Here is a 1,153,433-nt window from a genome sequence, read left to right as displayed (position 1 = left end):
TTGCAAATTTGTTAGAGTACAATTTTTCATAATAATCTGATATGATTCTTTTAATTTCAGTTGGGTCTGTTGTGATGTGGACCATCTTGTTTCTTATATGGGTTATTTGTTTCCTTTCCTGTATTTCTTTAGTCAGTCTGGCCAATGGTTTAACAATTTTGTTATTTTTCAAAGAACCAGCTTTTGGCTTTGTTAATTCTTTCAATTGTTTTTCTGTTCTCTGATTCATTTAGTTCAGCTCTAATTTTTATTATTTGTTTTCTTCTGGTGCCTGTTGGGTTCTTTTGTTGCTCACTTTCTATTTGTTCAAGTTGTCGGGACAGTTCTCTGATTTTGGCTCTTTCTTCTTTTTGTATGTGTGCATTTATCGATATAAATTGGCCTCTGAGCACTGCTTTTGCTGTGTCCCAGAGGTTTTGATAGGAAGTGTTTTCATTCTTGTTGCATTCTGTGAATTTCTTTATTCCCTCCTTAATGTCTTCTATAACCCAGTCTTTTTTCAGCAGGGTATTGTTCAGTTTCCAAGTATTTGATTTCTTTTCCCTAATTTTTCTGTTATTGATTTTCACTTTTATGTCCTTATGGTCTGAGAAGATGCTTTGTAATATTTTGATGCTTTGGATTCTGCAAAGGTTTGTTTTATGACCTAATATGTGGTCTATTCTAGAGAATGTTCCATGTGCGCTAGAAAAAAAAGTATACTTTGCAGCAGTTGGGTGGAGAGTTCTGTATAAGTCAATGAGGTCAAGTTGGTTGATTGTTTAATTAGGTCTTCCATGTCTCTATTGAGCTTCTTACTGGAAGTCCTGTCCTTCTCCGAAAGTGGTGTGTTGAAGTCTCCTACTATAAATGTGGAGGTGTCTATCTCACTTTTCAATTCTGTTAAAATTTGATTTATGTATCTTGCAGCCCTGTCATTGGGTGCATAAATATTTAATATGGTTATGTCTTCCTGATCAATTGTCCCTTTTATCATTATATAGTGTCCTTCTTTATCCTTTGTGGTGGATTTAAGTCTAAAGTCTATTTTGTCAGAAATTAATATTGCTACTCCTCTTCTTTTTTGCTTATTGTTTGCTTGATATTTTTTTTCCATCCTTTGAGTTTTAGTTTGTTCGTGTCTCTAAGTCTAAGGTGTGTCTCTTGTAGGCAGCATATAGACGGATCGTTTTTCTTTATCCAGTCCGTGACTCTCTGTCTCTTTATTGGTGCATTTAGTGCATTTACATTCAGCGTAATTATAGATAAGTACATAAAAAAATTTTTTTATGTGTTTAGTGCTGTCATTTTGATGCATTTTATGTGTGTTGTTGACAATTTCATTTTTCCACTTACTTTTTTGTGCTGAGAAGTTTTTCTTTGTAAATCGTGTGTTCCTCATTTTCATAGTATTTGACTTTATGTTTGCTGAGTCATTACAATTTTCTTGGTTTTTATTTTGAGTTATGGAGTTTTTATACATCTTTTGGTTACCTTAATATTTACCCCTATTTTTCTAAGTAAAAACCTAACTAGTTTTGTCCTATGTCGCCTTGTATCCCTCTCCATATGGCAGTTCTATGCCACCTGTATTTAGTCCCTCTTTTGGATTATTGTGATCTTTTACATATTGACTTCAATGATTCCCTGTTTTGAGCGTTTTTTTTTTTAATTAATCTTAATTTGTTTTTGTGATTTCCCTATTTGAGTTGATATCAGGATGCTCTGTTCTGTGACCTTGTGTTGTGCTGGTATCTGATATTGGTTTTCTGACCAAACAATTTCCTTTAGTATTTCTTGTAGCTTTGCTTTGGTTTTTGCAAATTTTCTAAGCTTGTGTTTATCTGTAAATGTCTTAATTTCGCCTTCATATTTGAGAGCGAGTTTTGCTGGATATATGATCCTTGGCTGGCAGTTTTTCTCCTTCAGTGCTCTGTACATGTCATCCCATTCCCTTCTTGCCTGCATGGTTTCTGCTGAGTAGTCTGAACTTATTCTTATTGATTCTCCCTTGTAGGAGACCTTTCTTTTCTCCCTGGCTGCTTTTAAAATTTTACCTTTATCTTTGGTTTTGGCAAGTTTGATGATAATATGTCTTGGTGTTTTTCTTTTTGGATCAATCTTAAATGGGGTTCGATGAGCATCTTGGAGAGATATTCTTTCGTCTTTCATGATGTCAGGGAAGTTTTCTGCCAGCAGACCTTCAACTATTCTGTCTGTGTTTTCTGTTATCCCTCCCTGTTCTGGTACTCGAATCACACACAACTTATTCTTCTTGATAGAGTCCCACATGATTCTTAGGGTTTCTTCATTTTTTTAAATTCTTTTATCTGATTTTTTTTCAGCTATATTGGTGTTAATTCCCTGGTCCTCCAGATTTCCCACTCTGCATTCTAATTGCTCGAATCTGCTCCTCTGACTTCCTGTTGCATTGTCTAATTCTGTAATTTTATTGTTAATCTTTTGGATTTCTGAATGCTGTCTCTCTATGGACTCTTGCAACTTATTAATTTTTCCACTATGTTCTTGAATAATCTTTTTGAGTTCTTCAACTGCTTTATCAGTGTGTTCCTTGGCTTTTTCTGCAGTTTGCCTTATTTCATTTCTGAGGTCATCCCTGATGTCTTGAAGCATTCTGTAAATAAGTTTTTTATATTCTGTATCTGGCAATTCCAGATTGTATCTTCATTTGGGAAAGATTTTGGTTCTTTATTTTGGGGAGTAGTAGAAGCAATCATGGTCTGCTTCTTTATGTGGTTTGATATCGACTGCTGTCTCTGAGCCATCACTAAGATATTGTCGTGATTTATTCTGTATTTGCTCACTGAGTCTTATCTTGTTTTGTTTTCTTCCAGTATACTTAGATGGGCTACTAGATTGAGCTGTCTTGATTGTTGTAGCCCTTGACTCACTTATGTCCCATTAACAGCTGGTTTGGGCTCTTACCAGATATATAAGCCTAAGAGTCCATTCACTATTCTTGAGTAGAATCTGATTTTGGGTACAAAAAAAAAATTTTTTTTTTTTTTAGAGAAGTGATGATAGCTGTGTAACCAGACCTTAGGCCCCCAATTCAGGTACCTCTACAGATGGGTAGGTGTCACCCTCCTTAGACCTCTAAGGCAGGAGGCTAGGTGGTCTGTGGGGAGCTTCAGCCCTCAGTTCCCTGTTGTGGGTCAGTGAGGGCTCTGTTGAATACGCAGTGATATCAGACCTGGGAAACATGTCTTTCCAGTAAATCTGCTAAAACAATTCATGTCAGATCCCTATCAGAAATGCCTTTGCATTATAATAGCCACCTTGTTCCCTGTAGGGATGAAAGCCCGAGACTGTGGATCACATATGCTTGGCTGGAGCTGGTTCTGTGTTTTTAGTCCAATTAGGGAAGGATTTTTGGTCCCTGGGTTTTTTGTGGTTGCTTCTCTCAGGCCGGAAGAATGGGTTAGGAAGAGACCAAAAAAAAAAAAGGAAAAGAAAGAAAGAAAACCGCAGAGCAGTTCTTTCTCTGGCTCAGGAAATCCCAATGTTAATGAAGCCGCCTGGGAAGGGGAGGGGAGGGTTCAGATAAACAGGAGAGAGTAGCACCCCAGTATATAGACAAAGTTACTTATCTTGCTTGGGATGACTGTTTTATCTGAGATTCCCGAGGGGCGTGTTGCCTGTGTGCACTGGCTGGGTAGAGATTGTCCCTGATGGTCAGGCCTGCTTCCCATGCTTGCGCTGTCTCAGAAGCTACAGTTAGTTCCTCTGCTCCCAGTCCAAAGCCCGGCGCCAAGGTTCCCACCTGGGATGCTGCACTCCAGGCTCCAAAACCAGTCACTGCCTCTCGGTGACTTCTCCTCCTGTCAGCCGCATCGCTGTGCTGCCTGCATGCACTGGCTGGGCCTCCCCTGAGGTCAGTTCAGGGGGCTAGAGCTGTGCCCCGTGTTTGTGCTGTCACAGGATGCCGTGCTCAGCTCCCCTGCACCCAGTCCAAAGCCCGGCGCCAAGGTTTCCTGACTGGGACGCTGGCTCTAGGCTCCAAAAACAGTCGCTGCTTCCCCGTGGTTGTTCATTCTCAGTCTCTGTCACTCAGGTCAACTCTTTAAATCTGTGTTTGTTGGTCAGGGTTCATAGATTGTCATGTATGTGATCGATTCACTTGTTTTTCCAAGTCTTTGTTGTAAGAGGGATCCGAGGTAGCATCTACCTAGTCAGCCATCTTGACCCCGCCTCCTCACTTTTAAAAAACTTTGACTAGCCAATAAATACACTTGGTTAAAAACTTTTTTAAAGATATACAATGTAAAATTGCACTAACATTTCTATTCCATATCTGCCCAGTTCCACTCTATCCCCATCCCACGCATGTAACCATTTGTATTAACTTACTTTGTATCCTCTAAGAATGTGTTTGTGAATACACACAAATATGAAAATATATTCTCATTTTCCTCATTTTTACACAAAATGTAATTTATTTTTGCATTGATTTGTACCTTGCTTTTTTCGTCTTAATGTGTCTTGGTATTGTTTTCCAGCAGTACATTAAGAGCATCTTCTTTATTTTTTTATAGTTGAATAATATTCCATTTTACAGGGGTACTGTAATTTATTTAAACACTCCTCCTTTGACGGAAATTTGGATTATTTTCAATCTTTTGCTATTAGAAATAAAGCTACAGTAAATAATTATGTACTTTTGTCTCTCTTCACATGTGATAGTGAAATGTGGTATAAATTCACTGAGGTGGAATAGTTCCATTGAAGGGTACATGAGTTTGTAATTTTGATAAAGATTGCCAATTTCCCTTCTATAGATTTTATACTAATTTACATTCTTACCAGCAATACATGAATTGCAGTTTCCCCATAGTCTAGACAACAGAATGTGTTATCAAACTTTAGAATTTTTTTAGAATCTTATAAGTGTAGTTTTATTTGCATTTCTCTTGCTATGCATAAAGTTAAAACTATTCTTAAGTTTAAAAATTATTTGTACTTCCATTTCTGGGAACTCTATGTTTATATCCTTCGTCTATTTTCTATTAGGTAATTGGTCTTTTTTTCTTTATTTCAGAACCTGTTATATATCCGAGAGATTATCTCTTTATCATATAAGTAGAAAATATTTTTTTCAGTTGGAAACCTGTACTTGAACTTTGGCTATAGTGTTTATAGCTATAAATACCTCTTTTTAATTTTGAATCACAGTTTGGAAGGCTTTCTTCATTCCAAGGTTTAAAATGACTTCTTCCATGTTTTCTTCTGATACTATTATGGTTTCATTCCAAAGTCCTTTTTTATTTTCCCTCAATAACAAAATCATATTGATTACACTGATGCATTCTCTCATTTTCTTTGCCATTGCATTAATTCAGGCCTTCATCCTTTCTTGACTAGTTTTCTAAAACAATCTTGCTTCCAGCAATTCTTCATTCATTAAACACTATCAACTTTCAAGACAATTATCTTCTAGAAACAAGTCTGGCCATAAAACCTATTCTGCTCAAAAGCTGTCCCTGGTTTTGCTTGCTTGCAGACTAAATTCTAAACTTCTCAAACTGTCATTGAAAGCCCACCATGTGTAGGTTGAAATGTATATTTCCAATTTTTATATCCCGCAATTTCACCCCTACTTCCCTTTTCAGCAAACAATGTTTTTGCCATGCTTGTCTTCTTGCCATTGGTCAAATGTGTCCTCTACTTTCTTGTTTCTGTTACTTAGCTTAAAAAAAAAAAATCCTTTTTCTTTCTCTTGCTCCCTGAACCCATAACTACCTTTGAAGTACTTAAGGTTCATCTTGCCCTGATATTCTAATCTTTTCCTTCCCTAGTCTCAATAAATTATTTGCCCATCTCTTATAATATTTACCAAAACTTCCTTTCAGAATATATAGTTTTGATCTCTAGTACAAAGAATGTTCTTGTAGGGAAAAAACTCTAACTTGTTTTGTTGTTATTAGGTACCATCAAGTAGGTACTGACCTATGTACAAGGGGATGAAATAATGCCTAGTCCTGCGCCATCCTCACAATTATTGCTATGTTTGAGCCCGTTGCTGTAGCCACTGCGTCAATCCATCTTGTTGAGGGTCTTTCTCTTTTTCACTGACACTCTACTTTATCAAGCATGATGTCCTTTTCCAGGGACAGTCCCTCCTGACAACACGTCCAAAGTATGTGAGAAAGTCTCACCATCCTCCTTTCTAAGGAACATCATGGCTGTACTCCTTCCAAACCAGATTTGTTCGTTCTTCTGGCAGCCCATGGTTTTCAATATTCTTCGCCAACATTGTGCTTCAAATTCATCAATTCTTCTTCGATCTTCCTTATTCATTGTACAGCTTTTGCATGTATATGAGACAATTGAAAACACTATGGCTGGAGTCATGAATATCTTAGTCTTCAAGGTGACATCTTCGCTTTTTAACACTTTAGAAAGGCCTTTTGCAGCAAATTTGCCCAATGCAATATGTCATTTTATTTCTTGATTGCTGCTTGCATAGGTGTTGATTGTGAATACAAGTAAAATGAAATCCTTTACAACTTCAATATTTTCTCTTTTTATCATGATGTTGCTTATTGGTCCAATTGTGAGGATTTTTGTTTTCTTTATGCTGAGGCGTAATTCATACTGAAGGCTGTAATATTTGACCTATATCGGTAAGCGCTTCAAGTCCTCTTCGCTTTCAGCAAGCAAGTTGGATCATCTGCATGTTGCAGGTTATTAATGAGCCTTTTACAATTCTGATGCTGTATTCCTCTTCATATAGTCCAGCTTCTCAGATTATTTACTAAGTGTACAGATTGAATAAGTATGGTGAAAGAATGTAACCCTGATGCACACTTTCTTAATTTTAAGCTGTGCAGTATCCCCTTGCCCTGTTCAAACAACTGCCTCTTGGTCTATGTACAGGTTCCACATGAGCAAAATTAAGTGTTCTGGAATTCCCATTCTTCACAATTATCCTTTTGTTATGATCCACACAGTGGAATTCTTTTGCATAGTCAATAAAATCCATTTCAACACCTTTCTGATATTCTCTGCTTTCAGTCAAGATCCATCTGGTATCAGCAATGATAACCCTTGTTTCACATCTTCTGAATCTGGGTTGAATTTTTGAAAGTTCCCTGTGAATGTACTGCTGCAACCATTTTTTAATTACCTTCAGCAAAATTTTACTTGATATTGTTGGATAATTTCCAAATTCTGCTGGATCACCTTTCTTTGAAATGTACATAAATATGGATCTCTTCCAGTTTGTTGGCCAAGTAGCAGTATTCCAAATTTCTTGACATAGACAAGCTAGAGCTTCTAGCATTGCATCCATTTATTGAAACATATCAGTTGGTATTCCGTCAGTTCTTAGAGCCTTGTTTTTCGCCAATGTCTTCAGTGTAGCTTGGACTTCTTCCTTCAAAACCATAGGTTCTTGATCATATATTACCTTCTGAAATGGCTGAACGTTGCCCAGTTCTTTTTTGGTACAGTGGCTCTGTGTATTCCTTCCATCTTCCTTTGATGCTTCCTGTGTTGTTCAATATTTTGCCTTTGGAATCCTTCAATATTGCTAAGACTTGAATTTTTTTCTTTAGTTCTCCCAGCCTGAGAAATGCCAAGCATGTTCTTCTCTTTTGGTTTTCTAACTCCTGGTCTTTGTACATGGCATTATAATAATTTATTCTGTCTTCTTGAGCTACCCTTTGAAATCTTCTATTCAGTTCTATTACTTCATCATTTTTTCTGTTCACTTTAGCTACTCTACATTCAACAGCAAGTTTCAGAGTCTCTTCTGAAATTCATTTTGGTCTTTTCTTTTTTTCCTGTGTTTTTAATGACCTCTTGCTTTCTTCAAGTATGATGTTCTTTATATCATTCCACAACTCATCTGATCTTCAGTTATTAGTATTCAACAGGTCAAATCTGTTCTTGAGATGATCTCTAAATTCAGGTGGGATATACTCATGGTAGTACTTCGGGTCTCGTGGAGAAATAGTTAAAACTAAGAAGAAAACATTCTTTTGTGGCTATGAGAGGGGAGAGGGAGGGATAGTGGGAGAGGGGTATTCACTAGATAGTAGATGAAAACTACTTTAGGTGAAGGGAAAGACAATACACAATACAGGGGAGGTCAGCACAAAGGGACTAAACCAAAACCAAAGATGTTTCCTGAATAAACTGAATGCTTCGAATGCCAGAATAGCAGGGGCAGGGGTTTGGGGACCATGATTTCAGGGGACATCTAAGTCAATTGGCATAAAAAATCTATTAAGAAAACATTCTGTATTCCACTTTGGAGATTCGTGTCTGGGATCTGAAACGCTAGCAAGCAGCCATCTAAGGTGTATAAACTGGTCTCAACCCACCTGGAGCAAAGGAGAATGAAGAACACCAAAGACACAAGGGAATTATGAGCCCCAGAGACAGAAAGGGCCACATAAGCCAGAGACTACATCAGTCTGAGACCAGAATTAAATGGTGCCCGCCTACAACCGATGACTGCCCTGACAGGGAACATAACAGAGAGCCCCTGAGGGAGCAGGAGAGCAGTGGGCTGCAGATCTCAAATTCTCATGAAAAGACCAGACTTAATGGTCTGACTGAGACTAGAAGGACATCAGAGGTCATGGTCCCCAGACCTTCTGTTAGCCCAAGACAGGAACCATTCCTGAAGCCAACTCTTCAGACAGTGGTTGGACTGGGCTATGGGATAGAAAATGATACTGGTGAAGAATGAGCTTCTTGGAACAAGTAGATACATGAGACTATGTGGGCAGCTCCTGTCTGGAGAAGAAATGAGAGGGTAGAGGGGTCAGAAGCTGATCAAATGGACACAAAAATAGAGAGTCAAGGGAAGGAGTGTGCTGTCTCATTAGAGGAAGAGCAACAAGGAGTATATAGCAAGGTGTATATAAGTTTTTGTATGAGAGACTGACTTGGTTTGTAAACTATCACTTAAAGCACAACAAAAATTAATAAAAAAAGAAATCAAATGATGGGTTGGTTGCATTAGGTAAATCTGCTGCAAAAGACCTCTTTAAAGTGTTGACAAACAAAGATGGTGCTTTCAGGACTAAGGTGTGCTTGAGCCAAGCCATGATATTTTCAGTCACCTCATATGCTTGTGAAAGCTGGACAATGAATAAGGAAGACAGAAGAATAATTGATGCCTTTGAATTATGGTGCTGGTGAAGACTATTGACTATACCATGGAGTGGTAGAAGAACGAACAAATCTATCTTGGAAGAAGTACAGCTACAATGTTACTTAGAAAGAAGGATAGCGAGACTTCTTACTTATTTTCAACATATTATCAGGAGGGACAGCCCCTGGAGAAGAACATCATGCCTGGTAAAGTGAAGCAAGTGTCAGCTAAAGAGAGGAAGACTCTCAACGTGATGAATTGTTATGGTGGCTGCAAAGAAGGGCTCAAGCACAGCAACAATTGCGAGAACGGCGCAGGATAGGGCAGCGTTTTGTTGTGTTTTACATAGGGTCGCTCGGAGTCAAAACCAATTTGACGGCACCTAAAAACAACAATTTATTTTAATCAGTGGACTTAATGTAATAGAGATTTAAAATAATTTGTTACTTTAGTTTGAATTTTTCTTTGGAAAAATGGACAAAAAGGCATAGCAATATGGAGCTCTGGTGGCACAACATATCAAATGCATCTCCCGTAAAGATTACAGCCTATGGAATCCTATGGGGCAATTCTATTCTGTCCTCTAATGTCATTATGAGTTGGAATCAACTTTATGGCACACAACAACAGGCAAAGCAGTGATTCAAAAAGGGGTACAAATGGGTGGTTCAGGGACACATATCAGGGTCACTAGCGAGGTATGGAGCTCCTCAGAAACTCTATGGGCAGTTCTACTCTGTCCTATAGGGTCGTTATGAGCCGGAATCGACTCGACGGCACTGGGTTTTGGGTTAGGGAGGTATGGTTTTTCCAACTACATAACCCTTAACTCCCCAGATTGTGATACGACGGCAGTGGTCCTATGCTAATTTCCTCACTCTTCACTTTTCATGCACAAATATCACTGATGGAAATGCATCATATACCTTCCTTATGTAGGAAATAAAACAGATTGAAAACCACTCACCAATAACTAGTAACTAGTTCAGGATGAGTTAAGGATTTCATAACATTATTAAAATTTGTTTATTTAAACCACAAACACTAACTATGGACAAGGTATGGTGGATTATTCAATTAAAATATAATATACAAATCCTTTATTTAGAATACATATTCCAGTTGGAAAGATGTGATGAACAGTATCAAACTTCAACTATTGATGTATCATTTTTTTAAGATTGTATAGTAACTGACTATGCCTTTTCTCCTTTGACATTTTTTCCTTTTGTTCATGATCTATAAGACTGTATTTAAAAATCTTACTTTATCTAAACCAGTATGGTGCTTTAATGAGCGAGAAGAAAGCAATTAGAAATGTTGTGCTGTGACTAAGCAGGTGAGGTGAGATTTTCTCACAGTGAGGGCACCGTGGCAGATGAGAGGGACACACACATCTTTGGAAAAAAGCCAGGTTATTAATGGAATTTGACCATGCAAAACTTGTTGAAGTCCCAGTAGAACATCAAATGCCACATTAAAATATCTTTACTGAAACTCTGCCATCCCATTTCTAAATGTTTTTGTTTCTGGTTTTCTTCCTTTCCTCCTCTTTTACTTTTTTCTTTTAACTGTGCATTTTTGTTTAAAATAAAATGTGATCAATGTGGATACATTTAAGGGTCACATTTTTTGGTTAATGATCACTTTTTGGTTAAAAATAATGTATTAGCAAAGGAAATAGGGAAGTGTATCAGAATTATTTTCATAATACTAATTGGTGAAAGTATTTTCTTGTTGTCTTAAGAATATTAAAGTTTCATGTTTAGGAATATATTTGGTTACAGCCTTGTCAAAAGTTTTGAAATGTCATCAGAGGTAATTTATAAAAAATAATCTGTTGTAATGGAAAGTTGGTCATTGAATTTATCATTTGACATTCATTCAAATCTGAATTTGCCGAACCATTGGAGGGTCTGAAATTAACCCTAGAAAATTCTGGAATAGATGTATATAAAATATGTTGGGCTTTCTAAGTGCATTGTTCATGGTTAAGGGAGGAGATTTTACATCAAGTTGACTTGTGGTTACGGTAGGCCTGGGTGTTGTGAGCTGTATTTCTAGATAACCATTTTCTCTTATTCCTAGCTGTTAAGTTATCAACCATCCTGATTTTGCAAGTTACACTTAAAACATTAATTGAACTGTAGTTTATATTGGCCTATACAATTCCAAATAAGTTAAAAAAAATATAATCGAGTGAAATCAAATCATGATGTGCTGATTTATTTGATTATATATGTGGGCAAATAAGAATCTGTATGTGATACAGTTAATTTCCTCCTTCTCCCCCTTCCATTTGTTAATCACCTCCAATATCTGACATTTATTGGTAAATCAAAGGTGTTAAATGAATGAGTTAATGAATGAATGTAGGAATTAATACATAAAGGAATACCAAACCCTGGAAGACGTGATGTTATTATTAGGTGCTATAAAGTGGGCTCCCACTCATAGTGGCCTTACATATGACAAAAAGAAATATTACTGTCTTGTACCATCCTCACAATTGTTATGTTTGAGCCCATTGTTAGAGCCACTGTGTCAATCCATCTCTTTGAGAGACTTCCTCTTTTTCAGTGACCCTCTACCTTACCAAGCTTGGTGTCCTTCTCCTGCAGATGGTCCCTCCTGATGACATGTCCAAAGTAAGCATGATGAAGCGTTGCCATCCTTGCTTCTAAGGAGCATGCTGACTGGTGTTTAAAACAGTTTTTATCTACTAAGAGCTTGCGGACTAGACTGGGGAGAAGCATATCCGTTCATTTCTTTCTGTTATATATTTGCCAATTAACCTTGCCTTCAAAATACCATTGAAACACATTGAAAAGCAGAAGAGAATTTAATCAATGATTCTGCTTATAGTTTTATGATGATTTGCCTTTCCAATTTTTCTAGCTGAGGTTGTCTATAGGGATAATAGATTGAAATTTTTGCTAGATTTAGACTATCAACTAATTCACAACATCAGCTGAATTATTTCCAACCCATACCAAATTGATCAGTTATTCATTCAGATATTCTATATACACAACCACAGACTCAATTACATTTGTTGTTGTTGTTAGGTGCTGTCAAGTCAATTCCGACTCATAGCGACCCTATGTACAACAGAATGAAACATTGCCTGGTCCTGAGCCATCCTCACAATTATTGCTATGTTTGAGCCCATTGTTGCAGCCACTGTGTCAATCCAACTCATTGATGGCCTTCCTCTTTTTTCCGGACCCTCTACCAAGCATAATGTCCTTCTCCAAGGACTGACCCTTCCTGGTAAAGTTCTCAAAGTTCATGAGACAAAGTCTCGCCATCCTCACTTCTAAGGAGCATTCTGGCTGTACTTCTTCCAAGATAGATTTGTCTGTTCTTCTGTCTTCGCCAACATTATAATTCAAAGGCATCAATTCTTCTTCTGTTTTCCTTATTCATTGTCCAGCTTTCACATGCATATGAGACAACTGAAAAAACCATGGCTTGGGTCAGACATACTTTAGCCCTTAAAGTGACATCTTTGCTTTTTAACACTTTAAAGAGGTCTTCTACAACAGATTTGCTCAATGCATTACATCATTTGATTTCTTCACTGCTGCTTCCATGACTGTTGATTGTGAATCCAAGTAAAATGAAATCCTTGAAAACTTCAATATTTTCTCCATTTATTATGATGTTGCTTACTGGTACAGTTGTGAAGATTTTTGTTTTCTTTATGTTGAGATGTAATCCATACTGAAGGCTGTAGTCTTTGACCTTCATCAGTAAGTGCTTCAAGTCCTCTTCACTTTCAGCAAGCAACCTTGTGTCATCTGCATATCACAGGTTGTTAATGAGTCTTTTTCTAATCCTGCTGCCACGTTCTTCTTCATATAGTCATTACATTTACTCCCCATTAAGCTGAAAACTAAGCCTTACCTCTTACCCACCAGTCAGTAAATGCCCTTCACTCTTGAGCTAACATGTGCCTGTGATGACTCCTTTCTTTCTCAATGAGTTAATTTATTCAAATTACTCATCTTGTTTATTGATTTTCTGCATCTTACAAGGAGGTTAAGCTACATAATCCAAGGGAAGTAACTTATTAAGCTTCCGTGTTCTCACCTGTAAAATGAGGATAATAATACCTTTTTGTTGGGGTGGTATGAAAGTTAATTGAGATAATATTAATAATAATAAAAATTTGCTGAATACTTACTCTGTGTCAGGCACTGTGCTAAGTGCCAGAATTACTTGTTAAATACACATTTTCTCCTTCCTTTTGTATAAATACAGCAACAAAATTAAGCTCAAAAACTCAGTCTATGTGACTTAATAAATACTGTTTTAGCATGCAATGCAAATAATTCTGAGTGAAGAAAGTTTTTGTTAAAATATGTAACCACGTGATTAAAAAAATATCAATCACATACGCCTTTTTACTTATGCATCATTGTTAACTATCTAATGAAGTTTAATTATGAACATTTGCATATATATTGGAGAATCTGTACATTTGACAAAATATTATGAATATTCTCCCAGATGTATATATCAGACTTCACAACAATTATTATGTTATTTTGTTATATTGCACTGCATTTTTATTGTCTTTTACACTTTATCAACACTGAAATACGTTATTTAATTTGATTCTTACAGGGATGCTTTTAGATTAGGACAGGTGGTGTTATCCCCATGATATGAATGAAGAAATCATGCTTTAAAGAGATCATATAACTTCCCCAATTTTACATGGATAATAAATAGAGGAGTGAGGAATAGATCTTAAGACCTTCTGATCCCTGTCCGTCCAGAGCTCTGTGCATTAGACAAAAGGATGCTCAGAATAAAGTTCGGTGAAAGCATTACTAATTTGATGCCTGAATTTTACAAGGGAGGAGAGTGGGTTATGAGTGAGAAAGTGAAGGAGTGGGCAGAAGGCTACAGGGTCATTCAAGTTACCACAGAATGTTAAATATTGTATTTAAATTAAGCTTTCTTCAATGTTTAAAGACCATGAAGTCAGTGTTATCAAAATGTACCCAAATAATCTTTAGTGCATAGATTAGGACAAAAGGGTGTTTTAAACCATTAATCTGTCATGTCAAGTCCTAATTAGAGAAGGGTAGTTTATCCAAATTTGACTTCCCTGTTTCTCTTCCTTTGGTCATCCCATTCTATCCCTAAGCATTGATAGGATAATTCATATGATGCCACCCAGAATTGTTCATTGTATTTCTGTAAAATAAAAACCATGCTCTAAGTAAGTAGAGTGTCTACACTAATTATATGCATAGAAAAAATTCAATCCTTCTAGCAAGATTTTTCTGTACTTGGAGCAAGAAGTGATTCTGCTATTGTAATGATGATTGTTTCAAGTATCATTGATATTTACAATATGCATTTTAAACATCATCTAGAAAATTAGACAGATCTAACATTTGGGCTGGTAATGAAATAAATCAACACCTCTCTGTAATAATGCAAAGAGAAAGAAGTGATAACTTAAGCCATTTATTTTAAGGTAGGCTCCAAACAGGAAATTAAATCAGTAAGAAGGTTACATATTTATGCTTGTTTCTTTCTGCCACATCTTTAGGAAGGAATCATCACATTATTTAAAAAATGAATAAAATATCATTTGTTTTGTTTCAAAACTAAAACAATAGCTAGAAAATTAAATATATATATTTTCCTTTATACATAGAAAACAAACAAATAAGTTTGAGCTGAAAATAAAAATGATTCCAAGTATGGCAAACTTCACCATTCCTTCAAGGAAATTCCCTCCAGCGAGTTACACATCTCTAAATAAGTGTGCCTTTTTCAACATTTTCATTCAAACTTAGAAATAAATGGCTAAATAAGCGTGATCTTTTATTTGAGAAAAAGTGGGCAGGAGTACACCATCTTTTGGTTTGTTTTAATGTGGCCAAACCCTGTATGACATATCTTAATCCACTGATAACAAAATTTGAAATTTATATCCTATCCCTGTTTCAATAAAGTAAAAAAAATTGCATTTCAAAAACACTTTATTTTCATCATAGCATCCCAAAATCCTTGAAGAATTTTAACTGAATAAACCTATCAAGAAAAAGCTTGAAGAAGAAAACAAATCTAAAACAAACAAGCAACAACAACAACAAAACAGACTAGGGCAATTTATTTCCTTGTTGCAGTACACTTTCAAAGATATGATGATACTTTCTGGCTCTTGTGAGGTCTTATGTTCTTTAAACTTTTCCCCAAAATACCTGCTTTGCTGGTGTTGAGTAAATGACAAAGAAGTTAAATAGCAGAGTAAGGTATTCAAGCATCACACTAAGCATTAGGCAATGGAAGAAACAGCGAGGTTTTAAATAAACACAAAAAACAAAGAACATATTTCTAAAAATATATGTCCACACGTCATTGTTAGGTGCCATTGAATGGGTTCTGACTCATAGTGACCCTACTCATAACAGAACAAAATATTGCCCTATCCTGTGCCATCCTCACAATCATTGTTATGCTTGAGCCCATTGTTGCAGCCACTGTGTCAATCCATCTAGTTGAGGGTCTTCCTCATTTTTGTTGACCTTCTACTTTACCAAGCGTGATGTCCTTCTCCAGGAAATGATCCCTCCTGATAATATGTCCAAAGCATGTGAGATGTAGTCTCGCCATACTTGCTTCTAAGGAGCATTCTGGTCTTACTTCTTCCAATACAGATTCGCTCATTCTTTTGGCTGTCCATGGCATGTTCAATATTCTTCACCAACACCACAATTCAAAGGTGTCAATTCTTCGCTCTTCCTTATTCATTGTCAAGCTTTCGCATGCATAGGAGGCAGTTGAAAACACCATGGCCTGGGTCATGAGCGCCTTAGTCTTCAAGGTGACAACATTGCTTTTCAACACTTTAAAGAAGTCTTTGACAGCAGATGTTCCCAAAGCCATGAGCTTTTGATTTCTTGACAGCTGCTTCCATGAGTGTTGATATGTCCACATAGGACACATTAACAACAAAAAAAGTCACCCTAAGAATGTTCAAACTTATAAAATTGATAAAACTGCTCACTTTAGACCTCTTTTAATATGTTGTTTTTGACAAAAGAAGAGGAAAATCAGCCTACAACTTGCTGGATATATTACAACCAAGCAGGAAGAAGTGTCGCAGTAACTTGGCTTTAGATTCTGCCTCTCTCCATTCCAGCTCCATGAAATTATTTTCTAATTAGGATGATTCCTATTTCTTGGTAAAAATTTTATTATTGGCCTATGTGACTGAAGACCAGACGAGTTGTGGAATGACATCAAGGACATCATCCATGAGGAAAGCAAGAGGTCACTGAAAAGGTAGGAAAGAAAGAAAAGATCAAGGTGGATGTCAGAGGAGACTCTGAAACTTGCTCTTGAGCATCAAGCAGCTAAAGCAAAAGGAAGAATTGATGAAGTAAAAGAACTGAACAGAAGATTTCAAAGGGCCTCCCGAGAAGACAAAATAAAGTATTATAATGACATGTGCAAAGAACTGGAGATAGAAAAACCAAAAGGGAAGAACACGCTCAGCGTTTCTCAAGCTGAAAGAATTGAAGAAAAAATTCAAGCCTCAAGTTGTAATACTGAAGGATTCCATGGGGAAAATAGTAAATGATGCAGGAAGCGTCAAAAGAAGATGGAAGGAATACACAGAGTCATTATACCAAAAAGAATTAGTCCATGTTCAACCATTTCAAGAGGTGGCATAAGATCAGGAACCTATGGTACTGAAGGAAGAAGTCCAAGCTGCTCTGAAGGCATTGGGGAAAAACAAGGCACCAGGAATTGGTGGAATATCAATTGAGATGTTTCAACGAACAGATGCAACGTTGGAGGTACTCACTCATCTATGCCAAAAAATATGGAAGACAGCTTCCTGGCCAACTGACTGGAAGAGATCCATATTTATGCCTATTCCCAAGAAGGTGATCCAACCGAATGTGGAAATTATAGAACAATATCATTAATATCACACGCAAGCAAAATTCTGCTGAAGATCATTCAAAAACGGCGGCAGCAGTATATTGACAGGGAACTGCCAGAAATTCAGGCCGGTTTCAGAAGAGGGTGTGGAACCAGGAATATCATTGCTTGTGTCAGATGAATCCTGGCTGAAAGCAGAGAATACCAGAAGGATGTTTGCCTGTGTTTTATGATTATGCAAAGGCATTTGACTGTGTGGATCATAACAAACTATGGATAACACAGCAAAGAATGGGAATTCCAGAACACTTAATTGTGCTCATGAGGAGCCTTTACATATATCAAGAGGCAGTTGTTCGAACAGAACAAGGAAATACTGACTGGCTTAAAGTCAAGAAAGGTGTGCGTCAGGGTTGTATTCTATCACCATACCTATTTAATCTGTATGGTGAACAAATAATCCGAGACGCTGGACTATATGAAGAAGAACGGGGCATCAAGATTGGTGGAAGACTCATTAACAACCTGCATTATGCAGATGACACAACCTTGCTCGCTGAAAGTGAAGTGGACTTGAAGCACTTAATAATGAAGGTCAAAGACCACAGCCTTCAGTGTGGATTACACCTCAACATAAAGAAAACAAAAATCCTTAAAACTGGAACAATGAGCAACATCATGATAAATGGAGGAAAGATTGAAGTTTTCAAGGATTTCATTTTACTTGGATCCACAACCAACAGCCATGGAAGCAGCAGACAAGAAATCAAAAGACACATTGCATTGGGTAAATCTGCTGCAAAGGATCTCCAAAGTGTTGAAGAGCAAAGATGTCACCCTGAAGACTAAGGTGCACCTGCCCCAAGCCATGGTATTTTCAAACACATCATATGCATGTGAAAGCTGGACAATGAATAAGGAAGACCAAAGAAGAACTGATACCTTTGAATTGTGGCATTGGCGAAGAATGTTGAATATGCCATGGACTGCCAAAAGAGTGAACCAATCTGTCTTAGAAGAAGTACAACCAGAATGCTCCTTAGAGGCAAGGATGGCAAGACTGCGTCTTACATACTTTGGACATATTATCAGTAGGGACCAGTCCCTGGAGACGGACATCATGCTTGGTAAAGTAGAGGGTCAGCAAAGAAGAGGAAGACCTTCAATGAGATGGATCGACCTAGTGGCTGCAACAATAGGCTCAAGGACTGCAACAATAGTGAGGATAATGCAGTTCTGGGCAGTGTTTCGTTCTGTTGTGCATAGGGTTGCTATGAGTCAGAACCAACTGGACGGCACCTAACAACACAATAACAAATGTGAGCCAAATACTTTTTAGAAGTTTGTACTAAAAAAATTTCCTTTCTTTTGGGACGTTAAGAACTCTGCTTTTTGAATATTCATAGAGCACTTAGGACTGTGGTTAGAGTGTCCTTTCTTGCCATTAAAGAACAATAGGAAAATATTGTCACAAACAAATAATAATTATAAAGCTAAAGTGCTTCACATTTTGAACAACATAGATCATAAAGTAATTTGATGTGGAGAGAGCACGTAGTGAAACCTTAGGAATTGCATAATGAACTCTTTGAGCTCAGATTTTAAAAATACTCCTATACACACTTCATATACATCTAATCTGTTAGAATGTTCTGTCAACTCTACCTCCATCCTGGATCCATTTTTTCTCTCCATAGCAACCACCATCACCCTATTCTAAGCTACCATCATCTCTCACTTAAACTACCACAACAGCCTCCTAATTTGTCACTCCATATCTATATTCACCCCTTTACAGAATTATTTGACAAGGATTTTAAAGCAACCATTGTAAAAATGCTTCCAAATATCTCAGTAAATAAATATAAGTTATAAAAGGAACTAGATGAAATTATACCTGAAAACTACAATTACAGAAATTAAAAAAAAAAAACTTGTTGAATGGACTCAATAATAGGACAGATTCAGTGAACTTGAGGAACTCAACCAATCAGATAAAAAGGGAAAATACACTTAAAAGTAAAAACAAAACAAAAAAACAAATAGAGGCTCAGTGGAACAATAACAAAAGATGTACCATTCATATCATTGGATTTACAGAAGGAGAGGAGACAGTGGGACTCAAAATATCTTTTTGAAAAATTGATGGCTGAAAACTTCTCAAATTTGATGAAAGGCACAAACCTACAGAAAAAAGAAGCTGAGAAAACCCCAGACAAGATAAATCCAAAGAAAACCATGCCAAGACACATCATAAAAAAAAACAAAAACAAAACAAAACAAAAAAAAAATCATAAAAAATCCTGAAAATTAAAGAAAAAGAAAAAATCTTGAAAGCAACCAGACAGAAGTGACTGACTACTCACAGAGGAACAACAATTTGAGTGACAGTTGATTTCTCATCTGAAACCATGGAGGCCAGAAGGAAGTGGCAAGACACATGAAGCAAAAACTGACATAACTAAAATGCTGGATGGTCAACTGTCCTGGATAGAGGATCACTTCACTCAGGGGGAGGTTGGTACAGGGAACTTTCAATGGCCTTTCAAGTTCTAATATATATGATTAAATGAAATGTAGTGAATGAAATGTAGTGTGGGTTCCTAGAAAGGGGGCATTTTGATTTCAATAATGTAATGTGCCCAGAATATTTAAGGACCACTTCTATTTTGTAAGACAAGGTACATTGAATTTGTCAGTCTAGCACATCACACTCTTGAATTGTGGTGAAGTTAATTAAGTCATCTCTTTAACCTCTACATGCTTGTATTATGTATCAAAGAGGCATTCATCTTCTTGTCTATATTATTCTGTGCTCTGACTGACCATCCATCTCTTTCTTACTGTCTCTCTCTCCTATCTATTCTATAACTAGCCATAAACCCAGTGCCATCAAGTCAATTCTGACTCATAGTGACCCTATAGGACAGGGAAGAACTGCCCTACAGAGTTTCCAAGGAGCGCCTGGCGGATTCGAACTGCCAACCCTTTGGTTAGCAGCCGTAGCACTTATCCACTACACCATCAGAGTTTCCTAACTAGCCATAGCATTTAATTATTTTTTTAATTCAAAACTATTGCAGTAAAATTCACATAAGATAAAATCAACCACTTGAGAGTGAACAATCCTGTAGTATATAGTACATGCGCAGTGTTGTGCAGCAGCTACCTCAATATAGTTGCAAACTGGATCCATCACTCCAAAATGAAAACCTCTTACTAATTAAGCAAGTTTTTATTATTCTCTCCTCCTGCTGGCTCCTGGAAACCACAAACATGTTTTGTGCCTCTATGAATTTATTCTGGATATCTCATATAAATGGAATCATACAATATGTGACCTTTTGTTTCTGGCTTCTTTCAGTTAGCATAATATTTTGGAGTATCCACATTGTAGCATATATCAGTATCTCATTCCTTTTAATGGCTGAAAAATATTCCGAAACAAGTAAACCACAATTTGTTTTTCCATTTATCCAATGATGGGCATTTAGGCTGTTTCTACCTTTTGGCTATCGTGAAGAGTACTGTCAAGAGCATGTGTTTGAGTGCATGTTTTCAACTCAATTCAATTTTTTAAGGAACAGCCAAATTATTTTCCACATTGGCTGAACTATTGCACGTTTGCATCAGGAATGTATGAGGGTTCTGATTTCTACACGTCCCCACCAAAACTTACTATTTTCCATTCTTTTGATTAAAGCCTTCTCAGTGGGTGTAAAGTTGTACTTCATTGTGCTTTTGATTTGCATTTCCTTAATGACCAATCAAAGAGCCTGTGTAAAGCAAGCAGTTTGTGATTGGCTTCTAACTGAAAGGCTGGAGGTTCAAACCCACTCGGTGGCTCCATGGAAGAAGAGGCCTGGTGATCTGCTTTTATAAATATTACAGCCAAGAAAACCTTATAGAGCAGTTCTACTCTGTTGCACATGGAGTCACCATGAGTCAGGGGTCAATTTGAGAGCAGCTAACAAAAAAAAAAAAAAATGACTAATCATGTTGAAGATCTTTATCTTTTTGTGTGCTCATTGGTTCTTTGTATATGTTTTCTTTAGAGAAATATCTATTCAAGTCCTTTGTCCATTTTTAATGGGTTTGGTTGTCTTTTTGTTGTTGAGTTGTAGGAGTTCTTTATATATTCTGAATGCTAGACCCTTATTAGATGTATGGTTAGCAAATATTGTATCCCATTCTTTAGGTTGTCTTTTTATTTTCTTGATAATGCCCTTTTATGCACTAGTTGCTCTATTCATTATTCAAAGTGAGGCACTGAAGTCGACAACTACTGTCTATTTCTCCCTCCAATTTTGTCAATGTTTGAGTCACATATTTTGGGATTCTGTTGTTTGGTGCATATATGTTTATAACTGTTACAACTTCTTGATGAATTAACCCTTTTATCAGTATAAAATGCCCTTCTTTGTCTCTTGCAACAGTTTTTGAATTAAAATCTATTTTTTCTGACATTAGTATAATCATGCCAGCACTTTCTTGGTTACTTGCTGCTGTTGGGTGCTGTTTGAGTCATTTTTTACTCATTGTTGCCCCATGTGACAAAGTAGAACTATGCCATAGGGTTTTCTTTGCTGTACTCTTTATGGAGACAGATGGCCAGGTCTTTTTCCCCAGCTCCACTGGCAGTGGGTTTAACTGCCAACCTTTCAGTTAATAGCTGAGTGCTTAACCATTTGCGCCACCAGGGATCTTTTTTGGGTACTATTTGCATGGGATATCTTATTTTACTTTCGGTGTGTTTGTGTCTTTGAATCGGAAGTGAGGTGCTTGTAGACAGCATACAGTTGGAACATGTTTTTCATTCATTTTGCTAATTTCTGCCCTTTGATTGAAGTTTAATCATTTTACATTTAATTACTGTGATAAGAAAGGACTGACTTCTGCCTCATTGCTAATTGTTGTCTCTATATATTTTATCTTTTCTCCTTCATTTCCTCTATTGCTGCTTTTTTTTTTAGTTTAGATTAATATTTTCTAGCATACTTTTTTATTTCCTTTCATTTCCTTTTTTTAAAGAGATTTTCTTTGTGATTACCATGATGGTTGGAATTAACATTTTAAATTTACCACATCTAGGTTGAATTGATACCAACTTAAATTCAACAGCATACAAAATTTTGCTCCTATAGGGCTTCTTTTCCCCTTTATGTTATTGTTGCAACAAATTAAATTTTTATGCATTGTGTGAAGAATAAGAGATTTATAATCATTGTTTTTTTAAGTCATGTAAGAAACAAAAAATGGAGTTACAAGCAAAAATGAAACAATATTAGCTTTTATATTTACCCATGTAGATACCTTTATTTGTGAAGCTTTGTGTTATTGCCTTGTGTTCTTTCATTTCAACTTGAAAGACCCCCTTTAGCATTTCTTGTAGGGCAGGCCTACTGGTAACAAACTCCCTTAGCTTTTGTTTTTCTAGGAATGTCTAATTTCTCCTTCATTTTTGAAGAATAGTTTTACTGGATATAGAATTATTGGTTCACCTTTAAAAAAATTTTTCCCCAGGACTTTAAGTATGTCATTCCACTATCTTCTTGCCTCTGTGGTTTTGCACAAGAAACTGCTCATTAATCTTATTGAGAAACCTTTGTTGCTTCTTTCTGGCTGCTTTCAAGATCCTCTCTTTGTCTTTCAACAGTTCAATTATAGTGGATCTCCACTGTGGATCTCTTTGTGTTTATCATACTTGGAGTTGAGTTAATTGAGCTTCTTGGACATGCAGATTTATATTATTTATAAAATTTGGAAAATTCTCAACCATTATTTCTTCAAATATTCTTTCTACTCCTTTCTCTCTCCTCCTTCTGGGACTCTCATACTGCATGTGTTGACCTGCTAGATGGCTTTCCACTAGTCCCTTAGGCTTTGCTCACTTTTCCTCATTCCTGTTCCTTTCTACTTCTCATATTGGATAATTTCAATTGTCTTAACTTCAATTTCACTAATTCTTTTTGCTGTCTAATCAAAACTGATTTTTCATTTCGGTTATTGTACTTTTCAGCTCCAGAATTTCTATTTGGTTCATTTTCATAATTTTTATCCCTTTACTGCTAATCTCCTTTTGCTCAGGTGTTGTTTTCCTGATTTCATTTAGTTATTTTTCCATGATCTATTTAAGCTCTTTAAGCATATTTAAGACTGTTGATTTAAAGTCTCTGTGTAGGAAGTCCAATGTCTGGGCTTTCTCATACCAAGTTTCTGTCAGTTGATTTATTCACTTTTGCCCTTAAATGGGCCACATTTTCCAGTGTTGCTTCAATGACTTGTGATATTTTGTTGAAAACTGGACATTTGGATATTATAATATAGGTTTTTGGGTTAGAAACAACTCATCTGGTCTTCAGTCATTAGTGTTCAACATGTCAAATCTATTCTTGAGACCCTTTCTAAATTCAAGTGGGATATACTCAAAGTCGTACTTTGGCTCTCATCAACTTGTTCTAATTCATCTTCATTTTCAACTTGAACTTGCATAGAAGTATTTGATGGTTTGTTCCACAGTTGGTCCCTGGCCTTGATTTGACTGATGATATTGAGTTTTTCCATTTTCTCGTTCTGCAGATCACTGACAATATAGGCCAAGGACATGATACATGAAGAAAGCAAGAGGTCATTAAAAAGACAAGAAAGAAAGAAAGAAAAGACCAAAATGAATGTCAGAAGGGACTCCGGAACTTGCTCTTGAAGGCCAAATAGCTAAAGCAAAAGGAAGAAATGATGAAGTAAAAGAGCTGAACAGAAGATTTTAAAGCGTAACTCTAGAAGACAAACTATAGTATTATAACGACATGTGTTAAGACCTGGAGCTAGAAAACCAAAAAGAAATGCTTGGCATTTCTCAAGCTAAAAGAACTAAAGAAAAAAATTCAAGCCTCCAGTTGCAATACTGAAAGATTCTGTGGGAAAAATATTAAACAACACAGAAAGCATCAAAAACAGATGGAAAGGACACAGAGAGTCACTATACCAAAAAGAATTGGTCAATGTTCAACCATTTCAAGAGGTAGCATATGATCAGGAACCGATGGTACTGAAGGAAGAAGTCCAAGTGCACTGAAGGCATTGGCACAAAACAAGGCTCCAGGAATTGACAGAATACCAACTGAGATGTTTCAACAAATAGAGGTAGCACTGGAAGTGCTTACTCATCTATCCCAAGAAATTTGGAAGACAGTTACCTGACCATCCGACTGGAAGAGATCCATATTTATGCCTATTCCCAATAAAGGTGATCCAACCAACTGCAGAAATTATCAAACAATATCATTAATATCACAAGCAAGTAAAAATTTGTTGAAGGTCATTCAAAAATAGCTGCAACAGTATATCGACAGGGAACTGCCAGAAATTCAAGTTGGATTTAGAAGAGGACATGGAACCAGGGATATCATTGCTTATGACAGATGGTTCCTGGCTGAAAGCAGAGAATACCAGAAAAATGTTTAAATCAAAAACCAGAAAGATGTTTACCTGTGTTTTATTGACTACACAAAGGCATTCGACTATGTAGATCATAACAAATTATGGATAACACTGGAAGAATAGGATTTCCAGAACACTTAATTGTGCTCATGAGGAACCTGTAGATAGATCAAGAGGTAATTGTTCGGACAGAACAAGGGGACACTGCTTAGTTTAAAGTCAGGAAAAGTGTAACAGGGTTGTATCCTTTCACCATACTTACTCATTCTGTGTGCTGAGCAAATAATCTGAGAAAATGGATTATATGAAGAAGAATGGGGCATCAGGATTGAAGGAAGACTCATTAACAACCTGCTATATACAGAAGGGGACTTGAAGCACTTACTGATGAAGGTCAAAGACCGCAGCCTTCAGTATGGATTACACCTCAACATAAATAAAACAAAAATCTTCACAACTGCACCAATAACCAACATCATGATAAATGGAGAAAAAATTGAAGTTGTCAAGGATTTCATTTTCCTTCGATCCACAATCAACGGCCATGGAAGCAGCAGTCAAGAATTTAAAAGACGCATTTCATTGGACAAACCTGCTGCAAAAGACCTCTTTAAAGTGTTGAAAAGCAAAGAAGTAGCCTTGGGGACTAAGTTGTGCCTGACTCAAGCCATGGTGTTTTCAATCACCTCATATGCATGCGAAAGCTGGGTGATGAATAAGGAAGATAGAAGAATTGACACCTTTGAATTGTGGTGTTGGTGATGAATATTGAATATACCATGGACTGCCAAAAAAAAGAACAAATCTGTCTTAGAAGAAGTACAACCAGAATGCTCCTTAGAACAAGGATGGCATGACTACATCTTAAATATTTTGGGCATGTTATCAGGAGGGATCAGTCCCTGGAGAAGGTCATCATGCTTGGTAAAGTAGAGGGTCAGCTAAAAAGAAGACCCTCAACAAGATGGATTGACATAGTGGCTGCAACAATGAGCTCAAGCATAGCAATGATTGTGAGGATGGCACAGGACCAAGTAGTATTTCGTTCTGTTGTACATGGGGTGACTATGTGTCAGAACTGACTCAACAGCACCTAACAACAACAACTCTAGAAATATGATTCTCCTCCTTTATCAGTGTTTGCTATTCTTTACTGTTGAAAGCTAGAGTTGTCTGTTTGTTCAGTGACTGTTTCAAGTTATTTTTGCAAATTCTGTATTCCTTGTCATGTTTGGTCACTGAAGTGTCTGTTCCTGTACCTTGTATTCAGCTAGTGCTTTGACAAAGATTTCTTGAACATCTGGAACATCTAGATAGATAGGTAGGTAGGTAGGACAGTAGGTAGGAAGGTAGATAGATGATAGATGGTAGGTAGATGGTAGCTAGATAGATGATAGATAGATGATAGATAGATAGATAGATAGATAGATAGATAGATAGATAGATAGATAGATAGATAGATAGATAGATGATAGATAGGTAGATAGATAGATGATAGATAGATAGATAGATAGATGATAGATAGATAGATAGATAGATAGATAGATAGATGATAGATAGGTGGATAGGTGAATGGGTGGACGGATGGGTGGACGGATGGGTGGACAGATGGGTAGATAGATGGGTGGATGGATGGATGGGTGGATAGATAGATGATAGATTAAATGAATGAATAAATGTATGCATTAATGAATAACCAAACAAAAAACACCTTTCCAGTCTTTGTGGATTGGCTCTGTGCTGGCACACTTTACTAGGCCTTTTACAACTGTCTTATCTTTCAGTCCCTACTTACACTAGCCTAAAAATCAGCCACAGATGAAAGCTTAAGGTCTTCTCAAGTCTTTTCTGAATATGCATCCTGTCCTGACATGCATGCAGCTTCTGAATTTTCCAGTAACACAAATCCTTATGAATTACCTAATTTCCAAAGGAAAGTCTTTGCCCAGGTTTTCCTTCCATGCTTTATACTGTCTATTTTATGTCTGAACCATAACTTTTACCCTAGGAAACCATGGGTTTTTCATTAACCTTGCAATATTTTCAAGCAATGCTCACAACTTTGCCACCTTTTGTGAATTCCAGGTTAGACAAAACAAAGACAAGTGCCGTGATCAGTCCTTCAGGTAGTCCCAGTTCATTTACAACAGGCAAAACAATAATTTGTGAATAAACTCTGCTTTGCTCCCTCTAGAAGCAGGTACCAGTGTTCCACTCTGGAAAAGTGGACTGTCATCTTCAAGACTATCACTGAGCCAGGAAGGAGATAGGGCAAGGGCAAGTAAAAATGTAATAAAGCTTCACTACAGTTTTTAAGTTGTCTTTTTCTTGATTCTAGTGTTTGCTTGGTTGCTGTAAACTTCTGACTGTTCCAGTGTTCTGACAAAGTTGTTTCTGAGTTGTTGCTTTTTTCTTTTTTTAATATTTCTATAGGGGGCAGGAGTTTGAAGCTGCCTATTCTGCCATTTTGCTGACATCCCTCAGCCATTGCTTTTAATCTATGAAATGATTGTATGTCCCTAACAGAAAAACATTAAGTACATTCTTCAGCATATTTTCTCTTAATTGGAAGTAGAGAATTAAAGCCACTGTCAAATATAGTAAGAGGTATTATAATGCACCGGTACAAATCTGAGTGCAAAATCTAGTTTTTAAGTAATATAAATCAGATTTTTAATGAAATCTGTTTTCTCTTGTGGTTTTTCTTTCAAGATTTATTTTCCTTATTATAGGACAGTCATCTGCTAACTTGAGGCAGAGATAAAAATACAGTTTTTTACAAATTTGTACTTTCATTTACATTGGATATCTTCCCACTTTACCTCTCATCTCATACTAAGAATGTAGCCATTTGTTTTGTTGTTTACTGTTTTTGTTCACTTGGGAAACAGTCACATTCACTCAAGTCTACTTAAAATATTTATTTATTTTTCCTCTTGGGGAGGAAATATGTTACAGGGATTAAAAGTGGAAACTCTTGAGTCAGAGTGTGTGGCCTTAAATTCTAGCTCTACCACTTACTAGCTATATAGTTTTGGGCAAGTTACTTAACCTAAGACCCAATTTCCTCATGTATTAAGGATAAAATAATAGCACCTATCTCATAAGACTGTTGAGATAACTAAATGAGAGAATACTTGGAAAATGCTTTTTATATTTCTTTGAGTGCAGCAGACATGCAGTAATTGTTAACTATTAATATTCATGGGGAAACCCTGGTGGGGTAGTAGTTAAGTGCTACAGCTGCTAACCAAAGGGTTGGCAATTCGAATCCGCCAGGCACTCCTTGGAAACTCTGTGGGGCAGTTCTACTATGTCCTATAGGGTTGCTATGAGTCAGAATCAACTCGATGGCACTGGGTTTGGTTTTGGTTTTTGGTAATATTCATGGAGCCCTGATGGCATAGTGGTTAAGAGTTCGGCTGTTAGCCAAAAGGTCGACAGTTCAAATCCACCAGCTGCTCCTTGGAAACACTATGGGGCAGTTCTACTCTGTCCTGTAGGTGGCTGTGAGTTGGAACTGATTCGAAGGCACCTAAAAACAACAAATATTCATAATTCAACATTCGTAATCATTACATGAATAAATGTGTTTTGTTCCTAAAAGGACCATTTTATTAGCCTTAGTTATGATTATCTGTTCACAGGGCCTTAGCAGTGTTAGATCATTTATCTATTTTGGTTACACCAATTTTATTCTATCTAACAATCTGTCAGTAGGTCCCATATTTGACTAAACAACATTAAACTTTCTGTCAACCAATATGTAGCTTCTGCGAACAATAGCTATTTCAGAGCAGAGATTTAGTATAAGTTTATAAATAACTTTCTGTAGATAAGCACATATAACTACCACTGTATACAAATGACGTACTTGTGCAACATAGAATGTTAGCGGTTTGATAGAAAGGATAAATGTCCCCTTTGTGTATGTATATTAGCATCTTAAATAAGCTATGTATTAAAAAACTCAGTGCCGTCGAGTCAATTCCGACTCATAGCGACCCTATAGGACAGAGTAGAACTGCCCCATAGAGTTTCCAAGGAGTGCTCGGCAGATTCAAACTGCTGACCCTTTAGTTAGCAGCCCTAGCACTTAACAGCTATGCCGCCAGGGTTTCCAGCTATATATTAAAGTGCATCTTATTGTTTGACTTAGAATGCTCATGATGCCTCTGTAATCAGTCATTCATTTGTCTTCCATGAAGCAAAGATATAGCTTGCTCCCTGATAATTTACAAGGCAAAACACAGAGTAGATAAAGAAATTTAATATCTTCTCTAAAAGAGATGTCACTTGAGCATAAATACATATGTGTTATTAAAGACCTAAGCCAATAAGCCCCGACTCATCAGTCAGTTTGTCGTACTGTGGGGGCTTGTGTGTTGCTGAGATGCTGGAAGCTATACCACCGGTATTCAAATACCAGCATGGTCACCCATGGTTGGCAGGCTTTAGCTGAGCTTCCAGACTAAGACAGACTAGGAAGAAGGGCCAGGCAGTCTACTTCTGAAAAGAATGAGCTAGTGAAAACTTTATGAATAGCAGAATATTGTCTGATGTAGTGCTGGAAGATGAGCCCCTCAGGTTGGAGGGCACTCAAAATACAACAGGGAAAGAGCTGCCTCCTCAAAGTAGAGTCAACCTGAATGATGGGAATGGAGTCAAGCTTTTGGAACCTTCATTTGATGATGTGGCTATGACTCAAAATGAGAAGAAACAGCTGCAAATATCCATTCATAATAGGAACCTGGAATGTACGAAGTATGAATCTAGGAAAATTGGAAATCATTGAAAATGAAATGGAACACATAAAGATCAATATTCCAGGCATTAGTGAGCTGAAATGGACTAGTATTGGTCATTTTGAATCAGACAATCATAAGGTCTACTATGCTGGATATGACGAGTTAAAGAGTGATTACGTTGCATTCATAAAAAAGAACATTTCAAGATTTAGCCTGAAGTACAATGCTGTCAGTGATAATATCCACACGCCTACAAGGAAAACCAGTTAATATATTATTCTAATTTATGCACCAACCACTAAGGCCAAAGATGAAGAAATTGAAGATTTTTACCAACTTCTACAGTCTGAAATTGACGGAACATGCAATCAGAGTGCACCGATGATTGCTGGTGATTGGAATGCAAAAGTTGGAAACAAAGAAGGATCAGTAGTTGGAAAATATGGCCTTGGTAATAGAAACAATGCCAGAGTATGCATGATAGAATTTTGCAAGACCAAGGACTTCTTCATTGTAAATACGTTTTTTCACTAACATAAACAATGACTACACATATGGACCTAGCCAGATGGAATACACAGAAATCAAATCTACTACATCTGTGGAAAGAGACAATGGAAAAGCTCAGTACCTTCAGTCAGAACAAGGCCAGGGGCCAACTTCAAGTTAAAACTGTAGAAAATTAGAACAAGTCCAAGAGAGCCAAAGTACAAACTTGAATATATCTCACCTGAATTTAGAGACCATCTTAAGACACTTGCATGCACTGAACACTGATGACCAAAGACCAGACAAGATTTGGAATGACATCAAGGACATCATACATGAAGAAAGCAAGAGGCCATTAAGAAAACAGAAGAGAAAGAAAAGACCTAAATAGATGTCAGAAGAGACTCTGAAACTTGCTCTTGAACGTAGAGTAACTACAGCAAAAAATGGTGAAGTAAAAGAGCTGAAAAGAGATTTCAAACGGCAGCTTAAGAAAACAAAGTAAGTATTATGATGACATGTGTAAAGACCTGGAGATAGAAAACCAAAAGGGAAGAACACACTCAGTGTTTATCAAGCTGAAAGAAGTGAAGAAAAAAATCAAGCCTCGAGTTGCAATACTGAAGGATTCTACTGGGAAAATATTAAATGAAGCAGGAAGCATCCAAAAAAGATGGAAGGAATACACAGAGTCATTATACCGAAAAGAACTAGTCGACATTCAACCACTTCAGGAGGTAGTATATGATCAAGAACCGATGGTACTGAAGGAAGAAGTCCAAGCTGCACTGAAGGAATTGGCAAAAAATAAGGCTCCAGAAATTGATGGAATACCAATTGAGATGTTTCAACAAACAGATGCAACTCTGGAAGTGTTCACTCGTCTAGGACAAGAAATTTGGAAGACAGCTACCTGGCCAACTGACTGGAAAAGAGTACCATATTTATGCCTATTCCCAAGAAAGGTGATTCAACTGAATGTGGAAATTATCGAACAAAATCATTAATATCACAAGGAAGCAAAATTTTGCTGAAGATCATTTAAAAGTGCCTGCAGCAGTATATAGATAGAGAAATGCCAGAAATTCAAGCTGGCTTCAGAAGAAGACATGGAAACAAGGATTTTGTAGCTGATGTCAGATGGATTCTTGCTGAAAGTAGAAAATACCAGAAAGATGTTTACCTGTGTTTTATTGACTATGCTGTCATACCACTGTGTGGATCATAACAAATTATTACCATTGCAGAGAATAGGAATTCCAGAACACTTATTTGTGTTCATGAGGAACCTGTACATGGGTCAAGAGGTAGTCGTTGGAAAAGGACAAGGGGATACTGCATGGCTTAAATTCGGGAAAGGTGTGCATCAGTGTTGTATCCTTTCACCATACCTATTCGATCTGTTTGCTGAGCAAATAATCTGAGAAGCTGCACTATATGAAGAAGAATGGGGTACCAGCATTGGAGGAAGACTCATTAACAACCTGTGTTATGCAGATGACACAACCTTGCTTGCTGAAAGCGAAGAGGACTTGAAGCACTTGCTGATGAAGGTCAAAGACCACAGCCTTCAGTATGGATTGCACCTCAACATAAAGAAAACAAAAATCCTCACAACTGGACCAATAAGCAGCATCACGATAAGTGGAGAAAAGATTCAGGTTGTCAAGAATTTCATTTTCCTTGGATCCACAATCAACGGCCATGGAAGCAGCAGTCAAGAAATCAAAAGACACATTGCATGGGACATATCTGCTCCAAAAGATCTCTTTAAAGTGTTGAAAAGCAAAAATGTCGCCTTGAGGGCTAAGGTGTGCCTGACTCAAGCCATGGTGTTTTAAATAACCTCATATGCACACAAAGCTGAACGATGAATAAGGAAGATAAAGAAGAATTGATGCCTTTGAATTGTGGCGTTGGTGAAGAATATTGAATATACCATGGACTGCCGCCAAAAGAATGAACAAATCTGTCTTGGAAGAAGTACAACCAGAATGCTCCTTAGAGGTAAGGATGGCGAGACTGTGTCTTACATACTTTGGACATGTTATCGGTAGGGACCAGTCCCTGGAGACGGACATCATGCTTGGTAAAGTAGAGGTCAGCAAAGAAGAGGAAGACCTTCAACGAGATGGATTTACCTAGTGGCTGCAACAATAGGCTCAAGGAATGCAACAATTATGAGGATAATGCAGGTCTGGGCAGTGTTTCGTTCTGTTGTGCATAGGGTTGCTATGAGTCGGAACCGACTCGAGGGCACCGAACAACAACAACAGAGATAGGCTAGGGGAGGAAGATAGAAGGAGGAGCAGAATTGAAAATACTGTAGTAGTTTATGCAAGAGAAATGAATACATGGACTCTTTTTTGGTAGTATCAAAGGCATGGGGTGGAGAGAACAGGAGAGAACATTTGAGGTAGAATCTACAGGGCTTGACAATTACATCGATATTGGAGGCATGAAAAATTGAGAAATCGAAGAATATGTCAAATTTCTAGATTGACTTGCACAACTTCAGGGCCCACTCCTTCATTTCTGACCGTTTCTTTTTACCCTTTCTCTGCTCCATAGCTCCTCTACTTTGTGGTATGCAAGTAACAGTCTCTTATGGGGGGTTGGAGAATAAAACCTGATTTGTAGTGTTTGCTGATTTTCATGGTCTAAATACTCACACCATGCCTTAGTTCAAAGGTTTAATGACTGCCTACCAAAATTCCTGAATATTTAACAATTGGCATAAACGTGCCCCAACACATCACAGCCTTTATCACAATGTTATGGATTTCCTGAACTTCTCCTAGATATTCTACTATTAGACCATTTATTTTTTATTTGTTTTACCTATGATCAGGCCCACTTTGTATATCTTTTAATTTTTTCAAGAGCCCAAAATAAGTGGAAAGTCTGGATGATGGTAGGGTGAGAGCTGTTTATTGCACTAAAAGCTTGTGCTCAAGTTGACAAAAATTTGCTTTGTCCCTGTGGGTCCTACATATAGGTTTCCCATTTTGTTAACATATTTTGATCTTCAGATAATTCTGCCAATTCCAGTTTATGTTCATGGTAAAATGTTCTCAAAAATTAAAAGAAAATTGCTTGGAGAACCTAGATCAAAACCTCATGGTAACAACACATAAAATCCTTCATCTTCAGATGTGTAAATTACAACAAAAACTGGTATCTGCTGCTTTTTATCAGCTTGTTGTTGTTAGGTGCTGTCAGGTCGATAATTTCCACATTCAGTTGGATCGCCTTTCTTTTTTTGTGTGTGTCTATCTCTAATGTTCATAAGAAAACCCTGGTGGCATAGTGGTTAAGAGCTATGGCTGCTAACCAGAAGGTTGGCAGTTTGAATCCACCAGGCACTCCTTGGAAACTCTGTAGGGTTGCTACAAGTCAGAATCCACTCGACAGCAACAGGTAGTGTTCACAAATAGTGAAAGTCAATTATTTCTGGCCTTTTTTTTTCCTTACCTGAGCACATGGTTAAGCTGTACTTCCCTATACTTGCCCACCCTGATCCCTGACATATGTAATGTAGATTTTCTCTTATGTCTTCTAGAAGTTTTATAGTTTTTCATTTTACATTTAGATCTATGATCCACTTTGAGTTGATTTTTGTGAAAGGTATAAGGTCTTTGTCTAGGTTCACTTTTTATTTGCATAAAACCAACCAAACCCTTTGCCATCGAGTCGATTCCGATTCATAGTGTCCCTATGCAAGCATGATTTGTTGAAAAGGTCTTCTCCATTAAATTGCCTTTGCACTTAGATCTAAGATCAGTTGACTATATTTTTTGGGGGTCTCTATTCTGTTCCATAGATCATGCATCATTTTGCCAATAACACATTGTTTTGATTGCTACAGCTTTATAATTAGTCTTGAATTTGAGTAATTGTAGTCCTCCAACTTTGTTCTTCTTCAGTATTGTGTTGGTTATTCTAGACCTTTTGGATTATGTTGACTCTATAAATACATAAAATTCAAGAGAATTGAGATCTTAACAAAATTGAGTCTTCTAATTCATGAATATGGAATATCTCTCAATTTATTTAGATCCATATGTATATATTTATTTCATTCACAATTGTTTTGTAGTTTTCTGCATACATTTCCGTTACATATTTTGGTAGATTTATATCCAAGTAGTTCATTTTGGGGCCTATTGTAAATGGGATTGGTATTTTTTAAATTTAAAATTCCAATTGTTCATTGCAGGTATATAGAAAACAAATTTACTTTTTTATAGTGACCTTTTATCCTGCGATGTTGCTATCTGTACTTATTAGTCCCAGGAGGTTTTTTTTTTTTTTTTTTGGTCAATTCTTGGGGATATTATACATACACAATTATGTCATTTGTGAATATACTTTTATTTTTTCATTCAACTTTGTATGCTTTTAATGTATTTTTCTTTTTTTGCAATCACTGTAACTTCTAATAGAATGTTGACTAGGAGTTGTGGTAGATGATATCTTTGCCTTGTGTTTGATTTAAATGAGAAGCATCCAGTCTCTCATCATTTAGTATGATGTTAGTGGTAGAATTTTTGTAGATGATCCTTATCAAGCTGAAGAAATTCTCTTTTATTCTTTTTTTACTGAGAACTTTCATCATGAGTGGGTACTAAATTTTGTCAAATGATTTTTAAGTATCATTTGATGCGATCACAGAATTATTCTCCTTTAGCTTGTTGATATGATAGATTACATAGATTGATTTTGGAATGTTGAACCAGCCTTGCATACCTGGAATAAATCTTACTTGGTCATGGTGTATAATTATTTTTATACATTGTTGGATTCTATTTGCTAATATTTTGTTGAAGATTTTTATGTCAGTGTTCATGAGAGATATTGGACTGTTGTTTTCCTTACTTACAATATCTTTACATGACTTTGGAATTAGGATACTGGCCTCATAGAATGAGTTAGTAAATATTCCTTCTGCTACTATTTTCAAGAAGTGGTTGCAGAGAATTTGTCTCATTTCTTTTGCTGTACAATGAATTACTTAATATAACCCTTCTAGCCATGGTCTTTGTGACTCACACACAATGATTGAGTGGGACTATGCAAATAAGTTATATGGAACCTGAGATTGTTGGCGTTATGTGTCAACTTGGCTAGGTCATGATTCCCAGTATTGTGTTTGTCCTCCATTTTATGTGGTATGGATCTTGACCTCTACGTGTCAGTGAGGCAGGATTGGTGTAAGTTGTGTCTTGGGTCACAGCCTTGCAGAAGGCGTGACTCAAGCCCCACCCTTACTAAAATTACTCCCTTCCCTGGGGTGTGGCCTGCATCTAAGATATGTGTGTGTGTCCTGGCAAGGCTCTCTCTCTCTCTACATCTGTATATTGTGTCCAGTTCATGATCCACTGACACCCCAAGAGGCCTGCTGTGTGACCTACCGATTCTGGGATTTGCCAGCCTCCACAACCCCTGGGCCAGCCGCCTATCACGTGACCTGATTCGTCAGCTTTTATAGCCTTGTGAACCTGCAGCCTGTGGTCTGAACTGCTGGTTTGGGTTCGTCAACCACTGCAGCCATGTGGGTCAGGAGAAACCTACACCTGATCCATAAATTTGGGACTTGCCAGCCTCCACAACAGTGTGAGCCATTTCCTTTATAAAGTTTGTGAGTTCTATGAGATGTTGCAGTAAATTAGGGAACCCAAAGACAGGAGGCAGAGTGCTGAGAAGAGAGGGAGTAGTTGATGTTAGAGATGATGGAGTGGTACAGCAGCTTGGAAAAGTTGGACACTTGGGACATCTTTAACATGCACCTCATAGGAACCAGCTTTGTGCTGATTATTATAAAAGAAATTATCTGTTTATCTTTCTTAAATGTTTGGTAAAGTCAGCAGTGAAACTATTTGGCCTGGTATTTTCTTGTTTGGAAGATTATTAATTAAGTCAATGTCTTTAATATATATAGAGAATTATTCAGACTATTTACCTCGTTTGAGTTTTGGTAATTTATGTCTTTCATGGAATCACTTCATTTCCTCAAAGCTATGAAATCTTTGGCCATAGCATTTTTCTTACTACTGCCTTATTATCGTTTTAATGTCCATGGCATGAGTAGTGATGACCATTCTTCCATTCCTAATACTGGCAGTTTGTGTTTTCTCTTGGTTAGTCTGAGTAGGGATTTATCAATTTTACTGATTGTTGGTTTTGTTGATTTTCTCTATTATTTCTGTTTCAATTGCATTAATTTTGGCACTAATTTTTATTATTTATTTTCTTCTGATTGCTTTAGACCTAAATTGCTCTTCTATCTCTAGTCTCCTGAAAAGGGGAGCTTAAATTACTGACATTAGATCTTCATTCTTTTCTAATATAAACACGTAATGCTATAAATTTCCCTGTAAGCACTGCTCTAACTCTCACAAATTTTGAGAAGTTGTATTCTTATTTTTATTCAGTTCTAAATATTTTTAAGTCTGCCTGAGATTTCTTCCTTTACGTCTGATTATATGTCAGTGTGTCATTTGATTTCCAGGTATATAACTTCTAGTTTAATTCAATTGTTATCAAGAACATACTTGCATGTTATGGTGTCTTTTATGGCCCATAATGTGATCTAGCTTGATAAATATTCCATGTAAGATTGATAAGAATGTATTCTGCTGTGGTTGGATGGCACATTCTGAAATGTCATTTAGATCACCTTTGTTGTTAGCACTGTTCAGGTCAACTATACATTTACTGATTTTCTGCCTGTTTGATATATCAATTACTGAAAAAGGAGTGTTGAACTCTTCAACTTTAAAGGTGAATTTGTCTATTTCTCCTTGAAATTCTATGAGTTTTTGCATCGCATAGTTTGATGCTCTGTTGTTAGGTGCATACACATTAAGGATTCTTTGTGTTTTTGGAGAATTGACCCCTTTATAATTTATTTCTCCATCACTTTCAAAGGATTATTTCACAATATAAATGTCTAGGTTTGTGGGCTTTTTCTTTCAATGTTTTAAATATTTCACTCCATTCTCTTTTTTCTTGCATATTGTCTTAGCTGTCTAGTGCTGCCATAACAGAAATATGTTATATCCATCAAATGGATGGCTTTAACAAAGAGAATTTTATTCTCTCACAGTCTACTAGGTTAGAAGTCCAAATTAAGGATGTCAGCTTCAGGGCAAAGCCTTCTCTCTCTGTTGGCTCTGGAGGAAGATCCTTGTCATCAGTCTTCCCCTGGACTAAGAGCTTCTTGGTACAGGAACCCCAGGTCCAAAGGATGCACTATCCTGGCTCTATTTTCTTTGTTGTATGAGGTCCTCATGTCTCTCTGCTTGCTTCATTCTTATATATATTTCAAAAGAGATTGGCTTAAGACATAATCTAATCTTGTAGATTGAGTCCTGCCTCATTAATATAACTGCCACTAATCTCATCTCATTAACATCATAGAGATAGGATTTATAGCACACAGGACAATCACATCAGATGACAAAATGGTGGACAACCACACAATACTGGGAATCATGGCCTAGCCAATTTGATACACACATTTTTGGGGGACACAATTTAATCCATGACACATACCTTCTGATGAGAAGCCTGATGTAATACTTATCCTTGTTCCTCTATATAAAACCAAAACCAAGCTCATTGCTGTCAAATTGATTATTCCTCTACAGGTGAGGTGAATTTTTCCTCTGGCTTCTTTCAACATTTTCTTCTAGTCTTTGGTTTTCTGCAGCTTGAATAGGATATGTCTAGGTATGTATTTTTTATTGTTTCTTTTCTTACATCTATCCTGTTTGGTGTCTATGAACGTCATAGGTCTGTGGTTTGGTGTGGCTGTTAATTTTGGAAAGTTCTCAAGCATTATTACTTGGAATATTTCTTCTACTCAGCTGTCCCTTTCTACTCTTTCTGGTATCCTCAGTACATGTATATTACACATTCAACAACACCTCAATTGTCTTTAAGATTTTTATAAGTGTAATCCTTTATCCTTATGGTATCACAACTGAGGAATATAGTGCTCTTCATTCTGATGCTTGAAATGGGTCTGGTCACCAATCCCACTTTTTAATTTACTTTTAAAAATTTACAAAAGGCAAAACCCACACACCTTGGGGCACAGTTCTATGAGTTTCGACCACTGCAGAGAGTCACATAACCACAAACATGATCAAGATATAGAACAGTTCCATCAGCCTCGGAAAAATTCACTCATGCTGGTCCTTTGTATTCAGACACTTCCCCAAATATTTATTTATCATTGTAGTTTAGATGAAGGTTTACAGAACAAACTAGTTTTCCATTAAAAAGTTAGTACACATATTGTTTTATGACATTGGTAAACAACCCCATGACATGTCAACAATTTCCATTCTCAACCTTGGATTCCCTATTACCAGCTTTCCTGTCCCCTCCTGCCTTCTAGTCCTTGCCCCTGGGCTGGTGTGCCTCTTTAGTCTTGTTTTGTTTTATGGGTCTGTCCAATCTTTGGCTGAAGGGTGAACCTCAGGAGTGACTTCATTACTGAGCTGAAAGGGTACCTGGGGACCATACTCTTAGGGTTTCTCCAGTCTCTGTCAGGATAGCAAGTATGGTCTTTCTTTTTGAGTTAGAATTTTGTTCTACATTCTTCGCCAGCTGTGTCCAAGACCCTCTACTCTGATCCCTGTCAGCACAGTCAATAGTAGTAGCCGGGCACCATCTGGTTGTACTGGACTCGATCAGGTGGAGGCCATGGTCAATGTAGTCCATTAGTCCTTTGGACTAATCTTTCCCTCGTATCTTGGTTTTCTTCATTCTTCCTTGCTCCCAAAATGGTGAGACCACTGGAGTATCTTAGATGGCCGCTCACAGGCTTTTAAGACCCCAGATGCTACTCAAGGAAGTAGAATGTAGAACACTTTTTCTTTATAATCTCTGTTATGCCAGTTGAGCTAGATGTTCCCCCAAGACCATGGTTCCCATAGCCCTCACCCTAGCAGCTTGGTCTTTCAGGGAGTTTTGATGTATCTATGGAGTTTCCATGACCTTGCCTTATACAGGTTGTGCTGGTTTCCACAGTATTGTGTACTGTCTTACCCTTCACCAAAGTTACCACTTATCTATTGTCTATTTAGTGTTTTTTCCATTCCCATCCCTCCTCTCTCTCATAACCATCAAAGATGGTTTCTTTTTATGTGTGTAAAAATTTTCATGAGTTTTTACAGTAGTAGTCTTATACAATATTTGTCCTTTTGTGATTGACTAATTTCGCTCAGCCATAATGCCCTCCAAATTCATTCATGTTATGAGATGCTTCACAGATTCATCATTGTTCTTTATCTTTGGGTAATACTCCATTGTGGGTACGTACCACAGTGTGTTTATCCATTCATCTTTTGATGGACATCTAGGTTGTTTCCATCTTTTTGCTGTTGAGAACAATGCTGCAGTGAACATGGGTGTGCATATGTCTATTTGTGTGATGACTCTTATTTCTCTAGGATATATTCCCAGGAGTGGGATTGCTGGATCATATGGTATTTCTATTTCTAGCTTTTTAAGGAAGCGTCATATAGTTTTCCAAAATGGTTGTATCATTTTGCATTTCTACCAGCAATGCATAAGAGTTCTGATCTCCCCACAGCCTCCCCAACGTTTGTTCTTTTTTTTTTTTTTTTTTTTGATTCATGCCAGTAATGCCTGGGTGAGATGATACCTCATTGTGATTTTGATTTGCATTTCTGTAAATACTAGTGATCGTGAGCATTTCCTCACATGTCTGTTGGCCACTTGAATGTCTTCTTTGGTGAAGTGTCTGTTCATTTCCTTTACCCATTTTTTAATTGGATTATTATTATTGTTTTTTTTGTAGAGGTTTTGGATTTTCCTATAGATTTTAGAGATTAGAACTTTGATTTGTAAAAGCCAAAAACTTTTTCCGAGTCTGTAGGTTCTCTTTTTACTCTTTCGGTGAAGTCTTTTGGTGAGTCTAAGTGATTAATTTTTAGAAGATCCCAGTTATCTAGCTTATCTTCTGGAGTTTGTGTTGTTCATTGTGGTTTGTATCCTGTTAATTCTGTGTATTAGGGCCTGTAGTGTTGATCCTATTTTTCTTCTATGAAATTCATAGTGTTGGGTTTATATTTAGGTCTTTGATCCATTTTGAATACATTTTTGTATACGGTGTGAGGTATGGGTCCTGTTTAATTTTTTGCACCTGTACACCCAGTTATGCCTGCACCATTTGTTTAAAAGGCTCCCTTTTCCTGCATTTGATGGACTTTGGGCCCTTGTTGAACATCAGGTGACCATGGGTAGATGGATTTACATCTAGGTTCTCAATTCTGTTCTACTGGTTAATGTATCTGTCATTGTACCAGTACCGGGTTGTTTTGACTACTATAGCTATATAGTAGGTTCTGAAGTCAGATAGTGTGAGCCCTCTTTCTTCTTCTTCAATAGTGCTTTCCTTATCTGGGGCTTCTTCCTTTTCCATATAACATTAATGATTTGTTTTTCCATCTCTTTAAAGAATGTTGTTGGTATTTGGATCGGGATTGCATTGTATTTGTAAATTACTTTGGGTAGACTTGTCATTTTCACAATGTTTAGTCTACCTATCCATGAACATGGTATGTTTTTCCATTTATGCAGATCTCTTTTGGTTTCTTGCAGTAGTGTTTTGTAGTTTTTGTTATGTAGGTCCTTTACATCCCTGGTTAGATTTATTCCTTAATGTTTTATTTTTTAGGGGCTATTGTAAATGGCATTGTTTTTCTGATTTCCTTTTCATCATTCCCTTTATTGGTGTATATGAATCCAACTAATTTTTGGGTGTTTATCTTGTATGCTGCTACTCTGCTGAATCTTTCTATTAGTTCCAGTAATTTTTTCATGGAATCTTTTGGGTTTTCTGTGTATAGTATCATATCATTTGCAAACAGGGACAGCGTAACTTCTTCATTACCAGTTTGGATGCACTTTATTTCTTTTTCTTACCTGATTGCTCTAGCTAGAACTTCCAACACAATGTTAAATAAGAGTGGTGATAAAGGGCATCCTTGTTTTGTTCCTGTTTTCAAGGGGAATGTTTTCAGCTTCTCTCTGTTAAGAATGATTTAGCCTTTGGACTAATGGACCACATATACCATGGCCTCCACCAGATCTCCACCAGACTGAGTCCAGTACAACTACATGTTGCCCAGCTACCACCACTGACTGCTCTGACAGGGATCACAACAGTGGTTCCAGACAGAGCTGGAGAAAAATGTAGAACAAAATTCTAACTCAAAAAGAAGGACCACACTTGCTGGCCTGACAGAGACTGGAGAAACCCTGAGAGTGTAGCTCCCAGACACCATTTCAGTTCAATAATGTGGCCACTCCTGAGGTTCACCTTTTACCCAAAGACTGAGCAGGCTCATGGAACAAAACAAGAATAAAGGGGGACACCTGCCCTCGGGCAGGGGCTGGGAGGCAGGACAGAATAGGAAACCTGGTAATGGGGAACCCAGAGTTGAGAAGAAGGGAGAGTGTTGACGTATCATGAAGTTGTTAACCAATGTTATAGAACAATGTGTGCACTAACCGTTTGATGAGAAACAAGTTTTTTCTGTAAGCCTTCACCTAACATACAATAAAAAAAAAAGTATGAGTTGGACTTTGGTTTTGTAAAGGTGCTCTTTATTAAGTTGAGAAATTTCCCTTCTGTACCTATTTTACTGAGAGTTTTTATCAGGAAGGAGTGTTGGACTTTGCTGAATGCCTCTTCTGCATCAATTGAGATGATCATGTGATTCTTTTCTTTCCTTTTATTTATGTGGTGGATTGTGTTGATTGATTTTCTAATGTTTTGAAGCATCCTTGTACACCTGGTATGAATCCTACATACTCATGGTATATTTTTTTGATATGATACTGAATTCTATTGGTTAGACTTTTACTGAGAATTTTTGCATCTATGTACATGAGAGATGTTGGTCTATAATTTTCTTTTTTGTGTGATGTCTTTGCCTGGTTTTGGTAACAAGGTTATGCTGGCTTCATAGAATGAATTCAGAAGTATCACCTCTTTGTCTATGTTCTGAAATAGTTTGAGTAGTACTGGTGTAAGCTCTTCTGCGAATGTTTCGTAGAATTTTCCAGTGAAGCCATCTGGGCCAGGGCTTTTTTTGTTTTTGTTGGGAGTTCTTATTTTTTTTTTTCTTATTACCTTTTCAAAGGATCCTCTTGTTGTGGACCTGTTCAGATTTCAACATTGTTTTGTGTTAGTTTGGGGAGGTAGTGTGTTTTTGGAAACTTGTCCATTTCCTCTAGGTTTTCAAATTTTTTGGAGTGTAGTTTTTCATAATACTCTGTCATGATCCTTTTTATTTCAGTCAGGTCTGTTATAATGTCCCCCATTTCATTTCTTATTTTGGTTATTTGCATCTTCTTGTGTTTTCCTTTTGTCAGTTTAGCCAGTCATTTGTCGATTTTGTTGATCCTTTGAAAGAACCAACTTTTGGCTTTGTTGATTCTATTTTTCTATTCTCTATTTCATTTATTTCTGCTCTCATCTTTATTATTTCCTTTCTTCTGGTGGCTGTGGGCTTCTTTTGCTGTTCTCTTTCAATTTGTTCGAGTTCTGTAGCTAATGTTTTTATTTTGTCCCGTTCTTCTTTTTTGATGTGTGCATCTATTACTATAAATTGACCTCTGAGGACTGCCTTTGCTGTGTCCCAACTGCTTTGACATGATGTGTTTTCATTCTCGTTTGATTCTAGAATTTTTTTGATTCCATCTCTGATTTTTTCTATTACCCAGTGGTTTTTAAGCAGGGTGTTATTCAGTTTTCATGTAATTGATTTTTTTCCTTGCTCTTCCTGTAGTTATTTTCTACTTTGATTGTGTTGAGCTCAGAAAAGATATTTTGCTTTATCTCAATGTTTTGGATTTTGTTGAGGGTTGCTCTGTGGTCTAAGATGTGGTCTATTCTGGAGAACGTTCCATGTGTGTTTGAGAAGAATGTGTACTTTGGAGCTGCTATGTGGAGTGTCTATATATGTCTATGATGTCAAGTTGGCTGTTTGTGCTGTTTAGCTCTTCTGAATCTTTGTTGAGTTTCTCAACTTTCTGTCTTTTACCACAAGTGACGTGTTGAAGTGTCCTACTATTATCGTGGAGCCATAAATTTCTCTTTCCAGTGTTGTTAGAGTTTGTTTTATGTAGTTTGGAGCCCTGTCATTGGGTGTGTAGATGTTTATTACGGTTAAGTCTTCATGAGGGATCCTCCCTTGAATCATTGTGTAGTGCCTTCTTTGCCTTTTATGGTGGATTTTGTTTTAAAGCCTAATTTATCTGAGATTAGTATTACCACTCCTGTTCTTTTTTGGTAGTAATTTGCTTGATATATTTTTTCCACCCTTTGATTTTTAATAAATTTATATCTTTGTTTCTAAGGTGTGTGTCTTGTAGACAGCATATTGATGGATCCTTTTTTTATTATTATTCATTCTATCACTGTCTGTGTCTTTATGTGTGCACTTAGGCCATTTACATTTAGTGGAATTTTTGATATGTGCGAGTTTATTGCTGTCATTTTGTGGCTTTTTTTTGTGATCCTGACATTTTCTTTGTTTCTCTTACTCTCCTGTGCTGATTTATTTTTGTTTGTGTATTACTTTTTCATTTTGTTTTTGTAGTTTTTTTTTTTTTTGAGACTTTGTTTTTCTTCTTTATTTTGATGCATAGGTTTGTTAACTTTCTTTGTAAAACAAAAAACTTTCTTTGTCGTTACCTTGAAATTTACCCTTATCTTTGTAGGTTTGAACCAGTTTATTATTACTTGGTATCATCTTGCCTTCCTCTCCTTCAGAAAGTTGTATACCTACACCATTTATTCCCTCTTTTATTGTTCTGATGTTGTTGTCATTTACAGATTAACCTCTCTGGTTCCCTACTGTAATTCTTTTGGTTTTGGATATTCCTTGAGTGTTCATTTCCTAGGTTGTGTCTGGGTGGTACAATCTTGCATCCTAGATTCATGCTGTGGCCTGATGTTGTTTGTTCTCAGACCGAAGGGCTCCCTTTAATAATTTTTATAATTTTGGTTCAGTTTTTACATATTCCCTTAATTTCTGTTTATCTGGAGATGCCCTAATTTCACCATCATGTTTGAATGAGAGTGTTGTAGGATATATTATTCTTGGTCAGTGATTCTCTTTCTTTTAAGGTTTTATATATGTTGTCCCATAGCCTTTTTGCTTTCATGGTTTCTACCAAATAATCAGAGCTTAGTTTTATTGTTTCTCCTGTATATATGACTTTTTATTTTCCTAGAGCTGTTCTCATAATTTTTTCATTGTCTTTGGTTTTAGTGAGTGTGATTATGATATGCCTTGGTGATATTCTTTTGGGGTCTATCCTATATGGGGTTCATTGAACTTCTTGGATGGTCAGTATCATAGATTGAACTATGTCCCCCCAAAAATATGTGTCCACTTGGTTAGCCCATGATTCCCAGTATTCTGTGGTTAGTCTCCATTTTGTGATTGTAATTTTATGTTAAGAGGATTAGGGTGGAATTGTAACATCACCCTTACTCAGGTCACCTTCTTGATCCAGTGTAAAGGGAGTTTTCCTGGGGAGGGGCCTGCACCATCTTTTATCTCTCAAGAGATGAAAGGAAAGGGAAGCAAGCAGAGAGTTGGGGACCTCATGCCACCAAGAAAGCAGCAGTAGAGCAGAGCACATCCTTTGGACCTGGGGTCCCTGCACCTGAGAAGCTCCTTGACCAGGGAAAGATTGATGACAAGGAATCTTCCTCTAGAGCCTACAGAGAGAAAGCTTTCCCCTGGAGATGACACCCTGAATTTGGACTTTAACCTACTAGACCATGAGAGAGTAAATTTCCCTTTGTTAAAGTCATCCACTTGTGGTATTTCTTTTACAGCAGCACTAGATGACTAAGACAGTCAGCTTTTCATCTTTCATGATATTACAGACTTTTTCTGTCAGCAATTCTTCAATGATCCTCTCTGTTTTCCTTTTTCTTTCTCTGTTCTGGAATTCCGATAACTCTCAGATTTTGGTTTTGATTGTATCCCACATAATTCTCAGTGTTTCTTCACTTTTCTTCCTTCTTTTTTCTGATTTTTCCTCAGACTTGTATCCAGGTGTTTGTCTTCAATTTCACTGGTCCTGTCTTTCATCATTTCAGATCTACTCCTCAACCCTTCTATGACACTGTTCATTTGTGAAATCTTGTTGTTTATCTTTTGGATTTCTAATTGTTGCTTTTGTATGATTTCTAGCTGTGAATTTATTTTGGCATTTTGTTCCTGTATTATTTTCCTGAATTCTTCCTTTTTTTGTCCATATTTTCCATGCATTTTTCTGCCTTTTCCATGAGTTGTCTATTTTTTTCCTCATTTTTGTCTGGCTTTTGGTTCAACTCCTGGGTATCTCTGAATATTAGAGATTTGAATTCCCTGTCAGGTAGTTCTAGTGCCTTTTCTTCTACTGAAAAATCATCTGGTGTTTTATTTTGGACGCCTATTGGATCCATTCTGTCCTTTCTTTTTTTAATATGTTTTGATATTGTCTGCTGTCTTCGGGACATTCAGTAGTTATTTATTTCATTTATTGATTGTAGATCTGTTTGTTTCTTCTTACTTTTTTGTTTTATTTGGTTACATCTGATCAGGTGGGCTGTGCATTCGCTGTTGTTTACTCTTCTTTGGTCTTGATATTTTTCACATTCTTGTCCAATGGGCAGGGCCAGTTACTCAGCTATTGTGAAGCAAAGCAGGTCCAGCTGGAGGGGAGGGGCTGGGATGGGTTGTTACTGGAACATACTAGGGTCAACAGTGCGGGCTGGGATTCAGTGCTGGGCATGTGCTGTGCCTATGCTCCTTGGGGGTGTGATGTTCAGCACACAGTACAGGTAGGCAGAAAGGAGAAGGGAGGTTGTGAAGTGTGGAGCTAATATGGGTATGGGAAAGATGAGAGAGAGGAGAGAGAACCAGGAGTCATAAATAAAAAATAAAAGAAGTTGCCTCCCAGCCAAGAGGGTGCAGCTGGTGGGAAGCAGAGGCAGCTGAGTGGGGGGGGGGGGAGAAGGGCGGGGCTCGCAATTGGAGTGGAGAGATGAGAAACCTAGAAATGAAGAAAAACAAAAAGGAAAAGAAAAAGGGATAAAAAAGATAAAAATTTGGAAAAAAGAAGAAGAAGAAAAAAATTCCTCCAGGGGTCCCACTGGTGTGGCTGTGAGGTCTAGGGAAGTGGCTCCCATGTTGTGCAGTATGCCTGGCTAGAGGGAGTATAGATGTCACACAGCACAAGATATTCAGGAGACAGTAAAAGAAGGTAAGTATAAAGAGACAAGAACTTAGAAATGAAGAAAGACTGAAAGGAAAAGAGAAAAAATTAAGAAAAAAAAAGTAATGCCCCCAGGGATTTCCCCCAACCCAGCTGTTCAGAATGGGGAAGTGGCTCCTAATCTGTGCAGTGCAGCCCAGCTCAAAGTGGGTCTCAAGCCACAAAAAGGAAACACTCAAGCCACAAAAACAAAACAAAGCAAAACAAACAAACAAAAAAACCCCAGGGATCCCACCAGCCTGGTGTTGCAAGCCAGGGAAGTATTTCCCCAGTGAAGTGGCACTTCACAGCCTTTCAAGAAGCAGCAAAGATGGCACACAGAGACAGGTGTTCAAGAGAGAGGAGGGTGAGGTGGTGGGAGGCACAGAAGAAACAAAAAGAAACAGAAAAAAAGCAACATCAGCAACAGACAAATGGCACTTAGGGAACCGACCAGTGTAGGCAGGGCAAATCCAAGCTGCCCAGGGCCAAAGAAGTTGCCTCCCAGCCAAGAGGGTGCAGCTGGTGGGAAGCAGAGGCAGCTGAGTGGGGGGGAGAAGGGCGGGGCTTAAGAAAGCAAGCGTGTATCACTGGTTACCTGGTGCTCTGTCTCCTGCTGGGAACTTGGTGAAGCTGTTTTCCCGTACTCCTTGTTCACAGATCTCTGATGTGGGCTGGGCGAATCCAGGCAGCATGAGCGCTGCACTTCCCGGCCAGCCAAGCCACCACTGCCAGCCAAGAAGCACGGAGGTAGAGGAGCAGGAGAGGATGCCAGGTGGGAAATTGTGTCTCGCTGGTTACTGGCTGTTCTGTCTCCTGTTGGAAGCTCCTTGAAGCTGCTTTTCCATGCTCCCTGTCCTCTGATCTCTGACAGGAGTCCAAGATGGTGAATCCATGCTGCATTATCTGATAGGGGACCTCCACACTTATCTCTCCTCTCTGTTCTCTGTCAGTTTCTTTTTCCATTCAGTGCTTGGCTGAGTTCTTTATCTCTTAATTTGACACTTCAGGTTCCAGGATTGATGTTTGTCTCTGTTCTACTAAGTTTTTTGGGTCTTTGCTGTGGAGGGACAGTGTGGTGCTCCTTCTTATGGTGCCCTATGGGCTGGAAGTGACTTCCCCGAACTTAAAATTCCCAATGTTATCTATTCCTATAACATTGGGAAACAACTGATTTGTTTTCTATCCCAGTAGCTTTTATTTTTTTGGTACGCAATATAAAAAAAAATAATAAATTATGTAACCTTTTGAATCTGACTTCTTTCACTTAACATAAGGCATTTGAGATTCATCTGTGTGTAATATACATCAATAGTCTGTTCCTTTTTTATTGCTGATTTAGATACTGTTGTATGGAATTTGTAGTGGGCTGAATGGTGCCCTCCCCCTGAGATATGTCCATGGAACTTGTCAATATTACCTTATATGGCAAAAGAATAAATGTTGCCTTATATGGCAAAAGAATAAATGTTACCTTATATGTCAAAAGGTGATTAAGAATCTTGAGAGGAGAAACTTATTCTGGATTATCTAGGTGAGCCTTACATGCAATCACATATATTCTTAAATAAGAAAGGCAAAAGAAGTTTTGTGACAGACACAAAAGTGAAGGTTATGCAAACACATAACAGAGACAGATGAGGTTATAAGTCATGGAATGGTGACAGCCACCAAAAGCTGGGAAGGCAAAGAACATATTATCCCAAGAGAGTGCAGCCCTGTCATCTCTTTGATTTAGGATCACTATTCTCCAAAACTATGAGAGAATCCATTTCTGTTGTTTTAAGCCCCTATTTGTTATAGAATCCTTAACAAACTAATACAGAAGTATTAACATTTGTTGATTCACCAGGTGGACATTTTAAATGTTTGTAGTTATTTGTGATTATGAATACAGCTGCTAGAAATATTCATGTACAGGTTTTTGTGTGAATGTAAGTTATGTATTCACTTGGGTATATACCTAGGATTTCTTGATCATATGGTAAGTGTATGTTTACCTTTATAAATACTATCAAACTGTTTTCCTCAGTGAATGTATCCTTTTGAATTCTAAAAAGCAGTTACTGAGAATTTCTGTTGCTCTGAATTCTTGACAGCAATTGGTACCTGTAATGCTTTGAATTGTGTCCCCCCAAAATATGTGTCAACTTGGTTAGGCCATGTGTGGTTGTCATCCATTTTGTGATTTTCCTATGTGTTATAAATCATAATCTCTGCCTGTGGTTAAAGAGGATTAGGGTGGGATGTAACACCTTTGTTCAGGCCACATCCCTGATCCAATGTAAAGGGATTTTCCCTGGGGTGTGGCCTGCATCACCTTTTATCTCTCAAGAGATAAAATGAAAAAGAGGCAAGCAGAGGGTTGGGAATCTCATACACGAAGAAAGCAGTCCTGGGAGCAGGACGTGTCCTTTGGACCAGAGGTTCCTGCTCTGAGATGTTCCCAGACCAAGGGAAGACTGATGACAAGGACCTTCCTCCAGCACCAACAGAGAGAGAAAGACTTCCCCTGGATCTGGTGCCTGGATTTAGACTTCTAGCCTACTGGACTGTGAGAGAATAAACTGCTCTTTGTTAAAGACATCCACTTGTGGTGTTTCTGTTATAACAGCACTAGATGACTAAGACAGTACCTTTCATAGATAAAATTTGATCAAGCACCGAACGGAATAAGAATCTGACAGAGAATGAGGTAAGCTATGGAGCAGAGGTCCCCTGACAGCCAAAGTGGCACAGATTCACCTTATTGGGCCTCAGCCACCAACAACCACGGACAGGGATTAAGAGGAGGAAACTTCATGGAGCTCTCAACAGGAGACAGAGCATCTGGTAACCAGGGAAACACACATTCCCAACCCCCAAACTTATGCCCTGTATGAGGCCTCCACTGCTTTCCAATAGGCCACAATCCCTCGGCCAAAGAGTCACCAGCTCACTGCTCCCCAGGTCCCAATGCTTAGGTCTCCCAGTGCCATTTTTTATTTTTCTTTTTTTGTTGTTGTTAACTCTTTGTTTCAGGCTTTTTTTGTTTGTTTTCTTCTTTTCTCTCTCCCCATTTTTCCTTTTCTTTCGCCCTCCCAGCTACCCTGTGCACCATCCCCACCCTTTCTAAATGGGCCGTACCACAGTGTTTGGCTAAAGAGCCAATGGCATTGCCTACCTGGTTACCTGACACCCCTACTGGCAGTCTCCTGAAACACCTTTTTTTTTTCTGTTTCTTCTCTTCCTTCCTTTCTCTCCCTTCTGTCTCACAGCTAGCCGTGTGTGCTGTCCTTGCACCTTTTTGACAGGCTGTACCACATCACTTGGCTAGAGAGCCACTGACACAGCCTGCCTGCTTTCATGCCGCCCCCACCAGCAGGCTCCTTCAGCCCCGTTTTTTCTTTTCTTTGTTCTCTTCTTTCTCTCTCTTCCTTCCTTTCCTTTCCTTTCTCCTACCCACCTAGCCTTGTGCCTTGCTTCTTTTGGACACACTGTGCCACACCACTTGTCTAAAACTTCAGCATCATATGGTCTCCCTGGGCCTGCGCTGCCTCTGAAAGCCAGCTCCGTCAGCAACATATTTTTGTTTTATTTAATTTTTGTTTCTTCTCTCTCTGCCTTCCTTCTTATCCTTTCTCCTGCCCACCTAGCTCCATGTGAAGGCACCTCCCCTTCTCCATGGGCCATGCTCACCACTGGGCTAGAGAGCCTCTGGCACATGGCCTACCCAGGTCTGTGCTGGCCCCACAGGCTGGCTAGCAGAGCACCATATTTTTTATTTTTCTTTACCTTTCCCCTTCTCCGTTTCCCTTCTCCCTCTTACCAAGGCCATGCACTACCTCTGCCCCTTCCTAAAGGGACATGCTTTGCCACCCTGTGAGAGAGACACCAGTTCGCCAACCATCCCGATTCCACCCCACACACAAAGGCTGGCTCCCTCAACACCATATCTATTGTTGTTGTTGTTTGTTTCTTTTCTCTCTTTCCCTTCTTTCCTTTACATTTTTCCCACCCACCTAGCCCCATGCGTGGCCAACACCCCTTCTCTACAGGCCAAGCTGCACCACTTGGCTGGACAGACTGTGGCACATGGCCTCCCTGAGTCTGCCCCACCCCCCCTGCCCAGTCCCATGGCACCACCATTTTATTTACATTTTTTCTATTACCTTTCATTTTTGTTCTTTGTGATAGTTAAGATTGTGTGTTAACTTGGCTGGGCCATGATTCTCAGTATTTTGGCAGTTGTATAATGTTGTGACCACTTCCCTGTAAATATTTGATATATGATCACCTCCACGATGGAATCTATTGAGTGATACATGCAGGGATGGGGCTTGTGGTGGCTCACAATCCCCTCAGCCTTCATTTCTCTGCCTTCTGCAACTTATTTACGTCCTACTTGCCTTGACAAGGTTTTTGGCTTGTTCTGGATCCAGCAGCTGCCTCTTGTCTGACCTCTGGTTCTTGGGACTTGAGTTAGCAGCTTACCTGTCCATCTTGGGATTCATGGATCTTAACAGCCTGCAAACAAGAGTCCTGATCCTCAACTTGCCGATCTTGGGTTCACCAGCTTCTGCTGCTACGTGAATCAGGAGAAACCTTGTGGTCTTGCCTGCTAACCTTAGGATTCCTTGACCTCCAAGCCTGTGCACAGGAGCCCTGCTCTCCAAACTGAAGATCTTGGGTTCACCAGCTTCTGTGGCTCCACGAATTGGGACAGGCCTCTATCCTGATCCATGAACTTGGGACATTCCAACCTCTACAATCATGCGAGCTGTTTCTTTGATATAAATCTCTTTCTATATATATTCTAGAGATCCCAGCCTAAGACATTCTTTCTTTCTTTTTTGTGCTGTTTTTTTCAGTCCTGTTTCTCTTTCTTCTTTCTCTTGCCCACTTAGCTCTGCACATTACATCCTTTTCCTTCCCTCCTACCTATCTGCATGGCACACCTAGTGCCATGCCCCTGAGCAGCATTGGCAAGGTCCCCTGGACCCGCCCCACACTGTCCCCAGACCTGCACTGCCGGCCGCAGTTCATGCTGCAAATAACACATCCCCACCCCATACACCCTTTTGACCTGCCCTGCTCCTCCATAGCTGAGCGACAGGATCTGCCCACTGGGACAAATTGGTGAGAAGCATTGTGCCCACAAATGAGCAAGCAACAAAAACACACCCATCCTGCCTGCCCAGATACAACCAAATAAAAGAAAAAAGAAGGAAAAACAAACAGATCTACAGTCAATAAAAAAAAAAAAGAAAGAAAACAATTCCTGAATGTTCCAGGAGCAGCAGACAATATCAAAACATATTAAAAAAAAAAAAAAGAAAGAAAAAGGACAGAATGGCTCCAGTAAGAGACCAAAATAAAAACACCAGATGACATTCTGGGAGAACAGGCACTGGGGCTATCTGACAGGGAATTCAAACGCCTAAGTTTCAGGGCTCTCCAAGTGATGAAGGAAAATGCAGACAAAAATAAGAAAAAATATGGAAAATACAGACCAAAAAAAAACAGACCAAGTCAGGGAAAACACAGACAAAGCAATGGAAGAATTCAGGAAAATAATACAGGAACAAAATGTCAAAATAAATTCACAACTAGAAATCATACAAATACAGCAATTAGAAATTCAAAAAGATAACAAAATTTCAGAAACAGAAAGTGCAATAGAAGGTTTTAGAAGCAAATATGAAACAATGGAAGACTGGATCAGTGAAATTGAAGAAAAATCCTTGGATACAACTTTGTTTCAGGAAAAATCAGAGAAAACCTGAGAAAGATGTAGTATACAGTTAAGAGCAAAATATTGCCTTTGATCAGAGCTCAAGAACAGAGGGAGAAAACAGAAAACACAGAGAAGATCATTGAAGATTTGCTGATAGAAAACTTCCTAATATCATGAAAGATGAAAAGCTGGCCATTCAAGAAGCTCAACGAACCCCATATAAGGTAGACCCCAAAAGAAAGTTACCATGACATATCATAATCACACTTGCTAAAACCAAATGCACGAAAGAATTCTGAGAGGAGCTCATAAAAACCAAAAAGTCACATACAAAGGGGAAACAATAAGACAAAGCTCTGATTACTTGGCAGAAATCATGCAGGCAAGAAGGTAATGGAATGACATATATAAAGCCTTGAAAGAAAAAAAAGGTCAAACAAGAATAACATATCCTGCAAAACTCTTTCTCAAATATGGTGGTGAAATTATTTTCAGATAAACAGAAATTAAGGGAATATGTTAAAACCAAATCAAACTTACAAGAATTATTAAAGGGAGTCCTTCTGTTTGAGATCAAAGAACATCAGACAACAACCTGAATCTAGGACACAGGGCAGCATCAGCCAGACACCAACCTATGTAATGAACTCTCAAGGATAAAACAAAACTAAAAGATTTACAACAAGGAACCAGAGACATCAATTTGTAAATGAAAAATACTTCAGAACAATTAAAGACGGTTTTTAAATGGTGTAGGTATAGATCTTTGAAATGGAAATAAAGTGAAGGCAATATCAAGTAATAAAAGACTGGGTTTAAACTTCAGGAGTAAATTTCAGGGTAACTACAAAGAAAGTTAACAAACCTATTTATTCATCAAATTAAAGAAGAAAACAAAGTCTCAGTAAACACAAAAGCAACAAAAGTGAAAGAAACGAAAAAAAATAAAAAAACAAAAGGAATTCAGCACAGGAGAGTAAGGAGAACAGAGAAAACGTCAGCACCACGAAAAAAAAAAAAGCACTACAAAATGATAGCAATAAACCCATGCCTATCAATAATCACACTGAGCATAAATGGCTTAAATGCACTCATAAAGAGACAGACAATGACAGAATGGATTAAAAAAAAAAAAAGACCCATCAATATGCTGTCTACAACACACACACTTTAGAAACAAATTCATAAGTATATTAAATGTCAATGGATGGAAAAAATATATCAAGCAAACAGTAACCAAAAATTAGCAGGAGTAGCAATACTAATCTCAGATAAAATAGACTTTAAAACAAAATCCACCATAAAAAACAAGGAAGCACATTAGGTAATGATTAAAGGACAATCCACCATGAGGGCATAACCATGATAAATATCTAAGCACTCAATGACAGGGCTCCAAACTACATAAAACAAAATTTAACAGCACTGAAAAGAGAAATTGACAGTTCCACAGTAAGAGTAAGAGACTTCAACACACCACTCTCAGTAAAGGACAGGACATCTAGAAAGAAACTCAGCAAAGATACAGAAAATCTAAATGCCACAATCAACCAACTTGACCTCATAGACATATATAGAAAATTTCAACCAGCAGCAGCAAAGTATACATTCTTTTCCAACTCACATGGAACATTCTCCAGAATAGATGACATCTTTGAATACACCACAGCTTAGGACACAAAGCAATCCTCAACAAAACCCAAAACATGGAAATTATACAAAACATCGTTTTTGAACACAACACCATAAAAGTAGAAATTGACAGGAAGAGCAAGGAAAAAAAATCAAAAATATGGAAACTGAATAACACCTTGCTTTAAAAACACTGGGCAATAGAAGAAATCAAAGATGGAATCGAAAAATTCCTAGAATCAAATAAGAATGAAAACACATCACACAAAAACCTTTGGGACACAGCAAAGGCAGTGCTAAGAGGTCAATTTATAGCAATAGTTACACACATCAAAAAAGAAGAAAGGGACAAAATCAAAACATTAGCTATACAACATGAAGAAATAGAGAACAGCCAAAGAAGCCCACACTGACCAGAAGAAAGGAAATAATAAAGTTCAGAGCAGAAATAAATGGAATAGAGAGTAGAAAAACAGTAGAAAGAATCAACAAAACCAAAAGTTGGTTCTTTGAAAGGATCAAGAAAATTGACAAACCACTGGCAAAATTGACAAAAGAAAAACAGGACAGGAAGCAAATAACCTAAATAAGAAATGAAATAGGGGACATTACAACAGACCCAACTGAAATAAAATGGACTGTAACAGAGTATTGTGAAAAACTATACTCCGACAAATTTGAAAACCTAGAGGAAATGGACAGATTTCTAGAACACACTACCTACATAAACTAGCACGAACTGAGGTAGAAAATCTGCAAAGTCCCAAAACAAGAGAAGAGATCGAAAAGGTAACAAACATCTCCAAAAAAAAAAAAAAAATGTCCCAGCCCAGATGGCTTCACTGGCAAATTCTACCAAACATTCAGAGAAGCCTCACACCAATACTTCTCAAACTATTTCAGAAAATAGAAAAGGGTGGGATACTTCTAAATTCATTCTATGAAGCCAGCATAACACTGATACCAAACCCAGGCAAAGACATCACAAAACAATTACAGACAAATATCTTATGAATATAGATTCAGAAATTCTCAACTAACTTCTAGCCAATAGAATTCAGCATCATATAAAAAAAAATATATCCCAACCAAGTGGAATTCATACCAGGTATGCAAGGATGGTTCAACATTAGAAAATATCAATCAATGTAATCCACCACATAAATAAAACAAAAAACTCACATGATCATCTAAATCAATGCAGAAAAGACATTCCATAAAGCCCACGACTCATTTCTGATAAAAATGCTCATAAAGTAAGAACAGAAGGGAAACTCCCCAACATGATAAAAGGAATCTATAGGATCACTGTGAGTCAGAATTGATCTATGGCAACCTTTTTTTTTTTTTTTGACAAAATCAACAGACAATATCATTCTCAATGGGAGAGGCTGAAAACATTCTCCCTGAGAACAGAAACAAGACAAGGATGCCGTTTATCACCACTCCTATTTAACATTGTGATGGAAGGCCTAGCTAGAGGAATAAGGCAAGAAAAGTATTAAAGGGCATCCAAATTGGTAAAGAAAAAGTAAAACTATCTCTATTTGTGGGTACTTTGATTCTATACATTGAGAACCCAAAGAAATCCACAAGAAAATGACTGGAAGTAATAGAAAGATTCAGCAGAATAGCAGGATAAACATACAAAAATCAGTTGGATTCCTATATATCAATAAAGGGAACCATGAAAAGGAAATCAGGAAAACAATACCATTTGTAATACCCACCCACCACCGTCAAGTTGATTCCGACTCATAGCGACCCTATAGGACAGAGTAGAACTGCCCCATAAAGTTTCCAAGAAGTGCCTGGTGGATTCGAACTGCTGTCCCTTGGGTTAGCAGCCGTAGCACTTAACCGCTACGCCACCAGGGTTTCCACCATTTATAATAGCCCCTAAAAAAACAATAAAATGCTTAGAAATAAATCCAACCAGGGACATATAAGACCCATACAAAAAAAAAAACCCACAAAACACTACTGCAACAAATCAAAAGGGAGCTACATAAATGGAAAAACATACCATGAGCATGGATAGGTAGACTCAACATGGTGAAAATGTCAATTCTACCCAAAGCAATCTACAAATACAACGTAATCACAATTCAAATACCAACAGCATTCTTCAAAGAGATGGAAAACTAATCATTAGCTTTATATGGAAAGGAAGGGGGCCCTGGATAAGTGAGGCATTATTGAAGAAGAAGAAGAAAGTAGGAGGCCTCACACAATCTGACCTCAGATAGCTATGGGAGTCAAAACAGCCTGGTACCTGTACAATGACATACACATTAACTAATGGAACAGAATTGAGAACCCAGATATAAATCTATTCACCTACTGTCAAGTGATTTTCAACAAAGCCCCAAAGTCCATTAAATGAGGAAAAGACTGTGTTTTTAACAAATGGTGCTGGCAAAACTGGATGCCCATGTGTAAAAAAATGAAACAGGACCCATACCTTGCACCATACACAAAAACTAATTCAAAATGGATCAAAGACCTAAATATAAAACCAAAAAAACAAACTATAAAGATCATAGAAGAAAAAATAGGGTCAACGCTAGGGATCCTAATATACAGCACAAATAGGATATAAACCATATCTAATAATACACAAACACCAGAAGAGAAACTAGCTAACTGGGGTCTTCTAAAATTAAACACTTATACTGATCTAAAGGTTTCACCAAAAGAGAAAAAAGAGAACCTACAGACTGGGAAAAAATTTTGGCTATGGTAACTCCAACAAAGATCTAGTCTCTAAAATCTATAGGGAAATCCAACACCTCTACAACAAAAGACAAATAATTCAATTAAAAAATCAGTAAAGGATATGAACAGACACTTTGCAACAGACACATGAGGAAATGCCTGTGATCACTAGCTATTAGGGAAATGGAAATCAAAACTACAATGAGATATCATCTTACCCCAACATTACTGGCACAAATAAAAAAACAGAAAATAACAAATGTTGGAGAGGCTATGGGGAAACTGGAATTGCTGGTGGAAATGAAAAATGGTTCAACCATTTTGGAAAACAATATGGCACTTCCTTAAAAAGATAGGAATAGAAATATCATATAATCCAACTAATCCTACTCCTAGGAATATACCCGAGAGAAAAAAGAACCGTCACAGGAATAGCCATATGCACACCCATGTTCTTTGCAGCATTATTCACAATAGCAAAAAGATGGAAACAAAGTGCCCATCAAGAGATGAATAGAAAAACAAACTACGGTAGATGCACACAATGGAATATTATGCAATGATAAAGAATAATGATGAATCTTCGAAACATCTCACAACATGGATGAATCTGGAGGGCATTATGCTGAGTGAAATAAGTCAATCACAAAAGGACAAATATTGCATGAGACCACTACTATAAAAACTCATGAAAAGTTTTACACAAAAGAAGAAACAATCTTCGATGGTTACAAAGGAGGAGACGGTTGGGGAGGGAAGAACACTAACTAGACAATAGATAAAAGTTGTCTTTGGTGAAGGTTAAGACAGTACACAATACTGTGGAAGTCAGCACAACTTAAAGAAGGCAAAGCCTTAGAAGCTTCATAGACACATCCGAACTACCTGGGGACCATGGTCTTGGGGGACATCTAGCTCAATTGGCATAGCATAGCTTATGAAGAAAATGTTCTACATCCTACTTTGGTGAGCAGTGTCTGGCATCTTAAAAGCTTGAGCCTTTGAGGAGGCTCCACTGGTCCCACCCCATCTGGAGCAAGGGAGAATGAAAAAAATCTAAGACACAATGGAAAGATTAGTCCAAATGACTAATAGACCACAACTACCACAGCCTCCACCAGACTGAGTCCAGGATAACTAGATGGTGCCCAGCTATCACCACTGACTGTTCTGACAGGATCACAATAGAGGGTCCTGGACAGACCTGGAGAAAAAATAGAACAAAATTCTAACTCAAGAAAAAAAAAGTCTTACTGATCTGACACAGACTGGAGAAACCCTGAGAGTATGGCCCCCCGACACTCTTTTAACTCAGTACAGGAGTCACCCCTGAGGTTCACCTTTCAGGCAAAGATTAGGCAGGCCCATAAAACAAACAATAATACTTGTAGCTCAAGCATATATATGAGAGTAAATGGGCACATCAGCGCAGGGGCAAGGACAAGAAGGCAGGATGGGACAGGAAAGCTGGGCAAATGGAAATGGGGAGCCCAAGGCCAAGAAGGGGAGAGTGTTGACATGTCGAGGGGTTGGCAACCAATGCTACAAAACAAAATGTGTATTAATTGTTTAATGAGAAACTAATTTCCTCTGTAAACCTTCATCTAAAAAATCAAAGCTGGAAATTATTTGGGGCTAAAATGTAGAGGAAAGGTAATGAGAATATGGAAGATAATTCATGCTTAGAAACAGACTTCACGGCTTTGGAATTTATTTGTATCCCTTTCAGTGACCAATATATGAGAGAGGTAAAGCATGGGTATGTGCCTATGAAGGTCCTGATACCAATTCCTGGCTATTGATTTATGTAAACAAATGCTTGCATCATGTATCATATCATATAGAGTAAAAATCATATCTGAGAAAGTTCACTTTTATTTACAGGATTTTCCTAGATTGTTTTGATGTTCTCAGCTTTGATAATATTCCTAATATCTTATTATTAGTCTCATGAATAAGGGGAAGTATTTTATCAGCCTGGCATGAAACAACTTGTATATGGTTTAGAAATATTTCTAATGAATTAAGTTTGTTTATCTCAGTATGTAAAACATTTAAATGTAAACAATAAATCAAATAATAAATCATGGTAACAGGCCATAGCAAACATTCTTATTTTTATTGTGTAGAAAATGAAACCATTGAAGGTAATACCAAAACAATATCTTGCCAAAGGAAGAATTTTTATTATTTATTGTTTAGAATGTTTATTGCCTTAGTTTTGTGCTTTGCCCATCTGCCCTTCAAAATAAACTTTAATCACTCAGATATATCACAATTAATTATGCATTTTATTAGGAATTTATAGTAATCTAGCTACTTGAAATATTTTATAATCATGTTTGGTCAAGTCACCTGATCTTTGGATTAATTTTAGTTTTGATTTCAATATCTCCTCTACCATATTGCAATGTTCCAGTCAAATCCTCTTATAATTTCATTCAGTATTTCAGATTTTCTACACTTGTGGGTATAGGTAAATCATTGCACTGATAATTTTTTTTTCTCTAAGCCAGACACTTTCTGTGGAAGTGGCCTTAGTTAGGAGAATATTTAAACACTATTTCATTTCAAGATGTGATTCACCAACTCTATTGAGAATTTAAGAAATGGCCATTAACCGTTCATTAATTTGACAAATATTTACTGAGCATCTGCATTGTTTCAGACTGAGGATTTATCAGTGAACAAAGAAATTAACATTCCTGTCCTTATAGAGCTCAAATTCTGTATGATCAAGGGGGCCTGTGGGGGGGGGGGCGGGTGGTATAGAGGAAGAAGACAAAAGGCATAAATATAATAAATACCACTTGCATGTCGGCTACTTTAAAGACTTTCTTTTTATCAACTCTGCCTAATACATTAGTCTCAAGATATTGGTTTTATTCTGGTAACAGAATAAAGTATTGATGCATTTTCCTGGTGAACTTTGGCAAAGCCCTCATACTTTATCTGTGAATGGCCTAATTGAAAAAAAAAAATTAGGTTTAGTTTCTCAGTATGAAACAGTAGTCGTGAGCATTGGATCATTTTGGGGAGTCATTTAATGAAAAAAATATATAGCTTTTTCAAAACTCTTACCTGATAATACTAAATAATGAGAACCAACATTTAAATATACTCCTCACAGTGAGGTAACTTATAGGTACGGGAATAATATTTACAACCTAGAAAATGAAACTAGAGGAAGAATTCCATTTGAACAAACTCAATGGGCCATCCAAATTGCTTTGCTATATTAGAAATTTTCAGACACAGAGAGCTACTATTAGTATCCAAAGGGGAATATTGTCTGTATTTTCAGGAAAACAAACAAAAACTTGTGAATGTTAGTGAAACCTCTATTCAGTAATTAACATTTTTTCACATCTCCTCCCACCTTGGTTTTGTTCTCTCCATCCACTGCCTCACAGATTTTAAGTTTCAACATTTTTTGCAAGTTCTGTAAAGTTTTAAAATACTTTGCTATTCAGGAAAATATGGTTTTAACACAACAGATAAATAAAAAACATCGATGTCTTGTTATGCAGACCTTGACATCTCCATGGTCAGGAACTGAGTGAAACCATCTGTTACACAGGATTTGGGGCTTAATAGATGTCACTGTCACAGAATCAACAAAGCACTATGATTATGGGCCACCTGCCAGGACATGGAAATAGCCTCATTATAACAAGGGAGATGTTATAATGGTGACTTGTAAAATATGATTCTCCTGTAAAATCATGTTTCCTACTCTGCTGGTTGCTTGCTGGTCAAATGGAGTACAATGGTCACCAGTTTGTTGAAAAACTTTCAGATAATCGTTAGCAATTTAATTCCCCAAGGGACTCAGGCTGGGTGCTTAAAATATTTATTTTTAGTTGAAGATAATTTCTTCCTTCTTTACCCTTCTCCTCAAAAATTTGCAGGATATTGTTCTGAATACACGATACTAAATTCACTCTTATGGCATGTCTAAAACATATTTAATTGTATTGATTTCTACTACATCTGCCTGTGATGTGAGTTTCTTAAATTAATTAATATTATTAGCATGAAAATTCATTATTTTTAAAAGAAATATATTGATTGAGCCTTAACATTATGGCATTAAGAAAAATTAATTTTGTGATAGCAAAAGTGTAAGACACTTCCTAACTTTATACTTAAAATTTGGGGATCGCTATTTTTTTTCAAAACTGTGTAGAGTATCAAGACAAAACAACCAAAAATATAACTCATGTAATGTTAGCAATTTGCATTTTGGCCATGGCAAAAATTGTGCAAATACAAACATTTAGATGGTTTATGCTAATTTCATTTTCTATGAGTCCCTGTCACCCTAATGTGTTATTTCAGAAAGGCAATTTTTATACACAAGAACATTCTACTCACCAGAATTAAATTCCATAAACTCATGTACCTACAATTTTTGTTCTTGCGCATGCATGCAAGCCTGTTTGTGTGTGGGGGTTTTCTGAGAATGTTCTGTGGAATCCGATGGAGCAGGGTTGTTGGATAGCATAATTTATAGCTGCTTATGTAGTAAGGCAACTACTGTAAACAGAGAGCAGGCCAGCTAATAAACTGTAAATATGTGTTTTGCAAGCAAAATTCTACAGATGTCAGGCATCATAGCATCTCACATGAAGCACTTTATTTGTATACGTAAGACTTATTTATGTGTTCAATTAAATGGTGAATTTTTCCCTCACAAGCATATTGTATTCTTGTATTTCTGCACACTTAAATTGTGTTTTCCTAATTTAGATAGAGTGTTTAAAAATAAGTATGAGAGGGTCCATGAGAGCAGTAGCTGTCCACCTCAATTTTTTAAAAGATTGTTTCTTTTTATAAACAACAGAGAACAGTGTGTTTATGAAGACTGCTGATATAAAAACAAGTTGACAGTCATAACTAACTTATCTATTATTTGGCTCTAAGTTATGTTTACAGCAATTCAAAGGCTCTTTCACTTGAAAATCTACATTAAAATGGCAACAAAGGATAAAATCTTTATCACCGGGTTAGAAACTTGCATTATACACTAGAAATAAATATAAACATCCTAAATGATTTTTCTCCTTAGCCTATTTAAAGTATTGGACAAGAGGATGCATAAATAAATATGTTCATCACCTCTGCACCATGTAATATTAAATTTTCTGTTGTTGGCATAAAATGTAAGCTGATCAGACAGTCAAAGAATATTATTCTGATAGGTGAGTACACATGGGAACAATTGTGCACTGGATTTCAGTGTATAATATGCAATAAATCTGTGTGAGGGTCTCAACTTTCATTGAATTCATAGAAGGTGATTTTCCTTATAAAATACTAAAGGGAGAGAAAATCCTGAGAGGTTTCAAACCTTTTAAAGTATCGTCATGATTTTTTTTTCCTGTCTAGTCTATAGCCCCTTGAAGACTGACAAAACAAGCGTAAGCATTCCTTAACATTTTCCAAATGTGTAAGAATGCAAGCTCAAATGAATACTATTTTTTACATCAGTGGAATAATAACTTTGGTTCCAAATATACAGTCTAGTCAGATAAAAGATAAAAACTGAAAAATCTTTGGATGTGTGCATGATGAATATAGTTAATCTATTAATCTGATACATTCAGCTATGCCTGTAAAAACATAAAACGTACAAATAAGAAGTGATTAATGGAATGTGAAAAATGCCCATAATTGGGTCTCAGCATAATAGTAATTTTTATCAAGTTATAACTTTTAAATGCTTTTTCTCATTGGCTTCAAATAAAGATCTAAGCACAATATGTCCCTCCCTCCAAAAAAAATTAATTTTCCTTCCTAAGGAAATGTTAATATTATGAGTTTGGAACCATTAGAGTTGATAGACTTTTCTTCTGTTTTCCTTTGTTTTAATTCTATTACTACTCACGCAATCATCAAACACTACATCAACAACTTCAATAGTTTACTGAAAGCAAGTTGCCAACAGCTATTTACTCAAATTGATACATTTTTCACTTCTTTACACAACATACAGGCTCCCTTCAGCCCTGTTTATTAACTTAATGCATTTAAAAGTTCAGAAAAAGATTGTTTTTCCTTATAGTCAAAAACTCAATTTGATTAAAAATTTATTTATTTAGTGCCTGCTACTGGTGACATGGTTGTTAAGTGCTTGGATGCTAACTGAAAGGTCAGTAGTTCGAGCCCACCAGCCACTCCACAGGAGAAAGATGTGGCAGTCTGCTTCTGAGAACATTACAGCCTTGGAAACTCTATGAGGCATAGTTTCTCTGTCCTGAAGGGTCACTATGAGTTGGAATTGACTCACCTGCAATGGGTTTGGTTTGGTTTTGACTTGGGGTCTCTTTGAGTCAGAATTGACTTGGTGGCAAAGAACAACAACAACATATGAATAACACTATTTTAGTATTTTTTCAGTGTATTTTTAATGATTTATCAATAAACATTTTTCACCTTTTCCTCTACTGGCTATGATGGTATTCAGAGTTGGTAATCTGGATCTATGTGTGTGTGTATGTGTGTTGTTTGTGTTAACAAAACTATAGTACTCTTTGTACAAAGACACATAAATACATATAAACCTATACAATTAAAGGGATATTTTTTAATAAATAAGCCCACAGATAACTAGGCTTCATAAAACTGAGATATCTAGTGTAATTTACAGAATTTTTTTTTAACTTGGCATTATTAGCCCTACCAAAAATTGAAGAAACCCACTGCTGTCGAGTCGATTCCGACCAAAAATTGAAGAGATGTATTTAAATACAAGTATCTACCTTTTTAAAATTTCAGATCATTCAAGGTATACTGGAATATTCTAAAGTAGTAAATAAATGTTCATCTGTGAAGGAAGTTAAATAAGAGACTTTGGCATTGGATGAGTGGGTAAAGGATATGCAAAATTTCCATGACGACCATCCAATTTATTGGTCTTTGAAGGTTTTATTTCATTCATGCATATTTTCATTCACAAATAGAAGAAAGATTTATTGAGTACCACTCTCTTTTCAATGCTTTTGTAGATAATACCCAGACAACAGTGTCAACCCTTCCCTCCTGGAGCTTATTATCAAATTGCAGAGACAGAATGTAAACAAATAGTAACAGAAACAATTTACTACTATTCTGGTACATGTTATGAAAAAAACAATATGGATACTATTACAGCATGTGACAGGTGAACTTAACTACTTTGGGTGGAAGCAAAAGATTTCCATGAGGAAGTGGTAGTGTTCTAAAGCATGAATAAGAGTTGTTGTTGTTAGGTGCTACTGAATCAGTTCTGGCTCATATCAGCCATATTTATGACAAAACTAAACACTGCCTGGTCCTGCGCCATCCCCGCAATCCTTATGGTTGCGCCCACTGTTGCACCTGCTGTGTCAATCCATCTCGTTGAGGGTCTTTCTTCCTCTTTTTCACTGACGTTCTACTTTACCAAGCATGATTTCCTTCTCCAGGGACTGGTCCCTCTTGATAGCATGTCCAAAGTATGTGAGACAAAGCCTTGTCATCCTTGCCTCTGAAGAGCATTCTAGCTGTACTTCTTCCAACACCGTGATCCCAAGGCATCTATTCTTCTTCAGTCTTCCTTATTCGTTGTTCAGCTTTCGCGTGCATGTGACGCAATTGAAAATACTATGGCTTGGGTGAGATGTACCTTAGTCCTCGGTGTGACATCTTTGTTTTTTAACACTTTAAAGAGGTCTTTTGCGGCAGATTTGCCCTATGCAATACATTGTTTGATTTCTTGACTGCTGCTTCCATGGGCATTAATTGTAGTTCCAAGTAAAATGAAATCCTTGAAAGCTTAAATATTTTTTCCTTTTCGAATAAGAGTAAGCCGTGTGAGAAAGTTAGGGAAACAGGTCAGGGGGACTAGTATTATCTACATGCAGGAATGAAACCATGGCTAAAGAAAATTATCATAGAACACCACCTAATGAAAAGAGAGAGTTTTAATTAATAAAATAGAAAAAAAAAACATTACTGGATTTTTCTCCTGTGTTGGATCCAAATTTTCCTATTTCTTTTTTCTATGGCCAAAGGATATATCCTCCAGCTATAGTATCTTGTGAGATACAATTCTACACCCTTGCAACTCCAAACAAAATTATATGACTTAAAAATTACTGGAATTACTTTGTCTCACAAATATAGCCACTTGAGTAAACAACTCATTGTTTGGCTGTTTTTGTTTTTTTTTTTCCATATTGTTCAAAAGTTCTCGAGAGAGTGAGTAATCAATCAATCTACAGATAATTACTAACTTCTCAGATTTTGGGTGGAATAAATCAAAACATCCACATGAAACTTTTAAAAGCTTATTTTTAAAGGTAAGAGAAAAATACAGAAATAATGTGGATGATCACCTAAGAAAGTCTGGGTTTTAGTTTTTGAACTTCTCTTGAGTTCAGATGAACTGTAAATCATAATATCATTGTGCAGGAGTGTTTAGCGAGAATAATTGTTATTAAAACCCAGAGCTACAATTTATTGGAGAGCGTTGTTTTTCTTTTTGTGAGAGTAAGATGTGTTGTTCCTTGAGTTAAGTGATCTTCTAGAAAGTATCCCTTCCTCTAGAATTGGAATCGACTCCAAGACAACTACCAACAACAAGAACAACAGAATCCCTTAACTGGGCACTTTTAGCAAGATGTTAATCAGCTGGTTAAGTGTACCACTTGTAATGAAAATCTTTGGAGAAGTTACCTCAGAGTAACAGCACCTGTGGAGACATCATAAATAAGGCTAAAGTTAAGCTGGATTTTAAATAAGCATTGTTTCCATAAATAGGTCCCTGAATGTGAACCTAGTGATCCTCCTTTTCTATATACAGATACACATGAGTGGATGTCATGGAAAGAGTATTTTGGGAGGGCTCTGAGAAAAAGAATTGTAAAAAGCCTGTGCTCCTTCTTGATTTAAGAAAAAATCTCTCACACATGATATTTCAAATTAAGCTCTAAGAAATAAAATTGTTCAACTTTGTTTTATTTAGCATCAACGGGTACCGCTTGAATGAAAAACAAACCAATCTTTTCAACCAAGTGTTTTCTAGAGAACCAAAATATTTTGATCTGAAAATATGTCACCATGAGGCTTTTTTCCTCTACTGCCAAATCAAGCAGATGCTTGGAAAACTCCTATTTGCTTTGTTTGCACAGGAAGGCCCCCAGAACTCGATACGTGAAAGTCTAAAAAACAACTATTTCATACGTTTATTTCCTGATGACATTATTCACATACTAACGGTAATTTATCGGAAAGGCTTATTTTATATCCTGGACTATTTTTAAACTACAGTATGTAATCTCATTTACAAATCATATGTAATACAAAATGGATTAAAATATATGCACACTAGTCTGGGGTCTTAAAAGCTAGCAAGCAGCCATCTAAGATGCATCAATTCGTCTCAACCCACCTGGAGCAAAGGAGAATGAAGAACACCAAAGACACAAGGTAATTATGAGCCCAAGAGACAAAAAGGGCCACATAAACCAGAGACTACATTAGCCGGAGGCCAGAAGAACTAGATGGTGCCCGGCTACGACCGATGACTGCCCTGATAGGGAACACAACAGAGAACCCCGGAGGGAGCAGGAGAGCAGTGGGATGCAGACCTCAAATTCTCATAAAAAGACCAGACTTAATGGTCTGACTGAGACTAGAAGGACCCTGGAGGTCGTGGTCCCCAGACCTTCTGTTATCCCAAGACGGGAACCATTCCCAAAGCCAACTCTTCAGACAGGGATTGGACTGGACTATGGGGTAGAAAATGATACTGGTGAAGAGTGAGCTTCTTGGATCAAGTAGACACATTAGACTATGTGGGCAGGTCCTGCCTGGAGAAGAGATGAGAGGGCAGAAGGTGTCAGAAGCTGGCCGAATGGACACGAAAATAGAGAGTAGGGAGAAGGAATGTGCTGTCTCATTAGAGGGAGAGCAACTAGGAGTATATAAAAACTCATAGCAAGGTGTATATAAGTTTTTGTGTGACTGACTTGATTTATAAACTTTCACTTAAAGCACAATAAAATTTTTTTAAAAAATATGCACACTAGCAATCTGATATCTCATTATTTAAAAGAGGAAATATTGAAGCTGAAATACTAGTAGGACTAATAGTTCTATTAATTTTGTTTTACATATTTCAAAATTATGTAGTTAGAAGCATAAAAGTTAATTACCATATGATCTTCTAGGTAGACTGCTTATTTATTAATATGAAGTATTTTCCCTTTTTATGATTTTTAATCTTGAATTATTTTTGTCTGATACTAATATTGCTGCACCTCCTTTCCTGGAAACCCTGGTGGGGTAGTGGTTAAGTGCTATGGCTGCTAACCAAAAGGTCGGCTGTTCAAACCCAACAGGCACCCCTTGGAAACTCTATGGGGCAGTTCTACTCTATCCTAGAGGATCTCTATGAGTCAGAATTGACTCGACAGCAAAGGGTCTTTTTTTTTTTTTTTTGCTTTCCTGGTATTAGACTATATCTCATATACCTTTTATTTTTACCTTTTGTTTTCCTTTTCTTTCTAGGCGTGCAGCGGTTTTTTTTTTTTTTTTTTTTTTAGCAATTTGAGGATTCACAGTTAGAAGATGTCATATTATTGTGCTACAACAAAACTTCAAATTGAATATCAAACAATTCAGTTTTTAAAAGTCATTTTTCACACCCAGCACCTGAAACTTCTCTCTGGATACAGCTTCTTCAAAAGTTCTTGATTCGTGGACTTCTCTTTATATTCCTGTGCTTATTTCCCAGGCCTTTTCAATCCTTAATCTCAGGCTGCCCAAAGGATGTAGATCACTTTGAGAGGTGGTGGAGTGAAAAAATGTAAGATTGCAAGCTCTAGAGCCTGACAGTCTGGGTACAGATTTTGGCTCGCTAGCTAACCTTCGGTAAGTTAATTCACATCTTCTTGCCTAATTTTCTTTCTCTATAAAATGGTGATAAAAGTAGCAACTATGTCTCAGAATTTTGGTTGTAAGGATTAAATGATATAACAAATCTAAGGAATTTAGAACAATGTCTGGTATTATTAGGTGCATAATTAATGTTAATGATATTGTTATACAAAGTAAAGGCAGCTATTGCCCTGATGAATTTTGCAGCCAGCTTATAAACCATACAGATTTTACATACACCCTAACATACATGCATATGTATACTTTAATGATTTTATTGTATTTGAGAAGCTAACTTTTGTTATTTTAAGAGAGAGTTTTGAGAAAAATCATGAAACCTCCTATATGCACTTGTACACTAGCAGAGAAAGAAAAATATTCTTATTGGTGTGAAGTAGAGTGTCAATATGTATACCATTCCTTTTTGTAAACAAGGACCACATAAAAGTTGCAGAGGTGATTCAGCCATGAGCATGGCATCTCTTTATGTTCAATCCAGCAGTGGTTTGTTTTAGGCAAATGTGCTCTAAATAGCATAGAGCTAGCTAGATTTTTAAAATCCCAATCTGAAGAGTCTCTATCATTAATAGATGAATTTTATTCATTCACATTTATTATGATCACAATATATTTGGGATAATTCCAGCCCTGCTAATTAGTGCTCTCTCCTTGTTTCATTTTTCCATTTTGTCTTTTCTGGTTTAAATGGGTTTTTTTTGTTTCCTTACTGGCTTAAAATTACATATTGATTTTCTCTTATTTGAATGGTTACCTTTAATGTTTTCACATAAATGTTTGCATTTACATTTGTTTTTTCTAATATTGATTTTTATCCTGTAAAAATCCCTTCCCTCCCTATTATGTAAGACATTAGGAAGCCTTTTTTTTTTTACTTCCCTATGCATCCCCCTTCTGCCTCCCAAGTTGATACATTCTAAATGCTATATCCAATTTTTTTTAGTTTTATATGCTTATAATCTATAAAATTTAGATGTGGTAGGATCATATTTTAGGTAGTAAACTGAGTGTCTCCTACCCCTCCTTACACACATTTCTCACCATTATTTCAATTATATGTTTCAAGACTGTGCCCCAGAGTCTCTGCCAAGGTCTCTTCCTTCCCTCACAGAAATATCATGTATAAACATGTACTAGCCACAAGTCTTAGATTTTCCTGAGCTGCCAGAATGGAGGGTGGAACTTCAACATATTACAGAGATCGTGACATGAAAAAGAAAGCTTTATTCTTATTCCTGATCTAGATTAAACCAGTTTATAATTTCCTTCTGAGCTAAGACATAATTCTTGTTACATAGATTTAGCAATAAATTTGACTCATTTATTTACTCAAAAAAACTTACACCACACCACTTCCTATTAGGTTTATTTATCTTCTTGCTAGACACATTCAGCAAAGGTTTGTGGGTACTAAATATTCTGAGTTCATTTTCATCTATTTCTATGTTTTGCCCATACACTTGAATGATAGTTTGACTACACCTGGGATTCTATATTAAAATTAAAATTCCTCATCTCTTTGACAATATTATTCCATCATCTTCTTGCATCTACTATTATTAATAAAAGGTCAGATACCATTATTATTATTTTAAAATCAAAAGTTATTCATAATTTGTGCACTTTACGTTTGTAATATTTGCCTCAATTAAAATTGGCAAAATGAGAAAAAGTATGTATATTTTCATTTCCTTTACTAATTTTCTATTAAGGTATTTATCTTTTGTTTTTTATGTGTATATATTAAAAATAACAACCTTTTGATGTTACAAATACTTTTCCTAGTTTTTCAATTGTTTTTTTTTAATTTTCATGTTTTCTGACAAATGTAAATAATTTAATAGTTATTTCTCCAATGTCTGAAATTGTTCCTGCAGAGATTCTGCTTTTGCTATCTTGTTTAGAAAGACCATTTCCATCCCATTATATAGATTCTCTTTCTTTAGTTCTTCTATTGCTTCATAGTGTAGTGGCCAAGAATTTCAATTGTATAGTCAAATACGCTTGATATTGCTTTGGAGCTCTACCACTTACCAGCTGTTTGACTTACGGCAAATTTTTTCATTTCTCTATTCCTCATTTCAAATCAGGTTCCTCACCTATTAAATGAGAATAAAATCCCTACTTCATTGTGTTGTTTGAAAGATGCTTTGTATAAAATGTAAATAGAATTTAGCAAGTTCACGATAAATACTTGTTGTTGTTAAATGCCCTTGAGTTGGTTCTGAATTATACAAACAAAACACTGCCCAGTCCTGCACGATCCTCACAATCTTTGCTATGTTTCAGCCCCATTGTTACAGCCACTGTGCCAATCCATCTCATTGACAGTCTCCCTCATTTTCGCTGAACCTCTACTTTACCAAGCAAAATGTCCTTCTCCAGGGACTGGTCCCTCCTGACAACATGTCCAAAGTATGCAAGATGCAGTCTTGCCATCCTTGCTTCAAAGGAGCATTTTGGCTGCACTTCTTCCAAGACAGATTTGTTTGTTCTTCTGGCACTTCATGGTCTATTCAGTATTCTTTGCCAATGCCGTAATTCAAATGCATCAGTTCTTCTTTGGTCTTATTCATTGTCCAACTTTTGCATGCATATGAGGTGATTAAAAATATCATGGCTTGGGTCAGGCACACCTTAATCCTCACAGTGACATCTTCACTTTTTAATACTTCAAAGACGTCTTTTGCAGCAGATTTGTCCAATAAAAAGCATACAAATAAAATGAAATTCTTGACAACTTCTCCCTTTATCCTGTTGTTTATTGGTCCAGTTTTGATGATTTTTGTTTTCTTTATGTTAAGGTGTAATCCATACTGAAGGCTGTAGTCTTTGATCTTCATCAGTAAGTACTTCAAGTCCTCTTCAGTTTCAGCAAGCAAGCTTGTGTTATCTGCATATCGCAGGTTGTTAAAGAGTCTTCCTCCAATCTTGATGCCCTGTTCTTCTTCATATACTACAGCTTCTAGGATTATTTGCTCAGCATACAGATTGAATAAGTATGGTGAAGAGATACAACCCTGATGCACACCTTTCTTGATTTTAAACCATACTAGCCTTTAATAAGGAATGTGTAAAAAGTAGTAGTGATGGTGGTGATAATGGTGTTGTTGTTGTTGTTGCGTGCCATCAAGTAGATTCCAATTCATAGAGACCCTATAGGACAGGGCAGAACTGCCTCATGGAGTTTCCAAGGCTGTAATCTTTATGAAAGCCAACTGTCACGTCTTTCTCCTGTGGAGTAGCTGGTGGGTTCGAACCACTGATCCTTCTGATAGTAGCCAAGCTTTTCACTACTCTGCCACCAGTGATCCTTGGTGTAGTGGTAGCACTATAGTAAGATTTAATGTTCTATCCAATTGCAACCTATTTTCTTATCAAACATGAGGTAATATTTTTCCAGTTAGTCAACCAATGACCTTAGCACATCTTACTGAACAATACATTTTTCTGTTTGATTTTAAGTACCACCTTCTAGCAATATAATTTCCTGTATATGCTGATAAATATATATATGAAGTATTTTTTCCACTGATCTTTCTATTCTTTTGATAAAACCAACTTATTTTTGTCTAGATGGGGGGCTCACAATTAATTTTACACAAATTTTATATTTCTCCTTGAATCCTGAGAAATAACCTCTAAAACTTTGGAATTTCCCCAATGATTAAAGGTTTGTTACCTATAAGGCCTCCAGACCTGAGGGTTTATGTTAATGATGTGACTTGTGTAAGTGCTGGTTAGGCCCAACCAGAAACACCCACCATGTTGTATCAGCACACCCTCAGGGGAGTGGGGCTGCAATTTGAGTTCAATGTCAGCAAAGATTCAATCAATCATACCTATGTAATATAAAATCTCTGGACAATGAGTATCCATGAGATTCTTGGTGAAATACATTGGAGATTGAAAAGATGATGAGTCCCTTTTTTGGGACATGGAAGCTGCATTTCATCTATGAAATGTGAATGTTCTCTTTATATCTTTTTTTATGCTTTAGGTGAAAGTTTACAGCTCAAATTAGTTTCTCTTACAAAAATTTATACACAGGAGAGAGGCGGGACCAAGACGGTTGACTAGGCAGAAGCTCCCACTGAACCCACTTGCAACAAAGACTCAGAAAAACAAGTGAATCAATTACATACATGGCAATCTACGAACCCTGACCATCAAACTCAGAACTAGGGAATTGACCTGAGTGACGGGAGTGAGAATCTGTGTGCTGAAGGAGCCAGCAGTCCCAGAGATCAGTGAGCCGTGTCCCAGCCCTGAGCACTCAGGGGAGCTTGAATACACTTGCACCAAAGCAGCGACCAGTCCCAGAGACCAGAGTGTTACCCCCCAGCCATGAGCCCTCAGGGGAGCGAGAGCCCATGCATTGGGGCACTGACCTGTTCCGGAGCCCAGTGCACCACACTGCAGCCCTGAGCCCTCTAGAGGAAGCAGAAACTGTGCACTGAAGAAGTGACTGGTTCCAGAGCCTGGGGAGCCGTGCCCTGGACCTGAAAGCTTGCAGAGCCTTGGGGCCAGAGCTGTGGAGATAATCGTGGCTTTCTGAGACAAGGCAAGCAGGGATGCAGTGCTAATCACCTGGGGCAATCTCCGCGAGGACCCAGCCAGCACACGCAGGCTACACACCCCTCCAGAATCTCAGATAAAACAGACCTCACCAAACAAGATGAGTTTATCTATTTTACTCTCCCCTATCTGATCCCTCCCCTCCCTGCCCCAGCCAGCTTCATTAACATTGGAATTCCCTGGGCAAGGGACTAAAGTGCTTTGTGGATTTTTTTTTCCTAACCCATTCTCCTGGCCTGGAAAAGCAGCGATTAACAATCAGGTGAAAAATCCTTTCCTGACTTCTCTAAACTTGAACAGCACACAGAACCAGCACCATCCACGCATAAGAGATCAAAAGTCTTTGGCTTTTACCCCGACATGGAACCAGGTGGCTATTTTAATGCAAAGGGAATTCTTTTAGAGATCTGGCTGTAATTGTTGTAGCTGAGCAGTGGAAAGGCAAGTTTTGGAGGTCTGATACTGCTCTACCTATTAAACAGAGACCTCACTGATCCACAGCAGGGAACTGAGGGCTGAGGCTCCATCCACACCACCTAACCACCTGCTAAAGGGGTCTGAGAATAATGACACCTACCAATTTTTAGAGGTACAAGCATTGGGTGCCTAACGTACAGCTGCAGAGCCCACCCAGCAGAGCACTCTAGAGAACATAGACACTCCTTCCTCACTGGCACTTGGGGGAAGGCTGTCAGCACCCTGCCCTCCTCGGAGTGTGACCCCCTACTGCTACTATAAACCGGCATGTACAACCATCACCACTAGTCCTCTGAGATAGTAAGGGAGAGTCTATACCATACACTAGGTGACCCACTATCAGGACACCTGAGCTGAATCTGCTCAAGAACAGTGAATGAACTCATAGGCTCATATACTAGGTAACAGCTCAAACCAGCTGGTAACAGGACATAAGTGATTCAAAGGCTCCAACAATTTACTTAGCACACTCTAGTAGCCCTTCTGGGTGTATTGAAACAAAACAAAACAAGAAGATAAGACTCAGTAAGCAAATATAAAATAAATCGTTGCAATATCTTATAGACGGCTCAGAGACAGCAGCCGATATCAAATCACATAAAGAAACAGACCATGATTGCTTCTACAAACCCCAAATCAAAGAATCAAAATCTTTCCCAAATGAAGATACTTTCTTGCAATTGCCAGATGTAGAATATAAAACACTAATATATAGAATGCTTCAAGATATCAGGGATGACTTCACAAATGAAATAAGGCAATCTACAGAAAAAGCCAAAGAACGCACCAATAAAGCAGTTGAAGAAATCAAAAAGATTATTCAAGAACATAGTGAAAAAATTAATAAGCTGCAAGAATCCATAAAGAGACAGCATTCAGAAATTCAGAAGATTAACAATAAAATTACAGACTTAGACAACTCCATAGGAAGACAGAGTAGCAGAATCGAGGAATTGGAATGCAGAGTGGGGGAGTTGGAGGATAAGGCAATAGACACCAATATACCTGAAGAAATATCAGATAAAAGAATTTTAAAAAGTGAAGAAACCCTAAGTATCATGTGGGACTCTATCAAGAAGAATAATTTGCGTGTGATTGGAGTTCCAGAACAGGGAGAGTAACAGAAAATACAGAGAGAATAGTTGAAGATCTGTTGGCAGAAAATTTCTCTGGCATCCTGATAGATGAAAGGATATCTATCCAAGATGCTCATCGAACCCCAATACAAGATAGATCCCCCAAAAAAATCACCAAGACATATTATCATCAAACTTGCCAAAACCAAAGATAAAGAGAAAATTTTAAAAGCAGCCAGGGATAAAAGAAAAGTCACCTACAAAAGAGAATCAATAAGAATAAGTTCAGTCTACTCGGCAGAAACCATGCAGTCAAGAAGGCAATGGGATGACATATATACAGCTCTGAAGGAGAAAAACTGCCACCCAAGAATCATATATCCAGCAAAACTCTCTCTCAAATATGAAGGTGAAATTAAGACATTTACAGATAAACACAAGCTTAGAGAGTTTGCAAAAACCAAACCAAATCTACAAGAATTACTAAATTAAATTCTTTGGTCAGAAAATCAATAATATCAGATACCAACACAACACAAGGTCATAAAACAGAACACCCTAATCTCAACTCAGATAGGGAAATCACACACAAAAAAATTAATTTTTGAAAAATGCTCAAATTAGGCTAAAGAAATAAAGGGCATCCAGATTGGCAGGAAGAAGTCAAAGTATCTCTATTTGCAGAAGACATGATCTTATACACAGAAAACCCTAAGGAATCCTCCAGAAAACTACTGAAAATAATAGAAGAGTTCAGCAGAGTACCAGGATACAAAATAAAAATACAAGAATCAGTTGGATTCTTCTACACCAACAAAAAGAACATCGAACTGGAAATCACCAAATCAATGCCATTTACAGTAGCCTCCAAGAAGATAAAATACTTAGGAATAAATCTTACCAGAGATATAAAAGACTTATACAAAGAAAACTACAGTACACTTCTACGAGAAACCAAAAGAGACTTACATAAGTGGAAGAACATACCTTGCTCATGGGTAGGAAGACTTAACATTATAAAAACGTCTATTCTACCAAAAGTGATCTATACATTTAATGCAATTCTGATCCAAATCCCAAAGACATTCTTTAATGAGATGGAGAAACAAATCTCCAACTTCTTATGGAAGGGAAAGAGGCCCTGAATAAATAAGGCATTACTGAAAAAGAATAACAAAGTGGGAGGCCTTACTTTACCTGATGGTAGAACCTATTATACTGCCACAGTAGTCAAAACAGGCTGCTACTGGTACAACAACAGAAACATGGACCAATGAAACAGAATTGAGAATCCAGACATAAATCCATCCACATATGAGCAGTTGATATTTGACAAAGGCCTGAAAACAGTTAAATGGGGAAAAGACAGCCTTTTTAACAAATGGTGCTGGCATAACCAGATATCCATCTGCAAGAAAATGAAACATGACCCGTACCTCACTCCATGCACAAAAACTAACTCAAAATGGATCAAAGACCTAAATATAAAATCTAAAACGATAAAGACCATGGAAGAAAAAATAGGGACAACGTTAGGAGCCCTAATACATGGCATAAACAGTATACAAAATATTATAAAGAATGCAGATGAAAAACTAGATAACTGGGAGCTTCTAAAAATCAAACACTTATGCTTATCCAAAGACTTCACCGAAACAGTAAAAAGGCGACCTGCAGACTGGGAAAAAGTTTTTAGCTATGACATTTCTGATCAGTGCCTGATCTCTAAAATCTACATGATACTGCAAAAACTCAACTGCAAAAGGACAAATAACCCAATTAAAAAATGGGCAAAAGATATGAATAGACACTTCACTAAAGAAGACATTCAGGTAGATAATAGAAACAAGAGGAAATGCTTACAATCATTAGCCATTAGAGAAATGCAGATCAAAACTACAATGAGATTTCGTCTCACTCCAACAAAGCTGGCATTAATCCAAAAAACAAAAAATAATAAATGCTGGAGAGGCTGCAGAGAGATTGGGACACTTATACACTGCTGGTGCGAATAAAATGGTACAACCACTTTGGAAATCAATTCGGTGCTTCCTTAAAAGGCTAGAAATAGAACTACCATACGACCCAGCAATCCCACTCCTCGGAATATATCCTAGAGAAATAAGACCCTTCCCATGAACAGATATATGCACACCCATATTTATTGCAGCACTGTTTACAATAGCAAAAAGATGGAAGCAACCAAGGTGCCCAACAACAGATGAATGGATAAATAAATTATGGTATATTCACACAACGGAATACTACACATCAATAAAGAACAGTGAGGGATCTCTGAAACATTTCATAACATGGAGGAACCTGGAAGGCATTATGCTGAGTGAAATTAGTCAGTTGCAAAAGGACAAATCTTGTATAAGATCACTATTATAAGAACTTGAGAAATAATTTAAACTGAGAAGAAAACCTTCTTTTCTGGTTACAAGAGGTGGGAGGGAGGGAGGGTATGAGAGAGGCATTCACTAATTAGATAGTAGGTAAGAACTACTTTAGGTGAAGGGAAAGACAGCACAGTACAGGGGATGCAGACCCCAAATTTTCATAAGACCAGACTTAATGGTCTGACTGAGGCTAGAAGGACCCCAGTGGTCATGGCCCCCAGACCTTCTGTTGGCTCAGGGCAGGAACCATTCCAGAAGCCAACTCTTCAGACATGGATTGGACTGGACAATGGGTTGGAGAGTGATGCTGGTGAGGAGTGAGCTTCTTGGATCAGGTGGACACTTGAGGCTATGTTGGCATCTCCGGCCTGGAGGGGTGATGAGAGGGCGGAGGGGGTTAGAAGCTGGCAAAATGGACACGAAAAGAAAGAGTGGGAGGACAGAGCAGGCTGTCTCATTAGGGGGAGTGTAATTGGAAGTGTGTACCAAGGTGTATATGGATTTTTTTTGTGGGAGGCTGACTTGATTTTTAAACTTTCACTTAAAGCACAATAAAAATTATTTCAAAAAAAAATGCTAGAGACAGGGAATCATTGATGTCATTATGAAAAGATTACAATAATCAAAAAAAAGGGTCTAAATACAGGAGGCATAGATCTTCCATGTGGAGAGGAAACCCAGCCGATACAGGATGATACAAGTTACATTTTTACTTAGAAAAATAGGGGTAAATATTAAGGTAACCACAAACAGGTCTAACAATTCCATACTTCAAAATAAAAACCAAGATAAACATAATGACTCAGCAAAAATCAATTCAACTAATATGAAAATGAGGAGCACACAATTTAAAAAGAAAAACTTCTCAGCACAAAAAAGTAAGTGGTAAAATGAAATTGTCAAGAACACACAAAAAAAGGCATCAAAATGACAGCACTAAACTCATACTTATCTGTAATTAAGCTGAATGTAAATGGACCAAATGCAGCAATAAAGAGACAGAGAGTCACAGACTGGATTAAAAAAGGATCCGTCTATGTGCTGCCTACAAGAGACATACCTTAGACTTAGAGACACAAGTAAACTAAAACTCAAATGACGGAAAAAACTATATCAATCAAATAACAATCAAAAAAGAGCAGGAGTGGCAATATTAATTTCTGACAAAATAGACTTTCATGTTAAATCCACCACAAAGGATAAAGGAGGACGCTACATAGTGATTAAAGGGACAATTTACCAGGAAGATATAACCATATTATTTATGCACCCAATGACAGGGCTGCAAGATACATAAAACAAACTCTAACAGTATTGAAAAGTGAGATAGACACCTCCACAATTATAACAGGAGACTTCAACACACCACTTTTGGTGAAGGACAGGGCATCCAGTAAGAAGCTCAATAAATACATGGAAGATGTAATTGCTACAAATAACCAACTTGATCTCATAGACTTATACAGAACACTCTACCCAACAGCTGCAAAGTATACTTTCTAGTGCGCATGGAACATTCTCTAGAATAGACCACATATTAGGTCAAAAAGCAAGCCTTAGCATAATCCACAACATCAAAATATAACAAAACATCTTCTCTGACCATAAGGCCATAAAAGTAGAAATCAATAACAGAAAAACCAGGGAAAAGAAATCAAATACTTGGAAACTGAACAATACCCTGCTCAAAAATGACTGTGTTATAGAAGACATTAAGAAGGGAATAAAGAAATTCATAGAACGCAATGAGACTGAAAACGCTTCCTTTCAGAACGTATGGGACACAGCTAAAACAGTGCTCAGAGGTCAATTCATATCGATAAATGCACACATACAAAAAGAAGAGCCAAAATCAAAGAACTGTCCCTACAACTTGAACAAACAGAAAGAGAGCAACAAAAGAAACCCTCAGGCACCAGAAGAAAACAAATAATAAAAATTAGAGCAGAATTGAATTAGAGAACAGAAAAACAATTGAAAGCGTTAACAAAGCCAAAAGCTGGTTCTTTGAAAAAATTAACAAAATTGATAAACCATTGGCCAGACTGACTAAAGAAATACAGGAAAGGAAACAAATAACCCAAATAAGAAATGAAATGTGGCATATCACAACAGACCCAACAGAAATTAGAAGAATCAGATCAGATTACTAGGAAAAATTGTACTCTAACAAATTTGAAAACTTAGAAGAAATGGATGAATTCCTCGAAACACATTACCTACTTAAACTAACACAAACAGAAGTAGAACAACTAAATAGACCCATAACAAAAAAAGAGACTGAAAAGGTAAAAAAAAAAAAAAAAACCCCCCACAAAAAAAGCCCTGGTCCTGATAGCTTCACTCAGAGTTCTACCAAACTTTCGGAGAAGACTTAACACCATTACTACTAAAGGTATTTCAAAGCATAGAAAAGGACGGAATACACCCTAACTCATTCTATGAAGCCAGCATATCACTGATACCAAAACCAGCTAAAGACACCCCTCAAAAAGAAAATTACAGACCTATATCCCTCATGAAAATATATGCAAAAATCCTTAACAAAATTCTAGCCAATAGAATTCAACAACATATCAAAAAAATAATCCACCACGACCAAGTGGGATTTATACCAGGTATACAAGGATAAAAAAAAAAAAAAAGTTTTTTTTTTTATACAAGGATGGTTCAATATTAGAAAAACAATTAATGTAATCCACCATATAAATAAAACAAAGAACAAGAACCGAATGCTTTTATCAACTGATGCAGAAAAGGCATTTGACAAAGCCCAATACCCATTCATGACAAAAACTCTCGGCGAAATAGGAATAGAAGGAAAATTCTTCAACATAATATATGGCATTTATACAAAGCCAACAGCCAACATCATCCTTAATGGAGAGATTCTAAAAACATTCCCCTTAAGAACGGGAACCAGACAAGGATGCCCTTTATCACCACTCTTATTCAACATTATGCTGGAGGTCCTAGTCAGAGCCATTAGGCTAAATAAAGAGTAAAGGGTATCTAGATTGGTAAGGAAGAAGTAAAAGTACCTGTCTGCAAATGACATGATCTTATACACAGAAAACCCTGAAGAATCCTCAAAAAAACTACTGAAAGTAATAGAAGAGTTCAGCAGAGTATCAGGTTACAAGATAAACATAAATAATCAGTTGAATTCCTCTACATCAACAAAAGAACATCGAAGAGGAAATCACCAAATCAATACCATTCACAGTAGCCCTGAAGAAGATAAAATACTTACGAATAAATCTAACCAGAGACATAAAAGACCTATACAAAGAAAACTACAAGGTATTACTGCGAGAAACCAAAATGGACCTACCTAAGTGGAAAAACATTCCTTGCTCATGGATAGGAAGACTTAACATTGTAAAAATGTCTATCCTACGAAAAGCCATCTATATATAGAATGCAATTCCGATCCAAATTTCAGTGACATTTTTTAATGAAGTGGAGAAACAAATCACCAACTTCATATGGAAGGGAAAGAAGCCCAGAGTAAGTAAAGCATTACTGAAAAAGAACAAAGTTGGAGGCCTCACTCTATCTGATTTTAGAACCTATTATACAGCCACAGTAGTCAAAACAGCCTGGTACTGGTACAACAGATACATAGACCAATGGAACAGAATTGAGAATCCAGATATAAATCCATCCACAAATGAGCAGCTGATACTTGACAAAGGCCCAGTGTCAGTTAATTGGGGAAAAGTCTTTTTAACAAATGGTGCTGCCATAACTGGATATCCATCTGCAAAAAAATGAAACAGGACCCATGCCTCACATCATGCACAAAAACTAACTCCAAATGGATCAAAGGCCTAAACATAAAGTCTAAAATGATAAAGATCATGGAAGAAAAAACAGGGACAATGTTAGTAGCCCTAATACATGGCATAAACAGAATACAAAACATTACTAAAAATGCCAAAGAGAAACCAGATAACTGGGAGCTCTTAAAAATCAAACACCTATGCTCATCTAAAGACTTCAGCAAAAGAGTAAAAAGATCACCTACTGACTGGGAAAAAAATTTCCACTACGACATCTCCAACAGCCCCTGATCTCTAAAATCTACATGATTCTGCTAAAACTAAACCACAAAAAGACAAACAATCCAATTAAAAAATGGGCAAAGGATATGAACAGACACTTCTCTAAAGAGGACATTCTGGCGCCTAACAGATACATGAGGAAATGTTCTCGATCATTAGCCATTAGAGAAATCCAAATCAAAACTACAATGAGATTCCACCTCACTCCAACAAGGCTGGCATTAATCCAAAAAACACAAAATAATAAATGTTAGGCAGTAGAGAGATTGGGAAACTTATACTCTGCTGGTGGGAATGTAAAATGGTACAACCACTTTGGAAATGATTTGGCAAAAAGGCTAGAAATAGAACTACCATACGACCCAGCAATCCCACTCTTCGGAATATATCCTAGAGAAATAAGACCCTTTACATGAACAGATATATGCACACCCATGTTTATTGCAGCACTGTTTACAATAGCAAAAAGATGGAAGCAACCAAGGTGCCCATCGACAGATGAATGGATAAATAAATTATGGTATATTCACACAATGGAATACTACGCATCAATAAAAACAGTGATGAATCTGTGAAACATTTCATAACATGGAGGAACCTGGGAGGCATTATGCTGAGTGAAATTAGTCAGTTGCAAAAGGACAAATAATGTATAAGACCACTAGTATAAGATCTTGAGAAATAGTTTAAACTGAGAAGAACACATTCTTTTGTGGTTACAAGAGGCGGAAGGGAGGGAGGGTGGGAGAGGGATATTTACTAATTAGATAGTAGATAAGAACTACTTTAGGTGAAGGGAAGGACAACACTCAATACAGTGGAGGTCAGCACAACTGGACTAAACCGAAAGCAAAGAAGTTTCCTGAATAAACTGAATGCTTCAAAGGTTAGCGAAACAGGGGTAGGGGTTTGGGTACCATGGTTTCAGGGGACATCTAAGTCAATTGGCATAATAAAATCTATTAAGAAAACATTCTGCGTCCCACTTTGAAGAGTAGCGTCTGGGGTCTTAAATGCTAGCAAGCCGCCATCTAAGATGCATCAATGAGTCTCAACCCACCTGGATCAAAGGAGAATGAGGAACACCAAGGACACAAGGCGATTCCAAGCCCAAGAGACAGAAAAGGTCACATGAACCAGAGAACGAATTATCCTGAGGCCAGAAGATCTAGATGGTGCCTGGCTACAACCGATGACTGCCCTGACAGGGAACACAGCAGAGGACCCCTGAGGGAGCAAGGGAACAGTGGGATGCAGACCCCAAATTCTCATAAAAAGACCAGAGTTAATGGTCTGACTGCGACTAGAAGGACCCCCGTGGTCATGGCCCCCAGACCTTCTATCGGCCCAGAGCAGGAACCATTCCAGGAGCCAGCTCATCGGACATGGATTGGACTGGGCAACGGGTAGGAGAGGGAAGCTGGTGAGGAGTGAGCTACTTGGATCAGGTGGACACATGAGACTACATTGGTACCTCCTGCCTTGAGGGGAAATGAGAGGGTAGAGGGGCTTAGAAGGTGTCAAAATGGACACGAAAAGAGAGAGTGGAAGGAGGGAGTGGGCTGTCTCATTGGGGGGAGAGTAATTGGGAGCGTGTAGCAAGGTGTATATAAGTTTTTGTGTGAGAGACTGACTTGATTTGTAAACTTTCACTTAAAGCACAATAAAAATTATAAAAAAAATATTATACACATATTGTTATGTGACCCTAGTTGTTATCCCTGAAATGTGACCACACATTCTTCCTTTTCATCCTGGATTTCCCACGTCTATTTAACCAGCTCCTATCTCTTTCTGCCTTCTCATCTGTCCTCCGGACAGGAGCTGCCCATTTAGCCTTGTGTACCTTAAAAAAAATTTTTTTTTTTTATCTACTTGTAAGAAGCACACTCTTCACAAGTATCATTTTATGTCTTATAGTCCAGTCTATTCTTTGTCTGAAGAGTTGGCTTTTGGAATGGTTTTAGTTCTGGTTTAACAGGGAGCCCAGAGGCCAAGTCTTCTGGGCCCTTCCAGTCTCAGTCAGACAATTAAGTCTGCTCTTTTTACCAGAAATTGAGTTTTGCACCCCACTTTTCTCCTACTCTGTCAGGGAATCTCTGCTGTGTTCCCTGTCTGGGCGGTCGTTGGTGGTAGCCAGGCGCCATCTAGTTCTGGTCTCAGGCTGATGGAGTCCCTGCTTTACGTGGCACCTTTTATCTCTTGGGCTAATATCTTCTTTGTGTCTTTGGTGTTCCTCATTCTCCTTTGCTCCAGGTGCGTCGGGACCAATTGATGCATCTTAGATGGCCACTAGCTAGCTTTTAAGACCCCAGGTGCCACTCACCAAAATGGGATGCAAAACATTTTCTTAACAAACTTTGTTGTGCCAATTGACCTAGATGTCCCCTGAAACCATGGTCCCCAGACCCCCTCCACTGCTACTCTGTCCCTCGAAGTGTTTGGTTGTGTTCAGGAAACTTTTTAGCTTTTGGTTTAGTCCAGTGGTGCTGACTTCCACTGTATTGTGTGTTGTCTTCTCTTCACCTAAGGTAATTCTTGTCTACTATCTAGTTAGTGAATTTCCCTCTCCCTCCCTCACCACCCTCATGACCATCAAAGGATGTTTTCTTCTGTGTTTAAACCATTTCTTGAGTTCTTATAATAGTGGCTTCAAACAACATTTGTCCTTTTGCAGTTCACTAATTTCACTCAGCATAATGGCTTCCAGATTCATCCATGTTATGAGATGTTTCACAGATTCATCATTTTTCTTTATCTTTACATAGTATTCCATTGTGTGAATATACCATAATTGGTTTATCCATTCATTTGTTGATTGGCACCTAGGTTGTTTCCATCTTTTTGTTATTGTGAACAGTGCTGCAATGAACACGGGTGTGCAAATATCTATTCATGTGACGGCTCTTATTTCTCTAAGATATACTCCAAATAGTGGGATTGCTGGATCTTATGGTAGTTCTATTTCTAGTTTTGTAAGGAAGTGCCTGATGGATTCCCAAAGGGGTTGTACCATTTTACATTCCCACCAGCAGTGTATAAGTGTTCCAGTCTCTCCACAACCTCTCCAACATTTACTATTTTGTGTTTTTTGGATTATTGCCAGCCTTTTTGGGGTGAGATGGTATCTTATTGTAGTTTTGATTTGCATTTTTCTAATACTAATGATTGTGAGCATTTCTTCATGTATCTGTTAGCTGCCTGAATGTCTTCTTTGGTGAAATGCCTATTCATATCTTTTTGCCCATTATTTTATTGGATTATTTGTCTTTTTGTGGTGGGAGTTTTGCAGCATCTTGTAGATTTTGGAGATTAGACCCTGACCAGATATGTCATAGCCAAAATTTTTTTTTCCCAGTCTGTAGGCTGTTGTTTTACTCCTTTGTTGAAGTCTTTGTATGAGCATAACTGTTTGATTTTTAGGCGCTCCCAGTTATCTAGTTTCTCTTCTGGTGTTTGTGCATTATTAGTTAAGTTTTGTATTCTGTTTATGCCATGTATTAGGTCTCCTAGCTTTTTTTTCTTCCATGATGGTTATCATTTCAGATTCTATATAAAGGTCTTTGATACATTTTGAGTTGGTTTTTGTGCATGGTGTGAGGTATGGGTTTTTTTTTTTTTCATTTTTTAGCAGATGGATATCCAGTTATGCCAGCATCATTTGTTAAAGAGACTGTCTTTTCCCCACTTAATGGACTCTGAGCCTTTTTAACATATCAGCTATTCATAGGTGGATGAATTTATGTCTGGATTCTCAATTCTGTTCCATTGGTCTATGTACCTGCTATTGTACAAGCACCAGGCTGTTTTGACTACTGTGTCAGTATAATAGGTTCTAAAATAAGGTAGTGTGAGGCCTCCCACTTTGTTCTTCTTCGGTAATGATTTGTTTTACCAGGGCCTCTTCCCTTTCCATATGAAGTTGGTGATTTGTTTCTTCATCCCATTAAAATATTTCATTGGGATTTGTATTGGGATTGCATTGTATCTGTAGATCACTTTGGGTAGAATTGACATTTTCACAGTGTTGAGTCTTTCGATCCATGAGCGAGGTATGTTTTTCCACTTATGCAGGTCTCTTTCAATAGTGTCTTGTGGTTTTCTTTGTATAGGTCTTTTACGTCTCTAGTTAGATTTATTCCTAAGTATTTTATCTCCTTGGGGGCTACAGTAAATGGTATTGATTTGGTGATTTCCTCTTCAATGTTCTTTTTGTTGGTGTAGAGGAATTCAACTGATTTTTGTATGCTTATCTTGTATCCTGATACTTTGCTGAAATCTTCTACTAGTTTCAGTAGTTTTCTCGTAGATTCTTTGGCGTTTTCTGTGTATAAGAGCATATCATCTGCAAATAGGAATACTTTCGCTTCTTCCTTACCAATCTGGATGTTCTTTGTTTCTTTTTCTAGCCTAATTGCTCTGGCTAGGACCTGCAGCACAATGTTGAATAAGAGTGGTGATAAAGGACATCCTTGTCTGGTTCCCATTCTCTAGGGAAATGCTTTCAGACTCTCTCCATTTAGGATGATGTTGGCTGTTGGCTTTCTATAAATGGCCTTTATTACGTTAGGGAATTTCCCTTCTATTCCTATATGGTTGAGAATTTTTATCATGAATGGGTGTTGGACTTTGTCAAATGCCTTTTCTGCATCAATTGATAAGATCATGTGGTTCTTGTCTTTTGTTTTATTTATGTGATGGATTACATTGATTGTTTTCTAATGCTGAACCATCCCTGCGTACCTGGTATGAATACCACTTGGCCGTGGTGAGTTATTTTTTTGATATATTGTTGAATTCTATTGGCTAGAATTTTGTTGAGGGGTTTTACGTCTATGTTTGTGAGAGATGTTGGTCTGTAATTTCCTTTCTTTGTGGATTCTTTACCTGGTTTTGGTATCAGGGTTATGCTGGCTTCATAGAATGAGTTTGGGAGTATTCCATCCTTTTCTCTGCTCTGAAATACCTTTGGTAGTAGTGGTATTAACTCTTCTCTGCAAGTTTGGTAGAATTCTCCAGTAAAGCCTTCAGGGTCAGGGCTTTTTTTTCTTGGGAGTTTTTTTAAATTACATTTTCAATCTTTTCTTTTGTTATGGGTTAATTTAGTTGATCTACTTCTGTTTGTGTTCATTTAGATAGGTAGTATGTTTCCAGAAATTTGTCCATTTCCTCTAGGTTTTAAAATTTGTTAGAGTATAATTTTTCACAGTATTCTGTTAAGATTCTTTTAATTTCAGTTGGGTCTGTTGTGATATCACCCATCTCATTTCTTATTTGGGTTATTTGCTTCCTCTCGAGTTTTTCTTTTGTCAGTTTGGCCTGTGGTTTATCTGTTTTGTTGATCTTTTCAAAGAACGAGCTTTTGGTCTTGATAACTCAATTGTTTTTCTGTTCTCTATTTCGTTTAATTCTGCTCTCGTTTTTATTATTTGCTTTCTCCTGGTGCCTGAGGACTTGTTTTGTTGCTCTCTTTCCGTTTGCTCAAGTTGTATTGTTTATGTTTTGATTTTGGCCCTTTCTTCTTTTTGGATTTGTGCATTTATTGCTATAAATTGACCTCTGAACACTGCTTATATCTTCAGCAAATTTCTGGAATTTTCACTTCATATAGTTGACTTTTGTAAAACCTAGAGGTCACTCATGACTCAGCTTCTTCTGCAACCACTCAAATTTGAAAATTATGTAAACAGATTGGATTTATTTTAAATTCATGATCATAACCTTCAACTGGGCACATAATGAGGCTAAGAAATTCATCTCATGCCCCTATTAAGCTTGTTTTCTCACTCTCTAAAATAGCTATTTAACAATTTGTTATCTTCAAATCTCTAATATCTCCACCTGCTCCCTTATTTTCAGTTGATGGCCTTGCTAAAATTTTATTGAGAAAATAGAAGGCATCAGACTCCATCATTTTTGAACCATGAAGTGTAAAAATTTAACTACATCTATACCAATCTTATCCTCTATTCCAACTCCACCACTTATTAGTTATATGACCTTGACAAGTTATTGACCTTTCTGTGCCTTGCTTTCCTAATCTATATAATGGAGATAATGATAGTACTTTCTGCACGGGGTTATTATGAAATGTAAATGAGTAATGACTGTTAAATTCTTAGGACAAAGTCTTTACACCAAGTCAGCACTACATATGGGTGTGTGTGTATGCATTTATGTTAGCTATCGTCATCATTATCATTCTCAATCATCATCCCCTGCTCTTAAAATTAAGGAAATCTCTCTTATTAAATAAAAAAACTTATGCCTTCACCTCTACTCTTCTCACTCAGTCACCTGTCTCTCCCTCTCTACAGGGTCATTTTCATTAGCCTATAAGATGAAAAAATATTCTGGTATTTATTGTCTTAAAAACACTTCTTTTATACCACGTTCCCCCCTCTAGCTCCTTTTCCATTTGTTTACTCCCCTTTGCAGTCATCTTGAAAGATTTGTGTACACACACTGACACAATTTCATTCATTCAGTCGTTTAACAAATGGATTGAGTATCTATGTTGTACATTAGATTATTGTTTTGCAAATATTCAATGACTTCCTCCACCTCCATGAGAACAATATACTTCCTTGCTTCATTTATTTTGGCTCTCATGTGATTTGAAGTGGCTCCATGGTGGGCAGAGTATACTTACACATTCCTTGACTTTGGACTTTGCTATGTAACTTGCTCAGGCCCATAAGGTGTTTTCAGATATGACACAAACAGAGGATTAAAATATATTTTCATAGTTGGACTTTCCCTCTTTCATTACTGGTAAAGTCATAAGAGAACATGCCTGGGATATTCTGGTCGTAGTTGAACAAGAGACACCTGGAAACAACTGGAGCAGACTTGGACCCAACATGAACCTTGCAATCAAGACTAGCCAAGCCCAGCCTATGTTAGCTAACTTATAAATACATGAGTGAGAATAAATTATTTTATTTTTAGCTACTGAATCTTGAGGTGATCACTGAGCTTTTTAGTTTGTTGTGAAACATTATTGTAGCACTAATTAACATATACAAAAACTACCGGAGGTGGGGTGCTATTGTGACAACACCTTAAACTATGTAGCATTTGATTTAGGAGCAAGTGATGGGCCATGAAAAATCTAGAGTAGAAGGGTTGAAATATAGCAATAAAACTGCTTTAGGAGGCTGGGAAATGGGGACCACTTTCAAAATAGTACTGAAATATTAAATAATAAGACAGATATGAAGTAAAGAATGACTAGCTAGTTTAAAAAACAGATTTTAGAATGCATATAAATTGCAGAATTGGAAAATGAAAAAAAATTTTTTATTGGTTTTTAAAAATTTAATTGTGCTTTTTTTTTTTTTAGGTGAAAGTTTACAATACAAATTCATTTCTTACTCAAAAATTTATACACAAATTGTTTTGTGACGTTGGTTCCAATCCCCACATTGTGTCAGCACTTTCCCTTTCCACCTCGGTTCCCTATGTCCATTTGTCCAGTTTTTCTGTTCCTTCCTGCCTTTTTGTCTTCGCTTTTGGGCAGATGTTGTCTGTTTGGTCTCGTATACTTGACTGAGCTAAAAAGCACGTTCCTCACGAGTGTTATTGTTTGTTTTATAGGGCTGTCTAATTTTTGGCTGAAAGGTGGACATCAGGAGTGGCTTCGGTTCTGAGTTAGCAGGGTGTCTGGGGGCCATAGTCTCAGATGTTCCTCCAGTCTCTGTCAGGCCTGTAAGATTGATCTTTTTTTTTTTTTTTTTCGTGAATTTAATTTTTGTTCTACATATTTCTCCAATTCTGTCTGGGACATTCTACAGTGATCCCTGTCAGAGTGGTCATTGGTGGTAGCCAGGCACCATCTAGTTCTTCTGGGCTCAGGCTGGTGGAGGCTGTGATTCATGTGGTCCATTAGTCCTTTGGACTAATATTTGCTTGGTATCTTTGTTATTTTTCATTCTCCTTTGCTCTGGATGGGATAGGATCAACAGACATATTTTAGATGGCTGCTCACAAGCTCTTAAGCAAAAGGCGCTACTCACCAAAGTACAATGTAGAACATTTTGTTATGTTATCTCATGTCATGCCAATTGACTTTGATATCACCCAAGACTGTGGTCCCCAGCCCTCAGCCCCAGTAACTTAGTCCCTCAAGGTGTTTGGATATGTCTAGGAAACTTCTATGACTGCTTTGTTCAAGTTGTGCTGACTTCCCCTATATTGTATGTTGTCTTTCCCTTCACCAAAGATACCAATTGCCTGCTATCTCGTTAGTGAATTCCCCTTTACTCCTTCCCTCCCTCTTAACCATCAGATACTGATTTTTTTTCTGTTAGTAAATCTTTTCTTGGGTTTTTAAAATAGTGGTCTCATGCAATATTTGTCTTTTTATGACTGACTTATTTCACTCAGCATAATGCCCTCCAGATTCATCCATGTTGTGAGATGTTTTGTGAATTCATCACTGTTCTTTATTATCTCATAGTATTCCATTGTGTGTATTTACCATAAATTGCTTATTCATTCATCTGTTGATGGGCATCTAAGTTGTTTCCATCTTTTTGCTGTTGTGCATAGTGCTCCTATGAATATGGGTGTGCATATGTCTATTTGTGTGATGGCTTTTGTCTAGGATATATTCCCAGTACTGGGATTGCTGAATCATATGGTATTTTTATTTCTAGGTTTTTAAGGAGGCACCATATTGTTTTCCATAGTGGTTGTAACAATTCACACTCCCACCAGTAGCACATAGGAGTTCCAATCTCCCTGCAACCTCTCCAACATTTGTTATTTTCTGTTTTTTTTTTAATTAGTGCCAGTAATGTTGGAATGAGATGGTATCTCGTTGTAGTTTTGATTTGCATTTCTCTAATGCCTGATAATTGAGGTGTTTCATTGTGTGTCTGTTGGCTGCCTGAATTCCTTCTTTGGTGAAGTGTCTGTTCATATCCTTTGACAATTTTTAATGGAGTTATTTGTCTTTTTGTTGTTGTGTTGAAGTGTTCTATAGATTTTTGATAAGCATAGGTGTTTAACTTTTAAGAGCACCCAGTTATCTAGTGTAATTCTGGTGTTTCTGCATTGTTGGTTATGATTTGTATACTATTTGTGCCATGTATTAGGGTCCCTAGCTTTGTCTCTATTTTTTCTTCCTTGATCTTTATCATTTCAGGTTTTATGTTCATTTATTTTTATTGTGCTTTAGGTGAGAGTTTACAGCTCAAGTTAATTTCTCATTCAAAAATTTATACACTTTTTTTGTGATGTTGGTTGGATTCCCAACAATGTGACAGCGTGCTCCCCCTCTCCCCTTCCCCAGGTTCTCTGTGCCCATTCATCCAGTTCTTGTCCCTTCCTACCTTCTCATCCTGCTTTTGGATTAGTGCTGCCCAATTGTTCTCATAAATTAGATTGAATTAAGAAACACGTTCCTCTTGTGTGTTATTTTTTGTTTTATTGGCCTTCTAATCCTTGTCTGAAAAGTTGTTTCAGTTCTGGGTTAGCACAGTGTCCGGGGCCATAGTTTTGGAGGTTCCTCCAGTCTCTGTCAGACTAGTAAGTCTGGTCTTTTTACATGAATTTCAATTTTGTTGTACATTATTCTCCTCCTCTGTCCGAGACTCTCTGTTGTGATTCCTATAATGCTGGTGGTTGGTGGTAGCCACGCACCATCTAGTTCTTCCAGTCTCAGGCTGGTGGAGTCTCTGGTTAGTGTAGTCCTTTGGCCTAGTATTTTCGTTGTAACTTTGGTTTTCTTCATTCTTCTTTGCTCCAGGCGGGATGGGACCAATAGGTGTATCTTAGATGGCCGCTCGCAGGCTTTTAAGACCCCAGACTGTATTCACCAAAGTAGGATGTAGAGCATTTTCTTTATGAGCCATGTTATGTCAATTCTAGATGTCTACTAAAACTATGGTCCCCAGGCCGCAGTCCCAGCTACACCGTCCCTGAAAGTGTTTGGATGTGTCCAGGAAACTTCTTTATTTTTGCTTTGGTCCAGTTGTCCTGACTTCCCCTGTATCGCATGTCGTTCTTCCCTTCACCGAAGTTGACCCTTGTCTAATATCTAGTTAGTGGTTTCCCCTCCATCTCCCTCTCCACTCCCATAACCATCAAAGAATGCTTTTTTTCTGTGTGTAAAACTTTTCATGAGTTTTTATAGTAGTGGTCTCATACAATGTCCTTTTGTGACTGGCTTATTTCACTAAGCATAATGCCCTCCAGATTCATCCATGTTGTGGGATGTTTTGTGGATTCATCATTGTTCTTTATCGTTGCATAGTATTCCATTGTGTGTATGTACCATTATTTGTTTATCCTTTCATCTGTTGGTGGGCATTTAGATTCTTTCCATCTTTTTGCTATTGTGAATAGTGCTGCAATGAACATGGGTGTGCATATGTCTACTAGTGTGACAGCTCTTATTTCTTTTGGGTATATTCTGAAGAGTGTGATTGCTGGAACATATGGTATTTCTATTTCTAGTTTTTTAAGTAAGAGCCATATCATTTTCCAAAGTGGCTGTACACTTTTACATTCCACCAACAGTGCATAAGAGTTCCAACCTTTCTACAATCTCCCTAACATTTGATATTTTGTGTTTTTTATATTAGTGCCAGCCTTGTTGGGGTGAGATGGTATCTCATTGTAGTTTTGGTTTGCATTTCTCTAATGGCTAATGATCCCGAGTATTTCCTCATGTGTCTGTTAGACACCTGAATGTTTTCTTTGGTGAGATGCCTTTGCCCAATTTTTTTTTTTATTGTGCTTTAAGCGAAAGTTTGAAAATCAAACCAGTCTCTCATACAAAAACTTATATATGCCTTGCTATGTACTCCTAGCTGCTCTCCCCCTAATGAGACTGCACACTCCTCCTCTCCACTCTGTATTCCCTGTGTCCATTCAACCAGCTCCTATCCCCCTCTGCCTTCTCATCTCTCCTCCAGGCAGGAGCTGTCCACATAGTCTCATGTGTCTACTGGAGTCAAGAAGCTCACTCTTCACTGGTATCATTTCGGGTCTTATAGTCTAGTCCAATCCCTGTCTGAAGAGTTGGCTTTGGGGATGGTTCCAGTCTGGGGCTAACAGAAGGTCCAGGGACCATGACCTCCGGGGTTCCTCTAGTCTCAGTCATACCATTAAGTCTGGTCTTTTTATGGGAATTTGAGGTCTGCATCCCACTGTTCTGCTCCATCAGGGATTCTCTGTTGTGTTCCCTGTCAAGGAAGTCATTGGTTGTAACTGGGCACCACCTAGTTCTTCTGGTCTCAGGCTGACGTAGTCTCTAGTTTATTGACCCTTTCTGTCTCTTGGTCTTTGCCCATTTTTTAATTGGATTATTTATCTTTTTGTTGTTCAGAAGTTGCAGTATTTTGTAGATTTTAGAGATTACACCCTTATGGGATATGTCATAGCAAAAAAATTTTCCCTGCTCTGTAAGTTCTCTTTTCAGTCTTTTGATGAAGTCTTGATGAGCATAAGTGTTTGGTTTTTAGGAGCTCCCGGGTATCTAGTTTCTCTTCTGGTGTTTGTGTATTGGACTTTGTCAAATACCTTTTCTGCATCAATTGATACGATCATGTGATTATCTTCTTTTGTTTATATATGTGGTGTATTACTTTGATTGATTTTCTAATGTTGAACCATAACTGCCTACCTGGTATGCATCTCACTTGGTCACAGTGCATAATTTTCTCAGTATGCTGTTGAATTCCCTTGACTACAATTTTGTTGAGAATTTTTGGGTCCACGTTCATGAGGAATATTAGTCTGTAGTTTTCTTTGTTTGTGACGTCTTTGCCTGGCTTTGGTATCAGGTTTCTTCTGGCTTCATAGAATGAGTTCAGGAGTAGTCCTTCTTTTTCTATGGTCTGAAATACACTTAGTAACACTGGTGTTAAGTCTTCTCTGAAAGTTTGGTAGAACTCTCCTGTGAAGCTCTCTGGGCCAGGGCTTTTTGTTGTTGTTGTTGGGACTTTTTTTTTTTAATTAATTTTTATTAAGCTTCAAGTGAACATTTACCATTCCAATCAGTCTGTCACATGTAAGTTTACATACATCTTACTCCCCTCTCCCACTTGCTCTCCCCCTATTGAGTCAGCCCTTTCAGTCTCTCGTTTCGTGCCAATTTTGCCATCTTCCCTCTCTCTCTATCTTCCCATCCCCCCTCCAGTCAAGAGTTGCCAACACACTCTCCAGGGTCCACCTGATTTAATTAGCTCCCTCTTTATCAGCATCTCTCTCCCCCCCGCTGACCAGTCCTTTTCATGCCTGATGAGTTGTCTTCGGGGATGGCTCCTGTCCTGTGCCATCAGAAGTTCTGGGGAGCATTGTCTCTGGGATTCCTCTAGTCGCAGTCATACCATTAGGTATGGTCTTTTTATGAGAAATTGGAGTCTGTATCCCATTGGCCTCCTGCTCCCTCAGGAGTTGTCTGTTGTGCTCCCTGACAGGGCAGACATCGATTGTGGCCGGGCACCAACTAGTTCTTCTGGTCTCAGGATAATGTAGGTCTCTGGTTCATGAGGCCCTTTCTGTCTCTTGGATTCTTAGTTGTCGTGTGACCTTGGTGTTCCTCCTTTGCCTTTGCTCCAGGTGGGTTGAGACCAATTGATGTATCTTAGATGGCCGCTTGTTGGCATTTAGGACCCCAGACGCCACAATTCAAAGTGGGATGCAGAATGTTTTCATAATAGAATTATTTTGCACATTGACTTAGAAGTCCCCTCAAACCATGTTCCCCAGACCCCTGCCCCTGCTCCTCTGACCTTTGAAGCTTTCATTTTATCCCAGAAACCTCTTTGCTTTTAGTCTAGTCCAATTAGGCTGACCTTCCTTGTATTGAGTGTTGTCTTTCCCTTCGTGCAAAGCAGTTCTTATCTACTGATTGATCAATAAAAAACCCTCTCCCACCCTCCCTCCCTCCCTCCCCTCTTTGTAACCACAAAAGTATGTGTTCTTCTCCGTTTTTTCTATTTCTCAAGATCTTATAATAGTGGTCTTATACAATATTTGTCCCTTTGCCTCTGACTCATTTCGCTCAGCATAATGCCTTCCAGATTCCTCCATGTTATGAGATGTTTCAGAGACTCATCACTGTTCTTTATCGATGCGTAGTATTCCATTGTGTGAATATACCACAATTTATTTACCCATTCTTCCATTAACGGACACCTTGGTTGCTTCCAGCTTTTTGCTATTGTAAACAGAGCTGCAATAAACATGGGTGTGCATATATCTGTTTGTGTGAAGGCTCTTGTATCTCTAGGGTATATTCCGAGGAGTGGGATTTCTGGGTTGTATGGTAGTTCTATTTCTAACTGTTTAAGATAACGCCAGATGGATTTCCAAAGTGGATGTACCATTTTACAATCCCACCAGCAGTGTATGAGAGTTCCAATCTCTCCGCAGCCTCTCCAACATTTATTATTTTGTGTTTTTTGGATTAATGCCAGTCTAGTTGGTGTGAGATGGAATCTCATCGTAGCTTTAATTTGCATTTCTCTAATGGCTAATGATCGGGAGCATTTTCTCATGTATCTGTCGGCTGCCTGAATATCTTCTTTAGTGAAATGTGTGTTCATATCCTTTGCCCACTTCTTGATTGGGTTGTTTGTCTTTTTGTGGTTGAGTTTTGACAGAATCATGTAGATTTTAGAGATCAGGCACTGGTCTGAGATGTCATAGCTGAATATTCTTTCCCAGTCTGTAGGTGGTCTTTTTACTCTTTTGGTGAAGTTTTTAGATGAGCATAGGTGTTTGATTTTTAGGAGCTCCCAGTTATCGGGTTTCTCTTCATCATTTTTGGTAATGTTTTGTATTCTGTTTTGCCCTGTATTAGGGCCCCTAGGGTTGTCCCTATTTTTTCTTCCATGATCTTTATCGTTTTAGTCTTTATGTTTAGGTCTTTGATCCACTTGGAGTTAGTTTTTGTGCATGGTGTGAGGTATGGGTCCTGTTTCATTCTTTTGCAAATGGATATCCAGTTATGCCAGCACCATTTGTTAAAAAGACTATCATTTCCCCAATTGACTGACACTGGTCCTTTGTCAAATATCAGCTGCTCATACATGGACGGATTTATATCTGGGTTCTCAATTGTGTTCCATTGGTCTATGTGCCTGTTGTTGTACCAGTACCAGGCTGTTTTGACTACTGTGGCTGTATAATAGGTTCTGAAATCAGGTAGAGTGAGGCCTCCCACTTTCTTCTTCTTTTTCAGTAATGCTTTGCTTATCCGAGGCTTCTTTCCCTTCCATATGAAATTAGTGATTTGTTTTTCTATCCCCTTAAAATATGACATTGGTATTTGGATTGGAAGTGCGTTATATGTATAGATGGCTTTTGGTAGAATAGACATTTTTACTATGTTAAGTCTTCCTATCCATGAGCAGGGTATGTTTTTCCACTTAAGTATGTCCTTTTGAATTTCTTGTAGCAGAGTTTAATAGTTTTCTTTGTATAGGTCTTTTACATCCTTGGTAAGATTTATTCCTAAGTATTTTATCTTCTTGGGGGCTACTGTGAATGGTATTGATTTGGTGATTTCCTCTTCGGTGTTCTTTTTGTGGATGTAGAGGAATCCAAGTGATTTTTGTATGTTTATTTTATAACCTGAGACTCTGCCAAACTCTTCTATTAGTTTCAGTAGTTTTCTGGAGGATTCCTTAGGGTTTTCCATGTATACGATCATCTCATCTGCAAATAGTGATAGCTTTACTTCCTCCTTGCCAATCTGGATACCCTTTATTTCTTTGTCTAGCCTAATTGCCCTGGCTAGGACTTCAAGTACGATGTTGAATAAGAGCGGTGATAAAGGGCATCCTTGTCTGGTTCCCGTTCTCAAGGGAAATGCTTTCAGGTTCTCTCCATTTAGAGTGATATTGGCTGTTGGCTTTGCATAGAGGCCCTTTATTATGTTGAGGAATTTTCCTTCAATTCCTATTTTGGTAAGAGTTTTTATCATAAATGGGTGTTGAACTTTGTCAAATGCCTTTTCTGCATCTATTGATAAGATCATGTGGTTTTTATCTTTTGTTTTATTTATGTGATGGATTACATTAATGGTTTTTCTAATATTAAACCAGCCTTGCATACCTGGTATAAATCCTACTTGATCAGGGTGAATTATTTTTTTGATGTGTTGTTGGATTCTATTGGCTAGAATTTTGTTGAGGATTTTTGCATCTATATTCATGAGGGATATAGGTCTATAATTTTCTTTTTTTGTAATGTCTTTACCTGGTTTTGGTATCAGGGAGATGGTAGCTTCATAGAATGCGTTGGGTAGTATTCCGTCTTTCTCTATGCTTTGAAATACCTTCAGAAGTAGTGGTGTTAAGTCTTCTCTGAAGGTTTGGTAGAACTCTGCAGTGAAGCCGTCTGGGCCAGGACTTTTTTTTGTTGGAAGTTTTTTGATTACCGTTTCAATCTCTTTTTTTGTTATGGGTCTATTTAGTTGTTCTACTTCTGAATGTGTTAGTTTAGGTAGGTAGTGTTTTTCTAGCAATTCGTCCAAGGTTTGCAAATTTGTTAGAGTACAATTTTTCATAATAATCTGATATGATTTTTTAATTTCAGTTGGGTCTGTTGTGATGTGGCCCATCTCGTTTCTTATTCGGGTTATTTGTTTCCTTTCCTGTATTTCTTTAGTCAGTCTAGCCAATGGTTTATCAATTTTGTTAGTTTTTTCAAAGAACCAGCTTTTGGCTTTGTTAATTCTTTCAATTGTTTTTCTGTTCTCTAATTCATTTAGTTCAGGTCTAATTTTTATTATTTGTTTTCTTCTGGTGCCTGATGGATTCTTTTGTTGCTCACTTTCTATTTGTTCAAGTTGTAGGGACAGTTCTCTGCTTTTGGCTCTTTCTTCTTTTTGTATGTGTGCATTTATTGATATAAATTGGCCTCTGAGCACTGCTTTTGCTGTGTCCCAGAGGTTTTGATAGGAAGTGTTTTCATTCTCGTTGCTTTCTATGAATTTCCTTATTCCCTCCTTAATGTCTTCTATAACCCAGTCTTTTTTCAGAAGGGTATTGTTCAGTTTCCAAGTATTTGATTTCTTTTCCCTCGTTTTTCTGTTATTGATCTCTAGTTTTATTGCCTTGTGGTCTGAGAAGATGCTTTGTAATATTTCGATGTTTTGGACTCTGCAAAGGTTTGTTTTATGACCTAATATGTGGTCTATTCTAGAGAATGTTCCATGTGCGCTAGAAAAAAAAGTATATTTTGCAGCAGTTGGGTGGAGAGTTCTGTATAAGTCAATGATGTCAAGTTGGTTGATTGTTGTAAGTAGGTCTTCCGTGTCTCTATTCAGCTTCTTACTGGATGTCCTGTCCTTCTCCGAAAGTGGTGTGTTGAAGTCTCCTACTATAAATGTGGAGGTGTCTATCTCACTTTTCAATTCTGTTAAAATTTGATTTATGTATCTTGCAGCCCTGTCATTGGGTGCATAAATATTTAATATGGTTATGTCTTCCTGATCAATTGTCCCTTTTATCATTATATAGTGTCCTTCTTTATCCTTTGTGGTGGATTTAAGTCTAAAGTCTATTTTGTCAGAAATTAATATTGCTACTCCTCTTCTTTTTTGCTTATTATTTGCTTGATATACTTTTTTCCATCCTTTGAGTTTTAGTTTGTTTGTGTCTCTAAGTCTAAGGTGTGTCTCTTGTAGGCAGCATATAGATGGATCGTGTTTCTTTATCCAGTCCGTGACTCTCTGTCTCTTTATTGGTGCATTTAGTCCATTTACAGTCAGCATAATTATAGATAAATAAGTTATTAGTGCTGTCATTTTGATGCCTTTTCATGTGTGTTGTTGGCCATTTCATTTTTCCACATACTTTTTTGTGCTCAGACGTTTTTCTTAGTAGCTTGTGAGATCCTCATTTTCATAATGTTTAACTTTATGTTAGTTGAGTCGTTACGTTTTTCTTGGCTTTTTTCTTGAGTTATGGAATTGATATTCCTTTTTGTGGTTACATTATTGTTTACCCCTATTTTTCTAAGTAAAAACCTAACTTGTGTCATTCTATATCGCCTTGTATCACTCCCCATCTGGCAGTTCAATGTCTCCTATATTTAGTCCCTCTTTTTGATTATTGTGATCATTTATCTATTGATTTCCATGATTCCCTGTTATGTGTATTATTTTGTTTATTTATTTATTTTTTAGAATTAATCTTAAGTTGTTTGTTTTTGTGCTTTCCCTATTTGAGTTGTGTTGATATTAGGACGTTCTGTTTTGTGACCTTGTATTGTGCTGGAACCTGATATTATTGGTCATCAGGCCGAACAATCTCCTTTAGCATTTCTTGCAGTCTTGGTTTAGTTTTTGCAAATTCTCTAAACTTGTGTTTATCTGTAAATATCTTAATTTCTCCTTCATATTTCAGAGAGAGTTTTGCTGGATATATGATCCTTGGTTGGCAGTTTTTCTCGTTCAGTGCTCTGTATATGTCGTCCCATTCCCTTCTTGCCTGCATGGTTTCTGCTGAGTAGTCTGAACTTATTCTTATTGATTCTCCCTTGAAGGAAACCTTTCTTTTCTCCCTGGCTGCTTTTAAAATTTTCTGTTTATCTTTGGTTTTGGCAAGTTTGATGATAATATGTCTTGGTGTTTTTCTTTTTGGATCAATCTTAAATGGGGTTCAATGAGCATCTTGGATAGATATCCTTTCTTCTTTCGTGATGTCAGGGAAGTTTTGTGTCAGGAGTTCTTCAACTATTTTCTCTGTGTTTTCTGTCCCCCCTCCCTGTTCTGGGACTCCAATCACTCGCAAGTTATCCTTCTTGATAGAGTGCCACATGATTCTTAGGGTTTCTTCATTTTCTTTAATTCTTTTATCTGATTTTTTTTCAGCTATGTTGGTGTTGATTTCCTGGTCCTCCAGAAGTCCCAGTCTACATTCTAATTGCTCGAGTCTGCTCCTCTGACTTCCTATTGCGTTGTCCAATTCTGTAATTTTATTGTTAATCTTTTGGATTTCTACATGCTGTCTCTCTATGGATTCTTGCAACTCATTAATTTTTCCACTATGTTCTTGAATAATCTTTTTGAGTTCTTCAACAGTTTTATCAGTGTGTTCCTTGGCTTTTTCTGCAGTTATCCTAATTTCATTTGTGATATCTTTAAGCATTCTGTAAATTAGTTTTTTATATTCTGTATCTGATAATTCCAGGATTGTATCTTCATTTGGGAAAGATTTTGATTCTTTTGTTTGGGGGGTTGGAGAAGCTGTCATGGTCTGTTTCTTTATGTGATTTGATATGGACTGCTGTCTCCGAGCCATCACTGGGAAACTAGTTTTTCCAGGTAATCAGCTAAAAAAAAAATGCAGTCAGATCCCTATCTGAATTCTCCCTCTGGCTCCGGGTATTCGGATGTTAATGGAGCCGCCTGGGGAGGGTGGGGGAGGGATCAGAGAGCTAGGAGTGTAGCACCACAGAATATAGAGCTGATCCCCGTGTTCACGCTCCGCCCACGTCTGCCAAAAACCCTGCGGGATGGCTCCCCGGCTGGGACGCTACTCTCTCCGCTCCAAAACCGGTCACTTCCTCTCGGGGACTTCTCCCTCTGGGGCGCCGCTCCGCTCATGCGAACTGGGTGGGCGTCGCCCGCACGAACAGCTGGGCCCGCCCCCGGGGTCAATTCAGGGAAATATAACTGGACCCCGCGCTCACGCCCCACCCGCTCTCGCCAAAATCCCAGCGGGACGGCTCCCCGGCTGGGATGCTGCTCTCCCCGCTCCAAGACCAGTCACTTCCTCCCGGGGACTTCTCCCTCCGGTGCACCACACCGCTCACGCGAACCGGGTGGGCGTGGCCCTCACGAACGTCTGGGCGTCCCCCCCGGGGTCGCTTTAGGGAATTATAGCTGATCCCCATGCTTGCGCCACGCCCGCTTTCCCCCAAACCCCCGGCGGGACAGCTCTCTGGCTGGGAAGCTGCTCTCCCCGCTCCAAGATCTGTCACTGCCTCCCGGGTGCTTCTCCCACCAGCTGTGCCGCTACGCCGCCCGCACCAACCAGCTAGACTCCCTCCCGGGATGGGTTCGGGGGGGGTAGGGCTGGGCCCCTTGTCTGTGTCGTCTGCCCCCCTGGGCACTGCCCCAGATTGGGCTCCGAAGGTCACCTGCCTGGTGCGCTGGCTCCTACTTCTGAAAACGATCACTGTCTGCCCGTATTTGTTCGTTCTCCGTCTCTAAGTCTGTTTTTGTTGTTCAGAGTTCGTAGATTGTTATGTATGTGGTCGATTCAGTTGTTTTTCCGAGTCTTTGTTGCAAGAGGGATCCATGGTAGCGTCCACCTAGTCCGCCGTCTTGGCCCCGCCTCTCTGGGACTTTTTTTTAATGAACTCTTCAATCTCTTCTTTGGCTATTGATCAGTTTGTGTTAATTTAGGAGGTAGTATGTTTCCAGAGATTTGTCCATTACTTCTAGGTTTTCAAATTTGTTGGAATACAGCTTTTCATAGTATTCTGTTATGATCCTTTTTATTTAAGGTGGGTCTGTTGTGATATCACCTGACTCATTTATTATTCAGGTTTTTTACTTCCTCTCCTGTTTTTCTTTGTCAGTTTGACCAATGGTTTGTTGATTTTGTTGCTCTTTTAAAAGAATCAACATCTGGTCTGGTTGATTGTTTCAATTGTTTTTCTGGTCTCTATTTCATTTATTTTTGTGCTAATCTTTATTATTTCCTTTCTTCTGGTGCCTGAGGGCTGCTTTTGTTGCTCTCTTTCTATTTGTTTGAGTTGTGGGGTTAATGTTTTGATTTTGCCACATCCTTCTTTATTGATGTGTGTACTTATTGCTATAAACTGACCTCTAAGCACTGCTTTTGCTGTTGTCCCAAAGATTTTTGATAAGATGTGTTTTCATTCTCATTAGATTCTGTGATTGTTTTTTTTATCCCATCCTTGTTTTCTTCTATTACCTGGTAGTTTTTAAGCAAGGTGTTGTTCAGTTTCCATGTATTTAATTTTTTCCCCTTTTTGTTTTTGTTATTGATTTCTACTTTTATGGCATTATGATTATAGAGAAGATGCTTTGTATTATTTCAATGTTTTGGATTTTGTTAAGGCTTGCTTTGTGGCCTAAAATGTGGTCTATTCTGGAGAATGTTCCATATGCATTGGAAAAGAATGTATACTTTGGTGCTGTTGGGTGGAGTGTTCCATATATGTCTATGAGGTTGAGTTGGTTTATTGTGGCATTTAGATCTTCCATATCATTATTCAGTTTCTTTCTGGATGTTCCGTCCTTCACTGAAAGTGGTGTATTGAAGTCTCATACTATTATTGTGGAACTATGTCTCTTTTCAATGCTGTTAGAGCTTCTTTCGTGTATTTTGGAGCCCTGTCTTTGGGTGCATATATATTTAGTATGGTTATGTCCGCCTGGTGTATTGACACTTCAGTCATTATATAGTGTCCCTCTTTATCCTTTATGGTGGGTTTTGCTTTAAATTCTATTTTATCAGAGATTAATGTTGCCACTCTTGCTCTTTTTCAGTTATTGTTTCCTTGATGTATTTTTTCCATCCTTTGCTTTTTAGTTTATGTCTTCGTGTCTAAGGTGTGTCTATTGTAGATAGCATATAAATGGATCATGTTTTTTTATTCATTCTATCACTTTCTATTTCTTTACTGGTGCATTTAGGCCATTTACATTCAGTGTAATTATTGATAGGCATGAGTTACTGCTGCCTTGTGTTGTGTGTGTGTGTGTGTTGTGTTGAGGATTTCTTTGTTCTGCTTAATTTTCTGTGCTGAGTTTTTCTTGTTTATGTATTTTCTTTTCATCTCTTTCATTACTGTTGATTTTCTGTTTGTTCAGTCTTTGTGTTTTTCTTCTTTTTTATTTTGATGTGTAGGTTTGTTATCTTCATTCATGGTTATCTTGGAATTTACCTTTATTTTAATGAGTTTAAACTAGTCATATTTGTTGACATTGTTTTAACTTGCTCTCTATATGGAAATTCTATGACTACACTGTTTATTCCCTCTTTTTTTTTGGAAGTTGTCATTTACATATTGATGTCTCTGGGTTCCCTGTTTTCAGTCTTTTAGCTTTGTTTTGTTTTTGTGAATTCCCTTTTTGGGTTGGTATCTGGTTGATATCTCTTGTGTCCTAGTCTTGGATTGTTATCTGATGTTGTTGGTTCTGTAACTGGAGGACTCCCTATGGTATTCCTTGTAATTTTGGTAGGTTTTTAATATAGTCCCTTAATTCCTGTTTATCTGGCTATGACCAAATTTTGTCATTGTACTAGAGAGACAATTTTGTTATATATATAATTCTTTGTTGGCAATTTTTCTTTTCCTTCAAGGCTTTATATATATCCTCCAATTGCCTTCTTGCCTGCATGGCTTCTGCTGAGTAATCAGAGCCTAATCTTATTGGTTCTTCTTTGTAGGTGACTTTTCCTTTATCCTTATCTGCTGCCAATATTCTTTCTTTGTCTTTGGTTTTGGTAACTTTGATTATGAGATGTCTTGGTGACCTTCTTTTGCCGTCTATCCTGTATGGGGTTCATTGAGCTTCATGGATAGATATTGTCTCATCTTTCATGACATTAGGGAAGTTTTCTGCCAGAAAATCAACAATTCTGTCTGTGTTTTCTGTTATCCCTTCCTGTTCCGGTACTCCTATCACTCAAAGGTTTTTCCTTTTGATAGTATTCAACATAATTCTTAGGCTTTCTTGATTTTTCTTAATTCTTTTTTTTTTATTTTTCCTCATACAAACTGGTGTCAAGGGATTTATCTTCAATCTCACTAATTCTGATTTCCATTGTCTCAATTCTTCTCCTATGAGCTTTTATTGAGTTGTCTAATTCCAAAACTTTACTGTTAATTTTTTTGGATTTCTAGTTGTTGTCTCTGTATGGTTTCTAGCAGCACGTTTATTCTGTCATTTTGTTCTTGCATTGTTTTCCTGAATTCTTCTATTGCTTTTCTGTGTGTTCCTTGGTTTGGTGTGTGTTTTGCCTGATCTCCTTCTTGACCTCTTGGAGAGCTCTGTATATTAGTCTTTTGAATTCTTTTTCAGGTATTTCCATTGACTTATCTTTCCCAGAAGGTTTTCTGGTTCTTTATTTTGTTTTTTTGCTGGAGCCATGTTGTCCTGCTTCTTAATGTGATTTGATATTGACTTTTGTCACCGAGGCACCAATACATTTTATATTTTTTTATTTGTTGTATTTTTGCTTATTGCATCCTGAATTTTTGTTTTGTTTTGATGTGTCCAAGTAGGCTAAGCATGTGTGCTACTCTCATTGTTAATCAAGCCTTGTTGAAGTTCTCACCTCCTGTCTCTAGGTGGTCAGAGCAGTTACTGGGTGTGTGAGCTCGGTAGCATGTTCACTCTTCTTGCTGGGATTCTGAAGATATAGGTGGTGTTTTTGCTGGTCACCTGGCCATGGGTGTAGGGGGTATTCTCCCTGGTTGTTAGGTTGGTTGTTGTGTGTGTGTTCTGCTGCTTACTAGTTGGTTGGGGCACAGGTACCTGGGTCATTGGTCACCAACTGTGTGTTGTGGAGACACTCAGTTATAACACTGGGTGGGCATGACTATGTGGGGGTCTTCAAAGCAAGTACAGGTCTCTGGTTGCAGCAGGGGATGATGTGGGGGGCAAGGCTGGGGGTTGTCAGCGGTCCTCAGGTGCCTAAATGGAAGGTGTGCACCTGTTCACTAGAACACTTAGTGGGGGGGGATTACTGAAGCCAGCCTTGAGGTGCCTGGTGTCACTGGCTGAAGGGATGGGAAGGTGCCACTAATTTTTATGCCCCTGTCTTGGGCAGCTAGATGGAGTGGGTGGTACTGCTGGCCCTCAGGCCTCTAGTGTGGGTGAGTGAAACTCCTTCTTAGGGGATCGGGTCATGTTCAATGTCACAAATCTTCAGCTTCCACTTGGCTACTTCAGGTGAAAATGGGCTTCAAATGAATGCCCTGCCCATCTTGTCCTAATGAGGTATGTCGTGCCAGGTCAGCCAGCAAGGCACTGGTGTGGGTGGTCAGCCAGGATGAAGGGTTCTGCAAGTCTGTGGCCCCCCTACACCAGTAGATGGGCAAAGGGATGAATGCCTCAAGAGCAGGTCGTAAGTTCCTGGCTTAGGGAATGTGGTAATGTTGAATGTTACCGGACTGGTGTCAGAGCAGGGAAGAGGATGGATGAGGAGAAGGGAGTGCTTCTCGACTGTGGAGCTCTGGTGGGGGGAGGGTTATGGTGCACATGCAGTGGGTTGAGAACTTGCACTTAACTTTCGCAGGTCTGGTGTCTCTCCTGTTTGGTTCTGGAGGTGTGTACAGATTCACTGCTGCTTAGCTGCACCAGGTGGGGTGGGTTTCAACTTGGAATGTTGCTGCTTGCCTCCACCTGTGTGCACTGTGCAGATTCAGCTAGCAGGACGCCTGTGATCCTGTGATCTATAATTCTCTGTTCTTGCTGTATTTGAATTATCTCCCCATCTGTCACTCAGTCAGATTCTTCAGCTTTGTCTTTGATGCTTAGGGTTCCTAGATTGTCATATATATCCAATTCACTTGTTTTGGGGGGGTCTTTGTTGTAAAAGGGAAGACATGAAGCATCTATTATGCCATCTTGACCCCACCTATTCTTTTTGCCCATTTTTTGATGACGCTGTTTGTCTTTTAGTTGTTAAATTTTTAGAGTTCTTTGCATATGTTGGATATTAAATCCTTATCAGGTATATGGTTCCCAAATACTTTCTGCCATTCTAAAGGTTGTCCCTTTACTTTTTTGACAAAGTTCTTTCATGCACAAAAGTTTTTAATTTCCCTGAAGTTCAGTTTATCTATTTTTTTCTTTTATTGCTTGTGCTTTTGGTGTAATATCTAAGAATTTATTGTCAAAAATTAGGTGGTCCTGAAGCATCACCACTGTTTTCTTTACAGAGTTTAATGGTTTTAGTTCTTACATCTAAGTCCTTAGTCCATTCTTATTTGATTTTTGTATATGATGTGATGTATGAGTCCAACTTCTGTATTTTGCATGGGCAAATCCAGTTTTCACAGCAAAATTTATTGAAGTGACTATTATTTCTCCATTGAATAGACTTATCAACCTTGTTGAAAATTAAAAGACCAAATAAGTATGGTTTTATTTCTGGAATTTCAATTCTATTCCATTGGTCTGTATGTGTGTTCTTATGCCAGAAAGAGGGTATTTTGATTAATATAACTTTTTAGTATATTTTGAAGTCAGGAAGTGTGAGTCTTCCAACTTTGTTCTTGTTTTTAAAGATTGCTTTGGCTATTCAGGGTCTGTTGCAATTTCGTATATATTTGAGGATTGGCATTTCCATTTCTACAGAGAAGGCAGTTGGAATTTTCATAAGAATTTTATTGTATCTATAGATCACATTGTGTAATATTGACATCTTAACAATATTAAATCTTCCAATCCATAAGCATGGCATGTGTTTCCATTTACTTATGTCTCCCTTAATTTTCATTAATTTGTGTGTATGAAACTGAGTAAACATCATTCAAAAATTTATGGAACGTAGTTAAAGCAGCAATATGTGGAAAATTTATAGCTGTAAATATCTGCATTAAGATGGAAGATCTTAAATCCATAACCTAACCTTACACTGTAACACACTGAAAAAGAAGAACAAGCTAAATCTTAAGTGGGAGAAGGGAAAATATGATAAAAATTAGAGCAGAAATCGTTGAAAGAGAGAACAGAAAAACAAGATGAAAATGAAGGAATTAAAAGATGGTTCTTTGAAAAATCAACAAAATTAACAAATGTTTGGATAGAATGACCAAGAAAAAAGAGAGAAGACTTAAATTACTAAAATCAGTAATGAAATATAGGAAATTACTAACAACTTTAAAGAAAATTAAGATTTATTATAAGAAAATACTATGAATAACTATAAAAAATAATTATGTAATTAGAATAAATTAAAACCCTAGAAAGACCCAAACTAGCAAACCTGACTCAGAGAACATAGGATATCTGAATATACCTATAACAAGAAAAGATAGTGCATTGATTATTTAAAAAAAAAACTCTAACAAACAAAACCCAGGTGGAAATGGCTTCCCTGATGAATTCCACCAACAATTAAAGTAAGCATTAATATATCAATTCTTCACAAACTCATAAAAAAATAGAAGAGAAGGAAATACTTCCCAATTCACTCTGAGTCCAATATTACCCCAATACCAGAAAAAAGACATCGTAAGGAAACAAAGCTGCACACTGATATCTCATACAAGTATAGATGGAAAAATCATCAATAAACCACCATCATTTTTCATTATTTGTAGTAGTTACCTTTTATCAAGTCCTTGTGCACACTGAAATTGTGAATACAAAATCAAACTTACTAAACCTCAGCTGGAAATTTGTCACCACGCTACACATACACAGTCAAATGCCTTTGCATAGTCAATAAAGCACACATAAACATCTTTGTGGTATACTCTGCTTTCAGACAGGATCCATCTGACATCAGAAATGACATCCCTGGTTCCACATTCTTTTCTGAACCTGGCTTGAATTTCTGGCAGTTCTCTGTTAATGTACTGCTACAGCCGCTTTTGGATGATCTTCAGCAAAATTTTACTTGCATGTGATATTAATGATATTGTTTGATAATTTCAACATTCTGCTGGATCTCTTGCCTTTGAATTAGGCATAAATGTGGATCTCTTCCAGTCCTTTGGCCAGGTAGCTGTCTTCCAAAATTTTTGGCATAAACGAGTGAGCACTTCCAGCACTGCATCCAATTGTTGAAACATCTCAATTGGTAGTCCATCAATTCCTGGAGCCTTGATTTTCACCAATGTCTTCAGTGTGGCTTGGACCACTTTCTTAAGTACCATCAGTTCCTGATCATATGCTACCTCCTGAAATGGTTGAACATCAACCAATTCTTTTTGATATAGTGACTGTGTGTATTCCTTCCATCTGCTTTTGATGCTTCCTGTGTTGTTTAATATTTTGCCCAGAGAGTCCTTCAATATAGCAACTAGAGGCTTGAATTTTTTTCTTCACTTCTTTCAGTTTGAGAGATGCTGAGCAGGTACTTCTCTTTTGGTTTTCTATCTCCAGGTCTTTGCACATGTCCTTATAATAATTTACTTTGTCTTCCCGAGCCCCCTTTTGAAATCTTCTGTTCAGCTCTTTTACTTCATAATTCTTCCATTTGCTTTATCCACTTGATGTTCAAGAGCAAGTTTCAGAGTCTCTTCTGACATCCATTTTGGTCTTTTCTTTCTTTCCTGTCCTTTTTTAAAAAAAAATTTATTGTGCTTTAAGTTTTTTTTAAGTGAAAGTTTACAAATCAAGTCACTCTCTCACACAAAAACTTATATACACCTTGCTACATACTCCCAATTGCTCTCACCCTAATGAGACAGCCCACTCCTGCCCTCCAATCTCTCTTTTCTTGTCCATCTCCCCAGCATCTAACCCCCTCTACCCTCTTATCTCCCCTCAAGAAGGGAGATGCCAACATAGTCTCAAGTGTCCACCTGATCCAAGAAGCTCACTTCTCACCAGCATCCCAGTCCAATCCCTGTCTGAAGAGTTGCCTTTGGGAATGGTTACTGGCCTGGACAAACAGAAGGTCTGAGGGCCATGATCACCAGCGTCCTTCTAGTCTCAGTCAGATCATTAAGTCTGGTCTTTTTACCAGAATATGGGAGCTACATCCCGCTGCTCTCCTGCTCCCTCAGGGGTTCTCTGCTGTGCTTCCTGTCAGGGAGGTCATCAATTGTAGCCGGACACTATCTAGTTCTTCTGGTCTCAGGAAGATGTACTCTCTGGTATATGTGTCCCTTTCTGTCTCTTGGGCTCGCAATTACCTTGTGCACTTGGTGTTCTACATTTTCCTTTGGTCCAGATGAGTTGAAACCAACTGATGCATCTTAGATAGCCACTTGCTAGTGTTTCAGACCCCAGACGCCACTTTCCAAAATGGGATGCAGAATGTTTTCTTAATAGATTTTATTATGCCAGTTGACTTAGATGTTCCCTGAAACCATGGTCCCCAGACCCCTGCCCCTGCTACTCTGGCCTTTGAATCATTCAGTTTATTCAGGAAACTTCTTTGCTTTTGGTTTAGTCCAGATGTGCTGACCTCGCCTGTATTGTGTGTTGTCTTTCCCGTCACACAAAGTAGTTCTTATCTACTGTCTAATTAGTGTATATCCCTCTCCCACCCTCCTTCCCTGCTCTCGTAACCATCAAAGAATATTTTCTTCTCTGTTTATACTATTTCTCCAGTTTTATAATAGTGGTCTTACATAGTATTTGTCCTTTTGCAACTGACTAATTTGAATTTCACTCAGCATAATGCCTTCCAGATTCCTCCATGTTATGAGATGTTTCACAAATTCATCACTGTTCTTTAACAATGCAGAGTATAACATTGTGTAAATATACCATAATTTATTTATCCATTCATGCATTGAAGGGCACCTTGGTTGCTTCCATCTTTTTGCTATTGTAAAGAGTGCTGCAATGGACATGGTTGTGCATATATCTGTTCGTGTAAAGGCTCTTATTGCTCTAGGATATATTTCAAGGATTGGGATTGCTAGATGATATGGTAGTCCTATTTCTAGCCTTTTAAGGAAGCGCCAAATCAATTTCCAAAGTGTTTGTACCATTTTACATTCCCACCAGTAGTAAATAAGTGTCCCATTCACTCCACAGCCTCTTCAACATTTATTATTTTGTGTTTTTTGGATTAATGCCAGCCTTGTTGGAGTGAGATGGAATCTCACTGTAGTTTTGATTTGCATTTCTCTAATGGCTAATGATCGTGAGCATTTCCTCATGTATCTGTTAGCTACCTGAATGTCTTCTTTAGTGAAGTGTCTGTTTATATGTTTTCCATTTTTTAATTAGGTTATTTGTCTTTTTGTAGTTGATATTTTGCAGTATCATGTAGATTTTAGAACTCAGATGCTGACTGGAAATGTCATAGCTAAAAACTTTTTCCCAGTCTGTAGGTAATCTTTTGACTCTTTTGGTGAAGTCCTTGGGTGAACATAGGTGTTTGATTTTTAGGAGCTCCCAGTTATCTAGTTTTTCTTCTACATTCTTTATAATATTTTGTATACTGTTTATGCCATGTATTAGGGCTCCTAACATTGCCCCTACTTTTTCTTCCATGATCTTTATTGTTTTAGATTTTATATTTAGGTCTTTGATCCATTTTGAGTTAGTTTTTGTGCATGGTGTGAGGTATGGGTCTTGTTTCATTTTTTTGCAGATGGATATCTACTTATGCCAACACCATCTGTTAGAAAGACTATCTTTTCCCCAATTAACTGACACTGGGCCTTTGTCAAATATCAGCTGCTTATATATGGGTGGGTTTTTATCCGGATTCTCAATTCTGTTCCATTGGTCCATGTTTCTGTTGTTGTACCAGTACCAGGCTCTTTTGACTTCTGTGGCGGTATAATAGGTTCTAACATCAGGTAGAGTAAGACCTCCCCGTCTGTTCTTCTTTTTCAGGAATGCTTTGCTTATCCGGGGCCTCTTTCCCTTCCATATGAAGTTGGTGATTTGTTTCTCCATCTCATTAAAAAATGTTATTGGAATTTGGGTCAGAATTGCATTAAATCTATAGATCACTTTTGGTAGAATAGACATTTTTACAATGTAAAGTCCTCGTATCCATGAGCAAGGTATGTTTTTCCACTTAAGTCTCTTTTGGTTTCTTAAAGAAGTGTTTTGTAGTTTCCTTTGTATGTCTTTTACAACTGTCGTAAGATTTATTCCTAAGTATTTTGTCTTCTTGGGGGCTTCTATAAATGGTATTGATTTGTTGGTTTCCTCTTCGATGTTCTTTTTGTTGGTGTAGAGGAATCCAACTGATTTTTGTATGTTTATCTTGTATCCTGATACTCTGCTGAACTCTTTTATTAGCTTCAGTAGTTTTCTTGAGGATTCCTTAGGTTTTTCTGTGCCTAAGATCATGTCATCTGCAAATAGAGTTACTTTTACTTCTTCCTTGCCAATCTGGATACACTTTCTTTCTTTATCTAGCCTAATTGCTCTGGCTAGGACCTCCAGCACAATGTTGAATAAGAGAGGCGATAAAGGGTATCCTTGTGTGATTCCTGATCTCAAGGGGAATGCTTTCCGGCTCTCTCCATTTAGGATATGTTGGCTGTTAAAAAAATTGGCTTTGTATAAATGCCCTTTTTTATGTTGAGGAATTGTCCTTCTATTCCTATTTTGCTGAGATTTTTTATCATGAATGAGTGTTGAACTTTGTCAAATGCCTTTTCTGCATCAATTGATAAAATCATGTGATTCTTGTCTTTTGTTTTATTTATATGATGGATTACTTTAATTGTTTTTCTAATGGTGAACAATCCCTGCCTACCTGGTATGAATCTCATTTGGCCACGGTGAATTATTTTTTTTGATATGTTGTTGAATTCTATTGGCAAGAATTTTGTTGAGGATTTTTGCATCTAAGTTCATGAGGGATATAGGTCTGTAATTTTCTTTTGCTGTGGTGTCTTTACCTGGTTTGGGTATCAGAGATATGGTGTCTTCATAGAATGAGTTTGGGAGTATTCCGTCCTTTTCTATGTGCTGAAATACCTTTAGTAGTAGTGGTGTTAACTCTGCTCTGAAAGTTTGGTAGAACTCTGCAGTGAAGCCGTCTGGGACAGGATATTTTTTTACTGGGATTTTTTTGATTATCTTTGAATCTCTTTCGTTATGGGTCTATTTAGTTGTTCTACCTCTGTGTTAGTTTAGGTAGGTAGTGTGTTTCTAGAAATTCATCCATTTCCTTTAGGTTTTCAAATTTGTTAGAGTACAATTTTTCATAGTAACCTGGTATGATTCTTTTAATTTCAGTTGTGTCTGTTATAATATCGCCCACCTCATTTCTTATTCGGGTTATTTGCTTCCTCTCCTGTTTTTCTTTTTTTAGTTTGACCAAAGGTTTATCAATTTTGTTTATTTTTTCAAAGAACGAGCTTTTGGTCTTGTTAATTCTTTCATTTGTTTTTCTGTGTTCTGTTTCATTTAGTTCTGCTCTAATTTTTATTATTTCTTTTCTTCTGGTTCCTGAGGGTTTCTTTTGTTGCTGTCTTTCTATTTGTTCGAATTGTAGGGATAATTCTTTGATTTTTGCCTTTTCTTCTTTTTGGATGTGTGCATTTACTGATATAAATTGACCTCTGAGCACTGCTTTCACTGTGTCCCAAAGGTTCTGATAGGAAATGTTTTCATTCTCATTGCATTCTATGAATTTCTTTATTCTACCCTTAATTTCTTCTATAATCCAGTCTTTTTTGAGCGGGGTCTTGTTCAGTTTCCAAGTGTTTGATTTCTTTCCCCTGCTTTTTCTGTTATGGATTTCCGTTTTATGGCCTTATGATCAGAGAAGATGGTTTGTAATATTTCAATGTTTTGGATTCTGCTAAGGCTTGCTTTATAACCTAATATGTGGTCTATTCTAGAGAATGTTCAATGTGCTGAAGAAAAGAAAGTATACTTGGGTGCTGTTGGGTGGAGTGTTCTGTGTATATCTATGAGGTCAAGTTGGTTGATTGTGGCATTTAAATCTTCCATGTCTTTATTGAGCTTCTTTCTGGATGTCCTGTCCTTCACCAAAAGTGGTGTGTTGAAGTCTCCTACTATTATTGTGGAGCTGTCTATCTCACTTTTCAATGCTGATTGTTTTATGTATCTTGCAGCCCTGTCATTTGGTGAATAAGTATAAAAAAAATTAATAAGTATATAATATGGTTATATCTTCTTGGTATATTGTCCCTTTAATCATTAGATAGTGTCCTTCATTATCCTTTATGATGGATTGAATTTAAAGTCTATTTTGTCAGAAATTAGTATGGCCACTCCTGCTCTTTTTTGATTGTTGTTTGCTTGATATATTTTTATCCATCCTTTGAGTTTTTAGTTTGTTTGTGTCTCTAAGTCTAAGGTGTGTCTCTTGCAGGCAGCATAGAGATAGATTGTGTTTCTTTATCCAGTCTGAGACGCTCTGTCTCTTTATTGGTGAATTTAGTCCACTTACACTCACCTTAATTATGGATATGTATGAATTTAGTGCGATCATTTTGATGCCTTTTTTTGTGTGTTGTTGACAATTTCTTTTCCCACTTTATTTTACCTGCTGAGTATATTGTCTTTAAATATTGTCCTTTCCTCACGTTCATTGCTGATTTTGTTTCTGCTGAGTCTCTGTTTTTTTGTTTTATTTTATTTTGATATGTAGGATAGTTTGTCTCCTTTGTGGTTACCTTATTATTTACCCCTATTTTTCTAAATTTAAAACTTTTGTTTCTTCTCCTCCATACGGAAGATCTATGACTGCATTTCATAATCACTCTTTATTGTTTCAAAGATGTCTTCTTTTACATAATAACATCCCTCTTTCCCTGTTTTGAGCATTTTTTTAATCTGGATTTATTTTTGTGATTTACCTGTCTGTTTTGACTTCTGATTGCTCTGGTCAGTGTTCTATTCTTTGGTTGATATCTGATATTATTTGTCTTCTAACCAAAGAACTCCCTTTAGTGTTTCTTGTAGTTTTGATTTGGTTTTTATGAATTCCCTAAACTTCTGTTTATATGGAAAAGTACTAATTTCACCTTCATATTTGAGAGACAGTTTTGCTGGCTATATGATTTTTGGCTGGCAATTTTGTTCCTTCGATTTTTATATAAATTCCATTGCCTTCAATTTTTATATATATCCCGTTGCCTTCTTGCCTGCACGGTGTCTGCCAAGTAGTCCATGCTTATTCTTATTCACTCTCCTTTGTAGGTGTCTTTTCGTTTATTCCTAGCTGCTCTTAAAATTCTCTCTTTATCTCTTGTTTTGGCAAGTTTGATTATAATACGTCTTGGTGACTTTCTTTTAAAATCTACCTTATATGGAGTTCGATGAGGATATTGGATTGATACCTTCTCATCTTTCACAATGTCAGGGAAGATTTCTGCCAACAAATCTTCAAAAATTCTCTCTGTATTTTCTGTTATTCCTCCCCATCTGGAACTCCAATCACTCGTAGGTTATTTCTCTTGATAGATTCCCACATGATTCTTAAGGTTTCTTCATTTTTTAAAATTCTTTTATCTAATTTTTCTTCAAATATATTGGCGCCATGTGCTTTATCTTCAAGGTCCCCATTTCTGCCTTCCACTTGCTTGATCCTGCTCCTCCGACTTTCTATTGAGTTGTCGACTTCTGTAATTTTATTGTTAATCTTCTGACTTTCTGATTGCTGTCTGTGTATGGATTTTTCCAGCTTATTAAATTTTTCATTATGTTCCTGAATAATCTTTTTAATTTCTTCAATTGCTTTATCTGTGTGTTCCTTGGCTTGTTCTTTATATTGCTTCATTTCCTTCCTGATTTCTAGAAGGGTTCTGTATATTAATCTTTTGTATTCTGCCTCTGGTAATTCCAGGAATGCACTTTTATCCAAAGATCCCTTGATCCTTTGTTTTGAGAGCTTGTTGAAGAGTTCATGGCCTGTTTCTTTATATGATTTGATATTTACTGTTGTCTCTGAGCCATCTATAAGTTATCGTATTAGTTTATTTTGTGTTTGCTTACTGTGTCATAGCTTCTTGCTTTGTTTTGTTTTGATATGCCCAAATGGGTTGCTTGAGTGAGCTAGCGTGATTATTTTCACCTTTGGAGTTCTGACTTCCTGTCCCCGGATGGCTAGAGCTGTTATCAGGTATATCAGTCTAGGAGTCCATTCAGTTTTTTTGTATGAATTCAGTTCAGGTTTCCAGGTAGCTGATCATCAAGTGTGTGGTACAGGCTCTGTCCTACAGTCTTAGAGGGGCAGGGGTAATTGGTGTAGGTGCCAGTATCTGGTTGCAGCAGGGCATCACACTCTGAACTAAGGCAGGGGGCTGAGAATCATACCCCATGTGTCTCTGAAGAAAGAGTGTCCCTTTTCCCTAGAGTGTACAGGCGGGTGGGTTCTACAGATGGACCATGGCATCTAATGTTTTTGATTTTAAGGACTGGGAGGTACCAGTTATCCTTGGACCCCTCTCGCAGGTGGCTGGGTGACCTGAGCGGAGCCGCCAGTCCTTAGGCCCCTGATGTGGGTAGGTGAGGGCCCTGTTTAATAGGCAAAGCAACGTCAAAAATCAAACACCCACCTGTCTGCTGCACAGCTGAAACAGTTGGAGTCTGCCAACAGGGACCTATTCTCCTGAAATAGACCCACACAGATCCATGCAGAGGGGAAAGGTACTCAAAGTGCACAGACTGTTTATGCCTATACAGGAGCCAGTTCTGTCCTGAGCTCCCCAGCAAATTATCTTTTCCCCAAATTGTAAATTAATTCCTTCTCCAAGGCTGGGAGGATAGCTCAAGGAGCTCAACAGGGCCTATCTCAGTCCCAGGGAAATTAGCTGCTGAAACTGTCTTGGGCATGGGGTGGGGGGAGTGGTAAAATATACGCAAGTACTTAGCTTTTGCCTAGAGTGCCGTTCTTCTCTGGTTCCAGAGGTGTGAGTAGGCTGTGTGGCTGGCTGCTTCAAACTGAGGAAACTGCAGCCAAACACTAGTACCAGCCCGCCACCACTTCTCCCAGGAATGGTTCCTGAGGCAACCCCGTGATTCAGGTCCGGTAACTCCTCTCTGCTTCTGAACTGTCTCTTTCTCACCCTGCCCCTTAGTTCATTTTCTAAGCTTGCCTTTGACATTCAGGGCTTCCAGATTGTCATAAATATACTAGTTTCACTTGTTTTTTCGGGTCTTTTTTTTAAGAGGGCTTGCCGGAACCATCTGTCTATTCCGCCATCTTGGCTCTGCCTCCTCTCTTTCCTGTCTTTTTAATGACCTCTTGCTTTCTTCATGTATTATGTCCTTGATGTCATTCCACAATTCGTCTGGTCTCTGGTTATTAGTATTCAATGCATCCAATCTATTCTTGGGATGGTCTGTAAATTCAGGTGGGATATACTCAAAGTCCTACTTGGGCTCTCGTGGATTTGTTCTAATTTTTTCATTGCCACCTTGAACTTGCATATGAATAATTGATGGTCTATTCCAATAGTCCCCTGGCCTTGTTTTGACTGATGATATTGAGCTTTTCCATTATCTCTTTTCACAGATGTAGTTGATATGATTCCTGTGTATAATGTCTGGTGAGGTCCATGTGTATAGTTGCCATTTATGTTGAAAAAAGTCATTTGCAATGAATAGGTCATTGATCTTGCAAAATTTTATCATGCACTCTCTGGTATTGTTTCTATCACCGAGGCTATATTTTCCAACTACCAATCCTGCTTGTTTGTTTCCAGCTTTCCCATTTGAATCATCAGTAATTATCAGTGCATCTTGATTGCATATTTGATCAATGTTAGACTGTCGAAGCTGGTAAAAATCTTCTATTTCTTCATCTTTGGCCTTAGTGGTTGGTGCTTAAATTTGAATAATAGTCATATTAACTGGTCTTCCTCGTAGGCATACGAATAGTATCCTATCACTAACAGTGTTGTACTTTCAGAAAGATCTTGAAATTTTCTTTTTAACAGTGAGTGCAATGCCATTCCTCTTCAAGTTATCATTCCCAGCATAGTAGACCATATGATTGTCTGATTCAAAATGGCCGATACCAGTCCATTTCAGCTAACTCATGCCTAGGTTATCCACGTTTATGCATTCCATTTCATTTTTGGTGATTTCCAATTTTTCTAGATTCATACTTTGTACATTCCACATCCCAATCATTAATGGATATTTGCAGCATTTTCTTCTCATTATGAGTCGTCTCACATCAGCGGATGAAGATCCTGAAAGATTGACTCCATCCATTTCATTTTGAGAGGGCAGCTCTTCCCCAGTCATGTTTTGAGAGCCTTCCAACCTGAGGAGTTCGTATTCTGACACTTTATCAGACAATGTTCTGCTGCTATTCATAAGGTTTTCAGTGGGTAATTCCTTTCAGAAGTAGACTGCTGGGTGCTTCTTCCTAGTCAAATAACTTGTGGATAACATTGTGAAGAATGGGAATTCCAGAACACTTAATTGTGCTCATACAGAACCTGTACATAAATCAAGAGGCAGTCATTTGAACAGAAAAAGAGGATACTGCATGGTTTCAAGTCAGGAAATGTGTGTGTCAGGGTTGTATCCTTTCATCATACTTATTAAATCTGTATGCTGAGCAAATAAACTGAGAAGCTGTACTTTATGAAGAACATGGAATAAAGATTGGAGGAAGACTCATTATCAATCTGCCTTATGCAGATGACACAACTTTGCTTGCTGAGAGTGAAGAGGACTTGGAGCACTTACTGATGAAGATCAAAGACCATAGACTTCATTATGGATTACACCACAACATAAAACAAAACAAAACAAAAAAAACTTCACAACTGGGCCAATAAGCATCATCATGATAAATGGAAAAAAAGACTGAAGCTGTCAAGAATTTCATTGTACCTGGATCTGCAATCAACACCCATGAAAGCAGCAGTCAAGAAATCAAAAGACTGATTGCTCTGGACAAATCTGCTGCCAAAGACCTCTGATGTCACCTTGAGGACTAAGGTACACCTGACCCAAGCCATGGTGTTTTCAATCACCTCATATGCATGTGAGAGCTGAACAATGAATAAGGAAGACTGAAGAAGAATTGATGCCTTTGAATTGTGGTGTTGGTGAAGAATATTGAATATACCATGGACTGCCAAAGAATAAAAAAATCTGTCTTGGAAGTAGTACAACCAGAATGCTGCTTAGAAGCAAGAATGGCGAGACTTCATCTCACAAAGTTTGGACATGTTATTCGGAGGAACCACACACTGGAGAAGGACATCATGCTTGGTAAAGTAGAGGGTCAGTGAAAAAGAGGAAGACCCTCAAGGAGATGAATTGACACAGTGGCTGCAACAATGGACTCAAGTATAACGATTGTGAGGGTAGTGAAGGATGGGGTAGTGTTTCGTTCTGTTGTACATAGGGTCTGTATGAGTCAGAACTGACTCAACAGCACCTAACAACAACTACACATGCACATGTCTGTATATGACCACAAAAGCACTGTGATTATTTTTAGCAAGTAGGAGAATTTACAAATATGTTATCCACCAATAATGAGGATTGATTTTACTAGCAAACCAAATCTAGCACATGTGGAAGATGAGAAACCGAGACCAAGTGGAATTTATCCTTGGTTTAACATATTAACACCTACGTTCTACATTTCAATAGAATAAATGATCGAAAAGACTTTACTATCTCAAGAGACATAGAAAAAATGCAACACAACTTCATGATAAAAACTCAGAGCAAACGAGGAATAGTAGGGAATTTCTTGGCCCTGATAAACAGCATCTACAAAAAAAAAAAAAAACTACCATCATACTTAATGGTGAAAGACTGCATGCTTTCCCTCTAAGATCAGGAACAAGAAAAGGATATCTACTCTTTTTTTTTTTAAACAGCTAAAGTTTATGTAAAAATTTGTCCATCACACCGACATTTTTTTAACACCTGACATATGCCAGGTACTCTTGCAAAAACTTTCCATGTTCTAACTCATGTAAATCCTCAACAATGCTATGAGGTTGGTACTATTATTCTCACCATTTTTGTTGTTGTTGTTCCCCTATTTTTTTTTTAATTGTTCTATGGGTGAAAGTTTACAGCTCAAGTTAATTTCTCATATTAAAAACAATATATATATATATATATTGTTTTGTGACATTAGTTGCAATTCCCACAATGTGAAAACGCACTTCCCCTTTCCACCCTGTCTTTCCTGTGTCCATTCAACCAGTTCCTGTCTCTACCTGCCTTCTCTTTCTGCCTCCAGACAGGAGCCGCCCATTTGGTCTCCTGTATTTGATTGAACTGAGAAGCACACTCCTTAAGTGTGTTATTTTTTGTTTTATAGTCCCATCTAATATTTGTCTGAAGAGTAAGCTTTGGGAATGGTTTCAGTTCTGGGTTAACAGAGAATCCAAGGGCCATGGCTTCGGGGGTTCCTCCAGTCTCTGTCAGACCATTAAATCTGATCTTTTTACATGAATTTGAGTTCTGCTCCACACTTTTCTCCTGCTCTGTCTGGGACTCTCTGTTGTGTTTCTGCCAGGGTGGTCATTGGTGGTAGCTGGACACCATCTAATTCTTCTGGTCTGAGGCTGGTGGAGACTGATTTATGTTGACCTCTAGTCTCTTGGGCTAATGTTCTCCTTGTGTCTTTGGTTGCCTTTATTCTCCTTTGCTCCAAGTGGTATGGGACCAATTGATGCTTCTCAGATGGTTGCTCACAAGCTTTTAAGATCCCAGACGCCACTCATGAAAGTGGGATGCAGAACGTTTTCATAACAAACTTTGTTATATCAATTGATCTAGATGTCTTGGAGGAAGTACAGCAAAAATGCTTCTTGGAAGCAAAGATGACAAAACTTTGTCTCATGTGCTTTGGACATGTTATCAGAAGGGACCAATCCCTGGAGAAGGACATCATGCTTGGTAAAGTAGAGTGTCAGCGAAAAAGAGGAAGACCCTCAATGAAATGAATTGACACAGTGGCTGCAACAATGGGCTCAAACGTAGCAACAATTGTAAGGCTGGTTCAGGAGCAGGCAGTGTTTCCTTCTGTTGTACTTAGGGTCGCTATAAGTTAGAACCAATAGGACAGCACCTAACAACAACAACAACAGTGTAGGGTCACTGTTAGTGGGAATCCACTCAAAGGCATTTTTTTTTTTTAGTGTATCTCTAATCATAAAGACAGATAATAGCAAATGTTGACAAGAATGTTGAAACCTTCATACAATGCTATGGGAATATAAAATGATGCAGCCACTTTAGAAAACAGTTTACCAGTTCATCAAAAAGTTAAACATAGAATTACCTTATGATATTGCAATTTCACTTTTAGGTATATAGCCAGCAGAAATTTAAAGGTATGTCCATAAAACAACTTGTAAATGAATGTTTATAGTAGCATTTTTCATAATGGACAAAAAGTGGAAAAAGCCCATGTCTATCAAATGATAAATGGATTAAAAAGTGTGGTATATACATACAATGGAATATTATTGAGCAATAATATTCCATTGTATGTATATAAAAAAATTTTTTTTTATGTATATACCACATTTTATTTGGTAACATGAAAAACTAATACTTTTTACAACTTGATGGTGGAATAGTCAGACTCTTCTTGTTATCCCTCTTACAACAAAGACCCAAAAAAACAAGAGAATCAATTATATGTAACAACCTAGGAGCCCTGATCTACAACTTGAATAAACCTTAAAAGCATTATGCTAAGTGAAAGAACCAGTTGCAAAACACCACATATTTTTTAATCCCATTTATATAGAACGTGCAGATTAGCTGAATCTATAGAGACAGAAAGTAGATTGGCAGTTGCCTAAGGCTAAGGAATTTTGGGGGAAAATGAGAAGTACTAATGGGTATCCAGTTTCTTTTGAAATGATGAAAATTTTCAAAAATTGATTGCGATAATGGAGTACAACTGTGTAATCTATTAAAAACCATTTAATTGTACACATTTAATCATTGAGTTTTATTATATGTGAATAATATATTAATAAAGATATTACAAAAATTTTTAAAAGCACAGTGCTTGTCAAACAAACCAATTGCCGTCAAACCAATTCTGGGTCATGGCGACCCCACGCATGTCAGGGTAGAACTGTGCTCCGTAGGGTTTTAAATGGCTGATTTTTTTAGATCGTCAGGTCTTTCTTCCAAGACAACTCTGGGTAGACTCAAACCTCTAACATTTGGTCAGCAGTTGACCGCATTAACTATTTGCACCACCCAGGGACTCTACATATCACATGTTGTTGTTTTTAGGTGTTATCAAGTTGGTTCCGACTCATAGTGACCCCATGCACAGCAGAATAAAACACTGCCTGATCCTGCACCATCCTCACAATCATTGTTATGCTTGAGTCCATTGTTGCAGTCAGTGTGTCAACCCATCTTGTTGGGTCTTCCCTCTTCTTTTGCTGACCCTCTACTTTACTAAGCATGATGTCCTTCTCCAGAGACTGGTCCCTCCTGATAACGTGTCCAAAATAAATCAGACAAAGTTTCACTATCCTCCTTTCTAAGGAACGTTATGGCTCTACTTCTTCCAAGACAGATTTGTTCGTTCTTCTGGCAGTCCATGGTATATTCAATGTTTTTCAACAACACCATAATTCAAATGCATGAATTATTTTTTGGTCTTCCTTTTCACATGGTAGATGCTAAATAAATATAAGTTTTTAATCAATTTAATATTTATGTCATATATATACTTGGTATGTCATTTCTCTGGTAATGCATTTTACACTAGAATTAGTCATGTAATAGAAATAATGCAAATTACATTATAAATATGAAAGTATAGGTTAATAGGAAAAGCAAGAATTTTATTTTGGAACTTTGACAAGAAATAGAAACACAATTGCTGCTCAATAATTTCACCACGTTATTGGAATCCCAACTAAGAAGAGACTTATCTTTGAAAAATTTCTCCTATGACATTAATTAAAATGCCTTTTATTTAAATCTTTTTTTTACACTAGATATAGACAAGTACATATTTCTACGTTTTGACTTTAACCCTCAATCGCTCAAAAGATTCTTTTTCTTATTTAAACTTGTCTAACAGATCTGAAAATTGTTTTGGAGGCTCTCAGGCCAAGCCTTTTCCTAGGCAGGCTCTTGATTGCTGGCAATAAAACGTGATGGGAGGGAAGAGCTTTGTTGAGAATTCATCTTCTTTCATTGTGCAACTTGAGGTTACATTATAATAATAGCTAACAAAGAAATAATTACTGTATGTTTGATTCTCTACAGGTAAATGTCCCTTCAAGAAATTCTGCTGGTTCAGTTATTTTCAGCTCCACTTAGTATTTGGCTAATTAACCAGCTATCAGGGGGTTAATAACAATTTTAGAGGAGCCTTGTTAATTCATATTTAAGAAGTTAGCTGAGAGCATCCTCTTTTCATTTACGCTGTGCAGCTGATGTTCAGGGTACTGTAAGTTACTATGCGTGGGCTTCATGGGAAAAAGAACTGCATTCGGGGATAAAAAATGTATATACACTGCTATTTTCAGTTCAAATATGGTATTTGTCCAGAGATGTCTTTACGAAAGTGCTTTATGAAGAACCTTCCCACAGATAGTTAGAAAAATTTCAGTAAATATATTCCAGAGGGTTTGTAAATCAGACTCTTAAAAATTATATCAAAAGCAAATCAGGTAAGCACTATACTTATCACACTTTTCCCATAAAGACATTTCTCATATTAGGAGATTCATGGAAAAACAGAGCTAAAAGTGAAAGTAACAGTCTTGCTGGGTTGAAGAAACAAGAGTTCAGAGTCTGTGGCTGCCAGAGCATCTAGAAATTGAGGAAAAAAATCTTGGAAAGGAGGTAGCACAGAGTGAAGAGACCCAAAATATGTGTACAAAATCCCCTCGAATGTGTGGCTGACTTGTAAACTGTGCATGTCCAGTATAAGACTTCAGGGAGCTCAGTAGCATTGAGAGACATCGATTTCAGTAGCAGCATGGTTCTCGGGAGGCAGAATTTGGAGTTTAAGGCTTGCCAAGTTAGAGGGGCTTGGAAAACATCTAGGACTTTCCTTTGAAATCTCATTGGGAATTTTTGTTATGCGTAACAAGACATAAGAAAACAAGAGAAAAACCAAAAATGGAACTAAAGACTAAGGAATAAACGCAAAACTAAATAAAACTACCCTAACAAAATCTAAAATTAGACATGAACACACAGGACTAAGGTGATATACCAGAAATGAAACTGCCTCTCAAAAAAAAAAAAAAAAAGTCAACATTCTTCGTAGAAAGCTAACGAAATTCAAAAATACAATGTATCATTCACAAGATCAAGTTCTCGGCCATATAGATTCCTTCTGTGAGACTCTCTCGCTTAGTTCCTGGTTTCTGCCAGCAATCCCGGGCATTCCTTGATATTCCTTGGTGTTCCTTGGCATCCGTCTTCCCCCTGAGTGTGTCTCTGTGCCTATTCTGTTTTTTTTTTTTTTTTTTGTAACTCATGCTTCATTAGGTTTAGGATCCACCCTATGCTGATAGGACCTTATTATCATAAAAAAACTATTCCCAAACAGAATCACACCCATAAATACAAGGGCCAGAAATTCAACATATATTTTTGGGAGACACAATTCAATCCGTAACAGCCTAGTTAGAGGTTTGTCCATATTCCTGAACTTCAGAAAGAACCATCTTTTGATTTCATTGATATTCTCTATTTTGCTATTTTCTATTTCATCAAGTTCCATTATGAACTCTATTATTTCCTTCTTTCTGCTTGTTTTAGGATTAATTTGCTCTTCTTTCAGTGTCTTAAGGTGAAATATTAGGTTATTGATTTGATATCTTTTTTATTTTTTAATAAAGGCATTTACAGGTAAAAATTTCCCTTTAAGCATTGCATTGGGAACTCTGGTGGTGTAGTGTTTAAGAGTTAGGCTGCTAACCAAAAGGTCAGCAGTTCGAATCCACCAGGCACTTCTTGGATACCCTATGATGCAGTTCTATTCTGTCTATAAGGTCTCTAGGAGTCAAAATCGACTCGATGGCAACGGGTTTGAAGCACTGCTTTAGCTTCATCTTATATGTTTTAGTATGCTTCGTCTTCATTGCCATCCATCTCAAAGGATTATACAATTTTATTTATGATTTCTTCTTTGACCCATTGGCTATTTAGGAGTGCGTTAATTTCTATATACTTGTGAATTTCTCAAATTTCTTTCTGTTGTTGATTACTAATTTCAATCCATCATGGTTTGAGAAAATATTTTGTATAATGTCAATTCTTTTATGTTTATTGATGTCACTTTGATGACAAAGGTGCACCTGACCCACGCCTTTTCAGTTGCCTTATTTGCATGAGAAAGCTGGACAATGAATAAAGAAGACCAAAAGAATTGACATCTTTGAATTATGGTGTTGGCGAAGAATGTTGAATATACCATGGACTGCTGGAAGAACAAACAAATCTTTCATTGAAGAAGTACAGCCAAAATGCTCCTTGGAAGCGATGATGGAAAGATTTCATCTCATTTACTTTGGCCACGTTATCAGGAGTGAATAGTCCCTGGAGAAGTACATCATGCTTGGTAAAGTGGAAGGTCGAAGGAAAAGAGGAAGCCCCTCAATGAGATAGACTGACACAGTGGCTGAAACAATGGGCTCAAGCATAACAACTGGGCAGCATTTCCTTTTGTTGTACACAGGATCACTATGAGGCGGAACAGACTCAACAGCACTTAACAACATATTTATTGAAGCTTCTGATATGGTCAATCCTGGAAAATGTTCCATGTGCATTTGAGAAGAACTTTTATTTGGCTGTTGTTTGGCAAACTATTCTAAATGTCTGTTAGGTTTGGTTATCTTGCAGTGTTCACAATTTTTATTTTCTTCTAGGTCTTCTGCTTGGCTGTTCAATCCATCATTAAAAGTGAGGTATTAAAGTCTGTAGCTATTAATTTTAAATTGTCTGTTTCACTCTCCAATTCTATTAATTTTCCTTCAGGTTTAGGGGTTCCGTTTTGTGTGTGTGTATGTTGTTGTTGTTGTTGTTGTTAGGTGCCATCAAGTTAGGTTCAGACTCATAGCGACCCTACCCTCAGCAGAACGAAACACTGCCCGGTCCTGCGCCATCCTTACAATCGTTGTTACGCTTGAGCTCATTGTTGCAGCCACTGTGTCAATCTACCTCGTTGAGGGTCTTCCTCTTTTCCACTGAGCATGTACTTTGCCAAGCATGATGTCCTTCTCCAGGGACTGATCCCTCCTGACAACCTGTCCAAAGTATATAAGACACAGTCTCGCCATCCTTGCTTCTAAGGAGCATTCTGGCTGTGCTTCTAAGACAGATTTGTTCATTCTTTTGGCAGTCCATGGCAGTCCATTCAATATTCTTCTCCAACACCACAATTCAAAGGCGTCAATTATCCTTTGGCCTTCCATATTCATTGTCCGGCTTTCACATGCATATGATGAGATTGACAATACCGTGGCTTGGGTCAGGTGCACCTTAGTCTTCAAGGTGACATCTTTGCTCTTCAACACTTTAAAGAGGCCCTTTGCAGCAGATTTACCCAATGTGTCTTCGATTTCTTGACTGCTGCCTCCATGGCTGTTGATTGTGGATCCAAGTAAAATGAAATCCTTGACAACTTCAATCTTTTCTCCGTTCATCATAACGTTGTTCATTGGTCCAGTTGTGAGGATTTTTGTTTTCTTTATGTTGAGGTGCAACCCAGACTGAAGGCTGTGGTCCCTAATCTTCATTAGTAAGTGCTTCAAGTCCTTTTTACTTTCACCAAGCAAGGCTGTGTCATCTGCATAATGCAGGTTGTTAATAAGTCTTCCTCCAATCCTGATGCCCCGTTCTTCCCCATATAGTCCAGCTTCTCGTATTATTTGCTCAGCATACAGATTGATATGGTGAAAGAATACAACCCTGCCTCACACCTTTCCTGACTTTAAGCCAATCAGTATCCCTTTGTTCTGTCCAAACAACTGCCACTTGATCTATGGAAATGTTCCCCATGAGCACAATTAAGTGTTCTGGAATTCCCATTCTTCGCAATGTTATCTATAATTTGTTACGATCCACACAGTCGAATGCCTTTGCATAGTCAATAAAACACAGGTAAACATCCTTCTGGTATTCTCTACTTTCAGCCAGGATCCATCTGACATCAGCAATGATACCCCTGATTCCACGTCCTTTTCTGAACCCAGCCTGAGTTTCTGGCAGTTCCCTGTCGATATACTGCTGCAGCCATTTTTGAATGATCTTCATCAAAATTTTGCTTGGGTGTGATATTAATGATATTGTTCTATAATTTCCACATTCGGTTGGATCACCTTTCTTGGGAATAGGCCTAAATATGGATCTCTTCCAGTCAGTTGGCCAGGAAGCTGTCTTCGATATTTCTTGGCATAGACGAGTGAGCGCCTCCAGCGCTGCATCCATTTGTTGAAACATTTCAATTGATATTCCATCAATTCCTGGATCCTTGTTTTTCACCAATGCCTTCAGAGCAGGTTGGACTTTTTCCTTCAATACCATCGGTTCCTGATCATATGCCACTTCTTGAAATGGTTGTACATCGACTAATTCTTTTTGGTATAACGACTCTGTGTATTCCTTCCATCTTCTTTTGATGCTTCCTGCGTCTCTTAATATTTTCCCGATAGAATCCGTCACTATCGCAACGCAAGGCTTGAATTTTTTTCTTCAATTCTTTCAGCTTGAGAAATGCCAAGCGTGTTCTTCCCTTTTGGTTTTCCATCTCCAGCTCTTTGCGCATGTCATTATAATGCTTTGTCTTCTTGAGCTGCCCTTTGAAATCTTTTGTTCAATTCTTTTACTTCATCAATTCTTCCTTTTGCTTTAGCTGCTTGACGCTCAAGAGCAAGTTTCAGAGTCTCCTCTGACATCCATCTTGGTCTTTTCTTTCTTTCCTGTCTTTTCAGTGACCTCTTGCTTTCTTCATGGATGATGTCCTTGATGTCATTCCACAACTCGTCTGGTCTGTGATCACTAGTGTTCAATGTGTCAAATGTATTCTTGAGATGATCTCTAAATTCAGGTGGGATATACTTAAGGTCATACTTTGGCTCTCGTGAATTTGCTCTGATTTTCTTCAGTTTCAGCTTGAACTTGCATATGAGCAATTGATGGTCTGTTCCGCAGTTGGCCCCTGGCCTTGTTCTGACTGATGATATTGAGCTTTTCCACCATCTCTTTCCACAGATGTAGTCAATTTGATTTCTGTGTGTTCCATCTGGCCAGGTCCATGTGTATAGTTGCCATATATGTTGGTGAAAGAAGGTATTTGCAATGAAGAATTTGTTGGTCTTGTAAAATTCTATCATTCAATCTCCGGCATTGTTTCTATCACCATGGCCATACTTTCCAATTACTGACCCTTCTTCTTTGTTTCCAACTTTCACATTCCAATCACCAGTAATTATCAATGCACCCTGATTGAATGTTCGATCAATTTCAGACTGCAGCAGCTGATAAATATCTTCTATTTCTTCATATTTGGCCTTAGAGATTGGTGCATAAATTAGAATAATAGTCATATTAACTGGTCTTCCTTGTAGGCGTATGGATATTATCCTATCACTGACAACATTGTACTTCAGGATAGATCTTGAAATGTTCTTTTTGATGATGAATGCAACACCATTCCTCTTCAAGTTGCCATTCCCAGCATAGTAGACTATATGATTGTCCAATTCAAAATGGGCAATACCAGTCCATTTCAGCTCACTAATGCCTAGGATATCGATGTTTATGTGTTCCATTTCATTTTTGACGATTTCCAATTTTCCCAGGTTCATACTTTGTACATTCCAGGTTCTGATTATTAATAGATGTTTGCAGCTTTTTCTTCTCATTTTGAGTCATGCCACATCAGCAAATGAAGGTCCTGAAAACTTTACTCTATCCACGTCATTAAGGTTGACTCTACTTTGAGGAGGCAGTTCTTCCCCAGTCATCTTTTGAGTGCCGTCCAACCTGGGGGGCTCATCTTCCAGCAGTATATCAGACAATGTTCCACTGCTATTCATAAGGATTTCACTGGCTGATGCTTTTCAGTTGTAGACTGCCAGGTCCTTCTCCTAGTCTGTCTTAGTCTGGAAACTCAGCTGAAACCTGTCCTCCATGGGTGACCCTGCTGGTATCTGAATACCAGCAGCATAGCTTGCAGCATCACAGCAACACAGAAGCCCCCACAGTATGACAAACTGACAGACGTGTGTGTGTGTGTGTGTGTGTGTGTGTGTATACTTGTCTTCCTGCTGCATTGAACCTTTTTTCATTGTCATTTATAAACATTTATCATTGTTTGTTCCCGTGACATTGAGTTACCATCAGTTGTCATTTCCTTACTCCAATACATCTTTGTTCCCACCTACTTTTTTTTTACTTCCTTTGTGTTGTTATTGTCAAATATATTTCTATGTGCTGTATTATCAATAATAAATTATATGCAGATTGTTATATAAAAATGTTTTTTAAGTCAACTAAGAAAGAATGGAGAAGAAATATGTGTTTATACTGTGTTTAATAATTAGTTACCTTTACTGGGGCTTTTGTTTTCTCTTGTGGATTCCAATTACTGCCTGGGATGCTTGCTTTCAACCTGAAAAACTCTCTTTAGAATTTTCTGTAAGGCAGCTCTGTTAGTTTCTCAGTTATGTTAATCTTGGAATTTCTCTATTTCAGCTTCATTTTTTAAAATTTTTACTGTGCTTTAAGTGAAAGTTTAGAAACCAAGTCAGTCTCTTGTACAAAAATTATATACATCTTGCTGTATACTCCTAGTTGTTCTCCCCCTAATGAGACAGTACAGTCCTTCCCTCCACTTTCTATTTTTGTGTCCATTCGGTCTGCTTCTGACACCTTCTGCCCTCTCATTTCCTCTCCAGACAGGAGCTGCCTACATAGTCTCGTGTGTCTACTTGATCCAAGAAGCTCACTCTTCACCAGCATCATTTTCTATCCCATAGTCCAGTCCAATCCCTGCCTGAAGAGTTGGCTTTGGGAATGGTTCCTGTCTTGGGATAACAGAAGGTCTGGGGACCATGACCTCCAGGGTCCTTCTAGTCTCAGTCAGACCATTAAGTCTGGTCTTTTCACAAGAATTTGAGGTCTGCATCCCACTGCTCTCCTGCTCCCTCCGGGGTTCTCTGTTGTGTTCCCTATCAGGGCAGTCATCGGTCGTAGCCAGGCACTATCTAGTTCTTATGATCTCAGGCTGATGTAGCCTTTGGTTTATGTGCCCCTTTCTGTCCCTTGGGCTCATAATTATCTTGTGTCCTTGGTGTTCTTCATTCTCCTTTGCCGCAGGTGGGTTGAGACGAATTGATGTGTCTTAGGTGGCCGCTTGATAGCATTTAAGACCCCAGATGCCACTCTCCAAAGTGGAATGCAGACTGTTTTCTTGAGAGATTTTATTATGCCAATTGACTTAGATGTCCCTTGAAACCATTCACCTTCATTTTTTAAAATTAATTTTGTGGATATAAGATTTTTGGTTAATTTTATTTCAGCATTTCGAATATGTCATATGACTGTCATCTGGCTTTCATGATTTCTAATGAGAAATCAATTGTTAACATTATTGGGATTAATTTCCCTGGGATTACCTTGTACATCATGAGATGTTTCCCCTTGCTACAAAATTTTCTCTTTGTCTTTGTTTTTTTAATATGATATTTCTGGGTATGGATCTTTTTATGTTTATCTTCCCTGGAATTCCTTGAGCTTCTTTGTTTAAAATTTGGAAAGTTTTCAGTCATTATTTTTTCAAATACTTTTCCCTCCTCTCTCTTTCTGGTGCTCCAATTATAATTATTTTGTTGTTCTTAATGGTGTCCCCACATTTCTCTGCCTGTAGACAGATCACATTTCTACTTTTTTTTCCTGCTCTTCAGATTTCATAATCTATATCGAAATATCTTTAAGTTATTTGATTCCTTCTTCTATCATTTATACCTACTGTTGAGTCTTCTAGTGAATTTTTCACTTTAGTTATTGTACCTTTCAATGCTAGAAATTTTACTTGGTTCTTTTTTATAACTTCTGTCTCTTTATTGATAGTCTATATTTGATGAGACATTGTCGTCATACTTTCCTTTACCCTTTAACCATGATTTCCTTTAGTCTGTTGAACATACTTATATCTATATATATATATAGATTATATTCACATGTATTTGTATGAATGATAAGTAACAATTAAATAAAATATAATATAACCATTACTTCTGAGGAAGAAGATATATGGATAGGCAAGAAGTACACATGACACTATACTGCATCTGAAACATTTTTTAAAAATTATTTGAAGTAAATATGACCTGATACTAGAAATTGTTGGAGTTGGCACAAGGTTGTTTGTATTAATATTTTGTACACTTTTTCATTTAAATATCTTATAACAAAAATACCTGTTGAAAATGTCTAAAAAATTTGATACATTAAACTGAAAAAGAAAACTAAATATAAATACTATTGCACTTTTCAAATATTAGAACGTTGTCATGTATGATAATGAAGAGACTCATTGTTACTGATTGCAAAGATAGAACAATGAAAGCTTGATTTACATAGAGAAAGATGATAATGCAAGACAATAATTTTTTAATACTTTGATCAGTGGAAAAGTGCACTTTTGTCTCTACTGTCTGTATTTTTACTTTTCAACTAGACACTTTTAGGGATGTTATAGCAAAAGTTCTTGTCTAGATGGGAGTTTGAAATAATCTTTTAAATGTATCCGCCATGTCTCTTTCATTTGGTTAAAAGAAGGTAATTGATCATTCTAGATCAGAAATGAGGGGTTGTGATATGACTCAGGGTATTGTACCTTCTGTGACTCCTTGGTTATAATTTTTATTGGTGACTTGACAGCATCTTGGTCCGTTTTGTGGCTAATATAAATACAAGAGCTATATCAACTATATACTCAACAGGAGAAAGTTTTAAATAATCTTGATAGGCTGAATTACGTGGTCCAAAATAACAGGAAGAAATATAAGGACGTAAAAAAGAAAAAAATGTAAATAAGAAATGTACATATCCTTATACATCGTCCAAAAAAAAGACCTACATACCTACATAATACAAAACAAGGAAGAGTTTTCTTAATATTTCTGAAAAAGACCATGGTGAGCTTCACGTTAGTCAACAGATTGAGCAAAATGACAAAATGTTCATTCCAATCCTAGAATGCTTTAATAAATACTGCTGTCTAGGAAAAAAAAAAAAGGTTGATAGTACCACAGTTATGAGTGATAGGCTTTAAAAACGTATGAAGCCAAGGAGAGTGACTATATACTGATGGCATTCAAAGCAGCTGTACATGAAGAAAAATTAAAGGAAATATAGAAATTGGAGAAGAGAAATTGAAAAGAAACGGTAAGCAATATAGCTTATTTCAAATATACACAGTGCTCTTACGTAAAATAAAGATAAATTTTAAGATCAAGAGTTATTTCAGATCAATTTAAAGAAAATCACTTTCTGTAAAAATGGAAAGGTATTCTAAAATGGAAAGAGCAGACTTGTGACATGGTGAGTTCTTGGTCATTGAAGGTGTTTAAATAGATGATAGATGACAATTTTCAGTAATATTGTTTAAGGCTTTTGTGCATCAAGTATGATTCACCTCAAAATAGTAGATGAACATCAATTACCAACATTGGTGCCAAAAAGAAAAGTACTGTACCTTATGTGAAGGCCTGGGGGATTGTGATTTGTTTAAATCATGGAAGCATTTAATCATGCTTAATCAAATTAGTCTTGTTTTATAATAAAAAAGGATCCATTTATTACTTCTTTTTGAAAGAAATACACACATATTGTATAAAATTAAGCAATAAAGACAATGTACAGGAAGAACGTAAAAAAAAAGAAACACAAACCATATTTTATCATCATGAAATATGCATACCAAATGAATATCATTCCAGGCAATAAATTAGAAAGATAGAAACATGAGTGAATGGATATATAGATAGATAATGGATAAATTGGTAGATAGATGGATAGATAGAATGAAAGGATGCATTTTATAAATATTACACCCTAAGGCATGCACTATTTTAAAACATAAGTATTCAGTGTAAGTTGACATGAATTTAACAGGACAAGAAACTGAAATGAAACAGAAGGGAATGCTGAACATTCAAATAAATGTTGCTTCATCATAAGAAATTATTTCCTGTAATTTACCTCTAAATATAAGACAATAAATTTTGAAATAAAAGGGGCTGTGCTTATTATGTATTTTTACCCTTTGTTTTAATTTTATATGATATCAGATGACTCTCTACTATAAAAGATAGATATTAGCACACTTACACTTTGTCCTACCTACCTTCCTTTCCCTTTCTCACTTGTAACTTGTGTCATTAATTCTACACCACCATCAATTGCTCATATGCAAGTTCAAATTGAAACTGAAGAAAATCTGAACAATTTTATGAGAGCCAAAGTACAACCTTGAGTATATCCCACCTGAATTTAGAGACCATCTCAAGAATGGATTTGATGTGTTGAATGCTAATGATTGAAGAACTGACAAGTTGTGGAATGACATCAAGGACATCATACGTGAAGAAAGTAAGAGATCTTTAAAAAGAAAACACCAAGGTGAATGTCAGAAGAGACTCTGAAACTTGCTCTTGAACATTGAGTTGCTAAAGTAAATGGGAGAAATGATGAAGTAAAAGAGCTGAATGGAAGGTTTCAAAGGGCAGCTTGAGAAGATGAAGTAAAGTATTATAATAACATGTGCAAAGACCTAGAGATAGAAAACCAAAAGGGACGAACACACTTGGCATTTCTCAAGCTGAAAGAACTGAACAAAAAATTCAAGCCTCGAGTTGCTATATTGAAGAATTCTACAGGGAAAATATTAAACGACGCAGGAAGCATCAAAAGAAGATGGAAGGAATACACAAAGTCATTAACCAAAAAGAAATGGTCAACGTTCAACCATTTCAGGAGGTAGCATATGATCAGAAACCAATGGTACTGAAGAAAGGCATTCAAGCTGCACTGAAGCCACTGGTGAAAACCAAGGCTCCAGGAATCGATGGAATATCAATTGAGATGTTTTAACAAAAGGATGCAGTGCTGGAAGTGCTCACTCATCTATGCCAAGAAATTTGGAAGACAACTACCTGGCCAACTGACTGGAAGAAATCCATATTTATGCCTATTCCCAAGAAAGGTGATCCAACCAAATGTGGAAATTATTGAACAATATCGTTAATATCACATGCAAGCAAAATTTTGCTGAAGGTCATTCAAAGTGGCTGTAGCAGTATATCAGTAGGGAATTGGCAGAAATTTAAGCCAGATTAAGAAGGGAGACTGGAACCAGGGATACCATTGCTGATGTCAGATGTATCCTGATGAAAGCAGAGAATACCAGAAGGATGTTTACCTGTGTTTTATTGACTTTGCAAAGGCATTTGACTGTGAATTACAACAAATTATGGATAACACTGTGAAGAATGGGAATTCCAGAACACTTAATTGTGCTCATGAGGAACCTTTACATAGATCAAGAGGCAGTTGTTCGGACAGAACAAGGGGATACTGATTGGTTTAAAGTCAGGAAAGGTGTGCGTCAGGGTTGTGTCCTTTCACCATAATTGTTCAATCTGTATGCTGAGCAAATAATCTGAGAAGCTGGACTATGAAGAAGAATGGGGCATGAGGATTGGAGGAAGACTCATTAACAACCTGCAATATGCAGATGACACAACCTTGCTGACTGAGAGTGAAGAGGACTTGAAACATTTACTGATGAAGATCAAAGACTACAGCCTTCGGTATGGATTACACCCCAACATAAAGAAAACAAAAATCATCACAACTGGACCAATAAGCAACATCATGATAAACGGAGAAGAGATTGAAGTTTTTTTTTTCAAGGATTTCATTTTACTTGGATCCACAGTCTACACCCAGGGAAGCAGCAGTCAAGAAATCAATGGTCACATTGCCTTGAGAAAATCTGCTACAAGGGAGCTCTTTAAAGTGTTGAAAAGCAAAGATGTCCAAGATATTTAAGAAGACTAAGGAATGTCTGACCCAAGCCATGGTGTTTTCAATCACTTCATATGTATGCGAAAGCTGGATGATAAATAAGGAAGACTGAAGAATAACTGATGTCTTTGAATTGTGGCATCGGTGAAGAATATTGACTATACCATGGACTGCCAAAAGAATGAACAAATCTGTCTTGGAAAAAATGCAACCAGAATGCTCCTTAGAAGCAAGGATGGCGAGACTACCTCTCACATAATTTAGACATGTTATCGGGAGGAATCAGTCCCTGGAGAAGAATATCATGCTTGGTAAAGTATAGGGTTATCGAAAAAGAGTAAGACCCTCAAAGACATGGATTGACACAGTGGCTGCAACAATGGGCTCAAGCATAACAAAGATTGTGAAGATGGCCCAGGACCAGGCAGTGTTACATTCTGCTGTATATAGGGTCATTATGAGTTGGAACTGACTCCAAGGCATCTAACAACAACGAGACTTATAACATTTGCATGCTATTGTTACTCTAATTTGCAAAAGTTTTTTTTAAATTGTTTCCAATGATTTGTTCTTTATTTTAATTCATCTCTTAATTCACTTGATGTCACCATCAAGTAGCTTGTTTTGCTTTTATAAGAAACATTCAGAAATGTTACCACCTCAATTGTTTCATATTTTAGAAAGTCTGTTGCCTTCATGTTTAATTACATTTTTTTCTGGGTAAAATATTCTTGGGCTACAATTTCTTTCAGAACTTTTTTTTTTTTTTTACTTTGAAGTTCACTAACTTAACCCTAAGATATGTTTTAGTGTGACCAATCAGTGTCAATTTCTCCTGGAATCTTTTTTTTTTTTTGGTACTCTATCACATGAAAATTTATTTTTTTGTTGTAATTTTTTTGTTTATTTTTTATTGTACTTTAGATGAACTTTTACAGAACAAACTAGTTTCTCACTAAACAGTACACATATTGTCTTATGACATTGATAAACAACTCCACTTTCCCTTCATGACCTTGGGTTCCCCATTACCAGCTTTCCTATCCCCTCCTGCCTTCTAGTCCTTGCTTCTAGGCTGTTGCACCCCTTTTGTCTTGTTTTATGGGCCTGTCTAATTTTTAATCTTTGCTTGAAGGATGAACCTCAGGAGTGACTTCATTACTGAGCTAAAAGGGCCATACTTTTTGGGTTTCTCCAGTCTCTGTCAGGCCAGTAAGTCTGGTCTTTTTTTGGAGTTAGAATTTTGTTCTACGTTTTTCTCCAGCTCTGTCCTGGAACCTCTATTGTGATCCCTATCAGAGCAGTCAATGGTGGTAGCTGTACTGGACTCATTCTGGTGGAGGCCATGGTAGCTGTGGTCCATTAGTCCTTTGTACTAATCTTTCCCTTGTATCTTTACTTTTCTTCATTCTCCCTTGCTCCCGAAGGGGTGAGACCAGTGGAGTATCTTAGATGGCCACTCACAGGCTTTTAAGACCCCAGACGCTACTCGTCAAAGTAGAACGTAGAACATTTTGTTTATCAACTACATTATGCCAGTTGAGCTAGATGTTCCCTGAGACCATGGTCCCCACAGCTCTTAGCCCAGCAATTCAGTCCCGAGGGAGTTTGGAAGTGTCTATGGAGTTTCCATGACCTTGCCTTGTACAAGTTGTACTGGCTTCCCCAATATTGTGTACTGCCTTACCCTTCACCAAGGTCACCATTTATCTAATGTCTCTCTACTCTCTGCAAACCCTGGTGGCATAGTGGTTAACCAAAAGCTGCTAACCAAAAGGTCCGCAGTTTGAATCCACCAGGTGCTACTTGTAAGCTCTATGGGCAGTTCTATTCTGTCCTATAGGGTCGCTATGAGTCAGAATCAACTCGAAGGCAGTGTTTTTTTGCTTTTCTTTTTTGCATCCCCACCCCTCTTTTTGTGTGTAAACCTTTTCATGAGTGTTCACAGCAGTGGTCTCATACAATATTTGTCCTTTTATGATTGACTTATTTCACTCAGCATAATGCCCTCCAGATTCATCCACGTTATGAGATGCTTTGCAGATTCATCATTGTTCTTTATCATTGGTTAATATTCCATTGTGTGTATGTACCATAGTTTGTTTATCCATTCATCTTTTGATGGGCATCTAGGTTATTTCCAGCTTTTTGCTATTTTGAACAATGCTGCAATGAACATGGGTGTGCATATGTCCATTCGTGTGACAGCTATTATTTCTCTAGGATATATTCCTAGGAGTGGAATTGTTGAATCATATGGTATTTCTATTTGTAGCTATCTAACAAAACACCATTTCATTTTCCAAAATGCTTATATCATTTTGCATTCCCACCAGCAGTGCATAAGAGTTCTGGTCTCCCTGCAGTCTCTCCAGCATTCGTTATTTCCTGCTTTTTTTGATTCGGGCCAGTAATGCTGGGGTGAAATGGTATCCCATTGTGATTTTCATTTGCAGTTCTCAAATGGCTGGTGATCACAATCATTTCCTAATGTTTCTGTTGGCTGCTTGAATGTCTTCTTTGGTGAAGTGTCTGTTCATTTCCTTTGCCCAGTTTTTCATTGAATTATTTTTCTTTTTGTTGTAGAGGTGTTGGATTTTCCTGTAGATTTTAGAGATTTTTAAAAAAACAATTTTTTTTCCCAGTCTGTAGGTTCTCTTTTTAATCTTTTGGTGTAGATTTTTGATGAGCATAAGTGTTTAATTTTTAGAAGTTTCCAGGTATCTAGCTTATGTTCTGGAGTTTGTGTGTTGTTGGTTATGGTTTGTATCCTGTTAATGCCCTGTATGGAAGGCCTCTAGTTTTGATCCTATTTTTTCTTCTATGAACTTTATAGTTTTTGGCTTTATATTAGATCCTTGATCCATTTTGAGTTAGTTTTGGTATATCATGTGAGGTATGAGTCCTGTTTCATTTTTTTTTTTTTTTTTGCAGATGGACATCGAGTTTTGCCCACGCCATTTGTTAAAAAGACTATCTTTTCCTCACTGATGGACTTTGGACCCTTGTCAAAGATCAGGTGACCGTAGGTGGATGGATTTACATCTGGGTTCTCAATTCTGTTTCCTTGGCCAAAGTACCTGTCATTGTACCAGTACCAGGCTGTTTTGACTACCATAGCTGTATACTAGGTTCTGAGGTCAGGTAGTGTGAGTCCTACTTTATTCTTCTTCCTCAGTAGTGCTTTACTTATCTGGGACTTCTTTCCTTTCCATATTGTTAATGATTAGTTTTTCCATCTCTTTAAAGAATCCTGTTGGTATTTGGATAGGTATTGCATTGTATTTGTAAATTTATTTGGGTAGAATTGTCATTTTCACAATGTTGAATCTACCTATCCATTAGCATGGTATGCTTTTCCCTTTATGTAGATTTCTTTTGGTTTCTTGCAGTAGTGTTTTGTAGCTTTCTTTGTATATGCCTTTTACATCCCTGGTTAGATTTATTCCCAAGTATTTTATTTTTTTAGGGTCTATAATAAAAAAAAATTTTTTTTTTTATTATAAATGGTAATTTTTTCCTGATTTCATTTTCATCATTCTCTTTGTTGGTTTATAGTAATCCAACTGATTTTTTTTTTAATAACTTTTATTAAGCTTCAAGTGAACGTTTACAAATCCAATCAGTCTGTCACATATAAGTTTACATACATCTCACTCCCTACTCCCACTTACTCTCCCCGTCTTGAGTCAGCCCTTTCAGACTCTCCTTTCTTGACAATTTTGCCGGCTTCCCTCTCTCTCTATCCTCCCATCCCCCCTCCAGACAAGAGTTGCCAACACAATCTCAAGTGTCCACCTGATATAATTAGCTCACTCTTCATCAGCATCTCTCTCCCACCCGTTGACCAGTCCCTTTCATTTCTGATGAGTTGTCTTCGGGGATGGTTCCTGTCCTGTGTCAACAGAAGGTCTGGAGAGCATGGCCGCCGGGATTCCTCCAGTCTCAGTCAGACCATTAAGTTTGGTCTTTTTATGAGAATTTGGGGTCTGCATCCCACTGATCTCCTGCTCCCTCAGGGGTCCTCTGCTGTGCTCCCTGTCAGGGCAGTCATCAATTGTGGCCGGGCACCAACTAGTTCTTCTGGTCTCAGGATGATGTAGGTCTCTGGTTCATGTGGCCCTTTCTGTCTCTTGGGCTCTTAGTTGCCGTGTGGGCTTGGTGTCCTTCATTTTCCTTTGCTCCAGGTGGGTTGAGACCAATTGCTGCATCTTAGATGGCCGCTTGTTAGCCTTTAAGACCCCAGACACCACATTTCAAAGTGGGATGCAGAATGATTTCATAATAGAATTATTTTGCCAATTGACTTAGAAGTCCCCACAAACCATGTTCCCCAGACCCCCGCCCCTGCTCCGCTGACCTTTGAAGCATTCATTTTATCCCGGAAACTTCTTTGCTTTTGGTCCAGTCCAATTGAGCTGACCTTCCATGTATTGAGTGTTGTCTTTCCCTTCACCTAAAGCAGTTCTTATCTACTAATTAATCAGTAAAAAACCCTCTCCCACCCTCCCTCCCTCCCCGCCTCGTAACCACAAAAGTATGTGTTCTTCTCAGGTTTACTATTTCTCAAGATCTTATAATAGTGGTCTTATACAATATTTGTCCTTTTGCCTCTGACTAATTTCGCTCAGCATAATGCCTTCCAGGTTCCTCCATGTTATGAAATGTTTCAGAGATTCGTCACTGTTCTTTATCGATGCGTAGTATTCCATTGTGTGAATATACCACAATTTATTTACCCATTCATCCGTTGATGGACACCTTGGTTGCTTCCAACTTTTTGCTATTGTAAACAGAGCTTCAATAAACATGGGTGTGCATATATCTGTTTGTATGAAGGCTCTTGTATCTCTAGGGTATATTCCTAGGAGTGGGATTTCCGGGTTGTATGGTAGTTCTATTTCTAACTGTTTAAGATAACGCCAGATAGATTTCCAAAGTGGTTGTACCATTTTACATTCCCACCAGCAGTGTATGAGAGTTCCAATCTCTCCGCAGCCTCTCCAACATTTATTATTTTGTGTTTTTTGGATGAATGCCAGCCTTGCTGGTGTGAGATGGAATCTCATCGTAGTTTTAATTTGCATTTCTCTAATGGCTAATGATCAAGAGCATTTTCTCATGTATCTGTTGGCTGCCTGAATATCTTCTTTAGAGAAATGTGTGTTCATATCCTTTGCCCACTTCTTGATTGGGTTGTTTGTCTTTTTGTGGTTGAGTTTTGACAGAATCATGTAGATTTTAGAGATCAGGCGCTGGTCGGAGATGTCATAGCTGAAAATTCTTTCCCAATCTGTAGGTGGTCTTTTTACTCTTTTGGTGAAGTCTTTAGATGAGCATAGGTGTTTGATTTTTAGGAGCTCCCAGTTATCGGGTTTCTCTTCATCATTTTTGGTAATGTTTTGTATTCTGTTTATGCCTTGTATTAGGGCTCCTAGGGTTGTCCCAATTTTTTCTTCCATGATCTTTATCGTTTTAGTCTTTTTGTTTAGGTCTTTGATCCACTTGGAGTTAGTTTTTGTGCATCATGTGAGGTATGGGTCCTGTTTCATTTTTTTGCAAATGGATATCCAGTTATGCCAGCACCATTTGTTAAAAAGGCTATCTTTTCCCCAGTTAATTGACACCGGTCCTTTGTCAAATATCAGCTGCTCATACGTGGATGGATCTATGTCTGGGTTCTCAATTCTGTTCCATTGGTCTATGTGTCTGTTGTTGTACCAATACCAGGCTGTTTTGACTACTGTGGCGGTATAATAGGTTCTGAAGTCAGGTAAGGTGAGGCCTCCCACTTTCTTCTTCTTTTTCAGTAGTGCTTTGCTTATCCAGGGCTTCTTTCCCTTCCATATGAAATTGGTGATTTGTTTCTCTATCCCCTTAAAATATGACATTGGAATTTGGATCGGAAGTGCGTTAAATGTATAGATGGCTTTTGGTAGAATAGACATTTTTACTATGTTAAGTCTTCCTATCCAAGAGCAAGGTATGTTTTTCCACTTAAGTATGTTCTTTTGAATTTCTTGTAGTAGAGCTTTGTAGTTTTCTTTGTATAGGTCTTGTACATCCTTGGTAAGATTTATTCCTAAGTATCTTATCTTCTTGGGGGCTACTGTGAATGGTATTGATTTGGTTATTTCCTCTTCGGTGTTCTTTTTGTTGATGTAGAGGAATCCAAGTGATTTTTGTATGTTTATTTTATAACCTGAGACTCTGCCAAACTCTTCTATTAGTTTCAGTAGTTTTCTGCAGGATTCCTTAGGGTTTTCTGTGTATATAATCATGTCATCTGCAAATAGTGATAACTTTACTTCTTCCTTGCCAATCCGGATACCTTTTATTTCTTTGTCTAGCCTAATTGCCCTGGCTAAGACTTCCAACACGATGTTGAATAAGAGCGGTGATAAAGGGCATCCTTGTCTGGTTCCTGTTCTCAAGGGAAATGCTTTCAGGTTCTATCCATTTAGAGTGATATTGGCTGTTGGCTTTGCATAGATGCCCTTTATTATGTTGAGGAATTTTCCTTCAATTCCTATTTTGGTAAGACTTTTTATCATGAATGGGTGTTGGACTTTGTCAAATGCCTTTTCTGCATCAATTGATAAGATCATGTGGTTTTTGTCTTTTGTTTTATTTATGTGATGGATTACATTAATGTTTATTCTGATATTAAACCAGCCTTGCATACCTGGTATAAATCCCACTTGATCAGGGTGAATTATTTTTTTGATGTGTTGTTGGATTCTATTGGTCAGAATTTTGTTGAGGATTTTTGCATCAATGTTCATGAGGGATATAGGTCTATAATTTTCTTTTTTTGTAATGTCTTTACCTGGTTTTGGTATCAGGGAGATGGTAGCTTCATAGAATGAGTTGGGTAGTATTCCGTCCTTTTCTATGCTTTGAAATACCTTCAGTAGTAGTGATGTTAACTCTTCTCTGAAAGTTTGGTAGAACTCTGCAGTGAAGCCGTCCGGGCCAGGGCTTTTTTTTGTTGGGAGTTTTTTGATTATCGTTTCAATCTCTTTTTTTGTTATGGGTCTATTTAGTTGTTCTACTTCTGAATGTGTTAGTTTAGGTAGGTAGTGTTTTTCCAAGAATTCATCCATTTCTTCTAGGTTTTCAAATTTGTTAGAGTACAATTTTTCATAATAATCTGAAATGATTCTTTTAATTTCATTTGGTTCTGTTGTGATGTGGTCCTTCTCGTTTCTTATTCGGGTTATTTGTTTCCTTTCCTGTATTTCTTTAGTCAGTCTAGCCAATGGTTTATCAATTTTGTTAATTTTTTCAAAGAACCAGCTTTTGGCTTTGTTAATTCTTTCAATTGTTTTTCTGTTCTCTAATTCATTTAGTTCAGCTCTAATTTTTATTATTTGTTTTCTTCTGGTGCCTGATGAATTCTTTTGTTGCTCACTTTCTATTTGTTCAAGTTGTAGGGACAGTTCTCTGCTTTTGGCTCTTTCTTCTTTTTGTATGTGTGCATTTATTGATATAAATTGGCCTCTGAGCACTGCTTTTGCTGTGTCCCAGAGGTTTTGATAGGAAGTATTTTCATTCTCGTTGCTTTCTAAGAATTTCCTTATTCCCTCCTTGATGTCTTCTATAACCCAGTCTTTTTTCAGGAGGGTATTGTTCATTTTCCAAGTATTTGATTTCTTTTCCCTCGTTTTTCTGTTATTGATCTCTAGTTTTATTGCCTTGTGGTCTGAGAAGATGCTTTGTAATATTTCGATGTTTTGGACTCTGCAAAGGTTTGTTTTATGACCTAATATGTGGTCTATTCTAGAGAATGTTCCACGTGCGCTAGAAAAAAAAGTATACTTTGCAGCAGTTGGGTGGAGAGTTCTGTATAAGGCAATGAGGTCAAGTTGGTTGATTGTTGTAATTAGATCTTCCGTGTCTCTGTTGAGCTTCTTACTGGATGTCCTGTCCTTCTCCGAAAGTGGTGTGTTGAAATCTCCTACTATAATTGTGGAGGTGTCTATCTCGCTTTTCAATTCTGTTACAATTTGATTTATGTATCTTGCAGCCCTGTCATTGGGTGCATAAATATTTAATATGGTTATGTCTTCCTGATCAATTGTCCCTTTTATCATTATATAGTGTCCTTCTTTATCCTTTGTGGTGGATTTAAGTCTAAAGTCTATTTTGTCAGAAATTAATATTGCTACTCCTCTTCTTTTTTGCTTATTGTTTGCTTGATATACTTTTTTCCATCCTTTGAGTTTTAGTTTGTTTGTGTCTCTAAGTCTAAGGTGTGTCTCTTGTAGGCAGCATATAGATGGATCGTGTTTCTTTATCCAGTCTGTGACTCTCTGTCTCTTTCTTGGTGCATTTAGTCCATTTACATTCAGGGTAATTATAGATAAATAAGTTTTTAGTGCTGTCATTTTGATGCCTTTTTATGTGTGTTGTTGACAATTTCATTTTTCCACATACTTTTTTGTGCTGAGGCGTTTTTCTTAGTAAATTGTGAGATCCTCATTTTCATAGTGCTTGACTTTATGTTAGTTGAGTCGTTACGTTTTTCTTGGTTTTTATCTTGAGTTATAGAGTTGTTATACCTTTTTGTGGTTACCTTATTATTTACCCCTATTTTTCTAAGTAAAAACCTAACTTGTATCGTTCTATATCGCCTTGTATCACTCTCCATATGGCAGTTCAATGCCTCCTGTATTTAGTCCTTCTTTTTGATTATTGTGATCTTTTACCTATTGACTTCCCTGATTCCCTGTTATATGTATTTTTTTTTTAATTAATCTTAATTTGTTTGTTTTTGTGATTTCCCTATTTGAGTTGATATCAGGACGATCTGTTTTGTGACCTTGTGTTGTGCTGATATCTGATATTATTGGTTCTCTGACCAAACAATATCCTTTAGTATTTCTTGTAGCTTTGGTTTGGTTTTTGCAAATTCTCTAAACTTGTGTTTGTCTGTAAATATCTTAATTTCGCCTTCATATTTCAGAGAAAGTTTTGCTGGATATATGATCCTTGGTTGGCAGTTTTTCTCCTTCAGTGTTCTGTATATGTCGTCCCATTCCCTTCTTGCCTGCATGGTTTCTGCTGAGTAGTCAGAACATATTCTTATTGATTCTCCCTTGAAGGAAACCTTTCTTTTCTCCCTGGCTGCTTTTAAAATTTTCTGTGTATCTTTGGTTTTGGTGAGTTTGATGATAATATGTCTTGGTGTTTTTCTTTTTGGATCAATCTTAAATGAGGTTCGATGAGCATCTTGGATAGCTATCCTTTCGTCTTTCATGATGTCAGGGAAGTTTTCTGTCAGGAGTTCTTCAACTATTTTCTCTGTGTTTTCTGTCCCCCCTCCCTGTTCTGGGACTCCAATCACCCACAGGTTATCCTTCTTGATAGAGTCCCACATAATTCTTAGGGTTTCTTCATTTTTTTTAATTCTTTTATCTGATTTTTTTTCAGCTATGTTGGTGTTGATTCGCTGGTCCTCCAGATGTCCCAGTCTGCATTCTAATTGCTCGAGTCTGCTCCTCTGACTTCCTAGTGTGTTGTCTAATTCTGTTATTTTATTGTTAATCTTTTGGATTTCTACATGTTGTCTCTCTATGGATTCTTGCAACTTATTAATTTTTCCAGTATGTTCTTGAATAATCTTTTTGAGTTCTTCAACAGTTTTATCAGTGTGTTCCTTGGCTTTTTCTGCAGTTATCCTAATTTCATTTGTGATATCATTAAGCATTCTGTAAATTAGTTTTTTATATTCTGTATCTGATAATTCCAAGATTGCATCTTCATTTGGGAAAGATTTTGATTCTTTTGTTTGGGGGGTTGGAGAAGCTGTCACGGTCTGCTTCTTTAAGTGGTTTGATATGGATTGTTGTCTCCGAACCATCACTGGGAAACTAGTTTTTCCAGAAAATCCGCTAAAAAAAAACTGCAGTCAGATCCCTATCAGAGTTCTCCCTCTGGCTCAGGCTATTCAGATGTTAATGAAGCCGCCTGGGGAGGGTGGGGGAGGGAACAGAGAGATAGGAGAGTAGCACCTCAGAATATAGCCAGAGTTGCTTGTCTTGCTTGGAATGACTATTATATCTGAGATTCCTGCGGGCGCGTCGCCTATGTGTGCTGGCTGTGTGGAGATTGCCCCCGGGGGGTCTGGCCCGCTGGAGTCACGGTCAGATCCTCCGCTTCCAGCCCCACGCCCAGCGTCAAGGCTCCCCTACTGGGACGGTGCACTCTCGACTCCAAAATCAGTCGCTGCCTCCCGGGGACTTCTTGTCCCTCCAGCCACGTGGCCGTGCCGCCTCCTAGAACCAGTTGGGCCTCCTCCCAGGGTTAGTTCAGATGGGTGGAGTAGCTCCCCGTGCTTGTGCCGTGACCGAGTGTCCCGGCTGGGACGCTGTTCTCCCCGCTCCAATACCAGTCGCTGCCTCCTGGGGACTTCTCCTACCGGCTGCGTCCCACGCTGCCCGTGCGACCCGGCTGGTCCCCTTCCCGGGGTTAGTTCAGGGGGGTGGAGCAACTCTCCGTGTTTATGGCGTACCTGCGTCCAGTCCAAATCCCTGCGGGACGGTTCCCCGGCTCGGGTGCTGCTCTTTCTGCTCCAAGATCAGTCACTGCCTCCCCGGGACTTCTCCTACCGGCTGCGTCCCACGCTGCCCGTGGAACCGGCAGGTCCCCCTCCCGGGGTTAGTTCAGGGGGGTGGAGCAGGTCTCTGTGTTTGTGCCGTACCTGACTGGTACGCTGGCTCCAGGCTCTGGAAACAATCGCTGCTTCCCCGTATTAGTTCGTTCTCCGTCTCTAAATCTGTGTGTGTTGTTCAGGGTTCGTAGATTGTTATGTATGTGATCGATTCACTTGTTTTTCCGTGTCTTTGTTGTAAGAGGGATCCGAGGTAGCGTCTGCCTAGTCCGCCATCTTGGCTCCGCCCTCCAACTGATTTTTGTATGTTTATCTTTTATCCTGCTATTCTGCTGAATCTACTATTTCCAGTAGTTTTCTGGTGGAGTCTTTTGGGTTTTCTATGTAAAGTATCATATCGTCCTAATATAGGGACAGTTTAACTTCTTCATTACCAATTTGGATGCCCTTTATTTCTTTTTCTTGCCTAATTGCTCTAGCTAGGACTTCCAGCACAATGTTAAATAGGAATGGTGATAAAGGGCATCCTTGTCTTGTTCCTGTTCTCAAGGGGAATATTTTCAGCCTCTCTTCATTAGGAATGATGTTGGTCATTGGTTTTGCATATATGCGCTTTCTTTTGTTGAGAAATTTCTCTTCTATACCTCTTTTATTGAGAATTTTTTATCAGGAACGGGTGTTGGACTTTGTCGAATGTCTTTTTTGCGTTGATTGAGATGATCACGTGATTCTTTTCTTTCTTTTTATTTATTTGGTGGATTACGTTGTTTGATTTTCTGATGTTGAATCATCCTTGCATACCTGATATGAATCCTACTTGGTTGGATGATCCTACTATATTATTTTTTTTATATGATGCTGAATAATATTGGCTAGAATTTTGTTGAGAATTTTTGCATCTACATTCATGAGCGATATTGGTCTGTAAGTTTCTTTTTTGTGGTGTCTTTGCCTGGTTTTGGTATCAGGGTTATACTGAGTTCATAGAATGAATTTGCAATGTTGCTTCCTTCTCTGTGTTCTGAAGTAACTTGAGTAGTACTGGCGTAAACTCTTCTCTTAATATTTGTTAGAATTCTCCAGTGAAGCCTTCTGGGGTGGGGTTTTGTTTCGTTGGGAGTTTTTTTTTTTTTTTTTTTAACCTTTCAATCGATTCTCTTGTAATGAGTCTGTTCAGATTTTCAACATCATTTTGTGTTAGTATGGGTGGGTACTATATTTGTAGAAATTTGTCCATTTCCTCTAGGTTTTCAAATTTGTTGGAGTATAGTTTTTCATAATACTCTGTTATGATCCTTTTTATTTCATTTGGGTCTGTTGTAATGTCTGTCTCTTATTTGGATTATTTATGTCTCTCCTGTTTTTCTTTTGTCAATCTTGCCAGTGGTTTGTTGATTTTGTTGACCCTTTCAAAGTACCAACTTTTGGTTTTGCTGATTCTTTCTGTTGTTTTTGTATTCTCTATTTCATTTATTTCTGCTCTGATCTTTATTATTTCCTTTCTTCTGGTGGTGTGGGATTTTTTGCTGTTCTCTTTCTATTTGTTCAAGTTGTGTAGCTAATGTTTTGATTTGGTCCCATTCTTTTTTTTGACATGTGCATCTCTTGCTACAAATTGACCTCTGAGCACTGCCTTTGCTGTGTCCCAAAGGTTTTGGTATGATGTGTTTTTATTCTCCTTTGATGTAGGAATGTTTTGATTCCATCTCTGATTTGTTCTATTACCCAGTGGTTTTTAAGCAGGGTGTTATTCAGTTTCCATGTAATTGATTTTTTTTCCCTTGCTCTTTCTGTTGTTAATTTCTACCTTGATGATGCTGTGGTCAGAGAAAATACTTTGTATTATTTCAGTGTTTTGAATTTTGTTAAGGGTTGCTCTGTGGCCTAAGATGTAGTCTATTCTGGAGAACATTCCATGTGTGTTGGGAAAGAATGTGTACTCCGAAGCTGTTGGGTGGAGTGTTCTATATGTCTATGAGGTCAAGTTGGCTGATTGTGCCCTTTAGCTCTTCTGCATCTTTGTTGAGTTAGTATTTGTCTCTTTCATTGCCTGTTTAATTCATATTTCCTTCTTCATTCTATTATCATTGTATCCAATAGTTTTTTACAGTAGCTCTTTTACTTCTTTACAGTTTATAAATATGTTTTCATTCTTTATCCACTTTATCTTTAATACATGAGTTTAATTTTATCATATTTACTGTCATTATTAATATATTTGGACACATTTCTCTTCATTATTTGGTTTTTCTATTTATAAGGCTTCTTATTTGCATTTTACTGTATTCTTCTTTTAGGTGGAATAATTTTTATTTGTTTTTTGAAATTCATTGATGTGAAAGTACAGCATTGTGAGAGGCAGTATAAAATAGTGACTAAGAGCATAACTTATGAAGTCAGACTACATTGGCTTGAAACAAGATTGATTACTTCCCGGTTATAAGAACTTGGAAAAATTAATATCTCTGTATGTCAGTTTTCTTACATAAAATATGGGTAATTATATTATCTACATCATAGAGTTGTTGTAGAAATTAAATGACTATGTGTGAACCATTTCAAGTATTAGGGCTTACTATTATTATTGCTATTCTCCTAGTTATAAACTTTAAAATTTAACATGTATATTTAACAAAGTCTGTAAATAACTCAATCATCCTTAAAACTCTCTAACTTTGATTATTCTCCACCAATTTCCATGTTTTATGGTCTACCATTTAGTTTCATTTTTTTCACTTCCAATTATTTTTAAAATCAATGCTCATATAAATTTTTCTAATGTTTACTATGTTTTCAAGCTCGTCCTTGCTTTTGCATACTAACACATCTTTCTAGGCCTGAATTCCATTATACTGATATAAATGCTTTAGCTTTCTCACATCCAAGCCTATGGTGTCTCTGTCTCACAATATAATTGGGAGTGACTTGGGTTTATCAGGATTTGATTATTGAGCCATACTCTCATTCCTTCTTTTATGAGTCACTCTGCACAATTAGAATGATTTCTAGAGCTAACATTTTTTTTGGCTCCTTTTCCATACAAACTTCATTCATTCAGAAGTTTTTTTAAAAAGGCATATGCCAAACATAGCCTTGATTTGATGCTTTACACAAGGTTAGGCTTTAATTTTAACTATGAAGACAAGCCTATCTGCTCACTACACACCCAGTGTATAATATTAGAACAGGAATAGAATAGCTATATACCACACATGTTCAGAGGAGGGAAGAATAGAAGGTAATATTTGTCAGTGATCCATAGTAATTCTGAAATCTTACGAACATGTGTTGTGAGGGCTCTTCTACACTGTGAATGGGAAGCATTCTTTGATTAAGCCCCAAAACTTTTCCTTGAAAGTGGTTCCCTTGTCCATTTTTCTCAGTTGCCCCTGGCTCTACTCTCTGGGGGAGTTTTTCCTTTTCCATTATGCTGCTTAGCCACATCTGAAGTGGTCTTTGAGGCATTTTCACTCCTGGGATACTGAACAGTTTTCCCAACTGACTTTGCATCTGTAAATTGTAAGGAGGTATTTTAAAGTAATACCCTCTATAAAGAAGGGAGGAAAAACTTGGCTTCATATTTGATACTTATCTGCTCCATGGGATAATATTCACATCCACAATTCCTTTCTAAACATACTTCTCATATTATTTGTATATGTCTCTATCTCTATATCTACATATATATTTGCTTTCTAACCTCCATCACTGTCTTTCTTAATGTAATTAAAGATAGCTAGGATCTATCAGACTTTGATGGTAATTATTCTTAGAATTATTTTCCAATATAAAGGATTCACTGGGTGACACATAATCCTTTCAGAGGACTTTTAACAATGGGAGTGAAGGCCATATAGTTGATTTGATCCTTACTGCAAAGATAATTTTTAACTAGCATTTGTTGGGCAAAGTGTTTATCAATTTTATCTTTTACCCTTTGGGTTTGAGAAGTATTTTTTCCTTCCAATCCTATAAATACCTTTAGTGTTCTTTCTAATTCCTTTTATTCCAGCTTTCCAAAGGGCCATTGTTTTCTGAGCTCATCTCTTTCTTCTAATACATATACAAATGTAGCCAACACCAACCAACATATGCTAACATTCTTTTTTCCACCCCTTGCCCTAGGGTCACAACTTGATCGGGTACATATTTATCTTACATGTTATTGTGAGAAACAGGTTTACATGTTTTGCTACTGCATAAAAGAACTAATCACCTTTCCAGAGTCTGATAATAACTGCTTTACTGCCCAACTACTAAGCCAATGCCATATATTTTAGCCTTTTCTAAAATGCTCTCCAAAATTCCTATTTCAGTCAGTTACATTGCAGTGATGAACAATCCCAGTCTCATTGGCTTAAAACAACAAAGGTTACTTTCTTTCTCTCTTTATGTGTCCATTGCAGTTGAATTGGGGCTCTTCTCTGGTTGTTATTACTCTGGGACCCAGGCTCAGAGGTTGTCCATTATTGGAAGACAGTAAATGGGTAGAAATAAAAAATAAAGCATGGCATATTGAACATCGATTCTTAAATATTTTACCTAAAATTCATAATTCTTACTGCATTTAATTGATCAAAATAAGTCATACGGGCACACTCTAATCCAAGGTATTAAGGAACTGAAATCCTGTCATGTTCCTGGAAGAAGAAACAAAAATATATGTTGAAAATTCCTAATGATGACCACAGTAATATTTCATTATATGCTTTTCTGCAGTGGCCCCCCCTCTTTGACCATTTTCTGTGCTCTGGTTTGTGGGAGTCTTTACAGTGTGGCTTTTCATTTGCTTTTGCCAAGGGTTCTAGAGGTTAGCCTGGTCTAGAACCAGATTTTATATTAATTTTATGGCTTAAGATTCCCAGATCATACAGTAGTTTAATATTTGACCCTATAGCTCTATGTGGCACAAGTCTGAATTTTCAGTTTTTCACAGAAAATTATTTCTCCACTTATACCCAGGGAAACAAATTTCTTACTGCTTCCCTGATCCAGTGAGTAGAGTTTTTTTCTGATCTCCCTTTCACAGAAGGTCCAGATATTCCATATTTCAATCTTTACACACAGTTCTCAGTTCCAAATCTGCTTCTCCTTTGGGCCCAAGACCACTTATCCTGACCCCTCGAGGTTGTTAAAACCCAGGCTCTCAGCCATTATTGCTTTTGCTTCTGTTGATTCTTGAGCTGCTGGAGCATCTGCTCATGTACTTCATTTCATGGCTTTGAATCCCCTCTTGTTTTTCAATCACTAGGGATTTTCCTTTCTTTTTCTCCAAGCTCAGCTTGGTATTACAATGTTGGTGTTGTTATATATTATTCAGCATTTCAATGGGTTTTGAGTGTTAGGAGAGTTTGTGTCAGGCCAGTCCATCATGTTTTAAAGTTTCACCTACGTTACATCTTCAGTAAGCATATATCTGCATAAAATAGAACTAAAGATGTATTTTGTAATGCCAAGCCTCTGGTGTCATATATGCTGCAACAAATGCTGTCTTCATAACCTTTTATGTAGAACTGTCTGTCCCTATGTTGCTAATTTTCTTGAAACTGCAGTGAACCATGGGTTCTGCCTGAAATAAAAATGTACATTTGTCTTGTGAGTCATCTCATGCTGGTGACTAGTTCTAAATAAATTAAATTTGGGCACATTTATTAGCAATGCAATTTTTTCAAATCCACAGGGCATCGTGTTCAGCGAATTTTTCTGTGCTGGGACTGTTTGCAATTCATTAAAATTAGTGATGGCTGTATGGTAAAATCCCTTCATGCCCCACTTTCAAGACATAAAGTTTGGTTATGAGAACTTGGATGCTTTAAGCAAACTGGTGGCTTTTGGCACATATTTTAGTTAAGTTACTCTAGGTTGAAGGATCCTCAGTGTACAAGCTACATTAAAAGATCTTGAAAATAAAAACACTAGAACAAACACTATATTTTGTCAAAAATATATTTGCCTACACATATCTTGATAGATAACATAGGAATGTGAATCTATTAGAAAAGCAAACAGAAACCAAATTGTCTACTTTAAAAAAGCTCAACTGATCCTTTCTCTAATTCACATTGTTTGATCACCTCCTTCATTCTTAAAATGAGGTATGGTGACATTTAGGTGAATTTGAGGTATGTATTTCTTTTTTTTATTTCTACATTTTATACAGCCCTGAATTTCAAAGATCATATCTATCTTTAACATTGCTATGCCCCTATGTTCTTCCATTTCTCTCTCTCCCTTCCCTTTATCTTCTCTCTTTTCTTCTAACAATTCTCCTCATCCCACCCCCTCTACAAGCAGCAGCAACAGCAGTAGCAGCAACAATTCTGTCATCAGAGCTCAGTGTTCTAAACCTTGCTGTTGTTGCTAATTGCTGTTGGGCCAATTCCAACTCATTGTGACCCCATGTGTGCAGAGTAAAACTATCCATAGTATTTTCAAGGCTGTGACTTTCCAAAGCAGGTTTGAACCACTAACCATTCAGTTAATAAAAAAAAAAATAGTCGAGCCATTAACTATTTGCACCATCCAGAGACTCCAAGTCTTGCAACAGAGTTGGGCAAACATCTGCCAAACCATCTAATAACATTCTAGAGCAAAAAATACTAAAAAAAAAACAAAAAAAAAAAACTAGAAAGCAGGATTTCACAATTGACAAATTTTATATTTGCTTGATATCGTGGTTTTCTTATGTCCACTAAATAGGCCTCCTTTACAGAAAAGATAGAATTAAGCTCCTAGAAAAGTGATGCTTAAACAGTTGAGTCCAAGTGGGTGTTCCTGGTTCCCCTGAATACACAGTGCTTCAGATAGCACTAATTTCTGGATGAAACAAGCAGGCAAAGCTTCAGATTTTTGTTTAATGCTTCCTCTCCCTCCTCCAGTTCAAGCTAGACCGAGGCTTTAGTCCTTTAGTAGCTCTCAGACGGATCAGAAAACACACACTAATCACCCACCCTCAGTGGGACACAGACTTCAGTCTTTGGTTACCATTCCCTCTCACACTTTTTGAAGGTTCCAATTCTGACCAGACCAAGATATCAGTCCTTTAATGTCTCCCAGAGCAATCAGAAAGCACACACCGATTATTCCACACTCAGTTGGGTATGCTCTTCAGTTAATTGTTCGTTGTTCCCTCTCCCACTATGTGAGGGCTCTGATGCCAGCCAGACCAAAGTTTCAGTCTTTCATGCCTTCCTCCAGACTGGTCAGAATATACACAAAAAATAGTCAACTAACAGGATCTGTTCTATTTACTTCAAAGCCAGAAGTCTGGTCTTCTCCCCAAGCACAGGAGACCCCTGCATTGGCGAGGTTGCAGATTTGGATCCACTACAGCCATCCATCTCCCATGCTGGGTGGTGAAGGGTGGAGGACAAGGGAAGGAGTGCTTTTTCCACCACATGGCACTTGTCCTTATCTTGATTCTATTTGCAGCTCCTTGCTGCAGTCCTTTGCCCACCTTTTCAGAGGTTTCACAGGGCTGAGTAAAGGCTTCTAGTTGCCTTTCTTGGTGTTTGTGTAAGGAGGGTTGGAATCTTATGTCTGCTTATGCTGTCATTTTTCCAGAATTTATAATTTCACTTTTTTTAAACTACTATTATTACATTAGTGTTCAAAGCAGAGCCACTTTGATTACTCAATGGCTGATTAATTTGTTGTGGGGAAAGGTAGATGTACTTGCCCATTGGGCAGTAAAAATATCAGTGATTCAAAAGAAATTATCTTGATTTTTAGCTGGGTTGTAAATGGGTGTGAAGTTTGTATATTTTTACTTTAATAAATTTTGTTTTAATAGGCAGTCCCATTCTTTTTTTATATAATTTTTATTGTGCTTTAAGTGAAAGTTTATAAATCAAGTCAGTCTCTCACACAAAAACCCATAGACACCTTGATACACACTCCCAATTACTCTCCCCCTAATGAGACAGCCCACTCTCTCCCTCCACTCTCTCTTTTCTTGTCCATTTTGCCAGCTTCTAACCCCCTCTACCCTCTCATCTCCCCTCCAGGCAGGAGATGCCAACATAGTCTCAAGTGTCCACCTGATCCATGAAGCTCACTCCTCACCAGCATCCCTCTCCAACCCATCGTCCAGTCCAATCCATGTCTGAAGAGTTGGCTTTGGGAATGGTTCCTGTCCTGGGCCAACAGAAGGTCTGGGGGCTATGACCACCAGGGTCCTTCCAGTCTTAATGGTCCTTCAGACCATTCAGTCTGGTCTTATGAGAAAACGGGGTCTACATCCCACTGCTCTCCTGTTCCCTCAGGGGTTCTCTGTTGTGTTCCCTGTCAGGGCACTCATTAGTTGTAGCCAGGCACCATCTAGTTCTTCTGGTCTCAGGATGATGTAGTCTCTGGTTCATGTGGCCCCTTCTGTCTCGGGCTAGTAATCGCCTTGTGTCCTTGGTGTTCTTCATTCTCCTTTGATCCAGGTGGATTGAGACCAATTGATGCATCTTAGATGGCTGCTTGCTAGTGTTTAAGACCCCAGATGCCACTCTTCAAAGTGCAGCCCCATTCTTGACTTTGGCTTTCTCCAAATAATCTGGGGTATGGTAAAAATAGGATTTTACTTCTCTTAAATGTTAGTTCCAATCTTTTTTGTATTGCTATTTTCTACTGTCAGTACAGAACCCCTCTTTGTGCTCAGTCAATCTCATAAGAAAATTCACTTCATCTTCATTTAGTGAATCTGAATTTTTTTCCTCCTGGCACCTGATGAAGAACAATAAGATTAAGGCCATGAATTGTCTTGTATTATAGGGTTTATGAGTTGGAATTGACTCAACCGCAATGGGCTTGTTTTTTTTTATAGCATGCCTTTTTTTACATGTCATGATTTTCTCAATTTGATTTTTTTTCTCCTGAAAATTCTCCTTGGGCTCTCTCTACTCAATATTAAATAGGGAGTCCTGGATGGTGCAAATGGCTTAAGCACTGGACTACTAACCAAAAGGTTGTTGGTTCAAAACCACCCAGAGATTCTATGGAAGTAAGGCCTGATCATCTGGTCATAGCCTTGAAAATCCTAGTGAGTGACGTTCTACTCAGCATACTTGGGGATGCCATGAGTCAGAATTGATTTGATGACAACCGATAACAGCAACAAAGACAGACATTTACAAATAAGGGAAAAATTGACTCTGAGTAGAACAGCACAGTTTTGAAAAAAAAAAATTCAGAGGACTTTTCAAGAAAGACTGTATTTTGCAAATAGTGTACATATTCTTGAATATGTAGTTCTGAGCCTTAAACCATGACTCGTATTTAATGAGTTTAAGTTTTGGGATGAGAGTTTGATACTAAGAATTCCAGGCAGAGATGATTGTTTGACCAAAGACACATAGTAAGAAACAGCATAATTTCTTTCTTTTGTGGGGAGATGGGTTAATTATGGAGAATTTTTAAACATATACAAAAGTAAAGAGAATAGTATAATAAAACACATATACCTATAACTCAACTTCAAAAATTATCAACTCATGACCAGTCTTGTTGTATATACTTTCCCTCTCCTCTTCACCCCTGCCTCATACAGCATATAATTTCATTAGTAAACACTTTGGTATGTATCTCTAAATGATATATTGCCAAGGTTATATTAAGGTGGCTATAAGTCTGGTGTCTTTTTGTGGCTAGTAAGTGGAGGTTAACATTTTGTAATTGCTGTGGTTGGGAGCTAGCTATCTACTTTAGATCTGAATCCTTGAAGCCTACAGATCTTTACATTGTTGGGCTTAGTTTATTGGCAGACTTTAGTCACCTATTTCATTTATTGTAACTCATTATTCTTCTGGTTCTTGCATTTCTTCTTTTGTAAACCTCAGACCTCATCATTTTCTTCTTTGAAACGTTAACCGTTGCCATCAGGTGGATTCGGAGTCCTAGTTACCCTATAAGACAGAGTAGAACTGCACTATAGGGTTTCCATGGCTGTGATCTTTACAGAAGCAGATTGTCACATCTTTCTTCCACCATGCAGCTGGTGAGTTTGAACCACTGACATTTCCATTAGCAGTGAAGCACTTAAACACTGCACTATCAGGGCTCCTTCACCCTACTTGCATGTTTCATACATTTCAAGTTTATTTTCCTAAATTCTAAGCACTTCACTTTTCTCTGTCTTCCCCTGATTACATTTAAAACCAAACCCGTTCCCATCAAGTCGGTTCTCACTGATAGCCACCTTATAGGACACAGTAGAACTGCCCCATAGGGTTTCCAAGGAGTGGCTGGTGGATTCGAACTGCCAACATTCTGGTTAGCAACCGTAGCTCTTAACCACTGTGCAACCAAAAATTTATTTGCTTCCTTCTTCTTTTATTTTTCTGCCTTTATCGTGCTTCTACCCAGTCAACACCAGGCGTGAATTCTTCCAAAATGGCTATTTTTCAAGCTGCTTATAATTTCAATGAAATCTTTCATTGTAGTGTACCACTCAAGACTTTCTTAAAATATAATGATGCGTCATACCTCAAGAATCACCATACTGTTTTTTTTTCTTTTTATGAAAAGATTGTAGGCCCTAAAGGCACTTAAAAAAAAGGGAGGGGGACGTATACAGTAAAAGTAAGTGCTTCAAGTAAGTGTTTACTGATGAAGATCAAAGTCTACAGCTTTCAGTATGGATTACACCTCAACATAAAGAAAATAAAATTCTCACAACTGGACCAATAAGCAACATCATGATAAATGAAGAAAAGGTTGAAGTTGTCAAGGATTTCATTTTACTTGAATCCACAATCAACACCCATGGAAGCAGCAGTCAAGAAATCAAAGGACATATTGAGTTGGGCAAATCCGCTGCGTAAGACCTCTTTGAAATGTTAAAAAGCAAAGATGTTATCTTGAGGACTAAAGTGCACTTGATCCAGGCCATGGTATTTCAGATCATCTCATATGCATGCAAAAGCTAGACAATGAATAAGGAAGAATGAAGAAGAATTGATGCATTTAAATTATGGTGTTAGTGAAGAATACTGCCAGCAGAATGAACAAATCTGTCTTGGAAGAAGTAGAGCCAGAATGCTTCTTAGAAACGAGGATGGTGAGACTTCATCTCAAGTGTTTTGGACATACTATCAAGAGGGACCAGTCCCTAGAGAATAACATCATGCTTGGTAAAGTAGAGAGCAAAAAAGTGGAAGATCCTCAAGGAGATGGATTGACACAGCAACTGCAATGGGCTCAAGCATAGAAACAATTGTGAGGATGACGCAGAACCGGGAAGCATTTCTTTTTGTTGTACATGGAATTGCTATGAGTCAGAGCAGACTCCATGCACCTAAAAACAACAAAAACAGTAAAAACACTTAAATGCTAAATAACCATAGCAATAAAATGCATAATCTTGGGGACCATGGCATCATCAGAAGTCTCAGCTAAAGCAATTGCTTGGAGAAGTCAGCATTCCTACTGAAAACACAACTGATTTCAGGGGAAATTTTTTGTTTAAGATTGAAAGATTATCTCAGAGCAATAGTTTCAGGGGTTCATCCACCCTCCATGGACCCAGAAAATCTAGAGTTCATGAGAAATTTAAATCCAGTTCTATATATTCCCCCTTTTGATCACGTTTCTTCTATGGAATCTTTGATAAAAATGTTCAGTAATGGTAGCTGGGCACCATCCAGTTCTTCTGGTCTCATGGCAAAGGAGGCAGTTGTTCACGGAGGCAATTAGCCACACATTCCATACCCTCCTCTTATTTCTGACTCTCCTTCTTCCTCTGTCAGTCCAGGTGAATAGAGACCAATTTTTGTGTCTTGGATGGTGCTTGTAAGCTTTTAAGACCCCAGGCACTACACAATTAACTAGGATGTAGAACAGAAACACTGAACATGTTATTAGACCAATTAGCTGGGATGTCCCATGAAACTATGACCCTAAATCTCTAAACCAAGGAACCAAATCCCCTGAAGTGTTTGGTTGTATATAAGCAGCCTCAGAAGCTACTCTTTTTTTTTTTTTTAAGTAAATGTTATCTATCACGCAACTTTTGCCAGTTCACCTTTTTACAGGTGTACAGCTTATTGACATCAATTACAATAATCGGCTATGCAACCCTATGCTTACTCAATGTGATTTTTCCATCACCATTTACCCCCATTCCCCCCTCCCCTGGCCCCTGGTAACCACTAATAAACTTTGGTCTCTGTGCTTTTGCCTTTTCCTGTCTTTTTATATAAATAAATCATACAATATTTGTCCTTTCGTGATTGACTTATTTCATTCAGCATAAAGTTTTCAAGCTCCACCCATACTGCAGCATGTATCAAGACTTCATTTCTCCTACTGGCTGAAGTAGTATTCCCTTGTATATATTTACCACATTTTGTTTATCCATTCATCTGTTGTTGGGCATTTAGGTTGTTCCCACCATTTGGCTGTTGTGAACAGTGCTGCAATTAACAATAGTTTAGCTTAACTAGTAAAGAGGCCTGCCTTGAGCTTTATGCTCTTTTAAGAGCTATCTATATGGGAGCAAATTGACAACAGCAGCTCAAAAGGTTAGATAAGAATCTTAGGGGGCAGTGAGGTTATGTTAATGAGGAAGGAACAACTCAGAAAAGGACGGTGAGAATGGTTGCGCAACTTGAAGAATGTAATCTATGTCACTAAATTGTACACATAGGAACTGTTCAATTGATGTATGTTATGCTGTGTATATTCCCAACAACAACAACAAAATAAATTAAATTTAGAGAAATAATTTTTTACCCTATGAATATTATCAGGCCCAAGAAGTTGAAGCACAAAAGATGGCAAAAGTCTGCAAAAACTAATCCCACAGGTCTCTGAAGTATGAGGAAGAGGTACCTCTTCTTATAGCTTGCTGTACCACATGGTTTGTACTATCCAACGGGGATGCACTTTCTTACTTTAAAAGTAAGGATTTAATAAAATCAGTCTGTATTCCTCTGGATGACAGTTCCAGAGAAAGTAAGTCAAACAAATACGTCCCTACATCTCTGTTTTCATCTATTGATGACCCAAGAGTGAAACAAAGTTGTTTTCAGATGAAAACTCTGACTCATTTGAAAGAGCATTTACTTCAAATGCATGTATAATTTTATATTTAAATATATCCATGTATGTTTAAAATGTTCAAACCCTAGACTTTTAGGTTTATCTATATACTTTAACTATTTTGGAATGATAATGAGTATAATTTATAATGACTATTTTCATACTTTAAAAATATTATAAGATTCCCTTCAAAGAAGGTATTATTTTGAATCTCTTCCATTCCTTGCGCATCACCACAACCACCACTGGCACAAATAGAAGCATTTTAGAAAATAAGTTCGCAGAAAACTTCAGCTTTCTTTTAATAATTTCCCCTTTCACAGAAAGGCCCTTAAAGGAGAGATGATTATCCTATTGCTTTGCACATCACAAACCCCTTTTCTCTGACACCTCTACCCTCTTCTATCTTCTTATCTTTTTGTTTTTGCAAAAACTTGTATACAATAACTATAAACAGGAATACGGCAAATATGTGCTATGCTTTGCAATGGTCTTGTAGAAAAATAGATGGCTAGATGTGAAAGAGCAGCCATACAATGGAACACCATTCAGCAATGAAAAGAAATGAAGCACTGACACATGTTACAACATGCATGAACCTTGAAAACATTATGCTAAGTGACAAAAGCCAGACAAAAGAGACCATGTAGCGTATGGTTTATTTTTATATGAAATGTTCAGTATAGGTAACTCCATAGAGACATAAAGTAGATAAATAGATGTCAGAGGCTGGGGAAGGGGAGAATATGGAGTGATGGCTAATAGTACAAGGTTTCTATTTGAGTTGATAAAAATATTCTAAAACTATATTGTGATGATGGCTGCAGAACTCTGTGAATATACTGAAAACACCTTATTGCACACTTTAAATGGATGAATTTTATGGTATGTGAGTTATATTCATTAAAGCTATTAAAATACAAATTCTCATTTTCCTTTCAGTTATACCCCACAACCTTTATCTAGACACATAATTGGTAAGTTGGACAATTTCCCAGCCTCTTTTGGCCTAGGTGGTGATATGCGACTAAGTTCTTCTGGAAGAGATACAAGCAGAAGTGGTTTGGAATTTTCCTGGACGTGTCCTTAAAAAGAAGTTACTTGTCCTCCATTTCCTCTAATGTCTATTTCATTGGGATGCAATGCAGATATAAAGGACATCCAGTTTTAAGGACGCAGATAAGGACAACATCGTAGAATGTGTTTCTCAAATTTCAACGTGCATATTGGCCCAGAAGCCACATATTGAGAGCTACTACCATAGGGAAGGAGCCCTGGTGGCATAGTGTTTAAGAGCTATGGCTGCAAACCTAAAGGTCAGCAGTTCGAATCCACCAGCCACTCCTTGGAAACCCTATGGGGCAGTTTACTCTATCCTATAGAGTCACTATGAGCCAGAATCGACTCTACGGCAATGGGTTTACCATAGGAAATAGAGAGGGAACAAAAAGAAAGGAACTTGTGTGCTTGGATGACCTTCTGAAACAGAAATACATAGCCTAGACCACTTGCCCATCTTTAGAATGTTAGGAGAGAAGAATACATTCCTGTCTTATTTGAGCCACCATACATTTTTTATCTCCTTGTCAATACAGTTCAACCTACACACTAACTAAATACAGTACCAGAATAGACTGACAGAATCAAACCACAAGCCCTTATCTACTAAACATATCTTCAAACTATCTCCTCTCCATCCAAAAAAAAAAAAAAAAAATTTTTTTTTTTTTACATTCATGTCCTCACCATAATTCACCTGAACTGGTGCAAGATCCTTCCAACTTGCCTTCTTCTTGTCTCTTTCTCCATTTCATTTATTATTCTTCAAATTATTATTAAACAATTGAATGATCCATTCATTTATTTTATTTAAAAGGTAATTATTAGGCATATACTAGCTAGGCATTTTTGTAGGCACTGGGGCTAAAGCGGTAAACCAAAGAGATAACAACCCTGCCTTCACGGAGCTTATCAGGGGAGACTGACAATTAAATAATTAAAAATATGATATAAGACAACTCCTAGGGGAGTTCATAGCATAGGGAACTAAGTAAGATATTTTAAAAATGCAAATCATATTATGTCACTCTCCACTTTGAAAACCTGTAGTTGTTCTCTGCAGCCTTAGGATAAAGCAAAAACTTCAGAACATGGGATGAAAATCTCTTCATGATCAGCTTTCTGCTTATCTCCTCATCTTGCCACTTGGCCTCCTGTCCTCCCAGCCCCAATCAATCACCAACAATCTCTGCTCCAACTAATCTGAATTAATTGATTTCTCCCTAACTCCCCACACTCTTTCACCAACTAATCTTTATGCATGCTTCTTTCCTTGTTTTAAATTCCTCTTCTATGCTTTTTTTCTGCCTTTTTATCTCCCACTCATCCTTCAGTTTTCAACTTCAGCACCCCCTTCTCTAGAATGTATTCTCTAACGTATCTGCTCCCCTAGTCTACAATGTTTCTGCTCTGGCTTCCATAACCCTATCAAATAACTCTATATTGTGTAACTTTTTATTTTTTGTTCTATACTGTGAGCCACTTTAGAACAATATCTGTAAAAAGAAAGTCCTTAATGTAAATGAACCAAACATATTAAGTTTAAATGAAAAAAATAATTCATCCAGACAACCTGTTCTCCAATAAGACTGCATTATCAACATATAACTGTATGGATTGACACGTCTATATCTAGATCTAAATTATGTAAAATTAGGGTCAGAACATCTATCATTGTACTGTTCAAATTTCTATGTTATGGTAAGACTAACAAAGAGTCTGCCCAGAAAAAATACGCTAACATATTCTATACTGCTTTTATTTTAAATAAAAATGGAGGTTTGCTTTCTTTTTTATTTTATTTTTTACATTATCATACAGTAAAGTTGACTATTTTGTTGTACAATTTTATGAATCTTGACACAAGTATAGATTAATAAATACAACAGCACAGAATACAGAAGTTTCTTTATCCCAGTGAAACTCCCTTGTGCTATCAAAGTCACACTATCCCCTCTACCCTAAATCCTGTTTACCACTGATCTGTTTCCATCATTGTAGTTTTGCTTTTTAACAATGCCATATAATTGGATTCATACAGTATGTAACCTTTTTATAATGGTTTCTTTCACTCAGCATAAAGGCTTTGAGGTCCAACCAAGTTATTGCCTGTATTGCTAAGTAATATTCCATTATATAGATGTACAACCATTCATCTGTTGAAGGGCATTTCCAGTTTTTTTTTCTTTTTTTCCAACATAAGTAGAGATACTATAATAATTAATGTCAAGGATTTGTGTGAGCATAATTTCTCTCTAGGGTAAATATCCAGGAAAAGGATTGCTGGGTCATATTATATGTATGTTTAACTTTATAAGAAACTGCCAAATCATTTTTTCAGAAGAGCTTTACCATTTTGCATTCCCACGACACTGAATGAGAATTCCAGTTACCCTATGTTTTGAGCAGCACTTGGTATTGCCAGTAATTTTTTTTAAGCCATTTTAATAGGTGTGAAAAGGTCTCTCAGAGTCCCTGGGTAGTGCAAATGGTTAAAGTGCTTGACTGCTAACCAAAAGTTTGGAGGTTCAAGTCCACCCAGAGGTGCCTCTGAAGAAAGGCTTGATGATCCCCTTCCAAAAAAAGCAGCCACTGAAAACCCTATGAAGCAAAGTTCTACTCTAACACACATGGGGTCTCGGTGAGTCAGAATCAAGTCAACAGCAACCGGTAACTGGTAGAGATATCTAGTCATGGTTTTAATTAACGACTAATGATGTTGAGGAAACCCTGGTGGTTTAGTGGTTAAGTGCTATGGCTTCTAATCAAAAGGTCAGCAGTTTGAATCTACCAGCCTCTCCTTGGAAACTCTGTAGAGCAGTTCTACTCTGTCCTGCACGGTCACTATGAGTTGGAATCGACTCAACGGCAACAGGTTTGGTTTGGTTTTTTGGTAATGATGTTGAACATCATTTCTTGTGCTTATTTTCCATTCTTTTTTCCTCTTTGATGAAGTGCCTAACTACTTCATCCATTTTTAATTGGATTATTTTCTCATTGTTGAATTTTTAGAGTTCTTTATATATTCTGGATAGAAGTCTTTTCCTGGATATATAATTTGCAATTATTTTCATGTAAGTCTGTGCTTTATCTTTTGAGAGCAAATTAAAAAAAAATTGGCAAAGTTCACTTTATCAATATTTTCTTTTAGGGATCATGATTTTACTGTCATGAATATTTTAAGATTATTTTTTAAAACTTTTTTATTCTAATTTTCTTTTTTTTAATTTTATGTGTTACATTTAGATCTATATCTGTTTTGAGTTAATTTTTGTATTAGATGTGCAGTTTAGATAAAGGTTCATGTTTTTGCATTTGTTGAAAAAAAAAATCTTTTTACCAAAGAATTTATTTTGTACATTTGTCAAAAATTAAACGGTGCATGCAATTTAAAGCCTGCTTCATCTGTTGTTCTAATATATTTACTAATAGTACTCCCTAACAGTACTCACTGTCATTAGTGTCGTGGTTTGGACAATATATTATATGGTCACCTTAAGCAAGGCAGGAAAAAGGATAGCTTGTTTAAGGAGCAGAGAGGAGGCAAGTGTGACTAGATTGTAGTTAGTGAGCAAAAGAATGTATTTTCTGCACTGTAAGTGCATTCCAAAATTTGAAAACTCCCAAATGTCCAGGAATAAACCATTGTTTAAATGAATTATGATGTATAAATACAATGAAGTATTAAAAGGCCATTAGCTGTTACAGGAATACCCACTGATACGGAAAGGTGTTCACAATATGCGGTTAATTAGACAAACCAGACCAAGGTTTGCACTTGTATTGTTTCAAATGTTTTATTTATATTAACTCCTTATAGTGAGCTTTGAAATAACTACTATCATCTGCAGATACAGAAACTTGAGACACAAAGTTTAAGTGACTTCCCCAAAATCACACAGCTAGTTTTTTTTTTTTTTTAGTAATGGCAGAGCAGGGATTTGAACTGTTTCTGCATACTTAACCACTAAACAACATTGTATTTTAAATATATGTATGCACAGCCATAGTAATCTTTTAAAAGTATAAATTGAATCATGTCACTTCTCTGCTCCAAGCCATCCAAAGGCTTTCCATATCGCTCAGAATAAAACTCAGTCCTTCCTGTGATCTAACACATTCTAACAAACTGAACCTTCACTACTTTTGTGAAATTGCCTGCTACCACTCTTCACCTCACTCTAGCATACCAGTCTTCTTGTAGTTTTTTCTCTCAAGGCCTTTGCATTTACTCTTCCATCTATCTAGAATTCTCTGACCCCAGATATCTGCATATCTCACTCATCAGTTTTTCCGGTCAAATATTACTCAAATATTACTTTATCAGAAAGACTTTCTCTATCCTACGTAAAATACCACATTGTCCCTTTCAATCCCCTAACCTTGCTTTATTTGGTTCACAGAACTTATCACTAGCAGACAGACATTATATATCCATTTATTTTTTATCTACCCTACAAAAATTTGAGCTTCATGAGGGCAGGAATTGTGTGTTATTGTGAACTTCTAAATCCTCACCATCTGGAACAGTGCTTGGTACTTATTAAAGGCTCAAATTTTTTTTGTGGAGTGAATGAATGAATGACTATACAGGCAGATAAAAAACACTTTCTAAACCTAAAATGTTGATATTTATTCACTTATTTCATAAATATTTATGGACCACCTATTCTATGTCAGGAACTCTTAGATATATACAGTGTCTTTAGGTGGCATAATTTGGTTTTCATCCAAGTTAATTTGTCTTTGTACTTTCAGTTTCATATAAGAAAATAAAATTTAGACTTCTGGCCAACATGGCACCATAGACAGAAGCACCACACGGTCCTTCCACAGAAAAGATCTGAAAAACTAAGCAAAACAGATACAATCGTCAGCCCTGGAACCTGAAGTGTCAAATGAAGAGGTAAAGAGTTCAGCCAAGCACTGAATGGAATAAGAAACTGACAGAGAGTGAGGAGAGATACGTGCAGAGGTCCCCTATCAGCTAACACAGCATGGATTTGCCATCTTGGACTCCTGTCAGAGGTCAGCAGACACGGAGCATGGGAAAGCAGCTTCACGAAGTTCCCAGCGGGAGACAGAGCACCCGGTAACCAGGGATATACATTTCCCTAACTCCCACACTTCTCCCCCCCAACCCAGCTGCCTCTGCTTCCCTCCAGCCACAGTCTCTTGGCCCGAAGGCAACTGTTTCGGCCCCAGAACACTTGGATTTACCTCCCCCACACTGGCCGGCTCCCTGAGTGCCATGTGTCTGTTGCTTGGGTTGCTTTTTTTTCCATTTCTTTTGGTTTCTCCCATGTCTCCCACCACCTCCCCCTCCTTTCTCTAGAACGCATGGCTCGATGTGCATCTTTGCTTCCTCTTGAAAGGCTGTGAAGCACCACTTGACTCAGGAACCACTCCCCCAGCCCAAGACACTACTCTGGTGGGATCCCCAGGGCTTTATGTTTTGTTTTGTTTCTTTGACTGTTTTCTTTTTCTTTTTGCAGCTTGGAAGCCCATTCTAACTGGCTGCACTGCATGGCTTAGGAGCCACTCCTCCAATCTGCACAGCCACATCTGTAGAGCTCCTGGGGGCATTTGTTTTTTCTTTCTTTCTTCTCTTTTTTCCTTTCTGTCTGTCTTTATTTCTCAGTTCTCATCTCTCTATACTTACCTTCTTTTCCTGTCTCCTGAATACCTGTTGCTGTGTGACATCTATACCCCCCCCAGCCAGTCTATACTGCTCAGCCTGTTAGCCACTTCCTTGGTCTTTGCACCCACATGGGTGGGCCCCTGCGGGCTCTTCACTTTCCTTCTTTTTTTTTTTCCAAATTTTATATAGTTTTTTTTCTTTTTCCTTTATGTTTTTCTCCATTTCTTGGTTTCTCATCTCTCCACTCCAATGGCAAGCTCCATTAGCACTCTTTTTTTGTTATTGTTGGTTTTTGGCTCCTGTTTCCCTCTCCTCTGTCGTCTCTTTCCCTATGCACATATTAGCTCCACACATCACAACCTCCTTCCTCCTTCCTGCCTACCTGCACCATGAGCTGAACATCACATCCCTGAGTAGCACAGGAATGGCCTACCAGAACCTGCCCTACACTGATGCTGGGCCTGCCCTGTCAGCTCTAGTAGGTGCCACAAACAACCCAGCCCAGACCTTCCCCTTCAGCTGGACCTGCCCTGCTGCACCATAGCTGAGCTACTGGCCCTGTCCAATGGACAGGGAAGTGAAAATATTGTGACCATAGACGAGTGAACAACAAAGAATGTACAGCCTGCCTGCTCAGACATAACCAAATAAAGCAAAAAAGCAGGATGAAACAAACAGATCTACAATCAATAAATGAAAAAAAAAAAAACTATTGAATGTCCTGAAGACAGCAGAGGATATCAAAACAAACAAACAAAAAGACACGATGGTCCCACTAGGCTTCCAAAATAAAACACCAGATGACTTTCCAGTAGAAGAAAAGGCACTAGAGCTACCTGATAGGGAATTCAAATCTCTAATATTCAGAGCTATCCAAGAGTTGAAGCAAAAAGCAAACAAAAATAAGGAAAAAAATAGACAAATTCATGGAAAAGGCAGTCAAATTCATGGAAAATACAGACAAAAAATGGAAGAATTCAGGAAAATAATACAGGAACAAACTGCCAAATACATTCACAACTAAAAGTTATACAAAAACAACAGTTAGAAATCTGAAATATAAACAACAAGATTTAGGAATTGGACAGTGACATAGAAGGACTGAGGAACAGGTCTGAAATGCTGGAAAACGGGATCAGCAAAATTGAAGACAAACACTTGAATACAACGCTGTTTGAGGAAAAATCTGAAAAAAGAATAAAGAAAAATAAAGAAACCCTGAGAGTTCAGTGGGATACAATCAAAAGCAAAAATTTGCGAGTGACCAGAGTTCCAGAACAGGGGGAGAAAATGGGAAACACAGAGAGATCATTGAAGAAATGTTGACCCAAAACTTCCCTAATATGAAAGATGAAAAGCTGACAATCCAAGAGGCTCAATGAACCCCATGTAGGATAGACCCCAAAAGAAAATCACCAAAGCATATCAGAATCACACTTGCTAAAACCAAAGACACAGAAAAAATCCTGTGAGCAGCTCGAGAAAAAAAGTCACATACAGAGGAGAAAAAATAAGACTAAACTGTGATTATTCGGCAGAAACCATGCAAGCCAGAAGGCAACAGGAAGACATATATAAAACCTTGAAAGAAAAGAATTGCCAAACAAGAACAATATATCCTTCAAAACTATCATTCAGATATGATGGTAAATTAAGACATTTCCAGTTAAACAGAAATTAAGGGAATATATAAAAACCAAACTGAATTTACAAGAATTATTGAAGTGAGTCTTTTGGTCTGAGATCTAGCAACATCAGACCTCAGCCTGGATCTATGATGCAAGATTGTGCCAGCCAGATACCAGCCTGGGAAATGAACTCTCAGGGACTATCCATAAGTAAAAGAATTGCAACAGAGAACCAGAGAGCTTAATCTATAAATGACAACAAGGTCAGAACAATAAAAGAGGGAATAAATGGTGTAGGTATAGAACTTTCTAATGGAGAGGAAGGCAAGGCAATACCAAGTAATAATAGACTGGTTCAAATCTAGGAACATAAGGGTAAATTTCAAAAGAAAGTTAACAAACCTACTCATCAAAATAAAGAAGAAAAACATAAAGTCTCAAAAAATAAATAAATAAATGAAAAGTAAATCCACAAATAAAAGAAATTCAGCACAGGAGAGTAACAGGAACAAAGAAAATGTCAGCACCACAAAGAAAAAGGCACTACAAAATGACAGCAATAAACTCATACCTGTCAATAATTACTCTGAATGTCAATGGCCTAAATGCACCCACAAAGAGACAGAGAGTGACAGAATGGATAAAAAAAACAGGAACCATCAATATGCTGTCTATGAGAGACATACCTTAGAAATAAAGATGTAAATTTATTAAAAATCAACAGATGGAAAAAATATATCAAGCAAATAACTGCCAAAAAAAGGAGTGACAATACTAATCTCAGATAAAATACACTTTAAAACAAAATCTACCATAAAAGACAAAGACGGGCACTATATAATGCTTAAAGGGACGATCCATCATGAAGACTTAACCATAATAAACATCTTTGCATGCAATGACAGGGCTCCAAAACACATAAAATAAAACTCCAACAGTACTGAAAAGAAAAACTGACAGTTCCATAATAATAGTAGGAGACTTCAACACACCACTCTCGGTAAAGGACAGAACATCTAGAAATAAACTCAACAAAGATACAGAAGAGCTAAAGGGCCCAATCAGCCAACTTGACCTCATATAGACACATATAAAACACATCACCCAACAGCTGCAAAGTACACACTCTTTTCCAATGCACGCGGAATGTTCTCCAGAATAGACCACACCTTAGGCCACAAAGCAACCCTCGACAAAATCCAAAACAATAAGATAACACAAAGTATCTTCTCTGACCATAATGCCATCAAAGTAGAAATTAACAACAGGAAGAGAAGGAAAAAATAAAATTACATGGAAACTGAATAACACCCTGCTTAAAAATCCCTTGGTAATATAAGAAATCAGAGATGGTGTCTCAGTCATCTAGCGCTGCTATAACAGAAATACCTCAAGTGGATGGCTTTAAAAAAGAGACATTTTCTCTAACAGTCCAGTAGGCTAGAAGTGCAAATTCAGGGTGCCACCTCCAAGGGAAGCCTTTCTCTCTCTGTCGGCTTTGGAGAAAGGTCCTTGTCATCAGTGTTCTCTTGGTTTGGGAGCATCTTAACACAGGAACCTCAGGTCCAAAGGACACACTCTGCTTCTAGTGCTGCTTTCCCGGTGGTATGAGGTTCCCCTGATTCTCTGCTCACTTCTCTTTTTTATATCTCAAAAGAGGTTGGCTTAAGACACTATCTGATCTTGTAGGCCTAATCAATATAACTACCACTAATTCATCTTATTACATCATAGTGACAGGATTTACAACACACAGAGAAATCACATCAGAAGATAAATGGTAGACAGTCATACACTCACACAAGGGAATCATGATCTAGCCAAGTTGACAGATATTTTGGGAGGACACAATTCAATCCATAACAGATGGAATCAAAAAATTCCTAGAATCAAATGTGAATGAAAACACATCATACCAAAACCTTTTGGACACAGCAAAAGCAGTGCTCAGAGGTCAATTTACAGCAGTAGTTGCTCACATCAAAAAAAGGGACAAAATCTAAACATTAGCTACACAACTTGAATAAAGAGAAAGAGAATAGCAAAAGAAGCTCACAGCCACCAGAAGAAAGGAAATAATAAAGATCAGAGCAGAAATAAATGAAATAGAGAAGAGAAAACAATAAAAAGAATCAACAAAACCAAAAACTGGTTCTTTGAAAGGATCAACGAAATTGACAAACCACTGACCAAACTGACAAAAGAAAAACAGGAGAGGATGCAAATAACTCAAATAAGAAATGAAATGGGGGAAATAGAAAGAATCATAACAGAGTATTATGAAAAATTATACTCCAAAAAATTTGAAAACCTAAAGGAAGTGGACAAATTACTAGAAACACACTACCTACCCAAACTAACACAAAATGATGTTGAAAATCTAAACAGACCCATAATAAGGGAAGAGATTGAAAAGGTAATTAAAAAAAAAAAAAAAAAAACTCCCAACAAAATAAAGCCCTGGACAAGATGGCTTCACTGGAGAATTCTGCCAAACACTCAGAGAACAGCTTACGCCAGTACTACTCAAAATATTTCAGAACATAGAAAAGGAAGTGATACCTCTGAATTCATTCTATGAAGCCTGCATAACCCTGATACCAAAACCAGGCAAGGACACCACAGAAAAGAAACTTACAGACCAATATCTCTCAGGAATATAAATGCAAAAATTCTCAACAAAATTCTAACCAACAGAACTCAGCATCATACAAAAAAATAATAATAATACACCACAACCAAGTAAGATTCATACCAGGTATGCAAGGATGGTTCAATATTAGAAAATCAATCAACATAATCCACCACATAAATAAAAGGAAAGAAAAGAATCACATTATTACCTCAATCGATGCAGAAAAGTCATTCGAAGAAGTCCAACACCAATTCCTGATAAAAACTCTCAATAAAGTAGGTAGAGAAGGGAAATTTATCAATGTAATAAAGGCCACCACTGCAAAACCAACAGCCAACATCATTCCTAATGGAGAGAGGCAGAAAACATTCCCCTCGAGAAGAGAAATAAGACAAGGATGCCCTTTATCACCACTCCTATTTAACATTGTGCTGGAAGTTCTATCTAGGGCAATAAGGAAAGAAAAAGAAATAAAGGGCATCCAAATTGGTAATGAAGAAGTTAAGCTGTCCCTATTTGTGGATGATATGGTAGTATACATGGAAAACCCAAAAGACTCCACGAGACCACTACTGAAACTAATAGAAAGATTCAGCAGAATAGCATAATACTAGATAAACATACAAAAATCAGCTGGATTCCTAAGCACCAATAAAAAGAACAATGAACAGAGATCATGAAAACAATATAGTTTATAATAGTCCCTAAAAAAAAAAATACTTAGGAATAAATCTAACCAGAGATGTAAAAGACTTATACAAAGAAAACCAAAAAACGTTACTGCAAGAAACCAAAAGAGATCTACATAAATGGAAAAAACATACCATGCTCATGGATAGGTAGACTCAACATTGTGAAAATGAAAATTCCACCCAAAGAAATTTACAAATATAATGCAATCCTTTCCAAATGCCAACAACATTTTTAAAGAAGTGGAAAAACTCATTATTAACTTTATATGGAAGGGAAGAAACCCTGAATAAGTAAAGCATTATTGAAGAAGAAGAATAAAGTAGTAGGATTCGCACTACCAGACCTCAGAGCCTACTATACGGCTATGGTAGTCAAAACAGCCTGATACTGCTATAATGACAGATATATTGACCAATGGAACAGAACTGAGAATCCAGATGTAAATCCATCCACCTACGATGACATTATCTTCTACAAGGGCCAAAAGTCCATCAAGTGGGGAAAACAGTCTTTTTAATGAATGGTGCTGGCAAAACTGGATGTCCATTTACAAAAAAATGAAGCAGGACCCATACCTCACACCATACACAAAAACAAATTCAAAATTGATCAAAGACCTAAATATAAAGACAAAAACTATGGAGTTCAGAGAAGAAAAAATAGGATCAACAGTAAAAAAACCCACAAGCCCTAATATACAGCATTAACAGGATACAAACCACAAAGAACAACACACAAACTCCAGAAGATAAGCTAGATAACTGGAATCTTCTGAAAATTAAACACTGATGTTCATCAAAAGACTTCACCAAAAGAGTAAAAAGAGAACCTACAGTCTGGGAAAAAAATTTTGGCTATTACAAATCAGACAAAGTTCTAATCTCTAAAATCTACAAGAAAATCCAACCCCTCTACAACAAAAAGACAAATAATCCAATTAAAAAATGGACAAAGGAAATGAACAGACACTTCACCAAAGACATTCAAGTGGCCAACAGACACATGAGGAAATGCTCGTGATCACTAGCCATTACAGAAATGCAAATCAAAACCACAATGAGATACCATCTCACCCCAGCATTACTGGCAGGATTCAAAAAAACAGGAAATAACAAATGTTGTAGAGGCTGTGGAGAGATTGGAACTCTTATGCACTGCTGGTGGGAATGCAAAATGATACAACCATTTTAGAAAATGATACGGCACTTCCTTAGAAAGCTAGAAACAGAAGTACCATATGATCTAGCCCTCCCACTCCTAGGAATATATCCTACAGAAATAAGAATTGTCACACGAATAGACACATGCACACCCATGTTCATTGCAGCATTGTTCACAATAGCAAAACGCTGGAAACAACCTAGATGCCCAACAAAAGACGAATGGATAAACAAACTGTGGTACATACACAGAATGGAGTATTACGCAAAGATAAAGAATAATGTTGAATCTGTGAACCATCTCATAACATGGATGAATCCGGGGGGCATTATGCTGAGTGAAATAAATCAATCACAATAGGACAAATATTGTATGAGACCACTGCTGTAAAAACTCATGAAAAGGTTTACACCCAAAAAGAAGCAATCTTCGATGGTTCCAAGGGAGGGGAGGGGTGGGGATGTAAAAACGCTAAAATAGACAATAGATAAGTGGTCACTTTGGTGAAGGGTAAGACAGTACACAATACTGGGGAAGTCGGCACTACTTGTACAAGGCAAGGTCATGGAAGCTCCATAGACACATCCAAACTCCCTGAGGGACCAAATTACTGGGTTGAGGGCTGTAGGCATCATGGTCTTGGGGAACATCTAGCTCAATTGGCATAACATTGTTCATAAAGAATATGTTTTACATTCTATTTTGGTGAGTAGCGTCTCAGGTCTTAAAATGTGTGAGCAGCCATCTAGGATGCTCCACTGGTCTCACCATTTTGGGAGCAAGGAATAATGAAGAAAACTAAAGACACAAGGGAAAGATGTGTCCAAAATATTAATGGATCACCACGGCCTCCACCAAACTGAATCCGGTACAACAAGACGGCACCCGGCTATCACCACTGACTGCTCTGACAGGGATCACAATAAAGGTCCCAGACAGAGCTGGAGAAAAATGTAGAACAAAATTCTGACTCAGAAAGACCAGACATGCTGGCCTGACAGACACCGGAGAAACTCTGAGAGTATAGCCCCGGGACACACTTTCAGCTCAGTAACGAAGTCACTCCTGAGGTTCACCCTTCAGCCAAAGACTGAACAGACCCATAAAACAAAACAAGACTAAAGGGGCACACCAGCCCAGAGGCAAGGACTAGAGGGCAGGAGGAAAACAGGAAAGGTGGTAATAGGGAACCCAAGGTTGAGAAGAGAGAGTGTTGACATGTTGTGGGGTTGTTAACCAGTGTCATAAAACAATATGTGTACTAACTGTTTAATGAGAAATTAGTTTGTTCTGTAAGCCTTCATCTAAAGTATAATTTTAAAAAGAAAGGAAAATTTAAAGAATTTTGTATTTTAAATATATCAAAAAAATTTTTTTAATATTATTATTATAATTTTTCCTTAGTTTGTGTTCTCCATGAGGCAGAGCTTGAGTGTAATCCCAAGGAGCAGAAAGGAGATAAGGATGAATAGCGTAAGGAAGGAGGAAGAGACAATACTAGGATCACTGGATATCAAGTGAGATCAATTGCAAAATAGACTGGAAATATTGTATATGCCGTTGGATAAAGCATTTCTGTTCAGGACAATTTATTGGGGAGAAAGGAGAAAACACTTTCCTGCAGGCTTCTGTCTCTCATGGTTACAGCAGTACTTCTCAAGCTGTAGCTTTCATCAGAACTACCTGCAGAAAAAAAAAAGAGCTTCGTAAAATACAGATTGTCAGGCCCCTCCTCCAGCATTTCTGATTCAGTAGGTCTATGGTTAAGCTTGAGAAGTTGTATTTCTAACAAGTCGCCAAGTGATGCTGTTGGTATTGGTCAGGGAACACATTTTCAGAAACACTGAATTAAAGGTGTGCCTCTTCAAAATGTTGACTCCCCTGCACTTCTGGGTTACTAATGAGTGGGTAAATAATAAGTTCCTCACAGTTTCTTTTCCTCATTACTAACAGGGAATCTTTGGAAAGGGAGGCAAGAGGCATGACTGGGGCATGAGGAAAAGAATTGCCAGATTGTATCCACTTGAAGTTAGTCAGAGCTCATGCAGCGCTGTTCATTGGACCTCTGGGGATGGGAAGATATTTTGTTTAAAAAATACACTTCTTTGGCCATATTGCAAGCCTACCGAATCAGAATCTCAGTGTGGGCCTAGGAATATGCACGATAACAAGTTCACTAGATGGTCATATACACACTAAAATTAGAAAAAAAAAAATGGCTCCCTAAAAAACCTGTTGCCGTTGAGTATATTCACAGTCAAATTCAAAATAGTATAGAAGCCAGGATACTGGCAGAATAAGGACATGCATATACATATTAGGTGGCCGGGACTATGGTGCAATGGAAAGTTAAGGTTCTGTCTAAAAGGGACAAATGTTACTCAGCTCCACCAAAATACCACATTGCAGTGCAGGGCCAGTGTTGTCAGATTCCAGGCTTTTAAAAAGAAGCCAGGAATTCATATTTTTTATGGAAATAAGCATATTAATAATGTTGGTTCAATTAAAAATAATGTGTAGGCCAGACAAAATGTGCCTGTGAACTGGATTCTGCCCATGATCTCTAGTTTGCAACTTCTGGCTTAGCGCATCAGTCTCTGTTAAAATAATATTACCATTAAGTAGTGTTATAATTTTAGCTGCTACTCTTATTAAAAAAAAAATCTGAAAGATTTCAAGAAGCTAGGCATGCAGATAATGAGAGCAGGGTTGCTACTGAGTCCAAGTGAAGAATATAGAATGGGAAAATTGGAAGAAATAAAGACAGATCATTTACTTTCCAACCTTTTTTTGAGTACATCCGTTTAAGGTGTATTTTTGTATTTTCCAGTCAAAGAAAACTGCAAATCTTTCAAATTTTTATTCTTCTGGTAACTGACTTGCAAATTATACCAAGGAAGATAAATAGAAAAACTCACTGTCCGGACATTAAGGACAGCAGTTGACTACTGATATTTACAAAGAAAAAGAATTCACCTTTCCACCCCCTCCACCATAGGAATATATTTGTATTGGTGATAGTCTCCTGTTAACCCCTAAAACTTTCCATGTTTCAGTCAAACTTGTAGAATGAAGGCTACTAATTCTTAATGTAAAGGGCAGCCCAGCCTGTCCTTTACTTTCTGAGGAGAATTCTCTGAGCTGCTGGAGTCACAAAAGTGGGAATCTCTATATCCTAGGTGAAGTGGTAGGCTGTTAAAACTTACCATCAAGTGAGTGGAAATCTGGGAGACAAATTTCATTCATAGTGATAGTCATTAAATACAAACTTCAAAAAGGGAAATCATTTTTTAAAGAATTTATAATAAAACTGCAATGAGAGTTTCGATTATTTGGATAACTTCCTCAGGTGTTTCTTAGCAAAAATGAATTCTCTTTCTTTTCCTAATTCTCCATGATGCTTTTATCATCGCAGGGGTAGGGTGGGTTTAAAAAAGGGAAGGAATGATAGAACAATACTTTTGGTATTAGTAGTCCGTTTATTGCACATCAGTGGTTTTTATAGATGATTTGCAGATAAATGATAATATGAAAGTATGGCAGATGAATATACCATTACAATAAGAAGACAGGAGCAGCAATATAAAAGAAGTTGATAAGTTTCATAGCATTTATATTATTTTTGAAAAGTAATTCTTTTATAGAGAGTCCTCATTATAATGTTATAACATGATTATGATTCACGTATACTTATATTGGATATATTAAAACAAATTTTATTTGATTTTGGTCTTTAGTATTCAATTCTTTTCATGAATTAAAAAACAATGAAATATATGTTCCTTAAAAAACATAATGAATCAATTGACATATGCCTAAAAGTATGTTACACGGGGTTCGCTCTCCTTAACCTGTTGTGGGAAAGAGTGGGTTTTCCTTTTGTTTTTGTACTCTCCCATTTGTCCTCTGCTCTTTTTGGTGGGGAGGGAGACAAAGAGGAATGGTAGAAATGGAGAGTGGGGTGGAATTTCATATAACACAATATATTACCTCAGGCTTCATATTGGTCACTGACAATCTCTGTTAAAAAAAAATTCTTGATGAATAGATAACATGTAATTCTTGAACAACAACAACAACAAAATGCTAAATTAGTTGCAAACATTATTCCAAAAGGAAAAATTAATTGTAAATAACTAGAAGTCAATTAAAGCAAGGTTCTGCCAGGTAATGCAAATCTTTTATAGTTTTGTTTCAGTTAACTGCCTCATTAATGATTTATAGATGTGTATACAGCTGTGGGAACCATAGCATTATCTAAAGCACTCAGAGAATAATTACATTTGAAAAGAACTATGCTGCTCAAGGGAAAATCTCTGAAATTACTTACTGCCTTAACTTCAACCGTATTAAAAATGCAAAGCATTTAGAAATAGACTGTAATGTTTTATCATGTTTTTGACTCAAAATGTTGCCAATTTTTAAGAAAAAAAAATGGGAATTTTTCATTATATAAAAATGTTTGCATACTTCTCCAATGCACAGCATGCAGAAACATCAAGGCTTATCAAACAGAGAAACTAAGCAATTTATTTATTATTTAAAAGACCAATTCATAAAACATTTCTGTCCTCTTTGTGCATCTGTTTTATGTAAAGAATGAAAATTTTTACAGTAAAACAACTTATAATCCAAGAGCATAATTTTTTAATTACATTAGAACACAGACAATTTTAAGATAAAGGTCCCTGTACACCAGTTCCCCACAAGATTATATCTAGTCCTATAGGGTAATACTTTTTATTCCAACTACTATTTCTTTCCCTCAATATTTTCCCAGCTTTATATTTACATTATTTGTTCTAAATCTCATCCATTCCTTCTTTGATGAGATTTTTTTTTCTGAATTTTAACAGCCTAAATGATATTATACATAAACAATCATTTTTTGACCCTATTTGCTTCTGAATTTGATAGACATACACATAACTTTGAACATCTAGGTTCTTAATTCCAACTTTCTCAGTATTTTGTACTCACAATCTCAAGGCCTCCTATTTACTTCAGTGAAAGATCAATGTAATCTGATTTCTATTTTTCTGGGAATGTACAAACAAAATAGTAACTGATGAAGAATAATGTGAGAGAGAAGTTAACACACTGCTTAGGATATGTATCCCATAAATTGCACAGAAGTACAATTTATAAGAATAGTGCCAAATGAGATGAGACCCCAGTCCCTTCTTGTCAGAAATTTTACTGAGTCCAGATTTAGGTGACATTTAAAAAACTTTTAACTCATACACAGTGTTTTCTCACTGATGAGAACGATGAAACATACACATGGCTGCTAGGAAAACTAAATCTAATAATCCGTAAAATTAGCCGAAGATCATAAACGGGAGTTTATATTGTCCTATTAGGGCTGATATTTTATTAAACTTTCAACATAAAACCAAATCAATATGATTCCTGTTTAACAGCAAAACCATGACTCTTATTAAAATAAAAGGAATATTTAGAAAAAATTGGAGGTGGACAAGATGACCAATATGTCTTTTTCATCTTTACTTTATATGATTAGGCCTTTACGTGATAAGATATTTTTCATTTGTTCACATTAATGCCATGTTGGGTTATATCAAAGATCAAAAATGATATCACATGAAGAAATTGTAATACTTTGATATTAGTAATATGGAGGATAAGACAAAAATGAAATAATAATGAAAAATAGATATAAATGATTCCAAGGAAATCAATATAGATCTTTTGATCTGTGGCATTAAATAATACTTCTAACATTATTTGCACATATAAAACATGTTATCCTAGGCTGGGTTTTCTAGAGAAGCAAAACCAGTGAAGTATATATACATACACACACACACATATACATATATAGAGAGAGACAGAGACAGATTTATATCAAGGAAGGAGCTCATGTTAGTGTAGAGGCTGGAAAGTCTCGACTATGTGGGTCAGGCTGGAGGCTTCTCCTGACACATGCAGCTGCAGGGGCTGGTGAATCCAAGACTGGCAGGTTAGACAGCAGGCCTCTGGCTCACAGGCTGCAGAAGTTGACAAATCCCAAGTTGACAGGTAAGCTGCTAGCTCAAGTCCCAAGAACTGGAGGTCAGATGAGGATCCAGAGTGAGCAAAAGCCAGTGAGCTTTTCAAGAAAGTACACATATATTGGATGCAGGCCATGCCCCCATGGAAACTCCCTTTCGACTGATTGACTACTCATAGCAGATGTCATCATGGGAGTGATTACATTATATCAGATCTCATTATGGAGGTGATTACATCATTACATAGCTGCCAAACTACATCATAACTCCCAAACCACTGAGAATCATGGCCAGGCCAAGCTGACACACAACTCTAGCCATCATACACATTCAGTGTGAATATTTTTATTCTTTTCATGTAGTTTTGTGTGATATAGAGTTCTACAATTCATAAGGGATCAAATTGCCATGCTTTCGTTATTTATACACTTATAAATTTAAAAATAGTATAAAATTATTATATTTAATTAAACCTTAAAATCACTCAGCCATGGAAGCATAGGGATGTTTTCTCACTTCCTAATACCTGTAGACTTGGGCTATATAAAAAAAATTCTGAGATTTTTATATTAAAATTCAAGGGAAAAAACAACTTAAAAGAATATTCTTTTCTAATTCCTAAAAAAATAAAAATAAGAACAAACTTCAAAAATTGCCACTAGCAAAGAACAAACAAGATAAGATGCCATTGGCTTCAAAAGTGGAAGCCAAGAAAAGAAACAGATGATAATGAAGCAGAGCAGAGATAGAGAGGACCGACATGACAGGTCTCTATACCGCACCCACCAGACTTTAGAAGTCTTACTGGTGATTACACAAAAGCCTCAGAATTCTCAGTAATATCACCAAATGTGAAAAAGCAAAGTAATCGTGTATCCTTGTTTTGACTCTTTTCTGAAGAAGGAATAGGGAAATGGATGCTGGAGAGAAACATGAAAAGCAAAGGAAGTTAACAGAGGGACTGTAAAGGTTATAAGGCAAAGTGATGAATTAGTGGAGTGAATCTTAAGTCAAAGAATACCTTAAGGGACTGGAATACACTTCACAGCTAGGCAAAGTACATCGTGGTATAGCACATTTAATATAACCTAGGAAAAGAGAATTGAGCTCAGGTTGCCAATAAAGACAGCATACTAGCCCAATAGAGTTGTCCTTTCTTCTTTCCATGACTGCAGGCTACTGAAAAAGTGGACAAAATATGAAATAAGGCTGAAACTCCAGATCCTTGGAGAAAATATTTGTCTCAGAAACATTAGTAAGGGAGTTAAAGTCACCCAAGCTATATCAAAGAAAAAAAAGGTCTGGACAGAGCTTCAGGGCTTCTCTAATGTGAACAAGCTGAAAAGATTTGCCATGGAAATATGCCAGTATTTAGAGCAAAAGAAGAATGTGAGAAATTTACAATACAAAGTAAAAAGACACAGTAGAAGAAAACATAACCCAAGGAAGACAAGAAAAGTTCCCACAAATGCTTTGTGCTCTAGAACAACTTGGTCAAAAGAAAATCAAGAAATAAAAGATGAAAGAGAAAATGAGATTGTTGACTTACAATAATAAATTTAGGGTCAAAGTCTTTAAGCAATGAACTAGAAAAAGCAAGAAAGAGAAAAAATATTTGAATTAATAACTTGGAAATGGCTTGAGATAATTAGAGTGTATACAGCTATAAAAGACCAAATAATCAGAAAAAAAATAGATATGGAATACAAAGATAGCCTACTCTGTATATATGTGATCCTGAAATAGAGAACTCAACATATGCATTAGGAAATTTATTAAAATATATAATACAAATAAATTTCCAAAGGCAGAGCCAACATGGCACTACAGACAGAAGCACCACGCCGTCCCTCCACAGCAAAAAACCAAAAAACTAAGTAAAACAGAGGCAAAAGTCAACCCTGGAACCCTAAACGTCAAATGAAGAGGTAAAGGACTCAGCCAAGCACTAAATGAAATAAACTGACAGAGAACAGAGGGCAAGGAGAGTTTCGTGCAGAGGTCCCCATCAGCTAACACAGCATGGATTTGCCATCTTGGATGCTTGTCAGAGATCGGCAGACAGGGAGTATGGGAAAACAGCTTCTCAGAGCTCCCAGCAGGAGACAGAGATATACATGTTCCCACCCACCCAACCTTCTTCCCTCTGCTCTACCTCCACCACTTCCCACTGGCCACAGCCTCTTGGCTGGGAGGCACTGGCTCCAGCCCTATGCCACATGGATTCACCTGCTCACATGGGCCGACTCCATCAGTGCCATTTGTTTGTTGCTGGTTTTGCTTTTTTTTGGCTTCTTGGTTTCCTCCCTGCCTCTCACCACCTCACCATCCTTTCTCTCAAACACCTAGCTCAGTGTACCAGCTTCACTTCTTGAAAGGCTGTGAAGTGCTGCTTGGCTAGGGAACCATTTCCCTGGACTGTGCTGCCACACTTGCGGGATCCCCAGTCCTTTTTATTTTTTTGTTTTGTTTTGTTTGTTTGTTTTTGAGGCTAGGGAGCCCCTTCTAGCTGGGCTGTACTGTCCTGCTTGGGAGCCACTTCCCCCACCTGCGCAGCCAAGCCACTGGGATCCCTGAGGTCACTTCCTTTTTTTTTTTTTTTTGGTTTGTTTTCATTTGTTTCTTCTTCTTTTCATGACTTGGGAGCCCCTTTCAGCCAGGTTTTACTGCGTGAATTGGAAGCCACTGAACCGGTCTTCGTAGCTGCACTGATGGGATCCCTCAGCACTTATATTTTTTTTCTAATTTTTCTTTTTTTTTTTTTTTCTCCATTTCTTGGTCTCTTGTCTCTCGACTACGACGACAAGCTCCCTTAGCACTTCTTCTTTTCTGTTTATTTTTGTTTGCTTTTGGCTCCTGTTTCTATCTCCTCTCTCTCTTCTTTCCCTTACCCATCTTGGCCACACATCACAACTTCCCCCCTCCTTCCTGCCTACCTGCACTGTGCACTGAAAATCACACCCTTGAGCAGTACAGGGAAGCCTGCTCTGATGCTTCGCCTGCCCTGTCGGCCCTGGCACATGCTACAAACACCCCTTCCCAACCCTCCCCCTCAGCTGGACTTGCCCTGATGCACCATAGCTGAGGGACTTGCCCTGCCCATTGGACAAGGAGGTTGAAAAGTATCATGCCCACAGACAAGCAAACAAAGAAGGCACAGCCCGCCTGCTCAGACATAAACAAATAAAACAAAAAAGGCAGGACAAAACAAACAAATCTACAATCAATAAACAAAAATATCTACTGGATGTCCCAAAGACAGCAGACAGTATCAAAACACATAAAAAATAGGACAGGATGGTTCCAAGTAGGAGTCCAAAATAAAACACCAGATAACTGTCCAGTAGAAGAAAAGGCAATAAAACTACCTGGTAGGGAATTCAAATCTCTAATATTCAGAGGTATCCAAGAGTTGAAGCCAAATGCAGACAAAAATGAGAAAAAAAGTAGACAAATTCGTGGAAAAGGCAGACAAATTCATGGAAAATATGGACAAAAAAATGGAATAATTCAGGAAAACAATACAGGAACAAAATGCCAAAATAAACCCACAGCTAGAAATCATACAAAAACAACAAATAGATATCCAAAAGACAAACAAGATTTCAGAAATGGACAGTGTCACAGAAGGGCCGAGGAGCAGGTTTGAAACAACGGAAAATAGGATCAGCGAAATTGAAGACAAACACTTGTATACAAGTTCGAGGAAAAATCATAAACAAAAAAATGAAAAAAAAGTGAAGAAACCCTGAGAATTATGTGAGATACAATCAAATGCAAAAATCTTCAAGTGATTGGAGTTTCAGAACGGGGGAGAAAAGAGAAAACACAGAGAAGATCATTGAAGAATTGTTGATAGAAAACTACCCTAATGTCATGAAATATGAAAAGCTCATCATCCAAGAAGCTTAACAAACCCCATATAGGATAGACCCCAAAAGAAAAACACCAAGGCATCTCATAATCACACACGCTAAAACCAAAGACAAAGAAAGAATCCTGAGAGCAGCTCAAAAAAAATGAAAAGTCACATACGGAGGGGAAAGAATAAGACTAAGCTCTGATTATTTGGCAGAAACCATGCAGACAAGAAGGCATTGGGTTGTCTTATAGAAAACCTTGAAAGACAAAACTGCCAACCAAGAATAATACATCCAGCAAAACTCTTTCAAATACAATGGTGAAATTATAAAATTTCCAGATAAACAGAAATTAAGGGAATATGCGAAAACCAAACCAAACTTATAAGAATTCTTGAAGGGAGTCCTTCAGTTTGAGAAAAAAAAAAAAAACACAGGCTGAATCTAGGACTCAAGATCATGTCAGCCAGATATGAACCTAGGAAATGAACTCTGAAGGACTCTCCAAAACCAGAATAATTACAATGAGGAACCAGGGAGGTTAATCTGTAAATGACAACAGAGTCATAACAATAAAAGAGGGAATAAATGGTGTAAGTATAGAACTTTCTAACGGAGATGAAGGCAAGGTGATACCAAGTAATAATAGACTGGTTCATAGCTATTAAGATAAGGGTAAATTTTAAGGTGACCACAAAGAAAGTTAACAAACCTATTCATCAAAATAAAGAAGAAAAACACAAGGTCTCAGTAAAAACAAAATCTAAAAAGAAAAAGAAAATAAAAGAAATGCACAAACAAAAGGAATTCAGCACAGGAGAGTAAGAGGAACAAGAAAACATTAGCACTACAAAAAGAAAAAAGCACTACAAAATGACAGTAATAAACTCACACCTGTCAATAATTACGCTGAATGTAAAAAGCCTAAATGCACCCATAAACAGATACAGAGTGAAAGAATGGAAAAGAAAAAAAAAAAAACAGGATCGATCAATATGCTGTCTACAAGAGACACACCTTAGTAACAAAAATGTAAATTTATTAAAAATCAATAGATGGAAGAAATATATTAAGCAAAAAAAGCAAGAGTGGCAATACTAATCTCAGATAAAATAGACTTTAAAACAAAATCCACCATAAAAGACAAAGAAGGGTGCCATATAACGATTAAAGGGATGATCCATCATGAAGACTTAACCATAATAAACATCTATGCACCCAATGACAGAGCTCCAAAATTCATTAAACAAACTCTAAGAACACTGAAAAGAGAAATTGACGATTCTGCAATAATAGTAGGAGACTTTAACACACCACTTGTGGTAAAAGACAGAACATCTAGAAAGAAACTCAACAAAGATACAGAAGAGCTAAAGAGTGCAAACAGCCAGCTTTACATCATAGACATATATAGAACACTCCACCCAACAGCTGCAAAGTACACATTCTTCTCAAATGCACCTGGAACGTTCTCCAGAATAGACCACATCTTAGGCCACAGAGAAATCCTCAATAAAATCCAAAACAGTGAGATAATACAAAGGATCTTCTCTGACCACGATGCCATCAAGGTAGAAATTAACAACAGAAAGAGCAAGGAAAAAAAAAAATCAGTCACATGCAAACAGAATAACACACTGTTCAAAAACCACTGTGTAATAGAAGACATCAGAGATGGAATCAACAATTTCTAGAATTAAAGGAAAATGAAAACACATCATACCAAAACCTTTCAGACAAAGAAAAGGAAGTGCTCAGAGGTCAATTTATACCAATTGATGCTCACATAAAAAGAAGAAAGTGACAAAATCAAAACATTGGGCTACACAAATAGGAAGAAAACATCCAAAGAAGCCCACAGCCACCAGAAGAAATGAAATAATAAAGATCACAGCAGAAATAAATGAAATAGAGAATAGAAAAAAGAAAGAATCAACTAAACCAAAACTTGGTTCTTTGAAAGGATAAAAAAAAAATCAACAAACCACTGGTCAAACTGACAAAAGAAAAACAGGAGAGGATGCAAATAACCCAAATGAGAAATGAAATAAGGGACATTACAACGGACCCAATTGAAATAAAAAGGATCATAACAGAGTATTATGAAAAACTACACTTCAACAAATTTGAAAACCTACAGGAAATGGACAAATTTCTAGAGACACACTACCTACCCAAACTAACACGAAATGATGTTGAAAATCTGAACAGACCCATAACAAGATAATTGATTTAAAAGGTAGTAAAAAATAACCCCCAACAAAAAAAAAAGCCCTGGCCCAGATGGCTTCACTGGAGAATTCTACCAAACATTCAGAGAAGAGCTTACACTAGTACTTCTCAAATTATTTCAGAATATAGAAAAGAAAGTGACACTTCCAAATTTATTCTATGAAGCCAGCATGATCCTGATACCAAAACCAGGCAAAGGCACCACAAAAAAAGAAAATTGCAGACCAATATCTATCATGAATATAGATGCAAAATTCTAGCCAATAGAATTCAGCATCACATCAAAAAAGTAATTCACCACCACCAAGTATGATTCATACCAGCTATGCAAGGATTGTTCAACATCAGAAAATGAATCAACGTAATCCACCACATAAATGAAAGAATCACATGATCATCCCAATCGATGCAGAAAAGGCATTTGACAAAGTCCAACACTCATTCCTGATAAAAACTCTCAATAAAATAGGTCTAGAAGGGAAATTTCTCAACATAATAAAGGGCATCTATGCAAAACCAATGGCCAACATCATTCTTAATGGAGAGAGGCTGAAAACATTCCCCTTGAGAAGAGAAACAAGACAAGGATGCCCTTTATCACCACTTCTATTTAACATTGTGCTGGAAATCCTAGCTAGAGCAATACGGCAAAAAAGAAATAAAGGGCATCCAAATTGGTAATGAAGAAGTGAAACTGTCCCTATCTGTGGATGATATGTTACTATTCACAGAAAATGCAAAAGACTTCATGAGACAACTACTGGAACTAATAGAAAATATTCAGCAGTGTGGCAGGATACAAGATAAACATACAAAAATCAGTTGGATTCCTATATATCAATAAAGAGAATCATGAAAAGGAAATCAGGAAAACAATACCATTTATAACAGCCCATATAAAAAGAAAATAATTCAGAATAAATTAACCAGAGACATAAAAGACCTATGCAAAGAAAACTAAAAAACACTACTACTGCAAGAATTCAAATAGATCTATATAAATAGAAAAATATACCATGTTCATGAATAGGTAGACTCAACATTGCAAAAAAGACAATTCTACCAAAGCGATTTACAAATACAATGCAATCCTGATCCAAATACCAACTACACTCTTTAGAGAGATGGAAAAATTAATCATTAACTTTTTACAGAAAGAGAAGAATAAAGTAGGAGGACTCACAGTATCTGACCTCACAACCTACTCTACAGCTACGGTAGTCAAAAGAGCCTTTTACAGGTACAACAACAGATACATAGAACAATGGAACAGAATTGGAAACCCAGATGTAAATCCATCCACCTATGGTGACCTTATCTTCAACAAGGGCCCAAAATCCATCAAGTGGGAAAAAGGCAGCCTTTTTAACAAATGGTCCTGCAAAACTGGATGCCATTTTCCAAAAATTGAGACAGGATGCATACCTCACATCATATACCAAAACTAATTCAAAATGGATCAAAGACTTAATATAAAGCCAAAACTATACAGTTCATAGAAGAAAAAATAGGATCAATGCTAGAGGCCCTAATACATGGCATTAGCAGAAATACAAACCATAACCAACAACACACAGACCTCAGAAGATAAGCTAGATAACTAGAATCTTCTAAAAATTAAACACTTATGCTCATCAAAAGCCTTCACCAAAAGAATAAAAAGAGAACCTACAGACTGTGAAAAAAAAAATGGCTATTACAAATTGAAGTTCTAATCTCTAAAATTTACAAGAAAATCCAACCCCTCTACAGCAAAAAGACAAATAATCTAGTTGAAAACTGGGCAAATGAAATGAACGGACACTTCACCAAAGGCATTCAAGTGGCCAGAAGACATATGAGGAAATGCTCATGGTACGTAGCCATTTAAAAAAAAAACCTGCTGCCATTGAGTTGATTCCGACTCATAGCGACCCTATACAACAGAGTAGAACTGCTCCATAGAGTTTCCAAGGAGTGCCTGGTGGATTCGAACTGCTGAACTTTTGGTTAGCAGTGTAGCTCTTAACCACTACGTCGACAGGGTTTCCAACCAGCCATTAGAGAAATGCAAATCAAAACACAATGAGATATCTTCTCACCGCAGCATTACTGGCAGGAATCGAAAACAAACAAAAAAAAAAAACAGGAAATAACAAATGTTGGAGAGGCTGCAGGGAGATAGGAACTCTAATGCATTGCTGGTGGGAATGCAAAATGATACAACCATTTTGGAAAATGATATAGTGCTTCCTTAGAAAGCTAGAAACAGAAGTACCATATGATCCAGCAATCCCACTCCTAGGAATACACCCTAGAGAAATAAGAGTTGTCACATGAATAGATATATGTACACTGATGTTCATTGCAGCATTGTTCACAATAGCAAAAAGATGGAAACAACCTAGATGCCCATCAAAAGATGAATGGATAAACAAACTCTGGTGCATACACACAATGGAGTATTACCCAACGATAAAGAACAATGATGAATCTGTGAAGCATCTCATAACAAGGATGAATCTGGAGGGCATTATGCTGAGTGAAATAAGTCAATCACAAAAGGCCAAATATTGTATGAGACCATTATTGTAAAAACTCAGGAAAATGCTTACACACAAAAAGAAACAATCTTTGATGGTTATGAGGGAGGGGTGGGGTGGGGATGGAAAAACACTAAAAAGACAATAGATAAGTGGTAACTTTGGTGAAGGGTAAGACAGTACACAATGTTGGGGAAGTCAGCACAATTTGTACAAGACAAGGTCACGGAAACTTTATAGACACATCCAAATTCCCTAAGGGACTGAATTGCTGGTCTGAGGGCTGGGAGGATCATGGTCTCGGGGAACATCTAGTAAAAAAAGAAAATTAGTGAGTCGAGCTTTTATCTCAATACATTATAAAAAGAACAATAAATATAGCTCTGTCCAGCACAAATTTAGAAGCTGGGCCTCCTCTATGATTATAAGATACAGCAAATGTAAGCTAACTGCCTTATATGTGTCACATACATGAGAATAAAACAACAGGAACATCATAATAATTTTGAAATAAAAGAATAATAAAATACACTTAAAATAAAAGGAAATAAATAAGGGCAAAATCTAATGAACTATAAAGCCAATAAATAATAAACAATACAGATAATCATCACATTAAAAGCTGGTTCTGTGGAATGTCATTTTATGTAGATAAAAAGGGAAAATGCACAAATATTAAGAATGGGAAAGGGACAGATACATCAGAGATTTCTGAAAGAACAGGATATTGTGAACAATTTTTGGGGAATAAGTTGGAAGAAATGGAAAATTTTCTAGAAAAATATAACACAAAAACCTAGTCAAGAAAAAATAGCTGTTTCTGGAAATATGGAAGAACAGATATTCTGAAAGGTCCTCCAGCTGCAATACTAGAAATTGAACAAAACGATATCTAATGGTTTTCTGGGTTCATAAAGAATTTTCAGAGCACCTCCTCCCTGACAAACTGAGCCCAAAACAGAGCAGGGAGCAGCAAGAAAACAAAATAAATGGTGTTTTCCACAGAGAGAATTTTCAGTTCAATGCTATTGGTGGTCAAGAGACTAACTGGCAAAATTGAGAAGCTGGACATAAGACACCCACAAAACCAGGGATCCTAAGGGAGCTCAAGTGGTCACAGTACTATAGTACACTCTATCTTCCAACAGATCAATGGAGAAAAAAACAAAACACACACACACCCTGCCAAAGTAGGATTCTTACGGATTAAGAATAATCAATATTAAGTTTATGTAAGTGGTGGTGTAATGATTTGGAAAAAGATAGCAAGAATGGTTGTACAACTTGAAGAATGTAATCAATGTCACTGAATTGTACGTATAATAATTGTTGAGTCGGTATATGCTTTGTTTTGTATATTTTCACCACAATAAAGAAAGAATAATCAAATATGCACTTATGAAGAAAAATCACCAAACATAGCAGCAAACAAGCCACGCATTTATACCCCCAGGGCTTCATTTATTGTAATTGTCATATAAAAAAAAATAAAATAACTATGTATTAAATGTTTAAAGAATTAAAAAATACTCAAAATGAGTGAACCAAGAAAGACTATCCAAAAAGACCAAAAAAAAAAAAAAATACAAAACCAATGCTAAGCCAATATAAAAAATAAAAAAAAAATTAAAAAACTCACTGAGTGGATTAGACAAGATATTAGGTGTCAACTAGAGGAGTCATCTAGAAGCTGGAACTAAAGAAATTATCCAGAATACAGCTCTGAGTGTTAAAAAGATGGAAAATATGAAAGATACGTTAAGATCAATGCAGGTTAGAATAAGAAGTGTATATATATATATATATATATATATATATATATATATAATTGTTGTTATTGTTGAGTGCCAGCTCATAGCTACCCCATGTGACAGAGTAGAACTGTCCCATAGGGTTTTCTTAGCTGTAATCTTTATGGCAGTGGAGTGTCAAATCTTTGTCCTGTAAAGCCATTGGGTGGGTTCCAACTGCCAACTTTATGGTTCGTAGCCAAGTGTTTAACCATTGGGCCACCAGGGCTCCTGCTATATATAATTAGGATTCCAGAAATAGATAACAGAAATAATTGAGGAGAAGCAATATTTGATAAAAAGTAATAGGAAACGTTTTTCCTGAACTCTTGAAAGGCATGAATGTACAGATGCACTGTTGTTAGGCATCATCGAGTCAGTTCCGACTCATAGCAACTGCATGTACTAGAGAATGAAATGCTGCCTGGTCCTGTGGCATCCTCACAAATGTAGGTATGTGTCATGGGTTGAATTATGTCCCTCCAAAAATGTGTGCATCAACTTGGTTAGGCCATGTTTCCCACTATTGAGTGGTTGTCTTCCATTTTGTGATTGTAATTTTATTTTAAAAGGATTAGGGTGGGATTGTAACACCACCCTTACTCAGGTCACCTCCCTGATCCAATGTAAAGAGAGTTTCCCTGGGGTGTACCCTGCACCACCTTTTATCTCTCAAGAGATAAAAGGAAAGGGAAGCAAGCAGAGAGTTGGGGACCTCATACCACTAAGAAAGCACCAAGAGCAGAGCACATCCTTTGGACCTGGCATCCCTGCACCTGAAAAGCTCCTTGACCAGGGGAAGATTGAGGACAACGACCTTCCTCCAGAGCCGACAGAGAGAGAAAGGCTTCCCCTGGAGCTGATGCCTTGAATTTGGACTTTTAGCCTACCTTACTGTGAGGAAATAAATTTCTCTTTGTTAAAGCCATCCGTTATGGCAGCACTAGATGACTAAGACATATGTATGAGCCCTTTGTCGCAGCCACTGTGTCAATCTATCTCCTTAAGGGTCTTCCTCTTTTTCAGTGACACTCTACAAGCATGATGTCCTTCTCCAGGGACTGATTCCTCCTGATAACATGTCCAAAGTATGTAAGACATAGTCTTGCAACCCTTGTTTCTAAGGAGCATTCTGATTGTACCTCTTCCAAGACAGATTTGTTCATTCTTCTGGCAGTCCATTGTATATTCAATATTCACCAACACCATAATTCATAATTCAGTTCTTCTTTGGTCTTCCTTTTTCATTGTCCAGCTTTCGCATGCATATGATGCCATTGACAATACCACGGCTTGGGTCAGGCGCACCTTAGTCATCAAAATGATAGCTTTGCTTTTTAAGATTTTAAAAAAAAGTCTTTTGCAGCAGATTTGCCCAATGCAATACAGCATTTGATTTTTTATTGCCTCTCAGAGTTTTGTTCTGTGATCATTCTTTTCTCTTAATTACATATTTTAAAAGTTATTTTAGTGAAGGACTCTTGAGGTACACTCAGTTTTTGATACAGCATTTGATTTCCTGACTGCTGTTTCTGTGGGCATTGATTGTTGATCCAGAAAATATGCCTAGTAAAATACATAGAAAGTTTGATGTCCCTGGGTATATCATGGTGAGCTGCAAAATATCAAATACAAAAAGGTCTAAAAAACAGCTAGAGAGAAAACCATCTTACCTGCAAAGGATGATCAATGATATTATAGAAAAATCCTCAAAAACAATAAAAAGGCCAGAAGATAATGGAATAATATTTTAGAATGCTGCAAGAAAATAACTGTCAACATAGAATTGATTGCTCAGCAAAACTATTTTTTAGAAACAAAGGTGAAATAAAGCCACTTTCAGATAAATAAAAAAACTGAGTGTACCTCAAGAGTCCTTCACTAAAATAACTTTTAAAATATGTAATTAAGAGAAAAGAATGATCACAGAACAAAACTCTGAGAGGCAATAAAAAAGTGAACGAAATGATAAGCATATAAGTAAATCTAAAGCCTTTTCTATATAAAATAATAATGATTATAATTACTTTGTTTAATTTGTGCATTTAAAAAGAAAATAAATACTGAACAACAATGGCATATAAGTCATCAGGAGGTGAATGAAGTTAAAGTATATGAAGGTCCCTGTATTCTTATAGAGGGTGTTAAGATATTAAGTTTAGATATTTTTAAGTGTAGTAAAATCTCAAGAATTAGCTCTAAAAGAAGAAAGATAGTGTATATAGCTTCAAAGCCAATAGAAGCAAAAATGTGGAATAACAAAAGGTCAATATAAAAAGTCAATAAATTACAGAAAAGATAGTAGATAATACTGGAGAAACAGAAAGAAAAAATTATGATAGACAAAATTCCAGTACATTAATAAACTGTGCAGATGAAATTCAACCATTAAATGACAGAAATTGTCAGATTGGCTGAAAACATAGCCAGCATCATGCTGTTTGAAATAGACACAACTAAAATGTCAGGCTATGGAAAGCCTGATAGTACAATAATAGAAAAAGAGTACCAGGCAAATAACAAAATAAAGCTAGAGAAGATACACATCAGACAAAATAGAATTTAAGAGCAAAAGGCATTTTTAAAGATAGAATCACTGCATAAAGATAAAAGTTTGCATTCACTAGGAAAATGTAGTAATTATTGTCTTACATATACATAAAATTCCGACTCAGTGGGTATACATAAAATAGCTTGAAGCTATATAAAGCATGAAATAATAGAACTACAGGGAAAATTACAAATACATAATCACAGTGGGATATTTCAAAACACCACTCTCATTGATATATGTCAAAAAGACAAAAAAGTAAAAAAAAAAAAGAAAAGGTACAAGGAATTTGAAAACCACAGTTAACAAACTTGAGTTTAATGGGCTTACATAGAACTTTATGCCCAAGAAATAGAGAATAAGCAGTCTATGCAATCACATGAAATACTTTATGTAAAATACTTCACATACTAATAAATAGTACTAGATTGCGCTTAAAGAATTAGCATAATGCAAAAAAAATTCGCCACTCACAGTGATATTAGGTCTAAAGAAAATAACAAGCATCAATCAATCAATCAATCAATTCCCATAAGGTCGTAAACAAACATACTCTTAGAACTGAGGGCAAATGATAATACTATTAAAATATATGTAGCAGCATGAAATGGAATGTAGATAAACGTTTATATCTTAAATGCTTATATTAGAAAATTTAATGTAGAAAGTTAATAAATGAAATGTCTAAATCGAAAATATAAAGAAAGAAATAAAACAGACATCAACATATTGAAGGACATTGATAATAAACATAAGAACACAAATTAATGAAAAATAAATCAAAGATGTTGTTGTTAGGGGCCGTTGAGTTGATTCCAACTCATAACAGCCAGTCTTAGGCTGGGTTCTCTAGAAAAGCAAAACCAGCAGAGTATATATAAAATATATATATATATATATATAGACAGAGATTTATATCAAGGAAATGGCTCATTCGGTTGTAGAGGCTGGAAAAGTCTGAAGTCAGAGGGTGAGGTTAGAGGCCTCTCCTGATTCACGTACCCGCAGGGGTTGGCTAAGCCAAGATCCACAGATAAGACAGCAGAGTTCTTACGGGCTGGGAAGTTCGAAAAAGCCCAAGATCAGCAGGCGAGATGACAGGTAAGCTGCTAGCTCAAGTCCCAAGAACCTGAGATCAGATAAACAGGAGCCATCTATAGGATCCAGACCAATCAAAGTCCAGGAGCCTTGCCAGAGAGTCCATCGATATTTGAAGCAGGCCACACCCCAAGGAAACTCTTTGTCAACTGATTGGCAACTCACAGCAGATCCCATCATGTAGGTGATCAAATTATGTTAAATCTCATCATGGAAGTGAACACTTCATCATAATGCTACATCATAGCTGCCAAACCACTGAGAATCATGGCCCAGCCAAGTTGACACACAACCTTTATGATCACACCTGGCTACAGCAAACAGTTGAGTGCTCAGCCACTAGCCAAAAGTTTGACTGCTCCTTCCATGGGTGTTCATCATGGATCCAAGAAAAATGAAATCTTTATCAACTTCAGTGTTTTCTCCATTTCTCATGATTTTGCTTATTGGTCTAGTTGTGAGGATTTTTTTTTTTTATGTTGAGGTGTAATCTATACCGAAGGCTGTGGTGTTTGATCTTCATCAATAAGTGCTTTAAGTCCTCTTCATTTTCAACAAGCAAGGTTGTGTCATCTTCATATTGCAGGTTGTTACTAAGTCTTCCCCCAATCCTGTTCTTCTTCATATAGTAAGTCCAGCTTCTCTGATTAGTGCTCAGCACACAGATTGAATAAGTATGGTGAAAGGATACAACCCTAATGCACACATTTCCTGACTTTAAACTGCACAGTATCCCCATATTATGTTAGAATGACTGCCTGTTGGTCTAAGTACAGTTTCCTCATGAGCACAAAAAAGTGTTCTGGAATTCTCATTCTTCACAATGTTACCATAATTTGTTATGATCCACATAGTCGAATGCCTTTGCACAGTCAATAAAACCCAGGTAAACATCTTTCTGGTATTCTCTGCTTTCAGCCATGATCCATCTGACATCAGCAATGATATCCCTGGTGTCTCGTTCTCTTCTGAATCCAGCTTGAATTCTTGGAAGTTCCCTGTCTAAGTACTGCTGTAACCACTTTTGAAAGATCTTATGCAAAATTTTACTTGCGTATAGTAATAATGACATTGTTCGATAATTTCCATATCCTGTTGGATCACCATTCTCTGGAATGGATGAAAGTATGGATCTTTTCCAGTCAGTTGACCAGGTAGCTGTCTTCCAAATTTCTTGGCATAGACAAGTGAGTACTTCCAGGACTGTACCTATTTGTTGAAACATCTCAATTGGTATTCCATCGATTTCTGGAACCTTGCTTTTCACTAATGCCTTCAATGCAGCTTGGACTTCTTTTCCTTCAATATCATCAGCTCTTGATCATGTGCTACCTCCTGAGCTGGTTGAACTTTGGCCAATCCTTTTTGATACAATGACTGTATTCCTTCCATCTTCTTTTGATGCTCCCTGCATTGTTCAGTATTTTCCCCCATAGAATTCTTCAATATTACAACTTCAGGCTTGATGTTTTTCTTCAGTTCTTTCAGCTTGAAAAATGCCAAGTGTGTTCTTCCCTTTTGGTTTTCTATCTCTAGGTCTTTGCACATTTCATTATAATACTTGTCTTCTCAAGCCATCCTTTGAAATCTTCTGTTCGGCTCTTTTACTTCATCATTTCTTCCTTTCACTTTAGCTACTCTACATTGAAGACCAAGTTTCAGAGCCTCTTCTGACATCCATTTTGGTCTTTTCTTTCTTTCCTGTCTTTTTAATGACATCTTGCTTCCTTCCTGTATGATGTCCTTGATGTCATTCCACACCTCACCTGGTCTTTGATCATTAGTGTTTAATACGTCAGATCTGTCCTTGAGATGGTCTCTAAATTCAAGTGGGATATACTCAAGGTTGTACTTTGGATCTTGTGGACTTATTCTAATTTTCTTCGTCTTCAACTTCATATGAACAATTGATGGTCTGTTTCACAGTTGACACCTGGTCTTGCTCTGACTGATGATATTGAGCTTTTCCACTGTCTCTCTTTCCACAGATGTAGTTGATTTGATTCCTGAGCATTCCATCTGGTAAAGTCCAAGTGTAGAGTGGCCGTTTATGTTGTTGAAAAAAGGTATTTGCAATGAAGAAGTCATTGGTCTTGCAAAATTCAATCATGCAATCTTCGGCATTGTTCCTATCACCAAGGCCACATTTTCCAACTATCAAGCCTTCCTTTTTGTTTCCAACTTTCAAATTCCAATCATCAGTAATTATCAATGCATCCTGATTCCATGTTTGATCAATTTCAGACTACAGAAGTTGATAAAAATCTTCAGTTTCTTCAACTTTGGCCTTAGTGGTTGGTGTGTAAATTTGAATAATAGTCATATTAACTGGCCTTCCTTTTAGGAGTATGTATATTATCCTATCACTGGAGGTGTTGTACTTCAGGATAGATCTTGAAATATTCTTTTTGACAACGAACATGATGCCATTCCTCTTCAATTTGTCATTCTCAGCAAAGTAGACCATATATTTGTCTGATTCAAAACAGCCAATACCAGTCCATTTCAGCTCACTAATTCCTAGGATATCAATGTTTATGTGTTCCATTTCATTTTTTAACAACTTAAATTTCCTAAATTCATACTTCATACTTTCCACGTTTTAATTATTAATGGATGTTTGCAGCTGTTTTTTTTTTTCTCATTTTGAGTCATGCCACAGCAGCAAATGAAGGTCCTAAAAGCTTGACTCCATCTATGTCATTAAAGTTGACTCTATTTTCAGCAGGAAGTTCTTGCTTAACTGTATTTTGAGTGCCTTCCAACCTGAGGGGTTCATCTTCTGACACTATATCAGACAATGTTCTGCGGCTATTCATAAGGTTTTCACTGGCTATTTTGTTTTCAGAAGTACACTGCCAGAGGTTTCTCGGTTTTACACTGCCAGATCCTTCTTCCTAGTCTGTCTTAACCTGGAAGCTCAGCTGAAACCTGTCCACCAAGGGTGACCCTCCTAGTATTTGAAATACTCGTGGCAAAGCTTCTAATATCACAGCAACACGGAAGCCACCATAGCACAACAAACTGACAGCCACATGGTGTAAAGCAAAGACAACATAAAGAAAATCAATCAAGTCAACGATTGTTTCAAAAGACAAATAAAATAAACAAATGTGTGGGGAGAATATGCAAAAAGAAAAGGGAGAATATACAAATAAATATTACTTTTAACTAATAAAGGAACAAATCTAAGATATGGCAGAAACTAAAAAGATAAGAAAAAGACAACAGGTGCTATCATTAAGAAAGCTGTGTAATATTTCAATCTCCATAATAATCTTCTGAAAAAATTAACAACACACAAGACAAGGAAAGGAAAGAACAAAAACCCCGATCATATCTTAAAAAAAAAAAAAAAGTTGACAGAAAATTCTTACAAACCCTGGGATATAGGCAGGTGTGTCCATGCCATCAACAGCAGAATGGCCTGCACAATACCAGCAGCTATGTAGTGGGGAGAAACAAAATTAAACAGGAGTGCTAATCTTTCAAGACACAGACATGGGGGAAAATCACCAGTAAATACTCTCTCCTGAAAGTAAAAGATCTTAATGTGTTTTGAAACTCAGCAAAACTGGAAAAATCCTTCAGAGTATCCAATTTGTTAGTGAGCACAAAAAACCAACTGCATATGGTCCATTCCTCTTCCATCCGTAAAATCCATTGCCGTCGAGTCAATTCCAACTCATAGCGACCCTATAGGACTGAGTAGAACTGCCCCATACGGTTTCCAAGGAGCACCTGGTGGACTCGAACTGCTGCTGACTTTTTGGTTAGCAGCTGTAGCTCTTAACCACTATGCCACCAGGGTTTCCAAGGGTGTTCCTGGGTGGTGCAAATGGTTAATGTGCTCTGCTGCTAATCGAGGGGTTTGAGGTTCAAGTCCACCCAGAGGCACCTCAAAGGAAAGGCCTGTTGATCTACTTCTGAAAAATCGGCCATCGAAAACCCTATGGAGCACAGTTCTACTCTGAAAACATGAGTCGTCATGAGTCAGGATCAACTTGAGGACAACTGATTTATAGTTGTGAGATGGTTAATGTTATGTGTCAACTTGACTAGACGATGATTCTCAGTGGTTTGATTCACAATGGACTGGGTGCTCTTCTACAACATAAGTAATCATCTATCATTATGCAATCTGATGTGATCAGCTTACTGCTTGAATGTCTTTTTTTTTTCCCCATCCTTATCCCATTACTTATAAAATACAAGATGTAAAAGGGGCTAGTGTATCATGTTAGGCACAAGTATCACTTCGTAATTGTTTTCACTTGGAGAATATGTGTGGTTTAAGGAGATATTTATAGTTACCAAGTTGATGAGGGATGGACTGTTTGACAGACTCTGGACTGGGTGCTCTTTCACAATGTAACATATAATGTAATTGCTTTCCATTATGTGATCTGATGTGATCAGCCAATCAGTTGAAAGGGGAGTTTCCTTGGGGGCGTAGCCTGTTTCCACCATATAAATGGATGTTCTGGCAAAGCTTTTTCTCTCTCTTTCTTGACCTTGCACTCTTCTCATCACTTGAGCTCTGGTTCTTGAGACATAAAGCATGCAGTATCTCCAGCCTGCTGCTTGATCTGCAAATTTTGGATTAATCAGCCCCTGCAAACCTGTGAGCCACCAGAGGTCTCCAGCCTGCTGCCTGGCCCATGGATTTGGTACTTGGCATTTCCTTGAAGTACATGTCTCTATATACACTTATATATACATTTCACTGGTTTTGGTCCTCTAGGCACCCAGACTAAGTCAAGTTGTAAAACTTGTAAAACTTAAGTATATGCAGAAATGATTCATCTTCTTCAAGAGAGAAGTCTGCTTGAATCAAAAGCGTTTAGAGTTATGAGTTCTTTATATATTCTGGTTGTTAACCCTTTATCTGATATATGGTGTCTTAGTTTCTTAGTACTACCGTAATGAAATACAAGTGAGTGGCTCTAAAGAACAGTTTAGAAAGCTGGAAGTCCAAATTTAAGGCCTGGCTATGTGAGTGGCCATCTAGGATATTCCACTGGTCTCACTCCTTTGGGGGCAAGGAAGAATGAAGAAAACTAAAGATACAAGGGAAAGATTAGTCCAAAGGACTAATGGGCCACGTTTAACACGGCCTCCACCAGACTGAGTCCAGTACAACTAGATGGTTTCTGGCTACCACCACTGACAGGAACCACAATAGAGGGTCCTGGACAGAGCCGGAGAAAAATGTAGAGCAAAATTCTAACTCAAAAAGAAAGACCAGACTTGCTGGCCTGACAGAGACTGGAGAAACCCTGAGAGTATGGCCCCCGGACACCCTATCAGCTAAGTAATGAAATCACTCCTGAGGCTCACCCATCAGCCAAAGATTGGACTGGCCCACAAAACAAAATGAGGCTGAAGGGGCACACCAGCCCTGGGGGAAGGACTAGAAGGCAGGAGGGGACAGGAAAGCTGGTAATGGGGAACCTATGGTTGAGAAGGGAGAGTGCTGACATGTCGCTGGGGGTGTTAACCAATGTCATAAAACAATATGTGTACTAACTGTTTAATGAGAAACTAGTTTGTCCTGTAAACCTTCATCTAAATTAAAACAAAGAAAAGAAAAAGAATTCAAGACCTGGCTATAGGGGAAGGCTCTTTGTCGACTCTGGGGGAAGACCCTTGTCTCCTTTAGTCTCTGTAGCCCTTGTGTTCCTTGGTGATCTTTGCATGGCATCTATCTTACCCCCATTTGTGCTGTGCTTTAGTTGTCCATACTGCTCTGCACATAACTCAAAAGTGACCACTTCTAGAGCACATCCCACACTGGTATGGCTTCTTTAACATAACAAATAAAACTCTATTCCCAAACTGGATTACTTCTACAGGTATAGGGGACAGGATTCCAACACATATTTGGGGGGAACAAAACTCAATCCACAATATTCCACCTTTTGGCCCTCAAAGATCTTATCCTTCCCACCTGCAAAACACACTCACCCTACCACATTTTCCCAAAAGTCTTATCCCATTGCAGCATCAACTCTAAGTTCAAAATCTCATCTTCTGAGTCATCTAAATCAAGTATGGCGGGGATTCTGGACATGTTCCAGTATGGGGAAAAATTCCTTTCCATCTGTGAACCTGGGAAACCTAGAATACAAATTATCTTCTTCCCAAGTACAATAATGCAACAGACACAGGGTAGATATTTCTATTCTAAATGGGAGAAATAGGAGGGAAAGAAGAGATCACAGGTTCAAGTAAGTCCACAACCCAGCAGAGACAATTTCATTAGATCTCAAGGTTTAAAAATAATCCTCTGTTCTCCAGGCACATCTGGGCAGTGGCTTCACCCTCAAGACTTTGGGCTTTGGCCAAGTTATTTCAATTGTGAGTGGAGGCCCCCAGCCCTGGGGATCAGCCCTATCCTCCAGGACAATGGAACAGCAACCCTGCTGTCTCGGCTTTGAGTGGTCCCACCCTCCTGGTCCACCTGAGTGGTGACCCCAGCCTCTCAGCCCTGGGTGGCTCCATTCTCCTGGCCCACTGACACAGCTTTCCAGCCTCCTCAAATTTGGGTGGGGCTCCATTTTCTTGGCACACTTGAAGGCCAGACTCACCCTTTGGAACAAAGGTGGTGGTGGCTGGACTCTTTGAAACCTAGGAGGGGTGGCTCCACCTTTTGAAACCTAAGCATCCCTTCCCCCCATTATCCCTCTGACAGTTCTTCTGATCTCTGAACTGCTCCCAGGATGGTGCCTTTCTTTTCTTGGAGGACAACAGATGTTTGCAGTAGTAGCCCTATTGGCCCGTTTCCTGCCCTTAGAATTTCAGTAGGCAGGCAGATTTCCTTCAATTTGTATCGTCTCTACCCCTTTCACTCTAAGCTGACAAGATTTCTTCTACACTGGTTGATTATATCCATCACTCACAGGCCCAATCTCTTTAGCAAAAGATTGAGTGGCCACATCTTTGATGAAAGTTCCACGACAAGTTTTCTTAGTTTATACAACAGAGTTTTCCAAATCCTCAAGCTCTAGTTTCATTTAGTCTCTTTTCTCCCATATTTTAATGGGAGTGACAAGGAGAAATCATGCTTCCCCTCAAGACTTCACTTAGAAATATCTTTAGCCAAATACCAAGTTCATCACTTACAAATTCTACCTCCTACCAGTCAAACATAATTCAGACAAATTCTTTGCTATTTTTGTATTTTCCTTTCTCTCGTTTTCAATGAAATGTTCATTTCCTTTTATAGCCTCACCAGAAACACATTTAATATCCACATGTCTAGCAATATAGTGTTCATGATGATAGACGCTTTCCCCACAGCACTCAATTCTTTCTGAGCCCTCATGAGAATTGCTCTTAATATCCATAACTCTACCAAAAATCTCTTCAAGGAAATTTAGGTTTTTACTATCAGACACAACAAAATTCCTCTGGCCTCTATCCATTACCCAATTCCTAAACCACTTCCATATTTTAGGTATTTGTTAGAGCAGTACCTCCACTTCTTGATACCAAATTTTTCTTAATTTCTTAGTGATGTTGTAACAGAAATACCAAGAGCAAGTGGCCATAAAAAACAGAAAATTATTTTGTCACAGTTTAGGAGACTAGCAGTCTGAATTCCAGGCATTGGCTATAGGGAAAGGCTCTCTCTCTCTGTTGGCTCTGGGGGAAGATCCTTGTCTTTCAGCTTCTGTAACTGTGGGGCTCCATGATTCCTTAGCAATTGTGACGTGGCATCTATCATACCCCCGTTTGTGCTGTGCTTGCTTAGATGTTTATACTCTTTCCATGTAAGTTAGAAATCACTAGGCTTATGTCACACCACACACTGATATGGCCTCATTAACATAACAAAACCATATTCACAAATTGGGTTACTTCCACAGGTATGTTGTTGTTGCTAGGTGTCATCAAGTCAGTTCTGATTCATAGTGACTCTTTGTACAACAGAAGAAAACACTGCCAAGTCCTGCACTGTCTCCACAATCATTGTTATGCTTAAACCCATTGTTGCAGCACTGTGTCAGTCCATCTCGTTGAGGAACTTCTTTTTTTCTGACCCTCTTTTTTACCATGCATGATGTCCTTATCCAGGGAATGGTCCTTCCTGATGACACGTCCATGTGATACTACACTTCGCCATCCTTGCTTCTAAGAAGCATTCTGGTTGTAGTTCTTCCAAGACAGATTTGTTCCTTCTTCTGGAAGTCCATGGTATATTCAATATTCTTTGTCAAGGCCATAATTCAAAGACTTCAATTCTTCTTCAGTCTTCCTTATTCATTGTCCAGCTTTCCTACACAGATGAGGTGATTGAAAATGGCTTGGGTCAGGTGCACCTTAGTTCTCAAGGTGACATATTTGCTTTTTAACAAGTTAAAGAGCCTTCTGCAACAGATTTACCTAATACTCTATGTCATTTGATTTCTTGACTTCTGCTTCCATGGGTGTTGATTGCAGGTACAAGTAAAAGGAAACCCTTACAAAATTTCAACCCTTTCTACATTTATCATTATGTTGCTTATTTGTTCGATTGTGAGAATTTGGTTTTTTGTTTCCTTTATGTTGAGGTCTAATCTATACTGAATGCTGTCATCTTTGATCTTCATCAGTAAGTGCTTCAAGTCCTCTTCGCTTTTAGCAAGCAAGGTGGTTTCATCCACTTATCACAGGTTGTTAATGAGTCTTCCGCCCATCCTGATGCCTCATTCTTCCTCTTCATATAGCCCAGCTTCTCAGATTATTTGCCCAGCATACAGATTAAGTATGGTAAAAGGATACAACCCTGATGCACGTCTTTCCTGACTAAACCACTCAGTATCCCCTTGTTCTATTCGAACGACTGCCTCTTGGTCCATGAACAGGTTCCACATGAGCACAATTATTAAGTGTTCTGAAATTCCCATTTTTCACAATGTTATCCATAATTTGTTATGATCCACAACAAATGTTGTTGAATCCATTTGCATAATCAATTAAACACAGATGTAGGGGCCAAAATTCCAAAACATATTTTGGGGGAAACACTATCCAAACCTCAAAATATAGTTTCCAAAAATTTTCTCCCAGTCTGTAGGTTCTCTCTTCACTTTCTTGGTGAAGTCCTTTGTTGAACAAAACATTTTATTTTTATGAGGGTGCATTTGTCTCTTTTGTTTTTATTTGCTCATGCTTTCAATGTCAATTCTAAGAATCCATTGTTAAAAACTAGGTCTCAAAATATTACCGCTATGTTTTTCTTCTATGAGTTTTATGGTTTAATTCTTGCATTTAGGTTTTTGATAATTTTGAGTAAGTTTTCATATATGGTATGAGGTATGGATTTGGGTTCCATCTTTTGCTTGTGGAAATCTGTTGTCCCAACTGCATTTATATGACCATATTCTTTCCCAAGTGAAAGGACTTAGCTCCCTTGATAAAACTAAATTGACCATAGAAGTACTGGCTCATTTGTGGACTCTCAATTCTATTCCATTGGTCTATATAGCTATCAGTATATCGGTACCAGACTGTTTTGATTACTGTAGCTTTATAACACATTTTGATGTCAGGAAGTGTGAGTCCTCGTAATTTGCTCTTCTTTTTCATGATTGCTTCGGCTGTTCAGAGCCACTTGGTGTTCCATATAAATTTTTGGATTGGCTTTTCCATTTTTGTAAAGAAGGATGTTGGAGATAAACAACTCAATTAACAAATGAGCAGAGGATTTGAATAAACACTTCACAAGAGAAGAAATACCTATGGCTAGGAAGCACATGAAAAGACTTCAACACGCCATTTTTTATGAGACAGAACATGCAAAAACATTAACAAAGAAATAGAGACTCTGAAGCATTTTCTCTGATCACATACCATAAAAGTACAATGAATAACAGGAATAGAAAACAAAAAAAAAAATCGAATACACGGAAACTGAACAACTCCTTGCTTAAAAACTAGTAAGTAACAGAAGAAATCAAGGACAGAATAAAGAAAATTCTTAAAATCAAATGAGAATGAAAACTCATCTTACCAAAGCCTTTGGGACACGGCAAAAGCAGTTCTTGGAGGTCAGTTTATAGGCATAAACACACACATCAGAAAAGAAAGGGCCAAAATCAGAACGTCAACCTTATAAGTCAAACAAATAGAAAAAGAGCAGCAAAAGAAGCTCTTGGGCACCAGAAGAAGGGAAATAACAAAGATTAGATCAGAAATAAATGAAACAAAGAACAGAAAAAACAATAGAAAGAATCGACAAGATCAGAAGTTGATCAACAAAATAGAAAAAACCTTTTGGCCAAACTGACAAAAGAAAAATAGGAGAGGAAGCAAATAACCTGAATAAGAAATTAGATGGGTGATATCACAACAGAACCAACTGATGTGAAAAAGATCATAACAGGACACTACAAACAATTGTACTCCAACAAATTCGAAAACATAGAGGAATTTCTAGAAACACACTACGTACCTAAATTAACACAAACTGAGGTAGAAAAACTAAACAGACCCATAATAAAAGAGGAGATTGAAGAGGTAATAAAAACACTCTCAACAACAACAACAAAAAGCCCTGGCCTGGACAGCTTCACTGGAGAATTCTACCAAAATTTCAGAGAAGAGCACACACCAATACTACTGTATTTCAGAGCATAGAAAAAGAAGGAATACTCCTGAATTCATTCTACGAAGCCAGAATAACCCTGATACCAAAGTCAAGCAAAGACGCCACAAAAAGAAAAACTACAGACCAATATCCTTCATGACTATTGATGCAAAAATCCTCAACAAAATTCTAGCCAATAGAATTCAACAACATATCAAAAAAAATGCATCACAACCAAATGGAGTTCACACCAGGTATGCAAGGATGATTCAACATTAGAAAATTAATCAATGTAATCCACCACATAAATAAAACAAAAGAATCAGGTGATCATCTCAATCAACCCAGAAAAAGCAATCAACAAAGTCTAACACCCATTCTTAATAAAAACTCTCAGGAAAATAAGAATAGAAGGGAAATTCCTCAACATAATAAAGGGTATTTTATACAAAATGAAAAGCCAACATCTTCTCAACAGAGAGAGACTAAAAGCATTCCCTCTGAGAACAAGAACCAAACAAGGATACCCTTTATCACCACTTTTATTCAACACTGTTCTGGAAGTCCTAGCTAAAGCAATAACACAATAAAGAGAAATAAAGGGCATCCAAATTGGTAAGAAGACGTATCCCTATTTGCAGATGATATGATTCTATAAATAGAAAACAGCAAATAATTCACAAGAAAGCTACTGGAACCAATAGAGGTTTCAGCAAAGTAGCAGGATACAAGATTAAAAAAAAATCAGTTGGTTTTCTCTACACAAACAAAGAGAACTTCAAAAGTAAATCAGGAAATCAATACAAATCACAATAGCCCCCAAAAGATAAAATACTTAGGAATAAATCTAACCAAGGATGTAAAAGATGTATAAAAAGAAAACTATAAAACACTACTGCAGGAAACCAAAGAAGACCTACATAAATGGAAACATACCATGCTCATGGATAAGACGACTCAACTTTGTGAAAATCTCAATACTATACAAACTGATGTAAAGATACAATGCAATTCCCGTCCAAATTACAACAACATTCTTTGACAAGATGGAAAAACTAATCACCAACTTCATATGGAAAGGGACTAGACCCTGGATAAGGAAAGCGTTATTGAAAAAAAAGAACAAAGTGGGAGGCCTCAACCTACCTGATCTTAGAACTTATTATACAGCTACAGTTGTCAAAACAGCTTAGTACTCATACAGTAACAGACACACAGACCAATGGAACAGGATTAAGAACCCAGATATAAATGAATACATCTACAGGCAGTTGATACTTGACAAAGGGCCAAAGCCCATTAAATGGGGAAAAGACATTCTTTTTAACAAATGGTGCTGGCATAACTGGAAGTCCATCTGTAAAAAAATGAAACAGGATCCATACTTCACACCATACACAAAAACTAACTCAAAATTGATCAAAGACCTAAATATAAAGGCTAAAACAACAAAGATTATGGAAGAAAAAATATGGACCACAGTAGGGGCTCTAATACATGGGATAAATACAATACAAACCATAACTAACAATGCAGAAACACCACAAGATATACTTGATAACTGGAGTTCCTAAAAATTAAACACTTATGCTCATTAAAAGAGTTCACCAAAAGGTAAAAAGAGAACATACAGACTGGGAAAAAAGTTGAGCTAAGACATATCTGACTAGGATCTAATCTGTAAAAATCTATAGAATACTTCAACATTTCAACAACAAAAAGACAATCCAATTAAAACACTTCCCCAAAGAAGATATTCAGGCAATGTCTTAGTTATCTAGTACTGCTCTAACAGAAATACCACAAGTGAATGGTTTTAACAAAGAGAAGTTTATTCTCTCATAGTCTAGTAGTCTAGAAGTCCAAATTCAGGGCACCAGATCCACAGGAAGGCTTTCTCTCCCTGTCGTTACAGGGACACTGGGTCCAAAGGATGTGCTATGCTCCCAGTGCTTCTTTCTTGGTGGTATGAGGTCCCCAACTCTCTGCTTGCTTCCCTTTCCTTTTATCTCTTGTAACATTAAAGTTGATGCAGGCCATACATCAGGGAAAATCCCTTTACATGGATCAGGTATGTAATCTGAGTAAGGGTGTTACATTCCACCTTAATCCTCTTTAACATAATCTAATCTTGCCTTATTAACTACAGGCAGAGATTGGGATTTACAACACATGGAAAATTTACATCAGCCACAAAATGGAGGACAACCACACAACACTGGGAATAATGGCCTAACTGAGTTCACACATATTTTTGGAGGACACAATTCAGTCCATGACAGGTGGCTAATGGACACAGGGAAAAATGCTTGCTATCATTAGCCATTAGAGAAATGCAAATAATGCTACAATGAGATACCATCTCACCCTGACATTACTGGCACTAATCCAAAAAAAAAAAAAAAATAGAAAATATCAAATGCTGGCAGGGTTTCAAGAAGATTGAAACTCTTATGCACTGCTGGTGGGAATGTAAAATGGCACAACCACTATGGAAAATGATATGATGTCTCCTTAAAAATCTAGAAATAGAAATGCCATACGATCCAGCAATACCAGTCCTAGGAATATATCCCAGAGAAGTAAGAGTCATCACACGAATAGACATTTGCACATCCATGTTCTCTGTGCCATTATTCACAATAGCAAAAAGATGGAAACAACTTAAGTGACCATTAACAGATGAATCGATAAACAAATTATGGTACATACACACAATGGAATACTAGGCAATGATAAAGAACAATGACGAATCTGCAAAACATCTCACAACATGGATGAATCTGGAGGGCATTATGCTGAGTGAAATAAGTCGATCACAAATGGACAAGTATTGTATGAGATCATTATTTTTAAAACTCAAAAAAAGTTTACACACGGAAAAAAACAATCTTTGATGGTTACCAGGGAGGGGAAGGTTGGGAAGGAGAAATCACTAACTGGATAGTAGACAAGTATCAACTTTGGTGAAGAGAAAGACAACACACAATACGGGGGAAGTCAGCACAACTTGACCAAGCAAAGTCACAGAAGCTTCTAAGACACATCCAAACACCTTGAGGGATTCAGATGCTGGGGCTGAGAGATACCGACCATAGTCTCGGGGGATATCTAGGTCATTTGGTATAACATAGTTCATAAAGAAAATGTTCTGTATCCTACTTTTGTGAGTAGCATCTGGGGTCTTAAAAGCTTGCTAGTGGCCATCTAAGACACATCTATTGGTCCCATCCATTTGGAGCAAAAGGGAATGAAGAAAACCAAAGACACAGGAAAACATTAGCCCAAAGGACTAAAGGACCACATGAACCACAACCTCCACCAGCCAGACCCCAGAAGAACTAGATGTCACTAGGCTAGAACCATTGACTGCTCTGGCAGGAATCACAATAGAGAGTCCTGGACAGAAAGGAGGAAAATGTAGAAAAAAAATTCAAATTTACAAAAGAAGACCAGACTTACCAGTGTGACAGTAACTGGAGGAGCCCCTGAGACTATGTCCCCCCGCATCCTGCTAAATCAGATCTGAAGCTACTCTCGAAGCCCATTTTTTCAGATAGAGATTAACCAAAAAAACAAGCAAACAAAAAACAATTCCATTGCCAATGAGTCAATTCAGACTCACAGCAACCCTGTAGCATGGAGTAGAACTGCCCCATAGAAATTCCAAGGAGCAGCTAGTGGATTCAAACTGCTGACCTTGTGGTTAGCAGCTGAGCTCTTAGCCACTTCTCCACTAGGTCTTCCAACATCACAGCAATATGCAAGCCACCACAGTATGAAAAACTGACAGACATGTGGGGAGACAAAGATTTTGTTTTTGTTTTATGGGCCTGTCTAATCTTTGTCTCAAAAAAAAAAAAAAAAAGACAAAGAATAGACAGGCCCATAAAACAAAAAATAGCACATGTTAGGAACATGCTCCTTAGTTCAATCAAATATACGAGACCAAATGAGCAACTCCTGTCCAAAAGTAAGATGAGAAGGCAGGAAGGGACAGGAAAATTGGACTAATGGACACAGGGAACCTGGGGTTCTGTCACATTGCGGGTATTGCAACCAATGTCACAAAACAATTTGCGTATAAATGTTTGAAGGGGAAAATAACTTGTGCTGTAAACTTTCACCTAAAGCACAATAAAATTATATATATATATAAAGAGATAGACTCTGAACGATATTATAAACCAACTAGACCTAACAGACATTTGTAGAACCCTTCACCCAACTACCAAACCAAAACCAAACCCATTACCATCGAGTTGATTCCGACTCATAATGACCCTATAAGAGAGAGTAGAACTGCCCCATAGGGTTTCCAAGGAGCATCTGGTGGATTTGAACTGCTGACATTTTGGTTAACAACAAAGCTCTTAACCACTGTGCCAGTACGGCTCCCACCCAACTACCAAAGACCAAAACCAAGCCTTTTGCTGTCAAGTCGATATCGACTCAAAGCAACTCTATAGGACAGAGTAGAACTGCTCCATAGAGTTTCCAAGGAGCACCTGGTGGATTAAAACTGCTGACTCTCTGGTTAGCAGCCGTAGCATTTAACCACTACTCCACCAGGGTAAAGTCTTCTTCAATGCATGTGGATCATTCTCCAGGGTGAAACATATGTTAAATCTCTAAACAAGCTTCATTAAATTTTAAAAGATAGAAATCATACAAAGTATTTTCTCTCTAATAGAAAGAAAACTGGAAATTCCACAAAAATGTGAAAATTAAACAACATACTATTAAAGAACAAATGGGTCAAAAAATAAATCATATAGGAAATCTGAAAATACTTAGAGATGAATGAAAATGAAAGCACAACATACCAAAACATATGAGATGTAGCAAAGGCAGTGCTCAGAGAGACTTGTAGCTATAAATCCCTATATTGAAATAGAAGAAAGAGTTCAAATCAGTACTTCAACTTTACATCTTGAGAAACTAGAAAAGGAAGAGTAAATGAAGCCTACAGTATTTTAAAGGAAAGAGATAATTAAGATTAAATCAAAGATAAATGAAATAGAGAAAAGAACAATAAAGAAAATTAACTAGATCAAAAGTTTTTTTCTTTTTAAAGATCGACAAAATTGACAAACCCTAGCTACACTGCCAAAGAAAAAAAGAGAGAAGACGTTAGTGACAAAAATCAGAAATGAAAGCAACATTACTACAGACCTTGTAGAAATTAAAACGATTGTAAGAGAACACTATTCCAATTACATACGAACAAACTAGATATATTAAAAGGATGCATTCTTAGAAACATACAAATTACCTAAATTGGCCCAAGAAAAAACAGAAAATCTTAAGAGACCTAAAACAAGGGAAGAGATTGAAACAGTAATCAAAAACATCCTAATAAAGAAATGCCAAATACCAGATGGCTTCATTGTTGAATTCTACCAAATAGTTAAAGAGGAATTATTACCAATTCCTCTCAAGCTCTTCCAAAAAATAGAGGAGGATGGAATACTGCCTAAATCATTTTATGAGGCCTGCATTAGTCTGATACCAAAGCCAAACAAAGACACCATAAGAAAAGAAAACTATAGACAAATATCACTTATGAATATAGGTGAAAAATCTTCCACAAAATTCAATCAAATGAATTCAACAATATATTAAAGGGATTATACACCATTACTCAGTGAGAATTATCCCAGGAATTCAAGGGTCATTCCATACAAGAAATGAATCAATGTAATACATACATTCCCCCACGTGTCTGTCAGTTTGTCGTACTGGGGGGGCTTGCGTGTTGCTGTGATGCTGGAAGCTATGCCACTGGTATTCAGATACCAGCAGGGTCACCCACGGATGATAGGTTTCAGCTGAGCTTCCAGACTAAGACAGACTAGGAAGAAGGACTTGGTAGTCTGCTTCTGAAAAGCATTAGCCAGTGAAAACCTTATGAATAACAATGGAACGTTGCCAGATATAGTGCTGGAAGATGAGTCCCCCAGGTTGGAAGGCACTCAGAAAATGACTGGGAAAGAGGAGCCTCCTCAAAGCAGAGTCGACCTTAATGATGTGGATGGAGTAAAGCTTTCGCGACCTTCATTTGCTGATGTGGCACGACTCAAAACGAAAAGAAAAAGCTACAAACATCCATTAATAATCGCAACCTGGAATGTACGAAATATGAATCTAGGAAAATTGGAAATCTTCAGAAAAGAAATGGAATGTATAAACATTGATATCCTAGGCATTACTGAGCTGAAATGGACTGGTATTGGCCTTTTTGAACAGGACAATCATATAGTCTACTATGCTGGGAATGACAACTTGAAGAGGAATGCTGTTGCATTCATCGTCAAAAAGAACATTTCAGGATCTATCCTGAAGTACAACACTGTCAGTGATAGGGTAATATTCATATACCTACAGGAAGACCAGTTCATACGACTATTATTCAAATTTACACACCAAACCCTAGGGCCAAAGATGAAGAAATGGAAGATTTTTATCAGCTGCTGCAGTTTGAAATTGATCGAATGTGCAATCAAGATGCATTGATAACTACTGGCGATTGGAATGCGAAAGTTGGAAACGAAGAATGATCAGTAGTTGGAAAATATGGCCTCGGTGATAAAAACAATGCCGGAGATCAAATGATAGAATTTTGCAAGACCAACGACTTCTTCATTGCAAACACCTTTCACCAACATAAACGGCGACTATACATATGGACCTGGCCAGATGGAACACACAGAAAACAAATTGACTACATCTGTGGAAAAAGACAATGGAAAAGCTCAATATCATCAGTCAGAACAAGGCCAGGGGCCTGGTGGAGCAGACCATCAATTGTTCATATGCAAGTTCAATCTGAAACTGAAGAAAATCAGAGCAAGTTCACGAGAGCCAAAATACGACCTTGAGTATATCCTACCTGAATTTATAGACCATCTGAAGAATAGATTTGAAGACCAGACGAGTTGTGGAATGATATCAAGGACATCATCCATGAGGAAAGCAAGAGGTCATTGAAAAGACAGGAAAGAAAGAAAGGACCAAGATGGGTGTCAGAGGAGACTCTGAAACTTGCTCTCACATGTTGAGCAGCTAAAACAAAAGGAAGAATTGACGAAGTAAAAGAACTGAACGGAAGATTTCAAAGGGAGGCTCTAGAAAACAAAATAAAGTATTATAATGATATGTGCAAAGAGCTGGAGATGGTAAACCAAAAAGGAAGAACACACTCGGCGTTTCTCAAGCTGAAACAACTGAAGAAAAAATTCTCAAGCCTTGAGTTGCAATAGTGAAGGATTCTATGGGGAAAATATTAAACGACACAGGAAACATCAAAAGAAGATGGAAGGAATACACAGAGTCATTACACCAAAAAGAATTAGTTGATGTTCAACCATTTCAAGAGGTACCATAAGATCAGGAACTGATGGGAGTGAAGGAAGAAGTCCAAGCTGCTCTGAAGGCATTGGTGAAAAAAACAAGGCTCCAGGAATCGACGGAATATCAATTGAGATGTTTCAACAAACAGATGCAGCTCCGGAGGTGCTCACTTGTTTATACCAAGAAATATGGAAGACAGATTCCTGGCCAACTGACTGGAAGAGACCTATATTTGTGCCTATTCCCAAGAAAAGTGATCGAACCGAATGGGGAAATTACAGAACATTGTCATTAATATCACACGCAAGCAAAATTTTGCTGAAGATCCTTCAAAAATTGCCGCAGCAGTATATTGACAGCCAACTGCCAGAAATTCAGGCCAGTTTCAGAAGAGGACGTGGAACCAGGGATATCATTGCTGAGGTCAGATGGATCCTGGCCGGAAGCAGAGAATACCAGAAGGATGTTTACCTGTGTTTTCTTGACTATGCAAAGGCATTCGACTGTGTGGATCATAACAAATTATGGATAACATTGCGAAGAATGGGAATTCCAGAACACTTAATTGTGCTCATGAGGAACCTTTACATAGACCAACAGCAGTTGTTTGGACAGAACAAGGGGATATTGATTGGTTTAAAGTGAGGAAAGGTGTGCATCAGGGTTGTATTCTTTCACCATACCTATTCAATCTGTATGCTGAGCAAATAATCTGAGAAGCTGGACTATATGAAGAAGATCGGGGCATCAGGATTGGAGGAAGACTTATTAACAACCTGTGTTATACAGATGACACAACCTTGCTTGCTGAAAGTGAAGAGGACTTGATGCACTTACTGATAAAGATCAAAGACCACAGCCTTTAGTATGGATTGCACCTCAATATAAAGAAAACAAAAATCCTTACAACTGGACCAATGAGCAACATCATGATAAATGGAGAAAAGATTGAAGTTGTCAAGGATTTCATTTTACTTGGATCCACAATCAACAGCCATGGAAGCAGCAGTCAAGAACTCAAAAGATGCATCACATTGGGCAAATCTTCTGCAAAGGACCTCTTCAAAGTGTTGAAGAGCAAAGATGTTACCCTGAAGACTAAGATGCCTGACCCAAGCCATGGTATTTTCAATCACATCATATGCATGTGAAAGCTGGACAATGAATAAGGAAGACCAAACAAGAATTGATGCCTTCGAATTGTTGTGTTGGCAAAGAATATTGAATATACAATGGACTGCAAAAAAAAAACTAACAAATCTGTCTTAGAAGAAGTACAGCCAGAATGCTTCTTAGAAGCAAGGATGGCGAGACTGCATCTTACATACTTTGGACGTGTTATCATGAGGGATCAGTCCCTGGAGAAAGACATCATGCTTGGCAAAGTACAGGGTCAGTGGAAAGGGAGACCCTCAATGAGGTGGATTGACACAGTGGCTGCAACAATGAGCTCAAGCATAACAACAATTGTAAGGATCACGCGGGACTGGGCAGTGTTTTGTTCTGTCGTGCATAGGGTTGCTATGAGTCAGAACCGACTTGATGGCATCTAACAACAACAACAATATGTAAGTTAATAAAATGAAGGAAGAGTGGAAAACACATGATCATCTCCATTAACATAGAGAAGGCATTTTAAAAAATCCACACACTTTCATGATTAAAATCCCTCAGCAAAATATGAATAGAAGGGAAATTCCTCAATATGATAATGGTTATTTATGAAAAACCTGCAGCTAACATCAGAAACAAGACAAGGATTCCTCCTTTTAGCACCGGATTCAACATTGTACTAGCAGTACTAACCAGAGCAATAAGACAAGAAAAAGAAATAAAATTCATCCAAATTGGAAAAGAACTAAAACTATCTGTATTTGCAGATGGCATGGTACTATATAAAGAAAATTCTGAAGAATTTACAAGAAAGTTAATAGATCTAGTAATTGAATTCAGCAAAATTGCAGGTACTTGGTCAACACACAGAAATCAGTTATGCTTTGATATATCATCAACAAACAAAAAGAAAATTAAGAGAACCATTAATTTTACAGTAGTGTTTTAAAGAATAAAACCTAGGAATAAATTTAACCAATGAGGTGAATGACCTTTATACTGAAATCTATAAGACACTAAAGAGAGACATCAAAGGAGATCTAAATAAATGGGAAAACATTTTGTTTTTATGGATTGGTAGACTTGATATTGTTAAGATGTCATTTCTTCCCCAAAGCCATCTACAAATACAATGCAATTCCTACTAGAATTGGAAAAGCCAATCACTAAACTCATATGGAATCCAAGGGGTCCCTGAATAGTGAAAACAATCATGAAAAATAATAATTATAACAATGTAGAAGGACTCACTTTTACATATTTAAAATGTACCACAAAGCTATAGCAATGCTATAAGGATCAAGATAGAGACCAGTGTAATGGAATTGAGAATCCAAAAATCCCGCACACCTATGGCCAACTGATTTTCCACAAGGGCACCAAATTCATTTAATGGGGAAAAAATAGTCTCTTCAACAAATGGTGCTGGAACAACTGGATTTCAACATGCAAAAGAATGAAGCTAGGCTCATACTTCACACCATATACAAAAATTAAATCAAAATGAATCAATGACCTAAAAAAAAAAAAAACATAAAATATTTAGAATAAAACATAAAGGTAAAGCTTTAAGACCTTCTTTTAGGCAATGGAAATTTAGATATGACATCAAAAACAGGTGCAAAAAGAAAAAAAAATAAAATAAACTTCATAAAAAAATAAAATAATATCAATGGATATTATCAAGAAAGTGAAGGAGAAAACCTATAGAATTGGAATGAATATTAGGAAACCATATACCAGTTAAGGGCTTCCTGTAAAACCCTCTGCCCTTGAGTTGATTCCAACTCATAGAGACTCTATAGGACAGAGTAGAACTGCCCCATTGGGTTCCCAAGGAGTGGTTGGTGGATTCGAACTGCCAAACTTTTGGTTAGCAGCCCTAGCTCTTAACCACTGCACCACCAAGGCTCCAGATGAGAGCTTAATGTCTAGAATTTATAAACAACCACAAAAAAAGACTAACAGATTTAAAAAATAGGCAAAGGACATGAATAGATATTTTTCCAATGATGATATACAAATGGCCAACAAACACGTGAAATGATGCTCAACATCATTAGTCATCACTGAAATTCAGATCAAAACCACAATGCAGATTAAAAACACACTTCACACCCACTAGGAAGCTATTATCAAAAAAAGGGAAAATGACAAGTATTGATGAGGATGTGGAAAAATCAGAACAGTCATACATTTCTGGTGGAAATCTAAAACGGTGCAGTTGCTGTGGAAAATAGTTTGGTGGATTCTAAATATGTTAAACATAGAAATACCATACGACCCAGCAATTTCACTACTAGGTATATACTGAAAAGAAACAAAAGCAAAATTAAAAGGACACATGCACACCAATGTCCGTTGATGTTTATCACAGCATTATTCACAATAGCTAAAAGATGAAAACTGAAGGGCTCATCAACAGATGAATGGGTAAACAAAATGTGGTATATACATACAATAGAATATTACTCAGCCATAAAGTGAAATGAAATTCTGACACATGCTATGATGTGCATGAACCTTGAAAACACTATGCTTAGTGAAACGAATGGATAAAAGAATTGTAGCATATACACAAAATGGAGTATTATTCAACTATAAAGAAAAATGAAGTTCTGATACATGCCACCACATGGATGAAGCTTTAAAACATAATGCTAAGTGAAATAAGACAGACAAAAAAGAACAAATATTGCATAATTCCTCTTACATAAAATATCTGTAATAGACAAATCCATAGGGACAAAAGAAGCTTGGTGATAACCAGAGAATGGGGGAATGGGGAAAAAATAATCATAGTGTACACTTAAAATTGATGAATCATGAAAAAAAAAGATAAATCTAAAGTCACTAACACATCTTTCCATCTTAAGAAGCTAGAAGAAAAAGAAACTAGTGTAAAGCTACCAGAAGGAAGGAAATTACAAAGATCAGAGCAGAAATAAATTACACAGAGAGTAGAAAATAATAGACTATCAATAAAACCAGAAGTTTTTTTTTTTTTAAGATCAATAAAAAATCTTTAGCTAGACTGACAAAGAAAAAAGTGAGAAGATGCAACTATCTAAAAATCAGAAATGAAAGTAGGGCATTACAACCCACTCTTTAGAAACAAAAAGGCTTGTAAGACAATACCATGAACAACTGCACACCAACAAATTAGACAGCTTAGATGAAAGGGTCAATCTCCTAGAAGCACAAAAACTACCTAAAATGATTAAAGAAGAAATAAAAAATCTCAACAGAACCAGTGAGATAATGTTATTTTTCTTATTTAAAAAGAACAATAACCCAGTACCCAGTGCCGTCGAGTAAAGTTTATTAAAATAAAGCAATTGGGAATGTTAACGCATTTTATCAATTGGTGTCTGACCTTTATAGACTAAATTTACTATGAATTAACCAGGACCCAAGTTGACTACTAAGATATAGGTGACTCTAGTTCTGGATTTTCTTAGCACAGTGCTTTATTAATATGTGTTCTTTTTTTTTTTTTAAGTTTAAATTCTATAATAACACCCTATATTCACTGTAGAAAAGCTAAAAGGAAAAAAAATCTTACAAGGTAGTACTTACAGACTTATGTGTGTGTCTGTCTGTCTGTGTATGATTATGTTACATATAGTTTTGTAACTTGTTTTTTTCCCTTATTTATATATTGTGAATATCTGTTCAATCCATTAATATACAAATGATATTAATGGACGCAGAGCAATCCTGTAAATGGAGGTGCCATACTTTATTTAACCAATACCTAAACCCTGATGGCCTAGTGGTTACCTGCTATGGCTGCTAAGTTTGAATTGACCAGGCGCTCCTTGGAAACTCTGTGAGGCAGTTCTACTCTGTCCTATAGGGTCGCTATGAGTTGGAATCGACTCAATGGCAATGGGTCTTTTTTTTTTTTTTTTGGTATTGTTAGACCCTGTTATGGACTGAATAGTGTTCCCCCAAAATATGTGACGGAATCCCAACCCTTATACCTGTGTGGATGTAATGCTACTTGGGAATATAGTTTTCTTGGTTATGTTAATGAAGCCATATCAGTGTAGGGTATGACATAAACCTAATCACTTCTGAGTTACAAAAACAGCCTATTAGAGGAAGAAGCACAAATGGTGGTAAGACAGATGCCACGTAAAAGTCACCATGGGATCGAGGAATGTCCGGGTTACAGAAGCTGAAAGAGACAAGGATCTTCTAGAGCAAACGGAGAGAGCATTTTCCTATAGCTGGTGCCCTCAGTCTGAACTTCTAGCCCTCTAAACTGTGAAAAATAAATTTCTGTTCTTTAAAGTCACCCACTTGAGGTATTTCTGTTACATCAGCACTAGCAAACTAAGACAGACATTTCAGTTTAATTCAATTTTTTTTCTTAATACAAAAGAAAATCTTATTGTGAACAACCTTAAAAATACATTTTGGTACAGATATGGCAAGTTTTTTTTTTTTTATTTTTAGCTCTAATGAACAGAAATTTATTTTCTCACAGTTTAGGAGGCTAGAAGTCCAAATTCAGGTTGCTGGCTCTAAAAGGCGCTCTCTCTCTCTCTGTCGGCTTCAAGGGAAGGAGGGCCTTGTCTCTTTTTAGCATCCATTCCTAGGATCCTTGAGGATCATGTAGCATGTATCTTCCCCTCTGTGCTTGCTTGCTAGTTTGCTTAATCTGCTCTTTTATATCTCAAAAGAGATTGATTTAAAACACAGCCTACACTAATACTGTCACATTAACATAACAAAGGAAACCCATTTCCAAATGGGATTATAACCACAGGAAAAAAGCCCCAAACCAAACCGACTGCCATTGAGCCTATTCGGACTCATAGGACAGTAAAACTGCCCCATAGGGTTTCCAAGGAGAGGCTGGTGGATTTGAACCCTTTGGTTAGCAGCCCAGTGAGCTCTTAACCACTGCACCACCAGAGCTTCTAGGTGTGGGTAAAAACCAAAAAAAAAACCAAACCCAGTGCCGTCAAGTCGATTCCAACTCATAGCGACCCTATAGAACAGAGTAGAACTACCCCATAGAGTTTCCAAGGAGCGCCTGACAGATTCGAACTGCTAACCCTTTGATTAGCAGCCGTAGCACTTAACCCTTCTGCCACCAGGGTTTCCCTAGGCAACGGCAGTGGTTAGTAACTAACATTACAGTGTCTGTGGACCATGCCTCAAAAAGAAAACATAAATCAGGTATAAAACCCATTTCTGTCCAGTGGATTCCAACTCGTAGTGACCCTATAGGACTGAGTAGAACTGCTTCAAAGGGTTTCCAAGGAGCGCCTGGTGAATTCGAACTGCCGACCTTTTGGTTAGCAGCTGAACTCTTAACCACTACACTACCAGGGTTTAGGATTTACAAGACATTTTTGAGGGGACACAATTCAATCCATAAAACATCTCTTCCCTAGAAACACAAACAAAAAACAACCACAAACAGCATCAGTTTTCTAAAGAGCCATGATTTTCAAATTATTATGCGCAGAACCATCAGGGAAACTTGTGAATAAATAGCTTTCCGGGCCTCACCGCAGAAATTCTGAATCACTAAGTGTAGCTTGGGTTCTTGGAATCTGCATTTATTACTGACCTTCTAGGAGTGATCACAGTCCATTCTTTAAGAAGCATTGCACTAGAAGAGGCAAAGGTGTAGGACGTGATACATTATTGCAAATAGCAGAGGCTTGGGGCTGAGTGGACAAAGAATATAGAGCATTGAGTACGCATTTCAGCAGGCTGAGAAAATAGAGATATAAGCCAGATCGGATCCCTAGAGAGGCAATGGGTAAGCTAAAAAGTTGAGTTTAATGCCATCGACACCAAAATAAGAAGGTGCTACTAGCTTGTCAAGAGAGTCTGGGAAGCCTTAAAACAGGGGAGAGGACATTTAACCAAAAAATCAAGTTGCTATAAAGCAGACTCCGATTCCTGGCGACTCCATGTGTATCAGGGTAGAACTGTGTTCCTTAGGGTTTTCAATGGCTGATGTTTCTGAAGTTGATTGCCAGGCCTTTCTTCCAAGGCACCTCTGGGTCAATTCCAGCTTCCAACCTTTCAATCATTTACACCCCCCAGGGACTCGTAAGGTAACAGAGAATGCTTTTGGGGTTTGTGTTGATTTGGGCTACTGGAAAGTGCAATTTAAAATGGATCACAATTGTGTGATTTTTAGATTTTATAGAATATATTTATAGAAGAGGAATTGCTAAGTCAAAGGATATTCAAGTTTTAAGGCTTTTGAAACATACTGACAATTCTCCAAAGGTGTAAATAACTTTTTCCACACATCATTATCAATGCTAGGAACAATTACTACTTTTTCATTTTTGTCAACATTATCGGTAAAAAAGAATTTCTCATTTTAATTTGCATTTTTTTTCTAAGTGGGGTTGGGTAAATTTCAAAATTTTTGTAAATAAATTGACTAATCAGTCCATTTTTCATTTGATTTTTCTTATTGATTGGCAGCAACTCTTTATATATTAAAGTTACTAACCCTTGGTCAGTTTGTATTGTAAATATTTTACCTGGTATTTTCATTTAACTTTTGTTTTATAGTATGTTTGATATTCAGGCATGTTTGATGCTAAGAGTCAAATTCAGTACTCTTTTCCTTTATGGTTTCTGCCTCTGGGGTTATGCTTAGAGAGACTTTCTGCTTCCCGACATAATATAGATATTAGCTTTATGACTTTTGTGCTTTCCTTTAAAAATTAGACTTTCAAAATTTAACAGTCATTACATTTGCAAGCTCCATGTAGGCACATTTAAACATATTTTCTAATGAAGCAAATTATTGCCAATTTTAAGGAGGATATTTTATTCATATATTTTTTTAATGTCCTAAAGCCACAAATATAAGACTCTGCAGAGATACAGGTGTGTATGTACATTTGTGTCTATTTCAGCAAAGCAATTCTTTCGTCCTCCTTCAGAAGCACCTCCACTTTCTCTGTAGAGGTGTATGTGTACATGCATGTTAATCATGTGTGGGTTTAAGAAATAACTGATTTTTCCACCATAATTTTTCACTCTTTTATCATGCCTATATCCTAAAACATCTTACAGTTATTATTTTTTTAAAAAAACACTCCTGGATTTGTACTTAGTATAGTATTAATCCAACTTATGTAGATTTCAGGACTGTTAATGTGAAACCAGAGTGATGTTTTAAAGTATATTTTTATGTTCCACTGCAGCAAAAATAGACCACCTAATTGAAGGTTTGTACTCTTGTCTTAGGAGTCCTGGTGGCACAGAGATTAAAGCGCTTGGATGCTAGTCGAAAGGTTGGCAGCTTGAACCCATCAGCCACTCCAGGGGAGAAAGATGTGGCTGTCTGCTTCCATAAAGATTTACAGCCTTGGAAACCCTGTGGGGCGGTTCTACTCTGTCCTATAGGGCCGCTATGAGTCGGAATCTACTCGATGGCAAAGGGGTTTTACTCTTGTCCTGTGAACTGCCATACACCTTCTACAGTAATTATCAACCAAATTTTCCTTTAATAACAACTTCAGGTAATTTGCAGTTCCAGTAAGCCTGTCCTGACGATACTAATGATACTGATGACTGCTGTTTAGTTAGAAAAATCCAATATTAAGGAAATGCTTAAGTGTTTTAACCTATATGTGGTAACTAGAACCATTTTAATTTTCAAAGTGGAATCACTGAGTACTTGATAAAAGTAATGCACTTTGTCCAGTTTTTCACAGATCGTTGTCCAATAAAACTTTCTCTTAGAAAAAATAAGTCTAAAATTCATTCAGCAGCACTCCATTGCTGCAATTTGCCATTAGGATTGTGAGGCAGGCCATGTTTCAAATGAATATTTTAAATATTAAATTGCATAATAAGTCATGCTGTGCAGATGGCCACTGGAGTTGTGTTTTTATGGCATGAAAGTTGTTGTGCCTTATGGCCTCTACAAATGATCTCACCGGGCTGCAGTCATAGACACTCACTTTATCCTTCTTGGTATTCAACACTGAAGGCTTTCTTGGATAGGGGAAGCTCACCCTGAAAGAAAATCCCACCAAAAATTTTACTATTCTGGAGCTTTTTGGCATCTCTGAAATGGAAATATTATTCATTGTGTAGGAATGTTTTCCGGCAGCCTGATTCACATGGGAGTTCCATACCGGCAATGTTTGAATTCTTACTAATTTGAATGTCATGTTTAGGAACCAGTGGATGCTCACTGACAATTCTGATTTGCTTGTACTGAGAGTATAGGAAAACTCAACAAAACAAAGTATTAGTCACAAGCCATTTGATTAGGTAAGGTTGAGATATTCGCCATTCATATCCCGACTTGACAATATCAGTAGCGAGCTAATAAGAACTTAACAACAGATTTATTCTGTGAAGCTTATCAATTCTCTAACTCTGATTTGCCAGTAGTTTGACATTTAAAATTCTTCTTGGAAGGGCAAATTAAAATCAATGACATACTCACCGAGCTATTATCAGTGCAGTTTAGAGAAATGTAAAGCGTGTTTTTGAGGGAAAGTGCTAAGATCACAATTGTAGGACATCAAAGAAAATGTAGGCACTTGGCTCTCAAAGTTCTCTGTGAATTTAATCCTTTACATTTGATTCTGGTGCAAATTCCAAAACCAAAAACCAAACCGGTTGCCCTTGAGTTGATTCCGACTAATAGTGACACTATATAGTACTGTTCTTTCTAACAGTCAGCATTATGAAGACTGATAGGATTGTGCCCAGAGGCTTCCTGCTAATGGTTCCACAGAAGGTTCATGGTATAGGTGGGCCTTAACTTACTTTCTAGGTGTGCCACAAAATTGGCTGCACTGTGAAAAAAAAAAAAAACATCAGGTATCAATCCATCAACATTTTCTTTTATTACGTGGGCAGACAGGAATACCGACAACCTGAAATGCAAGAGGATAATTTACACTGTATTTATTGCCAAGACCCTCAAGAAGAAAAGAAAAACAAAGCTCTCCATAGGGCATCTGGTACTGGTAAAAAACAAACCAAAAACCTTGGCCAGAGTCAGAAATCCTTTTAAAAAACTTCAGCATCCTCAAGGTTTAAAATAGGAAGGACTGGAAACGTTTGACAGGAATCCCCATTTCCCAATACAGGTTTTCCCCACTATCCAAAAGTAGAGCATTCCTCTGAAGCCTTTCCTAAGCCAAAATGGTGTAAAGAGAAGAAGCAATTACTATTAATTTATATGGGAAAAATTTTTGAATGTTCCCAGACCCAAATAATAACCTACCAAATTACGCCAAGTAACACATAAAACCCTTACAAGCTCTCTTAGGCTTTTTTCATATATTAGGACACATCTTGCTAATGAGTGCACAAAATAAATCAAGAGAAAGCATAGATGCTCACAGGCATAGTTCAGAGCTATGGTGGCTCGATGCCGAGAGGCCAAGTGTAGTTCCTAGGGAAGGAGCTTGGTGACGCCACCCTCACGCCTTGAGTGTGCACTGCCTCTTTAACGGTCAGCTGCAAAAACAAACACTGAACGCTATTTCCGCTTTTCGCCTTTTTTCATAAAAGCAAAGATCTTCTTCGAATTTCTTTCAGGTAGCCAGAACAGGTACTAACGTAGGTCTTTTGGAAAAGTGAAGTGGCTTAAAGCAAACTTTTGAAAAGCAGGGGATGTATTTTCCTTTTAAAAAATTTGGGTACAAAGGGCAATTTCTGTCTCTTGATTCCCCCACCCCATCTCTTGCTTACTAGTTTTGACCGCAACCGAAAACCCTGATTTTGCCTGAATCCAGGAGGTAAATGACTAAGTATGTGTATGCGTTCTAGAACAAGTATTTGTTTTGAGCAGAAGAAGACACAATTGGAATTTACTATGTATTTGTAGAGGTCAATATCCATTTCAACTAGAATTCAAGTCAGAGGTTAAAACATTCAGTCATTCCTTCACACATAATACAACAAACACTAAAAAAATGGACACCATGTGCCAGTTATTGTGGTAAGTGTTCAGTTAAAGCATTCATTTATTCATTCATCACATTTTTATTAAGCATGCTGCACGCTATAAAATGTGACCTGCTAATAATGGCCATAAAAATCTACCATTTAGTGGGGTGGGTGTCTTCTATGCGCTAGGCACTGCTCGAATTATTTAAGTACTTTAACTCTTAGAAGCCTCATATCAATCCTGTGAAGTCGGTACTATTATCTACATTTCAGACAAGAAAATTAAGGCTTAGGCTGATAAAATATTTTGTCTGACGGGGTTGGAATTCAAACCGAAGTTTGTCTAGCTCCAAAGCTTACAATTCTTGACAGGGAAAAGTGCAAAGGGTTTCAAAGCAGAGAAAAAAATGGGCCTTTGGAAGAATTCACAGAGAGGAAAATAACTGTGCTAGGTCTCAGAGGATGGATAGGACTTCACCAGATGGAAAAAGAAATGCTGGCAAGAGGCTTCGTGATTCTGCAGTCCAGGGCAATCACACAGAGCTCCACACTCAGAAGGACCTTGTGTTTGGGTTTAATATGCTGCAGTTGAACTCTTGAAATTCTGAAAAATTTTATCTTTGAATTCGTGTTTTGTAAGTGAAGTCCAATGGAACAATGAAACATGCACCAGAGGCTTGAAGCCTCAGATCACATGTCATCCCACTTCCCACTGCCTCCCTCCCCAGGATGGGTTCTCAGCCTCTCACTCCCCCACCTATGGGGCCCTGACCATTCTGAGTCTCCCCCTCCCCATGCCTGTCCCCATTCTGCAGCCCTCTACCCCTGACAGGGGTCTAGGTACGGATGGCGGTAAGGTCAGGGTCAAGCACATGTGCTCGTGTTGTCTCAGAGTAGCGCACAGTGGCAGCTGCCCCTGTCTTGGGCTAACAATACCATGGTATGTCTGGTGGGTTGCCCACTGGAGACCACAACTTGGCACAGGTGAACCTTTCACCCAACCCTGTTCCAGATACTGAACATGACTGGAGCGAATGTTTATTAAAGATCCTTGGGGTTTGCTCCATTGCTCTAAGTTGAGATGGCGGGCCCTTGGGTAGGGGAGACCCCCTGGCTCAACTTACTCAGACTTTGTACTCAAGTCTGGGCACAGTGTATCAGTCTGGTGGCTGACAGGAAGGGGAATCCAGAGGCTCAAGCAAGTGCATGGCAGGGCAGGGCCCCCAAGGGCCTGTAAGACTCTGCATATGCCTCATGAGTAACCCTGTATTCCTGAGCTCTCCCTCAGCCAGCTTCATGCCTGAGGGCATCCTCTCTTCCTCTTAGAAGCCTTCCTGAGTCTGGCATGTGTTTTTATTTTATTTTTTTATTTTGGCCTGCTCAAGCTAGGAAATACAAATTGTGTAATATAGCAGATTCCACATACAAGTTAAACGCTCTGATATTTGCATTTAAAACTGGCATTGCGCAATGTAAACATGAATGGTAGAATTCATGCCAAAATGTATAATTTAAATCTTTCTTTACTACATTAAATAGCAAATCAAAAACACCATATGTTGAGACAGAGAGACCAATGAAGAGAAGTTTTCTATGTACACTTAATGATACTTTGTTCTTGCTTTTTGAACAAGTGTTTCCATGATTTCATTTTGCACTGGGCCTGTCAAATTATGTAGCTGGGCCCTGGGAGGTATCCATTTTAGGCAGAAAGAGTCTGAGATATAAGGGCATGGAGGCATGAAATATTATGTTTTGCTTAGATTGTGGGTACATGTTTGGTATGGTAGGAGACATGGTAGAAATTGAGATGAAGGAGGTAGTAAGACTGCCTTGTATGGCATGCCTAATGGGGAGGAGGTATTAAAGGATTAAGTCTTACAATAAGATAACCCAAATTAGATCCTATAAATATCCCTCTAGTAGCTGAGTTTTTTTTTTTTTTTTAGCTGAGTTTATGATGGAATGGGGTGTGAGAGACTAGTACCTGAAAGACCAGGTAGGCTCTTAAATTCTCTAGGTGGGAGACAGTAGATGTTTGGATTAAGACAGTGGCAATGTGGATGGAAATTCATTTTGAAAGATGATATTTTTAAGATAGAACTGACAGGATTGGATGACTGGTTAAGCGTTGGTAACAAAGAAATGGCAAGTTTCAGGATGTCCCTGAGGTTTTGAACTTGAGAGACCCTGTTGATGTTTATGCCTTCATTAAGGAAAAGATTATGCCAAAAGGAGCATGTTTGAAAGAGAAGATCAAGGCTTATATTTTGAATATATTTCATGCCCCGAATATGTTATGTCTGAACATATATGTTCAGCAGGCACTTAGAAATATGAGTCCAGAAATGTTTATGCTCCAGTAAGACAACATTTTGCTACATTGGTGGCAATTTTGAACTATCTGGCTCTCTAATTTCTGTTCACATATATGCTTCAGAACTAACTTTTAGTTTCAGAAATATATAAATCAGCCTGAGAGTCTAAAAGAGTATTCGCAAAGTGCCTGGACTATAACAATATGATATATTCCTTTAGGCTTTGACATTACTCTATGTACTTATTATTAACTCCAAGATCCCTATCACTCATGCTACACTTCTTTGAGTTCTGAGAAGCATGAAGGATGTATAATGGAGGAATATATGGAAATTAAGGAATGGACATTACTTTCGAAACCTGTTGAATAGTTGACATTAATATGCAATGATGTATGTAAAGGCAAGTTGTCAAATGTAAAATGCTAACAAATATCTGCTGTGATTTTAGTCACTCAAGACAAAACTGATCATCTTCAATGACCAAGAAGATAAAAAAACATTTTTCCCTTCTCACTGTGGCAGATATCATAAGGACTAAGGATGGGTAGCTTAACCTCAGAGAGATGGGTTGGGTCCTTGAGGCTTTGTAAACACAGACTTCAAAACCCTTCAAGCCCTGTAGGCTAAGGAGTGACTATCTTCTGACTGGGGCCACCTCTAATCCTTGAGAAATAATGAATCCTAAAAAAAAAAAAAAACAGAGGAGGGAAAATATAAGGAGAAATTGAGATAAGAGTAAACTTTAGGTTTATTTCTTACTGGAGCACCAATATATTAAAGAGGAAGGATTTTAGGAAATAAAGTTAGATTTTTCTGGAAATAAAATTGTGGTCTTTGTTTGAAGGTGGCGCAACTTTTGTTCCCCTAACTGTGTTCATCCTTCAGGTTGCAACTAATATATCATTTCCTCCCGGAAGCCTTCCTTGACCCTCAGGCCTAAGTTAGGTGTTCCTTCTCTGTGTCAACCGGAAATCTTTATTTCCCCTGTAATATCACATACAACAATGTAACTACCTACAAGGGCTGTGAGGTCCCTGAAGACAGGGTCTATTTCTGTCTTATCCACAAGCATATCCTAAGCATCCAGGATAAAACAAAACAAAAAAACGTTGCCGTCAGTTTGATTCCAACTTACAGGGACCCTACAGAATAGAGTAGAACTGCCCCATAGGGTTTTCAAGGAGCAGCTGGTGGATTTGCACTGTCGCCCTCTTAACCACTGAGCCACCAGGGCTCCAGGATAGGGCTCAATAAATATTTGTTGGATAAATGAATACATAGATGAATGGAATAAATGATAAATAAAGGGTCTATTTGTGGGGAGTCTGAGTCTCTACATGAATGGGCATATTAGAGGGTTAGGGACTCACAGGAAGAGATTTCCAAGCCAACAGGAGATTGAAAATAGCAAACAAGTAGGTGAGGAAGAAGAGGCATTATTAGAGGCAGTGACAAAGACAGATGAAATTAAAGGTACGAGTCGAAACCGACTCGACCTCCAAGCATGTCAGTCCACAGGAAAAAAAATTATAATTATGACGCTGAATTATAAAGAAAAGATAAATTAGGTTTAAGAGGTTTTGGAAGTAGAGCATATATGGTATATATGAGGCTGATTTTTTACCTCAAATATTCTCTTCCAATATTTTAATGTTTAAAAGGCATATTTTTAATTATCAAGAAATTTCACTTATGTGGTGCACCTTGTTTCCTGTCAAAGTCTAATAGTGTGGCATTACAATTAGGCAACTCTTGATTTCTTCCTGGATTTTGTTCAAGAGTTCATTGGTGCGCTGGTTGTTTGCAATGAAAAGTACATTTTTTTTCCATACCATTTGTAATGCTTTCCTTTTTAGACCAACACACAAAATACAATTAAACGCATAAGATGATCTACAGAACCATCAATCTGTTAAAATACTCAACTACCTAACAAATCTAATAATCTTGTCTGTGTGGGGCGGGGGGAAGGTCTCATTCTGGGTTCCATATTGGACTCATAGATTACAGCAACCAGTTCTTCCTTGGTAGCAGGGTAAACAAACAAACAAACAAAAAATTTGCTGTCCAATGAATTCCAACTCATGGCAACCCCGTGTGTTTCAGAGCACAGCTGTGTTCCATAGCATTTTCGAGGCTGTGACTTTCAGAAGCAGATCATGGGCCCTTTCTTTCAAGGTGTCTCTGGGTGAGTTCCTACCACCAACCTTTTGGTTAATTGTCCAGCACTTAACCATTTGTGCCACCCCCACAGCAGAATAGGGTATCCCATTTCGGGCTGCCGGGAGCAGGCAATTCCAGGGACTGTGGATATTGTAGGGGTTCTGGCTTCAAGGTTAGCCTGGACAGGGAAGTACAAGTGGTAGGGAGTAGGACGAGGGCTTAGTGGGAGCTTGTCTTCTCAGGTAGCAGAGCCAGCCCACACTGATAAGTAATAAAATGAAGGGATCCTTGGAGCATAGGAATGGCAATGGGGCCTTGGTGGAGCCACGGTTGTTAGAGGAAAGATGTTCCTTTGCCATGCCATTTATAATTCAGGGATTGCTGTATTAGCAAAGGTAGAAGAATCAGGCCAATTGAGTCTTCAGCTGAAATGTTTTATTTCAGATAAAACTCAGTTTATGGCTTATGATTTCATAGATGCTTAAATCCAAATATTAAGCCTTGCCAAGAACATTTTCTTCATATTGATTGACCCACAGAGTGCCTCACATTCTTATAGCTAACTAGGATGGTAAGCATCTGTAAAAACTGATCATATGTGTCATTCTTTAGCTACGCCAATTCCTCTTTTAAATTAGAAATATGTAAAGGAAAATATGAAAGTTTTATTTTAGGACATTTAACTGTCTCTCTTCCTGAAGCTTCCTGTCCTTTCAATTTGTTCCACATAGCTCTCAGATTAATCTTACAAATGGGTTCCCATTTTAGGCTCTTGCTCTCTAGTCAAGGTGCTCTATAACATAGTTCCATTTTAACCATCAAATCTTATCTTACTCTAAAGCTAGACAAAAATTCTGTGCTTCCTTAAAGAGTTTCCTTGATGTTCCATGCACAGTACCCACCATTCTTCTTACTCTTGGGCTTAGCTGGTGCAGGTCTGTTACTGTCACATAAACCAAAAAAAAAAAAAAAAAAAACCCACTGTCATCGAGTCCATTATGACTCTTACTGACCTTATAGTACAGAGTAGAACTGACCCACGGGGTTTCCTAGGCTGTAATTTACGAAAGCAGACTGTCACATCTTTCTCCCATGGAGCAGCTGGTGGGTTTGAACCACCAACCTTTTGGTTAGCAGCCGAGTGCTTTAACCACTGTGAAATCCTCCCCAATCATACTTGTCTTTAGAGCTCTATTCAGGTTTCACAAAGCCTGCCCATTATTCTCGCATATAACATGTTCTTCTGAACTCTTTGTCTTTGTACCATTCCTACTGTCACTTAATTATCTAGCATTTGTAAGCGGCTTCTAATTGTTTATAGTGTGAAACCCTGTTCCCTCAACTCTGTTGGAAGTTTCTTGCTATAAAGGGTCCTTTTCAATGTTAGACATTAAATTGCATCTAAATACTTGTAATTTTAATTATCCCCTTTGGCTAATTAAGACAGATTTTTAGGTATGTTCATGTTGCTCTGTTACTTCTAGGATCTTTACATGGTTCTAATATGAACGTCATGGCAACCCAAGACACAAGCTCTACCATATTTTTTAGCATAAATTTTACACAAAGGATTATGAGTTTAAGTCACTTTTAAAAAGTCACCCAAAAAAGAGAGTCCCTCTTTCACAACACTATGAATTATCATGGCATGCTTTCTTGAGAAAGCGTGATGGCCTAAAAAGCTCATAAATTGGATTCAACTCATTTGTGGTTATTGCAATGCACACTAAATTGAAACAATGGTTTGATTTCAGTAATTCTTTGACAAGGGAAGCAAAAGTGTTTCGTGTGTGTATATATTTGTGTGTGCCTGTGTATACATACATGGACACGAATGCAAACAGGAATGAAAACTATGCTGATTTATTTTACATTTTCTGTAACATCTCACAGATTTCCTTAATTTTAAATGAAGGGATTGTTTAGTATATGTTTCAGTTTAACATTTTAAGACATCAAAACGGAAAAGAACATGTAATAAATGCTAATATAATTATTGGCATCTGTGTGTGATTGGGGTAGCTTTCCTCCACCCAGGTCAAATTGAAGTGACAAAAATTTCGGTTGAATATCAATTTTAAACTTTTTAATATTGAGAGTTTTTGAACAGCAGCTCCTTGGCATTACAATGGTTAAAATAGTAATTGTGTACCTACCTTTAAGAGATCTGACCAATGATGGTATTTAAGAACCTTCCCTTTCTCTTAAATCTAATATTGTTATAATTTCTTATTTTCGGAACACAATTTACGGAGACACTTTTCCCTGAGGAAAAAACGGCACATTGTGTTTGCTGGGTGTGTGTGTGTGTGTGTGCATGCGTGTGGAAGTTCATGACCAAATCCCTTGGAGTTCATTTATACATGTGTCAGTTGGGAAGAGTGGCAACAATTAAGGATACCTGAGTATTCAGATCCCCCGAAAAGGTTAGGTAATTTGAACGAATGAGATGACAGCCACATACTAGAATTGTATTTACAAAGGAAGGCACCATGAGTGTGTCTGGAGGTGGGAACAGCAGTGTCCTCCCACCACTATTCCACAAGCAGTGAACTTGAGGTCATAGTCCCTGAAATTTGCATGAGTCTGATCCAGCTCCCACAGCCACACTCCCAGAATGAATATAAACTGTATGTTTACCAAAGATGGTGCGCAGGAAATGATATAAACACTGATCCTCCCAATAATAGGAGCAGAATGTTTATACCTGGGGAAGAATTGACATACAGTAAAACCAGTGTCTTGCAATGAAAAAACTTGCTATTTGCTCAGCTCCTCTTCTGAAGTTTAAGGTTCTTATTTTGTTGAAGGAGGTTGATAATAGTGAAGACCGGGGTGGAGGGTGCCGTGGGGATGGTAGAGGGTTTGCATTGAAATGGCAAGCAATCCTGTGCCAGGGAGTAGGAAGGTGCAGGACGGGACTCACTCCCAGTATTTTCATGGCCATATCTATATCTGTTCAGATGAGCCAATGAAATGGGCTCCAAATAACCAGGAAATTCCCAAAATTATTTCCACTTTCTCAGAAGTCCCAGCCATCCACAGGAGGCAGAATCACCCATCAGTGTTAAGCCAGTGTAGGTAACCACTACTAGGTGAGGCCAAACCACAGACAGTATTGGACACCCGGACCCCTGGGAGCTGGCCAGCTAATGCTGTAGGTTTGCTCTGGTCATTTTATTAACCTTGGAATAACGCAACCTTGCGTGTCACATGATTGACTATTTTAGTCTCTGTTTATTGTGTTATGAGAGGAGTTACCCCCCCCCCCACTATACTACCAGAGCAGGCCTGCTTATCCAACAAAAATCCTTGGGGATCTTTCTCCCCTAGAAAAGAGAGAGCTTGTAGTCTTATCAGGACTCTTCAAACTTCCATAAATGAGGGGATGAGGAGGTGAAGATGAGAGGAAACATCTGTGCAAGTAGCAAGTTGGTCACAAACTAGAAGATCCACATTCTTTGGATGACCAGCGGGAAGTATTGTGGGATACAACACACCATTTACAAGACACGGCAACGAGTGGTGGTAACATTGCATAATAAAAACTGAGAAGGTCTTTGGTGAAGGAGAATTTTGGTGTGCTCCTTATTTTATTGAAAATGAGACAAGGAGGTGAAGACAGAGAGTAGGTAAACTGTAGGGCAATGCTATGGCTGGCTTTGATTTTTCATTAGGCCAAGATGGACTCTTAGATTTTTTTCAGGGAGAACTGGAATTTTAGACCAGAGTAGACATATGCACTTCAATTTTTTTTGTTCTCCAGTGAAGGTAGCTTTAGAAGAAACTTGTTTTGTTTTGTTTTAAATCATAGGCATTCAGAGAAAAATTTCCCATTTTTGATTCACCGCATTTTTCCTACTTCCCAGTATAACCTTTCTTCCTGGAAGCAGGTTCACAAAGTAAACACAGCCAGGAAAAGGCAATCCAGTGTGAGTTAATAGAACGATTGAGGGCAATAACATCAGCCTGTTTAAATGGGCAAACTGAAATAAGATTTATGGTCATATTTGTTTGGAGATAACCAAACCAAGAGGAAGCTTTGCAAATACCTTCCTAGTTCTTCTTTTTTTGGTTTTCACTATGACTGTATTGTACATTTTAATGACTACAGCTTGAAATTTGAAAATAAAAACTCAATAACTGACAAAGGCAAAATGCTTTTATTTATACTGAAGTTTATCAAGTACATTTTAACAAAGAAGGTGTACTTTAACTTAATATATGGTAGAACAGAGAAACCATACATAGAAGTTTCTAGTCTCTAACACACTACTGCATTTTTTTCCCTTAAAAGACAAAAAGCCAAGCGGAAATGAACATAGAAAATCATCAATCATGGTAAAGTTACTTTAGCCATTAAGATTTAGCTCATATTCTTAAACTGGTCAATCTAATGCAAGAACAAAGTTTACATCATTGTTTTTAAAATGCACACACACTTCTTTTATAATGTAAATGTAATATAGATTGAATAGCTGCCTCAGTAAACAAAGCTTTGCTGATAAACACAATTGAAATAACTCCATGTTGAATAGTTTCAGAGATAAACTGGAATCACAAGCATCTTCATTTATGTAAAGCCAGCGAGGACCTTTCAGGCTGAATAAAACTGTTGTGCCATTGCTAAACAGTAATAGTTACCTCCTTTAAAAAAAAGAAAACAAGTTAGTTCTTCTGAGGAACAATTCTGATGTGTGCTAAGAACACTAAAACTTCTATCTTCAGGAACCTAAATTGATCTGATGTAACAAGCTTGATTTAGTATTGGTACAATTTAATACTTCTGAACATTTCCATATATTAATGTGTGAGTTTTCAAAGACCCTTCAAGTTTCATTCTATAGCTTTTGTTCTTGTTCCCATAGCACTGAAGACATCAAAGACTGATAAAGACTTTTTTTTTCCCATAAACTATAACATCTATAGTGTTAATTTTCCTTTTGTACATTATGGTACATTTGATATCCATATGATTTACCAAAATAAGGGAAGAGGAGAATCTGGTCATGATCTAAGACAATTTTGCACATTTAGAATTTCCTCTCTCCAGGTTAACCCTGAGACTATGTACACTGCACGAAGGGAGACTAGTTCTGATTATCATTTTAACCAGAGTGTTTGGTCAAACCAAAACCAAAAAACCAAACTCATTGTCGTTATGTCGATTCTAACTCATAGGGACTCTGTGAAACCAGTGTCCACGTAAATGCTGGTAATCAAAACAGTCCATGTCATCCGGCTGTTGCCATTGAGTTGATTCTGACTCGTAGCAAACCTATAGGACAGAGTAGAGCTGCCCTATAGGGTTTCCAAGGCTGTACATTTTCATGGAAGCAGACTGCCATGCCCTTCTCCTGTGGAGGAGCTGGTGGGTTCCAACCACCAACCTTTTGGTTAGCAGCCTAGCGCTTAACCACTCCACCACCAGGGCTCCTTATGTCATCCTAGAGTTAGGTAATATTTTATTGGTGTGGTTAAGAATTATAGCTTGAATTGTTTGTAAAAACTATTCTACCTCTTTGCATCTGGCATTGCTTCTTTCCATAGCCATGGCTTGCAAACCTATTCTCTAGCTGCCTCACAAAAATTGGCCTTTGCTCACAAAAGAGGAACCGGGAAAGTGTGAATGGATAAGTATAAATCCATCACCCTTCTTTGAGAAACACTTGTTTAAAGTCCATGTTTGTGAGTCAAATGTATCATCACTTACATATAAAGGGGAGTACATCATTAATGCTGGACCGAGATGACTAGTCCAAAGTATCCATTTATTCTGGCCAGAGCTTAGCACCGTCAGGAGGAAAATATACCTCTTTTTATGTACCCTTTTTTAACCTTGTGTATAATATCTTTAAAGTAGGTATTCATTTTATGTAGAAAATGTGGCGAGTCAGTGGAATTTTCTGGATAATACCTCAGAACAAAAAATAAAGATGTAATGGACCCCTGGTGGCACAGTGGCTAAGAGCTTGGCTGTTAACCAAAAGGTCAGCAGTTCGACTACAACAGCCACTCCTTAGAAACCCCTAGGTGGCAGTTCTACTCTGTCATGTACAGTCGCTATGAGTTGGAATTGACTCAACGGCAATGCAGTTTTTTTTTTGGTAATGTAATGGAAGAAAAAGAGTTTGGGTCTATATTAATCAGAGTAACTACTTGAAGGGTTGGACTTTATTAGAGCTGACCAGACATTTTCCCAAGGAGCCCATGGAATTCATCTGAACTTTTCCAGGGACCAGAGGAAAGCAAAGTTTAAGTCTTCGGAAACTGTCTAGTATTCTGTCCCCCCTGGAGAATTGCTCAGCCTCCTCTGTGGAGTTTGAGGGTATTTATTCTGATGAAATTGACGAGATAATTGTTCAGTTCTCCAGTCTACCTCATACTCTGTATACACAGCCTAAATGTCAAAGGACAGCTCTTCGACATCACATGGCAGATAGTCATTCCACCAGGTCTGAAGTTTATATAATATTGCAGAAGCTTAAATCATGCAATACAAATTGTGAACATTGCAAACTTGAAAGCAATGACAAAACAAAATAATATCCTCTAAATAAGAGGTTCATAAACACAATAAGGAATGGCAAAAAAGAAAAAGAAAAAAATCACCATTTGCCCTTTAGAAAAATGTAGTTTCTGAATGATCTCCCTCCTTCATTGTTTAATTGTTGTCTTTATTCAAAGAGACAAGTCTATCTGCCCACATCCTTAATTAGATGTGCCTGTTTACAAAGCCTATCAGGAACAGTTTCCACAGCAGCTCAAAAATTCAAAGAAAAACAATTGTTAGGCCAGCAAGAAGACAGTATTAATCTGGATCTGTTTTTCTACCCAGAATACAATACATTGAGATTTCACAGTATTAAAACTTTTTCTCCCAGTTTGGAAAATGGTAGCAAAATGGAATCTTGTGTAGCATGCTGTATAACGTTCACACATATTCTATTACTGTTTTACATATGCCGATACTGAGTGATCATAGGAAGGAACTGATATTGACCTGCTAACTGACACTGATCCTTGGAGCAATCTCGAAGTTTGCCACATTTCAGTTTCAAAATGCATTTCAGCTATAATATGAGTGATTTATCATTTAGTAGTGGCTGTCAAAGTAAACTCCTAGATAAAACAAAAACATCTGGAACCATAAACAGAGGAGAGCAGTCGCTGAATTTTAATCCAAATGTAGTGTGCTCACTTCATTAGGAACAGGAAACAGCTAATTAGTAATTGAATGTTTCATGTTTTTAAGAGGGTTTGTACTTGAGTTCCAAACAGAGATGATCTAATATGCATTCTGGATGTAAACAAGATTAAAGATCAGGAAGAGCAATGAACAAAGCCTCTCCAGAGAAATGTTAGAGAGCTTGGGAACTTCCAAGGAGTGACACAAACTGACATTTGGGGAGAGCTGACTGATAGAGTTTATTGCTTTAAGATTTATCAGATAAGTAAAAGAGGGAATTTGATATGTACAAACATGCCCGTCTTAAAAATAAAAACAAAGGTCCATATAGTCCTTCCTTTAGCACAGCACTGCCTGACAAGAGCATATCCCATTACACAAGAGTCTGGTCTGGCCCCCCCCCACATAGAAGATGAGCCTCTAATGATCAGTTATCTTTAAAGGGCCACAGCTGGCTGTTCCAAACTCAAGTAACTGTGAGACTTGCCTTCTATGGTACATGACTGAAGCATATGAGAAGGAATAAGCTGAGATCATGTGTCATAAAGAAGGCAAACATATGGGGATAGGCCAGAAGAAAACATATGAGGATTTCTCATAGTTCATCTAAAGTCAATTAAACAAATCTGTTTGTAAAAAGACACTTAGTGGTTTTTAAGTGACTTAGTTATTTTGAAAATACTGTTCAATTTCCCCTGCAGTTCGATATATGCTATATTTGACTACAAAATGATAAGACTTTTTCTGGATGTGATATTTTTAGTCACACCTCATTATTATTGAGTTCAGACACTAATAAAAATTTTAACTTGATTGGCCTCAGTCTTCATCTATGACTTATTTCTAAGTTAGCATTATTCCACTTAGGGCTAAAGCAGCTACTCAGATTTTCTATAGTCTGTGGAGAACCAAAAGCCAAATTTTTGTGCCATAGAAAAAATTTCTTGAGAGTATGGAAAGATTAGAATGCCAGGTAGATATGAGTTGGGTGGGGGGTGGCATTTCAACAGAAAATCCATGTACTGTCACAGGAAACAAATGATTGGAGGATGGATAAAAACTCAGCTGGCGTTTTGCATAGATGAGTAGTGCTTTTGTCACGCATCAAAACTTAATTCTAGGGCAGATGTAAACGTTACACAATGTATTAGATTTTGCTTTACGTAAGGAGGGTACATTATGAGGGGCATTAAATCTGATCACTCAAGTACCATTTAGCACACTGGGATATTGTTCTATTATATTCTTCGGAGGCATGAAAATGATGATGGCAGGTATTTGTCACCCTCCTGTAGCCAGGTCTCCACTAGTAAACACTTTGAAAAATTCGAAGCCATTTCCTAGGCAATTCAAGCCAAATGATCCTTTTTGGTCCTAGTCTCTTGAACATCTTTTAGGTATCTGGCCTGTCTAGACCAGAGGGTGAGCGGTTGAAAATATCCATGGTATGGCTAACCCATCATATCTGCCTTTCTCCATTCTTACGTCTTAAATTTGTCATTCTGTTTGCTTGCTGGTAGCTTAGGAAAGAGGAAGCAAGATTGCGGGGGGCGGGAGGGGGGAAGAATAGAAAAGAATAAAAGGGGTATTTTTAGTAGCTTGGATGTCTGTTTTTATCATTGCTTTCTTTACAGATAAGGAATGTGCTAGTAGAGAGAGATTAAATGACTTGCTCCACCATAAACAGATCAAGGAAAGAACCAGGTGTGGTAAAATCTAGAAACTAGAGCTCCCTATATTCCCTTAAAGAACACTACAGGCAAAGCATTCTTTTAGAAAGGTGAGCTCCAAAGCAGTGATAATAAATACTGAACATTTTCACAAGTGAATCATCTGCTGTCATAATTCCTATTAAATTCCAGGTCAGCCAAACATAAAGCTACTTCATAGTAATCACAGTTAAAAGTGGGTGTGCCTGCATTTTAATTTCTCTCACAGGATTAATTTAGACATATCATTCTATCTGTCTTAAAAATTCTTCCACCTACTTACCCCACTAGGATGCTGTGTGGATTTGCGTGATAATGTTTATGAAGCACTACGAACTTTTTGGAAAAAAGGGGTGATAGAAGTATAACGTATCATTTTCGATCATTATTATCCCACAAAAACTTTTGAAGCCCAATCTCTAGCACATTTTTCCTGTACGCATATTATTTATCAATGATGAACAAATAGTAATTAAAGGTTCCATATTTTAAGAATTTGAGTATGAATTCTAAAGAATCACAACACTAGATAAGCAGGTAACTGCTATAGCACTCTATCCATGCCTATGATCAGTTGGAGTTCCGGCATCAGTGTTCAGGCTGCACAGAAAAAACAATAAGACCTGGTCAAAATTTCATTCCAGCAAAGAAAACTCCAAATTACTCAATGCATTTCACTGAAAACCACCAATTTGTTTTATAGCATTTTTGCTGTGCTATATACGTTCAAGATTTGAATAAATCTGTGCGCAATAAATGTATTCTTTTATTAGGTTTATCTCTTAATCAAATATTCATTTATGTGAGTCTCATTCTATTAAAAAAGAAAATTATACAAAGGTGAGCAAAACTGTAGGTTTACAGTAGTTTAAAGCTTAATCTCATTCTCTAGGGGTGATATTGACAATATAAGAATAGTGTAAATGATATTCTCTATCTCTAAAATATGCTTATGAGCCCCTTGTGCATCTTCTACTGCTTTACAACCTGCAGTGAAATGCATGACTGGCTTAATAAGCAAGGCATTTAGAAAGTTGTTCCCCCCACCCGCCCCCACAGTGTAAAACATGAGTAAAGACCTAAACTGTTTTCTGTGAATCACATTCTTTGTTAATGATTGCAATTTCTCCTCAGGATGAGATTTCCTTCTCTGACAGGATGGTTATTTGAAAGTAACTGCACGCTTCTTTTATTTTTGTTTTTTAACAACTACCAATAAATATGTTTATAAAGTTTTGGAAGAATTAATTTATGTCTAGAATAAAAACTCTATTTATTATTTTTCCTACCCAGGGTTCATGCTTTCTTCCAAGTGTTTCTTCACCACTTGTTCTCTTATTTAATCAACAAGACTTCTCTAAGAACTAATAGGCTTCATCACAGGCATACTTTGGGGTAGCTAACTTGTTCCGGAACCAATGGCAATATTTTATAAATAAGTCCTCCTGCTGTGTGGTTAGTTTCATGTTTTCTTTGTTACTTAATTAGTAAAGTGTTTCTAATTTTCAAACGGGGACTATTATTTAGCACTAAATAAGGTCACCTCTGAGAGGTCATGTTTTCCTAACCTGATTAAGAGAGAGATCAGATAATGTGCTGGTTAACGGTCCACGTCAGTTGTAGCTTCATCCCAAATTAAATATACACTCAATTGCATGAACTCTACTTCACTTGTGGAAACCACTTCAGAAGATGACATTCTCAAATCAAATATGTGACATTAGCTGAGGTTAGTTTGGGGTCCCTTTAGTCATTAGTACAGTAGTATAAATATGGAGGTCTAATTTGAGAGTAGGAAAACTAGAACATTGCAGGATGGGTCAGAGAATATAAGAGCATTGTTTGGGGGTCATTTTTCAGATGGGTCTGATGCTTATTTTTAGAATGTGGCACTTTTTAAAAATTAAAGGTCCTTGAAAATATTAACCACTTGCCTTTATTAGTCCTAAAAAATTTCAGGATTATAATTCAATCAAAATAAAGACCAGTGAAGGCAGTCTTTTCTTTGAGAGTATCAACCTCTCTTGCTCATTTTTAACTCACCCTGTTTTATTTAATTTCTAGTTCTTGTAAGACCCATCCTAAAAAAGGGAGGAGGAATATTCTTCTGTTCTCACAAGGGGATGAAATATATAAATGTATTTCGCATAGCTATATGTTTAAGGGAGCCCTGGTGGCGTGGTGGTTAAGAGCTTAGCTGCTAACCAAAAGGTTGGCAGTTCGAATCCACCAGCCGCTCCTTGGAAACCCTATGGGACAGTTCTACTCTGTCCTATATATGTTTAAGAGCATATGTTTAAAGAAAGTTATACATATCAAATATATGCTAAATATTTCACTCCTGCTAAAATCTACATTTGAAAGCACAAATGGCTAACTTTATGTGTATTTTATAAGGCATAGTGATAATACCTTTCACTTGTCATACTTATTGGAGAGCGTGGACTTATTATTGGTGAGGAAGATGAAGAAAGCACTATTATACCCATTTTACTAAAATTAAGGCAGAGCAAGGTTGAATGAATTCTCAAGGTTGGTGTCATGGATTGAATTTTGTCTCCCAAAAAATGTGTGTATTAACTTGGTTAGGCGACGATTCCTAGTATTCTGTGGCTGTCTTCCACTTTGCGATTGTAATTTTATGTTAAATAGTATTAGGGTGGGATTGTAACACCCTTACCAGGTCACATCTCTGATGCAACACAAAGTGAGTTTTCCTGGGGTATGGCTTGCACTACCTTTTACCTCCCAAGAGATGAAAAGGAAGGGGAAATAAGCAGAGAATTGGGGACCTCAAACCACCAAGAAAGCAGCACCAGGAGCACAGCACACCCTTTGGACCTGGCATTCCTGCGCCTGAGAAGCTCCTCGACCAGGGAAAGATTGATGACAAGGAATCTTCCTCCAGGTCAACAGAGAGAGGAGCCGTCCCCTGGAGCTGACACCCTGAATTTGGACTTGTAACCTACCAGACCGTGAGAGGATAAATTTCTCTTTGTTAAAGCCATCCGCTTGTGGTATTTCTATTATAGCAGCACTAGATGACTAAGACAATAACAGTGTTAGTCAATCAGTAACTGAGAAACCCTGAATATTAGACCAGTGCTCTTCCTACCAGTTTACTGTGATTCCCATATGCCAGTATAAAACACTGATAAAAGCTCACGCGTCCAGTAAAGAGATGTTGAACTTTTAAGCCACATTAAGAACTTCAGAAGTACTTATCAGGAGGGAGGAGGAAGGGAATGGAAAGGGGACTAAATGAAAACAAGTATTTATTAAACACTGATATGTTAGGAGCCATACTAAGCCACATTCCATTTGTGGCAGAAATATGGAATGCCATATTCTTTCACTATTTTCTTGTAGGTAATGCTGTGGTGAAAAATGATAAGCTGCTTATATTTCTATGCCACTTCTCTAGAGAATCTATGGTTTTATCACTCACCTTTATCTACCTTCCATAAGTATGTAAGTTACAAATTGCGTGTGTTAAGCATGGCACAAAGTTCTTCGTGCTATACAAATGCTAATTCATTTGACTGAAGGTCAGATTTATTTGAGTTTTGTATAGGGTGTATATTGGAAATATCTTAATGCAACCTTTAAGTGCATAATTAAGTGATTCTTTTAACAACTATTAACTACTCCTTTTGTCTGCTAAACTAATAGGAAAACACTATAATCCATGATTTCAAATGAGTCAAAATATGGAGGTAAATGAAAATGGGATTAATGGAAAAGCATTAAATGTTTACTTGCATAATATTAAAAACATCTAACATTTCCCATAGAAAGTTGAAACGCAGTTACCAGGAGCTCTTAAGACTTGAATTGGGCATTCATTTGCTCTCTCTTTTGCAGGTTTTACTTCACTCATTACTGAATGGTTGCTCACAAATGCTGAATTCAACATGGCATTGATTTGTTTGTATTATTTTAAAGAAAATAAGAGCAATTAAATATCTGTGGGAGAATAAGGAAGAAATGCCTGTTTAAAAAAAAATGGTACCTTCTTGAAAGGCAAGAGGAATTGGTAAAAATGTTGCCCAAATAATCATTTGCATTTTTGAGATAAAGTAGGTTCCAGCTTAAGTATGTGGGTTATTACCAATATTAATTTAAAGCCTTAAAAAAGTAACTCACAAACTTCAAGGGAGATTGTCAACAGATTACAGGACAAAAGGAGGTCTGTATAAAATTCTCAAGAATTTCGTTCTTTAAATTTACCTTAATTTTCAGAATGAATATGTTATATGGCTATTAGGAATCAGGAAGAAGCTCCCCAGAGCAAATAAAACTATATGTTAATGTCCCACAGGTAAGGATTCCTGGCCTAAAATTAGACAATTACAGATGCGTTGAAGTCTTCTTCTGACAGGATATTCTAAGTTACTTACCATTCTAAGTCACAATGGTAAGTTTCCTTTATTATTTCCTTATTGCTATTTCAGCTGCCCTGCACAGTTTTAAGCAGAAGAGATGGAAAAGAGATGTACGGTTTTGTCTAATGAAGGTATTACCCCCATCTATACAAAGTTTTAAGACATAAGAGATCATTAGAGGATAGTTTTAGACTATTTTGGTTAGTTAACTACAAACTGGAGAACCTCCCTGAATTGTTTTGCATGGGATGGTAATATAGTTTAGTTAAGTATCTTAGATAGCTGTGACTCTTTTTTACAGGTATGGAATGTTAGTGATAGGTGGTGAGAGCAATGGGTCAAGGAGTTATGGTTCTTGCATTTTAGTCCGCACTTTAACTAGTAAGTCACTTCACCTCTTGGGTTGTTTCCCTACTTGCAAAATGGAGCTAATTATACCTTTTAAAACTATACCCCATAGGGATAATTCTGCTAGAGAAGGTATGTGTTAACCATGCCACAAAGTTCTTTGTGCTATCCAAATGCTAGGTATTGCCTTTTCTTTTTCACCATCCCCAGGTTTTAGGCGATGAATTCCTCATTCCTAGAGGGATGAACATCTTGACACAGAACCAGGATACTTATACATTCCTGTGGCAGCAATATAGTAATTCTAAAATTTCCTTTTTAAGGTGGTATGACAATGATGGCATATGATTACAGCCGTCTATGAGAATGCCGTTTGTTTTCTTTATTTAAAAACAAATGTGAAAGTGAAGAAGTAAAACCTAAACTTTTAATCAGAGAAAGGTTTTTCTTTTGCATGTTCCTCACGTATTTTTTTTTTTCATGTATATTTCAGTTGGGGGTGGGGTGGGGTGAATCCCCAACTTAAAAAGTCACATTATATATGTAAAGAGGATGGGAGATAGAGCCCCAGGATAAATGGTTATCCGAGTTAATTTAAACAACCCCCTTTTTTTTTTTTCCTATTTTTTATACTATAGTTAGAAGACCTGTTAATTAGTGAATTCTTCCTGTAGGCTCCAAAATGCTGACTAGCAGAACAACCTGTTTTGGATTATAAATCTCAAGAGCAGTGCACGGCTATCACCGTAATTTCATCTGTTATGTGACTGAGACAGAGCTGGAATTGTAAGTATTAGATTTTTTTTTTACATGAGATTTTATATCATCATCATAATTAATGGGACAGCCTACCTTTTGGTCATTGCCATTATTCTGCAAACAATGCAGCGCTAAGTGGTGCATGCCACCCCATGGCAACCGGTGCTAAATGATCAAGTAATGTGAGCTCTTCACATTTTCCTAAGAGAGAGCTAGAAGCATAATGTATGCTGTGGTCTGACAGATATTTCACAACAGAGAGATAGGCTATAGTCTGGGAGGTACCACCGATCAAGATAAAATCCTATGGAGCGTGAAGTAAATTAAGAGACAAATACTTCCAAGGAAACACAAAGACCCAGGACATCTAATGAATCTTGCAGAATAACAACAACAACAACAAAATCAGCTACTTTAGATCAAGATGCCAGGACCTTCTCTGCGGGGTATGCGTTAGAGCCTTTTTTATGATGACAGTTGCAGTTACATTTCTTTGGGTAGTAAAAGGTTCCTACTCTCAAAGGAAGCATTTAAGAGGAAATCTTTAAGAAGACCCGCTTCCCACAATCCCTCTAGTCTCTGAGTTGCTATATATTTCCACTTTACAAGAGAACACTTCCACTTTACAGTGGGAAAATTGGAATTCCCACGTATACCTGTCAACACAGTATAAAACATGGAGGTGAGGGAAATGAATGATTGATGAGAGTAGGGAAGGAAGTGGTACTTGGAACCCCTAGAGAAATCTATGTAGCAGACTGGGTTACGGGAGTCAGTAGAAAAACATACAGAAACCCTATCTGCTCTCCTTTTAGTTTTTCTTGTCATATCATATAGATGGCAAGAAATCGTGTGCATTTCTCTTTTCCTGGATTCTTGCTACTGCATCACTTTCCTTACTATTCTTTCTGATTATTCATGACAACAATCTTAGCCCAATGGTGGTTGTTTTTGATAAATACCTTAAGCTCTTTAGAGGAATGTTATAGTTTAGTAAGCAAGTAGCTAAGAGAGAAGATAAAATGGAGGTCCCATGGGTCAAAGAAGGCTAGACAAAGAAAAGTCCAAACTGATTTTAGAGACGGGAAAAGAATATACATACCCCAGCATGTCATATATATTTCATATTATAAATATATATTATTCTTTATTATAAATAGATGTATATTAAATTATGTTCTACAGTATACTTTTTATCAATATAGAGAGACATTAAAATTGTGTCTGCTGCTTTTGGAGTTAGGTGACACTTTAACAACTTTATTTTTAATTCTTCAGTGGAGTATTCATCAGGTGCTGTACAGATGAGGTAATGCATTTTATATTTTTGAACACTCTGTAGTCTGAATAAACTCCCACATTTTTTCTGAACAAGCGTGGCTCAGAGAGAAAAAAATAAAGGTTAAGTAGGTTTATCTTTTACATCAACTTTCAGTTTACTTTTGGCATATAGACTGGATTTAATATTTACTTCTGGTGTGTTGGAAACCCTGGTGGCTTAGTGGTTAAGTGCTATGGCTGCTAACCAAAGGGTCAGCAGTTCGAATCCACCAGGCGCTCCTTGGAAACTCTATGGGGCAGTTCTACTCTGTCCCACAGGGTCGCTATGAGTCAGAATCGACTCGACAGCACTGGGTTTGGTTTTTGAATCTGGTGTGTTAGTCTCAAAAAAAGGAAAAATTATTTAAGATTCCATCATATTCATGGAAAAAACAACTCAAGGAAAAATATATTCCAGTGTAAAACATCATGTATCTTTTTTTTTTTAAGCTGAGCTCTTGTGCTGTATCAAAATGGGATTCAATTTTTTTTATTATACTTTAGATGAAGGTTTACAAAACAAACTAGCTTCTCAGTAAACAGTTAGTACACATATTGTTTTATGACATTGGTTAACAATCCCACAACATGTCAGCACTCTCCCTTCTCGACCCTGGGTTCCCTATTACCAGCTTTCCTGTCCCCTCCTGCCTTCCAGTCCTTGCCCCTGGGCTGGTGTGCCCCTTTAGTCTCATTTTGTTTTATGGGCCTGCCTAATCTTTGGCTGAAGGGTGAACTTCAGGAGTGACTTCATTACTGAGCTAAAAGGGTGTCCGGGGGCCATACTCTCGGGGTGTCTCCAGTCTCTGTCAGGCCACTGTGTCTGGTGTTTTTCTGTGAGTTAGGATTTTGTTCTATAATTTCCTCCAGCTCTTTCCAGGACAAAATATCAAGTCTCTTTGAAAAATATGTAGGCAAAAAAAGAAATATAAAAATTATTCACAGAGACTGACATTCTCTTGCAAAAGTACTTCCTAGTTTTTTGTTGTTGTTGTTGCTGCTGTTGTTTGTTTGTTTTTCCCCAAACAATTGCAGTGGCAGAAGCAGGAGTAATGTGTCATTGTGTCCTTGTGCTTTATGGTGTTATCTCCCCTGAACTTTTTTTATTATTATTATTTTATTACTGGAAAGCCAGTTCATGAAGGTTGTTGTCTATTTTCTAAAATTTAAGAGCTTCATATTCTAGGTTTATTTTACCTATTATTATTAAGATGATGATATCATTTTTTTATATTTAAGAAACATGCATTGTCAACTGTACCAGTAGCCCCTGATGATGAAATATAGTCTTACAAAAGTTAACTAAGGTATAAACATGCAAAAGGAGAAATCTCTCTGCGATCATAAAATGATGTTATTTTCTGTTCAGCAGTTCATGTTACTGCAGTTCATGCTAATTAATTAAAGGAGCTGTTGCTGTAATGTGCAAACAGGGAATCTGAGAAACTGAAAGGGCTTTTAGGTCTCCAAGTGAAGTTAAGTCAATCTGGGCACAGGCAATCAAATGTAATGAAATCACTTGTCAGTGCTAAGCTTGCAAAAACTGTGAAGTTTGACTAGGGAGTAAAAGGATTATAATTAGATTTCCAATAGGATAATAACTAAATGGCAGAACGCAGTAAAGAGAAAATATTACTTTGTTAGCTAATGGTACTGCTGTTCAGTTTTAGTTTTTATCAGTGCACTTGTAGTTGTGCTAATTTAATATGCTTTTATCAGCAAAAATGCACTACGCAAATGGTACTTGAATGTCATTTGCAAAAATCATTGATCTGAAGGTGCACTTAATGACACCCGGTATGTTTATTTTATGTGAAACGGAGATTGTTTGGTAAGATGGTTGATGTGCTGTCTTGCGGGCCCCCAACAGAGTTATGGGAATCTGGATGGGAGGATGTTAGTGTATACACTCGGCCGAATTTCTCACCTCTTTTTTAGCTATAGTGGACACAGTCAACAGAGTGAGCACGTGCTCATTGTTTGATCACCTGAAGGCATTCAGGAGGAGTTGTTTTCATAGACTGTTAAAATATACGGAATGCAGATACCCTTTTATTGGAAGGTGGTCTGTGTGTATTATATTGCCTGTCAAACAACATTCAAAACATAAAAGACATGGAATAACTGAACTGAAGAGACTTATGATGCATATAAGAATCCTAGTAAAGTAGTCTGCCTTTACTAAAATCTTTGTGGAAATCAGCATAAAAATGGATATGACTTCCTTACTTCTAAGGGTGGCCATGCAACATTTGTCTAAGTCCCCTTTAAACTCTCTTCTGGAAATGCAGACAGTGGAACTAATTGAATTTCAAAGGGAGAGCACTAGATGAATGATAGATTTCTATCCAGCAGAGCTATTGACAATAGGAAGAGAAAAGACTTCACTGATGCTGCAATTGTTTGCTGTGAAGCAGATGAGTTTGGGAAATGGCATTGTATTGGCATACGTTAAATAACCCTCACAAACAAAGCTGGGAAATAATCACCCAAGATAAAAAATGGGTATTTTAAGGGAGAAGGAAAAGATAAGAGTGATATCAAAATAACTCGCAAAAGAAAGTAACTACATCACACAAGAGCAAAATTAGTAGGAAGAATAGAAAATAATCGTTAACTTTGCATTACGTGTTTTCCAAGCATTATGCTCTTTGTAAGGTTCATCGATTAATACAAAATTAATTTTTCAATTCTGAACATCTCAAATAACAGGTGAAACTATTGGGATTTTTTTTTAAGGCAATTATTTAGCCTGAATGATTTGGTCAACTGTACTTACAATTAGTTCTGATAATATTTTCAAACACTTATTCCCCTGGCTATTAGAATAAAAGCTTATTGTCTGAAAAATGATCCTTCTCTTAGGCATTACGTTGTGATTCTACTGTCACGTTAATGCCAGGCATTCACTCCAGTGTTCCGGAGAGTGGTGATGGGAGCTGTGTCACTTACAGTGCTTAAACGCTGTGCTAGGAGAGCAATGTGTCCTTTTCCGATTTTTACATTTATCAAAGATATTATCACATGTAATCTAATACCTAATTCAATAAGGACAGATTAATCTACCGTATTTTAACATGCATGGACAATATTGACCATGAATACTAAATAATTTTATTTATAATTGGAAAAAATAATAAAGGTCAATTCTCTTGCTTTAAAATAAGTTTCACTTCAATCCTTTTATAGGGTAACTAGTTTTCTCTTGTTTGGTCAGAAAAAAACCTAGCTGAACTTATTACAGTTATGTTTAGTGAAAAAAAAAATTAAACGACTCCTTCTTTGACACAAGCTTAAGTAATACACAGAAGCCATTCTTTGCAACACTTTATTAAAATACAGAACTTGGAGCCAAATGGAGAATAAATCTATCGTTTGCTTATATCACCTAATTGACCTCCCATGAATAAGATAATCGCTGTCTGTTGTGAGGAAATGAAGCATCTTTAGCACAGTTCAAAATTTTGCATTTAACAGAGTTGAGAAAGATATCATTACTGTGAGCTAAACACATTAAATAAATTACCCAGTTGTAATATATTTTGTTTACTCCCTCCATTTCCAAAGCTGATCTTAAATCCCATTCAAAGTAAAGGTACAATCGAGCTCTATACCCCGTAAAGATTGGTTCTATATTTGTCTGCCAGTAATTCAGGAGAGATCAAATGCTTTATACTATCCATCCCTACCATGGCTCTGGTATGTGGTGGTAACTTCAAATACCAGGCCAACAACTAAAAAAAAAAACTAGTGGGGCTTATTTAATAAATTAACTGTGGTGAATTAATTGAACAAACACTGAGTCCTGTTCATATTGGCATAGCCTTTAAAGTTGAGGGAAGAAACCAGGCAAGCAAAAGTGGGATAAGAAAGAGCCAAAGTTTCATGGGGTGAGCTAAGCATGCATTAGTTAGGTCTACTCAGCAGCAGCAGAATCTAGCTTTACCGGAATATCCACCAGTTCGGACGTCACCGGTTTTGTAAAGATAACTTGAAAACTACATGAATGAGGGCTTCTAAATTTCCTGAAGCTGCCACATAAAACGGTGACCCTCAGATCAACCCAAATTGTTCTTTTGGTCACATCTAGTTCTGTTGTTTTCATGCAGATCCAGTTATCACACAGGAGCAAGTTAAACCTCCAGCAAGCAACTTATTTACTGTTGTCTTCCTTTTTTGCAAGTTAGGAAATAGTTTTCTCATGGAAATGCCTTTTACTTTTACTACAGTAAGGCATTCTTTTCACAATAATTGTGAAAGTAAATGTAACATGTATACAAAGGGCTAGACTGCATTAGAATCACACTGGAAAATGCTCAGTGGTCAAATTCATATCTTATTTTTAGGTGCTTTTGCACTGAGATGATGTTGATTTGTTTCATATTTTCCTACTATTAAATTTTTTAAGGTATTTTTTTAAAGCATCTAGGCATGGGAATCTTGTAAATCATGGATTACACAAGTCGTGCTCCTACTTCCACATGTACATGGTTTCTAAAAGTATCTAAAATTAGCATTGGAATGTAATGGTTGATAAAAATGTCTGGCCACTTTTAAAATACTGATAGCTTACAATTCTCATACCTGAGGCTTTTATAAACAGTAAATTAGTGAGGTGAAAAGAACATGGTATTGTATACTTCTGAAAGGTAAATATTATAATCACAGCCATGCATTTTTCGAATATGCCTAATATGTAAATGTATATTCTTTTTGGCAACTAAACATATAGGAGATTTGCTCACATTGTATATATAAAATTATTAGCCCTTAAGTATCCGTACTGTTACTGGGCTTTCAAAGCATACTAAATTTTTAAATATATACACACACACACACATACATATATATGTATATATATATGTACATATATACAGTCATGCATCACTTAACGTCCATCCAGGCAACCTCAAACTGCATAAATGTTCATGGTCCCATATAGCTTTGCTGAGTATATATGGTGTATGTGGTTAGGTATATATACTTCTCTGGACAAAGGAAGAAAGGGGCAGAGGGAGGAGGAAGGGAAGAGGAAGAAGTAGGCAGGGAGTCTAGTGCAGATGTGGTGACAAGTTATTGGAGGTCAGTGAACCTGGACAAGTCAGATCGAGTGGTTGGGCTGGGTGGCTCAGTGGCTGTCAAGCTCAGTGAAACCTGCGTAGCCTGCTCATGGTGTGCAATGAATGGCTGCTCTTCCGAATGGAGTTAGTACAGGCCAGATCCAGTGAGATGTGGGGCTCAGAAGCCAGAAGCCCGAGGGAAAGGGACCAAAGGGCAAGCGCAGCAGGAGGGCTTAGGAAAGGACATGGAGTGGGGGATCCAGGACCCAAGAAGAGGGATCACAGAGGCGCCCTGGAGAAGCCACTGCATTGAGGGACTGAAGAGGGGTACAGAGGCTGAGGAAGTGTATATACTTTGCTAAATAGTATGGTGCTTGCACAATGTCCAAATCACATAACCTCTTATTTCACAGAATGTATCACATGAATGCAAATATAAATACAGATATGAAGGTAAATATGAATATAGATATAAATACAAATATACTGAAGTAGCTTCTTCTGTCATAAGAGAAGAAGAGTTAAACTTATTTATTTTACATACATAAAAAGCATCTGCATAGGAGCTCATCCCCACGCACACCCCCAGGTGTCAGAAAGACATATGTAGTTTTAGAAAGGAATATGCTCTTTTACTGTACCTTGCATAGCAGCACTATCATGAGGAGTCCCATTGTTTTCTATTTCAATATCTGGAATTCCAGTATCTGAAAAAAGTGACATTCAATATTAAGGTGCAACATCGTGTGCCCTGATTTCATTTAAAGGGAAAACCCACGGTAAGTCAGTACTTCAGTCCCATAGAAAACAAAAGAACTTGGGTGGCGGTTTTGTTTTTTGTCGTTTATTTGGGTTTTTTTAATGGTAGGAACGTGAATTATAAGCTGTAGCTGAGTTCTACAATTTGGCATACATTTTTAGGTACATAGTAAATACTTCCTTATTCATTGCATTCCCTAGAGAGAATTCTAAGGAGAATGACGTGCCTGTAGATTATCACCGCTAATTAATTTCCTGACTGAAGAATAAGAAAAATACAATTGTGTAAATGGAAGTTCCCCATCCTTATGGTATATTTTTCACCTGTAAAATATGATAGATGATGAGATTATCTCTATGCTAAGTGCAAGTGAACACCAAAACACAGGTTATGGCTTGTGGTCCTTATTAAGTATTTGTCCTAGAGTCACATTTTTTACTTAATGTGTTCTTCAAATAGGTTTCAGAAGCTAACAATTATGATGTAAAAAGTCTCTCTGTGTGTACATTTTTACTTTGACATTTATTTCAAATTGGGTCTGAATCACTCTGGCTGGTATATTTTTTAAAGTAGAATCCAAGAGCAAGCTCGTTGCTTTTAGATCAACTTTAAATTTATCAGAAGTATTACATACAGGGATACATCTATTGTTCTGAAAAGCTTAACAAACAGAAACAGGGTGATGGATATGGGATCAAAGTGACAACAGCAACTTGAAAGATCAGATAAGACCCTTAGTGGGCAGTGAGTTTATGTTAATTGGAGAGGAACAACTCAAAGACTGTAATCAATGTCACTGAGTTGTACATGTAGAAACAGTTGAATCGGTGTATGTTTTGCTATGTATATTCTCAACAACAACAAAATTTTTAAAAATAGCACAAAGTAAAGAAAGAGGGAGTTGGGCTTTTATATTTAACTTTAAATATGAAATGTAATTATCTAATAGCTATTCATACATGAGGCACAACTTGATATGGGTGTTTCTGTATACACAGATTTGCTTGCCACCCATGGGTATTGTGATAACAGATGCCACTGTATCATCCAATGCCATCGAAGATTAACATGAGAAGGAAATGATTTGAATACAAGGTACCCACCATACTGTAGAAACAGCTGCTTCTCTTTTATAATAAGGCACATTGGAAACTAGAGTGGAGTTCACTTAAAGGTGGATTTCAAATATGTAAAAAAAAAAGTCAAGTTGTTGTTGAGTGCTGCTGAGTTGGTGTTTTGACTCATAGACACGTCACGTGACAGAGAATTATCACATAGGGTTTTCTAGGCTGTAATCTTCATGGGAGCAGATTGCCAAGGTCTTTCTCCTGCGGAGTGGTTGGGTGGGTTCAAATCGCCAAACTTTCTTTTGGTTAGCGGCCAAGCAGTTAACCGTTGCGCCACATAACTCCTCAGAATTATAAATTCAGTGCCTCACATAACAAGCGTGCACAGAACATTTATTAGATTGCAGGTCAGAAATGTTATTTTTTAAGATCTTTTGTGACCAAGGATGCTGGCTCCCACTGTCTAAGACGTCCCATTGTATGAGATATTAATGTGTTTTTATTTGTGCTCTCTCTCCTAAGTCTCCTTGAGGCATGATTGTCATGACTGAATGATCTAGCACTGTATTTCTATCAGTGGTGAGTATAATGGTCCAAGAGAGTCAACAATAAAAAGAGAATGGGACTTGCAGAAAGAAAATAATACTATTGGACCTTGGTCCAAAATTTGTTCTTCACTGTTAGAACAGACCATCAAAGCCACCACACCTTAGTTCTATGTGTGTGTCATATGTGTGCAGGGCTGTGTGTACACCTGTGCATAAAATCTTCAGGCTCATCTTTGTTGTACATACATATCTGTTAAATATCCATCTGCCAATGTGTTATGCAAGAGGAACCTGAATATTCTATAAAATGAAACAATGTTATGGGGTTTCAGGATTAAAAAAGGGATCAGAAAAGCTTGGAACTAAGAGATTTCATGATGTAAACACTTCCTCCCAGGGGATCTCCAGGGCTTTACTTAGAGCACTCCTCTTTAACCAGGCACTCCTTATGCACCTCAACGCTGACCAAATATGCATTAAAGAAACATCTACAGCTGATCAAAACAGAGTTCACCAAACATACGGAGATTCTAAGATGAGAAGATATAAAGCAATTAACATTTTAGATGCAGTGAGATTATCAGCGTTACTGTTTCTACCGCAAAAAATCAGCAAGAGGGGGGGCCAAGATGGCGGACTAGGTGGACGCTCCCGCGGATCCCTCTTGCAACAAAGACTCGGAAAAACAAGGGAATCGATCACATACATAACAATCTATGAACTCTGAACAACAAGCACAGACTTAGAGACGGAGGACGAACAAATATGGGCAGACAGCGACTGTTTTCAGAACTAGGAGCCAACGCACCAGGCAGGTGACCTTCGGAGCTCGATCTGGGGCAGAGCCCAGGGGGGCAGACGGCACAGAAAGGGGGCCCACCCCTTCCCCCCCGAACCCATCCCGGGAGGAAGCCTAGCAGGTTGGCGCGGGCGGCGTAGGGGCGCAGCCGGAGGGAGAAACACCCGGGAGGCAGTGACTGATCTGAGAGGGGGGAGAACAGCGTCCCAGCTGGGGTGCCCTGCTGTCCGCCGGGAGTTAGGCGAGAAGCCGACGGGGCGCGCGCGGGGGGGGGGGGTCAGCTGTGTTTCCCTGGAGTGACCCCAGGGCGGGGCCCACGCGTTCGTGCGGGAGGACGCGCACCCAGTCCGCGCGTGTGGCACGGCACACCAGAGGGAGAAATCCCCGGAGGTGTCTGGTCTCAAAACAGGGAAAGCAGCATCCCAGACGGGGAGCCATTCCGCTGCGATCTGGGCACGCGCGCGCGCGCGGGCGGTGCATGAGCGCGGGGTCCATTTTTATTATCCTGAATTGACCCAGAGGGCGGGAACACCTGGTCGTGCGAGTGACGCCCTCCCAGTTTGCGCGAGAGGTGCGGCACACTGGAAGGAGAAGTCCCCGGGAGGAACTGATTGGTCCCAAAGCGCAGAAAGTAGCATCCCAGACAAAGTGCCGCCCTGCTGGGGCTTGGGCGCGCGCACGAGCGGGCCGTGAGCGCGGAGTCCATTTTTATTGCCCTGAATTGACCCAGGGGGCGGGCCCACCTGGCCGTGTGGAGGAACTGATTGGTCCCAAAGCGCAGAAAGTAGCATCCCAGACAGAGTGCCACCCTGCTGGGGCTTGGGCGCGCGCGGGCGGGGCGTGAGCGCGGAGTCCATTTTTATCGCCCTGAATTGACCCAGGGGGCGGGCCCACCTGGCCGTGCGGAGGAACTGATTGGTCCCGAAGCGCAGAAAGTAGCGTCCCAGACGGGGTTCCGTCCTGCTGGGGCTTGGGCGCGCGCACGAGCGGGGTGTGAGCACGGAGTCCATTTTTATTGCCCTGAATTGACCCAGGGGGCGGGCCCACCTGGCCGTGCAGGTGACGCCAACCCAGTTCGCGCGAGAGGTGTGGCGCTCCGGAAAGAGAAGTCCCGGGGAGGAAGTGACTGGTTCCCGAACAGGGAAAGCAGCGTCTCAACCCGGAAGTCATCCCGCTGGGATTTGGGCGCGCGCGCACAGGCGGGGCGTGACCGCGGGATCTAATTATAATCGCCTGAATAGACCCTGGGGGCGGGCCCACCCGTTCGTGTGGGAAACGCCCACCCAGTGCCCACGAGCGGTGCCGCGCACCGGAGGAAGTCCCCAGGAGGAAGGGACTGGTTTCCGAGCAAGGAAAGCAGTGTCCTAGCCAGGGACCCGTCCAGCCCGGATTTTGGCAAACGGGGGCGGAGCGTGAACGTGGTGTTCAGCTCTATATTCTGTGGTGCTACACTCCTAGCTCTCAGATCCCTCCCCCACCCTCCCCAGGCGACCCCATTAACATCCGAATACCCGGAGCCAGAGAGAGAATTTAGATAGGGATCTGACTGCATTTTTTTTTAGCTGACTACTTGGAAAATCTAGTTTCCCAGTGATGGCTCGGAGACAGCAGTCCATATCAAACCACATAAAGAAACAGACCATGACAGCTTCTCCAACCCCCCAAACAAAAGAATCAAAATCTTTCCCAAATGAAGATACAATCCTGGAATTATCAGATACAGAATATAAAAAACTAATTTACAAAATGCTTAAAGATATCACGAATGAAATTAGGATAAATGCAGAAAAAGCCAAGGAACACACTGATAAAACTGTTGAAGAACTCAAAAAGATTATTCAAGAACATAGTGGAAAAATTAACAAGTTGCAAGAATCCATAGAGAGACAGCATGTAGAAATCCAAAAGATTAACAATAAAATTACAGAATTTGACAACGCAATAGAAAGTCAGAGGAGCAGACTCGAGCAATTAGAATGTAGACTGGGACTTCTGGAGGACCAGGGAAACAACACCAACATAGCTGGAAAAAAATCAGATAAAAGAATTAAAAAAAATGAAGAAACCCTAAGAATCATGTGGGACTCTATCAAGAAGGATAACTTGCGAGTGATTGGAGTCCCAGAACAGGGAGGGGGGACAGAAAACACAGAGAAAATAGTTGAAGAACTCCTGACACAAAACTTCCCTGACATCATGAAAGAAGAAAGGATATCTATCCAAGATGCTCATCGAACCCCATTTAAGATTGATCCAAAAAGAAAAACACCAAGACATATCATCATCAAACTTGCCAAAACCAAAGACAAACAGAAAATTTTAAAAGCAGCCAGGGAGAAAAGAAAGGTTTCCTTCAAGGGAGAATCAATAAGAATAAGTTCAGACTACTCAGCAGAAACTATGCAGGCAAGAAGGGAATGGGACGACATATACAGAGCACTAAACGAGAAAAACTGCCAACCAAGGATCATATATCCAGCAAAACTCTCTCTGAAATATGAAGGAGAAATTAAGATATTTACAGATAAACACAAGTTTAGAGAATTTGCAAAAACTAAACCAAGACTGCAAGAAATGCTAAAGGAGATTGTTTGGCCTGATGACCAATAATATCAGGTACCAGCACAATACAAGGTCACAAAACAGAACGTCCTGATATCAACGCAACTCAAACAGGGAAAGCACAAAAACAAACAAATTAAGACTAATTCTAAAAAATAAATAAATAAACAAAATAATACACACAACAGGAAATCATGGAAATCAATAGCTAAACGATCAAAATAATCAAAAAGAGGGACTAAATATAGGAGGCATTGAACTGCCAGATGGAGAGTGATACAAGGCGAAATAGAAGGATACAAGTTAGGGTTTTACTTAGAAAAATAGGGGTAAATAAAAAGGTAACCACAAAAAGGAATATCAATTCCATAACTCAAGAAAAAAGCCAAGAAAAACGTAACGACTCAATAAACACAAAGTTAAACATTATGAAAATGAGGATCTCACAAGCTACTAAGAAAAACGTCTCAGCACAAAAAAGCATGTGGAAAAATGAAATGGCCAACAACACACATAAAAAGGCATCAAAATGACAGCACTAAAAACTTACTTATCTATAATTATGCTGAATGTAAATGGACTAAATGCACCAATAAAGAGACAGAGAGTCACGGACTGGATAAAAAAACACGATCCATCTATATGCTGCCTACAAGAGACACACCTTAGACTTAGAGACACAAACAAACTAAAACTCAAAGGATGGAAAAAAGTATATCAAGCAAACAATAAGCAAAAAAGAAGAGGAGTAGCAATATTAATTTCTGACAAAATAGACTTTAGACTTAAATCCGCCACAAAGGATAAAGAAGGACACTATATAATGATAAAAGGGACAATTGATCAGGAAGACATAACCATATTAAATATTTACGCACCTAATGACAGGGCTGCAAGATACATAAATCAAATTTTAACAGAATTGAAAAGTGAGATAGACACCTCCACATATATAGTAGGAGACTTCAACACACCACTTTCGGAGAAGGACAGGACATCCAGTAAGAAGCTCAATAGAGACACGGAAGACCTACTTACAACAATCAACCAACTTGACCTCATTGACTTATACAGAACTCTCCACCCAACTGCTGCAAAATATACTTTTTTTTCTAGCGCACATGGAACATTCTCTAGAATAGACCACATATTAGGGCATAAAACAAATCTTTGCAGAATCCAAAACATCGAAATATTACAAAGCATCTTCTCAGACCACAAGGCAATGAAGCTAGAAATCAATAACAGAAAAACTAGGGAAAAGAAATCAAATACTTGGAAAATGAACAATACCCTCCTGAAAAAAGACTGGGTTATAGAAGACATCAAGGAGGGAATAAGGAAATTCTTAGAAAGCAACGAGAATGAAAATACTTCCTATCAAAACCTCTGGGACACAGCAAAAGCAGTGCTCAGAGGCCAATTTATATCGATAAATGCACACATACAAAAAGAAGAAAGAGACAAAATCAGAGAACTGTCCCGACAACTTGAGCAAATAGAAAGTGAGCAACAAAAGAATCCATCAGGCACCCGAAGAAAACAAATAATAAAAATTAGAGCTGAACTAAATGAATTAGAGAACAGAAAAACAATTGAAAGAATTAACAAAGCCAAAAGCTGGTTCTTTGAAAAAATTAACAAAATTGATAAACCATTGGCTAGACTGACTAAAGAAAAACAGGAAAGGAAACAAATAACCCGAATAAGAAACGAGAAGGACCACATCACAACAGAACCAAATGAAATCAAAAGAATCATATCAGATTACTACATAAAATTGTACTCTAACAAATTTGAAAACCTAGAAGAAATGGATAAATTCTTGGAACAACACTACTTACCTAAACTAACACATACAGAAGTAGAACAACTAAATAGACCCATAACAAAAAAAGAGATTGAAATGGTAATCAAAAAACTCCCAACAAAAAAAAGTCCTGGCCCAGATGGCTTCACTGCAGAGTTCTACCAAACCTTCAGAGAAGACTTAACACCATTACTATTGAAGGTATTTCAAAGTATAGAAAAAGACGGAATACTACCCAACTCATTCTATGAAGCCACCATCTCCCTGATACCAAAACCAGGTAAAGACATTACAAAAAAAGAAAATTTTAGACCTATATCCCTCATGAACATAGATGCAAAAATCCTTAATAAAATTCTAGCCAATAGAATCCAACAACACATCAAAAAAATAATTCACCCTGATCAAGTGGGATTTATACCAGGTATGCAAGGCTGGTTTAATATCAGAAAAACCATTAATGTAATCCATCACATAAATAAAACAAAAGACAAAAACCACATGATCTTATCAATTGATGCAGAAAAGGCATTTGACAAAGTCCAACACCCATTTATGATAAAAACTCTCACCAAAATAGGAATTGAAGGAAAATTCCTCAACATAATAAAGGGCATATATGCAAAGCCAACGGCCAATATCACTCTAAATGGAGAGAACCTGAAAGCATTTCCCTTGAGAACGGGAACCAGACAAGGATGCCCTTTATCACCGCTCTTATTCAACATCGTACTTGAAGTCCTAGCCAGGGCAATTAGGCTAGACAAAGAAATAAAGGGTATTCAGATTGGTAAGGAGGAAGTAAAGCTATCACTATTTGCAGATGACATGATCGTATACATGGAAAACCCTAAGAAATCCTCCAGAAAACTACTGAAACTAATAGAAGAGTTTGGAAGAGTCTCAGGATATAAAATAAACATACAAAAATCACTTGGATTCCTCTACATCAACAAAAAGAACACCGAAGAGGAAATAACCAAATCAATACCATTCACAGTAGCCCCCAAGAAGATAAAATACTTAGGAATAAATCTTACCAAGGAAGTAAAAGACCTATACAAAGAAAACTATAAAACTCTGCTACAAGAAATTCAAAAGGACACGCTCAAATGGAAAAACATACCCTGCTCATGGATAGGAAGACTCAACATAGTAAAAATGTCTGTTCTACCAAAAGCCATTTATACATACAACGCACTTCCAATCCAAATACCAATGTCATACTTTAAGGGAATAGAGAAACAAATCACTAATTTCATATGGAAAGGAAAGAATCCCCGGATAAGCAAAACATTACTGAAAAAGAAGAAGAAAGTGGGAGGCCTCACCCTACCTGATTTCAGAACCTATTATATAGCTACAGTAGTCAAAACAGCCTGGTACTGGTACAACAACAGGCACATAGACCAATGGAACAGAATTGAGAATCCAGATATAAATCCATCCACGTATGAGCAGCTGATATTTGACAAAGGACCAGTGTCAGTCAATTGGGGAAATAATAGTCTTTTTAACAAATGGTGCTGGCATACCTGGATATCCATTTGCAAAAGAATGAAACAGGACCCATACCTCACACCATGCACAAAAATTAACTCCAAGTGGATCAAAGACCTAAACATAAAGACTAAAACGATAAAAATCTTGGAAGAAAAAATAGGATCTACCCTAGGAGCCCTAATACAGGGCATAAACAGAATACAAAACATTACCAAAAATGATGAAGAGAAACCCGATAACTGGGAGCTCCTAAAAATCAAACACCTATGCTCATCTAAAGACTTCACCAAAAGAGTAAAAAGACCACCTACAGACTGGGAAAGAATATTCAGCTATGACATCTCAGACCAGCGCCTGATCTCTAAAATCTACATGATTCTGTCAAAACTCAACCACAAAAAGACAAACAACCCAATCAAGAAGTGGGCAAAGGATATGAACACACATTTCACTAAAGAAGATATTCAGGCAGCCAACAGATACATGAGAAAATGCTCTCGATCATTAGTCATTAGAGAAATGCAAATTAAAACTACGATGAGATTCCATCTGACACCAACTAGACTGGCATTAATTCAAAAATCACAAAATAATAAATGTTGGAGAGGCTGCGGAGAGACTGGAACTCTCATACACTGCTGGTGGGATTGTAAAATGGTACAACCACTGTGGAAATCCATCTGGCGTTATCTTAAACAGTTAGAAATAGAACTACCATACAAACCAGAAATCCCACTCCTCGGAATATACCCTAAAAATACAAGACCCTTCACACAAACAGATATATGCACACCCATGTTTATTGCAGCTCTGTTTACAATAGCAAAAAGCTGGAAGCAACCAAGATGTCCATCAACGGACGAATGGGTAAATAAATTGTGGTATATTCACACAATGGAATACTACGCATCCATAAAGAACAGTGACGAATCTCTGAAACATTTCATAACATGGAGGAATCTGGAAGGCATTATGCTGAGCGAAATGAGTCAGTTGCAAAAGGACAAATATTGTATAAGACCACTATTATAAGATCTTGAGGAATAGAAAAAACGGAAAAGAACACATACTTTTGTGGTTACAAAGGGGGGAGGGAGGGAGGGAGGGAGGGAGAGGGCTTTTTATTGATCAATCTGTAGATGGGAACTGCTTTGGGTGAAGGGAAAGACAACACTCAAAACAAGGAAGGTCAGCCTAATTGGACAGGATTAAAAGTAAAGAGGTTTCCGAGATAAAATGAAAGCTTCAAAGGATAGCGAAGCAGGGGCTGGGGTCTGGGGAACTTGGTTTGAGAGGACTTCTAAATCAATGGGCAAAACAATTCTATTATGAAAACACTCTGCATCCCACTTTGAATTGTGGCACCTGGGGTCCTAAATGCCAACAAGCAGCCATCTAAAATACATTAATTGGTCTCAACCCACCGGGAGCAAAGGCAAAGGAAGAACACCAAGGTCACACGACAACTAAGAACCCAAGAGACAGAAAGGGCCACTTGAACCAGAGACCTGCAATATCCTGAGACCAGAAGAACAAGTTGGTGCCCGGCCACAATCGATGTCTGCCCTGTCAGGGAGCACAAGAGACAACTCCTGAGGGAGCAGGAGACCAATGGGATACAGACCCCAAATTCTCATTAAAAGACCACACCTAATGGTATGATTCCGACTAGAGGAATCCCAGAGACAATGCTCCCCAGAACTTCTGATGGCACAGGACAGGAACCAACCCCGAAGACAAATCATCAGGCATGAAAAGGACTGGTCAGTGGGGGGGAGAGAGATACTGATGAAGAGCGAGCTAATTAAATCAGGTGGACACGGGAGAGTGTGTTGGCAACTCTTGACTGGAGGGGGGATGGGAAGATAGAGAGAGATGGAAGAAGGTAAAATTGGCACGAAATGAGAGACTGTAAGGGCTGACTCAATAGGGGGAGAGCAAGTGGGAGAAGGGAGTAAGATGTATGTAAACCTACATGTGACAGACTGATTGGAATGGTAAATGTTCACTTGAAGCTTAATAAAAATTTAAAAAAAAAAAAAAAATCAGCAAGATTTCTTGTTATTCCTAGGCTATTTGTACCTTCCAGAATAGGGATTATTTTGACAGGTTTATAATTCATGACTTAAAGCATTTGGTCTCAACTTGATTTTTTAATTAGTCGTGGGCAAAGCCTTTCTCTCTCTCTCTTTTCTTTCTCTGTTTTAATTGGGTTTTGCTTTGTGTACCATGAATGTGAAATCCAAATGACATACCACCTTTCAACATCCTCAGGCCAGTGTCACTAGTAGTGGCTTGCTTAAGTGCCTGCTCCACTTGCTCTCGACGCTTTGATTCAAATTCCAAGGCTTCCTGCAATTTTCTCTTGGCTTTTTTCTCCTTCTTCAGGCGCTTTTGCATGGCAGCTGAAATGTGAAAAGGTAAATAGTTCGCAAAGACTTGGTCAATGAAATAGGGTTGGCAGTTTTGATAAATTGTAAACAATAGATGTAGTTACAGATACACACAAAAGATGAATTTATCAATGAACTTATGATTAGCTTCTTTTAGTCCCGATCTTATCATTCATAGTTTTTTTTTTTTTTGTAACTGTCGTTCAATCGTACAATTGACTTCTTTATATTTTCACTTTTACCGTGTGTATGCTGTATATTCATATTCACTTATATGGTAGTGGTATTTTTTAAAGGAGCCCTGGTGGCACAGTGGTTAAAGCGCTGAGCTGCTAACCGAATGGTTGGCAGTTTGAACTCACCAGCCTCTCCTCAGGAGAAAGATGCTGCAGTATGCTTCCATAAAGATTTACAGCCTTGGAAACACCGTGGGGCAGTTCTACTCTGTCCTGCAGGATTGCTCTAAGTCAGAATTGACTCGATGACAGGGGGTTTGGGTTTGGGTTTGGTATTATTGATGATGAATTGTTTTCTACTTTGACTCATTATGCATTTAATGATAGCGTTAAATATTTTATAAATTAAAAAAATATATTCTTAATATTCATCATGTTATCTGTACTCATATTCCACAAATGCAAAAAAAAAAGTGACACTATAACAAAATATAGTATTTCTTTTGAAGCTTAGAGGTGACAAGTGTCTATTTCTCTAAGGTGTTACCAGTTGTAAAGGCAAATATCTACCTCTTTAAAATATATGTACATATCATCAAACTATATATGTATATATACACACACACATGTGTGTGTGTTCAAACATATTAAAGAGAACTTACGGTAATGATTACATAAGGAAGCTATAAAAGCAACAATGTGCTTCTTTGGTAAGCAGAAAAGGTAAAGAAGAGTTAAAAGACAGTTAAGGCTTTATCTTTAACTACAAATTTTAACTGCCCTAATACATGATTGTTTCTAATATTTGAAACCTCGAAAACCTTGAAACATTGCTGAATTATTTGGCTCCAGCAATATGTTGGTCCATAGCAGCATTTTAACCAGTCTGACTTTCATATTCTTCCCACATCAGTTAAAAAAAATTAAGATATTGATGTTATGGCAAAAGAAAAACACTCAAGGAACATTAAGCAAAATAATAAATTATACGACATTGTTAAATGAATTCATATATAATTAAAATATTTTGACTGAACCGAATATAATGCTAATTTGAGTTTCAATTATATTCATCCCATATTTCAACATCTTTTCACAAAAATGACCTACAGCAACTTGAAAAGAGTCAGTTACCCAGGTAAATTTAGTGCCACTTGAGACAAAAGAGGTCTAAGGTAATAACAAAATGTAAATCTTGGAACAAAACACTGAGGATGTATGGTTTCCATTGTCTTTGGTGAAAGACACTTGATAAAGATTGAACATAAAAACATTTTACTATTGTAATTATGCTTAATTGTCATCATTCAAATAAAATATTTAAAAAATCATTTAAATCAGAACTCTAGATTTATTCAGAATAATGTGTAACAATGTCCTTGATAAGACAAAATTGTGCTTTCCGTAAAATTATTGGTTCAAAATAGTCTCTATGTTCATGCAGTTGACATTTATGACTTTATATATTTCAAACAATGCCAAAGCATCCTGCATTTAAAACTATACACACATATAACAATTAATATAATTTATTTAGAACTTGCTATGTGCTGGGAATTGTGCTGGGAATATATCTCATTTAGGCATTACAACAACTCAGCAAGGCAAGTATTATTATCTTTATTTTATACGTGAGGAAACTGAGTCCTTAAGATGTCAAGAAATTTACCAAAGATCACACAGCTAGTAGTTTTTAAAGTCTGAGGACCAAAGATCACGTAGGTGGTGGTTTCAAAGCCTGGGATCATATAACTGGTCAGGGGACCAAGAAAGGTCTCAAAGGTCTCTTATAGCTCTAACATTCAATGATTCTAAGTGTTTCAACTGCATATAAAATTATTGTATATGTATATAAAAAAATATGTGTTTAATTCAAGTAATACAGTTTTGCTAGCAACAAAAAAGTAATCCAGTGGAAAAATCTTTTTCCTTAGGTGTGAACCATGGCTTTCTTTAGCTATAAAAAAGAGAGTCATAGAGATTCTAACTATATATGCTACCCTTGGAGAGAGATGCTGGAGCGCTGGTGGCACAGTGGTTAAGAGCTTGGCTTCAAACCAAAAGCTCGGCAGTTCAAATCCACCAGGCGCTCCTTGGAAACCCTATGGGCCAGTTATACTCTGTCCTGTAGGGTCGCTATGAGTTGGAATCAACTGAACAGCAACGGGTTTCAGAGAAATGTTACTTTACATTTATAACAACAATTTTTCCCTCTGTGCTTTCAATCATGTGACTTCAGGTAGAGAGTTAAGGTTTTATCATAACAATGTTGGTATATTTTTAAAACAAACAAAAAAATAGTTGCTGTTGAGTTGATTCTGATTGATGGCAACCCCACGTGTGTCAGAGTAGAGCTGTGTTCCATAGGGTTTTGCATGGCTGATTTGTCAGTAGTATTATCACCAGGTCTGTCTCCCAAGGTGCCTCTGAGTGGATTCGAACCTCCAACCTTTCAGTTAGCAGCCAAGCACTTTAACCACCCAGGGACTCACTGGTATATTAAAAATTAGGTATGAGAAATTTAGGTATTTTATAGAATTTTGGAAGTGGAAAGGAATTTAAGTAATCAACTAGTTCGACTATTGTCATAGATGAGGATACTGAAATCCACAGAGATTAAGTAGATAGTTGACATAAATCAATGATGATAACAGAGCCATGTCCTATAATTATGTTAATTATTAGATGTAACATGCTAAAAACAGTGCTTAGCATATAGTGGACACTCGACAAGCACTAGCTAGTACTACTAGTTGTGCTGGTGGTAGAAGCAGTAGTGATAGTAGCAACAGTAGAATAATAATAATACTAAAAGTAGTAGTAATGATATCATAAATTTTATATTAGATCCAATATTGGATCCACTATGTCTAAGAATTTTTAAAGGTCACGTATATGATAGCAGTGGTAAAGATGGGCCTGAAGGCTCTATGAGAAGTTAGTAAACAGAAGTCAGGTTGAGTAGGTCCCTAAAAGTTAGAAGCCAATTTTACTACATATAATACATTTTCATAAGCCAACTTGAGAATCTTATTATATTCAAAATACGAATATTTGGTTCTTTAGTATAAAATTTTTCTCCCCTAAATATGAGTTTTTATGGACGTGTTAATCATAATAACCTATTTTGCACACCAAATAGTAGAAATATACTGATTTCTCCAACCATTAAAAGACAACTTAGTCTTTGCTTTGTAGTATTTAATGAATTGGGCAAGATAAGAAAAACAAGTTTAATTCTTTTTAAATGAAATGACTGAATTTCCACTGTGTGCTGGACAAATGATTCCTAGGTCCTAAGGAAAATGTACATAATTTTCCAATCTCTTGCAACAAATTTCAGAGGATAATATGCTACTTTTAATTAGTGTATATCTCTCAACCTGAGTCATCCTTCCTTGTTCAGAGAGGCATTATCCAGATTGTAGAGTTTTTCTTCCTTTGTCTCTCCTTTTCACTCTAGCTTTTGACTTATTTTAGGCTTAGTGATCCCTCCATAAGAATAAGCAGAGAAGAGCAAACACAAGAGTAAGCAGAGAAAGGAAAGAAGTTGAAAATCACAATACTCACTTTTGCTGTTTGGTATTTTATGGTAAATATAGTAAAGAGTTGGAAATTATTGACTAAAGTAAGGCTTTTTAATTTCCCATGGTTTTGATATGAAGTGGAGCCCTGATGGCATATTGGTTAAGAGCTCGTTTGCTAACCAAAAGGTCGGCAGTATGAATCCACCAGCTGCTCCTTGGAAACCCTATGGGGCAGTTCTACTCCGTCTTATAGGATCACTATGAGTCGGATTCCACTTGATCACAAAAGGGTTTTGTTTGTTTGTTTTTTGGTGAGGGGGTTTGATATAAATTGTACACAATCAAATGGTTATCCACAGTTGGAAAGTTAATTCTATAGATGGACAATTCAGGATTTCTCCATTCTGTCTGTCGGAAACCCTGGTGGCGTAGTGGTTAAATGCTATGGCTGCTAACCAAAGGGTCGGCAGTTCGAATCCGCCAGGTGCTCCTTGGAAACTCTATGGGGCAGTTCTACTCTGTCCTATAGGGTCGCTATGAGTCGGGATCGACTCGATGGCACTGGGTTTTTTTCTGGGTCCATTTGTCTCCATCCCTACTTCCACTATTCTGATTTAGTCCTTATCACTACTGCCTGGATGAAAGCAAATTTTTTTACATTGTCTCCTTGCTTCTGGTCTTCTATCAAACCCCCTCTGATATATTCCCAACACTGGAGTGGTTTATCTAATTGGAATCAGACCAGATGACTTCCCTGTTTATATTTTATTATCTCCCATCAACTATAAAGAGTCCTGGTGTTGCAGTGGTAAAGGCAATTGTTTGCTGACCAAAAGATCGGTGGTTCAAAACCACCAGCGGCTCCATGGGAGAAAGATGAGGCAGTATGCTTCCACAGAGATTTACATTTACAGCCTTGGAAACTCTTCGGGGCTGCTATGAGTCGGGATCGACTTGATGGCCGTGGGTTTGGTTTTTTTGGTTTACAGGATAAAGCTCAAACTAATCCTTCCCATGATTAAAAACATCCTTCATAATTTAGCCTCTCCCTTCGCCCTTTCTGCATCATCTCCTACCATTCACTCCTTAACATTCGAAGCCACGGTAATAATAAACTGTATATAGTTACCCATGTATGAGGTTTCTTGCCTCTATGCCTTTGCAAACTAACATCTCTGTCTAGAATCCCCTGATCACTCAGGCACTCTGATGCCCTTTCTTAATCACCTTATCCTTGAAGGCTCAGGTTCATGTGTCAACATCAGGAGCCTTCCTCAACCACCAAACCCCACAACTGAGCTAACTACCCTCTCTCTCTTTATAACCATATACACTATATAACACTATATATATATATATATATATATATATATATATATATATATACTGTACAACACTGCTTTTGTCACTCTGTTTTAAAATTAACTGGTTGCTTGTCCTAGCCCTCCAAAATATAAATCCTCAACGACAAGGGCTGTTATTCATTGTATAACCTCAGAGTCTAGCACTGTGCCTGGCACAGAGTATTTCATATATAAGGAATTGTTACATTATCCATATTAAGGTATATGTTATGAAATTATGAGAGCACTATGAATATTCGTGTTTCCAAATCTGCAACTACCCCAAAGTGCAGGTCTAGGTCGTGATCTTTTATTACAAAAAGAGACAGTAGAAATTTCTTATCTTCAGGCTTATGCATGGTATATGATTCTTAGCTGATCGTTTATTTTTAGCAGTTTGAAGCTATTCCTGAGAATATTTCTATTACTATTTAAAATACCTCCAGCACAATATTCACTCAGTAACTGAACTTGTTACACTTACTTCTGCTTTGAAGCTCAACTGCAAGTTGTCTTTCAAGGTTTTCTCTAATTTCTCTTTCTCTATAGAGCTCCATTCGCAGTTCTTTCTTTTCTTGCAGAATCTGCTTCTCCTGGACGCGAGCATTATCCAAAGCCACTTTCAGTAGACCCTGTCCAAGTACAACAAATGATATACAGTTCATCTTATCTGTTTTAATTTCTCAAATATAAAATAATTTACGTAGGTGCTAATGTCTTGTATTACATTTATTTTGTTTATAGAAATATTGTTGACCTGAATGTTGGTCAACAGAGTCTCCACGGAGGACAGACTATCAGCAAAAATGAATGGTCCAGGAAATCCTGAAGGCAATGCCTGCCCAGGAGTCAGCTGGATCTTGTCCAAGGGGGGCTTCATCATTGGGATTTGAACTGGTACCTCTTCTGAAAAAAACAAAATTAGTATCAGAAAGTACACTCATTAAAAGCTCAAAAATTTCACTATGTTGCCTTCACCACTAATAGGTATCAATGAAGGTTTTGTTTCTAATAACTAAATGATGGAAAATTCATAATAAAAAGCAATTCTTACTCCCTAGATGCTTCTAACTTGTCTAAATAAATGGTGTGGTGAAGAGCTACTGAAACTGGAACATTTACTGCTAAAAAAAAAAAAAAAGAGGCATGAAATTAGAATAAAAATGTTAAGATATATACAATTGACACTTATATTAGTGAATACTTATAAATTAAGTAATCTAGTCATTTCCTGAAAAAGCATAAATGATTTTTATTATTTCCCTTCAAATCTAGCTATCTATCATCTATTTATCTACATTATTTTTTAACGGATTTATTGAGGAATAATTTATATACCATAAAATGTACCTGCTTTAAGTGTGCCAATTAAATTATTTATAGTACATTTACAGAGTTGTGCAACCATCATCACAAATCTATTTTAAATCCTTTCCAACTCTCCAAGAAAAGCCCTTAGGCTTATTTACAGTTAATCCTCTTTCCCATCCCAGCCCCAGGAAACAATCTACTTTCTGTCTCATATATTCGCCTTTTCTAGACATTTCATATAAATGGAATCACACAATATGTGGTATTTTTGTGTCTGGCTTCTTTCACTTAGCATAATGTTTTTGTGGTTTATCTATATTGTGGCATGCATCAGTAACTTGTTCTTTTTAATTGCTGTATAATATTCCATCATTTGGATATACTACATTTTGTTCAACTACCAGTTGATGGACATTTGGATTGTTTCCAGTGTTGATTTTTATTTTTAGGAATATTCTTCATGAGAAAAATATTACCTGTGGTGTAAAAACATCAGTTGTATCTTTTCTCTTCTAATATTTTTATATTATCTTTTCCCATATTCTCGTTAGTTTGATGGGATTCTTTCTTATCGTCAGATAAAGAGACATCAAAAGAATTTCTTTCTCTTACAAAGCTTCAAATTTGTTTTGGACAGATAAATCTAATTATAGAAGGAATCTCCTCTTACTTTGAGAAGCCTAAGTACTTGGGAATCTACTTGAATTCTGGTTGACAATCTTTTATGTGAGATGTATGAACCATACAGCAAAGTTTCCTCTGCAATTAGGGAGGGAGGTTATTTTGACATCTGTAAAAAGAAATGTCTACAGATACGTCATCTCAGGGATGTAGCCATACAAACTCAGTTGCTCTTGTGGCTTCAACAGCAGTGCGTGATAAGGTTAAATCATGGCACCTCAAACTAAGCTACTTTACTCACTACAGTCTCTTAATTTCAGTAACAAGACACAAGCAAAGCTTAAAAAATAAGAATCTGTCAAGTCAGAAAAATTTTCAGTGACCCATATATTCTAATAAGATTCATTCAACAAAGGATGAGGCATGAATCTAGACATAACCAACTTTCATATGGTTTGAAAACTAAAAAACCTAGCTATTGATTCTGGTTCTGCAGGGGCACAATTATGGATTTGCCAAGCAGTTAGACCTCATTTTTCAACTGCAAGAACCCTATATACGTAGTGTGCAAAGTCTTGAACTTCATTGATTTCACAGTCATCACGGCTTGCTGTGGGATTTCTTGTGTGGGAAGCAGTGGTGTACGATTGCGGGAACCTTCAGTGAGATTACTAATGGAATAGCATTATCTCTGAATAAAATACTCTTAATACAGGTTGTCTGTACAATTTCTATTTTGCCAAAACCTATAGGGATAAAAATGCTAATTGATTATTTTACAGAACCAAAAATTTCACTTTCTTTGAATTCAAATGTTCAAAAAGAGTATTTGTGTATTGTTCTTAGAGAATTCAATAAAATCCATAAAACATCCTGTTAATTTTATTTTAGTGCATGAAGCTCTGATGAATATTTTCCTAGGAATTGATTTTTAGTAAAACTTAAATACTCTGGTCCTATGTATCTGGCATGTGTTTTCTACAACTCCCTTATAGTTTTATGTGACTAATATTTAATTATATTAGGTGCATATTTAAAATTAACCCTGACATTCATTCCCTTTTTATTTTTATTTTTTAAGTCAGTAGAAACGTTGGAAGAAATAGATGTATTCTAGACGGAATCAGAACATTATCACAAATACTGTCACCTAATTCAACTACAAGGTTTTAACATTTGAAATATTATCTCATAACAAAATTAAATCCTAAAACATGTCTTAGGCAGCAAACATTAATATTTCTAAAGTACATTTACTGAAAATCAACCCAACAATATTCTGCTTTCTTTGTATTTTATGAAGTCTGTGTTTGGGTAGTATTTTGTCTTCCCCACATGGGTGCATTACGTGGATTGAATGACTTCATAAAGATCTGTCAATATCAATAATCTTCACTTTTATATTGACGTGTATACATTTTAAAGCACAAATTTATGTAGCCTGGAAGATGTATTTTTACAAAAGGAACTGTTACAAAGTTAGAACATTGATTTCCTGCTGATTCAGAGACAACATAATGTTTCCCCTGATTAAATATTTTATATAGGGGCAAAGTTCTTAAAATTAATAGATTCCTTGCTATGTATCCCTCTCCATACACATGCAATCTCAGTGTTAAGAATCTAAGGGGTATTCAACAAAGCAAAATACCTAAAAAGGAAAGCAATACATTTAGAATGTACAAAACAAAATTATAACTGTATTAAAATTGCTGGAAGTGTTCTATTTGGAAACAAAAGTTATGCTATTAAATTGCCTGGAAGGAAAATTACTATGGACTATGAAGACAGGTTGCGTAGTCTATGGTTTTTAATGTTGCTGTACAGTAGATTGAAGTTTCAAAATAGTATTAGTCTTCTTTAAAGAGATAGACACAGCTGAATTAGGTGCTGCTTGCTGCAGTGAGGATCAAATGCAAAAAGAATCATATTTCATCAGACCTAGTCAACACCAAGAAAATAAATAGAAATATAAGAGGTATGCAGGCAATGATTCATTTTGATAATCTGGCCCAAGAGAGACACATAGAGACAGCACACAGATCTAAGCTTCTACCAAAAGACAAATAGGACACAGAGGGTGGGAACTGGGATGACAGTGTAGCAGAGGTCACATCGATTTTCAGCAGCAGTTTTCACACAGATGAGATAACTCTGGACTCTATTTGGCCCATTGTTCATATCCTACCTGTCCCACAAGCAATAAATTTCCTACTGCTAGAAAAAGGGCAGTAAAGAAGAAGGATTCTACTTACGACTTGTTATGATTAAGTTTCTGTGCTAACCAAACATGTTTTGCAGACCAAGGTCACATTGCATGTTAAGGTCTGTAATAGCCAAAAACTAGTAGAAGCATATTATGTGTTAGTGTATACAAGTGGAGACTCTCAAATCATTCATCTTTTTTTTTCTTCTTCTGATTGAAATCACATGCTACAAAGATGAATGATAAATGCATTGAAAATCTATTTCAATCTTGTAATAGGTCTTCACGTCTGAATGGCATCTACATTTTTCCCCGTATTTGAATAAGTGAACTTCTGTGCCATAATTTATAAGGTAAGCTTGAGAAATCCTAATCAGTAAAGCAATTAAAAATGGGAAAGTAATACAAACAGATTGTCAGTTAAATAAGAGCATCTATCTGTAATTCAGGGAGAAAGGTTTTGATTGAGCATTTTGATTTAAAAAGCTGGAGTTCAAAATCTATACGTTAAATCCTTTATCAGAATATATAATGCAATACTATAAATTAACAAACAAAGAGAGGACAGCTGTTATCTAGCCAAAGACATGAGCAACCTCTCCATTTATTGAAGCAAAATGAAGACCGCTTTTATTGAAACTGTGAAACTTGCCGTACTTTGTAATAGCACTCAGAAATCCATTTAGAGAACAAGCTCTTTAATTTCTTGCTTGGGGCCTAGATGAATAGATGTAAAAGTTGACAAGAACTTTATTTGTAGAAAAATAGTTAAATATACAGTAAGTGCTCAGAATGGAAAAAGCCCCCCTGAAAATTAAAGTCAAGGCAGCTAGAGACTTTATATTACTTTAGTGCTTATTCTCCTACTTTTCCCTGGAGTTAAATGTTTCCTTTTTCCTCTGGGCCTTGAGGATTGTGATACTGGAATAGAAATTGAACATAGCTGACTCACTCAGCAGTGGAAAAATGCAGCTATCTACCAGGCCATCAGTTTTATTCTTTAACAAGTAAATTATATTTTATTATTTGATTTGAGAGCTTTCTCCTAAATATGGCTGGCCCAAGGGACTCTCCTTTGGCAATGTCATTAGTATTACATTCAACACAAGCAAGACACCTGCTTCCCTCTTCCAAACTGAGGAACAATAACAACAACAAAACGGCCAACTGCTGTGTAATGATCTGACCTGCATGAATATAAGGAAGTGTTCACAGTCTGAGTTGAACAATGACTTCTCAAATATCACCATCATCAAATGAAATAGTGGAAAAAGAAAACATGATACCCAAACTATTATATTTCTTTAGGGATATGAAATTAAATTAATTCTGATAAATAAAAATAGAAGGCTAGTAGCAAAGGAATGAAGGGGTACCAGCCTGAGAAAGTGAAATAGAATATTTCTAAAACCAATTATTGCCCTGTTTTGCTCCGGATCCATAGATAAGTAATTTGGTCTATAAGCATCTTTTATAAACTATGACCTAGAAACAAATCCTCTTTCAGACACAATATTATGCCAATAACAAATACTATTATCTAGTGAAGGGTCTGGAAGAAGTATGATACCCAGTCCCTGGCATTAAGAAGCTGACAAATTATTTTGGAAAAAAAGTAAACAACTTACAGAAGTAGACCGTTAAACATGAAATCACGTGGCATACATTGTTAAGTGGCTCTAGGAGTTTATAAAACTAGAGACCTCTGAGGTCTGGAGTGAGCACTCAAATCTAAATCATTCACTGTCTAGCTGAAAAGTGTTCCCACTGTCCTTTGAACACAGTCCTTTGGAACTTCCGTAGGATATTAGGTGTGCCAACAAGAAAAGATTCTTTGCTCAAATCAGTGCTGAGAAAGCTGGACTAAACCATGTACCCAATATCTGAAATATTACATGAGACATATTTACAGTAAAAATTGATTCATTGTTTACCTGAAATTGAATTTAAGTGGGCACTCTATTTTTATTTGTAAAATAGATCTCAGAGCCTATAAATTAAAATAAAATATGCATTCAAACAAGTATGTTACATGTTAAGATATGCATAGTGATGAAGAGCAAAAGTCTCTGCAGCCTGACTGCCTGGGTTTGAATCTCCACTCTATGATTTGCAAGCTTCTGGGCCTTAATCTTTCTGTGCCTCAGTTTCTTCACCTGTAAAATTAGGATAATAATAACAATATCTACTTCATTTGTTTAAGGATTAATGAAGTACTATTTGTAAAGCTCTTAGAACAATGTCTGATCCCAAAAAAAACCAAACCCATTGTTGTTGAGTCAATTTCAACTAATGGTGACCATATAGAACAGAGTAACACTGCCCCATAGGGTTTCCAAGGGGTGGCAGGTGGATTCAAACTGCCGACCTTTTGGTTAGCAGAAATTTCTAAGAGTAAGAGAGAGGAATACAATAACACATTTGATCACCTAAGCATCTCTTAACATCTCATGAAATATTATGTTTGGAAAGATCCTTTTATAGGAAATAACCGGATGCACCTCCCTTTACCTGCAATTAGGCCAATATTACTTTCTCAATAACCTAAGATCTAAAGGGACTTATTAAGTCTAGGTCAGTTGTTCTCAATCAGAGGAAATTTTGCACACACACACCCCCCCCCACCTCCAGGGACATTTTTGGTTGTCAAGACTGGATGGCAGATGCCTAGCATCTAGTGGTAGAGGACATGGATGTTGCTAAATACCCTATAATGCACGGGAGAGACAACCCACTGTAAACAAATAATTATCCAATCCATATATCAGTGTCATTTTTAGGTGACGTGGAATCAGTTCCGACTCATAGAGCTGCCTGTTCCCATCATCCTCACAATCGTTGCTATCTTTGAGCCCATTGTTGCAGCCACTGTGTCAATCCATCTCTTCGAGGGCCCTCCTCTTTTTCACTGACCCTCTATTTTTCCAAGCACGATGTCCTTCTCCAGAGACTGGTTCCTCCTGATCACATGTCCAAAGTATGTGAGACGAAGTCCTGGCATCCTCACCTCTAAGGAGCATTCTGGTTGTATTTCTTCCAAGACAGGTTTGTTCATTCTTCTGGCAGTCCATGGTATATTTGATATTCTTCACCAAAATCATAATTCAAAGGCATCAATTCTTCTTCTGTCTTCCTTATTCATTGTCATATTTTGCACGCACATGTGGTGATTGAAAACACCATGGCTGGGTCAGGCACACCTTAGTCCTCAAAGTGACATATTTACTTTGCAATACTTTAAAGATCCAAGTAAAATGAAATCCTTGACAACTTCAGTATTTTCTCCTTTATCAGGATGCTGCTTATTGGTCCAGTTGTGAGAATTTTTGTTTTCCTTATGTTGAGGTGTAACCCATATGGAAGGCTGTAGTTTTTCATCTTTATCAGTAAATGCTCTAAGTCCTCTTCACTTGCAGCAAGCAAAGTTGTGTCATCTACCCACTATTATAAGAACTCAAGAAAAAGTTTAAACACAGAAGAAAATATTCTTTGATGGCTATAAGCATGGGGAGGGAGGGTGAGAGGTATTCACTAATTAGATAGTAGACAACTATTTTAGGTGAAGGGAAAGACAACACACAATACAGGAGAGGTCAGCACAACTGGATTAAACCAAAAGCAAAGAAGTTTCCTGAATACAACTGAACACTTCGAAGGCCAGAGTAGCAGGGATGGGGGTTTGGGAATCATGTTTTCAGGGGAAATCTAGGTCAATTGGCATAACAAAATGTATTAAGAAAACATTCTGCATCGCACTTTGGTGAGTGGCATCTGGGGTCTTAAACGCTAGCAAGCAACCATCTAAGGTGCATCAATTGGTCTCAACCCACTTGGAGCAAAGGAGAATGGAGAATACCAAAGACATAAGGTAAAGATGAGCCCAAGAGACAGAAAGGACCATATAAACCAGAGACTATGTCAGCCTGAGACCAGAAGAACTAAATAGTGCCCAGCTACCACTGATGACTGCTCTAACAGGGAACACAACAGAGAATCACTGATGGAGCAAGAGAACAGTGAGATGCAGACCTCAAATTCCCGTAAAAGGACCAGACTTAATGGTCTGAGATGAGAGGGACCCCGGAGGTCATTGTCCTTGGATCTTTTGTTAGCCCAAGACTGGAACCATTCCCAAAACCAACTCTTCAGACAGGGATTGGACTGTACTATAAGACAGAAAATGATACTTGTGAAGAGTGAGATTCTTGGCTCTAATAGACACATGAGACTATGTTGGCAACTTCTGTCTGGAGGGGAGATGAGAAGGCAGAGGGGGACAGGAGCTGGTTGAATGGACACAGGGAATACACAGTGGAGAGGAGGAATGTGCTGTCTCATTAGTGGGAGAGCAGCTAGGAGTACATAGCAAGGTGTGTATAAGTTTGTGTATGAGAGACTGGCTTGATTCGTAAACTTTGACTTAAAGCACAATTAAAAAAAAAGTTCTGTCATCTGCATATTGCAAGTTGTAATGTGTCTTAATCCAATCCTGTTGCCATATTCTTCTTCCTATAGTCCAGGTTCTCGGGTTATTTGATCAGCACACAGATTGAATAAGTATGTGAAAGGATACAACCCTGACACACAACTTTCCTGATTTTAAACCACGCAGTATCCCCTTGTCTTGTTCAAATGACTGACTCTTGGTCTATGTAAATGCTCTGCATGAGCACAATTAAGTGTTCTGGAATTCCTGTTCTTTGCAATATTATCCATAATTTGTCAAGGTCCACACAGTCAAATGCCTTTGCATAGTCGATAAAGCACCGGCATTCTCTGGTATTCTCTGCTGTCAGCCATGATCCAACCAACATCAGCAATGATATCCTTCGTTCCACATCCTCTTGTGAATCCAGTTTGAATGTCTAGAAGTTCCCAGTAGAGGTATTGCTGTAATCATTTTTGCGTTGTCTTCAGAAAAAAAAAATTTACTTGTACTTGATATTAATGATGTTGTTCGGTAATTTTCACATTTCATTGGATCACCTTTCTTTGGAATGGGTATGTATATGGATTTCTTTCAGTCCGTTGGCATAGACAAGTGAGCACATCCAGCATTGCATCTGTTTGTTGAAACATCTCAACTGATATTCTGTCAATTCCTGGAGGCTTGTTTTTTACCAATGCCTTCAGTGCAGCTTGGACTTCTTTCTTTAGTACCATCAGTTCTCGATCCTATGCTACATCCTGAAATGGTTGAACATTGACCTTTTTTTTTTTTTTGTACAGTGACTGTGTATATTCCTTCCATTTTCTTTTAATGCTTCCTGTATCATTTAATTTTTTGCCCATAGAATCCTTCAATATTGCAACTCCACACTTAAAATTTTTCTTTTGTTCTTTCAGCATGAGAAATGCCTGGTGTGTTCTTCTCTTTTGGTTTTCTAATTCTAGGTCTTTGGCATATTTCTTTCTAATACTTTACTTTCTCTTCTTATTCTTGAAAAATTTTGTTCAGCTCTTTTACTTCATCAATTCTTCATTTTGCTTTAGCTGCTTTAAATTCAATAGTAAGTTTAAGAGTCTCTTCTGGCATTTATTTTGTTCTCTCTTTTTTTTTCTTTTTCTGTCTTTTTAATGACCTTTCGCTTTCTTCATGTAAGATGTCCTTAATGTCATCCCACAACTCTTCTGATCTTTGATCATTAGTGTTTAATGTGTCAAATCTATTCTTGAGATGGTTTCTAAATTCAGGTGGGAAACAATCAGGGTTATACTTTCACTCTTGTGGACTTGTTTTAATTTCCTTCAGCTTGAACTTGAACTTGCATATGAACAACTGATGGTCTGTTCCACAGTCAGCTGCTGGTCTTGTTTTGACTTTATTTATTGAGCTTTTCCACCCTGTTTCCTCAGATGTAATCAATTTGATTCTTGTGTATTCCATCTGGAGGGTTCCATGTATATAGCCCCCACTTTGTTGAAAAAAAGGTATTTCTAATGAATAAGCCGTTGGTCTTGCAAAATTCTATCATGTGTTCTTCTATGTCATTTCTTTTACCAAGGTCATATTTTCCAGCTACTGATCCTTCTTGTTTGCTACTTTTGCATTCCAATCACCAGTAATTATCAATGCATTTTGATTGCGTGTTTGATCAATTTAAGACTGCAGAAGTTGGTAAAAATCTTCAATTTCTTCATCTTTGTCATTAGTGCTTGGTGCATAATTTTGAATAATAGCCATATTTGCTGATCTCCTTTGTATGTATATGGATATTATCCTATCATGGACAGTGTTGTATTTCAGGATAGATCTTGAAATGTTCTTTTTGAAGATGAATGTGATGCCATTCCATTTCAATTTGTCATTCCAGCATAGTAGACCATATGATTGTCCTATTCAAAATGGCTAGTACCAGTCCATTTCGGCTCACTAATGCCTAGGATATGGATCTTAAAGTATTTCATTTCATTTTTGACAACTTACCTTTTTCCTTGATTCATATGTTGTACCTTCCATGTTCCAGTTATTAATGGATGTTTGTAGCTGTTGCTTCTCATTTTGAGTCACACCACAGCAGCAAATGCAGGTCCTGAATGCTTTACTCCATCCATGTCATTAAAGTCAATTTTACTTTTAGGAGGCAGATCTTCCCCAGTCATATTTTGAGTTCCTTCTAACCTGAGGGGCTCAACTTCTGACACTATATCATAAATTATTTTCCTGCTATTCATAAGGTTTTCACTGGACAATTTTTTCAGAAGTAGACTTCCAGGTCCTTCTTTCTAATCTTAGTCTGGAACCTCCGCTGAAACCTGTCCATCATGCACAACAGTGCTGGTATTTGAAATACCAGTGGCATAGCTTCCAGCATCACAGCAACACACAAACCACAATGGTACAAGAAACTGACAGATGAAAAAATGAGTAGTGGCCAAATGTTAGTAGTGGTTGAGAATCATTGTTGCAGAGCTATATAGGAAAATCTCAGGAATGGACAGTTAACTAGATCTTCCTTTCTGCACCGAATTTCTACCAGAGGTTTTAATAAGCTTAAAAAGGAAATCGATAATTTAGAACTAACAAAGTACTTTACAAGGTATGTTTTAGAGTTTTGACAATTTAATTTAGTGTCTCTTCCTTCAAGTCTTTGCTCAAATGTTACTTTCTTAGTGAAACCTCTACTGACCATTCCATTTAACACTGCAACCTTCATCCCTACCTCTACCCCCTTAACATGCTTTCTTTTCTTCTACAAAATTTGTTATCGTTTAATATAATGTATAAATTACTTATTATTTTTATTACCTATTTTCAAAGTAACATTTGAGCAAAGACTTGAAGGAAGAGACACTAAATTAAATTGTCAAAACTCTAAAACATACCTTGTAAAGTACTTTGTTAGTTCTAAATTATCGATTTCCTTTTTAAGCTTATTAAAACCTCTGGTAGAAATTCGGTGCAGAAAGGAAGATCTAGTTAACTGTCCATTCCTGAGATTTTCCTATATAGCTCTGCAACAATATAGGTAGATCTCGACTTACAAAGTGTTCAAGTTACAAGGAGCAGCACTTATGACTCTCTTTGTGTATGTGTGTGCATCTTTTTGTTAGTAATAGGTACTACATAAAATATTGAGGCTTATAATTTGCTGATGTTACCATTCTCAGATGTTCACTTGCAGGTGTTTATATGCAATGTTTTCAACCCACAAAAACAAAGATCAAATTTATAAAGATACTGATAATAAAAGGCAATAATAATGAAAGCCAAAAAAAGAGGTATTCGACTTATGATGAAGTTGTCAGAATGGAACCTCGTCATAAGTCAAGGACTACCTGTACAGTATAATTGCCACAACAGTGGAGGCCTTTGTATTTTTTTTTTTTTTTAATTTTTTTCATTGCTATCTCCCCAGTGTCTAGAACAGTATCTATCCTGTGGCTATAACCCTTACAACAACTTTTGGATGTGTAGACGGGTAAACTTAAAGCCATGTAAGACTTACAATCATCAGATTGATTCTATTATTTCTTTATATTCAAAAATACATTAATATATAATTTTAAAAGTTTTTTTTTAATAGGTACGTGGTGGGAAGAATAGAGGTGAAGAGTTTCTGATCAACTCTCAGTCTTTCCACTAAAATCAATGACTACCATAGTCTCCAAATACCTCGACAAATTGAAATTTTATAATTTTGAAAAATGGCTTATACAGTTGTCATAAGTAGAACTAGTGTACAATTATTAAACTTGTCTAAATATCATAGTCCTTTGAGCAAAAAAATATTAAACCATAAATCTTTCTCACCTAGACACATACTTACCTATCATCTCTGAGATGATCTATTATTGGGTCAGGGATAAAGCAAACCTGACCGACTTTTTAAAAGAAAATTTATATTTTCTAGAGCCTAGAAATAGAAAAAAAACAAGATTCCAGTATAGAAAGAAGCTTCATATAAAGTCTAAAGTTGATCTAAAAACTGCAAGGAAGGCAAGAATTCCTTATAGAAACAACATGTACAAATTCCTTCTCCAAAAAACCAGCCTGGCTTCTTCCGTGTAAAAGGCTGCAAAGTGGGAGAAGTAATATACAGTCTGCATCATAAAACGGCAAACAAGGGACAGGATTGGAAGTGGGGGGTCAATTGTGTAGGAAGCTGATGCTTTTCAGAGATGTGTTAAAAAAAAAAAAAAAGCAAACCAAATCCATTGCCTTTGAATTGATTCCAATTTACAGCAACCCTATAGTGACCCTATGGGACGGAGTAGAGTTGTCCCATAGGGTTCCCAAGACTGTAATCTTTACAGAAGCCGACTGCCACATCTTTGCCCTTTGGAGTGGCTTGTGGGTTCAAACTGTCAACCTTTCAGTTAGCAGTCAAACACTTAACCACTGCACCACCAGGGCTCCTTAAGTCAATGATAGTGCCTGACAATTTGAATTCCTAATAAGTTCCCATCTGATGCAGATTTTGCTCATGTGGGGATCACATTTGAGAAATTACTGGGCTACATGTAGCTCAAATTTTGCTGCATTTAAAATATGATTTATATTGCTTATTATCGCAATGTCTTTTTTAAATAGTTGTCTTTAGATGATTCAAAATCAGAATGACACTGTCATGGAAAACATGACAAGAACGGTATACATAAAAATTTACAATATGTTACCTCTTATAAAGCCTTTAATGGAAAATGTGTAAATTTGACATTATATCAATATTCTCATGAAAAACTGTGAAATTATTCCTATTAAAAATCTGTGTATATTTATAAAATTCTTTGATGCTACCACAGTACTAATGATATAAAATTGGATATACTTTGTTTCCCTCAGCCACCAAACATACACAGAGTCAGAATATACACTGATTTTTCAGTCTTAGCTGAGAAATTGAGGCACTGAAGCACCATATAATTATGATAGAAAAAAATGAATAAGTCAACGTTTTCCTAATAGATAAGTCTTAAAATAATAATTGAAACATTGTTCTAAACCTAGCCAGTTCAAAGTGACCCTAATCATTTGATTTAATTATTTTACAAAGCTGGATTTTCTTTAAAATGCATTATAATTATTAGGGCAAAGTGTTGCAATTTCCAAAATTTCCCCTTTGTCGTGTATAACGTGGACAGTAAGACCATTGAAATTTTTGCTTCTCCTCTGAAAATCTCTTAAGCTTTATCACAAAAGCAGGCATCTATTAAACCAAAAAACAAACCCATTGCCATTGAGTCGATTTCGACTCACAGTGACCTTATAGGATGGAGTAGAACTGCCCCATAGTGTTTCCAAGGATATAATCTTTACAGAAGCAGACTGCCACATCTTTCTCCCACAGAGCAGCTGGTGGATTTGAACCACAGATCTTTTGTTTAGCAGCCAAGTGCTTAACCACTGCCCACCAGGGCTCCAGGCATTAGTAATGCTCAATTCATCAACCTTCACCAAATGCACAAACTCTATTTTTAGATGTTGTCTGTTGCCATGAGAGCTTATGCCATCTGGTGAACAAATTATTTTCCTGTAAAAAAAATAATATTAAAATAATTCATAAGAATAGAGCCAAGGTGGCAGGAAGGAGTGAATGCCATCAGTAGAACACAATGTGCCATTTTTATTTAATGTTTTAGTACTATCTTTTGCTCATTTTCATTTCTAGTTTAGTTTGTAGGACTTTTTTCAATTTTACTCTCTTCTATTTTAAGATTAACAACTAACTGTGATTTTTATCACAAACACTTATTGAGTACCCAGTTATTCCAGTCATTATGGTGCAAATTTAAGTGAGTTCATAGATTTGTGAGTTGAAGAGCATAGTAGTGATTTCCATTAATAACACTATATAACAAAGAGAAATAATTACAAAAAAACACAATCAATAAGAAAGCTTTCACAAATATCATCATTCAGTTTAACTGAATGTCTATTCAAAAGTTAATCATAAAACCTCTTCCCCACTTCTGTCTTTGTTTTAACTTTTAATAGGTTTTTTCTAAAATATATGAGTCAGATAGTCTACTTGAAGCTCAATAAACCTGACTGAATCTCTTTATGTCTTCAGATGTCACATCTTTACACTTCAACGTCTTTATTTGCAGATTAGTAAGAACTACCTGAGAGTGTGTGTGGAAAATTTAAACGGAAAACTTAAAGTTGAAATACCTAGCATGGTGCTTAGCCCTCAATAAAGGTTCCCTGGAAACCCTGGTGGCGTAGTGGTTAAAGGCTACGGCTGCTAACCAAATGGTCAGCAGTTCGAATCTGCCAGGCACTCCTTGGAAACTCTCTGGGACACTTCTACTCTGTCCTATAGGGTCGCTATGAGTTGGAATTGACTCAACGGAACTGGGTTTTTTTTTTTTTGGAAAGGTTCACTGAAACTGAAACTATGCTTGCTTTCTAGATGTGGATTTTTCTTTTTTTCTGGTAAAAAAGATTGCATTTCATGTGCATTGATTCCAGGAGTTGCCCAAGAAATTTCTTAAAAAAGTTTCTGTGGTAAATTGATGTATTAGTTAATGTCCAACCATTAATTAAGGTTTTATGGTATCATATTTTATTTTCCTAACAACCAGACAATCATATAGTCTACTATGCTGGGAATGACATCTTGAAGAGGAATGCTGTTGCATTCATCGTCAAAAAGAACATTTCAAGATCTATCCTGAAGTACAACGCTGTCAGTGATAGGATAATATCCATACGCCTACAAGGAAGACCAGTTAATATGACTATTACTCAAATTTATGCACCAGCCACTAGGGCCAAAGATGAAGATGTAGAAGATTTTTATCAGTTGCTGCAGTTTGAAACTGATCGAACATGCAATCAAGACGCACTGATAATTACTGGCAATTGGAATGCAAAAGCTGGAAACAAAGAAGGATCAGTAGTTGCAAAATATGGCCTTGGTGATAGAAACAATGCCGGAGATCAAATGATAGAATTTTCCAAGACCAACGATTTCTTCACTGCAAATACCTTCTTTCACCAACATAAACAGTGACTTTTTTTTTATACACATGGACCTCGCCAGATGGAACACACAGAAATCAAATTGACTACATCTGTGGAAAGAGACGATGGAAAAGCTCAATATCTCCAGTCAGAACAAGGCCAGGGGCTGACTGTGGAACAGACCATCAATTTCTCACATGCAAGTTCAAGCTGAAACTGAAGAAAATCAGAGCAACCCCACGAGAGCCAAAATATGACCTTGAGTATATCCCACCCAAATTTAGAGACCACCTCAAGAATAGATTTGATGCATTGAACACTAGTGACCGAAGACCAGACGAGTTGTGGAATGACATCAAGGACATCATCCATGAAGAAAGCAAGAGGTCACTGAAAAGACAGGAAAGAAAGAAAAGGCCAAGATGGATGTCAGAGGAGACTCTGAAACTTGCTTTTGAGTGTCGAGCAGCTAAAGCAAAAGGAAGAATTGATGAAGTAAAAGAACTGAACAGAAGATTTCAAAGGGCCTCTCGAGAAGACAAAGTAAAGTATTATAATGACATGTGCAAAGAGCTGGAGATGGAAAACCAAAAGGGAAAAACACACTCCGCGTTTCTCAAGCTGAAAGACCTGAAGAAAAAATTCAAGCCTCGAGTTGCAATAGTGAAGGATTCCATGGGGGAAAATATTAAACAACGCAGGAAGCATCAAAAGAAGATGGAAGGAATACACAGAGTCGTTATACCAAAAAGAATTAGTCGATATTCAACCATTTCAAGAGGTGGCATATGATCAGGAACCGATGGTACTTAAGGAAGAAGTCCAAGCTGCTCTGAAGGCATTGGCGAAAAACAAGGCTCCAGGAATTGATGGAATATCAATTGAGATGTTTCAACAAACAGATGCAGCGCTGGAGGTGCTCACTCATCTATGCCAAAAAATATGGAAGACAGCTTCCTGGCCAACTGACTGGAAGAGATTCGTATTTATGCCTATTCCCAAGAAAGGTGATCGAACTGAATGTGGAAATTATAGAACAATATCATTAATATCACATGAAAGCAAAATTTTGCTGAAGATCATTCAAAAACGGCTGCAGCAGTATATCGACAGGGAACTGCCAGAAATTCAGGCCGATTTCAGAAGAGGACGTGGGACCAGGGATATCATTGCTGATGTCAGATGGATCCTGGCTGAAAGCAGAGAATACCAGAAGGATGTTTACCTGTGTTTTCTTGACTATGCAAAGGCATTTGACTGTGTGGATCATAACAAACTATGGATAACACTGTGAAGAATGGGAATTCCAGAGCACTTAATTGTGCTCATGAGGAACCTTTACATAGACCAAGAGGCAGTTGTTCGGACAGACAAGGGGATACTGATTGGTTGAAAGTCAGGAAAGGTGTGCGTCAGGGTTGTATTCTTTCACCATATCTATTTAATCTGTATGCTGAACAAATAATACGAGAAGCTGGACTATATGAAGAAGAACGGGGCACTGGGATTCGAGGAAGACTCATTAACAACCTGCATTATGCAGATGACACAACCTTGCTTGCTGAAAGTGAAGAGAACTTGAAGCACTTACTAGTAAAGACCACAGACTTCAGTATGGATTACACCTCAACATAAAGAAAACAAAAAACCTAGCAACTGGACCAATGAGCAACATCATGATAAATGGAGAAAAGATTGAAGTTGTCAAGGATTTCATTTTACTTGGATCCACAATCAACAGCCATAGAAGCAACAGTCAAGAAATCAAAAGACGCATTGCATTGGGCAAATCTGCTGCAAAGGACCTCTTCAAAGTGTTGAAGAGCAAAGATGTCACCCTGAAGACTAAGGTGCGCCTGACCCAAGCCATGGTATTTTCAATCACGTCATATGCATGTGAAAGCTCACAATGAAAAAGGAAGACCGAAGAAGAGTTGACGCCTTTGAATTGTGGCGTTGGCGAAGAATATTGAATATACCATGGACTGCCAAAAGAACGAACAAATCTGTCTTGGAAGAAGTGCGGCCAGAATACTCCTTAGAAGCAAGGGTGGCGAGACTGCCTCTTGCATATTTTGGACATGTTGTCAGGAGGGATCAGTCCCTGGAGAAGGACATCATGCTTGGCAGAGTACAGGGTCAGCGGAAAAGAGGAAGACCCTCAATGAGGTGGATTGACACAGTGGCTGCAACAATGAGCTCAAGCATAACAACCATTGTAAGGATGGTGCAGGACCGGGCAGTGTTTTGTTCTGTTGTGCATAGGGTCGCTATGAGTCGGAACCAACTCGGTGGCACCTAATAACAACAACTAACAACAATAACCAGACCGAAACCCTAGTGTGTAATGGTTAAGTGCTACGGCTGCTAACCAAAAGGTCAGCAGTTCGAATCCGCCAGGTGCTCCTTGGAAACTCTACGGGGCAGTTCTACACTGTCCTGTAGGGTCGCTATGAGTCGGAATCCACGTGACAGCAGTGGCTTTTTGGTTTTGGTAATAACCAGACACAAACTGAACTTGAGATTTTGTAAGTAAAACATCTCATAGATTAGTTCCAAGGGAGGTGAGAGATTTCAGGATCACATTATTTGAGTCACACTTTTCCCCTTAAATGTAATTTAGATTACATTTTTATTTCCATGGAGACTTGCTGGTTTAAGGTGTGTGTTTTCTATCAAGAGAAAAAAAAACTATTTTAAATTGTTCTGGGTAATTCTCGTCTTACTTTATTAATTTTGAAATCCTTTCACTCGCTATTTGGTACAAATATTTATGGATCAATATGGAAGGGCAGATTTTGAAGCAAAGACACAATAAAAACTTCTCACTTTCTCTAATAACCCTAGCACTTGAGGTCTTTTGTTCTTGTTTTGTTTTGTGCTTTCACCTTCTATCATAAGAGCTTTAGACTGAACGGAAAATCTCAAATTTAGAATTGTTGTAAGATTATGTCTATGCTGGGTCTATGCAGACACAGTAGAGAGTTTAATGCTTTTACTAACTTGAAAATATATATAGTTCAAACTTGAAACATAAACAGAAATATTATTGGGGTGTCTAAATAACTCTAACACTGATCACACTGGTCATAATTTCTCAGCTCTCAACCTCCTGTAGCAGTTTAGGTAAAACCATGACGTTTCCATGATCTCCTCCTCTTTTCTTTCCCTGTATGATTCTATCTTTATACATATTCATAGTCATCTATATTTCTTTAGAGGAAAAAACTGTTTTTTTAAGATTTATTTTACACAAATCCCTACAAAATTCTAAAATTAATCTTATATGCCATTTTCTAGCATTTTCTATTTCTATGAATGCTTAAATGCTGTGAACTCCAATAGCCAGAAGAACCTTGTAATAATATGAAGAAAAGAAAAAAGAGAGGAAATTAAGAACTGATATATAATACCTTCTAATATGATCTTGTTATCACATTTGAACAAATCATCCAAACTTTCTATCCTAGATTCCAACACTATGAAATTGTTATCTTTATGATTTGTATAAAGTGATTTAAGAATCAACATTATAATATTTTATTCAGATGAAATTATTTTCAATTTATTACCATAACCAATTAACCCATTGCCGTCAAGTTGATTCCTACTAACAGTGACCCTATAGGACAGAGTAGAACTGCCCCAAAGGGTTTCCAAGGAGCGGCTGGTGGATTCGAAATGCCGACCTTTTGGTCAGCAGTGTTAACCGCTGCGCCACCAGGGCTCCCCCGTTCCCTTAGAGATGGTCATTTTCCTAATTTTTTTTTATTTGATCACTAGGGTAGATCACTTTGCTCACTGTCTCTGTATCCATTGTCACCACGCCCCTCAATTATTCAATTTCTATTTGGCATTTGTTCAGTGTGAGTGTCTAAAAACTTTTTTTTCTCACACAACATTAAAATTACCCTGTTTTCAGTTTCTGAAAATGGATTCCATCTAAATTTCGGTTAAAATACCTGTATTTGCAGGTGGTGAAATGTGTCATAGTTAGCCTATGATTTGCCAATACAATCTGTACCACAGTTTCTAGGGAAAAGTTGCAAATAACCTAAATAACCATCTAACCTTACCTACCACTGTCTCTGAAGAACAGCCCTGAGGCAGTCTGTAGGATTTAAGAAGAAACATCAGAGGGTGAATGGCAACACAACATGTTATTCAAGTTTGGACATTGATGCATATTATTTTATTGCCTCAGCAACATCTTCTTAGAAGATACTTCCTTATCTAGATACCTATAATACTTGTTATCTTTCCCCATTTGCCTAGAAAATGGGCTCTGGGGTTAGCAAAATTCTTTCATTGACACATTATAGCTTTTTAAACTTTGCCAAATCTTCCAAATGTTTAGAGAACATAGAGCATTTTCAGGTCCCAGGTAATCATTTATTTACTTTATAATGGATTAAAGCAGTTTATAAAGGACAATTCTGCTATTATATATGTACCTCCTTAGACTTCATAAATATCATATCCCATGCCACCCAGCGAAGCCAAAAAGTATAGAAACGACAGTGGTAGTATCGCCACGAATGGAAAATACCCCTAATAAAATAGAGATACAAGCCAGGAACAAATTATTCAGGTCTCCTTTAATAAAAGAGTGGCTTTGAAGTTATATTACTCTTACGACAATGATACTGCAATTCCCACTGATACTCTTTCAAAGCTGTATACCCTGTTCAAACGGCGTGGTATCTTTTTGCAATACTGTTTGTGTTCAAGCAAGCAGATACAAGGTTTGCAGAGAATGCATCCAGGGAGCCATAAAGCTAGTAGGAAGCGTATTTTTCTGTGATATTGTAGCATTTTGAAAAATTCAATCACAGAGAGAAATGTTCTGTTGTAAACATCTTAAAAGCCTTATAAAGGCAATGGATTCCCACAGCACCTGTTTAAACAATTTTAATAGCTAGAATAGATCTTTTTGTATACCAAAGCTCAGAATCCTTTAATTTCCTTGATTTTTCACTGGCCTTGCTCTTGAAACTTAAAAGGATTTAAGTGCAATGCAATCAGTGTGATCGCACGGTAATGAAAAAAACTGGCTGCCAATTTGCAATATTAGAACGTTTTCCAAAATAAAACCAGAAAATAAATTCCCTCTTCAGCATAGGTTTTGCTCTTTCTGCACAAGGCATTTGTTTTGACAACTATAATTTAGAAAAATAAAATGACATTTTACATGTTCAATTTGTTATATAAGTTTGTGTAAGATTCAAATCAGCTAGAGTGGAAGAAAAATGTCCTAAGTATTGTTCAATATAAATTAGGGTTTAAATTAGAAGTAAAGACTGTCAAAATTCTAAATTCAAGATGTGTGGAGGTGAAACTTGGGAATAATTTGTTTTGTTTTAATTTCAATTTTTTTAGAAAATCTTAGAGGTTAAGTAAGAATTAAGTTCCTCACTGTTATAAGTTGCCTTCTACTCAATCCTCATAAATTTCATCTTTGTGAATGTAAATTGTATATAACCCATTGCCGTTAAGTCGATTCCGACTCATACTGACTCTATAGGACAGGGTAGAACTGCCCCCATAGAGTTTCCAAGGAGCGCCTGGTGGATTCGAACTGCCAGCTTTTTGGTTAGCAGCTATAGCACTTAACCACTATGCCAACAGGGTTTGAACTGTATATATGTATATATATATACTCTCATAGCATTCAAGATGGATAGAAATGACACTATCCCCATTCTTTCTGTACCCCAAAAGGTTTATTCTCCATGTGTATCTCAATAATTATTTTTAATAGCATCTTTTCTCAAAATTTACTAGTGGTTTCCAATTATTATTCTAAAAGAGTAAAGTTATGATTATGAAATATAAAACTTCCACTCACTACCCCTTATCCAGCTACTCTTTTCTCCAATTATATTATGTGTCTGCAAAAACACTGAAACTTTTTAAACATTTCATAATCATTAATCACTCATCCCTACCTCTTAAAGATGTCTACACTATTAAAGAGAGGAAATATATAGTACCATTTTTGGTTTTCTCTGAAAGAGAAATAGTTAATGATAAGTACAGTCTATTCTAACCTGTGTTTTTAACACTTACTTTTATTCTTGGCTCCAGTCCTGTACTTCCAACTTCCTACGGGGGCATTTTCACTGGGATATTCCATCACATCATGAACTCTATTCACCCAACCATAGGCTTCAACCAAATATGACTTCACATCCTGACTCTTATTTTTATTATTTTCACCATCACTTACCAATGATTGCAAAGTGCTAATCACCTTGACTTCTTTCTCTCCCTTGCCTCGCTTATATCTAATTTGTAAACAGGTTCTCTTAATTCTTCCTTTAAAATATCTTTTATACCAGCCAATTCATACTTGCATAGTTACAATAGTTTACTTAACTGGAGTCCCTAGTTTTGGCCTTTTCCCTACACTAGTCCATTTTGAACCCTTATACCAGATTAACTTGCTTCAAATCAATTCCTTCCCCTGGGAATAAATCAATAGGCACTCAAGAACATCCAGTAATTTTACCCTACCTTTTGTGCTTTATCAACAAATACTCCCCAACAAAAATGTCAGCTGTAATTAAACTGTTTGACTTCCTGTCCCATAATACTAATACAACTTTCTCATTCCTATAATTTTGCTTCAACATAAATGTCTAGAATATTTCCCCAGCTCTTCCCACATTTGTAAACAAAACCTATTTTTTTAGAACTATCTTAATTCAATGTGATCCACTAATTTTTTTTTTCTACTTCAGCCTACACTAACCCTCCACCTCTCTCAAATCCTATATAAATTTTCTGAACCACACATTAGGAATAAAGTCTTGTACTGTCTACTGACATATGTCTGCCATGATGTTATTTGCATCTTTTATCAGTAATTAGACATTAAATTACTTGAGGATGAGAACTATTGCCTACTTATTGTTCTCTTTTCTCTTCAGAAGCTACCATTTTGCCTTGCATACAAATAGACACTCAATAAATACTTGTTTGTTTTACAGATTACATAGGAAAGGAAACCATAAGGACACTTAAAAGAGGTTAGGGCTGGCTAGAAAGCACGCATCAAGGCTCAGAACATGAAAGCATAAAGGTAACTAGATCCCTGGACTCTGAATCTTTGAAAAGTTCCCATGGTGCCCAGTTTAAGGAAACAGCAAAGCACTCAACAGGATGACATTCATTTTGTGTTGTTGGAGTGTGATTGTTACAAATTGTGTTCATGTTTAGGGGTTAGAAAGATAGTAAGTAATAGGAATGTGATTTTGAGGCATTGGTTCACCCCTGAAGAAATCCCAATTCCCTAAATCCAAAATATAAATAGGTTTTTATAGGTGTAAAAGGAAAGCATTATTTGAAAATATTTTTTTTAAAACAGCTCTCTATACTTAGTCCAAGCTAGGTTCTTGTTCTCTGAGAGTTAACTACCTAAGCATTTTTCATCCCTGATAACAACATAATACACTTGATTCTTGTTATTCACAGTAGTTGTGTTCTATAAAGTTGCCACGAACACTGAGTTAACAAATACTAAACCATTGCTCCTAAGGGAAATACTGGGTTAGGCAGCTGAGATTCTCAGATCACAACATTTTCACCAAGCACTCAATATATAACCTTGTTTTATGTGTGTTTCTGTTTAAAAACACTTTATTTAATCTGTTTTGTTGATTCATTCATATTGAACTCATATCCAACAGCACTATAACTACAACCTGAATGGAGTTTACCTAACACATGTATTTTTTGGTAGGGCACTTCAGGGTCTTCTTGCACTTAGGAACATTAGACAGCACTTTATCTCTATGCTTGGGGGACATTTTAAACAGTGAAGTCAACATGAAGTACAAAAGTGTGAAAAACACGGCACTAAATAGACAGCAAAAAGGACATTTGTTTGCAGTATGAGAGCTGAAAGAAAAAGGCAGAGTGCTGCCTTGTTCAAACTCAGCTGGGAACATGCACATGAGGTGACTCAAATTTTTTGCCACTCTGCACATGTCCATGAATGACCATGAAAGCGCCATGGGTATTGATTTGGGGATTAAAATAAATTTCAGTGAGTTGGCAATTTTGCAAATATAGAATCCACAAATAATGAGGATAGACTGTATTTACAATTTAAACTGGAATGATTCTTAAATTCAATTTTTTTTTCTGTAACAAACAAGTTTATGTTCCCAAAGATTAGGAGGCAAGAAGTTCGAATTCAGGGTGCTGGCTCTAGGGGAAAGCTCTGTTGGCTCTGGAGGAAGGTCCTTGTCTCTTCTGAGCTTCTGTTCCTGGGTGATCATGTGGCTTGACCTGTGTCTCTCTCCATCTCTGCTTCTCGTTTGCTTGTTTAATCTCTTTTATATCTCAAAAGAGATTGACTCAATTTTTACATTTTTGAAAAATTGAACTTTAAATGTGTGGAGTCCCTGGGTGATGCAAATGGTTAAGTGCTCAACTACTAACTGAAAGGTTGGTGGTTCAAACCCACCCAGAGGCACCTCAGAAGAAAGGCCTGGGAATCTGTTTTGGAAAGTTCACAGCCTTGAAAACGCTATAGAGTATAATTCTACTGTAGTTCTACTCTGCACACACGGGATCACCATGAGTCAAAATTGGCTCAACAGAAGCTGGTAAAAAAAAAAAAAATAAAAGCTTTTGTGTACTTCTCTATTATGTACAATAAAATATAATTTACTCTTGAATGCTGTACTTTCAAAAACGACTAACCATGGTGCTATGTAACTTGAGTTGCATCTACACATAAAACTATTTTGATCCTTTTGGCTAGACCAATTCGCCAACTGGTGTAAAAAAAAACATTTAGTCAATTCAGAGAAAAAGAAACCAAATCTATTATTTTGCAGAACTGATGTTTTTCACACTGAATTGAGTGTCCAATTCAATTTATAATGACCAAAATCTTTGTTTGCATAGGCGTGTGATAGACTCAAGCACATATAAAACTTAAAAACCATCTTCTTCATTTCTACCAAGAAATACAGAACACATGGGAAATATTTTTTCTCTAAAAAATGAAAGAATTTCTCTACCACTGAGATATTATTTGAAATTGAGTTACAACTGGGAAATGAAGTTCTTGGTGGTGGTGGTTTCCTTTGGTTAATTTTACCTCTCCACCTTTGTCAAATTTGGAACATCATTTGGAAAACAGGTGAGATCTATTTCTATTACCTTAGGAAAACAAACACACAAACCTGTTGCCATCCAGTCAATTCCAACTCATAAGCGACCCTAGAGGACAGATTAGAACTGCCCCATATGGCTTCCAAGGAGCGCCTAGTGAAATGGTAATTCAATGAATCCTTCTAGTAGCGTAGTTTATATGCAGGAAAAAAAACCTTCATTCTGTGCTGCAGTACCTCCAGATACAAACAGGGCATTGATACATAATTGTGTAATATTAACTGCCTTTTGTCTCTTTGTCTCCCTTCAGTGCTGTGCATATGGCAGTATCTTATCTTATACCTTGTTCAAATTCATTTTGATGAACCAGGATAGGTTACAGCTGTATATTGTTACTATGGCTTAAGAGATGTCAGATTGTTTTTATACTTTTTGAATAAACACAATATTTTTTAACATTTTAATTGAACATAATTAAAAGGCAGGAATGTTCTCCAAATTGCACATAGCATTTAAAATTTGTCCCACCTATTGGTTTTGCAATTAAAAGAACTATTGATACCAGATGTAACCATTCAGGCTTGAACAGTTTTCAAGAGGTTGTTGCAATGCAAAAGTATGGGAAAATGTACCTGCAATAGCCTCACAAACAAAACCCAATCTTAATAGTCAATCATCTCTTAAAGACCTAACCTACTGTTAATACTGGAAGCTGTAAAACCATGCAAAAATCTCAGAGACAAGAGTGATTCCTTTCATGGGAGCCACTGTCCTTTTCCATTTCTGAAACCACAGAGAAGCCTCTCAAATTTAACTATTTGCAATAATAATAACAACTTTGTTCTTGTTTTATGAATCATTAATCATGCATTACACATGCATGGTAAAATGATGTAATTATGTAAATTGAAAAATCAAAATTTGACCTAGGAAAAAAACCCATAAATGTATTTATATGGATTTTTTTCCATATGAACTCTTGAAATTCTTTTCACAGGGTGGAAAGATAGCCTGCATGTGTAAGAGCAAATCGGAAAGGGGAAAGTGTAATTAAATTTTTTTTTTTTTTAGAAGAAGAGCTGAACTATGTAACTCCTACATAGAGATCCTCATTGGTTAAGAGCTACAGCTGCTAACGAAAAGGTCAAGCAGTTTGAATCCACCAGGCGCTCCTTGGAAACTCTGTGCGGCAGTTCTACTCTGTCCTGTAGGGTCACTATGAGTTGGAATCGACGTGATGGCAATAGGTATGGTTTGGTTCTTTTTGGTTTCATCAAGAGGGGAAAAAAACTAAAGGAGAGTATTATAGTGAGTCTCCAGTGAATAAAATGTGCCTTCTGTGTAATGTAAGTATAAATAAATGTCCTTTTACTGGCTGATTGTTTCTGAGCTGTTCTTTTTTTTCTTACGTCCATAACTTAGGCATTGGTAAGAGAAATCGCCATTAAGTAGCAGTAAGAGAAATTCTTAACTTGATGTGCAGGTGTTATCAATCAAAATAAAAAAACCATCATGAAAAAGGTGAAAATGGAAAAGTGTTATAATTACAAATAATGTTTTGTATATCATTGCAGGTCAACAATTGTCAAAAGGCATACAACTTATAAAAGCAAATTCAATTCCATTGAGTGTGGTCTCATATAACATGTTATACTACAGTGATGTGCTTTGGAACAAAAAATACTGTTTGTTATGTATCACATTGTTTCTATCCTAAAACCTAAAAACCAAACTCCGTGCCGTCGAGTTGATTCCGACTTATAGCAACCCTATAGGACAGAGTAGAAATGCCCCATAGAGTTTCCAAGGAGCACCTGGTGGATTTGAACCACCGACCCTTTGGTTAGCAACTGTAGCACTTAACCACTATGCCCCCAGGATTTCTAACCTAGTCAATGCATATTCATTTATTTTGCTTTTTAAAATAAGCACTAACTCATTTTCTACCCACACAGCGTAAACTGAATGTTTTAATTTATACTCAAAAGTTTCACAGCACAAAATTATTTTCGAACTTAAACCTCTAGAAACACGTTTATATGTTGGCACCAGATTTTGGTGGCATTAGTTAAAGATTTATTTTTCAATCCTTCAGTAATGATGAAAAAAATATTTCCAGAGGAAAATATTGTTTACTAACATTAGTTTCAAATTTCTTCCCAGTTCGTGTTCATCAAATAAAAAAATAGTCTCTTGATCCAATAGCCACAATATCATGTTACAATGGGCATATGAAATACTAGCAGAAAAAAAAAATTACTTAGGAGTATTTATAAATGATTTCTAAACAATTAAGTAAGACTAACTGTGAATATTTGAGATGGTTTTTTTTTTTCTTTGTCTTTTATCAAAACATCAGTAAAAATTTTCATCAGACTAAGTTGGACATGCTGTATCCAAGCATATCCTCATCTATCACCTAGAGTAATTAATTTGGCTGCCTCTCCTATCATGATGATTACCATGACACCAGCACTGACTGCTTGATAGTGGGCCCTGCAGGCTCAGATGTATCAGCTGTGATATCATCATTACCAAACAGTCACAACCTAATGGGCAGCAGCTTGCTCTTTAGGCACATACGTGCATGCGCATCTCTCCTCTTCTACTTCCTGTTCTCAGAACTTCTGTTACTCCTTTTCGTGCTCCAGTTTAAAGGACGAGGAAACAGAGCCATGATGCATATCTTGTTGTTCACAATTCTCTAACCCTACTTCCAAGTAGTTTGTCTACCTGCCTCTATTCCATTCTGCCTCCTCACTCCTAAGCTTCCTCACAGCAAACTATCAGGAGATAGGTGGAGGGGGTGGTGTTAGGATATACTTATGATCTGTATTTGCAATTATGGAAGGAAGGAGGAGTGTTCCAGTTTTGTCTCTCCACGGCTTCTCACCATACAGACTCCTGTATATTCCTAAAGAGTGTTGCTTCTTGTGATATGTCTGTCAAATTCTGAGATAGAAATCATCAGATCTTGTACAAAGCCATGTGCCTATTGTTTGGTATGTAGCTGTCTTCTCTCTCTCTCTCTCACTCTTTTTTTCCCTAGAGTTATGAGGAGAACATTCTCTGAATTATAACTCAGAAGCAGTGCCATATATGAAGCAATGCCTTTGGGATTCTGGATTCTTCAAACTCTAGCTCTCCATAATTCTACCTGAGTTCCCTGGTCATTTGATTATGAATTGTGATACTAATATTTTCTCATCTTAAATGGACATTTTCATAATGATACTTCTATACCACCCCCACCTCCCACACCACTTCTCTTCTTCCCTTTTATATCAAAACTCTTTGAAAAAGTTGTCTACACCTGTTTTCTCTGATTCTCTCTTGAACATACTTCAACTAAGCTTTTGCTCCCAACTATCCACAGACATTACTCTCAAAAGATGGCCATTTATCCACATTGCTAAATTCAAAGGTCAAATTGCAAGCCCTCATCTTAGTTTTATTTTCAGCAGATTTTGACACATTGATCATATCCTCCTTCTTAAAATAATTCCTTCATTTGGCTTCCAGGACATTCCTCTATCCTAGTTTTCTTCTTCTTTGGCTGCTCCTTCTGGGTTTCCTTGTTAATTCCTCTTCATCTCTCAAATTTTTACTTGTTGGAATGTGGAAGGGCTCAGTGCTTGAGCTTTTTCTCTTTAATCACTCCCTTGGTGATCTTGTCCAGTTTCATGCCTTTAAACACCATCTACAAGTTGATGATTCCCAAATTTATATTTTCAGGCTGTATCTTTCTCCTTAATTCCAAACTGCATATCCTACTGTGTAATAGACATTTTCACTGTGTGTCTAATATGTACCTCAAAATTGAAACGACCAAAACCAAGTTCCCGATCTCCCCTACTCAAATGCTCCTTCTAGAGACTTCTTTCCATTTTAGTTAACGGCAATGCCATCCTTCCAAATACTCAGAACAAAAAAATTTTGGTGTCAACTTTCACAACTGTCTTCCTCTCACACTAAATAACAGGTCTATTAGCAAACTCTTTTGTCTCTACCTTCAAAAATAAATAAATAAATAAACCAGAATGGGGCCACTTCTCACCATTTCCATTGCTACCATCCTGGTCCAAGTAACTAGAATCTCACACCACATAACAGAAATTGTGTTCTATTTTTTCTCACCCCCAACCTGGGGTCCCTGCCCCTGCCCAGCACTCTAGATTCTTGGCAAGCCATTCAACTTGCAAACCTGCTTCCTCCTGGGGGGATGGGGATAGTGGGCCCTCCGGCAGCTTAGCTGCAGTACGTATGCCTCACGCTCTTAGTGCAGCAGTGACCCCACAGCTCTGGGGTGTATTCCTCTTGCATTCCATGCCCCAGGCCTTTGCACACACAATTCCCCACCCTGCACGCTGCCCTGGCCCTCATCCACCGGCGATGCCTGCTCCCACTGCAGGGAGCAGCTCCAGCAGCTCCTTCTCCAGGAAGCCTCCCTGGACATCCACCGAGCCCACCCCCCTCGGCCCTCTCCCCCGCATTCTAGAGCCTGGGCCCCTGAGCAGAGCTGCACTTCCATTCAGACCACTCCTAACCAACATCCAGAGTGACCCTTGAAAACACAAGTCAGACGATGTCCCTTCTCTGTTCAAAACCCTCTAATGGCTTTCCATCACAGAGAAAACAAAAACAAACAAAAAAACAGTCTTTAAAATAGCCTATAAAATCTTACATGAACTAGCTACATTTACCTCTCTGATTGTATATTCTACTACTTCACCCACTCACTCGGCTTCATCTATAGTGCATCATCAGGACCCTTATATTTGCTATTTTCTCTGGCTAGAATGATCTTCCCTAAGCTATCATCATGGCTATCTCCCTCACCTGCTTTAGCTCTTTGTTTAAATATTACCTTCTGCGAGGACTTTTTTGGCCACTACGTCTCACATACTTTGGACATGTTATTAGGAGGAATCAGTCCCTGAAGAAGGACGTCATGTTTGGTAAAGTAGAGGGTCAGCAAAAAAGAGGAAGACACTCAATGAGATGGATTGACACCGTGGCTGCAACAATGGACTCAAACATAACAATGATTATAACAACGATTGTGAGGATGGCACAGGACCGGGCAGTGTTTCATTCTGTTGTACATAGGGTTGCTATGAGTCAGAATCAACTCGACGGCACCTAACAACAACAACAACCACCTGTAAAATGGAATGCCCTTACTCTCCTCCATCACAGCCCATCCCTCTCTTCTCTAGTTTACTTTTTTTTCCATGGCACTTATCACCATGTAACATTAGATGGGTAGATAGATATAAATAGTCATAGATTTGAAGAATACACACACACACACATATACAGAGAGAGAAGAGCCCTGGTGGCACAGTGGTTAAGTGCTGGGCTGCTAAACAAAAGGCCAGTGGTTCAAACCTACCAGTAGCTCCGTGGGAGAAAAGATGTGGCAGTCTGTTCCTATAAAGTTTACAGCCTAGAAAACCCTATGAGGCAATTCTACTCTATGAGACACATGCGACTTGATGACACCTAACAACAACAAATATATATATATATATATATAAAGTGTGTGTGTCCACATATGTGTATGAATGTATACACAGAATGAGCTCTTGTGGCACAGTTATTAAAGCACTTGGCTGCTAACCAAAAGGTCAGATGTTTGAACCCATTAGCCATTTGGTGGCAGAGAGAAGTGCCAGCTGGCTTCTGTAAAGATTACAGCCTTGGAAACCCTAGGAGACAGTTCTACTCTGGGATGCGATTGACTCGAAGACACCCAACAACAACAAATATATACATATATGTGCATGTGTGTATATATATATATATATACGTATACATTTGTTGTTGCTGTTAGGTGTTGTTGAGTTGGTTCAATCTCATAGTGACTCTATGTACAACGGAATGAAACACTGCTTGGTCCTACACCATACTCAAAATTGTTGCTATGTTTGAGCCTATTGTTGCAGGCACTGTGTCAGTCTATCTCATTGAAGGTCTTCCTCTTTCCATTGACCCTCTATGTTATTAAGCATGATGTCCTTCTCCAGGTATTGGTCTCTCCTGATAACATATCCACAGTACTTGAAACGAAGTCTCGCCATCCTCCCTTCTAAGGAGCATTCTGGCCGTATATCTTCCAAGACAGATCTTTTAGTTCTTCTGGCAGTCCATGGTATATTCAATATTCTTCACCAACACCATAATTCAAAGGCATCAATTCTTCCTTGGGCTTCCTTATTCATAGTTCAGTTTTCATATGCATATAAGAAGACTGAAAATACCATGGCTTGGGTCAGGTGCACCTTAGTCCTCACGGTGACATCTTTGATTTTTAACAATTTGATGAGGTCTTTTGCCACCAATTTTCCCAAAGCAATATGTCATTTGATTTCTTGACTGCTATTTCTATGACCATTGATTGTGGACCCAAGTAAAATGAAATCTTTGATAACTTTGATATTTTCTCCATTTATCATGATCTTGCTTTTTGGTTCAGTTGTGAGGATTTTTGTTTTCTTTATGTTGAGTTGTAACCTCTACTGAAAGCTATGCTCTTTGATCTTCAGCAGTAAGTGCTTTAAGTCTTCATTTTTGGAAAGCAAGGTTATGTCATCTGCATATAATTAGTCTTCCTCCAATCCTGATGCTTCATTCTTCTTCATATAGTCCGGGTTCTGAAATTATTTGTTTAGTGTACAGATTGAATAACTACAACGAAAAAACACAACCCCTACACACACTTTTCCTGACTTTAAACCATGCTGTATTACCAAGCTGCATTTCCTTGTTCTGTTGAAACAACTGTCTCTTGGTCTCTGTACAGGTTCAGCACAATTAGGAGTTCTGGATTTCCCATTCTTCGAAATGTTATCTATAATTTGATATGATCCACACAGTCAAATGCTTTTGCATACTCAAATAAAACACAGGTAAACATTTTTCTGGTAGCCTCTGCTTCCAACCAAGATCCATCTGACATCAGCAATGATATCTTCTGAATCCAGTTTGAATTCCTGGCAGTTCCCTGTCAATGTACTCCTGCAATCATTTTTGAATTATCTCCAGCAAAATTGTAGTTCTGAGTGATATTAATGATATTGTTTGATAATTTCTGCATTCTGTGGCATCACCTTTCTTTGGAATGGACACAAATATGGATCTCTTCCAGTTGGTTGACCAGGTAGCTGTCTTCCAAATTTCTTTGTGTAGACGAGTGAGGGCTTCCAGCATTACATCCATTTGTGGAAACATCTCAGTTGGTATTCTGTCAACTCCTGGAGCCTTGTTTTTCACCAGTGCCTTCAGTGCAGCCAAGACTTCTTCCTTCAGTACCATCGGTTCTGGGTCATATGTTACCTCCTGAAATTGTTGAACGTTGACAAGTTATTTTTGGTACAGTGATTCTGTGTATTCCTTCTGCCTTCTTTTGACACTTCCTGCATTGTTAAATTTTTGCCCATGTTGTTGTTGTTAGGTGCTATCAAGTCAGTTCCGACTCATAATGACACTGTGTATAACAGAACGAAACACTGCCAAGTCCTACACCATGCTCACAATCCTTGTTATCTTTAAGTCAATTGCTGTAGCAATTGTGTCAATCCATCTCACTGAGGGTCTTCCTCTTTTTCGATGGCCATCTACTTTACCAAGCATGATGTCCTTCTCCAGGGACTGATCCCTCATGATAACATGTCCAAAGTATGTAAGACATAGTCTCTTCTCCTTGCTTCTGAGGAGCATTCTGGCTGTACTTCTTCTAAGACAGGTTTCTTCATTCTTTTGGAAGTCCATGGTATATTCAATATTCATCACAAACACCACAATTCAAAGGCAACAATTCTTTTTCATTCTTCCTTATTAATTGTACAGCTTTTGCATGCATATGATGCGATTGAAAATACCATGGCTTGGGTTAGGCACATGTTAGTTTTCAAGGTGACATCTTTGCTTTAAAACACCTTAAAGAGATCTTTTGCAGCAGATTTGCCCAGCGCAATGCCTCTCTTAATTTCTTGACTGCTGCTTCCATGGATGTTGATTGTGGATCCAAGTAAAATGAAATCCTTGACAACTTCAATCTTTTCTCCATTTATCATGATGTTGCTTATTGGTCCAGTTGTGAGGATTTTTGTTTTCTTTATGTTGAGGTGTAATCCACACTGAAGGCTGTGGTCTTTGATCTTCATCAGTAAGTGCTTCAAGTCCTTTTCACTTTCAGCAAGCAAGGTTGTGTCATCTGCATAACACAGGTTGTTAGTGCATCTTCCTCCAGTGTTGATGTCCTGTTCTTCTTCGTATAGTCCAGCTCCTAGAATTTTTTACTCAGTATACAGATTGAATAGGTATGGTGAAAGGATACAACCCTGACACACACCTTTTCTAACTTTAAACCACACAGTATCCCCTTGTTCTCTCCAAACAACTGCCTCTTGATCTATGTTCAGGTTCCTCTTGAGCACAATTAAGTGCTCTGGAATTCCCATCCTTTGCAATGTTATTCATAATTTGTTATGCTTCACACAGTCGAGCACCTTTGCATAGTCAGTAAAACACAGGTAAACATCTTTCTGGTATTCTCTGCTTTCAGCCAGGATCCATCTGACATTAGCAATGATATCCCTGGTTCCACGTCATCTTCTGAATCCACCCTGAATTTCTGGCAGTTCCCTGTTGATATACATCTGTACCCACTTTTGAATGATCTTCACCAAAATTTTACTTGTATACGATATTAATGATATTGTTCAATAATTTCCGTATTCAGTTGGATCACCTTTCCTGGGAATAGGCATAAATATGGATCTCTTCCCATCAGTTGGACAGGTAGCTGTCTTCCAAGTCTCCTGGCATAGATAAGTGAGTGCTTCCAGCTCTGCATCTGTTTGTTGAAACATCTCAATTGATATTCTTGGAGCCTTGTTTTTCACCAATGCCTTCAGTGCAGCTTGGGCTTCTTACTTCAGTACCATCGGTTCCTGATCATATGCTACCTCTTGAAATGATTAAATGTCAACAAATTCTTTTGGTATAATGATTCTGTGTGTTCTTTCTATCTTCCTTTGATGCTTTCTGCATCATTTAATATTTTCCCCGTGGAATCCTTCACTATCGGAACTCGAAGCTTGAGTATTTTCTACAGTTCTTCCCACTTGAGAGATACTGAGTGTGTTCTTCCCTTTTGGTTTTCTATCTCCAGCTCCTTGCACATGTCACTACAATATTTTACTTTGTCTTCTCAAGCCACCCTTTGAAATCTTCTCTTCAGTTTTTTTACTTCACCATTTCTTCCTTTTGTTTAGCTATCCGACCTTCAAGCACAAGTTTCAGAGCTTCTTCTGATATCCATTTTGTTTTTTTCTTTTTTTCGTCTCTTTTTAATGACCTATTGTTTTCTTCATGGATGATGTCCTTGATGTCATTCCACAACTCGTCTGGTCTTTGGTCTTCAGTGTTCAAAGCGTCAAAGCTACCATTAAGATGATTTTTAAATTCATGTGGAATATACTCAAGGTTGTACTTTGGCTCTCGTGGACTTGTACTAATTTTCTTCAGTTTCAACTTGAACTTGCATATGAGCAATTGATGGTCTTTTCCACAGTGAGCCCGTGGCCTAGTTCTGACTGATGATATTGAACTTCTCTATCGTCTTTTTCCACAGATGTATTCAATTTGATTCTTGTGTATTCCATCTTGTGAGGTCCGTATATAGTTGCTGTTTGTGTTGGCGAAAAAAAGGTGTTTGCAATGAAGAAATCCTTGGTCTTGTAAAATTCTATCATGCAATCTCTGGCATCCTTTCTATCACCAAGGCCATATTTTCCAACTACTGATCCTTCTTCTTTGTTTCCAACTTTTGTATTCCAGTCACCAATAATTATCAATGAATCCTGATTGCATGTTTGATCAATTTCAGACTGCAGAAGTTGGTAAAAGTCTTCAATTTCTTCATCTGTGGCCTTAGTGGTTGGTGTGTAAATTTGAATGATAGTCATATTAACTGGGCTTCCTTGTAGGCGTATGGATATCATCCTATCACTGACAGCGCTGTACTTCACGATAGATCTTGAAATGTTTTTTTTGACTATGAATGCAACACCATTCCTCTTCAAGTTGTCATTCCTGGCATAGCAGGCCATATCATTATTCAATTCAAAATGGTCAGTACCCATCCATTTCAGCTCAGTAATGCCTAGGATACTGATGTTTATGTGTTCCATTTCATTTTTGATGATTTCCAATTTTCCTAGATTCATACTTTGTACATTCCAGGTTCCCATTATTAATGGATGTTTGCAGCTGTTTCTTCTCATTTTGAGTCATGCCGCATCAGCAAATGAGGGTCCCGAAAGCTTGACTCCACCCATGTCCTTAAGATCGAATCTACTTTGAGGAGGCAGCTCTTCCCAAGTCATTTCTGAGTGTTTTCCAACCTCGGGGGCTCATCTTCCGGCACTACATCAGAAATGTTCCACTGCTATTCATGAGGTTTTCACTGGCTAATTCTTTTCAGTGTACAGCTGGTTCCTTCTTCCTATTCTGTCTTAGTCTGGAAGCTCAGCTGAAACCTGTCTGTCTTTGGTGACCCTGTTGGTATCTGAATACCAGTGGCATAGCTTCCAGCATCACAGCAACATGCAAGCCTCCACAGTACAACAAACCGACAGACATGTGGGAATTTTTGCCCTTAGAATCCTTCAGTATTGCAACTTGAGGCTTGAATTTTTTCCTCAGTTCTTTTAACTTGAGAATTGCTGAGTGGGTTCATCCCTTTTGGTTTTCTAACTCCAGGTTTTTGCACATTTCATTATAATACATTTCTTTGTCTTCTTGAGCTGCCCTTTGAAAGCTCCTCCTAAGCTCTTATGCTTCAACATTTCTTCCTTTTGCTTTAGCTTCTCTAAGTTCAAGAGCAAGTTTCAGTCTTTTCTGACAACTGTTTTGGTCTTTTCTTTTTTCCTATCTTTTTAATGACTCTTTGCTTTCTTCATGTATGATGTCCTTGACGTCATTTCACAATGCATCTGGTCTTTGATCATTAGTGTTCAATGTATCAAGTCTATTCTTGAGATGGTCTCTAAATTCAGGTGGGATATGCTCAAGGTCATATTTTGGCTCTAATGGACATGTTTCAATTTTCTTTAGCTTTCACTTGAACTTGCGTATGAGCAATTGATGGTTTGTTCCTCAGTTGACCCCTGGCCTTGTTCTAACTGAAGATATTAATTCAGCTTCTCCGTCGTCTCTTTCCACAGATGTAGTCGATTTGATTTCTGTGTATTCCATCTGGTGAGGTCCAGGTGTGTAGTTACCATTTATGTTGTTGAAACAAGGAATTTCCATGAATAGGTTGTTGGTCTTGCAAAATTCTATCATGCTTTGTTTATAACACCAAGGCCGTATTTTCTAGCTACTGATCATTCTTATTTGCTTCCAACTTTTACATTCCAATCACCAGTAATTATCAATGCATCTCGATTGCATGTTTGATCTATTTCAGACTGCAGATGTTCTTAAAAATATTTAATTTCTTCATCTTTGTCTTTAGTATAATGAATTAGAATAATAGTTGAATTAACTGGTCTTCCTTGTAGGTGTACGTATATTATCCTGTCACTGACACCGTTATACTTTAGGATAGGTCTTGAAATGTTGTTTTGATAATGAATGCGATGATCTGCCTCTTCAATTTGTCATTCCTGTCATGGTAGACCATAGGATTGTCTGATTCAAAATGGCTAATGCCAGGCCATTTCAGCTCACTAAAGCCTAGGATATTGATACTGAAGCATTCCATTTCATTCTTGACAACTTCTAATTTTCCTTGATTCATAATTCATACATTCCACATTCTGATTATAAATGGATGTTTGCCGCTGTTTCTTCTCCTTTGGAGTTGTACCACATCAGCAAATGAAGGTCCTAAAATCTTTACTCCGTCCATGTCAATAAGGTTGAAACTTTTCCCCATTCATAGTTTGAGTGCCTTCCAACCAGAGGGACTCAACTTCTACACTATATCATACAATGTTCTGCTGCTATTCACAGGGTTTTCATTGGCCAATTTTTTTCAGAAGTAGATAGCCAGGTCCTTTTTTCTAGTCTGTCTTAATCTCACAGCTGTGCTAAAAATTTGTCCACCATGGGTAACCCTTCTGGTATTTGAAATACTGGTGGCATAGCTTCCAGCATCACAGCAACACAAAAGGCACTACAACGTGACAGACTGACAGATGTGTGATTGTATATTGTGTGTGTGTATATATATATATATATATATATATATATATGTATTTTGTCTCTTTATTTACTGCTATATATTTAGCAACTGGAACACTGCCTAGGACATAGTAGAAAGTTAATAAATGTTGACTAAATGAATCAAAGAAAAAATGAAAATACGATGATGGTTATAGTCAGTTTGCCCAAATGAATATCTGTGGCATTTACAGGGTGTATTATTCATTTAAAGGAGCCCTGGTAGCACAGTGGTTAAAGCCACTGGCTGCTAACTTCAATAGCTGTGGTTGGAACCCACCAGCCGCTCTGTGGGAGAAAGATGTGGCAGTTTGCTTCTGTAAAGATTACAGCCTTGGAATGCCTGTGGGACACTTCTACTCTCTCCTATAGAGTCACTAGGAGTTGGAATCGACTCCACGGCAGTGTTTTTTAACTCATTTAACAATTCACGTGTTGGATTATGCCTTAATTTTTTTTTCCTTTTTTCCTAATTGAGTAGTTAGTCCATTCATTACTACTTAACTTTGCTTGTATTTGGCTTATTTCCTTAACTAGACTGTCTACTTCTTTGAGAGAAATGCATTTTCTTTTACCTTCTTGAATCACACTTTTGATGTCTTTGTACAATGTGTTCAACAAATATTTGATAATACATATAATTTAAAACCCATTGCTGTCAATTTGATTACGATTCAAGGCGACACTGTATGACAGTAGAACTGCCCCATAGAGTTTCCAAGGCTGTAAATCTTTACGGAAGCAGACTGCCACATCTTTCTCCTGCAGAGCAGCTGGTGGATTTCAGTTCACAGTTGAGCACTTAACCACTGTGCCACCAGGGCTCCTTACATATAATTTAAAGGTAAATTAAAGTCACAAGTTTTTATTATTCTTTTAAGAAGCTTGAATTTGGAATAAAATTTATATATGTTATTGAGTCATCCTTATAGATATTGTTTATTTATACCCATATTAAACTAGGTGCTATTGTCATTAGGATTGCAAAGCAGAGTTTTGCCATTCAAAGGAAAGTGGCAAGGGCTACCAGTAGAAAGTTGGCTTGACAAGCTATTTATTTCGGAAATGAAAACAGAAGTTTTCTCTAAGTAACTTATTTAAATATGTCATTTGTATCAAGAGAGAGACAAAACTCTCACTCGAAATTCTTTAAAGCTATTTAAAAGATACAAACATAAATATCATGAATGTGTATGTGCAGGTGCTTATTAGTTAATATATGGCGTGTATGTGTTATGCATGTGTGTAGTTTCTTGTTTGCTTTCTTTTTTCCATCAAAACACTGAAATTCAAGGAAATAGGGCAGAATCTGAAATTGAAAACACAAACTAGATAGTCCTTTAATGACAAGAAGTACATCTGTCAACAACGTGGTAATGCTTCCTCCCTGAGACCAGTGAGAACCCTTTCTCCTAGGAATTGTCTAATGTGTAGAGACAGGTATAAAGGTTTATGCAAGAACTCTAATCCCAGATAGTCTCCTTCACTAAAGGTTAAAGTCTAAGAAAATGTTCTTGCTCAAGGTAAACCAGAGCTTCCCCGTTTATGCACCATTCTTGGTAGTCTTAAAATATGCATCCTTTCGGTGTTTTATGAAAGAAGCGTGTGATCTCTTCTACCTCCTAACTCTCATGCCTAGACCAGGCAGTCTGGAAAGAAGTATGCTATAGCTGTTAAGTAGGCAGGCTCTGGTGTCAGATGGCCTGGGTTCAAATTAAGATTACGTCACTTACTGAGTGACTTTGGGTAAATTACTTCCCTATGTACCTCAGTTTTGTCATTTGTAAAATGAGAATAAAAACAGTACCTACCTCATAAGGTTGTTCTGAGATTTAATTGCGTTAAGACTTATAAAGTGCTTAGAACTATACCTGATCTAAGATAAGCTCTCTTTAGGCTTTGATTGCTATTAATAATATATTTTTTAATGATCTAGATGGGAGAGTAAGTCAGAAGAACAAAGTCTAAATGCAAATTCAGCATTTCCCTGGTAGCAGCACTGCACTTTAGAAGTTTTCTACTACCACTAGATTTCTAGTGTCCTGCTCTGCTTAATACCAGCATGGACTGAGCATGTTATTATCCTCTATACATTTATTCATGTCACCTGAAACACCTCATATCTTTACTTAATCAAACCCTATTCTTCCTACTTGTCATGGATTGAATTATGTCCCCCCAGAAATGTGTGTACCAGTTTGGCTGGGCCATGATTCCTAGTATTGCCGGGTTGTCCTCCATTTTGTGATTGTAATTTTATGTTAAAGAGGAATAGGGTGGGATTGTAACACCCTTACCCAGATCACATTTCCCTAGGGTGTGGCCTGCACCATGTTTTATCTCTCAAGAGATAAAAAGGAAAGGGAAGCAAGCAGAGAGTTGGGGACTGCATAGCACCCAGAAAGCAGCACCATGAGCAGAGCGTGTCCTTTGCGCCTGAGGTCCCTGTGCCTGAGAAGCTCCTCGACTAGGGGAAGATTGAGGACAAGGACCTTCCTCCAGAGCCGACAGAGACAGAAAGCCTTCCCCTGGAACTGATGTCCTGAATTGGGACTTTTAGCCTACTTTACTGTGAGGAAATAAATCTCTCTTTGCTAAAGCCATCCACTTGTGGTATTTCTGTTATAGCAGCACTAGATGACAAAGACACTACTCAAGTCCCACCTCCTTCATAAAGCCTTTCAAGGTTACACAATTCATTCCACCTGAGTTCACAGCGTCAACTGCCTATAATAGTCATTTGGGAAATAATCTTTTCCACCTTATGGCATTCCATTTTCCAATGTCCTTGTTGTTCCTAAATATATTGTAAACTATTGAAAGAGCCCTGTAGTAAACCTCTTTATATCTGTATAGCATTTAGAACACTGCTTTGCATACATGGTAGATTCACAATGACTGTTTGTTGATTATACTTTACCCTATTCTATTTCGTACATGGTACTTATAATAAGATTTTCTTCTCTAAGTTTCATATACTAAAAAAAAGACAGTCTCATTAGTTTATACTCATCACATACACGTAAGCATATGCTCATTTGTGTGCAGAAAAGTGTGTGTGTTATTATTTATAAGTATGTATATGTGTGTGCACATATACATACTTATAAATAATAATACCATAAATACAGTTTCTTTTCCGAATGAACTCCATGAAATAGAACTAAACTAATGCCTCCCACTTACCATTTCCACTGAAATTATAGTTTGCAGCTTGTTAGTGGGAAGCACTATGTAAAAAATCCGAGCCACTGTGTTAAGAAATGCTATAGATTGTCTTTATTACTTGAATAACACCCCCCCCAATGTAATAGCAAGTAAGGTGATCATTGCCCTTGGCAGCACCATTAAACTGGGCAGTGAACTACTTCAAATAGCTGTGAGTGTTAAACATTAGTTCAGCCTTAAGTAGGTTGGTTTTAACAGCCAAATGTGCACTGCAGTCTATCTGAACATTCAAAGCACCTTTCAAACTTAATTTTACAGAAATGTTAATGACCAGAACAAACTATTGAAGGTAAAAAAGAAAAGTAATTATTTCAACAAATGAAATGAAACAGTAAATGAAGGCTCATGTTTTAAAATGGGGGAGGCAGTAACTTATCTCTTTTTAAGGCAATTTCCTGAGCTCAAAGCACCACAGGGATATTTAAGTTGCTTCCAGAGGAATTATTTTCATTTTCAAACACAGGTTGTAAGGAAAGAATCAACAGCTTTTCTAAACTGCAGTTATTAAGTAAAACACCATAGAAATATATGTATTCAAAGTGAAACTTAATTAGCTTCTAAATGCCAAATTTATACATTTTGTATAATGATGAAAAATAGGAATAAATCACACAGAGATAAATGGGCATAATCAGAAGGAAAGAAAATTACTAATCCAATGAGTTTCACTGCTTTTTCCCAATGCCACCAGTGAGAATGTGCTGAAATATCAAACAGATCAACAAAGAATATACATATTGAAGAAAATCACTGTCTTGGTATTGTTCTCATTACCGACAAGTAAATAGTTCTAGTTGTAAATTTAAATCATAAAAGTATCAAAATAATTAAATCATCATATTGAAAAATACTTCGAAAATAAAAGAACAATTAATTGCCAAAAATTGATTGCCACGAGGGCTCCATAATAAAATATACTTGGTCAAAATCAGATTTTTGGTAACCAAGCCTAAACATACGCCCTTATATATAAACAAAATAATTTTCGGCACTTCATTCTACTAGAATTTTTTCTTCCTTCAGAAACAATGTAATGTTTCTGCACTAAAACCAGTATCTGATTTATTTCTCTGAAAATTCCATACAGAGATGAAAGGCAAGCTAATATCTAGGTACTCTTGTATCCCGGACATTAATATTTCTAGCTAAGATTTACAGTTCCATCTTCAACACAGGATGAGAAACTCAGTTCCTACTAAGTTATCACTAAAAACAGGACCCTTTTAAGATCACTAAAAGGGTTCTAGTGGCTTAAAAAATTAAAAGTGAAGTGAGCTGGTTACCCACAATTTAATCAGGTCCTATAAGTTAGGCAGAATCACAGCCATAGTTACAAATATCTTAAGGTTGGATTTGTGAAGGAAATTTTAGCTCTTCCAGTTAGATCATAAGCTCCTGGAAAGTAGGAGATACATGTATGTTTCATGTACTTACACAGAAGCTACTAGTCGGTTGCTCGATGTATGTGGGCTTACAAGATGTTTTACTAAAATGACAATAAGACAAACATGACTGTCTCCTACAGCAGGGAAGAAAATCGGTCCCCAAGAGACTTAGGAATCCTACAAATGTCTTTTACTGATGATGATGTGATTCCCCTAAGGCAATTTAGCAAAGGATTTCATTTCACACTGTGTTTAGTAAAGCCATTTCGAAACTATCTATACAATGGGAGTAGAAATATACCTTGGCATATTTCTGGCAATTAAAAGGAAGTAGCAACTCTGACAGTGTCTTTTTCCTCTATGTCTCTCACCCTTTCCAAATACTGTATGCTACTACCACTATTACCAGACGAAGGGAAAAACATTCACATCTTATTTTTATAATGATTTCACAATCTCCACATTTTCATGATTTTATAAGTTAGACATAATGAAGATGAATGGGTACTTTGCACTCTGCTTGTACAATATGAATACTTCTATAAGGTTGAAACTTGAAATGTCAGAAAATAAACCAGGTTTGTAAAGCCAGTAGAAGTAATCTAGACCAACTTCTAGCTTCCTGTTAGCAGGACAACGAAATGGCTTGAGACAAAGAGATGTTTGTTCTACTAACTCAGTCTTCAAACATTTCAGTGAGCACAATACTGTACTAAGCACTATAATAATAGTAATAATTACACAGGTGCCAAGTCCTGCGCTAAGCACTTTACATTCATTATCTCATTTAATCCTCATAAAGACAGTCTAAGATAGATACTATTATTTCCCCATTTTCTAGCTGCAGAAGCATACTTTTAAAGGTTAAAGACACTTGTTCAAATCATACAGTGAGTAATTACCAAAGCTCAGAAATAAACTCAGCTCTGTCTGACTCCAGACTCCGAGCTCTTCACAGCTGTCTATTAACTACATAGCATAATGCCTGACATGTGGTAGACTGATCTAATATAACAACTTTTCACAAATAAACCCTTATTCTGAAAAAGAATAGATGCTGGGACGATGATGTTTTGCTTTTTGAGATTTCCTGTAGAAAAGATTCTCAGTCATGCTTGCTAACAGGGACATACCTAAAGTATGTGTCTAAGTAGGGTGAATAGGATTCTGAAAATCAAAAGATAAAAACCACCAACTTTCGCTGTATCTGGCAGTGTACACATTTATTTAAAAACAATGTAAAATGCAGTCATTTAGAAAAGAAGCCATGTCAGGAGAAAACTTGGGTTTCAAGTTTTGTAAACGTTGCATTTTCAATATTATGGTGTCAGTCTTCATTCACTCTTTGACAAGGTTGTCAATCAAATAGCAATCTAGTTTTGTAAGACTTTAAACAAAGATCAAAGCAATGATACTGCTGAGTTAACATTATCTTCCCACTTTAACACTTTCATACTTTAGCATTAATATTAACTTTGAACTATTGTTTCAAAGCAAACAAAAAGTACCGACTTTAGCATGTCTCCTGCCAAATAAAGAAAGCCATAATTTCTAGGTCTACTTCAGATATTTGTGAACCAGTGATTGGAATTTATTTTTTTAAGGAACTACAATGTAGAAACCCTTTTCAGAATCTACCTGGAAATATTATGTCTGCCAATAAGAGATAATGGAGTTAAATACGGGATATCATTACTTTCATTCTGATTTTAGATCAATGGCAAATGAAAGGCATAAAAAAATGTTGCTGTAAAAAAATTATCATAGGGCGCTTATAAAAATACCTTGCAGGAGGAGGGTGAAGTTGGCAAACAAAGGTACAAAGAGAGTGTTATTTGCATAAAAATAAGGTTAGTCACTGATAGGTGTGTGTGTTTGTATGTATGCTTTAAAATTTCTGGTGACTTCACTGAGCATTCTTCACATAAAATGAGGGCAGACGAAAGGTCACTGTAATTACAGATTTCTACCTCTGGAATACTAGAGGAATCTCACAAAGCTTCTGGTATCATTTTGGGTGTCAAAATCAATAACAGCATCTTGTCATTAAAATAATAAATGTGACCCTTAAGGTGAAATAACTTTACCCCAATATACTCTGACACAGCCAAGAATATGAGAATGTCTGTCTTTGATTCCTGTATGTCTAAGTAGATATACGCTCCTAGAATTAAAATAAAAATCATAAAGTAATATTAAATACTCCAAGTCATCTCAAATGAGTTACATATATATACATATTCTGACATTTCTCTAAAAAATAGTTAGAAAATATTGAAAACACTATTATTTTAATATTTATAGATTTGTCATCCAAGTATATTTTCTCATAAGACTACTACCCCCCTCTCCAATACCAATTCTTTAAAATAATTGCAAGCAGACTCCTTCTAGATTCTACTATAGTTTTCTACTACATACGATTAAACAATCAAAAAAACATGGACTCTACTTTAATTTAAGCACAACTGACAATTTTCAGTGTTTTACCTAGAATGAACTGGAAAAACTTGGAGCCTTAAAAATGAAATGTGAATGTGATTACTTTGGGAAGCTGACATTACTAATCATGAAATTGTGCTGAACATAAAATCTTTCTCTCTGCTGTTCATATTGATAATTTAGTGGTCCTACAAAAATCCATTAATCACTTTGGAAATATCAAATGTGATGAGAGGATTCATATTTAGGTTTGGCTTGAATCTGTAAATGCTCTGTTACTTAGAAATACTATTCCATGTACTATCCCCTACAGGGAATATATTTGTTATGATACATTATAATAAAAATAGAGTTGGCTTTTAATTATTCATACAAAGGGAAGAATCCAAAGCAAAGAAAATCCAACACAGGGAATAATCCAAAGCAGTGAATTATTTTGATTGTGGAAAATATTATCTGATTTTGAGAGAAATGTTCTTTCCAATTGCTTGTTTATGCTACGACATCCCACCAAAACTCCATTTTCTGAGCAAACACTAACTTAGTTTTTCCCTCTTCTAATCCATCTTGCAAATGACCAATACATTTACTTTCCAAAAACAGCGTTTTGATGGCCTTACTCTAAGACATATATGTACCCTTTACCGTGAATATCCTGAAACTCCATAGCAGGATCCCTCTGACTTTTCTTGCCATTTATCTACATTTGATGAGGCCGCTGTTACAAGCAAACCAACAGGCTCACTGGCCAGAACATGTTTTATGAAGGTAGTCAGTGTATTATGGGGAAAAGAACATGGCATAGCCAGGTTCAAATTCTGACATTACCTTGAAGCTGCATGAAAGTAGCCAAATTGCTTAACCTTTCCCTTCCCTAATTTTCTTACTTAGCTTTGAACAAAATCCACATATTAACCATTTTGTGTGTATTTGTTAATTGCTTAATTCATTCCATGTAGTTAAAAATGGCCTAGACCACCTGAGCTAGTCTGAGATTTAAATTTGCCAAAAAAAAAAAAAAAAAAACTCACACAGTGGTAAATAACAGAAAGGGTCAAATAAGAGTTGGCATCGGTGTGTCACTCTGTAATTCAGTTAATAGTACAAGAAACAATCTTGAAAAGCTTACACTCTAATTATTTAAGAGAAAAGATTCTCAGGGCACCCACTCACCCACATTTCTGGTAAGTGTCTCTTCCTTTCTGGGGAAAATGTAAATATCATTTGCAAACTTAAGGGGTATATCTTTCTTTGTGATATTTTGCTTAAACTCAAGAGGAAAGCTAGAAACCCACCATGAATAAAATACAAATTAGCAGCATTATAGGAAATAAATACCACTTCAGAGATTCTTACCAGCTATTAGCCCCCTACTGACATCTTATGCAAACCAAAACTAGATAAAGCACAGGGGTTCAAGCCTCAGTGGTATTGATTTTCCCTTAAGAGTTAAATTCTATAATCAATTAAATCTCTAATGCTAAATTAGTAGTTATAGACAACTGTTCACCACAATGATTAGTTGATTAATGGGGATATAGGTCAAGCCTACACAACATTAAACAACTAGTTCTTTTGGTATGGGTCATGGTTTAACACGGTTTGTTAAACTCTACAAAATATGAAGTGATGGTGCTTAACATACTCCTAGGATACGTCAAATCACGTTGGCCAGCTGCAAGTGAGATGTTGGTCTGCCCATCAGCTATCTATTTGTTTCAGCTTTAGGTATTCAGGACATAAGCAAGACTCTGCGCTGAGTGCTACTGGGGTTACATAGGAAGAAGAACAAATACCTGGACTCGAGATATTTAAAATCTTGCTAATGTCTAGAGATATGGAGGTTTGTACTTAATAAGAGCAACTCACAGAAAAACACAACATAGAAGAAGTTAGTGGTGATACCAGAAAAGTCTTCAAGGAACTGTGCCTTGAAAAGTTGATTAGGATTTCATTAATTAAATGTGAAGTGTAGGATCTTTCCAAATTGAGTCAATATCAGGAACAGAATAGCATGTATAAAACTTAAAGATAGAAATGTCTTGTGAACATTTAGAAAACAGTTTTTAATCTGGTTTGCAGTAGGATAGGATAAGGCTGGAGAGAATTTGGAGACATGTTGTGAAGGCCGTGGTGTGCTGTAACTGGCTCACATCAGCTTGTGAGAGCTGATTATTAGCATCTTTTTCCATTTCCACATTTAGCAATATCATATTGGTAGCTTGAAATTGGTCATGGTGGGAGAATTTACACCACAGAATTCATCTAATGTACAACTTACGGCTTTTTTTTTTTCCCAGAGAGAGAGACAGCCAGTTGCTAAACACTTTTCAGCACACTACTATTAAGACCGTAAAGGCCAGGATCAGGAATACATATTTGTCTCAGTAGACAATTAGGAGCCATTGAAGAAATTTAGCAGAAAAACAATATGATTTGGAGGTGAAAGTTAAAGCCATAGTCCTGAACAGAATGTCCAAAGAAGAAAGCATTTAGAGATAGAAGAGTTCTGAGGAAAGAAAATTAGGGAACATCTAGACTTGGAGGAGGGAAATAATCCTACCAGTGAAATACTGGAAATGAGTAGGCAGAAAGGAAGGAGAAGAATCAGCATAGAGCCAAGTCATAGAAGTAAGATAGATGTCTTAAGAATGAAGCATTAGCAGTGAAAGATACTAGCTTTTAAGCATCAATTTAGAAAAGGCCCTGGGACAAAATAATAATAATAATAAGCAAAATGACACGCTGTGGATTACATCGGCCACATGATTTCTGTTCGTTTAGTATGTTAACATGTAGATAAGTCAAGTTCAAGTATGTTTACATACCAAAAATTTTAAAAACACTTTGATCAAGTATAGAATAGGTTTTCCTAGAATGCGATTAAAGTCTAGAATAATTTCATTTTAAATAGCAATTCATGTAACAGTGAAAGTGAAGAAGAGAACAAAAACAGAATGGTTTGTCGCCGTCACGTTAAATACCCTTCACAAAATATGGTGGTGATGTGGTTTTACCCAGGTAAAAGTCCCTATTATCACAAACACTCAAATACTGACAATGAGTCCCAACCCAACATTTTAAAGAGTTTATAACTGATACGTAACATTTGTATAGTGCAAAGTACATTCATATATGTCATTTTATTCAAGCTTCCTAAAAATCCAGTGAGGTATTATTCCCATTTTACCAATAATGTTACTAACACTGAGAAATATTAAGTGACTTATCCAAGGTCATACATCTAGCAAGAGAAGAGTGTAAGATTGGAAGCCATGCCTTCTAAGTTGTTTCTCCAATAAACTGCTTTATATTTTCCCCTTTGTCTTAGTGCTTATTAAACTGTGGGGCCATTCCCTTTAATCTAATGAACACCTAAACTCTATGGTTTGATACAGTTTCTTTATATATTAAGAATGACTGAGATACTGTTCCATAGTCGATAAAAATGAGTTCAATTACCTGGGCATGAAACCTGGTTTTACTTGTGTGACTTTGGGCAAGAAATTTTATCTCTCTGGGTCTCAGTTTTCTCTTTCGTAAACAGGAATAGTAATAGTTACTGCCTCCAAGAGTTGTTGTGAGAATATAATCAGAAAACTCATACCCCTTAGAATACTGCATGATATATACTAAGTTCTTGATAAATATTAGCTAATTTTATTATTGTATCATGGAAAGCAAAGGCGATGCACAGATACTCAATAGGTACTAAGTGTGTTTGGCGTAAGGGACTGAGATTGTTCTGGATTGATGACACTGATAAATAAGTGCTGGAATTACACAGAGCCATTTCTTGTAAAGCGAAACAGTGAGTTTCCTGGATAAATCAGTAATAGGTGGTCATCTTACTATATTTTGCCTTGATCTAGATGGAAATAGTGCCTCTTTGTAAATGCCTATCATTTAAAAAGCAGGGTTCACAAGTTTTTGAAATAGCTATAACAGATGCCATGATGGCTGAAGTTACAATTAGTAAGCACAGTGACAAGGAATAAAATAAATATTAAATTAAAAGCATTTTTTTGGACATCAATAATTTAGGATGATTTAAAAACTCTTTCACAGATGCAAGCAGTGTTCTTTCTATACACATATAATAAATTTTCAATAAATTGAATGTAGCCATTACAAGGAAAAAAAAAGGATACAGGCATTTTCCATAGTTATGAATGAGTTCCATTCTTAAATCTGTCTTTAAGTCAAATTTGTACATAAGTCAGAGCAGTTAGGTATGGTTCGTGTCTAATGTCAGTTAAATGTCTTAGTATATTGTATATAGTGTACCTTTCTATGCATAAAAAAATTAAAGAACACTTCTAGGTACACCAAAACATCTTCAACATAATACAGTAATAACAATAATGTTTTGATGAGCATCCCAAAGTAGCACCCATTTGTTACTACGAACCACTGTATGTACCTCAAATTTCTAATATAATAGGCTTTACAGAGTTGGTTCATAACAACAGGTTGTATGTAAATTGGACTTTTCATAACCCAGGGACTGCCTGTACAACCTTTTAAAAATTTGTTGCCAAATTGCTTCCATAGAAAAACATCATTATTTGTCAGTTTTGAAAACAAGCCAACAGCTAATAGTTGAAATGCACAAAACTTGGCACAAAATATAGAGAATGTTAATGTCTCCCCCTTTCAAAAACAATTTTGCATTAATGTTACATATTTTTAAAGGTTTTATCTCTAAGCTCACGCAGTGTTACCCATTTCTGTCTGAAGTCATTACACATAATTTCTAATTTCTCCAAAGCTGATTTGGTAACAGAAAATAAAACATTTATTGACATCAGATGTTGTTACTTCTTGCATGTGTACCCACTGCAGTCGAGTTGATTCCAACTCATAGCGACCCTATAGGACAGAGTAGAACTGCTGCATAGAGTTTCCAAAGAGCACCTGGTGGATTTGAACCGCCGACCTTTTGGTTAGCAGCCGTAGCACTTAACCACTACACCACCAGGGTTTCCCTTGCATGTGTATTTAACACAAAAATGGACTCGAGAGATTGAAAAACAAGATCCATTTCTTATTTATTTTCCTCTTTCTATTTCCTTACTTTGTAGTTACCCTCATATTATGGTGTCATTTGTCTTTGTTTTCCAGATGCCCAATCTAATGTTAGGAAGTGGTCGTTCATTTTAACCGTATTTTTGGAACTAAGATTTCTCTCTCTCTCTATCTCTCTTTTTGTGGTAGACATAATAATGCCCTCCCCCAAGATGTCCATGTCCTAATCCCTGAAACCTGTGAATAGTTTATCTTACATGCCAAAAGAGATTTTGCAGATGTGACTAAGTATAAGGACCTTGAGATGATGAGATTACCCTGGATTATCAGCGCAGAACCAGTGTAATCACATGAATCCTTAAAAGTGAAAGAGGAAGGCAGAAGAGTGGGTCAGAGTGACGCAATGTGAGAAGGATTCACCCCATGGTTGCTGGCTTTGAAGACGGAGGAAGGGGGACATGAACCAAAGAATGTAGGTGGCCTCTAGAGGCTTAAAACAGCTCTCTGTTGACAGGTAACAAGAAAATAGAGACCTTAGTCTTACAACCACAAGGCACTGAATTCTTCCTGGAGTCCAAATAAGCAGGAAATGGATTCTCCCCTAAGCCTCCAGAAAGGAAGACAGTCTACCAACATCTTGATTTTTGTCTGGTGAGATCCATACTAGTCTTCTGGTATACATAACTGTAAGATAATAAATTTTTGTTGTTTTAAGCCACTAAATTTGTGGTGAAGCCCTGGTGGCCCAGTGGTTAAGCACTAGGCTGCTAACCAAAAGGTTGGTGGTTTGAACCCATCAGTTGCTTTGTGGGAGAAAGATGTGACAGTCTGCTTCCACAAAGATTTACAGCCTTAGAAACCCAATAGGTCAGTTATACTCCGTCCTACAAGGTCACTAGGAGTCACAATCGACTAGATGGCAACAGGTTTGAATTTGTGGTAATTTGTTATGGCAGCAAGAGAAAACTACTACACACTCTCTTTCTTTATAATAAATTATTATATGTAGAAGAAAATCTCTAAAGATTTTGATTTAATTTTCCTTCGAAATATGAATAAAGATAAACAAAACCTGAACATGTTAAGGGTCATTACTCTGTTATCTGTGACTATAAAAATGTAGCTAATCACATTTCTTATTTGCTTCACTGAGGAATATAACACATATAATTATCTGAGAGGGATAATTAAAATGTACGAAATAGCAGATATATCAAACCAAGCTGGAATCTAATACATAGGCCTAAATATAAAGCTTTGCCTTGTACTAAATTCAAGTTCAGGTTACATATATGAAAAGGGTATTTTACCTAAGCATTTTAAAATGGAAAAGGCTAAATTGAGAAGATAGAGATAATTCTAATTTGACTGATAACGTATTAAGAGAGAGAAAAGAAAACGGATACAAATATGTTTCTATTTTTTAGGGCTTAACAAAACCTATTTTTCATGGTTTATTTTACTAATAATTATAAAAGAATTCTAATAATAATTATAGAGGGATCCTATCTTTAACACTTTTATCTTAAAAAAGACAATACTACCCTTTATGTATATAACACAAAATTGACAGTGCAAAAGGTAGTTTCATACACATTATTTCAACTGGTTATTATTGATTTTACAGATGAGGAAACTAAGGCTCAGAAAGATTAAAGATTGTGTCGTGAATTAATTACTTGCCAATGTGTTGTGAGTTAATTACTTGACTAAAACATTCTACGTTATCAAGGGTCAACTATGTACCAGATGCAATAGCTAGCAGATAGTAAAACTGTGACAAGGGCCTAGAAAATTTAATTCCAAGCCTTAGTTTCTTGTTATACTGGCTTGCTTCTGATAATATGTTTAAAGTAGGAGGTTGACATCTTAATAAGGATTGTGTCTTCCATACTCTGAATTAGCAACATGCAGATGGATCTCTAATCTTTCTAATCATTAAAGAGATTTGATAGAAAATACCCAGTTCTCCCAATTATATGGCCTCTAGCTGCCCAACTCCAGGGACTAGGAAAGCACCTAACAAATGGAAGGCCCTTAAAGACAGAATATGAATGGGTGGGGAATAAACTTGTCTTTCCTCATTTTCACATCCTCTGAGCAGTGCAAGATTCAAGAGGATTTATATAAAGAAAAAGCTCTAATCAATTCTTTGAAAATAACTGCTTGCAGAGTCTAGTTTAGAGACATGAGCTCTTTTCATCCCTAAGTTGTTTGTTTTTCAGTGATCTAAGTAATGGCTTTTGAGGTTCAGTCATTTGAGGGAGCTTTTGGAGGGGATTCATGAGTTGAAAAAAAAAACTTTTTTTTTTGGAGGGGATTCATGAGCTGACACTGTCACTCTTTTTTGATTCATTTTGCAGCTAAATGTCCATGATGATTCAGATCTTTTGTTTGTCTGTTCATCTGTTTGTATCTTTAACAAGTATGTGTTTAAACCAATAACTTTTACATTTTTTAAAATATTTCCTTCCATCTAAAACTTGGTAATCTGTAATGCCTGAGTCTACATTACAACAGCGTCAAAAGATGAATAGCAACTTGCATTTATCTTTAATATGAATGTTTTTTCCTTTTTTTCTTGGAAAGCAGGATATTATATGAATATTTTTTTCCTTTTTTTCTTGGAAAGCAGGATATTATATGAATATTTTTTCCTTTTTTTCTTGGAAAGCAGGATATTATAGATATAGGTATAGATATATAGACATTAGGCCGAGCACAGATTTGTATCTCTCTTTTTTTTTAAGAGATACAAATATAGAAGCTGGATGGAGCCCATGTTTAAAGCTGTTCATTTCTCTATTAACTTTTTTATTAAACTACCAATTGTTTTCCATGAGAATACACTCTGTCATATAGAAAACTAGTGCTAAAAACAAGTATAAACTGAACCAGCAACAGAAGGAAACAAATGGTGTTTTCAGAGCAGCATGCTGAGAACAAATTTGATCAAAGGAGTGTATTAGGGATTGACGTAATTGGAATAGTAATTGGCACTTTAGCTTTTCTCTTCAGTAGCTCTCAATTTCTACATCTTTTTCAGAACACTAAAGATTAGTTTTTCATATGCATAAGAATCTGTACATTCACATTGGTATATCTAATAGGTATATTTACTAGTGTTTATTTTTAGAGCCATTAGGACTGTTTATCCAGCATTTTGGTATGTATCTTCTAAAGTAATATTTTGAATGTGTTATAATGTATAGTGAGCTCAAACACACAGAGACAACATTTATTTATTCATTGATAAACACATTGAGACTTCCGTTTTCAACTTTAGGTCTTGTTGCAATATAATTAGAGCCTGGTTAAATTAACATGCTTTATAATGCATGTTTGGACTTAAGACGGACGTTTCATTAACCCTTCCCCTACGAAAAAGAAAGTAAGGAAGGAAAGAAAAGTGTACAAGGAATTGAAAACCAAGAGTTTAACAGAACTGCTGTAAGCATTAAGTCATAAGTGAAGAGGAAATCTAGGTTGTCATGGAAACACATATCCTTGTACCCAAACAAAGATGAGAATGCTGAAATTGAGACTCCTATATTAAGCCAGTATCTTCACTGGGAAGTAAAATTGTCCTAGACCTCCCTGGCTCTGGGCAGAAAAAAACACAAATATCCTCTGAAATAAAGCAGCTCCATACTAGGCTCTTAAGATTATCACAGTTAAATTTAACCAAATATGAGCTCACAAGAAAAAAGAAGATTCACTAAGCATCCACAGAATCAAGCCACCAAAAGGAAGCGTCAGAGAAAAAAAACCCTAGATTTAGACAATTAATGACTTCATATGTATATAATTATCTCATAATTTATATGAAGCGCTTAAAGAAATAAAATATGAGATTACATTAATAAGCAAGAAACAATAGATATCCAAAATTGCCAGAAAGAGTTTTTTAAAAAGTACTAAATAGAATTGATAGAAATTAAACCAATGTAATCTTTGAAATTAAAAGTTCAATGAATGGTTTAAACAGCAGATTAGGCAAAACTAAAGGGAGAAGTGGTGAACTTGAAGATAAATCTGAAGAAATTATCTAGAATGCAGCACAGATAGATAAGGACATGGAAAATACACAAGTTTAAGAGAAGAGAGGATAAAGCAGGAAGCTCTAACATCCATCTAGATGGAGTCCCAGAAGCAAGGAATAGAGAGTGTATAGGAGAGGGAATATTTAAAGAGAAAATGGATAGAAAATTGTCAGGACTTCTTGCTTAATCTTTGGAGCCCAATTAAAAGTAATTGAGTAACTGGGTTATCTGCAATTGAAGTAACAAGCGTAGGCTACCTTTCAAAAAGTTTGGTCGTGATAGTAAGAATAGAATGGATAGTGACATGTGGGAATACTAGACTTCAGAGAATATCCCCCCATTGCTTTTTTCTGTTGTTTTGTTTTTGGAGAAACAAGGTTTTTTGAATGAGGGTAAGAAGATATTGTAAAGAAATATCATATGCCAAAGCATCTACTAATGCAATAATGCCTATTAGATGTTCGCTGAACCCAGAAACTATGTAGAAAAGGAATCCTATAATTTCTTAATAGACCAGCCTGTTAGATTAAGCTACATTAAGTGAGAATTTGACATTTTGACATCAGTGCATTAACACTCCTCCATAGTTAGAATTTTTGGGGGAAGATTCAATAACCTTCTTGCATCCTATGGCTACTTCTGTGAATACATGTTGTTAGACATTTGTTCACTTGGATTATTCAGGGTCATCGTTTCATGGGACATCACTGTTAATTGGCCTAATAAGGTGTTTAGTGCTTCTGTTTTACTTCCTTCCTTGTTCACTGCGTAGTGCCTACGGTCTTAAAAGCTTGTGAGCAGCCATCCAAGGCACAACAATTGATCTCTTTTCACCTGCAGCAACAGAGGAAGGAGAGTCAGGAATAGGAAGAGAATATGGAAGGTTCGGCCAATCGTCTCCATGAACAGCTGCCAGAAGAACTTGAAGGTGGCTGGCTATCATTATTGAACACTTTGATCAAAGATTCTATAGAAGAATCCTTATTAAAAGGGAGAAAAGGCAGAACAGAATTTAAATTCTCATGTAATACAGAATTTCTGGAACCATGGAGGCTGAATGAACCCCCAGAACTATTGCCCTGAGATAACCTTTAAACCTTAAACCAAAAATATCTCCTGAAGTCTTCTTAAAACCAAACAATTTAGCTTAACTAGTAAAAAAAACTGTCTGCTTTGAGCATCATGCTTTTTTTTAAAATAATTTCTATTGAGCTTTAAGTGAACGTTTACAAATCAAGTCAGTCTGTCACATATAAGCTTATATACACCTTACTCCATACTCCCACTTACTCTCCCCCTAATGAGTCGGCCCTTCCAGTCTCTCCTTTCGTGACAATTTTGCCAGTTTCTAACCCTCTCTAACCTCCTATCTCCCCTCCAGACAGGAGATGCCAACACAGTCTCAAGTGTCCACCTGATACAAGTAGCTCACTCTTCATCACCTTCTCTCTCCTACCCATTGTCCAGTCCCTTCCATGTCTGATGAGTTGACTTCGGGAATGGATCCTGTCCTGGGCCAACAGAAGGTGTGGGGACCGTGACCGCCAGGATTCCTCTAGTCTCAGTCAGACCATTAAGTCTGGTCTTTTTAGGAGAATTTGGGGTCCGCATCCCACTGTTCTCCTGCTCCCTCAGGGGTTCTCTGTTGTGCTCCCTGTCAGGGCACTCATTGGTTGTGGCCAGGCACAATCTAGTTCTTCTGGTCTCAGGATGATGTAAGTCTCTGGTTCCTGTGGCCCTTTCTGTCTCTTGGGCTCAGAGTTATCGTGTGACCTTGGTGTTCTTCATTCTTCTTTGATCCAGGTGGGTTGAGACCAACTGATGCATCTTAGATGGCCGCTTGTTAGCATTTAAGACCCCAGACGCCACATCTCAAAGTGGGATGCAGAATGTTTTCATAATAGAATTATTTTGCCAATTGACTTACAAGTCCCCTTAAGCCATAGTCCCCAAACCCCCGCCCTTGCTCTGCTGACCTTTGAAGCATTCAGTTTACCCCAGAAACTTCTTTGCTTTGGTCCAGTCCAGTTGAGCTGACCTTCCGTGTATTGAGTATTGCCCTTCCCTTCACCTAAAGTAGTTCTTATCTACTAACTAATCAGTAAATAACCTCTCCCACCCTGCCTCCCTCCCCGCCTCGTAACCACAAAAGTATGTGTTCTTCTCAGTTTATACTACTTCTCAAGATCTTATAATAGTGGTCTTATACAATATTTGTCCTTTTGCATCTGACTAATTTTGCTCAGCATAATGCCTTCCAGGTTCCTCCATGTTATGAAATGTTTCACAGATTCCTCACTGTTCTTTATCGATGCATAGTATTCCATTGTGTGAATATACCACAATTTATTTAACCATTCATCCATTGATGGACACCTTGGTTGCTTCCAGCTTTTTGCTATGGTAAACAGAGCTGCAATAAACATGGGTGTGCATATATCTGTCCTTGTGAAGGCTCTTATTTCTCTAGGGTATATTCCGAGGAGTGGGATTTCTGGGTTGGATGGTAGCTCTATTTCTAACTTTTTAAGAAAACACCAGATAGATTTCCAAAGTGGTTGTACCATTTTACATTCCCACCAGCAGTGTATAAGAGTTCCAATCTCTCCGCAGCCTCTCCAACATTTATTCTTCTGTGTTTTTTGGATTAATGTCAGCCTTGTTGGAGTGAGATGGAATCTCATCGTAGTTTTAATTTGCATTTCTCTAATGGCTAATGATCAAGAGCATTTTCTCATGTATCTGTTAGCTGCCTGAATATCTCCTTTAATGAAGTGCGTGCTCACATCCTTTGCCCACTTCTTGATTGGGTTGTTTGTCTTTTTGTGGTTGAGTTTTAACAGAATCATATAGATATTAGAGATCAGGCGCTGGTCAGAGATGTCATAGCTGAAAATTCTTTCCCAGTCTGTAGGTGGTCTTTTTACTCTTTTGGTGAAGTCTTTAGATGAGCATAGGTGTTTGATTTTTAGGAGCTCCTAGTTATCTGGTTTCTCTTCGGCATTTTTGGTAATGTTTTTTATTCTGTTTAGAGCATCATGCTCTTTTAATAACTATCTATATGAGATCAAACTGACAACAGAAACAGGAAAGATTAGACAGGAATCTTAGGGGGCATTGAGTTTATCTTAATGGGGGAGGAACAACTCAGAAAAGGAGGGTGAGAATGGTTGCAAAACTCAAAGAATGTAATAAATGTCACTGAATTCTACACGTAAAAACTGTTGAATTGTGTATGTTTTGCTGTGTATATTCTCTACAACAACAAAATAATTTTTTTTAAATCATAGCACCAAACCCCAAACCAAACCCAGTGCCATCGAGTCGATTCTGACTTATAGCAACCCTACAGGGCAGAGTAGAACTTCCCCATAGAGTTTCCAAGGAGCGCCTGGCGGATTTGAACTGCTGACCCTTTGGTTAGCAGCTGTAGCACTTAATCGCTACACCACCAGGGTTTCCCAAATTGTCACCTCGAGAAAAGTGTGCATTTGTAAACTCTTTTTCATATTCTATTGTCTGTCAGTTTCTTGTACTGTGGGGGCTTGTGTGTTGCTGTAATGCTGGAAGCTATGCCACCGGTATTCAGATACCAGCAGGGTCACCCATGGAGGACAGCTTTCAGCTGAGCCTCCAGGCTAAGACACACTAGGAAGAAAGACCTGGCACTCTACATCTGAAAAGAATTAGCCAGTGAAAAGTTTATGAATAGCAGCGGAACAGTGTCTGATATAGTGCCAGAAGATGAGCCCCCCAGGTTGGAAAACACTCAAAAGATGACTGGGGAAGAGTTGCCTCCTCAAACTAGAGTCAACTTTAATGACATGGATGGAGTAAAGCTTTCTGGACCTTCATTTGATGATGTGACATGACTCAAAATGAGAAGAAACAGCTGCAAACATCCATTAACAACTGGAACCTGGAGTGTATGAGGTATGAATCTAGGAAAATTGGAAATAGTCAAAAATGAAATGGAACACATAAATATTGATATCCTAATATTGATTTTTTTTAATATTGATATCTTTTTTTTTTAATATTGATATCCTAGGCATTAGTGAGCTTAAATGGACTAGTATTGGCCATTTTGAATTGGACAAACCTATAGTCTACTATGCCGGGAATGACAACTTGAAGAGGAATGGTATTGCATTAGTCGTCAAAAAGAACACTTCAAGGTCTATTCTGAAGTACAACACTGTCAGTGATAGGGTAAACTCCATACACCTACAAGGAAGTCCAGTTAATAGGACTATTATTCAAATTTACACAACAACCACTAAGGCCAAAGATGAAGAAACTGAGGAGCAGCTAAAGGAAGACATTATGAAGTAAAAGAACTGAACAGAAGATTCCAAAGTGTGGTTCAAGAAGACAAAGTAAAGTATTATAATGACAGATGCAAAGAGCTGGAGATAGAAAACCAAAAGGGAAGAACACACTGGGCTTTTCTCAAGCTGAAAGAACTGAAGGAAAAATTGAAGCCTCGAGTCGTAATGGTGAAGATGTCTATGGGGAAAATATTAAATGACGCAGGAAGCATCAAAAGAAGATGGAAGGAATATACAGAGTCATTGTACCATAAAGAATTAGTTGACGTTCAACCATTTCAAGAAGTAGCATATGATCAGGAACCAATGGTGCTGAGGGAGTAAGTCCAAGCTGCACTGAAGGCATTGGTGAAGAACAAGGCTCTTAGAATTGACAGAATATCAATTGAGATATTTCAACAAACAGATGCAGCGATGGAAGTGCTCGCTTGTCTATGCCAAGATATTTGGAAGAGAGCTACCTTGCCAACCAACTGGAAGAGATCCATATTTATGCCTATTCCCAAGAAAGGTGAGCCAACCGAATGCAGAGATTAGTGAAAAATATCATTAATATCACAGACAAGCAAAATTTTGCTGAAGCTCATTCAAAAGCAGCTGCAGCAGAATATCGACAGGGAACTGCCAGAAATTCAGGCCGGATTCAGAAGAGGACGTGGATCAAGGGATATCATTGCTGAGGTCAGATGGATCGTGGCCGAAAGCAGAGAATACCAGAAGGATGTTTACCTGTGTTTTCTTGACTATGCAAAGGCATTCGACTGTGTGGATCGTAACAAATTATGGATAACATTGTGAAGAATGGGAATTTCAAAACACTTAATTGTCCTCCTATGGAACCTGTGCATAGATCAAGAGGCAGTTTTTCAGACAGAACAAGGAAATACTGAGTGGTTGAAAGTCAGGAAAGGTGTGCATCAGGGATGTATCCTTTCACCATACCTATTCAATCTGTATGCTGAGCAAATAATACAAGAAGCTAGATGGACTAATGAAGAAGAACAGGGCATCAGAACTGGAGGAAGGCTCATTACCAACCTGTGTTATGCAGATGACACAGCTTTGCTTGCTGAAATTCAAAAGGACTTGAGGCACTTAGTAATGAAGATCAAAGACCACAGCCTTCAGTATGGATTACACCTCAACATAAAGAAACCAAAAATTCCCAGAAGTGGATGAATAGGCCAAGTTATGATAAATGGAGAAAAGATTGAAGATGTCAAGGGTTTCATTTTACTTGGATCCACAATCAACAGCCATGGAAGCAGCAGTCAAGAAATCAAAAGACACATTGCACTGGGCAAGTCTGCTCCAAAGGACCTGTTTGAAGTATGGAAAAGCAAAGATATCACCTTGAAGACTAAGGTGCATCTAACCCAAGCCATGGTATTTTCAATCGCATCACATGCATGTGAACACTGGACAATGAATAAGGAAGACAGAAGAAGAATTGATGCCTTCGAATTGTGGTGTTGGTGAAGAATATTGAATATACCACGGACTGCCAAAAGAAGGAACAAATCTGTCTTGGAAGAAGTACAACAAGAATGCTCCTTAGAAGCAAGGATGGCAAGACTGTGTCTTACATACTTTGGACATGTTGTCAGGAGGGATCAGTCCCTAGAGAAGGACATCATGCTTGGCTAAGTACAGGGTCAGTGGAAAAGAGGAAGACCCTCAATGAGATGGATTGACACAGTGGCTGCAGCAATGGGCTCAAGCATAAAAATGATTGTAAGGATGGCACAGGACTGGGCGGTGTTTGGTTCTGTGGTACATAAGGTTGCTATGAGTTGGAACAGACTCAACAGCACCTAACAACAACAACATCACCGCCCAGTAAAATGCCAGTTAGACTTACATTTGTAATCATAGCACTTTAACAAAATCATCTGTAATTTATTTTCGCTGTTGAAATCCTCTAGATTTCTGCTATAGTAATCTATACAGAAAATGAATATGTCTAAGTACATCTTCATGTATAAGTTTTAGGCTTAAAAATTACACATGGTCTTCTATCATCATAGCAATTAATATTAAATAGTGATGCTATTATCCCAACAAGTAAATTCTTAAATACCATGATAAGTAAATTAGAGTACTTAGAATCAGAATAATATGACTATAATTATTTGATTTGTTACTGGAATCATGGACAAATTGTTTTGAATTAGAATACTGCAACCTTCTGAACACTAAATGTACATTTTATACTCATGTACCAAATTCTGTCTAGAGTGAGGGGTAATTAATTCAAGTCTTAAAAAGAAAGCAGTGTAAAATATATTTTAAAAGTACTACGTTTTATAATAGGGAAGAATCAAGTAAGCCTATCTGACTTAGTTAATCTAAAATGAAGGTAGAGAACACTTTCCAACCTATTCTATGAAGTCAGTAGTATTGTGGTACCAAAGCAAGGCAAAGAGGTCCTAAGAAAAGAAAATTGCAGAACAGCCACCATAAGGAATAGAGATATAGAAATCTACAACAAAATGCTAGCAAACTGAATTTGGCAACTTATGAAAAGGGTTATACGCCATGATCAAATGGGATTTATCCAAGGAAAGCAAAACTGATTCAATGTATTAATAAATAAGTACCATATTAACTGAAGGACTACATGATTATCTCAACCCATGCAGAAACATCGTGTGACAAAATTCGACTACCATCCATGATAAAAACACTCAGAGAACTAGGACTAGAAAGAAACTTCTTATGTAGAAACTCTTAAGGAAATCCACAAAAAACTATTACAGCTAATAAAAATGTTCATCAAATTTGCAGAATACGAGCACAGTATACAAAAATCAATTGTATTATTATACACTAGCAAGGAACCTTGTTGGCACAAGGTTTACGTGCCCACCTGCTAACTGAAAGGTTGGCAGTTCAAATCTACCCACTCACTCTGCAGGAGAAAGATATGGCGATCTTCTCCCAGAAAGATCACAGCCTAGAAAACCCTATGGAGCAGTGTTACTCTGTCATATGGGGTTGCTATAAGTCGAAATTGACTCACGACACCCAATAACAACAGCAATGAGCAAATCAACATTAATGAAACAATTTCTTTTAAATAGCATGGAAAAGAATAATTAGGAATAAATTTAACAAAATAATTTCAAAACTTAAACTCTTAAAACTACAAAACATTGTTGAAATAAATTAAAGAAGCCCTAAATAAATGGAAAGACACCCTGTGTTCAGGGATCAGAAGATTTAACGTTGTTAAACATAATATTCCACAAATTACAGATTCCATACAATCCCATTCAAAATGCAGTTGACTTATTTGCAGAAATCCACAAGCTGATCCTAAAATTGATATTGAAAAGTAAGGGGACCCAGATAGCTGAAGCAATCATGAGAAAGAACAAAGTTATAGGACTCACACTACCCAATTTAAAAATTTACTGGCACAAGGATACACATATAGATTATGAAACAGAAGTGACAGTCTAGAAATAAAACCCTTACATTTATGGTCAATTGATTTTCGACAAGGTTGCCAACACAAATCAAAGGGGGAAGGAATAGTATTTCTAACAAATAGCACTAGGAAAACTAGCTATCCATGTGCTGGTCAATTTTATGTGTCAACCAGGCTAGGCTTGGTGTCAAGTTGTTTGGTCAAATATTAATCTAGATGTTGCTGTGAGGAAATTTTGTAAATGTGATTAACATTTACCATCAGGTGCCTTTAAATAAAGATTACCCTTGATAACGTGGGTGGGCTTCAACCAAATAGTTGAAGGCCTTAAGAGCAAAAACTGAGGCTTACTGGAGAAGAAAACATTCTGTCTCAAGGCTGTAATGTAGAAATCCTGCCTCAGTTTCCAGTCTAAAAGCCGTCCTACAGATGTTGGACTTACCATTCCCCACAATTGTGCGAGCCAATTCCTTAAACAAATCCCTCTCGATTTCCCTCTCCCTCTCTCTGTATGGAAACCCTGGTGGCGTAGTGGTTAAGTGCTACAGCTGCTAACCAAAAGGTCGGCAGTTTGAATCCGCCGGGCACTCCTTGGAAACTCTACGGGACAGTTCTACTCTGTCCTATAGGGTCGCTATGAGTTGGAATCAACCCGACGGCAGTGGGTTTTAGTTTGGTTTCTCTCTGTATATGTATGTGTCTGTAAACCACTGGTTCTGTTTCTCTGGAGGACACTGACTGATACAATCCACATGCAAAAGAATTAAGTTGGATCCTTCACATCATATACAAAATTAAATCAAAATGGATCAAATATTTAAGTGTAAGAGCTAAAATTAGAAAAGTCTTATAATAACTAACAGGAGTGAATCTTCATGACCTTGGATTTGGCTGTAGTTCATGAGAGATGACATAAAAAGCACAAGCAATAAAAAGAAATTAGGTAAACTGGGCTTCATCAAAATGAAAAACTTTGCTCATTAAAGGATAGGAAAAGAGTACCAACAGAACGGGAGAAAAAAAAGTGGCAAATCATATATCTTATCAGGGTCTAGTATACAGAGTATATAAAGAACTCTTATGATAATAAGACAAATAGTCTAATTTTAAAAATGGACAAAAGATTTGAATAGATGTTTCCAAAAAAAAGATATAAGAATAGTCAATTAGCACCTGAAAAGATGTTCAACATCATTAGTCAACTGGCAATTGAAATCTGAACCATAATGAGATACCACTTCTCCCCCAATAAAATAACTACAAGTAAAAAGACAACAATAATAGGTGTTGAAGAGGATGAAGAGAAATTGGAACCCTCATGCATTGCTGGTTAAAATGAAAATAGTTTGGCAGTTCTTTAAGAAGTTAACCATAGAATTACCATATGACCCAGCAATTCCACTGCTAGGTATATACCCAAGAGAAATGAAAACATATGTCCCCCTAAAAATTGTACATAAATGATTGTAGTAGCATTATCTGTATTAGCCAAAAAGTGAAAACAACCCAAATGTCCATCAACTAATGAATGGATAAACAATATGTGGTATATCTGTACAATGGAATATAATTCTTCTATGAAAATGAATGAAGTTCTGATACATGTTACAACATAAATAAACCTTGAAGACATTAAGTGAAAAAAGCCAGATACAAAAGGACACATATTGTATGATTCCAACTATATGGAATGTCCATAATAGGCAAATCCATATAAAGAGAAAATAGATGAGTATTTGCTGGGGGCTGGAGGAAAAGAGGAATGGAGAGTGACTGTTAAAAGATACAGAGTTTCTTTTTGGGGTGATGAAAATATTCTGGAATTAGATAGTGGTGAAGGTTGCCCAACCTTGTGAATATATTAAAAACCATTGAATTGTATACTTAAAATAGGCAAATTTTATAATATATGAAGTATTTCTTAAAATAAAGTAAGGAGATTTCAACTTCTGAAAAGATGGAGTAGATGTACTTTTCCCTATTCCCACTTAGCACAGGAAAAAAAAAAAAAGCCCACTGGGTATTATACATAAAATATAAGAAAATTCTGAAATGGTAGAAAGAGGAAGGTAGACTGGCTAGGACCCTTGGCACCTAAGAAATGATAATAGTGCTGAATTCCCTGGGCTTTCTTTTTAGCCTTATATATTCCATACTGGATACTGGAGAAGCTACCAATTCAGAAATGCCAATGGGCAAAGGCAAAAAAAGCTCTAGAAAAGCTTGCTCTCTCTAGCCAAAAGATCAGGGAATGAGCGGCCTACCAAGTCAAAAATTTTAGACAAAAATGCTCTACTTCATCCAAATACCACAGAAAAATCTCAGCCTCACCCCTACCTCCCCCAAAAAAAAACCCAAATCCACACCTGTTGCCATTGAGTCAATTCCAACTCATAATGACCCCACAGGACAGAGTAGAACTGCCACATATGTTTTCCAGGGCTGTAGATCTTTTTTTTTTAAATGAAGATTTCATTTTTTTAATTGTCCTTTAGATGAAGACTTACAGAGCGAATTAGTTTCTCATTAAACAACTAATACACATACTGTTTTGTGACATTGGCTGCCACCCCCAAGGCATGACAACACTCTCCCCTTCTTGACATTGAGTTTCCCATTACCAGCTTTCCTGTCCCCTCCTGCCTTCTCATCCTTGCCCCTGGGCTGGTGTGCCCCTTTAGTCTCATTTAATTTTATGGGCCTGTCTAATCTGTGGCTGAAGGGTGAACCTAAGTGGTGACTTCATTACTGAGCTAAAACGGTGTCCTGGGGCAACACTCTCGGGGTTTCTTCAATCTCTGTCAGACCGGTAAAATCAGGCCTTTTTTTTTTTTCATGAGTTAGAATTGTATTCTACATTTTTCTCCAGCTCTGCCTGGGACCTTCTATTGTGATTGCTGTCAGAGCAGCTGCTGGTGGTAGCCAGACACCATCTACTGTGCTAGACTCAGTCTGGTGGAGGCTATAGTACTTGTGGTCCATTAGTCATTTGGACTAATCCTTCCTTTGTGTCTTTTGTTTTCTTCATTTTCCATTGCTCCAGATAAAGTCAGACCAGTGGAGTACCTTAGATGGTCATCACAAGCTTTTAAGACCCCAGGCACTACTCACCAAAAAAAAAAAAAGCAGAATGTAAAACATTTTCTTTATTAACTATGTTATGCCAGTTGAGCTAGATGTTCCCCAAGCCCATGGTCCCCACAGCCCTCAGCCCAGTAATTTGGTCCCTCAGGGAGTTTGGAGGTGTATATGGAGCTTGCCTTCGACAAACTGTGCTGACTTCCGCAGTATTGTGTACTGTCTTACCCTTCACCAAAGTTACCACTTACCTATTGTCTATTTAGTGTTTTTCCATCCTCACCCCTCCTCTCCCTCGTAACCATCAAAAATTATTTCTTTGTAGGTGTAAACTTTTTCATGAATTTTTATAGTAGTGGTCTCATACAATATTCGTCCTTTTGTGACTGACTTATTTCACTTAGCATAATGCACTCCAGATTCATCCATGTTGTGAGATGTTTTGCAGATTCATCATTGTTCTTTATCGTTGCTTAGTATTCCATTGTGTGTATGTACCATAGTTTGTTTATCCATTCATCTGTTGATGGGCATCTAGGATGTTTCCATGTTTTTTGCTATTGTGAACAATGCTGCAATGAACATGGGTGTGCATATATCTATTCGTGTGATGGCTCATATTTCTCTAGGACACATTCCTAGGAGTGGGATTGCTGGATCATATGGTATTTCTATTTCTAGCTTTCTAAGGAAGCACTACATCATTCTCCAAAATAGTTGTACGATTTTGCATTCCCACCAGCAGTGCATAAGAGACCCAATCTCCCTGCAGCCTCTCCAAAATTTGTTATTTTCTATTTTTTGGATTCGTTCCAGTAATATCGGGATGAGATGGTATCTCATGATGATTTTGATTTGCCTTTCTCTAACGACTAATGATCGTGAACATTTCCTCATATATCTGTTGGCCACCTGAATGTCTTCTTTGGTGAAGCGTTTGTTCATAAACTTTACCCAATTTTAAATTGGATTCTTTGTCCTTTTCTGTAGATGTGTTGGATTTTCCTACAGATTTTAGAGATTAGACCTGCGTCAGATTTGTCATAGCCAAAATTTTTTTTCCCAGTCTGTAGGTTCTCTTTTTACTCTTCTGATGGTCTCTTGATGAGCATAAGTATTTAATTTTTAGAAGAACCCCATTATGTAGCTTATCTTCTGGAGTTTGTGTGTTGTTACTTATGGTTCGTATCCTGTTAATGCCACGTTTTAGGGCCTGTAGCATTGATCTATTTTTTCTTCTATGATCTTTAGACTTTTTGGATTTTATATGTAGGTCTTTGATCCACTTCAAATTTGTTTTTGTATATGATATGAGGTATAGGCCCTGTTTCATTTTTTTACAGATGGACACCCAGTTTTGCCAGCACCATGTTGTTAAAAAGACTGTCTTTTCCCCATCTGCTGGATTTTGGGCCCTTGTCAAAGATCAAGTGACTGTAGGTGGATGGGTGTACATCTGGGTTCTCAATTCTGTTCCACTGGTCAATGTACCTGTCATTGTACCAGTGCCAGGCTGTTTTGACTAAAGTAGCTATATAGTAGAAGTTCTGAGATCAAGTAGTGTGAGTCCTATTACTTTATTCTTCTTCAATAGTGCATTACTTATCTGGAGCCTCTTTTCTTTCCATAAAAAGTTAATGATTACTTTTTCCATCCCTTTAAAGAATACTGTTGGTATTTGGATAGGGATTGCAATGTATTTATAGATTGCTTTGGGTGCTGTTGTTGTTACATGCCGTCGAGTTGGTTCCTACTCCCTATGCACAACAGAACAAGCACTGCCCGGTCCTGAGCCATCCTTACAATTGTTGCTATGCTTGAGCTCATTGTTGCAGCCACTGTGTCAATCCACCTTGTTGAGGGTCTTCCTCTTTTCCGCTGACCCTGTACTCTGCCAAGCATGATGTCTTTCTCCAGAGACTGATCCCTCCTGACAACATGTCCAAAGTATGTAAGATGCAGTCTAGCCATCCTTGCTTATAGGGAGCATTCCGGTTGTACTTCTAAGACACATTGGTTCGCTGTTTTGGCAGTTCATGGTATGTTCAATATTCTTCGCCAACACCACAATTCAAAGGCATCAATTCTTTTTTGGTCTTCCTTATTCATTGTCCAGCTTTAACATGCATATGACGTGATTGAAAATACCATGGCTTGGGTCAGGCGCACCTTAGTCTTCAAGGTGACACCTTTGCTCTTCAACACTTTGAAGAGGTCCTTTGCAGCAGATTTACCCAATGCAATGCCTCTTTTGATTTCTTGACTGCTGCTTCCATGGCTGTTGATTGTGGATCCAAGTAAAATGAAATCCTTGACAACTTTAATCTTTTCTCCGTTTATTATGATGTTGCTCATTGGTCCATCTGTGAGGATTTTTGTTTTCTTTATGTTGAGGTGCAGTCCATACTGAAGGCTGTGGTCTTTGATCTTCATTAGTAAATACTTCAAGTCCTCTTCACTTTCAGCAAGCAAGTTGTGTCATCTGCATAATGCAGGTTGTTAATGAGCCTTCCTCCAATCCTGATGCACTGTTCTTCTTCATATAGTCCAGCTTCTTGGATTATTTGCTCAGCATACAAATTGAATAGGTATGGTGAAAGAATACGACTCTGAAGCACACCTCTCCTGACTTTAAACCAATCAGTATCCCCTTGTTCTGTCCAAGCAACTGCCTCTTGATCTACGTAAAAGTTCCTCATGAACACAATTAAGTGTTCTGGAATTCCCATTCTTTGCAGTGTTATCCATGGTTTGTTATGATCCACACAGTCGAATGCCTTTGCATAGTCAATAAAACACAGGTAAACATCCTTCTGGTATTCTCTGCTTTCAGCCAAGATACATCTGACATCAGCAATGATATCCCTGGTCCCACGTCCTCTTCTGAAACTGGCCTGAATTTCTGGCAGTTCCCTGTCAATATACTGCTGCAGCCGTTTTTGAATGATCTTCAGCAAGATTTTGCTTGCTTGTGATATTAATGATACTGTTCTATAATTTCCACATTCGGTTGGATCACCTTTCTTGGGAATAGGCATAAATATGGATCTCTTCCAGTAGGTTGGCCAGGATGGTGTCTTCTGTATTTCTTGGCATAGACGAGTGAGCACCTCCAGCGCTGCTTTGGGTAGAATTGACATTTTCACAATGTCGAGTCTACCTATCAATGAGCATCGTATGTTTTTCCATTTATGTAGTTCTCTTGGTTTCTTGCAGTAATGTTTTGTAGTTTTCTTTGTATAGGCCTTTTACATCCCTGGTTAGACGTATTCCTAAGTTTTTTTTTTTTTTAGGGGCAATTATAAATAGTATCATTTTCCTAATTTCCTTTTCATAGGTCTTTTTATTGGTGTATAGGAATCCAACTGATTTTTGTATGTTTATCTTATATCTTGCTGCTCTGCTGAGTCTATTAGTTCCAGTAGTTTTTTCATGGAGATTTTGATTGACTTCCTAATGTTCCATTTTCTACTTCCACCCACATGCAAACCTGACCCATCAGTGAACCGAACTCAGCCTTTTTCCTCTTTTGCCAGCTGGTTGAAAGGGACTTCCCTCTTCACGTAGCCATTATTTGTAAGCTGAAGGAGAGGGCCAGTGTCACAGTGATGGATGGCATGAAGGTCTATATGGGTCTATATTTTGATTGTTTCTCTTATTAGGATTTACCATAACCTCCACATGTGACTTTACCACCACAAATATTATAGTCTTTGAGATCCTAATGATCCAAGTGGTCGGGCTGCTTAAACTGCAGCCTGGGGCTTCTAGCGTGCTTTCCCGTTCTGGACTTTTCTCAAAGCTAGTACACTTTTGCGTCATGTGTATGGGTCAGAGCAGTATTCCCAAATGTGTAAATGCTTTTTATATCACCTGAAGAGGCCTAGAAGGATTTGCGCTTCTTTCTTAGTGATTAAAGTTACAGGTTGCAATAATTTGTCTTTTATACTGGAGGTGATGTCTTGGCATACTCCAGAGGGCTAATGTTGAACCACTCTTGCATACCTGGTATGAATCCCACTTGGTCATGGTGTATTTACTTTTTTGGTATGATGCTGAATTCTCTTGTCTAAAATTTTGTTGCGAATTTTTGCATGTATATTCATGAGAGATATTGGTCTGTAATTTTTTTTTTTTTGTAGTGTCTTTGCCTTTTTTGCCTGGTTTTGTGGTGTCTATGCTGGCTTCATAGAATGAATTTGGCAGTACTCCTTCCTTTTCTATGTTCTGAATTAGTTTCAGTAGTACTGGTGTAAGCTCTGAACATTTGATAGATTTATTCAGTGAAGCCATCTGGGTCAGAGTTTTTGTTGTTGTTGTTGTTGTTGGGAGTTTACTGCCTTTTCAATATCTTCTCTTGTTATGAGTCTTCAGATTTTCAATTTCAGTTTGTGTTAGTTTGGGTATGTAGTGTGTTTCTAGAAATTTGTCCATTTCCTTTAGACCTTCAAATTTGTTTGAATATAGTGTGTCATAACACTGTGTTAGGATCCTTTTTATTTCAGTTGGTTCTGTTGTAATGTTACCCATTTTGTCTCTTATTTAGGTTATTTGCATCCTCTTCTGTTTTTCTTTTGTCAATTTGGCCAGTGGTTTGTTGATTTTGTTGGTCCTTTCAAAAAAACAACTTTTGGTTTTGTTGATTCTTTCTATTGTTTTTCTATTCTCTATTTTTGTCTTTGGTTTTAGCGAGTGTGATTGTGATATGTCTTGGCTATTTTCTTTTGTGGTATATCCTGTATCGAGTTCGTTGTGCTTCTTGGATGGTCAGCTTTTCATCTTTCACGATATTAGGAAGTTTTCTGCCAGCAAATCTTCAGTGATACTCTCTGTGTTTTCCATTTTCTTTCCCTGTTCTGAAACTCTGATCACACACAGATTTTTGCTTTTGATTGTATCCCACACTGTTCTCAGGGTTTCTTCATTTTTCTTCATTCTTTTCTCTGATTTTTCCTTGAACAAAGTGGCATCCAAGTTTTTGTCTTCAATTCCACTGATCCCATCTTTCATTGTTTCAAATTTGCTCCTAAAACCTTTTACAGCACTTTCCATTTCTGGTATCTTGTTGTTTATCTTTTGGATTTCTAATTGCTGTTTTTGTATGATTTCTAGTTGTTTAACTTTGACATTTTGTTCCCATATTATTTTCCTGAAATCTTCCCTTTTTTGTCTTTTTCATGATCTTGTCTGTATTTTTCAAGATTTTGTCTATTTTTTTCCTTATTTTTGTCCCCGTTTTCCTTCATCTCTTGGAGAGCCCTGAATGTTAGGGTTTTGAATTCCCTATCAGGTAGTTCCAATGCCTTTTCTACTATCAGAAGGCAATCTGGTATTTTATTTTGTATGCTTTCTGTAGACATCCTGTCCTTTATATATATTTTGATATTTCTGCTGTCTTCAGGACATTCAGGAATGATTTTCTTCATTTACTGACAGTAGATTTGTTTGTCCTGCTTTTTTGTTTTATTTGGTTAGGCTCAACAGGCAGGATGTGTGTTCTTTGTTGTTTTCTCATCTTTGGGCCTGATACTTCTCATCACCTCATCCAGGAGGGCAGGGCCATTTGCTCAGCTATGGTGCAGCAGGGCAGGTTCAGCAGAGGGGGAGGGGTGGGGTTAGGTTGTTAGCAGCACACAATGGAGCCAGCAGAGTGGGGCTGAGGGGCAATGCTGAGTGGACTCCACTGGTCCATGTCTGTGCCACTCAGTGGTGTGTAGCTCAGCATGCAGTGAGTGCAGTTAGGTAGGAGGAAAGGGTGAGGATATGATGTGTGGAGCTAAGTGAGTGTGGGAAAGAAGAGAGAGAAACAGAATCCCCCCTCAAAAAGAAAATGGTGCTGAGGTAGTCTGCCAGTGGACTGGCATGGACCCGGGAAGCCTTGTTCTGATAGATTTCTAGCTGGGCGGTGTGGCACAGCCTGTCAAGAAAGGTGTTAACAGCACACGTGGGTAGGTGGGTGGGAGAAAGGAAAGGAAGGAAGGGATAGAGAGATAAGAAACTGAATAAAGGGCACATGTGGCCAGGTGGTCAGGAGAAAGGAAAGGAAGGAAGGTAGAGAGAGACAAGAAAACAAGAAAAAAAAATGCCCCCAAGAGTGCCCAGCAGTGTGGTGGCTTGGACTGGGAAAGCCATATGTCGGCAGCTCCCTAGCCAAGTGGTGTGAAACAGTCGAGCAACATGCAGCAGAGGTGGCACACACGGCCAAGTGGTTGGGATAAAAGAAAGTAGATAGAGACAAGAAACCAAGAAAGAAAATAAAAATATAAAATGAAAAATGCCCAAAGGGAGCCCACTGGCATGGCAGCACAGACTGGGGAAGTCATTTGCTGACAGTTCCCCAGCTGAGCAGTGTGGCACAGTCCATCGAAATGCGGTAGAGGTGGCACACACCACCAGGCGGTCGGGATAAAGGAAAGGAAGGTAGAGAGAGACAAGAATCTGACAAGGAAAATGAAAAATGCCCCAAGGGAGCCCACCAGCATTGTAGTGCAGACCATGGAAGTCCATGTGCTGGACGTTTCCCAGCTGAGTGGTGTAGCACAGCCTGCGAAAAAGCAGTGAAAATGGCACACATGGCCAGGTGGTGAGGAGAAAGGAAAAGAAGGAACATTGAGAGAGACAAGAATCCTAGAAAAACAAACAAAAAAATGCCTCAAGGGAGCCCACAGATGTAGCAGTGTGGATTGAGGAAGCCATGTGCCAATGGTCCTCCAGCCAAGTGGTGTGGCAGAGTCCATCAAAAAGCAGTGGAAGGCAGCATATGTGGCCAGGTGATTGATAGAAAGGAAAGAAGGTAGAGAGAGATAAGAAGCTGAGAAAAAAATGCCCCAAGGGAGCCCGCCAGCATGGCGGCACAGACTGGTGAAGCTGTGTGTTGGCAGCTCCCAAGCCTAGTGGTGTGGCACAGCCCATCAATAGGCAGCAAAGATAGCACACATGGCCAGGTGGCTGGGAGAAAGGACAGGAAGGAAGGTAGAGAGAGACAAGAAACCGAGAAAACAAATGTACCAATGGAGCCCATCAGCGTTACGGTACAGACTGGGGAAGCAGCTCCCCAGCCAAGTGGTGTAGCACAGCCCATCAAGAAGGAGCAGAGTTGGCACACAGTGCCAGTGGGGTGGGAGAAAGAAAGGAAGGAAGAGAGGAAAAAACAAAAAGGCACTAAAACAACAACAACAATTGGCACTGAAGGAGCCGGCTGGTGGAGTCAGGGTGAATCCAAGTGACAAGGAACCAGCATCTCTCCAGCTGAGTGACCGCAGCCCGCCGGAAAGTGGCAGAGGCTGCGCAGAGAGTAGAAGGGAACGGGGTGGGAAAGCGTGTATCCCTGGTTACCAGGTGCTCTGTGTCCTGTTGGGATCTCCATGAAGCTGCCTTCCCATACTCCCTGTCTGCCATTTTTGGTGGCTGAGGGGTCCAAGATGGTGAGTCTGTGCCACCTTAGCTGGTAGGGGACCTCCACTCAGTAGCTCTCCTCATTTTCTGTTCTCTGATAGTTTCTAACTCCATTTGGCACTTAGTTGAGGTCTTTATCCCTTCATTTGACACTTAGGGTTCCAGGATTGACATTTGTATCTGTTTTACTTAGTTTTTCAGGCCTTTGCTGTAGAGAGACAGCATTGTGCGCCTGTCCATAGCACCATGTTGGCTCTGCCTAAGGCTGTAAATCTTTATAGAAGCAGACTGCCACATCTTTGTACTGCAGAGCAGCTGGTGGGTTCAAACAACCAACCTTTTGGTTAGCAGCAGAGCACTTTAACCTCTAGTGCTCCTTAACAGTAATCCCTTAAAATCTCTCTGTCTTTCCTTTCTCTCTGTCAGTATCCTGTTGGTTCTCATTTTCTGGATAATTTTGACTAATACAACATACAATTCAACACAGATACAAAATTTTTAACAAAATAATAGCAAACTGATTCCAACAATGTATAAAAAATTACACACCATGAGGAAATGTGATTCAGTCCAACTATTCAAGGCTAGTTCAACATTGGGAAATTATTCAATATGCTTTACCATAATCAGTAGGCTAAAAACAAAATTCATTGTTCCTTTCAATATAGGCAGAACACACATTTGACAAAAGCAAACACCCATTCATGATAAAATCTCTCAGCAAGTTAGCAATAGAGGGAAATTACCTTGACTTGATAAAAAAAAAAGTCAAAAAAAACCCCCTATATCTAAAATCGTATTTAATGTTGAAAGACTGAATGTTTTCCCCTAAAATCAGGAACAAAGCAAGGATGTCCACTTCCACCACTTTTATTCAGCATAGTACTGGAAATCGTAGCCAGCACAATAAGGCAAGAATAGGAAATAAAAGACATGCAGATAAAATGGCATGATTGTCTATGTAGAAAATCTCAAGGATTTTGAAAGAAACCAAAAACCCTAGAGCTAATAAATGAGTTCAGTAAGATTACAGGATACAAGGTCAATATATAAAACTCAGCTACTACATAACGACAAAAATGTGGTGTGGAAACCAAAATCGAAAATATACTATTTATAATTGCTGAAGACATACAATACTTAGGTATATATCTAACAAAACTTGTACAGAGCTTGTACGCTGAAAAATACAAATTGTTGGTAAAATAAAGAAAATCAAAACTAATGCAGAGACAAACCATGTTCATGGATTCAAAGACTCAGCATAGTAAAGATATCCGTCCTCCAGAAATTCATCTAGAGACTTAATGCAGCTCTTACTGAAAATTCAGTAAGAATTTTCGTAGACATAAAATAGCTTATTCTAAAAAATATGGAAAAGGTATAAAAAAAAAATAAAAACTCCATTGCCATCAAGTCAATTCCAACCCAGAGCGACTCTATAAGACAGAGTAGAAATTTCCCATAGGGTTTCCAAGGAATGTCTGGTGGATTCGAACTGCCAACTTTTTCAGTTAGCAGCCAAGCTCTTAAATATTGTGCCACCAAAGCTCCAGAAAAGACTCTAGAAAAACTACACCAATCTTGAAAAAGAAGAATAAAGTGGGAGGGATAAATCTGATACTAAAGTTTGCTATATAGTTACTGTAATCAAGACAGTGGTACAGGCAGAAGCATACCCTCATAGGTTAATGAAACAGAAATGACGCCAGAAATAACCCTGCACAAGTATGGTCAATTGGTTTTTTACAAAGGTGAAAAAGCAATTCAATGGAGAATATATAGCCCTATCAACAAATTGTGCTTGAACAATTGGATATCAATAATTTGCATTTAGGAGAGGGTTTAGGCTATATATATTGACACTAAAATAATGTAAAGGAATGAATCTCAAACTTCGGCTCATGAACAATAACATAAAACATATACAGAGAAACGGGGTCAGTCACTCTGAAAATCGTTTGGCAGATTGTATAAAACTAAACATACACTTACCATGTTGTTGTTGTTTTATGCCATTGAGCTAATTAGGACCCATAGTGACCCTATATTACGGGGTAGAACTGCCCCATAGGGTTTCCTAGGCTGTGATCTTTTTTTTTAAATTGTGCTTTCGGTGAAAGATTACAAACCAAGTCAGTCTCTCATACAAAAATTTATACACACCTTGCTATGTACTCCTAGCTGTTCTCCTGCTAATGAGACAGCACATTCCTCCTCTTCATCCTGTATTCCCCATGACCATTCAACCAGCTCCTGTCCCCCTCTGCCTTCTTACCTCACCTGCAGACAGGAGCTGCCCACATAGTCTCATGTGTCTACTACTTGAGCCAAGAAGCTCATTCCTCACCAGTATCATTCTCTTATAGTCCAGTCCAATTCCTGTTTGAAGAGCTGGATTAGGGAATGGTTCCAGTCTTGGGTTAACAGAGAGTCCAGGGACCATGACCTCCAGGGTCCCTCCAGTCTCAGTCAGACAATTAAGTCTGGTATTTTTACGAGAATTTGAGGTCTGCAACCCACTGTTCTCCTGCTCCCTCAGGGATTCTCTGTTGTGTTCCCTGTCAGGGCACCCATCAGTGGTAGCCAGGCACCATGCATTCTTCTGGTCTCAGGCTGATGTAGTCTCTGATTTATATGGCACTTTCTGTCTCCTGGGCTCATTTTTACCTTGTGTCTTTGGTGTTCTTTATTCTCCTTTGCTCCAGGTGGGTTGAGACCAATTGATGTATCTTAGATGGCTGCTTGCTAGCGTTTAAGAACAAGACACCATTCACCAAAATCGGATGAAGACTGTTTTCTTAATACACCTTGCTCTGCCAATTTACCTAGACGTCCCCTGAAATCATGGTACCCAGACCCCTGTACCTGCTACACTGGCCTTCGAAGCATTTGGTTGCATTCAGGGAACTTTTTAGCTTTTGGTTAACCCCAGTTGTGCTGACCTCCCCTGTATTGTCTGTTGTCTTTCCCTTCACCTAAAATAGTTCTTGTCTACGATCTAATCAACCCCCATAACCATCAAAAAATATTTTCTTTTGTGTATAAACTTTTTGAGTTCTTATATTAGTGGTCTCATACAGTATTTGTCCTTTTACAACTGACTTATTTCACTCAGCATAATGCATTCCAGGTTCCTCCATGTTATGAGATGTTTCATGGATTCACTGTTGTCCCTAATCATTACACAGTATTCCATTATGTGAATATACCATAATTCATTTATCCATTTATCTGTTGATGGGCATCTTGGTTGCTTCCCTCTTTTTGTTATTGTAAACAGTGCTGCAAAGAACGTGGGTGTGCATAAATCTGTTCGTGTGACAGCTCTTATTTCCCTAGGATATATTCCAAGGAGTGGGATTGCTGGATCTTTTGGTAGTTCTATTTCTAGCTTTTTAAGGAAGCGCAAAATCAATTTCCAAAGAGGTTGTAACATTTTACATTCCCACCAGCAGTGTGTAAGTGTTCCAGTCTCTCCACAACCTCTCCAACATTTATTATTTTGTGTTTTTTGAATTAATGCCAGCCTTGTTGGGGTGAGATGGTACCTAATTGCAGTTTTGATCTGCATATCTCTAATGGCTAACGATCATGAGCATTTCCACATGTATCAGTTAGCTGCCTGAATGTCCTCTTTGGTGAAGTGCCTGTTCATATCCTTTGCCCATTTTTTAATTGGGTTATTTGTTTTTTGTTCAGGTTTTGCAGCATCATGTAGATTTTAGAGATCAGAAGCCGATAAGATTTGACATAGCCAAAAACTTTGTCTTGGTCTGTAGGTACTCTTTTTACTGTTTTGGTGAAGTCTTCGAATGAGCCTAAGTGTTAGATTTTTGGGAGCTCCCAGTTACCTAGTTTCTCTTCTGCTGTTTGTGCATTGTTGTAATGATTTGTATACTGTTTATGCCATGTATTAGGGCTCCTAATGTTGTCACTATTTTTTCTTTCATGATCTTTATTGTTTTAGATTTTATATTAGGTCTTTGATCCATTTTGATTTCGTTTCTTTGCATGGTGTGAGGTATGGGTCTTGTTTCATTTTTTTGCAGATGGATATCCAGTTATGCCAGCACCCTTTGTTAAAGACATTGTCTTTCCCCCATTTAACAGACATTGGGCCTTTGTCAAATATCAGCTACTAATATGAGGATGGATTTATGTCTGGATTCTCAATTCTGTTCCACTGGTCTATGTAACTGTTGTTTTACAAGTACCAGGTTGTTTTGATTACCATGGTGGTATAATAGGTTCTAAAACAGCTAATGTGAGGCCTCCCACTTTGTTCTTCTTTTTCAGTGATGCTTTACTTATCTGGGGCCTCTTTCCTTTCCACATGAAACTGGTGATTTGTTTCTCAAGCTCATTAAAAAAGTCATTGGAATTTGGATTGGAATTGCATTGTATCTACAGATCACTTTGGGTAGAATAGACATTTTCACAATGTTGAGTCTTCCTATTCATGAGCAAGGTATATTTTCCCACTTAATGTAGGTCTCTTTTGGTGTCTCCCAGTACTGTCCTGTAGTTTTCTTCATATAGGTCTTCTGTTTTATCTTCTTGAGGATGGATTGCAAATGGTATTGATTTGGTGATTTCTTCTTCGAAGTTCTTTTTGTTGTTGTAGAGGAATCCAGCCAATTTTTTAATGTTTATCTTGTATCCTGATAATCTGCTGACCTCTTCTATTAGTTTTGGTAGATTTCTTGAGGGTTCTTTACAGTTTTCTGCATATAAGATCATGTCATCTGCAAATAGAGATACTTTTACTTCTTCCTTACAAATCTGGGTGCCCTTTATTTCTTTATCTAGCCTAATTGCTCTGGCTAGGACCTCTATCACAATGCTGAATAAGAGTGGTGATAAAAGGCATCCTTGTCTGGTTCCCTTTCTCAAGGGGAATGCTTTCAGACTCTCTCCATTTAGGATGATGTTGGCTGTTGGCTTTGTATAAATGCCCCTTATTATGTTGAGGAGTTTTCCTTCTATTTTGCTGAGAGTTTTTATCATGAATTTGTGTTGAACTTCTTTGTCAAATGCCTTTTCTGCATCAATTGATAAAGTCATGTGGTTCTTGTCTTTCTCTCATTTATATGATGGATTCCATTGATTGTTTTTCTAATGTTGAACCATTCCTGCATACCCGGTATGAATCCCAATTGGTCATGGTGAATTATTTTTTTGATATATTGTAGAACTCTATTGGGTACAATTTTGTTGAGGATATTTGTGTCTAAGTTCATGAGGGAGATACATCTGTAATTTTCTTTTTTTGTGGTGTGTTTATCTGGTTTTGGTAGCAGGGATATGCTAGCTTTATAGAATGAGTTTAGGAGTACTCCATCCTTTTCTATGCTCTCTAATACCTTTAGTAGTAGTGGTGTTAACTCCTCTCTGAAAGTTTGGTAGAGCTCTCCAGTGAAACCAGCCATCAGGGCGAGGGCTTTTTGTTGTTGTTGGGAGTTTTTAAATTACCTTTTCAACCTCTTCTTTTGTTATGGGTTTATTTAGTTGTTCTAACTTTTTGTTAGTTTAGGTAGGTAGTGTTTTTCTAGAAATTTGTCCATCTCTTCCAGGTTTTCAAATTTGTTACAGTACAATTTTTCATAGTAATCTGATATGATTCTTTTAATTTCATTTGTGTCTGTTGTGATATTGCCCATTTTATTTCTTATTCAGGTTATTTGCTTCCTCTCCTGTTTTTCTTGTCAGTTTGGCCAATGGTTTATCTATTTTTTTAATTTTTTTCAAAGAACCAGCTTTGGTCTTTTTAACTCTTTCATTTGTTTTTCCTGTTGCTATTTCCTTTAATTCTGCTGTAACTTTTTTTTTTTTACTGTCTTCTGCTGTCTTTTGTTGCTCTCTCTTTGTTCAAGTTGTATGGATAATTCTCTGATTTTGGCCCTTTCCTCTTTTTTGGATGTGTGCATTTATTGCTATAAATTGAACTGTCAGCACTGCTTTAGCTGTGTCCCAAAGATTCTGATAGGAAGTGTTTTCATTCTGATTGGGTTCTATGAATTTATTTTATTCTCAATTTCTTCTATAACCCAGTTGTTTTTGAGCAAGGTGCTGTTCAATTTCCATGTGTTTGATTTTTCCCCCTCGTTTTCTCTGTTATTGGTTTCTACTTTTATGGCCTTATGGTCAGAGAAGATGCTTTGTAACATTTCAATGTTTTGGATTCTGCTAAGGCTTGCTTTATGACCTAATATGTGGTCTATTCTAGAGAATGTTCCCTGTGCATTGGAAAAGAAAGTATGCTTGACTGCTGTTGGGTGGAGTCTTCTGAATATGTCTATGAGGTCAAGTTGGTTGATTGTGGCATTTAGCTCTTCCACGTCTTTAGAGCTACCGTCTGGATGTTCTGTCCTTCACCAAAGTGTGTGTTGAAGTCTCCTACTATTATCGTGGAGCTGTCTATCTCACTTTTCAATGCTGTTAGAGTTTGTTTTATGTATCTTGAATCCCTGTCGTTGGATGCACAAATATTTAATATGGTTGTATCCTTCCAGTATATTGTTCCTTTAATCATTATATAGTGTCCTTCCTTATCCTTTGTGGTAGATTTAATGTTAAGTCTATTTTGCTGGAAATTAATATTGTCACTTCTGCCCTTTTCTGATGTTTGATTGATAGATTTGTTTCCATTCTTTGAGTTTTAGTTTGTTTGTGTCTCTAAGTCTAAGGTGTGTCTCTTGTAGGCAGCATATAGACAAATTCTGTTTTTTATGCATTGTGCGACTCTCTGCCTATTTATCAGTGCATTTAACCCATTTGCATTCAGAGTAATTATGGATAGGTATGAATTTAGTGATATCATTTTGATGTCTTTTTTGTGTGTTGTTGGCAGTTTCTTTTTTCTACTTAGTTTTTGCTACTGAGTAGTTTTTCTTTATATATTGTCTTTTCCTCTATTTGTTGTTGGTTTTGTTTTTGCTGGGTCTTTATGTTTTTCTTGTATTTTGTTTTGATGTGTAGGATTGTTAGTCTCCTTTGTGGTTACCTTAATATTTGCCCCCATTTCTCTAACTTTAAACCAAACTTTTATCTCTTTATATCGATCACCTTGACTTCCTCTTCATATGAAAGAACTATGACTAGATTTTTTAGTCCCGCTTTATTGATTTAATGTTGTCATCTTTTACATAATGCCATTGCTGTTTCCCTGTTTTGAGTGTTTTCTTCTTCTTTTTTTAATCTTCATTTATTTTTGTGATTTCCCAATCTGGGTTGACATCTGGTTGCTCTGTCCTGTGTTCTAGTCTTGGGTTGTTATCTGATGTAATTGATTTTCTAACCAGAGGACTCGCTTTAGTATTTCTTGTAGTTTTGGTTTGGTTTGTGCAAATTCCCTAAACTTCTGATTATCTGGAAATGTTGTAATTTCACTTTCATATTTGAGAGACAGTTTTGCTGGATATATGACTCTTGGCTGGCAATTTTTTTTTCCTTCAATGCTTTATATATGTCATCCCATTGCCTTCTTGCCTGCATGGTTTCTGCTGAGTAGTCTGAGTTTTTCAACTCTGCTTTGTAGGTGACTTTTCATTTCTCCTTAGCCACTCTTAAAATTCTTTAGCTTTGGTCCTGGCAAGTTTAATTATATGTCTTGGTGACTTTCTTTTGGAGTCTACCTTATATGGGGTTCAATGAGCATCTTGGATAGATACCTTCTAGTCTTTCATGATATCAAGGAAGTTTTCTGCCAACAAATCTTCAACAATTTTCTCTGCATTTTCTGTTTTTTCTCCCTGTTCTGGTACTCTAAGCACTTGAAGGTTATTTCTCTTGATAGAGTCCAACATGATTCTTAGGGTTTCTTCATCTTTTTTTAAATTCTTTTGTCTGATTTGTCTTCAAAATATATTGCTGACAAGTGTTCTATCTTCTGTCTCACTAATTCTGACTTCCATTTCCTCAGTTTTGCTTCTCTTTCTATTGAGTTGTATAATTCTGAAATTTTATTGTTAATCTTCTGAATTTCTGATTGCTGTCTTTCTATGGATTCTTGCAGCCTGTTAAATTTGACATTATGGTCTTGAATAACCTTCATAATTTCCTCAACTGCTTTATCTGTGTGTTCCTTGCTTGTTCTGTGTTTTGCCTGATCTCCCTCCTGATCTCTTGAAGAGTTCTGTATATTAATCTTTTGTATTCTACTTCTGGTAGTTCCAGGAATATCTCCTCTTCCAGAAGAGTCCTTGATTCTTTGTTTTGGGAGCTTGTTGAAGTGATCATTATCTGCTGCTTTTTTATGTGATTTGATATCGACTGTTGTCTCCAAGGTATCTGTAAGTCATTGTATTAATTTATTGTATTTTTGCTTAGTGTGTCCTAGCTTCTTGCTTTGTTTTGTTTTGATATGCCCAAATATGCTGTCTGAGCGAGCTAGCTTGATTATTTGCACCTTTGAAGCTCTAACGTCCTGTCACCAGATGGCTAGAGCTGTTACCATGTATATGAGCCTCGGAATCCATTCACTTTTCATGTATGGATTCACCTCAGGTATCCAGGTAGTTAGTCACCAAGTGTGTGTTGCAAGCTTTCACCTACAGTCCTAGAGGAGCAGGGGTGATAGGTGTAGGCGCAGGTATCTTGTTGGAGCAGGGAGTTACTGTCTGAGCAAGATAGGGGGCTGACAACTATCCCAAATGTCTGTGATGAAAGTGCATCCCTGTTCCCTAGAGCACACAGGTGGGTGGGCTCTGCAGCTGGACCATGGGCACCAAATTCTTTTGGCTGCAAGGACTGGGAGGTATCATTTATCCTTGGACCTCTGTCACAGGTGGCTAGGTGGTATGGGTGGAGCCACCAGTACTCAGTCCCTGATGTGGGTAGGTGAGACTCCTGCTTAAAAGTCAGAGCAGTGTCAAATATCAAAAACCCACCTCTCCACCATGCCACTGAAACAGTTGAAGTCAGACCTCAGGGACATACACCATCGTACTCTGCCAACAAGAGCCTAAGCTCCTGAAATGGGCCCACACAGGCCAATGCAGGGATGAAAAGGCATTCAAAGTCCATGGACCATTTTTACCTGGACAGAAGCCACTTCTGCCCTGAGTTCCCAGCTTAGGGGAGCCTACAGATTATTTTTTCCCCGTTTGTTAATTTGTTCCTTCTCCAGGGTGGGGAGAATGGCTCAGGCAGTGCAGCAGAACCTGTCTCAGGCCCAGGGAAATCAACAGTCACTGAAGCCATCTTGGTGGCTAGGGCAGAAGGAGGAGGGATCAGATAAATTGGAGAGAGTTCTTTCACAAGGGGTGCTATTTGATCCGTGTAGTAACTTAGACGCAAGCACTTATCTTTTGTGGAGAGTGTTATTCTTTGCTGATTCCAGAGGCGTGAGTAGACTCTGTGAGGCTCACTCTCTTTCCCTGAGGAAACCACATCTTGAACACTACCATCAGCCCTGCCATGGTCTTGCCAAGGGATCATGCCTGAGGGGTGCCAGTTCCCACTAAGTCGGGCCTGGCAACTCCTTGCTGCTTCTGAACTGTCTCTCCCCACCCTGCCACTCTGTACAATTTTTTAACTTTGCGTTTGATGTTCAGGGCTCCTAGCTTGTCATATATATAATCAATTCACATGTTTTGGGGGGTCTTTAAAAAAAATTTTTTTTTTTTTTATTGTAAGAGAGATCACCAGAAGCGTCTGACTACTCCACCATTTTGGCCTCGCCTCCTAGGGTGTGATCTTTATGTGAGCAGATCTCTACGTCTTTTCTTCCACCAAGCCCTTAATCATTGCACCATCCATGCTCCTTACACCTTCCCTAGGACCCAGAAATTGCACACTTGAGCATTTATCCAAGAGAAATGAAAACTCATATCCACCTAAAAACCTGTACATGAATGTCCTTACAGACTTTATTCATTATAGCCAGAAATTGGAAACAGTGATATATCTATCAATGGATGAATGGTTACACAAACTCTAGTACATCCGCATCATGGAATACTGTTAAGTAATGGGGCCCTGGTGGTGCAGGGGTTAAGAGCTCGGCTGCTAACCAAAAGGTTGGCAATTCAAATCCACCAGCCACTCCTTGAAAACCCCATGAGGCAGTTCTACTAAGGCAGGGTCGTTATGAGTCAGAATTGAGACAATGGCAATGGTTTTTTGTTTGTTTTGGTTATTTGGTAATGAAAAGGAACAAACTATTGATAGATGTAACAATTGGATGAATCTCAACGGAATTATGCTGCATGAAAAAAAGCCAATCTCAAAAGGTTACATAGTATAGTATTCCATTTATACAACATTCCTGAAATGACAAAATTATAGAGATAGAGAACATATTAGTGGTTGTCAAGGGTTAGGGATGGTGATGGGGGGAGATTGAGACTATAGAGGGGGTAGCACAAGAGATACCTCTGTGATTATGGAACAGTTCTATACCTTGATTTTGGTGGTTTACAGAAATCTAAACATGTGATAAAATTCCGTAGAAGTATGCAGATATACACATGAGTGCATTTAAAACTGGTGAAATTAGTCTGTGGATTTTACCAATGTAAATTTCCTGATTTGGATATCGTACTATAGTTATGAAAGATATGATATTGGGATAAACTGGATAAAGGGTACATGGGATCTCTCTCCATTTTTTTCTTTTGCAACTTCTTGTGACTATACCATTGTTTCTAAAAAAAAAAGTTTTCAAAAGAAGGTAACTCAAAGAAAACCTTCAGTAAAATACACTCCCTGTTATTCTCAGTTCAATTTAAAATAACTGACTAGCACAAATTGGACAAAATTGCATCTTTGGCCTTCCTTTATATATTTTAACTTCAATATAACAATTAGTTGTAACGGTACTCTTATTTTAGCCTGCCTTTTTTTCTTTTTTTAATACCCTAGTATCTCTTATTTTAAAAATGTAATATTCAGAATATACATTTCCCATTTTAACCAGGGTCAACAATCATTTCCATACACCTGAATAGTTTAAAGTGCCATTAAGTTTGAAACAGACAGTAAAACATCTAAGATTGTCTCAGAAATAGGTAAAGAAAGAGAAGCAACTGATTAACAGAGAATATTAACATTATGAGAGTGTCAATATATAACCCAAACCCTCTCCTGAGTTGAAATTAGCTCATGTTTACATAAACAGAAATATAATACTTTTATTCTAGGTGAGATGTAATTTAGATTCTTACAATCAAAAGATCTTAAAACTATTAGCATTCCATCTGTAGTCTGCAGACTGATTTAAAATACATTTCACTGGGCTCAAGTCTTGTGCTGTATGATACGTTTATTATCCCACTCTTTCTATATTGTTGCTGTTGTTGTTAGGTGCTGTTGCATTGGTTCCGACTCATAACAACAGACGAAACACTGCCCAGTCCTGCACCAACTGTTTCTATAGTATTTCAGATTTGAGCACCAATGTGCTTTGGGCATCTTGCACATAGAAAGTTTTCAATAAACGCATTTAATACAAAATGCAAAATGTCAAAAAGTCCCTATTCCTATTAGCAGTTTGGGAGACCAGTAGCTGCCAAGGGAAGAGAGTCTTGCTTTTTGCTTCCACGTGGGTAAACTAGCATGGAATAGTCCCCACTGCTCTACTGGAAAGAATTTTAGAACTAACTAATAAAGACCATGTTAACACAGTGTCATCACCAATAATCGATTTGATCAATGTATTTGACAAAGTCTGTGGAAAAATAAAATGAGAGGTTGACCAGACTGATAAGCCAGCTTAGTCAAAATTGTTTAGTCAAAACCCAAATACCTATTTCGGTAATTAATTTTGGGCACAGTCTAAATGGACATCACTTTGCTAGGAAACCCAGATCACATAGGCTTTCACATGTCTACACGTGAAAAATCAAATTCAAAATGTAAAATATCACATGAGAAATGTATTCCACTGTCCCACAATTTTACAAGGGGTAGTATGGAGTGGGCTTCATGAAACATAAAAACCCACTGTCATCGAGTCGATTCCGACTCATAGTGACCCTACAGAACAGAGTAGAACTGCCCCATAGAGTTTCCAAGGAGTGCCTGGCAGATTTGAACTGTTGACCTCTTGGTTAGCAGCTGTAGCACTTAACCACTATGCCACCAGGGTTTCCCGTGAAACATAATCTAATGGTATTTCTTTACTTTCTAAAAATTTCCACAAAATAGCAAAGCTGGCATTTTATCATTTTCAGAGCTATAAATCATTCTAAAAATCATGATGATATTACTCAAAACAGATGTGAAAACATATGTTTGCCACAGTTATGTAAACTGCTTAGTTGTCATACTTAATAAATACTGAGGCTTCTACTTTAATGAAATTCTCATTTAATAACTAAAATCTATTAGAGGAAAATATATTTTGCCTTAATATCACAAGTATGAATGGTAGAAATTGACACAGGAAATTACATTTAAAAGAAAGCTTTCCACTATGACTAGCGTGCAGTTTAATATGCTACTTCTGTTTATTAATGTCCTCATCAGGGTGTGTGGCCAAACTATCTGATTGAAATGAGTAAAACTGTGCCATTCCACAGCAAGAGATTCAGAAATGACAGTACATACCACTGTGTATGTTATGAAAATCAGTTACTGTACATCTGCACTAGTGCTCCAGCTGATTTTTCATAAAATACAACAGTGTGTACTTGAGCCTTGTAGTACACAGATCAGTCTTAAATGCCAGTTTGACTTATGAAGTTTTCAGTTCTGATGGAATCATGTGTGTCATGTGCGGCCTGAGATTTTCTTAGAAATGCTGCTTCGCTACCAGGCTATTCTTCAAATAGTTATGACTCGGTAAGAAAAAGGTCTCAGGAAGAAAACTTGCTGGATTATGAATGAAGTTTCACCTTTAACTAGAATTTCATTACCTGTGTAAGAGTTTGGGAAGTTTAGTATACTGAACCTGACTTCTTACATCTGACGACTATTCTGAAATCAATCATTTGCATCTTGGAGCCCCAGAGGGTATACTCTTTCGGTATCTGGCTGAAAAAAGACTAAACGTGTGGCAATGAAACCAATCATGGATCAATGAAATTAAAATCTTACATTATTCCAAATTCTAACTAAAATGCTGATCCAGGTAGTTAGGAGGCAAGTTCAGTCTAGAGAAGAAAGAAACATTTCTCCATTAAGTATTCAGCTCATGGAGTCTTTTTTCTATGTATATGAACATCTTTAGTAGAGATAGGAAAAATCACACCCTGTGGGGAAGTACTAACTGGCCGTGTGATAAATTACATTTTATCATATGTTCTTTAGCTTAGAGATACTGTCTAAAGCATGGTGACAGCCATTATACACATCATTTCCTTTTCTCTTATCTTTTCAGCCTTTAAACAAAGTTGTACTCAGCTTTCATGTCAGGAGGGCATCACTCTGAAATTCTTGTTCTCCCTACCTTCTTTTAACATATATGCCAAGAAAGAACTGAATACCATGCAGAGGTGATACAGTACCTCAATGGATCAAAAATTAGATTGAAACCATGTACGTCAGTATTCTAGGTAAATGCTTGATGGATTAACTTGCTGAGCTTTCATTTGAAATGTCCAAGTGAAAAAATATTTTAAAAACGGCTTTCAAGGGTAGAGTGGAGCATCTCTTCCCCATGACAGCTACTCAATGTTTTCAAACATAACCATTTTAAACCCTGATTCCTTCAGGGTTTTAAATATAGTTAATGAAGTGCATATAATACAAACCCAAAACCCATTGCCGTAGAGTCAGTTCTGACTCACAGTGACCCTATAGGATAGAGTAGAACTTCCCCATAGGGTTTTCAAGGAGCCACTGATGCATTCGAACTGCTGACCTTTTGGTAGCAGCTGTAGCTTTTAACCACTATGCCACCAAGAGCAGGCATAATAAAAAGGCTTAGGGTAAAGTTTTTAACCACATGCAGAGACAAACTTTGGGCTGATATGTAATTTATAACAAGAAATAAATAAACTGAAGTTAAACATTATTCTTCTACTTCTAAAAGAATTATTCAAAGCCAGAATGGATCTTTTCTGACTTAGTGAAAGGTGGATGCAATATACAGCACTGGGGTATTAATTTCGTATCTGATCTTTATATGTTAAAACAAAGAAGCAAAAATCATTTTACCTTTATTATCCCTTTGGAATTTTTTGATGGTCGGTCCATTATCCTGATCAACAATAAGTTCCTCTCTATTGTTGGGCACCATAACTATAAATAAGAGATATAACTGAGTGATTTTCTATGCCAAACACCCAAAAGAAGGGCAGAGATGCATCATATAGGTGGGTAATTTACTCCAATAATAACTAACATGAATTTTTTATACTTCTATTTCTAAGAGAGTATAAAGATTTTGCTAGTTTGATGATCATATAATTTAAAGATCAATAAGCTGATTAGTCATGTGAATTTTAAAGTGTAATATATAATACATACATAATTGACAACATACTTCCTTTAAATCATTTAAAATATTTCCTGTTTTAAAATCTATATGCAGATTATTTATTTACCTATATAATTAATACGATATTCCCCAAAATGCTTCTGTAAAGAACTTACCATTTAATAAAGCATGAATTTAAAATATTCACTTTAACAGACTTGATAGAGATTTTTGGAAATATCATAGGTGGAAAAATTAATAGATAAATAAAATATAATTTTCTGGTACTTATAAGTGCTTCTTCACAAAACATTTATATTGAGGGGAAAACATGCTGATTTTTATAGATTATCACTTTCACTCTCTTTAGTCATATTTTATTAAAACATAATAGCTCTATAAAATTTGGTCACTTTAAAGTTAATTAATAATCAAATCTTTAATTCATTTATAGGCAATCTCACTATCATGTTTGGACAATTGTGGAACGTACATCTAGAGCCTCATTATTACTAGTGGAATTAAAAATGTATTATGGTGTCAAGATTTTTTTTCTACAATATTACAGTGCTTTGGAAATATTTGATTTTACTTCTAAATGTAAGTTACTCATGCACTTATATTTTTACAGAGTGTTTTCCTATGTGTCCTGCTTTTAGCCAGCATTCAAGAAATAATTCCCATACTCTCTCTCTTTCCCTCTCTCCCTCCCTTCAACCTTCTCTGTCTCTCATCCTCTCTCACACTACAAATATACCAGCAGAAGAATATGTGCTTTGATTGGTTGATTCATTAATGACGATCCAGCCATAGCCTCTTGTCTTGCCCACTGCATACAATGTTGCAACAACCAGGTAATCTGTGCCCATAGAACAGAGTAAAAGATAGAAGACCTCTTTTCACTTCTTCGAGGGATTAAATTTATTCCTTTATGGCCATTAACCGCAAGCTCTAGCTCAGTGGTTTTTAGTCCTGGCTGCACATTAGAATTGCCTGAGGAGATATTGAAAATAAAACAAAAAAACTGATATCCAGCCTCTACTCCACACCAAGTGAATTAACCTCTGCGTGTGTGGCCTGGGCATCAGGATTGTAAAAGCTCCACAGATGATTGTAATGAAGAGTCATATTTGAGAACCACTGATCTAACAATGAAGCTAAAGAGCTGCAAACAATACATAATATTGACAGGCTCAGTGAAATTCGGGTCGGTTTCCATGAGGGAGAAATTGTCTTCATCTTTCCCCAGAACAAATCCAGAACCTAACACATTCTTCAATCTCCCTATGCCAACCCTTTCCAAACCACATTACTGTGGTGAGGCTGGAAGCAATCACTACTAAGAGCTGCAAAAATTTAGAGTTCAAATAAAGTCCCCATAAAAAAAAAAAAAACCGGTGCCATCGAGTCGATTCTGACTCATAGTGACCCTACAGGACAGAGTAGAACTGCCCCATAGAGTTTCCAAGGAGCGCCTGGCAGATTCGAACTGCCAACCTTTCGGGTAACAGCCGTAGCACTTAACCACTACACCACCAGGGTTTCCAAAAAAGAATATAGATACATAGATAAATAGATGCATAAATATATAGTAAAGTAAATACATATTATTTAGATACATAGTAAGACTAAAGGAAATAGATACATAAGACGCTGGGTTTTATAGGTATAGAAGATAAAGATTTTATCTAACTCAATTGGTTCATAATTATCATATGCTAAATAAGAATACATTTGTTACAGCTGAATGCACCTGGAAACAAATGGAGCAACTTTACTTTTGTATACTCAAGTAGGATCAGATAGCAGGAGATAACAAGCAATTAAGGTAAAGCCACACAAATAATAGCGTGGATTTCTCACATTTCTTGGCACTCTAAACTTCTGAAGTGCTTTTCCATGCATTATTTCATTTGAACTCACAAAAATACAGGGCAGTAATTATTTCCACATAACAGGTAAAGAAATTCAAGGTGGTTTAAGTGATATGCCCAAGATCTTATAGGTAGTTATTGCCAGGTCTATGGCTAGGACCATGTCACCAATATGCCACATCACCACCAGTAACTTTACAGCACTTCTAGAAGAGTGTCTGTGGTATATTTCTAAGACTAGAAATACAGAAACGTGTGGAAAATCATTTTAAATATTTATGACCTTAATTGTTGGGATTGCAGCAAATTATATATTGATTTACTTTTTAATTACTCTTTAATCAATAACTGGCTAAAGGATATTTTCACTTCATTATTTGAACAGATCTGCAAATGTGACAAGTGTACTGTATCATAAAAACAAACCAAACCCATTGCCGCCAAGTTGATTCCGACTCACAGTGACCCTATAGGACAGAGTAGAACTGCCTCATAGAGTTTCCAAGGAGCAGCTGGTGGATTCGAACTGCTGGCCTTTTGGTTAGTAGCTGAGCTCTTAACCACTGTGCCACCATACTCTCTGTTATATACCAACAGATTAAGCTAACACACACTCTACAGAAATTCTATCATATTGTTCCCATTAGATTCAGGGATACAGGAAACGAAGGCCTTTCCAGAGAACAAAATTTTAACTTTTTTAAATTCATTTCATTATTTATATTGCTTCGGCAATATAAAGGACCACTCCAAAAAATCAATTATATTAAAATGTGTCAGCTCCCCCAGCTTCTTTCATCTCTACCTATTGCTTAATGAAGAGTTTCCTGAAAGAATATCTTCCAGTTCCTTGGCCAGGTGAGATACTAACCCATTCTCTCTGAATGGTGATCCATCTGAGAGGGGGAGCTGGACACACTGCTGCTCGGGTGGGAGGAGGTCTGGCTCCCAGGGCGATGACTTTCTTCCAGAGAAGGAGCAGGAGAAGGACTCTCGGGGATTCTCTCCTGAAAACACAAAAGGAAATGCCATCTGTACACACACATACACACACAAAAAAACCCAAACCCTATACCATCCAGTTGATTCCGGCTCACAGAGACCCTATAGGACAGAGTAGAACTGCCCCATAGCGCTTCCAAGGAGCGGCTGGTGGGTTCGAACTGCTAACCTTTTGGTTGGCAACTAAGCTCTCAACTACTGTGCCACCAGGGCTCCACTATTTGTACACCAGCTTCTTTATTTTGGTTGAGTCCATAACAACTAAAATGTTGACCTCTTTCTTGTGCTGAAAGTGTGGACATCCATACTACCTAATCTTAAACACATATATTTAAACAAAAGCATATTTTTAGTTGGTGCCCAATTAATGAGATATTGTGAGGGTTAGATAAGAGAAGAAGTTAAATGGTCCCCGGGTCATGACAGGTACATGGTGGAAGCTCAAGGAAAGTTAGTTTTTATTTCCTTTCCTAGAACATTTATAAAGGATTATAAATATAGGTAAGGAGTGAAGATTATTGTTATTGGCATCTGTTGCATGTTGAGCCTTTCTGCACAGGCAAAAATTTTGGAAATATGTGTGTAATTCATCACCTTAGGAAATTATTTTGACATTTCTGCCACCACAACAGTTTGGTAGTCACAGGACACAAGGATGGGTATTCCAACCTAACACTAAGATCTGTCAAGGTCAATGCCTTAGTATTGTTTAAATTTCTATAGTTTAAAGTTTTGAATTTGAATAAAAATCAGATATTTCTTTTATATGCCTCTACAGTAAGCAGCACAGCTCTCAAGATTTTTGTGATTATGAACATTACTATAAACACTCAGCTATTCGCGATGTTTCACATTACCAATTGATATATAAACTTTACAGTCATTCAGTTAATTTGATCAATAAAAATAACCAAATTGAGGGGTTCATGAATATACAAAATAAATGTAACTAACTAATGGATATGCTAGGAGAGTACTCATTCTATGAAATATTTAATTCCTCCATAATAATTTTCTTAAGTGTTCTAATTATCTATAATTGTATCAGTATTCTAATCATCATAACATTAAGAATTAGTTTGTTAAATATGTACTTGCATGTTTTAACACTGATTTTGTGTGAAAAGCCCCCAAATTATAAATCCCCTAAAGAGAAACTGTTTAATGTAAAAATAATAGTATGAGAGCTCAAGGTTACAATTTCAGTTGAAATAGTTAACATTTTACAATGTCTGTCAATATGGAGTGCAGAATGATGGTCCCCCAAAGATGTCCACATTCTAATCTCTGGAACCTGTGAATATGTAACCTTATATGGCAGAAGAGACTTTGCAAATGTGATTAAATTGAGGACATTGAGATGGGGACATTATTCTGGATTTTCCAGGTGGGCACAATTTAATCATAAGGGTTCTGAAAAGTAGAAGACAGAGGCAGAAGAAGAGGGTCAGAGAAAGAAGTGACTATTGATGAATGGTCAGGGAGAGGCAACCTTGCTTATTTTGAAGGAGGAAGGGCTGTTAAGTGCTGTAGAGTCAGTTCTGACTCAGAGCAACCCTATGCACAACAGAATGAAACACTGCCCAGTCCTGCGCCATCCTCACAATCATTGTTATGCTTGAACGTAGTGATGCAGCCGCTGTGTCAATCGATCTCCTTGAGGGTCTTTCTCTTTTTTGCTGACCCTCTACTTTACCAAGCATAATGTCCTTCTACAGGGACTGGTCCCTCCTGATAACATCTCCTAATTATATGAGGAGAACTCTTATCATCATCCTTGCATCTAAGGACCATTCCGGCTGTACTTCTTCTAAGACAGATTTGTCTGTTCTTCTGGCAGTCCATAGTATATTCAATATTCTTTGCCAACACCATAACTCAAAGGCATCAATTCTTTCCTGGTGTTTGTTAGTCCTTGTCCATCTTTCCCATGCATATAAGGTGACTGAAAAGACCATGGCTTGGGTCAGGCATACCTTAGTCCTCAAAGTGACGTCTTCAAAGAGGTCTTTTGCAGCAGATTTGCCCAATGCAATACATAGTTTGATTTCTTGACTGCTGTTTCCATGGGCATTGATAGTGGATCCAAGTAAAATGAAATCCTTGACAACTGCAATCTTTTCTGTGTTTATCGTGATGTTGCTTATTGGTCCAGTTATGAGGACTTTTGTTTTCTTTATGTTGATGTATAATCCATAGGGAAGACTGTAGTCTTTGATCTTCATCAGTAAGTGCTTCAAATTCTCTTTACTTGACACAAGTTGTGTCATCTGCATATCTTGGGTTGTTAATGAGTCTTCTTCCAATCCTAATGCCCCATTCTTCTTCATATAGTCGAGCTCCTCGGATTATTTACTCAGCATACAGATTGAATAACTACAGTGAAAAGATACAACCTTAACACACAACTTTCCTAATTTTAATTCACACAGTATCTTCTTGTTCTGTTCAAAAAACCATCTCGATCTATGCACAGGTTCCACAAGAGCACGATTAAATATTCTGGAATCTCCATTCTTCACAACGTTATCCATAATTTGTTATGATCCACACAGTCGAATGCCTTTGCATAGCCAATAAACCACAGGTAAATATCTTCTTGGTATTCTCTGCTTTCAGCCAAGATCCATCTGACGTCAGCAATGGTATCCCTCATTCCATATTCTCTTTTTAATCTGGCTTGAATTTCTGGCAGTTCCCTGTCAGTATACTGCTGCAATCATATTTAGATTACCTTCAGCATAATTTTACTTGCATATGACAAAAAAAAAATTTTTATGACACTAATGATATTGTTCAACAATTTCCACATTCTGCTGGATCATCTTCTTTGGAATAGGCACAGGTAGATTACTTCCAGTTGGTTGGCCAGGTAGCTGTCTTCCAACTTTCTTGGCATAGATGAGTAAGTGCTTCCAGCACTGCATCCGTTTGTGGAAACATCTCAGTTGGTATCCCATCAGTACCTGGAACCTCTTTTCTTGCCAATGTCTTGAGTGCAGCTTGGATTTCTTCCTTCAATTCCGTCAGTTCTTGATCATATGCCACCTCCTGAAATGGTTGAACATTGACCGTTTCTTTTGGTACAGTGACTCTGTGTATTCCTTTCATCTTCTTTTGATGCATTCTGCATTGTTTAATTTTTTGTCCAGAGAATTCTTCAATATTGCAACTGGAGGCTTGAATTTTTTCTTTACTTCTTTCAGCTTGAGTAATACCAAGCGTGTTCTTTCCTTTAAGTTTTCTAACTCCAGGTCTTTGCATATTTCATTATAATACTTTACTTTGTCTCCTTGAGCCGCCTATTGAAATCTTCTGTTCAACTCTTTTACTTAATCATTTCTTCCTTTCACTTTAGCTACTCTACATTGAAGAGAAAGTTTCGCAGTCTCTTCTGACATCCATTTTGGCTTTTATTTTCCTTTTTTTTAATGATCTTTTGCTTTCTTCATGTATGATGTCCTTGATGTCATTCCACAACTTCAGATGAGCTTCAACTTGAAATTATAAATGAGCAATTGATGATCTGTTCCACAGTCGGCCCCTGGCCTTGTTACGACTATGATATTGAGCTTCTTCATCATCTTTTTCCATGAATGTAGTCAATTTGATTCCTGTGTATTCCATCTGATGAGGTCCACATGTATAGTCACCATTTATGTTGGTTAAAAAAGAGGTATTTGCAATGAATAAGTTGTCAGTCTTGCAAAATTCTATCCTGCAATCTCCGGCATCATTTCTATCACCAAGGCCATATTTTCCAGCTACTCTACTGATCCTTCTTTGTTTCCCACTTTCAAATTCCAGTCACCAGTAATTATCAATACATCCTGAATGCATGTTTGATCAATTTCAGACTGCAGATGTTGGTAACAATTTTCAATTTCTTCATCTTTGGCATTAGTGGTTGATGTATAAATTTGAATAGTAGTCATATTCACTGGTCTTCCTTGTAGGCGTATGGTTATTACCCTATCACTGACACCATTCTACTTCGTGATTAAACCCATTGCCCTTGAGTCGATTCTGACTCACACCAGCCCTATAGGACAGAGTAGAACTGCACCACAGAGTTTTCAAGGAGCACCTGGTGGATGTGAACTCCCGACCTTTCGGTTAGCAGCCGTAGCTCTTAATCACTATGCCACCAGGGCTTCCTACTTCAGGATAGATGTTGAAATATTCTTTTTCACAATGAATGTGATGCAGTTCCTCTTCTATTTGGCATTCCTGGCATAGTAGACTACGTGATGGTCTGATTCATAATGACCAATACCTGTCCATTTCAGCTCACTAATGACTAGGACATCCATCTTCAAGCATTCCATTTCATTTTTTAACACTTTCAATTTCCTTGATCCATACATTCCCACCTCTTGTCTATAAGTTTGTCGTACTTGAGTGTCACTGTGGAGGCTTGAGTGTCACTGTGATGCTGGAAGCTATGCTACCAGTATTTCAAATACCAGCAGGGGAACTCATGTCGGAAAGGTTTCAGTGAAGCTTCCAGATGAAGACAGACCTGGAAGAAAAATCTGGCGGTCTATTTCTGAAAAAAAATTGACAAGTGACAACCTCATGGATAGCAGCAGAGAAACATTGTCTGATATAGTGCCAGAAGATGAGCTCCTCAGGTTGGAAGGCACTCAAAATACGACTGGGGAAGAGCTTCGTCCACAAAGGAGAGTCAACCTTTTTATGACATGGGTTGAGTTAAAGTTTTTGGGATCTTTATTTGCTGATGTGGCATGACTCAAAATGAGAAGAAATAGCTGCAAACACCCATTAATAATCGGAATGTGGAATGTATCAAATACGGAAGAAAAGGTGTATGGCTATTTTATTGATCACAGTAACTAAATTACTGTCAGATTTACACATCAGTTGGAATGGAGGTCTCTACAGGCTGGAAAAGTCAAGGAAATGGATTCTCCCTGGAGCCTCCACAAAGGAATGCAGCTGTTTTGATACCTTGATTTTAGTCCAGTGTGACATGTCAGACTTCTGACACACAGAGCGATAAGGTAATAAATTGCATTGTTTTAAGCCACTAAATCTGTAGTAATTGGTAACATCAGCAATAGAAAACTACTAGTCATCATTGTATTATGCTGATTTTTAAAAATGTTTTATGTTATCACTTGGTATTAATTAAATAACATTAACACAATGAACAGTAGTCTTTGAGTATATTAGCAGCAGCATTATATAATAATTGATCACAAATAATTTTTTTAATGTATTAAATTTTAAAGTCCCTACAGTTGCCGCCATGCCTCAACAACAATGTTTTAAAACAGAGTAGTATACTAACATATTTCATTTATATTTTGTACACTGGCAAATATGTAGTTGTAACACAACACACACAAAGAAAAATTAAAAAATTCTATGGTAATATTTTCAAATATTCTATTTGTAGATTGAAAGGATGACACGTGGTTGGAGGGCAAGATCTATTAAGCTCTTATACCACATCTTTTCACTTTTTTGAAAAGATGAGCAGTTTATGAATTGTGAAATTCAACCAAAACTGTCTTGTTAACAAATAACTTTCTCTAAATAGTATGCATACACCTGTGCGCACACACACACACGCACACACACACACACACAAGTACCAATGCAATGAATTGCATGTATGAGGCCAAAATCTGTTTTTTTTTTTCGCTTTTGTGTTGTTTCACTGATTTGATGCCAAAATATGTACATAAAGTGTAGATCATTCTAAATTCATCTTTGAATTCTAAAATTGGAAATTTACTGAAAATCACAGTTTATAGTTATTTCTAATGGACCTCTGAATGAGTGGAAAGGGACAAAGCATGGCAGTTACTGTGCAAAAATAGAACCAACCAAACAAAAGCACTGTGTAGAGGCCAGCGGGAATCACAGCTACTGCAGTATATGCTGCATATGCGATATATGGAATTTTTTTTTTTTTTTTTTAGTGGTTCATAAAGTTGATGGTTTGGAAAAGCAAGAGAAATCAACTGACAGTGATACCTATTCTTGCCCACCACTCTTTCCAATAAAAAATGAAAGCTAGTTATGAACATCTACTTTCACAAATAGAATATGCTATGAATTATAAGAAAAAACACAATGCTGCAATGAGGAAATCCCCCAAAGCTTAAAATGACCAATATGATTAAACAGCAGGAACTTAAGTAACTTACCCTAAACCCTTCTTTGCCATTTTCAACAGCATATAATATGACACAATAAACGGACTTTGAGAACATGATTTAGAGAGTGATTATTAAGAGTGACGGTAACGGTTTGCATGAAGCGATATTTCTGCCTTAAGATTTTACAGTCTGCACTTCCCAAATTCAATCAAGGTTCAATTCGTTATCATTGTTTTCTAAGGCATCACAGAACTCAAACTTTTTTCACTATTTAAACTACTGTAGGTATGTTCAAAGTCTTATACTGATTAAGAATTAGGTGGGTTTAAAAAATAGCTGTGTGGTATTGGAATGTTCAATTTCTTCAAATATAATGAATAGTTCTTTGAACAATTTCTCCTTTGCACATAAACAGATCCATTTTTCAGCCCTGTAACCAGTACGCATCTATTTAGTTACTTAACTGCAATGTGCCTCGGTTCATTAGGTGGCTACTGTTGTGTCTCAGCTTAGTTAAGATTTTACAGCAAGTTAATCTGTTTTATTACAAATGAGAACACAAGTGATAATGTCCTCACCATTTGTGAAATACAGGGTTAACAGTACTTGCAACAAATCAATAAGGGCATTTAAAAAGGAACATTGCAAATCTAAAACTCCAATCATTTATACACATTGATGACTTCATTTTATTTGGCGTTTATGAATTCGACAATCCTGTTACTCCTTGTGTGTTTTAGTCTCCTCCCATCAAAAACAGCTGTTGTTCCTTTGAAACACTGCAGAATTCTTCTCCAGATGCATTTAAAGAAACAAAGGAGAGAGATTTCCAAAATTGAAACATATTTTCCCAAATTCCCATTTCCACTTGCAATAAGTAAAATTATATTTAATAGGAACTCAGATTCTAAAATTTACTTATGTAGTTCAAGGCTGCTGTGCTTCAAAAGAAAGGAATATTATAGGAAATATTTTTAATTAGTAATGTATACTATCCCCTCTTCTATCTTACCATTTCTCTTTCTTTTGTGACATGTCACAAATGGTCAAAGAAGACATTCACTGTATTAAAACATTTTAAAGTACATTTGAACCTCCTTAAAGAGCAGAGCCATTGTTTAGAAAATTCCATTTTGGGTAAGATTTAACATAGTCAATTTGATTTAGGATTTAGTTTCTTGACACTAAAATATTAATTTTGCCCATTTTCATGGAGATCCAATGTATTCTTTTAAATTCTTGGAAATAAAGTATTATATACAGAACTTAGAATGCACTAATATATGTGCATCAAACATTTCTACCATGTGCTTATATGTACATATATGTGTGTGCAGTTGCCTTCTAATAACCATTTTAATGTTGACATGTAATATATACTCTATATTTTTTTTTATTTAAATTGAATTCAACTGTCACTGTAGTTATTCTCCCAAACGTTAATCTATTAATGAATTCCTAGAGGATTTAATGGCATTTCACTGCTGATGAGTGGCTTTTGGAAGTTTATCTGAATTCTAGAATTTTATTCATACATTTGTCTTGATATATCATATTTAATTGATGCACCCCTTCTGTACTGTCACCAGAGTTCTGCAGAAGCAGAACTGATTGTACCTTGATCGACTTTAACAACAGAACCAGGGACAGAAAAATAAAAAGTTCATTCATTGTTGCTACTTAACTTGGCTTACCATTACTTTGGGGGAAGAATTTGATGCCCAAACTTGGTATCTCTGAATACTATTGGAAGCATACTTATGGATCTTTAAGAACCAGTTTTATAATTGGTCTGTATTTCACAATTACCAATTTAAAATTATATTTAAGTTAACATAGATATATCAGAGTTTTCCTGAATTTAGGAAAAAACAGGCAAGGAGGCTCTTCAGGCTAAAAAGGAAAAAAAAAAAAAACAGAATGCAATGAAGTAATTATTAAGCTCCCATTCCAGGCTAAAGGTCATCATCATACGTGTACTTCATCATTCATCAATCTATGAAAAGATGAGTCCACAAAATTCTTACCTTTTATCTTCAAGAGTTGCTAAGTAAATTACCAATGGCCTCAGAGAAAACAATAAATACTTAAGATTTGGGAGTTTCCACAGTGCAGTGGCTATGAAGGTATAATACAAATCTTGCCATATAAGAGGCAATGTAACATTGTGCCTAAGAAATGATGCCAGATGGGGAATGCAGCTGGAACATGTAACCATGAAAGAGTCCAAAATCATAGGCACATAATATAACCCAGTGATATTTGGACAAAGCACCCTCTCACCTCTCCAGTGTGTCCACTTGTCTTGGAAGAAGCTGAGAGCATAAGGGAATTAGCCATAATATCTACTCATGGCATGTAAATGCCCTCAAGCAGGGGAATGGGTAGTTCAATGAGAAAATGCATGGCTTTCAAATTATATTGTGGGCTTGGAACTCTGCCATCTAACCACCTACCTAAACAAAAATGACCCTCAATTCTTACTCAATGAGTCTTCATCTTATGCTCTAAAAGATAGTAATAGCTTTGTCTTTTCCACTGAGCACTTACAAATAAGACTCTTCTAGTGATTATTCAGTGAATTTGAATTATTACATAAAACACTCTCCGTGCTGACTAATTTTTAATACCAGATGTTCACATGCTAATGCCACTGCCTTGTGACCATTTCCTATCAATTAGTTAATTGCCAGCTGCTCAGCCAAATAAAAATAAATAAACCAACAAAAAACTCCAGCTAATCAGATGCTATTGGTAAACAGCCAAATAACAGCTAACTACTTATTTTTTAAAAAAATTGTTCTCAGGGAAGGTTATGGGACACTGACATTACCAAGTTTCCCACAAGTACAGGAAAAAAAATATGATACTTAAACATCAAATAGGGAATAGACATTTATGGTATAACACTCAGGTATTTTAGCCCCCAGGATTTTGCCACATTCAGTGATACAACTGAAGGATGAATAGTCTTGCAAGCCTAATGGTCATAATGTGATTTCCAATTCATGTTATAGCTATATTAGTTATTAGCTACAAATGCTAATAGCTGAGCTAACACTAAAGGGATCTGAGCCAGAACTAAAGGCTACTATGTGCCTGGCCTAACAATATTTCTGAACTGCTTCCTGGCAAAAAAAAAAAAAAAGGCATTTGTTTGCAATGTATAATGTCTTTTCCACTTTTAGAATTAAAACTGGTATCATTAAGGATCATTTATGTTGGAAACTCTTTCAAAGTATAATATCCAATGAATTCTTAGCTTTCATTCATACATGCAACAAATATTTATTGAGTGCTTAATGTATCATTGAGGATGAAAGAAAGGTCTATGGGTGTTTTCATATTGCATGTGAACGTTCCTAGTCCAAAGACTAAAGAATCCACATGAAAGCAAAGATTATTTAACATACAAATCATATCAAACCTGATATTAAAATGGACACCCTTGTCCTGCCTCTACTAGTTGCCAGGCTTCTAACCCTTCTTTTGTGGCATGGAGATCAAGGTAGCCATTATAAGTGAACAAATGGTCTCTAGAGAGAAAGGCCAATGCCTTTAGGCGCACTCTATGGTGGGGTTACCCTTGGTCCTGGTACTGATAACAGAGTACTCAGAAGAATCTGTATAGGGAAAGCTACCTCTGTCTCAGCCTAGCTCTCAGCTATGACATTGGTTCCTACTTATTACTGTTTCTATATGTATTCTGGGGCCCTGGTGGTACAGTGGTTAAGTGTTTGGCTGCTAACCAAAAGGTCAGCAGTTCGAATCCACCAGCCACTCCTTGGATACCTTATGGGGCAGTTTGGTTTGGTTTTATATGTATTCTATATGTATTCTAAAACATAAATAAAATAATATTAGCACTAAGTATTTACTAGGTCCCAAACACTGTTCTACGTCCATTAACATGTTTTATTTTATTTAAGCCTCATGTTAATGCTATGGGTTGTGTACTATTAGTATCCCCCATTTTATTGAGAGATGAGAGAAACTGATACACAAGTAGGTTAAGTAATTTGCCTAGGATCACATAACCAGGAATCGTGAAATGAGGATTCAAATCCAGGCAGATAACCTGACTTTAGAGCCCAAAACAACAAGATCTGCTTCTCAATGCATCTTAATTAACTAATAAATTATGATGACTCTAGCAAAAAACTGCATATAACTTTATAAATTATTCTGGGAACAGGATCTATGTCTTTTTCATTTTTGTGTTCTTGACAAGACAGTGTAATACAGTCCTTTACATACGTTAAACATTTGCTAAATCAATGAATTATATGTTCTTTGTCTCTGTTTTCTTACTAAAATCAATGACAAGAATAGTACAGTAAGCCAAGATTCAGCAATAGCTATCCATTCTGGCCAACTGCAAGGTGAATTACAATACACTTGCTGATTTTTAAAGTCTGTATTATAAAAAAAAAAAAATTTTATTATCCTATCTTTCAGAAATACGACTGATGATTCTGGACATTTCATTCACCCTACTTAATGCTCTAGAACGTTACTGTCCAATAGAACTTTCTGCAATTATATAAATGTTCTATACCTGTGCTGTCTAATACAGTAGCCACAAGTCATGTGTGGCTATTGAGCACTTGAAATGTGACTAGTTGCAACTTCCAAAAAAAAAAAAAAAAAACTGCTGTCGTCGAGTACTCCGACTCATAGCGACCCTATGAGTCAATGAGTTGCAACTTAGGGACTGAAATTTTAATTTTATTTAATTTAATTAATTTAAATTTAAATACCCATACGCGGCTAGTAGCAACTATATTGGACAGTGCTGCTGTAGTGGGTATGTTCTATGTATTTGACTAAAGTAATATTGCTTCTTTTTCTTTTCACAGGTAAGAGGAAGAGCCATAGCTTTTTAGGACTCTAAGAAGTGATGTAACATTTAATAGCTTAGACTTCTAAAGGAAATATCTGCATTTGCTTATAGTTTAATAGATTTCCCCACCTCCACAATCTTTAAACAATTAGCAGTGCATCTTGGTAAGATGCGTAGAACATAGCCACTAGAGTAGCACTGTCCAGTATGGTAGCCACTAGCCACAGCCCGCACGTAATTATTCTCTTCATTGGTCTGTGTTAAGGTGGTACAGTTTCAATTAGAAAACAAACTGCTTATTCATTTATCTTTATAGAGATTTCTCAAACTGTTAGTTAACAAGTTATATTTTTCTAAAGGGATAGAAAATAAAGATAAATTGATTTGAAAAGTATTTTTTTGTTTAATGGATATGGGGAAAATTGGCATGGAGAGCTTGATTTGATAAACATTTCATATTTGGTGTAATACTTTAAAATAAGTGTCATCTCGGCGCCTGCTCAAAGTAGAGCCAATTGTTAAATATTCAGTAATTTTCTGAACCAATTGTTATACTGTTGGTAGCCTGAGAACTCAGAAATCCTGTTCTCATAGAACATAACAACAAATTCTGCAAAAGCATGATTTCAAAATAGTACATATGAGTTCATCATTTTCTCTATTTAAATGTTTCATCAGAAATCATATAATTATTTATTCTGTGTATTGTTTGTCTCTCCCTACTGAAATGTAAGCCTTGAAAACTACCTGATGCTTAATACGGGCTCCATGAATGAGAAAAAAAAAGGGCCAATGTACTTTTTAAACCAGATACCAGTGGTATCTTCTGATTGAATTAGTTAACAAATGAGCTTGATGCCAAATGCCAAATTGGCTGGTCTGAATTAAAATTATGAGTTAACGAAGATTATAAATTAGCCTAACCAGCTTTTAAATGTAGACTTGATCAGCAGAAATACAAATATAGAAAGTAAGTGTGAACAAAATTAGATCCGGTTTGCAAAAACTAAAACCGAAGCACAGGAGTGTTAAATAGTTGCTCCCAGGACCTTTGAGCATAAATAATAAATGCTAAAAATAAACTCTGGTTTGCAGAGCCAGTCCTTCTCTAACTTAATATCATTTATGTATCACACAGTCCTAATATTCTAGACACATACAACAATGGCAGCTTCTGATGGAAACTGTGACCAGTCTTGTGGTCATCAGTGACAATCGCTAGCACAGGCATCTGCATTATTCAAACCATGCCAAAGAAAAATAGAGATGTTTAGAAGGACTCTGAAAACTTGTTTCAATAGCACAGTTAATTGTCGTTGCTTTTTAATTCAAGGACTTATTAAGATAATACGGAAAAAAAGAAAGTTTTACCTGAAAGTAAAAATAAAGGTATGAAAACATTAGGAATAATGTAAACATATCAACAGATTTGGCAACTCTTTTTGCAAATTTTCTAAAATTTTAATTCAAGTAAACATATTTTAGAGTTTTTATAAAGTGTCTCATAGGGTTGCTAGGAGTTGGAATCAACTTGACAGCAACAGGTTGGCTGGTTGGATAATATGTCCTGGTCTCTTACTGTGTATATCAAGTTTCTGATATAGATTTGTTTTGTTTTGAGCTGTGTTATAAATTGTCAAAAGTAGGGATTTAAAATGGAAATACCTGGCTGACTTTTAACTAGAGATGCTAGAGGGTGAAATTATAATCACATTAGATTATAGTACACATAGAAAAGAGGATTTTGTGATTTTCCTTAATTTATAACAGTTTTGTCAGAAAGAAATCCAGTCTCATACTTCTGACATTTATTTCTAAGCATTAAATATTATGTCTTCTGATCATGTATATTTTGGTAGAACATTTTAAGTCTAAATGGGAAATATGATTAAAAAAAAAACCTTAGGGCTTTAATTCAAATATATTATAAAACATTCAGTAATGGTAATTTAAATATTTGCTTTTTATATGAAACAAATAAGATAAAAAATTATAAGTGAAAATAGAGCAAATGTGATTTTTTAAATTGTTTCTGCATCTCCCAAATAGTATTACGTGATGAAGTCTCAATACATAGGTTTGCCTGATGACCGCAGAATTATAATAGATTTAACTTTGAAGCTGTTCACCAAGAAGTACATTGAAAGCAAATTTCTGGTGAAATGTAGATCAACAAAGGCACGAAATTTCTGTCCTTATAATTGGGTAACCATATTATTGTTTTTAGGTGCCATTGAGTCTGTTCAGACTCATAGCAACCCTATATACAACAGAACAAAACAATACTTGGTAACCATGTAGCTAGTACTATATTGATAACTATTCTCAGAAGGCGAGTGAAACTTTAAACATCTGAATGCCTATTTGTCAATTACTTAGAGGATTTTTAGTACGGTATTTCCTGGGAATTAATATATTAAAGTTATTAATGCCGCTATTACGCAATAATACTTTTTCAAAAATAAATAAAATGGCAACTATATTAAAAACATCTCTCACTATTCATTTAAATCAGCTTTAAAAAAATTTCTTCCTTATCAACTAACTTTAGTCAAAATAATTATATAAAAGTAGACCCAATTTCTCCACGGCATAAAATGGTTTCTGAGTATTTGGCAGGACTCAAATATGCATGTGATCTGATGTCAACTTTTAAAAAGTAGCATGTAATTAATTATATGCTTGAGAAGGTTCTGACTTTTTTCAAAAGTTTGCATATGAAATAGACCAATCAGCAATAAATGAAAATAAAGTTGTATTGTTTTGATAAGTTAAAAATATTTAGATTAAAGAGATGATTACCCTTTCCATTTTCATCATCATCACTACCCATAACCAAATACTAGCCATGAGTCTCATCTCCAAGTGCCTTTTGGATTAAATTCTTCACAAAGCTTACAAAAGTCCCAAACATTCAACCAAAATGGAGCTGATTCAATCTGTGTAATAGTGTTTATGAAGACAAACCAAATGTACTTTTATTAAAAAGTCAAAAGTATGCCTTTGTTCAAAGCATTTGTTCACCATTTCAAAGTAAGTATGGCAATGCCATTACTTTAGGCTGTGCTTTGTTTCTTAATAGAATTTCCCAATTTGTGTGCAGGGTCGCATTTACATAGTAGCCACTTAGTTTCAAAATCATGGGAAACTTATTTTATCTTTTAACAGGTGATTTTTCTCTCAAAGACAACTCTTATTCCCAGTTTATGCCCTAAGCAAAGATTCAAAAAACTGGTCTTTCATAAGCTAGGATAGACTAACCCACTAAAAGCCACCATCTTTACAGGAAGCACTCTTCCATTTGGTCATGGAAATACATGCGCAGCTGAATAAAAATTATCAGGTTTGCTTTTCTTTTTCTACAAAGGTTGTTTCCAATTTTCTTCAGTGTTTTTGAGGCTCCCAAAACTGGAAAATAATTTCAAAATGGAACAAACTGGTTTAAAATCTCACATTTCCTCTGCCTTTGCTTCCCTTACCCCAACATCTATCTATTAAATTCATATCAATATGTCAAGGCCCAGTTCAAATCCATCAAATGTAATGCCTTTCCTGATCCCTTCAAAAGATGGGTATCATCTCTCTCCTCTGAGCTCCTATAATAATTGGTGATCCTCTTGTGGTATCCATTACATTCTATCTGGTTATTATACATTAAATGGGTACTTTTTGTTTGTCTCCAGTTTAATCGGTGAGGTCCTGGAAGACACGAACTATGTCTTATTTACCTAGATTTCTCCCATATTGTCTAATACAATGACATGTATATGTCAAGGGTATAATATTTGTTGACTGAATGAAGGAAGAAAGGGACAAATTAATGGGTTGATCTATACTCTTGTTGTTGTTAGGTGCCGTGGAATCGGTTCTGACTCATAGTGTCCATATGCATAGCAGGATGAAACATTGCCTGGTCCTGTGCCATCCTCACAATTGTTGCTATGCTTGAGCCAACTGTTGCAGCCACTGTGTCAATCCACCTTGTTGAGGGTCTTCCTCTTTTTCACTGACCCTCTACTTTACCAAACTATACTCTTAGGATCCTTATACACCTTTATATCATCCTCTCACCAAAAAAAAAAAAATCAAAATCCTAGTTCACACGATACTTGCAGATAGAACAGGGAGGCCACATGCCAAACTCATAGAGGAAAGGCAAAGGCAGCACCAAAGACGGGACTATAAAATCTCCTTTGTGTTTCATTATCCAATAGTCATGAACTTTTTGAAAAATAATATTCTAATAATGATGATAATGATATAAATGATAATGAACAATTAATGCTTCATAGTTTTTAATATATATATTACTCACATTGTCTCCAAATGGGAAACCCTGGTGGCGTAGTGGTTAAGTGCTACAGTTGCTAACCCAAGGGTTGGCAGTTTAAATCCCCCAGGCACTCCTTGGAAACTCTAGGGGGCAGTTCTACTCTGTCCTGTAGGGTCGCTATGAGTCGGAATCGACTCGACGGCACTGGGTTTGGTTTTGGGTTTTGTCTCCAAGCAGCCAATGTAAAAGTGGGATTGTTTATTACGTTGACCGTCATTTTACAGACGAAGAAACAAGTTCAGGCGGGTTAAGTGTCATACTCAAGGTCATTCAGCTAATAAATGACAGAACCAGAATTGGAACCTCGGTCTGTCAGACTACAAGACCCGTATGGTTGATAAAAACCAAACCTGTTGCCGTCGAGGCAATTCTGACTCATAGCAACCCTATAGGACAGAGTAGAATTGCCCCACATGGTTTCCAAGGAGCTGCTGGTGGATTCCAACTGCCGACCTTTTGGTTAGCAGCCATAACTCGCTATAGCTCTTAACCACTGCGCCACCAGGGCTCCAACATGGTTGATACTACCCCACAATTAATTACCTCTAAAATACAAAGATGATGCACAGTGTTTACTTTGTTTCATTCCAGCAATGGGAATAGTTTTCGCACATTCTTCTACTCTGTCATTAGACTTGCCATACCTCCCACACATTGTACACATATTTGCAGACAGGAAGCTAGAATTAAAGGTGTAATCTGTGACCACGGAATGAAAACAAATAAATATACGAACTGAAAAAGCCTAACAGGCCTAGTCAGAAAACAAACTTATCAATACTGCATACTAACCAACTGAGCCAATCAGCTGAGTGTTACTGTTGAAAATTCAGTGGTATTGCTAATATTTTACCATAATTTGCATTAAATAATGCCTTTGTTCTCTTCTAAATCCTGATTCTTACCTTTATAACAGAGGCCCCAGCTCTGGAGAGTGGACTGTGAATCTGGGCTGCAGCGGCCATGTTGGCAATAGTATTGAGATGGTTCATCTGATTCATTGCCATGGCAACTGATGCAGGAGGTAAGCTGACTGGAAGTAGGGGATGAGGCATCATCATAAATGGCAGATCCAGTCCTAAAAGAGACAGTACATATTAAAATTGTTAGTTAAACAATATTTGGACAAAGGAAATCACATCAAAATTGATGCTATGAGATAAGACTAAAAAAAAAGTACCTAATTTCATTCTTGTTGGCTTTTAAAAAAATCAACTCTTACTATATTCTAATATCTCTTTGGGCAATTTTTTTTTTATGGGACTGTACAATGTTTTATAGTTTTTAAAAATATTCCTATAACCACAGGTTTTTAATTGTAAATATAACATGTTCTTGCTCTCGCCCCCCAAATATTTATAAGATGCAAACTTTCTATCCATAAAAACAAAAAAATCTTTAATACAAACATTACTGTCATTAAAAGAAGCAAGTAATATTCTTTCTAATTATTATAATATATTGCTATGTTTATTCTTCAAGCTTCAGAAGAAAACAAGATTTAGAATATTTATGCCCTTTTAATTATAAAAGTTGTTCAGACAGAACAAGGGGATACTGATTGGTGTAAAGGCAGGAAAGGTGTATGTCAGGATTGTATCCTTTCACCACACCTATTCAATCTCCATGCTGAGCAAATAATCCGAAAGGCTGGACTATATGAAGAAGAGTGGAGTATCAGGATTGGAGGAAGACTCATTAACAACCTGTGTTATACAGATGATACAACCTTGCTTGCTGAAAGTGAAAAGGATTTGAAGCACTTACTAATGAAGATCAAAGACCACAGCCTTCAGTATGGATTGCACCTCAACAAAAAGAAAACAAAAATCCTCACAACTGGAACAATGAGCAACATCATGATAAATGGAGAAAAGATTGAAGTTGTCAAGGATTTCATTTTCCTTGGATCCACAATCAACACCCATGGAAGCAGCAGTCAAGAAATCAAAAGACACATTGCATTGGGTAAATCTGCTGCAAAGGACCTCTTCAAAGTGTTGAAGAACAAAGATGTCACCTTGAAGACTAAGGTGCACCTGACCCAAGCCATGGTATTTTCAATCACATCATATGCATGTGAAAGCTGGACAGTGAATAAGAAGATTGAAGAAGAATTGATGCCTTTGAATTGTGGTGTTGGCGAAGAATATTGAATATCCCATGGACTGCCAAAAGAAGGAACAAATCTGTCTTGGAAGAAGTAAAACGAGAATGCTCCTTAGAAGCAAGGATGGCGAGACTACATCTTACATACTTTGGACATGTTGTCCGGAGGGATCAGTCCCTGGAGAAGGACATCATGTCTGGCAAAGTGCAAGGTCAGTGGGCAAGAGGAAGAGCCTCAAGGAGACAGATTGACACAGTGGCTGCAACAATGAACTCAAGCATAACAACGATTATAAGGATGGTGCAGGCCCAGGCATTGTTTCATTCTGTTGTGCATAGGGTCGCTATGAGTTGGAACCCACTCGACGGCACCTAGCAACAACAACACAAAACAATTGTACATCTCTAAAATTAATGTTTATAACTCTGATTTGAAATTTTTGACAAAAGAAATAACTTCTCTATCAGAATACTCACCCATTTCTCTGTTTAATAACAAATACCAGTATTGTTGAGTAGTATCTGGAATTCCAGTTATTTTCTTGTGCAAGGTGAAATAACATTTTTCACACATTTTAAATCTCTTAAAGAATATCGCTCAAGTATTATCCACATTTCATTTGTAGCAGCCACAGATATGTCATCATGTAAAAGTAGCAAATTAAAATCGTTGACTATTGTGGGATCTGTGAGACAAAACTCCTCTTAAGCAGAGGATAGGGAAAGTTAGCCTAACATTATGGATGTTAACATGACTACTAAGTAAACCATAGCATTTAAAATGTACTTAAATCCATTACCTCTAATTTTGGACAGAAGCCCAGGAACCAGTAATCTGTAACAGGTATTCCAGAACATCATTGCTTACAATTTTTCTAAATTTTTACTGACTAGAGAAATTCCATGATTGGCAAAGTTTACATTGGCCCTACACAAAATTATCAGTTATTGAAAACAACCATTTTTTTCTCCTTGCCATCTTTTCACTTTTTCATGCTTCCCATATAACAACAGAAAAGGAACAACAGTGAATCTATAGGAAGTATATTGAGATTCCCTAAATCTCATTCCTCAAGACGACAGCAGCAGTTATGAAGACATACACTCAAAACATGTATTTTTAGGACAAAAAATGAGGCTAGAAGGAGGAAGAAGTGTTAATTTATTTGAAGTCCATCTCCAGATTTCAACTACGATGGATGGTTTAAAGCTTTTGACAAGAAAACTCAAAGGCAGCACAGTGCAGTAAAACAAGCTTCCAGATATGACAGGTTTCATACAACACTAAAGTGATCATCTCAATTAAAGGAACTCATAAATGAAGGACACATCATTCACGAATGTTTCTGAGAAAGACAATCACAAAATCACTGTTATCAAAATTACACAAGGATCAAAACAAACCTAGAAACTTAAATTTTGTGTGGAACCAAAGAAAAGGAACATTCTCTCTTTTCCCTTTGATTCTAAATCCCCAGAGAACATCAATAAAATATTTTAAACTTTACCTCTATTGATGCTAACTTATGACTCACTACCTCCAAGTTATTTTTAGGATCAGTCTACCGGACCCCACTTACTGGTTATAAAGTACTTTCATGTGATTATTAATTTTATGAATTTAATTCATTAATTATTAGTTTAATTCCTGTGATTACTTATCTCTTGTTTTAGTGGAAAATATTTGAGTTTTCCTTCTCTGACAGGTTTCTGCCTTACACAGGTTCTGGGTTTTGCAAGTTTACAGTACAACATATATTAAGTTAATCACTGATTATCTTTCCCCTAAAACTTTTATGTGGAACATAATAGCAAAATATCTATGACCTAAGTAGATCTCTGTATAAGACTCTCATTTCCCATGAACCCAAGATAATTATAGACTTTAATTCTTCTTTGAGCACATAGTGCTTTACTCACAAATGGGTTAAAAGTAGCCATCAGTCCTCCATTTAGTTAAAATAGTACAAGCATTCCTCTCAAATGCTTAAATAAGCCTTTGTTCCCTCTAACAGTATAATAATCTTTCCTCATTCTCCAAAGATTTTCAGCATCACCCAGACACCATCTGGCCATATCAAGTCATATGCCTACTTAAAGTCCATTTGACATGCAAACTAAATGCAAACTACAAACAGAATTTAACAGCCCATTGACAGTTTTAGATATAATTCATCAAACATTTCAAATAACCATGAAGGACTTAAAAGTCACACTTTCAGATCATGACCTGCAATAACTAACTGTCAATTGACTATAATGCCTAGACTCCAATCTAATATTTACATTACAGGCCAGTTTAACAGTGACCCCACATGAGTGCCACATGCAAAGCATATGCAAATACTGAATTATGTAAGTCAACCTTTTCCCAAAGCTGAAAACATTAAATTAACAGCCATCAATAGTACACAACACTCCAGCAATCTGGCTCATTTAGTGTCTTGCCAGAAATGTACAGAGACTTTTAATAGTATGGAAATGAAAACAAATCCTTTTAATAAATCACCAAAATGGGTCACTTCTTTTCTGCCAACCTCAAGGACATCATGCAGATGGTTATAAGCATCATTTCTAATGCATCTTGGTACTCTAGCAACTCCTATAATATTTATATCAGTGCATGGCACCACCTCCTTCTAGCCACTAAGGCTACAAACTTAAGTCCTCTTCTAATCCTCGCTCTAAATCCCACATTCATTACATACAATTCATGTTGACCTCTATCCAAAAAACCAAACCCAGTGCCATCAAGTCGATTCTGACTCATAGCGACCCTATAGGACAAAGTAGAACTGCCCCATAGAGTTTCCAAGGAGCACCTGGTGGATTTGAACTGCCGACCCTTTGGTTAGCAGCAGTAGCACTTAACCACTATGCCACCAGGGTTTCTGTTGCCCTCTATATTATCTTGAAATTCCTACAGTGACTGCCCTTGTTCAGGCGTGCACCCTCTCTTGCCTGTAACTTGTCTTCCTGTTTCTTTATTCCTATGCCCTTTTATTTGCCTTTCGCCCCAATTTTAAAACTTTTGGTGACTATTTTCTCTCTCCAGAATAAAATTCAAATTCTTAGAATTTATTCCAAATTACCTTTCTAGCTTCAATATCTCATTATTCTACTTTTGTTATCTCATTATACTACGTCTAGCACCACTAGACTTTTCGCAGCTCTCTACAGCTTTAATTCACCTCAGCCTTCACTCATGTTGATACCTCCCCCTGAAATCTGCCTCTCTAACCCCATTTATTTGCCTGTGTTAAAATTCCTTCTCTTTTAAGCACAGGTCTACCTTAATTAGTCATTCCTTGACTTCTCATAACATAATATTTATACATTTTCTGGCATTTGTTTTATTTGCTTTCCTTAGCATTTCATTTTGTATGGGATGTTTCACTCTTGAGATTATAACCTCTTTAAAATAAGGCATCATATCTTATTTTTACATGCTTAACAGCTGATAAATTTCATTAATATTTGGGACATCATATGAAAATATCTCAGAACCCCTCTGCTGCCTTAATCCCAGCATTTAGTGGGAAAAAGAAAGTCTCAGGGAAGGGAGTAATGGAACTCTGTCCTGAATTTCCTGTTTGTAAGAAAAGTAGCATGTTAGCCAAGTAATATATACAAGTCCTGCATTGTTGCAGACTTTTGAGCTTTTAAAGGCCATAAAAACATCATCTAAACTTGAAGTTGTATATATTAGCCATAGTCTGCTTACTAAGTAATAATAATAATTAAAATTTATACAGTACTTAACTATATGCCAGCCACTGCTAACAGATTTTCCTTGATCATTTTTAGCCCTTACAATAACCTTAATAAGTGGGTGTTTTATTACCCCTATTTCATAGCTGTGGAAACCGAGATATGGAAAAGTTAGACAAATTCTCTGAAGTCAAACAGTGGAAGATGTGAAATTCAAACCCAGGTCAATGTGACTTTAGTCAACATTCCTAACTACTCTGCTACATGGCCTCCCAAGATACCCACACTCTGTCAATCAGTCTTTACTAACCCTGCAAGCCCAAGGTATCTAGTGGGTTTCCAATGGTATTTTTCTCAACACCCCCCATTTTGGGGAGGACAGTATACATACTATTGGTCAACAGGTGGTTCTGTTGCAGTGGATTGAGGGTGGGAGCACCCCCAAGGCCTGGCTGGCCAGCCAGAGCTGCATGAGCAATTCCATGTTGGGGTGCAGGAGCAGCAAGAGGAGACTGCATCTTATCCTTATCCCAGGAGGATTCACTGCCACCTGAAAAACAGTCATATGAACAAATTGTAATGTGACAACTTTCCATGAGAAGGCCTTTTTTAAGGATTGTAATCATTAGTACTACCTCTTAAAAAATTATTATTGAACACGGTAGCTCATTTCTAAAATGGCTTCAAAAGCTTTCAATAGACTAAACTATTCTCATTAATAACAAGGACCCTCTTGCCTTACAACTGGTCTAAGCAAAACTGGAATAATAATGAATAGCTTTTGGAAGTACCTATATATTGAAGACTGTCCACTACTGTCTCCTATTCCCATCCTCCAAAATATATATATATATATATATATATATATATATATATATATATATATATATGCGCACTGGGTTCTTTATATATATATACACTATATTTGTAAGATGAACAGTTATTGTTCTCTCAAAAAGAATGCATTCATTCGTAAGAACGTGATAACATGCAAAAATATTGATAAAAAAAAGATCAGTGATTGTTTTCCTTCTCAGATCCAGCCTTCAAAAAGCAAATATCTGCATACGTAGCAGGGGTTTGTAAAGAATAAACTGGATAAAACATGAAACCATGGCTCCCATTTTAAAATTGTACTTTACTTTGATCGACCAAGCTAGAGAGTGAAATAAAGTGTGCATAAGTATTTATCATAATGCTCCGCAGTGGCATAGGTGCTTCATGTGGGGCAGAGCCACTATTTAAAACCACGTAGGAAGTAACCACCGAATTATTTCCAGGGCGTTGTTTTAGGCATAATACTTTAAATAGAGGAATAAGGGGTTGAATTCCAATCGCTGCAGTAGCACATAGGCTGGCTTTAGAAAACAAAACAGTTATATGAGCAGCCCCATCTATTTGTGTGATGTGGTTCATTCGTTCAACGGTCAGTGGTTCTGCCCCCATTCCCAGGCTGGAATTTTGACATTAGCACTTCTACTTGTCTGAATCTATCTCATCTGCTGCCTAAAACCCTGATTCTATTTGGGAAATGTATAAGGTGGCGGGTCAAGTCTGGGATCCCTGGGAACTCTGTAAGATACATGCATTTACTAATTTTTAAATTAAAGAAAAAGGTGGAAAAAATCAACATGATCATATTTCCACCATTCAGCACAGTAATTACTTTCACTTCTTTGAGATCTCTCACAGGCTTTGTTCATTTGGATACCCATTTTTACATTGTAAATACTCTGCCATGTTGCTTGAGGTTTCATATTTATGAAGCTTAATGGCTACATAGTTTTACTGGGAATGGCTACATAGTAATCTACTGGGTTAATATACTGTAATTTACTTAAACATGGGATTTAGAGTTTGTTTCAAATTTGTCACCATTATAAATTACACTGTAACCAACAACATTCACTTGAATTATTTCTTTAGAATCGAATAATTCCCTGGAGTAGGATTTCTGGGTCAAAGAGCAGGAACATTTTTATACTTTTGCTTTCAAACACCACATTTGCAAAAGCAGTTTTCAGAGCTACAGACTTCTCAGTGAGATGTTTTCAGGACTAACTGGCATCAACCCTCAAGACTTAAAATTATCTTTAAGCAAATTGCCTGCTAGAATCTCTGAGAGATTTTTCAAACTTACCTCCTCCTGGAGACTCTTCCAAGCTCCCTTAAGGCCAAATTTAATGTTAACCCCAAACTTAGAGATTTGGTCAGTTTCCAACTGGGTAAATTTTAAACAAAGAAACACCAGATTCTCTGGAAGCATATGTAAAGACTGAGGGTTGACTGGCCCTACCTGTTAGACAAAACTTTTCTAATCAAATGGGAAAGAAATAAGTGACTAACCGTTCAGTTCCTGCTATGAGCCATTCAGGTAACAAGCATGGAAGCTGAGAAGGTACAAAATTTGGTTGAATTTGATAGAATGGCTTAATAGATGAGAAATCATTCCCTTGATCTTGTTGAAGTTAGTGTATTCAATGAGAACAAGCAACACTCCTCTGATTAGCCTAACTGTTCTCCCTTTTCATGCAGATGTTTGATGTTGTATAGTCACTGCCTAAGAGCCCTGGTTGCACAGTGGTTAAGGCTGGTGGTTCAAACCCACCAGCTCTCTGTGGGAGACAAATGTGGCAGTCTGCATCCATAAAGATTATAGCCTTGGAGGGGCAGGGCCAAGACGGCAGTGTAGTCAGATGCTTCCTGTGGTCCCTCTTATATCAAAGACCCCAAAAAACAAGTGAATCAATTATATATGACAATCTAGGAGCCATGAACATCAAAGGCAAAGTAGAGGAATCGGATTGAGTGGCGGGGGAGGGAGAGAGAGTTCAGAAGCAGCAAGGAGTTGCCAGACCTGACCTGGAAGGAACCGGCACCCCGAAGGCCAGATAAACTTGTGCAAGCATGGTGAGGCAAACAGAAGTGTTTGGGACACGTTTTCCACATCGGGAGAGACCGAGCAGTAAAGAGTTTACGCATGCCTCCAAAATCAGCAAAAAGCAGTGCTCTCAGCATAAGTATTTGTGTTTTATCTACCATGCGGACCAAAAAACACCCCTCTGGAAAAAATTCTCCTATTTAACTGACCTGTCGCTGCTCTGCACTGGGTCCCGAGCCAGCTTCAGTGATAGCCGCTTTCCCTGGGCTGGAAATAAGACCTGTCGTGTGCCCTGAACCATATTCCCGGCCTTGGAGAAGGAACAAATTAACAAACGGGGGAAAAGATAATCTGCTGGTTTCCCTAAACTGGGAACTCAGGGCAGAAACAGCTCCTTTGCCTAGGAACAGGCATAAGTGGCCCGTGGACTTTGAATGCCTTTCATACCTGCGTAGACCTGTGTGGGCCCATTTCAACAGCACAGGCCCTCATTAGCACAGTACAACATGGTATATACCTGAAGTCTAACTTCAACTATTTCAGCTATATGGTGGAGAGGCAGGTTTGTGATGTTTGACACTGCACTGCCTATTAAGCAGGGTCCTCACCTACTAACATCAGGGGCTTGAGGGCTGGTGGCTTCAACCATGCCACGTAGCCACCCTTGACAGGGGTCCAAGGATAAGTGGTGCCTCCCAGTCCTAACAGCCAACAGCACTGGGTGCCCATAGTCCAGATGCAAAACCCACCCACCTATGTGCTCTAGGGAACAGGGAAATGCTTTCCTCACAGACACTCAGGGCACTTGTCAGTCCACAGCCTTGCTCAGTACATGAGCCCCTACTGCAGCCAGATACCTGTGTCTACACTGATCACCCCTACTCATCTAAGACTGTACGTGAGAGCATACACCACACACTTGGTGACCGATTACCTAGACATCTGAGCTGGGCTCATATACCTCATAACAGCTCTAAACACCTGGTGACAGGACATTACAGCTTCAAAGACACCAATAATCAAACTAGCTCACTCAAGCAACATATTTGGGCATATCAAAAAAATAAAAAAATCAAGAAGCCAGGACACAGTAAACAAACATAAAATAAATATAATAACTTACTGATGCCTCAGAGACAACAGACAATATCAAATCACATAAAGAGGCAGACCATGATGGCTTCAGCAAGGTACCAAAGCAAAGAATCAAGAAATCTTCCAGATGAAGAGGTTTCCTAGAATTACCAAGGGTAGAATACAAAAGATTAACACACAGAACTATTCAAGAGATCTGGAGGGAGATCAGGTAAAATGCATAAAAAGCCAAGGAACACACAAAGTACTAGAGGAACTTAAAGAGATTAGAGAAGAACATAATGACAAATTTAATAGGCCACAAGAATCCCTAAAGAGACAACAAACAGAAATTCAGAAGATTAACAATAAAATTTCAGAATTAGACAACTCAATAGAAAGTCATAGGAGCAGAATTGAGACAATGGAATTCAGAATTAGTGACACTGAAGATAAATCACTTGACCCCAACATATTTGAGGGAAAATCAGATAAAATAACTTAAAAAACTGAAGAAACCCTAAGAATTATGTGGGACTCTATCAAGAGGAATAACCTTTGAGTGACTGGACTACTAGAACAGGGGGATAACAGAAAATTCAGAGAGAATATTTGAAGATTTGTTGGCAGAAAATTTCTCTGATATCATGAAAGATGAGAAGATATATATCCAAGATGCTTGTCAAACCCCGCACAAGGTAGATCTTCCCCAAAAGTCACCAAGACATATTATAATCAAACTTTCCAAAACCAAAGATAAAGAGAGAATTTTAAGAGTGGCTAGGGATAAACGAAAAGTCACCTACAAAGGAAAGTAAATAAGACTAAGCTCAGACTACTCAGCAGAAACCATGCAGGCAAGAAGGCAATGGGATGACATATATAAAGACTTGAAGGAAAAAAAAACTGTCAGCAAAGAATTATATACCCAACAAAACTGTCTCTCAGATATGAAGGTGAAATTAGGACATTTCCAGATAAGCAGAAGTTTAGGGAATTTGCACAAACCAAACCAAAATTACAAGCAATACTAAAGAGGGTCCTCCAGTTAGAAAATCAATTACATCAGATAACAATACAAGACTAGAACACAGAACAGAGCAACCAGATATCAACCCAGAAAGAGAAATCACAAAAATAAATCAGAGCTAAAATGCTCAAAACAGGGAAACAGAGACATTATTATGTAAAAGACGACAACATTAAATCAAAAAAGAGGGACTATAAACTGTAGTCATAGATCTTTCATATTGAGAGGAAGTCGAGGTGATATAAAGAAATAAAAGTTTCACTTAAACTTAGAGAAATAGGGGTAAATATTAAGATAATCACAAAGGAAACTACCAAGCCTACACATCAAAATAAAAAAGAAAACTGTAAAGACTCAGCAAAAACAAAAGCAACAATGAAAAAGAGGAAAAGACAATATATAAAGAAAAACTACTCAGCTCAGAAAATTAAATGGAAAAAAGAAACCGTCAACAACACAAAAAAATATATCAAAATTACAGCATTAAACTCATACCTATCCATAATTACTCCAAATATAAATGGACTAAATGCACCAATAAAGAGACAGAGAGTTGCAAAATGGATTAAAAAAAAACAGGATCCATCTATAGGCTGCTACAGGAGACACACATTAGACTTAAAAACAGAAACAAACTAAAACTCAAAGGATGGAAAAAAATATGTCAAGCAAACACCAATCAAAAAAGATCAGGAGTGGCAATATTGATTTCTGACAAAATAGACTAAAGTTAAATTCACCACAAAGGATAAAAACCCAGTGCCATCGAGTCGATTCCAACTCATAGTGACCCTATAGGATCACAAAAGGATAAAGAAGGACAGTATATAATGATTAAAGGGTCCATATACGAGGAGGATATAATTGTAATAAATATTTACGCACCAAATGACAGGACTCCTAAATACATAAAACAAACTCTAGCAGCATTGAAAAGCAACATAGACATCTCCGCAATAATAGTAGAAAACTTCAATACACCACTTTCGGACAGAACATACAGAAAGAAGCTCAATAAATGCCACAATGAACCAACTTGACCTCATAGACATATACAGAACACTAGACCCAATAGCAGCCAAGTATACTTTCTTTTTCAATGTACAAGGAACATTCTCCAGAACACACCACATATTAGGTCATAAAGCAAGGCTTAACAGAATCCAAAACACTGAAATATTTCAAAGCATCTTTTCTGACCATAAAGCCATAAGAGCAGAAATCAATAAGAAAAAAACCAAGGAAAGAAAACTCAAACATATAGAAAATGAACAACACCTTGCTCAAAAACTACTGGGTTACAGAAGAAATTAAGGGCGGAACAAAGAAATTCATAGACTCAAATGAGAATGAAAACACTTCCTACCACAGCCTTTGGTGCACAACAAAAGGAGCGCTCGGAGGTCAATTTATATCAATAAATGCACACATCCAAAAAGAAGAAAGGGCCAAAATCAAAGAATTATCCCTACAACTTGAACAAAAAGAAAGACAGCAACAAAAGAAACCCTCAAGAACCAGAAGAAAGTAAATAATAAAAATTAGAGCAGAATTAAATGAAATAGATAAATGTTTGAAAGAGTTAAAAAGACCAACCCCCACATGTCTGTCAGTTTGTCGTCCTGGGGGACTTGCGTGTTGCTGTGATGCTGGAAGCTATGCCACCAGTATTCAGATACCAGCAGGGTCACCCACGGAGGACAGGTTTCAGCTGAGCTTCCAGACTAAGACAGACTAGGAAAAAGGACCCAACCCACTAGGATACTTCTGAAAAGCATTAGCCAGTGAAAAACTTATGAGTAGAAGCGGAACATTGTCTGATATACTGCTGGAAGATGAGCCCCCCAGGCTGGAAGGCACTCAAAAGATGACTGGGAAAGAGCTGCCTCCTCAAAGTAGAGTCGACCTTAATGATGTGGATGGAGTAAAGCTTTTGGACATTCATTCGCTGATGTGGCACAACTCAAAATGAGAAGAAACAGCTGCAAACATCCATTAATAATCAGAACATGGAATGTACGAAGTATGAATCCAGGAAAATTGGAAATCATCAAAAATGAAATGGAACATATAAACATCGATGTCTTAGGCATTGGTGAGCTGTAATGGACTGGTATGGCCATTTTGAATCAGACAATCATATAGTCTACTATGCTGGGAATGACAACTTGAAGAAGAATGGTGTTACATTCATCATCAAAAAGAACGTTTCAAGATCTATGCTGAAGTACAAAGCTCTCAGTGATAGGACAATATCCATCCGCCTACAAGGAAGACCAGTTAATATGAATATTATTCAAATATATGCAGCAATCACTAGGGCCAAAAATGAAGAAATAGAAGATTTTTATCAGATGCTGCAGTCTGAAATTGATCGAACATGCAATCAAGATGCATTGATAATTACTGGTGATTGGAATGCGAAAGTTGGAAACGAAGAAAGAACAGTAGTTGGAAAACATGGCCTTGGTGATAGAAACAATGCTAGAGATCAAATGATAGAATTTTGCAAGACCAACAACTTCTTCATTGCAAATACCTTCTTTCACCAACATAAACGGCAACTATACACATGGACCTCACAAGCTGGAACACACAGAAATCAAACTGACTACATTTGTGGAAGGAAAAGATGGAAAAGCTAAATATCGTCAGAACAAGGTCAGGGGCCAACTGTGGGACAGACCATCAATTGCTCGTATGCAAGTTCAAGCTGAAACTGAAGAAAATCAGAGCAAGTCCATGAGAGCCAAAATATGACCTTGAGTATATCCCACCTGAATTTAGAGACCATCTGAAGAATAGATTTGACACATTGAACAGTAGTGACCGAAGACCAGACGTGTTGTGGAATGACATCAAGGACATCATCCATGAAGAAAGCAAGAGGTCACTGAAAAGACAGGAAAGAAAGAAAACACCAAGATGGATGTCAGAGGAGACTCTGAAACTTGCTCTCGAACGTCGAGCACCTAAAGCAAAAGAACTGATGAAGCAAAAGAACTGAACAGAAGATTTCAAAGGGCGGCTCGAGAAAACCAAGTATTATAATCACATGTACAAAGAGGTTCAGATGGAAAACCAAAAGGGAAGAACACACTTGGCATTTCTCAAGCTGAAAGAACTGAAGAAAAAAGTCAAGCCTCGAGTTGCAATAGTGAAGGATTCTAGGGGGAAAATATTAAATGACACAGAAACAATCAAAAGTAGATGGAAGGAATACACAGAGTCATTATACCAAAAATAATTAGTCGATGTTCAACCATTTCACGAGGTGGCCTATGATCAGGAACTGATGGTACTAAAGGAAGAAGCCCAAGCTGCTCTAACGGCATTGGTGAAAAATAAGGCTCCAGGAATTGATGGAATACCAATTGAGATATTTCAACAAACAGATGCAGCACTGGAGGTGCTCACTTATCTATGCCAAGAAATATGGAAGACAGCTTCAAGGCCAACTGACTGGAAGAGATCCATATTTACGCCTATTCCCAAGAAAGGTGATACAACCGAATGTGAAAACTGTAGAATAATATCATGAATATCTCACGCAAGCAAAATTTAGCTGAAGATTATTCAAAAACAGCTGCAGCAGTGTACCGACAGGGAACAGCCAGCAATTCCGGCTGGTTTCAGAAGAGAACATGGAACCAGGGATATCATTGCTGAAATCAAATGGATCCTGGCTGAAAGCAGAGAATACCAGGATGTTTACCTGTGTTTTATTGAGTATGCAAAGGCATTTGACTGTGTGGAACATAACAAATTATGGATAACATTGCAAAGAATGGGAATTCCAGAACGCTTAATTGTGCTCATGAGGAACCTTGACATAGATCAAGAGGCAGTTGTTCAGGCAGAACAAGGGGATACTGATTGGTTTAAGTCAGGAACAGTGTGTGTCAGGGTTGTATTCTTTCGCCATACCTATTCAATCTGTATGCTGAGCAAATAATCTGAGAAGCTGGACTATATGAAGAACAGGGCATCAAGATGGGAGGAAGACTCATTAACAACCTGCATTATGCAGATGACACAACCTTGCTTGCTGAAAGTGAAGAGGACTTGAAGCACTTACTAATGAAGATCAAAGACCACAGCCTTCGGTATGGATTACACCTTAACATAAAGAAAACAAAAATCCTCACAACTGGACCAATGAGCAACATCATGATAAACAGAGAAAAGATTGAAGTTGTCAAGGATTTTATTTTCCGTGGATCCACAATCAACAGCCATGGAAGCAGCAGTCAAGAAATCAAAACATGCATCACATTGGGCAAATCTGCTGCAAAAGACCTCTTCAAAGTGTTGAAGAGCAAAGATGTCACCTTGAAGACTAAGGTGTGCCTGACCGAAGCCATCGTATTTTCAATCACATCACATGCATGTGAAAGCTGGACAATAAATAAGGAAGACTGAAGAACTAACACCTCTGAATTGTGGTGTTGGTGAAGATTATTGAGTACACCATGGACTGCCAAACCAACGAACAAATCTGTCTTGGAAGAAGTAAAACCAGAATGCTCCTTAAAAGCAAGGATGGTGAGGCTGCATCTTACACACTTTGGACGCGTTGTCAGGAGGGATCATTCCCTGGAGAAGGACATCATGCTTGGCAGAGTACAGGGTCAGCAGAAAAGAGTAAGACCCTCAGTGAGGTGGATTGACACGGTGGTTGCAACAATGAACTCAAGCATAACAACGATTGTATGGATGGCTCAGGACCGGGCAGTGTTTCGTTCTGCTGTGCATAGGGTCACTATGAGTTGAAACCGACTTGACGGCACTGAACAACAATAACAAAAACAAGACCAAAAGCTTGTTCTTTGAGAAGATCAACAAAACCAATAAACCACTGGCCAAACTGACAAAAGAAATACAGGAGAGGAAGCAAATACTCGGATAAGATATGAGATGGGCAATATCACAACAGACCCAACTGAAATGAAAAGAATTATAACAGAGTACATTGAAAAAGTGTACTCTAACTGATTTGAAAACCTAGAGGAAACGGACAAATTTCTAGAAACAGAGTGTGAACCTAAACTAACACAAACAGAGGTACACCTACTAAATCTATGACAAAAGAAGAGATTAAAAAGTTAATTTAAAAACTCCAAACAAAAAAATACCTGGCCCTGACAGTTTCACAGGAGAATTCTACCAAACTTTGAGCGAAGAGTTAACACCACTACTACTAAAGGTATTTCATAGCATAGAAAAGAATGGAATACTCCCAAAGTGATTCTATGAAGCCAGAATAACTCTGATCCAAAACCCAAATAAAGACACCACAAAAAAAGAAAATTACAGACCAATATCCCTCATGAACACAGATGCAAACATCCTCAACAAAATTCTAGCCAATAGAATTCAACAACATATCAAAAAACTAATTCACCATGATCGAGTTGGATTCATACCAGGTATGAAGGAATGGTTCAACATTAGAAAAACAATCAATGTAATCCATCACATAAATAACACAGAAGACAAGAACCACATGATCTTATCAATAGATGCAGAAAAGGCATTTGACAAAGCTCAAAACACCTTCATGATAAAAACTCTCAGCAAAATAGGAATAGAAGGAAAAATCCTCAAAATAATAAAGAGCTTTTATACAAAACCAACAGCCAACATCTTCCTAAATGGCGAGAATATGAAAGCATTCCCCTTGAGAATGAGAACCAGGCAAGGATGCCCTTTATCACCGCTCTTATTCAACACGGTGCTGGAGGTCCTAGCCACAGCAATTAGGCTCGAAAAAAATAAAGGGCATCCAAATTTGCAAGGAATAAGTAAAAGTATCCCTATTTGCAGATGATCTTAGACACAGAAAATCGTAAAAAATCCACAAGAAAACTACTGGAACTAACAGAAGATTTCAGCAAAGTATCAGGATACAGGATAACCAAAGTCAGTTGGATTATTCTACATCAGAAAGGGAACTTTGAAGAGGAAATCATCAAATCAATACCACCAACAATGGCCCCCAAGAAGATAAAATACATGGGAATAAATGTAACCACAGACATCAAAGACCTATACAAAGAAAACTACAACACTCTACTGCAAGAAACCAAAGGAGACCTACATAAGTGGAAAAATATACCTTCCTCATGGATAGGAAGACTCAACATTGTGAAACTGTCTATTCTAATCAAAATGATCCAGAGATTCAATGCAATCCCGATACAAATTCCAATGGCAGATTTTAATGAGATGGAGAAACAAATCACTCACTTCATAAGGAAAGGGAAGAGGCCACGGATAAGTAAAGCATTACTGAAAGAGAAGAACAAAGTGGGAGGCCTCACACTACCTGATTTTAGAACCTATTATACCACCATGGTAGTCAAAACAGCCTGGCAGGAGGTAGGGCCAAGATGTCGGAATAGACAGATGCTTCTGGCAAGCCCTCTTACATAAAGACCTGAAAAAACAAGTGAAATGAGCATATTTATGACAAGCTAGGATCCCTGAACATCAAAGGCAAGGTGAGAAAACGAATTGAGGGGCAGGAGGGGGAAGAAACTGTTCAGAAGCGGAGAAGAGTTACCAGACCTGAATTGCCGGGAGCCCTCAGGCACCATTCCCAGGAGCAGATTCGGAGGGCTGGTACTAGTATTCGGCCTCAGTTTCCTCAGAGGGAAGTAGCCAGCCACACAGTCTACTCACACCTGCGGAACCAGAGAAGAATGGTGCTCCCGACAAAAGCTAAGTACTTGCATATATTTTACCACACCCCCCTGCCCCAAGCTGGCTTCAGTGGCTGTTGATTTCCCTGGGCCTGAGATAGGCACTGTTGAGCACCAAGAACCATGCTCCAGGCCCTGGAGAAGGAATAAATTCACAACTGGGGGAAAAGATAACTTGCCAGCTCCACCAACCAGAAGAGCTCAGGACAAAAGCAGCTCCTATCCAGGCATAAACAGTCTGTGGACTTTGAATGCCTTTCCCCTCTGCATGGACCTGTGTGGGCCTATTTCAGGAGATAGGCCCTTGTTGGCAGACCACAGCTGTTTCAGCGGTGCAGTGGAGAGGTGGGAGTTTAATGCTTGACACTGCTTTGCATATTAAACAGGTTCCTCACCTACCCACATCATGGACATAAGGACTGGTGGGTTCAGTCAGGTAACCCAGCCATCCATGACAGGGGTCCAAGAATAATTGGTACCTCCCAGTCTTTACAAACAAAAACAATGGGTGCCCGTGGTCCATTAGAAGAACCCACCCACCTGTATACTCTAGGGAACAGGGACATACTTTCCTCAGAGACATGTGGGGGACAATTATCAGTTCCCTGCCTTTTCAGAGCATGACCCCCTGCTGCAACCAGATATCAGTACCTACACCAATCACCCCTGCCCCTCTACAACTGTAGGACAGAGCCTGTACCACACACTTGATGAGCAGCTACCTGTACACCTGAGCTGAATTCATAAAAGAAAAGTGAATGGACTCCATACTCATATACCCTGATAACAGCTCTAGCCATGTGGGGACAGGATGTCAGACCTCCAAAGGCAAAAATAATCAAGCTAGCTCCCTCAAGCAACCCATTTGGGCATATCAACACAAAACAAAGCAAGAAGCTAGGATACAGTAAGCAAACATAAAATAAACTAATATAGTAACTTATAGATGGATCAGAGACAACAGCCAATATCAAGTCACATAAAGAAACAGAGCATGATCACCTCCACAAGCTCTCAAAACAAAGTATCAAGTGATCTAGATGAAAGTGCCTTCCTGGAATTACTGAATGCAGAATACAAAAGATTAATATACAGGAACCTTCAAGTACTCAGGGAGGAAACCAGGCAATATGCAGAACAAGCCAAGGAACACACAGATACAGCAGCTGAAGAAATTAAAGAGGTTATTCAGGAACATAATGAAAAACTTAATAAGCTGGAAAAATCTATAGGCAGGCAGCAATCAGAAATTCAGAAGATTAACAATAAAATTGCAGAAGTAGACAACTCAATAGAAAGTCAGAGGAGCAGAACTGAGCAACTGGAAGGCAGAATTGGAAGGTGAATTTGAAGATAAAGCACTTGGCACCAATATATGTGAAGAAAAATCAGATAAAAGAATTTTAAAAAATGAAGAAATCTTAAGAATCATATGGGAGTCTATCAAGAGAAATAATCTACGAGTGGTTGGAGTTCCAGAGCAGGGAAAGATAACAGAAAATACAGAGAGAATTGTTGAAGATTTGTTGGCAGAAAACTTTCCTGATATCATGGAAGATGAGAAGATAACTATCCAAGATGCTCATCAATCTTCACATAAGGTAGATTTTAATAAAAGAGAGTCACCAAAACATATTATAATCAAACTTGTGAAAACCACAGATAAAGAGAAAATTTTAAGAGCAGCTAGGGATAAACAAAAAGTCACCTACAAAGGAGAGCCAATAAGAATAAGCTTGGACAACTCTGCAGAAACCATGCAGGCAAGAAGGCAATGGGATGAATTATATAAAAAATTGAAGGAAAAAAACTGTCAACCAAGAATCATATATCCAGCAAAACTGTCTCTCAAAGATGAAGGAGAAATTAGGAAATTTCCAGATAAACAGAAGTTTAGGGAATTCTTAAAAACCAAACCAAAACTCTGAGAAATACTAAAGGGAGTTCTTTCTTAGAAAATCAATAATATCAGACATCAACCCGACTAAAACACTGGGTAGAGCAATCAGAGGTAAACCCAGACTGGGAAATCACAAAAAGAAATCAAGATAAAAAATGCTCAAAACAGGGAAACAGCGATGTTATTATGTAAAAGAAGACAACATTAAAACAATACATAGGGACTAAGAAGTGTAGTCATAGATATTTCATATGGATAGGAAGACAAGGCGATACCAAAAAATAAAAAAAGTTAGGTTTAAATTTAGAAAAATAGGGGTAAATAATAAGGTAGCTACAAAGGAGACAAACAATCCTAAACATCAAAATAAAATACAAGAAAAAAGTAGACTCATCAGAAACAAAATCAACAACAAATATGAGGGAAAGACAATATATAAAGATAATCTACTCAGCACAAAAAATTAAGTGAAAAAGAAGCTGTCAACAACATACAAAAAAAGACATCGAAACGATAGCACTAAATTCATACATATCCATAATTAAGCTGAATGTAAATGGACTAAATGCACCAATAAAGAGACAGAGAGTAGCAGAATGGATTAAAAAACACGACCTGTATATATGCCGCCTAAAAGAGATATGCCTTAGACTTAGAGACACAAACTAAAACTCAAGCGACAGAAAAAAATATATTAAGCAAACAACGATCAAAAAAGAGCAGGAGTGGCAATATTAATTCCTGACAAAATAGACTTTAAGGTTAAATCTATCATAAAGGATAAGGAAGAACACTATACAAGGATTAAAGAGACAATATATCAAAAGGCTATAACCGTATTAAATATTTATGCACCCAATGACAGGGCTGCAAGATGATACATAAAACAAACTCTATCAGCATTGAAAAGTGAGATAGACAGCTCCACAATAATAGCAGGACACTTTAATACACCACTTTCAGTGAAGGACAGGACATCCAGAAAGAAGTTCAATAAAGACACGGAAGATCTAAATGCCACATTCAACCAACTTGACCTCATAGACATATACAGAACACTCCACCCAACAGCAGCCAAGTATACTTTCTTTTCTAGTCCACATGGAACATTCTTTAGAATAGACCACATATTAGGCCATAAAGCAAGCCTTAGAAGAATCCAAAACATTGAAATATTACAAAATATCTTCTCTGACCATAAGGCTAAAAAACTAGAAATCAATAATAGAAAAAGCAGTGAAAAGAAATTAAACGTTTGGAAACTGAACAATACCCTGCTCAAAAAAGATTGGATTATAGAAGACATTAAGGATGGAATAAAGAAATTCATAGAATCCAATGAGAATTAAAACACTTCCTATGAGAACCTTTGGGACACAGCTAAAGAAAGCAGCGCTCAGAGGTCAATTTATACCAATAAATGCACACATACAAAAAGAAGGAAGGGGCGAAAGCAAACAATTATCACCACAACTTGAACAAATAGAGAGCAACAAAAGAAACCCTCAGGCACCAGAAGAAAACAAATAATAAAAATTAGAGCAGAATTACATTGAAAACAGAAAAACAATTGAAAGAATTAAAATCAAAAGCTGGTTCTTTGAGAAAATCAACAAAATTGATAAATTATTGGCCAAACTGACAAAAGAAAAAAAGAGAGGAAGGAAATAACCCAAATAGAAATAAGATGGGTGATATTACAACAAACCCAGTTGAGTCAAAAGAATCATATCAGATTACAATGAAAAATTGTACTCTAACAAATTTGAAAACCTAGAAGAAATGGATGAATTCCTAGAAACACACTACCTACCTAAACTAACACAAACAGAGGTAGAACAACTAAATAAACCCATAACAAAAAAGAGATTGAAAAGGTAATCAAAAAACTCCCAAGAAAAACAAGGGATGACCTGGATGGCTTCACTGCAGATTTCTACTAAACTTTCAGAGAAGAGTTACCACCACTACTACTAAAGGTATTTCACAGCATAGAAGAGGATGGAATACTCCCAAACTCATTCTATGAAGCCACCATATCCCTGACACCAAAACCAGGTGGAGATACCACAAAGAAAATTACAGAACTATATCCCTCATAAACTTAGATGCAAAAATCCTTAACAAAATTCTAGCCAATAGAATTCAACAACATATCAAAAAAATAATTCACCATGACCAAGTGGGATTCATACCAGGTATGCAGGGATGGTTCAATATTAGAAAAACAATTAATGTAATCCACCACATAAATAAAACAAAAGGCAAGAATCACATGATTTTATCCATTGATGCAGAAAAGGCATTTGACAAAGTTCAACACCCATTCATGATAAAAAACACTCTCAGCAAAATAGGGATAGAAGGAAAATTCCTAAACATAATAAAAAGCATTTATGCAAAGCCAACAGCCAACATCATCCTAAATGTAGAGAGCCTGAAAGCATTCCACTTGAGATCGGGAACCAGACAAGGATGCCCTTTATCACCACTCTTATTCAACATTGTGCTGGAGGTCCTAGACAGAGCAATTTGGCTAGATAAAGAAATAAAGGGTAACCAGATTGGCAAGGAAGAAGTAAAACTATCTCTATTTGCAGATGACATGATCTTTTACACAGAAAACCCTATGGAAATGTCAAGAAAACTACTGAAACTAATAGAGGAGTTCATCAGAGTATCAGGATACAAGATAAACATACAAAAGTCAGTTGGATTCCTCTACGCCAACAAAAAGAACATCAAAGAGGAAATCACCAAATCAATACCACTTACAGTAGGCCCCAAGAAGATAAAATACTTAGGAATAAATCTTACTAGAGATGTAAAAGACTTATACAAAAACTATAGTACACTTCTGCAAGAAACCAAAAGAGAACTACCTAAGTGGAAAAACACACCTTGTTCATGGATAGGAAGACTTAACATTGTAAAAGTGTCTATTCTACTGAAAGCGATCTATAGATTTAATGCAATTCCGATCCAAATTCCAAGGACATTTTTTAATGAGATGGAGAAACAAATCACCAGCTTCATATAGAAGGGAAAGAGGATCCGGATATGTAAAGAATTACTCAAAAAAAGAAGAAAGTGGGAGGCCTCACTCTACCTGATTTTAGACCTATTATACCATCACAGTAGTCAAACAGCCTGGTACTGGTGCAACAACAGATACATGGACCAATGGAACAGAATTGAGAATCCAGACATAAATCCATCTACATATGAGCAGCTGATATTTGACAAAGGCTCAAAATCAGTTAAATAGGGAAAGACAGCCTTTTTAACAAATGGTGCTGGCATAACTGGATATCCATCTGCAAAAAAATGAAACAAGACCCATACCTCACACCATGCACCAAAATTAACTCAAAATTGATCAAAGGCCTAAATATAAAATCTAAAACGATAAAGATCATGGAAAAAGAAATAGGCATAACATCAGGATCCCTAATACATGGCATAAACAGTATACAACACATTACTAACAATACAGAAGAAAAGCTAGATACCTGGGAGCTCCTAAAAATCAAACACCATCGACTCGACAGCACTGGGTATGCTCACCCAAAGACTTCACCAAAAGAGTAAAAAGATTACCTATAGACTGGGAAAGCGTTTTTGGGTATGACATTTCCGATCAGTGTCTGATCTCTAAATTCTACATGATACTGTAAAAACTCAACTACAAAAAGGCAAATAACCCAGTTAAGAAATGGGCAAAAGATATGAACAGACACTTCACTAAAGACATTCAGTTAGCTAACAGATACATGAGAAAATGCTCACGATCATTAGCCATTAGAGAAATGCAAATCAAAACTACAATGAGATTCCATCTCACTCCAACAAAATAAAAAGAAAAAAAAAAATTTTTTTTTTTTTAAGGCTGGCATTAATCCAAAAACTCAAAATAGTAAATATTGGAGAGATTGGAACACTTCTACACTGCTGGTGGGAATGTAAAATGGTACAACCACTTTGGAAATAGATTTGGCGCTTCCTTAAAAATCTAGAAATAGAACTACCATGCAATCCATCAATCCCACTCCTTGAATTACATCCTAGAGAAATAAGAGCCTTTACACGAACAGATAGATGCACACCCATGTTCATTGCAGCACTGTTTACAATAGCAAAAAGATGGAAGCAACCAAGGTACCCATCAATGGATGAATGGATAAATAAATTCTGGTATAGTCACAGAATGCATTGATAAAGAACAGTGAGGAATCTGTGAAACACTTCATAACATGGAGGAATCTGGAAAGCATTATGCTGAGTGAAATTAGGTAGTTGCAAAACAACAAATATTGTATAAGAACACTATTATAAGAACTTGAGAAGTAGTTGAAACAGAATATTCTTTGTTGGTTTTGGGGGGGAGCGAGGGAGGCAGAGGGTCATTCGCTAATTAGATAAAATTAATTAGATAGATAAGAATTACTTTGGGTGAAGGGAAAGACAACACATAATACAGGGGAGGTCAGCACAATTGGACTAAACCAAAAGCAAGAAGTTTCCTGAATAAACTGCATGCTTTGAAGGCCAGCGTAGCAGGGGCAGGGGTCTGGGGACCATGGTTTCAGGGGACATCTAAGTCAATTGGCATAATAAAATCTATTAACAAAACATTCTGCATCCCACTTTGAAGAGTGGCACCTGGGGTCTTAAATGCTAGCAAGCGGCCATCTAAGATGCATTAATTGGTCTCAACCTACCTGGAGCAAGGAATAATGAAGAACACCAAGGACACAAGGTACTTCACTAAAGAAGACATTCAGGTAGCTAACAGATACTTGACAAAATGCTTAGGATTATTAGCCATTAGAGAAATGCAAATCAAAACTACAGTGAGATACCATTTCACCCCAGCAAGCCTGGTATTGATCCAAAAGACACAAAATAATAAATGTTGGAGAGGTTGTGAAGAAGCTGGAATACTTATACAGTGCTGGTGGGAATGACTGTGCATATATCTATTCATGTGAGGGCTCTTATTTCCCTAGGATATATTCTAAGGAATCGGATTGCTGGATTGTATGGTAGTTCTATTTCCAGCTTTTTACAGAAGCACCAAATCGATTTTCAAAGTGGAAGTACCATAAGATCCAGAAATCCCACTCCTTGGATTATATCCTAGGGAAATAAGAGCCTTTACACAAACAGATATATGCACACCCATGTTCACTGCAGCACTGTGTACAATAGCAGGAAGATAGAAACAGCCAAGGTGCCCATCAATAGATAAATGGATAAATAAATTATAGTATATTCACACAAAGGAATACTACACAAAGAACAAGGATGAATCTGTGAAATACCTCATAACATGGAGGAATCTGTAAGGCATTATGCTGAGTGAAATTAGCCAGCTGCAAAGGGACAAATATTGTATGAGACCACTATTATAAGAACTCAAGAAAAGGCTTAAACACAGAAGAAAACATTCTTCGATGGTTATGAGGGTGGGGAGGGAGGAAGAGAGGTATTCACTAATTAGATAGTAGACAAGAAGTATTTTAGGTGAAGGGAGGCACAGCACACAATACAGGGGAAGTCAGCACAACTGGACTAAACCGAAATCTAAGAAGTTTCCTGAATACCACCAAACACTTCGAGGGACAGAATGGCAGGGGCAGGGGCCTGGGGACCATGGTCTCAGGGGACATCCAGGTCAATTGGCTTAACAAAGTGTGCTAAGAAAATGTTTTGCATCCCACTTTGGTGAGTGGAGCGTGAAGTCTTAAAGCCTAGCAAGTGGCCATCGAAGATGCATCGATTGGTCTCAACTAGCCTGGAGCAAAGAGGAATGAAGAATACCAAAGACACAAGGAAAATATGAGCCCCAGAAACAGAAGTTGCCACATCAGCCAGAGACTCCATCACCTGAGACTGAAAGAACTAGATGGTGTCCAGTTACCACCAATGACTGCCCTGACAGGGAACAGAACAGAATCGCTGATGGAGCAGGAGAAAAGTGGGATACAGACCTCAAATATAGTAAAAAGACCAGACTTAATGGTCTGACTGAGACTGGAGGGACCCCAGGGTTTATGGCCCTTGGGCTGTCTGTTAGTCCAAAACTAAAACCATTACTGAAACCAACTCTTCAGACAAAGATTAGACTGGACTATAAGACACAAAATGATACTGGTGAGGAGTGTGCTTCTTAGCTCAAGTAGACACATGAGATTATGTGGGCAGCTCCTGTATGGAAGAGAAATGAGAAGGCAGAGGAGGACAGGAGCTGGTTGAATGGACATGGGAAATACAGGGTGGAGAGGAGTGTGCTGTCACATTGTAGGGAGAGCAATAGGGTCATATAACAATGTGTATGTAAGTTTTTGTACGAGAAACTGACTTGAATTGTAAACTTTCACTTAAAGCACACTCAAAAAAAAAAGATTATAGCCTTGGAAATCCTATGGAGTAGTTCTATTCTTTCCTATACGGTTGTTATGAGTTGAAATAGACTGGACAGCAGTGGGTTAAGAGCATGGAAGTAATTTATGGTTGGTACATTGACATAACTTAGCATTCACAAATTGGAAATTCCAATTAAAATTAATAAAGTATTTTATGCTGTTATGAGGGAAGGAGCATCTCAATAAACAATGAAAGTAACCACATTACAACACTGAGAATTCTTTATAGTAACGTTGGGCCAATAAACATGATTAATACCAGAAAATGCAAAAAATTTGAAAGATAAATTGCTGAGCAAAAATGGAAACACTCTGTAATTTTAGCACTATACCCAAGATATGAATTACTTCACCATTATGGAACTGAAATTTGTAAAATGATGAGCAATATATTGACGAAGAAAGAAACATTTAGAAGACACAAAATTATACTATATGATTCAATATGACATTGCACCATTACAGCAGCTACTGCAAACAGCAATACCAGAACTGAAATTATGTCAATATTTGTTTTATAAACTGAAAACCTTTTAGTCCACATTCAATATTAATACGTACATTAAGTATTAGTCTAAAGTTGTATATACTACATATTCCAAATAAACTTGAATAGAAATGTTTTAAAACCCCATTAATGGATTTTAAAGTGTTCTTGTGTGTGGCGTGTGGCGTGTGGCGTGTGCTTTGATAAGAGGTTTGACTTACTTCATAAATGTTTTCCAACAACTCTAATTTTCAATTACTACGTTAAAAACAGTGACTAAAAGGAGGGTGGTGACCATCTCTTCCCACCTTCACTGAGTATAAGAAAATTATCCTGCATTTTGAAGGTAATTGAATATGAAGTAAGTGACCAAGTGTATGGAATGTTCTTGATGTTTGCATTTAACAGCTTTTAATCTCTGGAGACATTTTTGCCTTTTGACCTAAAATTCTTACTTCTCTTAAGTGTATATAAATTGACTTATGTCTCAGTCTGGAGCCTTCGGTGGTCCCAAACTTTGCATTGCCCTATGTTCTGTTGTCATCCTGTAATAATATTCACTGTCTTAAAGCTAATGAAATATTTTTACGAACGTCATCTTCTCATGTCAGCCTTTTAAAAAAAAGACTATGTAGAATCTGGTTTGGGTAAACATATTCTCTAACTTTATCTATCATCTATCTGTCTGTCTGTCTGTCTATCATCTATCTATTATCTATCATCTATCTACCTACCTAGTTATCTATCATCTATCTATTTAGAGTGTACACCTTACACTAAACCAGCTACCTAGCTTTGCAAGAGAATTACAACAGTAAAGATGAGAGAACCGGACAGCATTTTCAACAAGGCATATCTAACAAGTCAAGTGTGCAGGGGATCTGGAGAAATACAGAAGCCTTATCAAATCTTTCCTTAATGAAACTACATATTAACTATAAACCTAAACCAACACAATCCTAGGTATACAAATATAGTGTAAAAATGCAGCAAAGTCTTAATAACTGAATAAATTCTTTCAGCTTTTCCATATCAACTCTTTATTACCATTTTAGCTTTATGTTCATTAAAACTATAGCTAAGAGAATAAACAGTATATGGTCTGTTATATACATTAAAACCATAGTTAATTAATTTACTTAATCCCAACTTTACCAATGAGAAAGCTAGAGAGAAATACATTTTTTAATAAATTCTCCATCTAATATATATATTCTTATTTTAAGCCAATGTAAGAACAAGGAAGTGATGAATTATGGGGAAATATTAATTTGACAAAGCTTTTGGCAAATTTTTACTGCCTTAGTTAAAAACCCTGAAATTTTGCAATTTTAATTCTTTTTTTTCTTTAAAATTGATCGTAAATGTTAAGGTTTCCAGAGGGCTATTTGTTTGTTTGTTTGTTTATTCTTTGTGAGACCAATGGATAGAGGGCAAAGACCTCTGAATCACGGAGACATTGTGATAGAAACATATAATTTCAGAAATGGAAAGGACCTTTGGTACTTTTTTAAAAAGGATCAGTAGCATAAGATGTATAAGAACAAAGGCAATATTTTAGATCTTTAATTCATCAAACTTTGCCTAATTAGCACTTTCTCAAACCACATTTATCTGACATATCCAATAACAGAATGTTTACTGAAATGAGGTTCATGAAAAGTAATGGCAAATATCATTTTGATGTGTTCCAAACAAATTAGCAAAAGTCTACAAGCCAAAATCCCAAAGTAATTCAAATGGACATAAAGAAATCCATCTATATGTCTCTAAATACCAATAACAAACATTATTATCCTTAACCTTAGCATTCTTATTTTATCAAACCACTGTCCTTCATTTTCTTAATGTGCTTTACTGCTAAGAATGAGTGAAGGGGAGCTGACAAAACACTGACTGAAATCACATTCAAGGGTATCAGTATGGTTTAGTAATCCATCTACCATCACTCACCCTTACGGGTTGGTAATCTTTCTATAAATGTACAAGCTACAATTTTTTCTGTTTTTGAGTTTCTAAGATTACTACGTTTAAGTGAGTCATGTGCAAATATTTTATACTAGGAAAGGACCTGTCTTCTGAATCAAAATAGGGTGTTTTTTTTTTTTTTTGAAGTTTAAGAGGAGCAATATAGCAGGATTTGTTATTATAGCTTGAAAAGCACAAATTGGAAAGCCATTTATTATGAGAAAATGGATGGAAATTATCCAATTCAGAAGTATGGGCTTGGATATGGAAAAAATGGTTATAGCAAGCTTACTTTGAACATTTTGTAGCTATAACAAAACACATAATTTGGATTATTTGAAAATATGGGTCTAAACTGATCGTGTTTCTAGTAATCTTATATACATACATAAGGGAAAGAGCTGCCAAATGGAAAGTAGTCAAAGTCTATGCAGCATGTGGCCTAAATCAAGCTTGCCCTCTCACACAGAGAATATTTCGGGTAGATACAGTCCTAGCTGGATGTACACTGCTTAATGAATCTAAACATCATGTAGCCTTTTGTAGTAATTTTAAGTCACAATTAAACTTTTAAAGGTTCCACTGCTTTTTCTAAATAATAATACAGTGTGTGTATGTATGCACTGGAGTAGTGTGCACACACATACACACACACATCCATGCAGATATTAATTCAGGGCTTAGTACATTCCAAAGTGCTAATATATGAATGGAAAACCAGGGACGTGTGTGGAGAGGTGCAACAATATACAAATCTTATCATACTATGCTTTGATTTGTTTTTCCTATAGGCATTCACAAAATAGGACATTTAACAATTTTCCAGATAGGTAACGCAATGCGAGCATTGCATCTGGAATTTGAACTGACATTTATAAAAAAACATTTATTCATCTAAACTTTTTTCCCCTCAAATCTTTATTTTGAAAAATTTCAAACTTACTGAAAAGTTGCAAGAGTAATATAATGAAAAGTCATATACTTTTACCCAGATTAAATAATTTTTAATATTTTGCTACGTTTTATTTATTTTTCTCCCTCACGTATATAACCAAACCAAACCTATTGCCATCGAGTTAATTCCAACTCATAGCAACCCCTATAGGACAGAGTAGACTGCCGCATAGGGTTTCCAAAGTTGTGAATCTTTACAGAAGCAAGCTGCCACATCTTTCTCACTCAGCAGTTGAATGCTTAACCACTGTGCCATCAGGACTGCCCATATATGTATCTATGTGTGTGTGTGTGCATGTGTGTATGTGTATATACATACAGATACATATATGCACACGCACACACACACACCAGTTGCCGTTGAGTAGATTCTGACCCCATGTGTGTCAGAGTACAACTGTGCTCCATAGGGTTTTCAAGGGCTAATTTTTTGAAAGTAGATGGTCAGGCTTTTCTTCCAAGTTGCCTCTGGGTGAACCCTAACCTTCAACCTTTCGGTTAGCAGCCAATCACATTAACCATTTCACCACCCAGGGACTCTCCCTCTCTACACGCACACACATATGTGTGTGCGTGATTACGTACATATCATTTCTGTAGTAATTGAACCATTTGAGATAATTTAGATATCATTACATGTTACTGCTAAATACTTGAGCATGTATATCCTAAGAATAAGGACATTTGGACATTTGGTCATATAACCATTGCACATCTATATCACTCAGGAAATTTAGCTTTGATACAATACTCTAACATAAAATTCATATGCAAGTTTCCCCAGTTGTTCTAACAATGTTCTTAAAATGTTTGTTTGTGTGTTTTTTAATCCTATATATTTACCACAGTAAAAGAGAGAGAGAGAGAGAGAAATGATAACTAAGCATAATGTATGATTCTTGACTAGATCCAGGGTCATCTACACATTTTAAAGAGATCTTTTAATGAGTTTATTTTTTCTTTTGCTTTGAAATGTTGCCTAGCAAAAACCATATCCTAGGGATATGAACTAGAAGTTTCAAGTTTAATCAAATGTTAAAAAAAAAAAAAATTCACTTTCATTGATGGGTCTCTAGAGCTGCATTGTCCAATATAGTAGCCACTAGCCACATGTGGATATTTAAATTTTATTTTAATTAATTAAAATAGAATAAAATTTAAAAAATCAGATACTCAGTTACACTTGCAACATTTCAAGTGTTCAGTGGCCACATAGGGCTAGTGAATATCATATTGTGAAGTGCAGATATAGAGCATTTCCTTCACTGAAGAAAGTTATATTAGGCAGTACTGTTCCACAGTAAAAGGAGTTACAGGCTAGTTGGTGTAAAACAGTTTAAGACACAGAGGTATCTGCAGCATCTTCAATTCAACATATCTGAAACTAAATTTACCATCATTCGATGAAACAGGTCTTGCTCCTTTTTTTCTATGTCTGTTAATGACATCATTTGATTATTCGACCAGAAATTTTTTAGCTCCCAGTAGGTGTCAGGAGCTTAGCTACGTACTGAGAATACAAAGATAAAAGAAAAAGCCTCCACCCTCAAAGAGCTCTCAGTCTAATAAGTATTATTGACTCTCTCCACCTCTTAACTCCCTGTTAAAGTTGCCAAATTCTCCAGAATCAGCTTTACGCTGTACTCCTTTCCATTCCCACTGCCTTATTTTGGACCCTCATTACTCTCTCACTTATACAATCTCAAGAGCCTCTTAAATGGCTTTCCTACTTCTAGATTCTTCTCCTCCAGTTGACACTTGTCACTGATGTCAAAGTAAGCTATAAAAAAAGACAGAAAGACAGAGATAGAGAGAGAAGGGAGGGGGGAGGGAGGGAGGGAGGAAGGAAGGAAGGAAGGAAGGGAGGGAGGGAGGGAGGGAGGGAGGGAGGGAGGAAGGAAGGGAGGAAGGAAGGAAGGAGGAGGGGTATCAGAGAAAAGGACAATTGTAAAAGCAGGGGGAAAAAGAACTGACCAGAGCAGGACCAAGAAGCAAGAAAGAAGTACTTTGGTTCCATGACCAAAAATTTTACATAAAATAAACACCAGTCAAAGGAACCCAATATGTGTGTGAAGATTCTCTGTGAGAGTGTGAATGGACCATCATGCTCTATAACTGTTTTATCAATGTGTCAACATCAACATAATAGGCAAAAAATTCTACACTTTTATCATCATCATCATTACACTCTAAGATCTGGAGTCAAGTCCAAATTTTTTAAAACTTAAAAGTTAGAGAATAAGTTTATTTCTGGATTTAATGGAAACTCAATGGGAACTTAAAGGTATACTTAATAATTAAGTATTAAGTAAGTATTCACCACAGGTTTATCCAAATCAATTCTACCTGACACATACATCATTCTTAGAATTAGGCTGACATGTTTCACTAAATAACTGTAAAACTTACCCAAAGTCCCATTATATTTGTTTCTAAATCAAAATGCTGCAAGATGTAAGTATTCCCTGTATGCCACTTTAGGGCACAGTAGCTAAAGCCTGAACACTGAGTTATTGAGTTTCAAAGATTAGTTCAGACAGATGGGGAATTAAATAAAATATAATGAAGTCACAGTGATCTTCTATACCTGCTGAGTGTGATGACAGGTTTGGAGAAATTCTTGCAAACAGTTAGTTTGCATAACTTGAAAGAGACTATGGGTAAAAGGAATTTTGCTCTTGACCTAGGAAGAAAGTGAGGTTTTGCGTGCTGTTATATTGCAATTCCAAATCATAAACTTATCTTAATCATTCTCATGTGAACCCTACAGATTTTAAAATAGTCCTTGTATTTATCTTGGTTTTATGTTGTGCTTTCTGGGGCATAAAAAAAAAAAAATCCCATCATTCCATATAAGCTGTGTGCTGCGGCTAGCACAGAAGTCTTTTGTGTGTGTGACAAGACATCTTTTTGAAGTTTGAATTCGTTTCTTACTAGCGTTAAGCATTACAAGTTGAAAGATCCTCAAAAGCTAATATAAGTTCAAGCCAGTGACAGTATTTTCTTATCTGAATATGAGTTCCTTCTATCACCCTTACTAGCATGTGCTCTGTCTAAATGACAACCATATTATCAAGTCACTTTGCAGTAAATAATCATATAATACCAACATCTATCTTTTTCTTTTTTGTCGTATATATTTCTGAAATATTGAATATCAACTGCTGGGAAGAGATACTAAGGATATATTTTAAAGAAACAGCTCCTAAAATTCATAAGCTGGGATATATGCTCTTAATTGTAAAATATACTTTCAATAAAATATACTTTCAATAAGAGGTCTCAAATGTGAGGTGTGCATACCCCAGAAAGTATGAATGATGATTGATGGAGGTACAGTAAGATATTAAGAGCTTTGATTTATATTTTATATTTTCACTAATAAGTAAGTACAACATTATGTTTTACTAATATTAAATGTATGGATTGACACTAGTGCCCTCACCAGTTAAGTACTGGAGATGTTCTGAATGGAAAGTGGGAGTCCAGAGCAGGGAACAAGTGGCTCACCAGTGGTACAACAAGTCTTTCATTTATTCTTACTTCATTGTGATGTATTCTGTGTATGATCAATTGAGTGGATTTATGGGCTATATTAATTATTTTTAACTAAACTAGAAAAAAAAACTAGCTCTTACTAAATGGATGACACAACACCATCACAGCTTGAAAATAAAATGCAAGCACAGGAAAAGAATAATAAATAGCAGGGCTGGCAGCTCCCCTACTCCTTGTAGGAGCTCTTTGTCACCTGCATTAAGAGGTCAAAACAAGGTCAGGGTCATCAGATTTGACCTATTAATCACATTGCTCTCACTGATAGTAATAATAATATATGTTTTTAAAAGGTTTTATATTATTATTTATATTATTTAGAATCTTGGTTTTTTTCTTCATCTCACTGTTTAATTTCTATTTTATGTACATACGTTAATATATAATTTCAACCTAACTTATGGATACTAAGGGAGCATATTCATTTTTTAACTCATGGGGTGCATAATCAAAACATTTCAGACAACTGCCTTAAATGGAAAAAAAAATTAAAAACAGTGCAAAATTTAAATTTCTTTTCACGATCAGTTGGAAATATTCTCAAAACATTCATTCATAATGTTCCATTTTTACAACCCTCATTTGTCCTTTTCTTACACATTAGAACCATGGTCTACAAACTCACCAATTACATAATTTAAAGCACTTCTTCTATTATACTATTAATTTAACAACAACAAAATAATGCTTTGAAGCTGTTGAGTTAGACCTGAAAGCACAGGACAGGACTGATCACACAGAATGATCGAAATTGTTCATCTTTTCTGGCTTTTTGCCTTCTTAATAGACATAACACATGTATTAGTATTATCAACAAAAGGATAAATACTTTCTTATCACATGAAGGTGGGTCAGCTTAATCTTTCAAAATATTAAAAATTATTTGGTGAAACCATAAACTGCTCTATAAACAATAGAATAAAATTTTCCCGATCAGTTAAAATGAAGCCATTATGATCCATTGTAGCCAATGGAGGGAATTATTTCTCAAAGAAAACAGCATTTCTAATTGGGATTTCGGCCTGTCTTTTTGTACGCCTTGAAGTGGTACGGTTAGTGTGATCCTACTTGACTGGCAATTGTCAAACAGAGGTGGTCGATGATATAAAGTGTAACTAAATAAGTGTAAGATGCTACCATTAAAATTATTTTTAGGATATAAAAGACAAAGTAAAATGTCATTAACTTGGAAGTTAAACTCATCTATAAGGTACATATCTTTTTAACAATGTTAACAAAATAAGATGATGAAGACCACTAGTGAACCCAAGAATTAAATAATCACAAAGGTAAATTTACATTAATTTTGTAGTTAGCACATGTACTTGGATGGCCATCTGCATTTTAACATCTTGCTCTTAAAGTACACTATATAACCAGGCACATTAAAGGATTGAAAATGGAGAAGTCCAGATATGGTTTTACTGGGCTACTTCCAACAATGTATCAAGTGGTTCAGCAGATGTAATTACTGCCAAGTCTTGCCAAGGATGTGAAATGTGCCCATTAATTCATCAATTCCCAGTCTGTCCATCAGTCAGTCATACTTAAAAAATATGTCTGTCACAAAAGAGGTGAAGTAATCTATGGATAATTTTACAATAAATCCCTTAAAATATCTAAATACCTACTCCAAACTTTTTCTTGTTGTTAGGTGCCATTGAGTCGGTTCTGACTCAGCGACCCTATTATGTACAACAGAATGAAACACTGCCTGGTCCTGTGCCATCCTCACAATTGTTGCAGCCACTGTATCAATCCATCTCATTGAAGGTCTTCCTTTTTTTCGCTGGCCTTCTACTTTACCAAGTAGAACTCAGCAGTCTACTTCTGAAAAGAATTAGCCAGTGAAAACCTTATGAATAGCAGCAGAACTTTTTCTTAAAACCCTTCAAAAAGGCTAAATCGAACTTCATCTCAGAAGCAGATACAAGAGCTATTATTATCATATATACATATATATGCACACACACACACACAAATATACACGATAATGTTGTTGTTGTTGTTAGGTGCCATTGAGTCAGTTCTGACTCGTAGTGGCCCTATGCACAACAGAACAAAACAATCCCCAGTCCTGCGCCATCCCCACAATCCTTGTTATGCTTGAGCCCATTGTTGCAGCGACTGTCTCAATTCATCTCCTTGAAGGGCTTCCCCTTTTTTTACTGTGCCTCCACTCTTTTTTTTTTTTTTTTTAAGCATGATGTCCTTCTCCAGGGACGGGTTTCTCCTGATAATACGTCCAAGTTATGTGAAACAAAGTCTCGCCTTCCTCACTTCTAATGAGCATTCTGGCTGCACTTCTTCCAAAACAGATTTGTTTGTTCTTCTGGCAGTCCATGCTATATTCAATATTCTTTACCAACACCATAATTCAAAGGCATCAATTCTCCTTTGGTCTTCCTTATTCATTGTCCAGCTGTCACATGCACACGAGGTGATTGAAAACACCATGGCTTGGATCAGGTGCACCTTAGTCCTTGAAGTGGTATCTGTGCTTTTCAACACTTTAAAGAGATCTTTTACATCAGATTTGCCAATGCAATGCGTATTTTGATTTCTTGACTACTGTTTCCGTGGGTGTTGATTGCGGATTAAAGTAAAATGAAATCCTTTACAACTTCAATCTTTTCTCCGTTTATCATGATGGTGCTTATGGGCCCAGTTGTGAGGATTTTTGTTTTCTTTATGTTAAAGTGTAATCCATACTGAAGGCTATAGTCTTAGATCTTCACCAATCAGTGTGTCAAGTCCTTTTCACTTTCAGCAAGCAAGGTTGTGTCATCTGCATAATGCAGGTTGTTAATGAGTTTTCCTCTAATCTTGATGCCCTGTTCTTCATATAGTCCAACTTCTTGGATTATTTGCTTAGTATACACATTGAATCGGTATGGTGAAAGGATACAACCCTGATGCATGCCTTTCCTGACTTTAAACCATGCAGTATCCCCTTGTTCTGTCTGGAGGACTGCCTCTTGGTCTAAGTACAGGTTCTTCAAGAGCACAAATAAGTGTTCTGGAATTCCCATTCTTCACAATGTTATCCATAATTTGTTATGATCCACACAGTCAATAAAACACAGGTAAAAACCTTTCTGGTATTCTCCATCTGACATCAGCAATGATATCTCTTGTTCCACATCCTCTTCTGGATCTGGCTTGAATTTCTGGCAGTTCCCTGTTGATGTACTGCTGCAGGCACTTTTAAATGATCTTCAGCAAAATCTTATTTGTGTGTGATATTGATGATATTGTTCGACAATTTCTGCATTCTGTTAGATCACCATTCTTTGGAATGGGTACAAATGTGGAACTCTTCCAGTCAGTTGGCCAGGTAGCTGTCTTCCAAATTTCTTGGCATAGATGAGTGAGCACTTCCAGTGCTGCATCTGTTTGTTGAAACATCTCAGTTGGTATTTTGTCAACTCCTGGAGCCTTGTTTTCCACCAATGCCTTCAGTGCAGTTTGTACCTCTTCCTTCAGTACCAAATGTTCTTCATCATATGCTACCTCCTGAAATGGTAAAATGTTGGCCAGTTTTTTTGGTACAGTGACTCTGTGTATTACTTCCATCTTCTTTTGATTTTTTTGGTACAGTGACTCTGTGTATTACTTCCATCTTCTTTTGATGGTTCCTGCGTTGTTTAGTATTTCCCCCGTCGAATCCTTCAATATTACAACTCGAGGCTTGAATTTTAATTCGGTTCTTTCAGCTTGAGAAATGCCGAGCCTATTCTTCCTGTTTGGTTTGTTATCTCCAGATCTTTGTACATTTCATTATAACACTATACTTTGTCTTCTTAAGCCACCCTTTGAAATTATTCAGCTCTTTTACTTCATAATTTCCTCCTTTTGCTTTAGCCACTCTATATTAAAAGCAAGTTTCAGAGTCTCTTCTGACAACCATTTTGGTCTTCTCTTTCTTTCCTGCTTTTTTAATGACCTCTTGCTTTCTTCACGTATAATGTCTTTGATGTCACTCTACAACTCGTCTGGTCTTCGGTCATTAGTGTTCAATGCGTCAAATCTTTTCTTGAGATGGTCTCTAAATTCAGGTGGGATATACTCAAGGTCATACTTTGGTTCTCATGAACTTGTTCTAATTTTCTTCAACTTCAACTTCAACTTGCATATGAGCAATTGATAGTTCCACAGTCGGCCCCTGGCCTTGTTCTGACTGATGATATTGAGCTTTTCCATTGTCTCTTTCCACGGATGTAGTCGATTTGATTCCTGTGTATGCCATCCAGCAAGGTCCACGTGTATAGTTACTGTTTATGTTGGTGAAAAAAGGTATTTGCAATGAAGTAGCTGGTCTTGCAAAATTCTGTCATATCACTTCTATCACCAAGGCCATATTTTCCAACTTCCAGTCCTTCTTTGTTGCCAACTTTTGTATTCCAATCTCCAGTAGTTATCAATGCATCCTGACAGCATGTTTGATCAATTTCAGACTGCAGAAGTTAGTAAAAATCTTCAATGTCTTCATCTTTGGCCCTAGTGGTTGGTGCATAAATTTGAATAATCGTCATATTTAATTGGTCTTCCTTGTAAGTGTATGGATATTATGCTATCACTGACAGCATTGTACTTCAGGACACATCTTGAAATGTTCTTTTTGATGATGAATACGACCCCATTCCTCTTCAATTTGTCATTCCTGGCATAGTAGACTTTATGATTGTCTGATTCAAAATAGCCAGTACCATTCCATTTCAGCTCACTAATGCCTAGGATATCGATGTTTATGCATTTCATTTTTGATTATTTCCAATTTTCCTAGATTCATACTTCATAAATTCCATGTTCCAAATATTAATGGATTTTTGCAGCTGTTTCTTCTCATTTTGAGTGATGTCACATTCAGCAAATGAAGGTCTCAAAAACTTGACTCTATCCATGTCATTAAGGTTGACTCTACCTTCTGGAGGCATCTCTTCCCTAGTTGTCTTTTGAGTGCCTTCCAACCTGAAGGGTTCATCTTCAAGCACTATAACAGATAATGGTGTTATTCATAAGGTTTTCAGTGGCTAATTGTTTTCAGAAGTAGACCTCCAGGACCTTCTTCCTAGTCGGTCTTAGTGTGGAAGCTCAGCTGAAACCTCTTTGGCATGGCTGACCCTGCTGGTATTTGAATACCAGTGGCATAGCTTGCAGCATCACAGCAACACACTAGCCCACACAGTACGACAAACTGACAGACGTGTGGGAGAAATGAAATCATTATCATATGTACATATGATAATGTACGTAAATGTATATATGTACACATATATGTCTATGTATGAATATATATATATACACACACAGACACATTCACAAAACCACTGGGTACAGTAAGAAAAATGAGTGATATTTAAACAAATATTTAAGCAGGTATCTTGGTCTCTTCATGGGAACTCAGAGGCAGATGGTTCTTTTTTCTTCTCTGTATGGAGGAGACATAGTTTGGCTGGCAGACAGTGGGTATTAATCATAGGACTTCTTGAAAGAAGCATAGGAAGAGCAACATATTTAATAATATGGAATAAGCACTTAAATGAGAAGAATGTTGGTAGAAAAAAATGGAAAATAACTTGTTTTCAAATATTTCCAAGTCACTCTAAAATGAATGTAAAATAAAAAATACAGAAGAGGCAAGCAGACAATGGGACAGTGCAAGATACAAACAGGAAAAGAGAATTATAGCACAAAAAAATCATAATTTTATCCAAATAAAGAGAAATTTACACTAGAGAAATAAGAACATGCTTTTATGGCTATTAACTAAAGACCCAAATTCACAGAAATCTATAAAACTGGTCAAAATATGATAAATTGCAGTTAAGCTGAGACATTAGAGTGAAAACATCAAAAGATCTTCTGTATGGAAAAATGAGGCGTTAGGGAAAACATTAATAAAAAATGAAAGGGAGAAGAAGGAAAATGAACAATTATTGAATCAAAGAAACAAATATAACAATTATAGATTTGACAAGAAACATGAACTAAGCCTGAGTTCTTTATGCCTAAGAATATGTTGAATAAATCTTTCACTTCTAGTAAAAAGGGACTTATAAGTTACTGCTGATGGTATCAATGAGATTCATAAATACACTTTACCACTACGCTGAGTAATTAAACTATAACTAGCAGTTTTGGGCCACTACTTAGAAAACTATTACAAAATATAAGTCTAATGCTGTGGGAATTACATTGACTGTGCACTTACTATGTGCCAGAATATGTTTAAAGCACACTGAGCACTTATAATGTGCCAGGAACTACTCTTCTTCTCCTTACAGTAAATGTGTTAGGTACTATATAATTAGCCCCATTTTATACAGAAAATTGAGTCTCAGAAAGATTGTAAGTAATTTTCCCAAGCTAACACAGTCAGTGAAGATTTGAACTGTGACAAGCTACAGAACACACACACTAAACCCTTATCCTCAATTGTTGCTTACACAGTAAGTTGGAACCTGTGTAAGGTGGAAACCTGTCAGAGGAGGAAAACACAAATATTTTCCACTAAAACAAGCAATAGAAAAGTAAGACTGCACCCTGTCAAAGGTAGAAAACTTGTGAGACCCAGGAAAGAGGCAGTTCCATTGAATTCTGGCTCTCACAGATTTCACTCTGTAAGGAATACCAATATACTTTTAACTGAGGCTTCAATTGTGAATGAGTACATGCCTTAGAATCTGAGGGACAAAATGAGGCACTATGAAGAGAATTGAGAAAGTGGCAGTTTCAAAGACAGACTTGCAAGCCTAGGCCTAAATCTGTAGTGGGCAGACCTGTGAGTCATGAAGTATGAAGGCCTTCAAAGAAAAAGCCTCAATTTCAAGTAGGCAGGAAAGCCACTTTCTTATTCAGGTCTGCCTTTTAAAAAGAAGTTTTTAAAAATAAAAATGATATGAGTCAAATCTGGGTAGAATTTTCTCTATCTTTTAAAAACCAGGATGAGGCTGCAAAACATCAGAAAGAAAAAAAAAAGTCAAGTTGATGTCTGAAAAGAAAAAGGAGTGGGAAAATAATGGCACTTCTTGGAAGTCAATCACTAAAAAGATGATAGAATATACAAGGCCTAATGCCACAACTGAAAAGAGTAATTTAAGTAGAAAAGGCAGCATTATTGCAAACAATATGATTGTCAACATTTGTTTAATCATCAGAAAAACGTACTAAAATCCAAGGGCTTAAAATAATGAAAATATATATAATTCATAGTACAATAAAAATGCCATAAGTAGAGAGAACATTTTTATGTAGTGTTTTTTTTTTTGAACCTCAATTCTCAACCCTATATTTAACCAGCTGGAATTATGTTTTGAGAAGTGTACTAGACATACATTAGGAATAGGATTATCTGCTTTTTTTGACAAAAAGAAGGGAACACATCCTTTTATTAGTTGCCTTTTTTGATATTATATGCTTATCACAAAATAGGAAACAAATTCAAGCACATCATATCAAGCATGACAGAATACAGTCAGATAGATATGCATGTAGGTTTATGAGCGTGAAAGGTGTGGTCTCCACTCTCCGTGCACTCAGTGATAGAAAATGAAATGTCCTGTTTTAAAACCAAGAGAAATAGAGTCATTATGTATTGGATAATTAAAATAAACTATCTGTTGAAAAAGTCACCAATTTTAAAGAAAGTACTGGTCAATGTAGCTAAAATATGCATTAAATTTTCAAGTGATCAAAGAGAAGTACTACTATTTGCTCTCCTAGTGGCCATTCAATAAAGCATAGGCAAGATGGTAAAAAAGTGTCTGATAATTTGGTCTGGCTCCAGATTGTTGCTTTGTATACAGTTTTCAATGAAAATCGGACATTACATAAAAGTACTTAATACGTTAATATTTTTAGCTGCAGTGTTTATATGTATATATGTGTGAGAATGTGTGTATGTGTATATATACATATGTTGTTGTTGCTATGTGCCATTGAGTTGGTTCCAACTGATAGCGACCCTGTGTACAACAGAACAAAACGCTGCCTGGTTTATTGTTGCTATGTTTGAGCCCATTGTTGCAGCCACTATGTCAATCCATCTCCTTGAGGATCTTCCTCTTTTTCGCTGACCCTCTATTTTACCAAGCATAATGTCTTTCTCCAAGGACTGGTCTCTCCTGATAACATGTCCAAACTATGATACAAATATGTTACCAGTCAGATGTTTCAAAAATATAATTATATATTCTGTAGTAATGGCTTGATGATCCTTAGCCATCTTGATGATCCTTAGCCATCTTTAACAAGTTTTACTTTCTCAGAAACTTGAGGTTCTGTTCCACATTTTTCTCCCACTCTATCAGAGTCCATCTATTGTGGCCCTGATCAGAATGGTTGATAATGGTAGACAGGCACCATCTAGTTCTTCTGGTCTCAGGGTAGATGAGGCCATGGTTCGTGCAGACTATTTCTCCTGCAGTTTCTTGAGTCTTTGGTTTCCTTTTTTCTCTTTTTCTCTGGATGAGTAGAGACCAATAGTTGTATCTTAGATAGCCACTAGAAAGCTTTTAAAACCCCAGACACTACTCACCAAGCTAGGATGTAGAACATAACTTTATGAACTATATTATGCCAATTGACTAAGATGGTCCACAAGACTATGGTCCTAATCCTTCAAACCCAGAAATCCAATCCCATAAGGTATTTGGTTAGGTCTAAGAAGTATACGTAACTGTGCCCCCATTTGCTTTGTTATATATATGAATCTATGTGCATATGGAAACTGTGGTGGTGTAGTGGTTAAGAGCTATAGCTCCTAACCAAAAGGTCAGCAGTTCGAATCCACAAGGTACTCCCTGGAAACCCTATGGGACAGTCCTAATCTACTTGACGGCAAGGGTTTTTTTTTATGTGCATATAATCTTATAGATGCATATACATATGCGTATGCTGATATATACACAAAAATATGCATACCTATGCACATATATGCCTACATACATACATATACCGGCACATGTATTTTTTGGTTGTTTTTTGCTGTTGTTTCACAATTATATATGTCACAGCAATTACCAACAGGTTCTTTTTTCTTGTGTACTTTTCATTGACATTTTTTACCTTCACCAAACTGTGTACACTTCATCCTTAATTCAGTGTTACCTTTCCCATCACCAAAAATAACAAGTGTCTACTATCTAAAGAGTAAATCCCACTCCCTACCCCTATCCCTGATAACCACTAAAGACCATTAGTTTCTGTATATTCATTTGTTCTTGTGTGGATTTCTTTAATTTAAAAACTTGAACATTTTACCATCGTTAAATTCTTTGAACTAATCTTTTCACAGTATACATGGTATGCTCAGAAGAGAGGGGCTAGAATTTAAACAAACGAAACTTTTTTTTCCTAAACATGTATTATTTTAATATTGTGAATTAATAATATACTTTATATATTCTTTCACATACAAGCCCAGATTCAGTTGCATAATATAATTAAGTATCTGATTCTCTGCTTATTTTCCACAGGCTACTCAAAATCCAAATAATAAGGATGACTGCAAACCTATCTATATACAGGACATCCCAACACATAACCACCATTAAGCTCAAACTCATTCCAGTTAAGGAACCCAGTGCCGTACGAAAGGTTAAATGTGCACTGGCACTTGCACCACAAAAGACCAGCTTATTAGGGCTGGCAGTGCAGCAAAGGTAGCAGAGACTTACAGCCAAAGAATGTCTGGGGCTTTTGGCCAATTCACAGGGTTTTGCTTTCAAGGCTGACAATCTGGCATGATAAATGCATTTAGAAAAAAACAATACATCACCATGCCTGGCACTGGAAGCAAAGTCTGTATGTAAAATTTTAAAGTTAACTTTTGGAGTTTTATAAAATAATAGTAGCTTTGAAGTTATTGACATTGTAAAACTTTATACATCTTAGAAGTTTAAATTTGCCTAAGGTTTTTTTGTTTTTTTTTGCATTGACTCGTCAACAGTAGGAAAATATGTTTCTTAGAAATTGTAGAACAGATAACAGCACGGGTCTAAGCTCTAAATAAAATTGTGATGAGGATATGATAGACCTGTGCAGGGACAATTTATATTTATGCATTCACACAAATTTCCTAAACTCTGACAATCTAATGCTTGACAGTACATAGTACCCTAGGAAAAAGCATTTCAAATATGAAGCCCTAAAAATGAGTTTGGAAAAAGGCTAGAAATTATTATTTTCCCAAATTCTAGTAAAGACTCAATTCATACATGCTTACTTCATGCAGTCTCAATAGTTCTGACACATTTTATATTTTAAGCATGTAAAGTTCACATGCTTACGTAGAGTTTACCTGTATTTTATTGACTATGCAAAGGGCTTCATTTGACTGTGTGGATCATAACAAATTACGGATAACACTGCGAAAAATGGGAATTACAGAACACTTAGTTGTGTACATGAAGAACCTGTATATAGATCAAGAGGCAGTTGTTCAGACAGAGCAAGGGGGTACTGAGTGGTTTAAAGTCAGGAGAGGTGTGCACCAGGGTTGTATCCTTTCACCATACCTATTCAATCTGTATGCTGAGCCAATAATCCAAGAAGGTGGACTATGTGAAGAAGAACAGGGCATCAGGATTGAAGGGAAACTCATCAACAATCTGCAATATGCAGATGACACAACCTTGCTTGCTGAAATTGAAGAGGACTTGAAGCACTTACTGATGAAGATCAAAGACCACAGCCTTCAGTATGGATTGCACCTCAACATAAAGAAAACAAAAATCCTCACAACTGGACCAATGAGCAACATCTTAATAAACGGGGGAAAGATTGAAGTTGTAGAGGATTCATTTTACTTCAATCCACAATCAACAGCCATGGAAGCAGCAGTCAGGAAATCAAAAGACACATTGCATTGGGCAAATCTGCTGCAAAGGTGTTGAAAATGTTGAATTGTTAAAATGTTGAAATCAAAGATGTCAACTTGAAGACTAAAGTGCGCCTGACCCAAGCCATGGTATTTTCAATCATATCATATGCATGTGATATTAAACAGTGAATGAGGAAGACCAAAGAAGAATTGACGCCTTTGAACTGTGGTGTTGGAGAAGAATATTGAATATACCATGGACCACCAAAAGTATGAAGAAATCTGTCTTGGAAAAAGTACAACCAGAATGCTCCTTAGAAGCAAGGATGGCGAGACTGTATCTTACATACTTTGGACATGTTGTCAGGAGGGATCAGTCCCTGGAGAAGGACATCACGCTTGGTAAAGTACAGGGTCAGCAGAAAAGAGGAAGACCCTCAACGAGATGGATTGACACAGTGGCTGCAACATTGGGCTCAAGCATAACAACGATTGTGAGCATGGCGCAGCACCAGGCAGTGTTTTATTCTGTGGTACATAGGGTTGCTGTGAGTCAGAACCGACTCGATGGCACCTAACAACAACAACAACAAAGTTAAAATTATTTGAGAAACAGATGGAAAAGAACATTTCTGGGATGTAACTTGTGTAGGAAAGGGGGATGATGTAATATACAGTAGCGCAGTTGTAACCTGGGGAGGGAGAGAAAAAAAGAACAGGGGATCTGGAGCCTGGAATGCCAAGAGAGTAGGGATATCCATAGCAATGCCTGCTTTTCCTCTTCTCTGCAACTTACCAAAGGGCCTAACTTGCTTTCATTCAGTTGAATTCAGCATCTACTATTAATCAGGGTTCTCTATACTACACAAAAGGTCAAAGATAAATTCACTAGCTTTTTTGAAAATATCTTTGACATGATAAGATGGCCTATTTTATCATTTTTTATGTTTCGTTTTAAAGGTTGCTCTTATTTATTTATTTATTCTACCCATTGCATCTATATGATGTCTATAGATCATACGCTCCTGAAAGTGAAAACATATCTAAATTATACAATTATTTCTGCAAAACCAACAAGTTTTCTGATTGATTGAAAAGAAATTATTTAAATTACTGTTAATTATGTTTTTTATAAATGATACAGGAAAAGTGAATTTGCTTATAAAAAATTAATATTTATAAATGTTTCTAAATGTCTTCTCATTAATATGTTTTCTTTTTGATGCTCAGTTTGCTTTTTCAATTTTGAACACTATCTCCAATTTGGCAGTGGACACAATAAACATTACAGAGACTGTCATTCTATTGGAAAGCAAAATAAATGATATTTTGTCTTTGAATACAGAACATGTGTACTTTGCTTCAAATGAAAATAACACCCTTATTATTATAAACTTATTATCCTAAAATTATCATGACCTGGAAGGACTGCGTGGCTACAGTGCTCAGTGAGAATACACCATCTAAAAATGTATTAATCATTTGATTTCATGTGAACAACTGCACCTTTGTATTTTTTTTCTTTAAAATATGGGATACATTTTTACCATGTACTACCTTGATTATCTTTTAGAAAAATATTAACAGCTTGGATCCTTATACCAATGCCGAGTTACAAATTCCAAATGTTTTGTCACATTTCTTGTGAGCAATGCCATCTGCCAGAGGTGGCATTTCATGGCTGTTTACTCTGACTCCCTCCAAGAATTCATCTGCCACTATCTAATGCTGCCTGAATAAAGGGGATTAAGACTCTGATGCAACAGAGACTATTGATAATTTGGTATAATTGGGAAGAAATGAAGATAAATGAGGTTGAGGATGGAGAGGCAATTAGTTGAGCTGCCTGTACAGCTGTGTTCTCAGCCTAGCTCCCCTGGCCTTTCTTCAGTGAGGTATGTGCAAATTAACTATAATGACAAATACACACTTCCCAAAGCTCTTGTATTTTTTAAAACTTGAGAATTCACTTTTCACTTCTGATAACTGACTCAGTTGTTTGTAAAGTTGTTTTCTACGTGGTCTCCTAATGTCCTTATCATAGAGGACTACTGCAGAGGACTACTGCACCTGCTATACACAGGAATAATTCCCCTCCACCCCCATTCCCTTGCTTTCAGTTGATGTCAGGTGGCCATTTACAACCTGAGGACACTGAGGATCCAAAGCCTATTTTACCTTAATTGTGGTCCAACGTTTAGGACAGATTTGGCAATGCTTTCATTTTCACATGACTAGAAGCCATAATAACTCTTCAGTCAATGAAAAGAAGCTTCTCTGTTAATTTTGGAAAATGGTCTGCAAACAGCATTCTTTTTGATAGTTTGCAATGAAAAGGTAGGGGCAGCTCTACAAACAAGCTTTAAGGCAGCTTTAGAGATTGACAAAGCCAATAAGTTTAAGGGGAACATTTACATATTCATATTAAGGTTCTTATCATCATTATTAACATGCTTCCTAAATGAAAATGGCAGCTCAGTAAAAAGTTAACCACTAACATCTTAGACGGTGACTTCCTAAATCTAAGACCCCTTTTTTTAAACCACAGAAATAGTGATGCTGTGTATTTAGTTAAGGATGCTATCATAGGAACAAAATATTTCAAAATCCAGTACCTCCACTGGTAAATTTTCCTCTATTACATCATGTGAAAATTAGTTTATTATCCCCTGTGATTAATGAAAAGTATATCATTGTGTGCCTTTTGGTTGTTCCCCCATAAGAAAACAATAAATCTACATTAAAAAATTTAGAACACATAATTGAACTAATAAAGTGTGGGTTGATAGATGTCTTTGCCCATTCTATAAAAAGGAGTGTGACAAGAAGATAAACACTTTACACTTTTTTTAGTTGTGTCACTCACATTAAAAAAAAAAAAAAGCAGCCTAAAACTATTTATTTTAAAGTAAACAGTGCTAATTGGAAATGATTATCAACTCAGGTATATGTGCCCATTAAAACTACTTTATGGTTATATCCTTATTTCTTGAAAATTATCACATTAACATTTTAATAGTTTTTGTCTGACTTGGTCAATATGGAAGCTACTAACCTACTATATGTGACTACTTAAATTTAAATGAACTAAATAAAAATAAAAATTCAGTTCCTCAGTCACATTCTGCACATTTTAAGTGCTCGATTGGCTCATGTAGCTAGTGGCTACCATATTGGACAACATGGAAGAACATTTTCATCATCATAGAAAGTTCTATTGGTCAGTTCTGATCTAATGGGGCCTACCTCCCCATTGATACAAATTATTAAGGTTGAATTGTGGACACAACTATAAAATAAGAACAGCTAAATCAAAGATTGAGTATTCTATTTATAAAAGGATTCAGAATTCCTTCATTTCCTCAATAGGTCAAGAATCATCAGTTTAAATAGCCTTAGTTGATAAATCATTATAAATGCATTAAAAACCAACCAACCAACCAACCTGTTGTGTCCAAGTTGATTCTGACTCATGGCGACCCCATGCATTACAAGATAGAACTGAGCTCCATAGGTTTATCTTGGCTGTGATATTTACAAAATGTAGAATGTCAGGGCTTTCTTTCACAGCACTGTTGGGTGGGCTGGAGCCACCAATCTTTCTGTTAGCAGCCAAGCGCAAACAATTTTTGCCACCCAGGGACCCAGAAACACATTACAGGTATGTATACAATGCACCAATGTTTTTTTCAGACTTTAGAAAACTTCAGCAAAGGTTATTCTACAGTTAAACGAGTGCCTTTTTACTGACAATTCCCTTTAAATGCACTCAGTAGCCAACTAATGGAGTGAGATAATGGCAAGCATCAGAAAGGGGTCTTATGTTATTATTTCTACAAAGAGATGACTGTGAATTCAAAGGAAAAATATGCTACAATTTTTAGGGACTGTATTGGAAAGTAATGCTCTATTTAGCTGGTCTGATTATTTCATATATATATATATATATATATTTGAACTTACCATGTTAGTTCACCAGTTCACCATACTCTTTTTTCTTTTACTTTTCTATTATGTTTTAATAACTTATTTTATTTTTTTGATCTTGTTGAAAATATAATTAGTAGGACATACACCAATTCTTCAATTCCTACATGTACAATTCAGTGACATTAATTAGACTCCTCAAGTTGTACAACCATTCTCACCATCCTTTTCTGAATTGTTCCTCTCCCATTGACACGAACTCATTTTCCCCTAAGCTTCCTATCTACCTTTGCAAGTGTTTGTTGTCAATTTGATCCCGTACAGTTCTTTAAAAGAGCACAATGTTCAAAGTTGACTTCCTTTACTAACTAAACTAAACTACTGCTTGGTTTAAAGAAGGTCTCAGGGGATATTTTTGGTTTAAGCTTTAAAGGCCATCTTGTTGTTGTCATTGTTAGGCACCATCGAGTAGGTTCCGACTCATAGCGACCCCATGCACAACAGAATGAAACACTACTTGGTCCTGCGCCATCCTCACAATCATTGTTATGCTTGAACCCATTGTTGCAGCCACTGTATCAATCATCTCATTGACGATCTTCCTCTATTTCAATGACCCTTTACTTTACCAAGCATGATGTCCTTCTTTAGGGATCAGGGACTAAGATTATTTTAGGGCAATTGTTTTGGAGGTTCATCCAGCCTCAGTAGCTCCACAAAGTCTGGATTCCAGGGGGATTTGAAATTCTGTTCTGCATTTACCCTCTTTCAGTCAGGATTCTTCTATAGAATCTTTGTTCAGAATGTTCAGTTTTGGTAGATGTGCACCATCCAGTTTTTCTGCTCTCATGGCAAAGGAGGCAGTTGTTCACGGAGGCAATTAGCCACATATTACATTTCCTCCTCCTATTCCTGATTCTCCTACTTCCTCTGCTGCTTAAGGCAAATAGAGATAAATTGTTTTACTTTGAATGGCCACCTGCAAGCTTTTAAGACCCTAGACACTACACAATGAACTAGGAGATAGCACAGAAGCACTAAACACATATTAGGTCAATTAACTGGGATGCCCCATGAAACTATGACCCTAAATCTCCAAATCAAGAAACTATATCACCATACTATTTTAATGCTTGCAGTCATGCAATCCTAAAGAAAATCAGAGCAGACTAATATTTTCATCAGAAGTTATTTTCCCTTGAGACGTTTCTTTTAAAAGGCTTTACTGCATGTTTTAAAGTTTGACGATTTTCAATGGAACTAAGGTTCTGGATTTATAATCCAATTCAGACACTAATATACAATACACACGAGTTCAATTTATAAGTAGTTCTTCTATAAATACGGTCTTACACAATTTTTTATATTTTTTAATTACAAAGACCATTTATTTGAGAACTACAGCACAAAGTTTTGTTAATAATTTTAATATCAATTATTATGATTTCAATTATCACTAAATGGATAATAAAACCAAAAAATCAAGCCCATTGCCATTGAGTCAATTCCAACTGATAGCGACCCTACAGGACAGAGTAGAACTGCCCCATAGGGTTTCCAAGGAGCGGCTGGTAAATTTGAACTGCCGACCTTTTGGTTAGCAGCCGAGCTCTTAATCACTGCACCACCAGGGTGCCAAATGGGTGATAGGCTCATAGAAAATTAGTATTTTCCCAATGTCCCAACTGATGATTAAATTCCCAGTAAAAAGCTAGACATTATCATTCCCTCTCCTATGGATCTCAGTTTCCCTTTATGTAAAATGAGGGGTTGAGTTAGCTGGCCTCAAAGCTTCCTTCCAACTGTGACATCGTATGATTCTCTAAGTTCCCATAAAAGCGAACATACTGTAAAAAAAGAACAAGGTATTAAACACACAATTCTAGAGAGGGCTTACCTGTGATGGGGGTACAGAGGGGTGGAATAGCTGATGAGCACATAAATGCTGTTGTTGTTGTTAGCTGCCGTAGAGTCAGTTCCGACTCATAGCAACCCTATGCACAACAGAACGAAACACTGCCCTGTCCTGCACCATCCTTACAATTGTTGCTATGCTTGAGCTCATTGTTGCAGCCACTGTGTCAGTCCACTTCACTGAGGGTCTTACTCTTTTCCGCTGACCCTGTACTCTGCCAAGCATGATGTCCTTCTTCAGGGACTCATCCCTCTTGACAACATGTCCAAAGTATGTAAGATGCAGTCTCGCCATCCTTGCTTCTAAGGAGCATTCTGGTTGTACTTCTTCTAAGACAGATTTGTTCGTTCTTTTGGCAGTCCATGGTATATTCAATATTCCTCACCAACACCACAATTCAAAGGCGTCAATTCTTCTTCGGCCTTCCTTATTCATTGTCCAGCTTTCACATGCATATGATGCGATTGAAAATACCATGGCCTGGGTCAGGAGCACCTTAGTCTTCAGGGTGACATCTTTGCTCTTCAACACTTTAAAGAGGTCCTTTGCAGCAGATTTACCCAATGCAATGCGTCTTTTGATTTCTTGACTGCCGCTTCCATGGGTGTTCACTGTGGATCCAAGTAAAATGAAATCCTTGACAACTTCAATCTTTTCTCCATTTATCATGATGTTGCTCATTGTTCCAGTTGTGAGGATTTTTGTTTTCTGTATGTTGAAGTGCAATCCATATTGAAGGATGTGGTCTTTGATCTTCATTAGTAAGTGCTTCAAGTCCTTTTCACTTTCAGCAAGCAAGGTTGTGTCATCTGCATAACGCAGGTTGTTAATGAGTCTTCCTCCAATCCTGATGCCCCGTTCTTCTTCATATAGTCCAGCTTCTCAGATTATTTGCTCAGCATACAGATTGAGTAGGTATGGTGAAAGAATTCAACCCTGACGCTCACCTTTCCTGACTTTAAACCAATCAGTATCCCCTTGTTCTGCCCGAACAACTGCCTCTTGATCTATGTAAAGGTTCCTTATGAGCACAATTAAGTGCTCTGGAATTCCCATTCTTCGCAGTGTTACCCATAGTTTGTTATGATCCACACAGTTGAATGCCTTTGCATAGTCCATAAAACACAGGTAAACATCCTTCTGGTATTCTCTGCTTTCAGCCAGGATCCATCTGACATCAGCCTGAATTTCTGGCAGTTCCCTGTCGCTATACTGCTGCAGCCGTTTTTGAATGATCTTCAGCAAAATTTTGCTTGCATGTGATATTAATGATATTGTTCTATAATTTCCCACCTTTCTTGAGAATAGGCATAAATATGGATATCTTCCAGTCAGTTGGCCAGGAAGCTGTCTTCCAAATTTCTTGGCATAGACGAGTGAGCACCTCCAGCGCTGCATCTGTTTGTTGAAACACCTCAAGTGATATTCCACCAATTCCTGGAGCCTTGTTTTTCGCCAATGCCTTCAGAGCAGCTTGGACTTCTTCCTTCAGTACCATCGGTTCCTGATCATATGCCACCTCTTGAAATGGTTCAACATCGACTAATTCTTTTTGGTATAATGACTCTGTGTATTCCTTCCATCTTCTTTTGATGCTTCCTGCGTCGTTTAATAGATAGATACATGTTTTTGATAATGTTCTAGTTTTTAGTTGCTCACTGATATACATTGTATTATCATATTTTATATTTTAAATATATGTTATATGTTTATTTTCTATATTTCGAATACTTTTAAAATAAAGGCAAAATACACACAATGCTTCTCTGATCACTCTATGTCATTCTAAGAATCAGATTATTTAATGTTAGGACATGCTACATGGAGGCATAGGAAAAGGCTTCTTTTAAGGAAATACTGATGGAAGCAGGGTAGACGATGTGTCCAGAGTGTACAAAATGTACAAAACGAGCATGAAATACTTGTTATTTCCTTATAAAGTAGAGAAACTGTATTTCCATCAAATTTCAGATATGATAAACAAAAAATTCAGAAAGGTCAATGACTTCTACGTTGTGCAATAAACCATTCCTCAGCCAGAAGAGAGAAAATAAGCACTGGATATCTAAAAGATTTCTATTCACAATAATGTTTCTTAACATCAATAAGTTCGACACCTTAATGACTGGATCCTGCACCACGATTTATAACAAACACGATTCTAGTCTGCTTTTTGACCATTCAGTTGTAAAGGATCAAAAGCAACTGTACACACACACCGATAAAAAACAATTCAAGATAGAACGTGCTCAGCAGTGGTACATTTACAGCTGTTTTTGCTAGTAGAACATTTGGACGTTTATAGTTTTTCACATTCCAACCACCCATAGTTTTGAGCCCAGTGGCTAGTAAAGTCCAATGAATTGTGACTTTCAACGTTGTCAATAAAGTCAGGGCAATGCTTTCTCTTTTAAAAGTCTGTGAAGGTGACTTGTAGACAAGAGCAATAAACAATGTCCTCTGAGCATATGTGCGAAAAAAATGTTATAGATGAGTAGAGAAACAAGGTCTAATTTATACTTATAGGAACAGAGAATATTTCAGTTTAAGGAACTTTTAAAATGTTATAGTCTAATCATCTCATTTTACAGATGGGGGAAACTGAGATTCACACAGATCAAAGTCAAGGTCACACAGCTAGTTAGTGGCTGAATCATTAATTTACTGCTAAACCCTGTTTCTGTCATAAATCAAAAAGGTAGGTAGGGAGGCATAAGTCTCACCTTGGATATGGTATCAAGACCAAGATCGAGATCAAGCTTAGGTTAGAACTGGGGTAGATTCCACAGAAAGCATAAAGGAGGCACCTCTCTGCTAGGAATAGGAGAAAAAACAATCTCCATTTTTAAAATACGTAAATAATCACCTCCTCACACATGTCTGGCAGTAAGAATTTACAGAGTATTTTCACATCCATTATCTCTTGATTTTCCCAACATGGGAAATAATGAGATAGTGGGTATAAAACTGCTGTGAAATGAAAAGAGTTCTACATACTGTAATATATTATTATTGCAATTATACTGAAAATCTTGTTAGCCACATCCCCTCCCACACATATCCCCCAGAATTACCTAGAAAATTAAGAAAAAAAGATGGTCACAAAGCCTAATTCATTCAAGTGAACTGTCTGTATGCACTATTCAATTTCATGAAATTATCATGACACATGCTAGGAGTTTGCAATCAAAACACCTCACATTTCTAAAGTACTTTTTTTAACCTATTGAAAACATTTTCAAATCCATTATTTCATTTTACCTTCATCACTGCTCTATAAGTAGTTCCATGGAGAGGACTATGTCTTATTCTTAATTCCACAGAGTGGGCATTCAATAACTGTTTATTGAATAAATATATAAATTATAAGATGGAAGAATAGATAGATGGGTGATGTGTAAATGATTTTTTTTAAAGTAGTCTCTCATTTTTAGGATTTTCTTTTTGCAATATGTCTATAATTTCTCTCTCCAGTTCTGTATCTTAAATGATGTTTTGGAATCTTAAGTGCAGAATCTTGTGCTTATTCTTACTTAGTATTATTATTTTAAGGCTGTTCTCTCTCTGGCTTTTATTGCACTTCCATTTTTAGGAATACGCTGATTCAGTATAATCTATACAACCGAATTCAACTCAATAAAACGAAATTCCCTGATTGCCTCCCCAAATGTGTGAAATGGTAGATACACCTATACTTGTTCTTGTGTATGTGCATTTTTTTGCCTTTTGTATTGACCACTTTATTTCCAGCACCCCTAGCTTTTATTTTATTTGACCCTCTTTTACATTCAATATCAAGACTTTTCACAGATTTCCAACAATTCCGTTTCAATCATTACTGACTTTTGCTTTTGGGAAGTCTAAACAGCATTGGTTTAGATTATACTGTTTCAATCCGTTCTAGTTTTATGCCTACTAACCAAGTACCCATAACTGCGCTCTTTCATCTGTCCTGACATGTGCTATCAAAACTATCTGCAACAAGTCAAGACATTTTACACTCTAGTGCTCTCAGTTGTTTGAATTTTCTTTAAATTCCCTATGATCACCTCAATTTTCTATGATCACCTTTTATGTTTCCTGCCATACCTAATACCTATATTAATTCTCACTTTACTAAGGCAAATCTTGTCTTTCAAACTGGAAGGGATCCAAAATATTTCATTGATAAGTACTGCTATGACTTATTTTGTTTACAGTAGTAAATCACTAACATCAAATTTAATGTTTTCTTGCAAAGTTTCTAAGTTGAAACTTAAACAACAGAATTATCCATTATAACTACTTTACCTCTAAGCACATTTTCCTGTAGGTTATTTAGAAGAGAAAACAATGTTAGTCATAATACTTCTATTTATCTATTTGTTTTGGACTTTGTAGGAAGATGTAATTTATGTGGGAGAATTTTTGTCAATACTGAAGATAGAGCCATAATTAGAGTATGTCCATGATATATATAAGCAAGGTGATAGACATGTGAAAATGTTTCATTCTAAACATTTTAGGCTTTGCTACCTGAATTTTATCATTAGTTGTTATTGTTTTTACTGAGGGTCTCCTTTTTTGCATTGCATTTAGTTCTATAGCAAATATAATAAGAAACTAAAAATTCCTTCCTTACTACTTGGCCGGTGCCTCGAGGTATTTTCCATGTACTCTATAAAGACATGTTCCAGATACTTCAAACTGAATCATATATATATGATTATAAACAGGAAAACTAGGAAATCACCACACTTTTACATAAGTATAAGAAGCTTTCCAATATTTCATAATGATGCAGCTAGAATCCCTTCGGATGATTGGTACTTTTGAGCTCAAACAGGTCTTTTTTATTAGTCCTCATAGCTAACAGATTATGTGTACAAAGAACACGGAGATTTTCAAAATCAGGAAAGGAAAATCTAATGAAAATCTCCAATACAAATATATGGGTGCTGTTTTCAGTATACTATAATGGGAGGTAAAGTATACATACCTTGTCTTTACTTTTAAGAAACAAGGCTTTTATCATTGTTGCTGTGTCTCTGATATGACCTTTGATTTCCTTTGCAAGGAAAAAAGTAGAGAACCCAGTGATTGCCCTATGTTTTATCTTAAAAAGAGCAATGCTAGTTATCATAGCAGACAAAAGATTTTATTGACTAATGTCAAGTTAAAATCTACTCTGTTGCTTTGCAATGTGAGCAGGGTCATGAACCCTTGATTTGGGAACATTTCTAGTCACATTACAATATGTTCTTTATTAACCTGTATATTGATGAAACTATGTGTGTTCTCAATTTAATTTATTCATATTGAGTTATTTTTCTATAAAAGAATGTAGGCTTTGGAGTTAAAGGTCAGGTATTTGGCCATGCATTATCTGGTTGAACTTGACCCAGTCTCTGAACCTCTTTGGACCTTGGTTTCTTCAACTACAAAAGAGAAGTAATGATAATACCTGCTCTACTTATCTGACAGAGTTTTTGTGATAATCAAAGAAAATATATGTGAAAATGATTTCTAAACTAAACTGTTAACCAAATGTTAGCTGCCAAGGAAATCCAAGGAAATGACTCACAATGTGTTTTTTTTTTTCCTCTCTCTCTCTCTTTTGCCACATCTTGGATCTACTAAGGAGGGTCCAATACATAGATGGGAAAGCACTGTAACCCAGTAACACCTAACTTAATCACTATATACTCTTAAGTAATAACTAATTAAAACGTCTACCAAGAAAATGCCAATACATCCAAGCATCCTTACTACCATTAATGGCAATAACATGTGTTTTGAAGAAAGATGAAATCTATTCATAATGCATAAGATATCCTTGTAGTCCACTTTGTGTGTCTCCTGGAGCCTGTTACCATTAAATAGAGGGAAAAATCTAAGATCTGCAAACCTTACTAAATCTTTCATTACAAGAATGATTTGTGACAGTAGCATCTACTGACAGGGAAGAACATGATATGCAGAACAGCTGTTGCATTCGGTGTATCCACTTTTAAAGTCTTTTTTGAATATAAAATAATTCTTTAAAAGATTATATTAATTATTTTTAATAATCATACAAATGTATAATACAGGTTTCAGTGATATAATCTCTGTTATTTAATTAAACTTCACTACCTAGTCTTTGCAATAACAGTGAAAGATCATTATCAGAAACAAAGCAACAAATCCAAAACCCTTGTTTGCTAAAATTAAAAACAAGGTGCATACCCTTTCCTTTCCCCACTGCAATATATTGAAAGTAACACTAAAATATTTGGATTGGAAGTTTTATTGGATCTTATTTTCCTCCTTTTTAAAATCAGTTTCTTTGTTCTATGCACACAGCTCCTGTCAATAAAATGAAAAATGATATAGACTTAGAAGGATAGTGGTCTCAGTGTAGCATCTCTCATATTATTATTCCAGTATCATCTGTTACAAAGTAAGACCAATTCCCACATCTAATTACAAACAGGATTTCAGAGTCATTAAACAAAATACATTTCCATTAGTGCTGCTGTAAGAAGATAGGGGAAAAATGAAGATTAGTTCATGCTGCAACTCTGTTTTTCAAGCTTTGAAGATTTAGACCTCTGCACTCAGAGACTGTAAATTTGTAGAGGATAAGCAAGGTAACGGACATGTGAAAATGTTTCATTCTAAACATTTTAGGCTTTGCTACTTGAATTTTGTCATTAGTTGTTGTTGTTTTTACTGAGTTTTGTTTTTTTTTTTTTTGCATTGCATTGCATTTAGTTCTACAGTAAATCTAACAGAAAAAAAAAAAAAAACAAGAAACTAAAAATTCCTTCCTTATTACTTGGCAGGTGCCTGGAGGTATTTTCCTTGTACTCTATAAAGACATGTTCCAGATACTTCAAACTGAATCGCTACAACAAAGCTTACATATGAAAATAGATTACTTGCATGTAGGTAATTTTGATTCAATGAGACAAAGTTATTTTTCTACCTATCAAAACAGAGCACTAGTTCTTAGAATGCAAGGAAGGTTACAAACTAGATAAATCAAGTAAAGTAGATCACGCAATATGCCTAAATTGCCAAAATTCAAACTAAGAGGTGTATATTTTCCCTCAATTAGTGCATGCAGTTCCCATTAATGTTAATGCATCCAGGGAAGACTATACCCTGAAGCACTGCTGCCTGACTGAAGAACACAATCTCTCACTCTTTAGTTACAACTTTTCTTATGGAAAGTTTGTCTCAGGTAGTTCAAACAGAGCTCTAAAGTGTTGCTGTTTATAGCACTTTAAGCCCTACAGTTAATGGAGTTCAGAGCTATTCTAAACTAAAGGAAGATAAACATAATTGGCCTGCCGCTAAAGGCAAAGGAGAGAGAAACCTGTTCATTTGGGTTTTAACTCTTTCAAGAACAATGGTAAGTCCAATGCCTTTACCCTCTGCAGGGAGATGATCAGAACCAGGTCTACTTTATTTGCCATATACTTTTGAGACACATTACATAGCAATTCAGCATTTTCTAATATGAAGACGATATATTCTAATTACTCTTGTAAAAACTGAGGCTCAGGAACAGGAAGAGTCTACTTTTTGGCAGAGATTGTTCTAGAACTCTGATCTCTTAACACCTAATATCAGCTTGCTCCCTCTGCAACAAAGGGGCGAATCATTCTCCAACTTAATCTCAAATGTACCCTCTTATTTTTCCTCATAAGTCATTCACAAACCACCCTGGCCATTCTTGGTTCTTGCTTGAGGGCAGGGCTTTAACCTGGTCAAGTATAATTCAGTTATCAACAACTAACCCCACTTCTTTATAAGGTAAAGCATGTGCCAAATGCATTTTCGTAACTAGCTATAACAGATAGATACCAACTAAAGGGGGACATGATCAGGAAGACATTGCCTAGGAGACACATCTTTCCAGGAACAGGATTGCGGAGATGTTCATGCAGGTTTATGCCTGCATTAGCATTCAAGCACCAGTGTGCTCATTCTCATTCTCTATTTCTCTCTCTCCCATCTTTCTCTCTCTCCACCCCCCAAACACACACACACACCCCTCCAAAACTATTACTGCAGTGTATGAAATGGTTTTAATTATTCATTAATATAACTGGGCTGGTAAGTCCAGAGGTAGACACAAGCCAGAAGGGGAATAAAAGGGAAATTAAAAAAAAATTTAAAAGAGGTGGGTAAAGAAGAAAACAAGAGGATAAAGTTGGAAAACACTATCAAGAGGCAAAGGAGCTAGACAACATAGTAATTTAGGCCTCAGGCTATTCCACAGGTGACCTAAAAATGTTTGTTTAGCTTCCTGAGTATTTAACTTATTGTTGCTTTGTCAGTAAAAATAGCAGAAAATGGTGATCATGGTAGGATTTCTGAAAACAAAACAAAAAAAGCTAAGTTGATGCTCTTCCCAAAGGAATCCTATATGAAATGCACAACTCACAATACCTTGTGAAAAGAGAGTTTAACAATCTATATTCCATAGTGAGTGCATCTCCTGCCATAGAAAGGCTGGCTAATGGGACCAAGAAAACAGAGAATAGCGTGGTGTCATGTAAAATATTCCTATTCATTATTTGCTGTGGAAATATTAGAAGGTTTATAGTTTTCTAACAAAGTTAGATGCAATTTTAAATTGGCCGTATCTTCAGGGACTCACCTCATCAGCAATTCACTCTTTGCAACCTATCTGGACAGACTTTTCCATAATACAGACAAAATCAAAAATCTTATTTTTCAATTCTGTGTCATTACTCTTGGTCAGCTGGGTATGTAATTTTTTTTTCTTCATTTGACTGTAATTTAGCAGATGATGTAGAATAATAGACTTTCACCAGATATTTTCTCACTTTGAGACAATTGAAGAGTTAATAAATGTTCAGCAACTCACGGAGAAAAATCAGGGTTCAACAATGAAATAGAAGGCACACTAAACTCACTTGACTGAAAACATGAGTTCTTGGTTGTGTTAACGCTAATTTTCTCTTGTTATTAAACTATGGAACCTTAAAGAAGGCATTGGATTTGTTTGTGCCTTAATTTTATCTTCTAGGATAACAGGAGTACTATTGGCTTCTTATTCACCTTACAAGGATAATACAAAGGCATCTCACCCACCCACTACCGTTGAGTGGCTTCTGACTCATAGCGACCCTATAGGACAGAGCAGAACTGCCCTATAGGGTTTCCAAGGCTGTAAATCTCTATGGAAGCAGACTGCCACATCTTTGTCCCAGGGAGTCGCTGGTGGTTTTGAACCACCAACCTTTCTTTAGCAGTCGATTGCTTTAACCATTTCACCACCAGGGCTCACTACAAAGGCATAAGGAAGTCAAAAACTGTATTTTGGTACTATGATACTAGAAAGACGCCACCATTGTGTATTTTGCAGAATTATTAAAACTGCTCATATGAATAATTTCTACACACTCATTCTAATATTAGTGGAGAATAAAATTTTCCATGTTTACAAATGGAATTCTAACATGGTTAAAGTAGTAAAACGACGTGTTTCCTTGTGTTTCTTGGGAAATAGATGGTAAAGAAAATAGTTTGTTCACGGGATAAACGTGTAAAAAGAACTGTTGTTGTTAATACAAATTGAGTTGATTAAACACATGGCAATCCTGTGTACAACAGAAGGAAACACTGCCCGGTCCTGTGCCATCCTCACAATTGTCACTATGTTTTAGTCCATTGTTGCAGCTACTGTGTCAATGCATCTTGTCGAGGGTCTTTCTCTTTTTCGCTGACTCTACTTGAGGGTAAAAATAATAACAACCCCAAAACACTCCTGTGAAACCTGCACAGCACTCACAAAGATGAAAAACAGTCTGTTCTTTGGTCTTGTCATCTTTACTCTAACACTAAAATAACAGCCTAGGCAATTTGCTATTTTAGAATAAAAGACCTACCTCTTCTGCTTTTTGAAGCACTTGAAAATTTAAAAGAGAAAAATGCAAAAATGCTGACCACATAATAGCTGAGTATTCATGGTGGGTGTAGAACATGAAAGGTTACAATATGGATCTGTGCCTACACATTTCTTTTCAACTTGAGCAGCATCCTCCTGCTTCTGCTAACTCGGCAATCATACAGCTGACAGATTTCTGGGTTTTCTAAATAATGTATGGGCTTTTCTTTTAACATGTCAGTGCAAAAGTATCAATTCTGCCCCAGTGCCGTTCATGATGCTGATTTGCCTCGACAGCATTCCATTAAACCAATGAATTTTCCCCCTCCTGATGGTTCCTTAAATATTCCTCTGAGTGATGCATTTGTGCTTTTTTAAACAAATTGTGAAGGATGTTTGCATTCATGAGCAAACTCTACAGCAGGTACAGTCAGAACAAAAGGCGCAACAACAATCAAACTTTACATCAGGACACTTTCTCCATTCCCTTTCTTCCTCAAATGCCCCCCACGCCCCGGAAAAAAAAAAGTCTACACTCAAAATAACATTTGGACTTTCTAAGGAAATACCACTGAAATATTTAGCACTGCTTGATATCACTCTTGGGAAAGCAAAAGCACATTTATTAAATCATTAAGTGCAGAGCCTACACAAGGAAAAGAAAACAAATGGTTTGTTCCTTGCTCAGTCCTATATGGGAGCAGGTACTGTCTCCATTATAATACACTGATGCTCCATTGATTATGTCACAGGAGGATAAAGCAGTCTAAGAGCCAGGAAGTTTGAAGGGAACAGGATTTGTTGTCTATTTTTATAGTGAAGTATGTATTTTTCATAGAAGCTGCTGCCCTATAAAATGTAGGCCTTAAACATCTGGAGAAAAGAACGTTTGCCTCCTGGTTAAAAATCTTTTGGATATAAATCAGTGCTTGTTTGTTTTTGAGGTTTCTTTGCAAATTTCTACAAGTTATTTAACATAAATATTAGGATCATATAATGATTACCTAGAGTAGCTATTATGGTTAAGATTGTGTGTCAACTTGGCTGGGCCATGATTCTCAGTGTTTTGGCAGTTGTATAATGTTGTCATCACTTCCCTGTTGAAATTTGATATGTGACCACCCCCATGATGGAAACTGCTGAGTGGTACTGGCAGGGACAGGGCCTGTGGCAGCTCACTGCCCCCTCAGCCTTCACCTCTCTGCCCTCTGCCACCTACTCCCTTCTTGCTCACCTTGCCAAGATTTTTTGGCTTGTTCTGGATCCAGCAGCTGCCTCTTATCATCTGACCGCCAGTTCTTGGTACTTCAGCTAGAAGCTTACCTGCCGATCTTGGGATCCGTAGATCTTCACAGCCTGTGAGCAAGAGTCCTGCTCCCTGACCTGCCAATCTTGGGTTAGCCAGCCCCTGCAGCTATGTGAAGCAGGAGGAACCTTGCAGTCTTCCCTGCCAATCTTGGGATTCGTCAACCTTTACAGCCTGTGAGCGGGAGCCCTGATCTCTGACCTGCCGACTTCGGGTTTGCCAGCTTCTGCAACTGCGTGAATTGGGAGAGGCCTCTAATCTTAACCACTGACTTGGGACATTCCAGCCTGTACAATCACGCAAGCTGTTTCCTTGATAAAAATCTCTCTCTATATATATTTATACACTTTACTAGTTTTGCTTCTCCAGAGAACCCAGCCTAAGACAGTAGCATCATTAATGACCCAGCTAGAGAGGCTTCACCCTTCGAATCATATAGGAAAAGGAGAATGCATTAGGTAAAGTAGACATGGGCTCAATTTGCACACAGAGGATAATCTTTATGAAGTAATTACTTCCCACTTGCCAACAAAGGGAAGTTAGGTATCTTCACTGAAATTTAGAAACATCATTCCTTAAGAAATGTTGTGGGTTCAGGAAAGAACAAGGTAAAATTTGAAACAGTTTGTTTTTTGTCCCCTAACCTTAAGTTTTCTTTTCTCCTAGTTGTACACAATCCCTATCTCTTAGGCTTTGCCCAGAGAACTCCCTTCTCTCATCAGCAACAACATGAAAACCTTCAATCACATCAAGATATAAAGAACTGACAAGTTCAAAAATGATAATACCATGGGGGAGGTCTTTGAAATAAACTCTGCATTAGTCAGGTACTAGGAGAGTTGATAATGGCAATAACACTGCAGCCTTTCCCAGAGTCCATATAATTTTACTTATAGATAAGGCGAACTCTGGAGAAAGTGCTTTGTATTTCTTGATTAATTGTACCTAATTCTGCTAAAGGAAAGATGCTCATTTAAAAGCACTGCCCACTCAGTATGTCAGAAACCAAAATTCTCACACATTAAGTTTCTACATTGAGCTGCCACCCTGAGAGTGAACGGCCCTAACTGCAGTTTCTAGAATGTTTCTTCAACTATATTCTTCTTTTATTCTCCAGTTGCTGATTTTTATTGTGCATATTGGGGTTATCTTTTTTCTTTAACTTCAATTTTGACTGCTTGATTATTAAGAAAATTTAAGCATAAATATATTGAGAGCATATTTCGTAAATAATTATTTGTTTATCTAATGTGTAATCATCATCCTTTTATCATTAACATGACATAATTACATACAGATAAAGAATATATACATACAAATGTATAATACATAAATATAAATATGTGTGTGTTTAACTTTTGTGTGATAATTCCCTTGGAAGTACTTTTATCTATAAGAATATTTTAAGGTTTGAGATTCAGGCCTAGCTGTCCTGCAGAGAAAAGCAAAATCCAAAGAGGATATAATAACTCCACCTGAACTCATGAGCAGTGTATCTAAGACAGTTAAGTCAGTGACAGGCTCCCCGGTATTTGTTATCTTCTCTCCATGTGCCCCTCGTCATGCTATTACAGTTGGAAAATCTTCACAAAATCTTCTGAAGTCAAGATGAATATGCTTCATCTGTGCTAGGAATACCCTTCCCACTCTTCTCTCCCTAATTTTTTTTCCTTTGGAAAATATTATTCCTGTATGTGATCAGTTGCCAAGGGTAACAATGCCAGGCAAATTATAGGGGGATTCTACCTAAGAAAGCATTGGTTTTAATGTCAATGCTGGTAAAATGATCCTATTTATAGTGGATTGAATAGTGCCCCCTCAAAATTCATGGTCACCTGGAATCTCAAAATGTGACCTTATTTGGAAATAGAATCTTTGCAGATGTAATTAGTTAAGTCAAGATGAGGTCATACTGGATTATGGTGTGCCCTATAATCAATGACTGCCATCCTTATAAGAAGGCTATTTGAAGACACAGAGAGATACACAGGGAAGACGGTCATGTTACAATGGAAACACAGGTAGAGTTGATGTAGCTACAAGTCAAGGAACACCAAGAATTACTGGAAACCACCAGTAGCCAGGAGAAATCAATCCTGCCAACACCTTGACTGCAGACTTCTGGCTGCCTAAGCTGCGAGAGTACATTTTGTTGCCTAAAGCCACCCAGTTTGTGGTAATTTGTTGCAGCAGCCCTAGGAAACTGGCACGCTATTGTATATTGACATATTGACATACTATAAACTTTAGAAAAGTCAGATGTCAAACCCTCTACATCAAGCAAAATATCGCCTTTCACTTAATTAATTCTTTCTTGTCACAACCTTTATTTTTTTTACATTCCTAAGACTCGCTGCTGCTTTGCAATGTTGGAATGGTAGGACACTGGCACAACAGAGACCATAGAGTGCAGCGTATCCACATTAAAATCTAATTTTTTAAATCAATCTGTGAATATATATAACGAACAAAACTCACTTTGGGGATAAAATGTTACAGTAACTTTGGAAAACAGGTTGAGAGTTCCTCAAAATATTAAACATAGAGTTTACATATGACCCAGCAATTCCACGTCTTGGTATAATCCCAAAAGAAATGAAAATATTTGTCCACACAAATACTTGTACATGACAGCACTATTATTTATAATAGCCAAAATGTGGAAACAATCCAAATGCCCACCAATGGATAAACAACTAATGAAAATGTGGTATGCCCATACAATGGAACATTATTCAGCCATAAAAAGGAAGGAAGTACCATTTTCTTTATCCATTCATCTGTTGATGAACATTTAGGTGCAATTTAAAAAATAAAAATAAAAAGGAATGGAGTACTGATGCATGCTACAATTTGGATGAACCTTGTAAACATTATGCTGAGGGAAAGAAGCCAGACACACAGATCACATATATATGATTCTACTTATATAAAATATCCACAATTGGCAAATCCAAAGAGAACTGTATTAGTGGCTGTCAGGGATCAAGTGGAGAAGGAAATGGGGTGATGAAAATGTTCTGTAATTAGACAATGGTGATGGTCGCATAATACTGTGAATATACTAAAAACCACTGAATTTTGTACTTTAAAAGGGTGAATTTTATGACATGTGAATGATACCTCAATAAAGTTGTTATAAAAATTCACTTTAGATGCTACAGAACTTTCAAAATTTCCAAAAAAGGCATCAGCATTTATTGTGTCTTTATTGAACCTGGGTTCAGTATGCAGTCTAGATTTATTACGTACACAAGCCATATCATGACTGCAGTATTAATGACATTCAAGTACCATAGAATCGGAGAGAACTGGAGCTTTGAAAACATTAATGAGTATTTGCAGTTCTATTCCACTAATATGTTCACTAAAAGGTGGAATCCATTAAATGTGGAAAATATTTAATGTGCCTCATTTTATTTATTAAATTGCCTCTCATAAAGGAAATACGAGAAATGATGACAGTGCAAAATTACTATTATTTTAATTTTTAGATACACATAATCTTAAGAGGTAATAGTAGATAATCAAAATACATGCTGCATACCAGCTTTTGAAATATGGCACTGCAATGAGCAAATTACTTTTGGATTTTTTTGTCAAGTTCCAACTAATTCATGAAGTGAACATTTTTTTTAAATGATAAAATATACCAATACTCAGCCATTATAAAATTTGTTTATGAACACCATCTCCCAACTAACATACATATGACAACTCATTTATAATAATTTCCTCAAAGGTTTTAGAGAAATCAATTAACATTGTTCATTTCTTAGCCCAGTTTAAAAACTATTGCATATTTTTTCCTTTTCCTTTTTTCCCTATCTGTTTGTAATCTGTGAGGATAATACCAGTGTCCTGGAAGATACTTCGAATCAATTTGTAAATACCTTGAAGAGAACAGTATACTGAGTAACACCCAGCATGGCTTTCTAAAGATCAAGTCTTGTCAGATGAATCTAATCTCCTTCTGTGACAGAATGACAGCCTGAGAGATAGAGGGGAGCAATAGATGTAATTTATTTTGACTTTATCAAGGTTTTTCAGACCAGTTTAAACAATTGGCTCATCAATAAACTGTGAAAACCAGACAAGTCACACACCTAGTGAGTGTTCCCAGGAGGCAGGAGAGGGGCACTCAGAGAGTAGTCACCCATGGATCAATGTCAATTTGGGAGGACCATACAAAAAGTATTTCCCTGGACCAGATTCCAAGGTCAGGCATAACATTGGTATCAGTGACCTGAACATGGGCATAGGTACATTTTGATAAGTTGACACCAACTTAAGACTTCTGTAGATGGGTTCAGAATCTAAAATAATGTAACTAAGTGGAAGACCCCAAAAGAAATAAATAGTATGGAATATGAGAGTACCAGGTTCAGGAGAGTACCTGTTAAAATGAAAACAATAGAAAAAGAACATGGGAATGGACTGATGATGTTCAAAAACTGAAGAACTAACTGGATATTAGAATTTAAAGGCAATAGTGATTATCCCAAACTCCTTCATGATAACTAAGGCCCAGAGAGAGGAGGATGCTCGTTCAAAATCTCAGAACAAGACTGTAGCAGAGCAAGGAATAACATTAATTAACAGCATTAATGTACAAAATAGTATAAATGCTCAAGGATTAGAAAATGCAGGAACCAAGACAATAGATTCAACACTAGTTGGATTGGTTCTCGGAAGTGCAGTTCTTCCCTTTGGTCTAATGATAGCCTAGTTGTGGGTAAGGAAGAAAGTGGAGGATTAAGAAGGTGCAGAAACCATTAAAATTTGGCAAATAAGATTTATAAGGAAATATCACATGCTTTGAAATTTTATTCATTGTTAAAAGATGAAGGTTAGGCTTAACTCTGAGGTGCTCTTCTACCAACTGACCTCAATAGTTCTCACAGAAAAAAAAAAAAAAAGAGAAGTCCTTGATCTAATACCTGAGGTATTAAGAGTAAATATAACAACTCTCAGTAGTGAGAGTTGCTTACTCCTGGAATAAGTTTTTACAAGGGTCTTTAAAAGTACAATAGTTTCTCCTGGCTTTTTAAGGGGCCATAGGCAAAGAAAAAAAAGTTGGATTGAGTACAAAAAGTTTACAATTCTACGAGAAAAAAATTTTCTTAAAATGGCTCTTGGTATCAGAATCTAATAAAAACACAAGCATGCCTCACTTTATTTTCTAGAAACATTTTGCTCCATATATAATGAGGTGTTTGGATAACATAAAGAAAGAAAGTAACCTTGGGATTTTGTAATTCAACTTTGCAATTTAATCAACTATGTATATATATACACATACACACACCCACATATATGTGTTGCTTCTTGCCATTATAAATTATATTTTCTTTAAAATGTAAAATTCCCAACACCTGCTCCACAGAAAACAAACCAACACAAAATTCAGAACAAGCAGGGACCCAGAGGATAAAGATTTATGTGGTTATCATTTGTATTCTCCAATTCACTGTGCACAGTTATTTTTGAAATAAGCAATGCAGTTTTATAAAATAGTCCATTTATTTTTACAACAGGCAACCCTCAAAGTCTTTTTTGCAGTTAAAAAAAAAAAGACCTGCTGTAAAACTATATTTCTGATTTGACAGCTACAATTATAATCGTTCAGGCATCTACTCCCCACAAACTTTCCACAGCAATAACCTTTAGTGATTAATTATAAAGCTCCAGGAGCAATAGTACACAGACTAATTTCCTAAAACAATAAAAGACAGAATTTGAAGCTAAATGAAACAGGAACAGGTTGTTATTCATGCTGAAATCTTGATGCAGGGTCATGGTGCAGCCATTATAGAAATTATTAAACAGAACCTCATATCAAAGAAACTACTGGCCTATCTTCAAAAGAGACCTTCAAAAAATGTTGTTTTCACCTAAGAACCTTCTGTTAAGTGCTGTCAAGTCAGTTCGGACTCATAGCAACCCTATGTACAACAGAATGAAACACTGACCGGTCTTGCTCTATCTCACAATCTTGCTATGTTTGAGCCCATCATTGCAGCCACTGTGTCAATGCATCTCATTGAAGGTCTTCCTCTCTTTCCCTGACACTCTACCAAGCATGATGTCCTTTTCCAGGAAGTGGTCTCTCCTGATAATATGTCTAAAGTATGGGAGATGAAGACTCACCATCCTTGCTTCTAGGGAGCATCCTAGCTGTATTTCTTCCAAGGCATATTTGTTCCTTCTTCTGGCAGTCCATGGTATATTCGATATTCTTCGCCAACACCGTAATTCAAAAGCATCAATTCTTCTTCTTTTTTCGTAGTCCAGGTTTCATGTGTATATGAGGCGATTGAAAACACCATGGCTTGAGTCAGGCAAATCTTAGTCCCTAAAGCGACATTTTTGCTTTTTAACACTTTAAAGAGGTCTCTTGCAGCAGATTTGCCCAAGTGACATGTCGTTTGGTTTCCTGAATGCTGCTTCCATGGATGTTAACTGTGGATCCGAGCAAAATGAAGTTCTTGACAACTTTAATTTTTTTTTTCTCAATTTATCATGATGTTACCTATTGGCCCAGTTGTGAGGATTTTGTTTTCTTTATGTTGAGTTGTAATCCATACTGAAGGCTGTAGTCTTTGATCTTCATCAGTATGTAATTCAAGTATTCTTCACTTTCAACAAGCAAGGCTGTGTCATCCGCATATCACAGGTCATCAATGAGTCTTCCACCACTCCTCCAGCCACGTTCTGCTTCACATAGTCGATCTTCTCAGATTCTTTGCTGAGCATACAGACTGAATAAGTATGGTGAAATGACACACCCTGACACACACCTTTCCTGATTTTAAACCACATAGCGTCTCCTTGTTCTGTTAGTACAATTGCCTCTTGGTCTATGAACAGGTTCCTCATGAACACAATTCAGTGTTCCGGAATTCCAATTCTTTATAATGTTATACATAAACTGTTATGATCCACATAATCTTCTAGCTACAATGTTTTCTTTTCCTTTTTCAGCCTAGTGTTATCAACTCTATTCCCATTCTTTCCTACCTCCAATTTTATGTAATCATCCAAATATATGAATTTAAATCAAACAACAGGAGGAGATATGAAAAATGACAGAAGGGAAATTTCTACTCACTGACATTCAAAAATCTCAACTAAACACTGGCTTTCTATATTCCTAGTTGCACATCATGCTTCTCTTCGGAGATTTTCTTGGGTCATGGAATATGTGCTTTGTGAATACCCGGACTGGTTTTTTGAAGACCAAAATGTGCAATGGCTGATGTAATGCTTTCTAGGAAATGTCACATTTCTTCACATTTCTCTGTTGTATTCAGGTGTGAGGAAAATGATGTTTCACTCCATATTTTGACAAAACATACCATGAACAAATAAAAGCCAGAACTTCCAAAATTAAACAGCAAGAGTCAATTGGGAAATGGGGGATTTGAATAAGAAGTAATAAGGAGAAGATTTCTTACAAGATGGCAGTGTGAGCAGTTATACACTCTCTTCTGGCCTCATGATGACCAAGGAAAATAACCAGAATTTGGTATACTCAACTTTGTAAGAACTCTGAAAGGTGTTTGAAGGTTTGCAACAATTAAGCAAACACTGAATCAAGAAAAGGGCCATTTTCTAACAAAAGGAAAGCTTTAATTTAATACTGACCGCATCTTCTCCCCCTCTGTCTCTGACTTGATCATATTAAAGTAGCAGTAGAGACACACTGCACTCTCAGAGCAGATTGAACAGCTAAAAAAAAAAAAAAAAAAAACTTCCAACAACAACAAAAAGCCCTGGCCCTGATGGCTTCACTGGAGAATTCTACTAAACTTCTCAGAGAAGAGTTAACACCACAACTACTAAAGGTATTTCAGAGCATAGAAAAGGATAGAATACTCCCAAACTCATTCTACGAAGCCAACATTTCCCAGACACCAAAACCAGGTAAAGACATCACAAAAAAAGAAAATTACAGACCTGTGTCCCTCATGAACTTAGATGCAAAAAACCTTAACAAAATTTGAGCCAATAGAATTCAACAGCATATCAAAAAAGTAATTCACCATAACCAAGTGGAATTCATACCAGGTGTGCAGGGATGGTTCAACATTAGAAAAATAATCAGTGTAATCCATCAAATAAATAAAACAAAAGGCAAGAACCACATGATCTTATCAATTGATGCAGAAAAGGCATTTGACCAAGTCCAACACCCATTCAAGAGAAAAGCTCTAAGCAATATAGGAACAGAAGGAAAATTCCTCAACATAATAAAGTGCATTTATACAAAGCCAACAGCCAACATCGTCCTAAATGGAGAGAGTCTGAAAGCACTCCACTTGAGAACAGGAACCAGACAAGGATGCCATTTATCACCACTCCTATTCAACATTGTATTGGAAGTCCTAGCCAGAGAATTAGGCTAGATAAAGAAATAAATGGCATCCTAATTTGTAAGGAAGAAGCAAAAGTATCTCTGTTTGCAGATGACATGATCTTATACACAGAAAAACCTAAAAAATACTCAAGAAAACAACTGAAACTGTAGAAGAGTTCAGCAGAGTATCGGGAAAAAGATAAACATACAAAAATCAGTTGGATTCCACTACAAAAACAAAGAGAAGGTCGAAGAGGACATCACCAAATCAATACCATTTACCATAGCCCCCAAGAAGATAAAATACTTAGGAATAAATCTAACCAGAGACGTAAAAGATCTATATGAAGAAAACTACAAGACACTACTGCAAGAAACCAAAAGTGACCTACATAAGTGGAAAAACATACCTTGATCATAGCAAGAATCAACATTACAAAAATATCTATTCTACTGAAATCAATCTATAGATACAATGCAATCCTGATCCAAATTTCAATGACATTCTTTAATCAGATGGAGAAACAAATCACCAACTTCATACGGAAGGGAAATAGGCCCTGGATAAGTAAAGCATTACGGAAAAAGAAGAACAAAGTGAGAGGCCTCATACTACCTGATTTTAGAACATATTATACAACAACAGTAGTCAAAACAGTCTGGGACTGGTACAACAACAGATACATAGACCAATGGAACAAAATTGAGATTCCAGAGATAAATCCATCTTCAATTTTTTTTTTTCATATGAGCAGCTGATATTTGACAAAGGCCCAAAGTCTGTTAAGTGGGAAAAGACAGTCTCTTTAACAAATGGTGCTGGCATAACTGGATATATATCTGCAAAAAATTGAAACAACACCCATACCTCACACCATGCACAAAAACAAACTCAAAATGGATCAAAGACCTAAATATAAAATCTACAATGATAAACATCAGGGAAGAAAAAAATAAGGACAGTGCTAGGACACCTAATACATGGCAAAAACAGTATAAAAAACATTACTAACAATCCACAAACACCAGAAGAGAAACTGGATAACTGGGAACTCCTAAAAATCAAATACTTAGGCTCATCTGAAGTCTTCATCAAAACAGTGAAAAGATTACCTACAGACCGGGAAAACGTTCTTAGCTATGACATTTACCAGCATCTGATCTCTTAAAATCTACACGATACTGCAAAAACTCAACTACAAAAAGACAAATAACCCAATTAAAAAATGGGCAAAGGATATGAACAGGCACTTTACTAAAGAAGACATTCAGGTAGCTAACAGATACATGAGGAAATGTGCACGATCATTAGCCATTAGAGAAATGCAAATCAAAACTACAATGAAAGTCCATCTCACTCCAACAAGGCTGACATTAATCAAAAAAACACAAAATAATACATGATGGAGAGGTTGTGGAAAGCCTGAATGACTTATACACTGCTGGTGGGAATGTAAAATGGTACAACCATTTTGGAAATCGATTTGGCACTTCCTTAAAAAGCTAGAAATAGAACTATCATATGGTACAGCAATCCCACTCCTTGGAATATATCCTAGAGAAATAAGAGCCTTTACATGAACATATATATGCACACCCATGTTCATTGCAACACTGTTTACACTAGCAAAATGATGGAAGCAATCAAGGTGCTCATCAATGGATGAATGGATAAATAAATTGTGGTATATTCACACAATGGAATACTACGCACTGATAAAGAACAGTGATGAATCTGTGAACCATCTAACATGGGGGAACCTGGAAGGCATTATGCTGAGTGAAATTAGTCAGTTGTAAAAGGACAAATATTGTATAAGACCACTATTATAAGAACTCAGGAAAAAGTTTTAACACAGAAGAAAGCATTATTTGATGGTTATGAGGATGGGGAGGGAGGGAGAGGGGTATTTACTAATTAGATAGTAGACAAGAACTATTTTAGGTGAAGGGAAAGACAACACACAATACAGCAGAGATCAGCACAACTGGACTAAACCAAAGGCAAAGGCATTTCCTGAATACAACTGAATGCTTCGAAGGCCAGAGTAGCAGGGATGGGGGTCTGGGGACCATGGTTTCAGGGGACATCTACGTCAATTGGCTTAACAATGTGTATTAAGAAAACATTCTGCATCTCACTTTGGTGAGTGGCGTCTGGGTTCTTAAACACTAGCAAGTGGCCATGTAAGATGCATCTACTGGTCTCAACCCACCTAGAGTAGAGGAGAATGAAGAATACCAAAGACACACGGTAAAGATGAGCCCAAGAGACAGAAAGGGCCACATAAACCAGAGACTACATCAGCCTGAGACCGGAAGAGCTAGGTGGTGCCCGGCTACTACCGATGACTGCCCTGACAGGGAAAACAACAGGGAATCCCTGAGGCAGCAGGAGAATAATGCGATGCAGACTTCAAATTATCATAAGAAGACCAGACTTAATGGTCTGACTGAGACTAGAGGGCCCTCTGAGGTCATGGTCCCCAGACCCACTGTTAGTCCAAGACTGGAACCATTCCCAAAGCCAACTCTTCAGACAGGGATTGGACTGGTCTATAAGACAGAAAATGATACTGTAAGGAGTGGAGCTTCTTGGCTCAAGTAGACACATGAGACTATGTGGGCAGCTCCTTTCCAGAGGTGAGATGAGAAGACAGAGTGGGACAGGAGCTGGTTGAAAGGACACAGGGAATACTGGGTGGAGAGGAGGAGTGTGCTGTCTCATTAGAGGGACAAAAACCAAACCCAGTGCCGTCGAGTCGATTCCGACTCATAGCGACCCTACAGGACAGAGTAGAGCTGCTCCACAGAGTTTCCAAGGAGTGCCTGGTGGATTTGACTTGCCAACCCTTTGGTTTAGCAGCCATAGTACTTAACCACTACACCACCAGGGTTTCCATTGGGGGGAGAATAGCTAGGAATACACAGCAAGGTTTGTACAGGTTTTTGTATGAGAGACTGACTTGATTTGTAAACTTCACTTAAAGCACAATAAAAAAAAAAAAGGTGAAGGGAACTGTTACTTTTGTGTGTGGCCTTTCTAACCATGGTCTTGTGACTCCGACTCAGGTGATTGGGTGGGGCAGTGCAAATAAGGTAATTGTGGCCCACCCAGGGGATTGGTCAGTTTTGCCTTAAAAAACAGCCAATTCCAGAGCAGAGAGGAGAGCCAACCACCACCAAACAAGGAGAGACCCACGGGAAATGGCTCAGTACACTTCCCTGCCCACAGAGCAAGAAAGCTGAATGTCTTTGGGCAGAGACTGAGGGCCAGGGAGAAGTCTATGCCTGACCCACGAATTTGGGACTTGCCAGCATCCACAACCATGTGAGCCATTTCTTATATACGGTTTTTGATTTCTGTAAGACATTGCAGCGAATTAGGGAAACCAAAGGCAGGAGGGAGAGTACTGAGGTGAGAGGGATTAGTTGATGTTAGAGATAATGGAGTGGTACAGCAGCTTGATAAAGTCAGACATTTGGGACATCTTTAACCTCTGTCTCATAGGAACCAGCTTTGTGTTGATCCCTATAAAAGAAATTATTCGTTTAGGAACCAAAATGATACACTGCAACAAATCAACTAAACACAAAAGAAGGAAGTACTGGAGGAAATGAATGATAAACTGTATAAGACAAGCAAAAAAAAAAAAATGAAAACCAAATGCGCAGAAGGAAGTCCTTCCTTATTGGTAATTACTTTTTAAAAAACATTTTACTGTGATTTAGGTGAAAGTTTACACAGCAAATTAGTTTCCCGTTCAACAACCGATAAACAAATTGTTCCGTCACATTGGTTGCTATCCCTGCAACAAGTCACCACTCTCCCCATTTCCACTCTGCCTTTCCCATTTTCATTCCTCCACTTTCCCTGCCCCTTTTTGAATTCTCATCTTTGCTTTTGGGCAAATGTTGCCTGTTGGTCTCCTATAGTTGATTGTTCTAAGAAGCACATTCCTCATGGGTGTTGCTATTTATTTTATGGACGAATCTGTTATTTGGCTGAAAAGTGAACTCTGGGAATGACTTCAGTTCCAGGTTAAAGTGTGTCATAGGGCAATTGTCTTGGGGTCTCTTCTAGTCTCTATCTGTCTAGGATGTCTTGTCTTTTTTATGAATTTGAGTTTTGTTCTCTATTTTTCTCCTGTCTAACAGGGACCTTCTATTGTGTCCCTGGTCAAAGTGGTCAGTAGTGGGTAGCCAGGCACCATCTAGTTCTTCTGGTCTCAAGCTAGAGGAGGTTGTAGTTCATGTGGGCCATTAGTCCTGTGGACTAATTGCTTCCTTGAGTCTTTGGTTTCCTTCACTTTCCTTTGCTCCAGATAGGAAGGGACCAATAGCTGTATCTTAGATCACAACTGACAAGCTTTTGAGACCCCAGATGCTACTCACCAAACTAGGATGTAGAACATTATCTTTATGAACTGTTATGCCAATTGATCTAGATATCCCTCAAGACTATGGTCTTTAGTCTTCAAGCCCAGTAACTCAGTCCCATGAGGTCTTTGGATATGTCTAAGAAGTTTCCATAACTATACTCCCTGTTATATATATGAATATGTATGTAGCACATACAAATATATATATACAAATGCCCACAGCTATACCTATATATGTATGTGCACGCACTCCCATACATCCTCCCACACCTACATAGCATACATATCTATGTAACCACTCACAATGTTTTGGTTATTACTGTTGTTGCAGATTTGGATATTTTATAGCATTTACCATAGTTGTCCTTTCATTCATGCATACCTCTTAGTGTCTTCATTTACCTTGGTCACATTGTGCTGACTTCTTCACATGGTGTATTGCCTTTCCCTTCACTAGAATTAACACGTGTCTATTATCTAGTAAGTGATTCCCCATTCCTCCCCCTCTATCCCTGGTGACCATCAAAGAACACCACTTTCTATGTATAAACCTATTCTTGACATTTTATAAATGTGGTATCATACAATTTTTGTCCTTTTGTGATTGATTTATTTCACTCAGCATAATGTCCTCCAGATTTATCCATATGATGATTCAGACTCATCATTATTCTTTAGCATTGCATAATATTCAAATGTATGAATGTACCGCATTTTGGTTATCATTCATCCGTTAAAGAACACTTAGGTTGTTTCCATTTTTTGCTATTGTGAATATGCTGCAATGAACGTGGTGAGCATATGCCTATTTGTGTCACTGCTCTTATTTCTCTAGGATATATACTTACAAGTGGGATTGCCAAATCATATGGTATTTCTATTTCTAGCTTCTGAGGAAGCACCATACCATTTTCTATAGTGGTTGTATTGTACCATTTTACAATCCTACCAGCCATGCATAAGAGTACTAATCTCCCCATAAACTCATCAGCATTTGTTGTTTTCCATTTTTTTAATCAGTGCCACTTCTGCAGAAGAAAAAAAAGAGTATTATAATGACATATGCAAAGACCTGGAGGTAGAAAACCAAACTGGAAGAACACACTCAGCATTTCTCAAGCAGAAAGAACTGAAGAAAAAACTCAAGCCTGGAGTTGCAATAGTGAAGGATTCTATGAAGAAAATATTAAACTACACAGGAAGCATTAAAAGAAGATGGAAAGAATACACAGAGTCACTATACCAAAAATAATTGGTCCACATTCAACCATTTCAGGAGGTAGCATGTGATCAGGAACAGATAGTACTGAAGGAAGAAGTCCAAGATGCACTGAAGGCATTGGTGAAAAACAAGTCTCCAGGAAATGATGGAATGCCAATTGAGATGTTTCCACAAATGGATGCAGTACTGGAAGTGCTCATTCATCTACACCAAGAAGTCTGGAAGACAGCTACCTGGCCAACCAATTGGAAGAGATCTGTACTTATGTCTATTCCCAAGAAAGGTGATCCATCCGAATGTGGAAATTATCAAACAACATCATGAATATTACACATAAGTAAAATTTTACTGAAGCTCGTTCAAAAGCAGATGCAGCAGTATATCGACAGGGAACTGCCAGAAATTCAAGCCAGATTCAGAAGAGGATGTGGAACCAGGGATATCACTGCTGATGTCAGATGGATCTTGTCTGAAAGCAAAGAATACCAGAAAGATGTTTCCTGTCTTTTATTGACTATGTACAGGCATTTGAGTGTGTGGGTCGTAACAAATTCTGGATAACATTGCGAAGAATGGGAATTCCAGAACACTTAATTGTGCTCATGAAGAACTTGTACATAGATCAAGAGGCAGTCGTTCGAAGAGAACAAGGGGATACTGCATGATTGACAGTCAGTAAAGGTGTGTGTCAGTGTTGTATCCTTTCACCATACTTATCCGATCAGTATGCTGAACAAATAATCTGAGAAGCTGGACTATATGAAGAAGAACGGGGCATCAGGATTGGAGGAAGACTCATTAACAACCTGCAATATGCAGATGACATAACCTTGCTTGCTGAAAGTGAAGAGGACTTGAAGTACTTACTGTTGAAGATCGAAGACCACAGCCTTCAATATGAATTACACCTCAATGTAAAGAAAACAAAAATCATCACAACTGGACCAATAAGCCGCATCATGATAAACAGAGAAAAGATTGACGTTGTCAAGGATTTCATTTTACTTGGCTCCACAATCAACAGCCATGGAAGCATCGGTCAAGAAATCAAAAGATGCATTGCATTGGGCAGATCTGCTGCAAAAGACTTCTTTAAAGTGTTGAAAAACAAAGGTATCACCTTGAAGACTAAGGTGAGCCTGACTCAAGCCATGGTGTTTTTAATTGTCTCATATGCATGTGAAAGCTAGACAGTGAATAAGGAAGAATGAAGAATTGACACCTTTTGAATTGTGATTATCAAACATACCATGGACTGCCAAAAGAATGAACAAATCTGTCTTGGAAGAAGTACAATCAGAATGCTCCTTAGAAGCAAGGATGAAGAGACTTCATCTCACATATTTTGGACATGTTATCAGGAGGGGATCAGTCCCTAGAGAAGAATATCATGCTTGGTAAAATAGAGGGCCAGTGAAAAAGAGGAAGACCCTCAACGAGATAGACAGATGCAGTGGCTGCAGCAATGGGCTAAAGCATAATAACGATTGTGAGGATGGCGCAGAACTGAGCAGCGTTTCCTTCTGTTGTACACAAGGTTGCTATGAGTCGGAATCGACTCGATGGCACCTAACAACATTTTTACAGGGGTGAGATGGTATCTCACTGTAGTTTTGATTTGCATCTTTTTGTTGCTCAGGTGTTGAAGATTTCTCTATATGTTAGAGATTAGACCTTGTCAGATATGTCGTTGCCAAATTTTTTTCCCAGTCTGTGGGTCCCCTTTTTCACCCTTTCTATAAAGTCTGTTGACAAATATAAGTGTTTAATTTTTAGGAGATGCCAGTTATTTAGTTTATCTTCTGTTGTTTGTGTATTTTTAGTTACGTTTGATAGTGTATTTATGTCATAAATCAGGACTCCTAGCTTTGTCCCTATGTTATCTTCCAAAACCTTTATAGCTTTAGATTTAACATTTAGGTCTTTAACCCATCTTGAGTTAGTTTTTTGTGTATGCTGTGAGACATGCATTCTGCTTCATTTTTCTGCAAATGGATATCCAGTTTGGGCACCACCGTTTGTATAGAGACTATCTCTTTCCCTTTGAATGGACTTTGACCCTTTGTTGAGTATCAGCTGTCCACAGCTGGACAGATGTACTTCGGAGTTCTCAATTCTGTTCCATTGGTCTCCGTGTCTGTCACTGTACCAGTACCAGGCTGTTTTGACTACCATGGCTGTATAATAAGTTCTGAGATCAGGAAGTGGTGAGGCCTACTACTTTGTTCTTCTTCTTCAATAATGCTTTACTTAATCAGGGGCCTCTTGCCTTTCCATATAAAGTTAATGATTAGTTTTTCTATCTTTTTAAAGAATATTGTAAGTATTTGGACCGGGATTGAATTGTATTTGTAGATTGCTTTGGGTAGAATTGACATTTTCACAATGTTGAGTCTACCTATTCATGAGCATGGTATGTTTTTTCTTTTTTTTTTTTTTTTTTGTAGGTCTCTTTTGCTTTCTTGTAGTTCTGTTTTGTAGTTTTCTTTGTATAGGTCTTTTATGTCCCTGGTTAGATTTACTCCTACTTATTTTATTTTTTTAGGGGTTATTATAAATGGTACTGCTTTCCTGATTTCCTCTTTGTAGTTTTCTTTATTGGCGTATCAGAATCCAACTGATTTTTGTATGCTGCTACCATGCTGAATCTATTAGTTCCAGTATTTTTCATGTGGAGTCTTTAGGGTTCTCTATGTATAGTATCATGTCATCCAAGACTAGGGAAAGTTTTACTTCTTCCTTACAAATTTGGATGTCCTTTATTTCTTTCTTTGCCTTGCTGCTGTAGCTAGGACTCCGGCACAATGTTAAATAGGAGTGGTGATAAAGGGCATAGTTGTCTTGTTCCCATTCTCAAGTGGAATGTTTTCAACCTTTCTCCATTGAGAATGATGTTGGCTGTTGGCTTTGTAAACATGTCCTTTATTACTTTGAGGAATTTGCCTCCTATGCCTATTCTATTGAGAGTTTTTATCAGGAATGGGTGTTGGACTTTATCAAATGCCTTTTCTATGTTGATTATGATCACATGATTCTTTTGTTTTATTTATGTGGTAGATTACATTGATTGACTTTCTAATGTTGAACTATCCTTGCATACCTGGTATGAATCTCACTTGGTCATGGTGTAGTTTTTTTTGTATGATGCAGAATTCTACTGACTAGAATTTTGTTGACAAGTTTTGTATCTATATTCATGAGAGATATTGTTCTGTAATTTTCTTTTTTTGCATTCTTTGCCTCGTTATCAGGGTTAAGCTGGCTTCATAGAATGAATTCAGAAGTATCCCTTTCCCTTCTATGTTCTGAAGTACTTTGAATAGTTCTGGTGCAAGTTCTTTGAATGCTTCGTAGAATTCTCCAGGGGAGCCATCTAGGCCAGGACTTTTTTTGCTGGGACTTTTTTTTTTTTTTTACCATTTCAATCTCTTGTTACTGGTCTCTTCAGATTTTCTATCTCAGTTTGTGTTAGTTTAGGTAGGTGGCATGTTTCTAGAAATTTGCCTCTAGGTTTTCAAAGTTGTTGGAGTACAGTTTTTCATAGTACTCTGTTATGATCATATTTATTTCAGTTGGTCTATTGTAATGTCCTCCATTTCATTTCTTATTTGGGGTATTTGCTTTCTTTTCTGTTTTTCTTTTGTGAATTTGGCCAATAGTTTGTTGATTTTGTTGAGCCTTTCAAAAGCACTAACTTTTTGTTTTGTTTATTCTTTCTATTGTTGTTTGATTTTCTAGTTCATTTATGTCTTCTCTGATCTTTATTATTTCCTTTCTTTTGGTGGCTGTGGACTTCTTTTGCTGGTCTTTTTTATATCTGTTTAGTTGCCATGTTAAATTACTGATTTTGGATCTTTTTTTTTTTTTGATTGTGCCTTAGGTGAAAGTTTACAGAGCAAATTAGTTTCTGATTAAACAATACACAAATTGTTTTGTTACTATTCTCTTTCTATTTGTTCAAATTGTAGGGCTAACATTTTGGTTTTGCCCCTTTATTCTTTTTTGATGTGTGCATTTATTGTTATTAACTGACCTCTGAGCACTGCCTTTGCTGTGTCCCAAAAGTTTTGGTATGATGTGTCTTCATTCTCATTTGTTTCTAGAAATTTTTTTATTCCATCTTCGATTTTCCTATTACTCAGTGGTTTTTAAGCAAGGAGTTATTCAGTTTCCATATTTTTTATCTTACTCTTCCTGTTATTAATTTCTACTTTTACAGCCTTGTAATATGAGAAGATGCTTTGTATTATCTCAGTGTTTTGGATTTTGTTGATGGTTGCTTTGTGGCCTAAGTCTGCTTTTTTTTTTTTTTTTTTGATGTGTGCATTTAATGCTAAAATTTTCCTCTGAATACTCCTTTTGCTGTATCCCAATGTTTTGATATGGTGTGTCTTCATTCTCATTTGATTCTAATTTTTTTTTAATTTTAATATCTTCTATGACACAGTAGTTTTTAAGTAAGGTGTTATTCAGTTTCCATGTATTTAATGTTTTTCATAGCTATGTTTTTAAAAATTGATTTCTAGTTTTATAGTGTCATGGTCAGAGAAAATGCTCCACATTATGTTGATATTTTTTAATTTATTGAGGCTTGCTTTGAGGCCTAGACTATGGTTTACCCTGGAGGATGATCCACGTGCATTGGAGAAGGATGTGTACTATGCTGCTGTTGGGTGGTATGTTCTATATATGTCTATAAGGTCAAGTTGGTTGACTGTGTTCTTTTAGATCTTCTGTATCTTTTTTGAGTTTCTTTCTAGTACTATCCATTGTTAAATGTGGTGTGTTAAATTCTCCTACTATTGTTGTAGAAATATTTATTTCTCTTTTTAATTCTGTTAGAGTTCGTTTTATGTATTTTGGAGCTTTTTTATTATTGTTATGTCTTGGAGGATTGACCCTTTAATCATTATATAATGTCCTTCTTTGTCTCTTATAATGGACTTTGACTTGAAGTGTATTTTGTCCAAAATTATTATTGCTATTCCTGCTCTTTTTTGGATACTGTTTACTTGCTATATTTTTTTCCATTCTTTTTAACTTGTTTATGTCTCTGTGTCTAAGGTGTGTCTCTTATAGGCAACATACCGATGGTTCATTTTTTTTTTAATCCATTCTTCCACTCTCTGTCTCTTGGCTGGTGCATTTAATCCATTTACATTCTGTGTTACTAATGATAGATATGAATTTGTTTCTGTCATTTTGTTATACTTTTTTTGTGGTATTAACGGTTTCTTTGTTTCTCTTAATATTCTGTGCTGAGTCCTTTTTGTATATGGATTTTCTTTTCCTATCAATCGTTTTTGTTGTTTTTGTGCTTACTGAGTCTTTTTGGTTTTCTTCGTTATTTTGGTGAGTAGGCTTGCTACTTTTTGTGTCGTTACCCTGAATTTCACTTTAATCCTCTTAAACGTAAAACAGTCTGTTGTATCTTGAAATCACCTTGATTTACTTCCCATATGGAAGTTCTATAACTACCTCTTTACTCCAACTTTACTGTCTCTTACCACTTAACTCCTCTGGTTCCCTGTAGTCAGTTCTTTGGCTTTATTGTGCTTTTGTGAAGTCTTTATCTGAGTTGGTATCTTGGTTATGTCATGTGTCTTTACCTCCAGTAGTTAACTGATGTCTTGATTCTCTATCCAAATGGCTCCTATTAATATTTCTTGTAAGACTGGTCTGGTTTTTACAAATTCTATGTTTCTACTTATCTGGGAATGTCTTAGTTTCACCATCATTTTTGAAAGATATTTTTACTGGATATATAATTCTTGAGCAACATCATGATAAATGGAGAAAAGATTGAAATTTTCAAGGATTTCATTTTACTTGGATCTACAATCAACAGCCACGGAAGCAGCAGTCAAGAAATCAAAAGACGCATTGCATTGGGTAAATCTGCTGCAAAGAACTTCTTTAAAGTGTTGAAGAGCAAAGACATGGTCACCTTGAAGACTAAGGTGCGCCTGACCCAAGCCATGGTATTTTCAATTGCATCATATGCATGTGAAAGCTGGACAATGAATAAGGAAGACCGAAGAAGAATTGACGCCTTTGAATTGTGGTGTTGGTGAAGAATATTGAATATACCATGGACTGCCAAAAGAACAAACAAATCTGTCTTAGAAGAAATACAACCAGAATGCTCCTTAGAGGCAAGGATGGCAACACTGCATCTTACATACTTTGGACATGTTGTTAGGAGGGATCAGTCTCTGGAGAAGGACATCATGCTTGGCAGAGTACAGGGTCAGTGGAAAAGAGGAAGACCCTCAACGAGGTGGACTGACACAGTGGCTGCAACAATGAGCTCAAGCATAACAGCGATTGTAAGGATGGCTCAGGACTGGGCAGCGTTTTGTTCTGTTGTGCACAGGTTCGCTATGAGTCAGAGCCAACTCAACAGCACTTAACAACAACAACATATAATTCTTAGTTGCCAGTTCTTTTCCTTCAAGATTTCATATACGTCATCTCATTGCCTTCTTGCCTGTATGGCTTCTGATGAGAGATCAACACTTAGTCTTATCAATGACCCATTGTAACTAAAATTTTTTTTTTTCATGAGCTGCTTTTAGAATTCTTTCTTTTTCTTTAGTTTTTGAAAGTTTGGTTATGAAATGTCTTGGTGATTTTTTGGGGGTGTCTATCCTGTTTTATCCTGTAGGGTTGCTCTGAGTCAGAATTGACTTAATGGCACTGGGTTTGGTTTTTGGTTATCCTTTACGGGGTTTGTTGGGCTTACCAGATGGTATTCTTCTTGTCTTTCATATTTGGGAAGTTTACAGCCAGTATATCTTCAAAAATTACTCTGTACTTTATTTTTCCTCCTCTTCTGGAATTCCTATTATGTGTAAATTATTCCTCTTCATGTTGTCCTACATAACTCTTAGGATTTCTTCGTTATTTTTTCTGGTTGTTCCTGAAAATAGTATCAAGGGATTTGTCCTCAATTTTGCTGCTTCTTTCTTCTATTGATCCAGTTCTACTTCTGTGTCCTTCCATTGTGTTATCTATTTCGGATATTTTATTGTTGAACTTCTGAATTTCTAGTTGTTTTTATATGATTTCTAATTGTCTCCTGAGTCTGTCATTTTGTTCTTGTATTGTTTTCCTGAATACTTCTAGGTTTTTTGTCTGTGTTATCCTTGATCTCTTTGAGGAGTCTAAATACAAGTCTTTTCAATTCCTTCTTAGGTAGTTCTATTATTGTTTCCTCCTCTGGAGGGATTTCTTTCCCTTTATTTTGCTCGCTTGCTTAAGCCACCTTATCCTGTTTTTTCATATGATTTGTTATTGTCGACTGTCTCCAGGGCATTGTTATTTTATTTATTTATCTATTCATTTATTTATTTACTTACTTATTTCTTTATGTATTGATTTATGTTTGTTTGTTTTATCCTCATTTTTTGTTTTGTTTTGTTTTGAAACATCAGCATGGGTGGGGCAGGTATGCTTCATGTATCACCAATCTGATGGCATGGGAGCATTCACCACTTGTTGCCAGGTGGGTAGGACAGCAACAGGCAGGGTGAGCATGTGTTGCTGTTCACTGGGCCTGCAAGGTGGCTGGGGGTGGGCTGGGCAGGCATGGGCTACCTCCTTTCATCAGTCCATTGGTGCAGGGGCACACAATGGCACTTGCCAGGTAGGCAGGGTAGTGAGTGGGATGGATATGGTGGGTGACCAATGGCACAGTCATGCTCACTGCTGCTTACCTGGTGGGTGGGGCTGTAGGGGGTTGTGGCAGGTGGCCTGGGGTGTAGGAGTATTCTCTGCTGCTCACTGGGTAGGTAGGGTGATGCGCGGGGGTGTGGCAGGCAATCGGGCTACGAGAGTGCTCTGTGCCACTTGTCAGGTCGGCAGGGTAAGTTGTGACAGGCAACTGGTGTCGCCAAGCTCTCTGCTGCTCTCCAGGTGTGTGTGGCAGCAGATGGGGTGGGTGACAGGTGGCATGAATGCACTCACTGTTGCTCATAGAGCTTGCAGGGCAGTGGGTGGAGGTGTGTGGCAGGTGACTGGGAATGCAGGATCACTCTCTCTCACTTGCTGGGTGCGCAGGGAAGCAGGTGGGAGGATGTAGTGGGTGACGTGGTGTGTAGGGTGCTTACTGCTGCTTGTGGGGTGGGAAGAGTAGTGATGGGGATGGTGCACAGGGCTGGAAGGGTAAGAGGGGGGCTTGTGCCATGGTTCCCCGTCAGGCACAGCAGCAGGGGTGGGGATCTTCATGCCACTAATCACCAGGAGGGCAAGGGGACGGGGAGTGTGTTCCTCTGGTCACCAGGCATGTATTTCTCCAGGCTTCCTGTTGGCTGCAGTGAGAAATTGGGACCTGGCCCCAACCAAGTGAATGTGGGGGGGGCCTCTCAGTGTCTGTTCAGATGGGGGACCTCTTGCTGACACTCTACAGAACTATTACTCCATGTAAGCCACTCACCCTAATGCTCAGGGACCGCCACTGGTGAATACTCCTGTCTCTGGATCCTGGCTCCTTCCTGCTCTGTGGATGCCAGTATGCCTGGAGCTCTTGCCCTCCTTCCTGTACTTTCCCTCCCTAGATCTGGTTTATGTTCTGCTCACCTTGCTACACAGCTTCTCTGTTTCCTATTGGGAATTTTGTGAATTTGCTTTCCTATATTCCTCATCCAGGATCACTGCTGGCTTTGTCTGAAGATGGCCATGCTGTGTCAGGCTGGCCAGAAGGGCAACTACACTCCATATCTCTCCTCATTCATTGTTTTTGTTCAGTTTCTTCTTCAAGTCAGTGTGGATCTAATTCTTTATCCTTCTATATGATGCTTAGGGTTCCAAGGTTGTCATCTGTATCTGTTTCACTTGGTTTCTCGGGTCTTTGCTGTAGATGGACAGCATGGTGTGTCTGACTAAGCCATCATCTTGGGCCATCTCTGGTAATTACTTTGAATGTAAATAAATTAAGCTCTCCAATAAAAAGATAGAGATTGGTAGAATGGATTTTTTAAAAGCGTGATCCATCTATCTGCTAGCTACAAGAAACACACTTTAGCCTCAAAGACACAAATAGGTTGCAAATATAAAATGTGAAAAAAAAGTGTTCCTGGGAAAAGAAAGTGGAGGTGGCTATATTAATATCAGACAAAATAGACATTAAGAGAGACAAAGAAGGACATTATATAATGACAAAAGGGTCAATTCTTTAAGACTATATAACAATTATAAATATACACACACCTAACATCAAAGCTCCAAAACATGAAATATTGACATAATTGAAGGGAGAAATAGCTCCACAATATTAGATGGGAACTTAAATATACCACATTTAATAAGGGACACAACACCTAGTTTGAACAACACTATAAACCAATGCCACCAAATAGCAGCACGATATACATTTCTCTTCGGTGCACATGGACTACTCTCCAGTGTAGACCATATGGTAACTCACAAAACAAGTCTCAATAAGTTTTAAAAGTTTGAAAATATACAAAGTATCTTCTCCAACCACAATAAAATGAAACTAGGAACCATAACAGAAGAAAAACTGAAAATTAAACTACACACTATTTTTTTTAAAAAAAGGGTCAATGATGAAATTAAAATGGAAATAATAAAATTGAGATGAATGAAAATGAAAGTACAATATATGAAAACTTAGGGAGTGCAGTGAAAACAGTGCTCAGAGGGAGACTTACTGCTGGGAATGCCCACATTACTAAAGAAGAAAGACCTCAAATGATTCACCTAGCTTTATTACTTGAGGAATTAGAAAAAGATCAAACTAAGCTCAAAGCTACAGAAGGAGGCAAAGGGCAGATTAAAGCAGAGATAAATGTAGACTAGAAAAGCAACAGAATCAAGAAAATCAGAAGTTGGTTCTTTGAAAACTTCAATAAAATTGGCAAGCCCTTAGTTAGACTGACAGAAAAAAGAGAGAAGATGAAAATGACCAAAATCACAAAGGAAAGTGGGAACATTACTGCTGACCCTACGGATTATAAAATTATGAGTATACTATGAACAATTATAATCAACAAATTAGATAACCTAGATGAAAAGAAAATTTTTCTAGAAACACAGAAACTACTTGTCTCCAAAAGAAATAGAAACCTTCAGTGGAATGACTGAATCAGCAACAAAAGCCTCTCAACAAAGAAAAGTTCCAGATCAGATGATTTTACTGAGATTCTATTAGACATTTAAAGAAGAATTGACACCAAACCTTCTCAATTTCTTCCAAAACATGAAAGAGGAAGAAACACTTCCTAATGCATTCTGTGATGCCAGCATTACCCTGATACCAAAACCAAAGACATCACAATTACAGGGAACTAGAGTCCAATATCCCTTATAAATATAGATGCAAAAGTCCTCAAAAAATATTAGAATATCAAATGCAATACCATATTAAAATGATTATACATCATGATCAAGTGAGATTTATTCAAGGAAGAAAAGGGTGGTTTAACATAAGAAATTCAGTCAATATAATATAACACATTAATAGAACAAAGGAAAAGAACCAAATTATCATCTCAATTGAAACAGAGAAGGCATTTGACGAAATTCAACACCCTTTCATGATAAAAACTCAACAAACTAGGAATTAAAGGCAAATTCCTCAACATGATAAAGGGCATTTATGAAAATCTCACAGCTAAAATCATACTCAATGTAGAAAGACTGAACGCTTTCCCTCGAAGATTAAAAACAAAAACAAGATGCCCACTTTCACCATTGCTCTTCAACATTGTCTTGTAGTTCTGGCCAGAGCAACTGGGAAATAAATAAATAAAAGGTATCCAAATCAGAGAGGAAGAAGTAAAACTATTTTTATTTACAGATGACATGATCTTATATGTAGAAAATTGCGAATAATCCACAACGAATGAATTCAGCAAATTGGCAGAGTAGAAGATCAACCCACAAAATTCAGTTGTGTTTCTATACACCAGCAATGAATGATCCAAAAAGAAAGTCAACAAAACAATTCCATTTACAATAGTATCTAAAAGAATAAAATGTCTAGTAATAAATTTAACCAGGGAGTGAAAGCCCTTTACACTGAAAACTATAAATATTGTTGAAAGAAATTAACGTTGACCTAAATAAATGGAAAGACATCGTGTATTCATGGATTGGAAGACTTAATACTGTTAAGATATCAATACTTCCCAAAATGATGCATATATTCAATGCAATCTCAAAATTCCAACAGCCTTTTTGCAGAAATGGAAAAAAAAGATCCTCAAATTCATATGGAATTTCAAGGGGCCCTGACTAGCTAAAGATACCTTGGAAAAAAAAAAAGAAGGAAGTGGAAGAACTCACAATTACTGATTTCAAAACATACTACATAAAAAGCTACAGTAATTAAAACTGTGGTATGGGTATAAGGATAGACATATAGACCAATAGAAAAGAATTGAGAGCCCAAAGATAACTTTATTGATCAACAATTGATTTGCAACAAGGTTGCCAAGTCCATTCAATGAGGAAAGAATCAATTCTTCAATAAATGGCATTGGAACAACTAGATCTTCACATGCAAAAGAATGAAATTGGACCCACACCTCACACCATATATGAAAATTAACTCAAAATAGATCAATGACCTAAATATAAGAACTAAAACCATAAAACTATTAGAAGGAAACATAAGGGTAAAGCTTCTGGACCTTCTTTTTCCTAATATATTCTTAGATTGGAAATAAAAAAGACACAATAGACAATTTGGACTTCATCAAAATTAAATTTTTTGCGTATTACAGGACTGTATCAAAAAATGAACATAAAACCTACAAAATTGGAGAAAATATTTGGGAATCATGTTGGTATAATTTAATAGCCAGAATATATACAGAACTCTTACAACTCTACAGCAAAAAGACAAACTTAATCAATAAATAGTCAAAGGGCTTGAATAGACATTTCTCCAAAGACGATAGGCATGTGGCCAACGAGCACATGAAAAGTTGCTCAATGTCATTAATCATTAGGGAAATGCAAATAAAAAGCACAGTGAGATACCACTTCACCTCCACTAGGATGCGTATTATCAGAAAAAAGGAAATAAGAATTGGCGGGATATCGAGAAATTATGACCCTCATCCATTGCTGCTGGGAATGTAAAATAGTGCAGCCCCTATGGAAAACATTATGGTCATTCATCAAAAAGTTAAACACAGAATTACTTTTGAACCAGCAACTGCACTCCTTAGGTACAGGCAGTCCTCAGGTTACAAATGAGATCTGTTCCTAACCGTGCCTTTAAAGTCAGAGTTGTAAGTCGGTAACAGGTGCATATGGTTATTCTTAAACCTTACTTCAGTGCAAAGGAACTCCGGTGGTGCAGTGGTTAAAAGCTTGGCTGCTAACCAAAAGGTCAGCAGTTCAAGTCCACAAGCTGCTCCTTGGAAACACTATGGGGCAATTCTACTCTGTCCCATAGGGTTGCTATGAGTTGGAACTGACTCAACGGCAAGGGGTGTCATTTTTTTTTTTTTTTTTTTTTACTGTAAGAAAGGACTCAAAGCCTTTTCAATGAGGAATAAGGAATAATGCACTGCAGTGGTACTTTTCAAGAGGCTCCAACTCCTATAAGTCATTCTTACCCTGCATTCAATCTTAGGGCCCAATCATTGCTTCCACATGTAGCAGGTAGAATGCATTGCTGTGAGCAGGTCTGCAATATTCCAGGGCAGCTGTTTCTGCTTCTTAGCTGTTAGTACTACTTTTGTTATAATGAAGAGTACACAGCAGTGATAATTTTTGTGAGATTCAAATTCCTTTAGCTTTATTTATTTGAGCGGTAAGTACTGCTTTTGCAGTAATGAAGAATGCATTTTAGTGGTAATTTTCCTGAGATAAAAAATCCCTTGGCTTTATTTATTTAGGCTGTAAGTACTGCTTTTGCAGTAAGGAAGAATGCACTGTACCACATTTTGAAAAGTTTCATGAAAAATAATAAAAAGGCTAAGAATAAGGAGACTAGAATAAAATGTATGTGCAGTCATTGCCAGGTGCCTTCATGTTTTACCTCATATTTTGCAAATTTTCAAGAAATAAAATTTTAAAAAATTTAAAAAACCAGTTGTATCATTGACTCATATTGGTAGAATTTACAACATCCAGTATCCACTGGGACATATGTGATCTCAGATAATGGTTATCAAAATCCATAAATCATAACAAAAAATTCTGAATTGGTCTTTTAATCAGCATGCCTTCATTAGTGAAAACACATGGCATCAACAAAAAATTCGAAGGAGAAAATAATTGGGTCACCAAAGGATTACACTTAAACAATGTAGAAAGTTCTAGATCATATTTAATCATTTGGAATATTTGTGAGTCTAGCATAATTTTTAAGGCTTAATTAATTGGAAGCTCATTTACAGCACTCAAAATGAAGTACTTGTTTTCTACATCTCACTTAATTTAGGAAAAAGAGGAGAATAACAAGAAACAAAGCATATCAGAGATGTAATCCAAATAGTAATACCCACAGGAAATCCTGAGGTCAGGTCAATTTTGACCTGAAGTTTGGTACCTACCTTGTAATTACGAGCCTTGGTCAAGCCAAATTAAGGACAATCTGCTATATCTGCTACATCTCCATCTCTAGATCTATTGATTGAGACTCAATATCAAAGAAAGAAATTCTGTACCTTAGACTACACTGGAAAATGAATCCAAACATAGGAGATGTATTACAGCAGAAAGATCAAGGGACTATGAATCAGTGCCAGCTCTTTTGTTAACTAGCTATGTGATCACAAAGAAGCCAACTTCTCAGGATTTAAGCACCATCTGTAAAATGAGGGAGTTGAACTTAATTATCTCAAGTTACTTAAACCAAACCCATTGCTGTCAAGTCAATTTCAACTCATACAGACCCTAGAGGACAGAGTGGAACTGCCCCATAGGGCTCTCAAGGCTGTATATCTTTACTGAAGTAGACTGCCACATCTTTCTCCCACAGAGCAGCTGGTGATTTCAAACTGCTGACTTTTCGGTCAGCAGTCGAGCGATTAACCACTGTGCCACCAGGGCTCCTCTCAAGTTACTTCCAAAAACCAAACCAAACCTGTTGCAGTCTAGTCAATTCGGACTCATAATGACCCTATAGAACAGAGGAGAATTGCTCCATAGGGTTTCCAATGAGTGGCCAGTAGATTTGAACTACCGACATTTTGGTTAACAGCCAAGCTCTTAACCACTATGTCACCTGGGGTCTCTCAACTTACTTAGAGCTCTACAATTTAATTTTAGAAATATTTATCAGTAAAAATGTAAACAACAGGTGTTTTATAGTTAACCTTTGAATGTAATAAATCAAAACCTTCCAGTCCTGAAATGTCCTCAAGCCATCCCCTCAACTCTTACCAACTTACAGAGACAGCCTGAAGATTCTGAGTACAACTATTTATAAATGACTGCCCTTGGGAATAGTGCAGTCTCCTTAACACAACATTCAAGGCCCTCCATCTTCTGGTTTTTCACTTTCACATCCTTCAAACACAAGTTCCAGTGCCACATTCCACACTTGTGTCCCTCCCTGATTCTAACTCAGAGGAAATTGTTCTTTCTCCATATTCTTACAGTATTTTGTTCATCTTGTTGAATTTATCATATTCCACCTTAAGGGGTAGTCATTTATATATTGATTCATAGTTTTTCCTTTTTATTTTATCTCATCTAGTATAGTATAAAATAAGCATTTTAAAGCCAGATTTTTGTCTTTTCTGTCCATAAACCAAACCCATTGCCATCATGTCAATTCCAATTCATAGTGACCCTTTAGGATAGAGTAGAACTGCCCCATGTGGTTTCCAAGACTGTAATCTTTACAGAAGCAGACCACCAGCACATTGACTTTCTCACTGTTAGAATATTGCACATTGTGATCACTCAATAAATATGAAAATCGAATTTTGTTAAGAATCCTATTCAAGAATCATTTTAATCCCTCTTGGAGTGGCTTAGAAATGGTTCACTTGCTACGTTAATTATTTAATTCACACAATGGACCTTGAAGAAATGTTTATTATTTGCTTATCTCTTCAAATATACCACTGGACTTCTGTGTAACCAAAGCTGAAAATAACTGCATTAGATCATAATCTACTGCTCAGCCTCTAGGACACACACAAATGATGGGAAACACTCAATGTGTTTTCTTCAGTATGATACCTCACAACTTGACTGAACATTATTACTGAATTGACTGATTTTCTTTTGACTGACTGGATCTGGTATCTACTTTGTAAATAGGACCTTAATAATTCTCAAAGACCTAGCATTCCTTTGAGTTTATTGTCTCATTTCCCAGTTCTGTTTGAACTGCAAATACTCAAGAAGATCATGCCCTTAACCAGTAATCAGACCCTAAACGTTGTTAACTGTACTCTCCCTTGTCAATATCGATCTGCTTCTTTCCTTTCTTGGAAGGCACTGAAGTAGATCAAAGGTGACAGCCATCGAAGTTGGAAAAAAAAATCAGGCCCAGTCTTTGATCTCAACCAAGTCAAACAGCATACCGCAACCAGTGTAAATCCTGAGATTACCCAGTGCCGTCGATAGGAGACCCAAAAAGGCATCAAAGATGTACTAGTCCCCCAGACCACCAAAAAATTTCAGACCTAATATTCTCAAGATAAATTTCCATATATAAATGATCACTTGGGAAACTGTAGTATATTGTTTTCCAGTACAGCAAAGATTTGGCAGACCTTGAAAAATCTCAGTGACTTCTTCATTTAAATCCATATTAGTAGTAGTAGTAGTATTTCAACTAGGCTTCCCTTCATTACATCAAGATTAGGATAAGGAGACCGCTACCTCCACATGGTCAAGGATAGTGACTACAGTAATTCTATTTTCTATAGCACCAAGCAGATCATACACAGATAGAAACCTAATACTAATTTTTTAATCACAATGATGAATATCTGGTGTTATATATAGCCAGGAAAATTACTAATCATTTAGTAAGTTAGAAATTATACCGCCAGTGTATCTTTCAAAGTGTTTATGCTGTCTTGTTATAAAGGAACTGCATGGGAATTCTGTAGAAAGTCTTTTTCTGAAACTGGTTTATCTGAGGTAAACATGACAGAATATACTGGAGAAGATAGCACTAACTTTTTTTATTGTTACTAAACATTCCTCTATAATAATACTGCATTACAAGAGGCTTCCTATCAACTGTTGGTCACTTTTTCAAAATTTTATTTATTTTGTTATCATTGAGAATATACATGGCAAAACATACACCAATTCAACAGTTTCTACATGTACAATTCAGTGACAATTACATTGTTTGAGTTCTGTGACCATTCTCACCCTCATCGCTTTTAAGACACTTTAAGATTTGCAAGTTAGTATGAGTTAAAAGACATTAGGACTATGAAACTGACCATCAGTTTTCTCTCCATGGCCTTATTTTAAAAACAACTTTTATTCCTGGGGTTTGATAAAGTCAAATTTGCATTACAAAACAGCATTGAAGAAGAGGCAAAATGTTGAATAAGCAAGCACTTTAGACTCAAAAAAAAAATTTTTTTTTTTTTTTAGACTTAACTAGATGTAAGACTGAAACTTAACTCTGCCATTTACTAGCTTTTTGACTATGGACAAAGCTGGGCTGTTCCGTTCCTGTGTTTCCTCATCTGTAAAATAGGAGTTTGGGAAATGTCTTTTTTTCTCACACTTTTGATAAGAATTTAATGAAATAACATGTGAAATAATACATAATAACTGGTAACCGGTCTTACTATTGTTATTATGCTTATTTTTAGTGTTTATTTAGTTACCATGAATCCAGTAAAACATGCATTTTCCACTGATTCCCCAGTAAATTGGACCCGTGTTAAATAGAAAGAAAATACCACTGTGAGCACTGGTTGAAGAGCAATTCTTACTCTATAATTTACCATGAACATTACAATTTTAGATGACGAGATCTACACAATATTAAAGTCAGAGTAACTTTTCATACGTATTTGATTCAATAACTTTGCTCTTTAATTCCCCTTCCACTATCCCTCCAAAACAAGGCCTTGCCATGCTTGAACTTCTCGGAGCCCAAAAGACTGAAAGTAAGGTGCGACTGATCTGCCTATCACATCATGTCGAATTTAACTACAGAGTTAGACTGAAAATCTGTGACTCCTAAGACCATCTTTGGTTGACCCTTACTCTCTCCCCACTAAAATTAAACCGTATGTATTTATTTATACATATATTTACTTATGCATGCATGCACATATGTATGTATTTATCCATTCATGTATGTTGGCAGATATAGTAGGCCCACATACTTCCAAAACAGATCTAGCGGCTTTATAATCAAGGCCAAGGTACAATTATCACAGGGTAAAAGAGAAAAAACAAGTTTTTTAACAGGGAAGGGGACACTATACTCCAACAGGCATCTTTCCCTTCCCTCCATTTCTTCTATCTTCCTTTGCTTGCTCCCCATTCTGCCCCCCTTTTTTAAGCCGTGCTGGTAACGCCTGGAATCAGCCAGCACCTTCACTTCACTAAACAGCTGAAGGGACTGAAGCCCAATCAACCCGGATTCTCAGCACCGTCTTTCAGAGGTATATTCTTGACAAAAGAAGGGCAAGGAAAGCTGGGATGGGGACAACCTTTACAGGCAGAGAGCACAACGGCTAGGACTAACTAACCAAAAAAAAAAAAAAAAAAAACACACACACACCAAGTGTGTACCATGTAGTAGATTCCGACTCATATAAGCATTGAAATTTAATTTCACAGCAACAAAATAATGGAGGTAACTTATTTTTCCTGAAATGGGATTCTGACCTGTGATGGTTTTCTAACTTTAGTGTGCAAGAGCAGTAGGTTTAGCACCCTTCCTTATAACTGTTTATAATGAAAGTATGTATATTATTCTCTCCTCCTCCCTAAACTGCCCTCTCTCCCACCCCAGAATAAAACAGTAAGAATCAGCTGCCTGGGATTTCTGAAGACACTCACCTGTGTTAGAATTAAGATCATCAGGTTCTGATTCTGTCCCATTTTGGCTTCCATTTCCCTGAAGAGTGTTCATAGCCATGAGTTTCATCTTCTGCAACTTCATTGCCTCAGCCATTGCTGCAGCTGTTATACCTAAAACCAGAACCATTCTTTTTAAAATAGAGACTATTTCTTAATGTAATTAAAAGCTGAATACATTTACTTAACAGGCCTATACTGCACGGCACAAGCCAAAAGCGAATCACAGTTGAATTTATGAATAATTTCTCTAACAAAGTAATTTTCAACTCTGGTAATCCCTTTATCTTACAACGGGCAGTTTAAAAAGCTAAAAAAGGACCAAATAAGGGTCTGATCTTCAATACAAAACACAGAAGAAACAAAAGAGTAAAATGCAAATTGTTTGAAAAATACCAAGATCTTACTGATGTATCCTGATGTCGTCTATGAGCTCTGGACCGTTGTTTTATACAGAAATCATCATGTACTAAATTCTACCTAAAACAACACTGTCAGAGGAAGCACTCTGAAATGCTATAAGGAAACAATTTCTACCGTGGTCCTTATCACATTCAAGGTTCAGATTTTAGGTTTTGATACTTAAAAACGAGCTTAGTTAAAGCAAAGTTGAGAAAGCGGAAAAAAAATGAGTCAATCAACCAAACCTTTATTCATCCCCTATTATTTTTCCTCATTACCTACTAGGCTTCTCCATGACTAATCATCTTGGGGAGCTTTAGGTAACTCAAGAAGAGGCTTTCTGTTCATAAACTGTATGCTTTCTGTGGAACACAGTTCAAACTCCTGAAGCCTAGAAGCCAAGGCCTCATCAACCTACATTTTTAGCCTTATCTCCTTATACTCTTGTGTATTCCCTACATTCTTCCCTGTTTGAATTACTAGCTCATGTCATTAGCATGTCCTGAGTCTTCCTGCCACCATATCCTTGTTCTTCCAATTCGTTCTGTCTTAAAATTACTTCTGTTCACATTCAAGTATAGAATTCTTATCTATCCTCAAGACCCAGACCAAATGTCACACTCTGTGAACTCTCCCTTGTAAACCCAAGGAGATGTGCTCTCTCAAATCACTTGTTTCATCCCCTCTTAAGACACGTAGCATGTTCTAGCCTCAGTACATTTATTTAGGTACATATATTATTTCTCCTATTTGATTATTAATTCCTTAAAGACATAAAAAATGTGTAATTTTTTTGTGAAAAGCTCAGAAATACCACCTGTCTCAAACAGAGATTTTGAGCTATTGATGAAATACCATTTTCCATATATTGTACACTCTCTGAAGGAATGACAAATGCCAAGGTCTTCTTGTCTGGATTTGTGTTTACACATCAAAATGTATATTTTATTAAAACATTAATTAAAAGACTTTGAGTTCATTCTGCCAATAATCTGCTCAAAATCTGTTTCTTTCCTGTTCTTTCATTTTTTTGGAGGAGGGGCGGAATTAGAGAGAAGCCCAAACATGTAAAAGAGCAAGGTTTTTTAGAGATGTGGAGAATAAGGCAGCCTAGATAGAGACTATATACTCTGAAAGCAATTTGTGAGATCACTGCCAGTTCTCTTCCTTGGAAAAATTATGTAGTAGCTAAAATTTCCTTGATGCCCTTATGCCACCCCTATCAATAACTCCTGGTGACATTCTTTTTCTGTCCTTGATATTAGCTGGGTTCCAAGTAATATGTGTTAAACTGAACACTGACAACCAAGGTGTGAGCAGGTAATGCCTTGCTGCTGCTAATCCATGTCATTGATCTGAGGCTGAGAGAATTTTATCCAGGATGTCTTTTTTGGCACTTACGCCAAAGGATGGGCTTTCCTGCATGTGTCAGGTTTGAGGGAAAGGGAAGGGGGTGGAAAAAATTACAGGCTGTCATTCTACCCTTTTACCCTTCTCCTCTTCTCCTCATACATATACACCAAGGGACCGAATAAATAAAATGTTGCCATGCAATCTCTGAAAATTTTCAAACCACTGTAATATAATTACTTTCTTTTTTTAATCAATATAAGGCAATTATTAAAAAAAAAAAAAGTTCTCCACATAATGATATAAATAGGTAAGGAAAAAAAGGCTACAGACAAAAATCGAATGCTTAAGTTACTGCACCAATTGATAGAGTGAATAGAAGCTTTAAATAGTATTAAATAAGAAACCTTATCCTGAAATTCTTTTTCCCAAGGAAGCCTATATCAGGTAAAAAAAAAAAAAAAAAAATCAGGTAGCACCATGAAAATACTTAAGAGAACAAGTACTAAAAATAGCAGAACAATCCATATTCCAACAATGCACTCGAAAGTCTAGTGGATTCCAACTTAATTATTTTTAGATAGTGTCAAAATTCCTAATCATCTGCTGGTACCTTGGGACCAAAAACAAAAAAAAAACAATTCTGGAAGATTTGCTTTCTCCCTCATCCTTTTCCCAGGACTGGTTCATTCTCATTATTGAGGTCTCACGCTTCAAATGTCACCTACTTCCTCAGCAATACCTTCCTGGACAATTGCTTCCTCACCCACTAGAATGCAGCTCTGTGAGGACAGGGACTTTTCCTGGGTTTTCACTATTATATCACCATAGCCCAAAGCCCAGAGCCCTGTCTAGCCCAAGTTAAGTACTCAATAAATACATATTTGTAATTGAGGTGAAATTCATATAACATATGATTAACCATTTTAATGTATACAATTCAGTGGCATTTAGTGTCTTCACAATGTTGTGCAGCCATCACTTCTCTCTAGTTTCAAAACTTTTTCATTGGAGTATTTCCAAATTCAGTAAAACCCACTCTACCATGCAAATACGATTAAAGGAAAACAAGATAGATATTGGTTGTTTCCAAAAAGGAAAATATAACAGCCATTATCAGAAGATCCTGATTCTAAGGGGAAGGGTCAATCCTTATCAAGTGTGTAAATATAACCTACAACATCTAACTGTTCGTGTTTATGAGAATCAGTAAGCTTCTATTTTGCAACTCTGTATTCTCATTATGAAGCAGACTTTTCACCACAGTAGCTTGTCTATGAATCATGGCAAAGAGAGAATCTGAAAGAAAATTGCTTTAGTCTTTGAGCTAATGATGTACTTATGCATATTTTCTAGATGGTCCCAGAGATTTTCTTGACATGTCTAATTTAGTTTCACTGAATTCCAATCCTCCAAATGACCTGTCCATCACCCAAGGTTAACTTTGGACGACAAATTTGATGGCAATGATTTAAACATAGGGACCTTTCTTAGGAAAGCTGGAGCTGAGTGCCTCATAATCAACAATGTATCAGGAAAATTGTAGGTAGAATTTACATAGGATCCTCTGACTAGCAATTCCTAATTGGGATCTGATTGTAAAAGTTATTGAATTACTAGTTACTTCATTTTTGGTGGTGTAAATGTTGAAATTTTTTAATATATGTGCCTGCTTGCTCTAAGAAAAACAAAAATTGACAAAATATGTAAACCATCTGATAGATAAGAAAACTGGAGGTAAAATATATGTCTCATACAGTAACACTAAGGGAATTAATGAGCAAGAGTTTCCACAAATTTTGAATTTTTAGAAAAGATAGTAAATTCCAAATATCTATGTATTTTTCCAAGCAAATGCTATTGTATGATATCATTGAAGAAAAAGTTGGTGAGAAAATTCAGAAAATAATACTAAGGTAGTAAAGAATCACAGCTTAATGCCACTGCAAGCATTTTTGGAGTCATCTAGTTCAGTCCTTTCATTTTGCAGATGAGGCAACCTAGTCTCAGAGTGACATGTCATAAGTTAGTTGTAAAGAGAATGACATGGAAACATAAGCTCAAATTTCCTGATGGAACCTATACATATTTGTTAAAGTCCTAAAGTAGTTCAAGTTTGGGCTAATGAAACCTCTTAAGAGATATGATCCCCTTATCATATAGAGTCTCAAGTTGTTACTTGTCTTTCTATATTTCCTTAAACTTGATTCAAACCTCCTTGGAACCCTAACCCATAACTCATATATTTGTGTATTATTCATGATTCAGGATGTTTACTCAAAAAGCAAGGTAAGCACGTGCTTAGAGCATCAACAAAATAGGGGCACCAGTTGTCTAAAGTAAAGACCCATAGTTCCAAGCAGATGGGACACAAGGAAAAGCACTGCAAAGAAGGGAACTGATGGGGTACTAAATGAAATTGATAACAGCTCCAGTGCGTGAGAATGTGCTGGCTGGAAATAAAGTTCATGCAGGGTCATGAGGGCACCCACACTTAAGATTGTTTAAGCTATGAGGCCCCTACCACTTCAATACCTTTGTTTATATCTCTCTCCTACAGTCCCTTCCCATGTAACTGAAACTTCTTATCTTAGCGAGTCTCTTGGGTATATACTATTCCTTTCTAAAAAACAAGCGATGGGGCGTGGCCTGTCAAGTCTAACTCTTGCTACATTCACCCAATATGCAACTGGATCCAACATGAGCAGTTACTGGGCAAGGACAGATTGCATTAACTGATAACAGGTCTCTGATTCATTTTGAGAGAACCGTCTCATACATCCACATCTGCTGATCCAGCAAATTCAGCCAGGAGGCCCAGCAGCGCTCTTTGCCATGATACAAACACAAGGGTATGCTCTTGTTCACATCCTGATAAAAAAACCAACGGGAACTCCCGTCCCAAATGACACGTAAAAATGAGGGAACTCTAATAAGTCAACCATTGCAATTAATTCAATCACGTTACTTTTTAACTGCATATCATTGCTGCACAGAATTATGTCATAAGTTTTGTAAACAACAGTATTTATATTTTAACATTAAAATATGTTTGGCATACACACAGATGCAATCTAGCATACATTAAGTATAATACTAATGAGTAATAATTTAATATACTACTAACATAGCAAATGTCAAAAAATACTGGAAATGTTAATATTTAACTAACACAAAAATTTTTAATTTATGTATCAAGCGAGTTTCATTTTTATTGTCTGTTTTACAGGACACAGTGCTTGATATTACTCAATACATGTTAATAAATGAGGTATTCGGCTTATTAAAAGCACACAAAACTCAATATTCATCATGCAAAATACTTTTCTGTATTGCAGTAATGAGTGTTTTTAAGTTGGTCTTCCAAAAAAGCAAAAAACTGCATTTATCAGAACATTATATTTCATCAGAATATTTATGTAATTCTGTTTGGGGAAACTAAACAATTCCTCCAGTAAACAAATTAAGTGAAAATTTAGATAACAAAAATTATATAAATGTATTTTATTTTCCATTTCCCTTCAGAATGACTTTCTTTTAAGAAATTGATGGAGGAGGTGGGGCCGAGATGGTCGAATAGACAGACGCTTCTGGCGAGCCCTCTTATAACAAAGACCCAAAAAAACAAGTGAAACGAGTATATTTTTGACAAGCTAGGAGCCCTGACATCAAAGTCAAAGTGAGAAAGCAAACTGAGCAACAGGGGGTAAAAGAGATGGCTCAGAAGCAGAGAGGAGTTACCCAACCTGAATTGCAGGGAGCTCTCAGACAACATTCCCAGGAGTGGCTGCATCGGGCTGGTACTAGTGTTTGGCCGCAGTTTCCTCAGGAAGAAGCAGCCAGCCACACAGCCTACCCATACATTCAGAACCAGAGAAGAACGTGCTCACAGCAAAAGCTAAGTACATGCATATATTTTACGGGGCCCCCCACCCCCAAGCTGCCTTCAGGGGCTGTTGGTATCCCTGGGCCCGAGATAAGCCTTGTTGAGCACCAAGAGCCATCCTCCGGGCCTTGGAGAAGGAATAAATTCACAACTGGAGAAAAAGATAATTTGCCAGCTCCACTAACCTGGAGAGCTCAGGACAAAAGCAGCTCCTGTCCAGGCATAAACTGTCCGTGGACTTTGAGTACCTTTCCCCTCTGCATGGACCTGTGTGGGCCTATTTCAGGAGAATAGGCCCTTGTTGGCAGACTCCAACCATTTCAGCTGTATGGCAGAGAGGTGGGTGTTTGGTGTTTGACATTGCTTTACCTATTAAACAGGGTCCTCACCTGCCCAAAACAGGGGCCTAATGACTGGTAGCTCCACTCAGGTCACCCAGCCACCCGTGACAAGCGTACAAGGTTAAGTGGTACCTCCCAGTCCTTACAACCAAAAATTTGTGTGCCCATGATCTGTCTGCAGAGCTCACCCACCTGTATGCCCTAGGGAACATGGACCCACTTTCTTCACAGACACTAGAGGGATGATTCTCAGCCCCCTGCCTTGTTCACAGTGTGACCCCTGCTACAACCAGAGACCGGTACCTACACCAATCACCACTGCCCTTCTAAGACCATAGGACAGAGCCTGTACCACATACTTGATGAGCAGCTACCTGGACACCTGAGCTGAATTCATACAAGAAAAGTGAATGGACTCCTAGACTGATATACCTGAAAACAGCTCTAGCCATCTGGGGACAGGACATCAGAGCTTCAAAGGTGAAAATAATCAAGCTAGCTGACTCAACCAACCCCTTTGGGCATATCAAAACAAAACAAAGCAAGAAGCTAGGATACAGTAAGCAAACATAAACTAATACAATAACTTATAGATAGCTCGGAGACAACACTGAATATATCAAATCACATAAAGAAACAGACCATGATCACTTCAACAATCAATCAAAACAAAGAAACAAGGGATCTTCTACATGAAAGTGCCTTCCTGGAATTACTGGAGGCAGACACAAAAGATTAACATACAGAACTCTTCAAGACTTCAGGAAGGAAACGAGGCAATACACAGAAAAAGCCAAGGAACACAAAGATAAAGCAGCAGAAGAAATTAAAAAGGTTCTTCAGGAATATAATGAAAAATTTAATAAGGTGGAAGAATCCATAAACAAACAGCAATCAGAAATTCAGAGATTAACAATAAAATTACAGAATTGGACAACTAAATAGAAAGTCACAGGAGAAGAACTGACCAAGTGGAAGGCAGAAATGTTGAACTTGCAGATAAAGCACTTGGCAACAATATATTTGAAGAAAAATCAGATAAAAGAATAAAAAAAATGAAGAAACCTTAAGAATCACGTGGGACTCTATCAAGAGAAATAACCTACGAGTGACTGGAGTACCAGAATAGGAAATGATAACAGGAAATACAGAGAGAATTGCTGAAGATTTGTTGGAAGAAAACGTCCCTGATATCATGAAAGATGAGAAGATATCTATCCAAGATGCTGATCGAAATCCACATGAGGTAGATTTTAAAACAAAGTCATCAAGACATATTATAATCAAACTTGCCAAAACCAAAGATAAAGAGAGGATTTTAAGAGCAGGTAGGGATAAACGAAAAGTCACCTACAAAGGAGGGTCAATAAGAATAAGCTTAGGCTACTCAGCAGAAACCTTGCAGGCGAGAAGGCAACAGGATGACATATAAAGCATTGAAGGAAAAAAATTCCCAGCCAAGAATCAAATATCCAGAAAAACTGTCTCTCAAATGAAAAGGTGAAATTAGGACACTTCCAGATAAACAGAAGTTTAGGTAATTCGTAAAAACCAAACCAAAACTACAAGAAATACTAAACGGATTTCTTTGGTTAGAAAATCAATAGTATCAGGTATAAACCCAAGACTAGAACACTGGAGAAAGCAATCAGATGTCAACTCAGAAAGTGAAATCACAAAAATAAATCAAGATAAAAAAATGCTCAAAACAAGGAAACAGCAAGGTTATCATGTAAACGAAGGCAACATTAAAACAATAAAGAGGGACTAGAAATGTAGTCATAGGTCTTTCATATGGAGACGAAGACAAGGCGATGTAAAGAAATAAGTTAGGTTAAAATTTAGAAAAATAGGGGAAATTTTAAGGTAACCACAAAACACAAAAACTATCCTACACATCAAAATAAAATACAAGAAAAATAGAAACTCAGCAGAAACAAAACCAACAACAATGAATATGAGGGAAAGACAATATATAAAGATAATTAACTCAGCACAAAAAATTAAGAAGGAAAAAGAAACTGTCAACACACACACAAAAAAATACATCAAAATGACGGCACTAAATTCATACTTATCCATAATTACTCTGAATGTAAATGGATTAAATGCACAAGTAAAGAGACAGAGAGTGGCAGAATGGATTATAAAACATGATCTGTCTATATGCTGCCTACAAGAGACACACCTTAGACTTACAGAAACAAACAAACTAAATCTCAAAGGACGGAAAAAATATATCAAGCAAACAACGATCAAAAAAGAGCAGAAGTGGCAATACTAATTTCTGACAAAATATACATTAAAGTTAAACCCACCACAAAGGATAAGGAAGGACACTATATAATGATTAAAGGGACAATACGTCAAGAAGATATAACCATACTAAATATTTATGCACCCAATGACAGGGCTACAAGATATATAAAACAAACTCAAACAGCACTGAAAAGTGAGACAGACAGCTCCACAATAATAGTAGGAAACTTCAACACACCACTTTTGGTGAAGGACAGCATATCCAGAAAGAAGCTCAATAAAGACACAGAAGATCTAAATGCCACAATCAATCAACTTGACCTCATAGACATATACAGAACACTCCACCCAACAGCAACCAACTATGCTTTCTTTTCTAGTGCACATGGAACATTCTCTAGAATAGACCACATATTAGGTCATAAAGCAAGCCTTTGCAGAATCCAAAACACTGAAATATTACAAAGCATCTTCTCTGACCATAAGGCCATAAACGTGGAAATCAATAACAGAAAAAGCAGGGAAAAGAAATCAAACACTAGGAAATTAAACCATGCCCTGCTGAAAAAGACTTTTTTTTATAGAAGACATTAAGGATGGAATAAAGAAATTCATAGAATCCATTGAGAATGAAAACACTTCCTATCAGAACCTTTGGGACATAGGGAAGTCAGTGCTCAGAGGTCAATTTATATCAATAAATGCACACATACAAAAAGAAGAAAGGGCAAAAATCCCAGAATTATCCCTATAACTTGAACAAATAGAAAGAGAGCAACAATAGACACCCTCATGCACCAGAAGAAAAAAATATATATATAAAAATTAGAGCAGAATTAAATGAAATAGAAAACAGAAGAACAGTTGAAAGAGTTAACAAGAACAGAAGATAGCTCTTTGAAAAAATCAACAAAATGGAAACACCATAGGCCAAACTGACAAAAGAAAAACAGGAGAGGAAGGAAATAACCCAAATAAGAAATGAGATGGGCGATATTACAACAGACCCAACTGAAATTAGAAGAATCATATCAGATTACCATGGAAAACTGTATTCTAAAAAATTTGCAAACCTAGAAGAAATGCATGAATTCCTAGAAATACACTACCTATCTAAACTAACACAGAGGTAGAACAACTAAATAGACCCATAACAAAAGAAGAGATTGAAAAGGTAATCAAAAACCGCCAAAGGAAAAAAAAAAGCCCTGGCCTGGACAGCTTCACTGCAGAGTTCTACCAAACTTTCAGAGAAGAATTAACCACACTACTACTAAAGGTATTTCAGAGCATAGAAAAGGACGGAATACTACCAAACTCATTCTGTGAAGCCACCATATCCCTGGTACCAAAACCAGGTAAAGACACCACAAGAAAACAAAATTATAGACCTATATCCCTCATGAACTTAGATGCAAAAATCGTGAACAAAATTGTAGCAAATACAATTCAACAACATATCAAAAAAATAATTCACCATGACCAAGTGGAATTCATACCAGGTATGCAGGGATGGTTTGACATTAGAAAAACAATTAACGTAATCCATCTGTGATCATATAAATAAAAAAGACAAGAATCACATGATTTTATCAATTGATGCAGAAAAGGCATTTGACAAAGTTCAACACCCATTCATGATAAAAAACTCTCAATGGAATATGAATAGAAGGAAAATTCCTCAGCATAATAAAGGGAATTTATACAAAGCCAATAGCCAACATCATCCTAAATGGAGAGATTCTGAAAGCATTCCTCTGAGATTGGGAACCAGACAGGGATGCCCTTTATCACCACTCTTATTCAACATTGGGCTGGAGGTCCTAGCCAGAGCAATTAGGCTAGACAAAGAAATAAAGGACATCCAGATTGATAAGGATAAAGTAAAAGTGTCTCTATTTGCAGATGGCATGATCTTATACACAGAAAACCCTATAGAATCCTCAAGAAAACTACTGAAACTAATAGAAGAGTGCAGCAGAGTTTTGGCACACAAGATAAACACAAAAAAATCAGTTGGATTCCTCTACACCAACAAAAAGAACATCGAAGACGAAATCACCAAATCAATACCATTTACAGTAGCTCCCAAGAAGATAAAATAGTTAGGAATAAATCTTACCAGAGTTATAAAAGACTTATACAAAGAAAAGTACAAAACACTTATGCAAGAAACAAAAGAGACCTATATAAGTGGAAAAACATACCTTATTCATGGATAGGAAGACTTAACATTGTAAAAATGTCTATTCCACCAAAAGCCATCTATAGATACAACACAATTCCGATCAACATTCCAACGACATTTTTTAATAAGAAGAAAAACAAATCACCAACTTCATATGGAAGGCAAAGAGACCCTAGATAAACAAAGCATTATGGAAAAAGAAGAACAAAGTGGGAGGCCTCACTCTACCTGATTTGAGAACCTATTATACTGCCACAGCAGTCAAAACAGCCTGGTACTGGTACAACAACAGGCACATAGACCAATGGAGCCGAATTGAGAACCCAGATAGAAATCCATCCACATATAAGCAGTTGATATTTGATAAAGGCCCAAAGTCCGTCGAATGGGGAAAAGACAGTCTTTTTAACAAATGGTGCTGGCGTAACTGGATATCTATCTGCAAAAAAATGAAACAAGACCTATACCTCACATCATGCACAAGAACTAACTCAAAATGGATCAAAGACCTAAATATAAAATCTAAAACAATAAAGGTCATGCAAGAAAAAATAGGGACGTTAGGAGCCCTAATACATGGCATAAACTATATACAAAACATTACTAACAATGCAGAAGAAAAACTAGATAACTGGGAGCTCCCAAAATTCAAACACCTATTCTCATCCAAAGACTTCACGAAAAGAGTAAAAAGATTACATACACTGGGAAAAAGTTTTTAGCTATGACATTTCCGATCAGCACCTGATCTCTTACTGCAAAAGCTCAACTAGAGAAAGACAAATAAACCAAATGAAAAATGGGCAAAATGTATGAACAGACACTTCACCAAAGAAGACATTCAGGTAGCTAAAGGATACATGAGGAAATGCTCACGATCATTAGCCCTTAGAGAAAAGCAAATCAAAACTACAATGAGATTCCATCTCACTCCAACAAGGCAGGCATTAATCCAAAAAACACAAAATAATAAATGTTGGAAAGACTGGAACACTTATACAGTGCTGGTGAGAATGTAAAATGGTACAGCCACTTTGGAAATCAATTTGGTGCTTCCTTAAAAAGCTAGAAATAGAACTACCATGCCATCCACCAATCCCACTCCTTGGAATATATCCTAGAGAAATAAGAGCCTTGACATGAACAGATATATGCACACCCATGTTCGTTGCAGCACTGTTTACAATAGCAAAAAGATGGAAGCAACCAAAGTGCCCATCAGCAGATGAATGGCATATTCACACAATGGAATACTATGCATCGATAAAGAACAGGATGAGTCTGTGAGACATTTCATAACATGGAGGAATCTGGAAGGCATTTTGTTGAATGAAATTAGACAGTTGCAAAAGAACACATATTATATAAGGCCACTATTATAAGAACTCAAGAAATAGTTTATTTAGAGAAGAAAATATTCTTTGATGGTTACGAGAAGGGGGAGGGAGGGAGGGGGGAGGAGTATTCTCTAATTATATAGTAGATAAGAACTATTTTAGGTGAAGGGAAAGACAGCACACAGTACAGGAGAGGTCAGCAGAACTCGACTAAACCAAAAGCAAAGAAGTTTCCTGAAGAAACTGAATGCTTCGAAGGCCAGCGTAGCAGGGGCAGGGCTTTGGGGACTATGGTTTCCAGGGACATCTAAGTCAATTGGCATAATAAAATCTATTAAGAAAAAATTCTACATCCCACTTTGAAGAGAGGCATCTGGGGTCTTAAATACTAGCAAGCGGCCATGTGAGATGCATCTCAATTGCTTTCAACGCACCTGGAGCAAAGGAGAATGAAAAACACCAAAGACACAAGGCAATTATGAGCTAAAGAGACAGAAAGGGCCACATAAACCAGAGACTACATTAGCCTGAGACCGGAAGAACTAGATGGTGCCTGGCTACAACCAATAACTGCCCTGACAGGGAACACAACAGAGAACCCCTAAGGGAGCAGGAGAGCAGTGGGATGCAGACCCCAAATTCTTGTAAAGAGAGCAGACTTAATGGTCTGACTGAGACTAGAAGTACCCCAGTGGTCATGGTCCCCACACCTTCTGTTAGCCCAAGATAGGAACCATTCCCAAAGCCAACTCTTCAGACAGGGATTGGTTTGGACAATGGGATAGAAAATGATATTGGTGAAGAATGAGCTTCTTGGATCAAATAGACACGTGAGACTATGTTGGCATCTCCTGTGTGGAGGGGAGATGAGAGGGTAGAGGGGGTCAGAAGCTGGATGAATGGACACAAAAAGAGAGTGGACGGAAGGAGTGTGCTGTGTTAAGAGGGGGATTGCAATTAGGACTATATAGCAAGGTGTACATAAATTTTTGCATGAGAAACTGACTTGATTTGTAAACTTTCACCTAAAGCACAATAAAAAAAGATTTTAGTGAAACATTAAAAAGAATTTAATGGATATTATGACTCACAAAACAAACTTGCTCATTGAAAAGTTGTGTTATTGTTGCATCAATTATGCACAGATCTCCAAATATGGGAGTTGAACAATTCCACAAAGAAATAAAATGTACACTTTATAAATTTAGTATATGATAACAATTATATTCTCCTTTTCATTTCAGTCCAATCAGATATAACCTCACGTTCAGTTCTCTCTCATCAACCACGTAAGAATGCACCAGCAGCATTATAGTCACATGACTCGTGATGGATCTGGTTCCGTCTTGCACAAAGGAAACCAAAACACATCGGCAGATTGAGCATACCCTTGTATTCGTTTCACTTTCTTCATGATCACCATTGCCCCTATCAGGTATCAGGAGTAGTCTGACAAACTGTGAAGATGCAGCATTAAAGGACAGAAAGTGAGTCACCAAGTTTTTAAGTATTATTTCAAGACGAAAAACACTCATTGAGATCTGTGAAGGGCCAGCCAACAATCATCGTACAACAAACAAATTATTTCCAACTGCCTTGTAAATAGTATTTTATTTGACTATCTCAGACCCGAAGAACAAAATTGCGTGTTCCAAATCAACTTTTTTTACTTACGAATTTTCATGTATTAATTTTTCTCCTAACAACCAAATTCAGAAGTAAATTTTTCTCTTTCAATTTTACTTTCCTATAAATTTTATTTATTTTCAATTATTCAAATTTACTTGCAATGGTAGAACCAAATTTAAAAAGTGACATAATTTTATTTCCAGGTAAAATGAAACAGCAACAACTAAGTGGAGCACCAGAATGAATCCTCACAGAACACAAAAGAAAAGGATTTGTAAATCCCTAAAGACAATTCCAAAATTAACTTCCTTTTTAAAATGTAACAAATCAGAAGAGACTTCTTCCATTGAACACGCATTGCCATGTATTGAATTGTGTCCTCCCAAAATGTCTGTCAACTGGGTTAGGCCATGATTCCCAGTATCGTGTGATTATCTGCCATTTTGTCATCTGATGTGATTTCCGTATGTGTTGTAAATCCTGTCAGTATTATGTAATGAGATAGATTAGTGGCAGTTATCTTGATGAGATCTATAACAATAGATAGTGTCTTAACCAATCTCTTTTGAAATATAAAAGAAAGGAGTGAGCAGAGAGCTATGAGGACCTCATACCAAGAAAGCAGTGTCGGAAGCAGAGCTTGTCCTTTGGACCTGAGGTTCCTGTGCAGAGAAGCTCCTAGGCCAAAAGAAGATTGATTGCATGGACCTTCCTCCAGAGGTGACAGAGAAAGCCTTCCCCTGGAGCTGATGCCCTGAATTTGGGCTTGTAGCCTACTAGACTGTGAGAGAATAAATTTCTCTTTGTTAAAGCCATCCACTTGTGGTATTTCTGTTATGGCAGCACTGCATAACTAAGACAGAATTTGTTACCTGGTGTGGGGTACTGCTCTAACAGATACCTAAAATGTGGAAGCAGTTTTGAAACCGTGAATGGACAGAAGACTCAGAAGGATGTGAGAAGAACTGTTAATACCGGAGAAGGTGCAGATGGTGAGAAAGGGCAGCAGGGAACCAACAGCAGCAGGGACTGGAAGCAGCAGAGGACTGGCAGCAGCAGAACCAGGAGACCAGTGCCAGACAGTGCTAGAGCCAACCCATGGAGCGAGAGAGCTGAGTGCCTTGGTGCAGGAGGCTTCCTGGCGGAGTGGGGTGCCTCCAGACACTTATTGGTGGAGCTACAGAGCTTTGGAACACTTTCCCCAGCTGGAAGATGTGGGCATAAGGACTGTGGGACTGAGAGGACAAGGAACCAGGAAGCATAAGATGAAGAGACAAGGAACACGGCAAGCCGAGCTGCCTCAGTCTCAATAGGTACGGCCTCTACCTCTGGTATTTCAAAGGGTGGAGTCATGACCTCTGGGGTTTCTAAGGGTGGAGCTGCCACTCAGATGGAATAGGAGAATGGTGCGCCTAAAGCTGAGGGAGCAGAGTTGCCATCCTAGTGAGCCTGGAAGGCAGAGCTGAAGCCCAGGGCCAAGGGGCCTCCACTTAGAATCCAGGAAGTGTGGATAATACGTAGAGTCTGGATGGCTGGGCCATTGAGTAAATTTTCTCAGAGAACAGAGGATTAATTTCAAAGCCTTGAGGGCTAATGTAATGTACTTGCTTGGTGCCTGTTATCACTTCTTTTCCTCCAGTTTCTCCTATTTGTAATGGAAATATCTAGCTTGTGCCTGTTCTACCACAGTACTTTGGAAGCCGATAACTTGTATTCTAGATTCACAGGTGAGGAAGAATGTTTGAATTTCAACTTGGAGCTGATTTAGGACTGTTGCTATGATATGATGGGGTGAATGTGTTTTACATGTGGCAAGGACATAAATTTTGGGGGGCCAAAGGGTGGAATGTCATGGATTGAATTGTGTCTCCCAAAACTGTCTGTCAACTTGGTTAGGCCATGATTCTCAGTATTGTGTGATTGTCCACCATTTTGTCATCTGATGTGATTTCTCTATGTGTTGTAAATCCTATCACTATGATATAACGAGATGGATTTTTTTTTTATATTGACGAGATCTATAAGATTAGATAGTGTTTTAAGCCAATCTCTTTCGAGATATAAAAGAGAGAAGTGAGCAGAGACACATGGGGACCTCACACTACCAAGAAAGCAGTGTCAGGAGCAGAGTGTGTCCTTTGGACTTGAAGTTCCTACACGGAGAAGCTCCTAGGCCAATGGAAAATTGATTATACAGTCCTTCCTCCAGAGCTGACAGAGAAAGCCTTCCCCTGGAGCTGACACCCTTAATTTGGACTTTCTCTTTATTAAAGCCATCCACTTGTGGTATTTCTGTTACAGCAGCACTAGATGACCAAGACACTCATGTTTAATGGGTGGAAATTGTTGTACTAGTACCACTAGTGCTGAAATTACTACTAGCAATACAATTGTAACAGAATTTGTTCCAAATGGTGCATCCATTCCTTGCTGTGGTAAATAACGATAATAATGGCATAGAAAGTGAAATTATTGTAGAATCTGAAACTGTCACATCTGCAGACCCCATAAATAAAAGAAATACAGATTCTGTTTTATAGAATAATTTTTTCTCCTAATGATGTAAATTATTGGATTGAAAGAGGGCAAATTGATTGTCAACATCACAGAGGACCATTTGAAAATTCTTGTTGAAAATTCCTGGATGATAAAAAAAACAAGGTCTGTAGCCAGAATATGTTTCTAGGGTGCAAAGATAATGATGAAAATTATAAGGAGTGGCTACTGTATTAATCACCAGTCAGCTCTGTGTATTTTTTTTTTTTTTGCAAACTATTCAGCCCTAAATCATTTCTTTATTTGCTATGGATGGATTCTGCGATTGTCACAACTCAAATATCATTGATAAACATGAAAACAGATCAATTCACAGAGATCGTGTGTTGTCATTCTTAAACTGAAGACATGGTTTTGACTTAGCTCATGAACTGGAAACTCAAATTAATTAAGAACATCAGTATCAAAAAGCTGTTTTGAAACGTCTTGTTGCTGTCATTATAACAATCGCTGAACATGGCCTGTCTTTTTGAGGAAGAAATGAAGTGTTTGTTTCCCCAGAAAATGGAAATTTGGGGCATTTACTTGAACTTGTTGCCCAGTTTGATCCATTTATAGTAGGTCACATCTCAAAATATGGTAACACAGGAAAGGGCAACCCATGGTATACGTCTAAAACAACGTGTGAATAATTAATAAACTTAAAAAATGATAAAGGTCAATCAACTATTTTCAGTGAAATAAGTATAGCTCAATTGCTTGTTGAGTCCACTCCTGATCTTTATTATATAGATCAGCTAACTATTGAATTAAAATACATCTCCAATAGGAAACCAGGAAACCCTGGTAGCATAGTGGTTAAGAGCTACAGCTGCTAACCAAAAGGCCGGCAGTTCGAATCCACCAGGTGCTCCTTGGAAACCATATGGGGCAGTCCTACTCTGTCCTATAGGGTCGCTATGAGTCGGATTCTACTAAACAGCAATGGGTTTTGTATCTCCAACAGATGGAAAACTTGTTGAGCAATTTACCACATTTACTCGCTTAGAAAATCATACTAGTGAAGAAATTGTACTTCACTATTTATACAAAGTTTGCAAAATTGATTTCTCTAAATGCAGAGGCCAGTCCTATGACAATGCTGCCAATATTTCAGGGTGTTATAAAGGCAGGCAACAGAAAATTTTAGAATATAATGATTATCCCATTTTCAAACCATGTGCTGTGCATTCACTTAGTCTTGTAGGATGTAGTGCAATGGATTGTTGTCTGGAAACGGTTAATTTTTTTTCTACCGTTCAGTTACTCTACACATTTTTTGCCACCTCTGCTCACTGATAGGCAGTTCTTCAAACGTATTTAGGCAATGGTAGAGTATTAAAGTGTCTTTCTAATACACATTGGGAATTGTACGCTGTAGCAATGAGTACAATCCTGGAATCGTACAATCAGATTCTAGATGCCTTAGAAAATATTGCTGAAGACCAGACACAAAAACCAGAAGAGAAGCTGAAAACATCACCAACAAAATACAAACACTAGAGTATGTATTTATGTTAATTATGTGGAATAATATATCGCAGCATTTTCATCAGATGAGTCAAGTTTTCCACGATTCGAAAGTAAATGTAAAGACATACACAGATCTCTACTAGTCATTAACAGGTGTTTACATAATTTAGAGAAGATTTTGAAAACACATCAAAACAAATACTGTAAAATTCTAATCATCAAGCAGTTCACTGTCATAGAAGCATTAGAAAGAAATGAGTAAATGACGGAAATGATCTGGAAGTATTGAATACTAGAGATCAATTTTACTTAACTGCATCCTACACTATCATTGACACAATTGAATCGTGTATGAAAAGAAGAGCGAAAGTGTATGTAGTCCTTTCAAATAGATTTTCCTTCTTAAACAATGTAGATAAGCCTGATGAAGAATGCATGAAGGCACACGAGAAATTAGTGCAAGTTTATCCTGACGTCTTAAATATAAATCTTTATGGAAAATTGCAACAATTTCATTCTTATATGAGAACTAAGTTTACAGATTCAGGAAAGACAAAATTTACTCATGTAAGCATATATGATTCCATAATAGAAGATAAATTACAATGCCTACTTCCCAATGTTGAAATTGCTTTATACATATTCCTAACTTTAGTGATCACAAACTGCACAACAGAAGCTCATTTTCTTCCCTAAAGAGACTCAAAAACCCTCAGCGTACAACGACTCGAGAAAAACTTGATTCATTATCCTTACTATGTACAGAAATAGATATTATTTAGCAGCTTGTGACGAAATTACTGAAGAATTTGCAAGAGCAAAGAATAGAAAGAAATGTTTTAATTATAACATGTCAGAGATGAAAGATTCTATCTAAAAATAAAATAATTTGTTGTAATATTTATTTTCTGATCATTAAATTTTCTTTTATGGTATCTTTTATAATTACAGCATTTATTATGAAACAAGCATCAAAATTGAAGTATGAGCCATTTAAAGCAAAATTGGAGAAAGTCAATTTTTCATTGTGGGAGATCAACAGAATTATACATTGATTGTTGAAACAACTATGTTCACTGGCTCATTTTCTTTGTTGTAGAATATACGGAATTTTTTTTTGTAGAAAATGTGGTATATAGTAAAAATCTTAGTACACTGCATCCACTAAAAATTTTATAGTCCAGTTCATCTCATTCTGCTAAAATGGCATAAGCCACTTTTGCATTTAATCACTAATATTAGTCACATTTAATAAGAAGTTACAGAGGAAGGGCCAAGAAGGCAGAATAGTCAGATGCTTCCTATCATCCCTCTTACAACAAAGACCCAAAAAACAGGTGAATCAAATATACATGACAATCTAGGAACCCTAATCATCAAACAGCTGAAGAACCAACTAAGCAGAGGTGGAAGGAGAAACAATTCAAAAGCAGTGGGAACCAAAACTACAGATCATGGAATCACCAGTGCCCTGCTAGCTGAGTCTACAGGATGCACATGAGCTGAGGCAAGCAGCAACATCCCAAGCTGAGGCCAACCACATCTGGTACAGCCAAGCAGCCGTGAATCTGCACACACCTTCAGAATCAAGCAGGAGCGACACCAGGCCTGTGAAAGTTAAGTATAACATCCCAACCTACTGCATGCACTGGGAAAATAACCGCCCCACCCCAGAGCTTCACAGTGGAGAAGCATTCCCTTCCCCTTCCCCACACCACACCCTGCTCTGACACCAGTCCCAAAGCTTTTAACAAACACCACACCCCCTAAGCCTGGAACTCAGGGCTGGTCAGGAGGCCCTGTCCCTTTGCCCAGCCAGTGGCATACAGGGTCCATGGACTTGCAGCACCCTTCACCCCCACCCAGTCCCTTGTGGGTCCATTAAGTACCATATGCCCTCATTACCATAAAACAGCAGGGCATAACCTAATTCCAAAAGCATTTTTTCATGAGATGGAGAAACAAATCACCAATGTCATATGGAAAGGGAAGAGGCCCGGGACAAGTAAAGCATTACTGAAAAAGAAGAACAAAGTGGGAGGCTTCACACTACCTGATTTTAGAACCTATTATACCGCCATGGTAGTCAAAACAGCCTGGTACTGATACAACAGACACATAGACCAATGGAACAGAATTGAGAACCCAGACATAAATCCATCCATCCATGAGCAGCTGATATTTGACAAAGGCCCAAAATCCATTAAATGGGGGAAAAGGCAGTCTCTTTAACAAACAGTGCTGGTGCCATCTGTTAAAAAATGAAACAGGACCCATACCCCACACCATACAGAAAAGCTAACTCAAAATGGATCAAAGACCTAAATGTAAAATCTAAAACAATAAAGATCATAGGAGAAAAAAATAGGGATGCTAGAGGCCCTAATACTTGGCATAAATAGTGTGTAAACCATAGCTAACAATGCACAAACACCAGAAGAGAAAATAAATAACCGGGAGCTCCTAAAAATCAAACACTTGTGCTCATTAAAAGGCTTCACCAAAAGAGTAAAAAGGAAACCTACAGACTGGGGAAAAAAATTTTGGCTACAATATGTCAGACAAGGGTTTAATCTTTAAAATCTACAGAATACTTCAACAATTCAACAACAAAAATGCAAATAATCCAATCAAAAAATAAGCAAAGGATATGAATAGACACTTCACCAAAGAAGACATTCAGGTGGTTAACAGACATGTGAGGAAGTGCCCGCCATCACTAGCCATTGGAGAAATGCAAATCAAAACTACATTGAGATACCACTTTACTCCGACAATACTGGCACTAATCCAAAAAATACAAAATAACAAATGTTGAAGTTGTGGGAAGACTGGAATTCTTATCTACTGCTGGTGGGAATGTAAAATGGTACAACCACTTTGAAAAATGATATGGTGCTTCCTTAAAAAGCTAGAAATAGAAATACCAAAAGATCCGGCAATACCACTCCTTATGAATATACCCTAGAGAAATAAGAGCCATTACATGAATGGACATACGCACACCTATGTTCATTGCAGCACTATTAACAATAACAAGAAGATGGAAACAACCTAAGTGCCCATCAACAGATGAATGGATAAAAAATGATGGTACATACACGCAATGGAATACTATGCAGTGATAAAAAAAAATGATGAATCCACAAAACATCTCCCAGCATGGGTGATTCTGGAGGGAATTATGCTAAGTGAAATAAGTCAGTCAAAAATACAAATATTGTATGAGACCACTATTATAAGAACTCAAGAAAAGGTTTACACACAGAAAAAAGCATTATTTGATGGTTACAATGGTGGGGAGGGAGGGGGGAAGGGAAATCACTAACTAGATAGTGGACAAGTGTCAACTTAGGTAAAGGGAAGGACAACACACAGTATAGGCGAAGTCAGCACAACTTGACCAAAGCAAAAGCACAGAAGTTTCCTAGATACATACAAACCCTTTGAGGGACCAAGAAGCTGGGGCTGGGGTCTGGGACCATAGTCTCAGGTGACATTTTGGTCAATTGGCATAACATAGTTTATAAAGAAAATGTTTTACATCCCACTTCAGTGAGTAGCTTCTGGGGTCTTCAAAGCCTGTGAGTGGCCATCTAAGACACATCTATTGGGCCCATCTCACCCGGAAAAAGGAGAATAGGAAAGCCAAAGACACAAGGAAAATACTAGCCCAAAGGACTAAAGGACTACATGAACAAGGGTCTCCACTGACCTGAAACCAGAAGAACTAGATGGTGTTTGCCTACCATACCACCAACAACCACCTGACAGGGATCACAACAGAGAGTCCCAGAGGGAGCAGGAGAAAAATGTAGAACAGGATTCAAATTCATGTAAAAAGATCAGATCAGTCTCTGTCAGAGACTGGAGGAACTCCCGAAACTATGGCCCCCAGACGCTCTGCTAAACCAGAACTGGAGCCATTCCCTAAAACCAATTTTCAAGGATTAGACAGGCCTATAAAACAAAAAAATAACACACGAGAGGAACGTGCTTCTTAGTACAATTAAACATACGAGCCCAAATGTGCAGCTCCTATCCAAAAGCAGGTAAGAGGCAGGAAGGGACAGGAATGGGATGAATGGACACATGGAACACCTGGGGTGGAAATGGGGAGCATGTTCTCATGTTGTGGAGATTGCAACCGATGTCACAAAAATATATGTGTATAAATTTTTGAAAGCAAAATTAACTTGAGCTGTAAACTTTCACATAAACCACAATAAAAAAATAAAAAGTAGTTACATCATGGATAGCTAAGTAACACTCACACACACACATATATACGTATATATATGTATGTATATGTATGTATAGAGCCCTGGTTGTGTAAAGGCTAATAACTCAGCTGCTAACCAAAAGGTTGGCAGTTCAAATCTACCAGTCCCTTCTTGGAAATCCTGTGGAGCAGTTCTACTCTGACCTATAGAGTTGCTATGAGTTGGAATTGACACAATGGCAATAGGTATATATATATATATATATATATGTATATATATAACTCATATATCCTGTCCAAATGTGTGAGCAAGCAGAGAAGGGGGCACCACAGACTATCAGTGTTTAGGGCTCTCACATGCCTTAGTTGGGCTCTACTCATGGTCTCTATCTTGCAATGCCTTTGAAATTATAAACCCTTAAATCCTATTTGTTCAGTCCTCAGCATAGCACCTGAATATCCATGTCTTCAGATAAAGCCACAGTCAAGCAACCATAGCCTCATCTACCCTGAGACCAGAAGAACTAGTAGTGGTACCCCACTACCACTGCTGACTGTTCTAAACAGGGCCACAATAGATGGGCCCTGACAGAATGGAGAAAAATATGGACTAGAACCTCAAATTCTGAAAAATAAAATAAGCAAACAAAAAAACAGACTGGCTGGGCTGGTTGAGACTAGAGGACTCCCCAAGACTGTGCTCTGAGATATTCCTTGAAACTTGACACAGAACTAACCCTTGAGGTCACCTTGTAGCTGAATAACAAATTGGCCCAAAAAATAATACCACCCGTAAATATCGTGCTCCTTTAAAAAATTCTTATATGAGACCAAATGGTCAACAATTACTTTAAAACAAAGATGAGAATGTAAGGGGGCAGGGGAACGAGATTAATGGAAACAGAACAACCAGAATGGAAATAATGAGAATGTTCATGCATTGTGAAGAACATAACCAATGTCACTTAACAACTTGTGCAGAAATTGTTGAATGGGAATATAAACTTTCACCAACAACACAATAAAATACTACTAAATTAAGAGGGGAAAAAAAAGAACAATATTAAGCAAATCAAAAAGATGGTATGGTTTATTTGACCTTTTCAGAGAAGTTAACCCATTTATTCAGCTCTTCATTTACACTCTAGTCCTCAGGATTCTGATTAGTGTAGCCCTGATGGGTTTGAAAAAGCAAATCAGAACTTTGTCACAAGTTCCCAAAATGCAGCCCTGAAATAGTATATAAAGAGGGCAATTCTAAACCTGACTTGAGAGTGCTGAGTTAAAATTTACTTGAGAGCCAGAATTTGGGCTCATACCAGACAACTGGAAAATGTTAAATGTAATAAGCATGAATAGATCCTTTTTAAAAGGGAAACTGCTATAACTATAGGTAAACATCTATCTATACATCTAGAAACCTAAGATGTATCCTATGCAGGAACTGAATTTGGAAATAATAACTCATATTATGTTCAAGTGTCATATATTTAACTAATTGAAATAAGATTTGCAAAGGCAGAGATTCAGTGTTACCGGGAAAATGTTCATCTTTTGCACTTGCTGATATTTGAACATTTAATTCTGTAATCTCATCGCCTTCCACTCTTGTTCACTTAATTTCATTATTGACTCAATGTCTAGTCACTGTTTATTGACCAAGTCATAATGTACTCCGTGCAGTACTTTACAGCCTCTTCATAAATTAAAAATAGATGACAATGCCCGATACACTATGTGTGTGTGTATATATATATACATATATATATAATTATTACTGTTATTAAGTATACAACCTCTAACTTCAGTCTTAAAGGCTTAAAAACTTGTTAAGAGTTAAAAGCCTGATGCTGTCAAGTCGATTGCAACTCATAGTGACCCTACAGGACAGAGTGGAACTGACCCATAGGGTTTCCAAGGTTGGATCTTTATGGGAGGTGACTGCCACATCTTTCTCCCATGGAAAAGCTGGTGGGTTTGAACCATTGACCTTTTGGCTAGCAGTCAAGTACTTAACTACTGTGCCTCCAGGACTCCTTTGTTAAGAGTTAGAAGAATTTTAATAAATATCTAAACCAACCATCTCATTTTATACATGAAAAACTGAGTCCCAAATAGGAAAAGTAAGAGGCTTAAGATAACACAGCCATAAGTGGTAGGGCTAGGATGAGAACTCCCGTTTATTGACTCTTTTTCCCTGTCCACCCCTGAGTTCTTTGTCTACTAATTCCCACATTCTTACTCTTGATTTCATTTAAAAAAAAAAAAACTCTCTAAAATGGTTCTTCAGAAATGCCTCACAGGACACTGACCAGAGCAAGGGAGAAACTGATTCACATAACTTCTCTGGGCTTCAGTTTAATGATGTGCCAAACAAAGGGGATGGACTAGGTGATATTTAGAGTCCTTCTATGAAGCAATGCTCCTGACCGATTGTACTTTGTATCATACAGTTTTCCAAAACCCTTGTGATATTGTATTATCCAGAATTTTTCTTGAGCTACTTTGTCGCTAGTAAAAACACATTAGGCTTACAACTTTACGGTGATCGTCCTTAAACTAGGAGTGTGAAAAAAAAAATCATGGCTTATAATAAAATTTACGAGGAAAAAACACGAAAACAGAAAATAGTCAATCTGGTTGCTCAAGTGTGATCTAAACAAAAAGTAAGGTGCTTTTATAGTTTCCTCATTGATTGTACTATGCCAATCCCTTCAAATTAGTTTGAAAGTTTTTCTATCAAAACTGTGAACAATTAACTAAAGGAGGACTATGGCTAATCAAATCTTGAGGTTTACAATTAATTAAATGAAATGATAAGTCAATGCACTGCCATATGGTTTTATATTAAAACAGAAAATTTAATTAAATTAACAGTCAAGGCGTTACAATTAATAATATTCCCCCCAAAATTGAAAAGCAGCTTAGATCTGCCACATTATTTCAGTCTACCAGTCAAGTAATGTGTGTTGGCTTGTTTGTTATTTGCATTCAAAGCTACTCTGGGTCAAGTATGATGTACTAAAACATGAATAATGAAGCATCTGGTGGCATGAAATGATAATGTGATATACCACACCGAATCTAATAAAAACAATTTTTAAATTCCCTATAAATCAATTGAGGAGATGTAAATCTTTTCAAATCGAGGTATTCGGGTTCATTTTCAGGAGATGCCTATGCTTTGAACTGTTATTCAGAAAAACTTTTGGATCTTAAAATATTCAGAATACAACTAAGGGAAAAGGCATAATGATATGAGAATAAAGACCGAAAGAGTAGAAATGTCACATGTAAGTAGTTACAGGCCACCCAAATGAAAAATAAGACAGTGGTTCTTAGGAGTCACTATTCAGGGATAGACACCACATTAAAAATTACTTAGCTCAGCTCTATGGTTTGAAGGAAAGGTTGACAAAACAATTATGGGAAGTCCTCAAAATACCAGACAAGCAGCTGCATTTGGCCAAATATCAGCAAAGTCATCAAATGATGTGGGCACTAGAAAATGACTCTATAGGCATGCCTATTTTGCAAACTTGGTTGAATTACAGATAAATATTAAAAGAGAAAATGCTCAAAATATGCTAAAGTTCAACTTTTAAAACACATTAGCGGATGTACAATGAGACAGTGAATTTGCCATTCAGAATGGAGTCAAAGTAAGGAAAACAATAGGAAGAGTTGGCAGAGGAAGCAGCATAGCATAGCAGAGAATGCACCAAACCAGGAGCCCAGGAAATGGTGGCTGCTGCTTTGTAGCAAACCATGGACCCGGTAGCCTGTGGTTTGCTACAGCACCTAACAAAATTCCAGGTTGCCAAGTTACTGTTTATTTTCCAGTAGACATTTCTAAAAATGAAAAATAGCCATTTGAATATTTGGAGCTCTCATAATCTCTTCAAATATTCCTTGTACATCTACTATCAAAAGACTAAAAGCAAGAGAGTTTTTGTTTGTTTTATTTTGTTTCTAAGGAAAAAGAGGTAAGGGAGATCCATGATGAAATAATGTATCCTGGGTTAAAAACAACAAATCTTTTATAGCACTTTTGTAAATGGTTTACATATATTAACTCCTTTCATATTCTCAACAACCTTATACAAGGGCACCAATAATATCCACATTTTTCAAATAAGGAAACTAAGACACAGAAACTGAATAACTTGTCTAACATTGCATGTTAATAAATCTTAAAGTTGGAGTTTAAACTCAGGCATTCTGGCTCCAGATTTCTTACTGAAGGTTTTCTCAGACTTTAATATACTGATATTCATTACAGACTTCCAAAAAAGTCATAGATCACATTTTCTAAACTTTTCTATATTTTCTAAACTTATTGGATCATGGAATACCTTTTCATGGAATATTTATTAATAGTTCTACAGACACTAAAGCTCCATGCCATACAGTTTGGGAAAGTTGCACTAAATTATTATTATTATTTTAAATTAGAATACATGCTTAACTTCAACTGCTTGGACACCTTTTTTTTTTCTGTATTTGAATTTAAACTGTCTATAGTATTTGGAAGGAAACCTTGGTGGCGTAGTGGTTAAGTGCTATGGCTGCTAACCAAAGGGTCGGCAGTTCAAATCTGCCAGGTGCTCCTTGGAAACTCTATGGGGCAGTTCTACTCTGTCCTATGGGGTCACTATGAGTCGGAAGCAACTCGACGGCACTGGGTTTGGTTTTTTAAATTAGAATACATGCTTAACTTCAACTGCTTGGACACCTTTTTTTTTTCTGTATTTGAATTTAAACTGTCTATAGTATTTGGAAGGAAACCTTGGTGGCGTAGTGGTTAAGTGCTATGGCTGCTAACCAAAGGGTCGGCAGTTCAAATCTGCCAGGTGCTCCTTGGAAACTCTATGGGGCAGTTCTACTCTGTCCTATGGGGTCACTATGAGTCGGAAGCAACTCGACGGCACTGGGTTTGGTTTTTTTTTTGTATAGTATGGAAACCCTGGAGGCTTAGTGGTTAAGTACTATGGCTGCTAACCAAGAGGCACGCAGTTCAAATCCACCAGGCGCTCCTTGGAAACTCTATTGGGCAGTTCTACTCTGTACTATAGGGTCACTATGAGTCAGAATCGACTCAACAGCAGTGGGTTTCATTTTTATATTTATCAGGAATTCTAACAGTTTATATAAAGTTTATCTACTCTCTCATTGAGTAATCATTATTCTGCCTTTAGTGATGTTATTTCAAATTGCAAATGTTCCAGCTTTCTTATCATAATCACTGAGGGAATTATTCCTATACTGCGGTTACTGTCAATAGATCATTTTCTTTCTTAAAAAATGTTTGATCCATATGAAATCTTCTAGTAGTACGTACACCTTCTAGTAGGCATATACCTTATTGGGTGACATATTTTAGCATTTTCATAGTGTTACTTAAGGGTCAAGATAATTTCCAAGCACCTCGCAGCCTTGACTTTCTATGAATACATGATTTTTAAACAATTTGCTCCTGTGCCACGACTCAAAAGGAGAGGAAACAGCTGCAAACATCCATTAATAATTGGAACCTGGAATGTACGAAGTATGACTCTAGGAAAAATGGAAATTGTCAAAAAAGAAATGGAAAGCATAAACATCGATATTCTAGGCATTAGTGAGCTGAAATGGACTGGTACTGGACATTTTGAATCGGACAATCATATAGTCTACTACAATGGGAATGATAACATAGAGAGGAATGGTGTTACATTCCTTGTCAAAAAGAACACTTTAAGATCTATCCGGAAGTACAACCCTGTCAGTGATAGGATAACATCCATACGCGTACAAGGAAGACCAGTTAATACAACTATTATTCAAATTTACACACTAACCACTAAGGCCAAAGATGAAGAATTAGAAGATTTTTATCAGCTGCTGCAATCTGAAATTGGTGGAACTTGCAATCAGCATGCATTGATAATTACTAGTGATTGGAATGCAAAAGCTGGAAACAAAGAAGGATCGGAAGTTGGAGAACATGGCCTTGGTGATAGAAACAATGCCGGAGATCGACTGACAGAATTTTGCAAGACCAACGACTTCTTCATTGCAAATACCTTCTTTCACCAACACATGGACCTCGCCAGATGGAAGAAACAGGAATCAAATTGACTACATCTGTGGAAAGAGACAATGGGAAAGTTCAATATCATCAAGGCCAGGGGCTGACTGTGGAACAGACCATTAATTTCTCACATTTGAGTTCAAGCTGAAACTGAAGAAAATCAGAGCAAGTCCACGAGAGCCAAAATATGACCTTGAGGATATTCCACCTGAATTTAGAGACCATCTCAGGAATAGATTTGATGCATTGAATACTAGTGACCAATGACCAGACGAGTTGTGGAATGACATCAAGAACATCACACATGAATAAAGCAAGAGGTCACTGGAAAGACAAGAAAGAAAGAAAAGACCAAGTTGGATGTCAAAGGAGACTCTGAAACTTGGTCACGAACATCGAGCAGCTAAAGCAAAAGGAAGAATTGATGAACTAAAAGACTGAACACAAGATTATAAAGGGCGGCTCAAGACGACAAAGTAAAGTACTATAATGACATGTGCAAAGAGCTGGAGATAGAAAACCAAAAGGGAAGAACATGCTCGGCATTTCTGAAGATGAAAGAACTGAGGAAAAAACTCATGCCTGGAGTTGCAATAGTGAAGGATTCCAAAGGGAAAATATTAAAAGACGCAAGAAGCATCAAAAGAAGATGGAAGGGAATACACAGAGTCATTATACCAAAAAGAATTAGTCGATGTTCAGCCATTACAAGAGGCAGCATATGATCAGGAACTAATGATACTACAGGAAGAAGTCCAAGCTGCTCTGAAGGCATTGGCAAAAAACAAAGCTCCAGGAATTTACGGGATATACATTGAAATGTTTCAACAAATGGATGCAGCACTGGAGGTGCTCACTTGTCTATGCCAAGAAATATGGAAGACAGCTTCCTGGCCAACTGACTGGAAGAGATCCATATTTATGCCTATTCCCAAGAAAGGTGATCTAACTGAATGTGGATATTATAGAACAATATCATTAATATCACACACAAGCAAAATTATGCTGAAGATCATTCAAAAACGGCTGTACCGGTATATCGACAGGGAACAGTCAGAAATTCAGGCCCAATTCAGAAGAGGACACGGAACCAGGGATATCATTGCTGATGTCAGATGGATCCTCGCTGAAAGCACAGAATACCAGAAGGATGTTTACCTGTGTTTCACTGACTATGCAAAGGCATTCGACTGTGTAGATCATAACAAATTACGGATCACATCGCGAAGAATGGGAATTCCAGAACACTTAATTGTGCTCCTGAGGAACCTTTACATAGATCAAGAGGCAGTTGTTCGGATGGAACAAGGGAATACTGATTGGCGAAAGTCAGGAAAAGTGTGTGTCAGGGTTGTATTCTTTCACCATACCTATTCAATCTGTATGCTGAGCAAATAATCTGAGAAGCTGGACTATATGACGAAGATCGGGGCATCAGGATTGGAGGAAGACTCATTAACAACCTGTGTTATGCACATGACACAACCTTGCTTGCTGAAAGTGAAGAGGACTTAAAGCGATTACTAATGAAGATCAGAGACCACAGCCTCTGTATGGCTTCTACCTCAAGATAAAGAAAACAAAAATTCTCACAACTGGACCAATGAGCAACATCATGATAAACAGAGAAAAGATTGAAGTTGTCAAGGATTTCATTTTACTTGGATCCACAATCAACAGACATGGAAGCAGCCGTCATAAATCAAACGACACATTGCATTGGGTAAATCTGCTGCAAAGGACCTCTTTAAAGTCTTACAAAGCAAAGATGTCACCTTGAAGACTAAGGAGCACCTGACCCAAGCCATGGTATTTTCTATTCCATAATATGCGTGTGAAAGCTGGACAATGAATAAGGGAGACCAAAGAAGAACTGATGTCTTTGAATTGTGGCATTGGTGAAGAATATCGAATACACTGCGAACTGCCAAAAGAAGGAACAAATCTGACTTGGAGGAAGTGCAACAGGAATGCTCCTTAAAAGCAAGGATGGCGAGACTGCGTCTCACATACTTTGCACATGTTTTCAGGACAGATCAGTCCCTGGAAAAGGACACCATGCTTGGCAAAGTACAGGGTCAGCGGAAAAGAGGAGGACCCTCAATGAGGTGGATTGACACAGTGGCTGCAACAATGAAGTCAAGCATAGCAACGATTGTAAGGACGGCTCAGGACTGGGCAGTGTTTCATTCTGTTGTGCATAGGGTTGCTATGAGTCAGAACTGACTCGACAGAACCTAACGACAACAACACAAACCAACAATGGCATGCCCAGTAAGTCTCACTGTGAGTCAAGCACAGAATATGCATTAGATATAGATTCCAAAATGGAAATTCGTTGCTGTCGAGTCAATTCCGACTCACAGCGACCCTATAGCACAGAGTAGAACTGCCCCATAGGGTTTCCAAGAAGCAGCTGGAGGATTCAAACTGCTGACCTTCTGGTTAGTTAGCCATATCTCTTAACCACTGTGCCACCAGGGCTCCAGATATAGATTAAGGATGACAAAGCACCTCACATTTCTGAAATTACCGCTAGAGTAGCTGTGCCCTTGCTCAATTAGCCCAGGAATATAGGAAGACTACCTGAAAAGCTGAGTACACAAGAACAGTAGTAGCAACCTCCTTCTACAGCTCTTTCCCATCTTCAAGTGCAGATTGCTTCAAAAAAACTAGACCACCAGATAAATACCTGCTAGTCTAGCATGAAATGTGACCTTTTAGGCATCTGTTAAATTCAATAAGCTAGAGAAAAGATAAGAAGTTAACAGCTCACATAACCAAAATGAGTTTGAATGGTATTTGACTAGTAAACTAATTTTGCCTTTTTCTATTCTTATTCTCATAAAGGTTGTGAACAAGTTAAAAAACATACTTGGTCAAGTCAGTAATCACCTATAATCAAGAAATTGACAAAAAGCATGGAAAAGATTATTATTTTGGGGTGTACTGTCAAATTCTTGTCTATTTTTCTTCTATAATTGCTAAAAGAAGTTATTTAAGCTCCGGTTCAAACATGTCACATAAAATTAATTTATATTTTGAAATGTGTTAGACTGTAACCATAATGCCAGTATAACTATACACAATAGAGCAGATAGCATCTGAATTATACTTTAATTTCTACAGCAATAATACCAGAGTAAAGAGTCATGTCCTTAGAAGAAAGATAAAACAAAAAACTGACCCATTGACTAGTTCATTTTGGATTTGCAAATTAATAATAACAGTAATCAATTGAAGTGAAGCTTACATTTGGATGATTGGTATTGCTCTGTAGCCTGTATCACTAACTCACGAATAGATAGAAATAAAAGAGAGAACAAATCAACATTAACAGCTGCAACAGGAGAATATGGAGAAAGAGAAATATTGAGCCAAATTCAAACATATAAAAAAAATCCAATTTCTCTTAAGTTAACTTCCAGAAAGGAAAGAAGATTCAATTCCTTAATGATATTTTTGAAACATGCATTTCAGGAAATCAGATATTTGGGAAGATACACTCTAAGATTTCTCACTGAGGACATTAATATAAATAAGGGATGGGTGATTTCTGTTAAACTTCATTGTCTCCACATGGTTTTGCTCTACTCACCGCAGCTATAAGACTCATTCTCTCGCTGCTTTTTGGGAAGTAAGTTCTGCCTGTGTGGAAAACCAGCAATTCTTTTCAAAGTACAATATAATAAAATAAAATAAATTTTGTTTAGAAGGCAAATCCAGGGGGAAAAAAATACCTATCTGTTTTTCTCTGGAAATAGAATAAGACAGAAATTAGCATTAAATTTACATATATATGTTTTGGGCTAAAATTAAGCCATAGTACTAACTTCTGTATAAAACCCTAATAAAAATTCAAATCTGTTTCTGTGTATGTTAAAAGTTATTAAACTGCCATTAGGAGAATATTAAACACATATAATGAACCACTTTCCATAAAGGTAATTGGTTTCCTGAGGATCACTGCCCTCGTGACTTTTCAGTAGCCTGTCTTCCCTCGGATATGCCATATAAGTGCCAGAGAATAAACTGTGCAATCAATTCTCACAATTTCGGGGTAGTGGTTCTCAAACACTTTCATGCTGAAATCCGGGACCAAAATGGCAGAATAGCCAGACACTTCCTGTGATCCCTCTTACAATAAAGACCAAAAAAAAAAAGTGAAATGATTATATTTACGACAAGCTAGGAGACCTGAACATCAAAGGAAAAGTTAGAAAATGGACTGAGCGGCATGAGAGGGAGATACGGTTCAGAAGCAGAGAAGACTTGCTGGACCTGAATAGCTGGGATCCTTCAGTCACCATTCCCAGGAGCGGCTGAGGTGGGCTGGTGATAGCATTCACCCACAGTTTCCTCAGGGAGAAGCATCCAGACACACAGCCTACTCACAACCCCAGAACCAGGGAAGAATGGCGCTCTCGGCAAAAGCTAAGTACTTGCGTATATTTTACTGCGCCCCCCTGGCCCCAAGGGGACTTCAGGGGCTGTTGATTTCCCTGGTCCTGAGATAGGTCCTGCTGAGTGTCTGGAGCCATTCTCCTGGCCTTGGAGTAGGCATAATTCACAACTGGGGGAAAAGATAATTTGCCAGCTCCACTAACCACGGGAACTTAGGACAGAAGCGGCTCCTGTCCAGGCATAAATGGTCCATGACCTTTGAATATCTTTCCCTCCTGCATGGACATATGTGGGCATATTTCAGGAGAAGAGGCTCTTGCTGGCACACTGCAACCATTTCAGCTGTGCGGTGAAGAGGTGGGTAGTTGATATTTGACACCGATTTGCCTATTAAACAAGGTCTTCACCTACCCACATCAGGATCCTAAGGACTGGTGGCTCCACTCACATAACCCAACCACCTGTGACAGGGGTCTAATGATAACTGGTACCTCCCAGTCCTTACAATCAAAAGCATTGGGTTCCCGTTGTCCATCTATAGAATCCACCCACCTGTATACTCTAGAGAACAGGGACATGCTTTCCTCACAGACACTTGGGGGACAGTTCTCAGCACCCTGCCTTGTTCATAGCGTGACTCCCTGCTGCAACCAGATACCAGTACCTACACCAATCACCCCTGCCCCTCTAAGACTGTAGGACATAGCCTGTACCATGCACTTGATGATCAGCGACCTGGACACCTGAGCTGAATTCATACAAGAAAAGTGAATGGATTCCTAGGGTGCTATACATGAAAACAGCTCTAGCCATCTGGTGACAGGATGTCAGAGGTTAAAAGGTAAAAATAATCAAGCTAGCTCAGTCAAGCAACCCATTTGGCCAGATCAAAACAAAAGAAAGCCATAAGTTAGGATACAGTAGGCAAACATAAAATAAACTAATATAATGACTTATAGATGCCTCGAGACAACAGTCAATATCAAATCACATAAAGAAACAGACCATGATTGACTCAAGAAGCTCTCAAGACAAAGAATCAATGGATCTTCTGGATGAAGGTGCCTTCCTGGAATTACTGGATGCAGAATTCAAAAGATAAATATACAGAACTCTTCAAGACATTGGGGACGTGACTAGGGAGGAGATCATGCAATACACAGAACAAACTAAGAACACACAGATAAAACAGCTGAAGAAATTAAAAAGGTTATTCAAGAACATAATATTGAATTTAATAAGCTGCAAGAACTCATAGAGAGACAGCAATCAGAAATTCAGAAACAAACAAACAAAAAAAAACCCAGTGCCATTAAGAAGATTAACAATAAAATTACAGAATTAGACAACTGAATAGACAGTCAGAGGAGTAGAACTGAGCAAGTGGAAGGCAGAATTAGTGAGCTTGAAGACAAAGCACTTGGCAGTAGTATATTTGAAGAAAAATCAGATGAAAGAATTAAAAAAAAAAAATGAAGAAACCTTAAGAATCATGTGGGACTCTATCAAGAGAAATAACCTATGAGTGACTGAAGAACCAGAACAGGGAGGGACAACAGAAAATACAGGGAAAATTGTTGAAGATTTGTTAGCAGAAAACTTCCCTGATATCGTGAAAGATGAGAAGATATCTATCCAAGATGCTCATCAAACTCCCCATGAGGTAGATGTTAAAAGAAAGTCACTAAGACATATTTTAATTAAACTTGCCAAAACCAAAGATAAAGAATTTTAAGAGCAGCTAGAGGTAAAAAAAAAAAGCCACCTACAAAGGAGAGTCAAAAAGAATAAGCTCGGACTACTCAGCAGAATCTGTGCAGGGAAAAAGGCAATGGGATGACTTAGATAAAGCATTGAAGGAAAACAATTGCCAGCCAAAAATCATATATCCAGCAAAACTGTCTCTCAAATATGAAGATGAAATTAGGACATTTTAAAATAAACAGAAGTTTAGGGAATTCATAAAAAACAAACCCAAATTACAAAAAATACTAAAGGAAGTTCTTTGGCTAGAAGATCAATAATATCAGGTATTAACCCAAGACTAGAACACTGGACAGAGCAATCAGATGTCAACCCAGACAGGAAAATCACAAAAAATAAATCGAGAGAAAAAAATGCTCCAAACAGGAAAACAGCGAAGTCATTATGTAAAAGAAGACAACATTAAAATAATGAGGAAGACTAAGAAATGTAGTCATAGATCTTTCATATGGAGATGAAGACAAGGTGATATAAAGAAATAAAAGTTAGGTTTAAACTTAGAAAAACGGGGGTAAATATTAAGGTTACCACAAAGGAGACTAACGATCCTACTCATCAAAATAAAATACAAGAAAAAAAATACAGACTCAGCAGAAACAAAACAAAAAACAATGAATAAAAGGAGAAGACAATATATAAAGACAAACTACTCAACACAAAAAATTAAGTAGGGAAAAAAACTGTCAACAACACACAAAAACAGACATCAAAATGTCAGCACTAAACTCATAAAAATTTTTTTTTTCTACCTATCTATAATTACGTGAACTGTAATGGACAAAATGCACTAGTAAAGACACAGAGTGGCAGAATAGATAAAAAAAAAAAAAGCACTATCTGTCTATATACTGCCTATAAGAGAAACACCCTAGACTTAGAGACACAAACTAAAGCTCAAAGTATAGAAAAAAATATAGCATGAAAACAACTATCAAAAAAGAGCAGGAGTGGCAGTATTAATTTCTGACAAAATAGACTTTTAAGTGAAATCCACCACAAAGGACAAGGACGAACACTATATAATGATTAAAGGAACAATATACCAGGATATAACCATATTTAATATTTATGTACCCAATAACAGGACTGCAAGATACATAAAAAAAAAAACTCAAAAAGCATTGAAAAGTGAAATAGCTCCACAGTAACGGTAGTAGACTTCAACACACCATTCATGGTGAATGACAGGACATCCAGAAAGAAGTTCAATAAAAACTGGAAGATCTAAATGCCACAATCAACCAACATGATCTCATAGACATAGACAGAACACTCCACCCAAAAGCAGCCAAGTATACTTTCTTATCTAATGCACATGGAACATTCCCTAGAGTAGACCATATATTAGGTAATAAAGCAAGTCTTAGCAGAATCGAAAACATCAAAATATTACAAATCATCTTCTCTGACCATAAAGCCATAAAAATAGAAATCAACAATGGAAAAAGCAGGGAAAAGAAATCAAACACTTGGAAACTGAACAATACCCTGCTCAAAAAAGACTGGGTTATAGAAGACATTAAGGGTGGAATAAAGAAATTCATAGGATCCAGTGAGAATGAAAACACTTCCTATCAGAACCTTTGGAACACAGCAAAAGCAGTGCTCAGAGGTCAATTTATATCAATAAATGCACACACACAAAATGAAAAAAGGGCCAAAATCAAAGAATTATCCCTACAACTTCAACAAATACAAAGAGAGCAACAAAAGAAACCATCAGGCAACAAAAGAAACCATCAGGCACCAGAAGAAAACAAATAATAAAAATTAGAGCAGAATTAAATGAAATAGAAAACAGAAAGACAATTGAAAGAGTTAACAAGATCGAAAGTAGGTTCTTTGAAAAAAATTAACAAAATTGATATACCATTGGCCAAACTGACAAAGGAAAAAACAGGAGAGGAAGCAAATAACCTGAATAAGAAATGAGATGGGCGATATTACAATAGACCCAACTGAAATTAAAAGAATCATATCAGATGACTACAAAAACTAGTACTCTAACAAATTTGAAAACCTAGAAGAAATGGATGAATTCCTAGAAACACACTACCTACCTGACCTAACATAGAGGTGGAATAGCTAAACAAACCCATAGCGAAAGAAGAGATTGAAAAGGTAATCAAAAAACTCCCAACAACAACAACAACAAAAAAACCTGCAGCTTCACTGCAGAGTTCTACCAAACTTGCAGAGGAGAGATTACACCACTATTATTAAAGGTACTTCAGAGCATAGAAAAGTACGGAATACTCCCAAACTCATTCTGTGAAGTCAGGATATACCTTGAGATCGAGAACCAGACAAGGATGCCTTTTATCACCACTCTTATTCAACACTATGCTGGAGGTCCTAGCCAGAGCAATTAGGCTAGATAAAGAAATAAAGGGTATACAGATTGGTAAGGAAGAAGTAAAAGTATCTCTATTTGCAGACGACATGATCTTATACACAGAATACCCTAAAGAATCCTCCAGAAAACTACTGAAACTAATAGAAACGTTCAGCAGAGTATCAGGATACAAGATAACACACAAAAATCAGGTGGATTCCTCTACACCAACAAAAAGAACATCAAAGAGGAAATCACCAAATCAATACCGTTTATAGTAGCCCCAAGAAGATAAAATACTTAGGAATAAATCTTACCAGATATGTAAAAGACCTATACAAAGAAAACTACAAGACACTACTGCAAGAAACCAAAAGAGATCTACATAAGTGGAAAAACATACCTTGCTCATGGATAGGAAGGCTTAGCATTGTAAAAATTTCTATTCTACCAAAAGTCATCTAGATAGCAATTCCGATTCAAATTCCAGTGGCAGTTTTTAATGAGATGGAGAATCAAATCACCAACTTCATATGGAAGGGAACCAGGCCCCAGATAAGCATTACTGAAAAAGAACAAAGTGGGAGGCCTCACCCTACCTGATTTTAGAACCTATTTTACCGCCGCCATAGTAGTCAAAACACCCTGGTACTGGTACAACAGATATATAGACCAATGGAACAGAATTGAGAATCCAGACATAAATCCATTCACATATGAGCAGCTAATACTTGACAAAGGCCCAAAATCAGATAAATGGGGAAAAGATAGTCTGTTTAACAAATGGTGATGGCATAACTGGATATCTATCTGCAAAAAAAAATGAAACAAGATCAATACCTCCCACCATGCATAAAAACGAACTCAAAATGGATCAAAGATCTAAATATAAAATCTAAAACAATAAAGATCATGGAAGAAAAAATAGGGACAACGCTAGGAGCCCTAATACATGGCATAAACAGTGTACAAAACATTTCTAACAATGCAGAAGAGAAATTAGATAACTGGGAGCTCCTAAAAATCAAACACTTTTGCTCATCCAAAGACCTCAGCAAAACAGTAAAAAGATTACCTACAGGCTGGGAAAACATTTTTAGCTATGACATTTACGATCAGCATATGATCTCCAAAATCTACACGATACTGCAAAAACTCAACTATAAAAAGGCCAATAACCCAATTAAAAAATGGGCAAAAGATATGAACAGGCACTTCAGTAAAGAAGACATTCAGGTAGCTAACAGATACATGAGGAAATGCTCATGATCATTAGCCATTAGAGAAATGCAGATCAAAACTACAATGAGATTCCATCTCATTCCAACAAGGCTGGCATTAATCCAAAAAACACAAAATAATAAATGTTGGAGAGGTTGTGGAGAGACTGGAACACTTATACCCTGCGGGTGGGAATGTGAAATGGTACAATCACTTTGGAAATCGATTTGGCACTTCCTTAAAAAACTTTAGAATTATCAAACGATTCCTCAATCCCATTCCTTGGAATATATCCTAGAGAATTAAGAGCCTTTACACAAACAGATATATGCACACCCATGTTCATTGCAGCACTGTTTACAATAGCAAAAAGATGGAAGTAACCAAGGTGCCCATCAAAGGATGAATGCATAAATAAATTATGGTATATTCACACAATGGAATACTATGCATCGATCAAGAACAATGATGAATCCATGAAACATTTCATAGCATGGAGGAATCTGGAAGGCATTATGCTGACTGAAATTAGTCAGTTGCAAAAGGACAAATATTGTATAAGACCACTATTATAATAACTGGAGAAATAGGTTAAAGAGAGAAGAAGATATTCTTTGATGGTTATGAGAGGGGGAAGGGAGGGAAGGAGAGGGGTTTTCACCGTTTCGATAGCGGATAGGAATTATTTTGGTTGAAGGGATGGACAACACACTGTACAGGCGAGGTCAGCACAACCGGACTAAACTAAAAGCAAAGAAGTTTCCTGCACAAACTGAATGCTTCAAAGGCCAGCGTAGCAGGGCAGGGGTTTGGGGACCATGGTTTCAGGGGACATCAAAGTCAATTGGCATAATAAAATCTATTAAGAAAGCATTCTGTATGCCCCTTTGGAGAGTGGCTTCTGGGGTCTGAAACACTAGCAAGCAGCCATCTAAGATACATCAGTGGGTCTCAACCCACCTGGAGCAAAGAAGAATGAAGAACACCAAAGACACCAGGTAATTATGAGCCCAAGAGACAGAAAGGACCACATAAACCAGAGACTGCATTGACCTGAGACCAGAAGAGCTAGGTGGTGTCAGGCTACAATTGATGACTGCCCTGACAGGGAGTGCAATGGGGAGACCCTGAGGGAGCAGGAGAGCAGCGGGATGCAGACCCCAAATTCTCGTTGAGTCCAGACTTAATGGTCTAACTGAGACTAGAAGGACCCCAGAGGTTATGGTCCCCAGACCTTCTGTTAGCCCAAGACAGGAGCCATTCCTAAAGCCAACTCTTCAGACAGGGATTGGACTGGACTATGGGATAGAAAATGATACTGGTGAAGAATGAGCTTCTTGGATCAAGTAGACACATTAGACTATGTTGGCATCTCCTGTCTGGAGGGGAGATGAGAGGGCAGAGGGGGTCAGAAGCTGGCCGAATGGACACGAAAATAGAGAGTCGAGGGGAGGAGCGTGCTGTCTCATTAGTGGGAGAGCAATTAGGAGTATATAGTAAGGTGTGTATAAATTTTTGTATGAGAGACTGACTTGATTTGTAAACTTTCACTTAAAGCATAATAAAAATTAAAAAAACTTTCATGCTTTGTTGCTCTAGAGAGCTACTACTGTGATTCTCTCACTTTTGTTATTTTTCTACACTATAACATTTTAAATTATAAATATTTAAATATTACTGAAATGAAGGCCAAAACATCTAGAAATATTCATTGGTCTCAAAATCTATATTCTTAATGTAGCCTAGATCATACTTATGATAATCAAAAGTAGAATTTATAACATCAGAAAAAGTCTGAGAAAATGGCAAAATAATGCTCATCTGGCCGTAATTATAATGTAAAGAATCCTGGATGAGAAACAGAGGGGTTGGATATTAAAAATGGATTTATCTATAGCTAGCTATATACCTGTCTGAGTCACCTCACCCTCACTGAGAAACAGTTCTCTCATCTTTAAAATGAGATTCCATCCAACTCGTAACCTTCAATGAGTCTATGTGGAATGGATTACTTCCAAATAACCATATATTGATTTGTCATTTATTAATTTTATATGTTAGTCATGTCTCCCTTACCTAGGCTGCAAGGTCCTTACTGGCAGGAACTATGTATCATTCTTAACTTTTGTATTCTCTGGTGCTTGACACAGTAGTGAGTACATGGTGGTACCCAGTAAATGCTTGCAGAATAACCAAATGTGTACTGTGAAGGGATACAACCAGTATGAAGAAAAAGGGATACTTCACCACTAGTTTACAAATTATTTTTTAGTAGTAGGTCTCTTTTGTATTCTCTTCACAATTATACTCTGCCTAAATTTCCTGCAAAGACAAATACAGAAAAAGTGAACAAGGAAGAATATGGCTCATTCAAACATTGAAAGTGTCCCAATAGCTATGCCTTTGTTTTACTCTTTGACTGCCTGATGGTTCCATTCTTTGTGTGTGTGTGCGTGTGTGTGTTTTAAGTGAAAATTTACAATTCAAGTCAGTCTCTCACACAAAAACTTGTACACACCTTGTTATGTAACTCTAGCTGCTCTCCGCCTAATGAGACAACTCACTCCTCTTCGCCACCCTGTATTCCCCATGTCCATTCAACCAGCTTCTGACCCCCTCTGCCTTTTCATCTCGCCTCCAGGCAGGAGCTGCCCATATAGTGAGCTAAGAAACTCACTCCTCATCAGTATCATTTTCTGTGTTATAGTCCAGTCTTATCCCTGTCTGAAGAGCTGGCTTTGGGAATGGTTCCGCTCTTGGGCTAACAGCGGGTTCAGCATCCATGATCTCTGGGGTCCCTCCAGTCTCAGTCAGGATGCCATTAAGTCTGGTCTTTTTACGAGAATTTGAGGTCTGTACCCCACTGTTCTCCTGCTCCATCAGGGATTCTCTGTTGTAGTCCCTGTCAAAGCAGTCATTGGTGGTAGTGGTTCCATTCTTTATCATCAGCTTGTGCTTACTGAATTAGTATATGTCAAGCATATATTTTAGGAAACAAAGCAATATTTTATATCAAACACTGTGAAAATTTTATAACAGAGTTTGTCTTATTCTCAATTTAAAGAGCATATGAAGTTAACTATAGGTATTGATATAAATATATTCAGAGACTTATGGCCATCTCAGAAAGCTTTCATTTGTACAATATTAAAGGAAACATGACTGCTAATTCTTTTAAATCTAGAACACTTAAAAGACCAATTATCAACTTCCAGACAACAAGAGATAAAGGAGTAGGCCTAAATTTTATCTGCTATAATAATCTTAATTATATGTATACATTCTATGAGGTCCTTGGGTGGTGAAAGTGGTTTGCATAGGATACTAACCTAAAGGTTGATGGTTCAAACTCACACAGCAGCAACACAGGAGAAAGTCTTGGCAATCTGCTTCCAAAAAGTTTACAGCCAAGAAAACTGTAGGGAGCAGCTCTACCTTGTAACACATGGGGTCACCATGAGTCAGAACTGAGTTGACAGCAATGCTTTTTTATTTTTTTAATACACATTCTACATACTTTGAGATATAAATAACGATAATTGTTACTCTATCAGGTATCACCCAGTGCCGTTGAGTCGATGCCGACTCATAGCGACCCTATAGGACAGAGTAGAACTGCCCCATAGAGTTTCCAAGGAGCTCCTGGCGGATTCGAACTGCCGACCTTTTGGTTAGCAGCTGTAGCACTTAGCCACTATGCCACGAGGGTTTCCATCAGGAATTAGAAGGTATAATTACTTGAATCTGCTAAAAACAACCAACAACAAGATGGACATTTGTCATATGAGTTTAAAAGGAGAGTAAATAGATATCAGGGGAACCTGGCTCTTATGTTTTGGTCACCTAGAGACACAAGGTATCTGCCAAGATTATTTTTCAAAGCTGATGTTTCAATGCCTTGGTGACAGAAATGATGCCAGAGATTCCATGATAGAATTTTGCAAGACCAATGACTTATTCATCAGAAATACTTTTTTTTTTTTCAACAACATAAACTGCAATTATAGGAGGGAGGGAGAGGGGAATTCATTAACAAGATAGTAGACAAGAATTTTCTTAGGTGAAGGGAAGGACAACATGCAATTCAGGGACAGTTAGCATAACTGGACTAAACCAAAAGCCAAGAAGTTTCCCGAATACAACCAAACACTTTGAGAGACAGAGTACTAGGAGCAGGGGTCTGGGGGCCATGGTTTCAGGGGACATCTAGGTCAATTGGCATAAAAAAATTTATTATAAAAATATTTTGCTTCCCACCTTGGTGAGTGGCATCTGGGGTCTTAAAAGCTTGCAAGCAGCCATTTAAGATATATTAATTGGCCCAAACCCACCTGGAGTAAAGGAGAATGAAGAACACCAAAGACACAAGGAAAATATTAGCCCAAGAGACAAAGGGGCCACATAAACCAGATACTCCATCAGCCTGAGATCAGAAAATCTAGATGGTGCCCAGCTACCACCAATGACCGCCCTGACAGGGAACACAACAGATAGTCCCTGATGAAGCAAGAGAAAAGTATGGAACAGTATTCAAGTTCATGTAAAAAGTCCAGACTTAGTGGTCTGACTGAGACTAGAGGAACTCCCAAAGACATGGTCCCCTGACTCTCCATTAACCCAGAACTAAAACCATTCCTGATGCCAACTCTTCAAAGATTAAACTGGACTATAAAACATAAAATGATACTTGTGAAGAGTATGCTTCTTAATTCAAGTAGTTACACAAGACTAAATGGGCAGCTCCTGTCTGGAGGCGGGATGAGAAGGCAGAAAGGGATAGGAGCTGGTTCAATGGACACAGGAAACCCAGGGTGGAAAGGGGGATGCGCTGTCACATTATAGGGATGGCAACTAGGGTCACATAACAGTATGTGTATAAATTTTTGTATGAGAAATTAACTTGAGCTGTAAACTTTCGCCTAAAGCACAATAAACAAACAAACAAAAAAGAAATACACAAAATAGCACCATGAATAGATCAGACACTGGTGAGAGGATAGGCTCTGGGTGATCATATGTTTAATACCTTTCTACAATTTGGTCATAATGAGAAGTATAAGGAAGCTGGTGTGATTGATCCTGATTACCAATCAGAAATTGGATTGATATTACATAATGAAGGTAAAGAAGAGTATGTCTGGAATGCAGGAGATCCCTTAGGGCATCTCTTAGTACTACAACCCCCTGTGATTAAAGTCAATGGAAAACTATAGCAACCCAATTCAAGCATGACTACTAACAGCCCAGACCCTTCAGGAATGAAGATTTGGGTCACCCCACCAGGCAAAGAACCACGACCAGCTGCGGTGCTTACCGTGAGCAAAGGGAATACAGAATGGGTGGTGGAAGAACGTAGTTCTAAATACCAGGTACAGCCACATGACCAGTTGCAGAAATGAGGACTGTAATTATTATGAGTATTTCTTCCTTGTACGTGTGCATCATTTTTCTTTTCTTCACTTATAAAATACAATATGGAAAAAGAGCTAGTGTGTTTTTGTTGTACTTGTGTTAGTTGTATCATGTTAGGCACGAGTACGACTTTATAATTGTCTCCATTCAGAGATTACGTATAGTTTAAAGAGATGTGTACTGGTGCCAAGTTGACAAGGGGTGGACTGTGATGGTTACGGTTGTATGTCAAGTTGGCTGGGCCATGATCCTTAGTGGTTAGGTAGTTATGATGTAGTTTGGCAGCTTTTTAATGATGTAATCACTTCCTTAATGAGATCTGATATAATGTGATCACCAACATAATGAGATCTGTTGTAGTGTGGCTATAAGTCGGAACCGACTTGACAGCACCTAACAACAACAAATGTTACTTTGAGTGATGTAATGTAGTATGATAACCCAAGACTTTTGGAACTCACCAGCCTATTGTATTTTTATTATCAAACATAATAATTTTTTTCAACTACATCCTCTAAATGCCTTATGATCAGAAAAACGTGGCTGTAATAGCGGCATGGAAAAGAATTCTTCTACATCATATGGACTGCTACTTTAAACAGACCTGCTTCTCTTTTGAGTGCAGTATCATTCCCAGGAAGGTGGGGGTCGGATGGGGTTAGAGCATCAGGAATTATTGCTATCCAACACTAAAAATATCTAATGGGTATGATTTTCTCCTAAATTGCTATGGAAAAATATTATCTCTGTTAAGACACTGAGATGATGTGTTTGAACTACAGGCAGCCAGTACTTTATATGGCTCAGTAGAAAAGATAGGTGCAAAGGAAGATTCTGACTCCTACCTATTATGCTCAAAATTGTCATTATCTGATATATTTGAGTTAGTGCTAAGTAATAGAGAAATAGTTATAGATTAAATAATTCAGCCAGATCATTACTGGAGGCAACACAAATACACACATGCATGTATGCAGACACAATAACAACGATACTGCAGGAAACTGGTGGCTGGCTGGCTGATTTATAAGGTAGCACATTTTTTTCTGGCTTCCTGAATTCTGCCACAGTCCTATTAACAATAAATTTCAGAAAGAGATACAAACCATTTTTTCTACTTGCAATGAATAGCTTGAGGTACTAAAAGGACACACTAACTCATATGGATCAAATGAAGCCAAGGCCATAAAGAAATTTATCTCTTTCCTAACCTCTTTTACAGTGAGAATTCCAAACATTTTGGTGATAATATGTCTGACCTCAAAACTGCTACAGATAGAGATAAACACACACAGCTGGAAGATAGATGAGTATGGAACGGCACAGTACAGTGTTAGGAACACTACACTATCTTGATGACGACACGAGGAGCTCTTTATCTTTTGTGCCTTTGTAAATTATCATGGCTATTTTTCCTACTAAGAAGGTAGTATGTCCAGAACCAATAAAACAAGAATAGGAAGTGTCTGCCAGATTCCAGTTCACCGAACTATGTTCCGTTTATTTTCCTTCATTTCAATTTATTTTTTCCTTTTCTCTTTTTATCCTTCCACGTCTTTGATATTGCTGAAAAACTGTGTTTCCGTGAAGACTGTAATAACATGTACAAACGGGTTGGCATAAATCCTAGCCTTTCCAGGGCGAAAGATATAATTTCAGGGTGATATATACCACATCCTCCTGTTGGTGACCCTAGTAAAGAAGCTCCTCCAACTCTTTGTCAAGTTACACTTCCTCTTAACCAGTTATTACTCTCTCTAGCTCTTTTTTTTTTTTTTAAGGAATACTGGATCTTAATTTATTATATGTGTTATTTTTTCTAACAATCTCTGTGTATTTCAGGGAAGATCAATACATTTTTGAAAAGCCAGTTCGTTCTAGTGAGTTGCAGTAGGAGCACAGGAATTGTAGGAAGTTCCACATAAAATAATTGAACTGCAAACATAAAATACATTTTACTTTTTAATTTGAATTCCTGCTACCAGTAACTTCAAACACATTAGTTTTCTAAAGCAGAGTTTAAGTGGTGTGATTCCAAAGTCATACGTTATGAGTCTAAAAGGGATATATTGACTCTGTAAAATGAACTAAGTATTTCACAACCACCTTTAATAGCTCTACAATCCTTCTCAGCTAGATTCCTTGAAGAGCCTCCCAAGTGATCTCCTTGCCTCTAACTCTCTCTCCAGTCTATCCTATACTCTCTTATTGGTAAGATTTTCCTAAAGAGCAGTTTTCTCACATTCCTCACCTGCATAAAAATGGTTAGTGGTTCACTACTGCCTGCAGAATAAAGTTCAAAACTCTGAACCTGTTATTTACAACCTCCCACAATCTGCTTCCACTCGTCTTTACAGGCAGAGCTTCTATTCTTTTCCATCACATACTTGTTACCACAGCCAGACTGAACAATCTCTATTGCCCATACGAACTCCAAACATGCTCATCGTCACACCTTTGCTGATTGGTCTCCTTTGCCTGGAATGCTCTTATCCCCATCTTGCCACTTGCAGCCTAACCAGCCTTTAAATCAAAACTTAAATGCATTCAACTCCAAAAAGCTTTTTTTAATTATAAGGTAATTATTTCCGTTTTTGATCTCAAACTCGACTTTTCATTTTAATTCAACTGATCATCATGTGTTGTCATGTCTCTTGTGTCTTTATATCATGAACATTTCCCTATAGTTTACCTAGTAAATAAAAGGAAGAATGAAAAACGCATAATCCTACTTAGGGGTTTTAGGATATTTTAAAATATTTTATGCATATACGTATGGGTAAAGAAACATTTCCCCCTGATTAATTGTGGAGTAGTTATGACTGGTCAGGAGAAAATTACATAACAAATGAGCAGCTACCTGTTATCAAATTACAAGGCATTTTCATCAAAGGACCTAAAAAGGCAGCAGACTGACCAGTTAACATGTTCCCACTGAAGTGGGGGGATTTTTTTTCCAGTTAATAGCCTCTGAAGAATGCTTCCTTTTGATTCTTGTCTCGGACACAAAAATGATTGTCCCATTTAACCAGTCTTCTATCACATATTTCAGAGAATCCTATTTACTCACACACTACTGGAACATTAAAACACAATAGAGTGATTGTCTCTAGAAGAAAAATTTAAAGATTGACTTTTTTTTTTTTTTACCCCAAAAGGGGGTTGAGATCAAAAGCTAACTTTAATAGATGTTTGACTAAGGTCATACTCCTAGGAAATGGAACACTGAAGATAAAAGAAAAGAAATAGGTTTGGCTTTTGATCTCAGCCAAATCCATTTGGCATTGTTTAGCTTTTATATAATACTTCAGTTTTAGGTGATATCATGACTAAAATGAATTGGCTTTCTTCTTGAAGCTTTAATAGCTCGGTATTACTTCAGCATTTAGCAAAGTTTAGTGAAACAGATTCCTACTTTTTACTTAACAGGTACTGAGGTAGTAGTTGTGTACATGTTTTCTCCATCTATAAGTACCACTATCATGTGATATCCCTGATAGATTTTCAAAATATATATAAAAGGGACTCAAAACTAAAATTTTCCTATGAAATGTTCTTCAAAGAAAATCATCATTGAAATCACTACAATCTGTGAACAACAAAGACCTTTCTTAATTTTAAGCTACATTTTTTTTAATGTAGGTTTTCCATTAGCCAGTACACTTTGATTGCTACTTTTTAGCTCAGCACTGGACAGAACCAACTTAAGACAAAAAAGAAAACTGACTGTAACTGAATGTTATGTTGTTGCTATTGTGTGCCATTGAGACAATTCCAACTCATAGTGACACTATATGACAAAGTAGAATGCCCCATAGGGTTTCCTCAGCTGTAATCTTTACAGGAGCAGATTGCCAGGCCTTTTCTTCTGTGGAGCCACTGGTGGGTTCGAACTACCAAGCTTTCAGTTAACAGCTGAGAGGTTAACCACTGCACCACCAAGGCTCCTTGTTATTGAATACTCACTACTATATCTCAAGCATGGAGTCTCTCTTGGTGTTTTAACACACCTGACGGCTAACTGAAAGGTTGGAGGTTCGAGTTCACCCGGAGAAACTCCTGAAAAATCAGCTATTGAAAATCCAATGGAGTGCAGTTCTACTCTAACAAAGTGGGGATGTCATGACTCAGAATCTATTCTATGGCAACAAAACCCAAAGAAACCCATTGCCGTTGAGTCAATTCTGACTCACAGCAACCCTACAGAGAAGAGTAGAACTGTTCCATAATGTTTCAAAAAAAGCAGCTGGTGGATTTGAACTGCCGACATTTTTGGTTAGAAGCTGAGCTCACAACCACTGTGCCACCAGGACTCCCAATGGCAACTGGTATATGTCAAACACCTTAGGAACTTTGAATTACATAGTTAGTTAATACATTACCTCATGTAAACTTCAAAAAGAAAAAAAACCTATGAAAATGCCAGAATTATCATGCTATTATACAGACGAGGAAAGTGAGAGTGGAAGAACTTGACTATCATGGGCATAATAACATAGCTAATGAGTAAAAAGATTTGTACCAAGCTTTATCTAATTCTTTAACGTTCTCTTCTTTCCAAGCTGCTTTTTAATTATTAAAAAGCAAGACAGAGGTGGAGCCAAGATGGCGGAATAGACAGACGGTTCTGGCGAGTCCTCTTTAAAACAAAGACCTGAAAAAACAAGTGAAACGAGTATATTTGTGACAAGCTGGGAGCCCTGAGCATCAAAGGCAAGCTTAGACAATGAACTGAGGGGCAGGGGGAGGGAGAGACCGTTCAGAAGTGGAGAGAAGTTATCAGACCTAAATTGTGTGGAGCCCTCAGGCACCATTCCTGGAGCGGCAGCGGTGGCAGCAGGGGCTGGTACTAGCGTTCAGCCACAGTTTCCTCAGGGAAAAGCAGCCAGCCACACAGCCCACTCACACCTCCTGAACCTGAGGAGAACGGCGCTCTCGACAAAAGCTAAGTACTTGCATATATTTTACCGCACCCCCCCTCCACCCCCAAGCTGGTTTCAGCGGTTGAATCCCTGGTCCTGAGATAGACCCTGGTGAGCACCTAGAGCCATCCTCCCGGTCTTGGGGAAGGAAAAAATTTGCAACTGGGGGGAAAAGATAATTTGCTAGCTCCATTAACAGGGGGAGCTCAGGACAGAAGCGGCTCCTGTCCTGGCATGAACCGTCCATGGACCTTGAGCACCTTTCCCTTCTGCATGGACCTGTGTGGGCCTATTTTGGGAGAATAGGCCCTTGTTGGCAAACTCCAACCATTTCAGCTGTGTAATGGAGAGTTGGGTGTTTGACATTTGACATTGCATTGCCTATTAAACAAGGTCCTCACCTACCCACATCAGGGACCTAAGGACTGGTAGCTCTACTCGGGTCACCTGGCCACCCGCGACAGGGGCTCAAAGAAAACTGGTACCTCCCAGTCCTTACAACCAAAAACTTTGGGTGCCCATGGACACTCTGCAGAACCCACCCACCAGCACACTCCAGAGAACAGAGATGCGTTTTCCTCAGAGACACCTGGGGGTCGGTTCTCAGCTCCCTGCCTTGTTCAGAGCATGACCCCCTGCTCCAATCAGATACCGGTAATATACACCAATCACCCTGCCCCTCTAAGACTGTAAGAGAGAGTCTGTACCACACACTTGATATCAGCTACCTGGAACCCGAGCTGAATTCATACAAGAAAACTGAATGGACTCCTAGACCAATATACCTGATAGCAGCTCTAGCCAGCTAGGGAAAGGACACCAGAGCTCCAAAGGTGAAAAAAATCAAGCTAGCTCACTCAAGCAACCCATAGGGGTATACCAAAACAAAACAAAGCAAGCAGCTACGACACAGCAAGCAAGCATAAACTAATACAATAACATAGATGGCTCAGAGACAACAGTCAATATCAAGGCACATAAAGAAACAGACCAAGATCACCTCAACTGGCTCTCAAAACAAAGGATCCAGGGATCTTTTAGATGAAAGTGCATTCCTGGAATTACCAGATGCAGAATACAAAAGTTTAATATACATCAGGAAGGAAATGAGGCAATACGCAGAACAAGCCAAGGAACACACAGATAAAGCAACTGAAAAACTAGAAAGATTATTCAGGACCATAATGGAAAGTTTAATAAGCTGGAAAAATCCAAGACAGACAGCAATCAGAAATTCAGAAGATTAACAATAAAATTACAGAATTAGGCAACTCAGTAGAAAGAAAAAAAAGGAGCAGAATTGAGCAAGTAGAAGCTAGAATTTCTGATCGCGAAGATAAATCACTTGGCACTAATATATTTGAAGAAAAATCAGATAAAAGCATTTTAAAAAATGAAGAAACCTTAAGAATCATGTGAGACTCTATCAAGAGAAATAACCTACAAGTGATTGGAGCACCAGAACAGGGAGGGATAACAGAAAATACAGAGAAAATTGCTAAAGATTCACTGGCAGAAAACTTCCCTGATATTGTGAAAGATGAGAAGATATCTATGCAAGATGCTCATCGAACTCCACTTAAGGTAGATCTTAAAAGAAAGTCAACAAGACATATTATAATCCAGCTTTTCAAAACCAAAGATAAAGAGAGACGTATAAGAGCGGCGAGGGATAAACGAAAAGTCACCTACAAAGGAGAGCCAATGAGAATAAGCTCAGACTACTCGGCAAAAACCGTGCACCAAGAAGACAATGGGATGACATATTTAAATAAATGAAGGGAAAAAATTGTCTGCCAAGAATCATATAGCCATCAAAACTGTCTCTTAAATACGAAGGTAAAATTAAGACATTTCCAGATAAACAAAAGTTGAGGGATTTTGTAAAAACCAAACCAAAACTACAAGAAATACTAAAGGGAGTTCTTTGGTTAGAAAATTAATAATATCAGGTATCGACCCAAGACTAGAACACTGGGCAGAGCAACCAGGAGTCAACCCAGACAGGGAAATCCAAAAAAACAAAGCGAGATTATTAAAAAAAAAAAAAAAGCCCAAAACGGGGTAACAGCGATGTTATTCTATAAAAGAAGAGAACATTAAAATAATAAAGAGGGACTAAGAAATGTAATCATACACCTTCTATATGTAGAGGAAGATACGGCAATACAAAGAAATAAAAATTAGTTATAACTTTAGAAAAATAGGGGTAAAGAATAAGGTAACCACAAAGGAGAAAAACTATCCTACTCATCAAAATAAAATACAAGGGAAAAATACAGACTCACCAGAAACAAAATCAACAACAACAAATATGAGGAAAGGACAATATATAAAGAAAATATACTCAGCATATAAAATCAAGTGGGAAAAAGAAACTGTCACCACACAAAAAAAGACATCAAAATGATAGCACTAAATTCATATTTATCCATAATTACCCTGAATGTAAATGGACTAAATGCACCAATAAAGAGACAGAGAGTGGCAGAATGGATTAAAAACCAAGATCTGTCTATATGCTGCTCACGAGAGACACACCTTAGACTCAGAGACACAAACAAACTAAAATTCAAGGGATGGAAAAAAATATATCAAGCAAACAACAATCAAAATAGAGCAGCAGTGGCAATATTAATTTCTGACAAAATAGACTGTAAAGTTAAATCCATCAGAAAGAATAAGGAAGGACACTATATAATGAATAAACAAACAATACACCGAGAAGATATAACCATATTAAATATTTATGCACCCAATGACAGGGCTGCAAGATACATAAAAAAAAACTATCAGCAGTGAAAAGTGAGAAAGACAGCTCCACAATAACAGTAGGAGACTTCAACACACCACTTTCAGTGAAGGACAGGACATCCAGACAGAAGCTCAATAAAGACAAAGAAGATCTAAATGCTACAGTCAACCAACTTGACCTCGTAGACATATACAGAACACTCCACCCAACAGCAACCAAGAATACTTTCTTTTCTAGTGCATGTGGAACATTCTCTAGAATAGACCACATATTAGGTCATAAACCAATCCTTAGCAGAATCCAAAACACTGAAACATTACAAAGCATCTTCTCTGAACGTAAGGCCATAAAAGTGGAAATCAATAACAGAAAAAGTAGGGAAAAGAAATCAAACACTTGGAAACTGAACAATACCCTGCTCAAAAAAGACTGGATTATAGAAGATATTAAGGATGGCATAAAGAAACTCAGAGAATCCAATGAGAATGAAAACACTTCCTATCAGAACCTTTGGGACACAGCAAAAGCAGTGCTCAGAGGCCAATTTATATGAATAAATGCGCACATCCAAAAAGAAGAAAGGGCCAAAATTAAAGAATTATCTCTACAACTTGAACAAATAGAAAGAGAGCAACAAAAGAAACACATAGGCACCAGAAGAAAAGAAAGAATAAAAATTAGAGCTGAACTAAATGAAATAGATAACAGAAAAATAATCAAAAGAATTGACAAGACCAAAAGCTGGTTTTTTGAAAAAATAAATAAAATTGATAAACCACTGGCCAAACTGACAAAAGAAAAATAGGAGAGGAAGCAAATAACCCTAATAAGAAATGAGAGGGGCAATATTACAAAAGACCCAACTGAAATTAAAAGAATCATATCAGATTACTATGAAAAACTATACTCAAACAAATTTGAAAACCTAGAAGAAATGGATGAATTCCTAGAAACACACTACCTACCTAAAATAACACAAACAGAGGTAGAACAAATAAATAGACCCATAACCAAAGAAGAGATTGAAAAGGTAATCAAAACACTTCCAACAAAAACAAGGCCTGACCCAGATGGCTTCACTGCAGAGTTCTACTAAACTTTCAGAGAAGAGTTAACACCACTACTACTAAAGGTATTTCAGAGCATAGAAAAGGACGGAATACACCCAAACTCATTCTATTAAGCCACCATATCCCTGATACCAAAACCTGGTAAAGACAACACAAGAAAACAAAATTATAGACCTATATCCCTCATGAATGTAGATGCAAAGATCCTCAACAAAATTCTAGCCAATAGAATTCAACAACATATCAAAAAAATAATTCACCATGACCAAGTGGGATTCATACCCGGTATGCAGGGATGGTTCAATATTAGAAAAACAATTAATGTAATCCACCACATAAATAAAACAAAAGACAAGAATCACATGATTTTATCAATTGATGCAGAAAAGACATTTGACAAAGTTCAACACTCATTCATGATAAAAACTCTCAGCAAAATAGGAATAGAAGGAAAATTCCTCAACATAATAAAGGGCATTTATACCAAGCCAACAGCCAACATCACCCTAAATGGAGAGAGCCTGAAAACATTTCCATTGAGATCTGGAACCAGACAAGGATGCCTTTATCACCACTCTTATTCGACATTGTGTTGGAAGTCCTAGCCAGAGCAATTAGGCTAGATAAAGAAATAAAGGGCATCCAGATTGGCAAGGAAGAAGTAAAAGTACCTCTATTTGCAGATGACATGATCTTATACACAGAAAACCCTAAGGAATCCTCAAGAAAACTACTGAAACTGATAGAAGAGTTCAGCAGAGTATCGGGATACAAGATAAACATACAAAAATCAGTTGGATTCCTCTACGCCAACAAAAAGAACATCGAAGAGGAAATCACCAAATCAATGCCATTTACAGTAGCCCCCAAGAAGATAAAATACATAGGAATAAATCTTACCAGAGATGTAAAACACTTATACAAAGAAAACTACAGTACACTTCTGCAAGAAACCAAAAGAGACTTACATAAGTGGAAGAACATACCTTGCTCATGGATAGAAAACTTAACATTATAAAAATGTCTATTCTACCAAAAACAATCTATACATTTAATGCAATTTTGATCCAAATCCCAACGACATTCCTTAATGAAATGGAGAAACAAATCACCAACTTCATATGGAAGGGAAAGAGGACCCGGAAAAATAAGGCATTATGAGTTGGAATTGACTTGATGGCAATGGGTTATGGGTACTGAGAAAGAAGAACAAAGTGGGAGGCCTTACTTTACCTGATTTTAGAACCTATTATACCGTCACAGTAGTCAAAACAGCCTGGTACTGGTACAACAACAGATACATGGTCCAATGGAACAGAACTGAGAATCCAGACATAAATCCAACCAAATATGAGCAGTTGATATTTGACAATGGCCCCAAAACAGTTAAATGGGGAAAAGACAGTGTTTTTAACAAATGGTGCTGGCATAACTGGATATCCATCTGCTAAAAAATGAAAAAAGATCCATACCTCACTCCATGCACAAAAACTAACTCAAAATGGATCAAAGACCTAAATATAAAATCTAAAACGATAAAGATCATGGACAAAGAATTAGGGATAACGTTAGGAGCCCTAATACATGGCATCAACAGTATAAAAAACGTTATAAAGAATGTAGAAGAGAAACTAGTTACCTGGGAGCTCCTAAACATCAAACACCTATGCTCATCCAAAGACTTCACCAAAAGAGTAAAAAGACTACCTACAGACTGGGAAAAAATTTTTAGCTATGACATTTCTGATCAGCGCCTGATCTCTAAAATCTACATGATACTGCAAAAACTCAACTGCGAAAAGACAAATAACTCAATTAAAAAATGGGCAAAAGATGTGAATAGACACTTCACTAAAGAAGACATTCAGGTAGCTAACAGATACATGAGGAAATGTTCACGATCATTAGCCATTAGAGAAATGCAGATCAAAACTACAATGAGATTTCATATCACTCCAACAAGGCTGGCATTAATCCAAAAAACACAAAATAATAAATGTTGGAGAGGCTGTGGAGAGATTGAAACACTTATACACTGCTGGTGGGAAAGTCAAATGGTACAACCACTTAGGAAATAGATTTGGCGCTTCCTTAAAAAGCTAGAAATAGAACTACCATACGATCCAGCAATCCTACTCCTTGGGATCTATCCTAGAGAAATAAGAGCCTTTACACGAACAGATATATGCACACCCATGTTTTTTGCACCACTGTTTACAACAGCAAAAAGATGGAAGCAACCAAGGTGCCCACCAACAGATGAATGGATAAATAAATTATGGCATATTCACACAATGGAATTCTACGCATCAATAAAGAACAGTGAGGGATCTGTGAAACATTTCATAATATGGAGGAATCTGGAAGGCATTATGCTGAGTGAAATTAAAGTCAGTTGGAAAAGGACAAATATTGTATAAGACCACTATTATAAGAACTTCAGAAATAGTTTAAACTGAGAAGAAAACATTCTTTTGTGGTTAAGAGAGGGAGAGGGAGGGAGGGTGGGAGAGGGGCATTCACTAATTAGATAGTAGATAAGAACTACGTTAGGTGAAGGGAAAGACAGCACACAATACAGGGGAGGTCAGCACAATTGGACTAAACCAAAAGCAAAGAAGTTTCCTGAATAAACTGAATGCTTTGAAGGCCAGCGTAGCAGGGGCAGGGGTCTGGGGACCATGGTTTCAGGGGACATCTAAGTCAATTCTCATAAGAAAATCTATTAAGAAAACATTCTGCATCCCACTTTGAAGAGTGGCGTCTGGGGTCTTAAACGCTAGCAAGCAGCCATCTAAAAAAAAAAAAAATTTTTTTTTTTTTTTGCATCAATTGATCTCAACCCACCTGGATCAAAGGAGAATGAACACCAAGGACACAAGGCGATTATGTGCCCAAGAGACAAAAAGGGCCACATGAACTAGAGACTACATCATCCTGAGACCAGAAGAACTAGATGGTGCCTGGCTACAACCAATGACTGCCCTGACAGGAAATACAACAGAGAACCCCTGAGGGAGCAGGAGAGCAGTGGGTTGCAGACCCCAAATTCTCATAAGACCAGACTTAATGGTCTGACTGAGACTAGAAGGACCCCAGTGGTCATGGCCCCCAGACCTTCTGTTGGCCCAGGACAGGAACCATTCCCGAAGCCAACTCTTCAGACATGGATTGGACTGGTCAATGGGTTGGAGAGAGATGCTGGTGAGGAGCAAGCTTTTTGTATCAGGTGGACACTTGAGACTATGTTGGCATCTCCTGCCTGGAGGGGAGATGCGAGGGTGGAGGGGGTTAGACCTGGCGAAATGTACACAAAATGAGAAAGTGGAGGTAGAGAGTAATTGGGAGTGTGTAGCAAGGTGTCTATGGGTTTTTGTGTGAGAGACTAACTTGATTTGTAAACTTTCACTTTAAGCACAATAAATATATTTAAAAAAAAGTTTAATACCATGACTGAAGTGACTCTCAAATTATAGCAGTAATTTAGGTAGACTTATATGTAGAATATAGGGCATCATTTGAGGTGTGGGGGAGGAGTTATACCACATAATTTATCAAGTACTTGTCTAGATAGTTCATTCCTCCCCAGATTAATTTTGTCTGTATATAGATCATTACTGCGATAGTTTAGGGTTTTGTGTTTTATTTTTTGAATTAGCCTAATAATTGTCTCAATGTGCCACTTCTCTTTGCAGGTGCAAGCTGTCTATAAGTATCTACATCTTGCAAAGCTTTGGAAAAAAAATAGAACAAGAGCTTTCTAATTGACAGCTTCTCATCCTCTATCAAAAGCATTTACCCAGTGGATTTTTTTCAACAAAATGATCACCACAAAGCTCAGTGGTTCTAATGAGATGATAGAGTTTCCAATATAATGGTTTAGCAAATGATTTTAAAAGAAAACAGGCCAAAGGAACATTATATATAATAGCCTTTTCTTAACATAGCTTAAGCATTCCATCTTTATTAAAAGATAAACCCACAGTTCTTATGTCACACTAGTCTCTAAAAAGGGGGGATGCCAATCAAAAAGATTAAGGGCCCTCAGTATTGACAACTGACAGCTACCCAGAATTGGACATCCCCTCAAATCTACTTGGCTTTGAAAAACATGCGGTAGATTAGGATATCCTCTTTTTCTCCTTTCTTTTGTTTTCTTTACTTGTCAAAAGATTATTCAGTGCTCTTTATTCCCCCTCCTGCACTGCTCGCACTCCTCACTCCCAGTCCTAGCCCTTTCACAGTCCCTCTGAATCACAAACAGAAGGCACAATGGAGCAAATAGTAAAAGAGCTTTGTAACTACCCTCTGGAACAAATCGAAATTTAAATGTTATGAGGATAGAAGGTTCAGATTAAAATACTTTTGAGGCTCAGAGGATTTACAATATGTTTGGCATTCCTATTCAAAAGGAAACAGACCAATATGTCAGGGGAACATAGAGTGATTTTTTTTCCACCTTTCAAGGTAAGAGGTTCTGTAAGGAGACACAAGTAACACACATAAAGTACACCCTTAAAATTTAGCAGTTATATTCTCTGATATTTTTTCATGACTGTGAGGGCAAGGCAGCTAAGGGAGGCTTATCATGGACTCCTATTTACGTTGCTCATAGAGAAGGAATAATTCTTCCCCATGTTTCAAAACAATTAGCTAACTCCAGTCTTGAAAGTGCCACTGAACCAAGCACAACTGACAGTCTCAGCAGTTACCTGATTAAAGAGAATATGCCATCCTATTTCATGTCCTTTGTCCATGTATAAATTTTAAGGTAACCACCTCTTCCATTTTAAAAGTTGAGACCATAAAGGACTAGTTAACAGTTGCCTGGAATCATCCTACTTTTACTGACAAAGGTTGGAGGGTGAGGGAAGAGGAATGCTTTCATCTCAGTCACTGAGGGCCTAAATAAAGTAAAATTCAACGACTTTAATTCTATAGATATTTGTAATAGAATATGTTTGGAAATTCATCCTACGAACAATCATGGCTGTGTTTCCTGTGTCAATTAGAGTTAATTTAATGTTAGTAACCAAGGTAGAGCAATCAGTGAATACAAGGAAACATTTCAAGTTTGTTGAAAATGTTCCTCAGTTAAAAACTAGTCTTTAGAAAAACTCAGTAGCTGCATATACCAAAGACTGAAATAAGTTTATTTTCATTTAATATGATTTTTAAATTGTGGTGAAAAAATGTGACTATTCTAAAGCATGTTTTTAAAAATCTTTTTGGTAGACATTTAATTGGAATAGTTTATATATTCAGCTGCTAGAGCCTTAACAAATAGAACACTGTTTCTCTTCACATCTACCTTCCAAGTGCTTTGTAATTCCTTTGTTTATAGTAAGTTAGTATTTCAAGCATTTAATGTATGTCTAGATTAGCAGAACTCTATGTGTATTCATTTTAAAATGTGATTAAAGTATGGCAGTGATTGTAATACATTTCATGGTACAGTGACTAAGGCAAAGTATTGTATTATCAGTGAAGCACAACTGATACTGTATCTTCATGTTTGTTCAACAATTCACTTACACAATTTGCATGGGGAAAAGATGGTAGGTGGATATTATGCAGCGTCTGAGATCCTAAGGACCATGGTTTATTTAATAGCAATGTCAGTCAGGAGCTATAGTTTGAAGAAATCTCAAGAATTTATTGTTAATACCACAGAGCACATAGGGTGATTTTCAATTTTTTTCTCCTTTATACGTAGAAAATCTTGGGACACTATGTTAAAACCATTTCTCCCATACCCTCTCTTGTCCCTGATGACTTCAATATTACTTCAATAATAATTTCGTCAGCAGATTCAACATTAATTTATACCAAGAGGTATATTCTGTACAATTCCTTTATGAGGTTTATGATAATTATGTAGAAATAGGCTGAATAATGTTTTATGAATTAGGTCTTAAGTTTGAAATAGAAGGGTCTGCCCTCTCTGCTAGAAGAGACCATATAACTGATTTATGCCATGGATACTGAATTATTGATATATATGCCTACATATTATATTTTATAAGAGGTATCAAGGAATCACACCCTCTAGAAAGAAGGCATTGTGATAGTACCGTATTATCAGTAACTTAAGAATCCAGGTAACTCAATAGTCAAGTCCATTTTCTAAATTATGAGATTCTGTTTTTGTCAAGGCTGACAAATCTAAAAACTGGACGTAGGTTGTTTCATCTTCCCAAATCCAAGCAGTTATCTACTTAGCAGCTTATAGTGTACTCATTCAGGGAGTCACTACCCATGGATGAGACCAACAAAATAGTATCATTTTATTCTTAGGTGAATAATTTAATAATAGGTTTTATACCAAAAGGTAACAGGACAGTGATATAAACAAGAGCAGTATGCAGACAGTAAAAAAAAAAAAAAAAAGTATAAACACTGAAATGGAAAGGTGGCAGAAGCAGTAGTCAGCACAGAACAGAGATAGGAACACACAGATGAAGAGGAAAAAGGAAGGGTGAGAACAAGAACAACCAGCACTAAAGGTTAGAGATGAGAAATAAAAAAGACCCTGAAGATCTTCCATCTCACACAGACTTTTTTCTTTATTACCACAAATAAATCATAGGTTATTTAAAACAGGAAACTGCTGAATGGTCCAAGCTTATAATTTTAGGTGAGAAATGAGTACAGAATGCTTGTATTATAAATCAAATAGCTTGCAAAGTAGAATTTTATATAACAAAATATATTCTACTACTTAATTATGTTAACATGCTTTCTTCTCACAATACACAAACCTAAATTAGAATGGAAACAAATTTAGATCCGTTAAGAAAGATGAATGTTCTGTGGCAAATGTTGTAGAACTTTTAAAAACCAGTTCAAGTCTTATGACAATGGGTAAAAATGGACCTACTTTTAAAAATTAACTGAGGTAACATAAGGTCTGATGCTGCTAGTACAGAGTCTGAAATACAGTAGTTACTCCTTTCCTTCTATTCTTCTTTCAGAGGGAAAAGATATTTCTTAGGAGTAAGTTGGACTATTTAAATGGTATGTCAAATCTTCTGTGTTTCTATGTGAATCTTTTAGTAGTAAATTATTTCCACAAAGACCAGAAAGAGTCAAAAATACGCACTGGAAGAACTTGACTGGCCATTTCCTATGAGGAAGAATTCTGTCATTCAATCACTAGGGCAAGCATTTGGATTTTGCAAAGTAAATCAGTAATTTTTTTCCCAGCAATAACAGATGGAACGCTATAGAAGAAAGTGCATTTGCCAGAGTCAGAACACATGAATACTAGTCCCAGCTTTGCCACTGATTCTCTCTGTAAAGTTGGGCAAGTCACAATTCCACATATTGGACTTGGTGGCCTGATCTGAAATATGAGCAGTTTGAAATAGACGAGCTCTAGGTTTATCTCTAGCTCCCATACTTACAGGTAATAATATTTTATTTTTAGCAAAGAAACCAAGCTCTATTTTCAAAATTCACTGGCAAGCAAATATTATCAACTTCTAATCTTCCCACACAAAAAGAAAATGCTTCTGTGATGCATGCTAGTTTGAAGGGAAGAAGCAGAGAAAAGAATGAACCAAAAGGGGTTATTTCTGTAGTTCTGGGGCTAATATGGAAACGCTGGTGGCATTGTGGTTAAGTGCTACAGCTGCTAACCAAGAATTTGGCAGTTTGAATCCTCCAGGTGCTCCTCGTAAACTACATGGGGCAGTTCTACTCTGTCCTATAGGGTTGCTATGAGTATAGATGGACTTGGTCACTGAGGCCTTTAAATTTACCCTTGTGAGAAACAGGAGGGTTTTCTGTTTTAAACACAAACAAAAAATAGTACATGTTTTTATGTCAGTTCAGTTTCCTCACCTCCACAGAAAAGATCACAGTGTGATCTTATTTGTCTCAGTCACAAAGTTTGGAAAGAAAAATAATTTCTCAACTACTTATTCAGGCCAGTAAAAGTGTAAGTAAGCAAAGATACTATTATACAGTATAACTGTCACCAATTTATTAAACACATACATGCACACACATCATCCAGTTATCTTAAAATAAAATAGCACAAAATCTACCTACCATTTTTTGATGGCCTACTTTTGTCTTCTTTAATAGACCCAAGGGCGCAAGTTGGTATCTCTCAGGAAGGACTGTATATTAAAAATAATTTTTTAAAAAGCTAGCAAAAGCAAGTTCCCTCATAGAAATTTGTGGTTTTAAAAGAAAGAAAAATTTGGTTTTCACATTCAATCAATCCCAACAGACAGCCAAAATAACTTTGAAGAAATGGATGTGGTCTGAGGGAATGAACTATAAGCCCTTTTCACCAGCTCTTGAGGAAAAGTGTTTCTCTCAAGGTTCTAAGCTCTTTACTGAGAAGCAGGGAAAGGACTTAGTCACCATCTCCAAGGCAACAGAACCACTGACACCATGCATAGTAGCATATATCAGAATTCAGAATTCCATGAAATTCAAAATGGCTCCCTTTAAAGAGTTTATACTTAACCCAGTTCTGAATGTAAGCTTGTACAAAATGATATTCCCAAAAATATGTTTTCCTCATATGACTACCTAATTGTCAAAGCAATAAAATACTTATAACCAATTGATTTATTATCTGAAACATATAAATAAATGAATATATAAGTAAATTATAGCTTTCAATATAATGTTCAGACATCTCTAACTGACTTTCAATACTCTTCACCATCTTCTCCCATCTAACTTTACAATTTTTAACCCATTGCTCAAGCTCAGTTCTTATACTTCCTGTAATGTAGCAGACTCATTCCTACACCTAAACTTTTATCTATTTTGTTGAACTACGTAAATTGTGCTCATTATTCAAGGAAATTCTTAGGTCCCATCTATGAAGTTTCTGCCAACAACTTCATCTTACACTATTTTATGAATTAACCCACTGCTGTTGAGTCGATTCCGACTCATAGTGACCCTATAGGACAGAGTAGAACTGCCCCATAGAGTTTCCAAGGAGCGCCTGGTGGACTTGAACTGCTGACCTTTTGGTTAGCAGCCATAGCACTTTACCACTCCGCCACCAGGGTTTCCATTTTATGAATACCTGTCCTTAATTGAAGTTCGGGGAGAAATACCTTATATTGCAAACTTCACTCTTCCACTATCTGGCTATTTGTTTTTGAGTCTCTGAAAATATTTAGGCTTCAGTTACATCATCAGTAAGAAGAGGGGTTTAGATCAGGTTCCAGGTTTTGCAATATTAAAAAATTATTCCATCCATTCTATTTATATATATAACCCAGTGCCGTCGAGAAGATTCCGACTCATAGCAACCCTATAGGATATATATATATATATATATATATGAAAAATGAATTGAATGGATGACATAATTTATAAATATACATATATATCATGCTCTCTCTCTATATATAGCATCATTCCTCTAATTCTTTGTGACTTTTCAGCATATCACTAAATACACAATAACTACTGCAAAAAAAAAAACTCATATAATAATGAGATATTTCAATATCTGACACCTCTATTTCATTTATGGGCTTAGAAAAGGTCCTTTATATTAGAAAGTATTAAATAATAGTTAAGAGTGCAGACTCTGGGCGCTTGTTTATATACTTCTGTACACTACCTTTACCTTTCAACTGTTGTTCAGAAACTCAAAGAATACAAAAATTTGGCCTCAAAATAATCTAAGGGTTTTACCCTTCTGCCTAAAAAAATGTTTAAAATCTGGAAGAAGCATCACTCACGTCCTAAAAACAACAAAAAATCCAGAGAAAGCATAAAATTAGAAGTTTTCTTGAATAAGAGAGCCAAGGTCACAGATCAACAAAGTAGCCTGACACCCCCGGAAAGATAGGTTCTTCCAAGGAGTTAGGACATGAGCACACTTTTCATCAGTTATGCAGCAGTGGAAGAAGAGATGCGGGGTTCAGTTTTATTCTAATTACATGAAAAGAAATCAGATAATTTTTAAAATAAATTGCTAAGGATCAAGTATGGGTTGGTATGACAAAACAGAAACTCCGATAGCCACAAACATAAGGAGAGTTTGTAGCCACTCGTAGGCTCTTTCCCTCATAAGACCATCACTTGGTACTCCAAAAAAAGTCTGGATACAAGGTAGAAGACCATAGAGACCCTTCCTTGGTAGTATAACCCTGGAGGGGGAACAGCCATTGCTTCAAGAAAGGCATAAACCCCAACTAGACCTTTTCCCCTATGGAGCTAAAGCCTTTAACTGCTGTGGGAAGGGTAAGAACCTGTTATTCTCAGCTGGAAGGTGAATACCCATGATAGTTACCTGAAAGGTAAAAGAAAACACCTCCACTCCTGGTGGTGATATGGGAAAGAATCCTTAGGACAGAACCTTATACCAATACCATTACAAGTCTTCTACCAGTGGTGAGTGAAGGGCAGAAAGTTCTCTCCCAAAAAGACCTATCAAAAATATAAGGCAGAATTTAGCTATAATGGGAAGGAGGGGAAATATCACTGATAAAGCCCCAACACTGAAGCCCAGACATAGAGAATTTTCCAAAGACTGAGGCTTAACAAGACAGCAGAGAACCCCTTGTGCCCAGTACAAGCCTAGCAAGCACAAAGTAGCAAGTAATAGCAGTTTACTCCTCGGCAAAGTTGAAGAAGCATGAAAAGAAATTACCCCTGTGGCACGGTCACACCAACAAATCTGAAAACTGAGGATTGAGCAGGAAAAAACTTCTGTCACCCCAGATCTTACCCTATGTGAAGGGTAACTCTAAAAGAATTGAAACCAGTGGTACAGTGAAGGTAAAAATAGAAACAAAACAAAACCTAGTTCAACACCTGAATAAACTGCCTTCACACTAACCACCTAGCAAAGAAGAACCACGCCCATTTTCAAACACAAATACTATCCCCCTTTTTCTATAGTGTTCTACAAGATATAACTGACATTCAATTAAAAAAATTATAAAAAGAAATGAGCTATCAAGCTATAAAAAGACATAGAAAAACTGTAAATGCCTGTTGCTAAGTGAAAGAAGCCAGTTTAAAAAAGCTACATACTTTATGATTCCAACTACATGACACACTGGAAAGGGCGAAACTATACAGACACGAAAAAAAGTCAGTGGTTCTCAGTGATTCAGGGGAAGGCAAGGAGGAATGAAGCTCAGGGCAGGGCATTTTTAGGGCAGTGACGTTATTCTGTATGATACTGTAATGGTAGATACATGGCATTACAAATTTGTCAAAACCCATAGAAAAGTCCAGCATAAAAAGTGAATCAAATTCATTGCTGATGAGTCAATTCTGACTCATAGTGACCCTATAGGGAAGAGTAGAACTTCCCTATAGATTTTCCAGGGAGTGGCTGGTGGATTCAAACTACCGACCTTTTGGTTACCAGCCTGAGCTCTTAACCACTGTGTCACCAGGGCTCCATGTAAACTATGGACTTTAGTTAATAATAATGCATCAATACTGGTTCATCAAATGTAACAATGTACCACACCAAAGGGAGATGTGAATAATAGGTGAAACTGTGAATGGGGGGGGAGATATATGGTCACCCTGCACTTTCTTCAATTTTTTTAAAAAAAAACTTAGAACCACTCTAAAATATAGTCCTTTTTTTAACGAAACACAATAAAGCAAGAAAAAGCAAACCAATGTCAAGAAAGAAAACAATAAGACAAAAACAGAAGTTAAAGATATTACACAGAGTTTAAAATAGCCATGATTCATATGTTAAAAGGTAATAGAAAAGGTGAAAAATTGAGACATCAAATCACAGATCCAAGAACCTGAGAGAAACATAATCAGTATAAACAAAATAAAATTCTAGACACATCATTTTAAACTGCCGAAAACTAAAGATACAGAGCAAATCTTGAAGAAAAATAAAGAATAAACACCCATGACATAAGGAACAAAGATAAGAAAAACAGCAGGCTGCTTGTAAGAAATTATACAAGCAAGAAGAGAAGGGAGTAACATCTTTATAAAACTGAAAGAAAAAAAAACAAAAAAAACCATCAACCCAGAATTGCATACACGCAAAACTATATTTCAAGAATGAAGGCAAAATAAATATTTTTTCAGACAAAAAAAAAAGCTAAGTGAATTAATTACCAACTGGCAGCCTGCACTACAAAAAATGTCACAGGAAGTTTTTCAGACAGAAGGAATATAAAATGAAACAGAAATCTGAAAATAAACAAAGAAATTAAAAGAACCACAGAAAACTAAAATGAAAGTGCAGTAGCTTTATATTGTCACAAATTAGCAGCTTGAAACAACACATATCTATTATGTCACAACTTCTGTAGGTCAGAGGTCTTGACACAGTACTCACTGGGTTAAAATCAGATGTCAGAAGGGATGTGTTCCTTATGCAAGGCTTTCGGAAAGAATTCACTTCCAACTCATTCTGGTTAAACTAAGATCCTTGCAGCTATGGGACTAAGGTCCCTGTTGTGGATTGAATTGTGTCCCCCCAAAATGTGCATCAATTTGGGTAGGCCATGATTCCTAGTATTGTGTGATTGTCCACCATTTTGTCATTTGATGTGATTTTCCTATTTGTTGTAAATCTTACTTCTTTCTATGTTGTTAATGACGTGGGATTAGCAGCAGTTATGTTAATGAGGCAGGACTCAATCTACAATATTAGGTTATGTCTTAAGCCAGTCTCTTTTGAGATATAAAAGAAAGAAGCAAGCAGAGAGACAGGGGGATCTCATGCAACCAAGAAACGAGAGTCAAGAGAATAGCATGTACTTTGGACCCAGGGTCCCTGTGCTGAGAAGCTCCTTGACTGGGGAAGATTGATGATAAGGACCTTCCCCTAGAGCCAACAGAGATATAAAGCCTTCTCCTGGAGCTGGCACCCTGATTCAGACTTCTAGTCTCCTAGACCGTAAGAGAATAAATTTCTCTTTGTTAAAGCCATCCACTTGTGGTATTTCTGATATAGTGGCACTAGATAACTAAGAAGTCCCCATTCCCTTTCCTGGCTATCAACTGGTATTTACCCTTAACCCCTGGAAGCCTTTCTCAAAACATGGGCCCCTATATCTCAGAACTAGCAACAGTACATCAAATCATCTTCAGGCATGGAATCTCTTTGATTTTCCCTTCTCAGTCATCTCTTCTGACATCCTCTTCCACTACATCTCTGACTGCCGCTTGTGCCTTTCTCATCTGCTTTTAAGGACTCATGTGATTACCTTGGGTCCAGCTATATAATCCAGGATAGTCTCCCTAGTTTTAAGGTCAGCTGATTAGTAACCTTAATTATATCTATGCAGTCCCTTCACAGTAATACCTAGGTTAGGGTTTGATTGAATAAGCCTGGAGACAGGAATCTTGCAGGGGAGCATGAGAATTCTGCTTAACATAGAAGGTTATTATAAAAGATTTTTAAAATATTTAATCAATCTAAAAGATAATTCTCTACAACAAAAAATATTTAAAATGTTTTGTATGTTTATAGCATATTTACAAGTATAATGCAGGAAAGAAATTCAGCAATATATCAAAGAGAGGAATTGGAAGTGGTACTGCTGTAAAATTCTTACACTACGCAAGATACATCATTATTTTAAGATAGACTGTGTTTTTAAGCTTAACATACAGAATATAAGCCCTAGGAAAACCACTAAATGATTAGGAAATAAGCGTATATAATAATCCCCGGTGAAGATAAAACAGAGTGACAAAAATACATAATCCAAATATGGATATAAAAAATAATAAAGGAACAAGAAACAGATGAAATATAAAATGACTCATAATGTATTGGATTTAATTCATCCATATCAATAATTACATTAAATGCAAATGGTCTAAAAAAATTAGAGGACAAACTAACAGATCAGATTTTTTAAAAGTAAGAACCACTATACGCTATTTACAAGAAACCCACTAAAAAAATATAGACACAGAAAGTTTAAAAGTAAAAGAATGGAAAAGATTTAACATATAGAGTAATGAAAAGAAAGCTTGACTTACTATATTAACTTCTGATAAAGTAGGCTTCAGGTCAATAAGTATTACCAGGAATAAAGGGAAATATTGCATAATATTAAAAGGTCAAAGCACCAAGAAAATATATTAATATGTGTTAACCTAAAGACAGGGCTTCAAAATACTTGCAATAAAACCTGATAGAATTAAAAGGTGAAATAGGCAAATTCATGATTATAGTTGGAGATTTCAACACTCCTTATTCGTAAACAATTGAACAAATAAACAGAAAATTAATAATGATATAGAACAACTAAACACTATGAATGAAATGGCCCAATTCTCATTAATAGAAAATTCCATCCAATAGAAGAATACACTTTCATTTAAAATACTCATGGACATTCTCCAAGATAGAATATGTATTCTAAGCCCCAATACAAACCTAAATTTTAAAAGAAATTAAAGTAGAATTGTCTTTAATCATAAGAGAATTAAATTGGAAATTAAAAAGATATCTGAAAAATTCCAAATATTTGGAAAGTAAACACCACACTTTTAAAGAACCCAAGGATCGAAGAGGAAATCAAATGGAAAATTATAAAATATATTAAACAAAATGAAAATTAAACACAGGAAAACAGTGATTAGTGGAAAATTGATAACATTAATGTATATACTAATAGAAGAAGAAAGGTTTCAATTCAGGAATTTTACCTTGAATTTGACACCAGAAATTTTCTCTTCAGTGGTCCCAGGATCCTAAATGGCCAGAAGGCCATTAGTAAAAGAATACCAATCATTAACAGTGATACCTCCATAAATATCACATTTGTCCAATCAGAGCCAGAACACACAAGATACTCCCAGAGCATTAGCAAATGGAAAGTATCTTTTATTATTTAAAAAAAAAGGAAGCAAGGTGGAACTAACACGACGTCCTAGACAGATGCATCATTCCATCCCTCTGCAGCAAGGACCTGGAAAATTGGGAGATTGAGCCAACATGGCACTATACACAGAAGCACCATGCCGTCCCTCTACAGCAAAAACCTGAAAAACTAAGTAAAACATATACAATCATCAAATCTGGAACTCTAAACATCAAATGAAGGGATAAAAAATTCAACCAGGCATAAATGGAACAAGAAACTGACATAAAAAAAAAATTTTTTTTTTTTTTTTTTTTAGAAGAGAGAAAAAGGAGATCTACAGAGTGGAGTTCCCTATGAGCAAACACAGCACACATATGCCATCTTGGATCCGTAAGCCACCAAGAACAGTGGATAGAGAGTATGGGAAGGCAACTTCACAGAGCTCCAGCAGGAGATAGAGCACCTGGTAACTTGGGATACATGCTTTCCATGCTCAACCATTCTTCCCTCTGCACAGCCCCTGCCATTTTCCGAGAGATCGAGATCACTCACCAGAGAGTTGCTCATTCCTTGCTGCTTGGATTCTCTGCTCCCACCAGCTGTTTCCTCCAGTGGCTTTTTTTTTTCTTTTTTTGCTGTTTGTCTCCTTTTTGTTTCTCTCACCCCTTCCTTTCCTTTCTCTCACCTAGCTCATGCCGTGTGCCATCTCCACTCTTTGATGGGCTGTGCCCCACCGCTCAGCCAGGGAGCTGTTTCATCAGTCTCTGTGGCCACACTGGTGGGCTCCCTCAGGACATTTTTCTTTTCTTTTCTTTTTTCTCTTCTTGGTTTCTTGTCTCTCTCTCCATTCTTCCCTTCCTTTCTCCCAACCACCTGGCCAGATGTTCCTTTTTCTTTTGATATCCTAGCTCTCTCTTCCTTCCTTTCCTTTCTCCCACACACCTAGCTGCATAAGCTGTCTTTGGCCCTTCTCGATGCGCTGTGCCATCCTGCCTGGCTAGGAAGTCGTGGGTGCACATCTTCCATGAGTCCATGCCACTGAACCAGCATGCCCCCTTGGCATCATTTTTTTTGTTTGATTTTTTGTTTTCTTTTGCTTTTGGCTTCTGTTTCTGTCTTCTTTCCCACACCCACTTAACTTCATGCATCACATCCAACACCATACCTCCTACCTAACTGCACCACATGCTGAGCACCCCTGAGTAGCACAGGCATGGACCACAAGGCCCCACACTGTACTGCCCACTGCCCTGCCCTGTTGGCCCCAGTATGTGCAGCAAACAACCCATCCCCACCCATTCCCCTGTGCTGAGCCTACCCTGCTGCACCATAGCTGAGCAACTGGCCCTTTCGGCCTGGACAACATGGTGAGAAGTGTCGTACCCACAGATGAGCTAACAACAAAGAACACCCAGCCTGCCTGCCCAGACATAACCAAATAAAACAAAAAAGGATGAAAAAACAAATCTAATACCAATAAGCAAAGAGAATAATTCCTGAATGTCCCAAAGACAGCAGACAATATGAAAATATATATATATAAAACAAAACAAAAAAAACAGGAAGGATCCAGAAAGCATCCAAAATAAAAGAACGGATGGCCTTCTGGTAGAAAAAAAAGGTACTCAAACTACCAGATAGGGAATTCAAAACTCTAATATTCAGGGGTCTTCAAGAGATGAATGAAAACGCAGATAAAAACAAAGAAAAAATAGACAAAATTATGGAAAATTCAAAGTCATGGAAAAGACAGACAAAACAGTGGAAGAATTCAAGAAAATAATGCAGGAAAAAATGTCAAAATAAACAAAAAACTAGAAATCATACAAAAATAGCCATTAGAAATAAAAATATAAACAACATTAAGAAATGGACAGTGCCATAAAAGGTTTTAGGAGCAAATTTGAAACATTGGAACACAGGATGAGCAAAAATGAAGACATTATCCTTTGATACCACTTTGAGGAAAAATCAGAGAATAAAACAATGAAAAATTGAGAAATCTTGAGAACAATGTGGAATACAACCATAAACAAAAATGTGCATGTGATTAGAGTACCAAAACGGGGGGAGAAAATGGAAAACACAGAGAGGATCACTGAAGATTTCCTGACAGAAAACATCCCTAATACCATGAAAGACGAAAAGCCATCCAAGAAGCTCATTGAACCACATATAGGATAGACCCCAGAAGAAATCACTGAGACTTATCATAGCCACACTCTCTAAAACCAAAGACAAAGAATCCTGAGAGCAGCTCGAGAAAAACAAAAAGTTACATACAGAGGGAAACAATAAGACTAAGCTCTGATTATTTGGCAGAAACCATGCAGGCAGGAAGGCCAAGGGATGGTATACCTAAAACCTTGAAAGAAAAAAAAAAGCCAAACAAGAATAACATAACTTACAAAATTCTCGTTCAAATACGATGGCAAAATTAGGACATTTCTAGATAAACAGAAATTAAGGAAATATGAAATAATAAGCCAAACTTACAGGGATTATTAAAAGAAGTCTTTGGTGAGAGAACCAATAACATTGGAAAATAGTCTGAATCTAGTACACAAGACTGCAACAGCCAGACACCAACCTAGGTAATGAACTCTCAAGGATAAAACAAAACTAGAGAGGTGGAGCCAAGATGACGGAATAGTCAGATGCTTCCTGTGATCCCTCTTACAAACAAAGACCTGAAAACAAGTGAAATGATTATATTTATGACAACCTAGGAGCCGTGAACATCAAAGGCAAAGTTAGAGAATGGACTCAACGGCAGGCAGAGGAAGAGTCGGTTCATACATGGAGAAGAGTTACCAGACCTGGATAGCCGAGATCCCTCAAGCACCATTCCGGGGAGGAGAAGCTGCAGCGAGCAGGTGGTAGCATTTGGCCACAGTTTCCTCAGGGAGAAGCAGCCAGCCATACAGCCTACTCACACCTCCAGACCCAGAGGAGAATGGCACTTTCGGCAAAAGCTAACTAATTGAGTATATTTTAACGTGCCCCCAGTCCCCAAGCCAAATTCAGTGGCTGTTGATTTCCCTTGGCCTGAGATAGGCCCTATTGAGCACCCAGAGCCATCCTCCCAGCCTTGAAGTGGCAATAAATGCACAATTGGAAGAAAAGATAATTTGCAAGCTCCACCAACCAGAGGAGCCCAAGACAGAAGCGGCTTCTGTCTAGACATAAACGTTCCGTGGACTTTGAGTACTTTTCCCCCTTGAATGGACCTGTGTGGGCCTATTTCAGGAGAATAGGCCCTTGTTGGTAGACTCCAACCATTTCGGCTGTGCAGTGAAGAGGTGAGTGTTTGATACGAAACTGAGTATTAAACAGGGTCCTCATCTACCCACATCATGAACAAAAGGACTGGTGGCTCCACTCAGGTCACCCAGCCACCTGTGACACAGGTCGAAGAATAACTAGTACATCCCAGTCTTCACAACCAAAAGCATTGGGTGCCCATGGTCTGTCTGCAGAACCCACCCACCTGTATGCTCTAGAGAACAGAGGCACATTTTCCTCACAGATACTTGAGGGATGGTTCTCACCCCTGCCTTGTTCAAAGCATGATCCCGTGCTGAAACGAGATACCAGTACCTACACCAATGACCCCTGCCCCTCTAAGACTGTAGGATAGAGCCTGTACCACACACTTGATGAGCAGCTACCTGGACACCTGGGCTGAATTCATACAAGAAAAGTGAGTGGACTACTAGACTGATGTACCTGATAACAGCTCTAGCCATTTCGTGACAGAATGTCAGAGCTTCAAAGGTGAAAATACTCAAGCTAGCTCAATCAAGCAACCCATTTAGGCATATCAAAACAAAACAAAGCAAGAAACTAGGATACAGTAAGCAAACATAAAATAAACTAATATATTAACTTATAGATGGCTCAGAGACAACAGTCAAAATCAAGTCACTTAAAGGAACACACCACGATCACCTCAAAAAGCTCTCAAAACAAAGAATCAATGAATGTTCTGAATGAAGGGGCCATTCTGGAATTACCAGATGCAGAGTTCAAAAGATTAATATACAGAATTCTTCAAGACATCAGGAACAAAATTAGGAAAGAGATCAGGCAATATGCAGAACAAGCCAAGGAACACATAGTTAAAGTAGTTGGAGAAATTAAAAAGGTTATTCAAGAACATAAACAAAAATTTAATAAATTGAAAGAATCCATAGAAAGCAATCAGAAATTTAGAATTTTAACAATAAAATTACAGAATTAGATAATTCAATAGAAAGTCAGAGGAGCAGAACTGAGCAAGTGGAAGGAAGAATTGGTGAACTTGAAGACAAAGCACATGGCACCAATATATTGGGAAAAAATCAGATAAAAGAATTTTTTTTTTAAATGAAGAAAGCTTAAGAATCATGTGGACTCTATCAAGAGAAAGAACCTATGAGTGATTGGAGTACCAGAACAGGGAGGGATAACAGGAAATATAGAGAGAAGGTTGAAGATTTGTTGGCAGGAAACTTCCCTGATATTGAGACAAATGAGAAGATATCCATCCAAGATGCTCATAAAACTTCACATAAGGTAGATTTTGAAAGAAAATCACCAAGACATAATCAAATTTGCTAAAACCAAAGATAAAGAGAGAATTTTAAGAGCAGCTAGGGATAAATGAAAAGTTGCTTACAAAGGAGAGTCAATAAGAATAAGCTCGGACTACACGGAAGAAACCATGCAGGCAAGAAGGCAATGGGATGACTTATATAAAGCATTGAAGGAAGATAATTGCCAGTCAAGAATCACATAACCTGCAAACTGTCTGGTTATATGTCTCTCAAATATGAAGGTGAAATTAGGACATTTCCAGATAAACAGAAGTTGAGGGAATTCGTAAAAACCAAACTGAAACTACAAGAAACACTAAAGGGAGTTCTTTGGTTAGAAAATCAATAATATCAGGTACCAACCCAAGAAGATAAAATTGGACATAGCAATCAGAGGTCAACCCAGACAGGGAAATCACAAAAATAAATCAAGATTAAAAAAACGCTCAAAACAGGGAAACAGCGATGTTATCATGGAAAAGAAAACAACATTAAAACAATAAAGAGGGACTGAGATATGTAGTCATAGATCTTTCATATGGAGAGGAAGGGAAGGCAATATGAAGAAATAAAAGTTAGGCTTAAACTTAGAGAAATAGGGGTAAATATTAAGGTAACCATGAAGGAGGCTAATTATCTTACACATCAAAATAAAATACAAGAAAAAAAAAGAGACTCAGCAGAAACAAAATCAACAATGACGAATAAGAGAAAAAGACAAAACATAAACACAAAATACTCAGCACAAAAAATTAAGTGGGAAAAAGAAACTGTCAAAAACACACAAAAAAAGGCATCAACATGATAGCACTAAACTCATACCTATCTGTAATTATGCTGAATGTAAATTGACTAAAAAAAAATTGGCTAAATGCACCAATAAAGAGACAGAGAATGGCAGAATGTATAAAGAAAACATGATCCATCTATATGCTGCCTACAAGAGAAACACCTTAGACTCAGACACAAATGAACTAAAACTCAAAGGATGAAAAAAAAATATATCAAGCAAAAAACTATAAAAAAAAAAAAGAACAAGAGTGGCAGTATTAATTTCCGGAAAAAATAGACTTTGAAGTTAAATCCACCACAAAGGACAATGAAGGACACTATGTAATGATTAAAGGGATAATATACCAAAAGGATATAACCATATTAAATATTTATGCACCCAATGACAGGGCTGCAAAATAAATAAAACAAACTCTATCAGCATTGAAAAGTGAGATAGACAGCTCCACAGTTATAGTAGTAGACTTCAACATACCACTTTCAGTGAAGTACAGGGCACCCAGAAAGAAGCTCAATAAAGACACGGAAGATATAAAAGATATAAATGCCACAATCAACCAACGTGCCTCAGTGAAACAAGGCAAACAAAGTGGCGTACCCAGACCCCTTGGTGTGACTGCAATAGGGCTGGCGGTGGCTTTTAGGACATGGCTGCTTCAGCGAAAGAAGGCAAGCGAGGTCCCACAGCCCCACCCCCTGGCACAACCATGGAGCCAGTAAACAAAATCTACTCAAGCCTCCAGAATCTGAGACAAAACAGTGCGCTTGGCACAAGGGAAACCCTGGTGGTGTAGTGGTTTAAGTGCTACGGCTGCTAACCAAAGGGTTGGCAGTTCAGATCTGCCAGGCACTCCTTGGAAACTCTATGGGGCAGTTTTACTCTGTCCAATAGGGTTGCTATGAGTCGGAATCAACTCGACAGCACTGAGTTTGGTTTTTTGGTTTTGGCTTGGCACAAGATAAATGATTTTGTCTCACTTACTGTGAGGATCTAATAGCTCCTCCTTTTGAAAGAACTCTCTCCTATCTATCTGATCCCTCCTCCCTCTGCCCTAGCTGGCTTCATTAACAGTTGATTTCTCTGGGCCTGAGATAGGTCCTGCTGTGCTCTCTTAGCCATTTCCCTGGCCTTGGAGAAGGAACAAATTAATAAATGGGGAAAAATACTCTGCTTACTCTCCTAATCTGGAATCTCAGGGCAGAAGCAGCTCCAGTCTAGGCACAAGCAGTCCACAAACCTTGTCTTCACCCCTGCATAGATCCAGGTGGCCCGTTACAGCAGGTAGGATCACACTATTATATTGCAAGGGCAGATCTGTTTGAGGTCTGACTATAACTGTTTCAGCTGTGCATTGGAGAGGCAGGTTTTTGACATTTGATACCACTTTGCCTATTAAACAGGGCCCTCACCTACCCACAGCAGGGGCCTGAGGACTGGAGGCTCCACCCACACCACCTAGCCACCTGCAACAGGGTTCCAAGGGTAAGTGTGCCTATCAGTCCTTACAGTTAAAATCATTGGATGTCTGTGGTATGGCTGCAGAGCTCACCCAACAGAGTGCTCTAGAGAACAGGGACGTGCCTTACTCACAGACATTCGGGGCAAGGTTGTCAGCCCCTGCCATCCTCAGAGTGTGACCTCTTCTGCTACCAGAAACCTCTGCTTGCGCCTATCACCACTGCTCCCCTAGCCTCACAGGGGAGAGCCTACACCACACACTAGGTGACCAACTACCAGGACACCTGAGCTGAATCTACACAGGAATAGTGAATGGACTCCTAGACTCATATACCTGGAAACACCTTTAGCCATCTGGCAACAGGACATTAGTGCTTCAAAAGCTCCAATATTCAAGTTAGCTCACTCTAGTAGCCTATTTGGGTATATCAAAACAAAACAAAGCAAAAAGCTAGGACATAGTGAGCAAACATAAACTAAATTAAAACAATAACTTACAGATAGCTCAAAGACAACAGTCAATATCAAATCACATAAAGAAGCAGACCATGATTGCTTCAACATAGTCCCAAAACAAACAATCAAGGACTCTTCTGGATGAAGATGTATTACTAGAATTACCAGATGTAGAAAACAAAAGATTAATATACAGAACTCTTAAAGACATCAGGAAGGAGATCAGGCAAAACGAAGAACTAGCCAAAGAGCACACAGATAAAGCAGTTGAGGAAATTAAGACCATTCAAGAACATAATGAAAAATTTAATAGGCCACAAGAATCCATAGAGAAACAGCAATCAGAAATTCAGATTAACAATAAAATTTCAGAATTAGACAATTCAGTAGAAAGCCAGCGGAACAAAACTGAGGAGGTAGAAGTCAGAATTAGGGAGATAGAAGATAAAAAACCTGGCAACAATATACACGAAGAAAATCAGATAAAAGAATTTTTTTAAAAAATGAAGAAACCCTAAGACCCTTGTGGGACTCTATCAAGAAGAATAACCTATGAGTGACTGGAGTACCAGAACAGGGAGGAATAACAGAAAATACAGAGAGAATTGTTGAAGATTTGTTGGCAGAAAATTTCCCTGACATTGTGAAAGATTAAAGAATATCTATCCAAGATGTGGAAACTCTGGTGGTGTAGCAGTTAAGTGCTACAGCTGCTAACCAAAGGTTCAGCAGTTCGAATCTGCCAGGCGCTCCTTGGAAACTCTATGGGGGCAGTTCTACTCTGTCCTATGGGTTCGCTATGAGTCATAGTCGACTCGACGGCACTGGGTTTGGTTTTTTGGTTTTATCCAAGATGCTCATCGAACCCCATACAAGGTAGATACCAAAAGAAAGTCACCATGACATATTATAATCAAACTTGCCATAACCAGAGACACAGAGAAAATTCGAAGAACAGCCAGGGATAAGTGAAAAGTTACCTACAAAGGAGAATCAATAAGTTTGGACTACTCAGCAGAAACCATGCAGGCAAGAAGGCAATGGGATGACATATATAAAGCACTGAAGGAGAAAAATTGCCAGCCAAGAATCATATATCCAGCAAAACTGTCTCTCTAATGTGAAGGCGAAATAAGACATTTCCAGATAAAAAGAAGCTTAGGTAATTTGCAAAAACCAAACCAAAGCTACAAAAAATACTAAAGGGAACACTGCTTAGAAAATCAATAATATCAGATATCAACTCAGCACTAGAACACAGGACAGAGAAAACAGATATGAACCCAGATAGGGAAATCACAAAAAAATATCTAGATAGAAAAACACTCAAAACTGGGAATCAGCAGTGCCATTATGTAAAATATGGCATTAAATCAATGAAGAGGGACTAAATAAGGCAGTCATAGATCTTCCATATGGAGAGGAAATCAAGGCAATATAGGGAGATACAAGATAGGTTTAAACTTAGAAATATAGGGGTAAATATTAAGATAACCACAAAGGAGACTAACAATCCTACATATCAAAATAAAATACAAGAAAAACATAAAGACTCAACAAAAACAAAACCAACAACAATGAAAAAGAGGAACATATAATTTACAAAGAAAAAAACTACTCAGCACAAAAAAGTGCAAAAATGAAACTGTCAACAACACACAAAAAAGACATCAAAATGACAGCACTAAACTCATGCCTATGTATACTCACACTGAGTGTACTAAATGCACCAATAAAGAGACAGAGAGTGGCAGATTGGATTAAAAAAAACATGATCCATCTATATGCAGCATACAAGGGACACACCTTAGACTTAAAGACACAAACTAAAACTCAAAGGATGGATAAAAATATATCAAGCATACAACAGTCAAAAAAGAGCGGGAGTGACTATACTAATTTCTGATAAAACAGATTTTGAACTTAAATATACCATGAAGGATAAGGAAGGACACTATATAACGATAAAAGGGACAATATACTAGGAGGATATTACCATATTAAATATTTATGCACCCAATGACAGGGCTTCAAGATACATAAACTCTAACAACATTAAAAAGCAACATAGGCAACTCCGCAATAACAGCAAGAGACTTCAAAATGCCACTTTCGGTGAAGGACAGAACATCCAGAAAGAAGCAGAGTAAAGACACAGAAGAGCTAAATGCCACAATCAATCAACTCGATCTCATAGACATATACAGAACACTCCACCCAACAGCATCCAAGTATATTTTCTTTTCCAATGGACATAGAACATTCTCTAGAAATAGAACACATATTAGGCCATAAAGCAAGCCTTAACAGAATCCAGAACATTGAAATATTACAAAGCATCTTCTCTGACCATAAAAGTAGAAGTTAATAACAGAAAAATCAGGGAAAAGAAATTAAACACATGGAAAATGAACAACACTTTACTCAAAAATGATTGGATTATAGAACAAATTAAGGATGGAATAAAGGAATTCATTGAATCCAACGAGAATGAAAACACTTCCTACGAGAACCTTTGGGACACAGAGAAAGCAGTGCTCAGAGGTCAATTTATACCAAAAAATGCACACACACAAAAAGAAGAAAGGACCAAAATCCAAGAATTATCACTACAACTTGAACAAATAGAAAGAGAGCAAGAAAAGAAACTCTCAGGCACCAGAAGAAAGTAAATAATAAAAACTAGAGCAGAATTAAATTAAATGGAGAACAGAAAAACAATTGAAGGAGTTAACAAGACCAAAAGCTGGTTCTTTGAAAAGATTAATAAAATCAATAAACTGTTGGCCAGACTGACAAAAGAAAAACAGGAGACGGAGCAAATAACCCAAATAAGAAATGAGATGGGCCGTACCACAACAGACCCAACTGAAATTAAAAGAATCATAACAGAATACTATGAGAAATTGTACTCTAACAAATTTGAAAACCTACAGGAAATGGACAAATTTCTAGAAACACATTACCTACCTAAACTAACACAAACAGAGACAGAATAACTAAATAAACCCAAAAACCCAAAACAAGAGATCGAAAAAGTAACTTAAAAACTCGCAACAAAGAAAAGCCCCCGCCCTGATGGCTCCACTGGAGAATTTTACCAAACTTTCAGAGAAGAGTTAACACCACTACTGCTAAAGCTATTTCAGAGCTTTGAAAAGGATGGAATACTCCCAAACTCATTCTATGAACGCAGCATAACCCTGATACCAAAACCAGGTAAAGACTCCACAAAAATAGAATATTACAGACCAATATCCCTCATGAACTTAGAGGCAAAAATCATCAACAAAATTCTAGCCAATAGAATTCAATACTGTGTCAAAAAAATAACAATAATTCACCACAACCAAGTGGGATTCATACCAGGTATGCAAGGATGGCTCAGCATTAGAAAAACAATCAATGTAATCCATCACATAAATAAAACAAGAACCACATGATCTTATCGATTGATGCGGAAAAGGCATTTGACAAAGTCCAACACCCATTCATGATAAAAATTCTCAGCAAAATAGGAATAGAGGGAAAATTCCTAAACATTATAAAGGGCATTTATACAAAGCAAACAGCCATCGTCATCCTAAACAGAGAGAGACTGAAAGCATTCCCCTTGAGCACGGGAACCAGACAAGGATGCCCTTTATCACCACTCTTATTCAACATTGTGCTGGAGGTCCTAGCCAGAGCTATTAGGCTAGATAATGAAATAAAGGGCGCATGGATTGTCAAAGAAGTAAATGTATCTCTGATTGCAGATGACATGTCTTATACACAGAAAAACCTAAAGAATCCTCAAGAGAACAACTAAAAGTAATAGACTTTAGCAGAGTATCAGGATACAAGATAAACATACTTAAATCAGTTGGATTCATCTACACCAACAAAGAGAATGTTAAAGAGAAAATCACCAAATCAATACCATTTACAATAGCCCCTAAGAAGATACAATATTTAGGAATAAATCTAATCAGAGACGTAAAAGACCTACATAAAGAAAACTACAAGACACTCCTGCAAGAAACCAAAAGAGATCTATATAAGTGGAAAAACATACCTGGCTCATGGTAGGAAGACTAAACATTGTAAAAATGTCTATTCTACCCAAAGTGATCTACAGATACAGTGCAATCCTGATCCAAATACCAGTGACATTTTTTAATGAGATGGAGAAACAAATCACCAACTTCATATGGAAGGGAAAGAGGCCCTGGATAAATAAAGCATTACTGAAACAGAAGAACAAAGTGGGAAGCCTCATACTACCTGGTTTTAGAACATAGTATACTGCTACAGTAGTCAAAACAACCTGGTACTGGTACAACAACAGATACATAGTCCAATGGAACAGAATCAAGGACCCAGACATAAATCCATCCACAAATGAGCATCTGATATTTGACAAAGGCCCAAAGTCTGTTAAATGGGAAAAGATAGTCTCTTCAACAAATGGTGGTGGCATCACTGGATATCCATTTGCAAAAAAAATGAAACAAGACCCATAACTCACACCATGCACAAAAACCAACTCAAAATGGATCAAAGACCTAAATATAAAATCTAAAACGATAAAGATCATGGAAGAAAAAAGGGACAATGCTAGGAGCCCTAATACATGGCATAAACAGTATACAAAACATTACAATAATGTACAAACACCAGAAGAGAAACTAGATAACTGGGAGCTCCTAAAAATCTAACACTTAGGCTCATCCAAAGACTTCACCAAAAGACTAAAAAGATTACCTACAGACTGAGACAAAGTTTTTGGCTATGACAAATCTGATCAGCTTCTCATCTCTAAAATCTACATGATGCTGCAAAAACTGAACAAAAAGACAAATAACCCAAATAAAAAATGAAGACAAATAAAGTAGGGGGACTCGTACTAACTGACCCTAGAACCTACTGTACAGCGACACTAGTCAAAACAGTGTGGTACTGGTACAAGGATAGACACATGGACCAATGGAAAAGAACTGAGGACCCAGATGTAAATCCATTCACCAACAGTCATGTGATCCTTGACAAAGGCCCAAAGATCATCAAATGTGGGAAAAGACAGTCTTTTTAACAAACGGTACTGGCAATACTGGATGTCCATCTGTAAAACTATGAAACAGGACCCATGCCTCACACCAGACACAAAAACTAATTCAAAATGTATCAAAGACCTAAATATAAAATCAAAAACAATAAAGATCCTAAAAGAAAGAATAGGGTCAATGCTAGAGGCCCTAATACAGGTCATAAACAGGAAACAAACCATAACTAACAATACACAAACACCAGATGATAAGCTAGATAACTGTGATCTTCTAAAAATTAAACATTTATGCTCATCAAAAGACTTCATCAAAAGAGTGAATAGAGAACCTACAGACTGGAAAAAAAATTTTGACTATGACAAATCCAACAAAGGTCTACTTTCTAAAATCAACAGGAAAATCCAATACCTCTACAACAAAAAGATAAATAATCCAATTTAAAAATGTGCAAAGGAAATAAACAGACACTTCACCAAAGAAGGCATTCAGGTGGCTATCAGACACATGAGGAAATGCTCATCGATCACTAGCCATTAAAGAAATGCAAATCAAAACCACAATGAGATACCATCTCACCCCAGCATTACTGGCACAAATCAAAAACAAACAAACCAAAAAATCCAAACAGAAAGTAACAAATGTTGGAGAGGCTGAGGGGAGCCTGGAACTCTTATGCAGTGCTGGTGGCAATGCAAAATGGTAAAACCATTTTAGAAAATGATACGACACTTCCGTAAAAAGCTAAAAATAGAAATACCATATGATCCAGCAATCCCACTCCTAGATATATACCCTAGAGAAATAAGAGCAGTCACACAAATAGACATATGCACACTCATGTTCATTGCATCATTGTTCACAATAGTAAAAAGATGGAAACAACCTAGATGCCCATCAACAGATGAATGGATAAACTATGGTACATACACACAGTGGAATACTATGCAACGATAAAGAACAATGATGAATCTGTGAAGCATCTCACATCATGGATTAATCTGGAGGGCAACATGCTGAGTGAAATAAGTCAATCACAAAAAGACAAATATTATATGAGACCACTACTATAAATCTCATGAAAAGGTCTGCACACAGAAAGAAACAACCATTGATAGTTACAAGGGAGGAAAGGGATGGGGATGGAAAAACACTAAATAGACAATACATAAACGGTAACTTTGGTGAAGGGTAAGACAGTACACAATACTGGGGAACCCAACACAACCTGTACAAGGCAAGGTCATGGAAGCTCCATAGATACATCCAAACTCCCTGAGGGACCAAATTACCGGGCTGAGGGCTGTGGGGACCATGGTTTCTGGGAACATCTAGCTCAATTAGCATAACATAGTTTATAAAGAAAATGTTCTACATTCTACTTTGGTGAGTAGTGTCTGGGGTCTTAAAAGCTTGTGAGCAGCCATCAAAGACCCTCCACTGGTCTCACCCCGTCTGGAGCAAGGGAGAATGAAGAAAACCAAAGATACAAGGGAAAAATTAGTCCAAAAGACTAATGGACCACAAGTACTACAGCCTCCACCAGATGGAATCCAGCACAACTAGATGGTGCCCGGCTACCACAACTGACTGCTCTGACAGGGATCACAACAGAGGGTCCTGGAGAGAGCTGGAGAAAAATGTAAAACAAAATTCTAACTCACAAAATTCTGGTCTGACAGAGACTGGAGAAACCCTGAGACTACTGCCCCTAGCCACCATTTTAGCTCAGTAATGAAATCACTCCTGAGGTTCACCCTTCAGCCAAAGATTAAACAGGCCCATAAGACCAAACGAGACTAAATGGGCACATTAGCCTAGGGGCAAGGACAACAAGGCAGGAGAGAACAGGAAAGCTGGTAATAGGGAACCCATGGTTGAGAAGGGGAGAGTGTTGATGTATCATGGGCTTGGCAACCAATGTTTCAAAATGGTAAGTGTACTAATCGTATAAGGAGAAACTAGTTTGTTCTGTAAACCTTCATCTAACATACAATTAAAAAAAAAACTTAAGGGGGGAGAGAAGCGGTATAAGAACAGAGTTTTATATTGAAGTTAAGCTGTTTATCAATTTAAAACAGGTTGTTACAAATTTGGGATGTAAAATGTAATCTCCATTGTAATAAAAAAAAGATTCTAAAAAATATATACACCAAAGAGAATAAAAATGATTCATGACAATAAATCAACTAAGACAAAACTAGACAATACTGGAGTAAATCACAGAAAAAAAGTGTAAGATACACAGAAAAAAAAAAAGCAGAAGCAAGTCCTTCTTATACGTAATTATTTAAATGTGAATGGATTAACCTCTCTAATCAAAAGGCAGAGATTGGCAGAATGGATAAGAAAACATGATACAGCTATATGCTGCCTACAAAGACCCATTTTAGACCTAAAGACATTGGTAAGTTGAAGGTAAAACGATGGAAAAAAAATTCTATGGAAATAGTATCAAAAAAAGAGCAAGTGTGGCTATATTAATATAAGACAAAATAGACTTTAATTCAAAATTTGTTACTAGAGGAAATTGTATAATAATAAGTTAATTCACCAAGAAGATATAACAATTATTTAATGTAACAACTAACAACAAGGCCCCAAAATATATGAAGCAATCATTGACAGAATTGAAGGGAGAAATAGCCAGTTCTACAATAATAGTTGGAGACCTCAAGAAAAAAAATTTAATAATAGATAGAAGATCTAAAAGATCATTAAGGAAATAGAGAACTTGAACAACACTATTCACTATCTAGAGCTAATAGGCATACACAGAACATTCCACCAAAGAAGAGCACTGTACACATTCTTCTCATTGAACATGGATAATTCTCCAGGATAGACCCTATGTTAGCTCACAAAACAAGCCTAGTAAATTCTAAAAATTGAAATCATATAAGTATCTTCTCTAGCCACAATGGAATGAAGCTAGAATGATAACAGGAGAAAAAAATGTGAATTTCACAAAGATGTGGAAATAAAAAAACACTATTAAACAACCAATGGGTGAAAGAAAACATCAAAAGGAAACAGAAAATATGTAGTGACAAATGAAAATGAAACCACGGCATATCAAAACCTATGAGATGCAGCAAAGACAATACTCAGAGGGAAAGTTATAGAAATGTACGCTTATATTTTAAAAGAAGAAAGATCTCAAATCAAGAACCTAACTTTGCACATCAAGGATCTCTTTTTTTTTAAACAATATTTTCTTGTGTTTTAGGTTAAAAATTTACACATTAAGTACCCATTTAACAACTTTTATACAAATTGTCCACCACGTGTCTGTCAGTTTGTCTTACTGTGCTGACTTGCCTGTTGCTGTGATACTGGAATCTTTGCCACCAGTATTAAAAACCAGCAGGTACCCTTAGTGGTCAAGTTTCAGCGGAGCTCCCAGACTAAGATAGACTAGGCAGAAAGACCTGGCAGTCTAATTCAGAAAAAATTGGCCAGTGCAAACCTTGTGAATAGCAGCAGAACACTGTCTGATAGAGTGCTGGAAAATGAGCCCCTCAGGTTGGAAGGCCCTCAAAATATGACTGGGGAGGAGATGCCTCCTCAAAGTAGAGTCAACCTAAATGACATGGATGGAGTCAAGATTTTGGGACCTTCATTTGCTGATGTGGCAAGACTCAAAATTAAAAGAAACAGCTGGAAACAGTCATTAATAATGGCACATGAAATATAAGAAGTACGAATCTAGAAAAATTGAAAGACATCAAAAATGAAATGGAACCCATAAAAAGATCGATATCCTAGGCATTAGTGAGCTGAAATGGACTGGTATTGGCCATTTTGAAGTAGACAATCATATGGCCTACTATGCCAGGAATGACAAATTGAAGAGGAATGGTGTCACTTTCATCCAAAAAAAAAAAGAACATTTAAAGGTGTATCCTGAAGCACTACGCTGTCAGTGATAGGATAATATCCATATGCCTACAAGGAAGACCAAAATTTTTTTTTTACAAGGAAGACCAGTTAATATAACTATTATTCAAATTTACAACCAAACACTAATGCCAAAGATGAGGAAATTGAAGATTTTTTGCCAACTTCTGCAGTCTGAAATTGACTAAACATGCAATCAAGATACATTGATAAATACTGGTGATTAGAATGTGAAAGTTGGGGGAAAAAAAGGATTGGTAGTTGGAAAATACAGTCTTGGTGATAGAAATGAGGCAGAAGAACACATGACAGAATTTTGCAAGACCAGCGACTTCTTTCATTGCAAATATCTTTTTCCAACAACATATATGGTGACTATACACTTGGACCTCACAGGATGGAAAACACAGGAATTAAATCAACTACATCTGTGGAAACAGAGGAAGGAAAAGCCCAATATCATCAATGAGAACAAGGCTAACGGCCGACTGCCGAGCAGACTATCAATTGCTTATATGCACGTTCAAGTTGAAGTTGATGAAAATTAAAACAATTCCAGGAAGGCCAAAATGCGACCTCGAGTATATCCCACCTAAATTTGGAAGACCATCTCAAGAATAGACTTGACACATTTAACACTAATGACTGAAGATGAGAGGAGTTGTAGGAAGACATCAAGGATATCATATATGAAACAAGCAAAAGGTCAATAAAAAGACAGAAAGAAAGAAAAGACCAAAATGGATGTCAGAAGAGACTCTGAAACTTGCTCTTGAACACTGAGTAGCTAAAGCAAATACAGGAAATCATGAAGCAAAAGAGCTGAACAGGATATTTCAAAGTGTAGCTTGAGAAGACAAAGTAAAATATTACAATGAAATGTGAAAAGACCTGGAGTTAGAAAACCAAAAGGGAAGAACATGCTCTGTATTTCTCAAGCTGAAAGAACTGAAGAAAAAATTTAAGACTCGATTTGCAATATTGAAGGATTCCACAGGGAAATATTGAAGGACATAGGAAGCATCAAAGGAATATGGAAAGAATACACAGTCACTGCACCGAAAATAATTGGTTGAAGGTCAACCATTTCAGAAGGTAGCATATGATCAAGAACCTATGGTACTGAAGGAAGATGTCCAAGCTGCACTGAAGAGAATGGCAAAAAAAAAAAAAAACAAGTCTCCAGGAATGGATGGAATATCAATTGAAATGTTTCAACAAATGGATGCAGCACTGGAGCTGCTCACTCATCTGTGTCAAGAAAATTGCAAGACAGCTACCTGGCCAACCGACTGAAAGAGGTTCATAGTTGTGCCCATTCCAAAGAAAGGTGATCCAACAGAATGCAGAAATTATCAAACAATATCAATATCACACACAAGTTAAATTTTGCTGAAGATCATTCAAAAGCAGCAGCAGCAGTACATCGACAGAGAACTGCCAGAGGTTCAAGCCAGATTCAGAAGAGGAAATGGAACTAGGGATATCATTGGTGATGTCAGATGGATCTTGGCTGAAAGCAGAGAATACCAGAAAGATGTACACCTGTGTTTTAATGACTATGCAAAGGCATTTGATTTTGTGGATCATGATAAATTATGGATAATTTTGCAGAGAATGGAAATTCCGGAACACTTAATTGTGCTCATAAAGAAACCGTACAGTTGTTCGAACAGAACAAGGGGATGCTGAGTGGTTTAAAGTCAGGAAATGTGTTCGTCAGGGTAGTATCCTTTCACTATACTTATTCAATCTGTATGCTGAGCAAATGATCTGAGAAGCTAGACTATATGAAGAAGAATGCAGCATCAGAATTGGAGGAAGACTCATTAACAACTTGCCATATGCAGAATCAACCTTGATTGCTGAACGTGAAGTGGACTTGAAGCACTTACTGATGAAGATCAAACACTACAGCCTTGAGTATGGATTACACCTCAACATAAAGAAAACAAAAATCCTTTTAACTGCACAAACAAGCAACATCAGGACAAACAGAGAAAAGATTCAAGGTATCAAGCATTTCATTTTACTTGGATTCACAATCAATACCCATGGAAACAGCAGTCAGGAAACCAAATGATGTGTTGCTTGGACAAATCCGCTGCAAAGACCTCTTCAAAGTGTTGAAAAGTAAAGATGTCACTCTAAGGAATATGTTGCTCCTGACACAAGCCATGATATTTTCAGTCGCCTCACATGTATGTGAAAGCTGGACAATGAGCAAGGAAGACCAAAGAAGAATTGATACCTTTAAATTATGGTGTTGGCTAAGAATATTGAATATACTATGGACTGCCAGAAGAACAAACGAGTCTGTCTTGGAAGAAGTACAGCCAGAATGTTCCTTAGAAGCAAGGACAGTGAATCTTTGTCTCCCGTACTTTGGATACGTTATCAAGAGGGACCGGTCCCTGGAGAAGGACATCATGCTTGGTAAAGTAGAGGGTCAGAGAAAAAGAGGAAGACCCTCAACGAGATGGATTGACACAGCGGCTGCAACAATGGGCTCAAACATAAGAAATTTGAGGATGGCACAGGACCGGGGAAAATTTCCTTCTGTTGTACATAGAGTTTTTATGAGTCAGAACCGTCTGGATGGCGCCTAACAACACAGACACACCTATACATGCATGTGCTTTTACTCGTATATGACTTATCATACACATAGATGCATACATATGTACCTGTGTAACCACACATATTTTCTGGTTTTCGTTACTGTTGTTTCAAAATTATATATGTTGTAGCATTTATTGAAATTGTCACTTATTCTTGTGTACTTCTTAGCGTCTTTACTTACCTTGGTCAAGTTGTGCTGACTTCACCCATATTTGGTATTGCCATTCCTATCACCAAAATAAAAGTCTACCATTTAGAAAGTGATTCCCCTTTCCTCTCCCTTGCATCCCTGTAACCATCAAAGAACTTCACTTTCTGTGTGTGTACCTATTCTTGACTTTCATAGTAGTGGGACCATACAATATTTGTCCTTTTGTGATTGGCTTGTCTTGCTCAAGATAATGTCTTCCAGATTCATCCATGGTATATGATGTTTCTCAGACTCATTATTATTCTTTATAGTTTCATAATATTCCATTGTATGTATGTACCACAATTTGTTTATTCCTTCATTCATTGATGGGCTCTTAGGTTGTTTCTACCTTTCTGCTATTGTGAATAATGCTGCAATGAACATAGGTATGCATATGTGTATCTATGTCACTGCTCTTATAGTTCTTGGGTATATACCTAGAAGCAAGATTGCTGGATCATAAGGTATTTCTATTTCTAGCTTTTTGAGAAAGCACCATACCATTTTCCACAGTGGTTGTACCATTTTATAATCCCACCAGAAGTGTATAAGAGTTCCAATCTCCCCACAGCCTCTCTAACATTTGTTGTTTTCTGTTTTTTGATTATTGCCATTTTGGGAATCAACTCGATGGCAGTGGGTTTCATTTTGGGTTTAATGGCTAATGATCACGAGCATCTTTTCATATATTTGTTGGCCGCCTGAATATCCTCTTTAATGAAGTGTCCGTTCAAGTCCTTTGCCCATTTTTTAATTAGATTGTTTGTCTTTTTGATGTTGCGTTGTTGAAGTTTTCTATATATTTTAGAGATTATACCCTTGTCGGATATGTCATTACCAAAGTTTTTTTTTATTTTTTTCCAGTCTGTAAATTCTCTTTTTACAATCTTGGTGAAGTCTCTTCATGAGCATAAGTATTTAATTTTTAGGAGGTACCTAAAAAATTTATATTCTGTCATTTGTGCATTTTTAGCTGTGTTTGATAGGCTATTTATGCTGAAGATTGGGCTCCCCAGTTTTGTCCCTAAGTTATCTTCTAAGAAATTTATATTTTTAACCTTACCATTTAGGCCTTTGATCCATTTTGAATTAGATTTTGTGTGTGGTGTGAGGTATGGATCCTGTTTAATTTTTCTGCAAATGGATGGATAGCCAGTTTTGCCAGCACCACTTTGTCAAAGATCAGCTGCCCATAAGTGGATGGATTTATTTCTGGATTCTCAATTCTATTCCATTGGTCTGTGTGTCTGTCATTGAACCAATACCAGGCTGTGTTTGATTGCCATGGCTTTAAAGTAAGTTTTGAGACCAGGAAGTTTGAGGACTCTTACTTTGTTCTTAATCAATATTGCTTTAGCCATTTGGGGTCTCTTTCCTTTCCATATAAATTTAGATATTAATTTTTCCATTATATTAAAGAAAGTTATTGGGATTTGGATAGAGATCACATTATAACTATAGATTACTTTTGGCAGTCTTGACATTTTCACAATGTTAAGTCTTCCAATCCATGAGCATGGAATGTTTTTCCATTTATGTAGATCTCTTTTAGTTTCTTGCAGTAGTGTTTTATAGTTTTTCTTTGTAAAAGTCTTTTATGTCCCTGGATAGGTTAATTCATAGGTATTTTATCCTTTTGAGGGCTACTGTAAATGGTATTGTTTTATTGATTTCCTTTTTATAGTCCTCTTTGTTATTGTAGAGGAACCCAACTGATTTTTTTGGATTGTTCTTATATCCTGTCACTTTGCTGAATCTATTAGATCTAGTAACTTTCTTGTGGACCCTCTGAATTGTCTATGTATAGGATCATGTCATCTGTGAATGAAGACAGTTTTACTTCTTCCTTTTCAATTTGGATACCTTTTATTTCCCTTTATTGCCTTATTGTTCTGGCTAGGACTTCCAGTACAATATTGAATAAGAGTGGTGATGATAAAGAGCTTCTTTCTCCCATTCCTGTTTTCAAGGGGAATGCTCTCAATCTTTCTCTGTTGAGAATAATGCTGGCTGTTGGTTTAATATATATTCCCTAAATTATGTCAAGAAATTTCTCTTTTCTTCCTATTTTGCTGAGAATTTTCATCAGGAAAGAGTGTTGGACTTTATCGAATGCCTTTCTTGGGTCAACTGAGATTATCATGTGATCTTTTTTGTTTTGTTTTATGTGGTGAATTACATTGATTGATTTTCTAATGTTGAACCATTTTTACAACCCTGGTATGACTCTCACTTGATCATGATGTATTATTTTTTTGATATGCTGTTGAATTCTGTTGGCTAGAATTTTGTTGAGAATTTTTGCAACCATATTCATGAGGGATATTAGTCTATAATTTCCTTTTTTGTGGCATCTTTGCCTGGCTTTGGTATCAGTGTTACATTGGCTTCATAGAATGAATTAGGGAATATTCCTTTCTTTTCTATGTTCTGGAATAGTTTGAATAGACTTGATGTCGACTCTTATCTGACTGTTTGGTAGAATTCTCCGGTGAAGCCATCTGGGCAACGGCTTTCTTTATCAAGAGTTTTTTTTTTTTTTTTTAATGACATCTTCAATTTCTTCTTTTCTTATAGTCTCTTCAGATTTTCTACCTCTATTTGTGTTAGTTTAGGTAAGTAGTGTATTTCTAGAAACTTGTCCACTTATTCTAGGTTTTCAAATTTGTCAGGGTATAATTTTTCATAATATTGTTATGATTCTTTTATCTCAGTTGGTTCTGTTGTAATGTCACTCATCTCCTTTCTTATTTTCGTTATTTGCATCTTCTCATTTTTTTCCTTTGTCAATTTGGTCAGTGGTTTGTCAATTTTATTGATTCTCTCAAAGAACCAACTTCTAGTCTTATTGATTCTTTCTATTATTTTTCTCTTTTCTATTTGTCCATTTTGATCTTTGGAAACCCTGGTGGCATAATGGTTAAGTGTTACAGCTGCTAACCAAAAGGTCAGCAGTTCAAATCCACCAGGCACTCCTTGGAAACTCTATGAGGCAATTGTACTCTGTCCTATACGAAATATTCTTCCCATTTGAAAGAATTGAATATGATGATCTTAACATCCCCAATAATGTAAGGATATGTCATTGCATTCTACAGTAAAAGTAAATTTATTATCAAGGACTTCAACCAAAAATCTTGGAAATTGGACAATTTGCTGTCTGCTCTTGCATTATTTGGCCAAGATTAAAAAAAAAATTAGAAGGGGAATTTGTAAGCCTAGGATTCTATTGGTCTCAATCATAACTTTCAATTGCATTCACTCACAGGTCATCAATTGTTGTCTTCCACTTCTCTTTTCTATTAGGCCATCCTGAACAAAAGGCAAAGATTGTGCTGTCCCTTGACACATCAGTATTCATTAGAGTGAAAAGTAAATAAGGACTATTTCATCTTCAGAGTAATATCGTAAGACATTAAAATCTAATAACAATAGTAAAGTCACATTACATTTCTTTAATGTGTAGTAGTAATAATGGTGTCTAGTTAAATAAAAACATGCTTTAAAATAAAAATTTGCACTACAAACTTTTAGAAGTTTGGAAACACTATTAGAAACCAGTGAAGGAAACTTCCAAGAGAGTTTAAATTGTAAAGCACAAGGCTATGAGTTTTAACTGTACTCAATAGTATATTTATTTCCTTCCCCATTAGGATCACTAAGGGGAAAACAGTACATTGATATGCAAACCTAATCAAAGTTAATAAAAACTCAGGGCCTTTATTACAAGTACAACAGGGATTGTTGCAATTCTATAGCATGATATACCTGTAATAAGTATAGAAATGGAGTACTTCGGCATACAGGTAAGGGACAAAGCACTTGCTATAACAAAATTGATGGCAAACTTATGCCACCATTTCTCACCCATACAAAGCAATGATACCTGAGCAGGATGCATGATGCACCTATTTGAAAACTCTGAAAAGAAAATGTCTTAAGAAGAATCTAGGAAGAATAATGGAATTCAAAGTATCACATAATGGAAGTGAGTTTGAATAGTTTTTCCTCGGTATCTCCTAGCCCAAAACTTATGAACTTATGAAACACAACGGCAATGGGTTTAAGTTAGCACTGGGGTACATACAGCAAAAGCTTCAGAAGCCCTCTAGGTCTGGCTCAAGAATAAGGAAGGAATTCTTAATGTTCAGAGGGAGTGTGGAAATCCCAATTTCTGGGGAGAGTTTTGTTTTGTTTCTTTCTCTATTCTGTCATGTCCAAGCAATCCACAGTGTGGAAACACAGAAAGAGAACAATTCCTCTCACATGAGAGGTGGTCTGGTATCGAGAAGGTAGGGCCAACTCCATTGATTTTTTTCTTCTTCTGACGTCCCACCACTTGACCCTTAACAAAGGCACTAGAGTGGAAGTACACAATAGAGTGATGTAACTAAGGCTCAATTATCTGGATGAAGGACCAAAAAGAGGAGACGTAGAGAATTGGAAAACACAGAAGAGATCAGGAAGAGGGAGATACTCATGAAAATGAGACTATATATTTGTTTTATAAGCTGCTGGCATCAAACTTGAGCTGTGCATGTATGGAGATCTGATCCTAACCTGAATACCAAAGAGATTGAGAATTAACAGATATGCCACTGCCCAGGCACCAGAATGACCTAGTCAATGCATATAGAGAACAGATCTCAAAATCAGTACAGACTCTGTGAAAACATAAATGACATTGAAAACACAAGTCCCTCAAAATTTGAGGCCTGAACTTAAACAGATCAATTACTTGCTAAAACAAAAATATCAATATTCATCATAGGCTTTCAACAAGACCTAGAGTCTCAGAAACATAATATTCAAAATGTACAGAATACTACCCAAAAATTTTAGGCACAAAAAGAACCAGGAAGACTGAATTTACATTAAAAACAAATAATAATAAAGCAACAGATGACTTCCAGAATGGTGATGTAAGGTATTCCATGGACAGGCCCCCTAGGAAAATAACCGTAACTGGTGATTAAAAACACCAATTTGCCATCTCTGGAAATTTTCCTAAAGGCATACAACAAATGAACAAATATTTATACAAATAATCAAATAATCTACTAAATCTCAGTAAAAATAGCAAGAGATTTATCATGTGAGTGACAAACTGCTCCCTCCCTCAATTCAGCAATATGTAAAGGGTCGGGGGAGATAAGGGAACTCTGTAGTGGAAAAGTTTCTATACTTGGAGACTCCAAAAATTTTCTCACAGTAACTGATAGAACACTTAGACAAGAAAGTAGCAAGGAAATAGAAACCTTGGACATCATCAACCTACTGGATCTGATGCACATTTATAGAGCATAATAACAGCCAAAAACTACTTTTAAAGTACACATGAAACAGTCATTAAGATAGAGGTTATTTCGGGTCATAAAACAAACATCAACAAACTTAAAAAAAACTGAAATCATACAAGTACAGTATCTTATCATAATGGAATCAAGCTAGATATCAAAACCAGAAAAATAACAGGAAAATCTCCAAATACTTAAAAATTAAATAACACGTTTTTAATTAATCCATGGTTAGAAGAGGAAATATTGAGGGAATTAGAAAATATTTTGAACTGGATAAAAAAAATATATCAAATTTTCAGGATGTGGCTAAAGCAGTGCTTAGCAGAAAATTATTGCACTAAATGCTTATATCAGAATAATATGCACTTCCACCTTAAGAATCTGGAAAAAGAAGTGCGAAATTAATCCAAATAATGCAGAAGGGAGGATCAAATAAAGAGAAGAGTAGAAATAGAACACACAGAGAAAATCAATGAGAAAAAAAGCTGGTTTTTTTTTTAAAGATCAATAAACTGAAAAACATCTTATAATGAAAAAGGAAAAAAATTAGAGAAGACACAAATCACAAACATCAGAATATTATTATACTCCTTGAAAACCTTCAAAAGGATTCACCCAAACTGATACATATAGTATCAGGAACATTTCTTGTAAATTTTAAATAAATTGAATTCGTAGTTGAAAACCTTCCAAAAAAAGAAATGTTCAGGTCCACATGATTTCATTGGTGAATTCTACTAATCATTTAAAGCAGAAACAGCACCAATTCTATACGATCTCTTTCAGAAAATAGAAGATAATGGAACACTTAACAGTTCATTTCGTAAAGCAAGCGTTACCCTGATACCAAAATCAGAGAAAGACAGTAAAAAAGAGAGAGAGAAAACTACAGACCAATAGCCCATAACTATAGACACAAAAATCCTTGCCAACATAGAATTAGGCAATATATAAAATAATTATATACCATGATCAAGTACAGTTTATTCCAGAGATACAAGGCTGGTTCAATATTTGAAAATCAATTAATATAATCCACAGTACTAAGAGCCTAAAGAAGAAAAACCACATGATCATATCAATTGACACCAAAAAATAAATTTGACAAAATTCAATATTCGTTCATAGTAAAAATTCTCAGCAAAATAGGAATAGAACTTCTTCCATATAAGGGGCACCTACAAAAACCCTACAATTAACATGACACTTCATAGCAAAATGATGGATATTTCTTCCTAAAATCAGAAAAAGGCAAAGATGCCCACTCTCAACACTCCTATTCAAGATAGTACTGGAAGTTTTAGCCAGCGCAATAAGGCACGAAAAAGAAATAAAAGTCAAATACACTGGAACAGAAAATATAATATTGTGCTTATTCACAGAAAATACAATTGTCTATGTAGAAACCCCCCCCCCCAAAACTACAAAAACTTACTAGAACTAATAAGTGAGTTTAGCAAGGTCACTGGATATAAGAACAACACACAAAAATAAATTGTGTGACTATATACTAGCAATGTACATTTGGAAGCTAAAATTTCAAAAAACAAAAACTAAAAAAAAAAATAATTTACCGTAACTCCCACCAAAATATTTAGATATAAAATAACAAACCCGTAAAAAATCTGTATCCTGAAAACTACAATATGATGATGAAAGAAATAAAAAAAAAAAACAACCCAAACCAAACCCATTGCCATTGAGTTGATTCCGACTCATAGTGACCCTATAGGACAGAGTATAACTGCCCCATAGGGTTTCCAAGGAGCATCTGGTGGATTCAAACTGCCAGCCTTTTGGTTAGCAGCCATAGCTCTTAACCACGACACCACAAGGGTTTCCAAAAAGAGGACCTAAATAAATATTGTGACATACCATGTTTATGTGTTGGAAGAGCCACCAGAATAAAAATGTCATTTCTCCTCAAAATGATCTTTCAGTTTAATGCAATTGCTATCAAAATCCCAGCAGAATTTTTTCGTATATGTACAAGCATATTCTAAAATATATATAGAAAAGTAAATAAACTATTATAGCTAAAACAATTATGAAAAGAATAAAATTGGGGGAATCACACAAACCAATTGTAGGACTTATTATAAAGTTAAATAATGGCAATGTGACACTGGCTAAGGGATAGATACATAGATCTACATGGAACAGAATAAAGAATTCATAAATAGACCAACACTATTATGGCTAATTGATTTTTAACAAAGTTACAAAAACAGCTGAATGGAGAAAGGATAGCCTTTTCAATGAATGGTGTTTAAATAATTGCAAATCTATAAAAAAATGATACACCAGTAAACCTTATGCCAAAAAATAAATAAATAAAAATGGACCTTTGATCTAAATATAAAACACAAAACTACAAAACTTTTAGAAGAAATCATTGGAGAAAAATCTTTGTGGCAAGAGGTTAGGTGAATAGTTTTTAGAAATGAAATCAAAACCATGGTCCATAAAGGAAAAGAATAATAAATTGCACTTCATCAAAATTAACTTTTGCTCTGTAAAAGACACTGTGAAGATAATCAAATGATAAGCTGCAGACTACGAGAAAATATTGGTAAATCATATATCCATGCTGTTCTGCGGCTTGGTATACCATTCATTCATTGAATTCTTTTTTTTTTTTTCTTTTTGTCTCTGAATAGTATTCCACCGTATGGACTATCACAGTTTGTTTAGTCATTCACCTGTTGAAGGACACGTGTTATACCCAGACTATATAAGCTCAAGTGTAATAAAACAAACAACATAATTAAAAAAAATGAGCAACATTCTTAAATAGACACTGCACTAAAGAAGATATACAGATGGCAAATAAGTACATGAAAAGATAATCAGCATCATTAGTACTTAGGGAAATGGAAATTATAGCCATGATGAGAAAGCACTACACACCCTATTAGAATGACTAAAACAAACAAAAATGCTGACAATACCAAGAGCTGACGAGGATGAAGAGTATGTGGAACTCTACCACTGCTGGTGAGAACTGACAATGGTATATCCATGTTCAAAGACGGTATGGCAGTTTCTTATAAAGCTAAATATGGTCTTACCATACGACTCAGTGATCACGCCCCCGGGTATTTATTTACCCAAGTGAATGGAAACTTATGTCCACACAAAACCCTGCACATGAATATTTACAGCAGCTTTATTCATAATCATCAAAAACCTGGAAATATTTAGGTCTTTGATACACTTTGTGTTAGTTTTTGTTTACAGCATGAAGCATGGGTCTAACTTCATTCCTTTGCATGCGGAAAACCAGTTGTCCCAGTACCATTTCTTGAAAAGACTTTTCTCCATTGCAAGGATTTAGCACACTTGTCAAAGATCAGTTGATCATATATCTGTGTGCTTATCTCTGGACTTCAAAGAAAGACATGCACATCTCATATACCTATAGAATATAAAAATACGAGCAACTGTCATTTGTTTGGTGTATTATTTCATTTTATAATGAGATGCTGTGCCCATTACAGTAGCTGGAATATAGTAAACAATGAATATTTGTTTAATATGACTAGTATAACAATGATAAAAGTAATATGTCTAGCATTTGGTATAAGAGTCTCAAAGTTTTGAGAAAGAAATTTTAAAATTCTATTTTGAGATAATAAGACTCATTATACAGAGGAGGAAACAGAATGTCTTGATTAGAAATAATGAATTACAGTAATAGTTTCCAACCCCAAGACCATTCTACAAAATTTATGCTGTATTTTACATACATGAATTCAGGAAAAGGTCAAATATTTTAACAAATGCTAAAACAAACAAACGAACCTGCTGCTGTCAAGTCGATTCTGACTTATAGAGATCCTAAAAGAGTATGTTAAAAAAAAGGATCACTTTGTATAAAAAAAAAAAAAAAAGTTAGAGTAAAATATGATAAGGCATATTAGGCAAAATCAGATACCATTTTCTTATATCTAGCATTAGCATATCTCCTTTATAAAGCATGTTCTGATCTATAGCTTCCACAAATGTGCTATCACTCTTTGCTTTGCTTCTTTTATAATATTAATATTCAATATTGAATATTTGTGAATGAGCTTAGACTTCTAAAAATTTCAAGCTCTTTGAGAGTAAATGATATCTTCTTTATCTATTCATGCTCCGTGTTTAGTGCAGTATTTGGTACAGTTACAGGCATGAAATATTTGTTGAATAAATCAATGAATGGATGAATAAATTAATAATTAAAAATTAATAGAATTGTGTTTCTTTTGAAAATTAGATTTCAAAAAGGAATGACTTGCAGGTTCATTGTGCATGTGTACATGTATATTTGAAACCAGTAAATGGTTTCCACAAGTAGAGGAGAGAGATTTTAATTGCTCCATCTATAATTCCCTGGGACCAGTGCCATGTACTCAGAAAATAGCTAGTTGAGGTGAGGCTACAAACTTATGATCATGGAACTAACCATTCCCAGAGTCTCATAATCTGTACCTCATTTGTGTGCTGTGAAACCAGGCTGAACTGACCAGATACACATTAAATGTACTCAATTTAATAATGCACACTAATGTCAAAGTACACTGAAGCTTCAGTTTAATATCGCAATTCCACCAACAAGAACTTACTGAACACTTGCTTACATGAACAGCTTGTGTTCCTCGAACACGTTTTTTTCTTTTATTATTTCAATAACTATCCTCCCCCTTCTAGGCATAAGAGAGATTCAGATTTTACTGAATTTGGTTCCAATAAAAAATTATGTAATAGTGGAATTCTAAGTTATTTAAGAAGAAGCTAAGAGCACCATATACAATTCGTTTGCAAATCAGGCAGAGTACCCCTCAAGGTTAAATCCCCTTCTGAGGCCCCTTCTGGTAAATGGCACATACAATTCAACTCAAATGCTAGACTAATCACGCCAACTTTTATGGGAATAATAGCCATTGTTTGGGGTTTTAAGACCCCCACCCCACTGCAGCTGAACATAATTAACAATTTGCTCTGACTCGCTGTAACACAAAAGCAAGCCAGATCAATTTTTTGGTCATTAAAATTTATAAAGAAAAAATTACTCTCAAGTGCCAAATCTATTATAGGAAGAGTTTAAAGTTGGCATCAGTCTTGGCCAATTTTTTTTTTTAACTCGCTAAAAGGATCTTTATAACGGAAACACAGTTCTTTAGTAGCAAGTGTTCTTCATGGCACATCAGCAAACTGATGACACACCTTGAGATAAAAAGAAATTCCTTCCTTCCATTAAAATAGTTTTCACCTATCTCTCATGTTGAAACAAAAATAACTGTAAAACATTAACAACAAAGTAATTATTAGTTAACAAATGTTTACGTGTTTTTTGTTTGTTTTGTTTACCCATAATTTTTTTAACATTAAACTTCCTATGCTTCCATCTGCCACTGTCTACAGCACTTTAAATACAAGAATAATTAAATGAGTTTATCAGACAACTACTGGTCAGCCTCCCCTTGTTAGTTGTTAGATGCAGCCGAGTGGGTTCCGACTCATAGTGACCCCATATACAACAGAATGAAACACTGCCGGGTCCTGTGCCATCCACACAATCGTTGTTATGTTTGAGCCCGTTGTTACAGCCACTATGTCTATCTGCCTCATCGAGGACCAGCTTTTTCACTGACCCTCTACTTATCAAGCACAATGTTCTTCTCTAGGGACTGGTTCCTCCTGATAACATGTCCAAAGTAGGTGAGATGGCGTCTCACTATCCTCACTTCCAAGGAGCACTGTGGCTGTACTTCTTCCAAGACAGATTTGTTCATTCTTCTGGTAGTCCATGGTATAGTCAATATTCTTCACCAGCACCAAAATTCAAGGGCATCAATTCTTCCTCAGTCTTCCTTATTCATTATCCACCTTTCGCATGCATATAAGGAGATTGAAATATCATGGCTTGGGTCAGGTGCACCTTAGTCCGTAAAGTTAACATCTTTGCTTTTTAACACTTGAAAGAGGTCTTTTGCAGCAGATACACCCAATGCAATACATTATTTGGTTTCCTAACTGCCATTTCCATGGGCATTCATTCTGGATCCAAGTAAGAGGAAATCCTTGACAACTTCAATCTTTTCTCCTTTTCTCATGATGTTGCTTATTGGCCCAGTGGTGAGGATTTTTGTTTTCTTTATGCTGAGGTGTATTCCATACATCAGTAAGTGCTTCAATTCCTCTTTACTTCCAGCAAGCAAGGTTGTGTCATCTGCATATCGCAAGTTGTTAATGAGTCTTCCACCAATCCTGATGCCACATTCTTCTTCATTCAATCCACCTTCTTGGATTATTTTTTTAGCAAACAGATTGAAAAAGTATAGTGAAAGGATGAAACCCTGATGCACATCTTTCTTGGTTTTAAACCATGCAGTATCCCCCTGCTGTGTTCAAATGACTGCCTCTTGGTCTATGTTACAGGTTCCTCATGAGCACAATTAAGTGTTCTGGAATTCCTATTCTTCGCAATGTTATCTATAATTTGTTATGATCCACACAGTCAAATGCCTTTGCATAACCAATAAAACACAGGTGAACATCTTTCTGGTATTCTCTGGTTTCAGCCAGGATCCACATGATATCAGCAATGATATCCTTCATTCCACCTCCTCTTCTGAATCCAGCTTGAAGTTCCCTGTTAATGACCGTTACAACAGCTATTGAGTGATCTTCAGCAAAATTTTACTTGTTTGTGATATTAATGATATTGTTTGATAATTTCTGCATTCTGTTGGATCACCTATCTTTGGGATGGGCACAAATATGAGTCTCTTCCAGTCTGTGGGCCAGGTAGCTGTCTTCAAAACTGCTTGGCATAGACAAGTGAGCACCTCCAGCACTGCATCCCTTTGTTGAAACATCTCAACTGGTATTCCGTCAATTCCTGGAGCCTTATTTTTCACCAATGCTTTCCGTGCAGCTTGGACTTCTTCCTTCAATACCATGGGTTCTTGATCATATGCTACCTCCTGAAATGTTTGAATGTTGACCAATTTTTTTTTGTGGTAGAGTGACTCTGTGTATTCTTTCCATCTTCTTTTGATGCTTCCAGCATCATTCAATATTCATAGCATCCTTCAGAACTACAACTGAAGGCTTGAATTTTTTTTTTTTTTTTCTCAGTTCTTTCAGCTTGAGAAATGCTGAGTGTGTTCTTCCCTTCTGGTTTTCTAACTCCAGGTCTTTGGACATTTCGTTATAATATTTTACTTTGTCTTCTCGAGCTGCCCTTTGAAACCTGTTCAGCTCTTTTACTTCATCATTTCTTCCATTCACTTCAGCTACTCTATGTTCAAGAGCAAGTTTAAGAGTCTCTTCTGACATTCTTTTTGGTCTTTTCCTTCTTTCCTGTCTTTTTAATGACCTTTTACTTTCTGCATGTATGATGTTCTTGATGTCTTCCCATAACTTACCTGGTCTTTGGTCATTAGCATATAATATGTCAAATCTGTTTTGAGATGGTCTCCAAATTCAGGTGGAATATACTCAAGGTTATATATTTTGGCTCTTCTGCACTTGTTTTAAATTTCTTCAGCTTCAACTTGAACTTGCATATGAGCAATTGATGGTCTATTTTTCAGTCGACCCCTGACCTTGTTCTGACAGATGGCATTGAGTTTTTCCATGTCTCTTTCCACAGATGTAGTCGATTTGATTCCTGTGTATTCCATTCAGTGAGGTCCACATGTATAGTCACCATTTATGTTGTTGAAAATTTGCACTGAATAAGTTGTCTTGCAATATTCTATCATATGTTTTTCTACCTCATTTCTTTCACCAAGGCAATATTTTCCAACTACCAGTCAGTCCTTCTTCTTTGTTTTCCAACTTTTGCATTCCAATCACCAGTAATTATCAATGCATCTTGATTGCATGTTTGATCAATTTCAGACTGCCAAAGTTGGTTAATATCTTCAATTTCCTCATCTTTGGCATTAGTGCTTGGTGGGTAAATTTGAATAATAGTCGTATTAATTGGTCTTCCTTGTAGGCATATGGATATTATCCTATCACTGGCAGCATTGTACTTCAGGATAGATCTTGAAATGTTCTTTTTGATGATCAACTTGATGCCCTTTCTCTTCAATTTGTCAGTCCCAGCATAGTAGACCATATGATTGTCTACTTCAAAATGGCCAATACCAGTCCATTTCAGCTCACCAATGCCTAGGATATTGATCTTTTATGGGTTCCATTTCATTTTTGATGACTTCCAATTTTCCTAGATTCATACGTTGTACATTCTACCTTCTGATTATTAATGGATGTTTGCAGCTGCTTCTTCACATTTTGAGTCATGCCACATCAGCAAATTAAGGTCCCGAATGCTTGACTCCATCCACATCATTAAGGTCAACTCTACATTGAGGACACCCTCCCCTACCTCCTTACATATTTGTCTTAATCACTACTTTACAATCCTTGAGTTTCCAACGAACAGAAATCCTTTGGTAATTATGACACTGAAGCTTGAAATGAAAACTGGTCTAAATATATGTTTCATTTTTTCATTTAGGAAGGAGGAAATATTTATCAGGGCCTGAGGGAATATAAGTAAAACGACAGGAAAAAAGCAGTGTATTTGAATATCTCATCATACCTGTACCCTTTAAACTTTTATACTTATGAAAGCCATCCATAACAAAATTAGTAAAACTTTTTAAAATTTCACATAATATTTTCCTTGTCTATATATCCCACAAATCATTTACCTTCAGGAAGTAACTCTGACATAGGGAAATAAGTTATTATTCCCCCTATTTTGCAGACAAACAATAGTTTTCACTAGATCATGCTGCTAAGGGTTCTTTATTGAGTGCTCTGTCCCAAGAGGCTTCAATGTGGACATCCCAGCTCATTCATATTTGGCATATTGCTGATACAAAAAAATTTAGTTTTGAGGGACTGTCTTTTTTGTGCTGGAACAATGCTGTGGTACAAAAGTATACTAAAATAGATTTTCCAACCTGATTTGAAATACATATTTTAATAAATAATGCAAAACGTTCATATGTAACACTACATTCTTTATTTTAGTATTTAAAATACACGTCAAGTTTAAAATGTGCAGTACGTATGTGCATACCTCTCAATGTCTGTCCATACATATATAGAGATGGCTGAACATTGTAGATGCAAAAAAAAAGAAAGAACGCACACACTGAAAGTCTCAAGAATGACAAGGTGTATATCTGGATGCTTAGCCATATACCTTTATTTGAGGAGATATTTGTAGTTATATTATATGGCTTGTAATTATAAAGATCAGGGTAGTAATGATAATGGCCCAGTCCTCACTGATTAAATGTCATTAGAGTAGGCATTAGTGATGAATATTTTAAAATTGGTTGGTAAAAATTAGGGGGACTGAGAGATTCTTTGTGTGTTGCTACTAAAGCAGACCTGTTTTAGACCTAGATGCCTGGAAATTTAGATTACCAGAGGCCTGTAGGGTAACCTAAACTTTGTGTATGTTACGGGAACACAACCAACCATTTGAAGGGTCATCGTACTCTACTCTTTGGAATAAACTCAATCTCATCAGGGGAGCATATAAATTATGCACTAACTGAAGAGGTGACACTGGAATAGGGTCACGTGGGCATATCCAAGCATATAAGAGAAAATAATTTTCAAGAATATTCTGCTTTATACTTAGATTAGCATATGCTGAATTTCATTCTTGGATGAGAAAGAGAGGAAGAAGTATTCTTGAAAGCTCCTTTAAGAAGAATTTTGTGTTCAAAGATTGTTTCTATTGTATGACTGTATTGAGAAGAGATAAAATCATTCACAACCTGAATGGGGTAATGTAGTATAGAGAAGGAGCTCTGGTGGCACAGTGGCTAAGAGGTATGATTGCAAATCAAAAGGTCAGCAGTTCGAATCCACCAGCTGCTCCTTGGAAAATATATGGGGCAGCTCTATTCTGTCCCATAGGGTCACTATGAGTCAGAATCAACTTGACAGCAATGGGCAGTATAGAGAAGAGTAGACTGACAGCATAAAGTAATGTCAGACAACAGCACTTTGAATGGTGATGCAAAGCTTGGCATAGGGTAGGCACATAGTCGATATTTGCTCAGTTGTTGTTAGGTGCTGTTGAGTTGGTTCCCACTCATAGCAAACCTCTGTACAACAGAACAAAATACCGCCCAGTCCTGCACCATCTTCACAATCACTGCTATGTTTGAGACCACTGTTGCAGCCACTATGTCAATCCACCTCGTTGAGGGTCTTCCTCTTTTTTGCTGACATTCTACTTTACCAAACATGATGTCCTTCTCCAGGGACTGATCCCTCCTGGTAACATATCCAAAGTATGTGAGACGAAGTCTCGGAGGATCTTCATTTCTAATGAGAATACTGGCTGTACTTCTTCCAAGATAGACTGATTCGTTCTTCTGGCAATCCATGTGTATTTAATATTCTTCACCAACACCATAATTCAAAGGCATCAATTCTTCTTCAGTCTTCCTTATTCATTGTCCAGCTTTCACATACATACGAGGCAATAAAAAATACCATGGCTTAGATCAGGAGGACCTTGGTCCTCAAAGTGACATTTTCATTTTTTTTTTAACACTTTAAAGAGATCTCTTGCAGCAGATTTGCCCGATACAATACGGTGTTTGATTTCTTGACTGCTGCTTCCATGGGCATTGATTGTGGATCCAAGTAAAATGAAATCCTTGGCAGCTTCAAACTTTTCTCCATTTATCATGATGTTGCATATTGGTCCAGTTGTAAGGATTTTTGTTTTCTTTATGTTAAGGTGTAATCCATACTGAAGGCTGTTGTCTTTGATCTTCGTCAGTAAGTCCTTCAAGTCCTCTTCACTTTCAGCAAGCAAGGTTGTGTCATCCGCACATCACAGGTTGTTAATGAATCTTCCTCCAGTCCCTGTGCTGCGTTATTCTTTATATTGTCCAGATTCTCGGATCATTTGCTCAGCATACAGACTGAATAAATATAGTGAAAGGATACAACCCTGACACACACCTTTCCTGATTTTAAACCACACTCTATCATCTCATTCTGTTTGAATGACTTCCTCTTAATCCATGTACAGGTTCCTCATGAGCACAATTAAGAGTTCTGGAGTTCCCAATCTTTGCAGTGTTATCCATAATTTGTTATGATCCACACAGTCAAATAACTTTGCATAGTCAATAAAACACAGGTGAACATCTTTCTGGTATTCTCTGCTTTTAGCCAAGATCCATCCGACATCAGCAATGATCGCCTTTGTACCATGTGTTCTTCTGAATCCGGCTTGAATTTCTGGCAGTACCCTGTTCATGTACTTTTGCAACTGTTTTTCAATTATCTTCAGCAACATTTGCTCTACATTGTAAATAATGCCTATATTTTTCCTCTGGCAGCATGGTTATTCTCGAGCGCAATAGTAACCATGAGGAAAAGACCTTCAGAGCTCTGAGTATAACTGCACAGGTGGAGTCTAGGGTCATTTTGTAGAATGTTCCATTTTGAGATGTGGTAAAATCAGCCTAGACTGTCAGTAACACATGTTTAGGCCAAGGAATGAACTCCGTGGATTCTAAGGGATTTTAACACTCCTGCCCAACAAGGTAACTCCCTGAATTCTTTCACACTAATTCTTTTTAAGTCTTTCTAATGCATGTGAGGGTCCTTGAAGATTGATGATGATTACATATATTTTCAAAGTCTGAGGTTTCCAGTTTCCCTTATGGCAGAAGTGAGTCATATCTAGGCCTCTTCTATGAATGTACACTTTCCTGTTCTCTTGTTTTCAGTTAAAACTGCCGTCTTCCCTCTGTTCCTCTATTCTTCTTTCCCTCATTTTCTCCACCCTTCTTTATTGCCTTCCTTCTTCCTTTCCTCCTTTTCTTCTTTCATTCCACTGATTGTGGAGCATTTTCTAAATGCTTGGCATTGAGAATTCAGTGATTAAATTCAAGTTCCCTGGCCTCAGTAATCTAAGTCTAATAAAGTAAAATAAAAAAAAGACAATTACTTCACATAAGAATGGCTACACTTAGAGTATACACATAGTATTCTAGGGAAACAAAGGAAAAACAAAATACAGCTGGCAGTGGAGCATGAAGAAGTGAGTGGGAAGAAAAAACGTCAGTGAAATCACTAAAGGTTTTCCTGAAAAAAATGGGGGCTACCTGTTATGGGCACTAAAGAATTTAGAATTATTCAGGTAAAGTTCAAGAAAAATCATTCTAACATTCCAAACAAATGAGTCAGTGAGTTACTGTAAAGTTAAAAAAAGAAATAAAGAATAAGATTTGAAGTAATATGGCATGTCCAGGAGATTTACAACCTGATATATATACATATATATATATATATTTATATATATATATGGCTAAAGCACAGTGTTGTGAGGAGGGAATGGTGTGAAAAATGAGACTGAGAAATTTTGCAGAAGTCAGATCAAGAAGGGCCTTACAATTACCAAAGCTGACCCAAGAAGAATGAGAAAAAAAAAAAAGATAAGTATAAATGAAAATAAATATAATAACTAAGTAAATTAAATCTGAATTAAAAACTTTCCCAAAACAAAATGTCAGGCTTCAATAACTTCAATGATTAATTTTATTAAACATTTTTTAAAAGAAATAATAACAATACTACCCAAATGATTTCATAAAATAGAGGAGAATGGAACACTTTCCAATTCCTTTCATTAGGCCAGTCTTATACTGATAACAAAACTAAACAAAGACATCACGGAAGAGAAAATTACATACCAATATTGTCATGGACCTAGACACAAAATATCCTTACTAAAACACTGGAAAGGAAATTCAGCAATATATAAAAAGGATAATTCACTATGACCAAGTCGCTTTATCCCAGAACAAGATTGGTTTGACATCTGAAAAAAGAATCAATGTGATTGACTATGATGATAGAATTAATGAAAAAAAAAATAATAATCATTTAAGTAGATGCAGAAAAAAATTGAAAAATTCCAACACCCTTTCATGATAGGAAACACTCAACAAACTCAGAATAAAAGGGAACTTATTCAACCTGATAGAAAAAAAAAATTTTTTTTTTGATAGAAGTCATCTACAAAAGCCTACAGCTAACAGCATAATCAATGGAGAAATATTGGATGCTTTCTGCCTTAGATCAGAAACAGTGCAAGGATGTCTGTTCTCTCAATTTCTATTCAACATTGTACTGCAGGTCTTAGCCAGTACAATACGGCAAGAAAGAGAAATAAAAGGAATCCTGACTAGAAGAAATAAAACTGTCTTCATTCATCGATGACCTGATCCTAAATGTAGACAACACTAAGGATTCTACACACTCATTAGAATGGCTAAAAGTGAAAGACTGACAAACCAAATGGTGGTGAGGATGTAGAGCAACTACAGTTCTCCTATACTTCTGGTGAGGATCCAAATTAGTAAAGCCATTTTAGCAAATAATTTGGCAGTTTCCTTCTGAATTTATACATGCTCACCGTATGACCCAGCAATCCCACTCCTAGTTCTTTACTCAAGGTAAATGGAAACATATGTCCAAAGGACTGGTAGGCTTAGCATCATAGACTCATAGCATCGTTATTCATAATAGTGAAAAATGGAAATAAACCAATCATTGTTAACTAATGAATTAATAAACAAATTTTGGTATATTCATACAATAAAAAGGAATTAAGCACTGATACAGGCCATGACATAGGTACATCTCAAAAGGACTATGTTAAGTGAAAGAAGCCAGTCAGAAAAGACTACATATTGTGTGATTCCATTTATGTGAAATTACAGAAAAAGTAGAACTATTTTTTTTTTTTATAGGTATAGAGAGTAGATCAGTGGTTGACTAGAGCTGCGATGGGAGAGAGAATTAACTGCAAAGTGGGCAGGGAAATGTTCTATATCTTGATTGTAGTAATGGTTACAGGGTTGCATACAGTTGCCAGAAATCATCATATGGTACATTTAAAATTGGTGAAATATATTGTCTGTAAATTATACCCCAATAAAACTCAGCGGGGGAGCTGGGGGAGAGTCATATGTAGGACTATTGAAAGCCATTAAAAGGCTTAAGTTGTTGCCTGTGAAATAATGAAGGACATTTTTAGGGTTAATACCCTAAAGTATAAGCACTGAGGACAGAAGGGAGGAGACAGATATGAGAGGATTAAAAGATAAGGTCTACGGGATATTTTAACTGTTTATTTGAGGGGTGACTTCCAGATTTCTGGTTTGAATGCAGGCTGGGACCACCTTCTCTGAGACAGGGAACACAGGGAAGAGGAGAAAATATTGAGGAAGAAAAGGATGACCTTGGATTTCTACATGTTGAGCTGAATTTGCATTTTGGACATGTAGATAGCTGCGGGTGGGTAAAAATGTAGTCTGGGACTTGATGAAAGATTTAGGCTGGTATTTGGTCACTTCGTCCTCCTTTTTCAGAAATGGTGAACTTTCATTCTGTTTCAGTTTGGTGACTTTGTTATTTTGCTATTTGGTAGTGCAGGTGATTGAGAAGTTAAAGGTTAAGCATGGTAAAAGTGCTGCTGGTTATAATTTTGTCACAAGCCATGGATGGTTTCCTAATTTCAAAGCCTATCAGATCTGCACAACATGAAAGTGAGCTGCTAAGGAGTTCCCTAAGACACTGGTGGATCTTATCAAGTAAGAGAGTTACCTAAATTAGCCCATTTTCATCATAAACAAAAACTAACTGATTTTGGAAAAAGATACTTTGTAGAGTGAATAACAAAAAGAATGAAATTAAACAGCAAAGCTCTGAAAGACCAACGCACACTACCATTCGGTGGAAATGCATTCAAACACTGGCGGATAGGCCTTCTCTGTCTGGAATGAATTTATGTAAAACCTGTGAGCTTTAACCTGTTCAGATGTAGAGGAGATTCTGTAGTAAACATAAGGGAAATGTAGTGCCACATCAGGAGAAAATATCCAGAAGGATGAAATCAGGAGTGATAAAGACAGGCTTCACTAACTTCTTCCCAAATTGGTGTTTCCTTAACTTTGGATTTGTGATATTTTATTTACTTATTTGCTTGCTGAACTCTGTGTACAAATCCATTTATACATGTACATACGGGTGCGTACACACTGGCCGTACTCCAAATCCCAAGCAATCATGAGACTTCTAGGTTGAGGACTGTACCATCATATCCAATTAAGTCATACACACAAGACACTTGCACAGTGTTGACTATCGAAAGCCATTATTATTGCTTAAACAGTAAACAACAAAATAGATTCGAGGTGAAGGGTCCCCTCCACCTCCAAAAGTAACCCCACTTAGCATCATAGGGGAAGATATCACTTATGTCTAAAAGGGGACCCGCTCACCCTTCCCCAATTAATGCTGTCCGTTTTTGTGTTACTGGGTAGGCACACTGTGGATCAGGTGTCAGCATGTTTCTCTATCTCAGCAGGTTTTCTGTTAGGTAAGGTCGGGTGCTGGATGGCTGTGTTCTTTCTCTCTCTTTCTGTCTGTCTCTATGGTTTTTCTTGGCCGGGTCTACCCCCCTGTACTTGCTGATCCAGCTTTCAAACAGCAGCTTCAGGACAATGCTGGGCCAATGCCAGACTTAGGCTTGCATTACGACAGATCTCAGGGCAAAACTTTTACAGGCAACCCCTGTATGGTGTATGCCCAAGCCTCTGCTCTGTTGGTAACTTCCTGCCCAGAGGTGCCCAGCTCTGCTTGGTGACCTCCTGCCTGGAGGTGTCTAGCTCTGCTCCATGGGCCAAGCTGCCCACCACTACTATCTTCTCTGTGGGTCGACTCTGCCCACCACCCCATCTGCTAGTCTCGTGGCTCTCACTGCTCGCACTGCTGCCACCATATCTCTGTGGTCCCTGCTGTGCTTGCCACTGATTCCCTCAGTCTTCAGTGTTATCAGCTCTGTGAGTGTTACCAGCTCAGTGCTACAGCCTTTGACCTGTATTACAGCTCTTCTAGGAGGTTCTCAGTTCAGGGCCCTCTGACCAAAGGAGATATGTATAAATTTTAAAATGTACATAGGAACTTGAAAAGATCCTATCAGCAGGGGGAAGAGTTGGTACACTCCACACACGTACAGGTGAAGAACACACATATCTCTTTCTTCTATTCCCACTGCTGATATTCTAGCTCAGGCTTTATCTCCTAAACTAGGATTATTATGACTTCTCATTAGAGCCCAAGCTCCCATTGATCAGGAAGCCCCAAAATCCTCTGTGAGATTGGCCAATTATATAGGAAAACTACTTGTCAGTTTCATGACGTGGACTTTCATAACCCTTAGGCAGAGTGTAAACTGGCCAGTTCCATTGGATTGATCTGCAAGCCCCTCAAGCAGATAGTAAACTGACCAATCCCTTCAGGCTGCTTATGCAAATCTCAACTGACCAATCCCTTGCAAGACTGCAGCTTGACCAATCATTTTGGGAGAATTACAAACCCAAGGCCAGAAAGGCATTATAAAAGAAAACCCATTGCACCACACCTGCCCACATATTAACCTTTGTTAATGACAAATGCACCAGGGAGCAATCATATTTGTTAAATAGTAATAAAAATAGTGCCTAGAGTGTTGCTATGCACGACAGCATTCATTCTTTGAGAATATTGCACAATGGTACCAGCTATACACGAAAAATGAGCCCCATACAAAATTTGACATTGCACACATCACATTTTCATCCATATAAACTATGAAAAAGCTAGCAGGGTTTGAGATTACTTTTCTAAAAACAAGTAAATCAAACACTCATTGTAACTTTCCACTCTCACCTTCCTGTGCCTTGATTCATATGCTCACTAAAACCAACCAACGAAAGTTTCAATAACAAATGGACTTTCAAAATACTCAACCACAAAGTCCAACCCAGAAGTCATAAAAAAAAAAAAAGTCATTACAACCTAATCTACTTTAAACACCTGAACCTTCAATGCAGCTGGTACCTACAATAAGTAAAGCCCTGTATTTGCTGAGCTTTGTGGGAGATATGTATAAATTTTAAAATGTACATAGGAACTTGAAAAGATCCTATCAACAGGAGGAAGAGTCAGCACACTCCGCACATGTACAGGTGAAGAATGCACATATCTCTTTCTTCTATTCACACTGCTGATATTCTAGCTCAGGCTTTACCTCCTAAACTAGGATGATTACAACTTCTCGTTAGAGCCCAAGCTCCAGACACTTCTCACTCTTACCCCTCTCCTTCAATATAACCACTTACAGCTGCCAGGTAAATCTGCTTAAAATTCCTATTCTAGCATCCTCTTTTCAAAAGGGCTTCATTGGCTCCTCATTGCCTACAGAATAAAGTTCAAACCCCAATTTGGAAAAGGGTGCTCATTACAAGCAGTCCCAACCAATCTTTAGAACCTCATGTCCCACCCTCTCCAAAGTGAATTCTTCGTTCATTACCTGTTCTTCAGTATGCCTTGGCTTAAACCACCATCTTTTTTAAATTATGTTTTCACTCCGATCTAGACTTGATTTTTATTTACATATCCAAATACTACCCATCTTTAAGACAAATACATTGGAACGCATCACACCCAAATATATCCAAACATAATGCCTGGCAGATGGTAGACTCCATACACATTTGGTGAATGGAATTGAATTCATACAAGTGTGGGACAAGTGTGATAAAATAGAAGGAGCAATTGACTAGCAATTAGACAACCTGGGTTCTAATTCTAACTCTGTCACTATCAGTATGACTCAAGAGAAGTAACTTTAGTTATCTGGGTTTTATTTCTTCATCTGTAAAATAAGGATAATATGTGTTTTGACTACCTAACAGAATATTTGTGAGGATGAAATAAGAAATTTAATGTGAAACTATTTTGAAATATATTCATGTTTTATTATGACATTATGATGATGATAATGTACATATATAGAGTTGTCTATTTTTAAAACATCTTCCATCAAAAGCCACAATAAATGAAACCACATGGTATAGACATACACATAAATTCATATCCCACAAGTATATTTTTTCACATACATCTACATGACCAGCATGATATATGATATTCTTACACAACAGCTAGTGTTTGTAAGTCTACTAAGGAATATTTTCTGTCCCTGAAAAGCACATACATTCTCTAGAAGGAATAATAAAAAGATTTCATTATGACATTACTTGAGTTTATTTGGCTTTTCAATCTGACAGAGCTCCTCCCAAAAGACATTTTATTTCTATGAAATCCAATAAAAGTCCAGGAGACTCCTGCTCAAGCAGATTCATATTATAAACTAATGTTACAGGCAATAGTGGAGAATAAAAAACATTTAACCTTTGTTAACACCTAATATAGTAGGGTAATAACATATATATTACTTTTTGTAGCTAAGAATTCATGTACTGTAAGAGATAAAAATATACTTTAAAATGACTTCATTGTAGTGTGATAAATATTATTTTTACTGGCCAACTTATCTAAATACTACTTATTTATATTAATATAATCAGTTAATAACATCAATTTTACAGAAGTTTGGTGCCTATAGCCCCCAAACCAGAAAAAATACAACATACATCATTGCATGAAATGTTCAGGTGTTGGCTGAAAATTATGAGTATAACCAAAAGAAACATTAATTTTAACATTAAAAAAAAAACTAGATTATCTTGGCTGCCCAATTAACCAAACCAAACCTTTTGCCATTGGGTCAATTGTGACTCATGGTGACCCGTGCATTACAGAGTAGAATTGCCCCATAGGGTTTTCTTGGTTGTCATCTTTACAGAAGCAGATTGCCAGGCCTTTATTTTGTGGCAACACTGGGTGGGTTCAAACCGTTTGTATTCGAGTGCAAACCGTTTGCACCACCCAGGGACCTTGACTGCATAATTAGAAAGTCTAAAAGACTTTTTCACCCAAAACATTACCTCCAAAGAGAAAAGAAACTAGAGGAACCTTTTGACAATGTCAGTAATCATACAAACATACTTTCGTGGGATTTATCTTTTGCTTTACAGAAGAAGTCGACATATTGAAAATTTATGATCTTTGACTATTTCACTATTTAAGACTAAAGAATCTACTCACTCAGAGCAATATAGATTTTGCATTTTACTCGGAATAAAGAGGCAGCTTGGAAGTTATTTGCATTTCCATAACTTCCTAGATTTGCCTTTTTGTATACTGTATATCCCTTCTTCCTATAACTCATTCATTCAAAAACAGTTTTGGGTACCTACTACGTACCATGTGAAGATAAAAAAAAAGGTATTGAGTCACCTAGGACCCAAAGAAGGCGTCCTGGTGGCACAGTGGTTAAGTGCTTGGTTGCTAACCAAAAGGTCAGAGGTTCAAACCCACCAACTTCTCCATGGAAGAAAGATGAGACAGTCTGCTTCCGTAAAAGATTTACAGCCTTGGAAACCCTATGGGGCAGTTCTACTCTGTCCTCCAGGGTTGTTATGAGTCGGAGTCAACTCAACAGCAGTGGGTAATGGGTAGACGCAATCTAAAATGGTTCTCAAACTTTAGTGTACATCAGAATCACTTGGAGGGCTTGTTAAAACAAAGATTTCTGGGCCTCACTCCAGGAGTTTCTGATTCAGTAGGTCGGAAATAAAGCCTGATAATGTGCCTTTCTAACAGGTTTCTAGGTAATTTTGATGCTGCTGATCTCATGACCACACTTTGAGAACCACTGGTCTAGTAGGTGGAGACAGACATATGAACAGAAATAAAAGCCAATGTAATAAGGGGGATGATAGAGGAATGTAAAGTGTTATAAAAGAACAGGACAAGAAGTGGCTAATTTTCATAGGAAGTATCAAAGAAAATTTCACAGATGAGGAAGGAGGTAAGCAAGGAAAGGGAATTTCATTCACAGGGCTGATAAATTTGGCAAGGATATTGCAGGCAGAAGAAAACCCATCTTCCAAGTTGATATTACATAAGGCTTGACAGGTAGATTTCAGCCAAAAATAGGAAGGTCTTTTGTGGAAACCCTGGTGGCACAGTGGTTAAAAGCTATGGCTGCTCACCAAAAGGTCAGCAGTTTGGATCCACCAGGCGCTCCTTGGAAACTCTATGGAGCAGTTCTACTCTGTCCTATAGGGTCGCTATGAGTACGAATTGACTCAACGGCAGTGAGTTTGGTTTTGGCATTTTTGTTTCATGCTAGGAAATTTGGACTTTATCATGTGGGCAATAGTAAGCGAAGGTTTATATCCATGGAGGTTGCATGATGAGATTTGTGTAGGTGGCTGTATAGAAGGATGGGTTGGAGAGGAAGGGGGAAGAAAAACTATTTAGGTCTGTGTAATAGTCCAAGTAAAAGCAGATAAGAATGGCAGTAAGGATAGAAAGAACAGGAAGAATTTATCACCATCTTTCCTATGCTGCTGTATATGAAGCCAATGAAATACTAACTTTTCACGTGACCCACATGTTTCCTAGAACTAGGTAGGCCAATTAAGTGCAGTTTAAACTGCAACCCCTGCTTTTATGGCAATATGCATGGCTGCTGTTGTTGGAAGATTTCATATTACATCTTTAATTGTGGGCATTTAGCAGACGGCCTCTTATTATTAAGATACTGCTGACTTTTATTGTCAATGTGGCCACAGGACAAAGCTCATAATTACCAGCACCAGAAGCAGCTTGGGGTTTATATTACATTGAGGTAAATTACACTGGAATTAGAGTGGATTACTTTTATCAAATGGGGAATAAGCTGTTAATTAACTCCCCGCTGTAGCAATCTTTTTCTGAGCTTGCAACTGTTATTAGGTCTAGATTAAACTGTTGAATTAATTTCCCACTTACTTACTATTTCAAGAGTTTTTAATTTACCTGGCAGCAGTTTTAATGGGAAATTGTATTAGTGAGCATAAATTGTTTTTGGGAAGGGTAAACAGTTTGTGATAATGTTTATTAAGTCGTTTTGTTTGAGGAAAAATATAATTGCAGTTTTAATTAGTGCATGGTTGTTCGAGTATTAGGTTTGAGATTACATTATGGCTTTCTGAGAAAACAATCACTCAGGTAATCCCAGCATTTATAACTGAAGGCAAATAGAAAAGCTATGTCAATATGACATTGACTTGGATTTTGTACCATACTTCAGGAAGGAAATGGGAAATTATGTAAGTGATCGTCCTTCCATTATTTTAAGGTATATCGGTTGCTCTTGAATATCAAATACTACCTGCTGCGGCAGGTACATAAGATGTAATACCTATGAAGGTTAACTGAGACTATTAAAAAATTAAGAGGTACAGATTCTTTTAAAGGAAAACAAAACTGTGGAAATGAGAAAATTTATTCAGATGATCAATACAATCATTGTGCTTTGTTATCAGTTATAATTCTGGGACTACTATTTGTCTTATAACAGCAACAACAATCATGCACTATGTTTGCCTAGTGTTTTACAGAGGTGAACTCGTGAATACTGAATTTAGGAGGTACTTGGGAGATAGCAGTACATATTGAAAACTGAAGTCTGTAGAGAATGAAATCCTTACCCAAGGACATAGAGCTAGTAAGCGACCGAACTAAGACAAAACATGAGGATCTTTACATGACCGCATGTAATCTCTTGGTCCAAAATTTTACGTTTCATTGCTTTTCCAAATTAAATAATGTTGGCTCCCTTTATAAATAACAAACATTTTATTATATCTGGGCTGTTATAGAAATTTATATCCCAAAATGATTGAAATCTTTCCCTGTGATCCTTTTAATAATATACTTTCAAAATTAATAGACTTCTTTTCATTGATACAATTATATGATTCATACACAACTGTTAATTTGTAGCAAAAGTCTGTATAATAATTAATGGAATATTCAAGATGGAAACAGGGAAGTAAGGAAGATTACAAAATTAATAGAATATTATTTCTTTAACATTTATTTTTAATCCAAAATAGTTGTGGCATTTTTAAATTGGTGCAGAAAGCACACATGAAATAATAAAATTTCTTTAAGTTTATATCTGTGGCTTTGAATCCATTAAAACCACCAACTATTTTCCAGAAATCTAATGGCCAATCTCTCCTGATTATCCATATCATACTTGATAAATGCTGTTTATTTAAAAAAAAATTCTCCTTCATAAGGCTAACATAAAACAAATCTTGGAGTTTCTTAATTCCTTTCTTTGAGAAACCAGTACCGGTCCAAACCCTGGTGCAACAAAACATGGTCATGAAGCCAGAATCCTCTGCATCTCCTTCATGTTATCACTAGACCATTATGATTTTATATTATAATATCAAAAGAAATGTGTATACGATCATGTTTTTTTGTTACTGGTTTCTTTCAAACTATTCATTTTCATATAAAGTTTGGCTTTTGAATAAGGAAATACAAAATGAGAAACATGCATTAATGATATCATGCATAGCTATGATTGTTGTTGTTAGGTGCTGTCAAGTTGGTTCTGACTCACAGTGACCCTACATACAACAGAACAAAACCCTGCCCAGTTTCAGCTGTGATACCACCGACAAATCTTTTAGTCATTAGGAATACTAATTTGCAGAAGCAGAGCTCTGGAAGACAATGTTCTTTTTTTTAACTGCTTATTATGAACTTTTCTCAAATAAATATCTCCTAAGTTACCACTCAAATTTAGATTTAAGCTATTTTGTCTTAAAAATGAAATGACCAAAGTATTACATGTACACGTATACACTCGCATACACACAGATAAAATATTTATACATACATAGACACATAGAAACCTACTTACCTCCTTGATTAATTTGGGGTGTTTTTTTTTTTTTTCTATGTGTATTATAGGAAACCCTCGTGGCCTAGTGGTTAAGTGCTATGGCTGCTAACCAAAAGGTCGGCAGTTCAAATCCAACAGGCGCTCCTCGGAAACCCGGTGAGGCAGTTCTACTCTGTCCTATAGGGTCTCCATGAGTCGGAATCAACTCGGCGGCGACGGGTTTGGTTTTATTCGGTGTGTGTGTTATATTTATTATATGTGCAAATCATTTTAAGTAACATCAAACAGTAAGTAGCTCAAATCTGCAATGTAGGCGATTTACATTAAGATGTGTGAGAAACCTTGATATGATTAGGTACACTGTCTGTTTACAATGAGAAAAGGGAGAGCTCTTCACTGCTCCTAACCTTTCTAACACTTCATTTAAAACCATGCACCATTCGTGAGAACCACATTACTAGGAAAATGCCTGAAATTGTTTCAAAATGAGATTTATTTCTTCACAATATCTCTGTCTCTTCACGTTGAAACAATCAATCTCATTGTCACAGATGAGTTGAGAATAATTTTTAAAAAGACCAAAACAAATCTTACAGGCAATGAAATACACCTTCTTCTTGAAAAGAACCTTCTAGGTAGGCAGCAATACAACAGTTACTACTACTACTGCCTGGCTCCACCTATGCAAAGAAAAATAAATATGTATGTTACCTCATTCCCAAATATTGGAAAATAAGGAAAGTATGGGTTAGTGAGAACGTTTACCTTCTGAATATAAATCCATTTGTACAGCCGATTCAAAACATTTTTTCCAAGTCCACTCACATATCTCATCTAATTTTATTCTCTTAATGACCTATTGGCAGAAACTATCATCCCCATTTGATAGATGAGGAAGTAAGGCACAGCGAAGTTAAGTGATTGGCTTCAAGTTCAAAATTCTAGCTAGAGGCCCAGCGGGGACTAGAAACGGTCCATGCCCTTTCTGCTATTCCAGTATCCCACACTGACTAAGAGACGTCCGGTGGTTGAGAGCACGGTCCTGGGAAAGGCAGATAGACTCGGGTTGGATTCATTAGTAGTGTGACTTCTCTGAATCTGCATCCTGATCTATAAAACAAGGATAACGAACGCCAACTCCATGATGTTCTTACAGGAGTTAAATAAGATAATGGATATAAAGCACCTAACACAGTTCCTGGCATACAGTAAGCACTTGTGAAGCCCATTTCTATTACTGCTAGTTGACTACGTTAATACATTTTTAAAATTAAAAAGGATGGCTTCTTCTGATCCCTGAGGATGCAACAGTTTTCTTTCTTGGCCTCCCACCGCCGCCTTCTATTGAGTGGCTTCCTTGTGTGAAAAACAGGAGAGTTTCCCCTATTTTGGGCTCCCATCACCCTATCCGCCACTTCTGGAGCTTGGCATTGTGCTGAAATCACACGAGTGCATGCAAACCTCTGATTTCTATGATTCTATAAGACTCCCGTTATTAAAACAAATAAAGGCATTCTAATGACATAGAAAAGATGTTTATAAATTGGCAAATGCCTCACTTTTACTTAATATCACTTAAGAGATTTTGGAAGTCTGTTGGATGAAATAGCTACCGCACAAATCGTAGTTTCTGGATTGGTTGGAAAATTACATTAGTCAAATCTAATTTAGATACTGTAGATGCTGGCATTAAAGGGTATATTAACTTAGTAAACACGTTGGGTTTAAAACTGAAAAGAAATGGCACCTCACGAGACCTCAGCATTGTTTTCCCTTGCACCGCATTCACACTGAGACGGATGGACACGTGAGCCACCATCACCAGCGCTAAAGAGTTCACAGCGCACTTCTTAAAATGCATACAAAAACATAAAACCTTTCCATTGGAGTTCATTCAGTTAATTTTAGCTTCTAATGTATAAAGTTTTTACTATTTAAGTAAAGGAAAATGAGAATTAAAATGTGTTTGTAGATACAATATGCTGACACCCAGCACAATTTTACAGCGTTTTTAATACTACAGTAATTTTAAAAATAATAGACTTAAAATAGTAAAAACTCATACTTTTGCTAAATTACACTTTTATTACATGGTTTCAATTAGCATTTTTCCTCTCAAATTTAAATTATGCTTCATTTGTTGTTGCTGTTGTTGGAGTCAATTATAGGATGATAAAAATAAGGAGAAGACTTTTTCCAAATAGTGGCTGAGTGCCCAAATGATGGCATACATAGCACTTACGGTCTCCAGAATGATTTGCTCCTACAAATACTGAAAACATTAACTTCTGCAAGCATGTGTGAGCTTCAAACCATATTTTTCACATATGGAAAGGCATATCTTTCTACAAAACTCATTACTTTTACATTTAATATAGACAAACCTAAGAATTACAAATAATAAAATGTTTTCAGCATGAATGTGATGTTGGATAGCTGTGAAGTCATTACAAATAGGCTGTGGTATTACTTAAGGCACTATGCTCCAGCATGAGGAACGTGTTACGCTACAGGTGTGTAGAAGATTTATTCCACATGTCATTAGCAATCTGGGTTATAAACAGTGAATGAATATTACCTTATGGGGGTAATAAAATATATTTCACAGGTCAGGAAAAAAAATTATTGAGCTCATGAGTTACTCTATGTCTATGATACCCAAAACCAAACCCAGTGCCGTCGAGTCGATCCCGACTCATAGTGACCCTATAGGACAGAGTAGAACTGCCCCATAGAGTTTCCAAGGAGCCCCTGGTGGATTTGAACTGCTGACCTCTTAGTTAGCAGTCGTAGCACTTAACCACTATGTCACCAGGGATTCCCTATGATACCCACAAAGTCAAAATATTTTCCTTCCTTTTCCAAGGAAATCTCTAACTCCAAAATGTAGCATATATTAACACGAAAATATTAATTGATAAAAACAAAGGAAAGTAATGTACAATAAGAATAATACTGAATACAATACAGTATTCTTCAACATTCAAAACAGTTTCACATACAACTCATACATTCATATGCACTTCATAACAACCTAAGAAATAAACATGGCAAGCATGACTATCTACATCTTACTGACGAGCAAAATATTACTTGGAGTAGATAAATGACTTACCAGAAATGACACCTAGCTGGTAGTTAACTAGGACCCAATCCAGTCTCATTTATAGCATCATGCTACCACAGCAAAGTCAGAGCTAAGGAAATGTCACGGGTGCTCCTATTACAGATATAGGAGAAGCTAGCATAGTTACTTCCTCTTGTCCAGCTTTATCCCCATCTATTTCATCATTTCTTTCATAAAAGTCATATTAGTCTAGGATAATAGTGTTCCTGTTTAAAAATATGGTGAAAACTAGAGCTTTCTATGTGATATATTATTTACATCTTGAGTACACGTTGGCAAATAATTTAATTATATTTTTAAAAATTGACAATTAAAAATTACCCATTTAGAACTCTGACATCAAAGAATAAATACATTTCCAATTAGAAGGTGGCTATACTTTGTATAGTGTATTATTATTGTCATTGTCGATTATTATTAATATATTATTATATACATACAGATAGTCTCTGGGTGATAATATTATACTTTTCCACTTGATACGTATAAGAACAGTACAAACCCAACTAAAGCATCAAAACAATTGTACTACTACTGTTCATTAAGGTTTACAAAATCTTTGTATAACACAAAATATATCCACCATCAAATGTTTTAAATTTGCTGCATTTAAGAAATCAGAATAGCAAAAGGCTATATTACACCACACAAAATATCTATAGGGTCACTACGAGTCAAAATTGACTTGAGGGCAATGAGTCTTGGTTTGGTTTCAAAGTATACCACTAAGCAAAAACAAAACAAAACAAAAAACCTTGTCCTGAGAAGTCACTAAATGAGGTATTCTGGCCTCAGAACTCAGATACATGCTGGTTTTTCACATATAGCTACCCATGGATCATTTGTACTTGGCAAATATGGATAAAGAGTGTTTTTTGTTGTTGTTGTTTTTAATTGATGGCCAAGAAAGGCTATTGCTACCAGAGAGATCTGAGCAACCTGGAAATAGAAATCAGTGGTTCATCACATTTGGTCTTTAGAGTTGACTTGTGAAATCAATCATACACAATTTGTGTGATTTCTAAACTTTCGTACGTACCTCCTAAACTTGCCTACCTATCTACTAAACATCTAAACTCACCTACTTATCTGCCGCTGCTAGGTATATTTATTTTTTCTCTCCTTGACATAAACTCTATTTCCTTTAACGTGCCTATTGCTTGATCCCCAATTGTGCTATACGGTGTAGCATCTGATGGATATTTAAGCATTAAAATGTACTACATAAATAACAATAAACATCATTATGCTGGGAACATTGTTTTCCTAGGAGACTTTCCATGCTGTCACGCTGTTACTACATACGGAATATAGAATCCTGGGAAGTCTATTATGGGGAAAAAAAAAAGAATTAACAACCCTCAGATTAGATTACATTCACATTAGCTTTAGATTCTGTCTGTAACAAATCTTGCTTATAAATTTAATGAAGGCATTTTTTCAATCCAATTATAGTGCATTTTACTCCATACACAGCTATATGAAGCATACCATGCATTTTCATAGCATGAATTGTGTTGTTACTTGCAAATTTTTTTTAATGTTCAAAATTTCTGATTAAAGCAAGTCAAAGTTGCTTTGTGTTCTAGTCTTTTCTAAGCAACAGATCCATCCTTGGCTCCCTTATTAGTTCTACTACCTGTGGTGTTTTGTAAAAATGCCAGTGCCTTAAAACAGTGAATAAAAACATATCATTAAATATGTCTTAGTTCTTCACATGTGATGATATACAGAAAAAATGAGGTACATGAAGTGCTAGTTTACAGCGATTTTAGCTATGGAAAGGCAAGGATCAGTGGTTGGTAGAACAATGCTTAAAACTTTTTAGACCCAATTTAGCATTACAACTTTCTCCATATAAGAGTATCTAAAAGCAGGTGGCCTGCTACCCATTTATATGCCTCTTTATTTTCTTCAAGTCAGTAAAATGTTGAAATGAGAGGTATTGACTATGGAAGGGAGATGCCCAATAAACAATGTTAGAATTCATTTATATACATGTCAAACTCCAAAAGATACTCATTTACTTAAATATGCATATATCACCTATAGATTATACCAGATAAATGTATTCACATAAAGATTAGCTAGCTTAATCACTAAGGTAACTGTATAGCTTCTCTTCCAAATCAGGGCACTTTTGAGAATGATAAAACCTAAACCAGGCAGGTCATTAGGACATAAACCAACAGACATAAAACAAAAATATTCCAGGAAAATGAGTCACTCTGGTTATAACACACAGAAAACACAAAGATATCCTCCTCAAATTAAATTGACAGGGAATCAGGAAGCATTTGGAACTAGCATACAAGAGTTGAAAGCTTCAAGGTTCTGCAACCTGGAGAAAGCACACTCAGATCACATTTTTAGTAAGGACTTGTCTAAGCCATTTTCACTGGAGAAATAATCAATAGCTTGGATTTAAGTCATCAGAAAAAAAAAGTTCATATATTGAAGTGGGGAGAAAATAGCAACACAAATCAGGTTGCTGATTCACTGAGACAGTAAAATAGTTCTGATACAAAAAGAAGATTTGCCTGTTTAAGTGGCTTGGCATCTTTCTGATGTAACTCCTAAAAGGGAAAGGAAATTTTAATGTAGTTAGATCCAAAGGACTGACAAGAAATTTTCCCTGGTGACATTTAGCAGTGCTAGAAATCCTCATGAGACAGAGCCATTACTCCTATGCCCTGTTATAAAATTGTTTATCAACTGGATTATTTATAATCAGTTTCCTAAGGCTGAGTGTAGAATAACACTCAGAAGCTAAGTGAGGTGGCTGAGTGATACTTAAGACAATGAGGCAAAAGCTGTGAACATAACTCAGAATCTGCAATATTCTGCATGAGTCAGGTATGCTGTAATATTTCAATGATGCCTTTAAATTCTAATGGTTTCAAGCTGCTCCAAACTCCTGCAGCAATCAAAAATAATCTGTCAGGGGACCAAGGACTATGAACATCATGTCATAGCCACTCTGCTGTTAGATTTATTGGAGGGTAAAGCATGTCATTTATGCATCAACTCACAGGAGAAAAAAGCAATCCCTATGAAGTTAATCTAATAATAGACTGGAAAGCAATGATTACCGTTTCATGTACACTAGCTATTTGTAGCAGTGGTTGGCCTAATTCTTCAGGCATCGCTTGTCAGAGATTTGGGATTAACAAGTGTTTAACTCAAAATCTATTGGGAAACATCAAGAAATGGTTTAATGAAGAACAAATCTTTCATTTCTTTCCACTGAGAGGATATTGAAATCATTCTTCTCCCCTATTACCCCTCCACTTTTTAAAAGCTTATTGCAAAAGTCATATTTTCCATGTTAAACAATCCTCTAGGAATCAATTTTAGCAGACATATAATAACTAGACCTTTTGTTCCACATTGTACTCAGCAGTTTTCACAAGAGTTGTCTGAGTTTTAGTATTTTAGTTGCAGAACTCAAACACTTGATGACAGTATTCACGACTGACTTCCTCAGAGGTATTTTCTTCTCCTTGTAACTCTGACAAAGTGAGAGCAGACAGCATTAACTTTAGTGTAACAGATTTCTCATTATATATGAACTTTCTGGTCCTGGTTTGTAGTTCTGCCAAGATGATTTGCTAGGCCACAATGTTGCAAAGAGAATGGACAGTTTACCATGCAAATAAGGTAAGTAAAACCCTTGCAAGGACTGGACAGTTTATTACTCAAATAGGTGTATGTGGCCTACTGAGAAGATTGGTCAGTTTGTGGTCTTGGTGGAAGGCTTAGGTCTATAATGGAGCCAATTCCACAGAGGTTGAGGGGGACCTCACTAATGTCAAGAAGAAGAACCTCAAGCAGAGCATGTCCTTTGGACCTGGGGTCCCTATGCTGAGAACCTTCTAGACCCAGAAGAAAAAGAGAGCTGTAACACTGGAAATGGCACAAGATGGCATGAGGGCACGAGGACACAAGACAGTGCAAGACCTTGCAAGATGGCGTGAGACAACACAAGTGGTGAGAACCAGGAGACTGGCGCAAGATGACTGCAGTGGGCTTCCTGGCCCACAGAGTGAGAGAGCTGAGTGCCTTCGGGCAAGAGGATTGCTAGTGGAATGCAGTGCCTCCAGGCACTTAATAGGGAGCCAAAAGAGTTGTAGTGCTTGCCCTAGCAGACCAAACAGCAGAGGCCAGGCCCAGTGATGCCCAGCAGCAGTAGGCCCCAGCAAAGGGCCTGCCTGTGGGCACAGCTAATAAGAAGCTGAGAGCTGTCTTGGTTGGCAGCCATCTTGATTGACAAACTGTATCCTGTCTCCTGAGTTGTTCCTGTTACTTCCAGGTTGATCCTGATTCTGGGTTGTAGCCTGCTGCTTCCCTAATGAATCACATAATCATGAGTATGGTCTATGAGTTCTGTGTGGCATTGCAATGAATTATCGAACCCAGCAAAGAAGTAGAGAGTGTCATGGGAGGACAGCTGGTGTTAGAATCAGTAAAAAGGTTGGAGTAGTAGAGGTCTTTCTGACCTCTACCTCAGAGGAATCAGCTTTGAGCTAATGTCGGTGATTCTCTCTCCTCCCCCTGAATTCTCTCTCCTCTCCCTGAAATGAGACAGATTCTGACACCGCTACCTTACAATTACCCACAGCCTGTCTCTTACCCATAAAAATCTCTGGGTACAGGATTTGAAATGCAGTTTTCAGGAAGGCCAATAGCATCAGACTGTTGCAAACTGTGAATAGCACAGGGACATTACAACAGTGCCCTGGTTTGAAGAAGAAAAATAAAGGACTAAAATTTTTGGCCTTTTCATTCAATTGGGATTTTCATTGCTAAATCAAATTGTGAAAAAATATCAATTATGCTAAAAAAAATATTCCATTTCATTTATCTAGTTGTTTATGCCTAACCCGTTGCCGTACAGTCAATTCTGACTCATAGTGACCCTACAGGACAGAGTAGAACTGCCCCATTGGGTTTCCAAGGAGCAGCTCATGGATTCAAACTGCCGACCTTTTGGTTAACAGCTAAACTCTTAACCATTGCACGACTAGAGTTCCAGTTTATGCCTAGAAGCTGTTCTTCTACACTTTGGTTACACAAGCATATTTTTAGCACCTTGATATAGAGAAGAAAAACCAACTATACTCATTTCAAATGAAACTTTTCCATAGATTAAATTCAATTTTGTTTTATAAAATGGTACAAAATTCCAAAAATTTAAAATAAAATCATTCAAAATTATCCTCTCGGTATTGCCTTGAATTATTATTGGTAACCTTCAAAATTCTTAGTTAAGTTTAAAACAACCCAAATAAATATTTCAGTATGATTATCTCAGTATCAATAGGGAATTTGCAACACTCAAATTCTCTTTCACTAGTACATAAAATTTTGCATGGCTAAGATGATATCTATTAGACTGCTAGGCTCTAGTTTTCAATACAAAGATTACTGCACTTATCTTTATAGATACACACATTCATGAGCCAGGAAAACAAATTTCATCTTTTGTTGGTAAATAACAGTTTTCAAAGAAACCGATGATTGAGGGCTATTTACATATCAATATAAATCTAGTCACTTATTAAAAGTAAGTGTTGAGTGTTTAATGACTATTTTTAATTAATGTATTCATTGACACCAAATAATTTTTAATGAAATTAAGTTGAAAAGGGAAAATTTAAATTTATTTAACATATTGATATGCAAATTTACTACAATTAACTTTTCTTAAAAATATATTAGTAATGTCAAATGTAGATTTAATAAGTTATAACTGGAAATTCTGAGTACACTGTTAGTGATTTTCTAGGTTACAAAAGTCTTTATAACCCCAAAATGGTTATGAAGAAAAACAGTGTTCTTAACTTACAACTGAATATAAAAGGCGGGGGGGGAAGCTTTTTTCCCTGATTTTTTTTACAAATAATTTTTTTTGATTCATTCATTGTATACCTAACAGAATGAATGAAAGTTTTAAATAATTATTAAATCAGGGTCTAATATAAGAAGTAGTCATACCTTCTAAATAAGATTTCAAATATTACTCTCACGTGTTACTAGAATTCTATAAAACTATATTTCAAAATTGTTGAAAATTTTGTTAAACATGCTAAAAACTATTTCTCAGAAACTGCCTTATAGTAATTGAAACCATTTCTACCAGGAAGAAAGTATACATTATGGATGTAATTTGTGCTATCTCAAGAGAAAAATTAAATTAGCATTGTTATTATTACCAAAAAAACGCATAATTTGGATACACTGTTCCTAGAAAGGAAACCCTGGTGGTATAGTGGTTAAGAGCTACAGCTGCTAACCAAAAGGTCAGCAGTTCGAATCCACTAGGCACTCCTTGGAAACCATATGGGGCAGTTTTACTCTGTCCTATAGGGTCGCTATGAGTCAGAATCAACTTGACAGCAACGGGTTTGGTTTTTTGGTTTTGGCTTCTAGAAAAATGACACATACCTGTATATCTCAAGATACACAAATGCCTTTTGAGATGTCAAGCGAAATATGTAGAACATGGGATTTTGGTTCCCATTCGTCAACTTAAACAAATGTATGTATGTGACATCCGACACGTGACATCTAACATTCTACACTATAGTTCATCCACTCCTGCAAGTATGATCTAATTTCCTTAGATGAACATATGTAAGCAGAAAATCTCCAACAATTCAACTGCCATTTCCCAACAAACTTTAAAGGGATATTCTGTACTAGTAGAACAGATCTTCAAAGAGTTGACCATGTCACTAAAAAGATGCTCAGAATCACTCAAAAAAAATGCAAATATTGGCTATTCTATAGAACATTGGTCTCAAGTTCAGGTTTTTGATTGCTACAAAATTAGCATATTTTTCTATTATAATCAATATGCAGAAGCGGGCTGAAATCTGCATGGTGCACAAAATCAATGTTAAATATTTCAAGGTTGCTGGTATGAAACACTTTGTCCCATTCAAATGACAAATTAAAATAAGTTGCTGTGGATTTAAAGATTCTAATGTGTACCTGGAGCCCTGGTGGTGTAGTAGTTAAGAGCTCGGCTGCTAACCACAAGGTTGGCAGTTCAAATCCACCAGCCACTCCTTGGAAACTCTATGGGGCAGTTCTACTCTGTCCTACGTGGTCAGTATGAGTCGGAATTGACTCGATGAGTTCTAACAACACAACAACGTGTACCTTAATTTTCCACACACATGCACACAACACACTGTGCCTTGGTTGTCTTTGAATTAGAGAATGAGGGGTTCAATGTGTCATTAGTACTCATGAAAAAAGACTTGCCAACTGGTTTCTAATGTTAATAGCAATAACGATCATTCTCTTATTAGGCATTAAATCTGATCCAGAAATTCAAAAGTATGTTAGGAGTTGCATGGAGGTTTGCTTCAGAGATGGACAAGAGGAATGACTTTATTAACCAATAGCAAATTATCTCTCACTTAAGAATCTGTATTTTACCAAAGGCATGTCCCATTTTCAAAAGCTTGAACATCTTCACTTCTGTTAAGAAAAATTTAGTAGGAATAAAATTTCATTAAAACTCATCGTGTTTCATTTTTAAATCACAAGCATTGCTTTATATCTGTGATATATATATACACACACATATATATACATATATATGTGTGTGTATATATATCGAAATAAATTTTGAAAATTCCCTAAATGGAGTGCAACTCTGATATTTCAGCCCCACTGGATCAGGAGGTTGCATATCTAAACCTGCCCAAGCACACTGGCTGATTCACATTCACTAAATGGATTAGTGGAAATAAGCATAATAAATGAAAGAGAATAAACTAAAAAACAATTTCACACTAAGTGAAGGCTTGACTTATAGGAAGTGGCAGCTTTGATGGCCCAAGGCATAGAATTAGTTTTGCCACTTAATAATTTGACTGATTCACTCGAGTAGCCAGAAGAAGACATTTTCTGCCTGATTTCAGTGTAATCAAGTCACCTGCTCAGCGATTTCTGGGGCCAAATCAATTGCACTCCACTGAGCACTGAGTGTGTGCAGGGAGTAACAAGGAGATCAGCTTTCTGCATATATGTGCAGAACTACTGAGCATTAATAATAGTGGGAATCAGCTCTCCCCAATGCATTATTGTGCTTTCCTTTGCATGTAATATGTAATGTGAAAAGGAGTTAACCGCCTTACTTCCTCATGTAACTAACTACCCATTCCAACCAGCACTACTGGTATATTTTCTTCCTTTACTAATAGATTTTAAAATATATATTTAAACTCAGTCCAAGATAAGTACAAAAGTGATGTCATGTATCCCTCAAAATTGAATTATTTCAATAATGTCTTCCACTGTAAGAGGCTGTAGAGAGAGAGTGTGTGTGTCTGTGTGTGTGTGTAATTTCTTCTAAAAGGTGACTGAAATGGCACAACCCCACCACAGAGGAAGACATCAATGACAAGTTTGAAATGATCTTCAACAAGGAAAAACAACTTATAAACCTAAACTTTGACTCATAAAAGGTCATCTTTGCAAAATTGATTTCCATTGGGTGCCCCTTACCAATACATAACAGACATTCTCACTAATTGGTGAAATGATAAACTCCATCCTTAAGGAAGCTCTTATGGTCTTCTTAACTGCATGCACATTGTAGGTATTCAATAAAGTTTTATTAAATGCATATACATTTGCTTCAAGATGACTACTTTCTTTTACATAATGGGGATTCTCTCTGATGTAGAGACAGCAGGCAAAACAATTTAATTGGGGCGCTGGAGAATTTTACATTACTTTTTCTCCTACACTGAAAGCAAGTATATCTAATCCACAGTCACATGGCCCAAATTTGTCTACACTCTAGAGATTAAACTGATCCAGGTAGAGGAGATTAGAGCATTAAGATGATACAACCAGGACAAGAGAGGGAAAAGTCAAACAAGTCTTGCCATGCTAAATATTAAGAAAAGTAAAAGTTGGGCACTGTTCAATTGGTTTATAACCCACAGGTGGAAAAAAAATGGAGATATTTGCAAACAGTAGCAAAGAGGCATCTGTCCCATCATTTACAATTTGAAAGAGAGGTGTTAGGGAGGTCTCAGATGCAAGGAGAGAAGCTCAGCAAGCCAAACACTGGACACTGACTGCCTTAAATTGAATCCACCTGCTGGTAGAATTTGGAAAAAAGTTCACTTGAAAGGCATAACCAATCAATCTGCACATGAATTAAAAAATTCTCCACATTAATTGAGCCATTCTAAGAGAAAACCTGCTGTAAAAGTAATTAAAAAATAACAAATACTATTGAAATCTATCTAAATTACCACTAATTCAGATTATGTTTTATTTCATATTCTGTGATATGATTCATCCATTTTTTCTCTCTTAGGAATAAAGTATACAACCTTGCAAACCATCTAAAGTACACAACCTTGCAAACCATCAATATTAATGAGATAAAAAGGTGATCTTGCCTAAATTAATAAGACAGTGTAGAAAAACTCAACATGCTAAGATCTAAGAAATATTATCATATCTTTCATTTCTTGAAGTTATTCTTTCCTTTTAGGGTTCACTTTTTAATCTGCTCATATTTGTATTCCTCAGCTTTATATAAAATATTATGTAGTACGATCTGTTCTTAATAGTTTCTTTTTCCTAATTTAAAGTCTAGAAATACAAATGGTGGTAGTATTATGTATCTAACTTCCCAGAATAGACTGAAAGTTGGAAGAAAATTTTGATGTCTGCCAAAAAATTACAAAAACAAAGAATATAGGCTTTAAATCACTTTAGAATCTTTGCCCTTAGTTGTGTTTTCAAGACTGAAGGGATTATTTAAAATTCTGGATTACCCATCTTATTAAGTGGAAGGGTGATTGAAATGCCAAGATAAACTTATTCTTGCTCCAAGGAACTTCATTTCCTTTTTCTATCCTTACCTGTCTGGTAGAAAAGCAAACAAAAAGAGTATCGTATATCTATACAACACTGTCTCTGCAAAGAACAAATTATTTAAAGTGAAAAAAATGGACAAGTATTGGCTGGAGATGAATATTTTATTCCAAAATGTAAATACTTCCAAATTCTTCAGATATGTATTAATTATCCCTAATGGCACAGTGGTTAAGTGCTCGGCTGCTAATCAAAAGGTCGATGGTTCGAACTCATCAACTGCTTTGGGGAGAAAGATGTGGCAATCTGCCTCTGTAAAGATTTACAGCCTTGGAAACCCAATGGAGCAGTTCTAGTCTGTCCTATGGGTCACTATGAGTCAGAATCGACTCAACAGCAATGGGTTTGGTTTTGGGTTTTAATCCTCAAAAGTTCCCGGGTAGTGCAAACAGTTAATGCCCTCAGCTGCTAACCAAAAGGTTGGAGGTTCCAGTCCACCCAGAGTCACCTTGGAAGAAAGGTCTGGAGACCTACTTCCAAAAAAATCACCATCGAAAACTCTATGGAGCATAGCTCTACTCTGACACACATGCGGTTGCCATGAGTCAGAATTCACTCAACAGCAACTGGTATCTATCTAACCCTCAAAAAAATTATTTTTTTAAACCATATGAGGGTTAAGAATACAGGCTCTAGAGTCAGGCCTCCTAGGTTGAAGTGTTAGACGTAAGATTTAATGGTGGATTGATCCTTGGAAAAGTCACTTCACTCCCTCCCACTCCCATGACACAACTGCTTTCATCTGTAAAATGGGAATAATAAAGTGCCTATGTTATATGGCTGCTGTGAAGATTAAATGAGATCATGTATACCTACTACAGTACCTGGCATACAGAGTGTTCAGTAAATGCTGTCTTTTTTTTTCCTAAATATAATTTCTTAGCCACTGCACTACTAGGGCTCCAAATATAATTTCACATGAATTTAGTATTATTGATCTATTTGCCCCACTTATAATTATCCTTAGGCTAAAATGAGACATTCCCTTCCTCCAACTATCAAACTAGAATGCACAAATGTTATCCCAAGGAGGCCTAGGTTCTCTTTCTATCAGAGTCAATAGGTGACCAAGTTTTAGCTCCTATTTGTGTCAGGCCTCTTTAATCACATATATTTATATATATATTTCAGTTTAATGAGATCATACTCAGCATCTATTAAAGGCAATACACTGAGCTAGACGCTGTGGGGAGGAGGTGTAGGAGGGAATAAAATACAAACTCGAACCACAATGAGCCTATAAGCTGGAGTGGGAGAAAAACAACTATTATTAAGGATAGAAGTAAAGAAGCACTATGACAGAGGCTGACACTGTGTTATGGAGCACATATTCTAAAACCATCAAGTAACAATTACATACCCTCCTGTGTTTTGAAAATTCAATACAATAAGAATGAGAACCTGATATGTCTTCAGTCTAACATTGATTTTAAAGCAAGAAAGGAAATCTACTTTGCACACGAATGTGTTTCTGATTTATAGGTTTAACCAAACACTGTAATCATTATATGAACACCCACATTTTTGCAACACACGGCTTTTTCACAGGTAAGCATTTGGTCATGAATATTTTAGTCCCTCAGCTCATAAGGACAAAAAGTGAGAGATGATATTCATTATTGGATGGAAACTTTGTTTAGTACTAACATTCCTGGACGCCAACCAGGCATCCCATCAACATTCATAAACATATGGACTATTACTTCTCTAGCACTGTAGCTTTTGTTAATTTATTGTATTTTTATGTAGTGAAGACCCACATCTTTTTCACAGCCTGTCAGTGTGGCAACAAATTATAGTGATAATAACACTAAAAATTACAACATAAAGCAAATATTTACCTAATTTGGAGTTTATAATTTTGAGACTAAGTGAATCAGTTCAACTCCACAAGAAAATGACTCTTGCCATGTTCAAACTGAGGAACAGCTATCAGTCCGGCAATTTAATTTTCAGATCAGCAACCACAGTTTGGATATTCACCAGAAGATGTGACTCTACTGAATGTGCCAGCAGAAGAGATCAGGACAAATATTGTCGTTCTTCATATTTGACAACGGCTCGGCTGATTGGACTACTTCTTATGCATACAAATGGGGTTGTAGAGATGCATCTGAAGCTGGTAATGCCTCACACGGGGGCTATGTGATACCTATTTTCTTTGCATGATAGTTGTAGCCTCTTCCTGCAGGGTCTTCACATTTAACACCCTGTTTGTCAGTTTTGCAGTTTTCCTGTTGTTGTATTTCAGATGAGTCCAGTGTAGACGGCTGAATATCTACATGCACTGACAGCTCCTGATTTTCCTCAAATGTAGAAAGAGGTTAACTGTGAGGTATTTAGGACTATCTGCAAATTGCCAGGCAGTAATTACCCGAGAACAGAAAAAAAAAGAAAGATGAACTGAATGCAGTCCCTAAAATTCCCAGGAAAAAATCAAATAATATTACGTTCGAACATAGATTTTTTTTATTATTTTATCATAATTTAAAAAAATCTTTTGAGGCTATTTTTAAGTTAAGAAAAATGACACTGCTTCATGAACATAATTTTGCTATTATTAACTTTTGAAATAAACTAGTTTCATTTTTTTTTAAACCCAAATTCAGGTTTAGATGGGAAAAAAAAACTCCCTTCACATGGGTCCATTGTAATATACAATCTTTATGTAACGCCCACACTATTTTAAGTCAGATTTCCCAAAGAATAATAATAATAATGTGCCAGATATCATTCAAAGTTATTTACATGCATATCATTACAACCTTACCACAAATGTATGAGGTCAATGTTATTATTATCCTGGTTTTCCAGATGAAGAAAGTCAGATATAAAAAGGAGAATGTAATGTTCTTAGAGTCATATAGCTAGCTGTATAATATTCTTGTGCCTCACATTTAAATGCATTCACTCAATTCTCAAAACAGCAGTGTTTCATCTTTCAGCAATTGTAAAAGTCCTAAACATGGAGTCAAAAAGTTGCATTACTATTTTGATTCTACTGGTTTTTAGCTGTGTGTTTTTGAGCAAATCATTTAACTGCTCTGGTCCTCATTTTCTTCATCAGCAAAAATGTTAAGGTGAATACCTCACTTTGTCTACCTTGAAGGATTAAATGCAGTAATCTTCAACAAAGCTCTTTAAAATCTCTAAAGTGATATGCATACTTAAAAGAGTAATCATCATCGTCAACAACAAAATAGTTTCAATTTATTAGTGAATGAAAATGGCAAGGTGATACCTTCAAGATGTTCTTTCTGGAGCTGCCCTCAATATGACTCAGGCCTACAATGAAGACGATATCTTTCTTTTGGAAGGCAGCTCACCTTTTTGCCTGCACAATAATTATACACTCAGAGTGTTCCCTGCCTTCTTCCTATAATAAAATCCTTGGTTCTCTACTCCTTCAAAGATTTCAACCTCATGATTATTCCTTTGGTCTGAAGCATTCTCAGTCTGTCCTTTATGGGGCCCTGGTGGCATAGTGGTTAAGTGCTACAGCTGCTAACCAAAAGGTTGGCAGTTCAAATCCACCAGGCGATCCTTGGAAACCCTATGGGACAGTTCTATTCTGTCCTATAGGGTCGCTACAAGTCAGAATCAACTCGATGGCAATGGTTTTTTTGTTTTTTTTGGTTCACCATTCATATGCAAAAAGACAAAATTATTTCAAAATTGTTTATTTATTAGGATATCCTCCCAATCCAGAAGAAGAGTTCTTTGAATGCAGGGACCATGTCATACATACTTAACTTTGAATCCTCAGTTCTAGGCACATAACAGACACTGATTAAATGCTACATGAATTGGTTGTATAAATGAGACATTACAAAGATGAATTTACTACTTCCACCCTTATCTCCTCAAAAAACATAAAATTAAAACAATTCTTGCCAAATAGATATACAAATAACATTTAATTACATATTGTTTGGGTTATCACAAATAACTGAAAAATATGTATATATTTGCTGTCCTTGTTGCTTTGATTTTTCTGAAGAAATCTCTGTGTGACGGGAAAATCATAAACATGTGCAATGTAAGCAGATAACTGAATTGCTTAGTTTTACATTTAGGTGAGGATCAATAAAAATTTGATAGGACAAACTGAAAATTTAAGCTTAATTATTTAAAAAAAAAGATCAATTTAAACTAACATGGTGATTATTAACTTCCTTGAAAGGACATTTAAAAGGTAAAAGAAGGAAGTAAACAGCAAATGGGACAGATTAAGAGAAAAACTAGGACAGCATACAATCATAAACAAAGAGCATACAAGGTTTTCAAGAAGAAAGAGGCACAAATACTGAAGAAGCATAAAAAAAAGGAGAATAAACACTAAAAAACAGAGAAAGCCTTTTAGTAAAGTTGGGGGCTACATGAAATAGAGCGTTAGCTCATTCTTGGAAGTTCGGCCATAGAAAAAAGGATGAGTACTTCTGGGCCTAGAAAGAGGGATAAATATAGTCTAGTGCATGATTGAAGCCTTGGTTACACAGTGGTTAAGTGCTTGGTTGCTAACCAAAAGATCAGCACAGCAATTCAAACCCACCAGCCACTCTGTGGGGGAAAGATGTGGCAGTCTGCTTCCAGAAAGATTACAGCCTTGGAAACCTTATAGCACTGTTCTACTCTGTCCTGTACGGTCACTACGAGTCTGAATTGACTCAGTGGTAGCAGGTTTGGTTTTGGAAGTGCATGATTTAGCTCAAGCTGAATATGTTCAGACGAGTAGGGCTAGATCTCAAACTGTTGGGAAGTACAAGCTTCAATGCATATACCGTATTTTTACATAAATAATGCACCAACTACACCCTCCTCTTGTGAGGTATTTTGGTAAATGCTCTATGCTAATTTTTTACAGCAACATGTAAAAAAATTGGCATAGTGGCACTTAGGAAAATACTTCTTGGGGGGAGGGCACAGTTAGCAAACAAACACTGAAAGCACATATTATTTGTGTAAAAATACAGTAGCTTTTATTTTTGTTTAATTGATACAGAAGAATGTTAATGAATGAGAAATGATGTCTCTTGCAGAGAATTTGCCAATTCCTTGTCTATTCGTATATCATCTAACTACACCAAATGCAAGTAATAAAATTCAGAAATTATTTTTCAACTTTCTTTCCTGTGGACAGAACCATTTCACAAAACCTAAATAAACAAATACAAAAGATCAATTAATGTCTGCCCTCCCTATGACCCCAGACAACTATGGCCACACTACGGTGAAGCTTCAACTTGGAACACAGTCCCTCCCATCATCTTTGGTTTCTATTTGCCTCTCAGCTGCTCTCCCCAACTCTATCATGAGATACCGCAAAGACAAGTGACTGAGGATTCAAATTAATAAATTAAAAATAGGAAGTAATCAGGTTGCAGGGAATTTTTTAGCAGATGAAAGAGTGTTCCAGGGCATTTTTAACAGTCTCAAGTTGTCTTGACAGTGCCTTTTTCAAGTAACCAAATTAATGGAGATGCCATTATAGAAGTTCTTTATTTTTGCATATATTTGACATGCCACAGATCACATATGCTTTATCTGCCCCCGTTGATCCTGCAATTCTAGAATCAAACCCTTAAAATGACACTCAATTAATAACACCAAATGACTTGTAAGAGTCAGAGATGTAGTGGGTACTCAATAATTATTCATTAAACAATTTTGTTGAAACAACTTGATACTCCTAGTAAATTGACATAAACAGTCCCACTATTCAAGTCTTCTTATTTTAAAAAGCATGAAAGTGATTGTATATAATTAACACTCTGCTATGTTCATTCATAAATTCTCCTGTGGAAAGAGATTCTGTAACAACAATAAGTTTTTGCTCACCTTCATCAAAAGAGCAAATGGAAAGAAAGAGCATGCACAAAGTTATGGAGGTGTGAAATAACATGGGGTATTCAGAGAACAGAGAGAAGTTTAACAGGGCTATATTGTACGTAGTATTTGAGTAAAGAATTGTGAAAAGTCAATGCTTAAACTTATATGGAACTGTAGAGGGCTCCAAATAGCCAAAGCAATCTTGAAAAAGAACAGAGTAGGAGGACTCACACTTCCTGATCTCAAAACACATTATAAATCTACAGTAATCAAAACAGTCTGGTAATGTTCTAATAATAGACTGTGAATACTGTCTGTGAGATTTGTGTGGCCATTGCAATGAATTATTGAATCCAATAGAGAAGTAGCGAATGCCATGGGAGGGACAGTTGGTATCAGAATCGATAAATATGGCAGAGACAGGAAGCATGTCTGACCTCCTCCTCATAGGACTCAGCCTTGGGCTGTCGACCTTGGTTCTCCTTCCCACTTCTGAAGCTAGAGGAGGTCAGATGCTAGCTACCCCATGCCATTTACACAGTTGGTGTCAGAAGTGGGATCCTTTGTAATGACTCCAGACTCATAGACACATGGAACTTTGTAAGAGAAAGAAGGAAGGGGCTTGGGAAGTGAAACATTTGATTCTTAGATGGTTACTTTGGTGGTTGAGGGGAGAAAACTGCATCTGGAGTGGCCTGGAGCAAAAATAGAGTCTGGTTAGAGAAGATGATTGATAGGGGGCCAGGGTCACTAGTTTCACTCAGCCAGAGGCCCAAGGCCATATGCATATGAATGGGAAGATAGTTAAGGGGTGGAGAAGAGAAGATGCAACTGAAATGTTTTAAAAAGGTTTAAGTGTTTATTTGAATGTACTATGGATATTGAATGTTTCTGCTACCTAGTGTTCTAAAGCAGACTTAAATGTATGGCAGAAATGAATACTGGGTACTATAAATTACAGACAGCATATAACTCAGCTTTCAGCCAATACTTGACTGGATCTGCTAAAAGGGGAACTAGGATTTGCACAAGGGAAACACAGGTAGTTTGAATACAGTAGCCCTGTGTATAGAGTGGGGGCCTTAGGTTGAAAACTTGAACCCACCCAGGAATTTTGTATTTGAAAAGACATGCAAAATCACCTAGAACTCCTGAGAGAACAGAAGATTTGCATTTGAAGAAAGGAGCTACAGGAAAAGAAAAAATGACTGGCCTTTTGAATTTCAAGCAAGGGGTTTACTGTTGGATGCACTGAGCCAGGAAAAGTCAGTGCCAATCAGAAGGAACCCCCTTCTAGGACTGGAAGTCAAAGGAAACCAATGGGTAGACAGCTTGGTCTGCTCACTTATGATAACCATTTGGGTCTACTCATGAGTGGAAGTGGGGGAAGTGTAGCAATGAAGAGATGGGCTGAGTTTGGATGTGCTCCATTGTCACCCTTGGACCTAGCCCACAGGGGCCTAGGGATGAGAGAGAAAGAGGAAGGGCTGGCTGGTCAGAAGTAAAAGGAGTTGTGTGGACTCCTGAAGTTTACAGGTGGAACCCATAGACCTAGCCCAAGGGGGCTAGGGATGAGAAAGCGTGAAGGGACCATCTGAAGTACCAGAAGCTGTGTGTGAACTCTCAAGCCTAAGACTACAACCCATTGTGACCTAGCTTAGATGGCCAGGGATGAGATTACCAGAACCTGACTGAATGAAGAGAAAGATGTTTGACACCATGACCCAGATGTAGATTGCTCCATTCAATGGTTGGTTCTGGACTGAACTTTGCTTATGGATGCAAATGCTCAAAGTTCTAAGTGAAACAAAGGATTCTTCAAAATAAAGGGAAAAGCTTGTCTCCTCAGAGTACTGATTTGATGTTGTTGTTGTTAGGTGCCGTTGAGTCGGTTCCGACTCATGGCAACCCCATGCACAACAGAACTAAATGATGCCCAGTCCTGTGCCATCCTTACAATCATTGTTATGCTTGAGCTCATTGTTACAGCCACTGTGTCAATCCACCTCGTTGAGGGTCTTCCTCTTTTCCGCTGACCCTGTACTCTGCCAAGCATGATGTCCTTCTCCAGGTATGATCCCTCCTGACGATATGTCCAAAGTATGAAAGATGGACTCTCCCCACCCTTGCTTCTAAGGAGCATTCTGGTTGTACTTCTTCCAAGACAGATTTGTTCGTTCTTTTGGCAGTCCATGGTATGTTCAATATTCTTTGCCAACACCACAATTCAAAGGCGTCAATTCTTCTTCGGTCTTCCTTATTCATTCTCCAGCTTGCACATGCATATGATGCAATTGAAAATACCATGGCTTGGGTCAGGTGCACCTTAGTCTTCAAGGTGACATCTTTGTTTTTCAACACTTTAAAGAGGTCCTTTGCAGCAGATTTACCCAATGCAATGTGACATTTGATTTCTTGACTGCTGCTTCCATGGCTGTTGATCATGGATCCAAGTAAAATGAAATCCTTGACAATGTCGATCTTTTCTCCTTTTATCATGATGTTGCTTATTGGTCCAGTTGTGAGGATTTGTGTTTTCTTTATGTTGAAGTGCAAGCCATACTGAAGGCTGTGGTCTCTGATCTTCATTAGTAAGTGCTTCAAGTCCTTTTCACTTTCAGCAAGCAAGGTTCTATCATCTGCATAACTCAGGTTGTTAATGAATCTTCCTCCAATTCTGATGCCCCGTTCTTCATGTAGTCCAGCTTCTTGGATTATTTGCTCAGCATACAGATTGAATAGGTATGGTGACAGGATACAACCCAGACGCACACCTTTCCTGACTTTAAACCAATCAGTATCCCCTTGTTCTGTCCGAACTACTGCCTCTTGTTCTATGTAAAGGTTTCTCATGAACACATTTAAGTGTCACACTGATTTGATAGGCACAGGCAATTTAAAAATTGGTTATATAAAACAGGGGTCAGATTAAAGCATGAAGAGGCTAGTTCACATGCTTTCACGGGTGTGCTTATATTCAGAATGAGTGGGACAAGGGAAGATCCCCATTGAATGGATTCCTCTTTTCCTGATGGGTCTGGGGAAGAAAGCATGGGGGAAGACGTTAGGATTATAGAAAACAGGGTTAGTTGTGATTCTAAAAACTGTGGTTGTAGAGGCTGTAACTGAGAATGAGTGGACTAAGGTGGAGGCACAGCGGGACTCAAGTGCAGTGGCCAAACCTAAAGCCCCTCAATGGTTTTGCTATGCTGATATCTTGAGTGAGGCTCAGAGTAAGGGAATAATCTTCCCTCAGTTAAATTTTATCAAACAAAGCCAGCACATCCCTGATACCAAAACCAGGTAAATACACCACATGCAAAAAAAATTACAGGCCTATATCCATGATGAACTTAGATGCAAAAATCCTCAAAAAAATTCTAGCCAATAGAATTCAACAACATACCAAAAAAAATAATTCACCATGATCAAGTGGAATCCTACCAGGTATGCAGGTATGGTTCAACATTACAATAACAATGTAATCCATCACATAAATAAAACAAAAGAGAAAAACCACATGACCTTATCAATTGATACAGAAAAAGCATTTGACAAAGTGCAACACCATTCATGATAAAAACTCTCAGCAAAACAGGAATAGAAGGGAAATTCCTCAACATAACAAAGGACATTTATAAAAAGTCAACAGCCAACATCATCCTAAATGGAGAGAGTCTGAAAACATTCCCTTCGAGAACAGGAATCAGACAAGGATGCCCTTTATCACCACTCTTATTCAACATTGTGCTGGAGGTTCTAGCCAGAGCAATTAGGCTAGATAAAGAAATAAAGGGCACCAAATTGGTAAGGAAGAAGTAAAGTCATTTGTAGATGACATGATCTTATACATAGAAAACCCTAAAGAATCCTCAAGAAAACTACTGAAACTAATAGAAGGTATGGTGAAAGGATACAACCCAGACGCACACCTTTCCTGATTTTAAACCAATCATTATCCCCTCGTTCTGTCTGAACTACTGCCTGTTGATCCAAGTAAAGGTTTCTCATGAGCGCACTTAAGTGCCACACTGATTTGATAGGCACAGGCAATTTAAAAATTGCAGAATATCAGGATACAAGGCAAACATACAAGAATCAGTTGGATTCCTCTACACCAACAAAGAGAACATCAAAGAGGAAATTGCCAAATCAATTCCATTAACAATAGCCTGCAAGAAGATAAAATACTTGGGAATAAATCTAACCAGAGACGTAAAAGACGTATACAAAGAAAACTACAAGACACTACTACAAGAAACCAAAAGAGACCTACATAAGTGGAAAAACACCTTGCTCATGGATAGGAAGGCTTAACATTGTAAAAATGTCTATTCTACCAAAAGCGATCTATAGATTCATTGCAATTCCGATCCAAATTGCAATGACATTTTTTAATGAGATGGAAAAAGAAATCACTAACTTCATAAGGAAGAGAGAGAGGCCCCGGATAAGTAAAACATTAGTGAAAAAGAAGAACAAAGTGGTAGACCTCAAACACTACCTGATATTAGAACATATTATACCGTCACAGTAGTCAAAACAGCCTGGTACTGGTATGACAACAGATGCATAGACCAATGGAACAGAACTGAGAATCCAGACATAAATCCATCCACCAATGAGCAGCTGATATTTGACAAAGGCCCAAAGTCTGTTAAATGGGGGAAGTGACAGACTCTTTAACAAATGGTGCTGGCATAACTGGATATCCATCTGCAAAAAAATGAAGCAAGACTCATACCTCACACCATGCACAAGAACTATCTCAAAATGGATCAAAGACGTAAATATAAAATATACAATGATAAACAGCATAGAAGAAAACATATGTACAACACTAGGAGCCCTAATACATGGCATAAACAGTATACGAAACATTAACATTGCACAAACATCAGAAGAGAAACTAGATAATTGGGAACTCCTAAAAATTAAACACTTAATGCTCATCCAGACTTTATCAAAAGAGTAAAAAGATTACCTACAGACTGGGAAAAAAATTTTTAGCTATGACAATTCTGATCAGAGTCTGATATCTAAAATCTACGGGTTACTGCAAAAACTCAACAACAAAAAGACAAATAACCCATTTTAAAAATGGGGAAAGGATATGAACAGGCACTTCACCAAAGAAGACATGCAGGCAGCTAACAGATACATGAGGAAATGCTCACAATCAGCCATTAGGAAAGTACAAATTAAAAGTACAACGAGATACCACCTCACTCCAACAAGGCTGGCATTAATTCAAAAAACAAAATAATAAATTTTGGAGAGGTTGCGGAGAGACTGGAACACTTATACACTGCTGGGAAGAACGTACAACCACTTTGGAAATTGATTTGGCACTTCCTTTAAAACCTAGAAATGGAACTACCGTACAATCCAGCAATCCCACTCCTTGGAATATATCCTAGAGAAATAACAGCCTTCATATAAACAGGTATATGCGCACCCACTGTGTTAGTCATCTAGTGCTGTTATAACAGAAATACCACAATTGGATGGCTTTAACAAAGAGTTTATTTCTTCACAGTAAAGTAAGCTAAAAGTCTAAATTCAGGGTGTCAGCTCCAGGGGAAGGCTTTCTCTCTCTGTTGGCCTTCTCATCAATCTTCCCCCAGACTAGGAGTTTCTTTGTGCAGGAACTCCGGGTCCAAAGGATGCACAGCTTTCTTGGTGGTATGAGGTCCCCAACTCTCTGCTTGGTTCCCTTTCTTACAGGCTGCACCCCAGGGGAACTCCCTTTACACTGGATCAGGGAGGTCACCTGAGTAAGGGTAGTGTTACAACCCCACCCTAATCCTCTTAACATAAATTACAATCACAAAATGGAGGACAGCGGCACAGTAGTGGGAATCATGGCCTAACCCAAGTTGATACATATTTTTGGGGGGGCACAACTCAATCCCTGACACCCATGTTAGTTGCAGTACTGTTTACAATAGCAAAAAGATGGAAGCAACCAAGATGCCCATCAGCAGATGAATGGATAAATAAATTATGGTATATTCACACAATGAAATACTACGCAATGATAAAGAACAATGATGAATCTGTGAAACATCTCATAACATGAAGGAATCTGGAAGGCATTATGCTGAGTGAAATTAGTCACAAAAGGACAAATATTGTATGAGACCACTATTATAAGAACTCAAAAAATAGTTAAAATACAGAAGAAAGTATTCTCTGATGGTTACAGGGTAAGGAGGGAGGGAAAGGGATATTCAAACAAGAACTATTTTAGGTGAAGGAAAAGACAACACACAATACAGGAGAGGTCAGCACAACTGTACTAAACCAAAAGCAAAGAAGTTTCCTGAATACAACCGGACACGTCGAAGGCCAGAGTAGCAGGGGTGGGGGTCTGGCGACCATGGTTTCAGGGGACATCTAAGTCAATTGGCAAAACAAAATGTATTAAGAAAACATTCTGCATCCCACTTTGGTGAATGGCGTCTGGGGTCTCAAACGCTAGCAAGTGGCCATCTGAGATGCATAATTACACAAGGTAATTATGAGCCCAAGAGACAGAAAGGGCCACATAAATCAGAGACTACATCAGCCTGAGACCAGAAGAACTAGATGGTGCCTGGCTACAACCGATGACTGCCCTGACAGGGAACACAACAGAGAACCCCTGACGGAGCAGGAGAGCAGTGGGATGCAGACCTCAAATTCTCATAAAAAGACCAGATTTATGGTCTGACTGAGACTAGAAGGACCCTGGAGGTCATGGTCCCCAGACTTTCTGTTAGCCCAAGACTGGAACCATTCCCAAAGCCAACTCTTCAGACAGGGATTGTACTGGACTATAAGACAGAAAAAGATACTGGTGAGAAGTGAGTTTCTTGGCTCAAGTAGACACGAGACTATGTGGGCAGCTCCTGTCCCGAGGAAAGATGCAAAGGCAGAGGAGGACCAAAGCTGGCTGAATGGACACGCGGAATGCAGGGTGGAGAGGAGGCGTATGCTGTCTCATTAGGGCGAGAGCAACTATGAGTACATAGCAAGGTGTATATAAGTTTTTGTATGAGAGATTGACTTGATTTGTAAACTTTCACTTAAAACACAACTAAAAAAAATTATCAGACACCAGAAAGGGTAAACTGAGATGACTTTTGGAGAACCTGACCAGATCAGATGGACATCTGCAGCAGGCTGAATGGTTGGTACCTGAGTAACCTCATCCTGAGGACTCTTACCCTACTGAAGGATTAGTTGTTAAAGATTGTTTTCGAATGGTAAAATGATTGGGAGGGGGAAGTTATCCCCCAAGTGTGAAAGAACCATGGCTAGAAAAAAGCCAGGGGGTGGCTTGCAGTGCTATAGATCACTTTTGCGTGGCCTTTCTCACCAAGGTCTTGTAATTCCCACCCAAGTGATTGGATGAGACACCCCTGGTGGTGCAGTGGTTAACACTGTAGTTGCTAACGAAAACGTCGACAGTTTGAATCCACTAGCCTTTCCTTGGAAACTTTATGGGGCAGTTCTACTCTTTCCTACAGGGTCGCTGTGAGTCGGAATTGACTTGATGACAATGTTTTGAGGTTTTTTTTGGGGGGGGTGCAAATAGGCTAATTGTGGCCCACCAAGGGGACTGGTCAGTTTTGCCATCCCACTGGGCTTGAAATGAGTGACCCCAGAGGCGGGAAGAGGATGATCCCACCACCACCAAGGAAGAACAAGCCAGGAGTAGGCATTGCTTCCTTTGAACCTGGGATCCCTGTACTGAGAAGCTCCTGGAACCAGAAGACTAAGAGAGTGAGCGAACTGTAGCCCTGAAGACAGCGAGAAGCTGTGGCAGAAGAAGGAGAGATCAGCAGGAGGCCACTGGAAGGAGAGATCAGCAGGAGGCCATGCAGGCTTCCCAGCCCACAAAGTGAGAAAACTGAGTGTCTGGGGTACCTCTGGGGACTTATTGGCAGGGGCTAAAAGAGCTATGTTAACACTCACCTGAGCAGGGCAGAGGCCTAGGGCCAGAGAGAGGTGTGGCTGTGAGCACAGCTGAAAAGAGGCTGTCCTGACAAACTGAACTGTAACCTGTTGCTTCCCTAATAAACCCGATAATCGTAAGTATTGTCTGTGAGTCCTGTGTGGCCACTGTAATGAATTATCAAACCCAGCAGATAAGTAGAGTGCCATGGGATGGACAGCTGGTGTCAGAATTGGTAAAGATGGTGGAGAGAGGAGGCATATCTGACTTCCACCTCATAGGAATCAGCTTTGGGCTGTTGATCTCCATTCTCTTTCCTCCTTCTGATGTTAAGGAGGTCAGATGCCATCTCCAGACCATTTTTACATAGACATATAGGCCAATAGCATAGAATTGAGAGTCCAGAGATAAGCACACACATCTCTGGTCAATTAATATTCAACAAAGATACTAAATCCATCAAATGGGGAAAGAATAGTCTCTTTAATAAATGGTGCATGGACAACCGGATTTCTACATGCAAAAGAATGAAGTTAGACCTATATCTCATAGCACAGAAGAAAACTAACTAATATGGATCAAAGATGTAAATGTATGACCTAAAACCATAAAACTCTTAAAAGAAAACGTAGGGGAAATGATTCTGAACCTAGTCTTCAACAAAAGATTCTCAGATATGACACTGAAAGCACAAGCAACAAAAGAAAAGATAGATAAATTGTATATTAAAGAATTTTATTGACAAAGTGAAGAGACAACTTACACACTGGGAGAAAAATTTTGGGAAATATATATTGGATAAGGGCTTAATATACAGACTATATAAAGAACTCCTATAACTTAACAAAAAGACAAACAACGCAATTGAAAAATGGGCAAGGACATGAATAGACATTTCACCCAGGCAAAAAACCAAAAACCAAACCCATTGCCGTTGAGTCAATTCTGTCTCTTAGCAACCCTACAGGACAGAGTAGAACTGTCCTGATGGCCCAGTGGTTAAGAGCTCAGCTGCTAATCAAAAGGTCAGCAGTCTGAATCTACCAGCTGCCCCTTGGAAATCATATGGGGCAGTTTTACTCTGTCCTGTAGGGTCGCTTTGAGTCAGAACCAACTCGACAGCGCCTAATAACAACAACAATGGCTAATGAAGTTTAGCATCTTTTCATGTATTTGTTGACCATTTTTATATCCTCCTCGGTGAAATACCTGTTGCTGTTGAGTCGATTTGAACTGCTTACCTTTTGGTCAGCAGCCAAGCTCTTAACCATGGATCCCATTAACCATGAAACCCATTGCCGTACGAAGATGCAAATCAAAACCACAGTGAGATACCAATTCACCCCCACGCACCCAGCGGCTCTGTGGGAGAAAGTTCTGGCGATCTGCTTCCATAAAGATTACAGCCTAGGGAACCCCATGAGGCAGTTACACTCTGTCATATGGGGTTGTTCTCAGTTGGAACTGACTCGATGGCACCGAACAACAACAATGGCTGAGACTGAAAAACAGAAAACCACAAATGTTGGCAAGGATGTGAAAAAATTGGGACCCTTGTCCATTGCTGGTGGGAATGCAAAATGGTAAAGCCGTTATGGAAAATGGTTTGCCAGTTCCTCAAAAAGTTAAACATAGAGCTACCATATGACCCAGTAATTGTACTCCTAGGTATATACACAAAAGCCTTGAAAGCAGCAATGCAAACCAGCATATGTCCACCAATATTCATTGCAGCACTAGTCTAATAGCCAAAAGCTGGACAGAACCTGTGTTCATCAACAGGTTGAACAAAATGGATGGCGTGGTGGTTAAGTGCTACAGCTGCTAACCAAAAGGTCGGCAGTTCAAATCCACCAAGCGCTCCTTGGAAACTGTATGGAGCAGTTCTACTCTGTCCTATAGGGTCACTATGAGTCAGAATGAGCTCGATGGCAATGGGTTTGGTTTGGTTTTTTGGATATACATACTATGGACTATACTCAGTCATGAAGAGAAATGAAGTCCTGGTGTATGCCACAACATGGATGAATCTTGAAAGCATCATGCTAAGTAGTGAAATAAGTCAGTCATAAAAGGACAAATATTGTATGATCCCACTTATATGAACTACCTAAAATAGGCAATGTATAAAGATCAAAACTTAATAGTGGTTACCTGAGGTGGGAGGAAAAGGAAAAGGGTGAAGCACTGTTTAGAAAACATTGGGTTTCTGTTTATGGTGATGAGAAATTTCACAATGGATATTGGTGATGGTTGTACAACCTGAGTGATGTAACTGGTGTCACTGAATTGCGCACCTGAAAAACGTTGAATTGGAAAATGTTGTGTTATGTAAATGTTTACCGTTTAAAAAAAGAATTAAAAAAATTAGGAGGAGGCAGAATCAGAAAGTAAGTCACTTTTCCTATGGTAAGAAATTTGAAATTTATTTTGCTGTCATTAAAAAGTCACTAAAGAGTTTCAAGCAAGAGAATTTTATTAAGAGATCTGTATTCTGGAAGGGTAGTCCCTGGATGGCCCAAACAGTTATGCACTCAACTACTAGCCAAAAGATTAGCCTTTTGAACTCACCAGAGGTATCTCAGAAGACAGGACTGGCAATCTGCTTCCAAAAGGTTACAGCCTTGGAAACCCTATGGAGCAGTTTTACTCTGCACACATGAAGTCGCCATAAGTCAGAATCAACTTGACAGCAAACAACAATATCATTTTGAGGGGCAGAATAGTGTTAGAGAAGGCCTAACCTTTTGACTACTATTAAAGCAAAGGCTTCCATTTTGGATTTTGAACAATGAAAATATTATGAAAGTTTTGTCTTTTATCTTCAGCTAACTTTTTAGTTTAATTTTTGGAAAGCCACAATATATCAGGAGAAGTTATCTGAAAATTTCAGTTAATATTTCTTGCTAATTAAAAAAAAAAACTAACATTAAATTAAACAAGATAAATTTGGACTATCTAAGATATTAAAGGATTACTCATGGGTGGTCAGAATCTATACTTTAACAGGATCCCCAGGTGATTCTTGTGCATATCTTCCTGGGAACTTGTTAGCAGTGTAAACTCTCAGCACAGTTTCAAACAGAAAAAAACCAGTTCGAAGCCCTGCTGGAAACAACTCAAATGTCCACCGACAGGGAGATCAGGGAGATATATTAACAAATTGTGGTATATCCATAACATGGAATATTACTCAGCAAAAAAAAAAAAAGAATGAACTATTAGTAAATACAACAACTTTGATGAATCTCAAAATAATTATGATAAGTGAAAGAGGTCAGACAAAAAAGAATGCATACTCTTATTATTCCCTTTACATAAATTTTCGGGAAATGCAAACTAATCCATAGTAACAGAAAACATATCATAGTTGCCTTGGGAGTGGGAAGGGACCAAAGGAAGGGGAATTAGGAAAGTTTGGGGATACATTCACTATCTTGACAGTGGTGAGGGTTTCACAGGTATGCACATATGTAAAAACTTATCAAATCACACACTGTAAATACGTAGTTTATTTTATGCCAATTGTACACCAATGAAACTTTTAAAAAGAATGTATTTTCAGTAAGGATCTTCCTCAGCCTTTCTCCAATGATACATAGGCAGCCATACACTACTGTGTATGAGGACCCTCTAGCCACTAATTGATTATTACCAATTGTACTTTTTCAACAAATATCGGTCATTTTTTTATGATAACACCCCTTCTTTCTTAACCTGACTTAGATTTCATTACTATCCTGATTGTCCCATTTAGTTTTTTTCTGTATTAAAGTTGGAAACTGTGTGGGGCAGTTATACTCCATCCTATAGGGTCGCTATGAGTTGGAATCGACTCGAGGGCACTGGGTTTTTGTTTTGTTTGTTTTTTTTGGGTGGTTAAAGTTGTTTAACTTCGTGTACCTTCACATAGGGTGCAAAGGAAAAGGGGAAAAGGATCTTCAATATAATTAAAAAGATAGTTCCTTTGTATTGGTCTTTGGGTTATACAAGTAATACTACTGAAAACGAAAACATCATTATTGTTGGTGATTAAGAGGAAAGAGAACACTAAATTGGAGTTTAACTGTCCCTTACTGTATTGATATTTGAGGTCTGTGAATTCTAATCTTTATTTCTAATGATCATGTAAGTATCCCATTTCATTTACTAACCCAAATTTATCTTATAGACAAAGTTACAAACAAAGACATTCTCACCTGGCACATTCAAATGTACGTTAAAAGGATTAAATGAGAGAACTCTGGGGCGGTGGCGGGGGGGGGGGACATGTTTTAAACTCTATGTTTGGGCATTGTCTACATCAACTCGGACATGTGTACAAATATGCAATAAAAATTATATCACTTTCAGAACTCTTGAGATTTTGACTACATTGAAAATAACCTGAAAATGAATTTGAAACATGATCCAGAGTTTATAGTTCCAAAAAGGGGAGCAAGGAAATCGGATACATTCTCACCGGCACCACTGTAACTAATCTCTATTCGGTACCCTTTAGTTTATAATAAAGAAGCGCAGTATACCTTAAAGGTGGGAACGAGGTGTCATGGATTGAATTGTGCCCCAAAAACATGTGTGTCATCTTGGCTGGGCCATGATTCCCAGTATTGTGTGACTGTCCACCATTTTGTCATCTGATGTGATTTTCCTATGTGTTGTAAATCCTACCTCTATATCGACTCAACGGTAGCGGGTTTATGATGTAGGTAAGATTAGTGACAGTTATGTTAATGAAGCAGGACTCAATCTACAAGATTAGGTTGTGTCTTAAATCAATCACTTTTAATATATAAAAGAGAGAAGTGAGCAGAGAGACAGGGGGACCTTATTAGCCCCAAGAAAGAAGTGCCAGGAGCAGCACATCTTTTGGACCCAAGGTCCCAGCACTGAGAAGCTCATAGACCAGGGGAAGATTGATGACAAGGACCTTCCCCCAGAGCCAACACAGACAGAAAGCCTTCCCCTGGAGCTGGTACCCTATATTCCGACTTCTAGCCACCTAGACTGTGAGAGAATAAATTTCTCTTTGTTAAAGTCATCCACTTGTGGTATTTCTGTTATAGCAGCACTAGATAACTAAGACACTAGGTATCAAGGCAATTTTTGTTGCTTGTTTTGAGTCATAATATGCAGGCAATGCCTGTAGACACTAAACCTTATTATTCTTTACTCCTTTAACAGGAAATGATAGGAAATGCATTTTGCTCTGTAGGGTTCTTTGATAATTCATACTTAGTATATTTTGTTTAATAAGTACATAGAATTTTTTTTATTAACCTGATTACATGTTTTAGTATAATAAATTATTTCAGTAACAGACATCCACTTCATCAAAATAAAAAAAAGTAGTGATAAGACAGCTTATCATCTGTCAGACATATTGTACAATTTAAAATTTTATTGTGCTATTTAAATATACTCTTTCTCCCCTGGGAAAAAATCAAGTCAGCATAAAGAGCAGACATTGAAGGAGTAACACAAGTACTAGTTGAAGAATTGTGCATTTAATTTCAAATAAGCCGTGTATGATGGGGGAAAAGGGGTTGGGGGATGGGCCCTAGAGAGGAAAACATGTCTTTCTATAATTCAATAAACTTGGCTTGTGACTATGTGATTTGTATAAGAGATCGCTCATTTGGGGATGGTTTGGGGACCAACCAGATGGAAAGCAGGGCACTGTGGGATATATCATTTATCACAATGACAGTATGTAGGCATCGGTAATCCTCTCAACACAGGAGGAAGCTAAGAACTTCAAATGTGAAGCAGCATTGCAGTTGGACTAGTGGGGTTTGGCAACACTTGTGTTTCTCATTAACTTAATCATATTAATTCATTAGCCATATATATCAAAGTAATTTGCTCAAAAGTTGTCACAGTAAAGTTTACAACTGTTACTTTTCTGTACAGGAAAAGTAGGCTGCAGTTACTTTGAAAAAAATTATTTTTATACTTCTTGGAAGGAAAATTTATAGCCATACCTAATAATGCCTATGACCATCAATTACTTTTATCCTAGATTCTCCACTCTGTAAACCACTACTATAAGAATGCTCAAAGAAAAAAAAAATCAAAGTTTTATTTCATTGAAGTTATCCGATCATCAACAGTTAATTAGAAGGATTATTCCAAGGATTTCCTACTTCCAAAATACCAAACATCTGATTTTTTTGTATTTAACTTAAGCAGTTCACATATGACCCTGAATATTTATAGCCTAAATCTTCAATACCCAGTTTTTACATGAGGAAGAGATAGTTTCTTGTATTTAGAAAAGCATGGTATTTATTTTACGGTCAAGAGGCCTGGGCTTTGAAATTCTGGCTCCATTCCTTAATGACTCTAAGATTTGGGGCAACTCAATTTCTTGACAACTCATTTTCTTCAACTGTTAATCAGAAATACTAATAAAGCAGAGCTTATAGGATAAGATGAATAGAAAAAAATGTAATTTTTTTTATAAACTTAAGGTTTAGCTACTTGCATACACATACACAGGTAGTCCCCGACTTACAACTTGTTCAAGTTACTACGAACCACACTCTCGACCGCAAGTTTTTTGGTTTTTTTTGGTGCATCCTACCATTAGTAATATGTATTACATACAACATTGCAGCATATAATTTTCTGATGTTATCAGATTTGTCGATTTATATGTAATGTTTCCAACCCCAAAGACAAATAAAGATCAGATTTTTAAAGACACTGATAATAAAAGGCAATAATAAAAAAACTAAAAGAAAAAATGAGGTATTCAACTATGTCAGAACTGACTTACAACAAAGTCATCAGAAGAGAACCCCGTCCTAAGTCAGAGACTACCTGTACATACATCGAAGATGCGAGACTGCTTTGTAAAGTGCTACACTGGGTTATCATCACCATCATCATCAGTAAGGTTTGTTTAAATCCCAAATTTCCTCCCTCCACCTTCACTGGAATTAAAGCAACGGCTTCTGCTCTATGGGCCAGCCATGTAGGGCAGAAAGGATGGACAGAAGTCTAAAGAAATTGAGTGGAGACATTTTTAGGTTAAAATAATTATAATACATGTAGAAAAAAGCACTGACAGAGATTAACACAGAAATGATGGTTTGGAAAACCCAGATTCAATTATTATAATGAATGGGGTTCTCCTTATTAAAATGATGTATTTCAACTTTTCCTTTAGTAGGAAAATTGCAAACACATGGGAGTCAAAATCCCCCTCTGTGTTAGAAAATATTAGTAATTTAGCTTCTGGCTCCTATAAAGCCAATGGTTCTTGTTGAGCACACAGAAATAACTTTAAAAAACGCGATAACATAAAAGACAGCACTAACCGTTTGTGCGACCTGAATCATGCTTTACAATATTGATCATTTAAAAATCCAAAGATAGTCATAGAAACATAAATGTTGTAAGTCAACTGTCACAAAGATTGGCTGCTTTTTTCTACAATGAAGCCTTGGTCTTTTTATACGTAGAACAGAATGGTCTAGGACCTCTCTGCCCCCCTTAGGACCACTTCTTATTGGCCAAACTGAGTGACAATGTGCAAAGCAGTGGGGAAAAAATGACAGTGGTTCCAGTGATGCCATCAGGGTAACTGGCATCATATCATATAATGAAGTTGACACTACACAGCCAAGACTTAGCATGACTCTACTTTTGGCTCCGCTAGTTCTGAGTTGAATATTGTAGCCTACTATCACTGGATGGAGCCCTGGTGGCGTAGTGGTTAAGAGCTTTGCTGCTAACCAAAAGGTCAGCAGTTCAAATCCACCAGCTGCTCCCTGAAAACCCTACGGGGCAGTTCTACTCTGTCCTATAGGATCGCTATGAGTCTGAACTGACTCAAGAGCACCTAACAACACAACAATTATTGGATTGGCTCTTCATTGGCTCAGTTACTTGGGGACTTGAATGGCAGTTAACATTCTTAAAAATATTTTGCCAAAATAGAGCTAGAAGACCAGCTGAAGAATTCGCTACCTTATAAGGAATGAATACTATAGGAATTTATTCTGAAGCACTTTATTACTTCCTTGTAAGCCTTCAGTTTAAATCTCTCTCAGGCCAAATTCCACATCTGTCTATTTGAAATGCTTCATAAACTGAGAAAAAGGAAGCAGTCATCTTCTGGGAAATTCAAAGACACACATGACTGACTAAGTTATCCCTTCAGTGTGATCCAGAGATATTAGCATTTCTGCAGAGTCGCAGACAAAGATGAGAATAATAGTTCTTCTTTTTCTCCCCTATAGCCCAAAAGATTTTACTGAAATACTAGAAAATAGGATCTTTATGTGTTAATGGGCTATCAGGGAATGTGAAGGTAGGGATTATAAAATAGTAACAGTCAGAAACATATATGAAGGCAAAATGCAGTTAAATTTCATCATTTTGGGATAACTAGGGGAAAGGCTGGATGGACTTTGGGAAAACTTTGAGTCATAAAATGAACTTTAGTTTAATGTGTTGTAACATTTTCTTATACTGTTTGGTATATACTAGATGTTCAATAAATATATGTTAAAGGAACGAATGCCTGCATTTATCTAGATCTAGCTACATTTATACATAATATTTGTCTATAGGCTATAGATCTGGCTATAAAAGGATAAAATAGCTAAATGAATTCCTAACAATATTGTCAAGAATAGATCATATTGGAGGCGGGGCCAAGATGGCTGACTAGGTAGAAGCTACCTCGGATCCCTCTTGCAACAAAAAAAAAAGAAAATTTAGACTTGGAAAAACAAGTGAATAGATCACATACATGACAATCTATGAACCCTGACCATCAAAAACAGATCTAAAGACTTGACCTGAGTGACAGAGACTGAGAACGAACAACCACAGGAAAGCAGCGACTGTTTTCGGAGCCTGGAGCCAGCGTCCCAGTCAGCAAACCTTGGCGCCGGGCTTTGGACTGGGGGCGGGGGAGCTGGGCATGGCATCCTGAGAGGGCGCAGCCCTAGCCCCCTGAACTGACCTTGGGGGAAGCCCAGCCACTGCACACAGGCAGCGCAGCAACGTGGCTGACAGGAGGAGAAGTCACCGGGAGGCAGTGACTCGTTTTGGAGCCGGGAATGCGGCGTCCCAGCCAGGGAACCTTGGCATTGGGCTTTGGACTGGGAGTGGAGGAACTAACCACGGCTTCTGAGACAGCGTGAGCACGGGACGCGGGCCTGACCCTTGGGGCAATCTCTACCCAGCCAGTGCACACACTCGATGCGCCCCCCTCGGGAATCTCAAATAAAACAGTCATCCCAAGCAAGATAAGTAACTTTGTCTATATTCCGGGGTGCTACTCTCTCCTATTTATCTGAACCCTCCCCTCCCCTTCCCAGGCGACTTCCTTAACATTGGAATTTCCTGAGCTAGAGAGTGAACTGCTCTGTGGTTTTTCATTCCTTTTTTTTTTGGTCTTTTCCTAACCCATTCTCCTGGCCTGAGAGAAGCAGCTACAAAAAACCCAGGGACCAAAAATCCTTCCCTAATTGGACTAAAAACACAGAACCAGCTCCAGTCAAGCATATGTGACCCATAGTCTTGGGCTTTCATCCCTACAGGGATCAAGGTGGCTATTATAATGCAAAGGCATTTCTGATAGGGTTCTGACTGTAGTTGTTTTAGCAGATTACTGGAAAGACAAGTTTCCCAGGTCTGATATCTCTGCGTATTCAACAGAGCCCTCACTGACCCACAACAGGGAACTGAGGGCTGAAGCTCCCCCTAGACCACCTAGCCTCCTGCCTTAGCGTTCTGGGGGGGTGACACCTGCCAGTCTGTAGAGGTACTTGCACTGGGGGCCTAAGGTACAGCTGCAGGGCCCACCCACCAAAGTGCTTTAGGAATAGAGACACACCTACCTCACTGGCACCTGGCGGAAGCCTGTCAGCATCCTTCCCCCCCTAGAGTGCGAACCCCTGCTGCTACTAGAATCTGCTGCACAAAACTATCACCACTACTTCTCTAGGTGGATAGGTGACAGTCTGCACCACACACTTGATGACCCAAAATCAGATTCTACTCAAGAACAGTGAATGGACTCAGGCTTATATATCTGGTAACAGCCCAAACCAGCTGATAATAGGACATAAGTGAGTCAAGGGCTACAACAATAAAGACAGCGCAATCTAGTAGCCCATCTACGTATATTGAAAGAAAACAAAACAAGATAAGACTCAGTGAGCAACTATAGAATAAATCATTATAATATCTTAGTGATGGCTCGGAGACAGCAGTCGATATCAAACCACATAAAGAAGCAGACTATGATTGCTTCTACAATTCCCCAAACTAAAGAATCAAAATCTTTCTGAAATGAAGATACAATCCTGGAATTGCCAGATGCAGAATATAAAAAACTAATTTACAGAATGCTTCAAGACATCAGGAATGACCTCAGAAATGAAATAAGGCAATCTACAGAAAAAGCCAAGGAACACACTGATAAAGCAGTTCAAGAACTCAAAAAGATCATTCAAGAACATAGTGGAAAAATTAATAAGTTGCAAGAATCCATAGAGAGACAGCATTCAGGAATCCAAAAGTTTAACAATAAAATTACAGAATTACACAACGCAATAGGAAGTCAGAGGAGCAGACTCGAGCAATTGGAATGCAGAGTGGGAAATCTGGAGGACCAGGGAATATAGCTGAAAAAAAAAATCAGATAAAAGAATTTTAAAAAATGAGGAAAACCTGAGAATCATGTGGGACTCTATCAAGAAGACTAACTTGCGTGTGATTGGAGTCCCAGAACAGGGAGGGATAACAGAAAACACAGACAGAATAGTTGAAAATCTGTTGGCAGAAAACTTCCCTGACATCATGAAAGACGAAAGGATATCTATCCAAGATGCTCATCGAACCCCATTTAAGATTGATCCAAAAAGAAAATCACCAAGACATATTATCATCAAACTTGCCAAAACCAAAGATAAAGACAAAATTTTAAAAGCAGCCAGGGATAAAAGAAAGGTCTCCTACAAAGGAGAATCAATAAGAATAAATTCAGACTATTCAGCAGAAACCACGCAGTCAAGAAAGCAATAGGGTGACATATATAGAGCACTGAAGGAGAAAAACTGCCAGCCAAGGATCATATATCCAGCAAAACTCTCTCTCAAATACGAAGGGGAAATTAAAACATTTACAGATAAACACAAGCTTAGAGAATTTGCAAAAACCAAACCAAAGCTATAAGAAATACTAAAGGAAATTGGTCAGAAAATCAATAATATCAGATACCAGCACAACACAAGGTCACAGAACAGAACATTCTGATACCAACTCAAATAGGGAAATCACAAAAACAAATTAAGATTAATTTTAAAAAGAAAAAAACACTCAAAACAGGGACCATTGAAGTCAATATGTAAAAGATCACAATAATCAAAAAGAGGGACTAAATACAGGTGGCATAGAACTGCCATATGGAGAGGGATACAAGGCGATATAGGACAATACAAGTTAGGTTTTTACTTAGAAAAATAGGGGTGAATATTAAGGTAACCACAAAGAGGTATAACAACTCCATAACTCAAAATAAAAACCAAGAAAAACATAACGACTCAGCAAACATAAAGTCAAATACTATGAAAATGAGGAACACACAATTTACAAAGAAAAACGTCTCAGCACAAAAAAGTAAGTGGAAAAATGAAATTGTCAACAACACACAGAAAAAGGCATCAAAATGACAGCACTAAACACATACTTATCTATAATTACGCTGAATGTAAATGGACTAAATGCACCAATAAAGAGACAGAGAGTCTCAGACTGGATAAAGAAACACGATCCGTCTATATGCTGCCTACAAGAGACACACCTTAGACTTAGAGACACAAACAAACTAAAACTCAAAGGATGGAAAAAAAATATCAAGCAAACAATAAGCAAAGAAGAGCAGGAGTAGCAATATTAATTTCTGACAAAATAGACTTTAAAGTTAAATCCACCACAAAGGATAAAGAAGGACACTACATAATGATTAAAGGGACAATTAACCAGGAAGATATAACCATATTAAATATTTATGCACCCAATGACAGGGCTGCAAGATACTTAAAACAAACTTTAACAGAACTGAAAAGTGAGATAGACACCTCTGCAATTATAGTAGGAGACTTCAACACACCACTTTCGGAGAAGGACAGGACATCCAGTAAGAAGCTCAATAGGGACGCCGAAGACCTAATGGCTACAATCAACCAACTTGACCTCATTGACTTATACGGAACACTCCACCCGACTGCTGCACAGTATACTTTTTTTTTCTAGCACACATGGAACATTCTCCAGAATAGACCACATATTAGGTCATAAAACAAACCTTTGCAGAATCCAAAACATTGAAATATTACAAAGCATCTTCTCAGACTATAAAGCCATAAAAGTGGAAATCAGTAACAGAAAAATTAGGGAAAAGAAATCAACATAGGAAAATTTCGCAACATAATAAAGGGCATCTATACAAAGCCAACAGCCAGCATCACTCTAAATGGAGAGAGCCTGAAAGCATTTCCCTTGAGAACGGGAACCAGACAAGGATGCCCTTTATCACCGCTCTTATTCAACATTGTGCTAGAGGTCCTAGCCAGGGCAATTAGGCTAGACAAAGAAATAAAGGGCATCCGGATTGGCAAGGAGGAAGTAAAATTATCTCTATTTGCAGATGACATGATCTTATACACAGAAAACCGTAAGGAATCCTCCAGAAAACTACTGAAACTAATAGAAGAGTTTGGCAGAGTCTCAGGTTATAAGATAAACATACAAAAATCACTTGGATTCCTCTACATCAACAAAAAGAACATCGAAGAGGAAATCACCAAATCAATACCATTCGCAGTAGCCCTCAAGAAGATAAAATACTTAGGAATAAATCTTACCAAAGATGTAAAAGACCTATACAAAGAAAACTACAAAGTACTAGTGCAAGAAACTAAAAAGGACCTACATAAGTGGAAAAACATATCTTGCTCATGGATAGGAAGACTTAACATAGTAAAAATGTCTATTCTACCAAAAGCCATCTATACATACAATGCACTTCTGATCCAAATTCCAATGACATTTTTTAATGTGATGGAGAAACAAATCACCAACTTCATATGGAAGGGAAAGAAGCCTCGGATAAGTAAAGCATTGCTGAAAAAAGAAGAAGAAAGTGGGAGGCCTCACTCTACCTGATTTTAGAACCTATTATACAGCCACAGTAGTCAAAAGAGCCTGGTACTGGTACAACAACAGGCACATAGACCAATGGAACAGAATTGAGAACCCAGATAGAAATCCATCCACATATGAACAGCTGATATTTGACAAAGGCCCAGTGTCAGTTAATTGGGGAAAAGATAGTCTTTTTAACAAATGGTGCTGGCATAACTGGATATCCATTCGCAAAAAACTGAAACAGGACCCTTATCTCACACCATGCACAAAAACTAACTCCAAGTGGATCAAAGACCTAAATACTAAAACGATAAAAATTATGGAAGAAAAAATAGGGACAACCTTAGGAGCCCTAATACAAGGCATAAACAGAATACAAAACATTACTAAAAATGACAAAGAGAAACCAGATAACTGGGAGCTCCTAAAAATCAAACACCTATGCTCATCTAAAGACTTCACCAAAAGAGTAAAAAGACCACCTACAGACTGGGAAAGAATTTTCAGTTATGACATCTCCGACCAGCGCCTGATCTCTAAAATGTATATGATTCTGTTAAAACTCAACCACAAAAAGACAAACAACCCAATCAAAAAGTGGGCAAAGGATATGAACACGCACTTCACTAAAGAAGATATTCAGGCAGCTAGCAGATACATGAGAAAATGCTCTTTCGATCGTTAGCCATTAGAGGAATGCAAATTAAAACTACGATGAGATTCCATCTCACTCCAACAAGGCTGGCATTAATCCAAAAAACACAAAATAATAAATGTTGGAGAGGCTGCGGAGAGATTGGAACTCTTATAGAATGTCAAATGGTACAACCACTTTGGAAATCTATCTAGTGTTTTCTTAAACAGTTAGAAATAGAACTACCATACAACCCAGAAATCCCACTCCTCGGAATATACCCTAGAGAAATAAGAGCCTTTACTCGAACAGATATATGCACACCCATGTTTATTGCAGCTCTGTGTACAATAGCAAAAAGCTGGAAGCAACCAAGGTGTCCATCAATGGATGAATGGTTAAATAAATTGTGGTATATTCACACAATGGAATACTACGCATCGATAAAGAACAGTGACGAATCTGTGAAACATTTCATAACATGGAGGAACCTGGAAGGCATTATGCTGAGCGAAATGAGTCAGAGGCAAAAGGACAAATATTGTATAAGACCACTATTGTAAGATCTTGAGAAATAGAATAAACTGAGAAGAACACATACTTTTGTGGTTATGAGGGGGGAAGGGAGGGAGGGTGGGAGACGGTTATCTACTGATCAGTTAGTAGTTAAGAACTACTTTAGGTGAAGGGAAGGACAGTACTCAATACACAGAAGGTCAGCTCAAATGGACTGGACCAAAAGCAAAGAAGTTTCTGGGATAAAATGAATGCTTCAAAGGTCATCCGAGCAAGGGCTGGGGTTTGGGGACTATGGCTTAAGGGGACTTCTAAGTCAATTGGCAAAATAATACTATTATGAAAACATTCTGTAACCCACTTTGAAATGTGGCGTCTGGGGTCTTAAATGCTAACAAGTGGCCATCTAAGATGCATCAATTGGTCTCAACCCACCTGGAGCAAAGGAGAATGAAGAACACCAAGGTCACAGGACAACTATGAGCCCAAGAGACAGAAAGGGTCACATGAACCAGAGACTTACATCATCCTGAGACCAGAAGAACTAGATGGTGCCCGGCCACAACCAATGACTGCCCTGACAGGGAGCACAACAGAGAACTCCTGAGGGAGCAGGAGATCAGTGGGATGCGGACCCCAAATTCTCATAAAAAAGACCAGACTTAACGGTCTGACTGAGACTAGAGGAATCCCGGCGGTCATGGTCCCCAAACCTTCTGTTGGCCCAGGACAGGAACCATTCCCGAAGACAACTCATCAGACATGGAAGGGACTGGACAATGGGTTGGAGAGAGATGTTGATGAAGAGTGAGCTACTTGTATCAGGTGGACACTTGAGACTGTGTTGGCATCTCCTGTCTGGAGGGGAGATAGGAGGGTAGAGAGGCTTAGAAACTGGCAAAATTGTCACGAAAGGAGAGACCGGAAGGGCTGACTCATTAGGGGGAGAGTAAGTGGGAGTATGGAGTAAGGTGTATATAAGTTTATATGTGACAGACTGACTTGATTTGTAAACGTTCACTTAAAGCTCAATAAAAATTATTTAAAAAAATCTTAAAGAAAAAGGATAGATCATATTGGATCTATCTTAGTGAATAAAGACAAATCATCAGGAATTAGCACGCCTTTTTTTTTTTTTTTTGTATAACTAGATTCTGTTACAGTGAGTTTAAGTACATGAATACATTTAAACTTCCCAAGTAGGTTAATAACACTACACCATGTACACACTCACATACATGGATATGCATTTCTTGTTTATACTTTTAATTTGCTAAATAAGATATCTTTATTATCACTAGAGAGTTTAGTATAACCATTGTGAGAATTATCACAATCTCTGCATTAGTAAAAGTTTAAATGAATCAGATTCCATCACAGAGGGAAAAAGTAACCAAGAAGAAAATAAACATCATCATTGAAATGAAAAAGGAAATAAAATCTGATAAAAATTAAGAGTTTACCTTTATACTAAGAAGATAAAACAATATGGTATATCTGATATTAATCTGTATCTTCAAAGATTGATATGCAAGCTATAAAAATTGACTATTCTTAAATATATCTGAGAATGATGTCTTTACCATTTCTAAATCATTTCACTGGCCTTTTTTTCTGGTCACTGCTCGAAGGGAAAAACAACAATCTACAGGCTATATATAAATATATATAGATATAGATATATACATGTATATATATATGTAAAACAAAATATCTTAAAAGAGACACTATTTTGTTACCTTTTAACCCCATTTTCAAATGATAAATGGAAAGAAATAATATAAACAAATGTACAACAAATTCCATAGCTTAAACAAATCTAGCAGGATACAAAGGTGCTTCTCTACACATATGACATTGGAATAGTAGTAACAGCAGACTTCTTACAATAATTATTCAGTTGTATACAGAATTATACACAGATGTATAAAATTATCTCTTTCTTTACAAATAATTTGGATACATAAAAAAATGGAAACAGGAAAATGTAAAACATGTCACTAATCATTTGGAAACAAAGGTAATTCTAGAGCCTTAACAGACATTAAAAATATCAACTTAATTCTTCAGAATTATTTTTAAATGATGTTGAGGAAAGTTTAAGTTTGTAATGTATGGTAAATGTAATGTCAAATATGAAACTCACTGATACCTAAATTAATTGATTCAATCTCAATTATCTTTGCCAATGGAGGAGTGAAGTGCTAAGGCCAATCCAAAATAATAGATGCTCTCAAAATCATTTCTACCTGGCTTTACAGCGCATTTTTCTCATTACATTTGACTATTTTTTTTTTTTATAGGCGAATGAGATATTCTTGGACTTTGAAAGTAAATTCATGTAAACTACGGAGAAGAATTACTGTAGAACTCTGTGCTCATGCCTTTCCCTGCCAAATTTCCTACCTATCTCTATCACCCCATTCTAGGCACAAGCAAAGGGTTAAAAATTGAGGGTTTTTTTTTTTTTTTTTTTGCTTGTTTTTGTTTTACTGGCTTTCATGGCAGTGAATGAGAGTTGTAGGAGGGAAGGCTATGTGGCTGTAATCCAAGAAGGAGGCTCCATTATCTTGCAGGAGCTGAAACACATATGTCAAGTAAGTTAAGGAAATGAAAGAGTTAAACTGGCTTTTCAACTGTGCTATAGGGAACCCTAGTTGCCTAGTGGTTAAGTGCCATAGCTGCTAACCAAAACGTCTGCAGTTCAAATTCACCAGGCACTCCTTGGAAATTCTATGGGGCAGTGGTCACTATGAGTTGGAATCGACTCGATGGCAACAGGTTTGTTTTGTTTGTTTGTTTGTTTTTACAGATATCATGGAGTCCCTGGGAGAGGCAAACTGTTACTGTGCTCAGCTGCTAATCAAAAGATTGGAGGTTCAAGTCCACCCAAAGGTGCCTAGGAAGAAGGGCCTGGCAATCTATTTCTGAAAAATCAGTGATTGAAAACCCTATGAAGCACAGTTCTACTCTGACACATATGGGGTCATCCTGAGTTGGAATCGACTCCATGGCAACTGAGTTTTTTTTTTTTTTTTTTTTTATAGACAACATGATGATGAGAAAAGAGCATGGACTGTGGAGTTAAAAAGATCTAGGTTTGAAATTCAGTTCTGCCACTCACTTGCTTTGTGACCTTAAGCAATTAATTTAATCTCACAGAGCCACAAATTGCTAATTTGAAAAATGAAGATAATATTCATAATGCGCCAGGATGATTAAATTAATTATATATAAAACATTCAGAATTCATGCTTGGTACATAATAGTAACTCAGTATATTTTAGAGCTTTTCCTCAGATAACCTACTTATGTTCATTCAAGAGTGGAGTAGTTTCGAGGCAATTTTAAGATCATCTTTTTTTTTTCTTCCATCTACACATTCCCTCAAAACCAGGACCCAGATCTGATTGTTTAAATGGTGCCATTTCTAGGCTCTGGCAATGCCTTTTAAAAAATCAAGAAGCAAATTACCATTTATTGAGCACCAAGACATGTGCCATTTACTGCTATCCCTCCTATATTCACCTATATGCGCAGGCTACTATCTTCCGATATCAGAATTTGCTTATAAATACTTAAAGATACCAAGTCCATCATCACCCCCTCAGCCTAATTCTTCTCCTAAATTCTCTCTGTGTTAATGACATCATCATCCAGCATGTCACCCAAAATAGACAAGAATCATCCTAGACTGTACCCTCTCACCCTCTACATTTAATCAATGAACAAGTTTGATTAATTCTAATTACCAAACCACTCTTTTTCACTCTATTGATCTTGCCTTAGATCAGGCCTTCAGTATTTCTCCCTTGAACTGCAGGAACTGACCCTCCTTCCTTTCATCCCCTTCCATTTTTATCTACCCTCCACAGGGACTATTTTTAAAACATTTACTGAGTTACTTAGCAGTGGCTTCTTTTACCTGTGGAGCCCTGTTGGCACAGTGGTTAACAGTTTGGCTGCTAACCAGACGCTTCTTGGAAGCCTTACGGAGCAGTTCTACTCTGTCCAAGAGGGTCGCTATGAGTCAGAATAGATTCGATGGCAATGAGTTTCTTTTTGTTTTACTTATAGCAGTTGTCTTTGTTTTTGTTGTTTTGTTTTGTTCTGTTTTTAACAGAATTCTACATAAACTTAAACATTAAAAATTCTGACTGAAGCAGAAACAGGGATCCCAGAAGTTCATCGCCAATTCCATGTCAGTCAGTAAGGAACATCTGCTGGACACTACAGCTCCTTGAAAGACTCTTTAAAAACCACTGGTGTACAAGGAAAACCTAACTGCTTAACATGGTAAACGAAGTCTTTTCACAAGCTGGCTTTTCTCTCCCTTTCTATTCAAGCCACATCTCCTATGAGTCTCCTACCTCAAATCCGTGTTCTACTCTCTTTAACTTCATTGCTATCCCCCCTAACACACTGGGTTCTTTCTCATCAGTGTATGTCTGCCGATACTCCTCTCTGACTGCTTATCTCTCTGACCATTACCCAACTTACCAGATTGATTTAATGTTCCCATCTCTATAATATTGCAGCACTGTGTATATACCTCTCTTATACCCTCTATCGCACTTCAATTAATAGCTTACATGCCTTTATCCCTAATTCTTCTGTGACAAGGACCACTACTCATATATTCTTGTATTACCTAGGAACCCATTCCTAACACACAGTAGGTACTCAATAAGGTTTTGTAGCACTGAAGGTATACGTGAAGATCTCATTGTCATTAAACTCATTTTTATGATACAGTAGCTTTAATTATAATTTAAAAGTTCAATTAGATAAATATTATTTTTCTTTTTCAAGTGATTTTGTGTACTTTTTGGTACTTTTTTAGAGACTCAAGAAAGTTGATCAGTGATTTATGAAGAAGGTATTTTAGGAAACACTATCACACTAGTCAATAAAAAGCACTGAATTAACATTCAGGACTACGACCACCTGCGTTTGTTTTTCTTTTTCTCGTCATAAGGCCTACCAACCAGGCATTCGTTTTCTTTTACATTTATAACCTTGGAAAACATACACAGGTGCCCAGAACCCCGGAAAACAGAAAGAATATTACTGAGACATATAAGTTAGCAGGTGTGCTGCATCCTATAAAAGGCTTTGAGATAATGCTCATTTGGCCAGTGCCAAACACCCCCCAACACACACACACACAAATAAGGCCATTAAATGGATTCCCTGCAAAGAAATGACAATTAATTTTAGAATATCACATCCATTTGATATGAATTTCTGGAGTAACAAACTGTTTTCATGAATACTCAAAAAATTCAATAATGTAACCTCTAGCAGAGCTTGAAAAGCTCTGAAGGACAAGACAGTTAGATCAATATTAGTTTATTCCAAATGCTGGGCAGTATGAACAGACAAGGCTGATCATCAGACAGATTTTATTACCTGTTGGAGTGATAAGTCCTGGTGATAAGAGGCCTGGGACTGCATGGGGCAGGAGGCGGGCGTTGTCCTGCAACACTCCCAAAGAGCGCTTAGGGGGCCTGCCAGGCCTTGAACTATTGTCAAAAAAGAGACAAACATAAAAACAAACAAAAATCAGGTTAAAAATGTACCGTCTTTTTGAAAATACCATCACTTGCTACATTACCCTTCTAAATCTTGTTTAAGTGCCAAGACTGATTACTTTCCACTAAATTTCCTAACATAGTTATGGCAAGCATTAAACTTATAAGAGATCGATTTCTAGTTTTGATTCCACTTACAGGCCAGCACTTAGCAATATAGCTCATTTGCTGTGAGGAAATTCCAAATTACTCCCTGCTCTTAGAGTTATGGAGCCCTGGTAGCCCAGTGGTTAAGAACTCAGCTGCTATCCAAAAGGTCAGCAGTTTAAATTCACCAGCTGCTCCTTTGAAACTCAATGGGGTGGTTCTACTCTGTCCTATAGAGTCACTATGAGTCGGAATCGACTTGATGGCAACAGGTTTGTTTTTGTTTGTTTGTGTTTTTAGAGTTATACTTGATTCCTAGTATTAATAATACATGCTACTCAGATCCGAGATAGTGACTTACACAATAAAGACTGGATAGAATGTGCAGTGATTAACTCTCTGGCCTGCATGCCAGAGGTGAGGGGTAAAGAGCTGAAAGGTATAGAATAAAATCTGATATTTGTTAGCATTTCCACAGCTGCTGAAAGATCACAAGGAACAAAGAACTCCTACTCTCAGTAGGAGTTTTTCTACCCATTAGTTAAGCAGGCCTTATAACAAGCAGCACCCTCTCTTGTAGTAACTGTACTAACAACCTGTCGCCTTTGCAATCTAGGTTGCCTTTTCTCACAGATTAATTGTTGTTTATGACTGATGAGTTGAGGTTACACTTATAGCAACCTAACCTATTCCATTTGTACATTCTTCACCCTAGTCTGAGCAGTTCAGGAATTGTAATTGCAAGTGTTAATCCATAACATAATGACATAAAAAGCCAGTATCTGCTACCTCCCTCTTGTGCCCTAATACAGTTAGTGTACTTGGTACATCATTTGGAAGCTGTCACCACAATGAGGAGATTTATAAGTCATAAAACATTAGGATCAAGCCATTCTCATGTCGTCCAATATACTTCAACTATTACTTTCTAATGTTGCCAAAGATATTGCTGTTGCTTTTTAGTGGGAATATATTCTACAAAGCTAAAAAATAGGATTTTTGGCAAAATATTGCAAGACGCTATATTAAATAAGCCACAAAAACATATGAGGCTCAAAGAGAAAATACTTCCAAAAATGACTTTTGGTTCACAAGGAAATTTAAGTTAAATCTCACTCTATCAACTTTGCAGTAGCAAAGTGTTCCATCAACGTAAGACAAACTCTGCTTTTAAATGAAGACTTCTAGCAAACTTACAAAGAAGTACCATTATCCAGTTCATTTTTCATTCACTGTGTGTTATTTTCTTTCACTGTACATCAATATTTTATATCAACCTAGCAGAAAAGATTCTGTTTTTCTCATTTAATATTTCAACCTTATAAACTGACTCCTCGCTACCATTTTCTACTCGATTCTGAGCCATGATTTATCTTATTTAATTCAGTTTTGTTATCCTGCTTACCCTTGCCCTGTTCATCATTTCCTAACTCTTTTAAAGAATGGAGATAGGAGAAACCTGCTATTTATTTCAAATCTCCTAAACGATCCCAGGATCACTAAAGAATGTTCATCAGGGTACTTCCAGTCATTAAAAAAGACCATACCTCAAAAAACTAGAAATAGAAATACCTTATGATCCAACAGTCCTGCTCCTAGGTATATACCCTAGAGATCTAATAAAAGAGACATGGGCAGACATATGCACACCTATGTTCACTGCAGCATTATTCACAATAGCAAAAAAATGGAAACAGCCTAAGAGTCCTTCAATGGATAAATGGATAAAATACGGTACAGACACACAATGGAATACTATGCAGCTATAAAGAACAATGATGAGTCTACAAACATATTATAACATGGATAGATTGGAGGACATAATGCTGAGTGAAAATAAGTCAATCACATAAGCACAAATATTGTATGATTCGATTTTTATAAAAAGACAAGAATAGATATGTATATAGAGACCAATGTTCATACCTGGACACCAGGGATGGGTGGAGGGGAAAGGTAGAATCACTCTCTAGATGAGAAAAACTTGCCACTTTTGGTCATGGAAAAACTAGCACAGAACGTGCGTGCAATGAGCGCAACATTATGAAAGTAAATGATGCCACTAAGAAGCACACAAGAGAAAAGAATGTTTGTGTTAAAGAATATGACATATAAGTTGGCAACAACAACACTAAGCAAAAAATAAGTGTATGTATGTAGGTGTATATGTGTACAGGTAGGTACATGTGAGTACATATGTGTGCACAGACAGAAGTATCTGTATGTACAGATATGTATATGAAAGCATAGATAATCACACAGGACACAGTTACAGATACGTCGCAAACACAACCACACACCTTGCGAGAATGGTTTACTGGGTTTGAAGGCTTAGGACCTCAGTCACATGGGACAACTTAGTCAATTGGCATAATATAGTTCATAAAGTTCATGTTCTGCATCCTAGTGAGCTAAGTAGCCTCTGGGGTCTTAAAAGATTGCAAGCAACTTTGTGATGAGCAAAAGCAGTGCTCAGAGGTCAATATATAGCCATAAATGCGCACATCAAACAGATAAATGGGCCAAAATCAAAACATTAGCCCTACAACTCAAACAGAAAGAGAACAGCAAAAGAAGCCCCCAAGCACAAGGAGAAAAGAAATGAAAAAGATCAGGGCAGAAATAAATGACATAGAAAACAGAAAAACAATAGAAAGAATCAACAAGACCAAGAGTTGGTTCTTTGAAAAGATCAACAAAATTGACAAACTACTGGCCAAATTGACAAAAGAAAAACAGGAGAGGAAGCAAATAACCCACGTAAGAAACAAGATGGGATATTACAACAGACCCAAATGAAATAAAAGGAACATAACAGAATACTACAAAAAATTATACTCCAACAAATGTAGTGAAAACCTAGACGAAATGGATGAATTTCTAGAAACATACTGCCTACCTAAACTACCATAAGCTTAGACAGAACATCTGAACAGACCCATAATAATTGAAGAGATTGAGGAGGTAATTAAAAAAAAAAAAAAAAAAACTCCTAAAAAAAAAAGCCCTGGCCCAAATGGCTTCACTGGTGAATCCCACCAAAAATTCAGAGAAGAGCTCACACCAGTACTCCTCAAACTATTTCAGAGTACAGAAAAGGAAGAAATACTCCCAAATTCATTCCATGAAGCCAGCAAAACCCTGATAACCAAAGCGAGGCAAAGACACCACATAAAAAGAAAATTACAGAACAATATCACTCATGAATATAGATGCAAAAATTCTCAACAAGATGACAGCCAATAGAATTCAGCATCATATCAAAAAAAAATAATAATACACCACGAACAAGTGGGATTCATATCAGGTATGCAAGGATGGTTTAACATTAGAAAATCAATCAACATAATCCATCACATAAATAGAACAGAAGAAAAGAATCACATGAACATCTCAATCAATGCAGAAAAAGCATTTGATAAAGTCCAACACCCATTCCTGAAAAAACCTCTCAAAAAAATAGGAACAGAAGGGAAATTCCTCAACATAATGTAGGAGGCCCCATATTGCCAAGAAAGCAGTGCTGGGAGCAGAGCACATCCTGTGGACCCAGGGTTCCTGCATGGAGAAGCTCCCAGTGCAGGGAAAGATTGATGAAAAGGACCTTCCTCCAGAGCCAACTTTTTTATTGGAAACCCTGGTGGTGCAGTGGTTAAGAACTATAGCTGCTAACCAAAAGGTCGGCAGTTTGAACCCACCAGGTGCTCCTTAGAAACCCTATAGGGCAGTTCTACTCTGTCCTATAGGGTTGCTATGAGTCAGAATCGACTTGACGGCAACTTTTTTTTTTTTTATACAAAACTAACACCCAGCATCATTCTCAATGGAGAGAGGCTGAAAGCATTCCCCCTGAGAACAGAAACAAGATAAGGCTTACATTTATCACCATTCCCATTTAACATTGTAGTGGGTGGCCTAGCTAGAGCAATAAGGAAAGAAAAAGAAATAGAGGGTGTTTTTTTAATTGGAAAGGAAGAAGTAAAACTATTCCTGTTTGCAGATGATAAGATGCTGTTCATAGAGAACCCCAAAGATTCCACAAGAAAACTACTGGAGTGAATAGAAAGATTAGGCAGAGCAGCAGAATACAAGATCAACATACAAAAATCAGTTGGATTCCTATACACCAACGAAGAGAACTTCGAAAAAGAAATCAGAAAAACAATACCCCTAAAAAGATAAAATACTTAGGAATAAATCTAAACAGAGATGTAAAAGATCTATACAAAAGAAAATTACAAAACACTACTGCAAGAAACCAAAAGAAACCTACGTAAATTGAAAAACATACCGTGGTCATGGATAGGAAGAATCAATATTGTGAAAATGTCAATCCTACCCAAAGTGATCTACAGATATTATGCAATCCCAATTCAAATACCAACAACACTCTTCAACAAGATGGAAAAACTAATCACGAAATTTATATGGAAAGGAAAGAGGCCCCGGATAAGCAAAGTATTATTGAAGAAAAAGAACAAAGTAGGAAGCCTCACATTACCTGATCTCAGAACCTACTATACAGTCACAGTAATCAAAACACCCTAGTATTGGTACAACAACAGACACATAGACCAATGGAACAGAATCAAGAACCCAGACGTAAATCCATCCGCCTATGGTCAGCTGATCTTTGACAAAGGACAAAAGTCCATTAAGTGGGGGGCGGGTACCTGTTGCCATCAAGTTGATTCCAACTCACAGTGACCCTGTAGGACAGAGTAGAACTGCCCCATGGGGTTTCCAAGGAATAGCTGGTGGAGTCAAACTGCTGACCTTTTGTTTAGCAGCTGAGCTCTTAACTATTACACCACCAGGGCTCCAAACGGGGAAAAGACAGTTTTTTTAACAAATGGTGCTGGCAAAACTGGATGTCCATCTGTAAAAAAATGAAACAGGACCCATACCTCACACCAAAAGTAACTCAAAATGGATCAAAGACCTAAATATAAAACCTAAAATGATAAAGATCACGGAAGAAAAAATAAGGACAATGCTAGGGGCCCTAATACATTGCATAAACTCAATACGAACCATAACTAACAATGCACAAACACCCAAAGATAAACTAGATAACTGGGAGCTCCTAAAAATCAAATACTTACACTCATCAAAAGATTTCACAAAAAGAGTAAAAAGAGAACCTACAGACTAGGAAAAAATATTTGGCTACAATATATCCAACAATGGTCTGACCTCTAAAATATATAGAATACTGCAACATCTCAACAACAAAAAGACAATAATCCAATTAAAAGTTGGGCAAAGGATATGAACAGACATTTCACCAAAGAAGACATTCAGCCAGATAACAGACATTCGAGGAAATGCTATGATCATTAGTCACTAGAGAAATGCAAATCGAAACTACAATGAGATACCATCTCACCCCAGCATTACTGGCACTAATTAAAAAAACACAAAATAACAAATGTTGGAGAGGCTGTGAGGAGAATGGAACTCTTATGCACTGCTGGTGGGAATGTAAAATGGTTCAACCACTATGGAAAATGATATGGCACCTCCTAAAAAGCTAGAAATAGAAATTCCATACTTTCCAGCAATTCCACTCCTGAGAATATATCCTAGAGAAATAAGAGCCATCACATGAATAGACATATGCACACCCATGTGTATTGCAGCATTACGCATGGTAGCAAAAAGATGGGAACAACCTAAGTGCCTATCAATAGATGAATGGATAAACAAATTATGGTACATACACACAATGGAATATTATGCAACAATAAAGAACAATTTTGAATCTGCAAAACATCTCACAACATGGATGAATATGGAGGACATTATGCTGAGTGAAATAAATCAATCACAAGTGGAATCACTATTATAAAAATCCAAGAAAAGGTGTACACGCAGAAAAAAAAAGCCTTTAATGGTTATGAGGGAGGGAGGGGTGAGGTGGCAAAATCAGTAACTTTGGTAAAGGAAAGGCAACACACAATGTAAGGGAAGTCAGCAAAGCTTGACCAAGGCAAAGCCACAGAAGCTTCCTAGACACACACAAACACCTTGAGGGATAGAGTTACTAGAGCTGAGGGCTGGTGACCATGGTCTCAGGAAACATTTAGGTCTATTGGCATAACGTAGTTCATAAAGAAAATGTTCTACATTCTACTTTGATGAGTAGCATCTGGGATCTTAAAAGCTTGTGAGTGGCCATCTAAAATACATCTATTGGTTCTATCCCACCCAGGGCAAAGGAGAATGAAGAAAATCAAAGACAAGGAAAATATCAGTTCAAAGGCTAACGGACCACATGAACCACAGCTCCAGCAGCCTGAGCCCAGAAGAACTAGATGATGCCTGACTACCACCACCGACTGCTCTGACAGGGATCACAGTAGTAGGTTCTAGACAGAGCAGGAGAAAAATGTAGAACAAAACTCAAATTCATGAAAAAGACCAGATTTATTGATCTGACAGAGACTGGAGGAACCCAAGAGTATGGCTACTGGATACCCTGCTAACTCAGAACTGAAGCCAGTCCCAAAGTCCACCTTTCAGCCAAAGGTTAGGCAGGCCTATAAAATAGACGATAACACACACGAGGAACGTGCTTCTTAGTTCAGTCAAGTATACAAGACCAAACGGGCAACACCTGCCCAAAAGCAAAGATGAGACACTTAGAAGGGACAGGAAACCTGGACAAACGAACATGGGGAACTCGGGGTGTAAAGGGAAAGGCGGAGAGTGCTGACACATTGCAGGGATTGCAACCAACGTCACAAAACAATGTGTTTAAGTGTTTGAATGAGAATTTAATTCGTGCTGTAAACTTTCACCTAAAATACAATAAAGATTACATAAAAATAGCTTTTGGGCAGCGATCTAAGATATAACTATTAGTCTCTACTTGTTAGGAGCAAAAGAGAAAGAAGGAAACCAAAGTTTCAGAGAAGAAACGAGTCTACAGGCCTAATAGCCTACATAAGCCACAGCCTCATCTAACCTGAGAACCAGATGAACTAGATGGTGCCTGGTTACCACTACTGACCATTCTGATTAGGGCTACAATAGATCAACCCTGGTAGAACAGGAGAAAAATGCTGAACAGAACACAAATCCTTAAAAAGTCCAGACTTACTGGACCAGTTAATATTAGAGAACTCCCTGAGACTATCGCCCTGAGATACCCATTAAACATGGAACCGAAACAATACCCTGAAGTCACCTTTTAGTGAAACAAACGATTGGCACACAAAATAAGGGGTATTGCCCCTGGGTATGGTGCTCTATTATAAAACCATATATATGAAACCAAAATGTCAACAATTACTCTAAAGCAAAGATGAGAAGATAAGGGGAGCAGGGAAACTAGAGCAGTGGAAATGGAACAACCAGAACACAGTTAAAGAGAATGTTGACATATTGTAAAAAATGTAACTAATGTCACTGAACAATCTGTATAGAATTTGTTCATATGGGAACCTAATTTTCATTGTACACTTTCACTGAAAACACGTTAAAAAAAAAAAAAAGAAGGAAGAAAAGGCCATATATTTTGCAGAATACAATAATCTACACTTTCTAAGTGCTTTTCTTTGTCCTTTCATTTGTTAAACCTCAGGCTTACTAACTTTATCCAAGTCCACCTGATTGCTTTTGTGCTTTTCTGATGTAAACACTTCAGTGCTACCTTCATGATCACAATTATTTTCAGATAGGCCACCTCCTGAAGTAATCGGCCTGACGCTCCCTCTATTTCCATATGACGAGTCAAATGACTACCAACTGTTGACAGCACAATTTGAAAGCTTTAAGGTTGAACTAGCTCTGTTCCAAATTTCTGGGCCTATCTTCACTATTTGAAGCAGCTCTTTTCTAATAATCTGACTTGGGCTAGGGAGGTATAACAGGCCTCTTAGTCTTGTGGCTCTATCTTAAATTCTAAGATTTGGAAAAATTGATTTAATGTCCCACTATCAGATTTATATTGATGAATTCATGGCTTAGGTCACATATAACTCGGTAGTATCTACTATACATGTTCTAAACTCCAGGAGCACCATATTCCCCATCCTAACATTCTTCTCAGTATACTATTTTATTTTTTCAGTAATGATTAATGTCAATCTCTTCAACTAAAATGTAAGCTCCATGAGGGCAGAATAAATGTCTGGTTTTGTTTGTCACTGTATCCTCAGCACATCCCATGGTGCCAAGTACACAGTAAAAAAAAAAAAAGTACACAGTAGGGGTCAATAAATGGTTGGTTAAGTCAATTAATCAATAGTCAATATAGACAGAAAACGTTATTTTACGTTTTCTACAGTTTGCAAATATTCCTTTGATTGCTCTTTTCTCTTGACCACATGAACACAGAGCCAGGTGCATCGTTAATTATCAGATAATCATTTTTAAGTCTTGGACTCCCCAACAACTGTTTTTATTAGCTGCCATTGAGTAGGCCCCCGACTTAAGGCAACCAACCCCATGCACAACAGAAAAAAATGCTGCCTGTGCCATCCCCATGATCAGGTAAGGGTCGGACCTTTGGGATCCGTAAGTTTTGTTTTGTTTAATTTAATAACATTTTATTGTGTTTTCAGTGAAACTTTATACAGCAAATTACGTTCCCATTTAACAATTTCTACACATATTGTTCAGCGACATTTGCTACATTTTTCACAATGTGTCAACATTCTCTTTAATTGGGTTCTGGTTGTTCCATTTCCAGTGCTCTAGTTTCCCTTTCCAGTAATCTAGTTTCTCTGTCCCCTTACCTCCTCATCTTTGCTTTAAAATAATTGTTGATCTTTTGGTCTCATATAGATGATTTTTTTAAAGAAGCGCAGAACTCATGGGTGATATTCTTTATTTTATGAGCCAATCTGTTATTTAGCTAAAAGGTGACCTCAGGGGATAGTTTTGACTCAAGGTTTAAAGAGTACCTCAGGCAACAGTCTTGGGGAATCCTCTAGTTTCAACCATTTCAGTAAGTCTGGATTTTTTTAAGAATTTGAGTTCTGTTCAACACTTTTCTTCCATTCTATCAGGATTCATCTATTGTGGCCCTGATCAGAACGGTCAGTAGTGATCCATAGGGTTTTCACTGACTGATTTTCATAAGTAGATTTCCAGGCCGTTCTTCCTAATCTGTCTTAGTCTGGAAGCTCCACTAAAGCCTATTCAGCCTCATAGAAACATGCAAGCCTTCACTGACAGATGGGTGGTAACTGCACATTGGGTCCATGGGCCAGGAATCAAACCCAAGTCTCCTGCGTGGAAGGCGAGAATTCTACCACTGAGCTACCAATGCTTCCAAAATAATTATTAAAAAAAAACAAACAAAAACCATTGCTGTTGAGTCGACTCCAACTCATAGCAAGCTTCAAAAACATGATCCACTCAAATCTGACTATTGATGAAGGTAAAGAAGGCTATGGGTAGATTCCACGCTCTTACTCTCTTGGAGGTTCTCTAAGCTTAAAGATCCCCTTGAGGACTAAAGGTCCCTGAAGCCACATGTATGTAGTGACTCTATCATTTATTCAGTTGTCTAGTAAACAAACACACACCTGGTACACCCCCGGTGTGTGTCCGGCATGGTACTAGGTATCAGGGGCACAGAGACCAGGTTTTTGGTTTTTGTTCCTTGATGTACTGTAAAGAACCTAGAACAGGTGCTGCCTTTGAGGAGCTTGGGGCCTAGTGATGGAAATGTGTGCTTGACCTGTTATTTAAAATCTCTTATAGACTTCTTAATGAGTATGATTATGTGATACATTTGTTTAAACTTATCAGCGAGCAAAAATAAGTCAGATAACTTACTTCTTACTCTTGGAAAGAAGATTTGAGCCCCTAGGGTAAATTAACTGGAATCAAATCTGTGAAAGTGCTTTATAATCAGTAAAGCTCCATCCAAAGGTAAGATAGCTTTATTCTTACTTTTAGACATAACGGTCCTCTGGAGTAATGCATTCCTACCACTAAAGTTCCTGTATTCACTTCAAAGAACACAAGCCTGACGACATGGTGAGAGATTATGGAGGGTGCTAGAAAGTTGGGAAAGATCATTCTTGATAAATGATTCTGCCATACTTCTTATCTTTAAGAGCTTTATTAGCATCAGACATTTACATATTAATCAAGACAAATAAATGTGGTGATTAAGTAGGAAACTTATTTCGATGACAATTTAATCAGCATAGGTTGAAAGGTCTATCACTGCAGCATCCTGATTCTGCTAAAATATTGATTGTGTTACTGATTTCAGTAATGCTTTATTTTACAGGGCACAGATAACCATGTAATTACTCTTTAATTGAATGATAATTGCTTGTTGGCAATTATTTGCTAAGTTTTCAGTTTAATTACAAGGTTATTTGTACTCTGTAAAATAAAACGGGCCTTTTTTCAAAGTTTCCACCCAAATGGCTCTCTAAATGTATCATCTGTGAATGCTGCAAACAAAAGTAGTTATATACAAGGCAAACAACTCCATAAAGTAGAAAAAGCTTTGAAAGCTTCAGCAGTATAGAATTAGCATTAGGTGTAACACATATAGGAGACTTGTAGGGAAACTGTACAATAAATTATAATTTTATCTGGGTCCAGGCCATACTTTAACGTAATTTATCATATGTTTTCGCCCTTCATTCTGTAAACTTGTTTATAAAAGAACTGACATAGTAGCTTGGCTTCTTGATATTAAAGAATAAACTAATTTTATATATATTTCAAAAGTACTTCACATTTCTGCAATTGAAGTGGCTTACCAACTGCGATGGTTAATATCATGGGTCAGCTTGGCTAGGATACAATCCTCAGTGGTTGGGCAGACACTAGACTGGTTGCTCTTCATAATGTAATATAAGCACTTTCCATTATGTGATCACCAATAAGCTGAAAGAGGAGTTTCACTGGAGGTGTGGCCTGCCTCCAATCTATAAATGGATTGCTGGCAAAAAGCTCTTTCAACCCTGTACTCTTATTGTAGCCTGACCTCCAGTTCTTGGGACATAAGCCTATCGAGGCCTCCAGCCTGCTGCCTGACCTGCAGATTTTGGATTTACCAGTCCCTGCAAACCAATGAGCCAGCACAGGGCTCCAGCTGGCTGCCTGACCCACAGATTTGGGATACGCCAGCCCCCACAACTGCATGAGCCATTTCCTTCAAGTAAATCTCTCTCTAAGTATTTGTGTATACGTTTCACTGGTTTTGCTCCTCTAGAGAACCCAGACTAAGACATTTTGGTATTGAGAGTGGTTCTAAAGAAACAAAATCTTAAGGATGAGTTTTCTAAATTGGTTCTCAGGTCTGGCTAGACGTAAAGGCACTAATGACTCTATTTCCAGACCATTTCCATCATAGAAAGGGGAGCGTTTTGTTCTCACGGGATAAACACTGGATATGGATTTGCCTTCCCTGCGCAATGCTTCTGCCAAAACTACCATCCATGGAATGATATAATGCCTTATCCACTGTCATGGCATCCCCCACAGCATTGCCTCAGATCAAGGGACTCACTTCATAGCAAACAAAGTATGGCAATGGGCCCATGCTCATGGAATTCACTGGTCTTACCATGTTACCCATCATTCTGAAGCAGCTGGCTTGATAGAACAATGGAATGCCCTTTTAAAGACTCAATTACGGTACCAGTTAGGGAGAAATATCTTGCAGAGCTGGGACAATGTTCTCCAGGAGGCCGTATGTGCTTTAAGTCAGCATCTTCTATATGGTGGTGTTTCTCACACAGCCAGGATTCATGGATCCATGAATCAAGGGGTGAAAATGGGAGAGGCACCACACACTATTACTCCTAGTGACCCACCACAAAATTTTTTGCTTCATGTCTCTAGAACCCTATATTCTGCTGTTGTAGATGTCTTCGTTCCAAAGAGAGGAATGCTCTCACCAGGAGACACAACGCTGATTCCATTGAACTGGAATTAAGAATGACACCTGGCCACTTTGGACTCCTCATGCCTTTGAATCAACAGGGAAAGAAGGAAGTGACCATATTGGCTAGTGTGATTGATCCTGATTACTAAGGAGAAATAAGACTGTTATTACATGATAAAGGTAAAGAAGAGGATGTCTGGAATACTGGCAATCCCTTAGGATGTCTCTCAGTACTATCATGCTCTGTGATTAAAGTCAATGGAAAACTACAGCAACCCAATTCTGACATGACTGCTAGTGGACCAGACCTTCCAGGAATGAAAGTTCAGGTCACCCCACCAGGCAAAGAACCATTACCAGCTGAGGTGCTTGTTGAGGACAAAGGGAATATGGAATGGGTAGTGGAAGACACCAAAAAAACCCACCGCCATCGAGTCAATGCCGACTCATAGCAACCCTGTAGGACAGAGTCGAACCGCCCCATAGAGTTTCCAAGGAGCGCCTGGCAGATCTGAACTGCTGACCTCTTGGTTAGCAGCCGTAGCACTTAACCACTACGCCACCAGGGTTTCCAGTGGAAGAAAGTAGTTCTAAATACCAGCTCTGACCACATGAACAGTTGCAGAAACGAGGACTGTACCTAGAATGAATATTTATGTCTCGTACGTGTGTATCAAATACTTTTGTTTTCTTTATTTGTGTGTGTGCATACGCAAATATCTTTGTTTTCTTCCCTCGCTTATCCCATTACTTATTATAAAATATAAGATGTAAAAGGGGCTAGCGCGTTTTTGGTTGTACGCATGTTATTTATATCATGTTAGGCACATGTATGACTTCATAATTGTCTTTACTGTATATGTGCCAAGTTGCTATGAGTCGGAATCGACTCAGCGGCACTGGGGGGGGGTTGGGTATATGTGCCAAGTTGACAAGAGGTGGACTGTGATGTCGATTTGGCTAGGATATGATTCTCAGTGGTCTGGCAGACGCTGGACTGGGTGTTCTTCCACAAGGTAATATAATGTAATTACTTTCCATGATGTGAAAGGGGAGTTTCCTTGGGGGTGTTTTCTGGATCCAGACTATAAATGTATATTCCGGCAGAGCTCACTCTCTCAACTCTACACTCTTCTCATCACGTGACCTCCAGTTCTTGGCATGTAAGCCTGCAGAAGTCTCCGGCCTGGCACGTGACCTGCAGAGTTACGATTCACTAGACCCTGCAACCCCGTGAGCCAGCAGAGGTATCCAGCTTGCCATCTGACCCATGGATCTGGGACTCGTCACCTCCGCAATTGTGTGAGCCATTTCCTCACAACTGCATGAGCCATTTTCTTGAAGTAAGTCTCTCTCTCTCTCTCTCTCTTTCTCTCTCTATATATGACTGGTTTTTATCCTCTAGAAAACCAAGGCTAAGACACCACGAGAGCACTACCTCACAACTTAGAAACTTTGTAGAGTTGGCCAGTCTCTAACTAACAGAGAATTTCAGTAGGTCTTCTGGTGTCAACAAGATGGGAATATTCTTTGCTATATTTTTTTTTATATCTATTTAGAGTTGTAATAGATGAAGTAGCTGATACACTGCTCATTAAGATTATAAAATTTCATTGTTGGATTTGTGTGTGTGTATGTGTGTTTGTGTGATCAGTCATTTATGAATCAAGGAGCATGTAAGGTGAGTCATTTTATTGTTGAAAAAAAATCCAGTTAATAATTATTGATGTCATAAACCTTCAAGAAATTTTATATAAAACATATGGTCAATGCTTGATTTAGTAAGAAATCACAAGCCATGTCATCCTCTTCAGTGGAAGCTTGTCTTACTATATTTTCAAGAAATCCTTGCAATACTCTGGGACAGGCTGAGGATATAGGGGCAGTTAAGTGTGGCATTAATAGTAACTGGTAAAAGGCCACTGCAATTGAATTCCTGAAGTGGGAGCTGTTAGCTGTGACCCAGGATTCACTTTTCAGAGGTATCACTCATATTTAGAATCCCTTGAGCTAGTCCCTGAATGTATCTTTTTTTTTTTTTTCTTTGCTTACATTATAAGCAAAGAAAACAGGGATATTAGCTTTGAAGGTGTTGTTTACCTGCCTGTAAGAGTACTGCTCTCTCTGATTTCTGGCATGCTTATTAAATTAAACAAAATCTTTTTGTCTTGTTTTTTTTTTTTTTAGAATAGTAAGACTTTTAATTGCACCATGGATTAATAATAATCTCTTAGGTCTGGAATTTATTACAACATTTCAAGGATGCCAGTGGTAGTTAAACTCTACCTGACCTTTCAATGTTTATAAAAAGAAACAAACTCTGACCTCACAGCAACCGGAATCCATCTTCTCTCAGTGTTGGCAAACTGATCACTTGTCTAACTATTGCACTGGGTTGTATTCCCAACCAGATCAAAGGCAGCAGCAATGAATTCAGCAACCAGGAAAAAGTCATCCATGCAAAATGGGCAATTAGCATTAATCATATATGAAATTGTTTAAGCCGATGACTTGAAGCTGGTCACTATGGTAACTCTCATAAAATGGTGCTTATGTTAAACTGGGCATCAATCAGTCCTTGGTTCATGGGAACTTAATGTATGGCTCATCATGTCTCTAGAAGCTATCAATACAAGGAACAAAAAACCTACCAGAGGCAAGATCATTTAGGTTCCATTACCATTTACTCCCTTTCTCAGATCTTATAAGCATATCTAGAACTCAAATTTGGATATACTAAAAGAATCAAAACCAGCATTCCACTAGAGTTAAAGAAGTTAAGGAGATGATCTTTAACATAAGGCTGTTAAGGGGATAAAAGAAAACCTCCACTTGTCAATGGGTCAAGCACGACGATATCGAGGTTCATTTAGAACAATTCATGTCTATGCATTAGTCTTATAATTGTAATAAATTATTTACACTTTTTAAAATAGTGATGTTTCATTTCCTTGGTAACACTGAATTTCTGTTTTCCATTCAATAAAAAAAAAAAAGAAATTTGGTGGAAGAGACAATTTAAAGGTTGACTACTCACTTGATAGAAAGTGTAAGTGTGAAGCTATTTTATACTTCATTTACCTGGCACTGTTGCCTACTTAAATTAAACATGCTGTAGGCCTGGTGTTAGCACCTTTACACAAATTTACTTTTTGTCACAAAATAAGTGAATTTTAATAAAGATCTTATGTAATTAGCAAAGATTATATAACAGAAATGCTGGTACTGTATGACTTGAATTTTCAGCAGCCTCCTCTCATTCTCCATATAATTCTTCTTAACATCAGTGGAATCAATGCCACTTAGTAAATCTTGGAGCAAATCAAATTAAATAAACCTTTCTCTTCCTAATGTGTATAATATTGCTGTCAGAAACAATGTTTTAAAATAAATACATTCTTGAGTCCACAGAGTATATCATTGTGGAAAATTTCTGATATTAAGGGAATGGACGAGGAGTTAACACTCACATTTGGATACACTTCACTGGCATCTCACACTGAACGTGTCATGTTGTTGTTGTTGTTGTTGTTAGGTGCTGTTGAGTCAGTTCCGACTCATAGCGACCCTATGCACAACAGAACAAAACACTGCCCGGTCCTGAGCCATCCTCACAATCGTTGTTATGCTTCAGCTCATTGCTGCGGCCACTGTGTCAATCCACCTCGTTGAGGGTCTTCCTCTTTTTCACTGACACTCTACCAAGCACAGTGTCCTTCTCCAGGGACTGATCCTTCCTGACAACATGTCCAAAGTATGGAAGACGCAGTCTCGCCATCCTTGCTTCTGAGGAGCATTCTGGTTGTACTTCCTCCAAGACAGATTTGTGCGTTCTCTTGGCAGTCCATGGTATATTCAATATTCTTTTTCACCAACACCACAATTCAAAAGTGTCAATTCTTCTTCGGTCTTCCTTATTCATTGTCCAACTTTCACATGCATATGATGCTATCGAAAATACCATGGCTTGGGTCAGGCGCACCTTAGTCTTCAGGGTGACATCTTTGCTCTTCAACACTTTAAGGAGGTCCTTTGCAGCAGATTTGCCCAATGCAATGCGTCTTTTGATTTCTTGACTGCTGCTTCCATGGCTGTTGATTGTGGTTCCAAGTAAAGTGAAATCCTTGACAACTTCAATCTTTTCTCTGTTTATCAAGTTTTTGCTCATTGGTCCAGTTGTGAGGATTTTTGTTTTCTTTAGGTTGAGGTACAATCCATACTGAAGGCTGTCATATGCCTCCCTAAATCCCACTCTCTACTTCTCCCTTCTCTTGTTCTATCAGCAATGTAAGCACGCTCTTGGTTGCTGAAACTAAATTTGAGGGTCATTTTGATTCTCCTCTCCTGTCATTCTCAGTCTCCAATACCTTTGTTCCTTTGTAATATGTGTTGCAAATTTTCACCTGTCTCCATTCCAATTTCTGACACCCTAATTCAGGCCTTCATCACTTCATGTTTAGGCCATTTGTAACAGGTTGTCTCATTACTCCAATCCATTCTACATAAATCATGTTATGAATTTTTGTGAAACATTCCTTTCATTATTATTTTTTATTGTACTTTAGATGAAGGTTTACAGAACTAGTTTCTCATCAAAGAGTTACTACACATATTGTTTTATGACATTGGTCAACAACCCCACAACATGTCAACACTCTCCCTTCTCAACCTTGGGTTCCCTATGACCAGGTTTCCTGTTCCCTCCTGCCTTCTAGTCCTTGCCCCTGGGATGGTGTGCCCCTTTAGCCTCATTTTGTTTTATGGGCCTGTCCAAACTTTGACTGAAGGGTGAACATCAGGAGTGACTTCATTACTGAGCTGAAACGGTATCTGGGGGCCTTACTCTCAGGGTTTCTCCAGTCTATGCCAGGCCAACAAGTCTGGTCTTTCTTTTTGAGTTAGAATTTTGTCCTACATTTTTCTCCAGCTCTGTCTGGGACCCTCTATTGTGATCCCTGTCAAAGCAGTCAGTGGTGGTAGCCGGGCACTATCTAGTTGTACTGGACTCAGTCTGGTGGAGGTTGTGGTAGATATGGTCCATTAGTCCTTTGGGCTAATCTTTCCCTCCTATCTTTAGTTTTCTTCATTCTTCCTTGCTCCTAAAGGGCTGAGATCAATGGAGTATCCTAGATGGCCACTCACAGGCTGTTAAGACCCCAGACGCTACCCACTAAAGTAGAATGCAGAACATTTTCTTTATACATGATGTTATGCCAGTTGAGCTAGATATTCTCCAAGCCCATGGTCCCCATAGCCCTTAGCCCAGCAATTCGGTCCCTCAGAGAGTTTGTATGTATCTATGGAGCTTCCATGACCTTGCCTTGTACAAGTTGTGCTGGCTTCCCCAGTATTGTGTACTGCCTTACCCTTCACCAAAGTTACCACTTATATTGTATGAGAACACTACCGTAAAAACTCATGAAAAGGTTTACATACAAAAAGAAACAATCTTTGATGGTTACAAAGGAGGAGAGAGGTGGGGATGGAAAAACACTTAATAGATAAGTGGTAACTTTGGTGAAGGGTAAGACCTTACACAATACTGGGGAAACCATCACAACCCCTACAAGGCAGGGCCATGGGAGCTCCATAGACACATCCAAACTCCCTGAGGGACTGAATTGCTGGGATTAGGGCTGTAGGGACCATGGTATCAGGGAATATCTAGCTCAACTGGCATAACAGAGTTTATAAACAGGCCCATGGAACAAAACAAGACTAAAGGGGTGCACCAGCCCTGGGGCAGGGACTGGAAGGTAGGAGGGAACAGGAAAGCTGGTAATAGGGAACCCAGGGTTGAGAAGGAGAGTGTTGACATGTCGTGAGGTTGTTAACCAATGTCATACAACAATGTGTGTACTAACTGTTTCATGAGAAACTAGTTTGTTCTGTAAACCTTCATCTAAAGTTCAATAAAAAAAGTTTCCATTTATCTATTGTCTATTTAGTGTTTTTCCATCCCCACCCCTCCCCTCCCTCAGAACCATCAAAGATTGTTTCTTTTTGTGTATAAACTTTTTCAGTACAGTAGTGGTCTCATACAATATTTGTCCTTTTGTGACTGACTCATTTCACTGAGTGTAATGCGCTCCAGATTCATCCTGTTGTGAGATGTTTCTAGATTCATCATTGTTCTTTATCATTTCATAGTACTCCATTGTGTGTATGTACCATAGTTTGTTTATCCATTCATCTGTTGATGGGCACATCCAGGTTGTTCTCATCTTTTTGCTATTGTGAACAATGCTGCAATGAACATGGGTGTGCATATATGTATTCGTGTGATGACTCTTATTTCTCTAGGATATGTTCCCAGGAGTGGGATTGCTGGATCACATTGTATACTATTTCTAGCCTTCTACGGAAGTGCCATGTCATTTTTCAAAATGGTTGTATCATTTTGCATCCTTTCATTATTTTCCTCTTTTCCTCTAGAACCTTTAATATTTCCTGTCAACCTACCCCAATATGTCTTTCTTCTTTTTCTCCACTTACTTCTTAAATGAGTCCTCCACTCCAGCTGGATGAATCTATTCACTATCTACTAAGCATAGCATTTTCCCCTAGAACTATTTCGTTGTGAAAATCACAAGGTACTAGAGTCTTCGGGAACATGTTTGTTAAGCTCCACTGCCTTGGAAAGGTTTTAGTATAATCTGCTTTAACTGTTGCTAGTTTACTGAAAGGCTGCTGCCTTTCACTTTGTACTATAACACAGGCTTTACTTAACGGCAATTGCAAAGGACACATTAGTACTAGCAATAGGGAGCCTGTTACAACTAGCCACAATATTGTTTTCCATGTCTGACAAATAAGATCCCACTGGTAATTGTCAGTCTGTGTATAATCCCATGATGATCTCAACAGTTAACATTTTAAGTTTGAATGCCAATCAGAAAATGCAGGAGCATAGTGTTAATATCACAACTCAGGGCACCTTACGAAGCTTAGCAAGTCCTCTAGGAAGCTGATCACTATTAACCTGACTGCATTAGTCTTTATGGATAAGGATACCACCTGAAGTGCACATGCAATTGAGAAATACTGAAACCAGTTTTCTTGCTGATTTAAAATTCTTTAAAAAAAAATTCCACTACATGGAGAAAAACTGGCAACTCTTAGTAACATAAAATTATTTTAAAGCAATCTTAGATACTCAGTGTGGTGTATTCGAAAGCACCAGGAATTAGACCTGAGTTCTGATACCTTATTCTGATGCCGGTTGTGGTAGCCAGAATTCCAAAATCCTCCTCCCTTCCGATATTTTTAGCCCTAATTGCCAGAACTGTGAATAGGATGTGATATCATGTTACATTCCATGGCAAAACGGAATCCACAGAAGTGGTTAAGGTAACTAATCAGATAACTCGGAGTTAATCAAAAGGGAGATTATCCAGGTGGGCCCAATCTAATCATATGAAACCTTCAAAAGCAGATAAGATGTCAGAGAACATACCATTGCTGGTTTGAAGATGGAGGAGGCCATCTGTGAAGGAATGTGGGTGGCTTCTAGAAGCCCCAGACTAACAGCCAACAAGGAAACAGGGACGTAATTCCTACAATCACAATGAACTCGATTCTGCCAACAACTTCAATGAGCTTGTGAACAGGTTCTTCCAGAGCTTCCATATAAGAGCCTAGCCTGACCAATACCTTGACTTTGACCTCGTGATGTCCTAAGCAGAGAACCCAGTCATGTCCGCCCAGACTTCTGACCTACAGAACTGTGAGATAATACATGGGTATTGTTTCAAGTCACTATGCTTGTGGTCATTGCTTAAGCAGCCACAGAAAACTAATATGCCAGTTTTGCCATTTATTGAGCTGTGTGACCTCAGGACAATCACTATTCTGGATATGTTTACTCACTTTAAGATTGGGGATGAAAACTAAATAATCTCTCTATCAATCTGAGTTGTTCAATTTCTAATAATTCATTAACTCCAAAGTACACATAATTTTTTTACTTTCTCGTCTATCTATTTTAGCTTATATATGTTTTATGTTGTATGAAGTTACAGGATGGTTTCTATGGAAAATTGCAAAAAAGAGGTAAAATGTGTGCATAATACCATACGGTATCCTCTTCACACACAAAAAAAAAAACAAGATAGCGATGTATAGATAATTCGTCAATATATATCAACAATCCTTTGAAAAGTTAAAAAATGCTAAACTCTTTGCTGCCGAGACAATTCTGACTCATAGCGACCTTACAGGACAAAGTAGAACTGCCCCATAGGGTTTCCAAGGAGCAGCTGGTGGATTTGAACTGCCAACCTTTTGGTTAGCAGCCGAGCTCTTAACCACTGCACCACCTGGGCTCCTAAAAGTTAAAGGTGTCTTACAAATGTAATAAAGTATTGTTACTATTCTAGCAGTTATTTACAGAGTTAAAATGCAATTCACAATGAAATCATTTTGGAACGTCAGAAAAACTCTAGTCAGAGAGAGACATCCTACAGTTTACATATTGGAAAACAATTTTCTCACCGAAAAAAATTAACAACTCTCCCAATCATCTCCTACATTTACACCACGTACTTAATTATTTACTTAATTTACATCCCCAAACCTTCTTACATCTGAGGCAGAAGTCAAGAGTTTCAAGGTTACATTGCAATTTCATGATTCTAATTTTTCTCAATGTAATTTCAATTCATTTTTGCGTTTACTCACAGGTTTCATTCTCACTATTTTCCCTTCCCCTTTTCTCACTTGGACAGAAAAAATATTTTTAAGTCCTTTCTGCCCAAAACATTTTGCTCCATACCTCTTTTCTGCATGGAAATAGTAAATACAATTTTCATTAAAGACAGAACAGATAGTAGCAGTTGACTGGGAAATAAAAAGAGAACTAAATTCTAATTTTCTGTGTCATCGATTGTGGAACAAATGTTAGTTAAGGTGCTGGACTTTAGTAAATGGGCATGAAGATCTTTAAGGTTGTCATGGCAGTGGAAATGCCTTTAAGCAACCGGATACACTCATAATTTTTCCTGCATTCCCTCACTTTTATTTGGAAGCCAGGTAATTTGGGTAGGTTAAAATATCATAAGCAAATATGGAGATAATGCAGCCCAGATAACTTGATACAAACTAACAAATCTAAGTCATTTTTCTTCTTAAATTATGGTTTCCATGAAAAGGCACAATTCAATAGACCAGCAGCAGGCTGTGAACTCAGAAACTCTGCTTGAATTTACTTTGACATTGATTCAGCTTGTGATCCTGAGACACTCACTTAAGCTCTCTGCTTCAGTTTTATCATCTGATAAATGCGTACCAAAATGACTTGATTCTAGGAATTATGAGGAATAGGCAACTTCTCTCTCTAAAATCCTCCATAATAAAATAATAAGCATTAGAAACTAGCAGCACCAAGGCCTGTCTACATTCACGAGGAAAAGAGAGAATCAGAATCAGCACAAAGCTAACTTCTAGGAGATGGAGGTCAGACGTACCTCTACCCTCCAAACTTTTTACCAGTTCTGACACCAACAGTCCTTCCTACGGTGCTCTCTACTTATCTGCTGAGTTCGATAATTCATTGCGATGGCCACACAGAACTCACAGACCCGACTCACAATTATGGGGTTTATTAGAGAAGTAACAGGTTACAATTCAGGATCAAGATCAACAGGAACAACTTAGGAGACAGGATGCAGTTTGTCAGTCAGGACAGAATCCAATCAAGACAGATCTTAGCTCCTTCTTGGGCCTCTGCCACTGACCCCACTCAGGCTAGGCCTCTGCTGACAGGCCCTCTTGGGCAAGCGTTACAACTCTTTTGGCTGTGCCTTCAAGTGCACGTAGGCACCCCACTCCACCAGCAAGCCTTCTGCCCGGAGGCACTCAGATCTGTTGCTCCATGGGTGAGTGAGTAAACCCACTGCAGTTGCCTCACTCCATGGACCAGGAAGCCCAATGCAGCCATCTTGGACCAGTCTTCTGATTCTCTCTGCTCATATTGTCTTCTGCCATCTCTTGCCATCTTTCGTGTTACAGCTCTCTGTCTCCTGCTTCTAGGATGTTCTCAGTGCAGGGACCCCTGGTCCAAAGGATGCGCTCCGCTCCTGACTCACCTTCTCGATGGTAGTGAGGTCCTTGCTGACCTCTCTGGGGTTGGTCCTTTTAAGCCTAGCAGGATGGCAAAACCGATCAATCCCCCAAGTAGGTCACAATCACCTAGTTTGCACAGCAGTTGACCAGGCCCTACAAGAGTTTCACACACCTCATTTGCATAGTAAACTGTACAGTTCCTTTCCAAGATTGTGGTCTAGTAAATTATCTTGATAGAAATACAAGCCCAGGGCCAGAAAGGCCACATATAAAGAGAAACTTGTTGCCCTGCAAGCATCTTTGAGCAAAATTTTCCACTTTAAATAGATTCTCATTTTACATAGTAGTAATATGTTATGTCATACAATTGCTTTGATAATATTTTTATAGAGGTGTCCCTGAAGCTGCTTTTCTTAAAATTTCTAAATCAAAAACAGTATCACATTTAGTCTATTCAGTTACAGGCAGTCCCCGGGTTATGAACATCTGACTTATAGACCACTCATACTTGCCCTTTAATGTTATGTAAATTTGCCCTCACTATGAAATGATTGAACCAACCCCTACTTGCACCAAATTCGTCATCACAATCACCCTCACTTGCTGCATGTGCCGCTTTTATATTACTGAAAAGGCTTTGAGCCTTTTTCTGCACTGAAGTAAGGCTAAACAAGAACTCTATGCATCTATTCCAACTTATCTACGAATTTGACATAAAGACTGAAAGACACAGTAAAGGGTCTTGTTCATAACTCGGGGACTGCCTGTATGCCAAATATACTTAGAAAACAGTGAAGGAAGTGGAAACCAACCTACCAAATCTAACAAGTAACAAAGGTTACTTTTCTATTTCCCTCTAGCTTTTCCCTACCCAATAAGGACAGACTCTTCCTATAAAAGAGAACCTTCTCATTAAAAGTATAGTATTTTTGCCCCAAGTCTATCCCCACATCTTTTCTTTAGCCATAAAACAAAAAATAAAAGCCATGTAAGTTGCATATTTGAGATTCTGCTTTTTAACGTTCTCTCTACTCACAGTAGAATGTTTTGCCATTTTCTGAAACTAAATGAAAATTAATAGAGGCCACAGCTAATATGCGTCTACCTTCCGGGTGAAATTCTCATTGACACTGCTGTTGACTGATGACAATTTGATCATATAGTTCCTCCTAGCAGCAAGACGGAAACCCTGGTGGCTTAAGTGGTTATGTGCTATGGCAGCTAACCAAAAGGTCAGCAGTTCAAATCCACCAGGAGCTCCTTGGAAACGCTATAGGGCAGTTCTACTCTGTCCTATAGGGTCGCTATGAGTCGGAATCGACTTGATGGCAGTGGGTTTTTTTTGTTTGTTTTTGGTTAGCAGCAAGACAATGTTGCAAAATCAGCAATGTGATCCAGTATTCAAATCGACTTCTAACTGAAGCAAGATAAACTTGAAACCAAATTTCACCAGTTTATCCATGAGTTAACTTTAGATTCAAATCCTGCACAGGCCTGTAAGAGCAGGATATGCTGTTCTGGGCATGTTCTTGATAGCTAAACACATAGTTCATTTCAACCTTGGAAAAATGCCTTAATACAGCTCAAAATATAAAACTACAGTTTTACCATGAGCAAGTGCAATATGTATATATATTTAGTACATACATATACACTCTTCAGTACGCTGTCTAACACCTGAAGGCACCAAATTTATCCTTAAATATAGTGAGGGGAAGGAAGTAAAAGGCATATGAAAAATCTCTTCAAAGTTTGCATGAAGGAATAATATTTATAAATGAAAATGGGAGTATGTTTTTATTCTGTGTATGCTTTTGCTTTCTTTATCATGCTTTTATCTACTCCATTGTTCTTTTATTATTATTATTGAAAAAAATGTCTGTGGCAGACTCTCTTAGAATATGTTTTCATTATCTTTGGACTTTCTCCTTCTGGGAGTTACTTACTCTCTGCTTTCAGAGAATGCTATTTTCTGGCACAGCAGGCTAGACAATAACAAATATGGTGTTAAATAACACCTCCTTAAGGTGGGAGGAGATAGAAATATACCTTTCTACCCTAAAATTTAATGTGCTTCATCCGTGATAACTTTTTCTAAGACAAATTTAGCTAACCTGCTTCAATTACATAATAAATTATTAAATATAATTTAAAGCTTACTCTTAGTAGTAAAAACCTGTTGATGGTTTCTCCTTTTAGGGAAGAAATAATATTTCCCAAGGTCAAAACCAATGAAGATTTGAAGTTCTTAAACACTCTTGGCAGTTTAACCCCACCAATGGGATATACTGAGCAACAAAATATCCAGCACATGGATGAGCTGTGATAACCTTCACCCTAACCCTCCTTCCATTTTCAAAACAGCAAGGCATTTCCTGCATGTGTTTAGCACTTTCATCCTGTTTAGGCATTTTGTGGGTGTAAATTAAGTTTGTCTCAGCACCCTGGTAAGAGGAGCAGTTTGTCCCACTCTGCCTATTATGGAAACTGAAATGTAAATAGGAAATAGCTACTTATCTAGACTGTGTTTCTTGGGAATGTACCTTATTATATAGGTATTGCTTCACTGTGCCTGACATAGTCTTGGTACCAAATAAACTTCAACAATTATTTAGGAGCAGAGAGAAGAAGGAAGCAGTGAAATAAGAAGCAAGGGAGAAAGGAAGGGAGGGAGAAAAAAAGGTAGAAGGAAGGAAGCGTAAGAGAATTATTTAGAATATTTTGCCAGGATACATTGTACTTTGCTATTGTAAGTGCTTTTCTAAGCTTCCTTTGACACCCTAGAGAGAGAAATAATAGCCAAATGTATTGATTTTCTCCTGAACTCGCCCCAAACTGGTTTAAAATACCAGAATGAACAGGTGGCAGGGTTACCAATTAGCACAACCGGAGAAAAGCAGACTGAATATTTTTGCAATCCAAATTTAGCAGGGAAACATTTCTGCAAATTGGCAGGATATAAAAACCAGAAAATGTTTTCCTCTAGTTTCCTATTTAGATGAAAGGATTGATTCTGCTTCAAATACATTTGCTTAGAAAGCCACACACAAGTTTAACTTGAAAACTGGGGAAGCAAGGTCAGTTGGTCAGCAAGGTCAGAAAGGTAACACAGTTTCTATTTAATTCTCAATTTACATTAAGCCACAGGAAAATTAATCACTCCAAATAAGCTTCAAAGCAATTGTGAGGAAGGAAGGGGTTTTGCTTTTTCCTAAACCCTTGCTGAGCGGCTATTGTATCTTTTATCTTCCTGTCTTCCAGAAAGTTAGTGGTTTTGTTTAACTTAAACTATTCATTTACCCTTCAGATATAACATATTATGAGATGCTTTTCGATGAATATCAGCCACTAACGAGTGCAAACTCTCTGACAGCTTCCTTTCAATTCTTGCAGTTACCTGAGCATTTCACAAAACCCCACTTCACAACTGTACACATTATAATTTACACATTAAATACAGCAGGGTTTCACCTTAGGCCTGTTGCCAAGAATAATCATATTAAATCTTTTTATCCTTTCCTAAAAGGATAATTATAAATGGGAAAGTGGCAGCAAAGGAAAGGTGTTATGGAAGCATTTCGAATAATCTCTATTTGAATGCATGAACGCTGATGAAGAAGAGAATTAGGTGAATGCGAGGTGGTAAATAATTTTTTTTTTTTTTTTTTTTGGTGAAAGGCGACATGTCAAGTGCGTAGCATGACATAGTGAACTGAAGGTGTCATGGATCTGTCTAACCTTCCTCAGCACAGCCAGCCTGCCTTTGTGCTGGCAGGACAGGAAACCTCACAAACATTCCTCATTGGTATTTATTGGTAAAAAGCCAGCAATGAAATACACATGCGAAAGGTTATTTACTGCTTGTACTTCCCATGAGTTGAGACTATCTAACAACTTAGCAGCTATATTTTTCCTGAAGATAAATAGTATGCTCATTTATTTGTCTTTTGTTACAAACTGAATGCATATAGTCTAATCTTGGAGTCGCTTCCTCCACACTACAGGTGCTTCCCTTTTGCTAATTAAACATTAACATTGTGCAATTGTTGATGCTCTAAAATCGGTGGTTAATCACCTCTGACTAAGAGGACTACAGATAGTCTAAGTAAATTGTGTTCCAGATAAATTGCAATGAATACAAGATGTTTCCGTCCTCTGAAACATTACGCTGGAAGTTCGTAGTTTATTTTTCAAGCTTTCTCCTTTAAACAGCATTGTTTTCTACAATTTTATTCCTTGAAGGAGTGAGTAGGAGTGTGGAATATGGTTAAAGGAAGTATGTCAGATTATTTAAGGCCTAAAGCCAAAGTGAAAAGTGTGGGGATTTTGTCGAAGTATTACTACTTGTGTTCTTGGGAAATACTTCTTTTCTTCTGTTTGTTTTTTTTTTCTCCTAAAATGCAGTGATTAATATTAAGGTTTACATCTTCCTATGAAAAGAACTGCTATAACTGAAAGTAATACTTTTAATACTTGGGTAAATAGTAAGCTTTTATCAAAGCAATGGCTATTGGGTCTTAAAGAGAATGCAGACAGAGACATGAAATTCAGGGGTCAGATGCGTATGTGCATTAGTGTACGTGCATGTACATAAACTAAGTCAGGACCAAATCCTTAATTGGATTGCCAGTTGGTAGTTTGTGCTCCGAAAGTGGTGACGCACTTGAACCAGCTTGAGCTCGTACCAGCTTGCAAAAGCCAATAGTGAGCATCAGTTCCCATCTTTATATTAATGATCTTCTGTTGATAGCTTGAAATCGGACATGGTAGGATTACCTAAACCACAGAAATCAGAAAATGCTACGAATCAGTGTATCACCCACCCCAGGGTCAGTGGTTAAACATTTACCAGCACACAATTACCTCAAAGGAAAACGTCGTGGTCATGTTTTCTAATCAAATTATTCTTCATTTGAGCATGCCATTTTCATTTTTTACATAATTGAAGGCAAAACTACTAAATCTTCAATGTAAAATTATGAAGAAAGATATTATAAAGTATCTTATTTTAGCAAGAAAAACTATGAAAAATGCCATATCTACCTATGTACCAATACACATAAACTGCTGTTTTCCTAAACACAGTAGTTGTAAAAATAAGCATATTCAGAGACCTGAGAGTGTTACAACAGATTTGTAACTGCCATTATTATCTCTATAATCTTCAGCAAATCACCAAACCTCTCTGGACCTCATCCCTCTCTATTTGTAAGCTGAACGTACCAGCCTAAAGGACCTCTTTTATTCCTTATGCTGTTAATCTTTCCTGTCTTTTTATGGGGAAAAATAGCCGTCAGGATGGCTTATGGAGATTTCAATAGCAACTTCCACCCCTTCTGAGTGTCAGTTTTTTTGATTTGGTCTTTCTTCGTTAGGAAGAATTCTCCTTTTCTGTACATTAACTACCCACAAAAGTAAATGAATAGCGTAACAAACCAGTTGCGTCTGAGCAACAATTTTCCTTACTTCCAGTGAAGAGTGGCTATGTCAAATTCAAAGTTGTTTTGTATAACCTAAGTAGGATTTTTTTTTTAAGTAGGATATTTCAAAAGAAACAAACAGCCTAGGCACACACTGACAGTTAATGCACTATATTGACTGAAAAGATTTTTAGATGCTATTTTAAAATGCTATCATTTCTAAAAGTCTCTTAAGTAGATATGGACAAAGAAATACAAAGCTACTATGCTAGCAGCCTCTATACACCAGAAACAAGCATTTATAAGTAATATATAAATCAAAACTGATGATGACAAGACTTAATTGATTGAAATATTTCAGAAATTGAGATCACACACTTTTGAGAGAAATGCTGTTTAACAGACAGGCACAAATTGAACATTAAAATACTAAAGAGAAAATATTGACAAATGACTAAAATGACTTAGGTCATCTCTCCATAATTTGTTATAATTCATTCAAATATATGGCAATTCCTAACTATAAAACAGGACACTTCGAAAGATTTACTTATATATATATATATATATAAAATCAAAGTGAAAACACAAAGCCAAAGATGACTATTAAGTAATTGCCTGTTTCCTGAGCAGGCACAACTTTGAGAAATGATTGACAGCATCTATGTTCCCAGGCTGGAAAGTACAGATAATGGGAAGTGCAGATGTAGGAAGCATTTCTAAAATATGAACATGCTGATACTGTGTCGATGCCAGGAATACAGCCATCAATGTTCCTGTAATCACATACTGGTGATTGCGGACATACCTGCAGTGTCATTATTTAGCCACATGCTAAAACTATCATCACCCATCTTTATTTACCTGTTTAGTACAGATGAACGCATGTATTAAAGGAGTTTATTATAGTTCTAATTTTGATAAGCGTTCCATTTTTTCACTTAAACTGTATTGTTCTATTTTTTTAATTTTATTTATTTTGTTATTGAGAATATACACAGCAAAACATACACCAATTCAACAGTTTCGCATGTACAATTCAGTGAATGGTTTTGCAACATTCTCACCCACTTTTTCTGAGTTGTTCCTCCCCCATTAACATACACTCACTGCCCCCTAAGGTTCCTATCTAACCTTCTAAGTTGCTATTGTTGATTCGATCCCATGTAGGTAGTTCTTAAGAAAGTATAATGCTCAAGGCAAACATTTTTTACTAGATAAGCTAAACTATCGTTTGATTTCTGCTATGACACCAGAAGAACTGGATGGTGCCTGGCTACCATTACTGAACATTTCGATCAAAGATTCTATAGAAGAATCCTGATCAAAAGAGGGAAAATGCAGAATGTAATTTCAAATTTCCATAGAATCCAGACTTTCTGGATCCATGGAGGCTGCAGGAACCCCCAAAACTACTACCCTAAGATAATCTTTTAGCCTTTAACCAAAAATATTCCCTGAAGTCTTAAAACCAAACAATAGTTTTGCTTAGCTGATACTGTTCCATTTTAAAGCTCTGTTATAGTAAGTTACATATGAAATATAAAAATTTATCATACATCAAAATATGTCATCATGGATTGAATTATGTATCCTAAAAATATGTGTCAACTTTGTTAGGCCATGATTCCCAGTATTATGTGGTTTTGTCCTCCATTCTGTGATTGTAATTTTATGTTAAAGAGGATTAGGGTGGGATTGTAACACCCTTACCAGATCACATCCCTGATCCAATGTAAAGGAGTTTCCCTGGGGTGTGGCCTGCACCACCTTTTCTCTCTCAAGAGATAAAAAGGAAAGAGAAGCAAGCAGAGAAGGGGGGGCCTCACACCACCAAGAAAACAGCACCAGGAGCAGAGTGCGTCCTTTGGACACGGAGTCCCTGTGCCTGAGAATTTCCTTGAGCAGGGAAAGATTTTTTTTAGGGAAGGATTGAGGACAAGGACCTTCCTCCAGAGCTGACAGGGAGAGATAGCCTTCCCCTGGAGCTGAAGCCCTAAATTTGGACTTTTAGCCTACTTTACTGTGAGGAAATAATTTTTTTTGTTGTTAAAGCTATCCATTTGTGGTATTTCTGTTACAGCAGCACTAGATAACCAAGACAGTAGTATAAAGTAATGATAATAACAATGATTGCTAACACTGAACACTTATGTGCCAAGCACGATTCTGAATCTTTACACATATTAACTTATTTAATCTCAATATTATGAAGTTGGTACTATTATTACACCATTTCCAGAAGAGAAAAGTGAAGCAAAGATGCATTAAGTAACTTGCCCAAGGTTACACAGCTTGAATTATTTGCCTACACATATCTAGAGCTGTGCTGTCCAATAAGGTTGCCACCAGGCCCATATTGTTGTTAAGCATTTCAAATGTGGTGGGTTCAAATTGAAATGTTGTGTAGCTGTACAATACACACCAAATTTTTTATGTCTTACACTGAGTGGTACACAAGAATAAAAGGCAACAAATATGTAAATAACATACACAATCCTGTCACAAGAATAATAACAAACAATAATTTATGAATGGATACATAGTTACATATGTATGCCAAATAGGCATAGGAGAGTGTATGGGAGTACACCCACATGCATATATGGGTTTGGCTGTGGATACTTCTGTATACATATTCATAAGTGAAGCATATATATTTGTATATATAAGAGACACACAGGGGGCACGGTCATGGAAACAACCTAGACATAACCAAACACCTTGTGGGACAGAGTTACTAGGACTGAAGCTAAGGACCATAGTCCCGGCGGACATCTAGGTCAATTGGCATAACCTAGTTCTACATCCTACTTTGGCGAGTAGCATCTGGGGTCTTAAAAGCCTGCTAGCAGCCATCTAAGATACAACTATTGGTCTCTTTCAGTCTAGAGCAAAGCAGAGTGAGGAAAATCAAAGACTCAAGGAAACAATTAGTCCAAAGGACTAATGGACCACAGGAACCACAGCCTCCATCAGCCTGAGACAAGAAGAACTAGGTGGTGCCTAGCTACCTCTACCAACTGTTCTGACCAGGATCACCATAGGAGCGCTCAGGAAGAGTGGAGAAAAAAAATGTAGAACAAAATTCAAATTCATAAAAAAAAAGACCAGATGTACCAGTCGGACAGAGACTGGAGGAATCCCTGAGACTATAGTCCGCAGACACCCTTCTATAGTCATTCTCAGAGCTCACCTTTCAGGCAAACAATAGACAGGCCTATAAATAAACAATAACACACATGAGGAAAGTGCTCCTTAGAACAATCACCTACATGAGACAAAAAGGACAACATATGCCCAAAAACAAAGATGAAAAGGCAGGAAGGGGCAGAAAAACCAGAGGTATGCAAATGGGAAATTCAGGGTAGCAACGGGGAGAGTGCTGACATTTTGCAGGGAATGCATCCTATGTCATGGAACAATTTGTGTATAAACTATTGAATGGGAAACTAACTTGCTCTGTAAACCTTCACCTAAAGCACAAAAAACCCAAAACAAAATCCTGACGAAATTCCAAAATCTTGGGAAACTAAATTGTATGTAAAAATTAATCCTCTGTGAAGCAAAGCAAATGGATCCAGGTAAAGGAAACACAATGGAAGTTGTGTGTGTGTGCTTAATTTCATTGTGGTAACGTATATATAACAAAATATTTGCCATTTTAACCATTTTTTAAGTGGCATTGCATTCACTGTTGCACAACCATCACCACTATCCATTTCCAAATGTTTTTTTTTTTTATCACCCCAAACAGAAGCTCAACGCTCCTTAAGGAATAACTCCCCATTTCCCCCTCCCTCCGCCCCCTGGTAACCACTGATAAACTTTTTGCTTCTATACATTTGCCTGTTCTAGATATTTTATATAAGTCAGATCAAGCAATACGTGTTCTTGTGTCTGATTTATATCACTTAGCATAATGTTTTCAAGGCTCATCCATTTTGCAGCATGTATCAAAACTTCATTTCTGCTTATGGCTGAAGAATATTCCATTGTGTGTACAGACCACATTTTGTTTATCCATTCATCTGTGATGGACACTTGGGTTGTTTCCACCTTTGAGCTATTGTGAATAATGCAGTTATGAACACTGGCATGTAAGTAAAAATTTTTTTTGATGCCTTAGTACAAGAAAATAATGCAAAGTATGTCATTAATATGTTTATATTATTACATGCTGTGACAACACAATTTTGGGTACGTGTTTTTAAATTAATTTTATCTATTTCTTTTTACTTTTTAAAAGTGGCCACTAAAAATTTTTAAATTACACGTGGGGCCCACATCTGTGACTCACATTATATTAATATTAGATTGTGCTTGTCTAGAATATACATACACTCATATCTGCAAATAGTGGTACATCATTAAAATCGATGTTCTTGGTTTTTAAGTCTCATGTCATTGACATAAAGCACTAGAAGAATTTGACAAAAGAGAAGATGAAGAGAGACAAAGGTACCACCTGGTGCTTCAGAGGTGGAAAAGAAATATGCACAGTGGTTTACACCCAAAAAGATATGAGATTAAATATATTCTGCAGATATATTTCTTATATCCTTGTCTGCTATTTCCATGTAACTTCTCAACTTCAGATCTCATTAGTCTATGTTTTTTTTTTTCCTAACTGTATTTCAAGTTCCTTGGGGATGTCTGCATCTTTATACTTAAAACTATCGTTGATGCTGAGAAGAGCGCTGGGCTTATAGTAGGTGTTCATTAACTATTAAAAAAAAAAAAAAAACTACTAGTGAGTTTTAAAAGTTAACCCAGAAAGAAAGGCTTCTAATTTAAAAGCTATTCAAAATCAAGAAGAGCTCTTAAAATACATAAATAAAAAGCTCCAGTCCCTGATACCTTCCTTCATTTGCTAAAGCCTTATTCTATTTCTGTAGAATACAATAGCTGCTTTTTTCTGTTACTTTCTTATATCATTTGAACACTTGAAGACATAGGGGTTTCACTGCCATTCAGAACTGAGCAGAGATCAACAACCATGGCCAGGCAAGAGCAGGGCCAGCATTCTCTCCATTTAGGCCACACTAAGAGCACTTTGTGGCCTTCTAAGTCAAAAGGCACCAAATAGACCTCAAGAATTATGACCAGAGTTTGACTTTGGAGCCTAGCTTTGGACAGCACATTTGTCAGGGCAATTAAGAGTGTTTCTATCCTAATACCATTCTAAAATCCAAGTGAAAAGGTATCTAGGAACAGATGAAACTGTACAGGGCATACCCTTCACCTGTCTATTGCATTACCATTATAAAGGCAGTTACTTGCTGCAGTTCAGTATAACAAAGAAACAGAAGTTTTAAGTTATCTTAATATCAGGCAGAGCAGGTTTTGAAGCTGTACCAGCTGTGTGACTCCAGGCAAGTTATTTAACTTCTATGTATCTCAGATCCCTAATCTGTAAACTGGGAGTATTAACATCCACTTCACAGAGTTGTAGTAAGGCTATATATACACATATACGCATACAAATGAGAAATAGACAAAATGTGGTTGCAGTGTGGTGCCTGGTACGCAGCCTTTAACAATAGCGCTTAATAATTTGGCAGCTATTAATGCATGTGTGTGTGTTAGTTAATTAAGAATCTTAGAACCTCTAAATGAATATAGTTTATTCAATTATAACAATTTGCTTTCACTGTAGTATAGTACATAATGAGTACCGGATTTTGCTTTTCTTTGACTTCTTATCAGTGCTGATTGAATTAAACTCCTTAGAACTGCACAAGCAATCTAATAGTTTTAAACCACAAATGAAAGGGTAGTGGTTAAGAGCTATGGCTGCTAGCCAAAAGGTGAGGCAGTTCAAATCCACCAGGTGCTCCTTGGAAACTCTATGGGGTATTTCTACTCTGTCCTATAGGGTCACTATGTTTCAGAACCGACTCGACAGCAATGGGTTTGGCTTTTGGTTATGATTCACGTAGTGTTTATATGCACTTTGTCAAATTTAACTCGAGATAGATGCAAGCATTTTAGCTTGTCCAGTCTGGGAAATTGAGGCATGGAGGGAAATAGTTTAAATTGACTTTAGAGGCAATTGTATTGTACTGGGAAAAGTTTACATTAATCCATAGCTGCTAGGGGATACAGTACACATAGCTTGTGAGAATATCCAAATTTCAGAATACTGTGTTTGCAGGGGTAAAAGACATTTGCCATTGAAAAAATTTAAAAATATGATACTGGTAGTTTTTGATAAGAAAATAGAGGATACCCTGATGTTTGAATATACACGTGTTTATTAGATGAGTACGATTTTTATTGAAAGGAAATGCAAAATGTAGATTAGAGTTTAGTACAACTCCCTTATCTTGTTCGTTAAAAAACTCAAAGCCCACAGACGTAAAGTGTTCAGTTAATGGTCACTCAGCAGTAACCCGTAGAGCCAAAGGTAGAACCCAGTTCTGTTGCTTCTTGCAACTGCTCTTCTTGCAGTTTTTTCAACTGCACCACACTGACTGGCATTTTGTTTTCTCCTTTCTTAAGCTTTGAGAGCATCTTTTTAACACTTACAAGGACAACATTTTCAGAAATATTTTCACTGTTTTCATGGTCAAAATACATTCTGAAAATATTTCCATAGGGTGATGGGTGGGAAGGAGAGAGAGTCTCTCTGTGAAAATAAAGGGTGGAAATATTTTGAAAATGCTATGAAAACATTGGGTTGCTTTAACAGCCTAAAAGAAAACATTTATTTTGGCCACAGTGACTAAAACATTTGCTTCCCTTGGAAATGATTGCTGCCAAAATAAAGGTTTGTTTCTTTTTTCATATAGAAGCAAACATTTTGTTGAATAAAATGCTTTATATTCTTGTATAAATTATTATTTGGATATTGATTATGGCCATTCTTACTGACATCATTGTGCTTAAGGGTTGTTTTGTAGGAAAAATAAAAAAAGAAAATGGGTAACCTTGTATTCAAAACTCCCCTTCCTACACAAATTTAATATTCTAAGATGGCAACTGTATTACAACAAAATACCTATGTGACTAATGTGAAATTCAACCATTCTGTTAAGTTGTTCCTATACAATGGCTATATCCATGCAACTGAAACATCTAGAGTAAAAGGCATTGTGTATGTCAAACAGCAAGAAGATAGACTGAATTGTTAAGCTATAGTTTTATTGTCATGTAGAATTATTCCAAGGATTTCTACCTCCTGAGTATATAACACATATTAAGAGAATCAATTTGCCCCTACTTGGAGTTTATTTCTGAAATCTAGTCAAGTTTTAACGTATGATTTGATTTTGGCTAATAGTCCTCAACTCCAATCCTCCAAATCCAGTCACATATAATTCTAGTCATGAATCTACACATGCATTGATTGAAAGGACATGACAACTTGTAAAAGAGATGGGTTACAACCTTCTAACTAGAAAGTCCACCAATGTTAATACTCTTAGTTTTACAGCATACCCTTGCTCACTAAATTTATAGCCCCTCACTGGAAAAGCAGCGTATCTTGAAGAAAATGTAAAAAGAAGAAAATTTTGATCATAGGTAAGAGTAACCTGGTGATTCTAAATCCTAGCTACAGATCACCTTCAGAGCTTTTTAAAACTACAGCTGCCTAGGCCTTACTCCAGACCTTGTGAATAAAAGGTAAGTTTTAAGCCACAAGGAATCATTATAGGATCTAACCAGCACATAGCTTGTTCAAACCCAGACAACTCAAAAGGACTGAAGTTTCTGGCCTGAGTCTGATTCTATTAGAACTGAACAAACTCAATGTAAGTCAATTGCTATTTTCATCATAATATATCTTGTTGGCATTATTATTCACATCTTGTCAAATTATCTGACTGTCCAGTTCTATTTCTGAGAGCCATCACCTGTATTGCTTCCAGATTATGAGACCAGTGATGGCACATAGGTCAGAGATCCATAACTGCCCCAGCATGGGATCAGTAGTGGAAGTTTACCCTCTTTCTTTTTTTATGACATTCTACAAAATTAGCCTGTCGTTGGTTTGTTTTAAAATAAGGCATGCAATATTTTGCTTACAATGAATTAGATGTTGACCCAAGACAGCAGAATGGAGATGTCTGTACTTGGTATTTTTTTCTAATTAGGAAAAAAGTATAAAAAACCAACTTGTCTCCATTTTACAACATACATAATGTGGGTGTTCTGAAATTAAAACATATGCTGGGATGTAAATTGCAAAATGCATAAGAGAACACATGTGTGCACTCTGCAACTATGTTCAAATGGTGGCAGGCAAAAAGAATCTAAGATTCTTTCTACAGTATATTGTGACTTCCTGGCTTTGATTACACAGCTTTTTCTAAAGTAAACATTAATGACAGAGTAAAGGTCCTTGTTGTCCAAAGAGGTTATTTTCTAGTAATTTTCTAGTCTACTTGTTTTAAGACCTCATGGAAACCATGCTAAGTAGACATTCTAAATGATTTTAAAGAATAGATACAGAGAGACTTTTAAATTCCACCAACAGAATTTTCTTCTTCTACCAACAAAAAAAAATATTTTCCACCTTTATTATATATTATATGAAAAAAATCAGTCATAAAAGTGACAGTGACAGCAGTTTAGCCTAGAACCTCATTTACGAGGTGAAATCATCTATAATCTTTATCATTTTGAAATGTCTGATGTTATTTGCTCATCGTGACTCAGGCTGCATTCTTCCATAAATGTGTATCTACACTCTTATTAAACTTAAAAATAAAAACTTTGGAGATTAAAGAAAAAAATGCTTCTATTTGGGAAGAATTAAAAACTGCATCATCAATCAACTATCCATTACCCTCTAGTAGGTACAAGATCCAATGCTAGGAAATCTGAATCAAAGACAATAGGAACTAAAAGACATAAAATTGGACCTCGGTGAGTTTGGAAATTAAGATAAGAACACCTGAAATAAAAATTAGTCTTAAATACAGATCATATGGTTCTGTGCAGATTGAAAGTAGGGAGATTTCAATATGGGAATGGATGGGTGAGGTAGAATGCTGGATTATTGGCTACGGACTTCCTTATGAATATGTGTTTCCATGGTCAGGATGTAAAATAAGAGGGGCATATTTCATAAGTCACTCCTCCTCTATAGCTTTGGTTAATAATAACTATATAACAGGCATTGTTTCATGTTCTTTACATATACTGATTAACTCATTTAATACTCTCAACACTATGAAGTATATACTATTACTACTATGTTCATTTTAAAGATAAGGAAACCTCAGTCCAGGGGTAGAAATCATTTCCCCAGTTCTTACAGTTAATATATTAATTAACTGAGATTAGAGCCCAGGCAGTCTGAATCCAAGCCCAGCATTCTGACTCACTATGCTATGTTGTCTCCAAAGTCCAAGAATCTGAAGAATCTTGGAATGTTAAAACTGGAAGGAATCTTAGAGAACCTTTAGTGCAAATTGTTCTTTGTATAGATTATAGATAGGGAATCTAAAGCCCTAAGAGGTGAAATGACTTGCCTATCTACGATTACTCACACAGCTAGCTGGGGGAAAACCATGACTGAAACCCATATTTACTGACTTTCAGTCCATAATTCTTTCCATAACAATCTCTATAATCTTTTAAACATCTCTATGCTTCATTTTCCCAATTTGGACTACTGAAAATGATGTATGCCTATAATTATCTTGAGTTGAATTTGATAGTTTAAGAGCAAAAGTAAATGGAAACAATGAGATATAAAGTGTGATTAAATTGATGGATAGAGAGCTATAAATGTAGATATAATATATATAATATCTACCAAAACTCTGCAAGTAGATATTATTATCACCAATTTACAGATTAGAAAATTGAGCCTCATAGAGATTAATTTGCCTAAACGTCCCACAATTGGTAACAGGGTTCTAATTGACTCTAAACTCCTGTGTTATTTGTATTATCTAAGAAGCTGTTATGACTTGAAAATATTTTACAACTTTTACTCCATGAAAAAGCTTTTTGTGCTTTTCTTTTATAACGAAGACCAAATACTGTTGGTAAGAATGGCTATAATTTATAATTGAACATTGTATTATTTTAAAGAAATATTTGTCACTAAGACGTATACTAACAATGAAGAAAAGAAGTTGTTAAGCCTAAATTCTCACCAAGTATTTTACAATATAGGATTGTCATTTATGAAAGAATCAGCTCTACAAAAGAGCTCTATTCTCCAGGAATTGAAATAACAAATTAAGTAAATATTTAGTGAGCAACATGCTGGTGCAAAGTGCTCTGCAAATCTCACCACCACTTGAGGTCCACGTGGCCATTTAGGCTAGTTCTGTGTGGGGCTAATCGATTTCACCTTTGTGCCCATCACTGCTCCTAGCATAGCACCTTATACGCAAGTGTAGGTTGAGTTCGATTATAGAAAAAGTTACACCTGCTTCACAAAATTAAATAGGAAAGAATATATAATAGACTCTTGCCAGAGTTGAAATGACTACAGTCAGAGAGTATATTTAAAGTGAATATAATTCCAATGAGCCTACAGTTGAGAAGAGTTTGTCTTCTACTGGAAAGCTGGGACAACCTAAGTGTTTGTGTTTAGCTAATTTCCATGGTCTGATTCAAAAAGCCCCAAACAGATGCATCCTGATCTAAGTCCTTTTCATTTCCTTTAAGAAATAATAGCATGTGTTAAAATTAGGTATCTATACAGTTTGGGACCTGCAGAGAAGCAATTAGAAAACTTAGTTCCACACTGCTCTGGACAAAGTCTTCATTGTTCCTTCCGTTTCAAATGTCAGTTAAGGGAAGGGCTTTGATTCCATTGAATAGTCCGTTGGAAGGGCTTTGATTCCATTGAATAGTCCGTTATTACGACTTCTGTTATTGTTGTTAGATGATTAAAGAGAAGGAAAAGAACTAGTAAATTAACACCTACTATGTGTCAAGTGGAGCCCTGGTGGTGCAGTGGTTAAGAGCTCCTCTGCTAACCAAAAGGTCGGCAGCTCAAATCCACCAGCCGCTCCTTGGAAACCCTATGGGGCAGTTCTACTCTGCCCTATAGAGTCACTATGAGTTGTAAGCGACTTGACGGCAATGGGTTTGGGTGTGTGTCAAGCACTCTGTTAATGCTCACGTCAACTTCATTTATTATCGCAACAGTTCCATGAGATGGGTCCTGGCACCACTATCTTAACATGAGAAATTAAACCTTAGAGAGGCTAACTTGCCAGACAGCAGAACCAGCTTTATAGCACTCATCTGTCTGACTCTAAATCAACTATATCTTATGCACTTATTTTTTAGCAACCTAGTGTAAAAAAAAAAAAAAGTTTTCCTTCCTTGATTTTTAATTCCTCGTAAGCAGAAACAGTACCTTCACAGAGTAGAAGAAGCCTACTCGACCATAACAAAACCAGAATAAGCAGGGGTCTGAAAAGGAAGAATGTGAATGGCTATCTCACTCACAGCTTGAAACACCTGTATCTCTGTGGTTTACCAAATCTGCATAAAGGCAAATCAGAGAAAGGAAACTGGAACACATTATACTAGGAGTAATTTTTAAGTCAAAAAACATGATAGAAACCAAGTAAGTGGACAGTAAGTTCCAGACCTATAAACCTGGTGCAAACAAAAGAAATAAGGGAATGATTAAACAACAAAGCCTATCATAGAAGAAACCCAAGAAAAAGTGGAGCTGGTTCAGAGTGACAATGCCACAGAGGAAGGGAGCCCTTAGCCATGTCTCAAGGTTGACTAGGACCTGGACAGGAAGAGGATGCACAGTGAGACACATTCCAGACCAAATCATGGAGTTGGGAATGAAGCTGTCTTGGGACCAGAGAAGAGACAGGCCTGTGAGGTAAAAATGATGGTATGATGATAAGAGTCAGAATAACTAATAACGATAAATCTCACAGGGCTTACCATGTACCAGGCACTCTTCTAGGTGTTTTGTATTGTCATTTAATTCTAACAATAATCCCATAATCCTATAGTGATATCTCTATTTTAGAGATGAGAAAACAGGCCACAGTTAAATGATCTGCCCAGGTCACACAGCAGGTAGGGGCAGAGCTGGGATTTAGAACCTACAAAGTATGACTCCAGAATTTTTGCAATTAACTACTACAGTGATACATAGAGAAGAAACATATTTAAGTGAGAAGTGTAAATAGCCATTTTGCCGTAGCCAAAAATTAAGCTTTTGAATGTAAGTTAAGAAAAAGCAAATAAAAAGCATAGCCTATTTTTTTTTTTATTACTGGTCAAATTTTCTTTATATTTATCATTAATAGGCAATGTAATTTACTATACAGTATACATAGGATGAAAGCTGTTTTAGAAAGAATTAACAGCACTTACAGCACACTTTAAGTGGATCTATTAAATTCATATCCTTTTAATTTACTATCTGATCATACAGAAAGACTGAGAGAAAATGCTTGTAAATTTCAAAGATTTTTAATTAGCCCCTTTTCACCCTAATCTGCATATTACATAGGTTCAAAACACTATTATCAAAGAGGTTAAAACTACACACGCACATACACATGCACAAATATATCTATATATACTGCATATCTAGAGCAAAGGGGGGTAGCTGTATCTCCATCAACTCTTTATTTTAGCTATTTTTAAGGTAATAACATTTTGAAAGTCATATACAGCATCAATATCCCAACAATCTGCACTAGGAAATTTTATCCACAGTTACCATTATTTAATTTGGCACACTAAAATATATAGTAGTATTTGAAATATGTTTAGAATTACATTTGAAGTTTAAGACATCAATTTTCAAACCATGTATATTTTCACGTATCTATCATATGACATACTGCAACCACTGTAATATAATGGCAGTGTTTTTATAATTAAAGACAAATGCCTTTCTTCTTTAAATACCTTGAGTTTTCTATGAAACAATGACCACTTGGTAGAAAATGTGAATAATGTGTGTAAAACTATGATTTAAACCTTCCCCCACATCTTTCTGAAGATAGAAGCCAAAAAACTGAATAAGTCAGGGTGCCTTTGAAGATATTTAATTAAAATCTAATCCCACATTCTTAAAAGCTCACATAAATTAAGCTGTCATTCCGGAGATTTATGCATTCTCATTTGCATATTACATAGAATTCATCAATTACTCACGTTTGAAAGCAATGCCTTTCCCAGAGTCCTGAACTGCCAACAGTGCCAACAGGCACGCTGCAACACACGAAATCAAACCCACTGGTACCTTGGAGAAAGCCACTTCCATATGGCCCTTCCTTTGCCCATCCACAGAGTTTCAAGCACTCTTGCATTTATATGACTATGTTGTGATAAATGCTATTCAGCTAAATTCCTTTGACAGAAATGAGCATTTTCCTTAAACTCAGGGCAACTGTGTAGTGGTGGCAATTCACGACACTTTCTCCCACTTAAGGCAAGTTTAAAATTACAGTAAAGATATTGAAAAATTGCTGACCTTCAGCAGAGCCAGACAAAGCTTTTAAACTATAAATATTCTCTCCAAGCTGATAGAAGGCAACCATTTGTTTAGTATGGCATATTTGGGTAATTAAATATAGAGAGAGAGGGAGAAGGAGAAATATCAAAGTGTGAAAAACCTCATTCAGAACACCAGGAAAGCTTTAGATGTGGCAACAATAAGATGCCCAAACCTTTCTGGACTGCATCTCTACACCCCCGCCCCCCGCCGACCGCTGCCAAAGTATTATTTTTGAGGAAACAAAAGCAAGTCTTTAAGTAATAGCCCCATGTTTATAAGCAAACAAATGCAAAGACAAATTTTCCCCAGTAGCTGTTACCAGATACCTTTAACCTTGTATGCATGCTGAGAAGGGAGGTTATTCTATCTATTCCAAAGGGAGAATGGTATATTGGTTAAGAGCTATGGCTGCTCACCAAAAGGTCAGCAGTTTGAATCCACCAGCCACTCCTTGGAAATTCTATGGGGCAGTTCTACTCTGTCCTATAGGATTGCTATGAGTCAGAGTCGACTCGACGGCAACAGGTTTGGTTTGTTTTTTGGCTTAACAAGGCACCACATATAACAAACAGAAAGAAGCAATACAAATCACATAATAGGTTATTTCCACCACAGATCAACACCGGCCATGTTATTTTGCACGAGTTTCATCCTAATATTCAATATACTTTTTTTAGATTTTCAGACCAGCCACTGGCTGGAAAAGGTGCTGCTTGGACCAGGGACATTTTTCCTTTCATAAACAATGCCTTTTTCTCTCTTTCTAAACATTGCCGACAGTTCCTTTATCATTTGAGCAGCCAGACAACCCACAAAAAGTTAAGTTACAGGTACGGGAGGATTTACATCATCTTCTCTAATTTAAGTAATTTATCATATATAAGTCATTTACATATGGAGAGAATGTCATTCATATAAGCCTGTGTATTTGTATGAATATATGCTGCAACTAACGTTCAGCAAAAACTCATAGAAATTCAACTCTATAAAGATGTTCTGAGTGCCCACTATGTACAAGGCACTGTGTTAGATGCTGGGTAAAAATACAGGTGAATAATACATGATTTGAGCCCAGTCTAATGAGAAAGACATACGTGTTCACAAATGACTATAGTACTGACATAAGCAATGCACTATGGAGCACAAAAAAGAAAGAGAAACATTCAATCAGGAGAGAGCAAAGGAGGTGATATTTGATCTGGTTTTTAAACATGATTAGGACAGACTATTTCATAGCATAGATGCCTTACAGAGGGGTCATCTAATCTTTCTGTATGTCATTCTGTTGAATGAGCATGTAAGAGAAATTAGCTTGAGAATCTGGCTAATGTTCAAAAAGAAAAAAAAGACCAATAAAAATGTCTCCTATTTTTATGTGGATAAATATTCAATTTCCTAATTATCTACTATATTCCATGGTAAATTCAGTTGATTTAGTATAAACTGTGCTATTACATACAAGAAATATTGACCATGAGTCAATCTTAAAGCCTATGGTCATTGGGTATTAGCCTATTGCTAACATCAGCTGAGTATACCAAAAACCAAAACCAAACCAACTGCCATTGAGTCCATTCCAACTCATAGCGACCCTATAGGACAGAGTAGGACTGCCCCATAGAGTTTCCAAAGAGCACCTGGTGGATCTGAACTGTCACTTTTTTGTTAGCAGCCATAGCTCTTAACCACTACTTCACCAGCATTTCCAGTTGGAGTATAAAGACAGCAATATTGTTGAATTTATTCTATCTGAAAAAGATTATTGAAATTATCAGAAAAAGAAGAATATCTGTTTTATTTCTGTCATCCTCTTTATTGTTTAAAATCCTGATTTCTCCCAAAGGGGTAATAGGCTTCTATTACTTTTCTCATATAAATTTGATGTAAAACATTCTTATAAACAGCAGTGTTTCTTATTGTCTGGAATGGGGGATATTCTTAGTATCACAGAATAAAATTGTGTGTATACACACACACACACACACATACATACATACAAACACCGAGTCAGAATTCAAAAACATAGCCAAATGATAAGGACTTCATGCCAACATTGCGCCAGAGACAGAAGCACCATGCCGTACCTCCACAGCAAAGACCCAAAAAACTACGTAAAACAGAGAAAAATGTAATTCCTTGAACCAGAAGTAACAAATGACGAGATAAAGAACTAAGCCAAACACCAAATGGAATAAGAAACTTACAGAGGACAGAGAGCAAGAAGAGATACATACGGAGGGCCCCATCAGCTAATGCAGCACAGATACACCATCTTGGACTCCTGTTGGGGATCAGCAGACAGGGAGCATGGGAAAGCAGCTACACAGAGCTCCCAGCAGAAGACAGAGCACCTGGTAACCAGAGATACACACTTTCTCACCCCCATCCTCTCCCCGCTACTCTACCTACGAGCTTCCTGGCTGGCTGTGGTGGCTTGTTTGGCCAGGAAGTGCAGTGTCCATGCCACTTAGACTCATCCCACCCATATCAGAGATTAGTGGACAGGGAGTACAGGGAAACAGCTTCACAAAATTCCCATCAGGAGACATAGCACCTGCTGGACCTGCCCTGCTACACCATAGCTGAGTGACTGGCCCTGCCCATTGGACAAGGAGGTGACAAGTATCATGACTACAGATGAGAAAACAACAAAGAACACACAGCACACCTGCACAGACAAAACCAAATAAAACAAAAAAAAAAAGCAGGACGAAACAAACAAATCTACAATCAAGAAATGAAGAAAATAATTCCTGAATGTCCCAAAGACAACAGACAATATCAAAACATATTAAAGAAACAGGACAGGATGGTTCCAGTAAGTGTCCAAAATGAAACACCAGATAACTTTCCAGTAGAAGAAAATGTACTAGAACTACCTGACAGGGAATTCAAATCTCTAAATATTCAGAGCAATCCAAGAGTTGAAGCAAAAAGCAGACAAAAGTGAGGAAAAAATAGACAAATTTATGGAAAAGGCAGGCAAATTCAAGGAAAATACAGAAAAAAAGTGGAAGAGTTCAGGAAAATAATACAGGAAAAAATGCCAAAATAAATTCACAACTAGAAATCATACAAAAATGACAATTAGAAATCCAAAAGATAAAAAAAAAGCCATCAAAAATAGACACTGTCATAGAAGTCCTGAGAAGGTTTGAAATGCTGGAAGACAGGATCAGTGAAATTGAAGACAAATACTTGGCTACAACTCTGCCTGAGGAAAAATCAGAAAAAAGAACAAAAAAATTTAAGAATGACGTGGGATACAATCAAAAGCAAAAATTTTCGAGTGCTTAGAGTTCCAGAACGGGGAGAGAAAACGGAAAACACAGAGATTATCATTGAAGAATTGCTGACAGAAAACTTCCCTAATATCATGAATGATGAAAAGCTGACCATCCAAGAAGCTCGACAAACACCATACAGGATGGACGCCAAAAGAAAAACACCAAGGCCTATCATAATCACACTTGATAAAACCAAAGTAACAGAAAAAAAAATCCTGCAAGCATCTCGAGAAAAACAAAAAGTCACACGCAGAGAAGAAACAATAAGACTAAGCTCTGATTACTCGGCAGAAACCATGCAGTCAAGAAGGCAATAGGATAACATACGAAACCTTGAAATTAAAAAAAAAAAAATCCAACAAAGAATAAAATATACTGCAAAACTTTCGATCTGATATGATGGTAAAATTAGGACATTTCCAGATAAACAGAAATTAAGGGAATATGTAAAAACCAAACCAAACGTATGGGAATTATTAAAGGGAGTCCTGTAGTCTGGAAAAAAAATCTGACCACAGCGTGAATCTAGGACAAAAGATTGTACCACCCAGACATCAAACTAGGAAATTAATTTTCAAGGACTATCCAAAACCAAAAGAATTGCAACAGGACACCAGAGAGGCTAATCTGTACATGACAACAACGTGAGAACAATAAAAGAAGGAATAAACAGTGCAGACATATAACTTTCTAATGGACAGGAAGGCAAGGTGATACCCAGTAATAATAGACTTTCAAACCTAGGAAGACACAGGTAAATTTCAAGGTAACCTCAAAGAAAGTTAACAAACCTATTCATCGAAATAGAGAAGAAAAACATAAAGTCTCAATAAAAACAAAATCTACAAAAACAAAACAAATGAAAAAGGAATCCACAAACAAAAGGAACTCAGCACAGAAGAGTAACATGAACAAAAAAAGTTACAACCATACACTACAAAATAACAGCAATAAGCTCACAACTATCAATAATTACACTGAATTTAAATGACCTAAATGGACCCATAAAGAGACACACAGTGACAGAATAGATTAAAAAAAAAAAAGATCCATCAATATGCTGTCTACAAGAAACACACCTTAGAAACAAAGATGTAAATTTAATAAAAATCAAAGAATGAAAAGAAAAATCAAGCAAATAACTACCAAAAAAGAGTAGCAATACGAATCTCAGATAAAATAGACTTTAAAACAAAAACCACAATAAAAGATAAAGAAGGGCACTATATAATGACTAAAGGGATGATCCATCATAAAGACTTAACTATAATAAAAATCTATACAATCAATGACAGGGCTCCAAAATACATAAAACAAACTCTAACAGCATTGAAAAGAGAAATTAACAGCTCCATAATAATAGTAGGAGACTTCAACATATCTCTCTCGGTAAAGGACAAAACATCTAGAAAGAAACTCAAAAAAGATACGGAAGAGCTAAACAGCACAATCAGCCAACTTGACCTCATAGGCATATATAGAACACTCCACCCAATAGCTGCAAAGTCCACATTCTTTTGCAATGCACATGGAACATTCTCCAGAATAGATCACATCTTAGGCCACAGAGCAACCCTTAACAAAATCCAAAACATTGAGATAATACAAAGTATCTTCTCTGACCACAATACCATCAAAGCAGAAATTAACAACAGGAAGAGTAAGGAAAAAAAATCAATTACATGAAAACTGAATAATACCCTGCTTAAAAACCGCCGGGTAAAAGAAGAAATCAAAGATGGAATAAAAAAATTCCTAGAATCAAATGAGAATGAAAACCTGCCATACCAAAAGCTTTGTGACACAGCAAAGGCAGTCCTCAGTGGTCAATTTATATCAATAGATACACACGTCAAAAAAGAAGAGACAAAATGAAAACATTAGCTACACAACTTGAACAAATAGAAAGAGAACAGCAAAAGAAGCTCACAGCCACCAGAAGAAAGGAAATAATAAAGATCAGAGCAGAAATAAATGAAATAGAGAATAGAAAAACTGTAGAAAGAATCAACGAAACAAAAAGTTGAAAGGATCAACAAAATCGACAAACCACTGGCCAAACTGAAAAAAACAAAAACATGAGAGAATGCAAATGACCCAAATAAGAAATGAAATGGGGGACATAACAACAGACCCAACTGAGATAAAAAGGATCATAACAAAGTATTATAAAAAAAACTGTATTCAAATTTGAAAATCTAGAAGAAATGGACAAGTTTATAGACACACACTCCCTACCCAAAGTAACACAAAATGATGCTGAAAATCTGAACAGATGCATAACAAGAGGTTGAAAAGGTTAAAAAAAAAAAAAACTTCCAACAAAAAAAAAGCCCTGATCCAGATGGCTTCACTGGTGAATTCTACCAAATATTCAGAGAAGAGCTTACACCAGCACCACTCAAATTATTTGATAACATAGAAAATGAAGCAATACTTCTGAATTCATTCTATGAAGCCAGGATAACCCTGAAACCAAAACCAGGCAGACACCACAAAAAAAAAGAAAATTACAGACCAATATCAATCATCAATACAGATGCAAAAATTCTCATCAAAATTCTAGCCAATAAAATTCAGAATCATGTCAAAAAAATAATATGCCATGAAAAAGTAAGATTCATACCAGGTATGCAAGGATGGTTCATCATTACAAAATCAATCAATGTAAGCATCCACATAAATAAAATGAAAGAATCACTTGATCCTCTCAATCGACTCAGAAAATGTTTTCAACAAGGATGGTTCATCATTACAAAATCAATCAATGTAAGCCTCCACATAAATAAAATGAAAGAATCACTTGATCCTCTCAATCGACTCAGAAAATGTTTTCGACAAAGTCCAGCACCCATCCCTGATAAAAACTATCAATAAAATAGGTATATAAGGGAAATCTCTCAACATAATTAAGGGCATCTATGCAAAACCAGTGGCCAACATCATTCTTAATGAAGAGAGGCTGAAAGCACTCCCTTTGAGAACAGGAACAACACAAGGATACCCTTTATTATCACTTCTATTAACATTATGTTGGAAGGCCTAGCTACAGCAATAAGGCAAGAAACAGAAATAAAGGTATAAAAGGCATCTAAATTGGTAATGAAGAAGTTTAACTGTCCCTATTTGCAGATGATATGGTACAATACATACAAACGCAAAAGACTTCACAAGAAAACTACTGGAACTAATAGATTCAGCAGAGTAGCAGGATACAAGATAAACATGAAAAAATCAGTTGGATTCCTAAACACCAATAAAGAGAACCATGAAAAGGAAACCAGGAAAACAATACAATTTTTAACAGCCCCTAAAAAAATAAAATACTTGGGAATAAATATAAGCAGGGATGTAAAAGACCTATACAAAGAAAACCATAAAACACTACTGTAAGAAACCAAAAGAGATCTAAATAAATGGAAAAACATACCGTGCTCATGGATAGGTAGACTCAACATTGTGAAAATGACAATTGAACCCCAAACGATCTACAAACATAATGCAATCCCAATCCAAATACCAACAACGTTCTTTAAAAAGATGGAAAAAATTATCATTAACTTTATATGAAAGGGAAGAAGCTACAGGTAAGTAAAGCACTATTTGAGAAGAATAAAGTAGGTGGACACGTACTACCTGACCTCAGAAGCTACTATACAGCTATGGTAGTCAAGAAAGCCTGGTACTGGTACAACGACAGACACATTGATCAATGGAACAGAATTGAGAGCTGAGATGTAATTCCATCCACCTATGGTCCCCTGATTTTCAACAAGGTCACAAAGTCCATCAAATGGGGAAAAGACAATCTTTGTAACAAATGGTGCTGGTAAAACTGGATATCCATCTGCAAAAAAGTAAAACAGAACCCATACCTCACACCATATACAAAAACTAAATCAAAATGGATCAAAGACCTAAATATAAAGCCAAAAACTATGAAATTCATAGAAAAAAAATGAGATCAATGCTAGAGGCCCTAATACATGGCATTAACAGGATACAGACCACAGCCACAACACACTAACTCCAGAGGATAAGCTAGATAACTGGAATCTTCTAAAAATTAAACACTTACGCTCATCAAAAGACTTCACCAAAAGAGTAAAAAGAAACCTACAGACTGGAAAAAAAAATGGGCAATTACAAAGCAAACAAAGGTCTAATCTCTAAAATCTACAAGAAAAATCCAACACTTCTACAACAAAAAGACAAATAATCCAATTAAAAAATGGGCAAAGGAAATGAAAAGCACTTCCCCAAAGAAGACATTCAGGCACCCAACAAACACATGAGGAAAGGCTCACAATCTCTAGCCATCAGAAGAATGCATATCAAAACCACAATGAGATACCATCTCTCTCCAACATTACCGCCACGAATCAATAAAAAAGAAAATAACAAATGTTGGAGAGACTGCAGGGAGATCGGAACTCTTATGCACTGCTGGTGGTATTGCAAAATGATACAAACATTTCAGAAACGATATGGCGTTTCCGTAGAAAGATAGAAATACCATACGATCCAGCAACACAACTCCTAGGAATATATCCAAGAGAAATAAGAGTCGTCACACAAATAGACATACGCACACCCATGTTCACTGCAGCACTGTTCACAATAGCAAAAAGATGGAAACAACCTAGATGCCCATCAGCAGATGAACAGATAAACAAACTGTGGTACATGCACACAATGGAGTATTACACAATGATAAAGAACAAGGATGAATCTGTGAAGCATCACATAACATGGATGAATCTGGAAGGCATTATGCTGAGTGAAATAAGTTAATCACAAAAGGACAAATATTGTATGAGACCACTACTGAAAAAACTCATGAAAAGGCTTACATTCAAAAAGAAACAATCTTTGATGGTTATGAAGGAGGGGAGAGGTGGGGATGGAAAAAGACTTAATAGATAAGTTGTAACTTTGGTGAAGGGTAAGAGGGTATACAGTACTGGGGAAGCGAGCACAAACTGTACAGGACTAGGTCATGGTAGCTCCATAGACACATCCAAACTCCCTGAGGGACGCAACTGCTGGCCCGAGGGTTGTGCGGACCATGGTACTGGGGAACATTTAGCTCAAATGGCATAACATAGTTTATGAAGAAATGGTTCTACATTCATTCTACTTTGGTGAGTGGCGTCTGGGTTCTTAAAAGCCTGTGAGTAGCCATATAGGATACTCCACCGGTCTCGCCCCTTCAGGAGCAAGGAAGAGTGAGGAAAACTAAAGACACAAAGGAAAGATTATTTCAGAGGACTAATGGACCACGTCTACCACGGCCTCCACCAGACTGAGTCCAGTACAACTAGATGATGCCCAGCTACCACCACTCACTGCTCTGAGATGGATCGCAATAGGTGGGATCCCAGACAAGATGAAGAAAAATGTAGTATAAAATTCTAACTCAAAAAAAAAAAAAAAAAGACCTGACCTGCTGGCCTGACATAGACTGGAGAAACCCTGAGAGTATGGCCCCTGGACGCCCTTTCAGCTCAGTATATAAGGTCACCCCTGAGGTCGACACTTCAGCCAAAGACTGAACAAAACAATGGAACAAAACAAGACTAAAGGGGAGCACCAGACCTGGCACAGGGACTGGAAGGCAGGAGGGAACAGAAAAGCTGGTAATAGGGAATCCAGAATTGAGAAGGGAGACTGTTGATATGACATGGGGTTATTAACCAATGTCATACAACAATGTATATACTAACTGTTTGATGAGAAACCAGTTTGTTCCGTAAACCTTCACCTAAAGCTCAATAAAAAAATTATAAAAGTTCACCATGAACAAGTGGGATTCAAACAAGATATGCAGGGATGTTTCAACATTAGAAAAACAGTCAATGTAATCCACCACATAAATAAAACAAAAGACAACAACCACATGATCTCATCAAATGATGTGGGAAAGGCATTTGACAAAGCCCAACACCCATTCATGATAAAAAGAACAGGCAAAATAGGAATAGAAGGGAAATTTCTCAATGAAATAAAGGGCATTTATACAAAGCCAATAGCCAACATCATCCTAAATGGAGAGAGTCTGAAAGCATTCCCCTTGAAAACGGGAACCATACAAGGATGGCCTTTTTTTTTTTTTAAATAATTTTTATTGTGCTTTAAGTGAAAGTATACAAAACAAGTCAGTCTGTCACATATAAACTACATATTCCCACTTACTCTCCCCCTAATGACTCAGCCTGCTCCCTTCTTCCAGTCTCTCCTTTCATGACCATTTTGCCAGTTTAACCCTCTACCCTCCCATCTCCCCTCCAGACAGGAGATGCCAATACAGTCTCAAGTGTCCACCTGATACAAGTAGCTCACTCTTCATCAGCATCTCTCTCCAGCCCATTGTCCAGTCCCTTCCATGTCTGATGAGTTGTCTTTGGGAACGGTTCCTGTCCTGGGCCAACAGAAGGTTTGGGGATCATGACCACCAGGATTCTCCTAGTCTCAGTCAGACCATTAAGTCTGGTCTTTTTATGAGAATTTGGGGTCTGCATCCCACTGTTCTGCTCCCTCAGGAGTTCTCTGTTGTGTTCCCTGTCAGGACAGTCATTGGTTGTGGCCGGGCACCATCTAGTTCTTCTGGTCTCAGGAAGATATAAGTCTCTGGTTCATGTGGCCCTTTCTGTCTTGGGCTCATAGTTATCATGTGACCTTGGTGTTCTTCATTGTCCTTTGATCCAAGTAGGTTGAGACCAATTGATGCATCTTAGATGGCCGCTTGTTAGCATTTAAGAACCCAGATGCCACTCTCCAAAGTGGGATGCACAATGTTTCCATAATAGAGTTTATTATGCCAATTGACTTAGAAGTCCCCTTAAGCCATAGTCCCCAAACCCCAGCCCTTGCTCTGCGGACCTTCGAAGCATTCGGTTTATCCTGGAAACTTCTTTGCTTTTGGTCCAGTCCAGTCCAGTTGAGCTGACCTTCCCTGTATTAAGTATTGTCCTTCCCTTCACCTAAAGTAGTTCTTATCTACTAACTAATCAGTAAATAACCCTCTCCCCCCTCCCCACCTCGTAACCACAAAAGTATGTGTTCTTCTCAGTTTATACTATTTCTCAAGATCTTATAATAGTGGTCTTATACAATATTTGTCCTTTTGCCTCTGACTAATTTCGCTCAGCATAATGCCTTCCAGGATCCTCCATGTTATGAAATGTTTCACAGATTCGTCACTGTTCTTTATCGATGCGTAGTATTCCATTGTGTGAATATACCACAATTTATTTAACCATTCATCCATTGAGGGACACCTTGGTTGCTTCCAGCTTTTTGCTATTGTAAACAGTGCTGCAATAAACATGGGTGTGCATACATCTGTTCGTGTAAAGGCTCTTATTTCTCTAGGGCATGTTCTGAGGAGTGGGATTTCTGGGTTGTATGGTAGTTCTATTTCTAACTTTTTAAGAAAACGCCAGATAGATTTCCAAAGTGGTTGTACCATTTGACATTCCCACCAGCAGTGTATAAGAGTTCCAATCTCTCCATAGCCTCTCCAACATTTATTATTTTGTGTTTTTTGGATTAACGCCAGCCTTGTTGGAGTGAGATGGAATCTCATCGTAGTTTTAATTTGCATTTCTCTAATTGCTAATGATTGAGAGCATTTTCTCACGTGTCTGTTAGCCACCTGAATATCTTTAGTGAAGTGCGTGTTCATATACTTTGCCCACTTTTTGATTGGGTTGTTTGTCTTCTTCTGGTCGAGTTTTAACAAACTCATATAGATTTTAGAGATCAGGCACTGGTCAGAGATGTCATAGCTGAAAATTCTTTCCCAGTCTGTAGGTGGTCTTTTGGTGAAGTCTTTAGATGAGCATAGGTGTTTGATTTTTAGGAGCTCCCAGTTATCTGGTTTCTCTTTGTCATTTTTAGTAATGTTTTGTATTCTGTTTATGCCTTGTATTAGGGCTCCTAATGTTATCCCAATTTTTTCTTCCATGATCTTTATCGTTTTAGTCTTTATGTTTAGGTCTTTGATCCACTTGGAGTTAGTTTTTGTGCATGGTGTAAGGTATGGATCCTGTTTCATTTTTTTGCAAATGGATATCCAGTTATGCCAGCACCATTTGTTAAAAAGACTATCTTTTCCCCAATTAACTGACGCTGAGCCTTTGTCAAATAGCAGCTGCTAATATGTGGATACATTTATGTCTGGGTTCTCAATTCTGTTCCATTGGTCTATGTGCCTGTTGTTGTACCAATACCAGGCTGTTTTGACTACTGTGGCTGTACAATATGTTCTAAAATCAGGTAGAGTGAGAAAGGATGGCCTTTATCACCACTCTTATTCAACACTGTGCTGGAGGTCCTAGGCAGAGCATTTAGGTAGAAAAAGAAATAAAGGGCATCCAAATTCGTAAGAAAAAAGTAAAAGTATCTCTATTTGCAGATGATATGATCTTATGCAGAGAAAACCATAAAGAATCCACAAGAATGCTGGAATTAACAAAAGATTTCAGCATGGGATCAGGATATAAGGCAAACATACAAAAATCAGTTGGATTCCTCTACACCAACAAAGAGAACATTGAAGAGGAAATCACTAAATCAATATCATTTACAACAGCCCCCAAGAAGATAAAGTACTTAGGAATAAATCTAACCAGAGATGTAAAAGACCTCTGCATAGAAAACTAAAGACACTACTGCAGAAAACCAAAAGAGAATCTCATAAGTGGAAAAACATACCATGCTCATAGATAGGAAGACTCAACATTGTGAAAATGTCTATGCTACCCAAAGCGATCTACAGATAAAATGCAATCCCGATCCAATTTCCAATGGCCTTTTTTTTATGAGATGGAGAAACAAATCACCAAATTCACATAGACAAGGAAGAGGCCCCAGATAAGTAAAGCGTTACTGAAAAAGAAGAACAAAGTGGGAGGCCTTACTCTACCTGATTTTAGAACCTATTATACCACCACAGTAGTCAAAACAGTCTGCTACTGGTACAGCAACCGATACATAGACCAATGGAACAGAATTGAGAATCCACACATAAATCCATCCACATATGAGCAGCTGATATTTGACAAAGGCCCAAAGTCAGTTAAATGGGAAAAAGACATTCTCATCAACAAATGGTGCTGGCATAAATGGATGTCCATCTGCAAAAAAAAAAAAAAAAAATGAAACAAAACCCAAACCTCACACCATCCACAAAAACTAACTCAAAATGGATCAAAGACCTAAATATAAAATCTAAAATGATAAAGATTATGGAAGAAGGAATAGGGACAACGCTAGGAGCCCTAATACGTGGCACGAATAGTATACAAAACATTACTAACAATGCACAAACACCAGAAGAGAAACTAGATAATTGGGAGCTCCTAAAAATCAAACACCTATGCTCATTCAAAGACTTCACCAAAAGAGTAAAAAGATTACCTATAGACTGGGAAAAAGTTTCTAGCTCTGACATTTCTGATCAGTGCCCAATCTCTAAAATCTACATAATACTGCAAAAACTTAACTCCAAAAAAAAAACCCAATTAAAAAATGGACAAAGGTTATGAACAGACACATCACTAAATAAGACATTCAGGCAGCTATAATGTTCACGATTATAAGCCATTAGAGAAAGCAATTCAAAACTACAATGAGATTCCACCTCACCCCAACAAAGCTGGCATTAATCCAAAATACACAAAATAATAAATGTTGAAGAGACTGGAACACTTAGACACTGCTGGTGGAAATGTAAAATGGTACAACCACATTGGAAACTGATTTGGCACTTCTTTTTTTTAAAAAAAAAAAACTAGATATAGAACTACCATAAGATCCAGCAATCCCACTCCTTAGAATATATCCTAGAGAAATAATAGCCTTTACACAAACAGATATATGCACACCCATGTTTACTGCAGCACTATTTACAAAAGCAAAAAGATGGAAGCAACCAAGGTGCCCATCCACGGATGAATGGATAAATGAATAATACTATATTCACATAATGGAATACTCTGCAACAATTAAGAACAATGAATCCATGAAATATCTCATAACATGGAGAATTCTGGAACGCATTACGCTGAGTGAAATTAGTCCCTTGCAAAAGGACAAATATTGTATAAGACCACTATTATAAGTACTCATGAAAAGGTTTAAACACAGAAGAAAACATTCTTTGATGGTTACAGGGTGGGGAGGGAGGGATAGTGGTATTCACTAATTAGATAGTAGAAAAGGGTGAAGGGAAAGACAAAACACAATACAAGAGAAGTCAGCACAACTAGACTAAACCAGAAGAATGAAGTTTCCCGAAAAAATTGAATGCTTCGAAGGCCAGTGTAGTGGGGTGGGGGTTAGGGACCATGGTTTCAGGGGACATTCTAGGTAAGCTGGCATAATAAAATCTATTATGAAGACATTCTGCATTCCACTTTGGAGAGTGGCATCTGGAACCTTAAATGCCAGCAAGTGGCCATCTAAGATGCATCAATTGTTCTCAACTCACATGGAGCAAAGGGAAATGAAGAACACCAAGGACACAAGGAAAATATGAGCCCAAGAGACAGAAAGAACCACACTAATCAGAGACTACATTAGCCTGAGACCAGTAGAACTAGATGGTGCCCAGTTATAACCGATGACTGACCTGACAGGGAACACAACAGAGAATTCCTGAAGGAGCAGGAAAGCAGGAGGATGCAGACCTCAAATTCTCCTAAAAAGACTAGACTTAATGGTCTGAGACTAGAAGGACCCTGGAGATCATTGTCCCCAGACCTTCTGTTAGCCCAAGGCTGGAACCATACCCAAAGCCAACTCTTCAGACAGGGATTGAATTGGACTATTAGACAGAAAATGATACTGGTGAGGAGTGGGCTTCTTGGATCAAATAGACACATGAGACTACATGGGCAGCTCCTGTCTAGAGGGGAGATGAGAAGGCAGAGGGGGTCAGAAGCTGGCTGAATGTACACAAATATAGAGGGTGAAGAAAAGGAGTGTGCTCTCTCATTGAGGGAGAGCAACTAGGAGTTGCAAGGTGTATATAAATCTTTGTATGAGAGACTGATATGATTTGTAAACTTCCACTTAAGGCAAAATAAAAATTTTTTAAAGTGCTAAAAAAATCCATACAGAAACATTTTAGAATAATTATTGGTAGTAATTGGTACTAATAATGACAACCCCCATGTGTCTGTCAGTTTGCTGTACTGTGGGGGCTTGTGTGTTGCTGTGCTGCTGGCAGCTATGCCACCAGTATTCAGATACAAGCAGGGTCAACCATGGAGGACAGGTTTCAGCTGAGCTTCCAGACTAAGACAGACTAGGAAGAAGGACCCAGCAGTCTACTTCTGAAAAGCATTAGCTAGTGAAAACCTTATGAATAACAGCGGAACATTGTCTGATATAGTGCTGGAAGATGAGCCCCCCCGGGTTGGAAGGCATTCAAAAGACGACTGGGGAAGTGCTGCCTCCTCAAAGTAGAGTCGACCTTAATGACGTGGATGGAGTAAAGCTTTCGGGAGCTTCATTTGCTGATGTGGCACGACTCAAAATGAGAAGAAACAGCTGCAAACATCCATTAATAATCAGAACCTGGAATGTACGAAGTATGAATTTAGGAAAATTGGAAATCATGAAAAATGAAATGGAACACATAAACATCGATATCCTAGGAATTAGTAAGCTGAAATGGACTAGTATTGGCCATTTTGAATCGGACAATCATATAGTCTACTATGCCAGGAATGACAACTCCAAGAGCAATGGTGTTCCATTCATCATCAAAAAGAACGTTTCAAGAGCTATCCTGAAGTACAACGCTGTCAGTGATAGGATAATATCCATACGCCTACAAGGAAGACCAGTTAATACGACTATTATTTAAATTTATGCACCAACCACTAGGGCCAAAGATGAAGAAATAGAAGATTTTTATCAGGTGCTCCAGTCTGAAATCGATCGAACATGCAATCAAGATGCATTGATAATTACTGGTGATTGGAATGCAAAAGTTGGAAACAAAGAAGAAGGATCAGTAGTTGGAAAATATGGCCTTGGTGACGGAAACAATGCCAGAGATCGAATGATAGAATTTTGCAAGACCAACGACTTCTTCATTGCAAATACCTTTTTTCACCAACATAAACGGCAACTATACACATGGACCTCGCCAGATGGAACACACAGAAATCAAATTGACTACATCTGTGGAAAAAGACGATGGAAAAACTCAGTATCATCAGTCAGAACAAGGCCAGGGGCCAACTGTGGAACAGACCATCAATTGCTCATATGCAAGTTCAAGCTGAAACTGAAGAAAATCAGAACAAGTCCATGAGAGCCAACATATGACCTTGAGTATATCCCACCTGAATTTAGAGACCACCTCAAGAATAGATTTGATGCATTGAACACTAGTGACCGAAGACCAGATGAGTTGTGGAATGACATCAAGGACATCATCCATGAAGAAAGCAAGAGGTCACTGAAAAGACAGGAAAGACAGAAAAGACCAAGATGGATATCAGAGGAGACTCTGAAACTTGCTCTCGAGCATCGAGCAGCTAAAGCAAAAGGAAGAATTGATGAAGTAAAAGAACTGAACAGAAGATTTCAAAGGGTGGCTCGAGAAGACAAAGTAAAGTAGTATAATGAGATGTGCAAAGAGCTGGAGATGGAAAACCAAAAGGGAAGAACACGCTTGGCATTTCTCAAGCTGAAAGAACCGAAGGAAAAATTCAAGCCTCGAGTTGCAATAGTGAAGAATTCCATGGGAAAAATATTAAACGACCCAGGAAGCATCAAAAAGATGGAAGGAATACAGAGAGTCATTATACCAAAAGGAATTAGTCGATATTCAAACATTTCAAGAGGTGGCATATGATCAGGAACCGATGGTTCTGCAGGAAGAAGTCCAAGCTGCTCTAGAGGCATTGGTGAAAAACAGGCTCCAGGAATTGATGGAATATCAATTGAGATGTTTCAACAAACAGATGCAGCGCTGGAGGTGCTCAATCATCTATGCCAAGAAATATGGAAGACAGCTTCCTGGCCAACTGACTGGAAGATATCCATATTTATGCCTATTCTCAAGAAAGGTGTGAAATTATAGAACAATATCATTAATATCACACACAAGCAAAATTTTTGCTGATCATTCAAAAACGGCTGCACCCGTATATCGACATGGAACAGCCAGAAATTCAAGCTGGTTTCAGAAGAGGATGTGGAACCAGGGATATCATTGCTGATGTCAGATGGATCCTGGCTGAAAGCAGAGAATACCAGAAGGATGTTTACCTGTGTTTTATTGACTATGCAAAGGCATTCGACTGTGTGGATCATAACAAACTATGGATAACACTGCGAAGAATGGGAATTCCAGAACACTTAATTGTGCTCATGAGGAACATTTACATAGATCAAGAGGCAGTTGTTTGGACAGAACAAGGGGATGCTGATTGGTTTAAAGTCAGGAAAGGTGTGCGTCAGGGTTGTATTCTTTCACCATACCTATTTAATCTGTATGCTGAGCAACTAATCCGAGAAACTGGACTATATGAAGAAGAACGGGGCATCAGCATTGGAGGAAGACTCATTAACAACCTGCGTTATGCAGATGACACAACCTTGCTTGCTGAAAATGAAGAGGACTTGAAGCACTTATAATGAAGATCAAAGACCACAGCCTTCAGTATGGATTACACCTCAACATAAAGAAAACAAAAATCCTCACAACTGGACCAAGGAGTAACATCATGATAAATGGAGAAAAGATTGAAGTTGTCAAGGATTTCATTTTACTTGGATCCACAATCAACAGCCATAGAAGCAGCAGTCAAGGAATCAAAAGACACATTGCATTGGGCAAATCTGCTACAAAGGACCTCTTCAACGTGTTGAAGAGCAAAGATGTCACCCTGAAGACTAAGGTGCGCCTGACCCAAATCATGGTGTTTTCAATCAGATCATAGGCATGTGAAAGCTGAACAATGAATAAGGAAGACCAAAGAAGAGTTGACGCCTTTGAATTGTGGTGTTGGCGAAGAATATTGAATATACCATGGACTGCCAAAAGAACGAACAAATTTGTCTTGGAAAAAGTGCGGCCAGAATGCTCCTTAGAGGCAAGGTTGGCAAGACTGCGTCTTACATACTTTGGACATGTTGTCAGGAGGGATTAGTCCCTGGAGAAGGACATCATGTTTGGCAGAGTACAGGGTCAGCGGAAAAGAGGAAGACCCTCAAGAAGGTGGATTGACACATTGCCTGCAACAATGAGCTCAAGCATAACAACAATTGTAAGGATGGTGCAGGACCAGGCAGTGTTTCGTTCTGTTGTGCATAGGGTCGCTATGAGTCAGAACCGACTTGACGGCACCTAACAACAACAACAAATAATGACAAATATTTCATTTTAAATAATGCAGTGTAGCGGGGATATGTACAACATAAGATTACTATATCTGGGCAGTTAGCTATCATTTACTACTATACTGTTTTTGCCTTACAGGACAGCGGTCTTTGCTTAAATCATGACTACTATTTAGAACTAAAGGTTGTTTGATTACAAAATGTCTCACTCAATGAAAAATAATGTATCATACCTGCCAACTGTCCTTCAAGAAAGACATATTTATTCTCTCTTTCAGGAAAACATGTTAAACACTGTATCTCTCTGTAACTATTTTTGTTGTTGTTATCTTTCAGAGGCACACAGCTCCAAAAAAAAATATTGACTAAGGTCTTATTAAGTGATTAGAAAGCAGCTATTCATCCTCTATACTTACTGTGCTAAAGCCTAATATCATAAAGGGAGAGAAATATTTCCTAAGTGAAAAAGCATAGCAGAATTTAAACCAAAGGGAATATAAGTTCCGTTAATACACAAAACTGCTAGATATCCAAATATCAGAACTGACATTTTACCAGATATAAGGCTATCTATTTTTTTTTATTCTACGTTTTTATTCTACGTTATTCACTATTCTAAACACTAATTAAATGTAGCCAGTGATTTAATAGCTATTGTATGCCAGAAGTGAAGAGAAAAAAAAATCTCTCAAGCATTGACTATAAATAAAATATTAAGGCAGTAAAACTCATAATGTTGTTAGTGTTCTAAGTTTGCTTTAAAAACATACTTTAAGGAGAGTTTAAAATTATTTTATGCTAGGAATAGGACTGAAAAGAAGATACCTGCTCAGCTTAGAGAATATTTCAATATGCTGTCTTTTTTCTAGTTCAATAGTTATAAGAAATATATGTGTAAGTTCAATTCCAGTTCTAACCACGTTACTGGATTTAAAAAAAAAAATCTCTAGCCCATCTTGTGGTTCAGTAAAAATAATAATGATAGTAATTTTGGGTGCTGGGTTCTGATAATTAGTGAGATTTACTGAGTTTTTAGATGACAATTTGGCTTAGTTAAAATCCCTATTTTAGATAATACCAAAGGACTAGACTAATGACTAAATTATAGCACTTTGCAAAAATCTCTTGTCTTTTGACAAATAATGTGTATTTTAAGTTAAGTACAACATCCATCCACATTATATTAATTTTCAATTCATTTCCTCTTTCTATATTATATCTAACAAAACTGCCCTGAGATTAACTGATGCAATAAATACACTATGTGACATTTCTTTTTAAGAATCTGATGACATTATTATATGACATATGACTGGCCATGCAACTTCTGTGTTGGAAAAGGCATAGCCTAACAAGAAAGATAAATGTTCTGCCCATTGTGAACTTCTATTATATGTTCTTTAGACAAGAAAATCATTGAAAATGACAAGAGTACTGTAAATCAAAATAGAGATGTTAAAATGCGCTTAAATAAATAGATTGATAATCCATACAGTGCTTAAAAAAAAAAAAAGCACAATAAGTAGAGTACTTTCTAAATTTTAACTTAAGGAAAATTATAATTCTTACCCCAGCCACACTTAAATATGAAGTATTTTTTTACCACTTTTTTTGCAACACTTTCACAGTAAGAACCCATCAATTTTGCTGTCCAGAACCCTGTTTCAATCAAAATAAGATTAACAGTGCCACAACAGAATATCAATGAAATCTCTAAATTATCTAGAGCATCTGTCAGGATAGAAAGAGAAAGAGCTTAAGTAGGAAGCAGAGATTGCTCAAGTTCGCACACTCAAGGTTAAGGGATAGGTCAATAACCACCTCAGTTGAATTTGATAAGACAATTGTTTATTGAATTATTAATATTTTCTCTTAATTAGAACTCATTATAGATCTAGTAGAATTTGGAAACTTCACACACACATGCACACACACACACACAATAGGTATACACACATTTCCACATCAGTATCACCTAATAAGAGCCCGGTACATTGTAAACCCTTAATAAATTTTTATTGAATGACTTAAAAACCAAATGAAACCTGTTGCTGTTGAGTCAATTCTGACTCATAGAGACCCTATAGGAGAGAGTAGAACTGCCCTATAGGGTTTCCCAGGAGTGGCTGGTAGATTCAAACTGCCAACCTTTCAGTTAGCAGTCAAATGCTTTAACCACTGTGCCACCAGGGCTCCACTGAACGACTTAATGCACTTTAATTTTCCACAGGCAGCTCCCTATAAATGTATTGCCATATCTCTCCTACCCTTAATGTTAGCTTTGTAAGGCTCATTGGTGAATGGGGGTTAGCATGGACTACACTAAAATACATCTTCTTCTAACTACTAGTCTTTATCACTTTCTACCTATCTTCTCTTCCTAAACCATGTAGACCAGATGAAGAAGTAAGACTTTAATTTACAACATATTAAAAAAAAACAATATTGCCATTGATTCAATTCTGACTCATTCCGACTCTACAGGACAGAGTAGAACTGACTCATAGGGTTTCCAAGGAGCAGCTGGTGGACTTTAACTGCCAATCTTTAGGGTTAGCAGCTATCTCTTAACTACTGCGCCACAACATATTTGATAATATCAAATTATGAGTGTCTTTTAGATTTCATGGGGCTTTGAATACAAAGAGAAGTACTGAGAAGATACTCTCTAACCCTGTTTGGTGGGTGCATAAATTGCTGGTAATAACATGCTTGCAATCAGCATATAGAAAGGCACCACACAGGTTTTGTCACTGGAAGTGAGAATAGTTTATATCTTTAGCAAGTGGCTCAAAAAGGAACTAGGAGTATGTCCACTATGCTTTCGGCTGACATAAAAATTAATGATGTCACTAACACCTTACAGTAAGGAGCTCAAATAAAATGACTAAGCAGAGACCTGGCCAGTTAAAAATGGAAAAAGGACAAATGTTAGATGGTACACAAAAAAATAAAAACAAGAATTAGGTTAATAAAATGGGGATTAGCTTACTAAACCACTAACATAGCCAAAGAAAGAAAAGAGCCATTCAACAGATGTCCAAGTATTTAGAACATCACCTAGCCAACAATATTATAACACTGAAATTTAATTCAATGGCTTTATATACTTCTTGATATTTTGTTTATACTCTTTATTCTGTTTCATTGTCCAAGCACTGATGAACCTGGCCCAAAATCATTTGATGGTTACTATACATTTTTTTTTTATACATTTCTGATGTTCCTTGTTCCACATCCTCTTCTGAATCTAGCTTGAATTTCCGGCAGTTCCCTGTCAATGTACTGTTGCAACTGCTTTTGAATGATCTTCAGCAAAATTTTACTTGTGTGTGATAACAATGATATTGTTCAATAATTTCTGCATTCTGTTGGATCACCTGTTTTTGGAATGAGGGATAATCATTGCTGATGTCTGACAGATCTTGGCAGGAAGCACACAATAGCAGAAAGATGTTTACCTGTGTTTTACTGACTATGCAAAGGTACTCAACTATGCAGGTCATAACAAATTAGGAATAACATTGCGAAGAATGGGAATCCCAGAACACTTAATTGTGCTCATGAGGTACCTGTACATAGATGAAGAGACAGTTGTTTGAACAGAGCAAGGGGATATTGGGTGATTTAAAATCAGGAAAGGTGTGAGTCAGTGTTGTATCCTCTCACTGTACTTTTTCAATCTGAATGCTGAGCAAATAATCCAAGAAGGTGGACTATATGAAGAAGAATAGGGCATCGGGATTGGAGGAAGACTTATTAAAACCCACAATATGCAGATGACGGAACCTTGCTTGCTGAAAATGAAGAAGACTTGAAGCACCCACTGATGAAGATCAAGGGCTACAGCCTTCAGTACAGATTACATCTAAACATAAAGGAAACAAAAACCTCACAACCAGACCAATAAGCAACATCATGATAAATGGACAAAATATTGAAGTTGTCAAGGATTTAATTCTACTTGGATCCACGATCAACACCCATGGCAACAGCAGTCAAGAAATCAAAGAAGGAGGCAGGGCCGAGATGGCGGAGTAGTCAGACATTTCCAGTGGTCCCTTTTACAACGAAGACCTGAAAAAACAAGTGAATCAATTATATATTACAATCTAGGAGCCCTGAACATCAAAGGCAATGCTGAGGAATTGGACTGAGTGGCAGAGGGAGGGAGAGATGGTTCAGAGCAGCAAAGAGTTGCCAGACCTTACCCGGCTGGAAATGGCACCCTGCAGGCCAGATCGGCCAGCATGCGTCATGAGGCAAACAGTGACATTCGGGACTCGTTTTCCACATCAGGAGAGACTGAGTGACAGAGAGTCTACTCAAACCTCCAGAACCAGTAAAAGGCAGCTCTCAAGTGGCAAAAGATACATACCTGCATCTAACCTACTGCGTGGAATTAAAAAAAAAAAAAAAAACATCGCTTTTGGGAAGAACCTCTCTCCCATTTATATGCTCCCTCCCCGCTCTGCACTGGGTCCCATGCAGTTGGCTTCAGCGACTGCCACTTCCCCTCGGCTGAAAGTAGGACCCGTCACACACCCTGAGCCACTCTACCACCTTGGAGAGGGAACAAATTAACAAACAGGAAAAAATAAACTGCCATCTCACCTAAGCTGGGATACCAGGGCAGGCACAGCTCCTTGGCCTAGGCACAGGAATAAGGGATCCACAAACTTCAAATGCCTTTCACCTTTACATAGTTCTGTGTGGGCCCATTTCAATAGTGTAGGCCCTCATTAGGGTATACACCTGATGCCTAACTTCACTATATCAGCTATATGGTGGAATGGTAGGTTCATGACTTTGACACTTCTCTTCCCATTAAGCAGGGCCCTCACCTAACCACATCAGGGGCCTGAGGACTGGTGGCTCTACCCATGCAACCTAGGCAACTGCAACAGGAGTCCAAGAATAAGTGGTTCCTCCCAGTCCTTAGTGCCAATAGCATTGGGTGCCCATAGTCCAGCTGCAAAACCCACCCAGCTACACACTCTAGGGAACAGGGACACACTTTGCTCCCAGACACTCAGGGGCAGCCGTCATCCCTCTGCCTTGCTCAGCATGTGACCCCCTATTGCATCCAGATACTTTTGCCTACTCCAATAACCCCTGCCCATCTAGGACTGTAGGGGAGAGTCTGCACCACACACTTGGTGACTGACGAGACACATAAGCTGAATCCATACAAGAAATGTAAACGGATTCCTGGAATCACATACCTAGTAAGAGATTTAACCACCTGCTGACAAGATGTTAGAGCTTCAAAGGCATGAATAATCAAACTAGCTCACACAACTAGCTTATTTGGGGATGTAAAGACAAAACAAAACAAGAAACTAGGACACAGTAAGCAAACATAAAATAAATATAACTTATTGGTGGCTTGGAGACAACAGTAAAAATCAAATCACATAAAGAGGCAAACCAAAATGGCTTCAGAAAGCTCCCAAAACAAAGAACCAAGAAATCTTCCGGAGGAAGATAATTACTTGAAATTACCAGAGGTAGTATTCAAAAGATTAAGATACAGAACTCTTCAAGAGATCAGGAAGGAGATGAGGCAAAATGCAGAACAAGCCAAGGAACACAAAAACAAAGCAATAGAGAAAATTAAGAAGATAACAGAGAAGCACAATGACAAATTTAACAGGCTGCAAGAAAGAATCCACAGGGAGACAGCAAAAAGGAATCCAGAAGATTAACAATAAAATTTTAGAATGAGACAGCTCAGTAGAAAGTCATAGGAGGAGAACTGAGGCAATGGACGTCAGAATTAGTGAGACTGAAGATAAAGGACTTGAAAACAACTTATTCAAGTAAAAAATTGGATAGCAGAATTTAAAAAAAATGAATAAACCATAACAATTATGTGGGACTCTATCAAGAGGAATAACCCATGAGTCACTGGAGTACCAGAACAAGGGTGGGGGAGGGGAGGAATGGAAAATACAGAGAGAACTGTTGATGATTTGTTGGCAAAAAACTTCCCTGATATCGTGAAAGATGAGAAGATATCTATTAAAGAAGCTCATTGAACCACACACAAGATAGATCCCAAAAGAAAGTAAACAAGACATATTATAATCAAACGTGCCAAAACCAAAGATAAAGAGAGAATTTTAAGAGCGACAACAGATAAACCAAAGTCATCTACAAAGGAGAGTCAATAACACTAAGCTATGAACTCACCATAAGCCATGCAAGCAAGAAGGCAATGGGATGACACATACAAAGACTTGAAGGGAAAAAAATGCCAGCTAAGAATTATATATCCAGCAAAACTGTCTCTCAAATATGTTGGCAGAATTAGGATATTTGCAGATAAAGAAAATTTAGGGAATTTGCAAAAATCAAACCAAAACTACAAGAAATAATAAAGGGAGCCCTTTTTTTTTTTTTTTTGAGTTAGAAAATAAAAAATCAGAAAACAACCCAAGACTGGAACACAGGACATAGCAACCACATTTCAACCCAGAAAGGGGAGTCACAAAAATAAATCAAAGCCAAAACACTGAAAATAGGGAGACATCAATATCTAAAAGATAACATTAAAATAAAAAAAGGACTAAAAAATGTACTCATAGATCTTTCATATGGAGAGGAAGTTAAGGCGATATCAGGAAATAAATGATTTGTTTAAACTTAGAATAAAAGGGGTAAATATTAAGGTAAACACAAAGGAAACTAACAATCCTACATATCAAAATAAAAAAACCAAGAAACAACAATGAAAAAGAGGAAAAGAAAATATATACAGAAAAACTACTCAGCACAAAACACTGTGGAAAAAAGAAACCATCAACAACACACAAAAAAAGACATCAAAATGACACCGCTAAACTCATAACTATCCATAATCACACCAAAAGGGAAATGGACTACATGCACCAATAAAGAGACAGAGAGTGGCAGAATGTATTTTAAAAAAACATACACAATCCATCTATATGCTGCCTATAAGAGACACACCTTAGACTTAAAGACACAAACTAAAACTCAAATGACAGAAACAAATATATCGAGCAAACAACAATCGAAAAAGAGCAGGAGTGAGGTGGGACCAAGAAGGCAGAGTAGTCATATGCTTCCGATGATTCCTGTTACAATAAAAAAAAAAAAAAAAAAAATTTTTTTTCTTACAATAAGGCCCGAAAAAACAAGTGAAACGATTATATTTACGACAAACTAGGAGCCCTGAACATCAAAGGCAGTTAGAAAATGGACTGACCACCAGGGTGAGGGAGAGATGGTTCAGAAGCGGAGAGGAGTTGCTGGACCTGAATCACCAGAAACCCTCAGGCATCATTCCTGGGAACCACAGTGGTGGGCTGGTGGGAGCCTTCCAGCTGCAGTTTCCTAAGGGAAAAACAGCCAGCTCCACAGCCTACTCACAACTCCAGAACCAGAGAAGAACAGTGCTCTCGGCAAAAGCTAAGTACTTGCAGATATTTTACCGTGCCCCGCAGCCGCCAAGCCAACTTCACTGGCTGTAGATTTCCCTGGGCCTGAGATAGAGCCTGCTGCACACTCTGAGCCATTCTCCAGGCCTTGCAGAAGGAATACATTCACAATTAGGGGAAAAGATAATCTGCCAGCTCCACTAACCTAGGGAGCTCAGGCCAGGAGCAGCTCCTATCCAGGCATAAACGGTCCATGGACTCTGAATAACTTTCCCCACAACATGGACCTGTGTGGGCCTATTTGAGGAGAATGGGCCCTTGTTGGCAGATTGCAACTGTTTCAACTGTGCGGTGTAGAGGTGGGTGTTTGATGTTTGACACTGCTTTTCCTACTAAACAGGGTCCTCACCTACCCACAACAGGGGCCTAAGGATTGGTGACTCCACTCAGGTCACCCAGCCACCCGTGACAGGGGTCCAAGGATAACTGGTGCCTCCTTACAACCAAAAGCATTGAATGCCCATAATCTGTGTGCAGAACTGACCCACCTGTCCAGTCTAGGGAACACGGACATGCTTTACTCCCAGACACCGGGGGGAAGATTATCAGCCCTCTGCCTTGTTCAGGTCATGACCCCCTGCTGCAACCACATACTAGAAACTACACCAATCACCCCCACCCCACTAAGACTGTAAGACAGCCTGTACCACACACTTGTTGGCCAACAACCTGGGCAACTAAGCTTTATCCACACAACAAAAGTGAATGGACATCTAGGCTGATATCACTGAGAACAGCTCTAGCCACCTCGAGGCAGGACATTAGAGTTTCAAAGGGGAAAATAATCAGGCTAGCTCACTGAGGCAACCCATTTGGGCATATCAAAACAAAACAAAGCAAGAAGCTAGGATACAGTAAGCAAACATAAAATAAAAAAAATACGATAACCTGTAGATGGCTTGGAGACAACAGTCAATATCAAGTCACATAAAGAAGCAGAACATGATCGCTTCAACAAGCTCTCAAAACAAAGAATCAAGAGGTCTTCAGGAAGAAGGTACCTTCCTGGGATTACCAGATGCAGAATACAAAAGATTACTATACAGAACTCTTCAAGACATCAGGAACAAGATCGGTAAGGAGATCAGGCAATACACACAACAAGCCAAGGAACACACAGATAAAGGAGTTGCAGAAATTAAAAAGGTTATTCAAAAAACATAATGAAAAATTTAATAAGCTGGAAGAATTCATAGAAGGAGGGCAATCAGAAATTCAGAAGATTAACAATAAAATTACAGAATTAGACAACCCAGTAGAAAGTCAGGAAGAGCAAAATTGAGCAAGTGGAAGGCAGAATTGGTGAGACTGAAGATAAAGCACTTGGCATCAATATATTAGAGGAAAAATCAGAAAAAAGAATTTAAAAATAAATTAAGACATTCTAAGAATCATTTGCGACTCTATCAAAAGAAATAACCTACCAGTGATTGGAGTACAAGAACTGGGAGGGAAAACAGAAAAAACAGAGAACTGTTGATGATTTGTTGTCAGAAATATTCTCTGATATTGTGCAAGATGAGAAGATATCTATCCAAGGTGCTCATCGAACTCCACATAAGGTATATCTTAATAGAAAATCACCAAGACATATTATAATCAAACTTGCCAAAACCAAAGATAAAAAGAGAATTTTAACAGCAGCTAGGAATAAATGAAAAGTCACCTACAAAAGAGAATCAATAAGAATAAGCTTGGGGAGGCAAAACCAAGATGGCGGAATAGACAGACGCTTCCGGCAAGCCCTCTTTACAACAAAGACCAGAAAAAACAAGTGAAACGAGTATATATATATATTTTTTTATTAACTTTTACTGAGCTTCAAGTGAACGTTTAAAAATCAAGTCAGTCTGTCACATATAAGTTTACATACATCTTACTCCGTACTCCCAATTGCTCTCCCCCTAATGAGTCAGCCCTTCCAGTCTCTCCTTTTGTGAAAACTTTGCCAGCCTCCAACTCTCTCTATCCTCCCATCCCCCCTCCAGACAGGAGATGCCAACACAGTCTCAAGTGTCCACCTGATATAATTAGCTCACTCTTCATCAGCATCTCTCTCCCACCCACTGTCCAGTCCCTTTCCTGTCTGATGAGTTGTCTTCGGGGATGGTTCCTGTCCTGGGCCAACAGAAGGTCTGGGGACCATGGCCGCCGGGATTCCTCTAGTCTCAGTCAGACCACTAAGTACGGTCTTTTTATGAGAATTTGGGGTCTGCATACCACTGATCTCCTGCTCCCTCAGGGGTTCTCTGTTGTGCTCCCTGTCAGGGCAGTCATCGATTGTGGCCGGGCACCAACTAGTTCTTCTGGTCTCTGGTTCATGTGGCCCTTTCTGTCTCTTGGGCTCTTAGTTGTCATGTGACCTTGGTGTTCTTCATTTTCCTTTGCTCCAGGTGGGTTGAGACCAATTGATGCATCTTAGATGGCCGCTTGTTAGCATTTAAGACCCCAGATGCCACATTTCAAAGTGGGATACAGAATGTTTTCATAATAGAATTATTTTGCCAATTGACTTAGAAGTCCCCTTAAACCATGGCCCCCAAACCCCCGCCCTTGCTCCGCTGACCTTTGAAGCATTCATTTTATCCCGGAAACATCTTTGCTTTTGGTCCAGTCCAATTGAGCTGACCTTCCATGTATTGAGTGTTGTCCTTCCCTTCACCTAAAGTAGTTCTTATCTATTAATTAATCAATAAAAAACCCTCTCCCTCCCTCCCCCCCTCGTGACCACAAAAGTATGTGTTCTTCTCAGTTTTTACTATTTCTCAAGATCTTATAATAGTGGTCTTATACAATATTTGTCCTTTTGCCTCTGACTAATTTCGCTCAGCATAATGCCTTCCAGGTTCCTCCATGTTATGAAATGTTTCACAGATTCGTCACTGTTCTTTATCGATGCGTAGTATTCCATTGTGTGAATATACCACAATTTATTTAACCATTCATCCATTGATGGACACCTTGGTTGCTTCCAGCTTTTTGCTATTGTACACAGAGCTGCAATAAACATGGGTGTGCATATATCTGTTTGTGTGAAGGCTCTTATTTCTCTAGGGTATATTCCGAGGAGTGGGATTTCTGGGTTGTATGGTAGTTCTATTTCTGTTTAAAATAAGGCCAGATAGATTTCCAAAGTGGTTTTACCATTTTACATTCCCACCAGCAGTGTATAAGAGTTCCAATCTCTCCGCAGCCTCTCCAACATTTATTATTTTGTGTTTTTTGGATTAATGCCAGCCTCGTTGGAGTGAGATGGAATCTCATCGTAGTTTTAATTTGCATTTCTCTAATGGCTAATGATCAAGAGCATTTTCTCATGTATCTGTTAGCTGCCTGAATATCTTCTTTAGTGAAGTGTGTGTTCATATCCTTTGCCCACTTCTTGATTGGGTTGTTTCTCTTTTTGTGGTTGAGTTTGGACAGAATCATGTAGATTTTAGAGATCAGGCGCTGGTCAGAGGTGTCATAGCCAAAAATTCTTTCCCGGTCTGTAGGTGGTCTTTTTACTCGTTTGGTGAAGTCTTTAGATGAGCATAGGTGTTTGATTTTTCGAAGCTCCCAGTTATCGGGTTTCTCTTCGTCATTTTTGGTAATGTTTGGTATTCTGTTTATGCCTCGTATTAGGGCTCCTAGCGTTGTCCCTATTTTTTCTTCCATGATCTTTATCGTTTTAGTCTTTATGTTTAGGTCTTTGATCCACTTGGAATTAGTTTTTGTGCATGGTGTGAGGTATGGGTCCTGTTTCATTTTCTTGCAAATGGATATCCAGTTATGCCAGCACCATTTGTTAAAAAGACTATCTTTTCCCCCATTAACTGACACTGGGCCTTTGTCAAATATCAGCTGCTCATACGTGGACAGATTTATATCTGGGTTCTCAATTCTGTTCCATTGGTCTATGTGCCTGTTGTTGTACCAGTACCAGGCTGTTTTGACTACTGTGGCTGTATAATACTTCTGAAATCAGGTAGAGTGAGGCCTCCCACTTTCTTCTTTTTCAGTAATGCTTTGCTTATCCGAGGCTTCTTTCCCTTCCATATGAAATTGGTGATTTGTTTCTCTATTACCTTAAAAAATGACATTGGAGTTTGGATCGGAAGTGTGTTATATGTATAGATGGCTTTTGGTGGAATAGACATTTTTAACATGTTAAGTCTTCCTATCCATGAGCAAGGTATGTTTTTCCACTTAAGTATGTCCTTTTTAATTTCTTGCAGTAGAGCTTTGTAGTTTTCTTTGTATAGGTCTTTTACATCCTTGGTGAGATTTATTCCTAAGTATTTTATCTTCTTGGGGGCTACTGTGAATGGTATTGATTTCGTTATTTCCTCTTCGATGTTCTTTTTGTTGATGTAGAGGAATCCAAGCGATTTTTGTATGTTTATTTTATAACCTGAGACTCTGCCAAACTCTTCTATTACTTTCAGTAGTTTTCTGGAGGATTCCTTAGGGTTTTCTGTGTATAAGATCATGTCGTCTGCAAATAGAGATAATTTTACTTCCTCCTTGCCAATCCGGATGCCCTTTATTTCTTTGTCTAGCCTAATTGCTCCGGCTAGGACCTCTAGCACAATGTTGAATAAGAGCGGTGATAAAGGGCATCCTTGTCTGGTTCCTGTCCTCAAGGGAAATGCTTTCAGGTTCTCTCCATTTAGAGTGATGTTGGCTGTTGGCTTTGCATAGATGCCCTTTATTATGTTGAGGAATTTTCCTTCAATTCCTATTTTGGTGAGAGTTTTTATCATAAATGGGTGTTGGACATTGTCAAATGCCTTTTCTGCATCAATTGATAAGATCATGTGGTTTTTGTCTTTTGTTTTATTTATGTGATGGATTACATTAATGGTTTTTCTGATATTAAACCAGCCTTGCATACCTGGTATAAATCCCACTTGATCGTGGTGAATTATTTTTTTTGATATGTTGTTGAATTCTATTGGCTAGAATTTTGTTGAGGATTTTTGCATCTATGTTCATGAGGGATATAGGTCTGTAATTTTCTTTTTTTGTAATGTCTTTACCTGGTTTTGGTATCAGGGAGATGGTGGCTTCATAGAATGAGTTGGGTAGTATTCCGTCGTTTTCTATGCTTTGAAATACCTTTAGTAGAAGTGGTGTTAACTCTTCTCTGAAAGTTTGGTAGAACTCTGCAGTGAAGCCGTCCGGGCCAGGGCTTTTTTTTGTTGGGAGTTTTTTGATTACCGTTTCAATCTCTTTTTTTGTTATGGGTCTATTTAGTTGTTCTACTTCTGAATGTGTTAGTTTAGGTAGGTAGTGTTTTTCCAGGAATTCATCCATTTCTTCCAGGTTTGCAAATTTGTTAGAGTACAATTTTTCAAAATAATCTGATATGATTCTTTTAATTTCAGTTGGTTCTGTTGTGATGTGGTCCTTCTCGTTTCTTATTCGGGTTATTTGTTTCCTTTCCTGTATTTCTTTAGTCAGTCTAGCCAATGGTTTATCAATTTTGTTAATTTTTTCAAAGAACCAGCTTTTGGCTTTGTTAATTCTTTCAATTGTTTTTCTGTTCTCTAATTCATTTAGTTCAGCTCTAATTTTTATTATTTGTTTTCTTCTGGTGCCTGATGGATTATTTTGTTGCTCACTTTCTATTTGTTCAAGTTGTCGGGACAGTTCTCTGATTTTGGCTCTTTCTTCTTTTTGTATGTGTGCATTTATCGATATAAATTGGCCTCTGAGCACTGCTTTTCCTGTGTCCCAGAGGTTTTGATAGGAAGTATTTTCATTCTCGTTGCATTCTATGAATTTCCTTATTCCCTCCTTGGTGTCTTCTATAACCCAGTCTTTTTTCAGGAGGGTATTGTTCAGTTTCCAAGTATTTGATATCTTTTCCCTAGTTTTTCTGTTATTGATTTCTACTTTTATTGCCTTGTGGTCTGAGAAGATGCTTTGTAATATTTCGATGTTTTGGACTCTGCAAAGGTTTGTTTTATGACCTAATATGTGGTCTATTCTAGAGAATGTTCCATGTGCACTAGAAAAAAAAGTATACTTTGCAGCATTTGGGTGGAGAGTTCTGTATAAGTCAATGAGGTCAAGTTGGTTGATTGTTGTAAGTAGGTCTTCCGTGTCTCTATTGAGCTTCTTACTGGATGTCCTGTCCTTCTCCAAAAGTGGTGTGTTGAAGTCTCCTACTATAATTGTGGAGGTGTCTATATCTCTTTCAGTTCTGTTAAAATTTGATTTATGTATCTTGCAGCCCTGTCATTAGGTGCATAAATATTTAATATGGTTATGTCTTCCTGATCAATTGTCCCTTTTATCATTATATAGTGTCCTTCTTTATCCTTTGTGGTGGATTTAAGTCTAAAGTCTATTTTGTCAGAAATTAATATTGCTACTCCTCTTCTTTTTTGCTTATTGTTTGCTTGATATATTTTTTCCATCCTTTGAGTTTTAGTTTGTTTGTGTCTCTAAGTCTAAGGTGTGTCTCTTGTAGGCAGCATATAGACGGATCGTTTTTCTTTATCCAGTCCGTGACTCTCTGTCTCTTTATTGGTGAATTTAGTCCATTTACATTCAGCGTAATTATAGATAAATAAGTGTTTAGTGTTGTCATTTTGATGCCTTTTTATGTGTGTTGTTGACAATTTCATTTTTCCACATACTTTTTTGCGCTGAGACGTTTTTCTTAGTAAATTGTGTGTTCCTCATTTTCGTAGTGTTTGACTCTATGTTTGTTGAGTCGTTACGTTTTTCTTGGCTTTTATCTTGAGTTATGGAGTTGTTATACCTCTTTGTGGTTACCTTAATATTTACCCCTATTTTTCTAAGTAAAAACCTAACTTATATTGTTCTATATCACCTTGTATCACTCTCCATATGGCAGCTCTATGCCTCCTGTATTTAGTCCCTCTTTTTGATTATTGTGATCTTTTACATATTGACTTCTGTGATTCCCTGTTATGAGTATTTTTTTAAATTAATCTTAATTTGTTTTTGTGATTTCCCTATTTGAGTTGATATGTTTTCTATTTGAGTTGATATCAGGATGCTCTGTTTTGTGACCTTGTGTTGTGCTGGTATCTGATATTATTGGTTTTCTGACCAAACAATATCCTTTAGTATTTCTTGTAGCTTTGGTTTGGTTTTTGGAAATTCTCTAAACTTGTGTTTATCTGTAAATATCTTAATTTCGCCTTCATATTTCAGAGAGAGTTTTGCTGGATATATGATCCTTGGCTGGCAGTTTTTCTCCTTCAGTGCTCTCTATATGTCGTCCCATTCCCTTCTTGCCTGCATGGTTTCTGCTGAGTAGTCTGAACTTATTCTTATTGATTCTCCCTTGAAGGAAACCTTTCTTTTCTCCCTGGCTGCTTTTAAAATTTTCTGTTTATCTTTGGTTTTGGCGAGTTTGGTGATAATACGTCTTGGTGTTTTTCTTTTTGGGTCAATCTTAAATGGGGTTCAATGAGCATCTTGGATAGATATCCTTTCGTCTTTCATGATGTCAGGGAAGTTTTGTGTCAGGAGTTCTTCAACTATTTTCTCTGTGTTTTCTGTCCTCCCTCCCTGTTCTGGGACTCCAATCACACGTAAGTTATCCTTCTTGATAGAGCGCCACATGATTCTTAGGGTTTCTTCATTTTTTTTAATTCTTTTATCTGATTTTTTTTCAGCTATGTTGGTGTTAATTCCCTGTCCTCCAGATGTCCCAGTCTGCATTCTAATTGCTCGAGTCTGCTCCTCTGACTTCCTATTGCGTTGTCTAATTCTGTAATTTTATTGTTAATCTTTTGGATTTCTACATGCTGTTTCTCTATGGATTCTTGCAACTTATTGATTTTTCCACTATGTTCTTGAATAATCTTTTTGAGTTCTTCAACAGTTTTATCAGTGTGTTCCTCTGCTTTTTCTGCAGTTTGCCTTATTTCGTTTCTGATGTCTTGAAGCATTCTGTAAATTAGTTTTTTATATTCTGTATCTGATAATTCCAGGATTGTATCTTCATTTCGGAAAGATTTTGATTCTGTTGTTTGCGGGGTTGTAGAAGCTGTCATGTGGTTTGATATGGACTGCTGTCTCCGAGCCATCACTGGGAAACTAGTTTTTCCAGAAAATCCGCTAAAAAAAAAATACAGTCAGATTCCTATCAGAATTGCCTTTGGATTATAACTGCCACCTTGTTCGCTGTAAGGATGAAAGTCTGAGATTTGGATCATAAATGCTTGGCTGTAGCTGGTTCTGTGTTTTTAGTCCAATTAGGGGTGGATTTTTGGTCCCTTTTTTTTTTTTTTTTTTTTTTCCTTCTCTGAGGCCGAAATAGTTGGTTAGGAAAAGACCAAAAGAAAAAAAAAGTAGGGAAAAGCAAAGCCGCTGCGGAGCCAGAGCTGTTCTCCCTCTGCCTCAGGCAATTCCAATGTTAATGTAGCCGCCTGGGGAGGGTGGGGGAGGGATCAGAGAGATAGGAAAGTAGCACCTCAGAATATAGCCAGAGTTGCTTGTCTTGCTTGGAATTACTATTATATTTGAGATTCCCACTGGGCGTGTTGCCTATGTGTGCTGGCTGTGTGGAGATTGCCCCCGGGGGTCTGGCCCTCTGAAGCCACCCGCTGCCATTCCAAAGCCTAGTGTCAAGGTTCCTCTGCTGGGACCCTTTACTCCCGGCTCCAAAATCAGTCACTGCCTCCCGGGGACTTCTCGTCCCGCCAGCCGCATCGCCGCGCCGCCCCCACGGAGCAGCTGGGCCCCCTCCCGGGGTTAGTTCAGGGGAGTGGAGCAGCTCTCCGTGCTTGTGCCGTGCCAGAACCCAGTCAAAATCCCGGCGGCAGGATTTCCCGGCTGGGATGCTGCTCTCCCAGCTCCAAGACCAGTCACTGCCTCCCGGGGACTTCTCCCACCGGCTGCGTGGCTGCATCGCCACGCCGCCCGCGCAAACCGGCTGGGCCCCCTCCTGGGGTGAGTTCAGGGGGGTAGGGCTGGGCCCCTTGTTTGTGCCGTCAGCTCCCCTGGGCTCTGCCCTAAATCGGGCACCAAAGGTTACCTGACTGGGACGCTGGCTCCAGGCTCCGAAAACAATCGCTGCTTCCCGGTATTTGTTTGTTTTCCGTCTCTAAATCTGTGTTTCTTGTTCAGGGTTCGTAGATTGTTCTGTACTTGATCGATTCACTTGTTTTTCTGGGTCTTTGTTGCAAGAGGGATCCAAGGTAGCGTCTACCTAGTCCGCCATCTTGGCCCCGCCTCCTCGAAACGAGTATATTTGCGACAAGCTGGGAGCCCTGAGCATCAAAGGAAAATTAGACAACAAACTGAGGGGCAGGGGGAGGAAGAGACCGTTCAGAAGTGGAGAAGAGTTACCAGACCTGAATCATGGGGAGCCCGCAGGCACCATTCCCCGAACAGTGGCGGCGGGCTGGTACTAGCGTTCGGGTGCAGTTTCCTTAGGGAGAAGCAGCCAGCCGCACAGCCTATTCACAGCTCTGGAACCTGAGGAGAACTGTGCTCTAGGTAAAAGCTAAGTACTTGCGTATATTTTACCACGACCCCACCCCCAAGCCGGCTTCAGCGGCTGAATCTCTAGGCTTGAGAGAGACCCTGGTGAGCACCTACAGCCATCCTCCCGGACTTGGGGAAGGAAAAAATTTGCAATTGAGGGGAAAAGATAATTTGCTAGCTCCATTAACTGGGGGAGCCCAGGAGAGAAGTGGCTCTTGCCCAGGCATAAACCGTCCGTGGACCTTGAGCACCTTTCCCTTCTGCATGGACCTGTGTGGGTCTATTTCGGGAGAATAGGCCCTTGTTGGCAAACTCCAACCATTTCAGCTGTGCGGTAGAGAGGTGGTTGTTTGATGTTTGACATTGCTTTGCCTATTAAACAAGGTCCTCACCTACCCACATCAGGGACCTAAGGACTGGTAGCTCCACTCAGGTCACCCAGCCACCAGCGACAGGGGTCCAAAGATAACTGGTACCTCCCCGTCCTTACAACCAAAAACTTTGGGTGCCGGTGGTCTGTCTGCAGAACCCACCCACCAGCACACTCTAGGGAACAGGGATGCATTTTTCTCAGAGACACTTGGGGGTTGGTTCTCAGCCCCCTATATTGTACAGAGCATAATCCCCTGCTGCAGATACCAGTATATACACCAACCACTCCACCCCTATAAGACTGTAGGACAGAGCCTGTACCACACACTTGATGATCACCTACCTGGAAACCTGAGCTGAATTCATACAAGAAAACTGAATGGACTCCTAGACTGATATACCTGATAACAGCTCTAGTCATTTGGGGACAGGACGTCAGAGCTCCAAAGGCAAAAATAATCAAGCTAGCTCACTCAAGCAACCCATAGGGGTATACCAAAACAAAACAAAGCAAGCAGCTATGACACACTAAGCATGCATAAAATAATACAATAACTTATAGATGGCTCGGAGACAACAGTCAGTATCAAGTCACAAAAAGAAACAGACCATAATCACCTCAACAGGCTCTCAAAACAAACAATCCAGGGATCTTCTAGATGAAAGTGCATTCCTAGAATTACCAGATGCAGAATACAAAAGTTTAATATACAAAACCCTTCAAGACATCAGGAAGGAAATGAGGCAATATGCAGAACAAGCCAAGGAACATACAGATAAAGCAACTGAAGAAATTAGAAAAATTATTCAGGAACATAATGAAAACTTTAATGAGCTGGAAAAATCCATAGACAGCAATCACAAATTCAGAAGATTAACAATAAAATTACAGACGTAGATAACGCAACAGAAAGTCAGAGGAGCAGAATTGAGCAAGTAGAAGCTAGAATTTCTGAATTCAAAGCTAAATCACTTGGCACTAACATATTTGAAGGAAAATCAGATAAAAGAATTTTAAAAAATGAAGAAACCTTAAGAATCATGGGGGACTCTATCAAGAGAAATAACCTACGAGTTATTGGAGTACCAGAACAGGGAGGGATAACAAAAAATACAGGGAGAATTCTTGAAGATTTGTTGGCAGAAAACTTCCCTGATATTGTGAAAGATGAGAAGATATCTATCCAAGATGCTCACCAAACTGCACATAAGGTAGATGTTAAAAGAAAGTCACAAAGACATATTATGATCAAACTTGCCAAAACCAAAGATAAAGAATTATAAGAGCAGCGAGGGATAAATGAAAAGTTACCTACAAAAGAAAGCCAATAAGAATAAGCTTGGACTACTTGGCCAAATCCATGCAGGCAAGAAGGCAATGGGATGACATATTTAAAAAATTGAAGGAAAAAAATTGCCTGCCAAGAATCATATATCCAGCAAAACTGTCTCTTAAATATGAAGGTGAAATTAAGACATTTCCAGATAAACACAAGTTGAGGAAATTCGTAAAAACCAAACCAAAACCACAAGAAATACTAAAGGGACTTCTTTGGTCAGAAAATCAATAATATCAGGTATCAACCCAAGACAAGAACAGTGGCCAGAGCAATCAGAAGTCAACCCAGACAGGGAAATCCAAAAAAAAGAGCAAGATTATATTAAAAAAAAAAAGCTCAAAACAGGGTAACAGTGAGGTTATTATACAAAAGAAGACAACATTAGAATAATAAAGAGGGACTAAGAAATGTAATGGTATATCTTCTATATAGAGAGGAAGATGCGGAGATACAAAAAAAAAATAAAAGTTAGGTTTCAATTTAGAAAAATAGGGGTAAATAATAAGGTAACCACAAAGGAGACAAACTATCCTACTCATCAAAATAAGATACAAGAAAAAAAATAGAGACTCAGCAGAAACAAAATCAACAACAACAAATATGAGGAAAGGACAATATTGAAAGAAAATCTACTCAGTACATAAAATCAAGTGGGAAAAAAAAAGCTGTCAACACACACAAAAAAGACATCAAAATGCTGGCACTAAATTCATACTTATCCGAAATTACCCTGAATGTAAATGGACTAAATGCACCAATAAAGAGACAGAGAGTGGCAGAATGGATTAAAAAACAAGATCCGTCTATATGCTGCCTACAAGAGACACATCTTAGACACAAACAAATTAAAGATCAAAGGATAGAAAAAATATATCAAGCAAACAACAATCAAAAAAGAGCAGGAGTGGCAATAATAATTTCTGAGAAAATAGACTGTAAAGTTAAATCCATCAGAAAGAATAAGGAAGGACAGTATATAATGATTAAAGGAACAATACACCAAGAAGATATAAGAATATTAAATATTTAAGCACCCAATGACAGGGCTGCAAGATACATAAAAAAAACTCTATCAACATTGAAAAGTGAGATAGACGGCTCCACAATAATAGTAGGAGACTTCAACACACCACTTTTGGTGAAGGACAGGATACCCAGAAAGAAGCTCAATAAAGACACAGAAGATCTAAATGCCACAATCAACCAACTTGACCTCGTAGACATATACAGAACACTCCACCCAACAGCAACCAAGTATACTTTTTTTTCTAGTGCACACGGAACATTCTCTAGACTAGACCACATATTAGGTCATAAAGCAAGCCTTAGCAGAATCCAAAACATTGAAATATTACAAAGCATCTTTTCTGACCATAAGGCCATAAAAGTGGAAATCAATAACAGGAAAAGCAGGGAAAAGAAATCAAACACTTGGAAACTGAACAATACCCTGCTCAAAAAAGACTGGATTATAGAAGACGTTAAGGATGGAATAAAGAAATTCATAGAATCCAATGAGAATGAAAACACTTCCTATCGGAACCTTTGGGACACAACATAAGCGGTGCTCAGAGGCCAATTTATACCAATAAATGCACACATCCGAAAAGAAGAAAGGGCCAAAATCAAAGAATTATCCCTACATCTTGAACAAATAGAAAGAGAGCAACAAAAGAAACCCACGGGCACCAGAAGAAAACAAATTTAAAAAATTAGAGCTGAACTAAATGAAATACAATAGAAAACAGAAAACCAATCAAAAGAATTAACAAGACCAAAAGCTGGTTTTTTGAAAAAATCAACAAAATCGATAAACCACTGGCCAAACTGACAAAAGAAAAACAGGAGACGAAGCAAATAACCTGAATAAGAAATGAGAGGAGCGATATTACAACACACCCAACTGAAACTAAAAGAATCATATCAGATTAGTATGAAAAACTATACTCAAACAAATTTGAAAACCTAGAAGAAATGGATGAATTCCTAGAAATACAATATCTACCTGAACTAACACAAACAGAGGTAGAAGAACTAAATAGACCCATAACAAAAGAAGAGATTGAAAAGGTAATCAAAAAAATGCCCAACAAATAAAGTCCTGGTCCGACAGCTTCACTGCAGAGTTTTACCACACTTTCAGAGAAGAGTCAACACCACTACTACTTAAAGGTATTTCAGAGCATAGAAAAGCACTGAATACTACAAAACTCATTCTATAAAGCCACCATATCCCTGATACCAGAAAAAGGTAAACACACCATAAGAAAACAAAATTACAGACTAATATCCCCAATGAAGGAAACCCTGGTGGCATAGTGGTTAAGTCCTATGGCTGCTAACCAAACGGTCAGCAGTTCAAATCCGCCAGGTGCTCCTTGGAAACTCTATGGGGCAGTTCTACTCTGTCCTATAGGGTCGCTTTGAGTCGGAACCGACTTGACGGCACTGGATTTGGTTATCCATCATGAATGTAGATGCAAAAATCCTCAACAAAATTCTAGCCAATAGAATTCAACAACATATCAAAAAAATAATTCACCATGACCAAGTGGGTATGCAGGGATGCTTCAATACTAGAAAAACGATTAATGTAATCCTCCACGTAAATAAAACAAAAGGATCACATGATTTTATCAACTGATGCACAAAAGGCATTAGACAAAGTTCAGCACTCATTCATGATAAAAAACTCTCAGCAAAATAGGAATAGAAGGAAAATTCCTCAACATAATAAAGGGCATTTATACAAAGCCAACAGCCAACATCACCCTAAATGGAGAGAGCCTAAAAGCATTCCCACTGAGATCAGGAACCAGACAAGGATGCCTTTTATCACCACTCTTATTCAACATTGTGGTGGAGGTCCTAGCCAGAGCGATTAGGCTAGATAAAGAAATAAAGGGCAGCAAGATTGGCAAGGAAGAAGGAAAAGTATCTCGATTTGCAGATGACGTGATCTTATACAAAGAAAACCGTAAGGAATCCTCCAGAAAACTACTGAAACTAATAGAAGAGTTCAGCAGAGTATCAGAATACAAGATAAACATACAAAAATCATTTGGATTCCTCCACACCAACAAAAAGAACATCGAAGAGGAAATCACCAAATCAATGCCATTTACAGTAGCCCCCAAGAAGATAAAATACTTAGGAATAAATCTTACCAGAGATGTAAAAGACTTATACAAAGAAAACTACAGTATGCTTCAGCAGGAAACCAAAAGAAACTTACATGAGTGGAAGAATATACATTGCTCGTGGATAGGAAGACTCAATATTATAAAAATGTCTATTCTACCAAAAGCGATCTATACATTTAATGCAATTCCGGCCCAAATCCCAAGGACATTCTTTAATAAGATGGAGAAACAAATCACCAATTTCATATGGAAGGGAAAGAGGTCCCGGAAAAATAAGGCATTACTGAAAAAGAACAAAGTGGGAGGCCTTACTTTACCTGATTTTAGAACCTATTATACCCCCACAGTAGTCAAAACAGCCTGGTACTGGTACAAGAACAGACACATGGACCAATGGAACAGAATTGAGAATCCAGACATAAATCCACCCCCATATGAGCAGTTGATATTTGACAAAGGCCCCAAAAGAGTTAAATGGGGAAAAGACAGTCTTTGTAACAAATGGTGCTGGCATAACTGGATATCCACCTGCAAAAAAAATGAAACAAGACCCATACCTCACTCCATGCACAAAAACTAACTCAAAATGGATCAAAGACCTAAATATAAAATCTAAAACAATAAAGATCATGGAAGAAAAAATAGGAACAACGTTAGGAGCCCTAATACATGGCAAAAACAGTATAGAAAACGTTATAAAGCACGTAGAAGAAAAACTAGATAAATTGGAGCTCCTAAAAATCAAACACTTCTGCTCAACCAAAGACTTCACCAAAACAGTAAAAAGACTACCTACAGACTGGGAAAAAGTTTTTGGCTATGACATTTCTGATCAGCGCCTGATCTCTAAAATCTTCATGATACTGAAACAACTCAACTACAAAAAGACAAATAACCCAATTAAAAAATGGACAAAAGATATGAATAGACACTTCACTAAAGCAGACATTCAGGTAGCTAACAGATACATGGGGAAATGTTCACGATCATTAGCCATTAGAGAAATGCAGATCAAAACTACAATGAGATTTCATCTCACTCCAACAAGGCTGGCATTAATCCAAAAAACACAAAATAATAAATGTTGGACAGGCTGTGGAGAGATTGGAACACTTCTACACTGCTGGTGGGAAAGTCAAACGGTACAACCACTTTGGAAATAGATTTGGCACTTCCTTAAAAAGCTATAAATAGAACTGCCATATGATCCAGCAATCCCACTACTTGGTATATATCCTAGAGAAATAAGATCCTTTACACGAACAGATATATGCACACCCATGTTTATTGCACCACTGTTTACAACAGCAAAAAGATGGAAGCAACCAAGGTGCCCATCAACGGATGAATGGATAAATAAATTATGGTATATGCACACATGGAATACTATGCATTGATAGAAAACAGTGAGGAATCTGTGAGACATTTCATAACATGGAGGAACCTGGAAGGCATTATGCTAAGTGAAATTAGTCAGTTGCAAAAGGACAAATATTGTATAAGACCACTCGTATAAGAACTTGAGAAATAGTTTAAACTGAAAAGAAAACATTCTTTTCTGGTTACGAGAGGGGGAAGGGAGGGAGGGTGGGAGAGGGGCATTCAGTAACTAGATAGTAGATAAGAACTACTTTAGGTGAAGGGAAAGACAGCACACAATACAGGGGAGGTCAGCACAATTGGACTAAACCAAAAGCAAAGAAGTTTCCTGAATAAACTGAATGCTTCGAAGGCTATCGTATCAGCGGCAGGGGTCAGAGGCCATGGTTTCAGGGGACATCTAAGTCAATTGGCCTAATAAAATCTATTAAGAAAACATTCTGCATCCCACTTTGAAGAGTGGCATCTGGGGTCTTAAACACTAGCAAGCAGCCATCTAAGATGTATCAATTGGTCTCAACCCACCTGGATCAAAGGAGAATGAAGAACACCAAGGATACAAGGCGATTGCGAGCCTGAGAGACAGAAAGGACCACATGAACCAGAGACTACATCATCTTGAAAGCAGAAGAACTAGATGGTGCCCGGCTACAACGGATGACTGCCCTGTCAGGGAACACAACAAAGAACCCCCGAGGGAGCAGGAGAGCAGTGGGATGCAGACCCCAAATTCTCGTAAGACCAGACTTAATGATCTGACTGAGACTGGAAGGACCCCGGTGGTCATGGCCCCCAGACCTTCTGTTGGCCCAGGACAGGAACCATTCCCGAAGCCAACTCTTCAGACATGGATTGGACTGGACAATGGGTTAAAGAGAAATGCTGGTGAGGAGCGAGCGTCTTGGATCAGGTGGACACTTGAGACTATGTCGGCATCTCCTGCTTGGAGGGGAGATGAGAGGGTAGAGGGAGTTAGAAGCTGCCGAAATGGACATGAAAAGAGAGAGTGGAGGGAGAGTGGGCTGTCTCATCAGGGGGAGAGTAATTGGGAGTGTGTAGCAAGGTGTTTATAAGTTTTTGTGTGAGAGACTGACTTGATTTGTAAACTTTCACTTAAAGCACAATAACAATTATATTAAAAAAAAATGCTTGGACTATTCAGCAGAAACCATGCAGGCAAGAAGGCAAATGGATGGCTTATATAAAGCCCTGAAGAAAAAAATGCCAGCCAAGAATCATATATCTAGCAAAACCGTCTTTCAAATATCAAGGCAAAATTAGGACATTTCCAGATAAACCAAAGTTTAGGGAATTCATAAAAACCAAACCAAAACTACAAGAAATACTAAAGAGAGTTCTCTGGATAGAAAATCAATAATATCAGATATCAACCCAGACTAGAACACTGGACAGAACACTCAGATGTCAACCCAGATAGGGAAATCACAAAAATAAATCAAGGTAAAAAAACGCTAACAACAGGGAAACAGCAATGTCATTATGTAAAGGAAGACAACATTAAAACAATAAAGAGGGATTAAGAAATGTAGTCAGATCTTTCATACGGAGGGGAAGACAAGGAGATACAAAGAAGTAAAACTTACGTTTAAATTTAGAAAAATAGGGGTAAATTAAGGTAACCACAAAGGGGAATAACAATCTTACTCATCAAAATAAAGTACAAAAAAAAAAAAAAAGAGACTCAGAAGAAACAAAATCAACAACAACAAATAAGAGATAAAGACAGTATGTAAACTACTCACCACAAAAACTTAAGTGGGAAAAAGAAACTGTTAACAACACTCAAAAAAAGATCTCAAAATGCCAGCACTAAACTCATATCTATCCATAATGACGCTGAATGTAAATAGACAAAATGCATCCAGTGAAGACACAGAGAGTGGCAGAATGGATTAAAAAAAAAAAAAAAGTTATGTTTTGTATGCTGTCTACAAGAGACACACCTTAGATTAAGAGACACAAACAAACTGAAACTCAAAAATGGAAAAAAAATCAAACAAACAATAATAAAAAAGAGCAGGAGTGGCAATATTAATTTCTGACAAAATAGACTTTAAAGTTAAATCCATGACAGAGGATAAGGAAGGACACTATATAATGATTAAAGGGACAATACACTATATACCAGGAGGACATAAACATATTAAATATTTATGCACCCAATGACAGGGCTGCAAGATACATAAAACAAACTCTAACAGCACTGAAAAGTGAGATAGACAGCGTCACAATTATAGTAGGAGAATTGAACACACCACTTTCGGTGAAGGAGAGAACATCCAGAAAGAAGCCCAATAAAGACATGGGAGATCTAAATGCCACAATCAACCAACTTCACCTAACAGACATATACAGAACACTCCACTCAATAGCAGCCAAGTACACCTTTTTTTTTTTTTTTCTAGTGCAAGTGGAACATTCTCTATTAGACCACATATTATGTCACAAAACAAGCCTTGGCAGAATTCAAAACACTGAAATACTACAAAGCATCTTCTCTGACCATAAGGCAATGAAAGTAGAAAACAATAACAGAAAAAGCAGGGAAAAGAAACCAAACACTTGGAAACTGAACAATACCCTGCTCAAAAAGGACTGGATTATAGAAGACATTAAAGACGGAATAAAGAAATTCAGAGAATCCAATGAGAATGAAAATACTTCCTATCAAAACCTTTGGGACACAGCAAAGGCAGTGCTTAGAGTTCAATTTCTATGGATAAATGCACACATATGAAAAGAAAGAGCCAAAACCAAAGAATTATCCCTACAACTTGAACAAATAGAAAGAGAGCAACAAAAGGAACCCGAAGGCACCAGAAAAAAGCAAATAATAAAAATTAGGGCAGAATTAAATGAAATAGAGAACAGAAAAACAATTCAAAGAGTTAACAAGTCCAAAAGCTGGTTCTTTGAAAAAGATAAACCATTAGCCAAAATGACTGAAGAAAAACAGGAGATGAAGCAAATTACCCAAATAAGAAAGGAGATGGGCGATATTACTACAGATCCAACTGAAATTAAAAGAATCATATCACATTACTATGAAAAACTGTACTCTAACAAATTTGAAAACCTAGAAGAAATGGATGAATTTCTAGAAGCACAGTACCTACATCAACTAACACAAACAGAGGTAAAACAACTAAATAAACTCGTAACAAAAGAAGAGATTGAAAAGGTAATCAAAAAAGTCCCCTTCCCCCCTCCAAAAAAATAAAAAGCCCTGGCCCAAATGGCTTCCCTGCAGAGTTCTACCAAACTTTCAAAGAAGAGTTAACACCACTACTACTAACGGTATTTCAGAGCATAGAAAAGGAAGGAATACTCCCAAATTCCTTCTATGAAGCCAGCATGTCCCTGATACCAAAACCAGGTAAAGACACCACAAAGAAAGAAAATTACAGACCTGTATCCCTCATGAACATAGATGTAAAAATCCTCAACAAAATGCTAGCCAGTAGAATTCAACAACATATCAAAAAAAATAATAATTCACCATGACCAAGTGGAATTCATACCAGGTACGCAGGGACGGTTAAACATTAGAAAAACAATTGAGGGAATTCATGATATAAATAAAACAAAAGACAAGAACCACATGATCTTATCTATTGATGAAGAAAAGACATTTGACAAAGTTCAACAGCCATTCATGATAAAAAATCTCAACAAAATAGGAATAGAAGGAAAATTCCTCAACATAATAAAGGGCATTTATACAAAGCCAATAGCCAACATCATCCTAAATGGAGAGAGTCTGAAAGCACTTCCCTTGAGAACGGGAACCAAACAAGGATACCCTTTATCACCGCTCTTATTTGACATTGTGCTAGAGGTCCTAGCCAGAGCAATTAGGCTAGACAAAGAAATAAAGGGCATCTGGATTGGCAAGGAGGAAGTAAAATTATCTCCATTTGCAGATGACATGATCTTATACACAGAAAACCCTTAAGAATCCTCAAGAAAACTACTGAAACTAATAAAAGAGTTCAGCAGAGTATCAGAATACAAGATAAACACACAAAAATCAGTTGGATTCCTCTACACCAACAAAAAGAACATCGAAGAAGAAATCACCAAATCAATACCATTTACAATAGCCTCCAAAAAGATAAAACACTTAGGAATAAATCTTACCAGAGACGTAAAAGACATATACAAAGGAAACTACAAGACACTACTGCAAGAAACCAAAAAAAAAAAGACCTACATAAGTGAAAAACATGCCTTGCTCATGGATAGGAAGCTTTAGCATTGTAAAAATATCTACTCTACCAAAAGCCATCTATAGATACAATGTAATTCCTATCCAAATTCCAAAGACATTTTTAATGTGATGGAGAAACAAATTACGAACTTCATAGGGAAGGGAAAGAGGCCCTGGATAAGTAGAGCATTACTGAAAAAGAAGAACAAAGTGGGAGGCCTCACTCTACCTGAATTTAGAACCTATTATACAGCCACAGTAGTCAAAACAGCCTGGTACTGGTACAACAACAGATACATAGACCAATGGAATATAATTGAGAATCCACACATAAATCCATCCAATTATGAGCTGCTGATATTTGACAAAGGCCCAAAATAAGTTAAATGGGGAAAAGACAGTCTTTTTAACAAATACTGGTAGCATAACTGCATACCCGTCTGTTAAAAAATGAAAAAAGACCCATACCTCACACCATGACACTAAAATAACTCAAAATGGATCGAAGACCTCAATATAAAATCTAAAACAATAAAGATCATGGAAGAAAAAATAGGGACAATGCTAGGAGCCCTAATACATGGCATAAGCACTATACAAAACATTGCTAACAATTCAGAAGAGAAATTAGATAACTGGGAGCTCCTAAAAGTCAAACATCTGTGCTCATCCAAAGACTTCACCAAAAGAGTAAAAAGGTTACCTACAGACTGGAAAAAAGTTCTTAGCTATGACATTTCCAATCACCGTCTGATCTCTAAAATCTACATGGTACTGCAAAAATTCAACTACAAAAAGACAAATAACCAAATTACAAAATGGTCAAAGGACATGAACATGCACTTCACTAAAGAAGACATTCAGGCAGCTAACAGATACATGAGGAAATGCTCACCATCATTAGCCATTAGAGAAATGCAAATCAAAACTACAATAAGATTCCATCTCACTCCAACAAGGCTGGCATTAATCAAAAAAACACAAAATAATAAATGTTGGATGGGTTATGGAGAGACTGGAACACTTATACACTGCTGGCGGGAATGTAAAATGGTACAACCACTTTGGAAACAGATTTGGCACTTCCTTAATAAATTAGAACTGGAACTACCATACGATCCAGCAATCCCCTTCCTTGGAATATATCCTAGAGAAACAAGAGCCTTTCCACGAGCAGATATATACACACCCATGTTCATTGCAGCGCTGTTTACAATAGCAAAAAGATGGAAGCAACCAAGGTGCCCATCAATGGATTAACGGATAAATAAATTATGGTATATTCACATAATGGAATACAACACATCGATAAAGAATAATGATGAATCCGTGAAACTTTTCATAACACGGAGGAATCTGGAAGGCATCATGCTGAGCAAAATTAGTCAGTTGCAAAAGGAAAAATAGTTTAAACAGAGAAGAAAATATTCTTTGATGATTACAAGAGTGGGAACGGAGGGAGGGAGAGGGGTTTTCACTAAGTGAAGGGAAAGACAATACAAAATACAGGTGAAGTCAGCACAACTGGACTAAACTAAAAGAATGATGGTTCCTGAATAAACTGAATGCTTCAAAGGCCAGCATAGCAGGGTCTGGGGTTTCGGCACCAGGGTTTCAGGTGACATCTAAGTCAACTGGCATAATAAAATCTATTAAGAAAATATCCTGCATCCCACATGGCAGAGTGGCATCTGGGGTATTAAATGCTAGCAAGTGGCCATCTAAGATGCATCAATTGGTCTCAACCCACTTGGAGCAAAGGACAATGAAGAACACCAATGACACAAGGTAATTATTAGTTCAGGAGGCAGACAGGGCCACATAAACCAGAGACTACATTAGCCTGAGACCAAAAGAACTAGATGGTGCCTGGCTACAAGCAATGACTGCCCTGACAGGGAACACAACAGAGAACTCCTGAGGAAGCAGGAGAGCAGTGGGATGCAGACCCCAATTTCTCATAAAGAGACCAGACTTAACGGTCTGAACGAGACTAGAAGGACCCCAGAGATCATGGTCCCCAGACCTTCTGTTAGCCCAAGACAGGAACCATTCCCAAAGCCAACTCTTCAGACAGGGATTGGTGTGGACTATAGGATAGAAAATGATAGTGGTGTAGAGCAAGCTTCTCGGATCAAGTAGACACATGAGACTATGTGGGCAGTTCCTGTCTGGAGGTGAGATGAGAGGGCAGAGGGGATCAGATGCTGGCCGAATGGACACAAAAATAGAGAGTAGAGGAAAGGAGTGTGCTGTCTCATTAGAGGGAGAGCAACTAGTAGCATATAGCAAGGTGTATATAAATTTTCATATGAGAGACTGACTTGATTTGTAAACTTTCACTTAAAGCACAATAAAACTAAACTAAAAAAGCAGGAGTGGCTATATTAATTTCTGACAGAATACAGTTTAAAGCAAAATTCACCGCAAAGGATAAGGAAGGACACTATATAATTATTAAAGGGTCAATACACCAGGAGGATATAACCATTAAAAAAAAATTATGCACCCAATGACAGGGATCCAAAATACATAAAACAAACTCTAAAAGCATTGAAAAAAGAGATAGCTTCACAATAATAGTAGGAGGCTTCAACACACCACTTTCAGTGAAGAATAGAACATCCAGAAAGAAGCTCAATAAAGACATGGAAGATCTAAACCGCACAATCAACCAACATGACTCACAGACATATACAGAACACTCCACCCAACAATAGCCAAGTATACTTTCTTTTCCAATGCACATGGAACGTTCTCCAGAATAGACCACATGTTAGAAAGCAGCAAAAGAAGTGCTCGGGTACCAGAAGAAAGCAAATAATAAAAATTTGAGCAGAATTAAACAAAACAGAAAGTAGAAAAACATTTGAAAGTGTTAACGAAACGAAAAGCTGGTTCTTTGAAAAGATCAACAAAATCGATAAACCATAGGCCAAAATGTCAAAAGAAAAGCAGGTGAGGAAGCAAATATTCAAATAATAAATTATATGGGCAATATCACAGCAAACCCAAATGAAATTAAAAGAATCATAACAGAATACTATGAAAAATTGCACTGTAACAGATTTGAAAACCTAGAAGAAATGGACAAATTTCTAGAACACACTACCTACCTAAACTAATACAAACCAAAGAACTAAATAAACCTATAACAAAAGAAGAGATAGAAAAGGTAATTTAAAAACATCCAAAAAAAAAAAAAAAAACCCTGACCCTGACAGTTTCACTGGAGAATTCTACCAAACTTTCACAGAAGAGTTACCACTACTACTAAAGGTATTTCAGAACATAGAAAAGGATGGAATACTCCCAAACTCATTCTACAAAGCCAGCATAACCCTGGTACCAAAACCAGGTAAAAAAAAAAAAGAAAATTACAGACCTATGTCTCTCATAAAGACGCAAAAATCCTCAACAAAATTCTAGCCAATAGAATTCAACGACATATCAAAAAATAATTCACCATGACCAAGTCGGATTCATACCAGGTATGCAGGGATGGTTCAACATTAGAAAAACAATGTAACACATCACATACATAAAACAGAAGACAAGAACCACATGATCTTACCAATTGATGGAAAAAGGGCATTTGACAAAGTCCAACACACATTCATGATAAAAACTCTCAACATTGTGAAAATGACAATTCCAACCAAAGCAATTTACCAATACAATGCAATCCCAATCCAAATACCAACAATATTCTTTAAAGAGATGGACAAAACGATCAATAACTTTATATGGAAAGGGAAGAAGTCCCAGCTAAGTAAAGCACTATTGAAGAAGAAGAATAAAGTAGGAGGACTCACACTACCTGAGCTCAGAGCCTATTATAAGCTACAGTAGTCAAAACAGCCTGGTACTGGTACGACAGATGCATTGACCAATGGAACAGAACTGAAAACGGATTTATTATCACCTGATCTTTGACAAGGGCCCAAAGTTCATCAAATGGGGCAAAGTCATGGCAGCTCCATAGACACATCCAAACTCCCTGAGGGTCCAAATTGCTGGGCTAAAGGCTGTGGGGACCGTGGTCTCATGGAACATCTAGCTCAATTGGCATAACATAATTTATAAAGAAAATGCTCCACATTCTACTTTGGTGAGTAGCATCTGTGGTCTTAAAAGCCTGTGAGCGGCCATCTAGGATATTCCACTGGTTTCACCTCTTCAGGAGCAAGGAAGAATGAAGAAAACTGAAGACACAAGGGAAAGATTAGTCCAAGGACTAATGGACCACGTCTACCACAGCCTCCACAAGATTGAGTCCAGTACAACTAGATGGTGCCTGGCTACCTCCACTGACTGCTCTGACAGGGATCACAATAGAGGGTCCTGGACAAAGTTGGAGAAAAATGTAGAACAAAATTCTAACTCATAAAGAAAGACCAGAGTTGCTGGCTTGACAGAGACTAGAGAAACCCTGAGAGTATGGCCGCTGGACACCCTTTCAGCTCAGTAATGAGGTCATTGCTGAGGTTCACGCTTCAGCCAAAGATTGAACAGGCCCACGGAACAAAACAAGACTAAAGGGGCGCACCAGCTCTGGGGCAGGGACTGGAAGGCAGGAGGGAAAAGAAAAGCTGGTAAAAGGGAGAGTATTGACATGTCATGGGGTTGTTAACCAATGTCATAGAACAATGTTTGTGTACTAACTGTTTGATAAGAAACTAGTTTGTTCTGTATACCTTCACCTAAAGTACAATAAAATAAATAAATAAAAATTTAAAAAACTATAACGAGATACCATCTCACCCCAACAAGGCTAACATTAAATTAAAAAACAAAATAATAAATGTCAGAGAGGTTGTGGAGAGACTAGAACACTTATACACTGCTGGTGGGAATGTAAAAAGTTACAACCACTTTAGAAATCAGTTTGGCGCTTCCTTAAAAAGCTAGAAATAGAATTACCATAATATCCAGGAATCCCACTCCTCAGAATATATCCTAGAGAAATAAGAGCTCTCACACGAATAGATATGCCCATGTTCATTGCAGAACTGTTCACAATAGTAAAAATATGGAAATAACTTCGGTGCCTATGAAGGGACAAATGGATAAACAAATTATGGCATATTCACACAATGGAATACTATGCAAGAATAAAGAACAACAATGAATCTTTGAAATATCTCACAACATGGATGAATCTGGAAGGCATTCAAACCCACTGCTGTCGAGTCGATTCCGACTCATAGGGACCCTATAGGAAAGAGTAGAACCGCCCGATAGATTTTCCAAGGAATGCCTGGCGGATTCAAACTACTGACCTCTTGGTTAGCAGCTGTAGCACTTAACCACTATGCCACCAGGGTTTCCTGGAAGGCATTATGCTCAGTGAAATTAGTCAGTCCCAAAAAGACAAATATTGTATGAAACCACTATTATAGGAACTCAAGAAAAGGTTTAAACACAGAAGAAAACATTTTTTGATGGTTACTAGGGTAGGGAGGGAGGGAAGGGGGGATAGTAGACAAGAATTATCTTAGGTGAAGAGAAAGACAACACACAATACAGGGGAAGTCAGCACAACTGGACTAAACCAAAAGCTAAGAAGTTTCCTGATACAACCAAACACTTTGAGGGACAGAGTAGCCGGGGCGGGGGTCTGGGGACCATGGTTTCAGGGGACATCTTGGTCAGTTGGCATAACAAAGCTTATTAAGAAAATGTTCTGCTTCCCATTTTGGTAAGAGGTGTCTGGGGTCTTAAAAACTAGTGAGCGGCCATCTAATATACATCAATTGGTCTCAACCCACCTAGTGCAAAGGAGAATGAAGAACACCAAAGACACAAGGAAAATATTAGCCCCAGAGACAGAAAGGGCCACATAAATCGGAGACTCCATCAGCCTGAGACCAGAAGAACTAGATGGCGCCCAGGTGCCACCAATGTACACCCTGACAGGGAACACAACAGAGAGTCCCTGACTGAGCATGAAAAAAGTGGGGTGCAGAACCCAAATTCTAGTGAAAAGACTAGACTTAATGGCCTGACTGAGACGGGAGGTACCCAGATGACATGGCCCCCAGACTCTCTGTTAGGCCAGAGCTGGAACCATTCCCGAAGCTAACTCTTCAAAGATTAGACTGGACTATTTTTTTATATAAGACATAAAATGATAATCTTGAAGAGAGTGCTTCTTACCTCAAGTAGATACATGAGACTAAATGGGCAGCTCCTGTCTGGAGGAGAGATGAGAAGACAAAAAGGAACAGGAGCTGGTTGAATTGACACAGGAAATCTGGGGTGGAAAGGGGGAGTGTGCTGTCACATGATAGGGAGAGCAACCACGGCTACATAACACTGTGTGTATAAATTTTTCTATGAGAAACTAACTTGAACTGTAAACTTTCACTTAAATCACAATTAAAAAAAAAGAAGTCAAAGGACTCATTGCATTGGGCTAATCTGCTGAAAAAGATCTTAAAAGTGTTAAAAAGCAAAGATGTCACTTTAAGGAGTAAGGTGCACCTGACCCAAGCCATGGTGTTTTCAATTGCCTCATACACGTGTGAAAGCTGGACAATGAGTAAGAAATACCCAAGAAGAATTGATGCCTTTGAATAATGGTGTTGGTGAAGAATAATAAATATACCATAGACTACCAGAAGAATGAACAAATTTGTCTTGGAAGAAGTTCAGCCAGAATGCTCCTTAGAAGCAAGGATGGCGAGGCTACATCTCACATACTTTGGACATGTTTGGATCAGGAGTGATGAGTCCTTGGAGAAGGACATCATGCTTGGTAAAGTAGAGGGTCAGGGAAAATGAGGAAGACCCTCAAAGAGATGGATTGACACAGTGACTACAACAATGGGCTCAAGCATAATGACTGTGAGGATGGCTCAGGGCCAGGCAGTATTTTGTTCTGTTTTACATAGGGTCGCTATGAGTCGGAACTGCCTCGACAGCACCTAACAGCAATAGCATGTATTTCTAGGTTGACAATAGCTCATTAAACCCTTTGCCATCGAGATGATTACGACTCATAGAGACCCTATAGGACAGAGTAGAACTGCTCTATAGGGTTTCCAAGGAGCAGCTGGTGGATTTGAACTGCAGATCTTTTGGTTAGCAGCCATACTGTTAAGCGCCGTGCCATCAGGGCTTCAGATTGAAGACAGTGTCCAAATAAGAACGCGGTAACCAAGGGTTGCTGTGGTAATTCTTTCACATCATTCGTTCTTAAGCAGAGTTGGAATTTTCTAATGACTTCTGGCTACTAATAACAAGAAATAATTGGATATTTAAGAAAAAAAGAAAGAGTGTTCAGCATTATTTCTGCTTGCAACATGACTTTACCATTAGAAGGCTTTCTAAATTACGTGATTAGGCAGTTGCAGCCAGTCTCCCCAACATGCAAAGAGTATCATGACAAGAGCCAAATGAAATTAGAGAAAGCTCACCAACCATTTTCTATTATTGTAAAAGTACTCACCCCCTATAGGTTCACTATGAGTCGGAATCGACTCGACGGCACTGGGTTCTGGGTTCTGGGTTACTCACCCCACTAGTAGTTCATCCATGTAGCCTACTACTCATCTCACCTACAAGGTTATATTTAAATATAGATTGTGGAGCTATGCGGAGTCACATAACACTTTGCAACACCTCCAACCTTCTTGCCCCAAATTTCCAAAATGAAATGAGTCTCTCAAGGTCTTTGTAGTTACCTTCAAGGGTCATGAGGAGCCCCGGTGGTGCAGGGATTAAAATGCTTGGCTGCTAACTGAAAGGTCAGCAGTTCGAACCCACCAGTCATGCTCCATGGGAGGAAACTATGGCAGTCTGCTTCTGTAAAGATTTGTGGCCTTGGAAACCCTATGGAGCAGTTCTACTCTGTCCTACACAGTCATTATGATTTGGCATTGACTCAAAGGCAGTGAATTGTCAAGGGTCATGGCATAGGAAATCAATAACACATAGGCAAAACAAAAATATTATCCCACATTCAGATTCCTCTAAACAGAGATCCCCAACTACAACCTCAGATCATCCATCCTGAAAAAGCATGAGAAAGATAATACATTAAAGCAAACCCCCTATTGAAACTGAAAGGAAGGAACTTATTATAAAGTAATACATACTCTGAACCATCTTTTTAAAGCCAATAGGACTCAGATCAGGGGCTGAAGGCTTCAGACATCAAATCGATATCCCAAAACAACACCCCCACATCTCTTCCAGATTGTCAAAATTCTGTTCAGTTGAACTGGTTGTGGTGGCCCTCACTTGAAAGAGCCTTAATAGGCATCTGTCATAAGCTTTGGTACCTGGATGTGCATCCCACTACTTAGGAATGTAACAAGTTCAAATCCATAGGGCTGGCTGCTCCAAGAATCTAAACACAACCTGGTGAACACCCCGGGCTCCTTTCAAAGATGAACTGCTGAAAACATGCAAGTATTCCTGACAGCATGTAGCCATTGAATTGATTCCAATTCATGGTGACCCCATGTATGTCAGAGTAGAACTGTGCTCCCCAGGGTTTTCGATGGCTGATGTTTCAGTAGTAGATTAACAGGCCTTTCTCCGAGGCACCTCTGGGTGGACTCAAACCACCAGGATTACAGTTAGCAGCTGAAAGCATCAGCCATCTGCACCACCCCGGACTCCTTGAATGGATTGAAGGGTTCCAAATATATCAAAAATTCCTACTTGTGGATTCTGACTCAGTGGAATTCTATGACATTATCAAATACTTTTCTATTTGTATCTCTCTCTGAATTTAAAGTTGTAATTTTGCTTCAATGTTTATATTTTAAGTACAGCAAAAAATCAAATGTTGTCATAGAATACCCCTGAGAAAACCAGCTATATTCTTTCTTACATAGAAAAACAACAAACTAATTTTTTAAAATTCAGTTTTCATTACGATTTGTGGAAATTTGGTAAGCAAGAAAAAGTTTAATACTGAGTTACACTCTTCTTTGATCAATAGTATTTTTTTTTAATTAAGAAACTGACTTTTGGCCATTTTCTTCCTTATAAGCTTTCCTGGTCTAGGCAGTAAAAAGTTATTCATCATTTGATGACCTCTGTACCTGCTACCCCAGGACATTATTATAACTCTTTTAAGGCATTAGAATTGTTTTAACTTACACTTGGGAGTCCCTCAGTGATGAAAACAGTTAACGTGCTCGGCTGCTAACCCAAAGGATGGAGATTCGAGTCCACCCAGCGGCACCTCAGAAAAAAAGGCCTGGTGATCTGCTTCTGACAAATCAGTCACTGAAAACTCCATGTAGCACAGTTCTACTCTGACACACGTGGGATCTCCATGAGTCAGGATCAACTTGATGGCAACTGGTTTCCACCACCCATTCGTCAATTTGTTGTACTGTGGTGGTTTGCATGTTGCTGTGATGCTGGAAGCTATGCCACCGGTATTTCAAATACCAGTAGGTTCACCCATGACGAACAGGTTTCAGCGGAGCGTCTAGACTCAGACAGAATAGGAAGAAAGAGCACGTAATCTGCTTCGGAAAATAAGCCAATGAAAACATTATGAATCACAACAGAACATTGTCTGACTCTCTTGCTTTGGACACATCATCAGGAGAGACTAATCACTAGAGGAGGACATCATGTTTGGTGAAGAAGTGGGCCAGTGAAGGGATGGAAGATCTTCCCTGAGATGGATTTGGACGATAGCCACGATGGCAATTGTGAGGATGATACAGAACCAAGCAAGGTTTTGTTCTGTTGTACATGAGGTTGCCATGAGTCAGAGTCACCTCGATGGCAAATAACAATTTTTATGTAAGTTTTCATTGTTGTTGTGTGCCACGGAGTCTATTCCAAATCATAGTGAACTTATACAGAATGGAGTAAAACTGCCCCAGAGGGTTCCCTAGGCTATAATCTTTACAGGGACAGATGGTCAACAGAGCCACTGGTGGACCTGAACCACTGACCTTCTAGTTAGCAGCCAACCACTTAACCATTGTGCCACAAGGGCTCCCTTTTATTTAAGTACTTCGTACATAAATACATGAATTATCTCTCCTAAAAGATTCATCAAGGGCAGGCAGGAACTAAATCTGCGCCTATGTACACTCTCACAATGTCTAGTACAGTTTTTTTAATATTACCTTATATATGAAAATACAATCATACATTTATAATAGGCTGAAAGATAGTTAACATGTTTCTCAAAGTACGATAATTAACAGGAATGTTCAGAAAATGAGATATTATAGTTACTATCACAGAACTTTGCCATCAGAACCTGCTCAAAAATGACAATTTAAAATATGATGAAAGCCCTTGTGTTTTAAAATGTTCCAAAATATGCTACAACAACTTCCAGCCTTAGTAAATACAACTTTATACAAAAATGGGATCGTTCTCAGATGACTGGAGATTATACTATCAATTAGTGTCATCATCCTGAACATAACTAACCATTGCGCCAGATTAGAGATACAGAGAGTGAATATAATTGAAAAGAAATGTGTACAGATCCCAGAATACCTCTTGGAACAACTTACCTTGCCCTGTTCTCCTCAAAGTTAATTATAAAAAAAAAAAAAATTTTTTTATATAGCTCCCCAATAAATTTGTTTCAGTGAGAATTTAAAGTAGTTGTAATCATGGTCTTGAGTGCTTTACTAGGGATTTTCTACCAGCTCCACAGAATGAGGAAGGCACCCAAGTGCCATATAAAAAATACATTATGCATACACACACAGACGTTGTTAGGTGCCGTCCAGTCGCTTGCAACTCATAGCGATCCTATGTACAATAGAATGAAATACTGCCCAGTCCTGCACCATCCTCACAATTGTTATGTCTGAGCCCATAGTTACAGCCACTGCCTCAATCCTTCTCATTGAGGGTCTTCTTTCTTGGTGACCCTTTCCTTTACCAAGTATGATGTCCTTCTCCAAAGACTCATCCCTCCTGATAACATGTCCAAAGTATGTAAGACACAGTCTCGCCATCTTTGCTTCTAAGGAGCATTCTAGTTGTACTTTTTCCAAGACAGATTTGTTCGTTCTTTTGGTAGTCCATGGTATATTCCATATCCTTCGCCAACACCACAATTCAAAGATGTCAATTCTTCTTCGGTCTTCCTCATTCATTGCCCAGCTTTTGCATGAATATGAAGCAATTGAAAACACCATGACTTGGGTCAGGTGCACCTTAGTCCTTAAAGTGACATCTTTGCTTTTTAACACTCCAAAGAGGCCTTTTGCAAGCAAATTTGCCCAGCGCAATGCACCTTTTGATTTCTTGACGGCTGCTCCCATGCGTGTTGATTGTGGATCCAAGTAAAATGAAATCCTTGACAACTTCAATCTTTTCTCAATTTATCAGATGTTGCTTTTTGGCCCAGTTGTGAGGATTTTTGTTTTCTTTATGTTGAGGTGTAATCCATACTGAAGGTTGTGGTCTTTGATCTTCATCAGTAAGTGCCTCAAACCCTCTTTAATTTCAGTAAGCAAGGTTGTGTCATCTGCATATTGCAGGTTGTTAATGATTCTTCCTCCAATCCTGATGCCACATTTTTCTTCATATAGTCCAGATTCTCGGATTATTTGCTCAGCATACAGATTGACTAAGTATGGTGAAAGGATACAACCCTGATGCACACCTTACCTGATTTTAAACCACCCAGTATTCCCTTGTTCTATTTGGACGACTGCCTCTCGATCTATGTACAGGTTCCTCATGAGCACAATTAAGTGTTCTGGAATTTTCATTCTTTGCAATATTATCTATAATTTGTTATGACCAACACACTGGAATGCCTTTGCATAGTCAATAAAACACAGATAAACATCTTTCTAAGGTAAACACTAAGGACTAAGGTGCACCTGAACCAAGCCATGGTATTCTCTGCTTTCAGCCAGGATCCATCTGACATCAGCAATGATATCCCTTGTTCCATGTCCTCTTCTGTATCCAGAATGAATTTTTGGCAGTTTCCTGTCAATGTACTGCTGCATTTGCTTTTTTCTTTTCATTGTGATTCAGGTGAAAGTTTACAGATCAAGTTAATTTCTCATTCAAAAATTTATACACATGTTTTGTGACACTGGTTGCAGTCCCCACAATGTAACACCATACTTCCCCTTTCCAACGTGGTTTCCCTGTGTCCATTCATCCCATTGCAACCACTTTTGAATGGCCTTCAGCAAAATTTTACTTGAATGTGGTATTAATGATATTGTTCAATAATTTCCACATCCAATTGGATCACCTTTCTTTGGAAAAGGCATAAATATGGATCTCTTCCAGTCAGTTGGCCAGGTAGCTGTCTTCCAAATTTCTTGACATCCGTTTGTTGAAAAATCTCAATTAGTATTCCGTCAATTCCTTGAGCCTTGTTTTTCCCCAATGTCTTCAGTGCAGCTAGGACTTCTTCCTTCAGTATCATTGGTTCTTGATCACATGCTATCTCCTGAAATGACTGAACATCGACAAATTCTTTTTGGTACAGTGACTCTGTGTATTCCCTCCATCTTCTTGTGATGCTTTTCCTGTATCATTCAATATTTTGTCCATAGAATCCTATACTACTGCAACTGGAGGCTTGAATTTTTTCTTCTGTTCTTTCAGCGTAAGAAATGCTGAGCGTGTTCTTCCCTTTTGGTTTTCTAACTCCAGGTCTTTGCACATATCATTGTAATACTTTCCTTTGTCTTCTTGAGCCACACTTTGAATTCTTCCATTCAGCTCTTTTACAAAATCATTTCTTCCGTTCACTTTAGCTACTCAACATTCAAGGGCAAGTTTCAGAGTCTCTTCCAACACCCATTTTCGTCTTTTCTTTCTTTCCTGTTTTTTTAATGATCTCTTGCTTTCTTCATGTCCTCGATGTCATTCCACAACTAGTCTGGTCTTCGGTCATTAGAGTTCAATGCATCGAATCTATTCTTGAGATTGTCTTTAAATTCAGGTGGGATATACTCAAGGTTTGATTGAGGTTGTCAAGGATTTCTTTTTACTTGGATCCACAATCAACACCTATGGAAGCAGCAGTCAAGAAATCAAAAGATGTATTGCATTGTGGAAACTGGCTGCAAGATATCTCTTTAAAGTGTTAAAAAGCAAGGACGTCACCTTGAAGACTAAGGTGTGCCTGACCCAAGCCATGGTGTTTGCAATTGCCTCATATGTGTGCAAAAGCTAGGCAATGAATAAGAAAGACCGAAGAATTGACACCTATGAGTTGTGGTGTTGGAGAAGAATATTGAATATACCATGGACTGCCAGAAGAACAAACAAATCTGTCTTAGAAGTGCAACCAGAGTTCTCTTTAGAAGCAAAGATGGTGAGACTACATCTCACATACTTTGGACATGTTTATCAGGAGTGATCAGTCGCTGGAGAAGGACATCATGCTTGGTAGAGGGTCAGCAATGAGATGGATTAACATAGTGGCTGCAACAATGGGCTCAAGCATAGCAACAATTGTGAGGATGGCACAGGACTGAGCAGTGTTTCATTCTGTTATACACAGGGACACTATGAGTCGGAACTGACTCAATGGCACCTAACAACAACATACTCAAGGTCGTACTTTGGCTCTCATGGACCTGTTCTAGTTTTCTGCAGCTTCAGCTTGAACTTGCTATGAGCAATTGATGGTCTGTTCCACAGTCAGCCCCTGGCCTTGTTCTGACTGATGATATTGAGCTTTTCCATGGTCTCTTTCCACGGATACAGTCGATTTGATTCCTGTGTATTCCGTCTGGTGAGGTGCATGTGTATAGTCATCATTTATGTTGTTGGAAAAAGGTATTTACAATGAAGAAGCCATTGATATTGCAAGATTCTATCATGCCATCTCCAGCATCATTTCTATAACCAAGGCTATATTTTCCAACTACTGATCCTTCTTCATTTCCAACTTTCGCATTCCAATCGCCAGTAATTATCAATTCATCTTGATTGCATGCTCGATCAATTTCAGACTGCAGAAGTTGGTTAAATTCCTCAATTTCTTCACCTTTGGCCTTAGTGGTTGGTGGGTAAATTTGAATAATAGTTGTATTAACTGGTCTTCTTTGTAGGCATATGGATATTATCCTATCACTGACAGTGTTGTACTTCAGGATAAAAAAAAATAGATCCTGAAATGTTCTTTTTGACGATGAGTTCAATGCCGTTCCTTAGTAGGCCATATGATTGTCTGATTCAAAGTGGCTAGGACGAGCCCATTTCTGCTCACTAATGCCTAAGATATTGATGTTTATGAGTTCTGTTTCATTTTTGATGATTTCCAATTTTCCTACGTTCATATTTCGTACATTCCATGTTCCAATTATTAGTGGATGTTTGCAGCTGTTTCTCATTTTAAGTCATGCCACATCAGCAAATGAAGGTCCCAAAAGCTTGACTCTGCTTTGAGGAGGCAACTCTTTCCCAGTCATCTTTTGAGTGCCTTCCAACCTGAGGGGCTCATCTTTCGGCACTGTATCAGACAATGTTCAGCTGCTATTCATAAGGTTTTCACTGGCTAATTTTTTTCACAAGTAGACTGCCAGGTCCTTCTTTCTAGTCCGTCGTAGTCTGAAAGCTCAGCTAAAACCTGTCCACTAGAAGTGACCCTGCTGGTTTTTGAATACCGGTGGCATAGCTTCCAGCATCACAGCAACACTTAAGCCCCGACAGTAGGACAAATCGTAACAGGAAAGAGCCTGTACTTGTGGACTTGTGCATTTATTTGCAAAAAGAAGCAATGAATTTATTAAGTGATCACTACATGCACAAGCTCCAAACCTTTCCCCCCCAAATTTTCTAATTTAAAGGGAAAATCTCACTGATACCTACTGATTTTCAAATTTTAGTTTTGTATTCTCTATTTTTCATTTCCCATTCAGCATCTGCGTTGACTTCACTCTAGTCATCCTGCTTTAGTGCCTATGTAATACAAAAATATAACAACCCAAACATCACTCCTGAGGAAGGAATGTGCTCTATTCTAATGACAATATCTGTTTAATACAAAAATACATAGAAGAGAAATATAAAGAAATGATTCAGTTCAGAGTGAGTCAATGAGGTACTCTTCTTATATAATATTTGTATTTTAATGTGATTTTCCTTCTCTTTTATTCTCTATCATATTAGTCTTGTTTTTATATCACTAATGTTTTCAAATAAATGGAAAATCAACAATGCTTTTTGTCTATTTGTGTACATAGGAACTCTAGATATATTTCTATGTTGACAGCTTCCTATAATTTGTACAACAGGTTTTCAGTGACGGTTCTGCTAATATTCTCCAAAATAATTATCTTTTTCTAAGAAATTCTGAGTCTATGTTATTTTTTCCATGGGTGATAGGGAAAACTTATTCAATGAGAAAAAGACCAAAGCTTTAAAAGGGTAAATGTCAAAAGCAAATTAGACCTTTGATGATATGAACTCCAAGGAAAATCTAATATAATACTTCTATGAATTTGTAGTTACATCCCAGAAAGCAAAGAATAAGATAAACATTTTTATGTTTGTTTTTCACTTTCACAGAAACTCTATCTTTATATGCTTTTAGATGGTCACATTTTGCTGACATTTACAAACATTTCATGTTGATCTTACATGGGTCACATCAATCATCTATACAGTTTCAATGACACTTTGTTAAATAAACTGTCATGAAAGATTTATAGAGAATTTGATAAAAGTAAAGAAGACGTAGTTTAGCTTTTAAAGATGCATTACCACGTTTCTGAGGTGTAATATCACTTCTAAAACATCATTAAGCTTTTCTGGCAACAACTAAAGAAAAAAAAATCCCTTTCTCCCATGTTCTTATTTGTATAGCATTCTTCTTCCTCCAAACACTGGGAGCAGATTGGGAAGTAGACTCTCCTCCCCTCTCCACCCTAATTCAATATTCTTTGGATTTAATAGTTGTGTATTGATCCCATTTTAATGAACATTAGGCATAAGTTAACAGCATTCATGATTTACTCACTAAGGAATAATTAAATAATTGTGACTTGTTAATCCATTCATGCAAACCAATGCTTGTATTCTTATATTCTGAACTGGGTGGTGTATGATGACAAAGATGACAGGAATTATTCCTAACACACTATTGAAGCATTCAGGTGAAGGAGGATATCTAAAAGACTAGATACAATTCATGGATTTTTAAAAAAACATGAAGAATTACAGCGTGAGACCATCTAATTCAATTTTAAGTTAATAGCTGCCTTAAGCACCCGGCTAGGTTTATTGTTTGCTTTTCGTGAAATTAAGAATGAGTCTTACCTTGAACTAGTCTTCTAAAGAGTCACTCAGTCTCTATCAATTTGTGCAAGGCAAGCAATAACAAGGCCATGTTACTATTACGTTAGCAATTGAATACCTCATTGTGGTATGGGGGAAGGCAATAAGGATTTTGTTAATTTCCTGTATATCCCTTTTTTTATTTTACAAGTGAATTTGTTGAAAAGTGCAAATTTAGAATATAATTTTCAAATTGTGACACTGCTACGGTCCCCCTTGTAAGTTTCCTTGCTTAATGCCCTACTTGCTGACAGATTTGGGCTATTTCCCTTGCAGTCACTTCTCAGGAAAAAAATTTTAAATTTTTTAGTTCACTGAGTTGTGTTGCCCATAAAGTAAGGATAAAAAAAAAAAGTAAGGATACATTGCAGTAATGAATAATGTATAATCTAAATATTTTAAACCTTATATCTAAAATAGCAAGCTATATAAGTCATATATACTAGAACCGAAAAATACACAGTGCTTAGTACTGTATCTTGGATATGTTAAGTTTGTAAAATTTATTCAATTTTAAAGTATGTATTGGGTATATTTCTGAAGATGAGATATGACCTGCAGTATAATCAAATGTGTAGAAAAATGTGCTCTCCTGTAATAGAATTCAATACTACAAATGGTTTGAGTACATGCAGCAATCTTTATGAGAAAAAGCACAGAGAAGACCTACATTATAAACATGACAATCATAATTCATTTACACATAACATTTTGAAATTTTGTATTCTTATAGAGATGAAAATTTAGTACTTTATATAGAGATGGCATGTAAAAATATTTTACTATTTCAGAGAACATATTTCTCCTTTGAAAAGATTTACTAAATTGTTATACTTTCTAATATCAGAATATATTTTCCTTAAGTTACTTTCTCTAAGAAACCACGGTGACCCCATCATGTTTTATTTAAGTGATAACATGTTGAAGTTTTCAGCTTTGGATACTCTTTTATTTTAAAACCAAGGAAAAATGTGAGCTGTTAAGATTGAAGGGGAAACAAATTTTATTTTCAAATTAAGACTGAACTAGCAAATCAGTTGTGGAAACACATTTTGAGAATCACTGGAGAATGTTACAGTAGTTGAACAGTAAGGAATGAGAAAATTGATAATTTATAATACCATGGTAGTTTCTTACTAAAATGAAAGAAAGAAAAGAAATTCGAGATCCCATTAATGTCACTTTTATTTCATCAAATGTAATTTTTGTAAAGGAACTTCATTTTGGGAATGCAAACATTAAACACCCTACTTAATAACTACAAGTCCACACACTAACATCATGTCAGAGTTGTTCCCATTACAAAATTATTGCCATTCTAATCATTAGGTTTTGTAAGCTGAAAAGTTAGGGGCTTCTCATTTCCTAAGTAAAACTGAACATTAAGATAGCAGAGATGATAAAAAAAAATACAAGATAAAAAAGGGGGGGTTTAATGAACTTTAATATTACAAGGTAAGTTTACTAACTTAAGGGTCAATAAAATAAATTTGCATCATTCATTATTTTGTCACACAAATTTAGAGGTTAGTGAAATTCATTTGAATCCTAATGAATCCAAAAGAGCAAACAGATAAAGTGCACAGCATGGTGGCAGGTAAAAAAAGTAGGTAGTGTTAAAAGCAAGGCTTTGAACCAGTTCTAAAGGGTTCAGTCATGGTCAGCTGAAACAAGGGTCAACTCCATGGTCAACTCCAACCAATTCAAGAGGGTCAGTCATGACAGAGAGAAACAAGGGCAGTGTACATGCTGCATAGCAACCAAATCTCTTGTGCGACTGCTTTTAACCCAAGTAAGAAACAGGGAGCAGTGCCCTGCTCTATTACGGCGGCCGACCACTCCGCTTTGAATGTGTGTGGATCTCCACAGTCCTATCAATAATCTGATTTCCTGCATCAGAAAATTTTCAGGAGCCAATAGTCCAATCTCGCACATCAGAAAACTTTCAGGAGCCTAATGTGGGAGATTAGATTATTGGCAGGAATGTGGAGAGTGACACACAATCAAATCAGTGTGGTCGGCGGCCATCTTTGAGTGGTGTATGGCTGTTTCCTACTCAGGTCAAAAACCTAGGGGCAAGATATTTGGTTGCTACACAACACGTATGCTGCTCGCCCTTGTTTCCCTCTACTATGACTGAAGCCCTTTGGACTGATTCTAAACCCTGCTTTGTTTCCGTTTGCCATGCCTGAACCATTTAGAACCGGTTCAAATCCCTGGTTCAAAGGTGGCTTTTTTAAAATAACTGAAAGGATTCTCTCAGAAAGCATTTTACAGAAACATTTAAAGTTCTTGCAAAAGCATAATTAACATTTTATAAATTGCTTTCAAAAAATATCCAGAAGCCTTCTAATGGTCTTTAAATTTCCTGCAGCTTCTCTATGTATCTCTTCTAATCTACAACTTAAGCTCGCACATGGAAGCGAGTTTTACATGGGTAAAATACATGTTATAAAACAACTGAAGAACAAAACAGCGTGTTATTTTCATGAGGTGAAAAGAAAATGCTTATTTTTGGAATGTTTACATGATTTGAAACCAATTATTTATTTAAAACATCCCTCTTGTTTGTTTTATTTTAAAACAGTTTAAACTTTTATGCTTCAATTAATGCCTCTATATGGTAAGTTTCGCCTCACATCCTTAAACTTTTATCTTCAAAGTAATCTTTATAAAGTTTCTAATTATATCTGGCTCTTTCCATTACAAATTCTTTGGTTCAGATTTGAACATGAAATCAATTTCTACAACACTGAGATTATGTCCTACTTTACACAAACTGAGTATTGAGAACCAAAATGTTATATTATTTCGTGACCACATCTTCACTGTCAGAAGTCCCAAAATGATCTACTTTTATTCCCTTTAGGTATAAAACTGTACACTTTGACTTGCATCAAAAAGCAGGCCTCCGCCAAGACAACTGTCCTCTGTTGCTATATTTCTTTAGCCCATTATCTCCTTCATTAATCACATTCTATCAGCCCCGACACTGGGTGAGCAGCTTTATTTCCAGATTGTGTGTTACCCTCTCACATTACTCACAGGGTCTTAATCTGGTCATATTTAAAGATTCACAGTTCCTATCATGGATGTCAAACTGAAGAATCACTTTGGACATGGAGCTTTTCCCAATATTTAGCTTTTTAATGAAAACTTTATTATGTAAAACATGATGCAAAAAGAATATGAACTATAAAATTTCCCTAGAAGTAAATACAGATTTAATGGTTCAATTATAAGTTTGTACTCTGAGAATGTTAAAACATCAATGGGGAGTAGGCTGTCTCACTAGGGGGAGAGTAATTGGGAGTGTGCAGCAAGGTGTATATGGGTTTTTACATGAGAGACTGACTTGATTTGTAAACTTTTACTTAAAGCACAATAAAAATTTATTTTAAAAAAAGAGAAAAAAAATCAATGGGTAAGAAAGAGGGTGTAAAAGCAAAATTTGTATTTCATGTTATTTGTTAATCAAATTTTCCAGAACGATCTAAAACTGACTAAAATATAGTCACTAAATGAAGTGTGGTGTTTGATTTCAACATGCCTACTGTATTGTTTCATATTTCACAGGTGTCTTGGTAGGTTTCCCGAGGGACAATTCCCTTATTGGATCTGCCATTCCCCCAAGCAAATATCAATGGGTACAAAATGTTCACCCTTCCCTCAACAGATTAGCCCTTAAAATATGGGCTTCATGACCTTTGCATTTGTTGTTCTCTCTGCCTAAAACACTCTCCCCCCAGTATGTAGGTTGCATGCCCACTCATTTTATTCAGACTCAAATGCCACCTCTATAGAAAGATCTTCCCTGACTATCCTAAGTGAAAGAGTAACCAAAGCCATTCTCATTTGTTTTACCAGGTGTATTTTTCTTCATAGCCGCTATCTCATATGACTTATAATTTATTTGTTTACTTGTTTATTGTTTATCTACCCTAACTATAATGTATTATTTTGTTTTGTTCATTACTATTTCGTGGGCCCAGAACAAAACCTAGCATGGTAAGTGCTCAATAATTTTTTTTTTTAATTAATGAACAAATTAACCTGAATTTCATAGTTTGTATTTAGGCACACATACTACCTTGAAGACTAAGGTGCGCCTGACCCAAGCCATAGTATTTTCAATTGCATCATATGCATATGAAAGCTGGACAATGAATAAGGAAGACCGAAGAAGAACTGATGCCTTTGAATTGTGGTGTTGGCGAAGAATATTGAATATACCATGGACTGCCAAAAGAACGAACAAATCTGTCTTGGAAGAAGTACAACCAGAATGCTCCTTAGAAGCAAGGATGGCAAGATTGCATCTTACATACTTTGGACATGTTGTCAGGAGGAATCAGTCCCTGGAGAAGGATATCATGCTTGTCAGAGTATGGGGTCAGCAGAAAAGATGAAGACCCTCAACAAGGTAAATTGACACAGTGGCTGCAACAATGAGCTCAAGCATAACAACGATTGTAAGGATGGCTCAGGACTGGGCAGTGTTTCGTTCTTTTGTGCATAGGGTCGCTATGAGTCGGAATTGACTCGACGGCACCTAACAACAACGACGACAACAACACTACATTTAGATTTACATAGCAGTATAATTTAAATTAATTGGTGAGATTCCTGTGTGTGGGTGACCTTGCCCCAAGGTGCCTAGCTACTCTCAGTTAGTTATAAGTAGACACAGTTAGTCCCATAAAAGACTGTGACTCATGTTACTTTCTCCTGGACTGGCTGAGATAACAGGGAGTGTAGTACTCTGATCCCTACCATTGCTGTTAACAGCTGCTCACAGAACTGCTATGCACTTTCCTGATGCAGAATTCCTTGGAGTCCTATAGGCTGCTAGGATGAGTCATTTTCTCCACTTCCTCCTCTTTTTGTCATCAGCCTATGACTACATTCTGAGTAAATTAATATGAAAACCCCCAGCCCCCAACTCCTAACTCCAAAGGTATGGGGAATCAGAAGACAGTGGTATTAAAACTACATTTACTCCACTTATACCACTGTTTTCTCTAATTAAAAAAAAAAAAAGTCAAGTATAGGAAAATGCACCTGGTCTCAGTTCCACTTTTGCCACCAGGAATTTAGTCTTGAACAAGATGAAGCAAAAGAGTTGACTCATTTTGACAAAATATACAGTACTACGTAAGAGTTCCGTTTACGTCCTTGAATTAAAATGGCAGTTAGTAAAAATTTTCTCATGAGCATAATTTCTGAATTGTTAATGGTACATCAATAGAGATTTCAGAATTATGGGATAGTCTTGGGGGAGGTCTATAATTCAAAGTATGGCTCATATTTCATATTACATTGTAAACTAATAAAGCATTGATGAATGAACTATAGGTCTCCCTTAGAGCAATTAGAGAAATATGCATACTAAGATATTCTGGAATATATTTACTAGTATATCAAATTCTGTTAAAAATCAGTTAATTCTTTTTTAAGTTATTATGGAATAAAGAAATTCCCAAATGCAAAATGTCACAAATTGAGTAGAAACCAAGATTTCACTTCTTTGGATCACTAATCCCTTGTTAAAACACAGGCATAACGCACTTAATGCTATTTTAGTACATACAGTGTCATCTATTTGTAAAGCTGAATTGCTTTAAGAACGAATGCATGAACTTGTCCTTTCATTTCTAGCTAGTTCTCTGTATATACAGTATAAAAACTGACATTCTTCTAAATACAGGCTCATTTATGTCCACTACCACAGGGTTTTGGGCCTTTAGAAATAATGCAAATCATTGCATTATTTTATGTTAATCAGAGACTGTATTCTTCCTTTAAAAGATATCCAAAATATTCCCTATTTAGACATGCCAAATCAATACAACCGGTTAGTGTTTAACTTGGCTAAACTATGGTGCCCAATTGTTTGCCCAATCACTAGTCTAGTTACTGTTTTGGAGTAAATACATGTGGTTAAATCAGTTCCCCTTAAGTACAGCAGGTTACCCTCCCTAATTTGGGTAGGCCTCATCCATTCTGTTGAAGGCCTTACAAGTAAAAAGGGTGTGTTCTTCCTCCAGACTATGAACATATATTTTGGCAGAACTTTATCTTCACTCTTCCCTTTGCCTGAAATACAGATTTTGTGATGCAGCCTGCAAGAGCCTCACAGGTTCAGTTTCTCTAGAGAACTGTAAGACACTCCCCAATCCTCCCTCCATCCATCCCCTGGTAACCACTATTAAATTTTGATCTCTATACATTGCCTTTTCTAGGTATTTCAGATAAATAAGATCATACAATATTTGTCCTTTTATGACCAATTTATTCCACTGAGCATAATGTTTTCAAAGATCATACATGCCATAGCATGTATCAGAATTTCATTTATCTTTATGACTGAATAGTATTTCACTGTATGTATATATCATATTGTACTTATATGTTCACCCATTGATGGACACATAAATGGTTTCACCTTTATGGTTATTGTGAATAATGCTGAAATGAAAATTGGTATACAAATATCTGAGTACCTACTTTCAAGAATTTTGAGTTTATATAGCTAGGAGAGGAATTCCTGGGTCATATGATAACTCTATGTTTAACTTTGAGGAACCACTGTTTTTCACAACAGCTTCACTATTTTACAATCCCATCAATAATAAATGAGGGTCCCAGTTTTTCCAAATCCTAGCCAACATTTCTTATTTTATGGTTTTCTAATAATAGTCATCCTAGTGATCAAGAAGATTTATCTAATTGTGGTTTTGATTTGCATTTTTGTAATAATTAATTTTCTTATTTATTTATTTTTTTAATATCCATCCTGGCAGGGTAAAGTAGTATCTCATTGTGGTTTTGATTTGCATTTCCCTAAATTTTTTTAATGAGTAATGATGATGAGCATCTTTTCATGTGCTTGTTGGCCATTTGTTTGTCTTCTTTGGAGAAGTGTCTATTCAAATCCTTTGGCCATTTTTTTAAATTAGTTGTTAATTTTTTTTTTGAGTTTTATTCTAGATATTAAACCCTTATCTGATATAGAGTTATCAAATATTTTCTCCCATTCACTTTCTTGATAATGTTCCTTGATGAACAAAAGCTTTTAATTTCAGTGAAGTCCATTTTATCTATTTTCTTTTTCTTTTGATACTTGTGCTTTTGGTGTCATATCTGAAAATCCATTGTCTAAAGTAAGCTTTATTCCAATGTTTTCTTCTTAGAGTTGTAGCATTGGTATTTAGGTTATTGATCCATTTTTGAGATAATTTTCATATATGGTGTGAGATATTGCCACAACTTCAATCATTTGCATGTGAAAATACAGCTATTCCAACACCATTTCTTAAAGAGACTATTCTTTCTTCAGAATACACAACATCTTAGTCCACAGAGCAACCCTTGACAAAATCCAAAACATTGAGGTAATACAAACTATCTTCTCTGACCACAGGCCATCAAAGTGGAAATTAACAACAGGAAGAGCAAGGAAAAAAAATCAATTACATGGAGACGGATTAACACCCTCCTTAAAAACCACTGGGTAATAAAAAAAATCAGAGGTGGAATCAAAATAATTCCTAGAATCAAATGAGAATGAAAACACATCATACCAAAACCTTTGGGACACAGCAAACGCAGTACTCATGGGTCAATTTATAGCAATAGATGCACAAATCAAAAAAGAAAAAGAGGACAAAATAAAAACATTAGCTATACAACTTGAACAAATAGAAAAAGGACAGCAAAAAATTCCCACAGCCACCAGAAGAAAGGAAATAATAAATATCATAGAAAAAAATAAATGAAATAGAGAATAGAAAAGCAATAGGAACAATCAACAAAACCAAAAGTTGGATCTTTGAAAGGATCAGCAAAATCAACAAGCCACTGGACAAAGTGACAAAACAAAAACACAAGAGGATGCAAATAACCCAAATAAGAAATGAAATGAAGGACATTACAACAGACCCAACTGAAATAAAAAGGATCATAACAGAGTATTATAAAAAACTATACTCCAACAAATTTGAAAACCTCGAGTAAATGGAGAACTTTCTAGAAACACACTACCTACCAAAACTAACACAAAATGATGTTGAAAATCTGAATAGACCCATAACAAGAAAAGAGATTGCAAAGGTAATAAAACAAACAAACAAAAAAACTCCCAACAAAACAAAAGCCCTGGCCCAGGTGGCTTCACTGGAGAATTCCACCAAATATTCAGAGAAGAGTTTACACTAGTACTACTCAAACTATTTAAAAACAGAAAAAGAAGCAATACTTCTGAATTCATTCTATGAAGCCAGCATAACCCTGATACAATAACTAGGCACAGAACACCACAAACAGAAAATTACAGACCAATACCTCTCATGAATATAGATGCAAACGTTCTCAACAAAATTCTAGCCAACAGAATTCAGCATCATATCAAAAAAAAAATACACCACAACCAAGTAGGATTCCTACTAGGTATATAAGGATGGTTCAATATTAGAAAATCAATCAACGTAATCCACCACATAAATAAAAGCAAAGACAAGAATCACATGATCATCTCAATCGATGCAGAAAAGGCATTCAACAAAGTCCAATACCCATTCCTGATAAAAAAAATCTCAAGAAAATATGTATAGAAGGATAATTTCTCAACATAATAAAAGGCATCTATGCACAATCAACAGCCAACATCATTCTTAATGGAAAGAGGCTGAAAACATTCTCCATGAGAACAGGAACAAGAAAAGGATGCCCTTTATCACCACTCCTATTTAATATTGTGATGGAAGTCCTAGCTAGAGCAATAAGGCAAGAAAAAGAAATAAAGGGCACCCAAACTGGTGAGGAAGAAGTTAAACTGTCCCTATTTGCAGATGATATGATACTACACACAGAAAACCCAAAAGACTGCACAAGACAACTACTGGAACTAGTAGAAAGATTCAGCAGATTAGCATGATACAAGATAAACATACAAAAATAAGTTGGATTTATATACACCAATAAAGAGAATGATGAAAAGGAAATCAGGAAAACACTACCATTTATAACAGTCCCTAAAATATATATATACGAATAAATCTAACCAGGGATGTAAAAGACCTACACAAAGAAAACTACCCAACACTACTGCAAGAAACCAAAAGAAATCTACATAAATGGAAAAACATACCATGCTCATGGATAGGTAGACTTAACATTGTGAAAATGACAATTCGACCCTAGCAATCTACAAATACAATGCAATCCCGATCCAAATACCAACAACATTCTTTATAAAGAGATGGACAAAATTATCATTAACTTTATATGGAAAGGGAAGAAGCCCCGGATAAGTAAAGCACTATTGAAGAAGAAGAATAAAGTAGGAGGACTCTCACTACCCGACCTCAGAACCTAGTATACAGCTACGGCAGGCAAAACCACTTGGTACTGGTAAAAGGACAGATACAAAAAAAAAAAAAAAAAAAAAAAAAAGGACAGATACGTTGAACAAAAGAACAGAATTGAGAACCCAGATGTAAATCCATCCACCTATGATCACCTGTCTTTAAACAAGGGCCCAAAGTCTATCAACTGGGGAAAAGACAGTCTTTTTAACAAATGGTGCTGGCAAAACTGGATGCCCATCTGCAAAAAGAATGAAACAGGACTGATACCTCACACCATACACAAAAACTAATTCAAAATGGATCAAAGACTTAAATAAAAGCCAAAATCAAACCCAGTGCTGTCGAGTCGATTCCGACTCATAGCGACCCTAGAGGACAGGGCAGAACTGCCCCATAGAGTTTCCAAGGAGCACCTAGCGGATTCAAACTGACGACCCTTTGGTTAGCAGCCGTAGCACTTAACCGCTACGCCACCAGTGTTTCCAAGACTTAAATATAAAACCAAAAAGTATAAAGTTCATAGAAGAAAAAATAGAATCAACGCTTGTTGTCGTCGTTAGGTGCCATTGAAATGGTTCCTACTCATAGCAAACCTATGTACCATGGAACAAAATACCGGATTTCTTCCAGTCAGTTGGCCAAGTAGCCGTCTTCTACATTTCTTGGCATAGACGAGTGAGCAGGTCCAGCACTCCATTCATTTGTTGAAACATCTCAATTGACATTCCATCAAATTCCTGGAGCCTTGTTTTTTGTCAACGCCTTAAGTGCAGCTTGGACTTCTTCCTTCAGTAGCATCTGTTCCTGATCATATGCTACCTCTTGAAATGGTTGAACGTCAACCAATTCTTTTTGGTATAATGACTGTGTATTTTTCCATCTTCCTTTGATGCTTCCTGTGTCATTTAATATTTTCCCCACAGAATCCTTCACTACCGCAACTTGAGGCTTGATTTTTTTCTCTTCAGTTCTTTCAGCTTGACAAATGCCAGGCATGTTCTTCCCTTTTGGTTTTCTAACTCCAAGTCTTTGCACATGTCATTATAATACTTTACTTTGTCATCTTGAGCTGCCCTTTGAAATCTTCTATTCAATTCTTTTACTTCATCATTTCTTCCTTTTGCTTTAGCTGCTAGACATTCAAGAGCAAGTTTCAGAGTCTCTTCTCTCCTGTATTTCTAATGATCTCTTGCTTTCTTCATGTATGATGTCCTTGATGTCATTCCACAACTCGTCTGGTCTTCAGTCATTAGTGTTCAATACATCAAATCTATTCCTGAGATGGTTTCTAAATTCAGGTGGGATATACTCAAGGTTGCACTTTGGCTGTTGTGAACTTGTTCTAATTTTCTTCGGTTTCCACTTGAACCAGCATATGAGCAATTGATGGTCTGTTCCGCAGTCAGCCCCTGGACTTGTTCAGACTGATGAGATTTTCCATTGTCTCTTTCCACAGATGTAGTCGATTTGATTCCTGTGTATTCCTTCCTGTGAGGTTCATGTGTATAGTCACCATTTATGTTGTTGGAAGAAGTCTTTGGTCTTGCAAAATTCTATCATGCAATCTCCGGAATTTTTTCTTTTACCAAGGCCACGTTTTCCAACTACGGATCTTTCTTTGTTTCCAACTTTCACATTCCAATCACCAGTAGTTATCAATGCATCCTGACTGCACGTTCAGTCAATTTGAGACTCCAGAAGCTGGTAAAAATCTTCAACTTCTTCACCTTTGGCCATAGTGGTTGGTGCGTAAATTTGAATAATAGTCATATTAACTGGTCTTCCTTGTAGGCATATGGATACAATCCTGTCACTGACAGCATTGTACTTCAGGATAGATCTTGTAATGTATCAAAAAATAAAAAAAGATCAAAGCTAGAGGCCCTAATACATGATTGTAACAGGACACAAACCATATCCAACAACATACAAAGTCCAGGAGATAAGCTAGATAGCTGGGATCTTCTTAAAATTAAACACTTAAACACAAATCAAAAGACTTCACCAAAAGAGTGAAAAGAGAACCTACAGACTGGGAAAAAATTTTTGGTTACTACAAATCAGACAGAAGTCTAATCTTGAAAATCAACAGGAAAATCCAACACCTCTACAACAAAAAGACAAATAATCCAATTAAAAATGGGCAAAGGAAATGAACAGACACTTCACCAAGGAATACATGCGGCCAAGAAACACATGACGAAATGATCGCGATCACTAACCATTACAGAAATGCAAATCAAAACCACAATGAGATACCATCTCACCCAGCATCACGGGCACAAATAAAAAAAAAAGAAAAACTGGAAATAACAAACGCTGGAGAGGCTGCGGGGAGATCAGGATCCTTATGAGCTGCTGATGGAAATGCAAAATGATACAACCATTTTGGAAAATGATATGGTGCTTCCTTAGAAAACTAGAAACAGAAATACCACATTATCCAGCAATCCCACTCCTAGGAATATATCCTAGAGAAATAAGAGTTGTCATATGAATACACATATGCACACCCATGTTCACTGCAGCATTGTTCACAATAGCAAAAAAGATGGAAACAACCTAGATGCCCATCAACAGGTGGATGGATAATCAAACTATGGTATATACACACAATGGAGTACTATGCAACAATAAAGAACAATGATGAATCTGTGAGGCATCTCATAACATGGATGAATCTGGAGGACATTATGCTGAGTGAAATAATTCAGTCACAAAAAGGACAAATATTGTATGAGAACCACTACTGTAAAAAACTCATGAAAAGGTTTACACACAAAAAGAAACAATCTTTGACGGTTATGAGGGAGGGGAGGGGTGTGGATGGAAAAACACTAAGCAGACAATAGATAAGTGGTAACTCTGGGGAAGGTTAAGGCAGTACAAAATCCTGGAGGAGCCAGCACAACCTGTACAAGGCAAGGTCCTTGACGCTCCACAGATATATCCAAACTTCCTGAGGGACCAAATTGCTGGACTGAGGGCCATGGGGACCATGGTCTTGGGGGACATCTAGCTGAATTGGCATAACATAGTTTATAAAGAAAATGTTCCACATTCTACTTTGGTGAGTAGCATCTGGGGTCTTAAAAGGCTGTGAGCGGCCATCTAGTATACTCCACTGGTCTCACCCCTTTGGGAGCAAGGGGGAATGAAGAAAACTAAAGATACAAGGAAAAGATTAGTACAAAGACTAATGGACCACAACTACCAAGGCCTCCACCAGGCTGAGTCCAGTACAACAAGATGGTGCCCAGCTACCACCACTGACTGCTCTGACAGGGATCACAATAGTGGGTCCCAGGCAGAGCTGGAGAGAAACGTGGAACAAAATTCTAACTCACAAAAAAGACTAGACTTAATGGCCCAACAGAGACCAGAGAAACCCTGAAAGTATGGCACCCCCAACACCCTTTCAGCTCAGTAATGAAGTCACTCCTGAGGTTCACCCTTCAGCCAAAGATTAGACAGGCCCATAAAACAAAAGGAGACTAAAGGGGCACAACAGCCCAGGGGCAAGTACTAGAAGGCAGGAGAGGACAGGAAAGCTGATAATAGGGAACTCATGGTTGAAAATGGAGAGTGCTGACATGTCATGGGATTGTTAACCAACATCATATAACTATATGTGTACTAATTTTTTATTGAAAAACTAGTTTGTTCTGTAAACCTTCATCTAAAGTATAATCTAAAAAAATTAAATGGAGGGCTAACGTCCTAGCCTAATTTTATATAACAGTTTAAATATCTAGCTATATAATATTCAAAAAAAGACATAAAAAGTGAAATTCATCTATGTATTTATTATTACAATCACAGCTTGAATGGTTCTTCCCATCAAACCGTCTCTCAAAGCTACCAATAACTTGAAGAGTGAAGTATTTATCTCATTTTCTCTACCCATCTTCTAGTGAAAGCTCTAAGTGTCTAGCACACTGCCTGGTATACAGAATGTGAATGAAAAAAGAAGAAAAGAAAAGGAATGTTATAAATAGCCCCTAAATTACTGATAATTATCCATTCTTTTTCTTGCAACTGGACATTATATTACTTGCTTACTTAACTTGGATAAATCTGAAGCATCCAATAAATTTATCAAAAAGCTTTATACAACCATATGTGAGCTTTATACATCTAACCATGTGGACCTAATCAAGCAACGTTTTTCTAGATACACCTTCAGGAAACAGTACCCTATAATCTCACGGCTGTGGGCCAAAGTTACTTCTTCCCTGAATTTGTTTTTAACTTGCTTATTTATTTTTTTAACAGGCACTTTCATATGCCATTCCTATGTACCAGGCATTGTTCTAAGGACCTTAGAAATAATAACTCATTTAATTCTTAAAACAGCCCTACAGATAGGTACTTTCGTTATTATCATCCCCATTTTGTATTCAAGGAAACTAAAGCTCAGAAAGTTTAAAATAACTTGTGCAAGATCAACCATAGCTACCAAGTGATGAATCCAGATGAGTCCGGATCCAGAATCTATTTGTTCAACCACCATGCTATACCTCTTTTAAGTATGATTTTATTGATTCCCTCCAATGGCAGAATTTTGGCCGCTGTCTTAATATTTTCAATTTTGTAATACAATTCAAAATTCATAAGCACATCTGTAACTCTTATCTAGCCATGCAAGTGTAAAAATCTGTAAATCTAAAATTTTGTAAATCTCCAGATGGAGGGAATTTCATAGATTAGATTCCTTAGATATTTCCAGCAATAAATCCACAAGCAGGTTTTATCCACAGGAGCCAAGATAGATCTGCCTTATAATAATTCCATTCTATAAATGAAATGCATTATTTTGAGTCTCTTACATATAGTGTTAGATGTAAGTTAGGTGCCACGACTAAAATGTCAACTAATCAAGAGATTTGCTTTGGACATTTGGAACACCTGAATGTTCTTCCAAGCTTCAAATGAGTGGCATTTCTGCACAGTCTGCACAGTCTGACATTTCTGATCCTTCTTATCTCTATCAATGTGCATTACAGGCTATGGAGGGAACTATATAACAGGATTTACTAATGGCAGTAACCCTCTTTTGTGGGAGAGGATTACTGTCACTCAATACTAGGGGAAACTGAGAACCCTGAGCTCCTTTAGTGGTATTTGTTTAATATTTTACTCTGTAATTTGTTTGAAACAGCAGCAGTGCAAAATGTCATGGGAAGATATAAACACTCACTAGATTCTTTTTTGTACCTACAGACAAACCAAATGGAAAACAAAAAACCAGTTAGTTTTCTGTCATTCAAACTGTTCCAAGATTCTGATGTTCTATGTTATTTAACATTTCAGCTGACTTTGGGGACTTCGCAGACTTCCTCTGATGAGGTATGTTTCAGTGGCAGCCAGCAATGTATCTTGGGTATGCTTGTCAATCAAAATAAAACTAGCAGATAGATTTCCTTTTTTGTTCAAATGCATTTTCTCTGGACACTAAAATTTTTAATTTTTATTACAAACTTGACAATCAAGAAAGAACAAATGAATTTTTTCACAGTGACCATAAATACTCAAACTAAATATGGAAAATCCTTGATTAATCCTAACCCTCTTATCTTATATCATCCTAGAAGATTTACCACAAATAGGATAATTGAGGCTGTCTGTACAAGTTCAACTTTCTGATGTGTTTACAGAAGAATGTGAAGTCAAATGGATGACTAGGGCAAAATTCAAAACAGTCACTGCCTACATGTGGTACAAATTTGATAACCAATCTCAAGCAAGTGACCTAATCATTCAGAATCTTAAATTTTAAGAAACTGTACAAATGACCACTGGCATTATTCTCATTACATTGTTATTATATTTTTCTTATTATTATTGTTATGGCGCTGTGGTGATGTAACGGAGTAGCTGAGTCACTCTGTGTATGGCATTCTGACTCATGCATTTAAATAATTCTGTCATTTCTATTACTGCACTACTTATGCCAATCATCACATTCACATTCTATCTCTAATCTTTCATGTTCTCAGTTGGATACAAATCCTCAAAAGCTCACATTATCCTTCCCTATAATTGCTGACTATGCATTATGACAAATTTTGTGGTAATTAAATCCATTTGAACATAACTTTTTAAATGAGACACCATTTGTTTCATTTTGCTTTTTCACCTCTTTTCTTCAATTTGCTTTAAAAAACTTATTCTGAGAATTACGTAACACATTACTTCATCCCTAAATAATTCAATAAAACCAATTTGGCAAAATAATAATGAGCCCAATTTTCCCAGGCACACAACATTTATGTAAGGCTGGCTACACATTTTTAACTCATAAAAACCATCATAAAAGGAATGAAATTTTTGTTTTCTGCAGCTTCTGGCCTCTCCTTGGAGAAACCATGAACCCATAAAAAATCACCATGCATGATTGCTATGCCTAGATTATTCACTTTTAAGACTAAAGAGCAGAGGAAATTTACTCAATGAAGTCAATAGACAAAATTTAGACAACTTCAAGTCAGTAAACAATAGGGCTTAGTCACTCACAACACCAGAGTTAATGCTTACACAGAAGGGGACATTCACAGTGGCTGCAGCTTTGAATAGGACCACAAACTAAGGCTTCTAGGTAACAAAGAGCGGATTATATTCTCACCAATTTTATAAGACTTTAGCATGGCAAAAAAATTGACTTTTAGCATGCCTCTCATCACTATTGGTTAAAACAGAGGGATTGCTTTGAGTCACATGAGTATTTTTTATATTTTGTGAAGGAAGGGGGCTGAAATACCAGGAGAGAAGAAAGCTTTCTGTGGCTCTTGGCCTTCCATGAGTCATTATAAGAGGTGAATCAAGAAAAGATAAAATCTCTACTAAATATGGTCAGTACAATAATAGACATTTTTAATTGGTTCTAGGAAACACATTTATGGGAGTAGATCCTCAAGCAGAACCTTACGTACCACCCACAGGGGAACTGCCAGGTTTAGACATAATAGAATTAGGACAGTTTAGAGTAGCACTGTCAGTTAGAAAAAAGTACAATGTGATTAACATATTTAATTTTAAATTTTCTAGTAGCTACACTTACAAAAAGTAAAAAGACACTGGCAACATTAATTTTAATAATATATTTAATTAACTCAATATATCAAAAATATTATAATCCCAACATGTAATCGATACAAAAATAATAATTTATATGCTTTTTTCACACTAAGTCTTTGAAATCCATTGTGTATTCTATACTTCAGCACATTTCAATTTGGACTACCCACATTGCAAGTACTAAATAGTGACATACGGCTAGTGGATACCATATTAAATAGAGCAGGTTTAGAGCCCTGGTGGCACAGTGGTTAAAAGCTACTCCTGCTAACCAAAAAGTCGGCAGTTTGAATCCACCGGAAGCTGCTTGAAAACCCAGTGGAGATGTTCTACTCTGTCCTATAGAGTCGCTAACTGAGTTGGAATTCATTCAACGGCAATGGGTTTTTTTTTTTTTTAGAGTCTTATAATACAAGACTGCAATACACACTATACAATACATCACAAATTATACAAAATTATAACAAAAACTATAAAAATAAGTTTAAGAACACCAGGTAAATTCAGCAAACCTTTGTCAAATTTTGCCACAATATTGTATAAATTATAGGGAATACGTCACTATAGTTAATTGAAATCAGAAGGATTCCATAAAAGCCTGCTTCAAAATATTCTTCATTCTGTTCCAATAATGATACAAAGAAAATTCCCATGCTCATTTCCAAAATTTGTTTTATTTATTTATTTTTTGACAGATTTCCTTCTATAAAAAGTCTAAAAGTTCTCCAAAAGGGACCTATATTAAAAAAAAAAAAACATGCTAATGGATTGGAAGACTTAACAATGTGAAAATGTCAATAGCAGCCATATTTATCTATAGATATAATGCAGTCCCTATCCAAATCCCAACAATGTTCTATAACAAGATGGAAAAACTAATCTCCAACTTTATATGGAAAGAAACGAGGCCTCGAATAGCTAAGCATTACTGAAGAACTAGGGAGGAGGCCTCACACTTCCAGATACCAACTTGCTATATAGCCACGGTAGTCAAAAGAGCCTGGTACTGGTACAACAACAGACACGTAGGCCAATGGAACAGAATTGAGAACCCAGAAGTAAATCCATCCAGCTATGGACAGGTGATCTTTGACAAAGGATCGAAGTCCATTCAATGGGGAAGAGACACTCTCTTTAACAAATCGTGCTGGCAAAACAGGGTATCCACTTGCAGAAAAATGAAACAGGGTCCATACCTCACACCATATACAAAAAATAACTCAAATGGAAAAAAAAGATCTAAATGTTAAACATAAAACTATAAAGTTCCTGGAAGATAACATAGGGACAAAGCTAGGGTTCCTAATTTATGGCATAAATACACTATCAAACATAACTAAAAATGCACAAACAACAGAAGATGAACTAGATAACTGGGAACTCCTAAAAATTAAATACTTATGCTCATCAAAAGACTTTACCAAGATCGTAAAAAGAGAATCTACAGAAAGGGAAAAAAACTTTGGCAACAACATATCTGACAAAAGTCTCATTCCTAAAATATGTAGAAAAAATTAACACCTCAACAACAAAAAGACAAACAATCCAATCAAAAAATGGGCAAAGGACATGAACAGACACTTTACCAAAGAAGACAATCAGGCAGCTAACAAACGTGAAGAGATGTTTGTGATCACTAGCCATTAAACTCATTGCCGTGGAGCTGATTCCGATTCACAACAAGCCTATACGACAGAGTAGAACTGCTCCAGAGGGCTTCCAAGGAGTGGCTGGTGTGTCTGAACTGCCAGCCTTTTGGTTAGCAGTCAATCTCTTAACCACTGTGCCACCAGAGCTCCAACATCAGCCATTAAAAAAACCCGTTGCCATTGAGTGGATTCCAACTCATAGCGACCCTATAGGACAGAGTAGAACTGCCCCATAGGGTTTCTGAGGAGTGCCTGGTAGATTTGAACTGCTGACCTTGATTAGCAGCTAAACTCTTAACCACTACACTACCAGGGTTTCCTCCATTAGCCATGAGAGAGATGCAAATCAAAACTACAATGAGATACCATCTCAACCCTACAAAAATGGCACTGATTAAAAAAAAAAAAGGAAACAAATGCTGGCAAGATTGTGGGGAGACTGGAACTCTTATACACTGCTGGTGGGATTATAAAACAGTACAAAGCATTATGGAAAATGTTATGGTACTTCCTCAAAAAGATAGAAATAGAAAAACCATATAATCCAGTAATCCCACTCCTAGGTATATATCCTAGAGAAACAAGAGAAGTGACAAAAACAGACATGTGCATACTCATGTTCATTGCAGCATTACTCACAATAGCAAAAAGATGGAAACAACCCAAATGTTCATCAATGGATGAATGGGTCAACCAATGTAGTACATACCTACAATGGAATCCTATGCAGTGAAAAAGAATAATGAGTCTGTGAAACATCTTAAAACATGGATGTATCTGGAGGATATTATGCTGAGTGAAATAAGCCAACCACAAAAGTACAAATATTGTATTATACCATTCATAAAAAATCAGAAAATTTTTAACACGCAGAAAACAACATTCTTTGATGGGAGGGGATAGGACGGAGAATCACTTACTAGATAGTAAAAAAAAAAAAAAAGGCAGGTATTAATTCTGGTGATAGGAAAAGCAATACACAATATGGGGGAAGTCAGCACAATGTGACCAAGGCAAATGAAGACACTGAGAGGTACAGAAGAATAAAGGACAACTACGTTAAATGCTATAACATATATAATTCTGCAACAACAGTAATAACAACGAAAAATTTGTGAGTGGTTATATAGGTAGATACATATGCTATACAGCTGTGGGAAGCTGTATGGGAGTACATGTGCAGGCATATATATAGTTGTGGACATTTGTATATACACACTTGTATGTGCTACATAAAACCCAGTGCAGTCGAGTCGATTCCAACTCATATATATACATCCATATATGTAATAGAGCACATGGGGGCACAGTTATGGAAACTTTAGACATATCCAAACACCTTCTGGCACTGAGTTACTGGACTTGAAAGCTAAGGACCATAATCTCAGCAGACATCTAGGTCAATTGGCATAACATAGTTCATAAAGATAAATTTCCACATCCTAGTTTGGGGATCAGCATCTGGGGTCTTAAAAGCTTGTGAGCAGCCATCTAAGATACAACTATTGGTCTCTTCCCACCTGGATCAAAGGTGAGTGAAGGAAACCAAAGACTCAAGGAAGCAATTAGTCCACAGTACTAATGGCCCACATGACCCACAGCCTCCTCTGGCCTGAGACCAGAACTAGATGTAGCCAAGCTACCACTACTGACCGCTCTGACCAGGGACACAATAGAAGGTCCCAGTTAGAATGGGAGAAAAATGGAGAACAAAACTCAAGTTCATAAAAAACACTAGACTTACTGGACCTGGAGGAACTCCCCAAACTGTCCTCCTAAGACACCCTTTTAACCTGGAACTGAATCAATCTACTGCTGGAGGTCACCTTTCAGCCAAATAATAGAATGTCCTATAAAGTAACACCTGTGAGGAATATATTCCTTAGAACAATCAACTATAGGAGACCAAATGGGCAACATCTGCCCAAAAGCAAAGATGAGAAAGCAAGGAGGGGCAGGAAATTGGAGGGATGGAAACTGGGAAGGCAAGGTAGAAATGGGGAGAGTGCTGACACATTCGGGGGACAGAAACCAATGTCATGGAACAATTTGTGTATAAATTGTTGAATGGGCAACTAATAAGCTGTGTAAACTTTCACCTAAAACACAATAAAATGTTCAGGAAAACAAGTCTAGAAGCTCTATATTTCAGCAAAGAAATGGCATTAATTTAGAAACCTACTTCGGAATCTTAGAGATTCCAGTCATTTTATTAACAACAATCTGAAGACCCTTAGGGGCCTTATCTTGCTTTTTTCCTTTGAAAGATTAGAGCTTCTTCATTCTCCAAGATACCTGTGCGCTTTAATTGAAATTAGTGTTTATTTCAATACCCTGAGTGCTTTCTTTTCCCCAAATCAAAATCAGATTTTGCTTATTTGAATATTAGTGAGGACAATTTATAAAAACTATGAAAAAATGCAGCAGGGAGGAGAAAAAATAACAGAGCAAGTGAAAGTAAATTCACAAATAGCAATTTGTCACTCTTTAAGATCCAACTCGTGCTCAGCAGAAAAGAGTATAAATGTCTCCTCTGCATTTTACCAAGTCCACAGAATCTGGAATTCTTTTTAAAGGACAAATCCAGAGGAGGTCTGAGCTGGCCTTTAGTCATACATTCAAAAACTTGTATATGCCATGAACCATCTAGGTGCTAACTGTACGAAGAAAATCAGGGTAGATCTGGTCCTGAATTCATGAAGTCTATAGCTACATACTTGATTTTTAAGTCCCCAACCTACTCTTCATTTCTCTAAAAGGAGAGCATTAATTGAGTGTGCTTAGAGTTTTATTACAGTTAACACTTTGGTCCTTAACTTTACAAGTCAGTATTATTTTCAAATTGTAAAACACACTAGGCCGCTAACCAAAAGGTTGGAGGTTCAGACGAATAGGCGCAGGGGACCCGGAGTGGAAAGGGGGAGCGTGCTGTCACATCGTGGGGACTGCAACCAATGTCACAAAACAGTATGCGTATAAATTTTTGAATGAGAAATTAACTTGAGCTGTAAACTTTCACCTAAAGCACAATAAAAAAAAAAAGGTTAGAGGTTAAAGTCTACCCACAGGCACCTCAGAAGAAAGTCCAGGTGATCTACTTTGGAAAAATCAGCCATTAAAAACCTGACGAAGCATGGTTCTTCTGTGACACACGTGGAGTCGCCACGAGGTGGAATTGACTCAACGGCAACTGTCCTTTATGGGCATATAAAGGCAATATTAGGACGGGGAAGGCCTTGGTAGCATGACACCAAAGTCACAAACAATAAACGACAAGGCTGATAAATTTATAAAAATTTAAATACCTCTGTGGAGGTCTCTCTGAGACTATTGCCCTGAGATACTCTTCGGACCTTGAAATGAAACTAAACCCTGAGGTCACCTTGTAGCTAAATAACAAACTGGCTCAAAAAATAATGAGTATCATTCAGAAAGTACTGTTCTCCTTCAAAAAATCACCTATATGAGATCAAATGGTTAACAATTACTTTAAAACAAAGATGGGAATGTAAGAGGGCAGGGAAACTAGATTAACGGAAACTGAACAACCAGAACAGAAATAATGAGAATGTTCACACATTGTGAAGAATGTAACCAATATCCCTGAACAGCCTGTGTGCAGATAATTAAATGGGAACCTAAACTGCTGCGTAAACCTTCACTGAAAACATAATAAAATATTATTTTTAAAATTGCATTTATAAAAATTAAAAGTTTAGGGACCAGCTCTCATAATAAAATGCTACTTTAAATTTCTACACAAATCCAAGTTATTAAAGATTTTGATGCCATTTCACAAAAGCAGTGAATTAGGAAATTAAGAATAGAAACTAAAAGAATATATTGTATATTCTTTTCTGGTATGAAAATTCTGTAGCAACAAATTAGATGTTAAAAAGAAACTAAAAAGAGAATTGTCAACATAGCCTTTCACCTTTAGACCACTCATCTGAACAGGTTCCAGCTCTAATAATAGACATTTTCAGTTGGTTGCAGGATTGCATTTACAGAATTAGACCAGCTCATAAATCCAAAACATCATCGGTAATAATTAGTTATCTGTCTCAAACAGGCCAACATCCAAATAAGCATTAGCAGTGCTGCCTTTTGTAAAAATAAAAAAACAAAATAAAACAGAACTTAAACACTTAAATTCAGTAACATTATAAAAAACATAATATAAATTATCATAAATTTAATAATTTAATAACCTGTATTTATGTTCACCGTTTCACTTGAATTTTTCTTCTGACATTTTTTGAAGTGAATATGCATATCAACTTCAGAGGATACCATTTAACCTTAAAATTTCAACATTTATTTGGGATTTAGCCCAAAATGTCTATACTTTTTTTAAGCTCCTGTCTTAACTGATTTGTAAATTCTATAGTATGAGACCTAATGATTCCATTTCATTTATTTTGTTAATATTTTTCTTTTTGAATCTTCTAAACTTAATCTCGCTGTTCCAATTTTCTAGTTGCCATCCAGTCGATTCCGACTCATGGCGATCCTATAATCTCACTGCAGTAAGTATAAATTTCATTGCCATTCTGAAATAGAACAAGTAATCTTCTAATTTTTAAATGATGTACAAACTTGTGTTTAGGTGAATTGGGATTTGAAGACCCTTCCTATTCTTTTCATCACTCAACCTAAAAAGCTTCCAAGGTCAGTTTTGGGAATTAAAGAAATACCTATAGTATCTCAGCCTTGTGCTTTCTAAAATAATCCTCCAACGATAATTCTTCTTAGGGGTGCAGCAAGGAGACTTAAGTTCAAATATGTACATAAAAATTTCCCACATAATGTCAACTAGGTTATTTGATTCAGATATCTCTACTCTTAATTGTTTGTATTTCTATTTTCTGAATCAAGTAAATACTTAGTTGTATTTAGTTTTTACAGAATATGTATTTAAGACTTTTCATTTGTATTTGAAAGATTTACTAATTATTTCATGACAACCATGGTTAAAGAACAATTTTTTTAATAAACAAATTTTTCTGAATGCTATTTTTTTTTTTAAGCAGGGAAAGTTTAGAGAATTTCCAAGTAATAACATCTAGACCACAGCCTCTGAACCTCTGGGAACATTTCCAAAAGACTGCAGAACAATTCTGCCATTCCTAACATTTATAGACCCAGAATGGATGTCTTTTTTCCACAGAAAATCCATCGCATTCTCAAAGCAAATTTATTTCAGCGAAATAAATCATTGATAAGAAAAGGTAGCTAAAAACCCTCCCCTAGAGTGGGGGAACAAATCCTCAACAATATTCTATTGATCTGATCCTCAAATCCTGAATTATAAAAGATTTTGCCCAGCTTTCAGTTTTATTTCTAAAAAAAATACCTAAAACCTATATCTCTCCTTCAAACATAAGACAATAAATACTTTGTGAACCAATTAAGAGGTATGATCTATGTCCAATATACAACCAATCCTAGACTTCAATCTACAGCACAGCCTGTCTTGAAAGATAAAGGGCAGACTCGTTAACGTAAAAGTAAATTGCTCTTCTAAGTTATTAAACATAACAAAGAGCTCCTATCATCTGGATCGACTTCTTTTGAATGATATAAGTGGAGTCATCAGGCAAAAGAAATAACAAAAGAAAACTGACAAAAAGGGATGCACTCTAAAAATTTAATGCCGCTTCTGCATTTTGGCTGATAGACACTCTCCAAATGAAATCTACAAAAAAAGCAAATACATCAGCCCTTCTAGAGGGTTTAAATTAGATTTAATTTATTCTTATTAAAGGCTTTTCTAGTTTCTTATTTGCATATTTCTGCTTAATTTTCATTTGTTTTTATCTTGTTTGGTAAATAAACAAAGGCAAATGGAAATATTCTAAACAGGGAGATCCTGTGCCTTGTCTCTTAGGGATTAGACTGAGGAATGAGGGTTAGATTGAGAAGTCTTACTCTACAAGCTAGCATTCCAGTAAGGATTATGACTTGAAATATTTTAACTATGGTGACAAGAAATCATCCTCTCCCTGTTTTGGAAGAGAAAGCTGGAGGCAGACAGAGAAATAAAGTTACAATTTCTATTCTGCACACAAGCATGTAGAAATTGAAAAATTGTATTGCTTCATAAGTTTAGCAAGATTTTTCAGAGTTAGGAAACATTATATAACAATTACCTAATTAATCTTTTGCAAAAGCTTTTTTTTTGTAATTATAGATTACAAAAAAAGCCCTTTTTGACGATTAAAAAATAAATTTTGTAGAGTAGCACCCTAGATGAGATAGCCAAAAGAACCCTCGGAACTGGCGCGACTTGTTCTTGCATAGAGAAAGAAAGTCTTCGTTGAAGGGAATAGCTATAGCCATCACATAAAGGAGAGAGAGGGCACACATGCAGTGGGGAAAAGAACAGCTAAATACACACGCACATGCGCGCGCACACACACACGTAATGGCACCCACATGAAGAGATGGCAATTGCAGAAGTGCCATCAACTTCGATACCACGATAAATATGCTTTTGCCCAGCTAACGGGGTGCACACACAAAGTCCATACGAGAAAAAGAAAAAAACAGCTCCATGCTCATCAATCAATTCCATGGGTAAAATATTTGCCATTTTAAAGCCAGAGCTATTTTTTCGTAATTTCTCCAATATATTCTTCGCTTAAGCATGGGATTTCAGTAATGTAATCATTCCTTTCCACCAATTTTTCTTTGATCCTAAACCAGTCCACCACCTGCTCATCACAACCCTTATGATATCCAACTTATTCTTCTACCCTTGACCACCCTAAGCGTAGTTATTTGCTACTGTCAGCAAATCTGTCAACCCAGATTATTAATTGGGTATACCACACCTCAATCCTTACCTAAGCCGAGCTCATCACTTCACTGAATAATTTGCACTTCATAGTTCTTCACCAGAATGCACCGGACTAAGTAAAACTGATCCTTTAACCCCGAAGCCCTAAACACAATTTATGGCAAAAGTATAGCAAATTCTTTTTATCTACTTCTAGGCTACTACAGATTAAATTGTCATGTATTGAATTCCTAGCCCTTTTACCTGTGGATGTGACCTTGTTCGGAAAATAGGGTTTTTGTTATGTAAATGAGGTCATACCACTGTAGGGTAGATCCTAAACCTAATCACTTCTAAGCTATAAAAAGACCAGAATAGACTCAGAGACACACACGGGAAGACACACGCTATATAAGGATCCTTTACAAGCCAAGGAATGAAGGAATGCTTAGGGTTACGGAAAGAAAGGAATCAACATGGCTGAGATCTTGATTTGGATTTTCGCCTCCAGAACTCTAAGAAAATAAATTTACGTTCTTTAAAACCACCTATTTGTGGTATTTCTGTTACAGCAGTACTAGGTAACCAAGACAAAGGCATTCACTCAAACCGCAGGAGAGAAGTTCCTTCTGGAATTCCACAGATTGCCAAACCATTCCATCGCTTTTCCTACAAATAGCTTCTAGATGTCTTCTGTCTTCTCTAAACTTTCTAAAGGATAAAAGGAGAGATCATTTTCTATATTCAGATGCAATCAACATATAGAATTCTCAAAATTAATGTCTACTCCCAGAAACAATTCACCTGCTCTCCTCACACCTAAACAGATTGAGCCCTCCCATGTAATGTACATCATATAAATGCTTTGCCTATTTGCATATTTCTTCAATGTTTTTATTTTATCATATATGCTTTAGGTATTGGTGTACATCAGACTTGTTTTCAATGGTAAAATCCTTCGGGAAGACAATGCTATATTTAGATCATCTGTACAACTTGCACCCAGCATGGAATGACAGGCAAATACGTGTTTAACAGATACTTTTTGATATGATGAAGATGATGATGATTTTTCTATTATGCACCATTCCCAAGAGTATGAAGTTATTTCTGAAGGTTGTCTGAACTCTTTGAAGTCAGTAGGGCAATATAATAAGAAACGTCTCAGATGTAATAATGGTGGCCTGCTGATTTGGAATATTTGCAATTTAACATTTGACTCATTATGAAAACATACTGGTGTTCAGAACACTAGGCTAGGCCAAAGCAAAGGTTTGATTGCTACGTGGGCTAATGATTATAGACTGTCTCCTAATACTCGTCAGTTTTCTGCAGGTGGAGGAGGCCTAAGTGAAATAATGTGGATTGAGTTAATAAATAAAGAAATAGAAAAAAAAAAACAAAACCACAACTCAAAGGGGTGATTTTCATGTATGAGGGACAATCAATTACAGAGTAGACTTACCCCACAGTTTCCAAACATAGCACTATAATTATCAACTATTATCTTCCTCTAGAAGAGGAAGGAAAAATTATAGCCAAAAAAGGTAAATAATGGAATTAGAATTAAAAAAAAAAAAAAGCCAAGGATGACATAGTCTTAAAAAAAAAAAAAAAAACTATCCTGACTACCAGTTAATTCAGGAAAAATAAAGATCAAATATCAACTTTGATCTGCAAACAACATTTTTGCCTGAAGAACATTTACTTGACTCATTTAACCATGCATGCTACATATGTCAGTTCCTTTCTGTTCTACACTAAAGAAAAAGTCTCTTAATTGTAAGGATGTCATATCCTTAAATATCAGCAAACAATGAACTATATTTATACAGTGAGATTTTTTCCTCCAGTTTTTATTGTAGTTCCTACATGCACATTACAGCATTAAGTTTAAATTTTTCAGCTTTATTCTGGCACATTGCCTCAACTTTTCCCAGGGAGTTTCCCTTGTTTTGTGTTTTCTATTAAACTATGAAGCTATTTACATAGCTGTGATGCCAATGGTAAAATTTTAAGTATTATAAATGTTCTCCTATATGACTACGCAGGTTTGTTTTCAGTACAACCAGCTGGAAAAAACAAGGTATAAGTAATTCTTCCATATGTCTACGAACTATTTTCCCCTTCCAGCTAAAAGCCAAGTAGCTTTCCAAAAACATAATTACTTTTACAACAGAAGTGGACTTGACAAAGAAAGTCGATGCCAACACATTAATACTACAAAAAATTTTAAATTAATTTAGAAATTAGTCATATAAATCAATAGTCTATGGAAAAGTTTCCACTAGGCTAAGCCTCAGTTCATAATGAAGTTCTGTGTGGGAATTTGGGTTTTTCTTTAAAAAGACTAGCAAGACAAAGAAAATTCTTCCATAAGGTCCTCACTCAAAAATCTTTAATATTTTCCTGTTACAGGAGTAATATAATTTAAATTTAATGTGGTATTTAAAATCTCCTATAAAAGAGCCCCACACTATCTTTCTAGCCAAACAGCATTATCTCAGACACACCTTATGCTTGCTCATCCCTTCACTCTTGTCTGTGCAGTTCCCTCCACCTGGGATATCTTTAATCCCAATCTACAGCTATTCAAATCATTCACCCTTCAAGGCACCATTCAAATACTGTATCTTAAATCTTCCCTTGGCCATTAATAATCCTGGCATCTTTGATGTGTCACTCTTAAGGGACTCTTTTTTTTTTTAATTCCCTAGGACTGCTTTAAAGATCTGGTGAGATAACATGTGTTAAACCACTTACTAAATTAGGAAGCACTGTACCATTGCACTATTGCCGTAAAATGCTTGTTGAATAAATGATTTAAAGTATCTGCTCATAACCAAGAAATGCTTTCTTAATTATTAGGGTCTATAAGATGGTGCAAGAAAGCTTACCTTTAAAATCTACAATTTACCTTTACTTAAAATCTAGGTACAAGTGTGCATTATGAAATATTGTGTAGCTTTCACTGTCAGTTCCTAAAAACTCTCCTACGGAGTATATAATTATATTTTTCTTTGGATTTGATTCACTATATAAAAATCATCTAAAAACATTTAAGGACAACATACAACATTTTAAACTTTTTTAAACACTCCTTCAAATGTTATAAGGGCTTAAAAAAATATATAAGCAAAATTATAGAAATATAACAGAATTCATAGGCTCACAATCTTTATTAATTTATGTCTTAAAATAAGTAACTTTAAACATTTATAATTTTTTATGTTCTTCCAATTTTACAAAAATGTAAATGAGGAATATTATTATTAACTTATGACATTAACCAATACACTTTAGGTACATGTGAATATGATTAAGGGTTAGACAGAGGGTAAATTTTCTGTAATGCAATTATAGCACAAAAATAAGCTTCCGGAAAAATGTGACAGGTTCTGTTTTTTGTTCATGTAAATGTGTTCTATTACAAAAAGAAAAATGCTTCTGCACAAATACATGTGCAGTACTTGAGATTTTAATAGACAAGGCATTAACTCCAAGGAATATTTTAAGGAAGCCCTCTCTACAGATGCTAATTTATAATTCTGTAAGGAAAAGAAAGTGTGCATGTCTACGTCTGTCACAAAAATTTATTAACAGTCTGCCTCCTCATTTATGCATCACAAGACAATAAAGTCATCAGTGATGTTTATTTCTGGTCAAAAGAAAAATATCTTTTTCAGGGACCTAAAGCATAATAAAATATAGCCACATGGAAAGTACAGTTGCTTATTTAACTGGCATATGGCACTGGCACAGTGCCTTCACTGACATGTCTTCCTATCACTGAGGTAAATATGATTGACTAGCTGTTTCGCTTCATTCCTTAACCATTTTGTTCTCCATCAGGAACCGAATCCAATAGGAAAACTGCATGGTTAGGGATGCTCATGGAAGATGAGACTGCCATTTGCCAAGCCTCGATCTCCACAAAGACCCATTTTGCAGCTGAGGAAGGTGAGCTCAAAAGGTTTGAGAAACTTGGCCCAGGTCACAATAGCTAGAAGAAATATTGTATTAATTTGAAACAAGATTTGTCCACTTCCAAAATCTATGCTAGCTCCTGAAGCTGGGCATCACATCTACAATCTGATGGCGGCCTTGCCTCAATCCAAAAATCAGGAAATCACCTGCAAAAGCAACGACGGAGTGATGGGAACATTCCACATAATTTTCTGAGATCCCCCCAACCCCAACAGTTACTCTTCCATTGAAATTCTCACTCCTTGTTCAGAAAACTGACTGTGAAAAAGTAACCATGAGAGAACGATTCAGTAAATCTAGAGCTCTTCATTCTCACCTTGCTGATAAACAGACACTTCCGTATCTTTCTGTTTCTATTATAATAAATGTAATTTAAAGGAATGCAAAGCTCTGTTAAGTAACAGAAAGTTCATTCACACACACACACACATGCATACACACTGCACTCTTTTTTATTTTTTTAAATACCACATATAAACTGCAACAAGAAACACACCTAATATTTATATCTGTGCAATAGTCCTATTTAAGGTATTGAAGATGCAAAAACCAAAGAATATGACACTTGAATCTCTTCACTAGCAAATTGTCTGAGCTGTACTCTTCCCACACTACCAAGTAAGTCTCTCCAGCATCTAAACTGACCACTCATTTCTTCAAATACATACAAAGTCACATTTAACTTCATCCCTCTGTGGACTTTCAAGTCAGGTAAAAAGAGAAGATATATATACCCAGTGCCGTCGAGTCGATTCCGACTCATAGAGACCCTATAGGACAGAGTAGAACTGCCCCATAGAGTTACCAAGAGCGCCTGGTGGATTCAAACTGCCAACCTTTTGGTGAGCAGCCAAGGTGTTAACTACTGCACCACCAGGGCTGCATGAAAGTAACATCTTTGCTTTTTAATGAGGTACATAAACTTTTCCTCTTTTCTGTATTTTTAATGACCTTTTGCTTTCTTCCTGTATGATATGCTGATGGCATCCCATAACTCATCTGGTTTTTGGTCATTAGTGTTCAGTGTGTCAAATCTATTCTTTTTTTTTTTCTTTTTATTGAATTCTAGGTGAAGGTTTACAGAAAAAACCAGTTTCTCACCAAACAGTATACACATTGTTGTATGACATTGGTTAACAACCCCATGACATGTCAACACTCTCCCTTCTCAACCCTGGGTTCCCTATTACCAACTTTCCTGTTCCCTCCTACTTTCCAGTCCCCACCCCAGGGCTGGTGCACCCCTTCAGTCTTGTTTTGTTGAATGAGCCTGTTCAATCTTTGGCTGAAGGGTGAACCTCAGGAGTGGCCTCATTACTGTGCTGTAAGGGTGTTTAGGGGCCATACTCTCAGGGTTTCTCCAGTCTCTGTCAGAGCAGCGAGTCTGGTCTTTCTTTTTGAGTTAGAATTTTGTTCTACGTTTTTCTCTAGCTCTGTCCAAGACCCTCTATTGTGATCACTGTCAGAGCAGTTAGTGGTGGTAGCCAAGCACCATCTATTTGTACTGCACTCAGTCTGGTGGGGAAACCCTGTGGCGTAGTGGTTAAGTGCTAAGGCTGCTAACCAAAGGGTCGATGGTTTGAATCTGCCAGGTGGAAACTTGGAAACTCTATGGGGCGGTTCTACTCTGTCCTATAGGGTCGCTATGAGTCGGAATCAACTCAGCAGCACTGGGTTTGGTTTTTTGGTTTTTACATATAATATACATAGTTAAATTCCTAAACCTTTATCCTTCAATATCCTGTATTTTGCTTGGTTTTTCTCTATTCCCCAGGTGTGACTATCATTTTAGCCCGCCTGATTCTCAATAAGGGCCAGCAATTTGTTTTTTGAATGTGAAAAAGGAATATAATCAGAAAGGAATTGAGATTCTAGAATCTAAAAGGGGCATATAACTAATGGGTTCATTTTCTTTCCTCTGCTCAGAAACCTGGTGGTTTATAGAGGCAAAAGAATTGATGCTTTTGAATTATGGTGTTGGTGAAGAATAGTGAATATACCGCAGACTTTCAGAAAAAGGAACATATCTGTCTTGGAAGAAGTACAGCCAGAATGCTGCTTAGAAGCAAGGATGGCAAAACTTCGTCTCACATACTTCAGACATGTTATCAGTAAGAATCAGTCCCTGAAGAAGGGCAACATGCTTGGTAAAGTAGAGGGTCAGCAAAAGAGAGGAAGATCCTCACCAAGACAGACTGACAAAGTGGCTGCAAAGATGGGCTCAAGCATCGCAACAATTCTGAAGTTGGTGCAGGACCAGGCAGTGTTTCATTCTGTTGTACGCAGGGTCACTATAGGTCAGAACAGACTCGATAGGACCTAACAACATTTTCTTATATATACACAACATTTGGTAGAGTTTCTCAATCCATCAAGTGGATAACTCTCCAGACATCCCCTGAGTAACAATTCACTCTAGTGAAAGAAAATATTGTAATTTCCCTCTTAGTGCTTGCCTAGAAATTCTGGACTAGAGCCAAGAGACAGCAGGAATCACATATTATCTCTAGATGAAGTTTTGAAATCAGTACAAACCACTCTGATGACATTTTATTTGAAAAAAAAAAACTTTGGGAAATCCTTCTTAAAAGTATTTCCAACTGATGCAGAAAATGGACTACAAATACCAACAGTGGAAAGGAGGGGAGACAGTGCATGAGGAAGGACTTCAAGAAAAAAGTAAACCAAGACAAACAGAAAAGCAAGATGACCTCCTGAATTAAAATAAAGAATTCATCATGGTGGCCTATTGTCTAAAATCAAAATGTTGTAGAAATAGGACAGAAATATAGAGGGAAATCACAATTTCCCTTTTCCTATCAAATGAAAAAAATCAAGGAAAAAGATAATTTGGAATTAGCCAAAATGAAAACAAATGTGACTGGTTTTCTTTCAGTAGTATTTTGTTTTCCAGGGACCAATGTACACCACAGAGAAAAATGAGGAAACTATATGAACTTGCCTAAGACTCTCTGATCTTATTTTCCAAAATTGGGCCTTGAGTTGGAAAAAATGAAAGGAAAAAAGAGGGAGAGACAGAAGGAAGGAAGGGAGGAAAGGAGGAAGGAAGGAAGGGAGGAAGGGAGGAAGGGAGGGAGGGAGGGAGGGGAAAAAAAAAGGAAACGAAGGAAAGAAAGATCCCAGCTATGAGAATCTCAGAGATCCAATCTGCTTTAAGTCCCAGTTTTTCCACCAATGCTAGTATATTTAATAAGATGCATGTGCTCAGGACATATTGGCAATAAATCTAAACAAGAAAGAGAACACCATCTCCTTGTAGACTAACACTTGATACACTTGCCAAGCCATATAGCTCATGAAACCATTCTCATGTCCTAAGCATACCTTTGACAATAAACTGTATGATTAATATGAATGGACAGACCAAGCAAGTGTGGCAGAAAGATGGGCTCGACCATTAATTAAAAATTGTCAGAAACAGGACACAACAAGGACACAGTTGAGGTCAGGAGAGGGAAGATGTTTTACAGGGAGAGTCTATTAGGATATCCCTCGGGAAAGGAAAAGGTTAGAGGAATAAGCACAATCAGGATAGACGTCCTAACTTCAAACACACTTGGTTTGGGATTTGAGGCAACAAATTTTAAATTGACAGCAGAAATCAATCGAATATCAGGTGACTAATATCTGGGTAATGGCTGGAAATCCATCAAGCAAACAAAACAAACTCTCTGGAAAGGTGTCCCCAGTATATAATTTTTCTAATTCCCAGTCATGGTAGGATGAAACTGATTTACTTTCCCATGTTTCTGTGGTGGCTTGGGAAATCCGTGCTGTGTCCATGAAGTAGAAGACCATTAGAAAAGCAAGTAGTCAGTTCCAACTAGGAGCAGCTGTTATTTTCCAATTAAAATTCGCAAGACCAAAATATTAATTTATTGGGCAACAATGTTTAATTTAGGCAATCATAGCTACATTTTCTAGCAAAGCATTATTTTTAAAAGGAAGCTGTCATGAATTCTTTGGCATAAATAATTTAATGTGACAAAACAATTTATTGTCTGCAGTTGATATGCAAACAACTCCATTCCATATTGAGAAGTTGCTACGTAACATGAATCCAACTATAAAGGATTGTTCCTTGGTAAAAATTGAAATTCGCTGACAGTTTCCCAAATATTTCACTTAGTAAAGTATTGCTGTTTTACACAGTGGAAAGATTATCTTTTCTTATCAAAGAAGCAAGTTAATAAAGTGACAATAACAAAGTGATATATCTACCAAAGTTTATAGATAAGGATGTCAAGCTATAGGTTATCAGCCTACAGCATTGACACTGTTCATATATCATAGCTCCCCAACACATTCTCTGTCAGCATCGTTTATTTTCAGTCAGGGATTAAATAATGACCATGCACTAAGAATGCCTTTGGGGAACTGCTTTGTCTTATATACTGTTCACCTGTTTACTTCACAGCAAATTTTCTGTTGCTTTTATTTATTTATTTATTTATTTTTGTACAGATTATCAATTTGAAACATGCTTCAGGTCAAGAATATGAAAAATGTCAGTTTTGCTACCATTCCTACATTTGCTATATTACCCTTCGTATGTCAATATGAAGTGCTTCAGTCATCAGTGGCCACTTATATTAAGAATAGTGTTTAAAACAGTTGCCTCACACATTATATGTAGAATCCTGGAAAGGATGATGAGATGTGTAATGGTCTGGAAAAATATCATAAAAAGTATTTAGCCTTGTATGAGTAACTTGACAAACCATTAGCAAGGAAGACTGATGGTTAACTAAGGCCCTCTACTCAAAAAATTAATTATTCAAATGTTCCTCTACATTCACTAATCTCAAAAATTAAGCAACTCCCCTGGAGTACCATGAAAGAAAACAAGAAGATAGGTTCTTGAGGAACATGGGGTAAAGATGTAATCTAATTCCACTTAATGTAATATTGCGTTCTGCCCTTGTTCTACCATTTCTTTTACCCTATTCATATTTATTAATTAATTTATTTATTTTATAGTTATTTATTCAGCATCCACTAACATGCACAATATCAAACCTAGAGTAACAAACCAAGTTTCCTGATTCCTGACTTCTAAAAGTTCATAGTGTAGTTAGAGAAACAAAATATAGATGATGTATCCAAGTAATCCTTAATGATGAAAGACCAGATGAGTTATAAAATGACATCAAGGACATCACACATGAAGAAAGGAAAAGGTCATTAAAAAGGCAAGAAAGAAAGAAAAGACCAAAATGGATGTCAGAAGAGACTTTGAAAGTTGCTCTTGAACATAGGGCAGCTAAAGTGAACGGAAGAAATGATGAAGTAAAACTGCTGAATGGAAGGTTTCAAAGGACAGCTCGAGAAGACAAAGTACAATGAAATGTGCAAAGACGTGGAGTTAGAAAACCAAAAGGGAAGAACAGGCTTGGCATTTCTCAAGCTGAAAGAGCTGAAGAAAAACTTCAAGCGTCAAGTTGCAATATTGAAGGATTCTATGGGCAAAATCCACTCATAGCAACTCATATGAGTCGGAATCCATGACAGTGGGTTTGGGTTTTTTTTTTTAATGGGAAAAATATTGAATGATGCAGGAAGCATCGAAGAAGATGAAAGGAATACACAGAGTCACTGTACCAAAAAAGGTTTGGTTGACATTCAACCATTTCAAGATGTAGCATATGATCAAAAACCAATGGTACTGAAGGAAGAAGTCTTAGCTGCACTGAAGGCATTAGAGAAGAACAAGGCTCCAAGAATTGACTGAATACCAGTTGAGGTGTTTCAACAAACAGATACAGAGCTGGAAGCACTCACTCATCTATGCCAAGAAATTTGGAAGACAGTTACCTGGCCAACTGACTGCAAGAGATCCATATTTGTGCCCATTCCAAAGAAAGGTAATCCAACAGAATGCAGAAATTATCAAACAATATCATTAATATCACACACAAGCAAAATTTTGCTGAAGATCATTCAAAACTAGTTGCAGCAATACATTGACAGGGAACTGCCAGAAATTCAAGCCAGATTCAGAAGAGGACGTGGAACAAGGGATATCATTGCTGATGTCAGATAGATCCTGGATAAAAGCAGAGAATACCAGAAAGATGTTTACCTGTGTTTTATTGACTATGCAAAGGCATTCGACTCTGTGGATCATAACAAATTATGGATAACATTGCGAAGAATGGGAATTCCAGAACACTTCATTGTGCTCCCGAAGAACCTGTACATAGACGAAGAGGCAGTCATTCCAACAGAACAAGGGGATACTGTATGGTTTAAAGTCAGGAAAAGTGTTCGTCACGGTTGTATCCTTTCACTGTACTTGTTCAATCTGTACGCTGAGGGAATAATTTGAGAAGCTGGATTATATGAAGAACTCAGCACCAGGATTGGAGGAAGACTTATTAACAACCTGCGATATGCAAATGACACAACCTTGCTTGCCAAAAGTGAAGAGAATTTGAAGTACTTACTGATGAAGATGAAAGACCACAGCCTTCAGTATGGATTACACCTCAACAAAAGGAAAACAAAAATTCTTACAACTGGACCAATAAGCAACATCATGAAAAATGGAGAAAATATTAAAGTTGTCAAAGATTTCATTTTACCTGGATCCATAATCAATACCCATGGAAGGAGCAGTCAAGAAATCAAACAACATATTTGCATTGGGCAAATCTGCTCCAAAAGACCTCTTTAAAGTGTTAAAAAGCAAAGATGTCACTTTGAGGACTAAGGTGTGCCCGACCCAAGCCACGGTGTTTTCAATCACCTCATATGCATGCGGAAGCTGGAAAATGAATAAGGAGGATTGAGGAAGAATTGATGCCTTTGAATTGTGGTGCTGGCAAAGAATATTGAATATACTATGGACTGCCAGAAGAACCAACAGGTCTGTCTTAAAAGAAGTACCGCCAGAACGCTCCTTAGAAACAAGGATGGTGAGACTGTGTCTTACATATTTTGGACATGTTGTCAGGAGGGACCAGTCCATAGAAAAGGACATCGTGCTTGGTAAAGTAGATGGTCAGCGAAAGAGAAGAATACCCTCCACAGTTTGGACTGACACAGTGGCTGCAACAATGGGCTCAAACTTAGCAATGATCATAAGGATGATGCAGGACAAGGCAGCAATTTGTTCTGTCGTACACAGGGTCACTGTGAGTCAGAAGTGACTCCACAGCACCTAACAACAACTTGCAGCTAATGGTAGCTCAAGGGCTGCCTTGTATCCAGCTCCTAACAAGAATAGCTAAAAAATATACATCCTTTTATGTGGACTGTGTGGATCACAACAAATTATGGATAGCATTGTGAAGAATGGGAATTCTAGAACACTTCATCGCGCTCATGAAGAACCTGTACAAAGACCAAGAGGTAGTCATTCCAACAGAATTTGCTATGATCCACAGGGCTCAGAATGTGGAAATTATAGTTATGATCCACAGAGCTCCTCCCTGATGTTTTCTTTCTAGTCCACTTCAATTCAACTCCTACTTCTCAAGTCCCAAGATTCTCACACAAATACAGCTGGCTTACTTGGTGAAGTTAGCATAGTTAATTTCCTATTGAAGCACACATCCCAATTCTAGTAAAATCATCTAAGATTGCTAATTTTGGTAAAAAATAAATCATTTATGTAAGAATAATATTTCCACGAAAATCAGCAATTTTATTTATTTAATCTATGCTTGAGTCTTTTTCTAACCTTAAGGGTGGGGGGGATCTTTTCACACGTTCCCATAGCACTTGAATTTTACCAATCATACCACTAACATAATAAGATTTATCACACTTACTTTTTTACTGTCTCTCACAACTTCCCTCTCCCTTTCAGCTACCTGATCCCAACATTCACAATACGTTGAGCTACTTGAGAGTAGACAGCAGGTCATATTCATCTTTTTATCCCTAATGTCTAACACAATCCCTGTTTATAGCAGGTGCTTATTAAATATATCTTGTCACAGATCGAAAAATTTAGGTATAGTGTAAGGTAAGACCTTACAGTTTTTAATGGATGCAATTCAGAAGAAATCACTATTTAATAGTATATAGTCCCAACAGTCTCATTTTGTTTGAACCTGGGACATTGTGCAGTAGAGTGAAAGTGGTACTGTATTTTCAGTCAAATGATATATGTCTACATCTCATTTCTGCCAGTTACTAATTATGGAGCCCATGGTGTCTGTTTTCTCATTTAAAAAAAATGAGAAAAATAATATCCATCCTGCCCTCTTTATGTGGATAACTTAAGAAAAAAAACGCATTGGAAGTCTCAGAAAGCTTTGGAGAATAGAAAATGCAAGTCGATGAGGAAGCATCATTTTTAATTGCTCAACAAATTATCCCAGATTCTTCTGAAGGAATGTGTAAATCTGTTGCAAAATCTTCATCCATCCTTGAGAAATACTCTGCCTATCATTTTCATCACAGTAACATGCAAGTCACCATAGCACAATAAACCAACAGACAGTGGCCCATGTGTATTGCTGTGATGCTGGAAGCTATGCCACTGGTAGTCCAAACACCAGTAGAGTGACTCATTGTGGACAGGTTTCAGTGGGGCTTCCAGACTAAGACAGACTAGGAAGAAAGGCCATGAGATCTACTTCTGAAAACCCTACGGATCACAATGGAATATTGTCCAATATAGTGCTGGAAGATGAGCCCCTTAGTATGGAAGGTGCTCCCAATGGTCATAACAATGGACTCGAGTATACTAACAATCACAAAGATGCCGTAGGACCTGGACAGGACAATGTTTTGTTCCATTGTACATGGGGTCACCAAGAGTCAGAGCCAACTCAACGGCATCTAACAATAACACTCACTTTTATATATAACCCCCATGTTCTTAAACCTTCGGGCCTCAAGGTCCTAGACAAAATTGTTTCAACTCACTTTTCAAAACATGTTTCTTTTCCTATCTCTGCACATTATTTATGGTGTACCCCCATTTAGAAATTCTTTCCCTTTCATTAACAATTAAATACAATTCAACCTTCAACATAAGCTCAAAGCCATTCCCTTTTTCAACAGAGTCACAAAGTATTCTAGACCACAGTGATATTTCCCTCTTGGAACATTTGTCTGTGCTAATCATGTCTGGCTTGTAATCACAGCCATTGGCTTGAAATTTAAAGATTTTGTGTGATAAATCACCGTTTACTGACTTAGTATGGAGGAATGGGTACTACACTTGCATTGCATTTTCTCGCAACAAAGCAACGATGTAGGGAATATTATTATCCCTTCCTTTAAATCAGAAAAAAAAAATGGGGTTCAGCAAGAGGTAAACCTAGAAAAGAAAGACCAGGTCTATAATGTTCATTCAATTTTGCTATCTTGTTTCCCAACTAGATTTCCAAGCTTCTAGGCATTATTCCCTGCACAGGATTATAGATTCTCAATGTTCTTGATATGCTTGATAAATGAATGAATGCACCAATTTTTTTGATTGATTATTACATTATTATATTAACTAAAACCTTTCGGGCTAAATCATATTAGTTCAAATTACTACATTTAAGCAGTTTTACTCTCTGATCAGAAAAGTGAAAAAAAAACATTTTTTTCATCCAGTCTGACACTAATTCTAAAGTTTGTGTTTCAAGAGTTAATCCATATGCATTTTTCTCTCTCCACTTTCCTTTTAGGTCTTTAAAATTCTTCAGATAGAATTTTTTTCTTAAAAACAACTAGGGTAATTAATTTGTTATAAAATATTTTGGGGAGATGGGAGGATTTGCAAATGAAACTATTTTTTAGACCATGGACATATGTACATGCTATTCTCTGCAGAAACTTTGCAAATAGGGATATAGATCTGTTTCTGATGTTAGAACATGGGTGAAAATCTGGAACATATTTTTCCCAGAACTTGACTGAAAGCTTAATGTTGGATTAGTCATTCTCTCATATATTCTGGACATATCTCAGCATTTCTGAACTAACATCATTTCTGCCTATGACTAAGTCATGCCAGCTTCATTAGCAACACCCCTAACAGAATTTTTAATTAAATTTTCAATACTGTCAATATAATATTTTAGTGTTTTTTTAGCAATAAGAGTTCAACGATCATCTTTTGTTCCTATAATTCTGTTGCTTTCCCTAACTATAAAAATTCAGATGTGTTCTTCAGAGAAAATATTTTCCTATTAAAGAAGAAATAATAAACCTTACATATAACTAATGTCTCATTGCTTACACTTGCTTCAGACTCATATTGCCTTCTGTAACAGAAACCAACTATATATTTATTTTTAATTACTAGAATAACTCATGGCAAAACTACTCTTCTTTTTTTTTTTTTAACAACCATGACTTGTTCTTTCTTCACAGGTTTTTAAATTAGTGTTTAGTACACTAGGTATGAGTATTTTCATTGTCATTTAGTGCATTTAATGAAAGAACTGCATTTTTCTGTGTTCTCAATATGCTTATATGACTTCAGTCTGTCATAATGGAATTTTATCATTTTTGCAAACTATATTACTACTACTTGTTTTTTTTTTTTTTTTTCTTAAGCAATCTCACTTCCCTTAAGTATAAATCAGGGATGCTATGACTCATCCTGAAAAAGTGACTATTTGCAAAGCTTTGTTTCCTATACAAAGAACTTCCTGTACATTGAATCTGCCCTTAAATCCCAGGAGCTCACTAATACAGGAAGGCAAGTACATACATAATCTGGAAAGCTGTGCCTTTCCATACTCTCATTCAATCCTACTTATAGGACTTTACATTCTAGCTGATTGAATAAGACCTGCACAGACCACAGTCAAAATCAATATTACATGGTTAACATCAAATGAGCATACTTAAGTGTTGGCTCTTTATTCTCCTACACTTTTCATACTACTGGGCTGGAGTTTGGGTAGGGGTCTTCCTTGCTCCTTGTCCTTGCTTTCAGACCGTTTTCACTCTCTCCTTCATAAAACACTCAGGTTTGAATCCCATATTATAAAACTATCTCACCCATTACCCCTTATTTTTAGAGTCATCTGCTAATTTATATGTCACTCTTTCTCATTCCTTAAAGATTTTACCCAGATCTGTCTGCCTCTGCAACTATTCCTGTTATAATTCCTAGTTCAAATAAGCTAGTAGATGAGATTCTCCCACAGAGGAATTTGGTTAAAACTTAAGGAACATCTCATCATTCCTCTACTCAAAACCCTCCAGTGGCTTCTCCTTTCCTTAAAAGTAAAAGCAAAGTCCTTACTATGACCTACAAGACACTACATGCTCTGGTCCTGTGTCACATTTTTCATCTCATCTGCTACTACTAGACCCTTCGTTCACTGCTCCTGCCATACTGGCCTTATTGCTGTTCTTTAAACATGCCAGTCAAGGCTCCTGCTTCACAACCTTTGTGCTTACTGTTTCCTGTGCATGGAATGTTCTTTACCTAGATATCCACATAGTTACTTTTCTGACTTCCTTCAGGTCTTTCCTCAAAAGTCACCTTCTCAAGAGCTTACACTAGCACTACTCAAACTATTTCAGAACACAGAAAAAGAAGGGATACTTCTGAATTCATTCTATGAAGCCAGCATAACCCTGATGCCAAAATCAGGCAAAGACAACGAAAAAAAAAAAAGAAAACTATGGTCCAATATCTCTCATGAATATAGATGCAAAAATTCTCAACTAAACTATACCCAATAGAATTCAGCATCATATCAAAAAAATAGTACGCCATTACCAAGTAGGATTCATACCAGGTATGCAAGGATAGTTCAACGCTAGAAAATCAATGTAATCCACCACATAAATAAAATAAAAGAATCACATGATCAACCTAATTGACACAAAAAAGGCATTTGACAAAGTCCAACACCCATTCTCAATAAAAACTCTTAATAACATAGGTATAGAAGGAAAATTTCTCAACATAATAAAGGGCATCTATACAAAACCAACAGCCAACATCATTCTTAATGAAGAGGAGCTGAAAAAATTCACCTTGAGAACAGGAACAAGACAAGAAGGCCCTTTATCAGCACTCCTATTTAACATTGTGCTGGAAGTTCTAGCTAGAGCAGTAAGGCAAGAAAAAGAAAGGGCATTCAAATTGGTAGGTAAGAAGTAAAACTGTCCCTATTTGTGGATGATATGATACTTTGGGTCTGGATGATACTATACATAGAAACCGAAAAGACTCCATGAGAAAACTACTGGAACTAATTGAAAGATTCAGCAGATTAGCAGGATACAAGATAAATATACAAAAATCTGTTGGATTCCCACACACCAATGAAGAGAACAACGGAAGGGAAATCAAGAAAACAATACCATTTATAATGGCCCCTAAAAAAATAAAATATTTAGGAATAAATCTAACTAGGGATGTAAAAAACCTATACAAAGAAACCTGCAAAACACTACTGCAAGAAACTAAAAGAGATCTACGTTAATTGAAAGAACATACCACGCTCATGAATAGGTAGACTCAGCATTATGAAAATGTCAATTCTACCCAAAGCAATCTACAAATACAATGCAATCCACCACATAAATAAAATAAAAGAATCACATGATCAACAATGCAATCCCAACACAAATATCAACAACATTCTTTAAAGAGATGGGAAAACTAATCATTAACTTTATATGGAAAGGGAAGAGGCCCCAGATAAGTAAAGCACTATTGAAAGAGAAGAGTAAAGTAGGAAGACTCGCACTACCTGACCTCAGAACCTATTATACAGCTATGGTAGTCAAAACAGCCTGGTACTGGTACAATGACTGATACATTGACCAATAGAACAGAACTGAATACCCAGATGTAAATCCATCCACCTGATCTTTGACAAGGGCCCAAAGTCCATCAAATGGGAAAATGACAGTCTTTTTAACAAATGGTGCTGGCAAAAGTGGATGTCCATCTGCAGAAAAAATGAAATAGGACCCATACCTCACACCATACACAAAAACTAATTCAAAAGGGATCAAAGACCTAAATATTAAACCCAAAACTACAAAGATCTTGGAAGGGAAAAAAAGGAAAAACACTAGAGGCCCTAATACATGCCATTAACAGGATACAAACCATACCTAAAAACACACAAATTCCAGAAGATAAGCTAGATAACTGGGATTTTCTAAAAATTAAACACTTACGCTCATCAAAAGACTTCACCAAAAGAGTAAAAAGAGAACCAACAGACTGGGAAAAAATTTTTGGCTATGACAAATTCAACAAAGGTCTAATCTCTAAAATCTATAGGAAAATCCAACACCTCTAGAATAAAAAGACAAATAATCCAACTAAAAACGAGCAAAGAATATAAACAGACACTTCGCCAAAGAAGACATTCAAGCGGCTAACGGGCACATGAGGAAATGTTCATGATCACTAGCCATTAGAGAAATGCAAATTAAAACCACAATGAGATACCAACTCACCCAAACATACCGGCATGAATCAAAAAAACAGAAAATAACAAATGTTGGAGAGGCTGCAGGGAGATTGGAACAACCATTTTGGAAAAAAATATGGTGCTTCCTTAAAAAGCTAGAAATAGAAATACCATATGATCCAAGAATCTCATTCCTAGGAATATATCCTAGAGAAACAAGAGCCGTCACACAAATAGGCATAGGCACACCTATGTTCACTGCTGCATTGTTCACAATAGCAAAAAGATGGAAACAACCTAGATGCCCATCAACAGGTGAATGGATAAACAAACTATACTATAGTACATATACACAATGGAGTACTATGCAATGATAAAAAACAATGATGAATCTGCGATGCGTCTCACGACATGGATGAATCTGGAGGGCATTATGCTGAGTGAAATAAGTCAGTCACCAAAAGGACAAATGTTGTATGAGACCACTATTACAAAAACTCATGAAAAGGTTTACACACAAAAAGAAATAATCTTTGATGGTTACGAGGGAAGGGAGGAAGGGGGAGGGAAAAACACTTAATAGACAATAGATAAGTGGTAACTTTGGTGAAGGGTAAGACAGTACATAATACTGCAGATGCCAGCACAACCTGACCAAAGCAAGGTCACGGAAGTTTCACAGACACATCCAAATTCCCTGAGGGACTGAATTACTGGGCTGAGGGCTGTCGGGACCATGGTTTCGGGGAACATACAGCTCAACTGGCATAACAGTTTATCAAGAAAACATTCTACATTCTGCTTTGGTGAGTAGTGTCTGGGGTCTTAAAAGCTTGTGAGTGGGAAATTCGTCTTTCCACTTTTATTTTTCTCTTTAGCACTTAATACTACATATTTACTAGTTTGTCTTGTCTGTTGTCTGTTTCCACCCACTAGGATATAAGACCTTTGAGTGCAGGGATATCTTTTCTGTCTCTTGTTCATAACTATATCTCAAGCACCTAGAACAGTGCCTGACACATAATACATGTTTTATATATATAAAATAAACAGGAAGAAAGAAAGAGAGAGATAGAGAGAATATGAATGATTCACAACAAAGAATGTAAGAATAGTTCAGAGAAGGGAGAGAATTTTCTGGTGGGATGTTCAAGAAAGGGCTCATGGAGGAAGTGTATTAAAGCTAGGCTTTTTTTTTTTTTAAGTAGGGAGGAGGCAGAAATCAAAGGTAATTACAGTAAATGGCACTTTTCTCATTATAATCCAAGAAGTTGAACTTATCTATGTTTACATATTACTCAAGTTGCTTCAAGGTTCAATACTAGAATGTTTTCTGGTTTATAATATTTTTAGATGTTTATAATATGACATCTGTTTTTAGCCCTTGCCACTTAGCTATGCTGAAGTAGTCAACCAAATATTGATAGATATTTATTGAATAATACTGCCTCACTAGTTTAATAATCTCTTTCAATTAACTTTTGGCCATCTAAATGTCACTGCTTGTTGGAGCATGTTCATGAATTGTGCAATAAATATTACCATTTTCTCATGTTATATTTGCCTATTTATGCAACAACTAGGTAACTCCACCTTTTCTCTTCTTGGAAGCAACTGTCAGCTTCATGTGAAAAATGTGTATGTGCCTAATAGTTAACCGTATCAAAGAAATTATCCCAAATGTCAAAAATAACTTCATTAATTACATATGCCTTAACTAAGGAAACACTTGGAAAGACTGCTTTTATGAGATTGAGAGTGAAATTGCTTAGAAAAATATACTGTACTATATTAGAAACTATTTTCTCTAAGTGGGGCTTGACCTAGTCCTTTGATGCTATATGTTAGAGCTCCTCATTGTAAATGAGATATTCTGCTATTGTAACCTTACAGTTAAGATTCATTTATTGTATTATTCTGCTTATACACGTGAACCAAAGGCAAAATATATACTTAGAGCCCAATTGAGTTCAACGGCAATTGCATTCATATCAATAACGAATAAAGGTTGGCCCAACTAGGGATCATGTCCACGTACAATAAATAAATTTCAAATATAAATACACTTCCCTAAGCACAGCTCAGTTTATTGAATCACTGAATCAAAGTAAACTGTGAGCAAAAGACAAGAAATAATGTCTCATACTAAAGTTCTCAAGTTACATAATGTTACTAAAAATCTCTAGATATCCCTGGGCTATATTTTCTGAACAACTATCTACATGATGTTTTGTATCTTATATCTCAAGCAATGGCATATCTAGGGTATTGCACTGGCCCTGGGCATGTGGCGCCACTGAGCAGTTTCTATCAAACTAGTATGGCCCAACATACTTCGTCAAGCACAATAATGTGTTAATTAAAAGATTAAGTTTTAACGTGTATTTTTGAGCTGATATTATGGTAAAATTATCTAAAAGAGTGGTGTCAGATGTCTGGACAGGTGCACAATTTCAGTGCTTGCCATACGTGCCATTTTCCCTAGAAAAGCTGCTGGCCACACCGAATTAATAGAAACTTCTCAGTGGCGCCATACCTGTGTAATACCTGCCATACACTAAAATTTATCAGTGTTGGTTATTTTATTTTTAAAAGCTTCTATCATCTTTTAAGAAATCTTTTAACACATCTGTGCCTTTAAAGGTTGGCATTAAAAGCAAAAACATTCTTCTTATAAAAAATATATGTCATTATGACTTAATAGCTTGAAAATATAGAATTTTTAAAAATAAATACTCCTTAATCAGGACTGCTTTCCTATAATAACAAAATGTGACTAGCATCAATTAAATACATTTTAAATTACTTAGCACTTACTCAACTTAAAATGAGACTGTAGTCTTTGATCTTCATCTTCATCAGTACATCGAGACCTTTCACTTTCAGCAAGCAAGGTTGTGTTACCTGCATATCGCAGGTTGTTAATGAGTCTTCCTCCAATCCTGATGCCCCATTCTTCTTCACAGAATCCAGCTTCTCAGATTATTTGCTCAGCATACAGATTGAATAGGTATGGTGAAAGGATACAACCCTGATGCACACCTTTCCTGACTGTAAACCACGCAGTAACCCCTTGTTCTGTTCGAACGACTGCCTGTTGGTGTATGTACAGGTTTCTCATGAGCACAATTAACTAGAATTACCATTCTTCGCATTGTTATCCATAATTTGTTATGATCCACACAGTCAACTGCCTTTGCATAGTCAATAAAACACAGGTAAACATCTTTCTGGTATTCTCTACTTTCAGCCAGGATCCATCTGACATCAGCAATGATATCCCTCGTTCGAAGTCCTCTTCTGAATCCCACTTGAATTTCTGACAGTTCCCTGTCAATGTACTGCAGCAACCACTTTTTAATTAACTTCAGCAAAATTTTACTTACTTGTGATATTAATGATATTGTTTGATAATCTCCGCATTCCCTTGGATCACCTTTCTTTGGAATGGGCACAAATATGGATCTTTTCCAGTCAGTTAGCCAGACAGCTGTCTTCCAAATTGCTTGGCATAGATGAGTGATCACTTCCAGCATTGCATCCATTTGTTGAAACATCTCAGTTCGTATTCCATCAATTCCTGGAGACATGTTTTTCAGCAATGCCTTCACTGCAGCTTGGACTTCCTCCTTCATTACCATCCATTCTTTATCATATACTACCTCTGAAATGGTTGGACATTGATCAATTCTTTTCGGTACAGTGATTGTGTGTATTCCTTCCATCTTTTTTGATGCTTCCTGCCTTGTTCAATATATTGGCCACTGAAACCTTCAATATTGCCACTTAAGTCTCAGATTTTATCTTTGGTTCTTTCAGCTAGAGAAATGCTGAGTGTGTTCTTCCCTTTTGGTTTTCCATCTCCAAGTCTTTGCACATTTCATTATAATACTCAACTTTCTCTCCTCAAGCCACCCTTTGAAATCTTCTGTTCAACCCTTCATCATTTCTTCCATTGGCTTTAGCTACTCTACATTCGAGAACAAATTTCAGAGTCTCTTCTGACACCCATTATGATCTCTTCTGCCTTTTTAATGACCTTTTGCTTTCTTCATGTATGAAACCTTTTAAAAAAATGATAATTTAATTAAATGACACCTGATCCCTGCCCAAGATTTTAAACAGTGCCAAGAAACACTCGCCTGGTATTTGGTCGTTAGTGTTCAATGTGTCAAGTCTATTCTTGAGATGATCTCTAAATTCAGGTAGGATATACTCAAGGTCATACTTTGACTCTCATGGACTTGTTTTAATTTTCTTCAGGGTAGATTTGAACTTTCATATGAGCAATTGATGGTCCTTTCTGCAGTCGCCCCTCAGCCTTGTTCTGACTGATGATATTGAGCTTCTCCATTATCTCCTTCCACAGATGTAGTTGATTTGATTCCTGTGTATTATATCTGGCAAGCTCCACATGTAGAGTCACAGTTTATGTTATTGAAAAAAGGTATTTCCAATGAATAAGTCGATAGTCTTGCAGAATTCTATCATGAGGTCTCCTGTGTTATTTCTGTCACCTAGGCCATATTTTCCAACTACTGATTCATCTTCTTTGTTTCCAACTTTCATATTCCAATCACCAGTAATTATCAATGTATCCTGACTGCATGTTTAATCAATTTCAGGCTGCAGAAGTTGATAAAAATCTTCAAATTCCTCATCTTTGGCATTAGTGGTTGGTATATAAATTTGAATAACAGCCATATTAACTGGTCTTCCTTGTAGGCATATGGATATTATCCTATCACTGACAGCACTGTGCTTCAGGATAGATCTTGAAATGTTCTTTTTGATGATGAATGTGACGATGTTTCTCTTCAATTTGTCAGCCTCAGCATAGTAGACCATATGATTGTCTGATTCACAATGGCCAATACCAATCCATTTCAGCTCACTAATGCCTAGGATATTGATCTTCAAGCATTTCATTTCACTTTTGACCACTCCTAATTTTTCTTGATTCACACTTCGTATATTTCCACATTCCGATTATTAATGGATATTTGCAGCCGTTGCTTCACATTTTGAGTCATGCCACATCAACAAGGTCCCAAAAGCTTTACTCCATCCATGTCATTAAGGTCAACTCTACATTGAAGAGGCAGCTCTTTCCCAGTCATATTTTGAGTGCCTTCCATCCTGAGGGGCTCATCCTCCAGCACTAATATCAAACAATGTTCTGCTGCTATCCATAAGATCTTCACTGGCCAAAGTTTTTTGGAAGAAGACTACCAGGCCCTTCTTCCTAGTCTGACTTAGTCTGGAAGCTCCACTGAAACCCATCTACCAGGGGCGACCCTGCTGGTATTTGAAATACCTGTGGCATAGCTTCCAGCATCACAGCAACATGCAAACCCCCACAGTACAACAAACAGACAGCCAAGTGGTGGAGTAGAGTGGAGGAGAGACTAATTCTCAAGATTAGTCAAGAACGGAATCCCTGGGTAGCGCAAATGGCTAACACGCTCGGCTGCTAACCTAAAGTTTGGAGGTTCGAGCCCACCCAGAGGCACCTCGGAAGAAAGGCCTGATGATGTACTTCTGAAAAATCAGCCATTGAAAACCCTATGGTGCAGTTTTATTCTGACACACATGGGGTTGCCATGAGTCGGGAATGACTCAATGGCAACTGGTTAACTGTTTATTCAACGCCTAAGTGTTTTGCTTACTATTCCCCAGTGCTACCACTTCAGTGTAACTGAGACAAAGTTTCTTTAATGTTTATAAGCCATAATAATTTATACATCTGTGTCTTTGCTCCTATGGGATATCAAAATTTGGGATAACATTTTTCTGACAATTCAAATTTCCCAGATTCCTTTAAGGTCTAGGTTGGAATGTTCTTACCTCATGACTTATTATTCTCTATGAAAGCATTCCAGTCTAACTTCTTCCCTTGCCATAAACAGCTTTAACGCTATGCCTGTGACCTACATATAATACAAAATGACAATTGTTTATTTGGGGTTTATATTCTGATTGATTCATGGCTTATAGTTAGTAACTCTGTCAACTAAATGATATTGTAATAAACAGAAGGAGCCCTAGTGGCGTAGTAGTTAGGAGCTTGGCGGCTAACCAAAAGGTCGGGAAAACAAATCCACCAGCCACTCCTTGCAAATTCTATGGGGCAGCTCTACTCTGTCCTATAGGGTTGCTATGAGTCAGAGCCGACTTGATGGCACCTAACAACAACAACAACAATAAATAGAAGGAGCCCTGGTGGCACAGTGGTTATGAGTTCATCTGCTAACCAAAAGATGGGCAGTTCGAATCCACCAGCTGCTCCTTGGAAACCCTATGAGGCAGCTCTACCCTGTCCCATAGGGTCACTATGAGTCAGAATTGACTCAAAGGCAATGGGTTAATAAACAGAAACAGTGTGTTCTGTATCTTATATATTTTCCAGAGCACTGAGTAAAATCTTGGGCAGGCAGCAGGTGTCATTTTAATTAAATTATCATTTTTTTTGTGAGCTTTCTCTACCATCTAGAACAAGATTCAGAATCAAAATTAACTTATTTTCTTATGCTGAGGCAAATTACTATTACACTGGATGGTAGACTCCATTTTCTTAACTATTAGTTGCAAACAAAATTATCAACTTTTTTTTTTATAGTCAGGGATCCTTAATTAGAGATATTACATCCCTTCCACCACCTTGTAGAAAATGTATAAATATAAAATAGTAATGAATAAATATAATCGTCTTATCTAATCCTCTGAAGTAAATGAGTATTGTCGGTTTTTATCCTTATAAAAGTTCAAATTAGAAATAAGTGTTTGGAAAATTCCCTACATTCATATCTTATTAAACTTCATAAATAATAAGTTACCTTAACATTGATATATGTGCTCATGTTTCAGTCATGGCTTTTAAGTCTGGTAGTTTCAGTATTTTACATTTGCTATCTCCAATTGTTGATGATTGTGCAACTCCTTAGAAATCATTGACCAATTCCGCTGGAAAGGACCTCAAAATGATCATGTTGTCTAGCTCTTTGTTTTAATCAAATCGATGGCTGAGCAATCCAGTAACATTTCTAGAGGCACAAATAGCAAAAAAAAAAAAAAAATTTCATTTTGACAAATTGACAATAAAATAAATGCTGGAGGTTCAGTATATCTCCAATATTTTAAATCATCTGCAATATAAAAACTGATAGATGATCATTTCCAAGAAATGGTAACATGTTACTCTTCATACTATCAAACACATTAATGTCATTCTAGAATATCGAAGTATACATTTATTCCACTTTTATAAAAACCCCAACAGTAAAATCAAATAAAAATTATTTATTTTTCTTATGAGTTCAAAGCAAATCAAGGTGCAATGCACTCTTTCCGCTTCTCCCCCCTCCCTAGATAAGGATATTATCAGCCACCGTAACTTTAAACCACCTAACAGCTAACATTCGAACTTAAGAGAGGCATGACAGACTTTTTTTTTGAAAGTTTAATGACAGAAACAAAGCTGTCCATTTTCAGCTACTGAACGTGCTTGCTGGTTTAACAGAGACTTTTACCAAAGACATGCCAGTTTTCACTATGTCAGATGATTCTGAAAATCTCTACAGCGGTTCTACCCTGTGTTAAATGAGATCTAATGGATTAAAATACAAGTAGGCATTCTTATATGTCATGTTGGAGACTTTTCACAGGCACCCACAAGCCCCTGATATAAAAGTAACCAAGGGGTGCCAATGATGAAAGACTTTGTTGCCATGGTGTCATCTCATAAATCATCAATTATTGTCTGTTATTATTAATGTGACAACCACATACTGTCATAAAGGGATTTGCATTTTTGTCTAGTTTTGAGATTTTTTTCTAGACATAATTTGCTTTGTAAAAGAAATGTCATGACAACCGTAGAACACTTAAGCTTGTTATCAAGTATTCAAGCATTCGTTCGGACATTGTCAGTTTGGCATTTAGGCATCCCGACCTCTTTTGCATTATTGAGTAGTTTATCTTTACAGTTCATAAATGTATTTCTAAACATGGGTATGTAGCATAATAAGCTAGACCCAGCAGAAGCAATGGAAGTCTTTTGGTTGCTATGACAACCTGAACTGATCAATTTCCTGTCACTGTTTTAAAAGAGGCACTCTCCTGTGGCCGTAAATACTAATTACAAACGCAAGCCGTTTGCTCACATGTTCGGCTTACAGATTAAAGCAGTTCATGCCTAATTTATCATTTAACATGTCCTCCCACATTTGTAGTATGGTACAGAATGAATAATAACTTCAGTTGTTTACGACATTTTCAACTTAATTTCGCTAATTATGTTTTCAATTTCTGGAATTTTAGTTGTGCTGCTACTAGTTCAGTAAATTCAATGGATTTGCAAAGTGCAAGGAAAGATTCCTAAGAGCAATTTGAAATGTTTCCTTAAAGACGCTCCTGTAACTGCTTATTTTAAAGCAGATGTTGTATTTTACCTAGGAACACTGGAACAGTTTAAAGAGCCCACATGAAAGTTTTTTGTCCAATCATCTATTCATTTCAATTATATACAGAACTAATATATTTAATTAAAACCTGCAGTGAATAATTTAGTGAATGTATCAGATGATATGCTGAATGGGCAATCTAGCTTTTGAAAGAAACCAGTGGTTTCAGGGGAAGAAAAGAATAATAAATCCATTAGGCAATATAGTCATAATATTGTATAATCTAATATTAAGCCCTCCCTTCTGGACTCTTTTCTGGACTCACACATTTTATACAAACCTTAAAGTCTATACTTCCTCTTTTTTTTTTTTTTTGAGAGAGAGAGGAAGGGAGAGTAAGAGAGAGAAAGAGAGATGAGCAAGAGAAAATTTCTAGCTATCTCAGAGTATAAATAAGAGCAATGCTACAAAATTGTTAAACTATGTTTAGGGAATTTCTAACTCTGACCCACACCCTATGGAAATGTTAGGATACCATTTATTCCATATAGAGTTGTTGTTTTGCTTTTTTTTTTTTAAACAAAAGCATTTGTTTTCCAGCATTCATATTTTACATAGTGGAAAAGGGTATGCTAGTATCATTATGATTTAAGTATTAAGAAAGAAAAGACCCCTGAACTGACCTTGTCCACTGTCTAACCAACTAAACCTTAAGCCTAGAAATTAATCTAAATATTTTTATAACTTTCAAAGCTGAAGGGGTTCTTCTTAGACTTCAGATATCCTCCTAGCATTTTTAGGAAGGCTGACAATTTCTCCAATTCAAATATAATAAACATGCTCCAGTAGATTCTCTGAAAAGAGAAGCTGGAACCTGAAACATTTACCTCAAGGAATAGCCACAGAATACATGGTTTTGTGGGGACTCCTGACACCCAGGGAATTAAGTAAAATGGAAGATGTGAGGTGTCTGGTACTATGTGCACAGCTGCTATTCTCACCAAAAAGTATCACTTAACAGTGCCTGTCTGCCACCCTCACTCCAGCTCTACCTTCTTTTCAGTTCTACAAAAGGGATTCTTCCCATAACTGTTGTTAATCAACAGAAATTACACATCTAAAAAGAGTAAAAATCCTTTAGGAGGTCTCCTGTGGTTGTACAAAAAGGAGTGACAAAGCACTTCCAACTGCTTCTCAACCCAACAGCTGCTGCCTCAACACTCTAGGGCTCTGAGAGCTGTCTGACAGCCTGTGCTCACAGGTGCTCTTCTTCTTCTAGCACCAGCTCAGTGACTCTGCAGCAGGAATTTTACATCACCATGGTGTTGAGGTGAAAGCTCCAGTGTTCTTATTTCAAAGGAAAATCTGGTACCCTTGAAGCAATGAAAACTAATCTGAGAGCAGCCAGTCATTGGCTGGGAGCACACGCTAAGCAAAACAAAGACAGGAAATGATTTTTTTTTTTTTGCATATATATGGCTGTTACGGATTGAATTCTGTCCCCAAAAAGTATCTTGTCAATTTGGCTAGTCCATGATTCCCACTATTGTGTGGTTGTTTACCATTTTGTCATTTGATGTGATTTTCCTATGTGTTGTAAATCCTTTTTTGGATAATGTTAATGAGATGGGATTAGCAGCAGTTATGTTAATGAGGCAGGACTCAATCAACAAGATTAGGTTGTGTTTTAAGTCAATCTCTTTTGAGATATAAAACAGAGAAGCCTGAAGACAGACAGGGGGATCTCATACCACCAAGAAACAAGAGCCAGGAGAATAGTGAGTCCTTTGGATCCAGGGTCCCTGCACTGAGAAGCTCCTAGTCCAGAGGAAGATTGATGACAAGGACCGTTCTCCAGAACCAACAGAGAGAGAAAGCCTTCCCCTGGAGCTAACACCCTGAATTTGGATGTGTAGCCTCCTAGACTGTGAGAGAATAAATTTCTTTGTTAAAGCCATCCACCTGTGGTATTTCTGCTACAGCAGCACTAGATAACCAAGACAATTGCCAATTCAACTGTTTGCTTAGGTCTGAATCTTATTACATGACTCTTCATCGCAAATGACAATTTATAAAATATCATAAGTTCTTCCTATACAGCCCTTGGAGAGACACAGAAAATAATGTAAGTAATAGTAATATACATCATTTGCTCAATAAATATTTATTGAATATTGAAGACTAGATGTCAGGGAAATATGCTGGATACTGGAGACACCAAAAAACCAAACCTGTTGCCATCGAGTAGATTCTGACTCATAGCAACCCTTTAGGACAGACTAGAACTGCCCCACAGAGTGTTCAAGGAGCACCTGGTGGATTTGAACTGCCAACCTTTTGGTTAGCAGCTGTAACACTTAACCACTATGCAACCAGGGTTTCCAGCAGTGAAGACACAGTGGTTATCAAAACAAAGGCATGGTCCCCACCTTCACAGTATTTATGAAATTTGCACAGTATTTTAGCATTTCCAAAGAACTCATGTAGTTTTGCTCATACTTGCTCTCAACAATAACTCTGTGAGGACAGGTGTAGGTCCATTTTATGGATTAAAAAAAAAAAAAACAGAAACTTGTAGATGTTAAGTGATTTGCCTGTGGTCATAGAGTTAGTTGATGATAGAGTGAAGGATTTAACACAAGCTTTCTGACTACAAATTTAGGGCTGTCATCACTATAGCAGCATTTCCAAAAGTGTGTTTCATGGAATACTAGTTTCTTGAACAAAAAGGCTCTATGATCAAAAAAGACTAAGAAACCTTGAATATTATATCTTCTCTTGTAGATTCACAGAACAAATTAAAACTTAAAAACTTTGAGAAGACATGCAGTCAACAAACTTGTTTATCTTTAGTTTAACCCCATGTTTCCCAAAACTTACTCAACCCCAGAACCTTCTCTGAGGGGGAAGGGCAAGTAGCAGGAAAGACATAAATTGGAGAGTTGCACAGTACATTTCTAAATCTATGCAGTGCTACCAACGTGGATGATTATGGAAGACTGTATCAGGCTTATGGTGCTTCTGCTGGGTATTATGAGAGGAATGGGCAGATATGTGTGATGTGAGGATGAAGCCTATGTGCGTTATCAGGATAATGCAAAATTTAGGGTACGGATAAGAAAATGGACCTTAGATAGTTCCCCCGATTCTCTTACTTATCCACCTCCAGCAGTTGCTCATGACTGAGATCAAAACTACCTTTAACCAGTATTTGAAAAAATGGCTGATTCTAGGACAGGGGTGGGAAATATTCAAGATGAGCCTGGAGTATCTTGTAGGGCCAGAAAGTAAGGAGTGCTAGAAAAAAATCCTCAGTGATGGGGACATGTCAAAGGTACATAGCAGCCAACTCAAAGAATTCCCAAATGGCCAAAAACTGGAAAAATTTGAGCTATAAAGTGAATATTGTAATACTGAATTATAACCTAAAGCATAAAATGAATATCTATGAGTCCACACTGATATAAAGAAATGATAGAAAAAAGAAAGAGAAAAAGAAAGAAAGGAGAATACATAAATCTGTACAGAAGAATTCCAAGTAATTTAGGTAGATATTCTGCTTTTAAGAGGTGGAGCAAAACTCCTCACCCCTTAAATGTGGGCTGCACAAAGTGGCTTCCCTCCCAAGAGTGCATTATGGAACAGGAGAAAAAAATTGAGTAACTTTACAGTGGGTAAACCTCACAAACACTATCTCAGCCAAGAGACCAAGATTAGCATCAACAGTTCTAAGCCATGTCTATAATAGGAGTTGGAATCAACTGGACAGTAGTGGGTTTGATTCTTTGGTTATAGTATAAATAAGGAGCCCTGGTGGCACAGTGGCTAAAGCGCTCAGCTGCTGAGAGGTCAGCGGTTCAAACCCTCCAGCTGTTCCATGGGAAAAAGATGTGGTAGTCTGCTTCTGTAAAGATTCACAGCCTTGGAAACCCTCTGGGGCAGTTCTACTCTGTCCTGTAGGTCACTACGAGTCAGAATCCACTCGAGGGCAGTGGGTTTGGTTTTATGGTTTTATAGTATGCATCCTTGATATAATACAATGAAAATGGCGCTTTGCCTCTATTTTCTTCCTCCCCAAAACCTGTAATCCAAGTCTAATCATAAGAAAACATGAGACATATTCCAACAAAGGTAATCCTCAAAACTGTCAATGTCATTAAAAACAAAATTTGAGAAACTGTCACAGCCAACAGGAGCCTAAGGAGATAAAAATAGCTAAATACAATGGGGTATCCCTGATGGGATCCTGGAACACAAAAAATATATTAGGAATAAAACTGAGAAAATGTGAGTAAAATATGTTATTGTTAGGTGACTTCAAGTCAGTTCTGACTCATAGCAACCCTATGTACAACAGAATGAAACACTGCCCAGTCCTGCACCATCCTTCCAATTGTTGCTATGTTTGAGCCCATTATTGCAGCCACTGTGACAATCCAGCTTGTTGAGGGTCTTCCTCTTATTCGCTGACCCTCTACTTTACTAAGCATGATGTCCTTCTCCAGAGACTAGTCCCTCCTGACAACATGTCCAAAGTATGTAAGATGCAGTCTCACCATCTTTGATACCAAGGAACATTCTAGCTGTACTTCATCCAAGACAGATTTGTTCATTTTTCTGGCAGTCCATGGTACATTCAATATTATTTCCCAACACCATAATTCAAAGGCATCAATTCTTCTTCATTCTTCCTTACTTTGCATACATATGAGGTGACTGAAAATATTATGGCTTGGGTCAGGAGCACCTTAGTCCTCAAAGTCACATCTTTGCTTTTTAATACCTTAAAGAGGTCTTTAGTGGCAGATTTGTCCAATGCAAATAAAATGTAGACTTTGTCATTAATGATGTATCAATGTTGTTCCATTATTTGTAAAATGTTAATAATAGGGGAAACTGGGTGTAAGGTACATGGGAACTCTCTGTACTATCTTTGCTTTTTTTTGGAAATCTAAAATCGTTCTAAAATTTTTTTTAAAGTTTATTAAAAAAAAATCTGTCCTAACCACCTTTGTGCCAAGCCCAACTTCATTAAAAAGTGCTTTATTCTTATGTTAACTGGAGTATAACTTAATTCTAACAAGTGAGTGATTTGTACAGAGGAAGAGCTCAACAAACATGAATTAAGCAAGGCACAATTTGTTTTTTAATGCTACTCAAAAGTAGAATATGTAGATATGATTTTGATTGGGTTATCTTCAATCAGATTCCCATATTTTTCCATAATTTTCCAAATTCAGTGTGAGCTTTATTCCGAATTGTAAATCATGATAAAAAAATAAAAGTCACTATCTTCTTTATATTTACTATGTTAGAAACATCGATGTGTGATTTAATGGGCATTTGTAAAACTCTTAAAGCATAAAGAATATCAGATCACCATTTTTATAATTTAAGCTAATTTCATTTTCAAATAGCATAACAATACAGATCTATTGACCAACTATATTACAATAATCTACTGTTTGGCTAGAACTAGGCAGTTAAAATGACAACGTCCCGGAGTACTGCCTTCTGAATTATCATCAAACCATGATTTTGTTTACACATTTAAATTAAAAAAAAATTCTCTCTAAGAAGAATATTCTGTAATGACAAATCAATTCGAAATGTTTTAAAACTGTCCTAAATGCAACAAATCAAAGCATGTTTCTAACAGGTTTTAGTATTTTATAGGTTTTACATGTAGATTTATAATAAAAAAAAATTTGTAACACTGTATACATCAGGTGATCTAGTTACTTTGTATCTTGAATTATGAATAATACATCACTTATATGACTCTATTGATTGAACTACACTTTTTTACAACTCAGTTTGCTCACGGATTGATTTAAAAACACATTTTTTCACATTTTATTGCTAATTAATTTTATAAAGTTAGTTAGAAAACAAAAACTCCAAATGACAATCTAAAGTAACAGCAGATCTTTGGAGTCCTAATATGCTAAGAGGATGAGAACTTTTTGGCCATTGTATTCTTTATATTGAAAACTCAGTGTTATCAAGAACAGAAAGCAAGACATGCCTTTAGGGCACTTCACATGTATCTGCAGGACTTTAGAGCAAGTTGCCATGGAACATAATTCCTTCAAGGACTACAAACCAAAGAACAGCCATTTTGGAATAATAGTCCCATTTCTTAACATTATTTTGTAGCATTCATCAAGATGTATTACAAATCCTACCAATTTAGAGATAATGCATTGCCTTTTCAAAACCATTCATACTGGGTCTTAGAATCAACTCCGTTTTAGCAACTAATTAGTTACACTGACAAACTTTTAAGAGTAGGGCTATACAATTTCAGAAAATGTCATCACTGCCTTTGTAAATTAGTGATATGCTCCCCATTGCACAATAATAGGTTTTTATCAGCCTTTACCCTTCAGCCTGTCTCTGTCATTTAGTTAAATTTACCCTGCACCCTCCAAAGAAATTCACGGCCTGTCACCCTACTCACTGGTGTCTAGATTCATGGATATTTTAGCAGTCCCTTCATTTTCACAACACTAAACTACTCTTAGAAGTTTAAAAGAAAGGACAGACTTCATGTGAACATTTAGACAAGTATCCTACTTCAAAAATCCATATTCCTTCTATAATTCCACTTTACTTTCACAATTAAAGAAACACACAAGCATGAGATCTAATGCATTGCACCTTCACATTATTAAATGCAACATGCAGAACATTACATTATTATGCTACACATGGCTAAGAAATTTTAGTATTCACGGGATTATGGTAATTAAGTCTTCCTTCACTTTGGGTGATGTGACACTTGCTTGACTATAATGTCACTCCACTTAAAGTCTGTGTAAACAACATTATCTTAGTCACTCTGCATTACATTTCCAACTGTGAGCAAAATTACAAGGTCAGAGTGGACAAGAATGTAGGTAATCCCAAGGAAACATCATGTAAATTACTTGCTTAAGGTTCAAACTGGGTTTTCGGAAGTAGTACAAAAGAATTTTTTATACTAATAATATAATATTATTATCTAGATGCCATCCATGGCAAAAAAAAAAAAATTAGCACATGGGTATTCTTGGATTCAGTGATAAAAACAAAAGTATCCATGATTTTGATGTTTTGTGGATAAAAGATAACAAATGTTGTTTGCCAAGGCTTTGTTGAGACTAGCAATAATGTCAGTACTCAGCAAGAAGTAGTACATAGAATGACTGCAATTGGTTTTGTAAATAAAGATCCAATTAACGTCCCAAAGACATATAATTTTTTTTAGAAATGTAGATGATAAAAACAACACAACAATGCTTGTATTTACTGCTGTCCTCTTTTTAAAAAAATAAACTCTCAACAACCATAATATTAAAAAAGCAGGGTGCTGACTAATCTAGTCAGCCATTTTGTGAACTTTATCCAAGAAGTACTGTCTTGAAAAATCCTCTGACCTACATCTTTAAATGAAACCCTGGTGGCGTAGTGGTTAAATGCTACAGCTGCTAACTAAGAGGTCGGCAGTTCAAATCCTCCAGGCACTCCTTGGAAAGTCTATGGGGCACTTCTACTCTGCCCTATGGGGTCACTACTAGTTGGAATCGACTCGATGGCAGTGGGTTTGGGTTTTTTTGGTTTTACATCTTTGAAACTAGCTTAAAATCTTTGGAATAGCTGGTTTTGAGTGGATTCCAACTCATAGTTACCCTGTAGGACAGAGTACAGCTGGCCCATAGAGTTTCCATGGAGTACCCGGTGGATTCAAACTACCAACCATTTGGTTAGCAGCCGCAGCACGTAACCACTACACCACCAGGGTTTCCAAATACAGCAATGGGAGTTCTAAAATATGGTGGCCACAGTAAATGCATCAATAGCCCAAATGAGTAAAATCCCTCAAAAGCAAGCAACTTACGTGGGATTCTCTAGGCTTATTTTCACATTTGGACAATAATGAGGTGTACGCATGTGAATTATATTAATCTGGAGATTATCTGAATAAAGTGTGTGAACAACAATTTTCTTATAATATCTGATGTTGAAACTCTGTGGGAAGTCAATTCACTTTCTATGAATTGCACAGTCAAAAAAAATTTCCCAGGCCTACTTAGAAAATGAGAGGCCTCTAGAAACGTGTTCATCACAAGAGATTAACTGCTTTAGATTTTGTTTAGCACAATTGCTACCTTCCATGAATAGAAAGTTCACTAATAATCAATGTTCAATGTCATCATAGGTAAATAAAGTTTTATTTAAAAAAAAAAACACATTGGAAATAATAGGTATTCTGGGCTATAGATAGGGAACGTTTTTGTGTGTAAGTGAGTGTGTGTGTGCATGTGCGTCTGTGTGGTATGAGCATTTGCGATTTGGAGAGTTTAAATAAATTCAGTTTCATCTGATTCTCTTTTCTACTTTAATCTCTTAAAATATTACACTGATTTCTAAATGAATAGCTATGTCCTTTTCGATACACATGGAATCTATTTTAAAGCTCAGGATAAAGATCTAGATCATTCTGATTAAAGTCTCTCCAAAACACAAACTCCAGTAACTTACCTCCTCACCAAAAAGAAATACATAATATACAGAATACCCAACATCAGTCCTTCTCCTCCTTTAAAGTAGTTATGTGCAGCATCGTTAAGACACTGTTGGAATCAAACCTTAAATGAGTGGAAAATATTTAATATTCTCTTCTCTGAATCAGAAACATGCCAAACTTAGCTTGAAAGCAAACACAATGTCATAACAAATAGTTTCGCACTTTCATTGTATTTCAGCATTTGTAATGTCATGCTTCAGAGTGGAAAAAACTAAAGGTGAATTCAAGACAGTGTGTTACCACTATCTAGTCATAATGCTGAGACCCTGCTCCCATCTCCTTTCCCGCCACTACTCCCAATTGCCTTTCAATTAGGAGAAAAAAAAAAAGATAAATAGGATACACTTATGATCTTAACTAAGCCAGAGGTATTACAACAGTTTTCACAAAATGATAAAATTCAAATTCTTCTTTATGTTTTATGCACAATAAGAAAATGACAGCTTCAAGGAAAAGGCAAAATATATTTCATAAATCAAAAGTTATTGTTTGTCTCTAAAAGATGTTTTAGTCCAATGCCCTAATTTTTCAGAAGCAGCAGATAAGATCCAAAGCCACAGAGTTATTTGCACTGTTGGTTTAAGTACATGAACTTTTGTCTTTTTTTTTTTCCCAGAGCTCTTTCTGCTATACTACATTACCTCAGCAAATGAAAATTCACAGGACAGAGCTTTGTAACCTGTAAAATACTTTACAAATTTAAAATAATATTATGCTTATGTGAATTACATATGTTTAAAAAGAAAGAATGATAGAAACAGTGCTAGTAAACATTATATGTGCACTAATTGATTAGAATCAATGTTTCGCCTGTGTAATCGTGTGTGTAATTATGAAAAAGAAACAATAAAAAGAAACTACTTTTTCTTCAAAGGAACTGTTTGTTAAAAATATCTACTACACTGGTAAGAATGTGGGAAAATGGAACCTCATGTACAAAGCTGGTGGGAATGCAAGTCAGAACAGCTTTGAAGAGCAATTTGGCAATAACTACTAAAGTTGCAAATGTGCATAGCCCACAGCCCAGCAATTTCACATCTAGATTTATACTCTAGAATCATTCTCCCACATGGGCCCCCCCAAAAAAAAAACGATGCTCACTACAACACTGTTTGCCATAACAAAAATTTGGAAACAACCTAAATGTCCATTGATATAAGAAAGAATAATCAATCCGTGATATACTCATACAATGAGATGGTATAATAGTAAATTAAAAATAAGCGAACTCTAACTACATTTTTCAACATGGATAAATCTCAAAAACATAATGTTGAGTGACTACAACAAAAGGATAGCACAGTATCATCTCACTTAGGTACATTTTAAAAACACACAAAATATTTTTCATTGTGTATAAGTATACATATAATAAAAATATTAAAAATAAGGAATAATAAACATCATTTTTAAGATATTGGTACCTCGGGAAAAGGGTAGAGTAGAAAGGAGGTTATTGTTAGCTATATCATTAATGTTCTACAGAGCTCTGAATCAAAGGTAGCAAAATGTAGATCTGGTTACTGGTCCACAGGTATTTCATTATTTTCTGCTCTTTCTATTTAATTATTTCACCATTAATCTTGATAATTTACTACACTGTCAAAATGATGCTACCAAAATTATTTATTAAAGATTAAATATTTATCTCAGAATAGAAGTGCCATTTTTTGTCAGATATATATATATGGTCACTATGAGTCAGAATCAACAGCAATGAGTTTGCAGGGTTTTTTTTTTGGTATATATATATTTTGGTATATATATACACATATTTTTTTTGGTATATATATACACATATATATGTGTGTATATATATATATATATATATATATATATATATATATATGAGTCGGAATCGACTCGATGGCACTGGTTTTTTATACACATATAATCTTTACGGAAGCAGACTGCCAGGACTTTCTCCTGAAGAGCTGCTCAATGAGTTTGAAATGCCAATCTTTTGGCTGGCAGACCAGTGCTTAATGGTTGCACCACCAAGGCTCCTTGGTCTAAGGCACACAGTTGAAATCTGACTACCTTGATTTAAATCCTGGCTCTGGTATTAACAGGTTGTATGGATTTGGATAAGTCACTTAACCCTGTTTTGTGCCTCAGTATATGGATTTGGGTAAGTCACTTAACCCTTTTTTGTGCCTCAGTATCATCATCAGTAAAACAAGGATGACAATAGCACCTACCTTGTAAGGTTGTTATGAGGATTAAATGAACTAACGCATGAGGAATCACCTGGGATATCATGTTTGATAAATGTCACATATTATTTTCTGGCACAGAAAGTACTAGTTGTTCATTGAACTTCTATCCCGAATTACCTTATTTGTATGTATACACTTGGTCAAATGCATCAAACCATCACTGATCTTATAAATCCTGTCTTTGAAGACTAACCAATTAACGAAGAATCTCCAGTTGGTAAGGCTTTTAGGGAACAGGCTCAATAAATTAGTACGTAAAGATATTTCATCCCTATCATTTTTTTTTTTCCATCATGCAACAGATTACTTGTGGTCAAAACCATTTGATGATCTGGAAAGGGCAGCACTACGTACCCACATTTAATTTAAGTAAATATCAGCTGTTTTGCACATTGTCATATGCGTTGACCAGTTGTCCAACAATTTCTTATCTTTCATAAGTGTCTGTGTTAAATCTGTAACTAGAATAATTGGTTGACAAATGAGTTTTTTCTAGTTCTATTAGGATTAGAAATTATGCATTCTTTTCTTTCTTTTTAAGTTCTTGAGTTTAAAAATAAAATTAGAAATGACAGTGTTAACTTACCATCTGGACTAAGGATTTATGCTCCAGATTATAGGGGTTGTTAAAGCCCGTTTAGCAGTATGGTGTTTTTCTTTCTTTCTCTCTCTCTCTCTTTTTTTTTTTTCCTAGAGAGATTGGGATTTAATTGTTTCCTTTTTAGACAAATATGCTTTTGGATTGCCAGTAATGAAAAGGGCATACAGATGTCAAAAGCATTGTAGCACAGTGGGATTATGTGCTAAGGTCCAGGGCAGGACAGACAAACAAGCAAAGTCCCACTTCAGTCAAAGAGTTACTTTTTACTAAAATCTCAGATGACCAACTTTTGTTTTACCTTTGTCAATGCCTATCAAAAGTTCAAATGAAGTTTTGTTGGGTTAACTACTTACATTTCTTTTATTTCTTATTTTAACCATTTGTAAAAATAAAGAAACTTGGCTAGATAGAGTTGGGGATTTGTTTAAAGGCAAGCCAATGTAAAATAAAACAACACATGCTATACACATGGCTTTCTTTCTATTAAAGCCTTATAAATTGGGTTTTAAATATAAGCCCTAATTATGTTATGTGACAGAACCTATGCTAAGTATTATATATTGGACATGGCAGTAATGACCTGTTTCATACTACATTTCATTGGTAAATATGAAAGCATATCATTCATAATTTTATTTTACTTCCAAATAACTTTAAAGGGAAAGCTATCTTGGCTCTTTCTATGGAGAAAAAAAAAGCACAACAGGCATAACCACCTTTTTGAGTAGCTGGAGAGTTATTTACAAGCACTCAGTTTATTATTTATTTAGTTTACATGAGTTTTCCATCATCAAGAGCTTCGGATACATTTATGACCAACTGTAATTTTTTTTTTCTTAAATTGCAGTATCTTGAGGATTTACAATTTAGAGCAGAGGTCAAAAACTGACTGCCCATGGGCTAGATCCAGATCACAGATGGGTTTTGTTTTTTCTGCACAGTGCTATTTCCTTGTTGTTTTTAGTAGTTACCAGCATTTAGGACTCTGTCCTATAAGGTCGCTATGAGTAGGAATCGACTCGACAGCGCTGGGTTATTTAGGACTTGGGGAACTTCATACAAAAAACCTGGATTCCCAGGTTCTGTTAAACTGTCCGATCTTAGCAACAATGGGCCTGCATTCCCACAGGGTAACACTCAGGTGAGCTGAGTAATAGCCTCCACCTTTGGAAAGAATATATATCCTCTAGCTTACCATGGTCCCCACCACTCTCTGTTGCTTATGGTCTCTCATTTACCAGCCTTGCCTCAGCAGGTATTAGAGTTTGTGACTATTCTGGTTTCTCTGTAGTTTATGTGAGTGAATCAGTGCGTAGATTTTCAGTAACATTTCATGTTTTTTCTCACATTGCAGTAAATGTAAAATCCCATTTTATATATACATATACACATATATACATATATATAAAAAACCTATATATGTATATATATATATAAAACCAAACATAGTGCTCTGATAATCCAAAATAAATAAGTATAGTTATAAACTACTCTTATGTTTAGTTAAAAGAAATAAATTGACATTAATTTGCATGTCACTTTACAGGAAAATAAAAATAAAGCTACTTTCAACGGCTGAATTCAACTGCATTCATATAAAATCGGAAACACTTTCAATATCCCAAACCTAGATTCCAAATTCAACACAAAGTTTTCCAATTAAATTCATTCATTAATAAAATCTAGTGATTTTAATTTCCCCAACGTTAATGTCACCATCTAATAGAATGTTTGGCACTTAAGGAGGCACATCCACTGCTTCAGGCCACTTGGATATTATTTAGTGTGCATGATATTTAAGACTTATTTTAATATAGAAAATATCTCAGATAACTGGAACACCACCACAGTGATTTTCATTTTCTATGTGAAAAAAAATTTTTTTTTCTTATGTTGAAAACACAGGATAAATTATATGATGTGGCCCACATCTCCCCACAGCCCCATGACATTTTTCTTGTAGAAAACTAGGGATAAAACATGCATCAAGAGAAGCTCTGAAGAAAGAGGAAAAAAGTCATCAGAGGGTGCGTGGAAGAGAAGAGGGGCACTATTGCCAGGTAATATCAAAACTTACTTTAGTATCATGGGTTGCCCTCCTTCTCCACTGCCTCTCTGAGTCACACCCATTATTTTCCCCATTAAAACCTAAAAGGTATGAAGGCTGGATGGAGCAATATGATATCTCTGAGTGCAATCTGAGACGCTCTGGTGGTGAAGTGGTTAAGCGCTTGGCTGCTAACTGAAAGGTCAACAGTTTGAATCCACCAGCGGAGGGTGGGGGGCGGGGGGCAGCTGTGGCTGTCTGCTTTCCTAAAGATCACAGCCTTGGCAACCCTATGGGGCAGTTCTACTCTGCGCTACAGGGTCACTATGAGTTGGAATTTAATCCACGACAACAGGTTTTGGGTTTGAGTGCAATTTAACTAAAATTTTCATTGATATTTAGGAGGTTTCAATTATAGATCTACTTAGACTTCCAAATAAGATAAATATATAATTTTAGAATAAAAAGAAATGTCAAATATCAACTAGCATACTTTGAAAACATATCTGTGCCTAGTGTTCAAAACAGCTTCAGATTAGAAGGCCTGGTTCTTTTCCATTATTGCTGTAGCACACTTAATAACCTGTGCTGCCCTGCAAAAGTGAATGTACCTTCCTAAGCATTTCAAAGCCAAGTGGCAGGTAGGTGGTCATCTGAATTACTTTCCCGTTAATTTACATAGGTGTCATGGTTTTTGTGTGAGTGACCCTCACTCAACCCCCATTAACTTTGCAGCCTTACTCTAACTTTTGTTTTAGTTTCCATAGAGGGAGTCACTCCCTGTACCTGGAAGCCACCTCCCCTCTTCACGGTCCTGGGATCTGTTCCCAGTTGATATAAATGATTGCTGACTGGCTATAGTGAAACCATGAGAATCCACTTAACTCAAACCTTCAGACAGAAGGTTCTACTTAGCTGCCTAGGTTCTAATTAGCCGTTTGGATATTATTGTTACTATTATTAAGTAAAGATTAAGCAAGATTCAACATTTGCTGCTGAAAATCTAAAATGGCTCTACTTCCCTACCTTAGTAAGTATAGGACAGGGAACAAAATAATTGAAGTCAGGCTGAAACTGTACAGGCTCCAGGACATTCCCAGGAAGTTGATTTTTAAAAAATAAATACATAAATACCTGTTAACAGCTTGTTTTCTTGTCATTTGCCTCTTCCTTCTAAAAGGAGAGTGTAGCAAAAAATAAATAAATAAAACTGGTTAATTGAGAGTTCTCATTAGTTCGCTTCCAATTAATCAAGGCTTTATTATATTTCACAAAAAAAAATCTTCTTAAATTCTGCAGAAATTTTAGATAGGTTACACACAATGAAACACCAGCAGGGAAGAGCACAAAGAAGGTAGGAAAGCCTGAATTGCTATTAGTGTTTTAAATACATAGATAATGTTATTACATTTCTGGTCTAGTCCCCATTGAGTAAAGAATAATGTGAAATGTCATGTGGTTTAGGGCTTTTCTATATATGAAGTCAAGGAAATAAGGTTATAGATTTCTGTTAAGAAAATGGCCTCGGGTCGTAACAATTCCAAATACAGATTCAGCAATATTATGTCTTTTCCCTTTCTCTCAAGAGCCTTCCTTCCCATCCCATTGGGTATTCCAATATTTTTTTTGGGAAAACGTTCCCTTTGAATCTTTTTTTTTTCTCATTTTTTATTTAGCCAACAGGATGATGAAAGTAAGCCAATATCAATGTTGTGCCTTAATTTCCTAAACATGGAGCCATTAATCATGTAGCTCACAATATACTTATTTCTGGAGTAAAACTGAGCTATCTTACATCTTTCCCACAAGGGTTACACATGCACACACACGCATACACAGACACACATACATACACACATGCACAGTCATACACATCTCCACATACAGGAAATTAAACTAATAAAAAAGAGATCAATAAAACCCCACGCACTTCACTTAAGTAACAAAATGACCATTCTTTCCAGTAGTATATTATTTCCCAGCATTCTCAAGCCCTTTACTGAAGAAAAACAAAATCTAAAATGACATGCTAAATACATCTATATAAGGACTATAATCTGGCTCTTATGGGCTTTAATGCGCTTCTTAATAATACAGCAACAGGAACTTCCTTGTGATGCCCACTGCAAATATACCTGTTTTCTGTTTATTTGCTTTGTTTTGTTTTTCCAGTTTTTTTTTTCTTCCTAATCTCTTATTCTAATTGTTTTTTGTTAAAGTCTCCTTCTAGGTTTTTTAAATTTATTTTTGTTAGTGCTGTTTTGTTTTCTGTTTTATTTATTTTTCGAGAGGCAACTGCTTTCCTGCTTAAAGATCTGTAGAAAGATGTCTAAATAAATAACAAATACAAACATATATCTGGGATTGCTGGGGAGGGGAGGTGGGAGTGAAGACGGGCCTTTTCTCACCTACTCTTGTGTTCTCTCTATTAAATTTTGCCTTACAGTTCACTCACCCAAACTGCCTTGGAGTGACTTTTTTTTTAATTTTAATGTGGAATATATTCACACCTACCAAGTCAATGATAATGCATACTTCCTTAATCCAGTGGTCTATATATCACTGGATTTGATGTTTCCCCTTTTTTTAAAAAATAAAACTTTTTAAAATTCAACAGAACTCTTTTGGTTATCACTGTGTTTACACAATTATACTAAGTTCAAAAAATCATTTAAATCTTCTGTGGAATAGGTTTAATAGATTATTCAAGCTTAGACTGAAAAATTACTGATTACTGAGCCATTCTTGTTAGAATTATTCAATAAATATGTTAATATCTATGAGTTAACAGTTTGTCATTTTATCAAGGATTTGAAAGTTTCTTAGAAAATCAGGAGTTTACCTTGAATTTTGAAAATTTCTCATTTGGCACGTTATTTCCTCTTGTCAAATGTGACGAATGCATTTTGCAATACTGCCTGACGCTGACTAAATCTTTAGGACTTTAGGGACTACAAGTAAAATACATGGACTTCATTTCTAACATTCTAAATAAAATGTGACTTCTACAATTCCGAATTTGTTCCTCTTGTGACGTCAACTAATTCATTTAGATTTTCTTATATCTTGTCAAATAATCAATATTTTGAAAACTTTTATTGAACAAGTAGATGATGCTACAAATGTTATCAGCTCAGTATAGAATAGCTCTCAATATGAAAAAAAAAAAAGAAATCATCTGGGATTCTCGGAGTTGGCCTAAAGTGTTTCCTATCCCCAATAATTCCTCTTTGTCTCCTGAGGTTTCCGTTTTGCTGCTCTCCCCACTTCTGAGTCTGGCTATGAAATAAAAGTCGTGAACAAAGGGCTTGAAAGTCACTAAAATTTACCTTTGTGGCAGAAATAGACATATAACCACGTTCTTATGACTCCACTGACAAAAGGGATTACACATAGTGGAGAATATTAGCTGAGATATTATGCTCAATATATCACTACTTAACAAGGTCCTACAAATTAAGGTGGCAAGTAGTAAGGATTCCGTACACACCTCACCAGCTCCATTCGTCATTACAGGTAGACTGCATTAGGATATTGATTAACCTTGCCATAGAGAGACCCACACACAAACAAGTTATAACTAGAAGGTGATTCTACTCTGGATGAGACCCAAAAACTGAATAATTGAGAACAACCTGTATTTTGTATTGGTCAAGAAGATCATTTTTTTAACCCAGTATCACAGATAAGTAAATTTTCATACTTTCATTCTTCCAACTTTCATTAGGTAAGTTCAAGTCTTACCCAAGTTAACAGCAATGATTGCTACCCAGAATGCCACACCTCTCTGATTAAAGCCAGTTTAGTAAAAGAATCAGAGATATGGAACTCTCACTCTAGAAAACTAAACCTAGATCACAGAATCTAATTTAATAATGTAGAGAAACAACATACAACCAAAACACATTTCAAGAGGCAATAAAATACCACAAAGTGAAGAGGGCAATTAAGAATTCACAGACCTGTTGAATTTAAATATTTTAGACCTTTTGAGAATAAATTAAAAATTCACTATCAAATATCACATCATTAGTCCTACCATCAATGTGAAGGTAACTAACGAGAGTGCTCCTTTCATTAATTCTTCAAACAGGGGAAAGTACTCTAAAAAGAGCATTCTAAAGATACAGTGAATCTTTGAGATTGTCTACTCCAATGGATTTCAAACTGGATTCTGAGGAACCTCAGTGAAATCCAGGGTAGTAGAAGGAAAGGCAAGGGGGAGCTATTCCTCTCCTCTTCAATGAGTATAGCTCTTCTTTTTTCCACGTGATATATTGGGAGCCTGAACTATTCTAGTTGGCTCCTCAGCGTGCACCTTTTAACAGATGAGGAAACTAGCCTGTGAGATGTTAAATTACTTGGCCTAGGTCACATGGAAAAGTGACAGCAGTCTCCTGGCTCCTAGTTCACAGATACTTCCCCTCAATTTGCCACCTTGCTTCCCCTATTATGTATTAAAAAAAAAATCCTTTGCCGTCAAGTCCATTCTGACTCATAGCAACCCTGTAGGACAGAGTAGAGCTGCTCCACAGGGTTTCCAAGGAGTGCCTAGTGGAGCCAAACTGCCAACCTTTTGGTTAGCAGCTGTAATTCTTAACCACTACACCACCAGGGTTTAGGGAACCACTTTTTTAACTCTCCCCCAAGACTGTCATATCAGTTTTATTGTCATGGGGACATAATAATATTGATAGGCATGCTGCACATTTAGATAGTAGAAGATACAAGGCTAGATTCTTGAGTCCCTTGACCCCTAGGTCAGTACTCATTCTGCACAACATTGCTCTTAAACCAGAGGCTGCAAACTAGCAAACTAGTCCTGCCAGACATATTTTGTTTGGTCTGCCCAGAGTTTTAAAATCTGGAAATTTTACTTAAGAATATAAATGTCTGTGTTCAACTGAAAAAAACAAACAAACAGGAAGATTTTGTAATACTGGTCCCACCATACTTACTGGAAGATTTTGTAATACTGGTCCCACCATACTTACTGGCTTAGCAACAACTAGATAAAGTTGAGAAGTACCTGCTACCCATAGACAGACAGAGCTCTGCCGTTCCCTGTAATTCTCATAACTTCCTATGATCTTATATCTGGCCCCTTATTGAATTTATGTTCTCTGCCTGACCCCAGTAGAAATTTGAGTTTTATCGCCATTATTTTAAAGTTTGTGGGTATAATTTACCTAAGCGTTAGTCAATTTTTCCAAAGAAAGTGAGGAATTTCTAGAAACTTTCATATGTATGTACTCTATTATTTATTGAGGGTGCACTAAAAGTGCTAGGTCACTTATCTACCTAAAAATATATATTCACTTTCCTTAATGAAAGACAATCCTTTGACCCTTGAAAAACCAAACCTGTTGCTGTCGAGTCAATTCCAACTCATAGGGACCCTATAGGACAGAGTAGAACTGCCACATAGGGTTTCCAAGGAGCACCTGGTGGATTCAAACTGCTGACCTTTTGGGTAGCAGCCACAGCTCACCATACCTCTCAACCACTGTGCCACCAGGCTCCTTGAAAAAGCCGGTAGTAATTTACTGCCTTCTTATATATATAGAAAGGCATCTAGAGCAAATTGTGTTAAATGAAAATAGATTCAATAAGAAATAAGCTCTGATTATACCCACAGTAACAGTATCATTCAGAGTAGTAACCACATATTTAAAATTCCAAAAGGTCAATAAAAATATTTCCTATGCTTCCAAGTGGGAATCAGCTGTTACCTTAGCATCTACTGCCATATTTTTGTGATTCCTGAATTAACCTTTACCGTTCCTTGTGCAAACAAGTTATTTTAGTCATTTTTTTTTATTTGGTCTCAGTGCAAAAAACAAAATGTTGATATGGAAACAAATAAATAGGACGTAAGTCCAGCAATGATGTCTTCCCTTCCATCAACTGTAGGGGATAAATTACCAGTAAATATGTGTTGAAAAAACTTCTTTAGATCCTCCGGCAACATGATTGAACCATGTCAACTGTTGCATTTCTACTGCTGGAACTTTTAGGAGGCTTTCTGCTGTATTAATTGATAACTTTATCCATTTTATATGTCAGCTTTTGCTCCATAGCAGCTGTTATAAAGCTATTTAATCTCTTTAGGAATCCTGAAAACTCTTTGACAAGCATCTATGATAGAAGAAAGTGGAATGGAAAATATCTTCTAAAAGTATAAAAATAATGTCCTGGATATTTCAGGCCTATTTAAATTACTAGAAGGTATTCAAACAAACTCTTGGTCTTTAAGTCTCCAACAACAGAATCATCTGATTCAAGGTCCAAACAATTAAAATGGAAGATTTCCCTCCTTTCAGAAATTTATTTTTCCTAGAATTATTTGGGAATAACAACTACTTTGGTCATATTAAATCTCTGATTCTCCCGATAAATTTTCATGCATAAGCTTTACTCTTTTAAAAGTTAGTGAGATTTAAAGTCAGAGTCTAAAGAAAAAAGAAAATTGTACGTGAGATGAGATGATAGTAAAGATAAATGTGCTTATGGCATATGGTTGGGATTTTTTTGTTTTTGTTTTTTTTAATTTGTTTGTAGGAGAGGGGGTTTCTGGTTATAAAATACTCCTCTATTAATACAGACAGCCAATATAACTTAAAGAATGCAAGACGCTATGCCAATCGTCTCTGGCAGATGATCCTTTATACAAGCAGTATTTTGTACATACAGTCTAAGGAGCCTCAACAGTTTCAATGATTTTCTCATATATCCTATAATAACAAGGAATCTCGGAGATACGATTATGGTTCATAGTGTCAACAGTCTTTTTTGAGACAATGTTTATAAAAGATAAGAATAACTTGTTCTTCTCATGCTATAACAGTAATTATTTTAGTATGTGTACCAAAAAAAAATTTTTTTTTTTTTTTTACAGTATGTATTTCATCTCCTGTCAGTTTTTTGTACTATGGTGGCTGACATTTGCTGAAAGCTAAGCCACTGGTACTTCAAACACCATCAGGGTCACCCGTGGGGGACAGGTTTCAGTGGAGCTTCCAGACTAAGATAGACTAGGGAGAAAGGCGTGGTAATCTATTCCTAAAATTAGCCAATGAAAACCCTATAGATCATAACAGAATATTGTCCAATATAGTGCTGGAAGGCACTCAAATACACAGTGGCTGTAACAACGGACTCAAATATACCAACGATCATGAAGATGGAACGGGACCAGGCAACATTTCACTCTGTTGTACATGGGGTCACCATGAGTCAGAGCCAACTCCATGGCAACTAACGACAACAACAATATAGTTATAAGTACCATCAAGGATGAAGTGAGGCGAACGTCTCTAGCAACACTATCAGTGAATTCCGAATAGTGTTTTCAATAATATTCTGCAGTAAACAGCAGTAAATAATATCAGTAAATATAAGCCACATAATTGCTTGATTATTAGATAACCTATGTGAAATTATGTATATTTTATGAAGCTTTAAACATTAAAAATCCTCAAAACCTTTATAAATTTTAGATCAGTTAATGCTATGGCATTTTTGTCCACATGTTTTTGTTGGAAAATTTTTCTCCTTACAGTCTTGCTATCCATGTTTACAAGTTTGGCTAATGACACCATGGGTGACCACTGGTAATTCCTTCGAATCTTATCCTTTGGTCTGTATGGGGGTTCTAGCCAGCCTCCTGAGTAAGGGACTTTGTCAGTACTGTTACACTAGTTATAGTTCAGGTCTTCCAGGTGATGAATATGTCTTGCTATTATATATTCAGAACAACTCAAACAAACTCGTTGCCATAGAGTCAATTCCAACTCAGAACCACCCACCCATAAAACCAAAAACCAAACCAAACCCACTGCCTTCGAGTCAATTCCGACTCATAGCGACCCTATAGGACAGAGTAGAACTGCCCCATAGAGTTTCCGAGGAGCGCCTGGCGGATTTGAACTGCTGACCCTTTGGTTAGCAGCCGTAGCCGCCCACCCATAGGAAGCACTAAATGAAATCTTTATGGTGCATGCACATTACAGTACTTGAAACACTGGATGCAACCTCTGCTCTAACAGCTTTTAGTTAGCTTTGATATGGCACCGAGGTGATAGTGAGTTAGCCTACTTCCTAAACAGCTCTGAATTGCTGATTAAAATGTTATTTCCTTCATAGCACTTATCACAGTGTGTAATTATTTTATCTTCTTAGGATCTTATGAGTGGGAATCAATTTGACAACAAACAACAACAACAACCTAGTTTAGGTCTATCTGCCCTACTAAAATCCAAGTTCCATGGAAGAATGGGCTATGGTTCTTGGCTGTTCCACTCCATTGCCTAACACACATGCTAGCACATAGGAGGCACTCAATGCTTTCCTCTTATTCAAATTCTTCCCTATAGAGTCTTCAAGCTTATTTTCATGACACATATTTCAAGAATCTATTTCTACTGTACAGGGTTGATTGACATCACTGACAGGGGTACATAATGTGTATAAGGACAGCCACCTTGTTATTTTAGAATCTGATTAAACTTTCTAGGAGTAGCCAAAGTTGATCAGAAACAGGATGAGCCCAACCTTATTTGATGGTATCAAATACACTGAATTATTGATGGATTAAAAAAAAAGGTAGATTCATTATAAAGTCATTTGTGGAAAGAATCTTGTAAAAATTCTTTTAATTATACCATAACTTTTCCTAGCATTTGGCTTATTTGTTTAATGAAGTTTAAATTAGACGTGAACACTGACAATTCTGTAAGCAGAACTAAGCTAAGCTATTTCTAAGAAAATGAATTCATTTGCCAATTGATCATTCTGGTAATCCTATCTGGTTTAGCCTAGCTCCAGATGAAGACAATCAAGGAAGGTCAGAGAAAGGGAATCTTGACCCGGACATGCTCTCAATGTATTACTGGGAGGTAGGAGTGGGAATGAAGGGGATTACTGATTTGAAAGTCTGTTCGATCCCTGATTTTCATTCCCTGACTTAATCCCTGACAAGGACCACTTTACTATTTAAAAATAAAATAAAAAGCATGCTCCTTACCAATTAAGAGACCATAGGCAGATGCTTAATATGACAAATGATGACCTTTTGATACACTAGATAAATAGCTCCTTTACATGTTCAAAATATCATGTTTAAATAATAATACCTTACCAAAAAAATTTTTTTTGTTGTTTTACAATTAACAGCATTTTCCCTTCATTAACTAAAGCAGTGTGCAAAAGTGGATTTGAATCATTGTTCCACTTTTATATATATACAAACCGAGACTCAATTTTTTAAATCTGATCCAGTATTCTTTCACTTGTTGTTGACAATAGTTATCTATCTACCTGAATAGGACTGAAATACTCTTTTTTCCTTGATAAACTTTGTTATTTTCATGATGTGTAAGAAATCAACTTCTATAATAGTTGAAGGAAACTCTTCAAAATTACTTAAAATTACTATCTAAGAATCTGTGTACTGATCCCAGAGAGACCACATTTATCTCCTCATCCTATCATAGCAAATGCTTAGTTCAATATTTATTCTACAGGTACTTATGCATAATCAACAATGTACAAAAGGCTCAATGCTATGGGCTATGGAGAATAGAAATATCTACGATCATGGACCTTGACATCAAGAATATTACAATATAAAAAAAAAAGATGTCATGATCACAAGCTGTTATACTGACAGTACGCAAGAGATAAGCACCACATGATTTCTCGGCATATGGTAGGTTCTCAAAAATATCTGATGAATGACTGTCGAAGGCATGGGTGGTATAAACTAAGTGACATATGAATTTAGAAGATGAAGACAGCACTTCTACCTGGAGTGGTCAATGATGTCATGATGGAGGAGGTGAAATTTAATTGCAGCTCGAAGGATAGATATGTTTTCAGGAGCAAAGATAGAAAGAGGACAACAATGCTTTAGGAAGTTCTAACTGACAGGATGTGCATAATGAATTGTTATAAAAGAATCTAGAGGTGGGGAAGCCACCTCCAATGTCCTCAGCATGAGATGATCAAATTGCTGGGTGTGAGAATTGAAAGGAAGAGATATGTGAAACAGAAATTCCGAAATCAGCAATAATATGGTGTAAAGCTTAATCTGTCTTGGAAGAAGTACAGTCAGAATGCTCCGTAGAAGCAAGGATAGTAAAACTTTGTCTCACCTACTTTGGACATGTTATCAGGAGGGACCAATCGCCGGAGAAGTACATCCTGCTTGGTAAAGCAGAGGGTCAGTGAGCAAAAGGAAGACCCTTAACAAGATGGATTGACACCGGGGCTGCAACAATGGGCTCAAACACAGCAATGGTTGTGAAGATGGTTCAGGACTGGGCAGTGTTTCATTCTGTTGTGCATGGAGTTGCTACAAATTAGAACCAACTTGACAGCTCCTAACAACAACAACTTATATTAGCTTAGATTAACATGGGAACAAAATATACAATGGAGCAAATGATAAGTCTGAGCTTATGATATTGTTTCCATGAAAAATTATCTTCCAACTTCCTTGAAACCAAGTTATAAATGAACTTTTGAACAACAACCTATTCTGCGTCAACAGAAAGAACACTTAACAATTTTTTTAGTTATCTAGCGCTGCTATAATAAATAAGCGCTAGAAATACTTCAAGTGGATGGCTTTAACAGAAATTTATTTTCTCACAGTTTAGGAGGCTAGAAGTTCCAATTCAGGGTGCTGGCTCTAGGGAAAGGCTTTCGCTGTCTGTGGGCTCTAGAAGAAGGTCCTTGTCTCTTTTAGCTTTTGCTCCCGGGCAATCTTCATGTGGCTTGGCATCTCTCTTCCCCCATTTCTGCTTCCTTGTTTAATCTCTTTTATTTCTCAAAACAGATTGGCTCAAGACACACCCCACACTAATAGTGTCTCATTGACAGCACAAAGACAACTTAATCCCAAATGGGTATATAACCACACGCATAAAGGTTAGGGTTTACAACATATTTTGGAGGGATACAATTCAACCCATAACAAGGCATAATTTAGCAACTCTGCAACTAACTAGGTATGTGACCATTGGTAAATCACTTCCCCTCTCTATATCCCCATATTCTCATTTGTAAAATTGGGGTCAGATAAATTGACCTCTCTGGCCCATCATACCTCAAATAATCTACGGTTCTACGATTCTTAAAGTGGTGGCTACCTGCCCACAATACAGGCAGATTAAGTTAAATTTCCTCTGAGAAATCAGTGGCTATTGCAGCTTAGTTGCCACTCCTGAGACACGCTCTTTTTCCTTTGATTCGTTAATAGTTATTGCAATGCCTGTCACTGTTACTCAGCTAAGGGGTATACTCCTTCTGTGTTTCAGAAAAGCACTGAGTTTTTTTTTCAGACACTTTACTTCACAGAAGAAATCAGTAGAACATTATTTTGTTCACATGCTACAGAAAGATGGATTTGAAAAGCTGAGAAACTCAGATGTTTGTTCTAGCAAGTTTCTCTACTGAAATTTATACATCTTTTTTTATAATTGTATTATCATAAAAATAGAGTTGACATTATCTGTCTATACGTACAGTGAAGTGAGTTTATATTATTTTCAATTACATCTTCCTCAACCTTTGCTCTTTAAAGGTTACAGAAACTCAGAATTCTAGCCTGCCTTCACAGCTCATACCTTGTAGTCCTAAGGTCAATCTAATTCCCCTTTTCAAATGCTATATCTTTTTAAAATACAGTAACAGAACTGAACATAATATTATAAGTGAAGTTTCAGGAATGTTATAATCTCATCATATATCCTGTAGTTTTTTTGGTCTTTGTTATAACCATGCATGCTCTTTTAGAAGGTAAAAATAAGGCTGTCATTCATCAAAAAGGCCACAGTTATTTTTATTTCTCCTCCAGGCAGTTAGTTTTATCTTGGACTTCCTGATTAGAAAATTCCTATAAATAGAATGTACTAGAGAGTTTAACAGCCACATTAAGCAAAATACGCTTCTCCTACTGGTTGCTGTCTACCATCCCACTTCACCCTCCTCAGATAAAATCGAAAGAACAATGTGTACATCTTCATTTGTTTATCGATATGATCAACATTTACTAACTTAATGACTATCTTTTAATTCTGATCATTTAAAATGAAAACAACTATAAGTAAGGTCCATGGCTAATGGATATCTCCTTGTAGTGCCTAGCAAAAAGCCAGGTACACAAATCGCCTAAATACAATATAGTGAAAAAGTTGTTATAATGAACATTTAAAAGAGTTGGGAAACTTTCTGTCCCTTACTTTAGCAGTGAATAAGTTACCGTATTCCTTTCTAATAGTAAAATCACTTCAAATAATATAAAAATCTTTACGTTAACCCTGGTTGTTTTTCCATTTTAATTTTATAAAAATGTAATCTAATTTCCTTCCTCTTCTGCTCCCACAGCACTTTGTTCATGCCTTTGTTATAGCACTCTGTCACGTGTCTGTCTTCCTCACTAGGCTCTGATTCTTTGAGAACAAAACCTAACTACTATGCTCCCCCTGAATAACAAGATCAGCCATAACATTTTAAAACATTAATAAAGTCTTCAGAAGACAGGTGTTTGATAAAAAAAGAATTTGGTGATGATAATATTTATTTCAAATGTAACTGACAAGATAAAAGCTTCCCCCCCCCAGGTCCTATAGTAAGACTTCAATGGAATAAAATATTGCTTTTAAATGGAAGCTTAAAATTAATTTTTATTTCTTTATTATGTTTATTAGTCCCCAGATTTTATTGATTAGTATTAAAATCTCTATGAGTAGAGTTTGATTTTTGACATTCTTTGATTTTAATATTTTTATCTTGCTGCAGTGCCACAAATTTTGAATTACAGAAAATTTCCTGAAGCTGAAAACTCCTTCCCTAAGAGCTATTGTAGTGTTTTCTTTCACACTCTCTGTAGTTAGTTTTCTGTTGCCTCAAAAGTGCTGCACATGATTTCATTCAGGGTTTTGTTCGTGCAAGTTTTTGCCCTTATTTCTTGGTAAAAATCACTATAATGACGTTGTCTATTTTAGATTTCAACCTTAAGGTTTTAGCAAGGCCAAACAGATCCACCAACAAGTCTCCAGTTAAAATTTCCAATACATATAAATATAAATCTCTTGGCTAAGTTTACATCAAGAGTTGTGATTAGCCCTGAATAAGTACCTATAGCCGTTAGCTATTTCACTACCTAAGGTTCCCTTTGGACTATTCTGGTTAAGTTACTAGTGGGCTGATTTCCATTTTCAAGAGCTGTCTGTATTATTCATTTTCTATATTTACCCTTTTCATTTTATCAATTACTGGAGGTTACTCCCATAGCTATCTTCTCAAATAATGCATAAGTATTTTCTTTTTTCAAACATAGCTGTGTGTATATTCCATCTTCTCCAAGATATGCCCCCTTACATCTAAAATTTCATCAGATACGCATTTTTTTCCTAAAGATTCATCAGCAGTCCTGCCTCAGAGTTTTCGGGAAAACTCTTCCTAACACCTTGTATTTTGATGTAAACAAGATTAAAAGAGTAAATAAAAGAGCAAAAGGAAGAAAGAAAAAAAATTCCACTTTACTGTTATATGAATATGAATCACTGTTAATAGAAATGATCTGATACTCCCCAGCATACATTGTGGGCCCTTCCTACCCATCACATCATGCTTCTCCCACTGTCTCTATAGTCACCCCTTGTTTAGGATTCCTTAGTATTTCATTCTTTCTCTTCCACACTATATAAAGTGTAGCAGTCTTCACACTGAAAATCAAGGGATTTCAGACTGCTTCCTCATCTCTCCAGGGCAACTAGGCCTTCCTTTTTTTTCCCCCTTCTAGCCATTGTAGCAATACTATATGAGATCCTTAGTCTTTTACTCTGCTTACTTCTGAGGTTCTTGGTGTTAAAGTGATCACGTCTTTAAGAACGTCTTTGTATCTGTGAATGCCTCCCTCCCCCTAAAAATCACATCAAGTGGCGATGAAAGACCACCCAGTTATTCTGAAGGTGCATTTGTAGTAGGAAACAATACATTTTTGCCATGCTCACAAATAGCATGTCATTATTACCACAGACTCACCATTTACCCATTACAATCTTCAACAAACAAAAAATGGGGGAAAAATCAATAGCCATGTCACAGAAAATACGCAGAGAGTTCTTAAATTCTTCACATACAAATTATAGAGCATTTAGGGTATGGTGAAAAAAAAAAGCTCAAAGGTATTCAAAGCTTTGATTTTATTTTGAAAGCATCCTTTTCATTAAGAGTATTTAACAGAAAAAAAACCCTCATATCTTATTTTAATAATCTTTGAGTGCTAAAACCAAAAATTAAAATTTGTTTACAGCGCAAGAATAAATGTTTCTTTATTGTAAGAAACAAAATTTTGCCACAAATTACAAAAGCCTGTTAATCAAATAGTGTTTTTTAATATCCTCCAAGTACTACTGTAGTTGAAACATTTCAGCTGTTGAACATGATATGTTTATAGAATGCAAACCTACATACAAATGTACATTAGTTCCATCCAAAGAAACAAACTCTTAATACAAGACCACATGATTTTTCTGAACCATGTTTCAGAGGAAAAATATAATTTTATAACTAACCACCATCATTAAACTTTCAAATTTGGTCTCTTGCTAAAAAGAAAAAAAAAACACTATCACAAGCATCCATGCATATTTACAATTAAGTAGAAGCATAGAAAAGCTTTTGAAAATCACTTATACTTTTGGCAACTGTTCAAATATTAGAAATAAACTATGGTTAGGCAAGCCACATTGCCATAGCATATGAAATTTACTTTACCACTTTATCATATGAAAGTATCATAAGGATCGTTTACATGACCAAAATATTTTAATACTAACAATATCACATTTTAATAAAAACACTTAAAGCTAAAGCTTTTAAAAGTTGTAAAAAAAAAGATGATCACAAGACAGAAAATTTCCTGGAGTCTTTTTTTTTTTTTTTTAGATGAAGCCCCAGGAATACCTTAAAAAAAAAAAAAAAGAAGTAATGAGGCATAAAGTTGATTACTTCTCAAATTATTGCATTATCAAAAACAAAAAAAACCTTGACTGATTTGGAATTTTTTAATGAAATAATTTGCCACTAAATCAAACCAAACTAGACCCACTGCCTTCAAGTCAATTCCATCTCATAGCGACCCTCCAGGACAGAGTAGAGCTGCCTGGTAGGATTTCCAAGGCTGTAAATCTTTACAGAATCAGACTGTCACATCTTTCTCCCATGGAGTGGTGGAGGGTTTGAACCACCAACCTTTTGGTTAGCGCTGAGCACTGTGACAACTGCACCACCAGGGTGCTCCTCTATTATGCTACTAAATAGGAACAAGTTCTAAACAATCTGTATTTCTTGGCAAACAATTCTTCTCTAAAGTCAGTTTTCCTTTTGTTTGAAAATCGATCAGTGTAACGAACTAGATTCTAGCCTTATTTTCCTATATTTGAAGTGAACAGAAGTGCCAGAAACAAAGAATTGAAACACCAAGTTTCAGGCCGTGCCACCTCACCAGAGTACCAGAGGGTTTCTACTAAATGCTAATGAACTCCTCCTCTGTAAACTATGATTATGGTTTCTAAAAAAAAAAAAGTAAGCCCAGGTGTTAAAACTAGAATATCGTACTAAAAAATCACCTATTTATCAACTGAGAAGTATACAATATTGTAAGGCCACTGCCTTTTCAAAGTTCATAACTTGGTGACTTGCTGAGTAACAAGCAGATCTATTTGCACTGGTTCTATAAAAAGACAGAGATTATTTAAGAACACATACAAGTGTATGCTTTTCTCTCACATAAAACAATTAGAATGAAATGAGGAATGTCAAGGAATTAGGATTTTTCTGTCCTTCCTAACCAATTCCCCCATGTTATCCGTATGTTTTAATGATGCATCTCCTGTGAATATATATTTTTAATTATACTCCCTTTTTTTAACTTCTCCACTTTATTTAGTATGTCATCTTAAATTTACTTAAATTTCTTTTAGTGATTTTGGTTAAAATTCATCACCTTTATACTTCAGCCAATTTTTTTTTAAAAGTTTGTTTTTTGATATCTGCATTTTCTGTCAGCTCTGTTATACACACACACACATACACATACATATATATATCTACACACACACATATATATAAAAATATACACACATATATTTATATACAGGCATGCCTCATTTTATTTTGCTTCATTTTATTGTGCTTTGCAGATCTTGTGTTTTTTTAAAAATTGAAGGTTTGTGGCAACCCTTTGTAGAGCAAGTCTATCAGTGCCATTTTTCCAACAAGGGCTCATTTTGTGTCTTTGTGCCACGTTTTAGTAATTCTCAACATTTCAAACTTTTTCATTATTTTTATATTTCTTATGGTAATCTGAGGTCTTTGATGTTACTATTGTAATTGTTTTGGGATGCCACGAACCATGCCCACATAAGACGACGAACTTGATCAATAAATATTCTGTGTTCTGACTGCTCCACCAATTGGCCATTCCCATCTCTCTCCCTCTCTTTGGGGCTCCCTATTCCCTGAGACACGACAATATTGAAATTAGGCCAATTATTAACCCTACAATGACCTCTAAATGTTCAAGTGAAAGGAAGAGTAGCATGTCTCTCATTTTAAATCAAAAGCTAGAAATGATTAAGCTTAGTGAAAAAGGCATGTCAGAAGCCAAGATAGGCTGAAAGCTAGGCCTCTTGTGCCAAACAGCCAGGTTGTGAATGCAAAGGAAAAGTTCTTGAAGGAAATTAAGTGCTACTCCAGTGAACACATGTTAATAAGAAAGCAAAACAGCCTTATTGCTGATGTGGAAAAAGTTTTAGTGCTCGGGATAGAAGGTCAAACCAACCACAACATTCCCTTAAGCCAAAGCCGAATCCAGAGGAAGGTGCTAACTCTCTTCAATTCTGTGAAGGCTGAGACAGCTGAGGAAGCTGCGAAAGAGAAGTCTGAAGGTAGCTGAGCTTGGATCATGAGGTTTAAGGAGGGAAGCCGTCTCCATAACATTAAAGTGCAAGGTGAAGTTGCAAGTGCTGACGTAGGCGCTGCAGCACGTTATCCGGAAGACCTAGCTAAGAGAATTGATGAAGGGGCCACACTAAACTACACATTTTCAGGGTAGGTGGAACAGCCTCATATCTAGGACGTTCACAGCTAGAGAGGGGAAGTCAACGTCCAGCTTCAAAGCTTCAGAGGACAGGCTGACTCTTGTTAGGGGCTAATGTAGCTGGTGACTTGAAGTTGAAGCCAATGCTCATTTAAAACTAGGGCCCTTAAGAATTATGCTAAATCTACTCTGCCTGTGCTCTATAAATGGAACAACAAAGCCTAGATGACAGCACATCTGTTTACAACATGGTTTACTGAATATTTTAAACTCACTGTTAAGACCAAGGAGCCTTGTTGGCTCAATGGTCAAAGCACTCGGCTGCTAACCGAAAGGTGGGCAGTTCAAACCCACCAGCTACTCTATGTGAGAAAGACGTGGCAGTCTGCTTCTGTAAAGATTTACAGCCTTGGAAACCCTATGGGGGTAGTTCAACTCTGTCCCATAGGGTCGCTATGAGCTGGAATGGACTCAACAGCAGTGGGTTGAGACCTACTGCTTGGAAAAAATAAAAGATTCCTTTTAAAATACTACTGCTCGTTGACAATGTACCTAGTTATCCAAGAGCTCTGATAGAGATGTATAAGGAAATTAATGTTGTTTTCATACCTGTTAACACAACATCCATTCTACACCCCATAGGTCAAAGAGTAATTTTGACTGCCAAGTCTTATTATTTAAGAAATATACTTTGTGAGGCTATAGCTGCCATAGATAGTGATTCCTCTGATGGATGGATGTGGGTAATATAAATTGAAAATCTTATGGAAAGGATTCACCATTCTAGATGCCATTAAGAACATTTGTGATTCATGGAAGAAGGTCAAAATATCAACATTAACAGGAGTTTGATTGATTCCAACCCTCATGGGTGACTTTAAGGGGTTCAAGACTTCAGTGGAGGAAGTAACTGTAGATGTGATGGAAATAGCAAGAGACCAAGAATTAGAAGTAGGGCCTGAAGATGTGACTGAATTGTTGCAATCTCATGATACAACTTTAATGGATGAGGAGTTGCTTCTTATAGATGAGCAAAGGAAGTGGTTACTTGAAATGGAATCTACTCCTGGTAAAGATGCTGTGAACATTTTGAAATGACAACAAAGTATTTGGAATGTTACATAAACGTAGTTGATAAAGCAGCAGAATGGTTTGAGAGGATCAACTCCAATTTTGAAAGAAGTTCTATTGTGGGTGAAATACTATCAAACAGAATTGCATGCTACAGAGAAATTTTTCATGAATGGAAGAGTCAATCAATGCAGCAAACTTCACTGTAGTCTTATTTTAAGAAATTGCCACAGCCAAGGTGAGGCCAAGAAGGCAGAATAGTCAGATGCTTCCTGTGGTCACTTTTACAGCAAAGACCTGAAAAAACCTACCAAGAGGTTAAAAAAAAAAAATCCTTTTGGGAAGTACTTCTGTCACATTCACCTGCCCCCTGCCTGCTCTACTCTAGGTCCCCATCTGGCTTCAGTGATTGCTGTGCTCCCTGGGATGAAAGTAGGAACCATTGTGTTTTCTGAGCCACTCTCCCAGCTTTGAGTGAAAACAAATTAACAAACAGGAAAAAAAAATCTGCCAGCTCTCCTAAGCCAGGAGCTCAGGGCAGGCACAACCCCTTTGCGCAGGCAAAGGCATAAGGGGTCCAAGGACTTTGAATGCCTTTCGCCCCTACATAGACTTGTGTGGGCCCATTTCAACAGCATAGGCCCTCATTAGCACAGTAAAACAGGGTATATACCTAAAGCGTATTTTTATCTGTATCTGCTATGAGGGGGAGTGGCAGATTCGTGATGTTTAACACTGCCATGCCCATTAAGCAGGGTCCTAACCTACCCACAACATGAACTTAAGGACTGGTGGCTCCACCCACTCCACCAAGCCTGCCATGACAGGGGTCCAAGAGTAAGTGGTGACTCCCAGTCCTTTCAGCCAACAGCACTGGGTGCCCATAGTCTGGCTGCAAAACCCACCTATCTATGTGCTCTAGGGAACAGGGACATGCCCTCCACCCAGACACTGAGGGGCAGCAGTCAGCCCCCTATCTTAATCAGTGCATGACCCCCTACTGCAGCCAGATACCTGTGCCTACTCCAATCGCTCCTGCCCATATAGGACTGTAGGTGAGCCCCTATACCATATACTCGGTGACTGATGACCTGGACACCTCAGCAGAATCCACACAAGAAATTAAATGGACTCCTGGGCTCACATACCTAGTAATAGCTCTACCCACCTGAAGACAGGATGTGAGAGGATCAAATATGCCAATAATCAAACCAGCTCACATGACCAGCCTATTTGGGCATATCAAAACAAAACAAAAAGCTAGAACACAATAGACAAACATAAAAAAAAATAAATATAATAACTTACTGATGGCTCAGAGATAATAGTTAACATCAAATCACACAAAGAGGTGGGCCATGATGGCTTCAGCAAGCCACCAAAACAAAGACTCAAGACACCTTCCAGAGGAAGAGAATTTCTTGAATTACCAGAAGTAAAATTCAAAAGATTACTATACAGAACTCTTCTTTATATCAGGAAGAAGATAAGACAAAATGCAGAACAAGCCAAGGAAAACACACAGACAAAATATTAGAGGAACATAAGAAGGTTATACAAGAGCATAATGACAAATTTAACAGGCTGCAAGAATCCATAGAGACAGCAAACAGAAATCCAAAAGATTAACAATAAAATTTCAGAATTAGACATCTCAGAAGAAAGTCATAGGAGCAGAATTCAGGCAACGGAAGTCAAAATTATCGAGACGGAAGATAAAGTGTTTGACACCAACTTATTTAAGGAAAAGTCAGATAAAAGGATGTAAAAAAAAGAAGAAACCCAAAGAATAATGTGAGAGGAAACAAGAGGAATAACCTACAAGAGATTGGAGTGCCAGAACAGAGGAGGCTAACAGAAAATACAGAGAGAACTATTGAGGATTTGTTGGCAGAAAACTTTCCTGATATCATTAAAGATGAGAGAATATCTATCCAAGAAGCTCATTGAACCTCACACAAGGTAGATCCCAAAAGAAAGTCACCAAAACATATTATAAACAAACTTGCCAAAACCAAAGATAAAGAGAGAATTTTAAGAGCTGCTAGGGATGGAAACCCTGGTAGCATAGTGGTTAAGAGCTATGGCTGCTAACTAAAAGGTTGGCAGTTCAAATCCACCAGGCGCTCCTTGGAAACCCTATGGGGCACTTCTACTCTGTACTTTAGGGTTGCTATCAGTTGGAATTGACTTGACAGTTTCACAATACTATTAGGAGGATTCAACACACCACATTTAGAGAAGGATAGAACACCCAGAAACAAGCTCAATAAAGACACGGAAGATCTAAATGTGACAATCAACCAACTTGACCTCATAGACATATACAGAATACACCACCCAACAGCAGCCAAGTACACTTTCTTTTCCAACGCACATGGAACATTCTCCAGAATAGGCCACATATTAGACCAAAAAGCAAGCCTTAACAGAATCCAAAACATCAAAATATTACAAAGCATCTTTTCTGGCCATAAGGCCATAAAAGTAGAAATCGATAGCAGAAAAAGCAAGGAAAAAAATCAAACACATGGAAACTGAACAACGCCTTGCTCAAAAACTACTGGGTTATAGAAAAAATTAAGGACAGGATAAAGAAATTCATAGACTCAAATGAGAATGAAAACACACCCCACCACAACCTTAGGGGCACAGCAAAAGTAGTGCTCAGAAGTCAATTTATAGTAATAAATGTACACATCGAAAAAGAAGAAAGGGCCAAAATCAAAACATTAACACTACAACTTGAACAAGTAGAAACGCACCTGCAAAAGAAGCCCTCGGGCACCAGAAGAAAGCAAATAATAAAAATTAGAGCAGAATTAAGTGAAATAGGGAAGAGAAAAACAATTGAAAGAGTAAACAAGACCAAAAGTTGGTCCTTTGAACAGATCAAGAAAATTGATAAACCATTGGCCAAACTGAAAAGAGAAAAACTCGAGATGAAGGAAAAAACCGATTAAGATATGAGATGGACTATATCACAACAGACCCAACTGAATTTAAAAGAATCATAAGAGAATACTATGAAAAACTGTACTCCAACAAACTTGAAAACATAGAGGAAATGGACAAATTTCTAGCACACACTACCTACCTAAACTAATAAAAAAAAAAAATACAAACCAAAAAACTAAATAAACCTATAACAAAAGAAGAGATTGAAAAGGTAATTTAAAAAATCCAAAAAAAAAAAAGCCCTGACCCACCCGGACAGCTTCACTGGAGAATGTTACCAAACTTACACAGAAGAGTTAACACCACTACTACTAAAGGTATTTCAGAGCATAGAAAAGAATGGAATACACCCAAATTCATTCCATGAAGCCAGCATAACCCTGATACCAAAACCGGGTAAAAACACCACAAAAAAAGAAAATTACAGACCTATATCCCTCGTGAACATAGATGCAAAAATCCTCAACAAAATTCTAGCCAATACAATTCAACGGCATATCAAAAAAAAAAAAGAAAGAAAGAAAGAAAATTCACCATAACCAAGTGGGAATCATACCAGGTATGCAGAGAAGGTTCACCATTAGGAAAACAATCAATGTAATCCATTACATAAATAAAACAAAAGACAAGAACCACATGATATTATCAAATGATGCAGAAAAGGCATTTGAAAAAGTCCAACACCCACTCATGATAAAAACTCTCAGCAAAATAGGAATAGAAGGAAAATTCCACAACACAATAAAGGGCATTTATTCAAAGCCAACAGCCAACATCATCCTAAATGGAGAGAGTCTGAAAACACTCCCCTTGAGAATGAGAACCAGACAAGGATGCCCTTAATCACCACTCTTATTCAACATTGTGCCGGAGGTCCTAGCCAGAGCAATTAGGCTAGAAAAAGAAATAAAGGGTATCCCAGTTGGTAAGGAAGAAGCAAAAGTATCCCTATTTGCAGATGATATGACCTTATACACAGAAAACCCCAAAGAATCCACAAGAAAACTACTAGGAGAGTTCATCAGAGTATCAGGATATAAGATAAACATACAAAAGTCAGTTGGATACCTCCACACCAACAAACAGAATGTCGAAGAGGAAATCTCCAAATCAGTACCATTTACAATAGCCCCCAAGAAGGTAAAATAATTAGGAATGAATCCAACCAGAGATGTGAAAGACCTATACAAAGAAGACTACAAGACACTGCTGCAAGAAATCAAAAGAGGCCTATATAAGTGGAAAAATATACCTTGCTCATGGATAGGAAGGCTCAACATTGTGAAAATGTTTATTCTACCAAAGTAATCTATAGATACAGTGCAATCCATATCCAAATTTCAATGCTATTTTTTAATGAGGTGGATAAACAAATCATCAACTTCATACAGAAAGGGAAGAGGCCCCGGATAAGTAAAGCATTACCGAAGAAGAACAACAAAGTGAGAGGCCTCATACCACCTGATTTTAGAATCTATTATACCACCATCTTAGTCAAAACAGCCTGGTACTGATACAATAACGGATGCATAGACCAATGGAACAGAATTGAGAATCCAGACATAAATTCATCCACCTAAGAGCAGCTCATATTTGACAAAGGCCCAAAGTCTGTTAAATGAGGAAAAGACAGTCTCTTTTTAACAAATGGTTCTGGCATAACTGGATATCCATCTGCAAAACAATGAAACAAGACCCATACTTCCTTTACACCGTGCACAAAAACTAACTCAAAATGGATCAAAGACCTAAATATAAAATCTAAAACAATAAAGATCATGGGAGGAAAAAAAACAAGGACAACGCTAGGAGCCCTAATGCATAAACAGATTACAAAACATAATTAACAATGCACAAATGCCAGAAGAGAAACTAGGTAACTGGGAGCTCCTAAAAATCAAACACCTATGCTCATCCAAAGACTTCACCAAAAGAGTAAAAAGGTTACCTACAGACTGGGAAAAAGTTTTTAGCTATGACCTTTCCAAACAGTGCCTGATCTCTAAAATCTACAAGATACTGCAAAAACTCAACTATAAAAAGACAAATAACCCAGTTAAAAAATGGGCAAAAGATATGAACAGACACTTCACTAAAGAAGACATTCAGGTAGCTAACAGATACATGAGGAAATGCTCGCAATCATTAGCCATTAGAGAAATGCAAATCAAAACTACAATGAGATACCATCTCACCACAAGAAGGTTAGCATTAATCAAAAAACAGAAAGTAATAAATATTGAAGAGGTTATGGAGAGAATGGAACACCTATACTCGGCTGGTGGGAATGTAAAATGGTACAACCACTTTGGAAATCGATTTGGCGCTTCCTTAAAAAGCTAGAAATAGAAGTACTATACGATCCAGCAATCCCATTCCTTGGAATATATCCTAGATAAATAAGAGCCATTACACAAATAGATATATGCACATGTTCGTTGTAGCACTGTTCATGATAGCAAAAAGATGGAAACAACCTAGGTGCCCATCAACGGACAAAGAAATAAATTATGGTATATATATACACAATGGAATACTATGCAATGATAAAGAAAAATGATGAATTCGTGAAACATCTCATAACATGGATGAATCTGAAAGGCATTATGCTGAGTGAAATTAGCCAGTTGCAAATGGACAAATATTGTATGAGACCACTATCATAAGAACTCAAGAAAAGGTTTAAACACAGAAGAAAACATTCTTTGATGGTTACAAGGGTGGGGAGGGACGAAGAGGGGAATTCAGTAACTAGATAAAAGTAGTGAAGAATTATCTTAGGTGAAGGGGAGGATAACACGATACAGGGAAAGTCAGCACCACTGTACTAAACCTAAAGCTAAGAAGTTTTCTGAACACAACCAAACACCTCAAGAGACAGTGTAGCAGGGGCGGAGGTCTGGGGGCCAAGGTTTCAGGGAACATCTAGGTCATTTGGCATAATAAAGTTTATTAAGAAAGCGTTCTGCATTCCACTTTGGTGAGTGGTGTCTGGGGTCTTAAAAGCTAACAAGAAGCCATCTAAGATGCATCAGTGGGTCTCAACCCACCTGGAGCAAAAGAGAACGAAGAACACCAAAGACACAAGGGAAATATTAGCCCGAGACAAAAGGGGACACATAAACCAGAGACTCCATTAGCCTGAGACCAGAAGAACTAGATGGTGCACGGCTACTACCAATGACCGCCCTGACAGAGAACACAGCAGAGAGTCCCTGATGGAGCAGGATAAAAGTGGGGTGCAGGACTCAAATTCTAGTAAAAAGACCAGACTTAATGGTCTGACTGAGACTGGAGGAACCCCAGAAGACATGGCCCCGGGACGCTCTGTTAACCCAGAACTAAAACCATTCCCAAAGCCAACTCTTTAGACAAAAAATAGACTGGAGTATAAGGCATAAAATGATACTTGTGAAGAGTGTGTTTCTTAGCTCAAATAGATACAGGAGACTAAATGGGAAGCTCCTGTCCGGGGGCGAGATGAGAAGGCTGAAAGCGATAGGAGCTAGTTGAATGGACACGGGAGATCCAGTGTGGAAAGGAATAATGTGCAGTCACATTATAGGGATAGCAACTAGGGTCACATAATAAAGTGTGTTTAAATTTTTGTATGAGAAACTAACTTGAGCTGTAAATGTTCACCTAAAGTACAATTAAAAAAAAAATTGCCACAACCATCCCAATCTTCAACAACCACCACTCTAATCTGTCGGCAGCCATCAACATCAAGGCAAGACCCTCCACCAGCAAAAAGATTATGACTTTTGCTGAAGGTTCAGATGATGGTTAACATTTTTTTACCAATAAAGAACTTTTTAATTAGGTATGTACATTTTTCGTTAGACATAATGCTATTGCACAGTTAATAGACTACAGTATAGTGTAAACATAACTTTTACATGCACTGGGAAATCAAAAAATTCATGTGACTCCCTTTATTATGATATTTGCTTTATTTCAGTGGTCTGGAACTGAACCCGCAATATCTCTGAGGTATGCCTGTATATATATATATGGTATAGTTTATTCTGTATCCTTCTGTTAAATGGAATTTTTATTTCAATATATTCATCACCTGTCAAATGAAATAATTTGAACATGAAGAAGTGTACCATATTTAAACTATTTTACAAAAAGGAGTTTAGTAAGTTTGTATCTTTATGTAACATTGCAAATATGCTTATATCAATTGAATAAGAATTATAAAGTTTCTGTAGCACCAATTAAATTCATTGTATCTTGATAACTTGCAAATAAAGCCCCTAAACTCTACAATTACTTATGAAACTGCTTTATTTTACTAAGAGGGAAAGTATTGATAGAAGGAATGATAACCTTGCTATCATTAGACAAACTGATACACCATTAAATCTCTTGAACGGTTGGTCCTGTCAGAAAATACCGAGAAAATTATTTGGATTTCCCTTTTCGAAACACTGGAATCAATAGTGAAATAAAAATTATTCAATTAAAAATCTTATGTAAAAATGAGAAATGTACCATTACTCCAATAACCACCATCCTCAGATGTCAATCAGATCTTAAAACCTATGATATTAATATTCACTATTTGCCTCTGGCAACCTTAAACATGCCAATTAAAATTAAAAAGACAAGCAGTAGGCCTACAAACAAGATCATAAAATTATGTAAAATTTTACAAGTGATATATTGTCCCTGAACAAATACTTAAAAATCAGGTACATTTTAAACGTTTTTCAAATTTTAGCAGATTGCCAGATGAAACAGAAATAAAGACAACTGTTCTTTTATTTCTGAAAGACGATTTCAGATTTTATATGTGTTTGGACTCAATAATGTTTGTGTTAATGATGGTTAAAGTGTATATCATAACTCAAAATATTTTCAGTGACGACAGATGCAGATTCTGAATTATCACTCAAAGATTAATATTAAAGTAACACTAACACTGTGTTCGTTTGTAAGCTTCATTTCTTTGAATGCCATTGGGGGAAAGTGTTTTTTGACTCAGTCATTTTCAGTTATATATTTGAACTCAATTTTTTTTTTTTTTAGTTAGGAAAATCATTTGGCTTTGGCTTGTGAAAATTTGACGTTACCAAACGGATAAAGAGAGATTCAATGTCTCCTCAGGAAAGTATGTCATATGCACTGGGATCAAAAAGGAATGTGCGTTAGGTACAGGTTTTTGGCAGAATGGCCCACGATCACATAAATAACACTACTGAACTATTAATGATAGGGTGACTGGACCCTATATTTTGTTGATATGATAAAGTGTGAAGGTGTGCTTTTTCCTTAAGACTTTATATTTTCTTCAAACTTGGAAAAAATTCTTAAATGATTTAATTATCTTAGGAAAAATGTAGAAGAAAGGGGTATTAATAAGAAATGTCCAGTTGTGCTTGAATGTAAACAAATATATAAATACATATATATAAAAAAATATACACACATATATATGTACATATAATATTTCATTATTACAGTCCATATATCACTCTCCCAGGGTTTTATAGAAAGATGCACAACAGGATGGAAGCGTGCAGCATGGGGTAAAATATCAAGGAAAGCGATCATTCTGCAGTATGACATTGATAATGATATTGAAACATATGATTCTACATGATTGTCCTACAAAGGATTATAATGCCTAAAGGAACATTGTTCTGGATGCTGTATAAACAATGAATATTTAATTAGAGGAAAATAATATTAGAGAAACCACACATCTAAAACGAATGGATGAATCAAATGTGCTCACTAGGCAGGCAGAAGGAATCATTCTGGTCAGCTAAGATTGCTTGAATTGAACATTTTCTTACCTTCCTCTTCATCTTCTATGCAACCATACAAGCTCATGCTTCCTTTCTCTAGTCTAATGATATTAGGGAATCATGTAAACCAGGATAATACAAAATATTATCACAGATTATGAAGGGTGGATTTTTTTTATGTATGGTAAAGAGGGCTCTCTCTCTTCTCTCTCATGGTAAAGAAAGGTAGCCCAGCTCATAGGTGACATTTCAAATGAAACTGGTATTGCAATATATTTTTGTTTTAACCTTTCATTTGGCCTTTCACTTTAAACTAAAAAAAAAAAGACAATAGCATTTATATTCAGCAACAGAATCAACATAAATTAATCTTAATTGAAAGAAAACTACCTGCAACAACATGTAGGTACCCTTTTTAGTTAAAAACACCACACACACACACACTCACTCACACATACAGACAACAAAATATAATGGTCCGATTTCTCCCTTTCTCTGACAGCACATTTTTGACCAGTATATAACATCCATTAATGTTTTTTACTTCCCACTGCCTATGCAACCTGGGCTCTGTGACACCAGTTCATCATTTTCAAATCTGAACTCAAACTTTTAAAAATGAAAACTTCAATGATATTCTGGAGGTCTAGCTTCTTACCCAAGGAGCTCAAGGTTCCCTCCAACTTCCATTAATCAAAGTGTTACTAACATACGTCAGATTTGGGCCAGTGAAAACCGGCCTTCTATACAAAGTGCATCAAACCTTAGTCTTAAACAGCATGTTCATAGCATCCTTCCACCAGTCATTTGCAAAAATGAAACTAGATAAAAAATATATATATTTTTTTCAAATCAGGATTCAGATCTCATGAAATAATTAAAGATAAGCTGGAAGGAAGAAAGAGTTCCTGAGAGGGGCTTTTTCCCTACCCGTTCTTGCGACCATGCTGCTGGGCTTTCCTTCTGGCCGAGATTCTCTTGATGAGTCTGTTTGGCAGCATTTGCAGGTAGCCCAATGATAAGAGGGTAAAAAGAAAAGGATTATCAGTTAGCAGCAGGGTAGGAGGGGCCTTGCCACAACTCCATAATTGCTGCAGTGTGTGCATGTGCATATACGTGTGTGTGTTCTCACACACTGCCCCTTGGTGCGGTTGGGAGGGGATAATTTGGCAAGCACATTTCTATTTCCACTAAATCTACTTCGAATAGTACATGTAAACTAAATAACAAGCCCCTTTAACCAGTGGAGAAAATGATTCAAAGAAATACACATTCAGAGTACTGTAGCTAGTAATCCATACCTTCTCATCTGAAATTTTTCTGTCTCTTATAATTTGGCTGAAAGATACAATTATTTCTAATAATACATTTTATATATAGTAATATTTAATATTAGTATTCAGTAAGTTAAAATAATAATTGAATAATAAAAACTACGCTAGAGTTTGCTCAAATTATAATTTGTAACCAAATCTTGCAGGCAGAAAACAAGAGGGATGGGGTGGGCATAGGGAGAATGAGGAAAGATAAAATAAGGTATGTGAGGAAGGGAGAAATCTACAAATCTAGTATCCTCACCGCCTATAATTCCCCTCACACATACACACACATACCTCATCTGCTCAGTAAACTTCTACTCATCCTTAAAATCTCAAGCGTCACTTCCTCTGCCCCTACAGGACTGATCTAAGCCCTTTATCGTGGACTGAAGGGGTGAAGATTGCTGTTGATAATTTCACCCAATGGATGTGTAAAACAAAACAGGAAAACACATAGACATGACCTCTAGTGGTATCCTTCAATTAGTTCATTCCATTTAATCAAGCGTACATATGTGTAGTAACTGGAATTCGTCCTTGAGTTTACAGGTGAGAGCAAGAATCAGTTGAAAAGTGTGGATGAAATACTACAGCATTACCTTGTATAAGCAATGGGTTTGGAAAAGTCATGAAAAATGCTTAGTAAAAACGTTATTAGTTTATTAAAATACATGAAGAATGTCACATAGTAGAATTTCATGCAAAGGATAAGAATATTGCTTTTGTGACCTAACCCCATGAGTTATACTGGCTTCTCTAAAGGGTACGCTTGCCTATATGCTTCCTTGTAGAGAACTCAGGTTGCTTCAAATGTGTAAAACACTATGTGTCCAATCAGTTTAAAACTTTAAAAGGCAGGAAGCATTTTTCCTTTTTTTTTTTTTTTTGGATATTCCCTAAAACTAAAACACATAACGAAGTGTTCAAACGATTTATAATTTTGTATTTTTTGCGTACGAAAAATAGGGAAAGCAGGGGCTTGATAAATACAGATTTATTTATCAAGCATACTAAAGAGGAAGTTAACATAACTAAGAAAAGGCACAGAGAAAATCTACTCAGAGGACAACTATTCAGCTAAGCTTCCATACCTCATTAGATCTTGGTTATGCTTCTAAAAAACATTTTAGGGCATTAAGTGCATGAGAACCATGATGAGAAGATGCATGGAAAAACAAAAATTAATGTAAAACTGTACCTTCCCATTCAAATTAAATGCTTTAAGCTGAGTGAGATCAATTTGATGTGTAAATGTATTTAACCAGATATCTTGGGAAAGTCAACTTGCTCTTGTCCACTTTAAGAATTAACAGAGACCAGAGCTCAGAGGTTTCTAGGCTACAACTATATTTATAATGACAAAAAATATAAAAGATGGGAATACTGTTTTTAAACAAACACTAAATTCTCAGGTTCACAAAAATTAACACATTATGTTCACCTAATTAAGAAAGCTTTTCCTTTATTCCATTTTGAAAGAAAATTGTTTTACTAGATTTCACAAAAAGAAAATATTACCATCACCTCAAAAATCTAAAATATGCTACAATTTCCCTCATAACAAATTTAGCAAACATGAATTTTGCAGTAATAAAGAGTAAGCCTGAACAAATGACTCTGCAACAAAATAAAATCCATTGATAATAGCATAGAAGTAGCATAAAAAATGAAATGCCCTTTTTTATCTTATAAGACTAATTTCAACAGGTCAGCTCCAAAGTATACTGGAAACAAAGGGTACACTGGTTTATAAACAGGAGTTCAAAGGACACTATATACAACACAAAAATCATGGGAATGTTTAGGTCTAATCGGAGCCTTAAACAAGAACTCAAATTGAGTTTGCATTCAACCTCAGATCTGAATTAACTCCAGTGATGTCATCCACAATAAGGGTTTAATGTCCTTTGCTTATCACCCATTAAAGGCACATCTAACATTCAAGGTTAAAAACCTACACATCCTAGTCAATACCACAAAGTGTGGTTCTATTGTGCCAAGTAAAGAAAAATAAGAAATAGCATCACTCAAGACTAATGGTAAAGCATGTCAATTTTAGCAACATTCCAATATGATAAGGGCCTGAGCAGAAGATTTATGCTCTGATTCTGTCTGTACAAGAGACAGCCTTCGACTAAAAAGATGGCATGATGCTGACTTATAATCAGTGTGGCCACTGTAGATGCCACGGGCTTGACTGTCTCTGTAAATATATCTATATTAATTATAGTGAGTGGTCTTACGAGTGCGTTCAGCTAAAGTGCCTTCCTGAATATATGTTCAAAACTATTTCAGTGTTTATAAAAACAGGCTTTCAATGGGCTTAAGTAACAACCTTAATACCTGGAAGGAAAAGGTAAGGGGGAAATATTTTTTTTACCAGTTGCTATCAAGTTGACTGTGATTCATGATGACCCCATGTGTGTCAGAGTAGAACTGTGCTCCATAGGGTTTTCACCAGCTGATTTTCAAGATGACCTTAAACAGAAACTTGAAGCTATAAATGTTAATTTTCCCCCTACCATAATGGTTTGGGGCAGGGAGGTGGAAAGGACATGAATTATTAGTGGTGGTGCAATGGCTAAGGGCCTGGCTACTAACCAAAATGTTGGTGGTTCAAACCCACCTAAGCACCTCCACAGAAGAATGACCTGGAATTCTGTCCCCATAAGGATTACAGCCTAGAAAGCCTTAGGGGGCAGTTCTACTCTGTCACATGGGGTCTCTGTGAATCAAAAATCGACTCAACAACATTAGTCTCCCAAAGTGTTTAATTCTGATTCGTGGAACGAAAACTATGCACGTATCTGAATTCAAAAGGTTGATGTCTCAGCTGCAATAGCAACATTTATGTTTCTTTGAAAGAGGACAGTGAGTCTTTAATTATTAAACCAATCATATTTAGCAGATGGTCAAAGAAAAGTACTTTTAAAAAGTTGCCCAGAGGGGTATATAAACGAATAAGCTAAAACAGCCAGCAGCTGGTGCATGAAATCAATAATGAGAAAATGAGTTTTACTGTATCTTTGTTTTCATTGTCTGATTGGAGACAGTGAAGACAAGAAAAAGAGTGAGAGAGAATCAGCTTGTGAACTTCACAAACAGGCCGAATGGATTACGTGTGTGAGCCTGTGACTAAAGAGATGGTGTGTATGTCCGTGCTTGTCTGTGTGTACAAGTGCACCCATGTGCTGAGTGGAGAGGAATATGAAGATGAAACTTGTCCCTCCTGACTACTTCAACTTTTCTGCTGTGGATCTCACTGTTTATTTTAAAAAAGTTTATTTTAGTGCCTGGGAAAACCCAAATTGCACTTAATCAGAGCAAAATACTTTGAAAGATTAGAATAAGCAATACCAATGGAATATTGATGATTTGCTTATTGATGGTTTTCCCTTGCTTGGTAGTCTTTGAAGAAATTTCAACAGTTAAAATTTCTTAAATAGAAAAATTCCCACTGAACATTATAGAATCCTTCTGAGGCTAATAACTACTTCTACCAGAAGAATCACTAACCAAACTTTTCTATTATTCTCTTCACACTGATAATTCTTTAACATTTAAGGAAAACTGCAAATACAGCAGTACGTTAGAAATTACAAACAAGTTATTCTTGAAAACTTTATGTTAGAGAGCTTTAAACCTTAAGAACATAAAATTACAAAAGAAAAGAACATAAATAAGTGTTTCCTAACTCTGTGTTATACTTAAAAACTACCGTAATAATGATTTGTAATGACGTAGAGAGTATACTCCACTCTAAAATGAAATAGTTGATGTCCGCAGTGATCGTATAAGGTCAGATTTCCCCCATAACATCTCATGGCAAACACACACACACACACAAAGGGGGAATCTAAATTTTTATTCATCTTTACCAAGAAAATAAGTCATTTGAACAAAGGGAAAAATGCTAAAAACTTTATGAACTGATGTATAGATAGAATATATAGATATTCAGATAGCTAGGAAATCAGAAACAGATTTGTAGTATAGAGATAGCACACCCTGTTCCAGTTCAAGTCAGCTGTTCTATTTTATCTTAACAGAAAGCGGCACTTACTGTTCTGTTCCACGATAACTGTTTTCTAGGATTTTATCTTCATAAGCCAATGATACTCTCATCTCTAACTTACACCAACTGTTTAGATGACACAGAATGGATAGTTTTCTATGAGCACAAGGGCTCTGAGTTTGTCCTGAGATATGAAAGTGACATTTCCTGTGAGTATCAAAAGTAGGATAATACAATTAACATTAGATGACTTGGTTAATGCCAACGAATGTTTGCCATAGCAAATAAAATTCAGACCTTTAGCCTGCACAGTGAGAGGAATGGGAACAGGATGAATTTGTTCCCTGACTAGGGCTTGGGCAGATTATTGTGTACTGTGTACTAGTGCTCAAGTAAATATAATGTACCGTCACAGCAATTTTTGACATAGATTAGATCAAAAGAAAGAGGAATGTCTTCTTTGATGTTACTGGTACTTGAATTTCAAAGTCTGGCTTACATTTTTGAAAAATTTAAACAAGGTCTACTTTCAGCATCCCAATTTACTTTTTGTTATTTACCTGGATACTTCGTAAATAAAGTACAACCAAATTTTATTTTTTTTCTGCTGTTCAACAATACTTATTTTCAATCATGTGATATGTAAAAAAAAATGTAGATTGTTAACACTGAACATTAATTTTTCCTATTCATTTACTTAGGAACCTTGAAATAAGTTTCTGAAATGTCACTTACAGCAGGACTGCAAACCAAAATGTACTGGAATAATAAAGGTAAGGCTATTTTATTTCATAAGGGAAATTTCTGTATACTTGGGCAAACAGACTCGCATAAGCCCAGTCCTGCCTTTTTTAGGCTGTTGGTGTGACTTGAGGCTGCATGGTGCCTTATGTTTTCTAAGAAACTTTTATTTTAAAATTTACTGAAGAATTAATAATTGTTTATAGTTTTAGAAAGTGACAACTATTCAAAATACTTATTTTGCATTTTGTCTCTCTGTACTTATGTACTTCATTTGTTTTTTTCTTTCTTTTCCCTCCTTTTTTCCTTCTTTCCTCCCTCCCTCTCTCCCTCCATCTTTTCTTTCTATTCTTCCCTTCGTTTCCTCTTCTTTTCTTTCCTCCTTTTTTCTGCAATGATTTTAAAAACACAATCTAATCCATGTTAGGAACTCTATCAATATATGAAGGATTGTATTTGTACCTTTCATCATTTCATGTGTGAAACATAAAACTCACAGGGCTATTAAAATGTGGTTTATTGGCTATGGAAAAGAAGGTGTGGCACAACCACAACATTTCCCATTTCTTGGGCCCATAAGGATACCGCAACCATAGCTGACACATCACCTTCATCCAAGCATGAACATTGATCCCAGCACCCTCATTTAGTTAATTTAGCTTCTGAGTTACCTCTTTTTCACTGAAAAAGGACAGAAATTTTATAGGAAATAGCTTAAAAGACTTAACTGAAGGTGAAAGGAAAAGTAGAATCATTGACATACTGCTCACTCATATGTCTCTGGAATTCCTACTCATAACTACTCAAGAGCCTCCAAAAGACATCAAGAGTAGTATGAAATCCAGAACACAAGAAAACAGAAATATTTACAATATAATACACATTGAAGGTGTTGGGTTTAATTAGGCTTTATGGGCCTAGAAATGAAAGTCTATGAAAGGTAATAACCAGAAAAGAAATGGTTGAGATGTATGCGTACTCCCTTGAGGCAAAGAGACAAGACAAAATGGGGCTATCAGAAAGCCACGAAGGTCAGGCAGGAATGTTTGGATTTGTCACCACAGGTACTTGAGCATAGAAATGATACGATTAAAATGGTGTTTGTTTAAGCAAAACTATCTTTCAGTGAGGTTAGAAAGGAAAAGTCACTATGGACAGAAGCAAGTAAAACTAGAAGTTGGTAGAAGAACTTCCATATATGAAGTTAAAAGATACTAGGTCAGGATGGAAAGTAAGAAAATAAAGCTAAAAGACAGTATTTCTCAAAAACACATTGCAGAGAAAAAGTTGGTCAGTCTTGTTGATATACTGGCTTGGAGCAAAGATGAAAAAATGAAGATAACTCTAAGATTCCAAGCCTAGACAACTAGAAATTAATAATGTAATTATTGGAGGAAAAGGGCAAAGGGGCCAAAGAGGATCTCAATTTTCAACATATTATGATGCAGACTTCACATCACATCACACACGCATTCATGCACACACACATACACACATATGCACATTTCCATGCACGTTTTTATTGGGTCTACATCAAGACCTTGCTTTTTGTTGCTTTTTTCTGGAATGTTCTTCCAATTCTAGAACTTTAAAAAACAATGATCTGAATCTACCCTATCTGCCTTCTACGTAATTGATGGTAGAATTTTTAAAATTTCATCTTCCAAGGACATCAAAATAATGAACGCTAGTTCACAAATAATTTCACCAGAATTTTCACTCCTTGACCCTTGTGATGCAACAACGATCTACAGATAAATGCTTAATTAAAAATTTTACCTTTATTCTTTACATCTTTAAGCCAAACACTAATGCCTAAAATGCCAAGGGTATTATTATCACTTTAGTTATTCTTCTTGACCTTCACTACTTGGGCTACATTCTCTCTTTTCCTCCAGACAGTAGGGCACTGCAGCATAATGCTGCCTCTAAAAAATGGTTGGGGGATACTTCTTCACTGGAAATTATTAGAACCCTCTATAATTTCTCTCTCTTTAGTAGCCCTGGTGACACAGTGGTTAAGAGCTTGACTGCTAATGGTCGCTAACCAAAAGGCTGGCAGTTCGAATCCACCAGCTGCTCCTTGGAAACCCTATGGGGTAGGTCTACTCTGTCCTTTATGGTCACTATGAGCCGGAATCAACTCAGCGGCAACAGGTTAATCTTTGGAGCCCTGGTGGCACTGTGGTTAAGAGCTTGGCTGCTAACTAAAAGGTTGGCAGTTTGAATCCACCAGCCACTCCTTGGAAACCCTGTGGGGCAGTTCTATTCTGTCCTATAGGATCAATATGAGTTGGAATCGATTTGGTGAAAACGGGTATAGATATAATTTACTAGGTTCTATGTCATCCTTCAATTCGGGGGCACAGGTGATGCAAACTGGAACTGATGCTATAAAAAACATTCAGATCAGCAACTGATAGAACTAAGCCTCCAATTTCCTGGTTGAGAGCTGTTGTTAGGTTGCTGTTTTTATTAGGTGCTTTTTTTATTGAGTTGGTTCTGACTCACAGCTACCCTGTGTACAACAGAATGAAACACTGCCTGGTCCTTGCACCATTCTCACAATCGTTACTATGCTTGAGCCTATCATTGCAGCCACCGTGTCAATCCATTTCATCGAGGAGCTTCCACTTTTTCGCTGACCCTCTACTTTACCAAGCATGACATCCCTCTCCAGGGACTAGTCTCCCCTGATAACATGTCCAAAGTACATGAGATGGAGACGAAGTCTCGCCATCTTCTTTTCTGGCTGTACTTCTTCCAGGACAGATCTGTTCATTTTTCTGACAGGCCATTTCTCTTTAATTTGTCATTCCCAGGATAGTCGACCACATGATTGTCCAATTCAAAATGGCCAATACCAGAACATTTCAGCTCACTAATGCCTAGGATATCTATCTTCAAGCATTCCATTTCATTTTTGATAACTTTCAATTTTCCTAGGTTCATACTATCTAAACTACAAGAAAGTATATCAAATAGCTCCCTTCACAACCACTTTCAGTTACTTATAAATTAAATAGCTCTCAAACAGAGGCACACTTTCCAGTCAATAATGAATACTTGATTGATATTTACCTTCTTAGATAAAGAATAAACCAGTACCCGAATCTAACAGGAGTATAAGGCATCCTAGGAAAATCACTCAGGCCAAAAACCACTTGCTGGGTAAAGGGTAAAAAATAGCATTTTTCTTTATTTTATTAACATTGTGAAAGAATTTTTTTAAAAGAGGGTTTGTAATTAAAGACAAATAACAAAGTTTATCACAGAGCTTTATGTAGTAAAAAAGTTCTTGGTATAATACGAAGAAAACCCTGTGTGTGTGTGTAATCGGGATATTTCATTTTCTATCTTCTAGAGTTTCACTTAGCCCCATGAAGGGATGAAAAGCAGGTACCTATAGTGGCTCTGCATCATATTAGCATTTTTTTAAATAATCTTTCAGAAAGGAGCTTTAAAAACTACTGCAGATCTTTAGACCCATTCCTTCCCTCTTTCTGGTTTCCTGGTAAACATAAGGAGCCTTAGTGGTGCAATGGTTAAGAGCTTGGCTGCTAACCAAAAGGTCAGCAGTTTGAATCCACCAGCCATTCCTTGGAAACTCTATTGGGCAGTTAGTTCTACTCTGTGCTATAGGATCACTATGAGTCAGAATCGAATCAATGGCAATGGGTTTGGTTTTGGTTTTGGCAAGCATAAACCAAACCTATGAGGAAGTATTGAACAGGGATTAAAAACATGGATGTTGAAGCCAGAATTGGGAGCTTCACTCAGAATCAGAGCTCCGCTGCTTATTAGCTGTGTAACCTTGAGCAAGTAACTCAACGTTCATGTGCCTCACTTTTCTCATCTGTAAAATAAGATTAACATTTAGTAGCAAGATAGGAATTTTTTTCATTCGCCACATGGATATAGAAAGTCTATCATATCTTCTTTGCTTACTAAATGACACTTCAAAATTTACAAATCTGGACTGATAAGTTCCTTTGCTCTGATTTCTTCTGAAAAAATAATAATAAAGAATAATTTCTAGCTCCACCAAGTATTGTAATGGCTCTTTGAGAGGCAGTACCAGATTTAAAGATATTCCATTTATATCATGTCTGATAATGAACTTCATATTTATAGTAACTTGATTAAATTTTAAAATGACTATCAAAGAAGTAGCATTTCAATTAAGATCAAGCTTACAGAATCTCATAGCATAATACTTTCTCCCAAATGCTGCTCTTTGATCAGTATAGAGAAAAGAGTGGTACATAAAGGAGTGTCAATCTCTTTTAATTTAAGTTACCAGGGGTATTTTTTTGCCTATGTTTGCACTTGTCCACTAGTTACTATTCTCATTGCTAGTCTTTGGGCTGTCCTCGTGACCCCTTGCTTCCAGTTAAGACTAAATGACCACACTTGCAGCTCTTAAGAGTGTGAGAAGGTCAAAAAGGTCATTCCTTCCCATAGACTTGCTGGAGAATTCACAAAAAGATGAGGAGTAAGCCTCTATTGCATTTCCTTCAGTAAAATGAAGTCTTTGGTGACACAACTTTTTGAAATTAACCACAGGCCTACCTTTTTTATAATGTAGATAATTTAAAAATATGTAATTACTTCAACTTTTAAGTTTTATTTCATTAGAGGATTCAAGAAAAGGGATCAAATGTTCATCTCTAAACATAAAAGCTTCAAAAGTTGGAATTCAACAGAATAAAATTAAAAAAAAATTTAAATAAAATGTCTAGACTTATAGACATTATATCATAGCTGTCGCTGTTAGGTGCTATGATTCTGACTCATACAGATCCCACGTATAACAGAATGAAATGTTGCCTAGTCATACATCATCTCCACAATAACAGGTATGTTTGAGCCCATTGTCACAGCCACTGTGTCAATCCATCTCATTGAGGTTCCTCCTCTTTTCTGCTGACCCTGTACTTTACCAAGCATGATATCCTTCTCCAAGGATTTGTCCCTCCTGATGTCCAAAGTAAGCAAGAGGAAGTCTTGCCATTTTCACTTCTAAAGAGCATTCTGGCCGTACTTCCTCCAAGACAGATTTGTTCATTCTTCTGGCAGTCCATGGTATAGTCAATATTCTTCGCCAACACCATAACCCAAATGCATCAATTCTTCGGTCTTGTTTTCTTACACATATGAGGCAAGTGAAAACACCATTGGCTTGGGTCAGGTGCATCTTAGTCCTCAAAATCACATCTTTATTTATTAACACTTTAAAGAGGTGTTTTGCAGCAGATTGGCCCAATGCAATATGTCATTTGATTTCACGGGTGTTGATTGTGGATCCAAGTAAAATGAAATACTTGACAAATTTGAAATTATATCTGTTTTTCATGATGTTGCTTATTGGTCCAGTTGTGAGGATTTTTATTTTATGTTGATGTGTAATCCATACTGAAGGCTGTGGTCTTTGATCTTCATCAGGAAGTGCTTCAAGTCCTCTTCACTTTCAGCAAGCAAGGTTGTGTCATCTGCATATGGCAGGTTGTTAATCAGCCTTCCTCCAATCCTGATGCCCTGTTCTTCTTCATATAGTCTAGCATCTAGGATTGTTCGCTCAACATATAGATTGAATAAGTATGGTGAAAGGATACAACTCTGTTGTACACCTTTTCCAATTTTAAACCATACAGTATCTCTTTGTACTGTTCAAATGACTGCCTCTTGGTCTATGTACAGGTTCCACATGAGCACAATTAAGTGTTCCAGAATTCCCATTCTTTGCAATGTTATCCATAATTTGTTATGATCCACACAGTGGAATGCTTTCACGTAGTCAATACAACACAGGTAAACATCTTTCTGCTACTATCTGCTTTCAGCCAAGATCCATCTGACATCAACAATGATAACCCTCATTCCACGTCCTCTTCTGAATCCAGCTGGAATATCTGGCAGTTGCCTGCCTATTTACACCTGCAGCCATTGTTGAATTATCTCCAGCAAAATTTTGCTCACATATGATATTAATGATATTATTAGATAATGTCACATCCTGTTGGATCACCTTTCTTTGGAATGGGCACAAATATGGATCTCTTCCATTTGGTTGGCCCAGGCGGCTGTTTTCCAAATTTTTTTGGCATAGATGAGCAAGCACTTCCAGCATTGCATCTGTCTGCTGAAGCATCTCAGTTGGCATCCTGTCAATTCCTAGAGCCTTGTTTTTCACCAATGGCTTCAGTGCAGCTTGGACTTCCTCCTTCAGTACCATCAATTCTTGATCATATGCTACTTCCTGAAAAGGCTCAACATTGACCAGCCCTTCTTTTTGGTATAATGACTGTGTATTCCTTCCATCTTCTTTCCATTCTTCCTTCATCATTTAATTTTTTGCCCATCAAAACCAAAAACCAAACCCGTTGCAATCAAGTTGTTTCTGACTCATAGCAATCCTGTAGGACAGAGTAGAACTGCCCCATATAGTTTCCAAGGAGAGGATGTTGTATGTGAACTGCTGACCTTTTGCTTAGCAGCCAAGCTCTTAATCACTGTACCACCAGGGCTCCAGTTTTTGCCCATAGAATCCTCTAATATTGCAACTCAAGGCTTGAATTTTTTCTTCAGTCTTTCACCTTGAGAAATGCTGAGAGTTTTCTTACCTTTTGGTTTTCTAACTCCAGGTCTTTGTACTTTGTACTTTCTCTCCTTGAGCCGCCCTTTGAATTCTTATGTTCAGCTCTTTTACTTCACCATTTCTTCCATTGATTCTAGCTACTTTATGTTTAAGAGTGGGTTTCAGAGTCTCTTGTGACATCCATTTTGGTTTTGTTATATCACAGAGTGATTTATCACTAGATTTTTAATATTTAAATCACAAGGTACTTTCTCTATGATGTTTTCTTTGCAAAAAAAAAAAGAGTTAATATATTATGAACTTGTATCATTGGAGCCCTAGCGGCATAGTGGCTAGGAGCTCGGCTGCTAACCAAAAGGTCAGCAGTTCGAATCCACCAGCCTCTCCTTGGAAACCCTATGGAGCAGTTCTACTGTCTTATAGGGTCACTATGAGCTGGAATTGACTTGACAGCAATGGGTTGCATTCAGAAAAATATAACACATGCACAAACACACACGTTTCAACATATTTTTCCTGTACCATGGCCTTATAAGTTCGATAGGATGAAAGGAATAAGTTATGGTATGTTACATAGATGGAATTCTGTAACCCATCATTTTGGAATTTTAGCCTGTGACTCCTAACCACACCTGGTGGCTAAGTGGTTAAGCATTTGGCTGATAACCAAAAAGTCGGCAGTTTGAATCCACCAGCCACTCCTTAGAAACCCTATGGGGCAGTTCTGCTCTATCCTATACGGTTGCTATGAATCAGAATCAACTCGATGGCAACAGGTTTTTTGGGTTTACTCCTATCCAAGGAACCCTGGTGGCACAGTGGTTAAGTGTTCAGCTGCTAAACAAAAGGTACAATAAGGACATATTCAGAATTTAAATCTATTTTTTTTTAAATATTGTTCAGTTCGGCATAATTGTTGCTATCATAGCTAATTTTCTGTTAATAACAGTGCAACATTTTTTTTAGGTCCCTGTGTGTTGGAGATGTTAGTGCTCTCTATATGATAATACTCCTTTAAAGAACTCAAAATGATTTTAACAGATTATCTTAATATACACAAACAAAAATAGTACATGAATAAAAAAAATACAGACACTATAATCACTATTTTGCAAATAAACTCTCGTTAAGAACTGCAATCAAAATCTATCTCATTTTACTCTTCAGGGATTAAAGTACTTACTGAAATTACTGCTACATACTACATGTGATCATACATAAATAGAGGCCATACCAACAATTATAATTTTAGAAACAATATTGCATCCTGGAAAGTAGCATTTATTAACTGGACACTACTGATATTGAAAAATCAAGGGATCGTCAAAATTAAAGCAATTTATTTGTTACAAAAATACTACTGAGAAATAGTTCATAGCACTAAAGCACATATAGCAATATGCCATAAAAATCTCAACCACCATCTGTGTATTTTCTCGATATGAAACTCAGTTACTGCAGAGTCATTAATGTAATACACTTTTCAACATTTTACAATGAATCCTTAGTTACCATAGTGTTCAGGTAAATGTGAGCTTTCGCTTAGCTTAAATCTCAGGGTAGCTGAACGTTAAGCAGAAAACTCTCCTGTTGGTGAAAATATTTTCAAACTGAGCCTTATGAACTAAGATAGGTAATATAATTCAATCTTTTTCTTTCTTGATGGCTCAAGACCTCCCAGGCCTTAGGGTGCTCATTCTGCACATGTATCATCACTAACATAAATACCTGTGGTTTGCACAAGGAGAAGATACTGGAATTCTGTCATGTCTCTACTTCTGCCCCCAAACACACCTATCACACAAATTGCATGTGGAAGGAGTTGACATCTGTAACAGTATATTTTTAATAGTAGTCTATGGTTTTTCTAAATTATGAGGGAAAGTAAACATTTGACAGTAAAAAAGAAAAAAACCACATTCAATCAATAAGTACTGATAGTTTCCATAATAATTTCTTGATATGCATGTTTTCTTGCCATTTACCCTGTATATAAAACTGGAGTGCAGATAAAAATCACCTGTAAGGTACCAATGTCAGCCTGGAAGACAGGCACCAGTCAGTGACAATGAGACTGCATAAGACTTGCTTGTTTTTTTTTTTTTTTTCTTTTTTTCTTCTTCAGGGATTTACACTGAAATTTGGAGTATTTAATATTTCAAAGCTAGAGATGATATCGAGGTTTCAGAAACGGGCCTTTGTCTGGAATGTTATATAAATGTTCTTTCTATTATTTTAAAGCCAAGTTGTCATCAAGCAGTAAAATTGACTGCATTTGGTTAGTTTTTATTGATGGGAATGTACATTTACCAACACCGACAGCCTTGCCTGTATAAGTGTCTCAACAGTAGTAACTTGCTAAGCCTTTCATCTGAGAATACATGACAGCAAAAAAAAATTTTTTGACATGTGCAAACTCCACGGTCAGTGGGTAGGTTTCGAAAGTAGCTTCTAAGTTCAAGGCTGGCGTTTTATTCTTTAGAATCTAACCAGTTTGAATCATAATCCTGTAGGGAAATATCCTCTTTTTTTTCCAGTTCTCAGATTAACAGTGCAATTGCCACTTTGTAAGTCAAAATTCACGTGTATGTAACATAAACAAACAAAACCGTTGCCGTCAAGTTGATTCCGACTCATAGCAACCCTAGAGGACAGGGTAGAACCGCCCCATAGAGTTTTCAAGGAGTTTCATGCGGATTCAAAATGCCAACCCTTTGGTTAGCGGCCGTAGCACTTAACCTCTAAGCCAACAGGGTTTCCATATTTAATATAGTTAGTTCAAATTAACTCTGTACAATTGAAATCATCTTATCTCTAGATATCACATTCTGGAGTAGGGACTGAATCTACATAGTCACTATCAAAGCAATCTAAATGATCCAGTTCCAGTCACTAAATTAACACTTTCACCGCAAGAGAGGGGTGACTTCCATTTGGGTATTTCCTAAGCTTCTACATTTATTGTCTAAAATTAGTGTAACTTGACAAAAACATGCAAACATATCTTCCATCAACTACGATCCAAAGAAGAACCAAGTTAAGTACCTTAATTACCTGGAATTCAGTTAGCTACTGCAGTCAACAAACACCATTTATTTGATTACATACTACCACTAGAAGAAAAATTATTTAAAAATTACTAAGAGGTGTTTAGTTTGTAAGTTATTATTCTTATGAAAAGCTTCAATAACTTCTAAGCCTATTCCAGGACAAAGTAAGACCAAGCTTTTAACACCTTCTATAGCTCTTTTCTTTTTTTATAGCTCTAACCATATAGCTGTACAATCAAAAGTACTCAGTAGAATGAGGATTCTGAGGCCCTAAGAATTCAGCCACCAAATAAAGTTACATTAATCCTCTCTCTGCTATGCTGCATAGGCAGAAAATAAAATGGGCAACTATGTATTCAAAATTTTTCAACAAGGATTAATACTGCAAACATCTGATACAATTCAATTAGCTGGATACTCTTTGCCTGATTACTCTGGTTAATCACAATTGTTGATGTAAGCAGTCTACATTAAACAAAAGCATCCTTATTTGTACAAATAAGATTTTGATGATCTACAATCAGTTGTGTACTCTAAGTTAATTCCTGTTAGAGAAATGGCTATCTAATTGTATCAAATTTACCCTCTTTCTTAAAACAAGGCTTACTGACAAGAACCTCTCACCAGAAGCAAATATTCTGCTTAATTTAATGGCATGTGTTTGCTGCTCAGCAAAGTTTCTTTTTCTTGCTCTTGTTTGAATCATTGATGACTATTACTATTACTCTAGTTGGTCTCTCATCAAGCACCTGGTTTTCTCTATTTCCAAGAAAATCACTACCAAGAAGCTTTCAAACATTAGTCCAAAATAAAGCCATCCCAAGAGAATTAATGAATACAGGAATCCCACACCAAATACAAAACTATAAATATCTTCTATGTAAATAAATGAATTCTAGTGAATTCTAATGGAGCTCCAAATCTTCCTGGCTGTTGATATGAAAGTCCCATAGCACAATCTAAAATAATGTTACAGGTTTCTATTGTATTTGACGACTGCTTCTTCTTTTTTTTTTTCTTCTTCAGTTATTTTTTTGTAAACAAAATGCTTATACAGACTTGGGCAGCATGCCCCTTACCCCCACTCAACCACGACCAAATCCGAAGCTCACCAATACTCATATACAGCAAGGTCAGGAGATATATATATATATAAAGTAAGAAAAAAAATTCTTTGATTAATGCTGAGAGCTGTACCATGTTTAGACAGGGTCATGACCCCAGGCATCCATTTAATCAAATTTCTCTGCTGCCTGTCCCAGTGGAGCTATCGCAACAAGAAACTCTCTCAATGAAAAAAAAGGGGGAAGGGGGGGAAGTGTATTTCACATTTCACATTGTTTACACGCTGTTAGGTAATTATTTTACTCTTCCACCCCCACTGGCCATCAACAGACAAGTCACCTCCTTGGAGACTGTGAAAAGCCTGTTCAGCTGTATATAACTAATTTTTTTCCCCTTCATCAGAAAGCTAGCTGCTTAGCTTAAAGACTTCTTTGTGGATACTAAAGTATATATTGTCCAGGCCAATGATCTTGCTAATTTTAAGTGTGTTTATCACATAAATGTTCTCAGCTTCTTTTTATGAATATCATTCGTTCTCAACTATTTTAGAGCAAAAATTTCTGTATAATTTCTCTGCCCCATCACACAACTTCAATTTTCAAGATGAATATCCCTCCCCATCTACACATACACAGAAAAACCTATTTTTCCAAGGAATTGGACATTGTTCAAATGGACAAACAAGATATTATTTTTCAGGAGTTTTCAATAACACTTTGATCTTTAATTCAGGCCTTCTCCAGGGCAAAGAGCAGAAATGAGGCAGACAGATAATAAAGAATAACTGTTTGCTTTTATTTAATAGCTCTATCAGTCAGAGTAATAAAGATGCATAAAATGGTAACCTATTCACCCAACCCTTCTTAATTGGTGTTCTAAAAAGCAAAAAGGGAAGTGGGGGCAAGGAAAAAAATTTTATATCTAATTGCAGCTCATGAATTAAAGGTGAATGACTTGGAAGCTATATAAATCGTATCCTCTTGTCTTAGTTATCTAGTGCTGCTATAACAGAAATACCACAAGTGGGTGGCTTTAACAAACAGAAATTTATTTCCTCACAGTTTAGGAGATTAGAAGTTTGAATTCTGGGCACCACCTACAGGGGAAAGACTCTTTTTCTGTTTCCACTGGGGGACGACGGTCCTTGTCTCTTCTGAGTTTCTGCTCCTGAGCAATCTTCATGTGGTTTGGCATCTCTCTTTCCTCATGTCTTTGCTTGCTTCCTTGTTTAATCTCCTTTATATCTCGAAAGAGATTGACTCAAGATATACCCTACACTAATCCTTCCTCATTAACATAACAAAGACAACCCATTCCCGAGTGGGATTAGAGGTATGTGTTGCTCAACATCCAGGATAAATTCTGTGAAATATGGCATTATGCAATTGGGATATTGTGAGATCACCTTATTATATACAGGCAGTCCCTGTACAATCTGTAGTTAGTTAAATCCCTGTAAAGCCTATTACAGAGCCCTGGTGGTGCAGTGGTTAAGAACTTGGCTGCCGACCCAAATGTCAGCAGTTCAAATCTATCAGCTGCTCCTTGGAAACCCTATGGGGCAGTTTTACTCTGTCCTATAGGGTCACTATGAGTTGCAATCTACTAGATGGCAACAGGTTTAGGTTTTGGTAACCTATTATATTAAAACCTTATGGGAGAGCACTGGACAAAGCCCAAGACCTGTATCCACTGGATACAGGAGGCCGGCCTTGCCAGGTGTGCAGCTGGGCAACACTGAGGTTGTGCTGGCAGCCAGATCAGGACATTGCACATGTCCAGAGAGGTGGCCACAGGTAGTGAGTGTGCGGGCGCTGGGAACGCAGCAGGCAGTGGGGGCTCTGGCTGCCACCACCTTGTTGATGTGGCCGCTTCTTGATCATGTACAGCAGCCGCTGGGAGATAGGTGCCTGAGAGTGCCCCAGCTGTCTGGTGTTCCGAGCAGCACCTCGGCAGGAGTGGAGGAGCCATGGCAGGTGCTGCTCTGCACCGGGAGTGAAAGGCTGCAGGACTGGTGGGTGGGTGAATGAAGCCAGGAGGAGGGAAAAGGAGGAAGTGGAGGAGGAGGAGGTGGTGCCAGGATTGGGATGCTCCCTGGAGCCCTGCTGCTCGATCATGCTGGGGTTTTGAGGTCTTTAAAACGATTGGGGGGAAATAATTAGCAAAAGGGGAGCTGCTTTCCCTTAAAAAAAAAAAAAAACCCTTATGCGACCATGATCATACATGTGCTCAGACTTTGCCCAAATGGATATGTGGCACATGAGTGTATAACCACGGGCATAGAGGTTAGGACATACAACACATATTTTGGGGAGACATATTCAACGCATAACATCTCCCATACCCTAATGGAAACAGACTACAGAACTAGAGACTGAAAAGAAAGCTGAAAAGCAGAAGTTTCAGGTCTCAAAATCAAAGGTCATTTTTCTTTCTGAATTTATTTTTTATGTTTTCCAACTTCTGCTTAAGTAAATATATTCAGACATTTTGTTCATCTTGGGAAATAGAGAGAAAAAAGTTCTAAGATTTTTCCAATTAAGAAATAAAACTGCAAGGGAACTAATGAATAGATTTCTTAGAAGTCTTACTTGAAAATTCGGTTTTCAAGTAAGCATTTTTCCTTATTTCACCTTCAATTTTCTCATTCTAATTAATGGTCAGAAACCCTGGTGGCATAGTGGTTAAGTGCTATGGCTGCTAACCAGAAGGTCAGCAGTTTGAACCCACCAGGCACTCCTTGGAAACTATGGGGCAGTTCTACTCTGTCCAATAGGGTTGCTATGAGTCAGAATCGACTCAAAGGCAATGAGTTTGCTTTTTGTTTTTTTTGGTTAATGGTCATCTTTGAAAGCAAAATATTCAAGAGAATGAGGTACCCCTAATACCAGATTAGTTTATTAATGTTAAGCTCATAGGTACAATAAACACTTCTCTTCCAAGAATTTTAATACACAGCATACAACTGGACCAGGGTTTCCACCCTTTGAGTCCTTGCACAAAACCCATCATGAAAAGGAAAAGGGCACCCTACTTGATACATAGATACATATTAAAAACTGTAAAGCTAGCATGATTAGATGTGAATTAAATCATTTTTGTGTTTTCATATATATATATATTTTTTTTTTAGAAAATAATTTTTTCAATGAGGAAGGGAAAATAAGGAAGAAAACAAGAAATGAAGTCAGGAAAGAGGAAAGAAAAAAAGTATTGTAAAAATGTGAATTGGCAGTAAGTTGGAAGGGAGATGGGGAAATATACAAATGCAAAAGTAAAAAGTACTGAAATAATCATTTAACATGATTTGAAGAGAAAGACTTGTTCTAGATATAGTTGTGAAGATAAATGATATAATTAACAAAGGTAAACTGAGGAGAATAAGCTTAATGTGCCAGAGAGAACACTGAAATTAAAGTACCAAAAACTAGGTCCTGGTGGCTATTATTAAATATCTGTTACCAAAGGCAAGTCAATTCATTTTTCAAAATCTTGTTTCCTCATCTATAAAATTAGGGGTCAATCTAAATAATCTTTAATATCTCTTCCATCTCTTAAAAATAGTGAAAATTCTGTGATAACTAAAAGTACTGAGAAGCTTTAATACTGGCATTAATAATTCTTTCCTACCTTTTTTTCCCCTCACATTCATGATAGCTTCATTCTGTAACAGTGGCAGAGGGAAAATACCTAATCCACCTTGACAACTTTATTAATATTTGATATTGATATTGTCACCTGGAGTTACAAATCAGTGGAAAATCAGTAGGGATCTCAATCTAATACACCCACTCCTCACTTATCAGCATGGTTAGGTTCCAAAGAACAGGCCATTGAGTGAAAATTGACATTGGGTGAAAACGGAGGATGACCACGTCAGGTCACAGATTGGATGATGACTACATCATTGCATAACTGCCAAATTGCATGATTATATAACTGCCAAATTTACATCATTGCATAACTACCAAATTACATCATTACATAGCTGCCAGAGCACCGAGAATCATGGCCCAGTCAAACTGACACATAACCTTAACCATCACAGCCAACATTACTCTCACCTCACACCTTGGCATTTATTACAGCCAGATGTACATTGTTAATGTACAAAATAGCCAGATAGTAGATTTTTTACTAGTGTGAAATATCAGATAGAGAGATAGTTGATAAGTGAAGAGTAGGTTTATTTCTTTTTCTGCACAAAATTTTTAATGCTTATGGTGAAAGGGTGGTTTGAAAATGATATGTGTGTCCTGGTGAAAAGAAAACTGGAGGTGGGGAAATTATGACAATCTGCAAGTGATTAGAAAGAGGGTATTTATATTTAACATTTCCTTTCCTTTCAAGTTTTACCATCTGCTTTTAAAATGTCCAGTATTTCATAGAGACAACTGAAGGAATATTGGGCAAATGTCCTGAGTGGAGAGGAAGTATGAAGAATTATTTCTAGGTCTTTTATCTAGCTTGTGTGTAATAGCAGAGAGTCCTTACCTTAAAAAGGCAATTGCGAAAAAAAATGGTATGTTGGACTTCATTAAAATTACAAACTTTTGCTCTGTGAAAGATACTGTTAAGAAAATGAAAAGGCAAGGTACAGACTGGGAGAAAATATTTATAAAACACATATCGGATAAAGTACTTGTACCCAAGATATGTAAAGAACTCTTAAAACTCAACAACAAGAAAACAAACAACATAAGTAAAAAATGGGCAAAATATGCGAACGGACAACTCACCAAAGAAGATACACAGCACATAAGCATAAAAAAGATGTTCAACATATTATGTCATTAGGGAATTGCAGATTAAACAGCAGAGATACCACTTGTTATGGATTGAATTGTGTCCCCCAAAACCATGTGTCAACTTGGCTATGCCATGATTCCCAGTATTGTGTGACTGTTTACCATTTTATCATCTGATGTGATTTTCTTATGTGTTGTAAATCCTACCTCTATGATGTTAATAAGGCAAGATTAGAGGCAATCATGTTAAGAAGGCAGGACTCAATCTATAAGATTAGGTTGTATCTTGAGTCAATTTCTTTTGAAATATAAAAGAGAGAAGCAAGCAAAGAGAAAGGGGACCTCATACCACCAAGAAAGAAGCACTGAGAGCATAGTCTGTCCTTTGGACCTGGGGTCCTTGCACTGAGAAGCTCCTTGACCAGGGTTAGACTGGTGACAAGGACCTTCCCCCAGAGCGGGGAGAGAGAGAGAGAAAGCCTTTCCCTGGAGCTGGCGCCCTGAATTTGGACTTGTAGCCTACTGGATGGTGAGAGAATAAATTTCTCTTTGTTAAAGTTATCTACTTGTTGTATTTCTGTTGCAGCAGTACTAGATGACTAAGCCATGACTACACATATATTAGAATAGCTAAAATCCAAAACACTGACAACACCAAATGCTGGTAAGGATATAGAACAACGTGAACTCTCATTCATTGCCAGTGGGAATGCAAAATGGAACATCCACTGTGGAAGAGTTTGGCAGTTTCTACAAAGTAAACACAGTCTTACCATACGATCTAGTAATTATACTTCCAGGTATTTACCCAAATTAGTTGAAAACTTATGTACACTAAAAAACCTACACATGAATATTTAGCAGCTTTATTCATAATTGCCAATACTGCCAAAAATTGGAAGCAACCAAAATGCCCTTCAATAGGTGAGTGGATAAACAAACCACAAAGGAATATTATTCAGAGATAAAAAATAAATGAGCTATCAATCTAGGAAAAGATATGGAGGAATCTTAAAAGCATATTGCTAAGTGAAAGAAGCCAGTCTGAAAAGGCTACATACTGTATGATTCCAACTATAAGACATTCTGGACAAAGCAAATATAGAGTAAAAAGATCTGTTGTTGCCAGGGGGTTGGCAGTATGGAAGGGAAGAAGGAATAAATATGTGAAATACAAGTGATTTTTAGGGCACTGAAACTGTTCTGAAGAATTTTTAGTGGTGAAGACATGATATGAACATGACAATTGAACCCTAATATAAACTATGGACTTCAGTTAATAATAATGGGTTAATACTGGTTCATCAGTTGTAACAAATGCGCCACATGAAGACAATATGGTAATCTTAGGGGAAACTGTGGTGGGGGTATATGGGAGCTCTCTGTAGTTTCTGCTCAATTTTTCTGTAAACCTAAAACTGCTCTAAAAAATAAAATATATTATTTTTTCAAAAAAGGTTATTTTTTAAAAAGCAGTTGTGTAATTTTATACCTCAGGGGGCTTACTTGTTCAAGTGTAAACTCATTGGTCGTTTTTATCCACTTACACAGATCTGAGTGTCTACCATGGTCTCTGGCACGTAAGCCTGCCCTTGAAAATGCCTGTTAAATGAATGAATGGACGTGTGCATTGGTAGATAGATTGATGTGCAGAATGATGATTATTTCCTTCATTTGGCTTCTTCCTTACTCAGAAAAGATAGTGATAAAAATTTGGAATTCTTCTGAACAAGTCCAAACTGAAATTTACCTCTTAATTAGCCAGAAAGAAAAGGTCCCCAAAGAAATCGAATTTTTAAATGTAAACAAAGGTAACAGATTGCACAACTCCAGGGAGTGCCATTTACATCGTACTCTGTAAATGATGGCCCCAGGAGAAGTTCACCAGCAGCCTGACAAGGGGGGGAATTCAAATTCTTAAGAAATAGTTATTTATATACAAACACTTGATAGATGTTTGATATACATTCATTAATGATGTTCATTGAAAATGAAAAAAAAAAGCTGAAGCTCAGAAAGACAAAGTAATTTACCCAAAATCTAGTGAGTATCAGAATAAGGCTCAGACCCAGGTTTATCAACTTCAAAGCTTTTACTTTTTCCAGTATACTATAAAAGCCTATATATTGGGCAAAAACATTGTTCACCTTTTATAATTATAGAATTTGCCTAAGCACAACAGCATTCTATTTCTTTAAACCTAGACAGTTCCCCAATCAGTACAAAGTAATGGTACTTCTTCTGAGATTGGAAATGTGTGAAAATTTCTATTTCCAGTTCCTAGTTGGAAATGACAAAATACTGATGAATAGTAATTAACCTCATTAAAATGGCACCAAGTTGGTTGTGGAGCATCCTTTATAACATCAAATGGTGGCAACAAAAAGTAAAAGAATAAAAAAGAGACAATTATAAAAAGGCAATTTCATTAAAAATAGATTTAAAAAATTGGGGTTTATGTGACTGAAGTGTTTTTATAATCTTCAGTAAAAACCGAGCCCCCTATCCCACCCCTGGGGCAAATCAAAATTCAGCAAGAGCATTTCCAAGGGGAATCAGATAACACATTACAGGTAAGCCTTGAGTCATCCAATTTGATAATTTGATATGAAAATGGTTTTGAAAGAACCTAGTTAATACATTCTTCTCTCTCCCTCTCTGCTCACTCATTTCTCTTGAACTTTTGGTCAAATCTGCAGAGTACTCAATTAAGCATGAGCTCTCTCACAGGTGCCTGAAGCGCAAATAGCTAGTGTATATTTATATGAAATCCATACGCTTTAATATCAAATATTCACATAGCAATATTGACATCATATGACCCTTAAATATACTATCGGTCTTCTCCTACAATTTTTACATCAACATCGAATCATATTAAAAATAAAATGAAACTGAAAGAATGTAGACATACAATGATAGCTAAAAGACTCATGTATTAAATCATTTAATTCCAATAATAGCCCTAGGAGCCAGGTCTGTCATTACCCCATTTGCAAATGAGGAAACTGAGATTTAGAAGGGTTAAATTACTTCCCAAGTTTCTCAGGTAGTAATTAATGATAGAGCGAGCCTACATTCAAATCTAGACAATGTTTTCTCCAGAACCCACACTTACAGCCACTGAGCTGTTAGTAATTCAGGCTTGAGGAAGGAAGTGTCGGGGGAGCACACTTTACCTCTGGTGCCCTTCCTTATGCAGTTTTATCTGCTTAGAACATACTTCATCCAAAAATATTTGCTTAGTAGGTATCTGAAGGAGTCTCTGGGTAATACATACAGTTAATATCCTTAGCCGCTGTTTTAGTTATCTAAGGCTGCCACAACAGAAACATCACAAGTAGATGGCTTTAACAAACAGAAATTTATTTTCTCACAGTTTAGGAGGCTAGAAGTTCGAATTCAGGACACAGGCTCTAGGGGAAGGCTTTCTCTCTCTGTGGGCTCTGGGAAAATGTCCTTGTCTCTTCAGCTTCTGTTTCCTGATTCCTTGGAAATTTCCATGTGGCTTGGCATCTAATTTCCCCCATCTTGGCTTGTTTAATCTGCTCCTTTTATATTTTGTAAGAGATCGCCTCAAAACACACCCTGTACTAATCCTGTCTTATTAACGTAATAAAGACAACCCATTTCTAAATGGGATTATAACCACAGGCATAGAGGTTAGGATTTATAATGCATATTTTGGAGGGACACATTTCAATCCATAACAGCTGCTAACCAAAAGCTTGGAGGTTCCAGTCCCCCCAGAGGTGCCTTGTAAGAAAGGCCTGGCAATCTGCTTCCCAAAAATGATCCATTGGAAACCCTATGGAGCACAGGTCACTCTGATATGCACGGGTTCTCTGTGAGTCAGAATTGACTAGACAGCAACTGGTAGGTATCTGCAACCGCATGTGCAATGCCATATCAAGCTGTAAATCAATTTTCTTCCTAAACAGATATATTGTAACCATGTCTTTTCTAAAATAAGCAAAATTATCTCTTCCACTTTAGCTCATCTGAAACTAGAACAGCTACGAGCTTTTTAATAGATGAAATCCACGCAAAATTTGCTCTATAAATTAGGTTCTTGGATAGAGAAAAAGTCACATAATCATGTATATGTGCAAAGATAGTCATAGATAGGTTGCTTTTGTTAAATGAATGAATGAAATGTTGATGGGATTTATAGAATCATAAAATCTCAGGGTAAATAAGAACACTAAAAGTCACCTAGTCTACAACACTGCCCAACTGACACTTGAGCCTCTGTTAAACATCTCACTGAGAGGTCATCTGAATGTGCCTCAAATGGATGGTAAATTCACCATATGCTTAAATCTTCCTATTTCATCTTTGAACAGCTCAAAGTAATAAGCTCTCCTTGAAATTTGGACCAAAATCTCTTTTTTCTTTAAGTTCACCCTTTAGAGCCAACATAACCAATGCAATGGTACACATTTAAGCAGAAATCTCTGTGAGGAAAGAGTGGATGCAAAAAGAACTTGTCTACATTTGAAGCTATCATAGCCCCAGATTACACACCCCCGAATTTATCCATTTTGCAGATGACGAAACTCAGGAACAGAAAGTAACTTGTGCAAAATCATAGGAATGTTTAGTAGCAATAAAACAAGGATAGAATTGAGGTCTTCTGACTCCCACTCCAGTGCTCTTTACAACATATTGTCCTCCAGTAACTTTAGTGGGTTAAGATCATGGGCTTGAGCCAGACTATCTGGGTTTGAAAATCACCTCTTCCACAAACTAGCTATGTAACCTAGGGCAAGCTATCTACCCTCTCAGTGGCTCAGTTTTTCGTCTGTAGAATGGATGTAAGAATAGTACCTCTTTCATGTGATTTTTGGGAAGATTATATACGTTAGTATATGTGCTAGTCTTAAAACAGTGCCTGGAACATAATAAACACTGCTCAATAAATACTGGCTATTATTATTATCTTTTTCAAACTTGGAAAAACACTGCCAATATACAATCACATTACCAATGATTTCCTAGAACTCTTTAATCTCGCTTCAAACATATTGGACTCTGAAGCATTCCTTTACTCCACTGCTAAAAAACAAGATATGCTTCCTGGTTTTAGATGGATAGATAGATGCATACATACTATAAAAGAGTCCTGGTGGTGCAGTGGTTAAATACTGAGTTGCTAACCGAAAGGTCAGCAGTTTAAACCCACTTGCCGCTCCAGAACAGAAAGATGTGACAGTCTGCTTTCATAAAGTTTACAGCCTTGGAAATCCTATGAGGCAGTTCTACCCTGTCCTATAGGGTCGCTATGAGTCGGAATCAACTCGACTCCAATGGGTATGCGTGTTATATATGCAGTGAATAATCTGTAAACTATTGTGTGCTAATTTCAAACTTCCCTCAAAGAAATCAGATCTTTACCCATATTATTAACCCCTTGGCTTTCTGACATTGGGTTGTTGTCATTGTAAGTTGCTGTGGTCAACTTTGACTCATGGTAACCCCATGTGTGCAGAGTAGAACTGCTTCATAGGTTTTTTTCAAGGCTTTGGGAAACAGATCTCCAGCCCTGCCTTAATAGGTGCCTCTGGGTGGGTTTGAACCGCCAACCTTTCAGTTAGTAGTCTGGCGCTTCACCATTTGTGCCACCAAGGGGCTCGTTGACATTGGGTACCAAGGAACAAATCTTTTCTCCCCAGCATACTCAAGAGTTTTTAAGTACACCCAGAAGATATAAAGAAAAAGTTGCACGCAAATATAAAAAGAAAGCAGATTACCATTATAAAAGTTCCTCTTTCATCCCAGGAGAAAGTTTGCAAAAGCAATTAATTCTTCATAATTCAAGTCAATGGGAACAGTAGCCATCGAAACATTTTTCACAAGTTTTCTACATCAATAAATACCAATCATCAAGTGCAAACTCATGGCTAGATCACTTCACACATGAATCCATTATTAATCTACTCCTAGAGGAGTCTGTCCTTTCTGGAATTAGGTTAACTAGCAAACCTCAGAGCAGAGAGAACTTAGATACTAAAGAGATGTTTTCTACACTCTTGCAAAATTACGAAATCTAAGATCGTGTCTATAGCTGTAACCTAAATACAAAGATCGTTATCTGCAGCTATTTAGAAGTAATTACGAAGATTGTCATTTATTTTAACATAAAAAGTTGATCCACTCTTTAAAAGATTTTGCAAAATGTTTGACTTAATACGATGTGTTCTCCCACAGAGTGAAAAGGGCTACAGAAAGAAAGAAAATATATGCTAAACCAGGTTCCTTTCCCTCCATTTTTCTGCAGGTATTATTTAAGTCAAAATCTTCTGAACAAGACAGAAGACAAAGCTTTGTGAAGTAATAAGGACATTAACTACACATTAACACTGGGCCAGGTGGTAATTACTAATTCTTATTTAAGACTTTGTAAAGCAGCAGAGGAGAAAAAGGAGGAAAGAAGGTAAATGCAATCAACTAAAATGGATACACTGGTCTCCTCAAATATACACATGGCTTTTGAAAAATATCAGAACTTCTGTGTCTATGCCACATTGGGAACAGTTAACACAGTGCAGATATACTGGTAAGATAAAAATTCGCACCATGTAACAAAAATGCAGTTGACAACTTGTATATTATGCAATTATGACTGTCATTTTATTACTGTTATTAATTTATTAGTTATAATTGCAATTTTTTTTCAATGTCATAATGTGATAATAAAGGACTTGTCATTACTAAGTTAACCTCCAAACATCTCTGACCTCAGGGGAGGTAGTTGCACGCTTTCAGTCCAAAATGAGCTGTCAGTTACCACAACGACATCTTGATGACTACATTATCTTGTAATTAAATGTCTCAACAAACTTCTGCTTTTGATTGACAGGTAGTTAAGACTATCATTGACCACAGGGCAGTTTCTTTATGTTTCAAGAATAATTTTTTAGCACTGAAGCAGGAAGATAAAGGTTTAAAAATTAAAATGCCTTCAAAATATATTTATTAATCTATATTTGGCACTGGTATAAACAAAGAAAATTCTGCTAAGTTCTTTTCTATCTATTACCCAACACCCAACCCATAGTGTTGCAGCAACAACTTTGATTAAGACATTTCTACTATAGGGTCTTTTTTTTTTTGGTTTACTATAGGGCCGCTATGAGTCAGAATCAACTTGACGGCAGTGGGTTTGGTTTTTTTGGTATGATGTTCTTTGTTAATACTATAGAACACATAGAATCATTCCATGTCCAGTTCTTCCATGACTGAAATAATGCAGAGCCACAAATAATGGATGCTCATGTATGCTTTATGATCATTATTCCTCTCGCTATTTTTTAATCCAATGTGTTAGTTCAGTATTCTAAGGGCAAGATAGATCACATACAACACATATATTGTATTCAGTCTCCATTTTCCTATTACCTTCTTCAATGTATGGACCTCTAAAGGAATTCATTTCATAATACATTATTCACAATATTGACATTAACATTTGCTTTGTCTCAGTTTGAAAGAAAACTTTCCTTAGATGACTCTAAACTTTTGTTCCATTTTAATAACTTTTAAATCATAGGAAAGTGGATGTGTAGAGAAGATAGCAAAATAGAATTTTTATGTACCATATCCTAAGATTATTATAAATTATATAGTCAAATATTCAAGTATAAAGTCATTGAAAAGTTATTAAAATGGATCAGCTGAATTTTATTTTGTTTATTTTTATTGTGCTAGTAAAAAAATTAAAAGCCTGATATACTGGTAAAAGAAACTTTTTAAAAATAAAGACATCTCAGGGCTAAACAAAAAAAGTAACATAAAGTGGAGAATTCTGCCATTAAAGAAAGAAATCCCATTAAAAACTAACATTATCAGTACAGAATTAGAGATACCTATTAACCACCATAATGCAATTTTCTTGCACAAAAAGTAAACTTTAATTCCTTCAAAGTTCTTTGTAAAGTGTACTATCTGGGTGACTATATTGGCAAAGTATAGAATGAGAATTTCTATAGGTTTAATATTGTTACTGTTAGCAAACTGAAACTTTTATGAAAAGGCTAAACCAAAACCAAACCTGTTGTAGTCAAGTCAATTCTGACTCACAGTGACCCTCTAGGACAGAGTAGAGCTGCCCCATAGGGCTTCCAAGGAGCAGCTGGTGGATTCCAACTGCTGACCTTTTGGTTAGCAGCCATTGTTCTCAACCACTGCGACCCCAGGGCTCCACGAGAAGGCTAATGGCATGCACACATGTATACACCCTTCTCAAAAAGCTGATAGATGAAGGAAGCCAAAGGAGGAAATGCTACAAATGGCCCTGATTTTAAGCTGAGTTCTATGTAAATGCACACTATTTGGAAATATTTGCTTCTTCATTTAAACAGTATTAATATCTTTTTTAAGTTATGAAATAACTGGACATCTCAGAATGTAAAACAAATTCTTGGGAGCTAGTCACCCTTTTAAACACTATGGGTAAAACAAAATCTAGCCTAAAGCAAATGTCACAACTTTCAGATGTCCTGAATATTCCTGAGGTAATATCTCAGCACACAAATCTTTGTGAGATATATGAATAAATTTATGGCCAAATTATATCCCGCAAAGAAGCACTGTGCATCTATTTTGTCCTGAGCATTTTGACAGTCACTGCAGAGCTGAACATGATCATTATACGCACATGCCACTGGATATTATGAAGGCAGGAGTAGAATGAAAATCCCCATACTGGGGGGTGAAGGAGGGAGAACTTTGATGGACTGTAACATAAAACTTCCTCTTTTTTTTTTTTAATCATGGAAAGGTTAATCCAGAGTAATTTAATTATAAAAAGCAAATGACATTACCTACTCTTCTCCAAAACAGTAAAAATAAAAAGATACCAGATATTCATGAGTAAGAGTTGTGCAACTTACAGAAAGTAAAGCTTGAAACTGCTAAAATATTTGGATACAAAGGAAGACACTAAGAGGTACCCAAAAATAAAGGGGAACTACGGTAAATGCTACAACATATACAATCCTACAACAATAGTAATAACAAACAATAATTTATAAGTAGATACATAGGCTAAATAGCTGAGGGAGGTCACACGGGAGTACACGCTCATACATACATGGATATGGTTGTGGATATTTGTCCCTTCATATTTGCAGATGCTGAATGTATATTCATATATACAATAGAGCACACAGGGGCACAGTTATAGAAACTACTTAGACATCAGGACTGAACTACTAGACTTGAAGAATAAGGATTACAGTCTCGGGAGACACCAAGGTCAATTGGCAAAACACAGTTCATAAAGTAATGTTCCACATTCTAGCCTGGTGAGTAGTGTCTGGGGTCTTAAAAGCTTGCGAGCAGCCATCTAAGCAACAACTATTGGTCTCGTCCCATCTGAAGCAAAGGCTAGTGAAGGAAACCAAAGACTCAAGGAAGCAATTAGTCCACAGGACTAATGGCCCACATGAACCACAGCCTCCTCTAGTCTGAGGCCAGAAGAACTAGATGGAGTTCTACTACCACTACCGACCACTCTGACTGGGATCACAACAGAAGGTCTCAGTTGAAATGGGTAAAAAAGGCAGAGCAAAATCCAAACCCAAAAAATAAAAAAAGAACAAATTTACTGGTCTGAAAGAGACTGGAGGGACCTCCGAGACTATTGCCCTATGAAACCTTCTAACTTGAAACTGAAGACACTTTCAGAGGCCACCTTTCAGCCAGATAATAGACGGGGCTATAAAATAAACAATCACACCTGTGAAGAATGTGCTTCTTAGAACAATCAACTATATGAGACCAAAGTTTATGAGACTAAATTTGCTCAAAACCAAAGATGAGAAGGCAGGAAGAGACACGGAAACCAGACTAATGATAATGGGGAACACAGGGAGGAAATGGAGAGAGTGCTGACACACTGCAGGGATTGCAACCAACATCACAGAACAATTTTTGTAAAAATTGATTGGAAAACAAATTTGCTATGTAAACTTTCACCTAAAGCACAATAAAATGTTTCAAAAAAAAAATTTGTAAGACGAAGCCTCACCACAACTTTGAAATGTTCTACATAAAAAGAAAACATATAATCACAGGGCCATCTATTTCTAGTACAACTAATCTCATTCGTTGGGGTTGCTATATGCTTTAGTGTTCAGGCAGTTAGTTGCTCATAGACAAATGTAACTGATAATTTTTCTTTTCTTTGTTTTTACACTAGGAAGCAGAAAAGCACTTGCTACCACTGGTTAGTGATGGGGATTTGTTCAAATCATAGTGGGAGCCAGATGTGACCTACGGAGTGCAAACTGCCTTTGTTTGTCCCTTGGTCTTTGGAAATAATGTACTTAGGGAATCTGAAGTACTTTTTTTTTTCTTTCACCCTGAAATGTTCTGAAAATTGAGCCACTTATCCTATTTTGGGGTTACCAGAAAGACAACTTATATGTGTAGAATTGTAGCGTTTTTCATTGCCTTAACTTCTCAAATTATAATATTTCTGTATGACTCTGAAGCCAGAAAAAAGTATATATATATCCCATTGCTGTCAAGTCGATTCTGACTCATAGTGACCCTATAAGACACAGTAAAACTGCCCCATAAGGTTTCCAAATAGCAGCTAGTGGATTTGAACCACTGACCTTTACGTTAGCAGCTAAGCTCTTAACCACTGTGGCAACAGGGCTCCATATATACAGCCTTGGAAACCCTATGAGATCACTATAAGTATATATATGTGTGTGTATATACACATATGTATTATATATATATTTATTTATACACACACACATTTATATATAAATCAAAGCAGTTCCCATCAAGTCAATTCTGATTCAGGGCAGGACTTTCTTCCTAGGTGCCTCTGGGTAGGTTCGAACCATCAACCTTTTGGTTCATACTGAAGCACTTAACCATTTGTACCACCCAGGGACTATATACTGTTGTTGTTGTTAGGTGCTGTACAGTTGCTTCCAGCTCATAGTAACAACATGTACAACAGAGAAAAACACCGCCTGGCCCTGCACCATCCTCACAATCATTGCTATGTTTGAGCCCATTACTGCAGTCACTGTGTCAATCCATCTCGTTGAGGGTCTTCTTCTTTTTCGATGACCCTCCACCTTACCAAGCATGATGTCCTTCTCCAGGGACTACTCCCTCTTGATAACATGTCCAAAGATTGTGAGATGAAGTCTCATAATCCAAGGAGCACTCTGACTGTACTTCTACCGAGACAGACTTATTCTTCTGGCATGCCATGGAATATTCCATATTCTTCGCCAACACCATAATTCCAAGGCATCAATTCTTCTTGGCATTTTTGGTTGGTACATAAATTTGAATAATAGTCGTACTAACTAGTCTTCCTTGTAGAATTATGGGTATTATCCTATCAGTAACAGAGTTGTACTTCAGGATAGATCTTGAAAAGTTCTGTTTGACAATGAATGTGATGTCATTCCTCTTCAATTTGTCATTTCCGATATAGTATACCATATGATTGTCTGATTCAAAATGGTCAACACCAGTCCATTTCAGCTCACAAATACATAGGATATAGATCTTTATGTGTTCCATTTCATTTTTGATGACTTCCAATTTTACTAGATTCATACTTCATACATCCCACGTTCCAATTATTAATGGGCATTTGCAGCTGTTTCTTCTCATTTTGACTCACGTCACATCAGCAAATGAAGGTCCCAAAAGCTTGACTCGATCCACGTCACTAAGGCCATCTCTACTTTGAGGAAGCAGCTCTTTCCCAGTCACCAATTTTTTTTCAGTAGACCACCAGGTCCTTCTTCCTAGTCTGTCCTAGTCTAGAAGCTCCACTGAAACCTGCCCACCCTGGGTGACCCTTCTGGTATTTGAAATACTGGTGACATAGCTTCCAGCATCACATCAACAGGAAAGCCATCACAGTATGACAACTGACAGACAAGTGGACTATACACATACACACACACACACACATATACGTATATATGTTGTTGTTTTTAGGTGCCATCGAGTTGGTTCGGACTCATAGTGACCAGTATGTACAACAGAACAAAACATTGCCCAGTCCTGCGCCATTCTCACAATCCTTGTTATGTTCAGCCCATTGTTGCAGCCAATGGGGTCAATCCATCTCACTGAGGGTCTTCCTCTTTTCACTGACCTTCTACTTTACCAAGCATGATGTCCTTCTCCAGGGACTGATCCCTCCTGACAACATGTTCAAAGTATGTGAGATGTAGTCTTGCCATCCTTGCTCCTGGTTGTACTTCTCCCAAGACAGATTTGTTCATTCTTTTGGCAATCCATGATATATTCAATATTCTTCTCCAACACCACAATTCAAAGGTGTCAATTCTTCTTCAATCTTCTTTATTCAGCATCCAACTTTCACACGCATAGGAGGCGATTGAAAATAATCATGGTTTGAGTCAGGCACACCTTAGTCTTGAAGGTGACATTTTTGCTTTTCGACCCTTAAAGAGCTCTTCTGCAGCAGATTTGCCCAATGCAATGCATCTTTTGATTCCTTGACTGCCGCTTCCATCGGTATTGATTGTGGATCCAAGTAAAATGAAACCCTTGACAACTTCAATGTGTTCCTCTTTTATCATAATGTTGCTTATTGGTCCAATTGTGAGTATTTTTTGTCTTCTTTATGTTGAGGTGTAATCCATACTGAAGGCTGTGGTCTTCGATCTCCATCAGTATGTGCTTCAAGTCCTCTTGACTTTCAGCAAGCAAAGTTGTATCATCTGCATAAAGCAAGTTGTTAATGAGTCTTCCTCCAATTCCGATGTCTGGTTCTTCTTCATATCGTCCAGCTTCTCAGATTATTTGCTCAGCATACAGATTGAATATGTATGGTAAAAGGACACAAGCCTGACAAACATCTTTCCTGACTTTAAACCACACGGTATCCCTTGGTTCTGTTGGAACGACTGTCTCTTGATCTATGCACAGGTTCCTCATGAGCACAATTAAATGTCCTGGAATTCCCATTTTTTGAAATGTTATACATAATTTGTTATGATCCACACAGTCAAATGCCATTGCATAGTCAATAAAACACAGGTAAATATCTTTCTGGTATTCTCTGCTTTCAGCCAGGATCTGACATCAGCAATGATATCACTCGTCCCGCATCCTCTTCTGAATCCAGCTTGAATTTCTGGAAGTTCCCTGTAGATATACTGCTGCATCTGCTTTTGAATGATCTTCAGCAAAATTTTACTTGTGTGTGATATTAATGAGGTTGTTTGATAATTTCTACATTCAGTTGAATCACCTTTCTTTGGAACAGGCATAAATTTTCCAGTCAGTTGGCCAGGTAGCTGTCTTCCAAATTTCTTGCCATAGACAAGTGAGTACTTTCAGTGCTACATCTGTTTGTTGAAACATCTCAATTGGTATTCTGTCAATTCCTGGAGCCTTGTTTTTCGCCAGTGTCTTCAGCGCAGCTTGGACCTCTTCCTTCGGTACCATTGGTTCCTGATCATATGCCACCTTCTGAAATGGTTGAACATTGACCATTTATTTTTGGTATAGTGACTCTGTGTATTCCTTTCATCTTCTTTTGATGCTTCCTGAGTCATTTAATATTTTGCCCATAGAATCCTTCATTATTGCAATTTGAGGCTTGAATTTTTTCTTCAGTTCTTTCAGCTTCAGAAGTGCCAAGCATGTTCTTCCCTTTTGGTTTTCCATCTCCAGGTCTTTGCACGTGTCATTATAATACTTTACTTTGTCCTCTGGAGCCACCGTTCAAAATCTTCTGTTCAACTCTTTTACTTCATCGTTTTTCTTTAGCTACTAGACATTCAAGATCAAGTTTCAGAGTCTCTTCTGACATCCATTTTGGTCTTTTCTTTCTTTCCTGTCTTTTAAACGACCTCTAACTTTCTTCATGTATGATGTCATTCCACTACTCGTCTGGTCTTTGGTCATTAGGGTTCAATGCATCAAATCTATTCTTCAGATGGTCTCTAAATTCAGGTGGGAATATACTCAAGGTCGTACTTTTGCTCTCATGGACTTGTTCTGATTTTCTTTAGTTTCATCTTGAACTTGCATATGATCAACTGATGGTCTGTTCCACACTCGGCCCCTGCCCTTGTTCTGACTGATGATACTGAGCTTTTCCACTGTCTCTTCCCACAGATACAGTCAATTTGATTGAGGTCCACATGTATAGTTGTCATTTATGTTGGTGAAAAAGGTGTTTACAATGAAGAAGTCATCAGTCTTGCAAAATTCTATCGCATGATCTCCAGCATTGTTTCTATCACCAAGGCCATATTTTCCAACTACCGATCTTTCTTGCTTCCAACTTTCGCATTCCAATCTACAGTAATTATCAATGCATCCTGATTGCATGTTTGATGAATTTCAGACTGCAGAAGCTGATAAAAATCTTCATTTTCTTCATCTTTGGCCTTAGTGGTTGGTGTGTAAATTTGAATAATAGTCGTATCAAGTGTCTTTCTTGTAGGCAAATGGATGTATCCTATCACTGACAGCATTGTACTTCAGGATAGATTTTGAAATGCTCTTTTGACGACGAATGCAACGCCATTTCTCTTCAAGTTGTCGTTCCTGGCATAGTAGATCATATGATTGTCTGATTCGAAATGGTGAATACCAGTTCATTTCAGCTCACTAATGCCTAGGATACCAATGTTTATGTGTTCCATTTCATTTTTGACGACTTCCAATTTTCCTAGATTTATACTTCATACATTCCACGTTCTGACTATTAATGGATATTTGCAGCTGTTTCTTCTCATTTTGAGTCATGTCACATCAGCAAATGAAGGTCCCAAAAGCTTGACTGCATCCACGTCATTAAGTTTGAGTGTACTTTGAGGAGGCAGCTCTTCTCCAGTCGTCTTTTGAGTGCCTTCCAACCTGAGGGGCTCATCTTTCAGCACTATATCAAACAATGTTCTGCTGATATTCAAAAGGTTTTCACTTGCTAAGTCTTTTCAGGAGTAGATGCAAGGTCCTTCTTCCTAGTCTGTCTTCATCTGGAAGCTCAGCTGAAGCCTGTCCACCATGGGTGACCCTGCTAGTATTTAAATACTGGTGGCATAGCTTCCAGCATCACAGCAACACGCAAACCCCCACAGTAGGACAAACTGACAGACATGTTATATGCAATGTGTCTATGCATATGTGATACATCCTCATTCCTGGTTCTCTATCTTCCAACAACATACTGCTATCTAGTATGTTATCTTCTGTGTGCAGTCTGTCCAAATTCCCCATAATCTGGATTCTGAAGAATGATATACTATTATAAAATGACTACCTGTTACCTGTTGCCTTCCAGTCAATTCCGACTCATAGAGACCCGAAATGAAATAACTAAATCTAGTAAAATGTTGTAATAACTCCAGTATATACATAATCAATTACACCTGATCCCCTTAAGAACAATTTTTAATCAAAGCAATATGTATTTATAAATTTTAAAATCCATTTGTATTCCAAATGAGTCCATTTCTATTCATCTTATAGATAAGCTACAAGGCAAAAGAAAGCACGGTAACATGGAGGATCTTCTGAGAATTTAATAACAAAAATGTGATATTATTCTTCTGATACAAATTTATGGAAGACACTGCCATTGATTCGTATAGTTTTTAGGTGAATGTGGACATATGGTCTACCAATAAAAAAAAATTAAATATGACTTACATAGTTGAGGTGATATATTTGTCACAAATTATATCAAATAGGTATGGATTCAAGATATTTCATATATAACTTTCACAAAAAAACTTTTGGTACAAAAAACACTTTCTTTAAATTATTTCTCCATTCAAGATTTTAATTAAATGATTTTAAATTAGTATCAAACTCTTATTAAAATTTTAGTCCTTAAGAATGAAGAACACCAAAGACACAATTGCGAGCCCAAGAGACAGAAAGGACCACATAAACCAGAGACTACATCAGCCTGAGACCAGAAGATCTAGATGGTGCCCAGCTACAACTGATGATTGCCCTAACAGGGAACACAACAGAGAACCCCTGAGGGAGCAGGAGAGCAGTGAGACGCAGACTCCAAATTCTCATAAAAAGACCAGACTTAATGGTCTGACTGAGACTAGAAGGACTCCAGAGACCATGGTCCCCAGACCTTCCGTTAACCCAAGACAAGAACCATTCCCAAAGCCAACTCTTCAGACAGGCATTGACTGGACTATGGGATAGAAAATGATACTAGTGAGGAGTGAGCTTCTTGGATCAAGTAGATACATGAGACTATGTGGGCAGCTCCTGTCTGGAGGGGAGATAAGAAGGCAGAGGGGGTCAGAAACTGGCTGAATGGACACGAAAATAAAGGATGGAGAGAAGGAGCGTGCTGTCTCATTGGGGGAGAGTAACTAGGAGTATATAGCAAGGTGTATATAAATTTTTGTACAAGAGACTGACTTGATTTGTAAACTTTCAGTTAAAGCACAATAAAAAATTTAAAAAATTTAGTCCTTAAACATCAAACTAGTTTTGGAAGGAGAATATCAGAAATAGTTATAGTATTAATTTTCTGTAATAGAAAGTTTACCAAAATACAAGGAATTTTTAAGTTACACAATAAAGTTTGTGGTATAAATCCCTTGTGGCATATTGCTTCATTATACATGAACCAGGAGAAAAAAAAAATAAGCAGCTGCAATTCATACTTTTTTATTCTGCCTATTTAGTGTTCTCAGCCCTTACCTGTAGGAATCGTATTCTCTAAAATGTGCTAGTAGAAATGAACAAAGTCAAGTGTCTTATTTAGTTTTACTCTCCCTGCTGTGCTGCTTTCAATACTCTTGTACCATATGATTACCTCAAGCCTCAAATCCTTTTCTATTCATTGGAGATAATTTTTATATTTCTTTCCTTTTGTGATGCCTTTTTAAAAAAAAAATTAATTCCTTCTCTGAGATCTTTCACATTATCAGTATTATATGCCTTCAGTACTTACATAGCTTAAAATGTTAACACTATTTAGAATTTAAAGTGTCAGCTCATTCTCAATCAATCCTAAGACAGTGTTACAACTCAGGTTTACAAAAGAAATGGTGCCCCTAGGTCTCCTTTGCTGGCCAGTACATTCAGCCTGAGTGTTCAGTTTTACAGCCACTTCCATAAAGTTTTGGAAGTAGGCCTGAATTGAAATTGCTTCCCATCTTATTGCTTAAAATTACATCAGTCAACAGACACAATACATTGCACTGCCTCCCAGTATAATGTAGGCTTCCTCCATTTAGAAAAGTGCAGTGATTCATCAGCAATTTAACCTATAGACATTTGAAGGTTGGAGAGTACCTCTAAGGGGCTGTTGACCTTCAGCAACTGAAAGAACTGGAACTCCAGCCTTAGTCAATATATATTTATCTTTCTGTTGGGACTATTATAACTGCGCAAGTAATGCTGACCTTGAAACTTCTAGCACAGGATGCACATGAACAATGTTCCCTAAAGGAAAATATAAAAATACCTAAATAGGATACCTAGATCTAAAATGCACATTCTGTAAAGATCAAAAGAAAATATTCCCAACATTAAAATCAATTCTGAAAGGAATAAGCATATTATTTCTATGACCCACTGGGTTGCTCTTAAATATGAACCTGGATGTAATCCCGTTAGAGCAGAATAAAAAAAATTGTAAATACTAAATATTTCTGATTTTCTCAAAGGTTATCGATATCAGGATACTAGCTTGTTTTCAGGTGAACTAATCTCATTTTATTTCCCACAGTACTATAATACTATAAATCTCTCAAAAGTCATCATATCCCTCATTGACTAAATTTATATCAAAAATTTCCTTTTGCTTTAATCTGGAGAAAATTTAAATGGTCATATGCTGAAATTCATTTTAGTAATTTTTTAAATTTTATCTGATGGGTATTTGCTTCTAAGGAGACTTTTATTTCCCTGTTAGCCATTGTCTGCATTCTTCTAAGGGACAATGGGAATATTTGTACACTTAGGACACTTATTAAGGCATCACTTTACATATAAGAATTTCAGTGCAATAAATAGTATTCAGAGGCCAGAAAGAGTAAGTTAAAATGCAACTAACAACCAGTAAGTCATGGAAATCTTAGGAGAGTTGGCTGGGTATCCTATTCCAATAAAGTAAGAGATTTCAGGGGAAAAAAAAAAAGAAAATGTTCATTCTTTTATAAACAAATATAAAATTCATCTAGGGCTAATTGAAAGCTAAAATGCAGATCTTCTAAAAGACAGACATATTTATACATTAGTGGTAAAAATATTAAACTTTCTATTTCTACAATTTTTTTTCCTAAAATACACATATAGATACTTGAGGTACTACTAAAAGGTCTACGAATGGTAAGAGACATGAATGCATATCTTTTCTGAAACCACCGTATTATCAAACAAAGGAGCCATGGTGGTACAATGGTTAAGCCCTCAGTTGCAAACCAAAAGTTTGGCAGTTCGAAACCACCCAGCCAGGGGAAAAGGCCTGGCGATCTGCTTCCATTAAGATTACAGCCAAGAAAATCTTACAGGCAATTCTACTCCAACACATGGGGTTTGAAACTGACCCAACAACACCTAATATCAATTATCAAATAATTGGTGTCTGTTGAATGGCATGCGGTTATTTGCATGTCCTCTGTTTGGACATCATCTCTGTTACAGAGGGAAACAACTACTTGGGGAGAAAAAAAGCTCCTTTGTGGGCCTGTCAGAATTTAAAATCCTTAATTCTTTCCCCCTCGAAATGATTGCAACACAGCCAACAGAGACACCACAACGAGAGAGCCACCTACCCAAAAAACCCACTGCCGATGAGCCCTGCTGCTACAATGGTAAAAGCATTCAACTGCTAATCCAAAGGTCAGCAGTTCAAAACCACCAGAAGCTCCATGGGAGAAAAATGTGGCAGTCTGCTTCCGTAAAGATCTACAGCCTTGGAAACCCTATAAACAGACTTGTTTATACATTGATAAAACTCACATTATCCCATTGAGAAATCTGGTTGTATTTAAAATGTCAGGAAACTATTTCCTTTATTCAGAAAAGATTTTCAACTAATCATCTGATATGAAGTCATCAAGTAAACCTTTAAAGGGGCTTGTTTTTCTGCTGTATACCTCCTGACTTGAGTTGACTTCTAAATTGATCTATACAATTCAACTAAACTGCAATCTAAACCTATCAGCTCTTCAATGTTATTGCTTTATGCTATTTTCAATCTGCATCAGAAAAAAACTAGAGGTCTCTCCAATTCATTAATTAGGTGCCCAATCTATCACAATCCAAAATTATCTTAATAATTCTCACACAAAGGTCTTTTCTTCATTTTTATGGTGGCAATAATTATTGTTGTTGTTGTTGTGCAAATCTGCTGCAAAAGTCCTCTTTAAAGCGTTAAAGAAGCAAAGATATTGCTCTGAGGACTAAGGTGCACCTGATCCAAGCCATGATATTTACAATCACCTCATATGCATGCCAAAGCTGGACAGTGAATAAGGAAGGCCAAAGAATTGATGCCTTTGAATTATGGTGTTGGTGAAGAATATTAAATATACCATGGACTGCCAGAAGAACGAACAAATCTGTCTTGGGAGAAGTGCGGCCAGAATATTCCTTAGAAGCAAGGACAGTGAGACTTCATCTCATGTACTTTGGACATGTTATCAGAAGGGACCAGTCCCTGGAGAAGGACATTATGCTTCATAAAGTAGAGAGTCAGGGAAAGAGGGGAAGACCCTCAAAGAGGTGGATTGACACAGTGGCTGCAACAATGGGCTCCGACATAGCAACAATTGTGAGGATGGTGCAGGACGGGGCAGTATTTTGTTCTGTAGTAAACAGGGTTACTATGAGTCAGAAGCAACTCCATGGCACCTAACAACAGTAGTTGTTGTGGCTGTTTTTGTTTTATCGCTAAACACTTTATTTGCAGAAAGACAACTCTACAATAACTTCATGACCTGCTTATCATTCACTTTTTAATTCTGTCTGAATCCAAATTGTTTTGTCATACTGTATTATTTTCTCATTTTCTTCAAAATTTTCTCTTCTATTAAAACAATATATTTAACAGGCATTATATTTATTATATTTAATATATATTTACATTTAATAGGCATTATATTAAAGAAGAATAGTTGAAAATACACTGAACCTTCTCATGAAGCTATTTTTTTAAAGGGCATGGTAAAATTTAAGGTAGGATAATTGAGCTCTTGAATTACAATTCATTACCTAGGAGTGTAACTGCTAGGTCATAAGATCATTCTATGTTTAAGTTTTTGAGGAACCACCAAACTGTTTTCCACAGCAGCTGTAACTTTTTTTATTCCCATGAGCAATGGATTAGAGTTGCTATTTCTCCACACCCCTGCCGACACTCGTTATTTTCCATTTTTCTGGTAATAGCCATCATAGTGGGAGTGAAGTGGTATCTCATTTTGATTTTGATTTGCATTTCCTGAACGATCAATGATATTGAGCGTGTTTTCCCAACCTTATTAGTCATTTGTATATCTTCTCTGGTAAAATGTCTATTCAAGTTCTTTCCCCATTTTTTGATTGGATTGTTTGTCTTTTTGTTGTTGAGTTGTAGGAGTTCTTTATGTTTTCTGGATATTAAACCCTTATCAGCTATATAGTTCCCAAATATTTTCTCACATTCTATAGGTTGGCTCTTCACTTCGTTGATAGAGTTATTTGATGCACAAATATTTTTAAATTTGATGAAGTCCAATTGTCAAAAGGTGGAAAAAACCCAAGTGTCAATCAACAGATAAATGGATAAACAAAATATGGTATATTCATACAATGGAACATTATTCAGCCATAAAGATAAATGAAATTCTGATACATGCTACAACATGAATGAACCTTGAAAACATTATGCTGAGTGAAATAAGTCAGGCGCAAAAGGACGAATAGCATATAATCTCACTTATATGAAACACCTAGAATAGGCATATACATAGAGATCAAAGAGGTTACCAAAAACGGGTGGAAAAAGGAAAAAAGGGGGTACTGCTTAAAGGGTGCTGAATTTCTGTTAAAAGTGATAAAAAAAATTTAGAAACAGATGGTGGTAATTGTACAACATGGCAAACAAAATTAATGGCACTGACTTATAAGTATAAAACAGTTGAAATGTTTCATTAAATATATTCTACCACAACAAAAATTTAAAAAACCCATAGAACTAAAACACAGAATCAAGTTACTGTATGTTAATTTTTATAATAAAATACAATTAAATTAAAAATTTTTTTTAAATTGATTACTGAGAAAGGTGAATGACTCTAACTTCAATAGGTTCTGGGGACTAGAATGGAATGTTTAAAAACATCTCTATTATACAGAAATCAAAATGTATGTTTTGGAATGCAGCTTTCTCCCTGCTTCTATCATTCACCAAATTCCTTTTGCATGCCCCCTGGCTGCCCTCTTACTTCTCCCCACTCAACCAATTCCTACTTATCTTTCATTGATCAGCTACTATACAATTCCTATCTTTAATTCCACTGAATTGTTGTTAGGTGCCATCCAGTCAGTTCCAATTCATAACAATCCTACGTACATTAAGTCCACAGGTTATGAATGTCTGACATACAGAAAAACTCGTAGTTGTCCCTTAATGTTATGTAAATTTGCCCTTACTTTGAAACAACTGAACCAAGCCCAATTCTCAACAAATTCTTCATCATAATCACCTTCACTTGCTGCACATATAGCTTTTACTTCCTTGAAAAGGTTTTGAACCTTTTCATGCACTAAAGTAAGGCTAAATAAGAACCATATGCATCCTTTCTGACTTACCTACAAATTCGACTTAAAGACAAAGGAAGGGATCTCATTCATAACGCTGGGACTGCTTGTACACGGAACCAAACCTTGCAAGGTCTTGTGCCATCCTCATAATCCTTGCTATGTTTGAAACTCCGAAACTTGCTTTTGAACATCGAGTAGCTAAAGGAAAAAATGATGAAGTAAAAGACCTGAACAGAAGATTTCAAAGGGCAGCTCAAGAAGACAAAGTATTATGATGAAATGTGCAAAGATCTGGAGATAGAAAACTCAAAGGGAAAAACACGCTCAGCATTTCTTAAGCTGAAAGAACTGAAGAAAAAATTCAAGCCTTGAGTTGCAATGCTGAAAGATTCTATGGGGAAGATACTAAATGATGCAGGAAGCATCAAAAGAAGATGGAAGGAATACACAGAGTCACTATACCAAAGAGAACAGGTCAACGTTCAACCATCTCAGGAAATAACATATGATCAGGAATCGATGGTACTGAAGGAAGAAGTCCAAGCTGCACTGAAGGCATGGACAGAAAACACGGCTCCAGGAATTGACGGAATAACAATTAAGATGTTTCAATGAATGGATACAGCACTGGAAGTGCTCACTCATCTATGCCAAGAAATCAGGAAGACAGCTCCTGGCCAACGAACTACTGGAAGAGATTCATATTTATGCCTATTCCAATGAAAGGTGATCCAACAGAATGAAGAAATTATAAAACAATACCATTAATATCACATGCAAGCAAAATTTTGCTGAAGATCATTCAAAAGCTGCTGTAGCACTATATCGACAGGGAACTGCCAGAAATTCAAGTCAGATTTAGAAGATGATATGGAAGCAGGGATATCATTGCAGATATCAGATGAATTCTGACAGAAAGCAGAGAATACCAAAAAGATGTTTACCTGTGTTTTACTGACTATGCAAAGGTATTTGACTGTGTGAAACATAACAAATTATTGATAACATTGCAGAGGATGGAAATTTTGGAACACTTAATCATACTCATGAGGAATCTGTACGTGGACTGAGAGGCAGTCGTATGAACAGAACAAGTGGATACTGCATGGTTTAAAGTTAGGAAAGGTGTGCAGCAGGGTTGTATCCTTTCACCATACCTATTCAATCTGTATGCTGAGCAAATAATACAAGAAGTTGGACTATATGAAGAAGAACGGGGCATCAAGATTGGAGAAAAACTCATTAACAACCTGCATTATGCAGATGACACAACCTTGACTGCTGACAGTAAGAGGACTTGAAGCACTTACTGATGAAGATTAAGGACTACAGCCTTCAGTATGGATTACACCTCAACATAAAGAAAACAAAAATCAGGAGGCGGACCCAAGATGGCAGAATAGACAGATGCTTCTGGTGAGCCGTCTTTACAACAAAGACCCGAAAAAACAAGTGAAACGAGTATATTTGTGACAAGCTGGGAACCCTCAGCTTCAAAGGCAAGCTTAGAAAACTAACTGAGGGGCAGGGGGAGGAGGAGACCGTTCAGAAGCAGAGAGGAGTTACTGGACCTGAATCGTGGGAACCCCTCAGGCACCATTCCCGGAGCAGCCGCGTTGGGCTGTGACTAGCATTCCATTGCAGTTTCCTCAGGGAGAAGCAGCCAGCCAAACAGCCTACTCACACCTCTGGAACCTGAGAAGAATGGCGCGCTCAGCAAAAGCTAAGTACTTGCGTATGTTTCACCGTGCCCCGCATCCCTAAGCCAGCTTCACTGGCTGAATTCCCTGGGCTTCAGATAGGCCCTTTTGACCACCTAGAGCCAACTTCCCGGCCTTGGGGAAGGAAAAAAATTCCAATTGGGGGAAAAGATAATTTGCTGGCTCCACTAACCGGGGGAGCTCAGGACAGAAGCGGCTCCTATCCAAGCATAAAACGTCCATGGACTTTCAGCACCTTCCCATTCTGCATGGGCTTGTGTGGGCCTATTTCAGGAGAATAAGCCCTAGTTGGCAAACTCCAACCATTTCAGCTGTGCGGTGGAGAGGTGGGTGTTTATTGTATAACATTGCTTTGCCTATTAAACAAGGTCCTAACCTACCCACATCAGGGACAAAGGACTGGTAGCTCCAGTCAGGTCACCCAGCCACCTGCAACAGGGGTCCAAAGATAACTGGTACCTCCTAGTCCTTACAACCAAATACATTGGGTGCCCGTGGCCCATCTGTGGAACCCATCTACCAGCATGCTCTAGGAAACAGGGATGCATTTTTCTCAGAGACACTTGGGGGCTGGTTCTCAGCCCCCTATATTGTTCAGAGCATGATCCCCTGCTGCAACGAGATACCGGTATATACCCCAATCACCCCACCCCTGTAAGACTGTAGGACAGAGCCTGTACCACACACTTGATGATCAGCTACCTGGAAACCTGAGCTGAATTCATACAAGAAAACTGAATGGACTCCTAGACTGATACACCTGATAACAGCTCTAGCCATCTGGGGACAGTACGTCAGAGCTCCAAAGGCAAAAATAATCAAGCTAGCTCACTCAAGCAACCCATAGGGGTATACCAAAACAAAACAAAGCAAGAAGCTACAACACACTAAGCATGCATAAACTACTACAATAACTTATAGATGGCTCAGAGACAACAGTCAATATCAAGTCACAAAAAGAAACAGACCATAATCACCTCAACAGGCTCTCAAAACAAACAATCCAGGGATCTTCTACATGAAAGTGCATTCCTGGAATTACCAGAGTGAGAATGAAAAAGCAAAAAAACCCAGTGCCGTTGAGTCGCTTCCGACTCATAGCGACCCTATGACTACAAAATGAATACCCTACGAATACAAAAGTTTAATATACAAAACCCTTCAAGACATCGGGAAGGAAATGAGGCAATATGCAGAACAAGCCAAGGAACATACAGATAAAGAAACTGAAGAAATTAGAAAGATTATTCAGGGACATAATGAAAACTTTAATAAGCTGGAAAAATTCAATGACAGACAGCAATCACAAATTCAGAAAATTAACAATAAAATTACAGAAGTAGACATCTCAATAGAAAGTCAGAGGAGCAGAACTGAGCAAGTAGAAGCTAGAATTTCTGAATTCACAGATAAATCCCTTGGCACTAACATATTTGAAGAAAAATCAGTTAAAAGAATTTAAAAAAATGAAGAAACCTTAAGAATCATGTAGGTCCCTATCAAGAGAAATAACCTACGAGTGATTGCAGTACCAGAACAGGGAGGGATAACAGAAAATACAGAGAGAATTGTTGAAGATTTGTTGGCAGAAAACTTCCCTGATATTGTGAAAGATGAGAAGATTTCTATCCAAGATGCTCATCGAACTCCACATAAGGTAGGTCATAAAAGGAAGTCACCAAGACATATTATAATCAAAATTGCCAAAACCAAAGATAAAGACAGAATTGTAAGAGCAGCACAGGATAAACGAAAAGTCACCTACAAAGGAGAGCCAATAAGAATAAGCTCGGACTACTCGGCAGAAACCACGCAGGCAGGAAGGCAATAGGATGACATATTTTAAAAACTGAAGGAAAAAAATTGCCTGCCAAGAATCATATATCCAGCAAAACTTTGTCTTAAGTATGAAGGTGAAATCAAGACATTTCCAGATAAACACAAGTCTAGGGAATTTGTAAAAAGCAAAACAAAGCTACAAGAAATACTAGAGGGAGTCCTTTGGTTAGAAAATTCATAATATCAGGTATCAACCCAAGACCAGAACACTGGGCAGAGCAACCAGAAGTCAACCCAGGCAGGGAAATCCGAAAAACAAAGCAAGATTATTAAAAAAAAAAAAAACTCAAAACAGGGTAACAGCGATGTTACTATATAAAAAAAAAGAAAACATTAAAATAATAAAGAGGGACTAAGTAATGTTTTTTTTTTTTTAAGTAATGTACTCATACACCTTCCATATGGATAGGAAGATACGGAGATACAAAGAAATAAAAGTTAGGTTTAAATTTAGAAAAATACGGGTAAATAATAAGGTAACCACAAAGGAGAAAAACTATCCTATTCATCAAAGTAAAATACAAGGGAAAAATACAGACTCAGCAGAAACAAAATCAACAACAAATATGAGGAAAGGACAATATATAAAGAAAATCTACTCAGCACATAAAATCAAGTGGGAAAAAGAAACTGTCAACAATACACAAAAAAAGACATCAAAATGATGGCACTAAATTCATACCTATCCAGAATTACCCTGAATGTAAATGGAATAAATGCACCAATAAAGAGACAGAGAGTGGCAGAATGGATTAAAAAACAAGATTTGTCTATATGCTGCCTACAAAAGACACACCTTAGACGTAGGGACACAAACAAACTAAAACACAAAGGATGGAAAAAAATATATCAACGAAACAACAATCAGAAAAGAGCAGAGGTGGTAATGTTAATTTCTGACAAAATAGACTTCAAAGTTAAATCCATCAGAAAGGATAAGGAAGGACACTATATAATGATTAAAGGAACAATACACCAAGAAGATATAACAATATTAAATATTTAAGCACCCAATGACAGGGCTGCAAGATACATAAAACAAACCCCATCAACATTGAAAAGTGAGATAGCTCCACAGTAATAGTAGGAGACTTCAACACACCACTTTCAGTGAAGGACAGGACATCCAGAAAGAGCTCAATAAAGACACGGAAGATCTAAATGCCACAATCAACCAACTTGACCTCATAGACATATACAGAACACTCCACCCAACAGCTGCAAAGAATACTTTCTTTTCTAGTGCACATCGAACATTCTCCAGAATACACCACATATTAGGTCATAAAGCAAGCCTTAGCAGAATCCAGAACATTGAAATATTACAAAGCATCTTCTCTGACCATAAGGCCACAAAAGTGGAAATCAATAACAGAAAAAGCAGGGAAAAGAAATCAAACACTTGGAACTTAACAAGACCCTGCTCAAAAAAGACTGGATTATAGAAGACATTAGAGATGGAAAAAAGAAATTCAGAGAATCCAATGAGAATGAAAACACTTCCTATCAGAACCTTTGGGACACAGCAAAAGTGGTGCTCAGAGGCCATTTTATATCAATAAATGCACACAAACAAAAAGAAGAAAGGGCCAAAATCAGAGAATTATCCCTACAACTTGAACAAATAGAAAGAGAGCAACAAAAGAAACCCACAGGCACCAGAAGAAAACAAATAATAAAAATTAGAGCTGAACTAAATGAAATAGAAAACAGAAAAATAATTGAAAGAATTAACAAGAAGAAAAGCTGTGTTTTTTTTTGAAAAAATTAACAAAATTGATAAACCACTGGCCAAACTGACAATAGAAAAACAGGAGAGGAAGCAAATAACCCTAATAAGATATGAGACGCGTGATATCGTAACAGACCCAACTGAAATTAGAAGAATCATATCAGATTACTATGAAAAACTGTACTCAAACAAATTTGAAAACCTAGAAGAAATGGATGAATTCCTAGAAACACCCTACCTACCTAAACTAACACAGAGGTAAAACAACTAAATACACCCATAACAAAAGAAGAGATTAAAAAGGTAATCAAAAAACTCCCAACAAAAAAAAGCCCTAGTCGGAACGGCTTCACTGCAGAGTTCTACAAAACTTTCAAAGAAGAGCTAACACCACTACTACTAAAGGTATTTCAGAGCATATAAAAGGATGGAATACTACCAGACTCATGCTATGAGGCCACCATATCCCTAATACCAAAACCAGGTAAAGAAACCACAAAAAAAGAAAATTATAGACCTATATCCCTCATGAATGTAGATGCAAAAATCCTCAACAAAATTATAGCCAATAGAATTCAACAACATATCAAAAAAATAATTCACCATGACCAAGTGGGACTCATACCAGGTATGCATGGATGGTTCAACATTAGAAAACAATTAATGTAATCCACCGCATAAATGAAACCAAAGACAAGAATCACATGATCTTATCAACTGATGCAGAAAAGGCACTTGACAAAGTTCAACACCCATTCATGATAAAAACTCTCAGCAAAATAGGAATAGAAGAAAATTCCTCAACATAATAAAGGGCATTTATACAAAGCCAATAGCCAACATCACCCTAAGTGCAGAGAGACTGAAAACATTCCCACTGAGATCAGGAACCAGACAAGGATGCCTTTTATCACCGCTCTTATTCAACATTGTGCTGGAAGTCCTAGCCAGAGCAATAAGGCTAGATTAAGAAAAAGGGCATCCAGATTGGCAAGCAAGAGATAAAAGTATCTCTATTTGCAGATGACATGTTCTTATACTCAGAAAACCCTAAGGAATCCTCCGGAAAACTACTGAAACTAATAGAAGAGTTCAGCAGAGTATTGGGATACAAGATAAACATACAAAAATCAGTTGGATTCCTCCACACCAACAAAAAGAACATCGAAGAGGAAATCACCAAATCAATGCCATTTACAGTAGCCCCCAAGAAGATAAAATACTTAGGAATAAATTTTACCAGAGATGTAGAAGACTTATACAAAGAAAACTACAGTACGCTTCTACAAGAAACCAAGAGACTAATATAAGTGGAAAAACACACCTTGCTCATGGATAGGAAGACTTAACATTATAAAAATATCTCTTCTACCAGATGCGATCTATACATTTAATGCAATTCTGATCCAAATCCCAAAGACATTCTTTAATGAGATGGAGAAACAAATCACCAATTTCATATGGAAGGGAAAGAGGCCCCGGATAAATGAGGCATTACTGAAAATGAAGAACAACGTGGGCAGCCTTACTTTACCTGATTTTAGAACCTATTATACCGCCACAGTAGTCAAAACAGCCTGGTACTGGTACAACAACAGATACATAGACCAGTGGAACAGAATTGAGAATCCAGACATAAATCCATCCACGTATGAGCAGTTGATATTTGACAAATGGGGAAAAGACAGTCTTTTTAACAAACAGTACTGGCATAACTGGATATCCATCTGCAAAAAAATGAAACAAGACCCATACCTCACACCATGCACAAAAACGAACTCAAAATGGGTCAAAGACCTAAATATAAAATCGGAAATGATAAAGATCATGGAAGAAAAAATAGGGACAACGTTAGGCACCCTAATACATTGCATAAACAGTATACAAAACATTATAAAGAATGTAGAAGAAAAACTAGATAACTGGGAGCTCCTAAAAATCAAACACCTATGCTCATCCAAAGACTTCACCAAAAGAGTAAAAAGACTACATACAGACTGGGAAGAAGTTTTTAGCTATGACATTTCCAGTCAGCACCTGATCTCTAAAGTCTACAGAATACTACAAAAGCTCTACTACAAAAAGACAAACAACCCAATTAAAAAATAGGCAAAAGATATGAACAGACCGGTCCTGTGCCATCCTCACAATTGTTGCTATACTTGAGCCCGTCGTTGCAGCCACTGCGTCATTGCATCTCACTGAGGGTCTTCTCCTCCTTCCCTGACCCTCTACTTTACCGTGCATGATGTCCTATTCCAGGGACTGCTCCCTCCTGACAACATGTCGAAAGTATGTGATACGTAGTCTCACCATCCTTGCTTCCAAGGGGCATTCTGGCTGTACTTCTTCCAAGATAGATTTGTTTGTTCTTTTGGCAGTCTATAGTATGTTCAATATTCTTCTCCAACACCACGATTTAAAGGCTGACCTTGCCTGTATTGTGCATTGTCTTTCCCTTCACCTAAAGTAGTTCTTATCTACTATCTAATTAGTGAATACCTCTCTCCCACCCTTCCTCCCTCCCCCCTCTTGTAACCACAAAAGAATGTTTTCTTCTCAGTTTAAACTATTTCTCAAGTTCTTAGAGTAGTGGTTTTATACAATATTTGTCCTTTTGTAACTGACTAATTTCACTCAGCATAATACCTTCCAGGTTCCTCCATGTTATGAAATGTTTCACAGATTTCTCACTGTTCTTTATCGATGCGTAGTATTCTATTATGTGAATATACCATATTCTGTAGCAAAGTCTAAAGAACAGAGTATTAGATTAGGAATCAAACCATTAGGTTCCGATATCAGCCCTCAAAGCTCAGCAAGTCAGTAAACTTCGTTCTAATCAAAATAAACCCATTTGGAAAAGTGGATTCCTATAATCTTCATGCACCCCTAAAACAAAAAAAAAACCCCACTGCTGTTGAGTCGATTCCAACTCACAGCAACCCTATGAATTGCCCCGTAGGGTTTCCAAGGAGCAGCTGGTGGATTCGAGCTGCTGACCTTTTGGTTAACAGCCGTTAGCACTTAACCACTGTGCCACCAGGCATCCCTACTTCACCCAGCTCTGGCCTAGGTGAAGGATCTTCCAAATATAAAAGTAGATGTGAAAATTGGTTAACCCTTTAGAAGAAAAATATCATAATTAAAAGATTAATTTTATCTTAATTTTTTCCTACTTTTAGGAGTTGGTGGAAAATTGATTCCTATTCACTTTGCCGAAAGCCTTACATTTTGAACCAGTCATCACTCCATTAGTTTAAAAATGTAAACCTAACACACACACATTATATACAGAGAGACAGAAAAAGAGAGAGCAAAGCCCTAAAAATCTCAAAGTAATTTTTAATACAAAATGACAAATCTCTAAAAACTCCTTTTTAACACAAAATGACAAACTTCAAAGGACCCCATTGGAGAGCAGAGGTAAGTTCTACAGTTACATCCCGTTTTACTACAGTTAAGGGGTTTAACTTCTAATATGTCATTTCTACAGCAAATTTGTCCCCTTGTAACAGCCTTCTAAATTGTAGTGCTACCTTTGGTAAAAGCGAATGTTAAGTCCTAGAGATGGGGTGAAAAATCATACACCTAGTCAACTCTCCAGTTCTTTTTATGAGGCAGAACATTTTTTCCCTTCCCTTGCAAGAGAACAATATATTCTCCGAAGTGTGAAATTTCATTACCTGTATCATCAGAGCTTAGAGTCCCTGGGTGGTACAAATGATGGATGCTCTCAGCTGCTAACTGAAAGTTTGGCAGTTTGAGTCCACCCAGAGGCAGCTTGGAAGAAAGGCCTGGCAATCTACTTCCAAAAAATCATCCATTGAAAACATTATGACCTAGTCTTCAACACCTGATCCTTAGATATGACACCATAAGCACAAGCAACAAAAGACAAAACAGATAAATGAGCTCTCATCAAAATTAAAAACAATCCAAATATTCATTAACAGATAAATTTAAGTTCTCATCAAAGGACTGTATCTAACAAAGTGAAGAGACTACTCACAGACTGAGAGAAAAATCTTGGGAACCATGTATAGGATAAGGGTTTGATATCTAATTTACACAAAGAACTCCTACAACTTAACAAGAAAAAGACAAACAACCCAATCGAAAAATGGGTAAAGGACCTGAAGAGACATTTTCCCAAAGAGGATATATAAATGGCAACAAGCACATGAAGGATGCTCAAGGTCATTACCCATTCCAAAAAAATCAAACCCATTGCCGCTGAGTAGGGAGATGCAAATCACAACCACAATAAGATACCACCTTACCCACATTAGAAAGGCAATGATCAAAAAAAAAAGATAAAACAACAAATGTTGGCATGGATGTGGCGAAACTGGAACCCTCATCCACTGCTGGTGCGAATGCAAATAGTGCAGCCACTGGGGAAAACAGTTTGGTGGTTCCTCAACAATTTTAATATAGAGCTACCATTAAAAAAAAAAAAACAACATTGCTACCATAACCCAAAAACCCAGTGCTGTCAACTCGATTCCAACTCATAGTGACCCTGTAGGACAGAGTAGAACTGCCCCATAGAGTTTCCAAGGAGTGCCTGGTGGATTCGAACTGCCGACCCTTTGGTTAGCAGCCATAGCACTTAACCACTACGCCACCCGGGTTTCCAGTTGCTACCATAGATACCATATGACCCAGCAATTCCGCTCTTAGGTATATACTCAAAAGACTTGAAAGCACTGATGCAGATACGCATGCGCCAATGTTCACTGCAGCACAATTCAGAATAGCCCAAAGGTAAAAACAACCTAAATGTCCATCGACAGATGAAGAGATAAACAAAATGTGGTATATACGTACAACGGAATATTACTCAGCCATAATGGGAAATGAAGTCCTGATACATGCTACAACATGGATGAACCTTGAAAATGTTACACTGAGTGATGCAAGTCAATTACGAAATGACAAGTATTGTATGAGCTCACTGATATTAAACACCTAGAATACACAAATGTATAGAGATTAGAACTAAATAGTGGTTATCAGGGGTGAAGGGGAAGGGGGAATCATTGTTTAGAAAGCACTGATTTCTGTTTACAGCGATGGAAAATCTGGCAAAAGATATTGGTGATGGTCGCAAAACATGATTGATGTTATTGGTGTCAATGAATTGTATACATGAACAATGTTGAATTGGCAAATGCATTACTTATATTTTCACAACAATAAAAAAGAAAACTCTAGGGAGCACAGTTCTACTCTGACACACATGGGGTCATCATGAGACGAAATTGACTCTACGGCAACTAGAATTATCAGAAATTACACTTCTTTTTAAATTCGCAGATACTATGGATTCTCCTTGACGTGGTATGCAACATTCAGCTACCAAAGACTCAAACCAAATATGGTGATAGGCTTTCACCAACACTTTTACTTCTCTGAAGACAGCAGCAATACAGTGTGCAATACAAGTCTGTGGGACTGTCTAATGTCCCCTTAATCTCCCCTTATAGATGAGACCTAGGTATAGATTTTGAGGAATCATCATTGTTTTTTGTTTTGTTTTGTAAGGTTATAAAAAAGATGATCTCAAATATTACTTTATATTTGTTTCAGGTGACTTTAAACAACAAAATAACTGCACACCTAGTAATAACAGCCACTACTTCTTACCACTAGTAGAATACTAGGTTCTCAGTTAAGCTTCAATATTACTTGCCATGTGACATTGGTTGAGTTGCTTAGCCTCTCTGTGCCTCTGCTGAAAAATGGAGATAATGATAGTACCCAGCTCATAGGTTGTTGTGCAGATTAAATGAGTTAATACATGCAAAGCATTGAGAAGAGTTTCTGGCGTATAGTAAGCATTCAACATACCCTAGCTATTATTTACTATGAGTACTTCTAATTTTCACACTAGCTTTTTTCAAGGAACTCAAGGACTTTGAGATTATTGTATTTCTCTTACATGAATAAAGCAATGAAGGAAGTCTATTACACTATGGCCCTTCAGCACATGATAAAATGAATTTAATCTGGCTATTTTGATCCATGGAGAACTGGTGGCACAGTGGTTAAGAGCTCGGATGCTAACCAAAAGGTCAGCAGTTCAAATCCGCCAGCTGCTCCTTGGAAACCCTATGGGGCAGTTCTACTCTGTCCTAATAGGGTCACTATGAATCAAAATTGACTAGATGACAACAGGTTTGGTTTAGTACTTTTATCTACAGAACTGAAATCGCTAATCTCCTTGAAATATAAATTTCCCTTATATTTTCTATTTATCTCGTTTTCCCCAACAAGCGTTTTTATCCACCACTGTTCCCCCAACTACAAACACAAAAGTATGAAAAATTAGCACATAGTGACTGATCTCAATTTTTTTTGTTTCAAAATTGAACTTGGTAGACTTCTTTCTGTGCCATTTATGTAATAATCATTTATTTTATCGATATCATCCATGCAGCCAGTGTATGGTGATATTTAGGTCTATACTGAATTGAACTATAACATTTAGTGCCAGAGAATGGGTGGATTAACACACTAAGCAAAGATCGGTTTTAAAACATTTAGACAATGAAGTATGAATAATCTCTATTTGGCATACTTCTAGAATGACTTCTTAATAATATAAGAATCATAGAATGTTATGGCTAGAAAGGAACTTAAAACCACGTGTCTTAGTCACCTAGTGCTGCCGTAACAAAAATGCCACAAGTGGGTAGCTTTAAAGAACAGAAATTTATTGTCTCACAGCTCTTTTTTTCTCCCCATGATCATGGGGCTTATTAGAGATGTACCATGTTACAGTTCAGAATCAGGAACAACTTGGAAGTAACAGGAACAACTTAGGACACAGCTCTTCAATCAGGACAGCTTCTTCTCAGCTGCTGCTGCTCTGCGACCCCTCTCAGCTTCTGCCCCCACCCACCATTGGTCCAGGACTCTGCCCTGCTCGGGCAAGTGTTACAAAACTCTATAGCTCCACTGATAAGTACCCAGAGGCACCCCACTCTACCGGGAAGCCTCCTGACCAAAGGCACTCAGCTGTCTTGCTCTGTAGGTCAGCAAACCCACTGTAGCCATCTTGCTCCGTGGGCTGGAAAGCCCACCATGCCATCTCATGCTGGTCTCCTGGTTTTGCTGCCACCGTTCTCTACCACTCGACTCTGCTGTGCTTGCTGTCCCTTCTCGCCATCATGTGCTGTTTCCATTGTTATAGCTCTTTCTGTCTCCTGGAGCTAGGAGGTTCTCAGTACAGGGACCCTGGGTCCAAAGGACACACTCTACTCCTGGCTCTTCTTCTTGATGGTGGTGAGGTCCCCCCGCTCCTCGTAGTTCTGAAGTCTAGAAGTTTGAATTCAGGGCATTGGCTCTGGTGGAAAGTCCTTTTTTTGTCTCTTTCAGCTTCTAGTAGCACCCGGCAATCCTTGCAGTTCCTGGGCTTGTAGATGCATCTGCCTACATCGTCACATGGCACCTGTCTGCTCCTGTGGGTGTCTCTCCATGTTTGTTTTCCGTTTTTATAAGAGTCCACTCAGAAGAGAGTAGGTTTAAGATCCAGCCTCCTCTGGTATAGCCTCATTAACATAACAAAAGAAAAGCCCTATTCCCAAACAGGGTCATGTTCACAGGTACCAAAAACCAAACTCGTTGCTGTTGAGTTGATTCCGGCTCATAGCAACCCTATAGGACAGAGTAGAACTGCCCCATAGAGTTTCCAAGGAGCACCTGGTAGATTTGAACTGCTGACCTTTTGATTAGCAACTGTAGCTCTTAACCAACCACTACACCACCAGGGTTTCCTTTCACAGGACAGGTGGTAGAATTTCAATATGTCTTCTTGAGGAACACAATTCAACCCAACATCATTATACAAATGAGGTAACTGAGGCCTAGAGAAATAAATGACTTGTCCAAAGACACACAGATATCTGAAATATGAAAAGACATCTTAATTCCTCTTTGAGAAGGCATATTCAATCATAAGTCTCTATTTCAGATACTGATTTTCAAGAAACTAAACATAATAAAAATTTAAAAGTTCAGAACAAATAGATTTTGAAATTTTCAGATTATATTCCATTTATGAAATTCCATAAACAAAATTCTATAAACATGAAATATATATTTAAACAGTCAAGACAGTCTTTGCATGCTATTTACATTTAAATAAATAGATCGTTACGTTTACAGATCTTTATACAGATACATTTCTCAATATTATGGGAACTTCTAGTGAATAATGTATGCTCACTGAATCTCAATTTATTTTCTAGCACTTAATGAAATATTTTCTAACATTTAGATACTTAGTATTCAGAATATGTGTACATATGTATACGTAAGGCTTCACCACAGTATTGAGCGATATATTCCTTTCAACAACTACAAATCAACTGTGAGGCTAGTCACTGGTTTAAACTCATGACCATTTATCAATATAATCAAACAACTCAATTTATGTAAATCTAGACTCAAACATTTAAAAAATATTATTTAGAAAGTATCAATATGATTCTTTCAGACTACTATTTAAATGATTTTGATAGAATCTTAAAGACAAAAACAGGTTCATTCAATATTCTGCAAAACGTTTTATAGAGCTAAATTTATATAATTGGCAAATTATAATAGCAACTAATAGTTATACGGTACATATCATGTGTAAGGAAAATGTTTTAAGTACTCTTACATGGATAATATAATTTATTTTTCATAACTGCATGAGAAAGGCACCATATGACATTTGAAAAAACAGAAAAACTGAGGCAGAGAAAAATTAAATAACATGGCCAAGGTCACTCTCCTAGTTAGTGGTGGAGCCAATATGCAAACCCAGGAAGTCAGATTCAGAACGTACACTATTAACTACCAAACTATGTATGGGTCTCTAAATGATGCTACAAATTTACATGCAATATATTGCATGAAACATGGCATGAAGCCATGTAATAGGTAAATGTATATATGTGAATACCATCAATTGCTATAATTGCTATTATCTTTTTTTTTAATAGAATTTCAGGGTTATAGTGGCCTTCAAAATCATCTAACTCTAACCTCTTTGTTCTGCCAATAAGGAAACTAAGATTCAGGGAGATTCTGGAATTTAACTGTTTTTTAAAATATTTCCTAAACAGTCTCCTATATTATTTACTACACAGTTAAAATAGACTGAATATAAAAGTTAAATCTAGTAAACTTCGTCGTGTCGTCTGCATAATGCAGGTTGTTAATGAGTCTTCCTCCAATTCTGATGCCTCGTCCTTCACATAGTCCAGCTTCTCGGATTATTTGTTCAGCATACTTATTGAATAGGTATGGTGAAAGGATACAACCTTGACGCACACCTTTAGACCAATCAGTATCCCCTTGTTCTGTCTGAACAACTGCCTCTTGATCTATGTAAAGGTTCCTCATGAGCACAATTAAGTGTTCTGGAATTCCCATTCTTCCCAATGTTATCCATAATTTGTTATGATCCACACAGTCGAATGCCTTTGCATAGTCAATAAAACACAACAAAACCTTCTGGTATTCTCTGCTTTCAACCAGGATCCATCTGACCTCGGCAATGATATCCCTGGTTCCACGTCCTCTTCTGAAACCAGCTTGAATTTCTGGCAGTTCCCTGTTGATATACTGCGGCAGCCATATTTTGAATGATCTTCAGCAAAATTTGGTTGCGTGTGATGTTAACGATATTGTTCTATAATTTCTGCATTCGGTTGGATCACCTTTCTTGGGAATAGGCATAAATATGGATCTCTTCCAGTCATTTGGCCAGGAAGCTGTCTTCCATACTTCTTGACATAAAGAAAACAAAAAATCCTCACAAATGGACCAATAAGCAACATCACAATAAACGGACAAGAGATTGAATTTGTCAAGGATTTCATTTTACTTGGATCCACGATCAACAGCCATGGAAGCAGCAGTCAAGAAATCAAACGATGCATTGCATTGGGTAAGTCTGCTGCAAAAGACCTCTTTAAAGTGCTGAAAAGCAAAGATGTCACCTTGAAGACAAAGGTGCACCTGACCCAAGCCATGGTATTTTCAATTGCATCATATGCATGTGAAAGATGGACAATGATTAAGGAAGACCAAAGAAGAATTGGCGCCTTTGAATTGTGGTGTTGGCGAAGAATATTGAATATACCATAGACTGCCAAAAGAACGAACAAACCTATCTTGGAAGAAGTGCAACCGGAGTGTTCCATAGAAGCAAGGATGGAGAGACTGCGTCTTACATACTTTGGACATGTTGTTAGGAGGGATCAGTCCCTGGAGAAGGACATCATGCTTGGCAGAGTACAGGGTCAGCGGAAAATAGGAAGACCCTCAACGAGGTGGACTGACACAGTGGCTGCAACAATGAGCTCAAGCATAACAATGATTGTGAGCATGGTGTAGGACCAGGCAGTGTTTCGTTCTGTTGTGCATAGGGTCGCTATGAGTCGGAACCTACTCGATGGCACCTAAAAACAACAACAACAAGTAAACTTATTCTAGGACACTGGCTCTTCGTGTGGTCCCTGGACCAGCAGTATCAGCATTACTTGAGAACTTCCTATAAACACAAATCCTTGGGTTCCACCTCACACCTACCCATTCAGAAATTCTAGAGGCAGAGCTATGCATTTCCTGTTTTACCAGGCCCTCCAGGTGATTATGATGCTGAAGTTTAAAAACCACTGTCTAAATTCTGCTTTTTCTCCAAATTCAAGTTATATCTTTGCACATGTTTACTTTGTTACTTTAAATCCTTTTAGTTTTACACACAAAAAATGAGAAAGCATTTCCTTTCATCTACTCCCAAGCACATGAATATATATTTGGGTATGATCATGTTATTTATGTATATTATGTAGATAGTTCTGCTATACTTTAGACATGTTTCCATTCCAAATTCTACCCTCAATTCTCCTTATAAGTAAACTCTCTCCTCCACATAAATTCCTCTTTAAGGCAGTTGAAATGCCTCCTCATTCTTTCTGATGTCAATATCTGTGGACTACACTTTAACAGGTACTACTTCTTTTGAAAGATATGAAGTTATTGGAACACCAGTGACTTTAATAAAAGTGCTGACTAATGAAATAGGGACACACAGTTAATGCTTTATTTATTCTCTGATTTTACAGTATCTGCAAAACATTCAAAATAGTCATTCAAAGATAGGGTGTGCCCACAGGATTACCTTTCTTCAAATAGTATGTCTTGAAAAGCTAAACCATTAGCTTTGCTTGGATTCTGTTTCAAGGGCAAATTTAAAAACAAAACAAACAACAACAAAAAACAACCTCTAATTACCAAAAACAAAAATTAGGGTAATTTTTTTTCTGTTTTTGAAAATCCTGACACTTTATCTTTGTTCTGTGAATGTAGGTCAGCAACTGAAAGGGAAAAAATGGTAGCAAGTATTTTAGAACGCAAAAGGCGATACTAGTCTTCTAGATAGTTAATATTATGTGCAGTATTTAAAGTAAATATAGTGGTTCTCTTAGAGAAAGAGATCACTATACTCTAAGACTGGAAGAATCTGTTTTACCACTCTCACCAATCCCACAATAGGATTGCCCATGTGTGTTCATTTATAAAAGAAACTGCTTCTGTCGAAACATGGAAAGTACCCGCTCTCCATAATATACACTGATTTTCTGTACATTTTAAAATCAAAGCTTTTAAGATGGCTTTGAACCAAACGGCCATGGAGATTACCCATCCCCTCCCAACTATTATGATAGAGTTGACAGTTATAGCCCTCTTGATATCCTACCCTCAGGTTTGTACTTCAGCAAATATCATGATAAAGGATATTTCCCACAGAGACTTGAGAATTTTGGAATTCTTTTTCTCCAGTTCAAAAGAAACCCAGGTGATTGGGCCTTTGTAGTGAGGGATACTATAGCACAATGCCATATAACAGGAGGACAAGGTTCTAGTCCCAGTTTCAGACAAGTAACAGATTGTTACGAGTTAAAGGGAATAATCTATCAAATCTCTCTCATATTGCAAATAGGAAAACTGAGGTCTGGAGAGGTTATTAGCTTAGTCCAGCAGAACCCACATCCCCTGATGTCCATTCCACTAGTCTTTTAATAACATCATAATGCTTCTCTTTCAAAAAAAAAGATTTACTATATTCCCAGTTCTTAAATATATATATAAATCTTAGGCAAGAATGCAATGGGAAAATGGAAAATGGGAGAAATTGCATTGGGAAAATCTTGTGTTGTTACATGGGCAGAAATAGTAACACGCTTTTGGTTCAAATATAAGACAACACTTTTGTAACATCTTTGGGCTATTAAGAGCTCATGAGCTTGCATCTGGAGCAAAAGAGAAAGAAGGAAACCAAAGACTATAGAAGAAACTAGTCTGTAGGAAAAATAGTCTACGCGAACCATGGCCTCATCTACCCTAAGACCAGAAAACTAGATTGTGTCTGGCTACCACTACCAGCCATTCTAATCAAAGCCACAATAGATGGACCCTAATAAAATGAGAGAAAAATGTGGAACAGAACCAAAAATTCCTTTAAAATCTACTGGGCTGGTTGAGACTGGAGTATTCCCTGAGACTACTGCCGTGAGATGCTCTTCAAACCTTGACTGAAACTGACCCCTAAGCTCACCTTGTAGCTAAAGAGCAAACCGGCTCAAAAAAATTGAATATCACCTGTAAGTTGTTGTTGTTATTGTTAGGTGTTGTCAAGTTGGTTCCAACTCCTAGTGACCCTATCCTAGTGACCCTATAGGACAGAGTAGAATTGCTCCACAGGGCTTCCAAGGAGCGAGTGGCTGGTGGATTTGAACCGCGGGCCTTTTGTTTAGCAGCTGAGATCCTAGCCACTATGCCACCAGGGCTCCAGTGTACTGTGCTCCTTTTAAAAACCACCTATATGAGACCAAATGGTCAACATTACTTTAAAACAAAGATGAGAATGTAAGGGGGCAGGGAAACTAGATTAATGGAAACAGAACAACCAAAACGGAAATAATGAGAATGTTCACACTTTGTGAAGGATATAACCAATGTCACTGAACAACTTCTGTAGAAATAATTGAATGGGAACCTAAACTGCTGTGTAAACCTTCACCAAAAACACAATATTATTTTTTTTTAAAGCTCATGAGTTTGAACTACCCATTTAACCTGGATTGGGCAGACATGAGTTACTGTTGAGCTGATCTGAAGTTATGGCAACTCCATGTGTGTCAGAGTAGAACTGCGCTCTGTAGAGTTTTCAATGGCTGATTTTTCAGAAGTAGATTGCCAGGCCTTTATTCCAAGGTGCCTCTGGGAAAACTCAAACCTTCAACCTTTCAGTTAACAGCCAAGTGCACTAATCATTTGTGCTACCTAAGGATTGGATTGGACAGAACTAGTGGATATATTAAGCCTTTATTATAGAGGATTTCATATTGCAGTTCACAAACAAAATGCTGAAAACTCTGTACTACCTGAGTTTGCAACACTTATTAAAGTCGTAGGTGAGCTGATTTAACCCATCTGAGAGAACAAACGACTTAAGGACATTCCCACAATAAATGTATGTAAATATCTATTCAGTAGAATAGTCTAGGACAGCTGCCTGAAAACAGCAATTCAGGTTACTGAATGTACTTGAAAAATTGTAATTTTTGAAATGTCTTGTAACTCAAACATTTCATTAATTCAGACCATCCTCTCCGGGGTCCAAGTTAGTACATCTGATTTCACCTTTTGTTTTTCTACAAATTTGTTAGCTTTTCTCAAAGCGAGGTACACCTACACAGATGAATAGTTTTTCAAGTTGTTTGTGACATCTAAACCAGAGCAATAGTTTAAGTAAAGCATTATCTATAAATTATATTCAAAATATTGTTTTGGTTTCCTGTGACTGAAAAGCAATGGAGGAGACTCATAAGATTTTTAAAATATTATTAAACCTATATGACTTCTTTATAAAATTATACATATACTAGGCTTGACATGTAACAATCAATTCCTTCTTGAATTATACATTCAAAAGATCTAAAAGAGATGGGAGCTTTGGGGCAATGAGGGAAGAAAATAAAGCTCCCTTTATGCAAACCTAAAGAAAAAAAAAGAAAAAAAAAACCTAAAGAGCTGTACCTAATTGTTTTTCACATGCCTTAAAAAAGGTCCCAGCCTGGGTTTCTACCTGATGTAAGGTCATTTGATTTGTACTTAGTGAGTAGTCATGGGTAGTAAAGTCTTAGATTCATACAGAGAATGAAGGGTAAAGACAACGGCATCCTGCTGGCAACCTGGAAGCAAACTAAACGTTCTTATTCAACGACCACCCCAAAGGTAAGGCACCATTTTAGCAGTTTAAACTGTCACCAGAAAAGGGAGAATTTCTCTTGTACTCAACTTATTTCTGAGCTTTTTCTTTAAAAAAATAACTTTAATATTCAAATTTAATAAAACGAGAGAAAAAAATAGCAAGTCCCTATAAATGAGTTTCATGTTGTTAATCTACTTGGTGACTGTAATCTGAACATACACACAAATTGTACTTAATCCAAATTATCCCAAAATTAAAAAAATTAAGAACTTACTTCTGCAATGCATATTCTTCTCACATCATTATTTGAAAATATTTTGGGTAAGCGAGATGAAGCACATTTTAGAAGTACTGGCCACTTAGGTGTTAAACATACGAGGTAAATTCGCTTTTCTAATTTCTGCCATTTATTATATTTAATCTTCCTGTAATCAGGAACACTGAAGTACACATTCATAGTTGCTTTCTTTGACAGGGTTCTTTTATTACTGTCTCTTTTCCTTACATAATGTCCCGCAGCAGCTGGCCTATTATTATGATTCTTTTTCTCCTTTTTCTTAGCACAAATAATTAAAATGCACTTACCTTCCACTGCTTTGGCTGCAACTAGGGTGTTTTGGGTGCCTATGTCTGGGAGTGTGGTGAGGGCTATCAATCTGGAGGGGAGACGGGGCTGTTTGTTTCTTTCTATTTTATTTCGGAATAGTGACGTATTGATGTTTCAGATAATAAATCATTCCAATTTGTTCGTCCCTGCCAGCAATGGTTTTAATCTTCATTTATGACTTGCAAAGTCCATTTTGTTAGAAGCATTTGATAAAATACTCAATTACCATTTTTTTTTGCATTGTAGTTCAACTGCTGTGCTGATAAAAGGCTCCAGCTCAGAGGATAAACTGCACATAATTCCTGAGGAACAAATGTCAGAGGAGGTATACAATGAATGGGATTTTTTTGAACAGATTACTCTCTCACCAAAATGACAGGGTGGTTCAATATTTGTTTTGTTGAGAATGTCATTTAAATATCATTTGACACCTGCTCCCTATCATCAACTACCCACCGCATTACAATTTCAAGGGATTTTAAAGTGAGATTTAACTTTATGGCTAGTAAGAGAAAAGAAACTCGTTTATAAACCAAGATGAGAATATACTGTTAATATTATACAAAGTATTTAAATAAATGAAAATACGATTGATTCAGTTTTGTGGGCCTATATAGGAGAAGAATATTTACGCCTGCCTGATCACTGTTTCCCACTCTCAGCTTTGAAATGTTTGTTTGAGAACACATTTGAAATCTGGCCTAGGATACCTGCCTATTAAATCATGAAACTGCCTTTTACTAGGTGAGCTGCTGTTGACAATGATCAGTTCACTCACCCTACTTCAATTTTCCTTCCATATGCCTGTTCTAGACGGCACTTTTCACTGGCTGAGAAGACAGCTCCGAGTGCAAAAGGTTATAATGAATTAACTTTTCTTAACAGAAAGGGGCTTATTTCATTTGCCTCCATTTGCTCAGTTTGAAAACTTCCTGGTAAGTGCTCAGCAAGTAGGGATAATTATCATTTCTAGTATGGGCCGCAAAATGTAATATAAGCATTTTCCTCCCAGGAATTCCTCTCCTCCATCCCTAGTAAATCATTTTTGACCATTTTAAATCCAACATTTTTGCTGTGAATGTTAAATAGTCAGAACATGTCTTCAGAAGAAATCCAGTCTTAATTCCTGTCTCACTCTTTGGAGAGAAGTGTGGCAGTGGAAAACAAAGTAAAGAAGGACGGGTTTAAGACGAGTCTAGGAAAAAGAAACCAAAAACTGGTCTTGTGAAATTTTTTGTTTGATTTACCACCAATTGTTTTGATGCAATGGCTTTATTTTCCATTAAATCACCCTGTATTGAGAGAGCAAATGCACGTCACATATTTGTGTATGATTTTCACTGGGGACAAGTTTTTCTCTGTTTTGAATGAAATCACAAGAAACTGCTGCATTAGAAAAAACCTTGAGACACTTTCAGTGAAAAAATGTAAACGTTTACTTAATAGTCATTTAATGCTTTAGCTCTTAAACTTCCCTGAACAGAATTGAGAATCCAGATGTAAATCTATCCACCTCCGGTCACCTGATTTTCAACAAAGGCCCAAAGTCCATCAAATGGGGAAAAGACAGTCTTTTTAAAAAATAAGGTGCTGGCAAAACTGGATGTCCATCTGCAAAAAATGAAACAGGACCCATGCCTCACACCATACACAAAAACTAATTCAAAATGGATCAAAGACCTAAATATAAAACCAAAAACTACAAAGATCACAGAAGAGAAAACAAGGTCAATGCCAGAGGCCCTAATATCCGACATAAACAGGATAGAAACCATAACTATCAATATACAAACACCAGAAGATAAGCTACATATCTGGGATCTTCTAAAAATTAAACACTTATGCCCATCAAAAGACTTCACCAAAAGAGTCAAAAGAGAACGTACAGATTGGGAAAAAAATTTTTTGACTATGACAAATCCATCAAAGGCCTAATCTCTAAAAACTACATAAAAATTCAACACTATAACAAAAAGACAAATAATCCAATTAAAAAATGGGCAAAGGATATGAAGAGACACTTCACCAAAGAAGACATTCAGGCAGCTAAAAGACAAATGAGGAAATGCTCACGATCACTCACACACACCACACCCACTGCCATCAAGTCATTTCCGACTCATAGCGACTAGCCATTAGAAATACGCAAATCAAAACGACGAGATACCATCTCAACCCGACATTACTGTCACGAATCAAAAAAACAGAAAATAACAGATGCTGGAGAGGCTGTGGGGAGATCGGAACTCTTATTCACTGCTGGCGGGAATGTGAAATGGTACAACCATTTTGAAAAACTATACATATGGTGCTTCCTTAAAAAGCTAAAAAAAGCTAGCAATGGAAATACTATGTGACCCAGCAATCCCACCCCTAAGAATATATCCTAGAGAAACAAGAGCCATCACATGAATAGACATATGCACACCCATGGTCATTGCAGCATTATTCACGATAGCAAAAAACGGAAACAACTGAAGTGCCCATCAACAGATGAATGGATAAACAAACTATGGTAGGTACACACAATGGAATACTACACAGAGATAAAGAACAATGATGAATCTTCAAAACATCTCACAACATGGATGAATCTGGAGGGCATTATGCTGAATGAAATAAGTCAATCACGAAAGGACAAATATTGTATGAGACCACTACTATAAAAACTCATGAAAATTTTTCACAAAAAAAGAAAACAATCTTTGATGGTTACCATGGAGGGGAGAGATTAGGAGGGAAAAACACTAAATAGACAAATGATAAGTGGTAACTTTGGTGAAAGGTAAGACAGCACATAATACTGCGGAAGCCAGCACAACTTGACCAAGGCAAGGTCATGGAAGCTCCGTAGACACATCCAAACTCCCTGAGGGACCAAATTACTGGACTGAAGGCTGGGGACTATGTTTTGGGGGAACATCAAGATCAATTCACATAACATAGTTTATAAGAAAAATTCTGTATCCTACTTTGGTGAGTAGGGTCTGGGGTTTTAAAAGCTTGTGAGCAGCCATCTAAGATACTCCACTGGTTCCATCTCATCTGGAGCAAGGGAGAATGAAGAAAACCAAAGACACAAGGGAAAGATTAGTCCAAAGGACTAATGGACCACAACTACCACAGCCCCCACCAGACTGAGTCCAGCACAACTAGGTGGTGTCTGGCTACCACCACCAACTGTTCTGACAGGAATCACAATAGAGGGTCCCAGTCCCAGAAAGAGCTGGAGAAAAATGTAGAACAAAATTCTAATTAAAAAAAAAAAAAAACAGACTTACTGGTCTGACAAAGACTGGAGAAACCCTGACAGTATGGCCCCCAGACGCCCTTTTAACTCAGTACTGCAGTCACTCCTGAGGTCTACCTTTCAGCCAAAGATTTGACAGGCCCATAAAACAAAATGAAACTAAATGGGCACAGCAGCCCAGGGGCAAGGACAAGAATGCAGGAGGGGACAGGAAATCTGGTAGCGGGGAACCCAAAGTACAGAAGGGGAGGAATGTTGACATGTCATGGGATTGCCAACCAATGTCACAAAACCTTAAGTGTATTAATTGTTTGATGAGAAACCAATTTGCTCTGTAAACCTTCATCTGAAGCACAATTAAAAAAAAACTTTTCTGAAGTATATGGGAGCTCTGAATTTGAGAAATAGTTGGATTTGAGCACTGACAAAGAGCAACACAGGCAAGAGAAGTCATCAGCTCTGTCTACTAAGTAAAGCAGTTCAAACTATGGAATCATCACAGACATTGTTAGATTAAGCAACATTGAGGAAGAGTGGGACCAATGTTGCCAAGAGTGAAGATTAAGCAGCTGGGCTTAGATCCTTCATTCTTACTTCTTAAAATACTTTAGGTACCTTTGCAAATACATTAATTCCTTTCTCTAAAAGGAGACAGCATTATGTGCAAGAAAAAGTAAGTCTGGATCCAGACCTACTTGGGTTCAAATCCTCATAAATTGGCCCTGGTTAAGCCACATAACCTTTCAGAGGCAAAGGTATTTCATCTGAAAAATAGATTTACTAATATCTCATTTAGGCGGATATGAGAATTACATGAGATCTTTTGACTATATAAAAGTATCTGACATAAAGTAGGAATTAAATAAACAGCACTATTTTTGTTTCATTGGTATTTTATTTTATTTTTATATAATTTTTATTGTGCTTTAAGTGAAAGTTTACAAATCAAGTCAGCCTCTCACACAAAAACCCATATACACCTTGCTACACACTCCCAATTACTCTCCCCCTAGTGAGACAGCCCGCTCTCTCCCTCCACTCTCTTTTTTCGAGTCCATTTCGCCAGCTTCTAACCCCCTCCACCCTCTCATCTCCCCTCCAGGCAGGAGATGCCAACATAATCTCAAGTGTCCACCTGACCCAAGAAGCTCACTCCTCAACAGCATCCCTCTCCAACCCATTGTCCACTTGAATCCATATCTGAAGAGTTGGTTTCCGGAATGGTTCCTGTCCTGGGCCAACAAAACGTCTCGGGGCCATGACCACAGGGGTCTTTCTAGTGTCAGTCAGGCCATTAAGTCTGGCCTTATGAGAATTTGGGGTCTGCATCCCACTGCTCTCCTGCTCCCTCAGGGGTTCTCTGTTGTGTTCCCTGTCAGGGCAGTCATCGGTTGCAGCCAGGCACCATCTCATTCTTCTGGTCTCGGGATGATGTAGTCTCCGGTTCATGTGGAACTTTCTGTCTCTTGGGCTCGTACTCGCCTTGTGTCCTTGGTGTTCTTCATTCTCCTTTGATCCAGGTGGGTTGAGACAAATCGATGCATCTTAGATGGCTGCTTGCTAGCATTGAAGACCCCAGACGCCACTCTTCAAAGTGGGATGCAGAATGTTTTCTTAATAGATTTTATTAGGCCAATTGACTTAGATGTCCCCTGAAACCATGGTCCTCAGATCCCTGCCGCTGATACGATAGCCTTCGAAGCATTCAGTTTATTCAGGAAACTTCTTTGCTTTTGGTTTAGTCCAATTGTGCTGACCTCCCCTGTATTGTGTGCTGTCTTACCCTTCACCTAGAGTAGTTCTTATCTACTACCTAATTAGTGAATATCCCTCTCCCACCCTACCTCCCTCCCCCCTCTCATAACCACAAAGGAATGTTTTCTTCTCAGTTTAAACTATTTCTCAAGTTCTCATAATAGTGGTCATATACAATATTTGTCCTTTTGCAACTGACTAATTTCATTCAGCATAATGCATTCCAGGTTCCTCCATGTTATGAAATGTTTCAGATTCCTCACTGTTCTTTATCGATGAGTAGTATTCCATTGTGTGAATATACCATAATTTATCCATTCATCTGTTGATGGGCACCTGGGTTGCTTCCATTTTTTTGCTATTGTAAACACTGCTGCAATAAACATGGGTGTGCATATATCTGTTCGTGTAAAGGCTCTTATTTCTCTAGAATATATTCCAAGGAGTGGGATTGCTGGACCGTATGGGAGTTCTATTTCTAGCTTTTTAAGGAAGTGCCAAATCGATTTCCAAAGTGGTTGTACCATTTGACATTCCCACCAGCAGTGAATAACTGTTCCAATCTCTCCACAGCCTCTCCAACATTTATTATTTTGTGTTTTTTGGATTAAAGCCAGCCTTGTTGGAGTGAGATGAAATCTCATTGTAGTTTTGATCTGCATTTCTCTAATGCTAATGATCGTGAACATTTCCTCATGTATCTGTTAGCTACCTGAATGTCTTCTTCAGTGAAGTGTCTATTCATTATCTTTTGCTCATTTTTAAATTCAGTTATTTGTCTTTTTGCAGTATCATGTAGATTTTAGAGATCAGGCACTGATCAGAAATGTCATAGGTAAAAACTTTTCCCAGTCTGTAGATAATCGCTTTACTCTTTTGGAGAAAAAAAAAAAAAAATTTTTTTTTTTGGATGAGCATGGCTGTTTGATTTTGAGGTGCTCCCAGTTATCTACTTTTTCTTCTACATTTTTTATAATCTTTTGTATACCATTTATGCCATATATTAGGACTCCTAACGTTGTCCCTATTTTTTCTTCCATGATCTTTATTGTTTTAGATTTTATGTTTAGGTCTTTGATCCATTTTGAGTTAGCTTTTGTCCATGGAGTGAGGTATGGGTCTTGTTTCATTTTTTTTGAAGATGGATATGCAGTTATGCCAGCACCATTTGTTAAAAAGACTGTCTTTTCCCCATTTAACTCTTTTGGGGCCTTTGTCAAATATCAACTGCTCATATGGGGATGGATTTATGTCTGGATTCTCAATTCTGTTCCATTGGTCCATGTATCTGTTGTTGTACCAGTACCAGGCTGTTTTGACTACTGTGGCTGTATAATAGGTTCTAAAATCAGGTAAAGTAAGGCCTCCCACTTTGTTCTTCTTTTTCAGTAATGCCTTATTGATCCAGGGTCTCTTTCCCTTCCATATGAAGTTGGTGATTTGCTTCTCCGTCTGATTAAAGAATGTCGTTGGGATTTGGATTGGAATTACATTAAATGTATAGATCGCTTTTGGTAGAATAGACATTTTTATAATGTTAAGTTTTCCTATCCATGAACAAGGTATGTTCTTCCACTTATGTAAGTCTCTTTTGGTTTCTTGCAGAAGTGTACTGTAGTTTTCTTTGTATGTCTTTATATCTCTGGTAAGATTTATTCCTAAGTATTTTATCTTCTTGGGGGCTACTGTAAATGCCATTGATTTGGTGGTTTGCCCTTCGATGTCCTTTTTGTTGGTGTAGAGGAATCCAACCGATTTTTGTATGTTTATCTTGTATCCTGATACCCTGCTGAACTCTTCTATTAGTTTCTGTAGTTTTCTGGAGGATTTCTTAGGGTTTTCTGTGTATAAGTTCAGGTCATCTGCAAATAGAGATACTTTTACTTCTTCCTTGCCAATCTGGATACATTTATTTCTTTATCTAGCCTAATTGCTCTGGCTAGGACTTCCATCACAATGCTGAATAAGAGTGGTGATAAAGGGCATCCTTGTCTGGCTCCCGATCTCAATGGGAGTGCTTTCAGGCTCTCTCCATTTAGGGTGATGTTGGCTGTTGGTTTTGTATAAATGCCCTTTATTATGTTGAGAAATTTTCCTTCTATTCCTATTTTGCTGAGAGTTTTTATCATGAATAAGTGTTGAACTTTGTCAAATGGCTTTTCTGCATCAATTGATAAGATCATGTGATTCTTGCCTTTTGTTTTATTTATGTGGTGGATTACATTAATTGTTTTTCTAATGTTGAACCATCCCTGCATACCTGGTATGAACCCCACTTGGTCGTGGTGAATTATTTTTTTGATATGTTGTTGAATTCCATTGGCTAGAATTCTGTTGAGGATTTTTGCATCTACATTCATGAGGGATATATGTCTATAATTTTCTTTTCTTATGATGTCTTTACCTGGTTTGGGTATCAGGGATATGGTGGCTTCACTGAATGAGTTTGGTACTATTCCATCCTTTTCTATGCTCTGAACTACCTTTAGTAGTAGTGGTGTTAACTCTTCTCTGAAAGTTTGGTAGAACTCTGCAGTGAAGCCGTCCGGACCAGGGCTTTTTTTGTTGTTGTTGTTGGGAGTTTTTTCATTACCTTTTCAATCTCTTCTTTTGTTATGGGTCTATTTTGTTGTTCTACCTCTGTTTGTGTTAGTTTAGGTAGGTAGTGTGTTTCTAGGAATTCATCCATTTCTTCTAGGTTTTCAAATTTGTTTGAGTATAGTTTTTCATAATAATCTGATATGATTCTTTTAATTTCAGTTGGGTCTATTGTAATATGGTCCCTCTCATTTCTTATTGTATTTGTTTATGCTTGTTTACTGTGTTGTAGCTGCTTGCTTTGTTTTGTTTTGGTATACCCATATGGGTTGCTTGAGTGATCTAGCTTAATTATTTTCACTTTTGGAGCTCTGGTGTCCTGTCCTCAGCTAGCTAGCACTGTTATCAGGTATATCAGTCCAGGAGTCCATTCAGTTTTCTTGTATGAATTCAGCTCAAGATCATCAAGTGTGTGGTACAGGCTCTGTCCTACAGCCTTAGAGAGGCAGGGGTGATTGGCGTATATACCAGTATCTGTTTGCAGCAAGGGGTCATGCTCTGAACAAGGCAGGGGTTGAGAACTGACCCCCATGTGTCCCCGAGGAAAACTTGTCTCTGTTCCCTAGAGCGTGCTGGTGGGTGGGTTCTGCAGAGGGACCATGGGCACCCAACATTTTTGGTTGTAAGGACTGGGAGGTACCACTTATCTTTGGACCCCTGTCACAGGTGGCTGGGTGACCTGAGTGGAGCTACCAGTCCTTAGGTCCCTGATGTGGATAGGTAAGGACCTTGTTTAATAGGCGAAGCAATGTCAAATGTCAAACACCTACCTCTCCACTGCACAGCTGAAATGGTTGGAGTTTGCCAACAAAGGCCTATTCTCCCGAAATAGGCCCACACAGGTCCGTACAGAAGGGAAAGGTGCTCAAGGTCCACAGATGGCTTATGCCTGGAGTGGAGCCACTTCTGTCCTGAGCTCCCCCAGTTAACGGAGCTAGCAAATTATCTTTTCCCCCAATTGCAAATTTTTCCTTCCCCAAGGCCGGGAGGATGGCTCCAGATGCTCACCAGGGTCTATCTTAAGCCCAGGGATTCAGCCGCTGAAGCCAGCTTGGGGGTGGGGAGGGTGTGGTAAAATATACAGAAGCACTTAGCTTCTGCCCAGAGCGCCCTTCTCCTCAGGTTCCAGAGGTGTGAGTGGGCTGTGTGGCTGGCTGCTTCTCCGTGAGAAGACTGCGGCCAAATGCTAGAACCAGCCCACCGCCACCACCGCCACCACTGCTGCTCCGGGAAAGGTGCCTGAGGGCTCCCCGCGATTCAGGTCCGGTAACTCCTCTCCGCTTCTTAACGGTCTCTTCCTCCCCCTGCCCTCAGTTCATTGTCTAAGCTTGCCTTTGATGCTCAGGCTCCCAGCTTGTCACAAATATACTCGATTCACTTCTTTTTTCTGGTCTTTGTTGTAAAGAGGGCTCGCCGGACGCGTCTGTCTATTCCGCCATCTTGGCTTCGCCTCCCTGGGTTTTTTTATTTATTTATTTATTTATTTATTTATTTTTGGTATTATTTCAAGCTACAAGAATTCCATTTCAAAAATTCTTTTTCTTTTGTATTAAATGTCAATCTTCACCACTACCACCAGTTGCCATGGAGTCAATTCTGACTCATGGCGACCACATGTGTGTCAGAGTACAACTGTGCTCCATAGGGTTTTCAATGGCTGATTTTTTGGAAGTAGGTCTCCAGGCCTTTCTTCTGAGGCACCTCTGGGTGGACTTGAACCACCAAGCTTTCAGTTAGCAGCCAAGCATGTTAACCATTTGCACTACCCAGGGACTAAATGTTAATCTTACTGGTCGCAAAAAGTAGACACTTAATTTAATGCAAAGGTGTCCAAAGGATTTTGTCTACTGCAAAAACCTAGCTCAGTAATCTGTGAAAGTATCCCACAGTCTTTGCTGAGGATTAATGTGTTTTATATCTGTACCTTTACATGGGAAAAGTTCTCGGTAATACCATCTTTTAGGGCAGGATTTCCTCAAGAACAAAGAAGTAGGTCGACCTCTCAGCACTAAGTTAAGGATTCCACACAACAACTGTTATTCTCATTTAAAAGGGGCAAAATGAGGTCAGTTTGAGGATCACGAGTTGTTCCAGGAATATCACTGTAACTGATAAGTTCTGCTTGGATTAAATTGTTTAATTTTAAGTTTTGATAATGCAAGAGGTGGGCGGTTTACCTATCTTAACTAGATCTTTTTTGGAAGTATGCTGAAAACTTTAAGTACATCAGTTGAAAACTGAACTATGTCCACTAAAAACTAGAGAGTTTTTTTTTAATTACCTGACATAATGCATTTCAATTCTTCAAATATATCAATGTTTTAAATTTTAAAAAAAGCAGAAAGAAAATCTCTATTTACTGTAATCTCTATTTGACATTAAATCAATATGACTAGGAATATCAAATAAAACTACACCAATGGATAAGAACAGCATTTAAAATACAGAGACGGTGCTTCTCAGGAGGAAAAAGGCCAATTAATAGAAGTCAGTTGAAAGGGATTTGCTTTTCACAATTTAACTTAATTAAAGTTTTGTGCAGCCTTAAAAATATAATATTACCCTTTCCCTTAACTTCATGTTATTTCAATGTAACAAATATTTTAGTGCTTCCTATTTGCAAAACATGATGCTAGCAGGGTAACCCTCTTCCTCCCCCACCCTCAGTATTATCAGATGGGGTCTTTTGAAAAATCCATTATTGCTTTTCACTTGCCCATCAGAAAGTATTAAAGATAATGAATCACTCTGTTTCCAAACCTTTCTTATTTTCCCCTTAACTTCCTGTAGTTCAATACAGACATCATTACTTCTCTGCAAGTATAGTGATTCTGTTTATCATGCCTGAAACAACTCCAGCACGGGGATTAAATACAATCTATAGCCACATAAATCATTGAATAAATGAATCATGAAATTAATATGTAAATTGTGTGTTTAACCTCTATTTATACAGCACTGTCTGTCACCATGTTGTAAATCTAAAACTAATTGCAAATTCACAACTCCGCAAAAAGAACACCATGGTAAAAAGCTTGACATATTTATTAACTAAATGTTGAACCACATTGAGTAAGTAATTAACAGTCATGCCAGAACAAGGAGAGAAAATTATATTTAAGCACAGATGTCACCTGCATGAAATGGCTAAAACTATTTTAGATTCAATTTTGGTATTAATCAAAGAATACTGCTATTCACTTTTTGACAGACAAATCTGTTTCCTTTTATTCATGATTCCATTAAACATTTCATTTTTAAATCTGCATGTCAGGATCATCCAGAGGAATAAAAGTTCCCTTTCATTTGTTTCCTTAAAGAAAAGAAAGACTCTCAAGAGATTAGATGACAATAAACCTATTCAAACATTTGCCAAAGTCTCCTCAACTCAGCAAATTAATAACGTTTTATTTGATACATGAATAAACAACCTAAAGTAAACGATTTCTACATGTATTTCAACGATGTACTGAATAATACAATTTGAGCACTGAATGGGTCTTGTCAGCAACATGGGGGTACCTTCTGAAAAATTACTTTCTTCTATAAACTACAAGTTATGCAAAAAATATACTTTGAAGTTAAAGATGGTACATATCTGTGTGGGGGGGTACATGTTAGACTAAGTAAGCATTTTTGTTTCTTCAAGCATTTAGGTAATTAATTTTAAGAACACATTCTCATGGCTAGCTGCTATAATTCTAACCTGAGCTCTTGAAATGCTACTTTTAAAACACATACATCAGTTAGGTATTAAAAATATTTACAGTAAATAATCTTGATTGTATTGAAAATAACCAGTTTTCTCAACTGGTATTGCACAGGCAGATCGGAGACAAAATCTGGCCCTTAGCCTCTGACACACTTAACTAGTTTAATCAGACTCCTTGGTCACCTTTGCAAAGGGAAAATAAAGCAGATTTTAAATTAAGCTAAAGAAAAGTTTTTCTCAGAGTTTTACACTGCAATAAACTTTTGTGTGCTTTCCCAACAGTTTCCTTAGTCTGGGCCCTTCACAATATGCTTGAATACTTTCAAAAAGTATTGCAAGGCCAAGCTTAAAAAATATGAAAAACTTTCTGACAACAGAATTTAAAAAGAAGTAAACAAAAATGAGGCACTCAATATTCACAATAAAATTCCTATGTTGGCACCTTATCCTGGAAAATATCTTCTGTTCAACGTGCAAAAATTTTATTAGTACTCTACCTCCTTAGGGATGGCTATTCATATTCTCCTGCCTGGTTGTCCTCATAACCAATGCCATGCATTTTTAAGGACGCAGACTGGAATTAGTAGTACATTGCATGATGGTGAGGTAGAATTCCTCCGCATTTCAGGCTATCTGGCTCCTATCAGATCTGAACCCATATCTGTGGCACTTCTAACAAAACTAACTAAAGCAAATTCCCCCATTTCAGGAATTCTGAATGGAAAATAAAATAAAATAATAGAGGGTCTTAGTTAATCATGAGAAACAGAGGCAGAAAAATAAAAGCATAGCCACAATATTTATAGATATATTCTGTTCATTAGAATGAATTAGATTGCAATAATTAGACTTTTCTTTCTTGTATCTTACAATTTCACTTATATGAAAATAAGCAAATGTATACAGCTAGAGGTTATTAGTGGTTACCAGAGGTAAGGAAGGTGGGGGGAGAGAGTTTTTGCTTAGGGGGCAGTGATTTTGTTAATGGTGGTGGAGTGATACGGAAATGGCTGGCTAGAATGAATGCAAATCAGTGTCACTGAATTTGTACATGTAGAAATTGTTAAGATAGCATATGTTCTGCTATGTATATTTTCACCACAATAAAAAATAGCTTTAAAAAAATTCAGTGAAAAGAGTGGCATTGTTTTACATTTTTTGCAAATCCAGAAGGCAGCTGGACTTTCCTATCTCCTTCTGCATTCAATCTGTTGTAACACGTCGTTTTGGTAAAGTATAGGAAGAAAATTCAGCCTCATACAGATCTGCTGTTACAAAAGGGAGGACTTCATGGACCCCATGGAAGTGTCTTACGGACCCCCAGGGTATCTTAGGGCATGAATTGCTCACTTTATTTTGTGAGAATTTTTTTTTTTAACTTTTACTATAATTCTCCTCTTGGAGATCAGTAGTATCTCCCTATTCTGGAGAAGGTTACACTCTGTTATCTTTGGTCAAATAAAGCATGCCAAGGAACAACATGCTGCTTTTCAAGGAGTTGTAATTTGCCATTTCGCTTTTGAGAAGTATGACGTATATAGGTCAATTAGTACATAGATAGATTGGTACACTCACTAATTTTCTATTTACTTCCCTGAAAGTGGTACCTGAGTTTTCATTATATACTTTGTTTTTTACTAGGTTTCTTTGTTGTTGTTGTTGTTGTTACGTTCTTGTGTTTTTTGTTTGTCTGTCTGTTTGCTCCAGGACAACCCCCTGCGCATTTAGCTTGCCCAGTGACAATTTACATGAACGAAAAGCCAGAGTGCTAGACAGAAAGAAAGACTTGCTGATCATTTCTAGTGCTGCTAATCATCCTCTGTGAGGTTTTAGGCAGGTCACTTAACCTCTCTGGATATATTGCTATCATTATAAAATGATGATGGGAAAGTTGTCACCCTCTTCATATTATATTTACCTAGATATTTTTTATGGAAATTTACCTTTTGTAAATACGGTAAAATTTTAATGCTGTTAATTAAAAAGTAATCACTGTTGGTACCTTAGTGATATATAGGACCTTGCTAATATTATCAACTTGATGACAGTAAAATTAACTTTTTAACATAGTGAGGGAAAAAGTTATTTTTATTTCCATTTAATCATTTCTGGGAAAAGGTAAATCTTGACTGTATAAGTTTATATAGACTGGTTGGAAAGGAAAGAGACTTTTATAAAATACTAATTACTTATCAGGCACTGTGCTAGGTTCTTTTTACATATCATCTTATTTATTTTCCCAGTAACTTTTGAGATTGGTATTATTATTCCCAGTTTACTCTTGAGGAGACCTACACTCAAAAAGGGTAAGTATCTAAGATCACAGGGCTACTTATGTGGAAGGGCTGTTTGGCCAGAAATCAAAACCTGGACTCTACAGGTTTTACTACACATTCTGCCTCCTTCTAACTGAATATCATTCCAGCTCAACATTTCTTTCATGCCAAACCTAAAGCCTGAATCCATTCAAAATTTCTTGTTTCCAATTTTTTTTTAATTAAGAACCAAGTTATATCGAGCCAAGTAGAGAACTGTTATCACAAGCTATCTATCCTGTATGCTAGAATGAGAAGGAATTATTAAAAAGGAAGCATTTTCTTCTCCTCATATTTATGCTGGAGATTGGCACTGTACTGTCTTTCTGTTCCCACTGGAGATTTATGTTAAAGAGATAAAATTTTATCCTACTTTTTTGTTTTCATCTGTTCCTTGTCTCTGTCCGACATTTCATTCTGGGAAGGAGAAAGAGCTGCTCATCTCAGTGGCAGGAAAGAACAATCTTCGATTTATAACATGCTAGGAACCCATCACCGAGATAGAGCAATCTTTCCCCTAGACATCTCTCCATTACTGAAGCTGATGCTTCCCTGCCCTGATGCCACTTCAGTACTGATCTGTCAGCCCCAACAGCATGGCTAATGGCACCACCTGCCCCTATGTGCATTTTTCATCTTTATCTCAGAAAACTTCTTTGGTGGGTTCTTCTTTAAACAAACTGTGAAAATACACTTTCCACGATTTTTGTTTTACAAACCTCCTCCCTCACATATATATATATATTTGAATGACACACCATGTATTTGGCAGTATATCTTCAGTTGTACTTGCTTCCTTTCCTTCCCTTTTTTTTTTATGACTGCTTCTTTAGTCCTTATGAAATACAACAAAAGGTAAGGAACAAAGCTTCATTTTCAGAATACTGCAGAAATAGTGTATTTAATTACTCTTGGGAAGTCACCAGAATGGATTCAAGGATCCTTTGTTGAAAGCCTCCTTGCTAGAGCTTAATTTTATTCTCAGCTGTCACTTTTTTAATTTGGTACATGATCAAAGTTAGTTAACCTTTTAACTGATTTACAAAAAAATACTTAAGAGCAAACATAAACGAGAGGGAGAGAGCATCATATGAAAATGTCCTTTCTAGGAAGGTAATGAATAAGGGAAAGAAAAGACTGATAAACAGTAACCCATGTTGAAGCAGAAGCAACAATTCTGAAGATTTTATTTGCCTTACTCTGAAGTAGATGGAAGATTACTAAAGTGACTCAATTATATATGTCCATTTGAATGGTGATCTATAATATATACTCAAAGTCATTCAAACATATTAAAATGTGGTAGCAAATTGTCAGAAACTCCAATCTCTCCACATTCTGAAGTGAAGATACTATATTTAAGGTGGAATATATGTTTTATTAAAGCCTATCACCTAACAAGAGGTTTGATGTCCCTTTATCCCCAAGGGTTGTTCTTGGGTTCTTTAAACTTACCATTCCCTGATTTATAATATTCAGAGAGATCATTTAAAAACCTAATAAATCTTATAAAGTATTTGTGAGGATTTAATAGATTTTCCCTAAATATGGGAAGTATACTGACCAGAGTGTCAAAAGCACAGATAAAATAATCTGCAAATATCTGTACCATTTCCTTTCTGCTATTATCTCCTAATATAAAAAACATGACAAATCTAAGCAGATCACTGAGTGGTTTGTATGGCATCTATGGATTTCGGCCTTTCTTCTTTCTCCTCCATCCAAGAACTTTCTGGTTTTCAAAACCCATCTGGTTCTTAGAATAAGACAAGTCCAAATACAAATACAGGGTAAGGCCAAAAAAAAAAATTTTTTTTTTTTGCAGACACAGAGGCACATTCCTCTAGGAGTCACATGAACTAAAGCCATACAAATCTTTTACTTCTTCTGTCAAAACTCTATTTTCCAGGGCTATTTAGATTTTAAATTTAAATCTGACTCATCTTGTTGATGTCTTGAAAGAAGTACAGCCAGAACGTTCCTGTCATGGATTGAATTGTGTCCCCCAAAAATATCTGTCAACTTGGCTAGGTCATGATTCCCTTGTATGATTGTTTGATTGTCTACCATTTTATCTTCTGATGGGATTTTCCTGTGTATTGTAAATCCTATCACTATGATGTAATAAGATGGATTAGCAGCAATTACACTGATGAGGCCTACAAGATTAGGTAGTGTCTTAAGCCAATCTCTTTTGAGATATAAAAGAGAGAAGCGAGCAGAGAGAGTGGGAACCTCATGCCACCAAGAAAGCAGTGCCAGGAGCGGAGCACATCCTTTGGACCTGAGGTTCCTGTGCCGAGATGCTCCCAGACCAAGGGAAGACTGAAGACAAGGATCTTTCTGCAGAGACAACAGAGAGAGCCTTCCCCTGGAGCCAGTACCCTGAATTCGGATTTCTAGCCTACTGGCCTGCGACAGAATAAACTTCTCTTTGTTAAAGCCATCCACTTGTGGTATTTCTGTTATAGCAGAACTAGATGACTAAGACAGTTCCTTAGAAGCTAGGATGGCGAGACTTCATCTCATGTACGTTGGGCATGTTATCAGGAGGGACCAGTCCCTGGAGAAGGACATTATGCTCGGTAAGGTGGAGGCTCAGCAAAAAAGATGAAGATCCTCCACAAGATGAACTGACACAGTGGCTGCAATGATGGGCTTAAACATAGTACCAACTGTGAGGGTGGTGCAGGACCAGGCAGTGTTTCGCTCTGTTGTACACAGGGTCACTATGAGTCAAACGGATTAGATGGTACCTAACAACAATGGTAACAATGTCTTGTTGAAGGTCTTTTAGAAATTCTAGGATTTGCACATCAACATACAAAAAGACCATACTCATTGATTATTTAAGCAATAACAAGATAATAGAAGGAATTTTTCCTGTTGGCATCAAGTCGATTTCGACTCACAGTAGACCCTATAGAACAGAGTAGAACTGCCCCATAGGGTTTCCAAGAAGTGGCTGGTGGATTCCAAACCCCGACCTTTTGGTTAGCAGCTGAGCTCTTAGCCACTGAGCCAAAAGGGCTCCAGAAGGAATTTAGGAAATAGTAATTTAAGAGATGATAGGATTGTTAATTAATTACAGAAGATTCTAAACAGGCTAAAGTATTTCTCCCCTTAATAAAGCTTATTAGATGAACTTTGCTGCTACAGATATTTCCATAAGATCATGAAGACAGACCATCTCCAAGCCTCACTTAATGCATATGTGTATATTTTTTAATTTTACTGTGTCCTAGGTGAAAGTTTACAGTGCAAATTAGTTTTTCATTCAAAAATTTTATATGCAAATTGTTTCATAACATTAGTTGCAACCCCCACAAGGTGTCAGCACTCTCACCCTTTCCCTTTATACCCTGGCTTCTCTATTCATCCAGTTTTCCTGTCCTTTCCTGCCTTCATGTCTTTGCTTTTGGGCAGGGGTTGCCCATTTTGTCTCTTATTCTTGGTTGAACTAAAAAGCACGTTCCTCACATGTGTTATTGTTTGTTTTATATGCCTGTCTCAGCTTTGGCTGGAAGGTGGACTTTGGGAGTGGCTTCAATTCTGAGTTAGCAGGGTGTCCAGGGGCCACAGTCTTGGGGGTTCCTCCAGTCACTGTCAGACCAGTAAGTCTGGTCTTTTTTTTACGAATTTGAATTTTGGTCTACATTTTTCTCCCACTCTGCCTGGGATCCTCTATTGTGATCCCTGTCAGAGTCATCAGTGGTGGTAGCTAGGCACTTTCTAGTTCTTCTGTGCTCAGGCTGCTGGAGGCTACGGTTCATTTGGTCCTTTAGCCCTTTGGACTAATATTTTCCTTGTGTCTTTGGTTTTCTTCATTCTTCTTTATTCCAAACGTGCTGAGACCGATAGATGTATCTTAGATAGCTACTTGCAAACTTTTAGGACCCCTGACACTACTCACCAAAGTAGGATGTAGAACATTTTCGTTATGAACAATGTTATGCCAATTGACCTAGATGTCCCCCCAGACCATGGTCCCCAGCCCTCAGCCCCAGAAGCTTCTATGGCTTTGCCTTGCTCAAATTGTCCTGACTTCCCCTACATTGTATGTTGTCTTCCCCTTGACCAACGTTATCACTTGTCTACTATCTAGTTAATGATTTCCTCTCCCTACCTCTCCCCTTCCTCATAACCATCAAAGATTGTTTTGTTCTGTGTGTAAACATTTCCTTGGGTTTTTATAATAGTGGTCTCACACAATATTTGTCCTTTTGTGATTGACTTATTTCACTCAACATAATGCCCTCCAGATTTATCCACGTTATAGGATGTTTTGAAGATTCATCATTGTTATTTATAATTGCATAGTATTGCATTGTGTGTATGTAGCATAATTGGTTTATTCATTCATATGTTAATGGGCACTTAGGTTCTTTTCATCTTTTTGCTATTGTGAATAATGCTACAGTGAACATGGGTGTGCAAATGTCGATTCATGTGACAACTCTTATTTCTCTAAGATATATTCCTAGAAGTGGAATTGCTGGATCATATGGTATTGCTATTTCTACCTTTTTAAGGAGGCAGCATATCGTTTTCCACACTGGTTGTAACATTTTACATTCGCACCAGCAGTGCATAAGAGTTCCAATCTCCCCCATAACCTCTTCAACGTTTGTTATTTTTCAGTTTTTTGATAGTACAAGTAAAGTTTATATGAGATGCTATGTCATTGTAGTTTTGATTTGCATTTCTCTAATGGCCAATGATCTTGAGCATTTCCTCATGTGTCTGTTAGATGCCAGAATACCTTCTTTGGTGAAGTGTCTATTCATATCCTTTGCCCATTTTTTAACTGGGTTATTTGTCTCTTTGTTGTTGAGGTGTTGGAGTATTTTATAGATTTTAGAGATTAGACCCTTGTCAGATATGGCCTAGCCAAATTTTTTTTCCCTGTCTTCAGGTACTTTTTACTATTTTAGTGAAGTCTTTTGATAAGCGTAAGTGTTTAAATTTAGGAGCTCCCAGTTATCTAGTTTCTCTTATGGTGTTTCTGCATTGTTAGTTATGGTTTGTATTCTATTTTTGCCTTGTATTAGGGCCCCTAATGTTGTCCCTATTTTTTCTTCCATGATCTTTATCATTTTATGTTTTATATCTAGGTCTTTGATCCATTTTGAGTTAGTTTTTGTGTATGGTGTGAGGTATAGGTCCTATTTCATTTTTTTACAGACGGACATCCAGTTTTCCCAGCATCATTTGTTAAAATAATACTTTCTGAGATTAGGTAGTGTGAGACCTCCTCCTTTGTTCTTATTCTTCAATAATGCTTTGTTTCTCCAGGGCTTCTTTCCTTTGCCCATAAAGTTGGTAATTAGTTTTGCCATCTCTTTAAACAATGCTTTGGCAACCAATGTCACAAAACAATATGTGTATTGTTTAATGAGAAACTAATTTGCTCTGTAAATCTTCATCTAGAATACAATTTTAAAAAAAAAGAATGCTGTTGGTATTTGGATGGAAATTGCATTATATCTGTAGGTTACTTCAGGTAGAATGGAAATTTTCACGTTTAGTCTTCCTATCCATGAGCATGGTATGTTTTCCCATTTATGTAGGTCTCTTGGTTTCTTGCAATAGCATTTTGTAGTTTTCTTTGTATAGATGTTTTTGTCCCTGATTAAATTTATACCTAAGTATTTTATCTTTTTAGAGGTTTTTTTTTTTTTATGAATGGTATTGTTTTCCTGATTTCCTTTTGGGAGTTTTCTTTGTTGGTATATAGGAATCCAACTGGTTTTTGTATGTTTATCTTGTATCCTGCTAATCTGTTGTATCTTTCTATTAGTTCCAGCAGTTTTCTTGTGGAATCTTTGGGGTTCTCTATGTATAGGATCATATCATCTGCAAATAGGGATAGTTTTACTTCTTCCTTTCCAATCTGGATAAGTTTATTTCTTTTTCTTGTCTTATTGGTCTAGCTAGGACTTTCAGCACGATGTTAAATAGGGGTGGTGATAAAGAGCATCCTTGCCTTGTTCCCATTCTCAGGGGGATTTCTTTGAGTCTCTCTCTGTTGAGAATGATGTTGGATGTTGGTTTTATAGATGCCCTTTATTATGTTGAGGAATTTCCCTTCTATTCTTATTTATTGAGAGTTTTTATAAGGAAAGGGTGTTGCCTTTTTCTGCATCAATTGAGGTGATCATGTGATTCTTTTGTTCTATTTATGTGGTGAATTATATTGATTTTCTAATGTTGAACCATCTTTGCATACCTGATGGCATTTTTTTTATATATATTATGGTGAATTCTATCAGCTAGAATTTTTCTGAGAATTTTTGCATCTACATTCATGAGTGATAGTGGTCTGTAATTTTCTTTTTTGTGGCGTCTTTGCCTGGCTTTAGTATCAGAGTTATGCTGTCTTCCTAGAATGAAGTCAGGAGTATTCCTTCCTTTTCTGTGCTCTGAAATAGTTTAAGTAATACTGGTGTGAGCTCTTCTCTGAATGTTTGGTAGAATTATCCAGTGAAGCCATCCCGCCCAGGGCTTTTTTTAATGGGAGTTTTTAAATTATCTCTTCAATCTCTTCTCTTGTTATGGGTCTGTTCAGATTTTCCATCTCAGCTTGTGTTTGTTTAGGTAGATAGTGTGTTTTTAGAGATTTGTCCATCTCCTCCAGGTTCTCAAATTTGTTGGAGTGCAATTTTTCATAGTATTCTATTACGATTCTTCTTATTTCAGTTGGGTCTGTTGTAATGTCCCCCGTTTCATTTCTTTTTGGGTTATTTGCTTCCTCTCCTGTTTTTCTTTTGACAATTTGGTCAGTGGTTTTTCAATTTTGTTTATCTTTCCAAAGAACCAACTTTTGGTTTTGTTGATTCTTTCTATTGTTTTTCTGTTCTCCACTTTACTTATTTCTGCTTGGATCTTTATTATTTCCATTCTTCTGGTAGCTGTGGGCTTCTTTTGCTGTTTTCTTTCTATGCGTTCATGTTGTACAGCTAACATTTTGCTTTCGGCCCATTCTTTGTTGATGTGTTTGTTTATTGCTATAAGTTGACCTCAAAGCAATGCCTTTGCCGTGTCCCAAAGGTTTTGGTATGATGTGTTTCCATTCTCATTTAATTATAGGATTTTTTTTATTCCCTCTTTGATTTCTTCTATAACCCAGTTGTTTTTAAGCAAGTTGTTATTTAGTTTCTATGTATTTTATTTTTTAATCCTTGCTCTTCCTGTTATAGTTTCTAATTTTATGGTGTTGTGCTCAGAGAGAATGCTTTGTAATATTCTGATGTTTTGGGTTTTATTAAGGTTTTCTTTGTGGCCTAAAATGTAGTCTACTCTGGAGAATGTCCCATGTGCATTGGAAAAGAATGTATACTTTTCTGCTGTTGGGTGGAATGTTCTGTATATGTCTATGAGGTCAAGTTGGTTGGTTTTGGCCTTTAGATCTTCTGTATCTTTCCTGAGTTTCTTTCTAGATGTTCTTTCCTTTACAGGAGTGGTGTGTTGAAGTCTCCTACTATTATTGTGGAACTGTCAGTTTCTCTATTCAATGTTGTTAGAGTTTGCATTATGTATTTTGGAGTCCTGCCATTGGGTGCTCAGATGTTTATTAAGGTTATGTCTTCTTGGTGGATTGTCCCTTTATCATTACATAATGCCCTTCCTTTTCCTTTTATGGTTAATTTTGCCTTAAAGTCTATTTTATTTGAGATTAGTATTGCCACTCCTGCCCTTCTTGGGTTACTGTTTGCTTGATGTATTATTTTCCATCCTTTAATTTTTAATATATTTATGTCTTTGTGAGAAACCCTGGTGTTGTAGTGGGTAAGAGCTACAGCTGCTAACCAAAAGGTCAGCAGTTCGAACCCACCAGGCACTCCTTGGAAACTCTATGGGGCAGTTCTACTCTGTCCTATAGGGTCGCTATGAGTCGGAATTGACGGCAGTGGGTTTATATCTTTGTATCTAAGGTGTGTCTCTTGTAAACAATATATTGATGGGTCATGCTTTTTTATCCATTCTGCCACTCTCCGTCTCTTTACAGGTGCATTTAAGCTGTTTACATTCAGTGTGATTATCAGTAGGTATGAGTTTATTGCTGTCATATTATTGTGCTTTTTTTTTTTTGTGATGCTGACTTTTTCTTTGTTCCTTACTTTCCTGTGCTGAGTCCTTTTGTTTGTGGATTTTCTTTTCTTTCATTATTACAGATTTTGTGTTTACTGAGACTTTATATTTTTCTTCTTCATTATTCTGATGAGTAGGTTTGTTAACTTTCTTTGTGATTATCTTGAAGTTTACCCTTATCTTCCTAAGTTTGAACCAGTCTTTTATTACTTGATATCATCTTAACTTCCTCTTCATTTGAAAGTTCTATACCTATGCCATTTATTCCCTTTTATTGCTTTGACGTTGTCATTTACAGATTGACATCTCTGTTTCTCTGCTCTAAGTCTTTTGGCTTTGTTTTATTAGTGTGAGTTCTTTACCTACGTTGGTATCTGGCTGATGCTGTCTTGTTCATAGACTCTAGTTTTGTCTGATGTTGTTGGTTCTATAACCAAAGGACTCCCTTTAATATTTCCTGTATGCTTGGTTTTGTTTTTACAAATTTTCTTAATTTCTGTTTATCTGTAAATCTCCTAATTTCACTGTCATATTTGAGATAGAGTTTTGCGGGGTATATTATTCTTGTGTTGGCTTTGTCTTTGGTTTTGTCTTTTGGTTTCGTGATTATGACATCTCTTGGTTACTTTCTTTAGGGGTTGATCCTATATGTGGTTCATTTAGCTTCTTGGGTGGTCAGCTTTTCATCCTTCATTATATTTGGGAAATTTTCTGCCAGCAAATATTCCACAATCTTCTCTGTGTTTTCCATTTTCGCACTCTGTTCTGGAATTCTGATTACATGTGAGTTTTGGGTCTTGATTGTGTCTCGCATCACTCTTAGATTTTTTTCATTTTTCTTTATTCTTTTCTCTGATTTTTCCTCATACCAAGTGGTGTCTATGGAATTGTCTTCAATCTTGCTGATTCTGTCTTCCATTGTTTCAAATTTGTTCTTCAGACCTTCTATTGAGTTGTCCATCTCTGAAGTTTTGTTGTTTATCTTTTGGGTTTCTAGTTGTTGTTTTTGTGATTTCTAATTATTTATCTTGACATTTTGTTCTTGTATTATTTTCCTGAAAATTTCCATTGCTTTGTTTGTGTTTCCTTGATTTTGGCTATATTTTTGTTGATTTTATCTGTGTTTTCCATGATTTTGTCTATTTTTTCCTATTTTTTTTTCTGTGCTTTTCTTGATCTCTTTCCTAGTCTCCTGGAGAACCCTAAATATTAGTCTTTTGAATTCCATATCAGGTAGTTCCACTGCCTTTTCTTCTACTGGAAGGTCATCTGATTCTTTATTTTGGTCACTCGCTAGGGTCATCTTTTCCGGCTTTTTTATGTTTGGATGCTGTCTGCTATCTTTGAGACATTAAGGTATTATTAAGATATTATTTTCTTTATTTATTGATTGTATGTTCATTTGTTTTCTCCTTTTTCTGTGTTTTGTCTGATATGTCAGGGAAGGCAGGCCAGGTATGCTTTGTACTTGCTTGTTTGTGGGCACAATAGCTCTTACAACCTTATCCAGGTGAGCAGGGCAGCAGAAGGCTTTGCTGTACACTGGTTTGGTGAGGTGGCTGAGGGATGCCTGGGTGGGTACTCTATGCCTCCTGATGTTGGTCCAGCAGTGTGGGAGCATTCATAGGTCCTCACGGCACAGGTGGAGGTGTCGGATAAGGAGTGGTACAGGCTTGCTTCCCTCCATTCAGCAGCTGGTTGAGTGGAGGGAGAGAAGGGGCAATGCAGGACTGGTGTAGCAGTAGGCCTCAGCTAGGGATGCTCTAGCCATGGCAGCATGGCATGGGCTGGTGGTTAGGAGGTGTGGGGTACAGGGTTAGGTGGGGGAACAAAGAAAAGAGATAGAAAGGAAAGGGAAAAAAGAAAAGAGAAAAATGGTGTAGCAGGAGTCATCGGGTGCGGATGGGGTGGACCTGGGATGGCGGTGGGCTGGTGCCTCTCTAGCCAAGGTGGCACAGTGTGGCCTGGTGGGACTAGGTAGAGCTGGAGTACAGGGCTCGGTGAGAGTGTAAAGAAAAGGAGGAGAGGGAGAAATAAATGAAATAAAAATAAAATGGCATGTCAGGAGCTGTCCGGTGGGGGTGGGGGAGACCTGGGTTGGCAGTGGACTGGTAGCTCTCCACCCACAAGGGGCCTGGTGGGAAGTTGTAGAGGTGGTATATGAGGCTAGGTGGGAGAGAACGAAAAGGAGGAAAGGGGAAGAGAGTGGCATGGTGGGAGATGGTAGGTGGGGGCTGGGGGACCCAGGGTGGCAGTGGGCCAGTCTCAACAGGAAAGGGTAGAGGAAGGGTATAGGGCAGGTGCTCTGTGTCCTGTTGGGAGCTCTGTGAAGTTGCCTTCCTGTACTCCCTGTCCATGTTCATTGGTGGCTGTACTCCAAGATGATGACACTGTGCCATGTTAGTTGGCAGTGGACCTCCATTCCATATTTCTCTCATTCTCTGTTTTCCTTCAGTTTCTTCTTTCATTCAGTGTTCGATCTATTTTTTTATCCCTTCATTTGATGCTTAAGGTTCCTGGATTGATGTTTGTATCTATTTTACTCAGTTTTTCGGTTCTTTGCTGCAGAGGGGTGGTATGATATGTCTATCTAGGATGCCATGTTGGGTCTGTCTCTAAGTATTTTCTAAATAAATTCTTTTAATATTTTTTTAATAGTGTAGATTTGGACACATTGTATTACTGGAAATTTTGACAATGCAAGTAAGCATCTGGTGTCCGCAGCATCTATATAAGTTAGGAGTCAGAACTCCTACAGGGAAATGTGATTTGTTGAAACTAACTGGAAATCTCATATTGCAGCTCCAGTAAATTAATTACCTGATTTAAAGGTAGGCTGCTCTTTATTTTATCTAGAAGTAAACTGACAGCAAAGGCTTTTACAATGACAATGTTATGATCAATGCTGTAGTCTCAGGTGTTAAAGCTTCATTTACCTTTAAAAACAGATGTAATAACCCAGAAAAATCAATATTATAAGCTCTTCATTTGGTGTTAAATTACTGTGGATTCATTGTTTTATTATACTGCAGAATTTTATCAGTAACATTGACTTAAAAATCAAGTAATTATTATTTGGAATGATATATCCTAGTTTCCCAAGCTCATGGCCTTTTAAGCACTGGGAACCTTGTGGTTACCAAAAAGGCAGTTTAAAATAAGAGTGTATAGAACTCAGAGAATGTTTACTGAATTAGTAATGATTTCAAATGAAGAAAATGAGAAAAGATGTAAAAAGCACTTTGAAATAGTACAAAATGCCATAAAATATGTAGTACCATTAATAATTGTTTTTATAACTCTAATTAATTTTACATACATTTCATATAACAATATGGACTTACTAGCCAAGAAGGTAGCAATACTGTGATTGAGCTTGAAAGCTTCAAGTGGTATGTAAATATTTGACATTCCTTCTGGACTAGTACCAAAGTAATAGACTCTTAGTTCTCAAATATACTCAACCAATGCATATAAATCACCCCACTGATTACACTTTAATTAGATAATTTTTAATTTTCACATTTACTTTAATTCCTTTTCCATGGATGGAAAGAATGGGTGGAGGAGAATGCATAAGGAGGTTTTTTGTTTGCTCATTTGTTTTGCAATGTTTCCTCAAATGAGACAGCTATATCAATATCTTTGCTTTATTGGATTTATGACATTCTATCATATATTATTTTCAATAATAAATTTAAATTTGTCCTTCTAGTCCTATCTTAAGTACTTTATCAGACTATATCTTAACTGATAGTGCAAAATCTTATGAAATTATTATGGTTGTATAATCTATATATAGTACAAGGTGATAAATATATTTTCTACTATAAATTCAATTATTTGACCAGTTATATGTATAATATGTACTCACCAAGAACCAAGTTTTCTACTCTTCCTACAAAAAATTTTAGTAGCAATCACTTTATCCTAGATTTATAATGTCCTAACAATAAAAAAAAAAAAATTTTTTTTTTTTTAATAATAGTGTTGGGTCCCTGGATGGTGCAAACAGTTAAGTGCTCAGCTACTAACTGAAAGGTTGGCAGTTTGAACGCCCAGAGGTGCTGCAGAAGAAAGGCCTGGTGATCTACTTCTGAAAGGTCATGGCCATTAAAACTCTATGGAGAACAGTTCTACCCTGAAACACAAGGAGTCACCATGAGTCAGACTGACTCAGTGGCAACTGGTTTGGTCTTTTTGGTTAATAATTGTGTGCTACAGTGCTGGTGAAGAATATTGAATTTACCATGGACTCTCAGAAGAATGAACAAGTCTGTCTCAGAAGAAGTATAGCCAGAGTGCTTCTTGGAAGCCAGGATGGTGAGACTTCGTCTCAGGTACTTTGAACATGTTATCAGGAAGGACAGTCCATGGAGAAGGACATCATGCCTGGTAAGGCAGAGGGTCAGTGAAAAAGAGGAAGATCCTCGACAAGATGGACTGACACAGTGGCTGCAACAATGGGCTCAAATATAGCAACAGTAGTGAGGATGGTGCAGGACCAGGCATTGTTTCATTCTGTTGTACATAGGGCTGCTATGAGTCGAAACCAACTCGACGGCACCTAACAAAAACGACTCAAAGGTAATGGGTTTTGTTTTGTTTTTGGGCTTTGTTTTGTTTTACTTTAGTGTAGTTAAACAATGTTTTAAATTTGTAAAACTGTTTTGATGTAAGACGGCAATAGTGAATACTTATTTCACAGGTGAGGAAGCTAAGACCAAGAAAAGTTAAGTGATTTGGATAAGATCACACAGATAGCAACTGGCCCAGCCAACCCAGAACTAGAAGTTTTCTGCCTTCTAGTCCATTCTTCCTTCTGGTACATTGTAGTCTCAACCTCAATCTACTCAAATAACTTGCCTTGCTCCAGCTATAAATTAGCCATAACTATAGGGTTGATATGAGCCAGAATCGACTTGATGGCAATGGGTTTTTGGGTATTATTCCAAGATATTTATTCAGTATTAGTAGTAACATTAGCAGTATTAGGATAATCAATTAGCTCAGAGTTTGATTAAACAATAGAAAGGCTTCTATTCTCTGTGAAAATTCAGTGTGGACACGCAATAAACCCAGATTAATGTCACTAAAACTTTTCAATGTGGCCTCTCTTAAGACATAATACCAGATTAAACCTTTTTAGGAATAACCCTAATCTGTTAATGAAAGATAATCAATTCTTAACATGTTTTACAATGTAGGCCTGATCTACAAATACTGCTTTGTGAATATAGAATACTCAGTGAATTTCCCAGATAGTCAGATATTGACACATGGGGGAATAAATGAAAATTATTCTAAGCTACAAAAATAAATAAAAAAGTTAAAATATTTAAAATAATGATACAAAAATACTGTCGATTTCCTAATGTTAGGGCGGTGGGGTAGAAAAACAATCTGGTTTTTTCAGACAGAAAAATCTGATCTCTAAAATCTATATGACTCTGTCAAAACTCAACCACGAAAAGACAAACAACCCAATCAAAAAGTGGGCAAAGGATACGAACACGCACTTCACTAAAGAAGACATTCAGGCAGCTAACAGATACATGAGAAAATGCTCTCGATCATTAGCCATTAGAGAAATGCAAATTAAAACTACGATGAGATTCCATCTCACTCCAACAAGGCTGGCATTAATCCAAAAAACACAAAATAATAAATGTTGGAGAGGCTGCGGAGAGATTGGAACTCTTATACACTGCTGGTGGGAATGTCAAATGGTACAACCACTTTGGAAATCTATCTGGTGTTTTCTTAAAAAGTTAGAAATAGAGCTACCATACAACCCAGAAATCCCACTCCTTGGAATATACCCTAGAGAAATAGGAGCCTTTACTCGAACAGATATAAGCACACCCATGTTTATTACAGCTCTGTTTACAATAGCAAAAAGCTGGAAGCAACCAAGGTGTCCATCAACGGATGAATGGTTAAATAAATTGTGGTATATTCACACAATGGAATACTACACATCGATAAAGAACAGTGACGAATCTGTGTAACATTTCATAACATGGAGGAACCTGGAAGGCATTATGCTGAGCAAAATTAGTCAGAGGCAAAAGGACAAATATTGTATAAGACCACTATTATAAGATCTTGAGAAATAGTATAAACTGAGAAGAACACATACTTTTGTGGTTACGAGAGGGGGAGGGAGGGAGGGTGAGAGAGGGTTATTTACTGATTAGTTAGTAGATAAGAACTACTTTAGGTGAAGCGAAGCACAATACTTAATACAGGGAAGGTCAGCTCAACTGGACTGGACCAAAAGCAAAGAAGTTTCCAGGATAAACTGAATGCTTTGAAGGTCCACGGAGCAAGGTCGGGGATTTGGGGACTATGGCTTAAGGGGATTTCTAAGTCAATTGACAAAATAAATTCTATTATGAAAACATTCTGCACCCTACTTTGAAGTGTGGCGTCTGGGGTCTTAAATGCTAACAAGCGGCCATCTAAGATGCATCAATTGGTCTCAACCCACCTGGATCAAAGGAGAATGAAGAACACCAAGGTCACACGATAACTATGACCCCAAGAGACAGAAAGGGCCACGTGAACTAGAGACTTACATCATCCTGAGACCAGAAGAACTAGATGGTGCCCAGCCACAACTGATGACTGCCCTGACAGGGAGCACAACAGAGAACCCCTGAGGGAGCAGTAGAACAGTGGGATGCAGACCCTAAATTCTCATAAAAAGACCAGACTTAATGGTCTGACTGAGACTAGAAGAATCCTGGCGGTCATGGTCCCCAAACCTTCTGTTGGCCCAGGACAAGAACCATTCCCGAAGACAACTCATCAGACATGGAAGGTACTGGACAATGGATAGGAAAGAGATGCTGATGAAGAGTGAGCTACTTGTATCAGGTGGACACTTGAGACTGTATTGGCATCTCCTGTCTGGAGGGGAGACGGGAGGGTAGAGAGGGTTAGAAACTGGCAAAACAGTCACAAAAGGAGAGACTGGAGGGAGGGAGCGGGCTGACTGATTAGGGGGAGAGTAAATGGGAGTATATAATAAGGTGTATATAGGCTTATATGTGACAGACTGACTTGATTTGTAAACCGTCTCTTAATGCACAATAAAAATTATTTTTTAAAAAGTCATTGTCCGTTTATTAGACTATTACAACAGAGCTGTATTTACATAATGAAAACTCAACATTTGGAGAGTATGTAATAAAATTTGCTCACTGCTTCTCCCTGATTGTATCTGTACTTGGATAAAAGAGCAATTCAGATATAATAATAGTTTGTTTGGCATAATGAATGAGTGTCCCTACAAGTACATGATGCAAGAGCAGAAATTAATCAAAATATAAAGTTGCTTTTTGGTTTCTAATATTGGGTACATGCTCTCCTTTTTGAGTTCAGTTGATTGATGAGATAAGTGAGTTTTAAATTAAAATTAGAGTTTTTCATTTAAAAATATTTAATTAATGTTTTTCTTTAAGCAAAACAAGCAAATATAAATCATGCTACCACAGGATAGCTTTGTTGTGTATATATGTATGAGGATTAACAGGGTGACTAGAAATCAAAGAAAGCATAGAAGGAGCTTTAGGTCTGCTTTTTTGTTGGCCAGTGAGCCATTTCTCTGTTAAATAGAGAAAACAACAAGGTCACAATACCAATCTTACCCATCAAGGTTTATATCATAGTTGCAGTATTATTGTAGATAATAAACCAAAAAACACCATTGCCGTTGACTCAATTCCGACTCATAGCGACCCAATAAGGACAGAGTAGAACTGCCCCATAGAGTTTCCAACGAGCCCATGGTGGATTTAAACTGCCTCTTTTTGGTTAGCAGCTGTAGCACTTAACTACTAAGCCACCCCTGTTTGTAGGTAATGGTGGTGGGATAAAGCAGTCATGGTTTCTGGTATGAGCTTCGAAAGAACTAATTTAGATTGTTACCTTTCTTTTTATTGAAATATATGTACTGAGAAGTGTACAAGTCATAAGTATACAACTTGATTAATTTTCACAAGGGTGACACACCTGTGTCTGTGTAGCCAGTACCCAGATCAAGAAAGAATATCACTAGCATCCTAGAAGTCCCCACCTTTTCCCCATTCCAGATACTACAACCTTTGCACAGGCAACCTGCATTCTAACATTGATCATTATGTATTTTCTTGCCTATTATTGACCTTTATCTAAATAGAACTATGAAGTGTGTAGTCTTTTGTGTCTGGCTTCTTTTATTCATCATATCTGTGGGATTCATCAATGTCTTTATCTGTAGCAGTAGTTCATTCTCTTTTTAATTTCTGTATAACACCCCATTGTATGAATACATTACAATTTATTTATTCATTCTACTCTTGATGGACTTTTGGGTTGTTTCCAGTTTGGGGCTGTTATGAATAATTCCTCTATGAACATTCATGAATATGTGTTCATGTCTTTTGGTGGACATATGCACTCATTTCTGTTGAATATATATAGATTCGTAGAATTTCTGGATCATAGGATAGGCTTATTTTCAGCTTTTGTAGGTGCCGCTAAACATCTTTATATTTTACGCTAAGCGAGGGCAAAATGAAGAAATCCCTTCTTCGTTGCCAACTGTGTGGCAAGGATCAACATGAAACTAGTCCCCAAAGTGTGGGGATTGATCCAATCCTCACCTTCACACTTCTCTATCCTGATCACCAGCCACCCACAAGACACACTCTCTCTGTGACCCTTGTCACCTGGAGCAGGGTCAGAGCTCACAAGTTAGAAAGACACTGTCCTTCAGACTAGCTGCCTATGCAGCACTTCTCTGATCCTAACCACCCAGAGCTGGGTCTGAAATTACAAGTTAAAAGCACACAGTTCTTCAGATTGCCGAATAGGCAGACACTAGCCACAAGCATGGGAAGTCCACATAACACCCCAACTTTCTGCCCGGCTGGCCACAGGTTCACGGGTAGTTTCCTACTACCCCTTCAGGATGCCAGCCTCGAGCTTGGGAGTCCACACAACACCCTCACTTCCTGACATGCTGGCTCCTACTGCCCCTTTGTGTTTTATAATTCACTGGAATGACTCTCAGAATCTCATGGAGAGTATACCATACTCATGACTACAGAGTTATTACGACCAAAAAAAGATACAAATGAAGAGATGCATAGGGCAAGGTCTGGGAGGGGTCCACAGCACAGCCTCCATATCCAAGTGATGCATGACCCTCCTGAGTGCAGATGTTCTTGCCAACCAGGAAGCTCTCACCAATCAGGAATATCCTCTGAGCCTTAGGGCTCAAGGCCCTTATCAGCCTCTCCATGTGGCCATGATAAGTTATATCAGGCCTCTTTAGGCTAGTCAGCATTGGGCCCCAAGTGATCCCTCTTGGTTTGATCAACTCACACTCATTAGCCTCAGATATGGTCTGGCTCCCAGGAACCAAGAACAAAGGCCAAATTGCTTTGTGCACCTCATATATTCCCACTAGCAGAGTATGACAGTTCCAGTTTATCTGCATATCCATCATTAATACACGGTATATCTTTTTTAGAGGAGGCCTGAATGCACAATGATTAAAGTACTCGGCTGCTAACCAAAAGGTTGGTGGTTTGAACCCTTCAGCCACTCCAAACCTGCCAGCTACTCTGTGGGAGAAAGATATGGCGGTCTGCTTCCTTAAAGATTTACCGCCTTGGAAACCCTATGGAGCAGTTCTACTTTGTCCTATGGGTTTGCTATGAGTCAGAATCTACTCAACAGCAATGGGTTTGGATTTCAGTTTTATGTCTTTTTTATTTTAGCCATTCTTGTGGGTGTATAATGAAGTTTGTTAAAATTATTAGAATAAAAAAATGTGTCTGCATAAAACCCATGTGTCTGCATAGGGGCTTTTAAATACAGAACATTCTATTCACTGAACATCTGTGATACCCTGTTATTGACTTAAGAGTTTCCTGGCTAGAAAAAACAAGTGTCCTGCTCAGTGTCATCATTTCTCCATGGAACAGCCATTCACCTCATCTTAACCTTTTCATTTCACCAATTACGATAAAAGTAAGCAACTTTGAAAACTATTTAAAATGTCACTTGAAACTGGTGCTGCAAGCTAACATGAGTCTGGGAACTGAAAATTTTAATAGTCTTAAACGATTAACCTGATTAAACCCAATTCAGAGTTATAAACATGCACTCATCACACCAGTCTGTTTTGTTGTTTTCTTGAAGATCAACAAGTAGGCTCGGAATTTTAAAAGTTTTCTCAACCTTAATTTCCTTAGGCTAAAGGTATTATGCTATAGGTATAACAAGAAAATACATTCATCACCACGGCTACTGTATCAGGGTATTATTTTATCTCTTGTTCTTCATCCTTTCCAAATTGATTTTAGAACTAGATGGCAATGAATATTGCATAGTGAAGAGACAGTTACTTTGTCAATCTTCATTTTCTGATCATTACCTCTTTAAGAGTGACTGTTTATCATCTGCTTTAAACAGATTATCTTGATGTGATACGTTTGGTGAAAATGGTTAAGTGCTCAACTACTAACCAAAAGATTTCTTGAGGAAAGATTACAGCCTAGGAAACCCTATGGAGCAGTTCTACTCTGTCACATGGGGGCACTATGAGTTGGAACTGACTCCACAGCAAACAACAACATAGGTAGTCCAACACAGTTAACACATTTGGCTACTAACTGAAAAGTTGGAGGTGTGAGTCCACCCAGAGGCACCTCAGAAGAAAGGCCCAGTAACCTATTTCCAAAAAAGCAACCCCATGGAGCAGTTCTACTCTGACACATACGGGGTCACCATGACTTGGAATAGACTGGACAGCAACTGGTATACATTTATCATACAATTTCACATACTTATTGTTGTTGTACGCAATCTAGTTGATTCCAACTCATAGTGACCCTATACGACAGAGTGGAACTGCTTCATAGGGTTTCCTATGCTGTAATCTTTATTGGAGCAGATTGCCAGGTGTTTTCTCCTGGGAAGTGGCAGGTGGGTTCAAACCACCAACATTTTGTTTAGCAGCTGAGTGCTTAACCGTTGTACCACCAGGGCTCCTTAGAAGTTCAGTTGAAAGAATGTTCTGTTTTATACCCAGAGCTGGACTCAAGCAATTTTCTATAATGTCATATTTATGATACACACACAGTAGGTCTTGATTTGTATTTAGAGGCTCAAATTATCTGTCATAGAAACATAGGACCAAAGGAGGGTGAGAATGGCTACACAACTCGAAGGATGTAATCAATGTCAATGAATGGTACATATAGAAACTGTTGAATTGGTGTAAGTTTGCTGTATATATTCTCAACAACAACAAAATAAATAAAATTATTATATTTTTTAAAAAAGACCTTTAAAGGTTGCCTGTCAATGCTCATTCTTGGCCCTGAGAAGAGCTCAAAAAGTGAGCATCCTCAGAACTTAAACTTTACTTTTAGCTTCTTTGAGCAAAGAACTCATTATGTCACGGTACCACTCTTACAAGCTAAGCAAAAATTTAAGGCACTTCCTCAAATAGAGACATTTAAGCAGTAATTTAGGGAGCCCTCTAGGGTCACTATGGGTTGGAATTGACACGAAGGCAATGGGTTTTGTATTTTAGTGGCACAATGAAGCCCTGGTGATGCAGTGGTTAAGAGATTGGCTGCTAACCAAAAGGTTGGCAGTTCGAATCCACCAGCCACTCCTTGGAAACCCTATGGGGCAGTCCTACTCTGTCCTATATAGGGTCACTATGAGTCAGATTCAACTTGATGGCAATCGGTTTAGTTTTCTGTTTTTTTGTTTTTTTTTTTGTAGCGGTACAAGGGTTAAGCAGCTTGGCTGCTAACTGAAAGGTAAGTGGTTTGAAACCACCAGCAGCTCCACAGACGAAAAGACCTGGCAATCTTCTCCTATAAAGATTACAGCCTAGGAAATCTCATGGGGCAGTTCTACTCTGTCATATAGGGTCATGACGAGTCAAAATTAACTCAACGGCACACAGCAACAACATATGGGTTGGTATACACACATGTTTTGCTTTGTCAGCTGAGAGGGCCTAAAGGAAATAACACCCCAGCAGCAATGAGCACACCTAACACCCAGACCTTAGATTCTAATATCATCCTCCAATAAAAAGAACCAGGGATCCTTGGGAAAACAGCTTATTCTAGAAATGAGGGAGGAAATATATAAGATAAGCCTGGAGCATCTTGCAGTGGCATAAAGTAAGGAAGTACAAAAAACAAATAAATAAATAAACAAGACATTCCACAATGATGGGACACAAAAGTCAACTGAAAGAGCTCTCAATGGCCAAAGTTGAAACAATTTGAACAACAAAATAATTAAAGTAGAATTGGATTATAATCCAAAGTAAGAAATAAATATCCATGAGTCTATACTAATGTAAATAAATTAATAAATGGGAGATAAGAGACAATTCTTCTATGCAGAATTCGAAATTATTTATGTAGACACTCCACCCTCAAGGAGGTGAAGCATAATTTCCCAACACTCAAGTGTAGGAGGTGCATAATTACTTCATTTCAAAGAGTACAGTGTGGAAAAGGGAAAAAGTGACTTTATAGCGGATAAACATGAAAAACACAACCTCAGCCAGGTGATCAAAGTCAACATTAATAGCCATAAATTACGTTGTTAGAATATATGTTTGATACAATGTAATGAAAATGGCAATTTACCTCTGTGCTTTTCCTCCCAGTAACCCATAACCCCAATCTTATCATGAGAAAAACATTAGGCGAACACCAATAATGGGGCATCCTTCAAAATGTTGTTGTTAGGTGTCATAGAGTCAGTTTTGACTCACAGTGACACTATGTACAACAGAACAGAACACTGTCCAGTCCTGCACCATCCTCACAATTGTTCCTATGATTGAGCCCATTGCTACAGCCACTGTGTCAATCCATCTTGTTGAGGGTCTTCCTCTTTTTCACTGACCTTCTACCTTACCAAGCATGATGTCCCTCTGCAGGGACTAGTCCCTCCTAATACCATGTCCAAAGCATCTAAGACGAAGTATTACCACCCTTGCTTCCAAGGAGCATTTTGGCTGTACTTCTTCCAAGACAGACTTGTTCATTTTTCTGGTAGTCCGTGTTATATTTAATATTCTTTACCAATACCATAATTCAAAGGCATCATTCTTCTTCAGTCTTTGTTTTTCATTGCCCAGCTTTTGCATGTATATGAGGTGATTGAAAATATCATGGTTTGGGTCAGGTACACCTTAGTCCTCAAGGACATGTCTGCTTTTCAACACTTTAAAGAGGTCTTTTGTAGCAGATTTGCCCAATGCAATATGTTGTTTGATTTCTTGACTGCTGCTTCCATGGGTGTTGATTGTGGATTCAAGTAAAATGAAATTCTTGACAACTTCAATCTTTTCTCCATTTATCATGGTGTTGCTTATTGGTCCAGTTAGGTCCACCAGAATTACGTTTTCTTCTTAAAGGACCACTTTAAAGTGTTGAAAAGCAAAGATGTTACTTGAAGACTAAGGTGCACCTGACACAAGCCGAGATATTTTCAATCACATCATATGCGTGTGAAAGCTGGACAATGAATAAGGAAGACTGAAGAAGAATTGACACTGTTGAATTGTGGTATTGGTGAAGAATATTAAATATACAATGGACTGCCAAAAGAATGAACAAGTCTGTCTTGGAGGAAGTATAACCAGAATGCTCCTTGGAAGCAAGGATGGCGAGACTGCATCTTACATACTTTGGGCATGTTGTCAGGAGGGATCAGTCCCTGGAGAAGGATATCATGCCTGGTAAAGTACAGGGTCAGCAGAAAAGAGGAAGACCCTCAACGAGATTGGTTAACACAGAGGCTACAACAACGAGCTCAAGCGTAACAATTTTAAGGATGGCACAGGACCGGGCAGTGTTTCATTCTGTTGTGCAGAGGGTCAGTATGAGTCAGAACTGACTCAGTGGCACCTAACAACAACAACAAGTGGAAATGCAGGGGTGTTTATCTATTACCCTGGAACACAAACAGCTACACTGAAGAACTGCTCACTATTCTTCACAATGAAGCATTTCCTCTACAAAGTCCCACTCTAGCTTACCTTAAATTCTCTCAGAAGCATAATTTTCCTTTATTTCCTTAGGCTCAGCTGGCAAAGAATATTGAATATACCATGGACTGGCAGAAGAAAAAACAAATCTGTCTTGGAGTAAGTACAGCCAGAATGCTCCTTATAAGCAAGGATGGTGAGACTTCATCGCACATACTTGGAGAAGGGCATCATGCTTGGTAAAGCAGAGGATCAGTGAAAAAGAGGAAAACCCTCAACGAGCTGTGTTGACACAGTGGCTGCAACAATGGGCTCAAACATAGCAAGGGTTGTGAGGGTGGCACAGAACCGGGCAGCGTTTCGTTCTGTTGTACGTAGGGTTGCTATGAGTTGGAACCGACTCGACGGCACCTAACAACAATAATCCTCCCTACTATCTACACGACCCTAGTGCAAATGGAATTTATTCTTGTCAAAAGCTGAGCTTTCAAGTCCTAACCTGTACACTAGTCTAACTTGATGGTCCAAAGGAATTGCATTCTTGGTAACTTCAAAAAGAGTTCAAAATTCCAACTTATCACCCCAACTGACTGGTGTAATGAGTAAGTAAATAAAACGAAGTAGGTTTGTCTTTAGCATCTTTTGAGATCCTTTGTTTGGTTACTTGATTTTTCCTAATTGGCCTGCCCTCTACTGGTTATCTAGGGCCAACATGCCCAGGATTATGCGCTGTGACATCCCATCTATTGCTAAGTATCTATCAGCATTTTGACAGAAGCATTAATACCAAGATCCTGATGAAAAAATAATGCTAGGAATTTCAATAACCATGCTAGTTCAAGTGAGGAAATATTTTGTGGATGAAGTTTCAATAGAAGGTATGGCTGAAAGAATATAAATGGGGATGGTATGAAATGAAGTAATTGTATATGATCACAGGTGAGACAAAGAAAAGCAAGCAAAGAAGATGAGTGAACACAGCACAGGATATGCGGCAGGGCAGGGGGAACACTTTAAAGAAATAGGATGATAAGACCTTGAAAACCAATGTGGTACTTTTCATGTACCTAACCAGTCTATGGCATTTTAAAAAATAAATACATAAAAGGCAGAGACTGGTATCATGGTATCATAATGTGAAAAAAATAGTGAAGATAATCCCACATCAGTCATCATAAAATCTATTTCATATGACTGAGCTTGGATTTAAAGTGAATATTGCTGTTAGGCACATAGTACATGTTCAATAATGCAAATAATGCACACTAGTATTTTAAGATGTCAAATAATCACCTATTAAATTATTTTAATACTGACTTCATATTTGAAAAAATCCTTATCCCCACATTTAAAAGGGTGGGGAGAATATTTTTTCCCAAACTAAGTCACTACATTTATCTCTATAACCAAAAGACAAGGACAAAAATTCTAAACATATGAGGTCTTTATATGTTTTCATAACAGGATTTGTAGCTACTTGATGTTAAAAGTACATTTTAAGGAACAGTCACTGTGATTTGCTAATAGCATATTACATTAATACTATAACATATATTCTATTATTTGTAATTAAATAAGTTAACAGTTTTTCACATATAAAATATGATAAATATAGGCATATTAGAAGCATATTATATATATATATATATATATATATATATATATATATATATATATATATATATACACACAGCTTTTTAACTTGGAATACTTAGCTTTTTTTTTTTTTTCTAAGTCCATTTGTTAGATCACCAGGAGATAGAAAAAATGTAGAATCCCAAATGGACTTGTGATTTTATAAAGAAATTTGGACCTCTTTTTATCAGCATTTTCTCTTGCAAAATTGCCTTACATGAAAAATGTATAAAAGTAATGAAACTCCAGACTGAGGCTTTAATCTCCAGTCACTTCCATGAGAGAAGGGTAGATCAGAGAGTATAATTTGCCCTTATCATACAGCTCATCTCCTGTGTTGACAAAAGAAATCCTCCTGTTAGTTTTTCTTAGACAAATGTGACCCCAACCTGATGTGACACTTTATTTTTTCAGCTGTGTAACACCACCATAAACCAGGTACTTTTTGAGCTGCATTATACCAATTCATGAAACTTTTGTACTGATAGTTGCAATCTTTCAGGCATTTAAAAGTCCAATTTTTGTTCCTTGAAAGATCCATGTTACCTAGTTAATTAAATTTTCTTAATTATTATAAATAGCCTATCATTTGGCTGTCTCATAGATTCACGACTGCCTTCATCTTTACAGAGTCCTCAGGAAAACTTAAACAGTCCTGAAGGAAACACCAGTTTTGACTTTGACAGTGCTGGGCTTACATCCATGTTCAATATGTGTATTTTTAAAATCAGGCATTATTTCTTTCACTTTTAGCACGGTATTTTTCAGAGAGGGGGGAGAATTATGCTTTCTCCTTTCTTAAACTATGAATATTCATCCGTTAAAACAATTTGAGACTCAGGAGTCTTTGGCATCCTGCTTTAGTACCTGCTAGTCATAGAATTTTGCACCATAGCTCTGGATTTATAGCCCTCATTTAGCCATCATGCTATTCAAAACCCTGGCTTTAAATATCCGCCACAGAGATATGAGTAACAAAAAGAGACAGAGTATAGCTATTGTGCTTTCAAAGAAAAGCAATAAACCATTCTGCTTGCTCTCCTTCATGTTCCTTAATTCATTTCATTTCATTTTAACTACCCAGAACAATTTCACCAGCCATTAGCCTGGAATGAAACCTTACAAAGGCTGATTGTTGTTATCAAGATGGGTCCCAACACTCCCCCACCCTTCCTTTTCATAAGTTTCGGGACAAATAGGCTACTTTATAGCTCCAGACTTGCTTCTAAAGGAGAAACCTTAAATGGTTTCAAATCCACTTTAAAATAATATCCACTGAGAACTGTGGGTCACGTTTTGTAAATTGAGGCCTCTTTATGCAAAAAGAAGCAACAGGGGAAAAAATCTATAGTAAGTTCTGAACTAGGTATGTCCCAGGCTGAATCTGAAATAAAAATATCCCAAGCCACTAATTACTGAAGTAAGCAAATAAAGCTGGTAAAAGATTTTTTTAATTGTGAATTTGAGTTGAAACAAAATTTCAATCAAATTATTTATTGGAACTTGCAATACAGAATAATATATCTAAATTCACTAAACTTCTTGATGCAGGTGGTCGGCATATTTGGAAATATGAATTAGCCCTCACTTTAGAGTGTTCATTGATTTTTAAGAAAGTGCATCCAAAATTCATAATTTTAAAGCAAAAGTGTCAAGGCCCGGACTCACTAGAAAATGAAGAGCAAGTTATCTCTGACTTTGGCGGCAAAGAACATTTCCATTCCCTGTCACCATTGCCAGCTCTAACCAATCATTAAGAACCTCACTAAAAGCCTTGCCTACATGCAGGAACTGACTTAATGAATATTAAAAAAATTAAAAACAGAGCAGAGGATTGCATCAGAAACAATAAAGCTGCTCTGATGAGTAAAACACATAATTTGTGATGCCAATAATGGGAACTCTTCAGGTGTTCTTGAAGATCACACATTTTCATATTCTTAAACTGTATAAAATGGTTCCATATTAAATCATCTTTTCAGGGATATGATAAACAGAATGCTGAACTAGTTGAAAATATAAAATCCAGTTGTTCTGGTAAGCATTTAAGAAAGTCTTTCCCTCTTATATTTTATTAATTATATTTGCACATTATAAGTGCAAATATAATTAAAGTAAGAATAAAAATCCTAATTTTCAAAAAACAAAACAAACTTACTATGTGCCACCTCACTTTTTAAGTTAACATCTATTTCAAATATAAGTATAAAGACAATTATTAACCTTATCTTGAAGCTTCAGGGTAGCTTGGTAATCTACTGATGTTTTTACAATTCACTGAAGAAGGTGCTGGCTTGTGATTAATAAATTACACATGCATTAGTGCTAACTGTCAGATAGGTGTGTAGTATGCTTCTCAGCCCACAGACAGTTTCTCACTTTTAACAAATTCAGGCACGAGAATCAAATATATGCCCAGAATACTTCTCAAGATTTTTGGTTTTTAAAAACAGATGACCAAAACTTCACAAAAAATGCACATGTTCTTAAATAACTTCTTAAAGTTACACTTATTCCAAGATAAATGTGCATGCCTCGGCCCAATTTCAGTCTCCAAGTTAAAAAAAAAAAAAAGCCCACAATAAATAAACTTAGAAATTCACATAATTTCGGAATGACAGTTTTCCTTCCCAAAGGAAAGGGCAAGCACCAGATCAATAGTCCCAAGACAAAACAGAAACGACATTCCAAATACGGAGAACAGACAGATGGAGAAAGCTACGAAACTAGAATTTCAAAGAGAAATCTCTTTGATAAATGAAAAACCACCTTTCCACGTCATTAAGACATACAAGCTACACAGCAATACACCAAGGCCTGACTTCTCAAGAGATGGTCAGCACCTGGAAATGGGAACATCAGTCCAACATTCAATGCTTTAGAATGTGTACACAAAGGAAGATAAATAACTGCAACCACAACAGTCAAATGAACGGCAAAGGGCTATTTCTCTTTAAAGCTCAAGTCCATCTTTCCCTTTGGCAGGGAGACAAACTGTGATGTCCCTTTCTGTTTGGACCTTACCTCGAAAACAGAAGTTGTCAAGATGATCTATGAGCTGATAGTAAGCTCGTCATTATCAAAGACATCCCCCAATTCTATTTTCTGGTATAAGAAAAAGGTTTTGGTTTGATCTAGCACCACATAAAAGAGAGAGAAAAAAAAGATGCTCTTTACTAGATATTAGAAACTAATAATTATGTAAGGTTAATTATAACATTAAAAAAAAACAGTGACTATAGAGTCAATTTCGACTCATGGCGACCCCAAGGGTATCAGAGTAGAACAATACTCCATACGGTTTTCAGTGGCTGATTTTTTTCATCACATCATCAAAATTCAGGTGTCCTTAGCTCAAGGAGTGAAATTCTTTACTGGGAGAACATGATGCTAATATAGGAGATTTAACAAAAAAAGATAGCATGCTAAAATTTAAACCAAATCTAGAGTTAAAAAAGAAAACTTACTTCTGCGAGGTTTGATGTAAAAGGAACTAATGTTTTCTAGTAAGGACCTTATATTATACTTAAAAATATAAAGTGATTATACTTCAATCACTTAATATGGATGAGATAAATGGCTATAGTGCAGAGGCCTGTAATTGAATATCAGTTAGGTATTATTGAGTTCTTATTAATTACAAAGCAATGAATTGCTAACTCATCCATGAACTGCATTATAACCATTTAACAACATGATTTCTTTTGTAATATCTCCCACTTTGTAAGCACGAGGCGTAGATACTTGGTATTGTGTTTTTTGAGGCAAGTTTATATTGCATCATAACACAATGCTAGTACCCTCTTTCCTGGACATTAAACTTTTCTCCCTGCTCCCACACGTATCACTTTTTCCTTTTCCATTATGAAGCATTTTCTACTGCTCTTTGTCATTTCCAACCTTGGTCCTTATATATTGTGCTCCCTTCTTCAGAGGACAGATGCAATGTTCCTTCTTCCTCTCATGCCACATTCTCATACTTTTCTTTCCTTTCCAGTGCTGCCCCGGTCGGTGACTATTTTCCTTGATTCATGTATATTCGTTAAGTGGCCCACTCTGTGACTAATTCCCTAGTGTTGCATTCTTTTTATTAGACTTCTTTCTAGCACTCTTGGGTAAAATTGTGAAATTAAGTTTGCCTTGTGAGGCTTCTCAACTATCATTTTACTGCCTGCTCCCCATTCCCAGTACCAGTTCCACTGTCTTTCTGTCATCCCTGACTGCCTAAGCCCTCACATAGATTAATTGATCCCATTCCCCAGAGCTACTCAACATGTTGTCCCAAGATGTTTGTCTTACGCCTGATTCCCAAAGGAACCTACTCATTACTAAGTGACATTGCCTTACACTGTTGACTCTTAAGCTATTTGTTCATGTGCGGTTCTTAAGCTAAATCTTGCCCATCCTGTACTTCCAGAATGGTTTTCTGACCATATGGGCTGATCCCTACTTTTCTGCATCATATTTCTTCTAGTAGAATTTGACTCATTACTCTAGTCTGTCACAATCTGAAGCAATAATTTTAAGAGCCACAACCTGTCCCGCTAATATTTGAGATTTCTGAGAGACTCCTCTTCTTATTTTTAAATCCAATGAAATGTATTTCTATTATTTTCATGTACAGTAGATTGTATCTTATGTAGGAGAGTTTATTGGGCTTTATGGATCTAGTATTACACCCATTTGCTATTTAAACTAATAAAAATGAATATAATTTTTTTTAACTGTTAGGTGGCAGGCCAAAACCAAACTTGTTGCTCTTGAATTGGTTCCAACTCATGGCAACCCCATGTGTTACAGAATAGAACTCTGCTCCATAAGGCTTTCTTGGCTGTAATCTTTATGGAACCATATCGGCAGGACTTTCTTCCATGGCACTGCTGGGTAGGTCTGAACCATCAATCTTTAGGCAAGTAGTGGAATGCAAAAACTGTTTGCGCAACCCAGCAGGGATTATAAATTGAGTTTCCCTCAAGAAACAAAAATACAAATGCCACTAGAAATCACTCCAAAAAAAAAAAGAAAAAAAGACCTTTTCTAGTAGAGTTGATTCCGACTCATAGTGACCCTATAAGATAGAGTAGAACTGCCCCATATGGTTTCTAAGGAGTGGCTGGTGGATTGAAATGCAGACCTTTTGGTTAGCAGCCATAGCTCTTAGCCACTATGCAACCAGGGTTTCCAGAACACACTAAGGTTCCATATTCACACTTAACTTTTATTTTAATGGAATGACATTCTATGTCTTAATTTGGCCCACAGATCCCAATCCATAAAATTTAATGTTGTGTTAAAATGGATCATTTGCACTACTCATATTTCAACTTACCAAATATTTCTTTCTTTAAAACTAGATTGATCATGAGCCCTTTTGGACTGCCCAACATAACAAGAAAAAAAAATGATTCCATGGAAAGTTCTCTAGGGATCATAAACCCTCTTCTTAGCAATTGTTACCAGGAGAATCTATTTCTTATGAACTTTCCTCACTTAAAAATAATGCATAAAGGAGGTGAAGCCAAGATGGCGGAATAGACAGATGCTTCCAGCGAGCTCTCTTTACAACAAAGACCTGAAAAAACAAGTGAAACGACTATATTTGTGACAAGCTGGGAGCCCTGAGCATCAAAGGCAAGCTTAGACAAAGAACTGAGCAGCAGGGGGAGGAAGAGACTGTTCAGAAGTGAAGAGCAGTTACCGGACCTGAATCGCAGGGAGCCCTCAGGGACCATTCCTGGAGTGGCAGTGGTGGCGGCAGAGGCAGCCTGGACTTAGCGCTCGGCCGCAGTTTTCTCAGGGAGAAGCAGCCAGCCACACAGACTACTCATACCTCTGGAACCTGAGGAGAATGGCGCTCTCAACAAAAGCAAATACTTGAGTATATTTTACCATGCCCCCTGACCCCCAAGCCGGCTTCAGCAGCTGAATCCCCGGGCCTGAGATAAACCCAAGTGAGCACCCAGAGCCATCCTCCAGGCCTTGGGGAAGGAAAAAATTTGCACTGGGGGAAAACATAATTTGCTAGCTCCATTAACCGGGGGAGCTCAGGACAGAAGTGGCTCCACTCCAGGCATAAACCGTCCATGTACCTTGAGAACCTTTCCCTTCTGCATGGACCTGTGTGGGCCTATTTCGGAAGAACAGGTCCTTATTGGCAAACTCCAACCATTTCAGCTGTGCAGTGGAGAGGTAGGTGTTTGACATTTGACATTGCTTTCCCTATTAAACAAGATCCTCACCTACCCACATCAGGTATCTAAGGACTGGTAGCTCCACTCAGGTCACCCAGCCACCTGTGACAGGAGTCCAAAGATAAGTGGTACCTCCCAGTCCTTACAACCCAAAAACCTTGGGTGCCCATGGTACCTCTGCAGAACCCACCCACCAGCACGCACTAGGGAACAGAGACACATTTTCCTCAGAGACAGTTGGGGGTCGGTTGTCAGCCCCTGCCTTGTTCAGAGCATGACCCCTGCTGCAATCAGATACGGGTATATACGCCAATCACCCCTGCCCCATTAAGAGTGTAGGACAGAGCCTGTACCACACACTTGATGATCAGCTACCTGAAAACCTGAGCTGAATTCATACAAGAAAACTGAGTGGGCTCCTAGACTGATATACCTGATAACAGCTCTAGCCAGCTGGGGACAGGACGTCAGAGCTCCAAAGGCGAAAATAATCAAGCTAGCTCACTCAAGAAAACCATAGGGGTATATCAAAACAAAACAAAGCAAGCAGCTACAACACAGTAAGCAAGCATAAACTAATACCATAAATTATAATGGCTCAGAGACAACAGTCAATATCAAGTCACATAAAGAAACAGGCCTGATCACCTCAATAGGCTCTCAAAACAAAGAATCCAGGGATCTTTTAGACGAAAGTGCATTCCTGGAATTACCAGATGCAGAATACAAAAGTTTAATATACAGAACCCTTCAAGACATCAGGAAGGAAATGAGGCAACACGCAGAATGAGCCAAGGAACACACAGATAAAGCAACTGAAAAAACTAGAAAGATTATCCAGGAACATAATGAAAAGTTTAATAGGCTTGAAAAATCCATAGACAGGCAGCAATCAGAAATTCAGAAGATTAACAATAAAATTACAGAAGTAGACAACTCAATAGAAAGTCAGAGGAGCAGAACTGAGCAAGTGAAAGGCAGAATATGTGAACCTGAAGAAAGAACATGGCACCAATATATGTGAAAAAAATCAGATAAAAGAATTAAAAAAAATAAAGAAACCTTAAGAATCATGTGGGACTCTATCAAGAGAAATAACCTCTGAGTGATTGGAGTACCAGAACAGGGAGTGATAACAGAAAATACAGAGAGAATATTTAAGATCTGTTGGCAAAAAACTTCCCTGATATTGTGAAAGATGAGAAGATATCTATCCAAGATGCTCATCCAACTCCATATAAGATAGATGTTAAAAGAAAGTCACTAAGACATATTATAATCAAACTTGCCAAAACCAAAGATAAAGAGAGAATTACAAGAGCAACGAGGGAGAAACAAAAAGTCACCTACAAAGGAGAGGCAATAAGAATAAGCTCGGACTACTCAGAAGAAACCATGCAGGCAAGAAGGCAATTGGATGATATATTTAAAAAATTGAAGAAAAAAATTTCCCTGCCAAGAATCATCCATCCAGCAAAACTGTCCCTTAAATATGAAGGTGAAATTAAGACATTTCCCGATAAACACAACTTTAGGGAATTCATAAACACCAAATCAAAACTACAAGAAATACTAAAGAGAGTTCTTTGGCTAGAAAATCAATAATATCAGATATAAGCCCAAGACTAGAACACTGGGCAGAGCAACCAGAAGTCAACCCAGAAAGGGAAATCCAAAAAAACAAAGCAAGATTACTAAAAAAAAAAAAAAAAAAAAAAAAGCCCAAAACAGGGTAACAGCGATGTTATTATATAACAGAAGATGACATTAACATAATAAAGAGGCACTAAGAAATGTAATCATACACCTTCCATATGGAGAAGAAGATACGGCGATACAAAGAAATAAAAGTTAGTTTTAAATTTAGAGAAATAGGGATAAATAATAAGGTAACCACAAAGGACACAAACTATCCTACTCATCAAAATAAAATACAAGGGAAAAATACAGACTCAGCAGAAACAAAATCAACAAAAACAAATATGAGGAAAGGAAAATATATAAAGAAAATCTACACAGCACATAAAATCAAGTGGGAAAAAGAAACTCTCAACACAAAAAAAGGCATCAAAATGATAGCCCTAAATTCATACCTATCCATAATTACCCTGAATGTAAATGGACTAAATGCACCAATAAAGAGACAGAGAGTGGCAGAATGGATTAAAAAACAAGATCCTTCTATATGCTGCCTACAAGAGACACACCTTAGACTTAGAGACACAAACAAAAACTCAAAGGGATGGAAAAAGAAATATATCAAGCAAACAACAATAAAAAAGCAGGAGTGGCAACATTAATTTCTGACAAAATAGAATTCAAAGTTAAATCCATCAGAAAGGATAAGGCAGGACACTATATAATGATTAAAGGGACAATACACCAAGAAGATATAACCATATTAAATAATTATGCATCCAATGAGAGGGTTGCAAGATACATAAAACAAACTCAGCATTGAAAAGTGAGCCAGACAGCTCCACAATAATAGTAGGAGATTTCAACACACCACCTTCGGTGAAGGACAGGACATCCAGAAAGAAGCTCAATAAAGGCGTGGAAGATCTAAATGCCACAGTCAACCAACTTGACCTCGTAGACATATACAGAACACTCCACCTAACAGCAACCAAGTATACTTTCTTTTCTAGTGCACATGGAACATTCTCTAGAATAGACTACATATTACATCATAGAGCAAGCCTTAGCAGAATCCAAAACACTGAACTATTACAAAGCATCTTCTTTGACCATAAGGCCATAAAAGTGGAAATCAATAACAGGAAAAGCAGGGATAAGTAATCAGACACTTGGAAACTGAACAATACCCTCCTCAAAAAGAGTGGATTATAGAAGACATTAAGGATGGAATAGAGAAATTCAGAGAATCCAATAAGAATGAAAACACTTCCTATAAGAACCTTTGGGACACAGCAAAAGTGGTGCTCAGAGGCCAATTTATATCAATAAATGCACACACCCCAAAAGAAGAAAGGGCCCAAATCAGAGAATTATCCCTACAACTTGAACAAATAGAAAGAGAGCAACAAAAGAAACCCACAGGCACCAGAAGAAAACAAATAATAAAAATTAGAGCTGAACCAAATGAAAGAGAAAACAGAAAAACAATTCAAAGAATTAACAAGACCAAAAGCTGGTTTTTTTTTAAAAAAATCAACAAAATTGATAAACCACTAGCCAAACTGACAAAAGAAAAACAGGAGAGGAAGCAAAAAACCCGAATAAGAAATGAGAGGGGCAATATTACAACAGACCCAACTGAAATTAAAAGAACCATATCAGATTGCTATGAAAAACTATATTCAAACAAATTTGAAAACCTAGAAGAAATGGATGAATTCCTACAAACACACTACCTACCTAAACTAACACAGAGATAGAAAAAATAAATAGACCCGTAACAAATGAAGAGATTGAAAAGGTGATCAAAAAATTCCCAACAAAAAAAAGCCCTGGCCCAGAAGCTTCACTGCAGAGTTCTACCAAACTTTCAGAGAAGAGTTAACACCACTATTACTAAAGGTATTTCAGAGCATAGAAAAGGATGGAATACTACCAAACTCATTCTATAACGCCACCATCTCCCTGATACCAAAACCAGGTAAAGACAACACAAGAAAACAAAATTACAGATCAATACAACTTCGTGAATGTAGATGCAAAAATCCTCAACAAAATTCTAGCCAATAGAATTCAACAACATATCAAAAAAGTAATTCACCATGACCAAGTGGGATTCATACCAGGTATGCACAGATGGTTCAACATTAGAAAAACAATTAAGGTAACCCACCACATAAATAAAACAAAAGACAAGAATCACATGATTTTATCAATTGATGCAGAAAAGGCATTTGACAAAGTTCAACACTCATTCATGATAAAAACTCTCAGCAAAATAGGAATAGAAGGAGAATTCCTCAACATAATAAAGGGCATTTATACAAAGCCAACAGTGAACAACACCCTAAATGGAGAAAGCCTGAAAACATTCCCATTGAGATGAGGAACCACACAAGGATGCCCTTTATCACCACTCTTATTCAACATTGTGCTGGAAGTCCTAGCCTGAGCAATTAGGCTAGATTAAGAAATAAAGGGCATCCAGATTGGCAAGGAAGAAGTAAAGTATCTCTATTTGCAGATGACATGATCTTATACACAGAAAACCCTAAGGAATCCTCCAGAAAACTACTGAAACTAATAGAAGAGTTCAGCAGAGTACCGGGATACGAGATAAACATACAAAAATCAGTTGGATTCCTCTACACCAACAAAAAGAACACGGAAGAGGAAATCACCAAATCAATGCCATTTATAGTAGCCCCCAAGAAGATAAAATACTCAGGAATAAATCTTACCAGAGATGTAAAAGATGAATACAAAGATAACTACAGTACACTTCTGCAAGAAACCAAAAGAGACATGTTTACATAAGTGGAAAAACACACCATGCTCATGGATAGGAAGACTTAACATTATAAAAATGTCTATTCTACCAAAAGCGATCTATACATTTAATGCAATTCCGATCCCAATCCCAATGATATTCTTTAATGAGATGGAGAAACAAATCACCAATTTCATATGGAAGGGAAAGAGGCCCCAGATAAATAAGGCATTACTGAAAAAGAAGAACAAAGTGGGAGGCTTTACTTTACCTGATTTCAGAACCTATTATACCGCCACAGTAGTCAAAACAGCCTGGCACTGGTACAACAACAGATACATGGACCAATGGAACAGAATTGAGAATCCAGACATAAATCCATCCACACATGAGCAGCTGATATTTGACAAAGGCCCCAAAACAATTAAATGGGGAAGAGAGTCTTTTTAACAAATGGTGCTGGCATAACTGGATATCAATCTGCAAAAAATGAAAAAAAGACCCATACCTCGCTCCATGCACAAAAACTAACTCAAAATGGATCAAAGACCTAAACATAAAATCTAAAACGATAAAGATCATGGAAGAAAAAATAGGGACAACGTTAGGAGCCCTAATACATGGCATAAATAGTATACAAAACATTATAAAGAATGTAGAAGAAAAACCAGATAACTGGGAGCTCCTAAAAATCAAACACCTATGCTCATCCAAAGACTTCACCGAAAGAGTAAAAAGACTACCTACAGACTGGGAAAAAGTTTTTAGCTATGACATTTATGATCAGCGCCTGATCTCTAAAATCTACATGATACTGCAAAAACTCAACTGCAAAAAGATGAATAACCCAATTAAAAAATGGGCAAAAGATATGAATAGATACTTCACTAAAGAAGACATTCAGGTAGCTAACAGATACATGAGGAAATGTTCACGATCATTAGCCATTAGAGAAATGCAGATCAAAACTACAATGAGATTTCCTCTCACTCCAACAAGGCTGGCATTAATCCAAAAAACACAAAATAATAAATGTTGGACAGGCTGTCGAGAGATTGGAACACTTATACACTGCTGGTGGGAATGTAAAATGGTAAAACCACTTTGGAAATCGATTTGGCGCTTCCTTAAAAAGTTAGAAATAGAGCTACCATAGGATCCAGCAATCCCACTCCTTAGAAAATATCCTAGAGAAATAAGATCCTTTACACGAACAGATATATGCACAGCCATGTTTATTGCAGCACTGTTTACAATAGCAAAAAGATGGAAGCAACCAAGGTGCCCATCAACAGATGAATGGATAAATTATGGTATATTCACACAATGGAGTACTACGCATTGATAAAGAACAGTGAGGAATCATGTGAAACATTTCATAACATGGAGGAACCTGGAAGACATTATGGTGAGTGAAATTAGTTGCAAAAGGACAAATATTGTATAAGACCACTATTATAAGAACTTGAGAAATAGTTTGAACTGAAAAGAAAACATTCTTTTGTGGTTAGGAGAAGGGGGAGGGAGGAAGGGTGGGAGGGGCATTTACTAATTGGATAGTAGATAGGAACTACTTTAGGTGAAGGGAAAGACAGCACACAATACAGGGGAGGTCAGCACAACTGGACTAAACCAAAAGCAAAGCAGTTTCCTGAATAAACTGAATGCTTCGCAGGCCAACGTAGCAGGGGCAGGGGTCTGGGGACCATGGTTTCAGGGGACATCTAAATCAATTGGCATAATAAAATCTGTTAAGAAAACATTCCGCATCCCACTTTGAAGAGTGGCATCTGGGGTCTTAAACACTAGCAAGCAGCCATCTAAGATGCATCAGTTGGTCTCAACCCACCTGGATCAAAGCAGAATGAAGAACACCAAGGACACAAGGCAATTACAAGCCCAAGAGACAGAAAGGGCCACATAAACCAGAGACTACATCATCCTGAGACCAGAAGAACTAGATGATGCCTGGCTACAAGCAATGACTGCCCTGACAGAGAAGACAACAGAGAGCCCCTGAGGGAGCAGGAGGGCAGCAGGATAAAAAAAAATGCAGACCCCAAATTCCCATAAAAAGTACAGACCCCAAATTCCCATAAAAAGTACAGACTTAATGGTCTGACTGAGACTAGAAGGACCCAGGTGGTCATGGCCCCCAGACCTTTTGTTGGCCCAGGACAGGAACCATTCCCGAAGCCAACTCTTCAGACATGGATTGGACTAGACGGTGGGTTGGAGAGGGATGCTGGTGAGGAGTGAGTTTCTTGGATCAAGTGGACACTTGAGACTCTGTTGGCATCTCCTGCCTGGAGGGGAGATGAGAGGGTGGAGGGGGTCAGAAGCTAACAAAATGGACACGAAAATAGAGAGTGGAGGGAGAGAGCGGGCTGTCTCATCAGAGGGAGAGTAATTGGGAGTGTGTAGCAAGGTGTACATGGTTTTTTTTTTTTTTTGTGAGAGTCTGACTTGATTTGTAAACTTTCACTTAAAGCACAATAAAAATTATTCAAAAAAAAAAAGCTTCCAAGCAGTCATCCAAAGTATAACAATTGTTCTCTATTCACCTGGAACAAGAGGACAAAGGAGAGTCAGGAACAGGAGGAGGATGTGGAATGTGTGGCTAATTGCTGCCATGAACAATTACGTCCTTTGCTGTGAGACCAGAAGAACTGGTTGGTGCCCAGCTACAATTAGTGAACATTTTGATCAAAGATTCTATAGAAGAATCCTGTTCAACAGGGGGAATATGTAGGACAGAATTTCAAACAGTAACAAAAAAGTCTGCCTTGAGCATTACATTCTTTTAAGATCTGTCTATAAGGAATCAAATTGACAACAGCAACTTGAAAGATTAGGAAACCTTAGAGGGCAGTGAATTTATGCTAATGGGGGAGGAACAACTCAGAAAAGGAGGGTGAGAATGGTTGCACAATTCAAAGAATATAATCAATGTCACTAAATGGTACATGTAGGAACTGTAGAATTGGTGTATGTTTTTCTGTTTATATTATGAACAACACAACAAAATAAATAAAAAAAGAAGACACTGAGATACCACCTCACCCTCATTAGAATGGCAATGATTTTAAAAAAAAATGTAAAACAATAGGCGTCGGCAAGGTTGAGAACAAACTGGAACCGCTATAAGTTGCTGGTGGGAATGTAAAATGGTATAGCCACTGTGGAAAACAGTTTGGTGGTTCCTCAAAAGGCCAAACAAGGAACTACCACATGACTCAGTAATCCAAGTCCTAGGTATATACCCAGAAAAAGTAAAAGCAGAAACGCAAATAGAACCCTGTACACCAATGTTCACCGTAGCACTTTTCACAATAGCCAAAATGTGGAAACAGTCAAAATGTCAATCAACAGATAAACAAGTAAACAAAATGTGACATATACATACAATGAATATTACTCAGCCATAAAGAGAAATAAAGTCCTGATGCGTGATGCCACAACATGGATGAACCTTGAAAGCATTATGACAAACGAAGTCAGTCAGGTGCAAAAAGACAAATACTGTATGGTCTCTCTTATATTAAACAAGTAAAGATATAGAAACAAAAGATTATTAGTGATTAGCAGGGGTAAGGGGAGAAAAGGGGGAGTTTTTACTTAGGAGGCATTAAGTTTATGTTAATGGTGGTGAAATAATACTAAATATGTACAAGAATATGTATAGTAAGAATGGTTGCACAACTTGAAGAATGTGATCAGTGTCACTGAGTTGTACATGTAGAAGATGTTGAGTTGGTGTGTGTTTTGTTATGTATATTTTTACCACAATTAAAATTTTTAAAGAAATGTTTATTACTACATAATTAACTGAACAACATGTGTTTGGATAAATAAATTCTGATATATTTATTAAATACCAAATTGTAGACACAATTCATAGGACTGCATATTCTGCCTTTATTCCTTTTATGTCTAGCAATGGTCCCTTGATTATGCCTATTTGCTTACTGGATCAAGTTTTAAAAATATTTAATTTTGGTTCCTCAATATCACCACATTAAATGGGATTGATGCCATTTATTTATATTTTATTTGGAGACACATGATGAAGACTAATAGAATACTATCAGGAGATTGCATGGAAGAGTTTAAAGAGTATAAATACATACAAATAAAAATTGTTCTATGGGAATAAGTTTCATACTTTAAGGGAGGTATTAATTATTGTGCCTTCTGGGTAAAAGTTGTGGTAAGAAAATTTTAATTTTATCCATTTGGCCCTTTAACTAATGTGCTTGGGTTTCCCAAAGTACAAATCTTATTACCATGAGAGCATTTATCATTTAGAACACGCAGTTGACATTTGTTTTGTGGAACTTAACCTATCCAAAAGTAATAAGATGAGAAGTGACTCTTCTAGTCAATAGAACACTATAAAATCCATATCTACATATCTATATGTAGTTTATAGTAGTAAATCCACAATAGAAAAAAAAAAAAAAGAAGAAGGAAAAACAACGTTTCCCACCAAAAAGGTAAAACCATAAAATGGGCAAAGAGGCAGGTAAATCCTAATTTCATTTTTAGTTGATCTCTAATAAATTTCAACTTAAAAATTTTAAAATCAACCTGATTGATAAATTAAAAAATCATAGTTCCACAAACACATAGATACATTATAGGTATACATCATGATTACATAATTAAAGGTGTTATTTAAGTAATACGATCATTCTAAAATAGTTACATTCGTCTGTTGTCATAAAATTCTCCAGTATAAAATATTCAGGACATTATTTAATAAAATACACTATTAATAATATAGTTTAATTAGTTGTTGATCTACACATGCATACAAATGTATACTACAGATCTCCTGCCTATTTACATATGCAAGGATTTTCAGCATTCTGGATTATGAAATGATTTTATAGAAAACATTGCAATTATCACACAAATAATTGCAGTCTCACTATTAGCTCTTTAGAAATAAAAGCAAAATAAAAAATAAATGCAATAAGCTATGATGGCTGCAAAAGAGGAAATTATTTGACCACTACGGAATTGACTAGATCCTCGTCTTTCCCCAAACAAACTACTAACAGGTTTAAACACATACCATTGAATGTAATTCAGGTCTTTTCTAGGAACTTTTCAGGTCCAGGTGCTTTCTTGCCTTAGTGACGTTTTAAATAGCTTGTAAACAATACACTATCTATAAACTGGACAGGGTCAATGTTTTCTGCAAAAAACTCTAACAGGGTGTACATACAGAAATTACTGTGTTTGCTACAAAAGTCTGAATCACTTCTGTAAATTGCTGATTAAAATAAAATCAAATAGGCAAGTGATGCCTTGGAGCTCATACTTTTGAAATTATACTCCCAATGAAAATTTTTTAAGTGTCAATTTTAACCAAAAAAAAAAAACAGAATTGTCATATTCAACCCCACTCTGCAAAGATAAAAGGTATACAAATAGCACTACAAATAACCAAAATTTTTCATTTAGATTACGAATACGAATGATCAGCATTCTTTTGGTCTTCTTTTCTTCAATTTAAACTTTCTGTGTCATTCATAAAAACAAAAAACTACTGGTCCTCACCAGAGCTATATCAGAGTCATAAACTCCCCTCTGACTCCCAGTTCATATTGCTTCCAATTAGCTATTATTTAATGAAGCAGCTATGCTAAGCATTCCTGGGTTCCATCCAATTCTGCCACAACAGTTTATACTAAATGTGGAAGCACATTAATAAATGCCACCACTGAATCACAGAATTAAGGCTTAATTCAGAGGAAATCCATATATATTTATTTGAGAGTAAAAAGCAGCAGTAATTTATCAGCAGCAAATATCAGAGCAGCAAACTTTGTATGTGTAGCAAGAATGTAGCTTCCACCCCAACAATGTATCTCAAATGACTTCATTGTGTTCTAAGTACAGATAAACCACTTTTTATTTGATTATTTATTTTAAAAGCTCCCTTTTTGGGATTCATCAGAAGAGAAAAAGCCCCAAGGTCACCTGTCAATAACAGAACAAACCCGCAGTAAATCACAGTGCTTCACAAATAAATTCCTCATCAGTAATTAAAACCAGGCCTCTCTGGCCCTGTGTTATCAGCTCATCAAATTCATTGCTCATCTAGAATAACAGATCCACATCTGCAGTCATTACGGCACGCCAGATAAATCAGTCCTCTCAATGATGCTCCGAGCAATCTCTGCTCCCTTTTAACCAGCCCGATATTTATTTCCCCCTGACACTTCTGACATTCTATTTACTGTAGGCAAATGGAACTCATACGGCACCTTGTAATGGCTTTACCAAATCCCATTGTGGGGCATATCTTGGAAGACTGATGGTTGCAATAAACAAGGTTTTATGGTGTAAGTGTGAGCTTCCAACTTTTTTCCCCTAGAATTTGACTTCTGCAGTGAAGGTTTATTACACTTGATGCAGGTGGAAGACCAGTAGCCATTTAGAGCCTTGTTAAGTAAAAGTCAGCAAAAAACTTTTGATCTGGTGTCAGTGTTTCTTGTTTTTCTTTTATTTTCTTTTAATTTAATTCTCTATCAAAGGAATCTTGAAAGGATGTATACAGAGACAAAGTCCATAGACTGACAACAATAAAGCTAGTACTAATTTATTTTTTTGCTTTTTGAGTTTTTTTTTTAATTAAACCATCACAAGGTTAAAAGAATGTTATTTTTTAATTATTATCCTTAAAAAGATATAATCATATGCAGAAAAATTACACATATCCTTAATGAAAAAAAGTTCATACCTTTTAACACAAAATAGCTTTTGAGGTCATGATCTAATAAGCCATTCAAGAAAAATATAGATATTAATTGCACCATTAAATACAGTGGATATTTTTAGAGAGCTTTTTTTTTTAAATCTTCACAAATATAAAAAAAATATAGTGTGAAGAAAAATAAAGATAGAACTTGTGAAAGTTGCTTTACTCTAGTCAGCAAAAATCTGGGTGGCTCTGCACAATCTGGAGCCCTGGTGGCACAGTGGTTAAACGCTATGGCTGTTAACAAAAAGGTCAACAGTTTGAATCCACCAGCCACTCCTCAGAAACCCTATGGGCAGCTCTACTCTGTCCTATATGGTCACTATGAGTCAGAATCGACTCAACAGCAATAGGTTTGGTTTTTTGGCCTGCACAAGCCATTCTTCATTAGGTTTAGCTACCTATCATGGAAGCAATTACGCAGGGCTCAAAAAGACTTCCATTAAATTAATTCAAAGTGTTTGTACAGCTCACCTTTGGCATATATTAAATTTATCTCTTTATGCCACAATAACATATAGAAGAAAACTGTCAAATTATTTTCTATTCCTTTTTTAATTCACATGAACAAAGCTAAAGCACATAGTAGGATGTGAATGCTGAGATCATCTTCTGAACATTGATTAAAAAATAACAGGATATAGCCTTTTCCTTGATGAAAAATCTGTACTGATCCAATTGCTCTCAGAGGCCAAAATTTGAATATATTGCACTTTGAAATAACAGCCTAAAGCATCCAGTTGTTGGGCCATGATACATAAGTGGTAGGAAGCCTGCCCCTCCCCCCAGGCCTCCTACTCCCTTACCACGTGCAGGGCAGGGAAAGAAAAACACAGGCTCAAAATTGAAACTTTTAGGAAGCCTGTGTTATCTGCTCTGGAATGGAAATTACGTACGAGTCTTCCAAAGAATCCAAGGAGTGCAAACAATAAGGATAATCTGAGCAAGATAAATCTGCTGACTGCATAGAGATAGTAAATCACATAAAGTCTCACTGCTGCTTTCACTGAACATAGCATTACCCTTGGAATAAAAGCCCAGTTTGGTTCATCCTTCTAAGTGATGGAAATGGAATCCAAGAAAACAACAAATTTAGTTTAAGAGTTTATAGTTTATAGTGGGCTAGATAGGCTCACCAAGTTCCTCATTTCCCTTTACACACACCATGAAAGATGTTATTTATTCAAGGATTGATAGGGAGCCTTTCATCCCACGAATTCTTTTCCAGTATTTTTGGTTAATTGGTCAATGAGGCTAATCAAGAGAAATAAACTGCTTCACTCTTGCAAACTCTTGTCATACATATAGTTGGAAGACAGAAACCATAGAAACTCAGAACTAAAAGATTTTAGAGATTAGAGATGAGAAAACTGAGATGCAAAAAGGTGTTGAGCTGATGTGCCCAAAGCCACACAGCTAGATAATGGATGAATGACAGAAACTAAAAGTGAGTGCCTCCAGCTTCACTCCTATGAAATAGTAGCCACGATCGTTAATAGCCTCAATGACATGCTTTGTTGGGCCCTGTCAGCATTCTGCTTCTTGCACTATACGTGAAGCAACAACAGAAGGACTCAGCTGAAGAAACCTGTGATCTATGCTTCCAAGCCCTCTAAAAGCAGGGACATTGCCCCAGCACCAAATCCAATTCCTGGCAGACAAGGGGTGTTTGACAAATATTTGTTTAATGAATAATTCTTCAAGCTAAGACAGGAGAATGCAAGATGCCACTTTCAAGCCTATGAGTGAAAAGAGGGCAGTATAGGGGAAAAATACATGCAAAATTCTTTAGCTACATACTAGAGAGAAGAGGAATATTATCTCTTCTAATTTATTTATACATGCCATACTAAGACTGGTCACAAAGATGCCAGTCAGAATAATGTGCTAATAATTATTATGGCCCTTTATATTATATTTGAAAATCTTGAAAAAGAAAAGTTAAGCTTCATAACATCCTCTATGATGTAGTTAAATATTATTATCCACATTTTACAGAAGGTAAATTCAGGAACAAAAGGTGTGAGTTGGATGTTCATGGTCAAATAGGAAGTTTATGGCAAAATCGACAATGTAATCCATGAACTCTGACCCTCAATTCTTAACACTTGTACCAGTTATAATGGCTGTGTGATTATAATGAAAGCTGCATTTTTATAATGCCTTTCCTCATAGGCGTTCAAAGTTCTCTACACACACACTGTCTTCCCTATAGTTTTGTAGATACGAATACCATGGACAAAGAAAAGTAGCCCTAAACCTAAAACCCCACAGAGGTGTTCTAAATTTCAAAAAAGCTATTCTTTATGATTAAGAAACTTTGGACATATATAGTTATCTAATATACTAGGAACTCTATTCTTTTTCATTTTAAATTCTGCGAATTTGAGTAACAAAATATCTTTACCACACTTGAAAAATATTGTGGAGGGCAGGCTGAAATGCTTACCCTGCTAGAATGTGTTATGTTTTTGTTTTGTTTTGTTTTTCCCTTAACCCAAGGCAAATATAAGTTATAAGGCCTCGATTAGGTAATAAAAACAAAAATCATTAAAATTAAATAAAATAACAAAACAACCAAAACTGATTAGGGTTGAGTCAAATTTCTACTCATAGTGAACCTATAGGACAGAGTAAAACTGTCTCTCATATGGATTCCAAGGCTGTAATCTTTACGGAAGCAGGCTGCCCCTGAAAAGGAACCTGCTTCCCTAACCACCAAAGCCCCTGCCAGTATAAAGAGACAGGACCCTAAGCTTCTGCCCTAAAATCAACAAAGGCAGACCTCCACATGGTGTCTGTTTGGAGTGTGCGAGAACCTTCCCCACCCAAACACTATCACTTGCAAGCCTACTGTGAATTGCTACAGAAGGCCTGTGCAGTGAAGTCTGCTCCCATAGTAAACACTCTACTGGCCTCCCTGTGGATCCAATAGCTCAGGCCTCTGAAACCAACACGGCAAACCTCCCAGAGAGTCAGTTCAGGTCTGTCTTCTCCCCCTTGCAGTTGATGCTGAGGACTGCTGACTGAAGCTGCTATGAGCTACAAAGCTGGCATCTTTAGCGGAGGCTATGCCCACAGCCAACATACTACAGGGAGGGCTCTGATAGCAACAAGGCAAACCTCCCTAGAGGTCTGTTTGGAGTGCGACAGCCCCTCCTCCATCCAGGCACTACCATCTGAAAGCCTAGTGTGAATTGCTACAGAAACGCAGGGCAGTGGAGTCAGCTGCCATAGTCAACCCTCTACCTACCGCTCTACACATCCCATAGCTCTGGCCTCTGAAACCAGCAGGACAAACCTCCTTAGAGGTCAATTAGGGTTAGTGTGCCCCCATTTCCAGTTGGTGCTAAGGACTACTGACTAAGGCTGCTGTGTGTTAGGAAGCAGGAGTCTTGAGTGGAGGCTGCACTCACAGCCAAGAGTCTACTGGGGTGACTCCGATAGCAACAAGGCAGACCTCTAGGAGGATCTGACCAGAGCATAACACCCCCTCCCCCCTGGTAATTGTTGGTTGCCAGGCTATTGCAAACTACTATAGAAGGCGACAACAATGGAGTTGGCTACCATAGCCGGCACTCAATTTGCCTCTTTGTGCACCCCATAGCTCAGGCCTCTGGAAACAATAGGGCAGACCACCCTGGGAATTAGTTCAGGTCTGTCTTCTCCCCCCTACAGTCAGCACTGAGGGATGTTGACTGTGACCACTGTGTGCTAGGAAGTAGGTATCTTTAGTGGAGGCTATACCCACAGCCAACATACTATGGGGGGGCTCTCACAGCAACAAGGTAGCAAGGCAGACCTCCCTGGGGGTCCATTCTGAGTGTGACCACCCCTCCCTCAACCAGTAAATGTCGGTTGCTGGACTGATACAAACTCCTACAGAAGGTTCCCTACAGTGAAATCAGGAGGTGGGTCACCTAAGTGAAAGCTATTTCCCCAACCACTGCAGGATCACTGGAGCTCTGAAACCAATAAGACAGATCTCTTGGAGGTCCTTTTGGGGAGTGCCAGCCCTCCTCCTCCTGAAACAGAGGAAAATATGCCCGTGCTTCCCCTCCCTGAATGCCAGTTCAGATATAAGCAGCCCCCACAGAGCAGGGAAGGAAGCCTCAGACAAAACCAGAGGGCAACACACAGCCCCAAAGGGGCCTCTCTGAGTGTGGCTTTTCTGAATAAAAACATGTTTGCAGAAACAGATGAAAGAAAGGAGTAATAAACCAAGAGACTGGATTACACCCCCCAGTGGGCAAATTGATTAGTACACAATATCTCACCTAAGTGGTGGTGCCCACTGTTGGACAGGCTGAGCACAGAGTTTTTCTCTCTTGTGTGTTTGGGAGAGATTGAAAGTTGAAAAACGAGATCTGGCACTTCTGAATCCCAATTAAACCAGTGAGGGAAAAGGAGTTATCACAGAGAGAGAGAGGAAACAGTAAGCAAAGGCTGAAGGTTCTGCCCACGTAAGAGTTTCTTGTAGAAAGTAGTGCTGGAAAAATCACCAAATACTGGGGGAAACTGAGAAAGTTAACACCCTCAAAAATCCCAATGCCTCAACAAAAAAATCACAAGACACACAAAGAACAGAGAAACAACAGGCCATCCACATGAACATGCCAAAGGGAGTGAATGTGCCTCTAGGGATCACCAAATAAAGAAAAAAAAAGGAAGACTATAATACAACAACATTAAACATAACTAGGAAAACAAAAAAAAAAAACTAGTTTTTTTTTTTTTAGGAAAACATAGACAAAGATTTAAAAGAAATAAGGAAAACAAAGCCAGAAAAAAATGAGGATCTAAAAAAAGAGATACTGTGATTGAAAGGGACAATAACTGAAATGAGAAACACAATAGAAGGACTTACCAACATATTTAATCAGGCAGAAGAAAGAATCAGCTAATTAGAGGTAGTTAAAATTACAAATGCTGAAGAACAACAAAAACAGAGGCTCAAGAAGGCTGGGCTCAGTTTAATGGAATTATGGGACAACAAGAAGAGACCTAATATATGCATCATGGGAATTCCAGGAGATGAGAGAGAGAAAGGGACAGAATGAGTATTTGAAGAAATAATGTCAGAAAATTTCCCCAATCTAATAAAGGACATGAATCCAAAAATCCAAAAAGGTCAAAGAACCCCAAGAAGGATAAACCCAAGGAGCTCTACACCAAGATAATAATTAGGCTCTCAAAAACTAAAGATAAAGAGACAATCCTGAAAGCAGTGAGAGAGAAGCAAACAGTCACATACAAAGGATCCCCAATAAGATTAAATGCAGATTTTTCCTCAGAAACAATGGAGGCCAGAAGGCAATGGAATGATAAAGTGCTAAAAAAAAAAAAAAAACTGTCAACCAAGAATACTATACCCAGCAAAACTATACTTCAAGAATGAGGGTGAAATTAAAACACTCCCAGGCAAACACAATCTGAGAGAGATCGCATACACCACATCGGCCCTACAAAAAATAATAATGGGAGTTCTATAGACGGAAAAGAAAAGACACCAGAAAGTAATTCAAAGCTATATGTAAAAAGAAAGATCCTTAATAAAGGGAAATGCACGGACAAGTATAAGAGCTAGTAATAAGGTATTAATGCTTGATAATTCTAAATGTTTTGTCCTTCATGTTTTTTAATAACAAATATATAAAAGGCAAGGATAAAATTATGTTACAGGGCACATGAGATATAAAGACATAATTAGTGATAACAACAAAAGGGAGGAGATGAATGGATAGATATAGAATTCTTGTATGTTACTGAAGTTAAGTTGGTACCAACGTACCCTAGAATGTAGTAAATATAAGCTCTTAAAGTAATATTCGTGGCAAACACTAAGAAAATATATTTTAAAAAATGCACAAAAGGAAAGGAGAAGGGAACTAAAAATGCTCACTACGATAAACCAACAAAACACAAAAGCAAGCAGTACTAAAAGATGAAGACAAAGAAGGCTTAAGACACACAAAGAACAAATAACAAAATGTCAAAAGTAAGTCATTTCTTATCAGTAATTACAATGAATGCAAATGGACCTAATGCTCTGATCAAAAAGCATACAGTAGCAGAATGGATAAAAACGCAGGATCCAACTATATGCTGTTTACAAGAGACACAGTTTAAACTCGAGGACACAAATAGGTTGGAAGTGAAAGGACAGAAAAAATATTCCATGCAAATACTAACCAAAAGACTTTTGGGGGGCAATCTTAATAGCAGACAACGTAGACTGTAAGATGTAATCTGCCACAAGAGATAAAGCTGGACATTATATAGTGATAAAAGAGTCAATTAATCAAGAAGACTCAACAATCATAAATATACATGCACCTAACATTGGGTCACCTAAATATATAAAACAAGCAATGATAGAATCGAAGGAAGAAATAGATAGTACTCCAATAATAGTTGGAGGCTTCAAAACACCACTATCAATATTGGATAGAACATAAAGAAAGAAAATCAACAAAGAAACACAGAACCTGTATGAAGCTATAGACCAACAACACTTAACAGACATATATAGAACACTCCACCTAAAAACAGCACAATATACATTCTACTCCAGTGCACATGGATCATTCTCCAGGATAGATGATTTTAGGTTACAAAGCAAGTCTCGATAAATTTAAAAAGATTGAAATCATACAAAGTATTTTCTCTGACCACAATGGAGTGAAGCTAGAAATCAACAACAGAAGAAAACCTGGAAAATACACACACATATGGAAATTAAACAACACACTATTAAACTATCATTGGGTCAAGGAAGAAATCAAAAGAGAAATCACAAATTTCTTAGAGTCAAATGAAAATGAAAGCATAACATACCAAAACGTATGGGATGTGGCAAAGGCAGTACTCAGGAGGAACCTTACAGTAATAAATGCTTACGTAAAAAAGAAGATATCAAATTAACAGCTTAACTCAACAACTCCAAGAACTACAAAGAGCAAACTAAGCTAAACCTACAAGAAGAAAGGAAATAACAAAGATCAGAGCAGAAATAAATACAATCAAAAACAGAAAAATAGAGAAAATCAATTAAACCCAGAAGTTGGTTCTTCCAAAAAATCAATAGAATTGACAAGCCTTTAGCAATTTTTTTTTTTTTAGCTAGACTGACAAAGAAAAGATTTAAATAACCAAAATTAAAAAAAAATGAAAGAGGGGCCATTACAATTGACCTGATAGAAAAAGAGAATTCTGACAGAATATTATGAACAACTGTAAAGCAACAAACTTGATAACCTAGATGAAATAGACAAATTCCTAGAATTACACAATCTACCCAAACTAATTCAAGAGGAAATAGAAGGTCTCAACAGACCCATACCAAGTGATGAAATCAAATCAGTGATCAAAAATCTCCCAACAAAAAAAAAAAGTACTGGACCAGATGGCTTCACTGAGGACTTCTACTAAACATTTAAAAATTCACACCAAAACTGTTTAAACTCTTCCAAAAGATAGATAAGGAAGGAATACTCCCTAATTCATTCTATGAAGCAAACATAACTCTGATACCAAAAGCAGAAAAAGACACCATAAGAAAACTACAGGCCAATATCTCTTATGAATATAGATATAAAAATCTTAAATAAAATACTAGTGAACAGAATTCAACAGCAATATTAAAAGAGTCATACACCATAACATGGTGAGACTTGTTCCAGGAATGCAGGCATGGTTCAACATTAGAAAATCAATCAATGTAATACACCACATCAATAAAACAAAGGAAAAGAACCACATGATCATCTCTATGACTACAAAAAAAGCATTTGATAAAATCCAACACACTTTCTTGATGAAAACCCTAAAGAAGGCTGAAATAGAAGGAAAATTCCTCAATACGAATCAGGACATACATGAAGAGCCAAGAGCTACCATATTAAAAAAAAAAAAACTTAATGGAAAAAGACCGAGAGCTTTCCTCTTGAAATCAGTAACAAGAGAAGGGTGATCCCTCTCACCACTTCTATTCAATGTTGTATTAGAAGTCTTGCACAGAACAATAAGACAAGAAAAAGAAAAAAATATCCAAATTTAAAAAGAAGAAGTAAAATTATCTGTTTTTTTCTTTATGATCCTATGCTTGAAAATCCCAGAGTCCACAAGAAAACTGCTAGAGCTAATAGAGGCATTTAGCAAAGTTGTAGGGTACAAGGCCAGCAAACAAAAACCAGTTGGGTTTCTATACACTAACAATGAGAAATCTGAAAGAGAAATTAGGGAAACACTCCATTTACAATCACATCTAAGAGAATAAAACACCTAGGAATAAATCTAAACAGGGATGTGAAGAACTTATACAGTAAAAACTATAAAACACTGCTGAAGGTGATTAAAGAAGACTTAAAATAAATGGAAAGATGTTCCAGGTCCATAGATTGGAAACTTGATGTTGTTAAGATGTCAGTACTACCAACAATGATCTACATATTCAATGCAATCTTGATCAAACTTCCAACAGCCTTCTTTTCAGAAATAGAAAAACTAATCCTCAACTTTATATGGAACGACTTGAGGCCCAGAATAGCTAAAATATTTTTAAAAAGAAGAACAAAGGGAGGACTCACACTTCCTGATTTTAAAACATACTACACAGCTACAGTAATCAAAACAGCCTCGTACCGGTAAAACAATAAGACACATGAACCAATAGAATAGAATGGAGAATCTAGAAATAAATCCATAAATCTATGGTCAGCTGATTTTTGACAATGGTGCTAAGTTTATTCAGTGGGGAAAGAAGAGTCTCTTCAATAAATGGTGCTGGGAAAATTGGATTTCCACATACAGAAAAATGAAACAGGATCCATGCCTCACACCATACATGAGAAACAAATTCAAGGAGGCGGAGCCAAGATGGTGAAATAGACACTTCCAGCAAGCCTTCTTACAAAACAGACCCCCCCCAAAAAAAGTGAAACAAGTATATTTATGACAAGCTAGGAGCCCTGAACATCAAAGGTAAAGTTAGAAAACAAATTGAGAGGCAGATGGGAGGAAGAGGTGGTTCAGAAGCAGAGGAGTTACTGGACCTCAATCACCGGGAGCCCTCAGGTACCATTCCCAGAAGCCGCTACAGCAGGCTAATACTAGCATTTGGCTGCAGTTTCCTCAGGGAAAAGCAGCCAGCCACACAGCCTACTCACACCTCCGGAACCAGAGAATAGCGCTCTTGGCAAAGCTAAGTACTTGCATATATTTTACTGTGCCCCCCTCCCCCAAACCAGCTTCAGCAGCTGTTGATTTTCCTGGGCCTGAGATAGGCCCTGATGAGCAACTACAGACATCCTCCCAACCTTGGAGAAGGAATAAATTTGCAATACGGGGAAAAGATAAATTGCCAGCTCCACTAACCAGAGAAACACAGGACAGAAGGGCCTCCTATCCAGGCATAAACAGTCTGTGGACTTTGAGTACCTTTCCCCTCTGCATGGACCTGTGTGGGCCTATTTCAGGAGAATAGGCCCTTATTGGCAGAATACAACTATATCAGCTGTGCGGTGGATAGGTAGATGTTTGATGTTTGACACCGCTTTGCCTGTTAAACAGGGTCCTCACCTACCCACATCAGGGGCCTGAGGACTGGTAGCTCCACTCAGGTCACCTAGCCACCGACGGCAGGGATCCAAGGATAACTGCTATCTCCCAGTCTTTAAAACCAAAAACATTGGGTGCTCATGGCACGTCTGCAGAATCCACCGATCTGCACACTATAGGGTAGAGGGACATGCTTACCTCACAGACACTTGGGCGATGATTCTCAGGCCTCTGCCTTGTTCACAGCATGACCCTCTGCTGCCACCACATACTGGTACCTACACCAGTCACCCTGACGCTCTAAGACTGTAGGACAGGACCTGTACCACACACTTGATGATAAGCTACCTGGACACCTGAGCTGAATTCACACAAGAAAATAAATGGACTCCTAGACTCATATACCTGATAACAGCTCTAGCCAGCTGGGGACAGGATGTCAGAGCTCAAAAGGAGAAAATAATCAAGCTAGCTCACTCAAGCAACCCATTTGGGCATATCAAAACAAAACAAAGAAACTACGATATAGTAAGCAAACATAAAACACACTAATATAATAACTTATAGATGGCTCAGAGACAACAGTCAATATCGAGTCACATAAAGAAACAGAACATGATCACCACAACAAGCTCTCAAAACAAAGAATCAAGGGATCCTCTAGATGAAAGCGCATTCCTGGAATACCGGGTGCCGAATACAAAAGATTAATACACAGAACACTTCAAGACATCAGGAAGGAAATCAGACAATACACAGAACAAGCCAAGGAACACACAGATAAAACAGCTGAAGAAATTAAAAAGGTTACTCAGGAACATAATGAAAAATTTAATAAGCTGGAAAAATCCATAGACAGACAGCAATCAGAAATTCAGAAGATTAACAATAAAATTACAGAAGTAGACAACTCAATAGAAAGTCAGAGGAGCAGAACTGAGCAAGTGAAAGGCAGAATATGTGAACCTGAAGAAAGAACATGGCACCAATATATGTGAAAAAAATCAGATAAAAGAATTTAAAAAAATAAAGAAAACTTAAGAATCATGTGGGGCTCTATCAAGAGAAATAACCCACGGGTGATTGGAGTACCAGAAGAGGGAGGGATAACAGAATACACGGAGAGAATTGTTGAAGATTTGCTGGCTGAAAACTTCCCTGATATCATGAAAGATGAGAAGATATCTACCCAAGATGCACATAGAACTCCACATAAGGTAGATGTTAAAAGAAAGTCACCAAGATGTATTATAATCAAACTTGCCAAAACCAAAGATAAACAGAGAATTTTAAGAGCAGCTAGGGATAAATGAAAACTCACCTACAAAGGAGAGTCAATAAGCTCGGACTACTCGGCAGAAACCATGCAGGCAAGAAGGCAAAGGGATGACTTATATAAAGCATTGAAGGAAAAAAATTCCCTGCCAAGAATCATATATCCATCAAAACTGCCTCTCAAATATGAAGGTGAAATTAGGACATTTCCAGATAAACAGAAGTTTAGGGAATTCATAAAAACCAAACCAAAACTACTAGAAATACTAAAGGGAGTTCTTCGGTTAGATAAGCAATACTATCAGGTATCAACCCAAGCCTGGAACACGGGGAGAGCAATCAGATGTCAATCCAGACAGGGAAGTCACAAAAATAAATCTAGATTAAAAAAAAAAAAGCTCAGAACAGGGAAACACCAATGTTATTATGTAAAAGAAGACAACATTAAAACAATAAAGAGGGACTAAGAAATGTACTCTTGGATCTTTCATATAGAGAGGAAGACAAGATGATACAAAGAAATAAAATTGTGTTTAAATTTAGATAAATAAAGGTAAATATTAAGGTAACCACAAAGGAGAAAACTATCCTACACGTCAAAATAAAATACGAGAAAAAAATAGAGACTGAGCAGAAACAAAATCAAAAACGAATATGAGGAAAAGACAATACATAAAGATAAACTACTCAGCACAAAAAAATTAAGTGGGAAAAAAAACTCTCAACAGCACACAAAAAAAATCAAAATGAGACCACTAAATTCATACCTATACATAATTATGCTGAATGTAAATGGACTAAATTCACCAATAAAGAGACAGAGAGTGGCAGACTGGATTAAAAAAACATGATCTGTCTGTATGGTGCCTACAAGAGACACACCTTACACTTAGAGACAAAAACAAACTAAAACTCAAAGGATGGAAAAAGAAATATATCAAGCAAACAACAATCAAAAAATAGCAGGAGTGGCAATATTAATTTCTGACAAAATAGACATTAAAGTTAAATCCATCATAAAGGATAACGAAGGACAGTATATAATAATTAAAGGAAAAATATACCAGGAGGATATAACCATATTAAATATTAATGCACCCAATGACAGGGCTGGAAGATACATAAAACAAACTCTATCAGCATTGAAATGTGAGATAGACAGCTCCACAATAACAGTAGGAGACTTCAACATACCACTTTCGGTGAAGGACAGGACATCCAGAAAGAATTTTAATAAAGACACAGAAGATATAAATGCCATAGTCAACCAAATTCACCTCACAGACATATACAGAACACTCCTCCCAACAGCGGCCAAGTATCCTTTCTTTTCTAGTGCACATGGAACATTCTCCAGAATACACCACATATTAGGTCATAAAGCAAGCCTTAGCAGAATCCAAAACTTTGAAATATTACAAAGCATCTTCTCTGAACATAAGGCCATAAAAGTAGAAATCAATAACAGAAAAAGCAGGAAAAAGAAATCAAACTCTTGGAAACTGAACAATACCCTGCTCAAAAAAAAAAGACAGGATTATAGAAGACATTAAGGATGGAATAAAGAAATTCAGACAACCCAATGCGAATGAAAACACTTCCTATCAGAACCTTTTGGAGTCAGCAAAAGCAGTGCTCGCAGGTCAATTTATATCAATAAATGCACACACAAAAAGAAGAAAGGGCCAAAATCAAAGAATTATCCCTACAACTTGAACAAATTGAAAGAGAGCAACAAAAGAAAACCTCACGCACAAGAAGAAAGCAAATAATAAATATTAGAGGAGAAATAAATGAAATAGAAAACAGAAAAACAATTGAAAGAATTAACAAGACCAAAAGGTTGTTCTCTGAAAAAAATAACAGAATTGATGAACCATTGGCCAAACTGACAAAAGAAAAACAGGAAAGGAAGCAAATAATCTGAATAAGAAATGAGAGGGGCGATATTACAACCGACCCAACTGAAATTGAAAGAACCATATCAGATTACTATGAAAAATTGTACTCTAAAAACCTTGAAACCTAGAAGCAATGGATGAATTCCTAGAAACACACTACCTACCTAAACTAACACAAACAGAGGTAGAACAACTAAATAGACTCATCACAAAAGAAGAGATTGAAAAGGTAATCAAAAAACTCCCGACAAAAAAGGCCTGACTCCCCACAGCTTCACTGCAGAGTTCCACCAAACTTTCAGAGAAAAGTTAACACCACTACTATTAAAGGTATTTCAGAGTATAGAAAATGATGGAATACTCCCAAACTCATTCTATGAAGCCAGCATATCCCAGATACCAGAACCACGTAAAGACACCACAAAAAAAGAAAATTACAGACCTATATCCCTCATGAACATAGATGCAAAACTCCTCAACAAAATTTGAGCCAGTAGAATCCAACAACATAACAAAAAAATAATTCACCCTGACCAAGTGGGGTTTATACCAGGTATGCAGGGATGGTTCAACATTAGAAAAATAATTAATGTTCAACATTAGAAAAATAATTAATCCAAATCCACCACATAAATAAAAGACAAGAACCATATGATTTTGTCAATCGATGCAAAAGACATTTGACAAAGTTCGACACTCATTCATGATAAAAACTTAGCAAAATAGGAATAGAAGGAAAACTCCTCAACATAATACGGGGCATTTATACGAAGCCAGCAGCCAACATCATACTAAACGGAGAGAGCTGAAAGCATTCCCCTTGAGATCGGGAACCAGACAAGGATGCCCTTTATCACCACTCTTACTCGACATTGTGCTGGAGGTCCTAGCCAGAGCAATTAGGCTAGACAAAGAAGGGCATCCAGATTGGCAAGGAAGAAGTAAAATTATCTCTATTTGCAGATGACATGATCTTATACACACAAAATCCTAAGGAATCCTCCAGAAAACTACTGAAACTAATAGAAGAGTTCAGCAGAGGATTGGGATACAAGATAAACATACAAAAATCAGTTGGATTCCTCTACGACAACAAAAAGAACATTGAAGATAAAATCACCAAATCAATACCATTTACAGTAGCCCCCCAAAATATAAAATACTTAGGAATAAATATTACTAGAGATATAAAAGACTTATACAGAGAAAACTACAAAACACTTCTGTAAGAAACCAAAAAAGACCTACATAAGTGGAAAAACATACCTTGCTCATGGATAGCAAGGCTTAACATTATAAAAATGTCTATTCACCAAAAGCGATCTATAGATTTAATGCAATTCCGATCCAAATTCCAACGACACATTCTTTCATGAGATGGAGAAACAAATCACCAACTTCATTTGGAAGGGAAAGAGGCCCCAGATAAGTAAAGTGTGCTGAAAAAGAACAAAGTGGGAGGCCTCACTCTACTTGATTTTAGAACCTATTATACTGCCACAGTAGTCAAAACAGCCTGGTACTGGTACAACAACAGACACATAGACCAATGGAACAGAATTGAGAATCCTGACATAAAACCATCCCCATATGAGCAGTTGATATTTGACAAAGGCCCCAAATCAGTTAAACGGGCAAAAGACAGTCTTTTTAACAAATGGTGCTGGCATAACTGGATATCCATCTGCAAAAAAATTAAACAGGGCCCAAAGCTCAAACCATGCACAAAAACGGACTCAGAATGGATCAAAGACTTTAACATAAAATCTTTAAAACAATAAAGATCATGGAAGAAAAAATGCAGACAATGTTAGGACTCCTAATACATGGACTAAATAGTATGCTAAACATTACTAACAATGCAGAGGAGAAACTAGATAAGTAGGAGCTCCTAATAATCAAACATCTATGCTCATCCAAAGACTTCACCAAAAGAATAAAAAGATTACCTACAGACTGGGAAAAAGTTTTTAGCTATGACATTTCCAGTCAGTGCCTGATCTCTAAAATCTACATGATGCTGCAAAAAATCATCTACAAAAAGACAAATAATCCAATTAAAAAATGAGCAAAAGATATGAACAGACACTTCATTAAAGAAGACATTCAGGTAGCTAACAAATACATGAGGAAATGCTCACGATCATTAGCCATTAGGGAAATGCAAATCAAAGCTACAATGAGATTCCATCTCACTCCAACAAGGCTAGGATTAATCCAAAAAAAGCACAAAATAATAAATGTTGGAGAGGTTGTAGATAGACTGGAACACTTATACACTGCTGGTGGGAATGTAAAATGGTACAACCACTTTAGAAATTGATTTGGCGGTTACTTAAAATGCTAGAAATAGAACTACCATGCAATCCAGCAATCCCACTCCTTGGAATATATCCTAGAGAAGTAAGAGCCTTTACATGAACAGATATATGCACACCCGTGTTCATTGCAGCACTGTTTATAATAGCAAAAAGACGGAAATAACCAAGGTGTCCATGAACGGATGAATGGATAAAAAAATTTTTGTATATTCACACAATGGAATACTACGCATCAATAAAGAACAGACATGAATCTGTGAAACATTTCATAACATGGAGGAATCTGGAAGGCATCATGGTGAGTGAAATTAGGCAGTTGCAAAAGGACAAATATTGTATAAGACCACTATTATAAGAACTGGAGAAATAGTTTAAACAGAGAAGAAAATATTCTTTGAAGGTTACAAGAGGGGGGAGGGAGGGAGAGAAAGGGATATTCGCTAATTAGATAGTTGATAAGAACTACTTTAGGTGAAGTGAAAGACAATACACAATACAGGAGAGGTCAGCTCAACTGGACTAAACCAAAAGCAAAGAAGTTTCCTGAATAAACTGAATGCTTCGAAGGCCAGCGCAGCAGGGCCGGGGGCTTGGGGACCATGGTTTCAGGGGACATCTAAGTCAACTGGCATAATAAAATCTCTCAAGAAAACATTATGCATCCCACTTTGGAGAGTGGCATCTGGGGTGTTAAATGCTAGCACGTGGCCATCTAAGATGCATCAATTAGTCTCAACCCACCTGGAGCAAAGGAGAATGAAGAACATCAAGGATACAGGTAATTAAGGGCCCAAAAGACAGAAAGGGCCACATAAACCAGAGACTACATCAGCCTGAGACCAGAAGAACTAGATGGTGCCCCGCTACAACGGATGACTGCCCTGACAGGGAACACGAGAGAGAACCCCTGAGGGAGCAGGAGAGCAGTGGGATGCAGACCCCAAATTCTCGTAAAAAAGACCAGACTTAATGGTCTGACTGAGACTAGAAGGACCCAGGTGCTCATGGCCCCCAGACCTTCTGTTAGCCCAAGACAGGAACCATTCCCAAAGCCAACTCGTCAGACAGGGATTGGACTGGACAATGAATGGGACAGAAAAAGATGCTGGTCAAGAATGAGCTTCTTGAATCAAGTAGACACTTGAGACTATGTTGGCATCTTGTATCTGGAAGGGAGATGAGAGGGCAGAGGGGGTCAGAAGCTGGCAGAATGGACATGAAAAGAGAGAGTGGAAGGAAGGAGTGGGCTGTCTCATTAGGGGGAGATCAATTAGGAGTATATAGCAAGGTGTATATAAATTTTTGTATGAGAGACTGACTTGATTTGTAAACTTTCAATTAAAGCACAATAAAAAAATTTAAAAGGAATTAAGGACCTAAATGTGCAAACTAAAACCATAAAACTCATGGAAGAATAAGCAGGGGCAATGTTCTAAGGCCTTGCTCTCAACGATGGATTATCTAATACAATAACAAAAGCACAAAGAGCAAAAGAAAAAATAAGTAATTGGAACCTCTTAAAAGTTAAAAGCTTTTGCTCATCAAAAGATTTTACCAAAAAAGTGAAAAGACATGTTATTGACTAGGAGAATATCTTTGGAAACCATATATCTGGCAAGAATCTAATAACACAAGTAGACACATGAGACTATGTGGGCAGCTCCTGTCTGGAGGGGAGATGTGAAGGCCAAGGGGGACAGAAGCTGGCTGAATGGACACAGAAACACAGGGTAGAGGGAAGGAATGTGCTGACTCATTAGGGGGAAAGCAACTAGGAGTATATAGCAAGGTGTATATAAGGTTTTATATGAGAGACTGACTTGATGTGTAAACTTTCACTTAAAAAGAAAAAAAGAATCTAATAATCAATATATATATATAACTTTGACAACTTAACAACAAAAAGACAAAAAAAATCACAAAATGGGCAAAGGGCTTGAATAGACATTTCACCAAGGAGGACATTCAAACGGCCACCAACCATAGGAAAAAAAATGCTCAGCATCATTAGCCATCAGAGAGATGCAAATCAAAACCACAATGAAAGAGCATTTCACTCCTACTAGGGTGGCTAAGATTTTTTTTAAAAAAAACAACAAAGAAAATAAATGTTGGCCAGGATGCGGAAAAACTGCAACACTTACCCATTACTGGTGGGAAGGCAAAATGGTACAGCCCTTGTGGAAAATAGTGTGGCAGTTCCTCAATAAACTAAAAATAGAACTACCATATGACCCAGCCATTCCACTCATACATATATACCCAAAAGACTTGAAAGCAGAGACTCAAAAAGAGACTTGCACGCCAATGTTCATTGCAGCACTATTCAAAATAGCCAAAAGGTGGAAACAACCTAAATGTCCATCAACAGATGAATGGATAAACAAAATGTGGTACATACATAAAATGGAATAATACTCAGAGAGCAGGAGAAATAGGCTTGATACATGCTATAGTATGGATGGAGCTTGAAGACATTATGCTGAGCAGAATAAGCCAATCGCAAAAGGACAAATATCGTATAACCTCACTTATATAAAAATACAAGAAAAGGCAAATGCAGAGAGACCAAAGTTTATTAGTGGTTACCAGGCGTGAGAGTGAGGGGGAAAAGGGGTGTTAACAGTGATGGAAAAATTACATTGATTAAGGGTAGGGTTGCACAGCTGATTATTATCATTTCTGTCAATAAGTTGTATGCCTGTAAAAACTTGAACTGACAAAAGCTGTGTGATAGATATATTTACAAAAATGGCAAAAAAAAAAAAAAAAGTAGCTGCTGAGGCTGCTCGTGTACAACAAAAAACCTCATGGGATTTGATTTCTTGGTTTGGAGGTTTAGGGTCATGGTTTCATGAGACATCCCAGTTAATCAGCCTAATAACACGTTTAGTGCTTCTGTTCAACCTTCTAGTCCACTGTGCCGTGCCTGGGGTCTTATAAGCTTGCAAGCAGCCATTCAAGGTACAATCATTGGTCTCTATTTGCCTGGAGCAACAGAGAAAGGAGGGGAGTCAGGAATAGAAGGAGGATGTGGAATGTGTGGCTAATTGCCACCATGAACAACTGCCTCCTTGGCCATGAGACTAGAAGAACTGGATGGTGCCCAGCTACCATTACTGAATATTTTGATTGAAGATTCTACAGAAGAATACTGATCAAAAGGGAGAAAGTACAGAATTTCAAATTCCTGTAAAATCCAGATTTTCTGGAGCCATGGAGGCTGGATAAAAGCATAAGAGTGGAAGAAGTTGGCATAGAGTAGAAGAGGATCTAAGACAAGAGGAAAGAAAACTTCATATACATATACATGCATATATATACATACATACATATACATATAACATACCTTCTTCTCAACCTGGATCTCCTTCCAAGCATCTCCATTTTTTATCAGTGAGCCTATCTGTCCTTGAGTTTTTCCCACTTATTTGATTCCCATATTCAGTCACTGCATAGTGCAGTGGGTAAAACATGGACTGTGGAGCCAGATTTTCTGGAATCAAAACTCTGCTCAACCACTTACTAGTTGTGTGGCCTTGGGTAAGTTACATAACCATGCTTTGAGATTCCCATCTATCAAATGGTAATATTATTTTATAGAGTTGTCATGGAAAATTAAATGAGTTAATGTTTTTAAAGAGCTTAGAACGTAGTATGTGGTCTATAAGCATTCATAATGTAAATAAACAAAGCCTGTCCAAAAAAATTAACAAAGTTTTAAGTCAAAGCTTCAGCCCCAATACCTATTACCTGTCTTTTTACATCAGCAAAAATCAAATCATATTATTTCTCAATATTTTCATAGATCCACAAAAACGGTTTTTCTTGAAAACAACTAAGTGTACTATTGACCTAAAATTACCAAATTTATTACTGTTTTATATCGGAATTATAATGGATGCCAAAATTCCAAATATGTATTTTTAGTGCTCACATATTTAGCTGTTACAGAGTCGACTCTGACTCATGTCAACTCCAGGGGTGTCAAAGTAGAACTATGTTCCATAGGGTTTTCAATGGCTGATTTTTTGGAAGTAGATTGCCAGCCCTTTCTTCCAAGGTGTCTCTGGGTAAACTTGAACCACCAACCTTTTGGTTATCAGCCAAGTGCTTAGCTGTTTGCAACACCTAGGGATACCATTTAGTGTATACACCCAGTCAAATCTGCAGTCCCACTGGATTTATTAATACCAGTTGATGAATTGTGAGCAACTTTACTGGCTATAACCATTAAAACGTTCCTGACACCAGTGCCAAAGCAAGATGATACATAGACGTACCCAAAAGATCAAGTGGATTGTAGAGATGGAAACAGATTACAATGTACACATGAGAATACCACCCAATCTACTTCTCCCTTTCTTGGCAAAAGAGACAAAAGTGTGACCTGGAATGTAAAACAATGATCCCAGAACTGAGAATTTGGATCTGTGACTGAAAAACCTGCTGTCTAAGCTATTTCACTTTACTTCCTTATGCCTTGGTTTCTTCACGATTAAAACAGTTTATAGCAGTGTTTCTCTCACCTCAAACCACTGCATCTTTGGGTGAGAACTGAGAATGTGTATGTTTAATAAGCTTCCTTGAAGGCTGTGATGCTGTCCAAAGTTTGAGAATCACTAGTTTATAATGTTGCCTAGTGACATTATTGATTTAAAAAGGAATTATAATAAAAATTATAAGGGACTTGCCCAATATTGCACCTACTTCTTCCAAAAATATAAGAAAAAACGTTCTGTGTTATGAAAGTGCATTAAACTTTTCAGGCACTGAAGTCCGTTTAGTGAGTGGACAGTGCTCTTGGTTAGAAAACCGTGGTCAGGGTAAGCCCAAGGATGGCACCAACTTTCCTAGTGTGAAACTGAGGAAAACAAGACAGTTTACATCCAGTGAGGTAAAGGGGATAGCTATTATTATCCTAATTTCACAGATGAGGAAAGAGATTTAGCAAAGCTAAGTCACTTTTCCAAGGTTGCATGTTTATAAGTTCTGAAGCCATGATGAATTCAGGTCCTCTAACTGTTGTCTAGCTTCTGGGTTCTATCTACTACATCACAATGCCTTCCTGATAAGTGAAATAAGTATCTTTGTTTTTAATCTTTCAGCAGAAAAGCATACAAATAACTTTACAAATGCACTATGTACTTTACCAACAATGTTCATTTAGACAGATGATGCAAAGGGGCAAAGTACTAAACAGACACAGACACAATCCTCCTATGGTGCCAAAGACTCTTAGTCAAGTGCAGTTCTTTAGCATGTACCAACAGAGCACTAACTAGGAGAGGGTTTGAAAAAACAGGTAAGCCTAGTTTCTTCCTTTTAGGGCACGGCCAGTGAAAATGACTTAGGAATAAGTTGAATGCATACATCAACCAGTGCAAAGTCGTATGTAAATGCTGACAGAGCAGAATGATAATGTGGGTGACATTCATCAGCAACAACTTCCTAGCAAGGGATTAATCCAGAGTTAGACTTTCCATATATATAGGACCAAAACCAAACCCACTGCCACTGAGTCAATTCCAACTCCTAGCGACTATATAGGACAGAGTAGAACTGCCCCGTAGGGTTTCCAAGAAGCAGCTGGTGGATTCAAACTGCTGATATTTTGGTTAGCAGCCATAGCTCTTAATTACTGCGCCACCAGGGCTCCATATATAGGACACATTACACTAATCCTTCTATCATTTACTAGCAGCTGGACTCCAGGCAAGTTATTCTCCCACCCTATAAAATAAGATATAAAGTCTTCACTACTTAACTTACAGAGTTTTATGAAGACTCAGCGAGAGATCAGATGTAAAAGCACTTCGTAAAGCATAAAAGCTATTTACTTGGAGTAGGCAGTAGGCAGAGCTTTTAAGCCTATTATAAACTTTAAAAAATAAAGAACCATACCTTAGCTATCTTTGATATTTCCACAATGCCCTGTTCAGGCAGAACATTATACATAGCAGGCATTTATTCATTCACGTGTTTTTTTTATTCACTCAACAAACGTATTGTGTGTGTGTGCGTGAGTGTGCTTTAGGTGAAAGTTTACAGAGAAAATTAGTTTCCCATTTTATAGTTTGTACATAAAGTGTTCCATAACATCAGTTTCATTCCCCACAATGTGGCAGCACTCTCTCCATTTCCGTCCTAGGTTCCCTGTTTCCTTTCGTCCTGATGTTCTATGCCTTCCTGCCTTCTCATCTTTGCTTTTGGGCAAATGTCACCCTTTTGATCTCATATAATCGATTGTTTGAAGAAGCACATTCCTCTCAGGTGTTGTTTATTTTATGGGCCTGTCTATGATTTGGCTGAAAGATGGTCTCCAGGAATGGCTTCAGTTTCAGTTCAGAAGGGTATCTTAGGGCCATAGTCTCGGGGGTTCCTCCAGTCTCTTTCAGACTAGTAAGGCTGGTCTTTTTTGTGTATTTGTTGTTTTTTTTTTTTCTACAATTTTTCTCCTGCCGTGTCCAGGACTCTCTGTCCTGATCCCAGTCAGAGTGGTAGGTAGTGGTAGCCGGGCACCATCTAGTTCTTCTGATCTCGGGGTCGTGTAGGCTGTTGTTCATGTGGTCCATTAGTCTTTTGGACTATTTGCTCTCGAGTCTTTGGTTTCTTCACTCTCCTTTGCTCCAGATGGTAAGAGACTAATACATGTATCTTAGGTGGCAGCTCACAAGCTTTTAAGACCCCAGGTGCTACTCACCAAAGTAGGATGCAGAACATTATCTTTATGAGTTATGTTGTACCAATTGACATAGATGACCCCCAAATCTATGGTCCCTTGCCTGAGAGCCTAGGAACTTCATCCCACAATGTGTTTGGTTATATCTAAGAAGTTGCTCTGACTGTGGCCCTTGTGTGCTCTGTTGTCTACATTAACATAGAAGCAGCACCTACAGTCATGTATGTAGAAATATCCACCAGTAAACCTATATCTGAAGGTGGGTGTGTTCTCTGACCCCCCTCCCACACCTCCTGGTATGCCTATTTGCCTATGTATCCATTCATAAATTAGTGTTTGTTAATACTATTGTTGCAGGGTTGTCTATGCTATAGTAATTGCTATTGTTGCCCTTTGTTCTTGTGTTCCTTTTGGTGTTCTCCCATGCCTTAGTCTTGTTTTGTTTTGCTGACTTCCCCCATATAGTGTATTAACACGTCTTCTACCTATTTAGCAATTTCCCCCATTCCCCCTCCCATTTTTTGTAACCATCAAATAATTTTTTTTCCTGTGTGCAAACCTTGTTTCTTTACTGGTCTCATCCAATATTTGTCCTCTTGTGATTGACTTATTTCACTCAGCATGATGTCTGTCCTTCAAGCTCATCCATGTTGTGAGATGTTTCACAGATTCATCATTATTCTTTATCATTGCGTAGTATTCCATTGTGTGTATGTACCGCAGTTTCTGAATCCATTCATCTGTTGATAGGGATTTAGGTTTCCATCTTTTTGATATTGTGAATAATGTTGCAATGAACATGGGTGTATATATGTCTATTCCTGTCACAGCTCTTATTTCTTTAGGGTATGAACCTAGGAGTGGAAGTGCTGGGTCATATGGTATTTCTATTTCTAGTTCTTTAAGGAAGTGTCATACTATTTTCCACAGTGGTTATACCATTTTACATTCTCACCAGCAGTGTGTAGGAGTTTCAATCTCCCCATAACCTCTCCAACATTTGTTATTTTCTGTTTTTTTTTTCTATTAGTGCCAGTATTGTCAGGGTGAGATGGTATCTCATTGTAGAACAAACGTAGTTATTGAATTGAGTTGTTGAATGAAATAAAATACTCTACAAAAGGAAACTTATTCTCTATTGCCCAGTGCTATAATTCCAATGCTTTTCAAACCATTTTCAAATTCTTTGTTCTAAGTATCCAAGGGCTAGATAGATAGGTTCTGTTTGGATAAGTAAAAGCATAAATCATTTACAGATCTCCTTCTTTACAAGTAAGGAGAAAAAGAAAATTTACCCTATAATGTGTAATAAAAAAAGTTGCTGTAGCGTGGATTCCAACTCATGGTGACCCCATGTGTTTCACAGTAGAACTGTGCTCTATAGGATTTTTATTGACTGATGTTTAGAAGTCAATCACCAGGCCTTTCTTCCAAGGTTCCTCTGGGCGGACTGAAACTTCCAACCTTTCAGTTAGTTGCGAAACATTCAACCATTTGTGCCACCCAGTGACTTTTGTGTGATTACTGTATTTTTACAGAAATAATGCTCACCTTCTGTGTTTGTTTGCCAACTGTGCCCTCCCCCTATGAGGTATTGTCATAAGTGTGCTATACTAATTTTTTTTTACAGCAATACATAAAAAAAAATTGGCACAGCACCATGTATGAAAATACTTCACAGGGGGAGGACACAGTTGGCAAACACAGAAGGTGCATGTTATCTGGGTAAAAATATGGTCTGTCCCTATTCAGGAGCCTTAATTGTTTCTTTATCAAGGTCAGCTACATAAGGCTTCCTTCCAAGAATAAGATGGATAGGCAGTTACCTATGTAAAACAATTTGACAGGATATCCCTCACCCCCCAGGTATCACCCCCAGCTTCTTGGCTTTACGTTAAAAATCCTTGCATTGAGAAAGTTTTTCCTTTGGACACTGAAAATGTCAATCTTCAAGAATCATATAATAAAATCCAAATAACATCTTGAATTACCATGAAAATGCTTTCTGACTTTGACATTCTCTCAGAGCAAGGCCCGGAAACAGTATTTCCCCCACTGAGTTTTGAGAAACACCAATGCCAGGAAAGGCTCTGTGAAAAGTAAAGTATTCTATAATAATAAAAGTTTCAAAAACTCTGCCTATTGTATTTTCCACTTAGGTATGTGAAAACACAATACACATTAGCATATTACAGGCTCTAAAAAGTACTACTGTTAAGAAACCTATTTAACTCAGTGTTCCTTAGACATATCTGAAAATGGAACTGCCCCTTCCTTTTTAGAAAAGGAGATTTTTCAACACATTCAAAACTCACTTTCTGTGGGACACATTTAAATAAATATATTTCACAGAAGTGGAACACAATGCTTTTCAGTTTCGTAGCCTGGATAAGTCCCTCATTTTTTGTGAGCCTCACTTTCCTTACCTATAAAGTAGGGGTTATTTCCAAAATCCAATGAAATGATGCATATAAAATGCTTTGGCAAATACTGTATGATCTCCCTTATATAAAAAGATAAGAGTAGGCAAATACATAGAGACCAAAGTTTATTAGTGGTTACCAGGGGCTGGGAGGGGAGTTAGGGGGGTTCTTGCTTATGGAAAAATAAGTTTTGGCTTACTATAATGTAAAATTTACATTGATAAAGGGTAGGGTTGCACAGCAATTAATGTAATTGCTGGCAATAAGTTGTAAGTACACTTGTAAAAAGTTGAACTGGCAAAAGTTGTGTGATAAATATATTTACAAAAAAAAAGCAGCTGCTGTGGCTACTTATGTACAACCAAACATGTCAGGCATTTTAGTTTCTTCATTTGGAGGTTTAGGGTCATAGTTTCATGGGACATCCCAGTTAACTGGCCCAATATTGTATTTAATGCTTCTGTTCTATCTCCTAGTTCCTTCTGTAGTGCCTGGGGTGTTAAAAGTTTACAAGCGACCAGCCAAAGTACAACAATTGGTCTCTATTCACTTGGAGCAACAGAAAAAGAAGAGTCAGGAATAGGAAGAAGAAACTAAATGTGTGGCTAACTGACTCCATGAACGACTGCCTCCTTGGCCATGAGCCCAGAAGAGCTGGATGGTGCTCAGCTACCATCACTGAACATTTTGATCAAAGATTCTATAGAAGAATCCTGATCAATAGGGAGAAAGTGCAGAAGAGAATTTCAAATTCCCATGAAATTTGGATTTTCTGGAACCATGGAGGCTGAAATAACCCCCAAAACTAGTGCCCTGAGATAGTCTTTAAACCTTAAACCAAAAATATCCCCTGAAGCCATCTTAAGTCCAAACAGTAGTTTATCTTAATTAGTAAAGAATATCTGCCTTGAGCACTGTGCTCTTTTAAGAACTATCTACAGGTATGGGCCACATAATGTCCATTCGGGCAATGTCCAACTGCATATACATCCATGATTCCATAAGGTTATAACAGAGTTCAGAAATCCCAATCGGAGAATGGAACATAGTGGACATACTTTGCTAAGTACTGTAGATCCTATCTGTCTCTCACTAGCTCTCTGGGTCCCATGTCAGCCCCAGCCCTGGGGCAGCAGAGGTAGGGGTCCTGGTGCCCATCCGCAGCTGTCTGTCCCACCGTGCTTGCCTCAAGCCAGGACCACACAGACACCACTGGAGCCATTACGGGTGATGCCCCTGAAGGCTGCTGCCCCACTCAGCCAAGGTGCCCTGTTCTTCACACCCAGGCCCAAGATTGCAGCTTCTCCCATGGTGATGGCTACATAGCAGTATGGGCTATGGCAGTGGTGGGAGGAGGAGCAGGAATGGTGGTCAGGGAGGGGGTGGAGGAAGGGCGGGCAGGCTGGAAGAGTTTAAAGCCCATTAGGAGGGGAAGGGAAGACAGGCAGGGAGGAAGGAAGAGAAGGGAGCCTGCAGTACACCTAGAGGCCGCTGGCTGGGCAGTGAGTGAGCACTATGGCGGGGGGCCAGGCACAGCTCTGAGCAGGACTGGTGGCAGCAGAACCAAAGTTTTCGGGCAGTCCCTAGGCACAGTGGTGGTGGCAAGAGTCCAAGGCCTGCCCAGAGACTGTCCTGTACACATCTCTCCTGTATACAATATGTTCACACAATTATGTCCTATTTCACAGAATGTATTGTGGATGTTAAGCGACGCATACCTGTATATGGAAACAAATTGACAACAGCAACTCAAAAGATTAGATAGGTAATAGGGGAGGAGCAAATCGGAAAAGAAGGATAAGAATGGTTCCATAACTTGAAGAGTGTAATCAATGTCACTGAATTGTACACGTAGAAATTGTTGAACTGGTGTATATTCTCTGTATATTCTCAACAAAAACAAATAAATTATAAAAATGTTTAAGTGCTCTGGAAACTATATTTTTTCATTTGTATTTAATTTTTAAGATTTTTTATTTTATTTTGGTAAAATATATATATAGCATAAAGTTTGCCATTTTTACTATCTTAAGTGTAAATTCAGTGGAATTAATTACATTCACAACATTGTGCAACAATCACCACCATCTATTTCAGAAACTTTCTTATCACCCCAAACAGGAACTCTGTACCTACTAAGCAATAACTCCTCGTTCTCCTTGCCCCCAGGCCCTAGTAGCCTCTAATCAACTTTCTGTCTGTATGAATTTGCCTATTCTAGATATTCCATATAAGTGGAATCATGCAATATTTGTCCTTTTGTGTCTGGCTTATTTTACTTAGCATAACATTTTCAAAGGAGCCCTGGTGGTTAAACACTCAGCTGCTAACCAAAATGTCGATGGTTTGAACACACCAGCTGCTCCACAGGAGAAAAATGTGGCAGTCGGCTTCCGTAAAGATTACATCATTGGAAACCCTATGGGGCAGTTCTACTCTGTCCTGTAGGGTTGTTATGAGTCTGAATGGACTGGACGGCAATGGGTTTAATGTTTTCAAGGTTTATTCATGTTGTAGCATATACAAGAATTTCATTCTTTTTTTATGGTTGAACAATATTTCACTATATGTATATACCATTTTTTGTTTATCCATTCATCTGTTGATGGATACTTGGGTTGTTTCCACGTTTTGGCTATTGTGAATAGTGCTGCAGTAAACACTGGTGTACAGGAATCTGTTTGAATCCTTGCTTTCAAGTCCTTGGGTTATATACCTAGAAGCAGAATTGCTGGGTCTTATGGTACTTATGGAAACCCTGGTAACTTAGCGATTGAGTGCTACAGCTGCTGACCGAGAGGTCGGCAGTGTGAATCTGCTAGGCGCTCCTTGGAAACTCTATGGGCCAGTTCTACTCTGTCCTATAGGGTTGCTATGAGGGAAATGACCTGACGGCAGTGAGCTTCTTTTATGGTAGTTATAGGAGTTGTGGTGGTGCAGTAGTTAAAGTGCTCGGTGGCTAACCAAAAGGTGGGTGGTTCAAACCCACCAGGCACTCCACAGGAGAAATATGTGGCAGTTGGCTTCCCTAAAGATTGACAGCCTTGGAAACCCTACGCAGCAGTTCTACTCCGTCCTATAGGATTGCTGTGAGTTGGAATGGACTCAATGGCAGTGGGTTTGGTTTTGGTATGATAGTTATATGTTTAACTTTTTTTAAATCCACCAAACTATTTTCACAGCTGCTGCACCATTTTACATTCTCACCAGTACACAAAGATTCCAATTTCTCCACATCCTCACTAACACTATTATTTTCCAATTTTTTTTCTTTAATACTAGCCATCCTAGTGGATGAGAAGTGGTATCTCATGGTTTTGATTTGCATTTCCATAATAACTAATGATGTTGAGCATCTTTTCATGTACTTATTGGCCATTTGCATGTCTTCTCTGGAGCAATGGTTGTTTGTCTTTTTGTTATTGTATAAGTTCTTTATATATTCTGAATATCAAACCCTTATTGGATATAAGCTTTCCAAATAGTTTCTCCCATTCTGTAGATTGTCTTTTCCCTTTCTTGATAATGTCCTTTGGTTGACAAAGGTTTTTAACTTTAATAAAGTGTAATTTATCCATTTTTAATTTTATTGCTTGTGCTTTTGATGTGATATCTAAGAATCCATTGCCATAAACAAGGTCTTGAAGATTTACACCTATACTTTCTTCTAGCAGTTTTATGGCTATAGCTCTTATATGTAGGTTGTTGATCCATTTTGAGTTAATTTCTCAACTTGTGGTGAGAGGTAGGGGGTCCAACTTCATTCTTTTGCATGTTATTCAGTTGTCCCAGTATCATTTGTTGGGGAGACTATTCTTTTTCCATTAAATGGTCTTGGCACCCTTGTTGAAAATCAGTTGATGTATGGGTTTATTTTTGAACTCCTATTCCATTGGTTAATATGTCTATCCTTAAAAAAAAAAGTTTTTTTTTTTCTTTATGCCGGTACCACACTGTTCTTATTACTGTAGCTTTGTAGTAATTTTTGAAATAGGGAAGTGTGAGTCTTACTGTATTCTTTTTTCAAGACTGCTTTAACTATTTGGGGCTGCTTGTCTTTCCATATACATTTGAGGATTGGCTTTTCCATTTCTGCAAAGAAGGCTGTTGGAACTTTTACACAGATTGCATTGAATCTATAGATTGCTTTGGGTAGTACTGACATCTTAACAGTATTGTCTTCCAATCCATGAACATGGAATGTCCTTCTATTTGTTATTGTTGGTTGCTGTTGAGTCAATCCCAATTCATGTAACCCCATGTGTACAGAGTAGAACTGCGCTCCACAGGGTTTTCAAGCCTGTGACCTTTTTCAAGCAGATCGTTAGGCCTGTCTTCCAAGATGCCTCTGGGAGGGGGGGTCCAAACTGACAACCCTTCAACTAGTAGTCAAGAGTTTACCTGTTTGCACCACCCAGGGGCACCTATTTATTTAGATCTTCTGTAATGTCTTTCAGTAATATTTTGTAGTTTTCAGAGTAAAGGCATTTACCTACTTGGTAAGTTTATTCCTGGTATTTTATTCTTTTAGATGCTATTGTAAATGAGATTGTTTTTCTCAATTGTCTTGTTGGATTGTTCATTAGTGTATAGGAACACAACTGATTTTTGTGTGTTGATCTTGCACCCTGCTGCTTTGCCAAGTTTATTAGCTCTAGTAGCTTTCTTGTGGATTCGTTGAGATTTTCTAGATATAGGATAATGTCATCTGCAATTTGGATGCCTTTTATTTCTTTTTCTTGCATAACTGTTCTGCTTAGAGCTTCCAGCACAATGTTGAACAGCAGCGATGAAAGCAGGCATCATTGTCATGTTCCTAAGGTTAAGGAAAAGCTTTCAGTCTTTTACCATTGCATATGTTAGCTGTGGGTTTCTCATAAATGCCTTTTATTTTGTTGAGGAATCCCCCTTCTATTCCTAGTTAGCCCACTAAGTTTATCATGAAAGGAAGTTGGATTGTGTCAAATGCCTTTTCTGTGTCAACTGAGATGACCATTTTTTATCCCTTTGTTCTATTAATGTAGTGTATTACATTGATTTTCTTATGTTGATCTACTCTTGCACTTCTGGGATAAATCCCACTTGGTCTTGGCATATAATCTTTTTGATATGCTGTTGGATTTGGTGTGCTGGTATTTTATCAAGGATTTTTGTATCTATATTCATAAGGCCCCTGCGTGTCTGTCAGTTTGTCATATTGTGGGAGCTTGCGTGTTGCTGTGATGCTGAAAGCTATGCCACCAGTATTCAGATACCAGCAGGGTCACCCATGGAGGACAGAATTCAGCTGAACTTCCAGACTAAGACAGACTAGGAAGAAGGACCCGGCAGTCTACTTCTGAAAAGCTTAAAACCCAGCAAACCCAGTGCCGTTGAGTCAATTCTGACTCATAGGGACCCTATTAGCTTAAGCCAGTTAAAACCTTATGAATAGCAGCAGAACACTGTCTGATAATGTGCTGGAACATGAGCCCCCAGGTTGGAAGGCACTCAAAAGATGACTGGGGAAGAGCTACCTCCTCAAAGTAGAGTTGACTTTAATGACATGGACGGAGTAAAGCTTTTGGGACCTTCATTTGCTGATCTGGCACAACTCAAAATGAGAAGAAACAGCTACAAACATCCATTAATAATTGGAACCTGGAATGTACAAAGTATGAATCTAGGAAAATTGGAAATCCTCAAAAATGAAATGGAATGCATAAACATTGATATCCTAGGGATTAGTGAGCTGAAATGGACTGGTATTGGCCATTTTGAATCAGACAATCACATAGTCTACTCTGCTGGGAATGACAACTTGAAGAGGAATGGTGTTGCATTCATCGTCAAAAAGAGCATTTAAAGATCTATGCTGAATTACAACGCTGTCAGTGACAGGATAATATCCATACGCCTACAAGGAAGACCAGTTAATACAACTATTATTCAAATTTACGCACACCCTTAGGGCCAAAGATGAAGAAACAGAAGATTTTCATCAGCTGCTGCAGTCTGAAATTGATCGGACATGGAATGAAGATGCATTAATAATTACTGGCAATAGGAATGTGAAAGTTGGAAACAAAGAAGAAGGATCAGTAGTTGGAAAATATGGCCTTGGTGACAGAAACAATGCCAGAGATCGAATGATAGAATTTTGCAAGGCCAACGATTTCTTCATTGCAAATACCTTCTCTCACCAACATAAACAGCGACTAAACACATGGACCTCACCATATGGAGCACACAGAAATCAAATTGACTATATCTGTGGAAAGAGACGATGGAAAAGCTCAATATCATCAGTCAGAACAAGGCTGGGGCCAACTGTGGAACAGACCATCAATTGCTCATATGCAAGTTCAAGCTGAAACTGAAGAAAATCAGAGCAAGTCCACGAGAGCCAAAATATGACCTTGAGTATATCCCACCTGAATTTAGAGACCATCTCAAGAATAGATGTGACACATTGAACACTAGTGACCGAAGACCAGACAAGTTGTGGAATGACATCAAGGACATCATCCATGAAGAAAGCAAGAGGTCATTGAAAAGACAGGAAAGAAAAGACCAAGATGGGTGTCAGAGGAGACTCTGAAACTTGCTCTCGAACGTCGAGCAGCTAAAGCAAAAGGAAGAATTGATGAAGTAAAAGAACTGAACGGAAGATTTTTCAAAGGGCATCTCAAGAAGACAAAGTAAACTATTATAATGACATGTGCAAAGAGCTGAAGATGGAAAACCAAAAGGGAAGAACACGCTTGGCGTTTCTCAAGCTGAAAGAACTGAAGAAAAAATTCTCAAGCCTCGAGTTGCAATAGTGAAGGATTCTATGGGGGAAAATATTAAACGACGCAGGAAGCATCAAAAGAAGATGGAAAGAATACACAGAGTCTTTATACCAAAAAGAATTAGTCGATCTTCAACCATTTCGAGAGGTGGCATATGATCAGGAACTGATGGTACTGAAGGAAGAAGTCCAAGCTGCTCTGAAGGCAGTGGCGAAAAACAAGGCTCCAGGAATTGATGGAATATCATTTGAGATGTTTCAACAAGTAGATGCAGCGCTGGAGGTGCTCACTCGTCTATGCCAAGAAATATGGAAGACAGCTTCCTGACCAACTGACTGGAAGAGATCCATATTTATGCCTATTCCCAAGAAAGGTGATACAACTGAATTTGGAAATTATAGAACAATATCATCAATATCACATGCAAGCAAAATTTTGCTAAAGATCATTCAAAAACGGCTGCAGCAGTATATCAACAGGGAATGGCCAGAAATTCAGGCTGGATTCAGAAGAGGATGTGGAACCAGGGGTATCATTGCTGATGTCAGATGGATCCTGGCTGAAAGGAGAGAATAACAGAAGGCTGTTTACCTGTGTTTTATTGACTATGCAAAGGCATTCGACTGTGTGGATCATAACAAATTATGGATAACATTGCTAAGAATGGGAATTCCAGAACACTTAATTGTGCTCATGAGGAAACTTTACATAGATCAACAGGCAGTTGTTCAGACAGGACAAGGGTATACCGATTGGTTTAAAGTCAGGAAAGGTGTGCGTCAGGGTTGTATTCTTTCATCATACCTGTTCAATCTGTATGCTGAGTAAATAACCCGAGAAGCTGGACTACATGAAGAAGAACAGGGCAAAAGGATTGGAGGAAGACTCATTAACAACCTGCGTTATGCAGATGACACAAGCTTGCTTGCTGAAAGTGAAGAGGACTTGAAGCACTTACTAATGAAGATCATAGACCACAGCCCTCAGTATGGATTACACCTCAACATAAAGAAAACAGAAATCCTCACAACTGGACCAATGAGCAACATCATGATAAATGGAGAAAAGATTGAAGTTGTCAAAGATTTCATTTTACTTGCATCCACAATCAACAGCCATGGAAGCAGCAATCAAAAAATCAAAAGACACATTGCATTGGGTAAATCTGCCGCAAAGGACCTCTTTAAAGTGTTGAAGAGCAAAGATGTCACCTTGAAGACTAAGGTGCGCCTGACCCAAGCCATGGTATTTTCAATCGCATCATATGCATGTGAAAGATGGACAATGAATAAGGAAGACCGAAGAAGAGTTGACGCCTTTGAATTGTGGTGTTGGCGAAGAATATTGAATATACCACGGACTGCCAAAAGAACGAACAAATCTGTCTTAGAAGAAGTACAGCCAGAATGCTCCTTAGAAGCAAGGATGGTGAGACTGCATCTTACATATTTTGGACATGTTGTCAGGGGGGATCAGTCCCTGGAGGACATCGTGCTTGGCAGAGTACAGGGTCAGCGGAAAAGAGGAAGACCCTCAATGAGGTGGACTGACACAGTGGCTACAACAATGAGCTGAAGCATAACAACAATTGTGAGGATGGCTCAGGACCGGGCAGTGTTTCGTTCCGTTGTGCATAGGGTCACTATGAGTCAGAACCAACTCAACGGCACCTAACAAGATATTCATAAGGGATATTTGTCTTTTCTTGTGATGTCCTTTTCTGGGTTTGGTATTTTGGGGAAGAGTTTCAGAAGGATTGATGCTAATTTTTCTTTAAATGTTTGGTAGAATTCAGCAGTGAATCTATCTAGTCCTGGACTTTTCTTTGTTCGGAAGTGTTTGATTATTGATGCAATTTCTTTACTTGTTATAGGTGTGTTGAGATTTTCTATTTCTTTCAGTTTAGGTAATTTTTGTGTTTCTAGGAATTTGTCCATTTCATCTAGGTTACCTAATTTATTGGCATACGTTGTTCATGGTATTCCCTTAGGTAGTTATTTTTAATTCTTGTTCTTTTATTAAATTGTTAGGCTTGTGCTAGACAGCAAATTATTCCCTCTGACTTTTTTCTCACCATATATTGCTTTAACTCTAATCTGAAAAGTATTTGTGAATTTATTTTTGTTGCTTTTTTAAAATTTTACATAAATTAAACATTGCCAAGGTGCTAGTATCTTTTAGATAATGTCATAGCAATCCCCTGGACTTCAACTTACCACTTTCTTAAATTGTAAATTAACTGGATAATTGATTCTAAACATAATGTCCCTAGGCCACCCATAAAGGCCCATTTAATATATAACAAACCTGAAGTAACAGTACTATTTCAAATAGACCCAACTACCACTGAGATCAGTCCTTTCCAAACAGTACTCAGCCCAGCTCCCTGGGGTACTTGTGGAAGTCCTACAGACTACCATGGAACCAATTACTTTTATGTTGCATATCTTCGCCTCATAAGACTTCAATTACAGAATGAGTATCGTTGCTTAACCTGCATCCCCTAAAAAAGTTTAAATTTAGAATTCGTCTTTCCACAGGACAGTTGATTCAACAAAGGCTCTCCCTGCATTTCCTGGACCATATCCCACTCTCCTCCAAAATCCCACTACACCCACTTATAACCCTATTTCTCTTTTAGATAATTCCTATTCCCACTCACAATCTTGTTTACAAATGTAAAGTTTTTCAAGTACTATCCACTGAAGAATAACCTGAGAAGCTTGTTAAAAATACAGATGGCAAATGTAATCTTTTAATTAAGAATATTATAAATCTATCTAGCAAAGCCTGTATCAGGTATATTGAAAAGATAAACTTCAGCCCAGTTCTGGTCAAGTGATAGCAACTATCAAATTTGTAAATATCTCAGTCTATTCTTCTTTGTATTCAATAACAAAGAAACCAATCTAAAAATGAGTTATACTTCTACTTGAAAAACAGGATTATTTCTAGTCTTTGAAAGTCTTAAAATAATCATTTAATAGAGAATTTAATGCTCCTAGAAGTTATTGGAATGGTAGCTCTGGAAACAAAAAAATAGAGCCTTTTCTTTACGGTAATAATATTAATAGTTTCTACTAGTAAAGAGCTTTAATCAATCCAATTATAAAACAATATAATGACATCCTACTATATACAAGACATTAAGCATGGTTGAGTCACAAGAGCTAAAAATGCCCGTTTTCCTTGCCTCTCAAGTTTTTCATTCAGTCACCAAATTCTGTCAGTGACTCTTAATGGTACTACAGCTGCCTCCTAGATAATTTCCTGGCCTCTGGTCACCTTTTTCCCCCTCCGATCTTTCTTCTTAGAATAATTTTTTCAACCTTTTAAACACTTGACCTTACCCAACTTTTTTAGGATCTTCTCTAGCCAGTTCACCATGTACCTATCCTACACATCACTAACACCAAATGAGTCACTTTCCCCAGAACACACAAAGCACCTTCACACACATTCATTTATTCCAGGTTCTTCTTTCTGCTCAGAATGCCCTCCCTTTCCAACTCTACCTGAAAAACTCCTACCCATGTTTCAGGAACCAGTTATAAAGCAATCCCCACTGTTCTCTGAGCTCTCAAGTCAATAACTTTCCCATCTCTATTCCCATGGCACTTACTTTTGCACATATTTTATGTTGCACATGCTTCTATTCCATAGCTCTATAACATTCTAATTGAATAAATACTTGCCCACAGTTCCTCCTTAACTACCTCCTCCCCACCATAAATAAAGTATATGCTCCTCCAGCCTAAGAACTATGTCTTATTAACCATTCTGTTCCAGAATGTAGCATACAGTAGGTACTTAGAAAATGAGAGATTTAATAAGACAACAAGATGTAATTTCTGCACTCCAGTAGTTTATCATCTAGTGAAGGGTAAGATATATAGATATAAAAATATGTATTCATGCCTTGCAAACACTTTCACATTTTTTAATTCAGCCTTTCCAACTATTTGGAGGATTAAATAAGGTGGTTATAATACTGGTTTTATAGATAACCATGGCTGAGGAAGGTTAAGTGGCTTGCCCTAGGTCACACAGCAAGTTAAAGGTAAAGGGACATACTAGAACCTTAGTCATTTTACTCTTAGAGTGCACTTCTAGTCCGAAAAAAGTAAAATCATAGTAAGCATTTTCCCCAGTTGTATGAATTTAGACAGAATTTAATAGAGATTATGGTGGATTACACTCTCAACCTCCCCAATGAAAATATATGTGAATCTAGGAAAAGTAAATACTACTAAACAAGTTATATACCTTATTTATTAGTCTATAATTTTTCATTTTCATTCCATAAAATTTTGGCTGTTACCTATTTAATAGATGCTGTCTTGAAAAGTAGTTTGAGATTACAATAACAGACTAGGTATTTTAGGATGAACAATAAGCTGAAATAAGTAATTGCAATGAAATGCATAAAATGCAAGGCTTCGAAGTGGTTCTTCCCAGTTCAGTCTTGGCAGAGGAAGCAAAATCAGAACGGACTCAAATTTTTTAAACTTTGCGTGAACCGGAACAATAACTCGAGTGGGAAAAAGTACAGGTTGAAGCCATGCTAGATACCTAATCTTCCACTTAGAAAACAAGGGCAGCATGCATGTTGCATAGAGACCAACTCTCTTGTCAGATTTTGAGCAGAGTCAGAAACAGTGGTACACCTCCCAAAGGTCGTGGCTGACCACATCACTTTGAATATGTGTGCTCGCCACAGTCCTGCCAATAACCCAACCTCACGTATAAGGTTGCTGAAAGGGTTCACTACACCTCTTCCAAGGCTTCAACATGTAATTTTTCCCACTCTGGTTATCTTGCCGGTTCACCCAAATTGTAAAAATTTGTGTCTGTTCCGGTTTCACTTCGTTGGCCATGACTGAACTGGTTCGAACTAGTTCAAAGCCCTGATAAAGTGTCATTTCTCGAGTTTTTGTACTTAGTTGTATCTTAAAGGAAAAACACATTTTAGTGAGTTTGTAAGTTTATTCGTGAAGAGTATGCAGGGTTCTTCCCAAGACGCACTAAATTCCCCAATGTAAGATGGGTATTCCCTTTGACCAAGTTCTCCCTGGCTTTAATCCTTCTCAAAAAGAAACTCAATGCTAATTAGTCTCCTGCAGTGAAATTAGCTGAATTGTAGCAGCCTGGTTTCTTTCTATGTCACACAGAATTCTAAACAATTCCATCAATCTGTCAGTTCAGAAGGGAGTTTCCAGTGATATACATGGAGGTTACTAGTGGGGCAAGAAGATCACACTGATGTGAACACCAAGGTTATGAATAAGTAGCAGAATTCACAATATATTCCCTTTGACTTATGTCTACTTAAAAAAAAGAAATATTAATATGTTTGTAATACTATTGTCAAAGATCTCTGAAGAAAGCAACGGAGTCATTCACAAATGGCAGATAGAACCCGCAGTTAGCTCTCTGGTGACTAACTGCACGTACCTCTTAGTATATAAACTGCTTGTTCTTAAGGAGTTCTAAATACCTAAAATAAAAACTTTGGTAAGGACAATTACTGTTATTTTATTCATTATTATTATTTTTTTTGTCATGCTAGGAAACTTTTATTATGTCAGAGGAACATTCTGGGGCACATGTGAGCCATGGGTTGCCTTGGGAAAACATGTAAATTCTACTAAATATTTTGGGCCTAGTTATAGCAAATAAATACAACCAGTGTGAATTATACAATTTTATATAAAATGCCTGAAAATTTTGATATTTTATACAGGTGAGTAAAAACGAGACACACAAAAGATCAGAGAAGGCCCCAACACTGGCCAGTGACCAAAGGGGGCTTAGAATATTGAAAATCTATGATTAACTACTTTGCTTTCCAAAAGTACCGTTATTTAAAAATATTGGCTTTTTTGTATTGTTTTGCTGAGGTGCTGTTTGATCCTTGAGAAATGTTAAGAATTGGGTCGAAGTCATAAATAGTCTGTTTATTCAAATAAATATTCAAAAATCTTAAAATATATCTGTCTAAAATAGCTATTCTCCCTGACTTGCTATACTGTTAAAAAAAAATTTTTTTTTCTTAATACAGGATAGCTTCCTGTTAAGATCCAGGAAAAAAAAAAAAAAAAGATTTCACTTCATTAAGTAAGCATGCTATAAACAAAGTGTTAAGACAATTAATGGTTTAAATAAAGAAAAAAATAATGCAACCCAGTTTTGACCTCAATATTTGAGTCTGTGAATAATAGTGTCCTTGACTTTGTTGTAATTCATTGACACACAGGTATTAGCACAACTTCTTTATCTTTAAGAAATACAAAAATAGCAACTGAAGTTTAATCTACTTCTCACGTAAAAGGGTAATTGAAGGAAGAAGGCATGAGGTTTTTTTTGTTGTTGTAGTGAGTAAAATAAATCTACATGGGCTTGGGCTACGATGATTTTAAATTTTTAATTAAGAACCAGTATATTATCTTTCTCTAATTCAACATATTATTTTCTGAAAGCTATGGGAAATAGAATTTTTTTCCAGTAATGTTTCATAAAATGTAACTGATTTTACAGAAAAAAAAAAACTGAAATAGAATTTTTATGCTGGAATGAACATTCACCAGAGGGCACTATACTGCACAAAAAATATAAGCAACGTTCTTGCAGCAGTGCACAAGCTCAAATGCGTAAGGATATGCAGGCTGTGATTTTCTACATCATCTCAGAATAAATGACCTACTTAAAAAAAAAATGAAAACACTGAGACCCCTTCCTTTTCTAAACTTCTACAGAACTTAAGACACAGGGCTTGCTACTATCTTCAAGGAGTTAATGACCTTGAAAGCAAAAATCAGATGCACAAAGTGCTCTTTTCTTTAGCTGTGGTTTTTGACATTTATTCTGTGAAACTTGCCTGTGTGTAAATCAGAAACTGCATTGAGGGACCCTGAACAGATGCTACACACATCTGGGATACTGAAAATGATGAGGCCAACATCTAGTAACAAGAGCACCATATTAAATATGAGCCAACGTTGCCTCACTTATGAAGCGCAAGCTAGGATGTCAGTAATTGTTGGAAACTACAGTAAAAATGGAATATCTGAGTGGTGCAAATGGTTAACACTCTCGGCTGCTAACTGAAAAGTTGGAGGTTCAAGTCCACCCAGAGATGCCTCAGGAGAAAGGCCTGGTGATCTACTTCTGAAAGATGGTAGCCATTAAAACCTCAATGGAATGCAAGTCTACTTTGACACACATGGGTCGCCATGAATCAGAATCAACTCGACAGAAACTGGTTAAGTTAGGTTACGGTAAGAACAAAGAGAAATCAAAGTTGAATAAGACAAATGAGGAGAGATTTTTAAAGTAAGTTCTGAAGTAGTTTTTAAAGGGTAAGATACACGTATTAGTGAAAAGGAGTGGGGAGGGCTTTCTAGAAATGAACACATTCTGAGTCAGGTAAACCAAAGCAAATTAAAATATGTTGCAGAAGAATGTCTGTGTTGGAGACTAATAAGTAATAAAATTGGCCAAATATTCAGAGGGTGAAGAAAGAAAGAGTTAGTATACGGCTTATAGTATTGTGAAAAGAACAAAATGATAGATCTGCGTGAGAGTCTAGAAAGGAGATGGTCTAAGAGACATTGAGGAGAAAGAATCAACAGGACTTGGCGGATCGGATATGAAAGATAAAGAAAGTGAAGCTCTTTCAAATTATGAGATTGAAAGCTAGAGGTTTAGGTGACACTATTAAGATGGGAAAGTGACCATCTGGCAATTGGAAGATGATAGATTTCCTTTTTAAGACATTTCAGTGCTGGAAGAATATTAAAATATGTCTATATTCTATTTTTATCTCTTGTTTATTCTTAATCCAGCTATAACCTGTATAAATCTTTTTTTTTACTGAGCATTTTGTTACCGTAACCTAAGAAAAGTCTTATCTATATTGTTTTGGCTTAGTTACTCATTAACTAATGCACACTACTTGAAGGTCTTCAGGCTAAACTAATGAACACAAGACTTTTTACAATTCATTCTGAGGCTATTATAGAGCCATATAGGTTATCACTATTTTAAATATGCCTAACAGCAATGTGTTCTTGTCCATTGTTTGAACCTATAAGCCTGATAGAGCCTTAATAAGAAATTAAGTAAATTACATTTTTTGCTGACATGGTTTGTGAAGGTGAATACAATCAGAGCCCCCCCCAGCCCCAAATTATCTTTCTTTTTACTTACTATAATTAGATTTTCATTCCAGTGATAAAAATAGCAATGTGGGTGGTCTACTGCACTCAGGCATTTCTGCTAAAGCTAAATTATAATACATAAAGTCAAATTTTCTAATGACTACAAACTTCCTACACTTTCTTCGTATTTGTATTTGAATATGGAGACCTATTGTGCCTTGCATAGAATTTGGCTAAATTGATCCTTAATCTGCTCAATACAAATTCAGGTTATTTTACAGAAGTGTTAAACATTTTTCAAATCTTTTTCAACAAGTGCCCATTGACTACATATCTAAAGATTCTCAGAGTCACTTTTGGTTAATCCTCTCCTAGCTCTCTGGAAAGATAGTCAACCAACAAATATTTCATGTATACCATGTTCTCAGTCATATGCTAGATGCTATGGGAGAGGTAAAGGAGCTCAAGGCATGTATAATTTCCAATTGCTACTGCAACAAATTACCACAAATTTAGTGACTTAAAACAACACAGATTTACTCTCTTACACTTCTGGAGGTCAAAAGTTTGCAATCAAGGTGTCAGCAAGGCTGGTTTCTTTAGGAGGCTCTAAGGGACTCCATGGCAAAGGTTTTTTTTTTTTTTTTAAAGGGAGAATGTGTTTCCTTGCTGTTTTCAACTTCTAGAGGCCACCTACATTCTTTGGCTTGTGGCGCCTTTCTTGCTTCACTCCAACCTTGTGCTTCTATTGTCATATCTGACTCTGACCCTAATGCAGCCCTCTTAAAAGGACCCCTGTGATTACACAGATCCCACTTGGATAATTCCAGGTAATCTCCCCGTGTCAACATCCTTAACTTAATCGCATCTGCAAAATCCCCTTTGCAACAATGTAAGGTAACATATTCACAGGTTCCCAGCATATCTTTCTCAGGGGTGAGGCAGTCTTCAGTGGACCACAAAGCACATCATATTAAAAAGATAGAGATGGATGTCAAATACCCGATCTGTTAAAATCAGTCATATGACCACAGATAAATACTCTATCTTTGGTACCATCAAAGAACAGCTCCTTACCTGTAACTAGTCCTGGAGGCTGGGAGTGGAGGGCAATGCAACTCTTCCCAAGTACTGATTGCCCCTGAATTTCAATCACTATCTTCCCCATCTTCCCTTAGTTCATGATTTACAGCAATTATACTGGGGACCAGAGAAAAGAGAATGGACTTAAGGACTCACATCAGTTACACTCACAATGGCAGAAGCTGGCTAGTCTTGAATTGCTATTTAGAGTTCCTTTCATTTTATCAATTTTTCTTGTTGTTAGTTGCCATGGAGTCAATTTTGGCTCATGGTGATGCTATGTGTGCAGAGTAGAATGCTCCACAGGGTTTTCAAGGCTGTGACCTTTCGGACGCAGATCACCAGGCCTGCCTCCCAAGGAGCCTCTGGGTAGGTTCGAACCACCAACCTTTCAGCTAATGGTCAAGTGCTTAACCATTTTTGCCAAAAAAAAAACATTGCTGTTGAGTCAATTTTGACTCATAGTGACCCTACAGGACACGGTAGAACTGCCCCACAGGGTTTCCAAGGAAGAGCTGGTGGATTCAAACTGCCAACTTTTTGTTTAGCAGCTGAGTTCTTAGCCACTGCGCACAAGGATTCCTTAATTTTATCAATTACACAGCTAAAAATACCTAAAATTTACCAGGCCACATAAAATTTTATAACTTCACTTTCACTGTGGTTAAACAAGCCATCTAATAACTCCCTCTGCTACTGACACATTTCCTTTTTAATAGTTCCTGGAAGATAGTCTACTAGTTATCTGCAAACCATGATACAAGTACATGACAATAAATTACACCTAGAAACCAGGGGTTGAGGAACGGAAGGGGGATTCGCTCTCTAAATAGCAGACGTTTGTTATTTTTGGTGATGGGAAAGGTAACACCAAATGAGGATGAAGTATACACAGCTTGATGAAGGATGATGTCGTGAAAATGTACACAAGAAAAAAGACTTGGTCATAACTGCTATGGCATATATAATTTTGAAACAACAGCAAAACAACTAAAAATACATGTGCAGGTATATATGTATGTATGCAGGCACATATGTGAATTAAAAAAAGAAAAAGTCCATGGCCGTCGAGTCGATTCCGACTCATAGAGACCCTATAGGACAGAGTAGAACTGCCCCATAGGATTTCCAAGGAGCAGCTGATGAATTCGAACAGCCAACCTTTTTGTTACCAGCCTGAGTTCTTAACCACTGAGTCACGACGGCTATAGGTATGTATATTTGTGTGCATATATGTATATGCATCTATGTGACTATGTGCACACGTTGTTAGGTGCCATTAAGTCAGTTCCAACTCATAGCTACCCTATGTACAACAGAATAAAATACTGCCCAGTCCTGCGCCATCCTCACAATTGTTGCTGTGTTTGAGCCCATTGTTGAAGCCACTGTGTTAACCCATCTCTTTGAGGGTCTTTCTCTTTTTCACTAACCCTCCACTTTACCAAGCATGATGTCCTTCTCCAGTGACTAGTCCCTTAATAACATGTCCAAAGTACATAAGACAAAGTCTGGCCCTCCTCACTTTTAGGGAGCATTCTGGCTGTACTTCCTCCAAGACAGATTTGTTCGTTCTTCTGGCAGGTCATGGTATATTCAATATTCTTTGCCAACACCACAATTTAAATGCATCAATTCTTCTTTGGTCTTCCTTATTCATTGTCCAGCTTTTGCACGCAGACGAGAGGACTGAAAATACCATGACTTGGGTCAGGCGCACCTTAGTCTTCAAAGCGACACCTTTCCTTTTGAACACTTTAAAGAAGTCTTTTGCAGCAGACTTGCCCAATGTAATACGTCGTTTGGTTTCTTGACTGCTGCTTCCATGGACATTGATTGTGGATCCAAGTAAAACGAAATCCTTGACAACTTCAGTCTTTTCTCCGTTTATCATGATATTGCTTATTGGTCCTGTTGTGAGGATCTTTGTTTTCTTCATGTTGAGATGCAATCCATACTGAAGGCTTTGACCTTCACCAGTAAGTGCTTCAAGTCCTCTTCACTTTCAGCAAGCGAGGTTGTATCATCTGCATATCACATGTTGTTAATGAGTCTTCCTCCAATCCTGATGCCCCGTTCTTCTTCATATAGTCCAGCTTCTCGGATTATTTGCTCAGCATACAGATTGAATAAGTACGGTGAAAGGATACAACCCTGACACACTACTGATTTTAAACCATGCAGTATCCCCTTGTTCTTTTCAAATGACTGCCTCTTGGTCTATAAACAGGTTCCACATGAGCACAATTAAGTGTTCTGGAATTCCCATTCTTCTCAATGTTTTCCATAAATGCTATCCATTCATATGTATGATAAAGCACATAGAGGGCATAGTTACGGGTATTTCTCAGATAAAACCAAACACCTCGCAGGACTGGCTTCCTGGGTTTGAAGGACTAGGACCATACTCTCATGGGATACCTTGGTCAACTGGCATAATATAGTTCATAAAGTTATGTTCTACATCCTAGTTTGGTGAGTAGTGTCTGAGATCTTAAAAACTTGTAAGCGGCCATCTAAGATACAACTATTGGTCTCTACTCGTCTGGAAAAAAAAAAAGACGGAAGCCAAAGACTCAAAGAAGAAACTATAGGACACTCTACACGAACCATGGCCTCATCTACCCTTAGACCAGAAGAACTAGATGGTGCCTGGCTACTACTACTGACTGTTCTAATGAGGACCACAATAGATCAGCCCTGATAAAATGGAAGAAAAAAATGTGAAATAAAATCTCAAATTCCTAAAACGAAAACAGACTCACTGGACTGGTTGAGACTGGAGGACTCTCTGAGACTGCTGCTCTAAGATACTCTTCAAACCTTGAACTGAAACTAACCCCTGAGGTCACCTTGTAGCTAAGCAACAGATTGGTCCACAAAATAATGACTATCACCCATAGATACAGTGCTGTTTTTGAAAAAAAAAAATCACCCATATGAGACCAAACGGTCAACAATGACTTTTAAACAAAGATGAGAATGTAAGGGGGCAGAGAAACAAGATTAATGGAAAAGGGACAACCATAACAGAAATAATGAGAATGTTCATGCATTATAAAGAATGTAACCAATGTCACTGAAGAATTTGTGTAGAAATTGTTGAATGGGAACATGAACTGCTTTGTAAACCTTCACTGAAAACACAATAAAATATTATTTTTTTTTTAAATCAAACCTAGGAACCCATTATAATATCCTTTATCCCATCTCCTTGGTCTATCTTTCCTCTAACCCTATCATTAACCTTTTGACATTCCGTGTCTAAAGCATTTATCCTTTCTCACAGTAAAATCTCAGGCTTAATTAAGTCTTAAGAAAAATTTTGTAAAAGTGTTTTCCAAAAAACCATCTAAGTCAAATATCAAGCCACCTAATTAGCAATTATTGAATAGGAATTATATATCAACTAAGATATCTTAAAGTTTGTCCCTTGTGTGAAAATAGGGATTATATCTAAACCTTACTCTGTGTACTCCTATAATGGTTAGTACCATGCCAAAAATTTAGAAGATATTTTCCTCTGATGGCATCAATTCAAATCTCTAGGCACCTGACACCTTTAACCATGTTTTCCCAATATCCAGTTAAACATTTCACTTTGATCATGAAATACCTCTCATTAAATTTTATTGCCATCCTATATAACCGTAATACTTCATTAACTACTGTTAATAAGTTATTTCAAGACTCCTAATTAAATTGGGTTAAACAGCAATGAAAATGGCATTATAGGAAACATTGTCCAGAGACTAGAGGACTCAAAGTAAGCATACTCTCATTTCTTTTCTCCCAGTTCAGCTTTGATAAGACACCTAATCTTTCTGAAATTTTTTTTCTCCATCTGCAAAATAAGATAGTACTAACTTGAGGACTAAGGTGCACCTGATGCAAGCCATGGTATTTTCAATCACCTCATATACATGCAAAAGCTGGTCAATGAATAAGAAAGACAAAAGAAGAATTGACGCATTTAAATTGTGGTGTTGGTGAAGTATATTTAATATACCATGGACCACCAAAAGAACAAACAAATCTGTCTTGGAAGAAGTAGACCCAGAAGGCTCATTAAAAGTGAGGATGCCGAGACTTCATCTTATGTACTCGGGCATGTTATCAGGTAGGACCAGTCCCTAGAGAAGGACACCATGATTGGTAAAGTAGAGGGTCACGGAAAAAGAGGAAGACCTTCAAGAAGGTGGATTGACACAGTAGCTGCAACAACAGGCTCAAACACAGCAAAAATTGTAAGGATGGCACAGGACCAGGCAGTGTTTTGTTCTGCTCTACACAGGGTCACTATGAATCAGAACCGACTTGACGGTACCTAACAACTTGAGAAAGGTGTTATGAAAATACGTATGGAAAATTCCAAATATGGCCTACTATTAATAAGAAAATTATTATTGATTTATATATAATCTACCTTTGCTGGGGTCTGGACCCCAATTTGTATAGACTCCCATTACAACTTTCCCCAATATGCTTTGCTCGCAATATTGCATAACATTGTGAAACTCAGTCTCTTATTTTCCTTGAAGTCATAGCAGATTACATAATCAAATCCTGTACAACAGAGATGTAAAACTTTTTCCAGTTTATAGCTCCCTATAAACAACCCAGTTAACATTCAATAGCCTGGATTATTTCTTAGAGGATTGTTACTACCTGTGTTCAAAACTATCATTTAGAGACAGTAGACAAGAGAAACAGAACAATGGTATGTTTATTCTATTTTTGTCAGAAATCTATTCTTCATTATTTCAAATGATTATTGATAAATTCAATGAATAATGAAAATATTCATTATAATGTTGGCATCTCCTGCCTGGAGGGGAGATGAGAGGGTAGAGGGGGTTAGAAGCTGGCAAAATGGACATGAAAGGAGAGAGTGGAGGGAGAGAGCAGGCAGTCTCATTAGAAGAAGAGTAATTGGGAGTGTGTAGCAAGGTATATATGGGTTTTTGTGTGAGAGACTGACTTGATTTGTAAACTTTCACTTAAAGCACAATAAAAATTGTAAAAAAAAAAATATTCGTTATACAAATGACAATCTGTATCCCATTGTAGAATCAGAGCTTGATGGGAGTATATCTGAAGAAAACTTGCATTTGCCAATCCTACCACCTCTCTAAAATACACTAATATACACTGTCATGGATTGAATTGTGTCCCCCCAAAATATGTGTCAACTTGGTTATGCCATGATTCCCAGTATTGTGTGGCTGTCCTCCATTTTGTGATTGCAATTTTATGTTAAAGAAGATTAGGGCGGGATTGTAACACCACCCTTACTCAGGTCACATCCGTGATCCAATGTAAAGGGAGTTTCCCTGGACTGTGGCCTGCACCACCTTTTATTTTACAAGAGATAAAAGGAAAGGGAAGCAAGCAGAGAGTGGGGACCTCATACCACCAAGAAAGCAGTGCTGGGAGCAGAGCCTGTCTTTTGGACCCGGGGTTCCTGCACGGAGAAGCTCCTAGTCCAGAGGAAGACTGATGACAAGGACCTTCCTCCAGGGCCAATAGAGAAAGCCTTCCCCTGGACCTGACACCATGAATTTGGACCTCAAGGGTACTAAAAAAAGAGAAAATAAATTCCTCTTTGTTAAAGCCATCCACTTGTGGTATTTCTGTTATAGCAACACTAGATGACTAAGACATACATCAAGGACCTAGATGCAGTCTATATTCTAAGCACCCAAAAGTAGATAATTTCAATTTTGTGTGCTTATCTCAAATATCCTTTCCTCAATCCTGATTGAATGGTGCCTTAATTTACAGACTTTTAGTTAGTATATTATTTTTGATAGTATAGGATTATATGGTGGAAAGAGCATAGGTTTGGAGTTAGAGAATCCGTGGCTCTGCATTGACTTAACATTACTGTGGGTAATTTATCTAATTTCCCTAATCTTTGATTTTCTCAAATGTAAAAACAGATTAGCAATAGCTAACGCATAAGGGGTTTGTGAGGATTAAATCGGGTAAAATGTGTAAAGTCCCAAGCACAATGTCTAGCTCATATATGATGCTCAATAAATGGGAAATATTATTATAACTTCAAACTCTATAAAAAGATGGCTGACTTCCTATTATTGGGAATCCAAACCTTAATCTATGGATTTTCATTTATCATAATGGAGCAGCCATGTCTAACTTTGGTTATAGATACACAATGATGGATGCAGGTAAATAAATCATGTTTTAATTTAAAGAATGTTCTAAGCAGTTATAAAGTTATTCAACATTTATTTAGTAACTAGTATACATACAGTGGAAACCCTGGTGGCGTAGTGGTTAAGTGCTACAGCTGCTAACCAAAGGGTCGGCAGTTCAAATCCACCAGGCGCTCCTTGGAAACTCTATGGGGCAGCTCTACTCTGTCCTGTAGGGTCACTATGAGTCGGAATCGACTCGATGGCACTGGGTTTGGGTTTTTTATACACACAGCAGAAACCCTGGTGGTGTAGTGGTAAGTGCTATGGCTGCTAACCAAAAGGTCGGCAGTTTGAATCCACCAGGCACTGCTTGGAAACTCTGTGGGGCAGTTCTATGCTGTCCTATAGGGTTGCTATGGGTCGGAATCGACTCAGTGGCAGTGGGTGGGTGATACACACCGCATGTATGAAAGAAGGCTATATAATGCCCTAAATTTAATAAATGTCAGTCTGGCCAGTTTATTAGAACTGCAAATATGAGTGAATTTCAAAAGCCTCTACAAAAAGACAGAAATTAATCACTAGCAGCAAAACGGTATCAACTAAGGGCAAGATTCTACAGAATTGAGCATGCCAGAAGGTAAAGCACGTACTAGGTAAAGAATCAGGCCCTTCAGCAAACTAAAAGGCATGTTCTCCCCTTGCCTCAGCCTCTTGAACTAATTACCTAGAAACCACAGCCTGAGGTTAGACCCTGTCCCATCTCATTAAGATTCCCTACCACTACACAGAATACAGGATTGGAGAAAAGAAAAAGTCACAGGAATGAGAGGAGCACTGAGAGAAGCTATTGACTTTGGTTCCCTATTCTCTTAGGAAGATGAGCGGTTCTCTCTACAGGTAGGGTTTACCAGAGGCATATATTCTTTGACACTAGATCATTTATTTATTAAGGTTTGACACATACCAAGTAGCTATATATGCTTAAAAACCATAGGTTCTTCAAAAGATCACTCACCATTCTCAATTACTGAAGAGGAGGAGAAATCAAAGAGAAGCAGGTTAATCTTCCATACTTCCTATTCCTCTGAGTCCTCCTGAGGTGCATTACAAGCCCAGCTGCGTAGTTCGGAATTTTAAGAAAGTGATGTCATAATTCTGGCTACTATGCAAAAGTAGATGATGAACTTTACTGATTTTTTTTCAATTCTCAAAGAAGATAAGCCTCCTGCATAGAGGGTACTTAATCCCCCAGTTGGTGAATAATCAGCTTGTTTTATGCATCCCTTATTATAGCCCTTGAATAAAGAAAAAAATACAGGAGTTTTATATCCAACTTTTCCCCCACTTTCTTGATAACACTGATAAAAGCATTTAATTGCTCCCTACTGTGTTTTAAAATATGCTTCTCATATCCCTAGGGTTCTTTAGAGGTACTTTAAGAGCCCAGCAGATATGGGGAACACTTGATGGAGTAACTGAGTCGAGGCAGATCTGGGGACACCCCAATCATCTAAAGCAGATTTTCTTTTATGTAAATAATAAACTAATATTTTATTACAATAAAATAATAAAAATAAGTTTGAATATCACTGTTCAATCATCATGTGCAAATGACATGTTGTAGAAAACTTATTAAAATCGATTACTACCGTTTCCAAATCTTCAAACCATTCTTCTTTGGCTCCTTTAAAGCCAAAGGAATGCCCATTTAACTCACTTTGATTTATTGGAAAACCTTCACAACTAGATTAACTTGATATCAAGAAAAGGAGTGCATTAACAGAGGGATATTCAGTACTTTGGATTTTTTTTTAATCACATGGTATGGTAATGCACCACTTTTATCTGGGAAAATTTAATGATCATGTTAGTTTCCAAAGGAAAAAGAGAAAAAGTTTCACAGGTCAGCAATGGAATAAGTTCTAAAGGACTCACTCTTTACTTTCACAGGCTAACGTGGCCCTTCTCTATTTAGTGCAATCCTAGAAGCAGTGTAGAAATCTAAAATGACTGTCCTCCACTAGAATGCATGTGCCCAATCTCCAGAACAAAGTTCAAAAAAGTCAGCCTTGCAAAGTACAATAAATTAGACGCATTGGCTTTAATTGTCCAAACAAATAGTTTAAACTTTTTTTTTTTCAGTAAAAGCAGATAAACTGTGGTTTGATGTCCACCTTTAAAAAGGAAAGATGTTAAAAAAAATGCCTATACCCAGCTGCCATCGATATAGTAAAGACCTGCACACTCTAATAGAGAATAGCAGTTGGCAGTGATCAGTGGATCTTCTTGGTCAACTGAACCAGCACATGCAGGAGAATAAGCTAAACTAGAAATAGAAACATAACGGCGGTGCACATCTTAAGAACTTGAGGAAATTTATTTTTATCTGGCCCAATCCAGAATTTTTTATTTATGCCCTTTTTTTTTTAGGATACATGTCTTGAAATTTTGTTCTCAAATGCATTGGTAAATGGCTTATACCGTATAAAGAAAATACCCAGGAGTTCCCTGTAAAACCCGCTAAAGCACAGGCTTTGAATCAATAAAAGACTATATCAAAAGAATAGAAAGACTACAATTTCTGATTCCCACAACTGTATGCATAAGAAATTTAGGAGGCTCGAAAATAGTTACAGAAATCTTATTTTATTTCTGTGACCTGATTTATTACGTTTTGTTTTGTATTATTATTAGAACTGTATCAATGTATAAAGTTTGACACAATTGCTAAGGAGCATTAATAACATTTACTATTATGGTTATTAATTACTAATATAATTAGTAATTATTGATAAAGAAACAATATACTAAACAGAATAATTATGTCCACAACTAAATAGAACTATTGTGTTAAAACTCTTCAAAATCAATGTCTGCAGGCAGAAACACAAAACCCAGGTAAGATCTTGCAAATACATATCTGGAATGCTCCTTGGAATTTAAACCTGAGTTCTGCAGGGGGGGGTTTGCATGTCCTGACTTTGCTTAATTTTTCAGAAAATAAAGGACTGCTTTTGTTAAAGGGTAGTCTGAAAAAATCTAGCGTATGTTCATGATCAAGGTGCAGTCCCATTTCTTTTGCTACTGATTATCCTGCATGGATTAAAAGGGCAAGCCATTAGAAAAGCAAGCTCCACTGAGTGAGATAATAAAAACCCTAGTTTCTTTGAGTGGTTGAGAAAAAACAACAGGAAATTTCACACTTGCTTTACCAAGAATTTGAAGTTAATGTCGAAAAAGATGTCATCGGAGAAAAGGAATTGTATTTCCTGCCAAAAGATGACACCTATCAGGTCTATGGATAGTGTATATGAGCTTTCCCATCTCTTTTTGTACCAAATGCATAGATTCATCTAGTACACGTTACTGTACCTTCAGTGGTTTCACTGTCAGCTCCCATTTTCTGCTTCCCGCATTCCTCCCTCTCCTGATTCAAAACCATCCCTTTAACACATCATTCCTAATTAGATGATTAGTGCTTGGAAGGGCAGGAGATAAGTCATTTGCATAATTGAATCATAAAAAGAAGTTAAAGATACAGATTCTGCTGTTCGTTTGTACGATTACCTTCTTCAGCCTGGGGGCTGAGATATTAATGTGATTAAACAGTATTTCTGCAAACAGGAAACTGTGTGTCCTCTATTAAAGCAAGGCTGGAGGCAAATGAAAAATTAATTTTAGAAGACAATCAATTTTATTCTACATGACTGTAATAAATAACAGCCCATCTGCAGACAACTCATTAAGCCCTGGGAGGGTACATGTGTCACAAACTCTAAATGACACACAAGGCTGAATTCTCCACCAAAATAGAACTAGTAATAAATGGCCTACCAGCTGCCATATCAACCTAGAAAGTCAACATACAAGAATTTCCTAGAAAATCAAGTGCATGCAGTGGCTTGCAGTCACCCAGTTAATTTAGTATCGATTGCAAAAATTCCTGAAAACGGGTTCATTTTATTGCAAAATTTGCGTTTTTTCTTGTATTCTGAATGTATGTATGCGTGTATACTCACACATATTGGTGTGAGCACTACTTTCAGTAATGATAAAAGCTAACATTTACTGAGGTCTTATTATGTACTAAATACTTTATGTGCACAATCTCAAGTAATCCTCTTAACAACCCTTTGAGTTATGCGCTAATATTATCCCCATTTTTAGATGAAAAAAACTGAGGCTTGGATGGATTAATTACTCCTGGGCCTTACAACTAGAAAGCATTGGAATCAGAAAAAGTGTGTTTATCTGAAACAGAACAGTAATTTCCTAGCCTTCTGTGGTTCAAAGAGAGCTGTCGATCAGAATCAGAATAAAATACCCCAAGTCAGAATCGACTTGACAGAAATTAACAAGGCACAGCAATAAATTTCCTTAAAATATGAACATTTCCTAGAGTAAATACATTTAATTATAATAAAACATAGTAACACCGTCAAACCAACAAACTGAAAACATTTGAGTATATGTGCTATACTATGCATTGTGAGTGATAAAAATGACACATCAGACTGTTTTTGAATGTCAGGAATTTACAAGCTAGTTTGGGAAAGAGAAAGCAAAAACACCTTAAAACTTAACAATTGGTACCAAGAAAGATAGGCTATCTCCAGATAAAACTTCAGAGGAGGAAGAAATCATTGTGGGTGATAAGGAAAGTACCTATATAAAGAGGAGGTAAAACTTCACCAAGATCGTTAAAGACAGTTGTTCACAACCAGATCTTGAGTAGGGTAATTCTTTCTGGAAAGTAATCTCAACCATAACATTTTCTGATATCAGTTCCCTTAGTTTACATCAGTGCTCCTCAGTTCAGTTTTAACAAACCTGCTAGTGATTCATGCTTGAATAAAATATTCATTTGAACTTTAAATCTCATCAGATTTGAAATATCAAGCAGGATGAGTAATCACTTGCTCCTTTACTTGCTTTTGTGTAGTAGAGATTAGGGCCATAGAGCCTAAAATAGTCTTTTTACAACATTTTGGACAGCCTATCCTGATTGAGTTAACCCAGTGTCTAGTGTGTGTGCGTATATATATATATATATATACATATATATATATATATATATAACCCATTGCCGTCAAGTCAATTCTGACTCATAGCAACCCTATAGGACAGAGTAGAACTGCCCCATCGGGTTTCCAAGGAGTGCCTGGTGGATTTGAACTGCAGACCTTTTGGTTAGCAGCTGTAGCATTTAACCACTACGCCACCAGGGTTTCCATATATAAAGAAAGGGAAAAAAAATTTTTTTAATCACTCCAACAGCTCTAAAAACAAATTTTAACAATGGAACTGCCCCCCCCCCCTTTTTTCTTCCTAAACAAGAGTTTTAATAGCAGATGTTACTACATCTGGCTTCCCTCACTACTCTCCAGCTGCAGAAATTAAAACTCAGAATCAGTGACAGAATCTAATGGGAGTTTGCAAATGCTGACCAAGCCCTTATTTCCAACTACTCTTTTAAGATACCACGTGAATGGCTGGGCAAACCCTGTGGAAGAAAATCCGTTTCCTAGGTAATTAGCAAGGAATTACGATCGAGATCACCAACTTCTCAGTTTTGCTCTGCAAACAGGGCTTCGAACTGTTTCGGTCCAGTTAGAACCCCTGCTGAGAATTTGCATTTCCACCCCAGATACACTGAATCAGAATCTACAGTTTAACAAGATCCCCAGGTGATCCTTATGTATAATAAATTTTGAGACCCACTGTTCTACTAATGTTCTCAGAATGGTTCCTAACCAGCATCGTCAGCATCATCCGGGAACTTGTTAGAAACGCGAATCCTCAGCAGGGGTTTGAACCGGGATGAACTGGTCTGAAGACCTGTCCTGCAATGATTTCGTGTGAAAATCTGATTTAAAGCTTAGCTATTTCTTCATCGCCAAACCTCCACCGTCACAGAAATCCAGAGAACAGTCAGAAAGTAGCTGGGCGAAGCAGTGACTACAAAATGAGCTGTTTAAGTATCTTCCATGTGAGGTTAATAATGCATGAATCAGCGAACAGCAGGTGTTGAAAATATATATTGATTTGGCTTCTGCCACTCTGTATGCATTATAAACCATCTACATGTAAAGAAAGGCGCCCTGGTGGCGCAATGGTTAAAGTGCTGGGCTGCCAACCAAAAAGTCTGCAGTTCAAACCCACCAGCTGCTCTGTGGCAAAAAGATGTGGTAGTCTGCTTCCCTAAAGATTTACAGCCTTGGAAACCCTATGGGGGCAGTCCTACTCTGTCCTTTAGGGTCACTATGAGTCAGAATCTACTCGAAGGCAGTGGGTTTTGTGTAAGTAAAGAAACCATGACTATTTCTTAGTTCCACACTATGCCTAGCAGATTTGTAGCACCAGGTAAAAATACCAATGTGTTGAAATGAAAATTGTTGTTAGGGCTTTCCTGGCAGTTCAGACTCTTAGTGACCCTATGTACAACGGAACTAAACACTGCCTGGCCCTGCGTCATCCTCACAATTGTTGCTATGTTTGAGCCCACTGTTGTGGCCACTGTGAAATGAAAGTAGGAACTTAATTTCCTCTTCATGAATATATAAAAAAAAAAAAATTTTTTTTTTTTAATAAAATTAGCAAACACACATCATGGGGCGGCTTATGTTCCTACTATAAAATCAGTTCAAAATAAAAAGAAGTACATCTTCCATTGTAAAATAATGTTAATAATATATTAAACAAACTAAAAATTCTTTTAATTATTAAGAAAATGTTATTTTTCACCATATTCTTCAAGGGAGCTAATTGAAGTACAGGATGCCCAAGGCAAATAAGTGGTTGTGTAAATATTTAAAGCTTCATAGTAGAGTGAAAGTAGAATACTTTTTAAAGGGAGAATACTTTTTAAACAAAAACTTCAGTAAAGTTCCCAGAGTTCTTCATTCCAACAATTTTTAAACTTTTAGAAATTAAGTTAAAAGTTTTCTTTGAACAGTGTCAATTCTGACAGCATTATTATATGTACAACAAAATTTGAGTGGTGCTACATTCAGACACTTCTCTTAACCCTCAGCAATTTCAATAAACAATATACGTGTAGATGATCCTACCAACACTCGGACCTTTCAGTTCCTTGGCCTCCCCTCCTCCAACGATCTTCTCTCCTACTCCACTTCAGCAACTCACGATGAGGATCATACCCTAAACCTTGTATTTACCAAGAACTGCAGCTCCTCCATATTCCTTTTTAAATATTTCATTGTGTTTTGGGTGGAAGTTTACACAGCAAATTGAGGTCCCATTTAACAATTTTTATACCCATATTCTTAATTTCGTGCACCCTCTCTCTGATCACCACTACCTCTCTTTCTGTTTCCTTTCCTGTATTTCTTTAGTCAGTCTGGCCAATGGTTTGTCAATTTTGTTAATTTTTTCAAAGAATCAGCTTTTGACTTCGTTAATTCTTTCAATTGTTTTTCTGTTCTCTATTTCATTTAGTTCAGCTCTAATTTTTATTATTTGTTTTCTTCTGGTGCCTGATGGATTCTTTTGTTGCTCGCTTTCTATTTGTTCACGTTGTAGGGACAGTTTTCTGATTTTGGCTCTTTCTTCTTTTTGTATGTGTGCATTTATCGATATAAATTGACCTCTGAGTACTGCTTTTGCTGTGTCCCAGAGGTTTTGATAAGAAGTGCTTTCATCCTCATTGCGTTCTATGAATTTCGTTATTCCCTCCTTAATGTCTTCTATAACCCAGTCTTTTTTCAGGAGGGTATTGTTCAGTTTCCAAGTATTTGATTTCTTTTCCCTAATTTTTCTGTTATTGATTTCCACTTTTATGGCCTTGTGGTCTGAGAAGATGCTTTGTAATATTTCGATGTTTTGGATTCCACAAAGGTTTTGTTTTATGACCTAATATGCGATCTAGTCCAGAGAATGTTCCATGTGCACTAGAAAAAAAAGTATACTTTGCAGCTGTTGGGTGGAGTATTCCGTATAGGTCTATGAGGTCAAGTTGGTTGATTGTAGCAATTAGGTCTTCCGTGTCTCTATTGAGCTTCTTACTGGATGTCCTGTCCTTCTCCGAAAGTGGTGTGTTGAAGTCTCCTACTATAATTGTGGCGGTGTCTATCTCACTTTTCAGTTCTGTTAAAGTTTGTTTTATGTATCTTGCAGCCCTGTCATTGGGTGCACAAATATTTAATATGGTTATGTCTTCCTGATCAATTGTCCCTTTAATCATTATGTAGTGTCCTTCTTTATCCTTTGTGACTACCTCTCTTTCTGGTTCCCTCCTTCCAATACTCCAACAATCCTTTGACCCCCTTCTTAGAACCTCCAATTCAGTGATCTATCAACTTTTCACTGTTTCTCACCTCCTTGATATTTTCCTCCCTCCTTACCAGCTTAAAATGCACTTCAATCATTATAATCGTTTCTTTGCATAAACCCTCAACTCTCTCATCCCTTTTTGCTTTGTTTATACTCATACCACTTAGGGAAACCATAATTCTAGTTAAGCCAATTATCTGCCTACTTTGCACCAGTACCAATGCAACTCTACATGGTGGGATTAAAACATACAACCACACTGACTATTTTGAATTTATGACCAGAAACCTCAATTGACCTTTAATGTTGCCTGACCACCATACTAAACTTCCTTAAACAGATTACTCTCCTACTCACCTAGATGGCTATTTCACATTTTCTCTTTATCCTTAAACCTCCAATATCTCTTTTCTCATCCTTACTCCCAACCTGGCCTCCCACTTCACTGAGAAAATTGAAACAATCAAGAGGACTTCCATGGGGTCCCATTATCATATCAATCATAATCTCCAATCACATGCTCAGCCTTCTCACCTGTTAACATAGATATACTAACCTTGCTCCTATCTAAAGCTGATACCTCTCGTGCAGTGGATTCCATCCACTCTATCTTACACAAGAGTATCATTTCAGCAATATTCTGCTCTCTTTCCTACATTATCATTATTTTTTATTTTTACTGGACGATTCCCAACAGCATATGCTGTTATTTCTTCCATCTTAATATAAATAAATAAATTATTGAATCACTGTCTCCCCAAGCTACTCCCTCCCACCTCAAGTTGTTTGCTACCTTTACAGAAAATCCCTGGAAAGAGTTATCTATCCTGTCTTCCACTTCCTTTCCTCCAATTCTCTCTTAAACACATGCCACTCCAACTTTTCATTCCCCCTCCTCCACCAAAACTATTCTCCTCAAGGTCACCAATGACTTCCATTGCTACATCCAATGGCCAATTCTCAGACCTCATGTTATTTGGCTTATTAATAGCATCTGACACACTTGATTGCTTCTTCCTTTACGATACTTTTTTTTTTTAATCTTCCAGGACACCATACTGTCTTGGTTTTCCTCCTCCCTCACTGGATGTTCCTTTTTAGGCTTCTTGGTGATTTCTTCTCCCTGACCTCTTTATGTTGGTGTGACTCAGGACTCAGTCCTTGAATCTCTCCTTTTTTATACTTAGTCATTCCTGTCCTAAATGTACATCTTCTGCCCAGGCTTCTCTCCCAAACACCAGACTTGTATATCCAGTGCCTACTCTACACCTCTGCTTGAAAGTCTAAAAGATATCTAAAACCTACCATATACAAAATTGAACTCCTGACATTCACCCAAAACCTGCTCCACCCACAGCCTTCCCCTTCGCAATTCACGGAAACTCCATCCTCCTAATTTCTCATGCCAAAATCTTGGAGTTGCTCATGACTTTATTTCTCTCACACTCAATTTCTAACCCATCAGAAAGTCCTGTTGGCACTACCTTTATAACCTATCCAAAATCTGACCTATCATTACCACTGCTACTCTACCACTATGGTCTAAGTCACCACTACCTCTCTCCCAGATACTGCAGTAGCATCCTAACTGCCTCTACTCCTACCTAACTAAAGCCTATTCTCAACCTAGCAGCCAGAGTGATCCTTTTAAAACCTAAGCCAGATGTAGTTATACCAGTGCTCAAAACTCTGCAATTATTCTACCATTTTATTCACAGTTAAAGGCCCATGTCCTCAAAATGGCTTACAAGGCCCCACATGACTCTCACCATCATCATTATGACTTCTTCCTACTACTCCCCCCTGCCCCGCCCTCACTCCACTTCAGCCACACTAACCTCCTTAATGTTTCTCAACTATGTCAGGCATGTTCCTGCTTTAGGGCCTTTTAGGCTGTTTCCTTTGCCAGAGATACTCTTTCTCAGATTCTGCTTGGCTAACTCTCCTCTCCTGTGAAGTCTGTGAACAAAGCTCACCTTCTCAATGAGGCTTACAATGACTAAAACTGTAACCAACTCCAATCCCTGTATATCTTTACCTTGTTTTACTTACTCTAGTTTTTTCTATAGCACTTACTACCTTCTAAGATGCAATACAATTTATTTCATTATTATCCACATTGTTTATTATCTTACCCCCTCCACACTACCCTACCCTAGAGTTATGATCTCCTCTTCAAGTGTAGAGATCTTTGTTTGTTGTTTTTTTCCATGGAGGTAGGCCAAGCAGATAGAAGAGTTCCTGACACAGAGTAGACACCCAATAACTATTTGATAAGTGGATGAATAAAGGATAATCTTCTTATGCGCATATGTCTCATCTCTACAACACCATTTAAAGCTCTCTGAAGGAACCCACAGATTCTAGCATAGTATTTTCAACACAAGAGACAATTCATATTTTTTTAGTAACAAGGTCCCAGTTTCATAAAATATTTCAATATTATGATCTGCTGCCATCTCTATACATTTTCTTGAATTACTATTTCTTTCACTATTTCATTCAAAAGGTTAAGTTTTTGTTGGTTTCCAAAACCTTTCTGTGCCTGCATATGAAATAAGTTCACAAAGAAGAGAATTTAGTTACTATATTTCTGAAGACATCATCATTAGAAGGCAAAATTTCCAGTCAGGGCATGTACCCTGAAGACATTTATTATAGAGTGGACACTGTGTGGTGCTTCTCTGTCCTTCTAGTTTGTTTATCTCTGTTTCCCACCACTAGATTTTCCATAATTCTATCCAAAACAATCCACCACCTAACCAACTTGTTTGCTAAAGTCACTCTTTCAAGACTTACCACTTCAGAGACAGGACAGAGAGCATAGTGTACAGAAGAGGTACCACAGAGGCTTAGATTCAAGAACTGGTTCTGCCTATACTAAGCTGCCTACATTTCCATTTTCTCAACCTAAATTCAAGATCAGATGGCTGCCTCATTGAGTTGCTGTGACGATAAAACTCAGTGTGTGAACAATCATTTCAGTCTGCGAATTTCTGGACACACATAAGGTACTATTATTCCCTAGAGGCTTCATTGTAACTATGGATGATGCCGATTTAGTTTTGAGTAAAAGAAGTCTAACAGAGATTAAGCGATCCCCAGAAGTACCATGTTGTAAAGGGACCAGCCATCTGTTTATAAAAATTTAGAAATTTTACAACAAAGTTATAAAAACAGACTCTTCTAAAAAGGATCAGACTAAATGAGCTAAAGTATGTGAAAGCACTATATAAACTATAAAACAGTATATATATGTGAAGTTTTTACTATTATGCCTTGCTAGTAACTTTAAACTTTCAGATACATTTTCAGACAGAAGGCATGTAGGAAATATTTAAACTTTATTGAACTTATTAAATACAAAAATGACAAAAATGTCATTTTCTGTTTTTTAATTCAAATTTTAATGTTCGTTAAATATTATTGAATGTAGTGGCTCATATTACTCCCTAAAATGCAAACTTAGCTACTATTGAATACAGTGAAAACTTTGCACACATACACAAAGGCAAAATTCAACCCTTTTTTAAAATTTCATACTCAACATGTGTTTTAAAAATGTGCTATGGCAAGCTAGCATCGAGCTGACTGACCAGTAATGCGAAGGAAACAAAAAAGAAACGTAAGTGGAGATCATCTAAAAAAAAATTTTTTTTTTTACTAAAATAACATTTACCAGTGTAGTAAAGGAATATTTTAGTGACACCATGTATTCAAATGTTCTGTTGTGATTTCTAATGTCACCAGTTCACCTCAAATGAAATAACATGCCCACATTTTGCCTTTAGTATTTTTATTTTTATTCACAGCTAAGGCTTTCTTATGCCTTCTGTTCCTGTTCATGACTTTGCTTAATCTAACCTTCAAAATAAAATGAACGCAGTTAGAAGAGATAATTCCTTCAACAACTCTATGGAAAGGCCTTCATCAGTCCTCTCTGCACTGCCTACTGCCCATCTAACAGCTAGTTCCTGGTCCATTTTCTATTTCCATGAGAAGTATTTTCTTATCAAGTTTTCTCCACCTTTATTTATCTTGATTCCTTTCTCTATACTAAATATAATTAATCCCATGCTAACATGACCCAAATTATAGTCCTCTTGTTTTTAAAATCAAGAGCCTTCTTAACTGGACAAAAACTTTAAATTATTGAGCTCCTTTGTCCTTTCTTCAATGAAACATGGACCCATATGGGACAAACACATTTACATTTTTCCCCACTAATGTACAAAAAAAGGAATTTTTTGGGTTGTATTTACATGCAAAAAACGAAAGCCCTCTTAAAAACAAACAAACCAAAAAATGCCAAACTGAATACCCAGCATAGCAGCCATTCAATTAAACGGGGCTAAACCGCAAGGAATAGTAAAAGCCTTAGACTCTGGCAGCATCCATTCAATTAAATGGGGCTAAACTGCAAGCAATAGTAAAAGCTTTAGACTCTGGCAGAATGGCAATTATGTAAACACCATACAACCTCATGAAAAAGAACCCACCCACCAAACCAAACCCACTGCCATGTAGTCAACTCATAGCTAGTGACACCAGAGGACAGAGCAGAACTGCCCCACAGGGTTTCCAAAGCTGTAATCTTTAAGGTAGCAAACCGCCACATCTTTCTCCCACAGAGTGCTGGTACCTTCCAACTACCAACCTTTCCCTTAGCAGCCAGCACTTGACCACTGCAGCACCAGGGCTCCTAAAAAAGAACATACCCTTAAAATAACAAATACTCATCAGTGCTCTAAGATGACAAGGACCTAGCCAAAACAATGACAAATGTAAGAAAGCGGCTATACCAAAAACATTTGTACCAATTAAACTCTGGAGCAGTTACTACTGTCTTCAGATGTCACAATGTTCAACATATGCCCATCATCAAAATGGCTGCTCTAGCAGGATATGATCGGCATCAAGACCATGATGTTCTTTTTTTTTTATTTCAAGTTTAAAAATGATTAATTATTCCCATCACAGAGTAGAAACACTTCACAGAAATCTTTAGTCCTATACTTATCAATGTGTTTTAACCCAAAAGCTATGATTCGTCTGGTGTCAACAAACGTTTATTTAACTTCTGGAAGATGATTATTTAGGGGCCTTAAGCACAGGGAAGTGTGTTAAAGTCAACAACTGGCTTCATGCAGTGTGCAGGTTTTGATCTGCTAAAAGCCTGTAATGAGTGCTCTATCCATTAAGTACATAAATCTTTCCACAGATAACAGAAGGCAAAAATATTAATTTAGTAATCACGAACTAACATGATCCAGTATACTGCTCTTAGCTATAATGTATATGTTGTATGTCTGTTTGTGTTTTGTTCACTTTGGATATTTTCTACACAAAGCATTTAATTTCAGACTTTACTCAACCTTAACATGCTTCTAAGCTATCTCCTCTTGCCAACAGTGTATGCTCATAAAATGTAAATAAAAATTAATACTAGAAGAAGCAAAATATAACTAGACTGATAAATATGCTGTAATTATTTTATAATGCACTGCAAACCTTATTAATGTTTTCTTAATTTTCCACAATTCTGGATTATCTACACTGTTTAATGTTCCATCCATTAATGTAGGTTAGCTGAGAGTCAACTATGTAACAGTAAAACTCTACTGAGGTAGCCTAGAGATGAGATAGTAAGAATTTGGAGAGTTTTTAGGAATACTCCTGTCACATTAACGAACAGCCTTGCATACAGTGTTTATTAAATATTTGTTTAAATGAAGTGAAAAATGAATTGAATTGGAAAGTATAATATATTTTATCTATGTTCCATGTTCAAGCTGAATACTCCAAATGGCTTATAAAGTGAGACCTAAAGTTTGTTAAAAAAAAAAGTTTGTTACTATGCAGTAATTATTTTTTTCTATGAATGAACTTCCCTTTCTTCATCCTCAAATAAAAACCTAGAGAGTATCGACAAATTTTTCACAAAATGAATCTAGAAGTTTAGCAGATCACAGGCTATTTTCAAATAAATATAGCAAAACTCAAATAATTACTTCCAAATAGTCTTCTTAAACATTTAATTATACCTGTTTTCAAATAATCTTGTTTTCCAAAGTAACTTAAGTTTAAATATATTTAAGAGTTAATGCATTCCAAACAACTGAAAACCAAGGGCTCTTTCTCATCTTTGTTTTTATTTTTGGCATATAATATTGTATAGGACCACACGCAAAGCAAATCAGACTCTAAGCTTGAGGACATGACTAGTTTAATATCCCAACACAAACGAAAGCAAACTTTTTAACATGAAAACAACTGTTTTTTTTTTTTAATCTATGGTGGCACATTTTATTTCAAAAACATGTTTCATGGAAGGTATAATTTGATAAATGCATAAGCTATAGGACTCATATCCCTTGCAACAAATATATATCAGAGAAGAAAAGCTAAGGTCATTTAACTATGGTCATTCTTAAGTGGAAATACCTGTTTTATTCCAATATCCTCTTGCTGTGCATTTCATTTATAACACATGGGTACATTCTCTGCATTCGTAAAACTAAAACATCTTGTTTTATATCTTAATAACTCTATTTGTAGTTAGACCTTTCTGGTATAATTCTAAATACTGGGGGGAAAAGCCAGTGTTTACTGATGTAACACATGAGGCAGATATAAGGAAATTCAAAGGCTAATTAACAATAAACAAGGCAAAACCTTATAACTTCAAAAATATTTCATAATTTAATAAATATAACAGGGAAATATATGGTTTATACATCCTAAGCTAAAAACAGCATGATTCTAGAATGTAAGCACCATGAGAGAAGGGACTATTTTGTTTACTCTGTCCATAAAAAAAAAAAAAAAAGCCAGAAAATTGTGTGGCAAACAGTATGCCCTCAATAAGTTCTGGTTAAATGAATACATAATAAAATAAACAAATATATCCTATCATGACAAATCTAATCATGAGATTAAAAAGCCTGTGGAAAGTTGTTTGTTTTCAAATTTAAATCCCAGTAATTAAGTAGATAGAAGTGAGTCTTCCAAATGTCTACAGATTAAAGAAAATACTGCAAAAAAGATACTCACTGAGATGTAACTTGTGTCCTTGGGAGAACTGTTCCAGATTAAGTCCTTTTGAGATTTTTGTAGTTAAACGTCCTTAGGCAGAGCTCAAAATGGGAGCCATATCATAAAGCATCCTACTCTGTCCTTGGTAGTGTTATATAAACAAGGCCTCAGCAGTCTGTTTATTATCCTTTCAGAAGGATCAAGGACTAAAACACATATATGATAACACTTCATACATAGCCATATTAAAGTTTTAATATAGTTTCTGTGAATTCGTGTGTCTTTTTTTTAATACGGCATTTAAGCTCGATGTTCTGAAAACAGGTACTGTGTAAATTGCACCCATGTACCCTACCACCAAAAGCCATCAAGAGACAGGATAGTCTTATGTGATACATAAAAGTATATATTTTTCTTATGTGTTTACTTCGTCTGATACAAAATGTAAATAATGCTTTACCAAATGTAATCATAAAAATAAACTGACCTAAATATTGTTTGTGATGGTATTACTATGCTTTTTAGACATGCAAGTGAGAGAGAGACTTCTTCCAAAATAACTAAAAGCTCAAAATCTAACACATTGCTGTAAGCTATAATGGTTATAACTGTTAATCCAATACACCTTTTATACAAACCCATAAACACATGAGTGGAAAAATAGCACAGATGTTCATCTCTAATGCAATTTCCATTCAATTTCCTAAGTGCGGTCCCTGTGTGCAAACTAGCTTAACGTTATGTTTAGCTTGCAAATTCTTTTAATAAATAATGAATGCAATAAAACTAGGAGATCAATGGCAAGCTGAGAAATCATAAAAAAAGGCCTTTTGTGTTCAGGCTGTTGCCCATTTCAAACTTTAATCCGGAGGCAGATCAATATTATTTTTTTTTTCTTTTTAACCCATCACATAAATAGCAGATAGACTAAATGTAGCTTAAATGCTGTTAGCAGCTAGCAGTTGCAAGCAACTTGATAAGATCATTGGACACAATTGCAATTGAACGTTTTATACCTTAACATACACACTACATTATACACTATTAAACAGTCAACTTGTTTAAAAATATTGTATAGCAATAAAAACACTGTGGCTCATTAATTTTTCTTAAGATGCCTGCACTATATTTTTTTTCTAGTAGTGTAATTACAAAATTTTCACCACAATTTGCTCTAATAAATTATATAATTGTAACGGGCCAAATAGTACATAAACCAAACCAAACCCGTTGCCGTCGAGTCGATTCCAACTCACAGTGACCATATAACACATAGATACCATTATCTTCAACATCAGCATTCCTAGGTGAAAGAGATTTTTTTTTGCTCTTTAAAACTAATTGCACCTGAAAGAACTAATAATTAGTCCTCTAAATGGTGCGGGGGAGGGGGTATACTGCATGCTGATTTAAATTTCAGTTGAATTTGGGTCTTCAGATTATTCAGGAAAAAAACAAATCATAAGTATTTGTGTTTCTATTCACAGGCCCTAGAAAGAAGGGAGGAAAACCCCCTTCCTACCAACTAATTTTGGATAAGCATGCATATACTGTTCGGAAGATGAATCAGAAGTCAACTGCCACAAGAGTCAGTGCTGATATCAAGTAGTATAGATCAAAATCAGAGAATCATTTTATGGTAGTAGGTTTATTTTATTCTTTAATTCTTGGCTGTTCATAATATTATAACATCCTCTCTGGGTTTTCACTAAGAGGAAAACATTCTAATTTCAAATAGTAGATTTTTATACCCTTATACTGGGTTTTTACGTACACTTGTGGAAGGTTTATGTCATGATTACAGATGGTTTTATAAGGGAATTAAAATTTCAGAATTAGTGTCTTTTTAATACCTGTGTAGTTTATGTAACTATTTCTACTTAGCATTTTTAAAGAACAGCAATTAGTGGAAAGAATTCTGATGAGAGAAATATAGCGTTCAACAAATGTGAATTAGGAGTCAAATATCTACATAATATTAGGCTTAATGCAAATTGCACAATAAGTATCACTGAAGTTAAAAAGGACTCCTCAGAAAATTATTATTACAAATCCAAGGAGCTTGTTTTATGTAACAAACTCAGTTCTCTTTTAAGGATATCAGGATAGGTACTAAAAAAGATATCAGTTTGTTCTATAGCTATATTATATTCCATTTCTCATAAAGCTACTGTCTTACATCTTATATCCACAGTCTCAATGCAACAATTTCACCAATTATATAAATTTAGCTTTAAAGAAGGATGTGGTGAGATCTCACCATGAAGAAATTCCCATAATTCAAGCAAACTTTTTAAAAATATGTAGCTGTCCATAACATTACTGAAGTTCATCATAAACTTTCCTTTAAAATATATTGTAGATCACTGCATATATCCCAAGATTAGCCTAACAACAGAGAGAAGATTTTGCCTGAAGCATCTAAGACCTCAACAGTTAGTATCAGTTAAGGGTATTTCTCATTTTCCTATTTTAATAAAGATAGGTAGGAATAAAATATTAAAGAATATGGCAAAAGCCTGCAAAGAGAAACTACCTATATATTTTTAATATGTGTGTATATATATTAAAAATATGTATGTGTGTATATATATGCATACATATACACATATATATCAATCTATACATATACAGATATAGGTATCTTAAAAGTCGAACATGAGAAAAACTGGATCTGCTTTTAAAAATCTGTGTTTTCAAATATCAGACTTTAACTAAAAAGTTATATTACCAACAACACTAAATACAAACTATGTCACAACAATTAATAGCATTGTTTCGCTCCTAAAACCAAGGCATTGAAGTCATGGGCTAAATGAAATAAAATATGATAGTTTCGATATTTAATGCAGGTAGGTAATAAATTTCAGCAGAGTTATATCAAAGTTCCTTTCGATGTGCATATGCTATTCCATAGTCTAAGGATCAGACCAAAGAAGTAGTGTTTAGCATGACTGGATGATTTATGATTTACAAAGGACTATTTGGATTATACATAACTCTAATGGTAAAATGGAATCAACTTTTCTAAGATTTTCATCATTACAAAATGAGGAAATGATGACTACAAAATGCACAGGCTGCCCCCTCCCTACTAAAAAAGAAATGTTAAATCCTGAAGGAGTTCTAAATCCCTTGGTAAGACTATATTCCTGCTGCATTAAGTCAACAAGAAGCTTATTAGTAAGGATTAAAAAACTAACACCCTTCTGTAATCAATTTGGATACAGTATTATTCTATTTATAGTGATACTTTCGATGTACCCCAATCATATATTCCTTATTCTCATTTTTTCCTACTATGATTAAACATTAATGTGGAGGCACTATTAAGCAGCTCCACTATATTTAGGTTTTAATATATTGATTCCCACCATTTTGGAATAATTAAAAACATAGCATGAAAATTCAGAATCTTTCTCAGAGAGCTTTACAATTGGTTAGATTTTTTTGTTCTGATTCCTAAATAAAACAAATTTAGTTGTTCTAGCAGGAGGTGGAAAAAGGGATGCCGCCACTTTAAAAGCTTCAATCTCTTTGACATTGCTGGCAGTGTATGGGAACATTAATGCATCTGTCATGATAACAAGCTAAGAATAACATCTAGACATCAAACCGAGCAGAGAATCCATCTGAAGTGATTCATTCAGATCTGTCTCATTGATTTATTAAACACAGGGCAACATCTGCAGCCTCACAGAGCTGCTTGGCGAAATTAATGCAAGATCAATTCAAATGGAAAAAAGTGTAAAAGAGATAAATCAAAACACAATTTGCATGCAGTTCCACAATCAGGCTTATTGGGTGCAAATGCTCAATTTCCCTTCCAAAGCAAATGTGTTTAAATGTTGTATTATCTTTTTAGAATTGTGTGATCTGAAGTGACAGTGAAGAGTTTTGCAGGTTGAGATGGTGAAAGGGAAGAAAAGGAGAAAAAAAAAAGCTACCAAAGACCTTTTGAATATGCAACAAGAATATCATTAATACCTAATTGTTTTGCTTTTGGGGAAAGGTTTGATGTTCTTTCTCTAAAAACATAATATTTTCAGTTTTGGATTAATTAGGTCAGTTTAATACATATTTGAAATTTACAGAAAGTATAAACCTAAATCATCTGTATCTTTAAATGCACAAAATGAAATGCTAGTGGAGATCTAGATTGCTAACTGAAATATAATACATTGTGACTAAGGTTTCTCACAATTATATTTGCCTGTTCAAAGCATTTTTAAAACATCTAGAGATTTCATTAAGACAAAACAAGGTTACTTAAGAAAGCATGAAGTAATTCAGATTACATATCTTCTACAGATATTGGAGATTTCCCTTGTAAAGCCACATAAAACATTAACGTCTGAAGACCATCACATCCTAATTATTTATTGGCATTTATGTGCTATACATGGAGGATAATATCACACATAAATATCCAAATACGTACTCCACCATATTATGGATCATTTCTTTAATGTAGTATCTAATACCGAATAAATGAATGTTTGGGGCAAATATGGATACCATCTAAAGTGTTTAGATAAATAGAAAAAATGCTGGTTATGCAAAAATACATATTTAAAATGAATGTAAACATGGAAATTCTGTGCACTCGCACATGACTGGATTGCTTTAATTATAATCTTGACATCATGTTTCTAATAAAAGACAGAGCACTGTTGACTATGTAACTGTTTTAACAGACAATATGACTATCTTCCTCATTATCCTATGAGATAAAATGCCTGCATTCACTGACCAGATTCATTTCTAAAACCTTTTTGTCATTTCTGAAAATATAAGTCACACAAAATATTAGCCCAGGAAAGTGATGCAACTCCTTCAAAAATATGGTATTGCTTAACTTACTGGAGATGCAAAACATCAACTTTCAAAGTAAATTATGTTACTCTGTGTGGATGATGAAATATAAAATATTAATCAAATTGAATATAAAGGCAAATTTATTGAGTACTTACAATCATATTTCTAGTATTTGAAAGCAGTTTAAAATTTTTGTAAAAGTCAAAATTAACATGAAGTGATTCTAACATCAAAGCATACTTATGTTCTATTTACATACTCTCAAAATACCAATAAACTACGATTGGACCATTTTGATTTGTAATTTCAAAAACTGAATTTTATTCATTTGAATATATGTTGAATCATGTCTTCAAATATATTAAAATGTTTTCTTAATCATAAAATTCTTGTTTCTTCAAGCATACATTTAACTGCATTTTAATGACTGAATAGCATTTAATCATAGTCCTCAAACAAAATTAAGTATCAATCATGAAATCTAACAATGTGACTTTTATACAGATAGATAGATAAAAAGAGATAACACTAAAATGTGTTGGTTTTCAAAATTTAGTGAATACCAGTTTTTAATTTAATAATTTACTGTTACATTAAACTTTGAAGTACTTAGTAAGGAAAATCCATGGCATAAGAGTGAGAAAATCTACTGAATATGAGTGAGACATTTGCTTTCTGAATCTGCCTGCTTTCTCTCATCTTAAAAACTCTAAATTCTCTTATACAAGAAATAAAAAAAAAAAAATCACAGTGCTTTATCTGCAAAAATAAAGATCTAAAACAGAATAATTTTTCCAATTTTGGAGTGGGCCTCTTATTACCATTTTAAAATAATCTCCCTGCAATTAATAAAGTTAAAGGGCATGAAGGAAAAATACTGTGTAGACCTTTGAAATGGCACTGGGGTAAAGCTTGGGTTATTTAACAGAACAATGAACGTTCAAAAGTTTTAGTCCTAACTGTTTTGTGGTAGCTGAGGTAGGTGTTCTTCACCCACTTCTTTTTCAGGACGACAACTTTGTATATTTTGATAAGTAGCTAACAACAAAAGAGCTGAGATGGGGTATTAGTAGGGTTTTTGTTGTGACTCTCAGTACTCTCAAAGAAACCATCATGTGTCTATTTCACTTATTCATTTTTTTTCTGTGAACATTAATAAAACTGAGCAGCGAATTGAATCAAAATGCCACTTAATAGAAATATGGTAAGGTCCATGAAAGGGATCAATTTGAAGATGGTTCATATTCTATGTTCTGGGATAGTGTAGGGAGGATTCTAAAGTAAAATACTTCAAGTCAGGACTCGCATACTCTTCCCCAGGTGTTTGGCAAGGGGCGGGGGGGTGTTTATTATGTAGGAAAAGAAAAATTGCCAATGGCACCATTACAAATAAGCCTTCCATTCAAAAACACATTATGAAAGTTCATCCATCAAAAGATGAAGATGAATCTCTTCTTACGAATCGGAATAGTGTGTCAGGGTTTCCATTCACTGAATATGTACTTTTCCTTGCACTTTTCTCACTTAGCTAGAAGTCATGGGTCCTGAATGACAATTTTCTCTAGTCAGGCCTCTATGGGTACATAGATCATCTTCTTTGGGCATCTCTCGAAGTTCTTTTGCTCCATCTTTTATTTCCTCTCATGGCATCATTCTGCTTTTATGCCTGTATCTTTTCTCTCCTCCTGGTCTTGTGTCTCATCTACCTTATTGTGTCTCTCTTGGGCCTCATTCCTATTTACATCCCTCACCTTTCTTTTCACTGAATAGAAAAGTCATAAAAATAATGTTGATCTAAACAGTAAGTTCACAATTTATAGAAACACCCAGATCTATGGAATGATTTAAGGTACGCATGTCTGTAAATAATATTACCTAAAGTCGGAGAGTATCTATTATAAGAATTATCATATTTTGTAATTTTCAACAACATGATTATGATGACCATTTTGCACTGGTAAAATTTGGTAATGTTATCTTACCACTAATTAATTAGTTTTTTCCCAGAAATTGTGTTTTTTTCCTATCTGGAAATTGCAGTATAGATGTGTTTCTGGTACTTCACCTCACCTTCATTCACAGATTGCATCCATAGAATGTAATTTATAAATGTTTATAATTAATATCACAATACTTGTGACACAATTATAGCAATTGCATGTAATAAATAAAATACCCATAAAGAAAAGAAAATGCAAAAGGAGGCACATACTTGTGTCTAAGGTGTTTCTTCCTACCTATTTAACATTTCTCTATCACCTTTATAAACACACATACACATAAGCAAATGTAATTCAATTCAAGAGAAAAAAAAAGTTAGTATTGTAAATTCTGTGGTAATAAATAAAACTTGACTGCATTAAAAGAATATCCTAAAAACAAATCATCTTACAGGGTCCAAAAATAGTATAAGACCACCTGCCTCTGAATACAGAATAATTTCTCATTTTTCCTTCAATAAGTAGCTCCAAACCATAATTAAAGGAAAGTTTCTATTTATAGAGGAAAACATTAAAACCACATTAAAATATGAATCTATTTTTAAAATGAAAGTCTGATTTTGCATAAGAATGTATAAATTTATTATTAAGAAAGAATTTCCTAAGGGTAAGAATTGTTCCACTTTAAAAATGGGCATTTGTGTGTATGTGAGACAGAGAGAGAGAGGAGAGATGGTTAATAAGAGGATAGCTTTTCATGTCTGAAATTGTTTAAATGAAAGTCTTTTTGAATGGCAACAAATGAACTAGATGATCTCCATCCCGTCTCTTGTAACCCTATGAGTTTATGTAATAACCAAGTGCTTTGTGGTCAAAATAAAATTTCATTTCTACTCTTACAATCCATAATTGCTTATTTTATTGAGGGAGCAGTTATCCTTTGTGTTTTAAAGCCATCTATCTTCCTTAAGAAAGTCTGATCTAATAAACCAGGTTCATAAGCTGTAGATATTAATCAGGCAAGAGTTCTCATATGAACAGGTTTCTGTTTAATTACTTGAGCCCAGAACAACAAAGGAGAAAAGAAAAACAAACGGTTTCCTTGTAAGTTCTTCATTAAGATGAGGTATCGGTAAGCAACAGTTTGTCTACAAGTTGTCAGTACACTTCAACAACATATAACAATTTGGATTTTACAACAGATGGGACAACTAGGTTAAGGTTTTAGTTCATAGGCCCAGAGATCTTGTGATTTAAAATTTCATTGTGAGGAAAGTGTTTTTGGCAAAATGAAAAATAAATCCCATTGCTCCTTTAACCTGGTGATGGTGATTTCTTGGTTGGCATGCCAATCACATCTGTCAAATCTTTACTTTCCTAGCTGAGATATTACCAGACTAGAGATGGAATAACACTAAGGACACTAATTCACAGGTGTTTAAAAAGTCAAATAATCTTGAATATATTTCACCTTTTTTTTAACTCAGAAACACTGAACACAAATTGCTTCTCATATGCAAACAGACATTTGCTCTATAATATACTTCTAAGCTGTGATACGAAGGAGGTACACTTACAGCCAGGGAGGCTGGTCATCATCATTAAAGGAACCCTCTCTTTGGGGAATGGGATCCCTCCAACTGGAGGGGGGAAGCTGAGAACATCCTCTATAGAAAACCTACCAACTCAACTTCTACTCCAATGCCCAATCAAGCCCCAGCGTTTCATGCCCTACATTGCCCTCTGCAGATGACCCAAAAAGGATGATCCCAGGAAAGTGACATCTGTCATCGTTCTTTTTAAATAGGATCCATCTACTTTCCTGTGTTATGTACCGGGGAGCTTTTCGAATTAGGCACGAGCGCATGTCCGCACACGCACTTGTGCGCGCGCACACACACACACCTACGAACACACACACAACCACCATCACACACACCACGCACTCTCAAAACAAACACACAGGATGGGGATCGAATCACCCTCTGGGATGGATTTTAGACTTTAGACCCCCTGCATTCCCCAAATACTGCGTTCCCGGTTGCCAGCTTAGAAGCCCAGTTTACAGCTCAGCCAGCCCCCACCCCTCCCCCCAAGAAAGCCCTTGGTGTCCGTGTTCAGGGGAAAACCTATCCGACCCGTACGGCCAGAAAAGAGCAAGAAAGAAAACCAAAGAGAGAAATTAACAAAAAAAACCACAAGCAGCCAAGAAGCCATGCAAGATACGAGCTAAGGGCTGGAAAGTTTCAGTAGAGAAATGCAAACTGAAGTTTGTGCGGGACTTTATTAGACCCCTGCCACTGAGCGCAAACTAGAAGGGACGTGCGTGCAGTTAACAAATGACTCCTTCTGGTCCTCTTCCCCACGGATTACAACAGGAAGAGTACAGGCAAGCTAGTTAAGACCCTCTATAGACGGAGAAAGTTAAATGAGGGGGAATGAGACATGCAAAAGATGGCAAAGGGGCACAGGAATAGAAGCGAGCTAGCCAAGAAAAGAGTGCCTCACCTGGCATTGGTGCAATCGGTGAACAAAGTTTCGAAGTCTTTCCTGGTGATAAGTTTGCAGCGGTTCACCCCGGGCTGGATGGCCCCCAGCCCGCGGAGGATCCGGACCTGCTCGACAGTACACACCACGGGGGATATGTCCAGTCTCTTCAACTTGGTGTATACGGTGTGTAACCCTCCCACCAGGTGTTTGAGGAAGAGATCAAAGACTTGCGGCAGGCAGATCAGCTCCTGGCCGTCCATCAGGAACGAAGCCACCTTCACCCCGTGCATGTCGACCATCCGGCATTCGTTGGTGTTGGTGTTGCCGCTAACGCTGCTACCACTACCCACTCCGCCACTCCCGGCGCTGCTGCTGTGGTTATTGGCCATGAAACTGTTGATCATACTGGGAGTGAGACGAGGGGGCTCTCCCGGAGTCGAGTAGAGGGGTTCGGCCCGAAATAAGCCCCCCGGGACGCCGGCGCCGCTGGAAGTTGCAGAGATCACCGGAGGTGCTGAGACGGCCATGGTCACTCAGTCTCAATCTTATGTCCTCGGGCCCTCGCTTTGTCGCCCTCACTCCTCTAGGTCCCCCCGCACTCACACCTTCACTATCCCGCGCTCTCTCTGACTCGCTCTTTCAGGTTCCGAACAGTTCCCAAGACTCCAGCCGCCGGACTCACGCTCGCGTTCACCCACCACCCAGCAAACAGTGAGCAGCCGGGACCCGCGGCGGCCCCAGACCCCACCCCCCACCACACCCCCTCCCGAGACTGGCAGCGCCCCCCAGCCAATGGGCCCCACCCCCTCGGCATCCGAGCGCGCCGAATGGCTGCCGCTGGCGAAGGGGTGGAGACTCGCTGCCCCGGCCTCCGATTACCTGAGGCCGGCCAGGGCCAGCCGGTGAATTGGGATGGAGCCTGAGAAGGGGGCGGTGTGGTGCCTCTGCTCTTCTAGCTCAGCTTCTGACGGGAGAAAGTCCAGTTATCACGCAGAGCTGTCAAAGTGGCCGAGGCTACGAACCCGTCCCCTCTGCGCCCCTCCCCCCGCCGGAGTGTAGGGGTAGGAACACAAAGCGGAACTCCTGAGCGTGCCTCCTGGCTCCCCACGCCACGGTTCAATCAAGGAAAGAAAGGTGGTAGCTCCAATTCCATTTGCACATTGCTCTCAAACTCTGCAGGGGCTAATAAGCGGCTTCGTCCAGCTTCCATGAGAAAAATTCCAGTGAGTTCAGAAGTAAGCAGCTCAGCTCTTCTCCAGCTCACCTAGTGTAGTGCGCTTGGTGCAGGTTCTCCTACACCCGAGCGCAGAGGAACGAGCGTCCAGAGTTCACGCTTAAATCCGAGTTGCTGGTTGCTAATTCTCTCCCACGCACTGACCTTCAGAGACGCCGTGAGCTTGGGATCCTTTGTGAACACTTTGGAACAAGGCAGAGAGATGTAGTTTGTCAGTGGTGGACAGACGCCTCATTTTACTGCACTTCCACCACTGGCCTGGAACAGACTGGGCTTTCTGTGTCCCTATCCCTTAGTCTTGGAACAGCCCCGCCATGTCCCCCGCTAAAATTGATGGGAAAGGTTCCTTTGTATGACTAAAACAGTCATTACACAAAATGAGGGAAGGACAAGAGTTTGCTCTCTTTAATGTTGTATCTTCTGCCCTCACCTTTGGGCAAAAAGGTAGCTTTCATGGCCCAGTGATTAGTTTCATATCCTAAACTGCAGCTCGGCTTGTCAAGCGCCCCTAAACACACTACAAGAGCTCACTGTGAGCAAAATGTATGAGCAGGATACATTCCAGGGAAGAGGCACTGTCTCCTCCACACAGCATATGGTGGTTACAGCACCGTGGCAAAGTTGTTTTAATCCTTGTCAAGCTTTTGATTTTCTGAAATACAAGGTATTTCCTTTCCTATGCTCTTCCCCTCTGGAGGCTGTTATTCAAAAAGTGAAATCCAGGCTTCATTTCTTTACAAAATATTACCAATGACATACCTAATACTTTTCCAGATCATAAATAATTTTTAGAAACCTACTGTTACTCAGCCCTTCTCCTAGGAAGTGGTATCAAAGAGGAGCAGGCAATCTCTGTCTTTTCTCCCCCCACCCCATAATAAGGCTTAAATATTTTAAGTTGGGTTTTTTTTTTCTCTCTCCACAATATATTTTCCCTTTTGTCATTTCATCAAACAAGTATTAAAAACTACCCTTTGAATCTCTTCATACTGTTTCAATTGTATCAAGTCAAAATGCTAAAAAGTACTGGAGATACTTGCTTTGGGAATAGTGATAAGTGACTAATATAACAGACTGGAATGTATGCCGTCAAAAAATATTTTAAAGAGCTATTTTAAATAGTTTTTGCTAGTTTTGGTAGTGTTATGGGAAGAAAATAAGAAGCAAAAAAAAAGGACAGTTGAGAAGAGATGGCAGAGAAAGGAAAAGCTTCAACAAAAAGTAGAGGTTTTCAAAAAAGAATAGCACAGCAGTGACAGACATATTTGTATTTATCAAAAGCTTGTAAGATAAATGCCAAGTTGTGTTCAACAGGTGTTTTGACAGAAATGTGATAAAATAACTGGTCTTTGATAACTTATTGTCATTGAAAATTCCAAGCGGATAAGTTTGACTTTAAAGAAAAATTTTATTTTGAAATGCCTCTAATTGCATTAATAATCCTAAGGCCAAGTTGCTGCACCCATCTTATCAAGGCCCTTTTATTTCCAGAGCGATTCGTAGTTTTCAGCAATAGGACATTATGCAGATGCTTTGATTTAAGAAATTTTAAATCAAATTTAAGAAACTTTGGAATATAAAGAGGAAAGGCAGAACATTAATACTGAAATGATTATTTGCGATTTTGAAAAACAAATGTATTTTGATGGCTTTAGAAGAGACAGGAACTAGGTATGTCTTACATGTTTAATGTGATCTAGCAGATATATAGTAATATTTTAATTACTCCAGGAGATTAAGATTCAAATTCTACTAGAAATGCTAAGATTAAAATTAGCCATTGGCCATTAAAGGGTTAAAGTCCTTTGGAAGCTTTGGAAACACAAAAGACCCTAGGCTTCATTATTTGAATTCCTTCCCATTGCAGCCTTCTGGAAACTACACTTGGTAATTTTCTTAAGTGATACTTGTGATTTAAGGATTTAGTCATTTAGATCTAAGAAGCCAAGTGTTGTCTCCTTGAATTTTCTTGATATTTTTGATTACTCTATTATTATTGCTGCTATTTCTACTATTATTATTATATGCTTTGAGATTAATGAGACAATCGAATTCTACATGGAGAGTTTGTTCTTATCATCTTCTGACTTTAACATCATCCATAAGCCAAACATATTTCTAAATAAGGCTGGATTTCTACAAGGCCAGAGGAAGCCTTGTGCATCAACACCCTGTATGTTGGAATTGCGTGAAGTGATATAAAATCATAAAGCCTGCAGGAAACACACTACCCGTGGGAGATGACTCTCTATGGAGAGAGGCACTGAACTAAAACTAAGAAAATACTCAAGGTTTGCGAATTAATACCAAACAAGAGCCAACTACTCGGGCAAATAAGAACAAAATTAGTATAAGCAGATACCATATCTCATCAGAACAAAAAGTCCCAGATGCTACTATTCCAGTGATATGACTTGGGGCCTAAGCGTAGCTTCTCATACACTGAAATTCTGTAAACCTTCTGGATTTAATTAGCAATTTACCATTTTCTTCTAACTGCTACTCAGTTTGGAGGGGAAGGTGCTCCAAACTTTATGCAAAATATTCTACCTTGCTTGAAATTAACAATTAGTGGAATATACAGGCACCAATCTAATTTTTAAAAATATTGGCAATCATATTTAGAACTGTAAAATATCAAGAATTGTTTGAAGGATCTGGTTTTCAGATCAGGCATTCAAGTAAATCCCAAGGGGAAAAATGGAATTATTTGAAACCCTCAGCCAACTGAGGTTCAACTTCTAATATGACCTCTAATCAGAACCTCTCAGGGGCCCTCTAATGTTCATTTTAGGCAAATAATAAAAGAAAATTGATTGGGTAAGGCAATAAATGTGAAATTAAAGCATTCATATAACTGAGATTTTAACTGACTAAAGACTATTGGTATATCCTACTCAGTACAATATATTTTTTCCTAAGAAACTAGCTTCAAAATGATCTTTCATAACATAAATTATTTTTTTCTCACCCAGTTACAATGCTAAATTGAAAATGAATTCCAAGGGAGGCAAAAGTGGATAAGAGGGACCACTGGGAAGAGAGATGAATTGGCCAAAACCCAAGGAGCAACAGTTAAAATCAGATGCTCAAAAGAAAGAGGAGGATTTTCTAAGTGAAACATAAAAAAATAAATGTTCCAAGTACCCCATAAAGTATAAGCACTATACCAACATTTATCATATTGTGCCCCAAACTGCGCCATCCTAGGGGAGAAGATGTGTCCTCTTCAAATTCCATCTCTGTCTCTCAGTATAATGTTCCATTTTAAATCTTAAGCTTTTAACTATTCAAATTCAAGCCATTCTAATTTCAGCTGAACTCCTCCTTTTATTCAGGTTGTTCATTCCCTGCAGCAGCTACTCCAATCCTTTTCTACTGTCAAAGTCACCCTCCCCTTCACTCTCATCAGCTTATTTCTCTGATTGTACCATAGCGTTATTCAATAGGAGCTTCCCCAGCCTCCCTTCTCTCCTAAAAACTTTTTTCCCCATATTCTGCCTTCTCCTACTTCCCTCACCCCTCAGAAAATAGTCTCTCCATTCCCTTCACTGATGTTCTTGATCCATTTCATCTCCTCCAGGTACCTAATCTGTTTTATTCCCATCACTCTCTTTTGTACCTTGAATCTCTCCCTCTCGACCTGCTCTTTCCCCTCTTACAGGAATGGATCAAGTCTACCAATCTTAAACAAATAAAAACTTTCTTCAGCCTTAATCTGTGGTTCCCAGAGTGCAGCCCCTGGACCACCAGCATCGGCATTGCCTGGGAACTTGATAAAAACAAAAATTGTTTGGCTCTACCCAAGACCTACTAGACGGCACTGGGTTTTTTGGACCCAAGACCTACTGAGTAGGAAACTCTGAGGAGGGGCCCAGCAATCTGCATTTTAACAAGCCCTCCAGGTGGTTCTAATGCAGACAGTGTTTGAGATCCACTTGTCCCAGAGTTACCATCCTTTCACAAATGTTTTGAAAATCTACACTCCTTTATCTTCTTCCTTACCAACCTTTTGTGCCTTAATCTCCTACAATTTGATTTCCGTCCTTACCACTTGACTGAAACTACTCTAAGAAAGACATTCATTTATTTCCTAAATGCCAAATCCAAAGTCCTTTTCTAAATCCTCATCCTCTGATACTCTGCAGCTTTTTTTTAACAATGTTGACATCCTTCCTGAAGATTTATCTCTTGGTTTTCATGACTCTACATAATATGTTTCTCTTCTTTCCTTCACTCCTTTCCCTTTTCATGTCCTTGCTTTGACCCTGAAGTGTTAAGATTCCTAATGTCTGCACTTTTACTTGCAATTTCATCGACTTTCTTCAGCTTCAATAACCACCACTCTACACATTACACCGAATCTTATCTCTAGCTTTTTAAAAATTCTCCTGTAGAGCTGGACATCTCTACTTGGATATTCCATGGTTACTTCAAACTCAGCAAATCCAAAACTGGGTTAATTCTCTTATTCCCTTCAAATCTGTTCTTTGTTTTCCATTTCTGAAATTTATTAATATTTTCTCCATTCAGCCAGTCACCTGAAATTGAAACTTGGGAGACACCTTTTATTTCTATCCATCACACTCTCTCTCATTCAATTACTCACGAAGTTTTGTCAGTTCCCTCTTAGCAATATCATTCCCTTTCATTCCTTTCCATTTTCTGCACTACCACCTTAGTTCTATCCATTATCTGTTGTTTGTATCATTACAATAATTACCTCTTAGTCTCCCAACTTTCAGATCCTTCCTCAAATCAAGATAGTAAACAAGGTAAATTTTTCCCTAAAGTTTCACTCTACTATTTAGAAATCTTCATTGCTACCCCTCTGGCTACCAGGTGAATTCCAAATTCCTTAGGGTGATACTTAATTCCTTTTTGTGATCTGACTCAATCGACTTTTCTATCCTTTTTTCCAACACTCTCTGACATATTCCCTGTGCACTAGCAAATGGATATTATTTTCCAGTACTCTCAAATCTCTCCTACCTTCCTACTCTGGTGTGAATGCTTATGTCATTCTTTCCAACTAGCATATGTTGCTGCACAGCTCCCTATCCAAATTCTGACCATCTTTTAAGACTAAACTCCAGTTCACCTCCATGACGACCTCTCTTATTCCCTTTATCCCAGCCAGAAGTGGACCCTCCCTCTTCTGAACTCTCATAGCACGTTGTGACTCTGTGAAGGAAATTAAAACAGTGTCTTAGTATCTGAGTGCTGCTATAACAGAAATACCACAAGTGGGTGGATTCAACAAGCAAATTTATTTTCTCACAGCTTAAGAGGTTAGAAGTCCAAATTCAGGGCAGCAGCTCTAGGGGAAGGCTTTCTCAGTCCACTCTGGGGGAAAAGCTTTGTCTCTTTCAGCTTCTCTTCCTTAGTTCCTCAGTGATCTCCACATGTCATCAAACTTTGTCCATTAGTGCTTCTTTGCTTCTGTGCCTAATCTGCTTTTCTATCTCAAAAGTGATTGGCTTAAGATACACCCCACAACTGTATGGCCTCATTAACAGAACAACAACAACAACAACAAAATCCTGTTACCAAATGAGATTACATCTACAAGTATAGGGGTTAGGATTGACAACACATATTTCGGGGGGACACAATTCAATCCATAACTAACATTTTGCCTTGTATTACGGTTTTTGTATCTTACATTCTTATGGCCTTCCCTAGAAAAAGGTTCAGTCAAGCTAGAGATTATGTGTATCTTAATATGATATTTCAAGTGCCAGCCACTTTGCATGGCTCACAGATGGTGCTCATACATGTTTATTAAATGAATGAATATGTGAAAGTGATCTATAAGATGTAAAGCTAGATAGATGCTCATGATTACCTATTTTGAAACAGAGACTAATAGGTTGGTGTACATTAAAGATTTGTGTTTTGTTACAAGAATGATGCTTTTGCTTATTAGTAGTTAGTAGTTTCTGTATATTCTTAATGGTGCCTGCGTTCTCGGGTTACTTAAGAATTACTTCAGTTTTTATCTAAGTATTAATTTCTTCAGAAAAGCTTATTTTAAGTGGAATATATTTATATTGTATTATGTTTGCTCCCGTGAACCATAAGAGATTTGTCATGTATTTGTAATGAATATATTACAAATCTGCAAGGAAATATTAAATCTCTGTTTGAAACCTTATTAAATGTTTTATTCTACATGTTGTCTTTTATGCAAGGGTCACAGTATCTGAACTGAGGAAGTATGTTGTTGAAATAACTATTTCAAATCATTGTTGGGAGATGTTAAAACTGCACAGAGCTAATGTGCAAAATTACTGTTGTGTGCAAAATAACCAATTCTGACTTGAGAGAGGGAGGGAGGGAGGCAGAAAAAGAGAGAGGATTAGGAAAGAAATAGATATATCTCTCCGGGTGGGAAAATATAAATATGAGCGTGTTTATACTCCTAGCAGCATCAGAACACTAGGCAATTATTATGTTTTATTTATTTATTTTTTCTTCTGCAAAAGAGGTGCAAAGAAAGAGGAACCCTAAGGGTTGTGTTTTGAAAACATAGCTAAGGCCTCTCTGAGTTTTGCTGAAACACTCCAGACAGAATGACTGGACCACTTTTGGCTGAATTCATATAGACAACAGCTTCAGGCATTTTGTCACCAAGCCAGTACAAAAATTGGCAATCAACTCCCAGCAAAATATATACATACCACCTGGGTGTTGGGTGAGCTGCATAAAAATGTAAAACATTCATAATAAAGTTACTGTATTACTATTTATATAACTAACATTTATGGAATACTTACTTTGCATAGGCATTGTGCTAAAACATTCTATACGTCATCTAATTTCATGTTCATGATAGTTCTATGAAATTCTATTACGATTCCCATTTCTCAGATGAAGAAATTGAGGTTTAAAATGGTTAACTTGTCCAAAGCCCCACAGTTACTAAGTAACTGAGCCAGAAATAAAATCCAGATTTGACTCTAGAACCTCAACTCTTAAGCACTACACTGTATTTAGACTAATTTCTTAAAAATATTGTACTATACTACATTTTAAAACTATTTTTAAAATGTCGGAAGTTTTAAACATAAAATTGTATCTTTAATAAATAAGATAGCAAAATGTGTTTAATGAATAGGGGAAAGGTTGTAGCATTAAAAAAAAAACCCATCTGAATCTAAGACAAAGCTTTAATCTTAGAATTTAAGCCATGCAGTTTAGTCGCTTTCAATATGGTAGCACAAACCATAAATTGCAGGTTTAAGCATTTTTGAAACCATAATAAAACAAATTTTAAGGTTTACAAGTGTAATCTTCACATTCTGAGATGAGAAAATGGCACAAAAAATATATCAGCACATTCTAAAATATTGAGAAAAATTTGACATGTTCAAAACTTGCCTTACATTCAACCAATGTAGAGGAGTCATTTATGAAAATGAACGTAAACTGAAGACATCCTATTGCGGTTGGAGCAACACTCAGACTTTTGTTACTTTACAGTTCACTGCTTCATTCACTGATCGCTACCTATTTCAGATTCATACAGTACAGTCATCTTTCTATAACCAGAGATTCTTGCAGGGCAGGCTGAATTTTAGTCCAGCAGAGTGGTTACAAGAGCAGAATATGGTAGCCAGACTGCCAGGGTCCAAATTCTGGCTCCACAGTTTAATAGTTGCATGACCTTGGGCAAAGTACTTACCTTTCCTGTGCCCCAGTTCCCTGACCTGTAAAATCAGGATGATAATGATAGTAGTGCCTACATCAGAAAGTTGTTGTAATATAACAAGAGTTAATGTATAGAGCATATGTAAAGTGCCTAGGCTAGGTCTCTCACCAAGTAAGTGCTATTCCTGCTGTTGTTATTTGCCTTTAAATATTTTTTCAAAATTTCGGTACGTACAAATTGTGACTCTCCAAATTGGGAATAATTAGAAAAGGCAGGGGAGGAGGAGGAGTGCTAAAAATTACTAATAAAACCAAAACCAGTTACCGTCAAGTCGATTCTGACTCCTAGCAACCCTAGAGGACAGAGTAGAACTGGCCCATAGAGTTTCCAAGGAGTGCCTGGTGGGATTGAACTGCCGACCTTTTGGTTAGTAGCCATGGCACTTAACCACTACGCCACCGGGGTTTCCGAAAAGAGAAATGAGTAGGAGGCAAAGTCAAAGCGTGTATTTCTGCAATGCAAGCTGGGAGAGGTGGAAGCTCAGGCCTTAGCCTGGTATTCAGGCATCTGTGAGGAAAGAGAGAACGTAGGTTCAGGCAAGAGGATCTGACAGCATGTTTAGTGAAAATAACAACTGAAACATACTAACCCAGCTAAATGTGATCATTTTTGAAAGGTTACCGCAGAAATTTCTTTATTTTAAACTTCCAGGGATCTCTGCTTCTCTGGGGTCTAAAAGGCTTGAGAAAACAACTCTGAGTCATAAACTTTTTAAGGCCTTAAGCATTTGAATGGCGGATCAGACACAGAGGAGCACCACCGTTACCACCTACTATTGTGCAAATGATCAGTACTAAAGCTAAACAAAGGTGATAATCTTCTCCTTAAACCTGCAAGGGAGGAAGCAGAAAGAAGGAAATCCTGGACAGTTTCTTATAAGCAAAGTGTGACAAGTGAACACTGATTGTATAATCCTCAGTACTGGTAATTTAACAATGTGAAAAAAAAGCCACTGTAAGTCTGTCTATTTCATGTGCCAAAGTCATTGTCTCAGTTTAGGATATTTAAAATCTATTTATAAGGGCTTTGTAGGTACAGTCATCAGGTCAATCCTTCTAAACTTGGCTGCCTAAGTTGTAAATTTCTTAAACATGACTTCTATCAAAGATATTTTGAGTAACGTTGCCCTCCTGGTTGGAGAAGAAAGAACCTGCTTCACTTCTTGTCCACTTTATGTGCGTATCAATGATTTCCATTGATGTCAGCACTCCATACGCATCCAGGATAGAGTACACATGTTGCCTGAATTTTTACTTCAGGTAAAGAATTTAAAGAATATATTCTCCAGAAACACATTATATTAAAAGGGAGGGGGGACCTATCTATATCCTTCACCTGGCTGCTGACTGGGCCTCTTCTTGTCCATCTATCCTTCAAGTCCTCGCTTTTCATTGGTCCTGTACATGAAAATGGAAACCCTGGTGGAGTAGTGGTACAGAGATACTGCTGCTAACCAAAAGGGCTGCAGCTCAAATCCACGGGTGCTCCTTGGAAACCCTAGGGGGCAGTTCTACTCTGTCCTTATATGGTCACTATGAGTTGGAATTGACTCAACAGCAAATGGTTTGTTTTTGGTTTTGTTTGTACATGAAAATAAACAAGGAGCCTTAGCGGGTGCTGTAGTCCTCCATGCTGTCTGGATTTCAGAATTCTGCTGATCTCATGGTCATAACATAATGACCAATTTTGCCTGTGAAGCACCACCCATATTTTAGTTTTTGCCAATCTCTACCTACCATTTCCTTTTACAGACATACTTAGCCCATCAGCCCCTTATGACTCTTAGAGATGCAGGCAAAGGGATAGGAGACACATTTGTCAGAGAGCTTTAACCTATGATCCTGCTTCTTCTCTACCCAGTTCCAATATTACAATAGTCTCTACCAAGCGTATAAACCTATATGTAGAAACACACAAGTGACACATGCACCTGGTCCAAAAAAGAACTCAATTTTCAGTTAATGTCCAAGTTAAATGTAGCACATGGAATATGGTTTAATATCTTAACTTGCCCAGGCCCTGAAGTAGAACTGGATTATATTGGCAGTGAACTGGAAAACCCAAGAAAGCATTAAAAAAAACCTATTCCTCCTTAAATTTTTTTTATAAATACATATTCCACATTTCTTTGGGTGATAATTTATTAAAGATTCTGACACATGGAAAAACAAATAGGAAATAGGACTCCAGAAAAAAAAATGTTTAAATAATGGAAATATGATGATTATGTCTTTACAGTTAGGTGAGTGTTACACCCCCAAGGACAAGTGGAGAAAGAGATAGGAAAGTGAGGGTATAATCCCTCCTCCCTTTTTGCCAAATAGAACGCTGACTTCTTCTTTGCTTACATTTAGAGGCTATCCCTTCTCTGTCTCTAAAAGTAATTACGAAAGGATTTCCTTTCAGAGCTAAAACTATGACTTGTGATGTAGAAATCAGGTAATGGTATTGGACGCAGTTGTGCCTTTACTAATACTATCGAAATCAAACCCAATTTAATGGAAACCTTAAAAGTAAGAGCAATCGGGTCTTATAACTGCCCTGCCACCTCCAATGACCTATACTGGTTGATTTGCTTTTAAAAATCTATTTATGTATACAGTACTAAGTTGTGCCAAATCCCAAGCCAATGAACTACTTGGGACCCATGAAAGGGTAGGAAGAATGATTCTCTAGGGTAATGATGCAAAGTAATGGAACTGGTTTTCTCTGTTAACACCCATCCTCCAGATACTTATTCTATCCTTCACCCAGACATGATCATCAAGGCTCTCCCCAGCCTGACCCCATTGAATCATTGCATTTTATTCTCACTACTATCTTACAAATCACTTCTACTCTTGTCAAACTGTTGTTATGGTCAATATCCTCTAACCCTGGATTTCACTGCCATGCCTCCAAGCCTTTGTGTATGCCTTTCCTCTGCCTAGGATCCTCTCTGCCTAAAATTCTCTCTCTCAGCCTATGAAAATTTATCTTCCCAAATATTTTGTCTGTCTTAAAGTCCTCCCTGACGGCTACAGACAGAGGTGTTACTATCTTCTTCAGAAATCTATGGAATATATTTTCATCATAAAAATGTCGTATTTTCTTCAGGAACAACAATTAGACAGCAAATAGTTATTGCATTCCTACTATGTACAAGACACTGTATTAGGCATTGTTCAGGGTGTGTGTTTAAATGCTGAAAGCTGTGAAGATCTAGAAAGTGAGGAATCACTGGCCACCTCAGAGAGACATAATTGAGAAACATATTTCAATAAATGAAATCTTACTCAAAAGTTCAGAATTTTTAGGTATTCTTTTAAGGGAGGCTTAAAATCAGTTTGATATTGATATCCCAAGAACTTTCTTACTTTAGTTTAGTTCAACGTTTATTACTCAAATTTGTTTTTTTGTTGTTGTTTTTAAACAAAACTGATGAATTCAAATGTCTACATATCAGCAAAAAAAAAAAAAAGATCCTCTCTTCTTTGTAATTAAGTGCATTGTATTAATGTGTACATAACTCAAAATCAATAAATAATGAATTACCACTGGTTGTAATTGAAAGTTTTCATAATTTTATTGTCACCATGATAAATAATCAGTACATTTATACTGCATTAAATTAATTAGTGTGTCACTTCTATAAAATACATCAGCAGTGAAATAATGTAGTGAAATCTGTTTATAATGTTTTAAAGATGGGGTATCCCTTATTAAGTAAAAGAAGTAGCTATTAGAAATATTTTCAGTGATTGGCAGTTATGATGATGTCTTCAAGGAGATCTAATAAAGGCTTTTATACTTCTTACAATAACTACATTTTAACCCACTGTCAAGTATGACTAACAATACTTAGGCATAAACCTCTTTTTTTCCTGTGGAAAGAAATTGAGGAACTCTTCTGTTACATTGTTGTATCAAAATGAATGCTTATTAACTAGCAATGATAGGCTATTCCTGTGCTACATTTAGAAGTTGCAGAGAGTAAGAATATAAACAATGTATTCAGACCAAAAAAGAACAATGGAGAATTTTGCCTTGAAGGCCAGTTTGTATTAATCTAGTTACATCTTGTAATCAGTCACTTCACAAAAGCCATATTCATTTATTTTATAAGTATGTGAAGGAAACAATAGGTGAAGGAATTCTCATATGGAATTATTTGATATGGTCAGTGAAAGCACTGCATTTTAGAAATGACTAAAAAGCTCATAACTAAGGTAGGTTTGCCAGAATTAGCAACGAAAAAAAATACAGAATGCAATATTTCCAATATTTGGAACATATTTATATTAAAAAATGATTGACTGCTTATCTTAAATTCAGGTTGAACTGGGCATCCTGTATCTTGCAACCCGGATGTAGAGGGAATCATGGAAAGTTTCTCAGGAGAGATAATACTTGAGCCATCATGGAGGGTGAGTTGAAGTTAGCTAGGTGAAAGGGAGTGCAGGTTTGGGGCAAGGATGGTGATTGAGACAGAGACATTGGAAGTAGCTTTAAATATGGCTAAAGGATAAGAGTGTGAGAAAGTGATAAGGAGAAGGCATGAGCCATTCAGTTTATCTATAATATTAACTTCTAACTTCACAATGATTACAGAAAATAAGAGAGATTACTTTAGAATTACCATAAAAAATTACCATATGACCCAACAATTCCACTCCTAAGTACACAACCAGAAAACTTGAAAGCAGAGACTCAAACATACTTATATACCAATATTCGTTGCAGTATTATTCACAGTTGCCAAAAGGTGGAAACAACTCACATGTCAACAACAGATGAATGGATAAACAAAATGTAGTGTTTTTTTTTCCCCCACACACAATAGAATATTTTTCACCCATTAAAGAGAAATGAAATTCTGGTACATGCTACAACATGGATGAACCTTGAAAACATTATGCTGAGTGAAATAAGTAAACAAAAAGTACAAATATTGTATGACCCCACTTCTATGAAATATCTAGAATAGGCAAATGCATAGAGATCAAAGTTTATTAGTGGTTCCCAGGGGTGAGTGGGAAAGGCTAATGGGGAGGTATGTTTAAGGAGCACCAAGTTTCTGTCTGGCGTGATGAAAAAATTTTGGAAATAGATGTGATGGTGGCTGTAAAAAATGGTGAATATAATGAATATCAAGGAATTGTACACTTAAAACATTTAAAAAGTCAAATTTTTGTTATATGTATTTTACCACAGTAAAATTTAAAAAAGAAAGTGAGAGATAATACTTTATTCAAATCTTTTCTCCAATTCGCGATAATATCTGACAGGTGTAAACACAGCAGCAGTGGTGGAGAAACAGTTGCTTAAAAGGATGCAAAGCTCCGCTCTGTCCCAAATTCTTTCTGTGCTCTCAGAAGCTTCAACAAGTTTCACCCTGCTCTGTGAGATCTAATCAGCCTTTGATTTTCTTCAGTAAGGATTTCGATCACTTCTCTTTTCTTTGAACATGTCACATTCCTCATTCTACACAACTGTTTCCACCTGTCAGGATGTCAGGTCTCAATGTAATTTTATGGTCGGAGTGGGAAATTTGAGTGGGCCAACAGGAAGTTTTTCACCAATAACCAATGGCTGATGAAAGAACCAAATGCCCTTTAATGTAAACTGATGTTTGTATCCTGTCTGGGTACTAACTTCTGAAAAGTTTTGTTCTGAGCATGAACTGTGGCTCATCATGCTACTCATTGAAATCTCTTCGTATGAGGCCTTTACTTCGACAAATCACATTTGTCTCTATTGTCTTGGTAGGGCTTTTCATACAAAGTATTATTTCCAGTAATACCACTTATCATCACTAGGAATTTTGAAAATTCATTTCAAACTCAATAAGACATACATTTTCAAATAAATTATCCAACCTCTCTTTTAGTTTTTTCTCCACTTAAAGTATGCAGGCAAACAGGTGCATTTTGAGTTCAAAAATGTCTGTAAAGAAAGAAAACGTCAAGTGGAAGATATAACTTATTCTATATTAAATTATATATCATGGTAATGCATCAACAAAAAATTCTATGCTCATCACTAATGATGACTGGTAAATTAATCTGTCTGAAATACAAATACTAAACATCTGTTTTTATGGCAATGTGTAAAAATTAAAACGTTCAGTGTTTCACCATATGGAATTTTTACCTTCTCATTCTTTATGTAGTTTTAATTTTAATTTTATTTTTTATATATATATGGGATCTAACAGAGTTTTAATTCTCTCATAAGCCAGGATCCGTGTCGTCAACATAAATAAAAAATTCAGATACACACACTTATTACATGCATACACCTCCATCACCCCTTCCCTTACAAACACCTGCTCATTCTACCGTCACCACCAAAACCTCAATCACAGGTTACTATGTATCTTTATTTTAGGGGCAAACAAATAAAATTTCCACTTTACTGCTTGAGACCTATTCTGGAGTTACTGCCATCTAGTGACAAATAAAGGTATTTAATTCTTTTATTTTTCAAAATGAATTGTCTACAATTTTTAAACGGTAAAATAAATAAAAGGGAAAATAAACAAGATAATACATATAATTATTCTGAAAGAACTCTTCAATCGACAATGCATCTAACACACTATTGTCTGACTATAAAAGAAGGTAATTGTTTTTATGCTTTCAAATATGCTCTCACTGGACTTCTTCCAGGATTTTAGCATATTAAATTTACTTTGTTTAAGATGGCAATGTTTTGGTATATATATTATCACAATAAAATTTTTCAGAATTTAGTTTATGATGAAAAATGCATAGTATACTGGTCATGTATTCCTTTACGTCTTAAACTTATTGAAATTCTAGGCTGACATAGTATTTATTTTTATTGACTTACCAATTGTTTTCAATAATAATAATTTGCTATTTTTATAGAATGTGCTTATATTTGTAGCTCTTATCTTGAGAAGTTTCTCTGTGTGCAGGTTCCTGAGATGATGTCACAATTGGTTTCCTTGCATTCATGGTTACATAAATATTGCGTCCAAGGAAAAAGTGTTAACGGTTTGTCAAAATATTTTAGAATTATTTTAGAAATAGGGTATTAAATAAGTTATGCTAAATATATCTGTAAAATTTAGCCATGTAGGAGTTAAAAAATTTTAAACAATGCCCTACTATCATCTTTCAGGGTTACACACATAGTAACATCAATCTGGGAAGCGACCTTCTGTTTAAAATTAGAAAACACAGAGATACATCGGAATTGCAGTTCAGAGCCTTCTTAAGAATCAAATGCAGCCCTTTTGACTACAGATGGGAACTTCCACGTAAGTGTCTGTTATGGGTTGAATTATGTCCCCCCAAAATATGTGTTGTAAATCCTAACCTCTATGTGGTGGAGCCCTGGTGGCACAGTTGTTAAGAGCTCAGGCTGCTAACCAGAAGATTGGCAACTCAAATCCACCAGCCACCCCTTGGAAACCCACTGGGGCAGTTCTACTCTGTCCTATAGGGTCAGTATGAGTTGGAATCGACTGGATGGCAATGTGCTCGAGTTGGTTTGGTTTATGCCTGTGATTACAATCCCATTTGGGAATGGGTTGTCTTTGTTCTGTTGAGACAGGATTAGCATAGAGTGTGTCTTAAATCAATCTCTTTTGACATACAAAAGAGATTAAACAAGACCTTTCCTCAGAACCAACTGAGAGAAAGCTTTTCCCTAGAGCCAGCACCCTGAATTCAGACTTCTAGCCTCCTATCCTGTGAGAAAATAAACTTTTATTTGTTAAAGCCACCCACTTGTGGTATTTCTGTTATAGCAGCACTAGGTAACTAAAACAATGTCCAAACTTTATAAAGAACTAATATTTTGTATCAAATAGTGCTTATTTAAAAATCATTTTCCTGATTTTTAAAGAGACAAAGAATTCTATAGAATGTTTTGAATTAGTTCACTTTTCCCTAAGAAGTAGGATGTAAATATCTATCATGAATGTTGAACATTCTTAATGGGCGGTTTAATCACTTCATCCCATTAAAGAACTGCACTTAGGCCAGTTCTACCAGCAAAGGAAATCCTTAAATATGAATGGCTAGGTTCTGGGCCTCTAGGTTAGCAACCACTTTTCATTACCCAGAGTCACTGGAACCAACTCTCATTAATCTATGTCTTGTAAAAAGTTATAGAGACCACATTAAAATTTGTATTATATAACTGTTTCTCCATCTGGACTCAAAAGGAAAACAAAAGTACCTCAGTAGATTGCTGAGGCTCAGATCTTTCATAATTTAATTTCAAAATTGAATTCAAGAAGTATCACAGTGAAATTACTGTGTGATAATATTAGGACTGCAAGGATTAAAAGCGGCTGATGCCTTTTTTTTTTTGATGCCTTAGAATTCCGCGTCTACTAATATATTTGGGAATACCTGGTCTAAATCGACATAATGATGATTCAATTATGTTCTTATTAGAAAATTATTTTCTTTCTTTGAAAGGTAATCTATGTGCAACATTTAAAATACTGAAATATAAAATAGTTTTTGTTCCTGGTCATCATTCTCTATCCTCTTATTCATGATTTTACCCCAGAAGTGGAATCTAAGTTGAGAAATAATTGAGTGCCCCGGTGTACCCTGGATATAATATAATACTGCTTTAACGTATGCAAATAAAGAATGTGACAGAAATTATGTAATTATTTCAACATTAGAAAGATCTAAAATCTTTTATGCTTAATGGGAAAATAAATGGAACATTAAAATGATTACATTGAATAAGCACAGATATTTCAAACACCAGAAGTGCATATTTTCAGCTCAATTTCTTGGGCGCCCATTACATCATTCTGTATTACGTTGTTGTTGTTAGGTGGGGACTCCTAAATAAAAGGAAGAGTAAAATTTACTAACCAAACAAGATATTAATATGGCAAAAGGAATTATCAGAAGTAACATTTTGCTTTAGTTAGATGGACAGGAAACTTTTCTTCTTGGGTATTCCAGAATCATCAGGGAGAATTTTATGGTAGAAATTTAACGAATATTTATCGAATACAAGATTTCTTTCTCCACATGTTCAGATTAGCTTCTTCAAATCCGAGGTATATATTTTGCTTCCATTTTAAAAGACACGTTCGGGATTCATTCAGCATTTCTTTTTTAAAATCAGCTTGTGGGTCAGGGGTTAGGCTATAGTAATCCATCAGAGGGAAACCTCTCAAGTGTAAACTCCGGAGAGGGTGATTTTGTTGTATTGTCCTAGAGAAGCGGGGAAGCCCTTATATCATTGTATCTTCTGCCATCATAAGGCAAGAATTAGACTGAGAAGTAATTCTTAAATTTAAGACAAAAACAACAAATTTAGAATCAGACTGTTATGGATTGAGTTGTGTCCTCCCAAAATATGTACTTGTGGTTGTAATACCATTTGGGAATGGGTTTTCTTTGTTATGTTAATGTGACCATATCAGTACAGGGCATGTCTTATACCAGTCACCTTTGAGATACAAAATGAGGAGATAGGCACCGAAATGCAAGAAGAGATGGGGAAAGACAGATGCCACACCACAGGAACCCAGAAACAGAAGCTGAGAAGAGACAAGAACCTTTCCCCACAGGCCACAGAGAAAGAAAGGCTTACCCTGGAGCCAGGGCCCTGAATTCTGACTTCTAGTCTCCTATACTGAGAAAATAAATTTCTGTTTGTTAAAGCCACCCACTTGTGGTATTTCTGTTATAGCATCACTAGATAACTAAAGCACAGACAAATATGATTGTCTACGTATTTATGTAACCTGAGGTAATTGCTTTCAAAGCAAATGTTGTTATGAACCCATGGACAGAGATCTTAATAAAGAAGCTGGATTGACAGGATGCGAATCTCTCAAAAATCAAATTCTCATTATACATCTAAAAATAAATTCCAAGAGAAAGAAAATAAATTAATCTAAAGATGATGTGATCTTAGAGGGCATTCTCATATGAGCTTAGATTCTAAAAGGAGGTATACAAATGATGGAAAAATTAACATACTCAAGGATAAATATTTTTAAATGAGATATATATACACACCTATTTAAATAAAAAAAATTATTTACATAAACCCATAACTGAGAAACTCTATATCTTGTGGCATCATAAGGCAAGTATGAGTGAGACTGAGAGGTAATTGTTAGATTTAAGACAAAGACATTTTATATATATATATATATATATGTGTGTGTGTGTGTGTGTGTGTGTTCTTGGTTGTTGTTAAGTACCATAGAGTCAATTCTGACTCATAGTAACCCTATATACAGCAGAAGAGAACACTGCCCAGTCCTGCTAGATCCTCAAATCGTTGCTATGTTTGAGCCCATTGTTGCAGCCACTGTGTCAATCTGCCTCCTTGAGGGTCTTCCTCTTTTTCACTGACCCCTCTATGTGATGTCCTTCTCCAGGCACTGGTCCCTCCTGATAACACGTCCAGAGTATGTGAGACTAAGTCTTGTCATCCTTGCTTCTAAGGCACATTCTGGCTGCATGTCTTCCAAGACAGATTTGTTTATTCTTGTAGCACTTCATGGTATAGTCAATATTCTTCACCAACACCATAATTCGAAGGCATCAATTCTTCCACAGAGTTCCTTATTCATTATCCAGCTTTCACATGCATATGAAATGATTGAAAACATCATGGCTTGGGGCAGGCGCACCTGAGACCTTAAAGTGACAGCTTTGTTTTTTAACACTTTAAAGAGATCTTTTGCAGCAGATTTGCCCAATACAATATGTCATTTGATTTCTTGACTGCTGCTTCCATGGGCGTTGATTGTGGATCAAAGCAAAATGAAATCCTTGACAACTTCAATCTTTTCTTCATTTATCATGATGTTGCCTATTGATCCAGTTGTAAGGATTTTTGTTTTCTTTATGTTGAGGTGTAATCCATACTAAAGGCTGTGGTCTTTGATCTTCGTCAAGAAGTGCTTCAAGTCCTCTTCGCTTTCAGCAAGCAAGTTTGTGTCATCTGCATAAGGTAGGTTGTTAAAGAGTCTTCCTCCAATCCTGATGCCCTGGTCTTCTTATAGTCCAACTTCTTGGATTATTTGCTCAGCATACAGGTTGAATAAGTATGGCGAAAGGATACAACCCTGAGGCACACCTTTCCACACTTTAAACCACACAGTATGCCCTTGTTCTGTTAGAATGACTGCCTCTTGGTCTAAGTACACGTTCTGCATGAGTACAATTCAGTGTCTAGAACTCCCATTCTTTGCAGTGTTTCCATAATTTGTTCTGATCCACACAGTCAAATGCCTTTGCATAGTCAGTGAAATACGGGTAAACATCTTTTTGATATTCTCTTCTTTCAGTCATAATCCATCTGACACCAGCAATGATAACCCTCATTCCATGTCCTCTTCTGAGTACAGCTTGAATTTCTGGCAGTAACCTGTTGTAACTGCTTTGGAATGATCTTCAATGAAATTCTACTTGGGCGTGATATTAATGACATTGTTTGATAATCAATTTCCTCATTCTGTTGGATCTCCTTTCTTTGGAATGGGTACAAATATGGATCTCTTCCAGTCGGTTGGCCAGGTAGCTGTCTTCCAAATTTCTTGGCATAGACAGGTGACTGCTGCATTCATTTGTTGAAACATCTCAACTGCTGGAGCTTGTTTTTTGCCAGTGCCTTCAGTGCAGCTCGGACCTCTTCCTTCAGTACCATCGATTCTTGACCATATGCTACCTCCTGAAATGTTTGAACGTCAGCCAATTCTTTTTGGTATAGTGACTGTGTATTCCTTCCATCTTTTTTTGAAGGTCAGTATTTTTCCTTTAGAATCCTTCAATATTGCAACTCGAGGATTGAATTTTTTCGTCGGTTCTTTCGGCTTGAGAAATGCGAAGTGTGTTTTTCCATTTTGGTTTTCCAACTCCAGGTCTTTTCACATGCCATTATAATACTTTGTCTTCTTGAGCCGCCCTTTGAAATCTTCTCTTTAGCTCTTTTACTTCATCATTTTTTCCTTTCACTTTAGCTACTCTGCTTTCAAGAGAAAGTTTCAGAGTCTCTTCTGACATCCATTTTGATCTTTTCTTTCTTGTCTTTTTAATGACCTCTTCCTTTTTTCATGTATGATGTCCTTGATGTCACTCCACAATTCATCTGCAGTTTGGTCATTAATGTTGAATGTGTCAAATCTATTCTTGAGATGGTCTCTAAATTCAGGTGGGATATACTCAGGGTCATACTTCAGCCCTCATGGACTTGTTCTAATTTTCTTCAGCTTCAGCTTTAACTTGAACAAGCAATTGATGGTCTGTTCTGCAACTGGCCTCTGGCGTTGTTCTGACTGATGATATTGAGCTTTTCTGTCATCTCTTTCCACAGATGCAGTTGATCTGATTCCTCCATCTGGTGAGGTCTACATGCATAGTCACCGCTTATGTTATTGATAAAGGCATTTGCAATGAAGAAGCCGTTGGTCTTGCAAAAGCCTATCATGTGATCTCAAGCATGGTTTCTATCACCAAGGCCATATTTTCCAACTATTAATCCTTCTTCTTTATATCCAACTTGCACATTCCAATTGCCAGTAATTACCAATGCATATGAATTGCATGTTTCATCAATTTCAGACTTCAGAAGTTGGTAAAAATCTTCAATTTCTTCATCTTTGGCCTTAGTGGTTGGTACATAAATTTGAATAATAGTCATATTAACTGGTCTTCCTTGTAGGAGTATGGATACTTTCCTATCACTAACAGTGTTGTACTTCAGGATCGATCTTGAAATGCTCTTTTTGATGATGAACATGACCCCATTCCTCTTCAAGTTGTCATTCCTGGCCTTGTAGGCCACATGATTATCTGATTCAAAACGGTCAGTACCAGTCCATTTCAGCTCACTGATGCCTAAGATATTGAAGTTTATGCTTTCAATTTCATCTTTGACGACTTCCAATTTTCCTAGATTCATACTTCGTACATTACACATTCCTATTATTAATGCAAGTAAAATTTGCTGAAGATCATTCAAAAGTGGCTGCAGCAGCACCTCGACAAGGAATGGCCAGAAATTCAAGCTGGGTACAGAATGAGGGATATCATTGCTGATGACAGATGGATCATGGCTGAAAGCAGAGAATACTAGAAAGATGTTTACCTGCGTGTTATTGACTATGCAATGGCATTTGACTATCACCACTTTAAATCTTCCAAAAGCTGGTTGCCATGTCTCATCCATTCTTTGTGTCCATGAGTAGAGTTCATAGACTTGTAAGCTTCAGTGTAGGCTGATTGAGCAGTGAGCCATGCAGATCCCCAGTATTTAGAGTTCTTGGTGGGTTGGGCTGCTCAATTTACTGAGAGAAGAGTACTCCAATCTCTTACCTGGGGGAATATACAATTGTTTACCAGCATCTTGGGAGCAGTTAGGGTGGGCAAAAGGGCTGGGCATTGCAACATTTAGAATGTAAACTTTCACTAACTTTCCCCATTTTCAGTCCCACACTTAATTCTAGTCTCAGCTTGGCTTGGTGCCTACTCAATTCCCCTATTTTCAGCCTGCCTTTTGTGTTAATATTTCCTCCAAGTCTTGACCCTTTTTAGGGTATTACACAGGAAGGTGCCAATGATACCTGAGCCTATTTTCTCCAGGTGATTTTTACACACACTAAATGTTGAGATCCACAGGTCCAGACTCCCTGAGTGAGGTCCATGATATCTACAAACAACAGAGAAAAAATTGGATGGTGTCTTTTTACAACATTAAGGATAATGATTTTCAAGCAAAGGAGGGTGAAACAAACATTGGTTTGAGATAGTGAGAGATATGTGATACAGTAAGATAAAATACAGAAAACACTTTGCAGAGTACCAGGCAAATTGATAGGACTCAGTGATGGAAGCTATTATGAGAGAATTGAGACCTTAGTGAAGTAAGGCTATTATAAGACCACTTTACTGCTCTAAATGAACTCATTCCTGGTATAGATTACTGTAATTATATCCCAAATCCTGAGAGATACAGCTGCTGAGATTACTGAAAACAGTCAGTTATTTATTTTTTTTTCGAGGAGCCATAAAGAAACAGATATATGGGCAGTACCTTGATTTTTAAGGAGAGCAATGGTTATGAGCTTCGTTGCTAACTGAAAGGCTGGTGGTTCAAGCCCACCCAGCCACTTTGGAGGAAAAAAGACCTGATGATCTGCTCCTGTAAACACTGCAGCCTAGAAAACCCTATGGGGAAGTTGTACTCTGTCACATGGGATCACTAAGAGTCAGAATTAACTCAACAGCATCTAACACAACAACCTTGATTTTTAAAAAGTAGAGAGGGTTTATGACTCACACTATAGATTAGTGAGGTTGACATCAATTCTAGGAATTTCTATATAAGTAACATCAATTTTTTTTAATAATTGTGATCACTTAAAAAGCATCAGTAATGTGAAAATCCAAAAATAACCACTGCTAAATATTTTGATGTATAGTCTTCCAATTTTTTATGGATATGTGAACATATATATGCTACATAACTGAGTTCACATCATATCTTCAGTGGTTTTAGTGACTATATAGAGGAAAGTGCACAGCTCAAATAAATCATCACAAAATTAACATCCTAGTGTAATCACTACCCAAATTAAAAATACCATCCCACCCCACAAACTCTCCTTATTTCCCTCTCTAGTCATTAATTCCCAGACCTCTCCCCGCAACACACACACACAATGTAATCACTATTCTCATGTCTATCACCACAGATCAGGTCAGTCTCCTCTTAAAATTCGTATACATGAAATAATACCGTATGTACTGACTTCTTTTGTTCAACATTATCTTTGTAAGATTCATCTGTGTTATATTTAGTAGTAGTTCGTTTTGACTGTTATGGAATATTTTCCTACTTAAATGAAACATTATTTATCCATTGTAATGTCAGTGAACATTTGTTTTTCCAGTTCGGGACCACTACAAATAATGCTGTTATGAATATTTTTACTCATGCTTTTTGAGGCATATATACACTGGTTTCTGTTGGGTATATTCATAGGTGTGGAATAGCTGGATCCTACGATATGCTTATTTTAAATTTGGTAAATATAAACACAAACTGTTTTCCAAAGTGGTTGTACCAATTTACACTCTATCAACAGTGTATGGTTTGTTTGTTTTTTTAAATTTTTATTGTGCTTTAAGTTGGACTCTCATACAAAAAAATATAAACACCTTGCTATATATTCCCAATTGCTCTCCCCCTAATGAGACAGCACACTCCTTCCCTCTTCTATTTCTTTTCGTGTCCCTTCGGCAAGCTTCTAACCCTCTCCTACCCTCTCATCTCCCCTTCAGACAGGAGATGCCAACATAGTCTCATGTATCTACTTGATCCAAAAAGCTCATTCTTCACCAGTATCATTGTCTATCCCATAGTCTAGTCCAATCCTTATCTGAAAAGTTAGCTTTAGGAATGGTTCCTGTCTTGGGCTAACAGAAGGTCTGGGGACCATGACCTCTGGAGTTATTCTAGTCTCATCAGACCATTAAGTCTGGTCTTCTTATGAGAATTTGGGGTCTGCATTCCACTGCCGTCCTGCTCCCTCAGGAGTTCTTTTTTTGTCTTCCCTGTCAGGGCAGTCATCGGTTGTAGCCGGGCACCATCTAGTTCTCCTGGTCTCAGGCCAAGGTAGTCTCTGGTTTATGTGGCCCTTTCTGTCTCTTGGGCTCATACTTACCCTGTTTCTTTGGTGTTCATTCTCCTTTGATCCAGGTGGGTTGAGACAAATTGATGCAACATAGATGGCTGTTTGCTAGAGTTTAAGAACCCAGACGCCACTCTCCAAAGTGGGATGCAGAATGTTTTCTTAATAGATTTTATTATGCCAATTGATTTAGATGTCCCTCGAAACCATGGTCGCCAAACCCCTGCCCCTGCTACGCTGACCTTCAAAGTGCTCTGTTTATTCAGGAAATTGCTTTTGGTTTAGTCCAGTTGTGCTGACATCTCCTGTGTTCTGTGTTGTGTTTCCGGTCACCTAAAGTAGTTTTTATCTACTATCTAATTTTTTTTTATCTATTTAGTGAATACCCCCTCCCGACCTACCTCCTCCCCCATCTCTTAACCATCAAAGAATATTTTCTTCTCTGTTTAAACTATTTCTCAAGTTCTTATACTACTGGTCTTACACAATATATGTCCTTTTGCAGCTGCCTAATTTCACTCAGCATAATGCCTTCCAGATTCATCCATGTTATGAAATGATTCACAGACTCATCCTTGTTCTTTATCGATGTGTAATATTCCATTGTGTGAATTTATTTATCCGTTCATCTGCTGATGGGCATTTTGGTTGCTTCCAAATTTTTGCTATTGTAAACAGTGCTGCAGTGAACAAGGGTGTGCATATATCTGTTCTTGTAAAGGCTCTTACTTCTCTAGGATATATTCCAAGTAGTGGGATTGCTGGATCCTACGGTAGCTCTATTTCTAGCTTTTTAAGCAAAAACCAAATTCATTTCCAAAGTGGTTGTACCATTTTACATTCCCACCAGCAGAGTATAAGTGTTCCAGTCTCTCCACAACCTCTCCAACATTTATTATTTTGCATTTTTTGGATTAATGCCAGCCTTGTTGCAGTGAGATGGAATCTCATTGTAGTTTTGATTTGCATTTCTCTAATGACTAATGATCATGAGCATTTCCTCATTTATCTATGAGCCAACTGAATGCCCTCTTTAGTGAAGTGTCTGTTCATATCTTTTGCACCTTTTTTAACTGAGTTATTTGTCTTTTTTGTAGTTGAGTTTTTGCAGTATCAAGTAGGTTGTAGAGATCAGACACTGATCGGAAATGTCATAACTAAAAACTTTGTCTCAGTCTATAAGGTAATCTTTTTTACTCTTTTGTTGAAGCCTTTGGATAAGCATAGGTGTATGATTTTTAGGAGCTCCCAGCTATCTAGTTTCTCTTTTGCATCGTTGGTAATATTTTCTGTACGGTTTATGCCATGTGTTAGGGCTCCGAGCATTGTCCCTATTTTTTCTTCCATGATCTTTATTGTTTTAGATTTTGTATTCAGGTCTTTGACCCATTTTGAGTTAGTTTTTGTGCATGGTGTGAGGTATGGGCCTGGTTTCATTTTTTTGCAGATGGATATCCAGTTATGCCAGCACCATTTGTTAAAAAGACTGGCTTTTCCCCATTTAACTTACTTTGAGCCTTTATCAAATATCAGCTGCTCATACGTGGATGGATTTATGTCTGGATTCTCAATTCTGTTCCACTGGTCTGTTCTGACTACTGTGGCGGTAAAATCAGATAGAGTGAGGCCTCCCACTTTGTTCTTCTTTTTTGGTAATGCTTTACTTTCCCAGGGCCTCTTCCCTTCCATATGAAGTTGGTGATTTGTTTCTCCATCTCATTACAAAATGTCGTTGGAATTTGGATGGGAATTGCATTGTACCTATAGATCGCTTTTGGTAGAATAGACATTTTTACTATGTTAATTCTTCCTATCCATGAGCAAGGTATGTTTTTCCACTTATGTAGGTCTCCTTTTGTTCTTGAAGTAGTGTCTTGTAGTTTTCTTTGCATAAGTCTTTTACATCTCTGGTAAGATTTATTCCTGAGTATTTTATGTTCTTGGGGGCTACTGTAAATGGTTTTGATTTGGTGATTTTTCTCTTCAATGTTCTTTTGTTGGTGTAGAGGAATCCAACTGATTTTTGTATGTTTATCTCATATCCCAATACTCTGCTGAACTCTTCTATTAGTTTCAGTAGTTTTCTTGAGGATTCTTTATGGTTTTCTGTGTATAAGATCATGTCATCTGCAAATAGAGATACTTTTACTACTTCCTTACCAATCTGGCTGCCCTTTATTTCTTTATCTAGCCGAATTGCTCTGGCTAGGACCTCCAGCACAATGTTGAATAAGAGTGGTGGTAAAGTGCATCCATGTCTGGTTCCCGATCTCAAGGGGAGTGCTTTCAGGGTCTCTCCATTTAGGATGATGTTGGCTGTTAGCTTCCTATAAATGCCCTTTATTATGTTGAGTAATTTTCATTCTATTCCTATTTTGCTGAGAGTTTTTATCATAAATAAGTGTTGAGTTTTGTCAAATGCCTTTTCTGCATCAATTGATAAGATCATGTGGTTCTTGTCTTTTGTTTTATTTATAGGATGTGGAATAGGATGGATTCCATTAATTGTTTTTCTAATGTTGAATTCCACTTAGTCATGGTGAACTATTTTTTTTGATACGTTGTTGAATTCTACTGGCTAGAATTTTGATGAGGATTTTTGCATCTGTGTTCATGAGGGATATAGGTCTGTAATTTTCTTTTTTTTGTGGTGTCTTTACCTGGTTTTGGTATTGGGGATATGCTGGCTTCATAGAAAGAGTATGAGAATATTCCATCCTTTTCTATGCTCTTAAATACCTTTAGTAGTAGTGGTGTTAACTCTTCTCTGAAAATTTGGTAGAACTCTGCAGTGAAGCCATCCAGGACAGGTTTTTTTTGTTGTTGTTGTTGGGAGTTTTTTGATTACCTTTCCAATCTCTTCTTTTGTTATGGGTCTACTTAGTTGTTCTGCCTCTGTTTGTGTTAGTTTAGGTAGGTGGTGTGTTTCTAGGAATTCATCCATTTCTTCTAGGTTTTCAAATTTGTTAGAACACAATTTTTTGTAGTAATCTGATATGATTCTTTTAATTTCAGTTGGGTTTGTTGTAATATCGCCCCTCTCATTTCTTATTCAGGTTATTTGCTTCCTCTCCTGTTTTTCTTTTGCCAGTTTGGCCAGTGGTTTATCAATTTTGTTGATTTTTTCCAAGAACCAGCTTTTGGTCTTGTTAACTCTTTCAATTGTTTTTCTGTTTTCTATTTCATTTAGTTCTGTTCTAATTTTTAAGTTAAATGGGGAAAAGAAAGTCTTTTTAACAAATGGTGCTGGATATCCATCTGCAAAAAAATGAAACCAGGCCCATACCTCACACCAGGCACAAAAGCTAACTCAAAATGGATCAAAGATCTAAATACAAAATCTAAAACAATAAAGATCATGGAAGAAAAAATAGGGACAATGCTCGGAGCCCTAACACATGGCATAAACTGTACGCAAAATATTACCAACAATGCAAAAGAGAAACTAGACAACTGGGAGCTCCTAAAAATCAGACACCTATGCTCATCCAAAGACTTCAACAGAAGAGTAAAATGATTGCCTACAGACTGGGAAAAAGTTTTTAGCTATGACATTTCTAATCAGCACCTGATCTCTAAAATCTATATGACACTGCAAAAACTTAGTTACAAAAATACAAATAACCCAATTAAAAAATGGGCAGAATATAGGAACAGCCATTTCACTAAAGACATTCAGGTAGTTAACAGATACATGAGGAAATGCTCACGATCGTTAGCCATTAGAGAAATGCAAATCAAAACTACAATGAGACTCCATCTCATTGCAACAAGGCTGGCATTAATCCAAAAAATATAGAATAATAAATGTTGGAGAGGCTGTGGAGAGACTGGAATACTTATACTCTGCTGGTGGGAATATAAAATGGTACAACCACTTTGGAAATTGATTTGGTGCTTCCTTAAAAAGCTAGAAATAGAACTACCATACGATCCAGCAATCTCACACTTTAGAATATATCCTAGAGAAATAAGAGACTTTACGTGAGCAGATATATGCACACCCTTGTTCAATGCAGCACTGTTTACAATAGCTAAAAGATGGAAGCAACCAAGGTGCCCATCAACAGGCGAATGGATAAATAAATTATGGTATATTCACACAATGAAATACTACACATCAATAAAAAACTGATGAATCTGTGAAACATTTCACAACATGGAGGAGTCTAGAAGGGATTATGCTGAGTGAAATTAATTAGTTCAAAAGGACATATATTGTATAACTTCACTATTATAAGAACTTGAGAAATAGTTTAAACAGAAGAAAATATTTTTTGATGGTTACAAGGGGGGGAGGGAGGAAGGGTGGGAGAGGAGTATTCACTAATTAGATAATAGATAAGATGTACTTTAGGTGAAGGGAAAGACAGCACTCAATACAGGCAAGGTCAGCACAACTGGATTAAACCAAACGCAAAGAAGTTTCCTGAGTAAACTGAATGCTTTGAAGGCCAGCGCAGCAGGGGTGGGGATTGAGGACCATGGTTTCAGGGGACACCTAATTCATTTGGCATAATAAAATCTATTAAGAAAACATTCTGCATCCCACTTTGGAGAGTGGAGTCTGGGGTCTTAAACGCTAGCAAGCGACCATCTAAAGTGCGTCAATTAGTCTCAAACTGCCTGGAGCAAAGGAGAATGAAGAATACCAAGGACAAAAGGTAATTAGGAGCCCAAGAGACAGAAAGGGCCACATAAGCCAGAGGCTACATCAGCCTGAGACCAAAAGAACTAGATGGTGCCCAGCTACAACCGATGACTGCCCTGACAGGGAGCACAACAGAGAACCCCTGAGGGAGCAGAAGAACAGTGGGATGCAGACCCCAAATTCTCATAAAGAGAGCAGACTTAATGGTCTGACTGAGACTAGAAGGACCCCAGTGGTAATGGCCCCCAGACCTTCTGTTGGCCCAGGACAGAAACTATTCGCAAAGCCAACTCTTTAGACAGGGATTGGACTGGACAATGGGATGGAGAGGGATGCTGGTGAGGAGTGAGCTTCTTGGATCAGGTGGACGCTTGAGACTGTTAGCATCTCCTGCCTGGAGGGGAGATGAGAGGGTAGAGTGGGTTAGAAGCTGATGAAATGGACACGAAGAGAGAGTGGAGGGAGGAAACTGGCTGTCTCATTAGGGGGAGAGCAATTAGGTGTATATAGCAAGGTGTATATAAGTTTTTGTGTGAAAAGCTGACTTGTTCTGTAAACTTCCACTTAAAGCACAATAAAGATTTAAAAAACAAAGAAATAAAGGGCAACCAAATCAGCAAAGAAGAAATAAAATTATCTCTGTTTGTAGATGACATGATCTTATACAAAGAAAAACCTAAAGAATCCTTAAGAGAACTACTGAAACTAATAGAACAGTTCAGCAGAGTTTCAGGATATGAGATACACATACATAAATCAGTTAGATTCCTCTACATCAACAAAGAGAGCAATGAAGAGGAAATCACCAAATCAATACCATTCACAATAAAAAAAATAATGGCACCTAAGAAATAAAGTATTTAGGAATAAATCTAACCAGAGATGTAAACGACCTGTACAGAGAAAGCTAAAGGACACTACTGCAAGAAACCAAAAGAGACCTTCAGAAATGGAAAAACATACCTTGCTCATGGATAGGAAGACTCAACATTGTAAAAATGTCTATTCTACCAAAAGCCATCTATAGATACAATGAAATTCTGATCCAAATTCCAATGGCATTTTTTTTAATGAGATGGAGAAAGAAATCACCATCTTCATATGCAAGGGAAAGAGACCCTCAAAGAAGAAATTCAAGCAGTCAACAGACACATGAGGAAATGCAAATCAAAGTCACAATGAGATACCATCTCATCCCGGCATTACTGGCACAAATCTACAAAACAGAAAATAACAAGTGTTGGAGAGGCTGCAGGGAGATCAGAACTCTTATGGACTGCTGGTGGGAATGCAAAATTACAACCATTTAGGAGAATGATATGGCTCTTCCTTAGAAAGCTAGAAATATAAATGCCATATGATCCATCCAGCAATCCAGCTCTTTGGAATATATTCTAGAGAAATAAGGGTTGTCATGCCAATAGACATATACACACCCATATTCATTGCAGCATTGTTCACAAGAGCAAAAAGATGGAAAAAAAACCTAGATGCCCATCAACAGATAAATGGATAAACAAACTGTGTTACATACACACAATGTAGTATTATGGAACGATAAAGAACAACAACGAATCTGTGAAGCATCTCATCACGTGGATGCATCTGGAGGGCATTATGCTGACTGAAATAAGTCAATCACAAAACGACAAATATTGTATGAGACCACTACTGTAAAAACTCATGAAAAGGTTTACATACAAAAAGAAACAATCAAATGGTTACAAGGGAGGGGAGAGGTGGGGATGGAAAACCACTTAATAGACAATAGATAAGTGGAAATTTTGTAAAGGGTAAGACAGTAGACAATACTTGGAAAATCAGCACAGCCTGTACAAGGCAAGGTCATGGTAGCTCCATACAGTTATCCAAACTCCCTGAGGTGCTGAATTGCTGGGCTGAGGGTTGTGGGGACCATGGTCTCAGAGAACATCTAGCTTAACTGGCATAACATAGCTTATAAAGAATATTTTCTACATTCTACTTTGGTGAGTAGTGTCTGGGGCCATGAAAGCCTGTGAGTGGCCATCTAGGATACTCCACTGGTCTTACACCTTCGGGATCAAGGTACAAAGAAGAAAACTAAAGACATAAGGGAAAGATTAGTCCAAAGGACTAATGGACCACATCTACCATGGCTTCCACCAGACTGAGTCCAGTACACTAGATGGTGCCCGGCTACCACCACTGACTGCTCTGACAGGGATCACAATAGACGGTCCCGGACAGAGATGAAGAAAAATGTAGAACAAAATTCTAACTCAAAAAGAAAGACCAGAGTTGCTGGCCTGACAGATACTGGAGAAACCCTGAGAGTATGGTCCCCAGACACCCTTTCAGCTCAGGAATGAGACCACTCCTGAAGTTCACCCTTCAGCCAAAGACTGAACAGGCTCATGGAACCAAACAAGACTAAAGGGGCGTACCAGCCCTGGAGCAGGGACTGGAAGGTAGGAGGGGACAGGAAAGCTGGTAATAGGGAACCCAGTGTTGAGAAGGGAGAGTGTTGAGATGTCATGGGGTTGTTAACCAATGTCATAGAACAATATGTGTACTAACTGCTTGATGTGAAACTTGTATGTTCTGTAAACCTTCATCTAAAGTACGATAAAAAAAATTTCACCATTAAATATGATGCCTGCTGTAAGATCTTTATGTAGAAAAAAAAAAAGAAAAAAAAATTTTTTTTTATTTATCAGATTGAGGAAGTTTCCTTTTATTCCTTGTTTGCCCAAGGGTTTTTTTTAAATCATAAATACGTGTAGAATTTTAACCCTAATCATAACCCTAGCCCATAAACTGAGATTATTATACACTTTTGATCATTTTCCTATTAAAGAGGCTGTGCTACTGTGGTTTCCATTAATTGATTTTTTATCGATTCAATTGATTGATTTTTTTCCTTCTTTAAGTGTTAATTTTTATTATTGTTATGCACCCAATATTCAATAAAAGTCATATTAAGATATTTTCAAAAAAAATGTTAATTTTATCTTGGGAAAGGATAGTACTCTTAAAGCTAGAAAAAAAAATTAGAGCTTATCAAAATTTTGATATATTAATTGAATGATTTTTAAAATATATATCACCTTTGAATTAATGGGAAAAACCAACTTTGTCATGATGATTATTCATTTTATATATCACTGGGTTCAATTTTCTAATATTTAAAAAGCATTTTTTTATCCTTCTTGATTATAAGGAAGTTTTCTTTCAGTGTCCTAGTCAGATTTTGTTATAAGGGTTATGCTCATCTCATGAAATGAGTTGGAAAATATTCTCTATTTTCCTGTTCTCTGTAAGAGTGTGTGTCAACTATTTCTACAAAATTTTTCAATGACTTTGGTTACATTCTTCACAATGTGCAAACATTCTCATTATCTCTATTTCCAATAATCTAGTTTCCCTGTCCCCTTACATTCTCATCTTTATTTTAAAGTAATTGTTGACCATTTGGTTTCATATAGATGATTTTTTTTTAAAGGAGCACAGTACTTACTGGTGATATTCATTACTTTGTAAGCCAGTTTGTTATTTAGCTACAAGATGATCTCAGGGGTTATTTTCAGTTCAAGGTTTAAGAGTATCTTAGGGCAATAGTCTCAGGAGTTCTTCAGTCTCAACAAGTTCAGTAGGTCAATTTTTTTTTTTTTTTTTTTTTAGGAATTTGAGGTTGTTTGACATTTTCTCCCACTCTATCAGGGTCCATCTATTGTGGTCCTGATTAGAATGGTCAATGGTAGCAGCCAGAAACTATATAGTTCTTCTGGTCTCAGAGTAGACGAGGCCATGGTTCATGTAGGCTATTCTCCTATAGACTAGTTTCTTCTTTGAGCCTTTGGTTTCCTTCTTTCTCTTTTGTTCTGGATGAATAGAGACCAATAGTTGTATCTTACACGACTGCCTGTAAGCTTTTAAGATCCCAGACACTACTCACCAAGCTAGGATGTAGAATATAACTTTGTGAGCTATATTATAGTATGGAAAAGATTTTAATTAGAAATTCAATGTCTTTAGTAGATATAGAATTATTCAGATTAGCTATATCTTGTGTGAGTTTTGGTAGGTTGTATTTTTTGAGGAATTTTTCTATTTTGTCAGTATTTTCAATTTATTGTCATAAAGTTAAAATATCCTCTTATCTTTTTAATATTTGTGGATTCTTTAGTGGTGTCCCTCTTTTCAGCCCTGATATAGGTGATTTGTGCCTTTTCTTTTCTGAAAGGAGTTTACTGATTTTATTAGTTTTTGCAAAGAACTAATATTTAGTTTGGATTTCCTGTATTGTATGTTTACTTTTTATTGCTTAATTTCTCCCCCATCTTTACTATTTTTCCACCTACTTTCATTGGGTTTAATATGCTGGATTTTTTCCTAAAACCTTGATATAAATACTTAGATCATTAGATCCTTCTTCCCTCCAATCTCCTGCTAGTGTCTCACATTGAGAAACACAGTCAGAAGTCAGCCAACCAATGAGCCTGGAAACACAGCCTACATGGGTTAGCCCCCTTGTAGATAAGAGAAGAACAAACAGAAGGTCAAGAAATGAATATGAGAGCAGAGGTAAATGCCCAATGGTTGTTGTGTGCCAGCAAGTTGATTTCAACTCATGGTGACCCTATATGACAATTAGAATTGCCCTATAAGGTTTCCTAGGCTGTGCTCTTTATGGGACAAAATTGCCAGGTCTTTTCTCCCATGGAGCAGTTGGTGGGTTCAAACCACTGACCTTTGAGATAGCAGGAGAGCTCTTAAACATTGAGCCCCTAGGGCTTCTTAAATACAGAGTGTGAAATCTCAGAAAAAGGCATGTGGGCAAGACATAATAACACTCTTTAGCTTCTTAAACAATACATATATGGGAGAAAAATTAAATACATAATGTATGGATCCACAGGTCAGTCAGCACTAGAATTAATGACAGAAATTATACAACCATAGATTGCAGCTGAATATAAGAAAAAAAACTTTCAACAATTATAGCCACACAAAAACACAATAGCTGAAGTGTAGTAATCAGACATTCTCACAAATTTTTGGTTGGAAAGTATTTTGAAAAAAAAAACTATTCGAATTTAAAATACTCTTGACTCAACAATTCTACTTTTAGGATTTTTTTTCTCTAAGTTATTATTATAAATATGGACCAAAAATATGTAAAATAGTTACTGAATGTTGTTTTCAATGACAAAAGTTTAGAAACAACCTAAATATCTATCAGTAGGAAACTGGATAAATAAATTATGGTACATCCATATAATCGCAATAAATTGTAGCCATTGAAAAATGAGGAAGATCAGGGAAATGTTGGAAGATGGTAACATGAACAGTTCTACATTTTCTTCCCCCCGTATGTCAGCAAGAAAAACAACTAAAATCAGCACAAACTGCTTTGTAAGACCTCTAAAAAGTAATTGAAGAGTTGTAGCAACTAGATGAACACTAAACTAAGAAAAAGTTAACTTTCAAATGGTAGCAACACTTTTCCTTGTACTGTCAGCATCCTCCCCCCTCTTGGCTTCAAAGCAGTTGTGGTTGTGTCAGTGGCACCTGCTGAAGAGGTGAAATGTGAACGATGTTGTCAGAGAATGGGTCGTTCTCTGTCTCTGAAGTATACAGAGCAGACTTTCATTTTGCAGGCAAACAGTTGCGTGTGTCTGTTCTGATCTGCCTACAAAATGCCTGAAGGATGGAATAGGGGTGATCCTGCCAGTTTAGCCATCCTCCAAGCATGCAGAATAGGAAGGGGGAGCAGAAGGCAACACCTGAGGACTGTGGCAGCCCTTAATTACCTGAAACTATTTTGTATGATTGAAGCATAAAATAGGCTTCTAAGGATCAAAGCAGAGACACTGGTGTAAGAGTTTCTCGAAGACTTTAGTCCTGTCAAAAGCACCATATATATGGGCAGCTAAGAAAGACATCCCCCACGTGTCTGTCACTTTGCCATATTGTGGAGGCTTGTGTGTTGCTGTGATGCTGGAAGCTATGCCACCAGTATTCAGATACCAGCAGGGTCACCCATGGAGGACAGGTTTCAGCTGAGCTTCCAGACTAACACAGACTAGGAAGAAGGACCCAGCAGTCTACTTCTGAACAGCATTAGCCAGTGAAAACCTTATGAATAGCACCAGAACATTGTCTGATATAGTGCTGGAAGGTGAGCCCCCCAGGTTGGAAGGAACTCAAAAGATGACTGGGGAAGAGCTGCCTCCTAAAGTAGAATCAACCTTAATGACATGGACGGAATAAAGCTTTCAGGACCTTCATCTGTTGATGTGGGGCAACTCAAAATGAGAAGAAACAGCTGCAAACATCCATTAATAAGTGGAACCTGGAATGTACAAAGTATGAATCTTGGAAAATTGGAAATCATCAAAAATGAAATGGAATGCATAAGCATCGATATCCTAGGCATTAGTGAGCTGAAATGGACTGGTATTGGCCATTTTGAATTGGACAATCATATAGTCTACTATGCTAGGAATGACAACTCAAAGAGGAATGGTATTGCATTCATCATCAAAAAGAACGTTTCAAGACCTATCCTGAAGTACATTGTAAATACCTTCTTTCACCAAAATAAACGACGGCTATACACATGGACCTCGCCAGGTGGAACACACAGAAATCAAATTGACTACATCTGTGGAAAGAGATGATGGAAAAGCTCAATATCATCAGTCAGAACAAGGCCAGGGGCTGACTGTGGAACAGATCATCAATTGCTCATATGCAAGTTCAAGCTGAAACTGAAGAAAATCAGAGCAAGTCCACGAGAGCCAAAATATGACCTTGAGTATATCCCACCTGAATTTAGAGACCATCTCAAGAATAAAGTTGATGCAGTTGATGCATTGAACACTAGTGACCGAAAACCAGACGAGTTGTGGAATGAAATCAAGGACATCATCCATGAAGAAAGCAAGAGGTCACTTAAAAGACAGGAAAGAAAGAAAAGACCAAGATGGATGTCAGAGGAGACTCTGAAATGTGATCTTGAGCATGGAGCAGCTAAAGCAAAAATTCATGAATTAAAAGAACTGAAGATTTCAAACGGCCTCTCAAAAGACAAAATAAAGCATTATAATGACATGTGCAAAGAGCTAGAGATGGAAAACCAAAAGGGAAGAACACGCTCGGCATTTCTCAAGCTGAAAGAACTGAATTAAAAATTCAAGCCTTGAGCTGCAATAGTAAAGGATTCCATGGGGAAAATGTTAAATGACGCAAGAAGCATCAAAAGAAGATGGAAGGAATACACAGAGTCATTATACCGAAAAGAATTAGTCGATATTCAACCATTTCGAGATGTGGCATATGATCAGGAACCGATGGTACTGAAGGAAAAAGTCCAAGCTGCTCTGAAGGCATTGGCGAAAAACAAGGCTCCGGGAATTGATGGAATATCAATTGAGATGTTTCAACAAACAGATGCAGCACTGGAGGTGATCACTCATCTATGCCAAGAAATATGGAAGACAGCTTCCTGGCCAACTGACTAGAAGAGATCCATATTTATGCCTGTCCCCAAGAAAGGTGATCCAATCAAATGTGGAAATTATAGAACAATATCATTAATATCACACCCAAGCAAAATTCTGCTGAAGATCATTCAAAAACGGCTGTAGCAGTATATCGACAGAGAACTGCCAGAAATTCGGGCCGGTTTCAAAAGAGGATGTGGAACCAGGGATATCATTGCTGATGTCAGATGGATCCTGGCTGAAAGCAAAGAATACCAGAAGTATGTTTAAAAAAAAAAATTTTTTTTTGAAGTATGTTTACCTGTGTTTTATTGACTATGCAAAGGCATTTGACTGTGTGGATCACAACAAACTATGGATAACACTGCGAAGAATGGGAATTCCAGAACACTTAATTGTGCTCATGAGGAACCTTTACATAGATCACAAGGCAGTTTCTTGGACAGAACAAGGGGATACTGATTGGTTTAAAGTCAGGAAAGGTGTGCATCAGGGTTGTATTCTTTCACCATACATATTTAATCTGTGTGCTGAACAAATAATACAAGAAGCTGGAATACATGAAGAAGAACAGGGCATCAAGATTGGGGAGCACTCATTAACAACCTGCGTTACGCAGATGACACAACCCTGCTTGCTGAAAGTGAAGAAGACTTGAAGCACTTACTGATGAAGATCAAAGACCACAGCCTTCAGTATGGGTTACACCTCAACATAAAGAAAACAAAATCCTGACAACTGGAGCAATGAGCAACATCATGATAAATGGAGAAAACATTGAAGTTGTCAAGGATTTCATTTTACTTGGATCCACAATCAACAGCTATGGAAGCAACAGTCGAGAAATCAAAAGATGCATTGCATTGGGCAAATCTGCTGCAAAAAAAAAAGGACCTCTTCAAAGTGGTGAAGAGCAAAGATTTCACCCTGAAGACCAAGGTGTGCCTGACCCAAGCCATGGTATTTTCAATCGCATCATATGCATGGGAAAGCTGGACAGTGAATAAGGAAGAGTTGACACCTTTGAATTGTGGTGTTGGTGAAGAATATTGAATATACCATAGACTGCCAAAAGAACAAACAAATCTGTCTTGGAAGAAGTTCAACGAGAATGCTCCTTAGAAGGAAGGATGGAGAGACTATGTCTCACATACTTTGGACATGTTGTTAGGAGAGACCAGTCCCTGGAGAAGGACATCATGCTTGGCAGAGTATGGGGTCAGCAGAAAGGAGGAAGACCCTCAATGAGGTGGATTGACACAGTGGCTGCAACAATGAGCTCAAGCATAACAACGATTGTAAGGATGGCGCAGGACCGGGCAGTATTTCGTTCTGTTGTGCAGAGGGTTGCTATGAGTCGGAACCAACTAGACGGCACCTAACAGCAACAAAAACAAGAAAGACATGTGTATGTGCAGGATGAAATGTATGCACACCAAATACCTAAGAACTTCCTACACTTTCCTCTTGGGTAGAATCGTATGCATAGACCAACTAGGAAAAGACTGGAAGGGTGTTTTTTGTTGTTTTGGTTTTTATACATTTTTGTTTTCCTTCTTGTCTTTTTCTCCATTTTCCTTCATTTTGTTTTTCTGTTTTCTACTAGAGTACAGGAAAATCTTTTTGAAACAATAGCTGGGCATGGATGATGGAACAGAGTTCTTGGTGCCCATACATATTCAGGAAGAGAGACATTGCAAAAATAGTTAGAGGAGGTCATTGAGCAAACAAACTGACACAGCCTTCAAAAGTTTAATATATAAACAGTGGAAGACAGAATAAGAAAAACTGAAGACAAACTTATGGATGCCACCTTGTTTGAGGTAAAATCAGAGAAGAAAATGAAGAAAAATAAATAAAACTTAAGAACAATATGGGATACAATCCAGAGCAAAAATTTGTGCATGGTCAGAGTTCTAGAAAAGGGGAGAAAATAGAAAACACAGAGAGGATCATTGATTTGCTGACAAAAAACTTCCCTAATATCATGAAAGATGAAAAGCTGATCACCCAAGAAGCTCAACAAACCCCATATAGGATAGGCCCGATAAGAAAGTCAGCAAGACATATCATAATCACACTCATGAAAACCGAAGACAAAGAAAGAATCCTGAGAGCAGCTTGAGAAAAACGAAAAGTCACATACTAAGGGGACTAAGACTAAGCTCTGATTATGTGGCAGAAGCCATTCAGGCCAGAAGGCAACGGGATGACATATATAAAACCCAGAAAGAAAGAAAACCAAGAATAATATATCCTGCAAAACTCTCTGTCTCAAATGCAATGGCAAAATTAGAACATTTCCAGATAAACAGAAATTAAGGGAATTTGTAAAAACCACAGAAAACTTAGAAGAATTATTGAAGGAAGCCCTTTGGCTAGAGAACCAACAACCTGAATCTAGGACACAGGCCAGTATCAGACAGATATTGACCTAAGTAATGAACTTTCAAGGATAAAACAACAACAACAACAAAAAAAAAACAGGGAACTAGAGACGTCAGTCAGTAAATGACAACAACATCAGAGCAATAAAAGAGACAAAACATGGAATAGGTTCATAACTTTGAAAAGGGGTGGAATTCAAGGTGATATCAAGTAATAAAAGACTGCTCCAGACTTAGAAAGATAAGGAAAAATTTCAAGGCAACCACAAAGTTAACAAACCTATTCATCAAAATAAAGAAGAAAAACATAAAGTCTCAGTAAACACAAAATCTACGATAAAGAAATGAAAAGAAATTCCACAAAAGGAACTGAAAACAGGAGACTAAAAGGAAAAAAGGAAATGTCAGCATCACACACACACACACACAAAAGCACTATGAAATGACAACAATAAACTCATACCTATCAATAATCACAATTTTTTTTTATCAATAATCACACTAAATATAAATGGCTTAAATGAATGTTTACAGAGACAGTGACAGAATGGATTTAAAAAAAATGATGCATCAATATGCTGTTTGCAAGAGACACACCTTTGACACAAAACCATAAATATATTAAAAATCAAATGACAGAAAAAGTATATCAAAGAGCAGCCATAAAAGACCAGAAGTGGCAATACTAATCTCAGATAAAATAGAGTTTAAAGTAAAATCCACCATAAAAGACAAGGAAGAACATTATGTAATGACTTAAGGGACAGTCCACCATAATGACATAACCATAATAAATATCTATGCACCCAACTACAGGGCTCCAAAATACATAAAACAAACTCTAACAGCACTGAAAAGAGAAATTGACAGTTCCACAATAATAACAGCAGAATCCAATGCACCACTCTCAGTAAAGGACAAAACATCTAGAAAGAAACTCGGCAAGATACAGAAGATCTAAAGGCCACAATCAATCAGCTTGACCTCAGAAATATACAGAACACTCCACCTAACAGCAGGAAAGTACACACACTTTTCCTACACACACAGAACATTCACCAGAATAAGCCACATCTTAGGCCACAAAACAACCCTAAGCAAAATAAAAAACACTGAGATAATACAAAACTTCTTCACTAATCACAATGCCATAAAAGAAGGAATTAATAACAGGAAAATCAAGAAAAAAATAAAAAACATGAGAACTGAACAACACCTTGCTTAAAAACCACTCAATAATAGAAGAAATCAAAGATGGAATAAAAAAAAAATCTAGACTCAAATGAGAATGAAAACATATCACACCAAAACTTTTGGAACACAGCAAAGGCAATGCTCAAAGGTCAATTTCTAGGAATAGATGCACACATCAAACAATAAGAAAGGGACAAAATCAAAACATTAGCCCTATAATTTGAACAAATAGAAAGAGAACAACAAAAGAAGCACACAGCCACCAGGAGAAAGGAAATAATAAAGACCAGAGCAGAAATGAATGACATAGAGAATTAAAAAACGATAAAAAGAACCAACAAAACCAAAAATTGGTTCTTTGAAAGAATCAACAAAATTGACAAACCATTACCCAAATTGATAAAAAGGCAAACAGAGACAAAGCAAATATACCAAATAAGCAAGGAAATAGGGGACATTACAACAGACCAAACTGAAATAAAAATGTAACAGAGTACTATGAAAAACTGTACTCCAATGGATTTGAAAACTTAGAGGAAATGGACCAATTCCTAGAAACACAGTACCTAAATAAACTAACACAAACAGAGGTTAAAACAAAATTTAAACAGATCCATAACAAAAGAAGAGATTGAAAAGGTTGTAAAAAAAAAAAGAGGCAGAGCCAAGATGGTGCAATAGACAGACTCTTCGGCGAGCCCTCTTTACAACAAAGACCCAAAAAAACAAGTGAAACGAGTATATTTGTGACAAGCTGGGAGCCCTGAGCATCAAAGGCAAGCTTAGAAAATGAACTGAGGGCAAGGGGAGGAAGAGATCGTTCAGAAGTGGAGAGGAGTTACCGGAGCTGAATCGTGAGGAGCCCTCAGGCACCATTCCCAGAGCGGCAGCCGGGCTGGTACTAGCTTCAGCCACAATTTCCTTAGGCAGAAGCAGCCAGCCACAGAGCCTACTCACACCTCCAGAACCTGAGGAGAATGGTGCTCTTGGCAAAGCTAAGTACTTGTGTATATTTTACCACGCCCCGCCCACCCCCAAGCTGGCTTCAGTGGCTGAATCCCTGGGCCTGAGAGAGACCCTGGTGAGCATCTGGAACCATCCTCCCGGCCTTGGGGAAGGAAAAATTTGCAATTGGGGGAAAAGATAAATTGCTAGCTCCATTAACTGGGGGAGTTCAGGACAGAAGTGGCTCCTGTCTAGGCATAAACCATCCGTGGACCTTGAGCACCTTTCCCTTCTGCATGGACCTGTGTGGGCCTATTTCAAGAGAATAAACCCTTGTTGGCAGACTCCAACCATTTCAGCTGTGCAGTGGAGAGGTGGGTGTTTGACATTTGACATTGCTTTGCCTATTAAACAAGGTCCTCACCTACCCATATCAGGGACCTAAGGACTGGTAACTCCACTCAGGTCACCCAGCCACCCACGACAGGGGTCCAAAGATAACTGTACCTCCCAGTCCTTATAACCAAAAACTTTGGGTGCCCATGGTCCGTCTGCAGAACCCACCCACCTGCACGCTGTAGGGAACAGGGATGTATTCTCCTCTGAGATACTTGGGGGTTGATTCTCAGGCCCCTGATTTGTTCAGAGCATGACCCCTTGCTGCAATCAGATACTGGTATATACGCCAATCACCCCTGCCCCTCTAAGACTGTAGAACAGAGCCTGTACCACACATTTGATATCGGCTGCCTGGAAACCTGAGCTGAATTCATACAAGAAAACTGAATGGACTCCTAGACTGATATACCCGATAACAGCTCTAGCCAGCTGGGGACAGGACATCAGTGCTCCAAAGGCAAAAATAATCAAGCTAGTTCACTCAAGCAACCCATAGGGGTATACCAAAACAAAACAAGAAGCTACGGCACAGTAAGCAAGCATAAACTAATACAATAACTTATAGATGGCTCAGAGACAATAGTCAATATCAAGTCACATAAAAAAAACAGGCCATGATCACCTCGACAGGCTCTCAAAACAAAGAATCCAGGGATCTTCTAGATGAAAGTGCATTCCTGGAATTACCAGATGCAGAATACAAAAGTTTAATATACAGAACCCTTCAAGACATCAGGAAGGAAATGAGGCAATACGCAGAACGAGCCAAAGAACACACAGATAAAGCAACTGAAGAAATTAGAAAGATTATTAAGGAACATAATGAGAAGTTTAATAAGCTGGAAAAATGCATAGACAGAGAGCAATCAGAAATTCAGAAGATTAACAATAAAATTACAGAATTAGACAACTCGATAGAAAGTCAGAGGAGCAGAATTGGGAAAGTATAAGCTAGAATTTCTGAACTCGAAGATAAATCACTTGGCACTAATATATTTGAAGAAAAATCAAACAATTTAAAAAAATGAAGAAAACTTAAAAATCATCTGGGACTTTTTCAAGAGAAATAACCTACGAGTGATTGAAGTACCAGAACAGGGAGTGATAACAGAAAATACAGAGAGAATTGTTGAAGATTGGTTGGCAGAAAACTTCCCTAATAACATGAAAGATGAGAAGATATCTATCCAAGATGCTCATTGAACTCCACATAAGGTTTATGTTAAAAGAAAGCCACCAAGGCATATTATAATCAAACTTGCCAAAACCAAAGATAAGGAGAGAATTATAAGATCAGTGAGGGATGAATGAAAAGTCACCTACAAAGGAGAGCCAATAAGAATAAGCTCGGACTTCTCGGTAGAAACCATGCAGGCAAGAAGGCAATGGGATGACATATTTAAAAAATTGAAGAAAAAAAATTGCCTGCCAAGAATCATATATCCAGCAATACTGTCTCTTAAATATGAATGTGAAATCAAGACATTCCCAGATAAACACAAGTTTAGGGAATTCATAAAAACAAACCAAAACTAAAAGAAAAAATAAAGGAGTTCTTTGGTTAGAAAATCAATAATATCAGGTATCAACCCAAGACTAGAACACTGGGCAGAGCAACCAGAAGTCAACCGAGAAAGGGAAATCCAAAAAAAAAAAAAGCTCAAAACAGGGTAACAACGAAGTTATTATATAAAAGAAGGTAACATTAAAATAATAAAGATGGACTAACAAATGCAATCATACACCTTCCATATGAAGAGGAAGGTACGGCGGTACAAAAAAGTAAAAGTTAGTTTTAAATTTAGAAAAATAGGGGTAAATAATAAGGTAACCACAGAGGAGACAAACTATCCTACTCATCAAAATAAAATACAAGAAAAAAATAAAGACTCAGCAGAAACAAAATCAACAACAACAAATATGAGGAACGGACAAAATATAAAGAAAATCTACTCGGCACATAAAATTAACTGGGAAAAAGAAACTGTCAACAACACACAAAAAAAGATATCAAAATGATAGCAGTCAATTCATCCCTATCCATAATTACCCTGAATGTAAATGGACTAAACGCACCAAGAAAGAGACAGAGAGTGGCAGAATGGATTAAAAAACAAGATCTGCCTATACTCTGCCTACAAGAGACACACCTTAGACTTAGATTCACAAACAAACTAAAACTCAAAGGATGGAAAAAAATATATCAAGCAAACAACAATCAAAAAATAGAAGGAATGGCAACATTAATTTCTGACAAAGTAGACTTTAAAGTAAAATCCATCAGAAAGGATAAGGAAGGACACTATTTAATGATTAAAGGGAAAATACACCAAGAAGATATAACCATATTAAATATTTATGCACCCAATGACAGGGCTGCAAGATACATAGAACAAACTCTATCAGCATTGAAAAGCAAGATAGACAGCTCCACAATAATAGTAGAAGACTTCACCAACCCGGTGAAGGACAGGACATCCAGAAAGAAGCTCAATAAAGACACGGAAGATCTAAATTCAAAAATCAAAGAACTTGACCTTGAAGACATATACAGAACACTCCAACCAACAGCAACCGAGTATACTTTCTTTTCTAGTGCACATGAAACATTCTCTAGACTAGACCACATATTAGGTCATAAAGCAAGCCTTAGCAGAATCCAGAACATTGAAATATTACAAAGCATCAGCTCTGAGCATAAGGCCATAAAAGTGGACATCAATAACAGGAAAAGCAGGGAAAATAAATCAAACATTGGAAACTGAACAATACCCTGCTCAAAAAAGACTGGATTATAGAAGACATTAAGGATGGAATAAAGAAATTCGGAGAATCCAATGCGAAAGAAAACACTTCCTATCAGAACCTTTGGGACACAGCAAAAACAGTGCTCAGAGGCCAATTTAAATCAATAAATGCACACACACAAAAAGAAAGGGCAAAAAACAAAGAATTATCCCTACAACTTGAACAAATAGAAAGAGAGTAACAAAAGAAACCCTCAGGCACCAGAAGAAAACAAATAATAAAAATTAGAGCTGAACTAAATGAAATAGAAAACAGAAAAACAGTTGAAAGAATTAACAAGACCAAAAGCTGGTTCTTTGAAAAAATCAACAAAACTGATAAACCACTGACCAAAATGACAAATGAAAAACAAGAGAGGAAGCAAATAACCCAAATAAGAAATGAGAGGGGCGATATTACAACAGACCCAACTGAAATTAAAAGAATCATATCAGATTACTATGAAAAACTATACTCAAACAAATTTGAAAACCTAGAAGAAATGGATGAATTCCTAGAAACACACTACCTACCTAAATTAACACAGAGGTAGAACAAATAAATAGACCCATAAGAAACAAATAGATTGAAAAGGTAATCAAAAAACTCCCAACAAAAAAAAAGCCCTGGCCCAGAGGGCTTCACTGCAGAGTTCTACCAAACATTCAGAGAAGAGTTAACACCAGCACTACTAAAGGTATTTCAGAGCATAGAAAATGATGGAATACTACCAAACTCATGCTATGAAGCCACCATATCCCTGATACCAAAACCAAGTAAAAACACCTCAAGAAAATAGTAGACCTATATCCCTCATGAACGTAGATGCAAAAATCCTCAACAAAATTCTAGCCAAGAAAATTGAACAACATATCAAAAAAATAATTCACCATGACCAAGTGGGATTCATACCAGGTATGCAGGGATGGTACAACATTAGAGAAACAATCAATGTAATCCACCACATAAATAAAACAAAAGACAAGAATCACATGATTTTATCAATTGATGCAGAAAAGGCATTTGACAAAGTTCAACACTCATTCATGATAAAAACTCTCAGCAAAATAGGAATAGAAGGAAAATGTCTCAACATAATAAAGGGCATGTATACAAAGCCAACAGCCAACATCACCCTAAATGGAGAGAGCCTGAAAGTATTCCCACTGAGATCGGGAACCAGACAAGGATGCCCTTTATCACCGCTCTTATTCAACATTGTGCTAGAAGTCCTAGCCAGGGCAATTAGGCTACATAAAGAAATAAATGGCATCCAGATTGGCAAGGAAGAAGTAAAAGTATCTCTATTTGCAGATGACATGATCTTATACACAGAAAACCCTAAGGAATCCTCCAGAAAACTACTGAAACTAATAGAAGAATTCAGCAGAGTATCGGGATACAAGGTAAAGATACAAAAATCACTTGGATTCCTCTACACCAACAAAAAGAACATCGAAGAGGAAATAACCAAATCAATGCCATTTACAGTAGCTCCAAAGAAGATAAAATACTTAGGAATAAATCTCACCAGAGATGTAAAACACTTATACAAAGAAAAGTACAGTATACTTCTGCAAGAAACCAAAAGAGACTTACATAACTGGAAAAACATACCTTGCTTGTGGATAGGAAGACTTAACATTATAAAAATGTCTGTTCTACCAAAAGCCATCTATACACGTAATGCAATTCCGATCCAAATCCCAAGGACATTCTTTAATGAGATGGAGAAACAAATCACCAACTTCATATGGAAGGGAAAGAGGACCCGGGTAAAAAAGGCATTACTGAAAAAGAAGACCACAGTGCGAGGCTTACTTTACCTGATTTTAGAACCTATTATACCACCACAGTAGTCAAAACAGCCTGTTACTGGTACAAAAACAGGTACATAGACCAGTGGAACAGAATTGAGAATCTAGACATAAATCCATCCACGTATGAGCATTTAATATTTGACAAAGACCTCAAAACAGTTAAATGGAAAAAGACAGTCTTTTTAACAAATGGTGCTGGCATAACTGGATATCCATCTGCAAAAAAATGAAAAAAGACCCATACCTCACTCCATGCACAAAAACTAACTCAAAATGGATCAAAAACCTAAATATAAAATCTAAAACGATAAAGATCATGGAAGAAAAAATAGGGACAACGTTAGGAGCCCTAATACATGGCATAAACTGTATACAAAACATTATTAAGAATGCAGAAGAAAAACTAGGTAACTGGGAGGTCCTAAAAATCAAACACCTCTGCTCATCCAAAGACTTCACCAAAAGAGTAAAAAGACTACCTACAGACCGAGAAAAAGTTTTTTGCTTTGACATTTCTGATCAGTGCCTGATCTCTAAAATCTACATGATGCTGCAAAAACTCAATACAAAAAGACAAATAACCCTATTAAAAAATGGGCAAAGGATATGAAAAGACACTTCACTAGAGAAGACTTTCAGGTAGCTAACAGATACATGAGGAAATGTTCACGATCATTAGCCATTAGAGAAACGCAAATCAAAACTACAACGAGATTCCATCTCACTTCAACAAGGCTGGCATTAATCCAAAAAACACAAAATAATAAATGTTGGAGAGGCTGTGGAGAGATTGGAACACTTCTACACTGCTGGTGGGAATGTAAAATGGTACAACCACTTTGGAAATCGATTTGGCGCTTCCTTAAAAAGCTAGAAATAGGGGGTGGGGCCAAGATGGTGGACTAGGTAGACGCTACCTCGGATCCCTCTTGCAAAAAAGACTCGGAAAAACAAGTGAATCGATCACATAAAAAACAATCTACGAATCCTGAACAACAAACACAGATTTAGAGACGGAAAACGAACACATACGGGGAAGCAGCGACTGTTTTTGGAGCCTGGAGCCAGCGTCCCAGTCAGATTTTCTGGAAAAACAAGTTTCCCAGTGATGGCTCAGAGACAGCAGTCGATATCGAACCACATAAAGAAGCAGACCATGACAGCTTCTCCAACCCCCCAAACAAAAGAATCAAAATCTTTCCCAAATGAAGATACAATGCTGGAATTATCAGATACAGAATATAAAAAACTAATTTACAGAATGCTTTAAGACATCACAAACGAAATAAGGCAAACTGCAGAAAAAGCCAAGGAACACACTGATAAAACTGTTGAAGAACTCAAAATATTATTCAAGAACATAGTGGAAAAATTAATAGTTGCAAGAATCCATAGAGAGACAGCATGTAGAAATCCAAAAGATTAACAATAAAATTACAGAATTAAACAACGCAATAGGAAGTCAAAGGAACAGACTCGAGCAATTAGAATGCAGACTGGGAAATCTGGAGGACCAGGGAATTAACACCAACATAGCTGGAAAAAATTCAGATAAAAGAATTAAAAAAAATGAAGAAACCCTAAGAATCATGTGGGACTCTATCAAGAAGGATAACTTGCGAGTGATTGGAGTTCCAGAACAGGGAGGGAGAACAGAAAACACAGAGAAAATAGTTGAAGAAATCCTGACACAAAACTTCCCTGACATCATGAAAGACGAAAGGATATCTATCCAACATGCTCATCGAACCCCATTTAAGATTGATCCAAAAAGAAAAACACCAAGACATATTATCATCAAACTTGCCAAAACCAAAGATAAAGAGAAAATTTTAAAAGCAGCCAGGGAGAAAAGAAAGGTCTCCTTCAAGGGAGAATCAATAAGTTCAGACGACTCAGTAGAAACCATGCAGGCAAGAAGGCAATGGGATGACATATAGAGAGCACTGAAGGAGAAAAACTGCCAGCCAAGGATCATATATCCAGTAAAACTCTCTCTGAAATATGAAGGCGAAATTAAGATATTTACAGATAAACACAAGTTCAGAGAATTTGCAAAAACCAAACCAAAGCTACAAGAAATACTTAAGGATATTGTCTGGTCAGAAAACCAATAATATCAGATACCAGCACAACACAAGGTCACAAAACACAACATCCTGGTATCAACTCAAATAGGGAAATCACAAAAACAAATTAATATTAATTTAAAAAAATGCTCATAACAGGGAATCACTGAAGTCAATATGTAAAAGATCACAATAATCAAAAACAGGGACTAAATACAGGTGGCATAGAACTGCCATATGGAGAGGGATACAAGGCGATATAGAACAAGTTAGGTTTTTACTTAGAAAAATAGGGGTAAATATTAAGGTAACCACAAAGAGGTATAACAACTCCATAACTCAAGATAAAAGCCAAGAAAAACGTAACGACTCAACAAACATAAAGTCAAACACTACGAAAATGAGGATCTCACAATTTACTAAGAAAAACGTCTCAGCACAAAAAAGTATGTGGAAAAATGAAATTGTCAACAACACACATAAAAAGGCATCAAAATGACAACACTAAACACTTATTTATCTATAATTATGCTGAATGTAAATGGACTAAACACACCAATAAAGAGACAGAGAGTCTCGGACTGGATAAAGAAACATGATCCGTCTATATGCTGCCTACAAGAGAAACACCTTAGACTTAGAGACACAAACAAACTAAAACTCAAAGGATGGAAAAAAATATATCAAGCAAACAATAAGCAAAAAAGAAGAGGAGTAGCAATATTAATTTCTGACAAAATAGACTTCAGACTTAAATCCACCACAAAGGGTAAAGAAGGACACTACATAATGATAAAAGGGACAATTGATCAGGAAGATATAACCATATTAAATATTTATGTACCCAATGACAGGGCTGCAAGATACATAAATCAAATTTTAACAGAACTGAAAAGTGAGATAGACACCTCCACAATTATAGTAGGAGACTTCAACACACCACCTTCGGAGAAGGACAGGACATCCAGTAAGAAGCTCAATAGAGACACGGAAGACCTAATTACAACAATTAACCAACTTGACCTCATTGACTTATACAGAACTCTCCACCCAAATGCTGCAAAATATACTTTTTTTTCTAGTGCACATGGAACATTCTCTAGAATAGACCACATATTAGGTCATAAAACAAACCTTTGAAGAATCCAAAACATCGAAATATTACAAAGCATCTTCTCAGACCGTAAGGCAATAAAACTAGAAATCACTAACAGAAAAATTAGGGAAAAGAAATCAAATACTTGGAAACTGAACAATATCCTGCTGAAAAAAGACTGGGTTTTAGAAGACATCAAGGAGGGAATAAGGAAATTCATAGAATGCAACGAGAATGAAAATACTTCCTATCAAAACCTCTGGGACACAGCAAAAGCAGTGCTCAGAGGCCAATTTATATCGATAAATGCACACATACAAAAAAGAAGAAAGAGCCAAAATCAGAGAACTGTCCCTACAACTTCAACAAATAGAAAGTGAGCAACAAAAGAATCCATCAGGCACCAGAAGAAAACAAATAATAAAAATTAGAGCTGAACTAAATGAATTAGAGAACAGAAAAACAATTGAAAGAATTAACAAAGCCAAAAGCTGGTTCTTTGAAAAAATTAACAAAATTGATAAACCATTGGCTAGACTGACTAAGCTAGACTGACTAAAGAAATACAGGAAAGGAAACAAATAACCCAAATAAGAAACGTGAAGGGCCACATCACAACAGACCCAACTGAAATTAAAAGAATCATATCAGATTATTTTGAAAAATTGTACTCTAACAAATTTGCAAACCTGGAAGAAATGGATGAATTCCTGGAAAAACACTACCTACTTAAACTAACACATTCAGAAGTAGAACAACTAAATAGACCCATAACAAAAAAAGAGATTGAAACGGTAATCAAAAAACTCCCAACAAAAAAAAGCCCTGGCCCAGATGGCTCCACTGCAGAGTTCTACCAAACTTTCAGAGAAGAGTTAACACCACTTCTACTAAAGGTATTTCAAAGCATAGAAAATGACGGAATACTACCCAACTCATTCTATGAAGCCACCATCTCCCTGATACCAAAACCAGGTAAAGACATCACAAAAAAAGAAAATTACAGACCTATATCCCTCATGAACATAGATGCAAAAATCCTCAACAAAATTCTAGCCAATAGAATTCAACAACATATCAAAAAAATAATTCACCATGATCAAGTGGGATTTATACCAGGTATGCAAGGCTGGTTTAATATCAGAAAAACCATTAATGTAATCTACCACATAAATAAAACAAAAGACAAAAACCACATGATCTTATCAATTGATGCAGAAAAGGCATTTGACAAAGTCCAACACCCATTTATGATAAAAACTCTCACCAAAATAGGAATTGAAGGAAAATTCCTCAACATAATAAAGGGCATCTATGCACAGCCAACAGCCAACATCACTCTAAATGGAGAGAACCTGAAAGCATTTCCCTTGAGAACGGGAACCAGACAAGGATGCCCTTTATCACCGCTCTTATTCAACATTGTGCTAGAAGTCCTAGCCAGGGCAATTAGGTTAGACAAAGAAATAAAGGGCATCCAGATTGGCAAGGAGGAAGCAAAATTATCTCTATTTGCAGATGACATGATCTTATACACAGAAAACCCTAAGGAATCCTCCAGAAAACTACTGAAACTAATAGAAGAGTTTGGCAGAGTCTCAGGTTATAAGATAAACATACAAAAATCACTTGGATTCCTCTACATCAACAAAAAGAACATCGAAGAGGAAATCACCAAATCAATACCATTCACAGTAGCCCCCAAGAAGATAAAATACTTAGGAATAAATCTTACCAAGGATGTAAAAGACCTATACAAAGAAATCTACAAATCTCTACTACAAGAAATTAAAAAGGACATACTTAAGTGGAAAAACATACCTTGCTCATGGATAGGAAGACTTAACATAGTAAAAATGTCTATTCTACCAAAAGCCATCTATACATACAATGCACTTCCGATCCAAATTCAAATGTCATTTTTTAAGGTGATAGAGAAACAAATCACCAACTTCATATGGAAGGGAAAGAAGCCTCGGATAAGCAAAGCATTACTGAAAAAGAAGAAGAAAGTGGGAGGCCTCACTCTACCTGATTTCAGAACCTATTATACAGCCACAGTAGTCAAAACAGCCTGGTATTGGTACAACAACAGGCACGTAGACCAGTGGAACAGAATTGAGAACCCAGATATAAATCCATCCACATATGAGCAGCTGATATTTGACAAAGGCCCAGTGTCAGTAAATTGGGGAAAAGATAGGCTTTTTAACAAATGGTGCTGGCATAATTGGATATCCATTTGCAAAAAAATGAAACAGGACCCATACCTCACACCAAGCACAAAAACTAACTCCAAGTGGATTAAAGACCTAAACATAAAGACTAAAACGATAAAGATCATGGAAGAAAAAATAGGGACAACGTTAGGAGCCCTAATACAAGGCATAAACAGAATACAAAACATTACCAAAAATGACGAAGAGACACCAGATAACTGGGAGCTCCTAAAAATCAAACACCTATGCTCATCTAAAGACTTCACCAAAAGAGTAAAAAGACCACCTACAGACTGGGAAAGAATTTTCAGCTATGACATCTCTGACCAGCGCCTGATCTCTAAAATCTACATGATTCTGTCAACACTCAACCACAAAAAGACAAACAACCCAATCAATAAGTGGGCAAAGGATATGAACACACCCTTCACTAAAGAAGATATTCAGGCAGCTAACAGATACATGAGAAAATGCTCTCGATCATTAGCCATCAGAGAAATGCAAATTAAAACCATGATGAGATTCCATCTCACTCCAACGAGGCTGGCATTCATCCAAAAAACACAAAATAATAAATGTTGGAGAGGCTGCGGAGAGATTGGAACTCTTATACACTGCTGGTGGGAATGTAAAATGGTACAACCACTTTGGAAATCTATCTGGCCTTATCTTAAACAGTTAGAAATAGAACTACCATCCAACCCAGAAATCCCACTCCTCGGAATATACCCTAGAGAAATAAGAGCCTTCACACAAACAGATATATGCACACCCATGTTTATTGCAGCTCTGTTTACAATAGCAAAAAGCTGGAAGCAACCAAGGTGTCCATCAATGGATGAATGGGTAAATAAATTGTGGTATATTCACACAATGGAATACTATGCATCGATAAAGAACAGTGACGAATCTGTGAAACATTTCATAACATGGAGGAACCTGGAAGGCATTATGCTGAGCGAAATGAGTCAGAGGCAAAAGGACAAATATTGTATAAGACCACTATTATAAGATCTTGAGAAATAGTATAAACTGAGAAGAACACATACTTTTGTGGTTACCAGGGGGGGAGGGAGGGAGGGAGAGAGAGGGTTTTTTACTGATTAATTAGTAGATAAGAGCTGCTTTAGGTGAAGGGAAGGACAACACTCAATACATGGAAGGTCAGCTCAATTGGACTGGACCAAAAGCAAAGAAGTTTCCGGGATAAAATGAATGCTTCAAAGGTCAGTGGAGCAAGGGCGGGGGTTTGGGAACCATGGTTTAAGGGGACTTCTAAGTCAACTGGCAGAATAATTCTATTATGAAAACATTCTGTATCCCACTTTGAAATGTGGCATCTGGGGTCTTAAATGCTAAAAAGCGGCCACCTAAGATGCATCAATTGGTCTCAACCCACCTGGATCAAAGGAGAATGAAGAACACCAAGGTCACACGACAACTAAGAGCCCAAGAGACAGAAAGGGCCACATGAACCAGAAGCCTACATCATCCTAAGACCAGAAGAACTAGTTGGTGCCCGGCCACAATTGATGACTGCCCTGACAGGGAGCACAATAGGGAACCCCTGAGGGAGCAGGAGATCAGTGGGATGCAAACCCCAAATTCTCACAAAAAGACCATACTTAATGGTCTGACTGTGACTAGAGGAATCCCGGCGGTCATGGTCCCCAAACCTTCTGTTGGCCCAGGACAGGAACCATCCCTGAAGACAACTCATCAGACATGAAAGGGACTGGACAGTGGGTAGGAGAGAGATGCTGATGAAGAGTGAGCTAATTATATCAGGCGGACACTTGAGGCTGTGTTGGCATCTCCTGTCTGGAGGGGGGATGGGAGGATAGAGAGAGTTGGAAGCTGGCAAAATTGTCACGAAAGGAGAGACTGGAAGGGCTGACTCATTAGGGGGAGAGCAAGTGGGAGTAAGGAGTAAGATGTATATAAACTTATATGTGACAGTCTGACTTGATTTGTAAACGTTCACTTGAAGCTCAATAAAAGTTAATAAAAAAAAAGCTAGAAATAGAACTACCATACGATCCAGCAATCCCACTCCTCGGACTATATCCTAGAGAAATAAGAGCCTTTACATGAACAGATATATGCACACCCATGTTTATTGCAGCACTGTTTACAATAGCAAAAAAGATGGAAGCAACCAAGGTGCCCATCAATGGATGAATGGATAAACAAATTATGGTATATTCCCACAATGGAATAATACGTATCGATAAAGAACAGTGAGGAATCTCTGAAACATTTCATAACATGGAGGGACCTGGTAGGCATTATGCTGAGTGAAATCAGTCAGTTGTAAAAGGACAAATGGACAAATATGGTATAAGACCACTATTATAAGAACTTGAAAAATAGTCTAAACTGAGAGGAAAACATTCTTTCGTGGTTACGAGGCGGGGAGGGAGGGAGGGTGAGAGGGGGCATTCACTAATTAGGTAGTAGATAAGAACTACTTTAGGTGAAGGGAAAGACAACACACAATACAGGCAAGGTCAGCACGACTGGGCTAAACCAAAAGCAAAGAAGTTCCCTGAATAAACTGAATGCTTCGAAGGCCAGCGTAGCAGGGGCAGGGGTCTGGGGACCATGGTTTCAGGGGACATCCAAGTCAATTGGCATAATAAAATCTATTAAGAAAACATTCTGCATCCCACTTTGGAGAGTGGTGTCTGGGGTCTTAAATGCTAGCAAGTGGCCATCTAAGATGCATCAATGAGTCTCAGCCCACCTGGATCAAAGGAGAATGAAGAACACCAAGGACACAAGGTAATTATGAGCCCAGGAGACAGAAAGTGCTACATAAACCAGAGACTACATCATCCTGAGACCAGAAGAACTAGATGGTGCCTGGCTACAACGGATGACTGCCCTCACAGAGAACACAGCAGAGAACCCCTAAGGGAGCAGGAGAATAGTGGGATGCAGACCCCAAATTCTCATAAGACCAGACTTAATGATCTGACTGAGACTAGAAGGACCCCAGTGGTCATGGCCCCCAGACCTTCTGTTTTCCCAGGACAGGAACCATTCCCGAAGCCAACTCTTCAGACATGGATTGGACTGGAGAATGGGTTGGAAAGAGATGCTGGTGAGAAGTGAGCTTCTTGGATCAAGTGGACACTTGAGACTATGTTGGCATCTCCTGCCTGGAGGGGAGATGAGAGGGTGGAGGGGGTTAGAAGCTGGTGAAATGGACATGAATAGAGAGAGTGGAAGGAGAGAGTGGGCTGTCTCAGGGGGAGTGTAATTGGGAGTGTGTAGCAAGGTGTTTTTGTGTGAGAGACTGACTTGATTTGTAAACTTTCACTTAAAGCATAATAAAAATTATAAAAAAGAAAAGAAAAAACTCCCAACAACAATAACAAAAAAAAAAAGCCCTGGCCCACATGGCTTCACTGGAGAATTCTACCAAACGTTCAGACAAGAGCTCACAACAGAATGACTCAAATTAGGGATGCTTCCAAATTCATCTATGAAGCCAGCGTAACCCTGATACCAAAATCAGGCAAAGAAACCACAAAAAAGGAAAATTACAGGCCAATATCTCTCATAAATATAGATGCAAAACTTCTCAACAAAATTCTAGCTAATAGAATTCAGCATCATATAAAAAAAATATACCATGGACAAGTGAGGCTCATACCACGTATGAAATAGGTTCAACATTACAAAACTAATTAATGTGACCCGCCACATAAATAAAACAAAATAAAAGACTTATATGATCATCTCAGTTGTCACAGAAAATACATTTTACAAAGTCCAATACCCATTCCTGATAAAAACGCTCAGCAAAATAAGAACAGAAGGAAAATTCCTCAACATAATAAAGGGCACCCTATGAGTCGGAATCGACTCGACAGCACTGGGGGGGGGTATATAAAATCGGCACTGGGTTTTTTTTTTATATAAAATCAATAGAAAACATCATTCTCAAGGGAGAAAAGATGACAACATGCTCCCTGAGAACCAAAACAAGGATGCCCTTTATCATCACTCCTATTTAACATTGTGCTCAAAGTCCTAGCTAGAGCAATAAAGCAAGAAAAAGAAACAAAGGGCATCCAAATTGGAAAGGAACAAGTAAAACTATACCTATTCAAGGATGATATGATACTATACATAGAGAACCCTAAAGACTCCACAAGAAAACTACCGGAACTAATAGAAAGATTCAGCAGAATAGCAAGATTCAAGACAAGCATACAAAAATCAGTTGAATTCCTGAACACCAATAAAGAGAACCACGACAAGGAAATCAGGAAAACAATATCATTTATAATAGCCCCTAAAAAAAAAAAATACTTAGGAATAAATCTAACCAGGGACCTAAAAGAGGTATACAAAGAAAACTACAAAACACTGCTGCAAGAAACCAAAAAAGACCTACATAAATTGAAAAACTTAATATGCTCATGGGTAAGTAGGCTAAACATTGTGAAAATATCAATTCTACCCAAAGCAATCTATAAATACGATGCAATCCCAATCCAAATACCAAGAGCATTCTTTAAGTAGATGGAAAAACTAATGATTAACTTTATATGGAGAGGAAAGAGCCCCAGGATAAATAAAGCACTATTGAAGAAGAACAAAGTAGGAGGCCTCTCATTACCTTCGCCTCAGAACCCACTATTTCAGCTATTGGTAGTCAAAACAGCCTGATACTGGTACAATGACAGACACATTGACCAATGGAAGAGAATCGAGAACCCAGGTGTAAATCTATCTACCTACAGCCAGCTGACCTTTGACAAAGACCCAAGGTCCATTAAATGGGAAAAAAACAGTCTTTTTTAAACAAATGATGCTGGCAAAACTGGATGCCTATCTGTAAAAAAAAAAAAATGTAAGAAGACCCATACCTCACACCATAAACAAAAGCTAATTTGAAAGGGACCAAAGACCTAAATATAAAAACAAAAACCATAAAGATCATAGAAGAAAAAAATAGGATCAATGCTAGGGGCCCTAAATACACTGCATTAATAGGATACAAACCACAACCAACAACACACAAACTCCAGAAGATAAGCTAGATAACTGGGATCTTCTTAAAAATTAAACATTTATGCTCATCAAAAGACTTCACAGCCTGTCAAGAAGTGAAGATGGCACATGGAGCCAGGTGTTCAAGAGAAAGGAAATGATGGAGGTGAGAGAGAAGAAACAAAAGGAAGCCAAAAAAAGCAACAATAGTGACAAGAAAATGGCACTAACAGAGCCAGCTGGTGTGGGCAGGGTGAATCCGAGTGGCACAGAGCCAGCACCTCCCGCCCAAGCCACAGTGGCCCTGCAGGAAGCAGTGGGGCAGAGCAGGGGGAAGGATTGGGGGTGGGAAGTGTGTATCACTGGTCACCGGGCGCTGTCTCCTGCTAGGAGCTCCGTGAAGCTGACTTCCTGTACTCCCTGTCCACTGATCTGGGTGGCTGAAGAGTCCAAGATAGTGAATCCATGTCACATTAGCTGATAGGGGACCTTCACTCTGTATCTCTCCTCACTCTCTGCTCTCTGTCAGTTTCCTATTCCATTCGGTGCTTGGTTGAGTTCTTTATGTCTTCATTTGCTGTTTAGGGTTCTAGGATTGTCATTTGTCTCTGTTTTACTTAGTTTTTTGGATCTTTGCCATGGAGGGGTGGCATGGTGCTTCTGTCTATACGGCCATATTGGCTCCGCCTCCCTGTATTTGTTATTTTTGAAGCATGTCAGACATAAGAATGAGAATTTCCAACCAAAATACCACATGCAAAAAATGAAGTTAGACCTATACCTCACATCATATATGAACACTAAAAGTGGATCAGAGACCTAAATCTAAGTTCTAAAACCATAAAACTCTTAGAAGAAAACATAGGAGTAATGCTTCAGAGTCTAGTTTTCAACAATGGATTCTTACATATGACAGTGAAAGCATGAGCAACAAAAGAGAGAACATATAAATGTGACCTCATCAAAATTAAAAATGTTTGTTCGTCAACCAAGTTTACCAACAGAGTGCCAAGATAACTTAGAGACTGGGAGAAAATATTTGAGATCCATGTATTTGATAAGGGCTTAATATCTATGATACATAAAGAACTCCTACAACTTAACAAAGTTACCCGATAAAAAAATGGGCAAAGGACTTGAACAGACATTTCACCAAAGAAGAAATACAAATGGCCAATAAGCACATGAAAAAAATGTTCAAGATCTTTACTCGTTAGGGAAATGCAAATGAAATCCACAGTGAGATAACACTTCCCAACAGCTAAAAAGATGATTAGAAAAATGGAAAATAACAGGTGTTGGCGATGATTTGGAGAAATAGGAACACTTATTCATTGCTAGTGGGATTGTAAAATGGTACGGCTGCTGTGGAAACAGTCCTGTGGTTCCTCAAAAAGTTAAACATAGAATTACCATATGATTCAGCAAATCCACTACTGTGTAATACCCAAAATAATTTAAAACAGGAATACAAACAGATACATGTACACCAATGTTCACTGTGGCATTATTCACAATTACCAAAAGATGGAAGCAACCTCAATATCTATTATCAGATGAATAGATAAACAAAATGTTGCACAAACACCCAATGGAATATCACTTAGCCATAAAGAAAAATGAAGCCCTGATACGTGCTACACTGATGAACCTTAAAAAACATCATGCTGAGTGAAATTAGTCAGTCACAAAAAGATAAAAAATTGTATTATTTCACTTATACGAAATATCTGAAGTGTGCAAATGCACACAGAGTTCTAAGTGTATTAGTAATTACCTAAAGTTGATGGGAGGGTGGAGGAAAGAGGACTCATGGCTTAGAGGACACTGAGCTTCTGTTAAGCATAATGGAAAATTTTTTTGAAACAGATAGTTGTGAGGGTTGCACAACATGATGAATACAATGTTGCTGAAAACATAGATTGCATTGAATCTATGTGAAGAATGTTGAAAAAATATTTTGTTACTTATATATTTACTGCAATAAAAAAAGGCAAAGTGCTTGAATAGACACTTCTCCAAAGAACATATACAAATGACCAATAATCGCATGAGAAGATACTCAAACATCATTAATCACTAGGCAAATGCAAATCAAAACTACAAGCACTTCACACCCACTAGGATGGCTAATACCAGAAAAGTGGAAAATAACAAGTTTTAGAGAGGATGTGTATTGCTGCTGAAAATATAATATGATGCAGCCACTGTGTAAAACAATTTGGCGACTCCTCAGAAAGTTAAATGTACAATTACCATATGAACCAGGAATTCCATTCCCAAGTGTGTAATCAAAAACTTGAAAACAGCAACTCAAACTGATACTTGTACCACAATATTTGCTGCAGCATTATTTACAAATGCCAAAAGGTGGAAACGAACCAAGTGTATATCAACAGATGAATGAATAAACAAAACATGTTATATAAATGCAATGAAATATTATTCAGCCATAAAAATGAATTTCTGATACATGTTATGACATGGGGCAATTATGAAAAATCCATGGCGAGCATTATACTCAATGGTGAAGGACTGAAAGCTTTCCATCTACGATCAGGAACAAGGCAAGGATGTTTGTTTTTAACCCTTTTCAATATTTCAACCCTTTTCAACTCTATTCAATACTTTAACCCTTTGTAATAATCTGGAAAACATTATGTTGTGTGAAATAAGTCACACAAAAAAGGACAAATACTGTATGAACTCACTTGTATAAAACACTTAGAATAAGAAAATGCATAGAAACAAAATTTTATTAGTGGTTACCAGGGGCTGGAGGGAAGGGAAGATGGGGAGTTATAACTTAAGGAGTATTGAGTTTCTATTTGTGTGGATGAAAAACATTCGAAAATTGATAGTGGTGATGGATGCACAACATGGTAAATGTAGTTAATGTCATTGAATTTTACACTTAAAAATGGCTACAATGGTAAATGCCTTTTGTTATATGCATGACCACAATACTGCAAAAAAAAAAAAAGAGACTAAGAATTATACTTTTTAAAAAATGAGGCAGACCCAGAATTACTGGAATAACATCTAAGATAGTTTATGTGGAAAAAGTAACATGCACAATTGGTCTCAACCCACCTGGATCAAAGGAGAATGAAGAACACCAAGGTCACACAATAACTATGAGCCCAAGAGACAAAAAGGGCCACAGGAACCAGAGACTTACATCATCCTGAGACCAGAAGAACTAGATGGTGCCCGGCCACAACCGATGACTGCCCTGACAGGGAGCACAATAGAGAACCCCTGAGGGAGCAGGAGATCAGTGGGATGCAGACCCCAAATTCTCACAAAAAGACCAGGCTTAATGGTCTGACTGAGACTAGAAGAATCCCGGAGGTCATGGTCCCCAAACCTTCTGTTGCCCCGGGACAGGAACCATTCCCGAAGACAACTCATCAGACATGGAAGGGAGTGGACAGTGGGTTGGAGGGAGATGCTGACAAAGAGTGAGCTACTTGTATCAGGTGGACACTTGAGACTGTGTTGGCATCTCCTGTCTGGAGGGGAGATAGGAGGGTTGAGAGGGTTAGAAACTGGCAAAATTGTCACAAAAGGAGAGACTGAAAGGAGGGAGCGGGCTGACTCATTAGGGGAAGAGTAAGTGGGAGTATGGAGTAAGGTGTATATAAGCTTATATGTGACAGACTGACTTGATTTGTAAACTTTCACTTAGAGCACAATAAAAAGTATTTTAAAAAAGTAACATGTAAAGAAGTTTTAGAATATGCTATTATTCGTGTAAAAAAAATACAGATATATATACATTTATATGAAGAGAAAAGCTCTAGAAAGACATACAGGAAATTGCCCAGTGAAGTAATAAGAATTCTGAAGGCATAGATTATCTGAATTTTCATACACAAAATAAGTTAGAAAACATCCATATTTCTAATTATATTTTTATAGATAAAATTAAGAAATGTTAATCTGTTAATTAGGTGAATGCTGATTAACGGATCAATACTGACCAAAAGTAAAGCTGCTAGTATTGTGCCAGGGAGTCATATCCTCCATTCTGCTCAGCATGGTAGGAATGACTTAGATGTGAACATAGATAACCAACTCCGCAAATTCCACTACGTCATAAAACTCAGAAAGATAGCAAAAACATTGAATTATTGGCTAGTTTTCAGTGTTCTTATCAACCAAATTAACTACATTCCTTAAAATAGCATTTGGATAGAAATAGAAGATAAGAGGAATTCATATCATTGTCATAATTTCATATATCAAAATAGAAATTTGACAATTACTATTTTCTGTATACTTGTTAAGAAGAATGAATTGTGTGAATTCCAAGTCAAATACGGATTGTTAATTTCCTTTAAACATTAATAACAAAGCTTTCTAAATATTTACCTTTCATATCAGCATGTATGCATTTGACAGGTTTTGTTGTTTTTGTTTTGTTGGAATTTAATTCTATGCTTTATAAAGACTTAGTAAATGAAAACATGTTTCATATGCATGCAAAAGATGGACAATGAATAAGGAATAGTGAAGAGGAATTGACACATTTGAATTACGGTGCTGGTAAAGAATATTGACTATACCATGAATGCCAGAAAAAAGAACAAATCTGTCTTGCAAGAAGTACAGCCAGAATGCTTCTTAGAAGTGAGGATGGTGAGATTTCATCTCACGTACTTTGGACATGTTATCAGGAGGGACCAGTACCTGGGGAAGGACATCACGCTTGGTAAAGTAGAGGGTCAGAGAAAAAGAAGACTTTCAATGAGATGGATTGGCACAATGGCTGCAACAATGGGCCCTAACATAACAATGATTGTGAGAACGACACAGGACTGGGCAGTGTTCAGTTCTGTTGTACGTGGGGTTGTTATGAGTCAGAACCAACTTGATGGCTCCTAACAACAACAACATTCAATATCATACTGAAAGCTCCAACGAGAACAAAAACAATGACCAGTTGCCATTGAGTCAACTCCAATTTATTGCAACCCTATGTGTTTCAGAGTAGAACTGTGCCCCATAGGGTTTTCAATGGCTGGTTTTTCAGAAGTAGATCACCAGACCTTGCTTCCAAGGCACCTCTGGGTGGACTGGAACCTCCAAGCTTCTGGTTAGCAGCCAAGCACATTAACCGTTTGCAGCAACCAGGGACTCCAACCAGAAAAATCAGTCAAGAAAATATAAATAAACAAAAGGCATCCAAATCAGAAAGAAGTAAAACTCTCCACTGAATTGTACACATACAAATGGTTGAAATGGTAAATGTTTTGATATATATTTACACTATATATATGTATACAATATTTTTTTTACACTAAGATCTTTTTTATTTATTGAATCAAGGAATATAAATATATATAAATACATTAAAATTAAATATATATATAAAGTAATCACACATGCTCTAAAGGGATAGAATAGTTACCTCTGACTATTATGTCAGTGAAGCAGTTTGCTCACTGAAAGTGAAACTTTTTTTCATTTAATCCTTTTTTATTGCACTTTGATGAAAGTTTACAGAGCAAACTAGCTTCTAATTAAACAATTAGTACACATATTGTTTTGTGACATTGGTTGCCCACCTCACAACATGTCAACACTCTCTTCTTCTCAACCTTGGGTTCCTATTACCAGTTTTCCTGTCACCTCCTGCCTTCTTGTCCTTACCGCTGGAATGGTTCACCACAATAAAATTTTTAAAAGAATTAAAATCATCTCTATTTTCAGATGACACTATCCTATGTATAGAAAATCCCACAGAATTCACAAGCAAAGTTACTAGATCTAATAAATGAATTCAGCACAGTGGCAAGGTACAAGATCAACACACAAAAACCAATTGTGTTTCTGTAAATCAGCAATGAACAATAAGAAAAGGAAATAAAGAAAAAAACTAGAAATAAATTTAACTAGACAAGTGAAAGACTTGTATAGTTAAAATTAAGAAACATTGATGAGAGAAATTAAAGAAGATTTAAATAAACGGAAAGATCTTCTATGTTCAAGAAGTGGAACATATAATGTTGTTAAAATATCAATACCTCCCATAGCAATTTACAGATTCAATGCAATCCCTACCAAATTCAAACAGTCTTTTTTTCTGAATTGGAAAAGTCAATCCTTAAATTTATATGGAATGATAAGTGGCCATGAATAACCAAAGTAGAGGGACCCACACTCTCCAAATTTAAAATATACTATAGAGCTAGAGTAATAAAAACTGTGTGGTACTGGTAGAAGGACAGATATTTTGACCAATGTGATGGAATTGAGAGTTCAGAAATACAACCATCCATCTATGGTCAACAGATTTTTTACGAAAGGTCAAAATCCGTTCAATGGGGAAAGAATAGTTTCTTCAACAAATGATGCTGACACAACTGGATCTCCAAAAAATGAAAATGGACCAATATCTCACACCAGATGTGAAAACAAATGCAAAATGAGTCAATGACCTAAGTATAAGAACTAAAACCATAAAGCTCTTAGAAGAAAACATAGGATAATGCTTCAAGATCCAGTTTTAAACAATGGGTTCTGAGATAAGACACCAAAAGCACAAGCAATAAAAGTTAAAAGAGATAAACTGGACTTCATCAAAATGGTAAAATTTTGTGAATCAAAGGACTTTATCAACAAAGTGAAGAGACAACTAACAGAATGGGAGAAACTATTTGGGAACCATATATCTGATAAAAGTTTAATATAAAAAAAAAAGAAATTTTACAATGCAACAACAAAAAGAGAAGCAACTCAATTCACAAAGGGCAAAAGGCTTACGTAGACACTTTTCCAAAGAAGATATAAAATGTGCAATAAGTATATGAAAAGATGCTCAACATCATTAGTCATTAGGGAAATACAAATACAAAACCGCAATGAGATACCACTAGGATGTTATCAGAAAAAACAGAAACTAACAAGTATTAGTGAGAATGTGGAGACATTGGAAACCTCATGCATTGCTGGTGGAAATGTAAAATAGTGTAGCCACTATGAAACACAGCTTGGTGGTTGCTCAGAAATTTATACTTGGAATTACCATATGACCCAACAATTTCACTCCTAGGTATATACCCAAGAGATTTTTTAGCAAGGACTTAGAGAAATATGTGCCCACGAAAATAGCTGAAAGGTGGAAACAACATAAGTGTCCATCAAGAGATGATGATGGATAAACAAAATGTGGTATATACATACAATAGAACATTATTCGGCAATAAAAAGAAATGACGTTCTGGTATATGCTGCCACATGCGTAAACCTTGAAAATATTATACTCAGTGAAATAAGCCAGACACAGAAGAACAAATACTGTGTGATCCTAATTATATGAAATAATTATATAAAATGTGCTGTCAGTTTGTCATACTGTGGGGTTTGCGTATTGTTGTGTTGCTGGAAGCTATGCCACCAGTATTCAGATACAAGCAAGTTCGCCCATGGCGGACAGGTTTCAGCTGAGCTTCCAGACTAACACAGACTAGGAAGAATGACCCGGCAGTCTACTTCTCAAAAGAATTAGCCAGTGGAAACCTTATGAATAGCAGCTGAACATTGTCTGATATAGTGCTGGAAGTTGAGCCCCTCAGGTTGGAAGGCACTCAAAAGATGACTTGAGAAGAGCTGCCTCCTTAAAGTAGAGTCAACCTTAATCACGTGGATGGTGTAAAGCTTTTGAGGCCTTTATTTACTGATGTGGCACAATTCAAAATGAGAAGAAACAGCTGCAAACATCCATTAATAATCGGAACTTGGAACATAAGAAGTATAAATATAGGAAAATTGGAAATCATCAAAAAAGAAATGGAATGCATAAACATCTACATCCTAGGCATTAGTGAGCTGAAATGGACTGGTATTGGCCATTTTGAATTGGAATATCATGTAGTCTACTATGCTGGGAATGACAACTTGAAGAGGAATGGTGTTGCATTCATCGTCAAAAAGAACATTTCAAGATCTATACTGAAGTACAACGCTGTCAGTGAGAGGATAATATCCACACGCTTACAAGGAAGACCAGTTAATATGACTGTTATTCTAATTTACACACCAACCACCAAGGCCAAAGATGAAGAAACTGAAGATTTTTATCAGCTTCTGCAGTCCGAAATTGTTTGAATATGCAATCAGGATGCATTCATAATTACTGGTGATTGGAATGCAAAAGTTGGAAACAAAGAAGAAGGATGGTTAGTTGGAAAATATGGCCTTGGTGATAGAAACAATGCCAGAGATTGAATGATAGAATTTTGCAAGACCAACAACTTCTTACTTCTTCATTGCAAATACCTTTTTTCACCAACAATAATGGTGTTTTTTTTTTATACACATGGACCTTACCAGAAGGAACACAAAGGAATCAAATCTACTACATCTGTGGAAAGAGACAATGGAAAAGCTCAATATCATCAATCAGAACAAGGCCAGGGACCAACTATGGAACAGATCATCAATTGCTCATATGCAAGCTCAAGTTGAAACTGAAGAAAATCAGAGCAAGTCCATGAGAGGAAAAATAGTACCTGGAGTATATCCGACCTGAATTTAGAGACCATCTCAACAATAAATTTGATGCATTGAACGCTAATGACCGAAGACCAGACGAGTTGTAGAATGACATCAAGGACATCATCCTTGAAGAAAGCAAGAGGTCATTGAAAAGACAGGAAAGAAAGAAAAGACCAAGATGCTGTCAGAGGAGACTCTGAAACTTGCTCTCGAACATTAAGCAGCTAAAGCAAAAGGAAGAAATGATGAAGTAAAAGAACTGAACAGAAGATTTCAAAGGGCAGCTCGAGAAGATAAAGTATTATGATATGTGCAAACAGCTGGAGATAGAAAACCAAAAGGGAAGAACAAGCCTGGTGTTTCTCAAGCTAAAAGAACTGAAGAAAAAATTCAAGCCTCGAGTTGCAATAGTGGAGGATTCTATGTGGAAAACATTAAACAACACAGGAAGTATCAAAAGTAGATGGAAGGAATACACAATAGTCATTATACCGAAAATAATTAGTCGACGTTCAGCTGATGGTACTGAAGGAAGAAGTCCAAGTTGCACTGAAGGGAATGGCAAAAAAACATGGCTCCAGGAATTGATGGAATATCAACTGAGATTTTTCAACAAATGGATCCAGTCCTGGAAGTGCTCATTCAGCTATGCCAAGAAATATGGAAGACAGCTGCCTCACCAACTGACTGGAAGAGATCCATATTTATGCCTATTCCCAAGAAAGGTGTTCCAACTGAATGTGAAAATTATCAAACGATACCATTAATACCACGTGCAAGCAAAATTTTCCTGAAGATCATCCAAAAGCAGCTGTGACAGTGTATTAACAGGGAACAGCCAGAAATTCAGGCCAGATTCAGAAGAGGATGTGGAACCAGGGATATCGTTGCTGGTGTCAGATGGATCCTGGCTGAAAGCAGAGAATACCAGAAGGATGTATACCTGTGTTTTACTGACTGTGCAAGGCATTTGACTGTGTGGATCATAACAAATTTTGTATAACATTGTGAAGAATGGGAATTCCAGAACATTTAATTGTGCTCATGAGGAACCTGTACATAGATCAAGAGGCAATCCTTAGGACGGAACAAGGGGATACTGAGTGGTTTAAAGTCAGGAAAGGTGTGTGTCAGGGTTGTATGCATTCACCATACCTATTCAATCTGTATACTGAGCAAATAATCCGAGAAGCTGGACTATATGAAGAAGAACGGGGCATCAGGATTGGAGGAAGACTCATTAACAACCTGCATCATGCAGATGACACAGCCTTGCTTGCTGAAAGTGAAGAGGATTTGAAACACTTACTAATGAAGATCAAAGACCACAGCATTCAGTATGAACTATACATCAACATAAAGACAACAAAAATCCTCACAACTGGACCAATAAGCAACATCATGACAAACGGAGAAAAGATTGAAGTTGTCAAGGATTTCATTTTACTTGGATCCACAATCAACAGCCATGGAAGCAGCAGTCAAGAAATCAAAAGACAAATTGCATTGGGCAAATCTGCTGCAAAGGACCTCTTTAAAGCATTGAAAAGCAAAGATGTCACCTTGAAGACTAAGGTGCACCTGACACAAGCCATGGTATTTTCAATCGCATCGTATGCATATGAAACCTGGACAATGAATAAGGAAGACTGAAGAAAAATTGATGCCTTTGAATTGTGGTGTTGGCTAAGAATATTGAATATACCATGGACTGCCAAAAGAAGGAACAAATCTGTCTTGGAAGAACTACAACCAAAATGCTCCTTAGAAGCAAGGACTGCAAAACCGTGTCTTACATACTTTGGACATGTTGTCAGGAGGAATTAGTCCCTGGTGAAGGACATCAAGCTTGGCAAAGTACACTCCTGGGCTCACAAAGAAAATAAAAAATCTAACCACCTGTTGATAGGATGTTAGAGCTTCAAAGATGCTAATGATCAAACTAGTTCTCATGGCCAGCCTATTTGGGCATATCAAAACAAAACAAGAAACTAGGATATAGTCAGCAAACATAACATAAATAAATATAATAACTTATTGATGGCTTGGAGACAGCAGTCAATATCGAATCAAATAAAGAGGCAGACCATGATGACTTCAGCAAGCCAACAAAACAAAGAACCAAGAACCCTTCCAGAGGAAAATAACTTCTTGGAATTACCAAAGGTAGAATTCAAAAGATTAATATACAGAGCTCTTCAAGAGATCAGGGAAAATGCAGAACAACCAAAGGAAAACACAGACAAAGCAATAGAGGAACTAAAAAAGGTTATATAAGAGCATAATGACAAATTTAAGAGGCTGGAAGAATTCATAGAGAGACAGCAAACAGAAATCCAGAAGATTAACAATAAAATTTCAGAATTAGACAACTCAAAAGAAAGTCATAGGAGCAGAACTGAGACAATGAAAGTCAGAATTAGTGGAATTAAAGACAAAGCACTTGACGCTAATTTATTTTAGGAAAAATCAGAAAAAGAAATGTAAAAAATGAATATACCCTAAGAATTATGTGGGACTCTATCAAGAGGAATAACATACTAGTGATTCGAGTACCAGAACAGGCGGGGGGGCGTAACATAAAATACAGAGAATTTTTGAAGATTTGTTGGCAGAAGACTTCCCTGATGTGGTGAAAAATGAGGCAATATCTATCCAAGAAGTTCATCGAACACCACATAATGTAGATTCCAAAAGAAACCACTGAGACATATTATAATCAACATGCCAAAACCAAAGATAAAGAGAGGATTTTAAGAGAAGCTAGGAATAAACAAAAAGTCATCTACAAGAGAGAGTTAATAAGACTAAGTTCTGACTAACTCAGCAGAAACCATGCAGGCAAGAAGGCAGTGGGATGACATATATAAAGTCTTGAAGGAAAAAAAATTGCCATCCAAGAATTATGTATCCAGCAAAGCTGTCTCTCAAATATGATGGTGAAATTAGGGCATTTCCAGAAAAACAGAAGTTTAGCGAATTTGTGAAAACCAAATCAAAACTACAAGAAACACTAAAGGGAGTTCTCCAGTTAGAAAATCAATAGGATCAGATAACAACCCAAGACTAGAACACAGGACAGAGCAACCAGGTATCAACCCAGATAGGGAAGTCGTGAAAATAATTCAAAGCTAAAACACCAAAAATAAAGAAACAGAGATGTCAATATGTAAATGCTGACAACGTTAAAACAAAAAAGAGGGACTAAATAATGTAGTCATAGGTCTTTCATATGGAGAGGAAGTCAAGGCGATATAAAGAAATAAAAGATTTGGTTTAAATTTAACAAATAGAGGTATATATTAAGTTAACCACGAAAAAAAAGGAAACTAAAAATCCTACACATCAAAATAAAAAACAAGAAAAACATAAAGACTCAGCAAATACAAAATCAACAACAATGAAAAAGATGAAAAGAAAACACATAAAGAAAAATGACTCAGCACAGAAAATTAAGTGGAACAAAGGAACTGTGAACAATACACACATAAAAAAAAACCCACCAAAATAACAGAACTAAACCCATACCTATCAATAATTACACTGAATGTAAATGGACAAAATGCACCAACAAAAAAGACAGAGTGGCAGAATGGGTAAAAAAAAAAAAACACAATCCACCTATATGCTGCGTACAATAGGCAAACTTTAGAATTAAAGACACAAACTAAAACTCAAAGGACGAAAAAATACATATATCAAGCAAACAACAATCAAAAAAGAGCAGGAGTGAAAATATTAATCTCTGACAAAATAGACTTTAAAACAAAATCCACCAAAAAGAATAAGGAAGGACACTATCTAATGATTAAAGTATCAATACATCAGGGGGACATAACAGTAATAAATATTTATGCACTCAATGACAGGGTTCCAAAATGCATGAAACAAACTCTAACAGCATTGAAAAGAGAAATAGCTCTACAATAATAGTAGGAGGCTTCAATACACCACTTTCAGGGAAGGACAGAACATTCAGAAAGAAGCTCAGTAAAGAAACGGAAGATATAAATGCCACAATCAACCAACTTGATCTCATAGACATACACAGAACACTCCACCCAACAGCAGCCAAGTATACTTTCATTTCCGACGCACACGGAACATTCTTCAGAATAGACCACATATTAAGCCATAAAGCAAGCTTTAACAGAAGCCAAAACATCAAAATATTACAAAGCATGTTCTCTGACCATAAAGCCATAAAGGTAGAAATCAATAACTCAAAAAGGAAAAAAATCAAATACGTGGAAACTAAACAACTCTTTGCTCAAAAACAGCTGGGTTATAGAAGAAATTAAGGATGGAACAAAAAAGTTCACAGAAGCAAATAAGCATGAAAACACATCCTACCAGAACCTTTGGGACAGCAAAAGCAGGACTCAGAGGTCAATGTATAGCAATAAATGCACACATCCAAAAAGAAGAAAGGGCCAAAATCAAAATATTAACCCTACAACTTGAACAAATACAAAGAGAGCAGCAAAAAAAAGAGACTTTGGGCACCAGAAGAAAGCAAATAATAAAAATTAGAGCCAAATTAAACGAAAGAGAATAGAAAAACAGAATCAATAAACCATTGACCAAATTGACAAAAGAAAAACAGGAGAGGAAGCAAATAACCTTAATAAGAAATGTGATGGGGGATATCACAACAGACCCAATTGAAATTAAAAGAATCATAGCAGAATACTGAGAAAAAATTGTACTCCAACAAATTTGAAAACCTAGAGGAAATGGATAAATTTCTAGAAACACACGACCTACCTAAACTAACACAAACAGAGGTAGAACAACTAAATAAACCCATAACAAAAGAAGAAATTGAAAAGGTAATTAAAAAACTCCCAACAAACAAAAGCCCTGACTTGGACATCTTCACTGGGGAACTATATCAAACTTTCAGAGAAGAGTTAACGTCACTACTACTAAAGGTATTTCAGAGCGTAGAAAAGGATGGAATACTCCCAAACTCATTCTATGAAGCCAGCATAACCCTGAAACCAAAACCAGGTAAAGACACCAGAAAAAAAGAAAACTACAGACCAGTATCCCTCATGAACATAGATGCAAAAATCATCAAAATTCATGGCAATAGAATTCAACAACATAGTGAAAAAATAATTCACCATAACCAAGCGGGGTTCATACCAGGTATGCAGGGATGGTTCAGCACTAAAAAAACAATTTATATAATCCATCATATAAATAAAACCAAAGAAAAGAACCACATGATCTTATCAATTGATGCAGAAAAAGCATTTGACAAACTTCAACACTGATTCATGGTAAAAACTCTCAGCAGAATAGGAATAGAAGGAAAATTCCTCATAATTAAGGGCATTTATACAAAGCCAACCACCAACATCATTGTAAATGAAGAGAGTCTGAAAACATTTCCCTTGAGAATGAGAACCAGACAAGGATTCCCTTTATCACCACTCTTATTCAACATTGTGATAGAGGTCCTAGCCAGAGCAATTAGGCTAGAAAAAGAAATAAAAGGCAACCAAATTGGTAAGGAAGAAGTAAAAATATCTCTATTTGCAGATGATATGATCTTATACACAGAAAACCCCAAAGAATCATCAATAAAACTACTGAAATTAATGGAAGAGTTCAGCAGAGTATCAGGATGCAAGCTAAACATACAAAAATCAGTTGGATTCCTCTACACCAACAATGAGAACTTTGAAGAGGAAAGCACCAAATCAATACCATTTACAATAGCCCCAAGAACATAAAATACTTAGAAACAAATCTAACCAGAGATGTAAAACGCCTATACAAAGAAAACTATAAGACACTACCGCAAGAAAGTAAAAGAGACCTACATAAGTGACAAAACATTCCTTGCTCATTGATAGGAAGACTCAACATTGTGAAAATGTCAATTCTACCCAAGAAATCTACAATTTCAACGAAATCCCGATCCAAATTCCAACAACATTTTTTAACAAGATGGAGAAACAAATCGCCAAGTTCATATGGAAAGGGAAGAGGCCAAGGATAAGTAAAGCATCAGTGAAGAAGAAGAACAAAGTGGGAGGCCTCACACAACCTGATTTTAGAACTTATTATACCGCCACGGTAGTCAAAACAGCCTGGTACTGATACAACAACAGATACATAGACCAATAGAACAGAATTGAGAATCAAGATGTAAATTCATCTGCCTACAAGCAGCTGATATTTGACAAAGACCCAAAGTCTGTTAAATGGGGAAAAGACAGTCCCTTTAACACATGGTGCTAGCATAACTGCATATCCATATGCAAAAAAAATGAAACAAGACCCACACTTCCTTCACACCATGCACAAAAACTAACTCAAAATGGGTCAAAGGCCTAAATATAAAATCTAAAATGATAAAGATTATGGAAGAAAAATAGGGACAACTCTAGGAGCCCTAGTTCATGGCATAAAAAGAATATGAAACACAGCTAACAATGCACAAACACCAGAAGAGAAACTAGATTACTGAGAGCTCCTAAAAATCAAATACTTACGCTCATCAAAAGATTTCACCAAAATAATAAAAAGACAACCTACAGACGGAAAAAATTTTTGGCCTTGACATATCCAATCCGGGTCTAATTTCTAAAATCTACAAAATGCTGCAAAATTTCAACAGCAAAAGGACAAATAACCCAATTAAAAAACGGGCAAAGGATATGAACAGGCACTTTACCAAAGAAGACATTCAGGCAGCAACAGATATATGAGGAAATGATCATGATCATTAGGCATTAAAAAAAAAAAAAAACCCTTTGCCATCCAGTCAATTTCGACTCATAGCGACCCTATAGGACAGAGTAGAACTGCCCCATAGGGTTTAGGGTTTCCAAGGAATGCCTGGTGGATTTGAACTGCCGACCTTCTGGTTAGCAGCTAAACTCTTAACTGCTATGCCACCAGGGTTTCCTTCATCAGCCATTGTTGTTGCTGCTGTTGTTGTTAAATAGGTGCCGTCAATTCAGTTCCAACTCGTAGCGACCCTATGCACAACAGAATGAAACACTGCCCGGTCCTGAGCCATCCTTACAATTGTTGTTATGCTTGAGCTCATTGTTACAGCCACTGTGTCAATCCACCTCATTGAGAGTCTTCCTCTTTTCCACTGACCCTGTACTCTGCCAAGCATGATGTCCTCCAGGGACTGATCAGCCATTAGGGAAATTCAAATCAAAACTACAATGAGATTCCATCTCACCCCAACAAGGCTAGCATTAATCCAAAAAACACAAAATAATAAATGTTGGAGAGGCTGTGGAGAGACTGGAACACTTATGCACTGCTGGTGGGAACGTAAAATGGTACAACCACTTTGGAAATTGATTTGGCGCTTACCTAAAAAGCTAGAAATAGAACTACCATACTATCCAGCAATCCCAGTCCTTGGAATATACCCTAGAGAAATAAGAGCCCTCACACGAATGGATATATGCACACCCATGTTCATTGCAGCATTGTTCACAATAGCAAAAAGATGGAAACAACCTAGGTATCCATCAATGGACGGACAGATAAACAAATTATGGTATATTCACACAACAGAATACTACACAACTATAAAGAACAACGATGAATCCATGAAACATCTCATAACATGGATGAATCTGGAATGCATTATGCTGAGTAAAATTAGTCACAAAAAGACAAATACTGTCTGAGGCCACTATTATAAGAACTCAAGAAAGGGTTTAAACAGAGAAGAAAACATTCTTTGATGGCTATGAGGGTGAAGAGGGAGGTAGAGAGGAATTTACTAAGTAAATTAAAAAAAAAGTAAATAGTAGACAAGAATTATCTTAGGTGAAGGGAAGGACAACACACAATACAGAGGAAGTCAGCACAACTGTGCTAAACCAAAAGCTAAGAAGTTTCCTGAACACAACCAAACACTTCAAGGAACAGAGTAGCATGGGGACCACGGTTTCAGGGGACATCTATGTCAATTGGCATAACAAAGTTTATTAAGAAAATGTTCTGCATCCCACTTTGGTGAGTGGCATCTAGGGTCTTAAAAGCTAGCGGGTGGCCATGTAAGATGCATCAATTGGTCCCAACCCACCTGGAGCAAAGAATGAGGAACACCAAAGACACTATTTGCCCAAGAGATAAAAAGGGCCGCATAAACCAGAGACTCTATCAGCCTGATACCAGAAGAGCCAGATGGTGCAGGGATACCACCAATAATTGCCCTGACAGGGAACGCAACAGAGAGTCCCTGACAAAGGAGAAAAATGAGGTGGAGAGGTCAATTTCTAGTAAAAAGACCAGACTTAACGGTTTGACTGAGACTGGAGGGACCCCTGAAGACATGGCCCCCAGACTCTCTGATAATCCAGAACTAAAACCATTCCCAAAGCCAAGTTTTCAGACAAAGATTAGGCTGGACTATAAGACATAAAATGATACTTGTGAAGAGTGTGCTTCTTAGTTCCAGTAGATACAGGGGACTAAATGGGCAGTTCCTGTCTGGAGTCAAGATGAGAAGGCAGAAAGGAATAGGAGCTGGTTGAATGGACATGGGAAATCTGGTGTGGAAAGGAGGAGAGTGCTGTCACATTATAGGGATAGCAACTAGGGTCACATAAAAATGTGTGTATAAATTTTTTGTATGAGAAACTAACTTGAGCTGTAAACTTTCACCTAAAGCATAAAAAAAAAGATTTCATTTTACTTGGATCCACAATCAATGCCCATGGAAACAGCAGTCAGGAAATCAAAGAACATGTTGCATTGGGCAAATATGCTGCAAAAGACCTCTTTAAAGTGTTAAGAAGCAAAGATATCACTTTGAGGACTAAGGTGCACCTGACTCAAGCCATGGTATTTTTAATTGCCTCGTATGCATGTGAAAGCTGGACAATGAATAAGGAAGACCGAAGAAGAATTGATGCCTTTGAATTATGGTGTTGGTGAAGAATATTGAAATACAATGGACTGCCAGAAAAATGAACAAATCTGTCTTGGAAGAAATTTTCCCAGAATGCTCCTTAGAAGCAAGGATGACAAGGCTTCATCTCACATTCTTTCGACATGTTATGGGACAAATCCCTGGAGAAGCACTGCATGCTTGGTAAAGTACAGGGTTAGCCAAAAAGAGGAAGACCCTCAACGTGGTGGCTTGACCTAGTGGCTGCAACAATGGGCTCAAACACAGTAAAGGTGTGAGGATGGAATCAGGCTGGACAGTGTTGTACATAGTCCTGTTGTATGTAGGGTCTCTATGAGTCGGAATCGACTGGACAGCACCTAACAGCAACAACAATGACTAACAATATTGACCATCTTTTCAAGTTCTTATTGGCCATCTGTATATCTTCTTTGGAGAAGTGTCTATTTAAGTTCTTTGTCCATTTTTTAAATTGCATTGTTTTGCTCTTGTAGTTCTTTACATATTCTGTATATTAAGCATTTATCATATATTTAGTTACTAAATATGTTGCTCCTTCACTTTGCTAGTGAAGTCCTTTAATGCACAAAAGTTTTTAATTTCGATGAAATGCAATTTATCTATTTTATCTTTTGTTGCTCTTGCTTCTGGTGTCATATCTAAGAATCCATTATCAAAAACCAGGTCCTGAAGCATTATTCACGTTTTCTTCTAAGTGTTTTATGGGTTTCATTCTTATATTTAGATCACTGATCCATTTTCAGTTAATTTCCATATAAGGTGTGAAGTATTGGTCCAACTTTATTCTATTGCATATGTCTACCTAGTTGTCCCTGCACAATTGATTGAAGAGTCTATTTTTTCCTCATTGAAAGGAGTTGGCGCTTTGGTTGAAAATCATTTGAGTGTAGAGGTATAGGGTTTCTTTCTGGTCCCTCAATTGTCTATCCTTATACCAGTACCAGATTAAAAACTATGGCTTTATTGCATGCTTTGAATTTGGAAAGCGTGATTCCTTTATTCTTCTTTTTCAAGATTCTTCTATTTCAAGATACGTCTTTTTCAAGATTCTTTTGGACCCCTTACCATTCCATAGGAACTTAAGGATAGGCTTTTCCATTTCTGCAAAAAAAACTCAGAATTTTTATGGAGATCGTGTAGGATAAGTAGATTTCTTTGGGTGGTATTGACATCTTAACAATGTTAAGTCTTCCACTCTAAGAGCACAGCACGGCTTTTCATTCATTTAGGTCTTCTTTAATTTCTTTCAGCAATGTTTTATAGCTTTCAGTGTACAAAACTTACCTATCTGGTTAAATTTATTCCTGGGTGTTTTACTCTTTTAGACAGTGTTGGAAATGGAATTCTTTTTTAAATTTCTATTTTAGACTGTTCGTTGCTGTTGTATGGGAACATAACTGATTTTTGTGTGTTGATAATGTACTCTGCAACTTTGCTGAATACATTTATTAACTCTACTACCTTTGTTGTGGATTCTTTTGGATTTTCTATACATAGGATCATGTCATGTGCAAAAAGGGATAGTTTTAGTTCTTCCTTTCCAATTTAGATTCCTTTTATTTCTTTTTCTTGCCTAATTGCTCTGGTTAGAACTTCGAACACAGTATTGAATAATAATGGTGACAGTGAGCATCCTTGTCTTGTTGCTGATCTTAAGTGGAAAGTTTTCTTTCTCCATTGAGTATGATATTATTAATCCATTGCTGTTGAGTTGATCAGCAGTGGTATTTCATAAATGCCCTTTATCCGATTGAGGAATTTCCCTTCTATTCCTAGCTTGTTGAATGTTTTAATCATTAAAAGGTGTATTTTTTTTTATTAAATGCCTTTTCTACATCAACTGAGATGAGCAAGCGGTTCTTTTCCTTTGTTCTATTAATGTAGTACATTATATTGATTGATTTTCTGCTGTTGAACCACTCTTGTATTCTTGGGATCTATCCCACTTGGTCATTGTGTATAATCCTTTAAATATGTTGTTGGATTTCGTTTGCTAGTATTTCGTTGAGGATTTTTGCATCTATATTCATAAGGGATATTGGCCTATAGTTTTATTTTGTTGTGGTGTATTTGTTTGGTTTTGGTATCAGGGTAATGCTGGCCTCATAGAATGAATTAGGAAGTGTTCCCCCTCTTTTATCTTTCGGTAGAGTTTAAGAAGAATTGGTGTCAATTCTTCTTTAAATGTTTGGTAACTTCACAGTGAAGACTTCTTGTTCAAGACTTCACTTTTTCGGACAGTTTTTGCTTGCTTATTTAATCTTTTTCTTGTTATGCATCTGTTGAAATTTTCTATTTATTTTTGAGTCAATTTAAGTAGTTTGCGTTTCTAGGAATTTTTCCAGTTCATCTATGTAATCTAATTTTTAATGTACATTGTTCATAATATTTTCTTCTTATCCTCTTTTACATCTGTAGGGTCGGTAGTAATATATATTTTTTGGTTATTCGCATCTTCTTTTTTTCTTTATCATTCTAGCTAAATATGTATCAATTTTTTCAAAGAACTTCTAGTTTTGTTGATTCACTTTGTTGTTTTTCTGTTCTCTATCTCATTTATCTTTGCTCTGATCTTTGTTATTTCCTTGCTTCTCATAGCTTTAGGTTAATTTGCTCTTCTTTTTCTACTTCCTAAAGTTGTAAAGTTAGGTTTTTCGTTTTATTTGAGATCTTTATTCTTTTTTAATGTGGGAATGTACTGGCATAAATTTCGCTCTGAACACTGCCTTCACTGTATCCCACAAATTTTGGTATGTCGTGCTTTCATTTTCATTTTTCTCTAGGCATTTTCTGATATCCCTTGTGATTTCTTCTTTCTCCCATTAGTTGTTGAATTGTGTTGTTTAATTTTCACATACTTTTCTTTGTTACTAATTTCTAGTTTCATTCCATGTGGTCAGAGAAGATACTCTGCAAGATTCCAATATTTTTAAATTTTATTGAGACTTCTTTTGTGACCTAGCACATGGTCTACCCTGGAGAATGATCTATGCGCACTGAGGAATAATGTGTATCTTGTTGTTGGGTGGAGTGTTCTATGCATGTTTTTACGTCTAGTTGGTTTATAGTGCTGTCCAAATCCTCTATTTCCTTATTTATCATCTTTTTAGATGTTCTATCAATTACTGAAAGTGGTGTATTGAAGCCTCCAACTATTATTGTAGAACTATCTATTTCTCCTTTCAAATCTGTCAGTATTTCTTTCATATATTTGGGGGCACTGCTGTTAAGTGCATATGTATTTTCAATTGTTAAGTCTTTTTGATAAATTGATCCTTTTATCATTGTACAATGTTTTTCTTTGTCTCTGATAACAGATTTGACTAAAGTTCCTTTTCTTGTAATAATATAGCCACCCCAGCTCTCTATTCCTGGTATCTACATATAGCATTTTTTACATATTTTCATTTTCAACATATTTGTGTCTTTGGGTCTAGGGTGTATTCCTTGTAGACAGCATACAGATGGATCCTTTTTTAAAATTCATTTTCCCATTCATTGCCTTTTGATTGGAGAGTTAAATGCATTATATTTAAGGTAATTACTGATAAGGAAGGACTTACTTCTGCCCCTTTGCTATATTTTTTATCCCTCATTTCCTCCAAATACTGCCATCATGTGTGTTTAGTTGATTTTTTGTAGTAAGTATCATGATTCCCTTCCCCTTTTCATTTGTGTCTACTTAGATATTCTCTTTGTTGAGGATAACATTTAACTTCCTAATATTATAACAACCTAGTTAAATTGATACTAACTTCAATAACATATGAAAAGTGTATTCCTATATAGTTCCTCCCCCTTTTATAAGGTTGTGATCACAAATTACATCTTTATGCATTACATATCCAATAAAAAAGATTTATAGTTATTTTTATGAGTTTCTAAAATCACGTAGGACATATCTGCTATAGTTACAAACCAAAAATATCATAAAAGTAGCCCTTATATTTGCCATAAAATTAGCTCTATTGGGCATCTTTTTTTTATGTACCTCTTTGAGTTACTGTTCAGTGTCCTTTTATTTCAATCTGAAACACTCCCTTTACCATTTTTTGTAGAGTAGATCCAGTTGTAATGAACACCCTTGGCTTTTGTTTATGTGTGAATGTTTTAATTTTGCCCTCATTTTTGAAAGACAGTGTTGGCAGATATAGAATCCTTGGTTGACAGTTCTTTTCTACCAGCACTTTAAATATCTCATCCCACTGGATTCTGGTTTCCAAGGTTTCTGAAGAGAAATTGGCACTTAATCTTATTGAGGACCACTTCCATGTGATAATTTGCTTCTCTCTTATTGCTGACAGAATTCTTTTATCTTTAGTTTTCAAGAAGTTGATTATAATTGTCTCGGTGTAACTCTTTTTTGGTTTAACCTTCCTAAGTGTTTGTTGAGCCTCTTGGATTTGTGGCTTTATATTTTTCATCAAATTTGGAAAGTTATCAGGCATTATTTCTTCAAATAATTTTTCTGTCCCTTCTCTTTCTGGGATTCCCGTGATGCATATGCTTATTTGCTCAATGGTGTCCCACAATTACCTTAGAATCTGTTCATTTTTTTTCTCTCTTGTTCTTTCTTTTTTCTTTTGCTCCTCAGACTCAATTTCAATGGTCTTATCTTCTAGTTCACTGATTCTTTCTTTCTTCTGCCTGCTCAAATCTGCTGTTGATCCCCTAGAGTAAATTTTTTATTTCATTTATTGTAATGTTCAGCTCCAGTACTTCTGTTTGGTTTCTTTTATACTGTCTATATCTTTGTCGACATTCTTATATCATTTTTCCTGAGTTCTTTTAGCTCTTTGCCCAGGTTTTCCTTTAGTTCTTTGAGCATATTTAATGATGTTGTTTTAAAGTCTTCTGGTCAAAGTTGAGAAGTTTCCCAAATACAACCAATCACTTACAGGAACAGAGTAACAGGGGCAGGGTCTGGGGACCACGGTTTCAGGGGACATCTAATTCAACTGGCATAAAAAGTTTATTAAGAAGTTGTTCTGCATCCCAGTTTGGTGATTGGCATCTAGGGTCTTAAAAGCTAGCAAGAGGCCATCTAAGATGCACCAGTTGGTCTCAACCCACCTGGGGCAAAGGAGAATGAAGAACACAAAAGACACAAGGGAAATATGAGTCCAAGAGACAGAAAGGGCCACATAAATCAGAGACTACATCAGCCTGAGACCAGAAGAACTAGATGGTGCTCAGCTGCCACCAATGACTGCCCTGACCGGGAACAAACAGAAAGTCCCTGATGGAGCAAAAGAAACGTGGGGTGCAGACTTCAAATTCTAGTAAAAAGACCAGACTTAATGGTCTGACTGAGACTGGAGGAACCCTTGAAGACATGGCCCCTGGACTCTCTGTTAGCCCAAAACTAAAACCATTCCAGAAGCCAACTCTTCAGACAAAGCTTAGACTGGGCTATAAGACATGATACTGGTGAGGAATGTGCTTCTTAGCTCAAGTAGACACATGAGACTATGTGGGCAGCTCCTGTGTGGAGGCAAGATGGGAGGGCAGAGGGGGACAGAAGTTGGCTGAATGGACATGGGAATACAGGGTAGAGAGAAGGAGTGTGCTGTCTCATTAGGGGGAGAGCAACTAGGAGTATATAGTAAGGTGTATATAAATTTTTTTATGAGAGACTGATTTGATTTGTAAACTTTCACTTAAAGCACAATAAAAAAAAAAAGAAAAAAAAGTCTCCTGGTCTGGACTTCCATAGGGACAGTTTCTATCACTTCATTTTCATCTTGTGAATCCATTCTTCTTGCGAATGGGCTATCCTGCCTCCTTATTTTTGTTGAAACTTGGACTTTTGAATATTAGTTTATTAACTTTGAGACTCAGATTTTTTCCTTTCCCTAAGTTTTGGGGTTTTTTTTATTATTATTGGTGAGGGTTATTTTAGTCCATATGGACAGCAACCTCACCTAACTATTTTTACAATCACTGCCTTCCTGAATATGTGTAAACACCAAGAACTTTGTTCCTCTGCCTGTGCCCAACTAGCACTTTGAAGGAAATTTTCTCGTACTGTAGAGAAGAGAAAGAAAGGAAGGAAGAAAAAAGACACCTGTCTCAATCTTTGCAGTCTGGCTCTGCATCAAGGTGTCAGGCCCCTCTTTCAACCCTTAGGCTTGCTGAAGTATGCTTAAGGATCCACCCTAGGTGAAAGCATAGAACATTCTTAGGTATTTGTTGCATAAATATTTTTCCCTGAAAATGTGTGTGGATTTCTTAAAACCCCTGTATACCCAGGGCTTTTGAAAGCACAACTTTTTGTAAGAAACTCTCACTCTAAGTTCTTCAGATCTTATGAGTTTATTGTATGCTCCAATCACACTTTTTAGTCCCAGGCGATTAAGGGAGGTTACATACTTCAGATTTCGCTTGCCACTCCCTCCACTGTCCCATGGTATCTCCCAGGCAAACCAAACCAAAGAGAGCACCCTGCTTCAGTTTTTCATGCAGCCTCCAAACAGGTAAGAACATACACACACACACACACAATTGTCACCAACAAAGTCTGCTCTTTTCATTCCAAGGCCAGAGATCAGGTGTCCTCTCTGAAAATGCAGACTACTGCTACCACTGTGCCCAGAGGGATAGCGACAGAGACAGTAGGTGAAAAAAAGTTTCTTTTTTTTTTTTTACTGTTTAAAAGTAGCCTTTTTCTTGATTCAGTATTTTCTTTTTAAATTAATTTTTATTGTGCTTTAAATGAAAGTTTACAAATCAGGTCAGTCGCTCATACAAAAATTTACATACACCTTGCTATACACTCCTACTTGCTCTCCCCCTAATGAGACAGGACAGTCCTTCCCTCCACTCTCTCTCCTCCTCGTGTCCATTCGGGCAGCTTCTGGCCCTCTCTGCCGTCTTATCTCCCCTCCACACAGGAGATGCCAAAATAGTCTCATGTGTCTACTTGATCCAAGAATCTCGTTCTTCAGCAGTATCATTTTCCATCCCATATTCCAGTCCAATCCCTGTCTGACGAGTTGGTTTTGGGAATGGTTCCTGTCTTGAGCTAACAAAAAGCCTGGGGACCATGGCCTCCAGGGTCCTTCTAGTCCCAGTCCGACCATTATGTCGAGTCTTTTTATGAGAGTTTGGGGTCTGCATCCCACTGCTCTTCTGCTCCCTCAGGGGTTCTCTGTTGTGTTCCTGTCAGGGCAGTCATCGGTTGTGGCCGGGCACCATCTAGTTCTTCCAGTCTCAGACCGATGTAGTCTCTGGTTTATGTGGTACTTTCTGTCTCTTGGGCTCATGTTTACCTTGTTTCCTTGGTGTTCTTCATTATTCCTTGCTTCTGGTGGGTTGAGACTAATTGATGCATCTTAAATGGCCGCTTGCTAGTGTTTAAGACCCCAGAAGCCACTATCCAAAGTGGGATGCAGAATGTTTTCATAATAGGCTTTATTATGTCAATTGACTTAGATGTCCCCCGAAACCATGGTCCCCAAACCCCCGCTTCTGCTACGCTGGCCTTCGAAGTGTTCAGTTTCTTCAGGAAACTTCTTTACTTTTGGTGTAGGCCAGTTGTGTTGACCTCTCCTGTACCGTGTGTTGTCTTTCCCTTCACCTAAAATAAAACTTATCTACTATCTAATTAGTGAAAACCCCTCTCCCTTTCTCCCCCTCTTATAACCATCAAAGAATATTTTCTTCTCTGTTTAAACTATTTCTCCAATTCTTATAATAGTGGTCTTATACAATATTTATCCTTTTGCATCTGACTAATTTCACTCAGCATAATGCCTTCCAGATTCCTCCATGTTATGAAATGTTTCATGGATTCATCATTGTTCTTTATCGATGCATAATATTCCATTGAGTGAATATACTATAAATTTATTTATCCATTCATCCATTGATGGGCACCTTGGTTGCTTCCATCTTTTTGCTATTGTAAACAGTGCTGCAATAAACATGGGTGTGCATATATCTGTTCGTGTAAAGGCTCTTATTTCTCTAGGATATAGTCCAAGCACTGGGATTGCTGAATCGTATGGTAGTTCTATTTCTAGTTTAAGGAAGCGCCAAATCAATTTCCAAAGTGGTTGTACCATTTTACATTCCCACCAGCAGTGTAGAAGTGTTACAATCTCTCGACAGCCTGTCCAACATTTATTATTTTGTGTTTTTTGGATTAATGCCAGCCCTGTTGGAGTGAGAATCTCATTGTAGTTTTGATTTGCATTTTTCTAATGGCTAGTGATCGTGAGCATTTCCTCATGTATCTGTCAGCAGCCTGAATGTCTTCTTTAGTGAAGTGCCTGTTCACATCCTTTGCCCATTTTTTAATTGGGTTATTTGTCTTTTTGTAGTTGAGTTTTTGCAGTATCATGTAGATATCAGAGATCAGGCGCTGACCAGAAATGTCATAGCTAAAAACTTCTTCCCAGTCTGTAGGTAGTCTTTTTATGCTTTTGGTGAAGTCTTTGGATGAGCACAGATGTTCTATTTTTAGGAGCTCCCAGTTATCTGGTTTCTCTTCTGCATTTTTAGTAATGTTTTATATACTGTTTATGCCATGTATTAGGGCTCCTACCTTTGTCCCTATTTTTTCTTTCATGATCTTTATCGTTTTAGATTTTATGTTTAGGTCTTTGATCCATTTTGCGTTCGTTTTTGTGCACGGTGTGAGGTATGGGTATGTTTCATTTTTTTGCAGATGGATATCCAGCTATGCCAGCACCATTTGTTAAAAAGACTGTCTTTTCCTCATTTAACTGTTTTGGGGCCCTTGTCGACTATCAACTGCTCATATGTGGATGGATTTAAGTCTGGATTTTCAATTCTGTTCCATTGGTCTATGTATCTGTTGTTGTACCAGTACCAGGCTGTTTTGACTACTGTGGGGGTATAATAGGTTCTAAAATCAGGTAGATTGAGGCCTCCCACTTTGTTCTTCTTTTGCAGTAAAGCTTTACTTATCTGGGGCCTCTTTCCCTTTCATGTGAAGTTGGTGATTTGTTTCTCCATCTCATTGAAAAGTGTCATAGGAATTTGGATCAGAATTGCATTAAATCTACAGATGGCTTTAGGTAGAATAGACATCTTTACAATGTTAAGCCTTCCTATCCATGAGCAAGGTATGTTTTTCCACTTTTTGTTTCTTGCAGTAGTGTCCTGTAGTTTTCTTTGTAAAGGTCTTTTACATCTCTGGTAAGGTTTACTCCTGAGTATTTTATCTTCTTGGGGGCTACTGTAAAGGGTATTGATTTCGTGATTTCCTCTTCAATGTTCATTTTGTTGGTGTAGAGGAATCCAACTGATTTTTGTATGTTTATCTTGTATCCTGAAACTCTACTGAACTCTTCTATTAGTTTCAGTAGTTTTCTTGAGGATTCTTTATGGTTTTCTGTGTATAAGATCATGTCATCTGCAAATAGAGATACTTTTACTTCTTCCTTGCCAATCCGGATGCCCTTTATTTCTTTATTTAGCCTAACTGCTCTGGCTAGGACCTCCAGCACAATGTTGAATAAGAGTGGTGATAAGGGGCTTCCTTGTCTGGTTCCCATTCTCAAGGGGAGTGCTTTCAGAATCTCTCCATTTAGGATGATGTTGGTGGTTGGCTTTGTATAAATGCCCCTTATTATGTTGAGGAATTTTCCTTCTATTCTTGTTTTGCTGAGAGGTTTTATTATGAATGGATGTTGGACTTTGTCAAATGCCTTTCCATATCAATTGATAAAATAACGTGGTTCTTGTCTTTTGTTTTATTTATATGGTGGATTACATTAATCGTTTTTCTAATGTCAAACTATCCCTGCATACCTGGTATGAATCCCACTTGGTCATGGTGAATTTTTTTTGTTGTTATGTTTTTGAATACTATTGGCTATAATTTTATTGAGGATTTTTGCATCTAAGTTCATGATGGATATAGGTATGTAATTTTCTTTTTTTGTGGTGTCTTTATCTGGTTTTGGTATCAGGGATATGCTGGCTTTATAGAATGAGTTTGGGAGTATTCCATCCTTTTCTATGCTTTGAAATACCTTTAATAGTGGTGGTGTTAATTCTTCTCTGAAAGTTTGGTAGAACTCTGCAGTGAAGGTGTCTGGGCCAGGGCATGTTTTTGTTGTTGTTGAGAGTTTTTTGATTACCTTTTTAATCTCTTCTTTTGTTACGGGTTTCTTAGTTGTTCTACCTGAGTTTGTGTTAGTTTAGATAGGTAGTGTATTCCTAGGAATTCATCCATTTCTTTTAGGTTTTCAAATTTGTTCGAGTACAATTTTTGGCAATAATCTGATATGATTCTTTTAATTGCAGTTGGGTCTGTTGTGATATCACCCATCTCATTTATTATTCGGGTTATTTGTTTCCTGTTTTTCTTTTGTGAGTCTGGCCAATGGTTTATGAATTTTGATAATTTTTTCAAAGAATGAGTTTTGGTCTGTTAACTCTTTCAATTTCTTTTCTGTTCTCTAATTCATTTAATTCTGCTCTAATTTTTATTATTTGCTTTCTTCTGGTGCCTGAGTGTTTCTTTTGTTGTTTTCTTTTTATTTGTTCACGTTGTAGGGACAGTTCTTTGATTTTGGCCCTTCTTTTTGTATGTGTGCATTTATTGTTATAAATTAACCTCTGAGCACTGCTTTCACTGTGTCCCAAAGGTTCTGATAGGAAGTGTTTTCATTCTCGTTGGATTCTATGAATTTCTTTATTCCATCCTTAATGTCTCCTATAACCCAGTCTTTTCTGAGCAGGGTATTGTTCAGTTTCCAAGTGTTTGATTTCTTTTCCCTGGTTTTTCTGTTATTGATTTCTACTTATGGCCTTATGGCCCGAGAAGATGCTCTGCAATATTTTTATATTTTGGATTATGCAAAAGCTTGCTTTATGTCCTAATATGTGGTCTATTCTAAAGAATGTTCCATGTGCACTAGAAAAGAATGTATTCTTTGCAGCTGTTGGGTGGAATGTTCTGTATATGTCTATGAGGTCTAGTTGGTTGATTGTGGCATTTAGATCTTCCGTGTCTTTATTGAGCTTCTTACTGGATGTCCTGTCCTTCACCAAAAGTGGTGTGTTGAAGTCTCCTACTATAATTGTGGAGCTGTCTATCTCACTTTTCAATGCGGTTAGACTTTGTTTTATGTATCTTGCAGCCCTGTCATTGGGTGCATAAATATTTAATATGGTTATATCTTTCTGGTAAATTGTCCCTTTAATCATTATATAGTGTCCTTCCTTATCCTTTGTGGTGGATTCAACTTTGAAGTCTATTTTTTCAGAAATTAATATTGCAACTCCTGCTCTTTTTTGATTGTTGTTTCCTTGGTATATTTTTTCCATCCTTTGAGTTTTATCTTGTTTGTGTCTCTAATTCTAAGATGAGTCCCTTCTAGGCAGCGTATAGCTGGATTATGTTTTTTTATTCAGTCTGCAACTCTGTGTCTCTTTATTCACGTGTTTAGTCCATTTACACTCAGTGTAATTACAGATAGGTAAGAGTTTAGTTCTATCATTTTGATGTCTTTTTGTGTGTGTTGTTGACAGTTTCATTTTTCCACTTACTTTTTTGTGCTGAGAAGTTTTTCTTTGTAAATTTTGTGTTCTTTTTTTCATCATGGTTGAATTGGTTTTTGCTGAGTCTTTATGTTTATCTCGGTTTTTATTTTGAAATATGGGATTGTTAGTCTTCTTTGTGGTTACCTTAATATTTACCCCTATTTTTCTAGGTATAGACCTAACTTGTATCTCCCTATATCACCATGATTTCCTCTCCATATGGAACATCTATGCCTACTGTATTTGGTACCTCTTTATTGATTATTGTCAGCTTTTACATAATGACATCAGTGATTCCCTGGTTTGAGGGTTTTTTTTTTTTACCTTATTTTATTTTTGTGATTTCCTCATCTGAGTGGATATCAGGATGCTGTGTTCTGTGTCCTAGTGTTGTGTTGGTATCTGATATTATTGATTTTCTAACCAGAGAATTCCCTTTAGTATTTCTTGCAGTTTTGGCTTTGTTTTTGCAAATTCTCCCAGCTTATGTTTATCTATAAATGACTTAATTTCACCTTCATATTTGAGAGACAGTTTTGCTGGATATATCATTCTTGGCTGGCAATTTTTCTCCTTCAGTACTCTATATATGTCATCCCATTGCCTTCTTGTCTGCATGGTTTCTGTGGATTAGTCCGACCTTATTCTTATTGATTCTCCTTTGTAGGTGACTTTTTGCTTATCTCTGGCTGCTTTTAAAATTTTATCTTTGGTTTTGGCAAGTTTGATTATAATATGTCTTGGTGACTTTCTTTTGGGATCTACCTTGTATGGGATTCAACAAGCATCTTGGATAGATATCCTTTCATCTTTCACAATGTCAGGGAAATTTTCTGCTAACAAATCTTCGACAATTCTCTCTGTATTTTCTGTTATCCCTTCCTGTTCTGGAAGTCCAATCACTCACAAGTTACTCTTCCTGATAGAGACCCACATGATCCTTAAAGTTTATTCATTTTTAAATTCTTTTATCTGATGTTTCTTCAAATATATTGGTTGCAAGAGCCTTATCCTTCATCTCCCTTATTCTGCATTCCACTTCGTCAATTCTGCTCCTATGACTTCCTATTGAGTTGTCTAATTCTGTAATTTTATTGTTAATCATTTGAATTTCTGAATGCCGCCTCTCTATTGATTTTTGTAGCTTATTAAATTTTTCATTATGTTCTTGAATAATCTTTTTGATTTCTTCAACTGTTTTATCTGTGTGTTCCTTGGCTTTTTCTGTATATTGCCTGATTTTTTCCTGATGTTTTGAAGCATCCTGTGTATTAATCTTTTCTATTCTACATATGGCAATTCTAGGAATACATCTTCATCAGGGAGAGATCTTGATTCTCTGTTTTGGGAGTTTGTAGAAGCAATCATGGTCTGCTCTTTTATGTGATTTGATATTGACTACCGTCTCTGAGCCATCTATAAGTTATTGTAATAATTTATTTTATTCTTGCTCACTGTGTCCTATCTTCTTGCTTTGTTTTGTTTCAATATACCCAGATAGGCTACTAGAGTGAGCTAACTTGGTTATTGGCACCTTTGAAGCACTAATGTCCTGTTACCAGGTGGTTAGAGCTGTTACCAGGTATATAAGCATATGAGTCCATTCACTATTCTTGAATAGATTCAGCTCAGGTGTCCTGATAGTTGGTCACCTAGTGTGTGGTGTAGGCTCTCACCTACTATCTTTGAGGAGTAATGGTGATGGGTGTATGCACTGGTTTCTGGTAGTGGCAGGAGGTCACACTCTGATGAGGGCAGTGTGCTGACAGCCTTCCCCCAAGTGTCAGTGAGGAAGGAGCATCTCTCTTCTCTAGAGCACTCTGGTGGGTGGGCTCTGCAGCTGTACTTTAGGCACCCAATGCTTATACCTGTAAAGACTGGTAGGTACCACTATCCTCAGACCTCTTTCACAGGTGGCTAGGTGGTGTGGATGGAGCCTCAGCCCTCAGGTCCCTGCTGTGGGTCAGTGAGGGCTCTGTTTAATAGGTAGAGCAGTGTCAGACCTCCAAAACCTGGGTGTCCACCACACAGCTGGAACAATTACAGTCAGACCTCTAACAGATTTGCTTTTGCTTTATAATAGCCACCTGGTTCCATGTAGGGGTAAAAGCCAAAGTCTGTGGATCGCTCATGCCTGGACTGGAGCCGCTTCTGCTCTGAGCTCCCAGTTTAAGGTAGTCGGGAAAGTCTTTTTCCTGTTTGTTATATTTGCTCCTTCTCCCAGGCCAGGAGAAAATGTCAGAAAAAGCACAGCTCCTTCTATCTCAGGCCCAGGGAATTCAAATGTTAATGAAGTTGGCTGGGGCAGGGAGGGGAGGGACCAGATAGGCAGGAGAGAGTACTTTCAGAAGGAGTTATTAGATCCGTGCTGTTAATTAGACAAAATCACTTATCTTGTGTCAAATGCACTATTTTATCTCAGATTCCAGAGGCCCATGTAGCCTGTGTGTGCTGGCTGGGTCCCCGCTGAGATTTTCCCAGGGGGTTAGGGCTGTGTCCCATGCTTACCGTGTCTCAGGAAGCTGCCATCAGCCTCGCTGCATTCACACCAAAGAACAGCACCAAGGAATCATAGTTGAGGTGCTGCATGGGTTCGGCAACTCATGGCTGCTTCTGTACAGTCTCTTGCTCCTCTGTCACTCAGGTCAATTCCTTAGTTCTGTGTTTGATGCTCAGGGCTCGTAGATTATTATATATGTAATCAGTTCACTTGTTTTTTTGGGTCTTTGTTGCAAGAGGGTTCAGCGGAAGCTTCTGACTAGTTAGCCGTCTTGGCCCCACCTCTGATTCAGTATTTCCTTAATTGCTGCTACCCTCTGCTTGCTTTTCGTATTTCTTACAGAGTTGAGCTTACAGATTTCTAGTTGTTTTCCTTGCTGATCATGAGGGGAAGATGAGAGCATGCACCTGCTCAGGCTGTCATCTTCCAGCAAGTCTGGCAATGACCTTTTAGACACAACACTAAAATCACAATCCATGAAAGAAAAAACTGATAAGTTGTAATTTCCTAATATTAAAAAGGTAACCTCTCTGGAAGATAGTGTTAAGAGAATAAAAAGACAAGCCACAGACTGAAAGAAAATATTTGCAAAACATAGACCTGACAGACGACTTGTATACAAGGAACTCTTAAAACTCAACAATAAGAAAACAACAACTCAATTAAAAAATGGGGAGAAGGTCTGAATAGGCACCTGACCAAAGAAGATATGCAAATGGCATATAAGCATATGAAATAATGCTTATATGCCATTAGGAAATTGAAAAGTAAAACATCAATGAAATACCACTACACACAGAATAGCCAACATCCAAAATACTAACAGCAAATTCTGTGAAGATGTGGAGCAATAGGGACTCCCATTCATAGCTGGTGAGAATGAAAAATGGAACATCCACCTTGGAAGATGGCTTGACAGTTTGTCACAAAGCTAAATACAGTCTTACCATAACATTGAGCAGTTGTGCTCCTAGATATTTAAAGGAGTTGAAAACATGTCCATGCAAAAACCCGCACATAAATATTTACAGCTTTTCTTTACGTAATTGCTAAAAATTGGAAGCAACCAAGATGTCCTTCAATAGGTAAATGGGTAAACAAACTGGAATACATCCATACAATGGAGTATTATTCAGTGATAAAAAGAAATGAGCTATCAAGTCATGAACAGATGTGGAGAAACCTTCAATGCATTATGCTCAGTGAAAGAAACCAGTCTGAAATGGCTGCATACTCTATGATTCCAACTATCTAACATTTTTCTGGAAAAGGTAAAACTATAAAGACAGTGACGAGATTCATATTTGCCAGGGTTCAGGTAAAGGGGAGAAGGTATAAAGAGCTGAAGCACAGGACATTTTCATGACAATGAAACTATTCTGTATGATATACTGTAATGATGGACCCGTGACATCATGTATTTGTCAAAACCCATAGAACTGTACAACACAAAGAGTAAATTCTAATGTAAACTATGGACTTCAGTTAATAGTAATTCATCACTATTGGTTTATCAATTGTAACAAATGTACCACAATAATGCAAGATGTTAATAATAAGAGAAATGGTGTAGGGGCATATGGGGATTTGCTGTATTTTCTGTGCAGTTTTTCTGTAAATCTAAAGCTCTAAAAAATAGTCTTCTAAAAAATCAGATTGGTGAGAAGGGAAGCCAACACAGTGTCCTTATTTCAGGACCAATGATTCTTTGAATAGCTTCATATGTGCTCATCACATTTTCAAAATTTGGGATCTCACTAAATAGCAGCATCTTTCAGATTTAACTATGATCGGCAATAACTATCCATCAGTGCTGGCTCTCAATACAGCAGAAGCAATAGCTCTTACAAGAAAGGGCCATTCTATTGTTCCCTTGTGAGAGCACAGAAAGCCATTCAAGCAGACAACAATTCGAAAAATAGATCCCTGTACAAAGCTTTTAAATGTAAGTTACTTGTCTCAAAGCAGTATCTAAATAGAATATTACAGGGGTTTTGGGTTTATTTTATTTACATGGGGTTTTACATGTCTTTTTTCCCCTATAAGATACTTTTGACTCGACGGCACTGGGTTGGGGTATGGGTTAAGATACTTTGACTATACGCTCATGATGCAACCCTTCTTGAATTTTAGTTATTTGTTTTAGAGCCAATACCATGATGTTCCCAATAACAGTGTGAAAAAGCACTGACCAGTAGAAAGTCTAAATCACACTGTGTACTTGCCATATATTTGGTTTGGCTTATTGTTCAGAAAAAAAAAATTAAAGGCTGTGAAGTAAATACTATACGAAAAAAGGAGTCAATCAAAAATAGAAAAATTAGTAATGCTATCTCTTTAATAATACTCCATTTCTTTTTTGTTTGTCTCTTGGGAAACATGAAGATTTACTTACAGATATCATGTAATATTATTAGGAAGATTTAATGAAGAATTTTTAATCTATGAGAAGCATCGACAATGTCCAGCCTAAAACCTCCAAGAAATGCTGTCATTCCGCAAGTACTGTTTATGCATCACTGAAATGGATCTTGGACCTTATCTGGAGCACCTAGCTGGCACGTTACATGCTGATGCAAGTTAGGCTATATTACATTTGTTTGGAGACAGATATTGTATCTGCAAATTAAAATTCCAAGTGAAAAAGTGCTGTTGCCTTGTCCTAGGAATATATACTAAAGAATTTTTTGCAATCCACAGTAATTTCAGGTTTTTAACATTGTTGGCAATATTTTAATTGCGTACATTTTAAAAATACATATTTATGATAATGCTAACATGTAAAGGTCAATTTTCCAAAATGTTTGCAAAGGGACTTGTAATTTTACAAATAATTCAGCTCTGTAATAGCCCCACCAAGTTTATTTCTCTACCCATAATTGAAAGTGATCCTTTAAATTCTCCTGGAGATGTCATATTACCAGCACTGATAACTGTACCCTTGTTACCTGGTTCTCAAGCAAAGGGAGGGCTCTTGTTCTCTTGATACTTTTACTCAGTTTCCACTAATGTGAATAGGCAAGAAGGATAAGGATAAGAAAAAATTACAGATCTGGCATGTGAAATACCAACTCAATGAGTTTAATTCTGCAAAGAGATATGAAATTCTTCCTGACAGTGCAAGAACAGCAATTACAGTGTTTGGTAAACTAAATAGAGGGTGAAAGGATTGAAGACTGGAAAAAACAATCTCTTTGTCAAATCTTGGCAATAAAAGTCATTAAGATTTTGGTAATCCAGCTTGAAAAGTTTTGCTGTTATTAATGTACCTCAACTTAATCACAATACTTCAGGGCAATGAAACATGTTGCCAGTTAAATTTAAAATTATGATAAATACACAGGTGCTGGTCCTAATTGAATCATGTGGAGGAGCATTTATGGAATGAAAAAAATTTTTGAACCTTTTTTTCCCTTACTGATTTTAAGTTTCTAAAATAAAAAAAGCCTGCAGGGAATATTTGGGATTCATTTTTTTTTTTAACTCTAGAGTAGTTGGAGTTCCAAAATAGTATTTACAAGGAAGGATTTAGCTAGATGGATTAAAATGTCTTGGCAATTATGGTTCCACTTAATGGTGAGGGATTGAGTAAATCAAACTTTCCAAGGCCCCGATGGCAAGATGCTGTCATCAGTCCATGGAGATGCTGAAGTAGAACACATTCACCTACCAGGGCTTACTTAGTCTTGAAGCAGCCACATCTGTAGCTATTACCAACACCTCTAAAAGAGGGAAGGGAGTGAATTTTTTCACCCATACACTGGTTCCTTTTTTCCCGCTATTACCGTACTAACTCCTTTTTTCCCACCAAGAAGAAAAATAGGCTCTTTAACACCTATAATGTATTCTCTTGTGTAATGTAGCCTAAAAAAGAAGATAGACTACATGAACTCTTGAGGTTCTTTCTCTTTTCACTAGTCTCTTTTCTCCAAAACACCCCGTTTCCCCAATTCCCAGCTTTGTCCAAAACTTCTTCAGTCTATTTAGTAAAAAAAGTAATCCTTACAGATTAAGAAATTTACCCCTTTACCACCTTTAAAAATATATTTGAAATGAACAAACAATCGCATAAATAAATATTCTAGAAAATGATAGTAAAGACTTAGTTTGCAGTTAGATTTCGCTGGGCTCTTAAGAACTTATGCTATGGTTGTTCTAGAAATCAATCATGTCTGGAGGTATTATGGGAGTGAGTTGGCCTGGATCTATTACATGAAAGTCCTGTGGTAAAATTCAAACCAAAAGAAGAGGGAGTCGAGGCACACAAGAGCATGGATGGGGAGGTATGATACTGAGTATGACCAATAGGTTGTTATTCAGCATGGTTCCCTGGCTCAACTCTTGTGGACACATGGCCAGAGGCTACCTCATGTATGGTAGGTATGGTATGTGTTCTGGGTTCCACTTGAAGAGGGGACTCCACTGAGCAGTTTCTATTAACCACCCCAGTTTTCATCGACAGCTGTGAGAGATCATTCAGCAAGTTAAAACTAATGCTTTCATATATAAGAGTCTCCTTATGGGTCAAGGTAGAATGTGTCATCTTGCTCTGCTGAGTGTAGAAAGAGAAGAAACTGGAAAAAATGACTTTGAGCATATCACCAATTTTCATCAGTGAAAGCAAGGAAGCTGCAGTAGAATTTTCCTATAGTGCCATAACGGGTTAAGTAAAAGATTAATGAGTTTGGATTGTATTTTTGAGCTGGTATTATGGTAAAGTTATCTAAAAGATGAGTGTCAGGTGTTTGGACAGGGGCACAGAGGCATAGCGACGGGGGCAGAGTGAGGCACTTGTCCCTGGGCGCAAGTCCAGGGGGGCACCAGTTGAGGCATGGAATGACATTTCTGAGCTGCCATAAATATGAAAAGTGCCTGACTGAGGCAGCTGGACAAGAAGGGGAAGGCGATTCTGCTGACACGTTGCTGCTATCAACGACTATTCATCTTGAAATGGAATGGCAGGCAACTTAGAGATTGCCCCTGGGCACTTGTTGCCCTGCTATACGTCTGCAGGGGCATGATTTCAGTGCTTGCCATAGGTGCTATTTTCTGTAGCTCTGCCCCCGCACATGGCTGAGGTTCCATATAAGGAGACTGTAATACAAGAGCAAAAAGAGAAAACAGTTACTTCAATAAAGTATCTGTACATCCTTCAGTGTGCTGAGCAGCAGTACTCTATACCCTACTTAGTAGGATATCACACCAGTGGAAGTTAAAGAGTACTTTCTCTGCTAGAGTTAACTACTGAAACACAGGATGGACAAAATATTGATGCTTTTGGTGTGCTTCAATGAGTATGGATGCCTGTGACAGTCACTGGGACAACCACATGTGTCATAGATGTGCAAGTAAAACTATGTGCTTAGAAAATGGTTGCTTAATAACAAGGTTATTATTAGCAGCAGCACTCCTGATGGGTATTAGCAGCAACAGGAGACATCAAATAGCAAGCTGGAGGAAAATAACAAAATGGTGATAGCTGATATGACCAGTTCCTAAGCATTCAATAAATATTGGTAGGTCACCACTATATGCCAGACATTATACTAAGTGTGAGAAATTCAAAGGTCATGAAAACGTATTCCTTGCACTTGAAGATCTCATAGTCGTGAGTGAGCGTATGGTCATTTGGGAGTGGGAAAGCAGGAGGAGATGATGAAGAAGGAGTGGAGAGCAGCAGATAAGTAAATCAGTTATTGCAATTCTATAATCAGCACTGTGAAAATTAGGACACAGGCATAGGGTTTTATGGATGTATAGAGGTGGGCTATCTAAATAATGGGGGGCGGGGTCAGGAAAGGCTTACCAAAGGAGGTATCTATTGCCTAGGTATCTCTAGGCATTGATGTGTGACTAGGAGTTAGCTAGACAAAAAAAAAAAAAGATAGAAGGATATTTCTATTTAAGATACATAACTCCAACAAATAGTGATGTTTGCACAGCATTGTGAGAGTGATTAATGCCACTGGATTGTACACTTGAAAATGGTTAAAATGGCAAATTTTATGTTGTGTATATATTTTCCCACATTTAAAAAAATTTTTTTAAAAAAAAGATCTATTGCCTCTTCCCCTTCTTCTTAAACTCATTGAACTAAATGGGAAATTCCTGCATAGTAATAGGGTATCAGAAAAATTAAGTTTTGTTGCTCTTTTGATGTGATTTTTATCATTAGGCTGGAGTGGCCTAGAAAATCCAGGGTTTTCATACATTTGAATCAAAGTTTAGTTTTGTATTCATGCCAAAAATTGAAAGCTATACACACACACATTTGTGAACCCAAGAAGCCCCAGGTCATGAAGTGTTATCCTTGATTTATAATTACTATATTTTGTTATATTTAACCTAACAAAAACATGTTTAAACTTCAGAAAAAGAGAATAGAAATAAATCTCAACTCATATCTCAATGATATGAATTTATTTTTTATAGTCTTTCTAACAGCTACATAAGCACTCATTTACCCTTTTCTTGATTTTAGCATCTAATTTCTATCTAGCTTGAGCTACTATTCAAAATAGTCTTTCATAAGTTTAGTGACGATATCTGAAGTCACACAAGATGTTGTTGTTGTTGTTAGGTGTCATCGAGTTGGTTCTGACTCATAGCAACCGCATGTACAACAGAACGAAACACCACCCTGTCCTGCACCATCCTCACAATCGTTGCTATGTTTGAGCCCATTGTTGGAGCCACTGTGTCAATCCATCTGGCTGAGGGTCTTCTTCTTTTTCGCTGACCCTCTACCAAGTATGAAGTCCTTCTCCAGGGACTGATCACTCCTGACAACATGTCCAAAGTATATGAGACAACATCTCGCCATCCACACTTCTAATGAGGACTCTGGCTGTACTTCTTCTAAGACAGATTTGTTCTTCTTCTGGCAGTCCATGGTATACTCAGTATTCTTCACCAATACCATAACTCAAATGCATCAATTGTTCTTTGTTGTTCCTTATTCGTTGTCCAGCTTTCCCATACATATGAAATGATTAAAAATACCATGGCTTGGATCAGGTGCCCCTTAGTCTTCAAGATGTCACTCTTTGCTTTTTAACACCTTAAAGAGGTCTTTTGCAACAGATTTGTCCAGCACAATGCATCATTTGATTTCTTGACTGCTGTTTCCATAGGCGGTGATTGTGGATCCAGGTAATACATGCATTAACATTTTTTAACGTTTCCTGTACATGCAGCATTCCTATGTGCTATGGAATCAACTAATATCTCTGTATATCAGTTTCCTGTATATAAGAAGGTCGATTTTTTTTCTCCCGAAAAAAAAACCTAAAAACATTTCAGCATAAAGTAGCTGCTCTAGGGTTTTTATATTATATTTGAACAGTGAATAATGTAGGCCTGTGAACTGAAAAGGATGATAACAGCATCTCTGAATAGCTCAAAAGCTAAAGAAAGCAAATTTTTAAAAGAAAAAGCATGAAAGTAAAGAATTAAGGTGACATGTGAACTCTACTAACATTCTATTCCAAATCAGTCATTTAGACTCACAAAGATAATGATTATGATGACAATAATTATATTTACCTAAAATATCATTCATTTTCTTTTACAAATAAAAAAAAAATCACATTTCTTTCTCTTCCTAATAGGAATGTGACCATTTAAAAGCAGACTTTCTTGTCAGTCTTCCTCTAATAACCTGCTTCAGAATGAAGAACTGAACAATCTTTCTTTCAGTGTTAAAGTTTTTGCTTGATATTTTGACGTCTATGGCAGATTAGAAACACTGGCTGCCTAGCATTCTGTCATTGGAACTGCTGGAGATAGTCTTACAGTGCATTTGAATATATATTTTAGATACAGCCTAGTGTTACAGATTAAATCGTGTCCCTCAAAAACATATGCTGAAGCCCTAACCACTGTAACTGTGCAAGAAGTTTGCTTATATAAGCAGCCAACCCTACAGAGATTTTTCTAAAGAGAGAGAGGGAGAGGAGGAGGGAACGTCTTTAAAAAAGGTGTAATATGGGTTAAGGGCTGTAACACTGAAGACAGTGAGGAGCCAGGAAGGGGCCCGGCAGCAGGAAGCCAGTGGTGAGAGGCCCGGAGGAGGCCTGGCAGCAGAACCAGCAGTGAAGGCAGAAAGATGCTGCTAGGAAAGCAGCAGCTGAGCAAGCTGCTACATAGGCTATGAGCTGAGCCCATTAGCAGTGGAGAGGCCAAACATGGGGAGTTCAAAGGCAGAGCCGCAATGCCCGAGGGGGGCATACATAGTTGAGAGGGGGCTTGCACAGTTGAGAGGGTGAATGCATGGCTGAGACAGGGCTGCTAGCAGAGCCAAGAAGGTTCTGCTAGCCTGGCTGTGAAGGGTCTGCTTGAATGGCTGAGAAGGGCCTGCTAGCAACAGAGAGCAGCTAAGATGGCTGTGCTTGTGGGCAGCTGTCCTGCACTGAAGGAAGGGATGTGCTCTCCACCTCAGTGGAGCCTTCTAAACTTCACCTGTATACTTCTCGATCCTGATCCCTAGTTGTTCCTGTTACTTCCAAGCTAATCCTGACCCCAAGTTGTAGACTGTTATGTCCCTGATAAGCCACATAACTGTACTTATGGTCAGCAAGTTCTATTTGGCTATTGTAATGACTTATTGAACCCAGCAGAGAAGTAAAGAGTGCCGTGCAGGGAACGGCTGGTGTCAGAAATACGTTACAGTTGTAGAGTGAATATACGTCTGATCTTCACCTCATAGGAATAAGCTTTGTGTTGATCCTGATTCTTATCCCTCAGGAATCTAGACGAATCTTGATAATAGAGCACAGTTATCTTAAAGAGTTAACTTTTAAAGGGCACTCATACAAACCATGAAATAAAAATATTGTTTTCATAGTTAAATTGAAAATGTTGGGACAGAGTCCAGAATGGTGACCTTTATCTTGCTGTTTGTTAAAGAAAGCAGACACATAAATGCCTGCCATAAAAGAAAAACTCATTTCTTTCAAATACATTCTGTCCAGGAAGAGTGAATCCACGTGAAAATATGACCTCTATAACGCTGCCAAGTTTAGCAAAATTAAGGTGATCTGTGGCGGAAGTGCTAAAAGCAGCTTTAACTTACACACCCAGTTTTTTTTTTTTTTTTTTTTAAGTTTTCGAAAACAATCTCAAGAAGTACACTTAAAACATGCTCTTTTGGTAATTCCTCTCTTTCTGACTTCCTTTGTCTCAATTTAGACACTAGATAAATATGCTGTTCCTGAAACAATTGGAAGTAACCTGCAGCTTAAGTTTCTCATTATTCCAGTTTGCGTGTCTTGCATACTAAAGTTTTATGTTTGTTTATATCTCTTGTGAACTTAAAATAAGTGTCTTCTTCAACAAAGCTGGGTTTGCAAGAACTCATTTCATATATTGCTTTTCTGGCCGTTTGTTTATGGTTCCTCTTTAAAAGTCCATGTTAAAATATTGCATACGGGAGACATGAGTGAATCGGCTTTATCAACCACCTTAAACTCTTTTAATTTTGTGATGAAGTTTATGGTTAAATTCCTAAAAGGCTTTTATCAGTTTCAGAATTTTGAGAATTACCAAGGCCTTTTTTGGTCATGCATTTTATTTCTTAGGGTTGTAGGAGGGTGTCTTATTTGTCTAGTGCTGCTATAACAGAAATATCACAAATGGATGGCTTTAGCAAAGAGAAATTTTTTTTTTTCTCTCACAGCCTAGTAGGCTAGAAGTCCAAATTCAGGGTGCCAGCACCAGGGGAAGGCTTTCTCTTTCTCTGTTGGCTCTGGAAGAAGGTCCTTGTCATCAATCTTCCCTTGATCTAGACACTTCTCCATGCAGGAACCTAAAGGACCCTGATTTCTTGGTGGTATGAGGTCTCCATGTCTCTCTGCTCATTCTCTCTTTTATATCTCAAAAGAGATTGACTTAAGACAATACCTAATCATGTAGATCTCATCAACATAACTGCCGCTAAACCATCTCATCAACGTCATAGAGACAGAATATACAACACATAGGAAAATCACATCAGATGATAAAATGGTGGACAATCACACAATACTGGGACTCATGGCCCAGCTAAATTGACATATTTTTTGGAGGGACAAAATTCAATCCACTACAGAGGGTTATATGTAAACAAAACAATTTTTTCTCCCTGATTTTGTTCACTTCTTCAAATAGCAATGTAAGTTTCAAATTAAAGCTCAGCTATGCACTGCGACACAGCAGTTTGGGTCAATATGAGCTGACTACTGAGGGTGGGTTCAACATTAATGACCAGAGTTTGGTGTATCTGCTATGTTGGGTTAATCCAAAAACTAAATCTACTGTCGTGGAGTCGATTCTAACTCATAGCAACCCTATAGGATAGAGTAGAACTGTCTCATAGGGTTGCTAAGGTTGTAAGTCTTTCCAGAAGCAGATTGCCACATCTTTCTCCCTCAGAGAGGCTGGTGAGTTTGAACTCCAGACCCTTTTGGTTAGCACAGATGAATGGTTTAATGACTGCACCACCAGGGCTCCTATGTTGGATTAGGGAATATATATATAGCATGAATCACAAACTTATATGTTTACAGGAGCCTGGCTGGTAGTATAAATGAGTGAAGTTGGCTCATATAAGAATAAATATCTTGAAACATGAAGCAGTTGTGGTCTTCCACTTCCCCGATTTTGATTGAGATACAGTATAATTTACTTTTTGTTTTCCTGGTGGTATAGTGGTTAAGCACTGGGCTCCTAACCAAAAGGCCGACAGTTCGAATCCACCAGGCGCTCCTTGGAAACCCTATGGGCAGTTCTACTCTGCCTTATAGGGTCGCTATGAGTCAGCTTCAACTCTACAGCAACGAGTTTTTAATTACTATAGGAAAAACAACATTGCAAACAAAACAACAAATAGCAACTGACACTTAAAGTCAATGGTGCCTATGTACAGGATTTGGTCATGAAAGTTTGTGACTACTAGTCTAGATTGAAACATAAAAATTGCTAGGGTATGAAGACCGTGTAATATAAAGCACACAGCACCTTCTGTGAAATATTCTGGCCACAGAGTTGAACCTGAAATATAATTAAGCCTCTAGAGTTAACTTCCATTTACAAAAATATGGAGGATAGAGGAACAAGTAAAGTGACACCTCAAGCAAAGAAACAGATAAATATAGAACGTGGGATATTCTATAGTAACAACTGACATGATTTCTCCAATAAGTCAATGACAGGAAAAATAAAGGTAGAGTGGGGAATTCCTCTAGACTTAGAGATCAAAGAGGTATATCAATGAAATGCAACTTGTGGATATTGTTTAGATACAGATTCAAAGACACCAACTGTAAAAAGACATTTTTTAAACAATCAGAAATATTTGTTTGTGAACTCTGTATTAGACGTCAAAAATTGTTGTTAATTTTGTTAGGTATGATAATGGCATTGCAGTTATGTAATGATGTGTCCATACTTTTTAGAGATGCATACAGAAATATGTAGATGTGAAATAATGGGGCGTCTGGGATTTACTTTAAATATTTAAGCAAAGAAAAAATGAGAAAAAACAAAAAGAGACAGATGAAGCAAATGAGGCAAATTTTAATAATGATTAAATCTTGTAATGGATATACGGGGGACAGTTATACTACATCTTACTTTTGTCCAAAAATTGTCATTGAAAAAATTAAAACTACAGAACATTCCACTTCCTGATATGGTAGATTAAGACCCTACCTGAGAACTCTCCACCTCCACTCTGATGCAGAAAATAACTATAGAACCTGGACATAAAACATAAAGCTATACCTGAAAATAGTAGCAAGTGAATAGAAGCAGAAACTCTGGTGGGCAGTGTACATTTCCTTGCAAGAGGAGAGACAAGTAACTTCCTATCTCTGTGGTTTTTAGCCTGGAGCAAAATATCATCTACACTTTGCTGAGATTTCAATAGAAAAAAAAAACTGTCTTCTGGTCTGGGAAACCAGAAAATGGAACCCAGAAAATAGTGAATGCTGAAGAGAATCTTTCAAGGGAAAGAACCAGAGAGCAGATCCCCAAACTTTGTCTACCCATATTTCTAACTGACCCCTGAATCAGACATGTGTGGAACAGATGCAGAGCACCTCAACTCAAGATCATCTCACTTTAGACTGTTTATGTAAGTTGCAAACTGGGAACTCATGAGCAAATCCTGCACATAGATACATTATAATATAATCTGACCTTAGACCGAAGCTGCTGCTCAGTAAACTGAGTTTGCAGTTCAATCCCAGACAAAAAAAAAATATGGCCTGCAAAAAAGAAAACACTCATCAGAGAAAAACAGCAGAATCCATAGTCTTCACAATTTAACATTTAAAATGTCTAGAATACAAAAAAAAATAATAATAACCAGGAGTAACAAGAACTAAGAAAATGGAACACATTCTAAAGATAATAAAAGCTCAATTAAATTCAACCCCCAAATTAATAAGATATTGGAATTAATAAACAAGTATTTTAAAGTGGCTATAACAACTATCCTCAATGGAATAAACAAAATATGGTTTTAAGAAATAAAAATATCAGCAGAGAAATAGGAAATCTCAGCAGAGAAAGAGAAACAATAAAACATAGTTATATGGAAATTCTAGAATAAAAACTACACTTTCTTAAATTAAGATTTGAGAATAGACTTAACAGCTAAATAGAAATGACTGAGGAATGAGTAAGTAAACTTCAAGATAAATCAATTGAAATTATCTAATGTAAAGAGAAGATAAAATAATAATGAATCCAGACTCAGAGACGTGTAAGATGGTATCAAATGATTCAACATATATATAAATGGAATATCAGAAGGAAAGGAGAAAGAGAATGTGGCAGAAAAAGTATTCAAAGAAATAATGGCTCAAAATTCCCCAAGTTTGATGAAAGACATAAATTTGCAGATTTAAGATGCTCAATGAACACCAAGCAGAATAAACAAAAAGAAGCCTTGCCAAGGAACATCATAGTCAATCCATTTAAAGCCAAAGATAAAAAGCAAATCTTGAAAGTATCAAGAGCAAAATGACATAAGGGGAAACAATGATCCAATTAATTCCTGGCTTCATCACAAACCATGGAGACCAGAAAAAAATGGAACAAAATTTTTAAAGTGTTGAAATAAGACAACTGTCAACCCTTAATTTTATACTCAACAAAAACATTCTTCAAAAATGAAGGGGAAATAGAGACAGTTTTCAGATAAAAGAAAACTAAGATAATTTTTCACTGGCAGATCTGCATTACAAGAAAAGTTAAAGGTAGTTCTTCAGGTAACCAGATTGTTATGGTTAATTTTTTGTGTCAACTTGACTAAGCTGTGATTCCAGTTGTCTGGCCAGACACTGGACCGGTTGCTGTTCCAAAACGCAACACAACACAATGCAATGTAATGTAATTACCTTCCATGATGTGATCTGATGTTATTAATTAATCTGTTGAATAGAGAATTTCCTTGGGGATGTGGTTTCCCTCCAGAATATACACGGATATTCTGCCAGAGCTCTCTCTCTTCACCTTGCACTCTTCTCATCACCTGATCTGTAGATCTTTGGATATAAGCCTGCAGAAGTCCCCAGCCTGTCACCTTACCTGCAGATTTTGAACTTGCCAGCCCCTCATATTGCTTGAGCCATTTCCTTGAAGTAAATCTCTCTCTCTCTTCTCTCCCTCACTATATATATATATATATATATATATGTATGCATGTCACTGGTTTTACTCCCCTAGAGAACCCAAAGTAAGACACAGATGGAAACTCAGATCATTAGAAAAGAATAAAGGGTATCAGAAACAGTAAACAGTAAGTATCTAAATAAATGCAAGGATCATTTTTTTGTCTTTTTCTTTTTAATAGTTTTATAAACAATATGACTGTTTAATGCAAAAATTATAACATTGTTTTATGGGACTTATAATGTATACATATGTAATACATATAACAACTATATCATAATGGACATCATTAACTATAAATAGACTGTAGAATTTAAGGGTGAACAATGTAAACTCTAGGAAAATTATTAAGAAATAAAATGCAAAGAACCCTAAATATTTAACAGGAAACAATAATGCAATTCTGAAAAAAATAATTCAATAAAAGATAGGAAAGAGGGAACACAAGAACAAAAAACAGAGGACACAAGTTGAAAAAAAATTGATAGGCTCAAAGCCAACCATGCCAATAATTATATTCAAAATACTGGGCTAAAGAACCCAATAGAATGTAAAAATTGTCAAAATGGAGTAAAAAATAAGACCCAACTGTAGGCTGTCTACAAAACATGCAGTTTAAATAAAAAGGCTAGATAGGTTGAAAATAAATGGATGGAAAAAGAGATGCCATATTTTAGGCAAATAACACATGCCTTCTGCATTTGCTTGCCAGCTGTGACCCCCCTCCCACATTTGAGGCATCCTCACAAGTGGCACCATGCCAATTCTCTTCCACATGTTGCTGTAAAAAAAAAAAAAAAAACTTAGAAAAGCCTCCTGTGAAAATACCGGGGCAGGGGGGGAGGGGGAGGCACAGCAGGCAGACAAATGCAGAACGTGTGTTTTATTTGTGTGAAAATACGGTACTTTATGAACAATAACCATAAAGGACCAGAATGACTATATTAATCAGATAAAATAGATTTCGAGATGAAATATGTTGCCAGAGATGAAGACGGACATTTCACAGTGATAAAAAGTCAACCTATCAGGAAGATTTAACAACTGTAAATGTGTATGTTTCCCATGACAGACCTTCAAAATACATGAAGCAGTAATTGACAAAATTAAGGGTCAAAATAGAAAATTTCACAATCGTAGCTGGAAAATTTAATAGTCTGTATTAGTCGTTAGAAGCTGATGATCACATGATAGAAATTTTGCAAGACCAATGACTTCTTCATTGCAAATACCTTTTTTCAAGAACATAAAAGGTGGCTATACACGTGAACCTTACTAGATGGAAAACACAGGAACCAAATTGACTGCATTTGTGGAAAGAGACAATGGAAAAGCTCAATATCATTGGTCAGAAAAAGACCAGGGGCTGACTGTGGAACAGACCATGAATTGCTCACACACAAGTTCAAGCTGAAACTGAAGAAAATTAAAAGAAGTCCACAAGAACCAAAATACAATCTTGAGTATATCCCACCTGAATTTAGAGACCATATCAAGAATAGATTTGACTTGTTGAACACTAATTACCGAAGACCAGAGTTATTGTGGGATGACATCAAGGAGGTCATACATGAAAAAAGCAAAAGGTCATTAAATAGACAGGAAAGGAAGAAAGGACCAAAATGGATGTCAGAAGAGACTCTGAAACTTGCTCTTGAATATAGAGTAGCTAAAATGAATGGAAGAAATGAGGAAGTAAAAGAGCTGAACAGAAGATTTCAAAGGGTGGTTTGAGAAGACAAAGTAAGGTATTATAATGAAATGTGCAAAGAACTGGAGTTAGGAAACCAAAAGGGAAGAATACATTCAGCATTTCTCAAGTTGAAAGAACTGAAGAAAAAATTCAAGCCTTGAGTTGCAATATTGAAGGATTCTATGGGAAAATATTAAACAATGCAGGAAGCATCAAAAGAAGATGGAAGGGATACACACAGTCACTGTACCAAAAAGAATTGGTCTATGTTCAACCATTTTAGGAGGTAGCATATGATCAATAACGGATAGTATTGAAAGAAGAAGTCCAAGCTGACCTAAGGCATTGGTGAAGAACAACCTCCAGGAATTGACAGAATATAGATTGACATGTTTCAACAGATGCAATGCTGGAAGTGCTTTCTCTTCTATGCCAAGAAATTTGGAAAACACGTACCTGGGCAACAGATTTGCGCCCATTCCAAAGACAGGTAATCTGACAGAAATTGGAAATTATCAAACAATATCATTAATATCACACACAAGTAAAATTTTGCTGAAGATCATTCAGAAATGGCTGCAACAGTACATCAACAGGGAACTGCCAGATATTCAAGCTGAATTCAGAAGAGGACATGGAACGGGGATATCACTGCTGATGTCAGAGGAATCCTGGCTGAAAGCAGAGAATAGCAGAAAGATGTTTACCGGTGTTTTATTGACTATGCAAAGGCATTCGACTGTGTGGATCATAACAAATTTTGGAAAACATTTCAAAGAATGGGAATTCCAGAACATTTAATTGTGCTCATGTGGAACCTGTACATAGATCAAAAGGCAGTTGTTTGAACAGAACAAAGGGGTACTGCTTGGTTTAAAGTCAGGAAAGGTGTACATCACAGTTGTATTCTTTCACCATACCTATTCAATCTGTGTGCTGAGTAAATAATACAAGAAGCTGGACTATATGAAGAAGAACAGGGCATCAGGATTGGAGGAAGACTCATTAACAAACTGCGTTATGCAGATGACACAACTTTGCTCACTGAAAGTAAAGAGAACTTGAAGCACTTACTAAAGAAGATCAAAGACCACAGCCTTCAGTATGTTCAACCATTTTAGAAGGTAGCATATTAACAAGAACCAGTGGTACTGAAGGAAGAAGCCCAAGCTGAACTGAAGGTATCAGCAAAAAAACAAGGCTCCAGAAACTGACAGAGTACCAACTGGGATGTTTCAACAAATAGACGCAGCACTGGAAGTACTCACTTGCCCATGCCAAGAAATTTGGAAGAGAGCTACCTGGCCAACCGACTGGAAGAGGTCCATATTTGTACTCATTCCGAAGAAAGGTGATCCAACAGAATGTGGAAATTATCAAACAATATCATTAATATCACATGCAAGTAAAATTCTGCTGAAAATGATTCAAAAATTGTTACAGCAGTACATTGACAGGGAACCGCCAGAAATTCAAGCCAGATTCAGAAGAGAGTGTGGAATGAGGGATATCATTGCTGATGTCAGATGGATCTTGGCTGAATGCAAAGAAAATCAGAAAGATGTTTACCTGTGTTTTATTGACTATGCAAAGGCATTCAACTGTGTGGATCACAATAAATTAAGTATAGCATTGTGAAAAACGAGAATTCCAGAACACTTAATGTGCTCATGAGGAACCTGTATATAGACCAAGAGGTGGTCATTCAAACAGAACAAGATGATACTGTGTAGTTTAAAATCAGGAAAGAGGTGCGTCAGGGTTGTATCGTTTTACCATACCCATTCAATATGTATGCTGAGGAAATAATCCAAGAATCTGGACTATATGAAGAAGAACACAGCATAAGGATTGGTGAAAGACTCAATAACAACCTGCAATATGTAGATGACACAACCTTGCTTGCTGAAAGTTAAGAGAACTCGAAGCACTTACTGATGAACATCAAAGACTACAGCCTTCAGTATGAATTACACCTCAACATAAAGAAAACAAAAATCCTCACAACTGGACCATAAGCAACATCATGAAAGAAAAAAATATATATAAATGGAGAAAATATTGAATTTGTCAAAGATTTCATTTTACTTGGATCTACAATCAACACCCACAGAAGCAGCTTCAAGAAATAAGATGACACAGTGCGTTGGGCAAATCTGCTGCAAAAGACCTCTTTAAAGTTTTGGAAAGCAAAGGTGTCGCTTTGAGGACTAAGGTGCCCCTGACCCAAGCCATATTTTCAGCTGCCTCATATGCATCCGAAAGCTGGACAATGAATAAGGAAGACCGAAAAAGAACTGATGCCTTTGAATTATGGTGTTGGTGAAGATTACTGAATATACCATGAACTGCCAGAAAAACAAACAAGTCTGTCTTAGGAGATGTACAGCCAGAGTGCTCCTTGGAAGTAAGGGTAGTGAGATTTTGTCTCACATACTTTGGACATGTTATCAGGAGGGATCAGCTTCCCTGGAGAAGGACATCATGCTTGGTAAGGTAGAGGGTCAGTGAAAAAGAAGAAGACCCTTGAAGAGGTAGATTGACACAGTGGCTGCAACGTGGGCTTAAACAGATCAACAACTGTGAGGATGATGCAGGAGTGAGCAGCGTTTCATTCTGTTGTACGTGGTGTTGCTATGAGTCAGAACTGACTCAATGGCACCTAACAACAATACAACAACAGAATTAGTAATCTCATGCTACATAAAATTACTTCAAAACTTATTGGCTCAAAATAATAAACATTTATTTCACAGTTTCTGAGAGTAAAGAATCTGAACACAGCTTAGCTGTGTCCTCTGGCTCTGGGTATCTCACAGAGCTGAAGTCAACATACGTAGTCATCTCAGTGCTTGACTGGGAAAGAATCCACTTCCAAATTCATTCATGTGGCCATTGATAGCCCTCAGAATAACCACTTCGAAGTTTACTGACATGGTCACTGGCATAACTCAGATCCTCGCTGGCTGTTGACCAGAGACTTTAGTTCCTTGCCACATGAGCCTCTGTACAGGGTATGCACAACATATCAGCTTGGATCCTCAAGAGCAAGAGTTGCAACACAGTGAGAGCAAGAGACAGAAAGCAAGGTGGAAGTCATAGTCTTTTTGTAACCTAATCTTGGAAGGGATATCCGCTCACTTTTGTGGGATTCTATTTGTTAGAAGTGAGTCACTAGATCAAGTCCATTATCAAGGAAAGGGAATTACACAACGGCATGAATACCAGAGGTGATGACCACTGAGAATCATTTTGGGGATTGCCTAACACATATGCTGTCTCAGAAAATGATAGGAAAATCAGCAAAAAGGCAGCAAATTTCTAGATGATCTGAAAAACACTATCAATAGCATTGAATTAGTTGATATTTATAGGATATTCCCCCAAAAAATGTCAGAATACATATTCTTTTCAAGTGCACATGATTTATTTACCTGGAGGGACTATATGCTGGGCCATAAAAAAAGCTTCGATAAATTTTAAAAGATTGAAAACCTACTGATTATGTTCTCTGACAGAAATTCAATACAGAAGTCAATAACAAAACAATCAGAAAAAGATCAAACATTTGAAGATTAAGCAGCATATTTGTAAACAATCAATAGGTTAATGAAGAAATCACAAGAAAAATTTGAAAATATTTTTAACTGACTGATAATTAAAATACAGCCTATCCAAATTGTGACATGTAGCCAAAAGAACACTTAAAGGAAAATTTATAGCTATAAAAACCTATATTACAAAAGCATAAAAACGGAAAAAAAAATTCAAATCAATGGTCTATGATTCTTCCTTAAAAAACTATGGAAAGAACTAATTAAAGCACAAAACAAGCATAAGGAAGGAAATAATAAAATTTAGAGCAGAAATCAATGGAACAGAGAAACAATAAAGATTCTTTGAAAAGATTAATAAAATTGATAAGTATCTAACTAGACTGACCAAGGAAAAAAAGAGAAGAAACAAAAGACCAATATCAGGAAATAAAGAGGGGATATCACCACAGGTCCTACCAAAAAAAAAAAAAAAAAACACCAAACCCCTTGCCGTCAAGTAGATTCCGACTCACAGTGACGCTATAGGACAGGGTAGAAAGTCCCCATAGAGTTTCCAAGGAGCAACTGGTGGATTTGAACTGCAGACCTTTTGGTTAGCAGCTGTAGCACCTAACCACTAAGCCACCAGGGTTTCCACAGGCCCTACAGATATTAGAAAAATAATAAGAGAATACTATGAACAACTTTATGTTACTAAATTTGAAAATGTAAATGAAGTGTCACAAATTACCAAACAGACAAAAGGAGAAATAGAAAACCTGAACAGCACCATATCAATGAAAGAAATCACATTCTTAATTAAAAACCTTTCCACAAAGAAAATTCTAGGCCAGATGGTTTCACTAGTGAATTCTACCAAATATTTAAGGAAAAAAATTAACCAATCCTACACAAATTCTTTCAGAAAATAGACGAGGAGGAACACTTCCCAGCTCATTTTATGAGGCTATGCTGATATTGAAATGAGGCAAATAAATCACAAGAAAATAGAAAGATAGACCAATATGGTGCATAAACACAAATGCAGAAACCCTTAACAAAATATAAGCAAATCGTATTCAACAGGCAGTGAATCAACAGGGAACTGGCAGAAATTCAAGCCAGTTTCAGAAGAGGACATGAAACGAGGGATATCACTGCTGATGTCAGATGGATCCTGGCTGAAAGCAGAGAATACCAGAAATATGTTTACCTATTTATATTATTTTATGTTTTAATGCCTATGCAAAGGCATTCAACTATGTGGATGATAATAAATTATACACAACATTGTGAAAAATGGGAAATACAGAACACTTACTTGTGCTCATGAGGAACCTTTACATAGATAGACCAAGAGGCAGTCGTCCGAACAAAACAAGGGGATACTGCATGATTTAAAGTCAGGAAAGGTGTGCATCAAGGTTGTATCCTTCCACTATACTTATTCAATCTGTATGCTGAGCAAATAATCCGAGAAGCCAGACTAAATGAAGAGGAACCGGGGATCAAGACTGAAGGAAGACTCATTAACAACCTGTGTTATGCAGAGGACACAACCTTGCTTATTGAAAGTGAAGAGGACTTGAAGCACTTATTGATGGAGATCAAAGACCACAGCCTTCAGTATGGATTATACCTCAACATAAAACAAAAATCCTCACAACTGGACCAATAAGCAATATCATGATAAATGGAGAAAAGGTTGAACTTGTCAAGAATTTCATTTTACTTGGATCCACAATCAACACCTATAGAAGCAGCAGTCAAGAAATCAAAAGAATCTTACCAGTGATGCAAAAGACTTATACGAAGAAAACTACAGAACACTTCTGCAAGGAACCAAAAGATGCCTACATAAGTGGAAAAACATACCTTGCTCATGGGTAGGAAGATTTAACATTGTAAAAACGTCTATTCTACCAAAATTGATCTATACATTTAATGCAACTCTGATCCAAAATCCAACAACATTCTTTAATGAAATGGAGAAAAAAATCACCAACTTCATACGGAAGGGAAAGAGGCCCCGGATAAGTAAAGCATTACTGAAAAAGAAGACCAAAGTGGGAGGCCTTACTCTACCTGATTTTAGAACCTATTATACCACCACAGTAGTCAAAACAGCCTGGTACCGGTACAAGAACAGATACAAAAACCAATGGAACAGAATTGAGAATCCAAACATAAATCCATCCATGTATGAGCAGTTGATATTTGACGAAGGCCCCAAAGCAGTTAAATGGGGAAAAGACAGCCTCTTTAGCAAATGGTGCTGGCATAACTGGATATCCATCTGCAAAAAAATGAAACATACCCATACCTCACACCATGCACAAAAACGAACTCAAAATGGATCAAAGACCTGAATATAAAATCTAAAATGATAAAGACCATGGGAGAAAAAATAGGGATATAGAAGCCCTAATACATGGCATAAACAGTATGCAAAACATTACTAAAAATGCAGAAGAAAAACTAGATAACTGGGAGCTCCTAAAAATCAAAAACCTATGCTCATCCAAAGACTTCATCAAAAGAGTAATAAGATTACCTGCCGACTGGGAAAAAGTTTTTAGCTACGATTTTTCCAATCAGCACCTGATCTCTAACATCTACGTGGTACTGCAAAAACTCAACTACAAAAAGACAAATAACCCAATTAAACAATGGGCAAAAGATATGAACAGAGCCTTCACTAAAGAAGACATTCAGGTAGCTAACAGATACATGAGGAAATGTTCACGATCATTAGCCATTAAAGAAATGCAAATCAAAACTACAATGAGATTCCATCTCACTCCAACAAGGCTGGCATTAATCCAAAAAACACAAAATAATAAATGTTGGACATGAGGAGAGACTGGAACACTTACACACTGCTGGTGGGAATGTAAAATTGTACAACCACTCTGGAAATCAATTTGGCCCTTTCTTAAAAAGCTAGAAATAAAACTACCATATGATCCAGCAATCCCAGTCCTCGGGATATATCCTAGAGAAATAAGAGCCTTTACACGAACAGATATATGCACACCCATGTTTATTGCAGCACTGTTTACAATAGCAAAAAGATGGAAGCAACCAAGGTGTCCAGCAACGGATCAATGAATAAATAAATTGTGGTATATTCACCCAATGGAATACTTCTTATCAATGAAGAGCAATAATGAATCCATGAAACATTTCATAACATGGAGGAATCTGGAAGGCATTATGCCGACTGAAATTAGCCAGTTGCAAAACGACAACTATTGTATAAGACCACTATTATAAGAACTTGAGAAATACTTTAAACAGAGAAGAAAATATTCTTTGATGGTTACGAGAAGGGGGAGGAAGGGAAGGAGGGAAGGAGACCGGTATTCACTAATTAGATAATAGACAGGAACTACTTTAGGTGACGGGAAAGACAACACACAATACAGGAGAGGTCAGCACGACTAGACTATACCAAAAGCAAAGAAGTTTCCTGAAAAAACTGAAAGCTTTGAAGGCCAGAGTAGCAGGGGCGGGGGGTCGGGGACTATGGTTTCAGGGGACAACTAAGTCTATTGGCACAACAAAAGCTATTAAGAAAACATTCCGCATCCCACTTTGGAGAGTGGCATCTGGGGTCTTAAACGCTAGCAAGCAGCCATCTAAGATGCATCAATTGGTCTCAACCCACCTGGAGTAAAGAAATAAGTACACCAAGGACACAAGGTAATTATGAGCCCAAGAGACAGTAAGGGCCACATAAACCAGAGACTACATCAGCCTGAGACCAGAAGAACTAGATGGTGCCTGGCTACAACCAATGACTGCCCTGACAGGGAACACAAAAGAGAACTCCTGAGGGAGCAGGAGAGCAGTGGGATACACACCCCAAGTTCTCGTAAAAAGACCAAACTTAGTGGTCTGACTGAGACTAGAAGGACCCCGGTGGTCATGGCCCCCAGACCTTCTGTTAGCCCAAGACAGGAACCATTCCCAAAGCCAATTCTTCAGACAGGGATTGGACTGGACAATGGGATAGAAAAAGATGCTGGTGAAGAAGGAGCTTCTGGGTTCAAGTAGACACTTGAGACTATGTTGGCATCTCCTGCCTGGAGGAGAGATGAGAGGGCAGAAGCTGGTGGAATGGACACGAAAAGAGAGAGTAGAGGGAAAGAGCGGGCTGTCTCATTAGGAGGAGAGCAATTAGGAGTATATAGCAAGGTGTACCCCCACGTGTCTGTCAGTTTGAGGTACTGTGGGGGCTTGTGTGTTGCGGTGATGGTGGAAGCTATGCCACCAGTATTCAGATACCAGCAGGGTCACCCATGGAGGACAGGTTTCAGCTGAGCTTCCAGACTAAGACAGACTAGGAAGAAGGACCCAGCAGTCTACTTCTGAAAAGCATTAACCAGTGAAAACCTTATGAATAGCAGCACAACATTGCCTGAAATAGTGCTGGAATATGAGCCCCCCAGGTCGGAAGGCACTCAAAAGATGACTGGGGAAGAGCTGCCTCCTCAAAGTAGAGTTGACCTTAATGCTGTGGATGGAGTAAAGCATTCGGGACCTTCATTTGTTGATGTGGCACGACTCAAAATGAGAAGGAACAGCTGCAAACATCCATTAATAATCGGAACCTGGGATGTATGAAGTATGAATCTAGGAAAATTGGAACTCGTCAGAAATGAAATGGAACGTATAAACATTGATATCCTAGGCATTAGTGAGCTGAAATGCACTGGTATTGGCCATTCTGAATCGGACAATCACACAGTCTACTATGCTGGGAATGACAACTCAAAGAGGAATGGTGTTGCATTCATTGTCAAAAAGAACGTTTCAAGATCTATCCCAAAGTGCAACGCTGTCAGTGATAGGGTAATATCCATATGCCTACAAGGAAGACCAGTTAATACGACTATTATTCAAATTTACACACAAACCACTAGGGCCAAAGATGAAGAAATAGAAGATTTTTATCAGCTTCCGCAGTCTGAAATTGATCAAACATGCAAGCAAGATGCATTGATAATTACTGGCAATTGGAATGCGAAAGTTGGAAACAAAGAAGCAGGATCAGTAGTTGGAAAATATGGCCTTGGTGACGGAAACAATGCCGGAGATCGAATGATAGAATTTTGCGAGACCAACGACTTCATTGCAAATGCCTTCTTTCACCAACATAAACAGCTACAATACACACGGACCTCACCAAATGGAACACACATAAATCAAATTGACTACATCTGTGGAAAGAGACGATGGAGAAGCTCAATATCATCAGTCAGAACAAGGCCAGGGGCCCACTGTGGAACAGACCATCAATTGCTCACATGCAAGCTCAAGCTGAAACTGAAGAAAATCAGAGCAAGTCCACGAGAGCCAAAATATGACCTTGAGTATATCCCACCTGAATTTAGAGGCCATCTCAAGAATAGATTTGACTCATTGAACACTAGTGACCAAAGACCAGACAAGTTGTGGAATGACATCAAGGACATTATCCATGAAGAAAGCAAGAGGCAACTGAAAAGACAGGACAGAAAGAGAAGACAAAGATGGATGTCAGAGGAGACTCTGAAACTTGCCCTTGAGCGTCGAGCAGCTAAAGCAAAAGAAAAAATTGATGAAGTAAAAGAACTGAATAGAAGATTTCAAAGGGCCTCTCGAGAAGACAAAGTAAAGTATTATAATGACATGTGCAAAGAGCTGGAGATGGAAAACCAAAAGGGAAGAACATGCTCGGCGTTTCTCGAGCTGAAAGAACTGAAGAAAAATTTCAAGCCTCAAGTTGCAACAGTGAAGGATTCCATGGGGAAAATATCAAACAATGTAGGAAGCATCAAAAGAAGATGGAAGGAATACAGAGTCATTATATCAAAAAGAATTACTCTATATTCAACCATTTTGAGAGGTGGCATATGATCAGGAACCGATGGTACTGAAGGAAGAAGTCCAAGCTGCTCTGAAGGCGTTGGCAAAAAACAAGGCTCCAGGAATTGATGGAATATGAATTGAGATGTTTCATCAAACAGATGCAGCACTGGAGGTGATCACTCATCTATGCCAAGAAATATGGAAGACAGCTTCCTGGCCAACTGACTAGAAGAGATCCATATTTATGCCTATTCCCAAGAAAGGTGATCCAACCGAATGTGGAAATTACAGAAGAATATCATTAATATCACACACACGCAAAATTTTGCTGAAGATCATTCAAAAATGGCTGCAGCAGTATATCGACAGGGAACTGCCGGAAATTTGGGCCGGTTTCAAAAGAGGATGTGGAACCATGGATATCATTGCTGAGGTTCAGATGGATCCTGGCTGAAAGCAGAGAATTCCAGAAGGATGTTTGCCTGTGTTTTATTGACTGTGCAAAGGCATTCGACTGTGTGGATCATAACAAATTATGGATAACACTGTGAAGAATGGGAATTCCAGAACACTCAATTGTGCTGAGGAGGAGCCTTTACATAGATCAAGAGGCAGTTGTTCGGACAGAACAAGGGGATACTGATTGGTTTAAAGTCAAGAAAGGTGTGTGTCAGGGTTGTATTCTTTCACCGTACCTATTTATTTATTTTTATTTAATCTGTATGCTGAACAAATAATACGAGAAGCTGGACTATATGCAGAAGAATGGGGCATCAGGATTGGAGGAAGACTCATTAACAACCTGTGTTATGCAGACGACACAACCTTGTTTGCTGAAAGTGCAGAGGACCTGAAGCACTCACTAATGAAGATCAAAGACCACAGCCTTCAGTATGGGTTACACCTCAACATAAAGAAAAAAAAAATCCTCACAACTGGACCGAGGAACAACATCATGATAAATGGAGAAAAGATTGAAGTTGTCAAGGATTTCATTTTACATGGATCCACAATCAACAGCCATGGAAGCAGCAGTCAAGAAATGAAAAGACGCATTGCATTAGGCAAATCTGCTGCAAGGGACCTCTTCAAAGTGTTGAAGAGCAAAGATGTCACCCTGAAGACCAAGGTGTGACTGACCCAATCCATGGTATTTTTCAATCACATCATATGCATGTGAAAGCTGGACAATGAATAAGGAAGATCGAAGAAGAGTTGATGCCTTTGAATTGTGGTGTTGGCGAAGAATATTGAATATACCATGGACTGCCAAAAGAATGAACAAACCTGTCTTGGAAGAAGTGCGGCCAGAATGCTCCTTAGAGGGGAGGATGGTGAGACCGCGTGTTACATACTTTGGACATGTTGTCAGGAGGATGAGTCCCTGGAGAAGGACATCATGCTTGGCAGAGTACAGGGTCAGCAGAAAAGAGGAAGACCCTCAGAGAAGTGGATTGCCACAATGGCTGCAACAATGAGCTCAAGCATAACAACGATTGTAAGGATGGTGCAGGACCGGGCAGTGTTTCGTTCTGTTGTGCATAGGGTCACTATGTGTCGGAACCAACTCGACGGCACCTAACAGCAACAACAACAACATCAAGATGTGTATTAATTTTTGTATGAGAGACTGACTTGATTTGTAAACCTTCACTTAAAGCACAATAAAAATTAAAAAAAAAAAAAAGAAATCAAAAGACGCATTGCTTTGGGCAAATCTGCTGCAAAAGACCTCTTTAACCTGTTGAAAAGCAAATATGTCACCTTGAAGACTAAGGTGCACCTGACCCAAGCCATGGTGTTTTCAGTCGCCTCATATGCATGCGAAAGCTGGATGATGAATAAGGAAGACCAAAGAAGAATTGACACCTTTGAATTATGGTGTTGGTGAAGAATATTGAATATACCATGGACTTCCCAAAGAACAAACAAATCTGTCCTGGTTGACGTACAACCAGAATGCTCCTTAGTAGCAAGGATGGCAAGACTATGTTTCACGTACTTTGTACATGTTATCGGGAGGGATCAGTCCCTGGAGAAGAACATCCTGGTTGGTAAAGTAGAGGGTCAGTGAAAAAGAAGAAGATCCTGAATGAGATAGATTGACACAGTGGTTCTAACAATGGACTCAAGCATAACAACCATTGTGAGGATAGCACAGGACTGGGCAGTGTTTCCTTCTGTTGTACATAGGGTTGCTGTGAGTCAGAACTGACCCAAAGGCACCTAACAACAACAACAACATAGTGACAGAAAGATCAATAGCTGCCTGGATTTTAGGGTAAAAAAGAACTTTTTTTTTTTTTAGGGAATCAGCTGCAATTAGGCAACAAGAAACATTTTAGGAGGAAGTGACTGTTCTATACCTTGATTGTGATGGTGGTTACATGATTACATAATTACCCAAAGTCATTGCATTGTACACTCTTAAAATGGTTGAATTTTATGGTATTGAAATAATATATTTAGTTTTTTAAGTGAAAGATAAAAATGCTAGGCTGAGGTAGCTTTTCATGATGGAACTCATCAATACTCCTCACCCTCTTAACCCTGAGGCATTCAATGAGCACTTTTTGATAGGCTGCTCTGTATACACATTTTTTCATGTGTTTTTGATGTCCAAATTTCTGTCTTTCCATATTGCAAATTCTTTGGTAGAAGAAACCATACCCCCTCCCCCGCTTTTTTTTATTACATCCTTCCCTTATACTAACCTCCAGTGTTAACTCCATAGTTCTATATTGTCACAAAATTTATAGCAGGGTTAGCATATTCAATGTTACTCATGGCTTCAGAAGAGACACGCTGGCATGTGCACAATCATTTAAATAGAACATCAATGTAAAATAAAAGTGTTGGGAAACTGTCTTTTACAGCCTTGCCACTCTCACATAATCAAAAGCTTTGGGTCCAGAACATTCTCTGATAATGGAGACTAGGAACTAAGCCTCCCTCTGTCCCAGTTTCTTCTTATCAGGGAAACTCCGTCCCAGTTAAGGGCCTAAAGAATACCTTGTTGTTGTACTGATGTATACATATCATGTGGCACCTGGCCAGCCCCATTTGTATATCTGTACCCAGAGGGGAGGGAACAGGATCTCTTAACTGCAACATATACCAGCCCTGCCTCAGCTGTGGAGAGGGACCGGCTGACCATGGGGAACCACTGCCCACTATTGAAGCTAACCTAGCTGTTTCTTCTCTATGTGAGTAAAGTGTTGATCCAATCAGTGCCTGTGCATAAATTGTTTCTTGTGAGGATGTTGGCCTTTGACTCGACAAAAAGACTGTAAACTGCACCTAGATAACCACTCTGTAGTTGACTCATGATGTTTAGAATTTGGATAGTGACAACCTAATTGTTTCAGGATATATTTTGAAGAGTAATAAAGGAAATGGCACTTGGATTAACAGCTCTAGGACCTCTTGTCTCTGTATATTTGTCTTATGGAATGGAACTAAGAGCACTCAGCAATAGGAAAAGGGACAGTGAATTCTCAACCAGTTTTACTCTTTTGAGTTGCAGAATGGTAAGGCAAGAACTACCTGGGTCCCAGTTGCTCCAGGAACATGGAAGTACAATATCGGGAACAAACGCTCTCATTTCATTAAGTAGTGGGTTCTTTCTAGCGGGTTTTCTCAACCTGGGACTATTGACATTTGAGGCTGAATAATTGTTTGTGCAGGGGCAAGGTGTCGTGCGCATTTTAGGAGGTAGCAGCATCCCTGGCTTCTACTCACTAGATGTCAGTAGCAGTCTCCCCAACTGGGAGAACAAGAATGTTTCCAGACATTGCAAAATGTTCCCGTGTGGGATGGGGGAACAAAGGGAGGCAAAATCACCTCTCTTTAAGGACTACTGACCTAGATAGGGAGCCCTGGTTAAGTGCTCGACTGCTAACCGAAAGGTCAGCAGTTTGAACCCACCAGCCACTTTGAAGGAGAAAGATGTGACCGTCTGCTTCTGTAAAGATTACAGCCTTGGAAACCTATGGGGCAGTTCTGCTCTGTCCTATAGGGTTGCTCTGTGTCAGAACTGACTCAACGGCGTCAGATTTGGTTTTTGGACCTAGATAGTGGTTTTCAAACTGAGGGGCACACTCATTACTGGGTATGAAGTCAATTTAGTGGGTTCCAACAAGCATTTTTAAATATGAAATAAAATTGAATTGAAAATATCAGAGCACTTAGACTGTAGTACAAGTAAGCATGTTTCATTAAATGTTCACATATTGTATTGTGTGTACTCTGCTGTCATGTAAAATCTATTTCTTACTGTGGGTTGTTAACCTAAAAAAAGTTTGAAATCAACTATGCCTAGATCACAACTGCGAACATTCAATCAATCAGAATGGCTACAGGTAAGTCATAAACTTTATCCTCACTAATCTAATATTCTGTGATTACTAATCTGAACTTTCTTTCTAGCTGGACCAGGTCCCACTGTTCTCTCCACAGATATGCTCACACCTCCTGTTTTTATGCCTTTTCTCCTACAGTTCTTCCTGTACTCACATGCTTACTAATACTACCCATCTTTCAAAGTCTCCCTAAATTCTTTATGATGTAATCCTTGATGCTCTGTACAAAATAACCCCTTCCTTCTCTGAACACCTTTTCTACTTTTTATTATACAGTAGAAGTCTTCTTAAATTATGTGATTGGGAACCATATTTGGAAGGTTACTTCTAAAAAATTAATAAAAGAGGTTACATATCTTAAACATTTTGTTGAAACATAAATAATGTATATTAATTTGCCAATTTTTTATGTAGGGGCCAAGGCCTTTTGTTTGAGAACATGTTTGTCACTGAAGTTCTGTATAGTCAGTTACTATTTCAATTTGTTTCTTTAAAATACAAAGAAAACTTAAAGATCTTTGTAATAAGTCTAAGTGCGGAATTTTTCAAAATTATTATTTTTCCCACTCAATTCAATAGCAGTTTTTAAAAGTAACTCAACTTGATTCAGTCCTTCGAAGTATTCAACTTAATTTCCGTAGAAAAAACTCTTTTCACACCCATATTCCACCAGTATATATAATATTTAAAGTAAAAAAAAAATAGAAACAACAACAACTGAGAACACAATTGGCTCTTGATAAGCATACAACTCAACCAGTGGAGCAGAGGTGTACCCGTGTCCCACAGTATTCTAGCTATGAGTATTCAGTGTGCCACAGGCATCAATCAGTATGTGGGGAGTATGAATGGCATTAGAAGGACAAGAATTTGTAGTAATCACTATCTTCATTTTTCCTTTCCTCTTACCATCCCACTGTTGCCCCAAAGCAGAAGCATGGCTAGAGAGGGAACAAGATAAATGGTTGCACACGCTTGAGATCTGTCCCCCCAAATAGCATATTATCAACACTTAAATATATGTGTCTATTTTGGCAAAGATGCATATAACACAACCTTTGCCAATACAATGTTTTTGACGTGTACATTTAGTGACACAAATTACATTAATCTTGTTGTGCAACCGTCTCCAATATCTTTTGCCAAATTTTCTGTCACCATAAACAGGAATCTAATGATTCCTAGACAATGAGTCCCCCCCCCGCCTCCCTCTAATAACCCCTGTTAACCACTAACTAACTTTTGTCTCTATGCATTTGCCTATTCTAGATATTCATATTAATGGGATCATGCAATATTTGTCCTTTTGTGACTGACCTATTTCAGCCAGCATAATGTTTTCAAGGTTTGTCCATATTGTAGCACACATGAGAACGCCATTCTTTTGGGGGTTGAATAATATTCCATTGTATGTATATATCACATTTTGTTTATCCAATCCTCTGTTGATGGGCATTTGTTTCCACCTTTTGGTTATTTTGAACAATGCTGCAATGAACCCTGGTGTACATGTATCTGTTTGTGTTACTGCTTTCAGTGATTTGGGGTATATACCTAGGAGTGGAATTACTGGATCATATGGTCGCTATGAGTTGGAATCACTCAATGGCAAATGGTTTTGATATGGTAATTCTATGTTTAACTTTTTGAGGAACCAACAAACTGTTTTCCATAACAAGTTATTAACAATTTTTTAAAAATAATTTTTATTGTGCTTTAAGTGAAAGTTTACCAATTAAGTCAGTCTCTCACTCAAAAACTTATATACACCTTGCTACCTACTCCCATTTACTCTCCCCCTAATGATACTGCCCGCTCCCTCCCTCCACTCTCTCTTTTCGTATCCATTTCGCCAGCTTCTAATCCCCTCTACGCTCTCATCTCCCCTCCAGACGGGAGATACCAACATAGTCTCAAGTGTCCACCTGATCCAAGAAGCTTACTCCTCACCAGCATCCCTCTCCAACCCATTGTCCAGTCCAATCCATGTCTGAAGAGTTGGCTTCGGAAATGGTTCCTGTCCTGGGCCAACAGAAGGTCTGGGGGCCATGACCACTGGGGTCCTTCCAGTCTCAGTCAGATCATTAAACCTGGTCTTATGAGAATTTGGGGTCTATATCCCACCACTTTCCTGCTCCCTCAGGGGTTCTCTGTTGTGTTTCCTGTCAGGGCAGTCATCGATTGTAGCTGGGCACCATCTAATCCTTCTGGTCTCAGGATGATGTAGTCTCTGGTTCACATGGCCCTTTCTGTCTCTTGGGCTCATAATTACCTTGTGTCCTTGGTGTTCTTCATTCTCCTTTGATCCAGGTGGGTTGAGATTCATCAAAGCATCTTAGATGGCCGATTGCTAGCGCTTAAGACCCCAGACACCACTCTTCAAAGTGGGATGCAGAATGTTTTCTTAAATAGATTTTATTATGCCAATTGACTTAGATGTCCCCTGAAACCATGGTCCCCAGACCCCTGCCCCTGCTACTCTGGCCTTCGAAGCATTCAGTTTATTCAGGAAACTCCTTTTGGTTTAGTCCCGTTGTGCTGACCTCTCCTGTATTGTGTGTTGTCTTTCCCTTCATCTAAAGTAGTTCTTATCTACTATCTAATTAGTGGATACCCCTCTCCCACCCTCCCTCCCTCCCTCCCTGCTCTCGTAATCACAAAAGAGTGTTTTCTTCTCAGTTTAAACTATTTCTCATGGTCTTATACAGTATTTGTCCTTTTGCAACTGACTAATTTCACTCTGCATAATGCCTTCCAGGTTCGTCCATGTTATGAAATGTTTCACAGATTCCTCACTGTTCTTTATCGACGTGTTGTATTCCATTGTGTGAATATACCATAATTTATTTACCCATTCATCCGTTGATGGGTACCTTGGTTGCTTCCATCTTTTTGCCATTGTAAACAGTGCTGCAATAAACATGGGTGTGCATATATCTGTTTGTGTAAAGACTCTTATTTCTCTAGGATATATTCCGAGTAGTGAGATTGCTGGGTCATACGGTAGTTCTATTTCCAGCTTTTTAAAATAATTTTTATTGTGCTTTAAGTGAAAGTTTACAAATCAAGTCAGTCTGTCACATATAAGCTTATATACACCTTACTACATACTCCCATTTACTCTCCCCCTAATGAGTCAGCCCTCTCCCTCCTTCCAGTCTCTCCTTCCATGACTGTTTTGCCAGTTTCTAACCCTCTCTACCCTCCCATCTCCCCTCCAGACAGGAGATGCCAATACAGTCTCAAGTGTCCACCTGATACAAGTAGCTCACTCTTCATCAGCATCTCTCTCCAACCCATTGTCCAGTCCCTTCCATGTCTGGTGAGTAGTCTTCGGGAATGGTTCCTGTCCTGGACCAACAGAAGGTTTGGGGACCATGACCGCTGGGATTCTTCTAGTCTCAGTCAGACCATTAAGCCTGGTCTTTTTATGAGAATTTGGGGTCTGCATCCCACTGTTCTCCTGCTCCCTCAGGGGTTCTCTGTTGTGCTCCCTGTCAGGGCAGTCATCGGTTGTGGCTGGGCACCATCTAGTTCTTCTGGTCTCAGGATGATGTAAGTCTCTGGTTCCTGTGGCCCTTTCTGTCTCTGGGGCTCATAGTTATCGTGTGACCTTGGTGTTCTTCATTCTTCTTTGATCCAAGTGGGTTGAGACCAATTGATGCATCTTAGATGGCTGCTTGTTAGCATTTAAGACCCCAGACGCCACAGTTTATTAACACTTTTAAAGGTGCTTCTTAAAATATCTGTGGTATCTTTTTTCTTAAATTTATTTTCAGACAGTTGTACACCAATACTTTGTAAAATGCAATAAGAACGATCACTTAAAAAGTGAAATGAAAAAATACACAAAATAAAAGCCAGAATTTTATTATTATTATATTCAATATACTTAAAACTGTTAAATTGCTAAAAACATTTCTAAATGCTTACTCTCAATTTCTGTGCTTATCTCATCCTAGACCAGTAACAGTTTCGGGACTTGTACTGGTCAAAGGACTTCACTATGAGTAGTCTTACACTGTAATGACAAGACCTAAGAGGAAGTAATGTGAATTATGTGGTCAAATATTAAGTAGTAAGACCCTGAGAAACGAAACGAAACCAAACGAACCCATTGCTGTCAAGTGGATTCCGACTCATAGCAGCACTACCCATAGCCATCTATAGATACAATGCAATCCCAATCCAATAGGACTGAGTAGAACTACCCTATAAGGTTTCCAAGGCTGTAACATTTACGGGGAAAACCTGGTGGCATAGTGGTTAAGTGCTACAGCTGCTAACCAAAGGGCCAGCAGTTCAAATCTGCCAGGCGCTCCTTGGAAACTCTATGGGGCAGTTCTGCTCTGTCCCATAGGGTCCCTATGAGTCGGAATTCACTCGACGGCACTGGGTTTGGTTTTTTTGGTTAATATTTATGGAAGCAGACTGCCACGTCTTTCTCCCCGGAAGTGCCCGGTAAGTTCGAACCAGCCTTTCAGTTAGCAGCTGATCATTTTAACTGCTGCACCACCAGGGCTCCTTCGAGAAGGGGGTAAAAGGATATTAATTTTCTTATGTCCTCACTCACCCACAAACCAAAAGCCTAGGCTTTTGCCCATCCCCAAACCCCTTTTGGAAACTCATAACTCCTGGAGGGCAAGGGAATGGAGATAAAGAAGTGTCTTGGACATTTTTTTTTTTTTTTGGACATAGCCCAGAGGCAACATTAATATTCAAATCAGGGCTTCCTTAAAATGTCACTCCTATTCTCATTTTCATTACCCACTTCAGAAATTGTCCTACTACTTCTAACATGGATTGAATAGTCACTTCTTTAAGAATTTCACTCTGTATAAAAGAATCCAGGAGAACTTCCTAAACTATTCCATGTTAAATTGCTTTCTTCTTGAAATTAACATATATTTACTCTTTTTGTGAAAATAGAAATATTTTAAGCACCTTTAAGCCTCTCTCCCTCAACTCTGTTTTCTCCAGGTGGCACAAGTTTTTCATCTTTGCAAAGAAGCACAGAAAAATCAAATTGTGAAAATGTCTATTCTACCCAAAGCCATCTATAGATACAATGCAATCCCGATTCAGATTCCAATGGCATTTTTCAGTGAGATGGAGAAAAAAATCACCAACTTCATATGGAAAGGGAAGAGGCCTTGGATAAGTAAAACATTACCAAAAAAGAACAAAATGGGAAGCCTCACATTACCTGATTTTAGAACCTATTATACTGCCACGGTAGTCAAAACAGCCTGGTACTGGTACAACAACAGATTCATAGACCAATGGAACAGAAATGAGAATCCAGACATATATTCATCCACATATAAGAAGGTGATATTTGACAAAGGCCCAAAGTCCTTTAATTGGGGAAAAGGCAGTTTCTTTAACAAATGGTGCTAGCATAGCTGAATATCCATCTGCCAAAAAATGAAACAAGACCCATACCTCACAAAAACTAACTCAAATTGGATCAAAGACCTAAATATAAAATCTAAAATGATAAAGATCATGGAAGAAAAAATAAGGACAATGCTAGAAGCCTTAATACATGGCATAAACAGTGTGCAAAACATTACTAACAATGTACAAACACCAGAAAAGAAACTAGATCAACTGAACCCAAAAAAAAACTGGGAGGTCCTAAAAATGAAACAGGGTAAAAAGACAACCTACAGACCGGGAAAAAAAATTTGGCTACACAAATCCTATCAGCATCTTATCTCTAAAATTTACAAGATACTGCAAAACCTCAAAAACAAAGAGACAAATAATCCAATTAAAATGGGCAAAGGATATGAACAGGCACTTCACCAAAGAAGACCTTCAGGCAGCTAAAAGATATGTGAGGAAATGCTCACCATCATTAGCCATTAGAGAAATACAAATCAAAATTATAATGAGATACCATCTCACCCCAACAAGGCTAGCATTAACCCAAAAAACACAAAGTAATAAATGTTGGACAGGTGGTGGAGACACTGGAACATTTATACACTGCTGGTGGGAATGTAAAATGTTACAACCATTTGGAAATTGATTTGGCACTTCCTTTAAAAGCTAGAAATAGAACTACCATACAATTCAGCAATTCCACTCCTTGGAATATATCCTAGAGAAATAAGAGCCATCACAAAAATAGATAAATGCATATCCATATTCATTGCAGCACTGTTCACATTAGCAAAAAGATGGAAAAACCAAGGTGCCCATTAACGGATGAATAGATAAACAAACGATGCTATATTGACACAGTGGAATACCACACAATGATAAAGAACAATGATGAATCCGTGAAATATCTCATAACGTGGATGAATCTGGAAGGCACTATGTTGAGTGAAATTACTCAGTCACAAAAGGACAAATACTGTATGAGACCACTATTATAAGGACTCAAGAAAAGGTTTAAGCACAGAAGAAAACATTCTTCGATGGTTACGAGATGGGGAGGGAGGCAGAGGGGTATTCGCTATCCAGATAGTAGACAAGAATTATCTTAGGTGAAGGGAAGGACAATGCACAATACAGGGGAAGTCAGCACAACTGGACTAAACCAAAAGCTAAGAAGTTTCCTGGATACAACCAAACACCTCGAGGGACAGAGTAGCAAGGGCGGGGATCTGGGGACCATGGTTTCAGGGAGCATCTAGATCAACTGGCATAACAAAGTTTATTAAGAAAATGTTCTGCATCCCATTTTGGTGAGTGGCATTTGGGGTCTTAAATGCTAGCAGGCAGCCATCTAAGATGCATCAATTGGTCTCAACCCACCTGGAGCAAAGGAGAATGAAGAAAAGAAAGACAGAAGGAAAATATGAGCCCAAGAGACAAAAAGGGCCACATAATCCAGAGACTCCATCAGCCTGAGACCAGAAGAACTAGATGGTGCCCAGCTACCACCAATGACTGCCCTGACAGGGAACAGCAGAGAGTCCCTGATGGAGCAGGAGAAAAATGGGGGGGGAGGGGGGCAGAATTCAAATTCTAGTAAAAAGACCAGATTTAATGGTCTGACTGAGACTGGAGGGACCCCAGAGGTCATGGTCCCCGGACTCTCTGTTAGCCCAAAACTAAAACCATTCTGGAAGCCATCTCTTCATACAAAGATTAGACTGAATTATAAGACATAAAACTGTACTGGTAAGGAGTGAGCTTCTTAGCTCAAGTAGACACATGAGACTAAGTGGGCAGCTCCTGTCTGGAGAGGAGATGAAAAGGCAAAGGGGAACAGAAGCTGGTAGAATGGACGCGGGAAATACAGGCTGGAGAGGAGGAGTATGCTGTCGCATTATAGGGAGAGCAACTAGGGTCATATAAGAATGTGTGTATAAGTTTTTGTATGAGAAACTGACTTGAATTGTAAACTTTTACTTAAAGCACAAAAAAAGTTTTAAAAAAAACACCGTAAACGTGTGAAAAAAAAGATGCATAAAGAGGAAAGCCAATGAATTCTGAGTCTAGAAATAAGGGAGCATTTACCTAACAAGCAATAAGCACCCACACTGTTTTTAAATTTGCACCCATATGATATTGGAGAGAGCCAAATAGACGGTAATTATATCTACACAAAAATTCTAGCAGTAAACGCATTACTTATATAGTAAATGTCAATAGACATGACTACTTTTGTTGTTGTTAGGTACTGTCGAGTTGGTTCTCACTCATAGCAACCCTATGTACAACAGAACGAAACACTGACTAGTTCTGCACCGTCCTCAAGGTCATTGTTATGCTTAAGCCCATTGTTGCAGCCAGTTTCAATCCATCTCATTGAGGTCTTCCTCTTTTTCAGTGACCCTCTACTTTAGCGAGCATGATGTCCTTTCCAGGGACTGATACCTCCTGAAAACATGTCCAAAGTATATGAGATGAAGTTTCACCATCCTTGCTTCTAAGGGGCATTCTGGCAGTATTTCTTCCAAGACAGACTTGTTCATTCTTGGGGCAGTCCATGGTATATTCAATATTTGTGTTGGCAAAGAATATTCAATATACCATGGACCACCAAAAGAATGAATATATCAGTCTTGGAAGAAGTACAGCCAGAATGCTTCTTAAAGCGAGGATGGTAAGACTTCCTCTCACATAGTTTGGATATGTTGTCAGGAAGGACCAGTCCTTGGAGAAGGACATCACACTTGGTAATGTAGAGGGTCAGCAAAAAAGATGAAGACCCTCAGTGAGATGAACTGACACAGTGGCTACAACAATGGGCTCAGGCATAAGGATTGTGAGGGTGGTGCAGGACTGGGCAGTGTTTTGTTTACAGGGTCTCTATGAGTTAGAACCAACTTGACAGCACCTAAGAACAGTAACATTTTGGCTCAGACTGTGGGTGGACCAAAATTCAGTGACCTGGGGGAAAAAGAGAAGCTTAACCAAAGTTTAACAGGCACCTTGTTTCTAATTGGTCGGTGGGGGCTAGCAATTCAGTTACTCATTTACAAGGGATGGAATGGGAATTTGGGTCTGTGTCTAGCCTTGTCATAGGTAAACAAGGGGACACCCATGAGTTTTATGTAAGTCATACGGGAAGGGTGGTTATTTGCAGTAAGCCATTTTCCTGAACACAAAGGATGGGGGGATTTCTTTAACCATCGCAGGGTTCAGGTAAAATTCAACATTAATACCATGAAAGTATGTGAGGAGTTGTGAACTAATATCTTACTCAGCTCACCATAATGTTCTGAAGGAAGGGTCCCAGGAAACATCAAGTGTACTAAATTATGAATGTAGAACGGAGCAAGACACCTCACACAAAAGCTGAATAAATGGGCTGAAAGATATAAGCTGAAAAAAACTGGAAGCAGGCAAAAAGCCACCCTTAAGAGGAAAATCGTGGGGAGTGAGCAGGCATCCTGTTCTCTTTCTTGAAGACTTCAGAAAGCTAAGCTAAGCCATTTGGAAAGAATTGAAACAAGAAACCCTACCCAGAGACTCCTATTTACCAATACCAAATTTTTTTCAGGTAAAATTCAACAATGTCATGAAAGTATGTGAGGAGTTGTGAACTAATATTTTTTTGGTATTGGTAAATAGGAGTCTCTGGGTGGTTGTTATGGATGGAAATGTGTCCTCTAAAAATATGTGTTGTAAATCCTAACTTCTATACCTGTGGTTATAGTCCCACTTGGGAATGGGTTTTCTTTATTATGTTAATGAGGCAGTATTAGTGTAGGATGTGTCTTGAGTCAATCTCTTTTGAGATATAAAAAAGCAGATTAATCAAGCAGCAAAAAGCAGAGATAAGGAAGATACAAGCCACAAATGGTTAGCACTCAACTAATAACTAAACTAATAACCAAAAGGTAGGTGGTTTGAACCTACCCAGACGTGTCTCAGAAGAAAGGTCTGGTGATCTGATTCAGAAAGGTTAAAAACAGAAAACCAAACCAGTTTCCACAGAGTAGATTCCAGCTCATGGCTTCTCTGTGTGTGTCAGAGCAGAACTGTACCCCATAGGATTTCTAAGGCTATGACATTTGAGAAATAGATTGCCAGACCTTTCTTCTGAGGCACCTTGGGGTGAGTTCTAATTGCCAATCTTTTGGTTAGCATTCGATCACTTAACAATTTGTGCTGCCCAGGGATTTAAAAACCCTTTGGAGTGCAGTTCTACTCTGCAACATATGGGGTCACCAAGAATCAGTATTGACTCCATGGTAACTGGACTGGATTAGTAACTAAGAAATTTTTGTGACTTTAAAAAATCTTATGAGGGAGTTTATTATTACTTTTTGAAAACAAGTCTTATACTTTGAATTTTCAAAAATAATGAATCAGAAAATACATAAAATGTACGTTTCCTGATGAGATTTTTTCTTCATTCTGACAAAAAAATAGACTATCTCTACAAAATTGTGTCTGTGTGTGTGTGAAACGAATTCATGACCTTAGGAAGGAATCTTAAACTCAAAAAAAGTTAGGTTAGTCAGGTAATGTAGATGAAGGAAGTGGGACCTTTGAAACAAAGAATCAGTGGGGACTATGATAAACTGGGAAGCAATTATGCTCCTCAATTTGGTTGCCATGTGGGAGTATAGATCCAGTGTTGACATATCCATTGAGTCTCCAAGAAATACTCAAAATCTCTATTTTTACCTGAGATCTTCTGATTTTTAAATATTAGCAACTACTGTTTTTGTTGTTATTGTTCTTAACACTGTGTGGGTTAAGCAAAATAAAATCCATCAATTTATATCCAGCATTCATTCATGCAACAAATATTTATTAAGCTTCTACTATGTTCCGGACCCTATTCTAATCACTGAGGATAAAAAAAATGAACAAAACAGATAAAATAGCTTCCCTCATGAAACTTACATGCTAGAAGCACCGAGTAGCAACATAATTTATAATAACACTTTTCATGCCCTTGTTCATAAAAATTAGCAAATACAGAATGTTTCAATGGAGTGCATATGGACGTATGTGGGTTTCCACACATGTAATTTTGTCTTCCTCTTCTCCAGTAAATGAATACAGATTTAAGTTATGTCTCAATATTTTTGTTATATTATTGTATAACAGGAACAATTTTTTTTTTTAATTTTTCACTGATCTAGGGAGGGGGAATACTGGTAAAATTAGGAATGTTCATTTGTTGAGCTCCTGAGTGTGTGTATGTAAAACATTGTGAGCTAATATTTAGAGCCATTAAGAAATTTCATTTCCACTGCCCCTTTTACTTGTACCCATTACCTTTTCCACTAATCATGCCACAGATATAGCCTTCTGAATGCCTTGCCCTCGCTTGCAGGATGGACTTGTCCAAGAAGAAAGAAGTCAACTGATTGGTAATTGGATTTTGAAACTAGAGCAGAAACAAAAATCCAAAGGCCAAAGCATTTTGATTTATAGGAGCCAGGTAGGATTAATAAAGAAAAATGTTCTTGGAATTTTAAAATTTAAGTATTGAGCCAAATCTAAGAGTATAGTTTGTAACATAAGCCATTAAGTTGGGAAGAATAAGTGATGACATGATAGTTATTTTTTCTGACAAGGAAAATAAGAGTTTGCCCAGCAGGCAGGAAAGAGAGGATCGTTAGAAGTTTAGATGGTAGTGAGGGTGGCATCGACTTGACAGCAGTGGGCCATGCCTGAGGAAAGGGTTCCCACATCCTTTATGTTCCTAAGGTAGTGGTAGAAAAGACACCCTTGTTTTTGTTTGTTTTGTTGTTGCTTTTGTTTTGTTTTTTGAGTCCCTGAATTGTGCAAATGGTTAATGTTCTTCGCTGCTAAACAAAAGGGTGGAGGTTCGAGTCCACTCAGAGGCACCCCAGAAGAAAAGACTGGCAATCTATATCTGAAAAATCACCCACTGAAAACCCTACGGAACACAGCTCTATTCTCCAACACATGGGGTTGCTATGAGTCAGAATTAACTCAAGGACAACTGGGTTTTTTTTTTTGGAAGTTTTTTTTTTGGGGGGGGTGGGACCAAGGGTACAGGAGACTATTGGTATAAAAACCTGAAAATGAAAAATCTAATGTGGATGTACCTTAGCAATAGATTAATGATGGCAGTGGGAGTTGCACAGGAAGATAGATCTGAGCATAGCCTGCATAAATCATACATACCTCGACGGTTCATGGAAAAGGCTAAGTGCTTCAGAGCCCCCAAGAAGGGGCAAGAATATGCTGACAAGACCATCTTCAGAGATAAAAGAGGGAAAGAGTTAAATTTAAATCTTGAATTGACCACTTTTAGAACTAGATGTAACTGAGTTACACTGAATTAGCAGGCTTAAGTTTTCTGCCAGGCATGAAAAAGATTCTTGAGCTAATTTGAGTTACAGTAAAAAAAAAAAGTTCTGAAGTTGCATATCTGACTATTTGGAACAGTGCAATTTATATCTGCTGCACAAGTTTGAAAGAGCTGAGACAGATTTCAACACTGCTGCTTAAGAAAGGAACGAGATTTAAAGGTTGAGAGAGAAAGAGCTTGGATCAAAGGAGTTCCAATTCAGTAAGTCTGGGCATTAAACAGAGAAGGTGAGAAGGAAGGAGAGGATGGAAGGAACCACACACACACACACACACACGCACACACGCACACACACACACGCACACATTGATGGTGTAACCAGGGAAATGTAAGAGGAGGCTATGTCTACTGGGGATTCTTGTTTTTAAATACTATGTACTATGCAATGTAATTCTTCTTATGTTCCCACAAATGCTTGGTAAATCTCAAAATAAACAAAAACAATGATATATTAGGGATGGTTAGAGTTCTTGTGAAAGCTAGTGAAGAAGGTGAGTTTTGTGTCAAGTTTCGTGGGAGGCCAAAATGCAGTCAGTTGGTATAAACGGGATGTGTAGCCAATAAGCATTTATAAAAAATTAGTTATGTCTGAGGGAGTTCAATATAGACATTATGTCTAAAATGTTTTTGTACCTCTCTTTCTCTAAAATGTCCCCGAACCTCAGCTATTTAATCTGTAAAAATGAGGAAGACGATCTCTACCGTGTAAAGTTGCTCTAAGGATTAAAAAAAAAAAAAGGATTAGAGATAATTAATTAGTCTTAATTTCCTAGGGCTATCATAACAACAAAATCCCACAAAGTGGGTGGCTTTAGAGAACAGAAATTTATTGTCTCCTGGTTCTGGAGGCTAGAAGTACAAATAAGGGTGTTGGCCTTGTATATTCCTTCTGAGGGTTTCCATGCTTCTCTCCTAACTTCTATTGGCTGCCGGCAAGCCTTGGTACTCCTTTGCTGCTCATGGATGTATCTTCACATGGTGCCTTTCCCTTATGTGTGGCTCTCTCTCCATGCCTGTTTCCCCCTTTTATAAGACACCACTCAGAAGGGATTCAGACTAGGACCCACCCTACTCTGGTATGACTTAACTGATAATATTTTCAAAAAAAGATCCTATTTCCTCAAACAGAGTCACATTCATAGGTCCAAAGTTTAAGACTTCAACTTATCTTTTTGTGGGATACATTTTAATCCATAACAGTGTTTAAAATATTTAACATAATGCCTGGTACAATAACTCCTTAATAAATGGTGCCAATTATAATATTGTTATCATTAATATGCACATTGCATGCAGTATTTCAAACCACTAATTGTTCAAAACTAACTACTAACTAACCCGTTACCGTGGAGTCCATCCTGACTCATAGCGACCCTATAGGACAGAGTAGAACTGCCCCGTAGAGCTTCCAAAAAGCACCTGGTATATTCGAACTGCAGACCTTTGGTTAGCTGCCATAACACTTAACCACTTATGCCACCAGGGTTTCCAAATTATATGTTATTCCACCATTTTAAAACTCTACTTTTAGCCCATTTGTAATTAAAAACAAAAAACTTGCGGTCAAGCCTGTTCCAACTGGTGTTATAAAGGAGCTCATTTAAATATACCTTTGTCAATGTCTTAATCAGCATTCTGTGTGTAAATTTTTAATGATCCATGTAAGAATTTGCATACTGATTATGTGTGAGTATTCCAAAATTGAGATGCCCCACTAGTATGAAGAGGAGCCCTGGTGATGCAGTGGTTAAAGTACTCATCTGCTAACCAAAAGGTTGGTGGATTAAACCTACCAGCTGCTGCCCAGGAAAAAAGACATGGCTGTCTCCTTTCATAAAGATTGGGCAGTTCTACTCTGTCCTATAGGGTCTCTATGAGTCGGATTTGACTCCACGGCAGTGGTATTTTTGCAGGGTTTAACTCATATCAGAATGATCCACCCAGGTCTAAGCACCGATTCCATCTGAAACCCATTGAAAAACTCATTGCTGTCAAGTGGATTCTGACTCATGGCAACCCTATAGGACAGAATAGAACTGCCCCATAGGGTTTCTGAGGAGTGGCTGGTGGATTCAAACTGCTGACCTTTTGGTTAGCAGCTGAAATCTTAACCACCGTGCCACCAAGGCCCCTACCTTAGCTTTTGCTTATTTCTCCTGCAACCCTCAAACCCTTAGTCAGACTTCCAAAAAACCAAAAACCCACTGCCATCAAGTTGATTCCGACTCATAGCGACCCTATAAGACAGTAGAACTGCCTCGTAGAGTTTCCAAGGAGCGCCTGGTGGATTCGAACTGCTGACCTTTTGGTTAGCAGCTGTAGCTCTTAAACACTATGCCACCAGGGTTTCCTAGTTAGACTTAAGTACATAATAAAGAACTTCCCCCACAATAGTCAAACCCTTAGACTGACATAAGTGCATAATAAAGGAAATATTTTTCCCTGTGGTTAAACTAAACATACGGAAAGAATGTTTCTAAAGGAGAACCTTGCCACAAAATCCTTATCAGGAATTGCCTCAGCAGCCCTCAGGAAATGTCTTAATTACCTGTGGCGACTCTCTAAACCCCCACTTAGTCAAGTGTTTAAACTAACCAATCCAAATAACCCACACTTGTGTTTCCAACCAATCATTGTAAAGCCGGCCCTTTGGGTTGTCCCACCTCCTGCTTACCTAATCATGCCCTTTCCAATCAGAATGTCATATTTTACCCCATAAAAGGCCTCTGTGATGCCACCGTTTTGGAGCATTTGATTTCACTTTGTGAAATCAGACGTGTCCCCAGGTGGACCTGTCTTAAGCCTTCAACAAATTTCATTGCTTTTATTTTTAACAGAGTACATTTTCTTACTCATTGACAATTAGATCAAGGAAAAATAGCTTTATTGTCTAACAATTACAAAGATATCCAGAATACATATTTTATTATTTAAAAATAAGTTTAGAAAAGTTTACACACAGAAAAAAAAACATTTTTTGATGGTTATGGGGGTGGGGAGGGAGGGAGAGGAGAAATCACTAACTAGATAGTAGACAAGTGTCAACTTGGGTGAAGGGAAAGACAACACACAAAATAGGGAAATTCAGCACAACTGGACCAAAGCAAAAGCATAGAAGTTTCCTAGACATATCCAAACACTTTGAGGGACCAAGTTGCTGGGGCTGGGGGCTGGGGACCATAGTCTTGGGGGACATCTAGGTCAATTGCATAACACAGTTCTTAAAGAAAATGATCTACATCCCACTTTTGATGAGTGGTACCTGGGGTCTTAAAAGCTTGCAAGCAGCCGTCTAAAATACATCTATTGGTTCCATCCCATCCAGAGCAAAGGAGAACGAAGAAACCCAAAGACACCAGGAAAATATTACCCCGAAGAACCACATGAACCAGAGACTCCGCCAGCCTGAGCCCAGAAGAACTAAATGGTGCCCGGCTACCACCACCGACCACCCTAACAGGAATCAAAACAGAGAGTCCCAGACAGAATGGGAGAAAAGATGTAGGCCAGAATTCAAATTCATGAAAAAAACAGACTTACTGGTCTGACAGAGACTGGAGGAACCCTGAGACTATGGCCCACAGACACTCTGCTAACTCAGAACTGAAACCACTCCTGAAGCCTACTTTTCAGACAAAGATTAGAGGCTGATTAAACAAACAATAACACACGTGAGGAAAGCGCTTCTTAGTTCAATCAAATATATGAGACCAAATAGGCAACACTTGCCCAAAAGCAAGATGAGAAGGCAGGAACTGGATGAATGGACACGGGGAAACTGGAGTGGAAAGGGGGAGTGTACTGTCACATTGTGGGGATTGCAACCAGTGTCACAAAACAATATGTGTATAAATTTTTGAATGAGAAATTAACTCAAGCTGTAAATGTTTGCCTAAACCACAATTAAGTTTAAAAAAATAATAAGTAAGCTTATAATTTGGTTTATTTCATTATAGCCACACAGACTTCTCCCCTGTTCTTCAAACATATCTTGACTTTCATGCTTTAATTTTCTTAAAGACTTTTCCCAGCCCTCTGGGTAGAAGGAAGAGCTCCTTCCTTTGCATGTTCATGTCACTTTGTTGATTCCTTCGAAAAGAGATTTGTCATCTAACGACTGGTATTATAGGTCACTTGTATTTCTGTTCTCTCAAAGAAGAATATATCCACTACTTATTCATCTTTATACACTTTGCTAGTGTCTTATGCATAGTAAAACCAAAAACCAGTTGTCGAGTCAATGCCAACTCATGCACATAGTAGGTCTAAGCAATGCATGTTTTCCATTTAACAATTTTCCATTCCTTTCTCATTTACATACTCAGAGGGTAAACATTTAACTTTTAACTAAACTAATCTCAAGATTTTTTTAAAAAACCTCTACTTTATCCTAAACCCTGAGGACATTAGTTTGAAAGCCTACTATTAGCCCCAAACTGCTTCTTGAAATCATGCAAATAAAACAGTGCAGTAACTAGTACTTAAGTAACATTTAAACACACAGCTCTGGTCACTACACTAGATTCATTATTCAATTTTACTTTTTTATTTGCTGTTCCCTACTTTTTAGTCTCTCTCTCTCTCTTTTTTTTTTCTTTACTTATCTCAGAAACCAATGCCATTAAAATTTCTTTTGGTCAATAACAGTGAGTGACACCTTCTTAATACGAGTAGGAAAGAGAGGCCAGGACCACTGCTTATGGCTGTGCAGACTATGTAGGCTGTGTGCTGTACAATCTTAAAAAAGTACAATCTTAAAAAAAAATCTTAGAGGGTGTCGTTTACATAAACTACAATGTGAATGGTGCCTCTTAAAGTTGGGCAATGTGGTACCTGCACCACTAGTCATTGAGCCAATTCCCACTCATGGCAACCCCATGTGTTGCAGAATAGAAGTGCACTCCATAGAGTTTCTAACGCTGTGATCTTTCAGGAGCAGGTCACTAGGCCTTTCTTCTGAGGTGCCTCTGGGTGGGCTTGAGCCCACAGCCTTTTGATTAGTCCTCAAGTGCTTAACCATTTGTATCACCCAAGGACTCCTCTGATCAAATCTTTGGTGTCCTGGCCATTCTTTAGTTATCTAAGGTAAAGTTTGACTTCTTATCATCACACACAAACAAAAAAAAAAACCCTTTGCTATCGAGTTGATTCCGACTCATAGCATCACATACACTCCCCAATATATTGACTGGCCTTCCGCTTCTCCTGATGAGTCTCCCATCCTCATTCCATTCTTGCTGCCACTGTCCTGGTTTCATCACTCATTTTCCTTTCCTAAGTTTTTTCAATAGCCTTCTAACTAATCCTCCTGCCTTTCGTTTCCTTTCTACTATATTCTTCATACTGCCAGCCTAATTTTCTTCTAAAGATATAGTTACGTTTTTCCCTACACAAAAAGCTCTCAATGCTTTCAATTACTGTAAATTCTAAAATTCTTAGTCTGCAGTTCAAGGTCTCTCATAATCTTGATGCAATCTGCCCTGCAAATAATCTTCAACCAATTTTTCCTCATGCTCCATAGTATAGCCACACAGGTCAATTTTCTCTTCCTCAAACCCATCGTGCAGTTTAATGCCTCCGCACCTTGGATCACGTTGCCTCTGTTGTTTGTAATGCCTTTTCTATTCATTTACAATTGCTTAGATAACACTTTCTCCTTAGGGCCTAGCCTAAATGGCACCATCTCCTGGGTGCCTTCTCTACTATTCTTGGCAGAATGAATAGATATTTGTTCTGCAGGTCCATAATATTTTGGTTATAGTTTTCGTATCATATTTATCTTATGGCTGGTATTATAAAATATCTATGTGCATGTCCATCCTTTTCATCATCGCAGCTCCTCTCTCTTATTTATCTTTTTATATAATGCATTCTCAAGAAATGTTCAGTGAATGGGAGAAAAAAGAAATGTGGCATATGGGATTTTGGAAAGACAAAATGAGAGGCAGATGAAAAGAAATACCTTTATAAAAACATAAAATAAAAAGTTATTGAAGAAACTGGAGGCCTATTAAAGGATGGACTCATTAAACAAAAACTCAGAAAAGCTGTGAGTTTTTATTATGGGAAATATATGATCGATGATTGATCGTCCACATTTTAAAAGATGTCTTTTTGTAGAAGCTCTTCGATGGTTTAAGATATTTTAATCGAGACTTTTTTGGTTGCAATACTTACCCAAGCTAGCTAAAGTAAAGGGAGTGTTATTGTAAGGCTATACTTGAGTTTGAAGGGATTGAAGAACAGAAAAACAAAACATAGCCAGTCTTCATGGGACAGAGACAACAGTATTCTCTTACTGAGCAGTAACTTGCTCTTGCTCTCATCATGACTTTATTTCTCTTTGTAGGTCAATTCTACTCTCCTTTCTCTCTATCAGATGACTTTCTCTGATACTCATCTTGACTATGGCCCGTATACAAGATGGATGTCCCATATAATGGCTGCTCCAGCACACTTTACATCAAGACAAATCTCAATACTTTCTTTCAGCTTCTGTTGTACTGCACCTTCTATCTATGCCATTTATTTAGAATTTCCTAGAAAGGGAATCAGATTGGGCCAGCTTATCTTTTTAAAACAGGCTACAAGGAGTTCTGGCCAATATGGTACCTTAGATACACACACCATAACAAGCTCCTGACAGCAAAGACTCAAGAAAGTGTAGAAAACAGACAGAACAAATGACCTTGCATCACAGAACATCAAACGAAAAGGTCAAGAAACAGACTGAGCACTGATTGAAAGGTGAGGCAGAATGAGGCCAGTAGAAAAACGGAGATTTACAGATCAATCAATTGTGCCCTGCCTGCTGGCACAGAGCAACATGGCCATTTTAAGATGGCATCGAATGACAACCTGGAGTGAGGAACCCAGGAAAGCAGCCACAAAGACAGCACAGTTGGTGGCAGACATTCTAGGCAAACAACCCTTGAAAGGAAGGACAAGATCAGAAGGATGTGGCCAGGGACAGGGCATTCCTGAGGAAGGGAATCATGGGAGTGGTATAGCTTTGAAACCAGGGAACGACGGGGAAGTGCCTCTAGAGCAAGAGAGACTAAGTCATTGGAGCCTTAAAGAAGGAGAAAGTGTAGGCAGAGACTGCACATTTGTGGGGAAGTAAAAGGGAGGAACAGAGGGGTGAGTGAGAGCTCCACGGAGTTAGGAATTAGTGCAGGGACTACTTGCCAGTGGGGACACTCAGCCATTTATATGGGAGCCACCCAGTGAAAAGTCAACCCACAGAAAAATAGCTAGAGCCCCACCCCCAGAACCAGCTCAGTGCAAGTAGTCCCATGTCTACCATCTACAATAGCATGTGCCCTGAGGTACTGACAGATGGAGCCAAGGTGTGCAAGCCCAGTCATGCCCACCAGCCTGTTCTTGGGGCGCAGGAGTCTCGGGTGGATGCACGTGAGCTTGGCCATGCCCACCACCCCCTGCCTGAGGTGCAGGTGTCTTATACTTCTGTACACAAGCCTGGCCATGCCCACCACCCTTCCCTGAGGTGCGGGAGCCCCGCACAGACAGGTGCAACCCTGACCAAGCTCATTACCCCTCCGTGATGAGCAGACCATCTGTGCAAACCAGAGCAGGTGCTGCTTTGCCCATCACCCTATCCCTGAAGTGCAGGCCTCTACCCATTACCACTTCTGTACACGGATCCCTCCCAGCTGAGCAGGACTCCACATCCTGCTAACCAACACCCCCCACTAAGTAAGTCTCTCTGCGCTATCCTGCCAGTCCCCCCTGGGCTAAGCAGAACTCCATCCCTGCTGTGCCGATCCACTCCCACCCCCTTGGCTGAGTGAGATTCCATACCTTTCAAGCTGAACCCCCAGGCTGAGTGGGACTCCATGTGCTTCCCTGCTAACCCCTTCCTGGCTGTGTAAGCCTCGGAACCCTATCCTGCCTGCCCCCCCCGTGCCCCATCCTGCACTTCAGCGGTAGCACCAACTGCTCCTGGCAACACAGAGGGAATGCATTATTCTTCAAGAGCTATGAAAGGTCCTTGACCACCCAACACCTGATATACCTCACATCGGGTAAAAGACTTGTTCATACTCTAAAGAGCAATCCTCTAAGAGAAATCATTTGTGCCTAATGACATAGGAGCACAGAGTGTGTGTGACCCACCATACCCATCAGTGAGAAGAAAGCACACCTAGCTGACTGACAGCCTCAAACCCATACAGGCACCAGATAACCAGCAGGTACATAATCATACACAGAGCAATACTACAAAACAGCATCAATTAAAACAATACAAAGAAAGGTGAACATTATAAAAAAGAGAAGAAGCGAAGCTCCAGATACATCAAAACAAAAGCAAAACAATTCAAAAAAGGCAAATAAATACAAAATCAATAAAGAGATATATAAACAAGTAAATTAACACCTTAATACCTTGGAGACAGCAGACAATAACAAATCATAAGTAACAGGATAAGATGACTCAAACAAGTGAGCAAAATAAGAGGTAGAAAACATTCCTGAGGAAGAAATGGTAGTAGAACAACCTGATAAGGAGTTCAAAAGATTTATATATATAAGATCCTCAAAGAGATCAAGGAAAATACATACAAAACCCAGAAGAATTCAGGAAAAAAATACGAAAACAAAAATGACAAAATAGACAATTAGAAACCGTACAAAAACAACTAGAAATTCAGAAAATTAACAAATATCATTAATAGATAACTCAGTGGAAGGACATAGAAGTAGAATTGAATCAATGGAGGAACGGACCAGAGAGATAGAGGACAAATCCCCTGATACTAATTTGTTTGAGGAACAATAAAAAAACTGAAGAAAGCCTAAGAATTATGTGGCACACTACCAAGAGGGATAATTTATTTCATAATGGGAATTCCAGAAGACGAGGAGTCAAAAAAATACAGAGAGAATTTTTGAAGATTTATTGGCAGAAAGCTTCCCTAATATTATGAAAGTTGAGAAAGTTTCCATCCAAGAACTCAAGGAACCCCATACTGGATAGGCCCCAAAAGAAAATCACCAAGACATATCATAATTGAACTTTCCAAAACCAAAGACAAATAAAAAATTTTGAGAGCACCTCATGAAAAACAAAATATCACCTACAAAGGCACTAAGTGCCAATTTCTCAGCAGAAACCATGCAGGAAAGAAGGCAGTGGGATGACAGATGTAAAACCATGAAAGAAAAGAATTGCCAAACAAGAAATATATATCCAGCAAAAATGTCTTTCAAATACAGTGGAGAACATTCCAAGATAAGCAGAAATTAAGGGAATTTGTAAAAACCAGAACAACCTTACAAGAACTATTAAAGGGAGTCCTTCGAATAGAGAACCAAAGACATCAGAAAACAACCGGAGATGAAGCACATGACAGGATCATCCAGACACCAACCCAGATAAAGAATTCTAAAAAGTAAAATAAAGCTGCAAAACTGAAAACGGGGAACGGGAGATGTCAATCTGTAAACAACTTCAAAACAAAAAGTGGGAATATGTGGTGTAGTTACAGGGCTTCCATATAGAGAGGAAGTTAAGGCAATACCATGATATACCAGACTATTTTAAACCTAGGAAGATAAAGGTAAGTTTCAGAGTAACCACAATAAAAGTTAGCAACTTTACTCACCAAAATAAAGAAGAAGAAAATCAAAAAGACTCCGGAAACATAAAATCAACAACAATGAAGGATACAGAAAGAAAATCCATAAACAAAAAGAACTCAGCACAGAAAATTCAGAGGAACAAAGAAACTGTTAATACCACTGTGATGGTTAAGGTTGTGTGTCAACTGGGCTGGGCCATGGTTCTCAGTGTTTTGGCAGTTATTGTGTAGTTTGGCAGCTGTGTAATGCTTTAATCACCTCCATAATGAGATCTGGTATAACGTAATCGCCCCATGATGAGATCTGTTATGAGCAGTCAAGTACCAGCTATCACCACGTGACCAGTTGCAGAAAAGAGGACCGCTATTGCTATGAGCATTTCTTCCCTGTATGTGTGCCTCAAATATTTTTGCTTTATTTACTTATAAGATGTAAACAGGGCCAGTGTATTTTTGGTTGTACTCATGTTAGTTGTATCATGTTAGGTGCAAGTAGACTTCATATTCGTCTCCATTTAGAGATTATGTGTGGTTTAAGGAGGTGTGTACACGTGCCAAGTTGACAAGGGGTATACTGTGATGTTTAAGGTTGTGTGTCAATTTGGCTGGAGCATGAGTCTCAGTGGTTTCGCAGTTATGATGTAGCTTGGTAGTTACGTAAGAATGTGAATACCTCTCTGATGGGATCTGCTATGAGCAGCCAATCAGTTGAAAGGAAGTTTCCTGGGGGTATGGCCTGCATTCGATATAGGTGGACTTTCTGGCAAAGTCTGTTGGCTTTTGCCTGCTCTAGATCCTTATCTGACCTCCAGTTCTTGGGACTTGAGCTACCATCTTACCATTGATTTGGGGATTTGTCAGCCTCATGCACCCCGTGAGCCAGGGGCCTGCAGTCTGACCTGCTGATCTTGGGTTTGCCAGCCCCTGCAGCTATGTAAGGCAGGAGCAGCCTCCAGACTGACCCACAAACTTGGAGCTTTCCAGCCTCTACAGCCTCATAGGCCATTTCCTTGATATAAATCTCTCTCTATATATATACATATATATGTGTATATATATATATGTATATATATATAAAATGATTAAAGGGTCAATTCGCCAAGAGGGCATAATGATAATAAATATTTACACATCCAATGACACAGCTCCAAAATATATAAAACAAAGTTTAACTGAATTGGAAAGAGAAATAGCTCTACAATAAGAGTAGGAGACTTTAACACACCACTTTCAATGATAGACAGAACAACTAGAAAGAAACTCAACAAAGATACAGAAGATCTAAATAACACAATCAACCAACTCTACCTCATAAACATATACAGAATACACCACCCAACAGCAGCACAGTACACATTCTTCTCCAGGGCACATGGATCATTCTCCAGAGTAGACCATATTTTAGGCCACAAAGCAAGCTTCAATCAATTCAAAATCATCAAAATAATGCAAAGCATCTTCTCTGATCATGATAATACTATAAAACTAGAAATCAATAACAGAAACAACAAGGAAAAAATTAAATACATGGAAACTGAATAACACTTTACTTAAATATCATTGGCTAATAGAAAAAATTAAAAATTGAATTAAAAAATACTTAGAATCAAATAAGAATGAAAACACAACATACCAAAAGCTTTGGGATACAGCAAAAGCAGTGCTCGGCAGAGAATTTATAGCAATAAATGCACACATCAAAAAAGAAGACCCAAAATCAACAGCTTAACTCTACAACTCGAACAAATAGAAAAGCAGAAGCAAAGGTAGTCCACGTAATAAAGATCAGAGCAGAAATAAATGACATAGAAAACATAAAAACAATAGAAAGAATCCACAAGACTAGAAGTTGTTTCTCTGACAGGATCAACAAAATTGACAAACCACTGGCCAAACTGACAAAGAAAAGAAAAAGAAGATGCAAATAACCAAAATAAGATATGAAATGGGTGAATTACTATAGAACCAACTGAGATAAAAAGGATCATAACAGAATATTATGAAAAATTGTATTCCAACTCCGTAATTCATTGTATACAGCCAGCATAACTCTGATACCAAAGCCAGGCAAAGACATCACTACAAAAGAAAATTACAGACAAATAGCCCTCATGAATATAGACCCAAAAATTCTCAACAAAATTTTAACCAACAGAATTTAACAGCATATCAAAAAAATAGTACATCATGATTAAATGGGATTCATACCAGGTATGCAAGGACGATTCAACCTTAGAAAATCTATGAACATAATTCACCACGTAAATAAAGGAAAAGAATCACAAGATCATCTCAGTCCATGCAGAAAAGGCATTTGATAAAATTCAGCACACTTTCTTGATAAAAACTCTCAGCAAAATAGGAACAGAAGGAAGATTCCTCAACATAATCAAGGGCATTTATGCAGAACCAACAGTTGACATAACTCTCAGTGGAGAAAGATTGAGAGCATTCCCCTTGAGAATGGGAATGGGACAAGATGTCCTTTATCATCACCACTCTTACTCAATATTGTACTGGAAGACCTAGCCAGAACAATAAGGAAAAAAGGGAAGTAAACGGTATCCAGATTGGAAAGGGAGAAGTAAAATTATCTTTATTCACAAATGACACAATCCTATACATAAAAAATTCCAGGGACTCCACGAGAAAGTTACTGTAACTAATTGAAGGATTCAGCAAAGTGGCAGGGTACAAGATCAACACACAAAAGTCATTTGGGTTCCTCTACTCTAACAATGAGGACTACAAAAAGGAAATCAAGAAAACAACACAATTTACAGTAGCCTTTCAAAGGATAAAATACCTAGGATTTATCCTCATCAGGGACGTAAAAGACTTACACAAAGAAAACTATAAAACACCACTGCAAGAAACTAAAAGAGGTCTACATAAATCGGAAAACATTCCATGATCATGGATTGGAAGACTTAACATTGTGAGAATGTCAAGACTGCCAAAAGTGATCTATAGATATAATCCAATCAAGATCCAAATCCCAGCAACATTCTGTAATGAAATGGAAACTAATCTCCAAATTTACATGGAAAGGAAAACAAAACAAAACAACCAAACCTGTTGCTGTCGAGTCGATTCCAACTCATAGAGACCATATAGGGCAGTGTAAAACTGCCCCATAAGGTTTACAAGGAATGACTGGTGGATTTGAACTGCTGACCTTTTGGTTAACAGCCCAGCTCCTAATAACAGGCCCCAAATGGCTAAAGCAATATTAAAGAAGAGCAAAGTATCTCAAAGCTTACTATATAGCCACGGTAACCAAAACAGCCTGATACTGGTTCAATGACAGACACATAGACCAATGGAATAGAATTGAGAACCCAGAAGTAAATCCATCCATTTATGGGCAGCTGATCTTCGACAAAGGGCCCAAGTCCATTCAATGGGGAAGAAACAGTCTCTTTAACAAATGGTGCTGGCAAAGTTGGATATCCATTTGCAGAAAAATGAAACAGGACCTGTACTTCATGTCATGTACAAAAACTAACTCAAAATGGATCAAAGACCTAAATGTTAAAGCTAAAACTATAACAAAACTAGGGGACCTAATTTTTGGCATAAATAGCCTATCAAACACAACTAAAAATGCATAAATGACAGAAGATAAATTAGAGAAATGGGATCTCCTAAAAATTAATACTTATGCTCATCAAAAGACTTTAGCAAGATTGTAAAAAGAGAACCTAAAGTCTGGGAAAAAAAAATCTTTGGCAATGACATATCTGATAAGGGTCTAATCTCTAAAATATATAGAAAGCTCCAATAACTCAATAACAAAAAGACAATCCAATAAAAAAAATAGGCAAAGGACATGAAATGACACTATACCAAAGAGGACATTCAGGCAGCCAACAAATACATGAAAAGATGCTCATGATCGTTAGCCATTAAAACCAAAACCTAACCTACTGCCATCGTGTTGATTCCAAAAATGGCACTGATCAAAACAACAGAAAATAAATACTGGCAAGGCTGTGGGAAGATCAGAACTCTTACACATTGCTAGTGGGATTGTAGAATGGCACAAACACTATGGAAAACAGTATGGCTTTTCCTCAAAAAGATAGAAATACCTTATCATCCAGCAATCCCACTCTTATGTGTATATTCAAGAGCTACTAAGAGCAGTGACATGAATAGACGTATGCACACCTACGACATTCATTGCAGCATTATTCACAATAGCAAAAAGATGGAAACAACCTAAGTGGCCGTCAATGGATGAGTGGATAAACAAATCGTGGTACATACATACAATGGAACTACTATGCAACTATAAAGAATAATGAGTCCGAGAAACATCTTATAACATGGATGGATCTGGAGAACATTGCACAGAGTGAAATAAGCCAATCACAAAGGACAAATATTGTATGGTTCCACTATTATACAAAGTCAGTATACACACAGAAAGTAATGTTCTTTGATGGTTACCAGGGGTGGAAGGGGAGGGAGGGCAAATCAATTTCTAGATAATGTTGTTGTTGTTAGGAGCTGTCCAGTCGTTTCTGACTCATAGCGACCCTATGAACAACAGAAAGAAACACTGCTTGGTACTGCGCCATCCTCGTGATTATCGCTATGCTCGAGCCCATCGTTGCAACCAATGTGTCAGTCCATCTTGTTGAGGGTCTTCCTCTCTTTTCCTGACCCTCTACTTTACTGACTGTATGTCCTTCTCCAGGTTCTTTTCCCCAGCGATAACACGTCCAAAGTACGTGAGACGAAGCCTCGTCATCCTCACTTTTAAGGAGCATTCTGGCTGTACTTCTTCTAAGACAGATCGTTCATTTTTCTGGCAGTCCGTGGTATAGTCAATATTCTTTGCCAACACCGTAATTCAAAGGCATCAATTCTTCTTTGGTCTTCCTTAGTTATTGTCCAGCTTTTGCATGCATATGAGGTGATTGATAATACCATGGCTTGAGTTAGGTGCACGTTAGTCCTCAAGGTGATGTCTTTGCTTTTTAACACTTTAAAGAGGTCTCTTGCAGTAGATTTGACCAATGCAATATGTCTTTGATGAATGTTGATTGTGGATCCAAGTAGAATGAAATCCTTGACAACTTCGATATTTTCTGTTTATCGTGATATTGCTTATTGGCCCAGTTGTGAGAATTTGTTTCTAGATAGTAGACACTTGTTATTTTTGGTGATGGGAAAGGTAATACCACAATATGGGTGAAATCAGCACAACTTGAGCCAGGTAAATAAAGACACTAAGATGTACACAAGAAAAGGGACAATTTCGGTAAATGCTATAACATATATTATTTTGCAACAACAGTAACAACAACCAAAATATATGTGTGTGCTTACACAGGAAGATATGTAGGCATACATGTGTATAGGAAGGCATATGTGAGTAAACCCGTGTGCATGTATAGGTGTATCTGTAGGCATATGTATACATGTTTGTGTGTGCTTCATATATGGTTGTATACATAACAAAGCACATGGGGGCACAGTTATGGAGGCTTCCTAGACATATTCTAACAACTCACGGGATTGGCTTACTGTGTTGAAAGGTTTAGGACCATAGTCTCAGGGGACAATTTAGTCAACTGGCATAACATAGTTCCTAAACATAATGTTCTACATTCTAGTTTTGGTGAGTGGCGTCTGGGGTCTTAAAAGCTTGCAAGCAGCCATCCAAGATATAATTATTGGTCTCTACTCACATGGAGCAAGAGAGAATGAAGGAAATCAAAGTCTCAAAGAAGAAGCTAGTCCACAGGACTAAATAACCCACAAGAACCACAGCCTCTTCTAACCTGAGACCAGAAGAACTAGATGGTGCTCAGCTACCACTACTGACCATTCTGACCAGGGACATGATATAAAGTCTTGAATAGAACAGAGAAAAATGTAGAACAAAATTCAAATTCCTAAAAAAGGCCAGACCTACTGGACCAATCAACACCAGAGGAGCTCCCTAGACAATTACCCCAAGATACCCTTTGAACTTGGAACTGAAGCTATTTCTGGAGGTCACCTTTCAGCCAAATAATAGATTGGCTTATAAAATAAACAACATCACCTGTGAGTAATGTACTCCCTTAAACAATCAACTATATGACACTAAATGGTTAACATTTACCTAAAAGTAAAGACGAGAAGACAAGGAGGGGAAGGAAAACTAGATCAATAGAAACAGAACAAACTGAATGGAAATATTGAGAATGCTGATACATTGTGAAAACTGTAAGGAATGGCACTGAACAACTTATACAAAAATTGTTAAATGGGAACCTAATTTGCTATGTAAACTGCCATGGGTTAAATTACATCCCCCCAAAATATGTGTATCGACTTGGTTAGGCCATGATTTCCAGTATTGTGTGGTTGTCCTCCATTTTGTGATTGTAATTTTACCTGGAAGGGATGAGGGCGGGATTGTAATACCACCCTTACTGAGGTCACCTCCCTGATCCAAGGTAGAGGGAGTTTCCCTGGGGTGTGGCCTGCACCACCTTTTATCTCTCAAGAGATAAAAGGAAAGGGAAACAAGCAGAGAGTTGGGGACCTCATACCACCAAGAAAGCAGCACCAGGAGCAGAGAGCATCCTTTGGGACTGGGGTCCCTGCACATTGGAAGCTCCTCGACCATGGAAAGATTGAGGACAAGGACCTTCCTCCAGAGCTGACAGAGAAAGAAAGCCTTCCCCTGGGGCTGACTCCTTAAATTTGGGCTTTTAGCATACTTTACTGTGAGGAAATAAATTTCTCTTTGTTAAAGCCATCAACTTGTAGTAGTTCTGTTATGGCAGCACTGGGCGACTAAGACATAAACTTTCGCCTAAAACACAATAAAATATTATTAATAAAATAAATCAGACCACAAATCAAGGCATAAATCTTTGCAAGCCTGTGGATTCTCTTGGGTCAGCTTCTCTCTTTGCCCTCCAATCAGCTGTAGTTAGAGGCTCGAAGTCGTGTGATATTGAAAACATGGCTGCTGACCTTCTACAAGTCTGTGGGAGGGGTAGCTTCCATGAAAAATTTCTGTGGTCAAGGCTGCCAATGGTAGGCTGTGGTACCACACAAGTACAGAGATACTTCTTGCTTTTTAGTAGGCATTTCATATATTTCTATCTAAACTCCTATTCTGTACCTATCTTGAATATAAAATATGATTTAATTGATCTGATTATATTCAAATTTATCACAAAATTAGTCCAAATGTGAAGTGATTCTATTTTTAATGGTTTGAGTCACACATAGATTTAGTAAAACATTATCACTGAGAATTAGAAAAAATAAAAAGCTCTGAATCTTAGGTTAATCAATCATTTCCTGGTAGAGGCTAATTTTAAAAACTGCTATTGTATTGAAATAAAATATGAATGTATTAGAGTAAAAACAAACTAAACACAAATTTAGTGTTTGTACAATTTGTACAAAACTAGTAGACTATTTTAAAATTTTACTATGAATAGCCATGTTATAAATTCTGATGTGAAATTTGTTCAGCAAATTTGGGAGGAATAGTTCACCCTTTAAGATTAAAGTATCTCTTTAAACAAGAATTTAATTTTATCAAAAATGAATAATCAAATGCAATGAAATGTGAAACCACCCTATATTGCAGAATTCCATGTGTTGCAACATTTTTATTTTGTACAACCGCACAGAAAATTTAGAATGTTGAAACTTAGGAAAAAAAAAAAAACAGAAGAAAACAATTTATTGAATGATGAAATGCAAATGAATATTGTTTATACTTAATCTTTTCAATGTTTATGCTTGAATTTGTTTAGGTAATTCTAATTAACTGGATGTTAGTTCAATAAAATATGGGGAAACTTTGCAATCAGGCCACTGGATACACAGTTTAATTATGCTGGTATGCACTTCTGTCTGCTTCTAATGCTAAGGGTCTATTGGTAAAATGAATGCCCATTTTGTGGTCTGTTATGCAGAAAATGTTTAATCCAGCGTTTGATTTACTCTGTTAAATCTTCCTTATTGAATGTGCTTATTCATCCATGTAGAACTGGGTATGCTGCTTTCTGTTACTATGACATTGCAATTAAACAGCTAAAAGAAGAACAGCACGACTTTCTGTAAAAAAAAAAAAAAAAGGTTCATGAAATTCCCACAAAATTATTCACAGGTTTTCTTTGTTTTGTTTTGTTTTGCAAGGATGATGAAAAATACGAATGTGTTCTGAATATATCTGTACTAAAGAAGATGACAAATACAGTAGTTAGTACGAATGATCATTTTGTTACTAAAACCAACACTTAGCACATACTTCTTACACATCGGAAATGATTGCTATTATGACACTGATTGTCTTTTTAAGAGAAACAAAAATGAACTAAAAGAACCTGAATTTTATACAACAGAAGATGGTATGATAGAATAATACTGTACACATTTGTAAAGGAAAAGTCTAAGCTGACTTCACCTGGGAAGTGTATAAGAATCTTCAAGGGGTATGTATTTTCTCAAAAGTACTATTTTTTGTACTTTGATGTTATTCTCTAGTAGACTGGACTTTCTCCATTTTTGCTAGGTTTTATTATTTAAAGTACTTATGCTTATGAATTTTTACCACAAGGTTAGAAACAGAAGATTTTTTAATTCAAAGCAAGCACTAACACCAGGTCTGCATTAAAAAAAGTTTTATTTATAATTTTGAAACTTACAGTAAGGTATTAATAATCTACTTCCTGAATTCTTATTGCTTATTTTTCATGGTGTTAAGAGATGTACATTCATACAGACATAACTATTTTCTAAGATGCTCTCTGAAATGTGAAGAACTCAGAGTGTCTATAGTTTATCTGACACTCACTTTAGTTTATGTTAGAACATCAGTGTCTGGTTAGTTTGGTTGTTTAGAACATGGTGAAAATGAGATTCCATGGTAGTGGATTCAATTTGTGTGTGTGTGTATATATATACATATAAAACCCAGTTGCCATAGAGTTGATTCTGACTTATGGTGACCCTATGTGTATTAGGGTAGAATTGTGCTCCATGGGGTTTTCAAAGCTGATTTCTTGGAAGTAGATTGCTTGGCCTTTCTTCTGTGGTACCTCTGGATGGACTTGACCCTCTAACTTTTCAATTAGCAGCTGAGTATGTTAACTGTTGCACCACCTAGGGACTCCATATGTATACATAAATACATATAAACTTACACATATATGATTAATTATGAGGTTGCTGCTAGGTCATAAACTGTACTATTAACATCGATATCCTTGAGGAAGATGTAATCCAGATCCATCTGGCTCATTACCACTTCTGGAAAATTTTTCTGTATGTGTACTACTGACAAAAGAGCAATAACATCATCTGTGAAAACATGAGAAATATCATTCTGAGTCAATAATTCAGCCACTACCATTTCTTAAGTATGTTCTGTGATTTAGAATTTATTATGAAACCCTCATAGCCCACATGAACGTTTATTATTAAAGATTTGAGGGGTCCTCCAGTAACTAAAACATATTACTTTAACTAATTGCTCCCTAAATGTCTTTGCTCATGAACTCCCTTTCCTAGTGTTGTTGTTGTTGTTAGAGGCTATAGAGTCTATTTCGACTCATAGTGACCCAATGCACAACAGAATGAAATATTGCCTGGTCCTGCACCATCATCACAATCTTTGCTGGGTTTGAGCACATTGTTGCAGCCACTCTGTCAATCCATCTTGTTGAGGGTCTTCCTCTTTGTTGCTGACCCTCTACTTTACCAAGCATGATGTCCATCTACAGGTACTGGTCCCCCCGATACCCCAGATCCCACTGATAACACGTGCAAAATACATGAGATGCATTCTTCCCATCCTCACTTCTAAGGAACATTCTGGCTGTACTTCTTCCAACACAGATTTGTTCTTTCTTCTGGCAGTCCGTGGTACATTCAATATTCTTTTCCAGCACCACAATTCAAAGGCATCAGTTCTTCTGTTTTCATTATTCATAGTCCAGCTTTTCTTCAATTTTTCGTTGCCCGCATAGTAGACGATATGATTGTCCAATACAAAATGGTCATTACCAATCCATTTCAGCTCAATAACGCCTAGAATATCGATCTTTATGTGTTCCATTTCATTTTTGATGATTTCCAATTTTCCCAAATTCATACTTTGTACATTTCCTGTTCCAATTATAAATGGGTGTTCACAGCTGTTTCTTCCTGTTTTGAGTTGTCCCACATCAGCAAATGAAGGTCCCAAAAGCTTGACTCCATCCACGTCATTAAGGTCAACTCTACTTTGAGGAGGCAGTTCTTCCCCAGTTGTCTTTTGAGTGCCTTCTAACCTGAGGAGCTCATCTTCTGGCACTATATCAGACAATGTTCCACTTCTATTCATAAGGTTTTCACTAGCCAAATTTTCAGAAGTAGACTGCTGGGTCCTTCCTTCTAGTCTGTCTTAGTCTGGAAGCTCCACTGAAACCTGTCCATCATGGGTGACCCTGCTGGTATTTGAAATACCAGTGGCATAGCTTCCAGCATCACAGCAACACGCAAGCCACCATAGTATGACAAATTGACAGATGTGTGGTGGCTTTTTCTAGCAGTATCTATTAATATCTTTCAGAATTAGTTTTCCCCAGAACATACTTTGGTAAAAACTATTGTGGTCAGGCTTGCCATGGCACTAAAAAGGGTTCCAAAGACAAGTATTGTAGTTCTCCACTCATTCAACATTCATGAAGTATTTATTAAGCACCGACTGGATGCCGGTCACTCTTCTAGGTACATGGGATATTTCAGTGAACAAAGATCCCTGTTCTCCTGCTACTAACTTTTATGATGCGTGAATTTTTATAATCCTTTCTTAAATATGATTATATGTTTAATTTGCATACCATCTTGGAGGGAAAGGATTTATATTTTTATTCGAGAACAGATTATCTGTACTATGGTACTGCATGCAGATATACCTCTTAACATGAAAAGTTATTTTTTGGTCACATGAATCTAAAACCCAAAGGTCAGTGAAATATTGAAATGATATATAGTATTACATTTTTGCTAATAAGAATAAGAAGTTCATCAGTCCATAGGATAAATTCCTAGATCAGAAAATGCTAATTCACAAGGTACATGCATTTAAAACTTTTGACAGATATTGCCGAATTGCCATTCAAAGAAACTTCACCAATTTACACTTTCACTTGCAGTGCGTGAGAATGCCTACTTCTCCCTATCTTTATCAACACTGTGTTCTATCGAATAGTTTTATTTTTGCCAATCTGATTGGTGAAAGATGGTGTCTCTCATTTGCTCACAATGACTAATGATAATAACAAAAACAGTAACACCGAATGCTTCCTATCAGCCAAATATAGTTTTAAGTGCCTTATTTAACTTATTTAATCCTCATAACTACCTTGAAGTAAGTAGTATTATGTCATCATTTTATGGATGAGGAAACTAAGGTTCAGAGAGGTTAAATAACTTGTCCAAAGCTATTCAGTTGGTAAATGATGGAATTCAGACTCCAACTGAGGATGTCTGGGACAAACATCTGAACCCATAACCATTATCCTATACTGTCTCTCTGAGCAAAGGACGTTCATTGCAGCATCATTTGGAGTAGCATAAGTTCAGAAATGACTTAAATATCCACCAGTAGAGGGATAATAAATGAATCATGACATATCCATACAATGGAATTTTAAAGAAAACCATTAAAAGGAGGCATCCTTATGTATACTGAGAACACAGGATCTTTAAGATGTATCAAGTGAAAAAATAAAGTTGTAAAGCAAGGAATTAACTGGGATGTACGTGAAACCACGATGCTAAACCTGCAAATTAAGTAACCAAATCCTGTGAGCTGCTTGTACATAAGCAGCCTCAACAGCTACTCTTTTTGTTGTTGTTGTTGTTGTAAATATGTCCCTCACACAATTTTTGCCAATTCAGCTTTTTACAGGTGTAAAACTTACTGACAGCACTTACAATAATTGGTTGTGCAACCCTACCCTTAAACCTTTCATGACCCGTGGGACGTATGGTATCCCAACCAATTTTTATGCCTCTGGAATTCTTTGAGAAGGAGGTAGCCCTATTATACTGCATTTAACCTCAACGTAGCAGCCTTTTGAAAATGTGTGAAATTCAAGAACCCTGAGTTGGAGCCTCGCTTTTGTGTAGACTGAGCATTCTCTTAGGTGATGCCTCCTGGGTGTGTGAATTTTATAAACTTTTAATATGTTTGCCTTTATTTCTGTGAGATAAGCCTCCTCAGTAGTTTCCCAGTTACTCTGTTCTAGTGAGAAAGTGCTTATTGTGAGAATAAGCTATTTCCAGTCTTCATTCATAGTGGCCATTTTCTCCTTGACACTATTCATTGTTTTTTGGATATTACTGGCTCCCTGCTTTTCTAGCTTCTGAACAGTAAATAATGCCTTTGCAATAAGGAATAACACATTGCAGTGGTACTTTTCAGGAGGCTGGAACTCCTATAAGTTATTCTTACTCCAAATTCTATCTTAAGGCCTATCTTGGTTATCTAGTGTTGCTGTAACAGAAATACCACAAATGGATGGCTTTAACAAAGAGAAATTTGTTCTCTCACAGTCTAGGAGGTTAGAAATCTGAATTCAGGGTGCCAGCTCCAGGGGAAGGCCTTCTCTCTCTGTTGGCTCTGGGGGAAAGGTCCTTGTCATCAGTCTTCTCTCAGTCTAGAAGCTTCTCCGTGCAGGGACCTGTGGGACATGCTCTGCTCCTGGCACTACTTTCTTGGTGGTATGTGGTCCCCATGTCTCTCTGCTCGCTTCTTAAATATGTTCTGTGATTTAAAATTTATTATGAAATCCTCATAGCCTGAGAGATCAAAACACAACATAATCTTGTAGATTAAATAGTGCCTCATTGACATCATAGAGGTAGGATTTATGACACATAGGAAAATCACATCAGATGACAAAATGGTGGACAATCACACAATACTGGGAATCAAGGCCTAGCCAAGTTGACACATATTTATGGGGGACACAATTCAATTCATAACAGGGCCTAATCATTGCTTCCACATGTAGCAGGTGGAATACACCACTGTGAGCAGTTCTGCAGCATTCCACCGTAGTTGTTTCTGCTTCTTAGCTGTTAGTACTGCTTTTGTTATAATGAAGGATACATACCCGTTGCCATCGAGTCAATTCCAAGTCATAGTGACCCTATAGGACAAAGCAGAATCTCCCCATAGAGTTTCCAAGGAGCGCCTGGTGGATTCAAACTGGTGACATTTTGGTTAGCAGCCGTAGCACTACGCCACCAGGGTTTCTGAAGGATACATAGTAGTAGCAATTTTTCTGAGATTCAATTTCCTTTAGTTTTATTTATTTGGCTTGTCAGCAGTGCTTTTGCAGTAATGAAAAATGCATTGCAGTGGTAATTTTCCTGAGATAAAAAAATCTCTTGGCTTTATTTATTTGGGTTATAAGTATTGCTTTTGCAGTAAGGAAGAATGCATAGTATCATGTTTTGAAAAGGTTCATGAAAAATCATAAAAAGGATAAGAAGTAGGTAACTAGAATGAAATATATGTGCAGTCATTGCCAGGTGCCCTCATGTTTTACCTCCTGTTTTGCAAAATTTCAAGAAATAAAAAAAAAAAAAAGATTTTATCATTGACTCATGGGCAGGATTTACAATACTCAGGGTCCGCTGAGACATATGTTATCCCAGATAATGGGTATCAAAATCCATAAATCATAACAAAGGTCCGGAATTGATCCTTTATTCAGCATGTCTTCCATTAGTGAAAACATAGTATCAACAAGAAATTCAAAGGAGAAAATAACTGTGTCCTGATAATCAATGCAATGTTTCCATCCCCATAAACTGAAACTCAGTACTCTATAAGCATAACCCTCCCTATTCCACTCCCTTCTGCCCCTGGTAACCACTAATAAACTTTGGCCTCTATACATTTGCCTTTTCTTATCTTTTTATGTAAGTAAGGTCATACAATATTTGTCCTTTTGTGATTGATTTATTTCACTCAGTTTAAACTCTTCAAGCTTCATCAATATTGTAGCATATAGTATATTTTTTTTGAGATAAATCTGGCAAGAATTGTTGATGAATTGGTTTAAGGGTGAAAGAGAGTGATGTATCAAGGATGACTGTTAGGCTTTTGACTTGAGTAACTGGGTAGAAGGTCATCCCATTTCTAAGATATGGAACATGGGCAAAGAGAAGGTTTGGAATGTTAAGGTTTGGAATGTTAAGGATTGGAATGTTAAGGATTGGAATGTTAAGGAGTTCAGTATTGGACGCGTTCAGCAGAGATGTTCAGTAAGGGCTTGGATATGTGTATCTGGAACTCAAAGGACAGGCCAGGCATAGAAAGAAAAAAGAGGCCTACAGACCATTAAATTACTGGTTTTTAAAAAGATAATACGTCAGATCCTACAGTTCAGCAAACTTCTTGAATACAGTGTAGATGTTCCAGGAATCATGGCTTTTCAACTCAGGAAACAATTAAATACATAATTAGTGGCACAGTGATTTCACAGGATAGTCAATTATTAGGTAGCCATCATTTCATTGTACTGCAACTTATCCAAATAAAACATTTAAGCTCTCAAAGGTTTTCTTAGAATAATAGAATAGACAGCAATTCAGCTGCTTTGCTTTCTGCTCTTTTACTGACATTATCACCTCCTGTGTCTATCTATACTTCACATAATATCTACAACAACACATGCATTTGAAAGAAAAAGGTATTTTGAACATTTTCTCCATGCAGGGGCTTTAAATTTTTTTTAAGTGATGATCTTTTCAATGCCCAGGGAAGGTGTGAGTCATATAATAACTTTAGAAGGAAGGCTAAATAGAAGCTGGTAATTTTCTCTCTCTGAGGGACATACTGTTTATTCCCAGGGAAAAAAGGGGGGTTTCAAATTGGGGCTGGGTAGATTGGAAAATTAACACTAAAGTAATTATAGGTTTATTTTGTTTTACCTTACTAAATGTAAGCTTCATGAAGACGGGAGATTTTTGTTTGCTTTGTTCATTGCTATAACCCCAGCATCTAAAAGAGTGCCTTGCATGTAGTAGGTGCTCAATGAATAGTTGAGGAATAAATGAATTAATGAGTTATGTCTTCACAATGTAATTGTGTTTGTTAGAAAACTACTGACTTCCTAGAAAGTTAGAAATACATACACATATGTATACATGTATGCACTTATATCTCCAAAGTAAGACAGAAATATTTTTATTTATCATTATTACTATTTTTAACCATTCATGCTATGGATTCTCACTGTTAGAGAAGATTGCAGAAAGTTTCCTGTGTTTACTCTGGGAAATATATTAATTTCCATTTCCACTGTTGATAGTAAGAGTCTCAGAGATAAGATCTATTTCACTTCTGAGAATACTCAAAACTTTCTTTTCATACCAAGATGAATAGCAGAGTGATTTACTGAACAATATTTTACATTTCACTTCTCAGAGGAATCTCTTTTACATGATATATTCATCAGAGGACCATATCATAAAAGAATTGTTCGATACAACAAGATGAACAAGAAAATAAGTTAATGGAACATGTACTACATATTGCCAATGACCAGGGTAAAATGCAACATAAATACAGCCAAAAAATCAGCAAAATACATTTTTAAAGATTTTTCATGTTCTAGCAAGATTAACAAACATGTATTTAGGGTCTACGACATGCAGGACACACATGATAGTGATAGGCAGATACAAAAGTGAAGAAGGCTTAGTCCCTGTTCTCATAAGGCTTACCATCTATTAGGGCAGTCAGAACTAAGTTCAGTTCAGCAAATATTTATTGAATTCCTCCTATACACCAGGCTTAGGTTGGATGCAAGGGGCAACAAGATAAATAAGACACAGTCCCTGTCATACCGGAAAAACAAACAAACAAACAAAAAAAACCCAAAGCCATCGCCTTCAAGTTGATTCCGACTCATGGTGGCCCCGTGCGTTATAGAGTAGAACTGCTCCACAGGGTTTTCTTGGCTGTAATCTTTATGGAAAGGAGCCCTGGTGGTGCAGCAGTTAAAGCATTTGGTTGCCAACCCAAAGGTCGTTGGTTCAAACCCACTAGCTGCTCTACAGGAGAAAGATGTGGCAATCTGCTTCCGTAAAGATTACAGCCTTGGAAACACTATGGGGCAGTTCTACTCTATCCTATAGGGTCGCTGTGAGTCGAAATCGACTCGATGGCAATGGTGTTTTTTTTTTTTTAATAGTGTCGCCATAAGTTAGAATTGGCTGGATGGCATGGGTTTGGTTTTTAATCTTTATGGAAGCAGATTGCCAGGCCTTTCTTCCACAGTGCTGCTGGGTGGGTTCTAACTTCCATCCTTTAGCTTAGCAGCTGATAGCAAACTGCTTGAGCCACCCAGGAACCTCCCTGTCATACAGGAGCTTATAATTTAGCTTGCTGTATATCTGGGTGTGTATTTTGCGTGTGTGCATGGGGATATGTGTACTACGTAGGGACTGACATAAATGTAAATAATTTCAGTGAATATGGCAGGTTATGACACAGTGATAGCACCATTGGAGAACCTTAGCTCAACATGGGTAGGGAATGAAAGGAAGAGGAAGTGGAAGCTGAGCTGATTCTTGAGGATAAGTATTAGCTAAAGAATGGGAAGATCATTCCATTTTGAAAGGACAGTGTGGGGTGGTTCAGGAAGATGGAAAAGATGACAGTGTGTCTGGCAAACTACAAGCAACTAAGAGGACAGGTGGTGTAAGAGAAGGACAGGTTCACCACTGCACCCTCTCTTTGAATTATTCAGTAAAATAGTTAAGTAATTTCTGGGGTCAAAAATATTCTCTCACTCCCCTGCACAAGCCTCACTTTTTTGCTTTGGTATCGTCAGACAGCAAAGCATTTTAAAAAATGGGGTGGAGAGGGCTTGAAAATACTTATGAAAGCTATGTTAGCTGCTTGTCATAGACCACCTACAAAACAAAACAAAACAAAAAACCCCACTGCCATCGAGTTGAGTCCAGCACATAGTGACCTTATAGGAAAAGAGTAGAACTGCTCCATAGGATTTTTTAATCTTTAGGGAAGCTGAATGCCACACCTTTCTTCTGCAGAGCGGCTGGTGGTAGCAGTCCAGTGCTTAACCACTGTACCACCAGTGCTCCTAGACCACTCATAAACAAACAAAAAACTCAAACCCATTGCCGTCGAGTCGATTCCAACTCATAACCCTAATCAAATACGATGACTTTAATGTAAAGGCCATTTCACCGTGACCATTTCTGTAGTAGCTTATTAGGAGAATCATATAAGGACTCATCTTACACATATAGAAACTCAGATTCGAATTCAACAAACGCTTATCAAACATCTACTATGCTTTCGTATATTTTTACCTTCATGTAAAGCTAGGCTAATTTTGCAAATATATATCGCCAGGGTGGCTGTTTGGCCTAACTAGAATAAATACCACGCGGTGAGGTTTTCATTCTGGTGAAACTAAACCAAAACCTTTTACCTG

At 37.4% G+C, this 1,153,433-nt stretch overlaps 1 protein-coding gene across 2 annotated transcripts; it reads right to left on the bottom strand.

Moving 5' to 3' along the window:
* Positions 1–242,509: 242,509 nt before the first annotated feature.
* DACH2 (dachshund family transcription factor 2) lies at positions 242,510–998,095 on the bottom strand. 2 transcript variants are annotated; one of them, XM_003412751.4, is made up of 11 exons: positions 997,380–998,095; positions 782,444–782,482; positions 614,853–614,965; positions 454,859–454,990; positions 368,462–368,620; positions 363,156–363,328; positions 346,813–346,948; positions 259,183–259,331; positions 258,910–259,057; positions 253,245–253,391; positions 242,510–242,644 (listed from the first exon to the last, which is right to left on the bottom strand). In XM_003412751.4, the coding sequence occupies exons 1-11, from the start codon at positions 997,886–997,888 to the stop codon at positions 242,550–242,552; spliced, it is 1,800 nt and encodes a 599-aa protein (XP_003412799.3). In that variant the 5' UTR covers positions 997,889–998,095; the 3' UTR covers positions 242,510–242,549. The 2 variants fall into 2 exon arrangements, with proteins under 2 accessions (XP_003412799.3, XP_064134687.1); XM_064278617.1 differs by lacking the exon at positions 782,444–782,482.
* Positions 998,096–1,153,433: the final 155,338 nt, after the last annotated feature.

Source organism: Loxodonta africana, chromosome X (assembly GCF_030014295.1).
Source record: "Loxodonta africana isolate mLoxAfr1 chromosome X, mLoxAfr1.hap2, whole genome shotgun sequence".
NCBI lineage: Eukaryota > Metazoa > Chordata > Mammalia > Proboscidea > Elephantidae > Loxodonta > Loxodonta africana.
The sequence above is the reverse complement of the archived record's forward strand: the minus strand, read 5'-3'. Positions and strand labels throughout refer to the sequence as shown.

Coding starts and splice junctions, on each gene's coding strand:
- DACH2 (XM_003412751.4), bottom strand. CDS start 997,888: ATGGCCGTCTCAGCACCTCCGGTGATCTCTGCAACTTCCAGCGGCGCC. Junction 368,621..454,858: donor TGATCTTAATTCTAACACAG/GTGAGTGTCTTC, acceptor ACTGTTTTTCAG/GTGGCAGTGAATCCTCCTGG. Junction 363,329..368,461: donor GAACCACCTGTTGACCAATA/GTATGTATACTG, acceptor TGTCTCTTTTAG/GACTGGATCTGCCATTTATG.